The sequence below is a fragment of the Colletotrichum navitas genome (genome assembly GCF_030913465.1).
Source record: "Colletotrichum navitas strain CBS 125086 chromosome Unknown LY79scaffold_1, whole genome shotgun sequence".
Classification (NCBI taxonomy): Eukaryota; Fungi; Ascomycota; class Sordariomycetes; order Glomerellales; family Glomerellaceae; genus Colletotrichum; species Colletotrichum navitas.
The window spans coordinates 11,644-910,031 of NW_026850547.1; the positions used below are offsets into that span (position 1 = coordinate 11,644).

Below are 898,388 nucleotides of genomic sequence, written 5' to 3' on the forward strand. Positions count from 1 at the left end.
TCTATAAGTACTAGTAAATAGCTAAAAAAAATATAGAAATTACTTAAGAATAGTATTATTATTATATTAACTAGTATAAATAACCTAATAACCTTTAAGTTAGTAATAAAGTCTTTATTAATATAACCTACTAGAAATATAATAACCTTAATAAGCTTTAGAACCTATAGGTAAGTCCTTAGCTTATTATAGTAGCTAAGTTAAAAAGAACCTAAAAAGTCTAGTTATCTAAAGGTATTAAGGCCTATCTAGTGTTTTACCTAAGTAAGCTTAAAAAAGCCCTTAATAACCTTCTCCTTAGATAAGAATAAGAACTACCTCTCTTTATAATATTTAACTTTAATAATAAACCTAAGTATAAAGTATTATAAGTACTAAAGTCTAGAATAAACTATAAAAGACTTTAGTACTAGGTTAATTAGTTAGGTTATAATAAAGATCTAACTTAGTATAATACTAAAGGCTTCTACTATTTACTAGTAGTACTATAAAGATTTTATAAAGAATACTTAATAGCTACTAGACCTTTAATTAACCTACTTTAATAGTTATAGGCTATAGTAGAAAATACTAAAGTACTTCTTTACCTTAATAATAATAAAGCTACTTAATAGACTATTAACCTACTATTACTTTATAAGCTAACTAACACTTTTTAGGCCTTAACCTTACTTTACTAGCTTTTACCTTAAAAATATATTTCCTAAAAAAAGATTTATATAAGAAAATAAAAAAATTAACTTATAAGAAAAAGGTTATTTCTAAGGCTAGTTAATAGATTTTAATATTATAGATAATATTACTAGTAAAAGGAAGGAATATTATAAGGTAACTAGGACTATAAGCTATAATAGCTATACTAGGTGTAGCTAATAAGCTATAGAGACAACTAGGGCTAGCATAGACCACTAGAGGTTATATAACTAGGAAAAGGTTTATAGAGGATTTAAAGGTAAGCTATAGAGAAGGCCTTACTATAGTTTTTTTTCCTCTTTATCTTAGAATCTTTATTCTAGTAATATAGTTATAAGTTATTTACCTTAGTATATATAACTATTAGTAACAAGGATAGGTTAATATAGTTAACTGTATATATTAGTAGTAATTAATAAATAATAGGGTAACTTAGTTCTCTTTATATATAAAGAAAAGAAGGATAATTATTATAGGTTAGTTAGTTAAATAACTAACTTATTACCTAAAATCCTTAGAGAATCTATAGCTAAATATCTAAGGATTTACTAGTAATAAGTTATTAGGTTAACCTAATAACTCTAATATTTATCTATAATAGTTAAATTATAAACTAGTAACTTTCTATAGTGCTAGAAATCCCTATTATTTATATCTAAAAAATAGCTAAAAAATATAATAAAAATAAAAGCTAAAAAGTATTTAATACTTTTTACTTATATAGTCTATTATATATAAAAACCTATCTATTTATCTATATCTCTAACTACCTATTACTAACTAGCTTCTTTAATATATTATTTAGTAATAACTTTATAAACTATCTACTAGGTTATTACTACTATAAATCTACTATATCTTAAAAATCTTATAGTTTTATATAACTAGTAAAGGCTATAATATCTATTATAAGTTACTTCTTTTTATAGTACTAAGCTTTATAAGGCACTTATAAAGTAAGTATAAGTTAGTGTAAAGTATTATAGTATTTATAGTAGTTAAGGTAGTTAGTAATTATTATAAGAGTAGTACTAATTATATAGGTAACATTAGCACTAGTAACTATCTATAGACCTTAGAGGTAAGTATACTATATATAACTTCTTATACTTTATTAACTAAAGTAAATAATATTACTAGTTAATTTAAAGCTTTTACTATTAGTAGTAGGTTACTTAATAATTTATTTATTAGTAAGAACTATAATAAAGCTAAGTTAAAAGTAAAGTTATAGTTATTTATAAATAAGCTATTAATAAATATAAAAAGCTTAGTAGTTATAAGGTTAATTAGTAAAAATTATAGGCTATAGTTAAGGTTATTAATTTACTATTTAATTTAGTAGTTTAAAGCTTTAATCTTCTCTACTATAGGTAATTAGTGTTAAGCAGTAACTAAATAGTTAAAGTAAGCTTTAGGTTAGTAAATAGAAGTAATATATATACTATAGGTATATTACTAGATATAATCTTACTAGCAGTAGGTAATTTCTTATTAATAAGTTAAAGCTTTTTACCTTAGCCTTTTTAGTAAAAGGTAAGCTTACTATTAGTAGTAATAATAATATACTACTATTAAAAGTAATAAAGTTATTAGCTATAAGTAACTACTTAGGTTTTACTATAAAAGTAGCCTTCTTAAGCTTTTCTCTTTATAAGTAAGAATTTACTATCTATAAGGCTAATTATATTATTATTTATATACTAATTAATCTAAAGTTACTATTATTAAGTAATAATATTAATAAGTAAAGGTTAAAGGTTAATAAATTTATCTAGAGATTCTCTTTATAATAGTAGTTATAAGTTGCCTACTAGTAGGTTTTACCTTTATAATACTATATAATAGCTTAGTTACTATTATTATTATATTTACTAAGTAAAATAGTAAATTTATATAGTAGTAATAAAAATAATATAATTTATAGTATTACTAATTAGGTATACCTAGGTAATATTATATAACTAGAGAAGAAATCTATATTAAAGTAGTAAAGAGGTAAAGTAAGATTAATTACTAGCTATTTACTAAATATAGGTAACTATATAAGAATTATTTTTTACTATTATCTATATAACCTTAGATAATAAGCTATAATTTTTATAAGGCTACTTATTTTTACTTTTTACTTTATAAACTATATATAATTTAAATATATAGGTTTACTATAAGATTTCTTATTATAGGTAATAATATAAAATATACTATAGTTAATAAAGGCTTTTACTTTTACTTATTAGATTCTTTAAAGGGTTTACTAGGGTAGTAATAATCCTTTTCTTATATAGCTTAATAGTAAGTATATAGTCTACCTTCTCTTTATAGTTAAGAACACTATAGTTATAGTAAAGTATATCTTTATAAAGAATATAAGTATTAGGTTCTTTTATAAGTAACTATAGTATTATTATAGTAGTTTATTATTAATAATAATAGTATTATATATTTCTCCTTTAGTGTTAAGTATCTTTATAAGGTCTTTTATACTTATATAGTGTATATAGGATTATCTTTTACTTATATAGAGTAGCTAGTAGGTTTTTTAGTGTAAGGGGTCTAGTTAACCTTCCTCTTATAGTAAGGTTTTACTATAGTAATCCTAAAGTTATATAGGCTATAAGGTAAATTAATAGTATAAGTAGTACTATTATTATAATAAAGTAAAATAAGCCTTACTAGCTATATTTCTTATACTATATATAGATAAAGATTAAAGGGGTAAAGTAATAGTATTAGTTAAATCTAGCTATTATATATAGCTAGTGCTTTATAAAGCTATTACTTTATATAGATTTAGTATACTATAGCTATTACTTTCTTAATTACTTTAGTATACTATATAGTAGTTATAGTAAGTATAACTTATTAGTTATTTAAAGGTATATACTAAAAATAAAGAAGTTAAATAAGGCTATTAGGCTAATAGTATTATTAATTATTTAATAGTAAGTTAAAAGGTAACTTTAGGTTTAGCGCTAGTTTCTTTATAAATAATCTTATAGGTGTAGTAAAAGGGTATATAATAGTACTTAAGTTTACTAATACTATAATAGGCTTTAATAAGCACTTTTTTTACTTTAATAATAACCTATAGGTAGTATATTTAAACTTACTAAAGTAAAAATTTAGGCTAGCGTTAGTTATTATCTAATTAAGTAGGCTAAGATATATATTAATCTAGTATATCTATAGTGCTTTCTATATATATTCTATAGTAATAGATTATAAGAATCTTACTATATTAAACACTATTACTATATTAACTATATAAAGTACTAGTTTATTATTATTAAGATATATTATATTAATAAGATCTTATAGTTAAACTTATTATTATTATATAGTATAAACTTAAAGTAACTAAGGGCTTTAGAGTATAATTAGTAGTAGTAGTAGTACTTATTAATAGCTTAATTAATAAAAAGAGGTATTTTCTTTAGTATATTTAAGTAACTTATAAAGTTACTAAATAGTTAAGTAGCTAAATTACTAGTAAATTTAGTATAATTTACTGTCTATTAGGTATTACCTAGTAATACTTTTCTCTAGTAGTTATAGAAGTATCTATAGGTAGCTAAATTAGTAAATAATAAGTATAATATTATTACCCTAGATTAGCTAGTTATAAGGTTATTAAATTTTATACTATAATAGTCTATATCCTTTAAGTAAAAAGAAATAAAGTATTAGTATTATTATATAAAAAATAAGGTTATTAAGTAGTATAAGTATATTAATTACTTCTAGGATTTAAAGTAATTACTACTACTAAAGTAAATACTTACTTTACTTACTTAGGTAGTATTTATAAGTATTTTTTACTTAAGTAGTACTAAGGGTAAAGTATTACTTATAGCTAGTAGTTAATTTCTTAGCTATACTAGTGTTAAGTATAATACTATAAAAAGTTACTACTAAATAGTACTTATTAAGTATAAATATCTTATTAGTTTTTATAGTTTTACTAGGTAATAGCTCTCTAGTAGGTTCTTATAGTAATGTATAAGTAGTTACCTAGTTATATAACTTAAAGAATATAGTTAGGCTATTAATTAATAGTTATATAAAGAAAGTAGTAAATATAAAGAATACTATATCTATATAGTTATTATTATTACTAATAGGTTATTTATTACTATTATTACTTCTTAAAGATAACTTATATTATAACTTTATAGTTAAAAAGAAAGTAGTTAAAGTAGCTAGTAAAGCTTATATAAAGTAGGTGCTTTATACTAGTTAAATAAGGATTACTACTCTTTTTTAGTATACTTAGTTAACTAATAACTAGGCTTACTATAGATAAAGTACTTTTAGTTAATTTATTACTATATAGTTTTTACTATAGTAGTTACTTTATAAAGAACCTTATATTTACTATAGATTAGTATAATTATTATAGCTACTATTATACTTATAGTTAACCTAAAATTACTTATTCTCTATAGTAGATTTATCTATAAGTATTATATAGGTAGCTTATAGTAAAGTAAAGTATTTACTACTTTATTATATAGTTATATATAAAGCCTATAGAATATAGCTAGTAGGTTAAAGAAAGCTATAGTATACTTAGGTATACTATAGTAATAGGTAATAAGGTACTTATAATAATCTTTATCCTTAGGTAGGCTATTATAAGTAGTTACTTTAACTAGTTTAGTAACTTTTTAATAAGTAACTTAAGGATCTTAAGCTTATTTTTACTATAGTTTTTATAGGTAATTAAGTAAATAATATATATAAAGCTTAGTAATATAGGCTAAGTGTACCTTATTACCTTTAAATTATTCTTTAAGCTTTACTATTAAAGTATTAAAATTACCTACTTATTAGTAAAGTATAAAGGTATAATACTCTTATAGTTTACCTTAGAGTATTACTTAAATTACTACTCTATAGTAGTCTTATATTATATTACTTAGATATAAAGGTTATAAATAATAGTAATTTTAAGTTAATAGTCTTATACTAGCTACTAGTATATTTTATAGCCTAGTTATTAGAGTATATCTTTATAAGGTTACTTATTTACTTTAGTATTAGCCTTAATATTACTATTAATATTACTATAGTTAATAAAGGCTTCTATAGTAGTATAGTAGTTATTATATATAGGCTATAGATTTTAGCTATTACTTAAGGTTTTAGTGTTAATAAAGGCAGTAGTAAGGTAAAAGTTAAGTTATTATAGAAGGTCTAATAGGTAATTACTAGTAATAAGTACACTTTAGTTAGTTTTTTACTATATAAGATTATATTATAACCTTAGATATTCTTAATAAAGTTAAGGTCTTTAAAGCATAGTTTAAAGTTATATAATAATCTTTTAATAATAGTAATTATCTTATTAGTCTAGTAGGTATCTTCCTTTTATTAAAAGGTATTAAATATATATTAGGTAATTAATAAGTGTTTACTATAGTTAACCTATATACTATAATTAATAAAGAAGTTATATAGGCTTATTAGGACCTTTTAGTTAATTACCTTAAAGTTATTTATAGACTATTTACTAAAATCCTTATAGGTGTAGTAAAGTAATTTACTACTAATATAGTTATAGTACTTATAACTACTAATATAAAATATAGTAATAGTGTTAAGCATAAAAGCTTATTACTTACTTATAAGGTTAATTAGTAACTTCTTAATATAGTTTTTTCTTATTACTATAGAAGAATACACTATATAAGGTTAATAAGTATAGTAAATATATTATTAATTACTACTACTTACTACCTTATATTAAGTAGTATATTATACTTACTATAAACTTCTTCTTGTTACCTTATAGGTAAAGGTACAGTAACTTATAAGCCTTACTTACTTATAAGCTTATTATATTTACTTATCTTAGCTTAGGTCTTCTGCTTATAGGCGTAGTATTATTTACTGTTGCCCTCTATTAGCCTAATAACCTCTTAAATATAGGTGTTTCTTTTAGTAGACTAAAAGGTGTATACGTTTATTAAAGGGATTACTACTAGTAGTATAGACAGCTAAAAAAAACATACTCTTATAGGTAAATAACTTAGGGAAAAATAATAGGCTATTATATTAGCTACTTATTAACACTATTAGTTAGTAAAAGGAGAAGAAATAATAGGCTATTATATTAGTAACTTATTAATACTATTAGTTAGTAAAAGGAGTATATATATAGAAAAAAGAAGTTAGTAAGCTAAAGAGCTTATAATAAATAGGATATAGTAAATAATTACTAGTTAGCTATAGGTATATAAAGTAAGGGGTTTTTTATAGTTAAAAGTGCTTCTCTAAAGGTAATAAAGCTTATATAATAATATAAATTAATAGGGTTTCTACTAGTTAAGAGGACTAGTTATAATCTATTAATTAACCTATTATAATAGGTAATTAGTATAAACTATTATAGTAAGAGTATTTATAGAGGCGTTTTTTAGTACTTACTTACTCTAGGTGTATAAATAATTAACTAGTAATAATTACCTCTTCTTATAGACCTTACTAATCTATAGTTTAGACAGTAAAGTTAACCTTTATAGTTAATAGTAAAGTTAACTACTAATTAGTGTTAGTAATACTAAGGGATAGGTTAATATAGTTAACTATATATATTAGTAATAATTAATAAATAATAAAGGTAACTATAGTTCTTTATTATACGTAAAGAAAAAAAGGATAATTATTATAGGTTAGTTAGTTAAATAACTAACTTATTGCCTATAAATCCTTAGAGAATCTATAGCTAAATATCTAAGGATTTGCTAGCAATAAGTTATTAGGGTTAACCTAATAACTCTAATATTTATCTATAATAGTTAATATTATAATAATAATACTATATAATAGCTTCGTTACTATTATTATTATATTTATTAAGTTAAAATAGTAAATTTATATAAGTAAATAAGTAAAAATAATATAATTTTATAGTATTACTAATTATGTATATACTTAGGTAATATTATATAACTAAAGAAGAAATCTATATTAAAGTAATAAAAAAGTAAAAGTAAAGATTAATTACTAGGCTATTTACTAGATAGTAGGTAACTATATAAGAATTATTCTTATACTATTATCTATAAAGCTTAGATAGTAAGCTATAATTTCTTATAAGGCTACTTATTTTTACTTTTTACTTTATAAACTATATATAATTTAAATATATAGATATTACTATAGACTTTCTTATTATAAGTAATAATATAAGATATAATATAGTTAATAAAGGCTTTTACTTTTACTTTATTAGATTCTTTAAAGGGTTTACTAGGTATAGTAATAATCTCTTTTTAATATAGCTTAAGAATAAGTATATAGTCTACTGTTTCTTTTATAGTTAAGAATACTATAGTTATAGTAAAGTATATCTTTATAAAGAATATAGGTATTATCTTTTCTATAGGTAACTATAGTATTATTATAGTAGTTAATTATTATTAATAATAATAGTATTATATACTTCCTCTTTAGTATTAAGTATCTTTATAGAGTCTTCTTATACTTATATAGTGTATATAGGACTATTTTTTACTTATATAGAGTAGCTAGTAGGCTTATTTAGTATAAAGAGGTCTAGTTAACCCTCCCTTATATAATAAGGTTTTACTATAGTAACCTTAAAGTTATATAGGCTATAGAGTAAATTAATAGTATAAGTAGTACTATTATTAGTAATAAGGTAAAATAGGCCTTACTAGCTATATTTTTTATACTATATATAGATAAAGAATTAAAAGGGTAAAGTAATAGTAATAGTTAAATTTAGGCTATTATATATAGCTAGTGCTTTATATATCTATTACTTTATATAGATTAAGTATACTATATTTATTACTTTTTTAATTACTTTAGTATACTATATAATATATATATATAGTAAGCAGTATATTATAGTAAGTAGTATATTATAGTAAGTAGTATATTGTAAAAGGATTACGGCTAGGAGCTAATTCTAGAGGACAATGTAGGTAAAACATAGGTATAGGTGTATTACAAGACTTCAACTTGGCCTTCTAACTCTCTGATAAAGGAATCCCTTAATATCCATCAGCAATATATTGCTAACTAATCGCCAAATAGTTAATCTATAGCATCTAGCCCTTAATACCTAGGGGACTATCTATATTCCTTATAATTACCTCCTTCTTCTAAAGGCTTAGCCTCTAAGCTAACTTATAGTCCCTAAAGTAATTACTAGTTATTTATTTATTTTATTGCTTATTATTACGTTATTGTTGCTAAATTATTATTAAGATATTACTATTTTTCTATCTAGCCCTATCTAGTCTACTTATAAGCTAGGTTTTAGCCTTACTAGTCTATTATTTAGTCTATTTAGCCTTATCTAGTCTGTCTAGTGATGCTAGATTCTAGCCTCACTAGTCTATTTCTTTTATCTAGCCCTATCTAGTCTACTTATAAGCTAGGTTCTAGCCTTACTAGTCTATTTACTTTATTAGTATACTCTTAGTAATTATTTACTGTCTAAGAACACCTTGTCTTTTATATACTTAATATACATCTAGGCCTATATATCCTTATCTACCGATATAGTTACTGTACTTTATATATCTATAACCTTCTTAGCTTTTAATAGTTCTTTACTTATAGCTATAACTTACTAGACTATAGCTATAAGCCTTTTATTAGCCTAGGCTACTAAGTCCTTAGTAACCTATTAGTAGTATCTTATAATATAGCCCTTTTAGCTACAAGTATTATATATTATAATTAACTAGTATTATAATACTTATTAACCTTATATAGTGTATTCTCTTATAGTAATAAAGAAAAGATTATATTAAGAAGTTATTAATTAACCTTATAAAGAAGTAATAAGCTTTTATACTTAATACTATTACTATATTTTATATTAGTAATTATAAGTATTAGAACTATATTAGTAGTAAATTACTTTACTATACTTATAAAGATTTTAGTAAATAGTATATAAATAACTTTAAGGTAATTAACTAAAAAGTCCTAATAAGCCTATATAACTTCTTTATTAATTATAGTATATAAGTTAACTATAATAAACACTTATTAATTACTTAATATATATTTACTACTCTTTAATAAAAGAAAAGCACCTACTAGACTAATAAAATAATTACTATTATTAAAAAATTATTATATAACTTTAAACTATACCTTAAAGACCTTAACTTTATTAAGAATATCTAAGGTTATAGTATAATCCTATATAGTAAAAAACTAGCTAAAGTACACCTATTACTAGTAATTAGCTATTAGACCTCTTATAATAACTTAACTTTTACCTTACTATTACCTTTATTAATACTAAAACCTTATATAATAGCTAAAATCTATAGCCTATATATAATAACTACTATACTACTATAAGAGCTTTTATTAACTATAGTAATATTAATAGTAATATTAAGGCTAATACTAAAGTAAATAAGTAACTTTATAAAGATATACTTTAATAACTAAGCTATAAAATATACTAGTAGTTAGTATAAGACTATTAACTTAAAATTACTATTATTTTATAACCTTTATATCTAGGTAAGTATAATATAAAACTACTATAAAGTAGTAATTTAAGTAATACTTTAAGGTAAACTATAGAAGTATTATACTTTTACTTTTTACTAATAAATAAGTAATTTTAATACTTTAATAGTAAAGCTTAAAAAATAATTTAAAGGTAATAAAGTACACTTAGCCTATATTACTAAGCTTTACTATATATTATTTAGCTTAATTACTTATAAAAACTATAATAAGAATAAGCTTAAGATCCTTAAGTTACTTATTAAAAGGGTTACTAAGCTAGTTAAGGTAACTACTTATAATAGTTTACCTAAGGATAAGGATTATTATAAGTGCTTTATTACTTACTACTATAGTATACCTAAGTATACTATAGCCTTCTTTAACCTACTAGCTATATTCTATAGCCTTTATATATAACTATATAATAAAGTAGTAAATACTTTACTTTACTATAAGCTATTTATATAATACTTTATAAATAAATCTACTATAAAGAATAAGTAATTTTAGGTTAACTATAAGTATAATAGTAGCTATAATAATTATACTAATCTATAATAAATATAAGGTTCTTTATAAAGTAATTACTATAGTAAAAACTAGTATAATAATAAATTAACTAAAAAGTACTTTATTTATAATAAGCCTAGTTATTAGTTAACTAAGTATACTAAAAACAAGTAGTAATCTTTATTTAACTAGTATAAAAGTACTTACTTTATATAAGCTTTACTAGCTATCTTTAACTATTTTTTTTTAATTATAAAGGTTATAATATAAGTTATTTTTAAGAAGTAAATAATAGTAATAAATAACTTATTAGTAATAATAATAACTATATAAATATAGTATTCTTTATATTTACTACTTTCTTTATATAACTATTAATTAATAGCCTAACTATATTTTCTAAGTTATATAACTAGGTAACTACTTATATACTTACTTATAAGAACTTACTAAAGAAGCTACTACTTAGTAAAACTATAAAAACTAATAAGATATTTATACTTAATAAGCACTATTTAGTAGTAACTTTTTATAGTATTATACTTAATACTAGTGTAACTAAGAAATTAACTACTAGCTATAAGTAATACTTTACTTTCTAGTACTACTTAGGTAAAAAGATACCTATAGATACTACTTAAATAAGTAAAGTAAGTATTTACTTTAGTAGTAGTAATTACTTTAAATCCTTATATATAATTAATATACTTATATTACTTAGTAACCTTGTTTTTTATATAATAACTACTAATACTTTATTTTTTTTTTACTTAAAGAATATAGACTATTATAGTATAAAATTTAATAACCTTATTAACTAGTTAATCTAAGGTAATAATATTATACTTATTATTTACTAATTTAGCTACTTATAAATACTTTTATAACTACTAGAGAAGAGTATTACTAGGTAATACTTAATAAATAGTAAATTATACTAAATCTACTAGTAATTTAGCTACCTATTTATTTAGTAACTTTATAAGTTACTTAAATATACTAAAGAAAATACTTCCTTTTTATTAATTAAAGCTATTAATAAGTACTACTACTACTACTAATTATACTCTAAAGCCTTTAGTTACTTTAAGTTTATACTATATAATAATAATAAGTTTAACTATAAGATCCTTATTAATATAATATATTTTAATAGTAATAAAGTAGTCCTTTATATAGTTAATATAGTAATAGTGTTTAATATAGTAAGAGTTTTATAATCTATTACTATAAAGTATATATAGGAAGTACTATAGATATACTAAATTAATATATATTTTAGCTTACTTAATTAAATAGTAATAAATATTAGTCTAAATTTTTACTTTAGTAAGTTTAAATATACTACCTATAGGTTATTTATTAAAGTAAAAAAAGTGCCTATTAAAGCCTATTATAGTATTAGTAAAGTTAAGTACTATTATATACCTTTTTTTATACCTATAAAATTATTTATAAAAAACTAATATTAACTTTAAAGTTACTTATTAACTTACTATTAAGATAATTAATAATACTACTAGCCTAGATAGCCTTATCTTAATTCTCTTTATTTTTAGTATATACTTCTAAATAACTAATAAGTTACTACTTACTATAACTACTATATAGTATACTAAAGCTATTAAAAAATAATAAATATAGTATACTAGATCTATATAAAATAATAGCTATATAAAGTACTAACTATATATAATAGCCTAGATTTAACTAATACTATTACCTTACCCCTTTAATCCTTTGTTTATATATAGTGTAAAAAATATAACTAGTAAGGCCTATTTTACCTTATTATTAATAATAGTACTACTTATACTATTAATTTACCTTATAGCCTATATAACTTTAGAATTACTATAGTAAAACCTTACTATATAAAGAAAAGTTAACTAGACCTTTTAATACTAGATAAGCTTACTAGCTAATTTATATAAGCAGAAGATAGTTCTATATATACTATATAAGTATAAGAAGACTTTATAAAATACTTAATACTTAAGAGAAAGTATATAATACTATTATTATTAATAATAAACTACTATACTAATACTATAGTTACTTATAAAAAAACCTAATACTTATATTCTTTATAGAGATATACTTTACTATAACTATAGTATTCTTAACTATAAAGAAAGAGGTAGACTATACACTTACTATTAAACTATATAAAAAAGGGATTATTATTATACTTAGTAAACCTTTTAAAGAATTTAATAAGGCAAAGGTAAAAGCCCTTATTAACTATAGTGTATTTTATATTATTACTTATAATAAGAAATCCTATAGTAATACTAATATATTTAAATTATATATAGTCTATAAAGTAAAAGGTAAAAATAAGTAACTTTATAAGAAATTATAGCTTATTATCTAAGGCTATATAAATAATAGTAAAAACATAATTCTTATATAGTTACTTACTATTTAGTAAATAGCCTAGTAATTAATACTTATTTTTACTTTTTTACTGCTTTAATATAGATTTTTTTTCTAGTTATATAATATTACCTAAGTGTATACTTAATTAATAATACTATTAAATTATATTATTTTTATTTACTTACTTATATAAATTTACTATTTTTACTTAGTAAATATAATAATAATAGTAACTAAGCTATTATATAGTATTATAAAGGTAAAAACCTACTAGTAAGTAACTTATAACTACTATTATAAAAAGAATCTATAAATAGATTTATTAACCTTTAACTTTTACTTATTAATATTATTACTTAATAATAGTAACTTTAGATTAATTAGTATATAAATAGATAATATAATTAGCCTTATAAATAGTAAATTCTTTATTTATAAAAAAAAGAAGCTTAAGAAGGCTACTTTTATAGTAAAACCTAAGTAGTTACTTATAGCTAATAACTTTATTACTTTTAATAGTAGTATATTATTTATTACTACTAATAGTAAGCTTACCTTTTATTAAAAAGGCTAAGGTAAAAAGCTTTAACTTATTAATAAAAAATTACCTACTGCTTAGTAAGATTATATTTAGTAATATACTTATAGTGTATATATTACTTTTATTTATTAACCTAAAGCCTACTTTAACTATTTAGTTACTACTTAATACTAATTACCTATAGTAAAGAAGATTAAAGCTTTAAACTACTAAATTAAATAGTAAATTAATAACTTTAACTATAGCTTATAATTCTTACTAATTAACCTTATAACTACTAAGCTTTTTATATTTATTAATAGCTTATTTATAAATAACTATAATTTTACTTTTTAACTTAGCTTTATTATAGTTTTTACTAATAAATATATTATTAAGTAACCTACTACTAATAGTAAAAGCTTTAAATTAACTAGTAATATTATTTACTTTAGCTTAATAAAGTACAAAAAAGTTATATATAGTGTATTTACCTCTAAGGTCTATAAGATAGTTACTAGTGCTAATATTACCTATATAATTAGTACTACCTTTATAATAATTACTAACTACCTTAAGTTACTATAAATACTTATAATACTTTATACTAACTTATACTTACTTTATAAGTGCCTTATAAAGCTTAGTACTATAAAGAAGAAGTAACTTATAATAGATATTATAGCCTTTTACTAGTTATATAAACACTATAAGATTTTTAAGATATAATAGATTTATAGTAGTAATAATCTAGTAGATAGATTTATAAAGTTATTACTAAATAATATATTAAAGAAGCTAGTTAGTAATAGGTAGTTAGAGATATAAATAAATAAATAGGTTTTTTATATATAATAGACTATATAAGTAAAAAGTATTAAACACTTTTTAGCTTTTTATTTTTATTATATTTTTTAGCTATTATTTTAGATATAAATAATAGGGGATTTCTAGTACTATAGAAAGTTACTAGTGTTATAATATTAACTATTATAAATAAATATTAGAGTTATTAGGTTAACCTTAATGACTTATTACTAGTAAATTATTAGATATTTAGCCTTAGATTCTCTAAGGATTTATAGGTAATAAGTTAGTTATTTAACTAATTAACCTATAATAATTATCCTTTTTTTCTTTATATATAATAGAGAACTATAGTTACCTTTATTACTATACCTCTTTTTATATTAATAGTAATATATACTATTTACTGCCTCTAGTTAACTAGCCTATAATACTAAGAAATATATTATATAATATAAAATACACCTAAAATTAGAAAAGATAATAGAAGTAAAAGAAAAAGTAATTCTAAATAAAGTTATTAACCTAATTAATTAAAGATTTTCTTTATAATAAGAAGATATATAAAATATAGCTAACTAATTCTTAAATAAATATAATATAATATATATTAAACCTTAAGAAGTAAAAAACTTTATATAATAATAACCTTAATTAAAAATATAATTTTAATATTAAATAAACTATTAGAAAGCCTTAGCTAAAGATCTTATACTTATATAAGACTAGTTTATACTTATATATAGTATAATTATAAAGTTTAAGATATAAAATTATAATATCTATAATTTTAATAAGACTAGGTTTCTAGTAAAAATACTATTATAGATAAAGGTTATTATAACTTTTAACTAATATAAAAGGCTTTATATAAAGTAGCCTAGTAATTATAAATAAGTTTTTATTATTTAAGGTATTATTAGTAATACTAAAGGATAAGTTAATATAGTTAACTATATATATTAGTAGCAATTAATAAATACTAAGGGTAACTATAGTTCTTTATTATATATAAAGAAAAAAAAGATAATTATTATAGGTTAGCTAGTTAGATAACTAACTAATTACCTATAAATCCTTAGAGGATTTATAGCTAAATATCTAATAATTTACTAGTAATAAGTTATTAGGGTTAACCTAATAACTCTAATATTTATCTATAATAGTTAATATTATAACACTAGTAACTTTCTATAGCACTAGAAATCCTCTATTATTTATATCTAAAAGAATAGCTAAAAATATAATAAAAATAAAAAGCTAAAAGTATTTAATACTTTTTACTTATATAGTTAATTATATATAAAAACCCTATATATTTATTTATATCTTAAACTACCTATTACTAACTAGCTTTTTTAATATATTATTTAGTAATAACTTTATAAATCTATTTACTAGGTTATTACTACTATAAATCTACTATATCTTAAAAATCTTATAGTGTTTATATAACTAGTAAAAGGCTATAATATTTATTATAAGTTACTTCTTTTTTATAGTACTAAGCTTTATAAGGTACTTATAAAGTAAGTATAAGTTAGTGTAAAGTATTATAGGTATTTATAGTAGCTTAAGGTAGTTAGTAATTATTATAAAAGTAGTACTAATTATATAGGTAATATTAGCACTAGTAACTATCTTATAGACCTTAGAGGTAAGTATATTATATATAACTTTTTAATACTTTATTAAGCTAAAGTAAATAATATTACTAGTTAGTTTAAAGCTTTTACTGTTAGTAGTAGGTTACTTTATAATTTATTTATTAATAAGAACTATAATAAAGCTAAGTTAAAAAGTAAAGTTATAGTTATTACTAAATAAGCTATTAATAAATATAAAAAGCTTAGTAATTATAAAGTTAATTAGTAAAAATTATAGGCTATAGTTAAGGTTATTAACTTATTACTTAATTTAGTAATTAAAAGCTTTAATCTTTTTTACTATAAGTAATTAGTATTAAGTAGTAACTAAATAGTTAAAGTAAACTTTAGGTTAATAAATAAAAGTAATATATATACTATAGGTATATTACTAGATATAATCTTACTAGGTAGTAGGTAACTTCTTATTAATAAGTTAAAGCTTTTTACCTTAGCCTTTTTAGTAAAAGGTAAGCTTACTATTAGTAGTAATTAATAATATACTACTATTAAAGGTAATAAAGTTATTAGCTATAAGTAATTACTTAGGTTTTACTATAAAAGTAGTCTTCTTAAGCTTTTTCTCTTTATAAGTAAAAAGTTTACTATTTATAAGGCTAATTATATTATCTATTTATATACTAATTAATCTAAAGTTACTATTATTAGGTAATAATATTAATAAGTAAAAGTTAAAGGTTAATAAATTTATCTAGAGATTCTCTTTATAATAGTAGTTATAAGTTACTTACTAGTAGGTTTTTACCTTTATAATACTATATAATAGCTTAGTTACTATTATTATTATATTTACTAAGTAAAAATAATAAATTTATATAAGTAAGTAAATAGAAATAACATAATTTAATAGTATTATTAATTAAGTATATACTTAAGTAATATTATATAACTAGAGAAGAAATCTATATTTAAGTAGTAAAAAGGTAAAGGTAAACATTAATTACTAGGCTATTTACTAAATAATAGGTAACTATATAAGAATTATTTTTTTACTATTATTTATATAGCCTTAGATAATAAGCTATAATTTCTTATAAGGCTATTTATTTTTACTTTTTACTTTATAAACTATATATAATTTAAATATATAAGTATTACTATAGGATTTCTTATTATAGATAATAATATAAAATATACTATAGTTAATAAAGGCTTTTACTTTTACTTTATTAGATTCTTTAAAGAGTTTACTAGGTATAGTAATAATCTTTTTCTTATATAGCTTAATAGTAAGTGTATAGTCTACCTTCTTTTTTATAGTTAAGAACACTATAGTTATAGTAAAGTATATTTTTATAAAGAATATAGGTATTAGGTTTTTTTATAGGTAACTATAGTATTATTATAGTAGTTTATTATTAATAATAATAGTATTATATACTTTCCTTTTAGTATTAGGTATCTTTATAAGGTCTTCTTATGCTTATATAGTGTATATAGGATTATCTTTTACTTATATAAAGTAGCTAGTAGGTTTATCTAGCGTAAAAAGGTCTAGTTAACTTTCCTTTATATAGTAGAGTTTTACTATAGTAATCCTAAAGTTATATAGGCTATAAGGTAAATTAATAGTATAAGTAGTACTATTATTAGTAATAAAGTAAAATAGGCCTTACTAGCTATATTTTTTATACTATATATAAATAAAGGATTAAAAAGGTAAAGTAATAGTATTAGTTAAATCTAGGCTATTATATATAGCTAGTGCTTTATAAAGCTATTACTTTATATAAATTTAGTACACTATAGCTATTACTTTTTTAACTACTTTAGTACACTATATAGTAATTATAGTAAGTAGTAACTTATTAGTTATTTAAGAGTATACACTAAAAATAAGAAAGTTAAGATAAGGCTATTTAGGCTAATAGTATTATTAATTATTTTAATAGTAAGTTAAAAAGTAACTTTAGGTTTAGTACTAGTTTTTTTATAAATAATCTTATAAATATAGTAAAAGGGTATATAATAGTACTTAACTTTACTAATACTATAATAGGCTTTAATAAGTACTTTTTTTACTTTAATAAATAACCTATAGGTAGTATATTTAAACTTACTAAAGTAAGAATTTAGGCTAACGTTAGTTATTATCTAATTAAGTAAGCTAAGATATATATTAATCTAGTATATTTATAGTACTTCCTATATATACTCTATAGTAATAGATTATAAGAATCTTACTATATTAAATACTATTACTATATTAACTATATAAAGTACTAGTTTATTACTATTAAAATATATTATATTAATAAAGATCTTATAGTTAAACTTATTATTATTATATAGTATAAACTTAAAGTAACTAAGGGCTTTAGAATATAATTAGTAGTAGTAGTAGTACTTATTAATAGCTTTAATTAATAAAAGAAAAGTATTTTCTTTAGTATATTTAAGTAACTTATAAAGTTACTAAATAGATAAGTAGCTAAATTACTAGTAGATTTAGTATAACTTATTATCTATTAAGTATTACCTAGTAATACTCTTCTCTAGTAGTTATAAAAGTATCTATAGGTAGCTAAATTAGTAAATAATAAGTATAATATTATTACTTTAGATTAACTAGTTAATAAAGTTATTAAATTTTATACTATAATAGTCTATATCCTTTAAGTAAAAAAGGAATAAAGTATTAGTAGTTATTATATAAAAAACAAAGTTACTAAGTAGTATAAGTATATTAATTACCCTTAGGGATTTAAAGTAATTACTACTACTAAAGTAAATACTTACTTTACTTACTTAGGCAGTATTTATAGGTATTTTTTTACCTAAGTAATACTAGAAAGTAAAGTATTACTTATAGCTAGTAGTTAATTTCTTAGCTATACTAGTGTTAAGTATAATACTATAAAAAGTTACTACTAAATAGCGCTTATTAAGTATAAATATTTTATTAGTTTTTATAGTTTTACTAAGTAGTAGCTCCTTTAGTAGGTTCTTATAAGTAAGTGTATAAGTAGTTACCTAGTTATATAACTTAAAGAATATAGTTAGGCTATTAATTAATAGTTATATAAAAAAGGTAGTAAATATAAAGAATACTATATCTATATAGTTATTATTATTACTAATAAGTTATTTATTATTATTATTTACTTCTTAGAGATAACTTATATTATAACTTTTATAGTTAAAAAAAAAGTAGTTAAAAGTAGCTAGTAAAGCTTATATAAAGTAAGTACTTTTATACTAGTTAAATAAAGATTACTACTTTTCTTTAGTATATTTAGTTAACTAATAACTAGGCTTACTATAGATAAAGTACTTTTTAGTTAATTTATTACTACACTAGTTTTTACTATAGTAGTTACCTTATAAAGAACCTTATATTTACTATAGATTAGTATAATTATTATAACTACTATTATACTTATAGTTAACTTAAAATTACTTATCCTCTATAGTAGATTTATTTATAAGGTATTATATAAGTAACTTATAGTAAAGTAAAGTATTTACTACTTTATTATATAGTTATATATAAAGGCTATAGAATATAGCTAGTAAGTTAAAGAAAACTATAGTATACTTAGGTATACTATAGTAATAAGTAATAAGGCACTTATAATAATCCTTATCCTTAGGTAAACTATTATAAGTAAATACTTTAACTAGTTTAGTAACCTTTTTAATAAGTAACTTAAGAATCTTAAGCTTATTTTTACTATAGTTTTTATAGGTAATTAAGTTAAATAATATATAGTAAAGCTTAGTAATATAGGCTAAGTATACTTTATTATCTTTAAATTATTCTTTAAGTTTTACTATTAAAGTATTAAAATTACCTACCTATTAGTAAAGTATAAAGGTATAATACTTTTATAGTTTACTTTAAAGTATTACTTAAATTACTACTCTATAGTAGTCTTATATTATACTTACCTAGATATAAAGGTTATAGAATAATAGTAATTTTAAGTTAATAGTCTTATACTAGCTACTAGTGTATTTTATAGCCTAGTTATTAAAGTATATCTTTATAAAGTTACTTATTTACTTTAGTATTAGCCTTAATAATATTATTAATATTACTATAGTTAATAAGGGCTTCTATAGTAGTATAGTAGTTATTATATATAGGCTATAGATTTTAGCTATTACTTAAGGTTTTAGTGTTAATAAAGGCAGTAGTAAGGTAAAGGTTAAGTTATTATAGGAAGTCTAATAAGTAATTACTAGTAATAGGTGTTAGTCTAGTTATATAGCTACTGCTAGCTAGATATCTAGCCTCTTTACCTTACTAGCTAGTAGTCCTTTTTCCTAGCTATATATTACTAATATTAATAGATATTGTCTTATTACTTACTACTACCTATATTACCTATAGGTTATAAGCCTAGGCCTTTACCTTTTCTAATGCTATTAAAGCTATTTAGACTTTCTTTTTACTATAATAAATATCTTTATTAATCTTAACTATAATAAATATTTTTACTAATTTTACTTATAACTAACTAGTACTTTTGCCTAGTTAAGTAACTATAATAAAGGTTCTTACTTTTACTATAATAAGGATTTTTTTACCCTTATAATAATAAACCTATTATAATAAAAGTCTTTTATTTTTACTAATTAATAACTATAGCTCTAGCTATATTTTACTTTATTAGCCTTTTTATTCTTTATAGTAAAAAGAACTATTACTACTAGCTACTTACTATTAAAGCCCTTCTTAATAAGGATAACCTTCTTAAGTATACTAAATCTAATATCTTTACTTTTACTAATAACTATAAGTAGTAGTAAAAAGGCTAAGCCTTAGCCTATAGTATTATTATTAATAGTATTAGGCCTATCCTTTTTTACCTTAAGGGCTCTAGTTAGACCTCTAAGGGCTACTGCCTTTATAAGCTTATAAGTAAGCTTAAAGCTATTATCCCTTAGGTGTCTAGTAATACTATTATTAACCTTATTTATAACTATAGATACCTTAATATTAATAACTCTAAGGATCTCTTTAAGTATCTTAAGACCTTTTATACTATAAGCTAAAGTATTAATAAACTTATTACTAACTAAAAGGCTATATACTTTTACTTTCTTTTAAACTTAATTTATAATAATAGTACTTTATTTAGGATCTTTAATAAGTATACTACTATTAAGCCTTAGGAGGCTAAGCTCTAAGATCTACTTAATAACCTTTATTATAAAGTTAATACTATTAGCTTTATTATATTTAATAAAGCTACCTTTATTAAAGTTAAAAAAGATAAATATACTTATTATAGTACTAATTATACTAATAGTAAGTATTATTTTACTTATCTTAAGCTTATCTTTACTAATTACTTTTACTATAAGGAGTTTTATAAGAAGGCTTACTACTATTACTATACTAATACCTACTATAAAAATAACTACTTTACCTCTGTCTTTATTAGAGGTGCCTTTAGTGCTCTTAGAGGATCTTCTATTACTAAATAAGGCTATATAAATATAGATTTAAGGGGAGAATTTATATTATATATAATAGTAGTCTAGCTAAGTAAAGCTAAGGGGAGGTGTTAGTCTAGTTATATAGCTACTGCTAGCTAGATATCTAGCCTCTTTACCTTGCTAGCTAGTAGTCCTTTTTCCTAGCTATATATTACTAATATTAATAGATATTATCTTATTACTTACTACTACTTATATTACCTATAATAGGTATACTTTAGCTAGTTTTTTACTATATAGGATTATATTATAACCTTAGATATTTTTAATAAAGTTAAAGTCTTTAAGGTATAGTTTAAAGTTATATAATAATCTTTTAATAATAGTAATTATCTTATTAGTCTAGTAGGCACTTTCCTCCTATTAAAGAGTATTAAATATATATTAAGTAATTAATAAGTGTTTATTATAGTTAACCTATATACTATAATTAATAAAGAAGTTATATAGGCTTATTAGAACCTTTTAGTTAATTACTTTAAAGTTATTTATAGACTATTTACTAAAATCCTTATAGGCATAGTAAAGTAATTTACTACTAATATAGTTATAGTACTTATAACTACTAATATAAAATATAGTAATAGTGTTAAGTATAAAAGCTTATTACTTACTTATAAGGTTAATTAGTAACTTCTTAATATAGTCTTTTCCTTATTACTATAGGAGAATATACTATATAAAGTTAGTAAGTATAGTAAATATATTATTAATTACTACTACTTACTACTTTATATTAAGTAGTATATTATACTTACTATAAACTTCTTTTTATTACCTTATAGGTAAAAGTATAATAACCTATAAGCCTTACTTACTTATAAGCTTATTATATTTACTTATCTTAGCTTAGGTCTTTTACTTATAGGCATAGTATTATTTATTATTACCCTCTATTAGCCTAATAACCTCTTAAATATAGGTGTTTCTTTTAGTAGACTAAAAGATATATATATTTATTAGAGGGATTACTACTAGTAGTATAAATAGCTAAAGAAAAATATACTCTTATAAGTAAATAACTTAAGAAAAAATAATAGGCTATTATATTAGCTACTTATTAATACTATTAGTTAGTAAAAAAAAAAAATAATAGGCTATTATATTAGTAACTTATTAACGCTATTACTTAGTAAAAGGAGTATATATATAAAAAAAAGAAGTTAGTAAGCTAAAAAGCTTATAATAAATAAGATATAGTAAATAATTACTAGTTAGCTATAGGTATATAAAGTAAAGGGTTTTTTATAGTTAAAAGCGCTTCTTTAAAGGTAATAAAGCTTATATAATAGACATAAATTAATAAGGTTTTTACTAGTTAAGAAGACTAGTTATAGATCTATTAATTAACCTATTATAATAAGTAATTAGTATAAACTATTATAGTAAAAGTATTTATAAAGGTGTTTTTTAGTACTTACTTACTTTAGGTATATAAATAATTAACTAGTAATAATTACCTCTTCTTATAGACTTTACTAATCTATAGTTTAAATAGTAAAGTTAACCTATATAGTTAATAGTAAAGTTAACTACTAATTAGTGTTAGTAACACTAAAGGATAAGTTAATATAGTTAACTATATATATTAGTAGTAATTAATAAATAATAGAGGTAACTATAGTTCTCTATTATATATAAAGAAAAGAAAGATAATTATTATAGGTTTATTAGTTAAATAACTAACTTATTACCTATAAATCCTTAGAGAATCTATAGCTAAATATCTAAGGATTTACTAGTAATAAGTTATTAGGGTTAACCTAATAACTCTAATATTTATCTACAATAGTTAATATTATAATAATAATATTTTACTTATTATATAAGCTTTAGCCTTTTAATATTAGCTATTTAAGTCTTTTAAAGTACTTATATAGTAAAAAGATTAAGAAAATAATATAAATATAAATTATATATATTACTAAAAATAATATTTTTTTATTTTAAAAGTAATATTTTTTACTTTAATAAGTAAAATTAATATATAAGTAGGTTTTTAGTAAGCTAGTCTTATACCTTTTAATCCTAAAGTTATTATTTTTTACCTAGACTTTAAGCTAAAAATACTAATATTAGGAAACTTATATTAACTAGCTTAGGCTTATAAGACCTTAAAACACTAATAATAGTAATTAAAGATATATAAAGCTTTACTTTATTAAAAAGAAATTAAAGAGTATTAAAGAAGTTTACTAATACTAATATATAAAGTAATTAACTTATAGTTAAAAAGTATTAGTAAGTTAGTATATTAACTTACTATTATTAAGGTAAAGAACTATAAACTTTATATAAGGATAAAAGTACTTAGTAAATACTAGAGGGCTAAAAAGACCTAACTATATCTTAGAGGGTTACTTAATATAACTAAAGTAAAGGCACTATAAGGAGAAAAAGAAAATATTAAAGCTAAAGGTAAAAAAATATCCTAAAAGAAAGGTTATATAAAGGGTAATAAACTATATATATAATAATATAGTAATTATAAAAAGACCAGATATAATATATAAACCTATAAAGTAGTTTAAGATAATAATAAAGAATAAAGTAATATATAGTTTTAATTAATTTTATAAAATATACTTAAATTAACTTATTAAAATAATAAAAAGATAAAGAGATATAGTTTACTTAGTATAATTATCTACTTTCTATATATATATATATATTATATATAAAGAAGAAAAAGATAATTATTATAAGTTAGCTAGTTAAATAACTAACTTATTACCTATAAATTCTTAGAGAATTTATAGCTAAATATCTAAGGATTTACTAGTAATAAGTTATTAAGGTTAACCTAATAACTCTAATATTTATCTTTAATAGTTAATATTATAATAGTATTATAATTATAAGTATTATAAGTATTATAAGTATAAGTATTATAAGTATAAGTATTATAAGTATAAGTATTATAAGTATAAGTATTATAAGTATAAGTATTATAAGTATTATATATTAAAGACTACTTAAAGGCTTACTAGCTTCTAAAGTATTTAACCTATGTTTTTAAGAAAAGTAACCTTCTTAAGAGATAGCCTAAGAAGAATACTATTAGTTATATTTATATTCTATTACTTATAATATTCACTTATAACTTATTTATTTTACTTTTATTTTTCTATACTTTATTATTTATTTTACTTTTATTCCTCTTTACTTTATTTACTTTATTTTTATGCTTTTACTGTCTATGTCTCTATATATTACTACTGCCCTTCTAGGTTAGTAGCTTCTATAGCCTACTTGTCCTATTAGATCTAGAATAGCTATTAAGAGGTCTATATTACCTAACGTAACACTATAATACCAGATACTCTTACTATTTATATACCTTTCTATTTTATCTAGTTTAACCTTGTAGTACTTTTTGTCTTAGTACTTTATTTATAAAGTTAGTAGTTATTACCTAGGTCTATTAGGTGTTACTCACTATCCTCAACGCTTTGTATATTTAAACTCTTGCGTTGAATAATACTTTCAAGGTCTTGGGTACTGTTCAAAAGCTGCTGTACCTTTGCCTTGTAGAACCGCTCAGCTGACTCTGTATCCTGTAGGGAGTTTGCTGTTAGTAAAAAAGATGCATACAGAAACAGGTGCCTATGAGAATTAAAAGTTTATCATGCCTTTTCAACATAGAATCCGGTGCCGACGTCGACGATGACGTGTTTTGGGTCCGATATCTCCCCGCGCACATAGAGGGAGTTAGTCAAGGGAACCAGGACCGACTTTTCGCCTGTGGAGTTATCAAATCAGCATGTGATACGACCACACATAGTAACACAGGAAAGACACGGAGGGACTGGGCGAACCAATATCGGAACCAGGGCGCGACTTGATACAGCGAACGCATTCTCTGAACTTGGCCTGGGCGCTGTGCAGCTGCGCAAAGGAGTTCGTCAAGTGCTCTAGCTCCTCCTCCAGCTGCTTCTTGACCTGACTGAGCTGCTGGACATCTAACATCTCAAGATTGACTATGAACTTATGGTTAGCAAAACACTACGAACTCGGCGCTTGTTAATACCACCACAGCCGGCAAAGAAGACACTTACTGGTCTCGGAACCTTGCGCCGCCATGGTGGAAGATAAAGTGTTGGGCTTGAGCAGCGCGATTTGTCAAGCAGTTTGGTGGTTTCGATCGGCTTGAGACCACCCGATCGGTCGAAGATGAATGGAGAGGTTAAGTTTTACACAGAGGGTTTTTTTTTCTGAGGCGGCAATCTACTTAGGCAGGCATTGATATATACTGTTCCCTCCAGTTGCCGTCCTCCACTCGCCCTCGCTCCTGTTCATCACCTTCACGTGACTACCCCACACATCTCCCCAACGCCTGTTTTCCCCTATCCCATCGCTTCACCTCTCATCTCACCATTCACCTTCGCTCCACTCAAAAATACGTGAGCTGCTGACAGTATTTTCACGTGTGCTGTCTGAAGGCTAGGTTTTGCAAATGAGCTCCAGATTGTGATGACAATAACGCCGGCCATTAGGGATTGAAACATGTTGTATTTTACATAGACCTTAAATGTGAGGCATGATGAGAATGATGGCCTGTCCTGGTAGTGTGCGAATTGTCCAAAATCTAAAGCTGCTTGAGCAACTCAGATACCCGCCGATGAAGATTCGCTAGTGGGACCGTTTCCTTTACACCCAGTCTTCTGCACTGGACCTCGCAGATGCCCATTTCCTTCTTCCATACCTTGCCTATTACGATGAGAACTGGGTATCCTACAAGGTCCGCATCTTTCAGCTTCCATGCCAGGGACACTGTCCGGTCGTCCAGCACCGCATCAACCGCATCGAAGTCTCTAGAGTATGCCGTAATCTCATCATAAACCTTGACTGCCTCCTTATCAAGATCTGTCGCAGAAATAACCACGGCCTCGTATGGGGCAATGACGCGAGGCCACTGTAGACCTTTGCTATCTGCCAGATGTTCGACCACGGCACCAATAAGACGTGAAACGCCTATTCCGTGGCAGCCCATTTGCATAAGTGTCGTCTTCTCCGATGTGCCGGATCGACCCTTATCCTTAGGGACCGAGATGACTGCCCCAAGTGGTTCCGAGTATCGAGTTCCTAGATGGAAAGTGTGCCCCACCTCCAGAGCCTCCTGCACCCGCAAGACACCATCATCACAGTTAGGGCACCTGTCGCCAGAACGAACGGCGAGAAGGTTGAGTAGCTGGCCATTCCTGTTTTTCGTAATCGTGGTGGACTGTACTTCCGCTTTTGCCATCCTTGATCCAGACAAGGGCCACACCCTATGCTCATCTCGGAGCACTTCTTCAATGGTGTTTGCCAGTCTGGAATCTACAATGTTGATGATTCGTGGTCGGCTGGTAGGGGCCTTTTCGCTGGTGAGCGAAACGGCGAGTGCACCCCGCCATAAAGATGCAACATCATCGATACTTGCATCAAGGTCAGGTATGACAGATTTGATGACCGGAATGCTGACATCGCAAGGCCCCATCTCACACAGGTTGGTCCCCTGCTGTAGCTGCCCTGGATACCACGCATTCACCAACGTCAAGCGGTCTCTGCTAATACCTCGCCAAACCTTTGCGGGAGGAGTCGCACTGCCTTCCGGCCCCGTCTTGCCATTCGAATGCTGTCCATGTTCGACAGCTCTTGTCTCTGCAACCTCTGCGTTCACTGTATAGTCACATTTACTGCAGGTGACCACGGTGTCTTCACCAATTGCGGTGGGGAGGTGGTACTCATGGCTAAGGTCGCCCCCCATATCTCCAGAACTGGCTCTGGCTACCAGCACGGGTAGCTTTAAGGCGTTGAAGACACCAGCATAAGCTGACTGGACCTTGTTGTACGTTTCCAAGGCCGCCTCGGCCGAAGCATCGAACGTGTACAAGTCCTTCATTGTGAATTCGCGGGTTCTGAGAAGCCCATGTCGGGGACGTAGTTCATCGCGAAATTTACGTGCTACATAGCCCCTATGAGTTATTGAGATGCCTTCAGGGTGCTTAGCGTCATACTGGCGACTTACTGATCTGGTAGAGGCGAAGAGGTAGGTCCTTGTACGACTTGACAGTCTTTGCCACCAACGTAGTGATTTCCTCTTCGTGTGTGGGCGACAACATGTATTTCGCTCCTCTGCGATCATCAAAGCCGAAGAGCTTCACCGGGTGATTAGGATGAGTGGTGATACATTTTAAACACGTAGACAAACCTCGGGCTCTAACTGTGCCAGACGACCACTCTTTTGCCACAGGTCCTTGGAAGTGATGGTGGACAGAGCGACTCTGGAGGCTCCTATACCAACCATCAGCAACTTGGCCAAAGCGATGCATGACCCTTAATAAACGCACCCAGGTCCTGCATGTAGTAGTCGATGACATGCTCCAGTTTGTCCTGGACGCGTCGGCCAAGAGGGAGGAGATGGAAAATGCCAGAGTGAGACTAGGCAGTCGAATCAGCAGGATTTCGTGCCAGGATCATCATTTCTGCAGTAAACTCACCTGTCTGAGAAACCCGGCTCGGATGAGCTTGTCCTGTGCACCTAGTGGGAATCGAGTCGTTTGTTAGGTTTGAACGGCCATACACAGAGCCGTATGCGTACCTTCATCTTGACCAGGCGTGATACCTCCGGTAGGAACCCAAATAGTGGATAATCGATTTCTTCTACGCGCTACATGATAGTTGCGAGCAAATGTCTGGAGGTAGACAATCAGAAGGGAAGTTTAGTATGGAAAACCGAGAAGCTGCGACTAACATTGTTATCTCCCACCAGTGATGAGCTGCAGCGGGCGAAGACGGGAGAATAAAGCAATGGCAAAGGAACAAGTCTTCGTGCCCGAGACAGAACCATGTTCGGCAACGGTACGGAAGCGACCATTCGATGGTAGTACAGCAGTTGCTTGATCTGCCTCAACAGTCGCCGGGCAGAATGGTCAGACGTCGACGAGAAGCACTGGATTAGGGAGCGGCGGTAGCAGACGGAGAAGCCCCAGAGCCTATTTGAGGGACTGAAAACCGGGTCGCCCCAGGACCAGCCAGCTAGCAATGTGGAAGAGGGCCCCCTTTTCTGTACGTGAGCGATAGACTGGCGGGTAGAGATCGTTGTGGTTGCGTCAGGAGGTAGCGGCTATCTGAAGAGCAATAGCGCGGTTGCTTGGTCCACTTGCGAGTGAGCTGTGGTTTAGTACGGCATGTAAGAGTCCAGGCATAGGGAGTGTATGCAAGGCATTAATGATAGAGGACGTTGGTCTGATGGTATATTCAGCCCTCGACGTGCAGTTCCAGCCAATTCCTCACTTCGAAAGAGAAAAAAGTGAAAAAGTAGTGAAATGGGTCAATGTAAAGTGCCTGATTGACGAGATATATATACCTTGAGTTTAAGGCGACAATCCAGACAAGGGCAATATTGAAACATCAGGGGGGGAAAAAGACAATATGAACCACATCAAAGTGAATAAGGCAAAGTATCTCGAAGCTTTGCGCAGCAACAAGGTCCTTTGGAGCTTTCACATCAATTAGCTGTTGAGGTAAGTACCATGTGCAAGGAGATATGAAGGGACGTACCTGATCAAGATCGGTTGTAATGTCCCGCCTAGGTACCCAGGAGCATTCCTGCAGGGGCCCCGCCCATGTAGGGTGCATCATATCGATAAGATATAGGACCCCCACTTCCGCTATCGAAATCTATTTTTTTTTTTTCTTTCTCTTTTAGTCTCCCTTCTGGCAGCTTTAGTTCAGTTGCCCATTTTTCTGCTTCGATCCTCCTGTATTGTGCAATTGAGCCAATCGTTAAGGAGGCAACGTTTTGAAGACAAGCGACTGCCAAACTTTCATTCTGTCAATAAGGACATTACTTGCGTTCCAGTTTGTTGTCTTTTCGTCGCGCGAACCGCGACATTTTAGCACCATGGGCAAGCACAAACGACAGTCTATTGGCAAAGGGCACCGGTCAGAACAATTGGACGAACAGTCGCTATCAAACTTAACAGCCAAAATTAAAAAGACCCTTATCAGACCTACCACAGGCGGAGATGCCAAAAAGAATAAGAAGCGAAAACACTCCGACGAATCATCAGCGAGCCCTCACCAGCGAAAGAAACCAGCCCAGGTACGCGAAAGGTTCACAAATGGTGCCCGGGAAGCACCGAATAAGCCAGAAGTTAGACACGGTGGCAACCTCTCCCGTGATGATCTACTGGAAGAGATTCGTGCCCTGGGTGGCGATGAAGAAGATCTGAAGCTCATTGGGGATATCGACTCGGATCAGGAGGATATTGCTGGCGAGGACAGCTCCGGGCCCGACGAGGTTGTTGACGGGAAGCTCAAGAATGAACTGGCTGCTTTCGCAGCTCAGCTCGGCCTTCAACAGTACCACGAGGAAGCTACCGCCAACGACGATAGTGACGACGACAACGTTGACGACGAAGATAGCCAGCTCGATAAGGGCGACTCATTATCCGAAGTTGATGTCAACAACTTCACACCTCCTTCTCAAGAATCTATGCCTAAAGAGGCTAATGTTGCGACCAAGAAGCAGTTCGTGAGCAGATACCCATTTCTCGCAGCCTAGTGTCACTCGCCGTTTTACTTACCAAGCTGCACGTAGAAATTCGAGCCTCGTGCTGACTGGCACGGTGCCGAATTAAGCCAGCTTCCCGAACCAACTTCTGCTGAAGTAGATGGCTACTTGGGTGCCATCAATGCGCTGAAAACCCATGCTTTGGCACTCTTGGAGGCAGATGCATCAGCATACAACAAGAGCGTCTTGGCATCATCGTCTCGAAAGTTTCTGTCTACCATTATGTCCTCGGGAACGCTATCCGATAAAGTATCTGCACTCACGCTGGCAATCCAGGAATCACCATTGCATAACATCAAGGCCTTCGAATCGTTGTTGGGACTTGCAGCCAAAAGAAGTCGTGCTCAGGCAATCGGAGCGCTCGGTGCGCTGGTCGATCTCCTTGGGCCTGGTCTCATGCTGCCTCCAGACAGAAGATTGCGAACCTTCCAAAGCCAACCAGGCCTGATCGGAGCCCTGCAACGATCGTCTCTCAGGAACTGGAGCCCCAACCAGCCCCTGCCTGGTTGCCTTACGGAAGCGCATCTTGTCCAATGGGCATTTGAAGATTGGCTGAAAACATCTTACTTCAGGGTCGTTCAGCTTCTTGAAGTATGGTGCAATGATGAGATCGAATACTCTCGCACTCGGTCTCTGGATTTCGTTTACGGCTTACTCAAGGACAAGCCGGAACAAGAGACGAACTTACTAAGACTGCTGGTCAACAAACTTGGCGACAAGGACCGCAAGATTGCCTCAAGGGTCTCGTATCTCCTACTCCAACTTCAGACTACCCATCCTGGGATGAAGCAGGTGGTCATTAAGGGCATCGAGCAAGAGGTTCTGCTTCGGCCGGGTCAGACCTTCCGAGCGAAATATCACGCTACAAATACGCTGAACCAGACGATCCTGAGCAACCGCGAGGTCGGCACAGCGGAAACGCTTCTCCGTATCTACTTCGATATATTCGTCACCCTTCTCCATAGCTCCGCCCTTGGGATAGCTCCTGCTGAAGCTCAACAGGAGCAGCCAGCATCAGGCAAGGATTCCAGCGTGACGACAGAGACGGCTGACAAGCTGGTCACTGCAGTGTTGACAGGTATTAATCGTGCGGTAACATTTGTAGCCGCACAGAATTCCATGTACGGATCTCCTTACCTTTCTCTCTCTCTCTCTCTCTCTCTCTTTTTTTTTTTTTTTTTTTTCAACTAAGTACTCGGCTAACCTTTGATGACAGCTTGGAGACTCATATGGATACACTTTTCCGCATTGCGCATTCTACAAACTTCAATACTAGCATCCAGGCGCTTATCCTCATCCAGCAAATATCTGTGTCGAGGCAGCTGGCATCCGACAGGTTTTACAGGACATTGTACGAGTCCCTGCTGGACCCGCGGCTCGCCAACTCCTCAAAACATGCTCTTTACCTTAACCTGTTGCTGAGATCTTTGAAGGTCGATGTTGACACTCGACGGATAAAGGCTTTTGCCAAAAGAATGTTGCAGATCCTCAACATGCATCAACCAGCATTCGCCTGTGGGTTGTTGTATGTGGTGTTCCAGCTGCGGACCCAGTTCCCAGATCTCAGGGCACTTCTCGAGGAGCCCGAGGAGAACGACATCGAAGAGACAAATAGCCAGGCTATCGACCATGAGCAGAACAGATCCATTTCCAGAGGAACCGCGTACGACGGCCGAAAGCGAAACCCTGAGCATAGCAATGCCCAGAATAGTTGTCTTTGGGAAATTGTACTTCTATATCTTTACTTGTTCACACAAGCTCGAATCGCTAACAGTCACACAGATTCCTCCCCTTACTCACTTCCATCCATCCGTTTCGTTGCTCGCCGCCAGCTTATTTTCGAACGAGAAGCAGATGACCAAACCGGACCTAGAGAGCTACAGCCTGATTCGCTTCCTTGACAAGTTTGTGTATCGCAGTCCCAAGGTGGCCGAGACTGCCCGAGGAGCGTCCATTATGCAGCCAGTACGCAACCCGGATTCAGGCAGCATTTGGCTTGCAAAGAGAACTGGCTCAGCTGCTGCTGCGCCCCTCAACACGCCAAGCTTCTGGAACAAGAAGGTCGAGCAGGTTGCGGCGGAGGATATCTTTTTCCACGAATACTTCAAGCAGGCAGGCAAGAAGAACGAGCCAGGCAAGCAAGAAGTTACGCCGTCTGCGCACATGACAGCCGAACCCGTGGATGACACCGAGCAAGAGGATGAGATATGGAAGGCCCTTACTGCTTCACATCCGGACGGCCCAATCGACAGCGAGGAATCTGACCTTGACATGGACGGCTTTAGTGACAGTGATGACGGTTCCGATGGTGGTGTCATATTCTCTGACGGTTCTGACGCTGATCTGTCCGACAGCGCCGAGGTTGATAAGACTATGGAGGACGACGAGGACGACGAAGACGGAGGATACAACGAGATGGGTAATGGTGAGGAGGGTCCCGAACTCGATGCACTTCCCGAAGAATCTGAGGAGATTGGCGAACAGAGCAAGCGTGGTAGTCGATCATCGAAAAGGAAACTCAAGGATCTGCCCATGTTCGCTTCGGCTGATGATTATGCCGAACTGCTGGCTCAGGAGGAGGACATCTAAGGGAATTGAGACGGTGGTTATTCAACTGGTGTTGCGCATTTAATACAAAAACGTCGGCAAGATCAAACAAAAAACGTCCTTGGTGCCCTACTACTAGCACCTTGTCCCTATGTATCAAACCATTCCAACGCATCACCATTGGTGAATATGGCCCGATATGTTTTGTCACCGTCAGAGTGTTCTTTCTCCTCTGTGTGAATGCTATGGAGCTTTGGTGGTTCGCCTCCCGGTACAAAGGCCCGAAAGTGAATATAGGCGGGCCCAGAATCAGGCAAGGCTGGGATGCGAATTTTGCCGAAAAGGTGGATTCCGTAGGCTGAGACAGCTACTCTTACAGCAACTAAATCGTCCGGGCCAAATGCAGCTAGCTTGTGATCATCGAGGTGTGCCTGCAGCAAGTCGGGTCAGTGTGGAAGAAATGGACGAAGAGGGAGAGAAGCATGATGACTTACTACGGCCTGAAAATACTCGGGCTCGTGCTCTGGTGGGTGATGGTTAGCGCCAGTACCTTCTTCGTAAAAATGTGACGTATAGAAAACGCGACATAGCTGGTACGAGGAAGGAGAAAATACTCTGGTATTCCCGTCGGATGTGAAGCAATTCCTTCTTTAGATCATGCTCAATCTCTCTGAAAACCTTGATGGATTCCTCCTTGGGCTCATGTACTTCGCCCAGGTCTACAGTTTCAGCTGTGGCCTAGAGGCCGTGCAAGAAGACGAGTTAGGCAACCAAATCCCGAACCATAGGTATCAAGCGATGAGAGGAATAAAGGACATACCATAGTGCTGACTTTGTCTTACGTATACTGCACAAGCAAGTTGAGTATGACTTCTTTCAGCCTTTGCGATACGAGGTGTGCTTGTTGTGAGGCAAGGTGGCGCTACAAGGTATTGGACTGAGGTATAAGACAACTCTTGGCTACTTAATGAACAATGAAAACTAAGGCTGGCAGAGTTGCACCTTTTGAAAAGCTACCACAACTGTATCTTATAACACCTGTTGATCCATGAGGGGACAGCTAGAGGTGAGCTGGAGTGAGGGGTACGGAGTCTAAAGAACCTAGCTGCTTCAAGCAATTGGTTGCTTGGAATTGTGATATTGGACCCAAACCCCTGAAGGAAGTACACATTTTTGGACACCATATTGCCGCGTGATGAACCATACCCCGCCCACCGGGCTTGTTTTGTGAAGTACGGTACACTGTGGCAGTTTCAGGAGGGAGTGATGTCATGTGTCCAGGGTTGCTTGCTGGCCAAGTGACACGGTCGCAAAACAGGATTATGTGAATCCGTAAGGGAACAAACGTGAAAGTCGTAAACTGCCTGGATGTGAGCTTATCGTGTGTTTGCTATTTGGGCAAAGCATTGCAAGGTTGTGAAGACAAGCAACATCCTATAAAGTAAGGCACATAATGGTGCAGTCAATAAGGAAAACAAGCCTGTTCCATCCTATCTGCTGTCTTTGCCTCATGCAGTTAATAGGCTACAGCGAGATGGTCCCGTGGGTAGATAAGTTGATTGCCTGGAATATGTGTGCTACGATTACTTGCCCCAGCGCTATATGTACTTGCATCATATAGCCTCAATTGGTGCATATACTAGGTACATCCCTCGATACACGCTGTAGTGATGCTATACTACTATCAGTGCCTTATCGGGGCTATCGCGGACATGCTGCGTTCTCCTACCCAACCCTCAACCAACTCTAGCTGCATCTTTTCAGCCTGCGAACTTGTTGTTCCTGCCTGGAGCCTCGCCACCTCATGAAGTGGTCGCAATCATGACAACACCACTTGTTCTGTCGAAGCGGCTGCCTAGGCCGTCCGCATGGCCTGCTCTGACGGTGCAAACCCATATGTTGCAGTCATCTGGCCGCTTTCGTCAGGTGTGTATTCGACGCTTCCACACAGGCGTTGGCGCAGGTGAGGTTTTGTCGAGTTCTTTGGCCCGTAGTTTACTTGACTGACTTGCGACTGCCCAATAGATTCCGCCACACAACCGATGCGAACCCCCTCCCGATTTCGTAGAGCCATCGCATTCAGCGCATTTGGGCTGCTCTTCGCAGGTCTGGGATTTACTGCAGCTACGAGCCCTCTCGTGCCTGGTCTCCTCGACGTAACACGGCATCGTTCTGACGAGGATAGCTTGCGCGCCTATGTCCCCGAGGATGACGAAGCAAAGGCAATCGACGACTTCATCAAGGGCCATCCCCTTGCGGCGGAGATGCGACAGAACCCTGACATGACCGAGTCTCGTCCCCACATGAGGCTTCCTGATACTCTACGACGTCACAATCTTACAGGTGGCACGCTCCTGGGCCCCGGACGCATTTCAGTCCCTCCCATCTGCTGGACCGAGAAGGGTGGCAAGTCGCTCGTCTCCATCTCTCACCTTGGGACCGACGTCTGCGGCCATCCTGGCATTGTTCATGGTGGACTGCTTGCTACCATGCTCGATGAAGGCCTGGCACGGTGCTGCTTTGCTGCGCTTCCACACAATGTCGGTGTTACAGCTAAGCTTGAGATCAACTACAGGAAACCGGTACACGCAGGCACGTATGTCGTGTTGCGGGCGCGGACAATCAGAGTCGAAGGACGCAAGGCTTGGGTTGAGGGCCAGCTGGAAACGTTGGCAACAGAGGGAGAGGAGCCTGTGGTTCTGGCACAGGCTTCTGCGCTGTTTGTTTCTCCCAGGTTTGCAGCGGTTAGTGACTTCCTCCACCCAAGATCTCATGACCCTAAGAATGACACGAGCGACAGATTATGGCGAAGCTCAATGCAACTTCTTGAGAGTGATGTTCCGATAATGACGTTTGCGAGTCGAGCAGTCGGCAAACCTACGGATCTCTTTGGAAGGCTTGAATAGACTATTAGGGCCGCTTAACTCTTTGAAGTATTAACGGCGGCGCGCAGTGAGATGTTGGTTGATATGTCTGGGATGATGGCAAACTTGTGAGAGAAGCCATTACCACAATTGGAACGAATGAGGACCAAAACACTGAGATTTGGTCGTCTGTGTCATATATATATATATACATATATTCTATAGAATATGCGTAGATGGTCTGCTATGGCAAGCGGTTGCTTGCTCATAGTGCCTTAACCTTAAGACCGACGTACAAGATAAATCGTCAGTTTCTAGTTAACCAGAGGGTACTTATCCATGATGACACACCATAGAGGACAACATGATGGAATCCGGCTGGCGAGAAAGAGATATCGAGAATAATTCAAAGTCTAGATTAATCTAAAGAAGCCATGTGATGCATCAACGTTTTGCGACACAACATGGCGAAGTCGAAGGAGCTAGCATAGCCGCAACTTGGGGACCCGTGGGCTGAAAGACCTGAGAAAGCTACAAACGTCGGATTCCGCGCGGCCTTCGGCACCGACGAGGAGGCGGGCACAGACGGAGCGGGAGTCGGTACTGGAATTGGCCGGAATGCTTCTTACCCAATGTACCTACATGGATGGTGCGCTGTGAAAAGGAAGGCCCGCCAAGCGTTGATCCACCTTCTTGCTGACGCCATCACCGGGCGGTGATTTCTCCACCCGCTTGTTACCTTGGAAGTAGTTGACGCCGATGCCGGTGCGCTCCACGCACTTCTAAGACCGCCTATGACATTCATTCTCAAGCAAACTCATTAGCGGGGAGTGGAACGAGGGGCAATCTAGCCCCGTAGTGTTGCGGGCGAGCATGTAGTTTAGATGCTGTTACGACGCTTTTCTCACTCATTTACGCAATCCACAAGTCCGCGCTGTGCTGCAACGTATCCGTACTGACATAGTTTTTACGTCTCTTTTGTCTCAGCCTAGAGGAGTAAGGTCGTTACTCGGCCCATCGACCCGTGTGTCGTGCTGCAACTTTCTGCATAGCAAGACTGTAAATATAGCTGGCTGATGTGCCGTCCTTTCCCATCCGTCTCTCCTGCTGTCAACCTCTCACCTACCACAACTTTGAAATTGTCGATAACCAACTGTCCAAATTATACTGCAATGGCATCGTGAGTACGCAACATGCAGACATCTGATATGCGCCTTGATTTGAGCCGACTTTCGTTTCTCCATAATGTTTATCACTCTCTCATGTTTTCACAACCCCGCAGTCACTCAAACTGGTTACTTTCCTTACAGCCGCTACCCCGCCACGTTACCATTATTTTTTGTTACTGTTGATAGTCAACTTGTGCTCGGCTAACGCATATATTTCGTTTGGATAGTAACATCACATGGCATCCCTCTCTCTCGCGCAATGAGCGAAACCATCTTCGCGGTCAACGTGGCTTCACCATGTGGCTGACCGGCCTCTCCGCCTCTGGCAAGTCTACAGTTGCCACCGCTCTGGAGCAGCATCTGCTGCATCTGGGAGTTGCTGCCTACCGTCTGGATGGCGACAATGTCCGCTTTGGCCTCAACAAGGACCTCGGGTTCTCCGAGAAGGACCGCAATGAGAATATCCGGCGCATAGCAGAGGTATGCCCTGCGCCTATTCTTACATGGCTCTTGGGCTGGGCATTTTTCTTTTGCGAAATCGTTCTAACCAGCATGTGTCAAATTGGTACAGGTTGCCAAGCTATTTGCCGATTCTTCAATGGTCGCTATTACCTCCTTTATCTCTCCCTACCGCGCCGACCGCCAATTAGCGCGCGAGCTGCACTCCCAGGCCGGCCAGAACAACGACGATGCTATCCCCTTCATTGAGATATTTGTCGACGTTCCCCTCGAGATTGCCGAGCAGCGCGACCCGAAGGGACTTTACAAAAAGGCAAGAGCCGGAGAAATCAAGGACTTCACTGGAATTTCTGCCCCTTACGAGGAGCCTCTGGACCCCGAGATCACTATCAGAACCGACAAATCCAGTGTTGAGGAGTGCGTGGCACAGATTGCCAACTGGTTGATCAAGGAAGGTCTTATTTCCACGAGAAAAACAGCATAAGATATACCCAAAGTGTTTCAATCGCCTCCTATCCCTTGTACTCCCATGACTAGAAACTGTTGAAGTAGTAACACCCAGAGCTCTTCTATCTATGGTTCCATTGTCCCCCAAATCCATCCGTTGGATTCTCAATGCATACATACAGGTCTGAGGGGGTGGCTGCTTGTGTCCCTAGTCTCACCACGAGATTCTGTGCTCAGGGAAAGTCGAACTCGTAGTACACATAGGCTGTGTACTCATGGCCCTCACCCCCGCCCAAACCAGCCGCGGCCATCTCAGAAGACAACATTGCGTCGTCCTTGGTAATCTTACCGCGCTTGTCTCTCCCAAAGGCGTTGCCTCCCAGATACGAGTAATTGGAGTCGAGTGCAGTCTTGACTTTCTTGCACACTTTCGAATTGGTCTCAAATGGGACAAGTTAGTACCATGGGCGACAATGGCCGCGTGGATTCTTGGCCGCTCTGGGAGGATGAGGAGGGGGGGGGAGGCGAACCTTGACAAGGACACTGACGTAATCGAGGGGAAGTCCATAGCGAAGTACTGCCTCCACGAACACGCGTAGTGCAAGCACGTGTAACCAGATCATCACACTCTCGCTCCAACCAGTCCGGCCAATTCTCAAAGCTTCTCCCCATGTCTTTTTCTCCTCGCGGGCTACTCGATCGAGCTCGCGCTGTTCCTCTTCTTTGCCGCCCTCGACGTACTTATACTGTCGCGGTGTCCACTTTTGATCACGACATTTTTGTAGGAATTCGGCGCTGTGTTTCTTGAAGGCTGTGGCGGCAAACAAGGTAAACTCTTCATCGGAGGCAACTTGGACGGCAGAGCGGGGAACGACCATTGGTGCCAGTGTTTCATAGCTTCTCAAGAAATCCTTCTTCGCGTTGTTCGGTACAACGATTAGGTGCGTCTCGAGGTATTCGGAATCCTGGATGAGCAGTGCTGGATCAACAACGGGAGTAAGGGACTTGGTCGCGAGGTTGCCACTGCCATGGAAATGTCAGCAAATGGAACGTCGCGATGAGCTTCTAGAAGCGCGTACGTTTGCTTGCGTTGTAGCGTGGTGAAGTTTGTCTTAACTGAGTTATACTGGTTGAACTTGCTCTTGACGTCGTTGTCGGTGGTGATTAATTCCTGATGGCTGGTCAGCCTCCTGGTTTGGCATGTTTGTAGCATTTAACCTCGGCCAGGATCACGAAAACAAGCGTTGGGGTGCAGGAAGAAAAAATTAAGATACAGCACCGAACAGACAATTTGTCGTTCCCTGGCAAGAGCGATATTCACATACCTTTTGTAAAGTATCCACAAGTTCACTCAAAGACTTGTCGGCGCGGTATCGGACTCTATTCCAGGAGAAAGAGCTAACGTATTGATCGGTGGGCTCTGGAAGACATGCACCTTAGCGACTTGCCGAGTATTGCAGATGGTGTGGCAGGGACGTTAGGGAAATTGAGGATATCTCACTATCATTGACCATCTTCTGTTGGGAGATTTTGTCTTCATCGCCGTCAAGAATCAATTTCAAGGAGTCAGCCACCTTAGCAACGACGGCCGCACAGGTGGATTCCAGCTTGGCTAGATCATCGGCTTGTTGGACCAAGGCATCCAGAGTGCCGATTTTGAAATCGGGGATGTTGAAAGGGCGGACGTTGCCGTTCTCGGGCAAGATGGTGGCGCTTAGGGAGGCAACGGCCTCTTCCTTGTCGCTGGAGTCGAAGATGCCAAGCGGCAGAGAGACAAGAGCGTATTTGGTGGACATGTTCTTGAATCGGACGAGGATTAACTATCCATGCGTGTCTGTATATGAGGGCGTTTGGAGGAAGGTGGGTTCTGAGCGCGACGACGATGTAGTAGCACAAAGCTATGAGGTGTCGAGGAGAGCTAAGGTAAGTGTGTAGCTGACGCAAGACAGCGCAAACTAGGTAGGCGGCGGGTCAGCAGAAGCAGCGTTGAGCGCTCTAGGGGACTGACCTCTGACTAGATATTGTAGGGATTGCCCGCAGTAAGCAATGGGGATTGCCAATTCTTGCGACAGAATAGTAGTATACGAGAGGCTCTAAGTTAATCGAGGACAGGACGGAGTGGGAGCAAGTGGAAGAAGTTCGGTTTGGAATTGAGCTAGAGCCAAGATGGTGGTCCCAGTGATGCTGATTAGGTACCTTTACCATTCAATCAGGTGCTCATATCCCAATACTGACGGTACTTTCACAGTCCACCATTTTACGTGCGTATCGCATGTACTGCAACACGGCATGTGGTCTCCCGTTAGGTACCTCTTCTCTTTTATGCCGAGCGTTGGGCTGTACAGTACGGTACTGTCTACCCTCGGCCATTAACAGCGCTCCTGTATCCTGTATGCGCTTCGCTTCCCAAGGTAATAGTAGCTAAGGTAGTTCTTCCTCGACAGCTACCTACTTAGATACTCTCTCTGTCCTGCCACCCCCCCTCTCTTCTACGCCTTTACTCCTCTGTCTTATCTTCTCTACTGCTCTTAACTTTCTCACGGTGTACTTCGTCAGCTCCTCGATAACTTCATCCTGGCTGTCGACGCCCCTCCAATTTCATCCCATAGCGAAGAGGTCTCAATCTCCATAACGAACGTCCCGACGTCCTTGGTGGTCTCTCATCGCGAAACGTGGCGCAACCGCAGATTTGCTTGCATCTAACGAACCCATCCACCACGTTCGAAACTCACGACAGATCTACTTTGCTCCGTTTGACGCGGCCATCTCTCTTGTTCGCTTCTGTGCCGAATGACGATGACGATGGCACCAAGCTCTTGGATATCTGTGAGATTGACTCGGTAAACAACCATACGGTATTGGGCCCCCTTAAATACCAAGTTGTGTTTCGTGATGCTCTCTTCTAGTAGCACGAGCCTAGACATCCAATCCCTACGCTAAACCGAACCCGAAGCTAAGCTGTACGGGGGCGTGTAGCGGGGCCGCAAAGGTGTCTTTCTTTTGGGTTGGGGATGAAGTCTACTCAATGCAACGATTGCACACACAATGGCTACAACCGCAGGTATGATATCGCCTTTTGCCCCAGCCCATTACGCGTAACGTTCCGACTAATCGCGGCCGCGTTAGCATCACTTCAACCGTTAAAGCCTGTGGCGTCCACCTCGCTCGAGCATTCTGGCACCCGTACCGGTACCGAGATCGTCACCCCGATTCGATCTACCTCGCAAACCTTTGTGTCAGGCTCTACTAAACAAAAAGGTTTGTGAGCTGAACCTGGTTGTCCGATGCTGTCTGGTGGTTGGCTGCTCGGCGTGAGGTTCTGTAACAAACGCTGCTAACCTTCAAGTCTCAGACAATGCTCATGGATTTGGTATTTTGCAGCATACAGGTCCACCCGCGAAAGATGATATTCTAGGTCTATATAGAGATGGGCGCGTCCGAAATCCTGTCCCCAGCAAGCTGAAGGGCAAGACGGACGCTAGAAAAGGGAATTTCGGGGTCATGCACATCGACCTTTCCACCACCAACGAAACCCAGGAGCGTGACGCGGCAGCGAAGCGCACAAGCGAGGGAACCCAGCTTGCGGCCAAACGAGCTCAGACCGATCGCTATGTTCCCTTCAAACGCAGCAAGTTCATATATCGGCCCGAAGATCAAGTCGCGTCCAGCCCGCAACAGTCCGATGGAGCCTGGCAGAGGACCTCGCCACTCACCGTGGCCGAAACCAAGGCCGAACAGGCTCGGTTACTGAGTTTATTGCGAAGCTTGCAGCCTGTTCTAGTCGTTGATCAATTGTGCAAGGCACTTGCCTTCTTCGGCGAGGGTTCCGATACGCAGTCTCCCGCCAATGAAGCTTTTCCAGACAGCGCAAAAGCTAACGGACCTGGTTCCCTGTTTGTGGGCTGGCTTGCTGAAATTTTCCCAGCCCTCGGTGAAGAGTCGATACAGAGTGTACAGCACCCGCCGTTGAAGCGTCCACGAGGTCGCCCCAAAGGAAGTAAGAATACGAAGGGAAAGAAAGACAATGTTGCTAGGAAACGATTTGTTCCTGCTGGCCCCTCAGCAGATCCCACAGGATACAGCCTTGTCACCAGTGGTTTAGTCAGGGAGTCTGTCCCGGACGACAGCTGGGTCGACATGGATAATACCACAGGAAACGAGGGACAGATTCTTGAAGGGCAGCTGGAGCGAAGCTCCACGACCCCGTCTCGCAACGATCAAGTCATGGCTGGACCAAATGCTGCTGACAGTGTGCTGGGCAGCGCTCCTGCCAAGGCAGCTCCTGTTACGTTGGCTCCGAAGCGGCGAGGAAGGCCGAAAGGCTCCAAAAATCGGCCAAAACAAAAGACTATATTGAACGACGAAATCGAGAGTGCCCAGGATGCATCTAGCGCAGCAACTGGTTCCATTATGTTGTCGAATGAAGTGGCAGACGATGCGAGGTCCTCGGCAGTGTCAATACCCTCAAACACACCCAATGATCCTGTTGAACCCGGAATGGTCGGTGTTAAGAAACGGAAACCAGGACCAGGACGTCCCAAGGGTTCCAAAAACCGACCTAAAGAAACAGTACCCGCATTTGAGCACAATCCTCATTCGATGCCAGCGTTAACGAATATTGACCATCGCGAGCAAGAGGTAGTTCCGAATGCTGCAGAGTACGCTTCTCATTCGTCATCCGCCATCACGATCCTTCCGCTTGTTCAAACCGAGCCGCCGCAGAATACCGTCGCGGTCATACATCGCCCTTCATTATCAGAGCCTGCCAGAGAAGCTGTTAGAGACGATTTGAAGAACGGAGGAGATTCAAAGGGTATTAAGCGGAAGCGGAAATCTGCCCAAGAAGGAATCCAATCCAATCCTTATGATGTTCACTATACCATTGCCCCAGCCCCGGCACAAAGTCCGTCCGAAACTGTTGAGACTGTCACATCCCATAGAGGCTCTTCACCGCAGCTGGCTCGATATCACGATTCTATTAATCCGGGTAGTGCACGCGCATATCAACCAGCGAAGAGACCGAGGGTTTCCACAGAGCTTCAACAAGAACGCGAATTGAGTGGCCACATCAGACAGGCCATCCAAACCGAGTCACACAGGTCCCAACCAGATTCATCAGCGGGTCACTATGAAGCAAATCTCGACGGGCTTGGCGGTAGCAGCTTGCAGAAGTCTAGGCATCAGCTGAGCATTTCTGCGAGCCGATCTACGCTTCAGCAAACTCCCAACAACCGGCAATCTGAGCTCGATACGCCTGTGGGATTCAGCAGCAATAGGGGAACCCCAGGGACTAGCCAACAACAGGCAGAAAGACCAGAGGTTATGAACACATTTACCATGAATATACCACGAAGAGCTGTACAAGGCATACATGACCAGGTCCAGCCTACTCAGTCTCATCAACGTCATCAGCAGCAACAGCAACAACAACCATCCCCTACACACAAGCAGCCAATTACCAGCCAGCATCGTCTCACCAACCCGAAGACTGGCCAAATGACCTCGACAGCTCGACAAAGCGGGAGCCCCTTTACCTCATCGATCAGTGGACGTGACTACCACGAGCTGACAAGCGTGCAACAGCCACCGTTCAATGCGCAGATGGCAGTACCGATACCGACGCAAGAGACCAATCATCATAGTCCCATGCCACGCTCCATGCAGCACCACCCTCCCGCACTCCAGAAACGCCAGGCACATCGATCGCAGAGCTCAGACCTTTCTTCGTTCCAGGACTATTCTGATTCATCTTTTCTCGACGTGGCGGGACTCGACTCAGCTAGCCAAGCTAGCTTAAACCTGAATTCGACGTCGTACGATATCGGCGATGGGGCTTTGCAACGAGCCTCGCCCAATATCCACTCATCCTATGGCCCAGCTTCAAGTATGAACCTGCCATCTTTCGATGGCGGAAACACAGAGTCTGCATTGAGGGAGCGCATGTATCATAGCTTGAGGCGCTAATAACCAGCAAGACGCTGCATCCGTGATGACTGTATTATCAACAATAGCCTGTATGCATTTTTATCGAACCGTGAACGACTGTACAGGCCATATCTATCGAATTCTAGGAAGCAATTCGCTCTCTCGAAGTATACAATGATGTAGCTGTGTCATTCCATCTGTACATGTATGTCATCTCTTGTGGGTCAACTTACCTGTGCCAACTACGGAACCTCGACGATGGCTTATTCGTGTTGTCTTCTTCTCATTGGGCAAGGAACGGTCCAGTATGAGCGTTTGACGCGTTGGAACAAGGGTCTTTTTGATCAAAACAACTTGTTACAACTGAGTTGAAAAAAAAGTACCAGACGTATCCGGTGTGAATACATAGAAAAAGGGGATACTACAACAAAATCATGCCAGTATCTCTATCCATATCTGTACCTCTGCCCATGCGAGTTCCGACAAAAGAGAGCATTGTGGTAGTCCGTATATAAAAAATAAAATAAAAAAAGGGCGCCCCTGCGCCTTTGCCCCAAAAGCCGATTTCCCTGGTTGACCTAAACGCCCATAAATGCCCAACACGCCGTGCCATTGTTATGTGCCGCTGTCCATAGGGTCCTCGTCTATCGCCTCGAGCGGAGGGCGAACGGACTCAGGGGTGCTACGCCCATACCACCACTCGTCCTCTTCATCCATCCCGTCGTCGCGAATCAGCTCCAACATGACTTGTGCATTGCGCTTAATGTCTTGAGTACGCTCCACAATACCTCTCTCTAATATCAGAGCCTCGGCTGTCTTCAGCCAGATTTCCTGCAAACTAGGCAAGTCCGCAAGTATGTAACGCAAATGCTCGCGCCCCAATGGCCCCATGGGCATACCGGCCGCCAGGCTAGTGTTGAAGACCAAGTTCGTATCGTAGGGATCGACGGGATCCTCCAGAGATGTCCTCGAACCGCGACGTGCTGGAAACCCCTCTTGTGAGGTCGATTTGGGCGACTCCTTAACAGATACCGTCGACTTTTTACGGCCCAGACCCATGATGCCCCGTCGTTGTTTGCCGGTTGGTTCAGTCGAATCCTTTGCAATCGAATTATACCAGGTATCAACCGCTCCCCTCCTGCTGTTGTATCCTTTGATCTCCCAAAGCCTTTCCACTTGTCGCAAACCACCAACGCACAGAATGGCAACGTGGACTTCGTCTGAAGGCCTTTCTTTCAAGTAACCCCTAAGAGATCGTTCGACGCGACCGGCATATGATGGTGGACGCAATCTTCGGCAGAATGAAGAGATGATGAGCGGAAAGACTTGGTGAACGCGCAGAAGCGTCTGGTCGTCGTACATGTTCATGATTTCAACCTCGATAGGATTTAATGTATAGGGCACTTGTAGCAAGCCGTGGCCGTTGTGGTCGAGGATATGCTGTAGATGTAGCTTTCGGTAGGTTTCAAAGAAATGAAATACGGTAAACAATAGCGGAATAAGGCGCCGGCGCATGCGTTCCCGCTGCGGCGCAAATTCGAGACGTTGCACTTCTGTCGTCCTCAGAAAAATCTCTTTTGTGATCCACTCACACATGAGAAATGAGAGTTTAGCCGCAACATGTAGGCGGTGCCAAAGACCGCATAGGTGATGAAAGTTAGCGCCGCTAGGGTCGTTCGATGGATATAAACGTAGGGCATATGTCGGGATGTGTCGCTCTAGATGGTGCCGAACAATAGGAGCCTCGTTCAACGTGACGATGGCATGCCAAGATTTCGAGACTCGGCGAAGGTTGAGCACATCGGTAAGCGGTAGGGAGGAAATGACCTGAATCTGAAGTTCGGTAGGTAGGGCAAGGAATAACTGGCCGAAAGATTGTCTGTAGATGAGTTAGGCTTTCCGTCAATGCCTTTGGCCGTGTCCTGAGAATTGAACAGGGAGGAATAGGGGTAACAAACGTTTTGGGTCTGAGGAACCCTGCAGTAGGGTCGTGCGGATCGGATTGTGATGGAGAAGACTTGGCGTGAAGAATCGAAACCTTGGATCGAAGACTAAACAAACGGCTTTTCTCGGGGCGTTTCTGGTCTGACGGGCGAGGGGAATCGACTTCGGATTCATTCGCTTTCGATGTACGAAGTGGGAGAATGAAGGAAGAAGGCTGCACATGATGGGAGAGAGGCGGTGGCGTAGAAAAAGGTTGCGGAGGAAGTAATGGAGGATCGCGTAGTTGATGGTGCTGCTGAGCATCATGGGTCGTGGGAGACTCGCTGAGTTGGCTAAGTTTACTGAAGTAGCGCTCGGAAGCGAACTCAGTTATGTGAGGCGGATCCATGTTCCTGCTATCGTACTAGACGATGACGCAGCCTGGAGAACGGGGGAACGGGATCAAACGAGTGCAGCATATGGTCGTTGACAGATGCTATCTAATCGGAACGGATTTGAGCGTAGGTTGGACTCGGAAAGTCGACGATGCCGAACAGTGGCAGCTCACACATGGCTAGACATCGGAGGCCATCGGTAGAGAGTCTGAGTAAGTAGGACGAATTTCAAGTTGCCGTTTCTTCTGTGCAGACTTCGTTCTGATTCAAGCTGAAAGAGCGAAAAGCCCCGGGAGGAAATTGCGAAGGGCAGCGGATAAGGTACCGCAATCGAATGCTGGTAAGACGGGGGCTGATAGGCGAAAACCCACAGCACAAACGAAGAAGATATCGTTTGATAAGTGTAGGCGATGAAGGAAAGTCTGCTGCGGAATCGAGGCCGGGCAATGTTAGTGAAGAGCTGTGGCCAGTGGCAGTAACGTCTTGGGCGTGGTGTTCGAAGTTGGTTGGGACGGGAGAAGATGTGAAGAAGCAATCAGCCAGAGAGGAGAGCAGCAGAGAGCGCACTCGTCTAGTCCAGTCCAGTCTAGGGCCTATGTGGTCCGTGTCATATGGAAGAGGCGTGGGCGTTGATGGGTGTGGGCGTGGGTGTGGGCGGACGGGCGGGCGAATTGCAGCTTTAGTGGGAGTGTCCATTTCCCGGGTGGTGACGCGAAGGTACAGGGGGGTTTCCCTCCCTTTTCCTCGGACACGGACAAGGTCAATAGTTGAATGGTGAGTGAGGTCAGGTGAGGTAAGGCGACAGGACGGTTGGTTGGCGGGCAGGAGGGAGAACAACCAAACCAGCACTGGAGGAGACTCAGAGAGGATCGTCCATCCGCTGATTCTGGGTGGCCCGGCGGTATGTACGGCGAATTAGTGGAGAGGTCCAAGTAAAGAAGGGCACTTGCTTGTTCAGGGAGGGGCTAGGAGGCCTAACACTGTCATCGACACTGTGCTTAGCGGCTTCTGCCGTTTGTCTGGAAAGTCGTAACAATAATTGCCGCACAGCACAGCAGGCCTACACTAGCCGGTAACGAGTCTGTGTCGCAAGTACCGTGTAAAGACGTAAAGCCTTACGGTAAGATGAGCACTCAACGGTGGGAGCAATGAAAAAGCCGCCGAGGAAAGCACCGCAAATGTGTCCGGACGGAGTCTTTCCACCCCACAATCCATCTGAAGTAGGTACCTACCCTACTAGCTACCTACGTTGTAGGTACCTTGCCAGCCTACACTGTAGTATCTACCTTCCTTACCCTCCCTTCTTTTTTTCTACACTGTTCCCTTGTACGATAAGGTAGAACACCTGCAGGTGACTATGCGATTGTCTCTCACCTTAATTCTTTTATCCTCTCAACATCCTGTTTATTTCGGAACAGAAACTCGATACCGCAATCTACGGTCTTGAATGACATCTGACTACATGTCTTGCCGACCTTCTTACTGCCAGTCCGAGCCTTGGCCTGAAGGCCAAGACAGCATGTTCTGTCATTGACAAGGACAACCGCAAGTGCAAAGGTAGCTTGATAGTTGCTTCGGCTGATAAACCAGGCGCGACGGGCTGCTTTGAAGGCATGATCGCTCGCTGTCAATTCCTGTATGCCTTACTTAATCTTGCATTGCCTCACATCAAACACGTTGAGTTGGAGTTATATTCTGTGTACCAAGCCTCCACACGATGACGTCCTAACGTTTCCTCGGGTCGGTCTACTCTGGCAGGCGTCTAGCGTGGCCCAGCTCGGCCTCGGAATGGAGCCGTTCCTGAGTATTGAGCATTACGGGCCAGCCGTTGAGTGCTGGTCATTCTTTGCTCCGTCGATCGATCTGTTAGCCGCCCTTCCGTTCGTTCTCTCCGATAAACAATCGTCGCAAATAGTTGCTATTCATTTACCAATGGATCATCGCCGCCCTACACAAGAGCGTGTCCGCAACCCGGGACATTCAGATATAGAGTAGTAAGTAGCAGCTAATCAAGAACGTAGCCAAAGTTTTGTGCAGTTGGATGCTTCGTACCGCTCAGTCGATTGAAAGACATTTGACATCTAACTGAGTGTTCTCCGGATACATATGTGCTCGGTGAATGTTCATGAAGTTGCTTCCATGCTGCACGTTTCTGCCGTCCCGAATTAACCAAGTACAGGCGGCCGTGGCCAGTGTTTGGCCATGCGAGCAGCTTGAGACATGGGTCTGTTACGTAGAGAAGTTGCAGGCTCTGCATTTGCAGACGATGTTTAGTCAAACCGCCAATCAATCTTCCGGGGATTCTTCCCAAGTCTAGTCCCTTCAAAGATGTACAATTCAGAGCAGATTTCGACTACCACATAACAGTGGGTGTGATGGATTATTCCCGGAAAATAGCCGGGTTGAGGAACCGCCTTGGCTGCGTATCTCAGTACAAAGTGGCGGATATTGTTTTTATACGCAGGGCGGTGCGTGTATCAAGACTTGTGTCTACTGAGGCGCTTTGGAAGAGTGTTTGCAATTGGAACGCTATTAGTTCGACCGAAGTGGCCGAAGTTGAAGCGATGAAACCGACACAAGCGGCTTGCTGCCGTATCGGATGGATAAGCTGTGTAGGAGCTAGCGGGGAAATGGAGACAATAACACTGGCAGTGGTGGGCACCGGGGAAGGTACGTACCGTAGAGAAGCATCATGCCGCCGACTAGGTAGGTACCTACCGACCTACCTACAGTATCCGCGGTGAGGTCCTACAAAGTAGGTGTGGTCACTCAAGATCTGCTGGATGGCGTACGTGTACGTAAACAGGTAGGTACCCAATCGTAGGTAGAGCCTCTCGGACCTACCGCGGCCGTTCTCTGGACTCTCCCCCTTGATATACATCGTATACCATTACCATCACCATTACCATTACCACCACCGCCACCAATTTTTCCCTGTATATACAGTAAAGTTGCAGCGTTTCCATCGTTGCGTCCTGTTTCCACCCACGCAGCGATCATTCCAGCCGCTTCTACTGATTGTTAGTAGGGTACAGCGATCAGCTCCATTTCACAGGCTCCAAGCCGGTCTGCAGCTAATCGGGCCCCGGACATTTTCAGATACTTGTATGGACGCTTCTGCATGCACGCACGTTACTCGACTCGAAAGCTTGCGCCACTGCTGCTCTCCAGCACTACATGCGATGACAGGTCCTACAACAGTTTACTTCACCGTGCGGGACACCAGGAAGGAGGAGGTATAGGTTGCCTAGTTTTCTTCCTAATGCCGGCCCTCTTCCCGCCGCACACTGCACCACTTAGCGGTTTCTCTCGCGCCTTCATCACGCCCCTGTCCAGGCCATGGTTGACCGAGATCCCCCGGTGATTTGTGGGGATCCTGACTGTGCTTCCAGCTTTTCCGGTAGCGACTCTTTTTTCCTTCATATTGCTCCGCGTTTCCTCCGCTTCTGCCTGGGATGGAGCGGGAGAGCCTTTACCGTTGTTTCAATGAAGCCCAATGAGCCAATATCCACTCGGTCGCGAAAGCCCGTGTGAAGTTTTATCAAAATGGCAGTTAAGATGTGCACTTCGTCTCAAGCAATATATGCTTCTGTATCTTCCAGTCACGCATCCAGTAAGTATCATGATGCCGAAGACAAGCCCTTCATTCGACCTAATGGTTCTCCGCGGCAATAACCTATAACCGCCATCTTGAGCTGTGCGTAACCTCACATACTCCGGGTGTGCTCTATGGTACAACAAGCAGCGCCCAATGATGGTTTACTCGTGTTGATTGTCCCACTACGTCGCTCATCGATCCTAGACATGCTGGCAAATATTACATCCGCATTGTCCCTGCCTCAGCCACAGACTGTGTGGCCGGCTTGCCATCTACGTCTCTGTCTCCGCGTGCCACTCCCCGCCAAAATCGGCTTGCTAGCTCCTACTCCTTCTCCTGCTTTGGCCTCGTTCTGCCCATGTCCATGTATCTATCCGTGCCGCTTCCACCACTGTTGCGATCATACATATCTCAACTTGAATTTTACCCTCCCTGTTCTGCACCACTCGCTGCAGCAACCGTTCTCGTAGTCTTGCCCCTTCCCTCTTGCTCAGCGCGGCCCTAAGTACTTTCCCTGTGTGACGGATTAATCATCCACACTCCCCTCGGGTCTGACATGAGTCTCAGTTGACTTGCGTTACCCTAGGTATACATAAGTGTCTAGATTCTGCCGTTGCTTCGGTACCTAGGTAGGCCGCAAATCCATCGGCCGGGCACTGCGTGTGCTTCCGCTCAAACTACTTCGCACCAGGTCCCGTACCGAACGCTATCCGGCCGCAAACGAAGACATGGAGGCACCGGATGCCCCTCGGCCCTCCTCGACTTCCGACTCGTTGGTGACTGGTCCTGACCTCCCCGCTCGCCTCACGGACGCCACACCTGGCACTACCGCCAACGCTGCCCTTTTTGCACTCGCTCGCTTTGAGTTTGAGACAGGCAAAGGCAATGAAGGCACTAAGATTCTCATGGTTGAATGGGATCCTTCGGCCTCTCCATCCGTTCTTACCCTACCATCGGCAACATCCAAGGCCTGGGAAGTATCCTGGGAGGGAAAGACAAACTACCTCCCTGCTAGCGACGAGGTTACTGGAACAAATAAACGCGTGTACTTTTTGCTTCCTCCTGGTGCCACCGTTCCGCCAGTCGTTACAATTTCCCACCCAGACGGCACCAGGCTCACTACGAAGCCACTGCCTGCCATTTTCCCACCCGGCTTGGCCGCTGGCAACCCGGACGTCGGGATGCGAGGCATCCTCCATACAATTTGGGCCAAAAAGAGGCTTTCCGGGCTCCAGGAAGAGGTCGAAATCGAGATGAAGACCAACACCGAAAGTGTTGGCCTGGAAATGGCGCTCCAAGAAAGACAATGGATAACCTGTCACTTCGGCGTTGCTCTTAAGCCGGACGTTGTTCAGCACGCAACAATGTTCGCATCTCGCACTCCGCCTAGCCCGGTTTCTTCCAAAGCGCCAGTTGCCGGCAGGCTCGGGGAGAAGATTAAAGTGTTGAAACTAGCCACGTCCGCCGCTGACTTGGTTGCTGGCTCGGCTGGTAAGGCGCTCGTTGGAGGCTACTCTGACCCTCCTTAGGTACAGACACTGATCCGATGTCCGCAGACGAAAGTGCGCATGTGCATACAACATCCTTCTCTCCAACATCCAGTGATATCGCAGTCTCGTCCTTCTCGAGCTTTATCCGACCGACGACGCCTGGTAACCCAGCTGTAGAAGGTTCGGTCTCATTGGACGCTGTTTCGAGCAAAAGTGCCTTCTCCTCGAAGCAACAAGACCAAGACCAGGAGGAAGGCCTCTTTGCGCTTTCCATGAGCCCCCGGAGCCCCGAGATGAAACGAAGCCCTTTTAGCCTTGCCTGAATAACTGTCAGTCCTTCTCGGCCAGGTTCGGATTGCACGTGTTCGCCTCGACGAGAGGTGTTGTGGGAGAATCGGGATGCGGCTTTACGCCCCTTTGTGAACCCTTCCCTTGGAATATGGACGACGGGCGGGGCCATGGCGACGAATCTAAAGGCCATGAACGGTTCACGGCTCGGTCCATTTATAACATGCTGTGAAGCTCAAGTCCTCCCAAATTTTGCGGGTTTTAGATATTCCCGTCACAGACTGAGCAATTATGGATAATTTCGACTTTCCAGCAGTCGAGAAACCCCCTTGTCAGCGTTCACAGATGCAAACTTTCCAATAGTTTAGTACATCTGACCAGCATGGCCTCTTGCTCAGGGTATCGTAGGGTGGCGGCTTGTGTCTCCCTTTGCATGAGACGAATTTTGCAGTAACTTGAGTGCGAATTGTGCTGGAACCGCTCCCCCTTCCTTTCCCATGATATTGCTCTCCGGTTCTCCGCGTTCCTCTTTTGACGAAATCGGCTAGTATCCAACTGAGGCCGGGTGCTTTTACCTCCAGCCACCGACACGACCTTCGTCCCATCGTTCCTTTCGCTCTTGTCTAAGGTAGTACAGGACCTTCGCATCCCTGTACCTTTTGATCCAGTCCAACGTCTCTCTCTCCGACGCATATGCACCGTCCCCTTCCCCTTCAATGAAGCTTTCCTCCAAAACATGGCATACAGAAGCCTGCTCGTGCACACCTTGTCCCAAGCGCTGATACATGGATGCCGGAGAAAAAGGGGCAAGTGCGTGGTCCATGTCAGATTGCTTTTGCCGCCATTGGCGCTCGAGAGCGTGTGTGGAGAGGAGTTGCGCCTGTGTTGTGGACCGTTGATGGGCTAACCGAGACTCGAGCTCGACTAGTCGTGAGGCAAGCTCGAGGTTCTCGGCCAAGGCCGATTGGAGGGCCTGATGTGAAGAGGAGAGAGAGGGGTGAATTGTACTCGGCGCGTGGGTGAGGGCGTTGAGAAGTTCTGGGCTTGTCGCTATGTCGGCAAGGTCTTGCTTTCTACGGCCGTAGTCAGCGACGAGGAGGGAGAGTGAATCGATGCGGGCATGAAATGCTTACGACTTGTCTTGCAACACCCTCGGAAGCCACTGGTCCCCTGGATCGGGGACAGGCTCTGGTCGGGCAAATTCAAGACCGGTGGGTTGGTAGGCCGGGTGAACCCGACCTCCACTGGCACTATTTGCATCGGGACCAACCCCGGCACCGGTGCTAGGCCGGGGTGAGTTGGATGTAATCGGCGTGCCCATACGACTGGTCTCATGGCTGCCCGGTTTCGGGGGGGGCACGGGCGGAGGAACTACGTCCATAGCGCGAATAGAGAAGTTGTGAGATGGGTAGGTTCTTATGCGCACCTATTTTGAATCAAACCTTTGAGGCCCTGCTCAGATGGCGATGGCTAGGAAAGATTGAAGCTGGCCAGTCGCATCCACCCCTCCAGACAAAGCGACGTCAGGCGATCGGCAAAGTCGGTACCATAGATCCCAGCTAGGGGGTGGGGTCGGGTGGCGGGGATTTACTCGATAAGATAAGACGGCAACACAGTAATACCCGCACAAAAAGACCTTGATGGTGAACGTTCGACGAACCACAAGTCGTGGAAGGTCGCATTCGATCCCTGGGATATTGGTATCATCACTTTATTATTTGACATTGAGTGTGCCGGTCCTAGACCCCCCCTCCAAATCCTTCGCTCGTAAGCGACCAGCTTTGTTCACTAGACGTATCGCGACTGTTGACCAAAGTCTACAGCCTTCTCAAGCAATTTCCCCTATTTTCCCTCCCTTTGTGCTTTGCTTGCTCACTGTAAACCCCCCAACCTAATGCTTCACAGACCAGATATCCCGAGTCCATCCCATTTCGCGTAGCTTCTTACTGCTCGAACCAGCTGTCTTCTTCTCGCTCGACGCAATCGCCAAAGCCTTGCTGCAGGCAGCAAAGCTTTCCACCAGTTCTTTCATCCGGTTAGCCTTCATGAAGCACTCAGCAACGTCGGATCCCTTCTCAGCGATAGTGGCTGCCAGTTCCATGCATTCCAGGAAGTTATCTCTTGTCAGGGTGGTGCCAGCAAAATGAAGGGTGCTAATGAAAGCAAGGAGCGTCTCGGGAAGATACATGTCCCGTAGCGACTCCAGTTCTTTGTCTTCTATCAAAATTAGAGTCAGTGCTTGCCCAAAGAAGGAGCCTTGATAAAAGTTACCCTCACTCCGCAGCCAGTTTTTGAGCAGCGGCCGCACATTCTCTTTCGCGGACTTGACCTCATTTCCGACCTTGGCCCAGAAATCTCTCTTGACGGACGGGTCCCTAAATCATGGTCAGTGAGGGGCCACGGCCGAGGAAATTGTTTCAACCCACTCCTTTGAAAGTTCTGCCAGTGAAGCAATCGTCTCCATCGTATCCAAGGCCTTGACTAGACACTCAAGCTCACGGAAGGCTCGTGCCGCCGAAGCAATTTGACTTGGCGAAAGGCTCTTCGCACCCACGGCTTCGATCTGGCCAGCCCAGAATTCTGCATCATCGGGCCACCAAGGATCGTTGTCGTCCTGCTCGGGGAGTTCCACCCTTTGCCGCATAATAGTGCTGAAAGATACCCGGTTGGCAAAATTTCTGGCAGCGTTCAAGCGCATGGTCCCTGTTAACACACAAGCTGGAGTCAGCGGAAAAGCACTTAAAATATCAAAAACATAATGTGACGACTTACTGAGAAAATACTTGTAGATATCTACGCCAACACAAAACACATGAGGCCAGGCCTCGTCAACAAGCAAGAGCCATTCCACCGAGCGAATCAAACGCTCATCGATAGAATCGATAGTATCTGGATCTTCTCCGAAAAAGTCCGTCCTAATCGAACGACCGTAGTTGAGAGATGATGGCCCGTTGTCCAAGATCTGGAAAGTCTGTATCTTTGCGGTATCGACTTCTATGCATCGAAACAGGGATGCTGGTTGGTACTTCACAAACTCCAGCACATCCAGTCCTGCCTTGCGGATGAGACTGAGCTGGACTAGGCGGGCCTCATTGTCAGTGATGGGTAGTAGGTTGGTACTAAGCACCTGGAGGGCTCTCTGATCGCGAATCCTAGAGCAGTAAAGGGGTATCAACTCTTCCAGGCCGGAAAGACGTAACAAGCTAATGTAAAGCGTGATCGTGTTCTCTTGTATTTCGCGGCGGTCGGGCCTCCAGCTCATCGTTGCCAAGTTTGGCGGTGAGTCGACGAGCTTATCGAGTGTGCCAAAGATGATGAGGGCATGAACAGCAAGTCGTAGACGGCCGGGGTTCTCAAAATCAGCAAACTTCTCCGGGACCACGCTGACATCGTGACAAGAATCATCGGGCATCAGTGCGGAAGATTCCTTCGAATTGGCCTCGAGTGTGATGGCTACACCCTGCTGGTAGAAGTGTTTTTCCAGCTCTTTCGTAATTATGGCGGCTTGAAGTGTCTTGACGGGTTCCAGGGCTTCCTGGCTGGTTTGAGGGTTTGTTTCGAGGCTATGGACTAGGCGTTGTTCCAGCGTGCTAGGATCGCCATGAAATTGTACAGCGTCGAAAGCGGCGAATGATGAACGAAGAGATGTCGATACCTCGGGGGGGCATTGGCCGAGAACAAACGTGTCGAATTGCGTACGAAGGAGAGCGTTGTAGTGCATGAACATGAAATCGTCCCAAGTCTTGCACACTTTTTGCACACTAGGAATGTCCCCTGACAACACACCGTAGACAGCCCTCTCGATGTCGTCTGTGCCGCCATGGCGTGCCGCTGCAAAGCAGACGCGTCTCCAGAGCGCAAGTGCTGATGGATCTTCCACGAAATTTTCCTCGCCATGCTTTGTAGCGAGGGGTAATGCGGACATGGAAACGGCCCTCCAAACTTCTGTCCTTTCGAGGCACCATTCTCTTATATCCTCCAAGCTGCTACCTCTCCGAAGAAGTTGGAAGCAACCAACCCAAATTGCCCGCTCGAAGTATTCGTCCTGTGGCTCCAGCTTCCGGCTCTGCCTGGTCACAGAGTCTGGGTCTAATTCGGCAACAAGTGGCGCCTTGTCCGAATTGACGAGGGAACGAGACACTTCGGGAAATTGAACGTCAAGCGGGCGTATGGACCCGATAACACTCTTCTGTAGCTTGATAGCAGACCTTGTGTGTATCCAGCCATGCGCAATAATGTCTCCTCTGTCAGCGTTCTGCTGTAGTTCTCGGACTAAGTCGTCAAGATCGGGCCCAGTTCTTGCGTTCTGTTGCAGCCATTCGAGAATGGCCTTTCTCTCTACAGCCAGCTGATCGTCTGCAAGAAACGCGCGCCAGATGTCATCGCCCTCTCCGTCCTTTGTAACGCTCGAAGCCTGTTTACCAATCGCCTTTGGTGCAGGATATCTCAACGGGATAAGGCGACGGATGAGATCCCATGTCTGTCTCTCTTGTTCCCATCCGCGGATTTCTTCTATGCTTGCGGCAGAATCGGCATCTTCGTCGTCGTCCAAGTCCATCTCGGTGTCGCCAGCCGAGCCCTGCCGAACTTGTCTGCGCAAGTCTGTTAGGGTATGGTCCGCATATTCATAGTACGCATCCACCAGATCCAGAATTCTTGCATGCTTCTCTTCAACTGTGCCCTGAGGTGCGAGACAATCATCGAGGGCATTGGCGAACACCTCGGTTTCGGGCCCAAGCGGTCCGTACATCTTCGTCCAGGTTACTATCGATAGACGCGCAAAGGGCGTGAAAACTGGTACTGTTTCGTGTGCAATGAGACGAGGGAGACCGTCAGTAGATTCGTGAGGATGAATTCGATGTGGCCGCTCGACGTTCGTCAGTGAAGGTGCGTTCAAGACCTGCGTAGGTATTAGATGATCTCAATACAGGACTGGAAAGATGATGGTAAGCCAAAACCGTACCTTATACTTCAACCGAAGATTTAGTGATAAAAGAGAACGGACCTCGTGCGATTTGGTTGCAAGGCGGAATGGTAAGTCGAGGATGGATCAGGCCATGGAGTCTACGGCCTGTATGAAATTCTTAAAATCCGACGCGGCACCGCAAGATTAGCAAAGCTGCTAAGTAAGCTCTACAAAGAAGCACTGGATGTTTCTCGATCCTCGTTGACAAGACACCTCCCCCGTTTCAGTACTTCCAGACGTGGAAACAGTCGGAAGCGATACGGTTTGCGCGATCCGGCGGAAGATGCTCTAGTTATTCTAGAGATTGGATGGCCTCTGGTTGCCCCCCAGAAAAACAACATCCAGTGCTCGATGAGGCTCCAAGGCGACAAATAGGGACAGGCGCGAAAGTGAAGCGGATGGATCCCAAGCCGGTCTGTGCGTGGCAATCGAGCGCGTTTTCTGTAAAGCGACCTTGTTATGTAGTAGATTTAATAAGCCTACCTAACTGCACTGTCTATCTGTGCTGCACGTTTTCAACACTGTCTCAAACTTGTTTGCGCACAGTATAGCCCCGCTCATGGCTTCCTTTATCAAGCTGCATCGGTGGAAATTTTCTTTGCTCTTTCTTCTTCTTCTCTCTTCAATGTCAAGGCTTTTGTATTAGAGTCTCGGAACAGGCCACTCAATGGTTGTTCAGATTCTACGGGATCTCTTAGCGCGCTCAACGAATGCCTAGAATAACTTGCCCTCTTTCTAGAATGTTGCCAGATTTCTTCTCTACTCGGGTTGACGTATTTATATGGAAGAGTGGTACATGTTTGCCCGCATTCGATGATTTTTCCTTCACTATTGTTGCGAACCCTCGCGGAGCCTTCTGAGCTTCAACCGTAGCAGGTCAGGCTTGGGACAGCTGACCGTCGTCGCGTTGTCGCCCTTAGACCGGTAGAAAGCCTCACAGCACTCGTACAAGGCAATAACTACAGACTGACACCTCTCCTCTCTGTAGCCATTTCTGGTGAAACAATCTGTTGCGGATTAGCTTCCCGTGGAGCGACTGCGATGAGGCCTAAACCGATGCTGACTGACCTTGGATGGCGCACTAAGCGGAGGCATTCGTTAGTTGATGCAATAAACACATCACAGAGATGCAAAAATACTTACGGCGAGAGGATGGCATGGAGGGTTGGCCTTCAAGTCCTCATTTAACCCCTGCAAGTCTACGTTAGCAAATTAAACGTTCATGGTCTGCGACGTCGTCGTCCGCTTCCTGAAAGGGCTTGCAAACCATTGTATATCTAGTTTTGCCTCGCGTTAGGCTTCGAAGATGCGTGTGACAGAAAGTCTACGATGATGGTAGCAGTACGTTCCAGCGGCCCGGGCTGAACGCTACACTCTAAATCGTTGCTGTATTCGACGACCGTACCTCTGAACCGGGAAAGTAAAATGGATAGGTGGATAAGAGACAGGATCTTCGGTGGGCAGTGGAGGAAACTGCTAGGCAGGTAGGCGGTCCGATTAGGCTAAACTCGGTCGGATGGCACTGGTCGAGAAGGTTCGTCTTGATCTGGCCTTAACGACGTAGGAGGCAAGGTGCTAATCAAGATGAAAGTTACGGTATTGTCTGCCGCCACTGATGTAGCTCTTTGCCTCTCATGACAGTCAATGGCTACTTGGGAAGCTGTTCTGTAGCAGCGCGTACCTACCTATAGTTACCTACCTAGGCAGGCACCCAAAGTTACAGTTGCCTTGTCTTACCTAAGCTTACCAGGAGGCAAACCTTGTCTCACTACAGCATCACATCCAATTAGATCCCTTTCGTCCCACCACCGATGGCCTTTTGTGCACCAGTCTCTGAACCCAGTTGCTCTTTCCAGGCTCCCCACACAATCTTTCTCCCGCCTTTCTCCAGCCCGTCTCTTGCCAACTGCCCAGCCGCTCCGTCAAATTAACAATTCCTTTCTTGCGATCCCGCTTGTGTTTCTCTCTGCACCAAACTCAAGCTCCTGCGCCTTTACAGCCAAATCCAAATAAGCCGTCAGGTCAACCGGACTTCAGCGTCTACCGCGTAATGTATGTCATACACCACGCGCCGTCTTGTCTCCCTCCAGCTCCGTCTCTCAGCCTTCTCCCGTACCTCCAAAAAGCCGCGTGACCGGCCTTGGCTAACTTGTCCACTTTGCGCAGTGATAGTTGCACAATGTCTGGCGAACACGAGAACGGCAGCCCTTCTGCTGGTGGCCAAGACGCTGCGCCTGCAGTCGAACACTTGAACATCAAGGTCACCGACAACAACAACGAAGTCTTCTTCAAGATCAAGCGCTCTACCAAGCTTGATAAACTCATGACAGCTTTTTGCGAGAGACAAGGAAAGGCTATGAATTCCGTACGATTCCTGTTCGAGGGCCAACGTGTGCAGCCCACAGATACCCCAGACACGGTAAGCAGTGGAGCCGCCCCTGCTGGTATATTGGCGCAAGATGCTAATGTGGTTGCCCTCCCAGCTCGAGATGGCGGATGGAGATACTCTGGAGGTGCACCAGGAACAGGTCGGCGGTTCTTTCTAGTTGACGGATGGTGAGAGGAAACATATTGCACGGCGAGAGAACTTGGGCGATGGAATTCTTCTTTTCTTGAGAAGGCTTTGGCCATCGCCAATGGCGTACAGGGATGGATGGCTTTACACAGAAAGGTCATGCGTAGACAACCAATGATGATTATGACGTTCACCACATACTTTCATTTCCTCGCCCCCTTGGCTGGCCAGGATATCGCGCCTACAGAGACGCCATACCCTCTTACAAGGCTAAGATACAAGCAAACCAATGGCAAACGGGCAGACGCTTCTCATACCCATTGATCCTTAACTCCTGCTGTTCAAAATGTACAGTTTGCCAATCTTTTCGTTTCTCGTTATGCCTTGAGTTCCATCATGCGGCATCCTGTGCACAGCACCATCGTCTTATCTCCAACCTCCCTAGGAAAGACCTGACCGTCATCGAAGCCACCCTGACAGGAAGCGCAGCGAAAGCACTCATCATGCCACTCGCCTCCCAGTGCTCTAATGTACTGACCAATGACAGCCGTCTTGCATTTTTTGCATTTAGGTGCCCTTCTTTCCGTCCGCTTTGTTTGACAATTGATGCACCACGCGTATCCGTCCTTTTCAATATGTGTCATGCCCTTCTCGAACGGGTCGCCGCATTCGGCGCAGAAGAAATGTCCGTAGTGCCAGTGTTCACCTAGTGCGACAACATGCTCACCGAGGATGGGTGTCTTGCAATGCTTGCATCTAGGAGCGTAGAGCTCGTGCCAGTCGAGATGACAGAAGAAACGCAGTCGCTCATCACCATCTTCGGCCATCGTCTTTCCCGGTTTCTCTTCCAGCACCTCGCCATTGGCTCTGCGTCTGATTCTCTCCAGACGCTCTTTGCGATGGGCATCAGGCTCCGGGCTGATCTCTAAAGCCTCAAGCCCTGTGCCACAAGCATAGCAGCTGAAGCACTGAGGATGGAAGCGCTCAGACAACCCAGCCAGAGAGACAAATCTGCCCTCAATGGGAAAACTGCACTCATGACACAGGGTTGTCGAACGATTGCCCGACCCAGCAGCAGGCGACCAGTGCCGCTGAGGACGCTGGAAGGGTCGTGCTCTGGACGCCGTCTTGGGGTCGGGCAGCGGCCGTGGTGTAGAGGCTGAAGAGTTGTCGTCAGGAGTGACAACAACAGGTATGCCCGGGCTAGATCCTATTCCCTCGTCTACCCCGCCGATACTTATGGACGGTACGGCTGGGACCCCGTGTGGTCTATCCGAAGGAGGCTCCTCCGGCGCCACCACGATAGAAGGAATCTCCATCGGCTGGCTCTTTTGGCTCGAGGCTCCCGATGTGTTGTTGCCGGAACCTGACCCTGGCCTAACATCAGTTCTCTCGTCAGGAGCCTTCCACTTCGAATCGAAGCTTACAATCGGCCGTCCAGGGCGATCGCTAACTGCCGTGGGTGTAGGCAGCTTTGCACTGCGGTCCTTGAGCTTCATGCTCGTGGCCCCCCGAATATCGTCACTGCGGATTTCCATCCCATTCTTCTTAGGCACCACATCATCCACTGCGGGCTTAGGGGCAGGGCTGTTGGTCGTGTACAGGGGGTTTCGCGATTGTGACGGCGGGTTTCGATGGATTTCAACATTGCATCTCGGTTTCCAAGGGGCCACACGATCTGTCGGGAGAGCGGCAGCAAAGCGGACCTGGCCTTGAGGATTCTTTGGCTTGTCCACAAGGGGCGAGTTCCATGCCGATTCCGATTGCGTTTTGAACTTATCTTCGCGAAAGGTGCCTTCCGGTTCTTCCCAAATTTGATCGCCTGAAAATGGTTTCTCGACTTCGCCACTAATGTTACGCTTCATGCTACTACGGCGACGGCCAGAGGACATAGGTTTAGGGAGAGGTCGGCTAGCGTCAGAGGGTTCCGACGGTTCCTCGGGGCTGCAGTTGTCTCCTCTGAAGCTGTCACGCGATAAAGCGAGGGAGGGCCGGCTTCGTCGAGAGTGCCCATCACTATCAGTTGAGCTGCCAGAAGCGGACCTTGAGGCATCTCTTGCTAGACCGGATGGAGTTACTCTGTCGCCATATTTTCCCACGCTGGCCGTACGAGCGTGGGCGTAGCTATTCTTCCTGAGATGAGGCCTGTACCGATAAGGGGCGTGAGGGTCTGGAGGCCGGACTCCATTTTGATGTTGCCAAACAAGCTCCGAGGCTTCATCGAGTGCGGCATTATAGATGCGACTCTCGTCGTCGTCTGGCGTGCCGCCAGTGCTGTTCTTAGTACAAGCGGCATCTTTTTGGGAGCCGGGCTCATCCGTCTTGATCTGCATATCGTCCATGGCTTGTCGGAGCGATACAGCCTCTTCTTTTTCCATCCATCGTTGACCTCTCTCCATGTACGTTGTCGTGGGCACAACCTCGGAGGGCTTCAAAGGTGACGTTGGGCGATAAGGGTAGTAATCACGACCCTGAGTACTAGACATGGAGTGACGGGAGGAGAAGCTGGTATTTGCAGAAAAAAGTGTAGGTCGTGATGGCGCATCGATAGTGCTTGGGCTGGACAGGGCAGGGCTTTCGGGTTGAGAAAGAGGTTCAGGAACGCTGTGCTCGTAAGAGGTGCGTTTAGATCTTGTACTCGAGGACGAAGGGGGCAGGGGTCTGGCTCCGCCTGGACGAGTAACTCGATTTGTTCTGAGATTGGCAAGGTAGGCAGCTAGAAAAGCAGTGTGTTAGGAGGTATGGAGAGAGTTAGGACGCGTCGCAAAACCGTAGCTCACCGAACTGCTCGTTATTCATATAGCACGGCGACGGTGGAGTGACTTTTCTTGTCTTCTCGGTGCTCTTCCTGCGATGCATGATGGGGGCGGTGTGCGGCGAGCACAAGGGGTGCCGAGCAGTGGGTATTGCGAATGCGGTGAATAGTGGCGGTGGGCGATGGAAACAGGGCGATGGAGAGGCGAAGAAAAAGCATGCGGTGAAGTAAGTGTTCAGATATGTTTTTACTATCAAGAGTATGAATGCAGGGCTATGACTATTGTCTTCAAAGGGAAATGCTTGGACTTGCTAGCGGACGAGGGGAGGCGATTGATGTCGTTGAAGTTATTATACCTGGGCGATGTGTTCGGCGGTAGTTGGTTGTCGGGGCAACGATGACTGTCCGACGTTCCGATCCTTGTGGATGTCACGAAACATCCCAAAGCCTCAGCGTTGTACGATTAGGTCGTTAGGTTGCAACTCTAGGCGACTTCCTACTCTACCTAGCTACCTATCGTCCGGGGACACATCCGGTACTTATTAGTACCACGGCCCCTCGGAGGCTCACAGCCATTGGGTCTCGACGCCCCGGAAGTTCTGTAGCTAGCTGCCGCCCTTAGAAAGAGAGACAAGCCCCCCCCTGGCAACTCCACAATGGCCAGCACCTCCAGCAGTCAGCATCGCGTCTCTCACTTTGGAAACTGCATTTTTGTCCAGCTCCTCCCGCCAGGATGTCAAAGCTCCTCATTCATGCCGCTGGGTGAGGTTGGCCTCGTCTAGGTGAGTCACCGAATTTTCCCAGAGGCTAGAATAACGATAGAATACTGCCGTCGAAGGGCTGGTTCCTACGATGCGCTTGTCCAATCAATTGTTCGATTATTTTCTTAGCTATTGATTGTCCTCTAAGCTCCTGCTGAGCCGATGTTTGAGGCCAGGTAAGTACGAGCAAGCCACAGACTGGTTTGCTTGCCGTTGACTGGGCTAGCAAACGCTGTCACATAACCGCGTGTTTCTTGTGTGTGAGCACTATAACAGGCCGGCAACTTTACCCCATCCCTGACGAAAAAACGTAACACCTGGCAACAGGGGCACGGGATCCAAGTGAGTCACCTATTGGAAAATCAACTAAGTATGCTTCCTGCCACGACATCTACGTGCCTGCAAATCCCGGACGGGGCGGCGCTGTGCTGATCCGTGGCTGTATTGAAGTCGTGATGCCTTGGGGTCCGTTGTTTGGGTGCATGAAGCTCCATGCCCGCGCATGATATCCTGTTTATTGACAATCTCCATACACCCTAAGCAAGTCCACTGTCGACAGGCGCGCGAAGAGTCCTGTGCCAATGCCTCCAGGCATATTTATCTTTTCCAACCCTACTCTTACCTTGTTCAATTCGGGATGTGACTGCTGTACGCCCGTTTGTGATGTACTAGCATACCCGTTTCCTCGGCCCTCTGATACCCCTTGCGATGCTGACGAGACAACACCACTATAGGGCTTAGCAGACTACCATCTTAGCTCGCCGGGTCGTGCATCCTGTTCCTTGCTTGAAGCTCCTTGGCCCTGTTTGGTAGTGTTGGTACTTGTCTCCGCTGCCGGCCCATTATCAAAGCCCAAGTTTTTGAACTCATCCTTGGCCATGAGGTTCCTGCGATTTGACGCATCATCAATGGGAATTCCGTCCAGGGTTCTTCAAGACGGCTGTTTCTTTATAGGTGATGTAGCTTACCGATCCATGCGGCATGCCAAGTACGACTTAGCCAAGTCGCGACATTCTGCATCGTTCACACCCCTTACTTTCTTGATGCACTCAAGGTAGGTCACTATGACATGTTTGCACTCGCCTGATCCACAAAGTTAGCAGGCGAAAAGCCGACTTGGTAACAGCAATGTATCCAACAGACCGTCATGATCAAGTGGGAAGCTGCCACGTTGAGGGCTGGATAAGAGGCATCAGTTAGCTTGGGGCGTCAGTTGGCAAAGGTATGGCCAGTAAGGATGGGGCTCACTGCGTACGGAATCGGCTTGGCGTTGGCCTGTCGAGCACCAGGTCCGCCCAGTTGACTCATGATGTCTGTCTGTTGATGAGATGCTAGCAGATCTCTTAAGGGTGACTGCCCAGAAAACACGGCTAGGATGGTGGTGCTGTACCGAATTGATGGGCAAAGCTGGAGCTCGCCTGATTAAAACGCACCCTATATGTGAATGAGCCGACAATTCAAGTTTCGATGGAGCCCCGACGAAAAGCTAGTCTTTTTGTAAAGCCCACACTTGGTCAGTTTGCACTCGGCGGTCTTGGTGCATTCGTATGGGAGAGCTGGTGGTTTTGTGATTAAGCTGTTGATACGGTGGAAAAACACAGGTTGGCGAGGAGTCGGATTGCATGGCCAAAATTGGTGGCACAGACGATGGATGCCTGAACGCGGGCGGCGGTGGCAAGGAGTGGAACAGGACGACAGCCGGGTAATCTTTCAAATTTCGTAATAAAAAAAATAAAAATAAAATTAAAAAAAAAAAAGGCATTATACTCTCTACCTAGGGATTCAAACAAACTAAAATGGCAGACTCTTTCCTTCTGCCTCATCAAGGTGGTTTACATTAAGTGAGGTGGTTGATGTGGCCCAAGTTACCCCCATGTTCGTGCTCCGGTTGGATGGAGTTAATTGATTGATCTGAGTGAAGTTGGTATCCAGAAGCCAAACGCGAGGGACGGCTATTTCCGGCATACATGACACCGGAGCAAATGTATGCACTGAAGCACTACAATTTTGTGCAAGGTACGTACCTATTAGCCTTTGTTTCCCCTGAGGTATCCAACCCACATTGGTCGGCGCCACCAAGCATCCAACGAGCATTACGTCCCTTACCCGAACTTTCTCGGCTTGGTGGATCGCGCATGAATTCTTGAAATTGGACGGCACGCGCGATAGCATCGACTTTAACATATCGATTCGAGCATCCACTCTCAATCCATCCCGTCCAAGGGCCTTCACCACATCTTCGTGCTTCGTGCTTCCTTCATCGATTGCACTTCTTGACCTCGAAGGCATCCGAGCCACACCCACTGGACCACAAGCCAGCGCCGGCTCCCTTTGTGTGCTCTGCCTTGGGTTGCGTTGCCTTGCGCTGCAGACTGGCTGTTCGACTTTACCCTTCCACTCGAGAGCTTCTACTGCTCGCCTCTCAAAAGCCTCGGCAAGTACTCGCCAGAAAATAGGCCTACGGGTGTGCTGTCTCAGCTTCCACGAACAAACCCGATCACGTCTTGACCATCTGGCGTATACTTTGTTGAGTTTGACCCATCACCATGGCGTCCCTGGGAGACGATCTTCTCGGCACTGTCAACAAGCTGCAAGACTTGGTCTTCAACACCATCGGCAGTGACTCTCTTGATCTTCCTCAGATTGTATGTCGTCTCATCATGGAAGCACGGGCTGTCTAAAAAAGCCTATCCACTGACATTTTGACAGGTTGTTGTCGGTTCGCAGTCGGCCGGAAAATCCTCCGTTCTCGAAAACATTGTCGGCCGTGATTTTTTACCCCGCGGAAGTGGTATCGTGACCAGACGGCCCCTGATCCTGCAACTGATCAACGTACCCGAAGATGAGGATGCCGCCGACCCTTTGTCGGACCCTTACCGGTCTCCCGACATTGCCAGACGTTCCGAATGGGCCGAGTTCCACCACATTCCGAACCGTCGCTTCAATGACTTCTCCGACGTGAAGCGCGAGATCGAGAACGAGACCTCGCGCGTGGCGGGCAATAATAAGGGTATCAACAGACAACCTATCAACCTTAAGATCTACTCGCCGCATGTGCTCAACTTAACTCTCGTCGATCTTCCTGGACTCACAAAGGTACGTTACAAATTTTCTGGCATTCAGTCCAAATGCGCAAACCGTATCTCGACTCTGACACTTGCTCAAAGGTTCCCATTGGCGATCAGCCAACCGATATCGAGAAGCAAACCCGTAACCTTATCTCAGAGTATATTGCCAAGCCTAACAGCATTGTTCTTGCTGTCTCACCTGCCAACGTCGATATCGTGAACTCGGAGGCTCTGAAGCTTGCCCGGCATGTTGATCCGTTGGGAAGGAGGACGATTGGTGTGCTCACCAAGGTGGACCTTATGGATCACGGTACAAACGCACTGGATATCTTGTCTGGCCGTGTCTACCCGTTAAAGCTGGGCTTCATTGGCGTTGTCAATCGCTCCCAGCAAGACATACAGGGTAGCAAGCCCATGGAGGAAGCCCTCAAGGCCGAAGCGGAGTTCTTCAAGCACCACCCGGCATATCGCAATATCTCTAGCAGATGCGGCACCCGCTTCTTGGCCAAGACTCTGAACACGACCCTCATGGCTCACATCCGTGAGCGCATGCCCGATATCAAGGCGCGCCTCAACACTCTCATGGGACAGACTCAACAAGAGCTGGCAAGCTATGGTGATATGCATTTCAGCGGAAAAGAGCACCGTGGATCCCTCATTCTGCAACAGATGACACGCTTTGCCACCTCCTTTATCTCTTCGATTGATGGTACCTCGACCGATATCTCCACCAAAGAACTGTGCGGCGGCGCCCGCATCTACTATATATTCAACTCGGTCTTTGGCAGTTCTCTTGAGTCCATTGACCCAACTTCCAACCTTTCAGCGCTTGATATTCGGACTGCTATCCGTAACTCAACCGGTCCCCGCCCCAGTTTGTTTGTGCCAGAAATGGCATTTGACCTTCTCGTCAAGCCACAAATCAAACTCCTCGAAGTTCCTAGTCAGCGGTGTGTCGAGCTTGTTTACGAAGAACTCATCAAGATATGCCACACTTGCGGCTCGACTGAGCTCTCTCGCTTCCCAAGGTTGCAAGCCAAGCTGATCGAGGTTGTTTCTGATCTACTGCGTGAGCGGCTGGGACCGACGTCTGGTTACGTCGAATCCTTGATTTCGATCCAACGAGCGTACATCAACACCAATCATCCCAACTTTTTGGGGGCCGCAGCTGCCATGAGCCATGTTGTCAGCAACAAGCAAGAGAGAGAGCGAAAGCGCCTTATCCAAGAAGAGCGAGAAAAGCGGGAGAGAAGACGCCTCAAAGAGCTTGGTACCAATGGTACTGAGGGACCTGAGGATGATGAAACGGAATCGACAGTCACCGAAAAGGCCGACTCTAATGCTTTAAGAAAGCAGGCAAGTAAGGGAGCGCGTAGTCTATCGCCTGGTGTGCGTGAAAACGGGACCACCGGCCTAAACGCGGCGCTCAACGGCGCACGATCAGCTTCTCCGTCAAGATTCAACGACAAGGGCTTGGGCGGTGCGCGCGACTCCTTCCTGACTTACTTCTTTGGTAAAGACGGTGCACCTCCTATCGGTACTTCTCCTTCACCAAACTCGTCCATTGCTCGACACGTGAGCCAAAGCTCTGAGCCAACGTTTTCACAGAGCATTCGCCGGACTGAAGACAAGGTGGCGTTGCGCGCACCAGCACATTCCTCGGCCCGTGAAGAGCCAGAGTTTGGCAAGGCCTCGCAATCCGTCGATTACGGGTCTCTATTCGTAAGTTCCTTTCCTTAGCTGGTAAGTTGATAACTGAAAGCTGATTTCGTTAGCAGGGTACAGCCAGCGGGGAGCCAGCCATGACAGAGCGGGAAGCCATGGAAACGGAGCTCATCCGGGCACTCATCTCTTCCTACTTCAATATTGTGCGTGAGTCTATTGCGGACCAAGTCCCAAAGGCCGTCATGCATCTACTTGTGAACCACTGCAAGGACGTTGTCCAGAACCGACTTGTCAGTGAGCTATACAAGGAGGCACTCTTTGAAGAGCTGTTGTACGAAGATGACGGCGTCAAAAAGGAGCGTGAGAAGTGCGAAAAGCTGCTTCAAACATACAGGGAGGCGGCTAAGATCATTGGTGAAGTGTTATAGATATGTTTTGGAAAAGAGACAGACTCTGGCGGAACCAGCACGTCTTGATTGCAATGGCCCTCTCTATCATCCTGTCACGCACATACAATACACTCTTGTTAGTTTCAAGTACTCGCTAGGCGGTCGAGACGATGTCTAGATTGGGTAGGCATCGCAACAACAAGGCTCAGAAATGTCTCGAGGATCGAGGGCATCAGGGCCAGTGTTTCGTTCTCTATCCAGGGATGTTGTTGAATGGCTTCCCTGCTGTATGTCATAGTCGAATATGTGTAATACAAGAACCTCAACATCGAAACTTTTCATTTACGAATTTGTCTTTCAGCTTACGCGTGTCATTGTCTCTTTTATATTGCATCGCCTGTACAGCACTGTACTTGATGAAAGAAATTGTACTACCCGTCACTCGAACATAAACTAGTATGCATGTTATGGCTACATTGTTTGCGTAGCAATAAGGCCTGCACCTCTCACCAAAGCCATCCCATTGAAGGTTTGATAACTCCTTGGCAATCATGCTTTTTTTTTTCCTACTTTCAAGCACTACATCCGTAACAGGAGTCCCTTGCAGTACTAGGGGTCGGCACGGGAGCTAGGTTTCTTAGGTCGTACTCTTCGTAGCAAGACGAGTCGTTCATGATTCGGGGCGGCGTGGTTGAGGCCTCGCGCATCCGCAAGGAAGCCGTTTGTGGACCCGGGCGACCCTGTCGCGCTGCTTCTGATGCATATATAGCACCGTAAACGGGCGAGTGTGTCCCCTGGCCTAGATATCTGCGATGACCGTCTTCATACCGTGTGCGCAGTGGCTCATGTTCACGCAATATTAGGTTCCGGATGACATTCTAACCCTCAGCATCCCTCAATCAAGATCTCGTATGTCTCTCCATACTGTACTGGTGAGGTACGCATATCGTCGGCGTATGATGTGCTACTCCTCGTCAGTCTCCTGGAAATCGACATCCTGCGGGTCTTTGTACATATGCCACTTCGTGAGAGTCGCTTCTAGGGCGGTGGGTTCTGGAGGAGGGTCTCAAGGTTGTTGACGAGGTCGCTCTTGCTAAAAAACCTTTCATAAATTCCATATGCCCTCGCTGAGAAGTGTGACAGGCAGGCTGGTGAAACTTGTGCGCAATGTTTGTTCGTATTACAACGCTAGAATCAAAAACCAGACCTGCATGTCTTTGTGTATGGATGTCATGGTCCGGCAAATGTGACTAGCGCAGCAGTCAGATTGAAGCTGTCGGCCTCCCCATATAGTCTCCCTGTAAAAGTTGGCTCCAAAATACTTGCAGAACGAGGAACTCGCTTTCCTTTCTACTAGGCCATGTGTCTTGTTGCATCAGTCGGGTATTTCAGAGTTCCGGGCGTAGTCTCGTTGATTCTGTCCTTCTAGGTGCGTAGGACACTTGCTCATCCCCTGTACGGTCTAATGTTATGTTCAGACATCGATTCGACTAAAGGAGGAACAAGAGGTCGAGATTGTTGGTGCGTAGGACGAGGACCCTCTTTGGCGAGATGCGGTGGATCTAAGCCATGGAGCGTTGTGCGCTGACTAGCAATAGCCTTGTGATAACTCTTATCATAGTAGACATCATACGGTTGGTCGTAAGTTGGCGGGTGTCCGTTCGAGGCACCAGAGTGATACAACCCAGTGGATAGCAGGTCGCGATTTAACCCCGTATCGTGTGCTTGACGGGACTTGATGAATGGCTCATCAGGAGCTATTGCTGCCCGGTCCTCACACCCAACATGCGGTGGTTGTCTCTGAATATACCGTCCTCTAGTTACATTGGATGAGTTTTGAGTAGGCGCAAGGCCTATCCAACGTGAGAGTTCATTGTCATGACTGGTAGACTCAAGAGTTTGAGAGTACCCATCATTCTCGGCATATTGCTTTGCAGGACCCTGCTTTTGACCACAACTCGGAGGCCATATCCCGGGCGGCCGAGAATAAGGTATACTAGTGTTGAAAGCCTAGGGCACTGCTTCGTTTATGAGACCGAATTTTGCCTCTTGATGACAAGAATCGCCTTCGACTCTGGTATCTCGGATACCTCTGGGAGTAAAACTGTGTCCTGTGTCCAGTCCGCACCTAGTTGATTCCTACAATTCACTTCGGAGATTCCAATGTGGCGGTGGTCGAAGTGATGAGCAAGCTGCGGTAGTGAAAAGGTCTTGCGATCTATATTCACGGGTAGGCCCAGACCCAACGTACAGGACTTACACAGCAATCCAGTGATAAAGCACACAGAACGCATCTCTTTGTTGTTAGACAGTCCGTCGTTGAACACCCGTAAAGACGGAATCAGGGGGAACTTTGAGCGAAAACGTCTTACTATGTAATGAATGGTGACATAAACTCTCAGGGGTCCTGGCAAATTCCTGATGCAAGAAAGTGTATTACAAAAATCTCGCGTGCTTCGGGCAAGATCTTCCATCTGCAAGTGATAGGAAGTCGGCAACGGTATGCCCTCGGCCGCAACACACGGCGGCTGATGATCGCCTTGCATCGAAGCAGCGCGGTGCGAGTGGTCAGGATAAGGTGGTCCAGTATTAATGGAAGAGGAAACTGGAGGTCCGGGGGCGACATGATATGGTCCGGAGCCTGTAGGCGCCATTACGTACGCCTGGGAGATATCGTTGGTCCTGTAGCTTGACACTGAATAAGGAGCAGGAGATAAAACACTGTTCATATGGTAAGGTGGCGGCAAGAGATACGGGTCAGCAGGCTGAGGGTGTTTTGTTGGTCGAGCTTGGAACTTGAATGGTGATTGCTCAGTGCTTTTGTGTTTCGGAGCATAGTGCTGGATCACCCCCCTTGGAAACCGTAAAACCTACTACTGTCACACCCATTGCATAGAAACAATTCTTTGCGATACGACTCAGTGTAGTATTTAATATTCATGTCAAGAAACTCATTTGATGTTTTCAGATGTGAGTTTCTGAGTCAAAGATCCCTCTGGCGGATCAATGACTGGCGGCTGACCAGCTGTGATTATAGCTTCGTCGTCTTGCGCCACGTCGGCGTGAAACCGCGACGGTACTGAGAGAAGAACATTTGCCGCGAGTTGAGTGCTGTTTCTCTTGTTGACCTTGCGACCCTTTCCCCAGCTGTTGCGAATGAACTCGTCTGCATGATTCGATAATTTCGATAGAGTCACGTTTTCTGTTCTCTCGGCATCTGTCCGCTCTGCGAGCAGTTTCGGCAGCAGTATGCTCCACGCATTGCCATCCAAAGCCGCGATGACCTGAATAGCGATTTGGAAGGAAGACATGTAAACAAGACGGTTAGGTGGTAAGGGGGGTTCGATCTGCATGGCTCGCCGCTCGATTTTTAAAACGCCGCAATGCCTTTAATGTCAGTCTCCGTGCATCTCTCTCTGGGTGACCTTGATGCTCGTAGCGCCAGCCCACACTTACTGGCGAGTCCAACTGGTGTACCGGGGAAAGCATAGTATTGATTGTGACTGATCTTTGCGGCACTTCTAATTGGCGACGGTAGCTGGGAGCATGAGGGAACTTCGTATTGGAGCTGCTATATTTGGGTCTATTACTTGCGCCGAGTCCTTTGGTTCGAATATTGACCGGGGATGTAATGGCTGGTTTATGGGGGCCAGCCCATCAGCAATAGTCCACCTCTCCCATCGAGAGGCATCGCTCCTAAGCTCCTTGCCTCGTGTATCGAGAACTTTCAACCATTCCTCAACTGCCGCTGCTCCGATATCCTGAGCTGCACTTAGTTTCTTGTTTGCAGACTCAATGCTCAAAATTGAGTATAATTTGGTGGTTTCCGGTCTATCGTGAACTGCAACGTTTTCTAGAGCGCTAAACGGCAAGACTTGTAGTTCAATCGTAGCATAAACGTGTGCTAGTGCAGGTATGAGCGAAGGTATCGTAGATGCAAGCAGTAAGTCAATTTTCTGTAGATGTGGTTAGCGGAAGAACATCGTCGACAACATGTCTGAGCTGAACGAACCTTCAAGGTGTCTTTCAACAAACAGATGCCCCAGCAGGTGACGCCGAAGATGAACATGGTGGCCAGGCCATCAAAGCCGGGTCCTAAGCGGCAGGAATCCAGGTATCCATAACGTTGCTGACTGGTTTTTGTAACCCCGCCACTCAACGGCATCCTGGGCCAACCTCCGCGACAACTGCCAGATTGCATCGGGCTCGAGTGGTTTGACGTAATTTGAGTATTTCGAGGGAGAGGCGGAACTTTTGACAAGAGATCGGGGATCGAGGTATTCGTTGAAAACCTTATTGACTTGCAACAAAACACCCAAGCCTCTGGTGGAGACGAAGGTGAAGGCATGATGACATATCTCCGAAGGGAGATGTGATTTATCATGAGGCAGGTGAGGCGATCTGCTTTCTTCTGTTCCCGGCTTCAACTTTTTAGATTTGCCGTATTCGGTGCCTTCAACACCAAAGGGTCTGTGAACAATCTTGCGTTTACCACCCTACATGGAATGATCTTGCAAGCCCCAAACAGTTTGGCCTGATGCATCGATACATAACGGTACATTTTCCGTTGAACTGAAACGTTTCCTGTAGCCCAAGACGGTTTCATCTTGTGGACAAATGTAAATATCATCCAGAGATGAAGCATCCCCGGTAACGGGGCCTCTACGTCGTGGCTAGGGCTATTACTGCGTAGGAAGGGCACTGGGGAAACCGTTGTTCCTGTTTACTCTGGACGGGAATGTCCAGTCGAATAAAAGAAAACAACAGAATCGAGATTAAATCCCTCGCGATAGCAACAGAGAAGAGTAAGTATGATATGGGAAGGGGGGCTCGAACACTTGTCAGGGTTGTTGAATGTGATTGGTGTGATTGGTTACCGGGCTACGAACGACCTCAACTGAGCTCGCTTGCGTTCTAGGCCAGGCACCAGAGGCCTGTACACAACGTAAGCCTCACTTACAACTGGCTGTAAGAGCTGTAGGATGGATGCCTCGGGTTGATACACAGGAACCAAGGTGCTCCCAAGGAGCCTGAAGAGGAATTTGGTAGAGAAGAAGAGAGGACCGACACCTACAGCTGGTCCACGCAGAGACCGGATATTGGTGTGCAGAACTTGATAAGTGACATGAGCATATAAGACAGCGAAACTGTATAGTTCAAATCTAATGCGTAGTCGCGACAGAGCGAGGGTATGTTGTTTGGCATAAGAATAAGCGATGAACGAGACAAGGTGTGTTTAAGGATGGTGGCGCGCTCTCAGACGGGCTCAGCGTCGAGCTAACCAGGCGCGGAGACGTTTAGTTGCCTTAAAGCCCAACCGCACGGTGCAGTAGAAGCAAAATCTTGAACATACCGACGTCCCAATGTTTTCGATACTCAGTACATGGCCATATTGGCAAGCCGTTTTTCGAACGATAGAGTAAATTGTAGCGGCGTTGTAATATATATATATACAGCTTGCTATAGTTCAATACAGCATTGAAGATTTGTGTTCAAGTTATCTGGGTGAATAGCTACGGACGAGGTTGATCGTAGAGGCCCCATAAAATGATGCACTTGAAATGCTATAGTCACAGATATCTTCATATCGGAGTAAGATTGACACCTGGATATTGACGGCAGTCCATCTATTCATGATACAGAGTAGAAGTTGTAAGAGTCAGAGCAATAGCAATGAGAATTGACAACGGACTAGCGCGATTCGCAAGCAAATTCAAGGGGAAAAGCATGAGGGTGACCAGGCAACAACTTCCGGAGTTTGGGTGGGCAATATAGGTATGTCTATGGGGCTAGAGAAAATACAATCAACGTACCAAATCAGGCATATTGCGCCATCCTGACCCCTTATCACCCTTGGAGCAGACAGAGATCTCGCGTTTATGTGTACTGGGCAAAGCTTCTTAGATGGTTAGCCTCAGCTGCTGCTAAAAGAAACAGTTTCAAGCTTATCATCTTCTGATCGGGTTATTGTTCGCCAAACAGCCAGCCATCTGTGCCGATGCCGCCCATCATGGCCGTATGCGTCTGATCGCTTCTGAGTGGCTAGTGTCAGTGAGACCTCCAGAGGATCAACCGCTTCTGGGAAGACAATCACCCACCTCTGTTGAAACAGGTGCAGCCTGCGGAAAAGCTGGCCATGGTTGTACGGTTCATCTTTTAGAGTGATCGGCTGATCTCGACGAAGCGAGCGATGAGCCTCGTCTCCTGCCCCCGCTCAAATCATCTACTTGACGACCCTTTCTACTGCTATCTTGCTCCTCTTCATCTGACATTCTGTTGCGGGTCTCGTTGTCTGGAGAGCGTGGTATGCTACTATCACGGCGGCCTCCGGCGCCACTGCGAGGCTTCGAGTTTGCACGGCCACGATACGGACGGTGCCCGGGACTTCGATCCCTAGACCTAGAGCTCCGCAATGACTCTGAACCTGAGGATCTGCTGCGGGGTTGTCTTTTGTGACCTGGGGAACGACTCCGAGACGAGGAGTACCTGCGCCGCTTGGTAGTTGGTCGTCTGTCAGGCGATGGCGACCGCGTTGATAGGCTTCTCGTTGATCTCCGCTTCCGCCGCGAGTCGCGAGGATCAATTCCACCCCTTCTCGATGACATTGATCGGTTTCTCACGGGTCTGGGGCTGATTGTACTGCGCTCTCGCCGAGGTCGTCGAGCGGGCGGAGAGGGAGACTCACGACTCAACCCTCGTTTGCGCTCCGCGCTCCGACTTCGAGATGGAGATCGTGAAGAAGCAGATATCGAGGAAGGTGAGCGTGTGGTGGGACGGCGACGCCCTGATCCTCGGCCGCTACTTGGCCTGTCTCTGGGGACGTAGCTGTCTCGTGCAGACCCACGGAACGAGCCTCGATCCCTCTGGTTGCGATGCCTCGGCCCCGGCGAGCGCGATCTATGGTCGCCGAAACGCGGCCCATATCGACCTCGCTGATCGTGATCTCTATCACCTCGCCGACCACGCCATGTATCTCCACCACGGCCACGACCGCGTTCGACATGATCCCGATCTCTCAATCTATGGGCTTCTTGCTCGCGTCTTTCAGCATCTTCTCGGCGTCGGCGGGCTTCGTCTGCAGCACGATCGGCTTCCATCTGACAGTGTTAGCTTTGGTCTTCCACTTGGGCGAAGATACAGCTGCATGTACCTTTTCCTGTATCAATTCCAGCTTCTTGGCCTCGAGCAGTTCCTTAGGCACGCCTTGAGGGCTCGTTTGAGCGCTTAAGCATAAATTCCATAGGTCTTTGCAGAATGGTGCCGTGTCTTTATCCAGAAATCCCGTGAGCTGTATCTGGAGCGACTTTATATCGGGCTGCAGAGTCGTTAGCAAACATCAACGAGAACGGGAGAGAGACTGACATATCGAGATCCTTCAATCAAGTTGAAGCAAAGCTCAATAACCACATCATCTTCGCTGCCTAGTATGTCGGAGATCTTGCTAGCGATCCACCTGGAGCAAAGAAGTTTAGTTATTGAACTGCAATGGAAAAGAAGGGCAAGGTTCTGACTTTTTCATCACCTGAAGGTTGACTTTCTGCATGTCAACCTTCTGATTGAACTCCAGGGGGAATTTGGTGGACTTGAGAAGTTTTGCATCGACTCCTGTCGCCATGGTTGGCAAATTACCTCTAGGCGAAGAAGCAAAAACCTTTCCGAGAGAAGGGAGTAGTGAAGGGGTTGTCACGTTGGTTTAGATATCGTCGGATAGCAGAAGCTGGGGTCGGAGCTGGAAGCTGGAGCTAGTGGATCTGGAGCCGAAGCTGCGTCAGCACGCGTCGGCACTGGTACCTGTGCATACATATATCCGTACCTATCTAGGTAGGAGGGCTGTATGATGCCTCAGGTACACATAGCCGCTTCCACTGATAGCAGGTCCGGCTGGGTCGGTAGGTACCTACCTATGTAGCCGCCAGGTAGTGTAATCGGCTGCGTAGCTTCCCGTAGACCCCCGCACCTTCCGGTTGCTTTGTTGCGCTGCCGACAGCTCACTGGAGCCTGCCGTCAGCCGATCTGCCTAACAGCGCCGGGCAATTAAAGATCACGCTCCTCTGCTGCAGCACAATCCTCGAGCAACATTCCGACTAGGTAATTGCGCCCGACAGTTTCTCGATCTGAGGCAATAAGACGACAAAAAGACAACGGAAATAACCATCGTAAGCAAGTTTTTTCTGTGAAGAGAACCAACGATTTTGGTACGCGCTGCATATTACGACTGTTCCCGTCGGCTCTCTTCGTAGACGATGGGATTGCCCCTCAGGATGAACGACATACACGTTCCGACAGTGCCGTCAGGCCCGACTATTAACTCGACGACGGCCAACGGTCGTTCCGGCCGTCTCACCTTCTCAGAGCTCCAGAAAAAGAAGGATGGCGTGGAGGCTGAACTGAAAGCTCTCGGCGCAGTCCTCGACTCTGTGTGTAGAACGTTCTTTCACACCTTCCGTCTAAGTGAATGAGCATAAGCGGATAGCCAGCTGACTTGCAACCCAGCATGGAGCCGACATGAATACCCCCCTCACAACTCGAGATGGCTTCCCGAGATCAGACATCGATGTTGCTCAAGGTAAGCTAGCCCGGTCTAGCACCTATCAAGCAAAGTAATTGATTATTTAGCACAGTACGTACCACGAGAGCTCGTATCATTCACCTGCGGAACGATTACAAAGATCTTATGACCATGATTGAGAAGCATCTTCATGAGCACTTTGCTAGCTTACAAGAGGACGATGGGCCTGAAGTCCAGCCTGCGGGAAGTGCTGGTTTTCTGACGAATCACTCTACACCTCAACCGCTTGAAGAGCCCTTCGCCAAGGTCAACAGCGTTGTATCAAGAAGCCCAGCTGAGGCAGCAGGTCTGAAGCCAGCCGATGAAATCCGCAATTTTGGATATGTTAACCGCTCAAACCATGACAATCTAAAGAAGGTGGCTGAGTGTGTTCAAGGGAATGAAGATGTGAGTTTGTCAAATCTCTCACTTTCGTGTTAATAAAATGTATGCATAGAAAGCTAACAAGTTGCAAGCAACCGATATCGGTCAGAGTATCGCGGCCTAGTTCCGGCGCGCGTCAGGAACTGCAGCTCACACTAACGCCAAGGCGCAACTGGGGTGGCAGAGGTCTGTTAGGTTGTCATATCCTGCCTCTCCAATGATGTTGGGAAGCTGATTCGGCGGTGTTGTCGCTACTTCATGAAATCGAAGTTTGAGGTAACAGAGCGTGCGATATGTACAGCTATAGATACAATTCTACACAATCGTTGACTTAATCTCTGGCACGAGCAGGCGCTATCAATTTCAAGAAAGAAGGCTCTTCACCACCGGCTCTTGGGATTCGCGCGCTCATTCACCCGACCTTCCTAGAACCCATGGATATGAGCTCGGATTGCCACTAAGAAAGGTGCCTGACATAGACAGAATCCCATATCGGGCCAACCTGGTCGGACAGTCTGACACGGCCGCAATATCAGTCAGGAAGAGAGTTGGGTAGGCTGTCAGGTCGAAGAGAACCCCTTTTGCCTACAGATGAGCAACCAATGAGAGTTGAGGATTGGCAAGCAGATTACAAAGCAAAGGCACAAGGAGCTCCCTGGCCTTGAGCGAAAAGGATCGAAGATTTTCCACCAGGCATCATGCAACCAAGTCCGTTGTGATGCTCATACATGTACGGATAAGGCGACTAGAACTGACCCAGGAAACAAAAAATCACGTAAGATAAGATCTTTGCCCACTGGACAAGGCACGAGCGCTTGAGAGGTTGATTTTAGCGACGTGAAATAGTCTTTCAGGTTACATCTTAAAATGATTTTCCTTGATTTGACAGAAAGATGGATGGTGCAACAATGTAAGAGAGCTTGGGTTCATGAAGTAAGTAAAGGGTCAATCTTGAGGCAATGGAGAACGGTTTATCCCCTCCGTCAATGCAGTGACAAACCGGCGGGACCACGAGACGATTTTCTGCCATTTCCGAGTAAGGACTAGTGGCAACCGGGATAATTCCTTGCCTCTGTCACTGACACAGTGACACTCAGGCAGGCACTCAGGCTTTTTTTCTTTCTTATTTTTATTTATTCTCTCATCTCCCCGGGTTCCGCCACGACAAGATCCCCGCTATGACGAGACAGCGCTGCACGTGACAGACGCCTAGCCCAATCGTGCCTACCCGACTCTGGTGGCCTGCCTGACTGAAATTTTCGCTTAAGAAGTACGGCTTCCTTGCAAGCTCCCCGCCATCCTCAAAAACAACACCCCCCCAAAAGTCGATCGATCGGTGACGATTCCCACACGTCAAAGTCTACAGCCCATTTCTGCTGTTTTTCACGGTACATTCTTGCCTGTCTCCCTAGTCACGCCGCTATCTTCCATCTCATTCTGACGAATTCACCATCTCGCTCGTTTGGTCTGCTTCGCGCAACTTGCTAACCCCTCGATCAGCCCCGCTTGTTTACATCCAACTCGCACCGAGCCTCTCTTCCACCGACCCGCGATCATGGCTGCCGCCCAGACTCCCACCTTCAAACTCGTCCTTGTCGGCGATGGCGGTACCGGAAAGGCGAGTATACAATGTCCCTTCGTCTCTCGTGGCCCTTATCTTCGGTGCGCCAATCAGTGACATTTGGTCGGGTCACGCTGAATATGATGTGTCCTTTCGGTTCCATTCCTAGACTGTTGCTGACTTTACTCTATGGCATAGACCACCTTCGTCAAGCGCCACTTGACGGGTGAGTTTGAGAAGAAGTACATGGCTACCCTTGGTGTCGAGGTTCACCCCTTGGGCTTCACTACGGTATGTGAATTGCAGTTAACTTTCGCTTGTCTTGTGTTTTTCAGCTTTCTAACGCAACCTACACAGAACTTCGGCCAGATCCAGTTCGATGTCTGGGATACCGCCGGTCAGGAGAAGTTCGGTGGGCTCCGTGACGGCTACTACATCAACGGCCAGTGCGGTATCATCATGTTTGATGTCACCTCCCGTATCACCTACAAGAACGTCCCCAACTGGCATCGTACGTATTATGATATTTAATCGACGACGCTCGATCCCAGAGTCCTATTTTTTTTGAGCAACATCACTGATATGAACATTTGTGTCCAGGCGACCTCGTCCGCGTTTGCGAGAACATCCCCATTGTTCTCTGCGGTAACAAGGTCGATGTGAAGGAGCGCAAGGTCAAGGCCAAGACCATTACCTTCCACCGCAAGAAGAACCTCCAGTACTACGATATCTCCGCCAAGTCTAACTACAACTTCGAGAAGCCCTTCCTCTGGCTCGCACGCAAGCTCGTCGGCAACCCCGCTTTGGTGAGTAATCCTCCCGAGTTCTCAATTCGCGCCAGCTTTGGCTTGGGACGGACGTGCTAACCTTGGATCAGGAATTCGTTGCCGCGCCGGCTCTGGCCCCTCCCACCGCCCAGGTCGACGAGAAGCTCCTCGAGCAGTACCGCAAGGAGATGGACGACGCTGCCCAGATGCCTTTGCCTGGTGAACTTTCGGACGATGACTTGTAAAGATAGAAACGTGGCATGGATCATAATCCAACCGCGGTGGAGTGGTCGACAGGACATCGTGAACCGGAGTTTTCAGGCGCAGGCCGGCAATTGCTGGTCATGGCCATTATGGTAGAAGACGGCACGGCCGGTTCATTTGGTAGACTCGGAGCTGGATTGGGGGGTGGGTTACACTTGCTGCTAGACGGCCAGCATACTTTGAGTAGTTTGACGCCTTACAAGATGAACACTGAGTCCTTACACTTCCACCAAGGTGTTTCGGGATACAGTCGTCCCGCTCTTTACTTTGTGTGCAAGTCTCGGCAGACATCGCGATGCATTTAATTAGATAGCAATTCAATGATCAGCTGGGCATAAATGGTCAAGTAGATGGACGTCCACCAATGAAAGGTCGGAGAGATATGCTCTTGGATCTACGTTATGTTTAGGCTGAGAACCGATGCGAGCGTATAATGTGAGGTTCTCTGTGGATGACAGTCTAGAATACAACGGACCTGGGTGTCTCCGATCGCATGCGGTTGGTGAGCAACGAGCGACCTGAGCTGCGATGTGGCATGGCCTAGCAGCTCTAGGTGACAGTCAGTTACACAGACTCATTGTGGCGAAGGATGCTTCATCAGAATAAAACACCATACAGACCTGTTGTTATGTTGATCCGTAGCTACACGTATCTGGACAATGCACAGGACAGGGATTGGCTGATGAAGGCGGCAAAAAAGCTTGCGAGGCTCAACTATAGTTTCCCCAGCCTTCTCGGCCGACCGCATCCACATGGATGGATGGGTGGCACCCGTGCCATACATAGACGCGTTCTTAAAGCGAGTACAAAGAGTAGGCCAGCCCTGGGGAAAGGTGGGCCAGTAGCACCAGGGGTTAGCGACGCGTCTTGGGGGCTGGAGGGTAATCTTGGACAGGGTTTGGGAGTGCTCAGCAGGACATGAGATGCACGCGAGCGGGAAGAAAACGTATGGTTTATGATTGAAGTTGTGAAATGGATATCGGATCCGGTTTGCTTTAGGGTCTGGCATTTGTATCCGTATTTAGAGTGGAACTATGTTGGTTGGTGCAATCATCTATGTATTATTGCAACTCAGATGCGGAAACAAGGACGGTCTGATGTCAGTCAATCACTAAGTCAGTCACATGCGACAATATGTCTGCTGAGCAGTGAGGGAGACGAGAGCAGCATATTTAAGTTGCGGTTGGTGTTGTGCACTTATGTCAGACAAGACAGAGAGAGTGTGTGGGGGGTGGGGGCGGGGGCGTGATTTGTCCGCAAATGTGAGTAGACGGATGGATAGAGGCCAACGATTCGAGAAAGGTTGTGTTGACAACTGAGGTAATTGTAATGGTTCTAAGCTGTACTGTTATGAGGTTGCTTTCTCACTTAGCAATGCAAAAAAGGCAAGGTAACCAGACCAAAAGCAAGTTGGCGAAACAGAGCATCTACCTAGGTTAAATCGAGCTAGCTACGTAATGCGGCAGTATGCAGTAGCCCCGGGATACCAAAGATGAAGTGTTGTTTTATTTCCTAATTGAAAACAGACACGCGACTTGACTGGCTCGGGCCTCCAATGCGTGAGGGCCACAGAGCACCACTTGTCTCTTAGTGAGTGCTCGCAGCGTCCAAGGATACATCATGCAAGGTGGATTCCACGCGTTCGAGACCATATTGTTGAGAGATTTGGGGCGAATTTCTATTTCCGTTTCGTTAATCATGGGGCGCGTGCACTGTCAACTTGCCGCGCGCAGCATGAGGAGCGGTCTTGACCTTTCTCTCACTACTAATGGCCAAAAGCACGACGATACTCACGAGAAGCATTACATGCCTAAAATTCATTAATACCAGTGACATGTGCTGGGTTGAGTTATGTAAAGGCGGTCATTACATAATCCCAATCTCAGTGGGGGGGCCTGGCCTGGGGACTTGTGCCGCAATCGCGCTTTTCGTAGTCCTACATCGGACTAGAGTGTTTAGGTACATCCGATCCACTATCCACGTCTCCATAGCGTGTAAGGGCTCCATAGGTACCTAGTCGGGTCCTCGACGCGCTGGGCTGCGTTCAACACCACAAGCAATTGGTACTGCAACACACCCTCACTAAATTACCACAACTAACCGCGCCTCGTGTGTCGACGCTCCTGCTTCCCCACCTCGCCCGTTCCTGAGAAACACTACCTAGCCTCTCTGTCTCTCTCTCTCTCTCTCTCTCTCTCTCTCTCTCTCTCTCTCTCTCTCTATCTCACGCGCGCTTCGTCATTCTTCCTCTTCTATTTCCTCCAAGGTTTCCTCTACCTCTGGGAACATTTCCTGTTTGTTTTGTTAAACCACAGTTGCCTTGTGTGCTTGCTCTCTTTCCCTTCACATACCTTCGCGGCTCGTTCGACTATCTCGACCCTGGATCATGACTATCGTTCACCACTCCTAGCTCAAACCACCGCAATGCCCGCCTTCGATGCATCTCCTTCGGTCTCGACTGCTGCAGCACCATCCTCGTCCTCCCCGCCCTCAGGCGAATTTCCCGCCCAGTCAGAACACGCTGCGCAGACACCCACAAGACAAGCCGTCACCGACCTAGCGCAAACTCCCGATGTAGTGCCCTCGTCGTCAGCTAAAACAGACGTGTCAAATGCCGACTCTGAAAAACACCCCAAGGGGAAGAGGAAGAGGACGGCGTAAGTAGCCGTGCAGACACTGAATGGAGTTGCGTTGTGTGTTTTGCGGACACTAATTCGTTCCTCAATCGTGCGTACAGTGCCAAAGACAAGTCCATCCTCGAAGCTGCCTACATCGCGAATCCGAAACCGGACAAGACAGCGCGCCTGGACATCGTGAAACGCGTTTCTCTTAACGAAAAAGAAGTTCAGGTAAGACTCCAACCCTGCCGTGACGCGTGTTCTTTGCTGATCTTTGATCGTTAGATATGGTTTCAAAACCGTCGACAGAACGACAGACGCAAGTCGCGTCCGCTCTCTGCCCAGGAGATTGCTGCTCTTCGATACGGTGGCATGCAAATCATCTCGTCGGACCCTGTTACATATAGCCCCTCTCTGCCCGAAGAGAAGGCGTCGCCAGTGGCAGACGCTGCTACCATGAAGGTGCCTATGCCAGCAGAAACCCCAGTCAAATCCGTATCCACAACGGTTGAGGCGCATGAGCAACTTCAACTCGCAACGCCGTCTATTCCAACGACCAGTGCTGATGCCAAGACCCTGGAAACGCCAACATCTCAAGCCACGGACTCTTCGTTGCCGCAATCAACCGGATCTTTCTCTTTTTCCAGCTCTATCGGCTTTCTGACAAACCGTTGGAACCCCACGAGTTCCTTCTCAACGCCCTCAACGCTGAACCGCAGCGTTGATAATACCCCCAAGTATGCCTTATCCAGTCTGTTCTCCGCATTCCTACTTACATGGCGTCAGATCCGAGCAGTGCCCTCCCTCATCTTGCTCATCAGTCGCATCTGCAGCGCGTATTTTACCCCCTCCTCAGTCTTCACAGCAGTCACTTGTGTGGCTCTCACTTTCCCTCGAAGGCAAAGCTGAGCTCGTCTCCAACGAGACTTCGCCTCCTCGGATGCAGCCTACTAGACTGTTTTCAGAGTCACCAGCTCTACCTCAGCCTAGATTGTCTCGACCACTCCAGCGTAGTCACAGTGCACTCCCTAGCGTGACTTTACCTCCCATCACCGCCCTTACTGACTTCCTACCACCTACACTGGGGCGTGGTCGGTCTCGTGACGCGCACGCGTGGGAGCTGTGCTGTGACGCGGACAGTCGCGATGAGCTTACCGCACAAGCCGAAAATGAGTCCAACGGCTCCGCCATTGCCGCCATCAACCTCCTCCGTTCAACAAGCGGTATTCTTCAAAATAATAATTCCAAGCGCAACTGCCCAAGCAGCAGATCAACGCCTCGGTCTCAGCAGGCCAAGAAGCCTAGGCTCAGTCGGACGTCTTCCAGCATGGCCAGGATGCAAACGCCGCTTGGTGATGGCGAGAAGTCGATAACTCAGCTAAACGATGAAAATATCTCAGGCGACAAAGTAAAAGTTAACAAGATGATATCTCCAGGCGACTCTGATAAGGAGAACTGGAGCCCTGATGCCAACGGCAATCCGCGTCAAACGGCGCCGCTATCTGATGTCAGAAGGCCATTGCCGAATATTGCCGGTAACAAAGCCAATGCGAGGCGCACGGGGCGGGCTCTTCAAGACTATTCTATGCCTGCTATTTTCAGCGGTAACCGTGCCAGGCCGATATCGGCTATGGCACGTCGAAGTTCAGGGAAGGATCTGACAATCTTTGAAGATGGCCGTGGCTCCCCTGCGCCAAAGGAGTCAGAAGAGGTAGAGAAGTTCATGCGTGGCGGCGAAGTCAGTCCAAGTAAGAAGGGAGATATGGATTGCATTGCAGGCCTGCTCTCCCTCAGCCAAGGAGCTTGGAGATAGAGACTCCTAGTGTGTTGCTCCACATGGTTTGGACAATCGCGATCCGTTCCTGCCACTCAAAGTCCCCAAGCCCCCACATTCCAAGCATCCAAAAATGGCCGTCTTTGTGATAGAAGTAGCGGGATGGTTGTTGAAAACCATGAGTGTGGTATCTACTTCAACGGGCGGTGATATGAAGTCTAAAAGACTAGAACAATGAACGAGCTCTAGATGGCGTACGGCCCTGTCAGAAATGGATGAGACAACTACGCTTCTGGACCCTCGGGTTTCTGTCTGTTTCTTCTGCCGCTTTCTCGCGAAAGCCGCAGCCGAGGGGCACTGAGTGGCAGAGAGTGTAAACGCCTCGGTTCTCAATTTTGGGCACGGTGTATTGGCCAGTGGGTATGAACGAACCTTATTCTTGGTATCCTTAAGTACACGACAGCTTTGCGAAGTCGGGTGCGCTCACGCCATGTTTGTTTACGGATTAGGCAAGCTTTAATGACGCCACAGTGGAACAAGTAGAAAAGAGAAATGTAATCCAAATGATGCAAAACACCGTGTTGCCGTTTATCTTGACTGTAGTGGTCTTGGACCTGTGTAAGATGGTATTATAATATCATTTTACGCCGAGATATAGAATAATAGAGCTACGCATCCGTACACAAAGGGGCCCTTCTTGCCTTTGGGGATAGAATATGCATAACGATTTCTATGTACTGTTAAGTACCCAAAGACCCTTCAGCAGCTAGGTTCCTTACTAGCATTATAAGAGACTTCGTAGACATACCACTGTGGCATCTGCGCAAAAGGATACATAACTTCTGGACAGGTAGGCTCGGAGTCAGCCGCGCTTACGTAGGCAAGTCGGTGTCGCGTGCCAGCACCGTGACGGTATTCTATAGTGTCCCTCTTAACAGAGGGGTCTATACAACCGCAAGTTAAAAAAAATAAAGAGAAGAGAGAGCTAGTCTGCGTAAGATGTTAAGACAAACCTCGAAAAGTTAGTTTGTTTGCCGCACAGATCGTATGTGAGCAGCTTGACGGCACCTCTTACGTCTTCAGCCCAACAGCAAAAATGGCCCACTAGCTCCGGTATCAATCCGATACATTCCGTCTGTACGGAGCACTACAACTAGACTAGGCCCCATAATGGAGCTGATAAGAATATCATCACTAACATAAAGATGGACATGGGCTGGCATTCTGTTCGTTACCGAGTATTGGTTGGTATTTGTTGTTTGGATCCTTGACCACGCTTGCTGTTCGGAGCAACCGCAACCACAGCAAGGTCCTGTTTGGCTAATGTGGGAGGGAATCTCCCGAAGTTTATATACTTTGAAGCAAGCTTGTTTACCTCGGTTCCTCGTTCCTTCTTTCTATACTCCTCGCTAAAGGACGGCGGCTCACATATGACGGCCGGCCTCATGAAATATTTACCATGCCAATGCCAATGGTCAGATTTCCCCACGTCTCCGCTTCTCTAATGCGATCGAAATGCACAGGCATGCGCGCTCCCTTTCTCTCCATGCTCGAAATCCGCGCTCGGTCTATCAAACAAACAAAATGATCGGGAAACGGCAGCCAAAAGGTAGCAGCCAATGTGTTCCTTGGCCCACCCTACTCACCCGATCTGCCTGTGGTGGGAACAATGAAATAAAGACGAAAGGTTCTTCTCTTGAGGTGAACCATCTTCCTTGGTCGTAATTAAGAGTAATGGGGGAAATCATCGTGATCTTCGCTTCTTTCCTCCCAGCCTCCACAATATGCAGCATCACATACCCAATAGGCTCATCTGTCTTCTCAAAGGGCTCGCGCTGATGCTGCCGTCCTCGCTTGCGTAGCACGCGGAATCCGTGTCAATGTCCCACTCCGGGTCATCATCCTTGCCGTCCTCAGACGGGCAAAGGCTGCCATCAGCCGAGGGGTCGAAGCCCTTTTGCGTAGCGGCACGTGTGTTCCAGCGGAGAGTGCGGGACACGCTATCGAACCACTCCGTCTGGGTGCGAACGACGGTGGGGAATGGGTACTGTGATGCCGTGATTGTTACGTAGTCGCCCTGCTTGAGCTCGACCCGACCCTTGCCATCGAAGGCGCAGTAGGCCGTTGCACGTGAGTTGCGCGGTACTGATACGCGGAGGAGCATCGTGTCGGAGAGGACCATGGGGCGGAACGACAGAGTGTGCGGGCAGATGGGCGTGAGCAAGATAGCGGGAATGTCGGGGTGTACAAGAGAGCCTCCAGCCGAGAGAGAGTAAGCGGTGGATCCTGTGGGGGTCGAGAAGATGCAGCCGTCAGCCTGCACCACGGTGAGGAGCTCATCGTCGCCGTACAGCTCCAGGTTCGAGACGTAGGGTGACGGGCCGCGGTCGATGACGAGCTCGTTCAGCACCTCGAACTGCTCGCCCTCCTCGGCCTCCTGACCGACGGTGCCGTCTCGGTATACAGTGCAAGTGAAGCGCATGCGGAGATTCACGCGCATGCCCTCCTCTCCCATGATGCGGTCCAAGTGCTGCTTGTACTTTTCAAACTCGAAGCTCGTCAGGAAACCAAGACTACCCAGGCTGAAGGACAGCACTGGGGGTACAATGCGCTGGAAGAGCCATGATGTGAAGAGCACAGTTCCGTCCCCGCCAAGGGTCAGAACCAGATCAAACTTCTCGGGCTGGCTCCAGCACAGGTCGGGTGTCCAGTACTTAAGCATGTCACGGAAGGCAGGGTTCTCAGCGACAATGCCGTTGGCATCGAAGCGACGAGAGTTGCGCAACTTGGCGTCGACGAAGACGTTGACACCGACATTGGAACCGTACCTCGGGGTGCGAAGCAGCCAGGAGGCGAGCTCCCGAGTAAGGTAGACGAGCTGGTTGTCGCGGGCTTTGGTGACAATCATGACATTTCGGACGGCACGCTTGATGGGGCGGCGCTGGAGCTGCTTGGAGACCTCGCGAACACCAGTTGCGGTCTGCACAAGCCTCGAGTGAGACATGCAATCGTCATTCTTGATCTCCTCGAGGACCTTGTCGATGTTGACCGCATCGTCGAAACGGTTGTGATAGAAGCAGGGGGACTGCAGAGACGGCAGGGCGGTAGTGGGGGTTATGTTACGGTTGGCGAGCTCGTTGAGAGCGTCGGCCAGTTTCTGAGATGAGGACGTGGCAGGTCGGTTGTCGACGCCACTACCTTGTTGGGACAGCATGCCTGTAAGAGAAAGAGCCTCGGGTTTGTTTCGACGAACAACCGAAGCCAATGCTTTCATAATAGTCTGGCGAGGAACTTCGTGGGAGGGCGCGCGACGGTGGCCCTTGGGAGGGTGCTGCGCAGTGTTGGTGACGTTGAAGGGCCGCGACAGAGGAGGCGGCAAGAGCTCGGGGTAGGCGGCAGTGGATGCTATTGAGAGGGAGCTTCTCCTTATCGTCGATGATGACGCAGCAGCGGGAAGACCGCCAGGGGCGCAAGATAAAGGCTCCTCTGCTACCGATTCAGCATTGCGATGCAGTGACTGAGTAATGAGGCCAGATGTCGAGACGGACGTAGATGTAGAAGAGGAGAGCGGTCGGTCATGGATGGCGTTCGAGCTTTTGGGACGGTCGGAAAGCGCGCCCGTTTTAATGACTCGTTCGGAGGACGAGGACGGCTGTTGCAATGGCGGCGCCGCCGGCGGGAGCGGATTGGGATTACTGAGGGCGGGGTGCAGGGCGGTGGGAGAGGAGACAAAACCCGACATGGTCATAAACGGTGGCTTTCTCCGCCGAATCAACCGGGGATCCTTTAGGTGGTAGTGGCCCAGGGGGAGTGAATGGGAAGAGTGTTGCCGCGAAATACTACAGCGGCGGCAATAATAACAGACAAGCCTGTGCCGGGGGGAAGAGAAGAGGGGCTGTTTCTCCGATAAGGCCGAGCGACGCTAAGGGAGAATCGAACCTGGGGCTTCAGAAGGAAGGAACACTGCAGTAGGTACCGATACAAAAGTACCCCAGCAATAGCGCTAGCGACTGGAGCAGGCGGACAACCGGTGCTAGAGGTCGGGTGGTGTGCGGTTGTAACGGTAAGTGAGATAAGAGGCTTGGGCGTGTGACGGACAAGTATGCGCGTAAATGTGTATAGTCCAAGACCTTCATACACTGTCACACTAGTATGAAAAGTGAGAGAGAAATTTGTGTATCGACCGTAAGTTTTGCTGCTGTGAACTGGCCGAAACAGAGATAAGCCGTAGGCTTGCAACACAGATGCGATGCGAAGTGATCCAGTGAGACCAGGCTGTTGCAGCTCCTTGATTGCACCGTGTGTAAGATGTGTGTCTCGTCCCTTATGCGTGTACGACTCGATCGTCGGTCAGAACGGAGATCGCCTGTCCTTGCGTAAGCTTCCTCAAAGCCAAAGCCACATAAAGGTACCACGGACTACTGTTGGAGCGTGGTCGAGTGGTGACTCGGGCGCGACGGGGCTGACAGGATGAATGACGCTAGCTTTGAGCAAGATTTGCCGCCTCGGGACGGAACACTAAATCAGACCGAGACTTTTTTTTTGTTCCGGCACTGGTCGTGGTGTGCTGTGATGGAGTGTTGACGCCAGGTCTACGTCCAAGACTCCTGACTGCGAGGAGGGGATGGATTGGTGCTGAACGGGTGGCTGCAGTATGTATTATCAATATCGAAGTTCTGTAGTAGTCGCTCTCGTTGCCGTTGCTGATGGAGAAAAAGATGCTCGAATAGCTACAAATACTGATTCTTAGAAGCCGAGTTGCCGTATTGCCAGTGGGATCTGGGCTTTTGGGAGAGAAAAAGAAACAGGAGTGGTCGAGTGGAGGATGAAGAATCGCGATATCCAGCAAAAGGTGCGGCTAGGATTCTCGCTATGAAAGAACAGGAGTGACAAAAAGGGCTAGCTATGCAATGCAAACATACAAAAAGACTCGTAGGTCGCTGGTGCAGACCGATGCGATGCGATGCAGGCAAAGAAATGGGAAGTACGCAGTGGTGGAGGAGGAGGGGTCCCAAACAGATGCTGCAACGGCCGAGGTAATTGCTAGAACTACCAGAGCTCTGCTTCGAAAGAAGGGGGGATAAAGGGAGGAAGGGAAAGCGAAACGAAAAGCGAACAAGAGAGTGACCAGACTACCTGACAAGAAGCAGAGACACCAGCAACTCAAGATCCGTCCCAGCAGTGCGGGAGCTTTAATATTCTATCTAGCTAGGTACGATAGCCAGGCATCTCTCGCTTCCTGCCCCTATCCCCCTTTACCGTCCAGTTTCTAGTTCGATGCCGATCGAATCACGCATGAGGATGGGTGCGATGCGACGGAGGGCGCTCCCGCCACGACGTCTGCCCCAAGCTTACGTTACGCACCCTGTTCTGTTCTGTGACTACTGGGAGTGATCCACTCGTTATTCCATGAGGTACATGCAACACTGGGTACCTGCAAGGTAGGTGTACCTGTTATAACCCATCATTATCTTGCGTTTCCGTCTTCCTCATACATCGTATACTTCTCGCTTCCCATTCCTCACCAACATCTTATCCACAATGTCCTTGTCATGCGTTGACTATTAGGCTCGCGTGCAACTTGCCAAACCCCTAATTAGAAATCAAACCACCGTATTTCGCCAATCGTGTGCTAATACTGTCTGCAATAACCCAGCATCCGCAGTACGCGCCTTTGCCATCCATGTCTAATGAGATACGTACCTAGGGTATACGCGTACTCCATCCGGTTAGGTGGCTCCTTCCAGACCCAGCCTGGTATGGTCTATGGAATCGGTACGTACTGCGAAGTGAGAGTCCCCAAACTTAAGATTGGGAAGTGAAGTTGCAAATGCCAGGCGCAGGTGGATGGTCAAACGGGCGGTACGTTCCCCTGCCCGACCCCTTCTCGATCCCTTCCTCCTGGAGCCTCCTTACGTATAGGCGGAAGGAAATAAGAACAGGGATCGGTCTGACATCGGTAAGGCCCTCCCCCCCCAATGGTTGGAGGACTGCTACTATGCCAGGATGCGAGTTGACAAGCCAAGCACAGGATCCCCATCACCGGCAATCCTGAAGAGGAAATACTGTACAAGACACACCAATTGTATCGTCTACCCGCTCGGGTCGCCGCTCGGGTCACGCTTGTATCAGTACCAAATACCCATCTACTCAAGTCTGGGTCGTGTTCAGTAGACGATCCATCGCCACCAATAATAGCGCCGAGTCACTTCAGACCCGTGCACGACTTTCAACGTCGGAGGCCCTTGGGATTTGGAACAGCTCCCCTCTTTTCTCCAGCAAAACAGAGCAGGACAACGACAGATGATGGGGCATCCCGAACGAGTAACAGTGACGCTAAGCGCTGTTTGTAACCAATTGATGTACAACATCATCATGCGGCCAGAAGTCCTGAGGCTGAAAGAGGAGCATTCCATCCAATGTGCCGAGACGGCTACGGCGTAGATAGAGCAAATGCTGCGGCTGTTTGACGACGACAAGGCACAAACAACGCGCTTCGTTGGCTGGTTGCGACAGAACGATGTCATGTGCTTTCATTCGCCCTGTAATACTACTCGACCGGTGCAGTTTTGCGCCTGGGACGCTCGCTGCCAGGCGAGGAAGGGGTTTAGTGTTTTGAAGAAACGGTGGGGTTTGGAATGGTTACCATCGCCTCAAATCATAACTTGTACGCCACACAGATTGATCTCTAGTGTACTGTTGACGATAAGCGGGCCGAGGTCTACACATACTGCACCACTTGTGTGCAGCCCCTGCGAGGTATGGTAGAGCCTTCAAAGCACAAGAATCCGCCGCCGGGTCGGGCCTCAACTCCAGCCTGGCACGTAGACGGCTTCTTGACTTAGGTTCAGTCTTGGGCAATGGCAGGCCTAAGTAGATCATCCCGCGGTGGCGCCTGTATTATGCTGCTGCGTCTCGAGAGCTCAAGCCTTGACTATCTGCAACTGCTGAGCCTGTGCCGCTTCAACCTTCCGAGACATGAAGTGCGGTTCGTCGAGAACAGGACAGAGAGACAAGACGAACCCACGGGGTGAGGGAGACTCGTGACGATGGATGGCGACGATGGTGTGGTGGCTGTTGATCATGGCTGCCGTCCGAGATGATGTGACATTAGCCGGCTCGATGGCTATGGAGAAGCATCGAGGAACGTCTCACTTAACGGGAAGATCACGGTTGTAGGCAGTGAAAATGTGGAAAGGGCCAGCCTCTGTAGCGAAGATACGACGACAAGACTCGGGCCAACACAAGGGGAGCCGAGAGCCAAGCCTCACTTCAGAATGAACCATGGCTTAGACAATACTGTTGTATTACCAGCGGTGGGTGCGAGCTTCAACTGCCTATGGGGAAAGATTTGGTGACCCTGCATGAGGGTTGGTTTGCTGCACGCTGTTGACATGCCTTTGTCGTCGTCGTCGTTGTTGTTGTTGTCTTTGTCAGCGGTGCATAGGTACACTGGATTAAGAAAGGAGTCGAGTCCTGGTTTGGACTTGTTGCGGATCAAACGCCGTCCACTTTTCTTGTGTCTCCCCCCTTCGCTTTGTGACGTGAGCAAGGGTGTGTGCGTGTGGATGAGTGTATGTACCTTGGTGCCCTCCCCTGTAGGTAGGTGGCCACGTAGTGTACAACAGGGCTAGCAACTGCTACCTGTCGTAGCAAGGTACCTATATCAAAGTCGGTCTGCAGGCGCTACTGACTGATGGATGTTCTAACGCCCTACTGTGTATGCTATTCATACTTTGGGTGGAGGCTGAGAGAAGTATCCTCTCCGATAAAGCAGCTAGAAGCGCACCCTAAACCTTCGGACTACATACCGGCAACAGATCTAGGCCCACTGCTCTGGAACACAGCCGAAGTGGCGTGTTTTTCTTCCTATTATGTGCATTTTTCACGTCCCATATTAGACAACCAGCAAGTGGGGGAATCAAAGGGTGAAGAAGAAGGATCGGAGGACACACCACACACTGAATAAGGGAAGTTGGGCATACCTAAGTAGGTATGTCGTCTTTCCGCCCGTTGCCCATCCATGCCAAGTCAATTACGTTTAACCCCCACCCAAAGCGCCGTGGGTAATCAATCTATCGTGCTACCCGGATTCCGATGATTGTGCTTGGCAGCGCAGGGCCCTTTAAACCAACCGACTCGGAGAAAGGGGGGGAGAAAAGAATTCAAAAAATTCGAGATGGCCTGGTAGACGCAGATCGTCTGCTCAGAATGCAATGTCAAGCACACCCTGCGCGGCATCCAACTGATGCAGGTGTGTAAGGCGGCCGGCAAAGAGGGTCGGGACATACGGGGTATCATTATTTGTGGAAGATAGAATAGATACAGCGGTGCAGCAGGTAATGCGAAAACTGCTTTTAGTGTAGCTTAGGTGGCCACGGAGTTGTTTCTAGTTTGGAGACGCCCTGGTTAGAAACACCATGCAGCTCCTGGAGTAAGGCCTGCCAAAGTCGTACCTGCCCCTCTTCATGTTCCCTGAAGTCGAGCTGAAACGCTGCGGTCTAGCAAATCCCAAACGGCCCCAAACCCACGCCATCCCCAGCAGATTAGCAGATGCCCCACTTCGTCATGACACATGACTTTTGGATCGCTGTCCGTCCAATGTCGTTTCCGCTCGTCGTCCAGTGCAGGGAATACTGATTCCTTATCGCCTCATCATGTTGCTGCTGCTTCCAGATTCTCCATCCATCGTAACATCTGAAGACCTGTAGTGCCGTTCAACACAATGGCCTGCCAGCCCTCGGCCCCTCGCCTCGGTGGACGCTCATCAGCAATCGCCTTTGCCACCCCCTGTCGGCCGTCTCATCTTGTCACTTCCCCCGGCGTGTCATCCTATCAGCCGACAACTGGCTACGTCTTTCCCCTATTGGCCGAGGAGTCGGATGTGCATGTTGCTATTGGGGGGTGTCGTCTTCGCTGTCGAGCGTGCTTTTCGATGTTACTAACCCCTCCGGATCGTAGCTTCTCTGTAACCACGTCAAGGCCTCTCTAGTTGCCCAGCTGTTCCAAGATCCCTGCCTGCTTCAATGAATGAGCTGATTCTTACGCAGCTCTGGCTTCCATTACTGTCCGGATGAACTGCCGCATGTCGGTCCAGTCTTGGCCTTCTTCGTGCATGCCTGAGCCAAGTTCCGCTTCGCGATGCTGGCTGCAAACTTTCAGACCTGTACTGACCACTTTATCCCACTCGGCAATGGTAAAGGCTCCCTCGCTCTCCGCCAGCAGCAGGTCGTTCTGCGATGTGAAACTCAAAACATGGAGAGATTTTGCCTGGTCTGCCTCCAGAGGAGACGGGTCAGCGATGATCTTGCTGCCGTCCTCTAGGATGGCCAGCGTAGTGCACGTGGCAATAGCTTTCAAGGGCACGGCGGCCGACAGCAAACTCAAGACGGCACTGTGGAACAGAGCCGGCAGGAGAATCAAACTCTTTGCGGAAAGCAGCTAGTCAGCACCTATATTTGAGAAAAGACCTTACGTAGTGGCCGCCAGCTTGGATATCGAGCCTAGTACTTACTGACTGAGCTTGGACAACTTTGCTGTTCGCGTAGTCGTTTTGGGGGGTTTCCGTCACCTGAAGTGTGATCTGGATGAGACATCGAGGAAAGTTGTTGACGGGAATGAGCTGACGGAGGGCAGACTGCAAAATTTTTTCGAGTTGGCGTTCTCCCGTGCCTAAATACTCATCGTGAGCGTGAGCAAGTACTTCCGCAAGTTGCCAATGACCAGGGAGTCTGACCTCCGACCCCTGCAGCAGGTCTCACGACAACATCAACAACCGATTCAAAGGGGTTTTCATCTCGTCTTTGCACTTCAATCGGCCCATTGACGGACGAAACCACGCAATAACCACCCCATGAGAAGGTTGCCGAACCATCTGCTCGTGGCAGGTGTGAGATGCGAGCCTGGGGATTTGAGTTTTGGGCCATGGCGAATAGTGATAATGGGTTCGTGTGGTTCGATCGTGGTCAGATAAACTGAGTCCTGATCTTTTCTGATGAGTCTGGGCGCCCGGGAAGAATAAATAAATTTGCGTGCTGCCGGGATGGTTGAGTGACTTGATTGCCTCACTTCGACACCCTCGAGGAAGGAAAAATTGAGATGAAGCTGGTGAAGCAGCGAGTACGTACTTGTTTACTAAGATAGGCGCCCCACCAATGGCAAATGATCCAAAGGCAAGAAGGTACAGGTAAGTAGGCACCTTGGGATGGTGAGGTGGGGCCGAGGTGAATACCTGCGGAGGGGCAGTCTTTGAACAGCTCTATTCGTACAGTTCTAGGCGGCAGATGACGCCGGTGTCTCAAGTGCCGTTCTTCGTTCCGCTGGGGAGCCGTTCAGCTTCCTCTTTAACAACATCCCAACAAACCATCCCCGAATTCACTTCTGCCACAAAGGCTGGCCATCACTCCCATACAGCATGGCCTCAGTAAATACAACATCGCAAGTTGGTGAATCGTGCTTGCCCTCCCCAAGCAAAATGATCCCCAAGCTCGAACCTCGCCGTCGTCGCCCCGGCCCCTCCAACCCTACGCCTCGCCCCGAGACACCCGCGTTACCTTCGCCGCCCGACCTCCGCGATCATACATACAAGGTTCCTTCGCGAAGGATTTTATCCCAGAAAGATCATGAACTATTTCTCTCGTCGCCCACCTACAGCCTTATTCTTGCTTTTGTCTTCAACCTCTCCGAATCCGTCGAAGATGCACCTCGATCTGCTGTCAAAGATAGCGAAATCAGCACTACACTCCAGTCGATTCTGCGAATACTCGACGAAGCTGACAATCTTGTCACGGAGTCGCCACCAGATGATCAAGGCGGCTCGCGCTTTGGAAATAAGGCTTTTCGAGTATTCCTGGATTTGGTAAAGGAGAAGGCCCCCGTATGGCAGAGTCAGCTGGGCGTCAGCACGGCGGCGAACGATGAAGTGACGGTCTACCTGGAACACTCTTTTGGAAACAGGATGCGAATAGACTACGGGTCTGGACATGAGCTCAACTTCATCATGTGGCTGTTATGCCTTTACCAGCTTCGAATCATCGTCAAAGATGACTTTCGGCCCCTTGTGCTCAAGGTCTTTGCGCGATATCTGGAACTCATGCGTAACGTACAATTAACATATTATCTGGAGCCCGCGGGCTCTCATGGCGTCTGGGGTTTAGACGACTACCAATTTCTTCCCTTTTTATTTGGCGCTTCACAACTTCTCCATCACCCCTTTATCACGCCACTGGCGATCCATCAGGATCTCACGCTTGAGGAGTTCAGCCACGATTTCCTGTATCTCGGCCAGGTCAATTTTGTTAACGATACCAAGACGGTTAAGGGCCTGCGATGGCACAGTCCTATGTTGGACGATATTTCTGCCGCCAAATCATGGACCAAGGTAGAAGGGGGTATGCGTCGGATGTTTGTTGCGGAGGTTCTGAAAAAACTGCCTGTCATGCAACATTTTCTCTTTGGCTCGCTCGTGCCGGCAGTGGATGGCATGAGCACAGAGCAAGATTTCGAGATGGAGGACGATGAGCATGAGGGGGGAGGGGTTAAAAATTCGCCTGGGAACGTTGGCAAGCACAAACACCAGCATGTGGGCTGGGGCGATTGCTGTGGCATCAAGGTCCCGAGTAGTGTTGCTGCGGCACAGGAGATGAAGAAAAAGGGAGTTCGCGAGTCTCTTCGCAGGATACCATTTGATTAGATGAAGAACGTCACAAGACGAGCTCTGAAGCACATGGGGCCCAAGTACGAATGTTTAATTTTCCTGTCAGGAGCATCATTGCTTCCTCATTACGGATCCTACTTTTCATGTCAGAGACCTACGCCTGTCGACCTCCCTATTCTTCTCTATTACTATTACTACTGCCAAGATCGTTGTTGCTGCTCACTATGTATAAGCAAGATTGCGTCGGGGTGAAGTTTAACAAGGCTGTTCTACCCCAACAGCCCCAGCTTCCGGAGACGAGTCATTCCGGGGAGGTGCGCCCACCTCTCGTCCGATGGAGAGCCGCAACTGAGGTCAAACCATATGTCGGGGTGATCGTTATTAATAGAATCCAAGGCGTAGGCGACGCTGCTACCATAGAGGTCGCATCGCTGGACGTTGAGGCCCCTCTCGGGATAGAAGCGGTAGGCTTTGCAGCCATTAGTGGCGTCCATGACACTCTACAATATTGTACGTCAGTAAGCCTCTCCATTGATTGCAGATGCTTGGGAAAGGGCCAGGAACTAGGGGCACTCACAGCACAGAATTGGTAGCAACCCTCCAAGGTTACAGGTACACCGGGCGCATTCTCGACAAATCGCGCTAGGAAGTAGTTGCCCACAGGCAATCCGTGAACGCCGCAATGATTATTACCGGGCTTCGGTTTACCGGTCGGCGCGTCTTCCTGGCAAACTGTCTTTGTGGGAATGATGGTCGAGGTCGGGACCGAGGTAAGTGGCGCGATGGTGACGGGGACCATGGAAGTGTCGATGACGCAGCTTTCTGTCGGGATTGGGGTGGATGATGGATAAACAGACTTCATTGTCGTCGGATGATATGTAGATTGTTCGATACTGCTGGTTTTACTGAGGAAAGGAGTTGCGATGGGTGTGGTGGTCGAGTTGACGTGCGAATCACTGGATGTGGCGGTGGTATGAGTGGCAGTAACGTTTGAACTGCTGGTCTCATTGTCGCACGGCGTCTCCTGAGCTGGGCTCGTCGATGCTCTTGTGGGGCACGGCGCAGTTGAGTTCAGCTGCGTGTTAAAAGCGGCCGAAGTCTGGTTCAAATGGGATGTTGTGCTTAAGTCATCGCTACAGGGCTCAGTCGTCTGTGAAGGAGCAGCGGAGGTAGTGTTAAACCAAACGGGCACGGAGGTGACTGTGCTGGTCGAGTCCCCGGTTCCCAAAAACGAGCTTGAGTAGTGATATGGGAGACTGGTTGTACTGTCAGGGCAAGGCGATTCAGAAACCGTTGTGAACGAGACTGTCGTCGAGGCGTGCGACGAGTTCACAGGCAGCATATATCCGGTAGAGAGACGAACTAAGCTCGAAGATGTATTCCAAGCAGCCGTCGAGCTTGTGGAGTTGGCAAAGATCTGCGATGACAACGAGGATGGAGGAGTTCCCGTGCTGGTGCTCCTGAAAGACGTCAAGTTGCCACCGTACGAAGTTGTTGCCGTAATATAAAATGTGACGTCGACCGTTGTAGTAGATGTTGTGACGCTCTGAGGACACCCTGGTGCGTGGATGGACGTGATATTATGCGGCAGGTTGAAGGCGCTGCTACTGGGCGCGCCCGCCGTCCCAGTGCCGGCCGACGACGTCGCGTTGACGGTACCGTTAAAGTGGGCCCCTAACCGGCCCCGTGCGGCGACCGGATAGGTCCATTCGCCCAATTGCGGATCTGGTCGGAAGTTTCGACCTTGAATAACACGTGCGACGGCCTGATTCTTGTTAGCAACCTGTGACGGGATATGTTTTTCTTTCTGACTTGCCTGTTCGTCGGAGACCTTCGATGCTGCATTCACTCTTCTGGAGTAGAGTAAAATGGCACCCAGGAGTCGGGCGTACCGCATTGCGAAATATTATGAAGCCGCGTGAGCAAGAAATAAAGCCTGGGAGGGAATGGGTTCGGGACTGAAACCTGCGGGTTCAATGATGACGTGGTTGAATAATAGTTGACTGGTGATGTTGCAATGGGGAAAACATCAACCCAGAAGCCGTTGCCCGATTTCGGTTTTATACGTTATCGCCTCCTCCGCCGGGTCCCTAGGGAGTTGGAGGATATCCTTCGAAACACCAAGAGCTGCGCAATGACGAGGGCTGAAGAATAGAGGGAACACTATGAGTGCTGTCTATTGAGAGTCGTCTCCTGAAATATGGAGAAGGGGAAAAGATAGTATTGTGTAAGGGGGCCGAGGAGCACCGCCCTTGGGGCGACCCACAACTGAGACACCCTCACGTTGGGCGAGGCAAGTGGGTTTATGGCAGCTTGGACAACAGGGTGCCCTCAAAAGGGATCGAGTTCTCGTGAATGTGATGAATATCATTGATTGACAGACCAACTACGCCAGCCCTCGAACTATTGGGTCGAGCCCCATAGGGAGAGAGAAAAAACGACAGCGGGGCTAAGCAATCGTAAAGTACAGTACCCAGTTATGATGACAATGTTTTCGTAGTGCCCTTGAAAGGTGAAATGCAGTTTAGGGTATCAGAAGGAGTTCACTGAACGCCGCCATGCCCCTTACCTATCAGATGCTAAATGCAATGCAAGGAAAATCGACGCTCTGCACAAGTGAGTGTCGGGAGGTTATTGTATGCCGTTTCGTGCCCGAGGCGTACCAGTTCATTGCTGGAGACAAGTTCAGCACCCAGCCACATCTGCTCGGCTGCTTTCTGGAGCTACAGCATAGCTCCAGCACACCTTTCGTTTCTTTCAATCTTCCCAAATCGTTTCCAGGTCGAGATCTTGCCGTCGTTCAGCTCCGCAAACACTCCACCTTTTCCGCTTGTCCCGTGACCCAAAGCCCAGCGTTCTGCCCCGCGAGGGTACGTCCAGACTGCTTTTACCCTTATTTTCTCCAGTGTCGCTACCCTCGGCAGCCTCGGCAGCAGCCTTGAGCTGGGCGATCCTCTCTGCCTCCATAGCAGCTTCCTCGGCGTCAGGTGAGTCTGGTATGGTCTCGAGACTAGAAATGCTTGGGCTTCTCGACCTCGTCGAAGTTGGGGTAGAAGGAACTGACGACGACGGGAAGGACGGGAACGAAGCGGAGACACCATAGCCGTGAGAGAAGGAATCGTATCCTCTGAAAGACGGCGAGGCTGTTGCAGATGTGGGCGTAGTGGGCATCGGAAGCGATCCAGCGCTAGAATGGCCGGGATGTCGTAATGGCGAAGACGGACGACGGTGTCGGGGAAGGATCATGGAGGGCGTTGTTCCCATCAAGCTCGGGGAACTGTTGCGATCAGTAAGCTTACGATCCGACTCCAAGACTGAGGTGCGGATGGGCGAGGTGGGAAACGCCTCGTCGACAGGCTTCCGCGGGGTTCGGACGCGGCTAGGCGACCCGGACGGGCTGGAGGGGCGAAGTTGAGGAGAGAAAAGAATATGACCAGCGGCATTGACGCCGGGCATTGACTGTGTGCGAGATATTGGAGGGGCCAAGCTCGCTGCAGACCTCGATCTCGTGTGATGACCAGAGAGGGGCGAGGTCGTACGGGGCCGATAGGGTAGAGGGGTAAAAGTCCAAGACGGGGCAGTCGGAGAAGTGGGACTTGGATCTGTTTGGCGGCGCAGAGTGGGAGGTTTTCGCAGAGGTTCGGGCTCGGCAACGGCGGAAGGGAGGAGGGCCGGGTTCTGTATGCGGAGCGAGGGAAGAGGCGAGGATCGGAACTCCTCCATTCTCTCGGTCTCAGGAACGGGTTCCATGGTGAACGACGGAGGGCCCGAGATGTCAGGTGGGCGAGGGCGACATTAGCTGCAGGAAATGTGGGAGAGAGCGCGGCAAAACAATGAGGCTCGTCGCGTGTTTGCACGATATGTTCTAGGGCGGCCGGACAATTGAGAAGGCGAAAATACGGTTGCAGGTGTCAGCGACAGATTGTGATTGCGTAGTGTCGGTTTGGTGTTTGGTCTTGTGGTCGTTCGACAAGGGAGGAAACCAAGTGGGTTTCGAAGGGAAGGTGTTAAAGATTATTGAGAGATGTCGTTTTCGGGAGGGTCGAGGAGGTAGAAGAAAGTCGAGGGTATTGGTATCGGCAGAGGAGACTTTAGTGGCAGCAGGGGCGAACAAACAAACAACACGGGCAGCAGACACAAGGCGAGGGGGCGGGAGAACGGGCGGCAATATGGAGGGTAAAGGGCAGTGGGTGTTAAACCGAGTCACACATTCCGCGTTGTAGATGAAAAGAGGTCCCGACCGGCTGACGAAGGGGTCTTTGGGTCTTGTGTTAGAGAACAGAAGGGACGAGAATGGGGTGTGCACATAATATCTTGGGCGGGAGGAGGAGGAGGAGGAGGAGGAGGAGGAGGAGAGGCGCAGACGACGGAGAGGGGACGGTGCGATGGACGGGCTGATGAGACTGGGGCACCGGTTGGCAACGGAGGTGGAGGACGGGAGATGGCAGGCAAAGCGGGAAGGCAATGCACTGTACAGGCTGGTAGGAGCAACAGAGTGGGTAGGTACCTGAGCCGTGCTGGGCTAAGCTCGGTACTTTGGGGTGGTACGGCTACTGTATACTGAAGCAAGGTATCGTTTGTCGAGCGGATAGTGGATAGGTACGTGGTGCCGAGGCGAAGAAAGGGGGGTAGGGTGGGTTGTTTTAGGGGACTTTGAGGGGGAAAGGGATCAGCCTAGGATTATTGGTCAAGTGCGCTAGGCGCTTTGGGCCGTCCGCAACAACACGGCCCAGCGGTCTGCACGAGGAATGCTCGTTTCATTCTTTGTCTGCCTCCGGTCGGGTTGGTAGGTAGGTAGGCATGTAGGTAGGTAGAGAGCCATTCTGCCTGAGCAGCTGTATACGTCTCTTTCCTCCCCGTGAAGCGCATGCGATTGTTGCTTGGTAAGTAATCAATCTAATTGGTGTCGCTTAGCTAATAAACCTATTGGGGGGAAGAGAATGAAAAGACTCCAATGTGCCTAGGAAGGGGCTGCGGAGGAAATTAGACTCGATATCCCAAGGAAATAAGACAATCGGCAAAAGGGGACGCGACTGCGTTGTATCCATCAACCAACTCGAGGCTAATCAGTGCATCAATGCATCAATATCTCATTGATTGGTTGGTGGATCTCGGTCACTCATTTGACCAAGCATTTGGGTGGGATTGCAAGGACGCTCTCAGCTCTGGTTCTCTGCCAGAATACCATCATCCTAGACCCGGTCCTTCCAAGCGTCCGCTATGGCCAACCACCAGCTTGTTCCTGCAGGGGCGGCGACTTGCATTGGGTTATCAGATGCTTGTGCTGATTGTCCTGCATCGCGCGCATGCACAAGTCTGTCTTACCCCACTGCAGACGCATGTACACTATGATCGTCTCTTCGTGGTATGACAAGGGAAAACAAGAGACAACAAGAGGCAGTGGTGACAAGAAAGCATGACCAAACCAGTAGCCCCCCCCCCCCCCCCGGGGCGCCCCAGTCAATTTTATGAGGGCTTAGCGTTGGACTAGCAACAAGCCATTGGATATTGCATGCTTCGAGGTGCGGCAGCCACACCGCTTGGGTAGGCCCTGTACAGCGCAGGTTCAGGTTCCGAGAAAAAAAGGAAACAAGATGTATAATGCATACATGGGTATCTATGGTTATACTTCTCCCTCCACTGCTTCTTGTATTCTATCTGCATTGGCCAAAAGTCGCCCTGCCCAATTCCCAGAATTTATCGCTTCCCAGGAGAAGAGCCCAGTACGTACTTTAGCTGAGTTACCTACCTACCCAGAGACATCGCTATGTACATACTAGTACCTACTACCTAGGTAGGTAGGTGCTTTCTTGTAGGTACAAAAAGCAGAGCAAGCACCTTAGGTAGGTACCGAGCATCTGGGCTGGCGAACCCTTCACTTGCACATTCTGTCACCAGCTATCATCCCATCTGGCATTGGATCATTCGTCCTTATTTTTCTTCTTGCCGGCCCTTGATTTTGGTATTCGTCCTCTTGACTGATGGACCGCTTGCCCCAGACCTTAGAGATAAGGACCATCCACCGCCTTCTTTGCGCAAAACACGTCGGTTCACACCTCATATTTTCTGACGATGCTAAGGCTTCTCCTTACCTAGGTACCTAGGCTAGGTATTCAAGGTACCTAAGAAATGTTTTCCTCTGCAACACAACAACAACAACAACAACAACAACAACAACAACCATGGCGTCCGGTCTATTCTGCAGCCCCGCTCACATTCGCTCACGCCGAAGTGCAACTCCTAACGCATGAATCCCGGGTGATTGCACACTCAGATGCTTAGGCCCTGATTTCTGCGCATATGGCAGACACCGTTTTCTGGTGCGCCAAATATCATGCCACAGAAGTTGAACTGCCCGGCATTATGCACATAGCCTCTTCAACTTCCAATTGCAACTATCTCAGCCGTAGCCAAACATCTACCCTAACTTTCTCGATCCGCTCCAGTATTCTCTGCATTACACAGCTTGACAGCTCAAAGTACCCACGCCTCCTTCTACACCCTATTTCCACCGGCCCTGACGTCCGGCAGATGTGTGCTGTCACAATGATAATGATCTGTGTCTTTGCCTCATGCTGCTACTTTCTGGGCTGAACTGCTTGGCCCAGGGGCCCGTCCCTTTCATGGCTAGCCGATTCTGCCGTCACCGTAGCAATCCGGGGCTATGTGAAGCTCGCAAGTTTGCTGTTTGCGGCTGGTCCAATCCAAGACCCTTCATTCCATCAGATGGGAGTTGCAACAACACGGAAACACCCTTGGCCTTGAGAATCCTGGGAAGCCCGCCTCCTTTCATTCGTGTCTCCTTGCAGTCGCTGCAGCAGAGCTTCGGGCTTCAGGCGCGTCCATTTCTCGCGCATCCACAGACATTCCCGGCATGCTAACCTGCCTTCCTGCCGCTTTGCTGATTTTCCATGCAGGTTTCTGACCGCTTGTTGGTTCTGCAACTCGTCCCGATAAACCTGACACCTGACCCAGCCGTATCTGATCTGTCTCGTCCTGTCTTCTTGCCGCCGGATGTCCCATTGCCTTTTGCAGCTGCGTACACCGCTCGGACTTGACTTCTGCCAACCGAGACTCCAATACCAACAACCCCACACGATCATTGTGCCATGACCCGTCTCCAGGCCCGGAAGTAGGTTCTGCTACGGGGAGTTATGGTTTTCTTATTTTGACCGCAGCTACTCGCCATTATCCAGCCAGAGTCATTATGACTGGTTGATTCCGTTCTACATGTCTACTGATCGACATTGCACCCAAGCGGCTTCTAGAGACACCCTTGTTACGGTATTCTAGTATCTAACCGCACCCTTACGTATCAACACCCATGAGTAATAGTCATGACAAGGGTGCTGTTCTACTGCATCGTTTGAACGAAGCGACTAACAATATGTGGCTGCTTTTGAGCTCAACAAACTCCGTTGTGTGTGTGACCTTCGTCCGTTGAACCCTGAGGCTGACATCTGGCTGCACATGGGTACTGATGCGTTTGAGCGCCGATACATGCTCGTTATCTTATGAAAATCGCACCATACAATACCTCTATGGCCAGCTCTTATCGGTGGAGAGATTGGAAGGTCGGATCCGCGGTGGCATGCATACCGGACGAGAAAGTGTTGGGCCGGCATTCGGGGAGATTGTCAACCGGTGGACTTTATGTTGACTTTGTATTTCGACGCACCTTTTGGCCCTTCGAGGCTCCGGTTAGGAAGCAAAGCCAAAGGGTGCCGTGTGGTGTCTTTCTCCCCTCTACCGCTAAGGAGTTCTTTGATTGATAGTCCTGGCGCCTGCCGCCGACAAGGTACCGTAGAGGCTTTGGTATCGGAATAGAGGGTAACAAATTTGTCCAGGACTGATCACGCAACCCAGTCGCCTGTATTCCCCACCCACGGTTAGACAGTCTCTGCGGCATTCGTAGGGCGCCATCAAAGGTTTTGGAAGAAGCTTTCGCGAAGAGAACCGGAGGTTGAGTAACGCCATCTTATCTATTTGCCGCCAGCTTGCAGGATGGGCATGAACCTTCATGAAGTAGTCCTGGTGACATATATTTATGGCCCATCGCCCTCTGCAACGGAGCTTCCAGGTTTGATGGCATGTACATGCTATTCCACCGACCGTTTGCTCTTTTGGGTCGGGTCGTCACCATCAGCATTATCATGGGGAGGTTGTCATGGTTGGCTCTGTTTTGCGGGAACCTGCTAGTCATCGTCAAGGCATACTTGATTCTGGTTGCTACTGTGTTCACACAGTGTTCGGTACTTAAACGACGAACTGGGTCTCCTAACCGAGGCTCACCAACATTCGAGGCATCAGCGGCTGCCACGCTTCCGTCGCCTTCAGAGACTCGCCGCAGACGACTTCTTTTGACACTATCGATGGATTTCATCATTTTAAATGCAACATTAGAGCGGACTCGGCCAGACGAGGAGTCCCGTACGTGTTCCAGCATAATGGTAACTTTGGAAAGTTTACTCTGGCCCCTACATGTAGCTGTGGAAATGCAGTAACGAACTCGAATACCGACCCCGCCACATTTCTCTTCTCTGGCAGGTCCCAGGAGTAGTGGAACCGAAGTTTTCATTCTAGTTGGCAAAAGCTGATCTCCAATGTTTATCGCTTTGCCTTCTTCCTCGGCTTCATTAAACAACTTTTCCATCTCACCATATTGATAATAACCCAAGAGCGTGAGAACGGGATGCCACAACTGGTTGATGCTACGGACAGCAACGCCACTGTTCGGGTGTTGTTGTATCTCGCAATCTTCAATCCCATCTACCTTCCTCTGTGGGTTATCCTTGGCGCCAAGCACTGGAATACCCTCTGGTCAACGAGCAGCGCCACGATTCCCATCATGTGGCAGGTTATCCTCGGTCTGACTGTCAACAGCTCAACTGTCTTTTGGCAAGCTCGCACGGCGCCCATCTGCGTCTCTGGGGCCTCCCTGACACTATCTGTTGGCGCTCTGTTGATGGGTCTGGATAAACCCTCTAAGGTGACCGTCATATTTATGTCTCTTTTCTTTCCAAGTTCAAACCACTTCTACTTTGTTCAATTCATGCCATGCTGGGAGGGCAATCTGTAGCCTGCAATGTTGAGTGACATGCCTTCCCCGGCTGTCTCGGCGCAAAACCGACTTCTAGTAAGTGGAAGCACATTATTGTCGCTCCTGATCGTGGCTGTTGTCTTCTATCATCTGCCAGCTATGCTGGTCGAGACATATGTACATGGCATTACGTATAAGGGACGGACTTTTGCTGGAGAAGAAGGACGCGCAAGGTCGATCGCAGTTCAGGCTAAGGACCTCCAGAAAACTTTCTCACCACCTCTTGCTTGAAGAGTTGGTTACTGAAGCAAGCGAGCATCTTGCAGTGTTGTAAACGGTGTCGGCCTTCTGGGGCACAGAGGTCAAATCCTCTGCCTTATTGGCCCCAATCGTCCCGAGAAGACCACTAATTCGCAAATGATGGCAGGCCTCAGTGGCGCAGTCCATATCGACGCACTCCGTCTACAGTTGGGTTCGTCACTCGATACCCCCGGATTGTTCCCATTTCAGAAGCATTGACTAATCGTTCCAAGGTATCTGTCCTCAAAAATACACTCTCTCTAGCCAGAACTCATAGTAGAGAAGCATCTCGGTATTTGGACTTGTATCAAAGGTGGCAGTTATATCAGCACAAAGCTCAAGCAGCTCATTGCCGGCTGCGATCTCGCTAGTAGAACAACTAATTATTCAGCAAATCAGGATTTCCTTTCCAGAAGACTTCCTCCTGGTGCAGCGAAGCCAGCGAAGTGTCTCTTTACGACACATTTTCTGGACAAGGTTGAGGTTCTTGCAGATGAAATTGCGATTCTGTCCAAAGGACAGGTCAAGTGCTGTAGACCGACTACAGCTCTAAAGCAGCTTCATGGTGGAGGATACATTCTGGTCACAAGTGAATACTCTCTTCTGGAAGAGAATCGTCGTCTTGATTAGATACCGGTGGCCCTACGTATACGTCCTGACACTAACCATAGCCGTCACTGCTTCATCTTCCGATATTCTGAAAGGGTATACGGCACACCTTTGCGCTGGCATACATCCAACTCTCTACTCCGGAAACGAGTTCTACCCCTCGTTTGGGGGGGAGGGGGACGTGATTGATGGGGTGTTGAAACCCTCACCTGGATTGCTTTTTGGCAGCCCTTCTTCTCTGAATGAATCACTATACAACCTCATGAAAAAGAATGGATATTTAATCGTATCCGTATGCCGAATGGGTCAGGCCCGTTGCAACACTATACGAGTTCATGAAACACTAAAATGAGAACAAGGCGGGAGTATATTGCCGGGTGGCATCTTCATGAAAAGCAACATGAGAAACCCTGTCATTGCGACATTCGCTGGATATAGGGCATGAGGCTTGTCAATCTGTACAGCCAGATTCACAGCGGCTCTGAGATCAGCATGTTATGGCACAATGGGTGAAATGCCAGCAGTAAGTTGTCTTCTTTCATGACACAGCAACCCCGGATGATTTGGAATCCAAAGCGACCTGCAAACTCTAACATGTTTTATGCAACAATTTTCTGTCTAATGCCGGCTGTGTACCCTGTAGCTTTCGATCTGTATCCCTCTATTGAAAGAGCCGGAAAATGCGAGCGGTCGATTACGACAACGGGGATAGAAGAGCACCTCTGCGGGGTGCGTACGCCTTGTTCGACTTGGTTTTTATTTCTTCCATCTCTTTGGCTATTGCCTCTCATCCCAGGAGCAAGATGCACCTCTGGAATGGTGGTACTTGGCTGATGTTTCCAATCCTGGCTCTCTATGGCCTAGTGGCCCTTCTCTCAGCTACATCGTGTCGGTTCTGTACAAGACCGGGACATGAGCGTTTCTCGTAACATCTTCCCTGAACACGCCCATGCTCGCCATTGTTGCTGTTGCATTCCTAGTGAGCACACTCAGTCACAGCCCCCTTCAGAATGAGCCAGATCGTGGTTGACCATTACCTAGGGGCCTAACGCCTTCGTTGACACTGCAGAGACGGATGGTGTGATGACAGCGACAACCTTTGGATTGAACATATTCTTTCCCATCGGCAGCGTCTTTAGATCAGTCGCCTTCGGACTCAACGCCATGGAGATAAGTTACTGGAATAGTGCAATCATACCAGCCTCCCCAATCTGTGCGTATGGTGGACCAGTCCTGTTTTTGATTGTTCAAGTCGCCGCGTTGTTCGGTATTCCTGTGTGGTCGGAAAGGTAACACTCGTTTCAAAGTGTTGAAGCGGTCATAGTTCTTTGATTGCAGACCCGGAAAAGTTACCAGGATTCCCAAGTGACGAAGTAAGGACGGAAAAGGTCCAAATCGAGATCACAGCTGACACTCTGGGAGCCTTGCACCTCACAAAGCCCCTTGGACAGAATGTCACGGACAAGGATATCTCTATCGGGATTGGTAAAGGCGAGTTACTGGCACCCATTGGATCTAGTGGCGCGGGCAAGTTGACGTCGATCGACTTGATCCGAGAAGAGCTGACGGAAGATTACGGCAACGGATATCTCTACGAAGAGGACGCAATGAGTGTCTCTGCACAGAGGCATCTCGGCTGTAAACTCACACCCACCAGGGCGTTTTGGAACGATGGAAATGATAAATATTCAAAGCTTGCGCCAAGTACGATGCCCTGGACTTGTTGAACACCAAAGAGTATCTGATTTTCTTCGCAAAGATCGAGGGCGTCGAGAATGTTCAGTGGAATGTTGACATAATCATGGCAAAGCTGGGCCTGTCACCGTTTGCCAACCGACCATCCCCTAAGCTCTCGGGTGGGAACAAGCAAACATTGAGTCTCGCCATAGCATTGATGGGTATGCTCTGACCCTTTTCCGAGGTCCCAGAAACAGCGCTTGGTAATCAATCTTAGGCGCATCTCCAGTCCTTGTATTGGACGAGCCGACGTCAGCCATGGGCGCCGTGGCCAAGCAAGCGTTCTTGAAGATCACCCGCCAAATCTCCCCAGATCGCTCATTGTTGCTCATCGTAAGCTTCACATAGCCTCTCTTTCTCATCGCTACATACTGATGTCAGATGCAGACGCATAGCATGGAGGAGGCAAACACTGTTGCTCACAGAGCCGCCGTTATGTCGCGACGAATTCTTGCCATCGGCAACACATGAAACCGCGTCTGAGATACAGAAATCTCTATTGCATTTGAAGACTTCCCAAAACAGCACTGTTGTTCACAGTCGCAGAGAAGACTTCCGTCAGTTCTTGGGTGCATGAGAGGGTACATGGAGCCATGATTGAGCGAGAAGTGCTCGGTGGCCAAATCAGGTTCACTTTTCCGGGACCCACGACCCTAGGAAAATATGAGACTGAAGATGACCAGAACTGAAACGAAGATGCCGTCAACACGATTGTCGGTTTGATTCATATGTTGGAAACAGCGAAGGGGGGACCATGGCATTGAGTACTACTCCATCGACGGCGTCATCCTGGAAAGTGGGTTTCTGAATGTGATGAAAGAAGACATAACAAATGTGGATGATGGGGGGAAACCCAAAACGCCGTGGTAAAAGTTCTTGGAGCAGTTTGTCGGCAACTCAGTTGAACACGACAAGCTAGCTTAAGCGATCTGGATCAGAAACACAGAATACCGTTACGCCACTTCCATTTCTACAGTATTTTACATAGCTTATAGAGGTTATTGTATATGACGGGGGTATGGGTTTAGAAAATGTTCTCAGTGGTATTGGAAGGCATCATTGGAGATCTCGACTGGCTAAGGGGCTTCGCTAGACAGGGCAAATGCATTTTCCTTCCCGGTAGGCGCAAAATCATCAAGGGCAACATCAGAAGACGAGCCATCTTTGAGTTACTCGTCAGCCTCATCAGTATCTCCAGCCTTAGGTGTCTCCATGTCATACTTGCCGGCAGCAGCCTTGCGTTTCTCCAAGTTCTCCTGAAGACTCAAAAACGTATTTCTTGTGCGGGTCTTGAGTGCATCGAGACGCTGGCACTTTCTGCAGTTGGCATCAACGCGGACACGGTTCATCGAATGAATCCGGCGCTCGGCGCACGCATTCTTGTCTTTCGTAGTGCCAGCAAGGAAGTCCCGCTGATCTTTGCAGTCAGAAACCTTCTTACCGATCTCGCTGTGATTGCACTTGTAAACGGTTCCACGATAAAAGCACATGGTTCCGGATGAACACTTTTGTAAACGTAGGGACGAGCGAGTCTGTACAGTTGGTTTTGTTGCTGAGTACTCGGCGAGTCTGATATGAATCCTGAAATCTGGCTGACGGCTGTGGATGTTTATATCCTTCGTAACGGCAACTATATGAATGTCTGAACAGCAAACGTGATCCCCCCTCACCCCTTTTATGGGTTTTCTGGACAACAATGGAATATTGAAGCTTCTAGTGTCTCAACTGCCTTGTTTTAGACACAGGTTAGGCAACTGTCGAGTGCCCTTACAGGCCCCAGTTCTGCAAACAAAGAGCCAGACGCAGGATATGAGCATCATCGCAAGCGGTTGCTGATAAAGTCCTTTTCGGGCAGTATTTGAATCTTTTCGGTAGCCCTCGATTTTTCAATCAATCCTCGAAGTGAGAAAGCCACTCGTCAAAACTTCCACAAACGTCGAGGCCCATGCAATGTCACTGGAGGGACGGTGTTCATCAACCTGCGGCACCTCGTATCCTACCCTCCGCAGAGTTGTCATCAAGCTTGAGTCCGGCCCCGACGACATTACGACGCCACGGGTCTCCAGCAAACACTCTATGTCCGTTGTAGAGTCACCAAAGTAGACGAAGGCCCCGGCATCCTCCACTCCCTGACGAGTGGCCAAGGCACGCAAAGCGCGCAGCTTATCCTCACAAGTCGTTAATGTAGTCTCTCGCGACGGTGGCCCGAGCACGTCTGGCCCAGATATGCTTCCATCCATCTCGATTTCATTGGCAACAATATTGAAGCTGTAGTCCGACAAGACGCCGCTAATGAAGGACCTTGACCAGTTGACAGAAACCACTGAGACGGTCCATCCATTGTCTTTGGCCACGGCCATAAGCTTCGCAAACCCATCACGTAGCTTCACTGTCCCTTCCGTTCGTGCGACATCCCCAGCTTTCACAAGGTCTTCTCTTCTGATACCCCGAAATAACCCTGACTGCTCCACACGCTGAACAGATCGCAGCTCAACTTCGCTTAGACCCCGCAGATAGGCGAGCTCTTCTCGGAGAGAGAGACGATCGTTTGCGACAGGCTTATATGTGGAAATATGGTGCGTGTGATCTTGACCGTAGTCTTTGAGTATCTGCTGCCATGCGGAAGATAGGTCGATGCCGCGTTCATTCTGGAATCGCAAAGCAATCTGTGCCAAGGTACCGATTGTGTCCTTTGTGGTGATTGTCCCATCGAAGTCAAAGACAAGGTTGAGCGTTTTCCGAGGCATGATTGCGATGGTAGGGACCGAATAGAGGCAAAGGGCTCTTCTGGAAATGTATGCACGCCTGGTGTTGGAATGAATACGCAGACATATCAACCGTGACATGTCGTATTGTAAGGATGAAGTTGGTGGGTTCCCCACTTTGAAGAGAGGCGATCTTCCAATCACGGAGACAACCGGGGTGCTCCAAGACCGGGCGCATGATGTTGAACACTGCAGAAAACACTTCACCAAAAACGTTGCGAAAAGCTTTTAACGAGAACGCGAAATGCGTGATCTATTCGCCTCCCGTCCCGAAGCCTGTACGTCGAGTAGCGGCCAAGTATGTCTTTCGACACGTGTCGTAGCCCAGTGCTCCAAGGGTATCAAAGTCTCCAGATCCCTGAAAGTAGCAAACCACCCTCGAACAAAGTCGAGCAGTGCCCATCCAAACGCCATGCAATGCCTTTCAGGCTTTGAAGTCCGCAAACCATGTGATAACAGTACAATCATTTATACAACATCCTCCATAGCCACTTCCTCATCGTCATCTTCAGCGGCGGCTTCTTCTGGGGCGGTCTCGCTGGTTGCACCGGAAGCCATACTTTTCAAATGCTCTTGTAGAGACCATTCATTGGCGTGGATACCCGACCGGTTGAGCACCGCGATCTTCTCCAGAGTCTGGCGCAAGAAAGCTTCGGGCTGGTCGAATCTGGCCTTGAGAATTGACATTTTCCAATACTCGTACTTTCTGAAAGCCTCCATGAGACCGTCGAGAAGCTGTTCCTCCGACATACGGGCAGCTCTGTTCTCGGCCTTTTTGGGCTTTGTGGCCTTCGTGGGTGCAGATGTTTTCTGTGCTGCGTTAGCGGTGAAACACAACGCACTGATTATTTGCTACTCACGATGAAAGAGCCGAACTTCTCCACAGCAGCAGCCGAACCATGGTGTATAATGCTGTTAGCTGCGCGCTGCTCCATGATCTGAAGCGTGTGCTTCGGCCTCTGGGCCTCGAGCTGCTTCCGCTGCAGGATTGCTTGACTCTCGGCGTTATCAACAGGCTTGCAAGCAAGCTCGTACTGAATTCTAGCGGCAATCTTCGTTTTCTCTACGCAAAGTTAGACCTGAGTTATGATGACAGCTGACTTGGTTCGAGCTTACTAGGAATCGCCTTGCGGTAGTAGGGCTGCCAACGACGGCCCTTCTCGAACGGCTTCTTCTCCACTTTGTCTGCCTTGGGCCGCAGGAAACGGGCTGGTATACCAGCGTTGGCCGCATCGGTTCTCGCCTTGGACTTCGCCTTGAAGCCAGGCAGGTCCTCTTCAGTGAAGACAAAAGTGCTGCGCGCAAGCTCCCTGCCCATCTCTAGATCGTATTCCTTGGGCATCAGTTGATGCTCGGCTCGGTCGGAGTTGAGTAGCATTTTGAAGCGGTGCTAGATAAAACAGTCAACTGAGCAGCTGTCCAGTCCTTCACAGCCCGTCATACAACATACCTCAACGCTGCCGTCTGGGCGCACAACGTCCCACTGTCGCATCGTGCCGACTTCAATCTCAGCGTCATCCGGAAGGCTGTCCCATGCTTCCCACAAGTCCTTTGGCACACGGGCCAAGTAAGCTTGGCCAAAGGAGCCCTGGTCGCTGTACTGGTCGAAGAACTCGAGATCGCCGGCGTCTTCGTACAGGTCGTCGTCGTCAAGGGGAGAGGCCGTCACCGCTTCAGGATCGGGCTTGATGAACGGTTCCGGTTTGATGTACGTGGATTCTGCCATGTTGAAAGTGGGATCTGATGGGGAGGTGCTTTTGGCGTTGCGGAACCCGCGATATTCAGTCGGGGTGAAGTCGAGGGTTTATCCGTAATGACGAAGGAATAGTCCAAGTTAAAGTTACCCACTATAGCACCCAAGGTACCTACCTACCTGGTAGGTGGGTATGAAAACTAGCGCAACGTCATGTGACATACTGACCCTGGCTTCACCTCCAATTAAAGTAAGGAGTTGAGGTGACTGCGGCTTCCAGATTAATACTGTACAAGGTTCTTTGTAGAGTGCTTGAAAGTACATGAGCACAGAGTAGACTCTATTGAAATGAATATCCACTGTAAGCTACGTTTGAAGAAGATGTAAAGACCAAGAACTTATAGGCAAGATCGAAGCACAGACTAGTACATGCTATCGAATGTGCGTCGATCCCCATTCCGGCCAGGGGTGAGCCCAAGCCGACTCTGGGCAACCACTCAAAAGGTGCATGCCCCACCACAAACCTGGAACTCCAGCGTCGTGACCTCTTTAAAACCACCCGTTCGCCTGCGCCTTTCCATGTCGCCACGAAGGCTGACAACAGCAACAACAAATGCCAAGCATCGCATTGGATCGGATTCTCCTTGTTACAGGGCCTTGAGGGTCTACTAGAACTCTTTCTAAAATCTTTCCCATGCCATCTGCAGCGCCAGTCTTTGTCAACAATGAGACTGCGATTCGGACCTTCATCACCCATCACGAACCCATACATTGGCACCGAGACACGAAGAACACCAAGCTAGTTTCTTTGTATACAGCTGCAACATAAATCATGGCTCCTGTCAAATCGCTCGCCGAACTGTGCGTTGCGGTGTGCCAAAGACACATCACCGAACTGAGCAGTGTTGGAAACGGCGACACCCTTCAATACCACCATGTCCGCGACATTCTCATGAGGGTCACGAACCCAGCCCAGCTCCGCGAGATCGAAATCAACTCCCCTCACATCCAAGGCGAAACCTCCGAAATTTGGTTGCGCCTCATCAAGAAGGAGTTTCCAACCGAAAGTCACGATAAGAACTATGCCCCCAAGAACCCGTCGAAATGGTATAAGATATACGAACGATATGCCGAGGAACGCCGTCATGCCCAACAACAGGCTGAGGCTGAGTTGCTTGCAAGGGTCCAAGGCCTGCAGCAGAAGAAGGATAACAACGTCAGCAGGATCGTTGATCCAAAGTTTGCAAGGTTCCTCCCGAAGCCACCTAAAACAGGCCGGACTTTCGGAACGCGAGGTCGGGGAGGAAAGGACCTCCCCAGCTCCCTCAGTTTCGCGGCCGGAAGCAGGATGAAGACGACCACGGGCGCCAGTGTTATGAAGAAAGCCCGTAGAGAGGCCAAGGAGATTGTTGGCATAAGAAGCAACCTGGCCGTCCCCACAGGTTTAATCAGAGCCCCGCGACTGAGCAAGGCTCCGCCTTCGATGGCCGCCGAGCATCGGATCTCAACTCAGCCGGTATTTCGACCCACATCTACCAGCAGCCGCCCTCCCACGCATTCTACATATGTCGCGGCATCCAAGACCACTTATGTTTCCGACTCGTCAGACGATGAGGGTGGCGATCTGTTCGGCGACGAAGGAACGCCCAGGCAGAAGGGCAAGATCGGCAGCTCGGCTGGCCCCATCTCCTCCCCCAACAAGCCTACAGGGTCCAAAGATCGCAATCCCTCCACATCTGCCAACTCCAACTCAGGATCTAAACCATCTCCTCCCTCGTTAAAGCTGCAGTCGGCAGGTCTACGACGTGGTGGCGGCATTCTCGGAAATGCACCTCGGGCAAAGAGCAACATTAGAGTCGAAAGACCTCCGCCCAAGCCCGAACCAGCCAGCAGAATTGCAGAGCCGCCTCGCGCCCACAAACTCCTTGCTCAGAACAATGACCCGCAGTCGCCACCGTTGCCCGCATCCCTTGACGAAATGCAACCGACTCGCCCGACCTTGGGTAACCAGGAGCTGCCTAGAAAGAGGAAGGCGGTTGACATATTCATGCCCAAGAAAAAGGGCAGACGCTGAGACATTGAGTGGCCTTGCACATTATTGGTTTAGTGGGGGACTGAATACTCTTTGCGCACTTGTGATATATGCTAAGGCGTTGAGAGACACGGATGGTAAATGATACTGGAATTCGGACGTCAGCAGGATTTGGCATATACCCATTGCTTCGGAATGTACCCAAGCCTACAAGCTGTAGGCATCAACATCGGCCTAAGTTTCGTCATATGCACAATACAGCGGTTGATTTTGAATATGTTTGGTGGATCGGCTTTTCAAATAAAATATGAAAATGCATGCATCATTGAACCACCGACATTTGTTCCTAGTGGGCGGATGTTCTATCGCCGTGTCTTCCTAGTCATATTTGCTTATGTGTGGACCCCTGTCCAGATCCAGCACCCAAGTGCGAGTCTGTTCATGTTCGTCACTGTGTCTATCAAATTGCCCTTAACCGAGTGACTGCAAGAGCCGTTCTTCCTCGAACAAGAGATGGCAGGCATGTCTCGTTTCATCAGCAGCCTAGCCACTCCAGTGCCGCGCCATTGTTCTTGGGGCTAGAGAGTCATCGAGACGTTATTCACCTTTGGCCGGTACTCGTTTTCCGGCTAGCCGATTCAGTTGCCACCACGCAGGGCAAGGACCAGATGCAATGTGGCACCGGCCTCGAGGCCATACTCGGATGCGGACTTGTCATCGACCCTGTTGAATCAGTGCGCATCGCGTCAGTCGGGTGTTCTGCCCACGTTGTCTAACTCGGGAGGGCCGCTCGTGTTTAGTGTAGACTTACATTTGCTTGCCGCCATAGATCAACCTCTGCTGAACGGGGGGGATGCCCTCCTTCTCCTCCACCTTTTCCTTGATCTGTGAGACCTATTGTTGGAACGGTCAGACAGCCCCTCTGTTCTTGGGCATTCCCTGAAAGAGATCAGGGGAGGGGCTTCGACTACGCACCTTGTATTCGTTTTCGATATCGAGCTCAATCTCCTTGCCGGTCAACGTTCGCACCCTGTGTTGGTTCCCGCAATCAGTTTTGTGCTGTTTCGGAGGAGGAAACCTCTCGCCACTGAGTGGTCGGAGCGCACGCACTTGATCAACATCTTGACGGATCAACACTTGCTTGGGAAAACGTGAAGATGTGATACGGATTCAAAAACAGATGCAGGAATGTGCGTTCGTGGGTGGCTTCCTTTCGACGTCGTTCGTTCGTTCGTCCGGTCGGAGGTGTGGGAGTTGCACGATTCACAGTTAAGCTTGCGAGGCGGGCAATGAGCAGTAGTAAGTCATGGTGGGGGAGGGGCCTTACTAGGTATGTAATACGAACAGGGGGTTAGCCCAGAAATGCCTGGCCCCATATCGAGCTCTTCCACACATTCATGGTCTGTGCTGCGCAAGCCAACGGAAACGAACTGTTGGCTCAGGTGTCTTATATGCAGAGATGAAGAATAATCTATAGAGAGCAAGTATGTGCCAATCACCATTTTGCAGCCGAATTACATCTTGCCCTTGCCAGAGAGGCAGTGATCGAGTGGATTGTGTTCTTATTACACGATTTCAATATAAACTAGCCCTTTCCTTACGCATATGCAAATGAAGGTTGTGTCCGAAGCTCTCAGGCGTTTTCATTATAGTACAAGTCCTTCCAAGACCGTAGGAATACAGGGGATTTTTCTTTTTTCGCACTCGAAAAGCAGCCGCCTCATTTCTGATCGCGATCGTCAAACACGTTCAGACCCAAGCCCTCGGAGTCGAGCAGCAGTCTGTTCTTGCTGCCAGACTCCTGCATCTGTTGAGCGATGGCACGGGCATTCTCAATCTTCTTCAGTTCGACATATGCTTTGCTCTTCTTGATAGCGTCTCCAATCAGCTCGGCGGAGCGGGCCTCACCCTGGGCCTTGACGACCATAGCCTGCTTCTCCTGGCGGGCCTTGTCAACAACGAAGGCTGCGCGCTGAGCCTCCTGCTGAGCAACCTGCTTCGCCTCGACAGCGGCCGTGAATTCGGGAGAGAACGCAAGATGCTACATGACCAAATCAGCACACGGACTTAAGACCCAAGGAGCGAAAAGACATACTGTCAGGGACACATCGTCCAAGAGGATGTTGAACCGCGCGGCACGTCGGGAAAGATTCTCGCGGACCAACTTGGCAACCATCTCTCTCTGGGTGATGAGCTGAGAAGCGTTGAACTGAGCAACGACGCTCTTGAGGACCTCATTGACGATGGACGGCAGCACTCTCTCGTCATAGTCGGTACCCAATGTGCGGTAGATCTGGGGTAAGGCCTTGATATCGGGTCTAGAAAGAACACGGCAGGTGATGTTGACCATCTGCAAGTCCTTGGTTCCGGTAAGGGAGGCAACGTTTCTAGGCTTCGCACGAACGTCGTAGGTGACGGGAGTCTCGAACCAGGGGATGATGAAATGAGTTCCTAAAGAACAGTACCGAGTCAGTTTGTTGTGGCTTCAAAGTCGTGACAACAGCGCTTGCTGCCAGCCCTAGAGGGGAGTGCTGGTTATACCTTCGGCGTAGATCTCCTTGCTCACACCACTTGTCCTCCGGTACTTGATCGCTCTGTGACCACCATCGACGTTGAACAGCGCATTCTGGACCAGAATCGCAGCACCTCCAAGAAGAACAAAACCCGCCAGTCCCATACCGGCGCCGCGAGGGCCACGGGGTATGCCGCCGCCGCCGCCGCCGAAGCCACCGCGCTTCTGCTGCTGCTCAGCAACTCGCCTGAGGCGTGAGTAGGCCTCCTCCATGGGGCTTTTTCCTCCAGACATGATGAAGGCGGGTGGCAAGGGTTGTCCGTCGAGGTGACTAAACGGCTCAAGGAAATGGGATGATGGGTCGGGTTGTCGTCGGTCGAGTGGGCGTGGGTGCTGCAGCTTTAGACAAAGCAGATGATGGGTGGAGCGGAGCTTTGCCAGTCTTCAACGTCACGGTCGTCTGGCAGAGCTCGAAAATTGGTGTTGGCCGGTGCTCTCGGCATGAGAGGGAGGAGCCACTGGCGGCCAGTGGCATGGCACCTCAGGCAGCCAGCTCCTACCCTCCTACTGGCCGTCATGGGTTTTTTTGGTGGCGCACAGACCATGGCTGTATCGAGCTGAGCTGTATTTGTATAGCTACCGCCTGGCGATAGCTCTTTGCCAGCTGGTTGGCCAAAGACTGGACTGGCACTGAAGCAAGCGAATTCATCTATCAATGCCGGTTCTTGAACGCAGCAAGAAAAATACACCAACGGGCCTTTTCGCTACCTACCTAGATATGGCACGACGGACCTAACGCCGCTGACCGGATCGGGTCATATCCACTACATTGAGAAGGCGTGATAACCCTCTCTGGTCCATATCTCCCGTGATTCATGCATGAAAACACCCTGTCGCAGCATGAGCTTGTAGCTCTTGGTACCGAAGAAGAGCTAACTATCTTTGTTGGTTACTCTCCACTACGCTCTGAAGCTGCAGGATTTTGTCCAGGTGACTCGGTATTTTTCTTCCTGTTCTGAGCAAACACCCTCTTGTTTTTTCTTCGACGGCCCTTTTCGTTATATAGCTTGTACTGTCAACTCAACCAGCAAATATGTCCTCCACAACACAAACTGTTACTCATTGTAATAGCACGGCTGGCGGTGCTGTAATAATCACAAGCCGGCTCTTCATTCGGCCCTCCACCCTCGCCGACGCCCCGGATATGGCACGGCTTGCCAACAACCTCAAGATAGCAGGGAACATGCGGAACACCTTTCCCTCGCCTTATCTGCTCGAGCATGCCGAAGGCTGGCTCAAGCTCTGCGTAAAAGATCCAGGCAACAACTTCGCTATTTGTAGAGCAGAGGACGGGGCTTACGTCGGCAATATGGGCATCATCCGGGGCAACGATGTGCTGCATCGCACCTGGGAGCTCGGCTACTGGATTGGCGAGGAGTACTGGGGACAGGGCTTCGCAAGTGAGGCCTTGATAGCTCTCTGCAGATTCTGCTTCGAGAACAGCCCTGAACTCTTGAGGTTGGAGGCATCCATGTTTAGCACTAACACGGCGAGTCGGAGAGTGCTCGAAAAGGCCGGTTGGACACACGAAGGCACCAAGAGGCAAGCCGTTGAGAAGCAAGGCCGAGTCCTTGATCTATTGGTTTTCTCGATTCTTAGACATGAGAGTCTCTCCTGACATGCAGCTTCAATCGAGGTGCGTGACATCAGAGATAGGGATCAAGATTATGTCGGTGGGCCTGAAAAGAACTTTAGCGCCAAGAAGACAGCCTCCAGCTACTCTTGGAGCAAGGAATATGGGCCCAACAGCGTGGGAATATTGCGCCCATGGCTTTGTCGTCGTCTCATCATCGGGGGCAACCCTTTTGACGACAGCGTCACTGGCTGTAACAATTCATCACCTAGCACGGTTTCCATGTCATGAATCTCCAGTCTCATTGGTATCGGGGTGAAGCTGAAACGGTACAACTTGGCGATAATGCAATGCATGGCTGTGTTACTTGGTACGCCATCCTTTTCAAGATCCGGACCAAGCATATGGGTTACTGATACGTGTGACCGAGGTCAGGAAGCATTTACAGTACGCTTTGATAGGTGAACTGATATCAAACTCGATCTTCTGTGAGCCAATTTACCTCGTCGCCAGTGTTGTGGGTTTCCACTATGCTTACCTTGTCGTCCAATACTCCATCAGTTGTTATCCGTTGATGTGGGTGTCAAAGCCGGGGAAATTGAAACCTGCGAAGACCGGAGTGACTAGCGAAACCCGGGATTATAAGCCTCTCTTGCGCTAGGGTGGTGGCAATACAAATCAAATCACATCTCGGAATGCCATCAAAAGTCTCTCCCAGACACCATCCATGGCTGAGGCACAATTACAAGGCGTTCCCTCTTGAGGTTGTGTAGATATATAAATTATCCAGTACTCACATGAACTTGTAGTTTAGTACGGAAACGTCCCGAGCAGATGGGCGCAGAGCAAGGCGGGGTCTGGGTCAATATGCTGATGCATCAGATAGAGGCCTGACTGAGACACATGGACTTAGCTAAGGACGCTAGAGGAATCAAAGCGGTAATTGAACACACCTATTCATTGTGACGAACTCAGTATATTTATCTGGATTATTCATTCATATGTTGTGTCTATTTGATCTCTTCATGGGTACTATTCCTCGTCGTTCGTAGCCCATCCAGTAAAGGGGTTTCCTCCGTACCCCTGAGTATTAGATTACTTGGAACACAATGGTGACGAGAGGAGAACACGAGTACAGGAATTTCGCTCAGTAAGTAAATTAGGTGATATCTCCAAAATAAAGTATGTAGTAATATCAGGAAGGTAATCCATTGCATCCAAGAGGATCTCTGCGGCGCCATTGCCCTACGGCGGAGAGCGCACAGCAATCGCCACTGATTTCTCGCTGGCATTATGACTTGTTCTTCGCCTCCAAGGCGCGCCTGCCAAACTTCTTAGTCCAGGATGCATCGTAGTAGTTCAACTCAACAGCACGTTGGGGCAAGCTCCTCTTTCCGGGGTGGACGCTTGCCGCTGTGATATTTCCACAGTCTGGCCGCTTCAAGTCGTTTCCGAACACATCGACAGCCCAGAGCAGAACGCCGTTCGTCCAGCCGAAGCCTTCGACTACCTCGTACTCCCCCCCACCTCCGGCGACATTGGTTGCGTTGTCGCCGTATTTCTCGAACATGGTGCCCACGTTTTGGGCGGACAGCCCCTGCAATTGGGGGGTCTCGCTCGTGGAACCTCCTGTTGCATACCATGTGCAAAAGGTCGAGTCCAAATAACGTTGTCCGAGACGAAGGGCAAGGCTTTGAACTTCGCGCCATGAGGGGTCTGATTCGCCGAAGGTAGCGGGCGTTTTGCGCAATCCTTCCATGAGAATGTGCATCAGCGGTGGCCAGACATTCGGCTGATCCCACTGTTGCCCGGTCACGAGATTTGTGGCCGGGATGCCACCCTTTTTGTTGTCCAGATACTTCTCCACGCGCTTGAATGCTTCCTTTACAGCATAGGGGTTGTTTTTGAGGTGATCTGGTGCAGCTCCCGTCCAGAAAGGATAAAATTGAGCAACAGAGAAGACGACTTGCTGCTCCGACCCAGCAGTGTTAGTTTCGACATCGATAGCATCGCCATCTCTCGGGATGAAGATGTTTTGCGCCCCCGCAGTGACATTGTAGTCAAAGTAACTGGATAAAGTAGAGTTCCACATCAGGTTGTACATCGCTTCACTACGTTTGTGTGCCTGTTGAGTCCAAGCAGCCGCCCCAGTGCCATTGCCTGCAGAGGTTAAAAATTCCGCAATGGTTATTTCATTCCAGTACAGGATGGAATTGAGATCCACTGGCACGGTGTCGACAATGTTCAAAGATCGCAAAGGAAAGTAAACATCCCTCGTCGCATCCGCGGGTCTAGCAATCCAGCGAGAACTGTAATCCCAGCCACTTTCGGCGCCGGAAGCCAAGTTGGCGTACAAACGAGCCTTTTCGGTCTCGTTCAGAGTCTCAACTTCTGGGTATATTATTCCGCTTGTTGAGTAGTATGACCTGTTTGTAGCAGTGTTGTAGTCTTCTCGGTAAGATTCAGGGCGAGGTTGCGTGTTGACCACGTCGTACCTAGGGACACGGTGGTCAGCTTCCGCTTTAGTGTCTGGGAAACCAAGCCGCCTTACCGGCTCAAAGTATAGGTGTTACAATCCTTCTGGACTTCAACAGTTCGGTTGGTGGTCCAGAACTCATGTTCTTTGATCAAAAGCGGAACTGCCCTGTCGAGAATGCTCCTGTCGTTGGTGTACTCCACATAGAGGCGCACCATTTGCGCCAACAACGGAGGCTGTGAGCGATTCAAGTAGTAGACGCGAGCTCCGTTGGGTACAAAGCCAAATTTTTCCACAAAGTCGAGGAAATTTTCAATGGTGTTCTTGGATATTTCGGTAAAGGTACCACCTGTCCGCAATAGCCCCTCAAGAATCCCTATTAACGAGGATTAGAAAAAGGGAACTGCCTCAAATGAGCGGGATTTCCACTATACAATAGCTGTCCCAATAATAAGGCTCACGGAATCGCCCTCCAGCAACCACAAATGTTCGATTGACTGGAATGAAACTGTTGGGAAACGAAGTGTTGCCGCCCGATCCGACGTAGGTGCGGGTGAGGTCGGGCCAAATGTCGATAACCTTTTGGGAGAACTCCTTGATCACAGTGTCGTTGATATTTTTGAGAAATTTCGGGTCCGTTATCAACTGCTCCTTCGGAACTTCTTTGAGCTCGTTGCCCGCCTGAGCGAAGTTGTCAAGCAGGAAGGCGTTGAGCTCGGTGTTGTTGCTTAATGGCTTTGCCAGTTTGTTGAAGGCAGCTTGGATATCTTCCAGGGATTTGATAGCCGGCCTGCACACAAAGAAATGTTAAGTAAGATCAATATATGGGTGTGAGAAGAAAAAAAAGACCTCGAAACACGCTCACATATCGACAAACGTCTTCGAGTCAGAAAACGGTCTCGCCAGCTCGATCTCCTTCAATATTTCGCCATGACAATAGATGGGTGAGTCACATGGGGCAATGACGGAGCCATTCTCGTAGAGAGCTTGAGCTGCCTGGGGCAAAACAGACAGAGCTGTAAGGGCCAGTGCGATATTGATCATGGCCTCCAATAGAGCTCTCAAGTAGAGCTATCTTTCGTACAGCAACAAGTAGTGTGAGACGAGAGGAGCAGAAAACGTAAGGGAGAACCTGGCGACTTCGGATGACGAGGTTAACGACGAGTCATATATGGGGGAACGCACATCACATAACAGGCGGTGAGCTACCAATACCAGTGCAGCTTGGCTAGGAGAAAAGGGATGAGGCTTGGACGGGTTCGACGTTACGAGGGATCGTCAGTAATTAAGAGAAGGCAATGGCAAACCTAGAAGAGCGGGGTAGTTTTCGGGATTGCCGACATTGAAACCAGACGATTTCACCTTATTTCTCTACAACCTCCGAATTGCATCCGCCGAGGAGAACCGTTGGACTAGAGAAATGCTGGGTCAGAGTCAATCCCAGCGCCATACAAGGCTTAGGTAGCGGATCATGGCTAGCGGCACGGCACACGACAGGTTGGACGCCACAATACGCAATTCTACGAAACGAGACGGAGTATTGGCACACCGAGCAGGGGTTTAACGAATCTGGCTGGCTGGCTGGCCCGCTGGTTCCACTTGGAGATAGCTCGTCAGCTCTCCCCGCATGATCCATCTTTCTTGAGGTATCCGTAGAGCTGCTGTGAAGGCGTCATACTATGTAATACAATGGTACCAGCCAAAGTCAAATACCCCGGTTAGGTATCTTACTCTAACACTCAACCCCCTTCTTATTTCGGTAGCGGGTATTACAGCACTGCTTACTAGCCTAGAAAGCTGGACTGTGTGGCGTTATTACATAACTAGGGTATTTAGCTTACCCCTGCCACCCTGTACGATGGATTGGCTGCCGGGTTTCTCCCAGCCCCTCAGAAGGTTCTTTGGCTCTGGAGAAACGAGGGGAGCATGTAGGTTCTAGAAGCGTCGACAGGTTCGATGAGCTGTTGCAAGGTAAGGTGTGTGCTAAGGGTATCAAGGCTTGCCTAGGGTGTGGGTGACGGGCCTACTATGTCATTACGCTGGAGCTGTGGAAGGTGACGTCAACAAGAATGGGCAAGAGAACTAAAGCGCAAAAATGGTTCATCTAGGTATGTTCTGGGAATTGTGCTGGCGCTTGCGATAGTCCCGGCATTTTCATTGGAGAGCCGAGCGGGCCGACCTATGCGGAGAACCTCGGCACCCTCGGAGCTATTCTCCACACTTCCCCGGAAATAGCCCCGGACTGGCCATAGATGATGCCTCACTAACGCTGTCTCACGCTCTCCCGTGGTCAGGTATGTCAGCGGCGGTGAAAGCATCATTGGGGTTTAATTGGCTCGCTCTTGTCAGATGGCACATCATCTCTTGGCCCGGGTTTTTTTTTTTTTTTTTTTTTTTGAGATGCTTATTATTTAGCGCGAAAAAGACAAACCTGGTTCAGCGTTACAGCAAGGTCCTGCGGCAAGGCATCGCTCAAGGTTAGACGAGGTATACGAGGCTTTTTAAGATTCCGCTTGAGAATCTGGCGGGACGATGCCGTCGGTACCTCCAATCTTGAGTATGCCCTGTGCAAGTTCCCGGTCGTCCGGATGAACGTGGAACCGAGGTTCATGGTGTGGAAGACACTAAATACCTGGGACTATTCCTTTTCTGCAAAACCCACCATCACTCGGAAAGGGTGATTTAGACCTATGACAGCAGATAACGTCAATCCGACATGGTCGGCAATCACCTACATTTTCTATCAATCGGATATCAACCGAGGCTATAGTCTCTGTCTTATTAATGTCTTACTAGCCTTTTGGTTGCAAAGGAGTATGGGGAGTGGCTTCACACTGCTCTTCAAGTTCCCCACACTCGGGCGCCGTATGGCTGGGTTTACTGTACACACATGGAATGGCTTAGCTGGGTATATAACTAAGATTGTATAGCCAAGCGGAATCTCCTGAGAAATCAAACCCGGCAGTCGAAGGTCGTTGGAACTCCGAACGAAGCTCGTGCCAAATGGGAACATCCCCCAGCCTCCAATGCTCCCTGCTTCGCTCGTAGGCTAAACTACGGCCGAAATACACGCCTCTTGTTCTTGCCCCAGAGACAACTGGCCCTTGGCAATATGAAGAAGGTATGTTATGTTACTGTCGATCCTGCTTAATGTCAAAAAGGAAGGCGATCGGGGCTTACTCCTAGAATCAAACCCATCCTGCTTCGTTTAGCTCTGCTTGTTTTTATGAGTAGAAGAGGAAAATTGGGAAGGAAATTACGTGTTTCGTAAGAAGAATTCATTGCTTACGCCATCAATCAGGTCTGTAGGCTACCAAAAGATCTGGGTTGAGCGATTATACTCTTCTGATATTGGTACTCATTATCGAACCACTGGGAGAGCATCTCATCGGGGCTTGTAGATGTTTGTTGGCCCCTGACTCTGCTTTACCCCCGAGTCATGACCTTCCAAGGCTCGTCGAAATACTTGCTCGAGTCTTGGGAGAACCTCATCTTCGTTCTGGGCGATCTGGTAATGAACAACCAGTCGGTTCCCAATCAGCTTCAACCCTGCCTCTTTCCCAAATGCAACAAAAGCCTCTGTGCTACATCCCGCGGCATCCAGGTCGAGCCAACACATGTTGGTCTCCACAGGATAAGCCAGCTTGCCACCCAGGCTGGTCCAGAGTTGCTCAATCTTCTTCGCGGTGGCGTGTGATGCTTTCAAAAGGCCGCCTTCACCGCTGGGCCCCCTTCCGAATGTCTCATCAACGGCGACTCTGGCAGGAGCCGCCACAACACCAGATTGGCGAAGGCCGCCTCCAATGGATTTGCGTACCCATCGAGAATGCTTAATGTGTGCTGCACTGCCCACGACGATGCTACCGATCGGGGCGCCGAGGCCCTTGGAGAAACACAAGCTCACAGTGTCAAAGAGGGAGCAGTACTCGGACAAACTACCGGCCCCTGCAGCAACAGCCTCCCATAGTCTGGCGCCGTCGCAGTGAAGCTTAATGTCGTTCTTGCGCGCAAACTCGGCTATCCTCTTGACCTCGGCCAGGGGCGTGATGACGCCGTTAATGGTGTTCTCCAAGCTGATGACCTTGGTAGGGCAAGTGTGGACATCATCGTCGAGATCGGCAGTGGCCTCGATATCCTCCAACGTCAGATAGGCCCCGTTACATGGTACGACGGGCTTGACCATTGCGCCACTCAAGGAAGCAACCCTATCAGGGGAAGATTAGCAGGTGTCATAGACCACCATATGTGAGAGACATCGACGAACCCGCCCGCCTCATACTTGATAATGTGAGCGCGATGATCGCACAAGACACTGTAGGGAGGCTGTGTCAAGAGGCTTCGGAGGGCCAATTGGTTGCCCATCGTTCCCGAGAGAACCAGCAGTGCGGCGTCCTTGCCGGCAAGCTTAGCGACATGAGACTCCAGCGCGATGGTTGTGGGGTCTTCTGCAAAGACATCATCCAGCAAGCTGCAAGACTGGATCGCAGCAAGCATCGAGGCCGTTGGAGTAGTCATGGTATCACCTTTTCACGGTTAATCGAGGGTACTACTAGGTAGGCGGAGGAAGGTTGAGAGGTCTTGAACTCACTCCGCAGATCAAATCCCGCAGCACCGAGGTGGCCAACCCAGGTGTTCTGCTTAAAGGCACCCCCGCTAGCCACATCGCTGACAGTGGAAGGAGACATAGTTCCCGATGACGGACGAGGCGATGATGTGTGAAAGGAAAGCCTGGCGCCTGGAAGAGTGCACTGGTTGAAGTCGTGAAAGGCAATTGGCAGCCGTAGCGGGGTCGACCGGCTACAGCATCGTATAAAGGGCGCATGCAGGCCGGACGTAACTGTGGGTGCTCCGGTTAGCGTTCCGAGCGGGTTCGCAGGCGGAGGGAGACCGGATGAATCATGATACGGCGGAATGCGTCGGGGTTGGAATGATTTACAGTCCGCAGCGAGGAGACTTGGTAGACTTGCAAGGTATTCTGACTGTGCTCATTTTGTCTGTGTGGCCAATATGGAGCGATTTGCGACAGATTGGTTCGATTCAAGGGCTTAGCAAAGATATCCCAATGGCCAAGGGTGACGGGAAGGTGAAAATGAATGGAACTATCTCGATCTCCGAAGGAACGAACCAGTCGGTCCAAGATTGGGATTGGCCTTCGCGTTGGGTTGCGTTGCGGGGTTTTTGGAGAAGTGGGGAACTTTTTTTTCTATTAAGGTGAATGTTCAAGTGGTCTCGAGCATTATGAGCCAAAGTAAAGTCCCAAAAGATGACAGAGAGGTAGGTGTAGCTACTACCCGAACCTCGGTATACAGACGTACACAAAAACCGAGCCGACTCGAACAGACAAATAAAGAGCGACAGCGTTTCAGAGAGGTGCTTGAGTCAAGGACCGCCTAATTGCTAGGGACGCGTCGGTTTTGGCCCCTGAAGAGCCAGCTTGGCGCAGCTTGAAACCCTAGGGAGCGTGACAGTGGCTCAGACATACCAAGCAATGAGGACCCTCGGTCACGAGCCGATAGACGACTTGCATTTGGCCAGGTTCAGAGTTCCTCACCCACGACAATCAGCTTGAAGGGTGAGAGTGCGGCATTGCCCGGCAGACAGCAGCCATGCTTTATAATATTCCCTGCCCAGGTATGATAGAAAAACACATGATGCCTACCCACCAGTGGAATTCCGCCGACGATACGGATAGATGGCACGCCCTCTATGGCTCTGCGCAGGGGCGGTGTGGTGTTACTCAGCAATAAGTGCTGACAGAGGTACCTAGATAGGTAGTATCCACTAATAGGTGCTAGTGTACGTATTTAGTAACGCCCAGCCAAAGCTTCGTTCAGCCATGACCCTAGACAACAACGAATGGCAGCTATCTAGCCCGGCTTGGCGGCACCAGATCCAGCTAACCGTCTCACTTTATTTCATGTCGTTTCCTCAATGAATGGCCGACAAAGCATTGGCCACCCCCTGATAGAGCAGGATATCGCGATGGCTCCCCTGACTTGCAACCGGACATCGGCCTTTGATTAGGCTGCTAGTGACTGTGAAGCTAAAGCTGCTCGTCCGATGTGTTGACTACCTAGACTGTAGGAACCCCCGGCGTTTCTAAAACAGAAAATAAGAGTGCAAGTGCAAACAGTCTTCGGAGACACGGCTATGGCCGTTAGTTTGCTAATTCTCAACACGCAACACTGGACGCCCCTAACACGAGGGAGACCCGTGGGTGGGAGAGGGTTCGAGAGGGTTCTTCTCGACAGCTTGCAGGCGGAAAACAGCACCTCGCATTGAGATGGTTACCGGCAGGGCGGGACTGTGGTTCCAGGAAAGGGATGGGTTCCTTGGTCTGTCTGATGCGCCGCCATCATGCTCCTCTTGTCTACTTCAGTACCTACCTGGTGTAGCTCGTACGGCAGCGGCAGCCATGGTCAAGCCTGCACCTTCTACCCTTTTGCCTGTCCGGGTACAGTTCATGCGAAGCCACCCTCTATTCCCAGCCAGTGGGTAAAACAGTGCTCGAGCCCGTCCGAGCTTCGAGACAAACATTCGCATCAAAGGGTCGCCAACTTACTTATACTTGGAACCCGCACCTTCTCCAGTCTTCCTATGCCATACCTTGTCTTCCTTTGTTGACGACTGACCCGCCATCCGGAAGCTCTTCTCGGAGAGATAGAGTACCTAACTCACCTTAGCCCCCTTCAACTCGCGCCTCCTATCCAACGTATCGAGTCTTCCTAGAACCTTCCTTGCGGGCCTAACCACTGACTGGAAGCCACCACTTCCCCCGTCGCCATACTTCCTCGTCAATCTTCGCATCATCAGCAATGTCGGCCTAGAAGCGTTACAACTGCCCCGCCGAATCCATCACCCTCTCCCCTCCCTGGGGACCGGTGTCGTGCCGACAGGACAGTCGACCTTGTCAGTTCCGCCAAAGGCACTTGGACCAGCCAACTGTCCCGTACGGTCTCGCCTACAAGCTTGTCACACCTTCCATTCCGTGCGATGGTTTTGCAGTGGCACGTGGGGTCGCCGGTCCTGCTGAAAGCTGTGCTGGCGATAGGTGTATGCTTCATTCTCTACATTAGCCAGCACCCCGCCCTCGACAGGTTCGAACATCGGATCTCGGTGCTCGATCTCTCCCTGAAGCTTCCCAAGGGTGGGCTGAACTTTGGCAACAAGAGCGATCACCATGGCTTCTACTCCTCCGAGGCCGCCAGCCAGTTCTGCAAGCACCATGGATACCCCGTCTTCACGCCCCAGACGGAGTCCGGCCAGCGGAAAGTCTACGATCTCTTCATGGTGAACACGGAGCTTGACTGGATGGAAATCCGTCTCAACGCCACATACAACTACGTCGATTACTTCGTCATCGTCGAGTCTCCCAAGACTTTCACTGGGAAGCCCAAGCCACTCACCATTAAGGAAAACTGGGAGCGGTTCAAGCCGTACCACGACAAGCTCATCTACCACGAGCTCGAGTTTCCCTCCACCTTCAACCCGCGTAGGTCGTGGGACTACGAGGACCTCCAACGGAACGCCATGTACACCCAGGTCTTCCCCAAGCTCCTCGGCAGGCAGGCACCAGCATACGGGGACGTCATCATCGTAGCAGACGTCGATGAGATTGCCCGCCCCGAGACGTTGCTGGTGCTGCGGACGTGCCAGTTTCCCCGCCGCCTCACCCTTCGCAGCCGGTTCTACTACTACAGCTTCCAGTTCCTTCATAAGGGGCCAGAATGGGAACATCCGCAAGCGACCTTCTATCAGGGCTCGCGCACGCTCCTGCCGGCGAACCTCCGGATGGGTGACGGCGGATTCAAGCCGCTTTACGAGCTCGAGAAGTCGGACCTGGGAAACGCATGCTGGCACTGCTCGAGCTGTTTCGCAACGGTCGACGAATTCCTCACCAAGATGGCGTCTTTCTCACACGAGTGGATGAACGGCGAAAGGTTTCGCGACAGAGACCGCATCGCCGAGGCCATCAGGAGCGGAAAGGACCTATGGGGCCGCGACGTTGACCAGTTCGTGCGGCTGGAGAACAATACGGATATGCCGAGCATCTTGCTCGAGCAACCACAGAGGTTTGGCTACATGGTGAATCGGGATGGACTTTCGGCCGGGTTCACCGACTATCCATGACTGGCTTGGGTGCATCTTTGCTTTTCATTTAATTTTTTAATGTTTTTTTTTGTTTTTCGTCTTGAAATTTGCCCGAACCTTATTCCTCCCACGTCTAGGGAGTGACCTATCGGACTTTATACCAAAAAGTGTGGAGAGCCATGAGTGCCATTCAGGCAGGCTCCCAAGCAAGGAGTTGGCGGTTGGACATAACGAGATTTGATTGCGGGTGCGGAAGCACTACTAGGTAGTGGTTAGCAGAGGTGAAATAGCACGCATAATTAACAGCTAGGCAAGTGTAAGTGTGTATCTACCGTGTGTCCAACCAAGTTTCCTTCTCAAACAAATGACGTTGAAGGGTCGACCGGTTTCTCTATATACAGACAGTCTTCTCCTCATTACCCCCCCTTCCCCAACAGCTCTGTCCTAACCAATCCAATGTGGGGTTTGACCAGCAGCGGGAGCAGGTGTCCACAGAATCGGCAGCTCGTCTTGTGGCAATTACCTAGCTAGCGTCCAGAGCAACACCAGGCCATCCCTGACAACTCATCGTGGCATCGCGTTTTCGAACAGTCCATCTCCATACACACAAATATGCCCTATATTTTTTTTTAAACCCCTCCTTCCTTTTCTCTGTCCTTCAATTCGCGCTCTACCCCCCTTTTTTCCCTCTTCTCTTCTTCAACGCAGCCCCCCACTCCTCTCTCACGGCAACACCTTTCACTTGATATTGCACGCTTTCCCAGACAACCCCCCTTCCCGAGAGACACGAGACACAAGACCAAGAAACAGACAGCGCATACACACCCCACACACGCTCTCTCTCTCCCCCACCACCCCCCCTCGCCGCCTCTACATAGTAATCCATCCCAGCATGGGGCCCTGCAGGAGCAGGTATGCATGGGAGAAGAGTCGGTTGGCCAACCAATGATGGCGCGCCAGCAGCACCTCCCTTTGGGGACCTAGAAGCCGATGCATTGATGCGCGATGCGCTGGCACTTTTCTCTCTCTCTCTCTCTCTCTCTCATCCCCGTGTGCAGTTGGTCTTCCCTCCTCCTTGTTTGTACCTACTCTGTGCTGTACTGCCTACGGCATGGTCCGTAGCTCCAGAAAGGAATGGGCAGAAGGGAGAAGAGAGAGAACGATGAAGCAGAAACATATCATACCCATGAGTCCCTCCCCCCTCTATCACTCATTTACTTCTTTTCCCGGACGCTTCTCCTCTTTACCACCATTTCTATTTCTCCCCGACTCCCTTCACGCAGTAGAACACCGATTGACCTTTTGACCTCCGCCATCTTATTCCATGCCGCAACTCTCAAGTCTCACCCATATCTTCAACTAAAACCACCAAGGAACATCCCAATCCCCACCATGCCCCAGAAGGACTCCGTCGCACCTGTCTGTCTCGAACCAGAGCTGTTTTCACCACTTTCGCTGTAGTCCGTTCTACGGCCATTCGATTCACGCAGATAATCAAGCGGTCCCGCATCAGTCATGATATTCATTCGTCTACTTTCGTAGCATCGTTATAGCCGCCCACCCGATCCTCCCTTCCCCGCTCCGCTAGCTGCTCTCTACTGCGTGTATACTGCCGTAACACCAGTGCACTTCGATAGCTCTCTGGTATGAAGCCCTCCTCAAACTAGGAAAGAAAAAAAAATTACCCGCCCGACAAAAACTCTCAATCGAAAGGCAAGTGCCTTGCTTCTGTATCATATCTTCCGACATCCAAAGGACCGCTCGAGACAGCTCCGCTCGCGATGCGGTGGAAAATGCAGATGGGGCCAAGCAGGCTCATTGGCTCTACTGATGCTGTCGCAGACCGATCAACGCCGGATAGTTCGCAAATTGTTAGACACGTTTGGATACAACACCTCTTCGACACCGGACCTCCAGCGCGCGCGCGCGCAATATGCTTCATGGCCCGGTCTCGAACCGCGACGCCGCCAACTGTGTACGATCGCTTACTTGACATCTAGCGGGGTGTTTAAAGTGGGCGAAACAAGGTCGAGATGCCGTGGACCGAGACTCGCGACACGCGACGGCCATCATACCTCATCTATTCGCCCACTTCATGAGCCACTGGAGGACGGCGTCCAGGTTTGTCTCTTCCTTGGCGCTGATGCCGTAGCAACAGACCTCGCGGTGGCCTATGGACTTGAGATCAAGTGCATCAATCAGCTCATCGACTGATAACTTCTGCGGAAGATCCGACTTGTTTCCTAATACAAGGAGTGGGATCTCTCTTAAAGAAGCTTGGTCCATTAGTGCATGGAGTTCTTCGCGAGCCTGCTGCAACAAATCGACATCGGCGATGTCGACGATGAAGACGATGGCGTTGACGCCACGGCAGTATCTCTCCCACATTGTTCGGAACCTGGGCTGGCCGCCAATGTCCCAACACTTCAGTGTAACGTGCCCTCGTTGCACCCGCTTCATGTTGAATCCGACCGTCGGGATCGAGCTGCACGAGATCTCAGTTAGCCGAAGATGCCGCTGGCGGAACCCAACCATGAAAAACACCGCACGCTCGTCGCCGCCGTTGGGGCATCAGGAAGGTGAAATGTCGCTTACTCGATCGTGAACTCGCCGCCCTAAAAGGAAAAGGTTAGCGATCCGCTTCGGTATGGCTGGAAATGGCATGAGTATCCAGAGATGTCGACTTACTGCGAGGACTCGGAGTAGAGATGTCTTGCCCGCGTTCTGCAGACCGATCATCGTCACGTCCATTTCGGTCGCCCTGTCATTGCGGATCAGCACAGGTGCGGAATATCACCATCAAGGCTGAGAGGCAGGGTGGGCGTGATGGCAGCGGGGCAGGGACAGGGCGCGCGGGCCGTCGGGTCGCTGGGAATCACCCCGCTGTCCGTCGTCGCGAACACAGTGCACTCACCAAAACGTTCTCAACAACCAGTCGTAAACTTTCCGGAAAAGCCCCGCCATGGTTGGGGATGATGAGCACGAGTGCGATGACAATGCGCTAGAGTGCGTAGAGAGGAAATAAGATTAGGAAGGCTGACAGCAACTGGGAGAGGCTTGTCGACGGTTTGCCTGCGTCTGATTCAGGCACGGCGCAACGGTAGGTAAAGTCGCGCAACGATGGAAGCTGGCGGTTGGCGGCGGCGGCAGCAGCAGCAGCAGCGGCGGCGGCACGGTGATTGTCTCGTTCAAGAAGGACGGCGAGACGGTGAGAGAGAATAGCGGGTGTGGGGTCCTGGGTCGGGAAGCTTAAGTATTTGATGCACTCAGACGTCCTTCGAGATTAGGAATAAAAAATGTCTCGTATAAACCGTGGTAGCCGACCAAATGTCGCAAGTCGAGTCTCGCGGGCATGGATGGTTGATGGGCGGCAGGATGTTGGCTTTGTGCGATGATGGGGGCGGGAAAAGGTGCAGAGTCGCTCTTTCTCGTTGGCGGGTGATGACAAGCAAGCAAGCAAGCAGCGGTGCAGGTGCAGGTGCAGGTGCAGGTGCAACAGGTAGGTGGACGGAAACCAGAAGAGAAGAGAAAGCCCGCCCAGGTGACGCTTGACCTTGTCTGGTCTGGTCTGGCCTGTCCTTGGGGCGGAGGAGGCACAGGTGAGGTCCCACCAGCAAAGACGCAAAGACGGGATGGGGAGGGGGCTGTGGGTGCAAGGTCTTAGGTACTGGAGCACCCTGGCCTGGCCTGGTCTGGGTCCGGCTGATGGTAATTGCTCGGGCACAAACTGTAGAATGAGCCGTGCTGGAATTGGAGTAAGTTGAGGAAGCGACCCCAGATAACCACGTTGACAGGGTCTGCAGCGGTTAGAAGTCGAGGGCTGGGGATTTCATTCGTTTGCTTCTACCGGGTTGATGTGGATCTTGCAACGGTAGACGCGAGGAAAGGGCTGAGAAAGGAACGGATCGTACATATATACCGACCTGGTGTATGTAGGTAGGCTCGGGTATGTACCTTATGTACGCTTGGAAGTAGTGCAGCGACGACAACAGCGGCGGCAGCGGGAGCAGGGATAAGACGCGAGCGCGGCAACGAGAATAGACAAAGTCGACAAGGACCAGCGTCGAAGGCAGGGGGTTTCCAACCACTGAGTCTCCTTTTGCCTGTGACGAAGTTTCTGGGGAACGCGGCCAATACTCCTTGGGATGCCGTGGGCACGAGCGAAAGCTGAAATCGCCCGAGATGCTCAAAAGGTGTCCAAACTGGATGAACGGGGATGAACGGGATGGCACCGGTGCTTGTACTTGCTGCGGTGCTTGTGAACGGACGATGGTGAAAGGTAGACGATACCGACACGGTGCGATATCCGGGCGACCGGGAAAATCAGTCCAACTTAAATCTCAGAGGGGTTCTAGCCGACCAGTGTTGGGGAGCCGAGGCGCTTTGTCTCGGGCCGCTTGGTATCCAAGGCAAGGCTGGAGACACGGAGAGATTGCAACGGCCTGTTCTTCTCCACAAAGTTATTGGACCCAGGGTTAAAGCAAACAGGGTAGCTCAGGTAGTCGCAGGTGGATGGATATCTTTGAACCAAAAATGTGTTTGTCGAGAAAGGAAGGAGGCCGAGAGGGAGGGCGCGTGATAGTAAAGGTGTCGCAGGCGGCACAAGGCCAAATCTGACACTGGCCTACCTAGTCTAGGAGCTGGGTGCGGACCGTGGCCAAACAGTGCGATTGATGGAGGGAACCAAAGTCGTCACGGGCGGGCGGCGTCTAATGACGTTGTGACCGGGATGAGAGGTGCGGTTGTTTACGAGTTGGTAGCGGGCGGTTCGCCGACGACGGCGTTTGTTGGTGGTTTATTGGAAACGTGCGTGTCCAAGTCTGGGAAGCCCAACAAAACGGCCCCAGACGTTGCTCGAGGAAATGCGGCCGGGATTAAGGAAAATGAAACCACAGGCTTTATAGAAAAGAGCAGGACGCCGGGTATTTAGCAAAGACGGCAGTTGGTCGGCTAAGGCAGGCTGAGGGACCAGGCAGTCAAGTGTAGTGTCCGTCTGTCTGTAGGGTCCCTTGGGTGAGATGAGATACTCAGCCAAGGCGTCGAAGGGCAGTTTGGTTGTCATAGGTAGATACCTCAGGGAAGAATACTCCGGAATTGGCAGGTGCCTTGAACCTGAGGAAGGCGAGGGATGAAGTAAGACCAGGTAAAGTAAGCTCAACCGGGAGGTCAAGCACGTACAAATGTAAATTTGGGAAGGGCAGAGGCGGCTGAGGCGAACGCACCCATCTACCGAATGCACGCTGCAGACCTCAAGTATGGATGTGCAGCATCAGAGCATCAATCGTGTAGTCAAGCGCGCCTCAGTACCTGGGCTTGGCTTGTTAGGCCCCAGCCGGTGCAGGTTGGGCTGCAAGTCCCCAGCTGCTCGCTGTGTAACTTCTGCTAATCGGGAGTCGCCGTTGGCTCATGGTGCAAGCTAAGCTTGGTTTCTACCTAGTGTAGCAAGTCGCGTCTTTGGGAGACCACTCGGTGGATGGATGGATGGATGGATGGATGATGATGATGGCAGGGGGATGGGGGTCCCAATCGAAGCTCGCACTGGCGAGAACGAGACGCCGCGGGGAAGAAACGACGGCCACTAACGCAGACGCAGCATGACCACTTCATGCACGCAGACCTTACATTACCTTGACGACATAGATGCACGTATACATACTTCCAGGCTACTACTGCCCCAGACCTGGCTTCGTAGAAACAATGCCTACCGGGGGCCACTGCCTTTGTTTCTCCTGTTGTTCGGTCTGGACATCATCAGACTTTGGGGGCAATGAACCCTGACCCGTAAGATTCATCGAGGCCATTGCCTCTATGCGGTCTACAATCTCGGCCATCTGACGGGCTATCAAGAGTCACCCTATACCCTTGTCCCGACCCTGAAGAGCTGTCGAGTGTCGACATGCCGAGTCCCGCTGCTCATTCCCAGCTGTAAGGGGCCATGTCACACCGAGGACCAAGACCGGGCCACTCAGATGTCACAGACATCTCGTGACATGTTAGAGATCACGAACCATTGGTGACACAGAATAGAGAGGACTGCACCGCAGAACTATGTTTGCCTTAATGGCTAGTGGAAAGCTGTCCAATCCCCGGTGAGATGCGGTCGACGGCTTGCCCGAGGCATGGAAGTGGAGGACGGGAGGGTGGATCGAAACCCCCGTCCGAGACCAATTCCCGGGTTGCAGTCTGGGACCCGTCTACCCTATTCGAAAGAGAGCCCCGCGAGGCCGATAAGACTCCCATACCCGCACTGTATTGATAACGGTAAGCTACCTCACCGAAGACACGCCATGATTGGCTGTCACAATTTTTTCCGCTTCTGCGCTCCATAATTATTTTTTTTGTTTTCACCGGGACCAGACCGTCGCATCTTCTCTCCGGTCCAGCAATTCCGGCGTCGCGAGAAGAAGTTCATGCTCACCTCGTCTCTGTCGCCTTCGTCTTGCACAGAAAGCCGATTTCCATCCGACGGTTGCACCTGCATGACATAGCCTCCGGTATGGTGTCGCACTCAATCTTGACATCTCGCCGCCTAGCTAACTGTTCTAGTCGTAGGCAAGCGAGCGAACGAACATGGCTCCTTCAGCGACCAGCACCGAGTGGGATCACCAGTACAACACTCTCCGCCGCGAGAACCTCTTCCGCAACCCCCCAAAGGATCACACGGCATACCCTGCCCTGCAAGAGGCCGTTAGCCCTCACATTGATTCCTTCAATGCCTTGTTCAGGACCGACGGCAAGAGCCTCCTCGCCCGAGGCCTAGAGGACATTGGCACCAAGACCTACCTCGACGGTGACGACAGGGCTGGTCTCGAAGGCAAGAACCGCCTGTCTATTCGCATCAAGAGTGTGGCACTCCAGAAGTCCCAGCTTCCCCCCTCCAATAAGTTCGCTAGGAATCGCGAAGTCCTTCCCGCCGAATGCAGAGAGCGCCACTGCACGTACAGAGGCAGGCTCTCGGCCACTTTTGAGTATAGAATCAATGATGGCGACCCTAAAGAGTTCGTTCGTGAACTTGGACAAGTGCCCATCATGGTAAAGGTAATCAAGGATATGAAGTTCCGTGACTCAAGCCGGCGCATGCGGTGCTAACAGTGTGTCCGCAGTCCAACAGATGTCACTTGGAGGGAAACTCGCCAGCACAATTGGTGCAGAGAAAGGAAGAATCCGAGGAACTGGGCGGTTACTTTATCGTAAACGGTATCGAGAAAATCATTCGAATGTTGCAAGTCAACCGCAGGAACTTCCCCATGGCGATCAATCGACCGAGTTTTCAGAACCGAGGCCAAGGCTATACCCCCTACGGTATCATCCTCCGATCCGTTAGACCCGATGAGACATCTCAGACCAACGTCCTGCACTACTTGAGCGACGGCAACATGACTTTCCGCTTCTCTTGGAGGAAGAACGAGTACCTCGTGCCAGTCATGATGATTCTGAAGGCGCTGGTGGAGACAAACGACCGAGAAATCTTTGAAGGACTCATTGGTCTCTCTGGATCTAAATCGTCCAAGAATACCTTTTTGACCGATCGTGTTGAGCTGCTCCTCCGAACATACAAATCCTACGGTCTTTACAGTAAGACCGAGACGAGGGCCTACCTGGGCGAAAAGTTCCGCGTGGTACTGGGTGTGCCAGAGACCATGTCCAACTACGATGTCGGTACCGAGTTCTTGCGCAAAATTGTCCTCGTACACCTCGGCAACATCAATGTCACCGAGAAGGAGGACAACGACAAGTTCCGGATGCTCCTTTTCATGATTAGGAAGCTGTATGCTCTGGTGGCTGGCGACTGTTCCGTCGACAATCCCGATGCCGTGCAGAACCAGGAGGTCCTACTGGGTGGGTTCCTCTATGGTATGATCCTGAAGGAGCGCCTGGAGGAGTTCCTGACCACTGCTGTCCGTCTTTCGCTGCGAGAATGGACCAGGAAACACCCTACCACTCCTTTCACATCACAAGACTTTGCCAAGGAGTTCCCCGCCAACATCTTCAGGCACGCCAACGAGAACCTTGGGAACGGACTGGAATACTTCCTTTCTACGGGTAATCTGACAAGTCCTTCTGGTCTCGACTTGCAACAAACCGCCGGGTTCACTGTCGTCGCGGAAAAGCTTAATTTTCTGCGTTTCCTCAGTCACTTTCGAATGATTCACAGAGGCGCCTTCTTCGCTGAGCTGAAGACGACGACGGTCAGAAAACTTTTGCCCGAGTCTTGGGGATTCATGTGCCCTGTACACACCCCCGATGGTGCTCCTTGTGGTTTACTAAATCATTTAGCTCACAAATGCAAAATCATGACAGAAGCTGTCGATGCCTCCAAGATTCCCGGTCTTGTCGCAGAGCTGGGTGCAGTTGAGACATCTTCCGCCGCGACAGACGAGAGCGTTGTCATTATGCTTGACGGCAGAATTGTTGGCTTCTGCACACCCAGCGAGTCTCTGAGAATTGCAGACACTCTCCGCTACTGGAAGGTTGAGGGTACTCATGGTGTGCCTTTGCAACTTGAGGTTGGATACGTTCCTCCTTCCAATGGCGGCTCTTATCCTGGTATTTATCTGGCATCCGCGCCCGCGCGTATGGTCAGACCCGTCAAGTATCTTCCCCTCGACAAAGAGGACTTCGTTGGCCCTCATGAGCAGCCTTACATGTCCATCGCTGTCGTTGAAGACGAGATTGTGTCTGGAGAGTCTACTCACGTGGAGTTCACGCCCACGAACATGCTTTCTATTCTTGCCAACATGACACCGTTCTCGGACTTTAACCAATCCCCGAGAAACATGTACCAATGTCAGATGGGTAAGCAAACTATGGGAACACCAGCAACCGCTCTGCGATACCGAACGGACAACAAAATGTACCGGCTGCAGAGTGGTCAGACTCCCGTTGTACGATCGCCTTTGCACAACGCTTACGGATTCGACAACTTCCCCAATGGCTTCAACGCTGTTGTGGCGGTCATTTCGTACACCGGTTACGACATGGACGACGCTATGATCCTGAACAAGTCAGCACATGAAAGAGGATTCGGACACGGCACCATTTACAAGACAAAGAAAATCACTCTCAAGGACGAGTCAAGGACTCGATCCGTCAAGAACATCTCCAAGCTGTTTGGTTTCGCCCCTGGTGGCTTTGTCAAGGGACACTACCGTGGTCAGCTTGACGAGGATGGTCTGCCCTATGTCGGCCGACTAGTTCAAGAGGGAGATGTTCTCTGCGCATGGCACACAGTGTCAGCCGACTACAGCGGCAAGTTGGTCAACCTCGACGGCCAAACGCATTACGAGAAGTACAAGGATTCGGAGACGGCTTTCGTCGAGGAGGTCCGTGTGATTGGCAATGAGACGGGTAACGAACCTGCCCAGACGATCTCCATCAAGCTTAGAGTTCCTCGATCACCCGTCATCGGTGACAAGTTCTCTTCTCGTCATGGACAGAAGGGTGTTGCCTCCCAGAAGTGGCCCGCCGTCGACATGCCTTTCTCCGAGTCTGGTATGCAGCCCGATGTTATCATCAATCCGCACGCTTTCCCCTCCCGTATGACCATCGGTATGTTCGTCGAGTCACTTGCCGGAAAGGCAGGTGCTCTTCACGGGCTGGCCCAAGATTCGACACCATTCAAATTCAATGAGGAGAACACTGCTGCCGACTACTTCGGTCATCAGCTGATGAAGGCTGGGTACAACTACCACGGTAACGAACCCATGTACTCTGGTATTACCGGAGAGGAACTGGCAGCGGACATCTACGTCGGTGTGGTTTACTACCAGCGTCTGCGTCACATGGTCAACGATAAGTACCAGGTGCGAACAACGGGACCAGTCGTCCCTACTACTGGCCAACCTATCAAGGGCAGGAAGCGTGGTGGTGGTATTCGTGTGGGAGAGATGGAGCGTGACGCGCTGCTCGCTCACGGCACGGCCTTCCTGCTGCAGGACCGTCTGCTCAACTGCTCTGATTACACACGATCCTGGATCTGCCGAAGCTGCGGCTCGTTCCTCTCGGTCCAGCCGACGGTTTCGCCTTTCGTTGGTAAGAAGAAGCAGGTCACGACAGTTCGCTGTAGAAATTGCGCAGTCCCTATTGACGCCGGCGATGCGGAGAGCGCCGCCAAGGTGGAGGGCGAGATATGGGAGGATGGACAGGGCAACCAGTGGGTTGGAGGCGAGAACACCACGGTTGTTGTCGTCCCAGGTGCGCTCAAGTTCCTGGATGTGGAACTAGCGGCTATGGGTGTCAAGCTGAAGTACCGTGTCGACTCTCGCGACGCACCTCGCAAGGGCCCACTGAAGCCCATGTCATCATTACCTTAGATGGACGGCGTTTGATAGAGAAAGGATGGGGGGCTACCTGGTAATTCAATGGCGATTGGCAATGCAATTATGGATCAAAGCTCAGTACACGACTGCTTCGTGATTTGATTAGATGGACCTCATCGACATCTTCCAACCATGGTACGCAATACATCTCAGATCTTGGTTTCGTCAACAACAGCTGGGACCAAAAGACCGAGATGTTTGGCAAACAGCAATACGGTGCGAGCATGAACGAATGGATGCCAAGGCAGCGTGACATCTGTTTGTACCAGATACGAGGGAGTTTGTGTGGTGCAAGTGACCGAGTCTCGCAAACATTCGTGTCTATGTCGTACAAACAACGTCGCTGTCCGTGATGTATGGGGCTCAAGTGTCGGTCACGACCTGAGCCTGGAAACCCAGCGTGCTGTGATGCTAGCGTACATGCGGGCAGCGATATACATGAGGGGAACATGGTTCTTCGGGAGTATGCAGACAAGCAAGGATACTTGTCGCGAGCGTTATTTCGTTTTCGGGTCCCCACACACTCTGAGTACGACGGCATCTGCCTTCACTGGTAGGCCAGCGTGTCACCGAGATGAGGACTCGATGGGAAGAGTAGGCCAAGACTTTTGGCGTTAAGACAAGAGATCCTGCCCCGTTTGAACCCTTCCTTGACGACCAGTTAAAGCTACCACGTAGCCTCTCTTACCTTATGGATAGATCCCCTCACCTGACTCTTGTGTGGGACGTTGCGCTGTCTTTTTGGTGAACGCCATAGCTTGTACCCTTCAAAGAGTCTCAGCTGAGTTGTCTTAAGCAAGATGCACCTTCTGCGAGAATTGACTCAATGCCTGGCTATGAAGGTATACCACAGATGGCGGGAACCGTGCCTTCCCATGTCTTCTTACCACACATGTGGGACCCATCATTGCTCTTGCCTGTTACTTGGTAACTTTTAACACTTCGACGCTTCCTGACTTACTTCTTAGCTGAAGACAGACTCACTTCTTCGGTGAGGAAGCAGCTGCGGATAAATCACCCACCTATCGCATACGTCAGATCATCACGGCTATGCAGCGTGCCTCGCGCTCTTTGTTTTGTTTGTCGGTCATTTAAATATTCTCGGTCTCGGCTTCTGTTTCTTTTCCAATTATAGCACCCTCTCACTCTCGGCCGTCTTTGCTTCCACGTCTTTACCTCCCGCCACACCTGTAATGACGGATTTTGCAGAAGTTATGACCAGAAAACTTCCTTGATCTCGAACTGAAAGCAAAAGAATTCCTTGTCTTAATTCTACCTGACTCCCTCCCGGCACTCGTGTTGCTACAGAAGACTTCCGGTCGACTTGAACATCCTACCTTACGCTACGTCCCTCTTTGGTCCATCTCTATTCACTCCCCTCGCCCCCAAAGATTGAATACTACATCCGACTTTGACATTTAATCTCACACTTTTGCGTCCCTACTGGCTGGCTGCCGTCGAGGGCGGATGGTGATGGCGTCTCGAATCGCCCTGTTACTGTCCATACTCGTCGTCGCCACGATCGTATTGGCCTCACCCTATTCACCGACATACGATTATGGCTTCGACATAAGGAAGGTATCCAAACGCCAGGCGGAGCAACCCATCATTGTCGCCAAGTTGCCCTCTGTCAACGGAACCGTTCCTGTTCGGCAAGAGATCAGGCAGATGAAACAGAACCCCTTTAAATGGAACCTGTTCCTCCTTGCATCCAGTATGTTACAGTACACGGACCAGGACGAGGAGCTATCGTGGTACCAAATTGCTGGTAAGCATCTTGGTTCAATGCAAGTAGACACACTTTTGATCTTTGGCAGGTATTCATGGTGTTCCCTTTATCCCTTGGAATGGCGTTCCAGGTGTGGCAGGGGGCGAGGACAGAGGCTATTGCACGCACATGTCTGTTCTGTTTCCATCATGGCATCGTCCGTATCTTGCCCTGTACGAGGTCAGATATCACCCTGTTCTCGTTATTGAGTTTGCGTATGTAGGTCACAATTACTAACATCACAACAGCAAGTTCTTTTCCAGCTCGTCCAGCTGATTGCCTCATGGTTCCCAGACCCTACCGAACGTGTCTTCTACCAAGCTGCTGCAGACGACTTTCGCATTCCGTACTGGGATTGGGCTACGCCGCCGCCACTGGGAGAAACGACTTACTTGCCCGAATTCGAGGAACCCGGGATCCAAGTGAACGGTCCGAAAGGATGGCAGTTCATTGCAAACCCTCTGTATAGTTACAAGTTCCGGCCGCTTGATCCAGATGTTTTTTCTCAAGGCGACGTAAGCCATGGCACCCAGTCAGTGTGCGAGCATATCTACTGACAGCACAAGTTTCCGCATTGGACACAGACTATGAGAGCGCCCTTCGAGACATCGGACAATCACAGCGTTGCACACGCGATTGAGCATGCGAGGCCAGCGCTTCAACAACGACTGTACACACTTTTGTCGAACTACAAGGACTACGGACCTTTCAGCAACAAATACTGGGGCATCGCAACAAACCAATCCCAATATGACTCCATAGAGTCGCTTCACGATGCCATGCATGTCCTGGTTGGCAACCGAGGCCATCTCTTCTATATTCAATACTCGGCATTCGACCCTGTTTTCTTTCTCCACCATACGATGGTAGACAGAATCGTTGCAATGTGGCAAGTCTTGTATCCAACGTCATGGGTATCTCCCCAAGTCGCAATGGAACACTCCTTCACAATGCCGCCAGGATACGTTCAGGATACATTTACGGAACTTAAGCCCTTCCACGCAGATACAAACGGCACTTTCTGGAATTCGGAAATGGCAAGAGATATCTTGGCCTTCGGATACTCGTACGCTGAGATCAGCTCTAGTCCTGGGAATGATCTGGCCGAAGACCAAGCGCGCCTCATAGAAATCATCAACCGGCTTTACGGGTCTTCTAGCCCCTCGAATTTGGCCCAAGAGCGGGAAAGATCCAACGCGGGGATGGATAAGAGCGCTCTTGCGCAGGCTCCGAAAAGGACTACCCCAAGTAGCCATGTCATGGACTTGTCGACGAATCCAGAACTCGTTGGCAAAGTGGTTACGGAAGATAACATATACACCGAATGGGTTGCCAACATACATGTTAAAAATGGGGCTCTGAATGGCTCTTTTGTTGTTCATTTCTTCCTCGACGATGCCCCCAAAGACATCAATTCTTGGACGGCTGCACCAAATTTTGTGGGATCAATGCCGGTATTTGCGATGAAGAACATGAACTCGGGTAGCCATATATCCGGGACTGTCCCTTTGACGTCCGCTTTGATGCACCTGGTGTTAGCAGGAGCCCTCTCTGGACTTGATCCTGAGGACACTGGGCCTTACCTTGAGGAGCACCTCCGAGTTCGTGTGGTCGGCGAGGATGGAGTTGAGAAATCCGTAAACACCATTGGAAGTTTACACATTCAGGTTGCGAGCTCACAAGTGAGAGCAGCAAGGAACAATTCTGAGCTCCCAAGTTGGGGTGCCGTGGTGGAAAGGTTTGTGTTGCATCGCGGTCAAGGACATCCGTACAAACATATTATGGCTGGGTAATGAAGAGAGTGGAACCCGGGTTTCCTGATACATGTACCTACTCAGACGTAGATGTGCCTTTTAATGTGTAATGCGCCGCGACACCGATGTCGGGGGGTACACTTTCGATATGTGTTCATCTGTTTGCCGTTGTTCAAGAGAAGTAATCCGAGATTGGAACTTTGAGAAAGCCCATAAGTCATCTAGAGAAGGTCACGTGAGTAATGCTGGTTGGCGTGGCAGAGGTCTGCACCCCAGGCCACGGTCCCACTTCCAGATACGGGATAGGAACTTTTCCGAAGCTTCAGCCTTCTGTGACCTTGGGGCAGTCAGGTTTACGTCCGAATCGCGACAATCTAGCATCCAGCCGACTTCTCATCTCAACGAACGACACACGCGACGAATCGACATCGCCGCCGCCGCCAACATGAAGCTCGTCAGGTATGTCAATCATTTCCCACGCTTGCCTTCATACTTGGTGCGAGTGCTGAGCTCTCTCGCTGTCAAGCCCGACGTAATCGAGGCCAGAGGAGGAGCTGACATGAATTTCCCACAACCAGATTTTTGATGAAGTGCGCCAACGAGACTGTGACAATTGAGCTCAAGAATGGTTAGCAAACAATACCCCATCTCTTTTTTCAATCAACAACGCAGTGTAGTGCAAGAGATGCTGTCACTCAGGCATCAGCTAAAGCGTTGGCAATAAACAGGCACCATCGTCCACGGCACCATCACCTCCGTCTCGCCGCAAATGAACACGGCGCTACGCACGGTCAAGATGACGCCCAAGGGTCAGGACGCCGTCTCTCTCGACACGATGAACATCCGCGGCTCGACCATCCGATACTTTATCTTGCCCGACTCGCTGCCGCTAGACACGCTGCTCATCGACGACGCGCCGAAGCCCAAGAACAAGGCGCGCAAGGAGGCCGACCGCGGCACTGGCGCACGCGGCGGCAGGGGCGGTCCTAGGGGAAGGGGAAGGGGCGGCGGACGTGGTCGCGGTCGCGGACGGGGTTAAGTTGGCCAGGGGTTACCTTCGAGCAGGATGCGTCATTTCCCCCGGGGAGGGGGTTTGGCATCGGCACATCCGAGGTTCGACGGGTGCCGAGGAAGTCTGTTATTACGCCTGGGAAAAGTCGAGAAGGCCGATGGCTGGAGATGACCTGGAGGGGGAAATTATTGCGGCCCCTCAGATACGACGAAACCCGCAATCACTTTTGGGCCTTGCACTTGTTACCACTTGTTACCACAAAAAAAAGTACCTTATGCATCAAGACGAACCGGATGCTCTTCAGGCGTTTGGGTAGGGGGAGGTAGGGAAATCAAGAAATCAATTCGAGCATAAAAGAGAGAACTCTAGCAAGTCGGTGGAGGCGACGGATGTCACTCCTGTTCAGGGTAACTGCATCTTGCATACGCGCGAATAAAAGAAGTCCAGACGAGAAGCCCAAACCAGATTCACATTCCCAGTTTACGGATCGTGCCGCCTTTCGTCCCTCCACACCCTGATGATCTGCAACTTCTCCCATCCAGCCTTCTTCCCGCTCTCCCCCACCGTGGCAACCCTCCACCCAGCCCCAAAGCCCTCGATTCGGGCCTTGACCTCCTCCGGCCTGTTCTGCGTGCACAACAAGATGTAGGCACATCCCCTCTCCGACAACACCCTTGGCAGCGTCTCGATCAGCCGGTCCGTTGTCTCCATCCCGTCCCGCCCGCCGGCATACGACAGCGAAAGCAAATACGAGTCCTCGTCAAATGTCGTCTTTTCGCCGTTCGCGACCAGCGCGGCAGACGCCTGTGCAGGAAGCTCGGGGGATGGAACGTAGGGCGGATTGAAGATCAGCACGTCAACGCTCTGCTCCCTCAGCGGGGCCGTGAGGTTGCCCATGGCGGCACCGAGCCAGGCCGGCGAGGAGGTGGTCGGGTTCTCGGCGCGAGCGCGGAGGACGGTGTAGTCCGTGGCCTTGCAGGCGTACCCGTTGAGGTCGACGCCCAAGGTGAGCACGCGAGCGGTGCCAAAGAGGGTGCGGGCGTGCGCAGCGATGAAGGCGATCACGACGCCGGAGCCGGTGCCGATCTCGACGACGAGGGGCGCTGCTGGCGTGGGCAGCGACGAAGCGCCGAAGCGGGAGGTGAGGAACTCTGTCTCGGAGGGGGCGGAGAGCGTGTCCAGGAGGAGGTAAGAGTCCTCTGCCGGCTCGTAGACCCGCTCGAAGGGGACGTGCGATGTGTCCGGCGTGGGGAGCATGGTCGGAACCTAGAATAGTGTTAGTTCTGTCGTGTCCAATCCGAGTGGGCACTGACTTGCGAGGGTGCTCGGTTTTGGTGAGACTTTCCAGTCCTGGTGCACCCCCGCGCTGGGTGGTATCTTGAATGGTATACTCTGGGGGCGGGCTATACCTTATACCAACGAGCCGGCAGTCAAATCTGTCTACCTTCTTATGAGTTTCAGGGTTGATGCTTGGGAGTTGACAGGGTTGAAAAGCGAGTGAGACTCGAATTCTCAGAGGCGTGCATTCTGATGAAATGTGGGGTTTGCCAACAAACATCATCAACCATGATCAAGCTCACCCAATACCAAGTTACGGTCGGGCACGCATCACACAGCCACATACGGAGCCCCATTCATATATCGGAGGTAGCAGCAAACCATCTGTTCATCAATTATTAGATTTTAATAATTATACACCTATTGTTACTTGCTTGATATGTATCACCATCATCAACAGAGATGGCCAAGCCTAGTCAATGATGCCGTTGGGCAAGAAACTGACATAGTCCAAGGGCGCTACCTCGGGACCGTCGGGCGTTCCGACAATCTTCAGAGTGTCGCCCTTGGTGATCTTGACACCGGGAAAGTTGATGCGGATGGCCGAGTGCCCATCCAGGAACTCGGACGGCCAATGGCCTAGCTTCTCTTCACTGTTACCCCTCCACTGACCGATGACCTTGTCGTTGATGTAAGCGACGTACGAGCACTTGCCACGGATGACATCAAAGTAGTTGACGGCGAGCGTGTACGTGCCGGTCTCGAAACCGACAACCGTCGAGGCTGTTCCCGCCGTCGTGTTGGAGGTCGTCACGATGGCCTTGTACCCAGACGCCGCCTCAAAGGGGTCGACGTTGACGACCTTGTACCCCTCGAGGTTCATGTGCTCGGCCTCGACCCGGTACTTGTAGTTGCCCACGCGACCAGCCTCGTCGGGAATACCCGACATGTTCCAGTAAAAGTTGTTGATAGAGTCACGCCAGACGAGCGAGTGGCCGGCCTGATATTGCAGCTTGAAGAGCACGTGCTCATAGCGCTCCTCGTCGATGAGACCCTTGAGGGACTCCCATTGCGGCACGAACGTCTGGGCCGTCGCCGATCCTTCGTAATGCGCGTCGTAGAAGTGCTGGATGACGGTTTTGCCGCTCTTCAGCACGTGCGTATAGGGCACGTGGTGGAACCACAACAGGAGGTCATCGGGGGTCGTCTCGATCTCCTCGTAAATGGCCGCCACCTCGGGAGGGTACATTCCAGCGTTGCCCGTGCCGTTCTTCACTGTACGGTCCATGCCAATGCTGTTACCATCGGCGCGGGTCCACTGGCCCCAGCTGTTGCCGTCTTGGCTTCTCGGGCTACGCTTGAAATCAGTCTCGCGGACGACGTACGAGGGGGGACAAGGGGATTGTTTACCTAGGACCGTAGTGGGCGTATAGAATGTCGGTTAGGGTTTGGATGCCAAGGTTACCGCTGTAATTCTCGTAGGCGGGCCAGCTCTCCATGGACATGCTGGTGATAGTGTCGACGACCTCGCGGTTGAGGCCAAAGGTCAGACGCGACCAGTCCTGAACAATGGCGACAACATCATCTGTGGGGTTCCACGCCAGTCTGCCGTAAGCGTAGAGGTTGGACATAGCGAGATGGCTTCCGAGCCAGGTCGAGTTGGCGCCGACGTTGATGACGCCAGCATAGCCACCAAGAGGCCGGCCGAGGAGCTTGCCGGACAGAATGTCGCGGACAGGAGAAGGCTGGCCGTCAATCCGCAGGTCAAAGTCAAGGATCGTCTTCCAGAGAGGAGGAAGGTAGACCAAATGGTCCTGCTGGCCGAGATACTCTTGAGAGATCTGCAGCTCAATAGCCATGCTGGTCTCCTTGAGATTCGCGAAAAGGGGTGACACGGGCTCCCTGACTTGGAAGTCGATGGCGCCATACTTGATCTGAACGATGACGTTGTCATCGAACTGGCCGTCGAGGTGCTTGAAGAATTCTACCTGGGCGTTGGCGCGGTCAGCGTGCCAGTCAGACTCGCTCAGGGTGAGATGGTCGTAAACGAAGGCTCTGAACATGACGATGCCCTTCTTGGAGCCGTGGTTCTTGAGCTCTCTGGCGAAGAGATTGGCGCCATCAGCCAGCGTCCTGTTGTAAGTCAGGGGGCCGGGCTGGCCCTCAGAGTTGGCCTTGACGAGGTAACCGGCCATGTCAGGGATGCGAGCATAGAGCTCGTCCGTGATGCGGCCCCACCAGGCAATGACTGTATCGTCGAGGGGGTCGAATGTCGAGAGCCCACCGTAAGTCTGGGGCGAGGCGAAATTGAGTGAGATACCGACTTGGACACCCCAGGAACGGAAAGCATCGGCGATCCTCTTCAGCCCATCCATGTTATCCGGGGAGAGAAGAATGGGGTTGGCGTTGACGTTGTTAACGATGATTCCGTTAATGCGAGCTGAAGCCAACAAGCGGCCGTACTGAGAGACGCGGGTCATGTCGGTGACGACCTTGAGGTTCTCGAAGAAGATGGAGACACCTCCGTACTAGTCAAGTCAGACGTAAGTTCCATCAAAGGAATGTCGAGGGAGAGGATGTAACTTACACCGCGCTCAATACTGCCGTGAGTTCCCGTGCCGTCCATGTTGTCCCATTGGTTTGCCCATCGGACGGGAGCAGAAGGATTGGTCGCGTAGGTAGTTTCGGTGAAGTTTCCCTGCGCCAACAAGCTTAGGTACTCGAAGGCGCCGTAAAGAGTGCCCCTCTCGTTCTGACCCAGGATCTTGACACCACCATCCTTGACACTTAGCCAGAAGCCATCTTCAATTAGGTCAGCCTCGACTCCTTCACTTCCACAGGCTGCGATGTAGTCGTCGAGAGTGGCAACGACGACGGAAGAGTTCGCGCAAGGGTCTTCGCCGAGCGAGACCTCCTTGCCGAAAATGCCGTGGTAGCCCTTTGTCAACTCGGACAAGGCAGATGAGATTGGGCCGTTCTCAGTAGCATTGATACCGACAATGGTGGAGGGCAAGGAATTAGCGACGCCGGCGGACTTGCAGTCGGGCAGCCTGGCATATCGTAACCAGCCTGCGAGGCCGTCCTCGGCGATGACAAGGCCGAGGGGCGCAATGAGAAGAAGTTTCCACATGATTTCGCTACTGGCGGAAAGAGGTGCTGCTGGCGAGAATAACCAGTTACAGAAGCACTTGCTTCTCAACACGCTTCAAGGTAGGATCAGAAGGGAAACGGCTTATTAAAAAGAAAACCACCTCACCACAAGCGCTAAGGCAGATGTGGTTCCCAGATCTGCGGAAGCCGCAGCAATGGGAAATTCTTCCACGACTTAGACCTTGTTGGTTCCCATCCTACGATCACTCATGAGAACGCCTTCAGGGCAGAGGGCTGGTAGCAACGATGGAGCCGTCGCATTCAGGCTAAAAGTGCGCTCGACATATTCAGCCATGGCTCGGGTGTGGGGAGTGGTGAGAGTACCGGTACGGATTTCACACAGGCACATAGTGATGATTAGACTCCAACCCAATCTGCGTGCAAGTATCTCCAGACGGGATCCATCGGGGTTGTGACCCTTCATTCCGAGTCTAAACGGCCTCAGTGCGGAGAAATTGGCACTAGCGAAGGGATACAGGAACGGGAGGAGAGAGAGAGAGAGAGAGAAGCTCGAATTCCTGCAAGAGGAGAGAATCTGCCGAACTGGGGGCAATGGGAATTGCTTGCTTGCACCTCGGCTGTGGTCAATTGCAGAGAGCAAGACAGAGGTGACACTGGCTGACTGTCTGACCGTCTGTCTGTGCATGCCTAATCACCTGATGAGAAAGCTCCTAGTGCAGGGAGCTTGGGCGATAATGGCAAGAACGGGCAATGTAAACAAATTGGCGGGGAAAGGGAAGAAAAAAAGACAAGGCAATTGACAAGACTTCCCCGCACGGGGAAAATAGGAAAACGTGGGGTGAGTCGGGGAAAAGAGTTGGTGGCCAGTGCGGAGCAGCACGAGAAGAAAAGACGAGACGGAATTGACATTCACACAGCTTCGGCTTCGGTCGAGTATTCTTGCGGAAAGCACCTAAGAAGGTAGGTACCTTAGTCTTTTCTCCCTTCCCCTCGCTTTCCTCCTGTCCACAGTGCATAGATGGTTGGATCCTGGGATTCGTGTATCACTTCTTCGGGCTTGTGATTCCACTCTCTGCTATGCCGCACAACCTTGGATTGCGTAAGACTCGAGTTTCGAGAAGTTGAGAGACCTCAGGACTGGCGCTCCATCACAAGGTAGACCTCGGTTGGGCATACCCCGACCCCGAGGCTCCAAACCAAACCAAACCATAGATCGATCATCAACTCCATCGACTCCATCATTGGAGTCCTCTCCAGCCCGGTTGTCGCCAGACACCCTGATTTGTTGATCTCTCAACAGCGAATCGTTATCGCGCCTTGGCCCTGGCTAATTAACCGTTGGTTTTCTCATTCATCCGCCTGCTTCCCATGTGGGGGCACCCACCTTCGCCACTTACAATATGGCTGCATCCTTACATGACGGCGCAGCAGGATACTTCAATCCCGGCGTCCTGTTTGCTTGGCCCTGTCCCAAACTTGACGCCGTGTGTGATCTTCTTGATTACCCGCATCTGGTTGCGGTCGTAGAGCCCGTATAAATCGTGCGTCGGACACGGACGGTGTTCCGCCTTTTGTAGCCGAAGGGGCTGCTTCGCAATGCCGTTGCCAAATTGTCCACATGTTGTGTAGCCCATACCCGGACCGCAGGGGACAGCGACTTGGCCCCAGATGCATTTACACTTGACGTGTTGGTAGATGAAGACCTCGCACATTTTTCTTGCTTGTTGCTGAATTCGGCGTACGAGTCAAAGGCTTTTTTATTTTTATTTTGAAGGAAATAAACTCTTCGGTTGCCGGCTCGATTTGGTTGTGCAGGGAAAGGCGAGGAGGGGGTGAGTGGAAGTGACAAGGTTCTAATTCGATTTTGGCCTGGCCGAGTGTCACAAAACCCATACACAAACTCACGCCGCTGCCAGCGCCGCTCATCAGGTACCGTGCCGTATTGCTGTTCCATGAATGTTTTCTAAGCGTATCGACAGTGCAGGGTGCCAAATCTCAGCCCAGAACCTAAATCAACACACCTACGCAAAGTCAAGTTGACACGCTATTTCGGTGACTGAGTCAAAGACATGTCGCCATCACGAAGAGTGCCGCTCCCTCCGGTGCCAAAGTTGTTGTCAGAGTAGTCCCCTGATTCCACCAATCGTGCCAAGAGATTTTCAATCCTCTGCGTCGTCAGTTCGAGCGCCTCAAGCCTGCTGCCAACGTCATGCATATCCTCGCTACCTGTAAAAGACCCGCGCAACTTGGACGAGACACCCGGGAACATAGAATCTCTCCTATGAGGTGACTTTTTCCGCATCGTGGCGTCCGTAATGGTCCTTGTGAATTGCCGCCGGATCAGGTGGTGGGTGAGCTCGTCGTCCACTGCAATCTCCTCCTCTACGGACTCGGGTGGCGGCAGGTCAAACACGGCCCTGATGTCGCGATGGGCTGTTATACGCCACTTTTCCCAGAACCACTGCTTGACCCTCGGGTACAAGGTCAGACCATCCGACTTTGGCTTTTCTGGCTGCGGCGGCGGCCAAAGAAGTCTGCGTTCGGCCACGGCGATGATGAGTAGAAGCGGAAGGTTGACCAGCCTGACGCTCGCTACATGTATCTTATGGAACCACCGCGGAGTAAAGATGAATTTGAGAGGGATGAGAACGAACACGGCCAGAATGTTGAAGGGAGGTGGGTATGCGAAGATTGCATCGCCCTTTACCCCCTCCAGTGTCAAGACGGCCTTGCGGAATTGGATTTCAGCAGTTGCGTTCTTAACAATGGTGCTGAAGGTATTGGACAGCATCGATACAAGGATGGTGAGGAACAAAGTGTTGCCCAAGAAGGCGAAAGCTACCATCAGTACAGGGCCTAAGATTGGGTGGAACATAACCTGCAAGAGTTCATTAGAGTTAGGAGGACCATACTTGACAGTTCACTGATACGCAGCTTACCGATTCATTGATTCCTGTTCCGTCAAGACCGAACCATATCCACAGCATCCACTTACTGATAGTACTATGACTTCTGTCAGTAATCTTGGGTTGCAGGTTTCTTCCAGGACGGCCTTACACTGGAGGGTGGGTGCCTTCGCCAAGCCATAGGAGAGACAGGAGAAACCCGCCAAAGCACCATGCCGACAAGAACGTCAGGAGAACGAAGTCCGACATCATGGAGCGCAGTGAGAGGAACACGAGGTTGTCCGATAACAAGTTAAAGGCCAACCGCGGGACCAATACTGATGCACCCACTGCGAGTACGTCAAGTGCCTGTTGCTTAGGGACAAGCTCACCAACACGCGCACCATGTATGCGGAGAACCGCATAGACGACATATATGCCGATGAAGCCTACATCAAGGAAAGACCACAGGTTTTGAGTGTACACGTGCCTATAAAAGTCAGCTCCACTGGCATTTTTGAACGAGGTATTGGTGCTCATACCACCCATGCTCCAAAATTGTCGCAAACTGGTCAAGAGACCAACCAAAGGCATATATGGCGAAGCAGCCTTCCAGAACAGTAAATGTTTCTGGTTTGCGTTCGGCCATAACGAAGAGATAAAGAGCGAGTAGAATCAAGAACTGGAAAACCTCTAGAACGTTCCGCGTACGGGGTACAAGAAGCCGGTACTGGTCAAGCAGAGGGCCCTCGCGGGGGTTATAAAGCGATATGGGTTTAAGCTTGTAGTGATCCGGAATGATATCCATGAAGCTGGAAGGGGTGTAAACAATACGGCCTTTGTAAATGGCGTCTACACTGGAGGCTGTTCAGCACTTCCTCAAAACTTTTGTCTGGAAGAGAGATACCTACACTTTCTGGCAGGGGGTGGCACTGAGGAAGTATTTGCTCTCAGTCAAGATGGCAATCTCGAGCGAGGGAAGCATGCGGTTGTAGCTCCTATAGCTCTCCGTTGACGCCGCCTCGCGAATACCGGCTGGGGCCATCTGAAAGGGCTCAAAGCCGGCAACCAGAATGTGTGCGAGGAGCACCAAGCCATCGGGCCCTTCATTGTCTTCGCTGAAGCGTCTTAGGATACGTGTTGCCACCAGCTCACAAAGTGCTGCACGACTGTAGTTGACATTTTGCCGGTTGTTCATGTGAGACTGTTCATACAGAAATTGAGCACGATTGACGAGCAAGCAATAAACTAGCAAGCGAGGGTCAGTGTGAGCACTTCCACCACAGCGTCCCCACCGCCACTTGCAACTGCGGTGCTGATCTTGACTTCTGTGAGGCACAGGATGTAGTTGATTCGGAGAGGTAAGTCTGCACATACCGATAGATATATCGTCGAGGTCATACAACTTGTCAACAAGCGGGCGGACCACAGCGATGTTGATTCTCACATCACGCAGCTGCTCCAAACTCAGGTGATCTTCGACAATGGAGGTGATATCTCGTCGGATGCGGTGGATGTTTGTGTAGACTGGCAAATGGCTGTGAGGGTTGGGCATGCAGCCGTAGAGCGGGACTTGAATGTCGGAGCTGTGGCTAGGGCGGTTCTGTTGCAGGAGCGGTCGTTCTTCCGGGAGCTGGAGGTGCGTCCGCCGGCTGTGTTCCGACATAGTGCAGCCTTGTTGCTATGCCAGTTGTGGAGCTAAGATAGGATAGTTATGCAGGGGGGGGGCGTGATGCGGTATGTGACCAAAGCTAAGGCCTGCGGCCAGCTAAGGCAGTTGATGTGCGGATAGAGGTGATTTTGTACGTAATGTTTGGGCCGAAGGGAGTTTGACAAGAGATGAAGGTGTTTGTGACAAGACCAGGTGAGACCAAAGTCGTCGGGAGTGAACTAGGAAAGGGGTGCCCCCACGCTGGCCACAATCCGGGGTTGCTAGATAACCAAGGAGGGATGTTAACAAATGCGCATGAAACAGCAATGTCAGATGTCCAGTTTCTTGGAGGGATCTGCGGTAGGGTCACGGCGAGACCAGGTGCGTGTCGCTGCCTGGGAAGAAGGAAATAGAGCGACAGAGAAAGAGAAGAGAGTTTGTGGAAGAGAGTAAAGTTGATACAGATATTCGTAGATAGGACAGGATGGACGTGGATCAAGCGGGACAGGGGGCGTTTGGGCTCCACGTCGTGAAGGGACGCTAAATAAGAAGGCCGTCTGTGGTATAATGCAAGCAAGTTCCAAGCCCAACTAGGTGGTCTGGGGTGGGGTAAGGTAATATGCCCAAGGGTATCTGTGAAATCATGTGGAATGCATGTGCTGCTTGAATCGAGGATGCCGGCAGCGGCAGCAGTAGCAGCGACGCGCGACGACACGCTGGACGTCGAGGCTGTCTGTTTGGTAACGGCACGACGGATAATTGGAGCAAAGGTAGGTAGTGAGGGAAAGGGAAAGGGAAGCGGGGGTATTGGTTCGGGAGTCTGGCGACAGAACTGGCTTTCAATCATCGAAATCGATGGACTCTCGTTTTGTTTTGTCTGGTCTGGACTTTCATAAATGACGACATGGACGCCACGCAAATCCCTGTTGTGTTCGGACTGTCCTGTCCTGCCTGAGCTGTGCAAAACTTAGGTTACCCAGAATGCGGCGTACACTACAGCGGCGATGCAGAACCCTACTTCGTACCCTGTGTCCAGGGTCTCCCTCTCGGTGGTTGGGTCATCCAATCATATATCCTGCCACAAGAGAAAGCCATCGATTTAGGCTGCTCTATGCAGCAATTTTCTTCAGCCAAGGAGAAAAGAGCATGGCAGACCTTGCAATTAGCGAACTCAGCATTTTTATCAGACAGAGCTGAGTTGGTGGCCGCCATCACTACCTGCCTACCTACCTTAACTGGCTTCATCCACTGTGCCTCACATCGGTCCCACTTTTAGCATGCGCGAGCCGCCGCTGAGGCACAGCCACGCGCAGTGTCGTCCATTACCTCCCTACTAGTAGTGTCCGAACAGTCCTCCTGTCATCTTGCGGTGAACGAGAGAAACGCCGGAGCGGGAGCATGGACCGGCCCAACAGGCAGGCTGGCTCGTCAACCCACCACCGTTCAGTATCACTTACTTGCTTGCCGCTTGTACGCAAATCTTAGCCGTGGAAAATTCTTATTCTTCTTTCATTTTAGGTCAGGTATGGGGTAAGCTACGAGTTTCATCATCGATGCCTCCATTCATCCATCCGTTGCGTCTTTTCTTTACGCCATGCGTGTCTCATCAGTCTTTGCGTCCTCAGTCCACTTTGAGCGTCCCTAAAGATACTGTTGGGCGCAGGATTTTTTGCACCATCTCGTCATAATGGCTAATTCACTCTACAGGTTGACAGACTTGCGGAAGTTGTCACCGGCGTAGATGGCGTTCTCGCCAAGCTCCTCCTCGATGCGGAGGATCTGGTTGAGCTTGGCAAGACGCTCGGAACGAGCCGGGGCACCAGTCTTGATCTGGCCAGCCCGGATACCGACGACAATGTCCGAGATGGTAACGTCCTCCGTCTCACCGGAGCGGTGAGAGACCATGACGCCCCAGCCGTCGGCGTATGAGTCCTTGGCGGCCTGGATAGACTCGGTAAGGGTACCGATCTGGTTGACCTTAAGGAGCAGGGCGTTAGCAGCCTTCAGCTCAATGGCCTTCTTGATGCGCAGGGGGTTGGTGACGGTCAAGTCATCACCAACGATCTGGATGTCCTGGGACTTGTAGAAGTAACTCCAGGCCTCCCAGTCGTCTTCGGCGAAGGGGTCTTCAATGGAGACAATGGGGTACTTCTTGCAGAGGTCCGAGTACTGCTGAGCAAGCTGCTCGTAGGTAATCCACTTGGTGGGGTCGCTGTCGGGGTTCTTGAAGTCGAGGTCGTACTTCTTGGCGTCCTCCTTGTAGAACTCGCTGGAGGCAACGTCCATGGCGATGTTCATCTTGCCGGTGTAGCCAGCCTGCTCAATGGCGTCGGTGATGAGCTCAAGGGCCTCCTCGGCAGTCTGGATATCGGGGGCAACACCACCCTCGTCGCCGACGTTGCCGGCGGACTGACCATACCGCTTCTTGGCCAGGCCCTTCAGGGCCTGGTAGACCTCAGCACCCTGGCGGAGGGCCTCGGAGAAGGAGGGAGCGGCACTGGACAAGTGTTAGTCGACGTGACGAAGCCTGCAGTGCAGCTCAAAACGAAAACAACTTACGAAGGAACGATCATGAACTCCTGGAAAGCAAGGCGGCCACCAGCGTGGGAACTGTAGGCCCATGTCAGTATGTCTTATCGGGAACGGGCGCGGGACATGCTCACCCTCCGTTGAGGACGTTCATGAAGGGTACGGGCAGGACGTAGGGCTTCTTGGTGCCGGCCAAGTCGGAGACGTGGGCGTAGAGGGGAACACCCTAGGGGCGGTCAGCTTGAGAGGAACTCGAATAATGTATCTCACGGGGGGCTAACCTTCTCAGCAGCACCGGCCTTGGCGACGGCCAAACTGACACCCAGAATGGCGTTGGCTCCGAGCTTGGTCTTGTTGGGGGTACCATCGAGGTCGATGAGGAACTTGTCGACCTTGGTCTGGTCCTTGACGTCAAGGTTCTCCTTGATCAGGGCAGGAGCAATAACGGAGTTGACGTTCTCGACAGCCTTGGTGACACCCTTGCCACCCCACTTGGACTTGTCGCCATCGCGGAGCTCGCAAGCCTCGTGCTGGCCTATGGTGTGGACATCATCAGCCTTGTGTTACTTGTCATCTCTTGACGGGGTTAGGACGACGTACCAGTGGAGGCACCGGAGGGGACAATGGCGCGGTGAAGGCCAGTCTCGGTGACAACGTCAACCTCGACGGTGGGGTTGCCACGAGAGTCGTAAACGTAGCGAGCGTGGATCTTGGTGATGGCCATGATGTCTCGTTGTATGATGGAGTTGTTCCTAACAGAGGAAGGGAGAAAATGTCAGTGAAGGTCGTGGGGGGGAGGAGAAGACTTTATATTGGCAGAAGGCAAGAAGAGGGATAATTGGGTGAGTCAACAATGTGATAGGTCCGATTGGGGGAAATTGCTAGGTAAGCTTGCGAGGACTCGCTCCTTGACCGGACAGAAAGAATTGCCTCAAGGTGGGATGGCATGGTGGGGTGATTCCCGCGCAAGCTTCCAGAGCTCCCAGCTGCCCTGGCAGCCCATGGCCAGTTGCAGTGGAGAACCGTATGATGTAAACGACTTACTTTTGAATTTTAGATGATGGAATCAAGAGATGTCCTCAGCAATTGTCTGCGTGTTGGAAATCGAGGTTAGAATGATGGGAGGAGAAGTGACGGTGACAGACGAGGAGGGGGAAAAAGACAAGGCCAGACGGTGGGAGTATGTGTTTTGGAGGGGTCCTTTCCCTTGCCTAACCCCACCCGAGGTGAGGACCGTGAGGTACCTAGCTGAGGTAGTATCATAGGTAGCCACTTGTTACTTAAGTTAGGTGCCCCGGTGCGCCTGTTGTTGCTCGCACCTTCCAATCTTTTGGTGGGGTAGACATCCAGAGGCGCCATCCAATCGCTCTTTCTCGAGGTGAGGCGGGGCATCTGCCCTGTTAGAGCGCTACATGGATGCCAACCTCCAAACAAGCTAAGAATATCACAAAACAGCTTCGTTTCAAAGTACTTGTCTTAGCACCGCCTCATCCACGACAAAAGCTGGACGAGCTATGTCCCGCGGTCTTGGTCTTGGTGAGGGCCACCGCTTCTCAACAAACCGAGCAATGAAAATACTGCCCTTGCGACCCTGGGTTAAATTCAGACACACGTTTCTGTCGTTGCCTCTCTTCATTGGGCCGCTCTTCTATTTCCGTACTCCCAGCCCCCGAGTCCGAGACTTTTGACTCTCCCCCGTGTGATTCAGGTCGAAACCCTCGGCCCTGGGCAAAACAAACGCCGTTGCCATGTCTTGGCTGTCTGCTTTTTATTTAGGTCATATCATAATGTGATTGGCCAGCCACACCGGCCTGCTTCCACACAACGACTCTCCAACCATTGTCCGTTGACGGGTTCGAGTGGACTCTGGCTGGGCTAAATGCGTCAAAGTGCGTCCTCGACAATCTACAAGTCCCGGCGTCCCGATCTTGAAGAATGTTTTTTCCCCTGCACCCCGGTTCAACAACGAACTGCTCATTGGCAATTGAGATCAGAGAATGACATTCTTACCCCACTAGAGGTATGGGAGAAGCAGCCTGTCATGGATTATCCCGAGGATGTTACTCGGAATAGCCAGGTGCTAATGCGGTTCTTCCCGATCATGGATCCCGACCCCGTCACCCCGTCCAGCAAAGCCGGGGTAGAATTAAGGCTGGTAAGTCATTCTGTATGTAATAGAGCGCCATGTAGCTCTTGCTCCGGGGCTCGGTGCAAATGACGTGTCTTGTGGTCCCAGGCACCGGCTCTGAGCTTGGAGCTTGAGAGCCAGTCGGCCGGCCAGTTCTAGCTGAAGATTCCCACTTCCGCATCTCTGTCCGCTTTTGCCCGAGTTTTCGGGGACTCACCTATCGAGTTCCTTGATCAACCAGATAGGATGTCGAATCATCTGTTCCATCTTCTGGCCTGCAAATTCTCCAATTATGCCCGCAGTCGTTAGTTTCAGCTTCCTCTGTTTTGGAGGGGGAATTGGATTTGGGCGATTTCACTGCAAGAAGCATGGTTTGACGATCCGACCTACTTCTCTTGAGGCTCGGAGTAATGTTGGCTGGTAACGACCTGGGTACTTTCCCTCAGAATGCCCTGCGAAGTGAGAAAAGCAGATGCTATGCTTCTTGTGCTTCTTCTACACTGGAGAATTGAAACGTAAAGCACTTAATATGATGGGCGCCTTCGATGCCAAGCTCAACAAGTACTGATCGCCAATTGTCTGGTGCTTCGGTCAAGGATATCAGTGATTGGACAGAAAGCTCGGAGCTCCGGAAGCTCATCCTCTTAGTTGTGCGTGCAGATAAGTACGAGAAGCCTAGGTACCTTCTATGTATAGTGCGGTAGAAGTGGAAACATTCGCATTTGCTTTGAGCCCTTATACTATACTACACTCTCGGGAGCTTCGGTGTAACGATAGTGGCCACAACGGATCTAAGGTGAACTGTCTCAGCTTCCGTAGATAATCCGTTCATACGGTCTTGGGCCGGCCGTCTGGCAACTAGGTAGGTATGTAGGTAGGCGGCTTGAGAAACGCACGGGACGGCAGTGGGCCGGTTCGGGTAGAAATGGCTTGGCGTGGGCCCGGTGGCACAGCGTGGACGGTGACAGGATAGCGAAAGACGGTGACCTGAGGCAGAAGATGTGGAGAGAGTTTTTCTCCGTCTCGGCGGCCTGCACGGCCTGCGTCGGCGGCCTTGCAATGCTGAGACTGGAGCATTGCTTTGAACCGGAAGCCCCCTCAGTACAAACAGAGTACCTTGCCTTGCCCTTACTGATACCTAATACCTACCACTGGACCCCGCGCCTGCGTTGCCTTCCTTAGACGTGCATAGCGCGTAGCAACAACAGCTGGGCGCCTAGACGCAGACTGACCGCTTTCGTTCCCTTGTGGCTTTGCCCCCCCGCCCCCTCCTTCAATGGCTTTCCGTTTCGCTACAAAACGTACGGTCGACCTGACCTCACGCATCATCAACCCAGCAAGGAGACCTGTTGCGCGCATGTACGTGTTATCCGTCGCCCCGACACAACAGCTGCTTCCCAGTTTTTCTTGAAGACGGAGATCCATGGCTGACCAAATATCCCAGTCCTTACCAATTACGAAAATACAACGTCTTCGCAACCCAGACCTCTGCGCCCCGAGCTACCCCTCCCCGACGAAACATCCGAATACAGAACCCCCAGCGCATCGCTGCTACACGACACTGCTCCTTCAAAAGAAACATGTGCAAACACGGAGAAGCCGCTGGCGGCGGCACGCTAAACTACCCGCGCGAACTGCTGCCTACCAACGTTGTCCCGCGCCACTATGATCTCACTCTCGAGCCCAACTTCGAGACGCTCAAGTTCGACGGTTTGATTAAGATTGACTTCGAAGTTGCTGAGGACTCCAGCACGATTTCCCTGAACACCCATGAGATCGAGATCAAGCATGCCTCATTGTCTCTGTCGGCTGCCGGCCAGCAAAAGAGCCTTAACGATCCCGTCATCACCTACGATGAGCCGAAGCAGGTCCACAGTTTCGACTTCAAGGATAAATTGATCAAGGGCGAAAAGGGCACTCTTGAGATCAAGTTTGTGGGTGAATTGAACGACAAAATGGCCGGTTTCTACCGCTCATACTACAATAAGCCGGATGGCACCAAGGGCATCATGGCCACCAGTCAGATGGAACCCACCGATGCCCGCAGAGCGTTCCCCTGCTTCGACGAGCCGGCTCTCAAGGCGGAGTTCACTGTTACTCTCATCGCTGATAAGGCCTTGACCTGCCTTTCCAACATGGATGTGGCTGAAGAGAAGGAGCTGCCTTCTGGAAAGAAGGCCGTCCGGTTCAACAAGTCACCCGTCATGTCGACGTACCTTGTGGCGTTCATCGTCGGAGAGCTCAACTACATCGAGACGAACGACTTCAGAGTGCCCATTCGAGTCTACGCCCCGCCTTCTGAGGATATCGAGAGAGGTCGGTACGCCTTGGACATCGCCGTCAAGGCTTTGGAGTTCTACGAGAAGGCCTTTGGTCTCCCCTACCCCTTGCCTAAGCTCGATCAAGTCGCTATTCCCGATTTCGCCGCTGGTGCTATGGAGAATTGGGGTCTAGTTACCTATCGTACTGTCGAGGTCTTGTTTGACGACAAAACCAGCGGTGCCGCGGCCAAGGAGCGAGTCTCGACGGTTATTACCCATGAGATCGCTCATCAGTGGTTTGGAAACATTGTCTCTCCGGACTGGTGGCACGCCCTCTGGCTCAACGAAGGTTTCGCCGAGTTTGCTTCTCGGTACTCTATGAACGCTTTCTTTCCTGAATGGAAGCTCAGGGAATCTTTCGTTCGTGAGGACCTTCAGGCGGCTTTGGGCCTCGACGGTCTGAGAAGCAGTCACCCTATCGAGGTTCCCGTGCACAAGGCTGAAGAGATCAACGAAATATTCGATAGCATCAGCTATGCCAAGGGTTCATGTGTCGTACATATGATCTCCGCGTACCTCGGAGAGGAAGTCTTCATGGAGGGCGTCCGGAAATACCTCAAGCGTCATGCTTGGGGCAACGCCACTACAAATGACCTGTGGCAAGCGTTAAGCGAGGCTAGCGGCAAGGATGTCGGGTCTATCATGAACATCTGGACTCAGAACGTTGGATATCCGGTCGTCTCCGTCACAGAGTCCGGCAAGTCGATCAGCGTGGAGCAGCACCGCTTCTTGACGACGGGGGACGTCAAGCCTGAGGAAGACAAGGTTCTTTATCCCATCTCCCTGAACGTTCGTACGAAGAGCGGTATCAACAAGGATCTCATGCTCACGACGCGTGATGCCAAATTCGAGATTGACGATGCCGAGTTCTTCAAGATCAATGCCGACTCTACCGGGTTTTACCGGACCAAGTACGCCATTGACCGACTTGAGAAGCTCGGAAACGCCGCTGGGATGCTCTCCGTCCAGGACAGAGTTGGTATCGTGGCTGACACATCAGCTCTTGCAACTTCGGGCTACCAGAAGACCTCATCCTCTCTGAGCCTGTTCAAGGCTCTTAGCAATGCGGGCGAAGCCGAGTATCTTGTGTGGGACCAGATTTTGACCCGTTTGGGCTCGATCAAGATGGCTTGGATTGAGGATGATGCCATCGTCGAGAAGTTGACCGAGTTTCAACGGAACATCGTTAGTGGCATCGCCCACAAGCTTGGCTGGGAGTTCTCCAGCAAGGATGGTCACGTTGAACAACAATACAAGGCCCTCACATTTAGTGCAGCTGGTATGTCTGGCGACGAGAAAGTCGTCGCTGCGGCGAAGGGGATGTTTGAGAAATTTGTCGCTGGGGACAAGACGGCGATCCACCCCAATATTAGGAGCTCTGTCTTTTCGATTGTCCTCAAATTTGGTGGCGAGAAGGAGGTACGTTGATACCGAGGTTCTGGCTCTCGAGAGGGGTTTTTTTGCTAACCACGACTTTAGTACGATGCCGTACTCAAATACTACAAGACCGCCGAGACAGCCGACGAGCGCAACAGCGCGCTGCGTACTCTGGGCCAAGCCCGCGACCCTAAGTTAAGACAGCGTACTTTGGATCTTCTGCTGAATGGCGAGGTTCGCGACCAGGATATTTATATCCCAATTGGCAGTCTGCGTTCAACCAAGGATGGCATCGAGGCCCTGTTCGACTGGTTGCAGACCAAATGGGACGATATCTATACCAAGTTCCCTGCTCAGTCTTCCATGATCGGAAGCATTGTCAGTTACTGCACGAGCGGACTCACAAAGCAAGAGCAGTTGGATCAGCTTGAGAAGTTCTTCGCCGGGAAGGATAAGAAGGGTTTCGTCAGAGCGCTCTCACAGTCTACCGACTCCATCAAGGCCAAGATTGCATGGACTTCCCGTGACACGGAGGACCTACGCAAGTGGCTAGGCCTCTAAGCCATGTCTTTGACATCCCACTAGGGTTAGAAACCCGGTTAAAATAGACATATTGCTTCAATTGATAAACAACACGAGTCTTCAGTTGTCTCCCGTTATCCAAAGCCGTAGTGGTTGCCCGTGTCTCCATGTACCACACACGTTTTTCGATTGTGGGTCCCTGCGATCGACGTTTGTAGCGTACCCAGTGCGGAACTTAAAACTTAGTGACGAAGACCGCGAGTGCCGCTCTGGCATATCTCATTGTTCAAGGTGACTGCGACAGCTGACGCACCGAACCGCGCCCTTCCACTTTGATCATACAACTTGGTTTGAAGGACTCTTGTACTGGAAGTCTATCGCCCGGGCTTCCTCCAAAGATGACGATGCCCCGATTCACATCTTCATGGCAGGTCCGCGCCGAAGCCGGCGAACCATTCGCCGTGATCCGCGTCCGCGACCTGCAGGGCACGCTCAAGGCCGGAACCGACGCCTGGGGCCGCCTGAACAAGACGCAGCCCGTCATCATTTCGGCGGAGCTCTCGATGGCGCAGCCGTTTGACGGCGCCTCGGCCTCGGACACGGTCAGCGACGACACAGTGCACTATGGCCACCTCGCCAAGGCCCTCCTTGCTAGTCTAGACGTGGTCAACTCGCTTGTCGAACAGCGAGGCAGCCCTTTTAGCCTGTGGTTCGCTCTGTTGCACATTTACGAGCACCTGTCGGGGTACCGTCTGGACCACCGCGAACGGACGCCCGAGGACGTCGTGCGCACGCACCAGGGCGGGACCCTGAGGGCGCAGCTGGAGAGGGTGAGGTATATGGACGTCACCCTCAAGCTGCCCAAAGGCTCGCTGCTAGGCGATGGCGTGAGCATCTCGCGGGCTATGGTCTTCAGTGCGGCGAAGCCGGTGGTCTGGAGCGAGACGCTCCGTATTCATGGGCTGCGGGTGCCGACGCTCATCGGCGTCAATGACAACGAGAGGAAGGCGAAACAGGTCGTCAAGACCGACGTGGAGATTGAAGGGTACAGAAGCAACGTAACAGGGGAAGACGACATATATGTTGATGTCGAGTCCGTCATTGTCAGGGTGAGTTCATTAGTTACTCCCTTTCTTCGTTCTCCTACGTTTTCCCCTCGTCCCCTCTTCTTGGCTCACGCATTGTCCCCCCACCAAACATCAGAGGCCTAATGCTGACATTTCGAAAGACGATGGAAGAGTCGTCATTCGAGACACTCGAAGCTCTCGGGCCCGCCATCACCAGCAGCATCAGACAAGGCCTCGCAGAGCGTGGCAAGTTATTTGGCCTTTCCGGCTGGGTGATCAAGGTTGTCATGGAGAAGCCGACGGCCATCACCATGGCCGCCGCCTCGCGCGTGGAATACAGAGAACTTTCGGGGGCAAAGCCTTAATGAAACCTTTGAGGTTGCACGAATGAATTACAAGACTGATCTTCTATGCCACTCTATCGGGTCAAGAATGGGGGGGACTGAGGGATTCTCTCGTAAACATTCATCCGGCTAGTGCGTGGCCATTGATGTTTCGTCGTATGGAACAACACTCAGCAACCCTAAACATCCCAAACCACCCTCCCGCGTACCCCCTTTGTCTCTGTTCATACCTTAAACTTGTCACACTGCGGGACATCTCCGTTGGTAATCTCCTGAATGAACTCGGGATCAGGGTCGAAGAGCATGACATGAAAATGTTCGACAGCGTGGACGGACTTGAGACTCCGCCAGTTCTTGAACCAAATGACCTTGAAATCATGTTTAGCTCCAAGTTCCGAGTTCATTGCAGAAAGGGATATTGGCATGCAATTCTCAATAAAAGACAGTTCAGAAAGCAGTGTAGACTTACCGTGTCAGGTTTCATCTTTGAGCGGAACGTCTTGTCCACAAAAGCGTCGATCTCCTCTCTTGCCCTCTCCGTCAGATCCCCCGTCGCCGGGTTCTCTTCGAGCTCGAACTTGGTCCAGACAACAAGATGTACGATCCGGGCATCGATCCCGTACGGCCAGTCGTTGTACAGCACCCTCCAATCCTCCTCCGTCTCGAATGGCTTCCCCACAGCTTGGAGTGGCTCCTGCCACCCCAGCCGGTGCTTCAAAACAAAGTTCATGACGCTCCCGTACTCTTTGATCAGATGATGGATGAACAGCCGATACCGTCTCAGCTCCGATGGTACGCGCTGGAACAGGTCGAGCCTGTTAGTCGCCACGAGCCGGCGGACCTCATCCCACGTCTGCGGGCGGTAGGCGCCGTCCGGGGTGCGCAAGATGCCCACGTCTTTGGCCGAGAGGTTGCGGAGGCCCTCCGGGCATTCGTCCGTGCGGCTCCCGGGCGGGACGTTGACCTGCCAGTACGGCAGCGTCGAGGTCTCCACGATGCTTCCCATGGTGCTCAGAGTGGCTGGGTGACTCCTGACTAGCCAGGACAGCCTGGCAGAGAGAGGGAGAGAGGGAGAGAGTGAGTGAGTGAGTGAGTGAGGGAGGAAGAGAGAGAAAGAAAGAAAGAAAGAGAGTATTGACTGAAGAAGGCGTCGTTCCAAGAAAGTGTATCGAGTGTGTTGTTGCGGGATACACGATCGCAAGGTAATTCCACGGTTGTCAGAGAAATGAGACAGCGAATTGGACCTCTTTATTAGAACGGGTGTGGACCTGGCCTATTAAGCTCGTGTTGCATGCACTCCGTATTGGGTATGAACGACAAGTCTTCTCAATTGGCGCACTCGTTCGAGGTGTTCTTAAGGCTTAAGTAAAGATTCTCCTGGTCGGCAACAGCACTGTCCATGGATCGGTACATGCCGGCGTAAATATTCGACTCGGCAGACGACAGCCAGCAAAGTCTCTCACAGGCACATACATACAAACAAAGCAAGCATCCCGCGCCCGCTGCAAGGCCCCGGGATCAGGGGACCCTCATGCAAGTAGGCAGGCGTGCGTTTATTTTTGCTTCTCCAAGTTTCTTTTTCTTCTTTTGTCTCACCGCCAGTCGGCGCCGGCCGGGATGTTCTGGACGTCTCCGAGCGGAACTGCAGGTCGAATTCCCGCCGACCGGTCTGGTAATACAGGAACAGCCCTAGCAGTATGCATAAGTACCTCAAGATTCGCATCGTCATGATTAGGTAAAGCAGGTGGTCTAATGGTCAATGAAACACAGCGCAGTGTTGCCTTATTAAAATACTATCAACTCCGTTCTACTACTGCCGCCGATGTGCAGAAGCCTCCCTTTTGGGGTGTGCTTAAGAGGGGACGGTTTTTGGTTTCTATTATTCCAGAGCGCTTTCAGATTGCCAATTCATGATGCTACAGAGCATCGCATGACACCTTCTTTAAATTTTGCTCAAAATACAAAAAGCTGCCAGAGCCACTTAGTGCTCAAGCAGACGCAAGCTACCCTGCACAACAACGTTCTCGAGGATGGATCCAGGAGGCACATCAATAGTGCTGCCTTCCGTCGCAACAATGATGACGGTACCCTTGAGCGTCACGCCGCGGCCAAGGTTGACAGCACCGGTGATGGTGAGGTGGTCCAGCTCGATAATCTTGGGGATGGAAGGAATGTGCTTCTGGAAGTCCGAGACCTTCTTGAAATCACTGCCCAACTTGATGAGAGGGGCGTCACCGAAACGGCTAGAGCTCATTTGGAGCTGTCCATGCTTAACGGTGTAGAGGTCGGACTTGACGAGCATCAGGTCGGAGCAGGTCTTGACGGGCAAGAAGCGGCGACGAGGGACGTTGACACCGTGGGCGTTCTTGAAGTGACGGATGGCGGCACCAACGGCAGTCTCAAGCTGGATGATGGAGATGTCAGACTCGCCCTTCTTGTCACCAGGGATGGTCTTTCCGTTGGGAATGATTTCCATCTCGAGCTCGTCGTTCTCGACGACGCGCTTGATGGCCTTGAGGTTCAACCAGATGTTGTTCGTGTTGAAGTACTTGAACTTCTTGATGGACTTGAACTCGTTGACATGCTCCTTGGGCACCTGGGCGATCTCAAGAAGACGGACGGAGCCCTCGTAGTCAATGATGGTACCACCCTTGACGTCGGCCTTGGTCTTGTTGGTCAACTCCATGATGTACTCAGACTCGGTCTCAACCATGTGCTGGAGGATGCGGAGATCGACGACGGCACCCAGGTTGTCGACGTTGGAAAGGAAGACAACCTCGATGCCGCGCTCAATGAGCTTGTCGAGGATGCCAGAGTTGTAGAGCGACTCGAAGACATCACCGTGACCAGGGGGGTACCAGTCGTTGATGGACGAGTCGTACTTCTTGGGGACGGGCAGGAGAGAATCCTTCAAGATTCTGGGGTATCTGGACTGGTTGAAGGTAAGGATGTCGACGTTGTGGCCCTCGTACTTCTTGATGATGGAGGCGGTGTCCTCATCCGTGTTGAACGAGTTCATGAGGATGAAGGGGACGTTAACGTCGTAGGTGCGGTTGAGGTACTCGATCTGGCGAACTGACAAGTCGAGGAAGGACATGCCGTCACGGACCTCGATGACAGACTTGGGACCGACGCAGCCCATGGAGGTACCGAGACCACCGTTGAGCTTCAGAACAGCCAGTTTGTTGAGGAACTGGACGGACTCGGAGTTGGCAAGGTCCTCGTAGTCAACGACCTGGCCCTGGGCGGGCGGGGCGATGCGGTCCCAGTCGCTGTATCCTCGTTAGCCTCAAGCTTGCCGTGTATTCCTGTTCCAGTATAGACCTACACAACATTTCCCTTGGCCTTATCGTTCAGGTAGCGGCGGAAGAGGGCGAAGAAGTTGTCCATCTCAGTCTCGAAGAGCTGTCATACGGTTATCGTCAGCGGTGGTGCTTGATGACCTGAACCGGGCTAATGATACTGACCTTCTTCTGCTCGGGGTCCGAGACGGTCTCGGCGAGCTGGGTAAGGGCATTGCGCATCTGGGCAGCGGCGACGCTGGTGGAGGTGTTCTCGAAAGCCTTTAGGAGATGTTAGCATCTTGCTTGTGCACAGAGTGACAACTCGGATAGAAGCCCGTGTAAGAGGGGTACTCCGAAGCCATCGTCAAGCAAGAGATCCATAAAGGAGTCACATTGCGCGTTTGGCCCGCTCGCTCTTCTCCCCGATCGTTGTGGAGGTCGTTGTGGTTCAAAAAGAACGCCCACTAGACTGCCAGTAGTCTCATCCTCCGTACGAAGCCAGTCAAAGTTCCCCAAGGAAACCTCAAGCTGAACATCGTAGCAAAGTCGAGGTAGCTGTCGGTGAGACTCACTCCGTCCTCGAAGCTCACGAAAAGTCGTGAGCGACCAGTGGCTTGGTTTTATAGCACACCAGGGCCGAGTGATTACACATGGAGGAGCGCAGATGCAGGCAGGCTTGGCGCTCAGAACAAACGATGTCTCGCACAGCGACCAGTCGAGGTGAGGAGCAAAGGCTGGGCGCAGACCTTGGAGGGCCTCATTCGGGGCAAATAGCAAGTTGAGGGGGTGGAGTTTTCAGAAGCATACCATGTGAGATCTCGTCTTGCCGTGGTGACGGGAGCTGAATTCGGCTTCATCGCTCTTGCCCTGACCGCCCAAAGGGGACTTCAGGTGAGTGGGCAAAGCGCTCTTAATTGCTTGAGCCATTGTGGGCAAAGTTTTGAAGAAATTCGCGATATGTGAAGTAGGACTGTATGCCGAGAGCGTGTCAGCAACCGCAGTGAAGCAAAAAGCGATCTCAGGCCGAATAAGATTGTGGTGTTTGTTGTGTTGGGGGGGAGTGTGGGAAAGGGGAGAAAAAACAGTCGGGCAAGCTCGAGGACAGCGGGGTACTGCCTACCTACCTTGACAGGGAACTCGCCGTGGGATTCGCGGCGGATAGATTGCTGGAAGCTTAGAGATATGCGTAGCCTGACGTAATTCGTGAGCTTCTCCATACGATTGGGTATACAATCAAGCAATGTACGGAGCTTCTAGAGCGGGCGAGGGAGCGGGGGAACGGGCTAGAACTGCGACTGAAATGGCGACGGGAGGCAATCGGAGGTGCTTCGAAACCAAACAACGAAGCTGCTGCTATTGTTTTTGGCCGCTGGTTGGAGCAAAAGGTGCGGTGATCGGCGATATGGCGAAGGAGCGGGGGCTTCGTGGAGGGGAGGGGAGGGGCGGTTGGGGGTGGTACTTACAGCAATAGCAACGACAATGTCAACAAGCAACGAGCGAGCGTGGGTTGGTTAATTGTGTGCAGAGAGAGGGGAGGCGAAGGGAGAATCGTCAAGAGAGTTAGAGTCGGCCAAGAGGTGGATGGGTGAATTGTCTTTATAGCGGTGATATCACTGTGGGAACCTGGTCTGTTGCAATTCGCATCTGGCCAATTTTCATTTCATCTCGTCCCCCCGTTCGTACAGTACGCTCGTGGGGGGGGGGACGGGGCAGTCACTGGAGGAGGGAGGGGCTGCCGCAGGAGACACGCCTCACCACACACCCTTTCTTTACCTTCTTCCACCTGCCCCCCTCCAGGGGGTGGCAGTTACCGCCACCTTCATTAGGTAGGAGGTCCCTTCCTTGCCTTGCTGCTATGTCATGCCACTCCATGTTCGTACCCCCAGCTAGAACTATACCCGTTATGCCTTCTTTTCCACGTCGTCTACCACAAGGCATGTGTTGCCTTGCTCTGGCCTCGTCTCTTCACAGCACAGTCATGGAATGTCTTATATACAATCTGCATCCTTGTGTCTCGAAACATGCGTCAGCCCGGGCAACCGCTTTTGCTCGTATTTCCACCGCCAGCTCGACCCAAATTTCACCCCAAGACCAGTCCCGATGTCTCCCACTCATCCAGTCCACCTCCTCCTTCAACTGCGACCCTCCCTCCACCGGGCCTGGCCACCGCCTTTCCCACACCCCTGTGGCGCGTTAAACTAGCGATACCTAAACGAGAGAGGCTGCGGCGGCGGCTGCAGGTGCTTGCTTGCATGGGGGCAAACGGCAAAGAAAAACAACCATCTAGAAGACATTTCATTGTTTATCTATCGGGTTGCGCAATCCAGTTGGGCGTGTCCCGAAAGATGCGAGTCGACCTCGGGGTTCCGTCAAGGCAACGAATCGCTGGTCACCAGGGTTCTCACTGCGCTTCGTCCTTTTTGCAGGCCTAAATTCCGGCATGTTTTCCGTAAATATGAGCTCCCAGCTTAGACATGTCTAGGGCACAAGGCTCATCTTCATCTCTGTGTCATCCAGCAAAACGGAGCTCCGTACTGGTTTCTCGTGATTTACAGATCCAGTTCACGTCAACGCCCACCCACTGTCGTGCAGCATCTGCTGCATTACGGATGAGCTCTCGGAACAGGTATTCCCTAGCATCGCATGCACTAAAAAGGTGTGAGACTCCATCAACTGCGGAGCCGAACCGTCTGCGCTATAGATTCATCGAATGGATATCCTGAAATATCACAACCCCACCATCCAACACCCCACCAGCTGTAAGATGAGCTGTTGTTCAGCATGGCTCTCCGGAGACCTCGCCCCCTTGAGTTGCAACGCAAATGCTTCCTCTGAGTCGGCCAACCAGTGCTTCGGGGCGCATAGCCATTCCTTAGCAACGCCGCTTCTTCAACACTTCTTCCGGAAGAACAAGACAAAGGGCTAAAGCGGTCCGTCATCCGCCCCTTCTCGCCGACGTTCTTCCAGCGACGTGCCTTTGTTCCAGAGATACTGTTGGTCGAGCTGACTGCCTATCAGCCGGAGACGCCTATGCATCGCAACCGTTCCGCACACACACCCTTTCGCATATTGCTCACCAAAAACTTGCCACCACCCTAAACTTCCCGACTTCGCTAGATTGGTCGGAAGCAAATATGTTCAGCCAGGCTATTCGTTGCCCCTTCCAGCTACCATACTCATCGCTTCACCACTTCGGAAAGAGATTTGCTATTTCCTTGGTGGTTCTCGCCTGTCCGTCGTCAGCGTTGGAGTCGAGAAACCAAGCCGGTCCTCTTGGGAATCTTTCCCGAAGATTCGCTCTTCTGGAGCCGATGATTCCAACCATGCATGACAGGTTTCTTGTCAAGTTGTTGAACCAAAAGCGTTCCCCCCTGGGTGCCGGCATCTGCGCCCCGGGCGGGCCACTTCCCACTTGGCTTCTTGTTTTAGTCATCTCTCAACCAGTCCAAGGGGAGGGATCCATCAATATCCTTACCGCCAGCTCGGAAGTTTGATTGCATACTGCTATGCAGTGGGCCAAGTTTGTTCAGGAGGACAAATGCAACCTAGTTTACTTTTCGAACACAATCGTCTCATCGCGGCGGCGAGCGATGAAGCTCTGGAGTTTTCAGCCACCACCCGGGCCTTACTATCCCGAACTTATTTTTCAGCCCCGGGGAGCCAAGCCTGCGGCTGTCCGTCCAGCCCGACTAGGACGGGTGCTGTCTTGATGTCTTGCTGTCACTCAAAAAAAGACACCCTGCTCGTTGTTCCCTAGCACCGCTAGCGTAATTTGCGCTTTGAGACGCTATTTTCGATAATGGCATCCCTCTCACAAGTTCCGAGCAGTTTTACCCACGCCGCCTACTCGTTCTAATCAAGCAATCTGCTGCAGACCCTGGCATGAGCTGATTAGCTAGCAGGGGAAGTAATGAAACGAAACAAACGAGGTGAATGTCACCATCCGGGTCACTGCCATAATTAGAGCAGGTAAGATACCCAATCCGTATCTGGACACGAGGTAGACCATGAACAGGCCACCCCATCAAATAAGGCTCTCCAATGCGTCCCACGTGGGGGGGAGGTCTAGCTCTCACGCTTGAGCTTATACACACACCGCAATATGGCTAGGCATCGAATAGGACGAACCGGTTGATAATGGTCGGATCGTCGAGAAGCTTCATCAGATCAGTATTGCTGACCAGATATGGCGGCGGGAATCGACTTTGGCCATCTCTTGGTTTTTCCTGGTTTGTTTCGATAAGACCTCACCCTGGGCCAAGTTATTGTTTCCGCTTGATACAGCGATGCTTTTGCAACGGGCACTACTATCGCAAAGCTGCAATCGTTGCTTGTCTCGTTGCCATTGACCACCGATACCAGGTGTTCCTTGCTTAGGGATAGCATCAAGGGGGGAAAAGTAGCCGAGTTTACAACACTTTGGCCAGACTCCCCGCAGCACATGTATACTTTCGCCAACAACCTGTCAATTCATCATGCTCGTGAAAGGAGGCGACACTGGTCATTATTGCACTATAAATCATAGAATACGCCCAAACGCCGGCACCCGATCACCGACAGGGGCCTCATTATAGTATCGAGCCTCCAATGTCGCCGGCCGAACCTTCAAGGGGTATAAACGCTTCAATCGCCGGGATCCCCGAACCGTGTCATTATTTCTTCTTCTGGAGCTTCTCCTTCTCCATATTCTCCGTACAGACTGGGCAGAACCAGGTGCCGTTGGGCTCGCTCTTAAGGCCGACGCACGACCAGTGGAACCACTCATAGGGGCAATCCTCGTTGTCGCACGCCACCATGTCCCCAAAGCTGACGTTCTGGCACGTGCAGTACTTCTTGTCGTCGCCGGCCTCATCATCTTCGGCATCGAGCATGCTTTCGTCGCCATCGCCATCCTTGCCGTCGCGCGTGGGTGTACCGCTAGTACGGTCTATACGGCTGCGTTCGCCGTCATCACCGCTTCCGCTCTCGGCATCCGACAGCTCACTGTCCGCTGTCGAGGCGGGCGAATTGCGACTTCCAGGGGCCTTCTTCACGCGGGATAGTGACGATTTGTTGCTGTTAACGGGCTTCTTCCGACTCCCTGCACCAGGTGTCCCCTTTCTCACGCCAGACACGCTTGACGCCTTGGTGGATGATGATCTGGGACCAGCACTACCCGCTCGTACAGTGCCGTTTGGTCCAGTGGTGGTGGGGCCCTTTGGTGTGCCTGGGCCCAGAGACGAATGTCTTGCCAGATTACTTGATGTTGTGGGTAGACTGCCCAGTCCAGAGATGGACCGCGGTCCTCTTTTGGGCGCGCCACTTCCCGGACCTGCCGAACTCTCTCGCGCTTGACGGTTGAGTATCATGCTTGCAGCAGGCGTCGCAGGGGCAGAGGACGCGTGCTGTTGAGATTGGGCGTTGCGAATCTGGGGGTTTCCTGCGCGCGCCGCAGTTGGACTCGAAGAGTTGACGATCGGGTTCAACGGTGCCGCGGTAATGGCTGCTCCCACAAGGTGACTAGCAGGATTGACAGATCGACCAGATGGTGCAGAGTGGTTCGCCGCGCTCGGCCGGATCAGAGAAGGGCATTCATCGGGGTCGTTGAAACCGGGCTCTGCGCGGTCATAAAGCATCTTGATATGTTGATCGAGGTTTCGTAAGTGCTTGTCCATAATGATCTGCAGCTTCTGCGTCAAGGCGATTTTCTCAGCGGCCAGCGTATCGGCACGACTGAAGTTATCACGCATCTGAGACCGCATAGTCTCCTCGCGAGGGTTTGCCTCGTGGCTGCCATTCGCCCGGATCCATTTCTGTATTTTTCCGTCGCGGTCCTCGATCAACTTGACGCAGTCATAGTACTGGCGGTCCCTGTCGGCGATTTCATCTTGTAGGAAGCGGATCTCTTCGGGGAGATTTTGGACGCGGTTGAGCCAGTCGTCGAGAATGATGGCCGGATCGAGGGCCTCGGCCGTCGGCATCCTTTTGACGAAGTCGATCGACAAATCGTCTCTAGGCATCTTTGTGTTAACGACGAGTTCCCCAAACACCCCGCGGCTGGGCAAGCAAGCGTTCGTTGACGGGTAGGGAACAAGCGGGCGACGAGACGGACGACGACGACAAGGTACTCGGCAAGGACCACAAAGAAGGAGTGGGAGCGGGGGTTTTTGTATGCGGCCAAGGCAGTGTTCTTGTTTGAGGACGAGGACGAGGGGACGAGATGGGTGCGTTGATAGCAGATCGGGGTGACGTGTACGGAGTGAGGAAGGCCTCGTGAACCAAGGTCATCGAAATAAAGAGGGACAACGAAAGGTAAGAGGGTATTGGAGCAAAGCAGAATAGAGGCAGAGGTGGGGAGAGCAGAGAGCTAGCGGCAGGTGGGAATAGTGGCACACAGAATGACGGGGGGCGGGGCGGCGCGGAACGTCCACCGTCGGGGGCTTCGGTGTGCTGACCGAAGAGGACGGAGCACCTGGTGATGGTATGCTTTGGCTGCACTTGCCCTGTAGAAGGCGATGACAGAAGAGCCTTGGACAGGAGAGACTTCGAGAAAAGAGACCCCGACCACGATCCTCCGCAACGAACGAAGTAACTAGCTTGGCTCACCTAACGAGTTTCAAGACGGATCGGCTGAAGGGAAGGTCGACAACAGCTCTCTCTCTCTCTCTCTCTCTCTCTCTCTCTCTGTCTTTCTGTCTTTCTGTCTGTTCAGCTGTGGTGGGCAAGGCGAGTCGAGACGACGGAAGGGCCCTTGCTCGTGATCCTGGAATGTTTTTTATTTTATTTTACGGAGCAATGAAAATGTCCCCTGCTGGATAAGGTGACCTGACGGGACGTGGTCTTTTTTTTTTTGTTCCTCAGGGACGCGAGAGTGGGGTGGAAAAGGCTGGAAACTGTGCAATGGTGGTCAGTTCAACTTGGGGTGGTTGCGTTGGGTTTGGCGGCGGGCAAGTTTGCGAGGCTCTAACAGAGTGGAGGGCCAGTGGACCACGCTCATCGGCGAGTCAAGCGGAGACGGGAGTTTTAGCCTCCGATTTTCAGGCCACGTCTGGGCTCCTGCACGCTGGGCTCAGGCACACCTAGATTCATCTGATTGGCTTTTCGGCTGTTTAATGTGGGTCGAAAAGTGCGACTGCTTTCGGTGCCTTCATCCAATTACTAAGGCGGGTGAAATCTAAAGAAGTCTCAATCTCAGATTCCCAGTCATTCCTCGCACTTTATCTGGAGTGGAAAGAAGAGAAGGGATGGATATGACAACGCAAAAGTGCGACATTCCTGGGGTTAGATCCGAGGCAAGTTATACTGTACATCCTGGCCTTGGAGGTTTGAATGGGCTAGAATGTACGGAGTATTGTACCTACTACGCCACATGAGGCCTGACTAGGTAGGTACCTAGTCGTGAGAACCGCGGTGGCTAGTTGCATCTACAGTCAGCCACACCTCTGGAAAACTCATTTAGTGCCCTGAAGTGGCCAAGCTACCTTGCAGCCACCAGCGGCATGCTTCCCGGGCGGCGCCTGTCGCATCTCATCCAATCGTGCAGCCAGCCTTTTGACGAAACCTCCCACATACATCTCGAATCAGCAACAGACGACTTCGCCTACACTTTTGAAAATCAGACCTTCGCCAATAACCCCATAGAAGATAAACGTAGCCCCTGCATGCGGCAAACCCGGTTTCGTTGCATACTAACGCGATTCGCGCCTCGCTGCCTCACCGCTGAGCAAGAGCAAAACTCATCTCACTTGGCCATCCAATAACCCCACCTTTCAACCTCACAATAGATCGAGGGCCTCAAGCTTTATCCCGGCCGCTCCGGCGGGACACCCGTCGCACATCATCATGGACACAGACGCATACCGCTTCCGGGTTCCCAAACCGAATTATTTACCACACAGATCCGACAAAGATGACATTGTTGAAGAATACGTCCCCCTGGGCCAGGCCAGCGATCTCGACAATGCCAAGTACTACGCCAAATGCAAGCGCATAGCCGAAGAAACGGGCATCACGCGGCCAAAGGGTTACAATGTCTCCTTCCACTGTAATCCCGAAATGGAAAAGCATCACTTCGGTCAGACCCATCCCATGAAGCCTTGGAGGCTCACCCTCTCGAAGAGTCTCATCTACTCCTACGGCATGTCCTTCGCTATGGACAACTACATCTCTCGAGCCGCCACATACGAAGAATTAAACGACTTTCACTCGGACGACTACCTGGACTTTTTGGGGACCGTTCTGCCGGAGCCTGTTCCGAGGGACGTCGATAACACGAATCCCGATCTCAAGTTCAACCTTGGCGGCTCCGACTGCCCTTTGTTCGAGGGTCTCTACGACTACTGCTCCATGTCAGCGGGCGGGTCTCTTGACGCCGCGAGAAAGATCTGCTCTAACCAATCCGACATTGCCGTATCATGGGGCGGCGGCTTGCACCACGCCAAGAAGGCCGAGGCATCTGGCTTCTGCTACATCAACGACATCGTCCTAGCCATTCTGCAGCTGTTGCGTTGCTTTCCCCGCGTACTCTACATCGACATAGATGTGCATCACGGAGACGGTGTAGAGGAGGCCTTTTACTCCACAGACCGCGTCATGACGGTCTCTTTCCATAAATACGACCCCCTCAACTTCTTCCCTGGCACCGGTGGTCTCGATGACAATGGTCCTAAGAACGAGCATAACCCGGGAGCGCACCATGCCATCAACGTTCCCCTAAACGACGGGGTTACCGATGATCAGTACAAATGGCTTTTCGAGAACGTCATCGGTAAATGCATGGAGAAGTTCCGACCCAGCGTCATTGCCTTGCAGTGCGGCGCTGATTCACTCGCCGGTGACCGTCTTGGACGCTTCAACCTTCAAGTTCAAGGCCATGGTGCATGTGTTGAATTCTGCAAATCGTTTGGCGTGCCCATGATTCTTTTCGGTGGCGGCGGATACACACCTAGGAACGTGGCTCGCGCCTGGGCGTTCGAGACGAGTATAGCTATTGGCTGCCAGGACAAGATTGACCCCATTATTCCTGTACACGCCCCGTGGAGAGAACAGTTCAGATACGAGGAGTTGTTTCCGACATTGGAGCAGATTCTTGGAGAGCCCCGTGTGAATAGGAACACGCGAAAGCGCCTCGATGACGTGCTCCAACATGTGGTAGAACAGCTAAGATTCGTCCAAGCAGCCCCTAGCGTTCAATACCAGGTCATTCCGCCCGACCTGGGCGGTCTTAGGGACGATGTTGAGGCCAAGCTCAAGGAACAGCGCGAGGCCGAGAACGACGCTGTCCGGAAACAGCGCGAGGAAGCCGCCGGACATGCTATGGAGTATTGATGGGTGGGATGGCTCTTCTGGAGAACCACTGGTGTGCTCGGCTATCAAGATCAAGATCGGCGTTCATGGAGTAGAAACGGTACCGGAGGTCTGGTCATTCAGAAAAGAATCATCATGTTCGGAGTATACAACTCTGGCGACCTGAAAACAACAGTGACTACCAACTGACCGCAGAAGGGAGTGCATGTCCACCGCTCTGCGAATGAATACGTAATACCTCCTCACACGATCGACTTGGAGACGGCCAAGCTCCCGCGATGTTACCTTTCGCATGGCCGACTTCCTTCCTGTGATTGCTGCGAGACGAATGCAAGGGAGGGGGACGACATTGTTGCGGTATGACTATCAGAAGAAGAGGCGCATCTAATTTGACGTTAACCGGCTGCCTAGAATGCCGTACCCACTATCTTCGGCTACAGGGCCCCTTCGTAAGCCAGGCTAAAACCCCCCAATTGACCCAGTGAGGACCGCCAAGATGGCAAACGCCACTAAGCTTATTAACAAATATCGAATCATAAACGGCCAGCATGTTCGGACAAAAGCTATATCATGTATGACGGTGTTCGCGTTGGGCAGGGCAGATTCAGATGCGGTCCGATACCAAAGTGGCTTAGGACATTCAGCAAGACAAGGAAATGGGATCGAGACGAGGGCGATGTCGCCGTAACGTTGAGCCGGTTGTGGTGTACCCATAGACGCGCATTTGACGACTAGTGATGAACGACAATGGAGTATATAACCCTGTCCCTCTGTACCTGGATCACTACTGTCTCCCTTTTCCTGCAGGAGTGGTGCCACTTTCCTATGTAGCTACATCCCGCGCTGTGCTAGAATGAACCCCGGATGCCCATCCAAGCCAACTAGTGCATATAAAGATATTCGCCGTCCCCGGCCTCGTGAGTACATCTAGGTGTCTGAGAAAAAACGCAAGGTCTCCCGGTTCTGGATCACGGGCTGGTCCTCCATCAACGCAATACATAGATGAACATTTCATGGCTCGCCCTCTTGGCTCTGGTCCCGGCCGGCATCCTTGGCCTCATGACGCCCGGCGGCCTCGCCCGCCGCGCCGTGGACTGGAGCCAATGGAAGCCCGGCGTGAGCTTCCAGATCGTCCTTCACCACCCTATCACGGCCGAGTCGGTAGCAGACGTTGTCCCCGCCGAGGCCACAGTCTGGGACATTGACCTGCAACACGCAGCGGACTACGGCAACATCATTCCCGCCCTCAAGGTCAGTTTGGATCCTTGGAAAATCGCTTACCCATGTTTCCTTGTCCCCCCTATTCTTCGGCACGGTTACTGATACCAGAGACAGTCAGCCGGCAAGATAGTAATCTGCTATTTCAACGGCGGCGCCGTCCAAGACTGGGACGAAGACCTCGACGCATTCCCCGCCGACGTCATCGGCTCGTCCCTCAACCCGCCTTATACAGACGAGCGCTACCTCGACATCCGGGACGCCCGCGTCGTGGATCTCATGAAGCAACGCCTTGAGCGGGCTGCCGACATTGGCTGCGACGGCGTGGACCCGGACAACATTGACGCCTGGGCAGAGGTGAGCCCTCTTTCGTGTTCCTATTTCTTTTCCCTCGGCTGAGACAGGTTAACGAAACAACCATAAAGGACGGTGATGACCCGACTGGCTTCGGCCTCGCGCCCTCGGACTACGCGACCTACATAATCTCACTCGCCGCCCACGCACACACGCTCACAACGGCTTCCTCCCGGCCCCTTCTCCTGGGCCAGAAGAATGCGCCTGCGATTGCGCCCGAACTTTCCTCCGTCGTCGACTTCGCCGTACTAGAGACGTGCCTCGGCACCCGGACCACGGACGAAGTGGAGCCCTTTTGCGCGGACTTCCGGCCATACGTTGAGGCCGGGAAGCCGGTCTTCCAGATCGAGTACCCGACGAGCGTCCGGGACGACGCAGAGATCGACCAGGAGGACTACAGCTATTTCTGCGTGAACAAGAACGGTAACGAGGGGTTCAGCGAGGTATTGAAGCACGCGAGCGAGCAGATCGATGGATGGGGTCAGTTCTGTGGACTGGGCATGACCGGGGGCATATTCGAAACGCCAACCGTTGACGAAGATGAGGAATGAATGAGTGGGCGAGGCTCGCGAAGTCAACAATTGGTTGTTGGAGCAATCAGGGGTCGCCAAATTGACGTCTAAAAGGAGCTTCTTCTGAAGCGCAAAAGGATGGGGGGTAATTAAAGTTCCTGTATTTTACTATTCCCATGACACAGTGCATAACCTGTGTCAAATTATAATATCCAGAAGCGACCAAGGTTGCAACACACTATGCAGGGCACGCGATGCAAGTGACAGCAGCAATACAGATAGTTGTTAGCCTGGGAGGAAGACCTCCCAAGCCCCAAAACCACGCAACAGAGGCCTTCTCGGGCGGTCTCAGTTGTGGAGCCTGGCGACGGCCTCAGCCTCCTGCTCCAGCATCTTGGACTTCAGCCTCCGGGCCTTGACCGCCACGTACCCGACTAGCATGACGCCGACGGCGAAGCCGGCCGAGAGCAGAATGACGTTGACCGGCACGGGGTCGCCGCCGAACGTCTGGTGAAACAAGACGTCGAGCCCGGACTGCAGAAAGTTGAACAGGCCCGACAGGCAGATGATGGTGCCGTACACGGTACCAAAGGTCTCGAAGCCGAACACCTTGGCACTGTAGTCGGACACGGCGGTGTAATAGAAGGGGCGGTACAGCACAAAGAGGCAGATCTGGATATACGCCGCCCACGTGTTGTTTATGACGCCCAAGACGCCAATGGTGGTCGCGGTGGTGACGAGGGCGGCGAGCACGGTGACAGTACTGGTGTGGTCTAGGAGCACGCCGATAAAAGGGATGGAGAGGATGCCCCCCACCGGAAGGGCGACGTCGAAGAAGTCGTTGATCTCGACGGCCTTGTCGTGGTCGCCAAAGATGGCCTCGTACTGGGCGCGGACGGTAGCGACGAAGTAGTTGATGCGGAGCATCTGGATGACGGTGAACATGCAAATGAGTATGAACCACGGCGAGGCGATCTGCTGCAAGGCAGTGCGGTTGTGCATCACGCCCCAGACACCCGACGTCTCATTGTTCTTCTCTTCTTCCCTGCGGTTCTGCTTGTCCGCCCTTTGGGTGCCCAGAAGCTGCTCGATGTCGGCGACGACGGTCTCGCGCTGGCGGCGTTCCTCCTGAAGGAGCGCCGTGTTCTCGTCGACCTGGTCGTCGTACAGCGCCCGATCGGCGTCGTTCACCGCGGCGGTCTCCTCCTGGAGCTCGACTAGCTCTCCCACAGTCTTGTACGACTGCTTAGGCATCAGCACAAACTGGGCGACGACTATGAAGAGCGGAACGACCAGGTAGACTTTGAAGAACTTTTCGTGGCCAAAGGTCCCCTCGGTCGCCTGGTAGACGAGGCGGTAGACCAGGAACAGCGCGCTGGAGGCGTCGAAGGCTCCCGTCAGGAGGGCGAGGATGAGCCCAGAGTGCTTGGGGAAAGCGTTAGACAGCTGGAAGGACGAGATATAGGTGAAGGGGCCGCCGAGAGCGAGCGCAAGATACCCGATGAGGAAACCGTCGAATGGCAGACTCTTGGCATATGCCATGAGGAGCGAGCCTACGGCCAGCAAGAAGCCGCCCACGATTCCGCAAACGCGAGGTCCTGTATGGTCAAGCAGGGCACCGACAGGCAGAGCAGCGATGTTGGTGCCGACGGCCGCTACGGTGAACATCAAGTTGAGATGGATCTCAACGCATGTATCGTCGGGAGCCGTGTTGGGATCGTCGGCGGAGCAGATATCACCGTAGGCACCTTCACGTTTAAGAACCGGCTTCAGTGCCGCGAAGCCGAAAGCAACACCAGCCGCGAAGAGGCAGTAGAATACCGCGACCACGACTTGAACTAAAAGCGCGGCGTTAGCGATTCCATGCGTGGGTCTCAAGAGCAAGTCATCGATCAAATCGTCCAGCAACCAACGGCCGGCGATCGTAGGACAACATACGAATTCTCTTCCATTGCGGAACTTCAAAGGCACCGACTGCAAGTACAGTATCGGGCTTGTTCGCCGCGGGATACCACTCGTCGGGTAGAGGGTTGAAGGTTAGCCTTCCAGCCCGTACGCTCGACGCATCGCTGCCTCGTCTCGAGCCCTGCGCTTGAGGAACGAACTGGAACGTCTCGACCGATGCTACGCGGTTCAGCGACATGGCGGTGCTTTTTGAGACGGATGAGCGGCCGTAGAAACTTGGGGCAACCCTGAAAAGGGGTAACGATTGTTGGTGATGGCAAAAGCCTTGCCTGAAATGAAGCTGTCTAGGAGCCGGCTCTTCACCAACGTCGGCTTGGGTCTATGAGACAGGGAGACGGAGCTGAGTTGAAAATGACTAGCGGAAAGGCCTCTGACTCGATAATGGCACCCCGTTAACAGAAGTTGGCGAACTTGTTATTCGATGGGATATGAGGCAAGACGGGTAATGCTGTCAAGTTGAGGTTTCTCTATATACCAATCGGGAGCGAAACTCGCTTGAACTGCATGAAGATAACGCTTGTTTTTTTTTTACCTGCCGTGTCCAACTTGAGCCGCCGGATGAACCACGCAGGAGGGGGATCAAGGTCAACTCAAGAAATGCAGAGGAAACAGCAGGGATCTCGCAGTTGTAGCCGACGGGGGGTATCGTCGGGGCGGGCAAACGAGAATGGGTGACAGACTCGGACAAAATTCCACCTGCGCAAGAAAACGTAGGGTCGGTGTTCCAACTAGAGGGAATATTAGGTAGAAGAACAATCAAGTGGCAATGCGAAGAAGTGGCGGGTCGGCTGGGGGTTCAGAGTCTGCTTAAGAGGGAAACGGAGATGGGTGCAGGCCGATGATTGCTTGTTGAACTCGATATGAGAAAGAGGAAATAGGTAAAAGAATAACGTTGGAAGAGAACCTGTCAAGGGTTTTACTACCAATGACAGGGAAGAAGCCGGCCAGACCGGACCACACCTAAGGTGTCATCGGCGAAGACATTTGCTACAAATGCCCTGTCGCATCTCGTGGTTGTTTTCTTCAATTTTTTTTCTTCCACTATGACCTATCTTGCACTTCACCCCGCCTTTAGCCTGCTTGACTGGGCCGGGCCCGGCCTGGCCCGGACTTGGCCTGCCATACCCCCTCGCACGCTGGTGGAGGTAGCGGTCCTTCCGATCCGAACAAAAGGCTGGAAAGATGGGACGGGATCTGCGATTCGCGGATGAATGAACGAAGAACGGATGAAGGAATATAACAGTCATGTGGCCCGTTTTCCTTGGGACACACATGCACATGACTGACCCCAACCCAACGCGGCATACCGCGAAACTGCAAGAGCGCATCCATTATGCTCTGGAAGGGGTGCACGGGAGTAGTGGTAAGACATCTTACATGGAGTAGCCGTTTCTGAGCGATGGCGAAGAAATCGCAGATCGAACGTCACCCGTCACTCCGGCGAGGGAGGTGAGGCGAAATAAATCTCAGCAGCAGCAGCCGCCGCCACCGCCGGATGCCGAATAGAAGACCAGGGGGAGGAAAGCTTTTTTCTCGTTGCTCCTAAACCAGGCGCGTCGTTCCCCGCCGAACTCAGCGGAACTATGACTGCAAGAAGGCGCGGGTTGGAGACGAAGGGAAGTCAAGATGGCGCGCACAAGAGAGACATTTCCAATGAAACCGGCGCGGGAGAGCGGATACAGCGCCTCTGCTACTCCACACATTAGCCCGGTGCCATCAACCCCCCATTGGTTCCCGCTCTTCATCCGTTTCCCCACTACGGATAAGGTACCTTGACTTCCACCTTGATTGACGCTCGACATCGTCAAGTAGGACGCCTCCACCCGCATTCTGTTACATAATTCTGCTTACCGAGGTAGTGTAGGAAACCTTTTTTTATCAACGCCATCTCGCGACATTGCCCAACCTCGCTCTACCCAGCGGGAATAGGCATCACTTGTAGTGGGGCCATGCCAATCGAGAGCTGTTTTGCCTGTTGCCTGCGTGCGTCGATGGGGACCGCGTGACCCGGCCGAGGCAGATGAACTATCTATCCCACAAGACACAACGCGATGCAAAATAACTCTCTAAACACCTGTTCTTACACTGCACCTGTCTGAATTTTGACACCGACCCGTGTCTTTGCGCATGCATCAGCAACAAACCCATGCGGGGAGCACTGATGGATGTTGGCCTCCGGCCCGATCGGCGTCGGCGGGTTGCGGTTTGCAACGGCTGCTGACCGGCGGCGTCCGCCTCGTCACACCCCTGAGAGATCCAACCTCGACCTTGGATTAGCTAGCACTTTACCCGCTCCACACTCCACATAGCGCTCCAACTCGATACGATGCCACGCTGACTAAGTAGGTTGATCGTGAGCAATGAATTAAAGAACTAACGTTGTGTCGGCAAGCAATACACAAAGCGGTTTATAAGGGTACCCCCAACGCCCGCGGGCTTCGCTCAACCATTGTGAGGCCCCCCAACCCCCGCAACGACAGTGAAAGCACAATGGCAGACAAACAGCGATAGACAAAGGAAAAGATGCGTCAAGGTGACAATGTGCCGGCGAGGGCTGCCGTTCAAACTCCGCCCTTCCCCAATCTCCCATTCTTGTGCAAACTACCCGAGTCGAGTATTCATCTCTAACATCCTATCAAGTTCGTTGTTTCCCCTCGGCGCAAGTCGGTGCCTCCCCGCGTAAGAAAACGCCTCATGATCGTAAGGCGGTCGTCGCAGATCGTGGCTCGAGCTAACAAGGGCCGAGTCTCGCCGATAGAAAGGAGATGTCTGTTCCGGCTCGTTGCGAATCCAAGGTAGTTCCGATAGCAGCCCTCGGGCTGCTGTAGCCTTCAGCTGTTGACCCCCTTTTCCATCAATCGCTCCAACTTTTCCTCTCCAAAAGTCTCTACGGTTCGAATGGTATGCACACAAATTAGAAAAAGGCCATCGCAGATCGTGAGCGGAAGTCAATCAGTCGGCCGATGGCAACCATGTCATGCTGATCCGTCGAAATTCTAGAGGTATTCACGAGAAACAAAAGCCAAAAGTCCACCCCAATTGTCGTCTGGTTGTGGGATTTTATTTGAAGAATCGGATGACAGCCTTTCCATTGCCGGAAATGGCCGTCTGTAGCATGAACATTAGTACAGCATACAGGTGTACACGGTGCAGGAGTGTCAACTTACAGTGCAGCCAGTGCCACCTCCAGTGTAAGCGCCGTCAATGAGCGCGCACTTGCTGTTAACATCGCCGATGACCTCAACGTTGAAATCGAGCTTGGCGACCGAGGTGGGTGCGTTGTTGAAGATGGAGATGTACGTGTTACCGTCGGAGCTCTTGCCGGTACCAACGTTGATGGGCGCCCAGTTACCAGCGCCAAGAGGGTCAATAGGGCTCTTCCAAAGACAGCAGTCCTCGGCGCTGTAGCCGGCCTTGTTGACATAGTACTGGGCGGTGGTAGGGCTGCCGTCCCAGACGTAGTAGTCGGAAGAGAGCGGGTTGGTCAGTTCCAACGACTGACCAGGCTGAGGAACGGTGGCGATGACCATGGACTCGGTACCGGGGTAGTCGGTACGGCAAACACTGACCTGCTGGTCGAGGTCGTTCTGGACAGTGACACCGCCGGCGCCCTGTTCGCAGAGTGTCTTCTTTTCAGGTCGGGTGAGCTCCAGGAAACCGTTGCTGTTGCAGTAGATTCCACCGATGGACTGCTTGGTCGCACCCTGGGCGGAAGGCCACTGGGTCTTTTGGTAGCCGACAGGGCAAGAGTACGAGCAGAATGACTTCTTAAAGCATGAAGAATCGCCCGAGATGGCGGTTTCGATGAAAGAGATGACCGCATCGCCAAGGTTGTAGTCGGGAGTTTTCTGGATGCCAGTCCAGCCGCCGGTACCGAGATATTCAACGGGCACCGCACCGTAGTCGGATGGGAAATGGGAACAAGGAATCTTGCCACTGGGGAACTCGGAGTTGACACCGCCGCCACTGGAACCTCCGCTTGGGGACGCGGTGGAGGCGGGAGCTGCCTTGCTCGAAGGAGAGGGCGTCGGGGTCGGGGTCGGGGTCGGGGTCGGAGTCGGCGAGGGGGTGGAATTCTGAACCTTTGCCTCCAAGAACTGGGCATCCTTCGAAGGCTGGGGGGACTTGGAGGTCGAAGCAGGAGGGAGAGGGCTCGAGCTGGGGGTGGTCTCGCCAACGACGACGTACAGACCGTCTTGAATACCCTTCTTCGCCTCCTCTTCACTGATGAGCTTTCCTCCAAGCTCGTAGGTGGTCACGGTAGGGCCGTTCTCGTACACAACGACGACGTCTCGCTTATCAATAGGCGAAGCGGCATTCCTCTTGACGTGGTGGTGACGGTGGTTGTGGGGTTGGGCGACAACACCGGCGGCAAGGGAAGCCGCGATTGCAATACTGGTGATGGACCTCATCTTGTTTGTTATATATGTTCTGAGAACATGTCAGCGCACTTAATCGCAAGGAGCAGAAGATGACATTTGGGAACGGAGCGAGTGCGACGTGACAAGATGCGAAGGGCGCCATGGCATTGGCACATGAATCGAGGCGGGAGAGGTTGTGTTGTTTAGCACTACGTTTCGCATCTTTCCACTCGACAAATCGTGTTCCGCGGTTTGCGTCGCGCGCTCGATTGGAAGAGGGGCCTCTGGCGTAACTCACCCTTATTCTCGCGAGGGATCAAATTGCAGTCGAAAATTGTTCGATGTGTCCGATTAGGCTTGTCGTTGAGAAAGGGATCGAAACGGAACCCGTGTAGTAGGTGGTGGTAGGATAACGAATGAATGTTGACTCGGATTCAAAGGAGTGTAAGTGAGAGCGAACTCTCTAGTTGGAAGAATCAACACGATGAACGAGAGTGAAGAGCTCAATAACCAGGAGAGAGTGAGAGTGAAAAGAGGGAGAAGGGGAGAGTAAAGTGGAGGAAAACAGGGTAAAGAAGCCATGTCGTGGGACCCCCCTGGGAAATTAGGTAGGCAGGGAAGGCCAGGGATGACAGGTACCAGGCCATACAAGCCACCCGGGGGGGGGGGGGCTCCCCAAAGTCCAAGACCAGTGGCCATACTCCGTACCCCAGTGTGCCCAGGCACTACCTACCTGTTAAACTACCAGAAAGAAGGCGATCCGCTGCAGGTACGGCGGCCAGGGCTGGCAACGCTCGCGAGGGCACTGCCTCGTGCGCCGTCGCTGTGCAGGAGGTAGGCGCGCATCCCCGAAAGGGGAAGGAAAGGGGGTTATCTCCCAAAGGGGGACTAGCGCATTATTGAAATTGGTGGTTCCTGGCTCCAGTTATTTATTTGCGTTGACATGCACGCGCAGGGCAACGAGGATGGGTCCACGTCGCCTACACTACATACGCAGTAGTAGTAGGTAGGTTCCTAGCTATCGAGCCAGCGCACCCTCTAGCAACCATGTACGAATACATACAAAGGTAGGCGGGTAGTACTGGTATTGTGGTACTCGCAATCTCTCACATTTGTGTTGTTGCCCATGGGATCCTGGGACCACTTAAGTTAAGGTGCACACAACGTGAAGCCTGGACCAGGGGAGGAGAGCAGGCTTGGAAGACGTACCTGTAAACCCCCTCATTGTTCTATGCACCGTGGGTCGTACGAGGAAACTTGACCGGGGGGTTGGGTGGTGGCCCTTCCAGTTCGGAGAGAACAGACTGAAGCGTTGGCAGCCGTTGCATTGCATTGCATTGCGCTACGCCGCTGAGTTGCGCCGCGTTGCGTTGCAGTAGCAGTGGCAGTAACAGTGACAATGGCGACTCTTCTTCACTGTTCGTAAACTACCCAAGTACCAGTTAGTTGTTGCTCCGTGCAACTTGCACCTCGAATTGTGCTCTGTTTCCCGGGAATAAGATTGGTGTGCAAGGCTTTCCCAGGGACCTTCCCGTCTTACTGCGTGCCGTTGCCGCTACTGCATGCTCCCACCGATGTCATCCGATCCTCTTCTGGCTCAGCTTCTCCGAAGTTCATCCAATGTCGTATAAGTATACATGTGTGAAGAATGGAAAGGGCAAAAATAAATACAAGGCGTCACCCATATACGATAACAGCGATTAACGTCCGTTACCGTCAAACCCGCTATCGCGTGCCGGGACATCCGCCTACTACACTACACCATTGTCAACCCCTTTCTCTGACCCCATTATGTACGAAGTATGCATGTTTTGTTCCCTGCCTCTAGCGGCACGCGGGCTGCTCCCAAGGGATATGTCGTTCAACGGTGAAGAGGCAGGTGCATATAAGCGCGGTCGACCGAATGACGATCACCATCCATTGCCATTGAATCGAGTCCGACTGGCAACTGGATTCCTCAGAACCCCTGCCTCTATACAATTCAGCCTGAGCCCAGCCTCCCGCCGTGTCCTACATACCTAGGAGGTCATATCAAGGTCCCTTCCTCGACCTTCCGCACTCGAACCAGCCTCCCTTGGCACAATCAAATAACCCTGCTTAGGGAAACCAATCCCTGCTTGCGCGAACCACGGGCTGGCTTTTGACAGCTTTGCTCAATTTCCATGCTCCTCACTTGGCGATGTTCTGTCCGGTGCCTTTACCCAATGAGCACATGAATCCACAAGTTTAATCCCCCGAGTCCAGGCTCATCTCCTTGGTGCTTGCTTGGCTGACAATCGTTTTGTCGCCAGCCGCCGCTAATGCTCATGGTCACCTCACATCTTGATTCGCTAAAGAGGAGCAATACCCGATAGCGCCCCCAACGGCTAGCCTTCCTGTTCGAGCAACCACGGATCCCTTTGATATGGTACCCTTTCCTATAACGACTCATACAACCGTACCTTACGGAGTACTCGGTTTGATTTCCGTTTCCCACAATGGCTCTACCGCATCGCGTTAGGCGCTAAGCTGAGCAACACGCACTCAATCGAACTTGGGCTCCCGGCCGACGTTACTGTCGGCAGTGGCGGCCATAGTCAGGCACACCGCACACACCCCATTGTCCACCGTCAGGAGAGGCTTTCGAGAACGCGAGCGCCGTTGACCAGGCTTGAAGAACAGATCCGCGATGAACCTTCATTCTGCACGCACACTTCAACGCCATCCGTACACTTCAACGCCATCTGGTCTGGAGAATCCTGACGTGGTTTGATGCTGGGGCAGCTAGCTGTTAATGGATCTCAAGTCTCATGGTGGCGCTTGCTTCACCGCGGCAAACCCTTGGAGATCGCTGGTTGCAAAAGATGCAATTAAAAACAACCCCACGTGTTGTTGCCAACTCTCGTCAGCCCCTGCTCCAGCTCCAGCTCCAGCTTCTTCCATGAATCGGCGAGTGACTCCAACGACAAATCTTAATCATGATTGCGATGGTGTCAGCCAGCCAAATCGCTCAGTGGTGCTGTCTCCCCCAGCCTGCTCCGAAATAAGGGGGTGGGGGGAAGGAGGTATCGCCAGGCTTTCGCTCATTTCGCCTAGAGAGTACCCAGAACGCCGTTTCCCAGAACGCCGCGGCCTACGAGCAAGCCACAAAATACCCGCACTCATTCGATCAACAACATCGGAAGCCACAATAATGAGTCGGGCTGTGCTCTCAGCGACGGGATGCATTGTGCTCAACTGCTACCTATCGGGAAGTGAGCACTGCAGAACGACAAAGCCAACGGGTTCGGTCGCGTTGCCCGCCACCCGGCATCCATCTAAATAATAGCCAGAACGGCGTCCTGACCCATCGTTCCTCGTCCACATAATGATCGCCAAGGCGAAGGAAACAATCAAGCATGGGGTGCCTGACCAAGCTTCAATCATCACCCGTGCGCCGAGACGCTGAGTACTAGAAAGTCCAGAGTCAGGATGCAGAACCCTTTTTGCCGTTAGATGCCACCCACCTACGTATCCTGGCAGTGCCGTTTTCCCTCGTCTCATTTCGGCCATGACGTCCGCAAATCCACACCCCAATTTCGGAAGATACGATCGATCTGCGCTAAGGCGAAAAGCAAAGGTCGCAGCCACTACTGCCTTTCCACCTGAAACATTGAAACATCGACAACTCTTCTGGGGGGTCCTGGCCTGCACGGCTTTTCGTTCTCGACAGTCACGACACCAAGCAGGGACCTTCCAGAGGTCTGTGGCTGACAGAGAGGGAAAGAGTCATGCTGCGAGCCCTGCGCCACCCCCCCCCCTCCTTTTCTCATCGGCTTGAAAGTGCTGCTTATCGATCGACCTTGCGTCTGGCTGGCGTAAGATTTCGGCCACGGCGACAATGCTCTCTCTATGCAATCCGGCCTCCCCACTTCGCGTCAAAGGTGATCGATCGCTCAACGGTTGGTTGGGGTTTGCGCCGTGAAGCATGTCTCCAACTTCTCGAACCCAGCAGGAACCCCCCACGTCGGAACTTGGGTGATCTTGAACCTAAGTCGGACCTTCACTCTTGTTTTCCCAGAGCAACCGGTGTGCCGCCCCTTTTCGCGAGTCGGAAACATTCCTGCGGCGCGCCAGGCCCATACCAGCGGGATGACCCACTATGCGCTTGGCCGCCTGGGCCAGAAATAATCGTGCCCGACTGTCTAGAGCCTTGCGGGACTGGACCACCATTGTTTTGACTAAAGACATTACGCAGAAACAGGAGGCGGTCTTCATGACAAGGGATGGCTTTCGCGGTATTGCGTGCCAGTTCCTGTTTCACGAGCGTCCTTCACGAGCGCTGAGCTACCCACCTATCGGGCTTCTAATGTTGGGTCCCGCATGAAATAGTACACTACTCAATGTAACCCATCGATGCTACCGTGGATAAAGTCTATCCCTCTACGAGTCCTCTCAGGTGCAGTCCGGGATTGTGAATAGCACCACTGGGACATTTCAGTGAATTCTGCATACGGCCGCTCGCAGTCAATGCCGGTTGTGGCTGACCTGTGCAAGTACGTTATATATATATATATATATATATGACGGGCAAGCTGTTGGCTTCGTCGCAGTTGCAGCAAACCCCGACGAGGGGGGAATCGCTCTCCCACAACAACAAAAGGACATCTGCCTTTCTTGACTGGCAACAATGATGTATGGCATCGTATGATCGACTTCCCCTCGCTGTATGAGGGGAAACGTTACGATTGTGATTCAGGAGAGGGGGGGCGGTGAGTTCTCCCTTTGACCCTTCGGAGGAACGTCCCATCCCTCGATGCAGGTTCAACGGGGAAAGGTGCGTCTGTCTGGCGCAATCAACGCATATGCACAGGTCCATCCAGGAGATAAACTCTCCGTGTCGTGTTAAGGCATGTATGGCCCTTAGGTATCCCTCGAAGCACCTCGAAACCTGCACTGCCGACAGCCAGTTCTGGGCGGGCTTATCTCTCAAATAACTGAGGGATCAGGCAGTACCAGGATGAGCCGCGGTGCGTCTTGTGGGAAGCTGACGAGACAACTCGGACAAGCAGACACGAACCAAGTAGCACCGACGTCATGTCCATCAACGCCTTCTCCAGCCGGTCTATAAAGTCAGGAAAAACTCTACTATTCTCGCCTCCTACAAAGGAAGACCGACAGTCATGGGGCTGACATTTCTGCAACGACCGCTATAATACAATAAGAGGGAAACGACCCGGTAACTTGATCCTCCAGAAAACTACCAGAAGAGAAATGTCCGTCGTGTCGGCCTTTGGGCGTGCCCCGCGGTGTGACAAAGGCCCCAAGTTCCTACTACGTACGGATGAGGCCATGTATGACTCTCAAGTCAGAAACTTTTTTTTCCGTGTCGAGGCCCACCGTCGCACACCTACCAGTGTCCCCGAAAAAACGCCTCCCCCCGGGACGGGATGTCCTGCAAATAATGAGATAGAGAGGCAGAAGGATCGGTGAGATCAAAAGAGAGATGAGAAATCAAGACCGCCGACAATGAGTGAAAACGCCAATTCGTCCTCCTGCCGCGGCATGAGGTTCCTCTTTCCGCCTTGCTCCCCACCAGAAACATTTCGTCGTTGTTACATAGGTGATAGGTTGCGCAGATGGCTGGGAAGTGCCGTCATCTGTACCTGCGTGTACTGCTTCATGCTTTGACTTCTGTCGTTTCGGCGTCGCGGGCCTCGAGCTGTTTCTTCAACCCAGTGACTTCACTGGTGAGCAGTCCGATTTGTGCCTGCTTCGCGCTTTCCGCTTTCTCAAATGCCGTGACCTTGTCAGATAGCTGCTTGACCTTGTCCTCGAGGCTCTGGATGTACGCCCAAACACCGGGGTCAGTAGCAAACATGTTGCCACCGTTTTCGGCCCCACTCACGGGTTGCGTTCCGCTTGAGCCACGGTTGTGAGCGACGGCAGTCAGGGCTGCACCAGCTTGTGTTGTAGGAGCAGCAAAAGCTATAAATCGATATTAGCATGGATTCAAACAAAACAGTAGCAAGCAATCTGCTGAGGTGGCATAACAACCTGGCGAAGTGTGTCTGTCTGAAGGCCTACGGCCATAGTGTTGCTGCTGGAACTGCTGGGTGAGGCTTGGCGAGCGCTGTCTCGCAATGTTGTTTGTGTCGTGTCCAGGGCTCAGGGGCTTTGGACTTTCTGTCATGCCACTTTGCGAGTAGACAGAAGCGCCGCTCACGGGCACCGAAGACACGCTTGTGTTGGGCGTGTGAGCTCCAGCAATGCTGTTGGGCATGCTCGGAGACGTGTTTGAACTAGCCACGCCTCGATCCACGTTCGGCGGGTAGAGCCCGCCTGTTCCAGGTCTAGGGCCTGCAGGCGGGTACGTCCTGGAATGGGCATTGTATCCGTCGATGCTGCCTTGTCCACCCGCGACATGCTGAGCCTTGATGCTCGGCAGGCTCAGACGTCTCTCCTCTTCTGTCATATCTTCCTCGTTCCCATAAACTATGCCGGCCATGGAGTCATCGCCGTCGTGCATGCTCGTGCCATCCATATCATCCGTCTCGGCAAAGCTACCCATGCTAGACCGGCGGCCGGCACAACCACCAGCACCTTTGCTGTGTCGGGCCAGCGCATCGCCCCTAGCAAATTTACGATCGCACTTGGGGCACACATGAGGCTTCTCACCGGTGTGGAGTTTGCTGTGGCGTTTCAAGTCATGAAGGCGCCGGAATCGCATATTGCACTCTTGGCATATGTATGGCTTCTCCTGGCTATGCGTGAGCAGATGGCTCTTGAGATTGTGATGACGCGTGAACTCGGTCTCGCAGAACGGGCATTTGTGCTTCTTGCCCGACTGTGTAGGGGAATCGTGCCCTGGGGACGGCATGGGGAAGCTCATGCCGCGTGCTGGGGGTGCGGGCATCATAGTAGCGGCTTGAAGCGATCCTGGGTATGACAGTGATCCGGGCGTGTTCTTGTCGTCATGAACCGGAGTCGGGTGCGGCGGCTGATGCTGGGGCTGATGCTCCGACTGATGCTCAGATTGATGGTCATGCTGGAGCTCTGGCTGGTGCTCAACTTGGTTCTCGGGTTGATGCTGGAGCTGGGCCTGGGGCTGTTGTTGTGACTGCTGCTGCTGTTGTTGCTGATTTTGCTCGTTGCTCTTGGAATCAACATCCATTGGGCCCGGGCTAGTCGTCATAAGGGCGCTTGCTATGCTGGCCGAGTTCGTCACGCCCTGGGGGCCGGCTTCCGAAGCTTCCGCCGGCGCATTGCTGGGCTGTGGCAATGCCACAGCCTCCGGCGCCTTTGTAGAGGCTTCCATGGAAGCCGTGGGAGCTTGTGGCGCGTCGTCGGCTCGACTCATGGCAGCAACACTGCCGGCAAGGACAGAAAGAACAGAATGGCCGGGGTTGTCGCTTGACGCAGGCGGGTTCAGGCGCTGTTCGCGCTTGCGCTCTTCTTCGAGATGCTCGAGGGCGGCCGCAGCTGTCAAGGGCGTCGGCGAGCGGCGCGAAGAGGCCAAGGCAAACCGAGCGGATTTCGTGGGAGAGGGATAGTCGGCAGAGGAGATAGCGGCTGGGACAGCGCCGTCGACTGGGGGGTCAATGACGGACGTTGGTGATGTTGGTGTGGATTCGCGCGCCCTCTTGAGTGACTTGGTGCGAGTGGGATCTCCTCCAAGCGCGAAAACGTCTGATGCGACAGGCGTCGTCGCTGCCAGAAGAGGGGCTTCGGTCGCGATGGGACCGTTATCCGAGGCCATGGGCAGGCGAAAGCATCAAACGCGATAATTGTGCTTGTTATTATGGGAATGGAAGCTCCAATGCGACCGCGTCGTTGTTGATGATCAAGGACGATTCATAGGAGCTTCGAGTCGTTCAGCCACAGGTGGCGGTTCTTTTGGTGGACGGACTCAGGACCCCGAATTGACGGCACGAGCGGACAAGTCGCGGTGGAATGTGGCGGGAGCGACGACGGTTGAATTAAAATACGGCCGACGCAAGCAGGTTCAATAGCAAGTGCGCAAGGGGCCTTTTGGAGGATTGGAAAGGTGCGCAAAAGCCGTGGTGAGACTAGAACTGGTTGGTAAAGTTGACGTCGAGGAAGAGAGGAAAAGAGAAGTGAAGTCCAAGTGTGGCAGAGGCTGGAAGGAAAAGGGAAGGGTGGAGGGCGGGTGCTGGCAAGAAAGAGTAAGGCAAGGCAAAATGGTCAGAAAGTGAGTGAGAGGTGTGACGGCGTGTCTGCGAATGAGGGCGTGTTGGGGCTTGCGGTCTCTGCCACAACAGCAAGCGACGGCGGCGGCGGCAGACGGGGAGGTACGGACGCACACTGGGGCGGGCGGCACGCTAAGAGAGACACGAGGTACCCGCGTACTCTGTCCGCCTACCAATCTACCTAGCGCGGTAACCTACCTACCCACCTACCTACCTCACTACAGTGTATCTGGATTTCTTAGGTAAGACGCTGCAACTGCGACGGATAGACACCGGGACATAGGACGAAAGGGACGGGAATCTGGGGAGGGAAGGTTACATGCCTCGCCTTCTACCCACAAGTGGAACTCGAACTAAACCGTGAACCTCATGCTCGCCTATTGCCGCTATTGTCGTTGGCGTTGCTGGTTGGTGCATCTGCAATGGATCTTTGGAACACGCAAGATACGACTGCCTACCTACCTATTTTACATATACAGACAGTACAGATACTTGCGCATAGGGGGGATTCCCGTTGGAAGCTGGATGGCCAGGACGAGTATCTTGCTCTTACCGGAGGGTAGGTACCTGACAGAGTTGACCACCTACCTACGTGCCTACCTACTGGGGTTCGAGGATTGGTACTTGTGGCCGTGTGTGAGTGGCTGTACGCACGCGATACATCGCCCACCCATTACGACTCTTACCTGACCCCCCAGCAGTGGCTTCTCATCAGCCCCAAAGGAAGCGGAGGGAGCCACCCTGCTCAATAAACAACGGGCAGGCAGCCGAGCAACAGGTACCTAGAGCCGCACGCCCACCACAAGCAAGGGCACGGCACAGGCACAGGCACAGGCACGGTCGCCGCCGCACTCAACTCATACTCGCCGCACCTACTCTTGGCTGCTCCGGCATTCGGGTCAGGCCACGCTCTCCAAAGTAGCTAGGATTAGTTGAGTTACCCCGACACTTCCAGCGCCTTCGACTCCACAGCGATAGCGACAGCGACATTGGTCTTGAGAGCCGAGCAATCAGACGCGGAAGCTGAAGCAGAAGGAGCGCAAGGCCGCCACAGTTGAGGGCAGATGTGCCTTTTCGTGTGGCTCATGATGTCAACCAAGGCTACCGAGGACGAGATGGAAGAGCCAATGGCTGACAATGGTGGAATACGACGACGCCCTAGGACCCGGACGAGGGTCGAGGGGTTGATGGAAATGGAAGGGAGGAGACCTGAGGGAATGGAGCCTGGTTTTCCGAAGAAAGCAGGGACCCACGCCCTTTCAGCCCCCGCGGTGGCTGTGCTGAGAACACTGTGAGCAAGAGCATCCCCCAGCCTCTCCCATCTCTCTCTCTCTCTCTGTCTCCCTCCTCCTCGAGTTCTTCTCGCTGACGCACATGAGTGATGAGTGGTAGGATTCCCGATTCACGTCTCCGCTAGAACCTACCAGGGCCAGTCCCAAGCATCGCACATCCTTTAGAATTCTATTTGCACCTCGTAACCCGACGTGGCTTTGCATCCCGCTACTGTCATGCAAAGTACACAGTACTTGCTTCGTCCTCCAATGGCCGGTTTCTTTGGTACCTGGGTGTACTTAGATAAGTAGGTACTGTGTACGGAGTTAGTTACGGATTAGGTAGTACCTATGCGATGGAATGTATCGCTTCCCCTCACCCCCCCCCCCCCCCCCCCCCCCCCTTCCGCGGCAGCCCAGCAACGCACGTCGGCGGGACGGAGTACCGTCCGTCGCTGAGGACCAGCCGAGGAAGTTAAATGCTCTTCTATGAACCTTATCAGGAGCTCGCTCGTTGATGCGCTTGCTTTCGCGCCGTTTTTTAATTATGATTCGGGAAGCAGGAGACGACCTCCTTGGTTTGCACACTGTAGTAGACTTGCTTGTTGGTCTTCCTGCCGCCCCCCCGTGGTTACTTGCATCAGATAAACCCGGCTGGCTTCCACGTCGGTTCGTCCGGGCATGACGCTAATTGGAACGATACCACTCGAGGCTGATTCATTTTTCCAGTCGAACCATTCATTACCTAAATCGCTGTTGAATCTCACTTCGTCACATCTCCCCTCTCTGCATCGAAGCACGCCAACTAGCAGGTGGTGAGAACGAATAATTGCCTCGGCAGTGGTTCCGACTAATCTATCTTATGAGCAAGTGAGGCACGAGAATATAGGCAGGCAGGTAACAAGCGAAGGGCCTTATGAGGAACGGATAGATCGGCCCGTCTTTGTATGCCCGTGGCATCCTGGATTGCCGGATCTTGGACTTCTTTCAATAACGTGAGCCGTCACACTCCCAGCCTACGGATGACTTGACCAATATTGTTAGTGGACCGTTTATACGCAGGGCAGTCTTCATCATTCTTCCGAGTCCGCGTTTCCGAGCTTCATCAGGCAAGTGCGCGTTCATGCAAGGAGCAATGTCACTCTGCCAATTCGACCCGCAATCTTTAGCATCCGTCCTACGACAACCGCACTTTCATTATCAAGGGTGAAGCGAGCAGTGGTTTTTCGTCTTTCGGTCTTCAATGACGTCTCAACATACACAGATTCTTGGGCCTGTCGATCCATGCCGGACTCCAAGATTCTCGCGGCTGCTGCCCCTACAATACACTACCGTCATCCCCTTGCACGTTGTGGGCTTTCTCCCCACGCGAACAGCCATTCACTCGCCACGGCCTGGGGGAATGGACAAACGGACTTGCCGGGGGGTGGCTGCTTGAGCCAATGGAAGACTGGGATGGCCTCCGTCCCGTAACATACTGGTGCCGTCTTGGGTGGTGGGTGCCTCATATTTCAGCCTTTTTATTCAGCTCTAACCCAGCAACGAATCGCTACGGAACCAGGTCCGTCCCCATTCGGCCATCCATTCTCTAGCCTCCTCGGCTAGTGCCCATTTTGTAGCCCCTGGGATGGCGAGTCGCCTGAACTGGAATACTTCGTGCGACACTCCATTCGTTCACTGGCAGACGCTGACGATGCTACCCAAATGTGGCTGAACCACCCAAACAGGCACAGGAACGACGAACACAATGACTGGGGTGCGCGGAGTCTTTCCTACGGCTTGTGCGGAGTAGAGTCCCGCAGACCGATCCTACGATCATTCCCGGCCCATGAGATCATGCTGCTTCTCCCTTCCGTCACTCACACCTAGGCGCAAAATGACCTACCTCGACGTGTAAGGTCATTTTCGTGTCGTTCTTTATCCATCTCGATTACCGTGGTGAAGAACCTGGCCGCAATTTTATAAAAGACACCGACTAATGCTGACGCGGCGCCGATTAGTGTCATTCGGTGTTGGGGCACCTCGGGCCTGATTCGCGGCTTTCCGCTGTCGCTCTTCCCTCCTCAGCCTGGCTAGAAACGGGAAAGATATAGCAACAACTGACAGGACGGCGGCCCCCAGGTCGGTGCGTCAGCTGATCCACGGCCTAGGTAGCCACATCTCATTCCTTTCTCCAGCCTGTCAACATTCATTGGCCACTGCCACTTGCCGCCGATCCTTCTTTACTTCACGCAGGTCTACATGTTTCTGTGCTCACCTGAACTTTCCAAACTCGTACCCTCTTCCGCTCATCGTTATTAGCCAGTCTGGCTCGGTGGCGGGCAGACCTCGTAGCGGCGAACAATGAGAGCGAAGAGCATGCACCCTTCGATACACCTATCCAATGATGGCAAGCGAATAGTCTGCTGACCAAGCCTTATCGAGCCCTACCAGACTAGATTAGTCTTGTTTCTGCGCCTGTCAAGTGCAAGCCGGAGATTTTCCCTGAAGTGACGACATGGTAGTGCACAATAATTTTCTTCTTGATGGACAGGAGTTGATATGATATATCCATCATCGGCCAGTCATGCGCCCGAAATATATCACGTCTCATAAGCTGGGATACGGGCGCTTATATATCTATATCTGACAAGAGCAGACTTGGATCAATCCTTGTACCTTCCCGTAGGAATGACGGAGACACCTAGGCCAGGAGCCAGATGGTCGGAAAGGGCAAATTGCTCTGTGGGCACCCTTCACCAGGACCCAGACTCTATTTTTTCCAAACAGAATACAGAAGCACCTACTTCTCCTACCGACCGCCGCCGTTTGGCTAGTTGAACATTCTCAGTTTCAAGGCGTGTCCAAGGTTACCAAAGCGAGGACCATAGAGCCGGGGCTTTCTTGTCGCTCCCCTGGAGAACACTCATCTCGAGAAGACGATATGCGTCGACCGGGCGTTCCTTTGGGTATGGCTCGTCATCGGCTTGCTGGAGGAGAAGATCGAGGGCGGGGCGTCGCGCCGCGAGGTCGACGATATCCTCAGAACCCGCGATATCTACAACGTCTATGCGGAGCTCCTCGCCTCGAGGCCCGAGATATCGAAAGCGCAGAAGATGCTTAATCTGATTACCGCCGCGTCAAGCCGTTGACCGCGAAGGGGGTCAGCATAGCTCTCGCTGTGGTACCCCCGGGTGATTGAGTAGCTAGCAGCAAAGACTGCCAACGAAGGCCAAAAGATCAGGGAATTTGACGATTGATGATATGGAACATGAAGTAGTGTGCCCGTTCGAAAATCACTTGGAACCGCATCTGCGAACACTTCACGCGCATCATCAAGAATATAGGTGTATCTCGTTCACGCTAGCATTCCGCATCCACGGCAGTAGAGATAACACATTCAATGGTAAGTCCTCCTTGTGGTCCAAATATCACAAGTTTGCATTATTCTAGGTCGGCCGCTCAGTACAAGGCGGCGAGCGCATGCTGCTGTATCTTCTTATTAGGGTTCTCCAGATCATGCCATCGTGTATTTTTCGTCTACCTCATGTTTGGTGCTCGCGATGCCACGCTTTCGTTTCGTTTCCTGGTTTTGTGCGCTGTCAATCATCAAGTCATAAATCCCAATATCGTACAAGTACAATGCATTCCATATTCGTCAAGCTCCCTCTTCTCATGAAAGATCCACCTCCTTATTTGGAGTGGTACCGGCTTATTTGCGTCTTGCATAATTCGTGCTTTCGTGTCGGTAGGTTTAAACCACGAGCCCGGAGATGTAGTCGTCCGAGGCAATCATCGCGGTCTCGTAAAATAGATCTAGCTGTCTGTGGCAGATAGTATCAACTACTGGCTATCGGTGGATCCCCTAGCCTTGCGCCACCTCGCGCCGCGTTTGATCAGTGGGCATGGGCAACAATGGCCGCATAAGTGTCATCCGGTATTCTCTCTACAATCCAGAGAGTGCGCTCAATGACCTTATCGGCCTGCAGTGAAGGGAATGAGCGGAGCAGCTTGTTGGGGCTATTACATGGTCAGTATAGCACGACGACGACAAAAATTTGATGGGCATCCTTGCCTTGGGGAGCTCATCAACTGATCCCGCATGCCCATCAGCTGGGCCACAATACAAAGAATGTTTAGGTGTGGCCCGTAGGCGAAGAGAAAGTCCCACAAGCGAAGCACTTCGGGCAATGGCGGGGTGCAAGCGCACAAGGTCAGGACCGAGGGGAAGGCGTAGATCTCAGCCGTTAAGCCCTTGGAGTGGAGATAGCCGCTAAGCTTTGAGTCGACGGTTGCGAGAACCTTGTCGACCAAAGCCAGACCCTTATGCACACCGTCCATAGCGCCGCGTATGTAGCCGGGACACTCGCGTGTGAGCAGGGTATAGAAGGCGATGAAGGCCTCAGACTCGCTCCTTGCCGCGTATAGGAAAGGCGCGGCGAGGACGTTCATCCCTTGAACGTATGTCCCCGGCTCCCCTGCATGGCTGGTTTCGGAGCCTTCCGTTGTCAATGTCAGAGCTCTTGCTCGGTTCCTGGCGCTCGGCGACGAGGTCGGGTTCTGCGAGTGGGCGGTTGCTGTCGATGTCGAGCTGTCCTGCGATATAGAACTCCTGCCGGTGCTCGGCCGTTCTCTCCGCTGCTCCTCGCGCGAATCATGTAGACGCCATGCCACAGCATTGAGAAGGCGGATCAAACTGGCTTCGCTGACACGTCGTCTGAAGAGAGGATCGGTCGTGAGGGTGCGAAATGTGTCGTTACGAATCTTGGAATAGGCCGGAGAGGCACCGCGGTGGATGAGACCAAGGTAGTCGTCAGTTGGAAGGATGGGAGTGTCCAGCAGGATCAGCCAGACATAAATGCGCAAAGTTGACTGCGCGAGCCCGCGTTAGTTTAGTACACGAAAAGGTGCAAAAGGGGGGGCAAGGAGTGGAGGGGTGCTCTACCATGCCGTCGCTATCGCTTTTGATGCCCTCGCTCAGAACCTTGCGGCGAGCCATACCCAGGGCTTCGACAGTATCTCCGTTGGGCGGCCCTTCTTTTATGAGTTGCTGAAGGGACATGGTGGCATACTTGGGATTAATACCCATCATGCTACGCTTGCTGGAGGCCATGGCAGTCATGTGATGGGCCACCGGAGCCGGCGCATCGCTGTTGGATCGTCCTCGAGTGTGTCGAACCATTGTGGAAGAGGCACTCGGATCTCGGCGCGTCGGAGAAATATTCCGCTGCGTCAAGCGCTGTTGCGTAATCAATGAGGGCTGATGCTGGGGCTGCAGCTGGAGGGCGGCCTTGGAACCCAGGTTGTGCGCCGACTGCAGTTTACGGAGACGATGCGTTCGCGGGGAGGGCGGCGGGAGCAATTCGGTCGTCATGGCTTGAGATTGCCCAAAAGCGCGCGCCGGAGCGTCGAATGGGTCTATTGTTGGGCTCGACGACATCTTGGCGAGTGAGAAGGGGGAGGTCGACGGCTACGTTCACGTTGGGTCTGTGGAGGATTACAATCGATTATACGAAAATAAAAACAACAACGGCAGGGCAAGGCAAGGGGTCGAAAGACGACCAGAACGAGAGAGAGAGAGAGAGAAAGGGGAAGAAGAAAAAGGGGCCGACTGTAGGCGTAGCGAGGTGTCAAACACCTCGTGGGCTACTATTTTTGGCCCAGGGCGGGGGAAGAGGAGGTTGGTGATTCCGGTCTTGGTGGTGTCGATGGCAAGCATTGCAGGTGTTGGCGGCTTGGTGTTGCTTTCTGACTAAGGCGTACCTGTTGCCCGGGGAGCACTCGCGACTGCCAACCGCCGTGTTTTTTCGCGTTCCAGCGTTTGTCCTCTTGGCCATTCGGTGCACTTCCACCGCCGACTGGGCCAATACACTCGTTTGTCAGCTTTAATGGCCACTCATTCATTCGGCGTTCTTCAAGTCTAAGGTGTGAGAGCCCAAGTCTTGCTGGCTAAAGGCTGAACGAACAGGATTCCAAGCAACACCTTGTTCTTGGCGGCAAGTATTAAGCCCGGATTAATCAAGACTATAATAACCGATAATACTACGGAGTACCAATACTTTGTTAGGAGGTGCCAATGACGAAAAATACGCAATCCATAGGGATTATTAACAAATCGGTTGTTCGGCGAATATGGATGGAGGTGGGCAATCCGTTCATGCCTGGATGCGAATTCACTTGCTGCGCCATAGTTCGTTTTGGACAAAGCTTTTAGCCACAAGCCAAGATGCAAGCCACACAAACCCGATAAGATTGCACGTTCCATACTCCGGACCACAGATATTCCGCATCGGGACTGAAACTCCATGCAACGAGGGGAAATATTATGTCAGCGCATGTCGCAACTTTGTCGTCACGGGTGCCACAGTGTATCTGGGTGTTGGACGCCTACTACGTAAGCTGAAAGCTGAGCCTACCCACCTAGGTAGGTAGGCGGGGTTTCGTACAGGTACGCAGTAGGTATGACGTTGGACGACCCGTAACCGCACCCGCTCAACGGATCCCGTTAGCAACCGCGTATGTTTTTAACTGGAATAGTGTACGGATACAGCCAATCTGGTTTGCTTGCCCAATGGCCATCACAGGCTGCAACACTGCGCCCCCGCGGAGTTTGCCCATCTACAGTACAAATCTGCTGTTGGAGGATCAAGGGGCAACCTGGTCCGGAAATCATGTTGGCAAAGCTTTGCACCACACTTGGCCAAATCAGCAGCCACTCCAAGAAGGGTCCAATCAGGCAGAGCATCTCCGCACCCTCTCGCCCCACTACACTGTTTCTCATCACCTCAAACCAGGGTGCTATTGCACCATCGCCAGGTTGCCGAAGCTGAATCTTACTGGTCAGACTAGTAGGTGCTGGGCTCAAAGCGGCAGTTCTTTGGAGACTCGGTCCTCCGCGGTGGAACTCCGTGTTGCACAACTTGGAACAGCCGTACAGTATTGTACAAACCTACTAACTATTATTACGCAGTGGTATGCGTACCTCGTCTGACCATCAGCTTCCCGAGTTCTGGTTTTTCAGCATCTCCATAATATCATGACTGGCAACAAGGCATTTCTTACTCCATCACCATGACTGACGACCTGAAGGTATTGGCATTATCCAGTTTGCAGGTTCTGCGCCAGGCGAAACCCGAGTTTTCTCCTTTCTCTACTCCGTCGTCTACATAGCATAGTAATTGCGAGTTGAGTCAATCGCAGGACGAGAACGAAAGGGGGTCACGCAACTACCTCTGTGAGGCCGCAGCTCACATGGTCCGTTCCCCCACGCGGTATGCTTCGCCCGTGGCACTTACTATGTATTGAGAAGTTTGCGGTCATCCCGTCCGAAAGCCATTCCCGCAGGTCCCTCCCTCCTGTGGGTATAAGATAATCGGGCTCGCAGCAATCAATCCCTGGCCCCCATCGACCGACCCCACTAAGCTTTGAAAGGCAAAGACTCGATGGCGACATCGCCCCGGTTTCTATGTGTGTACACTACAGATATTGCGGGAGGAGTGCGGATACCACCACCGACAAAGATCTCTTGACTGACACCAGCATTGTCGCCTATTAAACCCGCGCTATCGGCTCCTAGAAGTCTGTTTTTTAATGGATTGAGCCACACCCTGTCAGTATTTTCTCCTCGTCGCCTTCGTTCTCTCCTAGGCTCTTCTGCAAGGCTCATTTCTTGGCTGCCGCCGTCATCTGGAGCCACATCTCTTGGCCCACGAGATCCATCGTCTTGTCCAGCGGGAGTGCCAAAGGGCCTCTCTTGGCACTCCACCACAGAAGTCTCTGTAGTCATTAAAAGCTCGTCTGCCAGCCTCTCGCAGCTTGTCTTTAAGAGCTTAGAAGAGCTTCCAAAGTCTTGAAGAGCTTTTGTATCAGCCGCACAACTCACCCACCTCGCTGGCAACAACCCGGACCCCATAATCCCGGTGAGCTCGTCACCCTGTTGGCCTTGGATCAACTAGTGTCCTTTCGCTCGATTGCGCGATCTCGCAAGGACTTTTTTCTTTTCTTTTTGGCAGTGTCAACTTCTCACCTCCTGCCTTAAATCGCTTACCCTGTCGAGGTTCGTAGACCGGAACCGATCTAGTTACCCCTTGCGACATCAGCTTTTGCATATTGCCACCCCCGGATCTCATTCTAATAGCCCACCGGCGAGCACCTAATCCCACGGTGACTCGTGCGGACCCAGCTCTGTGGCAGGGTAATTAGCCCGGCGACTCCTATATACTCCTTGAACGCCTTCGCCCAAGGAACACCCAGCTTCCGATCACGGCTTGCGATTGTAACTGCGTGCTCGACGAAAAAGAAAAAAACATCCTGGGGGTTTTATTGTTGCTGTTTTCCCCCCAAACGCTCTTCAACCGATTCAATCACAATGCCGAGCACGAGCACCAAGATTGGCCATGGCCTGGCCAAGGTCTTGGGCATCAAGCTCGAGAAGCCCCAGAATGAGGAGATACTCCGCGGCGAATCCGTCTTTTCGGTCCAGTCGTCTGACACGTTCGTTGAGGAGGAGCCTACAACTGCTGAATGGTTTCTCGAACTCTTGCCCGACGGACAGCAAGCCCTCGACTACCTCCGCTCTTTATTCCCCTTCCTTAACTGGATTGGGCACTACAACATGCAATGGTTCCTTGGCGATCTGGTTGCCGGTGTCACCGTTGGCGCTGTAGTCGTGCCGCAAGGTATGGCTTATGCTTTGCTCGCAAAGCTTGACCCTCAGTTCGGTCTCTACTCGTCTTTCATGGGTGTCATTATCTACTGGTTCTTTGCTACGTCTAAGGATATCACCATCGGCGTACGTTCAATGTCTCAAGAAAACAAGAGTCGTACGTTTTGCTAACACCATGCAGCCTGTGGCCGTCATGTCAACTGTCGTGGGTAACTTGATTTTAGATGTACAACAAGACTTCCCACAGTATGAAGGTCACCAGATTGCATCGGCTTTGGCTATCATCGCTGGCGCCATCATCCTCTTCATCGGTCTGGTCCGCATGGGCTGGATTGTCAACTTGATTTCCTTGACCTCATTGTCGGCTTTTATGACCGGTTCCGCCATTAGCATTGCCGTCGGCCAATTAGCCACATTGATGGGTATCAAGGGCGTCAATACTCGAGATGCCACCTATCTTGTCCTCATCAACACTCTCAAGAACCTTCCCAAGACGAAGATGGATGCCGCTATGGGCCTTACCGCCCTTGCGATGCTTTACCTTCTTCGATCTATCTTCACGACGCTCGCGAAGCGACACCCCCAGAAGTCGAAGCTCTTCTTCTTCCTTTCGACTCTGCGAACGGTCTTCGTCATCCTCCTCTACACCATGATCAGCTGGTTGGTCAACATGAACAGGCGGTCACACCCTCTGTTCAAGATCTTGGGAAGTGTTCCTAGAGGTAAGTTTCGGAAACTAACTAAGCTTATGGAATCCCTGACTAACTAGTCACCCAGGTTTCCAGAATGTTGGTACTCCAAAGATCGACACCGACCTTATTAGTGCTTTCCTCCCCTTCTTGCCAGCCAGTGTCATCGTCTTGGTTATCGAGCATGTTGCCATCTCAAAGTCCTTCGGTCGTGTTAACAACTACACCATCAACCCTTCCCAGGAGTTCGTTGCTATCGGCGTCACGAATGTCATCGCTCCCTTCCTTGGCGGCTATCCATCCACGGGCTCCTTCAGCCGTACAGCCATCAAGTCCAAAGCCGGCGTCAGGACTCCTTTCGCCGGTGTCATCACCGGTCTCGTTGTCCTACTCGCCATTTACGCCTTGACAGCAGTGTTCTTTTACATTCCTAGCGCTTCCCTCGCTGCAGTCATCATTCACGCCGTCGGAGACTTGATCACGCCGCCCAACACCGTCTACCAGTTTTGGCGCGTGTCTCCTCTCGAAGTCGTCATTTTCTTCATCGGTGTCTTCGTCACAGTCTTTTCGTCCATCGAGAATGGCATCTATACTACCGTCTGCATCTCCGCTGTGCTGCTTTTATGGCGTATATTGAGAGGTCAGGGACGCTTCCTTGGCAAGGTCAAAATCCACTCCGTTGTAGGCGACCATGTCATCGGCGAGGACCACAGGCAAGTCATCGGCGAGTACGGAACCTTCAGCACTAGCGATAACGCAGCGCGCAACGTTTTCTTACCCATTGATCATGGCGACGGATCCAACCCCGAAGTCACGCTCGACAGTCCTTACCCCGGCATCTTCATCTACCGCTTTTCCGAGGGCTTCAACTACCCCAATGCCAGCTATTCCCTTGAATACCTTACTGATTATATTTTTGCACGGACTCGCCGAACGAACATGGAAGCTTACGGGCGCCTTGGTGACCGTCCTTGGAACGATCCCGGCCCATCGCGCAAGGCAAAGAAGGCGCAGGCTCAGATGCACGAGGAGGAGAACAGGCCAACGCTCAAGGCGGTCATCCTCGACTTCAGCTCCGTCAATAACGTTGACTTGACTTCGATTCAGCAGCTCATTGATGTCCGTAACCAGCTCGATCGCTATGCCGCCCCGGACAAGGTGAACTGGCACATTGCCTGCATAAACAACAGATGGACCAAGAGAGCGCTTGTCGCCGCTGGTTTTGGCTACCCCGTTGACCGGAGCGACGGTCTACAGCACCAGTGGAAGTCCATCTTCAGCGTCGCTGAGATTGGTGGCTCGGACTCTGCCGCCGCTGCGGCGGAGAAGGAGGCCAACGAGAAGCAAATATCGTCCCACGGCAAGTCATCAAGAGCCGTGGACGAAGAAGTGGGCAAGGACAGCAGCGCATACGATCAGATCGACCCCGCCTCCTTGAGCTCCCGGAAGGATGCCGGTTGGAAACGGAGGGGAGTCGTTGTTCACGGTCTCAACAGGCCGCTGTTCCACGTCGACTTGACAAGCGCGTTGCAGAGTGCCATCGCAAACAGCGAGGGTAGGGGTCATGTCGACGACGAGGCCGGGCCCAAGAGCCCGAGCAGCTCGAATGATTGAATGGATGTTTGCGACATAGGATTAGCGATTGATACCCTAGGTAGGAAAGCGTTTGTTACGTAGGTATGAAGTGGGGGAGAGAAAAGCTTGGTGCAGTCATAATCAGGCACACGGAGCTGTTGTGCCTACATATAGAGCAGAGCATAGCTCGTATTCTTCGACGTAATATCATGAATTTATAAATCAAGTGTTTTGTAAATTTTTCGTGAGGTAAACCTCCGCCATATCAGCTTTGTTCAACTGATACTATCCTGCAATACTGGGGTTCCGAATTGCAAGCTTTTGTCTACATAAAAGACATACTCTTCGATAATCGTAGCAGCTACGGTTTCAATGAGCGATCGTTTTGTTGTTAAATTTTCCGAGAGACCAGACGAGACTCCGAGTTTATCAATTAGGATGGTTGTATGTCCTAGGCGGATAGTGGAAGGGCGATGACAGATGTTACTTTGCAAACACCGATATGTGGCCTATGGAAAGGCGGAGGCGGCCACGGCGCTACACACTTCTACGGCATTCTCTTTCGGGTCTATCCTCATTCCATTGAATGCAGTAGTAGGTATTTCCCGGTATCTTTGGCGTTTTCCTGGTCCTGCCAATCCTGTGTGGGTCTGCTCTTCAGACGAGACAAGGCAGAGACGTCTGAGAAAACGGCACCAGCTGCTGCCTAACCTAGTATGCCAATCATGTATATATGCTGCTCGAACCAGAGAACCAGCATGCGTTTTACCAGGATATTTGTTGAGAACTGATTCCGCAAGGGCCATCTTATGTGAGAAGTGAAGTCACCCTCCCTGGTTGTGCAAAGGAGAGTAACTAGGGCATAGCCTCGATCCATTTCTCGAAAACACCCAAGACGTCGACAGCCAATGTCGGAAGTCTGTCATATGATAATCAGCCACTTGCTCCAACAACAGGCAACCTCGCACAGAGACGAATGATACCATGGGCAACGTGCGTCACGCCCGTATCCTCTCCAGAGGTTGCCGAGCCCCGAGAACAGGCCACACAGGCGCGATGGCCGCTAACCCTGGCGATGGCTCGGCGCTCGCAGCCATATCGAGAGTACTCATGACGATACTATGAATGACCCTTTCATCACACGCGCAGGGTCTCTTGCCAATGACCCGGGACAGCCCCCTTTGCCCTGGTTGTCAGCCCCAAAAAACCGTTGAAGCCTGGCCTTGCAAACACAGTCGGTTGGTCCGTCGAGGCCCCTGCAGTCATCAGGCGCAGAAGATGGATGAAGATTCAATGGTTTGAGTCGGCCGACGCCGGCCAACTTGATTGGACGGTGACCGCGAACGTCAAAAGGAAGTTTGGGTCGATGATGTCCATCGAGGCTGAGAGGCCAAGACTGCAGCGACTAGCTCGAGTCTCTCGAGCAAACGACCCAGAGGCCTCTTCATACCGTCATTTGGCACCCAGCAGCAAGGCACCCCGAGCGGTATAGCCAACAGGTTGGATCTACAGAGAGAAGAAAGCCTTGTGAGGTGGTTATGACGGTCGGAGGAAGCATAGCAACAATAGCGAAAAAGGCCGCATTTTCGATGCGGCCTACGCTGCGGCCCGTAGAAGGCTGTGAACGTTCAGAGGAGGCTCCGATTCTCTTGAAGTCATCTTGGAAGTGGAGCCATCCGCGACGCGGCCGCATAACCGGCCGGCCCGTTCGGCGGCCGACTCGGGGGCTGTGATTCCCCTTTATGGTGTAGTCCCGGTGGGGTACCAGCGGCCCGTTTGTGCGGCCCAAAGGAAACAGTCATGGAAGGGGAGGAAACTAGTTGGAGGAAGGCCGCCTGTGATAGCGGGCGCCCGACTCCTGACCCATCATTACGGCTTTTCGCCAATGGGAGGCGTACTGAGGCTGCGAGTGGTGGCTGATGCTTCCCTTCGTGGGCGAACCGGCAGAAAAGGCTGAATGAATGGAAGATGGGGAAATGGAGGGCAAGGGAGCGCTACGGGGAACATCCCTTTAGCGCCGGCCGTGCGGAGGGTTCCGTCTTCGAAATAACCCCACATTAAGTTCTTCATCCGGCAGGGGAGAGGGGGAGGGGGAAGGGGTGTCCACCATCGACCGCAACTGCAACTACCTATGCTCCCCTACCGACTCAACTTGGACTTCGCGCCATTTCATCGACCAACAATTTAATGAATCATCGCACTCTGGCAAACCACAAGCCCGGGGCCCAAGACCACTTGTCATTGACAGCCGCAATGTCACCGCCCTCCTTCTCCACCCCGCCGTACGCTGCCTGATGAGTTGTGCCCAAGAAGAGCTCTCCGGACATCGCCTTCTTATTCATGCATCGTAGCTTGTTGCGATACCCTGGGCAAAGGCCGGAACCTTGCCCCACGCACAAAGTCCTCGATGTGCGAGCCTTGAAGTTCTATCGTCGCAGTTACCCGATGTGGAGTTTCACAATCTCAAACTCTCTCCCAACTTTAGCCAGCTTCCGCCGCCTTCCGAGATGACCTTGTTTGCGTATGCCGCGGCAGTTTAGATCTGCACCTGCCTGGGCGACCTTCCACATGCCTGCATTCCATCCTATTCTCGCACGTTACCGAGATGGCGGACCCCGGACCAGGGTTCAGGCGCAAAGGCAAATGAAAATGGAAAGTGGAATTGGTTCTAGAAGGTGGTCTGACCAGCCCTCACGAGTCTGTGGGCGCCAGATCGGTAAGTACGGTAGCTGTTCTTTCTTCCATGGTTTTTCCTGCTTGCTACCCCCCCTTCCCCCTTCCATGCTCCAAACGGCCCACCCTCTGGGACTTGAATGCTCGCCAGTCGCAGACGGGAACTTGACCGGGTCTTGTTCAGCTTCATCTTCCTCTCCTTCACTACCACCCCTGTTTCCCGACCATATCCAACCTCGCCAACTCGCCATGGATCTCTGGGCCTCTAGGTCTGATCATCGTTGGCCTCACTCCGCCCCCCTTCCCATCCTCCCTTGTCATCTGAACTTGAGCTCTATAAGTAACCACATGTCATATCACCATGGAGACCCCTTCTTCGCCCACAACCTCCCTGAAACATATAGAACTATATTGCTCCTTCGCCTGACCAATGTCTCCCTCCTCACCTCCCGCTCCTGTATCAAGACTTGGAGAGCTTTCTCTCCGGAAAAAAATGCCTACTACAACCAGAGCCCAAGCGCACCGGCAGTCCCTCGGCGACATCACCTCTGATCGCGATGTCGATGACGAAGGCTCCAGCTCCGAGCCCGAGACGGATTCAGATTCCTCCCTCATGGACGACGATGACCCTTCAGTCGTCCGATCCCCCTCACGACTGATCTACAGGATCGACAGGCTCTCCGCTGACGCCCGCCTGCGCGTCCGCGAGGCCTTTAGGGACCCGCCCCGTCTCTCCCTGCAGTACAGTCGCCTCCGGGACGATGTTTACGCCTTTCAGATGACTGAGATGGTGCCCCGCTCCATCCGCATAGGAGCCCCCGACAGCCCTTTCGCAACGCCCCGTTGCTCTTGTTATGAGCAACAGCAGAAGAATGGCGTCCCTTGCAAACACCTGCTCTGGCTTTTGGACCAGCTCGTCAATCAGACACTGTACGATCATGACCCGACCTCTCCACTGACCATGACCACGGAAGGCTACCCGGAGGAGATCGGCGATCCCTTCTCGACCATCTCGGACTTCCACCTGGACGTCCTGGCAGACGGCCTCCGCTGCGATGTCGTGACTCCAGACTCGGAGAAGGAGGGCTCAGAGGACTCCGGCTTTGACCCTGACTCTGACGGCGACACAGAGGAGCACCCAAACCCGCACCGTGTCCAGGAGGCCCGCGAACTTCTCTCTGCTGTTGCCGCTTGCTCCCCGGAAGGCTACCGCCCAGATCTCTCCTCTAACCCGCCGCACACGGGCAAGAAGCGCGTGAAGCGCCACGACCTTGAGGGCACAATATTCCGTATGCTCCTCGACAACAACGAGTTCTTCCACTACTTCCTCTCCCAGACACGCTCCACCGACCCCGTGAACGATCCCTTCCGCAAGCTCGCCCGGCGCGTCGACCGTGTCCTGCGTAAGCTGGACACCTGGGCTTCCTCCTCCTCCTCTTCCTCCTCACTATCACCCCCGACCGCAGGAGCATCAGCGGAAGGCCCTCCCGATGTGGCCTGGGCCGCCCGTCACATCACTGGCGTCGTTGGCCTTATCCGCACCGCAATATTCAAGCGCGACCGGCCCCTGGAACCCCGGGAGCGCACCAGCGCCGCCCGCGCCCTCGTCCACATTCTCGCCGACGTTGTCGATCGCAACCGCGACTTCGTGGGCCCCCGGGGGACCGCGACGGCCGCCGCGGCATCCCGCCGGGACCGGAACCTCTACCTCCGTCTCGTGGGCGACCGTGACGATGACTTCGTCCTCGGCGTCCTAAATCTCCTGCCGCCCGACGCCGCCGCCCAGTTCCTGCATAGCCTCGAGGACATCTTGGACCGGCTAGGCATCAACGGCGCGCCGGCCTCGTACGTTGTAAAGTTCCGCTCTCTCATCTCTCGTCTGAGGAGGGCTGGTGGCGGCAACGGCGGCAACGATGATGGCGCCTCCTCCTCGACAGGTGCGGGCTCAAAGCGTCAAGGCCAAGGCCACGGGTATGGCCGGGGATCCAAGAGGACGAAGTGACGCAGCGGGATAAAGATTTCTCTTCGAGGCAGCGGGAGAGGCGGTCCGGGATAACGTTCCGGGTATGGCGAGGACGGGCTTCCCCACCAGGTTTCGACTTTCTATGGGTGTCCGTGACACTCTTTCCCCTAATCAAAGCTTTCGCTATGGTTCCCATTTGCTTTCATTCTCTCCACATACTTTTTCTTCTCATTTTGTACTCTTTTAGACGATCTGCCCCCTATGTAGATTCTTCTCCTCGACGCGAAGCCTTGCGATATCCACTTGGCTGGGCAAGTCACGGCTTCGGCGTTTTGGGGTTCGCTTGATCTGCAAAACAATACCATTTTTCATCTTGGACAGATAACCGTGTTTCCTCTTGGTTGTACATGATTAGAGTCGCCCCCTTTTCGCCGCCCATCTAGTATAGGCACTCAGATGTTATTGCGCAGCTTGTTGAGCTCGTTCAGTACCTCTTGTAGACTTGGTCTGCCAAAGTGATTCTCATCCCACTCCCCAGTTGATTTGGAATTCTCTCTCATGGCCAGGAACGCTTCTGCCCACGATATTTCTCTCTTCCACCACGTCGCCGCAGCCGTGCGGATGTCCCCCGGATCGGCCATTTTTTCGTAGTCCTTGAACACCAGCCTGTTGCCATCTCTGCTGATTTGGTTCCCCAACGTGGCTCGACGGCCACTGGTACAGCGGTCGATTAGGGGCCTTAATTTTGGCGGCGTTCTCAGGTAAGCTGGAAAGTCGACTTCGGCCTCCCATCGATAAGACTGCCAAACAGCAGCTTGCTGCGGAGCACTAGCGCCCTCAAAGATACACCACAATACCCTTCCAAGCATGTACACCTCGGCGGCCTCCTGTTCTTTCGGACTGAGGCATGCCCAACAAATATTGTATCCGTCGGCGGGGTTCGTGTACTCCTCTCTGTTTTGAAGGGCCTCGAAATCAGGGCACATGCGCCTCAGTATCTCGGCGTATTTATCCTTGACGTCGTCCGGAATATCCTCGTCAGTGGCCAGCAAGCGGATGTACTCGATGGCGTTGATTTCAGGGGAGGCAAACTCGCACCATACCCCACGCTGCTCGAAATCGACCATGATGGCATCTCTATCCTTTGACATGACGACATTGTCGAGACGAAGGTCCGGGTAAAATGTGCCAGAGGTTTTGCGGTGATGCAGCACGCCCGAGGTAATTTGTATGGACCACTTGAACTGCTCAGCGCGGGAAAACGTGTTGTGGATTCTTTGGAGTGGCACGATGTCTCTCATGGTACCATATCGGTGATACTCAAGCGTGAAACCGACGACGGCTATCTTGCTACCAAAGCTGCATCGCTTCGTGACGAGGTGGGCTGGTCGTGACATAACGTTTGGATGTGGCTTCGCTGACAGCAACAGCTTTAGTTCGTGGTACAGGTACTTGGTGTAACTCGTCAAAGTCTTGAGAATCCAAAGGCGACCATGAATTCGGACAAGACACACACTGTCATGGATCTGCTCGACAACGTGCGCCTCGGATATGTCGATGCATTCTGGCAGTTGGACTGTAGTACCCCACATATCAGCCAAGGCAGACGCCGAAAGCAATTGTCGTTCCAGGTAGTAAGTTGGCGCAACGTCAATCTCCATGGCTCTGATATCCAGAGATAGAGATTTGAATACGATACGAGATCCGAATGGTAAGGAGGTGAAGAGTGCTTCAGGTTCTGGTAGAGCTTTCGTCCAAAGTTGTAAAGCGCGGAGTATGTGCTTGGATATGTTGAGTTCTTGAACCCGAGCTCGGTCCTTGGTGTGGAAGGCCATATCCAAGTCGAGCAGCTGTCGAATCTCATACGGCTGACTTGACTGCTCTGGAATGAAGGCATCTATGCGCATGGGCGGTACGCAGCGAAGGAATAGCGGAATAACGTAGAATTGGGTCCCCATTCCTGTGCAGCCATCGATACGCCACAGAGGATCCGAAAGATGCTCGAGGCTGTCTACGCGGTTCTTGGGGTTCAGCTGGGAAGCCTCCCAGCCCGCTGGCGGCAACTGAAATGAACCGCCGCCACCGTCATGGTTCGCACGAACCTGAACGGCTTCAGAGAAGGCAGCCGTGGGATGAACGATATCGTGTATTATATCCGACCCCAACTCCATTTTGTTTCCCCTTTCCGATAACAGTGAGTAGAGGTTGGCAACGTATGAATCCAGTAGAACGTGAGCAGAACCCCGTAGCAGCAAAACAAGCCCTTCGGTGGTAACTGGCAAGCAAATTCTTGACAGACAGCAGGGCAATATTGCACAAGATGCTCAAGGTTCTATCTAAGCTTATGCGTTCAAGTTGTTCATGCCATTGACTCGCTCCCCCTAGAGGGGAGGGAGGGGGGTGAGCTGGGTAATCGACCGACTCGGGATGTGACCGTGGACGTGGGGATTTTCAACGACAATGCCGGTTCCTATTTGTGTGTTGCGCGCTTGCCCTGCATGTAGTGAGTGCAGTGTAGCCGCAGCTGGAGGCCTGGCTGGGAATAATGCCGTGCGATTGGTCGAGGAGAAGGATTGGCGGTGCTGCTGGGGTTGGAGAGGGGAGAAAAAAGGGTGTTGGTTGGCTCCAACAAGGCTGCTTGTGGGAAGAAAATCAGAGATATGATAAAAAGTCCACATGTTGTGTCATAACGAGACTAGTAGGTTGATAGGCTGGCAAATGTGTGTGTTGTGAGTGCAGGTATGTGGCGGGTTTCTCCTGCTTCCTTCCTCTTCCTTGGAGACAGACAATTGCATTTACCGAGGCAGCCGTCGCCCTCTGAGCCGCATCGGCTCTCCCCTGCTAGCTTGCACCGGCCGTTGCGAGTGCCTCACGGCTCACGAGGGGAAAAGGATTACCGTGGGCAAAAGTACAGGCAGGAGGGAAAGTGCACTTCCCCGCTTGCTCCTTTTTTGCTGTCGAAGAATGAGAAGGTAGGACTTCCTGGAGACGGACTCTCGGGTTGCCTCAGAAGAAGAAGAAGAAGAAGAAAAGGAAGAAGGAGTATTCAGTAGAGTAACGTAGATAGAGCCGGGACCCAAATGCCGCTTCACAGATGTTTCTTTTCCCAGGCTATTTCCTTGGCCCCCACGGTCCGTCGCGGCCAGTTTTTGCTTTTTTTTCTTCTATATTCGCTTTCTCCCTCCTTTCTAGGGTAAACCTCGTTTGATAGGTCTCCCAAAGGTGGCGTACGTACCCTGGTAAGGTCGTTTGCTGGAGGAGCTAAGAGTTTCGGAGCACAAGGCGACAGGAATCGACCGTCAGCTACATGTGCTCTCGCTCAGGAAGTCAGTTCGTCTCATGTACCACATCTGTTCTGCCAACCTATTTGTGCCGAAAGCGCGGCAGACATGATGCGAGGATGTGTAGTAGGTGGGCGGCAGCTAAGGTAGGCAGGTGATATGTGATTACAGCCTCCTTGCGGCCGCGCGACCAAACTGCCTGGGATTGCTAACCGATGGCATCCGACAGACGCTTGAGATGGGTGCCGCCGCTGTAACCATAAACGATGCTCAGATCAGGAACGTGGGGTATAGGTAGTGCGGAATGCCTCGTGCAGGTAACCCAACTTGATGTAGGGTGAGAACAAGAAGATTGTGCATATCAGGAAGGCAGTATCAAGACCGGTGAAGTGAGAACAGTGAGAACGACTCGATCCCTTTGGTAGGCTCGGTACCTTGTCTCCAGGTCTAGGCAGGTCGGTTGGTACGTTATCGCCAAATAAGCCATGTCAACCGGTGAACCGGGAATCGGTCATGTCATGGCCCGTTCTTGGTCGCTCAACTCCAGAGGGGTAGGGCAAGGCATTCAGACATGGCCAATCATGCTTACTGGCCCCTTCGTCGGTGAGATGGACTGCGCCCTACTGGTGTATGTAAAGACGGAGGAAGTAAACAGGAGGAACAGGAAGGGACGGGACGCGCCATCCCTCCTTATCCAGCGTCTCATTGAGAAGGAACGTACCTTTGCAAACTACCTAGGTACCTACCTGCCTACCCGCCTACATACCGGTAGGTACTTAGCTGCCATCCTGACCAGTCGTATATCATTTGCTACCGACCTAGGTACCTTGAGATCCTCCCGACATGTTACAGCCGCACGTAAACTAGCATACCTGGGCCGCCCTCCAATGCGCTTTTCGAAATTGCGGGAAGGTGCCCATCCTCCACACCTTCCTGCCCCTTAGGATTCCAGGTTCCCGAGCCATACATATCTAGTTGTCTTAGCTAAAGGGGGGGCATTTCGTCGTCGGATCCAAGTGCCAGGAACAATTTTGCCTTCCACGTCGTTGATACCCGCGCGCTAACGACGCACGAACTTATTGCGTCTCCTCCCGTCTCATTGTGCCTTCGCGCTGTCACTGGAAGCTTTGACACTGCATCCGGGCCACAGGATCCGGAACCGGGGATGCACTCCACGTGACGGAATCGGCACGGAAAGACGAGGAAGGTGGGGGAAGGAAACTCACTTTCCTTCCCGGACCTGGACTTCGGGCCTTTTCCTTTTGCTGCCACTGCACTGGTCTTCGCATACCTTACCTAGGCAGGTAGGCAATCGCCCTTCACACCTTAACAGGCTACAGACACTCGGAATGTCTACATGCGCAACCCGCGGCCTCGCCTTCTACTCTGCCAAACCTTGCGGACACGGGATCATCCAGTCACTGTTTCCTCGCTGCATGGCGCCTGTCTAACAAAACACTCATTGGCCCCTTCGTATTGACTCGCAGATTCTGTGGGGGTACACCTTTCCTCGAATTGCTCTAGCCAGTGCCGACCGCACAGTCGTTGGGGGGTTGCATCTCCATCCTCTGCGAGCTTGGAAACACCACGTATCGCCACCGCACGCTGGAGTGACTTGATGAGTTCCCGCCGCCTTCACGCCCGGCCGGCGGCGCAGGTACAACCCTTGCACCCACCCTCAATATTCCGCCAGAACAAGTCCAGACGCCGAGGATGCTCTGCATCTCGGCAAGAAGCTGCTGCTCCCCGGAGCCTGTGCAGCTGGCCGTAGTGCAGGCTTCGGCTTTCCTGCTTTCGCCAAATCCAAGTAGACAAATGGTTATTTGCCAACCACAAGAGCCACTGTCTTCCCGCCACTCGTACGCAAGCTGGCTGCTGGAGCCTGGCGGCAGTCTCGGACCCTCATCCTCACCGGATGGGTACATGCACTCTATAGCCGATGCTGGTACCCGGCTTTCACATCCGCCCGGCCACTTTGGCTCAACTGACGTGCAAGGATTACCTTGTTCCGCTAAGACTAGAGCAACGGAACTCCTTCCGTAACCACCGGTCTATGCAAGTGTACCAAGTAAACTTACGAGACACCGGACGGATGGACAGGTAGGTTAAATCGACCCAAGCAGACGCCCGCGGAAGATTACTGACTGAAAGCCTTAGGCTCCAGGCTCTCTTCCCTGCCCGTAGGCTCTGTCGATGCCTGTTTGCATAGTGCCTAAGACGACCGCTTGTCTTTTTTGTGGACCGCGACCCCAGAGCAAAAACAGTTTGGGCACCGCAGGCACTATTACCTTGGTGGCCGCCCTTGTATCGATCCAAACTACAAGCAGAATTGTCGGGCTAGTTGTGATGAGTGCCAAATGGAAGAAGACTAGGCATATCGCCAAAGATTCATCGATTCGGATTTTGTCAGCTGCTCACTCGCTCTCCTGGCAAGCGACCTTCCCTACTCCGTACTTCTTCGCACATGCTAACGGAAGTGGGCCACGCATCAATTAGCGCGTATGTGCACGGACGATATCGTCATTCAAGCCCTCCGATGGCCTTGGGCCCGTTGAGTAACGTGTAGCTACCCACATACGAGGAGGCTCCCAGCTCACCGGTCGCCTTTTTGAGCTTAAGTCAGCTACCGTCTCCTTCGTCCCACCACATCATCGGCCTTCCGGGGTCTCGCTCCTGAAAGTTTGCTTGCAAGCCAAAACCGTATCCGCCAGCGAGATGAACCTGTGCATCCGACAAACATCGAGGCCCGGTTCAGGGATCCCGCTCGATGGCCACCGCCTCACTTGCTCAACGCGAGCGGCTGCAGAGAAACGTTGTACGATAATTTGGTAAGAGGCCGTCGGTGGATGACTCCCTGATCTCATCAGCTGCGTCGACTTAGGCAGTCGTCATTGGCGGCAGCGGCGGTCGCCCCTGCAGGGTATGCGTTCGACAGACGCCCTTGTATATCATTGTCAGAGAAATGGCCGAATTCGTTGACCGACATATTTTTCCAAGATGGAAGAGGAGGGGGGAAGATAAAAAGTTTGCGTTCTGCCGGGCTACTGATTCGTACAGCACAGTAGCCTGCATCCTCTCGCCTGTTGCTAGGTCGGCACATGCGATTTCTTGGGAATGGCTATGCCTTCCTGGACCACTAATGCAGTGTTCCCTGCTGCGAGTGGACCGGTCATAATGCCATAATTTCTTCTCCAGGTTTCTGGATCACCTTTCGGTAATGGGGTCCCCTTGCGGTCCAGCGACCGTCCGCCATGGGGTACTACACACAAAGTTCAGGCAGGGGGTGTGGGGACTCTAAGGGCGGTCAAGGGCCTGTAGGCAAACATGGGGCGGCTAGGACATATCCTGCAAGCTTCACTTTCTCATGACCGGCAGGCCCGTTGACGGCACACCCAAAAGTCGTCCTAGTACTGCTGACAGGCCATGTCGGATTAGGCAGTTGTGGCAGGTGTTGGTGGCGATGGATGTTCACCCGGTTCCTGGAGCTGAGCGGCTACGTTGTTGTCAAGGGTTGAAGATGCTACCGGTAATTCCTCCCAATCATATGTGCACAGTAGCACTGTCGACTGACTGATGGACCGACAGATGACGGTTGTTTTGAGCCAATCAACAGATGAGTGAGAACCAGCCGACCGACCCCGGTTTCGAGAAGAAGGAGAAGTACTGTTTTCCTTCTGGGAATCTTCATCGTATCCATCTTGGCTGTACCGGTACTGACACGTAGCCGGTATGAGAGGGCATCGTATCCTGACCGACACATGGACAATATCCCTTGGGTGTGGTCTTACGGATGAGCAGTGGCAGCCTCTGGATGAAGACAGATGTACCTCCCCAAAGGAGCTGAGCAACGCAGCTATCCCTGATTTCCTCAGACATCTACTTCGTCTTGACCCCGCAGGCGAAATACCACGGGTGAGTAAGCAGGCTGGTAGGACGGGTGTCAGACCTTCGGGACCGTGGCGCTTTCCGATGGAACGTCGAGAAGCTTGGGGGTCAGATGCGAGAAAGTGGGTGAGCCGGTGGTTGGCTGCCTCAGCGTATTGGTTGCACAGCACACGTAAGCGGGGCGGGATTATGATGATTCCCAGTCTTTGATCACGTCGTCTCCTGCATGGTATCAATGATGACGCTTCACCAATAAGTAAGTATAGATTCCAAAGATAGCCTTGGTCAGCCTTCCGCTTCCCGAAATCAACCGACTACAGTGCGCGAGGTGTGCAATAGCCAGAAGCGACACAACCGTTAACCGTCTTGAGGAATAAACAGGCAGAGGGAGCATCAGTGGATCAAGCAACATGACTGCTCCTTTGCCCTGCAGACGAAGTATACAGCGGCTGTTGGTTACACAAGGAAAGACGGAACAGAGAAGCAGAATGATGATTAGCAGAAGTCACCACATCCGGGTACCATGGCATCTTTCCCACCACCCCTGTCGGTCTGTTCCCATCAGACGGACAGCCTGAAATCCATCCACTCGGCAGGGGCGGGAAGATGCTGGGCTCCTCTTCTCGCGTGGCGCGGTCTCAAGAATCCCTGTCCTCTCAAGAGTACCCCTCAGACCGGTGAAATACAATTCAGCACGGGTGCAGCCCCCTTCCTCAACTTCCTCTCACCGAGTCTTCTCATTCCAGCCTCGACTCCTTCGACAGACTGACCGACCAGCACAGGCTACGCCAATCGCCAGCAATAGAGTCTCTATCGGCACGCTCTCTGATCTTGGCCTGTCAACGCGCGCGCAACGCTGTGCTCCACTGCCAGAGACATCGCACAAGGCAACAACGAGAGCGATAGCGCCTCAAAACCGCGCCGGGCGGGAAAAACATCGAGACGAGCAGCACCAGACTACGGGCAAGAGCGACCGTCTGCGACATCAGCAAATCACCAAGATAATCGACGCAGATTTCTAGAAAGCTAGAAAGTGAGGCAGCAGCAGGAGCAAACCCCCCTCCCTCTCTCTAAGAGAGAGAGAAAGAAAAAAAAAAAAAGGAGAGCGACATATCCAAACCCACAGACGCACGCAGTGTTGCCGTCTCTTCCTTTGGTTCTCCCCTCCCCTTCCGCCTCCCCCTCCCCGCAGTTTCGGCCGAGTGTCTGCTGTCAAGCAGGGCCTCTCTGTCTCTCTTCACGGCCCCATTCTAGCTTGACTCCCTACCCTACTTTCATTTCCACTCCTCTGCTTCCTACCTACACTGGCTTGTTCTTCACTCCGCCTTTTGGTCCTGGCCGAGTCATCAACCTCCTCTCGGTTCCCCTACCTTGCCCTCTCTCCCGTACTCCACTCGCGCACAAGGGGTGCCATTATGTGGCAATGGCTCTTGTGAGACCGTAGCTCCCCCACCCCCTCCCGGTGAGGCGCAATTTTCAACGCTCCCCTTGTGCTTTGCTGTACCTGCTCGCTCACTCCTGCTTTACTGCCTGTCTCTGCCGCATACTTCATACATGCCACAGATTGTGGTACTTGGTCTTGCTATTAGGCTTTGTCCAACACACCCTCTCTTATTGCATCAATCATGGTAAGAGATGTCCCTGCTTCCCGGCTGGCGGCAGCGTACATGGGGATATATCACCGATCTTCCCCATTATCCCTCGCGCCCAGCTGCCGTCCACCACCCGCTCCATGACACACACATCGTCCCCTCATATCTTCGTTGGCCCCGGCTTGTTCATATTTGCTGATCAGCCCCCTCCCCCGTCTGCCCTATTCCCCCCTTCCTGAATGTGCGGTGAATTGATTTCGTCTTAGAATAATAACCCCAGGAAGCGCCGGGCTACCTGCCCCAAGGACGACTCTATCACAGTGCTGGCATCCCAGCAGAACCCGTCATTCTCTCTATTTCTCGACCCTAACTTCTCTAACCTCTCGCCCGAAACTCAATTCCTCATCTCACAAGTCGCGACACTTTACGATCTCCCTGGTGCTCAACTTCACCAACTACTCTCACACAACTTGTTGCAAAGCCAGTACAACCCCAAGAGACAAAGGCTTATGCAATCTTACTCCATGTCGCCTCACTACCAAGACGGCTCCCTTTCTCCGGAGTTTGAAGATAAGTCCCGACCTGTTGGACACCACAGTCACCATGTCTTCGACGGTATTGGTCCCCAGCAACTACCTCCGGGCTTTCAAGGTCCGGGTCTCAACGGATTGACCGAAGGACTACAGACCATGGCACTGGTCATGTGCCGGAGCTGCTGGAATCCTTGCGGCGTTTCCAATGGTGGTATGTATTACTGTGGATGGCCAAGCCGCTCCCGAGTCGTTTGATTAACGTGTCTTGCAGTTTACGAGCCGCTCTCCGGAACCGAGGCGAACGGCTACAACTACGGGACCAGCCTCAATAGGCCGTACGAGGTTGAAAAACCACCCTCTACGCAAATCTCTGAGCCAGAAGTATATGTCCCTCCTGCAATCGCCCCCAGTGTATCAAATCCTTTCCCCGTCGCAGATACTGGAATGGTGAGCACGTACGCGCCACAATACCAACCTCTACAAGAGAGTCCCAGTCATACAATGGCACCCCAGAACTCCGGACATGACTCCGTAGTCTATCCGGTTGACGTATCGACGTCCGTGTACTATCCTGACACCTCAGGTATCCCAGGTGGTGATCCCATCAACTTCCCCAATCTTGGTAACACCGATCGTCATATTCCTACAAGAGAAGGCATGCCAGGCCCATACGACGACAGCATGATGGGCATGACTGTGACTTGTGCGGTTTCTCCTACTTCATCCATCCCCGCAAGGGCGACCAGCTTTGCGTTGGCTCCCACCTATGCAATGCCGTGCGTCAAAACCGAGGATGCGGACATATCTGCCCATAGCAATAGCCTCGACGTCGTGTTCCCTCACCAGCGACCACCAGCTTCCAAACGCGGCCCTTTCAAAGACCAAAAGGCACGGGAAGAGACGGCTGTAACGAGAAAGAATGGGTCTTGCATCCGCTGTAAAATGCAACGAGTCCGGGTAAGCGGCGTGGAGCTCCCTGTAGATCGGGCGCACCTCTGTACAGTTGCTGATGAGATTAGTGTAAAACTGACCCAGACGACCCGAAGGGTCCATGTGTTGGGTGCAAGCCGAAAACAACAAACAATCACCACAAGCAACTCTTCCGACAGCCATGCGTGCGTCGCAAGATCACAGAATGCAACTTCTTCAAACGAGGTCAGGCGCCTGGCTACGAGTGGACACGGCGCTGGGGCAACGGCATCGTAGACAACATCAATAATTGGGCGTCGAATGAGGTGAAGACGGTCCGCCTGTGGGAAGGATATACGCCGGTCGACATGTGCGTGCAATTGCACGTGCGAAAGTTTATCCCGCAACCTGGTGACAAGCTGGAGCGAACTTGGGTCGCTAAAGGCGTCAAGAAGTCAGTCGCGATTCCTGCATACGCCATCACGAACCTCGACGAGGCACAGGCAGCCTACGAAGACTACATAAAGAGAGGCGTCGTTGGCTGCTTCAAATCAGTCATTGAGAGTGTAATGAGTGTACAGATGGGTGTCCGAGACCAGCTGATCTACAATACGTATCTCAAAGCCTGGGAATTGTCGCAGAGCGTCAGCACGCCGCCAGATGAACGGGACCTTTTAGTTCAAACCCTGGAGCTCTGGATGGCGGTACGCCTAACGACCAAGTCAGTCGAGATTGTAGGCGAGGAGACGCTCGGCATGAGCCGCGACATACTCGACAGCAGCAGCCCTCAACATGGACGTATTCCTCTCCCGCCAGTAATGGGAGCTCAGTTGGACTTGGTTCTCATCCAGCACATACAGGCCAGACTTCGGCGAGAAATGCTGGAGAAACTGCAGAAGATGACGCTCCAGAACAAGCAGAAGACGTGGCTGACCACATACCTGGTGACTTTTATGCTGCTGCACAACATTGCGCTCGTTACGGAACATGATGCCTCATACGCACAGAAGCACGGCATGGGTGTAAGTGACTCTAATCAGACTACCTGCAGGCACCCGCCAGGCCAGGAAGACGTTGCTAACCGTCGATGTTGCATTTGCTGTAGAAAAAGTTTGCTCGGGAGTTGGACGTTCAAGAGTATCACCTGGGTAAGGAGAACAGCGGGCCGGCGCGAAGTTTTATCTGTCACGGTGGCCCATCTTCGTTCGTTTTTCATTCTGTTGAGTAAGACATGCTGACGAAAGATTGACGGACAGGAGGCACTATTCTCCTGGCGTATTTCCACTACTGCAATAAAGGAGTCTACCCATTTTCCGAAGAGTGCAGAGACCAAGATCTACGAACGCTGGCGCAGCTGGACGAAGACGCGGTACAATTCATCCACTGGACACGGTCTCAGGCCATGGCTCACAGTAAGTGGCAACACTCATTCCCCTTGCAGCCAAGATGAAGCTGCCCTTCCACCCCTCGGAGTCCTTTGGCGTGCAGGGAGATGGCTGGTTCTGATAGTCTCCCTTCGGTTGGCAGTGACGAGCGGGCCACCTCATGGGATCAGTGGCTAATGCGTTAATAACAGAGCATGAGTGGGAAGAGGTCCAGCAGGCCAATCAGTACGAGCAACCATACTTTTTTGTCAGCCAACTCTTCCAGCGGGATTGGCAGCCCCAAATGTGGGCATATTAGTCGAAGTCGCAGTTGGCGGAGGAAATGCGTCGGGGGGGTAGAGGGGGGTGGCGATACTTTCCATTTGGATCATTGTTTTGGGAGTGCAGGGATGCACCATTAGCGACGTGCAGAGGCGCAATGCGGGCGGGCCATGAAAAGACGAGTAAGTGGCTTCGGAGGTTCTGGCATGGGAATCGGAGTTCTCTTCCCTTTTTCTTTTCTTCCTTCTTCTACATTTCTGTCAAGCAGGTAGCCTTGTTTTCTACATATTCTCTTGGTTTGTCCAAGACTTCCTCTCTATAGGCTCACCGGGGCCTGCTTGTTTCACAGAGGTACGGCAGGACGCATTCCGGCAACTTTTTCTTTTGAGGGACACGACCGAAGGCTTCTGGTGAGCCGAGGCGGGGATGGCCACGAGGTTGACGATTATGACGAAGCGGTGAGAATGAGCATGGGTGGAAAAGTGTTGATTGTTGCCATGGTATAGTCTGTTGTGTAGTCAACTTGTTTGGTATGCCTGTTTCCCGCCGATGCGCATTGCAGCAGCCGAGATGTACGTCTGCGACCTGCATGTCCAGTTGGTCGATTTGTGCAACTGCTGTATGCGAAGTGCGAAGCCGAACGTCGGGATGACCGAGATACACAGTATACATCCCATCTCAGGAGGGGTAGACTAAACAGAACCCATGTCGGATCACCCCCTAGCTTGGCGATGTTCGCATCAGAAGCCATTCATTCTGTTGATTCTTCTATCCACCGGGCTCAAGGTTTGTGCATGTCTTCACACTTAAGGCCAGCATTCCACTCCCAAAGTATGGAGGCATTGTCTCAACGGCGCGGGGCGTGTTTGTGAGCTGGGATCTGTCGATCAACAACCATGTGCGCCGTTTGACAAGGTCCCACAGACGTCCTTGTATCGTACCTAGTTTAGACAGGTCTTCGGTCAGAGGTGTGGAGCCGGCGCGGTTCTATTCGTAGAAATCCTTCACCGGCGAATGCAGCCCCACCTTTCAATCAGATTTCATCTGCAGCTCTGGTTCGCGGGCCGGGCCAGTGCTGTCAAAGAAAAGCTAATTCCCATCTCAGATAGGAACAGAACCCAGACGGTAGATAGGGACACACCTTGCGGCATTTGTCGTGTGTGCGTCTATGGCTCTGCTAGACATGGGAATGTGTTTCGGCCGACTGACGATTGAGAAGAACGATCGATCATCGGAATGTACACTATGTCTCAAGGAAGGGTTTTATTTTTATTTTTTATGTATTGGAAAGATGGGGTATTGGGGAGCGGGAATGGGGAGCCATGGCATGTTGCGGTCCGTCCGAATTTTCTACCTAGACATGTAAACTAGACTAAGGGTTGGAGTATGGAGGATATCCGGTCTAACATGTTTATTCGTCGTTTGCGAGTTCAAAACAACCCCCGACTGCGCTTGATGGTCACCGTTTTGAGCGGTAACCTTGACAGTCAAATGAGCGCTGGTCACAACTTAGAAAACATAGAGAACCAAAAAGGAAAGACCGATGCCAGGGCTGGCGCACAACAAGCACAAACCTCGAAAGATAATTACACCTTTCGGGGTCCATCTACTGTTCGTCCAACGCTGCCGTCCGAGTCTTGGCTAGGTGGACAATTTGGCTCACCGGTACGGATGGACACCTGGGTATCTGCGCAAACCTGAGTCGCATCGCGTTGCATCACATTTGTAAGGTCGCGCGTTGCAGTACCTGTCCTTGGTCGTCGAGGTTCAGCAGAGCGCCGCGGGCGACATGAGGTGAGGTTCGATTCGATTGGGAGTGGTGGGGCCCCAGCCCGAAGCTGGGCGATACGTACCCAAATAGACCCACTCTATCTCCCTTTCTCGGGACCCACACGAGCGTCCCGACCAGGAAGTCGCTGGGGATAGTCGTGCAAGGGTCCTCCCTCACATGGAAAGCGCGTTACTGTAGTGAACGAACCACCAATCTAGGAAGGCGCCTAATTACCTAGTTCAGTGTAGGTAGCTGCGGCCGGAACGGATTGCGACTGGCCCCATCACCGGTGACAGGGGCTACGGCTCGCCTTTCCCGCTCGCCTGCTCCTCGGCTACCTGCATATTCAACTTGGGTTATGATGATGCGAAATAATAATGAGCAGGTGCATCTGGTACCTAGGTAGGTAGTAGGTAGTATGCGAGCCACAACGGACGTTCTACCTCACTTTGCCCTCTTCGCCGGCAGACTCGGCCTCATCTAGGTTCGAAGACGGGGATACTGGGTTGATCCTCCTCTCCGCTCTCCCCTCTTTACTGGCCGGTTCTTCGTTCCCGTTCAAGCCGGATTGTTTTCTTTTTTTCTTTTTCCTGGCACCAGCTCCGTCCCACTACGTACAGTGTACAGCTGACAAGACGAAATTTGCGGCGGAAGCATCCTGGGAATATCTTCATTGCTTTTCTTTCCAGACACAACTTACGTTGCCCATGCTGCCAACTCCACGTTCCGAGCATGGATAGCCTAGACACACACACACACACACGCACACGCACACACGCGCGCGCGCGCTTCCTTTTGGCCTGACCCGGAAGCCAAGTGCGAATAGCCCACTTGGAACCGCTAGCTTGTTCGTGCAGCGTCTGAGTCACCCGCAATGGGCAATTCCATCATCTACTGTCCACTTTCCATTCTTTCATTCCAAACCCCTGCAGACCTTCCGAGTCCCCCACACCCATTTGCGATCCGCCCATGCTCACAATAGATGCCCGTCGTCTCCTTCGGTCTCTCGGGATCGGACATGAGTTGACAAGCAGCGCGACCAACAGCAGCAGGGCCGATTGAACTGGTATCTGTCTGCGAAGCAAAGTGGGCCTCAGCTTCAGATAGCCGTACGTTACCCACTCTTTTGCCCCGGCGATCGCAAGTTGTCCCAACGGGCAACACGAAGCACACGTACAGATCGGATCGGTCTTCGTCCCCGATCATGTCCTCGGGGCGTACACGTGGACTACAATGCCCGGCCTACGGCCTACGAAAGACGAACGCTGTCAGCCAGGCTGCTTTTGCCGTTTCCCAGTGCTCCCGAGCACCCGCCACCGCCCCTGGTGTTTTGTCATGGCTCTCGTTACACGAGGAGCAACAAAAGCTCAGGGCTCCTCCATCTGCCGATCGACCAGGTGTTGGAGGCGGCTACCACAAAACGTGGTTCTACTCTTGTGGCGTCATTGACATCGTCTCTGGCCGCACGCCCTTTTCCCCACCGCCATCCTGCCATTCCCTCCCGTTGGTGTTGGTGATTCAGGTTCATCCACTGGCGGCCTTGTTTGCTACAATGCCAATCCCTCGCCCTATCCACCATCTGGGAGCTCATATCTGCATGGAAGTGTCCGGTTGCCCGCCCGCCCACACCCTCATTCTACAGCACCACGCACCACATCATTCCGGTCCCATCAATGCCCCGTCAATGCCCCATTGGTCTCAGCGGCCGATTAGGCGCCACGAGTTCCGCAACAAGTTGCTTGCCCTGCAACGGCATCGAAAGATTGTCGGTTTTATTTTCCCCATGCATCTTGGTCGACTCCCTGGCTGGCTGCCGCTTCCTGAGCCTTCCAACAGGCCCTTTACGTGCGTACTTAGTATGGTCGCATAAGGTGCACGCACCACATACATGCATATGTATGCAGACAGAAAATGGTGGCGGCATGTGGGATTGGGCTAAGTGGTCGGATCTGGATTCCGTCTGCTCTGATCTGCTCTGCGAGAGTTGCAAACTTTGCAACCATGTGCTGCATGCACATCTCCTTTTCATCGGTTTCCTGCGTCCTTTGCCATCGTTATTCATCCCTCGACACAAGCTCAAGGTCACGAAGACTGGCCTTCCTCATGGCAGCTCAAACGAAGCGTACGGTTGTTGTTTGGCCCCGTCCACCCTCCTACCCCTCCTCGCTTGGGCGGGAACTCCTCTTCTATCACCCCGTTTCTCCGGCCCATTCGAGCCCCCGCCGCCGCACAGGAGTAAACCAACAACAACCCGCTTGGTTTTTGCAGCAGTAATCCATCCACCCAACCCTTATTCGTATTCCACCTCCCGTTTCAAGAAGGAGCAGACAAGGCGAGAAGACAAGAGTAAGATATGGCTAAAGCGAAGCTATATGGTCCCGGGACGGATACGTATGCTCGTTCTAGTTTGCCCGCCACACCACGTTCAGCTGGTCCACGGCTCAGCTCAGTCCGGGCCCTCCCATAATACCGCCTTTCATATGGTTTCTTCTTCTTCGCAGGTACCCGGCGAAAGACTGAGGGTGTGTCATCTCATGTCGTCGCGCCAGGTCGTTTGGATGGTCACCTCGAGACGACATCCTCCCATCGGCCGTTGTCTGTATGAACAAGTACAGTGCCGCGCCACAGACTGGTCACTACAAGGTATTGCAAGGAGCCGGGCAGAGTACCGTAGTAGTGTAGGTATGGAGTCGGGGAAAGGCAGTTTGCCAATCCCCATTTTTCTTTCTTCCTTTCTTTCTTCTTCCTTTCCCCATCCTCGCATCCGCTTTGGAAACACCCACGGCATCGCGTGCAGCACATGTCGGTCGGCAGGCACCATTCATGTGTAAGGCGAGGAGGATAGCAAAAGGTAGGAAGGCGGCGACGTGTACCTTTTTCCCTGCTGCTACACTGCCTACCTCAGACCTCTCTCTCTCTCTATCTCTGTCTCTCTCTCTCTCCTCCTTTTTTTTTTATTAATATTTTTATTTTATTTTTACGTCGTCTTCCTATTCCCATGTGGCGCTTTCCAGGTTTACCTGCTATGCGCTGCTTCACCTTACCTTACCTTGCCTTGCCTTGCCTTGCCTGTTCCTTTATTTTTATTTCCCATACTTTTTTTTTCCTTCTTTTTTTCTTTCTTTCTCATCTTGCACATGCCTTACCTGATGTCAGGTAGCTCCGTCACAATCTCCCTTCCATGCTTTGTTCTCCTCCAAATCACTGTCGTTTCTTCTTCTCCTTGTCGCGACTGTGTCCCCATGACTTAAAGCTGTGTTGACGGCGACCTTACACATCACCTCATCTCCTTCCCCCCCCAGTCACATCATAACAACGGCCTGGCTCACCTGCCAATTGCTGCTCTTACCGCTCTCCCGCATCAAGCCATCGACGGGAAGGGTGAATTACTCCACGGGAGAATTAAAAGTATCTACGGAACCGCGCCGCGCCTCGCCTGCTGTTTCCTCGTACCGAATCAACTTCGTCACCATCGAGCCCCTACGCAAGCAGGTGCAACGCGGGTAACTACCTAACTCAAGGGTCCCATACAACCAGCGACACCCTTCCAATTCGTTTCCTGTCTGTACCTGCCCGTTGTCCCTTTCCATTCCTTGCCACCGTATCGTCCCTGGCCCCTTGTACTTTCCTGCTACAGTCTCTTTCTTCACCGACTGCCCTTGTACCTACCTGTCTACGGATATATTAGGCATGTGCCTGATCATGACATAGTCTCGAGTTCTCTCCCCCAACCGTGTCTTCTCCCATCTACGACCTCTTCTCCCTCATTATTCTCTCGTCTTTTCTTCAACACGTTGCACAGGTCTGTCTCTTCCGCACACACACAGCGTTGCCCAGATCGACCCCATCTCCGCACGCCTACAAGCACACATCTACCCGGTCACAGCGTAGCTCTTCTCAAGGCTTCGTTCTAAGCCTCGACCTGATTCGAAGCTCTTTATACGGACAGACATCCTCCCCCCCCTCTACATCTGACGCCGCACGGCAGACGAACAATTCTTCAACCAACATTTACAGGTTCGCCTGCCCTTGTCCAAGCTTGCTCCTTTTGGCTGTGCTTATCTTCTGACAAGTCTGATTTCAGTTCTCACATCAGAAAGATGGCGCCTAGTGCTGTTGGTCCGGTCGTGGGTGCTGCCACGGCACTTGCTGCCCACCACATCCATCACACGGAATACCACGCTCCAGTCGCGGACGTCCCCGGTCTCCCCACTGGGTTTCCCGAGACAGTGGTCGACGAATCAGCCTGGACTGGCCCGCAATTCACCAAGGAATCGCAATACACCTACTACCTCACTAATGCGGACCACAAGGAGCTGGTGGTTGCCCTCAAGCACTTCAAAGGTATGTACAGCCTCAGCTTTACAACAACAACATCTGACTCTGGATACGCATCCAGCACTGGGCCTCGACGGTGATCTTGTCAACAAGGACAACTTTCCTCTTCCCAGCCTTGGCGTTACCCTAGATCGTATTGCCAGTGATGTTCATCACGGTAAGGGCTTCGCTGTGGTCCGTGGCATTGATCCGCAGAAGCACTCGGTCGAGGATCTTACGACACTGTATCTTGGTATTCAAGGGTACATTGCCAACCAGCATGGCCGTCAGGACAAGAAGGGAAACATGCTTGGTATGTGACTGATACATGGTCTGAGCGAACTTGCTGACTCTGACTCACAGTCCACATCGTTGCCGACAACACAAGCCAAGTCAAGGCTGATCACCATCGCCATTCAACTTCAGCCATTGTAAGGATCCTGTCCGTTGCTCCGAGCCATACCACCGACTGACTTGGCTCCAGACCTTCCACAACGAGGAATCAGGCGATGTGGTTAGCTGGTTGACCCGGAGTACTGCTGCGACTGGTGGCAAATGCATCATTGCCTCTGCTCATACCGTCTACAACGTGCTCGCAGCCACTCGACCAGATATCATCCGTACCCTGTCCCGCTCAGACTGGCCCTTTGCCTTGTAAGTATATCCATTACTCTATCGTGGTTCTGTGCCTGGTGCAAGACAATGGCATTGCTTGCTAACTGCGGTCCAGACCCAAGTTCCAATGTCGCCCAATTCTCTTCCACCATGATGGGAAGATTATTGTCAACTTTGGACGTACTCCCCTGATGGGGAACTCGGCCCACCCGAGGCCCGCTCATTTCCCATCATTGACGCCTCGCCAAGTCGAGGCTCTTGACGCCATCGAGAGCATTGCCAAGGCAACCCAAATGGAGATCCAGACTCGAGCTGGCGACATTCACTTTGTCAACAATTTGGCCATTCTTCACCGTCGTGAGGCGTTCGCCAATGGCCAGGGCCCCGCTGAGAAGCGTCATCTCATTCGGATGCGTGTGCGCAACGACAGACTTGGCTGGTCCATACCTCCTGAGCTAAAACGCGAGTGGTTCGACGCTTTCGAGAAGCCTGCTGACCGCGTTTGGCACCTGGAGCCAATGCCCGACGCTTTCTTTCCTTTGAGAAAATATCCCAACTGACTGGATGTGTTTTTTCTTCACTGTTATGCTAAAAAGCCATGCAAAACGGGAGTTGAGGCGTCATGGTTGCATTACCTGGACTTACATTGCTTAATCCTGAGGGCACGGACTCCTGGCATGGAGCCATGCTTTCTTATTTATCCCTTTCCCTCACCGCACTCCGGTACCCCTGTTACAGCAAAAGAGTCCTTGCCTTTTTTTGTCAGTGTCAGAAAATCTCGGAGTCTAGAGGAGTTTTAACTGTAGAAACCGGCGGGGAAAAGCATATACATTATTGGTAGGGACATCAGGCCGGCGTTGGCACGCAATGCAAGACGAATAGTCCTTATCATATTATATCGTGTCTCTAGTCTACTACTGAGCTGGTGCTGGCCATTGAATGAGCGGTCTCGCCATGATCAGATGGCAGCTGAACCGATGTTGCAAAAGCTGCGTTCGAGACATCTTGAGATCACTGCCTACCAGCCAATCGCGTGGCTTGGGCTATAGACATTTCTAGATCACACGACCATGGCGCTGGAAATCTGCAAGTAAGGCAGACCGGTCAGATAGTCGAGCCTCTGATTGGGCGGGTTCAAGACACCGGTGTGCGGCAACCATGCCGCGAAAGATGGCCTTCAAGACACCCTCTTTCATCCTTTTTTCTTTCCTTTTCTTTTCTTTCTTCAGAATCTGGGCCACCCGAACGCTAGACGGTTGGCCACCTGAGTGAGTACCAAGGCTTGGAGCTGCGGAAACCTAGGTACAATACGAGGACAGGGAGTAGCTATACGTATATGCCTGAACTTTCACCTGGTCGAGCTTGATCAGCCAGTGGCCACCACCACTACCATCACTACCTACTACTACTGGTACCACTTTCAGATCTACCTGAAAAAGACATGACCATCCTGACTGACTGGCTCCCGAGTACCTATGTGACAGAACACCTCTACGAAACATAGAAGAGCAATCGCTACTTCTATTTGCAGACTAAGATTTCTTCTTCGCTTGAGGGACGCAATGCATGAAGACGCACGTGTGACGACGGACCCTGATCCACATCGCAAACAATATCGCAATACACATGCTCGGGTTTGGTCGAAAAGCAAGAACTGGGCAGAGCAAACATCGGTGTCAAGGATCAATGGTGAAGGGATTACGATTTATTAGACGATTGTGGATTCCGGTCAGTGAATATCTGGCCAGTGGGAAAGCTGACCGATGGATCGAACAGGCAGCTCGTACGTAAGGGTGGCCAGTGCACCGCAGATGCCGGGGCCTGGCGAGGGCGGCTTCAGATGGTAGCGGCAGTTTTATCGAGAGCCAAGGTAGGTAGTCGTCGAGTACTGTGTACAGGCCAAGAGCTACAAAGCCTTTACCGTATCCTCTCAGTAGATTCGTACACCGCACTGACCACGGGCTGCTGGATAGGGGCTAGCAGGCTGGCAGAAACAGGGATCTAGAAGTGGCAAATGCAAGGGTTAGTCAACGTCAGCAGCAAGTTTGGTGGCAAGGGTTAGGGTTAGATGGCTAGGTGGGTGGCTAGGCTGGCTGACCGCCTTTCGAAATTGGCCTAGCGGGTGGTCTGTGCGGTGTACGAATCTGCTGAGAGGATACGGTACCTATGTCAAGCATGCGGGACGGCCAATGAGTGGGCCGAGTAATTGTTTGGTTGCGTTTTGACGGGAGGCCAAGCTGCTTTTAGCGTCTGCACCACGACACGGCTGCCAAACTGGCATTGCTGCTGGTGGGGAATGCACTCTCTCGTTGTGTGCATGAGCTTGCCGGATCGCTGGCAGCAATCAAGCGCCTCTCTGGCATCCAATCAGGGTACATCGAGACCGATTCTTTGGCGGGCCCGAGGTGATTACCGTATATTCTTTCCTGCAAGGGAGGATCACTATACAGCATGCGGGGATTGGCGTCCTGCGGGAACTTTTGTACGAGTACCGGATCGGTCTCAAGAACCATACAACGGGTTGCTGTATTCTGATGTCTTTCTTTTTCTGCCATGTCTTCAACCCAAAAGGGTCTTGAGTGGGGGGTGAAGGGTTACGCTGACTGGGGTCTCAGACAAGGGCCCACCTGTCAGGAATGGGGTTTGGGCGATGGCACGAACATGATGGAAGACGACTAGTCGACTGCCACAGGGGGCTCATGCCGGTGCGCTTGCTTCTTTGGCCTGCATACGGGAACTGGGCTCTAGGATGATGGGAAGATGGTGTGGTCCGCGGCCAGCACCGTATAGAGACATCCTGGCGGAAGGGCAGCCGGCTTGCACATGGTCCCGCTCCGGGCTCTATATATTGCTTATTGCATGCTAGAATCCTCTTTATGGTTCTTTTTTTACTTCGTCAAGAAAACTCATGATTCACGTACCTGTATGCAGTCTACATCGATGGGGAATTGCCACCGGCTCCTGGCGCGGAAGATCGATCGGAAGGTTAAAAGTGGGGTGCTTTGTGCCTCTCGAGGGTTCGTTCCCTTTGAGTGCAGGAGATATTTTGGCTTGGCAGCAGTGTTGGAACCACGCATGGGGGTGCGTGCGTTCTTACTAGGTACACCTCGCACACCAGGAGTTGAGCAAGGAGGACATCGGGAGAGAAAGAGAAAAAGCAAAACTAGAGTCTTGAAGCAAGAGAGACAAAGCACCCATGACGGGAGATGCAGGCAGGGAGGAAGAATACGGTACCGTATCCTCTCGTTAAATTTGCCCACCTCCACTTTGCAAGCTAACGGCAAGGGGCATCGAGACCGCCAAATAAGGGCTAGCGTGCTGGCAGAAACAGGGATCTAGAAAGGCAAAAGTAGGGGTTAGTCATTTACGTCAGCAGGAAGTTAAGGCGTAAGAACAGTAAATAAAGGGCAAGTGGGCAAGTGGGTGGATGGGTGAGCAGGTTGACCGCTTTCTATGATAGGTTTAGCTCCGTGAGCAACCGCTTTCCCCTTTGCCGTTAGCTTGCAGAGTGGAGGTGGGCAAATTTAACGAGAGGATACGGTACCTCATTACCAAACGTCTATCCGTAAAGGTTTTGGCTGCCTCAATTCGAGAGGTATCAGTAATCAGCACTTCGGCTGCGGCCAAGTGTTCCTTCCGACGGGGCCATTTCGCGATGCGGCGGTCTGCCATGTTTCGCGGTTAAGACCACGATCTGCCGGTCGCATCGTCGTCGGGACTGCGACAGGGGCTTGGACATGCATATCACGTAGTCCTACGGGTAGGTAGTCTCGAGTCCATTTTTAGATGGCTCCTCCGTGAGCGCTCGGGATGCTACCCATCTTGGTGACAGGAAAGTTAAGACTCGGTACGCAGTGAGTGGCTAAGGTCTGGAACGGGAGCTGAAGGGCCAGGCTGTCGCCGGCGAGAGGTGGTTGGATAAAGCCTTACCGCCTCGAAGGAAGGAAAAGCAAGAAACGGCCGGGTGAGAGTGGACTTTGACGATGAAGAGCTGAGCTCAAGAGGAAATGTCTACAAAGGTCCGCTGGCGCAGTCTCACGTGGAATGAAACTAGGCCATCAACATGAGTGGGTCATTGTCGGCTGAGGTCGACCAGTGAGAGGGTGAGAGCACAGACCACTTATAGGGTGACAGCACCAGCCAATTGGATTGGCTGGCAGGCCTGCTGCACCTTCGGGGACCGGGTAAGGTAAGCCGGCCAGAAAGCTAGCTTCGTCGAATAGGAGCGTCGCCCCCAACGTCCAGTTTGCCTGGCCCCTTACCACTCTCTGCAGCTACTCACTGTATCCAACGGCACCTCCATCCGTCCCGACATCATCAATCTTATCCAGCCAACTCCTGAGAGGGCCCGGTCCTGGTCCTGTCTTGCGCTCAACGACTCTTGACCGCTGTTTGACCTCCTGTCCCGTTTGTATTGCTTTTCGTTTCCGGCTCTTGCCGCGCCTTCCGCTCTGCAGTAGCCTCGCAGTGCATTGCCCATCCAAGCAGTCAATTGGAGGGACACGCACGCCAACCCACGCCCCTCCAACGAGGTCCGAGTTGCGGCTTCCAAAGAAGATTCTCTCCCCTTTCTGTTGTATTACACAACGACTTCCAGCAGCCCTTTTATCCATCTACCCTACCTGCAAGGCGTACCCCCGCGACCTCACACTGGCGCGTGCTCCCTCTGCTTTCCGGAAGCTACATGCAACCTACGGAGACAGGCTTGACTGATGCAACGGCACCCCTGGATGTGAAACTTGCCTCTCACCTGAGGTACTCGAGGTAGACCGTACCTTTCTCGTCAAGATTGCGGTCTGCATATTCGGCTGCTACGCACAGGCTTGTCCTTGTTTGTTTGTGCGCCGGTGTATGTGTGTGAGTGAGTGAGTGTGTACGTGTGTGTGGAGTGGAGTACCTTACCGAAGAAAACGGACAGCCTTTCATTTCTTCTAGTTGTACAGCAGCTTCAAACGGACCGGACCGTCGATCCCGGAGTCTTACCCCCCGCGCCCGCCCGTCCAGAATACCGGGTGCCGAGTCTTTACCTAGCGTCCCACGGCGACCATGGCTCCTCGTCAGGGAGGCTACCTCCGCGTCCCCGGACAAGAAGAAGAATTTCTTCAGCAGCAACCCCGTCACAGCCGCTCCGGCTCCGCCGGCCGGAGGAAGAAGCCCTTGCCGAGCGAAAAGCCGCTCCCGGCCCTTCCGGGGTCGACCCCTACCCACACAGCGGGCTTCGTCGACGTCGACCTCAACCTCGACGGCGGCATCGCCAGCACGCCCAGGAGCCGTATCCGTGCCGCCATCATCATCGCCCTGGTGCTCGCTATCGTGGGATGCATTCTGGCCTTTGTCGTCCTCGGCTTCGCCTGGGACAACGGCGGCGTGCGGAGGGGCCCCAGCGCGCTGGACGGCCTGAAGCACACGGGCGACTGCCCGTGCCGGCCCGACGGCGACGTACCGCAGTACTTCCAGACGAGCCCCGAGCTGTGGGCCGGCCCGACGGCGACGGGGAGGCCCGCCTTCATGGCCCAGACGAGGGTCCTGCCGACGGGGACTTTTGTGCCGAACCAGCCGCTGCAGACGGACATACCGATCGAGGGCATGAGGAACAGTAACGAGAGCATTTTCAACATGATGGGGTGAGTTACTTGGCCACAGGCAGCCTGAGGAGCACTGCTGACGTTGCCGCGCAGGTTTCTCACGCCGTACCAGCCGAGCCCTGGGTTCGGAGTGGACGAGTACGCCCTGCCAGCTGGGGCTGAGATTGTCCAGGTTCAGGTATGCTTGCGGTGCCCGTAAAAGGACCCCCCCCTGCCCTTGTTTGACGGACCGCCGTGGGCTTGGAAGCGATGGGCTGATGGATAGCTTCGTCTTAGATGCTTTCCCGACACGGCTCCAGATACCCGACCCTGGGATCCAATGTTGCTAGTTTGGGAGAGCGCATTGCGAAAGCTGGTGGCAAGCTCAAGGCGAAGGGTGCTCTGAGTTTCTTGAACGACTGGAAGTATCAGCTTGGGCACGAGATCTTAGTTCCTAAGGGTAAGCGCCCCGTGGGCTTTTATTACGTGTGACGGCGCTAACGCGGGCTGCAGGACGTCAGGAACTGTTCGACTCTGGTGAGAATACCTCGGCTTGACCCTGGTACCTTTCCAATTCTGACTTGGTTGTAGGCATTTTACACTCTTACATGTACTCTTCATTGTACAATCCAAACAGCAAGATCATCGTTCGGACCACTGTGAGCCGAACCCATACAGCGTGCACGCCCGAGCTGTTTCGCAGCTAACGCCCATACAGACACAAGACCGCATGCTGAAGTCGGCCGAGTACTGGCTGGCTGGTTTCTTTGGTCTTGAGTGGTGCGTGATCTTGCAAGATGACATGAGTTGTAAGAAGCTGATGTCTGACCTCGTCTTAGGACCAACAACGCCACTATCGAGGTGATCATCGAGCAAGATAGGGCCAACAATTCACTTGCTGGGTATTTGAACTGTCCCAATGCCCGCAAGCAGAATGGAGGCGACGATGCTGCCAAGGTCTGGATTTCGAACTATCTAGCCAATGGTTAGTACGCTGTCTTACCGCCGACATGGGAGTTCGCTGACGTCCTTCAGCTACTGCACGCCTGCGGGATATGGTGGATGGATATGACTGGACCATCGACGACACATACGCGGCTCAAACCATGTGTCCCTATGAGACGGTGAGCATTGCCACGAGGAGTATTAGCGGTATCATGCTGACTAGCTCGCATCAGGTTGCCTACGGCTTCAGTCTATTCTGCGACCTGTTCACCTACGATGAGTGGGTCGGGTTCTCCTATTCGATTGACCTCGAGTTCGCCGGCAACAATGCCTTCCAGAATCCCACAGGTGTAGGTTTCCTATCTGGCGTAGATAGGATGATGAAACAATATTGACTCGCTGCAGCGTGCCGTGGGTATCGGATACCAACAAGAAGTCATCGCCCGCCTGCAGAACCACACCCTGGGCTACTCGGGCTCGCAGATCAACGTCACGCTCGACAACAATACCGTCACCTTCCCGCTCAACCAGAGCCTCTACTTTGACTTCTCCCACGATACCAACATCGCCTCCATCCTTACGGCATTCGGGCTCAAGCAGTTCGCCCAACTGCTCCAGCCGACCGAGTACCCGGGTCCGCACAACTTCACCGTCTCGCACCTGACGCCGTTCGGCGCCCGCCTTGACATCGAGATCATCAAGACCCCGAAGCCTTTCAAGGCCGACCGGTCTGGCTACGACGAGGACGGCGGAGAGACCAAGTACGTTCACTTCGTCCTCAACCAGCGGACGGTGCCGCTGGGGGCGAGCTTCCCCGAGTGCGACGCCGAGAGGAAGGACGGCTGGTGCGAGTTCGAGACGTTCTTGCAGGTCCAGCAGGACATGCCCAGACTGGCGGACTACGAAAGGGCGTGCCACGGGGACATCGAAACGGTGCCGTACGGGGTTGTGTATGACGGCAGGCCCTTGTGAGAGGAGCAGGAGGGAATTGGGGGAGTTTTGCGACGATAGGCCATTCTTGTCCTGTTCGACTATGTACTGCTTTCTTGCTCGAGGGTGGATGTATACTATCTCAGAGCTGCTTCTAGGAGGGAAGTGTTCAATCATTGTTTCCGACTTTAACGGTCGCCAACGGCCCGGGTTGAGAAGACACTTGTAGATGACGTTGCCGTGGGAATCTCTGATTGCGGACCGCAAAGTTGACCTCGATTGCGATGTATCGGTGTCACGCGGCGGGATCTCTTGGGTTTCACCCCCCCTTGTGTCCCCCTCGCGGCGTCCCTGTTGGATACTTGACAGGCCGTCCAGCTGCTTCCTGTCACTTGGATTTGACGAGCGGCTCGCGGGGAGTGGTGTATGTACTGTCCGTTGGATATATTTCGATCCTTTGGACAGGAGGCCGTTGATCACGCTGGAGCTATCGGGTACCACCTGCCCAGTTTCATTTCCCCCGACGGAGGATACGGTTCTGGGGGGGAGGGGGGTTGATCACGAACAGCAATGAGAGACTCTGCGAGAAAGGTATGTGGTAGGCCTGTATATCTTCAACGCCTTCTTCGGGGCCTTGTGCAATCTATGAGTTCGTCCGCCGAGAATTTCGCACAAAATGCCCGTCCTGAGCAAAAAACTGAGCGGCACAATTAACCCAGTCATGGCCCATACTTGGGAGGCATGTGCTCCAGAGATAGCAAAAGCAGCTTCTCTCTAGTTTTCACAGTCCAACTTCTATCGGAACTCAGACTGTGGACAGGAAAAGAAGGCACTTGGCCGGAAGCCTCTCGTCCGATGCGCCGCCGAGTGCGATTCTTTCAACCCGTAGCGGCTGCACACACGCCTGATGCTGTGTCCGATCCCATGACGGTAGAATCCAAAGAGCTTTATGCAAGCCGCTGGCTGTTGTCTGGCAAAAATCCTTTGCTGATTGGTGTACAAAGCTGATGGTGCCGTCTCGAAGAGTGAGGGAAGAGCGGCACGATCTGACGATATCCGTTATCAGCCCGTGCCGAGCCTCAAGGCATGGGAGGAATCTCTTTAACACGCTGAGCGGAAGCCTCTCTGAGGCCCTGTAAGCCATAAACTCTTAATGGACCAAGGCCGCCGAAAGTAAAGTCCGATTCGAATTTCCAATTAAGTGCCACTTAATAGTATCACACGTTGCTTCATCATACTTTTTGAGTGTTGCTTGTTATACACCTTATACTACACATATATGTAAAGAGCGCCAGAAACAGACTCTTCGTTCAACTCAAGAGCAAGTGTAATTTTGTAGTAAGCACTGTTCATTATTTCTTCAATGTATAGCCAGCTACGGCTTGATACAAGCCACCTGAAACAAGTCAAAGATACAACCAGTCAACAAAGTCAAGAAGACTTTGAGAATTCATCCCACACTCATCAAAGGCATCGGAAATCTAGAAGACGCGGTATCGGTCTAGATCATTCAGCATAGCTTCAAGGACCTTCAACATAACCTTCCTCAAACCACCAGATACAGCCGCGGTCGTATTCCTTGCAAACGCATGAGATAAGCTGTAGGTACCGCGCTACAAGGCCATATAACAGACCTCGTAGCACATCCATTACGTTGTTAAGGTTTCTCTCTGTGGCTTGTCAAAAGAAGCTAAACATCATGTTGAGGGTTCTCCAACTCGTCTATGATACCGCGCAATAGTATCGTATTACCCTTGCCCTGACCCCCCCCCCCCGACCCCCCCCCCCCCCCCGATCTAGAGCAGGAGGCTCTACAAATCGACAAGACACAGCCAGAAGTTGGCGTGATGCAGATACCAGCGGTACGAATCTCAAAGGAGGCCGTCCTTTGTGTTCTGGATGCGTGTCTTGGCGTGGCGTGGACCCGTCTGCAATATGTCGCTCAGCGGTCTTGATGTCGTCGAGCTGACTGTTCCAGTCGTCCGTCCAGCCTGGGAACATCCCTAAAGAAGGCGGCGATGAGATTTCGACGTGAGAGACGGGTTGGACGAGATCCACCAGCGTCCAGACACGATGTAGGGGAGACCGTCGCAGTTGATACTCGGCTTGGTGAACGGATAGGCAAGTACCCGAGGTATTATTGGGTGCTTAAAGGCCTATTGAGAAATCAACCTCGAGGGCGAAAGAGATGCCAACCCAGGCGATTGCGGCTCGGGGGAAGCTTGCACGGCCTCTGCTACAAGTGTCTTCGACGGAGATTCGATTTGCATCCCGCAATTGATCTTCGACTCGACAGCCGAATGTTCTGCCATCATTTGTAATCCGTCCTGGATGGGCTGCTCTCTCTGCCGCCATCTCTGGCGAACCGGCCTCGATCTGGTTCTCGGTCACGATGGGTCCCGAGCTTCCATCTCGAAGTTTGGCTGGCGGTGATCTCTCATATGCTTCGACTATCTAGACATCGATTGACCCGAGCTCGCCCTACACTTGATTCCAAGGCGGCCATTGAAGGCTCGACGTTAAGGCCCCTGAAAACGGAGCGGACAGACTTGGTCGGGGAACCGGAAAGCGATGCATTCAACGCTGGGAGTGGCAACGCCGTTCGGAGTCGTTGGCTGCGGATCCGCACGAAGCCGCTCGGCAAGCCGATATGTACCGGCGGGTGCCGGGCTTTGGCCGCAGCCAGCGTATGCACTCAGGAATGCGGTTATACCGTACCAAAAATAGAAAATCCATGTGGCTCATATGCCTCGCAGATCCGCTCCCCTCTGCCAGAACCCCAGATGTCAGCAGTGCCTAAAACACCCAAAGACAGGCATGATACATGGCAATGCGCGCGGGAAGGGAAATCCGAAAGCTGGCGCAGGAACCTCTCGGTCATCTGCAACGAAGCAACACTGAAATGTGGCTGCAGCGTTCCACCAGACATCAAGGGATAGAATCGTGCAACAATGGCCCGTGGCATTCACAACTCAGCGAAATAGCGACTAGCGACGAAGATTCCGAACAGATGGGTATCGATTCTATATGGGGGTTCTCTCCCCGGCGCTTCTACTTATTATTTATGCTGCTACTCAAAACCACGATCTAATCTATGATCCACTCTATAACGAGCTAAGGCGTTGGTGTGAGTTAATGTAGGCGGAATCTATCTGATGGTCATAACGCGGGTGCACCTGGGTCACATCATTATTGGATAACAGCCATCCTTTGCGAACGACTCGCATGGTAAGAATATCGACTTGATCTGGGCCCTATCGTACCCTTAGGGACACCAGATTCGACGTTGGTCAAAAGGGAGTGTTTGTCATTGTTCGCGTGCAACCCTCAATCTTCCAAGCCGCCGAAGCGCGTCCGATAGAGCAATGCTAAGAGCTCGACCAGGCACACCCCGACAAACGGAATTGTGCCGGCTCCGAGGCTGACCTACCAGCATTGACGTGTGGACAGCAAAGCGCCGAGGCAGATATTAAATCCGGCAGGGCGTTCATGGACTGGAGTGGCTCCTGGTCGGCAACTACGGGGCTACAATAGCTGCCCCGTATTACGTATGGTGTTCGCGGCGCTCCTCTTGCGCAGTTGGAGCCATCATGGAGACCTAGATTTTTGGCATTGGCGAGTTGTTCTCTCCCCAAGAGAAGAGGCGGGCCTTAGGACGTCCGCGGCAGCCTTTTGTTCAAGCATCCGACTCTCCGTTATTGGAAGTCAAGATGCGTGTCAGACGAACCAGGCTGCCGCACGTTTACGCCTCAGCCTCAGAAGACGGAGCACTCTCCCTGCGCCTGTCTAAACGCGTTCGCGAAGAAGGACTGCATAGCCGTGTAGTGGAACAAGATGCCACCCAGGACCGCCAGATGCCACAGGTTGTGACTGCCGCCGATGTAGTCGAACATGCCGGGGCACCACCGCTCGGGGATCTTGCTCGCGTAGACGAACGCACCGAGGAGGTAGACAAAAATGCTCTTGCCGATCGGGGTGTAAAACTCCCACACGAAGTCGGGACCGTGGGAAAAGTAGAGCTGCAGGATCGGCAAGAAGCCGGTTGCGCCGAGGCCACAAAAGAAGGCGACGCGCGCCCACGCCATGTCCGCTCCGTTAAAGGTCGGGTGCCAGGGGAGGATGACGCCGCCGATGCCAAGGAATGCCGTAGTGCTCATGTAGAGCCAGCGGCTCACGGGGTCACAGTAGAAGGCCGTGTACTCGGTCGTGACAATGGAGGCAGCGATGAGCAGCGATATGCCCGTGTAGTCGACGCAGGCGAAGATGGAGATAGCGTCGACGTCGGCGACAGCGTTCATGGTGTGCCAGATGGTTGAGCAGACAAGTGTTAGGCAGGCAGTGAAGAAGAAGACGGCAGCGATGAAGATGTCGGTCTTTGTACTGAACTGGAAGTTGGCGTTGCGCGGGTAGAAGTAGAGGGCCACGGCGAGCACGATGAAGAGGCCGATGGCGTGCGACCAGATGTTGACGAGCTCGTTGGAGAGGCCGAAGGCCGACCAAATGCACTCGAGCTTGGACTCGGTGAAGCGGTACCCCTCGCGGATGTGCGGGTTGATGCGCCACGGCATGGGCAGGTCGTCGTAGGCGATGAGCCTCGTCTCGCGAGCCCGCGCAACTGCTAGGGCGATCTTCTCCTCGAGGCTCTCGGCAGCGCGCATTGCCCTCTCGATACCCTCGTCGACGACCTCCCTCGCCAGCTCGATACCGCCATCGACGACGCGGCGACCCTCGCTCATAAAAGCACCCGCGGCGTCTGCGGCGTTGGCAAGACCTTGCTCACGCAATTTATAGGCGCGGTTCTCGAACTCGGAGAGCATGTCATCAAGCAGCTCGATGCCGACCCGGGCTTTCTCGTTGAGAGACTCGGCTGAGGCCAAGGCGCCCTGGTAGCGGGTCTCGAGGGTCTCCACCATAATGTGCAGACGCCTGCGGCCGGCGCCGAGGACCTCCTCCGAGGCGTGGGAGCATCGTGCGCGGACGGTCTGCAGGGTGGAAAAAGCGCGAGAAATACTCGAGTCGAAGGTGAGCTCGCCGTAGTTTTCAAGGTACTCGAGGCGGCGCTCGAGTTCGGTCAGGAAGAGGTCGACCTGTTGGGTGTAACGAGTACATGTCAGCCGTCCATTGTTCCCTCTCTGGGCTGTAATCTTATCTTGGCCCGACCTCGCCGGTGTAGGAAGCACAGAACAACAGAGCCCGGGCAACACCAGACCGGCTCAATCCACCAAGAACATGTGAACTTACCTTGAGTAGCAAGTGCTCCTCTCCATCCATGATGTGATTGACGATAGACTTGCGCCTGGGAATAAAGGAGTGTCGTCTTTTCCGAGCGAGTTCGATGCCTTCGGTCTGAACGCCTGACGTCGTAGCTGTCGTGTAGTCTTCGTCGTCTTGAACGGCAGCGCCGCTGCAGGGTGACTTAAGAGAAGTCATGTTGGCGAGAGGTTCCATAACTCGGCCAACGGGGGGTTTTCTTTTTTTAAGTCAACGGAAACCGTAGTCGGCTTCGAACGGCTAATGCTTGGGCTCGGCGGTTGGAAAGACCGCAGCCGGGGTTGAATTTTGGTTATCGTATGCGTCGTTCCTGATTGCACCGTTCGCACGTGTGATATAGTCCCGTAGTTGTGGTTTTGGGTGTGTTACACCGAGAGAATATGCAGCGACTCTTGTGTTTAGGGGTGAAAGAGAGGGTTGTTGTTGTAGTTGCGGACGAGTCAATGTTTACGGATAAGCCCACGGGAGGGAGGCGAGGGAAACAATTGGCTTATACACCAAAGGGGGGGAGGGGGCAGGGCGGACGGAAGAGTGTGGAGCGGACTAGTAGGAACCGAATGTCCAGTCAGGGACCGAGACGTCAGAGACGGGCACCTCCACGGAAAGAAAAAACGTTCTACTACGTAGTCTGTTGAGGCACTCGGGCAGCGGGCGGCGGAATCTCAACAATGCGGGAACTGGATTGGCCGGGCCAAGCGGTAGAGTGTGGATCGACAGAACACCTGGACCCTGAGAGGAGGATGGCGAATCTCGCTGCGGGCCTGCGGCCGCGACCACCTCTTGGCTGCTTATGCGGAAAGCTGCTCCAAAAAAGAAAAGGGCCAGGGAGCTGCTGACGGACGGCGGTTTCTTTGCACGTACGTTTGGAGTTGTGTTTTGGGTCTTTGTTTAGTCTCGGTCGTTGTCAAAGGGAGAGACAAAATACAAGAGAGAACTTGGCAGATCAAAGATGGACAGAGCGAAGGGGGGGCAATTTTCTTGGGACGAAAGAATGCTTTGTTCCAGGAGACAGAATTCCGGTGCGTCGGACGTCTGTCTATACGTACAGAGAAGAAGATGGGGGAGAAAGGGAATTAAAGACTGGACTACGAGTAGCCTAAGCTGAGGGAAAAAGCCTTCTAGAGTGAGAGAAGGAAAGAAAAAAAAAAAGATACCCTTGCCCAAGTCGAACGGGGGGGCAGGGACCTGAGATCCGCCTATCGGGAGAGTGTGGGAGCAGAGACTGTGGAGGCGAAATCCAACACTAAGAAACGCTTTGCCAATGTCGAAATTACACATGACAAACTGCCTCACGTAGGAGCACACAGTAAATGTCACTGGCCCGAGAGTTGGTACTTGCCTCTAATCTCTCTCTCTCTCTCTCCCTCCCCACGCGCGCATTGTGACTTAGTACAATAGTGACAGACGACAAATAACCCACGCTCAATCAGCGACTGTATACTTACTTCTGTTTCTTTGACTCGCACCTCGCATATGCCGTTCCGGGCGGGTAATGCGTTGCACGCGCGCCGGTAAAGTTCGGGCCCATGGCGCGCCCGCGCCCAGAGCAGACGAGGGCCACGTCCCCCCCCCCCCCTCTGCTGCTACGGACGACCGTCACTACTGGTCAGTGGATCCGAGCCTCTGGGGCACGCAGTTAGAAGTGTTGTAAGATCCCAAATGTCCAAATATGCAGGCGGCAGCCGGCCATGCCTGGTAACATGTCCGTACGAATAGACATGAGCAAAAAGGCTTGGGGATGACGGTCATCAGTGACAGTACAGGCAGAAGATAAGCGGGGCTTGGTCCCCAACGGCTGTCAATGCCTTGTGACTGACGTACTGCTAGTTGGGCTGGGAGACCCATCAACAGTCTCAGGTTGGCTTCCAACATGAGCTTTCCCTTGGGTGAGAATACACCGCACAAACTCTCGAAGATCCCTGACGAACAACAAACTGCATGAGAGAGCTCGGAGGCATCTCATTCGGAGAGGGCAAGTCGGCAAGCCGCCGTCATGTGTGTCATGTACAGAAGCACGAAACATGATCTCTTTCAATCTACTATGTATATCCTTCTCCGTCTCTATCCTATGCCTCTCATGCTCTTCTGGATGGCACCCTCTCCAAAAGCTCGTCATGCTCATGCTTCTGCTCCGTAGCCCTAGTTGCGGCAGTCCGGCAACGCCAGACTTGAAGCTGAGGCAAGCAAGCCAAGGAAGGCCGCAAAACCTCCGCCCTAGCGTGCCTTGTGATGGCAACCCTAGACTTCTCAGCAGCGCCGTGCGATAACGTCTTTCGACTAGTGAGATATGTAAAGTGGCGTCCTCAATGGGCATCCTGCCAATGCCCATGCCCATGCCCATGCCCATGCTCATGCTCATGCTCATGCATACCCCTCGAGCTGCGATGAATGTTCCGGCAGAGTTGCGGTGCATTCCTCCTGATACGGACCGTCCGTGTCTTGCCCACTCTTGCTGGCCTAAGCATTGAGACGGGATGATTTGACGGCCAAAGAGTGTGGCATTTGCCAGGGGCGCGTAGTGATATGTGGATTCACGGCGACTCGCCCCAACACCTGGACGGTCCATGTACGTACCCTACCTACTTACGTACCTCGGTAGTCAATGAATACTTCGTACTGGATGGAGCCAGTCTCCAGTCGATAATGGATGGGAGGGTGGGACGGGACGCTATCGCCTCCAGCGCTGGGAGCTGAGAAGCACGGCCCCCAGCGGCTGCATTGATTTTCCACCGTCCGCCATGTCGCAGCCAATGGGGCCCCCGATCAAGCGATGCTGCAACTCACAGAAGGCTTGATCGAGCTCGAGAAGAAAGAAAAGAACAGAAAAACCGACAGCCAGGAACGACTGGACTGCGCTTGCCCACAAAGTCCTGCAAACAAAGGCCCTCTTGCCTGAACGAGCCATCCCTGGCACCGCCCGCCCGCCCGCCTGCCTGCCTGTCTTGCCCTGTCAACACCGACCCGACCCGGCCCCGCCAACTGTTCGTTCAGCCTTGCGCGTGGTGCGAAACCCACATTCCGACACGTGCCCGACGAACCTCGCGTTCCGATCGCCACAAGCCTTTTTTTGCCAGACAGACTGCGCTTGCCCTTCAGTCAAGCGATCCGGCCGGACGGACATCGGTCGTATCGCACCCCGTATCGAACCCGTGTCGGCCTTACCCTCCGCGACGGCCTCTCCCCGATCCGCAGCCATGGCCGTAAACGACCTGGTATCGGACAAGAAGCTGGGCGCGGTCTTGCAGACCTCCGGCTACGCTCAGGACCAAGCCCTCAAGCTTCTGCAGCTCCTCTCCGATATCACCCGGGCTGAGGGCGCCAGCGGCGATGTCGAACAGCTGCAGGCGACGCTCTCCAAGGAGCAGAAGTTACTGCTCACGAACATCTCCCACCTGCGCGGCCTGCATCGCTCAGCCAACTTCGACGCCAGGGACACGAAGGCCCAGACGGCCGAGGCCCGCCACGAGGTCGACCGCCTGCACCTTCAGCTGCAGAACCTGTATTACGAGCAGCGGCACCTCGAGGGCGAGATCGAGGCGTGCGAGTCCTACGAGTATGTTGCGCCACCCGTGGTGGACCGGTTTTTGGGCTTCGAGAGAACGCGCGCGCGCTGACAGTTGGGTGCCCTGTAGTCATACCTACCAAAAGCTCCCCCTCATTTCCGTCGACGACTTTGTCGCGTTGCATCCCGAGCACGCTGGCGATGACGAGAACGCTATGATGATTGCGAGAATCGGCCACGAGAGGGCGGAGCGCGAGGCCCTTGAGCATCAGAGGCTGGAGCTCGTCGGGAGGAAGCAGAAGCTTATCGCGGACAACAAGAAACGCAAAGACGACCTGGCCAACCTCGACAAGGACCTCGAGAAGTTTATTGATGTTTGCCCTCCCCTTTTCCACTGGAGGTGTGCGTGCTACTGACCCGTCGATACAGGCTGCGAAACCCATCCAAGAACTCTTCGAGAAGGTTATCTGAGCTGTTTCTGAGTACAGTGCTCTGGTGCCCCATTACTGAATACACATTTGGCGCGCCCGGCCTGCAGACCGTGGCCAGTAAAAGATATGCCTCTTCGGCTCGCAGTGTAAGGTGGTAGTATACTCCAAGGTCGCGAAGACTCGGACTACTGTTGAAACGACGTGGTGATGGACAAACGCACCACGAAACGCGTCACAGGTAGAACTACTCTCCCGGCGTGTTGGGGGTTGGGGGACTGGGCAGATCAAAGTCTAGCTCATTGGCCTTCAGTGGAGGACGCAATCCTGCCGGTCCATCTCCGGGCTGGGCCGAGCGAAGAAGTAGGGCGTAACAGCCCGAAGATATCCCGGCATCTTGCGTCCGTGGGGACCGCAAGCCTTCGTGGCCGATGAAGCCGATGACAGTCGCTCACTCATCCGCGCCGAGTTCCCGATGGGGCGAAGGGGGCCTATGAGACTGATGAACACGAAGACTATGGGGCAGTCCGATCTTCGCGATGGGGGCCTAACCTCGTATCTTCGTAGCATCATAGATAGTCGCCATCACAAAAGACTGCAGGGCGTCGTTTCCCTTGCTGGTACATGAATACACGGAGCCAACAAACACATATCAATGACACCCCATGCTTCAGTGACCCCCTTTAAGCCTTGGGCGATTCCCGCTTGGTACGTCGGTCGCGGGAAAGTCGGCCAGACGGCTGTCCGATCGGTACATCAACATCCACCGCCCGCTGGCCGCCAAGTGTTTCCCCCAGCCGGGGCGAAGCCCGAGGCGACGACGATTCCGACCGGCAGTAGCAATGGCGTGCCGGGGGTCGTGTACGTGTGCACAGGGCAACCGAAGGTGTCACCCCGGATCCGATGATACGACATGTCAGTCAATAAGTCCCTGCGAGGCGACTGGCGGGTCGGTCCGTCCAGCCCATCGGGGGGTCATCGGGGATGTAAGACCTTGGGCGGGTGGTAGGTTTGCTTTTTTCTTCTCTCTTTTTTTTTTCTTCTGCTTTCTTTTCTTCTCCCTTTTCTTACTCTTCTCCTTTTCTCCGGCCTTGAGGGGGCGTTTGGTGCACACAGTTTCAGTGGCCACGGCCCATGTGTCCCCCGCCCCAAACGGCTGTTGAATCTATGAGACGATGTGCTTTGTCGTCTGTCGTCGAGGCATTGACGCTGACTGTTCGGCCGCTTGCAGTTTGGGGTGGGAGGCAGGAGACGAAGAAAGGAAAGCACCGTGTGTCATTAGCAGCTGGCTCGGCCGGGCCATCGTCTCGACCCCTGGAAAATCTACCACAGCCGGCCCCTGAGACCCCAAAGGTCCCTTATCTCATCTCGTTGCTAACGCAACTACTCAGGATTGTGATGGTTCCGCCATGCCTCATGTAGGACGAAGGTTTGCCCATCTCGGCGGTCTTTGCAGGGCCTGTTTCACAGCTGTTTCCCTCCTTGAAGCACAGTACTCGTCGGCCGACATGACGGGCCCGATGGCCGTCTGTCTGCAAGCGGGCGCTCTTGGGGATGTCGTGGGTATATATCACGTGGCTAATTTACGAATCGCCAAATATGTCGAGACATGCCACTGGCAGTCAGACGAAGTCTGGGGGTCACATTGGTGCATGCAAACGTAGTTTGTGTCTCACTGGCAGATCATCAACCATGCGACTTGCAAGATTGTGGCCACGGGTGTTGAAGGCCGGGAAGCTCGATAAACATCATATGGCCTGGTGTTAGCTGGCGTCTCGGAGAAGTTCGTTCGAGACTCCTGGGCTGCGAGTCCTCGACGTCGTTGAACGTGGTGTGGTGTGCCGAATACGCGTCGGGAACCCCCAAATACGCGCGGTGGCAGCCTTGGCAAACTCGGTTGCCGACTCAAGCTCGAGTTTTTCAACTTTAATTTCAACTGGCAGAAGCACGAGGGGATTGAGCCAATGAAACAGGCAGCAAGCGTCGCCAGCGCAGAACCGACGGGATCGGACTCGCCAAGGCAGCGTAAATCAGCAAAATTGTGATCATGCAAGGGCGTACGCCGCGACAGAGTGGTTGAATCGTTGACGCGTGTGGTATGACGGGGGAGGGGCGAGCTTCATTCCTTGACAATCTATCGTTTCTCCTTACTACGGAGTACTAGTAGTAGGCTCCTCGTCTACGAATGCCCGCCGTCGAGTCCACATAGTCGTCCGCATACGGTGCAGGATATGGCGATCCGCGGGTGCGGGTCGATGTGGGCGCTGCGCGATACAAAGATTGGAGCACCCCCCGGCGGCGGCGCCGTCGTCGTTGTCATCGTCGTCGGAACGAGGGTCAGCAACCGCGAGACGAGGTGCTCGTTCTCGTTCTTCCAGGAATCGACCCCGCTGACTAAGACGGAGACGGGCGATTCCCAGAAAGGCGGACTGGACGAAAAGATCATGTTGGCAGCCGGGTGGTTTCGACGGGTGATTGGTTGACAGGGGAACCTGGCACTCCATCTTTTTTGCCTTTGGCCAACCCATCCGGCCAGTCAGGTTCGGGGCATCAGAAACGTTCAATCTCAAACACTGGCCCACCAAGGGCTGACTCGCCCCACCGTCCGGCAGCTGGCATCATTATTGGATCGCCCCCCTTCCCAGGTTGAGGGGCCGCGGCATCAAGCAGGGCGGACCCTTTACCTTCACCAGGCCCCCCGGTACGAAATTGCGTGTGATTCCTACCTACCGGCCGGAGATGGGAAGATGCTTTTGTCGGGTGGGGGGGGGGGTTCGAGGTTGAGGCCACAGGTGCCCGGTCCGGTATGCATGCTGCAATGTGGCACTGAGGCAGGAGATGTGTCCAGAGTGCGTGTGATGCACCTCAACGGCAGTGGTATCCGGCCCTTTTCGGGGTCGGCATCGCATTGTGCGGTATGGCGGAAGCCACGCCTTCGCTTGTGACTGCAAATGAAAGTGGAGAGAGCGGCTGGGAAGCTTCGCCATATCAACCGGCGTCGAGCGAGGGCATCTCTGTATGTAGCATAATGCGCGGCTTGGGGGAACAAGCGTCGTCAGTTGGAAGAATAGTCGGCGTGGTCCGTTCGTTTCCTTCGCTACCCTTGAGCCCTGTAAGCGCCTCTTCGTCAGCATGGCCCATGTTGAGATTGTTCTGCGTCGTATATGAATACTTCTTGCTGCCTTTCTTTGCCTTCTTGGTGTGCTAAACCCACGATGTGCATCTGATCTCACATGCGTCTTCATTGCTGCTCCAGACCAAGACCGAAGAGGAGGCACTAGTACCTAGGTAGGTGGGCTTCGAAGTTGGGATGAATGCTCTCAATGGCACGGATACCCGAGTTGGCCTGGGGCGGTGTGTGTACTGCACCATGTCTACTCCGTAGGACTGGCGAAATTCGCTAGAAGCCGACGGCGCCATTCGACCAAGTGCATGCGGCTCCTGATGCCACGCCGAGCCGAGCCTACATTGATCAATTTCAACCGTCCGAGTCCGTGAGCACATGGGGGAGACTGGGGAGTCGCACATGCTTGTGCCGGGCGGCGTGGCTGGGATATCCAAGTCGACGGCATGCAGGTCGAAATCTCCCGCACCGGCTGCCAGTCGCTAATTACTGCCGTTGCAAATCCTGACAGGCAAGGTAACATTGGCGGCTTGGTAGACCATGGTCCCCGGCGGAGGTCTGGCCAGAGCTTAGTGTTTCCTTCTTCTGGCCAGCTTACTGCACGAACACTTCCCATCACATGAGCGCGGCGACTTAGCCATATGCATGAGAGATGAGAGGAACGAGAAGAAGAAAAGCCGGAGAACGGGTCTCAGGTTGGGTTGTGTGTTGCATGGTGCGCGATCATTGACGCGGCCCCGCGGAAACCGAAAAGTCGCGTCCCAGCAAATTCGAAATTCAAAATGGCGCATGAGATGATATGTTGGTGAGCGTGCTGTTTTACACTGCCGATGCCTACGTCGTCGTATGCACTTCGCTTGTGTGGACATGTTCCCCCTACTCGGTTGTCTTCTTGGCAACCTTGACACTCATTTCTCCAGGGTACTGTGTAGTATCAAGTTGCCTGATGACGACGATGCCGCAACGTGCCTACGGTGGATGACGACGGCAGCCACAGTCTATCACGCTTAAAGCCCCCCCCACCTCTTAAGCACGCCTCTCAACGGCCGAAGCTGGATATGCGACAACCTGTACAAGTGCCGCAGAATTGAGTGCATGGACGGACCAATAGAGAGTGTAAAAGATGTCAACAGGCAAGCAGACGCTTCCTAAACCGAGCTACGATTGCTCCGCTTGGCGTATGTACGTATCGCTCGGCACTGCATATGGCCGGGTGACTACACTACCTAGGTAGAGAGGTAAGGCGCACCGCAGCTCTGTAGTAGGGAATCTCCCAGGCCTCGACGATAGCGCGGTACGGGCGAGAACATCTGCCCGTCGCGTGTTTCGGTTCGTCGTCGCACGCACGCACGCACGTACGCAGGGCGGAGACCCAGCCACGACGGGTAGCCTAGGATACCGCCTTTGTTTCGTCGTTGCGTGGCACACAAGGTGGTGATCATGGTCTATGGACGGCGCATGACAATCCTGCTAGTCGTCCATCCGGCAAAACGCGGGTACAGACAGCAAACGCTTCTAAGAATAAAGTGCGGATGCTTAATCGAAAGACTGACACACTAGCGTCTTTTTCTGTCATCGAATGATTGATACTGGGTATGCTCATGCATCCAGATGGCAAGTACCGGAAAGGCCTTGTCGAATATCAATGGATTCTAACGTGAGTGCGCTGGGGCTGTTTCAACAGGCAGCTGCGGCTTCCCCCTATCTTGCATGCCACGCCCGCCAAGGCTTTGGTGACACAAACACAACCACGCCGGTATGCTCCCACAAGTCGGCGTTGTTTGTTCGACGGTCCACCAGACCGGTCAGTCGGTCAGCGGCCGGAAACGAATTCGAGCTGGTGACGTTGGGGGGAAGCAAGGATGAGGTACGAAGGGACCAAAAAGGTAGCTAAGTAGGTAAGTAGCTAAGTAGGTAAGTAGGTAGGTAGTTAAAGGACTTGAACACCTTGGCCGGTGTTTCCAGGTATTGTCGAGACAGAAGCCGTCCTGGTAAAAGCCCTGAGAACCATACCTGCCTTACGGGTTACTGAGCCTGAAATGTGCTTTTTCTTCAACCCTGGAGCTTTCAGCTCTAGGCGCGTCCATGCCAGGGAAGGCAAGGCGAGAGAAGCTTTCTTTGGGAATCGGGCCTGGAAACACTGGACCTCAGACGAAAAGGGCTCGACTGGTGAGGCGCGGTTAAGCTTCGACTGGCTTACGATACCGCCCGTCCGCCTAAGTTAGCAGCTTCATTCTAGTGCACTATTACGGATACTTGGCTATGCATTCGTAGTGATGGCTATGCATTCATAGTGATGGCTAAGCATCAGAACCTGGCAAGCGTAGGCAGGTATCAAATCCTCCTTTTCTCGAACCTCCACAGGTCCAATTCGTTATTCCCGGCCGGTTCCTATTCCCCAAAGAGGGCTGACAAACGACGCCCGACCTCTGGGCCTCCTTCCGCAGGACTTGGATGGAGCGAGAGTTTTCAAATTCGGTTCAGCCCCAGTTGATGAGATGGGATGGGCTGTATCGGTACGTACATCGTATACGTTAGGTATGCTCCCACCCCAGCACCGGTCAGACGCTGTACTTACCTGGTTGGCGATAGGTGGAGAGAGGTAGGAGGAATAGTATTCGTAGGTAGGCAGTTTGGGTAGACACAGGAGGTCACCAAGCTAGCTGTGGGCACTGCACCCTTGACTGGGGTACTGGGGCACTGTGGCGCCCCAGATCGAGCGCTGCAAATTCGTTAGTCGGGGGGGGGGGGGGGCAGGTATGAATATTTTTCTTAGATATCCCGTTTGGGCGAGCCAGTTCGTCAGAGCGGGAGGAGCGACCTTACGGCATCTCGGCGCCCCTAGCGTGGGTGAAGCACAGGCAGCAGGCGGGCCTTGACCTCTGGACTGGGCATTGCAGTAGCGTATATGCGCACTGTGTGGGACCTCTGTCAAATTACGTCTCAGCTGCCCACTGAGTAGACCTACCGGTACCTAGGTATGCAGTGCCCACGCAGGTACATACGTAACTAACTGCATGTTTTGTTCGAATGACTGAATAAATGAATGAATGCAGACTCATGGCCAACGGCTCGAGAGAGTCTATCAAACGAACAGCGTAGTAAGAGCTGACGCTGCGCAATGAGGCTGGGCACAATGGAGGCTATTGTAGGGCCCAGTAAAAAAGAGGAAAAGGAAGAAAGGCCTGGGTATCATGCTGACCGCCTAGTACCGGTAGCCGAGTCCCGCAAGCAATGCCGGCTAAGCCACCCACCCGTCTGCCAAGTGCGGCGGTGCTGACGACATTTAAACACACATCATAGGTTTACTGTCCATTGCCTGCCGATGACGCCGTCACATGCATCACCTTTGTAAAATCGTCAACGTGGTTATCAGCAATATACATACTCCAAGGAAAGATCTCATGCGTTGCCGCTGGCCTGATGTCGATGCCTACCTTGTCTGGGGCACACTACGTAGTAGACCAGACAAATCTCCGTCGCATGGAACTGAACGCACAAAAAGACGTAACCCCTAGCCAAGGTCCAGCCCGGGTCAGGGTAGTATAGGGCAGGCATTGGCAGATACTACGTCTCGGCTTCAATCGACAATCGGAGCAGCAATCGACAAAGGCGAATAGACGGGCCGCCATGCCTGCCTTGTGTATGGTTGTCGTTTTCTATTGTCTCTTGTCTGTTGCATGGTACCGTACCTATGGCTCCTCTTCTTGCTAGGTAGGTAGGCAATGGGTGACCAATTAATAACAAAGACACAAGTAGCATGCGGCCAGGCTTTGTTCTCTTTCTCATGCAGAGCGGGGCCCAACGTAGGTACACACAGTGCTGCACAATGACCGCTTACTCGGTAATTTCCCACACCTCATTTCCCGCGGGGCGATTCTGTGCAAGCGCAGAAAATTCCCAACGCAGCCAGTCTCCGCTTGCCTGCCTGTGACACCCCAGTCCATTTTTTTCCCCACCCCCCTTCTGGGCGGGGGGTTTTCCCTTCCTGCGAACCCACGTCCCTTTCGCGCTAAAGCACTTATCGAGGCAGAGGATGTGTAAGAAGACTACGCGAGAGACACAGACAATGGTGAGAGGCAGAGGCAGCCCACCGGACGCGAGCGGGCCAGACGTACTAGCCCCAGCACGGCATACACCCCAGTCCCTTCCCGGATAGATGGACCACTGAGAGAGAGCGGGACTATGTGCTGTCTCGAGCCAATCCTAATTCAGTTCTCCAACCAGGGTCAGCCTAGACCGGCCAATGCCACACTGGAACCATCTCTACCCTCACATTCATTCATCGTCTTTGCCCGGCGCCGCAGCTTAAAGCTTCAATCCTCCGGGCTCAAGGTACTTCAGTAACCTCCCCTCGGTCTGTTACGGCTGCTATCACCGGTGTCGGGGAGCCCCTAGTTGGTTTGTCGTCTCGCCAATCCAGAGGGCCTCTCATTAACACCAACCCCCATCACCCACTCCAAGGCCCCAGTTCCGATTCTATGCCCTTGCTTCTGGTCTGCACGTCTTCTCTCGTCTTGCATTGCAGGCGGGCTTGTCAGTACCTGCCAAGCTCGCCGACGCTGATTTCGGTCCAGCGTCTTCCTGGATAGGCGTTACCGAGTCAAAGAATATGTTGCTGACGATACTCCGTACGCTTGGGGCAGAAGGCAACGGAGCAGCACATGGGATGGGAGGATACCACACAAAGAGAGCAAGGTACTTTGCGCATCGGCCTTTCCACGCTCAGTTTTTGGTGTTGGCGCTGTATTGACTGAGGTACCTGAGACCCTTTTCCTCTCCACGTCCCCCTCCTCTGGGTAGCCCTCTGGAACCAGTTCCGTCCGACCCAGCACAACAGACAGCACACCATCAAGGAAAAGACTCTGCTAGTAGTACATAGCACGTTCCGTGTGGGAGACCCTAGAAAGAGCGATGAGCCTGTGAGAGTGAGTGAGTGAGAGTGAGCGAGAAAGGGAGAGGGGAGAGGAGGGAAGCGCGCCGCCCCCTTTCCCCGTTCCGTTGGCCTACCGACTCCAGAGCAGAGTGCGGTACCTCCCCGTCGCACCTTAGCGGACGGGGTACCTTACCGCACCATCTTGCCTGACTGGATTTGTACCTTACTCTGTATCCGTACCGTGTCCACCATATCCAAGAAATCATCCACACTCTCTCAACCTTGCACTTCCTTCCTCCCTCTCCTCTCTCTTCCGGCCCATACGTATCCATTAGTCGCCATCCTTCCTCGTGAATATCATCCGACAAGACGCACTCTAATTTTTTCTCGATCCCACCCTTTTTCCCTCTTTCTCTCTTCTCCCCCTCCGCTGTCTGTCACCATCTCCCCCCCTTCCCCTTCCCCCTTCCACACGCCCAACACCCAAGACAGAGCGAGAGAGCAAGAGACCACCACCACCATCGACTTGTTTGGGTAGGGCTCTAGTTCGACAGGTAGCCATTCGCAATTTCGGCCCCGAGGTTTCCTGCTTCTTACGCCTCCGCCCTACTTCCCTCTTCATTCCTCCCTTCCTCTCCCATCCCGTTGCCTGCAGCTTGTTGGTCTCGCTCTCCCTCGAGCACCATCTATCTACCTTGGGTTTCCTGCCTCAAGCTTCTCCTTCCCGGCTGCTCGCCTTGACAGACAGACAACGTCGCCTTCCGTCGTTAACTAATTGTCACTGTCGCTCTCCTGTCGATCAATCTTTTGCTGGCACCGCGCCTCAGCAAACATCACCGTCAGTCATCGCCATGTCCATCTTCTCCTGGGCCTCGCGCCGCGTCGGCGGCTTAGCCATGCTGGGCCTGCTGGCCCTGAGTTACTGGGTCATCTCGAAAGAATCAGCTGCCGCGGCACACGGCTACAACCATCTGCATCAAGATGGCCTTAGCGTCTCGACTTCGGCCAAGGGCGCCGGCTACTGGACCGTCATCTACGCCTACTACTGCTTGTTCATCCACGTCCTTGTCTTCGCCTTCCCTATTCGATGCTGCTACGCCGTCTTCGACATGACCCGCCAGCTAAAGAAGATCGCTCGCAACAAGACTCTGCGGGATTACAAGTTCTCTCACCGCCGTCGCGGCTCCTCAACCTCCCTGTCGAGCTCGGAGACATTGACCTCCTCTCACGGCTGCTCTGCGTCCAGCAGCGAGGCCGGCGACACCGAGCCCGAACTCTACGCCGACGCCGACGGCGAAGCCGATCGCGTCATCCACGCCATCATCATTCCCAACTACAAGGAGGAGATGGATACGCTGAAGGAAACCCTCGAGGTTCTGGCTTCGCACCCTCAGGCCCGCAGCTGCTACGACGTGAGTATTTCCTGTTTCGTCTGTTCGCTGCCCGAAAACTGTTGGTCTTGGTCGGCCGAGGCAACGATCGCCAAGGCGTTAGATGGCGCATTTCCGTGCACTGTCCCATCATCAAACCAATCGCTAACTCATCTGCCTAATTAGGTCTACCTGGGAATGGAACAGCGGGAGCCCAATGTTGAACTCAAGGCCATGACCCTCATTCAGGAGTTTGTCAAAAAGTTCCGCAGCATCGATTACACCATTCACCCGTCCGATATCCCTGGAGAATCCGCTGGCAAGGGAAGCAATGTTGCCTGGGCGGCCCGCAAGCTGAGCCCGAAATACTCCATGGCTGCCCGCAAGGATGTTATCATCACTGGTCTTGACGGTACGTGCGCATGTCAGATACTGGCAATCTGCCGCAGCCAGTGTTTCCAAAATTTGGAGATATAGGATGAATTGCTGACAGAAGCTGGGGTACCTACAGCCGATAGCCATCTCTCAGCCAACTTTTTCGCGTTGCTGACTACCATGCACCTGGCCTACCCCGAAACATCCAACACCACCCTGTACGCAGCTCCCATCATCTTCGACCGCAACGCCCACAGCGTTCCTGCCATCGTCCGTGTTGCCGACATCCTCTGGGGTGCCGGTGGTATGTCTGGACTGTACTCCGGCTCGACCATTGCGCCTCCCACATCTGTTTACTCGGTTCCTCTGGAGCTTGTCGACCGCGTCGGTGGCTGGGATTGCGACAACGAAGCCATCGGAGAAGATTTGCACATGTATCTGAAGTGCTTCTTCGCGCTCAACGGCAATCTGACTGTCAGGACTGTCGTCAGCCCCGTCAGCCAGAGCAATGTCTGCGGCAACGGCTCCAAGGGTCTTCGCGGTATCTACTCGGACATGCAGGCTCGTTACAAGCAGGCAATGAGACACATGTGGGGTGCTCTCGACTCTGGATACGCTCTTCGCAAGGTCGTGGAGCTCTGGCAGGAGAGGAAGCACACCTCTCGCGCTTTCCGTCCTCTGCACAACTCCATTGGTGATGCCTCGGATGTTTACGTTCCTGAGCCTCTCGACCAACAGGATCCTGAGCAGCCCAGAGAAAGCGGCGTCTTTTCCGATGTTACGCACGATACCCTGCAGTCACCCAATTGGGAGCGCATTGCCTCCCTGTTCCACCGTCTTTTCGAGGCGCATTTCCTGCCTCTTCAGATGACTATTTTCGTCATCTCCTCGACCTTGTACGTCTGGGTCACCGAAGGCAATGAGGAGGTGGCGCATCTGAGCTGGATCTTTGACGTCTGCAACATCCTGCGCACATTCGGCTTCATGGAGATTGCTCTTTACCTGTTCTTGTACGAGAGCTTCCACCGCATCTGCGTCAAAACTCGACAGCGCGAAATGACCGAGGCTGGCTTGTCCGACGGCATGAATTTTTCATACCGTTCCGTTAAGAAGAACTTCATTGACTACGCTATGGTCCCTCTGGTTGCGCCCCTTTATGGTGCCATCCCCTGCGCCCAAGCGCAACTGTGCCATTTCTGGACACTGGACCTTGTCTACTCTGTCAGCAAGAAGGTTACCCGGCAAAGAGCGAAATCGCTCACGGCAGCTGATCTTGCCTAACGACAATTATTCACTTCCATTTTATCTTTTACTACTCTTCGGCGGACCTCGCCTCCTCGCGGACTGCGCGAGCTGCGGCGGCTCCTTTTTATTTCCTTCGATTCGACGCACAGCCCAATTCCAGCAAGACCCACCAAGCGGCGGTTTTTTGTCCTTTTTTTCTTTCTTTCTTCTTTTTTTTATAACTCGATTATGTGTTTGAAGAAGTTGAGGCTCCTGAGAGCCTCATGTGTAAATAGATAAGGGCATTCTTGATATGCATGGCATGGCATGGTATCGGCATTCTAGAGATTTTCGGGGATTCATGGGGCCTCAAACCGGAGTTCTCGGAGCAACACGCAGGAACTTGACGAGCGAGAGAGCCGTCCAAGTGCATTCGCTTATACGAAAGACGGAGAAGAAAGGAACGGGTAGGACATATCCACGCCACCATGACGAGGTTCGACCACCAGTGGCAGAAGGTTGCCAGGAGGAGGGTGATGAAAGACGACTGCCATCCGCTGGGGGCAGGACGAGCCCAGCAGGAATAGCAGAGAGTGGGCTCCAACGGGAAGACGGAGATGGCGACACACAACAGACTCCCGGAGCCCATTAATATGGACCAGTCCTATAATATCTAATCTTGTGTGTACATAGAACGATTCATGATCATGGCACCTGACGCTAAGACGTGGATCGGAACGGTGGTCAATAGGAAAACGTTGCCACGACGATACAACTGATGTGAATTACATCATGAATGCTTCCATCCCAATTCTGTGATCTTTATGTTAGCCGCAAGGTTGAAGGAGGACGTTGGAGAATAGAGCAGTCTAGTAGAATCCCCGTATCACAGGACTTGAATTACATACAGTATGCTCTCATCAGTGACCACAGCGAACAAAAGAGTACCGCAGAACAATAAACGGCGGCCTGTCTAACGGATCGGTGACCGGATGCAAGCAACTTGCAAGAGGTGGTGCGGGTGAGCGCCGGTAGACCCCGAGACCTCTCGGAAGTTACGTCGACCCTACCCAATCAGAGCTTGCGGCATCAGCCACCGGCGGTCCGTGTCTCTGGCTTTGGCGAGACTCCGGTCACTTTTTCGAGGCGCCTGTCTAATCCGGGCCCGTGGTGGGGCGGAAGGTGGCCTTGGGTTTGGTTTTCTTTGAGCGATGCTCGATGGCGGCAGGAGGTATGTTAATATATATTCGTAGGTAGGTAGCTGGTAATTTCCCTCGATTTTGCTTCGTATATGGAACGTTGTATCAGAACAATTTCTCAAAGCAGATTCTCGGCTTCAAGGACCAGAGCCAACTTTGGGCATCACATAGTCGTTTAGCAAGGTACTTGAACAAGTCGGCAGGTCTTGGCCCATACGCAATTCCCAGGGAAACTATATTACAAAGATGCCGAACAACAAGACAGTCAAGGTCGGGGTTTTCATCCCGACCGAGTGCCAGCTCCTCGACATGGCCTGCGTCGACGTCTTGGCGTCGATGTCCCAGGAGTATCTCAGCTTGCTGCCCATGTTGCCAAAGCATATCCCAGCGCTGGCGCCCAGCATGAGTTTCTTCTACATCACGGCCCCGGCTACGGCCAGCGGCGAGAGCACCGAGCCGCACTCTCTGGGTCTCTTACAACTCACAGCGGGCGCCAAGATTCAAGCCACGCACGACATCTCGCACCCGGACGTGCAGCCAGGCAAGCTGGACATCCTTCTCGTCCCCGGCCCGGAGCCGAGTACAGACTGGGACGAAGACGTGCTCGGGTTTCTCAAGGATCACGCTGAGCAGAGGGAAACGACGGATGTGTTGAGCATCTGTACGGGCGTCTTCCTGTGCGGCGCCGCGGGGGTGTTGGAGGGGAAGATGGTTTGTGGGCCGAGAGGTTTCCAGGACGTGTTGAGAAAGAGGTTTCCCGGAGCCGAGTTCGTAGGGGAGAAGTATCGATGGTTCCAGGACGGGAACTTTTGGAGTTGCGGTACGTTTTGTGTCTTCTTCTTTCACACCGCTCCCTCCTCTTCTCCTTGGAATTGGGTTGACCCTTCCTCTTCCTACCCGTCTCGCTCAAGACTGGACGTCTCATCGAGAGCTACATGTCAAGATGAATACACACCGTCTGACTTGATGATAGGCGGCATCACGAACGGCAACGACCTCGTCGCGGCGTACGCGCGAAACAGCAAGAAACACTTCCCCCCAGCGATTGCTGAGATTGGGTGTCAGATGACCGACGTCGGGGACAGGCCGCAGTTGTACGAGCAAGGGCAGACAATGTTCTTCATGGGGTTTCTGTGGCAGATTGTCAAGGCTTGGTTCGGGAAGCCGAGCAAGGGGACGCAGAGAAAGAACATCTAGAATAGAATGGAAGGCTTTATGAGTGAGTCAGAGAGACGACGAACTCAAACTTGGAGCTGGGCAGGTGGCGGTGTTGTATTTCAAGGTACCTGCCATCAGGTAATCAATCGACTCGTTGTGCCAACTGTAACATGGCAGCTGGAAAAGTGCAAAAAGGATGTAAATATCACGGTCAAATTCACTCGAGGAAAAAAGAGGCGATTCAAGAAAACCAATCGCGAAAGTGGTCCCAGGCAGCAGCTGCACCTCGATTCTGTTCTCCGTTGGGTGGGTTGGGTGGTAGACGGCGCACCACCAGGCAGAAAGCGGTGTGCGACTTTATGCTTCTCGGTGGCTCGGGGGGCGTTCTCACCGTCCACGGAAGCGTTGCCTTTCTGGCTTGGAATCCAACTTTTCAGCGCTTTTGGGCAAGGGTCCAATGCAGCTCTTTCCCCAGACACACCTTCCCTGTCGTTGCACAGCGGTTGCCATGGCCGAAAAAAGAGCGATAAGACAGGATAAGGAACACTAGCGGATTCGGCGGTGGGGTCGAGCCCAGGGAAAAAAAAAAAAAAAAAAGTTCAGTGCCGTCTGTTCGTCCGTCGTCGAGGGAAAAAAAATTTCAGGCAAAAGCTCCTCTAGAACCTCGCCTTTTCTGTACAACCTCCCTCTTACACCCTATCCCACCCCATCTTCCTCTTTTCTCAATTCTTCTCATACCTAGACCAAAACTTCAAGCAGAAGGTCTTTAATTATCTTGACCCCCTTGAAGCCTGTAATCAAGTGCAAGAGCACCACCCTTTACCCTTCTTTCCACGTACAACCCCTCACATCCAGCAAAATGGCCCAGCTTCCTGTCGCCCTCTACGGGCTCGAGATCCCCCCCGGCGAAGTCCTCATTCCCGCCTCCCCGGACTTCCCTGCCACTGTATGTGCAACTCATGCTGCAATTCCCCGTTCCTGTGTGTCTTGGATGCAGCCTGCGATCGGGTCAGCAGCATGCGCCCGGCGCGCGACTCGCAATCGTGGATGCTTGACTGACCCTGCATCATTAGTTCCGCATCACTATGGCCGCCATCGATCCCACCGAGCCCCCTGAGGCTGATGCCGATGGCAACATCCCCGCCGTCCCCCGTTCTACCCTGCGCCTGGTCAAGCAGCGCTTCGGCGACGACCTCGAGGCGAACGAGGACGATGAGATCGATGAGGACTACCTCAAGTCTCTCCTTGCCGCCAACGGCGATGACGAGTCATCTGACGACGATGATGAGTCCAACGGTGGCCCTAGCGACCCTTCTAAGAAGCAGAAGCAGGCCGAGTCACTCAAGAAGCTGATCGAGGCTGTCTCCGCCGAGGAGTCTGATGAGGACATGGACGACGCCAAGCCCAACGGTAAGTCCAGCAAGAAGGGCAAGGCCAAGGCCGCCGACGACGACGACGAGGAGGAGGAGGACAGCGAAGACGAGGACGACGAAGGTCTCGACCTTGAGAACTTCGTTCTCTGCACCCTCGATACCGAGCGCGTGAGTTGCACAAAGCGTTTCAAGCCCTCGAGAGTCACCGCTAACAACTCGACAGAACTACCAGCAGCCCCTCGACATCACTGTCCAGGAGGGCGAGAAGGTTTTCTTCGTCGTCTCCGGCACCCACACTGTCCACCTCACCGGTAACTACGTTATCGATGACGAGGAGGGGGGCTCCGAGGATGATGAGGATGAGGATGACGAGTACGACCTGTCTCCCGATGAGCTTGAGTACGGCATGGACGGCATGTCTGACGAGGACAGCGACGAGCTCGACGACACCGCCGACCCCCGCGTTATGGAGATCGACAGTGACGAGGAGGAGGCCCCCAAGCTGGTTGAGACCAGCAAGAAGGGCAAGAAGCGTGCCGCCGAGAGCCTCGACGACCTTATCAAGGCCGATGCCGACGACTCCAAGCTCTCCAAGAAGGACAAGAAGAAGCTCAAGAACAACAAGGGCGAGGCTGTTGCTACTGAGGAGAAGACCACTCCCAAGTCCGACAAGAAGGTCCAGTTCGCCAAGAACCTCGAGCAAGGCCCTACTGGCTCCGCCGAAAAGGCCAAGCAGGCTGGCAAGCCTGCCACCGGTGTCAGAGTCGTCCAGGGCGTCACCATTGACGACCGTAAGGTTGGCACTGGCCGCGCTGTCAAGAACGGCGACACCGTCGGTGTCCGCTACATCGGCAAGCTCGACGACGGCAAGGTTTTCGATGGTAAGCTATCATGATCCGCACCTGGGCTTTCATCCGTTCTTCCTGCTAACATTCAGCCCTAGCCAACAAGAAGGGCAAGCCTTTCTCGTTCAAGGCCGGCAAGGGCCAGGTCATCAAGGGCTGGGACATCGGTGTCCTTGGCATGACCATTGGTGGCGAGCGTCGTCTCACCATCCCCGCTCACCTTGCCTACGGCTCCAAGAGCCTGCCCGGCATCCCCGCCAACAGCACCTTGACCTTTGACGTCAAGCTGCTCGAGATCAAGTAAACGGCGATTTGCTGAACCGCACCACCGCCTTTGGCGACGAGACGCCGACTCAAGATGCTCCCCACTGTATTCTACACACTCGCCCAGCGAGTCTGCCATGAAAGACATGGCTTGGACTGGCCCAGTCCCGACGTCCCATACGTCGACTTTCCCTTGTAATGATGCGTGATGGCGAAAGAGGAATCGCCATATCGCGCTTTGCGCCGTGCCGCAATGGATAGTCTCCGACCTGTGGCTATCTGCGAAGATCCGCAACCACCGGATGCGAGAAGCAGAGTCTGTTTGATGGGATGACGAGGCAAGGACTTACACTGCATTGGTTGGCGTACCATAAAAAGAGTCTTTCTGTTGATGTAGGAATTTTTCTCACCGGACATGGATGGTTTCTTCCGGTCGGATTGTACGTAGCTCCGGTTTTCTTTAACGAAAACATCGTCTCCTTGCTTCTTACCTTACCCCTTTTATGACAATTGCTCCTGTTGTATGTCCGTAGGTTCGTTCGCGCCTGAATGTCCTGCCGGTGGGTCCTACACACGCGGTAGGTCTTATCCCACACCCCCTGCCCCTGTCTGAAAAGGTATCACTTGCCGACCAGTCCATCGTGTTGCCGGTCACAAGCACTTCCTTCCGACTACTGACTCCCCAGGTCGCTGGCTCTTGGGCGACCACAATGTTCCTCCTCTCGCGTTCCGGGGCGACGTACCCATCCTTCACAAAACATCCCAGCAGACTGAACACCATCATAGTTGGACGACTAGTCCGTCCCTCTTTTGGACTACACGTTGTTTGCAGATCGAGTTATCAGCAATATTACTTATCCCCCTGCCGTCGCGAGGTTTTCATCATCATCATGCATCAGCCTACCCGCGGCGGCAACATCTCACGTTCAAATCCAATTCCTGTCGCCCCAAGCATCACCGCCACCCACACACTCTCAACCGACCTTAGCCCCGGATTCGATGGTCAGGCTCTACACAGTCTTTGGAGCCCTCATGTTCGCTCTCCTGCTCCGAAACCGAATGTACTAGTGAAGAACAGGAAGCATTATCAACAAGGTACGGGTGTGCTTGGCGGATACCACCCGGCACGAGCTAATTCGACGGCAGAACCAGAGTCCTTGGGGAGCAATAGAGGCAGCACCACGACCCAAAAGATTATCCACAGGTTTAGAGGTATGGCAAAGCCAGCTTCCAAACTGGTACATCCTCGAGGCTTGCGGCATCCGGTCATCCAGCCGGTCATAACCCACCCTCTCGGTCCGCCCTCCCCTGTGATCTCACAAGACATAAGCCCTCAGCGTCTTCCTGACAAGAAGAAACTCGAGGAGCAGCTTATTTGGGGCCACATATCTGACAAACAGAGGGTCCTCACGGTGGAAAAGGCCGCCGCAGCAAAAATTTACCTCGAAACGTATTACAAGGAGGTACTCAGGGATGGTTTGACACCGCGCGAACTGCGCATGGCCCGGTTCCGGCACGACATTCACCACCTGGATCAATGGGAGAAGGAAGAGTATTGGAAATGGTACCTCAAAACAGAGACTGATCACCTTCGCAAGCAAAGAGTCGACAAAACCTATAGCTGCAGAGTTGCGTAGTCTACAACTTCTGACCTTGGAACAGCTCGAGGCTCAGACCTGGAAAACCTGGAGACGCTCCAAATACTCGGAAAAGGGAGCTTCGGTGTTGTAAAGCTCGTTTGGGACCGTTCACGTCGGCACGTTTACGCCATGAAGGTCATCCGAAAATCGGACATGATTCGGAGCTGCCAAGAAGGGCACTTGCGAGCAGAACGGGACTTCCTGGCTGCCTCCGAGAACTCGCAATGGTACATACAGAGCCCCTTTGACGCCTTAGTATTTAATAAATTCACCTTGCTAACATCCTCCGTTAGGATTGTATCTCTGATAGCCAGTTTCCAAGACCCTACCAACCTCTACCTTCTGATGGACTACATGCCCGGGGGTGACTTTCTTGGCTTGCTCATCCGCGAGAACATTCTAACCGAGTCAAGGACTCGCTTTTATATCGCAGAGATGATTTTGTGCGTCGAGGAGGCACACAAGCTTGGTTGCATACACCGTGACGTCAAGCCAGACAACTTCCTCATCGGCGCTGACGGTCACTTGAAGATATCGGATTTCGGGCTGGCCTTCGATGACCACTGGTCTCACGACACTTCCTATTACAAATGGCATAGGCAATGGCTGCTTTCTCTTATGGGTGTCAGGCTTGACGGGGATCGCGAAGACCGCAAAGCGGCCCGCGGTGGAGGCTACCCGCAACGGCCATCATCTCCAGCGGGATCCTCAAAGCATGCCCCTCCATTTGACATCGTTCAGTCCAACGCACTTTACAGTCCGACAGTTTCAGGTTTGCCTAAGAACGACCCTCCGATGATCAACACACTGCTTGAATGGAGAACCGCTGCAACAAGTCGGTCGCATGCTCGCTCCGTTGTTGGAACAAGCCAGTACATGGCTCCTGAGGTAGTGATGGGCGATAAGTATGACGGCAGATGCGACTAGTGGAGTGTCGGGATCATCTTGTACGAATGTCTGTACGGGTATACGCCATTCCTCTCGGACAAGGGCAGACACTACACCAAGCAAAACATTCTTGTGAGTTTACCTGAAGAAACAATAGACATATGCTAATGCTAAGCACAGAATTACCAAACGACCCTCGTATTCCCCGTTGATGGAGTCCAAGTCTCAAAGATGTGCCGGCATTTGATCAGAAACTTGCTTCAAGACAAGAGAGATCGTCTCTCATCGCCAAAGTACCGTGATCAGGACGAAAGAAGAGCCCGACAACAGCTTCTGGGTCACACGGAAACCCCACGGAACTACGTTTTCCCCGATGATGCAAACGAGATCAAGGCACACCCATGGTTTCGGGGTGTTCCATGGGAGAAGATACGTCTCGTCCGGCCGGAGTGGATCCCAAATATCAAAAGCTTTGCCGACGCCCACTACTTTAAAGAAGACGAGTCGATCAGTGACTGGTCCGAGTCGGTAGATTCGGATATAGGAGAGGGACTAGAAGATCCCGCAGACTTTGACTTCGAATTTCTGCAAGTCGGGTTTGAATACGATGTACAGGCTCTGATCAATGATTTTACCGCCAGGCCCTATGATTCGACGAGGCTCAAACGGTTTGACCGTGACATTGAAAACCACTCGGAGCTGGAAGACATTCAGAAGGAATATCTGAAATGTTACGCCAGACGAGCCGGTCAAAAGGAACGCAAACGCCCAAGAGACAAGTTACTCAGGGATCCCTGGGTAAAGGACGAGGTCCTTCAAATGAGAAAGCAGACATCGTTTTTGGGATATTCATGGCGGTGCAAAAGCCCGCTACGCCGTCAGGGCGTCCATGAACACCTTCCTACAATTTCCTAAGACGCTGCCGTTATGGGATGGCGCCGCCAGGTGTGGTGGGGTAGTACATAGTGGAGATGCAGTCGTAGCGGTAGCTATCTGATGGGGAGCCTGGCTCGCGCTCGAATATGGTGCGTTGCGTAATTGAGAGATGGGAACGGGGGTGTTGAATAGAGATAAAAATTATTGCTCCTGTTGACTGCTTTCGATTGACGTATATGGGGGATCATCAAAGGAGTCAAGATCACGCTCCACGACTAACCAGTCGTCTTCACAGAAACCTTTCGTTGCATCAAGCCGTATATTCCGGGTTGGCCTCAAGAGGATTTCGCCCTCCCCACCTCCTCGGAAGCACGGCTCGCTATTTCTCTGGCATTTGTGACTTCCCACTCAAACTCCTTCAAGGCCCTGAGCTCCGAGTTGAAGAAGAGGAGTGACATGAGGCCGTCCATGACTCCGGCGACCAAACCAAGACTGCTCAGAAGCATGAGGATGAAGGCAACGGCGTTGTGTGGGCTGAACCAGACGGCGATGAGGCAGGCTATTGACACGGCGAGCCAGGCGAAGAAGTGAATTGCGCGCCAGCTCCGCTGACTCTCTTCCCGACGGGCATAGCGTCGTATCTCGGAGAGAATGTCGTCGTAGACTGAGACGGGGAGTAAAGTGCTTTCGGCCGAGTTGACGGATAAGAGGGACTCCCGCCGAGAGCTGCCTGATGTATCTCGGAGGTGGGGCGTCTTCTCGGGCGCGGTGTCATCGCCGGACGCACGACGGGGGTGACGATACGACAGTGTAGCCTCCACGGAATAATGATCACTCAGGGAGCAGCCCAGCGTAGGGTGCGGATCGACCATGCCCACCCGCGCACTGCGGACGACCCATTCCCCGCCCTCGCCGTCTCGGGATGGGGTGCTGCTGAAGAAGATGTAATCCAGACGCTTCCCCTTCCTGTCCGGCGCATCCGGCGACACGGCAACCTTCTCCCTCCCTTTCCCCAGACTCTTCTGCTGCTCCTTGGGCCAGCGCCAGGTGTTGTACGCGTGGTCCGACGTGGCGCCGTTTTCCTCGAGGTTGAAGTCCGCCGTCGGGACGGGTCGGCCGCGGGCCATCTCCAAAGGGTCGTCGACGGCACCGAGGGACGAGTCCGGGTGCAGCGCGCGCCAGGCGTCGCGGACGGGGGCGTGGGCGGTGACGATGCGGTGCGGGAGGCTCAAAGGCCGCATGTTGAAGTCGCCCATGGCGAGGGCGAGGTGGCCGCGCTCGGCGGCTCCGCGGAGGAGCTTGGCCATCTCCCAGGACTGGGCGAGGCGGTGGGCGAGGTAGGTGTCGCCAGGCCGGTTCTCGGTGTAGGGAGCGTGGGTGTGGGTGTTGAAGACGCTGAGGGTGTACTCAGTGGCCGCCCCCGGGCGGGGGGAGGACGGGTCGGCGAGGCGGGCGCGAATGCGCGCGCACGCGATGCCCTTGCCGACGTACCAGTCGCCGCGCCAGAAGGCCGTGGGCCGCCCGTTGAGGGGATACCGGAACATGGAGCTCTCCTCGAGGGGCCAGCGGGAGAGGATGGCGAGGCCGCCGCCAAAAGGGCCCGAGTAGTAGAACTTGCCATACGGGAGCACGCGGCGGGTCTCGGCGCGGATGGCCTCGTAGTCGGCCGTCACCCAGCACTCCTGGAGGGCGACGACGTGGGGTGGGTCCGGGCTGGAGGCGATGCGGCGGCCGATCTCCGCAAGGCGCTCGGGGCGGAGCTTGGAGATGTACTTGAGACCCCAGCAGTTGAGGGTCAGAAGGCGGAGATCGGCTGGGAGGGGGGGATCCTCCATGTTTTTCTCCGGTGATGGGTGAAAGATGGGGGGAGGGGGGATTATCAGGTCGGGGATTACGAAACACCGGGTATTGGAAGGGAAACAATGACGCGAGGACAAGAGTGTTGACAAGAGGAAGACAACAGACAGTGTACAAAAAGGTGTTGGTGGTGTTTGCCAATGATATTCAGGGTTTGGCTGGCCTTATACAAAGTTGAGACTGAGCGTTCGTGTAAGATGGATGGGTGGGACGACAAGTTCTTTTTCTTCAAGAATGCGCCGAAGCTTCCGGGCAAAAGCTAGGGGCGCAGATGTAGACTCCAAGTATCCGAGTGCTAGCCTATCGAATGGTCTTTCCATCAAGAGCAAGCATATCAGGCTGCATTGTAGGGCCGGTGAGGTCGGAGCGCGGGCACATATTCGTGAGATGAGATGAGAAAGCGCACATAACCCTCGGGGCGCGGCTTGGACTCGGTGACGTTACGTCCTCCGTTTGCTTTTCCATCTACTGCCGGCAAGCCGGGGTGCGTTTGCAGAGAGCCCAGTTTAATTTTACAGCTGAATGGACTTAGACCCACAGCCTTCGCCATTGACCAATCGGCAGCTCTGCTATAGGCCCGCCCAAACGCGTTTATCCTCCTATCTTAGCGTCTGCCCCCTCCCCCAGCTGGTAGGACAGGGACCATAGGGCAATCCGTGCAGCGGAACGAGGCTGAAAGGCAAAGCACCAGACGTCAAGAAGCACCACCCCCCCTGTATATGGGGGTCCCGAAGTCGACTTTCGCTTTCCCATCCTTTCATTTTCTCCCTTTTTTTTTGTCCTTTTCTGTTCAGCCTCGTCCGGTGGTTCGCACGCCGATCTTCAACTTGCAACGTCCTTGGTATCCGACGAGCCTCTTAAGAACAGCTTACTACAACGACGCCTCATTCTAGTTCTCCTTCCGAGTGAAACGCCCAAAATGTCAGGCCCCGATTCCTCAGCAGCCGCGACGCCCCTCCCCGAGCCGCCCCCCAAACGTCGCAAGGTTCTCGAACACAGCACGACCGCAACCCCACGATCCAGCTCTCCCGACGAGCTCAACTCCCCAGCCGTGATCTCGATCGGCAAGACGGCCGCCTCCGCAGCTAGCGGGGCGAAGACGGTGACTGCGAAACGCACAACCAAACCCCGCCGCCTGGCCACCCACCGCAGCCGTCCTAGCGTGACGCCTAGCAGGAGCCCCAGCGACGACGAGCTCAACGAAGCGTATTACTCTCGTTCCTCCCACTCCCGCACCCGCTCACAGTCAAGATCCCGATCTCCCTCCCGCTCGCGCACCCGAACGCCCAGGTCTCCCACCGCCTCGCCCTCCCGCTCCCGCAGCGAATCCCGCACGCGATCGCAATCGCCGGCCTCCACATCAGGAGGCAGCTCCCCGCGCAGTCTCTCCGGCGCCGTCAACCGCCGGCTGCGGCTCTCGTCCACGAACGGTGATGGCAACGGCGTGGACACGGGCGCTACAGCGACGACGCCTGTCACCCCCGCCCCGACGAAGAAGGGCCCCGTGCGGCCGCGATTCGAGGAGCAGCAGGTCATGAGCGGGCACGCGGGGAAGCCCGTGTCGCAGGTGCGCATATCCCCTGACGGGAGATGGATCGCGAGCGCTTCGGCCGACGGGACAATCAAGCTGTGGGACGCCGCGACGGGCGAACACATGGATACCCTGGTGGGCCACATGGCAGGCGTGAGCTGCGTAGCCTGGAGCCCCGACAGCGGCACGCTGGCGTCCGGGTCCGACGACAAGGCGATCCGCCTCTGGGACCGCGTCACGGGGCGGCCCAAGTCGACGGCCAAGGGGGTCAGTGCCCTGGCCAAGGACGGAGCCGCGCCGCCGTCGGCTCGCCCGATGCCGCCGCTGCGGGGTCACCACAACTATGTCATGTGTCTCGCCTTCTCGCCCAAGGGGAACATCCTCGCGTCCGGGTCCTACGATGAGGCCGTCTTCCTGTGGGATGTGAGAGCCGGGAGGTTGATGCGCAGCCTGCCGGCGCACAGCGACCCGGTCGGCGGCATCGACTTTTGCGGCGACGGCACCTTGGTCGTGAGCTGCTCGACCGATGGTCTGATGTGAGTTTTTTTTTCTTTCTTTTCTTTTCCCGCATGCCCCTCCCCTTCCCTCCTCTGTTTCCTCCCGACGATTCGCTGACCCGCACACCCATTTCCTCGTAATAGCCGCATCTGGGACACCTATACGGGCCAGTGTCTCCGCACCCTCGTCCACGAAGATAACCCGGCCGTGACGTCCGTCTGCTTCGCCCCCAACGGCCGCTTCGTCCTCGCCTTCAACCTCGACAACAGCATCCGCCTGTGGGACTACGTCGCCGGCTCCGTGAAGAAGACGTACCAGGGTCACGTCAACAGCCGCTTCGCCATCGGCGGCTGCTTCGGTATCGTCCCGGGCGAGGGCGCCTTTGTCGCCTCAGCCAGCGAGGACGGCGAGATTGTTCTGTGGGACGTCGTCACAAAGGAAGTCGTCCAGCGGATCCCCGCCCACTCCAAGAAGGGTCGCGCCAACAGCGGCAAGCGGGGCGGCAGCGTGTGCTTCTGGGTCGACGTCCACGGGGACGTCATGGTCAGCGCGGGGCAAGATGGGACGATTCGGCGATACAAGAGAGTATCGGACGGGGCCGAGGACGGTGGCGACGGCGACGTCGTCGGCGCGGCCACCGCGGCAGAGACAGCGGCGGAGACCACGGCGCCAGCGACGAACGGTCACGCGACCAATGCGGCGGAGGAAGAGGAAGAGGAAAAAGACAAGGAAAATGTCGACAACGCCGAGCTGCCGATAAAACAGGAAGAGGACGTTGACATGGCCGGAACATAGGTAGCATACCGCGCAAGGGGGGGGGGGCTCGACGTGGCAACGGAACCGATACAGACCAAAGCTACTGGGGGGTAAGAGAGCGGAGAGGGGAACTAACATTCCGGGGATTTGATACCAAACTACGCACGCACATAAGGAATGGCGGTGACATTTTTGGACCGCAGAAAGAAAGAAGAGTGGATGAAGAAGAAAAGAAAACACACACAGGAGCCTTATTGAGCATATCAGATAAGACTACAGAAATGTCTATGCGGAATATGATTCTACCTTTATAAAAGCTTCTTCTTCCTTGTCTAGGTACTCAAAACATTCTTGCCGACCTGCTGAAAACTCCTTTCTTCTGCCCCCGCTCTCCAATGATTGAGTGTGTTCTGACAATTAAAAGAAGAAGAAGAAGAAGAAGAAGAAGAACAAGCAATGGCAAGCAGATGCAATATCTACTCCGCTTCATATAGCAGCCGGGCAGCTCACGTCGGGAGGAAGCCTACCCACACCCTCCCTTTCGTCGTCGACCCAACCCGGTCAGTCCTCCGCCAGCCAAGTTCAAATCGTCTCCCAGCCGCCGTTGTTGATCTCCGCCTCCAGCTTACGGCTGATAAAGCTCGGGATGCCGTGGCTGAGGAACGTGTTCCTCAGCATGGAGTCGTAGCGTTTCTGGTTCAGGAACAGCTGGCGCCCGTGGCGCAGACCCAGGTCCGTCTCGCCGTACTTGTCAATGTAGGGCGCGCTGCTGAAGGAGCCCGAAAGCCGGAAAAGGTAAAAGATGCAGCACTTGCGGATGTTGAGGAACAAGCCAATGTTGCCCTGGCACCTAAACGCGAAAATGTCAACATCATGCATGTGTTTTCAAAAGGGGGTTTTGATTGTAGGTATTTGTTTCAACTTACTTTCGCATATGTTGCTGCGAGCCGCCGATCCTCTGGGGCTCGCGATCGCCAGGTGATGTCTCCTCCTTGAGACAGCATACAGCCTGGCCACAGAAGACATCTCCACAGAGCAGGCAAATCATGGGATCCGAGACATCCTTGCCTGTCGTTGGGCACCTGCGTCGGGTGGCTTCCTCGATGAGTGCGTCGTAGTTCTTCGGCAGCCCCACCAGCTCGAAGATGCCCGGGTGACTGAGGAGCGCAGAACGAGGGAGCTCGTCCGTGTCGTCACCAGGCCACATGATCTGGTGTCGGACCCAGCCACTGACCAGGCTCGTGGTCGAGGCCGGCCAGCCATAAGTTGGCCCAAGGTCAGTGATCGAGGCACACATCTCGTCAAATGTTGGAATTCGGAGGGCTTCAGTAAGGCGGTCTAGTTCGTCCGCGTCCGGCTGAGGGGAGACGTAACTGTTAAAGTCTATGCCGTATTTAACATAGAGAAGAACGACGCTCTTCCTGAGGAACGTCAAGGCGTACTTCTTCACGAAAGTGTAGTAGCCCTCTAGGTTATCCAGCTCCGGTTGTCCGAATCCCCGGTTGTCCCCTAGATCTGCCGGCATTTCGCGGTGGGACACGTTGATTTCCATGCCAACCTTGGTGATGGCAAGGCAGAACTCGGCAAAGTTCTTCAATGCAGGGTCCTGAGTTTCTCTGTTGAGGAGATGGCTGATCCATGTGGACACCGGGATGTTGCGCCCCATGTGGTAAACGACCTTGACAATCTCTGCAAGATAACACAGTCTCAGAATGTGCGTGACGTCGAAATTCTGCGCGGGAACAAGGCCAAAGACGCACTCAGTGAGGAAGATGAAGGCATCCTCGCTGAGCAATGGCGAGTAGGCGTCGACAGGTCGTCTGGCATGCTCTGTCTCTTGTCCGAAGTATTGTGAAACAAAGAGCTGGACATGTTGGCGCTCGCTATCCAGCCGGAACTCTTCCTCGATCCAGTTATCACCGCCAGCCTTGAGACCGCCAACAGCCCTGTACGCAGTCGCAGTCTCTGCCAGAATGCGCAGATGTGTCAAGCTTTGTTCAGGAATCTTTTCCAACAGCGTCATGCCGTACTGGGCCTCAGTGCCGCGCTGCTGGATCTCTACAGCCGAGACCGAATAACCGACCAGCTTTGACAGAACGTCACTGTGGCAAAGCTCATTTCTCTCTCGCAGCTCAATGCTCCGTTTTTCATGGCGTGTCTTAAAGCCATTAGACCGCACAGTATCGCGAAGACGACGGTATACCCTGGCCAGCTCCCCCATGAGGGTGGAACCATCACTCTGTACAGACCTGCGGTTGGTGACTGGCGTGCTGGCCATGGGGAACAAAGACGTCAGAGGTGTGTTGGTGACCACAGAGTCAGAACCAGACTCGTCGGCTGTCCAGGCTTCCTCCAACAGTTGAGGCGCCTTCTCTGCTAATGCGCCGGTGACTTGCCCTGCCGTGTAGCTGGCAAACGATGACTGAACCTCATCAGGTGGACGGTTTGCACCAAGGATGTAGTAGCCCGATCTCATCTGAGTATCGAGGAAATCTGCGAAAAGGCGCTGGGACTGAAGCGGGCCGGGGAAACATTCCTCCTGGCCCTTCCAAATGATGGGCAAGAATGCGTTACCAAGAGCCTTGCACAGAGGGCAGACGAACTCCTGTCTTCGAAGATTTTCCGGGTGATGCCTCGCGATTTGATGATGGTGTCGCCGGTTTGTTGCGTCGAAGTACATCTCGAAGCAGCTGTAGTGCATCATATGGCCACAGCCGGTCGAGACAGGCCCGGGGCGGGAAAGGTTCGATGGGAAGCCCTTGCCTATCGTCTGACGCTCAGAAACGAACTTCTCGCCCTTGGCGTTGACCTTTGTGACTTCTTGCCGGTTCTCGTGGGCGACCCCAAAGGGACGAATGTCCTCTGCAGATCGATCCAGGCTCGAGGGCGTGTGGAAGGCTTCCCGCACGAAGTCAGGGTCCTGCAGATCCGTCTGTCGGAGGATGTGGCTCTCGTTGAAGAGAGCAAATGTCCCGTAGAGGCGACGATCGTCCGTATCCTCCTGGCACAGAATGCAGGTGCCTGTCGGATATTTCCAATTGTTCTTTCGATCCCCGGTCTGCTCCGCCTCCTCCTCGTCCTCGAGATCGGAGCCCCAGTCAATGTTGCCCTGGTTTTCCAAGAAACTCTTCTGCTGCTGCTGGAATTGGGCCATGACCTTTGCCTGCCGGCTCAGCGCCGCCTTCTTCTTGCGTTCTCGTTCCTCCTCTGCGGAGTTGTTCGCGGGAGAGGCAGTATCAATGCGGTCGACGGAGACACCAAGCCGCGCGTAGGCATTCTCAAAGTTGCGCGGACGCTTTTGCCGCATTCTCTTGAGTATAAGGCCAATCTTGGGGTGGCATGCCTTGAACTCCTCTTTGGTGGACATCATGTCGAGCAACGCAACGATGGTCTTCGCATTTGGCGCTTCTTGCATAAAGTTGCTTCGAGCGGTTCGCGTTAGAGCGATAAGCACGAACGAATTGAGCGACTCCTCCGTCATGTCACTCTCGTCCGCCTTGTCCTCAGAGATCGCGATAAGGATGAGGTGGAGGACGACCTGGAGGAAGGTTTCGATCCGAGTCGTAGGCACGCTTGGCGTGAGCCTAGCCGCAACGAGTGGATACAACAGTGAGTAGTAGATGATCTGGCCGAACATGCCGGTGTTGGTGAACGCGGCCAAATCTTTGAAGAGGCCCGAAGGGATCGGCCGAAGCTTGGGCTCATATACGATCTCTTCCAATGGCTTGCCAGTCTTGATGGCCATCTTCTTCCGATATGCCAGCTCAGACTCCTCTCGCTGGTTCTTGTTATAGTGGGCGATGTAAGGGTCGATATGCTCAACGAATTCGGGCCGCAGTTCAAATGTGCCAACGTCCGAGACGCCCTCGGGGGGTTTGAACGATGCCATCTCGTCAAGTACACGATGGAAGTCTTCCTGCTCCTGCCACTTCTCAGGCAACTTGTTGCTGATTTCGTTGAAGGAGAGCGGCTTGAAGCATAGGATGTGGGTGAGGTCGCGACGGATGGCGAGAACGTTGGCGTTGGGTTCATCCTCGGAGGCAATCAGCGAGGTGCGGTCGCTGAGAAGCACGATCAGGAGGTGAATCATGTCCTCAACGACATCCAGATGCTGAGCATCGTCTTGTGCGGTAGACTTCTGCTCGAATATTCCCTTAACCCACTTCTCCATGCCGAACCGATCAATGATGGACGCGAGGACGCGGCTGGGATCAGCGATGACCATTGCGGTTTGGAGGAGAAAAATGTCGCGGTGATGGGACACATCTCTTTGGCTGACTCCGCGATACGTCGCCGCCTGGTGCCGCAGACTGATGCCGTTGCGCACCCACATGTTCGCCTTGATTTGCGCCAGCCAAGCGCAGACCCTCAAGGGATAGTCAAACGCAGCCATGAGGTTATCCTCTGGGGAGTTATCCCGTCGTGGCATAACCTTGCGACCCATGGAGCGCGGGGGCAGCTTCAAGTCTTGCGTAGTAAAGCTCAAGAGGGCTTTCATGCTTGAAGCAGGGAGAGACTTTCCGCACTCAATCAGCCATGAAAGGGTGTAGTGCAATGCATGGTGGAAGCTAATAGGGTCCTCTTCGACCGTAAACTTGACGACGTCGTACCGTGCCGATTCGTTGTCGAACTCGAAATCACCCAGTGTCTTGAACTTGATCTCTTCTTTGATCTCGGCCTGCTTGAAGCGATGACGTTCGGCACCAACAGAATGAAGAATGACAGCCTTGGCTGTCAATCTGATCGCTTGAGCGACGAAGTGAGCCTCGTTATCCGGCACGTTCCTATAAGCGTCGGCAAGTTGCCGAGCAAGCCTGTTGATTTCGCGCGTCACCAGCGAGGCAGTTATCCAGCTGTCTGTTTCATATTCAACGTGTTCCCCGACAGCGCGGACATTCGGTCCGATACCTTGGTGCAGCTTAACCAGGTCGAGGAACTGTAAAAGGTATCGTTCCTCAGTCCGAAGCTTCTCCTGAACCTGTGGCGAGCCGAAGAGGTACTTCAAATCCAGATAAAAGTGGTACATGCGGCGGTTCGTCACCGAGCCGGAATCAAAGGCAAGAACTGCATTTGACGAGACATCCCATGGGTAGCCCACTTGTCTCGTTGTGAGGAACGTATAGAAGATGGCGAGCAAGCTCGTCATGAAGTTACCCCGTTCAACGATCTCTGCGGTGATGGATGGCGTCGTGAGCATCTGTAGCGATAAGTTGATGATGGAATGGTCAGGCTCTCGGTCCCCAATCAAGTACAGTTGAGCCAGCGTCGTGTACAATCCGGCAAAACGAAGACCTAGGATGCGCTTGAATTCGGGTATCGAAACAACAGTCGATATGTAGAGAGAGCGGAGGTCGTTGCGAACCTTTTTCCACATGCGAAGGTCGAAGAGAATGAGCCAATCGAGCCGGACCCGTTGGAAGACATCCTCCGCGGGGGGACGTTCTCTCGGTTCATGTAACCTGGAGGAGTCTCAAGCCAGTACCTGCCAGGCTTCGGTGATGGCGCCTTCTCACCCTGTCCAGGCGTTTTTGGAATTTCCAGGTTAGCCTTGGCATAGATCGCAGGTGCAATCAGCGGTTCGGCCGTGTCAGAATCGGAGGGTGTCAGGTCGCGATCCCTGGTGGCCCGCCGCGCAGCTGCAGGTGGGGGCGGAGGCGGCGGGTAACCGGCCATCGTTGCTTCATCTTCTTCCAAAGCTTGATCGTTGCCACGCCACTCGAGGCCGATGTCTCCGGGCCCGTCGGCTCGAACGTCAACCATCATAATATCGTCATCATCAATCTCGTCGTCATCATCGTCGTCTCCCGCATCACTATCAGGAGTGCCATTTCCCCTGCCCATGTCGATATCCTCATCGTCGCTGTCTGCCGCCCGGGCTTGCTGTTGAGTCGCAATGCGCTGCATCTGCAGCAGGACATGTTGGGTGAAAGACTGAGAGTGCTCGAGGTTTCTCAGAAATTTCTCTTCGTCGTAGATGCCGTCCTTGCCCACGATGGCGTGGCTTCCGGGGCTGCCCTTCCGCCATGGCTTCATCATTTCCTGGCAAACAGTGTTTCGCAAGATGGTATGGTCTGACCCGACGCTACATCCAGCAATGTCGCTGAGCCACTCAATCATGGCCCCGCACATTTGTTCGCGGAACGTGTCGCGCGATGACCTGATGGTAACAGTGACCTTGATATGCTCCAGTTTGGTGGCCATCTCAAGCAGGGCGTCTAGATCGTCGAGACGCTTTAGGATGCTGCGGCCGATAAGGTCTGTTTCTGTAGCGCGCTGCAATGCCTGAGCCTCTGTTGTTCTGCAAGCCCGCGCGATCTGGTTCTGTACATCCTCCATCGTGTGCTTCTCATCGTTCCAGAGAACCAGCGCATATTCGGGATGTCCAGAGGGGCCCTCTCCGTAGATGTCTGGAGACAGTCGCGAGAGCTCTTCGTCGGCTTGGATCGAGTCTGCGGTCTTGCCCTGTCGCAACTGTTCTGGTGAGCACGATATAACATCGCAGATATAGTCGAAGACGCGGCCAATCGTCATCTGCATGTTCTGTACCAGGTCTTCAGGGAGACCAGCCGGTTCCTTCCCCTTGCCCTCGCCCTTTTCCGGATCCGTCTCGGAGTGGATCGTACAGAACATGGGGAGACGCCAGGCCTCGTCATCGCCACAGTCACAGCAACCACTATTGCCGACCGAGATGCTGATGCGGACCATGTGGCCGGCGTGGTCGGTCGAGTCAAAGCATCGCATGCACAGAACGCACGTGTCGTCAGTACTGCAGGTTCGGCAGGAGTAGGAGGCTTCTCCGGGCTTGAATATGTGACCGCATCGCTTGCCTCGGGCGGCTTCGGTGTACTCGGCGCCCTCGACGGCGCCCTGGGCATCGTGGAGCTTGTGGTTGTGGGAAGGTCGGCCGGAGGGGAAGAAGAGGGGCATGTAGCGCTCGCCTCCTGCCAACGACCAGAAGAGGCTTTCGAGCAGGTCATGGTGTGCTTGGTCGTCGTACTCGTAGTTCCATCTTGCAGGAAGTTCTCTGAGAAACTCGCAGAGCTGGCGCTCTTGAGTTGACATGGTAGGTTCCATTATGACGCCTCGATCATGGCTATCCGCACACCTCTGTGACAAAGCTTCGATAGGTGGTCGGTTAAGAGGGGGAAAATAAGGCGCGGGTGTGTAGGGGCAGCAAGTACGGTGAAGGTTGTTGGTAATCGGCACCGGGCAAGCAATGTGTCTTGCGCAGAGAGCTCTGGCGGGGTCTTTGCAGGCAAAAGGTGGCGGGTCGTCTATATGCGGTGAGTAATCTGAGCCATACCAGGCCAACTGTGGAGAGAGGACTAAGAAGGGAGTCCAACAAGTAACAACTGGAAATCAACAAAAGACAACCTACCAGAAAAGCACCAGTGGGATCTTCACGGACAATGACGGCGACGTTCTCTGCTCAAGAGAAGCAACAGGACTACGTGGTTGCAGTGTTGATGTTGGAAGGAGATGGATGTTCAAAGCCCCGGCAAGCGTCACAGAGTTGAGTTGGAGGCCAGAACTTCATACGCAACTAGTGCCGGGCTGGGGTGGATGTCACAGTGTCGTTGGTGGGGTGGTTCGGGTGGGTTAGATCAGCGGGTAGACGTTTGGGTTAGAGGACCTGAGCGAGGTTACAGGGGCGTGTGCATCTTCTTTGCTAGCAGATGTCACTGTCTCCCTACCTAAGGTATGGTAACCGCATCTGCCATGCCATGCCTACTGGTACTCTGTAGATTTGGCCTTAGTATAAGACCTACGGAGCGACACTTGGAAAGTAGTTGGTTTAAAGAAAAGGAGACTGACTCTCAAGTCAACTGGTTGAGACGATTCTAGTTCGACCTATATTGCCTCTACTCATGTAACAGGTGACAATGTGTTGGTAGATGCATTGGGCCTGCGCACACCACAACATCTTAAGAGGAGACTAGCACAATGCAAAAGAAAAGTCGAGCAAGCAATCCCATCAAATATCCTCTTCGCTTCTGATCTTGCACCAGAACTTGCCAAAGTTTTCCATTCAAGGCTACGGGTGTGGCCCTTGGGGCAGGCTAATCATGGTGGTTTGCAGGCAACTAACTTGCCTAAGCATCCAGCCAACATCCCATGCCATGACCACCCCTCAAGCTAACATGGTAAGTGATCTGACCACGCTCGACAGAAGCAGAGCTCACCCAAACAACCTTTGGATTATCACCGATATCCAAATACCCACCCACATGAACCTACAAACCCAGCCGGTCGATCTCGGCTCTTCCATCAAAGTCGCCCAACCATGCACACAGGCTCTTCCCATGCGTAGAGACTAGCCGAATGTGTGCCCAACTTCGTGGAGTGCTGGCAACTGTGTCGGCCCAGTCCAGCAAGTGTCTCATGTTCACCACTGCAGCCTTCTCTGTGCCTGGGACGTAAAGTCTGTCCCTCTGGGCCTGCGCCCAAATCCCGTCGCAGATCCTACCGATGTTGGCCACCAGTGACTCGGTTGAGGCCTCTGCAACCCCGGCTATCATCTCCGAGGCCGTGGAGGGCAAATTTCCGAAACGTTGGCGGGAGTTGGTATACGGAGCAAAACGAAACGAAGCTCTCGGTGATTGGCGACGCATACTGAAATGGTACATCGTAGTTGGCGCCACTCGCATCCGTAGATTCGTCCGTCGTTCTTCGAGATATCTCCGTGTTGCTTGGAGGCAGAGTTCATGGACACGGTTGGCCTTTGCCTCGTATGATAGAGTCTGCCTACCTTGCGGCGAACAGGTGTCTTCCACATCTTCGTTCTGGATTTTCGAGTTACCATTGTGCAGCTGCGGTCGTGATGGGTGACTGCAGATGCCGAAACATCGTACACCAGGTGAAAGGACTTACTGAAACAGCTATCATCGACATTGAACGTTCCGATTGCCGAGTTTCTGGGGCAACCTCGGTGTCCATAGGGCTAGTCTCCCTGTCATCCGTGGTGGCGAGCTCTTGCTCGATGGCCGAAGGTTCTGAAACGGGAACGCGCACAACCATCGGCAAAAATGAGCTGGCACAGGAGCTTCGTCTCCCAGCAACAGGCCAGGCCACTGATGAACGACAAGGTGGTTGCACATGGAAAGGTCGCAGTGCGGGTGGTGGTTCGGTCGATGTGTCCTTGGCATCGGCATCAGCGCTCTGTTGTCTAATGGGGAGATCGTAGATGAACCCGCTGGGCGAGTGATGGGAATCGGGGTGCTCCATGTTGACGTACAGCTCGGCGATGCAGCGGTTGATGTGAGGACCGCAATCTAAGCTGAGGTTTCGCGGGCGATCTATAAGTAAATGATGAATTATCAAAAGCCTTCGCCCAAGCTCTCCGAAGAAAGAATCGTCCAGAAGCCAGTGTATTAGACTCTGACGAATCATAGATTCAGGACCAAGAAGTGGGATCGTGAGACATTGTGGTATTGCATTGAAAGCTCGCTATGAAAGGTAAACCTAAGTGCTCCAAATGACAATTCTTCCGTCGACGCCGCTTGCTTCATGTCTAGTCAGCTTTGAAGGTCAACATAACAAAGGCTGGGAGACTTACATGAGAACTTTGTAAGGTTGCCGCCTGACGACTCATAGGGACGAAGGGTGGAGATGGTGTTCTGGTGGACCGTCTTGAGCTGAGTGTCATCCTTGACCTTACCCTTGAGATCCATCTGCCTAAACATGTTCAGGGCAGACTCCTCACGGGCATCGCTGAGGCCAGGGCGGCCCTTGGACTCGAGGGTGCCTGCCAGGCTCCAGCCGTCCTCACCACCCTTGAACCGGAAAGCCTCACAGTCGTAGCCTGCAGCGATGATCTCGTCCTCCGAGCTCCAAAGAAGGCTCATGAAGGGAAGGAGCTGGGTGGTAATGGTGACAACGGCACGGGGAGGCTGTTCAGGAGCGCTGGGGTACACGACGGTGATGCTACTATCGTGGGCAGCAAAGGCCAGAGCGTTTCCGCTGGGTGAGAATGAAACGGAGTGCACCCAGCCGGCAGAGTTATTGAGGTATTCTCCGCAGATAGTATTGAACGGCAAGCGTTCACCCCAAGCAGTCGGCTCCGGGCGGGCATCGACGCCCTTGATGAAGCTGGACAGAACACGAGCGTGGGCGTCGGTCGATCCGGCAGCGAGAAGAACGGAGTTGGGGTGCCATGCGACAGATGTAATGGTGCTTCGGATGGGCTTCTTTAAGTGCTTCGACACCCACCAGTCGTTTTCTTCCTCGAAGTAGCAGACGGCAATGACACGGTCGCCCGAGCCAACCGCGAACTTGGTTTCGGAGGGAGACCATCGCACAAAGGTTGCGGCGCGACTGATGCGAAGGAGGACAAGAGTAGGTTTGTATCCGGTCGGCGAGGGCTCCCAGACGAGGGCGTTGCGGTCTATCATGACAAGTCAGGTGCTGTTCTCAACTGGTCGGCTGCACGCATTGACGTACCTTGAGAGCAGGATACAATGCGGCCGCTGTTGGGAGCAATATCTACGCTCGTGACGGTCTTGTCGTGGCCCTTGAGCTCGTCCTTAAGCTTAAAGGCGCTGCCGGCTTGTTCATAGAGCTCAATGGTCGAGTCGCGGGCGATGGCCAACGTCTGACGGTCGGCAGAGAACGAGTGGTCTGCGATGGGAGCGTGGAAGAGGTGGTGAACCTGGGGAGCCGCCATGTTGAGGGAATATTTCGTGATAGGAGTATAGCTCTCTACTATCACTCTTTCGATCGGTTCGGGTCTGTTGACTGGAGGGAGCAGAGAAGGAAGTGGTGATTATGTCGGAAGACGAAGTTACGACTGTTAGGGCAGTGCTAGGAGATGCTGGCTGACCTCGTCCAAGCAAGGCAAGGTACCAACCCCAGGCAGTACATAGTAGTACGCAAGGTGCATGCATTGCGTACAGTACGCAGTGCGTAGTGTACCACCTACCTGAGAGGGAGGTGCACCGTGGTGGGGCAGATGGGGGGGTTACGTAGTGTACCTACCTAGGTACGGATAATGGTGCTTCAAAAGGGCAGCATGGCAGCTTGTGCTTTCTTAGGCATTAAGGTCACACCCCTGGGGCGTGCCCTCGATGCAGTGCAGAGCGTCGGCGCTAGCGACGAAGCTCCCCATAGGTTCAGCCAACTAAACTGCGGTGACAGGATATTCAATACAAAAATTCAGACCGCGGCGATTGTAACACAATAGAACCGCGGCGCGCCACCCCGACACTACCACGAAACCGAGTCAATTTTGCAGATACCAACGGTATACCACAAGATCGTTGATACTCTCACCCACGCTTCTCGCGCCCGCAATTGCACAATGGCGGCTGTCGCTCCCCCTCGTGGCCTTGCGCCTAACGCATCACTACCAGCCAAAGTCACGACCATCCCCCCGAACCAGACGTGAGTGGAGATTATCGCGTTACCGGAGCATTTTCTGATGTCTATAGACTCTATGTTACGAACTTGCCGTCCAACAAGATCCAGAAACAAGACCTGCGAACCGAACTCTACCTGCTTTTCTCGACGTACGGGCCCGTTCTCGATATCGTCGCCATGAAGACGATGAAGATGCGAGGGCAAGCGCACATCACCTTCCGCGATGTACAAACAGCGACCCAAGCCATGCGCTCTCTCGAGGGCTTCGAGTTCCTTGGCCGCCCTTTGGTACGTGTCCCTCCGAGAACGCTGGACCACAAACGACGATTGCTGACCGACCGAGTGAACAGACTATCCAGTACGCCAAGTCAAAGTCCGACTTCGTTGCCAAGCTAGACGGCACATACAAGATGCCGAACTCGACAGCTGGAGCTTCCAGCACCGAAGTGACGGACCTCCAGAAGAGCATCTTTAACGCCCCGGCACCAGGCGCGGCATCTGGCGCTGCTCCGGGCACCGCGCCGGCAAAGCCCTCGGCCGGCGGTGACCAGCCCATGAGTGATGCGCAGGCATCCGACGCGAGGGGTCAGAAGCGGACGAGGGACGAGGAAGAAGACGAGGACAGTGACGTTGCCATGGAGGAGGACAGCGACGACGACTGATCCTCTTGAGGGTCTTGCGAACGAGTTCATTCAGTGGCGAGGTGAAGGGAGGCCGAGGGCGGCGTGCTTTAGCCGGACGACTCCATGGCCATCTCTTTAGGCACCCAGAGCCCCACGCATCCGCCGACCAGGCCGAGCCATAGCATCATATACTGTTCCCTGGAACAGTTGAAGCCCGACATGGCGTCCCCAAGAAGGCATGGGTGGATGAAAAACGAGGGTAGTCCCGTGAGGGGGTGGTGCTGCAGCCTTATGTGTTAGTACAGACCTGCAGATGGTCTCTTTCAGAAGTTGTAATTGACCTGTCTATAGCTGATGGGCACTTACGTCGCCAGAGATGCCTCCGATGCCACTTGTCCTCCGCAGGGCATCCTTGAACTGATCGGGAACCAGCCGTCGAAAGACAGTGTCGAGATTGAAGGGCGGCTCATCGGCTGGCAGCCCGTGTAATGTAAACCATAAGCACGGCATGCGATACGTGGGATGTAGGTGCACTTCATAGACGACGTATCCGGAGTCCGGTGCCAGGGGTTTGGAGAGAGCAGCCTGTGGTGTCACCGAGTCAGGCAGCTGGCCACGAAAAGACAAGCTCGAGGACTTTACCTCGTCAGATTCCTCTGCATCAATCATAGCCTCATCGCCCAGCCCAAGTGCGTCTCCTTCCGAACTGCCTTCTACGAAAGAAAACTTGTCCAAAACTGAGGAGAGATCCCCGTAATCCAGCGTGGCCTCAAGCGGCCGGATGATTTGCAAGTACGTTGTGTATTCGACGCCAGACGCAAACGATGTGTCGAGTGCGGTGCATACTCTCAACTTGAACCGTTGCCGTAGTGAACCTAGCGTAGCACGGCAATATTGGCTATCGAAGTGATGACACACCTCGGAAAACTCGTCCGGGGTCAAGAACGGGAAGTCCTTGAATGACATGATGCTGATAATGGACGTGTGTAGTGACTGCGCTGTACGTGATTTCGTTGCCGAGAAATAGTCTAAACGTATGAATACGACACCTGCGATCAATAACTTCTATGGCTGTATGGAGATGCGGATCTTGTTGAATCCCTGTGTGACTCATTCGCCTTATTCCAAATTGATCTCGCTGCGATGTATGATTGGCGATTTTGCAATACGCGCCTTGTGACTGTGGGTTCTAAAAAGGCCGATCCGGGAGGCACCGAGTCGAATTCGGAGATCTTGAAGCGGCAACCTTGGGTTTCCGGGACGGTGCCCGCTCCTTTCTCCTTGGAGATGATCGGATGCTCGCCGGCTGTGTGCCCTTCCAAGCCCCACCCGGCCGGATTACTACTGGTGCTTGGGTACCAGCAGATGAGGTAATTAAGGTTGTGACCAGCCAGCTGGACGGAAGAGTAAGCAAGTGCTCTTGTAGTTGGGTACCTAGGTACGGTCCTACCTAGGTACCGGTATGTAGGTCGGTGTCGGGCGGATCGGCATGTTTTTGCGCCGATCCGAAAAAGACCATCCATCGAATTAGGTATTAGCGTTCCAGTGCCAGGGTGCTTTCTGGGATTACCATCCGCCACCTCCTAGGAGCTGCGACTAATGAGGCCGGTCGCGTCAATCCACAACTTACAGGTGGCCTTTTCTCAGCGTTCAGTGGAGGCTGGGTGGTTTCATTGCCAGCCATGCCATAGCCAAGCCAACCAGGCGTGCCGGTCTTTCCTCCCACCGCCCCGAGCAGCCCGATAGTGGACACGCGTGCAAGGTGCAAGCCATTACAGCGGGTTGGCGGGTAAAGTGGTTACTGATCCACCACGGTTTAGCTCGGTCGACGCCTTCGCGGCAACGAAGACCGACGTCTTTGGCAGCTCGCTCCAGTTAACGCGGAAAGTCCACATCATCGAATTTCGCGTGCTCTAATACAATCTTGGTCTTCGTTGCCGTCTCTCTGTCCTTTTTTTCCCTCTGCCAATCTACGTCCCACCGTTGCAACAATCGTTATTCTTGTTGCTTCCCGTGAGGCGTTGAACTCCGCACCACCTTGCCCCCTTCCACAGGCGCTATTGACTTTTGGCGACCTGTTCGTCCCGTCCTTGTTTGTTCGAAACCGCTGGTATCCACACTGCGACAATGCTGAGAGCGTAATATGAACGTCCGCGACCCTTTCAACCTACACCGGAACTCAGCCATCAACGTTTTCAAAGTGACGGCCTCCCGAGCTGCCCAGAACATAAAAGAAAAGGCGGTCGAGGTCGGAGCCACTGCCTTGAACGACATGGCTTTCAATGTGCCCAAGAATGTCCCCTCCTTTAATAACCCGCAACGAGTACTTGAAGATCGCTACTGGGGCGCCTCTGCCGTAAACAGCCGATCCGGCCGTGGAGGGAATTCCGGTATCTTCCACGGCGTGCAAGGACGAGTCGAAGACCTGCTCGGCACCAGGGGCCAACTGCCAATGTACAAAGACAAGCCTTACGCCCATCACGCAAGCCGGAGGTTTCGTCTTTGGCGGAGGAAACGCTCGATCCTGGTCACTCTGCTGCTCCTTTTCTCAGGCCTGTGGTTCTTCGGTTTCTTCTCGGAAGGCTCCAAGGCACGAGCGTCGGCATCAACATGGACAGGTTGGCTTGGCGCTTCTGAGCCCGCGGGCAAGAAGGTGGACTGGCTCAAGAGGCGAGAGAGAGTGGTGGAAGCCTTTGAGCTTAGCTGGGATGCTTACGAGCGCTACGCATGGGGTAACGTTGACTCTGCCAACCCGACTGTTTGACAACGATTATGTTCGAAGACTAACAGCCGCATCTGCAAATAGGCTACGACGAGTACCACCCCATCGCGAAGACCGGACGACAGATGGCCCCCAAGGGTCTCGGCTGGATCATCATCGACGCCCTGGATACCATGATGCTGATGAACCTGACATCGCGATTGACCCACGCGAGGCAATGGCTCACCACCGACTTGACGTGGGACCAGAATCAGGATGTCAACACATTCGAAACCACTATCAGGATGCTCGGTGGTCTCCTCTCCGCGCACTACCTGTCAAACGAGTTTCCCGAATTGGCCCCGATCAAGGACGACGACCCAGGTGCGCCGGGCGAGGATTTGTACTTGGAAAAGGCAAAGGACCTGGCCGATCGCTTGATGAGTGCCTTCGATTCGCCTTCTGGAGTTCCTTACGCGAGCGTCAATTTGGCCGAGTTCAAGGGCATCGTCTCCCACGCCGACGGGGGCGCTTCCTCGACCGCCGAAACGACCACTCTGCAGCTCGAATTCAAGTACCTGGCCAAGCTCACTGGCGAAAAGGACTTTTGGGACAAGGTCGAGAGAGTCATGCAGGTTGTCGACGACAATGGCGCCCAGGACGGCCTCGTTCCCATCTACATCTACGCCACGACGGGAGAGTTCAGGGGCGACAACATTCGCCTCGGTTCCCGCGGTGACTCGTACTATGAGTACCTGATCAAACAGTACCTGCAGACGAACAAGCAGGAACCTATTTACCAAGAGATGTGGGATGAAGCCCTCGAGGGCGTGCGCAAGCATTTGATCACCTATAGCAAGCCCTCTGGCTTCACTGTGCTTGGAGAACGGCCCTCTGGGCTGAACAACGAGCTGTCTCCGAAGATGGACCATCTCGTATGCTTCATGCCCGGAACGATTGCGCTAGGAGCTACTGGTGGTATCCCCGAGGCGGAGGCCAGACGGTTACCGACATGGAACACAAAGAAGGACGAAGACATGAAGCTGGCTCGCGAGCTCATGCAGACCTGCTGGGGCATGTATAAGTGGATGGCGACCGGGCTTGCTGGAGAGATCACCTACTTCAACATCGACAACCCTCCGGCGCCCGCCACAGCCTCGCATCATCCACCGAAGGACTTTGACCCCGACCCCCACGCCAAGTGGCGAGAGGACTACAATGTTCACTCCAACGATGTCCACAATCTGCAGAGACCCGAGTCCGTCGAGAGCTTGTTCTACATGTGGAGGATCACCGGGGATCCGATCTACAGGGAGTGGGGATGGGAAATGTTCAAGTCCTTCGTCAACTACACCTCGGTTGAGGAAGGCGGCGGGTTCACGAGCTTGAGCAACGCCAACACGATCCCTCCTGTTGTGCGTGACAACCTGGAGAGCTTCTGGATGGTAAGTTGCTACTGGGCGTAAGAACAAAGCATCGCGTGACTAATGCAAAAACTACAGGCTGAAACTCTAAAGTACTTTTACCTTTTGTTCTCGCCCAACGACTTGTTGCCCATGGACAAAGTCGTTTTCAATACTGAGGCTCATCCGTTGCCCCGCTTTGACATGGGCAAGCTGTTCAAGACCGGTTGGAAGCGGAAGCCGAGAGACGCCAACGGAAAGATTATCGTCGAGCAAGCATGATATCATTGATGGAGGATCTCCCTGTTATGACCGTCAGGGAGGTATTGTTTATATAGTAGCATGTCTGTGTCTTTGGAGTCTGTCAAATCCAAATGGCATGGCCTGGCGTTGTATGGGGAGTAATTTAGGTCCGTACAAAAGCAACTGCATGAATCCAAAGTTTGATTCACTGTCTTCCAGTTGGTTACTGCTCATCGTATGTGAGTGGATAAAGCACCCCGACTCTGTCCAAACAAGGTGCGGAGGGAGCACACCTTTGATACAAGTGCTTGGAAACTAGAGTCTAACGCCTTGATCCTTAACAGAGTAAGACGGGAGGAACATAAGCACACAGAAGGGTGAAAAGGAAATGACTTTCTGCTTTGTGAGCTGAGACATCCTGCAGGCCCTAGGGCTTACGTCAGAACGTCGTCTTGTACCTATTACCGCATATTAGCCCCGAAGCTACCACGGACATGTCGAAGCGTAGTCTTGGGGATTGGCCAACGAAAAGAAAGTCGGGTCAACAGGATCTAGAAGAGGACACCAGCCTGTATATAAAGTAGCTGTGATGCCTTGCTGGGAGTAAACTCTAAACTTACTCTGGTACACTTCCTCCTCCTGACGCTCTTGGGTCGTGACTCTCATCAGGCGAAAGGGCCAGTGACCTCTGTTAACCACCCTACATAAGCTATCCAAACAAGCAACATGCCGTCCCTACCAGACCACGCCTTCACGATCACGGGCGGCTGCAACTGCAGCGCCATCCGCTACAAAATATCCATACCAGCACTCGCGGACCGACCCCCGACGCACATGAAAGTATCCCTCTTCCTCTCGCCCGAGCAGGCGAAGAAGGACTGGCGCCTGCCGACCCTTGCCGTGTGTCACTGCGCCAGCTGCCGCCGCGGCTTCGGGAGCGTGGTGCCAGCGATGGCGCAGTGCGCCGCGTATATGGTCTCCGTCTCGGCTCTTCCCGTCAAGTCGACCGAGAAGGCAGAGGACGTCGGGACGGGCGGGTTTTCAGCTCTGGCGCCGCGGGAATCGGCAGGAGAGCTGGACGAGGAGCGGCAGGCGGAGTTTCGCCCGGCGACCGAAGTGTTCAAGCCCGGGACCGCGTCCGGGGACGAGGAGACGTGGGTCAGGTTCTACCACGCCTCCGGGTGCGTGCCGGATGCGGCGCGGGTGTTTTGCGGGCGGTGCGGGGTGCACTTTGGCAAGGCTTACCGAATCACGGAGGATCTGTACGGGTTCATGGACAAGCCGGCGGGCGGGTGGGACGAGGTGGTGAACATCAGCATCGCGACCATGGATGACGAATGGCTGGGGCAGGATTGGATGGAGCCGGCGGTGCAGGCTTTTGGGGGATTGTGGGGGGTTCCATGGGTTGTGAGAACGGTAAAGATGGGCGAGGACGAGGGCCAAGTATGAGAAGCATTCTAGCAAGTGTTTCTTCGTTGATAAGTCGAACCTGAATGCGTAAACCTGCCGACCAAGCGCGTACGGAATCATGGTGGCTTGTGTGTATATATTGCTTCACCTGACTCTGATGGATAAAACATCTCTACATCGCAGGTTAGCACATCTCATCTAGGATACGGAATGTTTCGAACTGGCGCAGGAGATAAGCGCAAACACAAGCGACGACGCAGTTGGGATATTGACCAACCGTCGACTGCCTCGGCGCCCAGAATATGGGACGACTTTGGCGTGTAAGCCCAGACTGGGCTGTGCACCTGTCAGAAAGGCAATGCTGGGACGAGCACAGATGATGCAGCACGCTTTCTTGCATTTTGTTGCATTTCTCCGAAAGTCAATTCGACGCCTTTCAGCGTCTCCGCAAAGGGCATACACAAATTAAGCAGACAAGAGAAGATGCAGGTTTGCAAGAGGTCTCGAGATGGTGCTGTCGAGGAACCCGGCATCCTCAATAGTGGAGATCCCCCCCCCCCCCCATGTCACCCCCGGACAAGCATATGCCTGCACCGATTGCTGACCTCCCTCGACAAGCGAGAGGGAGAGATAGCAAAGTGGATTCGTTTGGGGGTACGGAGTACAAGATTCGAGGCCAGCCGTTAGTATCGCCCTCCTTACTCGCCCGTTATCCGGCCCAGCCCGGGCCTTTGCCTGTTCGAGGAGGGGGGGGGGGGGGGGGGGGGGTTGTTCGTCTTGGTGCCGACCTAACGTTTGAAGGGATCGAGAGTGGCGTTGCCAGCGGAACATCCCTGTCGCAAAGATAGAGTGTCAAAGTGTGTACCCCCAATCCCACCATGCCGTCCGTCACTTTGTCGAACACGCCAATGCGGCAAACTGTGCTGCTGCTGGTTAAGGTTGAGGACCCAGCCTGATAGGCCTCTCCCTCCACGACGAGTCGGCCGACCCCCTTTCGGCGAGAAAGGTAATCGTTACGCCGCCGCAACGACCGTCCGTCCTGCCAAGTACGGATAGGTGAAACCTTGGATTGCCGGAAAACACTCCCATCATCGACGACCACACCCAGCAGCCAAAGACGCAATCACGCGACCCTCGAGCCGTCGAACCATCCAACCGCTCTCCGACGACGCCAGAATACATACCCCTTCACGGACAGGCATGCGCTCCTTCGCAGAGCTGACCGACAACTAAAGAGCGGTTTCCCGGCTTAACGAGCGAGCGAGAGAGAGAGAGAGAGCGAAACGGCCCTCGATCTCTCTCCTTCTTGCGAACCGATTGGCGTCAACCCACCACCGGCCAATCGACATACGTACGACCCGAAAAACCCTTGCCATTTCCTCCCGGGTGCGACCAGCGGCGAGAGAAGAACACGGGCCGCTTTCCTGAACTTGCGAAACGACATGGCCCCGTACAATGAGGACGTCGAACTCAGCACCATCAAGGTCAAGGAGGACTCCCTCACCCTCGGGAGCAGCTACAGCATGCGGCGCGAACCGGTCTACGACCCGAGCCCCGCGCCGGGCGTCTTCGCCCGCGTGCTCGAGAGCTTCAAGCGCGACCCGGGCCAGATGACGGAGAATATGCGCCACCACCGCCGCCGCCACAGGTCGAACAGCAACTCGTCCATAGACCTGGAACCGGGCAACGGGCGCGTCCCCAACGGCGTGCACTACTACGACATCCGCCTCGCGAACCTGCAGACCTCCAACTCGCTGCTGAGCAGGAAGCTCAAGGGCAGGCACCTGCAGATGATCGCCATCGGCGGCTCCATCGGCACGGGGCTGTTCGTGGCGTCGGGACAGGCTCTCGAGGTCGGCGGACCCGCCTCGCTGCTGATTGCCTTCTCGCTCGTGGGCGCCATGCTGTATTGCACCTGCCAGGCCCTCGGCGAGCTGGCCGTTGCCTTCCCCGTGGCCGGCTCGTTCTCGGCCTACTCGACGCGGTTCCTGGACCCCTCGTGGGGCTTCGCCATGGGCTGGAAGTGAGTAGCGCAACCCGCCTGCCGTCTTCCATGCGGGCTAACGTCTCTTGTGTGTACAGCTACGCTTTGCAGTGGTTGACCGTCCTCCCGCTCGAGATCATTGCGGCATCCATCACGATAACGTTTTGGGACCCCAACATTACCAAGGCCATCTTCGTCACAATCTTCCTCACCGGCATCATTGCCATAAACCTCTTTGGCGTCAAGGGATACGGAGAGGCCGAATTCATCTTCTCCATTATCAAAATCATTGCCGTGATTGGCTTCATGTGAGTCTTTTTCTTTTTCTTTTTTAAACCCTCCGGCCCCGTGTCTGTCTGCCTTGTCTTGTCTCCGCGTCTAACGCCGCCGTCGCCCGAAAGCTTGCTCGGGATCGTCCTCAACTGCGGGGGGACCCCCGACTCCGGATACATCGGCGGCCGGTACTGGCAGGACCCCGGGGCGTTCCACAACGGCCTCAAGGGCCTCTGCAGCGTCTTCGTCACGGCCGCCTTCGCCTTCGCAGGCACCGAGATGGTCGGCCTCGCCGCGGCCGAGACGGCGAACCCGCGCAAGTCGCTGCCCACGGCCATCAAGCAGGTCTTCTGGCGCATCACCCTGTTCTACGTCGTCGCCCTCACCCTCATCGGCCTGCTGGTCCCCTACAACGAGGAGCGCCTCCTGGGCGCCGACACCTCCGTCGACGCCACCACGTCCCCCTTCGTCATCGCCATCGAGAACGCCAGCATCGACGTCCTCCCCTCCGTCATGAACGCCGTCATCCTCATCGCCGTGCTCTCCGTGGGCAACTCGGCCGTCTTCGGCTCCTCCCGCACCCTCGCTGCCCTGGCGGACCAGCACCAGGCCCCGCGCTTCCTCTCCTACGTCGATCGCAAGGGCCGCCCCCTGATGGCCATCGGCCTCGCCGGCGGTGTCGGTCTCATCGCCTATCTCGCCGACCTCGAGCAGCAGGACCAGGTCCTCGACTGGCTCCTCGCCATCTCCGGCCTCTCGTCCGTCTTCACCTGGGCCTCCATCTGCCTCTGCCACATCCGCTTCCGCCGCGCCTGGGCCCTCAAGGGCCACGGCCTGCACGAGCTCGCCTTCCGCTCCCAGGTCGGCGTCGTGGGATCCTGGTGCGGCCTCATCATGAACCTCCTCGTGCTCGTGGCCCAGTTCTGGGTCGGCGCCTTCCCCGTCGGCTGGGAGAAGTGGGAGCCCGAGGCCGTCGTCCGCAACTTCTTTCTGCGCTACGCCGCGTTTCCCATCGTCGTCATCATGTACGTCGTCCACAAGTTCTATTTCCGCACTACCATCGTCCGCGTCAAGGACATGGACGTCAGCACCGGCCGCCGCGACTTCAACCTCGGCATCCTCGTCACCCAGGAGCAGGAGGAGCGGCAGTCGTGGCCCACGTGGAAGCGCGTGTACAAGTTCCTGTGCTGATGAGCGCGCGGGGCGACATCGTCTTGTGCTGAGCCCAGGCGGCGAGTAGTGTATAAACTACATGCTTTTTCTTTCTCTCCCCTTTTCTTCATTTTCATTTGTCTTCCCCTCCTCGCCTTTGGGTAATACGATAAAGTGATGGACAGTGAGCGTGGCGTTTGGATTTACCGGGTGGGAATAGTATGGATATATTTCTCTTGTGGTTTGAGAATTCAGGGAGGGAGTGCGGGACACGGGCTACATACTTGTTGGGCATGTCTCGACCAAGAGACCAGATGTGGTCGAGTGAGCGAGTTCTCTGAGTAGCGGGAAACCAGATGCTTATACAAAGGAGGTGAGGCGGGGCCGTCACCGGTCTCTCCCGCTCCATAGCGATCCACGATCCGCAGCCCAGACGTGGTAGATATTGAGTAGCGACAACCGAGACTCCCGGTAACCGATCCGTTGGTTGGCCTAGCTCGTGACGCTTTGCTCAATCAGCCGTCAGCCATGTACCTGTTTTTTAAGGGAGGGCGGCATGGCCTTTGATACATGCCCTTGTTTGTCGACGGCCAGTTTCACTCACGGTGGCCGGCTACATCACTGTGACAGCACGCAAACAGTCAGTGCCACGCAGCTCGCATGTTTCCCGGCGAGCACCAGATGCCTACTGGAGGATTTGTCGTGGCCAAAACCAGGCAGATAAAAAAAATAGGTTTTCGGTCTGTTGGATATCATGGGCTTTGTACACAATAAGATAATAGAGGAACCTATGTTTTTCCCTCAGCATCCTCTCCTATCGCCCCTAATCCAAAAACAACTTTAATCTCATCATCTCGCCCGCGGAGGGGTAGCACAGCATTGTTACATCCAATTGTATCGAGCCAGAAAAGCGTCTTTCCAGAGCTGCTTCCGATCGCGCAGTGGTTCGAGTGTGGGTCCGCAGGTGAGAGGAGAACAGGTAGAGTTCTGGCAGCAGTAAGTCGCTCCCGTGATTCATGGGCAGCGTGTCAAAGACACGTGGTCGTAACAAAACAATCAAGAAATGCCAGGCCCTGCTGGGGCGTAGAGTGCTGCACAGCACAAGCACAGGCCTGAGGCGATCGTGTTTAGAAGTCCCAGAAGCTCTTCTGGGCCGCCGTCATGCCACCACCCTTGGGCGGAATGGCCCTGATAGGCTCCTCCTCGTCGGCGTCGCCGTAGAGCCAGTTTCGGTTGGTGCCCTTCTTCCCGCCCATGCCGTCGCCGGCAATGTGGATACCCTTCGACTCGGCATCCTTATCGTCTCTAGTCTTCTTCGAGCCCATGCCGTCTCCGGCAATGTGGATGCCGCTGCCGGGGCCCTTCTGCGCCTCGGGCCTGTTCTCCTTCTGCGACGCGGGAGACTCGTCGTAGGATTCCCAGTTGGAGTTCATCTGGGTAACCGCCTTCTTGCGAGAGTCGCTGACCGCCGCCCGCCCCTGTTGACCGGCGTGGTTAGGCGAGTTATCCTCCATGGCGAAATGAGGATCGAAGTCCTTCTGACGGTGATTCAGGTTCGTGATGTTGCCCAGAGCACGGTCCGAGTCGGCAGGAAGAGGCTTGCCATCTTCACTGTACAGGTTGTTCTCGTAGAGGTGGAGACCATCGTTGTGTGCAGCGCCCTTGGGTCGTCCCGGCTGTCGGGGAGTGACCGCTGGGCCGTCGTCTTCGAAGTCGAAATGGGCCTCAGCATCACGGCGGCCCTTCACCTGGGCCACCCGTGCAACCGGAGTCTGCTTGACTGCCGAGTTGTTGATGTCGGTGTCCCAATGGCGAACATCCTGTGCGCGCTGCGTCTTGCCAGGCTTGATCTTCTGCGGGGTTGTAAAATCGTCAAAAGACCAACTGCTGTCATGCTTGCTGGGCTTGGGACGGCCCTCGGCGGGCTTGGGGGTATCTTGCGGGTCAGAGCCGTCAGCGAAGTCAAAGTGTTGGAATTTCTTGGGGTTCGGCCGGTAGAACTTTTCGGGTGACTTTTGCTCGGGACTGTCGGGCACATGGGCGTGCTCATCAGCGTCAAACAAGCGACTGGGCTGGAAGTTCTTGCCGGCGCCGCTCTTGGGAGCGACGAACTTGCTGGGCGACGCGTCGCGCTCACGGCCTGCGCTAGGAGAGCCTGGCTCTTCCAGCTCGGCATTGCCTAGAATGTCGGTGATAGACCGTTGATGCGGTCGTGTGCCCGCATAAGGTGACACGACAGCCCGGGGGCTTTCTTCAGCCTGTTGCTCTCTGGGCGCGAACAAGGAGAGGGAGGCGTGCGGGTCGCGGAGGGCGTTGGTCGAGCTGCCGCGTGTGCGGTTGATCAGCTCGTTGGTGTCAGGAGCAGTGTCGGCCTTGCCAGTGGCCTTCAAGCCCTTGGTGATGAGCTTGATTTGCTCGGTGCTGTCCCGGATGGGCCAGTTTCGGCCCGACCTGCCAATGATGTCGCATTGCTTCAGGAGGGCGCCTTGGTCCCAAGTCTGTCTGATCTGTGTAATCCTGCCGTCGCCATCGAAGTTCACAACATGCATCTGTTGTGGCGCGAGGTGTCAGCTGGGTCAGGTGGCAGGTGTCTTGGGGGGGCGGGGCAGTACGAACAATAGGAAGGTAGACAGTGCGGTCGGCCAGGAAGTTGTCATCCAGGCCGGGCAGGTAGACGCCTCCGCTGGTGACGAACTCTAGAGTGGTGTCTACCTCGGCGGCGATAGCATCACGACCCTCGACAACATCCAGGACCTCCTCCTTGTGCTTCTTGACCTGGTTGCGCAGGGTGTTGAGATGCTTGATGATCTCGCTAGGGCCACTGTAAGTGGTGGTCGTGGTGATGTAGTAGAGGGTCGCGTTCGGAGCGAGCAACGACGAGTTGGGCGCAGCCAGGAACTGCTTATACGTGGCGGCCATCGTAGCCAAGGGTATCTTGTGAATGCGACAAGATGCGGCGCGGAATTGGTTGTTCGTTTATTCGATGTTGGTGGAGTCCTTTGCAGCTGCTAACATGCACGGCTCGAGGGGTTCAAGCTGTCAGGGAGCAAAGCTCAGCAGGCTAAAAGGGGAAAAAAAAGAGACAGTGTCCTGGACAACTTGTCAAGGTTCGTTTTGATACAGAAGAGGAAGAGAAGAGGAGGAAGAAGAAAAACAACAGATGGAGAAGATGTGGGTGGCTCGGCCCAAAACAGGAGGACTGAACGTGTTGTTCTGGAAGGGGGAGAAGGAAAATGAAGGGATGGGCCCTGCGACAGGGTGCATCAGGGAAGGGGAAAGCACGACACTTTTTAGAGGGGAGTGAAAAGGCTCCAGGTAGTGAGTACTTACGATACTCTAGAAGTCTACGGAGTCTGTGGGCAACACGTGGGAGCTGCGCGTACACACTACTTTGCATCTTGGGGACCCGACCCAGTACCCCCAGCCTAGACTTGGGATTAGCTTGCCATTGGCTGCCTAACTCTCCAGGTACACAAAAAGACCCAATCCAAAGAAAGACAAAGGATCTGGCACCTGCCAATGTCTCCAGGCGTCGCAGAGAATGGGACCGGTCTTGAACCAACCCCAACGCGACCGACCATTGCCGTAGTTCCTTAGTAGCCAGGCGAGTATGGTTCCCGGATCAGCATTGTATCTGCGTATCGACAAGGGATGGTACGTAGGTTGAAATAGGAAACACATGTACGCGACCAAGTTTCTCGTATCTGGGTTGGCAACATAACATGGTGCCAGATCTACCTGCCACACAGACATTGGTTGACAACGCCAATCACGGGGTGATGGAGGCGGCGCATATGCTAGTTTGCCCCGCCGAGATAAGTATCCACCATAAAACCAAACAGACAGATACCTTGTATCAACAATGAGAATGAGGATAAGGGGTTCAGCTGGTTGGTTGGTGTTGATATGTTCTAGCCAGCAAACAAACATCATGCCTATGTAGGTAACCCGTCACCCTAAGAGGCTCGGCATAGCAGTCCAGTGGGAATTCTCTCCAATCTCGACGGGCATGCATGCATCAGGAGCCGCATATATGAATGGAAATGCAGTTCATGCACAGCACGCTCCGCCCCTCTTTGGCAGGTCCTCGGCCGTCCATGATTGGCTCCATCTCACCCCAGGCCCCCTGTTTCATCAATGTGTCTTTCCCACTTGCCCACTTGCGGTTAGCGCTGCCGTATGGTTCCCCTGGGTTGTTGGCCTAGCTCTGGGCCTATCCATGACCTGCTGGAGAGCTGAGCTGTCTGTGATTTAACAGCCGCACGGGTGGCATGTTTGCTAAAGGCAGGCAGGCAGACCATCAATGTAACAAATCCTCCCAAGACAATTGACTGGAATGGATGATTTTACACAGTCGCACAGCTTAAGATGGTATGAGACTGGGCTTATGCGGGGCATCATCGACGAGAGCAACAGGGCCCTGGTATCCGGAGGGCACGTGCAGCTTCATTCATCATGCATCATCGTGCTTGTCGTACTAGCTAATTACTACTGTTACATGCCTTCAACCGCCATCAAACTTCCAATATCAGGTTTAAATTAACCGTTGACAATAACACCCCCGTTGCAGTGAATAGTTTGGCCGGTGATACTTGCGCTGTCGGTAGAGGCAAGGAAGACGACGCAGGTCGCAATCTCAGAGGGCTGTGACGGGCGTCCGATGGGGCTCGTGAACTGCTTCTGAGCCTCCTCGTTCATGGTCGCGGGAATCAACGGCGTCCAGACCGGCCCTGGGGCGACTGCATTGACACGGATCCCCTTGTCGCAAAACTGGTTACTCAGCCCTCTGGTGAAGGAGATGATGGCGCCCTTGGTTGAAGTGTAATCCAATAGGTCCGGTCGGCCAATGTATGCGTTGATGCTCGCATTATTGATGATTGTTGATCCCTTCTTCATGTGAGGCAAAGCGTACTTTGCCAGGTAGAACATCGGGTGGATGTTGGTGTTGAAGGTGTGAACCCACTGCTCCCTTCAATGGTGTTAGAAGAATTCAAGCCCCGCACCGACGACAACGTCAAGAGTGGGTGGGTGGTATACGTACTCCTTCAGGTCCTTGATGTTTTCAACCATCATCTGATATGCAGCGTTGTTGAAAAGAATATCGATGCCGCCAAGCTTCTCCAGCGCTGTGTCGACAATCTTTTGGCAATTGGCGCGATCAGTGATGTCGGTCGCGACGAGGTAGCACTTGCGGCCGTAGTCCTCGACACGCTTCTTGGTCTCCTGGGCATCCTCCTCTTCATCGGGGAGGTATGCAATCAACGAGTCGGCTCCTTCCATAGCGAACAAAATTGCTGTGGCACGGCCGATGCCAGAGTCGCCACCGGTGATGATAGCCTTCAGCCCCTCAAGCTTGCCAGCAGCCTGGTACAACTTGGAGCCGCCATCAGGCGTCGGGACTCGGTCGAACAGGGGAGTGACGGGTAGTTTCCCCTCCTTGCCGGGGAACTTTTGATCCGTCACCGGCACCTTGTAGCCTGACACTTTTGTCAGTATACCATCGTATGGGGGCGGCCAGTGAAAGGGCAGGGATAACCATACCCTCTTCGAATTGTCCTTTATCAGTCATGATGTGTTTGGTATACTTAATTGTGGTGGATGGTAGAAGGTTCAGAAGTAAGACTTTGGTTCAGGGTGGGTGAGGAGAGTTTTAATGGTCACGGAGATTGAAGCTAGGACAGAAAAGAAGTCTAAGCTGTCAGTATAGGTATGTCGTCAAGTTGAGCGAACGAAAGTGCGTACACCACCTCAGGTAGGTATGTACCTAGGCAGACGAGTTACCCACCTGCCTACCTCATCAACGACGTCATCGTGACCGCAATCAGAGATAGCATCACAAGGCCTGGGCCCAGCCGCTGCTTCCTCCCTCCGTCATGAACACTTTGATAATTGGTCGAGCTTGCAGAATGAGGAGCCATGCAGAAGCCATGCAGCTCTCGGTATTCTGATCGCACTCAACAATTTCGATTCTCTGCATTCAAACGAAAGTCCGGACCCAACCGCCCGGCAGCGACCCGTGCTTGGCCAACCTGGCTACGGGAACAGACAGTGTCACCTATCCCAACTCACCGACTGCCGATTCAATGTCAATCCCAATGATATTGATTCGGCAGACAAGCAGCCCAAGTCAGTGACACAGCTCCGGTGGCAAGCAATGACGGCTTGCACGTGACTGCTGCGACAAGTCCGGAGACAACGGGCTTGTGGTCTGTGCATGCCGTGTAAACCGGACCCCACCCCCATTGCCGGCCGCCCGTTACGCAAGCCCCGCGTTTCGTGCCGATTTGACATCTCGTGGTGGCGGGATTATGCCCGACGCGGAGGTCCTACAACGCCGAAGTGGTGACCCTGCCGGTTGTTCCTTTCTTTTTCATACTATGTATGCCACGCTGTTTCAGGCTCCACTCAATCCATCGTCCCCGCTGGCTCTGCTCCTCCCCCCTCCCGGGCACACGAGCCAGCCGATGCTCATGCAAGCACCGGCATGATTTTGCCCCTCTCTAGGCACTTTCTTTTTCTTACTCGAGGCAAAGCTCCGAAGTCGACAATTTTGCTGCCACGACACACGAACAGTTGTGAAAGCCGGAAACTGTTCTTGCCGTCGCATCGCTTGCTCGACTGCATTTCCGAGAGCATTCAACCTTATCGATAGGCAAATAATCCCTAACCAGTCTTGGAGACGGCGGCTATAGATGTCCTATCTACACCTTCCCGTCATGTTCTCTCAGAAACACCACAGCCCGTCGATGCGAGCCTGCAGCAAGATAGCGTGAGACATTCCTGCCACGCCTTGGGTGTCTCGAGAGTGGCTGGCAAGCCTCTCCCGAAATATAGCGTTGAGACATTAACTGCCGGTAGGCATCACATGGAGGGCAAATAGTTTCATATGACCAAAGCCCGAAAAAAGGGCCGCGGACGGTCGCTGGGAACCGATAAAAAGGTCTGGGGCCACAAAACTGCTCACAAGTCATTTGTCACCCGCCTTGAGCGCATATCCACGACTCCATCCAACGGTTGTCAGGCTTGAACTCGAAAAGAAACGTTCCGTATGCTGGGAACAGATAAGAAGGTCTGTGGCCACAAAACTGCTCACAAGTCATTTGTCACCCGCCTTGAGCGCATCTCCACGACTCCATCCAACTGTTGTCAGGCTTGAACTCGAAAAGAAACGTTCCGTATGTCACAGCAAGCTCTCACCTGCATGGCAAAAAAATAGCCCACGTTGACACTACCCATACTATTACAAATAGCAGAACACTAAAGAGATAACTAGGTCGACCTATACAAATTGATTAAAATTAATTGAGACCAATACGAGCCTGTCCTATATCAAGTATGTTTTCTGTATATTCCAACTATGTATTTTGGTCTTATTTGTACAAAGAAAAACACTTGTTAATAGTCTTGGGGTAAATGGAGTGTAAGAAAGTACTTAACGTGGGCCATCTTTTTTGTTATGCGGGTGGCTCTGTCACTCAACGTTGTCAGCGCCCATAAACTTGACCTAGTGTAGACTGGCCCCACGCGGTCGGTCTGGGCACTAGCCCTGAGGCACGACACAAAGCGTAAGCATTGCTTACTTTATGGACCGTCAGTCCAAGACTATCTGACAGATTGATCTGCCGCCGCATGTCCCATGCGCCTTGCATATGGCACGATATGAAGGGCGACAAGCTCCATTCCGTGCTCAAGAAGGTACACGCGAATACTTCTGCCGGCTCTCATGTGCGCCATGCCCTGTCAACGCGAGCCTGTTGACGGCGCCCGGCACTAGTATGTCACATTGAAACAGCACCGCAATATCTGTCAAGCGTCCGGAACCATTGCAGCTGTGCCCCGGCGGCTGGGGTGAAGTGCCTGACATCTCGCCGGAGCTTCATTGATTGGCGAGTCCTGCCAAGATCCCTGCTGCTAACACTTCCTTTAAGCCTGTGCCACCCTAGTAAAGTGGTCCGTCCTTGTTGGACATCTTCCACTTCACCCCTACCTCAACTTTCTTTTCTTTCTCCGCCCTTGCTGATACCCTCAAGACGTCCCGGTCATGGCAAGGCCATAATCCGATCCTACCAGCCCGGCCTCCACACTTGAACTGACAGGCCAGCCAAGCTGCGTCGGCTCAGTCTGGGCATGTTTCTCCGTGGGGCTTAGGTGGTCGTGGTCGTCGGCCGATGGGCCTACCTCGTCTCCAAGGCCCGGCAACTGGAGATCCCGCCGCGGGAAGTTCGAACTGGGCGGTTGGTGGCTCCTCTTACGTATACGAATACAGCCGTTGCGAACGAGAGTATTTTCACAACTATCCACTCCTTGCACTCATAATAGTGGAGTACTTCCTCCCGACGCCTATGTTAACAGATTTGCTCTCCTGCTCTGCAATCGATCGTACGACATACGTGCCCGTTGACATGGACGGAGGTACGTGATCTGAACCCTAGCAGATGATATTGTGCAATTTCTGATAGGGGTCGTGGCAGGCTGCCCCGATATCCCCCCCCAAACAACCGGGGGCTCACATCCCTCAAACATATATGGCATGGAGTTGAACCAATAAGAACCATGGAGCAGCCAGAGACAACACATCACAGGTGCTTGTCGATCGGCAGATTCTCCCGTGTATTTTCAGATGTTCTAAGCGACTCCAGTACTCCGCGCCCGGCAGCGAGACCTGCCTCTCTTCTGGTTGTCTCTGAGAGCAGTGAATCTCCCCCCTCTCCATCGATGCCAACCGCTGAGCCAGTAAGTAGACCAGGGTAACCAGCTTTGTCTATAAGCTACCGATATCTATGTAGACCTTTTCACTCAGAATAAGTGCGGCGTAGAGATCAAGGGAGGTGGGTAACCTGTGTGGAGATGTTTGCTTCTTGAACGAGATTTTGCCAAGGCGAAATTTCAGTCAACACGCTGTTTTCCGACGAACTGAACCTCGGAACAGCGGGCGCGGCCACCAGCCCCGAATGTTTTTCAAATCAAAAGCGTTGTGATATGCCAGAAAAAGATACTTATATGAACTTTGTTCAAACGTGGAGAAATAAGACGATAAGAACGCATTTCTTTTTCTTAACACTGCATACCCCACCAGGGGGGGATATTCCTTTTCTTGACAGACGACTGGCGGTACATGGTGTTGCGGCCCTATGTGAGCGCGCTGGCTAGTGCATAAAGTTCCAGCCATTCGCCGTCATGAGGCATTGCGGACAATATTTTCGACATTCTGACTGATTATCTCTATTGACACTTTACACCATGGACAGCGCGTTACACACACGAGATGGCCAACGCAAGGACGACCGGGGCATGGAGTTGTATGTCGTCCAGATGGTCTTCGTCATCATCGCTGGCCTATTTGTCCTGGCGAGGGCGTATGTCAAAATATTCATCGTCAAGAGCATAGCCTTAGACGACTGGCTCATCTTTGGCGCGATGGTAAGTGGCCATTGTCCAGCCTCCCAGACTGTTGAACCACGACTGACGCCTTCACATAGCTTGGTTATACGGGATACGGGGCCGTGGCTATTCATGGAGTCGCTTATGGCGCCACCGGGGAGCACGTCCAAAACCTCACCATTGAGGAGGCGGCCGTATCTTTGAGAGGGTGGTACATCTGCGAAGTCATGTACTCCCCGATCACGCTGGCGATTCGGACCTCGATTGCCCTGCTGCTACTCCGTATCGCCGTCAACAAATACCACCGTTGGATCATCTACGCCAACATGGTCGTTATCTGGATGATCTCGATCGCCTTCTTCGTCATCATGACATTCCAGTGCATGCCGCCGTCCTACTTCTGGAGACAGTTGTACGGGGATAAGGGCTCATGCATCAACTTCAACATCGTCCCGGACGCTACCATTGCCCACAGCGTCATCTCGGCCACATCAGACTGGTGTATGGGTTTGCTGCCCATCGCCCTTTTGTGGGACGTCAAACTCAACCGACGTACCAAGGCGTTGGTTGCCGTTCTCCTGAGCATGGGCATGATGTGAGCTGAACCCGCTAGACATAACCCACTTTGGACATCTTTGCTAACGTTCTTGCAGCGCCGGTGTCGCCCTCATGGTCCGTATACCTTATGTCAGGCACTTGGCTATTTCGACAGATTTTCTCTACGAGACAATGTAAGCCCCTCTAGCTCAGCGCACCGTAGCCGTCCGCTCATACTAATCATGCTTTTCCGACAGCGACGTCGCCATCTGGAGTGTCATGGAACCTTCCCTCGGAATCATCGCGGCCACGGTGCCCAGCTTGCGGCCGCTCTTCCAAAACTGGGGCTTTGGATGGGGCAGCCAGGGAAAGGATTCCCGCCGTTCGGGGCCAGGTTGGGCTAAATCAGATGACTCTCATGGAAAGAAGGAGCTACCAATACCCAGCGCCAGAGCGGCGAAGTTGGACAGCTTCAACTACACGGAACGGGCGTCCTACGACATTGATCAAACTCTGCCCGACACGGGCTCGGAAATTGAACTGAGAAAGACAGTTCAGACCGAGATTAGAGACGACAAGAGAGACGAGGACGCCGAGCACGACGGCTCGCAGCCGTCTTCTGACTTCGGACAGAGGGACTACGTACAGGAGCCTCAGGCTTCGACCAATCGGCCGGTGATCAACGTCCGGACGACTATCGACATCTTGTCGCAGTCCAAGGACTCTTCCCTCCCATCGACCGAGTGTTTTGCAGGCGATGAAGGGGAGAAGTCGGACAGCACAGGTGTCCCTGGCCGTAGGGCGACGTGCAGTTGATATCCCACTTTGTGGATGCGCTGTGTGTTTTCTCATTTGCCTTGCCCATATGTGCAGATTATAAAAGGTGAATTCTGGAGTTGAGAGTGTACTGTCTTGAGGCAGTGGAAGCTAGCTGTACATGTCCTAGCTAGGTAGCTTGATCTCGACTACACATGATATCTAATGAATTGACGACTCAAGAATAACCAAAAACTCGGAACCGACCTATGTTTTCCGTCTATTATGAGAAGTTCGGTGAAACGGGCCTGTTATCGCATTGAAAAGTAACCGCCTTTCGAGGCCGTTCTTACATCTATATACTTCCGAGTCCGAGTCTCCAATGCAACAACATTGATCAGTTCTCCTCGTTGTCTGTGGGTGATGTGGGTGGCGGCGAGTAACGAGGCAATATCCATTGATATTGGTGATGTGTAACTAGAGGAAAAGGACTGCTGGCTGGCAAGGTGAAGAGGCTGGATATCTGGCTGGCAGTGGCCCACGTGACTAGACTAACACCTCCCCTTAGCTCTGCCTGGCTAGACTGCTATCATACATAAATCCTCCCCTTAAGTAATGTAAATCCTCCCCTTAAAACTGTATTTATATGGCCTTATCTAGTAATAGAAGATCCTCTAAGAGCGCTAAAAGCACCTCTAATAAAGACAGAGGCAGGGCAGTTGTCCTAGTAGGCATTAGTGCAGTAATAGTAATAGGCCTTTTTATAAAGCTCCTTATAGTAAGGGTAATTAATAAGGATAAGCTCTAGATAGGTAAAATAACACTTGCTGCTAGTATAGTTAACACTGTAATAAGTATATATAATACTATCTTTAGCCTTAACTTTAATAAGAGTAGCCTTACTAGCTATAATAGAGCTAATAGTGTTAGCTTTATAATAGAGGTTATTAAGTAGATCTTAGAGGTTAGCCTCCTAAGGCTTAATAGTAGTATACTTGTTAAAGATCTTAAATAGGGTACTATTATTATAAATTAAGTTTAAAAGAAAGTAGAAGTATATAGCCTTCTAGTTAATAATAAGTCTATTAATACTCTAGCTTATAGTATAAAAGGTCTTAAGATACTTAAAGAGATCCTTAGAGTTATTAACGTTAAGGCGTCTATAGTTATAGATAAGGTTAATAATAGTATTATTAGACACCTAAGGGATAATAGTTTTAAGCTTACTTATAAGTTTATAAGGGTAGTAGCCCTTAAGGGTCTAACTAGAGCCCTTAAGGCAAAAAAGGATAGGCCTAATACTATTAATAATAATGCTATAGGCTAAGGCTTAGGCCTTCTGCTACTGCTTATAGTTATTAGCAAAAGTAGGGATATTAAATTTAGTATACTTAAAAAGGTTGTCCTTGTTAAGAAGGGCCTTAATAGTAAGCAGCTAGTAGTAATAGTTCTTTTTACTATAGAGAATAAGAAGACTAGTAAGGTAAAATATAATAGGAGCTATAGTTATAGTTAATTAGTAAAGGCAAAGGACCTTTGTTATAATAGGTGTTTATTATTATAAAGGTAAGAATCCTTGTTATAGTTATTATAAGGGTAAAAAATCCTTGTTATAGCAAAGGTAAGAAATCCTTGTTATAGTTGCCTAACTAGGCAGAAGCACTAGTTAGTTATACAAAATTAGTAAGGATATTTATTATAGTTAAAATCCCTAAGGATTTATTATAGTTAAAATTAATAAGGATATTTATTATAAAAAAAAAAGGTCTAAATAGCTTTAATAGCGTCAGAAAAGGTAGAGGCCTAGGCTTATAACCTATAGGTAATGTGGGTGGCGGCAAGTAACAAGGCAATATCTATTGATATTAGTGATGTGTAACTAGAGGAAAAGGACTGCTGGCTGGCAAGGTGAAGAGGCTGGATATCTGGCTGGCAGTGGCCCACGTGACCAGACCAACATTGTCTGTAATGTTTCCCGCTTTATAGCACCATGTGTAGAAGCGCCCGAGACATTCTGATCGGCGTAAAGGTCGCAACGAACTCGGGATCATTCTCAAGCTTGAGAGGGCGGCTGCGAACTTAACAAAAGCCACGACAATACCTTTTTAGCAATGTTTAACGGCTACCAAGAAATATTGGAGAGATAGGTAAAGTTGAATAATGAAATACCCACAAACCAAGTAAAAGTGTCTATCAACCACTTGACCCCGTCCTAAATCAAGCTCCAACAGGGCCTTGAACGATGAGTGAGCCACTCATTCGCACTCTTCTCGCCAAGTCCTCTCAACGCCCCCAAAACGATATGATGCCTTCTGCCATGTCCGCGTCACTTGGATAATACTCTGCTCCGCCTTTTTTCCCTTTCCCTCTTCGATGTCAGAAGACATTTCAAGTACAAACGCCGGAAGCCACTGTGCCTAGCGACGCTGAATCACAACGTGACAACATGCGTCCTTCATGAGGTCACCGTGGGCCACGACCCCCACGAACTGCTGCTGGCCACAGCCTCACGATCCTGCGCAGCTCATGTTAAAATCTCTAGATGTGGGACCCAAGATCTACTTCTGAATCATTTGATGGAAATTTGGTGCCGCCTTAGGGTGTTTCATCTTTTGGCGATTTCATGCGGCAGGTTGGCATAAGAGCCCTACGGACGTATCACTGCGCCGTCGGAGTTATATGACGCCCTGTTAGAAGTGTACATGCTTGTGATGTGTTTATTGACATAAGTAGCCGTCTCTATATTGCTACCACCAGCTTTGCTTCTCCTCGGGCTGTTTCTGGACTTGCAGGCGTCTTGTGACGTCTCGGGGGCGTCCTCAGACATCTGCGGTACGTCGTGCTACTGGGAGTGGTTCATTGGATAGGAGGCGAGCGTCGGCAGTCTTCCGATCCAGCCATTTCGTTATGGTTATTCATGGCTAAGAGTGATGATGCCTACCGCTGCTCTGCTCCTCCCCGCTAGCATTTCCCGGTCGCGTGTATCTGCGACACTTGGCGTACTTCCTTGCAATGGTTCTGGCCGTGATCGTCATGTACATCACTTTTGGTTGCGATCCGCTGGTATTTTTACCAGTCTCGAGGTTCGAATCACCTCAGGGAAAGACCAAAGAGTCCAGACTCAACAGTCCGGTTGAGGCTGGTATCTACTTTGAGCAACGGAATGGCTAATCTTGGACAGAAAACTCCGGCAACCCCCCCCCCCCCCCCCCTTTTTTTGTGTGTCCTCGCATGTTGCGGTGCTACCTATATCACACCCCATAGTCGGGCTAGTACGGTTAACGAATCCTTGAAGTTCTACATACATCTTCATAGAGCACTCAACAAGTCTTAACGCTGGTCGATTGGACTTTGGTTTTCTCGGTCAAGAGGGGTTGGCATAGCTGCCCTCTTGCACCAGTGTTCTTAGCTGATCGGCGGATCTCCCCAAAGAGCTGAAGGGAGACAACTTACGCGTCACTTTGGGGACTTTTCCAAGCAAGAGATGAACAGGGGACAAACCCGAAACGGCATCGCGATTGCTCGACAGCTTGCAAGGTTCGGAAACAAAAGAACGTCGCACAAGAATTCACAACATGTCATCAACCTCAATAGCCTCCAACGATGATTCAGAGGAGATACAAAACGGACCTACCAATGAACGAAAAGCTCGTGGAGATGGACTTTAACAGATCCAACAGTGCTTACCTTTGGTAGTGATCCTAGACCAGGAAAGGGGCCGAGGCAGGAGAAGATGAAAGAGCGGGTGCAGGTGAACGAGCGGACGAGCATCACGTTTGGTCACATTGGCGATTCCCAGATTGATCAAGATGGTATATTGTGGGAGTATACGTCATGACGTGACGGGAGTGATGCACTGGCTGACGTGAGTTTGGTTGTCGAGAAGCAATCACAAAATGCCTTGGTATTCGAGGCACCTTCTTTTGTCATACTTTCCCATGACCGAACGATGCCTGGCAGACTGTGGGCCCTCATGTATCGAGGCCACCCAAGTCCTTATCCTCAGCGTTGCTCATTGGGTACCGCGATTAAGCTAGAACGAAGTTTTACATATTGTTCACAACCTCTACGCATCTCATGGACGGAACCTGATGAATTGTTGACCTGTTTACATGCGAGCGCCCGGGTCTATCAATGTGTTTTCAAACACCGAATGGCGATCCAACCCAAGTCAACGCTTCGGTAGCGGACCTGAGGCCTCTTGTAAAGGATCCCTTTGCGTACCCTTTCCTCAAGAATTTGTAACCGCTTATTATATACCCGACTCCCCGCGAGCCTCTCAATCTCGTACATCGAAACCAGTGTTGTCGCCCAATGATGCAGTACGCCCTGTCCCAAGTGCGACCTTGGCCAGCCTCCACTGGGTAACGTTATCTCCCACCCTCTTCAGACGCAGAAGCCGTCTCAACTGAATGCGGACTCGAGTCGACCCGCGCAAAAACCAACATGATGCCGAACGCCAGGAAACCGTTATGTCTTTCGATGCCATACATTTCTCTTCCCTTCTCTTATATCGTTACAATGCGATCGCGCCTCGCCGATTCTCGCGGACGTGAAGGAGGCCCTGCAGACCACAGAAGATGAAGAAGCCCTACGCCGCACAGTTAGAGGGATATCATCCTTATGGATTTCCGTGTACGCGCGCGTAGCAAGAATGGTTAAACGTACGATGTAGATCAGCACAGAGATAAAGATGGTGCTCGCGACAGCGCTGCCATCTTTAGGGTCATCCTCGCTACCAACGAGCTCGGGGTGGTTCTGATTGAACAGAACACCGAGGACTCCAAGGATAACAATGGCGAAAACGGAGATGACGGTGCTGTGGACACGGACGAGCAGTTAGCATTTGCAGCATTCCCCCCAAAGGGTTTCGATCTCGGAAGGGGGCGTACCATTGCCATGCTTGCATGGCGCTCACGACGGGCTTCATTTTTGCGGCTTATTCGACGGAGGCTTTGTCTCCCGGTTGATATGTGTGATGTGCTGGAGATGCAAGCCTGGCTCTTCGTGATGGATATGTAATCTTCGTGGAGTAATGTTCGCGATGATGTTGCTTTGTCGCCAAGCTCCACACCAGTTCGGTGACGTCCAATTATTGTGCCTGAACGGCCAGGCCAATATTGGAGGGCAAGCCACAGGCTGGGGGAGCTCCAGCCACATGTCGAAACAGAGGGAAATTGTTTCCCCGAAGTCCATCTACCACTGGCTATGACCTTCCCGCCCAGGCCTTCATTGTGCAGCTACCGACAAAGTCGCCTCTACACTCAAGCAGCTCAGGATTTAGGATCGCATTCCGCGCGCCTAAGGTCAACAATTTTCCATTCAGCCTGCCCGAATTCCTCACTGGAAAGGACCAGACGGAGATCAACCCTTGCGGGTACGAAGGCGCATCGGACCGTCCCCGCAAACTCCCATCTTGCTGTCTCGTTCACTGCAGCGTTCTTCGGGTGCATCATGCGGCTGGACAACACGATGGCCTCCAGCAGCTACGGCCCCTGGACGCTTCAGGTCCATACAAACGGCAAGCGGTATTAGACATGTGCGAACCATAATCACTTTAATATCCGGAAGGTCGGCGAGCAGTTTCGTCTGCCCAAGACTCTTGAGGCCTGAAACACACCTGTCTTGCAGTAGCCCTGGACAATATAAACGTAGAAAAACCACAGGCAGGTGCCCTTCAAAAATTGATTATCCGAGTGGACACAGCGCCAAAAGTATCCAAGTTGTCGATGGGCGCGGTGAGGTTCGGCACGCCAACGTCGAGCCCGAGGCCTGTCTGAGCTAAACGAGCCAACCGTCACCTGACACTGGCAGACGATGCCATGTCATTAATGGGAGGCTCTTCCAACGTCCGACGGTTGCACGAGGGATGGAATGCCAAGAAATGACCGTTCGAGAGGTGGCAGTGTCACTCGATGTGGCTGTTTGCCTGACAGGAAACGGAACGCAGCGTCGGTTCCCGGGTGGCCCACACCTTGAGCAGGCCTAATGAGAGCAAACGGACTGATGAGTTCGTCGCTTGGGCGGTGATATGACATGCTGAAACAGCGTCTTTGACCCAGACGGGTGGCCCATCTCCCAGACGGAGGGATTTTCCTGTCTTCGGGCCCAACATATGCTCTAGCGAAACGTCGACAGTGCACACCATCACTCGACGCAGAGTAGGTGTTGAGCCGTGATATGGAGCCTCTCCGAATGTTCCCCAAAAGAGGAATGGCACCCCTTAGCTCCGCGACTATTTCCCGAAATATCGATTTTTCTCGTCATGTCGGCAGGCAGGTCAACTTTCTGATGATGATGGCACAGAGGTGCCGATTGTTTGTCCGGACGATAGCCGCCAATGCTGCATATCGAAAGGGTGCCCTGGACAGGCTCCCACTCTGACAGCATAGGACGAAGGAGTGGCTCCCTTGGAGCTGGACATTGTGCAGAGGTTGCCAGCCGAATTTCGCTATGCCCTCAACGTCTTATCTCCTGAAGAAGCATGGCAGACGTGCGCTAGCTAGTGATGATCGTGCCCATAGCAGGCGGGCTCGCTCTTAAAACACAAGCCAGGACATGGCCATCTGTGGTTTCCATGCCAATTCAACCGTCGGAGCAACATCCCACGACCAGACTTTGTCTGCGACTTGTCAAGGCAACATTTCGGCAAGCCTAAGGCTTGCAAGCGGTGACGGCACCGGAGGGCTCAATCGAGCCTCGCCGAGTCGCAAGCGATCTGCAAGGCACTGGCGCCCAGAATTCCCGGCTTGCCAGCGCTAGCAACGCTGCCCCTCGGCTGGGCAAGGCACTCAACCCTCGTCAGCCAACCACAACGGCCGCGCATGGCAACATGGGTGAGTCAATAATAGCATGCGACATGCAATTATTAGAAACAAATTAGCGGAGCGACACAGGGACGGAAGATCCGCAGATCCCACTCAGATGGGCACCCACACGGCATCTCTGCGCCGTGGATTGGCTGTCGGAGGATGCTTTGTGCCTGGCCAAGGCGTGACAACGAAGGCCACTCTGCTGCTCGCGAGCTGGCGGGAGCAGCTGGAATGGAAGCATCATTATAGTGGGAGGGGACAGCGGTGGTAACGAATTGATGTGGAATTCGACAGGTCATTATGTGCCAGTTGGCTTGGCCCTACGCAGTAAGCAGGACAGTCAAAGGACGTTGCTTTCCGATGGATTACCGTTCCTGGAAACATGTGGAAAATGGAACATGATTTCGGGTAGAACTTTACGTTAGGCGATGCAGCTTTCCAGATAATTCAAAAAGAAAAAGAAGAGAAGAAGAAGAAAGAAAGAAAGAAAAAGTAGAGACCCTCACCTCCACAGGGGTTTATTCGGCTGCGATTCCCTTTGTGCAGACCATGATCGTGGGCTGCGGTTGGCGTCTTGGTCACAACCAAGGCAACAAACAAGATGGATATGGGTCCCTTGTAGAAAGAAGTCGTCACATCTGAGCGGAGTAGACAGCGCGCTTGGATGCAGCGGCACAGTTGCGACAGTTGCTCGCCTTTCCCAGGGTATGAGCGGCGCGCTATTTCGTGTTGGCGGGTAGATATGGGGGCAGGTTGGCACCTGCTGCAGCCTGCCGCCCAAGTTTTTGTTCTATAGAGGCCTGAAGCTGAAGCGATGCCGGGAGATCTGGCCCCACCTCCATGTTCCACTCTACGAAGACCTACACATCTGTGTTCGTATCACACTTGGTTGGTGGTAGTAGATCTCTCTCCCATCCGTCCCATCATCATCGCATCCCATCGCATAGCCCCGTCTCACGCCCAATGCGGCCGCAGCGTCTGAGCAAATCTGTCGAGGTTGCCCACCCCGTGCTCCTGACGTCGTCTAGGTACCGTGACTATCAGCAGGACCCGAACCAACAGGCCAGGTAGCCCTCCCTCCCTCCTTGGCCTGTTGGGTTGGCATACAGAAAACAGAAAACAGGATACAGGACCATTCATTGACTGCATGGCCTTTGTACTTACTCCCACTTCTTTATCCACGGGTGGATTCGTCGGTCAGTCAGCCTTGCCTTGCCTCGCCCGTTCAGGCGGCCACCTGCATGCGTTTCCGAAAAGCGCAGCTATCTATATCCGCATTCCTTTTGACCAAGCCCCCGAGTCCGTCCTGTCCTGTGCTGTGCTCGCTGTTGGGTTTAGGATGACTGTTGGCCTGTCTCGTCCAGACCCTGGCATGCGTAGGTATTTCTGCGTTGGCAGGGACTGCTTTCGCGGGTAATAGTGTATGACGGGCTTGTTTCTCAGGTGGCGCAGTGCAGAAGCACATGGGGAAACAAAGTCAGACACTATCAGCCGCCTAAATAAATTGTTTTCTTGGCGGCTGGCATGCAGTAACCCGGGGCAAACCCGATCTCGGTCTTGGATGCGGCCAACGGAGCCAGGCACGCAGCCCCCAACTAGGGGTGCTATGTCCAGTCGGGCTGAACCAGGGGTTTTGGTCCTCCGTGATCTGCGGGCTCTTTTCTTTCCTCCTTAACTTCCACTTGCAGCTCAGTTACCAAAAGCCTCGGTGTTAATGCCTGGCCCCCTTCCAACCAGTGTGTGCATGTTTGTGTAAGGAGGGAGAGAGAGATAATGTGTGCAGAATACAGAGAGGCGGATGGGGTGAGCGTTCGTAACCGAGGTGCCCGGAGAGTAAAGGTCCGCTGGCTATCGAGGCGGATAGACAGGCGCCGTCATTGAGTTCAAAACGTTAAGCTTGCCTATCACAGCTCGAGCCAGAGGGATATCCTGGCCGGTCTCTTTGACATGCTCTCGATCATTCCTGCTCCCACTCCCCGCCCCTCCTGTCCTTCATCGTCTCTTCTCCCCCAGTCGCACAGGGCCCACAGGGTCACCCCTTGAATGGAAGGTTCGACATGTACCTACCTGGGTACAGGTAGAATACCGGTGCAACTTGGTTGGCGGCCAGTGAGTTAAGCCTATTTTGGAAGGCACTGCTACCACTGCTACTGCCACTGCTACTGCTACTACTACCTACGTCTATAACCTATATAAAAAACGCCCTTTTTACTATAAATCTACTATTACTAATAGACACCTATAATCTATAAAATTAAGCCCTTATATTTAACCTTTAAAGAGTAATAGTAATATATATAAACTTACTATTATAATAAGAGTATTACACTTTAATTAAAGGGGTTATATAATATAATAAATTTTTAAATTATAGCTGTTACCTCTATTTTGCTTTAACTTTAAATTACTTGAATCTAAAGAGTTTTTAACTTTATGTAACTTTCTGAATCTTGGCCTTTTCATTGGTCAGTAGGGTCAGAATATTGTTTTTGTAGGCGCTGACATAATGTATGCTGAAATAGGCTTAACTCACTGGCCGCTGACCAAATTGCACCGGTATTTTACCCGTGCCCTACCTACCTTGCGAGAAACATTCTTCCCGCGCTGCCTACGCTACTGCCACCAACAGCATCTTGGCTAAGGTACGGAAGGTAAGGTATGTGTGTTAGGTAAAGGTAATATGTGCAGGCGCTACCCGGCTACGTGCCGTTACAATCTATCTGGTTGGTAGCACATGTACACGATGGATCAAAGCATCTGAAGTTGCAACTCCCCCTTCTCAGCTCTCGTTCCGTCCTTTGATCACCCAGACTTGACGCAAATTGAGGGGGGGGCGCGTGTGTGTTTGTGTGTTCACTCTGCCGATGACATAGGTACCGCCTATGTTTGCCAAAGCTGCGGGCGATATTGGGGTCTTTGGTTAGTCCCATCCTCATCACATCTCGGTGTGGGTGCGTGTGGGGGCCATATAAGGAATGCCACCCTCGCAGACCATCATTAATTAGCATTCCGTCTTCGGCCTTCAGTCACTAATCATCGCCAACTCATAGTCAGATCGATCGTTACCAGGTCTGTGGGCATCCCAGCCGGCTATTGCTCTTTTAAGAACCTCCCAATCCCTCCCATCTTCACCTCGGCGTCCGCTTCCTATGCCCTCCCTTGATCAACACCTTCCTGCTCCTGCCTTGCTACATTTCATCCATCCAAGCCCGTCTCTCAGCGCCCAAGGGATTTGCAACATCACAAAATGAAGGCCTCTTCTATCATCTCCGTCATTGCTGCTGCGGCATTCGGCCATGTTGCGGCCCAAACTGGCGTATGTCGCTTTCCACTCCTCACATGGCGTTCTTATTTTTTATTTTAGTGTTGTTGACTGACACTGCCTCGCCTCGACGTAGGAGCTTGGCGATGCCCTCATCGTGTCGAACCCACCTGGTGTTGTGTACGAGGCTATCTTGCCCGAGGCTCCCTTCTTCAAGGCGGGTTCGTTGAACGGCAACGTCAAAGGTTCCATCGTCGCCATCACGGCCCCCGACGGCAAGGGTGTTGAGTTCATGGTCCGCTTCTCCAACCTCCCCAACGAGGGCGGCCCTTTCTGTAAGTCTCTGGACCCAAGGCGGCATGGCATACACTCGACTGTTATGCTAACATCCTGACCAGCCTATCACATCCACGTTGACCCTGTCCCCGCCGACGGGAACTGCACCAAGACCCTCGCCCACCTAGATCCCTTCATCCGCGGCGAGGTCCCGCCCTGCGACGCCTCCAAGCCCGAGACGTGCCAGGTCGGCGATTTGAGCGGCAAGCACGGTGCCGTCACCGCCGACTATGAGAAGACCTACACCGACTCCTACATCTCCATCGCCGAGGGCCCCGGCTCCTTCTTCGGCAACCGCAGTTTCGTTTTCCACTTCGCCAACAAGACACGCATCAGCTGCGCCAACTTCAAGCTCGTCACCAAGCCCGACACGCACGACAACTGCACCTTCACGACCCCCGGTCCTACCGGCTGCGCCCCCGCTGCTACTGTCTCGCCGAAACCTGTGCCCTTCCCGGGTGCGGCTTACACAAGTGGCGTATCCATCTCTCTGATGCTCGCGGGCTTCGCCGCTGTCGTTTTCGTGCTCTGAGCAACACCTGCCTTCTTTTTTTTCCGACCACTTCCGGCATGAAATGAGAAGCGTGAAGACCCTTTCACACCCATGGCAAATGGCGTTATTTTGAGTTATCAATTAGACAGCAAGAGCCTGTTTTGTGGGCACAAGAGGTCCCCAATGAGCAGAGGGCTGCGTTCAGCAACGAGTATGGCAGACGGGACTATAATTACACCTGTACATATTTCAACCCCCGCCTTTGACCAAAGTATGTGATGATAGCAGGACGACATATAGGGTAGTCCAAGAAGTACAGAATTTTTCCTCGTTGGGAAAGGGAAAAATCCACTCATCCGTCACCACTGCACATGGACATTGGCTCGGCCCGACCGTGAAAGCCATAGTCTCGGATAGCGCAACCCTTACGGGTGTAGATTTAGCTCAAGGTTCGAGCCAGCATGTGAATGGGCAACCACGATCTTGACGTGTTTGATCGGCCGGAACGTCGATCCAGAACATCAGTAATATTTCCCGTCCCCCTCTCTCCCCGTCCCATTATCCCCCTCGATGGACGGGTGCCTTGCATTGAGGCAGAAGTCAAAACCTGAGGGAAGCGAGAAACCCCAACACGATGCTTTCTGTGCTGGTCGGCGAGGCTAACTTGAAGCCTCGGGTCGGCTGGACTCGTGTGGTATCTGTGTGGTTTCGGCGCGGTTACAAAGGCGATGCAATGAGTAATGTGAAAGTAAAGAGCAAAGTGAGAGAGTCTGTCCGCCAACCCCCAATCCCTCCCTCTCTGCCTGTCTGCCCGCGTGCGTGCCGGAAAGGCTGCGGATGGTTTCCTTGAGGGCCCGCGCCGACGCACCGGCGGCTTCTGGTGGTTCGGAGCAAGCGATATGGGCACGTAGGTTTTGTTGTAAAAAAAAAAAAAAAAAAAAAAAAAAAGCCTGATCTCTCGCGGCTCGTGGGGAGTTTACGATCGGGAACTGGCCCTTCCTGCCTTACTGTATGTGCTACGCGCTGGTAGGGAGGGCTACGTGTGATCAATCCTCCGCTCACGAGGCAATCGTAAAAACACACTGACTGCTGTAACTCATGGCGTGTGACTCAGCGACGGGATCTGTGTTCATAGTTCACTAGGGGTCGCGGACGGATGTTGCTGATGCCGATCTTCCCCCGCCGATATGATGATGATGACGACGGTAGCTGTTGACACGGATGACTAACAGGAATGTTTTATGGTTTGGTGGACGGGGACGCCCGGTTATCGACTTTGGTTATTTTTTGGGGGGGAGGGGGGGGGGGGGGGGGGGGGCGCGAGAGTCACGTCGCCCGATGTCCTTATCTCCTCCTTCCCGCTTCTTATGGGCGTTGGGTTCGGCTGCAACAGTTGCGCAGCGGGAGGGAGCGGCTTAGAGTGAGAATCCGGGGTAAGTGGTTCTTCGATGCCCCCTCTCACTCCCACCACCCCCCTTCCCAACCGGCAAAGAGGCCCGGCCGTCATGCGTCAACGTTGCGTAGATAGGCAGGACGCTCAGGGCGCTGTTGGCTCTGGTTTCATAAGACGTATCGTCCATCGGACGGTTCGTGTCATCCAGCGTCCGGGCCCTCCCGACGCACAGGGAGAACCTTGTGGGGCCGGCGCCCCGGTTCGGGTCTTTCTAGTCCCGCTCTGGGGCAACAACGGCGCCGAACCAACGGGGGTCGGCGGGCAGGACGGCCTCTGAAGTCAAGGCGGACAGACGAAAATGGCCAAGTTGATGCAAGATTTTGTTTCGCGGCGTCGATTCTTGACTCGACCTCATTGTTGGCCTCGGTCGGCGTGAGAATTCACCATACTATGACCCCGCCAACACGGGCACACTGTGGAGCCGCCAGTTGCTCCGTGTGCCCACCCAAGCTCCGCGCTCCCATCGGCTCCGTTCGGACGCCCGCACATCCAGTATACCAGCGCAGAGGCGGCCGGTGCAGTCTTCAAAGTTTTTCTTGTTCCTTCATTTTGTGGTCTTGAAGGTGGGGGTGTATATTCAATGGCGTTGGCATCACGCGCACGAGGGGACGGCCTGCGCATGGTCCTCGGTTCGCCCGCTCACTCGGCCGGTCGTTATAGGAAGGGGAAACCCTGAGCCAATTGGTTGGTCTTGGAATGCGATGTTTTTTAAGGAGATATTAGCCGCTCTCTCTGATAGGGTTTCCAGAAGATATTTCAGCAATCTTGGAAAAGAAGTTGTACCTGGTCTCGGCCGAGACAGGTGAGTGAAAGTGGTGGGCATGAAAGACTCTTGTCAGCCTTTGTTTGTTCCTCTGCAGACGGATTAATCCGCCTCGATTACTGCATTTCCTCGCCTACCGAAAGCCATCCGTGTACTGTCCACGGCGGCTCGTCCTCGAGCTATTGTAGGCCAACGTGGGCAGACGAAACAGTAAAGACGGCTCCCACTCCCTCGGGCCAATGCCTAACCTCTGATTCGATACGCTCAGTGAAAGCTTGCAAAAGCTTCGAACAACCTTTGGATGTCCAGGCCACTCACTTAAAGCACCTCTGGACAGTGTCTCATGGTGCTTTTCGTCCCGATAATGGCTCTCCTACCTGGAAGCGGGTGCAAAGCTAAGAGGGATGGAGGGATGGGGAGATGGAGAGAAGGAGTGACAGCACAAAGCAACCTCCATTGAGGCGGTGACTCCACTGCATCAGATGATGCATCGAAGAGCCCGCTAGCTCAAAACAAGGCCACGATACGTTTTCGGCAATTTGGATTGTCTCATCACGCGTGTCAAGGTGTTTGCCATACAAACACCCTGCAGGTATGCATCCAGATGCCGCCGTGGGGCAACGTCGTATAGCGCCATTCGCATATGAAGATAACTGACAGGCCATTAGAAGAAGACGATTGGCTCTCCGTTATTCATGCGAATAGAAGATCTGCTCTGGTATCGTGCCCCGACAGTCATGAATGCACCAGGGAGGGGGGCTGCTACGCTACTGTATACACACAGAGAACACGACCTATAGCAGGAATCGCAGGGTCTCTCGGGGATGTGGAGTATGCGTCACCAATACTAGAAACTTGTATCGAGTCTATGATACCTACATGTATGGTTGAGGCCCTCGTTGTGATACCTAGGTGGCGGGAGTGTGTTGACCCACGAGCAACGAGGCCAGATGAACGGCGAAGACACACACACCCAACGGCTAGTCAACAACGTCTGAGGGAACAAGCTGAACATGGTACTCTTTCCCATCCATCAGGCTCGGCCGATAGGACGTAAGGCCCTTGAGTTGATTCTCGAGAGCGTAAGGGGTGGGAAGCGTGACTCGAGGGTACGGTTGCAAGTCCGGAACGTACCTACTTACTTACCTTAGGTAGGTAGATGTCTTATGCCTCTTCTTGCCCGTATTCCTGCCAATTTCGACTGCCAGACTTCGGCCCCGACAGTACTTGCTTTTTCATGGAGCCCGAGCCCGAGCCATGCCCCTTTCCGTCCTCGGGGAGCCCGTCCGACTCCACCTGATGCGTCTGGAATGGCAGGCTCTGCCGCCTCTTCCTTCCGTTGTTGACTTATCGGGTTAGGTAACTTACTCCGGCCCCTGCCTAAGCGCATCAAAACCTATCAAAGTAGGCACTTTACCAAAGTCGCCACTTCCTTCATGTCTTTTTTGTCGTGGACACCCTCCTGAAGCGAAGCGGGGAAAGAAGGGATTATATCCCGACCCGACAGTCCTCTACAACCTACCTAGCTAGGTAGGTGGATATCCGCAAGAGAACCTTGGAGCTCACCCGACATCAATGCGGCACGCGGGCAATGGATAACGCCAAGATCCATAGCCATGACGTGTCGAAAGGCCGTTTGGCGAGACTCCCGCACTTTTGGGCTGCGGATCGCACATATAGCAACTTTGTCAAGTCTACTAAACACCACTCTGATTGGCAAATGTGGCGAATCGCTGTCTGCACCCACCCGGCTCCAAAGCTCGCCCAAAATCGGCCTCTTGCTCCTCGTCAGACTCTATTGGGAAGATAAGTCACGTCCAGAGAGCCATGAAGCCCGGGTATGCGACTCGGCATTGACAAACCTGAACCGTCTGCAGCCTGGTTAATGCATCGCGCACTTCTGGTGGCGACTTCATATCTAGACCAACAACTCGAGAGCCGTCGCCCAACGCGGCCATCTCCCGCGTTGCCTCGTGCAGATGCAGGTCCCTATCACCTCTACCAAGATCCAAAAGGCGTCGCGATCCCGGAATCCGAATCCGAACCGGGCCTCGAAATCAGCCAGCCGCGTCAGACATCCCACCATCGCCAAGAGCGACTTGATTAGCACGGGTGATCACGATCCACACCGAGTCTCAAGGTCTCTAGACTACAATCAGATCACGCTCCGGCCACCACAATGAGGCCAGGATCCCTGCCTGCTAATGGAGACGCGTTGGTCAGCAGCGGGGGTCAAGATGCGCTCATTGACAAGGGGAACTACGCCCTCGAGCGGCGCCGGCGCACCTTTAATCCAATGGGGGAACATGCCTGCCAGCATGGTGTAGCAGCTCTCCCGGGGAAGTCGGAATCTGCTGACGGTTTCCTTGCATCATGGAAAGATGCTACACGGAGGCACTGACCGCTGTCACTGATGAGCTAATCCGCCTATGGGCATACCTCCACTATACCTAGGTAGGGAGGCCGGGGTCTGTGACGGCAAACTCGGAGCTCGTGGTGCCTGGCAACTGCCGCCGCCACCACCAGTGTCACCCGGTGCTTTCAACCGGGCCAAGCCGAACAGAGATGAGTAAGCTGGTGGAGGCGTCGGAATCCGCAGTGCGACATTGACAACTGACCCATGCAGCTAGCTAGATCGGCAACAGCTTTGACATTCTGGCTTCTTGAGTGTACGAGGAGAGATCACGTCGATCCCTCCGTGGCACGCAGACTAACGCAGACTGTCCCGGATGACCGGTCGGCAGATTGCTATTCGACCATGAGGACAACGGGTGAACGGGCCAAGTGCAGCAGTTTTTCTCCCATCTTGAGCTAGGATCAAAGAAGCCGCGACTACAGATACGGAGGATTACCACCGACGTTGGGTTTCCCCTTGTTCGGCAGTCACCAGACTTTCCCCCACCTCAAGAAGGTAAATCCGAGCATCTTCTCCCGATAACCGCTAAGCCCTGCCAGCTGCCCGATCCTGAGATCTCGAAAGGTGACCGTCGCTCAGCCTTTTCCCAGGGCTTCCCAGCAATAGTTAGTGGTGGTGGGTTGGCGGCAACATCCAAGAGTTCTTCCACGAACGAGACCATCCCGACAACATCTCTAGCCAACTAGCCTAGCCGAGATGACTAGCCTCGGGGTCCACGACAACGACAGCGACAGCATCAATGCGTCGCTGTCCAATTGGCGACACCAGGGGCTCGCTCAAGATATTCATAAAGCAACGGGCCAAAGTGCCGCATGAAGCAGATGCAGCTGATAATGATGCAATGAGATTTGCTCCACAAAGAAATGTGGAACGATTCGAGGAAAATAGCATTGCATCAAGTGCGTATGTTCTTTTTTCCCTTGCTTCTTGTCTATTCAGAGCTCCAGGGGTACTCGGTTGTCTGATGTCTGCCAGTTCCGAAGACGTTGGGATGATTCAGAACGTTTGATCGACGGGCATGTTCAAGGGGACGATGCTCTGAGACTGGCGCGGCAACGGAGGAGTTGAGTAACGACAACTGAAATGCGGGGTGCAGGATACACTGGGGGGGCAAAGCACCAACGGCTGTTGCAGCGGTTTTGACGGCATATCCCAGTCGCACATCATGTCAGATCGATTCCTGCATAGTTGAAGGCGGGAAGCGAGACGTGACATTTCCCGACAGGACGCTCCATGGGTACTGTCACAACATCAGATGCAGTTCGTCTCAACTCTATGTCTACCGAAATACGACTTCTTTGACGCACGCCCAGGCACATTGAGGAGTGGTGGTGGTGGTGGTGGTGGTGGTGGTGACAGTTCCAGGCTCTTTCCTGGCGCAGATCCAGGCCTAAAGATCAAGATCGCAGCGTCACATACCGAGAAGCAGACTGCAGCCCTTTTGTCTTCTCCATATACGAACGTAGAAGTCGTGCTTGATGGTAGCACAGGTCACTGAGGCCCAACGTCATCATTCTTCAGGTCAGATTTGGATTCCATACATTTCTTATTACTGCCTGCTGGAGGCACAGATTCCAGCTTTGGCGCCCCTCAATCACCCGGCAAGCTGTGTGGCAGTTTCTTGCGGTGGTCATGGCTCAATGTTACCATATTGGCGGATTGCATAATCGGATGATCTTGCCAACAGGTGGACGAGTTGAGGCATGGAATGGTTCAGGCAGTTACCATGCAGCTGGAACGGAACAGCTCGGCAACTGCGTCAACCGCGGGCCGCTAGCCCTGCGACCCGTTGACTGCTGCAGAGGGGACAAACTCAAAGCGAGATGAAAGGGTCATTCAATCCAGGCGCATTGTCAGCTACGGTTCGGGGACCTCGATAGTCCAGACCACCGATATCTTCTAACAACGACAGACACTTGGCGATCAACCCCTGAGCCAACAGGCACAGCGAGTGACTGGTCGATTTTCCTCTGAAAACTGTGGCAATAGGGAATGGGGGTCACGTCACGTCACGGGCTCTCGTGGGAGCGCTAGGGCCACGAACGTGGTGAGGTTGCAACCCGCCATCTACCACCCATCTTTCCTCGACCGGGCGAGACCTGTCTAACAGTGGACAACGGACAACACTTGGTCACATATATCCGGCTCTCTCTGGGGATGGTGACAGGCGCGTCAGAACTGCCAGGATTTCTTCGGGGCAGCGGTCAAGAACCACCTGACCGCCGAATGCCGCAAGCGAGCTTGATTCTGATTCAAGGTCTGGGCGTCAACAGAATCGATGAACCGAAGCTTGCAGAACCCATATTTCTGGAAGCACAGACCGCGCTTACCTGCTGCTTACATTACCCTACGATGCTACAAGGCTACGTTGCCACAATGCTACAATGCTACGATGCAACGATGCGACGATGCGGCAATTTTGATGTTCGTCGAGACGCGTGGCAACAGTCGAGAGACTGTTATTCATACGTACGGAGTATACGATGGCATGAGCAAGGGTAGCTCCCACGCCCTTTCCCTTCGTCCCATGTGAAGCAGTGCTTGGATGCCTTTCTCGCCAGGATCCACACGACCGACAGGCTCGGTCAAGCAGGGATGATAGCAGACATGGCCCGCCGCGACCCTCGACATGTCCTGTCCAGTCTACGAGATACGCGGACAATACGCTGACGGAACTGGTCCGCGTATCCTCGGATTACATCATCCAGGGCAGGAACGACAGGTACTGAATGGCAAATTGTCAAAATCTTCAATGTAATGACGGATACAACCTCTTTTGGCCTTGCCGCCTAGCGGTTCTGTCCCTTGGCAGGCGCTTCCCTCAAGACCGGTGTCCACCAATGTCGAGCGTCCGAAATTCGAGAAGCAGGTGTTTCCCGTATCTGCTTTCTGCATAGACTGGCATCTGACCGGTCTCGCGCTCTGTCGTCTGTGGTTGCCGGCCCCTCCAACCGACCCTAGTTGCCCAGTTCCTCTCTCCGTGCCCTCCCACAATTCCTAGACCCCAGTCTGGAGGGGACAAGGATGGGAAGAAAGGGCCGCTTGGGCGTAACTTGACGGCTTGTGCTCCGTATCCCCGTCCTCTCAAGTACCCTAGACAAGAGCTCCCAAGATGAGCACGGAATGAGAGATGGGGTGAGATGGAGAATGAGAACATCCAGCCAATAATCAATCACGCTGCCTTAGATGAGACGCCTGGAACACAGCGCCTGCCGGTCAAGGTCCCCTCCATAGGGTTCACCATCTGGCCTTGAAGGCTCTCCGATGCGCAACACGGACAGTGAATATTGCAAGGGGAGTGGGTGTCAGGGGAGTGACAGGTAGATAGAACACCTACCGATTCTATGGCTTCCTCAATCCCCGGCGCTTATCAATGCGATTAACCACCATGGTACACAACCCGGCGCAAAAGTATCATCTCACAAAGGCCGAGATACCATTTTGAGCCATCACCTCTCAAGAAGCAGTTTCAGGATTATGCTTGAGGCCCAGGAAAGCCATCTGTCTATCTCTGGTCTTGCCGATCTTGCTTAGGACTCCAGTATTATTGGCACGTCGTGATTCGTGGTTGTATTCCGCAATATCTTCATCCTCTATCTGGTTGCTCGTCCCCTTTCTATTCTCCCTGTACGCTCCCCCCCCCCCCCCCCCCCCCCCCCCTCCCCTGCCATTTCTTGGTTTGCTGTGTGCTCAGAGACGTTGATTCAACTGCTCTGGTGCTTTCCATTTCCATCCGGCAGACTGAGAAGCAAAGCCCGGGCAACACTTGATGCCAGGGTGAAGCGAAGAAATAGACGACCAGACCAAGGCCCGTCTGCATTTGACCACTCTGCACTCCTTCCAAGATTTCTCTCTTTCGAAAATCTTACTTCTGCATCCCCCGATACGTCCTCCAATAGCCAGAGGACCTCGGCGAGCCCTTCGCCACCGCTGAGATCACCGCGAGACTTTCCTATAAACTCGCATCCTCTGTCTACCTTCCCGACTCGACTCTGCAACGACACCTCCAAGCGTTATAGCGCGTGCGACTCCTTCAAGCAACTGCCCCTCCTGGAGAACCTCAAAGTTCTCATCCCCACGACCCAACGTGTCCGTACTTGCTATCTAGGCATTCCTTGAACGCAGCCGGACGTCAAGGTACGTGGCGTACCTACGCTCCTCACATCTTAACCAGCCGGCTAGCTGGCTGCTCTCACGACGGCCCTTGCGACCTCTCTGATATCTTCGCTTTGCTCGTTGATCTCCCTGGGTCGGTGAGGTCTTGCGCCCTCAACCTGAGCGGCTATAAGGGAGTTAATCAAAAGCACTGGCTAAGACCACCCGGAGTTTCCAGGCCCCTCGTCTCCCAGAGAACGTGAAAAACAGCAACAAGGGTGGGTAAATACAATCAAAGGCGGACGCCAAGACTAATAAAAACCGGCATGCACTTACTGACTTTCACATCAAGAACTGGTAAATTCGCTCGTAGCCTCGCTACCTCGACGATCAATCTATAAGACCTGGTAACTCTCGTCGACGCCTCACCGATCATACGACCAAATACTTGGATGCCCGAGAAAGTAAAGGCCTGATTGGTACCTTCGCTGGCGAATAGTCTTAAACTTGGAGAGGCATAACGTCGCTGTCTTCCATACACCTACATAGCTGCGAGGTACGTGCCTTTCTTTTCTTTTCTCGAGTGTTACCCCCGTCACCAATCCCCTCCCCCCCCCCCATGCACTCTTCCATCGCTTCTTATGGTTGGCCTTCCTGGCTTTGGTGCCTTATTCCAAGCGTTGCTTATATATTGTTTCCCTTCTCCGTTCTTGGCTCACCGGTCTTAGCATTGGGCTCGACAACCTCTCGCCCTGGCGACGACGACGACGACGGCGACACCCACCTTACGTAGCAGACATCCCAACTTCTGCCAATCCGACACACCCCGATTATAGCTGCCGCATCTGCACATTGCACATCGCATCGTAGGGCACTCCGGAATCCTCCAGCTGCAGTCACCTCCGCCAGGAAACAGTCTAGGTCATCTTCCAAATTGGGTAGTAATCAGTACACGGGGAAAGCAGGAAGAACTTGGGGGAAGCCGACCCAATTTTGACGCCAGTCAATCTCAAAAGCCGACCAAGCATTCGCAGCTGGGCTGGACTGCACAACTCGCCTCGATTGGTCGGCCCCTGGCCTCGCTTTGTGCCGTGCCCGCATTGACCGTATCCGCTCTGCTTTGTACCCAGCATAACATCGACAACAAGGCACGGTCTGTTGCTTCCTGGAAGTTCACTCGTCAACACTTCCGTCGTCGTCATCATCTCTTCGTGCGGCCTTGGATACGCACTGCACCTTCATCTCCTGCGCCTCTGGAAAACACACTGGGATTAAAGCCACACAGCATCGGGACCCAGCAGTCGACTTCAACCTAAACCATCGTGAGGAGTCGGTAGCGTGGGGAGATCATCAACCCGGAACACTTTCCCCCCCCTCCCCTTTCCCCAAGCACCTCGGACTCGTGGAGTTGTCTTGCCGCCGCGCCTATCTCTCGCCCGCCCGTCGTGGCACTAGACCTTTCTGGTCTTTCATCACCAATCTCAGTACCTTGAAAGCTACCGCGCGTCCCGTTGCTACTCATCCCAGTTGATGGAATCCACAATGTCATACCAGTACCCCCCGCATCTACCTTATTCCGGCTCTGGGATGGGCGTGTCGCATTCCGGCTACGTTCCCAACTACGACGCGACGGCTCCGATCCCATTGCCGATGAACCCTAGAACCCAAGAGCAGACTCTCAGGGAGCGTAAAGAATCCTTCTCACAGGCGAGTTTGAAGTTGAGACGGTCGATGTCCACGCCTGATGTTAGACCACGGCAGACCAGCATATCCGATGCAAATCAGTCTGGTCTGGCTAGCGAAAAGAAAAGAAACAAGCTGGGCTACCACAGAACTTCTGTTGCCTGTGGTAAGTAGCTGCCCCCCCCCCCTTTTCTGGTTGTCTCGGAGAGCGCCAGGATCTTGCTGACTCGGTACTGATGGAGATATCGTCAAGGACACTGCCGTCGGCGAAAAATCCGGTGCATAGCATCGCCCGCGATGGGCGAGAGTAGATGCATCAACTGTATCAGGCTGAAGAAAGAATGCAGCTTCTTCCCCGTAGACCAGCCGCCGCTACCGCAGACGACCGGTCCGCGCCCTAAAGCGCCATCGCAGGCCTCGTCTGGGCCCAACACCGCTTCTGCCTCGTCTTCTCCCGCTATAGCTGCCATGCAGTCTCTTGACGTTGCCCAACGCCAGCAATATCATCCTGGCGTGGTACATCCGGTTCCAGGTATGCCACCGCCTCCCAAACAGCCATCCGCCATCGAAAACCTCGGGACCGAGGCTACAAGTAAGTCCCGACCATTGTCAGAGTTTTGCCGGTTGGCTGATAGGCGGAATATAGTGTCGTCAGGCGTGCCTGCAGGTTTGCGCTCTCGTGCCTTCGGCTATCCGAACCAGTCAGTAGCTTGGATATCACCGGAAGTCAGTCCTAGTTCTACACAACCAAAAGAGCATAACGAAACGTGGAAATCTTTCACTGGGCAGTCTCCAATCACGCCGTCCTTTTCACCATACACTTCCCAGGCTCCTTCGTCTGCCAGTTGGAGCAATGCAGACCCCAACGCCCCCGGCGACATGGGGTACTACTCTTTCGCCCCGGGAAGCACCATGAATTACCCGAGAAACACGCCGCTACCGCCTCAGTACTCCATGGCGCCGCAGCAGAGTCAGCAGTTTGGAAGAAAGTCGTCGACGATGTCAGACGTTTACCCAACACAAATAGCCACGCACCTCCCAGACTTCGACCCAAACAACGCCTCGCTCTCTGCAGGTGCGGCACCGTCTTCGGATTATGCTTCTTGGGAACAGCCGCCCTATACCTATGCCAGACCGCACGAGGGCTACCAGGGATGGACTTACGAGGAGAACGAAGGAAACCAGGCGTTACCATGAACGAGAGGCTGGCATCGAACGCGGCTTCTCCTCAAAGATACATTTCTTTTCAGGGTGCTGTGCTTTTTGTCAAACGTATCCTGCTTCAGAGAGCCGCGACACGAAGCCGCCCCGAGCCCGGGTGGTACAGACATGTTCGTCACAATCGTCTAGTAGAGTAATGTAGATAACAACTGTATTTCGGTCACAGAACCATTGCGATCTGGACGACAGCCAGGGTCGCCTTGGGAGCAATACCGTCTAGCTGCGCAAGAAAGCTTGAGGGGCGAGGGCGGGAGGACGGTTTAATAACAGAGCGAAGGAAAGCATCGCGGATTTAATCTACTTGGAGGATTTGGGCACACGAAACGAATATACCCCCATTTTCGCGAATATGAGCATTGGGCGTTGGGACAAGCCAGGGTCTGCGACAAGGGGTTCCCACGATCCACGGATGGACGCGTCTGAAGGGGAACAATCATTGCAACCTCTTGCTGCTCGGCAAAGAAACGGCTGCTATCGCCGAGAGACGATCGGGACGCGCAAAGGCCCGAAGCATACTCGACCGAAACACCGTCAGCAGCACACTAGAACCCCGCCACCACAGCTCTTGGCCGTCTGCCTCGGAGCCGTCAGGAAGTCTTTCTCGGCACCGAGAGACGTCGGATTTAGGTGCGGGAAGGATGAGGAGTGGGGCCGTAAGGGAGGCTGCGCCACGGCGTGCCGGACAAGCGGAGCGGTGGGGGAGGGGGGGTTTGGTTTCTCCATGGGGCCTGTCTCGGGTTTGCCCTCCTCGAGGGCGTCGTTCGGCGCGAACGTCGGGAGGGGAGGTCCTCCTCTTTGGTCAAGGGAGTGCTGCCTGTGTCTGTGTGTCTGCGAGGTTGTGTGACTGGGTCGATTGTTGGTCCTTGGGTCGGGAAGTGGAAGTTCCACGGTGCGGCTTTTGGTAGCGACGGGCCAGGTAGGGGGGCGGGGGGTGGGGGTCGGTTCACAAAAGAAGGGGTTTACGGCAGCTGGCATTGTCATGAGGGTACACGCATGTAGCAGAGGGTTCTCGTTATAATGTATTTTATGAAGGGTTAATCTTTGTTGTTTTACTGTCTTTTTTCCTTCTTTTTTTCCCCCCCTTCCCTTCCTATCCCTCTCTTCCTGTTTTCTCCAATTTACTACTTCTTCTCCCCCCTCCCCCCTTCTTAACATACCCCCTCCCTCACCTCTTTGGCCGAGTCTTTCAATACATGCATACACATATAGATAGATGTATACACATCGTTCCCTCTCAAATCACTTTGACGACCGCATAGATTGCAGTATCTCGTCGAGAGTTGACATGCACGTAGTCGTTGCCCCCCCCCCCCCCCCCCCCCCAATATTGTGTTTTCTCGTAGCTTGCATTTGTATTCATCATTGGAACGAATCACTGGCGGTGCTTTGGGGAAACTTCAAGGGAAACGGCGACCTGTTTTCTTCTTCTTCCTTCGAACGCCTCGAGCTGCCATGCTACTCGGCCTTACGGCGGCCGTTTGGGGGGTGGGGAAGGGGTTGCCCGTCACGTCGCGGTGGGAGGACACACTCTTGGTTTGCCACGATGCTGGTACAGGCGACGACGAGATGAGTCCTCCCCTTCCCCGTCCTCATCCCCATCATCCCCATCCCCCCTGCGCGCGAGCCTCGCTCCGTTGCCCTGATACAAGGTGCCGAGCGCGACTTCGAGAGATGACGGGAGAATGATGGCAGGGTGACGAGGCACGAATCCCGTACATGATGTCTCACTCCATCTCTCAGACGCAGCCTACCTGCTTCTGGAATAGGTACCTCGCACTCGCGTATGTACCCGTCCCCGTCACCGGTGGGGACACCCCGTTGGCTTGAGTGACGCTGCTCGGCTGTCGCTGATTCGGCACCGCCGGCGGACTCCGGATCTTCTTTCCTGAAAAAAAGCTGCGGCCGTTACGGTATGGGATACCGCGCTCGGTCGGGCGAGCTATGCCGCGCGACTGGGCATCTTGGCTGCACTTGTCGGAAGAGGGGAGGGGGCCATCTCCTACAAGCTCCTAAGCACGACACTGCAGAATCCGGCTCCCGTGCCTCAAGCCACCTTGCCAAAGTGACACCTGCATCGCCCGCCAAGAAGGGGATAGATGAATAAATAAATCAAACACTGCCGTGAAACCTTCCCCCCAGCGGCTTCGGCCCCGCCACTACACTCACTGGACCAGCTGCCACGTGAGGACCAGCAGCGTGACGTACGCAGCGAGACTCAGCACCGTGAGCAGTGCGACGCTGTTGCCAGAGGTGCGGAACTTGCGGACGACGGAGACGGCGCCGTGGGCGTCCGCCTCCGGAGACGTGAAGAACTGGCGGTTGCCCTCATGGCGGCGGAAGATGGCGACGAGCATGACGGCGGCGCCGTAGACGGCGAACAGGGCGCCAATGGCGTAAAACTCGGACGTGAAGATTTTGAGGATGATGAGGGCGAATGAGAACTGCGAGAGTGCGGTACGCATGTAGGCACCCTCAAAGGTGCGCTGGACGGCGCGGATCTCGACGAGCCTGGGAGGCGGGGGAGATGTGAGTTGGCGAATGTTTGTGGTGGGTGACGAGGGAGGAAGGGGCACGCTTACTCTTCTGCGGTCAGGACGACTGACCGTGCCCGGTGTAGGCGCAGATGTAGGTGGTCTTGGGGGTTTGGCTGCGATGAAAACACCGGTGAGCGATGCGGCTCTCCCAAAAGGACGCGGTAGCCCAATGTGTGAGGGCCTGGGTGCCCCGGCCGGGGTCACGGCGGCGCGCATGCTCGCTGCCGTCCGCCGTCATGTCGACAGCCGTGGCCGGGAAGCTACTTGGTGGCACAGGAACGAGATGAACTACGCACCTGGAACATGGTCAACGGCTGAGCCTCTGCAGCGCAGGGTCCGTCTGATGTCTTGGTTCAAAGCAAGCACGGAGACGGTCTGGGAGATTCCGCTCTACAAAGTGGATGATGCTTCGTCAAAAACAGTTACTTAACGACGGATTGGGCAGCAGATGTGTTGTCGGCAGGTCTTCACGGATGGCGGGATACGGGACTGGAATGGCTCCATGTTCAGGCCGGAGGTGGACGGATCTGCGCTTTGTGCGGTTTAGAGTTCCTGGACAGGTGATCTCCACCATTGCTTGGCTCGAGCCGGCGCCGGGGTGTATCGGGTGCGGCCGATTATGTAAGCCGTCGATCGGGGCGTAAGGTGACCTTGCAGGACCATCTACAGAGAATTCTTTCACTTTCTATATGACGGCGCAACTTATGTCTTGTGGCCGTGCGCTGAAGCTCAAATACTACCTCCTCGCTGACGAAAACGCCTCGGCCTATCGCCGGTAGGCATGTAATAAGTAGCCGTAAGTCGTTGCGTGCAACTGGTGTGCGTCGACACTTGGATGCTCTTGACGCTAGACTGTGCCTGGCTGTGAAACCATACGTGAGGTGCCTAGAGAATTGCCAATTTGGTTGTTAATTCGGGTGTTGTGACGCAACCATGTTTTTGCAGCTGCGCCTGTCCTGTGGTGCCAACGTGTTTCTCCGTTTAGCTGTTTTAGCCGCTGAAGACCTCAACAATAAGCTGGGCATCATTTCAGCCTGCCTTAGCTGCACACGAGCCAGCATGGCGAGCACCAAGTTGCCGGCTCGTCATGGAGCAGTTCAATGTGGCCGTCCACGTGTAACAGGGAGGGAATATTGGGGGCTGTTGTGGCGCTGCGCAGCCTCGATGCCGCTTGTTTCAAAGCACGCGGTCGGCGTGGTGCACCGCCCGGTCAACCTTGAGATTATTGTCTGCTTCGCCCATGCCCCCAGGGTCCTCCTCCCAATAACAACGACAACGTTATCATGGCGGCTGCGGCTGTGCACAATGGTCCGGCAGACCCCACCGAGAACTATACCGCTGGGGAGCTACAATGGAAATATTCGGTTTCCTCAGTCGTGAAAGCAAGAGCGGGAAAAAGGCCATTGCTGTGTGTTTTACGCTGGGCGGAGGACATGGATGGCTGTCTCGGAAGGGAAATAATTGTCGGTGTCTGCGACAACTGCGCAGACTGGTGCCTCGTATTTAGCCACTCAGTTTCCTACCGAGTGGCATGCGATCTGGGCAACTATGCTCGAAGGTCAAGCCGGAGAAAGATGTCGTCCCGATGACATCAAGTGTCTGCAGGTCCGACGTATGATTCGCAGGGTTATTTCGACGGTAGGCCGATACGGTATGAATCTTTCATGGTCATGTCGACTGCAGTCGCACATGGAGGATCATCCGCCTGCTCGGTGAGTACGAGTCGACAGGTCAGTTCGCTTCGCGGTCATCGCAAGGTCGAGGCGGTGCGGCGGTAACCGCTTCTTCTGTAGCTTGGCTTGGGATGCGACGATATGAAGGCACGGCCAGCGACCAAAGGGCGATGAACAGAAACGCGATCTGAGTGAGCGGGAGGATGGAGGCACGGTAAGCTTAGCTAGCACCTCGTGCGGGGTTGTGCCGTGAACGGGGGGGTTGCTGGTGATGCTGGGGCTGAGGAAAATGCGCCCAACGACGGAGAACGCCTCGCGAAAAATGGAAGAATTTAGATAATACCTCGGTCTCTCGTTGGCGCGGGCTGGTGTCTCGAGTCCCTTTCTCAGAAAATATGGTTCGCCCAGGTCCCTATTCCGCCCTACGAGCGAGGGTGCCTGCCTGTGGGAGGTGCATCGTCGCCCATTCACAGACGCTCCTTCCCTCTATAAGACCCACAATAGCGGGGCAGAGCTAGCATGGCTATATGTGGGCCCGCGGAACGTCGAACGAGGAAGGAGCACTAGTGCGCAGGTATTCGTACAGGCAGGTACATTCAAATTCGATGGAGAAGAGGCATTCGTCTCTGATATTTTTTGTTATGGTTCCAAGCTGCATCTGGCCGTCATTTCGTGCATCATCGAACAACAGGGATGGGAAGACAGTGGCCTCGATAGAAACACCAGTGTAGATATGACACAATCGGGCGGTACGTGCGATGGCTTTAAGGAAGCAGAGACGAGGCGCGGATGGTTTCCGACAGACTTCGGCCGAACCTACTGGTCTGAACTAACGATGCGATGCAGGCTGACTTGGGGGTACCAACGTACCTAGGCATTGCGATCAATGTATTATTCCTCTGTCTCCTGTCCACCTACGTGCCTGGACAATTGATAGAGGGAGAAAGACAGGGCAGCGTTGTGGCGGCGCACTCCCACTGCCGCTCCGGCGAGCTGCTGCTCCTCTCAAGAGCGAGGATGTCATTGCTGGCAATAAACAAGTAGGTACGGTACACGCTTCACCGAGACACTCGAGATCAGGCTGGCAAGCTGCAATGTTGACCAGGGAGAAGCAAGATGGTTCGGTCGGGAACAGAGACAAGCGCGCAATTAGGCCGGCGGCCCTGATTAGCGGCCGAGTCTACCTAATTGTCCGATGCCAAAGGTACAGCCAACCCATATCATAATTCCAGTCGCATCCGAGGTGGGAAAGTACCTTTACCTCGAAACACCTCGTACCAGCACCAGTACAGCAGCACCAACACCAGCAGGCAGCTGGGAGTGTGTGTCCAACCAACTTGGTTTCCGCTCCCTTAGTCCGCTGTAAGCTGAGTTGCCTTGCGGTACGTACCTGATATCCTCGCACACGCTAGAACCACCCTGGATTGATTTCCGTCCTGTCTCGCGCTTGTCTTGTCACTCACATCACATCCCCCACTTCCAACCGCCCACGCCTAATTCATCCCTCCCTCGTCATCCGAAGAACCTCTTTCTCTCTTCATACTCATTCAAACAACTTCCCCCTCCTTTATCATTGTGGCTTTTGCGACTCTGCCACAATCAAAACCGTTTCCTCATCCCCTAATCTCTCTCTCCCGCCTCCTTCTCCTGGCTCTGCATGAGCTGAGCCCATCGAGTTGAGTCTCTTTCTGCTTTACCCCTGACACGGCGCCCACCGAGAGAGCCTCAGCTTGTTTAGACGAGATCGCGGATCCTCAGTCGCATATCCCGCTTTCGCGCCCCCAGTCCCTTTGCCGTCCCGCCATCTCCATATTGGCAGTGCTTGCTTCACTGCGACCAACATCTACGACGACGCCTGATTGCCAGACACCGCAAACAAACTCGCTTGTCTCTTTTAATAGTTTAGAACCGCACTCGCGACCGTCTCTACCGCTGCTACTTGATCTAGCTGTCCCGTGCGTCACGCATACAGAGACGGGGGACCGCCCAGAGTAAGCGCCAGTCAAAAGACACGACCAACCCAACTATCCCTCCCAGGCCGCCATATCGCCTCTCCTCCGACACCTTGAACAAATATTCTTTTGCATTCTTTCTAGCCTGCCGCCGGCATATCTCTGCACGAACGGACTTGACTTTTGACATTGCGTCGCTTCGGTCAGACGGTCTCGTGCCTTCTCAGACCTTCAGCTTGGTGGCGGATTGTCTCTCGCAGCCTGATCGTGCTCCAGTGTTCACCCCCGCCTTCAGCCAGCTCAGCCTGCCGCTTCAAACCCAAGCCATCCATCGCGCGCCAGAACATGACAGAGTCTGGCGCCTTTTGACCTTTGGGATAAGATCCATCTTAGCTTTGGCACCTCATCGCCTGTCTAACGCCAAGACGGCCCAGCGCTTTCGATAGACCCCAACTCCAGTCTTCGCTGTCAGCTTCCGCCTTGTCGTCGTCACCATGGCCTCGACTTACGCTGTACCTCCCGCTTCGTTCCACGATGGGCAAGCGAATAATCCCAGCAACTCCTCTCCGCCAAATAGCAATCAACAACAACGACTGAATGCCACTTCATTCGACCGGAACCACCTCTCGCCCTCGTCGCAGTTCCAGAGCAGCTCGCTTTCGCCCAGCTTTGGTGGCCAAACCCCAGCCGAGTCCGTCTCGAACTTCAGCCAGTACCAATCGAGCGATTATAGCGACATTGACGATGGGTCCGACCCTTTCTTCGGCGTCAGCTTCAACGCAACGGAAGCTGGCACACCCTCCTTTCTGGACCCCTCAACCCGTACCGACAGCTTCGGCCAAACTGCCATTTCACAGGCTTTCAGCAGTTCGCAAACACGGAGCAAAGCCCTTGAAGCCAAAACCTATCCCTTAACCCCCGACCAAGCTTCGCTTCACACAACCTCACCTGGTTGCGATGGAAGTGCGACTGCTAGGTCCGTGCCAGGTCAAATGCCCACTTCCATCTCGCCTCAGGAGCTCCAAAAGCCTTTCCAGCCGCACCCGATTTCTACATTTGCCATACAACCTGTGCCGCAGCTGACGCCAAACACGAGCGGGAGCGGCCGTTCCAGCGAGGACAGTGCCGTGCCATCTCCTGCAATAATGGCCGCTCAGAGCCCGCGTGTGACTGTGTCCATGTGGGGTAGAGATACCCCAGAGCCGGTTCAGTCGATCGAGCGCACTTTTACGCCTGACGACGAGAACTCGCCTACCGCACATGGTGACATCAACCCCGCGGGCGATTTGGTTTCTAGTCAAGAACCAGCTGCAACCGGCTCACCCCAGAGACGATCCTCGGTCACCCGTCACGGCCTAGACCCGGATAACAGGCCTTCCACCGAGATAGCCAGTGTCAACGAAATGAATACTCGCCGCAAGATCGAGAAGAAGAACCAGGAGGTTGATCAATGGCTATCTCACAGCCTGAATGATACCCCAGTCGAGGCGCCGCTGCCGCAAGCGACCAACCTGCATACTAGTCTTGACCTCGCAGCTGGTGACGATGGCGTCCCTTTCGGCGACAGAACCGAAAATCGTCATCAACCCGGTCAGACTTATTTTACTGCCCGCGGTGGTGAGATGACGGCAACAGACTTGCACATCATGCACTCCAACCGCGTATGGGGCGATTCACCCCTTGTGCACCCAATCAGTAGACCAGGCGCAGAAACATACCAGCCAGAGACCTCGCAAGCTGCGATTGCTCGATTTAGACAGATGTGCGACAACCAATCCATCGTTTCCAATGCGCCCACTTGGGGCACGCGCAGACGCAGTCTACCCAGCGTCATGGACATGGACATGGAGAACGTCACCAGTGGGAGTTTGTTAAAGAAGCTGTCCATCAGCAGAGGTGAGAGCGGCCGTCGGCCAAGCATTCTCAAGGACTTGCGTGGTCTGGTCAGCAGGTCGAGCAGTCAGCGACTCAAGCGGTCCAATAGTACCCACGGCGACGACAACATCAAGTCGGAGCCTTCACCCCCTGAGAAACGCGAGAGCTTGCCTCACCTTCTACCTAGTGCTCGGACGGGAAGTTGGAGCAAAACAAAAACACAGACGCCTAGTATCAACACCGCTCTGGTGTCGATGGGTAGTAGAGTGGCCTCAATCGGAACCACTCATGCCCGCAACGGGTCGATCGGCGGTGCAATAGTTACATCACCCAAGAGCCCGCTGAGCCCATTTGCTGGCCTTCAGGTCAAGAACACCCTTCGAAGGCCCAGAAGCAAGTCGGACCTGCCAAGGGCCAGCGCGGCTGAAACACACTCGAACCTCGTCGGCATGTGGAGGAAAAGCGGTGGCCCGCCCGTTGCCGTCCTTGCGAAGGGGAGCTCTACAAACGTTGATGTAGACGACGACGACGAAGATGAGGATGAGCCTTGCGAGGATGGAGACATGAATGCCGACTCCAGCAAGCTAATTGAAGGTGTCTCGCCGAACTTTGTGGGTTTCCAGCAGCACGTGCTCCGTCTCAACCCGGACCTAGCAACCACCAACAACTACCTGGTTGACCGCATCGCCCACCAACAAGTTGTGCGATACAAGAGCCTTCTCAACGCCAAGGTGAAACACCTCGGACTCGGCCCAGGCTGCTCTTGCGGGGCCTTATGTCTGGCTAGAGGCGGACGGCCTGTCCTGCTCGACCAGAGGGGAGACTCGCGAGACCTCGACCCACTGTCCACAGGCCACGATTTCGGTGAAGGCGACTCGACCCCCGTTGAAGGTGCCATCACCACAGACAGCTTTCCACGGAATATCCCCATGCCGCCCACACAGTCTCTTCCGGCCGAGTTCGAGTGTCAGCTTTGCTTCACCTTGAAGAAGCCTAAGAAGCCCTCCGACTGGACGAAGCACGTACACGAAGACGTGCAGCCTTTTACCTGCACCTGGGACCGATGCCGTGAGCCCAAGATTTTCAAGCGTAAGGCTGACTGGGTGCGTCACGAGAACGAAGGCCATCGCCACCTTGAGTGGTGGACCTGCGACGTCGACGACTGCCGGCACACCTGCTACCGCCGAGATAACTTCCTACAGCATCTCGTACGCGAGCACAAGTTTGTAGAGCCTAAGAATAAGACCAAGGCCGCTATCAAGAAAGCTGGCGCTGTTGACCCGACATGGCAAAAAGTCGAACAATGCCGTCACGAAACATCCAAAAAGCCACAGGAAGAGCCTTGCCGGTTCTGTGGGAGGCAGTTCCCGACGTGGAAGAAGTTGACGGTTCACCTGGCCAAACACATGGAACATATCAGCTTGCCCATCCTCCGACTAGTTGCGGCCAAGGAGCTGGAGCCAGACACCGTTATCAGCCCTGTGCAGGACCCCCCGCCAAGGGCTCCCTTCAGCGCACGTGAACCGTTGGATGAAGCATTCATCAAAAGCGAACAGTCCCGGGTTCCCAACTTTGCGCAGCCGTCAGCTTACCAACCCCAGGGCATGGTGCCGAGCGGCAACGGACCATATCACGGCGCAAACCAATTTGGGTACGCCGGTGCTACAGGCAACCAGCAGTTCCAGGATTACATTTTCTCTTCACAATTTTCGAACGGCCAGCCCATGTCCCAGAATTTAATGGGCATATCGCCCATAAACCAAGGAGTCCAAGGATTCAACCAGCAATATCACAATGCCAACGGCCTGGCAATGCCTGCATCGTCGTACATGGGAACGCAGCAGCAGTACATGCCGGCGGCGCAGGATACCGAACCCTTTCCCTCTTTGAACCACGACGCTCTGGGGTTGCACCAGCCGGATGTGACGAGCGTGCCGATGGGCTACGATGGGCTCGTGGGCCCAGGCAACCTCAACGAGAACCATTACGCCTCTCAGGAATCAATCTCGCCTTACTCACACTCTCCCCTCCCAGACGGGTTGGGTTTCTACCCTACTCGGTAAGAGACATGCAGCAGTCTATGCGTGCCCTTTCAGGGGGTCAAATATTCACTTGGATCTATGGCGTGTTTAGATACCCCCTTTTGTTTGTACAGCAGTTCGTCTCAGCCCTCCTTCCAGCCGAGTAAGAGATGGCTGTTTAGCTCCATTATCTGACGATATCTCGATGTTACGGCCGATAACAGACTCGGAGCCATCATGGCATCCATTAAACCAATTCGGAGGATGGTGAAGTGGTGAATGGGATCTCTTTTTCTAGTGTTTAGGTCGAGCGGTGTAGCGCATTTATCTGACAGATAGACTCGCGCAATCTCGAGTCTGAGCTTGAGTGCGAATATTACCGATATGGATCGGCTTTTGTTCTTTCTCTTTCTTTCTTGTCTTCTTCCCCTTTCGCATTGGTAATCTTTTCAATTGGATATGGCGGCCTGCAATCAACGGAGGGAGATGCTCGGGAAGGATGGGAGGATATGGGTCGCACAGCAACGACAGTAACAATGACCAGACGGATGTTCGGCCTAGGGTGTTTACCAAAGCCGTATTCATTTCAGGGACCAGAAAAAGTCAAACATTTTTTTCCCTTCTCGATAAGATGAGGCCTTGATATTTAAATTAGCATGCCCAACCGGCTCGGCAGTGCACGAACGCACGCACGTACGCCTGCACACATGGTGAACAAGGCACGCGCGATGTTACGCTCTCGGAGGGGAGGGGGGCGCGGTGGGAGCCAGCCTACCTACCCGCGCGCACCCCACCTGAGAAGCATTTTCAGCATCCCGCTTCGGCAGCGTCTCCATTGCCAAGGAAGGTTCTACGGATGGGGTTGGCGAGAAGTCAGAACGTGTGTGTGTGTGTGTGTGTGTGTGTGCGTGCGTGTACGCGTTTCGCGAGATGTCTTGGCGAGGTTTATGGCTCTCTCTGTAGTGGCCCCCCCCCCCCCCCCCGATGACTTGTCGGGTCCTTCGGCATCGGGTGAGCGGTTGAAAATAGCAAAGGAAAGAACCAAGTTACGGGGCAGGACAATGTAACGCCGTGCCCACAGTTTTTTCCAAGGCAAGACGTTGCAGTCGCGGGGAGATATTGGGCTGGCAAGAGATTGGGACAATAGGGGATGGAGGAGAGATGGAGGGGGACCCGCTTCATACGAGGTGCAACGCCCTCCTCTCGGTCCCCCTAAACCCCGGGCGGTTACAGCGTCGGGCTCTGTCCACGGCGCTGATGGTTCACAGCTTGGGGACGATGGGATAACTGTGACGGGCGGGGCCGCGGAGGGGTGGAGGGGAACGTCACAAAAGTTGTGCCGAACCAGAACGTGTGTGTGTGTGTGTGCGACATGCGAAAGTGTGGGCCATCGGCCGGCCGTCCTTGAACACGTTTTCTTACCGTCTTCCCTGCTTGCTCTGCGCATTGGTTTTACCCGTCGAGGTTTGGGGACAAGTCCGGACGGGCGAGGAGGGAGGGGGGGAGAGAGGGAACGATGGAAAAGCAAGGAAGGGATGGCTTGCCGGCGATGGAGAGACGGAAGAGACGTAGCTCGGGTGGGCTTGTTCGGTTTGAACGGGGGCCTGGGACGGACGGAGATTCTTCTAGATCTGTACGTGATTGTCGGTACGGATGCTCTTCCCACAATCTTGCATGGAGACTGTTGCATGAGGTAAATAGGGAGAGTGGGCGGGAGAAAAAAAGCTGGGTATGGCTTCTTCATCAACTTCCCATTCGGTGACGTGCCGGAGAGTGCCCGGGGCTGTGAGCGCTCAGATTGTCGAGAGTCATGTCGTTTTGTCGGTACTTGGGCTTCCAATCAGCCGCTCTGCTCTGTTAGTGGCCTGTTTTCTTTTCTTCCGGTGGCCCCATGACGTTTGGACCGCGATGGCGGGCCAGTACGGAAGTAGGAGCCGAGTGTGAGTGATTCGGGGATGAGTGTTATTGGCGAAGTGCAAGAATGCAGAGCAGGGAAACAAGGCTGGAGGGAGAAGCAAGGGTTCCAGAGATGGCGGGATGAGGCCTTATCACTTGCATTGCTGCCTTCGGAGAACATTCCTGAGTGAGGGTGAAATGCAATGCGTTCGTAACAGCACGTGGCTGTAGATGCTCTGGTTGCGGGACGAGGATCTGGAGATGAGGGACAGATAGAGAGAGAGAGAGAGAGAGAGAGAGAGAGAGAGAGGCATGATGCCGGAAAAGAACGGGCGGGGGTGGCGTGGTTGGATGCCGTCACAGGGTTGTTTCCTGGTGGTTAGGAGCGTTGCTGACCGGAAGACGCGTGTACATGGTGAAGTGTGTGAAGGATCTTGCGGGTGAGCCGATTAGCATGAGGAGTGTCACGATAGCTCCCGGCAGCCTGGGACTGGAGGCGTCAAAGCAGAGTTGACGCGTGGGGCGGGGGGGGGGGGCAAGGGGTCGGCTGTAGCCAGCATCGTGGAAGCGAGGCGGCCTGGGCTGGTGGTGATCCTCACGGAATCGTTTCAATCGCATGGTGACAAGCCGGAATGGGGTTGACGCCAAGGCGAGTGCACGCGGCACCTCAGCCCGAGGGATTACGAGGACGACGGATGGCGAGACGACAAGGAGAGGGGTTCGGTCTGGTCTAAGGGGTAGAGGTTCCGGTGACGTTTTGTGGGAGAAGAGTTGAGGGTAGGAAACAACAGACTCGTTTGACCATAAGATCGTCCAGGGGTGGCGGGCCTTCGAGGAAAGATGTCCAAGAGTTGTTGTATTCTTGCAATCTTCTGCTCTTTGACAAGATCAACAGGGGTGGTGGTGGTGTGTGGGTGAGGACGAAGAAGAAGAAAATCAAGGTTTTGGGTTTCTGACGGGAAGAGGGGGGGGGCTGGGTTTGGACGAAACTGACAAGAGCGTAAAATAGGGCGATAAGTCGACGGGTTGTATTGCCCCTCGAGGGTTCTGATGCGCGAGCTGTTGCGAGATGTTGCGTTGAGCAGGGCCTCGGAGCTAGACTAGACACTATTACAAGCGAACGCACAGAAGGGGACGGGCGTCGAGCACTCGGACTGAGAGTTGGTGAGGGAGCTGATGAGACGAGACTACTGCTGCCGCTGCCGCTCCTGCCGCTGCCGCTGCTGCCAAACTGCACGCGGGGAAGGGGGGACAAAGTACGAGGGGGTGATGATGTGTATTATGTGGCGCCAGCGGACCGCGTGCCCCCCAAGTGGTGATGGGGGCTATCTTGGACGGATTGTTCCTTGGCTCTAGGGTCCGTGTCTACAGCGATACCAAACTACCTAAGTGACTGCGGATGATTGTGGCCTGGACCAGAAAGATGGGCAGATCCAGCCAGGTAGGTAGGTAGACCCAGATAGATCCCAGCAGCGTGGGAGCGGGTTTCTTTCTGAGTACGGATAGCGCCACCGATATGCTTTCTCTGCAGAAAGTGTACCTGTACAGGTACTGGTAGGTAGTCGAGTGATGTAGGTATCAGTAGGCAGGGCCGGCTGGAATGCTGCTGGGTTCCTGGATTCCTGGATCCGGCAGTCAAGCAGGTAGCCACCACCACAGCAACGCAGCTCGGCAGGCCTCCCATCAGGCGCGGGAATGGGTAGTCTGTGGGTTGTGCGGCACGGGGATTGGGGCGGGAACGAAGTGGACGATCCGAAGTCTTCTCGACGCGTGGTGAAGAGGGGGGTCCATGGAGCCGTCGGTCCGTGTGGGCAGCCAAAATATCAGTATTAGCTCGACTTGCGGTGCCTTGCCTTGCCGCCGTCTGGTATTACACACAGCAGCGTGCCATGGTCGGACGAGGGAAGAGGCTGTGCGGGTGGGTGTAATCTGCCGCCCCGTCTTTCGGATTAGAGCAGAGACCGGATGTCTTTTGCGCTCCCGCCCAGCGTATCGCGATATGAGAGGGCACCACGGTAGCAGCAACAATGGGTACTGGAGGCTGGATGGAGTGTGACGTGGGGACGTGGGACGAACTGGGCAAGCAAGGTACCTAGGTGTAGGTGGTGGGAGATGGGCACCTCAGAGAGCAAGAAGCGGGAGTGAGGGGGTTATTTTTAATTCGGAATGTGTTGTTAATCTCGCAGGGCGTCAGCGAAATCAATCGACGTCCGATGAGCCGTCCAACGGCAGGAAATGGATGGCAGCGTCAAATTGCCAGCCAAAGTCGGCCTACCCTACCCCGCCTAGAAAAGTGTGGTTCTGGAGATTGAACTCACCTGAAAGGGCAAATGAAGATGGCAGCAGCGGTTGGGAAGAAATTCCCGTAGCTCCTGGGCGGCTACTTCGTCGCTCTCGTAGTGTATGGATATTCCGCCCATCAATCATCGATCGCATCGCACAGCACATGAGATAGTCCACGGTGGATAGATAGAGATGCCACCGATTAACATTCATTCGTTCTCCCGAGAAGAGAGAGAGAGACCCGACAGTTCTGGTCTAGGTACGTACATACTGGTTTAAAGTAGGTAGGTACGTACAGTACATACATGGCAGGTCGACGGAGGCATAGAAACGGACAATGTCATTGGCAAATGAAGGCGGTCCTCCTTCTCCGTGATGGCGCAGTTTCATACCAGGCGGGGGTACGTGACCGGTTTGGGTTGCCATTGTGGGTCTCCCCTGCCGTCCTTTGGCGTCCGTGGCGCCGCGGACAAGCACCCACCAATATCCACACTCCTACGTAAAACTGTAGGTACCTAGGTAGGTAGGTAGTGTACGGAGTACCTACTGCACTTTGTACCGTAAGCAGATGATGGCGCTCAACTGGTTTTTTTCTTCTTCTTCTTTCGAACGGCGGGAGCCAATGGGCTCGGGTGGCTGCCATTCTAGCCAGGCCGAATCCCCTGTCGATCTCGCAGCCAAGCCTCTCTCGGGGGTCCCCTGACGCCAATGCAGGGAGGGGGCCGTCACTGGCTGCATGGGCAATAGGTACCTTGGCTCACACAACCTTACGTAGGATTGAGGGGCTTTGGTGCACTACCGGTTTGCCCCTGATTATTGGCTTGGGAGAATTTGGAGCTGGCCGGCGATTGCTGATGATGTAGCGCGTAGTGCACCTACTGGTAGCGTCTATCGTGTCGAGACTGGAAGAAAAGCCTGCGAATGTAAACCACCTACCGAGCAGTAGTTGATTTCGCCATTCGTCACTTGGTACGTGGTCGAGACTGCGTGCTCGTTGCTGTTTCAGCGTCAGCATCAGCATCCACCAGAAAGAATGGGCGGAACACATGCGACGTACTCCTCCGTGGTTTATGCAGAGCATTCGTACCAATACAGCCAACTCATTCACCACGACGAGAAATGTCTACCTAGTGTACATGCCTACCCGTACCGCCCGCAACCGGTTCTGCAGTACATCGTAGACGCCACCGTTTACGCCCGAGACAAAAAGGAAGCCGCGCCGCCGTCGTGTGCCGGCCGTTATGAGGGAGACGAGGCGTGGCTTCCTTGTGGCTTCGCCTTGCCCAAACGGTAATTCGATGGCAAGGCAGGAACCAAAGATACGTATCCCCCCATCTCTCTCTTTCCTTCCCTCCCAAGCATTACTGCGTCCGTACGGATACACTATATTCCTTGCTCGCATCCCGGGCCTTCAATCTCTTGTTTCCTCGCGTCAGCAAGGACGCCGCGAGGATCCAAGGACCGTTCTGGACTGCTCGGCCACGCAACGCCGCGGGCTGGTCTGGACGGATGCCAGCCGGGGGCATGGATGGGGCCGGTCTTTCATTTAGTCTACGCACTAGCGTAGTAAGTGTACTGTAGTGTGTGTGTGTGTGTATGGGAGAGGCACTTTCCAGTACCTGCGCCATCATATTTTCACTTTTTCGCCTCTTCACCACCTCGGCAGTCCACTGCCAGACTGCATCCTCTGTGCCTGTCTGTCCGTCTGCCCGTCGTGTTCAGCCGCCCCCTCTCCAATGCAGTAGTAGCTAGTAGCCCGCCTGCCACTGGCGTTTGGGTATCTCGCGCCCTGAGTACTTGGGGTAGAAAATCCAGCGACGTGCAAGTCGCAGCATGGCATGCTGTTATCTCATGCGCCGTATACGAGAGTACGGTATGTATGGTGCGGTACCTGTCCGTATACGGGAACACCAAGTCCAATGCGCCACGACGTGGGTCGAACCAATCCTCGGGCTAGGTACAGGCATTATCTATCTGCTATGCGTAACTTAGTAGTACCGGTACTGCACTTCACGAATACCATACACTACTGGATTTATGAACCAGCGCAAGGGGGTGGGACTGGTGGGGGCAAGCGCCTTCGTGACAAGGGTACGAGCGGCCTTTGGGCTGGTTGACGCTGCTTGCGAGGCAAGGAACAAGTCAGGGACGAGGTTGCAATGGTTCCAATCGAACTTGCGCCCCAGTGGAGGCGACGGGGCATGTGTGTGTGTGTGATGGCCACCCTTCGGCTTCTCACAGCCCGTCATCTGGCTGTTTTCTCCAACGAGACAGAGACAGAACGAGTGAGGAGGGCGCCTGAGAAACGGAGACAGACGAGAGAGAGAAAGAGGTGAGAGAAAGAAAAAGACTCGCTGGAGACTCGCAGATGGTCGTTCCCACCTCGTCCACACCATCCCAGGGTCCTTGTCCCCCTACCTGCATGGGGGCCCGTGTACGAGAACAGACGACACGCTGAGGTCGCTTCCAAGCTTGGGTCCCCGTCTCCCGCCAACCATCGATCGCCAATCGCTTCCCCTTCTCGCCCGTTCGTCTTCGTCCTTTTCCTTCTCCGTCTTCGCGTCTTGTCTTGTCTCTGCTCCCTCCTTACTCACTCACTCCCTCCCTCACACCATACACTCCACTAACACCTCCTGAACGACGGACGTTCTCACATCGTCAGCTTTCGCTCGTTTCACATACCCGCCCGACGACTTTAGCCTCTTTTTTGTTCCAGCCATTGATTCACTCTCTCGACACCAACTCACCGTTTCCTCTCCATCTCAATCTATCCATAACCCTCGACACCCGCCTCTCACCACACTTCCTCCGACTTGATCCGTAGAATCGCCATCTCGCTCGGCGTACAAGAGGCCTCATACGGGCTCACCCTAACAACCCCTCCGGCCTCTGCAAAGGCACTTCGTTGCCGGCCTTTTTTTTTTCTCTCCTTCTTTCCAGGTTGATCCTCGGCCTCTTTTACTTCTCTCCCGTTTTCGTCTTCGTACTGTTCTGTAGAAAGCTGTGCTTGCTTCTTGTTGGCCTCTTACAACTCTTCAAACCCCATTCTTTCTTCACTAGTACACGCCAGTTGTTTCCTTTGGTCCACGACTCTCGCAATATACCCTTACCCGACGCGACGACGACTCAAACACCATCGCCCCCGAATCCACCAAGGAAACATCCAACCCAGTTCCCGACGAGCAAAACAAACCTCGCGCCAAACCTCCATCAAAGTGTATACCATCAATCTGTTATAGTTGGGAAAGGGACGGAATTACTCGTGAGGACTACAGGAGAAAGAAGCTAGAAGAGGCTCAAAAAAAGCACAGTCTTTGGATATAGCCACCAGCACACGGCCCTCGGGATCACCTTGAATTCCCGACAGAACGACGAAGAACGAATTTTCCAACACAAATTTTATCTTATTTCACCATCACAACGACACAATGACGCGATCCGCGCCCGTCTGGGGCCCCAAGAGGCTGTTGGCTTTGGCCACCGCCTTGGCCACTGGAGCCCTCGCCGACTCGATTCTCAAGACGACCAGCTTCACCACGTGCGGCAACGACACCGCCATCACCGTCCAAAAGGTCGACATCGTGTACGACAACGACGCACAGACTGTCACTTTCGACGTGGCAGGAACGAGCGCCAAGTCCCAGAACGTCACAGCCATCCTCGACGTCTCTGCCTACGGCAACGCCATCTACTCCAACACCTTCAACCCTTGCGAAGCGGGAACCTACGTCGAGCAGCTTTGCCCTGGTAGGTGCCAGTTCTGCAAACGATCGGGGTAAAGAAAAACGACAGTACTAACGTGTCGTAGTTCCTGCTGGTACCTTCTCTGCCCGCGGTACCCAGAAGATCCCTGAACAGTACGCCAGCCTGGTTCCTGCCATCGCCTTCGCCATTCCCGATATCGCCGCCCAGGCCAAGCTGCAGCTCAAGGCCCTCGACAGCAGTGAGGAAGTGGCCTGCATCACGTCACAGGTCACCAACGGCAAGACGGCCAGCGTTCCTGCCGTCTCGTACATCGCCGCTGGCGTCGCCGGCCTCGCTCTAGTCGCTACTGGTGTGTCAGCCGCCGGATCCGCGCTCGCTGGAGGTAGTGCTGCCCTCGGTAGTGGCGGCGCCACCGGTGGTGCAGGCACGATCAGTCCCAGCTTCACCGAGGTCTTTGGATGGTTCCAGGGCATGGCAATGAACGGCATGCTCTCCGTCAGCTACCCTCCCGTCTACAGCAGCTTCGTCAAGAACTTTGGCTTCTCCACCGGCCTCATCCCCTGGACTGACATGCAGATCTCCATCGACAACTTTCGTGCAATGACCGGCGGTGACCTCAGCAAGGACAGCGTCCAGGTCCTCAAGAACACCACCCTCATCCTCGCGGACGGCTCCACCGTCGACGGTGGCAGCGCCCTCTTCAAGGCCAAGCGCGCCATTGAAGTCTTCCATTCCCTTGTGTTGAGAGAGATCGAGACGACCGTCAACGGAACGACGTCTGGGTCCAGCGACTCGGACGACCCCATCTCCACCATCAAGCAGAAGGTTCAGGGCATCACGGCCTTCGTCAACACCCTCAGCGTGCCAAAGTCCAACACCTTCATGACCGTCCTCCTGATCGTCGCCATCGTCATCGCCGCCATCATTGTCGGCATTCTCCTCGTCAAGGTCATCCTCGAGTTCTGGGCCCTCTTTGGCAGCTTCCCCAAGAGCCTCTCGGGTTTCCGTGAGCACTACTGGCGTTCCATCGCTCGCGCCGTTACCTCGCTCATCATGCTGCTCTACAGCATCTGGGTATTGTACTGCATCTTCCAGTTCACCAACGGAGACTCGTGGGCCGCCAAGATCCTCGCCGCCGTCAGTCTGGGTATCTTCACGGCCATCCTCGCTTTCTTTTCCTACAAGATTTGGAGCACTGCTCGTAAGCTGAAGCAGGCCGAGGGTGACGTCAGCGGCCTCTACGATGACAAGACCAACTGGATGAAGTACAGCCTGTTCTACGAGTCGTACAGGAAGGACTACTGGTGGATCTTCGTTCCGGTCATCGTCTACATGTTCGCCAAGGGCTGCATCCTCGCCGCCGGCGACGGCCACGGCATGGCCCAGACCTCGGCTCAGCTCATCCTCGAGGGTCTCATGCTTGGCCTCCTGGTGTGGTCCCGCCCTTTTGAGCGCAAGTCCGGCAACGTCATCAACATCACCATCCAGGTCGTTCGTGTGCTTTCTGTCGCCTGCATTCTCGTCTTTGTCGAGGAATTTGGCATCGCCCAGACTACCCAAACCGTCACTGGTGTCGTCTTGATTGCCGTTCAGTCCGCACTGACGGGTCTTCTCGCCATCCTGATCTGTTGGAACGCCATTATCGCCTGCTGCAAGGAGAACCCTCACCGCAAGCGCAGAAAGGAGATGGGTAAGTTTGCTCTCGTACCATATCTCACATCTAAAGGCATATCAACTGACCCCCAATCCAGAGAAGATGCAGCGCGACATGGACACCCTCACTCCCCTGGACGCCCGCAACTCCCTCCTCATGGACCGCAAGGACCCCGAGCACGGCACCACCTTTTCCATGTCCAGCGTCCCCGAGAAGAAGGACAACCGCTCAGAGTCTCCGGATTACTATCTGGGCGCCGGTCCCAACGCACCCTACCGTCCCCTAACGCCCAACGCGCCATACAACCACGCCAACTCGAGTCAAGAGAACCTCGTCCTCGGCGCCGCACCCATCGCCGACAGGAAGCCGACATTGCCCAACGTGGGTGGCGACTACAATGCGGGTGGATATGGCGGTTCCGGCTACCGGGGTGCGTACTGATGCAACAATTACAACATCAACTACAACAACAACAACAAAAAAAAGCACGGGAGGGGGACGCCTGTCCTCGGCGCTTTGAGCCGCGGCACGACGCGACGCGACGTGGTGGGCAGGCGTGGCCCCTGAATGACAATGAACATAGAAGTGTGGGAAATGTATGACATTGTGGATCTCTCTTAGCTTTCGCAGAGATTCGGAAAGAAGCCACTTTATATCCTCCTATTTATCCTTTCCTTACATCTTATTCTATATCGAGCAGAAACCTCGGGTTTTTTTTCCTTGCGTCTCTTCAGTTTCCCTGTCATCAGCAACAACATTATACCTCTTGCAAAATACGGTCATGATATCAACGGCTGCTTTGATCTGACTTTCCTCTCTCTCTGTTACTGAAAACACGTTTTCCATTCTTTGGTGGTAGGAGGGGGGGGGAAGAAGAGCCATTGTAGTTGTTTACATAGACATACCACATACTGTATATCCTGAGGATATGTAAACGTACGACCGCAAGGCTTTTTTTTTCTCTTTCTTTTTGCTTTGTTTCTGGGTTCAAGGGGGGGAGGCGCATAGCAGCGGAATGGACCTGGAATACTATATACCTAAAATTGGAACGCAAAAAATTAATATGAATCAACGGCCCGGTGATGAAGATGACGATGACTGAGGGCGGCGCAGATACCGTTCGCAGGGCACCGTCGTTTCTCTCTCACACTCTCACTCTCCCCATCAAGGTCTAGACCTGGCCCATTGGCCCAAGCTCCCCTGCCCGGCCCGCGGTACCTGTGGCTAGAAAGTCTAAGCCGACTTTCGTCGAGGGTTGTGGAGCCAGGTCGTCGTATCGGAGGGCTAGGCCGCCGATATGCCCCTTCGACCCGACTCAGTGTGCTTTACCTGTGCTTTCGTGCTCGCCAGGGTCCTGTTTTCGAGTTGTGCTCTCTCGACCGAGTCGACGAGATTAGCCAGACGCGCGCCTTCATCCTTGATAATCTCTACATTTTATTTTTGTGATTGGCTGCACTCGTCCGCTTGGCCTGGCCTGACCCTATCTATCCTCTCTGAGCCAATTGCCTAATGTACCCTTCCCTTGATACACCCCTTGAACCCCCCATGTCCAACCCGTCAATTCATTACAGCTGCGCTGATCTTTCTCCCAACCCGGCCGGCGCGCCGTGCCTGAACGGGCAGGGGCATGGGGCAGATGCCATGCTTTTATTTATTTAGTCTTTTCTCCCCTTCTCAAATTCCAGTTTTAACATTATTTTAGGTTCTTTAACTGTCGAGGAAGCAGTGACCCGCACAGCCGACTTGGCCAGGCCTTGCATAATCTGCTTGGTGGTCCGTAAACGTAGTAGTGGCCTTGCGCTTTATCGGATGCACGCTGATCCGGAACCAATTGGCATCGCGTTGCGTTTCTTACATGGCGTGGATCTCGTGCGACGTATAGGTACTCTCCTCCACCCCCCCCCCCCCCCCCCCCCCCACTTCTCGACCTTGCTCGACAAGCACACTCCATCGACATACGTATTTGTTTTTTTGTGTACCTGTGCGACTCTAGGAGGGGGCCGCCTTGGGTACGTATCTCAAGTGCTGTCTCTCCAAAACGTGCAACAGCCTTGTAGGTAGCCCGCGGCCCCGCGAAGATTGCATGTAGCGTCTTCCTCTTGGGTGGTTGCTCGTTCCGGATCTGATTCCAAGCCGCCTCCGTCGCCCCGGTGCGACGTGCCGGACAAGGCAACTCCCCCCCCGGATCAAGCTCGAAGGCCAACTACCCGGCGTCGAGTTACTCCCTCGCCTCATTGTTCAGAGCAGGGGGGGGAAACCACTCAACCTGCTACTGCTATCCGCAATCAGCAACCGTACGCAGTCGAGCTTTCTCATGGGGTGTTTGCTTGGGTTCCGCCAAAGAACTCTCTGCCCTGCGACCGCACTCGGTACACCACATACGTCTTATCCCAAAAGGCATGAGGTAAAACATTGCCGGTGTCGACTGCGGGCAGGTTGTCGACGAAGCTGCGGTAAAGTCTGTTCAAATGCTGGGCTCCAGATGTCGTCTTGTAATTGTGAGGAAGAAAGGGGATAACGGGGCTTCCTTCCCTTTCCAGCGAAGTTCTTTGGGGGGTCTGATCGCAGCGAAGTAGAGCGGAAGCTGGGTGCGGTGCGAATTTGGCACTGTGTCAAGTGCCGGGTTAAAGCGTGGGTGTACAGTGCCAACAATCCCACTGCCCCTCATCACCCCACTGAACGTCATCCACACAACGGCATCTCAAAACTTGGTCTCACATCACACCCACCACCGAGTCAAGTCACCATCCTTTTCCAGCCGGTATCCCCAACCTCGCCGCTCTCTCCTCTCCTCTTCTCCCGTATGGTTGGAGTCGTTCGTGTCCGCTTCTTTACCCGGCCCTGATCATATCTGCCCGCGAGGCTTGGTGTTCTAGCGGGCCGGCGAGAACGTGCGGCGCACAACCAGTTCCTCCGCGTTTCGTTCCAAGGCCATTGAGGGAGAAACGCCGTCTTCCGACGCTTTGCATTAGAAAATAACAGTACAAAAATGAGTGAGTTGCAACGGGCCTGGGCCAAGCGGAAGCTTGACCCCATGCATCCCTTGCCTGAGCCGCTCAACGATCTCGACGAGGAACCCGAGGTAGACCAACTCCCCGAACTGCCGGAGCACATGGACGACGGGGATTCGTCCTCGGCCTCATCGGCCTCCTCCGCCTCGTCCACGGGCACCATCATCCCGTCTCCGAGCCAAAAGCTGTTCGCTCGGCCACAAGGGTAAGATGCATTGGGTTTTCGTCCCCCTCTCCTCCAGTTCTGCACGGAGGAGAGAGAAAAAGAAAAAGAGAGAAAAAAAAAAAGGGCGATCCGGCAGAACGCTGATTCGCTTTTAGTGTATCGCGGGGCCGCACACTGGAGCAGATCCCCTGGACTACTTACTTCGAGCGGGAGCTGTTCTTGGAGCCCACAACCGGAGACGATGGCTCGTCCACCGTGACCTACCACGCCTACCTCAACTCACCTGTTGGCAAGGGCCCCCTCTTCGTCATGCATCATGGTGCCGGCTCGTCGGGTCTGTCGTTTGCCGTCCTCTCAGCGGAAATCAGGAAGCGTCTTCCCTCGGCCGGAATACTGTCTCCCGACGCCCGGGGCCACGGCTCGACGGTAGTCATGGACGACACAGAGCTCAACCTGAAGCTCGACGTCCTGACGGAAGACCTGCTTAGCGTCATCCAGCTCACCAAGGCGCAGATGTCCTGGTCGGAACTCCCCCCCATCGTACTCGTCGGTCACTCGCTGGGCGGTGCTGTCGTTACCGACTTGGCCAAGTCGGGGAGGCTGGGAGCCTCACTCCTGGGCTACGGCGTGCTGGACGTGGTGGAGGGCTCGGCGATGGATGCCTTGCAAAGCATGCTGACTTACCTGTCGACCCGGCCCACCGGCTTCGCCAGCCTACAGTCGGGCATCGACTGGCACATCCGCTCCCGCACCATTCGAAACTCCGTCTCGGCGCGGACATCGGTGCCGGCCCTCCTGGTCTACAACGACTCGGTCGACCCTACGCGGCCGTGGAGGTGGAGGACGGATCTCTCGGCGACGCAGCCGTTCTGGGAAGGCTGGTTCGTCGGGTTGAGCAAGAAGTTTCTCGAGGCGAAGGGTGGGAAGCTGTTGCTGCTGGCGGGCACGGACAGGCTGGATACGGAGCTGACCATCGGTCAGATGCAGGGTGAGTTGATCGCAACCTCTTGTCGTGTGATGAGAGAGGGTCGACTGACAATTCAAACCAGGCAAGTACGCATTGCAGGTCTTCCCCGAGGCGGGTCACTTCATCCAGGAAGACCTGCCAGAGAAGACGGCGCTGGCCGTGGTGGACTTTTACAGACGGAACGACAGAAGCGCGTTGGTGCTGCCGCCCAAAGTGGGCGATCTGTTAAGGCAGGGCAAGAGAATATAGTTCAAGCCCAACAGCGTGCATATAGACTCTTTTATTCCTTGTACAATCACCATTTATACCCACCGCCTCAGACGTGGCACAGGACAGAGGACTGCGTGTCGGGTTATACGTGTTGCGATATTCACGTACTGGGTAAACTGGGCTAGATCGCCTCTGGGGGATCTAAGGCGGCTACGGATACATTCAACAGACACACACCCACCGCCTCTGGCGATTTGCATGATCCATCAGCCTTGGTTGGGGGTGAGTAAGACGAGGTAGGGTAGGACCGCCCGCCAGGGAAGGGCTCATTCAGGATCTTCCAGACAGGCCGTCCATCGGTCCCGCGTCGGTATGGATTCGATGCTATTGTGATTTTTTTTTTACGTCTTTTGTTTTCTTGTATTTCGCGTAGTCATGCATGTACCCAGTGCTTCCAACACCGGGGAAAACCCAGCCCAGCCGGTCCACGCTCACACAGTCATTAATTACATACCGTACAGTCGTTTCCCAACCCCCCATCCAGCACGCGCATCATCACCACCCGTCGACGACTTTGACGTACACGTCCAGCCCCTTTGACGGGCGGGCCGTGACGCCGCCCTTGATGGCCAGGTTCTTCTCGTCGTACTCCTCCTTGTGGCGCAGGCTGAACTCGAAGCGGCCGATCCAGGAGGCCAGGATGCAGGCGAACTCGGCCTTTGCGAAGCCCTGGCCGATGCAGCTGCGCGGGCCGTGCAGGAACGTCATGAAGGCGTAGTTGCTCGTGGCGCCGCCGCTGGCGGCCGAGCGCTTCCTCTCGGCGGCGTTCGTCTCGTCGTCGTTGTTGTTGTCGCCGCCGCCGCCGGGAACCAGCCAGCGCTCCGGGTCGAAGCGGCCGGCGTCGCTTCCCCACAGGGAGGTGTCCTTGTTGATCGCCCACGGGCAGAGCATGATGCGGGTGCCCTTGGGCACCTTGTGGCCGTCGATGACGGTGTCGACGACGGCCTCGCGCAGGGTCATGGGCACCGGGGAGTAGTAGCGGAGGACCTCGTTGCAGACGGCGTTGAGGTAGGGCATGTGGTCGATGTCGAGGGCGGTGATGTCGCCGGGGGTGCCGGGGGCGGGGAGGCGCTCGCGGACCTCGCGGCGGAGCCTGGCCTGGACGTCCGGGTGCAGGCAGAGGCAGTAGACGGCCCACATCATGGCGGCGGCCGTGGTCTCGTGGCCGGCGGCGAGGAAGGTCATCATCTGGTCGACGAGGTTCTCCTCGGTGAAGTAGCCCGACTCGAGGGCGACGGAGAGGATGTCGACGTCGGTGAGCTCCTTGCGGTTCCGCTTCTCCTGCTTCTCGCGGATGAGCTCGCGGCAGGTGGTGCGGATGGTGCCGGCGGCCTTGGCGATGTCGCCGTTGCGCTGGAAGGGCAGGTGGTGGACGAGGGGGCCGGGGAGGAGCATGCCCAGCAGGGTGAGCAGCCGGGCCTGGCGGCTCGGCTTGAACACCTGCTTGTACGTCTGGGCCAGGGGGTTGGACGGGTCGCGGATGGCGCCGAAGTCGCGGCCCATGCCGGCCATGCCGATGATGTCGAGCGTGGTGCGCGAGGCCCAGCTGCCGATCTCCAGGACGGCGGTGTCGGGGCCCAGGGCGGCCTTTTCGGGGTCGGAGAGCCCCTCGGGCGGGCCGTTGGCGGCCTCGGCGTGGACGGCCTCGGTGATGGCCTCGACGCCCTCGCAGGCCTTGCTCCAGAAGAGGGGGTACAGGTCCTTGACGTGGCGGAACGCGAAGGCGGGCATGAGGTTCTTGCGCTGGACCTTGTGCTCGTCGCCCTCGGCCAGCAGCACGCCGATGCCGAGGATGCGGCCGATGGAGGACCGGACGGCGCCGGGCTTGCGGAAGTCGTAGTTGCGCGTGACGAGCACCTCGGCGAGGGCCTTGGGCGACGTGATCAGGAGGCGCTCCTGGTTGAACAGACCGCGGTAGCGGATGACGCCCTCGTGGGGAATGTTGTTGACCCTGCGGCGCACACGTTTAGTGAGTGTTTCAGTCCGTCGTCACGACCGCACACGCGCAACGGCTGGCGGATTCGATCACCGAGGCAAGGGCCAAGGCGGCCGGCGCTGCCAGCCAACCAACTCAAATCAGGGGGGGGGTCGTTGGAGAACTCACCAGTCAATCATGGGCACGCCGGTCGGCTCGCGTATGATCCTCAGGCCCTGCCCCATCAACCAGTGGTCGTCCTTGGGCCCCGGGAGCGAGCGGAGGCTAGAGAAGTACTGGGGGAACAAGAGGACGACGAAGACGGTCCACGAGAAGATTTGAAAGGCGAAGAGGCCGACGAAGGTGCAGAGGAGGTTGCATCTCGAGAAGACGGGCTGGCGCAGTGCCACCAAGACGGTGACGGCCGCCGAGCCGATGAGGAATGCTCGCCACGGGGGACCGGCCATGATGGAGCGGGGTGTTAGTTGGGCTCTCGTCCGGCGGTGCTGTGCCTGTGTGGGATTTCCTTTCCTCGAGGGAACGACGGACGACTCTTCCGGAGTGGGCGCCAACAAGAGAGTGATGGGCGCGATGATATAAGAAAAGGCCAAGTCTGCTATGGGTCGGCCGGAGTCGTATCTTTCGGGTGGCGTCAACGGCGAAGGCAATGGTCGCGTGGGGTGGGTTGGTGGCGATGCGTTCTTCTTTTGGGAGGGTGTTGGTCGTAATTAATGCTTTTCCGCGGGGAGAACGAGAAACCCAGCGAGCAGCGATGTAGACACTAAACCCAGCGAAGGAAACAAGAAGAAGAAGAAGAGGAAAAAAAAAAAAAAAAGACCAGATAAATGTCTTTGAGCTCAAGGTAAGGGTCAGGTTATGTAAAGGAAGGACAAAGCAGAGCTCAATGGAGAGGAAGTTTAAGCTTCAATTGGGATTAGGGGGGGGGGGGGGGGGGGGAACACGTGCGGGCGGCGGCGGGCTTGGTAGTGCCGGGTTGATTCGGTTTCATGCGTACAGGGTCGCAAACACGGAACGGAAGTGTCGCCAGCACATGCACTAGCTGTCGACGTGCTGCTGCTGCTGCTGTTGTTGTTGCTGCTGCTGCTGCTGCTACCACTGCTGCGCTTTGCGCACGCACTACAGCCCCGGCTCAGGTATTCTGTCCTTTCTCTACCCTCTGCTGTGAGTATTTCTGTGGACGGAACACAGGGGTCTGTGGGTGGTGGACGTCGGACAGAATTCGAGACGATGGAGACGGAGATGGGACGAGACGGAACGTGATAGGAACTGCCTAGAGTAGGAATATCGTTGAGTGGGTGCTGATTTTCTTCGACGACGACGACGACGACGACGACTGGTGCAGCATGTGTTTGTATCGCCTCTTTTTTTTTTTTTTTTTTTTCTTTCCGGTAACGACAAGACGCACGCGTCTCCCGAGGCCGTTCGAGGGACTACGTCGACGAAGGTTGGGAGAGTGCCGGGAAGGAGCTGGCTGGTTCGTGGTGACGATGACAATGTGCTCGTCTGCCGTTGGTCCCCTCGGACGATTCTTGGCTTTCCTGCAGGTTGGTGGAGGTCGCTTCGACACGCGCGCGACAGGGATGTGCCCCGTAGCGAAGGAGAGGCAGAGGCAGAGAGGACAAGAACCGTGTGCCGATGGCCCGGTTCCAGGGTACTGCGTATCGTCGTTTTCCAGGTGTCGGTGAGTGTGTGTGTGTGTGTGTGTGTGTGTAGTGGGCTGCTTAGAAACTGGTTTCCCCTGTCTCGATTGCGAAACAGAATCTCAATGGGGGGTTTCCTATATAGTAAACAAGCTAGTCATCGTCGACGCGCGTACCGGGGTTCATACCCCTTCGAAAAACCCGTTCACGGAGGCAGCAGCAGCAGCAGCAGAGGCGCGTCGGTAGATGATTAGCGCCGGGGCAAAATCATGGCAAGACGGGATTGGTATCCCATGGGACGGGAACGGAGCGGGGATGGAGGAGGAGGAGGAGGCTGAGGATCGAATCGCATTCCCGCTTTGTACTAGCCTGCCCCGCCGGGTTTTCGCTGATGCGCACATCCCGCCGTCTCGCCTGACTAGGCCCAGGACGGGGGGGGGGTTTTGGGGTCCATCGGGATCCCACCTGCTAGTCCCAGCCGAGCGGACAACATGTTAGCCCGGCGGGAGGTTGGTCCGATTCTCTCCTCTTTCGTTCAGAGCGACCCCTATCGATTGGGTTCGGTTCGACGATGGTCAAGATGCCAACAAAGCCAAGGGCACGCCTCCTCCCCCCTCTCCCCCCCCAAACCCAAAGCCGCGAGGCCTACTACCCTTGTTTCAACCGCGTGGACTGTGCTCCCTTTCCTTGCTTCGAGATCAACCTTTCCGAGTCCCCTACGACACACAGGTAGGTAGGTATTACATCTCTTATCGATGCATGGGCTGAGCCGACCGAGCCCGTCCGGACTTTTTTTGCATTGGGTATCATCCACGCATTCGTCCCGGCGAGATGGAGCAATCCAAATACTTCATCCAACGGCGTCGGGCCTTCAAACGTGATGTTTGGGGCAAGGGTCCATCCAACCCGCGGGTTATCAGCGTTTTGGGAAGGATCCCGCGAGAAAGGGGTGCACATTTTATCTATCCTACGTAGGACGGACGGACGGACGGACGGACGGCTGGCTGAAGCAACTTGGAGGAGAAGAACGGAAAGGAGAAGGGGGCAAACATGACGGAATGTCGGAAACACACTGAGAAACAAACACACAGGCACCCGACCCCAAACAAAGTCACAGCCATCCTCGACCGCAGAGCACACGCAGTTTTTTCCGACAGCCTTCGTACACTATTCCGCCTTTGCGTGGGAGTGAGCGTCGTGCGCTCTCTCTCTCTCTCTCTCTCTCTCTCTCTCTCTCTCTCTCTCTCTCTCTCTCTCTCTCTCTCTCTCTCTCTCTCTCTCTCTCTCTCTCGCCACCTGCTTCGCCCCGTCTCCCACACTCCCATCCCATGATGCTAAAAATGAACACGGTTCCGGACAAAGCTTGCTTGTTCCGTTGTATTGCCCGAGTTCATTCGTCTTCTTCGTCCCAAGAAGAAAAGCATAAAACAGGATGTATTCCAAACAGAATGAAATGGAATAAAAACATCCAAACGCCACGCCTTTCCCCCAACTGGGAGGGAAGGACAAGATACGGGCAAAAAGAAGAGAAAAGTAAAAGTAGCAAAAAGAAGAGAAAAGTAAAAGTAGCAAAAAGAAGGAGAAGAAGAAGAAGAAGCCGACATCACCACACTGCACGCACATCGATCGACATATGCATTAAAAAAGAAAAAAGAAAAAAAAAGAACCCGAGACAGACAGCCCATGCGCCTGCCTGCCTGTACCCTCTCCCCCCCCTCTGGGCCACCAATCGGTGCCGTTCCAGCCCCCCTTTCCTTGCTCGAATCCTTCCTTCCGGCCACGACCCCGACGACGCTAGTGCGGGTAAGCCCTCCTCCCCGCCAGAACGGGGGAGCAAGCAATGTGGCTCAAGCATTCGCATTCGCTTTACACAACAGTCGACGGCGTTGTCGAGCACCACCGGATTTTGGCGGCGGGGGAGGGGGGGGATAACAGAAACAATCCCGAATCCCCAGGAATGACGGGAAAAGAGAAACAGAGTGCTTCGAACCGAATCGCCGGGGAGTAGACGAATACACACACACACACACACACACATCCGGTTTGACCATCCCGCGTCGTCCTTCCACGTTCGCCCTGTCGGTTTCCTTCTCTTTTTCCCCCTCTGGGAGGCAGACCGACACGCAACCTTCAGAATAGCCCGGAGCATCCCCCCTCTAAACGACAGAGACAAGATGTCCAGGGAGATGGAAAGAACCGGTTGCTACTCCGTTTCCAGACACAAAAAGACAAAGCATCCTCCTGCTCCTCCCCCTCCTCCTCCTCAACCCGACGTGAACCCCCGCGTGGCCAGTCTGCTGCCATCATCCAAATCCGGAGGACGGCTTGGCCGTCGTTAGCTTCTTCTGCCTTCCCCACCGCCCCTGACCGATGGACCAGCGCTCTCCCTCTCTCCCTCTCTATCCGTCTGTCCATAGCTCAAGTGCTCAAGGGCTCTTCCTGCCCCTGAACCCTCCCGAGTCTGTCACGGTCCTGAAACCACACAGTTCAACTCACCTGTCCTGACGGGGTGGCAGCCCCCACGTCGAGAGGTTTGGCCTCGTCCGTGAAAGGCTGGTGCGTAGTTAGAGTAGGATATTTCCATATATTCATCCACTGACTATCTGAACTAGCATAACATGCCGCTTCCCGCCGTGCTCGTGGCCGCCAAGTTTGTCCGCGTGGAATTATGGCTCGTGAGCCCCACGACATCCGCTTGCTGGTCTTCCCCTGGGGAAATGTATGACCGTCTGGAAACAGGCCAGGTACCTTGTGTCGTCTGACTGCAAAAGAAGAAATAAAAACCGGAAAAAAATATGTTCCGCCCTCCAAACGCTGTGACCTTGTCAAGAGTTGAAATTCTCAATCATACCACCTTATGTGAGGTTGGCGATGCTGCTGTCCTCGTACTCCAAAACGCCAGTGACTGCCAAAAGACGGGGTGGGGGGGGGAGGAAGAGAAAAGAAATCTTCCAAAAAAATTAGAAAGAGAGAAAAAAAGAGAAAAAAACGCCGTGGGGGATCTGTGAATTCCTGAATGCCAAACCAAAACCGCCATAAAACCACTATACCAAGTCGTTGAATTATCATATGAGAAGGAAAAGGGTGAACGTCGCAAGGGCGGAAAAAGTGGCATCATCGGTCCCGAGCCTTCGCGCGTCGCCGAGGCCGCTGTTAACGCTGCCCCCACTGATTGCTAGCCTGAAGCTGAGCACCGCCCTCGCCGGGCATGACACGCCGCTGCGAGTCATCAGACGTAGGAGGAAGCCCGGAAACCCAAGCACTTGGGAGAGGCACCGGCAGAGAGCTTCGGTTCAGAGGATTCGGGAAACCGGTGCCGTGCGCACCGTGAGAGCTGCCGTGGTGCATTCCATGCTGCATGTAGGGCGGCATCGACGGCGTTGCCGACGATGGCTCTATGGAGCCGAAGCTGGGGACCTGGTACTGGGACGGGTTCCCTCCCGGGAAGGAGACCTGAGCGGCAGAGCCGTGGCTCGTCCGGGTTGGCGTGTTTGTGTTGGACATGTACGCCCGGTTCGCGGCGGCAGCTGCATGCGATCTCCGGTTATTTTCGTGGCTGGCGGCGGAAGCACCGAACGATCCCGGCCGCGAGCCGCCGGAGAAAGGCGGGGAGCCGGGTCCGCGAAGGGTGCCATGGCGGGGCCGAATCCTGCGCCGGCTCTCGCCACCGTCTGTCGGAGGCGAACGACGCTCGCCATGGCCCGAGGCGGCTGCCGACAACCGGGAAGAGTCATCATGAGACAAACCGGCATCCCTTTCTCTCATGAACCCGGCGTATCCCCCCAAGGTCACTTGGCCACGGGCTCGGAGCATATTGTTGACGTTGGGGTTTGTTGACGAGATCCGGGGCTCGTTGGGCACCTTGTCTCTGCAGTAGGGGCAGCTGTCCGAGTCCTCGAGCCACTTCTTGATGCAATGATCGCCAAAGACGTGCTTGCACTTCGGCAGCCGCAACGGGGCCTCTTTGACGCCCTCTGGTGTCTCGACACCGTACTCGTTATAGCAGATGACGCAAGCTGGCCAGCAATGTTAGTCCTTATTAGGCATTGGGAACTACGCCGACTTACTCCTTTCGCCCTCGGGCAGATCCGAAATCGGCACGCTCTGGAGAGACTGTATGGCCGATGACGATGCCACGTACTTTGTGGTGACCGAGCCACGCAAGAACTGAGCTGCGCGGACGGGGTCCATGTTATAGTGGTCGCCGTCCAGTCGACCTGAGCTCCCACTCGCGTGGATGACCTGCTCCACCATCCTCAGGTCTCTTTCCGAGTCCATATCGCCATCGGATGGCGGGCTTTGCCTTCGCGACATGGTACGACGGGGATTCCCTGGGGCTCGACGCAAGTTCGGAGGCAAAAAGTTGCTGGCTGGGGTGGTAGTGGTGGTGGTGGTGGTGGTGGTGGTGGTGGTGGAGGAGGAGGAGGCGGAGGAGGGCCCTGCGTGAGCGTAAGTATGATGACATGACAGGCTACTGAATACCACTGCGTTCATCTCACCTGAAGGGGCAGAGCGATGGGCCCTGTACGGTGAGAGGAGAAAGGGCGAATGTTGTTGGGGTGCAGACGAAGGCGGAGCAGATCCGAACTGGATGCTGGTACTGGGAGGAGGCGCTTGGCTCGCAGTGCCTGTGGACTCTGTAGTTGTGGTCTGGCTTGGGCGTGGAGGCTCTGCGGTCGGCTCTGAAGAGTCTTGTGCGAGGGACGGTGTCGATGTGTTCAGAGAGTGTGGAGGCGCGTTGAAAGCACCGGTGCGGGATGTTGTGCTCTGTCCAAATGCCCTGTCAGGGGCGAACAAGGGCTGGGACGTGGTCGGCTGACTGGGTGCCAGGGGCGTTGAATGACCGTACCTTACGGGAGGAGGAAGTTGTGAGTGGGAGAAGGACGGATGCATGGCCTGGGGGCCTCCTATCTCGGTGTTGGGAGCACCCGGATAGCCGCCCAGGGCGTTGCCGAAGCTTGAGGCTGGTCCATGATTGTAGAAGTGAGGTTCCGAGGCCGAGTTCGAAGATCGATGTTGGGGCGCCAGTTGCGGCCGGTGACCCAGTACGTGAGGCTGCCAGTGGTAAGGAGGTAGTTGTCCTTGGGGATGCCAGTAGTTTGCAGAAGCGTGGACAGGGTCGTAGTGCATCGTCGAGCGCTGCTGCTGCTGCTGCTGCTGCGGTTGTTGCTGCTGTGCGTTGGGGGGTTGCTGATGATGCTCATTTCGGTTGAGGTAGGGGCACCGGGATTGCTGTTGCGAGTATGGGAGCTGCGCCTGGCCTTGGACCTGCTCCTGATGGTGATATGAGTAGTCCATGGTTTCGTCCATGGCGATAAAGGCTACCTACTACTGCTGCTATTGTTGCAGAAAGACTGCTGGGCTGTATCCAGAACCTCAACTTCGGGGTCAAGTCGCAGTTGCCTGCAACGGATAGCCACGGCCTTTCTCTCTTTCACCCAGAATCCAGTCCTGTTTCATAGACCGAATGCCCTTGTATACATGCAGCTTTACACGACGTTGCTTGCTTGCTTGCTTGCTTCTTTATCCCGGCGTGTTTATTCGTGGGATCGGCAAGAGCAGTGGTGTTGGACAGGTGAGCAGTGTGCCGAGATGCGTCTGTGGTCACGATGGGCAGGGGGAGGGCCAGGGTGATTGTCTGTCGGCAGCTTTCTTGTGGACTGGCCAGGTGAGGGGCGGGCGTGGGTGAAGCTGACGTGACCGGAGGGGGTTCGTGCAGATGCCGTTGCTTTTTACCGGTCGGCGGTAATCAGATACGAGGAGGAAGCTCTCAAGACTTGGTCGTTTTGCTTGCCCATCGAGGACCTGCGGCATAGGTCTGGTCGTCCACAGAGGGTCGTCGCAGGGAAAGAGGGCGAGAAGATTGAATGCCAGATTCGGTGCACCAGTGACGCAGACTCAGGGCGTAAGAGTCGGGGAGCGAGGAGGGGAGGGGGGCGCTGCTAAGACACAGAGCTGGGTCGCTGGATCATGCCGCATTCAGCAGTTGGTCGGGGTTTCGCAAAAAGAGTGGGATGCAGGCGTCTCGGCTGGCCGTAACGGGTAAGATGCGAGCTGGATGAAGAGTGGTGGGCTCTCAATGCTGCACAGAATGCACACGAACGACGGCTGGGCACTTTTGTCGTATTGAGCTGCCGAAGGGCGGTCTGTGTCGGTGTTCCGCTTATTCGCTATGCTGTCGCAGCGTGGTGGAATAGTAGGGATGAAAGGGGGCGTGTAAGAGGATTGTGCGTGAGAGTCGTCCAAGGTTGGGGTCGAGGCCGCGGGATACCTTATATGTGCGTATATGGTATTTAGGTATGTATGTGGCATGCGGCATGCGGCATGCGTTGACGAGTATTGTTGTGTGACGAGGAGGATAATGAGGTCAAGTGAGGAGGATGGGCGTAGACTGTCTGACCGAAAGAGGGGTGGTGGTGGTGTGTCTGGATGTTTTCAGGCCGCATACGTCGTTGAGGCTGATACTGCCGAGCAAGGGATGCAGGGGGAGGCGAGTCGAGTCGATCCGAGCCGAGTCGAGTTGAGCAGACGGGAGAAGATTCAACAGCCGTCGATGGGTGTCGAGGAGAAGAGTATCGGTGAGACGACGATGAGTTGGAAGAGTGGCGGCGGTGGTGGTGGTGGTGGTGGTGGTAGTGGTGGTGGAAGGGGGGAGAAGAACAGACGACGGGGGGAGCAGCGGCAAAAGAAAGAGGGGTGGGCAGGTCGTCTTGGTTTTGTATTTCGTCGCAGGCCAAAAGGAAGGAACCTTGGGGAACACCAAACACCAGCAGACACCAACCAGGCACCACTGCTTTGGAGCCAAGCGAGGTGATCTGAGGTGAGGTGAGGCGAGGCAAGGGAAGGCCGGGTCAAGTATTGCAAGGTAGGCAATCAATCAATCTATCAGGCAGGGTAAGGTCCGGTTTGGCCCCGGTGGAGGTGCAGGAAAGGGAAGAGAGTCAGTCGATGGGGCCCGGAGGGAGAAAAAGACGACAAGGCGAGGCCGGGAAAGGCACCGCGAGCCAGGTGAGTGAGAGTGAGAGTGAGGGTAAGAGTGAGACTAAGATTGACATTGCGTGTGCGTCTGAGAGAGAGGGAGAGGGAGGGAGAGAGAGTGAGAGAGAGAGAGCTAAAAGCCAAAAAGCGAAATAAAAATCCCACCTCAAACCGGCCTTTCCTCACCTTCACCTGGGCCTCAGGAGGAGGAGCAAGACTGACACTTCTGGGGGGGGGGGGGGGGGGGGTGAATGCGGCGTCCATGTGCAGAGAGCAGGACCGAGAGGTAACCGTAAAGGCATGCATGCACACCAAGCAAGACGAGACCGAATAGGTACAGCAAGTGGACTGGACTGGCTGCATCGTTCCGGCTGGACTGAAATGACTGACAGAGTGAGACTAACTGCTACTATTACCACTGGCACTGGCACTGGCATTGGCACAGGCACTGGCACTCCCCCTCCTGCGGGAGGGGGTAGGCAGAGAGGGACAAAAAAAAAAAGTCCATGACCATGTTCCATGTCGACTGGCCATGGCCATGGCCACGCCGGTCGTTACAGGGCAGAAAGATGACTGATCGCACGTACTGTACTGTATTGTACTGTATTGTACTGTACTGTAACCGTGTGGGCTGGGCTGGGCCGGGCCCGGAGTTGCTTCCTTTGCCTTTGCCTTTGCTTGCCCAGGAACGGATTGGACTGGAGTGGGGTGGGCTGGGGCGGACTGGAGCATCCGGGACCAAAAGACAGCGAAGCAAAGTGCCGTAAAGCCAAGTACAGCAGCAGCAGAGCCCGCAACATGGGCAGGGCGTTGTAGCATGGCAATGCGTCGCCCCATCTGGGAAGACGGCAGACGTGACCCAATGGGAGGGGCTGGGAGCCATGGGGGGGGGGACCCAGACGGCGAATTACCTTCCTGGGAGAGGACATCACACGGCACGGGGGGAGTGTACAGGTAGTATGAGAGAGAGAGAGAGAGAGAGTATGTGTGTGTGTGTGTGTGTGTGAGAGAGTGAGAGTGAGAGAGAGTGAGAGTGAGAGTGAGTGAGAGTGAGAGTGAGAGAGAGTCAGAGTCAGTGGTAGGGAGACTCAGAGGTAAGAGATGAGCGCGAGCGCGGACCAGATTTGCAGCGCCATGCACCCCCGGGGCCAGTTGTCCCCATATCAGATCAGGCCGATCCTAACTCAGAGTCAGAATCGGAGAGAGAAGGCGGGCATACTTACCTGCCTGCGTATTTGATGTTGCGCTTGCATTTGTACTTGCACTTGACTTGATACTGCTGCATGCCCACCTCTCTCATCAGTCACCGTACACTACTACAGATACCTCTCATCATAGGGAACGAGACCCGGGTACCGGCGGGCCAGCCAGCAAGCCAGCCAAACGAGACCCAGGCTCAACAAAGGCAGTACACGGCGTATCTACTTGGTATCCGTGCAAAGTGATGAGCAACGTACTACTACCCCGGGGCTGCTGACATGGGGCGGGGGGCCATGGGCTGGCTTTGTAGGGATGCTGTCCGGGACGGTGAAGGCAGCGTCAGCCGATCGCAGGCAGGGCGGATGCGGTAGGAAATGGCCGGCGCCGTCTGATGACGCAGAGCAAGGCTGATTGATGCTGCTGTTCGTTCGTTCGTTGTGGCTGCCGTCTTTTTGTTTAATTGTTGTTGCAGCTATGCAGGTGCTGGCAAGGTGTCTGTTTTAATGCGGATGCGGATGCGGATGCCGGTCTACTAATACGGTCAGACGATTAATGTAGACCACAATTACCTTGTGCGATGACCCGTCCCCTCCCATGTGCAAAGTGTGTCGACCAAAGTGTTCGCAGCGGTCTCTTTCTCTCACTCTCTCTGTCTCTCTCTCCTTCTCTCTCTCTCTCTCTCTCTCTCTCTCTCTCTCTCTCTCTCTGTCTCTCTCCCACGTCAACGTTCCACTTGTAAACAGGCTCGGCCCCAGCAGATGCGTGGCTCCGTTTCTTTGGAGGGACAGGCCATGCGACGCCAACTGCGCCGGGCGAGGGTTAGATGCGCAGGCCCTTGCTTGTCGGTTCAGCAGGGAGGCAGAAAAACAAGCCAAGACATCCATCAAGTCTGCTGTGCTCTGGAAGTCACTTGGGTGTGGGTTGGTTGGCTGCTGCTGCTGCTTTTCTCGCCTGTTCGCCCCCCTCCCCCTCCCCCCTCCCCCTCCCTCGCCTTCCCCCTCTCCTCCCTTCCCCTCCCTTGAGGGTAGCCTTTTGCACCGTGCTCCGGCTGGCTAATGCCTGCCCTCCCTGTCTGCGGCGAGAAGCCACAACGTGGAAGAGGGACGAGCGGGCTTACCGGACCCGGGTAGGCAGCGGGTGCGTTTGGGCGAAGGGAGTCTGTTCGGATCTGCCGGAGGGGGTCCGGATTATAGTCGGCGGCAAAGGCCGCTTCCGTTCGAATCCCAGAGGGGAGGCCGCCGGCGAGAGACAACGGGTGATACGTCCAAGTCTGTATCGAGACCCGCGGGGTCACAAGGGCAGGATGAGAGAGTGGATGGTGGCGGTTGGCAGGCGTCTTGATTACGATGGATGGTGATAATGATGATGGTGAGTCTTGTCTTGGGGCCCTGTCCTGCCCTGCCCTGCCCTGCCCTGTCCTGTCCTGGGAACCAGCAAGGTCTGCGCTCTCTCCCTTGGACCATCCATCAACCATTACAATCCAAGTCCGGTATCGCAGTTGACCGAGAATTGGCGACGGATGCAGATGCAGATGGATGCAGATGCCACCTGGACGGACGGACGGACGGTAAGTTTTCATTGTGTGTGTGTGTGTATGTGGCCTTTTTTTTTTTCTGCCTCATTTTCTCTCTTTTTTTCCCTTCTTTTTTTTGTCTTTTTTTCCGGACCAGAACTCTCGGTAGGGCTAGGGGGAGAACGGACAACGAACGAGCAGTTTGTCATGGGATAAGAGTGGCTATCATTATCGTCGTCGTCGCCGTCGTCTTCGTCGTCGTCATCCTTGGGGCGAGGCCTGGGAAAGGAAGGCCAGAGAGAGGAAGGGCAATGGCATCGCGCCGGCCAAAGTCAATACTCGTCCGTGATGTCCATCACCACCACCACCAGCGACGCTTTCGACCCCGACGGTCTCTCCTGGGCTCTGGACCGAAAGCAGCCGATGTCAAGGCCGCCCGCCGATCAGGCCAACAGAAGTCCCTCCCCCCCCGAATACAAAACTCGTTCGTAAAACTAACAGAAAACGGATAAACAAACAAACGCATCCATCCCCCCTTCCCCATCTCCGCCATGGACCCACGGGTCTCATACCGTGTGACCGACTGACTTCCACGGACGAAACATTCTGTTCTTGTGCCCGAGAAGCTTCCGTTAACAGCCCTCGATGTCGAAAACCAGGCAAAACAGAGAGGCAGGTAAGCAGAAGATGCAATACATCAATGAAAAGTGGACGACGGGAGGGGCCGGAGATGAGGCAAAGCAAACGTCCGCGATGCACTCGCTCAACGCAATACTTCAGGATACCAAACGGAGTCTCCGATGAGGGTACGGGTGTGTCAGTGGTCTGTCTAGGTTGCATTTTATCTGCACGCTGTGCTGAGCCAGAACAACTAACAAGCTCAGGCTCATGCTCAGGCTCAGGCTCATGCTCAGGCTCAGGCTCATGCTCAGGCTCAGGCCCATTTCAGATCTGTTCACATGAGCCTCGCGAGCTCGGCCGGTCCTAGTAAGACATGTCCCGTTCCTATACCCCCCCCCGTACGTGGGCGGAGGAGCAATAATTAATTAGTCGGGGTCGATAAGTAAATAGATAAGGCTCGGCACCCATGGCGCTCCCCGTCCAACCTTGGCTCATTATTAGGCACTTCTATCGTCATCCACGTCCGCCTTCTCTTGCTCGCTGCTGCTGCCGCTGCTGCTGCCGCTGTCTCACGGCTCGCTCACCCTGGCTTCTGCTTCTCCGTCTTCTCCTCATCCACGGCAGGGCAGCGTGGCCAGGCCGTGGCTGGTTAGGCTTGCAGGAAAGTGACTGGTGGCCCCCAACCATCCATCCGTCCACCCGTTCTAGCCCTGTCGTATCTGGCCCTTTTCCTCTGGTGGCACCATGGACGCAAGCCGGGCTCCCTCGTCCAGCGTCTCAGGGGACGCGACTCGACGGCGGAGGACGCCGGCGCGCGGGATTCTCACATGACGCTGCGCCCGATGCGGTATCGCTTCCGGTGCGGGAGCGTGTATCTGGGACCCCGACCCCCGTGTAATGCCACACCGAGCGGGCGAGCGCCCCCCTCTGCCTAGTCGGTCTGTCGGTGGTTGTGGTTGTGGTTGTGATTATGGTGGCGGCGGTGGTGGCAGGCCGGACGAAGGTGTGGCCAGCACAGCACAGCACAGCACCAGCACACACAACCGAGGCAGGCATTTGCCATTGTCAGGCCGCTTGTCAGGTGTTAGTTCACGGAACGGGACCTCCAGAACTCTCTCTGATCCTCCAGTTGGTTTGTACCTGTATGTACGAGCCCTTCGCAGTAATACCAGCCAGCACGTTTTCGGCACGTTGTACATGGCGAGCGTCTTAACACCTCCATGTACCCTTGTCTGCACGGCAAGCCCTGCATCCAATAACAGACAGACAGACACGGCTGCATCGGAGCTTCTTGGCCAGCCGTCGTCGTCGTCGTCGTCGTCGTCGCCTTGCCCTGCCGTGCCGCGCCCTTGGACCAAGGGTGCCGTATCTGTACATGGATACAGTAGGTATACTAATATGCATAGTATCCGTGCCATAGATTTTGTAGACGCGGGAGTCTCATCTCTTCCTCTCTGTCTCTTCTCCCCCGCTCCTCGACCAACGGATTGCTTCAATATGAGCGATAGAAGGAGAGACCCTGGACTTACATCCGGTCCGGAACCCTGCCGCCGTCCTACCTTTCGCCAACCCCCAACCGAATCCCGTCCGTCTCAATGCTTGTGGCCATCGGAGCTTATGCAACTCTCGCACCGCCTCTTGACAATGCACCTCGCAGCTGACCGATCAAAGTAATAACCAACAAATAAGAGTGGCAATAACAACAACAGCAGCAGCAGCAGCAGTAGCAGCACCAATACTCGACCTCGTTCCCGGTAGTTCCGCGTCTGCCTCCGTCTCCAAGTCAACGGGGCCGCCGCCAACTCAGCGTCACGGCAATCGCCAAATCTCATCCGGCCTGGACAGTCCGGTGCACCGCCGTCTTGGATCCCATCCTCCTCCTCCTCCTCCTCCTCCTCCTCCTCCTCCTCCTCCTCCTCTTCGCGCGCCCCTCAAAGAAGACCTTCAACAAGTCGTGGGCAAAGCGAGAACGGTGGAAGCCCGCGGGGTTCGTCTGTCTCAGCGGCTAGGCCGGGCCGCCCAAGCTAGAGGCCCGCCGGCTCGCGCTTTGACAACCAGCCGCTGCCACCACATCGGAGACGTACCCGCCTCCGGCCATGCTGCCTCGCCCGCATCAGCAGCCATCAGCCATCAGCCATCACAATCAGCGAGCTACCACCACCACCACATCACGGCCTCTCCTCTCCTCTCACCGCCCGTGGACGCCCGACTCGAGCACCCCCATCCTGCCCAGACTGTGTTATAGCATAGGTAGTACCGGTAGTGTATGCTCACTATTCGAACCCCGTACATGTAGCATTTCCCGAACTATAACACCAGCATCCCAGCCGGAACCATACGTCATCACTGGTTCCAGCTCTTCTCCCCCCCCCCCCCTCCCCCTCCGAAGAAGCGGATTGTCAGACACGAGGGAAAGGAGGGGACAGGGACCCCGCGGCTTCGCGCTGGAAAGGGACCCCCCGGCCGTGCCCCTGCTTCGAGACGGCGGCCCAGCTCCTCCAAGGAGAGGACGGTCGGTTATCGATTGGCTCGAAGCCTTTTTGGTCGCCAGACTCGTCTCCCATTCGCTTTTCGATGCAGCGACATCCCCGCGACGATCTCTCGAGCCCTGGTTCGCGCTAAGATAGGGACATACTATGGGGTGCGTGGGCGCACACCGGCCAAGCTCGACGCTACCCGTAGTAGTTAGTAGCTACCATTCTTGCCCGCTGCTTTGTCTCTCACTCGCCGACCTCTCTCTGCCTCTTCTTCCCACCTCCTTGCCACTCGGGGCTCGTCGCCTGACCATTCGAACCTTTTCTTCTCACTTCACTTGTACGCCGACTTACCTACTCATCTATCTACCTCGTGTGCGTACGTAGTACTGCGCACCGTCAAGCGCCCTTATCTTTGCTTGAGACGTTCGTCTCATCTTACTTTCTGTGCAGGGCTCCGCCATGTCTCCAGGGATGCATCACTTCACACCATGGCACTGCTTGAGTCGAGTCAGGAACGCCGTCGGCCGCCAGGCGTGCCAATCCTTGTCTATCTCGCTGCGCTATTGTCCACGCTGGTGGAAGACACACGCACTCACACACACACACACACACCCCTTCGGAAGTCTCTCTCACTGTCTCTCTCTCTCGCGTGTACTCATGACCAGCAAACTTTTCCATCGGCAATGGTTTGCTGCACGAAACGGCATGGTCAAGCTCCAGTTATGGGGGACCGGTTCGAACCCGGTCGGGCTGGGATTGTCGCCACGCAGTTGAAACAACTTCAGTCTCTCGGTTTCAACCGCAAGGTAAAGTCAGTCGGTATGAGTGATGAAGGCAGCCGAGCACTGTTAGTTAGCATGGCTGGCTTTCTTTGCCCCCCCCCTCCCCAAACAGCCGCCCTCTATTTATCAGTTCCGACTTTCCCGTCGTCCATCGTCCATGCACACCGTCCGTCGTCGGGTCGAGCTGCCTTTCCGGGCCCATGCCGACTTTGACTCCCCGTCCGAGAGCCTCAAACAGAGAAAAGAAGGGGGGGGGGGGAGTAAGAGAAAATCAAGACCCCGCGGGGCTCGTAAAGTTTTCGACGCCGACTCAGCTCACATGCTCCCTCGCAACAGAGTCCGCCCTTGATCAAGGTGGGAGAGCCGTTGGCCGCGAACAAAATGGCACAAGCTTGCGCCTTGTGTTGCCTGTCGGCGGTCGGTTCCGCTCACTCTTTTGAGGCCATTGAGAGAGTGTGTAAACGTGGCGCAACATTCCTTATAAGATGCACCATCACCGCCTTTTCTTCCCGGCCCTTGGCCCCTGTTCGGTGGCCCTCCACGAACATCGCTCGCACAACCTCCGAGGCCAGCAACCCATACATGGCTTTACAACCACCACCCCTTTCATACAATGCTGGGCCACGCGACACATGTCAAGGTTGTTAATCATACCGACGACCAACTGTTTTCTCCGCGACTGCTACCCTTACCACCGACGACGGGCTTACACGACAAATGCGGCAAGCCGGCCCCATTGTTCGACAACTCGAGAGAACCTTGCAAACGAAAGCATCGTTGCCCCGGCCTTGCTCTGGTTGTTATACCCGTGTATTGCCCACCCCCTCTAGGCGCCCGAAATGGGCGTCTTGTTGGCTCCTACTCTTGCCGCCGAGCTGGGTCAAGGTCCAGTTGCCCATGTTGGTTGTTGTGTTTTTCTTTTGCACGCCGACTTGCAGACACCGACAAACGCAATCCCCATCGTTGGTTGCGACATCCTGGCAGCGACTGGTCTGTCCTGCTCAAAACACCCACCCGTGCGTTACTAATGCTGTGCATACACGGATGCGAACAAGCAAAGCTTCACGGGGTTTACGCTATCGGCTAATTAGGGATCGATGTTAGCATTTCTCTTGGCTCCGATGCCAGGTCCGACGACGACAACGACGACGACGACGACTACCACGGCAGCAACGACGACGGCGGCTGACTCGGAACCATGTCCAAATAACGCTTGGCTGTGCCAAGAGTAAGAATGCCCCCGGCTAGAGAACCCCGGCCGATGACGCTCTGCCCGCCCTTCACGTCGTCCGTATTGTTGCTTAACTTTTACCGCATCCTGGTCTTATGAGGACGGCAAAGCGGTCGCCTACATGCTGCTGCTGCTGCTGCAACCTCTTGATTCCCCACCCATCCTGACCGACGACTGACGCATCCTGGTATGCGTCGACCCGAGAGACTTAAAGTTGGCCGAGGGTGCGAGACGAGCTCACGGTCGCAGTCACATTGCCATGTATGTGTTTCTTTTGTGAAGAAGAAAAGAAAAAAAAAAGAAAAAAAAAAGACTGCTCTTCCCTTCGCTCCATCACTTTGATATGCGGTAAGAATAACACGTTCTGACGAAGACGGTCGTATGCTCTCACTTTGTGATGTTTGGGGCCCATGGCCCTGACCGGGCTGTCGTACCGCACCCACGGATCGGGAGAAGTGACGGGACCGACGAGGAACGCTGCTATTCCTGCTATTCCAACTTATTCCAACCATACCTAGCGGGTGATGTTTGAAGAACCGACGGGGTTCATTTCGCGTTGGTTCTGGTTTAGTCACGACCTGTCCCAGGCTACTCGGTTGTACCTCTGGGTGCTCTCTCGCTATTGACGTTTCGCGGTCGCCTCGCCCAGCGCTGGCATGATGTAGTCTCTGGCAACTGCCTCGATCACACGACCTCGCGCAGCGGGGGCAGTCCAGCACTAGAAAGAGGAGGAACCGCCGAGGGCCCTTGACAAAAGGTGACTTTACATCGCACCGCCGCATCTTGCATATGGGAAGGGTACGACGTCGGCGCGGAACAAGACACGCCCGTCGGCGAGGGCAAATCATCGACATGGCCACACAGACTCGGCTTGCGGTTCGACAACACGGCCGGCGGGAGGGGACGGCGTGCGGCGTCTCCCAGGCCAGTGGCCAAGACCCGGATCTGTGTTCGACTCTCTCGTTGGAGCAAGGCCCTGGAGCTGGGCCTTGGAGTTGATATCGTGAAGGGGGAGCGGGGACCTCGTCCCGCGTTGCTGAGCGCGAACGAGGCGCGGGAGCGTGTGTTCACAGCGACTTCGCGGGTCCTCCTCCCCTCACCTCGTGAGAGTCGGATGCGACGTCGCTCGCGTGTGCCGACGTGGGGCGTGGGTGGTGCCGAGCTCGGGCGGCAGACGCCGAAGCCGATCGTGCCCGAGCAGGTATCTTGAGGAGTCGAAGGCCTCTCTCGGTCTTGCTACCGGCCATAGCCGACAAACAGAAACGGGGACAGAACGCCGTGCCTGGCGTGTCTTGCTACCTGTCGGATCGGCAGGACCGGCCCCCCGATGGCTGGCTTGGGTCGGAGAGGCTCCTGCTGCCGGACACGACCAAACCGGGTGAGGCCGGTTGTTTCAGGAGATTGACGGCGCTCCGGGACACGGCCGGTATAGGTGAAGTGTCTTGTCGAGACTAGAGGACGAGGGCAGCCGCATTCATTAATGCCACCCCCCGTTCATTACTGGCGACCCGTGCTCTTGACCTGCTTTCTCATGTTGACAGCTAAAGTACGGGCGGACACGGCGGGTAAGTGCAAGAGATACTTGATGGAGGAAGCAAGAAATCAAAGCAGGCTGGAAGCATTGGCCTAATAGATACAAAAAGGGAAAAAAGAAAGAAAGGAAGAAAGAGAAAAACTCAATACCAGGATGTAGAGACTTTGCCATCTTTCATCCAGATGGGGACTCCGAGAGCCTCTTGTCCGCCCTCTGGATCACCGACACAAGACGCGCCCGACCGGACCGAATAGTGTCGTCGTGGGGTTCTATGGCTGAGTCGTCGCCGACCGGGCAAGACAACGCTCACGGCGATGCCAGTGTGCATACATTGGCTCGCGATCGGGATGCGGAAGACCATGCGTCCCACGTGGCCAAGAAGACAACTGGATACGGCCGATATTGCGGTCCTGGGGGTTGTCAGAATCGTGCGCCGCATTGCTTGCCCCTCGGCCGGAGGAAAGTAAGACAGGAAGTGGATTGCTCCCGCTCAAACTGGTGCGGCGTTTCGGGCCTCGCGTTCGCTTCATCACGGCAACTCGAACAAGACTTGGGAAACGGTGGGTATCTAATTTGTATTGGGCATGGCAATCCCCCCCCCCGCCATACAAGCGGGGGTGCCGTGGTCGGTTCTAGGCTTTGGCTAGTTAGCAGTTCTGCCATGTTTTTGATCGTTCCCCGGGCCCCTTAAACCAACATCGTCCGCCGTGGTCCCATCTCGGACGGGGAAGGGACAGCACAAGCTCTTCCGCTCATTTTTTGAGTAGGCGGTATTTGCCGCCTACCAATTCCAACTCCTCCTCTGCCATCTTCTCCGCGAGGAACTCCTGCAACTCCTCGTTGCTCCACGGGAACCCATGCGCGATCAGCATCTTCATCATCATGGCAATCTGGCCCAGCGGCATAGCCGGGCTCGAGTTCGTGAGCATACCGACAATGAACTGCCAGTAGACCTGTCGCCGTTCCTGCTCCTTGGCATCAAGCGCGCTGGGCTTCTTGGGTGAGACATCACCCGACTCCGTGGCGGGGGCTTCGTCCGGACCAGGTACAGCGGGGTTGGCTCCGCCATTGGCATCGTCGTTCAGCTTCTCGAGGACGGCGAAGGTGCCGGGCTCCATCTCACGAAGGACACGCTGACTAACCCAGAAGGAGATGGCGGACCGTATAAGATCGTCATCCATCTGGAGAACCTCTTCAAGCTGGTCGACGGTGCGGCGCAGAGGGAGCGGTCCTTTGTAGGTTTCGTCTGCCTGGAAAGCGTAGATAACGACGGCTTCGTACGTCTTGCACTCCCGCTCCACGGTCCTGTCTTCCAGCTCGAGGTTGACTGTGGCATTTCCGAGGTTATTGAGCCATGTTAGCTTGCGAGAAGACTTCAGACGTTCGAATTCGCTATCGTAGTACCCTTGCACCTCGGCGACGGGCCGTGGAAGAATGAAGTGCTCCCGGTCCATCGTTGGCCAGAAGAGCCGAGAAAGGATCTTCGTATGGTACGACGGAAGCTCCTTGGATTTCCGGACAGGTCCCCCGATGTGGCCTGCCCTCACCGTCTTGGAGATGATCGAATCGACCCTCTTTGAGTCTTGGATGTCTTTAATCATGACATCGCAGTTCTGCAAGGCGTTATCTCCGAACCGCTTCTTGAGCAAATGGAGCACCCGGATCTCTTGGGTGAACTCGACCTGGGTGGACAACAACCTATCTGCAATGATGTTCTGGAACTCTTTGATAAAGATATCCTGCGAACCCAGAGCATTGATCAGTGTTCCAATGACGTCTTCCGACTTGGGACGTTTGTAGTTCACACCGGCGTCCACAGGATCGGGGATCCATTCCATATCATCCCAGTCCAGCTCTTCTTCGTCCATAGCAGGACGCCTTTGCTGTGAGGGATCATTGAGCAGAACGGCTAGCTCAACGAGCTTTGTTTTACCCCCTTCGGTGCGGATGTCGTCTGGATTGGACAGGAGCCCCGTAACAACGATGGGGATGGCATCGTCTCTCTGGCACAAGTAGAGCTGGAGCGAGTGTACCACACGGTCCAGGAGCACTTTGGAATTGTCTAGAGCATGGAACGTTCGAATCATGGAGATATATACGCGGAGTATATCGAGCGTCGATCTCCCTGGGTGTAGCAGACGTTTTTGAAGGGCCGCCGAGAACGTGTCCGTCAGTTGCAAGCGTCGCTGAGGTGTGGTGATGGCCATGCGGAGGTCGTCTAGAGCTCCTTTGCTCTCGGGCCACTGCAGGACAATGTCGAAAAGCTCATGAATGCGCATGACAGCCAAGCGTCCGACTGCGATCTCCTTCCATTTTTCGACGTCGGCCCAAGCAACATCCCCGCTACCGAGGCGAGCAAAAACCTCGACTGCTAGCCGCGAGTAGTGATTCTCGACCCAATCGCATAGTGCTGCGATGCAGCGTGAAGGTGTGCCAAGCTTCGCCGCACGAGAAACCGACGGGGGGCCTGAAGCATCCTTCCCGCCACCTGCTTTTGGCTGCGTCCAGACGCCGGCGAATGATGTTTTCACATGCTCAATCATCACCGAGTCCATCAACTCGGCGAATAGTATCTGAAATCTCTCCCCGGCAAGGCCTACTTTGTGCAGCGCCTCGATCAACTGCAAGAGCTCTTGACGCGCTGCCGCTGCCGGCGTTGGGGATGGTGCTGCTGCCTGATTGTCCCCTTGCAAGCCGGTTCCCCGAGATGCCCCGGGGGAGGGTGCGGCCTGCATGCCCAGAATGACCCTCGTTAAGCGACCAAAGACGGCTCGAAGGGATTCCATGAGCGCCTGTGACATGGAATTGCCAATGACTGCGTGCAGATCACGCCGGAACTTGTCAACGGCAATGTCTGCATGCTTGTTGTCGAGGCCCCGCACAATGAGGGATAGCCCGTAGAGATACTGGCGGTGAGCTGCTTCCAGCGTACGTATACTCCCAAGGAGTACCTGAGCCTGGTCACCGTAGGTATTGCATGCGGACAGCAGGGGGAGGACGTGTTGAGCAAAGTGGTGGCGAACCTGCTGGGTATGCCAGGAGAGGATGTCTTCGGTGACGGTAGCGTGCTGAACGTGCTTCCATGGATGGAGCACCAGGTTAAGACTGTCGTAGAAGTCCGCATCGTAGTCCTGAGACTCAGATGCCAGGGCGCCAAACGAGTCCTCAGCAGCCACCGATGGCGGCAGCTGGATACGAGTTGTCACCACGTGCCATGCTCGATCCCACCTAACCTGGTCGTTGGACTGGTCGGGAGAAGGCGGATGCGAATGAGTTGGCGGGGGCGAGCTCTGCTGAAGATCCGAAACTTTGATGTTGCTGGGGAAGTGCGTGCGCGAAGGTGATTGATGGTGTGATGACGGCGGCGGTGGCGGTAGACCGCCCAATAGATCACCTTGTGAGGTGAACTTCTGTGATGGTGTCGAGCATGGAGTGGGCTGCGATACTTCCGTATTAAAAACAGACTTAAAGACGTTCTGCCGTTTGCCGCTCCACCTGGAGGGCGCGTTCATTGCGGTGACCATGGTTGCGCGATGTCCACATTTGGATGTGCTCAGGCAGAAGGATTCAAGACCTGTCCCATCGCGGAGACTCGACGGTGGCGACGACGAAGCGACGATTCAATACGGGAGGAGGAACACACCCGTCGTGTCTGCTTCGCGTCGTCTGTCTTCCAATATGACCGTGCAGTGATTGCTTGAGCATCCGAGGAGTCGTGTTTACTTTTGGCTGGCTGCGATGGCGGTGATGGGCTGATTAAGCGCTGCGCTTAAGGTGGGTGTTGGATGCTTCAAAAATTGGGAGGGGAGGCTTGGGCCTATCGCAGCGACGCGCTTATTACCTTCGTAGCTGGCGATTGGCGCTAACGCGGCTTCTGGTCCACATGACAGACTGGAAAGGACGCCAGGTGAAGCGAAGCTGACGCGATTCTATTGGCGGATGCGTAAATCCTTCGCCATGTGTCAGAAAGCTCTCGGTACGGCTCATCGACACAGTATACTTGACCGACCCCCGGTCATCTAAACCGACGCCCTCCATATCGATTTCCCTCTACGATCACCCCCCTCTCTCCTCAAGGCCTCTTCTCTCTTTCTCTCTCGCCTGTCTGCCGGACCCCTCCCCGGCACCCCTGGTCGTACCTAAGCTATTGGGCCTGCTTGTGTCGCATCCTGGCCTCAAATCGGGTCTCCCCCAAGTTGTCAACCATTTTGAACGAGGAAAAAAAAGGAAAACAAAAAACAAGAAAACACTGGATCATTCCGTCACTGCGGACTTACAGAAAAATATCGCCGTCATTGCGGCCTTACAAAGAATATCGGCTCAGCAGCGTTACTATGAACCCCGCCGTTGTTCAAACGTCTGTCCGTAGCTGGTATTCCCTGCCAACCCTACTGCTTGGGATAGAAGCACGTCTTCAGATGGCACCATCCCTACGACAAGTGTGGGGTAACGAGCCGACGGATCAAGATTCACTTGCACGTCCCTATGCAAAGGAGACAAGACAAGAGAAAGCAGTTGAAGCGAACAGGCCGAGTGGCGTCGAAGCCCTGGAGTTATACACGGTGGAGAGAGGCTTGATTGCTCAAAGTCCAGGTGCAGCATCTCGCTCCTGTCTGTTCACCATAACGAATCAAAGGGTAGGATCTATTCGAGCTGCCAGCACGCTTGCCGCCACATGCGTGTGTGTATCTTACTTGTCCAACGGACTGCCGGCGGCGACCAACTGCGTTTCGTCTAGGTCAGTGCACAACACCACGAGGAATCGTAGGACCGTCCGAGAAACCACACCCGGACCTGATTGCTGATGGGCTCGGGCATTCGATCAGTATGAACAGACAAGGTCATTCCAAGTAGTCGGCCTTGCGTCGGCTGCGGCGATACGCAATCAAACCCTAGCAGCGGTCGCGCGCCGTCCATGTATCTCTCTGCATTTCGACATCGCGCATTGTCAGTTCGACTACCGCTGTCCGGGGAGAGTTGGCCAGCGTGGTACCAACGAACGAATCGAGACCTGGAAAGGACAGCTAAAATGTGGTTCAAACACCGACTCGCCGCGCCTTTGCTTTGATGGGCCCCTACGATGGCCGATCCTAGCTCCACGGGACATCAAGCCTCATTCTCCGCTAAGCGGGGACATACGACTCAGCGAATCCGCAGTCTGGCCAGGTGCAGAGGGCCTGGCCCAAAATGACATTGCTTCATTAATCTCCAGTAACTAAAACAGCTCCACCATCACCACGCTGAATGACTGTGATCGAGTTTGTACAGGCCCGTATACTCGGCCAGCTGCGCCTGTTGATTCCGTTGATTGTTGCAACTCAATGATATGGACGTATCACATCGTGTCCCAGGCACAGCATGACGTTTTCATTGCCGCCGTTTACGAATAACTTCTTTCCATTGACCATGTGGCCAGGTACCGATAAATTGCATTTCTGTGATCCCCCGATTCGTACGCCCGCTGCGGAGGGGTCGCGGCTCGACTAGCTTCCCCTGACGCCCGCCCGCAAATCTCTCATCCCGGGGGACGAGATGATGGACGTTCGAGGGAGGCGCGGTGCTTTCCTTAACCTTCCATGCAGAAGGCCATTGACGCCTGATGATCCAGTCCCTATTCCCCAACTATCATTAATCGTCGACAGGGACCGCTGCTTCATGATCCTGCTAAGTAACAATGATCGTGCGCTCATGCTTCTCGTAACGACGCACCGCTATATCGTACGTTATCCGTACCTGCTATGGACCTTGGCCTCTTGGGGGACCTACAGGGCTGGTTCGTCATGCCGCCAGACGACAGGACAGGCCGATGTGGATGGTCGACAATAGGATGTTGCCGGTCGGCACGGCAGTGAACCAAGCCACCAAGCTCGTCCATTTCTTTTTACCACTCAACTGGGGTCTGAGGAAATCCTGCTGCCTGAAGTGCGTCTCGGTCCACCTATGTCGACACCCCCATTGCGTTTAGCGAGTGCGAACCGCGAACCGACGAACGGCTCCTCCCTTCCCTCTTGACGCTTGATTAACTACTCGCCTGTCCTTGCGAGACGAGTCTAGGACTTGGAGGTCACCCAGTGGATACCGGTGTGTCTTTGATGACAAGCGCTGATATTGGCACGCACAGAAATGCCGGACGATCCAATTCTGACTTGTCCAGATGAGACCGAGCACCGAGTCATATAATCAGTTTGACGGCAACTGCCCGTTTTGAACATCGCAGCAGCAGCAGCAGCAGCAGCAGCAGCAGAAGAAGAAGAAGAAGAAGAAGAAGAAGAAGCATGCGATGGTTGCTGCAAATCCTAATGTCAAAAGCGCGCGACGAATAGTGATTAGTTAGGTGGCGGCCCGCCACCCCAGGCACGATCAAAGACAGCTGGGCTCTTCAGACAGCGGTTCAGTAAGACGACAACGCAACATGAGGCCGGTTTGGCACGGCCTTGATAAAACCCGTCATCGCTCTTACAAACCCCAGCAGTGCACAATCGCCATGGCACTGGGCCAGGCTGTCAGTCTTCCAGCGTCTCACTCGAACTGCTGCGCCTACTTCGCTATATCGACCGTCGAATAGCAAGTGCATGTTAAGTCTCGAAGGAATGAAGTTGCAGCTCGCACAACAACCAATAGGAATCGAGATAGATCACGCCGTCAAGTATACCGGCCAATAATGTGTGAGGGTGCAGGACGAGGAGCACTAAGGCAGCCCAGAGCTGCTGTCATGCCCGCATAGTGTGGTGGGCCATCCCGATGCAACCCCGACCTGGGAAGGATCTCTACTTTACCGGGTCGCTGGAGTCGTACCCAAGGTAGGTAGGTAGCGTCGTACTTACTTACCTAGTTAGGTACGTACCTGGTACATACGAGAAGCCGACGACAGCTTATGTAATGGGTCGAGGATTGAATCTCGGTTCCCAATGTGCAACGAACGGTCGGGAGAGCCTCATGCGCTGTCTTGTCGCGCAGTCGTAACACAAATCTGCAGGTCAGCCTCACAGAGAACATCGGCTGTGGTTTTAATCTGATGGTGGATCTTAGCTCCGATTCAGTTTGAGATTCGCAATCCGGGTTGATGAGGCCATTTTATTCAGGGGCACGACGCGTGGTCCCATACCTTGGCTGTGTACCACCATATGGTAGGGGGTGAACAAGAAATACGGCTCATGCCTATACACTACACCAGCCGACGGGCGTCCCTGGGCCTGTCGCAAAGACTTGCATCGTGTTTTGCCGGTTTTCTAGCCTCTTTCGGGGCCTGTCCTCCAATCTTTCATTTACAACGCGAGTCTTGGGAATCCCGACTGCGCTCAGGGATTCATTCAGGTTATTTCTTGCGGATGTGGCTGCGGATGGAGGCCGGGGCGAGGGATGAGGCCCCGCACAAGATGAAGGTCGGATGGAGAATACCGATATGCCCGACATCTCCATGACCCCCAGTCCCCTTCCCCCCCCCCCCCGTTCGCCGTTCACAGATATTGCCCGACAGGCGCAATGGGGCCGACAGCGCACGACCGTTCGGGACTAGGGGTCGATTATTGCCACCGGCAAGCTTGAGGCTCTCTGCAAACCAACTGGGTCCATCGACGTATCCATATGGGGAGTATTATGCCACTCTAATGACCGCAATCTCCTCCCCCTGCTGCACGTACGAAGAAGCTCAGGAGGTAGACAGAGGTGTCCGCCGAGACTGGCATTCTCTAGCGACAAAACGACATCTAGGGAGGGCATATCAACCATCATCCGCAAAGACAGACTACAGATGGACGGCCCGCCCATCCGTGGTCACATCATCATCCCTACAACATGCGAGACCGGGTCTTGAAAATGGGGAATGATCGTCCATCGTTGCCTGCTTCAGACCAAAGGCCGAAGGCAATTGGTACTGCTGTCTTGTTGCTTCTTGTCGGGGACCTCGTCGGGGACCACCTCTCGATACCGACCCCCGCTTCTCCCACCATACCCCTGTTGTATCTTTGCACAGGTGAGTCTGTTTCTGGCCGTCGGCAACCCGAATGTCAAGTCCCTGCCTGCCCCGATCCGATGAACAGGATCTCTATCTGTAGCTAGCAAGCCTCGAGCGGGAGCTAAGGGGAGGATGGCTGGCTAGCTGGCTGGGTCTGCACAGGAGCAGAGTTGCATTTCCCGTCGTGGCGGGGTTGACTTTCGGAGGATCGATGGCAGCTCCTGGGGTGGGGGTTCCAGGGAAAAGAGTGAAATGATACAGAGGATTTGATGCGCGCGTCTGCTTGCAGCTGACTGACCGTAGTGTGTGCAAACATGAGCAACTGAAGTTCGACTGATTGTTCAGCAGAACAAACCCGGTCATAATATTGGTGCGCGCGGCTTACGACGACGTTGGACTTCGCTTCTTGGTCCAATCATGTGGTGCTGCATGTTGCGGTGCGTACGTAGTTGCATATGCCTGTGGTTCTCGATACAGGTGAGCTGCGGGAGATTACTCCTGGCTCCATCAGCTCACCTGTATCTCACCTACACATTAGCTATTGGTAGCCAATAGATCTCACCAGCCTTTCCCGCAAAAGCCGATTAACTCCTTGCTCCATTGGGCTTTCCGCCTCCCTCTTCCGGAGCGCTTCCCTGCAAGCCATACGCTCGCTTCATCGCGCCGTGGATTGGGGCATCCTCAACAAGTGTCGGAAAGAAGGGAGCAACGGATGGTTATGCCTGGGTCGATGTCGCTGCGACTTGAGCAATAGGTATCCGTACGCGCTTGGCAAAGGCTGACGTTGCAATAGGTAGCAGCATTTGGCCCTTGCGAGAGTTTCGGCTAGCGACTTGACACCTCCACCCTCCCAGGGGCGGAGAGACTCCGACAAACAGGGTCTAGGGGGTGGCTTTGCTGGGTTCATCGACGGAAGCCAGAAGCAAGAAGCCAGCAGGGATTCGGACGAAAGCTCGGGACCGAAGGTCGGAATGTTCCCCCGTCACGCGGACGCTAAGGAGTATGGGGTCTTGAGTCGATGGGATGGATACGCATGCACACGTCTCTCGTTGGAAGTGGGAATGAAGAAAACATATCGCCGCTGTATCTTGTTTGAAGGTGAGTACCGCTGTTTACTTCTCGTTCTTCTAATGTCGCTTGGCTGCCAATCAATCCTGTCAGCCGGTCCGTCGCTACTAGCTTGCATCTGGACCACCAGATACCATTAAAGCAGGAAGGAACTTCTGTACTCGTCCCCACCGGTGTGGACTGCGTGCGATGCGACTTCCAGGTGAGAGACTCTCTCCCTCTCTCGCTCCATCTTTACCTTCATCCGCAGCTTCCCTGTCCTCTTCGCCCCCTATTAGTCCGGGTTCACCAATCATGTTCCGGATTTTGTCTCCCCCGTCCGCCTCCCAGCCCTGCACACCTGCACACCTGCACACCTACCGACCTCCCTAGGTACCCACGCGTTCTTCAACCACACCACGTTGCAGCCGGGCTCCTCAAATCCCACGTTGACCACGCCCTTGACGCAGCAACAACTCACCCAGACGGACAAGACTTGTCGCAGGTGCCCACGAGGAGGTACGTGGTCGTCGTCGAACCAGCAAGAGACACAGAACTGTGGCGGAAAAACAAGTGACGAGGTTGCCATCCCCGTCATCTCAAGGACGAAAGACGCCCGCCGCTAACTAGCAATGACAGCCGCCATCGTATCTTTGCCAGGTTGCTGTAACCCCCAGAACCTCCACGACTTAAGACCTCGTCCTATTCCTATCGCAGCTGTGTCCCAACCGGGGAGGGGGCGTAGGAATGTGGGGGGACCTACCCGCGCACATAATACACAGTACCAAACCCGGTAAATGCTGTCGCCTCCCTGCCCTGCACTCATGCTTCTTGCTTGTTGCTTTCTTCATTCTACGTTGGGCCAGCGTCGGGGCGTGGATTTCTCACTTTTTGTTTAGGCCATGCTTGTTTTGTGCCTCTGTCTACTTTGATCCATGGCACTTTGGACATGCTGGTTAGCTTCGGCGGGGTCCCCAACAACCCATCTGCAGGACCAGCGCGGCCTCGACGGAGCCCGGACTGTCTGCGGCGACGATCGCTACCCTACCCGCTCGTTGCTCCTGGAGAGCCTTGAGCCCTGAGCCCGGGTCCCAGGTACCCAGTCCCAGGTCCGTCGCCATGAGAGGTGGGTCTTCAAACGCCTGCGGGGACTAGGCTGAAGAGGGCCCCTTCTTGCGACCGTTCGAGATGGGGGAGGTTGCAAATCGCTATCCCGGTTGACGCCTTCATCTCCCGGCCGTTCGCTTCGTCTTCCGGTTTTTCGCTGAGGTCATCACCCTGCCCAAAGCGCACTGCAAACCTGGCGACTCTCGGGGTTCCAAAGCCGACACTTCTGTCGCTTTCGTCTTGGCCGATGCAACGTCGGGTGCCTCTGTTCCAGTCGATAGAGCAAGAAAAGCCTACAAGGAGCGAAATGGGGGTCCCGAGAAAAGAGCCCATGCCGCATCGTCAGCATCCATCCGATCTGCGCGTCCGGCTCTTACCTCGCCCCTACGTACGCATACGGCGCCGAATCTCACGCTGGTCGAGCCGTCCTTCCCGTAAACCATCTTTCGATCCCACGGCTCCACAACGTCGCGCGCGGGGCAAGCACTTTTGAGCGAGCTTTCGAGCTTTGCTCCCGTCACTTTGCCTGCCGGTTCGCACACTCGCGCACACGACTCGTAGATGGGGATCTTTCACGATTTCCTCAAGTCATGGAAAGAGACCTGGGTTCATGTGGTCTGCGATGGGAGGGAATCCCTTGTACAAGTAACGAGGAAGAAGCTCGAATATCATACGGTGTGCCTGGCCGCCTTGGATCCCTGGATTATGGCAAGCTATACGGCCCTGCCGCCCCCTCTGTCGGGTCCCAGCAGATGCCTTCACTTACACGTGGATTAGAAATTACTCCCGCCGCCGGTCTCCTGGCATGATGGACCAACGATCCCTGGTACTCCATTGCTAAGAACCGGGGTCACCCCTTGTGTTTCTCCCCTTGCAACACCCGGATGAGGCACACACGCCCTCAAACTCCGCCGGACTGATCTTGACATCACTACGAGCCCTCCCCGGCTCACAGCTTACTTGGCGCTGGCGCTTAGGCAACAGGGCGTCCCTCTCCAATACACGCTCCAGGAGCTAGGACCTCGTTTGCGTGTTGCTGGAAACGTCGGCACCCCGCCCCTCCCCCCCCCCCCCCCTCGCTCATTCTCTCTGTTACATTTCGTCCAAACTTTGGCCATCCGACATCCAACTCTCCGCAGCCCGTCGTATCTCCGGCTTACCAGAAGATCCGAAGGATGTCGCGTGCATGACAACGGTACGGTGGTATGAACAGTTCCCTTTCTTTGCCCCGTTTTTCTCTTCGATTTACGAGTACCACATAAACGGGTTCCCCATGTCCAAATCTCGTAACGCTTCCCAGGGATGCTTATTGTTCCCTCCTTTGGGTCAAAGGGCTGGGAGGGGTGTGGTGTGTGCCCGCGACCGCCTTTCGAACAAGGGACCCGGCGTTGTGGCGGCCGCCATCAAACGGGATGCCCTCCTGCTGCCCTGCTCTCCCCACCTGTGTTCCCATCGTTTTGGCATGGCAGCTATCCCACCTGCGGCCTTGGCTTTGGCTTGTACGATGTAGTTTTTTCTTTTCTTTTCTTTTTTCCCCCCCTCCTGCTGGTATTCTTGGTATACGAAGCAGGCGTTGCAGGCTGCAGGGTGCGACCAGTTCAATTTCAATATTGCCAGGAAGGGGCTCGAGCTTTTCAGCCCTTTCCCACGTACTATGTAGTTTTTTAGAGTTTTTCGTTCCCTTTCATTGTCATTTTATTTTATGCTATTCTCTTGGTGTTGGGCCTCCACCTATCGACCGGGCAAGGAGGTTTCCATTTTACGATATACGGGACATGACGCACGTGGTAGATTGTAATCTTACTGCTTAAGGCAGCAGCCTGATGTGTTCCATTGTGGCAGTGGAAGATAGTAGTAGCGCTGTGTCCCGGCAGTGCGACGAGCACCAAGTGTAGCCAAACCAGGAAGGGGGGGGAATAAAAAAGATGCGTTTCTTTGCGACGCTAGTGAAAGGGTATATTTTCCAGAATGGCCAAGTTGCCTTCGGGCGGCGATGACACTTCACCCCTTTCCTCCCCCTTGCTCCTTTCCTGCCGTTGTTGTTGTTGTTGTTGTTATTGTAGTGGTAGTCGTTGCTGTGCTCTCGGGGACGAGGTCCCCGAAAGTTCCGTTATTCATCCGCCGCTTGAGAGGGATAAACTAAAAATAAAACAAGGGCACCACCTGTGATCCATAGCCCCAGAAAAAACTCTGTATATAACCAAGAGAAAAAAAAACAGCAATAAAACCGTTGAAGGCTAAAACAATCAGGTAAAGTAAGTAAGAAAAAAAATGAAAATCACGGCAAGAAACTCCTTCTGCAAGATGTGCCAAATGCTGAGGCCGGTTCGGGCAATACTGGCTAATGTGACTCCGTCGCCGCATCGGCGTTGTTTTTGTGCGCCCCTTGTCTGTCCCTCTCCCTCTTGGTCCCTCCTACTTAAAAAAAAAAAAAAAAAACGGAGAACCTCCTCCATAACATGTACATGTCGAATGATATGACGGGTCGAGAGGGGGGGGGGGGGGCAAGGGTGCCCGCCCCCTAGGATGAGCAGCAGACTGAATATGGGACTTTGGTAGTCGTTGCTCGTTTGCTGCTTGCATGGTTGGTTCGGCTGGCTCGGTTGGTTTCCAAGCCGGGCGTCCTAATCCCAACCAATATCTACGTGTTCCGGCGCTGCTGCTGCTGCTGCTGCTGCTTGCATTTGTCGTGGAGGAGGTGGCCGTTCCTCGCCGTCGTCCTCGTAAACTCGGCTCCGCAGTTGGGGCACGTCGCCTTGGTGGCCTGGCCAGACTTCTCCCTCTGGTGCCTCAGCAGGTTGCTGAAGGTCGAAAATTGGCGCCCGTTGCAGCCATGCTCCCAACACTGCGGCTTGGGACGACTCTGCACCACCCTGACGTGTCCCTGGTCTGGGGTTCCGGGGCCGCCGCCCATCGAGGGTGGCACGCCGTACATCATGCTTGGGTCTTGTCCAACGGGCATCTGCGGTCGGCTTCTGCGTTGGTCCTTTGTCAGTCTCACGTCCCTCACCCACTCTCCGTCTTGCGGCTGACATACCCGTAATGTGTTGGTTGTTGGAACTGTGGCGAGTAGTCCATGCCACCCATGCCGTAGGCCGAGGCCATGGGGGGGTACCCGCTTTGGTAGCCGTGGTCTGATAAAGGCGGGCTGTAGGACGGCAGGTACGATGATGACCCCATTGTTGTTGTTGGTTCTGAGAGCAACGAGATCGGCGCCGGTGCTGTCGTGTAGATCGGGACGCCCATCGTCGACGATATGTCTGGTAGGCTGAGTGGCGGCGAGTGGACGTAGGGGTTGCTCCCCGCCCTCCTGACGCGCTGTGATGTTTTCGAGTCCCGGCGCGCCATGTCCCTCTGCTTCTTCAGTTCTCGCTGCTCCGGTGTTAGAGTCCCCCGCGGCGGGCTCGATGTTACTGATCTGGATCCGCTGGGAGGCGTAAGGCTGGTGTCTGGTACGTGCCCAAGCGATGAGAGGTTGTGGCCGAGTAGCGCCCCGCTCGACTCGCTGTTATCGAGGCCTTCGGGTTGGTTGTGTTAGGACGTATGGGAAGACATGAGAAGAGGGACAAAGGAAGTTATTTACCGGGCCAGGTGAAGGATGATCGGCTTCCCATGGTGAAAGAAGGGTCGAATTGCATAGCAATAGCGCTGGGAGAGAAAGAAAGGGATGTCAGAATGCATCTATAGGTCAGCGTGGAACAATGCTGGGAGCGCACCTCATGCTTGCTTCGGCTAGAAGTGGCGGAGAGGACTGATTGGAGGAGTAGTCTCGGGCAGGGTCTACTCTAACGAGAGGGGCTGAATCCGAAGTATGATGCACCTCGTGCTCGTTCCACTCTGCATTCAAGATGTCGGGTGGTAGCAGAGGGAAGGGCGAGTATCCTTGTGGGTTGGGGGAGGAGAGGAAGGTGGCCGAGCTGGGCGGGTTGGGACTGATATAGCCAGAGGAGTGGAGAGCCTCAGACCTGACCGAGGGGCTGGACTCTAACGGTAGCGTTCTGGGGGAATCGACTAGTTGGATGTTGGCGAACTGAGCAGCAGTAGCTGATACGCGGCTTCCTGCTCTGGATCTGGGCGGAAGTGAGTAAGAGTCCTCGCAACCCTGCTCAGGAAAGCCGGAAGCCATTGCTAAAGAAGGACTAGAAAGAAAGTCTGGGTGGCACATACGGGCGAGCCTTTTTGGGGGAGTTGGAAGTCGAGATGTGTTGCTGAAAGTTTGTATGTATATCCAAGCGTCGTCCACATGTATCAAGCCAGTGACCAAGTCTGAAGGCTGGAGGCCGAGATGGACTTATAATGAGACCCAATCCGATCAGGCAACGAGTTTAAGGACTGGGCAAGGAGGGATTGCTTGCTTGCCGGGTGTAGGCTTTTGGTTCAACGAGATCACGGATGCTAAACTTGGATATCACCAGAAGGTTCAAGATCTCAGCCTCACAGGTCTAGGCGGGCACTGTCTTATAAATGGCAGGTGGGCAGTGAAAAAGATGGCATGGTGGAGTTAACAGCCCAGATCCCGACCTCTTGACGTACTCTCTCAGTGCATAGAAGGGAAAACGCGAGAGACGAGCATGTTCGAGGGGGACAAGCTACACCACATGGAGGCAAGTCCAGACAGCGGGCAGGGATTCAGGGAAGAAGAGAAGATGGGATTGAGTGACCAGGATGGAGAAGAGTAAGGTACGAGCGCCCCCCCCCCCCCCAATTGTGTGAGGAGGGGTATATCCAAGGGGTGTGAGAAGAAGGGTGTGTGTGTGAGAGAGAGAGAGGGAGTGTGCGTGCGAGAAGGGGGAGGCGTGGATAAGAAGCATTTGGGGTGACGAGGGGGGGGCGTGTCAGCGCGGATGAGGACGGGCGAGAGACTAGTGTGGTGTGTGGAAGAGCGAGAGAGCGCAAAGAGGAGGTATTTTGCTAGGTGTGTGTGAGGGCAGCGTAAGAGTGCGAGAGTGACATGGAATTATGATGACCGAGAGGATAGGCGGATTGGGGGCACAAACGACAAGTGAAGAAAGACATGGGGGCTGTGGCGGGGACGGGGAAGGGATCGATAGGCTCCAGCATTTCTTGCAAAAGCATTGGCAGCCGTGTTGAAGACGCCCCAGTCGGTACCTCAACGTCCCTGCTTGGGACGGCTGCAGGGCGATGGCTAAATCCGCGCTAGGACATTGTAAGGCAAGGCAAGTGGAAATAGATGTGGAATTAGAAAGGACGGATGACATCGCTGGAACTCTGGCTGGCTCCTCGCTTGAGACGGACCTGTCTGCCGCAGGGGCGAATGCTGGCGACCTGGAGTTAGCCGTCGGGGGGAGCAGCGGATTCGATCCCGACCGGTGGTCAGGAGAAGTTAAAGATTAAAGACGGGAGCAAGCAAAGAGTGAGTGAGAGGCTTCGCGGTAGGCGTGTAGAGGAGACGACTGACGAGGCCCGGGTTGCGTGGATCGGGAAAAGGGAGCGTGATGCGGTATACCTAGTCGAGCGGACATTAGACCCCAGGGCATGGTAATGTTGGGCCGGGAGCCAGTACGTCGGGACGGCGGTTTGCGTAGCAAACCTAGCCCAGCACCGGCCAGGGCAAAACATCATGCGGGCGACGGGTGGCAGGCTGCTTGGCCGGATAGCGACAGTAGCAATGGATACCCTCCTGCAGCAATATGATTGATTTATTGCTCGTCAGTTCCCTTGGCAGCGCCACAGGCAGCACCCACCGGCAGCGATAGCCCTACCGAAGATGGAAATCCAGGACCGCCTGTTGGCAGAAGAACGAAGCCCGTCCGTTTGACGAACCACTCGAGCATCAGCTTCTGGAAACGGCAGCTCGGGCAGCACACGTACTAAGTATCCAGGACCGACGGTTTCCCTCAAGCCAGGGGCCCTTGCCGCTATATTGCAGCATAACATGATGCCTGGATAGGCAAGGTGAAGACAAGAGTGGAGGGACAAGAGGGGACGGGACCCAACGGCCTAGGTGCTAGTCGTCTCAATCGAGACACAGTCGGCGTTCAGCAAAGAGATTGCCCGAGAGGAGAGCACACCCGCCAAAACGGAGACGAGGGGACGCACGGGCACGGGTACGGACACAGGCCAGATTGACAGCGGAACAACAGGTGCGGCAGGTGGTGAAGGGAAAGTGCATGGAAACCCTCTCTAGGTCGAAAGAAAGGATCGAAATCCCTGTCGTTGCTTGTGTCGTCTGTGGCCTCGGGGTATATGGTGGAGTAAAATGCGAGAAGAATGACTGAGACCACAAATGGGGAAAGGAGAGAGGAGGAGGGGAGGAAAAAGATAGGGCAAAAAAAAAAAAAAAAAAAAGAGGGAAAATCAAAGTCAGGAAGTAAACAGATACGTACCGGACGCTAGTCCGCTTCTGTTTAGCGTCTGATGCCTCCACAAGAGGAAGGAAGCGTAAGTAGGGAGAGAAGGTACGGACGGTACCGACAAGGTACCTATTCGTCGAGTAAAGCACGGAAATGACACTACCTTGGTTTTCTCACCCTCGAAATCTTCTGTATGTACATTCGGTCACGGACTCCGTTGTTGCAGGAATGGACTTACTTATGAGTGAGATATCACAGCGAGTCTATCAAAAGTCCGTATCCACATCCTTACCGTCATTTGTGTACATATATCGGATGTGCGGTGATGCTTGCCAGCCCAGCCCCGAGTCCGTACTATAGGACGGTCACGGGAGTAAGAATTCAGACGCACGAGAACAGTAAAGCTCCATGTCAGGGTTACACATACACGAACGACCACGCGGGGATTACCAAGACATCTTGAACAAGTACGGATTCCCGTTGCCTTCTTGTTTATGCTTGATCCGAAAAGCAGCGGCAACCGGGACCTATTTTGGCTCGGTTTGGAAGGTTAGACGAGCGTGTGAGAAGCTTGCGTCAGGGTGGCCGCAGTGGATGCGCTACGTGCGTTAGGCGTTTTGTTGCCCACTTGCCAGAGAGTCCCGAGTCCCGAGTCCAGCAGCTGGGTGGTGTGGTGTCTGTCTTGGATGTCTCGACAACTGGTGACGGGCGTTCTCGTGCATGAGTTGCGGTGTGTTGTGTTGTGTTGTGTGTGTGTGTGTGGTGTGTGTGTCCATGACATGTTCTTACTCCCCTTCATTCTTTACCAGCTTGGACGCCACACTGTAATTGCTCACTAGGTAGGTATCAAGGTAGCTAGCTGAATGCGCATGTTCCTAATTTTGTGGATGATGATGAAAACGCTCTACGCGCCCCGGCTTATTCAACTAATCTTACGTCGTCTCACATCTGCTCTGCACTGTTCCCCCCCCTTCTGCCCTTTCTACGTGGATGCCTCGCCTTGCTTCCAGAGACACCGTGTCGGACGATCAGAGGCAAATGCGTGTTGCTTTCTTAGGTCTTACGGGGTATATTTCGCGCGGGTGGCTAGGTTTGGGATGACCCCATCGGATAGAAACGTACCGAGTATAGCGAAGTATCTTCCTCGGACGGCCATTGTCTCTCAAGTCTGGGGAAATATGGCGGGCCCACGCCGTCGCACTCGCATAGACGTGATAATGTAGCCCATGCTCGACACCTCGAAAGACACGGAACCGTGCTCGACTGGACCGGCCTGCTTCAGACTTCAGTCCATCAACACGAAGTACTTTGGGTACTAGGTACCTCCCTGGTATGTGCTGGCTACACCGCATCGTACTATCCGTACCCTACTGGGGAGGTACTCTTATCTAGGCGCCATTGTACATTATCTATCTGCACGTGGAGAGCCAGAGCCATCTTAACCTAGGTACCGTATGTATGTGCGTCCCTTGCCCTCCGACACAAGTACGTACCCCACTAACCGAGATGCCTGCCGCCTGCCGCCTGCCGCCTGCCCCCGCCGTCGCCGTCGCCGTCGCCGCTCCTTCTCCGTTGCTCTCGAGGCGGAGGCGAAAGACAAAGACGAAGAGGGGGGAAAGCACGACCCACGACTTGCTCAGCAGGCAGGTGTGTGCTTTGGGTTCACTTAATTAGGTAGTCTTGCAGCGCCTTCCTTGCAATTGCTGCAAATTGCGCCTTGATAGCTGGCCGCTGCTTGCCGCTTCGGCCCCGAGCACCTGCCCAACGTTGCCCCCCTCGACAAGAACAACAAGAAGCACAAGGAGACACGGGCATGGCATGGCATAGCAGCATGTCATGGCTCGAGGTTCCCACGACCGGCGTCATGGATTAGTAGGCAGGCATGCAGGCAGTCATCAAATCTAAACCGAAGTCAGAGTTTCCTTCTTTGCAGGGTGTTCTTTCTCCAAAAAATGACTTGCAAAATAGAACCCACGCCGGTCCGTATCCAACCGCATCGCGACCGACCGACTCCGCTGCACTGCCCATCGCCGTTAAACTTCGTCCGCATCGCCTCACCTGGCCTCTAGGCAGCCTCTTTCTGTCCTGCTTCGGCCGCGCTTCATCCTCCTGCACCTCGTCATCCCTGGCGCTTCCGCTCGCCAAGTCGGTCTGCCGTCCAGCCCATCATCTCGCCTTTCGGCAGCTGCCACTGCCGCTGCTGCTGCGTCTGCTTCAACCCGACCTTTGACGGTTGAAGGTTGGCTTTCCTCCTGGTCTGTCTTGCCCTCCAGCTCAGATCGCTTCGGCCACTTCCCGATCCACTAGCAGCTGCACACGAAGCCGTCCGTCGCCCGCACCTAGAACGCCCGTTAGGGCTGGAGGTCGGACATCAAGCCCAAGGCGCGCCGCATCTTTGCCGCGCTACCGACTACTGGCTCCAGACGCCCCGACGCAAGAGCCCACCAACAGACGGACAGGGCCCATCCCGACGGCGCGGGCCTGGCTTTTGTCCTTTCAATCTCCAACTGTCGTCGTTGCGCGCGTTCAGAGGATGCGCCGTCGCAAGCCGCCTGCCTGTGTGCTTCTGCCGCTTATCAGCCAGCAAAAAGTGCGTGCCCCCTCTGTTGACACCATGCCATCATCTCGGATTTGCGGGGGAGCTAGGGGGGCCGGCAATCAGTCGCCCTCCTTCCACCCTCTGGTATTGACGATACCCGTGTCCGTACGTCGATGGAAGTGCCGGCGGGCGATCGAAACACCCTGCTATTCGTTCGATTGTCGCCGTCTCAATACGTCGCCCGTCAGCAGACGATGCACCTGTATGAGATCAAAATAGTACATGCATCAGAAATTCCCACCAACTACGCCCTGCATGCCACGACCTGCCGCTCTTCTTTGGACGACTCTGATTCACAGCTAATCTTGGGAACACCCAGTCCAGTCCTACCGCGCCCATTGTAGCTGCCATGCGCTGTCTTGTTCAAACACCCCTCGCGTGTATCCCATTTTCCACACCCACACCCACCCACACTCAATACCCTCCTCTCTGGTCTCGTGGTTGGTGCCGTCGCATTCGTCGAGAAGCCCCACACTGCTTCTCGCTGTTTCAAGTCTCGTCGGTGGCCTTTCTCGAATCCGCGCCGCCGCCTCCGTTTTGCAGTACCGCTTCTGTCGTGGCCGAATTACATCTGAGCTCTGGCGGCACCTCAGGCTGTGGGCTGGCGTCGACGAATGTGTTGTAAATTAGACGGACCGACTAGTGCAAAGCAACTCGGCCCAAGTGCTTCTCACTGTGCCTTGAGACGCAACACCGCCATCGCCACCCTCGGGGCTATCAGAATCATTACACAGTAGTGCTCTAAATCAACCTTGGGACGAGGCGCAGACCCCCAGTGAGGCCCGGGCTCGCGGACCTGGCCAAGACACCTCGTCGGGTCACGACCAGGGGGCCACAATCCGAGCGGGCATGTCCCGACTGACACTTTGGAACTTTGGACGGGACCCTGGACCCAACCACCACGAGCGACTGAAGGCGTGTGTGTGCAGTGCAGTGCAGCTCACCACCCAACGTACAATATAGGTACAGTGGGGGCTCAAAAGTGTCCGAACGCACCAATTTTTGTAGAACTAGGTTATAGGGGCTTACTAGGGGGCTTACAGGGGACTGAGATAGCTAAAGTATCTTTACTTCTACTAAGCTCTCCATATCTCTACGCATACAAGTAAAAAGAGAAAGAAATGTCAGTATAGTATACAAATTGAATTTATAAAACAAAAAAGTAACATTCAATGATACTTATATTACCTAAAACTGAGGGGTGTATTGCCCTGAATACTATAAGTTTAGTTGACTTAGGGTTGAATCTCATAAGCTCGGATACTTTTGAGTGGTCACTGTAGGTAGCCCGGAGGGTCCCCTCCCTGTCAACCCGGTACCAAAGGTCCACAAGGCTTAGACCTGGCTCGCACTAACGTGTCGCTGTTCTGGCCCAAACCACATCAACCAGTCCGGTCGGTTTCCTAGCTGGAACTGGACAATATCCGACCGATATGGTGACAGCGTAACATCTCTAGGCCACATATTCCGGCCATCAAGTTGTCCGGTCGCTTTGTCATCTCTCAGCAACATTCGACTGTGAGAGCAGCGGATGTGTAATGGAACCAATGGGTACGTTCTCGTTGAGCTGCCCGAGTCCAAGGTGTCATTGGTTGTAAGATTCGGTGGGATGAGAGTACATGAAGCGGGAGAGATCAAAGGCTCAGTGTTCGCCAATCGTTTGGCTAGGTATACGAACTTCCCAGAGAGGGAAAGGCCGCAGCACCTCGGACTATTCTCCGTTTCCACGCAGGTTCGGATCGACAATAGCCACAATGCGATGCAGCAGCAGAGGTTAGCCAGCTGTCATACGGTACTACATAGTATGTATACAGAGGGCCTGATGACATCGTCATTTCCCTTCTCCACCCCCTTCTTCGAGGATGAGAGCATTGGGAAAACGGCTGACGAGGGATATTGGTCAGTTTACTAGAACGCACAGCGACACAGCTGCCGCAGGTCATGGGACGACGACGAGCGAGCACCAAGGACCGGCGACCGTAATCGCAGCAATGAAAGCGGGTTGGAATGAGGACGACAAGTCTCGAACTCTAGCGCAACGGCATTAAACGAGGTTGCATCGAGACTGCTTTCCCCAGCGACGTACGTGTCCCCACGGGGCCTTCAATCCAACGCTGACAGTCGCGGCCCCTCCTATGGATACTGCGACAAGCGAATGCGATGTCTTCAATTTTATGTGACAAGCGAATGCGATGTTTTCAATTTCACGATTTGACTTGCCTTACCCGCAATGAATCGGACGCTTACCGAGCTACGATTGACGGTACTTGGCAGCCGACGCACGACGCTAGGCATCCACGCTGTACGGTCCAGTCTCGGCGGGTTGCGTTTCCAGAGAGCGGTGCATACCAAATCAGTCCTCCCAGTTGTTTTCACCATTGCCGTTGCCAGTGCCGCCGACTCTTGACAGCAACTCAAGCAGATTCTAACTTTTTCTCTGTTTCAAAGGGTTTCCAGGGCTTGATGGGAAAGCTATGCAACGCCCCCCCTAAGCGGCCTATCGGCAGCATATCGTGACCCTCGGCCGGTATCGGACCACTTTCGCAGGTAACGCACCGGCATGCTAATCACTCTTGCGGGCGTTCGTCGCTGAATATATCGGCGGTTTAGAAATGACACTTGGGGGGGGGGGGGGGGGGGGACGGTCATCATACTATCAGATCCCACCGCATTGGGATCAACCGCAGTTTGAACCGTCACATCTTCACGGACGGTCAAAAATCCGCCACGCCATCTTGCATACACCGAGCGAGGGCCGAGGCGCATTCACTGGCCCCGTAGGGCGAGGAATAATGTAGGGCTGGCTCGGCTGATGCGTCTGGGTCACACCGGATAACAAGCAGAGTGCATATGGGAGAGGGTTGAGCTGCCTCTCTCTGTCCGTTCGTTGTGTGTGTGTGGCATGCACACACACACACACACACACACACACACACACACACCAAAATACGGCCCGTTGTCCTTGCCGATTCGCCAGTGGGATGTGCGAGAGAACGGCGCAGACTTTCGATTCCACGACGTCATCTCTACACACGTGCGCGCACATATTGCAGATTCCAGGTTGCTTGTATGGTGCTTTTACGGCCAGCCATTGTTTTGCCTCTCGTCCTGGATAATTTCCACCGCCTATCAACGGTCACGAGCACGGGCATGAGCGCACAAGACGGCATGTCGGTTGTGCAGGCCGTCGTCTACTTGATGCCTCTCTCTCTCTCTCACTCTCTCCATCTCTCCATCTCTCTCTCCTTCTTACTCGCGCGCGCGCGCTACGCCGTGGCTGAACCAGGCGCACTTTTGATTCATGGCTGTACGCCCTAGACTCAGCCCCTCCTACACTTACACCTGTGTAGGTAGGCAAAGCCACCTGTTTGTAACGCCCGCCTTCCACCAGTCAAGACGCTCAGAATCCTTCCGCTGCCACCCCTGATATTCCTCCCAGCCCTACGAGGGACCGACCGCTCCGCCGACTGCGTCTTTGAATGCCCCCAAAGTCTGACATGCAGCGGCAGGTTCCAAAGCGGTGCTGTGGCCGCCCGTCCATCTCTACACCGGAAGGGTGCCGTCTTACAGAGGCAAACGGGCGAGCTGAAGCAGTCAACCCAAATTAATGTCTTGAGCTCGAGCTAGGGTCGTCACCTGCACGCTCGACGTGGCCAGACATGTTACATCCGGTTGCCCTACGGTGCTGGATGCTGCAGCTGCGCCGCCCACGAACAGGTAGAATCTCACCAGCCGTCGACCTTTGGCTCCTCACCCCCTCGATTATGGATACTGTCAGCCGAATGCTTACCAACTGGCTTCGCATGATTTCGCGTTCCCTCTTTGGGACCTGTCGAACAACGCGAGCTTACCAATCGCGCTTTCAAGTCAACCCCGCACAAACCGCAACAAGTATTATTGTAAACCAAACACCGGGTGCCCACGACCGAGAGATGCAACGGTGCGATCCATCCCGCAGCCGCCATTATTCAGATCCGAGGAGCATGGAGATTTGGCTCATCGGGAGGATTTACCGTTTTGCCTCAAGCGCCTCTAGACGGCCACGACCAAGAACTGCCAGAGATCCCCCGACTCGTGGTACGTGGAGAGATGAGATTGACCAAGAAGGTATCGACGACCGTTGAAATGGCGCATGCAGGCTGTCGACCTCGCAGCGGTCCTTCTCCATCCACACCCACGGCGCAATCGCCTGGAGGACACCTTTTTTTTTTCTTTCCTAGCTTATATTTCAGCATCTAACTCGTTGTTTACCCGCACGCTCCAGCAACCGTAGAACAGATAAGGGCGTTTGGCTTCTGCCATGTAGCACAAGACGCCAGTGGCTCGTTGAGATTAACTGCTCCTTCTCTGTTTCAGTCAAGATGCAGGCTTGAGCATTTCAAAAGACTGTCCGAGTAGGGAGTCTTGCGCTCGTACACATTGCGTCGAGACAGCCAAAGGTAACCCATGTGCACCATCAGTTTCACATACAGGCCGGCCGGCACCTTCTCGCCAGATGTACTCGGTGCTCGATTTCGCGGCCGGGCCTTCCATTGTTGGCTTCTGGAACCGTTCAGTGACTTACAGATGGCTGTCCGGGGAATTGCTAAGGGGGGCGGCGGCGCACGGCTTGTAAGTCCAATCGATCCAGACAATGTGGCCGACAACGGTTGACGACTGGCATGTCTCGACTCCAAAGAAGCGACCTTTCGAGGGCTAGCGGAAACGATCCAACCTCTTGACGCTTTCAAATTGACGGTCCGGCACACAGCGATGTTTTCTCGTCATCTAGTGTAAGCAGACGTTTGAGCAGATCCTAGTCGAGGAACCAGACGGACCAAAGGATGGGCCATGAAAGTGAGCGCCTTGGACGGATACCGTTGGCGGGGGTCACCATAAACACAGGTCAGCCTCGCGTCCTCACCTCATCCATCCAAGTTCAACCTGGCGGCCAACCTCTACACCGTTCATCCCCCTCTGTCTCTCTCTGTGGGCTCGGGGACGTGGCTTAAGCGGCCTGCGGGCGATCCTTCAAGCTGTGGCTGGAGCAACCAGCGTTAGCAGGCGTGCGTGGGCTAGCAGGGAGGCCGATCCTACGGCCCTCGTAGACCAACCATCGGGCGTCGTCTGGACGTTGAGGGGGACGCAATCACAGATTTTAGGCTCCCGAATTGAGTCGTTTCTATTTCGGACGGGCATGACCTCAATGTCACGCTGTGGCCCCACGTCCCTGCCTCTGGTATTTGGTTCCCCCGCCTCGCCGGTAGTCGGCCGACGCGTCGGATTACAACCACATTATTCCCCCCGCCCATGACAGTTCCTGGTTGACGGCCCTGGGTTCGTCCGAAACGGTCTATTATCCGTCTTGTTCAGCACGGATAAGAGGGGCGGGGAGGTGGCTGTGTTCAGAACAGAGCTGTCTAGGCAGGTTCTCGTCATAGGGAAAGGGAACCTAGGGTCTTCGCTTTGGCATAGGAATAGCGGTGTTCTTTTACCACGAGTGCTCGTCACCAGGCCTGGCCGCTCTTGGTTTACCGGTATACCACACCGTGAGGGTTCACGACGAACCGGCTCCTCAATGCCACTGGGCCACAGTGGCACCGTCTTCGTCGTATCGACAGCGCGGGGTCAATGAGTTCTGAGACTTGGTGCCAGAGGCCTTGCCAACTGCTTTTCTCGTTCCTCTCGATGGCCTTGTACATTGCAGTTCGAACTTCACGGCGGAGTTCCCGTATCTCTTGCTCTAGGATTACCATGAGGACACCTCTACCGATGCCCGCGCAGCCCCCTTTGTTGTGCATCTCTTCCTTCCATCCAGTACGGGTCTGGTCCATCGACTCCAGTGTCTACAATACTACCGGTACATCACCATCTAGGCCCAGAGAAGGGGTATCCTCCTCCGATCGCCGTCTTCCATATCGACGTTGTGACTGCTACTCCGCTCGTGGGGTTTCTCGACGCGGCCTTCTCTCGTCCGGCAGCTGGATGCTGTTCCGTCTCTTCTTATCCACCCGAAACTTATGCAATGGGAAGGTGAAGGTAAGCAATGATCCCTCACCCGCCGCTCCCGATGCCACGCCTTCCAAGCCGCCTCCGGTCCTGTCCTATCACGCATGGACTTGGCCTTGGTCTCTCTCTCTCCCCCCCTTTTCTTCGACGAAGACAAGGGTCGAAATCCTCCCGCCTGACTGACTCCTCCCCGACGACTTGGGCCAGGCAAAAGAGACGGAAAAAAAAAAAAAACCTGTTAGTCCCTCCTGCCCATCCCTGCTGCCTTGCTTCCCTTTGTCACAGCAGAAGGCTGAAGGAACCGCCTCTATCGCAAATGGGAGCATTTGAGTGTGCGATGGCCTTTGTACACCCTCCCCCCCCCTCTCTCTGGCCTTACAAGGTCATGATTGGAATGCTCTGCCTTCTCGCCTGGGAAGTCCTTGCGCGAGAGAGTATGCTGTGCGTGGCAAATATCGGAAACGGAGTACAAGTTCGCGAGCCGAGGGGGAGGGTGGCCGGATTCTGTGATAGGCATACTGTGATAGACATAATGTGATAGACATACTTCGCCAAATCAGGAGATGAGTCCATGATGCCACAAGGGTATCTGAGCTATCCCCCGTTAGTAACCACCCCTCCCCGTCCCCCTTTCTGCCTCTCTTCCCACGGGGATTTGGCGCCTCCCGACTTGCTGAACAGCCGCCGGGGACAGCATCACCGCGCTGCGTCTCCCACCATGGCTGACAAAAGCAATGCAGGACCCCAGCCGAACAGCCTGTATCCCAACAAGCCCTGCAGGTGGAAGAGGCACACAAGGCGCAAGGAGGGAGGGGGGGGGGATTTGGACAAGAGGCGAACGGTACCGGTATGTAGGTGGAAGCCATGCCAGGTTTTATGTCGGAATTGCACGCCACCCACATCCCCCACCCCTCTCCCTCTCCCGAGTAGGTCCGCTCAGAGCACCTACCCTTTCCAGACCCTCGCAACTCCTCCTCGAGATCACCTGCGTGGAGTGCGAGGACCGATGGACGGGGACGGAGACGGACCGGGGGGGAAGGACGAGAGGGAAGGGACGCCGCGGCCGTCTTCAGCACCGTCAGCGGCGCGCTTTAAACTGTAGGGCTGTGTCTTCCAGGCTTCCTCTTTTCCCGTCTTGACCGCATGCTGTATATGATCAACGCCATGCACCGTGTACATTATACGTACCTGATCTCTCTATCTTACACCCGCGCGGTTGAGAAAAAAAAGCGAAAGGGGGGGGGGCTGCTTAGAAGCAGTATCTCAGCCCCCCTCCCCCCTTCCTTCACCTCCCCGATGATCACTCCAATCCCTTGAGAATATATCACAGTCTTCCTTCTACGGTTCCCGAGGACAAGTGGACAGACCGACAGATAGATCAGCGGAGGGGTAGGGAAAGCCCAAGACGACGAGATAGGGAGGAGGCACACGTACCGGGTGCTGCGTTACCGGAACCCTGACTCTTCAGGCCTAGCCCTTACGTACCTGTTTAGGCTCCTCCTCCTCTTCTGCCCCTTTCCCAACCACTGGGTTCTGTTTGGTGTCCATCTTGCAGTTGAATTGGAATTTGGAATTGAGACCGCAGCGTGCGGGCGTCGTCTAAGTAGGAAGCAAGATCGTCCTCCCACCCCACCCCCCACTCCCCCTCATCACATCTGCAGAGGTGTGTCCGCCAGGCTGGGATATCCCGGAGCCGAATTGGCCGTTTCGCCAGAGGAGAAAATAAACGGCAAGGTTGAGTTCCGTATACCGGATATTGGACTGGCTTACAGGAAGGGGGAGAGGGGCACGGGGGGCAGCAAAGTGATCGGGCGAACAAACGACACTCCTCGTGGTTTTGACAGCAAGGAGGGGGATATCAATTAAAGAAAGGAAAATGAAGAAGAGAGAGAGAGAGACAAGCTAGTTCCCTGAATATGAATAGAAACGTTCCCAAATCTTAAAAATCCTGCTCCTGAAGCAGAAAAGACGTCGTTCGCAGTATTCAGCCCCATCCAGTGTAACTAACGACTGCATACCAATGCCACGCTTCTGTATGCCACGCTTGTTTCTTTTTTGTTCGTTACTTAACCAACCAGCTAATCTGCTTGTCGTCGAAATCATTCATTCTCCTTGTCCCGCCCATACTACAGCCTTATAATCTCCCATGTCGAGCCTTGAAGATTGCCACCTTGTCGTCGTAAAAGAGAATCTCGCGAAGCCGGAGGCGCGGCCGCGAGTGAACAACGTCAACGTCACGCACAGAGTCGTCGTCGTCCGAGTCCTGTGCCATGGCGGACGCCTCCGACTGCGAGTCCTCCACTTCTACCGCACTTGCCGGGGTATTGTCGTCCTCGCCCTCCTCTTCGGAGGTCTCCTCGTCCACCTGGCTCGCCGTCTCGTCGTCTGTACCGTCCTCTTCCTCGTCGTCGTCGTCGTCTTCACCGTCGACTCCCGAATCTTGTCCAGTGGCGCCGTGATCAGCCGTGACGCTTGTGGCTGAAGTGCCGCTCTCCTCCGCAGGTTTGCTCTCCAGAATCTCGAAACACTTGGTCGAAATACCCACATAGCAGAGCTGGATCTCTGGGCGCAGAGTGATGATATCCACCAGCTGCAGAGCCAACTCTCTCGAATCGAAGTTGCCGAGTACATGGTCAGCGATGTGCTGCAGGTTGAGTGATCGTAACTGTGGAACACTCGGCAGCCTCTGGAGGAACGTGTGCTATATATCGGTCAGCGCTGGACGTCAAAACGTGACTCCGAGGTAGCTGGAATTGCTCACCCAGTCTTTGTAATACAGCGAGATGGCGAGCTCCCTGATGCTCGCCATGCGTCCGCTCGTCATGTAAAGCAGCATGTCTGTCGGTAGCACCCAGTTGCGCCAACGGGAAGCATCCATCGGTGCATTGCTGCTGCTGCGCTTCCGGTCTGAGCTGTCGAGGAGGACCTTCTGCAAGCTCGACCGATGCCTCTTGATGACTCCCTTGAAGATCTGCTCAATAGTCACAGCCGGTGGACCAGTGGTGCGTCTGCGATCCTGCAAAAAGAGGACTTCCAGGCTGTTTGGTGCCAGAGTGTCCCTGAGAAAGCTGATAAGAGTCGTCGAAGTCATGTCGGTATGAATGCTCTTGAGGCTGAGATGATACTCCATGGCCTGTTTATGAGGGCCATGAGATCCGAATCTCCCTACCGGAGTGGGCGTGAACTGTCGGCGCAGGGCCTTCCAGAGATGCTCATGCTGGGCGCATTCAAGTATAGTCAGTGTTGTCAAGACTGTCCAGTCGATCGCCTGACAGCAGACCTGAATTGATAGAGGAACCCTCTCCAGCTCGAGCGTGCGCAGCCTGAGCTTGCCGTCCAGCCTCTTTCGCGATAAAGTGGGAGGCGCGTCGTTGGCATTGTTGCCGCCAGCGGCAGGTCCTTTCTCGGACTGCACGTCCTCCATCGGCTGGCCATTGCTCTCCTCGTGAGTGCTTGAAACAACGCCTGTTGCCGCCGGAAGATCTATGCCCTGGTCTGACTCGACCACACCGTCCGCTTGCAGGTCGTTTGCTCCAGCAACCTCGGAGTCACCCAGTGTCGTTGAGGTCTCGACGGAATCCGAGTCGGGAGCTGTGTCTATCTGCGGCGTGCCATCGGAGGACAGCAACGGGACCTTCTCCCGGGGTTTCGAAGTTGTTTTCCGACGAATATCATAGATTCGGCCGACCAAAACGCCCAAGACCCCGCCCAGCCTTCTCTCGCCAATGGTGCTCTCGCCTGGCCATCTAGCATCCCGGTCGATCTGCCGCAAGTCGGGCCCGTCCCAAGTCTGAACGAAGTCCTGATAAATGGCCTTCTGGGATATGCCCACGCGCAACTCCTGCAGACGGTCCTTGGATCTTTCAATAACTACCGCCATCTCATCTAGGTAAGCAAGCTCGTCAATATCCAGAACGGTCAGACTCTTGACGGGAGGCAGGACACTAAAGGTAGGGAACTCGACTCGGGTTTCCGCATACGGTATCGCAGCCCGCGGTGCCGGGTGGACAGCGTCCGATGGAATCAGAATACCAATCGCGGTGAGATTGCTGCCGGCAGGCACTGCCGCATGAGGCGGATTTGATGGAGGCGGAGTCGAAGACGCGGACGAGCTCGAGCTCTGGGAGTTGTCGTGCCATCTCACCCAGACCTTTTCGAGCTTCGACTCGCCATCCGGGCACTGCTCTGGAATGGAAGCCAACGCCATGAAGATGTCGGACAGAACACCGGTCGGCATATCCCAAACGAAAGTCTCCAGGTTGACCATCTTTTCGATAGCCAGCGCCACCAGGGTGCCCAGCATCTTGCCGCTCTCCTTGGTTATCATGTATTCCGCAACCCAGTCGTGCGGGCCATTTCCCAGCGAAAACTTTCTCGTGTACTTGGCATAATCATTCTTCTGTTGTCGTACGGAGGGGCTGTAGCTAGGTTTATAGCCGGGGTAGAGCATCTTGCGGGTACGGCGGGCGAAGGAGCTGCCGAGGCAGATAGTGGAGAGGCCATAGGTGAGGGCATCAACGCTCTTGGAGTCGGATGTTGTCATCTGGTTGGCATCAGGCCAGACAATGTCAAATCGGGAGTAGATGTGAGGAACCGCGAGGTTGTGGAGGTTTGAGTTGGTTAAGGCGAGCGAGGTGAGGTCATTCGTGTGGGTGATCTGGGAAACACAAAGGTTAGCAAAGACAGGTACAGCCATTCACACATGTGTTAACAGCGGACTTGCCTCCTTAATGATCAACCTCAAGATGTCCACTGGCAGCTCAAGGAGGGTGAGTTTCTTCTTGGCCACACAAGCCGACACAACTGCATCCCATTCCTTATCCTTCCCCTTCATGAGCTTGCGCATGACGGTCGAAGGGTCTGGTCCGGTACCGGGGTTGGCATCATTGCCGGCAGGCGTAGACTGAGTTTGTGCGCCATTGTGGTATGAAGACACAACCTCGTTTGGATGCGGCTCAGCGGCTTGATGGGTCATGGCGTCTGTGGTTTGCAGGGCTGGGGCCATGATCACGAGGACCCTTGGCGCATGCTTTGGACTGCGACGGCAGCGTCAATCAGCCGGTTGGTCGGCTGGCCGAGAAAATAACAGGTGGATGTGGTGTGATGTAGATTGATTTGTCTTTTCTTATGGCAGTGGGGTGGGTTTCGTTGCCAGGTAGAAATCGCGGAGGGGGCGTCGTGGAAAGAAGCCGGTCGGCAGGATCGCAGGAGGATTCGAAGGGAAAACGCGATCGTCAGTTGAAAGCCACAGATAGGGTCAAAGGGCGCAACGAGAAGGCGATTGAAGAAACGGCGATTAGGAGAAGGCTGGTGCGAGGAGCTTCGTCGAGGAAATTAGAAACTGGCTAGCGAAGGTGTTGGTCGAGCGAGGCCAATCATGTCATGTCGGAACAGGCGAACATGGGCGTCACGAAAACCCGTTGCGGCTCTTCGGTGAGGAGGAAGGAGGAAGCGACGGTAGTGGGTGTGGTGGTTGTCTGTCGTCAGTCAGTCAGCCAGTCAGTCGTCGATCGGTGCGTTGTCTGTGTCGGGTCTGTGGTGGTTTAGTGCAGCTTTCCAGCCTACGAAGCACTCCGCGCGCGCTAAGGTGGGTGGATGGCCCTGTCACACGTTCCCCGGATATCAAGGGCACGTAAGGCTAAGGTGCCTGGTCGTTTGGCTTACCTCAGCTTTTCGAGGTTGGTTGAGGGGTGGAAAAGTCCGACTTCTCCGGTTCGGAGGGAGGGATGTATTTGCGGGGGTACGAAACGGAAGGAACGAAGAGACGAGGGAAGGAGCGGGCTTTTCTGTCGTCGTTGTTATTGTTGAAGAAGAACATCCGTATACCACCCTGTATCTATTGAACAAATGTTTACTCTCCGGAGGTGCTTCGTCGCTATTCCACTGCGAGGCACAAACTCAAGACAGAGATAGTATTCGTATGGCGGCAGGGACGTGTTCACTGGGATCCATAAATGTACAAGTCCCGCGCCCCTCGAAGTGGGAGTTGGAGTCCGGTACCTCGGAAATATTGATTCGTCCTGTGGTTTTCTGCTTCTGGCGGCGGCAGCAGAGGCGACCGAGCTCTTCTCGCCTTACTTCAATTCATACAGACAGGATAGCCATGTAAGCCCGATTAAGTCGAGAGTGCATGCAGTCTTTCCGTCGGCAGTTGGGGAGGGGGGGGGGGGGGGGGGGGGACATAGTGTACATAGTAATTCTAGTTATATCGACGAAACACGACTTGCAGGTTCGGGAGCTTCTGATGTCGGTTTCGGCTCTTCTCCGAGACTCAATCAGCCTTGTCTTGACAATTGTGGCTTTTCAGACACTTGAATCAGTCTTGATCCACGCATCACAGCCCGTGACTAAGACTCAGCCGGGGGGAGGGGGCTCGACTCAGCTGCAACTCGCTTACTTACCGTTGCTTTGCCTCAGGTCCGCCATGACGTCTGAGCGGTTCCCTCGTTTGCTCGACGATGGAGATTTAAGCTTTTATGCATGGTCCGCATGCCGCCCGTCTTCAGTTGACACCCAGCGGAAAGAAAAAGCCTCGAGGTCCTCTCTGGTCAGAGTTATGCGCCAGACCAGTATTTCTATCTTGTAGCCCAGTTTTCGCATTAACCAGGTCCTAGGAGCGCCTTTTCTGGGTTCCCTGTTTCTGCCCGAGATCGAGACCGACCAAGCCGGCCAAACGAACCGAGCAAGTCGTCAACGCCTGGCATCTTTGAAATCGGGAGCCTCAAGGAAACAGTAGTAAAACACACACATACACACACCCAAAGTACCCCGAGCCGGCTGATAGCGACCCCGTGGTCAGCGGGGCCTTCGCATCGACTTGGTTCATCTAAAGCATGCAGTGAGAGCAGGTCACGACCCCACGAAAAGGGCAGCGACGGTGCTGTTCCCACCCCCCAGCCTACGGAGTGGTCATTCCGGCTGCTGCTGCTGCCGCCGCTCTCTCCCTCGCCCCCCGTACATACCAATAGTGGTTCCAAAGAAGACCGCGTGTTGTGCATGGCGCCGTTTCTTAGAGTTCCGTTTGTTATACTTCGGCATGTGGGTTCTGTGATTTTTTCTGGGTGGTTACGTGACCTCACCGCTGCAAACGAAAGACGAAGCCGCCTGCCTAACAGGCTTCCCTTATGACACCGGGGAGTGGAGCGCTTGGTATTTGATGCACATCCTCCCCAAAACCTACATGCTCATGGAGGTAGACGGACATACATCTCTGTCTTCCACGTCACCTCAGTCTAAAACATCGCGAGGCCACCGTCGCCTTTTGGCTATTGACATACCACCTGTTCTGATCTGCCAATGTAAATCAAAATAATCGGCAGCCGAGTGACCACGTTGCACCCTCTTGGAACCAGAGCATAACGTGTCACCGATCTTGTGTGGTTTGGCAAAAAAGGTACATTTACCTCAACCCATCCATCCCTCTTCCCCTCGCGTCCCCTCCCCCGCCCCGACCCGGCGTGTTGTCATTGTCCACAGTCCTGTACCACCTCAGGTACCTAACGCAGTCGAACCCCTCTCCTGCCCACCAATACCAAACTCCAGCAGCAGCACCGGCCCCCGGCCATTTGACTCTTAACACATGACACTATTTATTATGCGCTATTACCGCCTGGATACCGCTGTCTGACTGCATACGTACAACGAACGACACTATTTATCCTCGCCACGAGAACGTTAAACGTACACGGTCACAGTTACTCACTGCTTCGTCGTGCTCATAGGCAGTTCGATCTCACGCATCTGCGACCAAAAGGAGCTCGTTCGCCCCTCCGACGCTTCACCTCCGGCATCAGAACCCACCCATCACAAATCATCCGCATCCACAGTGGGTGCGCTTCGCATCTCTATCTCCGAAATCAGATCGAACGTACGAACGAACGAACGAACGAACGAACCGCAAAACGACTGACGCCTCCTCCTTGCGAGCAGCCATATCCCGTCCGACGCCCCCTTCCACAGAACAAAAAACCATCATGGCGTCCTTCATCACCAACCTCTGGGATTCAATTTTTGTCCCTGGCCCGACCCCGACCCTCGTTCGCGCCGCAAATGGAGCCTTCGCCTCCCTCCAGGTCCTCCTCGCCATCCTACTCTTAGCGACCTGGAGCATCCACTTCCTTATCCTCTCCTTCCTCAGCGGTTCCCTGTGGTTCGCCATAAACTGGTTCGTTAACGAGCTCGCTGTCCACGCCGAGCAGGAGGCCAGGAAGGCCGAGGCCTCTTCCTCCGGGGTCGGCGGCGGCGGCGGCGGCAACACCCAGACGACTGATGATAGCGACACCGAGGTCGAGGGTGTCGCCGGCGGCCGCGTAGGCGTGGGAAAGAAGGGTGCGGCCGTAGGGAGCAGTCAGGTCGAGACGCCAGAGCAGCAGCGGGCCGTCGACCTGAAGCGTCGGACCGCCGCGGCCGCCGCAGCCGCAGCAGCAGCCGCCGAATCCGGGCCCGAGGACGCGACGAACGGGGGTACGCAGTCGAGTGTCAGCACCGAGGACGAATGGGAGAAGGTGTCTGGGAACGAGAACGAGAAGGACAAATGAGCGTCTAGGTGATGGGCATGCGGAGAATACCATACATACACGAGAGAGAGAGAGAGAGACGACACGCCTAACTTAATCAGCACCACCTCTCGATTGCGACGCGGCGCTAACTTGCGATGTGCTGTGGGGGTTGCAGTCGGTAGCGCGTGGAGGGGGGGGGAACCGCGCACCCGCGCGATGAGATATTCGAGATACCCTTAAGCAAGCTTTGGCACATGGGCTACTACTACTATCACCACCACCAGTATTACTGCAGCGGCGGCTTGGCTGCAATAAAGCGGGCTTGTACATAAGGACTCGGCAGCATGCTTCGTTGTGAGCAGCTCCACGTACAAATATTCACACAAAAGACGTTGCTTTACACACGCATGCTTCTCGCAGGGTTCCATCTGAAGTAAAAAGAAGAAGCAAAAATGGCCATGTATCCAGAAATGGCTGCTGCATACAGCAGAAGCCGGCTGCGGACATACACAGCCAGCCTCGTAGCATTGGTTCCCTACAAAACTCCTAACCCCTTGACAAGCCGCGTCAAACCATTTCTCTCCCTGACGAGCACAAAATATTGAGGTTTGAACTCCCGTCCTCTTCCGGAACGCCGTGCTCAATGCCCATGCTACTCTTATAACGGTGCTCTATTCACACACAGCTCCCGAACCGGGTTACAGGTACTTTAGCTTCCGTGTCGCATACGCCGCCACTACGGCGCATATGGCGCCGATGAAAAGGCACACGGCGATGGCATTGGGGCCGTCGGTACCGTGCTGCTCGTGCTCCGGCGCATCCGAGAGCTCCGGGCTCTTGCCAGGCTCCAGAATCGTGAAGACGATGGTGCTGATGAAGGTGCCGATGAACTGCGGCAGCGTGGTGTAGATGTTGAGGATGCCAAAGTAGATGCCCGACAGCTCGCCCGTGGACGACGTTGCTTGCTGCCCTCCCTCGCCCGGCCCGTGCTCGAGTTGCAGCGGCTGGTCTTGGTCCATCGTGGGGAGCTCGATGTTGGAGTCGGTGGAGAGGCGGCGGTACGACGCCGCGTGGCCCTCGCGGGCCCCGCTGAGCTTGTTGACCTCTATGCCCATGAAGGTTGTCGGGGCCCACATGGCGATGGTCCAGGACAGGCCGCAGAAGGCGACGAGGAAAGTCGCGAAGCGGAAGCTCTGGGCAAAGGGGGCCAGGAACATGGCGGCAGCGAACATGAGGTGGCCACAGATCCAGGCCGTCATGAGGTCCGGCTTGTTCTTGTTCAACTTATCTAGGATCGGGGCAATGGCCTGGGGCGGACGCGCAGTGAAATTGTCGTCGTCCGGGGATTTCACAAGCAGCGGGAGGAGCCAGGCGCCGAGGAAGGTGATGACCGAGTAGATGACCAGCGCCAAACTGCCGATGCGACCAATGTCTCCGAGGGCGTCTTTGGATTCTTTGCCCTCCGCGGGAGCGTCATATCGGAAGTAGGTCTCGCCAACCCACGTGGTGCTGTAGAACAAGAATGGGAACCAGCCGATCCAGGACCAGAACTGGGCCCAGCAGATGGCTTGGATCCGAGGAGGGAGATGAAGCAGCGTCGACCAGATCTGGCGGACCACCTTGAACCGCCCGGTGGCCTTGCGGGGATCGCGCCTCGTCGAGACCAGGACCCGCTCGTTAACGGCCCAGCAGGTAACGCCCGACGAGAAGACCATCAGAAACGTCGCGATCAGGGTGAGCTGCTTGAACTGTGAGTCGCCCAGGGTCGTGCCAAAGATGCCGACCAGGTCGATGGCGCCGGCTCCATAGCCCAACATGTGTCCAATGGCGGACATCCTGCTAGCTTTGTGGGGATCAGCGATGCAACCCTTAGACGGGCCCGGAATTCACTTACACCAGGCGGCGCCGGTCTGCTGCTTCTCAATCGGTAGCGTGTCGACGATCAAGCTCCTTGCGCATGACATGACTGGAGCGAGTCAGCCGCGAAATCCACACTGGCTCAACAACGTAAAGTCGACTCAAACTCACCAGCATTGATTGCGAAATCTACAAAGTATATCGCCAGGACCGCGAGGATGATGGTAACGACCCTGGCGGTCTCCTTCTCGGATATGAAAATTTCTACAATCTCCTTGGTAAACCCCAGCGTCAGCAGGCTGAATGCGACGATGATGGAACCCATGACAATGAATGGTCGCCGCCTGCCCCATTTCGACTTGGACTCGTCGGCGATCGCGCCAACGATGGGCTGTACCAACAGTCCAGACAGCGGCCCCGCGATCCAAACCAGCGAAGTGTTGCTTTTCGTGAGTCCGAGGTTGAGGAGGTACGGTGTACAGTCTAGTCGTCGGGGCGTGTCAGTATAGGGAAGGGGGCTGGTGAAGCCGGCCACGTACATGTCATCTCGATTCCCCATGTGAAGCTGTCGTCCACAAACTGTCAGTATTATAGAGGCGACCGTGCGCAAGGGTATTGCACATACGTGATTCCAAGGGTGTTGAATGTCAAGAGAACCATTCGCATGGCCTCCGAGCTCCCCCTGATGGAGGGCTGGCCCGCCCAACTCGACATCCCCGTGGCCGGATCCTCCTCCAACACGAGGGCGTTGTTCTCTACGTGATCGTACTCGTCGTCGGTGTCGGCGTGGTTGACCTCGTCTCTTGGGTGACCGATAAGGTTGCGGGAACCCGAGAGTTTCGCGTGCGCTTCTCGATGCGCTTGGGGCGGTTTGCGGATCGTGTTCACAACCAAGCGGTCGACGTCATCCACCTGAGTTGTGCTGCTGCTGCTGCTAGAGGATCTCGAGGGCGTCCTGATAAGAGTCGATTTTATGCCCGAGTCGGCGTCGTCGTCGTTGTCCTCAAAGGAAGAGTATGTAGGGTGGTGATGAGGAGAAGGAGAGCGAGAAGGACCTTGCGACGCCGATGAGGTTGACATCTGTACCATTTGAAGGGCCACTACGCAAGCTGCCAAGGGGGACCAGGGCGGGCGTATGTATGGGGGGGGAGCAGGGGGGTGTGGGAGGTTGATGTGGATCAAGATTCGAGTTTAAAAGTAAACCGGGCGTCGCGGATGCTACAGATACATCTACTCAACGCTGGGTGCACGTCATACCCACAATTTGTCTGCTGTTGCAGTGCAGCGCCAGACCGGCTAGTCAGGCTTGAAGGTGCAGTGAGCGAGGGGGTGGGAAAGCTGCTGAGGTAGAGATGGTCAATTAAGCCGGAGAAAGGAGTGATGCCATACGAGATTGACAGAAGAAGAAAAAAGAAGGGTCCAGATATGATTGCGCAGAGCAGGTCTCAGGAATTATTAGGTACTGAAGTGGACGCAAGGGGCGAAGAGCACTGGGGGGATGCATGTCTCGTTTGGGGGGGGGCGAAGAATGTGTACAACCGGCTTCAATGAATCCATGAATAGAGGTAGAATAGAGAGAAGGGAGTGCTTCTGGAAATGAGCCAAGGGAGAAGACGGGCGCTATGGGTGTGACAAGAAACATTGTCCTACTAGGTACTTACTACCCAAGGATACGGGTAGGCGCAGCACAAAAACCAACCCAAACTACAATAACTAGTAGGTAGAGATTACCTTTATTTTCCAGACTTTCTACGCAGCCCATTCCCGGCCCCTCCCCGGATGGAGTGGAGGGGAGGTGGCTTCTAATGTACCTCACTCAGTACGATGTACGTATTCGTACCAAAGTCCGTTTCCTCAGATGGAAGGGAGCTATGGTGATCAAGGACACCTACCTAGATGAGGAACGAGTTGACCCAAGGGGGGTTGTCCAAGATGAGTCCTGCAATAAGCAACTCGGCCTTGCACTGGCTCCAGTAGCTTCTTGGAATGTTGTGGAAATGTCTCTCTAACACGTGAACCGAGTCCACTTATTGAGATGGATCCAATGCTTGTCTCGAGGGGGAGACACTTAGTCAAGAAATAGATGTTCTCTGCCCAGCTGTGTCGTCGAAGCACCGAGTCGCTGACAGCATGCCATACCTACCTTGTACCAGCACAGGAATTCATGACACACTTCCGAAATTACACATTTACACCGATCATATCAAGAGCGAAACGATGGTGTTCCTTCCCTTGATGTCCTGGGGACACCAGCTCATTGTCAATCACAAACTCCTGCAGAGACCCCTGCGCAAGCTGGGGGATACGTTATACGAGACATCTATAAATACCCGAAAGTGCGTTCTGGCTGTTGTGAAGATTAACCGGCGCAATGGTCCCATTGGTGTACAGTGTTCTTGTGCCTTGACAACCGAGACACAGCCAATACGGGTCTCATTTGGTGGTCAAGTAGGTAAAATATGCTAAAAGATAGCAAGCCCCCATCGACTGAACATGGCCAATCTCAAATTCCCATCTGTAAGATCAGTATGGTACTGTAGACAAGTAGGTGCCTAGTTAGGTAGCGTTCCTGGTCTCTGATGGCCCATTGTTGGGTTCCTCTACAAATCAGGCAATGCCGCCGTACTCTTCGGTACCTATGCAGATGCCGCCATGCCCCTCCGGCATCTGCCGTCACTCCGCCCAGAGACTGCCCCGCGTTCGACGGTGTGCCCCGCCATCCCAGCGTCTCTTTGCGGTCCAGTCGCGGCTCCGACATAGGCCAACGTGGTGGTAGTGCACACACATCACACTAACATCGGGCCAACCCACACCTCAAAATTCCCGTCCTCTCTCTTCTTGGTCCGGCTTTTGACTCACCGCAGCATCGAAAGGACACCCTCCACGGACAGCTTCTACGCAGACACGACGTAGGAAACGAAAGTCGCGCAGACTCGACGACTTCTCTGCCCTAAAACAATCTGCCGCTCCCCCTAGGCAGACCAATTGACTCGACATCACACTCGCTACCCTCAACTCTCTGCATCCAGCTGCGTCGTGCGACCCATTACACACCCCCTCGCCGATTTCGCCGCAGAAAATCTCGTCGCCATTGGCTTCACTGCAACATCGTGCCCCATCTATACGCGCCCGACGTTCCCACGTTCCCACCCGGCCTGCAGTTCCGTTTCAACTCGAAGAACACTTTCTCCGCCTCCTGCGACGCTACAATAACGTACCTTGCCTACCATGGATTTGGTGAACCAGTTGGTTTTTACCCCTCCATCTCAACCACGATGAGCCATTTCACGGGCAAGCTAACGACGACGCAAAGCCTAGAGGGCCGGCTCCTGTTCGCCGTGCCCAAGAGTGAGTCAACTCCCCTTCCAGAGTCTCTTCCCTCCAAGAGCGCGTTGTCAAAAGACCCTGAGCTGACGATGACTTCTTTCCGCAGAGGGCCGCTTGAACTCCGCCACGCTCAACCTGCTTGAGGGAGCCGACATCCAGTTCCGCCGCGAGAACCGCCTCGACATCGCCCTCGTCAAGAACCTCCCCATCGCCCTCATCTTCCTCCCCGCTGCCGACATCCCCACCTTCGTTGGCGAGGGCCGCGTCGATCTTGGAATCACGGGCTGGGACCAGGTTCAGGAGCACGATGCCGGCGTCATTGCCAGCAACAAGGCCCGGAGAGCCTCTGTCTCGTTGAACGGCGAGGATGCCGAGCTTCAAAAGGCCGGGGGCTGCGAGATGGTCATGGAGCTTGGTTTCGGCCACTGCAAGCTGCAGACTCAGGTCCCCGAGAAGGGCGCGTATGCGACGACGGAGGACCTGATCGGCAAGACCATTGGCACCAGCTTCGTGAACCTGGCCGCCGAGCACTTTGCCAAGCTGGAGCTTGGTGTCGACTCGAACGGCAACAGCAACACCTCGCCCAAGAAGCTCCGCACCAAGGTCATCGAGCTGAGCGGCAGTGTTGAAGCCGCTTGCGCGCTGGGTGTTGCCGACGGTATTGTTGACCTTGTTGGTAAGTCAACCCAAGCAGATTCGGACTGGTTCAAGTGCTAAAAGAAAGTTCAGAGTCCGGAGAGACGATGAGAGCCGCCGGTCTCAAAGCCATCGACACCGTTGTCGATTCGCAAGCCTGCCTTATCAAGTCCCGTTCGCCTTCAAACACTGAACTGGTCGATCTCATCGCCGCTCGTATCCGTGGTGTCATCACTGCTCAGAAATTCGTCTTGTGCCAGTACAACATCGAGCGGTCCCGCCTAGCAGATGCCAAGGCAATCACCCCCGGCAAGCGGGCGCCGACCATCACAACGTTGGACGAGGAGGGCTGGGTCGCCGTCAGCTCCATGGTCGAGAAGAAGAAGATTGCCCTCGTGATGGACGACTTGACCCGCGTTGGCGCTCAGGATATTTTGGTGCTCGATATTCACAACACTCGATAGACTTGACGTACGTGAAGAGGGAAAAGTTGTACAAAGACCACGAAACGTGTAATGCACCCTGGACCGAGATGGAATTATTCATTCCCCGGAATGAAGCTAAAGAAGGAATCCATAAAGAAGGGATGACGTAAGACTGAAGCTGGGTGATATGCTCGTTCGTTGCAGTTGTGGCTGTGATGCCGAGACGCGCATCGAGCGTCGACATTGCTTGCGTCGCTAGCGTGGCTTCAAAGCTCTGCCACCTGCTTGATAACACATCAGCCTTGATAACGGTTGCCACGCACTGGGCACCGCGCTGATCGGCAAACTACTGCTTATGTTGCGCGTGCGGATGAATCGGCTGGCCATCGATGATTTTTGTGTGTATGTTTGAGCCTGATTGACTTGACTGCGGTTTCTGATTGCGTCTCCTGCTGGTGCTGGTCTCAGTCACAGCTGAGCCAGGTGGGGTCCCTTCCGTCACTCCCGCCCCCTCCCCCCGTCCGCAGCGCGCGTGGATCTGCTGGAAAGAACAATCGAAACCGAGGTGGTGGTGGCACCAGGAACAGCGGCAGCCGATGGTCCAGGCAGGCCGTACCGAATACCTTCCCCGACGCGACCGGGACTGACTTACAATACTTAGGCAACCTATGTCCCATCTCCGCACGCCGTCACCACACCATCGTATCCTCCCTTTCCCAAGGACCCAGCTCACCTCAGCCGCCACGCAAAGAAGCCGTTGGCAACCCTCCGGAACCCGTCTGCGACTGAAAACTCAATTACTCTTCCGTGCTCGTCCCCGAAGACACCGAAGTGATTCAACCAGCGGGACCATGTCGTCATCAACGACAGCCACCAAAGTCGCTGCCACTCGGGGCGGCAGTGACATCGGCGCAATCCGGCAGTCGACACTTTATAAGGTGAGCTCTAACCTATCGAGATGCAGCCGGTGGTTCAAACCTATGTTTTCTTGATACCCAGCCCCTAGGTGCTTGTCCTGCTGTATCGCCAGAATAGAAGTTCACACGTACTCACAGGGCATCGTGACACCCATCATCTTCGTCTCGTTCCTGCTGTCCCTGGCGTGGGTCGACATCAGATACACCATCAAGAGATCGAGAAACTACAGCCAAGAAGGTTGGATGCCTTCGTGGCTGCACAACGTCGTGTACCGGAGCTCTCCGTATCATTCCGTGCAGGTCAGAGACCAGAAGAGCCCAAGGCCTGCAGACGAGAAGGAGGAGTGGTACTACCACAGCAAGCAGAAGAAACTGATGCGCATGGAGGTCGATGATGCGTTCCAGATGCGAGGGCATGTCCTTGTCGTACTGGCCCTCGTATCGCTGGCCGTCTTCTGGGGCGTTTGGTTGTTTTCCAGCTGGCTGTGGAGGAGCGTTGTTAGAGAGACCTTTGATATCTAAACGGAACATATTTTCAAGATGCATGGTGTCGGCCAAGGTGTCTGATTCACGCGATCACTTATCGCAGCCGCGGTCCTTTTTTCCGGTTCTCCAAAGCTTCATGGGATCGTGGTCATAACATGGGACGAACGACTCTGGATGCGACTGCATTGTCCTGCCAGTGCAAATCCCTCCAGGCACACTTGACGGACGAGATGGAATGTCTGACTCGGTACGAGATCGGGAACACCCGATCGATCGTTGATGCATAGCAAGATTGGACCCCAGTCCTTGTCGGAGCGCTCGAAGCAAGGCGTTCCAGTCTTTTGGAGTCTTGTGCTGGACGGTAACTGATTCCGTCCGGGGTGAGGATAGTAAGTCTATCCGCGAGGCGGAATGAGAGTTTGACGTCCTAACTCAGGATCTATATAGAATATCAGGAAGAAGTGGAACTTGAGTAGAAGGGATCTAGAGGCATACTAATAGTATCACAATGTCTGTTTATCAACGTCGATGTCACGAATGGGCTGGATCTCGAAAGGTCCTCATGACGTACGCCCTTTAGGCAAGTAACATGCAACGAGAGGCACTGAATGAGGCTTCGGACAAAGGACATCAACCAGCAGACTTAGAAGCGTATAGATAAAAAAGACGAAAATTCTTCAAATATTTGCAGTAGGTAAAACCGGAGGAACACGGGCAGCGCCTTGGGCGTTTTCAAGATGAAGCTGGGTCTGTGACAGAAACGGGGAGGTACCTAGGTACTGTACTGGAAGGATGCTGCTATTTCCTTCTCCCGGATCACCCAGGACTCTCGATACATGAACTTATCCAAAACTCCCAGTTGTAAATCCATCGGATCTCGCCTTTGTAAGCTTCTCAACTTCTAAGCTCGACATAGAAGTCCCAACTTGACGTGATCTCTCTCGCTTGGTGAGGTTACTTACATCCGATCGAGGTCAGTACCGGCAAGAGTGGGGCAGATCGCGGGGCAAGCTTCTGTGTGCTTCTGTTTCAGCACTGGTAAAAGTTACTATTAGCGAGGGATGGATTTGAAGAACGCCAGCGGCAGCTCTTCCCCTGCCAGCTAATTGGCTGCTAACCCACTGTCGCCTCGGCGCTCCTTCTTCTGAATTCCAACACGCAACCTCGACTCTCATTACGCCTCACGGTTATCGGGGTTGCCAGTATCAGGCCGATGTTCCATCTTCACCTCAACCACCAGATGAGATAAAAGCATGTCCGACCCGGAGCCAGACCGCTGCAAGCAACCCGGCGTCTTGCACGGAGTTGCCGCGCCGCTGAACGACGCGCTGCGAGGAGCACTTTACGCCTCCATCGAGACCATTTACGCGGTTGGTGGGTCCGACACGTCCATCCACCACGCGTCCGAACCAGGCACAGACAAGGGACCTCATGCTGTCGCGACGAACCACGACGCTGGTCTTGAGCCGTCATTCTCGGCCCCTAACCGACATCTGGAGGCTGCCTGTGCACGGCTGACCGAGTGCTTGAAGCGCTGGGAATCGAGGATCGAAGATCGCTCACTTCACGGTCAGGCTGCGGTCTATCACTTCCACCCGCCAAGCAACATTCTGGACTTCCAGAATTGGGTGACGAGCCAGAGCCTGTCTGCTGCTGACGCTGCTCTCGCGGCCCGCCTTCGCACATTATCTCCCAAACTGGGCTTCGAAGTCTTTCCTGTCGTTCTGAAATACGCAGGAACCACCTGCCAGTTCAATGGTTGGGTCCAGCAAATGAACGGCCATGTTGAGCCTGTCTCGGATGAGCAAATCGGCTTCTGGAAGCCATACCAACATGTTAAGCACTCACCGAGCATCTTTCAGTTCAACACCTTTATAGGTTCCACGCTCGCGGAAAATGTTGTTTGCCATGTGGGCAATATTCTCGACGACAGGAACGTCGCTTGGGAAAGGGCTCGCCGCGGCCTATTCTGGCAATCGCCAGAAGAGCAGCGGCAGTTCGACGAAGAACGCAGGGTCCGTGAGGCAAACCCCAAATGGTATCTGAACATCATCCCGGGCACCAGTAGCGATCTGGGCCATTACCTTGCACCTGTTAGTCTCATCTGATATCTGTCTTTAACGTCGTTTGTGCACTATAGTTAACCGTTGTCAAGGCCATGATTATTGTACCTTTCAGCACGCAGCTAGAGGTTGTCAACGTCGCTGAGCAGCCACAGCCTGTTGCCCATATTTGGCGATATCTACTAGCGCAGTGCAAACAATCCGTGAGGTCAGCGGCTTACTTCGATGCCGTGAAAGCTCTGTGCCAGTTTGTGTGGCCTGAAGGAGACGATCCGCCTACGGAGACTCGTGTTCTCGGCATGCAGATCCGAAATCGTCAGGAGTGGATCGATGCTATCGACTCTGGCATCATGGGCAACTTGATCATGGCTTCACTAGTTTTCAAGTACAGTCAGCTTTGTAACGGCCTCACTGCCCAGACTCAAATTGAGCCGAGTCTCGATTACACTTGGGTTTGTGAGAATGCCAGCGTTCATGGCTATTCTGCAGCTGACGTGCTCTATGGGTAAGTTAAGGGTTTCCGATCAACAGATGTAACTGACGTTTACCAGACTCCGCCGCTTCTTATTCAAGCGCAAAAATTTCTTACAGATTGCCAGTATTATTGACAAGCTGCCTGCGCATTCCGCTATCGACCACTCAACCGAAAATGTCTCGGAACTGGTACAATGTACCCTCGACATACTCGACCACCCGGTATCAGCAAGCCATGGTCGGGTTGTGGTCAACTTACTAAAGTTGTTTGGGGACTTCAAGATGTGGAGCGACATGTAGGTGTCTCGCCATTCTTCTGGTTGCGTGGGTGTGCTAATCGAGTGCAGGGTGCAAACGGCCATTGCCAGCGAACCTCGGCAGCTTGATCGACACAGTCAGTTCATGCTAGGATTGCTCAACAGACTTCTCGAGGTGACGAAGAAAGACAAACTTCCTGTTGATGAAGTGACGGCTTTCTATCAACAGTATGCAGGATTGATGAACTCATCACACACGCTGTGGCAGATTCGTCGTCTGGTTAGCAACGTGACAAAAGACCAGCACCCCGAAGCAATTGCGGCTCGAAAGGCTTGGTGCGTTGCTGAGCCGACGCCAGAGCTCCTCAATGATAAATCGGAGCCACCTCCGACAAGTCACAGTGTCATTGCTGGCCTCTTCAGGAACCTCGATCGACTTGGCATGCACGATCAAGCAACCAGCCTGGCAGACCATATTGTCCAAAATGTCGCCGAAATCGAACCTATTCACATGTCGCCCTTGTGGCTGCCGTTATTGATAACACTTCAAGACCTGGCAGATCCTAAGAATCCGGCGTTCCAGCGCCTATTTCAAGCCATCTTCGAGCGTTACCATGAGGCTGTCTTTGAGGACCTCTCTGGTCGACTTGAACAAGACCCAGACTGTATACCGCACATGGCCTCATGCTGTAGCCATTGCCAAAAGCTCGACCCCTATTTCGAACAGCCTCATTGGAAGACTCTTCATCTCGTGCTTCCAAGAGATGTAGTGGATCATATCGAAACTCAGCTTCGCGAGCAAGAAAAGCCCATCAAGACAGTCGTCTATGGCAAAAACGAGGCAAACTTGACGATGCAGCTAACCAAGACCTCGCTATTCAATGAAAGACTGCGTGCGGCTGAGAATTTGCGACGACAAGAGGCGACGAGGACTGTACGGCAGTTCGATCCAGACAGATTGCTGCCTTTCCTGGGGGACAAAGGTGAGATCATGTGGAGGCTCGGGAACGCAGAGTCTCAAGAGGCTCCCGAAAACAACCCTGCCAGATCCTTGGCATCGACCTCCGCCAGCGCTGTTAGGCTGTCGAGACCAAGCTCGTCGTCTGCTTCAGATACGTCCCTGGATTTATTAGAGACGTCTTCAACGAGCCTCCAACAGCCCTCAATCAAGAGCGAAGCGTCATTGGGTACCGAACGAGAAATTGGGAAAGCTACACCAAAGCTTAAGAGCCACGGTGGCCTATACATCATTAAGGCAGAGCCTTCTTCCTCGGGTTCTGACTTGAGAAGACGCCCGGCCCATAAGGATATCCAAGAGTTGTTCAGAGCCGCCACGGTCAAAAAGGAGAAATCTACCCTTGGAAGCAGCCAGGGCCTGCCCAAGACGAGTAGCATTTCGGCAAGAGACCGCCTCAAGTCATTAAGCTCCGTAAAGCGGAAATCTACACCGAAATACGACGAGACATCGGCAGAGCAACTTCGGGCCACTCTGGATAAGGCCCGCTCATTGAGAGTAACGCATGGAAGCAGTAGCGGCGGCAGCCGGGCAGCGTTGAGCTATCCGTCAAAGCCAGCAACCTCTCCGAAGAGAACAGATACGGCACCTTCATCCGAGGCACTGAGGGGCAATGAGCCTGCATCTTCTGCCATCGGGAGATCCAGTTCGCCAAGAGGTTCGCAGCCGCATCCGTCGCCGTCGCTTCGCGGAACTGGGACTGTTGGATTTGTCACGCGACAACCAGGTGCCGTGGCCGGCTCTTCAACCGGCCCATCGCCGCGCCTGGGCTCTCTGACAAGTGGCCTGAGTAGAGGTCTAGGCGCCGGAGCCAGGGCCAGGAGCCCATCGGAAAGTTCTTCGTCGGCCAACAGCAGTACAAGGCCAGACTTCATGGCGGCTATTCTGGACGCGGAGCGTGCGAAGAAGCGGCGACCCGGCTCGACCTGGGAAGTGCGTTCAGCCTTGGGCAATGTGATGGGTTCGGGAACGTCTTCCGGGAAGGCGAGGTTCGACAGCCTTGTACAAGACAAGGAGAATCTCGGACGGCCTTCGGGCTTGTCAAGGAAGCCTCATACCAGCATCGGGGCAGCTGGCAGAGCGAGTGCGGTTTCGGGGGCCCTGGCCGCGAGGTCGCAGAACGTGAGGCCTGGGACCACCCGGATCCCCGCCTCGGCCGGGATCAAGAGAAAGGTGGACAGCAGCGACGACGAAGTCATCGACCTCTGCGGCGACAGCCTTCCGCTGAGTGCGAAGAAGAAGAAGAAAAAGGGCGTGTCGACTTTTGATTTTCTAGACGACGACCCCTTTAGTGAAGATTAAGGGGGCCCACGGTTGGTTTGTTTGTTCAGACTATAGCGTATGTTTCCAAACTCGGCGAGCGCCATCTGGATACGGTTTTATGCATAGCAAATGAGGAGCGCAACTTTTTAGGGGTCAAGGGTTGGACATTGGGCAGAGGCGTTTCGTGGGAGGAATTGAGCATTTCTCGCGGAGCAAGGCTGCGGTGCGGGTTGGACACGACAGTTGGTGCAGACACATCTAGATAGATACCCCAAGGCGATTCGAGGTGCGAACAGGGAACGGTATTTTTCCAGGACTCAAATTCATTTGCTCTATAAATGGAAGCCCATTTCCCAATTTCCATGTCTCCCCCCTCTGTTGGCGCTTGCGCGCCAGGTCGTCGCGAGCAGAGTTCCCACGGGTGATAGCGGGCGATAATCACATTACGTACAGGATATCCGTGTCTGCGTAGCCACTGGTAAGCAGGGTCGAGCGGGAGGCCAGCAGAAGGGGGGGGGCTCACCGATTGGGTGACTGCTCGAGAGCTGGGGCAGCTGGGTGTACTTCTCCTGGAGCACATCGCGGATGCTGTTGAGGAGCTCGACGTAGCTCTGTTGGGCTTTGGCCTTGAGGGCGGTGATGAAGGCGTAGGACATGGCGCCCGTGGCCTGGTTGGCGATGGTGGCGTCGGCCCTGCAGGTCTCTGGTCAGCTGTGTCACGCGGCCCCGAGCCGGACGGGCCCGGGAGAGGGAGTCAGGAGGTTTGGGGGGTTTGCCACTCACGATGTCTGACTGTCCTTGCTGCCGGACCACATGATAACGTCGGCGGGCGATGTGCGAGTCTCCTTTGTCTTCTCGTAGGCGTCATCGCCGGCGATGGCGCGCTTGCCGAAGCTGAAGATGGAACTCGCGACGGCGCCGAGGTCGCCCGAGGCATAGGCTGTGAAGGCATTGAGCAGGCCCTGGCCGGCTTCCTTGGCCAGGTTGGGCTCCTTGAGAACGCCCTTTGTGGAGTAGATGTAGGGCAGGTCGAGGGCGGAGCCCGAGTGGCACGAGTCGAAGATAGCCGTCAGACGCACACCAGGCTGCAAGGGCTTGACCATGATGTGGTGCATCTCGTCGTCGACGATGTGGCCGGCCTCCTTGAAGTCGACGGGGTAGATAACCTCGTCATAGCCGTCGTCCTCGTCGCCGTCAATGTCCTCGGTCTGGCCACCGTGGCCCGAGTAGTGGAAGAAGAGTGAGTCGTTGGGCTGAGCGCCCTGGACGAGCCAGTGCATGGCGCGGAGGATGTTGTTCTTGGTCGGCTGGCCCATGGGCTGCTGCTGGTCATCGGTGAGGATTACCATGTCCTCACGCTTGTAGCCGTACCTTTCGGCGAGGAAGGCCGAGAGGTTCTTGACGTCGTTGATGCAGCCGCGGAGCTCGCCGTCCTGGCCAAAATAGTTGATGCCGATAAGCAAGGCCTTGCGTTTTCCCTGGCAAGTGGAGTACTGGAAGCTGTAGCCCTCAGGGGCGCCGTGGCCGAACTGCTGGGCGCCGGAGGGCGGAGGAGGCGGCGCGTTGCGGTTGCCATGAGCCCAGTCGTTGGAGTTCACCGTGGGCATGTCTTGAGAGCGAGTCAGTATCGACGAGAGGTGAGATGAGAGAGAAACGATACTCACTGGGCCTTCCCTGGTGTCCGGAATTGACAGGGTAGCCATAAACGTCAAGGCCGGGAGGCGGCGGGTGAGGAGGGGGGGCATACCTGCCGACGTAGCTCTGGTCCGGGTACGGGTTAGGCGGCGGCTGGTTGTAACCGTAGCTACCCTGGCCCGGAGGAGGACCGGGGGGCGGGCGATCGTAGCCGCCGCCGTAGCCTCCGTGTTGTTGCGAAGGAGGCGGGCCGGGGGGCGGCTGGTATCCGCCATAGCCTCCTCCGCCGCCCTGGTGTTGTGAGCCATAACCTCCCTGTTGGTAACCGCCGCCGCCGCCGCCGCCGTAGCCTCCGTCGTGACCACCGGCACCGTAGCCGTACTGTCCCGGGTAACCAGACATCTTTGTTGGGGTCAGTTGATGCTGTGTGAGTGATGTACTGGGGTTTTGTTGTGCAACCTGTGTTTTTGTTTACCACACACACACACCCACACGCGCGCGGTTTCTGTGACGGAGGTGAAGTGAATTGCTAGTGACGAGAAAAGGCGGGGTGAGGGCGGAAAATCCACTGTGAGTGAATAAGCGTAGCCTAATTCGCCCCCAAAATTTCCGGCAAGTAGCAAATGGAAAGCTGGTTTTGCAGAGGGGAGGGGTTTGAAGGACGATACTGACTTCGGGCTCGGAAGATTAAGGTGTCATTAAGAATAGAATGCGAAGGGGGTGAGAGAAGCGTGGCGGGGTTGAGATGTGAGCGACTGTCCGCCCTCGAGGAGAAAACGGCTGGTTACATTTGAGGGTCCCTTCAGGTCGGCGTACCTCGCTGGGTACCTCTCTCACTGGCAAGGTGGTATGGTACGGCAGCAGGCGGGTGACAAAAAAAGCCGCACTCACAAATTACAGTGGTTGATTCGAGTGCCTATGCGCTAAAATATAGGGTATATGGGTATTATTTCAGCATCTACCTCCCTACCATATTGTGGATCCCCAAAGCACAGGCCACCTTAAGTCAACTTCACTGAGTGCGGCTTAATTTGGCACCCGCTTGGGCAGGTACTATACATAGGTAGCTTCCCGCGGTTGGGTTGGGAAGGGGCCTTGGGGGGCTCGGGATGGAAGGTGACGGAGGGGCAGCCGGAGAGAGGCAGCCTAGGATGAGACAGGTTGCGGTCGGAGTTGTGGGGTTGGAAGAGGGGCAGCAAGGGGGAGAGCTTCACTCTTGCAACTGCACCAGATTGGCGGGGATGGGGGCGTTTGGTGAAGCGTTTGGACCGCTCGGCTTGGGATTCACACCACCCTCAGAAGACAAAGACGCTTACTCGTTCGATTGAGAGCATGTCGACTAAGGTATGCCAGGAGCTTGTCGACTCAAACGGCTGCTTTGCCTCCCTAATGGATATCAATGAGCTTGTCAAGGCCAAAAACCAACGTCCGGAGAAGGGCAAGCAAGCAACGTTAAACTACACTGGTCATGAGCGAATACATTGAGCTGCTTCAATACCGAGTGCCGAGCAGTGCGAGCTGAGCTTGAATCATTACTCACCACCACCAACATCAGCACACGCCAATTAGACGCAGAAGTGTAGCAGCAGCCAGGCGCACGGGCGTGAGCCCCCCCTCGGGTTGCCAAGACCCAGTTGGCTACCAGTCCCCCCCTTCCCGCAGACAGCTGGAGAGAATGGACGGAAACGCCCAGACCTGCAATCGGGAAAGAGAGGGCGGAGGGCGGCGGAGGGATGCATACTATCGGGCATCTACCACGCCCTCCTCCTCCTCTCCTGCGTCTGTCTCTATCTGCCCGCCTGCCCGCAATGCAATCCGGGTTCCATTTCAGAGGACCGGACAGACGCGGGCCTAAACCGTTTCGAGCAATAGCTCAATGTTGTGGATGCGGCCGCGTACGCCTAGCAGGCCCGCGGGCGGGAATGGCTCGGGCGCCAAGCCCTTTCCCAGGCGTCACAGGCGCTAAACGGCACCGTAGGGCAGCCTGGCGTCATTCCTCACATGCCGGCGATCCTGTGATGCGGGTGAGGTACCTAGGTAGGGCAGGCCAGGACAGGGTACCTAGGTATGTATCCGTACCGCTTGTACCTTTGTGTGCGCGTGGGAGGGACCAGAAAGAGATGATGATTAACAGATAAGCCAGCACTGCAATCTGGTACGGTAGTTGTTTGTATGTGTGTGAAATGTCGCTTGCTGCTAAGAACTCAAATGGAGTGATACGCAGTGAAGAACGTAGCGACAAGCATCAGCTCAGTCTCGAAAAGCATGGGCCGTTCTCGGTGTCGGCATCCGTGTGTATCTTTTTTTTCTTTACACCATGGCAAAAACAAGCTGGGAGACGGCAACAGGGTGGTACTAGGAGACAGCCATTCAATCAGGCTGAGGCCGAGGCGAGACACAGATACGAGGGGCTCTCTGCCTTTCCTCACCACCCATTTTTCTTCTCTTCCCCTCCCCCCTCCAAATATTCACACTTGAGCAACAAACGATTGAGCCATCTGGCCCGTTGCACGCAATTATACCAGACGAACGACCGAAGCCGTGGCTGTCATCGAAGCTCCCTTCGCACGCATTCCCCATTTCACCCACACTGCGTTCACTCGCTTCCCGACCCCGCAAAGCTCAAAAATGGTCCGTTTTCGCCTGCGACGCCGATGAAGCTACCCCCTCTTCCTCGCTTTGCAGCCTCAGATATAACTCTGCTCTCGATAACCGAAGGCTAATTTTATGCAAGGCTCCTCCGTACGGTCTCACTGAGGCAGAGTATAGAGATTACAAGGCAGTCTTCTCCATATTCGTAAGTTGCGACGACTCTGCTCTGCCCGCGTCAAGTTTCCCCCGCAGCGATTTGATTATCATGACCTATCGCTCCTTGGGATGAACATCTCTCGCTGACAATGGTGCTTTGCCCATGAAACAGGACCGCGATGGTACAGGTTAGTAGCCCAGTCCGGCTCGACTTGGCTCATTATTCAATTCCGTCACCTACCCCGTCCTCCCTCCTTCTCTCCCCGACCGCACCGCGCGCATTTGCCCCCCCTCACGCGACAGCTTCCGCACAGCTCATGTTACCCCCCGGTCCCCATGGCTAACATCCGGCACCAGGCGCCATCAACGCCGAGGAGTTTCAGATCGCCATGAAATCGCTCGGCCTGAACCCCAGCATCAAGGAGGTCAACGAGCTCATCGCCGAAGTCGACCCCAACAACGATGGCGGCATTGATTTCAACGGTGAGCAGTCCTCCAAACAGCCAGGCCCGGCGCAGCGCGGTCCCCATGCGTCATCGCATCCACGGGCTGTGGCCGACCCGAGCACCCGTCAACTGACAGGTGCGCAGAATTCCTCCAGCTCATGAGCGAGGCCCCCGCGCCGTCGAGCAAGGACTCGGACACCAACAAGGAGCTCGTTGCCGCCTTCAAGGTCTTCGACAAGGACAACAGCGGCTCTGTCTCGCCCTCGGAGCTGCGCCAGGTGCTGTTGTCCCTCGGCCAGCGCGCCACCGACGAGGAGATTGAGGAGATGATCAAACACGCCGACCTGGATGGCAATGGTTCCATTGACTGTGAGCAGAACCCCCTCCCCCGTTCCGATGTCCCCGTCCTTTTTTGTTTCGCGGTTTGTATCTGGCAGGTTCAGGTTCGCCCTGCACCACCTTTCGCTTCCCCAACACCGCCCCCACCCCATATTCTTTATTTAACAGCATTCACTCTTGAAAGATCCATGGACTGACGTTAAAAAAACACAACAGACCAGGAATTTGTTCAGCTCATGGCCCCGAAAGACGGCAAGAAGTGAAAGAAACTAAAGAAATGGATAAGACTCGGTACGGAAGGGATGCCAAAGCGTAGGCGAACATTTTGACGGGGGTTGGGTTATCTCTAGGGGTATTTCTTTAGTTACGGGGACAAGATAGTGGTGGAAAAGGGGGGGGGAAACGCACGACACTTGGCTGCCTTTTGATACCCTTTCCCCCCGATGAAGGCACATTGAGATGGAAAGGTTCGGGCAGCGGTTTGCAAGGCGAAGACAGACTTGGCAGGACAGACCACACGACAAACACATACGCACAACATACACACATTGAAACCCAATCAAACATGCGTTCCCACGATTGTGGTTGGCTACTCTGTGAATTGAATGGTCTCTTTGGGTGGGAATCGGTTGCTTTGTTTGTTACTATCTCCGAAGATACAAGGCAGTTGCGTTTCCTTCCGCAGCGAAAAAGGGCCCGTGAACGTCCCGCCCCGGGTGACGAGGAGAGGGGGGGGGGGGTAAGCGAGACGCAATCGCCATGGGGGAGTAATCATAAGAAGGGGGAATAGTCGATGGAAAGAAGAAAAGAAAACCAGCCGAGGGTCCGATGTCGTGTAGCCCGTCCATTATTCCCCCCATTGCACGAAACAAATCTGGGCGCGCAGGTTGGCAATTTTTGCCATGTCGCCCGCCCTGAAGTCGGAAATGACAGGGCGATTCGCAAGTCAAAAAGAAGTCGCCCTCGTGTGCCCTGACCCCAGCGCGCGTCTGCCGCCCGAGTCACGATCCCGACCTGCCTACCCTATCCGTACCGTTTTCCCCCGACGCAGGGAGCAAAAGAAGTTAAGGCCATGGTCGCATCCAGGGCGGCGGTTGTAATGGTGGTATCTCTTTGTTTGGATTATTTGTCACACTCGGGATTTCTTGTTGTGGTATTGGCGATTAGAAGCAGCAGGTCAGGCATTCCAGGCAGCACTCGCAGGTCTCTCCGCAGAGCCAGCAGCAGCAAAGGGTGGCGATGCTATATTAAGAAAAAATAAGGGGTTAGTCGACGATGCCGTTGGGCGATAGAAGGGCCGCTGATACTCACCAGCCGTAGAGACAGCCCTTGTCGTCCTTCTTCTCTTCCTGAGGGGGGGCCTGACCCTGAGGAGGGTAGTACATCTAGACGGGCATGCTGTCAGCTGCCTGCGCATCGAGGTTTCCTGCGAATAACGAGGGAGGACTTACAGGCTGCTGGCCGGGAGGAGGGTAGCCCTGGGGAGGGTAGCCACCTTGAGGAGGGGGGGCGCCATAGTAGGGCCTGGGTGAGCGGCGCTGGTCAGTCTTGGCGGTCTCGCGAACTGGAGGATGAGCGCGCGCTGGGGGGAACTCACTGCTGCTGGGGAGGGTATCCAGACATGTTAATTGAGGTTTACGAGGGAGTTGTTGATGAGGCGAGGCTGTTGTGTATGGGGCTCGCGTAAACAAAGCGAACGTTGGTGATGGTGGGAGATTGCGCGGGAGGGAAGACGCAAAAAAAGGAGGGAAAGAGTGAAGGAGGTGGAAAGATGCGAATTCCAGGCAGGGGGTGATGGAGAGGATAAAAAAGAATAAACTGGAAGGGAATGGTGAATCGAGGATGTGAGGTCTGCCGGTCAGAGAACAGTCATGTTTATTACCTACGCAGGTCACCCGTTGCCGGGATCATAGCCCAAGATTCAAGGCACTACTTAACTACCTACCTACATATTACTTCGCCTTTCACCTAGGTTCTCCTTACTCCTCTGTCAGCGAGTCGCACTTCGTTGCGAACCGGAGTACGGTATACGCGCGTTACGTGTAAGCCACTTCCATCTTAGGGGATCCGAGGGTCTTACCCTCCTCTTTGGTCTACCGTATCTTGGAAGGGTCCATAAAACAAAAAGGGGTCCCCGCCCCACTCTTATATTCACTCTTTCGGGCCCGCAGATCGCTTGCACAAGTCATTACTACGTGTGATGGGTAAGTAAAAACTCCCTAACAGGTAGTGTGGAGTTGTGACCCACGTACGCTAGACTCTCACTGGCCAGAATTATGATGGATGTGCACAAGAACCTCAAAGTACCGTCGCTGAGGTAATCAAAAAAGCACAGCCATATTTACCTGACGAGGGGGTTAAACTTTGGCCCGATACCATAGTAGGCGCAAGGAGGTTCCTTCCCAGCGCGCTGCACAACCAACCAACCAATGCCCACCTCACCTCGTTCAATGTTAGCTCGCAAATGGTAAAAGGAGGGCCAAGCGAAGCAGGGGGGTAACAACGGGGTTCTTCTAGGATTCCGGGCTCTCGGCGGTGGGTACCTGGTGTAAGTTTTCCTAAGCATATCGCGGATTGGACAGCAGAAACTTGGACAGAGTTCGATGCTCAGTCCAAGGCGGAGCACGGGATGACTGTTCATCTAAACTCTGTGTTATTTCTGTATCCATACATCATAGGCGCACGCTGTTGAGCAGGCAGTCCCCCGTCCGTCGAACCGTAACGCAGACTGAGTACCGGATCTCAAGTGGGCGACTTGATGGACAGTGGTGGTGGATATGTCGGCATCGAAGACGGTAGCCAAGCCCAAGGATTTCTCTTGGCCCTCTCTTGGCAGGCGTACGCGTCCACGTCGAAAAGCGTTAGGTCAAATGCAAGCTCCTCCTCGGCAGCCCATTGAGAGCGGCCTTGAGACCCGTTGCCAAGCCTGGGTGGACGGTTTGCAGTCTCCTCTTTCTGAGACCATGCCTTGCGTTGCCACACGTCGGGTCATACGGACAAGATAGCCAACGGCTCAGCGGCGTCTATTCACAGACGGCCACGACCGACGATGGAGTGCCATCTGCCTGACAAGACGCGCGAGAAGTACAGCCCCCTTTCCTTGTCTTGTGTTCGTCCGTCATCGGGTCAGGCCACTGTGCATGGCTGCATAGTTGACGAGTGACCATTACCGTCTGCATGGACGTGGCATTAAGGTATGAAGAGACGGGCGGCAATTTTGTCTGCCCGATATCTTTTCCTGAGACGGTTAGACTCAACCTTGCTGCAAAATCGTTAGCCCCACAGGGCCGACTACTCCAATGAGAAACTCAATCCATCAGGGGGCTTCAGGTCAAGGCTAAGCCGGATATGGCGCGGGTAAGCCCTGTTTAAACCACTCGGGCGGGCGGCGGTTGGCAGGGCGGAGCTCCGGTGAGGCCCAGCACTGCTGTCATCCCCCTTCATACAACGTCCCCAAAAATTGTGAAGCACGTCTCGAACTTGACATTCTCGCTCCCCCGCAGTGCCCCCGGTACCGCTTTCCGCTCCGCTCACTTGACACACCCATACACGTAGGGACATGTCGGGCCCCTGCATTTTTTAGTACCGCGGATTCCCGGCCGGCGGTTACCCTCTCAGCTGTTTGTAGCTTGTACGGATACCTAGGTGATGGCTTGTGGGAGGCCTCCAATCAACGACCATCAATCGTCATCCGCCAGGCAATATACCTACCTGTGCAATGTAGTTGTGTAGGTGTAATTGTAGTTGTGTTCTCCGCCCTTCTTCCTCCTTGCTGGCGAGCCTCATCCACCGTACCTAATCACCTCTGCTCCATACGCTATATGGAAAAGGCTCCGTAACGATATAGCTAGCTACTGGCGACAGTACCTAGGTGGTGACTCCTCAGTGAACGAGGGGCCACCCGCACCCGCTTAGATGAATGCCTTGCGAATGCACAAAGTACCTACCTAACCAGGCTTCAGTATTCGCCATTGCTGGGGCAAGTATCATTCAGTTGATGGCCTTACACAGGAATGTCTAAGCACAGAAGAGTGCCCCTCACTCCTGAGGCAAGTGCCTTGGCTTATCAGATGAGTGCAGCGGCATAAGCTGTCATCCAACCTCACTCGCCCCGTACCGTACCTCGTCCGACTGGTCATCGGGGAGGGAGCCCATCGGTGACCTCAAACACGTCTCTCTCACACACGGGGACACACCCCCACGCGGACACTGCGCATGCTGCGCATGCTGCGCGCCGCACTCTGCCCGCCCGCAGCAAGCTTCACTTCACACCCCATAATTCAATAGCGAGGCATCCACTGATGTGATCCACGTCGCGGAGCCTATTATATTTCTCTCCCGCAGTATAAGAGCCCCAGTGCCAAGACGTCTTGGCGAACTTCCTCGCGACTCGCAGTTGACCCTCCTTCCTCGCTTGGTTCCCTCCCGTCTCCGCCGCCTCTGCTCTTTCCTGAGAGGGCCTACTAGCCATTTTTTTTATTGTCCATATTTTCCTCCACCTCTTTCCCTTTTCTGTTTTCTTGCCGCAGACTCCTCGACCGCCCCAGAATAAAGAAAAGGGCTTACGCAGCGCTGCGCCTTCCCACGTTGCCCCTCAATATTTCTCGGCCTCTGCCGTCTCATCCGTCCTCCCCGCCTCTACACCACTCAACCCAGATATCTCCATCCGCCTTACCAAGTCATCAACCTTGCCCTACGCGTAACCCCTATCAACGAGAAAGAACCACCATGTCTTTCTTCAAGAAGCTCACCAAGGAGTTTGAGGAGCTCAAAACCTCCTTCTCCGACGACAAGCCTGCCGAGAAGAAGGACAACCAGCAGCTCCAGACTGGTAAGTGATCCGCATATTAACTACCCTGCCCAAGAGGAGGGAGCATGTCATCTGTGTGTTTTTGGATCATCACAACTCACATGCGTCTCTGCCTGGCTGTCACGACCTTGCCGTAATTATCGTGGTCCCGGTACCGGACCGTTCTATGCCTTCCCCTTTACCTCGATGCTGGCCAGAAGCAGAACCCATCCAAACACAACTGTCGTTGTGATAAGGTTACTGACTCGCACGGTTCCTAGGCGAACGCGGCTACGGTGATCACTCGCAGCAGCAGCAGTACGGTGGCTACGGCGGCGCTTCCCCCTCCAACAACCCCTACCCCTCGCAGGCACAGCCTCAGTCCGGCCCGGGCTACGGATACGGCAGCCAGCCCAGCTACGCCCAGACCCCGCCTCCGGCTCCCCAGTCCGCCGCGCCCCCAATGGCCGCCCCACCCGTCTCGAGCGGCTGGCTCGTCCAGTGGGATACCAACCACAACCGCTGGTTCTACGTTGACCAAAGCACCGGCCGTTCTCAGTGGGAACACCCGTCCCCTCCTACCGGTCCCCAGGGCGGATCCTCCTACGCCCCGCCTCCCGTCCCTTCCTCCGACAATAGAGCTTTCGGAGGCGACCAAGGCCACGGCTACGGCGGCGCTGCGCCCTATGGCCAGCCCTCCTATGGTCAGCCCTCCTATGGCGGTGCTCCTGCTCCCTACGGCCAGCAGGGCGGTACCAACCCCTACGACGACAAGGACAAGAAGAAGAGCAACAGCAGCGGCATGCTCCTCGGCGCTGCCGGTGGTCTTGCCGTCGGTGCTGTTGGTGGCGCCCTGATCGCGAACGCACTTGGTAAGTCCATCAACCGGGGGTATTCCCTCTGGCTTGTCGCTGCCTCCGTTTGGAAATTTTACTGACCGTGACTTCATAGATGACTCGGATGACGAGCACAAGGCCGCCGCCGCTGCAACTGCCCCTCAGCCTCAGTACGGCGGCTACCAGGACCCCTATGCCGACCCCGACATGCCTCCGGCTGTTCTCCCTGCCACTGACGCAGACGGCTCATCGGTCTCGTCGAGTGACCGCGAGGATGTTCAGGATGCCAGAGCGGAGTATGAAGAGGCTCTTGCTGACGCCGCCGACTCGGACGCCAGCAGCAGCGACCACGAGCGTCTCGAGGAGGCCAGAGAGGAGTACGAAGAGGAGTACGAGGAGGCGTACGGTGACGACTGATAGACATAACCACAACCGGGCCTCGAGAGTGCGTGCAGCGCAGTCAGGATGGTTCAGACTGGGTTGCGAAACTTACTATGACGACTTCATGATAGGAATTAAGATGGCTCAGTCTTGCGTGGCAATTGGTATGGCAGCAAAGCATGCTTCGGCCTGGTGGTTTCGGAACAATCGTTGGCTTATCTCATGGCTCTAGCCCTCTAGCTAGTGCCTTTGTGAAATTTCAAAACACGAGACGCGTTCTTGGTCTCCGTGTGATTCACTTCACCCAAGACCACCTCGACCGAGTGAGATATTTCCGTGTGACCAACGCAACGGATTGTGACAGTCATGAGGAGAGTGACGATGATGGCGTCTAGCTTCTGCCTCGGCGAGAGCAGCAAAGGGGAAGACAGCCAAGATGGTGTAGGCAGGCAAATATAGAGACCATACGCACGACGGTTTACATATGCATCTCTCCGCCCACCCCTCCCCCGCTTCCTACGTCCGTCAGTCCTCACGCGACGATGATGGTGATTGGTGAGCAGGTGGAAACCCGAAAAGATGGGTCGAGGGGCTCGTTATTCAAGGCAGGGATGCGATGATGACTTGCAAGTCTGGTTCTTGGCTCGCGCCATCCATCCGTCCCTGGAGAATGTCTCGGTCATCCCTTGACATCGTCGGCCGCCGTCTGCTGCGTTCGAGAGACGCGCGATCTGGGTGAGGACTGGGCGCGACTGAGCCGGCCGGCGATGAACCAGATCGGTAGAGAAGGTCTCAAAGCCGTCTCATTGGCTCCGGCCCCCTTTTCGTCGCGACGTTGGCCGATGTTTGTTTTCTTTCCTCTTTCTTTTTTTTTTCTTTTTTTCCCCCCATGTCAGACGGAGAAGCATGGACACAGAGAGACAGAAAATTAGGCTCCTTGGTTCTCCCCAAGCTCGTGAGACGGAGGGGCGTGAACGGCTGGGGCTCGCTGAGGAAGTTGGTGGGCAGGCCAAGCCGAGGGTGAGGATAGATGGAGATTTGGGTGGGATGGGGGGGGGGGGAAGACGGCGATCCGAGTCGCGAGATGAAAATGCTACGTCCGTTCGGATCTGAGCGAGCAGCTGAGACGGCGGGAGTGAGCTGAGGTGATTTCGATTGAGCGAGACACAGCCCTCACTTCTTACACATACACACACGCTTCGCTCACTCACTCACTTACACGCGTCTACAGGCCACTGACACACAACAAACGCTTTCTGGCCCCCAGAGCTCGGCTCCAACCGGGGCGGCGGGGGTTCCCTTTCCTTGTGCCTGGCCGACGGCTCACTTCAGGGACCACCCCTCTTCAGGCACATCGATGAGCCGATAGGCGGCGGCGAGTGCAGGGTTTCTCGCGCTATCGCTGTCCCGCCCCCCCCCCTTCTACCAATGAATACCTATAACAGCGCTTCCCGAACCCCCTTCCAGGCCATTCATTCCCTTTGGGGTGTTTGTTTTTTGCCCAAGAGAACTGCAGGTCCGAGTTCTTCCCAGCTTTCGCACCCCCCTCCCCCCCTCTCCCCCTCGGCGCCTTCTTCCTTTCTCCCCACAATGTCTCAACGCCATTTCCCAACCATCGACAAAGTCGAAGCAACCCAGCCATCCCTTGCGTCCCGCGATAACGGGACGCGTTCGTCGCGTCGTTGTCGGCGTCATCATTATTATCATCAGAGGGAAGTCATTGAAGAGAAGGGGAGGGGGAGTTGGTTTGTTTTGTCACTGTATTCGGAGCTGGTAAACTTGGGAAAAGCCCGTGCTCCGCATGTCCTCCTTCCCTCTCTCGCCCGACAGCGCCGCATCCGTACGAGAGCGCATGTGGCCACGAACGAAAAGGCAATCAAAGAAACAGACGGGATGAAGCTTCGTGGCGGGCTGGCTCTCCCCCTAGGCCCAAGCCCAGCCCCCTCTTGAGCGGCTGGGTCGCCGTTGCTACTTTTAGTTTCCCATCGTGGACGGGGAGGGGGAGGGGACGGGAGTACCCACCTCGCTACCGGGCAACTATCGTGATGGACTGATAACGCCGTCAGATCTACAAAGTAACCCAGCGTGTGAAGTGAAGAGGGGAGAGGGAGAGGGAGGGGAGGGAGGAGGCTGGGTGTGGCCGGGGGTGGGGGGAAAGGGCAGAGAGAGCATGGCGCGCGACCCCAGGGAACCGGCGCGACGGCCATCTGTCGTGGCCGCGCGCTCTGCTGGTGGTGTAGCAGTGGCCGCCTGTTTCCGGCCCTCTCGTCCTCCTCCTCCTCCCGCCTTCGTCTGCGTCTGAGCGGCCCAAGGCAGGTCAAACGGCCTCGCGGGAAGGGCGGCCTACGGCGTTGTCGTAGGGCTCCTTTGATGGGTGCGCGGTTAGCTCTTGCAAAACGCCACATGGAAGTGACGCCCATCCGAAAACCCAATCACACAAAAGTCAACTCTGCATTACTGAATGTAAGTGTGGGAGAGTGTGATTCCCCCCCCCTACCAGTCGACGGGCCAGACGTACGTGACAGACAGACAGGACCGGACGCATGCAGACTCAAGACTTGACGCCGGCACTGCATGTCCCAGACCAAAAATGCAACGAGGTGGAATGGTCGGGGGCCCCGGCCTTGTCATCGGCCGCATACAGCGAAGATTTACTCACAGGAACGTGCAACGGGTCAGAGGAATGTTTGTGTGTAGTTTGGTCTGTGTCTATATTCGGGCACCTCTGCAACAAGACTACCAATACTAAATGTTATGTGTCTCGCAGACCATTGGAAGCTCTCTTCTGGTGCTCGGTCGCGATGACGCAACTGTGTACAACAAAGGAAAATGAGAAGAAGAAACGATGAAATTGTTAACTCAAAAGCTGGTCCAGCTCGAGATCAAGCGCGCAAGATGGGTCGCGCCATAAACCGCTACAACAAGAAGAAGAAAAGGCAAGTATTGTAGTCCCAAAATAACAATCCAGTTCCGGGTATCTCGCCCGTTGAACAGGTACGTCAGACGCCGGCCAGATACGGCATCCTGTATCATCCCTCGACCCTGGGAAGGACACACATTCGTGAACCCACACGGAAGAAAACGATCCGGGTGAACAGATGATGGTGAACAATTTATCGCCAGGTGCTGTGGAGCTTGGTCCTCCGGCTGGTCCTCCGGCCCTTGAGGCCGACTTCTCCTTGAAGCATCAGGCTCTTCCACCGCCGTGATAAGCAATTCCGGTCCTTGCCCAGGGTGCGTGCGCATTCCTGCCATTCCGTCTTGCTGAGCTGGAGCTTCTCGAGCACGAGCTCAACGAGTATACGGTCCTCCTCGGCGCTCCAAGGCTCGCCGTCCGCCTCGACCTCCACGTTGGCGCCCTGCCCCTCCTCTGTATTGTTCCCGTCCACCCCATCGCCGCCGTTCAGGAGGTGTAATGTGTGATAGTCAGAGCGGCCGAGGCCGAGGGGAATGACCTCGGGCGCGATGCGCGCGCGCTTGGGTGTGGCTGGCCCGGAGGACATGGCTGTATTATTTTGGTTCTGACCTTCGACAGAGGGCTGACGCTGTGACGAGATCTCGAGGTCGCTCTCGATGTCTTCGTCCGTGTCGCTGCGCGACATTTCGTCATCGGCCGCGCGCCGGCGCTTGTTCATGCCGCGAGGCGGCGCGCGCTTTGCGATGCGCTTGCGCGGGTGGTGATCGCTGTGAGCGGCGCCATCCTGCTTCGCGCGCGAGCGCAGGCGAAGCTTGAGGGGGGGCGGTGCGTGGGCGAGGGGCGGTGTCGGGAGTTGCGCCGGCGTCGGCAGAGTATACTGCTGCGCGTCGCAGGCGGGAGCGGCGGCGGCGGCGGCGGCGGCGGTCTGGTGGTGCTGGGGTGCCGAGAGGAGGGCTTGGAGGGAGCGGCAGGTGTCGAAGATGTTACCGAAGCCAGGATTCGAGAGGGTTGGAGGGCTCGCGGGAGGCGATGCGAACAGGGAGGCTTGGAGGCGGGTGAAAGGTGGCTGCGATGTGTCGCAAGAGAAGGCGGATGGCATGAGCATGATGGGCAGTAGGTATGCGCTTTTGTATCTGCCGGTCTTGGTTGAAGGGATTCTGTGTGTGTGTGTGTGTTTGTGTGTGGGGGCTGGCGGGTTCGCGACAGCAAGGAGGAGGTTTTGCAGTTGTGCGCGACTTTGCGACGGGAGGAGAGAGGAGGGAAAGTTCTTGATTGGAATGCGCCAGGTGGCTCTGTATGTAGGGCGCGCGAAGGGGCTTAAAGGGCAAGGGAGTTGATCTCGAAGCCGCAAGTGTATGTCGGAATATTGATTCAAGGGTTGTTTTTGTTGTTGTCTCTGCGATGGTGAGGAATGTGGGTGAAGTAATAACGTGTGTGTAGGGAGTTTGCGAGAGGTGTGTCGGTGAGAGGGTTTCGTCTGGAGAGGCGGTGTTAGATGGGAAGAAGGAAAAGGTTGGCTGGGACCTGGATGTCGGCAAGAGAGTGGCAGGTGGCAGATGGGATGGCGGAGGATTAATGGGGGGGACGACTAATAGTTCTGGGAAGGGCGAAAATGGCTTTCTTGGCGGACCAGGTGGGCCCACCTGCGCCTGACAGGGTCCGTTCACTGGCTAGGCGCAAGCTGCATGCTGCACGTACTTAGTGGGCGTGGGTACCCTCACAGTGGCCAGAATGGGTCTGTATGCAAGCTCTTTCACTGTCTGGAGCTCCTCGGTACGTACTGATTTCCAGGGATCGTAATGACCTTGAGAAAAGAGGGTCAGAGCTTCTCAACCGACCGACCCTTCCGCCAACGCGTCTCCATGTCGTCGTCCCTCTTCCACTTGTGTCTGAGGGTGTCCACGGCGTAGGTATGCCAATGACTACCTATTCTTCCCGGACGGACGATGCGTTGACTCCTGGCAGTACCTAGGTAGTGTACGTACAGATACGTAATCCATCTGCTTAGCATCATCATGGTGATCCCCGACACGGCCCACCAAATGATGATGACCGGGTACGCACCCAACACATGAGAGAGACAGAGACGGGAGAGAGAGAGGTACGCGACATGGACCTCTCCCTCGACCTCTCCCACACTGTCTCGAGCGCGCCCTTGTCGAGTCTCGATTGCATCGGGCTGTACGGAGTACCTCGACCGTAGGACGGCGTGTTTGCTTCTTTTCCTTTCACTCGCCCGTCTCCCACACCTCCTCCCTCCTCGGCACCCTCGCCGTCCAGGCCTGCATCCTCTGCCATCTGCAAGGGTCGTCACTGAATAGCAAACACACCATCCTCTCCAAACTTCGAACACCCCCTTTCTGACTCTGATCCTTCTTTTTGACTCAGATACAATCGCTGCCCGCAACTACTCGCTGGCTGTCGGCCTAGTTTTTGCTCCTTGCTTCTTCCTACCTGTCTCGTGTTCCTTGCCCTTCCTCCATCCCCACCTCCACCCCCCATGTCCAGTGTCTCTTCACACCCTCATGCAAGACAGGCTTTAGCTCAAAGGTGATCCCTCTCGTCTTTTGTCTTTCATTCATCTTGAGCGACCTTGACCGGTTGCAATCTTTGAACTATGGGGCATAGTCCATCTCCCTGGATCTTCTCCGGTCGACAGAGACATCTGCGTGACATGTAAGACAGCAAGGGTTCCTCGCGGACTTTGCATCTTCTTTACCCAGGCTTCCTCCCTCAGCTTACTCTATTGCTTCATCTGTCCCCCCACCTAACACTCGTGCCTTTGGGAAGCCCAAGATAGACGCCGCTTTATGTTGGTCCTCTCGGACTAACCCATATCCCCTTAGACTTTGGTGCTAAAACCTGCGCTGCTCGCGCCCTCCCTGCCATAACACCAGGGAGACACGCACGGATAATCGACTATCTCGCCTTTGTACATAGCAACGTTTACAGAACCTAGCCCCAGCCAAGGCCCTCCCAAACCCGCAGTGCCTACTGCCCTCGATTCGGCCTCGTAGGTTTGCTCATTGTCAACCAGAAGTATCCCTCCCATCTGGCTCAGGTCACTGCGTTTTGTTTGCCAGGCCCGTTTGGGCTGAAGAACAGACTGGGGTACCACTAGCCGATCACTGACAAGTAAGCAAACGACTTCCTGATCCATTCGATGCAATCGGAGAGAAACCAGCGGAACCATCCAGCTCGGGCTCAAGCCTGGCCTGGGGCTTAAGGAAGCGTCCCAACCACCACTTCCATCTAGGCTTCACCTTCCAATCCCCAGGTCTCCACTCTGGGAGACGCATAATGCTGCGCAAAGGGTTCTTGGATGCGGGTTATCGGCGGCCCGGGTCTCTTATCTTGATGCAGCTGCCTTCATCGGGCTCACTGGCCGCCGTCGCCTTCCAGGTATTGGTTCAAGCGATCCGGTTGTCCACTCCGATCCACGATCCATGGCCAGAGCCGGGTCTTCGTCCGTATTATGCCCGTGAGATATCCTGACCAGCCTCTACTAGTACTCTGTAGCATGGTCCACAACCCGGACGCACCACATTCCCGGCTGTAAGTGACGGAATGATGTAGGTCACCAGAACTTTGAATGCGGCCAATTCGCTGAAGCTTGTTTTCCACGCGATTCCCTAAATGACCCATTTCGTCACACCCACTGCGCCCAAACCCTCCCATGTGTTCCGGATGACGCATGAATCGGAGGGGCTTGCTGCTCCTGGTCACGAAAGGCCGGTTGATTGTCTCCGAAACAACCGCTTCGTGGGTGGCTCAATCCCAATCCCCTCCTCAACCGCCCTCATGATACCTCCGTCTTTGTGTGACACGCCGTCAAGGTAGCCGCCGGGGCCCCATGAGCGCGTGGACAAGCGGTGTGGTTGTACCGGCATTCACTGGCAACTTGGTACATACGAAGAGCAGATGATGTACGCGGGCTCAATCAGTTGTAGCATGAACAGGGGCTCGCTCGAAGTGGAAAGGTAGACGCCCTGGGCTCAAAGAGGGGCTGGTCTTGATGGCTTGCATCAGAAACGTGGGTAACCGCTCTGCCTTGCCCCGCCTCTTCCAATTCTCACAATCAGGACGAGGGAATCAACCATGTTCGCTCGCCGCTGGCGGGCGGACATCAAGTGGAGGATGGTCGGTGACATTGTGTGATTCAGGTAGACAGACGGCCAGTCGAGAACTGCGATGACGTCCCGAGTAGGTGACTCAGGATTGGGCATCAGCACTTCCAGGAGATGTGAGCGCCAGTGGGTGACGGTGACGATGACAGAGCAAACACACCGAACAATCCAGAAATCCCGCGGTTGCCGCCATGACCCAGCCAGCAGGGCGCACGCCACCACCAACGACCGAGAGAAACGTGTCGAACGGGGTCTGACGAAGAGAAGAGAAGCGGGAGGGAAACTCTGTCGATGACCGTCGTCGCGTCGTCGCGAGCCGCACGCGTCTGTCGCGTCAAAGACACGTCTTCTCGGCGGGGTCGCGTTTAATTGACTGCAGGCTCCATTGACGAATCAGAAGTCGGCCCACCACCGAAACCTCACGCCATTGGCCCAGTGGCCTCAGACAGTTTCACCCAACACAGTGCGCCAGCGACGCCGGTGTGGGTCATCTGCCTCGATGCGGTACGTACCCCCTGTTATCCAACGTCACTTGTCAACGGGTTTGGTTTTTTTGGTTTTTTAGCCTCTCTTCGACTTCACCTCGTGGATGCCATGTTCCGCTTCGCGAGTTCCACCATCCTGTTTCGGGAGGGCTTCTGGAGCCCAAACGGCCATGCGGAGACGGTTGGGAGGCGGTGGGCATTCTTTTTCTCCCCGTCGGGGCTGGGGTTTCCCCCCGTACACAGCACGGCTATGTCGTGCGCCGATTCCTGCCCGCCCTCAGTGGACCCTGCCCTCTTCGGAGGGCAGGCCTCCCCCATCCATCCATCCCGAATCACCATGGTAACTATCGTCCACGTTCCGGCCGCCAGCCAATCTCTTTCGTTGCGCAAAACCGGCTGCGAAAGTCGTCCTGGCAACGATCGGGCGCGCGCTCGGTTAGGTAGGCATATTAATCTCCAACGAACCCACCACCCGTTATCGAAAAAGGGTCTGCCGGTCGATCCCGCCCGAAGCTCAGACCGTCGCTACAAGAAGAAGAAGAAGAAAAAAAAAGATTGAATGATCTGTGTAGGGTGCAACTGCAACGTCGAATTGATGTCGGCGAGCTTGCATCTCCTTCCACCCAAATCATCTGGACTTCAACGCAAGTCAGCTCCTACATAGTAGTCTGTGCGACATGCATACATCCTGGGACTGTTCAAGACACGCCGGTAAATGCGTGTCTGATTTGCCGGGTGTTTCTCGTACTTCCTTCTTCTGTGTTTTCTGACGGCGGGGATGGTCTGCTACAACCCCGAATGCGTGCCTTCCCCCTCAGGTTCATCTACAATAGAAGACAACCGCAGCGACTGTTTTCTTATGCCACCTTGTCCTCCAAAATCATCTGATTCAAGACGACGGGGACCTTCTGAAACTATTCCAAGTGCGGGTCCGTTCAACTTGCCTGCTTCGCTGGACGTGTAATGAACACCATGATTGAGACTCGGAAACGGACCGCGGTGCATTGTCAACAAGCAACGTTTCACCCCCCTCACTGGCGTCCATTGATAAATGTCTCGTGCCCTTACTACGAGCTTTTACTGTTGTGACATCTGCCCCGTATGCGACGTAACCACAGTCCATTGAAACCCCAAGGTTAATTGGATGACTCGTAGTTTCAACGCACCATCCATTGTTCGCCGACAACACATTGATCGCTTCATCGATAGTGCACAAATCTCGGATGCAACAATATTTGGCTACAGGGTCTTGGTTTGCTGCTGAAGCTTCCTACTAAATTCCCGTGTCTAGATCCACTTCATTCATGTGGAACTAAACTATGGCGCCGTTATCGGCAACATGGCTTATTGGCATATCGGGGTTGATATCGTCAACGGCACGGGCTTGGCCCCAGACATGTCTCGGTCACTTGATTGCTCTTGGACCTCAAACAAGTGTCTCCATAGTCATCAAGGAAGCCCAAGATACCTGGCGGTACCACTTTTCTATTGATGTCGAGTTCGGTTCTAAAGTCTATCGGCGTTGGGCCATATGTTGCTTGATATCGACAAGTGTCAAACTCGGAGCGGCCCATTTCCAAGTCTCGATACGCATCACGTGCTCTGTCTAGCATCACGTGCTCTGTCTAGCTTGCGCTCCGGGTAGATCATGCTTGTTGTGTTCAATCGCTCGTTCCTGACCGAGCTTCAGAAGTTCTTTTGTCTGTGCAATCATTCATGCTCTATGACTCCAGCTACTATTTATTTGCACACGGACTTTGCAAAAGCCTTCCGGTATGGCCTTGCTATACTCCAAAATAGCCAAGAAAAACCTCTTACCACAAAGAGGGGGTGTTCTCAACGCCACTGAACTCTGAATGTCTTCGCGGCTCTGACATGGCAAGATATGACTACTATCGATTTCCAAACGTCTATATCACTATAGCATCGAATAACTTGGCACAAGCCCATAATCAAGCCTACAAGACCTTTCAGCTTCAGAAAGGGTTTGGGCGCAAACACGGCCAACCCCGGATTGACAGACTTCTTCCATCTGGAAATACATTTTTTCAGGATCCCTGACAGATTGGCGGGAGCTTAGAATGTCCAAGGTGAAGAGAGGAGGTGAAAAGATGTACTTTATATAGTCATTAAAGGGGCTGAACTTTGTAAAACATCACCTAGATTCCACACAAGTAATTCCCCTCCCCTGGCCCCCTCCCCCCCGCCTTCCCCAAAGCTGGTGAGGGTTTATATCTTTTTTCTGTTAAACTTGGCTCATGGTGTCTGTTCTTATCATTATAAATAAATGACAACCACAATGCCTGGTTTTTTCTTTGGGGATTTTTTTAACTACATCTGGCTTGTGTTTGACTTCGTTCACTGAACAGCTTCTTCTCTCTCTCTCTCTCTCTTCAGCTCCAATGAAACCACTCAGCGTCTTTGTTCGTGGTTAACAGGAGCCACTACTTGTATCCATTTAAACTAGCAAGTACTCACTGTTGAACTTGACTCACCATAAGCATAAGATAATTATTTGCAAAACAGACGAGAGTCATTATTGCTCTCTTCACTCAGTAGAAGGCCTGCCTTTATTCACAGGTAGTGAGAACTCCCTTGTCCATACCGCCCGAGAGCCCCGTGAATAACTACTGGACAAGAGTCAATGATAGATTTTGAAACTGGCGAGAACATCCCCTATTCTTCGTGGAACTAGAGTCCTCTTGCTCTGCATCACAACACGGGCGTTGTGCACTGGCTGTCTTCACAATTGGCGAGAGCCATCCAATGTTCTCTTCAATACGGGCGTAAGCCCTCTTGTCTATCTTTCCATCTTTAGTTTCCTCTAGTTTGTTTCGTTTATGTTTGCAAAACTCTCGACAGCACCTGGGTTCTGATTCCTCTTTTCCTTACTCCACCCTCGTCGAACGCAGATTGTGCCTATCTACTATTGCTTTCTTTCTTTATTCTTTCGACTGTCAATACGATTATAGTCGATTTACCCCTATTCCCACTCATACGAAATATTCATCGTCAGCATCATCGACGTCATGGACCACAAGGCCCCCGTTAAGAACGGACAGCGAGCCAACAAGACCTTGGCCCAGGTCGAGAATGACAGCGACGAGAAGTTCTACGAAAGGCAGAAACTTCGCCACCAGTGGGCGAAGTGCTGCGTCAAGTATGTCAGGTGTGATAGTTGTGAGGAGCTCGCTGGCGAACAGGTCCCCCACCAGATATGTGATGCTTGCGCCGTCGCCATCTGCCGCGACTGTGTCACCGCCGGCAAGATGAGGCTCTATCCCACTCACCCTCAGAAGAGTGTCGGCGAGCTTGACTGGAAGCCTCCTTCTGTCATCTCTACCAAAAACAAGGCGGGTCAAGGCCCCGCGCTGGTCAACAACATCGCTTCTGGCACCGGCTTGAGAGGTCAGCGCAACCCCGCCATGGTCACTCCCGTCCGGCAGAATCCTGCCGGTCCTGCTGCTTCCTCCTCTAACGGCAGCAACACGCGTGTATCTAAGGGTGCTTCGTTCCGTAAGGGAAAGGCAAATGCTACAGCCGGCTTGGGCTCATCCGGCGGTTCTAAGCAAATCCAGGTAATTCCCCCTTTCCGTACCAGCCTACCTTTCCTTCTCTGCCAATTCCCTACTGACCTTCACCTTCCTTCTTTTTTCCATCCCTCACAGACCTTTCTCACGAGCAACGAGAATTCCTCGCTTGTTCTTTCTACTCAGACGAAGAAAAAGAACAATACTGTTACTCTTTCCGACAGAGATTCCGACCCAGACTACGGCATGGACACCCAGAGCACTAGCTCCTCTGATAAGGAGTACATCCCGCGCACTGATCTCGGCCGCAAGTCGTCTACCCCTTCCAAGAAGAAAGCCAACGAGACCGCCTCCGTCGGCCCTTCTGTCAACAACCCCCCAGTAACTCCCGTCGGTCTCGCCAACTCTCGTCCTGTCCGCGCCTCTACCATCCAGACGTATGAGAAGATGCGCCAAGCCAACGTCAAGAAGCAGCGTGACGTCGATGGATTCCATGCCGCCTTTGACGAGGAGCAGAACACCAAGTCTGATCTGAAGGTGCCCCCCTGCGCCCATCACACGCGCTTCGTTGGTCACACCACTTCTGTCGAAAATCTCACCGGCGGTGATAAGGTAAGATAAACCAGTCTCATTTCATCCTATGTCTGATCCGCCCTTGACCAACACCACTCTCCAGACTGATGGTTACGCTCAGCAGGGTGCTGTCTACGGCGGTACCGCCTTCCTCTACGCCTCCGAAGAAGCCCAGCAGCTCGTTGGCTATGGTGTCAAGAACCGCACTCAAACCTATCAGCACAAGGGTCTGCCCCGGCTTCACCCTGGTCCCGGACCAAGGGCCCAGTCGAAAGCTATCGAGTTCCTCGTCCCCGTCGTTACCTCGGATGATAAGAAGCGCGCCGCCGCCGTCGCGGCCGAGGCTCCAACCCCCAAGCGCCATAACATCTCATCTCAGTCCTTCACTCCGGTCAGCAAAGCAGAGCTTTCCGCCGCATCCACCAACGCCATCAAGGAGGCCGAGTCTTCGATCCGTGCGAGAATTCGACAGATCACCCCTGCTGAGCGCGACGCCAACCGCGTATTTGTCACCGCCGGTCTTGATGGTCTCGCTGCCGCCATCGAGCACAAGGTCCGCCTTCGCCTATCAGTCACCGGTTTCCGCACCATGCAAGATGCAGAGACCGAGCTGCGCAACGCCATTCACGGGGCCTGGGTCAGTAATATGGCTGTTACGCACATCAAGCGCACCGACGGCGCCCTAGCCGCCATGCAAATTCTCCGTGGCTACGCCAATATCGTCATGATGAGAATGCAGATGATGGGTAGCGGTCTCCTCAAGAACTGGATCGACGCCACTGAGAAGGATATCCAGGACAGAGCTGCCTTTGTTCCCAACGAGCTTCGTATTCAGGTAAGCAACAGACCCGTCCGTGAAAGGTCGGGGCGTAGACGCTGACGTACAACAGACCGTCGAGCCTGCCGTCCAGGAGGGCTTCAAGTTCAAGATCGGAGAGACGGACGTCTACGTGGCCAACATCCTGGCTGATATGAAAAACTCTACAAGCTAAAGGGCCCGCTTAGTCTGACTTGCAGAGGAAAACCGTTGTCACTGCTGCTGCGCACAACCTCATTGCTCATTGCCCCGTCAGATTGAGCGTGCGTTTAGCACTCAACCGGGAATAACCTGACGATTATCCATGAGTTTCTTGACCTTTACCTCCTTTTTCATTATTCTGTCTCCTCCATCACGGCATGTCATCGGACGTTTTGGGCGTTGGCAGGCCGAGTGTCTTTGGAACTAAATCGGCCTAGGCTTCGGGTTTAAGGGTCTTTGAAGATTCAGGCTTTTCATTATCGTCTTTCAATAGGAGGTACCGGCGTTGGGTCATGGTCAAGTATATGGGATGGCAGTTGGGTTTGGTTTTTGGCTCCGGCTTCAGATACCCCTCTCATGTTTTCCTCTTGACGTTTGTCACTATGGTCACCAAGGATAGATAGAAGACTTTGAGAGAATCGATTAAGAAATTGACTTTACTTCCTGTGCAGTGACAACTTCTTGTGACAGTGAAGTGAGTTGCCTGGCGGCTTATGACGTCGCAGTGAGCAGTCCCCCCTGACCTCCTGCGCATCAGCACAACCGAGAGCGAAGACCGTGAGCTTATAAAGGGGTTTTTGTTTTTCTAGAATAAGTATCTGACCTGGAAACTTATCACCCCGAGTTCGCATTTGAGGCTGTCGGAGGTGTTTACAACTTGTGTCTCGCTTTAAGGTACTCTTATTTGTATTTAGAGTCAGTATCACGTCCCGGCGATCTTGAAGTCCTGGAAACTGCCAAGTATAACACAAGGCTGTAAGACTGCAACAAATGGATGCGTCGTTGCGCCGTACCCCTACCATTATCAATGGCTGTGCTTGCTCGCGATATCATCGAATATTACAAAAACCTTGACGCAAGAAACGATAGAGGCGACAGTAGACAGAAAAAAAAAACCCCCCATCTCTATCTCGGATTTCCCTCTTGCTCCGGGCCCCTCAAAAAAAAAAAAAAAAAAAAAAGCCGAACCTCTTACTCTTTCCCAAGTGTCAGAGATAAGAGCCACCACACCGACGGAAGGAATGGGTCACCCAGAGGGGGAGGGGGGCAGGTTCGACCCGCCACATCGTCCGACGAGGACTTGCCCAGCCGGTCAACGTCCACTGACCAGATGAGTCGTATTCCAAAACAACCCCTCGCGCCAACGTCTTGATAAAGGAGAGAAGGGAAACAAACAAAGAATCTTCCCATCCGACCCGACCCGAACCGAACCACATCAAAAGAAAAAGGCAAAGTCGGCGGGGTTCTCGTCTACAAAGTCTTTTTTTTCCCCCGTTCGACACGCCGGCTGTCCGACGTGTAGCAGAGGATGCCCGAGAAATCGACCAGGAAGGCGGCCAAGGGCCCCCTCGGCGACGCGAGGGGCCACGTCTTCGAGGCCGGGAAGATGGGCCTGGAGAGGGCCGAGTTTGGGGATGTCGCCGCGCAGCGGTTCCCCAGCGACCCGATCCGCGTCAAAGAGGTGAGCAACCCCCCCTCTCTCCCCGAGGCGCCGACCGAAGTCCGAAGACTGGGATACGAGCTGACGAATGGGGTCTACCTCAAGTCTCCCGGGGGCGACAAGTAGTATTGTAGGGTCTCGCGCCGGCCGAACGACGAGGATAGACAGGCCGTCGCATGCCGCCGTCGAAGCAATGCGGCGGCGGCCGAGGGACAGGACAGAGCTAGCACGGACGCGAAAGACGCCGAGGCAGTGGAGCACGAGGAGAAGAGAAACGAGTATCTTTGCGATATATGAGACGGTTTGAAACTATAGCTCGTTCGGACTCTAACGCTGTAATAAGGCCTGCGCCCATGCTCTAATACCTGAACCCAGAGTCCCACCAATGCTTTCCAGTATGCCAATGTAAAAACGATTCCATGTCGGGCTTCCACCAAGAGACCTCTCCGCGTCCGAAACCCAACGCACGAACAAGAGAAACGGGGACGGGCTCCATGAGCCACAGACCGGTCTGCGCAAAGTCGTCCGTCAGCGGCTGGACGGTGATGTGCAGCCACAGGGCCACGTAGAGAAGGTTTCCGAGCCTCCTCAAGACGCGGGGCAGCCTCGAAATCTGAGGCTTCAGGGTGGTGCAGAACGACTGCTGGACGACCACACCCACGCCTGACAGCCAGAAGAAGAGAGCAGGCTTCCACCACTTCGTATCGGGGATCGAGCTGACGCTTCCGGCGGCGTGCAGCAGGCCCGAGAGGAGGAAGGCAACCAACAGGCTAACCATCTTCGTGCTGCGTGCCCCCTTTTTCAGATACCCTTGCTTAATGGCAAAGTTGACCGGCGCGGAGAAGGATTGCCGAAAAGTCTGATGCCACCAAGAACCCCAAAATCCAGCCAAGCCCCTGTCCAGGATCTGGCTAAAGGAGCCGAACACTGTCGCATATTGCCACAGCTCACCCCGAATGGGGTAGACCTTGCTAAGGAAGTAGTACTGGAACAGATCGTGAATGCTAAAAATCATGACCATCCCGGCGTAAATGACACCAATGACGGCAGCATGACGGTACACAGGCACGAGCCAAGACGGGAGTACCGCTAGGTGAGGAGGGAGGGGAAGGGAGCTGCTGCCGAGGACGAAATAGGGGTCCTCCATAACGGTGACTTTGAAGATATCGAGGAAGACATATGCAGCTCCAATAGAGAGCAGCTTCCTTCGCAGGAACTCATTCTCATCCTTATACGTCTGGCATCCGACGAATGTCTCCAATGGTATTGTGTCCATCTTGACCATCTCGCCTGTGCCGGGTCGTTCAGGAGGGGCTGGGCTAGGTACCGACGAGACGGCCCAAGACCAACCTTTCTGTAGTTAGTAATGGCTATTTCAATACCGGGAGGCGGGTGATGCTGCTTACCGACTCCCCTGAAGTTGGTGTAGAGATCAATGACCCAGCTGAGTCTTTCGAGGAAGGTTCCATCCTCCGGATAAGCTTGCCAGTAATATTCGTACTCATCAAGGTTGACCTCTGGTGCTGTCACTCGGGCGAGTCTTCGCTTTTTGCTGCCAGCTCGTTTCCTGAGCCCAGACCCATTCGGCGAGTTGGATCTGCTGGAGGGCTTTGAGGATTTGGGAGAGGATGCCGGCTTCTTGGCCTTTCTGCGAGCGACTCTTTCGTAGTCGAATTGCGGAGCTGTGAACACCAACATGGTGAGGGCGATCATGATGCCGAAAAATGAGTGTACCCCGACGACATACGATACGGACATGTTGGTGCTGGAGGTGTATTTCATGATGTCTAGGTCGAATATGATGATAAAAGCGACAACAAGCCATCTCGCACGGTAGAGCCATGGCCGCTTCGTGTGGGGGATAGACATGTAGAGAATCGGAAGGATGTGACTAGCAAACATGTTGTAGGGAAACACGTATGGCCTTGCTTCACCGGCGGCGACACGGGCCTTGAAGGCAGCGCGGTAGGCGTCGCGAACAATGGTGGCGAGAACTGGAGAGCTGACGTTGGCGATACTCGGCTTGGTGATATTGCTGAGAACGGGTTTGACGAGGTCGGGCAAGCCCAACGTAGCTGTGATGTCGGCAGCCATGATGGATTCTTGCGATATGATAATTCTCCCAATGAAGTGGTGCCTCGGTTCACGGAGTCGTATATTGTGGTTGCTTGGTGGGCAGAAGACGGTTGCCGTGATGAGGGAGTTGGGGTTGTATAAATAAAACCGACGTGCAGCCACAGCTGAATATATGGCTGAGTCAGATATACTACAGGTTCAACTGAGGCACAGACAACTGTCCCGAGTACGTGAGCCGAAAGGAGCAAAAAAACTTTAAAAAAAACCCCCCCCCCCAGTGTGTCCTCCAGTAAAGACAAGGCGTACCTAGGTAGTAAGTCTTGGGGAGTGTCGCGGGAAAATGGCCGTACTCCGAGGCCGATGCCTAAATTCTGCGATATTTTCCCTCGCATGGCTAGACGAGCATTGTTTGATGCCGCTCAGGAAGCGAACGCGAGTACGATGGAAAATCAAGGGCGTGAGACAAGTCAATAACCCTGCAAATTGGGGGGGGGGGGGGGAGAAGGAGGACAGGGGATAATGGAGAAGGGATGAGCTCCTCAAGGGCTCGGGAACAGAGAGTTGCGATGGGCTGGAGTTGGGCGACATGTGGGCGAGTTGCGCGTGTGTCGGCTGTTCTCATCTTGGTTCACTGCTGGTGGCACCCCAAGATGTGTTTCGCCTCTCTGGAAACGGGGCGGAGATCTCAGAATGGTAGCAGAATGAATGATGTGCAGATGGATGGGATGAGGGACACGGTAATGCGAGCTAGGATGGACAGAGTAACTCTCGGGTAGGTACTGTAGTTTTAGAGTATCTACCTAGGTAAGCAACCAACTTTGGGCGTGGCAGAACACAAACAGGCTAGGTAGTGGTGGGGAGGATGTCTAGGTTAGGCGGGGAGACAATTCGAATAATAAAAATAACAACAATTCAGAAGAACTTCTTCGCCTTCGGGTTCGAATCGCATCGCGTGCATGTAGAACGGTGGGTCGAGTCGCCGCATCTATTCGTCTGACGCACCGTCATGTGGACGGAAAAGGCATGCATCGGTATCGAAGGTGCGAGGCCTCCCCACGTCAGTTGTCCGAGCCGCCGGCCGCCAGCTGGTTCGGGGTGATGGGTCCTTCCCTGGATGGATATCGGCCAGGCGGGGTGGACCCTGCCGGATGCGAAGACGATGAATTGTGGCCCGCGCCTCTCGCATGCGATGCTCTGATTCGCGCAACTCTCTCGTGCATTGGCGTCATTGATGTGTGTGGTCTCGCCTCTCAGCCCAGACGGCAGCGCCCTTGCTCGTTCGTTGCTTATTCCTCCCTTTTGCTGGTCTGGTCTGGCCTGGTTTACAAATAAACGTTCATGGGAAGGGGCAGTGTTCACACGAGTACGAACAAGACTGCCACCGATTCTTCCTTTGTCTATTACATCCCTTCTCCATCATTTCGAGGACCATTCCAGGTCCAAGTGTCGCCTGCCCCGGCCCAACTATCATCGTGAAGAGTTCCCCGCTCGTGTCATTATTGTTCCTGTTAGCCAGGTCCTCCAATTCCCCAACACGCCAGCCACGCTGGTTGGCGGCGATTCGAGTTGATAGTCGCACCGCACCGCACCGCACTGCAACGGGACGAGACGAGACGAGACGCGAAAAAGAAGGACGCAGCTCACAAGAATTAAGGGCTGTCAGACGCAAAACTCAACCTTGCTCGCTCCGAGAGCAAGCTTGTGACTACCTGGTCAGCAAAAGGGGCCGACGGCATCTAGTGTAAATGTTTATTTGCCCACCCTGACTTCCCGAACCTACATCGTATAGTACATCCTACATACAGGGCATCCGTAGGTACCGGTAGTAGACGCAGTGCCTTTCGGGCGACAAAGTTACCGCTTACGAACTGTGCTTGTGGTCCTTATTAAGTAACGTATGCAGCGGAAACATGCTCCCTTTGACCAACGCACCAAGGCACTGATGCGGCTATCGACCCATTCCCCGTCAATTCTGCTCTGCGCCTCGTGCTTCGTCCGGCCGTTCCGTCTCTTCGAATATCTCATCCAAGTCATTCTGCCCTCGCCGTTGTCATGTTCGAACTATACCTTTCGTCGTGCGCCACATGATACTGTTCCGAGCAGCAACACCCCCAACCACCGTCTCACTGAGGTCCACGTATGAATGAGGGGGGGCGGGAACACCCTCTTCCTTCATCGGAGCCCCTGGCAAAGTCGATGTCGTCTTGGGTACCGCCACAGCCGCGTCTATTGGGGCGTGGCTGCAGACGCTTCCTGCTTCGCTCTGTTCATATCGGCCGAGTTGAAGATATCTCGAGACTTCCATGTATACAACGTCACCCCCTCTCTTTACTTACATTGCCCTGGTACGTGGGTATGCGACCACGTCAACTTTGCCACTACCGCCCCCACCGACACTGCCGTTTACTGCGCCGCTCACGACTGCCTATCGGCTTGACAATGACCAGCGTCGCCATCGTCATGAGCACGCTCGCAACGGCCCACGTGCCGAACGCCGCGACCGAGAAGCTGAACATCGGCACGGAGTCCTCAGACGTCTCATCGGTGGCATTCTTCTCGTTTTCGTTCGCAAGGCCCTGAAACTTGACAATGTCCGTACTCAGAACAGCCTACGCACACGGTCATTGGTATCTCCATCCGATCAGCGCATTCGTTTTCTCGTTCTTTTTGGTTTCCCCACAAAACCCTCCAGGACTCTCACCAAAACTTACCGATACTACCGTGACTGGCAACAAAACTAGGGCAATGAATGTAAGTTTCTTCATCGCAGACGAGTCGTCTGCTGTCAGCTCTGCGATTTTTTTCGTTTGTTGACTCGAATGGTGCGCTTGCAACCGTTGGATCTAACAAGCTCAGCTCCTGCCCCCTTGTCTCATCTCCTGTCGCAACTTACGTATTCTTCACGGTTCCTGGCGAGCTTGTCCAAAGCTAGCGCTCGGTCCAGCAAGTCCTCGATATCGTCGATTATAACCGCCAAATCGTCTGCAAAGTCTTCGATATGCCTCCGAATGCCATTGGCTTGGCCATTTTCTAGGTTGTCAGCTCCTTTGAATGCCTCGTTGACGAAGAAGCTCCGTAGGGTTTGGAGGACCCGAAGGTTATTCTCGACTCGCATGACGCTTTCATGCCGAGATTCCATCAGAAAGGCCATCCTTCGCAGGTCCTGGGCGTGTATTGCTTCTCGGGGCCCGTCATCGTTGTCGTCGTCGTCGTCGTCGTCGTCGTCGTCGTCATCGAAAGGGTACACGTACGGCTTTGTCTGTCTCTTGTCAGCATGCTGTAACCATGACCGCTTGGGGCCTTGGAGACCCCGACTCACTAGATCGGAAAGACGTCTTTCCGTGTCTTGGAGGTGATGCGAGAACATTCCGACAGACCAGCGGGCGACGGCAAGGAGACAGCTTAGACTGACACGGACGCGCTCGTGGACGTCGAAGCGTGCAAGCGCGGCCAAATCACTTGCCAGACCGTCTCTCAACGTATCCCAAAGCAGATTCTGCGTGCCTTTCCCTTTCTCTGCATGATAGCACCTCGGGACCCCAAGGAGCCAGACCGCAGTGCCCTCCACAAAGTCCATGTGAAGATATGCTACGGCAGTATGCGTCTCCCACCGAGGTGTCCGGGCAGGGTCTGTATCCTTGGGCAACGCGTGAAGAGGGTATTCGCGGATGCTGAAGAGTGTGAGGCAAACTTGCACATGCGTACCGCTGCGGCCCAGCCCCACGAGGCTCGGCTGTCGTTTCTGAGGCGGGAGCGTCGAGCAGCCGACGAACCCTGCGAAGCGCATGCTACTGGCGAAACTCCATGCCCCGCCGCCGCTCGTGAGGAAGCTCAGAAAGTGGACCGGGACTTGATGATAGGTGAGTATGTCTAGTAGCACGTCTTCGCTGACGTTGAGGGTCATCGAAGCTGGCCAGGGACGTTCCAGAAGGCTTCGTCGTGTCAGGCGGGAAACCCGTCATGCGCTGTGCCTGTGGGATGACTTACATGACGCGCAGTGGTGGGTCTTTCACAAAACTGCTAGCCTCCGTCGTGGACTCAATCGCACTCGGCCAAGCTAGCTTTGCTCGAAGCTCCTCCCCGTCGCGGACAAGGTACAGCTTGCCCTTGCGCTTCCAGCTTGAAACCGGCTCGTGTCCTGCGACCTCAATCAGTGGGACCCCGTGTCAGCCTCCGGCCTGGTCGTCGACGACGACGACGAGTCTCACCGGAGTCGTTCCCAGAGTCAGGTGCCGTCCCAAAGTCGATGATCACCAGCGGCTCCCGTTTCCCCGCAAGTCCGGCGAACATGCGGCCTTTCGTCTGGGCGTAGTGCTCGCGTCGCTCTCTGATCGACGCAGCATCCTCGCCCTGGTGGAGCAGGGTATCCGGGTACGTCGGGGCGACGGCGAGGTTTCTCAGGAAGCGGGCTTCCTGGTCGGCCATGATGTCAGTTCTCCCCGCGTCCATGAGCAAGTATGAAGGATGCACCTCCGTCTCCTGCGAATACGATTCCATTGTTTGATATAGCCAATATGTATCTGAAGGGTTGCGTACGATCCACAGACCCCTAGGACGCAAGGTTACTAGCCCTGCATGGGTATATTTGAGTGATGCGTGCTGTCCGAACCGTGATTCGAGGGGGATTCATCAGTCACACACAGTCATACGGCTTGGTGGTGCGTGAATCGTTACGCGACGGTAGACAAGGCCGTCGGCGGCACGCTGCCGGCTCGTAAGGGGTTTCTGATAGGGAAGTGCATGGGGACGTTGACGTGTCGAACGACGGGCGGCGCACGGGTACAGAAGTGGTACGGCATTCAACATTGGGCCAATAAATTCCCTCACGGGCGGCAAATAGAACATCCTGCGTGAGAAAATAAAAACAGTCTTAAACGTGTGACTGTGTTTGTGATTTGGTGGAGCACGAACACAGGCTGTTCACCGAATGCCCCTTTTCGCGCGTGCCGTCTTCTTGCAGTCGAGCCTCCCTAGTTCGGCATTGATCCACGAGAGTACGCCCGCGAAATTTGCTTGTCTTCTCGATAGGACTTTCCTCACAGCCTCCAGGGCCAGCCTGCGCGCGTTTGTTCGGGTCAGCTGGGTGTTCCGTGGGATGGACCGGCGGAAGCTAAAGGGCTATGCTACGTACCATGTGACCTGCGTCTTCTCGACGACACAGGCGTACCCCGGGTATTTCTCCCGTCTGGCCTTGCTGGTGAGAAGGACGATGGCGATGTTGATGATTTTGGCTACGGTCTCTGGATATGACGTGAGCGGGATAAGAGAAATGTTGAAGGGACGGGGGCTTACGCATGATCAATCCCTTGCCAGGCCGTTTCCTCGCGGGCAAGCACCGCCAGTAAGCCCACATCTTCTCGGCCGTTTCCACAAAGGCCTTGTGAAGGTTTGACGTGACGGTCTCAAGGGTGTTGTGTTTGGTGTCGTAGAACATTAGGTGAGATTGAATCTTAAAGGCGTCTGCATAAATGTCAGCCAAGGCACGATGGAGACACTCGAGCCAGCGTTGCACGTACTAAGGACCCTCCTTTGAAAGTTCTGGCCGGGCTTGTTTCCGTAATCGACCGTCAAAGCATTGGAGACCACTGAGGAGTCGGTTAGCTTACTTCTTGAATGCTGCATTTCCACGGCTGGCAAGGAAAGGCCCGAAACCCACCGGTGTTCTTGACGTGATCCCGATCCTTTACAATGTCCAGCGTGTTGCAGTTGACACCCAGACCGCAATAGGGAAAGTGAGACCCCTCAGGCAGCCTGGCTACCCTCATGCCGTTGATTTCCATGTCGAAGTTGACCAGCGTCTTTTCCGGGCTGACGATGACGCCATACTCGGGAAGTCCGCCGTGCATGACCTCGACAAACTCACACGCTTTTGACTGGTCCGTCGTGATGAGAAGAAAGTCGTCAATCAGCCTCAAGAGAAGACAATCCTCCGCAGCGAGAAACGCGAGATGCTGTGCCTCCAGATCAGCGTAGAAGTAGTTGCAGAGGGCGGAGGAGAGCACGGATCCCTGGGGGATGCCCTTCTTCTGCCTGTAGAACTTCTTGCCGACCTTGACCAAGTTCTGCTTAATGTGCGATGTCATGAGGTCCATCAACTCTCCGATGCTGAATTCTCTCCTCATCGTATTACCCACGAACACGGTGTTCTTCCGGTTCTTCCCGAGACGGGCCTCGACCATTTTTGAGAAGTCGGTCGTGTCGTTGGGCGTCACGGCGATGGAGTGCCACCGTCGTGTCAGTTTCGCGACTGCATGTTTCTGGGGCCGACTATCTAACAACCCAGCTTTGATTTCGACGTGTTTTTTGATGATGTATTGTTTCTCGCTGGGGATACCCTCCATTAACCGAATGACGGCAGCCTGTGGGATCGTGTCAAAAGCTGATTGAACGTCCACTTTGGCGAAGTAGAACTTTTGGGGTTGATCCCCGAAGCCGGCGCTGAAAGCACTCAGCCGTTGGTAAATATCGCCCACGGAGAACATCGAAGATCCGAGTTTAGATGGATTACGTTCCTGCAGATGATTAGCAAGTAGAAATGGAAGTGGAAGACTGGAATACGAACAGTCTCTAACCTGAGCATGGCGTGTACGGGAGTTAGAACGGAGTTGATACTCGGCCCAAGGATAGTGCTTTTGCCCTTGACCGCCATCCTCCTCCGGAGGTTCATAATTGGGCGCATAGCTTTCCCCTTGGGCAACAGCCTGATACGACTGTAACCCAATCGTCTGGAATCAAGGACTCGTGTCGCCTGATCCAGCTTCACCTCCTCGAACATGTTTGTACGGAGGGTCGCCATCGCAGGCTCCGCCACGAATCGCCAGACATCGTGTCGAAAGAAAAAAAGACGGTAGCGATGGGAACTCGACTCGGTGATGTAGAAGTTACTGCGCAATAGGGGTATCAAGAGTGAATCAAAAACATAGTATAAAAATTCGTTCAGTATCTCCAGTCGTTTCATCATGTCTGTTTGACTAGTCTTCTGGCCCTTTAGACCAGGTGGTGCCAGCCATTGCATGCTGGTCACCTGCGTAAGTCAGCAGAGGTTCCTCAATGAGACTTGGAACTGCCTACCTTCACTCCGTGTATAAGCTCGCAGAGTGTCATGCTCTCGAATCTTCGCATCCTGATAAAATGGTCCACCCTTTTCAGAATTGTGTTTTTGTTGTGTATCTGGTCTTCACCGAGCCCCCAAAATTCGCTGGGAATGATCTTGGCCAGGACAGCCTGACAAAATGCGGACACGTGGGCTGCTGGAGTCGCTAATTCAGTCACTGCATCGAACTTTATCCCCGGAACGGACGGCGCTGGTTGATGTGGCCTGTAGCGGCTCTGTGTTGTAGCACAAGAAAGGGCGGAAGACGCCGTCAGTTTAATATTCCGTTCTGGTGCTTGCGAAGCCGGAAACCTCTGAGGCTGTTTCAACGTCTTCTTAAACGAAGGGGTTCGAGGCTTGAAATCAATGGCAGATGGACAGTAATGCCGCAATAGCTCGGCGTAAGCGCAGCGGCCATGGAGCAGTTGCAACCGCTCGACAAGTCGTTTGGCATCTCCCCGAAGTCTCTTGGGAAGTCGCAACTTCTGTTTCTCGGATAACGATGAGATTTCCTCCTCACGGAGGGTGTAATCTGCAAATTTCTGAGACGTTGTGGAACGGTCGACGCTCGAGGTAAAGGCGTTGTGTAGACCAAACTGTCGAGGGAAAATGTACATCATGACCTTGAGCGTGTTCCGCTCATTGGCTTGAGCGATTGTCGACTTTTCTTCCTCCGACGTCTGATTTGAACAAGGAATGGAAGGGCAACGGCTCAACACGTCTGTGGTACAAAATTAGTATGAGTTCGTGATACAGCTGATGAGTAGCTTACGTATGTGTCTGAGGCCATATTGGACAGTGCCCTTGGCAGTAAGTGCAGCTCTGGCGTACAGCATACGATTCCTTACAAACGTGATTTCAGAAGGAAGCTGTTCATGAACTGCATCTACAGGCTTATGACCTCGTCTCGGAGGATTCATCTTGTTTTGGTCCGTAACCACTGACAAGCCTGTCTCCGACAAGGGGATACCACTCAATTGATACAGATTACCGACGCCAGCCTTCACGGGAAGAAATATGGTCGTATCAATGAGCAGATCAATCATGATCTGCTCACCAGATTTGCCAAGAATCATGAGGATCTGCGGCCACGGGGTGTCCTTGAGAGCCCGAACATGGTGATTCGGGTAGACAGAAGCGAGCCCCGGAATCAGCCCGACACTGTTTTGACCATTCGCATTGGCGACATTCTGAGCGCGTCGCCTGAAGCCATCGCACAGGAGGTGTTTCGGCCAAGCTGCATGAGGCTGTGTCCTGGAGAACAGTTGCCAGATGACGAAGTCAACTATCTGCATTTGCTAGTTAGTCCGAGATGCAACGTTGCCAAGTTGACAGACGGTACCTCTGATTGTGAGGAAGCAGCACTGGCTAGATCTCCCGAAGCCGATAACACAGACTCGTCAGCCTTTTGCGAGAAAGACCTCCACTGCTCCCATCGAGAATCAGCCTGAGCTTGGGGTAGATGATGTAGGCAGACCAGGGTCGTGTCTAGTAACAAAGACACCTCCGGTATCCATTGGTGGCCTTCCTTGCTTGACTGTGCATCGTCCTTCCCTAGCGAGGCAATCTTTTTGCGACGAAGCCTCGAAGAGCCTGGCAGCTTTGAAAGTAGGTATTCGCGGAGCGTCTGGACACTCTCGTAATACTGCTCCAGTACGGAATGTTTGATATGACTCTCAACCCGATCCGCCTTGGCCCTCTTGCATTCCAGATGCCTCTCGCCTAGTTCCTCGAGCGTCCGTGCTTTTCTTTTGCGTGCCATTGCAGCTGTAAGATCTCATCCCATCGTCAACATCCGTTTAGACGCGTAGCTTCTCCCCTGTCATCGACGTTGTCGCTCATTGAGGAACCGGGTCTGAGAGAGGCTCAATTCAGCACTATATGTGCTGAGAAGCCGAGAGGCATGCGCTAGAACATGTCCTTGCATGCGGGCATGCAGGCCATCTTCCAGGGAAACGCTGAGTAGTCAAATGGCGGCGGGGGCAAGGCCGAGGGTTGAATAAGGGGTGGCGATGTCGTTGAACGAGGTTGACAAGCGTGATGGCCCAGCGCGTCTTGCAGAGCAAAAGAAAACAACAGATTCGCGCACGGTACGTATCGCACCTGAACGGTCAATACGGTACGTGCTGATTGGCGGGTGTTGCTAATGGATGGGCTGGTGGTGGCTGGCCTAGACGCACATACCCCAATGGACGACGGTGCACGTCCAGTGATCTGCCGAACACGGGCGGCATCTCTAAACGGTGGCTTGGTGGCTCTGGCACTCGATCCTCACCAACGCTCGAATCATCAAGGGGCATCGCAAGGCCATGGACGACGCTAAGGCACCCCAGTTCATGCTTGTGGTGGCTCTGTCGAAGACGAGAGGCGGGTTTGGTGGTCGTGGGGAGGATCCACCACCTCGGCGGAATGGACTGGCCGAGGCTGGACAACACATATCTACAAGGATTTACGGGGACCACTTGGGGCGTGATCCTGCAAGGTGGGAATACCGTACTTGCCTCGAGTGCTACCATGATGGCTGCTATAGTGTTGACTGTCGCCTTGGTGGTTCTGCGCTAGGTGTACTTGCTACGTGATATACTTGCGCTACCCTACGCTAATTAGATATGTATCGTCACCTGCTAGCCCCCTCGGACTGGACTGGGCCGGGCTGAGCTTGATGCAAGGGCGGGCGGAAATGCGGACGGCGGCGGGCTGTGGGATGAGAGCTGCCCTGCGGTGCTACGTTATACCATACTCTGTCCAATAAGTCCTTGATCGCGAACGCCTAGGGGAAAGGGTTCCCAGTCGACGAAAGAAGGGGGATTCGACATAGGTTGCAGCAATGTGGGAGTCTAAAGAAACCCACCCGTCCACTTTGTTGTTGCTGGCTGGTGGGCAACGAGTTGCGCTGTCCCTCAAAACACATGGCGAAAGAGAGAAAACGTGGCTTGGCTGTGTGGTACATACAATCTCATTCTCAAGGTTTGCTCAAGCCTTCTGGATCTGACTAAGCTAGAGAGGCGCCTTCCCTCGTCTCCGAGATGATCCTACTGGAGGGGGAAGCTAGAGCGGGAGCTGCAACGATAACTGCGTCATCCATCCAGTGAATGCCTCACATCATAGTAGCACGTCTTAAGGTGAGCACAGACTCGGAAGTCGCATTAGCGGAACTTGCCTGCTGAATACTCTAGGCCGGGAAACCCTGAACACGAGACGCGTCTGTCCCAACCACTGCGTAAGCATGCAGCTGTGATGCAGCAGTCATTGACACTTATCAATGGTCGTTTCCCCCACCGTCATGACAGGTAGCCGCTTGAGATTGGGAAACGAGGACGGGCATCGCGTCCCAAAACAGTTTCGGCACCGAAACATGTTTTTAACCTCTTACGATAACCAAGAGCAGCATGCACTCGGGCCAATTGGCGAGTCAACAACAGTGACGGGCAAACCAGCGCCGTTGGGCGTTGGGCATTGAGATGCTGCGCATGGGAACCTTGAAGTCATCCTGCTGCTTCTGGAGGGTGAATTGGCTCTCTCGGGTGTTCCAACCTGGCTGGCACCGAGGGCTTGGCGTCGAATGCAACCTTAAACCATGGATGGCTAGGTATAGGTAGATGGGTAACCCATAGAATGTCGGCCTCGATCCCGACTTTGGACGGTTTCGGGGCAGGATGCTTTCCCATGCATGCACGCTCGCTCTCCGGCACCGGCACCGACTCGGATGGAATACGAATACCGATTGACGTGCACATATGCCGCATGTCAGCTTATTTAGCCTCGACAGCGGTCAGTGGTTTTGATACCCGATGATGTGTGGTGAGGCGTTTGGCGAGGGGTTGGTTCCCAGCACGGAAGCTTGGCCCTCGTGGAATGCATGCGAGCTTGCCAACATTTTGCAACTCTGGCGACTGTGACAGCGGTCTTCAACCGGCCCCAAAACACCGTCACGCTCGATGCCATCGACGTCGCAAAAGAACGGCCCTGGGTCTCGGTCAACGCCCACAGAAAAGGCATGGCCGGTTGGCGGTGACATATCTCCCATTGTTATGTGGCCGTGCGCCCCGGCACTCGAAGCCTCGGCCTTTCTCTTTCGAGCCTTTCTTCTCGCCTTGAGAGTACCTAGGAAGGTGGAGGGAGAAGCCTGAGGTATTAGTACGGGGAGGCTTACTGCACTTTTGCCTTGTGCAACCAACGTCTACGAGTCTCTCTGTCTGCCGTAAGACCTTCCTAAGACGGCACCAAGCGAGGACACAGTCTTGACTTTTCTTCTTCTTCCTCTCTCCTTTTCTGCGGAGTATCGATATAATTCCCTGGGTACTAAAACGAGGTGTCATCCAGGAACCCCCCCCCCCCCCCCCCCCCCCCGGCTAGCAGATGCATCCTGACTCACACTGAATAAAATTGGGGGGTGAAAAGTGGGAGTGAAGGAAACGGGAACAAGCGCCTGCCAATGACAGCGACTGGAGATCGAGATACAAACTGCCTTGGGACTTGGGGGTGGAGTGTGCTTTGTTTGTTTGTCTGGGGTCTCTCCGAAGAAAACAACCTGGTCCATGCCATGATGTTTTCTTTCCACGGTCCAAACACTTCAATGGAGGTGAGCAATGAAAGGCGAACGAGTCGCAAATTGACGACCGGCCAACCTGCTAAAACGTGTTTTGGTGTGTTTTGCTGTTGCAACTCAGGAAAGTAGTAGAGGTAATTAGAGCGCGACAGGGCAAGGTTGCACAAGCAGCCTTTCCTTTCCTTTGCCTGGTACGGATACCGGGCACATCTTGATCTTGATTGGGTTTTCTCAAGATGGACGACCGGCCGTTAAACTCAATCTCCCGCGCGCCCTTTGTGTGTCGGCTGTGCCTGGATTCGCTGCTCCGGAAGAGGGAAAGAACCTTGGCTATACGGATACCTTTACGATGCTGGCCACTAGACCAGGCAGGCAAGCTTGCTTGCTTGCTCCGAGCGTCCGGGCAGACCTGCCAAACCGAATCCAGCACCTGCCGTCATCCCCTCCCCTCTCACACACATTCTCTTCTGTCATCCCGTCCTGTCTCCTTGCTACTACAGTGCATATAGTACGCTGTAGGTTTTTTTGTTTTTTATTTCTCCTACCAAGCTGCCCGCTAGTCCGTGTCCCGCAGGTATCTGTACTTTGCACACGACACCGCACTGGCTCCCCTTCTCACCCCCCGTCTTTTGCTCAGCTGTCATCCAGACCGAATCGTGCCCATCTTGACCGATTGGACGAGACCCTCAACTTCGCAATTACGGTCCCACTTGCCGTCTCAGCTCACCATCGATCACGGCCTGCCTGCATATTCATTCGCACTTGCCCTCGGGTGGCTGATGAATTTCCCAAAAGCCATAATATTCCCCTCCTTCCTCTGGCTTGTTCCGATAGGTGCTCTGGAAGGAGCTGCGGGTTGTCCCGTACTTTCCCCTCCAATTTTGCTCTCCTTCCTCAGCCAAGTATCTACCGTACTGGTCTGTGGTAGCGTAGACCACCGCGCCATTTCTCCGCACCCGAGCCCACCCCCCCTTCCACTTCTCCCTCCTCAAGTTATTTTCTCGAGGTAGGAGCTCCTCGACCAATCCATAATAACTATTTCCTCTTCTATCAGCGCTACGTCCACACCTTCTCCGACGGTGCACACCTCCACCCTCCTCTCTGTCTCTCCATCTGCTCCTCGTCTCACTGAGGTATTCTCTCCTCTCCCGCTTCGCACTTACGCCGTCACCTTTGATTATTGTCTTTTGTTATTTTAGTTTTGGGCTTTTCACCTCTCCAACCCTCGCTCTTGCCATCCCATCTCATTACGTCCGATTCTCAAACAACGATCCCGAAAACACAAATTACCCACGGGCAACTTGGAAAACAACAAGGACCTTCAAATCTTATTGGTCTCGACTCCGGCAAAGATATCCAATCCCCGTAAAAATCCCCCCACAGAGCAGCAATCGCATCACGGCTATCCTGCGGCGCCCACCCATCCATGCATTAAGATTTGCTGTCGATAGGTCCTAGACACTGCCAACGCTTGCCAACCGGGGACTGCCAGTCGCCTCTCCAAGCGTCGCTGCCCACTCAGCTTGCAGGCCAACACATCAATGCTTCCCAACCCAAACATCCCACACAGCCTGCATGGGTCTCTGGAATTCTTGACGAGCCAGTCCACCCGACACGCCTGACTGATGTTCAGGCCACAATGGAATTTGGCAGTCCAGATGAGGAGGACCGCCTGGCCTCTGCGCTCAGTGTGCAGCGCCAGGTCCATCTCCAGCAACACCAACCGCAACCTCTGGCTTCTCCTCCCCATTACGCACACCAACTCCATCGCCAGCCCAACTTTGACTCGAATTACGACTACCACGAAGCCGACTTCGACCCCGACTCCGATCCCAATCCCTACCACCGCCGATCCGGCTCATCGTCCCACCAATCTCATCGCCACTATCTCCCTGGCAGCCCCGTAACGAACGCCTTCGTCCGCGAGAACTTGGATGCCTCTACCGCCCACACGGCTGGGGCTTTCGCCGCCGCTGGTCATGCTCACGATCTTGTGAACCCGGATGATTTCTATCGAAGCTATCGAGGCGTGCAGTCGTCGAGTCATCACCATCGAACCTCCTCTTCCGATACCGACTACATGGCAACCTCCGTATCTCGAACCCGCGACAATCCGTCCATGCGGCCAAATAGCAATGGCAAAGATCCAAAGCACCCGCCGGCACCAGCAGGCCGTACGGGCCTGCGTCCCTCGCAGCGATCTGCCTCTGCCCCGGTTGAACCCCCTGTCGGCGCGCCAAGGACGAACACAAACCGCAAGCCGAGTGTCAAGGACTTGACCAAGAGATTTGATCAGCAGAATCCAGCGCCTGCCATGCCCCGAATACCGGTGCGAGGCGTGCCGATACGGTCGAATAGAGCTGCGACAAGTGCCGACAAAATAACACCTAGTGGGAGCGGGTCAACACCATACTCTACACTGAGAACTTCGGTGACCCGTGAACTGACATCTGACTCGAGCAGAGGCTCAGCTTCTCGAACACAACGAACGAAATTCGTTCCGGAAGACCAACTATCCAACAATTCCCAGTCCTTCGCCAGCCGGATTTCAAAGCCGCGGAACTCGGGTTCGATCACGAGCAATGCACATGCGTCAAAATCTTTGACAAACCTTCATCACAAATCCCCATCCTTGCCGCCCACCTCCCCCCCACCGCCCAGCTTGCTTTTTGGCGAAATTCTTCCGGGTCAGCGAGATACTTCCATGGTCGGATTCGGGATCGAGGGCTCGGGCCCAAGACCGCGGCGGACGTCAGAGTCAAGTCTCCACGTCAGGCTCCATCAGCGGACGAAATCTGACCCTGATCTCGCCGAGCCGGAGTCTCCAACTGATTGGTACCGCGCTGAGAAGACAAAGCCGAATGATGCGATGGGTCGTTCGGTCCCCGCCGCAAGAGGTCATGTTCGAGCACATAGTGATGTGGCTGCCTCAAAGGCAGGGGCGCCGACGGCGAGAAAAGCACTTGTGCCGCGGCCGATGTCAGAGCTTGAGCTACCCGATCGAGCTGCGTCGCCCACATCGCGTCTCCCTGTCTCTGTCCGAAAGCTCGCCACGCCCAGCGACTCAACGAGTCCGCCTACCACACGAGAAAGCTCCAGAGCCAATTCCCCATCCACGTTCAAGCGTCCTCCGCCAGCAGGCAAAACAAGCCGTACGACCACCCCCGTCACCCGTGCCAAAACGCCCACTATGCGAGCCAAGACACCCACGCAACCCACGCCAGGACGCAAGGCTGCACCCAGAGGTCTCATCACTCCAAAAAATAACACACGTCTTACTGCATATGTAGCAGCACCCCCTCCAAAGCTTTCGCCTCCTCTGCGCAGCTCTCGACCTCGACAATCTGTCTCGACGGCAACCACGGCAAGTTCGCGCATGAAGGCTATTGATAGGGCCAGATCGCCACACAAGAGTGTGCCCAGGCAATCCTCCAAGCCTGAGGAATCGACTCGAAGACGGAAGCTCTCTATCGGACCCATCGACTTCGAACAGAGACGTGAACACATCAGACTGGCGTATACTAAGTCTATCCGCGACAGTCAGGTGCGAGATGCGAGACAGGCGGCTGCAAGGCGCAAAAGAGACCAGGAAGCCACAGCCACCAACGATAAGAAAGGTATTCCCCCGGTGCCACAAATCAAATCCGCATCCCCTTCAGTGGACCAAAGTGAAACGTTCGAGAAACCAAACGAGGCCAGTCCCAACGAACCGGAATCGTCGGCGGAACCTACGTCACCCGAACAACCGCCTCAGCCACTCACAATCTCAACGGCGCTGCCACCCATCGTCTCCCTCTCTCCGCCCCAAGCGCAAGTCTCTGATTCTCCCACCTTGGGCATTCCAGGCAGCTTTCCGGAATTGAGTCCTTCCGACGACCGAGAGCATGTTCCACAATCCGCGATTTCGGCTACATCGGAAACGACAGAGTTCGATAATGAACCGCAAGAGCTCCCACCCGTGCAGCTTGAGTCCTCGCAAGCTCCGACTGGCCTCGGGCTAACGATCCCGCAACCCGACGGGAACCACGAGCAGGCTGAGATAGAGGAAGTGCGACGGACGCCGACGCCAGAGAGGATCGATATCGAGGAGCTGCAACCGTCGCCAGCGCGGGAGGAGACGAACACTGAGACACCGGATGAGCAGCCCACACCAGAGAAGGCCGAATACCAATACCCGTTCGAGGATGAGCCTGCCGGCGATGACCTGGTGTCGATCAAGGTCGCGTTGGATTCAGCATCTCTCCAGCAATCGCCCGAGCCGACACCGACCAGGAGCGAGTTCGAAAACCCATGCATTCCTGGCGCCTTCGCCGGGTCTCCGCCAATCTCTGAGGAATATGAACCCGTTCCTTTCTCGAGCCCTTCGTACGAAACGACGGTTAAGATTATCCGGCGGGAGTCCGAGTATGATTCTCCGCGACAAGACACCATTCCTTTCCCAAGAATGGAGTCCTACGATGACTTTGATGATCGGAGCCAAATTGGTGATATGGATGGTTCCGTCTGCGATGCATCTTACTTTCACCACCATACAGAGAAGGACGTGGACACAGTATCTAGCGACATTCTCGAAAAGCCTGACGACTTTTACAACGACCGCCATAAAGATAACGATTCGTCTCAGCGAGCATCTACATGCGAGTCCTCCGACGCGCAAGATGACCCCCATAAGACGAGTCTCGAGAGCCAGCAAACTCCGGATACATCCCACAGTTTGATGGTTCCATCCATGCATGCAGCAGTTAACCGGTCAAGTCAGCAATCCGCGTGGACGGACTTCTCTGTTGACAGCAACGAGCCCTCCGACCACAGAAACTCTACTCCGGACGACGACCTACCTCTACCGAAGCCACCGTACGCGTCCGACCTCACGTACGGATCCGGCTCTAGCAGAGATTCGTCCGCACGGCAAAGCGAACACTACAGCCCCGATTTCAGCCCGTTGGATACAAGAGCCGCCCTGCTGCCCAGTCGCGGAACCGTTCACCAACTGCCGGAGTTGGACACTGGAGAAGGCTTCTCGATCCCTTACCTCGAGAGCAAGCAGCCAATAGCGATGCCAGGCCAAGTGCCACGTCCAGACCACGAGCCTCCGCCAGTACCTGCTTCCAAGTCGAGGTCACTACATGAGGGCCGGCGGACGGCAGCTAGCAGCTACTACGCCGAAACCCTCCACGGAAGTACCATAACGGGGTCCTCTCGGCGCGAGAGCGAGGATATGTCGCGTCCCGTCTCCACCACTCAGTCAATCGACCACATGTCGATCGATATGAGGGAATATTCCCTTGGCGGTCAAACTCCGGTTGATTCTATCGCAACACCTGGTAGAGAGCAAGATGGACCAACAGGAAAAGAGAGACATCGCCTGGTGCAACGACGCAATGTGATCAGGGAACTCGTTGACACCGAGATGGTATTTGTCAGGGACATGAACATTGTGGAAGAGATCTACAAAGGAACCGCCGAAGCCTGTCCGCGATTGGACGACAAGACTATCAAGCTTGTCTTCAGAAACACGGATGAGATCATCAGCTTTCACACCGCATTCTGCGCACAGCTTAAGGAGGCTGTCTGTACGATATATGTGCCCCATGGACGCCGATCGCCTCTGCCAAAGGAGGGATCGATTGCTTCTGATCACACTGGAAACTCCTTGACCAACTCAGTAGCTCCTGAGTTGGGCGACGACAAGGACAGAGCCACGTCTATTGGGCCACTCTTCAAGAGGAACATTGAGCAAATGAGAGTGGCTCATGAAGGGTTCCTCAGAAACAGTGACCACGCAGCCAAGCGCCTGATTCAGATCCAGCAAGACCCTACCGTGAAGGTCTGGCTAAATGAGTGCAACGAGGTGGCCAAGGACCTTACGGCAGCGTGGGATCTTGATTCCCTACTCATCAAGCCTATGCAGCGAATTACGAAATACCCCAACCTCATCCAAGAGATTCTGCGACATACTCCGGAAGATCATCCGGACCGAGCTGAGCTGATCTCAGCCAAGGAAACCCTGGAGCTGGCGATTATCGAGATCAACAAGACGAAGAAGAACTTTGAGCTTGTTGGTCAAATTGTTGGCCGGAAGAGGAAGGAGTCTGATGTGAAAGCTGGGTTTGCTCGAGCCTTTGGTAAGCGGGTTGACAAGCTTCAGGCTGCAAGTTCGAAGATACCTGAAGATGCCGTATATGCCAAGCTGCACGAGAAGTTTGGTGACGACTACCTTCGACTCCAAGTTGTGCTCAGAGACGTCGAGTTCTATACTCGACAGGTCAGCGCCTACGTTCACGAGTTCCTTCAGTACCTGTCCGCCATGGAGCTGGTCATGCGACTTCAACCGGGCAGTTATCCAGAACTAGAGAGTAAATGGGTGCAATTCAATGTCTCGATGAGGGACATCGAGAAGATTGCCCTGGAAGACCATGTGAGTACCCTGCGGCAGAAGATGTGCTCTACCTGCTAACACGCAAGAAGCTTCAACAGGTTCGGAAGCATGTGATCGAGCCCTTTGAGCACGTCATCAAGGCTTATGGGAATCCCTCGCTCGCGATGAAGAAGCGAGCAAAGCGGCGGCTCGACTATGAAAGAGCAGAGCAACTCAAAAAAGGCGGAAAGACACCAGACCCCAGGCTCAAGGAGCTGGTGGAGCAATACGACGCTCTCAATGAAACTCTGAAGAAGGAGTTACCGCAGCTGTCTGCCTTGACAGAGAGGATTGGTAACATCTGTCTTGGTAACTTTGTCAACATCCAAGCAAACTGGTACAACATTTGGGTGGAGAAGGTGAAGAAGGTCACGGGAGAGATAGGGCCACCGCAAGATATCCCCGACATTGTGTCCACGTTCCAGCGGGATTATAAATACGCACAGGAGCTGTTCACGAATATTGGGATCTTGAACCCAGCATACAAGGGCAGAACATCACAGTCAACAACAGCCAGCACAGAGGATCTTACGTCCAAGCACCGCCCTCGACCTGTTGAGATCTCTTCCCCCCGCGGCAGGGGTTTGTCTGTTAATGGCGACCACGCTCCCATATTACCGACGCCAGACTTTGCCAAGCGCCACAGCGGCCAATTCACTCTCTCCCCCAGCACAGCGCCCCTTAGTCCTCACCAATTCTACTACCGGGACTATTACGCTGGTGCAGCTGTGCAACGACCATCGGTTACCGCATCACCAGTCACAGGAGATCAATCGCCTGTACCGCGGGCAAATTTCCCTCCGTCATCTACCCGACCTGGCACAGGCCAAAGTTACAATACAAATGGTCTACCGAGACAGAGTTCAGAATCAACAGCAAATAACAGGAGAGACTCAAACCCAAGCCACCAATCTGGCAGCGAATCGCGAAGGTTCTCAGGTCTATTCCACTCTGCTCTTCCGATGCCAGATGGCGTGGAAGAAAGCCAGAGGTCCTCGCGAGCATCTTCACGTGAGCGTACACCAGCTGGAAACGGATATAACGTGCTTTGGCTGGCGGCATCACTCTTCGAGTTCAACATTGAAACAACAAAGCATGAGGCTGGGTACCCGTACCTCACGTACCAGGCCGGCGAGGTAAGTCCTTGACATGCCCTCTGCTGTGGCTCAACAAGAAGCCTAACTGACCATCTAACTAGATTTTTGATGTCATTGCCGAAAAGGGCGAGCTATGGCTTGCCAAAAACCAAGACGACCCTGATGACCAAGTTGGTTGGATTTGGTCCAAGCACTTTGCAAAACTGGCTGATTCATAGAGCCCTTGCCCACGCGATCGCATAGCCAGCGTTTTCAAAAGTATTCGAGACGATTTATTTCTTTTATCCATGGGCAAGCCAACGTCTGTGTGCAGTCAGGCACATGTACGCTGACAAAAGCTTGTGAGCTTAAAAGGCTACTGAGCTGGGGGTTTGTTCATCCCCGCAGCATGTATTATTGATGACAGGGAAAAGAGGCTCGGCCAACGAATTCATTTCTCATTGCAGGGAAGGATGGTGAGACTCGGACCAAGTCAGTGGTGGACACGCACCACTCCAAACGTGTACACTTGTTTCCTGCCTTTACTTTTTGTTGTCTTCTTCCTTTTGTCGCTTCTTTTTGTGCTCAAGATGGAAACGAGAGATGGCGTTTGATGGAGGCAATATAACGAGGCCTTGACGGATGGAACGCAATCATGCCAGCCGATACAAGACATCGACAGCAGCTTCTCACAGAGAAGGAGAGAAGTTCAGCAATGAAACCTTTGGGGAGCGTTCCGAGCGTTGTTCGTTAAGCCCGTAAAGGGAACGGAAAGGGGGGAGGCGTGTTAGGCGTTGGAGTTGCCTCGCAGTCAGAACTGCAGGCTTCACTTGTTTGTAGCTTTTAAATATCCAAATGGGACATGTGTCGGAATTGCCAAGACCTCTCCAGCGTCGATGCTTGCTCCATAATATGATATGCATGTGCCCATGGCATGCAGCGTCAGGTAGGCATACATAGTGCTGTCTGTCTCATGGGCATATGGGACTGACTGGTTGATTGTGAATGCATGTCAAGTCTTGCGATTCTTTACTCTATACGAAAACACACATACAAACAAGAAAATGCTCTGCTCAACTTGGCATCGTCACTCCAAACCAGGGGAGGAGGACCAACGCCGGGGAAAGCAAGACGAGATGAGCCGCCGACATAAACCATGTTCTGACTACTATAGCCGTATGACATATTTGTTGTGTTTTGTTTGTGCCTTGAAACTCCGAGCGCCCGCCATGGAACTGAAAACAGATTCGACCATCCGCTTACTGAAAGTCATCGTCATCTTCGCCAGCTTTCTTGCCGTCGCCGGCACCCTCCTTGCGTATGGGAATCTTTATGCCCTGCGTTGCGAAACACTTACTCAAGGGGGTGCTCTCGCAGACACCGGGAAACTTCTTGGCCGAGAAGACCTGGAAGACGTCGCTGAAGGTCGAGGCGAGGATCGGCGCGGTTCCTTGGTTCACTAGCGAGCCGTCTGCCGAGGACTGATCGGGGGGCCTGGCGACATTGACAAATGAGAAGCGCAGCCTGTGTAACCACTGTCAATGAAAACCCATATGAAAGTAGTAAAGTAAAAAATGAAAAAATGAAGAAAAACTCTTAAGCGGCCCCTTGAGGGGTTTCACGTTGAGGCGCTTACCTAAAGTGACCCTCAGTCCTCACGCTCAAATCCTGCATGATAAACCAGATTCCAACGTGGTCTTCCACGTCATTGAGCTTGAATGCACTCGACGCCGTGCTCCCGATGAGGTTTCTGGTAAACATGCCCTGCGGCTGGCTAGCGGCCATGGACAGAGACTGGCGGTGAGCGCCGTACGCCATGTCGGCCTGCGAGGGCACAGGCGCCGGGTTTGCATGCTGGGGAAAGTATTGAGTCGGGGGAGCAAACTGGGGGTTTGATGACTGGTAGGCAGCTGCGCAGGCAGTCAGTACTCCGTAGTGCTGCATGCGCTTCCTTTCTCCATCGGGCAACTCACGCTGGTAGCTCGATCCAGAAGGCATACCGTAGCCCGGCATCATATGCTGCTGTGGCGGAGGAGGCTGCTGTTGGGCGTAGCCCATGGGCGCGGAGCCGTAGCTCGGCATCATCTGGGAATAAGCCTGCATGGGCTGGGCGGGCGCTTGACCCTCCTCCCGTAAGGCCGAGTACGAAAAGGGCTGGGTGGTCGATATTGAGGCCGTGTTAGATGAGTGCCTCACAAGATTCACCTCTGAGGTACCGTCCTCGGACCACAGATCCACCTGGATCACGTAGAAGGTCGAGTCGATATCGCTAACGAGTCAGGATCAGCGCCAAGGCCCGGGGTGACATTCCACAAAGCTTTCAAGTCGCACGTACTTGGGGTTAATCTCTTGACCGGTCTTGGCGTCTCTTACGACGACCTTGATACAAGGCGGAGGGGTGATGGGGCGCCGGTCCTGTTTTGGTATTTTATTAGCCACCAAGTTGTACCAGGTGTCGATGAACGGCGGAGAGCGAGCAGGCTCACCTTATCGCCAAAGCCGCACATGCGGGCTCGCTGGGGTTGCTGCATCACGACAAGTCTGGCAGCCACCACGTCAGTCCGGTCGCCTCATCAAAAAGTGTGACGGGGGTGGCGTACTCGTATTTCCTACCTATATCATCGGTCTTTGACATGGGGGCGGGCACGGCGTTCTGAACGGCCTGCTGGCCTGGCGCGCCCGAGGATGCGCTGGGGGCAGCCGACTGATGATGTTGAAGGGGCATTCCGTTGGGCGGCATGTTCGAGTTGGAAGGCAAGGGCGCGGGTGCCGGGTATCCCATAGGAGGGAGCTGAGGCATCTGGCTCGAAGGATGTTGGTGATGTTGGGGAGCGGCCTGGTGGTGTTGCTGAGGCGGAGGAGGAGGAGGAAGATGGCTGTAGGGACCAGGGGCCATGTGGTGGTAACCGCCTGGGGCTGGGTGATGCTGATCGTAATTCATGGCTTGGGGAATCTTGGTTGCGACAAGACTTGTCCCGTGGTGGCGGTCGTGATGTCTCCCGTCGCGGAGTAGAGGTGGTGGCGAGCTGCAGATAAGGATGGCACACGAGATTAGCAAGGAGGCCGCAAAGAGAAGCGCGGAACGGGAAAGTGTTTGCGCGGGCACGAGATGAGAGAGGATGGGGGGGGAGCGAACGGTACCTTTTCTCGATCGACAACCAGATGGAATGAAGAGCTGGGACGGCAGTAGTAAGGATCAGTAAGAGTCGGGTCAGGCTGGGTTCATATAGCAGCACAATGGTGCTTTTGGGTTTCGGAGACAAGACGCTCGACCTTTTGCACGGTACCGTGGTAAGCAATGGCGAGGTAATAAGGTATTGTGCAGACAAGGTAGGTAGGTTGTAGACAGAGAGGCGCGAAAGCTGAGCAAGCCACTCAAGTTGTGCAATTGAGCGTGTGTGACATGGGGGGGGGGGGGGGGGGGCAGGCAGTCTTGGGAAGCGGAGGAGGGGAGAGGGGAAGGATTGGATGCGTTAGAGTCCAAAGGGACGACACTGGTAACTGGCAACTGGGGGGTGCGCGTTAAAAGGTGGATATGCGAATAGCCCGTGTGTACCGTGAGAGCGGCCGCGGGTGGTTCTTGGGTGGAAACATACATGGTGACTGTGGAAGGATGGCAGGCACATCGGGTGGATGGTGGTACGTGCGTGCTATACCGCACCAAGCCGCGGCATAATAGAGAAGGAGCGCATTCATCCATCCATCCATCCATACGGAGTACATACATGCATACATGCATACGTACCTAGTAGGTAGGTAGACACCATCCGTACCTTCCTTGCCTTGCGTATCCATACATGCGCACGCGCGTACACTACCTACACGTTTATCTGTATACAACCTACCTAGGTACCTATCTATCTACCCAACTTACCTACCTACCTAATTTGGGCATACACGCAGACTTCTATTCCCGACCGGCACAGCAGAGTTAGAGGCGGAGCGGAGAGCCTGGATGCATGCATGTCGCGACGGGAGCCACAACCCCAGCGTCCCTCAGAACAAGCAATTTCTTACACGGCATCCCACCCATACCTAGGTGCCTACCAAAGCCAGAGAACAGGGACTGTTCTTTTTGGCAATTAGCCAGTCCCAAATATTCGAACCTCGTCTCGTCCTTCCCTACGCCACCATTTCACGGGCAAACAGCAAACACCCGCTTCCCAAACGTAGACGGCAGGCCACGCGGAGTTTCTTTTTTGGGGCGAGATTACCGCCGTGCCTGCTGCTGTGGCTGGGCTTGGCATGGCCGGCAGCAGCAAATGCAGTGCAAGTGCAAATCCTCGCCTGGCGGCTGCTGGCTGCTGTCTGCTTGCTGGCTGCTGCTCTGTCTCGTCTCCTCGTGCTTCTTTGTGTTGCAGCCGCGGTGGGTACTGGGACATGTGTGATGCGCGAGACTGGAGTTTGGGACTGTCTGCACCGCACCTAAGGATGGATCCCGTCGAATGCTGGATCCGATTGCTAATCTCCATTGGCTTCCTCATCCGCCGCCTTCTTGCGCCTCGCCTCCCTCCCCCCTCTTCACCGTCGCTAGCAGGGAAGTCGACTTTTTTTTTTTTTTTTTGAAGGGGGGCATGCATGCGCCGTGCTGTATTGCGCGCGCCGCCGCCCTGTTCCTGGAGACTTGGTGCGGTGCAGGGGCCAGCAGCCCAGACGGACCTCGTTACGTGCATTCATTTATGAATCCTCCTCGCTCGCTGACTTGCTTGTCTGCATCGCCGCCCTGAGAACATGGGCTGCCAGTAGCCATTTCAAATCATCGTCCCTTTTTTATTTGCTCTGCAGATGACACAACTCGCCCCGTGTACTAGTGTAGTAATGTACGACACCGCACATGGCACCTCACTCCGCATGTCGTGTACGAATACCTACAGATAGTCACCCTTCCTCCCCTTCTCCCCCCCCCTCCCCCAAAAACACCTAACGGCTTCGCCATAAGTTGCCATCTCGACGTGGTCTTGTCCAAAACGTGTCTCACTTTCGACGCTGACTTGGAGACAACTGCGTTTTGTCTTGGACGCACCACGAAACCAGACATTCCTCTTCGTCATCCGTCCTGTCCAAACCGCCACCCCCCCGTTCCCGACACTCCGGTCCTCGACCCAACCCGCGCATAACCAGCCATTGACACCATGTCCGCGCGCTCTATGCCAAACCATTCCCCCGGCGCCAGCGAAGGATGACGGGACATCGAACAAACATACCCACCTACCGCATCCATCATTCCAGCTGCAGCTCCTGTCTCCGAAACGGGGCCGACCGGTCCATCAGAAGCCCACTCGCTGTCTTCCGCGCCGCCCTCCCCTCCGTCGCTGCGCCTATCCATATTGCATATCCGTACCCTTGTATCCTGGGGGCCTTACGAGTCGTTTTCTCGGTACCGCCCTCTTCTTTCTTCTTTTGCCCCAGCAAACTGTCTGGCTCGGACTTGTCGGGTGGCTATGATGTGTGCCGCGGAAAGGCCTCATCTCCCGATGGCACAGAGTCCAACCCCCCCCCCCCCCGACGCAACCCTGATTGTCGGCAATTGCATCATCTCCACCCGCTATGCTCGTCCATCGAATGGGCGAGCTCCGCTGGGCCCCATGCCTTTAGTCAACGACGCTGGAAATGAAACCGGGCCTGCTCGTTGTCCTGGTGCGCATTATACCGGTGATCCTACCAGCTTAACCCACGTATAGCCACCCTCGGGAGCCGTTTTTGGTCGCATGTCGCATGTCGCATTTGAATTTTCTTCTACCTTGCTCATGTGCTCCCGAGCTCTCGTTCAGGGATGGCCAGACCATCCACGCTTTGGAATGCTGTTCTGCATGATCTCTGCCATTTCCCCTGGAGCACTTGCTTTTCGATACGCAAAGGTCTCGGCCGGCCAGCAGTGGTTTCCAGAGAGCTGATCGGCCGTGTTGGCACAATGTCGGTCTGCCACGCATGCGATGCCGTGCAAGCCAATAAATCCAGTTTGATAGTCCTCAAAACGCCAATGAATCCTCTGCAGTGACAGATGGCGCCGCGTCATCGGGGTGTGGTATGTGACCCCACGCACGGCGGCCACGCTTTGATGAACCGATAGACACTTTGCATCGATATCACAGGACTGGTACTCTGTACATAGATGTTTATAAGAGTACCGTACATTTGAGGCAAAGGACAGGTCCCAAATGCCAGGCGGCGGCTTCTTCAGGGGTGCTTGCGTTGCCCGGTTCAGCTTTCTGCCTCCATGTATGCCAGGGAGTGTTGCGCTATTTTATGCTACCATCGCTAGGCATGCACAACACGCTGCTAACCGTCCACGAAGAACCAACGAACCAAAGGCAAAGTCTACACCAGTACGGGGGTAGAGTACCCGTCGAGGCCAGCTCAGATGGATGCTTCTACCCAGACCGCCAGCCATTCATCTGAAGATGAGATGGCAGACTTCACCGGCCCCGCACCCCTTTATGGTACCGAAGTTTGAGGAGCCGCCTTGTCCGTGGTCATTGCCCCTCTAAGGACCAGAGAGAGGCAGAAGACTTCAGCAGCTACAGCGTCCGCGCGTCATCCCGGATGCCATTCAGATAAACACGTAACCACGGCCAGCAGTGATCATTCCCAACGGCATAACAGTCCTTTTAGGGCCAAGCCAGGTGCCGATAAGAGCCAAGAATCGACGCCCTCCAAATCTTGAAGTCGTCGCTCTTGGGGTACAGCAAGGCCTTCCCAGCCAAGGCCCTGCGAGACGCGCGGATGCCGGTGGTGTCGCCGGACGAGCTCGCACAGGGTCGGTCTCAGCCAATACCGGACGCCGAAGGCAAAGTTAGCGGTCCGAATTGTCGTAAGGGCGTCCTAGCGTGTGTGATATGGAGCTCTCTCGGGGGGGGGAGACAGGAAATCTTCGAGGTCCAGTGGAAGGACTTGGTGGTCCATCTTCTGAAGGCCGCCATGTCTTCTGCTTGGCCCAATGTCCTTCATGGTATTGAAATAGAAAGGAGACCTCATCTCCTCACTGATCTCGCCTTTGCAGTCCGTCGAAAGAGACGACCGAACTGCAGCACCGCCGTTTAGGTAAGCCCCGGGCTAAGGGTTGGCAATATTGACTGTGAAGGTGTAGTCGTCTGTGACTTTGTGACGTGCTGGTCGACCTATAGCATGGCTATAGGTCCGTCTGCCACCCTCGTTGTCTGTCTCCCTGGTCTCTTTGATAATGGAGACATCCGGTATGCCATCAATCTCGCCATAGAGGAAGTTGCAGCCGGCCGCAGCGTAGTCCCGACCGACCTGTTGTCGCGTTTCGGGTGGTAACGCAACATATTCATGTAGGTCCTCTGCTTGTGGTTTCGGGCCAGTTGCAGTACGGCGCAGATTCTTCTGCGCGCATGCCGTGGATGATGTCGTCATACATGATGAGGCCGGCGTTCTCTCTGCGATCCGCCTCGGCGGAGGTGCCGCCGCCCGAGCTGTGACTTTCACGTGAGGAGCCCAGCGTCACTTCGACGCCGGTAATGAGACTGTGTTCCCGCTTGACACGCCAAGTTCCGCGATCGGCCGAACGGGGCTGCTGTCGGTGGTGGGCTAAAGGGGGAAGGGGGAGGGAGGTAAATGAGACAGGACGCGGGCCGGTCTCATGCGATTGAGGCGGTCCGACCTTGGGCCGTTTTGGGTGTGCGCGTCGTTAACAGGAACGGGTGACGGCGGCGCATGTCGGTTGGCACGATGCTCCGAACGTCTTTTGGAAGGGTGTTCGTAGCGGCGTCGAAGGAAATCCAAACACGAAATCGGATGCGCGTCACCCGCCCACTCACGACCAACCATCGGAGCGGGTGCAGATTCGCAGGCAGCCGGGCAAGACTTGGACAAGGGCCGAGAACGGCGGGGGGGGCGAGGGGACATGGACAAAGTAAGTTCAGAAAAGATACGGGCTAGTTTAGCTTTCGCAGCCGCCTGGATCTCCCGTTAGTCCCCAATATACCCGAACGGTCGGCGGCGGTCACGAGGAGGGCCAATCAACTTTGCAGCACAGGCCGTTCTAGGATACATAAACGTCTATTTTTCAAGGTTCATGGGATGGCGTTTTTTGACCCCATCACGAGGCGGAGTGTGCAGAATGTCGATTCTTACCGCTCGGCGAGCTCTTGCAAGGCCCCCCTCTCTCTGTCTCCTTTATAGAAGACTGGGGTTGCGTCGAAACGCAAGCCTGTGACTGGCCAGTGCCCGTTGGCAGGACTCATCATTACGTACGATCAACACGACGTTCATTAACATCTAGGAAAATCCGGGGTACGGGATGGACCTATATTCCTGTACATCGGATGGGGCTTTCTGCACGATCCAACACCAGTGGGCAATTGGGCCGGCGGTGGCTTGGACGAGGGCAGGACGGGAGCCGGCTGGCAACGGCATCTTGGTCGGTGTCCTCTCACCAGAGGCTGGTCTGCTTTGCGCGAGTAAGCCACGAACTCGCGACATTCGTGCCGGACAAACAGCAGTGAGAATGCGGGATCCTGAGAGAAACAAGGCGAGGCCGGTGGACGCCAGGGAGCCTACCTAGGGAGGAAGTTGCAAGGCAGCCACCGGCGCGGACCGAGAAAATCTAGGTGGGAAAGAAAGAAAAGAAAAGAAAAAAAAACATTACAGCCCTCTCTGGCGCTGGGAAATTCGCGCAACGCCAAGAGCGCTTGCGGGGTTTCCGCTGCCTTGAAACAAACCATCTAATTCCCATAGGGGAAGGACTTGGATTGTCGAAAATGCCGTCTAAGAAGACGTGGGTTACTCGCTGGCTGTCAGTCATCATGCGGTCTTGAATTCATTCCGGTGAGGTCACAAGCTCATCGGACCAAGCCGTGGCCGAGACCACCCCTGCACGGGTGAGAAAAGCAAGCAGGCAATCCGGGGTAGAGTGGTCGCCTTGCCATTCGCCGCTGAATCCAGACCGCCAACCAACTACACACAAGTTCGAAAACCGACGTCGATTGATGGTTGAGCCAGCCTCTTTCTAACGGTCGTTTGTTGGCTCGGTTCCCTTCACACCGGATTTTGCCGCTTTCTCTTGACAATTATCCAATGGGGGAAGAAGAAGAAAAAAAAAGGGCAAAAACGCCATTGCTAAGTCGCCGATGGCGAAATCCGAGAAACCACTCCCTTCCCCTTCTCTTTTCTGTGTTTGTCATGGGCCAAAATGGAACGGGTTGGAAGATTTCAATCAAGTGACACAAGCGCCAGGGAATGACACCACCTTGAACCTTGCCTATCCCAGGCAAGAGCCGGTCAGGGACCTGGGGGGAGGGCGGACCTTTCGGGAAAGGGAAGGGAGAAATGTGGTGTTTTCCACTGGATCTCATGTTTTCATTACGTTTCTCAATGGAGCCCTCCCCCCAATGGCTTTCACCCAAACAGAGTTGCAACGCTGCCACAACGCCTCGAAGCTCCCAACACAATTGGGGGGGGGAACGACAGAGTCCGCCCCCCCCCCCCCCCCCATTCAAAGATCTCCTCCGTTTCTCTCTTGCCGGGTCAAGCGCGAGCCGTCGCGGTTGGAGCGCAGTAGGTAGGTAGCTAAGGTGTAGCCTAGGTATCCACATTGAAGAGAAGAAAAAAAAAAGTTGGAAAAGCCCACATCCGCAAACCTGTAAGGCCGAGCGTCGGTCAGTCACTTCACTGAGCCAGACGATTCCCCCGGCCCCCCCAATGGCGCGTATGTGGAGAAGAGAAAAAGGCAAGAGCCAAGAGTCTAGTAAGAGGAGAGAGGAAAAACAATAACAAATAAAAAATAAAAAGCTCTGCCTGGCCTTGTGATCACTTTCGATGGCGCACCCTACATTACACTACGTCAGGTTAGATCGGGCCAAGGATCGACTCGCGACGCCATGCTTTGGAAAGGTCGCGCAATAGCTGCTTGCGGCCAGATCCCCTCGAATCCCACCCCTCCCATCCTTGTTCGAGCTGTAGCTTAAAGCAGAGACAGGCAGGTGTTGTGTCTTTTCTGCCGTTTCCTATTTAACTCCTTTGTCCCGCCTGCTTCCCGTCTGCCTCCTCCTGATCCTTCCATCTGCTGTTGGCCAAAGCTTGACTCACAACTCCAACACCGGACGAGACTCTCCTTCAGACCAAAGTGGCAAGGACAACATCCGTCACTTACTCTTCCCAGTGGTCTATCTCTTCTGCATTTTCCAGCGTATTCTGCGTTGCCTCTCGACTCCAAAATTCAGACTCACGACAATTACACGACCGCGTCCTTTCACGGTCTGGAGACAAAACTCGCATAAACAGACGATAGTTACCCAATTAAAAAAAACCAATCACAATGCTTGCTTCCAGTGGCCGAGGTGGCGCCGGTAACATGACCGAGAACTCGCCCAAAATCACCCCAGAGGACCTCGAAACGCCAACCCTCAAGACCTCAGTCGTCACGACAGGGAGGGGAGGATCTGGAAACATGGCCAAGAACTCCGATCCTTATGAGACTCGTCTTCGTCAAGACGTTGAGGCGTGAGTTCACCACCCCTTCTCGGGCTCGAGACGACGAAACTGACCACCCTTTCCTAATGCAGTGTTCCCCGCCGCGACAGTGGCGGCGCAACCCACTATGGCAGAGGGGGAGCCAATGTCTTCAAGGATTCCCCAGAGGAAGAGGCGGCCGCTCGCAAGGCCGGGGCCGAGGGTGCGGGCACCGTCGACGACGACGAGCAGCCTGCGCTCCGCAAGAGCCCGTCTCCCGGGGACAAGGGCAACAATGGCCTGGCTGCCAAGGGCAAGCAGTGGCTCAACAACCTTACCAAGAAGGCTTGAGGGTCCTCTTGTGTTTGCCTGAACCCCCGGAAACAAATTCATGCCGATATTATGCACGCTCCTGGACCCAGCACCCGACTTGCTACGAGGCCGGTTCTTCAAAGTGCTAAGAGGCGGCCCTTGGGAGCTGTGCGGATTGTGCTCTTTTTCTTCTTTATTCTCCCGAGACGGTATGGGCTCGGGAACCGGGTAACCGAACGTCACCGAGGCTTCGGTGACAGACGGCTGGGATTCCCCTACGGCGTTCTTTGGAAGCGTGGTTGAAAACGTTGGAAACGATACAAATTTTTTTAAAAAGTTTTCGATACCATATTTGGCGATATAAGGGCTACGGCGAGTAAGGGGGGGAAAAGTACATCATGGAATTCATCAACTCTTAATCATCCACGCTCGCTAAGCGCCGCTCGAGTCCGGTACGTAGACGTGGTGATGGTCCTCATTGGCCAGGTCCAACCAACGTGCGAGACACCGGGCATGCAGACAGTCTTGGTCCGGATGAAACTGTCCGTCTTTCTCAGTAGGTTATCACTATTTTTATTGGGGATTCTGCCCGACAGGCTTTTCAAGGTTGAGATGTCATGTTCCAATATTCGCGCCCGTCTCTAGCAAGACACTGAGAGATTTTTGAGACCATATCACCCCATTTCTCTCCTCTTTTTTTTTTGATGCACCTGTATGGGTATTCCGTTGACATTCGACGATGCATGCCTTTTTCATAGCCCCGTAGTCCTACACTCCAAACCCAGACAATCGGTTGTCCTCCCAGCCTAGTTGCCTGCCAAACGGTGAATCTCCGACAGGTAAAACCTGAGGTCCTCGGGGTTGACACCGGGGGTGATGCCTAATGCAATGTCAGTCAAAATTGCTCGCCATGTCTCTCCACCGGATTAGGAATGGGACGCATAGGCTTACCGTGGCCAAGGTTGGCAATCCAGCCCTTCTTGCCACCGCCGAAACCCTTGACCATCACCTCAACAGCCTTCGTCATGGCCTCGTGGGTGCCGTACAAGACACCCGGGTCGGCATTGCCCTGGAAGGTGATGCGCCTGTCGCCGCGGATCTTGACAGCGTCGGCGGGGTCCTGGAGCCAGTCGAGGCCGACGACGTCGTAGCCAATGTCAATGACGGAGTCCAGGGCGTGCCAGGCGCCCTTGGGGAACACCGTCATGGGCACGCGCTCGAGGTTCATCTCGGCGAGCTTCTTAGGCAGGTTAGCGGAAATGTACGCCAGGTACGGCTCGCTGAACTCCTTGAAGGCCTCGGGGCCGAGCTCGCCGGCCCACGAGTCGAAGACCATGACAAGCTGGGCGCCGGCCTTGACCTGCAGGGCGAGGTACTCGACGCAGACCTCTGCGATCTTTTGCAGGAGCTTCTTGGACTCCTCTGGGTGACGATAGATCCACCTCTTGCTCTGCATGAAGAGCTTGGTGCCGCCGCCCTCGACCATGTAGCAGAAGAGGGTCCAGGGAGCACCGCAGAAGCCGATGAGGGGCACGCGGCCGGCGAGCTTCTTGCGGGTGAGGGTGATGGCCTTGTAGACATAGTCGAGCTCGGCGGCGACGTCGACGGACTTGCCCAGAACCTTTTCGTACTGACCGTCGTCGGGGGCGCTGAGCGGGTCGGGGAAGTGAGGGCCCTTCTTGTCGACCATCTCGACCGTCATGCCGAGAGCCTGGGGCACGACCAGGATATCGGAGAAGATGATGGCGGCATCAAGGAGGCCGGCGAAGCGCTCGATGGGCTGCAGGGTGAGGGTGCTGGCGACCTCGGGGTCACGGCAGCAGGCGAAGAAATCGCGGTTGCCCTTGGCCTCGTGGTACTCGGGGAGGTAGCGGCCGGCTGTTATGAGGTGGCGAAGCAATATGTCAGGAGGCTGTTCTTGTGTTCATGTCCTATTCATTGGATGAAGAGGGAGGTAGGATCATTACCTTGACGCATGATCCAGCATGGCGGGCGCTCGACCGTCTCGCCTGGACCGATGTTAGCATGTGCACGGGATTATTGCAACGTTTGAGGCTCTTAGAATATGGAAACGAGGCATACCTCTTGCCGCCCGCAGGAGCAGATCATTCTTCAATGGCTCAAATGTCAATTCCATTTTGTCGGCCTGCTGTGAGAATATGTTGTGGAATGCCGATGCTGGAGGTGCCGGTACGTGCGGAACGCACAAATGCAGGATGCCCCGCGGCTCGCCTGCTGGAAACCCCCGCCAAAGCTCACCGTCCATCATTGGTGCTTGCAAGCTCCTTCTGAGCTTGGCACCAGCCACAGTGAGGCTTGACAAAGCGCCCTATGGATAGAAGTGGGCCCTGCAATCCCAAAGCTCTTTCGACCTGGCAGATTGTCGCTCCATCACCAAACAGCAATCTAGGCGCCTCCCATCGAATCAAACCGAGCCAATTGGCAATCAACAACCGCGGTCCAACTGGGTAGCCATTGCCAGGTTCAACACTTCAACGAACAATGGCATAGGTTGATGTCGCGGATAACTGATAACTTCTCGCCCGGGTTGCCATTCGACCGACCGCCTTCGCGATCTGCTCCCGATGCCGCCGTCACGTCCTACCGCGCGCTGCTGCCGAGCAGTCCAGCAACAGATTGGGGCACCACTAGACAACATATGGATCACGGACGGCGTGCTGGCGAGTGCCTTTGAGCGCTATTGCCATGTATCACGACTCGCGAGGCGGAAGTCGAGCTCCGTGCCCGGCCCGCTGGAAAACAGGAGACGACTGGGCAAGCGAAGGATGACGGACATGCACATAAACAGTCAGCCGACACTGCCTCCTTGGGCAATCGAATTCTTGCCTGACTTGAGGCAGTGGACCTGGCAGCCGCCAACAAAACGATCATCGGAAGAGAACATGGTTCTACCGAGCCAGCAACGCCAGTTCGTGCCGTGGGGGATCTCGAGGTGGTGGACGAACAAGGTTGAGCGACAACAGGAGGAATCCGATACAACTGCGGTCGAGAACCAGCCTGAAATCGAATTTCGCAACCGGCTCGCCAAAGCCCGAGCAGCCGTTGCGGCTTCTACCTCGAACGCGATCAGTCCGGCATATTTCAACTTCATCGGGGGTTTGCAACATGACATCGAATTGGGCATACTGGACCCCGAGATGGTGAACATAGCTGTATCGACCTTTCCGTCATCCTTGGTCGGCACAGGTGTCGACGGCGAAGTGGTCAATGCTTCCACCGAGATGTTTCTTTCGGCCGTTGTCAACGGAATCGCATCTTCCAAGGTTTTTGGACCGACAGAGTTTGACGCGAGCCTTTGGAACCTAGTGCTGCGCCAGATCTCCCAATTGCCCGCCAACGACGCTACGACTCTTCTATTCAAGACTACCCTAGATGCGATCCCCCTCCACCATGTCGACGATGTCCACGAGGATATTATTGCTGCAGTGCAAAAACTAGCTGTGTGTCATTCGCCGGAAGACGGACGGGCCGCGGACATTGGCGCTGCGTTCCACCGTTTATCGCCTGCCGACCATGGCGTGCTACTCGACAAGATGGAAACCGCGGTCTATGAAGGTTCGGCAGCCTTTGAGGAGGAGCCCCGCCAAAAGCTTCGCTTCCTTTGGCTGCAAATCTTGGCCCACATGCCGCATGTTAACACTGACTACCTTTTGGACGCATGCGTCAGGTCTGCCTACTTTGACCGCAAGGAGCTCAGCGTCGACCGAGATCTCAGCCGACTACTCATCCAGCAATGGACTAGCCGCGGGTATCTGTGGTACCACAAAATAGTCGAGGAGAGGTGGGATCGCGATTCTTCCTGCCACGCAGAATTGAATTTCGCGTCGCTGGTTGCCCACATTTCCTTTTGGGAGCCGGCAGGTCACAGGGAAAACCGACGTGTGGCGCTCCTGATGAGCTTGTTCAAGGCGCTGAGACGGTTGGACCGTGAGAAGGTGCTTATGGCTTCACTGCAACGCTACTGCAAGGCTAAGAAGAAGCTATCAATTCTGCCGTTTAGGAATCTCGCCATGGCCAGTTGCGACTACAAGATCGCTCTCGAGATATTCATGTTACTGGACGATCACAGGGCCAAGTTGAAACGTAGCCTCGCAAAGCAGTGGGCCTGGACGGACTGGGCTACGGATCATATCAAGTCTATGATCGAAGACGATTCTATCAGCCCCGCTTTCGTCTGGAAGGTGGTCAACTGCGGCGTCAGAAGGGGCTTCCTGAATAAAGTGCAGGAACAGATATATATGAAGAGGAGGGCGAGGCTGATGGAGGACATGGCGTTGTGGTTCTCGAAGAAGTACCATCGAACGGACGCCAAGGCACTACGGCAAGTGTGCTTATGCATCGGTTGGCTCCGCGGGCACAACATCGCGCTGTCACATAAGTCCCTTGTGGCGGTGTTGACGGTGGTCTCAAGGGAGCTCAAAAGGGGCGAGCGTGGACGGACTCGTCGTCTATTCTGGCTCGTGAATCTCGTGGAACAATATCAGGGCCCTGAGGAGCGACGGGCTGTCGCAAAAGTGCTCGAGCGGTGGAGAAGAGCCAACGCGGACCTGTCTGTATGCGGTGTTGATGCGTCAAGCCGATGAGCGGGCTCCAAGTTGAACAGAGCAGGGTCTCGTTAGAGAATGGGACACACGAAATGAATACATGACATCCTTTGGCCAAGCAGTGAAAGGAGATAAAAAATCGACTGTGAGACGGTGAGACATGAGGCCTTGGGCATCGACCTTTAGCGGCGCAAATCATGGCGCTGGCGCCTGCGGTGTTTTGTGTGCCTGAAGGGAGAGAGAGAGGAGGGATGATGATTGGCGATGCGCGAGAGGCGCTAGAGATGCAGAGAGCAACAAAAAATAAGGCGAGCCGGCACGGATCGGGGAGACCCAGGAGCGCCAATGAAGGTCTGCAATGGGGCAGATGCCTGCTTCGGATCCGTGACGGGTGCCCTTTTGTCTCTCGTTTTTGCCACGAGGATGGTGAAAGGAGGGGCCTGGCGGCTGGAATGGAGCAGAAGACGCCGCGGAATACACGACCACATCCAAACGGATTTACAGTTTTGCTCTCGGCCGCGTCCGAAGGTGAGTCAAGGTGACAAGGTGAAGCCAACCCAGGCCGCATGCGTCCGAGTCGAGGGTCATTCTCTCGGAAGACGGATCGAATTGCTCTTTGTCTGCCTGCCGCGCCCTGATGAATGAGACATGGCCTTCCCGGTCCTCAAGACTGTCGGGGGAGGTTGTGGCCCGGGTTGGATGTTTCGCTGCCCAACGATTCCACGTGTGTTGCTAGATGTCGCGGACGGCCGAAGATGATGGGGGGCAGGGTTTCTGTCGCTTTGTTGACAACTAGTGATCCATTCCGGAGAGAGAGACCAACCCTCCTCATCTGTGTCCATTGGGTCCGGGAGAACTGGGCCAACGAAAGCGCCTCGTAGCGGATGTGACGAAGAGGGTGTGGGTGGGTGAGGGAAAGCGTAGGTAATGTTGTGTCGTGTACCTACATTCGGCCGCTTCAGACACATCAGGCAGGAGAAGCAGGAGACGAAACAGGATGCATGAAAGCCACGAACCCGCATACCTAGCCGATGACAGTCGGAAACCTCGGGTTGTGGAGACGAGATGAGGACCTGCTCGAAGCTGCTTTTAGATTGTTGTTCGGTGTAAATTGGCGTTGCCACTTGAAGCTCTCGGTTCGTGGTGGTTGGGAATGCGTGGAAGTCCGATGATGGAAGCGGGCCACCGTCCATCGCTAGTGAAGTGGGACGAACCCTGCGGCGCTCATGCAGAGAAACCTACCTGAAATAAACGCGGGCAGGGTCTCATCGATAAGGTATCGCCAAATGACGGGACTCGGACCAACTCATGTCTGGACTGCATCGTAGCATTTTGGGTCTTTGAAGTAGATATTTTTGGCCCATCAAGTGGTAATGGTAGTGGACTCTTCAGGGGGGGGGGGCCAAGTCCACGTAGGCTCCTGCTGCAGCTTGGGAACTAACTGCTCAGCCCAGGCAGACTGCCAACTGGCCGTTCCCCTTCCATCTCGTCTTTGAAATTACGTGCAGGAACGATGGGCAGAGAAAAAGAAAAGATGATGGGAGGCTCCTGGGCCAGTCAGAGGTCAGAAGGTGTAGTCCACATCGGTTCTCGGTCGATGACACCGATGTTAGACTATATTTGTGTACCTACCTGTGCGACCTTAAGAGGGACCGCCATGACACCTCAACAACACCCGTATTCAGACGACAGCTCTGGGCGCATTGGAGGGGGGGCAGCACTGCATTGGGTATTTGCATTCAACGATGCGCGCATCACCGGTTACTAGCCATCGATAAACCCCAGCTCCAAAGGAACCCTACAGATATCTGGTGGCACTTTGTTCCTGTTCACTTCTCTTGATCCAAACACATGCACAAGGCCGACGCCCCCCCCCCCTTCACACCCTTGCCTCCCAAGACGGGATGGTAAAGGATGTAATACGATACGACATGGGCACGGCATGACGGAACGGTATGTGGATAAGACAGCCCAACGCGGCCCGGTTCAGCCCAGAACAGCTTACACAACGATGACAACGGGTACTGACTGTAGTGGACATGGTGGAAGGATGCGGTTGAATGTGCCGACGCCAGAAACGCTTGCACAGTAGCCCTTCTTGCTATCTCTTTAGCCCCTGGACGGGGTAGCAAATGATAGATAGATCTTGGTACAGTCGGGAAGGGCGAAGGACTTGGGTCTGAGGCATTGTCGGCCAGACATTAGCGGAAAGAGGCGGGCTGTTGCTTGATGTTGCAAATGAGAGGGCTATTCCGTTCGTGGAGGTGTGTCTTGGGCAGCGAGAAAGAAGCCCGGGGTGCCGGACTTTGACCACCCCCCCCTCCCCCCGCATCCGGAAGTACCCGGTACCTGCGGCGGATCCCTTTTGCCCACCACTGCATGTAGTTTATCAACGACCGGTGGGGGGGGTCTCGCCTTCTCCGTTGGCATACTCCGTACATAGCATGGCGATTGGGCGTGGTGAGCGGGAAGGCGTGAAGGGTCTCCACTTCCCGTCGAAGTAGCTCATACATTGTGTCATGGCAACCTCGGTCTGGGCCGCCTGCTTTCTGCTCCTCCTGCTCCTCCTGCTCCACACACTACCTGCCACTTGAAAGCTACTCAGTAATTACCTACTTACCTACCTAGTGTAGGTACTCTGTGCTCAGTACGGTGTATACACCCTTCGTTTCGTCTCTTGTCGTCCCTCCTTACGCTTTCTTGCCAAAGAAACGTGTGTGCCTCTTCTTTCTGATCAATTTTTATTTTCCCATGTCACTCCCCTGTTCGTCCCTTTCTCATCGTTACGTCCCCCCTTCTCTCTCTCTCTCTCTCTCTCCCTCTCTCTCTCCCCCCCTCTCCCTCTCCCTCTGTTCGTCTTGCCTCCGTTGTTGGAATACGTCGTGAAGAAACGAATTCAACCCCGAGACCAATCCGAATCAGACATATACACAGACCCATCTACACGTCTACCGGCCTACGAGAGGGAATTCGAACGAGTGCATCGTCACTTACATAGATAGGCATACGTGTGCCCCCACACCTGACCTATCCACCTCCACCATCTTCTTTTCCTAGGATTGCCCTCCTCCTCCTCCTCCACCAGGGACACTACACTAAAATCAAATCTCCTGCATGGTCAGCCCTCCTCTGACATATATCCCGGCCACCAGTGGCTCCCCATCCTGCACCTATAACAGGCCACGTCCCTTTTTTACGTCCGTAACGTCCCCCCCGGAAGGCCCAAGTCATCTTCGATTGTTCCCAATTTCTATCTTTTTTCGCATCGCACCAACGACTGTCACCGACGAATGACTGCCTTGTTTGATTCCTTTCCGAACTCACCAGTCATTCATATTACCCCCCTTATCCAGACGCTCGGCTGCTGACAAGAAATCCGAGATCTGACGCCGCCCAACAACCAACCATCAAATGAACTCAGGCCATTATTCCTCCGCTGCACGTCATGCCGCCGCCGTTACAACCGGCGGCGGTAGTGGTGCTGTCTACTCGGCCCAACCCGTCGACCATACGCAAGCCGCCTACCATCACACTCACTCGCACTTACAGACGCCCACGCATTCAACGCACGGACAGCCACAGTACTACTCGATGAATACTGTGAGCCCGCCCGCACAAGGACCCTCCATAACGAGCCCGCGCGTTCTGCCAAACTTGGACCTCATGCCCGGTGGCCACTCGCCTGGATCAGCGACTTCGTCCTTGCCGCAGGGCAGGAATGGTCCGCCCGCCGGTCCTTCTTCCCCGGCCGCTTCGGCCTCGGGGGCTTCCAGTCCCGCTTCCAAACCCATCCGTAGGCGAATGCGCATGATCACATCTTGCCTCGAGTGCCGCCGACGGAAGCTCAAGTGTAACAAGTCCCAGCCATGCGTCAACTGCATGAAGTTCTCCCGCGACTGCATCTACCTTAGCCCCAAGCTCGACGAGGCAAGCCAACTGCGCCTGACCGAGATCAAGGAGAAGGTCGGCTCCCTCGAGCGACAGTTGGAGCGCGATGTCGCCAAGACCACGTCTCGCGCCGCCATGCAGCAAGCCATCCTCGCCGATGACGTCGAGGACACCTTTGCCGAGGAGCAGGATCTTGAGCCTACCGATATGACGGCGCTTGATCTAACGTACGAGGAGGACGCAGACGGAACTGACGACCTCATTGATCTGGGAGTCCAGGTTGGCCGTATGCGTATCACAGAACGAATTGGCGGCCTGTCTAGACCAAGGATAGCCGAAGAGGTATGTACTTGACCTTGTGGATTCCAGAGAGCACCACTGCCTCCTATTGGTAACGACAGCCTTCTAACGCAGTAATCAGATCTCCGCCGGCATTTCTGGTGCAGGGGGTCCTTCGGGACCGCCTCCTGGTGGCCCGATGGGCGGCATGGGCGGAATGATGAGTATGATGGGCGGTAGGGGCATGGGCGGGGCCGGGCCAGGCGGGCCGCCCCGTGGTGGACCGCCTGGGTATCCCGGTCACATCGGCCCACCCCCCGGCATGGATGCCATGTCCGTCGTGAGCGGAAGTTCCAACGACTCGATCCCCGATTTTTTGAGGCCAGGCGAATCTTACATTCCGCCGTCGAGTGGTTTCTTCTTCGGCCACTCTTCCGATGCTCTGTCTCTCGACCGGAGGCTGCCCCAAAAGGAAGCCGCAGACCGGCTCATCCTGCAGTATTTCCAAGCGGTTCATCCTGTTGCGCGCTGTGTTCACCGGCCATCTTTTGAGAACGAATACCGCAATTTCTGGGATGACGTATATAGCAACATTGAGCCTCGCGCCTCCATACAGGCCATCATGTTTGCGGCATGGTTCAGTGCCGCCGTCAGCATGGACGACTCCACAGTCAGGGAACTGTTCGGTGTCACCAAGGCCAATCTGATTGAGCGGATGAAGGCCGATGCCGAACGGGCGCTGGGAAAGGCCAATTTCCTCCGCACGACGAGAGTCGAGACCATGCAGGCCTTCATCATGTACATGGTACGTCTCAACGCCCTTTGCCGCGCATGGATCTGTTGCTGACGTTAGATACAGCTTCCCCTTTGCAGAGCCGAGGTGTCTCGGGCTCACTCCGTTCTCGTCGGCGCTGCCGTGAGGATGGCGGAGTGCATGGGCCTGCATAGAGATGGAGAGACGTACGGACTGAACCCTTTGGACACCCACGTGCGAAGACTCATCTGGCACCAACTGTGCTTCCTCGACATCCGAACTTGCGAAGCGCAAGGACCGAGACCAGCAATTAGGCGAGAAGACTACGACACCAAGCTGCCGCTTAATTGCGAAGAAGATGAGCTTTACGCCGCTGGCCCACCCCCTGAGCCGGCCGAGCATTTCACCTCGACATTACCATCGCTCATTCGCTTCGAATGCAACGAGATGATGCGGATAATCTGGCTAGACCGCCGCAGACTCGAGAGCCGACGAACCACCCTGACCGCCGTTCTCACAAAGATCGAGAACTTCAGACGGCGGATGGTTGAAAAGTATGACCATCTCCTCGACGTTACAGTGCCAATCCAACGGTACGCCAAGCTGGTGATGAACCTACTTCTTTACCGCCTCCATGCCATGATCCTTCACCCCTACCACGCCAACGCCAATAGTCCCATGACGCACCGACTGAATAGCCTCTTGATTACATCCGGCATCATGATTATTGAGATATCTATACAGCTTGAGAACGATCCCTTGTTCCATGAATGGTCGTGGTACCTCGGCGCTTATCAACAATTCCAAATCGCTCTGCTCTTGGCGACGGAGATATACTATCGACCACAAAACCAGGAAGCGCACCGCATCTGGGCTTGCTTAGATTACGTCTTCAACACAGATCGCATGCTGCCACCCGAGATCAAGGGCCTGCAAATCCTGGGCGAGATTATGGGTAAGATGCAGACGTACCAAAGCATGCGCAAGATGCGCGCGCCGACAGGCACATCACGGGCGGCGCCGAGCAGGAACGCCGTGGGGGCCAAGCACAGGAACGCCGGGCTGCAGCCACCGTCTCAGCAGTACAATGCGCAGGACGTGCAGATGGGCTTCAAGGCAGAACCAAGTATGGGCAACGGCATGCAACAGGGCCCGCCCCCGATGAGCAGTATGACACCCCCGGGAATGTCGCCTCCAAATGCGCAGATGGCTGGTCCGCCTCCGGGAATTGTCTTCGCGGGCGTCTCCAATGGTGAAGCTATCTGGAGTATGCCGCCCGTGAACGCCGACAGCCCGGAGAGCATTAGCGACGGTGCCAGCGTTGGTGGACACAGGCCCTCGCAGCCGGTGAATATGGTGAACCCTCTTGAGGGCGTTGACTGGGTGAGTTTACCTCGTTTTCAAGTGCGAGAAAGTTGGCAAAGACTGACCGCACCAACTAGGACATCATCAACAACCTTTTCCCCCACGATCCAAACACAGGTGAACTCAACATCTCCGGCTTCAACGACCCATCTCTTGGATTGATCAACGGATTCAATTGGGTACAGCGATGATTGCAGAGTGTGCAGCTGGTTGACCTCTCTTGTGTGCTTTTGTATATTTGGGCTTCATCAGGCATCGCCGGCCTACATACGTTCGTGGCAGCTCTGATTAGTTAGGTATAATACCATGGCCACATGCTGATACGGGCGGTATATCTGTAACGCGGGTGGACCGAGAGCCTCGTCGGGCAGGAGACTATTTATTGTATGTTGCGTGTTCATGTGGAGATGGCTGTTTCGAAGAAAAGAATAAGAAAAAGGTACTCCTTGTGTGACTAGGGGAAGAAAACCGTGAGGGGTGGTATATCCAGCAACTCGAAATGGGTGTGTATGACTAGTTGGTTTGAGGCGTAGGAAGCACGAGGCAAGTTCACTATAGCTGGTGACGGCAACGTTCCCTCGTAGTGTAGTGCAAAAGAAAAAAAAAAGGGATTCGTGCGATGCATCTCTATCTTTGCTTACAATACATCATCAATCGTGTCAAAAGGATTCGCTTCCAGTTCACCCCAAGAGCAGAGACAAAATAAGGTCGTATGCTTCGTTACAGTGTCTACAAGCAGACCCCCGAAAGGATCCGAATGTCACGAAATATGTGTGTGTATAATGGAAATTACAATATGAAATAAGTTTATGTGGGGAACGAGACAGCAAAAACCAACAGGTATCGTCGTGCACCGGAAGAAATGAAAAAAAAAAAAGAAAGAAATCAGGTATTTCTCTTCTTTTCTTTCTCCGCCACTCCCCTCTCCTCCATCGAAAAAAAAGCCTGGAAATGCGTGTTCGTAAACTTCGTAACTTGTCTTGTTTTGGTATCCCATGCCGATGCTCAGTATCCCAGCCCGTTTTCCCTTTCTGAATTCCACGGGCAGTGTGTCTCTTGTCACACCTGCCCCCCTGTGATCGCGTGTATTACTTTCTTGTATATGTGTGTGTACATGTATGTGTGCATGTTGTGAATGTGTGAATGTGGCGTGTGTGTGTGTGTGTAGGTCATCACTGGGTGGAAGCCTGCTCGGGCAGGAACGTCCCCATGCTGATGTCGCTGTGCATGGCAGCCGTCTGGCCGCTGATGGACGCACCGCCGGCGTCGCTCCCGGGCGTGAAGAGACGGACCGCCTTGCCGCCCTTGGGCCGAGCCACCAGCACCTGGGCGGGGCAGACGACAATCTCATCGTCGTTGTTGCCGCCGTCATCGCCCTTCTTGACGACGAGGGGGAAGAGGACGATCCGGACGACGGCCTTCTGGGCCTCGAAGACCTCGTTGGTCACGGACTTGTCGGCGCTGCGCTCGTTCATGAGCGCCGCGTTGAAGGTGACTGTGTCGGCGAGCTCGCCGTCGGCGTCGTACTCGGGCTGCAACGGCGGGAGCATCATGTACTCGGCACGCTGGGTGCGCATCTCGATGGAGAGGTCGACGGCCTCTCGCATCACGCGGCGTAACTGTGACTGGATCTGGTCCTCCAGGTTGGACGGGGGAGGGAGGACCTTGGACAGCGTCTGGAAGATGGCCTGGACCACGGCCTCGGTGTCGAGATCACGCTGGTGCTTGAAGCTGGGCCGCTTGGATAGGAGCGTCAGGGTGACTGCGCGCCATTGTCGGACAGCCCGCGGGGGGCCGACCTCGGTAAGTAGCTTCTCTAGCGACTTGAGCTTCTGTCGCTGCTCGCGGTCCATGCCGAAGAGGTATCGGGTGAAGACGAACTCCCAGATCATGTTCATCGTCATGGACATAAACACGTCCCGGCGTTTGACGCGGTCGGCGAGGTATGTGTCCACGTCGGTGCCATCTAGGATGGCGTTATCGAGACGGTCGATGACCTTCTCGTCGTTGATTTCGCTCGTCAGGCGGCAGGAGCGCATGTCTGAGAACTTGGAGAACCGAAGGACCCATTGCTGCACGTGAGAGCAGAGCTGCTGACACCTGTGGTCGAAGTGGTCAACGTCCTTGACATTGAGGAAGTCACTGTCAGCGCCCTTGGTGGCCAGGATCTGGCGTTGCATCTGCCGGATCTTGTCCTTGGCCGCTTCAAGCTCGGAGCGCAGCCGACCAATCTCGGCGTCCTTCTGCAGCAACGACTCCTGGAAGTGGCCCTGCTCGGTGCGTGCTTCCTCCAACCGCCGCGAGGTGTCGGCGTGCTGCGTCTCCAATGAACGGTACCGCTCATTGTGTTGGGCAGCAAGTTGGGCATTGGCGCTGTTCAGACCTTCATTGACCTCGGTCAAGCGGGCCACCTCCTTTTGTAGAAATTCGAGCGATTGCTTGAGAACGTCGATTTCGGCATCGCGCTCTGCCAGGATGCCCGAGGCCCTGTTGCTGTTATGGGATTCGGCGTGGGCCCGGGCGTCGGCGAGCATCCGGTTCTCGGCCATCAATTGCTCGACACGAGACTCGAGCTCGAGGACTTGCATGCTCTGGCGGCGTCGCATGCTGTGTGGTCTGGTTGGCGATCGGGGAGAACCGATGCGGCCTTCCCCGAATCCATCCTACGATCAGGTCAGTCAACTGTCGGTGAGAGTTGGTGGTGGCTGGCTGGTGATGTGCGCGAGGGTAGCCAAGAGTAGTCGATTGCAGGTGAATCAAGGTAGAAAACAACAAGAAAAAGTTATGCACAGAAAGGAGGAACTTACGAAGACGTCGGCCATGTCCTTTGTGCGGACACGACCTTCGTTGGCGACGGGGGTGTTGCTGGTCGGTTCCTTGGGATCCTTGGTGAGGTCGAGCTGACTTCGTTGGCTCAGAGATCGTAGGTCTCCGCTTACACGCCTGTCTACCCGGCGTAGAGGCGGGGTGGCAGTGCCTGACCGCTGGATGCCTGGGCTCTCAGGCCGGAACTTTAGTGGCTCCGGTGTTAATGACCCCATGGCCCGCCTGTGCCGTGACAGGCTGCTATTGGACATGGACCTGCGCGCTACTGACTCCGTCGGCGCTGGCGACTGCAGTCGTGCAACCCTGTCGGAAACACTGCGGTTGCCCGGTGGGGGAGTGCTGCGTGGCGAGGAGCAGGTGCTGCTGATTGCTGCACCAGCCAGCGCTGCCGATGCCAGGTCCTGATACTTGGACCTTTTTCTCTCTAGCTCTGGGCTGACGGTTCTTCTGTACTTTTGTGGTTCCGGAGTCAGCTCCCGCCCAGTCGGCTCCCGGAGCACGGGGGTCTTGGAAAGAGGATGATCGCGCGTTTCTCCTTCAGCCGAAGGGGATCGCAGCAGTGCTGCCCTGTCCGTTGGCAATTTTGTTCCCTCCAACTCGCGGGATCTCCGCCTCTCACTTCTGTGACTTTTCAATTCGGGGGTCCGTTGCCCATCCCGGCCCGGCGAATTCTGGTCTTGCCACTCCTGAAGCTGGACACCGCTGTTTCGCTCTTCCTCATCGAAGCCGCTTCTTCTGAAGGGGTGGGGTGAGCCGGTTGTGAAACCACTGTCGCGCGTCGGGTCTGGTGAGCCGAGTGTCGTTCGGGAAGCTGGTCTATACAATAGCCGATGCTCTGTCTCGGCTCCTTCGTGCGCTTCCTCCTGTACGGGCGGCAAGATAGTCGGGACCGGACTGCGAAAACCGCCGACTTCAAAGCCGCGTTCTGGGCTCTTTAGTGGACGGCCACCTGAAAGGTCGCGACGAGTTTCGGCCTCGAAGCCGCGGTCGACGGCTTCGTCCATGTCAGTGACCATGGTGTTTGTCTTGGACGTCTTTGCACCCCAGCCCAGTGATTCTTCTTGGTTCTTGTTCATGGACATCCCCTCAGCTGCCTCCGTTCCGGTGTCCCGGCCGAGAACCGGGCTCTCAACGTTATCCTCCAATACCTTCTCCTTGAACGGTGCCGCCAGGCTCGGAATATCTCTGGATTTGTCCTTCGTTTTGTCCACTTCGAACGCCTGTGGAGGTGAAGACGTGATGAGCTCCGCTGTGTGAGCGGCAACATCGTGTGGCTGGCCCGAGTGGATGTTCAAGCCTCTAGACGTAGGACTAGAGACAACGTCCGCCTTTTGTACCTCCACGCCTTGACTAGACGGTCGTTGTGCAGGCTCGGACTTGTCGTCTTGCATAATATTCGCATCGGTGGGTTTCCTGGTCATCTGTTCGTGATCAGCGGCTTCGCCGCCAACCCAAAAGTCCTCAGCATCTGCGTCTGCAGCCTCGCCAACTTGTTTCCTGTCAGCACCTTCCCACAGAGAGGGGTCGTCCAACATGTCCTCCTCTTGCGACGCACGCTTGTCCTCGTACTTGGACTTCTTGCCCTTCTTCTCAGCGCTGCTAGACTTGCTTGCGAGGAAGGCAGCTCCAGCGGCGGCTGCTGCAATTCCAGCTGCGATGTCCATTTCTGCCGATTCGGAATCGGGATGTTTCTCAACTGTCTTTGGCTGGATGGGCTCATCCATGGTCTGATCATTCCTATGTTCAAGGTATGAAGCGGCCATGTCACGGGCAGATGAGGTATTTGGCTCCTGATGTGAGGCATACTCGTCCATCTTGCGTTCAGCAGGGCCTTGGTCTTGAGTGGTGTCGGGCTCCACAGTCGGCAACGACAGCTGTCCTATAGCTCTGCTGGCTTCCTCCGCTGGAGCCCCGAGGCCGCCATCGACATACGCAGCAGCGATCTCCCTAGAGCTCATGATCGGTTCAGGTAGAAGGGTGTTTGGCAACTCTCTTGTTTTCATCTTCTTGCGATTGTCAGACTGGTCGAAAGGCAGCTCGTGGACGACTGTGCTGGTTTCTTGTGCGGGAGTAAGATCAACGCCCACCGACTTGTTTGACGTGGGGGGTGGGCGGTATTGACGCCCTCAGTGACAAACTCCGCAGCAGCGGGCTCGGGAGGCGAGGGTGTTGTAGGGCTTCGAGTAATGTCGCGTGGTGCGTTGTCGAAATACTCAATCTTGTCTTCCTCCTCTTCAGACTTGCCCATCTCGGGCCCAGGCTCCACAGAATCTTGCTGCGAGTTCAAGTCGGCACTGACAGGAGATCGGAAGTCGAGAGAGATGGATTGTTTCTTGCTTTTCTTACCCTTCTTTGACTTCTTGGTTCCATGGACGTTCCACTCATCGTCCCCGGAAGCTGCGGGCTCATGAGCGGTCTCTGAAGCTGGAATCGCGGGCGTCTGTTGATTGTTCTCCTCGGAAGAGCGAGTGTTGTCTGTGGCAGCTTCACCAGCGGTCTCCGCAATGTTGGCGGATGTTTCCCTGTCAGCTGTGCTGCTCTCAACCGTGGGTCGAGTGTCTTGGCTTGTCTCCTCAGAAGTTGTCTCGGGAGCTGTTTGCTCGACGAGAGGAACTGGCTCAGCGCTCCCCGTGGTCTTGAGGAAAGGCGCAGCGGGCTCGTCGAGTTCCCGCTGGCTACTTGTCTCATCATCAAGCTTGTTGAAGCCGGCCGGTATTTCAGAATTGGGAATGGGCTCACAAGACTCCATAGGCTCGGCAGACTTCTGAGCTGCGACCATGTTTATCTCGGCTGCGGGGTGTTCGGATGGGCCATCAGTAGAATGTACAGTAACTTCGTCGGCTGGTGTCTCAAGCGACGTGCCGATCTCAGGCTTCGATGCCGTTTCCTTCTCAGCCGGGACAGCCTGCGGTGTTGCTGTACCAGAAGCCAAAGGAGAATCAGCTTCGGGGTCGTCCAATGGCAAACTCTGTCGCTTCTTCTTCTTCTTGTCTTTCTTGCTCTTGATTATGGTAGCAGCCTCCGGCCATTCTTCAGCTGGTGTTGCTGGTGCATCTGCAGGTAAGTCTTTGATGGCGGGCTCCTGCTCGGCGGCCTTTGATGCCTCTTCGACTTTGCGGTTATCAATGATCGACTGTGCATCAACGGAGAGGATACCAGAAGGCTTGTTGATTGCATCATCAGCCGTCTCGACCTGTGGCTGATGATCAGGAGTGCTCTTGGAGTCGATCTCTGGGCCATGCTCAGAGGGGAGCCCTGGCTTATTAGTCAAGGTTCCTGCAATGGCGTTGTTGTCAAGGGGTGCCTCCTGTAGGTCGGTCTTGGCTGTCCGGTCTTCTTGTGAAAGAACTGTCTTAGGCTCTGCCTCGAGGCTGGCGGAAGACGCTGGCGCTTCGGCAATAGCCTCGGGCTCAACGAGAGGAGATTGCTTCTTCTTGTTCTTCTTGCTTTTCTTCGAGGTTGGCACTTCAGGCGATTCCTTGGCAGGCACGGTTGTGTCCTCCGTGGACTCGACGGTTGAGATCTCAGTAGCAGGGTCTGCGGTACTTGGCTCTTGGACCGGGTGTGTGGCATGGTCTTCCGACGGGGTGGACGACTCATCGATGGCTGGAGCAGTAATTCCAGGCTCAATGGACTTTCTCTCCTCCTTGTCCTCCTTGGATTTCTTGACGACTAACTCTTGCGGTTCTTCCACGGACACTGACCCATCAACACCCCTTTCCGGCTCGAGTGTCAGCGTCTCAGACTTGGTCGGCGCATCCAGCTTCTTGTCGTCAGCGCGTTGTTCCTGTGCCGTCTCATGTACCAGAAGTTTGGGTTCCTCTCCTTTCTCATCGGCCAAGTCTTGGGTGGGGACTTCTGGAGCTGTTGCCGTGATCGGAGGCTCGACGGTTGGTAGATCTGAAGTAACATTGTTGTCGGTAGTCGAGGCTTGCTCAATTGTCGTCACATCTTTGGCTTCCTCAGCGGCAGCCTCCAATGGCATAGCGGTTTCGGAACCCAGATCGAAGCTATCGCCCGCCTTGGACTTTCGGTTCTTCTTCTTGTCCTTCTTTGATTTTTTGGCGGACGTAGCCTCGGGCCATTCCTCTTTTGCGGGTGGTTGGTGCTCTGTGACGGCTCCATTGCTAACTTCCTGAACAGGGTCGCTGAGGGATGCTGGCGATTCAGTCGTCCCGAGTGGTTCTTCGACAGAGCGGCTCTCTGCCTGAGGGTGATCTTGGGAAGAAGTGGGCTCGGATCCAGATGGGACAGCGGACGACTCGATGTCTCGGGAAGCTTCTGCGGGCTCGACCGACACATCAGGAGATTGCTTGACTTGGCTTTCAGGGTCCAGTATCTCAGCCGGAGTGGCATTACCTGACGTAATCTCGGGGTCATCTTGTGATCTGCCCTTCTTATTTTTCTTGTCTTTCTTGGACTTCTTTTGAACCGACGGGAATTCGTCCTCCATATTTGGGGATTCGGCGGCGACCTTAGTGGGAGCATCGCTGGCAGTGGCGATAGGAGTTTCAGCGGCAACCTCTACGGGAGCAGCCTCGACTGGGACTTCAGAGGGCGTCTCGGCAGAGATGTCAATAGGAGCTGTTTCCGTGGGGAGAGAAGAAGTCTCTGTCTCAGTGACAGACGCCTCTTTGACTTTGACAACGTCATCAGCCAAGTTCTGCTCGAGATCTGGGCGAAGCGGGGTTGACTCCTCGGGCTCTACCAGAACGGCGTCTGCTGATTTTCCCTTCTTCTTTTTCTTTTCCTTCTTCGATTTCTTGGTCGTGTTTAGAAATTCTTCTTCGGGATCAGGGACCGCTGACTCTGGTGCGATCTGGGTTGATTCCCCAGGGGTTGCTGGAACAGCGGGTTCGACAACAACAGTATCCTTGTCTGGGGTGTTATTGTCGGCCGGTGGCAGGTCAACCTCTCCAAAGGACAATGTTGTCGTGTTCGGGGACTTGGGTTCGGGGGCGTCTTTCTGAGGAGTTATATTACTAGAAAGAAGGTCGGTTGCCAATGGGGTCTCCTCTGCGACTTCGCCAATGGTATTGTCTTGATTGGCAGAAGTCTCCAAGGGGGGCTCTCTCGATAACTCGGCTGGCTCCGGCAATGGAATGATTGCAGGAGAAGTATCGGGGATGGTTTGGGCTGCTGCAGGAACGTCGAGAGGGTCCGATGACTCCAACATCGTAGGTGTCGCAGCTCCAGAGGGAGGATTGGAGTCATCCTGAAGCTTGCCCTTTTTCTTCTTTTTCTTATCCTTCTTCGACAATTTCGGAGCTGAGAAATCCTCATTGGTCTGCGCTACGGTCCCAGACTGCGCTGACTGATCAGCAGACTGTTCAAGCGGTGTATGAGGCATTGCTGGTGAGAGCTCCTGAACAGTGCCCTCTGCAGATTTGGATGGCCCCGAGAACACCTCAGTGGGGAAAGCAGCGACAGGCTCAGCGGCAGGCTCAGCGGCGGACTCAGTGGCGGGCTCAGTGACAGGAGCAGCGATGGGCTCAGCGGCGGGCTCGGCAGCAGACATGGTGACTTCGGGCGCAGGCTCAGTCGAAGGCTCCGGTTCAGTCAGGTCCAAAGATTTTCCCTTCTTCTTGGCCTTCTTCGCCTTCTTGCCGGTCAATGGGGACTCGTCACCCGCGTTGACATCGGGGGCCGTGGGGGCATCGGGCAGGCTCTCGACACCGACGGAGCGCGTCTTACTTTCGGCCGGTACATCTTCGGGTTGGGCAACCGCTGGCTGATCGGCGGAAGAAACCTCCGCTGCGGGTACCTCGATAGCAAGGCTTTGATCGTCCTGGGGTACAGTGATGTTTGAAGACTGGGATTCGGACTCAAGCTCGGTTGAATCCTTCTTCCCCTTCGCTTTCTTGGCCTTCTTTCCGGTCATCAAAGGGAACTCCTGCTCGGGATCCGCGGGCTGGACAGCCTCGGTCTCCTGATCCGGGATAACTTCCTCTGCTGCAGGCAGCTGTTCCGTGGCCGGCGTGCTCTCTAGGCCAGCCACTTTGTCGGAGAAAACTGTCTCCGGGTGAGCTGTCTCCACAGACGTGCTCTGAACCTCGGCTTGCGTTGAAGGTGGCACTTCTGCTTGAAGCTCAGGTTCAAGGTGTTGCTCGGGCTGTTGCTCAACTGGCTGCTCGAGGACAGGCTCAACAACTGGATCTGACTGAGAAGCTTTCCCCTTCTTTTTCTTGTCCTTCTTAGACTTCTTCTCCGGGACTAGGAGCTCGTCCTCCGGGTTGGCAATGTCCGCCGTTTGAGGAGCCTCCTCGAGGGGCGCAGGGACGCTATCGTCCTTAAAGGTGTTCTCGACCGACGTGGAAGGGTCGCTTTCAAGGGCCGGAACCTGCTTGGAGGCGTTGTCAGTCTGACTGTCAGCAGGCTTCTCCTCGCCGGCCTCCTTCGCTTCGGCGGCGGCAGCGGCTTTCGCCATTTCGGCCATCTTCTTCTTTTTCTGTTTTTTGCTTAGACCAGCGAAAGGGTCCACCTCAACGATTGGTGTTTCAGGCTCAGGCTTCCCGGCAGCATTCTCTTCCGCAGGCTTATTTTCCACAAGCTTGTCTTCCACAGGCTTGTCCTCAACGAGAACATCAGAGGGCTTCTCCTCGACAGACTTGTCATCAAGAGCCGTTTCGGCTAATTTATCCTCGGCAACCTGCGTGGTTTCGGCAAAGGCGGGCTCAGAAACTGCATCTACAGTAGCCATCTCGGCCGCCGGTTTTTCCTCCTTCTCGTTAAGCCTAGCTGAGGGATCTTCTTTGGTCTGCGGTGCCTCTGTCGCTGACACCTCCTCGGCATGCTCTATGTTGGCGAGTTTGTCGTCCAATAGCGACTCTTCGGCAGGCTTGAGTTCGGCGGGTGTGTCCTCAATAGTCTTGTCCTCAACAGCAGCCTCTACAGGGTGGCTATCAACAGACTTCTCTTTGGCAGCCTTCGCGATGGCGTCCGCGGCAGCTTTTTCGGCGACGGCCAGCTCAGCCTTTTTCTTTTTCTTTTCTTTTTTGCTTAGGCCAGCAAAGGGATCCTCTTCGACTTTTGGTGTTACAGGCTGTTGTTCTGCAATAGGTGTTGATTCTGTTTGAATTTCATCCTTTGAAGAATCATCTTGGGGCATTTCCCTTTTGGCAGTCTTCTCGTCGACATGCTTGTCTTCGGCAGGTGTCTCCTCAAAAGACTTGTCAGTAGACTTGTGTTCACCTTGAGCAGTAACTTTGGTGACAGCCTTCTCAGCGGACGTCTCCTCGACGGCGGAGTTGTCGGTGGCAGGCTTTTCTTCGACAATCGTTTCCTCCAGGGCCTGGTCGGTCTCGACAGGAGGGTTCGAAGCGGCTGCAGCTTCAACTTCGGCGGCAGCAATCTCGGCCAACTTCTTCTTCTTTGCCTTTTTGCTGAGACCAGCAAAAGGATCTACCTCGGCTTGGAGCGGCTCCGGTGTCGTTTCGGCCGCCTTCTCTACCGCTGTCGCGGACTCCGGCTCTGGCACGGGGTTCCCCTCGGCAAGCGTCTCCCTGGCCGACTCGGGGGACTTTTCTTCGGTAGGCGCCTCGGCGGCGTTGACTTCGACTGGCTCTGCAGGATCGTGAGTTGGAGCTTCGCCAACGGCAGCGGCAGACTCGGCGGCAGCTTCCGTAGCAACCTTTTCGGCGGCGGCTAGCTCGGCCTTCTTCTTTTTCTTTTCCTTTTTGCTAAGACCGGCAAAGGGGTCCACTTCCGTCTTTGGCTGCTCTGCCTCCATGACAGGCGTCTCGCTGGCGGGCTTGTCTTCGGTGAATTCTGCTTCAGTAGGCTTCTGCACCGTCGGCTGGGTAGTTTCTGGTGCAGGTGATGGATCCTCCTCGGCTGATGCACCTTTTGGCTGAGTGGCCTCGTCGATCGCAGTGAGGGCTGGGTCTTCGAGAGTCTCTGCATTCTGTGACACGGTTGTGGATTCTGGTACAGTCTCGGTTTCCACGGCCGGCAACTGCTCCTCGGGGGCGTCAATTGAGGCACCCTTCTTTTTCTTCTTGTCTTTCTTCGACTTCTTCGAGGTGAGAGCATCTTCTTCCGTGGGTGTTGAAATTTGCTCCTCAACGACAGGGACCTCTGAGGGAACGATAGGTGACTCGGTAGTTGGTGCTGCCTCTGCAGCGGTGGTTTCTTCTACAGCTTTATGACTTTGGTCCTCGGCTGTGGGGGCCTCGGGAGAGACGACTGGTGGTTCGGGCGTCTGATCTGCGGCTGGGAACGCGGATTGATCAACCAACTCGGGCTCTGGTGTTGCTGGTGCTTCATCTGGTGTGCTCGTAGAAGCAAGGCCCTTCTTCTTTTTCTTGTCCTTCTTTGACTTCTTCGTGACAACTGGAAATTCTTCGTCTTGCAGTGATGCCGTGCCATCACCCAAAGTCTCGAGATCCGTTTGCGGAGCAGAGTCGATGTTCTTGAGCTGGGCCGATGGCAATTCAGGTGTGCTTTCAGAGTTGTCGGCTGCTGGCGCTTCGGTGAGTTGGATTGTTGGGTCTTGAGCTAGAGTTGCAGGTGCATCGTCGGATTTCGGAGTTTTTTGCAGGTCCCCTGCCCCCGCCTCGGTTGATGAAGGCACGTCCTCAGCGGGTTTGTTTTCCGTGTTGGGCAGGAAGGTGTCCTCGAGGGGGGCAGGGGCGGCCGTGGTCATGCCTTCTGGGGATTCAGACCTCTCTGGTTGAGCTTTGGGCGAAGCAAGGTCATGGCTGTCGTCTAAAGAAATGCTCTGCTTCTTTTTCTTCTTGTCCTTTTTGCTCTTCTTAGTCGGCTCAAAACCACCGAGATCAGCCTCCTCGGGCGCTCCAGGCTTCTCATCTGTCGTTTCTGAATTGCCTGTAATGTCGGTTGTTGGCTGTGCCGTGGTGTCAAATTCCGCTGTCGCGCTTTCTAGAGGGCCCACGGTCTCTGTACTCTCCCTAGACTCTTGGACTTCCGGGGCGTCAATAGGAGTCTCTGTTGTCTCCACTGGTGTTGTTTGCTCATCGCTGGCAACATCAATCTTGGAAGCCTCATCCAGAGCCGGCTGAGAAGGGGCTTTTGCCTCATCGATGACTTCGGATCTCTCGAGTGGAGGCTCATTGCTTTGCCCTGTAGCAGCGGCAGCGGCAGCAGCAGTCTCAGCCGCAGCGCGCTTCTTCCTGTCTTTCTTACTCTTCTTGCCGGATGGCTGAGATGCCCATTCATCCTCGCCAGCCTCGACTGCTTCCGTTACGGGGGCCATCACGAGGGCATCTTCGACACCCGGTGAGGGTTCCGGCCCCGCTTGTTCCGGTGCTTGGACCGGTCCGTCCACGGCCTGAACCGCCGGGGCTCCGTCGTCCACAACTTGTTCCTTGACATCTTGGACATTGTCTTGCGGGACAGGCTCGGCGGATGCGGCCTTGGTCTTCTTTTTGCTCTTCTTGTCCTTTTTGGACATCTTGCTCGAGCTTGAGGGCTCAGACCGGAAGCCGTCTTCCCAACCGGCTCGTGTCTCGGTCTGGTCAGGGTCTTGGGTGGTGCTCACGTCCCCTGTTGGTTCAGGGCCTGGAAGGGTCTCCGAAAGCGGCTTTAATTGCGGCTCCGAAGTAATGGGTTCACCCAGCGATTCCGGATTTGCTGATTGACCCGCGAGTGCAGCATCGGTGGCGAGAGGGTCATGTAAGTCCTCTTTCTCGTCCGTCTCTGCGTCTCCCGCAGCTTCCTTATTCTGGACGTTTGAGATATTATTGTCGTGTTGTTCGTCACCCAGAGGAAGGTTCTCGACAGCAGAGGAGTCAGTAATCCCCGCATCAGAAATTTTGCCAACCACCACCGGACTGGGACCGGGTACATGATGCAGAGGTTGGGGGATCTCCATGTTTGTGTCGTCTTGGTTGGCCAAGGCCATAACCGGGGTATCGTGTGGGTCTCCAGCCTCCAGAGCCGAGTCGGTGAGGGCCGGGCCCACGGGTTGGGCATCCGCTATCCGCCCGCTTTGCGTGTCCCCCACTGATTTGTCGTCGACCGACCCACTGAAAGGCCCCACACCCATATGCAGGCCGGGGTCTTGGATGTCGACCTCCCCCGTTTGAGCGCTGACTTCAGCCGATGGTTCGTCAATAGCGCCAGGGCGGCCCGCAGGTTCGGGGTTTGTTGCATCAGCTTCGGCGCTAGTGTCTTGCTCTGCGTCCACCTCCGATGACAGTGTCTCACCGCCCTCCCGGTTGGCCACCTCGATGTCGCCCATAATGGAGGAGGCAGGCGTGGGAGGCATTTGACCACCCCAAGGGGAGTCGGTTTGTTGCGTGGCAATTGGCTCGCCTGCGACCCCCCGCGTGGCCTTCAGCCCAGGCGATGACGGAAACCCATCGCCGCCGGGGTTCGGACTTGTGTCTTGCAGACCGGGCAGGGTCTCGCTGGGCTCACTTGCATGGCGTATCTGTGCTTGGCCCTCTGGGTCGAGATCCTTCTCCGCCGCGGCTGTAGCTATTTGGTCCATTTCGATGCCTTGCGAGGCCACAACGTCGCCGTGGCCGATCGCTTCCGGCGAGGCCCCTGCTACTGACTCATCTTGGCGCAATTGTGGCTCGGTTTCGAATGCTATCTCATAGGCGGGTGCGCTTTCCGTGGTGCTCACGTCTCCCAAACGCTCGTCTTCGTCTTCTTGATGTGGCGCAGGCTCGGTGCCGGTCGAGAAAGACTCCAGCTCAGGCGCCCAGGTCACGGATTTTCTCTTCTTCTTGCTCGCAGTTGGAGAAGCCGACAATTCGGCCTCTATCGGCGCGTCTGCTTGCAAGAAGCGGGTTTCGTCACGGCCAGGCTCTCCCGATGGAGACGTCAAATAAGCGGACTGTTCTCTTGTATTCGCTACATCTGCCGTGGTTTCGAGGGCACTTGTGGACGGGCTGTTCTCAGGCTCCAGGTCCAGGGTTGAAGACTTCTTGCCCTTATTCTTCTTCTTTCCCTTTTTGGTAACAGTTGGCCCTGGGTCTGCCTCCTCTGAAATCTTGCTGTCCGTAGCGAATTCTCCGCTCGTCGGGGGTTCTTGCGATGATTGCTCCATCTCCCCTAGCTTGTCTGTGATCGTGTCCGAAATCCCGTTGTCCGTGATCGTCCCGTCCTTCGCCTCCTTGTCGTCCGAATCCTTGGCGGCATCCTCAGTCCTCGGCTCCAGTACGGTGGCCGCGGCAGTGGCCGCAGCCTCCTTCTTGGCCTTTTTCTTGCTCTTCTTGGAACTCTTTGGTGTCTCAGGTTCGATTGGAGAGTCTAAACCACGGTATTGGTCTTCGTCGACGCGTGTCCCTTGGAATTTGGCGTCAAACGAACCAATCTGGCTATCGACCAAGGTAGGTTCTTGAGAAAGGTTCTCGAATGCCTCAACTTGACTCCCTGGTGTGGCGGGTCCCTGCGGAGGTGTAACGAAAGCTTCGTCCTGACTCTCACTCATCGTTGGCGTTTGCGGCCCCGCGTTCAGCATGTTCTGTGCTGCAAGGTCCGTCACATTTACATCGTCTGACTGCGGTTGATCGAGTGTGGCAACCGGCTCTTGCATTCCAGTGCTGTCCGTCTCAACGGGCTTCTCGTCAGCCGGGCAATCGTGTGAAGTGATATCCAAAGTTCCCGTGGCAACATCGTCGGCGACAACGGCAGTAACTTCGGGCTCTGCTTCGGCTGCCTTCTTGTCTTTCTTCTTTTTCTTCTTTGACTTCTTCAAAGACTTGGACGTATCCTCGGCCAGACTAGGAGTTTCGGTTTGCTCGTCGGGGACCAAGGAAGAAATGGAAGTCTCAGGCATGTCTGTCGCGGCGACCGCCTTGTCCGAGGCAAGGCTTGCCTCATTGGTTTGAAGAATAGCATCCTCGACCTGCTGCGTCTCCGTGGGGGCGATGTCGGTAGGCTGGGTCTTAAGAGACTCATCAACCGATGGGTTCTCGAAGAGGGTCTCTGCAAGAGCACTCTCTGACGGGGCTGATTCAGCAGCAGGCGTCTCGATGGAAGAAGCTGCCTCGAGAGCCTCAGCTCTGGTGGGTAAAGGTTCGTCTGAGGAAATCTCAGCAGGAAGATTCTCAATAACCGGAGTCTCCACAATCGGCGTCTCATCAGCCGGAGTCTCGGCAGGGGTCTCAACGGCAGGAGTCTCAACTGAGGATATTTCAAAGGTAGGCACCTCCTTGGCAGAAGGCTCAGCAATGGAAGCATCAACGGCACGGCTATCGGCCATAGAAGCCTTTGCGTCAAAGGGCCCATCAACAGGGGCTTCGGTGGTTGGAGTCTGCACGCCTGGAGACTGCAGAGGGGTCGTCTCAGCAGACATCACATCGTCCAGTTGGGACAGCGAGGCACCCTTGCCCTTCTTCTTCTTTTTCTTCTTCTTGCCAGATGATTCGGGCTGAGAAGCCTCGGCCGGGGGCGTCTCCACGTTCGAAGGCACCGGCTCAGCAGTCGGCTTCTCGTCGGTGTCGACGATTGGCACATTTTCAGAAGCTTCCAGGGCAGTGGTTGTTTTTTCGGCCACGTCTTCGGGTACAGGCATTGCGGAAGCGACTGTCTCGGTAGGAGCTTGCCCGGATGCCTCCTCAGGTTCCGTGGGTATGTCCTCTGGAAGTGGTATCGCAGAGGCAACCTCGGTAAGAGCTGGCTCAGGTCTCTCCTCGGGCACTTCCTCCAGCGTCTCGTTGGCATCTTCAGGGAGAGGCGTGGCGGCGGCTTGGGTCGGTACGGATACGTCACCAACAATCTGATCGACGGGCGCGGCTACAATCGTGCTAACTGCGACAGGTTCCGGGGGAGCAGCTTCCGAGATACCGGCTTCTTTTGGCTCGACATCCAGGTTCGATGTTGAAGGCACCCGATCCAAAGCAGGCTCAGGCTGGGGCTCGGTGGTCTTGGTCGCAATTGCCGCCAGAAGTTCATCGTCTGCTGTCAGGCTCTTTCTGGACTTCTTCAACTTCTTCTTCTGTTTCTTGGACAAGGGTGCAGATGGAGTTTCAGTAGGCTCTCCGACCTCGCGAGACTGAATGGTTGGCTCCTCAGCGGGAGGACTACTCTCGGAAACGGGGATAGATTGCTCTTGCTGACTGTCGGTAATAGCTAGGGTTTCATCAGATTGAATGGTAGAGATCTGCTGCTCCGACGGATCGGCATCCAACTTGGAAGAGGATTCTTGCGTAGGGGGTGCAGGTTGTAACTCCGGGATCACAACCTTTTCAGCGGACTTGTCACTTTGATCTTGCACAATAGCCTGCTGCTCGCCCAAGTCATCACTTGGCCCGAATAACTTCTCTGCAGCCTCAAGGGGTAGAGCCTGGGGCTCGGATGTAACCTCGATCTGTTCGACTGTCTTCTCCTCTAAGGGTTGAAGAGGGAGCTCCTGTATGAACGAGTCGTCTTCGGCAGTGAAGGATTCAACCACTGGAGCCTGCTGCTCTGACTGAACGTTTGCGATTGCCTCCAGAGGCTTTCCGTCGTTGTCTAGAGTAGGACCGGGTGACAGAGAAGAGTCTAGAGGCACTTCGGGGGTCAGATTGGGCACGAGAGACTCATCATCCACGGTCTTCTTCCCCTTCTTCTTCTTTTTGCCCTTCTTAACGTCGGAAGCCAGAGGGTCGAGGATCAGAGGTGCTGCAGGCAGCCCGGCCTCAACTGTATCTTTAGAACTGCCAAAGTCGGGCAATGCGGTTTGAGCCTCCTCTTGGGTAGTGATTGGTTCCTTGAAATCCGGGGCTGACTCAAGCTGTTCAGGATCCTGCGCATCTTTGGCCTTTGCTGCATCACTCGACAAAAGACTATCCGTCATAGGTTGTGAATCCTCAGGGAGCGGAACAGAAGCAGCCTGTTCAGCTTCAGTGGTCACAGGATCCTTCTCGGACTGAAGCAAGGGGGTTGCCAAAGCCGGCTCTGAAATGTCTGCAAGCTGGGTACCAGCTGCCTCTTGGGCTTGGGTCGTCTCCTTTGTCGTCTCAGGCTCGAGCAAGGCCTCCTCCTCGGCGGCGTCCAATGCATCAGGAAGCGGGATAGAGGCAGCTTCTTCGGCTTCATTAGTCTCCGTAGCCTTGGCAGGCTCAGGCGAGGAACTGATCGGTGCATCTGTATCAAGGGCGGCCTTGCTGGTCTGCTTGTTGGCCTCGGCAGAACGCTCAGGCTCTTGCATCTCCGCCTGCGCCTGCTCCCAAGCCTTCTTGACCTTCTGCAGCTTCTTCTTCTCCTTCTTGGACAATTTCTTTCCGCCAGCGGTATCTTGTGCAAGAAGCTCAGCGGCTGCGGGTCCGGTGACCTCGCTGTCAGCCGCGGTATCGCGCACAGCGGCAACATCGCTCTCAGCAGGAAAAGAGATATCTGCCGGTACAACTGGAGGATGGGCGAGTTCTCGTAGCGCCTTGTCCGTGGGTTCCAGGGGTTGATCGTCTCGAATTGAGGGCAGCAAATTCTCGTCGTCCGCAATAGACAGGTCAGCGTCATTGGAGAGGAAGAGGATCTCTTCAGCAGAGGCGGAGGGGAGAGGTGGCAGAGCGTCATTGGCAGTGGGCAAAGCTTCAATCGGTGGCGCCGTAGTACAGTCAGTGGAAGCAAGAATGGCATCCTCAGTTGAAGTTGAGGCAGAAGGAACCGCATCGACAGACGGCGGCTCGTCATGTCCAATCGAAATGGATGAAACATGTTCGTTCAGGGGCGACGTGGTTGCCTGCTCCTCAGTTGGCATAGAGCGGGTGGCTTCGTTTGAAATAGGCGTCGTCAACTCTTCGGCCGGAGTAGCGGGAGCAACATCGGTGGACGGCAAAATTTCCTTGTCTGTAGAAACAGAGGAAGCGATGTCAGCCGAGGGAAGCGTGGTGTTATCGATGGACATCCCCTTGGCCTTCTTCTTCTTCTTGTCTTTCTTGGACTTCTTCTCGTCCGTGGGTGGCTCTGCTGAAGCGGGAGGTTCCAAGGTCTCGGTTTCTCGCTTAACCTCTGTTGCCTTTTCCTCGGCCTTAGCGTGATCGATGAGCGAGGCAGCTGCGAGTCCGGCAGCTGCGCCTCCGGCCAAGGCTGCAAGGGCAGTGTTGTGAGAGCCAGAGAGATTCTGCTCCTCGATCTCGGCCGTGCCAACTGTGGCGTCGTAAGATCTGCTAGGCGTAGGGCTTGGCGGTGTGTCTAAGGTATCACGATCCATTAGAGTTTTGATGATTGATGAGGGCGTCATGTGCAGGAGATACGAACTTCTTTCTTTGGACGTGGCTTCGACTGGTTCCGGTTCGGCAATCGTAGTTGGGCGCGCCGAAGGGCTGTCGTGAAGTGCAGGTAGCTCCTCTAGCTCTGATGTCGGGATAACCGGCTGCTTCCAGGTTCCTGCCGCATCTCTTACCGGGCTGGCGGGGAGAGCCGGCAAGTCAGCAAGCGTAGCGTGTGAAAAGGCAGATTGCCGGGCAGCGTCATCGGCAGTAGGAAGGGCAGGCGACGCTGGGCCGTAGAGGCTCCTCTCTTGAGAAATGGTATCTGCTGGTTCTGCTTTAGGCCTCATCACCGGCGTGTCCAGAGGGCTAGCAGGAAGGGGCGGCAACTCCTCATAGTAGTGTTCTGACGGGTCCGAATACTTGGCAGCGTCTGGCAATTCAGGGAGAGCAGGCGAAGGCCGCTCAAACATTACACCGGCGTGCTGGATTGCGTGCTCTGCCTTGGGGGTAGTCTCCTGCGAGCCGAATTGGCGGTCCGCCTGGTCAGGGTACCGCAACATGTCGGTGTCGATGCGAAGGTCGTTGGGCTCAAAAGGCGACGCCTGAAGTTGATTGAAGTATTTTACGTCGTCTTCGCGCAGCGAGAACTCAGGCGCAGGAGACTCCCGCGAGGACGGCTCGCTCGGAGGCAGCTCTGGGAAGTCGATGGGTGGCTCCATCGACTGGGCTGCGGATTCCTGACGAGATTGTTCCAACAGGTAGAGAGGCTTGATCTCACGGCTGCTCTCCCACGAGATCGGCCTAGAGGGGCGTCTAGCATAGGTGGCAGAAGTAGGAGTAGTGACGTGGGTGGCATCGGGGGCCGTGGTCACCGGGGGGGGCGAGGTGGGAGAGGGGCCAAAGTTGCCGGGGGAGGACGAGGGCGTGGACCTCTGTCCCAACCGTAACTTGAAAGGTACGGCGGTCTGGCTTGGACTTCGGAGCGGGGTTTCGATGTTGCTGCGCTTCCGCGAGTGGGTCTTGGGCGTCTTCGTTTCGTGCTGACGTCTCCGTTCCTCCGGAGGCGTCTCTGGCCGGCTATCAGGCAAGGCGGGAAGGTTCTCCAGCTCCTCGGTTGGAGAGCCCGGCATGCTCGGAGGCATGGGGCTGGGTGGCAAAGGAAGCAGATCGCCATATTGAGGGTCGATGGCGGGTCTGATGTCCCGCGGCACGATCTCCGGGTCGATGTCGACATCTCGGGTGGGGCTGGAAGACCTTTCCCGAGATCGAGGAATGTCGACCGACTCTTCCATTTGAGGAGGTTCAGTGGCATTGGAGCGGGACATCAGGGAGCCCAAAGCTGCCACAGCGCCCGCCAAGCCGACACCCGCGCCAAGGGTGCCGGCATTATCTAAAAAAGACGACTTCTCATCCTTGCCAGATACCTCCTTGTTGTTGCCGCCTCTGAAGAGACTGTTGAAGAAGCCGCTACTGCGCTTCTCCTCCTCTTTGGGGCTCTTCTGGTCGTCGCTCCGTCTCTTACGACCAGAACTTCCAGACGCGACTGACTTGGCATCGTCACCGTCCTCGTGCCGAGTGCCATTGGAGCGACGGTCTGACTTGTCACGTCTCGACGAGCGGTCGGAAACTACGAAGCCCGCGTCCCTCTCTTCGTCGCGAAGGCTCTTGGAACGGCGTTCCGACTTTTCGCTCCGCGAAGTGGGTTCAGAGATAACAGAGGCCACATCTCGATCGTCATGTCGACTGCTGTAAGACCGGCGTTCGGATTTGTCACGGCGGCTCGACGGGTCAGAAACCACGGAGCTCGCATCCCGATCCTCGTCACCAATGTTCTTGGATCTCCGGTCAGACTTCTCACGTCGGGTTGTGGGGTCGGAGACAATGACGGAGTTCGTGTCTTTGTCTTCGTGCCGACTGCTTCTGGAGCGGCGGTCCGACTTCTCGCGACGACTCGACGGGTCGGACACCACAGAGCTCACATCCCGGTCTTCGAATCTGAAGCGATCCCGTTGAGACTTGGTCGGAAGATCGTCCCACTCTCCAAGGTCGTCATCGCGGGTGCTGCTCCGCTCAACCATGGGGGTGTAATCGCTCTGCTTCTCGACGTCGGTCCATTCATCCGAGCTTTGCTTTGACTTCTTGGATCTCTTCTTCTTCGCGAGCGTTTCCCACGCATCTTCAGTAGTCTCCTGAGGCCCGCTGGAATGGGATCGCTCGCTCTCTAGTAGCTTTTCGCGGGAAGCGGCGGTCTCATCGCGAAGAGATCGCTCACTGGGCGGCTCATCCTCATCTTCTTGTACGACAATGATTTCGGATTTTGATGACTTGCTTCTCTTTTTCTTTTCCTTCTTGCTCGACTTGCTAGTAGCGGCTGGCTCGTAGTCAGCAGGAGCTGTCTCGGATGCTGATGCCGCAGAGGCAAGAGTTTCGCCAAAAGAACGAGGCGCGTCAGAGATGGCTGGCAAGTCCCACTTCGGTACGTCCTGGAAGCCACGATCCTTGGGGCCAGGCGCAACGACAGTTTCGGGGCTCTGGGGGGTATCATAGAAAGCACTAGGCTTCTCGTAACGAGGAACTGACCCGTCTATGGGGGCAGGCTCGTTCCACAAAGTCATCTCAGGGGCGCCGTAGTAGCTGTGCGGCCTATCGTGAGCAGAAACTGCATTCGAATAGGGATTCGACCCAGAGAGCGGCGTAGGCTGGGGGCCTCCATATCCATAGTAAGTATGCGGCCTTTCATAAACAGGGCCGGAGTCGTTGAGGGAGACCGGCGCATCTTGAGATGTGGCTCCGGGAACATCGTAGTAGCTACGAGGCTTCTCATGATCAAGGGGTGTCTCTGAGGAGGGGGTGGGTGCTGATCGCGATGAAGCCACGGGAGTGTCGTAAGTCTCATCGGCCGGCGCGTCGTCCATGCTTTGCCTCTTGGCAGCCTTCTGCTTGCGCTTTTCCTTCTTGCTGAGCTTCCTAGGGGATTCGACGTCCTCGACAGGAGGCTCCTGTTCCACGAGACGCGTTTCCTTGACCTTCCCCTTGTCACGGCGCTCTCGTGCGCGGGGGGACTCGGTAAAATGATTGTCTCCCAATTCCCTCTCGGCAGCCGGCGTCTCTGGCACCTCGCCAATGACGAACCCGCTATCCGCAGGGGCGGGCCCTTGAGACCCGTAGATGCCCAAATCAGTCACGGTCTCGGCAAAGGGCTGCTGGTAGACCATCGGCTCGCTTTGTCCTGGAGGGCTGTCGCGGCGCATGTAGGTAGGATTATCAATGACAATGTTCGGGTCAAACCCAGTGTCTTGCAGACCGGCAGCCAGTACAGAAGCAAATTCAATGTCATCTGCAAAAGCGCCAGGCATCCTCGAGGTTTGAGGGCTGGACGGCTTGGGGCCGGGGGCTGGAGGCAAGTCGTGTTCATCCTCGAACGGCTTGGAACGCTCGTGGGAAGCAGGGGGGGCAGTAGGCTCAGCGTTGGGCTCGGTCCCGCGAGATTTGGGCGACTCGGGAGGGCTATGCCTCTCCCTATGCTCGTCCGGCTTGCTCTCAAAGGGATCGCGCATATCAGGGGCTGCCGCTGCCGCTGCCGCCGCCGCTCCAGTGCCAACGGCCGCAGAGATGATGCCCCACGGTGAGCTTTTGCCCAGCTTCTTCTTCTTCTTCGACTTGCTCGAAGTACTGGAGGCAGACTTCTTGGGGGGCTCTGGGCTCTCGATATTGAAGCTCTTAGTCTCGTTCTCGCCCCAGGTGACCGACTTGGCAGTGGGCGTTGTTGGCCTTTCGATAGCCTCGCCTCTTGGTCCCAAAACAATCTCCGTGGCCGGTACAACGTCGGATGAGGGAGCACCGACTGGCTTGACTTGTCTTGGTTGAGGGGCCTCCTCCTTCTGGCTTGACGACGATGGCTCTTTCTGCTGGTCAGGAGCCGGCGTATGTCGCGGCGTGACGACAGGTGTAGGCAGGACAAGGTTCAGGAGCGGTCGTTCACGCTCGCAAGAAGGATCGCGGGACTGGAATTTCGGTCCTTCGCCGGCTGCGAGTTGGCGACCAGGGAGGCTGAAGCGGGAAAGCTCTTCGGGAATGATGATATGATCGATGCGAACATCGGCGTTGGGTGCGTCGTACGGGCTCTTGTCCTGATGGTGGTGGTGGTGTTCCATCTCGGGTGGCGTCACAATCGTGACGACCTCGGGGCCATTGTCGTGTTCCTGCCACTTGCCGACAACGGATTCGTCGTGAGGAGACGCACTGCGGGACCGCATTTCTTCCTTGGCAATCTTGCGTGCAATGACGGTCTCGCGGTAGTACCTGTCAGCCTCCTCCTGGACGGCATCCTTGACGGCCTGGGATTCATCATGGGAGCCATCCTTGGTAACCTGGTCACGGCGATGCCTTCGTGATCTCTCGGCTTCGGCGGCGATTGCGGCGGCGACGGCAGCCGCGGCGATGGGCACAGTAGCGTTCTTGGCCTCGTCGTAGATAGACTTGGCGACGCGCTCCTCCTCTTCGATTGAGTCTCCACGGCGGCGAGGTCCAGGGGGGCGGGAACGGTCTTGGGCAGCTTGCTGGTACTGTTCCAATCGCTGCTCGAGCTCGAAGGAATCCTTCCGGCTCATTCGCGACTCCGAGTAATCCGGCTTTCTTGGCGGAGAGTTGTCGAAGCTAGGCTCTCGGTCGACAGTTACGACCTGCGGAGTCAAAGGTCTCTTCGGAGTGGCGTATTTGGGCGTTTGAAAGGCATCATCAGCAACCTGGAACTGAAAAGGGTCAATAGGGGCTTGTGTACTGGGGGCATCGGGTTGCTCCACCCCATATTTATCCCGGGGTAGCTCAGTTGGTCTCTCTGGCCGCCCTGTCTCCCGGCGGACATCTACGGCTACCGTCTTACGTTCCTCCCGGCGAGGTTCTTTGGGTTCCTCACGAGGCCGGCGGTCATCGTTGGGGTCATACTCGACTCGGATCTCGTCCCCTTGGGGCAATCTGTAGACTTCCGGGCGAGGATCACGCTCGGTCGCACGTCTCTTCAAAGCCTCATAGGCGGGATCAGAGCGGCCGACGCGTTTCTTGTCTCGTCCGTCGACTACGTCCGCGTCTTTACGCCGATGAGATCGGCGAGGGTCATCTTGCTTGCGGGTTTCGCGGTCCTCCAGTTCGACCCTAATCAGCTGTTCCGGTTCATCCTTATGGCGGCTCTGCTGAGGATCGTGGGGGCCTTCTCGCCGCTTTGAGGCTTCGCTTTGAGGGCCGTCACGACGCTCACTGCGATCGCCAGAGTCTCTGCGGCTATAAGCCCTGGCCGCGCCAATGGCGGCGGCTGCGAAGCCTACACCAGCAATGGCGTTCTCTGCGGCACTCCTCCCCTTGGGCGGCGACCGGTGTTGTTTGGTGCGCTCATCTTCCTCGAACCTCTCCGCATCATAGACCTTGGACGAGACGGGGACAATGGGGATCGGCTGCTGGATGGGGACTGGCTCCGGCCGAGCCCGTTGCGGGAGATCCTGGCGAGATGAAACTACGGAGCCACGGTCGTAGTCAAACCTATCCGGGTCTGAGGTCGGTACGGGGTAGATGCGTTGCATCGGCTGCTTCCCGCTCTTGGGAAGTTCGACCTGTGCTATCGTCTCCTCGTGATGGCGGCGAGAAGAGCCAGCGGAACGTGGGTCTTCTTCGCCGAAGCCGCAGGGACTCTTGACAGCCCCACGAAGAGAGTTGACTGGACCAAAAAGACGCGGGTCTACAATGGTACTCCTCCGCTCGGGCGGCTTGATCTGCTCTGGAGACTCGGATGAGATTCTAGCCGACTTGGGCGGCTTGAAGACGGAGCCGTAGGCCAGGCCGTTGTCCGATTCGTCCGTGGTAGACTCATCCTCGGAGGCCGACTCCCAGTCATCATCCGAGGATGAGGCGGTTTGATTAGGTTTCGAGGTAGCAGATCCCCGAGCTTTGCTGTCAGTCTTGCTCTTGGGGCGGAAATGGCCGAAGGCGGCGGCGGCGGCTGCGGCTCCAGCGACTCCAGCGACCTGGGACGTGCGAGACTTGGAGGCAGCTTTCAGGTCAGCCTGGTTCTGCTTTCTGGCTATGTCTTGCAGCTGGCGGCCAATGTTGAGGATTTCTTCGTCCGTCTTGTCCCGAGGGGCCAGGGGCGGCCGGTGAGAGGCGTCAACAGCATCGGCGCGGTGTAGCGCAGGGCTCGGGCGGCCTTGGGGCATTGGGCTAGCGCGCTGGCTCTTGTCGCGGTCAACATAGCCGCGGCCATAGGCCATATCGGAGTTCACCGAGGATGAAGAGGAATTGCCGAAGGACAGGATGCGGGCCTTCTGCTTCTTCCGGCGACGGTGTTTGCGCTGCTCCGAAGGCGCCCTGAAGAATGTGCTAAAAACTCCGCCGAATTTGGGGCTCTTGGCTGAGATGTTAAGGAGGGAGGATGAGGTAGAGGAGGATGAGGATGAGCTAGAGCCACCGCGGGGGCGCATCGTCTCGGGTTCGCGAGGTTGTTGGTATGTCTGGGGCTCGACATATGGCTGCTGTTCGGTATAGCCTAGAGGATTCACAAAGACCTCTGTTGGAGGGTATTGCTCGGGGTGAGGGTATGATTGTGGTTGAGGGTGGGTGTATCTCTGAGGGTCGTCGTATCTCTCGAGACGGGCTGAGTATCTCTCGGGTTCGGGGTATCTCTGAGGGTCAGCGTAAGACTGAGGGTATTGCGATTGAGAGTACATGTGGGGGAGCGGCTGTTGTTGTTGTTGTAGTTGTTGGTATTGCTGCGACGGGCCGGGGATGGGGGAAAGGGTGGTGGTGGTGGTGGCGGCGGCGGCGGCCAGCTGCTCACGAGAATCACGGCGGTCTCTTCTTCGCCGCCGAGAGCTCTCGGGGCTCCGGCGACGCGGATCTCGCATCATGATGGCAAGGGCGTATCGAACCCTGCGATGCGCATTTGTCGTGAAGTGCACGCGCGATGGAACTGACGGGATTGACGACGGTGTGGGGTGTCGTCGGCGCGTTGGGAGGGGTTCTGTGTTTTTTCTCAGATGATTAATGGCAAGGCTGGGGGGGGTGTGGTGGGAAGCCTTACGCAGACAATAACCTGGTGATGTTATTGTTTTGTTTTTCAAGAATAAGCGACTACCTAGGCGGGACAAGCCATGAAGCTATATCCCGGGGGTCTCCCCCAAAGATTGGCTGAACGGGGGAGGGGGCAGAACTGGGCAGAGAAGGGGTGGCTGGGGGGGAACCATCTGGGACGATGGGCGCTGGGCACCCACGAAGACAGGCTAAACCCGTCCTGGCTCGACAGATGAGTAGAGAGCCAGAGGCAGCAGAAGGGTGGCGGGGCCACCTAGCGGCCCCCTTGTCCATTAAGACGAGGTGAAGCAAGGTGAGGCGAGCTGTCTCTGATAGCAGTTGGGACGAGAACCGACGAGGATTGGCCCAGAGAAACGAGCCACCTAGGTACATTGCAAGGTACATACATGGTCAGGGTTCGGATACTTGGTACTTGTACATGGGCAGTAGGTACATCGCTACCAACTAGGTATCTAACCTGGTAGGTAGGTAAGGTGTAGGTAAGGCAGGCAATTACCTACCTACTGCACGTCTGTCTGTTTAACCATGGGACCCTGTCAAATTGCGGATCCCTCTCCTCTCCCCTCCTTACCTCGCAATCCAACCTCAGCTTGTGCAGACGACCACCGTCGCCATTCACACACTCGTCTTGTTCTTTTCCCGTGTGCTACCTGTGTGTTGCAGTAACGTACGAATACACTATTGTACGAGTGTCATAGACCCCGACATGCTGCGTGGGGAGCAACCCGACTCGTCTCCCCCCGCACTTGGTTGCCAGCACATCTTTACCGCCTCTTCCCCGAATATTTCTTTTTCCCGTCATCGTGAGACGTGGTCAAGGTCGCACCTATGCTGACGAGACACGACACAGAATGCGCCTTGACTTCCGGTTATCATTCAGTCGCAGATGCCCTGCATTGTATCGAGTACACTCTTGGCCCAACCCTTCTGACGCTCGCTGCCTTCGCAATGCCGACGAAAGATTCAGAGAGATAGAAACAAGCAGGGATTTCACGTCGCAGCTGCAGCTCTACTGCAGCTTGCCCGTCCAGGTCACCTGCGGCAACACGTGTAACCACTCCGACAATCGCTCTGCTGTGTCGTGCGAGATTAGCTGCCTGCCCGTGCCAAACCTCTCATCGCCCAACGCCACAGCTGGGATTTCGCTAACCGCTCTTGATTGGTCGCGGCCGCGGCTGCCGTGCGAGAGCCACACAATGGGACACTGAGGCAGGTCGCGTATCGCGATGGCGCCAGAAAATATTTTGGCAGAAGGGTGCGAATATTACTGCGGCTGCATGGCGGCCTGAGCCAAGCCATGGTCCCTCACACGATCGATCGCGATTCGTCTTCGTTTGAGTTTGGGGATAAAGGGGGGGAGGGGAGGGGTTCGTTTCTCGCCTCGCCGTCCGCGCCTCCATAACAGATCCGGTTATGCCGGTTGACGGCTACGGACGACCCGGCGACGGTCCGCAAATACTGCGGAACCGCTCCGAACCACTCGCCTCCACCCCCTTCCCACGAGAGGGCGCCGTGCCGGCCAGGGATGACTAACCATGTTGACTCCCACGGCTCTTTCTTCAAGCTTCCTCCCACTTGCCAATTATGGCATTTGTTTCTGAAACAGTCAGATCCCTTCCGACATGTCGCTGGTATGTGCGTATGTGGCCGCATTGTCCCGGAACTGGCTCCGACAGAAGGCCAAAAACTAACATGTCGGGATCGTTCCGACCGCACCCACGCTTTACGCACTCTCAGGCGCACGGGGTCTCCTGGACGCGTACGTATGAAAAACACAAGTATGGACAAAGTGTGCATGGTCGGATTGAAAACAGGCCTTGGCCTTCGTATCTGGCTACGCCTACACCCATCGCCATGATAATTCCACTAAACGACAGCCTGGCAAAGCTCCAGCAGGAGTACTCTGGTGCCATCAGAACGGTTCTGGTTGTTACCGTACTGATCATCGCGGCCGTGTCCCTGCAGGAATATTTCAAGCCGGTAGGTAAGAGGAGGGCAAAGAATGGAGAATGGCCCCGTCTCCCTCCTGGCCCCCCGAGCCTCCCTCTCTTAGGCAATCTCCTACAAGTCACGGACGCCAAGGACGACCCGTTCAACAGAACCGTACGCTCTTCCTTCCCCGTTTGTCACTGCTGAATTCGCCCGCTCACCTGCTCCCAGCTGCACTCCCTGTCGCAATACGGCGAGATGGCAACCTTCCACCTGGGCTCCAAGACCTGGGTCTTCCTCAACAGCAGCCGCGTCGTGTCCGAGATCATCGCCAAGCGGAGCAGCCAGACCAACACGCGCGCTCCGATGCCCATCTCCAACACCCTCGTCGGCCGCGGCCTCAAGTCGCTGGTCCTGCCCCAGGAGCAGTGGACTGAGCCGCGGCGCGTGATGCATAGCCTGCTCAGCGGCACGGCGCTCCGGCAGTACGGCGAGTGGCAGGAGCTCGAGAGCACGCAGATGATGGCCGAGTACGTCATCCGGCCCGGCGCGTGGTACAGGCACCACTACCGATATGCCAACTCGGTCATCCACCGCATCGCCCTCGGGGAGCGCATGGTCAAGACGCCCGAGGAGCTCGTTGAGATGCAGAACGCCGTGACCTTCTTCGTCGGGAGCATTGGCACCAGCGTCGTCGACTGGTTCCCGGACCTCGCCAGACTGCCACGGTTCCTGCAGATCTGGCGCCCCCACTGGAAGGAGGTGGGTGACTGGAACTACGACCTGTACAGCAGGTGGTACAACCCCATCAAGGAAAAGGTCGAGAACGGCACAGCCCCGCCGTCCTTTGTCCGCGACGTCCTGCTGAACCCGGACACGCGGTACAGAGGCAGCCACGACGAGGGCATGTACGTCGCCATGTCGCTCATCGAGGCCGGCAGCGACACGACCAGGGAGGCGCTCAACATCATGACCATGGCGGCGCTCGAGTACCCCGACGTGTTCGTCAAGGCCCGCGACGAGGTGGACCGCGTCTGCGGTGTCGGTGAGCACGCCCGGCTGCCCACCCTCGCCGACATGGACGAACTGCGCTACATCTGCGCCATGGCCAAGGAGGTCCTGCGCTGGCGGCCCATCTTCCCCCTCACCCCGGACCACACGGCGACGCAGGACATCGAGTTCGAGGGCTACTACTTCCCGGCCGGCACCGGCTTCACAATCAACGGGCCTGCCGTGAGCTACGAGTGCGAGGCACCCGAGGACTTCGTGCCCGAGCGTTGGCTCGACGGCCACGAAACGGACATCGCGCACGGCCTATGGGCCTTTGGCGGCGGCCGCCGCATCTGCGTGGGCTACCGCTTGGCCCAGCGCAGCCTGTTTCTCAACATCGCCAGGCTAGCCCAGTGTGTCGACTACAAACCCGTAAGTCTTTTTTTGTTTGGTTTTGATCTTGTCTTTTTTTTTTTTTCCTTTCTTTTTTTTTCACCCTGTTTCCTGTTGCCCGTCTCCTACGCCGTAACCCGACCCCGAGCTCACCAACGGTTCCCAGAACGGCCCCTACAACAGCCACATACTGAACCTGGATGCGGCCGGCGAGCCGTTCCCTGTCAAGGTCACGATGCGCAGCCCCGCCTACAAAGCGCTCATCCTACGCGAAGCGGAAGCCGCCGGGGTTCTGGAGCACGCGAAATTGTTCCGAGATGAGGACGGCTCCCGAGTGGAACTCGGGAGCGAAATGTGTAGGTTTACCAACCGCCTATTCAAGCATCTATAATAAAGTGCTTTGGTGTCATCCTTAATTCATCGTGTACATGGCCTGCGTTCCCGACTTTTTTTTTTTCTTCTTCGGATTCAGGGGTTAAACGACTCGAAGCCCGGCATCTCCCACCCGCGAAAAAGTGACAGGGGATCGGGGTCTAAGAGGAGCGACACGTCAATATCTCCCGGGGAAGACCAGCTCCCCGTCACGTCCGCGCAGAGACTCGGGTCGATGTGCTCGCCCGACGGCTCTCGTACTAAAAATCAAATAAATAATCAACATTGGTTCCACCGAACTGTCCCCGTCGAGCGCTCTCTTCCCATGGCGTGACTCACCTGTCAGCAGCTGCGTGACGGCCATGTCGATCTTCCGGAGCAGGTCCAGCGACTTGAGGGCGGAGACGCTGACGTTGGCGATGCTCTTGAGGATCTCCTGGCAATGCTCCCAGGAGGCCGCGACAACGGCGTGATCCAGCCGCGCCCAGAGAGGCGGGTATATGCGGCAGACGATGAGGACCAGGCCGGCGGTGCAGGCGTCTGCGAGCTGTCAGCTGCCGTGACGCCATGTATCATGTAAATCAAGGACTAACCCCATTTGGGGGAAGTCGAGAGGAGGGATGGTTCCTCACATAAGCTGTTCCACCACCACGCCCCCGTCGTGTCGGTCTGGTAGGAGCCATTTACCAAGGAGATGAGCTGGGAGGCCGTGTCCACGCATACCCTGGCGCACTCGGTTGTAAAAGGGGCTCGGAGGCCCTTGTCTGGCGAATTTCTCGGCGCGGGCTCGCCGAGGTCGGGTTCCTGGCGAGGTCTGGCAAAGGCCGCCGAGAGCTTGGTCAGAACCGGCCGGTGTAGCGTGAGACGCACGTAGAGGAACCTAGGTTTCGGCAGGCTCAGCACATATGAGAGAGAAAGAGAGAGAGAGAAAAAAGAAAAGAAAAGAAAAGACAAGGAGGAGGGGTTGTTTTTCGGCAAACCGACCTCGCTTGAAGCACGTGCTTCTGTATGGCAATGGTTTTCGGGTCTTCCGGGGCCAGCAGTCCCTCCGACGGCGACACGGACTGCCACGACAGGAAGCGCGGCACCGCCCTCTCAAAGTCGTCCAGTCGTGTATCGAGCTCGACGATGGCGTCGAGGCTCGGCATCCCGTCCGCCGCCGCCGTCGCGCTGCCGGGGCTGCGGAGCCGCTCGTTTTGCTGGCAGCTCCGCCAGGGCTGGTATATCTTGCACAGTATGTCTTCCAGCACCAGGCTCAGCTTGAAGCTTTGCGAGTTGAATTGCAGCCTCACTTTCTCGGCGTCCGTCTCGGTCATGGACTGCGGCCGTGGCAGCAGGTCGTTCATGGCAAGGCAGGCGGCCACGGTCGGCCGGCCATACGTCATGCTCACGAGACTGGTTTTCGGTTAGTTGTATTTTTTCTTCTTTTTTCTTTTCCTTTCGAGACTCTATTTTTCTTTTCTTTTTTTCCTTTCCCCCACGGCATGTCTACCGAAAAGACTCACGTGTCCATGATAACGCATCCTTGCCACGTCCGTCGCCGGATCTCCTTCTCCAACGTCGCGTTCCCGGGCTGCCGGGCCGCCTCCATGTGGAGGCCAAGCCCCTGGGCGACACGGCACGCTATGCCGATGGCATTCCAGCACCGGTCCGGGAAGGGTGTCGCCTGCATCATAAGGCCGCAGAGGAGCAGCGTCTGCACGACGCCTAGGTTGTTCTTTTCCAGCAGTTCGATACCGAAGTACTGCCGGCTACGGAGCAGAAAGACCTCGATGCCCTTGGCCTTCTCGGAGGGCGTCAGGTCCGCGTAGTTGCACGCGAGGGCGAACATGGAGTTGAGCGCGCCGTGGAAGACGATGGTCCGGGCGTCGGCGCCGGGGGAGCTGCCCAGGCCGACGCCGCGGAACCGGTTCGCGGCGGCGTCGGCGTCGGCGGCCGTGGCGGGCCGCCAGAGGGTCTGGTACCCGTGCTCGAAGGCCGGCCAGTGGAAGACCGGGTAGAGGTAGTGGATCCTGCGGAAGTAGATCTGGATGAGGTGATCGGCGAACGGCCGGGGTGGGAGGAGGAACTTGTCAAAGTCGGCAAAGGGCAACCGGTCGGGCACCGGCGCGGCCTGCTGGTGGTTCCTGAACAGGGAGGAGGGTTCGGCTCTCGAGAGGAGCGGATTCATCGCGCTGTAGGCCTCCTTCAAAAAGGACACGGCCGAGGAGCTGCCGTAAAAGTCGTCTTCCGCGTGGTCCGGTGTGTCTTCGAGCTTGTCTTCGGCAAAGATAGTGCCCATGGCCGTCACTCTCCTAGGTTCGCCGGAGTGCTCCATGCCGATGCCTGAATATGGCGAAGGTAGCTGGACCGGCGATTGATCCATCATCCCCGGCGCATCCACCAGGCCGGGCTCGCGGGCCGGAGAGGAGTGCTTATCCAACAGCGAGTGAGGGCCCGGCTCAGTGGTCTCGAGCGTGGTGATGTCAATGCCATGGGCTATGCAGGCTTGCTCCAACTTGCGGATGCGCTCATGAAGAGTCTTTGTGTAACTGCGGGAGGTCAGCGTGAACCCGGACAGGCAGCCATTCTCAAGAGCAGTGAAGGGCTCACTCACTCATCACTACACGCGGTCCTCGCGTTGCCGGCCTTGTAGACACATTGCTCCAGGTCCAGAGACCTGCGCTGGCAGGTTGAGCAGATGGGCTTGCCGCCGTCGCAACGGGCCTTCCGCTCCCGGCACGGCTCACATGCCAGTGCAATCTTTCGACGACGTTGACGTTCCTGTAGCTCGGGCGGCATCGCGAGAAAACGGCGTCCTTCTGCCGTGCAGCGTCGGAAAGGTTCCGGATGGGAGCAGAGCAAGCAACCCAGGCATGACACATACTTGTCTACTGCCCGCGGAGCTCTCTGTCTAGAGTCACTTGGCTAATCAGCTGAGAACTGAAACAGGAGTATCGTGGACGGCCGTCAGTGCGGGGTTGGGGGAGTTACTGCTAAGTCCACGGACATGGTCTTTTTTCAATATTGTTATAGATCGGACGACGAATTCACCCAACGGACACGGAACGTGAGAAGCTCCTCCCCCCCAGCTCACCATGGTCTCTAGTAGTCTAGCTCAGCGGCGCGCACATGTCTCACCAGTGTCGAGCTCGCAGGTAAGTCGTGTTTTCTGCGTCTCACTAGTTGCGACGTGGGTCATGAGGCGAGTCGATGTCAAAATAAAAAGATCTTACACGCAACAGCGGCGACTGTGAGCAAGCCGAAACAATCAATACAAGACTTTCTTGACCGTGCGCTCAGCAACCTCAAGTAAGGAAATATGTACTAATCCAAGTCTCTTCGGAGTTGTGTTATATACATCCGGCAGAGTGGCGTGAAGCGAAAACACAAAAAGAAAAAACCCACTTCATGCCGATCCTGGACGCTTCGGATACCACAGAACATATGAACACGACGGGAGAAAATGGACGCCAACATCCGTCTAAGCGTTATTCACAGCCAACCCCTACCCCTGCCTGCCCAAATAACCCCAAGCCGCCAGCCCGGTCGCCGCGAGAAGGACGATAAGAAGCCAGTCGCTAGGCCATCGCTTCCGAATCGAGGAAACCATCGTGGCCGGTCCCTGTCACGTTCAGTCAGCACAGATCGCCATCATTGCCGACGTCGATCATCCTCGGCGACGGCACGCGCGGGGGGACAGGGGACCAACTTACAGCATACTCCCAGTGCGAGTAGATGGGGAACAGGCAGCGGTACCAGAAGTACGCCTGAGAGTAGGGGTAGCCCATGGCGTTCCACTTCTTCAAGCTGCCGTCTTCTCCCTCGATAAAGTACCAGCTGCGGCAGCCCGAGTTCCAGACCGTCTTCTGCAGCGCGTTCTGCATCTCGTCCGTGTAGTCCTCCTCCGCCTCGCGCCTCACCTCCGCCCTGGCCGCGCGGCCCTCCAGCACCGGCTTGAATACGCGCAGCGAGTAGTTGATGTTGTTCTCCAGGGCCATGATGGCCGACGTGTGTCCCGTCACGACGTTGGGGCCTGGAGGGGCGTGTGTGTCCTATTCAGTCCGCGTTCGACTTCCCAAAGAATGCAGGGGACGGGCCCTGTACTCACCTAAGAGCAGGACGAAGTTGGGGAACCCGCTCAGCGCTGAACCAAGGTAGGCCATAGGCCCGCCGAAGGATTCCCAGTGCCTCTGCAAGGTCTCGCCGCGGCGCCCGACGATGTCGATGCCGGCCGCGAACTCGTTGGTGTGGTAGCCGATGGCCATGATGATGACATCGGCCTCGATCAGCCCCTTGTCCGTCCGCACGCCCTCCGGCACGATCTCCAACGGCTTGTCGTTCGTCAGCGTCATGTTGTCGGCGTGGAGGCTCTCGAGGTACCCGGCGTCGAAGATGCGCCGCTTGCAGCCGACCTCGAAGTCCGGGATCAGCAGGTCGTGGTATTTCTCGGGCGCCGTAGCCCGCATGTAGCCCTCGGTGATCCGCTGCTGCTGCTCGCGGAACATCTTGCCAGCCCTCGTCAGCGGGAACCCTAGGAAGGCGTACTCGGCTATGGCGAAGACGCCGAACCGCTGCAAGGTCGTCATGCCGGGGATGCGATTCACGACGAAGCGGACAAAGTCCGGTACCTTCCTGTCGATGGGCGGGTAGATCCAATGCTTCGACCGGATGATCTGCGTCAGGGACTTGACCTTGTGGACGATGGACGGGACGACCTGGGCCGCGGTGCAGCCGTTGCCGAAGAGCACCACTCTCTTCCCCTCGAGGTCGATGTCCGGCCTCCACTTGCCGGTGTGGCAGATGACGCCCTTGAAGGTCTCGGCGCCCGGCACATCGATCTCGTTGGGGGTCACCAGGGCGCCCGTTCCGACAAATAGAAACTGACACTCGTGGAAGTAGACGGCCCCCGACTTGAGATGGCGGATGGCCATGCGCCACCTCGCCCGCTCCTCGACCCATTCGCAGCGCTCGACCGAGACGTTGAAGGCCATCTTCCTAACCAGGTCGTACTTGTGGGCGACCCGGTTGAGGTAGTTCCAGAGCTCCGAGTAGGTCGGCAGGACCCTGCTCCAGTCGGGGTTGGACTCGAACGAGAAGCTGTACAGCGCGCTGGGGACATCGCAGGCGCACCCTAGACGACGGGGGCTGTAAATGTCAGTCGTTCTTGGGGGAAACACCATGTCAAAGCTGATGAAGATAGGCTGTCCCCTACCTGGGTACTTGTTGATGAACCACGTCCCGCCCAGCGTGTGGTGCCGCTCGAAGAACTGGATGTCCTCAATGCCGTACCACCGCTTCAGCTGCGCGCCCGTACCGATGCCCGCGAAACCGCTTCCGACACAGGCGAACTGGCTGTAAGTCACCTTCTCGTCCTTTCCGGCCTCAACGTACCGCGCCATACTCGGGATGTTGTCGGTTGGTAGGAATGCGTGCGTAGTTGTGGCGGTATGGATATGGAGAAGATGCTGAGAATCGAGACGTGATTACATTTGCATTTGTTTGTGCGAAAACCGCGGGGCACAAATTTCAATAAATACCAAGTAGCAGAAAGATCCCAAGTAAACTCTCCAATATATTCAAACGCCGCGGTTTCTTCCCCGTCCCATTTGTGACGCGAGCTCTAATTCACTCCGTACGCAGCTATAACACGGGCTCGGGTGCTTTCCGTAAACGGACGTTGAAACGTGTGCGGAAGCGTTCCTATTGGCGCTGAGGGTCGGAACCATCCCGACAAAGCTGTTGACCCTCGCGGAGCAGGGGGCGGGAAGGTTCTCGAGCAAGCTTCAGATCACCGGGCTCGCTCTCATCATCAGGCTTCGAGTATCGGATGTTATGCGCGAGGAAAGATGGTCGCCATGGAATACTCTTGTGTTTTCTTTCAAAGCTCTACCCCTACCTGGCACGGCTTAGATCATGTGCGAATCATTGGACGTAGTTCATTCAAGCGATGTATCGTATTAAAGGCGAAAAAGTATGATTGCATCGGAGCTATTGACTACAGTAATGAAACTGTTCGTGCTACAATTATAGCGTCTTGATAGATCCCCCCCTCGGCTCACACTCTGGCCTTCAAGTAGCGCTACGGCCTCCCGGCATTTCCAACTTTCCGGTCTTGCTGTTGACTGTTTGATAGCCGGCAAGGTCAACCGTGAGCTTCTGGGTCTCTTCCCTGGCCATCCTTAAGAGCCACTCGGGTCCGCCCCGCTGGCAAATATAGGGCTGTCATTAGTCTTTCCATGACGGGTCTCAGATCAGCGACTTACCAACATGGCCACGTATCGCATGATGCCCGGCATGTAGATCGTCTTCCCGAAGCCACTGTAGAGAGTGTCCACGAACAACCGGGCTACCGTTTCTGATTCGATAAGCGGAAAGAGGAACGGCGACTGCCCCGACCGGTCGCTCCTGAAAAATGGCGTCTTGATGAAGCCGAAGACGCCGAGTGTCAATCGCACCTTGGGCGCTTGATTGACATACCTAAGTTCCAGTTGGAGGGCCTGTATAACCGCATCAGCAACTTACAGGGTGTGGCTGGCTCATGTTCTCGTAAGCCTCTCGACGCATACCTCGTGGAGAGCTATCAGCCCGGCCTTGGTGGCCGCGTAGTCCGCGATCCGAGCGGGCGGCATCATCGCGCTCATGGACCCCACGTGGATGATGTGGCCGTGGTTCGACTTCACCATGTGCGGGAGGAACTCCTTCACCAGCAGGAACGGAGCGACGAGGTTCGTGTTGATCGTCAGCTCGACGTCCGTGTAAGTCCCGTCCATGACCGAGAACCCACGCGAGAGGCCGGCGTTGTTCATGAGCACGGTCGGGTTGCCCACCTCGCGCCTCACGCGTTCGCACAGGGTCCTGATTGCCGCCTTGTCGCTGAGGTCGCACTGAAAATATCGCACATTCGCCTCAGGCGCCGGCCGCCAGGTAAGAGGGACGTAGTCCACGACGACAACCGTCGTGCGGGGGTCGCGAGCCACGAGCTGCTGGGCCACGGTGGCGCCGATGCCGCTGCTGCCTCCGGTGATGAGCACCACCTCGTTATCCCAGTCCCATGTGTCGTCCCTCGTCCAGTTGTTGGCGGTCCACTTGTTCAGCTGCTCGTGGAGCCGCAAGGCCAGACCGGCTGCAGTGAGGAGCCATACCGTCAGGAGAAGTTGAGGGAGACCACTATGCAACCCGCGGGCACCGAGCGTGTCCGTTTTCAATATCCAACTCACCGCCGCTGAGGCCGGGGCAGTGACCCCGGGGTTGAAGACGGTGCTGCGAAGCACCGTAGCAATCGTGTCGATGTTCCAGTGTTTTATTATAGATGACATGATGCGTACGCGTCGAATGTCACAGTCTGCACACTAGACGGTAAGAGTCCCAGCTTGGGTTATGTCTTGATCCCGGAGGACAAGAAAGGAAATACGTGCCTAGGATTTTTGTTCCAGGAGTGCAGCGCAAGCAGACAATTGACTCTGCGTCCGTCCGCCCGTCCGTGCATCGTCGTCGTCCAACTCGAGACGATGGAACGATCCCGCCCCCCGCCCCCCATGGCATCGGACCAATTCCGACGCTTCCAGTAGCTCCCCGTAATAACGCATCAACAGGCAAGAAGCTTTGCGTCAGCACGGTATGCGATCTTCAAATGCCATGAACACCAGTCAAGCATAGGGGCCGAGGGTCGATATGTCTCGGTCCCCCGCTCGTAGCCTACCCCTCCCACTAGCGGCCCAACTCGGGGTTCCAGCTGAAAAGCTAAACAAGACAATTCATATTCGCACCTCGCGTCGCCGAGGGCATTACGAACCTCCCCCCCTCGCTGTTATTTCGCATACTGTCCAGCAGCCAGAGTCGCATCACACCCAAAATCCCCATCATGGCTTCGGTGCAGACCCCACTAGGTCCCTTCGGGCTGCTGAACATGCTTATCCGCCTCCTCTTCGGTGAGTTTGAATCGCGTGGCAACCACTACGGTCCGGGCCGCCGCTTACACACACATGAACAGTCGTGCCTCTCTTACTCTTCACCGTGATCCGCGGGCTTCCGATCGCCATTCGCCGCGGGGTCTCGATCAAGTTCTGGCTCCTGAGCGCTTTCTACCGCGTCGTGATGGGCTACCTCAAACCCGTCGAGATACAATACCTTGCCGCCCCTGCGCGGCGGGTTTATCCGACATGGCTTGCGAAGAAGAGGACTAATGCCTCACGTCTTGGGAACGCCAATGCTCTCAACCGGCTAGTTGAGGATGTCGAACCGCTCGGTGAGGTGGGCGCCCGCATCATGTGGCTCGGAGACCGCAAGAAGGCTGCGAAAGTCGTGCTCTTCTTCCACGGGGGTGGATACGTCGCCCCCATCTTGAAGGGCCATTTCACGTGGTGTTGGAATTGTTACGTCGGCGACGGTCCCGGCGTGAAGGGCGAGGTAGCCGTCGCCATCCTCGAGTACACGCTCTGCCCGCAGGCACAGTACCCGACGCAGCTGCAGCAGGCCGTCGCAGCACTGAACCACGTCTTGAAATCCGGCATCGCGCCCGGCGACCTAGTAATGGGGGGGGACTCGGCCGGGGGCAACCTGACCTGCCAGGTGATCAACCACATCCTTCGCCCGCACCAGGAGGTCGAGCCTGTCCGCCTCCGAAGTCCGCTAGCTGGCGTGTTCATGGTCTCGCCACTTCTCACCTTCCGGACGGAGACGGCCTCGTTCCGCGATAACGGCCACGTAGACATGCTCTCAGCTGCCATCGTTAGCAGAGGCAACACGTACATCTTCCCGGTCGAATCTCTCAAGAGGCGGGCCGCGAACCCTCACCGACCGCTGCCTCTGGACGGCGACTCCGAGTGGTTCGGCGAGATCCAGACCGTCGCCAAGGCGGTCTACTTCACTGCCGGTGAGCAGGAGGTGTTCCGAGACGATGTGCGGGCGTTCGCGGAGGCTGTGAGGCGGTGCAACCCGGACGTGGACGTCAAGCTGGACGTGGCGGCCAACGAGATCCACGATTCGATACTGCTCGAGTCTGAGCTCGGCGTGATAGGAGATGCCACTAAGAGGATGAGGCAGTGGGCTTCCAAGTGTCTTGCGTAACCCCGATGTCTTTGTGCCTAGCGGGCCATCGTGTAGACCTAATTAGCAACGTATCAGCTTGTCTTCCTGGCGTTACGAAAGAAATAAAGGACATTTCCTGTGACATACCTTAGGTTGCTATAGGCCGCCATCCCTTTACCAAGGCCATACATGGCCACGCTTCCTCTCGACGTCCCACTCGGGTAAGCTCCAGCCAGTTGCACTGTGCAAGAAATAAACCAACTGCAATGTTATGTAAATGTAGCATCGTCGAGCACTGATCGTCGACTTGGTCAGGGATCCGGTGCATCAAACAGAGGTTCATGAACAAACAAAAGGCTGCCGTCCGGCCCGTTCCTTCTCGTTGGCAATCATTGTCTGGTCCTGGATGGTTGGCATGGGCCAGTCTCGTGCCAGGCCTGGTGATCGGTGTCGCAGACCTGCACGATTCGACAGTCTGTAGAAAATGATGAGTCGACCTAGCAGAGGGCTGCGCTGCCGAGGGTTCCAACGGCCACCGAGAGAGCGCTTTGCAATTCCATCAAACAAAATCAAATAGACCAGGGTAGACTCGAGCCGAGGTCACGATACCCGAAGGTGCTTGGGGCAGAAGGCGGGGTGGGTGTCTTCGCGTCGCTCCTTCCGATCGACAAAACAGCGCCCCTTCCGTCATCAAGTACCACTAACAATCGACAAACGAATGCACGTCAAACACGCAGCAAGGACTCAGGTCAGGAACGGAAACGGAGAAGAATAAGTGACTAGATAAATGCAACTTCGTCCAATCTCTCCCCTCCCCTCCCTTCCCCTCCCTCTAATCCATCAAAACGAAGAAAAAGGAGCGTATCCGATTCGTCGCCCTGTGAGACCATCCCCCAGGTATTACTCAATAGCCGAAGCCAAGACCCCCTCCCCTCCACCAACACGGGAAGGAAGCACTTACGCGATATTTACATGATGAAAACTAGCCAAAGGTAAGGGAACAACAGAGACAAGCATGTCACTTCCCCTGGGGACGAAACCCCTAAAAGCTGCCCGCTGCGCGTTCCACAATTTGCATTTGAGGCTCTTATCCTCTCTTTTGACGACACACCCTCCTCTACCTGTCCCGTTGTAGTTCGTCGTGGGTTGTTTAAATCAACGTCGCTCGTCTGCACAGCAAACACCGCCCCGTCCGATAGTATCCAAGCCACAAGTTCATGCTATCTTATCTCCTCCATGCGCCACACACACACACACACACACACACACTTATCGCGCTCTGCGCCCGCACGCTCGCAACGCCCGCAACGCCCGCAAAAACACCACCCTGCCCACCTCTTGCGCCCGCACGATCCATACACTCGGGTTTATCGTGCCTTTAACCCTCTCACCCCAACGGCGGGATCTCTGTCGCGCGTGCAGCACCTAATCGAAGGAGGTTTTTTCTTCTTATTTTTCCTCCCCTTCTTCAGAGATAAGCTAGGGGGGTGGTTTGGTTCTTCCCGAAATCCGGGGAAGCGTAAGGCAGCTTGCGCCCGCACGATCTCGGGAAGGTCGTGCAGCTTAAATGTACATCGTGAGCCGCATCTTGAATATGACTTCATTCTTCAACGTCTCTTTGACGACGTCTCCCCAACTTCGCTCCATCGGCCGTGCTCTTTGCTTGCCAAGGGTGCCGGAAGATGAGCTGCTTCCAATTTCCCACTAGGCGCCCTCGCACGCCCCTCCCTCTCTTCCACTTCCACCTCTTCACTCTGACTGACTTCCGACTTTTCCCATTCTTCCATTCTCCCGCTCTCCCACCCTTCCACTCTCCAGCCCCAGCTCATCCGTTCGCTCCGATTTACTTTGCATTACCCCCTTTGCCGACCAAGAGATAGGGAATCACAATGTCCGTACAAGGGGGTTAGTTACATGGACTCCACGTCCTCTCGTATCTCCCCCCTCCTTGCGCCCTTGATTGACGCTCCAAGATGCCGAAAAAGACTGTACCCCCAAACTGTTGCTAGTTTAATCCACTGTCTCGACGGCGTAACAAAGTGGGTATTGTTCAATCCGCGAAAGGGGGGGAAGCACTTGCTTGGGGGTCGCAGCTGGGTTTGTCCATTCAGAGCTGGATTCCTTATCTCTGCGGGTGGAGACCAACACACCTAAGAACCACGACCCGACGCCGAGCTAATTAGTGTAAGGGTAGCGCAAGCGGGTGCCCGATCATCATGGAAAACAAGGATTATCGGAAATGCGAGGGATGCCCAGGCAGGGGGTGTTGCCTGATGGCGACGCCTGTCGCTGCTCACTAGCCATCCATCCATCCATCCATGATTTACAACCCTCCAAAAATCCACCTCACGGTCAGCCCCGATAGCCTACGATGTACTCCGTACATGGTAGGCGATATGGCAGGGGGAAGAGCATGGCGCTGGCGGCAATTGGTTGAGGACCTGATTACCAACTGCAACGTCCTATAACGGCCATCGGCTTATCCTCATGATGCCGCGGCGCTTGACCTGGCCAGAAACACCGGTTCGCCCCAACACGCAACACGGCGCATCACAGTAGGCCGTGAGCTGAGGGCAAGAGGCACCACAACCGTCTCATGGACAGACAGCCTCGGGACGAAAGGAAATGAGGGACGAGGTTCCGGCCGAGAAGGCCCTGCGGTCGCCCGAGCCCGACCTGGCAGAGCCCGCTCGCTATGCTTGCAAGATGCCAATGTTAAGGGCCAAGGACGGCTGTGTTGTCCCCAAATGGAGTAAGAGGACGGGCCAGAATGCAAGAAAGGAAAGAAAAAAGCAATTAGAGAGAAAGGGGGTACCTCATTTCCTGGCCACCTTGTTCAGGGATCGCCTGAAAACTCTCGTCTCTTGAGTCGCGCGCGGAAAGTCTGAGCTCAAAGCCTAATCACCCATCCTCTTCTCGTCCAACAGTCGAGACGAGAGAAAGAAAGTGGGGAAGCTGCACCGCCTCCTTGTTGTATCTTCAGAGACGAATGTTAAAAGGTCGGGCGACGTGCTGAACTTGACCCAGAGTTGGCCAATCGTAGCCCAGGCGACCGAAATAAAGCTTGTGCCAAGGTTGACGACTGCGTTTCGATCCTCCCACACATCCTTCTGACCTCCCAACTTGCTACACCGCAGCGTCCCGCCAAGCCTGTTTGGTGCGCTGGCCCTACTGAAGGATGAGACATGAAGTTACACCGCACGCATCAACGCCCCTAAAGGAATGTGTGTCCTTTTCGTTGTTTTTGCCAGCTACGAATCCGGAGGCAGGTCATGGGTCACTGGTGTGCGGCATAAGGTGGTACGAATAGATGGATAGATTCGCTTTTGGCATCTCGGTATACCATGGGGTATTAACTAAACGAAATACGGTCGCTGCGCATTTTCTGCGGTATATCCTTCCAACAACAAAACAAGAACATGGCCCTAGATCAATCCCGTCCCTGTAGATAACGCCTCGCTTTTTGACGCCATCTTGCCGTCAAAATCAGATTGTACAATTCGAAACCGCATGACTCGCGTACGCTTTCTCAAAGCGAAGGCGTCTTCTCGCTCTTGGGCTCGCCTTCGCGCGTCGCAGGCTTGGGCTCGTCTGAACCACTGCTTCCACCGTTGTTGGCCATATTCTGGTGCTCCTCGATGCCGTGTTGAGGGATGAACTTGCCCTCGCCGACGGGCTCGGCCTGGTGGGGAGTCCAGGCGAGGAAGTCGCGGCGCACTTCGACGTAGTCGTACGAGAACTCTCCGTGCTGGTCGTCGTCCATACCCAGCAGCTCAGCCTCTTCGGACGCGCGGAGCTTGAGGCCGGGAATCATGTCGATGATCTTGGCAATGAGCGCAGACATGACAAACGCGTAGGCGCTGCAGGCGACAAGGTAGGCAATTTGGATGTACATAAGCTTGTAGTTGCCGTCAACCCAGCCGCCAGTTACGCCGACGTTGACACCGTCGAGGCCGATGATGGAGCCGGAGGCGAAGAAGGCGTTGAAGATGAGGCCGACGATTCCGCCGATACCGTGCTCGGCGAAGACGTCGAGGGAGTCGTCGATCTTGAGAAGGAACTTAACTGTAGGATTGTCAGTACTGCGTGTAAAGGGGTAGCATGACGAGGGTGCTTACTCTTTGTGCCAAAGTTGCAAGCAACGCCGGCAACAACACCAAGGATGATGGAGGCCCAAGGAGTGATGACACCAGAGGCAGGAGTGGCGGCGACCAAGCCGGAAATGGTTCCGGAGCACCAGCCAACAAGAGACCACTTCTTGGCCAGGCGGAAATCGAGCAAGCACCAGGTCATTGCGGCGAACATGGCTGTCAGGCAAGAATTCCAGCAAGCCATGGCAGCGCGAAGGTTGGCACCGAAGGCAGAGCCACCATTGAAGCCCAACCAGCCGAACCAGAGGAGAATGGTGCCGAGAGTAATGAGAGAGATGTTGTGGGGACGGAAGTTGAGCATCATCTTCTCGTTGCGGCGTCCGAGGACCCAAGAGTAGGCGAGAGCCGACATGCCGGAGCCGATCTCGACGGGACCGCCGCCGGCGTAGTCGAGGACGCCGTACTTGAAAGCCCAGCCGTTGGCGTTCCAGGCCCAGCAGGCGAGAGGGGAGTAGACGAGGGTGGCCCAGAAAAAGATGAAGACCATGCAAGGAACAACACGGCCACGCTCAGCAGTGGCACCAGCGGTGAGGGCGGCGGTGACGGCGCAGAACATCATCTGGTAGAAGGAGTAAAGCAGGGCGGGAACGAGAGGCGAGCCCTGGGACGGGGTAGCGAGAACCTTCTGGAGGCCGAAGTGTCGAAGGTCACCGATGAAACCGTTGGTGGCAGTCTCACTAAAGGCCAGGGAGTAGCCCCAAAAGTACCATTGGAAGACAATGACGGAGAAGCTCATCATGACAACCCACAACTGAGATAGGGCCGACTTTCTACGGGCGAGACCGGAGTAGAGGAAGGCGATGCCGGGAATCATGAGCAAGACCATGGCGGCCGAGACGAGGATGTAGGACTGGTCACCGGATTGGTACCATTGGTTCAGGTTCGTCGTGGCTAGGTATTGAAAGTTAGCATCGACGTGGTTGAGGCGGACGCCGTCGGGTGCCCAGGATATGCCTGATTTGACATACTGGAATCGCCACCAAAATCGGCATTGGTGCCATTGAACTCGGTAGGAGCCCCGGTATGACTGTAAGACATGATGGGCGGTTGTGATGGGTTGTATCGGGGGCCGTAGCGGGATGTTCACCAGGCGGTAATAGGACTATGGTGGATGGGAGGGGGGAAGAGAGAATTGTTATTTGAAGAGCAAGCTGTCCGTTGGGACGAGCTAGGATGAGAGTTCAACGGCCGAGGTGGGTCGGATGCAGCATGAGACGAATTGCCTGGGTGGGAGGAGCGAACGGGAGGTCGAAAACGAGGTGGGAGGGAAAGCAAGGACCATATATAAAAACACAGCAAACTGCCGACGGCCTGGCTTCTACCTAGACGGACGTGGTTGCAGCAAAGTGAACATGCGGAGCTGCGGTGATCCCTGACCGTGTCTTGGGGGGGGGGGGGGGGGGTGCGTAGAGCACCTGGGACAGCGGAGCTAGGTAGTATGGGCGGTCCGCATACGGAGAGGGCGTCGTGAGAGGAGGGAGTACTCCGTAATGTAAGGATGAATGGGCATTGGGCAATTGGAAAGGGGGGAAGGACACCTAATCATGGCGACTGACAGAGAGGAAAGTGTAAGTGAGTGGGCGATAAGAGAGACACACGACACAGACCACCTTCTGGGTAAAAAAGATAGACATGTGAGTGGACGGGCATGGGCCGGCGCGGGTGAGTGAGTAATAGAGTGGAGGTGGGAGTGAATCAGGTACCGGTATTCGTAGAGACGGACAGAAAGCGTTCTGTTCCAACCTGGATCATTGCCCCGTGGACCCGGCCAAAAAAACTTAATGCTCTTTCTCTCTAGTCTGTTGCAAGAGAAGAGCCCGCCAGACCAGATCCAACCGTTCGGGGTATCCTAACCAAGAGACGCCCCCCTGGTAGAAGGCGGTACGTACCGCCGCCAGCCCTTGCACCTGCCGCGCCTCAGCCGCCCCACGCTTCTTTTGGCCGGCCACCATGTCACTGTCATTGTCATTCGCATTAGTCCAGGAAAGATGTACGTACCCGCTGCTCCTTCCAGTCCCCATCCTCTTATCCTGCTGCGGCTTTGCACTAGGTACACGTGGACTCATCCAAGGTCAGCGAATCTCCTCTACTTCTTCTGTACATACATGCATGGTAAGTAGGTAGGTAGGTAGGTAGGTAGATTTCGCAGGTATTTCCCCATTGACGCTGAAGAGGCCACCGCAAACCCGAGGCGGTGGCACGTATCGTAGGTGACTACCTAGGTAACTAGTCACCTGTCCTGGTGTTAGCCATTGGTTGGTTGATTACCTAATCTCTTTAAAGCTCTGGCTCGTTCTCGTCTTGTACGAGACTGGCGGGACGAGCCTGCCGATCGACCGAGTTTCTCAGACTCTTCTTTCTTCTTCTTCGGCAAGTCAAGTCGTCCGTTCCCCATCGAGCCCGGCATCGCGCCGGCAAACATCTGCGTAGATGAGATGCGACACTGCCACTGTTCTGCTGCGGACCACGCAAAAGAACAAGAAACAAACATAAAAATGCAACCCGCCAAGCCGAACCTGCGAAACTATCAACACAGCTTCAGCTGCTGCATGAAGCAGCGTTTCTTCTTTTTTTTTCTTCTCCTCCATCTTCCATTCCTTCCCACACTCGGTTGCCTCCCTCGAGCCAGTCCGATGCTTGGCTCTCATCATCATTTGATTGATGATGGATCAAGAATAGAACAGCAAGACTGGCAAAGCGCGAGCTACACACACATCCGAGAGCCACAGATAAGAAAGCAGGTGGACGCAGCGAGCTGTCAGTGGTGGATAGTAATTGGGCTGAATCAACGAAATGCCTCGGACCCACTCGGAGCGCCGCTTGAATTGTGGCTGTTTACGAATAACTAGCCAAGCAATTCTATCGCGACATTCCAACTGCCTCCTCACCTTTCCCTCCCCCAGTCGCTCCAATACAGAAAGAGCCAAGCTTCAGACCAATTCCCAGCAGCTCCACGGCCCAGCAGTCCGGCAATTATTCGACCCGCCCTGCCTACCCTCCACCGATGCGTGATGCGGACGGGACAGGGCTCGCGACGTGGGACTCTAAGTGGAGTAATCCTCTTCAAGACCTTTCCCGCCGTGCACCCCCAAAACACCCCCAGCTGGCGATACGTAGCCATGTCTCGACCTTATCGTAAGGCTCATGTTTGCTTTTTTTTTCTTCTTTACTCTCAAGGAAGCCTACTAGCGATCTGCCGTACCAAATATCCGGTCACTGCACACGACCTCGTTGGCGGGATTTGCTTGCAGTCTTGGATGCGAAGCGCACACCGTACGCGATGCGGGCCCCGCAACCAATGGGCGAAATGAAGCTCACCCACTATCTTTGGAAGATGGCCGCCGATGTCCAGTATGTGCCTCACATGTCTTCAGGGTGCTGCGCGGCCAATGACCGGCGAGACCAGCTTTGCGTTCCTAACAAGACTATCTCGTCCATGCTGGCCCGTATCGATAGCCAGGCAGACTAACCTTGAAAGGACGTCACTTGTGGCACATGCTATCGCTGTGTCCAGCCTGGTGAGTGTTCCTCTCCTTCGCATTCTCGAGTGTCCAGGCAGATTCGGGCAGCAGAAGCAAAGTCAGGTCGGCCGTGACTCAGCCGCGACTCGCCGAGTCTGGGTTCTATCCTCGAGGTTACAGAACAAATCTCATCAAACGGTATTTTCCGACCAACTTCCGCGGACTGATCCCGCTTGTTGCGATTCCGGCACTCTTTGCTCCGTTTTCGGCACATGAAAAGGAACAAAATCAGCTGCCCAGACCCATCGTCTTTCCGGAGACGCTCCTTCGTTATGGGGGAGGGGGGAATGGAAATTCATTAGCGTTCAGCCCGACAATCGGTTGCTAACATGCTTTACTACACGAGAACCAGAAATCCGAGGACCATCCAATTTTGGAAGGGCAGAATACCATCATGGTCGATCACCGACCGGGGCGTTGCGAAAGCCCCAACCAACGGTTTGCGCTCGCTTGTATCTTGTCTCCATGCGGCCGCGTGTGGCACACAACCACCCCCCGCTGCGTCAAGGTCTAGCATGTCTAGAACAAGTGATTGAAGACTATTGACTCGGCGTGGGATGCTGTGTCTATCACGGTTTATCGCTATGCTTCCCAAGGAAACCGACGGTCTGCAGCCCGTACACACGATGAGGCTGACTATCGGCAAAACCAGATTAAGGAGTCGTATGCGATTCAAAGACTTGCCAATTGATGGCCACGATGCACTTGGCCATTATCGCCACCCCCCGCGCACTACCCATCAGCCAGGTGGGACCAACCGGGAGTTGTCCAAGATCAGCAATGAGGCGTGCCCCCTACTCAGGCTGTTGTCATCGCTATCAGAGGGTGTTTACTGCATCGGATAAGTATGCGGTCGCTCATATCCAGTGAACGCATTGTGCATTTGACTGATGATATCTGCAATGCTGCGTTTTGGTGACGTTTGTCTTGCCGGCCTGTCTGATAAGCTCACCCGCAAATCGCCTGCTAGATCGTGCTTTTCGACTCAAGGCATGAGCATGTCATCATAGCAATACTGAATACTGGGGAGGGCTCCGCTATCGCACCCTGCTCGTCCACACTGCACCCCAGCTTTTCTCTTAAGCGTGACTGCCGGCTCCGACATGAGACCAGGCCGTGCCCATTGGAACTTCATCACTCAACCTGTCAAAGAGCCAGCCATGGCCCAGTCCGGACAGCGTCTTCCCATGTGAAACCTCAAGTTGCGGGCATCGCGACACAGAAGTTGGGGGCAATCGATTATGACGTCCCTGCAGAGCATGAGAGGAATGATCTTTCGACTGGAGACACTGGCCGTCCCCTGCCTCTGTTTCCGGCTCTCCGAGGCCTGCGCTAAGCCTTAGCCTTATCAGTGAATTATATTGACCAATCATAATGCCGGTCACTTGGTCACAGCAAAACGTCATTATTCCCTTAGCAGGTGGCTCCACTTTGGAGGATACCGGTACTCCATATCGACCCACGGGCTCCTTCCCGGCTGGTTGTGGGTCCATCCAGCGGCGCCGCCGGCCGGACCGGCCGTGGGCCGTGTGTCCTTCCTTCTGGAACAATTCCGTCTGCATGTGTTTGGTTAGGGGTTGTCGGGAACATGCAACTGCCGTTTACCATGTTTGTTTACTTAGTACGGGATCATGATATACGTCGAGGCTCAGCTTTTTATTTATTTAAAGAAGGACATGTGGCCGCGGATAAGGCATTGCTGACCATGCTTCAACCCCAGAGTCCAGGTGTAAATAAGTCAGTGCCTGCCGCCTGGGAGAACGAGACGTTTCGAAGCACCAAAACAACTTCTGGCATCCTAGAAGTCGTCGACCGTCCCACGCGTCCGTGAAATATAACGTGACTTGCAGAGTACTTTAGCTCAGGGGCTGGGGCCGGGCACTCCAACACAGCGGGTTGGAGATATCTTCTTGCGTTCGTGCCATTTGGCATTCTCGGACCAAGGCCACACGGCAGCGCGGTCGCCGGTCGCCGGGCTCCAGGCTTCCGCTACCATCACTCCCAATTTCGATCCAGTGTAGGGACTTGGGAGGGCTGGCATCGAACACCGTCGTGCAGTTCCGCCGTTGCTCGGTTCAGAAGCCTCTTCTTCCCCCCCTTTCTGTAAAGGACTGCGGCGATAGGACGTTCCAGGTTCCGCGGGCAGCGGGCGAGAACCATTTTGGGGAGGTGGGCTCCGGGAGCGTTTGCGCGGCTGTTGCTCAAGCGAACTGTGGCAAAAAGGGGGTAATGGACACTCCAGGGTTTCTTAACTCCCGCGAAAAAAGGATGCCAGGCCCGTCGGAAATAAGTAAAGAATTTTGGCCACATAAGGAAAGCAGGGGCAGGCGATGACCGGCGTCGCGGCTGTGGCGGCGGGTCCGTTCTAACTCGGAGCCCGAAGATGTAAATGTGTTTAGGGGGAATGATGCGGAGACGCATGTTACCGTCAACTTGCATCTCCAAGAGAGAGAGAGAGAGAGAGAGAGAGAGAGAGAGAGAGAGAGAATTAAACGGAAAAACTTAATACTTCTGAGACGATTCGTCGCGGTGCCATCGCCAGCGTCATTCTGGGAGATGCCCCTTCGCCTTGCTGGTGTCGCCTGACCGCACCGCGGCCTTCAAGCTGTCCATTTCAGGGAGGCCTTGACCAGGCAAAGCCCGAAGAGTCCTTGCGAGGACAGAGACAGGCGGTCCAAACATCTAACATCCTCATCGAGTGGGATCAGGGCCAGGACGGCGACATCGTTGATAGCAACCCGACCTTTCCAGCCGACGTTGGGAGGGGGGGGGCTAGACATGCAGCCGGTTGTTTCTCCATTGATTTGATCAAGAATCACCAGAACAGACAGATGGACCAACCCAACTGCCAATAAGGCGACCTCCACGGGCAAAGGAAGAAGAAGAAAGCCCCCAAAAAGACAGAGTCGGTCGCGTAGTCTACCACCCAGTTCCGGATGTTCATGTTTCATTGCGTTTTCAAAGACACTAACTATCTTGATCGAACTATGCCTGCCTTCGTTGTGTGGAATGCACAATGTCTGAGTTCGCTCGTAAGGCCGGGGTATCGGGGCATTCCTCAGACTTCCTCAAAACACCACGACGCCGACGAAAGAAAAAGAAAAGAAAGAGAAACAAGAAAAATAGCTAACCCAATGTCTCTGTGACTTTCATGTGAGTATGAAAGCTGTGTCGGACCCCGTGACCTCCAAATCAACGTCGGTGACCATGACCACCTCTAACGACCTCCTACATCTACAGCATTCTGACTCGGGAGACTTCATGCCTGGATGTTTAGCCGGCCTTCACAAAGCTAGACACACGGCCTAGCAAGCCCAAGTGAGCCGTCCGTCCGCCCCTCAAAAAATGAGAATGTTCTCATTCTTCTCATCCCGACTGATCTCATAGCTTAAAATGCTGTGATCGCGGTAATGCAGCATGAGCCTATACCGCCTCGACGCCGGCGATGGGGCAGGCGCATCATCAGACCTCAGCAGACACCCCGCTGCGCCGCCCTCTTGGACCGGCCCCATAGCAATCCCGTAAAGCCCACGAGGTGGTCGGCGTCCGGCCCTCTCGTCGGACCGCGTCGGTAAGACCCAGTCGATCCGGAATCCTCGCTTCAGCCTGAACCCATCTCCCGGAATCTCGTATCGGGGCCGCGTAGGGGTAAGCAGGATCACGCGGCCAATGGCGGACCCGATCACCACCAGCGACAGCTCGGGCACATGGACAATCATGTTGAGGCGCTCGGCGTGCTGGAGCAGCGGGTGCGGCGGGTAGTTCCAGCTGATGGGGTCCTTGCAAAAGATGGCGGCGCCGTCGTCCGAGTCGATGCTACGCATCTCAATGTCCTCCTCGTAGGTCCGCAGGATGCAGCACCGGCTGCCAAGGTCTTGAAGGACTTTCCTGTCCTGTTCCTTGGTGTTTCGATTCTTCACCTCTGGCCGGCGTAAGTATTGGAGACGACCGATGGTTGAAGATGGCGAGACGTATGTCTTGCCGTCGTGGGGTGTGAACACCATGTCCAACCATGATGATTGATACCCACTCAGGTCGTGGCCTGTTGCGGCTTTGAGGATGCTGAGAGTCCCATCGGGGGGCAAAATCTGTGTCAGCCCCTCCCCGACCCCCATGTCCTCTTCTGTAGCGAATATCGCCTCTTCGATAAATGTGATTTCGTTCGCATCGTCATCTCCAAGCAACCCAGCGAAACTCACGTTGTCGTCATCTTCACTTTCGAAAGCCGACGACATATCATCCCATGCCGGGTTCAGAACCTCCTCTTCCTCTTCACTCCATCCATCCTCATCGTGGTCGGGGATGAACAAGACAGCGTTCTGTAACAGAGCAGCAGGAGGGGCAGCGTCAGGAGCGTTGGGAGGGACCGCCTCGGCGCCATCTAAGTTGTTCCCATCATTGTCGTCGGGCGGTGGAGGGGGGGCGGGCAGAGCTAGCAACGGCTGGCCGTTTAAAGTAGCGGCCAGGAAGGCGGGCTGCTGAGGCTGAAACCATGCAATCGGAGGATGTTGATTTCCAAATGCTTCGGGTTCTGGCACACGTTGGGCAACAGGCTCTCCAGGATGATCGCGAATGCGCGCGAGACCGCGCTGAGTCTCGATCCACCGTCCCGCATGCGAGTTCTTTGCGTTCATGATGTCTGATGCCTCCATGCCTAGGAGATTTGTTACCGAATCTGCAGGTAGGAAACTTTCATAGGGGAGAACAACGACTCCCCAACCCCTGGGGCTGACGTTAGCTAAATGTCCCGTGGGGGCCTGCTGACGAGACTTACATCGGGTTGCGGAAGGCCCATTGGCCCTGGATGTTTGCCCTGTGTGAGATCTTGAACGGCGCCGTTCCAACCTTCCAGATGTCCAGGACCCAGGTCGTTCCATAGATGTCATTCGCAACGACCTTCTCGGCAAATCCCTCGTGGTCATCCCACAGAGATATGTTGGGGATGTTGTGGCCCCCGTCACCCAGGGGTATGCAAATCCTCCAATTTCGTTTCCTCTTAAGGACCGATCTCTCGCAGTAGTCCAGTGGCCGATCCCGACCCTCCATGGCCTCCGGCAGGCGCGAAAGTCCGAAAGCGAAGACCGTCACCTCCTTCCGGTTGGAGCTGACGGCGATAAGCCGTGACTTTTGATGAATGGCGATACCCCATGCCGAAACTCCCACATTCTCACGGAAGAATGGTTTCGGGATGAGGTTCGTGCTTCGGCAGCCGGAAGATGCGCGCTCAATATACTCGGCGACGTGCCTGGTGTAGTACGCAAAAACCGACCCGTCATCGTAGACCGAAACAAGCACCTCCTCCCTGCCTAAAAAGCCCACCGCAATGTGGTTTGCCTGATGGTGGAAACGTCTGTCGAGCGTGCCGCCAATGTGTCGCGCAATCTTGTCGGGCTTCGTCGCCAGTATGAGGTTCGGTTCGCGCGGGAGTGCCTGCTTCGGGATGCTTTTGGGACGGTAGATGAAGATTCGGTTTTCGTAAGCAGCGAAGTAAAGCTGGGAAGAGCATCGTTAGCCAAGCGTCTTCCAGGGCCATTCTGTGCTGTGCTACCAACATTGTATCTTTGTGACAAGGCGGTAAGGTTGTTCCTGAAGTAGGGCGTCTTTGGTATCTTCCTCTCCAGACTAGGCGCTTGCGAGCCACTATCTACAGCCTCCTCCTCTTCCTCCACCCCGGTGACGATCTGTCCAGCCGGGACTCCCTGCACAAGCGTTTCGGTCTCAGACTGGGTTATATGGTCGCGCTCGCGTTGCCGTATGACTTCGGTAGCTCCATCGCCAAACTGCAATCCAGCGTCAGCCCCAAAATCCAGGCCCAACAGACCACAAGACAAGCGGAGCAAAGCTCTCTAGGTAGAGACAGTTGAGACAGATGAGAATCAAAAGAATGAAATCCGGCATCACACATACCCGGTCCACGCAGGTTTGCACCTCGCACCTGCCCAGAACAGCCTCGCGAAAGCCGCGATCGTGAAGCTGATCCTGTTGATCCGCCATCTACGGCGCCTTGGAGTCTTTCTCTCCCTTGTGCTTTGCGCGCGACATACGAGCCGCCCGTAGATGTTGGTTTTCTTCCTTTCGGCTTTGTGCTGCACTCTTCTCCTGCGATAGAGCTGTGTCGGAAAATAGGCCACAAAAGAAAAGAAGAGATGGTTATGAACCTTTTTGTGTGTAGGTGATGGAAGAAGGCAGGTGGAATGGTTTCTCCCGTAGCTCTGCTAAGCTCATTCGTCTTCCTCCCGTTTGTCGTCAAATGCTACTACCCCTAAGCCCAGGCGCGGCACCCACTGAGGGGATGGCGACCCACTTTAATATGACCTTATCGATAAGCTATCGGCATTTGCTTCTATCGATACAAGTCCGGGAGTGATCAGACAAGCTGATAGTGTCCCCCCCCTGTCAACCCGAGAGTACCGTGCGTTCTGGCCTGTGCAGAGTCCAGCAGACAGTGGATTCAAGTGATAACACAACTATCTTAGAGGCAAAAGGGATAGTCTTAGCCTATCCCGACCTGGAGCACAACGTAGGAAGCAGGGTGGGTTAGTACTATTCTAACCCTCCCCGGCGGAGCTGTTTTAGAACTAAAAAACATAAGAAAACTGGATTTGAACCTGCAGCCTTGAGGATATGAGGTTTATCACAGTTATTGTGCACGGTACTCTCGGGTTGACAGGGGGGGGGCATTGTCAGCTTGTGTGTATCCGTATACTCTATATTTTTCACTTGTAGCCTTATTACGGATACTTATCACCCGAGTCCACTGTCTGCTTGACTCTGCACGGGCCAGAACGCACGGTACTCTCGGGTCAATAGGGGGGGTGGGAGGGGGGGACATCAGCTTGTCTGATCACTCCTCAACGCATCCATGTACTTATCAGGAGAAGAGGGGTCGACTGTTTCAGCAAAACCCGCTTGTGGGGCAGTCGAGGCGGACGAGGAAACATTCCAGTCGATGAGAAGGGGGGTAGGCCACGATGTGTTCGGGGACCTTACTAAAGCGCATGGACGAGTTTGATATTGATCCTGTGCTGTCCATCTCTACACGATGCATCTTGCTTCGTCCCAGCCATGAGTGCTTGAGTTTAAGTTCATCGTCTTGGGTCTGTGATCGCAAAGAAAAGAAAAAAAAAAAGGGTTGCTCTGACGTAGGCCACAACTCGTCCGGTAAACACAGGGCCACGAAGTCAATTGCTTGTATCAAAGCTCATAATGATAACCTCTCGTCAATTTTTTGGCATAATCGTCAGTGACCGTCTAGCTCGTGCCTGACCAAAGCCGGGTATCCGAAGCTGGCACGCAAAGCGCAATGCCTGTTGAGGAGAACCGAAACACACTAACGCCGTTTGGACGCCCTCTCTTCCATGTCAAATACACACACTTGCCAAAAGCTCCTCGGCTCGTGACTCGGACAAACATATACCGCTGCCTCGAACGTCGTCCAGCAGAACTGCGGAGCACACTAAGCCCTCATGATCTCGACCATGTCCCTCATCCGGTAGTCCAGTACAGGCGTTACCCAGTCGTCCTCAACCAGGGAATACGTCTCCTTGACGTTGTCCTTTGGTTTGCGCGGGTTGACGGCCCAGTAGCCAAAGTCGGCGTCAATGACCTTGAGGTACCGCAGCAGGTTGTTCCAGTAGTTCGCGTCGCCCATGCTAGGCTGGTGGGGCGCACCGAACTCGCCCACCCACACGGGCGCCTGATCGCCCTCGACCAGGTAGGCCCAGTTGTGCCTCATGGAGTTGACAAATGACGCGTAGCCGCGCTTTGAGTAGCGCCCTTCAAGGCTTCCCCAGCCGGACCAGGCGTAGACGTGCGCCGAGTACACGACACGGTCCGGGACGGTGAGGACGACGGGCCGCTTGGCGACCCCGGTGAGGTCGTTGCCGGATTCCGTGCCGCCGACGATGATCAGCCAGTCCTTGTTCATCTCCAGGAGCCGATTGCCGGCTTTCTCGGCCGCCGTGGCCCACTTGTCCCAAGTCATCGAGCCCCAGACGCCGCGCACCTCGTTGCGCAGGTCGGCGCCAATGACACGGGGGTTGTCGACGAAGCGGAGCATGATGGTCTCCCAGTGCTGGATCCAGTCCTCCTCGGTCTGCTTGATGCGGCACAGCGGGCCGAGGTGGTCGTTGGCCCAGTGGGCATCGCACGGGTCGGCGCCGCAGCACCACGTCGAGTGGGTGATGTGGTTGTTGACGATGACAGCGATGCCCGCATCGGTCAATGCTGTCACGCAGGCCTCGAAGATATCTAGGGCTTTCAACCCGATTAGGTCCGGGTTCGCGGTGAGCAGCTCAGCGGGGATAGGCGGGTCGGTTATGACCATCTCGTCGCTGTAGGGCAGGCGCACGCTGTTGAAGCCCAGGCCGCGGATGGTCTGCGCGATCACGTCGCGGTGCTGGATATCGAGGCCGCTGGGGATGTTCAACTCGTCGCTGGCGCCGTACCAATTGACGGACAAGAGCTTGAAGCGACGGCCTTTCTCGTCGACGATGTCGCGGCCCTTTGTGTGCAGCGGCAGCGTGTAGGTGTCGATGCTGGTCTCCTTGAGCGGAGGCAGGAGAGGCCGCTGTTCGAACAGCCTGGCATCCGGGTCGGGCACCCACGCTACGCTGAGGGCGGCTTCAGCTCTCCAGAGGTAGTGGACGTAGCCGCCCAGGAAGACGAGGGCCAGAATAAGGAACATTCTGAAGTGTGAGAGGTTAACAAAGCCGGCGTGGCAGGTTCGCCTTCTAACTAAACTCGAGTGTGTTGTTTGTGGTTGTGAAGGTGATCTCTTGCGGAAGAGGAGGCCGGTGGAGGTTCCATGATCGGTTGTCGCAGATTCGTCTATGCTCGGGACGTAGACACCGCCTCTGGCTGGTCGAGTGCTCGGTTGCTCGATGTCATCAATCCGTGCTCCAAACTGGGGACGTCCTGAGCTCCAGCGCCAGACACTGGCCGGCGAACCGGGGTAGAGCTTGTGGAAGATACCGGGTAGCGGCATTACTGAAACTCCGGCTCTGGGGGCCCTTCCCTCTCTTCTGATTAGTATATTTCTCCCTGCCCTGCCCTGTCGTCGTCCCCGATACGTACCTCAGTCGTCCAGTCTTGTTTGAATGCTCTCAGGGCCGTTGCTCCCGTCCACCTTACTATTATCGGCCGAGTCTAATGTCAGCCTCACCCACGGGCTCTCGGACGACCAAGATTGAGGAACTAGCGTTTTCTCGTTTCGTTGTTGCGCCCTTGTATCAAGTAAGGTCTTAAAGATGGGTGGACCAGCTTGGAGACTCGTGAATGGAGTGTTAAAGACGGGCGTCAGCCATCAACTTCCTCTCATTCGGAAGCGCCATCTACTTATAGTCCAGGCATACGGAGGGTAGGCAGCGATGGGTCGAGTGGTCCCGTCTATCGCTGGATTAAGCAAAATGCACTCCCGCTTATATCACATAGGCCAACCAAAATCCTCGCCTCCGAAGAAGCCGGAGCGGAAGCCACGGAATTCATGACATGGCGCTTGCTCAATGGACGCTGCCCCATCCCATTGCTGATGTGTGCTGGTCTCATCCCGCTCCTCGCGACATTCCGCATGTTCCGGACAAGCTAATCCCACCGTGGACTCACCAATCCTTGCTCGGCAGTTCTTCGTTGCTTCCACCTATTAGGCAGGTCGTCACGCAATCCGGTATTTGATACGGCCATCGTGCATTTGATGTGTCGCGTGACTGCATTCTTCGGGCTCTCGACTGCTTCTACATATCCATCCATCGTGATTCGCTCCGCTCTTCCCGTCCCTCTCCCGCCCGGGTGCGCCGGGGCCTACTCAATTCGTAGGCCCCCTGCCACCGACTTTCCATCCCTGGTCTTAACACTCGTCATCTGTGGGGGGGTAGGCAACCATTCTGATTCCTTCGCTGCTTAATAAAGTCCGGAACGCCGACGCTGATATTACATTGGTTCCCCCACCCGCTGACAATATAGGCACGCTGATAGTTCCTCCACATTATAACTTTTCTTATGGACACACTAGTTCGCATTCGACCACCATCACGCGCTGTCTGATTGATTCGGCCGAACATGCGCTTGCACTTGCGTAGTCAGGGAGACGGGAAGTACGCTTTGAAGCCGAAGCCTGAATTACACGTTTCCTCTGCCCCCCCATCTTGTTTCTTTTGTTCTTTCTTTGACCTTTGTTCAGTTTTTACTTTTCTTTTTTTTAATCTTCGTTCCATCATTGACGAACATGTCGTCTGATTTATATCCTGTTCATCCCGAGTGGGTTCATGTCCTCAAACCCGTCCCCTCGGGCTTGTGATTCGGACCGGGCGTAGGTCGCTTGAGCGTCCCAGGCTGGCGGTGTTTGCGGCGGTCGAGGGCTTGAGAAAGACCGCATCGGCGGCTGGTAGCGAGCCGTTGGCCCAAAGTAATCGGGGGTTCTTCGTCCGCTATTGGGACTCGCGATCGGTGATTTGACTGGGGTGATTGGTGTTATAACAGCGTTCGAGTCTTTCGATAGCATCTCGTACGCACGGGTATCTTTTTTCACATCGTATCGGGCATCCACCGATACGAACTCCTTCTTGCTTCTGCCGCAGGAAGAGAATAGGTCTACCCAACCGAGGACCATGGCCCAGCGGCCCAGTAGGAAGAGTAGCCAGATGCCGTTCATCTTGACAAGTCAGCGGGCCATTTACGTATGGAAAGTAGGGCACGGGACGTTTCTTACCGAAAGGAGGACCAAGACAGCCGTAATGGTTGCCTCGTTGACAACCAGCGACTTGGCCTTGTCGTAGCACTGAGTTCGATTGCCCTTCGCGCCGATGAGGCACAGGACCCAATCCTGGGCAAGACTCTGGTCGGTATGCACTGCCTGGACAGTGGTGTCTTGGAAGACAAACACAAGCGAGAAGAAGATGACGTCGGTAACAATGATAAGAACAATAGCGATACCTCTCCATTGGAGCTGGATGACGCGCTGTACTCGCCGATACGCTTGGCGGGGGCTCAAAGTCTTCATGCTGCCGGCGTAAGTGGGGAGGCTTGATCCTTCAGTCGATGCGCTGTTGTCGGCAAGAGATGCCAGGTAAACTTTGATGCAGTATCCAAAGGTGGCGAACTGGATGATGACTGTGAGTCCAGCGAAGACCAGAAGAGGAATCCAAAAATCCGCAAGGCTGTTTTTGTGGTTGATGTGGCAGGTTGCACCGAAGCGAAACGACACGCCGCTGAAGACGAGAGCAACGACAATGCCAATCATGGGAATGCCCCAACCCGTGGCTTGTGCAAAGATCATGAAGGTTCGGCCCACGACGACTTGCCAACAGATCTGCAGATGCAGAGACAATGATCGCAGGAAGACCCACATGACACCAGCCCAGCCCCCAAGCAGGAGGAGGGCGCCAGAGGCACCGCAGACCTTGCTGGACTTCATGCTGTGGGGCGTGATTTCATTGTAACATTGTTCCGGCTGATCGGCAAGCGGAACAATAAAGCCAAGCTGACAAGGTCAGTTGCAAGTAGTAGGGCGCTGAGTCCGACCGACTTACGTTCATAATAAGCACTGCCATTGTCAAGCAGATGCTCAAGTAATGTCTGTAGGTTTTATCCACGGGCAAGAAAGCCCATGATGACAAAAGGAAGAGACAGCTTGCTGCGCTGGCGACGCAAACCCAGTTGACGGCCGTTGTCATGGTTTTGAAGTCTTGGGGGTAGACCCAATCAGTGAGAGGGCATGGCAAGCAACATCGCACAGTCTCTGAGAGATTTTGGCATAGCCGGCCGTCGATAACTGCGTACCGTCAACAACTCCGCCCATAACTATGGCATGGTTGGAGACTTACACCCTTCATCGCTGGGAAACAGGCTCACGTCATAGAACGGGGCAAAACATCTTCCCCTGAGAGTTTCGTTGGCCATGGTCGAAGATACTTTTCAAACACACACTGATGTTGATGTCGGTCACGTCCAAGGCACCCCGGGCACACTGAAGTAGTATCAGGTGACTGAGGGTGGATGATTGATAGTTCGGCCTTCCTGTACGCGGACCGTCTATTGACTTGAGTATGGCCGGAATGTGGTTGCAGTGCTTTGCTGTAGCGGAGCGTCGTGGCGAAAGGATTTGAGAGAATAAAGGGCCCTTTGGTGAGGGTGCTCAGGTTCGAAAGGGGGGGGGGGGGGGGGGGGGAGGAGATGCTTTCCGGTCTCTGATGAAGAGAAGATCTCAGTCCTGCTGAAGTACAAGAATCGTGGCTACTCGGATCCGGAAAAGATTTGACTATGCTCGGCTGTCTCGAGCAGGATGCCGGCGTGTTAGTAGGCTGGTGAGTCGGCGAGGCGTGTGTGCGATGCTGCAGAGCAGGGAGACGGCTTCTGGCTATGTTGATAGCGTCATGATCCGTGGATGGAGCTGATAGGGCGGGTCGCAGTACCGCAACAACAGCAACTCGTGGTATCAAGGAGAGACTCGAGTAAGAACAGCAACAAAGAAGGCCGGAATCGATCAAGAGGAGGCGGAGGCTGGAAGGAGGTGGGTGGGACGCCATTATGTACAACGATGCGTGGGCTGGGTGGTACGTCGGCCAAAGGCCGCTGCATACCTGGGTGCGGTTGTTTTCTCCGTCTCTCTGCTGGTCCTCCCAGGTAGCGTGCAGTCTTGCGGTTTAACCAGTCACGGCGCCAGCCCCGGGGGGTCCAGGCCATAGATGCTGGTACGACGACACTCGACGGGCCAGGCAGGAATCGGGAACATGTACTGGCGCACGGTGATGGGTCGGCCTGCTCTGGGATTAACATGGGCTGTTGGGGATGGACAGGGGCCAATTGGGGATGCGATACGGATACAATGCGGTTGACGATGAAGGGTGTCTCTGTAGGAAAGTCCCAATGCCCTTCTCCGGGTCGCGACCCTAGGATGGAGCTCTCGCAGTGCATTGCGTGAGGCGATGCATCGAGTTCCGCGGGTCCTATTGGGGAGGCGACAGACTTCATTGCAGGGATGCAAAAGTTAGTGAAAATTGAGGGATCCATGGATGGCAAAGAGGCACAGATTGACGGAAGGATGTGTTGGGTTCCACGGACGAAGTTCTGCACTCTGGGAGGACGGAGGAGTAAGCAACAGGTAAGTATCTACCTAGTGGCGGTATGGAGCATGTGGACATGGACCAGGGGCCGGGAAGAAGAAACGGCAAGAGAGGGACATGCCAGAAAAGGAACATGGAGGGGCGTGCAAGTGTGTTGGAAGGCGGGGCGGCATGGTAGGAAGAACCCACATTGATGGTCCTCGATTTACCCGACACTGCTTGTTGTGTGGTCAAGGACTCCACATGCAGTCGGGAATCCTTGAAAAGGTAGGTGGCCTCTCGCATAGCCCACGAGCATGGAAAGACACTCGCCCAGTAAGGGCCGCAGGTCGGCCTCAGCGAGGGTTGCTTGCTGGGTAGGTAGGTAATAAGGTCACTAAACTATCTACAGTAGGTAGTTTATCTACCTGCCTATGTATTTACGAATAGGTATTTAGTGGACCTATGCATGGTCTATGCCCAACCCAACCCAGCACCTGTGCAATACGCTCGTACATAACACTGCTGTTAGGAATTGTCTACTCGTGCGTCCGGAAATCATTGCCGGTCACTTCTCTGATGGAACGTCATGATGACTAGGCTAGGCTGGCTGGCTGGATGGCTGGCTGGCTGGCTGGCAATGTGCTTCTACAGTCCCTCATTCATCGATGCACTTCATCACACGAGGGGCACAGCGCAGGCTGCCCCTGACTGCCTGCCTGCACTCGCCCACCCAGTCTGTGCTTACCATCGTCCTACCGCGTTGCCATAACCAATTCGTAATCTCCAAAGGATCCAGTACCTGGCCTTCGCTGTAGTTACCCGGGATAAACCAGAACAGGACAAAGCCCGTCTGGATTGAGAAAGAACCGCACCAATTCGGACACTTAGCCTTGGCCCGGGAGTCTGGTCGAAGCCATTGGGATACCTTACGTAGGTAGGCCGATCATCGATGGCCGTGACCAGACGAGGGGCACCTTCCCAACGTCAGGATACGTACCTTCCGCCATTGACGGTGAGCCTCTTGCCGCCGTGCTGTCCCCTCTCTCGTTCTCTCTCGTTCTCTCTCTTTCCTTATCCCTCCGGCAGCACTACTCTCCTAAGACCAGCATTCAACAGATGCCTCGTCAAAGACTCTCCAAACTGAGCGCATTACGCTTGGTTTTCGAAGGCTTTCCCGCTGACCCAATCAAGTGACAGCTCCCCTGAGGCTTGACGAGGAAGAGCCTGGCATCAATGCCGTCCTGCGCATCTGATGCATGCACCACCGACCGCCGGTTGGCAAAGATTTCTTACCTCCTCCCGCCATCCGTCATCGCCCGCCCCCTCGGCACAGCACCCCGGGTGAGACATTGTTAGCAAAATGTCTCTTATCGACGTCTTCATGGTTACACTGCATCCGCAGGTCTCACCCTAGCCGCGAACATCACGATGCCGGAGGGGGGTGTAGCCCGTTGATGGCCGTGGTTCGGCTGCAGTTTCTTCCGGCTACTTTGAAAAGCGGCCGAGCCGGCGGCAACCCTTCTCGGCACACGATCGCTGTGGCACCGCCATGGCGTACAATGACTCGCCACAGCTACCTACTCTGGCGGTTACCTAAACCTAGTGCTTGGTGCCCGGACCAATGTTTAAGGCGGATGAGCCGTTGCCAAACCCGCGTGGCTGGACTGAGGCTAAAGGCATTTCAGCCTTCTGGTGACGCTGGGAAGGTGCAGAGGGCGTGCGAGCGTTTCGGGGCGCACAGGCGGGGTACTAAGAACAGCCGTCGCAATTGGCTCCTCGCCTCGTGGCCTACTGCGCCGCTGAGTTCATCAAGCCCTCTGTCGGAGTCTGCGCCGCGACCAAAACAACGCGCAACAACAGGTTTGGCTCTTTGCCGTGGTCTGCCACGGTGTCTGAACGTTTCGCTTAACACTGTTTGCGTAGTCGACGCCTCTGGATAATGTTGACATGACCACACCTATTTCGAGATGCCGACACGGCACCTGACCCTGGATCGACACTGCTGTGACACATCGAGACCAAGAAGCCGACCGGCCTTAGGGCTGAAATGGCTCCGGTCGTTTTGTTGTTTGCGCAGCTTTGTATGAAGTAAGAAGGCAAACTAGAAATTTCCCGTTGGTTTGTGGATTTCCAACCTTGCGACTATTGGGGAGATGCACGCAAAAGCAACAAGGGAAGTAAGCCTATGACTCTCCGACGTCGCAGACCGGTGACGCCGTTGAGGCTAACGTCGACTTGCCAGTTTCGGTATTGACTTATTATGTGGCGTCCGGAACGGCGCCCTGTGGATCAACGGCAAAGCTAACGCCGTTTCGCTCACATTTCAACCACTGAAGCCCGAGAGTCTTTGATCAGGTGAGAGCCAAGATATTCCCCTGCCAGCAGCACCGGCGCTGGCGATGCTTTGTGGACACCAAGCCCATGAACACCACCAACCAACCAAAAAGCGTGGTTTCGCCGGTTCATCTTGCCAGCCGCTTTTAATCCCAATTTGCCCAGGCCGTGGGCCATTGAAAGCCGGATGGATTGGCGTCAAGGACCCTGCCGACAGAGAACATAACCCCGGGGCGCTACCTTGGTCGGCCGCCATTTCGGATTCTAGAGAGGCACTCTGGCCGGTTGATCGTCTTGCGGATCACACTCGCCGATTGTACTTGATCTTGTCATTCCTTTTCAGCCAACGAGAATACCGGTATCAAAGTCATCACATCATCCCTTTAGAAACAGACACGGTCACCATGGCGCGATGGCCTTTAGTGACAGGGTGACGGTGCCACACGTTAGTGCAGAGGCCTCTGAGTGGTTGCGTGACGCATTGTCATCGAACCTCTCAGCGCTCACAAAACGATCGCAGCGACGTGAATGGTCCGTTGGCTTCGTTCGGTAGCCCATACAAAGCCCCTTGCTCTGTAGATCGAGTGGCAGCCACCCAGGCCACTGGAGGAACACCGCATGGGAATAAAATTAGGGTCGTGCTTCTCGTCGCTTGCCTCGGCCAACCAGCGTGTTGAGAAAGGGGCGCGCTGTCAGTGACGCGAAGAGCGTTTGTATTCCATGGCTGGGTTGTGTTGACTCAGGTTGATTGGCTGGCCTGGCAGACAAAAGTCCATTCGATCGATGTGTTTGTCCAGAACGCAGAATTTTCAACCCACATCTCGCCGCCCTCGAAACCTGTGCCCCATCGCTGCAGGTCCTGAACCATCCTATGAGGCACATATACGACTGTGCCTGGCATAGGGACACTGCGCAATGCGGCAGGAAAGACTTCCCGCACCTCCGCGGCCCCTAGCGACCACCCAAGCTGCAAGACCCTTGCTCATGCGCCGACGTGCCATGTCGCTCAATTCATAGATAGCCAGGAGGCGACTAGGTATCCAACCACGACACCCACCCACACCTCTCACCCCCTCGCAGACCACCCCGCAATACAGAGTACACCATTGTTCCTGTCTCGACCATAATAGCACCCTGCGTCGGTCACAACAAGTGTGTTATTCTCTAGTGCACTTTCGAGGATTGCTTGGCAGACGGAGCATGGTTTACTAAGCACACTTATACGAACTGTCAAAGAGGGCAATCCACCCGGCGGGAGACGTTGTGGAAGAGCCTATTCAGGAATGTCGCCTACTACACACTATACACTGAACTTGTTACATGCCTTGCAGAGGATGGGGTCAGGCACTTGCCGCCATCGGCAGTCTTACTGATTCAACCGAAGAAATCCCGTTCGGCCTCCATCTGGCATGGAGCCGATGTAGGTTTTTTTGCGTGTCACGCATCAGTCTGACGAGTTTCGTGTGATATATGCTCACATGTTCTACTTTGGCCGAGATGCACTCGTTTCGAAGCGGTCGTTGGTCCGTCGGCATATTCCACGGGCGAATGCATGGAGTACTGACGCAATCGTCATCTGTCATCCCATCACGAAGTGCACTTCATGTTAGACCTTTGCTCTACCCTTGTTCCTGGGTCGACATGGTGCCAGGTTCGAAACGGTAATCCTTTCCAAATTCCGCATGATCGGGGCACAGAACGAACAAACTGAAGAACAGTGACCGTTTGATCAGCCTCAGAGCTAGGAGATATCTGAAGTGCTATGCACTGGCATCGCTGACCCCATGCCCAGCCTGGGATTCGTCACATTTCGCCTAGAATTGCAGTTTGGCTGTGATACTCTCAAAAATCCCCAACTCCTAAGGGGCCAAAACAGTACCTGTTATCGATCCCGGAGTTGCATCTGCAAGACGAGCTAGGTAGCAACGAAGAGACAAATAGGCATCAGAGCCAACCATACGAAACGACACCAGTATCTTGGCCGGAATGTCGCCCGAAGCGAACGCCAACGGCGCAAAACCAAACTTCGGCGCCGGAATTGCAGGGTCGTACAGCCGTCGGAAACCCTTCTGGAAATATCGGAACGGGCGCACGGATGTCGCTCAAGCGTGTGGTATCGGCTTGTGTTTATTGCCAAACCGACGACTGCTCTCGGCATGTTTCGCAGGTGCCTCTCTCTCAGTGAGATTCGTCGTCTCGAATCTGAAGACTGGACTATTGAGTTCGTCAGCTTGAGCTTTAGGACGCTCAAGCAACTGCCTTTGCCAACATTACAGTTTCTTAGACAGGATTCACCTTGGCCAGTTTTCGTTCACTCGCACACCAGCTAGCGCTCTTTGGCATCGGGTAGTTTGAATGGGAAAACGCATTCCTGCATCGCGAACAGAATTTACACCGACGTGCTCCACTCCAACCTGGCAGAGAGGTTTCGAATCATAAGCGATCATGTCGGGCGACGAGAGCCGGCTGGGGAAGAGGGGCGGCAGCCAGGTCGCGCGGGCGGAGAGGGATGGATGATTAACTCTTCTTGTCCCTTTCTCCTGCGTTTCGAGCCAGGGGGATTGCTGCCTCCGACCTGTGAAGTGAATTTGAACCAGGTGCTCAGGTCACTTTATGAAATGACGAGGCTTGTTTACACTAATATCAGAAAACATATCACAAAATGCATATGAGTGCGTGCACTGTCAATAGCTCAAACGTAAAAGAGGGTCTGGTCGTTGGCCGACTACTACATAGGCAGCTGAGAGCCCGATATTCGACCAGGGGCAATGGCCTCTTGGGGGAAAGTTGAGGACCCGGTGCCACTCGGGGGGGGCAGGTCCGCAACGGTATCGTTGAGATCCGAGGCCGTATCATGACTACAGGTGCTCCGCCGTTCGCAGGGTTCGATGTCACGGATCCGGTGAGGCTGACTATCCTTGCGAAAGGGTGAAGGGATTGGGAGCGGTCAGTATTGAATTGTTGCCAGTGCAGAAGCAGCCTGGCTCTCTATTCCAATTGACATGCATGAGTATTAGTGTCAGAGGAGACAATGGTGCATGCTGTGACGTCGATGGCCGATAATACGGCCTGCCTTGTACGGCCAGACTATTTCCAACACCTGACTGTGGATACTCGATAACAGACAGTGAGATGCGAACTCTGGCTCCACTGCGCGCCTCCTGGTCTGGGCTACCTACAGCATGGTCGGCTAAGCTCGAAGGGGACCTTCGGTAAGCAAGCCAGGACTGCCTGAACGAGGCTTGGGAAGTATAGTATTGCCGTCGGGGGAAGCTCAACAAGGAAGCTCCAGGAATGTTTCCATGACACCAATTGGCAAGGCATCTCGTCGATCGGATGTTCGCCCGTGAGCGACAAGATGGCTGCAAGCATGTATGTAGGTACGTATGTATTCCTGGGCATTGATACCCTGGCTGACTGCGCTACTGGGGGCAAGGAAGGGCTGACTTTGCCATCACTCATCGCCAGCGACGGTGTGTATAGCCGCGTGGTCTGTTGCGTCTCGCCAAGATGCACCAGGGGTTTACCGGTATCCCGCCCTTGCAGCTTCTCTTACTTTTGGGATACCGTACCGCGGCGAAGGGGGATGCAAAACACGGAAAGAAAGCGTGCTGACAGGCTGTTGAGCGAGGCACATCTCCCACAATTAGAACAGATATGGGTGGGAGAGCACTAAGGACGCCGACTGAGCGGGGATCTGGCACTGGGCGACCAGCAGTTTTCGGGAGGTTGCCTACACCTACATACGGATGTGACAGTAGACTAACCCCATCGGGCCAGCTTCCCGAGATGGCACACACACACACACACACACACACACACACACCACCACCACCACCACCAGAGCGACACCAAAGACAACATTACCCGCGTATCCCTACAGAGTACCAACAACAAAACGCCAACGTGACGCTCAACGGCCGCTACTAACGCGTTGCTTTTCGAGATTCCAGGTCATACCTTGAAGAAATCCATCAGCGGCTGTCTCTCAGCCGTCCGTCTGGTGTCAACACCCATTCCAACGGTATCCGATCAACTAACACCTTTGCCGCACCCCCCTTCACTCAACCTCCTCGCACTTTGCACCCGAAGTCGCGTGCATTCCTTCAGCAGCTCGACGACACATTTCGACGTCCACGCTTGTGCCTGTCAGCATTGCTCGTCACGGTACGGAGTATAGAACTCCATATGCCCGCTCAGTATCCGCATTACTGGCTCGGCCCCCCACACCAGAGCAAGTCATGGCGCCTTTGTGTGCTTCGATCTCGAGCCCTCTCTCCGAACGGGCCGCGTGCCAAACAAGGGGCCGCCCTCCGCTACCCGGTCCGAGTACCACCCACATGGCTTCCCTGCGAGCACACATCTGCGATGCGTTGCATTGCAACCTTTCAGTAGGGAACCAACCGTCGGGCGTTGTTGTTGTTGTCTCGTCGACCGCAAGGAGACGTTGTGGAAGAAACCCAGTACTACTATCGTGACACAGAACTGCAGCAGAAATATGCATCGGACCGACTGCAAAACTTAAACGGTAGCTGTCCTAGCCGGCGATGACAGGTCAGAGGTGATAAAATAAAGGACAACAACAACAGGCGAACTCTCATTGGGCCGCAAGATTAGTGCAGACGCCGACGTAAAATGCGCTCCAAGTTGAGTAAACCTTATCAATCATGATGAAATCAAGTGCAGAGGCAACTGACGAGTGCCCCTTTATTTTTCCAGGCCATGTTCCTTATCCCGCAACGCTAGGGCACCCTGGTCGAACTTTGTGAAGGACTTGGGGGTTAGTCCATAGTACCGACACACTGACCAAGGGGCCACGTCCGTCTTCTCCACCAACTCCACCAGTCACCTCTCAAGATTCTCGACATCAGAAGGCTTGCCGGCTCACTCGCCTGGTTTATCCTCTACCTTCCAAGAAGACACAAATGAGGAGTACGTGTACGGATACCATGTAACAAGGTATGCCAGACTGGACCCTGCTCTGTGTGTTAGAGCTTACTGAGGAGACCAACAACAACTGCAGATGCCCTTTACCTCTCCACCCCCCCCCCCCCCCCCGCAAAACGACTTGCGGTTAGTTGACGCGTCTTTAGACGTGACGCTCTCATGGGTTCCGAACCCGATGGCGAAAGCAATGTGGAGACCACTGTCCAACCGATATGGTCAGATGCTATCCTCGTATTCCCTGCACTGGTACCGAGCCGACGACTTTGCACCCTCGATCATATAAGTCCCCCTAAGGACGAGGTCGTATGTCTCGACCAAGATACAACCACCTGTTCAAAACCACATTTGATACTCTTGCCAGGGATTCCGCGAAATGATGGGTCGTCTCGTAACTTTCAGACCAAGTCCCCGGGTCAGGCACAGGAATCCTACACCTATTGTAGACCCGACCCGAGCATCATCGCACCTCTACGGATACAAGCTGCGCAACAGAAGTTGGTCTCGACGCAGCAGGCTGGTCTGACATTCCTTCCATCGTACATGACATGCCCCCACCCACCCACGCGGAGATGCAAATTTGGTCACATCCTTGGACCTCCCGGCATGATGCTGCATGCCTCAATGCAGGCACAAATCCTCTCGAGTGTTTATGAGGGCTGTCCAACTTGATCGTGGTTGGTCGGCGAATGCTGAGGGGTGAGCGAGGCAGATCTTGGCACCGCAGGCACACGCCATCCGTTCCGTACCGAGATAATGCACACTGTCCCGCGTGTATGTCGCACCACGCCTTCCCCCTCGCCAGGCCGGGGGGCTCTCTTGGATGAACTAGTTTCCTATGGGTCTCCGCATGCTGTCATGCTTCAAAAGTCTTGCCCCGAACTCGCGTCAAGAGTGGAATCACTCACAAGGAACCAGACGTGTCCCCGACTTCCAGCCCGATCCGGCCCCGTTTCTTCCTCAACATGACCCGCAGCTAAGGCAACGTCTAGGCCTCAAGAGGGCGAGAGGGCCAGGCAGACGTCGGTCCGGTCAACTGCTCAGGTGGGTCGAGGACCCAACAAGTAAAGCCACGACAGGTCACTTTTCTCCGAAGGTCTTGCAGGCCTGGGGAAGACCAAGCCCACCGTAAGCATCCGCAGGGGGGGGAAGGGGGCTGAGAGGCTTACGGGAGCTCATCTAACGACTTACTCATCCATACAGCATGTTCTTGAAGGGGACTGGCTGACCGTCTTCGCTGCGAAGCGCAGTTTTTGCCAACGACACGGCGTTGGCCTTCTTGGCGCATCACGTATGCTGTTGGAACTTGGAACTGTCACGGCGGCGAACCGGGCCGTGACAGAACGAGCATGCAGGCCAAGCAAATTCTACACGAGGCATCCCCCGGCTGACCGGTCAGGCAAAGAGGAGATGATTGTCCTTCCGCAAACTGCGCCTAGTACAATCCTGCCTGGGAATCTTACTTTTCTCTCCTTTTTTCATTTCGCGAAACCGTCCCGCTTGTGGATTGTGCCTTCTACGCAATACGGGAGGCAAATGACGGGCGGAGCTAGCCTCTGGACTAGCGACTGACCCTCGTTGCAAAGTCTACCAGCAATTTGAGGGGGAGGGTTGGCGAGCAGAGCCGATCTTGTTCCAGAACCAGCCCTCGTCGCTGGCGTTGAGGTTGTGTTTGATTGAATTATCCGTATTCTGATGATCGACATAATTACTCCACCGGGATGGGCAGCAGACGGCCCAGTGATCTGACAAACGGGGTTCACGTTGGGGTCCCATTTCTACGGACTTTTTTTTTTTTCATTATCAATATTCGTACCCGAGTTCTGGGTCGAGAACAGGCAATCCCTAGTGGATGAAACCTTTAGAAGGCTTCGAAGAGAATCTAGTGCGTTTGGATCGTCAAGGAAGCAAAAAAAAAAAAAAAAAAAAAAAAACCACAGACGTTGCTGGCTTCGGGTCAGGCCGACGCCGGGCAGAGCGTTGCATGGCGCGGTTCAGTAACAGAAGGTGAGGAAGCATCAGGCATATCGGCAAGCGACAAGGTTTCTCGGAGGGCAATGATCAACCAATTTTTCTCTGCTTCTGCTGGCGGCCTGGTCGATCTTTCTGGCGGATTTCTTTTTCGACGTTTCAACGAAATAACTTGGGGGCTGCCCGGTAATAACGCAGGCTTTCCGCGCTAGCCCGATGCCAGGTCGACGACGAAGCTTCTGCTGCAGTTCGTTCTCCCGCATGGGCGGTGGGTTTTTGAACTCTGATCATTGGGCGCTCAAGTCTTGTTCTCTGCTGTCTTACTCGACCCATCGGGAGGTTAGCTACGGCAGCCTGCAGGGCGCACTGGTCCAAAAGTCAGAAATTCCCTCTTTAGGACAAAAAGATAATATAGATACGGTATGGTGTGTATTTAGGCCTACTTATAATCTCTATTAATAAGGTCTGATTGGTTTAGATATAATGCTTATATAACCTCACTACACCCCATAGGCCCATAAAAGGCTTAGCCCTGATCCTGGTCTTTTACAACTTCCGGCTTATTTCCGTAGGCCAACGCCTGCCCACTATTGCCAGCGCCTGCCCACTGTTGCCAGCGCCTGCCCACTGTTGCCAGCGCCTGCCCACTATTGCCAGCGCCTGCCCACTATTGCCAGCGTGCACCACTATTGCCAGCGCCTGCCCACTGTTGCCAGCGCCTGCCCATTATTGCCAGCGCCTGCCCACTGTTGCCAGCGCCTGCCCACTATTGCCAGCGTGCACCACTATTGCCAGCGCCTGCCCACTGTTACCAGCGCCTGCCCACTATTGCCAGCGCCTGCCCACTGTTGCCAGCGCCTGCCCACTATTGCCAGCGTGCACCACTATTGCCAGCGCCTGCCCACTGTTGCCAGCGCCTGCCCATTATTGCCAGCGCCTGCCCACTGTTGCCAGCGCCTGCCCACTATTGCCAGCGTGCACCACTATTGCCAGCGTGCACCACTATTGCTAGCGCCTGCCCACTATTGCCAGCGTGCACCACTATTGCCAGCGCCTGCCCACTATTGCCAGCGTACACCACTATTGCCAGCGCCTGCCCACTATTGCCAGCGTGCACTACTATTACTAGCGCCTACCTACTATTAAGAGTATACACTATATTTATTATTTCTTAATACTTATATTTATCTTAATAGAATTAAAGATTCTTAATTCTTATATTTATCTATTATTTATACTTAGAATTATATTCTCTCTAAGGAAAAAATTTAGACTTTGCCACTAGCCCGTGCACTTTAAGCGAGCCAATCAAAGTAAAGTCCTAAGAGTTTTGCAAAGGGGTAGGTGTAGCAACCCAAGTTGACTTTTGGACCAGTGCGCCCTGCAGGCTGCCGTAGTTAGCGCCTCTGGGTCGGTTCGTCGCCCGACGATGAGACCCTCTCCAGCCCCCCGGGTTCACGTTGAGGCGTCTCTGCGCCGATCGTCGGCTAACGAGTCAAGACCAGTGAAGCGGGCACGGTTACATTAGAGTACGAATATGGTTGTGTGCCTGTGCGACCTTGAGAGGTGCCGCCTTGGATACGTATCTCTCCTACAGTGAGGCCTTCTCCAGTCCGCCGGGTTAACGTTGAGGACGTCTCTCTGCCGATCGTTGGCTGACGATTCACGACCGGTGACGCCGGTGTGGTTTGCGATGCACTTAACATATCGGAAATAAAATGGGGCGGTCGCGAAGAAACCATGTCCCACATGAGGTCGATCAGCGAACGGTGGGAGGGAAGTGGCATCGGTCGATCCCGAGGGGAAGATGGGTCCTTTGCGCCCGACGTTCGTCGGCTCATGATGAATGTCTTGCTCCGAGACCCGGGCGGTGCTAGCCCCCGTAGCCAAACTCGGAGAGGAACCTCCCGAGGAAATGGGGCAGTGTGGGTGAGGCTGAAGGGGCCGAGCGACCGCGGACGCCGGCTGTTCGATGCTTGACAGGAAGGGGGCATCAGGGACGGAACCAGAGCGAGGAGAATGGAAGTCGAGCAGAGGGAAGCCCCCCAGCCAAGGAAAGGCCTCTTTTCTCTTCGTCCTTGGTGCTTGGCGAGTCTCCCGAGTCATCTCACGAAAACCAGATGTCCACAGAGCAACGGCTGGGCCTGTTGACGAGCGGGTGTTCTCTCTCGGCCCCAAGACTGGTGCGAAATTAGGACGTATCTATATATACACTCCGCCGATGTCACTTCGTGCGGAAGAGGGGGCGTGAGATACTACAGAGTTCGATATTGTATGCCAGCACGTCGGCCGGTAGAACTCCTGCGTCGAATTACCCATATGTGACTGATTCCTGGTACTCTATGGATTGAACCTACGGAGATCATGATTCGTGAAGACTCTGGCTCTGTTGACGAACCTGGCTTTGTTGATGAATCTGCACCGTCGTCCACGGTCAAAGGGACGCTAGGACGGTCAGCTCCCCTTGCCGTCCTCTCCAACTCTTTGACCTTATTGGTTTCATATTGATTCTCTCTCCAAGCCTCTCGCGTGGTTTTCATGAAAACCCCAGCCCTGGTTTCAATGCCGTGTTTTGCTCAAGCGTCATGGAGTGAGGGCCCATCGACGCAAGAGACGGGCAGTCGTCAATTTTGTCTCCGAGATCCCGAAAAGGTTCCAAGGGGGGCGGGGGGGTTGAGGTTGAGGTCATCAACGAGGACGAGAAGCAAGGAATGGCATAGGTATTTCTGGTATCATGACGGGACGGAGATCTATGTGGGAAGCAATGCTTATTATCGAGTAAGAGCGGAGGGGAAAGTACCGTCGAGGTAAGTACAGAGCAAGCGTGGTTGCCCCGGGTCCAGGTCTCATCGTGGCAACTAAAGGTGGACATCTTTTTCACCGTCCTTTTCATCATCCCCCCAAGAGGAAACACAGAACCGCCCCCGCTTCAGAGCAGGATACTCGGAATGCACATGCCGTGGAGTCACCCCGGGAACTTGGGATCCAAGAGGGCTCGTTTCCCTGCCTGTGCTCAGCCGGGCCATGCTCGTCCAGCCGCATGTCGTCAAGCCCGTCGAAGCCGACCAGCGCTACCGGGCGACGGGCGAAATGCCGAGAGAGCTCTGGAGTCTATGCCGGCCACCATGGTTGTTTCACGGCTGCCCTTTGGGGACGGATGGGCGAGGCGGCATCGGAGACCAAGAACGGGCCGCGGCCGGAGGAAGAAAACAATACCTAAGGATGAGTTCCCGTCGCGGCGAGTTTGGGTAGACCGCCGGTTCCGCTGTGACATCCGGTCAAGAAACTGGAGGCTATGTTATCCGGGGGACATGTCACCCGCATCCTTTCAACAACGTCCGATCTTCTTTGGGAGGGATGGAATGCGATAGACTGACGTACAAAATGCCTACCCAAGACGACGACGCTGACGTGTAAGCCGCCAGTCATTCCCGCAACTTGATCCTTACGAAAACCGATACAAGCTTCAAGTACATGCCGTTCACTTCCCAGAAACCCTTCGAAGTCGGGCTCCCCATGTCCACGTTCTGACCTGCCCCTCTCCGTTGACGGTGGCCAAGTCGTTGAGGTGCTGGTTGCGTGTTATGGTGATGGTCGTGTTCAGTGTTGAATCACTCGTCCCGCACGACAAGACGACAGAGATATTCCCCTGCAATTGCATGCTTACAGTCTGGGCTTTCTGAGCAGTGTGTGTTTGTTTGTCTCATCTCTTGATTGGCGCGTCTCGTCGTCTTCTGCGAAAACCCCATCTATCATACAGCGGTTCATCATCCAGGGAACTGCATGGCGTATGTACAGCTAGCTAATTAAAAACCATGAGCCGCAGTCATTAAACCCCCCTCCAGGCGAATTTCATACACTCTCCTGCCCCAGCGATATCCTCTGGCTCGTGCTACCCGGCCCGGCCTCGCCATAGATATCAACATCCGTGTACACGCTGTTGATCGCCACCCTCGTCGGGGGCACTGGCCTCGACGCGCTCGGCTCCGAAGCCGCCGACACGGCGGGGTCCCTTGCACCGCTCTTTGTAACCGTGGACGTAGCGCCCGAGTCCGCAATTGAGGGTTTGTCTCCCATGCTGTCGCCGGCCCCGGGGACGAAGCAGCGCCACAAGGTCCGGAGGATAGGCATGCTGAGGACGAGGTTGCCGACCAGCATCGTCATGCTGACTTCGCGAACGGACCACAGGAACCAGACGGGGTTGGTCGGGTTGGTGAAGACGGTGACCTTCATTAGGGTCGCGCAGAGCATCTAGTGACGGAACACGGTCAGGAAACCGAGTGGCTCGCACAGGTGGGCAAAATGGTGCTGTATAGGGAGGGACTCACGACGAACACGCCCATGCTAAACAGGCAGATGAGGAGGAGCTTCCTGGCAAGGCCACGAGAGTTAACATTCAGCTTTTAGGCAACATAGGAGCGATGCGGCAAACGGGGCCAATCGAGGAGCACGTACTTTCCTATCCTCATCTTCAGCTGGCTGATGAGCGTAACGGGTATCAGCAGCAGGATAAGATCCGTCGAGAGGTTCATCGTGATCTGAAGGATGTTGTAATTCGTCCACGTCAAACACTGGACTGCATTGGATGTCAGCCACTCTCGCCACCGCACGTTTTGTCATTTGCAAGCATTTGAATGCGCCGCGATTGCCATGACTAACCGTTTCGAGGATTCAGTTCCATGTAGTCGGAGAACGGGCGACACCATCCTCCATACAATGCAACAATGACCGCGAGATATGCCAACCCCGTGTAAGTGGCGACAAAAATCAACGTATTGTGATAGTGACCGAAGAGACTGTCATTCGTGAGATTTCCCCTTCCATGTCAACATCGCATGGATGGCAACGTACGCCAGGCGGTCGTACAGCAAGAGTAGGCAGCACTTGTTGCCCCACAAGGTCGTCTGTATGGCCGTTTCGGCGAGGATGTTAATGATCCCCAGTTTGCGACCGATTGCGAAATTCTCTTCCGGGGTGAGAGCATCGATTTCAGTTTCCACGGCGATGTCAAAGTACTTGTACAGGGCAGCGATTGCCGTAGTGTACGTAAACTAATAAGCCAGGTAAATCAGTAAACCTATCTGTCATGGTCTCCCAACGATGGAAGAAGAAGAGGTCGTGGGGGAGGTCGTGGGGGAGGTCGCGTCATGCGTGGCTACGGGCAGACGTACGACCAGAATGAGCATCAGAACGTCGTCCACGGGGATGTCGCTAAGGAACTTGTGCTTTCGAATGATGTACTGCGACATGCTTCACCATCGTGTCAGCCACAGGGAAACTCGGCAAGACGGAACGGCGCAACTAACAATCTCAGGATTACCGAGGAGATGGCTAACGTAAACCAAACCCAGCATTCTGCTTTCGCACCAAGTGGCAGAGACATCGCAGCTGTGGTGATGTTGGCATGACCGAAACGTCCGCCCAGCCAACCCTGCGTTTCGCGACGATTCGACGATTCGAACCCTGGTTACGATTGCGGTGACAACGATGATGATTCTGGCTACAGCCTTTGATCTGATGTCGGTGATGAATATCCGGAATACATCAACGCGAGAGCGAGAGTCGTCGCATTTTGAGGGCTGGAACGCCTGGCAACCTCAGAGCTGAGCTCGCGTGCAACTATATAATTGCGGCAGGAGCCGAGCGGATTGAGGGGTAATTCCACACCCGGAAGCCATCAGATCAGATCCGGCGAACTGAGAGCATGGCGGGCGGCCTAGATCAACCCTCACGAAGGGAAGGTGCAGCGTACAAGTCCACGAAACATTGTGGCTTTGGATCGATTATGGCCCAAGGTCAGGTCGAGCGGACAGAAGGAAGCTCCGCACCAATTGCTGGCTTGTGGAGGGAGACGAACAGGTGGTGAAGAGCAAGGCTAGGAAGGACGGGCCAGGAGCTCGTGGGCGATCATACGCCCTAAGCCGAATGCGGCTGCAATCCATCAACCAGTCTCCACCGCAGAATTTAAGCATCACCTCCCGGTGCTTGGCTTCCCGATCTGTTTAGAAAATACCATTGTCCACTCCATCTTGAGGAAGCCCTTTCTCTTTGTTGCATGCTCACCCCGTTGGATGGCAACTTTTGACGACGGCAATGCTCATAAGCTAGCGGGAGTTTGTTCGGTCCTCATCAAGGTATGCACTGCCACAGTCTGGATATCCACAGTTCCGGCCTTGGAGGCGACAACAGCTGCAAACCAACTGACTGCTTCGTCGCACTCGATCTATACTGTTGGGGATGGCTCGCCGAGTGTTGTCTGTGTACAAGAGCGCTCTGGCGGGCGCTCCGTGTGCTGTTATAGAGGATCGATTATCGAAGGACCGGTAAACATAAAAGTAAAAAACCCGAAAAGAAAAAAAAAAAAAAGAAGAAGAAGAAGAAAAAGAGAAAGGGACAGGTATATAATGCACTTTGATATGGGAACTTTCATAGCGGGGTTTGATATTGTTTAAAGCTCTGGATGGGTACGCCTGTGATGTTGTTGAAGGACCGTAAGGTGCAAACTACGTACCTAGGTAGGCGCTTTCCGTCATCGCGATGATCGAGCCACCGTGCAACCCCGATAGAAAACCCCCATGAAAGTTGACCAACAAGCAAGCAGGGGAGGGAGAGGGCCCTGAGGACCGGCAACAGAGGTACAGATACCTACAAGGCGATCCTTCGTGAGGTCGCACAGGTACACAATAGTGACTATATGCAGTGGAAAGAACACCGTAAAGGTACTACTATGCTCGGTACTCAACACAAGATAAGGTTTCTGATGAAATACCATGGAGATATCCGGGTATCTACCCTATTGCTCACCAAACTACCTACCTATAGAGGCTGAGGACCGGTAAAGAAGTCACCAACGCCACCAACCAAAGACGGGAAATCCCTGCCCAAAGTCCTTTTCGTCACTTCGTTCCCTAGGGTAGAGCTAGCCGAGGAGGCTACATTCCCTGGAGATACAAGATAGGGTGGAATAGAATTAAATAGCCTTGGTTCTTCGTGTATTTTATAAGAGCTGTCCCTCGCTCTCCATGCTGTGGACCCCCTTTCTGCCGCACTTCCCATGCATGCCGTGATTGTTCGTTTGTCCGAGTCGGCGGTTCGCAATGGGCCCTGATACTGAATCTGGCAGCAACACGAACATGAACGCCCGATTGCCGGGCAGCTCAGCCGAAACTGGAACCATAGGTTACATCTTATATGTGTGGCCAGCCCTTCGGATCCTCCTTCAAATCACCCTTTATGCAGGCGAAACCGCGCTGCGGAACCCGTCAGTTGTCATGGGTCAAGTCGGAAATGGACCCGATCAAGCACGAGGCACCTGCGGTCAGGGACTTCGGCGGCCGGGAAGCCCTGGCTGCCGGTACCACTATTCTCTCAGCTACTGTCGTTTCCTCGCTCGCGACGCGATTCTTCACCCAGCAGGTCGATCCGAGACAACGGACTTGTGTAGCGCGGAGCCGGCACCGTTGCCAATAGCGGACCGGTTCCACTGAAGTTAATATTGTTAGCTCCAGGCCTGCGAGTGATCAGAGCGCCTGCCCAAGGGAGGAAAAGGCACCGAGGGGAGAAGGGGTTTTTTCCCTCCTTCTCATCTCGCACCTCCCCCTACTCCGCCTATTCTCCGTCTAGTCTAGTGTATCTCGCGCGTTTTGGTGACTGGGGACTTGTGGGCTTTTTGGTTGGGTGCGATGGCATCGGTCCCGTCAAAAGGCCAGCCATCGCAGCCTGACCATTTCCCCGACAATCACTCCGAGTGGAGGGAGGAGTGTTTTCGTCCCGTGGTAAAGGTTGGACAGGGTCGGGCTTGAGCACAGACGGGACGCGGTGAACTTAGTCAAGACTGGATGTCCCAAGTAACAAGTAACACGGATACCAGTCCCGGCGCCGCTTGCGTTTGACACATTTCTGGCTTTGGACAGCGTTGACAGTGAAGGCGGATGTTCCCGGGTGGTGGGCGACCGGACCTGAAACCTTGTTAGGCAGTTGTTTCGCATCGACAGAGCCATCGAATGCAGCTTCAGACGAGGGACTGAGAAAAAGAGGGATTGGGCGGTTTGGTTGGACATGCCTAGTGACCGCACATCAATCTGCTGACGATCTAGGATCCTTATTGGGATTTCAGCACCCGAATGAGATCATTGGTATGTGCCTGCGTTGCTGTGGCATCTTGCTGGCAACGGTAAGCAAAGGCGAACCAGTGGACGCCCCCTCGCGCGTTTATGGCCGCTTCGACAAAACCTACAGGTACTTAGTCCGAAGAAATGAAATGAAAAACAGAGGTCCGAACAGGGGACTTCCAAGGAGCATGAGTGTGCTACCCCGGCATGGGATAATCCTCACACCACGTCCGAGGTGAGTAGGTAATAGTTTGGAATACCTACCCAAACTACCCCCCATACAGCGCCCGCTAAAAGTTCCAAGGCGTGGATCCGCCGCCGGCACACGTAAAAAAAAGAAAAGAAAAAAAAAGTATTCACGGGCTTGTCGACCAGTCACCGGCCGTGCGCACCACCCCCACCATCCTATCCTCCTACTTCTCCTCGGGGAGATGTGTGCCCCCACCATTATTATCACCTGCTGCCGCTACCGCTACCGCTGCCACTACTACTGCGTCTCCGTCTTTGGCCGTATTGTCCCTCTCCTCCAGCCTCTCTCTCCACCAAGAGAGGCAGGTTTTCCTGCTTCCACCACTCCTTTCTCGCCTCGCTCTTCGCACATCATCCGTTCGGGCTGCCCAGAAAGACTCTTCGTTCCGCGACGAGAGCGCGCGAGAGAGAGTTCAGACTCTGCCACCGAGATACTTCGGCGCGAGGCACTAATCCTCTGTGCGCCCTGAACACCCACCACCAGCGTTTCCTCAGTCTCGAACACGAACCCCACGATAAGCGTCCTAGGTAGTCTTCCCTATCTTTTGCGCAATTTGCCCACCCTGTTTGATCGACTGCAACCTGACATTCTTCTACGACTGTCGCTATCGACCTGGAATACCGACACCAACTCGGCTTCTTGATTTGAATTGGGCCATGGGATTTGTTGGAGTCCCGATATCGAATACGAGCACACTCACCTCACCACCTGCCGTCGAGCTAACGACGCCCTACGCCTCGGAAACCTAGTCAAGCCATAATGGACGCTGCTTCTTGGAACCCCCAAGACCAGGGTTTGGCACCCAACCACGATGAAGAGTTTCAGCAGTTTTTGGACATGGGTGGGATTGGCAACCTTAGCGACACGATGCCCTTCGACTTCCACGACTACCAGGGCGGGAATGGCTCCGGAATGATGCACCAGGCCGGGCACGAGCACCTCGACACCCAAATGGGAGGAACCGACACATCCATGGTCATGGGAAATGCCAGCTCATCCCTCCAGTCGCAGCTTATCAACATGACAACCGGCGCCTCACATCCTGCCATACCGGCCCAGATGATCCCCCCCGCGCCGACGGATGCTATCACGGAAATCGACGCCCAGATCCAGTATCTCCAACAGCAACGGATGCAGCAGCAGCATCGCCAGATGCAGGAACAGCAGGTCGCCTACTACACTACCCGGTCACATGCTGTTCCGCCAACGCCTCAAAGTCTTGAGATGCCGCCCGCCAGCAACCAGTTTTACTCGACAGAGCAGGGCCACACCCCCATGTTCGGCAGCAGATATCAGCGAATGAAGGAACAGCAGGATGTAAGATGCCCATCGCCTCGAGCCTGAAAAGAGCTCCCAGCTGACCTTTCAAGATGTCCTTCACCCCATTGGTCTCACCAGCAGTGACCCCCTTGGATCCCCATTTCCAGATGGAAGCCGGCGGATACGCCATTCCCAGCGCATACTTCAGCCCTCTCACATCACCAGCACTCCATGCACAAAGCGACCAAGGCCTCGTGTATGACGGGCGGTCGTCGCTCTCAGCCCACAACTCACCGGCCGAGATGGAAGTCGAGACGACTACTCAGTCTCCGGGGTTCGACCTGGCAAAGAAGGCACGCAAGACCAACACCTCGAGAGCAAAGGTAAAGAACAGTGTGCGACAGTCGCCCATCTCGAAGCCTCAACGTAAGAAGTCTACAGCCACGCCAAAAATGGTTTCACAGGCTCTCCGGGAAGTGAACGAAGACTCGCTGGAACAGATGCTGCCCTCAACTGCTCTGCCGGGCCTCATGAGCAGTGAAGAGTCGGAAAATGCGTCAGTGTCGCCGGAGAATATCTCAGACATGCCACCGCCGCCCCTTCCCCAGCCGAAACAGTCAAGCAAATCGCCATTCATTCAACCTCAGCCTCAGCTTCACCCCCAACCCGCGGTACCGGCTCACGTACAAGGCAAGCCATCTCCTGCTACGCCGGCCTCTCTCATGAAGCTTCCCGCTTCCAGCGCGAACAACTCAGCCTCGTCAAATCCCCAAGACCTGGGAATATCAGACAACATCGAGTCGTTCGAGCTACCCGAGTCCGTCAACTTTACTACACGACCACAGCCCCCGAAACTGGACATGCCCACGCCCACGCAGTCATTGTCAGACCCTGGCTCGGCGAGGACCTCGTCACTCCAGCCGCTCCCTTCGCCCACCTTCACCAAACCCACTGCCGCTGCTTCAGCAAGCGCGAGCCCTAACCTAGCGCCGGGTTCGACAGGTCCAACGGCACGGAAAACGCCGAAACTTATGGCCAGAGGTGCCCAGGGCAAGAGAGGTAGCGTCAGCTCAGTGCACGTCTCCCCCGCGTTGCGACCGAGGATATCACCCAGCATCAAGCCGCTCTTGCCGGGAACCCCCGGCGGCATGTCTGCCGAAGATACGGCATCCCGTCTGTTGGCATCCAAGTCCAACTACCAGAACATTATCGAGGGCAACACCGTGCCCGGCGTGACGTATCCCAGCGAGCTGTCCACCAACCTCACATCAAAACGCACGTCCCACAAAATTGCTGAGCAGGGCCGCCGGAACCGCATTAACTCGGCCTTGCAAGAAATGGCAACGTTGTTGCCTCAGCCACCGAAGGATTCCAAGACTGAGGCGGAGGAAAAGAAGGAGAGAGAAAAAGAGTCCAAGACCGGCGGCGCCCCGAACAGCAAGGCCAGCACTGTCGAGCTGGCGATCGAGTACATCAAGCAGCTGAAGCAAGAAGTCGCCGACGCAAACAAACGAGCCGAGGAGGCCGAGAAGAAGCTGGAGCTGCGTGCGAAGGAGGTGCAGAGAGAGACCGTATAGGGCTAGTTGCGAACATGATGACAGGCTCGGGGCCCCCCCCCTCTGACGAAACCGAGCAACCGGCACAGGCTTGATATACGAAATAATACAAGGTAGAAAGGGGCATTCGGAGTTTTGTAGTTCACGAGCAGCAGTTTCCCGCTTTTTGAATCTCGCCACACAAGTGGCTCTCGTATGCAACACGCGGACGTCAGTATGGGGCTCTATTCTTCTAGACAAGTCTAGACCAAAGCCTGACAAACACATAGTATCGACACCCATCAATCGGCCCAGGTGTCACAAAACTCGGCACAAATCATATGGCTGTACTCCGTATATTCTAGGGTATCACAATGTTGAAATAAATACAAAAAGATGATGCACCGTTCCGTTCCGTGTTATGTCGCATGCAGGTGGTGCTTTTCTGTATGCTCCTTTTCCTTGCTTTTTCTTTTTTTCCTTTTCTTTTCAATATCCGCAACTCTCCCTACTCTGCATGACTCAACTCACTCGTTGTCCCGATTGTGCTCCAAGACGTCAACGTCAAGCTCCTCCATCACCTCGACGACAAGGTTGAGGCTCTCCATGAGGCCGTTGACGGCGACGCGGAGCATGCGGTTCGTGGTGGCCTTGTAGTGGACGCGGAGGACGGAAGCGGGTTCGGCAGCGGCGGCGGAGGAGGAGGCGTCGTCGACAAAGAAGGTTCGCCTAACGAGCGGCGACAGCTCCTGGTCGACGGCGAGGGCTCTGTGCGCCACGGATGCAAGGCGTGGGGTAGGGAAGGGGACGTCGATGGTCCTGCGGCTTGGTGTCTTAGTGATCCGTTTCTCTCTCCGGTGGTGCGCCCAGAAACAATGCGCCACAAGGGGGTGCAAGGGGGAAAGGGAGACCAGATGTGATAACTCACAGCGAGCACGGGAACTCATCGTCAGTGGTGGTGGTGGTGGTGTTGACGGCCATGGCTGCGGTTCCGGCGCGGCTGATTTGCGCTTGGAGGGGAAGGGGGAAGATGTGGAGGAGTGAGGGGTGCTTTCAGCAGATAGGCAGGGTAGGAGGGGACTGGGAAAGCTGGCAAAAGGGGGGGGGAAACCTGCAATCGTCATTGGGCGGCGCAGAATTTCTGTTTAGCACAGTCCACCAAGCGGGAACACAAAACACCAAAACGCACAATGGAAAGTGTGAGATTGAGCGGCCAGATCACAGGCGGGAAGGGGGCAAAGCAAAACGGCAATAAACTGCCCCGCCATTCCACAGGCTTGTTTCCATGGCGGCATTAGGTTGAAGTGACACTCCCTCCCCCAACGGATCGATCCCCTAGGCAAAGCATGGCAACGGCAACGCTACGCACAGGACTCTCCGCACCATCCCCAAGGTGACTCGCTCTCTCTCCATTGGAGGTGCTGGGTGTGTTTGTGATGGATGCGGTCATCATCCACACAAGGAGGGATGCGAACGTGGGGTCGGCCTGGCGTCGGGTATGTCTGACGCAGTGCCGCCCGATAAGCAAGTCTGGAACCTCTTTGCGGAGCAGCTCGATTGTTGTGAAGGAATAATACGGATTCACACACATAACATAACAGGGCAAGGCAGGTTCGTTTATGGTCTTACTCTACCTAGCGCATATCTTGGGAAGAAGGAGGGAGGTTTGCGCTCGAGCGGTCGTCACCAGCCGTCAAGAGCCCAAAAGGGTTTAGAGGGGCCATGACTGGGGGCGGGAGGGAGGCGGGTGCGTTTGCCTGAGGCGTTCCTGGCCGACCAAGGGCCCCAGGTGATTCGCCAGGGCGTCGCAAATGGCCAGTGCTTCCCCCCTGGCAGGTTGTCTTGACAACGGCCTGGCAGCCCGGCAGCCAGCGCAGCGCAACGAGGCTAACAACAACTGACCCTTGCTGTTTTGGGCCAGGGCCCATTGTGACCGCTTCAGCAAAACATACGCCAAACCATACAAAAACACCATCGTTCGGTCCCTCCCTGCGCTTCGCAATACCTTCTTTTTACCCAACTCGATATCACTCCGTTTCTCTCTCAATCGCCAAAGAAGCTCCTGGCTCCTCTCCAGAAATCGGGTTGCTTTTCCCCCCACCTTCCTCCAGGGCGCTTGCAACCTCTTTTGGCGATTCCAATCCATCCCGATACAGAGAGTGCACCTGTTGTTGTTATTGTTTCAGCCCAGGCCATTTCAACATTCCTACCTCTCACCACCACGCATTGCCACTTCCCCAGAGACTACTTTCCCTTGCGCCCGCGCATTACTTTGCGTACAAAGGAGTATCGTATCCTCCGCCTCTGGATAATTCCTGCACCTGTCATATTCTCTCACAAACAGGCACTCGCTTGCGCTTGCATCTCTAAATCAAGCCGCCGCCTCACACGGGAGCAACTGCCTTCCTCATCCGTTCCCAATTGATATAGAAAATCAAGAGGAAACAGAGAGTTCCCAAGACCAATGGCACCTTCTTCCAAGAGCCCCAACATGGGCCAAGTCATTGAGTATATCCCAGGTATGTTTCTGCCCACGCTCCCAACCTGCATTGTGCACATCATTTTGTCACTGCAGCCATGTCGCATCCTTATCACGAGCTGTCCGGGTCGCCTCAGTCGTCGCAAGCCGCCATGGGCGCATCACCCGACAGTTACAGCTTTGCCTTAGCCCAGCTTCATCCCTACCTCTATTGCGCCTTCTTTCCCGTGTCTCTTCTGACTTGGCTCCCAGACCGCCTGTATCTGGCTGCGTACATTCACCCGCCCACGGCCGAGACCATTTTCCCCTACGGCGAGGCCGTCCAGTCTTCTCCCAGAAAGCGATCGCAGAGAGCCGCCGAAGGCCCCACGCCCGTCCAGACCGTCGCTCGTCAAACTCCCTACTACTTCACCGTCGACGACACCCTCCTGTACAATGCTTTCCACCACGACTTTGGCCCACTGCACATCGGCCACCTGTACCGCTTCGCCCTGCAGTTCCACGACGTCCTCGGAGCCAAGGAGAACAAGGATCGGCCAATTGTCTTCTGGAGCAGAGCCGATCCCAGAAGTATGTTGCAGCGTTCCCGCGCCGTTGACCTCCCTTGCTAATGCTTCTTTTCAGGTCGCGCCAACGCCGCTTGCATGCTTGCCTGCTACATGGTCCTGATCCAGAACTGGCCCCCGCACCTGGCCCTGGCCCCCATCGCCCAGGTCGACCCGCCCTTGATGCCCTTCCGTGACGCTGGATACAGTCAAGCCGACTATGGTATCACCGTCCAGGATGTTGTCTACGGTGTCTGGAAGGCCAAGGAGGAGGGTTGCTGCGCCCTAGACAACTTTGACCTCGACGAGTATGAAAAGTTCGAGAGAGTGGAGCACGGAGACTTCAACTGGATCACGCCGCACTTCCTGGCCTTCGCTTCGCCTCAACACGCCCCAGTTGCCAAGGTCCTTGAGGGTACCGAGGAGTTCGATGCACTCCCCAGGTCGCTCGGACAGCTGGACGCGAACAAGACGCTTCCCCAGCCCTTCAAGAACGTCCTGAAGCACTTCACCGAGAGGAACATCGGCCTTGTCGTCCGTCTCAACTCGCCCCTATACTCCCCTTCCTTCTTCGAGGCCATGGGCATCTCCCACCTCGACATGATTTTCGACGACGGCACCTGCCCGCCTCTTACCACTGTTCGCAAGTTCATCAGACTGGCGCACGAGACCATCACCGTCAAGAAGAAGGGAATCGCCGTCCACTGCAAGGCCGGCCTCGGACGAACTGGCTGTCTCATCGGCGCGTACCTCATCTATCGCCACGGCTTCACGGCCAACGAAATCATCGCCTTCATGCGCTTCATGCGTCCCGGCATGGTCGTCGGCCCCCAGCAGCACTGGCTTCACATCAACCAGGGCATCTTCCGCGAGTGGTGGATCGAGGAGCGCATTGAGCGCAAGCTCCGCAAGGAGATGGCGGCTAACGCTGCTGCGCCGAGCACTCCCATCCGTGCTATGCAAAAGACGTCGATCCGCAACGGCCAGGCATCCACGCCTCCCCACCGCAGTACCTCGAACCGGACGCCCCTGAGCGAAGTCGACCACGACCGCAATAACATTGGGGTTCAAGAAGACTACCTCCCGGCGCCGACACCGGGCCAGCCCAGAAAGACCAACAGGGCAGACCGTCACCACCCCTACCAGAGATCGACTTCGTACACAGCGACGGTCGAGGAAGAGACGGGAATCCACCAGGACACCGCCGAAGTCATCACAATCCACAAGCAAACACACAGCGCCGAGTCTGACGAGGAACTGCACATCCGAATGCGCGCGCACCGCAAGGCTTCTGCATCGCCTGGCCGCAGCGAGAAGCGATCAGTTAGTCACTCAGCCGCCACCGTGTACCAGACTTACATCGACAACGATGCCAGCAACGACGTTGAGAACCTCGGCACATCACGTGTCAAGCATGTCGACCGCGTTAGCAGCGCATCGGGTGTTCTCACCAAGGTTCGTGGCAGCAAGCGGTCGGGAGAGTCGCCGAGGTCTAAGGAGGGAGTACGCAAGACGAGCGGGCGTGTCGGCAGCGTGGGCAATTCGGCCACGTCTGCGACGGCAGCATCAACAGCACGAAAGGTCTCTGGCGCCTAGGTGTCGCGCAGAGCCATTCAGCCCGGCCCTCGATCCTGAGTTTCCCCCTTGGACCGCGAGACTCGGACCGACTGCTTACTAACCACTTATGATGATGATGATCACGACCGGTCCATGTTGTTCTGCATGAATTGGCGTTGGGTTCTGGTAACCTTGGAGATTGCGGCGAACTGGGATGGTGTTCACGACAAGGCGATGACGATGACGATGATGATGACGAGCAACTGCATCTTCTCTTCTCTTCTCTCCCCTTTCCCCAGGCATTCGATGCGTATATATACCTGGCTTGGCAATCAGCCGGTTCAACCTATTTGTGTTTTTGAGGCGTTCACGGAGGGGCATTGGTATTGATGATTGTATTGTATTTGTATTTACATTTGTTGGTTTTGCTGCGTTTCATACAGACATTGTTTCTGTCTTTTTTTCCCCGTCTTCTGGGCACGGAGGAAGAAGGGGGCAAAATGAGGAAAGTGAGGCAGTGGCAGTGGGCATGCTTCGTTTCCTGGGGAGATGTTTCTGGACATTGTCGGTCGCACGAAACATACGCACGTGATGGAGGGAGACCTTGCCCGTTTGATTTTCCGTATCAATACAAAAAAGTACGCACACACGATGAGGAGCCGGATGCTGCATAGTGAGAGAGCACAAATCCGTGTTCGTTGTGAGATGATTCGCGCAGGCTTGGTCCTGAGATAGATGAAGTTCATGAATTCATGAGTGTATGGTCGGCGGCGATCGATGCTTCACTTGGGACGAATCCATTCGCTGACGGTGCTCGGTAGAGACCAGCCGTCGCTGAGAAGGGACCTGGCGTATAGATATAACTGACCTCTTTGGTGCCGACAGTTGCCGTGGATTCACCTACGACGAGGTAACCTAAGAAAAGGGCCCTCCAGAACCTTGATCATCATGAAGTTCCATTTAGCTTGACGATTTATTACATCTGTTCTAGTCTTGTTATGTTTTATATCTTTGGAAGCATCTCAAGCCAAGAACCCCCCCAACTCATTACCATTAGCTTCATACGTATGCTATGCTCGGAAACCTTGTGTATAATAATCCAATACCGGCACCTCGACTCCGACGCGATGCTGGGAATCCAACGTGTATCATGCAGCTCCTAGTAAATACAACCCCCCGCCCGCGTCTCTACTTTTTCATACTCCCGGCACTCGGCTCGACGGTATATATCGTGCGGCCGCCGCCCCGCCGAATCGTATTCGGCTCCTATTCAGCATCGTCGCTGCTGGACTGGCTCTCATCAGACTCCGCCGACACGCTCGCCTTCTTGTTCGGCGGGGTCCACCGCTCGACGTTCTCGCATCCCTTGGGGACACGGCACTCGTCTCTGGCATCGCACGTCTTCCACAATACCTCGCGAACCTCCCTAAACACCTGCTCCGGGGCGTCCATTGCCCAGATGACGTCGAGGTGCTCATACTCGGGGATGACCTTGGCGTGGACCACGTTGACGTGCGGCTCACGGCCCCGCTCAAATCTGCGGAGGAGCTTGTTGCCGTCGACGAGGTCGTCGTTGCCGGCGACCCAAAGGGCGAAGGGGGGTACCTGCTCGTTGTACCAAGCGGTCGATCCCTTGGGCTTGCGGGCGTGTTCCTCCAGTGTCCTCTGGGACATGAGCCCGTCGGCGTCGTCGGCCCGGAGGGTGTGGGACTCGTGCCCGCTGATGTGGTCTTCCTTCTCCTCGGCGCGGACGTCCTCTTTGGTGGAGAGAATGCACTTGTGCCTCGCGAAGCACTCCCTTCCAAGCCACCAACGCATGGATTCCGCGCTGACGTAGACGGGCGCGAACTGGAACATGCGGTGCTTCAGAGCTCGATCCCACCTCGTGTCCGTCCAGTCGAACAGGAAAGAAAAGACTTTGTAACCGAGCCAGCCGTAGACCTTGGGGTGAAGCAGCTCGTGCATCTTCATCATGAAGGGAATGAAGGCGTGGATGCCGAACATCAGCCGGAACATGCCCGGCGTGATGATCCTCATGAACTTGAAGTACATTTTCCCGATCAAGGGCCCGGCATACGCAGCGGGCGCCAGTGCGCAGAAGACCGTCAGCTTTTCGCCCAGGTCTGGACGTTGCTCCTTTGCCAGCGCTACGAGCGTTTGTGTCGTGCCCTGCGAGTGGCAGATCAAGCCGATCTTCTTGAACCCAGTCTCGTACAGGACCCTTGAGGTCAGCGCCGGCAGGTCAAAAACACCCATCTGGCGAATGTTCCAGCACCACATCCGCGGGTCGGAGTACTCCAGCGAGGAATGCTTGGGCTTGAAGCCGCACCGGTTGTTGCCAAGCCAGACGTCGTAGCCGGACTTGCAGAGGTAAAATGCGAGTGAGTCCTCGTCGTTTGTGCAGTACGCTCCCGAACTCTGGAGAAGGCCATGGAGGAGTAGAACGGGAAACTTGCGCTTCTGGCTGGGATCCTTGAGCTTCTTTTTGGAAGATGTGAATATGTCGGGTCCTCTGTCTGACCTGTCGTCTTCGCTCATCCTCGTGTACTCCTTGGGGTCGTATACGTGCCACAAGTCGATGAGGAAGCCGTCTTCGGTTTGAACTTGGATCTCTTCGACGTCGAGTCCGACACGACGAGCGTAGTATCCAACGTCGCACACAATTGGGTCAGGGCCCCCTTCCGTTGGGACAAACTCGTCGGCGAGCTCCTTGTCTTTGACTAGACTCTCTCTGCGCTTCCATTTCTGGTTTTCTTCCTTGCGCACCTTGTTCCTGCGCGCCTCTTCCTCGAAGAAAGGTCTCTTCTTGTCCGGATTCTGCAGTGTTAGGCGGTAGAAGATGTGCGTGCACAACGGTGGTATGCTAGTGAAGAGTGCACCGAGTACAATGACTCCGAGAAAAGCCAGGCTCAGGAAGAAGGCCGTGACACGAAAAATCAGGCATTGTAAGTCGCGAAGCAACGACGGCGGGCCGTAGAGGGGCAAGGGCGGAAACAAGGGGTTGGTGTGTGACGGCGGCACCTGGCGACGAAGGGAGCCCTCTTCCGACTTTTGTTTTTCCTTTCCGTTTGTATCTGTTGGTAGCGAGATGACCTTTTCCTGCATGCCTGGGGCCTTTTTGCCGTTGTCAATCTCTTCCTCCGTGTCACTCCCCTGTTTGATCTTGATCACAGCTGGGCCATCTTGAAGCTCTTCCTTGAGAGCGTTCAGCTTGTGCGCCTCGACAAGCGGGACACCTGGGAGCCTGTTGCCTTCCGAGGTGACCACGATGGGGTCTTGGGGTGTAACGAATCGAGCCTCGACGGCGACCTCGGAGTCGTTGTTCTGGTGGTTCTGGAGTGACAGCTTCTCGGCCTGCTGGGCAAACTCAACAGCGACACGTGCGACGCCATTGTCGCGTATTCTGTCTCGACCATGGTCCGGAGACTCGGAAAAGTTGCCCATATCTTCGGGGTTGTGTTTGCAACCGCTCACGTGAGATAGAGAGCGAGAGAAGAAGAAAGAAATTAAGAAATAAAGAAAAACACGAGTTGCCCGGCGTCGCAAAAGTCGCAAAATGTTGGGGTTCAGTGAGATTCGTGCGCTTAAAAGGGGTATGTAATCGCTTGTCTTCGCGCAATAACGACAAGAACATGCGAGATGAAGTTGAAAAGGAAGGTAGACGGGGTGGAAATTTGCCCGTCAAATGTCCTTTTTGCAGCCACTGATGGCATGAACAGGCCTCATGTTGGTGTCGAAGCGGTCCAAGGCAGGGAAACAGAGCGTAGATCCAGAACAAGGAAGGGGGGGGGGGGGGGGGGGGGGGGGGTGGGCGAGTAAATTGGGGACGTGAGGACACCGATACACTAGTGATACTATTAGTTGGAGACCGGGAGAGTAGCCAGCACGGTTCGGTTGGTTGGTGAATACCAAGGCAGAGAGGCGAACTACGGACCCTTAGGGGACTACCGGTAGACAGAGATAAATACGGAAAGTCGGCCAATGTAAACATCGCAGCGTATTGGACTTACCGCAAGAATTGTGGAATGATGATGTCGGTCTAGATGCCATTGATGCGGGCCGCAAGCTAGATCGTGTCACGGTCTCGACTTGCCAATGCCACCTCGAATCGGAGCAGCACGGCAGAGCGCACCCCCGGGCTGGAGTGCAAATAACGTCCGCGCCCACGAGGCCCAGCCGCCGCCATTCGAAACTCTGCTTTGGGCCCAAGGTCCTCCCTGTCATTTGCGGTTGGCAACACACTACCTACGGTAGCAGAGGCAGAGGCAGAGGCGCTGAAGAACGGGCCAAACGCTGTCAGCTAAGGTCTCATAATTGTCGCGCCAGAGGGTGTGGCTGGAGCAGGAAGAAGCCACCCCGCTTGCGTCATTGCCATGTCTGTCGCACGGAGCATTTGCTCAACGGCAGCCATGATTGGATATTGTGATTCTGAGAGGGAAAAAGCATGTGACGATCCCAGCTGGCGTCTCGGAAGACAAGCGTCATTGACGTGGATTGACTGATGCGTTCTGACAGCATCAACGAAGCCCAAGAGCCCGCTTTGCCGGATTTTCAACGGGTCTCAGTACGTCGGTCTACCATGGAAGCATGCCTTGACCAGACCTAACATATTACACTACGCCAGTTACCTACTTACTTCGTACGCACCAGCGGCGGTTCCTCGTAGGGGTCGCACAGGCAGATACATAACAAAAAAAGAACACAATGGTCTTTGCTCCATCGTCGCAGTTGGAATCCGAGTCGAGGACTCAATTTCGGCGCTTTCCACGTTTCGTAAGTGCAACAAGCCACCTTTTGTCCATCTGGTATGGTTACAGCTTGGAAGAGGTGCCTGGTCGTCAAGATGACAACAAGCGCCGCCGCCTTGCGAACACTGGCTGAGGCTGTGTGTGTAGGTGCTGTCGTCCAAAGTGGCTTTTTGTGCAACCTTACGAGATATTAATAAGTATCTCAGTTCAGGGCCTCTTTTAGCCCATCTCCTGGGCCAGGACGACCCGTTCGGGTACTATGCTCTGCAAACATAGATCTATACGTCACATTCGCGACCGCGAGTGTCTAGAGGACGATGAACGGGCCAAAGGTGTTGTTGTGCTTACACTGCTTGGGATGATCAGGGCAATAGCCAGGGTGTTGCTGATGCTGACACAGAGGCCTCACCAACCTCTGCCATATGTTACGGGACACACTATTGGCCAATCGAAAACCTGCTCGCTCGCCCGCCCATTCCTTGCATTGGCTTCCGCTTTGTGGCTTATGGATATAAAAAGAGGCCGCATTTGACAATATTAACCTATTACGGTACGTTGCTACTCAACTCTACGGCGTCATCTCATAACGTAGCTCGTCATTCATTCGACTCGGTACGACAGTACAGTAAGTCGCCATTCTTGGAAAATGGCTTCTTCAGGTTTCATTTAAACTAAGGAGATAAAAAAGTGCAAGAGAATAGACGATGCAATACTTGGCGGCATCCCAGAAGATCTTATATCAATCACATGCTTCGAAGCGAAGGACTGACAGTTGGCTGTTTTGAATTCATCATTGGTTGCACAAGTACAACCAGACCCGGTCATTGGAAGTTATTCGGGTTTGACTTCTAGGTAACCCCAGATGATTAGTCATGCATCCCCGCTCGGGCTTATCGACTAAAACCTGCAGAGCGACTTGTCCTTAGGGGTTGTGGGCTCTAATGCCGAGGCCTGACGCTTCCCCAAGCCGAAGCTGGAGACGGCCCCGACTCCAGCCCGGTCCAGGAACCATGCCAACCAACCATAACCAACCATCCATACCTTAGCTTAGCTCCTTGAATCGAGCTTCACGACATGGACTCGTCAACCTCCGACTGCTGATACCTTCTGACTTCAATTGCTCGCACTGCTTGCTCTAACGTCTATCCCTCCACGACCTCGAACCTTTGCGCTCATCATCCTGCGATGCCCACCTGAAGCACGCCACGCTCCGTTGCTTTGAACTGGTCCCGCCTGCTGCTCGATACGATGACAACCTCAGAGCTTGCGCCGCCATCCCTGACCAAGAGGAACAGGAGGTCGCGGAGGCGTCGTCAAGACAAGCCGGCGATCGCAGCAAGGCTAATTCTGGACGATCACGATGCGAGGGGCGATGTCGGTACCTTGTCCGAGGACCTATTCACAGACCTTTTTCCCCACCTCCGTGATGGTAAGAACGCACCTCTGGGAAACGGAAATCTTGACACGCAGTTGTTGATTCCATTGTCTCGCAGTACCCGCTCGTGAAGATGGCTCCGAGGACGTTCACCATGTCGCCATCGCTCCCTGGGAGCCGACCCCGTCTCCGACCGAAACCGCCTGGACGGTAGTGCCCGTAGTCAAGTCCTCGGTGCTCAAACCTTCGACTGTCCAATTCTCACCCTCGTCCTTGTCCCTGCAGAGCTTTGCGACCACTCTTCAGCAGGTTGCGCCGTCGAAGCTCTCGAGCAACAGCCGCAGCGGCATCGAAATCCAGATATTAGACGTGGTTGCACTCTCGTTGGACACAGTATACGTTAGCCTTGAGAGCGAATTGACGAAGCGCTTGGAACAAGGCGAGGGCACCTTTTACCGTGACCATCCAAGCAGCGTTAATGGTAAGGGTTCTGCCGCTCCAGAAACCCCCGAGGCTCGCCTCATCTCTTCGTTGCGCGTGGCTCTGGGAAGTTTGCGAGTTCTTCACTCTGGTGACCTCTTTCCTCTACCGCTACCTCCGCATCCAGTCACCCACATCCCCCCAAATCCAGGCAAGATCATGCTTTGTGAGCCCGTGAGCCAAGGAGTTCTCTCCGAGAGTACAAAGATCGTCTTGATGCGAGGGCGGGTACACACAAAGCGCGGTCAAGCCGCTCCCTCGATCCCCCCGAATCGGAGCCTGAACGGTGTTCCCGATGAAGAGGACGATACCGCCAACGATCAGTTCTTCTCAGCTACAGAAGACAGGTACAAGACGGACTCTGCGAATACCGAAATAGACTCCGTGACCGAGACAGAGGAGTCGGAGCTTTCTGGAATCGACCAAGATGACGATCTCTCTGACGACTCCATGGATGACATGATCTCTCTGCAGGCGCCGATGCTTCCTACGACTGCTGCAAGTGGCGTGTCTACCATGCAGCCGGGATCACCGATGACAATCGGGAGGGGAAGGAAAACCAACGGGATTGCAACTCCCGGCTCCGTCTTCTCCAACTATACTGCAACTACCGCTCGTCCAGACCGACCTCGAGGCCGACTTTTTAAGGCTCAGGGGCTGATTCGAACCATTCCCATGGACCTCCTTCACCCGAAGCCGGCGCCAGAGGATGATGACGAGGCTAGGGTTTTCGTAGACATTGCCTCCTTGTCGAAGATCGGGTGCTTCTCAGGAGACTGGGTCCGCATCGAGGCTGCTGAAGAACCTCCTGCCAACGGGTTTGGCGCCTTTGGACTCGGAAGCTTCACGTCGCTAGACCCGTCTGAGTCCAATTGGCGTCCGGTAAGGGTCTTTGGTCTTCCGGAGGGGTTTTCTCAACGCCCAGTTACACGGATAGCAGGTGCAAAGCATGGCGAACGCAAACTGTCTTTCTTCGATTCCCAACTCCAGAAGCCGACCAGCCCGACAGCCTACATATCTCCCATTCTGTTAGCCAATCTTGATGAACCGTCGTATCTCCGGCTGTCACCTATTAAGCGGGGGACGTATCAAGGAAAGGGAACTCTTCCCAAGTTCACGAACGCCTCGCGTCCCCCGTACGCCCGCGATATCACAATTCAGCATGTCCGGTCACCAGTGACTGCGGAACGAGCTTACCAATCGGCGGTCCTCGGCGGTCTGAAGCGTTACTTTGCTCAGAATATCCGACTTGTACGGACAGGCGATCTTATCGCCGTGCCCATCGACACACAACTGGGCAAAGCGCTGCAAGAGCAACCCGGTGGAAGCAATGGGTCCGAGGTAGACGATGTGATGGCTCTGTCCAAGGAAGGGTCGGCAAGATTTGACCAGGTGGCATGGTTCAAGGTTGGCCACATCCAGATCTCAAAATCCGATGCCGACAACGACCAGTCCGAAGAATTGTGGGGAGGGGTGGCATGCATCGACAGCTCCTCTGTCGCGATGCACGGCTCCGGCTTTGCCACGAGCCGCATACCCGCAACCAAATCCAACACCTGGCCCTATTATCTTGGGGTCAAGAAGATGCCCACCAAAGCACCAAGTGTTTCGACACTGACGCTACCTGACCAGGATCTCCGTTACGTCTCACCTCTCAGAAGACGTTTGCGAGAGTTGTTGGCCGCCGCCACCAGCCCCAGAGCGGTACATCTGAAGATGCCGCCAGTTGCCATTCTTGTCACCGCCACGCATCGCAATATAGGCAAAGCGACTGTGGCTTCGGAAGCCTGCTCCGACATTGGACTCCACACGTACTCGATTGACGCATACGACATCCTCAGTGAGGCAGGGACCAGCGGCAGCGATGTTAAGACAGAAGGTCTCCTGCGAACCAGGGCCGAAAGAGCTATGAGTTGCGGCCCAGAAACCACAGCTTTGCTGATTAGGCATATCGAGGCGTTGACGGCCGACCGCATGGTGTCGACCATGAAGGAGATTTTGCAGGACACAAGAGTGCTAATCGCTACTACCAGTGACGTCGACAAGGTCCCGGATGGAGTCCGAGGTCTCTTTAGCCATGAGCTTGAGATGGGTGCCCCTGACGAAGCTGAACGTGAAGGCATCCTCAGGGCTATTATCGAGGATCGTGGTATCAACCTCGACCCTGAAGTAGACCTCAACGGCGTGGCTCTCAAAACCGCTGCGTTAGTGGCCGGTGACTTAGTGGACGTGGTCGACCGAGCAGTTATCGCACAGCGATTGAGGTTGGAGCAAATATCATCGAGAACAGAAGCTACCGGCCAGGCCGTCACGGTGCGGGATCTCCAGGTAGCTGGTGGACCAATGGCTCGATGCGTCACGAAAGGGGACTTTGAGGTCGCTGTCGAGGCCGCACGGAAGAACTTCGCAGGCGCTATCGGAGCCCCTAAGATTCCGAACGTCACATGGGATGATGTTGGTGGACTGAACAACGTCAAGGATGCTGTGACAGAAACCATTCAGCTCCCCCTGGAGAGACCCGAGCTTTTCGCCAAGGGCATGAAGAAGCGGTCTGGCATCCTCTTCTACGGACCTCCGGGAACCGGAAAGACACTGCTGGCGAAGGCGATCGCGACGGAGTACAGTCTCAACTTCTTCAGCGTCAAGGGTCCCGAGCTGCTCAACATGTACATCGGAGAGTCGGAAGCCAACGTCAGACGAGTCTTCCAGCGTGCCCGCGATGCTCGCCCTTGCGTCGTGTTTTTCGATGAGCTGGATTCCGTTGCGCCGAAGCGCGGAAACCAGGGAGACAGCGGCGGTGTCATGGACCGCATCGTCTCGCAGCTGCTCGCCGAGCTCGACGGCATGTCGGGCGGGGACGACACGAGTGGCGGTGTCTTCGTCATCGGCGCCACCAACCGGCCGGATCTGCTCGATGCCGCCCTGCTCCGTCCCGGACGCTTCGACAAGATGCTCTACCTCGGCGTGTCTGATACCCATGACAAGCAGCTCACAATCCTCGAGGCCCTCACCAGGAAGTAAGTCGCCCAAACCAGTACTTGCCTTCGCTTTGCGCGCACACTAACATCTCCGACCCCAGGTTTACTCTCCATCCCTCGGTCTCCCTGCAGTCCGTCGCTCAGCGGCTCCCGTTCACCTACACGGGCGCCGACTTTTACGCCCTCTGCAGTGACGCAATGCTCAAGGCCGTCACGCGGCAAGCAGCGGCGGTCGACGCCAAGATCCGCGACATCAACGCCGCCCGGGTGCCGTCGCGACCGCCCATCTCGACGGCCTATTTCTTCGACCACCACGCGACGCCTGACGACATTGCCGTCATGGTCACTGAGGAGGACTTCATGAGGGCGCACGAGGAGCTGGTGCCTAGCGTGAGCGCCGGCGAGCTGGCGCACTACGAGAAGGTGAGGGCGAGCTTCGAGGGGTCGCCCGACAAGGAGAAGCAGGCGCAGCAGCCTCAACGCCCCGCGGAGGGGGCGTTCAGGACTGTTTCCGTGTCCTCGGCCGTGTCGAGAGGCAGTTCCAAGGGCAAAGGCAAGGCCGTGGCAGCGTCTTCCAAGGGGAAGGGCAAGGCCGTGGCGACGGGCAGCGATGACGAGTACGAATCCGAGGGCGAGGTCGTGGTAATGAATGGCAAGGGCAAGGGCAAGGGCAAGGCTGTCGCGGGATTCCAAGATGGAACGGCGAGCGACGATGAGGGATTGTATTAAAAAGGGGGAGGTGACAAGCCGCAGATAGTAACGAGCAGCACGCCGACCTACACATGAAACGATAAACCCTTGGGGGGATTCAAAGTGTTTTTTTTTTTGGTGAACGAGTTCCGTAGCGGCAAGAATCGAACTGGAGTGAGATCGCATCCTGTGAAGCAAACAAGCAGCAAGTACTACCCTACAGGAAATGACACACCACACACCCTTACAAAAGAGTACAGTATATGGCGAGGACGGCAATTTTGTCACCATACAATCCAATGCACCGGCCCCACCACGGCATCCAACAAGAAACTTCGCGACTTGGTCCGGCGCAACATAACTACTCCTCAGGTTCCCCCTTAGGCTTAGCTTCTCCCTCAGACTTTGACTCCCCGGGCTTGTTGGGCTCAGCTATCTTTGCCTCTGCCAGCTCCTTCTCCTCTGATTTCGACTTCGCCTTAGCCCCCTCCTGTTTCGTCTCGGGTTTACTCGTATCGTCCTCGTCGCTATCGTCGTCCTCATCCTCGTCATCGTCGTCTTCTTCGTCATCCTCCTCCTCCGGCTGCGGCGCCTTCGTAATAGTCTCGGTCTTTTCGGCTGGTGGAGCTTCCTTCGGTGCCGTCTCCGTTTCCGGCGCGGCGGCCTTGGTGAGGTCTTCGCCTGCCTCCTTTTCGGGGTCTTCTTTGATGGCCTGTGCCTTTTCGACCTCGGCGATCTTCTGCGACACGTCTACGTCTTCGTCGGAATTCTCCTGATCAGGCTCCTCCTTGATAGTCTCGGCATTCTCTACCGCGGCGATCTCTTCCTGGGACACGGACGCCACCGTGGCGCCCATGTGCACCGTAACGGGCTTGTCCACATCGGAGGGCTTCCAACGGGCCGTTGTCGGTGACTGGAGAGTCTCGCGCAGGGCATCGGGATTGATGTTCGTGGCAGCGGCGCCCCAGGAGCCTGTGGTCGGGGACTGGAGACCGACGGGCTTGACGCTCTGGGCCGAGGAACCGCTGCTAGTGCTGGCTAGGAAGGGTTTCCGGGTTGTTTCTGGTGTCTTTGAGACGTCCGTTGCAGCTTCCGCTTTCTTATCGGGTTCGGTGGTGACTACAGATGACGCATCGGTTTCAGGCTTCTTGCCTTCGGCAGTCTTACCGTCTGTCTTGCCATGAACCTTATCGCGCAGGGACTGTAGCCGGAGTTCTTTGGCCTTCTTAGCTGCCTCGTCGGCAATGGAGCGGTGAACGACAGTGGAGGAGTTGTCGGTTGGGGCCTGGGGTGTCTCGACAGACTTGACCTTCGCAGCAGCAGGAGTAGAGCTCTCATCCTTTGGCAAAGGGGGCGCTGGCGGAGGCGCGGGGGCCGATGCAGAAGTGGAAGCAGAGGTGGAGGCATTTCCCGACAACGTGCCCTTGGGCACCTTCTTGATGATCTTCTTCTTGATAGGCTCCTTGGGCTTGTTGTTGATGTCAGGTATAGTAAATTCGTCGTAGTAGATTTTGACGTGCTGCTTGAGCTCGCCATATTCGTTCCATTCTTCGATCTCGGTGATGTCCTGGACAGGAAGGCAGCTTGTCAGCACATGACTCCCTCCACCGAGAGCGGGGTCGGGAAGGAGGGTTCGCTACTTACGCCGAGCACGAGGCCCTCTTGCACAAGAGCCGGGAGCTTTCTCACCCGGCCAGAGGCATCTTTACCGGCACGGCGACCCCAGAGCATACGAGCCTTCTGATCGGTTGCGAGGTCGACGGCCTTGAAGGGTACGCGGTTGGCGCGGAGAATGGTTTCGAGACGAGATGTAGCTGTGACGATATGCGAGGATCCGGCGGTCAGGGAGGTAAAAATCCAGAGAGCCGGATCGGTAGAAAACGTGGTTGCAGTCAACTGCGCCATGACGGTATACTCTGATTCTTGGAGGCGGGGGATGTGCGGGAGGGAGTTGGACAAGTTGCAGGGAAGAGCTTGTGAAGGGGGGGAGGAGGGAAGAAGGAGGGAACAGGTACCAGGAAGCTAAGGAGGGCCCGACGCAGTCAGCAAAGAGTAAGACAGAACCATGGAAGTATCGAGACGCAGACCCAGATGCAGATGCAGATGTAGATGGCACGACGTGGGATAATATGCAGGGTACAAAACGGAGCTCTGCATTACCTACCGTGGATTGAGGATTCTCGATGACATGTAACTGCGTTCCAGGCGAGGCGATGCGGTGCGTTCCGCGGGCAAAGTACCTAGCCAGCCAGTAGCGGACAACACGAGGTCCCACGCAGATGAAACTCGAAGGGTCGTAGGGGAGTGGTAGCGTACCTACCTAGGTACCTGCCTACCTACTTGCCTACCTACTTGCCTACCTACCTACTCGCTTCAGTACCTTACCTTAGGTAGGTGCCTACAGGTACCTAGGTAGGGAGGAACTAGGTACACGAAGGTGCTTATGTAGGTATGTATGGCTAGGCCTTCTTCAGCAGCTTTGCCTTACCTGAGGATTGCGGGGGCGGGGTAGTTCTTTCAGCGAAGCCCCCCATCCGTGTGCTGCCTCGGTACTTACCTAAGGTAAGGATTTTCCTACTCTGGACAGCGAGGTTGTGACGATGGAAGCTAGACAGCGCAGAGAGCCACCCCCGAGTGGTTGGGCTGGCAAGCCTGCAGGATGAGGTGGCCAAAAGTGAAAAGAGGAAAGTGCGACAGCGATGATTGGCGGTGACAAGACCAACAACGCCAATCAATAAACGTCGACACCAGCAAGAGCTTCGCGAGCTGTAGGACACCACACACTACACTTCGACCAACGGGTGATGGTGACGAAGAGGCAGTGACCGCTTCATGCATCGTACACCTGCTGCATCAGCCACAATCGGTATTGGCGACTTTTCACTGCAGACCATCCACCCATGCTTTCCACTGATAACTCGACACACATCTCCTGCACCTTACGTCGCCTACCCGAACGAGGGTCGGTCTCGGCTGAATAGAAGGCTGTGTTGGGTGTTCGGCATCTCCGACCCACGTACGTGCGCGACCGATTCTTTCCCCGTACAACGACGCCGCATCAGAATCCTCTCTCCGCCCATCGGCTTGCCTCGACCGATCGCAGGTACAACCCTCAACGCGTGGCCTAAGCTCTGCCACCAGCGCGGCGGTGATGGTCTCACTATTGCCGTATTGCCATCTCTTACCTGGTCACGTCGAACCAGTTTGCATCTTGGATAAAACCGTTGTGCAGTTCATTGCAGAAACAACAGAATGGTATTCGGAGAATCACGACAAGCAGGGGGCTTACTTGGAACCAACCGTCTCCTAGAATCTGCCGCGTTCGCAGAGAGAAACAACAATACCCACAGTTGACGACGGATGCCAGAGCCGACAAACGATTGTTTCATATGTGCAGGGGTCGTTCGGCGGTCTGGCATTGACCCAACAATGATTTGCCCAAGCACAGCTTCTCGACAACAACGATACGCGCGGCAACACACAAAAGATAGGATCGGGGTTGCTACGGCGTCGGTCCCGATAGCGCATCGATTGTCTGTAATGATCGCTTCCACAAAACCCATAGTCGGAAGGGCTTTCCGCTGTTGACATCATTTTCATCTTCACAGACCTTTCAAAAGCCAATCTCCGTCCAATTGTACTCATCTTGGCCTTATTTCGCAAGAGAGAGCATCCACGTTTGCCTGCGTGATGGATTCCCAAGATCCTGGCCTACAAATACTCTCACCTTCTACGTTGCACATCCCCCTTTCGAATGGGAAATGGCGGTGGAGTCCCCCGTGATTGGGGTAATTTCTCATACCTCTGTATCCGTACAACCGCTACTGACAGGGAAACCGAAAGGGAGCAGCTTATGGCTACACTAGTATCCGTAGGTAATCAAGACAAGGCTGTTGTATTGGCCGTGCCAGGAACAAGCAGCCTAGCTGATGTTTTTTTCCCTTCTTGGTGCCAGGGTCCTGGAGGGTTACACAGTGGAACCTACAAATGACCGAGAAGGGAGAAGAGCAACTTGGAATCTAAATCGACCGAACCATGATTATGGAGCATCGATGCACGGCGTCACTGCAGGCAGAGAAACATTGGAGGGTGCTTCTGTCGCTGGTTGCCCCGTCGTGCACCGTTCCGGTCAACGCATAGCAAGCCGCATCGGCGCCACGGCGAGCGAGTGGGTGCATGCATGCCGAGGGTGGCGGCGACCAAGTGGCTTCTCACAAGGTCAGTCTGCTAACAGCGTACGCCGTATTTTTCTCTCGGGCGGAAAATGAAAAAGATCCGATAACGACCGACACCTCTGGGTTCGACAAGCAATGATTGCAAGCACATTTCCACGCCCCGGAGACGAGAGACTTCCAAGCCTCGCCCCCGTGGCATGGACGCAGGTATGCCCAAAGCTCAGCAATGTGAGCACGCAACATGGCAACAAAGCAACGCAGCGTGCAGCATCGACCTCAGCAACCCCTCGGGCTGGGGCCAGCCGTCTGTCTGCTCACAGGTTAGATGAGTTGTTTTCCAACGCGCCAGGGCACGCTGTTCCTGCATGCTGCTAGGAGGCGATCCGCAAGGGCTCTCCAGGTACGAGCCAGTGAGAGCTGCAGGCTAAGAAGGCTACCGGTAGGGCAATCTAGAGCAAGGTCCCGCCAGCGAAGCCCAAGCCCGCGTCATGCAGTGCCGGTCCACCGATAGGCTTGTGCAGCCAATCAATCATCCGAGCAAGACGAGATCCAATTTTGGACACGCTGCTTATCGCCCGGGCTAACGAGCTGCTTCTGTTTCCTTGGGCCCGTGCTATCCGCTGCTCGGAAGAGAGAGAGACAGGGAGTCGAGAGCCAAGGCCCAGTGATCAAGGGTGCTCCTCCTTCATCTCCTCTCACTCAAGTTTGGCAGCTGGATCGGCACGATAATGTATCTGGCAATGCCCCCCTCAGACTTGGTCGGTCCGTCCACCCCTTGTTCAATCGCTGTCGGATAGCGTAGCACGAGACGAGAAAGCAACAGGGAACGCCGAGAGCTGAGCGCACAGAGATGGGTGTCTGCCCCCCATGTCCTCGCTCGCGCACCTACCGGCTACCCACCCACACACGCCCTCTCCGGCCGCGTAGGCGACCAACGGGGTGTCGACGGAACGGAGGTCCTACAGGCACACGCAGCAACTGAGGAGACGCCATGTCGCCTAGCACTCGCAAAATTTCCGGGAGCCCACGCCTAGCAAACCGCTGCTGGCCATCGTCGTTGTTCGGCCGAGTCATTAAAAGGAGAAATACCTCGCCTGCCCCCTCCCGCCCGATTTAAGGTCTCGCTTCTCCCTCACCGTTACTTTCCTCACTACTACGTCCAGTGTCCACATTCTCTTGCAACTGCTCTCGTCATCGTGCCTTTTTTGCACACCACACTCATTTAACTCATCCTCACGGATCTCGACAAGACAGTTTGGTCAATCTCTTGACATTGCACTCTCTACGGCCCACGCCTGCACGCTCACAGTCCAATCTCGTTTGAAGCGATACTCGACGTTACACCGAATCAGTCAAAATGCGTTTCAACAGCATCTTCGCCCTCATGGCCGCCTCCGTCGCCGTCGCTCAGTCCTCCGCGGATGACACCACCACGACCATGACCGAGACCACCACCAAGACGGTGACCATCACCAAGTGTAACCCGACCAACACGGCGTGCCCCCTGTACACGCCGACCTCAACCATCGTCCCGATCATCAACTCGACAACTTCCACCTCCACACCCTCCTCCTCTTCGTCCCACTTCTTCCCGGCTTCCAACTCCACCAGCTTTGCCGGCCCAACTGCTTCTGCCCCCTGGACCAAGTCTTCCGCCGTCCCCATCAAGACCTCGGCCGACTCGTCCGCTCCCACCGGCGGCTCCGCCGTGCCCTCTTCCCCTGCTAGCGCCGGCTCTGGAATGCTTGTCGTCCAGAGCGGCCTCCTGGCCGCCGTCGTTGGCCTCGCCGCTGTCGCCCTCAACTAAACGGGCCTGGCCCTTGCCACCTAACAATCCGGTCACGATTGTTTAATTCGATTCTTGGCCGACACCACTGTTATTCCCAGGAGACGGGTTGATTGGAGATCTCTTCCATTTGTTATTAAAACTATTCCGGGTGTGCACGAGAAGCGGTTTAGAACCTCGGCTACCTGACGGCCTTCACTTCTGGCATTGGATCCCCGTTTGGACTGTAGGATCGATTGGAGGAGTTTATACCTATTTGGAGATGCTCGCATACATACCCGACAGATGATGCACATACTCTTTTCTTGAATGATACGACCCCGAGATGACTTCATTTTTCATGCCCTTTGGCGGCACTGGCACGCAATGGTTTCGTGAGTGACGCAGCTTACTGGCCGCCAGCAAGCAAGATCATCGATCGGGTGTAGGAATCTGCTCGATTCGCCAGTCTCCATCTCCAAATATTATGCAACATGCCAGTGCTTCGCAGAATTGCCGTATTGTTGATATGCCCGTTCCAGCTCACCTGTTGGTCCGGCCGTAGTGCCGTAGTCTCTCGACGTACCAGAACGCGCATGATCAACTAGCATGGCTAGATCACAACATTCCCACCACCCCCGGTGTCAATCGCATTCCAAACCAAGACTGTCTGATGCCAGCAACATGGGTGGGCATCTTGCCATCCATTCGACAAAAGAAAAGATACAAATGTGGCTCAGACAATGCCATTACTTGCGTCGAACCCAGATCATGGTACTGTCAGCCGTTGGTACTCGCCGACGGCGGACCAATGACGGGCGACTGCTCTCGACACCCATTTGGTTCGAAAGGCAGCCTCGCACGCTGATTCGCTCACGTGGTTACTATACTAAAGGAACGGGCCGCTTTTAGGTCTCGTGAACAAAGACATCCAACGACTTTGCACCTTGCCCGTTGCTTTCTCTTGCCGGTTCCAAGTCCCTTCTTCTACGACCAGCTTTCTATCAAATTAATGTCAACTGATGAGGTTAACACTCGCACAATCATGATGCCGCCCAATCCTCGTTGTGACGTAGCGGATAGAAGCTCACCAACGTCTTCTCGGTTCCTGACAGCCGTACGCCAATCAAGCATGGGCAGTCCGCATCCCTGCAGAGGTCGATCGCATCGACTCCTTCCGACCGACGAGCTCAGCTCTGATGCTGGAGTACCACTTGTCCATTGGCATTGACACGTGAAAGATGGCCATGTGTAGATTAATCTATGCGTTGTACAGTAGCGCAAGCCTCGAATCTCCTTTTCTCCATTTTCAGCTCTACGCATTGCACCGAATGCGAGACACAGGCCGGTTTCCATAGCACACACAAAACAATAGGAAATGGAAAGAAAAATTCTCAACCACCCAACTCAGGGTGGGGGGCTGAGATGCCGTCCTCATTACGGATTATGATTGTGATCGTGTCCAGGGTGCGCGAGCCTCGCGCATGACGGCCGACAGCTGAGAGTCTGTCCTATACCGTCGTGCTGAATCGATTTGAAACTGCTCCTTTGCTCCAGCAGCGACGCAGTCGAGAATCGCACCCAAAATGACCATACAGGCGAGTCGATGTGGTGGACGGAATCGCGTCTTGCGTTCAGGTCGTATGCCGGACAGAGGGTCAGAGAGCGACAGGCCACCACCGGTCGCATTCAGCTGCTCCCCCAAGCGTACGATCCTTCTCTCCTCTCGAGGTCGAGACTCTCAGCACAACCCCTGGGCGCATCGGTCGCATAGACTCTTGTCCGCTGGTATCCGTACTTCGCAACCGCAAACCGACCTGTGGTCACAGAACTTGAGCGCCATGTTGTTTGTCTTCGGCCCGACGCAAGATCGGGCGTCCGTATTCTTGGTATTCGCTATGCTTCTGCAGCATCCCGTCTTCGTCGGATATTCTCTCATCGTGAGCCTCGCACAGTGCTGGGACGGTTTTATCGGCTTGGTCAAGCCGTTCGAATAGCGTTTCACGGCTCGGCCCGTCCAGGCTGCTTTGACGGGGAAACCGGGGCTGCCAAGTTTCGAGAGGGACAACGGACGGCGGAGGCGGACGGCGGGCTCGACTTGTAATACGACACAGGGCTCGGTTAAGGCTAAGCAGGTCGATTGTTTTCTCTCCAAAAGAGCTCCTCGCACGAGCTGGCGGCAAAACTTTTTCTTCTCGCTGATCACCGGCTCCATCGTCCGGGAAGGACAGGATGCATACGCTTTATATGTTTTGCACACCGGAACCACTCGCTCACTTCCGTGCTCGCACGACTTACACCTTACAGCCGACCCGCGTCTCCATGCGGGCGACGAGACGCAGAGGAGCCATGCAGGGTGGCACTTAGCCTACACACTCTCTGCCTAGGCAATTGCCGCCGCCTTGGGTTGCCGCTATGGCATTCAGTACCCTCCTCTGAGAGCCGATCATCTGCTCTCGGGGCACTACGCCGAGCCAGAGGTTCTATGCAAATATGATTGCAGGGCGTCGTTCCGGTTACTAGACCACCTTTTAACCCACCCTCGTTGCCATTCCGCATATTGGACATAGTACTTATGCTGTGTTTTTCCGACTGTGTCACTATCATTGTGTACCTGCGCGACCTTAAAGAGAGGACCGCCTGGATATATAGTACCTTGGTTGTCATCCCGCATTTTGTTTGCCGTGAATCTCCCGGACGCAGGCTCCTCTCCGACAGGTTTCTTTGACAACGACCCTGTCAGCTAGGATGAGGCGAAGGTGGACTTGGCACAGCGGCAAGTTTGTGCCGTTCAGGACTAACACCTGACTCTGAAGCACCGTATTCTGTATGGGCTCGAAAAGTTCTCGATCTCGACATTAACTCCCCGGCCCTCTCTCCCGCATACGCAACAGCGCCACCAATACGGTCCAGTGCCTTGAAGAGCCTGCTCATGACCATCCCCAATCCTCCAACGCAAGCATGTCCCCTACCCTCGATCCATGTCAAGCACCTCACAGTCACGGCATACCTTCGATAGCACCAGATCAGACCAAACCGTGGCCTGCCCTGGCGCAAACACGTCTCGAAATTTCTGATAAGGTGCATTAGTGGATCAGCGTACAGGTACCTGGCCGAGCCTATCCCACTCTAGTGCGCAGCTTGTGGAAACCTAACCATATTCGACATGATGTGGCCGGGGACTTCAACACGCAAGACCCGTTTGTGCTGACAAGGGGTCAGCCGTATCTCAGCTTTTCACCTGCATCGCTGCAGTACGCAAGTCCAATTCACCCGCCATTTCCCACCGGCGAAAACAGCCCGAAACGACGCAGGCAACCTTCCTGGAGCGTCACGTTACGAAATGCGCCGTAGCGGGATCCCTCGCCCTCACCAAAGATGACCGGTACACCGCAACTGCCGTGGAACATGTTCACCGAACAGTGCCGCCATACAACCAAGAGGGGGCGTTCGACGGCCACCGGATCCGGGGCAAGAAATAGGGCGAGGATGTTGTGCAGATGGGATCCTGCGACGGCTAAACAAGCGGCATGGTGGGCAGGCTGGTGCGGCCCCGTTTTCGGGGGGGGGTAGGCAAGCTCACCTTTCCAGAATGCTAACCCGCTGGTGTTGAACACTGAGTATCAGTTCTGCTGCTCCTTTACCCTGGCTCGCGGGTCAGGGGTAAGCTATCACTTCTCAGTTTTGAGCACCGAATCATTGCGTCCATGGAATGGGACGCTACTGTCTTGGAAAGATTTGCCGGCTGCAAACCCACCGGACACTGTGGCAGGGGGGGGAGGGAGCCAAGGTTTGGCAAAGATCAGAGCATGTATGGGATCTTTGTCGTGCTGCGGTGTAGAAACACGCCTTCCGCTCGCGGTCAAATCTGCTCACCAGGAACGTTGTAAACTGCATGCCATCCAGCCCCCCCCCCCCCCCCCCCCACATCTTGGGAACCATGTCGTCGGGATCTGAGAGAGGCTTTTTTCTCTTCCAGTTGGGAGACGGGCCAGGGCCGTTGGGAGCAACGGCACGTCGCCCATTGGTCGCGGGTCATTGTCACCTCCCTCTCTCGCCGTGTGCTCTGTCACTTTGGCGGGACGTCTATCAAGGTCGTCTAGACAGACGGTAATCCTTACGAGAGTGGGGAGGGGAGGGGGTTCCCTCTTACATGTAGGATGAACGCCTGTATCTCCAACCGAGGCACCTTGGACAGTCGACGCCAGCAAATGCCGGGTCGTCCGGAGGCCCTCCCGCGAAAGGCTGGCCATCATGTGCACGAGGTTTAAGTGCTAGGGGCAATTATTTTAACATAGAGTCAGGTCAGGAGCGACAAATCCGAGAGGCCTAGAACCTGCTGGGCACGTTGCACTCGGTGTGCGCGGTCGTCTTCTCCACGTGCCTTTGACCCCTCCCATGCGAGGGTGCGTCCGGGATGGATGTATGCTTTGCAAGAACATGGGCCGAGTTTGTAAAGTCAGGCTTTTGGCTGTCCAGCCGGGGGTCCGCGTCTGCTAGCGGCTTCGGATGACGGCCTCGGATCGCGAGACATCTCCCATATTTGTAAGAACCGAGAGCCTACTGGTCTGGTGCTTGGCAACCTTTGGAAAGTGCTGGCGACTATGAAATGCTTGATAACCGTTGGGCTTTGCCGTTGATACATAGAGCTAGCCCATGGCCCCAGGATGGCAGTGGACTCTTATATGCTTCCTTGGAGGTTATGATCTGACGATATCTCCAAGCACCACTCTTTGTGACTTTTGCACTCACTCGAGCTCTGCCTCTATGCATAGTATACTGGCAACGGAGACGCTCTAGTGACACGGGTTCATTCCGGCATCAAGATTTGACTCGCGAGTCTAACAACCAGTCAAGGCTAGCTGATATGCTGGGTGATCACAAGGATGGGCGTAGGGGGCACCATCATGTCTGGGCTTAGAGAAATTCAGGGGCGTGCATCATCTGCGGAGGGGACGCGGGGGTTATCTTCTTTCCCTGAATCAACGTGTATGTATCTTTATATAGCTGTATATTGCTATGGAATGAATGCATTAAGGACGCCCGTCCGTGTTGATGTTGGCGGCCGCTTGGTCCGTAGGATATCAAGCAAGCGGTTTGTAAAACAGCAGGTTGTCATCAAAACAGCAGGTTGTCATCGGTGTTCGCTGCAATTGCCATCTCGAATCGAAATCTTTGTTTCTTCATAACGTGCTCAGCATGATCACTGCGGCAAAGGTAACGGATCTTTATACGCATCGTACACAGCATCGAGATTGATATGGTGGTGGAGGTCTGTGGCAACTTTGTTGATATTTGCGGCGTAGGACGTGATGTGATTTTGGCAGACTTCGGTCTCGTCCATAACCCTGCTCATATTGCCAGTCTTCTTGTTCTTTGGGAGGCTTTTCTCGGAGTTCATGCTCTCTGTAGCCTCCAGAGCAAGCCCCAACGTCCCCCAGACTGTGATCATGGCCGATCGCCGAACCCTCCCACGCTTCGAGGAAGTGGCTCGTGTCGAACATAAAAGAGGCCGACAGAGTTGCGAGTTGCAGACTGACTCTCGCAAGTGTGCGGCTACCGGCAGGGCTCGAGGCCCCGGCGGCACATGCGTTGGAAGATATTCCCAGATATGCCTTGTTGAGGTTTTAAAGATTGTTAGCCTTGATGGCTTCATCTGGGAAAGCGACTCTATCAATTTCTGCACGCCTGTGTTGGTTTATCGGGTTGTATCTCTACGCCATCCTAAACTTTCCAGGTCTTCCAACGTCGGCGGGTTTGCTGGCGGAGGAGCACAGCCGTGATCGCGGGGCCAGAACGACCTCCAGCCTATGATCTCGTCGCACACATCCTACATAGCTTACCAGTTGGGACCAACATACTGCCGCCAGACAACCCAGCCGTAAGCTGGTCGTGAAGGGATCCGTTGCCAGTGGCCACCACGCAGGTGAATGCCATACTACAAGTTCTCATAGCTGATACTAGATACAACGAAAACTTGCTAAGGCCTCACACCAGAACCATAATCCTCTTGAGGTTAAAGACCTAAGCTTCTTACCCCCTTGAGCACTAGTATCGGAACGACGAAGAGACAGCGCTCGAACAAGCCCTTGTCTCAACATTTCAGATGATAGTCACTCGTACGATTTAATTAAAAACAAAGAGGCCAGAATAGCCCTGCAGGATAAATAAAGCACAAAGCTCTCCCCAAGCACATCGCATTAAGAATAAAAAAGGTTGAAAGTTGTCTATCATCTTGATATGGCGAAGTGCAAAAGTTTCTCCTCGACGGGGAATTGAACCCCGGTCCCCTGCGAGTTGCTGCTATCGCAGTGACAAGCAGATATCCTCACCACTAGACTATCGGGGATATGTGGATGTTCGCATCCAGTGATAGCTGGTTGACAACAACGGCGTATGTTACAATTATACATCTATCAGTGGTGCACGGACACGCCCATTGAGGGCTGTCGCCTGCTCCAACTAGGCCCGAGCAAAAAATGACGAACGAAAACACACTGATTAAAGCTAACGCCCCGGGGTTGTGCCTACCACGCCTAGTGAGGTGAGACAGGGATTGGGACCCTCGAACGGCACACACACCGGCCGCCTGTCAACTAAAAAATGTAAAGCAGCCTATTCCTTGACCAAATCCGAACAAGACGTACAGATTTCTGGATAGAAAACGTTGCCCCACCCTCAGTGTTCAGTGTAGCTAAGGAATCACAAACACAACCCACCACTCCCAAGCCAAGTTACATTCAGCCCCAGCTGCTGAGAAGTCTCAGGACTCCTCCGAAAGGCCGCATAATTAATCACTCACGTGGTTTGCATATCGTGCAAAACTGATCCAGCCGCTTTTGAGGCATTGTTGCTTAATCTGCCCTCACAGCTATTCTCGTTGACCTGTAGCTTCATGCAGCATATATCAGATATTTCAACAAGATACTCAACGCAACGCTGCGGTTCGGCTTTCTAGAAACCCAAAAGGATACAAGCCGAGTACCTGTGACCCATTCTGTTGGGTGTCGAGTTGTCTGGACTGTAGCTTAGCCCCCACCCCGCAACATCCCTTATCCCTCGAGTCTCCATCGCTGCGCATCGTCGCTTTGCCCAAACAAGACGGTCTCTGTCCCCGCAACCTCGCAGAGGTAGACTTCGATGGGACATAAGCTGATGCCATGCTCCTCCTAGCATCCACCTCCCCATCTTCGGATGCGGGACTCCAATCTCGCAACGGGCCTTGTGGCGCAACGGTAGCGCGTTCGACTCCAGATCGAAAGGTTATCTGTTCGAATCAGGTCAGGGTCATACAACGAGAGCCTCTGAAGCATAGCTCCCCATCATTTTTGTTGCTTTTGAAGCCGTGGTGATGTGTCGGTTTATGGAAGCGGAAGAGCTGGACGAGCGAGTTTTGAGCCGGGAACTTGCGAAAGTGGGTCTTCTCAGGAGGCGAACACCATCTGTTTGAAATTCAAATGAGTGGAAAGAGCTCCTCCAGTGATTGCATATACATGTGCGTATGCATGTGCGTGTGCACGTGCGTATGGGGTACATAGCCGACCTCACAGTGGCTCCCTCTCCAAGGTAAGCGTTAGCCACTAGGACAATGGTGTTGGCTCAATCTCGCGATCGTAGCGGTTACGATATGGGGTGAAGCTTACGGTATTGCTCAAGATAGAAGGCAGAAGAGGGCAGCCTGGCCGTAGGCGATATAGCCATGAGTTACTAGCCGGCGTAACTTAATAAGGCAGGGCTCATGTCACTAATCTCACACATTATAGTACAGATATCATAACCTGATCGTGACAGTAAACAAAGTTTGAGGGCATTTGTATTATATTATTTTTATAAGAGATATTTTAGACTCTATAAATATACTTTGCTAGGTCGACGTAAGCTTCAAGGGGAAGTTGGGTCTTGGGGAACGTCAGTCGAGGGATCCTTTTTAGCAGGGCCGTCAGTCGAGGGATCCTTCTTTTCAGGGCCGTCAGTTGAGGTCTCCTTCTTCTCAGCAGGAGCATCAGTCGAGGGATCCTTCTTCTCAGCAGGGCCGTCAGTCGAGGGATCCTTCTTTTCAGGGCCGTCAGTCGAGGGATCCTTCTTTTCAGGAGCATCAGTTGAGGTCTCCTTCTTTTCAGCAGGAGCATCAGTCGAGGGATCCTTCTTCTCAGCAGGGCCGTCAGTCGAGGGATCCTTCTTTTCAGGGCCGTCAGTTGAGGTCTCCTTCTTTTCAGCAGGAGCATCAGTCGAGGGATCCTTCTTCTCAGCAGGGCCGTCAGTCGAGGGATCCTTCTTCTCAGCAGGGCCGTCGGTCGAGGGATCCTTCTTCTCAGCAGGGCCGTCAGTCGAGGGATCCTTCTTTTCAGGGCCGTCAGTCGAGGGATCCTTCTTCTCAGCAGGGCCGTCGGTCGAGGGATCCTTTTTAGCAGGGCCGTCAGTCGAGGGATCCTTCTTTTCAGCAGGAGCATCAGTCGAGGGATCCTTCTTTTCAGGGCCGTCAGTCGAGGGATCCTTCTTTTCAGGGCCGTCGGTCAAGGGATCCTTCTTTTCAGGGCCGTCAGTCGAGTGATCCTCTTCATCAGGAGCGTCGGCCGAGGGATCCTTTTTAGCAGGACCGTTAGTCGAGGGATCCTTTGCAGGAGGAGCAGGAGCGTCGGCCGAGGGATCCTTTTTAGCAGGGCCGTCAGTCGAGTGATCCTCTTCATCAGGAGCGTCGGCCGAGGGATCCTTTTTAGCAGGACCGTTAGTCGAGGGATCCTTTGCAGGAGGAGCAGGAGCGTCAGTCGAGGGATCCTTTGCATCAGGAGCGTCGGCCGAGGGATCCTTTTTAGCAGGGCCGTCAGTCGAGTGATCCTCTTCATCAGGAGCGTCGGCCGAGGGATCCTTTTTAGCAGGACCGTTAGTCGAGGGATCCTTTGCAGGAGGAGCAGGAGCGTCAGTCGAGGGATCCTTTGCATCAGGAGCGTCGGCCGAGGGATCCTTTTTAGCAGGGCCGTCAGTCGAGTGATCCTCTTCATCAGGAGCGTCGGCCGAGGGATCCCCCAAAAGAACTATAATGGCAGTCGAGGGGCCCTCTTTATCAGGGCCGTCAGTCGAGGGATCCTTTGCATCAGGAGCGTCGGCCGAGGGATCCTTTGCAGGAGGAGCAATAGTTGCACCAGGACCAACAGCGATACCCAAGGGATCCTTTGCATCAATAGCAGGATCATTGACCGAGGGATCCTTTGCACCAGGAGCATCAGCGATAGCCAAGGGATCCTTTGCAGCTGTAACATCAGCGTAAGTCGAAGGATCCTTTGCAGCTGGAGCGTCGGCCGAGGGATTCTTTGCAGCTGGAGCGTCAGTCGAGGGACCCTCCTCTACGACACAGTCAGGTGCGTCCGGCAGAGCGCCATAGATGCCAGCCTTGTACGCAGCGTCCAGAGAGTTCTGAAAGTTGGCATCGGTGAATGGCACTTGAGTCTTCTCGTACCGAACATCCGTCAAGGCCTGTCTTGCCGCATCGGAAAGAGTATCCCAGCTGATAAGAGTACGCTGGAAGACGAGGTCGCCTTCAGCCCCACTGAAAGGGGAGATAGCCCTATCCTTTAACTGCAATTTGGGCTGAGTAGCCATGTCGATACCCATAGGTGACGACGTGAAGGATATTTCCCCGGCAGAGGCTGCTTCCCAGTTCATGTGATCGCTTGTGTATGATACGCCAACGGGCCAGAGAGCTGTGGTATCATTGGTGTCACAGCCCCATCTGTTAACCCAGACAACGACGCTGGCCCAGTAATGGCGGTGCCCGTTCTCGGGGCCCTTGGCCCAGCGGACCTTTGGAACATAGTAGCTGTAAAGGACCGCCTGGTGGCCTTGAGTAGTTTGTCCGCTGCGCACGTAGACTTGGCCAGTGCCGCCATTGTCACAACCGCTTCTCCCACCACCGAGAGGTCTCAAACCCGCACTATTTTGAGCGCAGTTAGCTACTGGTGTCATCTGAAGAATAAGGATGCAAAGGAGTCAGCTGGGGGTGTTGCGGTTGCGCCTACTTACCCAAGGTTGCCATTGATATCGACCGCGGCATATGGATCGCAGCCTCCTGCAACGTAGAGGTAAGGATTGAACCGAAGCTCCAACTCGCCGACTTCAGGACTGGCTTTTTGAGTGAACGGGGCGACCTTGTCGTGGTCGATCCAGGGGTGTCCGTTAGAATTATCCAGGCGAGGCAACAGCGACGCACCAACGCCATGAGACAAGGCGGTGTAGCACAGAAGAGAGCCAAGACCTTTGGAGAACATGATTTGTAACGAAAAAGAACGACAAATTAAAGAACGGTGTTATGAGTTAACAAACGAATGGATTCAACAGGGAGGCTGTTGAGAATAGCAAAGGAGAGTTGTAGGATGCACCCATTGTCTATATACTTATATGTCAAAGACAGTCTGCACTATGCACTTGGTTATAACCCAACTAGCATGAATCAAGCCATCCCATAATTAATTTGGTAGTTGATTGCTGTCTACTGGCAAAGTTAATTAGATTGTAGCCACTTCACAAGGTAAAGGATAGTACTTCAATGTAAGTCGGAGAGTCCGATTAATGCAACCGGAGAAGTAAAAATAATGTGTGCTTGAGATCCACTTCCTGCTGATGGGCCAGAGCCCCCCCCACTCACACTGGTTATGGGGCAAAATGCGAATCAACAGAAGCTGTGAACCGGGTGTTACTCAAAGAACAAGAAGACAACGAGCTTCAAGCCATCTTATGGAATGAGGACCATCCGTATGTAGAACGCAGCTAACAAAACAGAAAGTGAGAGCTGGATTTCAGAGGACTCTGTGTATCCAGACCGTACTATGGCAGTACTGTTTTCTCCGCAACAACTTCAGCACTGAGTTTTCCATAAGCAACCTGACCAGAGGCTTGGTATTGCTCCATTCCACAGATCGACCTGCCACGATAGACTTCAACAGCAAAAAGAGTAGAGAATATTAGACAACAAGCTGTATGCTGGACCACGGGAGGACCGGTGTTAATGAGTGCAATATGTTGCTCCGCTACGGAGTAATCGAACATACTAGGTACAGGCATAATAAGCCATGACTCGAGGACCAGCGTAAACGACCCTTAATTTTTTTTATTTAATTTTTAAATTCAATTTTTAATGGGGGGATTTTTATTTTTGAAATAAGTGTGTTGATGCTCGCCATTGACTGATCTCCGCCCACTGGCACATACATGATTCACTTGGGCGAGGACAGTAACAGAGGGAGGTTTATTACGTAGGGGACGGTCGGAAAACATGGCTGGTAGTGCGGTGACTAGCAAAGCCGAGAGCGGAATATAAACAAAACCTGAGGTAACGCAAGTTGAACAGAGCAAAACACGGAAAGGTCCGGTCACATCATTCCCAAGCGAGACGATCAATAGCTCCAGTCTGGAACTCATAAAACTTTGTTATGCTCCCAAGACGCCGTTGCTATGTTCCGCAAAGACCTCAAAACTCCAAACATGCCCAACCCAAAAGCCATCCCCCCGTTATGGCGACCATGGCGTGATCTCGTGAGCGCCAGCCAGGCGAACCGGGCTGGCTGAACTACAATTACCCATCATATGCGTAACAATGCAGAGTCCCCTCTCGCTTCCAGCTAATAACTCCTCGAGTCTGTCAAATCTACAGGTGCAATCCGCCTCAGTGGCGTCGCCTCTTGGATTCGTCAATCTCTTCACCCATTTCCATGGGGTTGGCCGGATCAATGTAAGCCGACAGTCTGTTGTCACCCCATCGAGCGCCGACAGTCACCCAGACACCCTTGATAAAGCTGTTGCCCATGACAGTCTCCCGGTAACCTCCCCAGCGCAGTCTGTGGTCACGGTCCATAGCGCTATTACCAAGACCGCCATTGGTCACCCATTCCTTTACTGCGTTCTTGATAAACTCGATCTTTCGGCGGAAATCATTCGCAGCTGGGATTCCCTGCAGGTCTGCAGGGATCTCGGGGCGTCGGCGCGAGGTGGTGGTTGTGCGAGTAGAGCGAGCCGCCGAGGGCTTCGTTTGGAAGTTCAACAGCGTCTGCAGGGGGTAGGACAGCATGGCCCTCTCGTCAAGGGCCGCAGCTCCGATGCTTCCAGTGGTTGCAAGGTTTTGGGCAGCCTCGATGGGAAGGTGCCAGAAGTGACACCAAGTTCCTGCAGCATTCAAAACAATCTTGGTGTGGTCAGGGAAATTGAACTGGATTCTTGTCAGCGCTTGTCACGTCGAAGTTGTAGTATTGGAACTTACTTGAAGATGCCCGTCACCAAAGACCCAGCAACCGACATCGCCGAAGCGCTGGTAGAAGATGACCAGATCCGAAGGTTGAGAGTTGTTGCCAGAGAACTCCATCGGGCGAGTGACGGTCTCCTCGGCCGGAAGTGGCTCGTCTCTACCGTAGGCGATCATGTAGTTGGCGAACTTCTTCCAGAGGATGACACGCTCCCTCTTTCTGTGCTCGTATACGTCCTTTCCTGGGTTCAGCTTTCCGGGCGTTCCGTCCTCGTAAACCGGCACGCGGAACTGCGACGAGGAAACAGAGACTCGGGCGAGACCGGTCTCGCCGTTGTTCTCGTAAAAGTGAATGTCTTGCTTGGGCGGCAATGGCTGATGCCTCTCGGGATACGATTCGTCATGTCGTCGCTCGATATGGCGCTCAGCATCGCGTACGAGCATGCAGGCTGATGGCAACGTGAGAGTCTTGCTCCCTTCCGTAGTAGGGATATCTCGCAAGATGCAACCGACACCGCCGTCGTTCAAGATGTAGCCAAGACCAAACTTGTTTGTGTAGTCCACCCATTTGACAACCACGTTGGGATGAGGCGGGGTGGTGTCCTTGGACGAGATGATGGCCATGGTGCGAGCATTCAGGGCACGTTCCAGCTCGGCCTGAAGCCGGCGAAGTCGCTCGAGCACAACATCAGGCTTAGAGCCTGCTACCGTTTCCGGGCACTCCGTCGGGCTGAAGAGAGACGCCTTCTCAGTTTGATCGGATGAGATCTTGAGGTTTTCCAGGAGACCGGTCATGGTGACTGTGGGTTGGTTGGAACTTTGCGGCACCATGGCATGGCTGGGAAGAGATCCCGTCGACTGCGTCGTCGGAAGTGGTGTCCTCCGGGCCGCGGTAGACTTCCTCAGTGGAGGCTCGGAAAGCTGGTTTCGAGACTCCGGTGCACTAAACTGTCTGACTGACCTCGGGCGTGCCGCTTCCGCTGGTTGAGGAGCCACTTCTGGCTGCGGTCGTGATCTGACCGTGCTGGCCACCGCAGGGGGGCGGTTTTGAGCTCTCTGCTGCGCGGCAAAGCTTTGGGGTGGTTGACGAAACAGGCCTGTCGGTGCTGTTTGGGAACCGCTCAGATGCGGTTCCGACGTGGAATCGGAGCGGTTAGACGACGAGGCGGCAAGAGCACGAGCGTGGCGCTTCTCGCGGAGCCAGTCGTCGAAAGGTCTGTAGACGACGTCCTCTCCCAATGGGATCATGGGCGTCAAGCCAGACTTCTCCTCCGCAGCCATCTCTTTCCATGTCTGTGTATGAATAACCTGCACCGGTGCCAGGGGGCCAACTCCACATTCTCTGCACATGTCCTCCATGTTCTTCTTACTGACCGCCTGCAGCTGAGAGCTCATGCGGTCAGCATAGAATTCAGGGCTGTCGGGTGGCAACGTCAGGAGTCTGGTTGTCATGTCGGCCTCCACCGGCATGTAACCGCAGGTGAAAAAGGGGTGCTGAACAATGACGTCCGGTTCTGGTCTCATATCTGCGTCCTCGAGCATCGTGGCAACGCAGTCCTTAGCTTCCTCGCTGATGTACTTTTGCGAGGTTTCCGGGTTCGGCCATTCGTAGTCTCGTTCCCTCGCTCGGCGATAAATTTCCTCGGTGCTCGTCGATTGGAATGGTGGCTTGGATGTCAACATGGCGAACCTACTTCAGTCAGTGGGAGAACTCTCGGCTTCGGTCGGGTTATACTGACATGATGATACCCAAGCTCCAAATATCGACCGCATGATCGTGTCCCTTCTTCCCTTTTTGGAGAATCTCGGGCGCAATGTAGTTGGGCGTTCCGCACAGGGTGGTCCTTCTTATGGTCTGCATATCCCGGCCAGTAACTAACAGAGCAGCCAGTCCAAAGTCGCCGACCTTGGCGTTCATGCGGTGGTCGAGAAAGATGTTGCCCATTTTCAGATCTCGGTGGATAATGCCCTTTCCGTGCATATACTTGATTGCCCCGGCCACCTGGACAGAGTAGAAACGAACCTCGGGCTCGGTCAGGCCCTTACGCTTCTTGACCATGTCCATGAGAGAGCCGTTGGTGCAAAGCTCGAGAACCAAATACATGCAGTCGTGGAACGAGAAGGCCCTGAAAAACTGTACAATGTTCTTGTGGTTCATCTTGGAGTGAATCTGGAGTTCGGTTTGGAACTGCGCAACATGTTAGAACCGGGCGTCGCCGAACAACGCTACAGTGTAACAAATCTGACCTTCTGCTGCATCTTGGACGGCATCTGGCTCCGCACAATCTTTAGCGCGTACTTTTTGCGTTCCGGCAGGTGATATCCCGTGTAGCACACGGCAAAGCCGCCCTTGCCGAGCATCTTGCCGACCTGGTACACGGCTCCATTCGGACGATCGCTGGCCGGAGGCTCCTCAACGCTTGCAGGCGGCTGTGGCGGTGGCTCCTTGTCTTTCGCAGCCTTGAGCTGGACGACGGGTTTGGAGGTTTTCATTTCGATAGCCTTGGGCATGCGCAACGCGTTGGCGTCCCTCGGCGACAGAGCCTCCAAATCAACACCCGTTTTCGCCACCAACCTATGGGCCATGACTGTGGCCTCGCTTCCTTTGAAAACAGGTGTTATCCCGAGAGGACGGCGGCTCTCGAGAACGAAGAAGACAGTACTGCAAAACCAAGATCGGCCCTGGGTTGTGGAGAGGGAGGGCCTGTTGCGCGCAACCGTCAGTACATGGGATAGGGTGGTTGGGAAATGATGGATATAGGTATGCACTATTGAAGAGAATTGGGAAAAGGCAGACAAAGCGTAGTCCAAGTGTTGTTCAACCTATCTAGCGCATGTGGCCACAGCCTAGCGGACAGGACAAACAGCAACAAGCCGGGGTATGATTTGTTTACTCACCCGTCTTAGAAACAGATCATGTGCGGAAAAAAACAAGACGCCCTGAAAGAAGCCGGCAGGCAATTGACAAGTGGCTGCTGACGAGACGAGGACGTCGCAGAAGAAACTCACCGGGGAGATTCAGAGTTGTCGGGATGATGCGCCTTTGAGACGGAGTGGTAAACTTTTGGTGATGGGGGTGGAGTGAAGGGGCCTGGTTAGTGTGCCGTCGCTGTTGACCTTCGCTTCGCGTGCCGTTGCCTGGGGAACTGCGAAACTGGCTGGTTACAGTTTCGTCCTTGAGAGCCACTAGAGTCCGCCGATGCTGCTCCACAATTGGCCTCTTGCTCGTTGGTTGCCGGCTTAGGTAAGTAGATTGAGACAAGAGATTTGATCAACAAGCAGGTGCTCCTATGAGGGTATCGTGCTACGCATCATTTCAACATGCAAGTAGGGTCATTTAGTCCTTCCCGCATACATCTTGAGGATTCACGATATTATTCGCCTCAACCAGGAGTGAGTTTCATATCGAAACGAAACCTGGTTGTCCTGTTCATGCTTACAGGCAGCCCCGATTGCAATCTTGGGCACCGAGGCTCAGTCAGCGAGCCGGGGCCCTGCTGGAATCGCCTCCGAAGCCCAAAGAAGCGGAACATCAAATAAGCGTGTTCCGTGCACTTCCGCTGCGGGACGGTGGGAGATCCATTCCAAGCATTAGACGTCAGCTGCTTAACGTAGCTCCTATAAACCCGACTGACTTACAAGAGTAGACATAGCTGTACAGATCACTAACCTCTTCTTCGACACTGAATTGCCCTTACTGTAGTCAATGAGTATCTGCTGTCCCAATTGACAGCAAGCAACTCCGCCAAGACCAAGCCAAGCAGCGCCGTAGCACGGAGCTTCCGGAGCTCTCCTGACCAACGGCGCTTCCGTCACTCAATCGACCCTCGAAAAAAAACCCACCATGGTACCACTACCTCTTTTCAAGCTCGCCGCGCTCTTTGTGCGGCATGTGTCCAAGTATGGCGCCGTAAGTTGGAAACCTCAGTCACCCAATCCTCCGAGGGCCGTTGTGGGAGATATCTAACCGGCTACAGAACCAAATAAAAGCGCAAGCCCACGAGCACCCCAAGTTCCGCGCCTTCGCCGCCCGCTATGGACAGTCCATCCACCAGCTCAACATGCGTCTAAACGTCGCCCTCCTTCGGAATCCAGACGCCGAGCAGCGCGCGAAGGAAAAGGCAGAGGCCCCGACGGTCAAGACAAAAGAGCAGGTCGAAAAGGAGGAGGCGGCTAAGGCGCGGCAGGCGAACTCTGACGCCGCGAAACGGAAACCCCTCGTGCCCACGGCGTCGTCGGAGTCTTCATCGTCCAGCTTGTCCAGCTCGTCCTCGAATTCAGAAAGCGGTAGTACCGCCAGCGGCTCCAGCAGCACTGGTAGCTCAACGAAAGAGAAGCCCAAGACCGTCTGGCGCCGCAAGTTCCGTCCCCTCCCCGAGAACAAGGCCGTCGACCTCTTCGCCGACGTCATCGGCGACGCCTTCATCCTCGGCGTTGCGAGCGCCATCATCGTCTACGAATACTGGAAGGCGTCGCAGAAACCCGACCAGAATGCTGAGCGCATCCGCGTCCTCGACGAGAAGCTCGAGGAGCTGACGCGCCGCGAGCGCGAGCTGGCTCAGCGCGAAGACGAGCGCTCCCAGCGGTACCTCGCCATGGAGGCCGCGCTGCGCGACCTGAGGGACCCCAAGACCAAGAAGCCGCTGCTGCCGGGCCTGCAGCTGCCGACGCAGTCGCAGTCTCCAGCGTCCACGGCGGCATAAGGCCTTTTGGGCGGATGTGCCAGGAGTTGGCTGGACAAAAGGCGTGGATTTCTTATACAGGATTTCTTATTTTTCATGATACCATTTAGCGGGCGAGAGGCATTCTCTGCTATGCCCAGTACGGCGCGTGTAACGTTATGGGCGGGCATCTTAGACATGGAAGGCACCTCACTCTTGGAAATAACGGAAAAGGCAGGGGCAAGCTAGACAGCGCCTGCCGAAAGTTACATACTTGACTCACCTCACATAGAAATTCATGCCATCTTCGGTGGAAAAAAACCGAAGACGAGATGCTTGAAAGCTCACAGCTCGGCCACATTGCATCCCGTGATATCCTCCTGCGAACTCCGCATCAGCAAGGCCATGTTCTGTTCTTCACTCCGCAAGCGTCCGGAATGGACGCCGGCGATTCCCCTCCTGACCGGCAGCGCGCCCCGACTCCAAGGTAGACGGAATGCCGAAACCCCTTCGCCAAGCTGGAGTCACTCGCTGACGGAGGCGACAGAGAGCAGGTTGAGCACGCACGACATCGCGCTCCCCCTCCCGCAGCAGCAGCAGGGCCGCTTCCTCCGCCTGGTCCTCCTCTCGCCAAAGGACGTCGGGGCGGCAGCTACGGAGGAGCGCCTGGAGCGCCTCTTCAACCTCGACGGAGGCCGCGACGCGGCGGTAGTCTTTCTCCTCGACCAGCAAGGACGAGACACGAACCCGACGGAGGCCTTCATGACCCTACAGATTGAGTAAGCACTCGGCCTTTTTTTGTAAGTGTTTGTGCTTTTATGGCTGACGAGACGTCGCTTCAAAGCATTCTCAACAAGCTCGAACTCCCTCTGATCCCTTTAGCATCTGTGGCAGCCCTCCCATCCACCCTCGCCAACCTTCAGACCGTCCCCGTCCCCATACAACCCACCGAATCCCCGGCCCAAGTCGCCCCCATCTCTCTCTTTCAGCACATGAGTAGCGGCAGCGGCCCCCTTTCGGAGCACGCAACAAACCTTCTCAGTGAATTGGGGCGATCACCGTGTGAAGTGGCCGTTCTTGCCGCGACGGACCAGGGGAGAGCGCAGATCCTGGATCTACTTGGGCCGGCAGAGGGAACCCGAGTTCTTTCGTTTCTAGCACAAGAGAGGCCAGTCTTCGCTTGAATAGAGACAAGCAAGGAAATCCAGGAGGGGAGGGACTTCCATCGATGCCTGGTGCTGTGAAAAGCTGGGGGGATCGTGATGCAGCGCCGGATAGGCGACTTCCAGTTCTCCTGCGAGGAACGACAGTGGCAATACGAGCTGGCTGAGTCCACAGAGGGGAACCGTGGTAGGGGGGGGGCATGGTTTGGGGGGGAGGATGGGGAAAGGAATACGGAGAGGCTGTGTTCCATGTGCAGCGCCAGGGGAGACATGAGACGAGAAAAGGGGGTTGATGGCTCGGCGGCGATACCATCTTGACGAGCGGTGAGTGGGGGCTAGGAGGACAGCAGACGAAATATGGAACAAGGCTTCGATAGTCTTGACTAGCCACCTTAGCTTAGCCAGCCTGCTGGGTAAAAAGGTAGTGGGATGAGAAGGGGGTGGAAGCGTTGGCAAAACTCGTGGTATGATATGTCGTTCGAGTCTCACTCAGAACAGCCGTTTTTTTCAATAACAGCCGCGGAAGAGGCGTCCGGAACAGCTGCCAGATCTTGACACGCCATCTCACGAATGTTGGGATGAAAAAGCCCAGGGACGTGCGCGCGACGGCGTGCATATGACATTTGTGTCCTAGGCTATACAGCCTCATTGTGTGCGATTGCCGCTTCTACGGTGCTGGCGACTAGGCCATGAAAAAATATGATGCACTTGGTGTTCGGGAAAGTGAGAGGCGTCACACACCAGATGTCAGCCAAATCCTTGGCCCCCATACCGGCTGTGCCCAATTCCCGTGCAGATCGCGAGTTGGGCCAACCTCGGGCCCCAGTGGTATTTCTTTTGGAAATCATCCGGCGGCTTTTTGAGAAATGCGCAGCAGCGTGCGCTTCGATCAGAGGGAAGGCTCAGGCTAGACGTCGATCAAGAGTCCATGAGGACGATCAGTTGTTTAAACTGTCTTGGCGCTCGGTTGATGCAACTCCCGTTGGAAGCGCTGGCCCGTGTCGTACCCTTCGAACTGAAATACGCAGCCAGGGCGGTCCCTCGTAAGGCCGCACAGGTACACGTGATCGTACACGGAAACGTGGCAGGAGAACACAGCGTGAGCACCATGCCAAGTACCCAACACGCGATGATCGTGCCATCGACTCGGTGTCGACTTTGCCCCCAACTCTGCGTCTAAAGACTCTACAAGTTTCCTTGGCTGCCATATCCTCGCCCGAGTTGCCGCAGTGCCGATGATCCCACGAGTGGGCATTTCCCCTGAGTAGGGAAAATAGCGGAGCGACCTGACACAGACACGCGAATTTTTGCAACCCCTTCCATGGCGACTGTCGAGTCGTGCAGCGGAGGCGGCCATCAGCCACAAGCACAATCCTTTGCCGGGATTCCGCACCTTGCACCAGGCGAGACCCTGGACCAAGGGCGAGGGGCCGGGCAGTGCCATATTACGTCCAAATTGCACCGGCATTGCACTCATATTGTGCTATATTCGTCGTGATATCACTCAAACGCCTGTTCGAGATCGGACGCCGCACGACATGCTTATCTGACAACCGAACTTCTGGACGTCCGCCCCAGAGCGGCCCCAGACTTGCCGTGTAAGTAGCGGCGGCAAACGTCCAAGTCTTGGCGGGCTTCAAACACCACAAGCGAGTACAGCTCGCCGTCACACCCGCGCGGAGCAACCCTTGTGACGATGTCGGTGAGGGCAATTTTCAGTCCTTAATGGGGGAGGGAAACCGCCTCGCATCGCATGCAGACACAGGCCTTGCTAGTGTTCACCATGCATTGCCGAGGAAAGAAACCGCTTTGCTGGGAAACTATTCCAGGCGTAGGGTCCGAGTGTGCCCAGGGCGATCAATGGTGGATGCGAAAAACGCAGACCGCTCCTCGGGGCCCAGATGTGAAGTCGGCACTATATGAATCCAATGGTACTGTGATTACTGCTCGGCGGTTGCAGTAGCACAAGTGACGACGGCTCCTACAACAACAGGACGCAGCGGCTTTGCTGGTTGGCCAGACGCACGGAGAGGGTGGGCCGTGGCCGTGTGGAATCTGAGACATGGAACCAATGAGCAGCAACACAGAGCCGCCCGCCAAAATAGAGTTGAACACACTGCTGGTGTTTTCCCCTCTCCTCAGGGTTATTTTTAGCGTCCATCTTGCAGCATCGCGATGCAGAGAACGGATGAGCGGGATGTGATGCAGCTCACCTAAGCAGTGAGCGAGGGTGCAGACGGCCAATTAACAAGATTCAATTAAGATCCTGCCAGCCCGCCCAACCTTGTTCTGCCGAGCTGATCTCGTTCTGCATCGGTTTTGCCATCCATTGAGTTTCTTGGCTAGAGACTATCGAATCAACGTCACAACCCACACCAGCCGTGATGGGGCTCGATCAGGCAAGAAGCCAGAGTAGTGCAGTCAGTCCACCACTGTTCTAGTCTCAAGGGCACGTCCACCAATGCATTTCTGGAGACGTAGGTGACACAAAGATGCATGCCCACGCCAAGACCAAGGCATGGACACCGACGGACAGCCTGGTGCATATCTGACGACGGGAGGCTGATCTCACAGACGGCCAAGGTGAGGGGAAAGGGCACCTTTTTTCGTGCGTGTGTATATATGTGTGTGTATATGTGTGCGCGTGTGTATATGTGTGTGTGTGAGTGTATGGAAATTCTCCGCGCTATGCCTCGGCCTCAAAAGTATGGATCGCAGCTGTCACCAACAACACTTGGACAATTGTCGCAGAAAGCTGACGATGCAAGCCAGATCATATGGCGCTTTGGGGGGTAACTACTTTAAAACCCCCAAGGGCTCATCTGAAGATTGGCCAATGCTCGGCCTTGTTGCGTGGTGGACGGGGTGAGCGATCCAGCCAAGACAAGCAGAGTTGTCGCTGGCAATTAGTGGCAGCAAGATGAACCCCTTCCCCAGCCCATTTTTAAGGTTCTGTCGACATGGATTGCTCGGTAGCTTCGATGGCAATGCCACTGTTTCCTTAGCGGTCCGTTCTCTGCGTGAAGCGCAGCGTTCATCCTCATTGTCTCAGTCGTAGGTTATTCGGCCCAAAAACTCGGACTGGGGTGGAGAATGGGGTTCGTGGGATGAGACAACGACCGCTGGAAGGTTGGCGTTCATGCGGCTTGAAAGTTTGCCGGGTAAAGCATCACCGCTGTGGTTTGGTTGTGGTCTACGCTGTCCGCCCACAATGGTAAGGCTTCACCATGTCTGTGGTAGCGAGTGTACCGGAGCCAGCAGCAAGTCGTGGTAGGCATGGTGCCTCGGATCGACCGGCCAATAAATGTAACGAGGCTATCCGTATAATGCGACAGAATGTTCTCCGATGACTGTCGTGTTCGCTGTCCATGTGGTCGTGGACGACCAGCGGAGAACAAGATGACCGGCCCAAAGAGCGGTACGAATACAGGGGGCCGGGGTCAGCGTCACCCTTTAACCTGCTATCCAAGGTGGGCTTCCGCTTCGGGCTCAGTCGACAAGTATTCCCATGTTGTGAGTGGTCGAAAGCGAATGGACGACAAGGGACAGGGTTGTTGCGTCGGACGAGACCGCAGGGGCTGCGACCGGGCAACAGAGCAGCCGTCCCAACTTCTCAAACCCCCTGTGCCTCAACACAGCCATTCTGGAACCTGGGTCCGTCGGAGAAGGTTTTGCTGCTTTGATCAGCAGTCTCAGAGTTTTCTGAGGATCAGATGGCATGAACTCGCAATTAGAGAAGGGCTACAGTTCACCTCCAGGCTACAGATCTGGAGGACGGGGGTGGCCTGCGCTGTGTCGATTTCTACCTAGTAGTAGGTACTTGACGCCATCTGGAAGATCGATTGAGTTCGTGCAACACGGGAGATGTGTAGGGGGTGCGGATGATGTAGAAGAAAAGAGGGGGTGGTTCGTACAACGGTACCGTCCTGCTGTAAGCGGACTGCCTCTTCAGAGGGGTTGCGAGCAAACCGCCCATCATTCAAAGTGTCCGCTCGACCCAGATAACAGGCAATGGCGGGTAATTGTTTATTTGCACTGGCTTGGTTTAAACGAAGGTTCTTGTCGTTTCCCTAATTGCCTGCCTGTATCGTAGAATTCTCTGCACTCTCATTTGTCGAAATGGCTGGCGCTAGGTAGTTTATATTAATTAAATCGACCGCTCATCCGAAGGCAATCGGCCTCCTTCTCCTCTAAAAGTGGGCGGATGGAAGAGCAATTTAGCACACCCGATCGCTAGAGGCTGGTGTCTTACAGGGCCTGGTCATTGCTACCGTGTTAGCTAAGGCGTTTTGAGCCGCCACCCCCCCCCCCCCCCCCCTTCTGTCCAGGCGACAACAAGGTGGCGGGAGCGAAATGGAAGCCCAGAACGACAGAAAGGGTACTTGCTCACGCAGCCAAAGCAAGGGTGGTCACAAGGTCACTGCGCGGTCCCTTCTGAAGACGGGTGGGATGCTGGCATGCGATGATCTGAAAGACTGACGGTTGACCAGACGGCCCTAAGCTCGCCCCTGGACCCTTGGCGACAGGAATAGACCCACACCTCGCCTGCCAACGGTGAAGAAGCAGGGTTCCCATTGGTTCAAGCTCGTTCTCTAACCGCCCACGCATTTTGCGTGCAAGTCCAATCACCTCTACCCGTTAACCACTGATGCTTGTGTCGCCTTTCTTTCGACCGTCACTCGCTCTCGCGTAGGTACTATGCTATATTGCTTGCAGGAAACGATACCGGTATCGCCTCTTCCGCATTGTCCTCCCACCAGGTCTACCCATCCCGGCTTTGCTTGCATCCGTACCCGCCGACCTACATCCCCCACCCACGTATACCCCCATTCTTGCAGTCAAGTGATGGCTGGAGTCCGCTCTCAGCGCCTAGTCACCCTCCCAGAATACATGGGTGACGGCTTCAACTGGCTCCCAAGTGAGATAATGGGCCGTCTCAGCCGTGGCTGGATAGAGGGTGGACGGGTAGCGCTTACGCCGCGACATCGCAGCATAGACGTATGATGCCGCCCGCTTTCTGCACGCTGCACTTCTTGCTTGCATGCAATCCCACCCAGATGGACAAGATGTCACTCAGCACGCTCGACAACCCCGGCCCTCCCATGGGCTAACGTTTCTTAAAACTCGTCTGCCTCCGTCTTTCGCGGATGCGGCCAGAAAGCGTTTCCTGTTCCTCTTCCACCTCCTTGCCTCACAAGCGTCCCTGGCAACTGTCTTGTCTGATCTTCAAACAGCCTTCATGCGACGGGGCCGATAAAGCACGGATCCCTGACGAACATCACGTACAACACACTCCACCACAACGCTTCACCATCCCGACCTCTGCCTCACACCCCGTACACAACGGCTTCCCGGCAACTGGGGGGGATTCTTTCCCACACAGAGCCTCAACGCTTTGGGCTTCGCATCCCATAATACCCACGAACATCATACATCCTCACTGCTGTGGCCGTCAGCACTTGCACAGCGACTTGGCCAACCCAAGCCAGCCAGTCCCCCCCCCCCCCCCCGGCCTCGTTTCTTGGTCCTGCGAGGCTGGTCCATATCAGAGCCAATACAGCCCACCCCCCTGTGCAACCAGAAACGTCTCAATGTCGCTCGGATGCCTGCTGTCATCATAGATCAGATTGCTCGAACGTGGATCTCTAGAGAACTTACTCCGCTATCGAGCCAGAAACACCCCCGACACTGTTCCCTGCTCACCAAGCTGCCTACCTAGCCTGGGGGCCCAACTCTGATACAAGCCTCATCCAGCATTCTGTGCGGCTCGGCGTCTTGCCCTCTGGGCCGGACACGCCTGCATCCACACCTTCCTCCACCTCCCAACACTACCCCTGGCCGGTTCTCTAGCTTGACTTTGTCACCCCCATCCCAGCTCTCATCTCAATATAGAGTCGTCCTCCCCGCCTTGTGTTCGGTTGACATTTCTTGTCTCCTCTCTTGACCTTCTCTTCCTTCCTCGTCAGCGCTGTGCACTAGCCTGTCGATATCCTTCTTTTAATATCGACATCTTCGCTTCGAAACGCCTTTCACTTCATCATTCAACCCGCAGGTCCGGTACCTCTTTCCTTCCTTCCACCGTTGCACGGTTTACCTCCGACTGAGTCGCCTTTCTATCGCCATACCCGTTACATTCGCAAGAGGATCCGATCTCATCGACCGCCCCCTTCGTTACTTTCATTCGCTGTTGTTCGGGGTTTCTTGGGATAAGACACAAGGGCATATCAGAGTCGTGGCATCACCGTCGACAGGCTTCGTCAGCAACACGCAAAACGCAAGGATCGAAATATTTCAACAACACTGAGCAATCAGAAAGATAAAGGACAAGACTTCAAGGGAAACTCGTCGCCAATCTATAATCGATAACCATGGGTCGTCTTATTAAGAACCACTGGGCTCGCCTCATTGTTATGAGTGCCGCAGTTTGTAAGTCGAGAAAACCGTCACAAAAAGGTCCGAGCAGCCGTGCTAACCTCACGCCAACAGACCAGGTTGCCGCCGCCGTCGAAGGCTTCTTCTATCCCAAGATCTTCTGGGACTTTTTGACCAAGTCCTTGGATCCGGCAGTCAAGCCCGTGCCGGTGTTGCAGATTATAAACCTGATCATGGCTCTGTTCATGGTGGCTCTGGAGTGGCCTCTGGTGTTCCTCGCCGGCTCGGCGGTTCACCGCAGTCTGGAGTTTCGCCTCATCATTCTCCCTCTCACCTCTCTCGCCTCCGCTCTCATCTACCAGGGCACCAACTCGGCTCTCTACTACCTTGTTGGTCTGATTGTCTACTTTTGGGCTTACAGCGAAGGAGAGGTATGTGGCCTAACTCTCCCAACTTACTATTTCCTTGGGTCATGTACTAACCCAATATCCAGATTATCTGTGCCAAGCCGTGGACACTTCCTCAAAGAGGCCGCGGCGGCGGTCGCGTCTAAACGTTTTTACTTGGTTTTCCAGCTCGCCGTATACAAGCGCCTCGAACTCGCATGGTATTATGATCTGGCAGAAAGGGCCGCCGTGCACTCAAAGTCAACCAGCCAACGCCCTCCACCCAAGCAGCCTCGGATGAATCGACGAAACCTTACCGTTCGTTCTCTGAGCAATATATATCAACCCTATTTTCTTATACATTTTTAACGACCTATCCTACTCGATATCACGGCATCTAGCATCGGCGTTATTTCGGACGACATATCGTTCATCAATTTCTTCTGCACTCTCGGCCGAAACCGAATCATCGGAAGAGGCCACAAGAAAGTCTTCCATTTTCCAGCGCTGTTTTCCCCTCTCGATTCATCCAAGTGTGTGCATACTCTTGTCCGGGCAGCTGTAGTGGTGTGTGGTGTGTATGTGTTCGGGTGGTGATGGATAGCTTGTTAGCGTTTTGTCCCGGCCGATCATGGACGTACGCTATCATGGGTTGACGTTGCTGTCGCGGGAGGGCGCATGCGCATGGGCTGAGCACGGGAGGATCAGGAACGAGACTGGCGACAGGAGTCATCCTTGACCTCGCGCTTTGCGTGGGGCAAGGCACGCCGCGTCCCACGTCTCGGGAGGGCGCAGTGTATCATCCCGAAGCCCGACGCAACAACGCTCGGTGTTACATTCCGATTTCAGGATGGAAAACGGGTCGAGAGACAGACGACCGAGTTTGCCCGGAATAGCGAAAACGACGCTGTCAAGAGAAAGCGTGTGGCATTGAGTCTCGGAAGATCAGCGCACGAAATGCTACACCTAATGTCAAGACCCAAAAAATCGAACACCAAAAAGGATGACCCAACTAGTACATTTTCGTGTTCTATGCGTGACTGAATCGAATTGTAATCCCCATCATCGTTCTGAACTTTCGCCATCATGTCCAGCCCCCCGTGATATTCTCTCATGTTCGACAACCGAATCCGAAAAGGCAGGTAACCTTTCCTCCCTTCTCAAATCGAATAAAGGCAGGTTCGCCACGGCGTCACCCCTCCGGGCGTTTACACTCTGTCTCGGGTCCAGCCCCTTGCAGGCCCTGTTGGCTGCTGCTGCTGCACACCGAGAGAGAAAGAAAGATGATAAGAAAACAGAGTTTGGCTGTCAAGCTCATCCTCCTGCCTCGACGCCGCCGCGCGCTGGTCAGTTCTCTCCTATCCGTCCCCACCTTCATCTTCGAGGTAACGATGTGCGTGCATATGCGTCTGCGTGACCGGGTGTGCCGATTCGGCAACATCTCCGAACGAGCGACCGACCAGATAAGGTCTCATGAGGGAAGCGAACAAGAAGGGGGAGAAAAAAAAAAAGCCCTGCAGAACGTATGGGCGGTGCACCAGTGTGGGCAAGGGGCCGTGTCGGTGACTCCGCGCAGCAGCATGCACCCCCCGAAACACTTCAGAAACGGGCGCAACATCACGAACCCAGGAGGGGCCCCACCTTTGCCAGCCCTTCGCAAATTAAAGCTGTGCTTACTACAACCTTTATATTGACTGGGGTCTAGGATTTTTTCCCCTAAAATTCCTAACCAAGCCACCGGTAGTAAACCCCCTACTCTCATGGGTGGACAAGCTTTGCTGTTGGGAAGACATCGTGAGGAACTCGCCCAAGCTAAGCTTTCGGTTTGTACGGGACGGTTTGGCCGGAATCTCATTAGTTCCATACATCTATCATGAAACCAAAATGGAAGTAGAAGCAAGACATGTAAGAAGTCATGTGTTCATGTTCTGCTATCTACTAGCTAGAAGAACCCACCAATGACCCCATGTTGATTATGGGCGTCGATGTTGAACCCTAGTTGGGCTCGAAGGAGATGATTTCTTGGAAGGTTCCTACACCTTACTCATCCTCCTCCATTGCATATAAGGGTGTTACTGGAGACGCGCTTCATATTGCTTTCGCATGTTTCCATGCCGAGATAGCAATGTTATGACACTCATTCACCGTGCCATTCCTTGCGCTGTCGTTGCTACACAACACCGCCAAAACATCATAAAGCCTCAGAAGCCAGTACGCTCGTCAAGTGCCACTAGTCTGGTGGCCGCCGTGTAATTAAGACTAATCATCCCCTAGTGGGCAATCAAGGGGCCTTGAGAATCGTTCTTGTTTCCTTGACGATCGGGGAACTAACACGATGCATCGTCAGCGACGGAGATCACAGGGTGTTAGAACATGGAAGAGAGCTCACCTCAGTGTTCTGCGCATCGCCCTTCTCAAGGATCTGGATGATCACCTTGTCGTCAACGCTGGTACCGAACTCGTTCTCCAGCGTGGACTTGGAGGCTGCGTCGTAGGTGCCCTGGTTGCCTTGCCTGGTTGTATGGATTAGCCGATGAAAGTGTATGAAGGTGATGCGGGTCGCTAAAGATTCCCATCGGTCCGAGTCCCATTTAAATGGAACAGGAAAAGCCAACAATATTCACGTTTGATAGAGCAGCTGGGCTGACAATAACACCGTGCGTGCCCAATTGGCTCATCGGAACCGATAAATCATACTGTGGAGGTGAAGTGAGGGGTAATCCGGGCCAATGACTTACTTGTGCGTGACGAAGATCTTGTAGGAGGAGATGAAGTGGGCCAAAGGGATAGACTTGTCCGTCTTCCACTTCTTGAACAGCTCGGCATCCTCAACGAAGACGATGAAGTCGTCCTCCTGGCCCTTGTAGTGGACCTTGGTCTGGTGGGCCTCGCCGCGAACCATTTTGGCGGTTGATTTGATGATGTATTGGTGATTGGTTGTGTGGTGTGATTGATGATCTCCGACGGAGTTCTTGTAGATTGCTAGTGGTGTACGTGAAAGACTAGAGTCGTGGAGGTATCTTAAATGAGTTATTTCGTTGATTGTTTGATTAATTGAAAAGTGAGCAAAGGTTGGGAAGAAGCTTACCTCCAGGCCTTTTAATATGATATGCGCACGACCTGAGCCCCTAGGGGAGCTTCCCCAGCTGGGAAGCTCGTGATTCGGAAGCTACGTCATAGGTGCGAGAACACGCGATTGCCCTTTCATCACTGCCCCGCCATTTGGAGCTTGCCCAGGGGGGCGGGGCATAATGTGCTCCGTGCATCGCCCAGCTCGCCCAGGTAAGTAGCCATTAGGTACCGGGAACTCTGAGCGTTCCTGCATCGAACCGGTGTAGTACGTCACTGCTAATCCAGACCAAGATTTTTTTGGGCCAAAGGGGTATTCACACGTCGCGATTGGAATGATCCAGATGGTTGAGGAAGCGGTTCGGTTGGACACATCCCCCTCCACTGCCGCACCGCCCTACTCCGAGGTACCTCGATACAAGCCGTCTCACTGGCTATTGTAGCATGCTTTGGGTGGGGCTGGAAGTGAGCACCCTAACAGCTCCAAACAAACATGGAGGCAGACCTCCGCAAAGCGAGGCATTGCCAACGACTGCCAGGCTACTTTAACAAATACCTCACGACAACCTCACTGACATCATAAGTATCAGGTGGGCATCATTGTAATCCAAGTTGGGGGTATCATTATACTATCATCATCTTGATGATCAACACACAATCTGAACTAAGGATAGCTATTGACACGACCCTCCCCCGTGGGTGGCCCTGGATTAAGGTAGCCAAGGGCAATCATACGGCGAACGTAGTATCTCTACTTCTCGAGCCCAGACCTTATTCCATTGTAGCTCTTCTCATTCATTACATTGTAAAAACCTATGTTCGCACTTACCGAAAGAAACTCCTGATGCCCCGCACCAAGTCGTCTCTGTTCAATGTGCCAACCTTGCCCCACCGCATTGATGCTTTGTGGGAGAGTTTAGGCGCCTTGAACGCCCTGCTTTGGCTGTCTTTTTCTCCTCTATCGGATGGGCAAGGTGATGTTTTCGGGGTGATTGGGTCTCGACGAACTCGGGGTAAACTGTTCCCCGATGCGGTCCGTAAGACGGCTGGCTTCGACGGCCATACATCGCCGAGTAGAAAACCGCTGTATCCAGATCGAAGCTGCTCGACCGGGTCGGCATGCACAATGATATTGGGCTGAGCTAGCATCGGGGTTGCCGGAGCGCTAACTGTAGTGGTAACCTCGATATCATCGTCGATTTTGGGCAAACGAGGCCTTGTTGTTTCATCAACTTTGTCATCAGGACCGTGCTCCGGATTGGAACTCTCGGCTCTATAGATCTTTGAGGGATGTCCGTGATCCACGCCTTCTTTATCGCCCGGATCGTCCTCGACGACAAGTTTTCCAAGGCTGGCCACGCTGTTGGATCTCTTTGCAAAAGAGCTGGCGATGCTCGCGACACTGAGTTTGCGCATCATTGTGCTTGCTGAGCTTCGGACAAGGTGCTCACTGCGAGATCTACCAGTCATGCCCGGAAACGGAAGTATGTCTCGACTCCAGATATCAGACATAAGGGCTTCTAGCCGAGCTCTTTCGCCTCGTGGTGGAGCAAGAATAGGGATCCGGGGGTTTGTTGTCAGCAATGACTGTGATCGGTTGATGGATGGGTTCGGTGCCGATTCTGAGTTATCTCGTACAACGCTCGTGTTTTTCAGGATGAGTTGACACAACGGAGACTTTGGACCAACCGTCGTGGCGCGATGGATAGAGATCCGACGAGCAACAGTGCCTGGGCAGACTGTTAGTGACACAGAGTGGCCATTGTTTGGCGGTGGAAACACACCTGGTTTTCTAAATATTGTTCCAAGGCTCTTCATACTCAAGGACATTGAACTGTACAGGTTGGGGTCAGTTTGATTCTGGTCTCCCCTGGCGCGATTCGATAGTCGGCCTCGCCATTCCTCCAGTTCCCTGGGCGAGCAAGCAGTCATCAAAAGCTCGTACAATTGGGAATTGCATTCAAACACAAGTTTCCACGAAAACGGAGCCGTGTGGCATTGAAGTCCTTTCGCAGAGTTAGTTTGGCAGCACTGGGCGTGGCCGGGATTCTATTTCGCACCTCGTCCATTGTCCGTTTCCTCAATCTTGATGCTGTCCAAATTGATGCATGCTTGAATGGTGTAAATCTGGTCGACCTTGCTTGCCGAGGCCAAACATAACACGTTGTGGTATAGAAGACAAATCATGTATTGCCCCTTGACGCCTTCTTTGGTTTGCCAGCAAATGTGCAGCGTGCCACAAAGCTCGACATGACCAAACGATCTGATTCGGTTCTTTGATGCTGCATCAAGTTTCTTCCCCGCTGATTAGCCATAGCCACTCGGACTGGTTCAAGTTTCAACGTACTTGCTCGGGGAAAACAAGACGATCCTGAAGAATCCAAGTCTTTTCCAAGGTGGATTTCATTCGCCTGTCGCTCGTTGCTCGGTTGATCTCTGCCGTCGCCTCTCGCAAACGGAGAAGGGCGCTTTCGACTTCCATGTGAGAATTTGGGCAATCTATGACAGGTGTGTACTTCAATAGTTCAGCAAACAAGAGCGGGTATTTGCAGATGCGCTGAATGGGCTGAGGGCTTATTAGCAACAGGGTTCACCTCAATGGCATGCCCGCTCACCTTGACAAGTAGGTCTCCAATAGTCAGCGACTTCTTTGACTGGTCGTTGTGAGTACTCGCAGGGCCCAACGACGAGGCCAATGCTTCAATGCCTCGTTGATAGGTATCCCATTGTGGCATGGTCCGATGAGCTGAAGCGACGTCCTTGATCATCATCTCGTACTTGGCCCCATACTCCTCGTAAATAAAAAAGCGGTTCATCTGGTAGGGATGTTAGTGCTGCCATCCTCGGATAGAAAGAGTGTGGTGGCTCCTAACCTTCCTGCTGAAGACTTTGGCCACGTCACCGGCGATTTGGGCCTCTGAAATCATCCCGGGTACTTCCTGCAACCAGCTTATGGCTCTCCCGTTGTCTTCCGGCACGGAATCAAGACTCCTCAGTCGCCGATGTCCACGACTCGCTGTTTTGCTAAGCAGCGGAGGAACTTCGATTTGCGTGTATTCTGAGTCTGGCACAACTCGATGCAGCTCGCCCAAGAGTTCTTCGTGGAGTTCGACGATGTCCGTGAGATTGCGATTGATTGAAGACCTGAGTCCCATTGGCAAAGTCGGCAAAGAAGCCAGAATCGTGATGTAAACCTGCGCCTCTTAGCACTCGTCTCGACCAACAGTCCATTTTAGAAACGTACATTCATAAGAAAACGAATGTCCCCGATGTAACCTTCCTCTGTACTTATGAGCTCCTCCAAGATTCGCCGGCGCTGTAAAGCACGTTCGGTCGCCAACGGGTCGGTGTTTGCCGGCCATTCGACATGACAGCTGTCTTCCGAAAATCTTGCGGCGGTAAAGGAGGCTCTGCTGCTGCGATCTGTCTTGGAATATGCCAAAGAGCGACGGCTGTTACCCCTAGGGCGCGTCACAGAACTGCCGCTAGCAAGACTGACGCTAGCACTTTTCACCGCCGCGACGAAGCCAAACGACGAGCCTGACGATGACCTCCTGTGGCGAGTTCTCCGAGAAATGGCTGATCTATCAGTAGAATCAAGGAGTTTCCAGGGCAGAACGGTGTCTGTGTTCATAGGCTGAGGCCGCTGTTTAGCGCGTTGATGAAGGTTTCTCATCCATCTGTGAAAGGGGCCTCGTCTTGACGGCATGTCCGAGTCCGAAAGCTCAGAAGTGTTGTCGCTATCGTCAACTGAAATTTGCGGGAAAGGCACAGGTCCATCATAGGAATCGCCGTTGTTGGGCTCTAGTCCAAAAGCAGCCATGCTGCTCAAAGTGTCCCAAACCTCGACACCATCAATGTGCAGACCGTCGAGACCAGATGGATGGTCGACATTTTCGAACACACTATCAGAGTTGATCGAATCGTGCTGTGACCCGGGCGATGGGGGATTCGAGGTGGCGCAACCTGTCTTTCGGTTGATTCGGACAGAGCTGGAGCGGGAACAAGAACCAAGAGATGCAGAGTCTGGTGGCAACGCCATTTCGAAGCCCAAGAAAGAAGAGGTAAGACTGGGTTCCAAGACACCAAAAAAAGGAAGCAAATAGCAGGTCCAAGAGGATTCAAAACATGATGTACGGTAGCAACACCAAGAGATGAATGATGCAGAAGCGCTGGGACTGCCAGCTGCGCAAGACTTTGAAGGATTGAAGCTGAAGAGGATGATGTCGCCGGCGTGAGGTCTCTTAGTCAAGGGACGGGAAGAAAAGCCAGCGTGTGTTACTAGAGTGAAGAGGGGAAGGAGAGATTCGAGGCGAAAAAGTTCTTTCATCACCCAAGGACGGTCAGAAAGAGGTGGCAGTGGGGGAAGTGAGGCACTACCTCCATGTAGAAAAGCGAGGGAAGCGGCGACTGACCGATGGAAAAGTCTTGACCAAACCGCGGAGTCGGGACTGCATATCCAACACTCCTTCTACTTCATACCGGGCTCAACGACGATCAAGCTAACTTATATGGTTCTTTCACGAGAAGTAGCGGCGTGGTACGGGCCTGCGGTGGAAAGGTCGCACCCGGTGAACCTACCAAGAGGCCGGTGGGAAAGGATACAGTTGTGTTGTGCAGCCCATCTGCCCGACCAAGGAAATTTCGTCCCTAGCGCATCGCTGTTGGGCTGCGATCTATGGATCTTGCGTCGAAGATGCGAATTGGATGTTATCGTACCACACGTTGAGGCGGAACACGAAACTGCTGCTCGTGTCGGACTTCCCTTGAAGCTCAACACAAGCGTAGGGTGACATAGTGTCGTCCGCACCTGGGGAGAAAGACCTGCATGTGCCTAGGTAGGTACGGTGGCGGCGCGTAGTCTAGGTATGAGCGCCATGTCTTGTCGTGTGGCGTAGCAAACGGGCGACAAAGGACTCTTCCCACTAGCCTAGTCGTTAAGATGGCTGTACCGGACATTTGCCTCGCCGCCAACATTGGGGGGGGGCTTCGATGGCTTTCCGACATCTCAATACTTTTCTTGCGTTAGCAAACGGCGCAGACTTCATAAGCAACCTTGCGACCCCCGAGACTTTGGAATGGATGTGAGTCGCTTCTATATTCTATGGCTTCAGGCTGTCTTACGCAAGACACGCAGCCGGTGTAACGCTTGCAGGCCGACCTCCGTCTCCGTACGTCGTCTTCGCTCCTCAACCCTGACTCGGTTTCGGCGCGAGCGAGGAGGGCAGTCCCGGAGCGGCCCTACTAGCCTCAGTCCAGGAAAGACGGGTCTCATGGAGCAATCGGATCGGGCATTTCTCACCAGCCACGTGACTCAACAATTATGTCAGCGACCATCGTTACTCGAAAACCTAGTAGGTACCTAGGTACCTAGCCACCTAGCCGGATACCTTATCGTGTGGTTATCGTCCTTTGTCATGGGGCACAATGTCCGGGTTGCCAGGTCCTCACGGCGGCAAGAGGTCTTCCTCCCTTCCTTTCCACTTTGCTCTACGATACTGCTCCAGGTTACCTGTCGGCTTCGGGCGTGGCCTTCTTAATTGGCTTCTGCCCCACGTTTTCTTCCCTAAGGGCCGCAGTGGCTCGTCCCCGATTTGGCCAGGGACGCACAGGTGGATGCTAGGACCTTGGGAGTCCTGTTTCTTGTTGCAAGGAGCCCCCACTGGCGCTAGCCATATTAGGCTAGGATCGGTTTCTTTACCCGACGGCAAAAAAAAAAAAAAAAAGGTTCTTGAAGGGGAAGCTAGGCAAACCTGGGCCACTGAACGAACACGTAGAGCGTATTGGAAACTTGGGACATTGGCGACGATTTCAGCTTCTTGCCCCACTACGACTGCAATAGGATATGCTGTCTCTTTGATCGCAGTCTTTCCACCACCTTCTCTCTCTTTCACATCCTAAACCTTTCTTTTCACCAGGTTTGGATCTCATATTTGCTTTCCTCTTCCACAACTGTTGAAGAGTAACCTCCTTTTCGCCCCTTTCTCTTAGCAACAGAACCCGACGGTCTTTGGAGCTCAGCTGGATACTGCCGGTTCCTCGGTAAGACACGTCGCGCGTAGCGCAACTTTCGCGATGGAAAGCGCATTCGCCTCGCCCACCGAGAAGGTCCTCTCGACTCTGGGAGTGAATCCTAACACCGGCCTAACGGACGACCAAGTCATTGCATCACGGACCAAGCATGGCAAGAATGGTGAGCAGCTTTGCGACACGAAACCTGAGATAGACCCGTGCTGAGAGCCTGTCCACAGTCATCCCCGAAGAACCCCCGACGCCTCTTTGGGAGCTCATTCTCGAGCAGTTCAAGGACCAGCTCGTAATTATTCTCCTCGGATCTGCAGCTGTTTCATTTGTGCTCGCACTGTTTGATGACGAGGAAGGCTGGAGCGCTTTCGTCGACCCTGCAGTGGTACGTAATCCTCGACGCCGACATACCCACATTACCAAGACTTTCTCCGGCTAACAGTGCCGGTATTCCAGATCCTGACCATTCTGATCCTCAACGCCGTTGTCGGTGTTTCGCAAGAGAGCAGCGCCGAGAAAGCCATTGCCGCCCTGCAGGAGTACTCCGCCAACGAGGCCAACGTCATCCGCAACGGCCAAGTTTCCCGTGTCAAGGCTGAGGATCTCGTGCCTGGTGACATCGTATCTGTCCATATCGGCGATCGCATTCCTGCCGATTGCAGACTGGTTGCCATCGAGAGCAACAGCTTCAACGTCGATCAGGCTATTCTGACTGGAGAGAGTGAAAGTGTTGGCAAGGACTGCGACCATGTCGTCAAAGATGACAAGGCCGTCTTACAGGACCAGATCAACATGCTGTTCTCCGGAACCACTGTTGTCACTGGTCGTGCTAAGGCTGTCGTCGTCTTGACCGGTTCTCAGACTGCTATTGGAGACATTCACGAAAGCATCACTGCCCAGATCTCCGAGCCGACTCCTCTCAAGCAGAAGCTCAATGACTTCGGTGACAGCCTCGCCAAGGTCATCACGGTTATTTGCATTCTGGTCTGGCTTATCAATATCCCCCACTTCAGTGATCCCAGCCATGGGTCCTTCGCCAAGGGTGCCATCTACTACCTGAAGATTGCCGTCTCTCTTGGTGTTGCCGCTATCCCTGAAGGCCTCGCCGTTGTTATCACCACCTGCTTGGCGCTTGGTACGCGCAAGATGGCTGCAAAGAACGCTGTTGTCCGAAGCTTGCCGTCTGTCGAAACTTTGGGAAGCTGCAGCGTGATCTGCTCGGACAAGACTGGTACCCTTACTACCAACCAGATGAGCGTCAGCAAGCTTGTCTACCTTAGTGACAACGGCTCCGGCCTCGTCGAGCTTGATGTTGAGGGCACTACTTTTGCTCCCAAGGGGTCCATTTCTCTCAGAGGGGAGACCGTTACCGATCTGACCCGCTCCTCCTCTACTGTTCGCCAGATGACTGAGGTCGCTGCTGTTTGCAACGACTCCAAGATCGCATATGATGCCCAGAGCGCCACCTACTCTAACGTTGGCGAGCCGACTGAGGGCGCTCTGAGAGTTTTGGTCGAGAAACTTGGACCATGTGCGCCTTCTGGCAGCAACCCTGAGGACTGTGTACACTACGCCAGCGCTCAGTATGAGAGCCGACTCCCCCGCCTGTCTACATTCGAATTCTCCAGAGATCGCAAGAGCATGTCTGTTGTTGTCCAGAACGGTCAAGAGAAAAAACTCCTTGTGAAGGGTGCTCCCGAGTCTGTCATTGAACGATGCTCGCACGCTCTTGTTGGTGCTGATGGTAAGCGCCAGCCACTGAACAGCAAGCTCTCAGAGTTGATTACGAAGGAAATTGTGGACTACGGCAACCGCGGACTTCGTGTCATTGCCCTTGCTAGCATCGATAACATGGGTGAAAACCCTCTGTTGAAGTCAGCCAAGACCACTGCCCAGTACACTCAGATTGAGCAGAACATGACTTTTCTTGGACTGGTCGGCATGCTTGATCCCCCTCGCCCAGAGGTCAAGGCCTCTATCCGCAAGTGCAAGGACGCCGGAATCCGCGTTATCGTCATCACTGGAGACAACCGCAACACTGCCGAGAGCATCTGCAGACAGATTGGCGTCTTTGACGAATACGAGGACCTCAAGGGCAAGAGCTATACTGGCAGAGAGTTCGAGAACCTTAGCGAAAGCGAGGCCATCGAGGCCGCCAAGACTGCGTCCCTTTTCTCCCGTGTTGAGCCTAGCCACAAGTCCAAGCTTGTCGATCTACTCCAGCAGCAAGGAGAGGTTGTGGCGATGACTGGCGACGGTGTCAACGATGCACCTGCTCTCAAGAAGGCCGATATTGGTGTTGCCATGGGTTCCGGTACCGATGTCTCCAAGCTTGCCGCCGACATGGTGCTTGCTGACGACAACTTCGCTACGATCGAGGTTGCGATTGAGGAGGGACGTTCCATCTACAACAACACCCAGCAGTTCATTCGTTACCTCATCTCTTCCAACATTGGCGAGGTTGTCTCCATTTTCCTCACTGCCGCCCTTGGCATGCCCGAGGCATTGATCCCTGTCCAGCTTCTTTGGGTCAACCTTGTCACTGATGGTCTTCCCGCTACCGCCTTGTCGTTCAATCCCCCTGACCACGAGATCATGAAGCGTCAGCCCAGAAAGCGCGACGAGCCTCTCATCGGTGGCTGGCTCTTCCTCCGTTATCTCATCATCGGTACCTATGTTGGTGTCGCTACTGTCGCCGGCTACGCTTGGTGGTTCATGTACAACGCTGAGGGCCCTCAGATCACCTTCTCCCACCTTTCCCGCTTCCACCGTTGCTCCACCGACTTCCCCGAAATTGGCTGTGAGATGTTTTCCAACAACTCCGCCAAATCTGCCTCGACAGTTTCGCTCTCGATCCTGGTCGTCATTGAGATGTTTAACGCCATGAACGCGTTGTCCTCCAGCGAGTCTCTTCTGACCCTACCTCTCTGGGCCAACATGAAGCTTGTCTACGCCATCACCCTTTCAATGGCTCTTCACTTCGCCCTCCTCTACACTCCCTTCCTTCAGAACCTGTTTTCCATTCTGCCCTTGAACTGGAACGAGTGGAAGGCGGTTTTGTACATCAGCGCCCCTGTTGTGTAAGTTGATACCCATCCATGCGCTCCGAATCAGTGCTAACTGTATTACAGCCTCATCGACGAGGTTCTCAAGGCCGTTGAGAGATCATTCTTCAGTCAGAAGAAGACAATCGAGTCCTCCAAGCTAAAGAAGGAGAATTAGATGGACAATAGGGTCAGCCCAAGCTAGATCATAGATCACTAGTGCCATGGAAGCACTCGCAATCCATGTACAGTGTCGTTGTTCATAGAACGTTGCAGCCGATATCAAGGCATAAAAAGGATCAACAAAAGGATGTAAAATCAAAGGTCATTTGTCTAGTTCATGCAGGCTTCGAGAGCCCTCTCATAGTGGATTATCTCCATCTATTGGTACAAGCTGGAAACCGTCTATTTGCGGCGGTTCTACCTAGCTCCCCCTCCGTCCACACTAAACCGTTCGTCGTCAAAATTAGTCTTGTCTGCCCTTGAGCAGTCTCTTGGTGACCTTGTCCTTCTCGATAATGTACACGTGTGCACCCCAGCCGGATAGGGCGTCTCGGTCAACAGCGTTTAGGAGTGATTGAGAGATGGTTTCGAACAGCTCCTCGGGGCCCTGCATGGAAACCTGTATTAGCTTGCCGGTTAATATTGCCATGTCATCCATTGTCACGTACCAGATCGGGTTCCCATAAGCTCTCGCACATGCCAAAGAGTTGTTCGGACGCCGTGCCGGAGACGATGAAATCCTTGGCGAAATCGATGCAGCCGATGGAGTCGAAGCCACAAATGAAGGGCTTACCCGTCTTGGGGTCAAGGCCAGCAACGACAGGAGACACGAAGTAAGGGCCGAAGCGGCGCTCGTAGAGGGAGCTGCTGACGAGGTTGGCGAAGGTGGTCGGAGCGATGTTGCGCTCCTCGCGCAGGCGGTACATGTTGACCTTGTAGCGGAACAGGTCGCCGACGGTCGTGACGTCGGTGGCGAGGCCTGTGAGGCCCAGGAAGACGTCGCCGTACTGGAAGATCTTCGGAAAGTTATTGGAAACGGTCAGGGCCTGAAGACCAAGGCGGAGATCGCAGGCTATTGCGACGCAGTCCTTGCCGACCATTGCGACGCAGGCGCCGCCATCTAGAGAGAGGCTCTGGTTAGGATTGTGGCCCTGAATACATTCGGGGCTCGGGAGGGGCAGAGGGAGACGAACTGATAGAGAACGGAGAGCTCTGGAGGCCTGGTTAGCTGGGGGTTTGCACCTCGAGGCTGAGGAGGGGGGATGGCGGGCGTACCATCTTAGCTCCTGGAGCGAGGGACCGCTAGTTAGTTGAGTAATGCTTCGGGTGACGTTCGAAGGAGATTTATCGTCCAGATTTACGATGTGGGAGGATCGTGGGGTTGGCCGTGGACTAGCCTCGTGTGTTGCGTCGAAGTGGTTGATGGCGGGTCGTGATGGGCGTAGCTGCAATTGATGTTGACCGGATCGGAATGCTGAGGTAGCGTAGCACCTGCTGCCGCCTTCTCTTGCTGGGTTCTGGCTGTTGCAGGGCAAGGCAAACACGCATGGCGCGGCCGAAGCGGTCGGAAAATCCACGTACAGCAGGTTGGAGCTCGCTGATTGGACCGAGCTTGCTACGAGAGTGCTGAGCGATGATGCACGTCCCCCGGTTGCCTTCGCTGACGGAGTACCTTGCCTGCCTTACGTACCTGCGCTTGACCTGAACTTTTACTCACAAATGGAAGAATCAGTCACATCATCTTGCGCAGACCTTCGCTGGGATACAAAAGGAGCAGTGGCCTAACTCGGCTTTCTTTGAATCCAGTACCTAGTTACTCAGCATCCGAACAGCCTTCGAGAGTTGTTGCTGTCGAGTTTCCTCGTCCTTCCGCCAACTTCCACTATATTAATACATCACAAGCTTGGCGCAACAGCCCCCGCCGAACATTCAACCCCGCCAACAACACGATTCGAACACGATTCCAAACCACACACCAAACAACGACCAACAAGTCAACCGCGAACAGCTAGACCAGTAGCCTGACAAGTGCCATCGTATACCGTGGCCTACGACATCTCTGCAACCAAGATGTCGCACGTGGTCGTCATCGGCACGGACTTACGGAGGGCCACCGTCAAAGTCAGCCCGGGCACCTACTTAACAGATGTTTTGCAAGAGGCCTGCAAGAAGCTTAACTTGCCAAGCGATAAGTACATGTTAAAGTAAGTTGGAACGATTGCATTCCACCCGCCACCATTGGCCACAGACCTAACAGCCCGACGGACACAAGCAGAGGCAAGTCGATCTGTCTGTCGTCTGGAGAGTGAGCGGCCTTACTCCGGGTGCCAAACTCGAACTCGTACAGAAATCCAACACACCTTCTGTCGTGTCCGTTGCACTCCAGCTACCCGCTCCCGAAGCAAATGCAGCACCAAACGGCCGGTTGATCGAGAAACTCCCTAGCGATTTCACAATATGGAAGGTCTTGCGCCAGTTTGAGAGCGGCGTTGTCAGTCAAGGGAAGAACCTCACCATTACAGCAAGAGGGGTTGCACAAACAACAGACGGAGGCACGAGCGGGAGCGGCCAGATGTACTACGAGACGCCAGTCCTCAACATCATGGGTCGCGAACTAGCTACGTTTGACGACTTCCAGAGAACCCTTTCGCAACTTGGATATAACTCCGGCAGCGTCTTGATCCGGCTGTCGTTCAGGAAGACGGACCAGACTTTGTTCGAGGCCATGGGCCAGATCAGTCAGTTTTTCAACGAAGTCGAGGCGGAGACCAAGAAGACGGACCAGACGTCGCCTACTGTGGAGGAATCGGAGAAGTCTGTAATTGCCGAGAAGACACCTCAGGCTGCAGCCCCGGAAGAGGAGAGCAAACCTTCTCCAGGGGCAGACACATTGGAGAACCAACCAAACAGCGATTTACCGGAGCAAGAACCGTCAAGTCTGACTGAACCAACAGCGGAAACCATGGACATCGATCAGCCAGATACGGCAGACCCTTTGCAACCGGTCAGTGTCTTCCGTGCTCCGAGCGGAATGACGCCTGCGGCAGCTCTTGCAGATGTGCCAGAGGACGACTATGCGCCTACGATTGCCCACGCACAACTACACCAGGCCCGGCTTCAGCAAAGCGCGCAGAACAAGCGGCTGTTGTCCGATAAGGAACTCGAAGCGCTCAGGCAAGCAGAGGAAGCTCGTCTCGCGGCCGTAGATAAGGTGCCGATGAAAGTGCGGTTCCCCGACAACACCTCTGCGCAATGGACCTTTGGACACGAAGCGACCGGAGCCACCCTTTACCGGGCCGTCAGGTCTGTGATGGCCGACAGCACCCATGCCTTCAGGCTGGTCATACCTGGCAGCAAGGTCATCATCAAAGACGAGGATAGCCCGGGAAACCGCTTGATTCACGACTACAAGCTCACGCGTAGTGTACTTTTGAGCTTGGTCTGGAACGACAGTGTGCCGGCAGATGTCCGCAAGAAGCCCTTCTTGAAGGGTAGCGTTGCTCAGAAGGCGATGGACATTACAGTCCCTGATATTCCCATGAGCGACGACAAGGAAGAACAGCAAACAGTAGCCTCATCGTCAAAACCGGAGAAGAGAGAGGGGAGTGGCGATAGTAGCGTTGCAAAGAAGCTTCCCAAGTGGCTCAAATTGCCCGGAAAGAAGTAGACAGATTCGCGTCTCGTAAAATTTATGGCTCTTGTCCACTTCCACATAGAACTTGGCGAGCAGGTTCATGGCTTGGCACATCTGGCATGAGTTTGGAGTTTGATTCTTTATTTTTTCACCATTTCGCACGTAAGAATCACAAGCATGATCAAGGGGTAAATAATCATTTTTAAGACGAGGCAACAATGGGTGTGCTTAAAATTTTGGTATTTGTTGTCGTGAGCTGCAACTATTCCGCGATGCAGCATATCAGAAACCGTAAGGGGAGTCCATAAAAAGACAACTTTTGTGACCACGCCTTTGAACCCTTATGCCCAACCCAATATTTGCCAGTACACCCGTACGTTGAAACCGATCTGTTTAGTGACCGACACGGCGGGACTCGGCGATGACGCGGGTCATCTCCTCGACCTTTCTCTTGGCGCGGCCGAAGGTGCCGAGCCTCTTCTTGGCGAGCTTGCGGGCACGCTTGTCCTTGGAGTTGCGGAGCAACTCAATAACACGGCGCTCGTAGGGAGCAAGGCTGTGGTGGAGGATGGTGGTTAGCATTCTACGCAAGCCAAGGTCTGACAGGTGTTCGAGCCGTGATGTCCGGTATCGCAGGACAAGACCGAGGCCTTCTCCCAGTGTGGAAATAGTGATACACGGAGCACTCAACATAACCCATGAGTGTGAATGGTCACTTACCCAGCAACTTCCTTGACGACGTCACGGACGAAAGAGGTGCGCTTGCTCAGGTGACCCTTGGTGCGGGAGACGCGGGGCTTGACGACGCGGGGGGTGGTCTTCTATATTACCGAAGCAACATCAACCGGTCAGCGTCCATCTTCTGCAATAGAAAGCGGCAAAGGTTTGCTCGCTCCCCTCGTGGAGAGGGTTATGTGTGTATGCAGAGATCCTCCACGAGGTGAGACGAAGCGGGATGAAGTGTTTTCCCTTTCCCTTTGGGAAGCCCTTGTTTCCATTGTATGCGTCATGTCTGTTTCCCATTCTCGTTTCTTTCGATTCGAAAACTTCGTTTCGCAAATGGTTCGCGAGGGCTTCCTCTCAGGTCGGGGTCGTGAAAGTGGCAGTGGTGGTTCGACGTACGTGGCCGTGGTTAAGACCAACGGAGAGACCGGAGCGGACGGGCGCTTCCTTTGCCATCTTGCTCGATATTGGGCTGCTGATGGTCGGTGGGTGGTCGGGTTAGTAATGTCGTGATGGTCGAAGAGAAGGGAATAGGCTCGATCGTGGAAAAAAAAAAAGTTCGGTACTGTTCGAGGCAATTTTCGCTGGGCAGGTTTGTGCGGTCACGTGCTTGGGGTTAGCAAGATTTTGACTGGCTTAGTGGCCTTTAACCGTTAGCGACAGAGACAACCCACTGAGATACCGGAACAGTGGTGGTTTAGCGGGAGTTGACTTGGAGGGGCTGGTGGCTTTCTGATCTCCGATGCAGTATGATTGGCTCGTTTCTTCAACAGGACCTGGCCAAGCAGCATGCAGTCCGCCCCACTTGGGAAGCTGTTGAGCACTCGCAGGCTGAAATCGGCCTGCTTCAGTTACATCTCACCGACTTTCCAAATTTATCCCCTGGCAGGCCGTGAATGCATTTAGACTAGGAAGCTACAGTAGGCTGTGTTCTGGTACTCAGGATTAACGCATTGCATGCACCTCGTATCTGTGCCCGAGCACAATTGCGGTTGGAGAACAAAGTCTGGACTATGTCAAGTAGGTCTAGCACTATTGCTTCTTCCGTAGACCGGCGCGACCAGGTCGACCAGGCGGCTTTGGCTCAGGTTGCCTCAGAGCCGGGCGTTGATGTTCCCTTCTGTCCATCAAGCCCGGGATTTTCCCCCCACTGATTTGGGTTACCGCTTTCTTCGTCGCTCTTACGTAGGCTGGCTCCCTCACAACCCAGCCTATGTACCCAAAAAACAACGGAATCTTCATCCTTGACCAGACTCCTTTTGCTTATCTTCCCTGACTGTCGTCCAAACAACATCTAAAAACTATGAATAGCGGAGCGAGATCTGCTCAACCAAGGGTGTGCTTGAGAGGGGCTTGTAACAGATGGGATCAACAACCAGCGGCTCAGCGTAGGCTGCCATACTTGCAAACATGAAACATAGACTGTCCAATCACAACTGACTGTTCCCCTGAAAGACCGCAGGCGAAGCAACGCTGAGCCCCGATAATGCGAGCATTAACCTCTAAATTCTTCTCCATGTAACGACAGGTCCGTCTTGATTATGGACTGGTATGCTTGTTGTCGCATTCCTGCCCCTTGAATGGAGCTAGGCGGTCCTCCTCAGCCATCCCATGGACGCGGCCGGTCCGGTTGATTGCATCAGGATCTGCAGACCTCTGGTCCTGAAGGAACGGCGATGGAAATTTGGAGCTGCCCTTGCTGCTGGGTTGGGTACCGTGCGTAACTGGTATATTAAAGGTCAAGCTTGGAAGGAAGCGGCCAGCTCAGCGATCAGCGAAGACCTCATCTTTGGGTCATCCTGTCTTTCCAGTTCCCGTCCGTTTCTACAACCCTCTTCACACCCTCTCTGAACCTAGAACTGTGCGCTTGAAACCGTATTCACATACCTAATAATATCGCCCACCATCATACCCAACATGAAGATCTCTCTCTTTGTCATTGCGGCCCCAGTCGTCCAGGCTGCGGTCTCTTACATGGCCGCTGTCCCCGAGTCTCTCATGTCCAAGGTACAATCCTCCGACTGTACTCTCCCCGACGACTTCGAGATCCAGAACTTTGCCGCCGAATCACCGGACGGCGGCAAGACAATCGAGTCCCTGGCCTTCAACTTCAACGACGACAGTACCATCGTCAGCACGTCGTGCCAACTCAATGCCTCATCAATGCCTGTGGCCGGCGATGGCCGTACGGCACGGTACGCCTGCGACGATGCGCGCGTGCAGTTCATCTGGCGGAACGGGACCACTACTGTGATTGAGAAGGTCTGCCCCGGCGAAGACGGGTAAGTTAAACCATTGATTCTACGCCACATTTGCCGCGGCTCCGCGACTGACAGACGGAACACAGTGCCGCCGACTACGAGGTGTCAGGAACGGCCCTCGTTCCGGTGGTATGCGACGGGGCTGCCGGGAACGGAACGGCTACCGCTCGTCACAGGCGCAGCAAGAGCAGGAGGGCCGTTGCGTGCAAGTCCAACTCGGATAACATCCGATCCAGGTTCTTCAGCATCCAGCCTGTTCCAGGCGGCGGCGATGAGTAGGGCAATCTTGGGACCAACTGAGCAGAAAAAAGAGCAGAAAAAAGAGAAGGGTACCAAGTACTACGTTATGTTTGATGAAACAGAGAACAACTGACCCGATGAGGTCACAGACAAAGTCTAGACATAGGTAGATCATGCTTCCCCAACAATGTATTGGGCTGTACATACTACAACTTAGGCGTCCATGGAACATATGACGGGAAAATAGTCACATGAACAAATAGGACACAAAACAAAATAATCAATCGACCGCGCCTGTTCCCCTCATGGGACTATAATCAATATTCCTCCGCGCGCAGTGCCAGGAAATCAAAAGTAAAAAGGGGGAAGGGGCCGCCGGGTAACTGACATCGTTTAGCGGGGCAATGACAGTCTAATCCAAATTCGGTCTTTCCCCAGCAGCCACTTGGCCTCCCTCCAGGGGCAGAGCACCACCATTCAAACCCAACCATTTGTCGGCAATCGTCGCTTGGCCGCGCCTCTCCGCATCCTTTTTTTGTAGGTGCATTGCAGAGCAGGTCTTGCATTGCCATATGACCTCATCATACTGACCTCACGAGATCAGTCTGAGACGTCGGTATCCCGTCCTATTTCTGCTACTTTTTGAGCATACGCACACATCTCTGACCGAGTTCATTTGAAGGAACCCTATTTTAGATTTAATCGTTAATCATGCGCTCCTGGAGAGTCTGGCTGTAATCGACATTCGATGCCATCAACTGTGATCATCGTCATTGGATTCGCAAACTAGCCCAATCTTACAAACTCTTCGTTTTTAGCAACCATTCACCACCAGGACTATTCTCTTACGTTTCTCCCTACCCTCGCTTCCGCTGGTTACATTGAGAGAAGATAATAACTCCGCCTTGCGCCATGTCTTTCAGCTTGGGCAATCGATCATAGGCTGCACCTCGCGGAACACCCTACTAGAAGACCATCACCATCACGAAGCCCTAGTGACAAAATGTTCTCGCCCATGCAACCTCTCCTCAACCTCCTCCAGCTCGCGTCACTGGTTGGCCGAGCCTCAGCGATACCGCCCGGCAACGCGCAGCAGCCGCTGTCGCTGACCAACGACAGTAAGGCAGACGCGCCTCCGCCGATCGTTTCCGTCGAACTCTTCCGATCCCTCGAGCGCACGTCGCGCATCGTCGATATAACCTACTGCGTCGGCACCTCAGGCATATCGCAGCCCTTCTCATGCGTATCCCGCTGTAAGGAGTTCCCCTCGTTCACGCTGGTTTCGACATGGAACACGGGGGTCCTTTTAAGCGACAGCTGTGGCTACATTGCCGTGGACCACGGCGTGCGCAGACCGGGAGATGAGGACAGGTTCAACGGCGAAGTCGGGGAGAAGGCCATTATTGTCGCGTTCCGCGGCACCTACAGCATCTCCAACACCATCATCGATCTAAGCACGATACCGCAGGAATACGTGCCTTATCCCTCTCCCGACGACGGCGGCCAGCCACCCAAGCAGCCCAAGCACAAGTGCAAAGAATGCACAGTCCATATGGGCTTCCTGGCGTCATGGCGCCAGGCACGGAACCAGGTGGTCCCTGAGGTAAAGAAGCTGAGAGATCAATACCCCGACTATCCCATCCACCTGGTCGGCCACAGTCTCGGAGGCGCCGTTGCGATGCTTGCGTCCCTCGAGTTCAAGGTGTCGTTTGGCTGGGACAACATTGTCGTTACGACTTTTGGCGAACCCAAGGTTGGGAACCAGGGCCTCTGCGACTACGTTGACGAAGTCTTTGGACTGGACAACGAGAAAGAAGAGAATCTGTCCAAGCGGTCCTACCGCCGCGTGACACACGCCGACGACCCGGTGCCGCTGCTCCCACTCACAGAGTGGGGTTACAAGCCACATGCTGGCGAATACTATATTAGCAAGGTGGATCTGTCTCCTTCTCTTGAAGACGTGATCGTCTGCCGTGGCGACAGCGACGCGCGCTGCATCACAAAGGGGGACGGCGGCTTCTTCGAATCCAAAGTGCAAAAGTTGGCAGAGGTTGCAAAGTCTGTACAAGTGGCCGACGAGACCAAATGGATGAAGAGGCTGCCGGGGTTCCCGGCCCGGCTCAAGCTTTGGCAACTGCTCTTCGCCCACAGGGATTACTTTTGGAGACTCGGGCTTTGTGTGCCTGGTGGCGACCCGGCGAACTGGGGGAGAGACAAATACGGCGGACACGAAAATGCTATACCAGACGAGCTCTGAACGCTGTCGGGTTCCTTTAAGGAGTAGGGTTTGACATTGATGGCCTTCTGGAGCCGGCATATGATGGAAGTCAGTGTTACAGTACCCATGGTTGTATCTCATGACCGCGAGGCAGGCTCCCCGAAAGGCAGAGAATGTGCGGCGTTTGGACGGGAAGGCGGGCGTTTTCACTTGCCAATAACTGCGATATTAAGACTGTACCGAATTAATGAAAATTACTCAAGCCCAGTCACTGTCGTATTGGATCAACCTGGTCGGGATTGAGTCGTGGAGCAGTTTCCCCCAACGTAAACGGGTGCCTAAGCCCGTTAAGTCTTTAGTGATAACAAGCATCCGAACCTGTGGATTCGTTCGTCGACCTTGACCGTTGAGAACTGCTAGCGGCATTTTGTCTTTGCCACGCAGAGTTCAACATGGGACTGGTTTCCAATCGCTCACAGACAACGCTGCTGAGTCGAGACTCTGCGCAAACGGGGGTCGTTGTGCAGCTTTTCCACTTGCCTCATCTGTCGGGGACGCGGAAGATTCAGCTCTCCCCCACCAGTGATTTTCCGTCAAAAGTCCCAGCCCAAATCCCCCCGGTTCTGCGATCAGCTGGACTGCCTGTCCACTGCAGTGTACAAAGGCATGTGGGGGCCAGAGCGGCAAAACACGACTTCCAGAAGGAAGCCACCCTGCTGAGCCCCTCGAAGAACCCTAGGAGGTTGCGACCATGCAAGGTGTAGGCGTGCTGGCAAGCAATATGCGGGCGCCGGGAACAGTCTGGGGTGAATTCTGCCCGCAGCAGTCCCAAGTCGGGATGTTTTCCCTCGCGGCTATCAGGCCGCTCCCTCTGTTTATACTGACCAGCGAGTGGGCTCAACTGAGGGGACTGGGTTGGCCTGTCATCCGCGTGGTAATACCGTCGCCCGTAGCCTGCTAGATCTCCCAAAGGTTTTCTACCGCTTGGGGACGAGAAACAGGGGTGGGAGACGAGGGGCAAATGGGGAACAAGATCGAAGGGGGAATGGCGTGCCATCAGTGCCGAAAAGCAGGTTTGTTCGCATCGAAGCGTGCGCTTGGGATCGCGGAAGTTATTTCGAACTGCACGCGCTCAGAAGATGCCACGCGATAAGGCGGCAGCCGTGGGCCTGTCGCATGCGTGTCGCTTGTCGAACCCGACTGCATGGAGGGGGAACCCCCCTCCTCCATGGGCTGTGCTGGCCGTGAGTCACTATGGCTGCGATGGCATCGTAAGGGAGGGTAGGAATGGCCCTATTTAGGATGAAGTAGGGAGCCAAGAGATTGGGTACCAGAAGTTGTGCGCCTGGTGTTGGCCGGTCAGAGCCAGGGAAACAACTCAGATGTTGTTACATGCTTCCGGTCAGGTTGAGCAAGTTTAGTTGCCCATCGCGGTGGCATCTTAAGCCTTTGACGTTTCACTCGCAGGTGTCTTGCGATAATTTCACAAGCAGAGCAAATCGGGGATGCCGGATGGCCCGCTGGTCAAACGATGACCTATCACACCCCCTGTGTTGAAACTGGTTTCTCTGGGGGTTTAAGGCAGAGGCAACCGCAGATTGATGAACGATCGGATATTTCGCAGAATGTGCACCGGCGGGTGGGCAAAGTAGTTTCGTGCATGACACGACACCATTGCCTTGTTGACAAGCATGCATGTGAGCGGTAACGCGAGATGCAATGGGGGCCACTGCAAAGCAAGGTGACCAGTCAAGGGACAGCCGTCGTGGTTGGACAACATGTCGGCTGGCCTCGTGGCTTGGTCGGCCGAGTGGCTGCTGGTCCCCGGCAGTGAGGCACCGGCTTCAGCGGGACAAGCAAGAAGGGCATGCATGGTCATGGATGATTGGGGCAGACCAAACCATGCCGAACAGTAATAACCGATGTGGACGAACAGTGTCCTGCCTGTCGTAGGATCTCCGTCGGTCTTGCCCATTCCCCTTCCCAAGGCCTTCTGGTGGGTTGTCGCCCGGGGGGGTTGGACGCTCACAATAGGTACGGATGTACTGAGGTACTTACACATTGCATTCGTCTCTTCGACGACTTGGCCAACAAGGAATTTCCCATCGTCACCAATAGAGTTGTGATGTTCGATGTAGCCGTCAGATTGACGACAGTATCGAGGCACAGAGAGATGGCCTTGCGTGAGCCCCAAACGCATTTGTATGCGATTTGAGACGGCCGCGTGCAATGGTCCGAGAGAAGATGGGATGGCATTTAAGTAACGAAGGGTAGAGGGCAGAATACATGCCCATCCTTGAGGTTTGGTGCGAGATAAGCCACTACAAGTGAGAATTCCAGAAATCAGTGCGGTCCCGTCATCCAATCTAAGCGGATGTTTTGGGCGTATTGCTTCCATTTCTTGGATTGATCATTATACAGGCTGTCTGCCCAATGCACTGGGGCGCCTGTGCAATGTCGACTTGTATCGTCAAATGCTACACCGTCGTTGTGTTAAGCAGAATATAGGAGGCGAAGGAAGAGGGTGTTACATGATGGGGGCGGGGATTTCGCTGATGGGTCGACTGCAGGGTGTGCGATGAGCCAGGGGCCAGCGGATTTTATCACGCGTAGATGTGCTTGGAACAGGACAGAAACATGAGAAGCGGAATCACGAGACAGAAAAAAAAGAACTGGTTTGGCCAGGGAAGGAGATACGTACATGGCGGGCGTGTCACAAAGCAGGAGCGGGGAAACGCATAGAGAGGGTGGATCTAGCATCAAGACGTCCAGCCAGCCAGTATTTGCCATCCTGATGTTTAATGTCGCCTCGCTGTATTGCTGTACTGTGTGTTGTGTGCTGAGCTGGCCGTCCTCCAACACCCGCACACACCCGCACACACTTTCAACATGCCCAGGCAAATGACCTTCACCTGAGGTATCTGGGTGGCCTGTCTGAACGACCTCCCCACGGACTCAAATTGGCCAGCCCATTTCCTTGCTGCTCTAATCTCCTGGACTGGAGAGGCGACTGTTATAATCTCTCAAGCCTTGGTCTCGTGACAATTACTCGGATGGGGAACTGGTCCATCCATCTTAGGGGTAATTGGTCGATGGGAGGAACTCTGCTGGGCCGGCAAGAACGGGCTCGTTGAATTTGACTTTGGTTAATAAGAGAAGCAATTGCTGCCGAGCGCTACCTACAACTGCTTGCCCTCGAGGTAGGTACCTCTTCTGTACATCGTCGGTTTCCACCTGCTAGTCGCCTGTCACTTGAGGACTAGGCTAATACATCGTGTCCCAACTTCCCTCGATACGGAATCTTGCCTCTGCTGCCCGGCAGGCTAAGGTAATCTCAGAGGAACAATCCACACAAAGGGACCTCACCACATGCTAATAATGCCATTTGGCCCTGGCTATCCCCCCTCCCCTCCACCCCCCCTATCGAGCCCTGGTCACTCCAGCCTTCCTCTCTCTTACGCTATTGATCTCCCCTTTCCAAGCATGGGAATCCAAAAAGGAGTTCTCGCCTCATATGTCCCGTGCTATCGGCAAATATACAGCAAAGTCAAGAGAAAAGCTGTGAAAGGAGCAAACAGAACCCTGGCCGCATGTCCCTGCCACTCGTCCACTGCCTATTGTTTACTAGCTTCAACTTTTCAGGGTACAATTCTACTGCGTAGCAACCTTGGGCCTAGATACAGCAGAGCCTAGCCCAGCCCGGCGCCCCATTCTTCTTCCCCTCCCGCCAAATTGGAACCTTCCCATGCCCTGGACCATAGTCCCCGAGCCCCCGAAAGCCTGACCACCTCATTCCCGTCCAATTCACTTGAGCAGTCCAATCCAGGACCCTCACAGGCAAGCCAGGAGGGGGGATGGAAGTGGGGAGGGGGGGGGAAGGAAAGGAAACGTAGTGGGGTTGAGGCGGCAGGTGCCAGCAGCCAGAGCAGCAGGCACAGGCCCCAACCAGGGCAGGTATGTTACGGTACGGCGCGGTAGCAGGGTAAGGTGCCATGGGGGGGCTGTCCACACGCTCAATTGCTTGCTGCTAAGGCAGAAAGTAGCGAAACAACGACCCCGACCCAAGGTACGGGTACGGGTACGGGTAGAGAAACCAGCAGCCCAGAAGACGGAGAGGGAAAGAGCGACTTGAGGAACAGTGGCAGTGGCCGGCGGGCTTGGACCAGCCCGATTAAATCTTCACTGGCCTCGCAACTTCCCTTTGAGATCCCCCCTCCCAAAATAATTCGTCACACGTAAACACTCCCTCTGCCTTCCCTCCTTCTCCCACCACACACATCTTTTTCCACTCTTCAACAACAACAAAACAAACCCGCGTCAACTTCTCACCGACCCCCGTTGCACGCCCTGCCACCATATCTATCACTACCTTCTGTCAAACTTCTCTTTTCCACCTCAACCTAGTCGCATCACCTCAATCCCAAAGTACAACATGTCTGGCGATGTAAGTACCATTTTCCCCACGCTGCCCAACACTACCACCTCACTCCAAAAACCCCTCCGTCGCCCCTCGCTCGTCTCTCTGCAATGCCTGTGCCACCGCAACGAGCATGTCCATGATGCGACCGCTGAACCGCCACCTGTATCGTGCGCCTCTCCGATTTTCCTCGTCGCTTTCTCTTGGCTGTGGTTGAGGTCGATAGCCCGTTCTCCTATCCTTCTCAAATCACTCATCGCTGCTATGACCTGCGGAAAGAAAGCATGCTGACTTGTGCCCCTCTTCTAGCGTGAAAGGTTTGTGTTGAGCCTCCTCGTCGATGGACCACCTCCCATCCACCAAAATCTCAGTTGCCGCGTGCAGCATCGTGACTGATTCTTTCCCTACAGCAAGACCTTCCTCGCTCGCCTTTGTGAGCAGGCCGAGCGCTACGATGAGATGGTCGGCTACATGAAGGAGGTTGCCAAGCTGGGCGGTGAGCTGAGTGTCGACGAGCGCAACCTCCTGAGCGTTGCCTACAAGAACGTTGTCGGTACCCGCCGTGCCTCGTGGCGCATCATCTCTTCTATTGAGCAGAAGGAGGAGAGCAAGGGCTCCGACAAGCACGTCGGCACCATCCGCGAGTACCGCACCAAGATCGAGACCGAGCTCGAGCAGGTCTGCCAGGATGTCCTCGACGTCCTCGACGACAGCCTCATCCCTAACGCCCAGACCGGCGAGTCCAAGGTCTTCTACCACAAGATGTACGTTCTCCGGTGCAGCAACCTGTCGTGGTTTCTGTTCATTCCGGTCCCGGAACTAACCGCTACGTCCCACTATCCAGGAAGGGTGACTACCACCGCTACCTTGCCGAGTTTGCTTCTGGCGAGAAGCGCAAGGGTGCTGCTACTGCTGCCCACGAGGCCTACAAGGTACGAAAAAACATGAAATCTTGGCACAATCATTCTCGAGAATATTGGAGTTAACGCCGCCCTCTTTTCTTTAACAGAGTGCCACCGACGTCGCTCAGACTGAGCTGACCCCTACTCACCCCATCCGTCTCGGTCTGGCCCTTAACTTCTCCGTCTTCTACTATGAGATCCTGAACTCGCCCGACCGTGCTTGCCACCTTGCCAAGCAGGCCTTCGATGATGCCATTGCCGAGCTCGACTCTCTCTCCGAGGAGTCTTACCGCGACAGCACCCTCATCATGCAGCTCCTGCGCGACAACCTTACCCTCTGGACCTCGTCCGACAGTGGCGACGCTGAGGGTGCCGCTGCTGGCACCGCCGAGGCCTCTGAGGAGAAGAAGGAGGAGGCCAAGACTGAGGAGCCTAAGGCCGCCGAGGAGACGCCTGCTGCCTCCTAAATTTCTGTCTTACTCTGATACCACTCCATCTCAGCTCACGATAGGACTGAGATGGCTCATCTACTCGGCCGTCGGCATGCGCTACATGCGGACCTTCTGATGGCTGGATCTGGCCGCCACATTAGTGGCTGATGATATTTGTGACTTGCAACAAGCGAGTCTCTTGGCGAAAGGGGAGGGTTTTGGGGGTTTTGAACGCGGAGAAAGGAATAATGCGTGGCATGGTCCCTTTTGGTCTCTTGGATGTCCATCCTGGTCTGGAACAGCCTTGTTCCTTGGACCGGGGGCGGTGTTGGAGAGACTCTACTTGGCAGCTAACTACCGACCTTCCCCCTTCTTCATACCCGTCCATGCCCAGAATCTCGTCTCCTTTTGTTCTCACCGAATCCTGCTTTTTACCCCTGTGCTGGATGGTTTACGGCTGTCTCGTGTTCTCTTTTTCGGTTTTCCTCATAGTGGTCCTTCAGTTGTCGCGCGTCTTCTCGTGGAGAGAGGAGAGAGAGAAAGAGAGAGAGAGAGAGTCCTTCCCCCAATGCCCCATGTCTATTCAGTCTTACAAGACCAAAAAGAAAATAACTGTTCATCAACAACCCTAGGCCAAACGATTCGGCGTATTTGACATGTGCGATTTGTGCAGGGTACTAAGCATGTCGCTAATTCCGGTTTGGGACAGCATGGGACAAGAGGATCTCAACAAGTAGTGATTGGTGAAGCGCACTTTGAAAGGTTTCCCCACGACGTTGGACCCGCGGGTTACTGCTGTCTTGAGCAGTCGGCAATCTCAGCACTGATGTTGATATGGCGTCCGCATCCGACATCATCAGTGCAGGTTACATACAGCCAGTTGAATAAGTGGCAAATTAGTATTTCCTGCACGAGCTACATTTGTGTATGTGTGGGTGTGTGTGTTCAACCATGTATGCGAACCGGCGCCGTTGCTACCAAGATCAACCCAGATACAAACAAATAAATAGAAACGCCAAGCACCGACCATTTATTTCGTTTCCCATATTCCACACGACCTCTTAGGATGCGACTCATTATAGCAGCACCCGGGCTAGTAGTACTCATCCCGCTCGTCCATCCCTATATACAACGAAACTCTTAGCGGTCTCTGTGGCTCCTGGTGAGCAACCTCTCGGCCCTTCTGAGCCGCGCCTGCTTCTCGGCGATCAAGTTCGGCACGTGGCCCCGGCCATCCGAGTTTGTCTCGCCGACGACGCAGTCCCCATCCGCGTCCAGCTCCGCGTCGGCGGCATCGTGGATCTTGATATTGAGGGGGGCAGCAAGGGTGACGCGTCGGTACATCTTAGTGGCGGCTTCCTCAGCGCCGCGGGGCGGCATAGGCCCGCCGGTTTTGCTCCCGCTGAGCTTGCGGACAAGGTTGCGCATGCCGCGGAAGATTGGGTGGTTGCCGTGTTTTGCACGGAATATCCCAACCGGTACATGTCCACCGGGCAGCGCCTCCGCCTGGTCGAGGTAAGCCCCGAACGGGTCCAAGCCCATTGCAGGCGGGGCTCCTAGGCGGGAGCACGTCGGGCAATGCGTCTGTTGTGAGGGGAGCATGTCGCTGCGTGGAAATGTGAAGGCGTCACCTGTCCCCGGTGAGGACGCCGACGAGGAGCCCGACGATGAGGCCGCAGACAGGGAGATGTTTGTTGAGGAGGCCGATGCGGCCGGCGAGGAGGGTGGACATGTGCACAGGGATGCCGAGGCTGCAACCTCCTCGCGCCAGACTTGTATTCGCTGTTGCTTGCTGAGAGATGGATTCTGAAGAGACATCTCGGCGGCTGTTTGTTATCGTCGTTTTTTTCCCTTTTTTTCTTTCGTCCTCTTTATTACGCTCCGAGAATTATCAGAGTTGGCCGTGCTGCTGTGTTTATGGGGATCAGGTGCTCAGACTTTGAGAGTGGGGTCTCCGCGATCAGTGGTTCCTGGCTGTGAACGTCAAGTTGCCAATAATGGAATGACGGCAATGGTGGGTTGAGCCAAGACCGAAAGCAACAAGTGTGCTGAGACTTCGAGATGGCCTGCGCGTCTTCTGCGCAAGACGATGAAGCAGAATTAGGTGTTTGCCGCTGAGAACGGTTGTCGCCAAGGTCCGACCGCTTTGGTGATTTTTGTCGACAGGACGAGAAAGTGTAAGTCGAGGGAAAGAAAAGTAGGAGCAGAAAGAAGAAAAATAAGAGGATATTAAAGTTCGGAGCGTGTCGTGTAGGTGAGGTGACACACGGGACCTGACTGGGGTGGTGTCATGGGCGTCTCTGTGTCTGTTTCTGCTCGGCGGATCGACTCAAACACACGGTTCATGTGCCCTTCCGCCGTGTGTTCGCCCAAGGTGATTAGTCTGCGCCAACCCCGGATTCCGATGCCCCCCCGAATGGACGTATGGGTGTGTGAGAGTTGAAGGCGGGCAGATGACTGACTTAGGGCGGGTTGGTGTGTGAGGGAGAGGACGGACGGAGTAAACAGGACCTTTAGCGGTTTAGGGCAGCATAAAAACCAGATAGTGCAGAAGGATAAGGGTTGACGAACGAGTCAAGCCTCTTTCTTGCCATCCGGTCTCTGGGGAACCCGAGGGGGGGTGAGGGCTTGGGGAGAACGCCTCAAGGCGTACGAAACAAAACAAAAAAAGGCTAACGAGCCAACCCGGAGGGGAACAAAAAGAAAGGCTAGGGCCACAGGATGATGATTAAAAGATAACGGTGGAGAGAAGGTGAAGGAAAATAACTGGTCAGCTAAGGGAAGCCCAGTCCTCGTCCCTTTTACGGATGTATATGGGTGGCAGTTTTTATCATTCGAGATGAAGAGGGTGAAAGCCCGGGTTCGAAGTGATATGGTCGATGCTCGGATGGTTGCTGCAGGTCTTAAGTGGAAACAAAACAGCACGAGCAACGAAGCCGGTAGAAAGAAGTGGCTGAGGGGTCGGCCCACGTTGTTTGTGTTGATGTGACGAACAATGACGCCCGTCCGTGTGTTATGCGGCCCTACGAAATCTCGCTTCAAGGGGCCAAGAGGGTTACCCCTTGACTTTGGGGAGGATTGCGAGCAAGACGCAGAGGGGCAGGTCGCGTAGGTGATCCGAGAACGCAACGCAGCAACTATGTAGCTCGGCCTGCAGGATGTTTCTACCACGCTTCTTGGGGCGTTTTGAACGTCTGGGTCGGCGGAGGTGCACAGGTCAGGCCAGGCAAGATGGGACGGGAATAAGACAAGCCGGAGTGCTGAAGTGAAGCAGACGTGCTCAGGCGACGCTCAGCCAACGATGGGCAGAAGGCAAGTCTTTGGAGGTACGGGGCAGACGAGGGGGGGGGGAGAAGGCTTCCGCTTCTGCTTTCTACACGTCTCGGGCCCCTTCCTTTCTCTCGTTCCTTGAAAGGACGTTGTCTGCTTCGGGCTTCGCTTGCCCCGCGATCGGCAGACCCAGCCTATGTTACTTACTACTGCCCGGTCTTCCGCACTAGAGCAATGGTGTAGGCAAGGGCCAGGGTAGGGAACGCAGGCGGCCCGGACTTGCTATGTGGTCTTCCTGTACAGCCCCGGGCATTTGAGTGGAACCTCCGCATGCGGCTGCTGCGGACAAAAGTGAAGGGAACCACAGTACCAGTACGCAGTAGGTACAGGGAAGGCTGGTGCGGGCGGCGCGGCACGTGCAATTACACTGGTGGAGTCGTCTTCCAACCAACAAAGCTCGAACACTACCAGCACCATGACCATCACTCCTTGTTCGCCGTGGCGCTCGAGGTGGGGTGCGTGACTTAGATAGTGCCGCTATCAGATGTTAAGGCCTACATAGGTACTAAGCACAGGAAGTAAAAAAGAAGCGGCGCCAACCCTCAAGGTACTACAGGTGGGAGGAAGCGGTGTGATGTCTTAGCTGGTCAAGAGGACCATGTTGTGGGCCCTGCCTGCAATGGTCTGAGATGACAGAGGGGCAGAAGCACGCGGGCGCGGCCGAGAGGTAAGAGTCTGACTTCCCTGTGAAAGTCGAAACCCAGGGTCCATCCATCCCCCATCCATCCAGCTCAGTGAAGTCGGTCTAGGTATGTGTATGACGAGGTGAAGGAAATTCTTGGAGCGACGTTGTGATGTGGGTGGCTGTGGCATGAAAGCCGATTGGCGTTATTCATCGGCTCGCCCATCCCGACCGCTTCGAGATTAATCCCACTCCCCCGGCCGGCGTGGAGCGGAGAGCTTCCTCATACAGTCCGAGGACGGAACCAGGGAACCGATGGGCGTGAGACGCCAGTCGATTCCCGGCGAGCCACAATTGTCGCACTGGGTCATGATGAATGACAATGGTTTTGCATTTGTTCGTTACGTTCAATCATCCTCAGCAATTCTATGGCAACAGCAACTCCGCCGGTCCATCCAAGCCCCGTCTGGCAATCGATGCCGTCAACAGTTTTCGCCCGCCCGTGTCTTGTTTTGACCCTCAACTCTACAGGATTAATCCATCATCTTTGCGTAGTGGGAACCAGTGTCTCCCAGCTCCCCATGTCGCTCGGTCCCTCATCGCCAAGGGAATCTAATAGATCTACTGGCTTTCTAGCTGGGATCTTCGGTTTGGGCCGTGCCTCACTAGTCCGCATACCGGGCAGGGCGACTGCCCCGACCATCGGGCTCTGTCTGCCGGACTCGGGGTCCAGTGTATCTGCACGCTTGGGAGGCTTGGCGTGAGTGCCAATTGGCTTTCTATTCATTCCTCTCTCCAATCCCGCGCTTAGGTTGGTAAACCCCGTCGAAGCCCGGACCGGCAGCGGTGGTCTTTCTGTCGGATCATCCTTGTATAGACCGGCTCCGCTGCTGCTCAGATTCGGAGACGTGGCCAGGTGTGCTGGTTTCTTCGCAACGGGCGGGGCGGGCTTGGACTTCGATTGGGAGGATAGCTGCGACAGCTGCGAGATCGCAGATGACGGCCGTGGGGGTGTCAGGTTTTGCGACCGATTCGAGGGTATCAATGGGGGTTGTTGAACTGCTGCATTGGCCCCTGTCTGTCTCCTCGGCGGTGGCGGCGGCGGTGGCGTTTCTCCCCTTTGAGACTTATCGTCTTTGATGCTGAGTCCGCCAACTTTTGATGACAAGGCCGACGGATCAAATGGTGGCGGCAGCTTTCTCGCAATCCTATTTGAAGCCGATGACGAGAGGTCGGTTGGAGCATAGACGTGCTCGTACGGCGATGTCGAGACGCTGGAGAAAGATGACAGTCTTGACCTTGGCACGTTGACCCAGTCTGGCTCTCCCGTTGGCGCAAAGGGATTAGGGGGTCTGTTAGGATTCAGCACCGTAGCGTGTCCATCGGGAGCTTTGGGCTGTTTAATGTCAACTCTCGCCTGCTGCTTGTTCTCCAGCCACCACTTTTGGCGGTCAGAGCTCGCAGGAGGCAGTCCCGGCTCAACGGCTTCGTAGCCAATCAAGTCCTCGTCCTCGGTATCCTCGGAGTCCAAGTTGATAGTTGCATCTCCTACTTCCGCTTTCCTTCGATGGTAGAGCTCTTTGCTAATTCGATCCCGGAGGGCTTCGTCAACAATGCTCACGTTACACTGGAAAACGGCATATACCGGCCGGTGGTCCGAGAATTTGAGTGGGGCCGAGTTGTATGCCAATTGACGCAAACTTGCACCTTTGCGCAGAATGCGGTCTGTCCACGCTGGGATGCGTGCCTTTTCACTGGTTGGAAGTCAATCTATGCGCTACAAGCAAGACGATGCCAGTCCATTCGGCTTACGATGTATCGTATTCGTCCGTCCCAAGGTCAAACTTGTACGTTGGCAGGAAGTTGATCCGAGCCTCAGAATAGAACGGAAATGCAAGTCCCGCAATCATCTGGAGATTCAACTGCGTAGCATAGTCAGCATGGTGGCCGGTTCAGAAAATTAACCTCTGCTCCTTACCTGGTCGTTCTCGTAAAGCGTCTCCAGGTCGTTTTTTTTTATCAAGCTTCGGGCAGATTCAGAGCCGAGCCCAATTCGGTAGTTGAAATCTCCCAACCATATAACAGCATCTGTGTCCGGGTCAGCTCGTATATCACAAGGTAGGTTCTAAAGCCGTCCTACCGTGATCATCGATGCCGCGGTTCCGTTGGAAACGGAGTCCGTGGTGGATAGTTGCGTAGTCCCTATTTCTTTCGTCATAGTTTGAAAATCCAGCAGCCAAATGGGCTGTCACAAAGCAGATATGGGTATTCGCATAGTCAAATCGTATTGCAACCGCGCCCTTGTTGCCCGCCATGCCCGACAACCCTGTTTTCTTGACACTCCCTTCGACATTCTTAATGTTAGCCAAGGCCGAAGCCTTGACGAAGATGCACAACGCAGCACCAACAAGCTGTCCGCTCCGCAGCAAAACGTATCTTTCGCCGCCGAGTGCCTTCGAACGCTTGTTGAGGCATCGTCGCACTGCGGCCTCCCATAATTGCTTTCTGGAAGGGTCGCTGTTCATAATCTGCTGTGGGCTCAACTCAACAATCTCTTGAAATCCCACGACGACGATTTCAGGCAACACGTCACCGAGCTCTTCTGGGGCTAGCCATGGAGTAAGATCGCTGTCAACGCCCTCTGTACGGCCGTTCAAGTTGAAAGTGCCAACCAACCTCCTACAGTAAGCATCTCGCAGACAAGATGGCGGGAAGTACACTTACATGGCGATGTCTTGGACGGAAGAGAACTCGGCACTTCTCTTAGCGAGCTCACTGGATACATAGTCGCTTATGGGATCGAACAGAAGGACGGGCGTTTGGTTGACAAGGCGTCCAAGAAGGCGGTCAATCGTCGTCTGCCGAGCTGAATCCGTAAAGTTGTTGTGGTAGAGCCTCTGGACCGATTTGCGCATATCCGCGACAGCACCAGCGAGTGACATCTTTCCGGAGCGTGTGAAGGACGATTTGAGAGCACCAGTGCCGGCATAGATCTTTGACAGAGCATCGCCGTTGTCAGCCCATAGAGTTGAGTGTCTCATCCAGAAGTCAGACGTAGCATATTCGCCGCGATGTCCCAGGAAAGCTTCTGTGGCCATCTGCGATATAAGGGTTTGGATCAGGTTGGTCCTGTCCAGACAATCAAGACAGTTCGTCCGGAATATACCTTCTTGCTGGAGAACCACTACCATGCGGTTCGAGCCTTGGTAGTCGTTGTTGTCTGTAGCTCCATCATCCGACTCTTCGGCCAAGTAGTAGGCAAATCCATCTATCGACGTTTCAATGTATCTGCGAATCTGACGTGCCGCTTCGTAACCTCCCGGCCCTTTCGTCTCGGCATGGAAGTCATAGTGCGTTTCTCTTAGTAGCGCGTGGTCTTGCGATTCTTCCTCGCCAACCTGGCTTAGTGGACAATGCTCTATCCCCAGATGATACAACTGGCTGAGCTGTGCCTCGCCAGGCTTGCCCTCGCTCAGTAGGTTAACGACATGCACAGCACCATAGGCCTGCTCCAGATCCGCAAAGTGCTTGTTGAATGCCGGCTGTGCTCCTTCTGGCGATCTAATGACGGTGATATTCTGCTTGCCGGGGATGAGCTCCGCCGTCTGCTCCCAAAACAGCGGAACCGAGCCTCTGACCTGGGCGTACGAGAAGAGGGTACCTCCTGGGCTCCAGTAGATGGTCTCTGTCTCTACAAAGTTGGCGACGTTGCCATCATCGTCGATTCCTCTCGAGTTGAAACGTGTGCCAGCTCTACGGCAGGATAGTCGTGATACGACGGTTAGGTACGAAGGCAAACCGCTCGATCGCGTCTTCAATGGGGCGCTTGTCTGCGGGATCGCCATTGTTCGACAAAAGCCACGGATGGCAGAGGTTAGAAACCTTGATGAATCTAAAGCTTCCCGCTCTTGGGGCAACAGTCGTGATCGAAACTGGACCAGCGGGCTGATCATGTACGAATTCCATAGATACGAATCGTCAAAGTTGTCGATGTCAAACGTGTACGAGTTCACAGTTCTAAACAGTCAGCATGCTGCAATTACAGCGGGGATTCCCAAGCATTACCTGTCCTGCAATCTGTTCGTCAAATCGAAATCGGTGCTGTAGTAGAAGGTGCCATTGCCCAGAAGCTTGCGAAGGTCTGTACATGGATGCTCCACTTGAACCTCTCGCCCTCTGAGGTTCTGGCCATACAAGGCACTGGCGTCTGACGCTTCGGAGTCCAAAGGGTCCAGAGAAACAACGTCGTCCCACTCGCTACTGTTGAGACAGAAGAAGGCAACGCTTGCGATCCGCTCCACGGTCTCCCCCGGCCTAAGGGTGGCGACTCTGGTAGCATGTGTCACGACGGAAAGGAACACGTCGCCCTCGACGGATATCAGACCCAGTGTTCCAAAGATCGGTCGTGGGGTCAAAGGGCGGTAGTCGGCCAGAGTTTTTCTTGTGATCTGAGTGAATTCGACCATGCATTTCGATACGCCACCGTCGCCATTTGGCCGTGACCGGGTAGATGCGAGCGAGGTAAGGGAGCCGTTTGTGCCGGTGCTGACGGAGCTGTAGCGGAATATGAGGGCGTGGGACGACGAGACAAGGGCGATGGATCGATGGGGATAGTCGCGAATGTAAAGGCGACTAGACTTTTCTGGTGCAGGCACTTGAGCAGCCCATGATCCGGAGTTAATGTTGTCCATGGTAGGTGGGAGGTGTTGCTCAAGGACTCGGGGAAGCTGCGCAGTTGTCGCAGAGCATGCTTGGTGAAGGATGCCGGTTCTAGTTCATCCAAGGGCGCCGTCTCTGGGGGGCCGCAAATAGAGGCTCGGCGACGACTCGGGGAGAAAACAGGTCGCAGCGGCACTTCAGTTTCGTGAAGGAACGTGGGATCGCGCAATGAGTGAAAGTTGTGAGGTTTACAATGGCGAACGTCGTGGCTGACTGAAGGAGAATCTGGTTCGCTAATACGGAGCCCGACAATGACGTCCGTCCCGCCATAGGTACCAGGGGTTTTGGATGCTGGGCCGCTGTATCACTAGCACCCACGCACCTAGACTTCGACTGGACAGGCAGCTCGCTTCTCGTTTCAGCCTCACGGACCACCTTTGCTACCTGAAAGGCAGGGAAGGAAATACGTACCTTGGCACGGCATCTTGTAGACCCTGAACACGACATTTCTACCCAAAAGATTTCCAACTCAGGCGGAGCCAGCGCGCGACTTGGGTTGCTAACGACCTATCTCGGCCCAGCACCCGAAAGCGGCGATATCTTAGGTTCCTCAGGATCCAAAGTTGCTAGTGTTGCGGTCACAAACTTCCATTAGGAGAACTGGTGACGCAAACGCCAGAGATGCGATGAACCTCCGCCAGAAGCCATCGGGAAAGACATCTTCAAGGCATCCGAGCGTAAAAATTTGACAGTCGCGTAGTTGCAAGCGACTTTTGTATCATCTTGACACTCACTGTCTTGCTACATGATCAACAAATATCGGGATCACTGGTCGTCACCTTGCGCGTCAAGACAACTCGACATCACTACTTGAATATGGATTAAGGCCCATCAGATCGAACAAGGCCCTTTTAAGAAAAAAACAGGCATCAGCGCATCCTAGGCAATTATAACTTCACTGTGCTGGAGGCGCAACTGAGTTAACCCCAGATTTTGTACGCTTCTGGGACGTCCCAACTTAATTTCCCCAGAAACTCTTTGATGCAAGTGTCACTGCATGTGCCCCAGAAGTAGTTGCCCGTATCCAAAGGCAGCTGTGGTAGTCTCGCTAACCGGCTTGCCATCGCTACAACTCGTAACTATGCCGATGATGATGATAATGTGTGGCTAAATCATATCTCAAACATCCTCGAGAGCATCGACTCAAGGGCCATTTCCGCATACGAACATGCCATTACTACCGTGAGTATTATCGCAATGCATGAAAATACACCGTTCACCGCAACTGTACAGCTTTGCGCAACAGACTTTGCTGAGGTTTCATGTAGGTCGACTACCGCCCACTTTCACACAAACAGTCGATTCGCTTCTCTTTACAGTTATCTCTCCAGGGTTGGAGACTTGCTAGGTTTCCGCCACTTGGCCTGCTGCTTGTAGTATGCCTGCCTCCACATCGAACAGAATGGTTAGACATGCCTCATAAATCCTACCTTCGCCAAGATTGACACGTGTAGCGCAAGAAACCGTTGTCGCTCCCGTTTCACCTGGAGCATATTATACCGATGCCTGCCAGGATCAAGGGGGGGGTGGGGTTGTAGTGCAACTCTGTTGGCGGCTCTGTAGTATCGACCAAAAGCCACGAGGCCGATGAGACCTGCTATTCACAGGTTTGACGTATTTGCACTGCCACAGTCGCGGTGCAGATCACTAGGCCGCGAGGATAACAATAGCAGTTGCGCGTCATATTCCACACGTGCAAATCTCTTAACTTCAAGCCACGCAAGCACGGAAAGCTGCTGCAGCTGTGGATGAGTTGTGATCGCACATGGTTTGCGGTGGCATTTTTCTCTACCTAGGTTTTGCATACGAACGAGATTCAGACTCAGTCGCGCCCCACGGGTAGCGAGTGGCTGAAATCCACCAAGATGAACAAGTGGTAATAGACTGCAATCTGGTAATTGAAGAAATGCCCAGTTGAAGAGACTTCGAACTTGGTCACAGGCCCGAATAGTAGTTTCGAATTGATCAAGGCGTGTGGGGGAGAACATGAAAAAGGAAACGATGTGAAAATGAGACGTTGAAAACCTAGACAGAAAATCCCCCGCGGGCGCAGGAGTGGCGTAATCAATGCTTGCGCAGACCAGGCTTCAGATATAATATTGAGATCACGCTGCCACCATGGGTGGTCAGTCATTCTCTTCCTATCATGTGTTATTTGAGAATCATCACGAGCCTTATTGTGAAGGAGAGAAGAAAAGAGGAGGAAAGGTTTTTCATTGATATCGAACGTCAAATAGGCCCCACGTTTAGCCAACCGCTTACCTAATAGAGACAGCGAAGCGAGAGAGAAAAGGAATAGGGGGGGAACCACCTGACGACAACATTGCCCCACATCTTCAACGTCCATCAGTCGGTCTCTTTCCAGAATCCGAAGTGTTGTGCATGCACACAAGAGAGGCCGAGAGGGGCCAGGGCAGATAGAAAGGCCACAGGGAAAAGGTGGGATGACCCATCCTTACGCCGCCCTCCCTAGGTAGGCAACTGATGAGCGGAAAGCACCCGCAGCACGCCTTCGTGTACAATACTGCGCTTGCGACCAGGGCCTACTATACGTAGATAAGCACTGAGGTGTGTAAGGCTTTTGGCACAAGTACCTGCCGTGGTTGTACCTCGCGCCCTGCGCGGGCGGACTGGCGACCGCCTGACGTCTACTAATAGCTTTTGGCTGAACTTGTTCGCTTCTCCGCCGCGTCACTGATAAAGCACTGAGAGCAAGGGTCTGCCTGCCAAGGTGTGTACATCAGCTCCGCGTACCGTTGCATCTGGTTCGCGCAAAGGAGGACGAACATGGTCCCCCGTTTTCCAATTGGAGACGTGAGGTACAGGTGCAGCCCCAGTCCCTTAGCGCTGTTAAAAAATATCCAGCCCCCTTCCTTTCGCGACCTCGAAGCTTGACCCGGCCATCCACGATTCCCAACGGCAACAGCCTCAACGCTCGCGGTGCCTTCATTCAACCATCTGCAACCCGCCCCTGCCGCCTGCTGCTGTTCATCCGGGCCTTGCGCATTGTCTGACCCATCTTCGAAATCCAACTTGTTCTGCCATTCGTTATCCGACCCGCGCTCGCCATGTCTGATTACGACCACTTCGGGAGCTCTGAGGAGGAGAGCGCCGAGATTAAGAAGCTCCAGGCTGATGTGGTATGTCTGACTGCGATATCGTCTACTTCGTCGCACCCATCATCAAATCCAAACTGAGCAGTCGCTAACCCGTCTCGCGAGCACAGGATGCCGATCCCGATAACTTCGAGACCTGGGAGAAGCTGATCCGCGCCTGCGAGGGCTTGGAGGGCGGATTGAACCGCAACTCCAGCCCCCAGGCCCTGGCTACTCTTCGCGATGCATACGACCGTTTTCTCCTCAAGTTCCCTCTGCTCTTTGGCTACTGGAAGAAGTACGCCGATCTCGAGTTCAATATCGCTGGGCCCGAATCAGCCGAGATGGTGAGTTGCTGTCGCACCGCGCAACGCACCGCGCAACGCACCCCTTGCTTCTGGGCTGCGGCTGACGGAGCGCGTTTCTAGGTTTACGAGCGAGGATGCGCCAGCATCACCAATTCTGTCGACTTGTGGACCGACTATTGCTCCTTCAAAATGGAGACTACCCACGTCCCACACCTCGTCAGAGAGTAAGTATTTGATGGCCGGCTTTCCTTCCCCTTAACATCACCATCACCACAGCATGCCTCACCGGCCGCTCAACACCTCGATCGAGCGATGCATGGGCCTCACCCGCCGCCTTCCTCACAAGTATTCGTCGGTGAGAAATGCCAACAGCAGCCCCAATGTTGGGATGCCCTCTCACGCTAGTAGTTACCAGGCCATGCTGATTTCCACTTGACGATGACTGATCCATTGTCCGCTTCACGTCGCATCTTCACCACGTCGCCCCCATTGGAACACCTTACGTTGGGCTTGGATTCGCTAGTTGATTTCATTTGATACCCCTTCCTGTATAGCCCGCCTTCCCCATAACTCCTGCCACTCCCCTTCCCCAGTCATTGTCTGTATACTGATCCTCTATTCCAGACTTTTCGAACGCGGTGCTACCTGCGTCGGCTTAGACTTCCTCGCCCACCCCTTCTGGGATAAGTACATTGAATATGAGGAGCGCCAGGAGGCCCAGGACAAGATTTTTGCCATTCTGTCCCGCGTCATCCATATCCCTATGCACCAGTATGCCCGGTATTTCGAGCGTTTCCGCCAGCTATCCCACAGCCGTCCCGTGACCGAGCTGGTCCCCGCTGAGACGTTGGCCAAGTTTCAGGCTGAGGTCGAGGCTGAGAGTGCTCAGTTTGCTGGCGTTCAGCGAACGGAACTCGAGATTGAGCGTGATGTTCGCACCAAGATTGACGCCATGTACTACGAGTACTTCACTCAGACCCAGGCCGAGACAAACAAGCGATGGACCTACGAATCCGAGATGAAGCGGCCTTACTTTCACGTGACGGAGCTGGAGAGTTCTCAGCTCGCTAACTGGCGTAAATACCTCGACTTTGAGGAATCTGAAGGCAACTTCACCCGTATCGTCTTCCTTTACGAGCGGTGCTTGGTGACCTGTGCTTTTTACGACGAATTCTGGTTCCGGTACGCCCGGTGGATGTCTGCGCAGGAGGGCAAGGAGGAAGAGGTTAGGATCATCTACCAACGAGCGGCTACTCTGTATGTGCCTATCAGCCGTCCGGGCATCAGGCTGCAGTTTGCCTACTTTGAGGAGAGCTGTGGGCGCGTTGACATCGCTCGCGATATTCATGCGGCAATCCTCATGAAACTCCCCGACTGCATCGAGGTCATCACCTCCTGGGCTCACCTCCAGCGCCGTCAGAGCGGCCTGGACGCGGCTATCGAGGTGTTCAAGGCGCAGATTGACTCTCCCCATGTGGATATCTTCACCAAGGCTGCTCTTGTTACCGAATGGGCCCTCTTCCTGTGGAGGGTTAAGGGCTCTGTCGAAGAGGCACGCAATGTGTTCCTCAAGAACGTGCAGTGGTATGCCGACAGCCGCGTCTTCTGGAACAAATGGCTCGAGTTCGAATTGCAACAAGCCACAAGCACGGAGCTGGAGGACCAGCATGGCGATCGCGTCAAGCAGATTTTTGATGAACTCCGGAACAAGAGCCGCCTGTCAGCTTCGACGAAGAAGGAACTGTACCAGATTTACTTGTCCTACCTGCAGCAGCGGGGCGGCAAGGATGCGATGAAGCAGTTTTTGACTGTTGACAGGGAGATTTTCGGGTACGCCACAGCTCTCACGCAGCAACACTTGGATGACGCTAACAACGGTACAGGCCAAGCTCCATTTCCCTGCTCAACAAGGCGACCGCCAATGGCAAAGAGAACGTGATAGCCGGCGCTGAGATGGACGAAGCGACCAGATACCGGGCTGAAGCCAGATACCTCAGATACTATGAACTTCAGGGCGAACCAGAACTCGAGAACCAGGCGACAGCGCCTTTCAACTAGGCGGCGCCAACTCACCGAGCGCATTTCTTCTTTGCTCCAGGAGCTCCCCCGCCACTTGGGTAGCTGCTCCTGGGGAATTTTGTAATATACGACTCGTTTGACAACAGATCATGCTTGGGTGGTAGGACTCGGGGAAATTGTACTGTATGCAGTGTTTATGAGGTGGCCTAAACAGACCATGATGGGAAGGAACCATCTTCAGGCACCACGGGTTAACCCGATCTCACCTTTCGAGGTTTGCGAATCGATCATCGACGCAGACAATAATAGCTCAATAACGTTCAAAGAAACAACTATGCTTGTGCAGTTTTGTGTAGAGTCCAATGGCCCATGGGCTGTTGTAAAACTATTCGCGCCGGCGACCATCTGGTGTCCGATGCAGCGGTTAAGGTACGGACAATGCCGCCGAACGAAAGCGGGAACCGCCGGGTTTCCCGGGCAAAGCGCCACGGGGGTGCAGGGGTAAGTTGCGCCGGCCAAGGCAAGGGCTCGACAAATATACGTAACTTTGGCACCATGAAAAGATGTCACGCATGATAAGGTCTATATTGAACTTATTCGACATCGTGGCATTCTAGACACGACGACGCGCAAGTGAATGACTCCACGTAACTAGAAAAAGCATAAGATGTAATAGACAGAGAGCCTCGGTGCGTGCAGGTGGCTGACAACGTTAGTGGGACTACGTATAGAAGATGGAGGCTGAAATCTGATGGCCAGATTAGTCAGCAACGATAGTGGTCGGGTGACTCTTGGTTTTTTCCATCAGGAACTTTTTGATCCGTTCCGAACACAAAGCCAAGGGAGCGGGCTGTTTGCCCAGGACGTTTCCCCTCGGCTGAGGCGCCGCTGAACGGATCGACATTGCCGTTTCAGGTCGGAAGAGCGGAAAATGCTGGATGTGTCTATCAACGAGCTAGTCGCGTTTATGTATTCCAAACCCCCGCTGTCTAGTCTGCTCCTGCATTGTACTAGATAGTGTGCACAGCTTTGTTGGCGATTTGGCGTGAGCTGGAGGGGGAGTATCCGAGTCCACCGGCAGTGAGGAGCAGACAGGGTGGATGGCGACGACGGCGTACTTCTGAGCGTCATTGAATGTCCCCGAACGGCCGGTTTAGGGCCTGATTGGCAACGGCGGCGAAGTTGGATAACAGCCTGTACCTCGAATAAGAGCTACTTATTGATTAGCTAATTGCTGCCAAGTGAAACCTTGGCCTACAAGATGTACTATCGCCATCCTTGTGCCTAATTACTTACCTTACTGCCTTCCTTTTGCTACACAAGGCCTATAGGATAAGCTTTATTACCCCTCCTTATAATACTATTAATACTAGCGTACTTTATAGTTACAAGTAAAGTTATTATTATTATTATTATTATTAAATACTATAATAAATAACTAGTAGTAAGAAGAAGGCTTATTAATTAATAATAATAGTATAGTTATTACTATACCTATTATTAAAGACTTAACTAAAAGTATAGTCTTACTACTATAGCTAAAAAGGTAATAAAGAGTTAAATAGCTATAGCTAGGTATAAGTAATAAAAGTAGTAAAGTTATTTTTTCTTTAGTAAATAAAAGTAATAATATATAACTATTTATTAGAAGTATTAGTTAAGCTAAAAAAAGGCTTTATATACTATAGAATACTAACTTAACTTACTACTTTATAACTAAGCTTATTATACTTTACTAAAGCTATAAGCTAAATACCCTTAAGGTAGCTATATAAAAGCTAGCCTTTAATAAGCTTACTAAGTAAATAAATTTATACTACTAGTTTTATAGTACTATAATAGGTAAGTAACTAAGTAATAAGTATAATATTAAAAAGAAAAGATATAATACCTAGGCAAGTATTACTTATAAATTAGGTAATATATATACTAATAATAGTAAAGTCTTCTACACTAAAGAGGCTAAAGATACCTTTTTTACTAACTACCTATAGTATAAATAAGTATTTAAAAGAGGGTTAAGGCTACTAGACCTATACTATAAGATATAAAGTAATATATATAGTAAAGGTAATAATATTTAGTCTATAAATAATTTATTATAGGAGGTAGATTCTTTAGGTAAAAAAGAAGGTGCCTATAATAAAGAGGAAAATAGTATTAATAAAACTATATTATTAAATTAGCCTAGTTAAGTATTACTAGTATTACTATTAATAGAATATACCTTAAGCCTAATTTAGTGCTAATAGTTACTACTATCTTTATTTTTACTAGTTTAAAAGTAAAGTAAAGCTTCCTTAGGTACTAAAGCTAGTATATATATAGGCTAATTATTATAGTAGTTTAAGTACTATATAATAGTAATAAAGGATAAAGATATATAAGATAAGCTAATATAGTAAAAGGTTATAATAACCTATATATAGGCTAACTTAGTAAAGTTTAAAGAGAAGCTAGACCTTATAGTCTATCTAGCTATATCTTTAACGTTAGTAATAAAGCTAAAGGGGTTACTTATACTATAAGTAGTATATTAGAACTTTTTACTTAATAATTAGCTAAAAAAGGCATATATTACTTATATTACTGCCTAGTAGACAGAGGGTTAAAAAAGAGTAGTTAGATAAGTTAAAAAAGGGTAGTTAAATAGGTTAAAAAAAGGTAGTTAGATAAGTTAAAAAAAAGTAGTTAAATAAGTTAAAAAAAAGTAGTTAGATAAGTTAAATAGTTACTAGTTATTAGTGTTTTTTTACTTACTATAGTATATAAAAAAAACTATACTTTTTTACCTTTTTACTAGCTACTATTACTATAACTCCTCTGCTGTCTATTAGTAAATAATAACCTTACTTTACCCTTTATATAACTAGTTAGCCTTACTTTTAATTATAATAACATTAATATCCTTAGGTATTTCTTTTTATTAATCTCTTTTTTATAATAATAAATAAAGAAGTTATATAAGGCTATAACTATATATATAATTTTTACTTAGGTTATAATCTTATACTTTAGTGCCTACTTACTAAGGATTTACTACTTTCTTTTTAACTAGCTAAAGACCTACTTAACTATAACATAAAGGTAACTATAGTATAAGTTATATAGCTCTTCTACTGTTTTAGGTAGTTACCTAGAATCTCTTTAGTCTTATAGATAATAATATATTTAACTATAGGGAAGTATAATACTACTTTATTTACTAAACCTAGTATCTACAAGGAAATATTAACCTTCTAGGACACTAAATCCTCTGTTAAAGGTATAAAAGAGTAAGCTTATATTATATATTAATCCTTTAGCTCTAGTAAGTATATATAAGAAGCTTTTATTAAAGTAGACTACTATAAAGATATTTATAATATAGTGCCCTTATAACTTTACTATATAATTTATTTATTATTTAGTAGGTATATAAGTATTAAGGTCTTATTAATAATGCCTATATAACTAGTAAATTTTTTTCTTTTCTTGTTAATCTTTATTTTAAGTAAAACTTTACTTTTTAATAGCCCTCTTATATATACCTTATAAAAAATAATAAGGTATAGTATAACCTTATTAAACACTAGTAAAATAGTTAACTAACTAACCTTAAAGAAGTAACTAGTAGTCTACTATAACACCTAAATTATAAGAATATAAAGATAAATAAGTACCTTTTACTTAACTATTAACTATTATAATAATTATAGTAGTATATTATTTTATAGCTACTTTATAAGTATATAAAACTATCTTTTACTTATATAAAAAGAGTTATAAAAGTAATAATATAACCTATTAAGTAACTACTAGTAAAATTACTATACCTCTATTATACTACCTTTATTAACTACCTCTTTTTTAACTACTAGCTAGCTATAGCTAGATATAGTTATAATAGTAGTAATATAGGCTATAGTAACTACTAATAGTTAAGTGTAATCTATTATAAAGTGCTACCTAAGGTTTTACTAAGTTAGATAATAGTTAGATATTATTATAGGTACCTTATAAAGACCTTATAATAAAATAGGTAGCAGCAAGACAGTTATCTAATATTTCCCCTCTTTTAGGCAGTAGAAAAGTCATTCTTATTAAGGTACATGTTGAAATAGTAAGGTTTCTTATAGGCAAACTCTGCTGATAAAAAAGGGGCCCTTTTTGGCCTAGCGCAGCATTTATTCAGTTTCTGACTAATATTTCCCCTCACGTTATCCAAGTTGGCGCGTTATCCAACATTTCCGCCGTTGCCGATCAGGCCCTTAGTGGCGCGTCCACGTATAAAAAGAATCGGAGTGGGGGAGGGGGGATCCTTGTAATTGATGTGAAAGCCCGGGATGAGTCCTCGAGAGCAAATTCCGAAAAGTTTTTGTGTGTGGTAAGCTATCGTGCCGAAGCCGCAGCCGAGCCGTCATTAAGCTGAATGTGCACGGAAACAGCATGACAGAAGCGGATTCGTTCGGTGTTCCAATTCGTAGGCGCCGGGCACCCAGTCAGATCCGCGGAGGAGATTGACACGGCTCACGGAATGTAGGCTCGAGTCGACGATGGAGACACTGGATGGATATGATTCCCCGAGGAAGCCGGCCGACTCGCCGAGGGCTCTGGAAACGTGGTCATAGGGCAACCAAACCTTTTATGGAAGTCAAGAACGCAGAGGACTAACTGCCGATGTTTGCCAGCAACCATGTTTGCTTATGAGATCTGAGTTCTAACGCTCGGAGATGCTCAAAGGAAGATTTCACTCTCCAGTATGGGAGGACGAACCAAAAGAGGGAGGGAGAGAAGAAAGAAGAAAAGAAAAGAAAAAAAACTTTAACTCAGCAAAGGAAAGCCACATGGCGTGCTTCGGTTCCATCAGCTCGAACCATATCAATATTGTGTAACGTATCTTGCGTTATTAGGCCTTATCTCTTGCAGATATGTAGAACGTTGATGCCAGTCCTTAGCTCGCGCCGGGCCACACCATACGGGCAAGGCGACCGGCGTGTTGAGAGTGAGTCTGAGAGGGAAGTGAGCCCCACCACGGCAAGCCAGCAAACGTGAATGAGACCATTGGACCCTCATCGCTGCTCAAACACGCGTCCACGATCCCTGCAGGCAGCCCCCCTCCCCCCCGTAAGGAAAAGGAAATAGCGGCACCTGGCAGGCCCTTGCCAGGACTGGAGCTCCTGCTTCTGACCACTCAGAAGCCACCAATTTCTCATTTCACAGGAGCGGTACCTTCCTCGGTCCCTGGGCCAGAGGAAAACTGACTCTAGGTAAGTTGGTAGGTAACAGTGTTGAGCCGGGCCGGGTACATTAGTATTTCTCAAACGCCCCCGGGGCAACGAGTACTCGGGATTTAATCTCGAGACCCTCCTCCCTCCTTCTCCTTTCGAAGCTTCTCTTCTTTCTTTTTTCCTGCGTCTTCCTCCTTCGTCATCGCAATTGTCTTGTCCATCTGCCTTGATACTCCGTAACCTCTTCATACATACCAGCTTCCAGCAAGGTCAGTACCGCCCGGTCTCTTCCCGCGGCTTACACACATGGGCACATACAATCTTGTTAAGCTTTTCCCACGTTTTCTTTTATCAAAATATCCCGATACACTCGTATCATTGCAACACAACCACAGAACCCGTGGGCTAACACCCCCCCTCCCAAACAGATGGCCGCTTCCACGAGACAGTTCGCCCGCGCGGCGCTGAGAACCTCCACCAGAACCTCCTTCGCCGTCGCTCCTCGCCAGGCCTTCCGCCAGCAGGGCCGCCGCTTCTACTCCTCCGAGCCCGCCAAGTCTGGCAGCTCAACCTGGCTTTGGCTCTCCGGTCTGGCCGTCGCCGGTGCCGGTGGCGTCTACCTCTACACCAAGGAGGGCGGCGTCTCTGCCGGCTCGACCGCCAAGGTCGTCAACCCCACCAAGGCCGACTACGAGAAGGTTTACAAGGTTATCGCCGACCGCCTCGAGGAAAACGACGAGTACGATGACGGCAGCTACGGCCCCGTCCTCGTCCGCCTCGCCTGGCACGCTAGCGGTACCTACGACAAGGAGACCAACACTGGCGGCAGCAACGGTGCTACCATGCGTTTCGCCCCCGAGTCCGACCACGGTGCCAACGCTGGCTTGAAGGCTGCCCGCGACTTCCTTGAGCCTGTCAAGCGTGAGTAGAAAACCCCCAAGCCCCTATGCGATCGAGTCTGGAAAAGCATCCTTGCCGTCTCGTTGCCACCGTTGGATACAACTTGCTGACTGTCTCTCGCAGAACAATTCCCTTGGATCTCTTACTCTGACCTTTGGATCCTTGGCGGTGTTGCCGCCATCCAGGAGATGCAGGGTCCCATCATCCCCTTCCGCCCCGGCCGCAAGGACGGTGAGGCCGCCGCCTGCACCCCCGATGGCCGTCTCCCCGACGCCTCCAAGCGCGAAAAGCACCTCCGCGACATCTTCTACCGCATGGGTTTCAACGACCAAGAGATCGTTGCCCTAGCCGGCGCTCACGCACTCGGCCGTTGCCACACCGACCGCTCCGGCTTCGACGGACCCTGGACTTTCTCTCCCACCGTCATGACCAACGACTACTACAAGCTGCTCCTCAACGAGAAATGGCAGTGGAAGAAGTGGGACGGTCCCGCTCAGGTAAGATTTGCAGCCACCCGGCAGACGTGAGTGAATTGATCGCTGACGGTATTGTGCAGTACGAGGACAAGGGCACCAAGTCCCTGATGATGCTTCCCGCCGACTACGCTCTGATCCAGGACAAGACGTTCAAGAAGTACGTCGAGCAGTACGCCAAGGACAACGAGGCCTTCTTCAAGGACTTCTCCAACGTAATTGTCAAGCTGTTTGAGCTTGGCGTTCCCTTTGCCCAGGGCGCCGAGGAGCGCTGGACCTTCAAGCCCACTCGGCAGGATTAAACAGTCACTTGGAACAGTGGCTGTGACCAAGGAATGTCTTTGTGTCTGAAGAGAAAATAGAAGGAGAGAAGAGGATGAAGAAGCAAAACCTGGAGAGATATTAGACATAGATGAGAGATATCCACGCCATCGGCGTACCGAAAGAGAGCGGGGAAGCGAGGGCCTGCTGGATGCCCTCGAGGTTTTGATTTAGGCGTGCCGAACCATCGACCTGTGATCCACTGCTGGACTTGTTTCTATATTTGCTGTTTTGCGTCTCGTAGTTCCTGTACAATACCAGAACGAACATTGAAAGACACACCTCGCAATCGTTACTACTGGCGACGATTCCGCAGAGCCATACCATTGTGAGTAAACATGAAGTCGGAATAGAGATCAGATAGGATGGGGGGGGAGAAAGGGATTCCCGACGCTGAATGATCCGCACCAGCACACCCCCGGTATAACAGGGCTTTTCCCCCCTCACCATCTCCTGCACGCCTGGGAAAGTCTTGCACGCCGGGGGCCTGTTCGTCGCGTCATGAGCAGTCTGCGACAAATGGAGGGGAAGTGAGGGGATGAAAAGGTGTGGCTCAATCCCGGCCATCTGGTACAGCACCTCGGCCAGCCACTGCCATCTGCATAGGTACTCTTGGCGTCACTGCACCCCGGAGTGGAACATGGGCGAGCGTTGGTTCCCCGCATTGTTTCTATTCCCTTCCGTCGGGTTTGCGTCGCATTTCCTTTTGTAAATCCCAGTCTTGCCGGTTTCCGGGATGTGTGTGTATGCATGTTTGAGTGTAGTCCCAGGGGGTGATCCTATGACGTTGATGACGTGTGATTACTATGGACCTGGGCATGGGTATCGATCTGCTCACGAGCGGTTCCGGCGGGGAAAGCTTTTGGCGGCGGGAGTTGGGTGGACGAACTTCCAGGTGTAATTGATGGTGTTGAGCGAAGGTGGAGAAAACATTTGAGATACGCTCGCCCTTGGTCCGATGCTGGTAGGAGGAAGGAGCTGCGTGCGGCGGCACGACGGATTGTCCTCTCGGAACGTACTTGCAGCTGGCAATGGGGCACCGTGCTGCGTCTGAGTAACACAACCGACTTCTATGATTGATTGGCGACGAGCCCATTGACTCTTGTGTGTTCCCGGCGTCGCTGGAGCGATCGGTTTAGGGTTTGTGCAGTGTAGCGGTCCGGTTGAGGTCGAGAGAGGACCACTGAGCTAGAGACGTTTCTTGGATGCGTCACATGCCGGTTTCTCTAACATCGTCATCATCAGTGATGCAGGTTAGTCGCGTTTCTTGAGCTCTCGCACAAAAGGCTCTTGATTGATATCTACGGAAGAAGTATACGTTACTGTGCATGCTGGGCGAGCAGAGCGCTTTTCTCGACAACGGGGAGGTCGAGGCCGTGAGATATTTTGATTGCCCAGCAGGTCTGGTCGGGACTGGCCTCACAATGGTTCGCAAAAAGCATTTATTTCTGCGAAGAAATAGAAGTAGACTTGCGAAACTAGAAGATGTTACCGTGTCGGCGGTAGTGCTCTTCGGCTGAGATCTGGCTAAGAATACCGTAGCTGGTTCTCGGGTTTGCGGGTAAGGGAATTACTGTAGCTTGTCCGGTCTCCCGCCTGAAGTGGTTACTCGTGTCGCAAGTTGCGTTCGACGAGATGACGGTTGATCTGGTATTTTGGAAGGAAAACTATAGAGGATGTCCGTAGCAATAATAACTACGATACCTAATGGTTGAGTAATTTGTGGTGAGGAGCCGAGCCGCTCAGTAGGGATGGGTTAAAAACAAATACGTCCGCATTGCCACAAGCTGTTTTAGGTAGGCTTTGGTAGCAATTGAGAGGGCTGATAGATAGCGAACATGGGCACTTTCTTTCGAACACTGGAGGGGGTTCTCGGAGTCGAACCTCCGCGTTGCGATTCAGGTTTAAATCGCGGAGAAAATTCCCGGCGCAGTCCAAGAACCGTCGGCCTTTGGCCGCGCCGAAAACCGGCCCCACTATCGGTGGCCCCACAGGAGCTTTCTGATTGAAGACGCTGCGGCCTCCAAATGACATTATCAAAAAACACCATTCTTTTCAACCATCCGTCCCATCGCCACCAACGCCACCGCTCGCGATCGTTTTGTGAAACAGCATTAGGGGAGGATCAAAACAGAAAAACCTACCGCACACAATGGCGTCCTGCCGTATCCCCGCCCTGCGGCACATCGTCACCTCCTCGGCGCGCGCCTTCCGAGTCTCGAACCAGCGCCGCTGGGCCCAGGTCCACGACGTGCGCTTCCTCGCCACGACCCAGCAGCCCCGAACCGTCGTCGAGAAATACCGCGCCAAGCTCGAGCAGAAGGCGCGTCAGGAGGGCGTCTCCAATATTGACGAGCTCAAGGCCGCCTACGCCGACAAGATCCAGGAGCAGAGGAAGAAGGACGCCATCTCGGTCCCCGGGCTGGACAGCCTCCTCAATGACGAACCTGCACCCGCGGCGATCCCCACAACAGCGACCAGCGCGTCCGAAGGCGCCCCCCAGCAGAAGCAGCCGCCGATACCCGGCTCCTCGGGCAACGGCATCAAGCCCCTCGACGAGATCCTCGACCTCCCAAAGGTGCGCGACCTTCCCGACAAGGAGCTTACGGCGATCTGGCGCCTACGTCACGCCTCCGACCCGACGAGCCTCTGCGCCGTGATCCCGACCCCGGCATACCGCGTGATGGAGGCCCTCGCGAAGCAGAACCCGCAGTTCATCCTGCCGGTGCCACACGAGGAGCAGGGCGCCGAGATCCACTTCCTGCAGTGGGTGTTCGACAGGGCCTCGCGCACGGCGACGGTCATGTTCACTCAGCTGGCTGAGTTCAAGGCGCGCGGCGAGTTCGCGCAGCCGCATACGACCATCACCCACCACACGGACCTGGCGGACGACAGGGGCGTGGTGCTGATGCATGGCAAGTGCCTGGAGGACCGGGGCGTCAAGACGGCGCACGCGCAGTGGCTCGTCATGTGCCTGCAGAGGTTCTACGGCGATGCGGAGGGTAAGGAGAGGGCTTCCGAGAGGCAGAAGCTGCTAGAATGGTTCCGCACCGGCGACGAAAGGTTCAGCGTCGACAAGTTGATGGAGGAGGCCGAGCGTATTGGTTGAGTTGCGGCTTGGTGGAAATTTTGTAGCAGATGGGGAAAAAACAGTCAAGCATCAATTGCTTGTTGGTGGAATAAAGAACAGCCGTAGTGCGCCCAGACGTGCCATGCCGGTGCGAACTGAGGATGTGTCATCCTAGAATACCTCATCTATGCGAGAGGCATGGATGAGTGACCCTTGAAGGGATGCCTTTGTACAAATGATCCGATGGGATATGTAGAACAATTCATATATACCATATTTCTATTACTCTGCCAAACAGCCCCTTTTGAGGTCGCAATTCCGCGTGTCAAGTTACCTTCAACAACTGCAAGCCTGTCGACTGAAAAGGGGGGATACCACAGGCTCTAGTGATCGAATGCCTGGCCTTGGTTTGCCAGGAAGCTCACGTGCGGACATTGGGGGAAAGGAGAGCCATCCCTTGGGGGAAAGGAGCCAGCCTCCGATGCTAAAGCGGGCCTGTTGACATGCGGTCCCTTCAAGGCTCGAGGAAGCCGCTACAGTTTGGTAAGGAGAAGGTAAAATAAGCGCCGCCATACTGTCATATCTTGGCTGGGAATATCTGAGAAACAACGAGTGCAGACGAGGCAAGACGAGGCACGCTCAACGTGGCGGTGAGCTTACAAAAGCAGCACATCGCTTACCTTCCCAAACAGTAGATGCGGTACAACTCAATCTGTATCTTGAAACCGATAGGCACAATGCACATATTCACCGGTCCGTCTTTGGGCACTCGGTTAGCGTTACGGCTGTTACTTTCCATCTCCGTGGTTCAATGGTGGGATGGGCAAGTATATCACACAGCTGGGTGGCTTTCTAGGGGCATAAGAACCCAGCCTAAATATCGGCTGTCCATGCTGCGTTGACGGGAGACAGTACCATCGCAATCTGTCAATACGAAGGTCTAGTCTGAGTACCTGTGCTCAACGCTGCATCTGCCATGTTATTCTTTGGGGGCATGGGAATAAGCGGCGCAGTCCGCCCCTACAGGGCAAAGGTTTTCAATAGTTGGACTGCTACTAGAATTTCAAGCAACAGCTCCAGAGATTAGTTGCCAACCGGACGAGGCAGAGCCCAAAAAGCATATATGTCAACCGCAGACTAATTCTCACGGCAGTCTCGACTCACCTGAGGCTGCCTACCAAACTCTTCCGAGGGAAAGCAGCCTAGGTCAACATTTTACGCACAATACACATACCGCTCTGGTCAGCACTCCCTTTGTGACAATCCAGGTGAGAGGCATCCCCACCAAGCTGTACCTATCTCGAACAGCCCTGCGAAGGCGACAGATTCAAGCTTCCAGAAGCGGAGGGACCTGCTCCATGGCGATTTACTTCAACGCCGTGAGTTCCTTCTTCACTTGCGCTGAATCACCAAGTGGATGGCTCAGCGCGTCTAAAGCAACATGTAACTCGGTCACCGTTCCCTACATCAACGAGGACCTCGGTCGACCTTTCGACCAGGACGTACCAAGGGTAATCGTAGATGATCTTCAATGTCAGAGGTAAGATCAAGTCTATCAGTCAAGGTCCCAGAGGAACTCGTCCTACATAGCTGCAGCCTGGCTCGTATCAGCCATGCTCCCGGGTCTCCGCTTAGTACTGTCGTAGTGCCTCGTCAGCAGCCTCGAGACAGAAGATGGAATACAGAGGGAACAGTTGGTAGGAGAAGATCGGCCGGCCATTCCTGGGACTGGCGGAGACGATGGTGTCACCTGGACGACGAGAAGCTCGGGCAGCTTCGACAGCCAGTCGCTCGCCTTTTCCACGTAGAACCTGTCTTGCCCCTACTCCTAGACACTTGAAGTACTGCTCCGTAAGTCTGGGTAACCGAAGGATTTGTGATGGGGATTGTGCAGTAAAGGCTTGCCCGACATTGTTGGCTCGTATGGCGAGGACCCAGTCATCGTCGATCTGATGCGCCTGCCGGAGAGCGACATCATGGCGTGACGGTAGCTCCTCCATGTCAGACTACTCATCTTCCCGGTTAAATCATCCCGAAACGGAACACCGAGAGCTCGGCCTGAGGGGGATGGGAGGGGGTTCGAATGTCTGGTGAACTATTAAGTTGGTGCAGTCACAAGAGACACCCGGCTGATGCTTAAAGTAGCGTCAAAGCTCATTTCGACTGCCTGTCTTCCTCAACCCCAGATCCAACGCCGGTGGGCAGCTCAACCTAACTACACATTTTTAACTAGTCAGAGTAACTTGGTCGACCGTCCCAAGCCCTGGCCAATCCAAGACCGCGAACGCCATCAGGAGAATCAACATCGGGAATGTGCTAGAGCATCAAGAACGGAAATCCACATGAGCCATCACTACACCCCCAGACGGGTCAGTCTCAGCCGCAACCGCAACCGCAACCGCCTTTTCTACCACCGTTAACCGTTCCCAACTGCCGGTCATAGGCACTCGACGTTACGACCCATACCCAAAGACTCGAAAAGTGATACTGTTTGATAAAATGAGAACGAAAAATAAGAAGCAAGGTCACATCAACGAAGCATATCCCTCACCCGCCGCACACAGTCGTCCCTGTGAGGATTCATCCAGCCCCGAAACAGCCTCACCACGCCGTCCCGCTCCAGTCCAGGCTTATTCCTTCCTTTCGTTGCCTCCTCGCAACTTGAAACACAAAGAAACATAGTAAATAACAAAAAACAAAAAAAAAAAGAGAAAGAGAAAAAAAAAACCGGCCGAGCAAAGACCACAAGTTCACGTCTCAAAACTCTCCTGCTCGCCACCTCATCCCAGACCACACGCGTCTTCTGGACACCCTCTCGCGGCAAACATGGAGAAAAACAACAACAACTTCTTGGCGCCTGGATCGACTCGGCACCCCAAACACGCCCCTCAAACCAACAAAACATCTCCTCTCGCCAGCTTTCCCGCAACTGTTTCTCATGCGTCGGCGTTGGAACGCCCCACGCTGCCCGGAGCCGCACCGTCTGATGCTCCCCCTCCTTCTATCTCCATGACTCGTCGTCCCTTTTCCCTTTCAGAACCGCTTCCGTCGGTCGTTTCTCGGTCTTCACACGTCATGTCTTGACGGAAGAAAGACAACCAAAGACATGGAAATTTCTACGCGCTCCGCAGAAGGGGTGAAAACCAACCCCCCAACCCCCGAAACTTGACCCGGCTTCTTGAGTCACGCTTCCGCAGATGTGTGTGCATGGTGTCAACCGATTCAACTACAGACGAACACGACAACGCCCACGCCGTAATTTTCTTTTTGCTTGGACAAACTCGTCTCAAACCGCGGCGAACGAGACACCCAACGGCCCGAACTCCCACACAACACGCGCATCGAATCAAAGGACTTGACTGGACCCGGAACTGAGTGTTTTAGAACCATCAACATTATCATCGCCGCCATGAAATCAAGACGAAACCAAGTGGCCTCCAAGACATCTGTCTGAGACAGGGGGTTATGGTATCTCGTATGTACAGGCTCATTTTAATGCCTAGTCAGGCATGTACATGCCCGCCCGAGCTGTCTGTTTGTCTGTATCACAATGTGGCCCCCTCTCCAAACGCCCTTTTCGCAACGAAAACCGGGGCACACAGCTTGTCAGCAGTCCTGACCATGCTTGGGTCATGCATCATCTGTGTGTGTTGCCCGAATCCCCATGCCACGCAAATGCAATTTCATGAAAACCCCCCTCCTTGGAAAGGGAATGAAGATTGAAGAAAAAAACACACCAGGAAACACGAACAACAGGACAGAAAATGCGGTGGGGTGTGAGAGATGAAGAGTCTTTGGTCCAAAACAAACAAGCCTAATCCGTCATTAGGTTTCCTCTCCGCATTGGCTCCTCATCCATCAAGCCCGCCTGAGAAATCTCGTCCCCTTTTCGTAGATGCTGTGTGGTGTGAAGAAAAGAAAAGAAGAAAAAAAAGGCGAAAATATGCCAAAAGGCGCAATTCTCGTCAGCTATCCAACAGTCGAAGCAACGTCGTCGACAAAAAGCTATGCCTCGGGATATCTCCGGGAATGAGGCGCCTCTCTCAATCATTAGTGAAGCTTGGGGTTTCCTGCCCTCGTACCTAACGCCGGTGTTGTGAAATGCACCCTTGTCGATGCTCCTCAATGTGTCCTCTCACATCACTACGCAGTCCTTGTCATCGCCGCTTTTCTTAATCTTCCCGCCGCGAGGCGGTGCGACTTCCATAGGTGTGCCACCGCTAACAGCCGCCTGGATGATAGCCAGCCGCTGTTTCGCACGCTCGTCGCCTGCATCGGCTGCCTTGACGTACCAAACGTTGGCCTCGAGCATGTCGCGCCGGCAGCCGATGCCCATTTCCGTGAAGTAGCCTACGGCGTATTGCGCCTTGACGTATCCTAGAAACCAGACGTTAGAATCTTCCTCCTACGCATCCTGTGTGGAGCGAGCGTCAACATACCCATCTCCGCCGAACGGCGCGCCCATTCGTAGGCCTCCTCCTCATCTTTCTCCAGTATTGGCTCAGCACCAACCATATACCATGCACAAAGTCCCATCATGGCTCCAGCGTGCCCACGCTCAGCGGCACCTGTGTAAAAGTGCACACTCAGCGCGGGATCCCGAGGACAGCTGAGCTTGCCGTGTTCGTATGCCTCTCCCATGCGGAAGTTGGCTTCGGGATGGCCTAGCTCTGCCGCGGCGGTGAACAACTCCGCTGCATAGACCTCGTCCTTGAAAATGTCATCGCCGTATCCTGTCTCATACAAGCACCCCAACTGGTAGGGGGCTGCGCTGTAGACGGAGTCGGCCGCCTCGGCGGCCAGTTTCATCCACTTGATACCTTCGCGGTATCGCTTCTCGCCTAAGTCGCCTGAAAGACAAGCCTTGCCAAGCCGGGACATGGCGCCAGGGTGACGCTTCGATGCAGACATGCGCAAAAATTGGACTGCCTTCGCAGGGTCCTTGCGGCATCCCCATCCGAACTCGTAGCATAGTGCAGTACGGTACGCGGACTCAGCATGACCATGCTTTGCGGCGAGGACGAAGAGAGGGAATGCCTGGTTGTAGTCCTCCTTTCCCTTACTAAACAGACCAGAGGCATATCCATCGGCGAGGTAGTATTGGGCAAAGGGGTACCCGCCACTAGCAAGCTTCTGAAGAATACCCTTCGCTTCCCGGAGGAGGTCAGAGGGAGTCGACGTCGAGGCGTCCTTGGGGTTCGGGCTTCCCTTGCGCGGTGCTGCTTCGCTAGGGTCGAGGCCTTGATCCTGTGCAGTGGAGATGAGGAAGACGGCAAAGGAGTACTGGATGGAGAAGTCGTTGGTCTTCTTCACGTTCTGGCGATACATCTCAAGAGTCTTCTGCGCACCAAGGAGCGATGCATTGTTGCCAACAGCATTCCTTAGCTGGTTGTTGTCGAAGCTAATGGGAGCTGGTGCGGGTTGCGGGTATGGCACATTCAACAGCTCTGCATATGAAGCCGGCCTAGTTTCTGGAGACCTGCGAGCACCGGACGGGCTGCGCAAATGGGATCCCCCAGACATCAGACCCGGTGAGCGCCCTCTCGGTGTATAATCCGAGATTGCCGAGTAGGCCGACGACGGCCGCGGCATCGAGCTTCTCCTGGTGAACCCAGTAGGTGTTAAGTGACGGTTGACGGAAGTTCCGTCAGCATTCAGGCTGGGGTTCGAGGATGACCGACGGGCATCAAGCTCTTGAGGAACACTTGACACGGGTGGAGGATACTCTTGGTGGTGGTAATACTGGAACATGGGAACGGAGTGGTTCTCTGGCATGTTGCTGTCGACGACGGAGCTCTCGGGAGACTCATCGTCCTTGTACTCGGCCGACTCATTAAGGCCACCGGAAACGGAGCTTGCACTCGTCGTCGCAGACGATTCTGCCGATGCTTGTTGTTGGGCGTTGCTGGAATCGCTGGTGCCCGACTCTCGACTATGGCGGTTACCATCTTGCACTCGAGATGGGCTGTGGGCGCTGAAGCTATCCGACCCTTGTATTTCCTGTATCGGCCGGGGAGCTTGCTCGCGGCCGCTTTTAGTGGGCGAAAGCGAATTCGCAGGACTCAGAAGGTTGGGTTCGGCAGTGTAGGAGGACGAAGTCTTGAGAGGGGGGAGCATTTCTCGTCCAGCGGACTGCTGGGAATGGGTCGGGGCATTTCGTTCTTGGGAGCGATCGGCCGTAGAAAATTCTGCCCGGTAGGGCTGCGCCGATTCAATATTCGCATTCGAAGGCTGGGCCCAGTTGTCGGCCTGAAAGTTTACTCTGACTGGGGAGGCAGGAGCGTCCCGAATTCTTGCTGACAGCGGTTTGCGGCCCGCATCATCGCCCATGGTCAGCTGCTCGGGGGATATGTGCTTTCGAAGGCGGTTTGGACCTGCAGTTGGAGATATTACGGGCGGCGTCGAAGCCGTCGCAGCCGCCATTGAAGCCGTAAAGAAATGAAGGGTTGATGGGTTGAATGCTTCCTTCTACCAGGCACTTTTGATTGGAGGCTGGTTTGACAGGGGACGTAGCTTGATTGTTGCCCAAGGCTGGAGGAACAGTCTCTTATTGAGGCGCAAAGCTTGCTGTCAGCATGCAAAGGATCGGATACCTCGCGCCAGATGTTTCTTTGAGGTACGCCTGTCGACAGCGAGTGAGGCAGGACAGGAGAGAAGAGGATGATGGTTTGGCGGATAGGGCCTTGTCCAGAGTGCCAAACGAAACGGGTGACGGAATTGTGCAAGAAACTGGCTGATGCAGTGCGTGGATGGATGAACTAGAAACTGGAAGAAGGGAAAGAAGCCGGGTCAGTGTGAGAAGTTCCAGGACAAACAGTAAAGCACCGGCATGTATGAGTTATTGATCAAGCTGAATACTTGTAGACATGGAGTTGAGGTTTTGGAAATGGGCCCTTGGCAGCACAATGCGTGGTGCGTGGCATGCTTGACTTGTTATGTAAGTCAAATACGGGGAGAGCCTGGGAGACGAGGAGAGACAGACAGCACCAGAGCGGGCAGGAGCAAGGAGCAAGGAGCAGGGAACAGGGAACAGGGAACAGTGAGTAAGCTGAGCGGGCAGAAGAGCCAGAGAGCCCCGAAGGCGGCGGCGGCGGCGGCAGCAGCAGCAGCAGCAGCACCCGGGCACACCAGCGCAGCACGCCAGAGAAGCTCCCAAGAACCAGCCCACCTGTGCCTCACCCACCCCCCACCCACTCTCGTCCACCCACACTGCCCCATACATGATGCATACAGGGCAGCCTAGCTCTTTGGCACAGCACCGCAACAGACCAGGGCCCTGCTCGGGTTGGCTCGCCCAGTCTGGATGGCATGCTCGACTGGTGCCTTGCTAGGGGGTGCGCTTACTTCTGCACACCAGCTCCTAGGAACTAGAGGGGACACTTGCGCCCAGGGGCGAGGGGCTTGTCTTCGAAGGAGGAAGGGGCCGGCTGACAAACAAGCCCCGACCTGGCCGTTGACAGGGCGGCAAAGTCGGAGGGACCACGAAGGGGACAGGAATAGACAGGTACCATAGTTATGACACAGAACAAGGCCCCGAAAGGAGAAAGGGAAGAAGGATACATACGTACAGTACGGTAGGCATGTCAGCTCGAGGTAAGGTATCTCGAAGACCGTTGCGAGTTGACCTCCCTGGATGGTGATTTCGTCTGGATGGACGACGGTTGACGGCCAGTCCAAATCGGGAGAAGTACAGGTGGGGAAACGGACAAGGTGGAAAAGAGAAGTTGAGCAGGCAAAAACGGAAATTGGAAATTTAGAGATGTCAGTGGGGTAAGTAGTGCGATGTAATGTATGTAGTTCAGTGCTGGATCTTGTTAGGCCGGCACCGTCGACTTTCTTGCAGCAACTCGGACGTGAGGAGAGAGCCTTCACTCAGCACAGGGCTCTTCTTCCTCATAGCCAATTTGCTTCGAGTGGGAGAAAGGGTCCGGAGCGGCCGGGGAATACGGCCAAAGGGATGCAGTGCAGGCAGGGATGAGGAGGTCGACCAACGAAAGAGAGAAGGTCGGATTGTCAAGGGCAGTGCAGGAGAAAACAAGATGCTGGTCTAGCTAGGGATTGAGGAGAAAGGTGAATACGGTAGGCTTGCCGGAAGGAAAAAGAAATTATGAAAAATAAAGGAAAGGCGAATGCGACACAGGAACAATACCGGTACACAGGCACGAGCGAAGCAGTCAGCAACAAAGGTGCCAAGCTGTCGGACCCGTCGCAGCTGGAGCTGGAGCTGGAGCTGGAAGGATTCGGAGCTGAAGGTTGCTGGAGTCTGGGTCACTTTGGCTGAAGAAGGAACCAAGAGGCCATTTCGTGGCTTCGGGCACAATTACAATAGGTACTCACCTCCCAACGTGGCACTTGGCAGCGACTCGCGCACCAACCTACCTACCTACCTACGTATCTTGCTGTTTGTTGTATACGTAAAAGTCCGAAAGCCCCGTGGCAAGGTACAACGACCGCGGTAATGTGATTGGACTGGCGCTCGTTGCCCGAAGCGCTGCAGATCGGATTTGGATGGCGTCGACTGGGCGTCGAGGGAGCGTCTCGGACAGGTTCGGATGGGGGATTGCCCCTCGTTGAATTACCATGGATTTACAGTGAATGACACGAGACTTCGGTCCGTTGTGGTAGGCAAAGAAAAGGTGTCTCGAATGGTCGTTCCCTGCCATTCACTGGGCTTTGAAGGGCCGTCCGACTTTGTGCTCCATGGTGGGCGACCATGGAAAGCTGGTTCCGTTGTAATGAAGGTGGTTGGTGATGATCGGATACGGAGGTAAATTGCCTACCCAAGTGTGCATACAATTGGAAGGTATTCGTACGTACCCCTTGGCCGGCTGGCTGTACGAATGATGCCATCCAATGCAACCTGCCCCGTGTTGTCTGTGTCCTGCGTGCAGCTACTGCAGATGCAGACGCAGATGCACAGTGCGGCCTGCAAGCGCATCGAAAGGAAGGAAACAAAAGGAATAGCAAAGTACGTATTTCTCTGGGCTGCGTGGAACCGACCTACATAGCACCTACCTACCTACCTACCTACCTTGGTGTCTGGGTTAGTGTGTATTAGGTAGGTACCTACCTGCTCGCTCAGATACATGGTATTCGTAATCTGCCTTTCATCGGTTGCTCTTGCCACAACATATGCGTGGTGGGAAGGCATCTCCCTCGCATTCCTTTCTGCTTCTCCTTACCTGACTACCGTATATCACGGCACCTCCAATATTGCCCACGGCCGAGCGGGGCATGTGTCGGTTATCTTACCCCTCCGCTGGCCATCGTCAAACACCCGCAGCCACCACCACAATTGCTTGGTCGATACACACAGACGGCAGACCCGAACGGAACTCCACCACATCGCACTCCCCCAGACTGGCTCGGCCAGTCGCCGTGCCTCTGTCAACCTCGTGTCACAGCACCGCAACGCTGTCATGTCACCTTGGGTCACCGCCTCTCCGTAGAGCCAGTGTCATTCAACAGAGACCCTTGGACCCTCGGCGAGAGAGAGCTGGAACGCGCCAACTACATGTCAAACCCGTTCGCCGATGAGGCGGGACGCCCTCCAACGTTGTACCAAATCACCCCCCGGGGACGGATGTCAGACATTGACGGCCGAGGCGGGTAGGCACCTGGTGTCCGGTTGACCTCATCCCTTTACGCACTCACCAGGCACTCTTTATTGTAGGCTCTCCACTCGTTGGCTAATGAAGCAGTAATGATGTTCGTTTCACCCCGAACCGAGGGTAGGTGGAGGTGTCTAACCCTCGGCCTGGTACCGGTATTCGCCTCACCCGTCCAATTCATACCGGCACACTTCAGCCCCTTTCGGGAATTTACCGGGACATCAGAGGTGCGAAGTACAACTATGCGCGTTGCAAAGATTCGCGTCTCGGAGACCCTTGTTCTCACTTGGAGTATTTGGACTTCCCAGCGGCTTTGCCGGGGTGCGCTGACTTTCCCCGCGGCGCAGCCCTGTGCAAAAGAGAGCGCAAAAGAAGGGACTTCAGGGTATCGATGCCTGACCAAAAGAAGAAAACGAACCCGACACGTTCCCCGCAAGAGAAAAGAAGTGAAGTTCGAGAACCCACTGTTAGCATCTAGCTCCGGATAGAATGCTAGGGGAAAACGCCGGCATCCGTACTTCCCGTGTTCGTTTCGAAACTTCCCTCTCGCCCGGCTCTCCTGTCAAGCAAGTCTAAGTGATGTTGATTCGAGATCGATGGTGATTGTCAAGGAAAGAAATCCAGCTCGAGGGCGCATGTTCTACTTGATTGCAACACACAAAAGAGCCGAGCGGCGCTGCATTGTCGATAGTACTCCGTAGGCGCATGGCCTTCCACTTATGAGGGTACAAATATCCAGCTTCACCGTCGTCTCCGCCGTTCCATAAAGATTCAAGTGGATTCTGATCAGCCCCAGCGCCCCAACGTGGGTCCGATGGCCAAATCGGCGAAGGCTGGGGTCTAAAAAATGGTGCCACCATACGACCCTGCAGCCGCTATTGGAAATAGAGAAGCGAGCAGACTGAATAGGAGAAGCGAAAGGGGGAGGGTCACATGAGCAGAAGATGAGAATTCCAACGAGCACACAAATGGCTGCGCCGCCGAGGCATCAGTGGAACTCTGCGAAAAAGAAGAACAAAAACAACAACAACGAAAGTTCAAGGAGAGGCCGCCTTGGATACGTACTGCACCTCAGCCGGCCTCGACGCTAGGCACGCCTCCATTCGAGTCTGTCGTCATCTCCATCCACTCAGCCACTTCGTATATAAAATCGAGGATGTGTTTGGAAACGGAGGACTCACCGAGAAAAGCGGGTGCTGCGGGTTTTGCTCGTCATGTGAGGCATTCAGCACGTTACTGTCGCCAGGTACTGCAAAGTCGTATGCAGGGCATGGATGACTGACTGACCGTGCTCGTTATCGCACACGCACCGGACAAGTTACAGTGGACCAATACCGCCGGGCCCACTGTTTGAATTGCCAAGTCAACCGAGCCGACCCCTTTTCAACGTTGGCCTAAGACCCTCACCCACCTATCTCCCGGCGGCGGATTATGGCGCTGTACTGCTGGGCAGCCTTGCGCATATTGCACCGCTCAGTGTGGTCCGACGTCGAAAGCATACCGTCGTACGTCGAATCATTCCGAGGTCTTGTCGAAACCTCGCTGCGCCTCTGACTCTTAGGCTCGGGCGCCCTCACGATCCTCGATCAGTCCGAGGGTCCAGCGTTTGAAGGCAGTGGGCCGGGGCGAACATTGCGGATCGCCGCTGCTAGTTTACACCTATCCGTACAGAGTGCGACTGCAACCAGTGCAGCCTTCGGTCGCAATCATTTTTGGCTTGACTGTACCCCGCATGATATGTACCATGCAGCCAGACGGCTGGATGCATGTTGAGCCTGGAAATTGGGGGACACCGGAACCTTGGTACTGGTTCCGCTTCCTGGTGCATATTTGTATGAAGTCGCCGTCACTGAGCGGATTACACAGCCGCACATCTCGACAGCAGGCAACGGGCGTGCTAGAACGAAGCATTTCCAAGGTCTCTCTTTGTTTCTGGCGCCATGTGCGAATCCGTTCATGGAATTTCTCTACTCAAAATGGTGCCGAGCCCACCGTACTCTTTGCGAGGGATTCGCCGTAATGACTGCTCACCTCCCGAACCGGACTGGACATCTCGTATAACTGGATGTGGAACGTCTTTTCTCCCTACTTCCACCCCCCATCGTCTCCAAATCGGTGTTGACCACCCGACGCCCACAGCTCTTCAAGATGAGCTAGCATCGCTAGCTTTGGGTTGGCATTTTTTGCAGGCTCAAACATTTCTTCTGCCCTGACGCTCTTCTGCTGCGCGGCCTATCGTTGGACAAAACCGCACTTCGGCATGGTAAGGTATACGGAAGCTACAATGAGGCCGTCCTTCACAACTCCAAGGCGGATAAGCCGTTGTTCTGCATCTCGACCCAATGACCATCCTTACGGTAATCTGGCCTCATATGGCGATTTTCGGCATGCTGAGGATCCTAGGCTTGGTACATACTCTCCCGCGACATTATCATTCACCATGATCGTAAGTAGCGTGTACAAGTGCCGAACAACGTACGCTATCAGAGAACACAACATCATTTAACTGACACAGAATCGAATTTCGGTGCCGATTCGATAGGGTCTCAACTGAGAATCAGCGCAGAGCACTTCACCTCAATGAGGGTGGTTTGTCAGTACACTGGGCAAGGCGCCATGTTTTGAGATGAGACACGAAGTTAATGCTAGCCGCCGTATCAGCCTTCGGCCGATTCACTGCCGTCAGATTGATTAGATGAATTTTCGTCCGATGGTTCACCGAAACGATACATACTATGTACACAGTTCCTGCTGAAGACGGCTCATTGTCGTAATCACGAGGTGGGGCATCGTCAGATAACACCACCCTCGGTTGATCGGCAAGTCACTGCAAGCTACTAGAGGATCTACTCAAGATCTGCGAGAATCAACTCATGAGGCAGCGAAAAGGAAGGATTTCCCCACGATCCAGCGGCACGAATATAGTTCACTTGTTTTTATTTTTTAGGCCCATCTGTTCGCTACAAACCTGGAAAGCAAGCTTGGAACCTCGGAAGCTAGCCGATGCGAGTGGGACGAGGAAACGCAGATAATATCAGGAGAAACGTGCGGTTGGCCACTTGTGGGTTTCTCGATAACGGCACAGGGCTCGAGTGGACGCTTCACTGAAGAGCCAAGACAGAGTGTTCATTCCCAGCGGGGGCTGCAAGGGCTGCAAGAAACCGAGCATGCCTTTGGCGAAAGCGGTTGACAACAACAGTGACAGCCGCAAATCCGGCATGTTGTGTTAGGAGCGAACTGATCAGGATAGGCGCGCGTGCCCCGACCTCAGATGAGATCGCCCGAAGCGGCGTGACAGCACCTTCATCTGGTGGTGACAACAAGGGATGCCAGGATACCGCGAAATGGGATAGGCGGAAGGGTCAGCTATGCCGTGTGTTGATGGAGAGGAAACATTCCCAGGCTGATTTCTTGTGCCCCCTCGAGACGCGGGTACTACATCGATGCTTTGACCATGGGTACCACGTGGATATCTCTTCTGGGGGTTAAAAACCATCCCAGCAACGATGACCTAGAATACTGCTGGACGAGGTAAAGAAAAGCTTGCCCTCCACAGTTGAGTTTCGCGTACGGAGGCAAAGCAGACTGGATCCGTAGGAGCTATGGGGTAGTTGGTGTGGCTAGTTGGGACATTGGATTGCATAAAGTCCGTAATAGTCGAAGAACAAATGCCCAACAAATGCCGGCCTACAGCGCCGGGATAGATATAACGAGATATCCTGGGCCAATGCACTACTTACAAGGGCCGGCAAGCAATCAAGTTGCGCGTTCTTCCCGTCGCCATCGCATCTTTCCTCTCACGACGACATAGCCCATTCGTAAGCTCGGGCGCCGTTCAGCACAGCACAGGCCAGGCTAAGGTGGATATTTCGAATGCCTCAAAGGTCGGCTGGTCGGCTGGTCGGCTGGGCAACAGGGGCGGAAATAGTAACCATGGTTTCTGCATGCTGATCTGGCTTAGACTACCGACCGGTATATACGTATGTGGTGGGTAAGGTACGAGCGGGGGCCCGGTTGATGGGCTGTGAATGGGTGGGTGTGTTCCTCATTCGTATGGAGTCCCGCCTTTGATATTATACCATGCTCTTCCACACTGGATACCCTTTGCATGACGGAGCAGAAGACGCAGAACCGAATTATGTTTTTGTCAACGCCAAACAAGAGAAACGCGTGAAACGGGCGATTGCGTTAGGGAGGGGGGCGGATACCCCCATCAATACATTCATGATTAAAGAGTGCGGTCATTGGCATGCCAGAGCGACGTTTCGGTTGTTGGTGTCCGTAGGGATACACAACTGTCCAGGTGAGGTCAGGGTACACTTGCGGTACTTTGCTGTGGGTCCACGAGCAGGGAATAACTTACAAATAAGGCCGATGGAGTCTCCCACATGAGTCACCCCCTGTTCCTTGATTGAGGTACCCAGCAGGTCCAACCTACTTTATTCTTAGCCTTCCTTTCGTTACCCATCGAAAGCAGTCGAAGCGGATTCTCGTACGGTATGTCGTATAGTGAGTGCGCGTCTTTTTATTCGTTCGTATCCTGCTTTGCTTTCCTCAGGATCAGACGGCAAGGGGGAAAAATAAAAATACAAAAGGGAGAAAAGGCAACGAGAGGGCCGGTAGAATCGAGTAGGTAGCATCGACAAAACGGGATCCAGCTGGCAACGCGGCGATGACAGCAATACGAGAATGGATGAGGCGAGGGTGGCCGGGCGGTGGTGGTTGGTGGTTGGGAATGGAAATGGGACGGACGGTACCTACCTTGGTACTCCTTTCCTTGGAGGAAGTGCAGCTGTTTTGCCCCCCCCCCCCCCCCCCCCCTTAGGCAAAAGAAGAGCTACTCTATACAGGCTAGCGAACAAGTCGAACGGTTACAACGCCGGACTCTCTCTTCCCCTTTTCTGCACTGCAACCTCCCTCGTCCTGGCTGGTATCCGTACTCTGTTCCAAAGCAATAATTCTCTGTGTCCATACCATCCGCCTCCCTAGCAAAGGGAAGCAAGGAAAGCCAAGTACCTAGGTAGGTAGTTGGCCGCCCCTCAGACATATCGACCCATTTACCGCGGCGCATTCTCTCTCGCGCGTTCCTTCTTTCCACTTCTTCTTTGCTTTCCGCCCTCTTGGCTTTCGCGAGAGCCGACTGACTCTCGTTTCCCACTGCTGCTCTCGTCTCTACAAATCGGCATCTCGGCGCCATTCCCAACAATCGAACCGCCTCCCCCCTCTCATTGCAGATTTTTGGCGATATCAGTCAGTCAGTGGCACCGACAGTCGTTCCCGGGAAGAACACACAAGCTGTGCGCACGATCGCGCCAGTTTACCGGCTCCATCGCTCAACCCATCCATCACGCGCTCAACCGGCGTTGCACTCGCCTTGTCGTACCTTGGCATCTCAAACCCCCCTCCCAGGTCGCGCACAATTAGCCCAAGTACACTCGATAACCGAAACATTCGTGTGGTTCCTAGGCTACATTTGCCTTGCATCGTCGTTTCCCAACACTGTCTACAGACTTCCCATCCGCCCGTCGTTCTCGGCGTCATTTTGAAACCCAGGTGTCTGCACTTGCGCCGCGACCTTCGTCCGCCCACCTCGTCCGTACTCATCGTCTCAATTCAGGTTGCATATCGTCTTGCGTCCACCCATCCATCCGTGTTCCTTGAGACGACTCGCGACACCCTGGTGCCAAGTTGTACAGGGAACCAAATAGGCTCGCAGAAGCCGTGCACATCTGCCTAGGTACTTAGAAGCGACAAAAAACAACAACCTCTTCGAAATTCGACAGGGGGAGAAGACGGCATTTTCAGAGTACAGGGAGACAAAGTTAAAAACAAGAAAAGGAGAACCCGGGAACGCTCGTTGGCCCGTTCATCGCTTGAGGTCTCGACCAAAGTTACAAGATCTAAACTGGGGTTGCCCGACCATCCAGGGCAGGTTTGAGTTGCGGCATCACGCAAGCACAGAGAATCAAACAGCGAGTCGCAGTCACTCCTTGCTCGAAAAGAGCAAGAGAGCAAGGCCTTCTTCAGGCGGCTTCCCTGCTTGCATTGTTGTCACGCCTGCACCGCAACGTGGATTTGCTGGCGCAGAAACAGAACACGGCTGCCCACCTCTCTCATTGATTCGCGGTCTCCTAAGGAACAACCCCCGCTGTCGACAGGGGTGCGTAGGCCTGCACAGTCCACAAATCCAGCCCGGAGGTGCTTTCCTCCCAATAACAACTCCTGTGAGTATGGCCTCCTGCCAAACGACCTGCAACAGCCTGTCGTCTTTCCGCTGCCGTTGTGGTTTCCTGGCTTCACTTCCCTCCAACACCGGTATTTCACTACCTTCCAGCATCCTGCTTTGAACCTCCCTCCCTTGCGAATCGAGCCCGAAACTGTCTGTCTCTTGTTTACACTTGTGACAGATCGAGCAAAGCTCACCTGCGGAAAGGGTGAAGTTTCCCTTCCTCTCCTGTCACTGGATGCCGCACACTTCAACTCGCAGTGGAACCAAGACTGACGTGTGATTCCTCTCAGGACCATGTCTCTCCCCGAACGGCCAGGGGCGAGCTCTCCTCTAGAGAATAGAAGACCGCACAGAAACTCGCCGTCGCGACGCACCCGTCCTGGCGATGTTGACGCCGATGGTTACTATCCCGTAGGAGGGCGACCTCAACACCGACGTGGGCACTCTGCCACCTCTTTCCCAGAGACGATCCCCTCGCCTAATATCAACACAGAGAACCAACCTTTATCCCCGACCTACGATCCGCCCGTTGCAGGACCCGCCGCCGCCGACGAGCCCTTCCAGAGAAAGCGAAGTTTGATCCGACCAGAGCGACGCAGAATCGACAAGGACCATCCTAACTACTATTACCGTCAACATGCCGCCAACATGAACGTTCTGCCCTCGGCTACCGGAAACGACCCGATAGTCGAGGACATTGAAGGTACCACAGACGTTTCTGGGCGCTCGCAGACGAACGACAACTACTCGGACGCCTCGCCGCCTCGGGCAAGTAACAGCAGGGAGAACAGCCGAGAAGAAAAGAAAGTCCCGACCCGAGCCAAGTCGAAGCGTGTGAGCCGCCACAAGTCCGGCAAGCTCAGTAAGAATGGCAAGCGGAAGCAGCAGATCGAACAGATTCGCCCGCCGAGCTTCTGGAACGTCTACTGTGCAATCATCACGTTCTGGATGCCAAACTTCCTGCTGAAATGCTGCGGCATGGCGTCCAAGGCCCAACAACGAGCCTGGAGGGAGAAGATGGGCCTGATCAGCATCATCCTGCTCATCATGGGGTTTGTCGGTTTCATCACGTTCGGCTTCACTCAAGCGGTGTGCGGAGCTCCTCCCCTCCGTCTCCGGGTCAACGATGTGTCTGAGGGATACATGATTTTCCACGGAACCGCTTACGACCTGTCTGGCTCTAGCCACCCCCCAGCTGAGGGTGTTCCCATGATCAACAGGACTCAAGGTGCCAACGTCTTGTACGACTTGCCCGAGAAGAACGGCGGAAAGGACGGCAGCTTCCTGTTCCAAAACGTCAATGGCCGGTGCAAGAACCTCATCACGCTCGCCGAAAATTCGGATGTCCCGACTGACAGTGATGGTAACCTGGCATGGTACTTCCCTTGCACCGTCTTCAACCAAGACGGCTCTTCGAAGCCCAACCTGACGATTCCCTACTACCTCGGATGGGCCTGCCATACCACGCGTAAGAGTCGTGATACCTTCTACCTGGACTTGCACGGCGCTGCCGACGTCTACTTTTCTTGGAATGACATCAAGAACAGCTCCCGCAACCTCATTGTGTACTCGGGCACTGTTCTGGACCTTGACTTGCTCAACTGGTTCAACACTACCCAGGTAAAGGTGCCCGCTCGCTTCAATGAGCTCAGAGACAGGAACTCGGCCGTCAACCAGGCTATTCGTGGACGCGACGTCACCAGAGCCTTCCAGGGTTCGTCAGACAAGCAGATGGCCGAGTGTTTCGAGGAGATCATCAAGGTCGGATCCGTCGACACCGACACTGTCGGCTGCATCGCTTCCCAGGTCGTCCTCTATTGCTCCCTCGTCCTTATTCTGGCCGTGGTGTTGACGAGGTTCTTCCTTGCCGTCTTCTTCCAGTGGTTCATCAGCCGAACTTACGCTGCCTCCAAGACGTCTCAGTCTGGAGACAAGCGTAAGCGCAACCGTCAAATCGAGGACTGGTCTGAGGACATTTACCGGGCACCCCCAAGGCTGCCTGGTGATATCGGAAGCAGCGTCAACGGATCTTCCGACCGCACCAGCAAGCGTCAGAGCTCCTTCCTGCCTACGACTTCTCGTTTCTCTACTGTTTACGGAGCGAACGCGGCGCCGCTCATCGGTGGGAAGCGGATGCCTACCACCATGGCCAGTTCGGGTGCCGGCAGCAACATGCTGCATCCCAACAACATGTACCGCCAGGGCAACGACAGCCGGTCCAACTTCATTCAGTCAGATCCCTATACAAGTAACGTCAGTCCGACCGAGGGCCCAGGACCGGCTGGGTTCATTCACGAGGCCGTCGTTCCTCAACCGCCGGCCGACTGGATGCCGTTTGGATTCCCACTTGCCCATACGATGTGCCTCGTCACCGCTTACTCTGAAGGAGAGCTAGGTATCCGGACCACGCTCGACTCCATCGCCATGACAGATTACCCCAACAGTCACAAGGTCGTCGTCATTATCTGCGACGGCATCATCAAGGGCAAGGGAGAAAATATGTCCACCCCGGATTACTGCTTGGCGATGATGAAAGACCACACCATCCCCCCCGAGGAGGTTGAGCCGTTCTCCTACGTGGCAGTTGCCAGCGGTTCCAAACGACACAACATGGCCAAGGTCTACTCTGGTTTCTACGACTACGGCGCCAAGTCTGCCATTCCGCTCGAGAAGCAGCAAAGGGTTCCTGTTCTACTCGTAGTCAAGTGCGGTACGCCAGATGAGGCAACCAAGTCGAAACCCGGCAACCGTGGTAAGCGTGACAGTCAGATCATCCTCATGTCTTTCCTCCAGAAGGTCATGTTCGATGAGCGCATGACGGAGCTCGAGTACGAGATGTTCAACGGTCTCTGGAAGGTCACCGGTATATCCCCCGACTTCTACGAAATCGTGCTCATGGTCGACGCCGATACCAAGGTTTTCCCTGACAGTCTGACGCACATGGTCTCGGCCATGGTCAAGGACCCCGAAATCATGGGTCTCTGCGGTGAGACCAAGATTGCGAATAAGCGCGACAGCTGGGTTACTGCCATCCAAGTCTTTGAGTACTTCATCTCCCACCACCTGGCCAAGTCCTTCGAGTCGGTCTTTGGTGGTGTCACCTGTTTGCCGGGTTGCTTCTGCATGTACCGCATCAAGGCGCCCAAGGGAGCTCAGGACTACTGGGTTCCTATCTTGGCAAACCCGGATATCGTCGAGCACTACTCTGAAAACGTCGTGGACACCTTGCACAAGAAAAATCTGCTGTTGCTTGGCGAGGACCGATACCTGACAACCCTCATGCTTCGTACTTTCCCCAAGCGGAAGCAGATCTTTGTGCCACAAGCTGTCTGCAAAACCACGGTGCCCGACACCTTTGCCGTTTTGCTTTCACAGCGTCGTCGCTGGATCAACTCGACTATCCACAATCTGATGGAACTGGTCCTCGTCCGAGATCTCTGCGGTACTTTTTGCTTCAGCATGCAGTTCGTGGTGTTCATTGAGCTTATGGGAACTCTTGTCCTGCCTGCCGCCATTGCCTTCACCTTCTACGTCGGTAAGTAATCGTAGCACGGAAATCTTATCGATGCTTAGCTAACGGAACCCCCAGTCATCATCTCCATCGTCCACTCGCCTCCGCAGATCATTCCCCTGGTTCTTCTAGGTCTCATTCTCGGACTCCCCGCCGTGCTCATCCTCTTGACTGCCCACTCCTGGACCTACGTGATGTGGATGCTGATCTACCTGGTATCACTGCCCATTTGGAATTTCGTCCTTCCCACGTACGCGTTCTGGAAATTTGACGACTTTTCGTGGGGTGATACCAGAAAGACAGCAGGCGAGAAGACGAAGAAGGCCGGTCTCGAGTACGAGGGCGAGTTTGACAGCAGTAAGATCACCATGAAGAGATGGGCCGAGTTTGAGCGTGAACGCCGGACGCGAACCAACTACTGGGGCTCTAAGGAGAACATTGTCGGCGGAGGCAACACCTGGTCGGTGCCCCCCAGTCATCAGTACAACGACGACTACTTCTCTGATGCATGAGAAAAATCATACGACCGGGCGTTCTTTTTCTTTCTTTCTTTCTTTCAAGCATAAGGGTACAACAGGTTTATACGAAAGGCGCTATCGTTGGGGCCTATTTTGCTTCTGATGATGAACAAAAAGGGGGGATTGCGAATAGTTGAGACTCGGCACTTGTAATAATGAGAGGAGAAGCCGCGAGGTGGATTGTGTCGAAGACGCTATGTGTTTTGTTTTTTGGACGCAACTTGACTATTGTTTTCCATTGTTAGTCACACCCCTGAGACTTGCGTTGTATGGGTCCTAGAAGAGGGCGGATGTTGTGTACATTGTCATCATGGCCGGATTATCGGATCTGTCAGGGGGCGGGCGCTTTTGTGTGTGTCCATTGAGTGAGAAGTGTTTGCACAGTTCCAGCCTCGTACATAACCTGGAACCAAACTGGTTCATACACCGTAGTGGTATTGCCTAGTAAAACCAACCTCTTTTCCCGTTCGTCCAACTGATCCGACCGGACGCCTTTGCAAAAAAGCAACTGTTGACTGCCCAGTGGTCCTACCCTTCTCGGCCGAAAGGCGTTGGTTACTGCTGAGCAGTCTCTGGCGGGAATCCTCGCAATCTCTAACCCTCTTGTCCTCACCGTGGTCCTTTCTCCAACCACCCCCTTTCCCCCCCCCCTCTCTTGATCCGCGAGGCCCCTCCCTGTCATCCTTCTCAGCCAGCAAGTCACCGGTCTAGAAGGCCGGTTTTGATTTTGATTTTGATTTTGACCCCCCCCCCCCCCCCTTCCCTCTGCCAGCCAACAGAAGGCGATGAGATTGATCGCCAGTTGTTTCGGATGCTTCAGAGGCCGAGGAGTGTAGGGCAGGCACTCTGACTAGCGGATGCAGGGCCGCTCGAACGGGGACATTGGTTGTTGGTTGGGCATCAGTCTTGGTATTGCCTCCTTGCCCCCCTGCCCTCTGATCGGGTGGTGCCGTCGGAGCTCGCATAGAGACGCCTTAGGTGCGTACCCGCGTGCCTACCTACCCGCCCGCGACATGAACGCATCCAGGAGGAGAAGTAGAAGAAGAAGCAATGTCCGGCTGCAGAGGCGGTCTGTGGCCTTGTGTCAATCGCAACTGCCCTCCCCATCACAAGTGTGGTTAAATAAAAGTTCCTCAAACGAAGCACGAGGGGCGACGGGAATTGGGGCCCTGGGAAGACATGAGAGAGAGAGAGAGAGAGTATATAGGAGAGGAGAAAGGGTTGGAACGCGTCTCCGTCCGCACGGCCTCCCGGGGTTTCCTTTCGTTGGAAGCCGGTCAAGCGAACCGCGGGCGGTTAAGACGACACAGCGTCTCTCGTCCCGTCCCGGCCGCCGTGGCCCTTTGGGGCGGGAGAGGCCACCCAGCCCAGTGGAAATGCGGCCAAGGTTATCTTTCCCTTCTTCAGACTGCCCACCCGCTCCCGGGGGTGGCAAACAGACGAGGAAGAAAGAGGGGGGTGGTAGCGGGACGGATCTTATGTCCGCGGGAGATGGGGATCCCAGCAGACCGGTGAAGATGCGGAAAATTGGGGTGCTCGGTGAGCATGTAGGCAGACAAGCACAACGACACCGACGGGAGGCCAGGAAGAGAGAGGGAGGGAAGAAGGACGGACGACCAGGCATACGGAGGCTGCGAGAGGAGGCAGAGGGAAAAGAGGGAGGGAAGGAAAGAGCGCATAATGGCCGCACTGCAGGTAGCCGAGACATGGCTATTTCCATCGTCCCCGTGGCATTTTGCAGCCCGCCCGCCTTACCCTGTAGTGTCTTGTTGCTCGTGCTCCCATTCGCGCCGCAGTTTTTGCAGGCGTCTCTCATTGCAGCCTCGAAACGAAAGGGGAAGCGAGGTGGATGATTGACAATTTGCCGCACGGCCTTTTCGCCCGCCAAGCTTCACAGGGACTGCAGGAGACTGGGCCTCTTTCAGTTGTTTCTTTTTCACCCATCTCTTCCTTGACCTCTCTCTTTCTCTCCCCCCCTCTGAAATCCAGCGTGGTCAGGGGCCGGTCAGATTGTGTGCTACCCGAAGCACAGCGCCACGAGTTTGGACAAGCCGGCTGACCATGGGTTTTCCGGGTGCAAGCAGTTGGATTGCCTACCCCTCGATCTGTTCAAGATTAAACTGTGTCACAAGTTCATGTCCTTTGAGGTGGAAATTGGATCGAAATAAGCGACCGAAGCCCATTGGGTGGCGATGATGAGCAAACCATCCCCGTTCCTAGGGCCGATCATGGATATGGGAGTGATGGCACGGGCGAAAGCAACTTGCTGCCGCTCCTGTTGATCAAACTTCCGATCAAGCCAAAACGCGGTTGCTTCTAGGAACCATTGTATCTTCAACGGTTGCCGGCTGGGCCTCGTCTTCGGTATCTCGGCCTCCCACTGCTGTGATTTGCTCTGGTGTTGGCCAGCCTCGTTTGCTGAAGATCATACCATCATCTAATAGAGAACGTAGCGGATTGCGCGGCGCCAATGAAAGCAATACCGTCTTTTCCCTGTCGTGCTTTCCAATCCTTGCGTATACGGTAAGGGGGTCGGGCGGGCATAGACTGGAAAGTCCGAGAGCGCAAAAAGCAAAGGTGTGCAGAGCTGAGAGCCGGAGTCATGAAGGAAACGGGTAAGTTAACATTGGACGGTTGAAACTCTGGGACCACTTGTTGTCGAATGTGATTTATCATATCAACAGGCCTCTCATCACGCGGACGTGGTTGGAGGGTGGGCACCAATGGATGATGGCCGGTGGATTCGTAGGCACTCCTTTTGCTACATTGCTGTGGCTTCATGGCCATTGAGGAGGTTGCAAAGATGGCCAGGTTTTTTGGATAGGATCATGTAGACTGTGCTACTTATGTCAGCCTCTGGAAGTTCGTCTGGCATATGTGGTGGCAGTCGTGAGGAAGAGGGGTTACAGCGTCTTCTGCCGCAACGGGCGTAACGGATGACGAGCCAAAGATCAGACAGCCCGGCCTGTCTACTTGTCCAGGTGGCAATCGGTGAGCATATCTCCTCGCTTCCCGGTCTGTTCTAGCCAGGGTAACGTGGGAAGGATATTTCCGAATCCAACCACTTACATGAGTGGGCCGGAGACCAGGGATGTCAAGGTCATAGACATGGCCGAATGACAGGTCACGTCGCTGCAGATGCGAATTCCGCGAGGGCATTGCAAATGGTCTATCCGCCAAGAGTCGCATTTGACGGGACTCAGAGAGGAAGCAAAACATGACGCGGAAACGTTTCCAGGAGAGGCTGAAGGCGATGAGAGCCTGCTAAGGATGCTCTTTGCAAGGACCAAAGGGGGGGGGTAGTTGCGAGGTGTGGTTGATTGGATATCGGAAGAGCACGATCTGCGGGTGTTGAGAGGCTTGCAGCTCAAGAGTTTATTCGCGCACTAGAAGCAAGTCAGGACAACGACGTTGCGGTCCGGGTGTCTGCTCATGACCGACTAGTGCAGTGCAAGAGTCGGGTTGGGCGAAGCCGTTGAAAAAGGCATTAATCAGATACAACGGCACCTCGGCGGTGACGTCAGAGTATGTCCAAAAAAGCGAATCGACGCAGTCCCATGGACGAAGAAGGCGAGAAGCGACGTGGGGGGGGGATGGTGTGATGTAGTGTATTGTAGTGTAGGAATTCGAATTCTCCGTCCTTGATGGAGGTGCGCAATCGGCAGGCAGGGCGATGGGACCGTCTTTTTCGTCGAGGCAAAGGCAGGCAGGCAGGCAGAGTCCTCGTACGTGGGAGCTAGCGCCTCCCTGATTTCTATTTGTGGCGACTCGCTTCGTCGCGAGCGATGCCTTGGACCGAGTGCCAGGCCAGGAAGAGTGCTTTTTGTGCGATCATGAGGTGGCAGTCCCGAGCCGGGTCCAGGCCCAGGCCAGACAAGCAGGTAGGGATGACAGATACTGCCGCTGCTTGCGCCATTTCCCACCTAGAGTGTACCCTCTATTGGCCTTGTTGCGGCAAAGAACGAATATGGATAGGCAGCTCTCTGTTCCCTTGGGCTCGGCCTAGCACACCATTTCCCCTAGTTAGAGTCAGCCATGCATAGGATATTGGAGGTAGCGTCCCACAGAATCCCCGTGGAGCCCCATTCGTTTCCTACCGCCACGTTCCCTATTTGCGTCTTTGTGCGGGAAGAAATAGGCGAGGCCAGGGCGAGGTTGAAGGTCGAGGTCAGGATCGACAGGCTGGCGGGAACATGTTGGCGGGCACAAGGGGACATACCCCGGCATCGTGGTTGGTGGTGGAGGTGCCGTTCCTCGGTGGCCTGCCTGTCCCACACCGAGTGTTGCGATTGAGGGTATTTGGGCGTGACCATTCCGTTGTGGCTTTGCCTTGATGGGTGACGGATCGTTGATCCTCAAGTCGAGTATATTCTGAAAAGCAGCACATGGCGGTAATGGCTCTTGAATTCAAACCGGCGCCCTTGACAGCAGTAACAGCTCCTGGCCTGCTAATCCCATAAAGTAAATTACTACCTGTACCAAATTACGTACCTACTCTAATCAGAGCCGAGGATCAGACTCTGTCACAGCACAGCACCCAAGGTAGGATGAATGCCTTGGTGCAAAGCAATATGGACTTTGGCGTCTTGGAAAGTACACAGAGCCACGTGCGATATACTAGTGGACAGAAGTATCTTTTCCACGTCGTCAAGTCCACCCTCTTCTGGCCTGTTCGCCCTCCCATCACACCCATGTGCCCTGGGAAGTGAAACTCAACCACCAGATCGCCTCACTGCAGTGTGCAGTGCGCGCTGTGCTCAGTACTTGCTCGATTTGGTTGGCGCGACCTTAACCCCCCCCTACCCCGGCGCCGGCGTTAGCGCCCCCCAATAACCTGAGGTGCAAAGGTAGAGAGAGATACCTAGGTAGACAGAGTTGGCTTCTCCTCGCCCTTGGGTCCCAGAGAAAGACATCCCGCTCAGGTCCCATTCCCGTTCCCGCCCTGCCTGGTACAACACCAAGCCATGCGCTGGACTCGATCTCGCTAACTTTGCCGCCTGACCGCATTCCCAGCCCCAGCCCCAGTTCCAATCTTCCAGTGTCAGCATCCTCCCATCCTTTCTGCTTGTTCGGTCCAACGACAATACACTCGACGACGCACTCTTCCAAATAGACCCCGAGTTCATGCACGCCTGAATAGTGTCGCCCGTCACCGACTCGAGTCTCGCTAGCCCTGGAACCTGCGACCGTTATTGCCGTCAACAAAGGCGTTGCACACCAGTCGTCATCGACGCCATTTTTTCCATTGCGGCTAGTCGATTTCACTCGAACAAAGAACGAAAACCCGGCTCTCGACCTGCGGAAGCCTGACGTTTGGTCACCGACACCCACCGCCCTGTTCCAGAGAGAAACCCGGACCTAGGGGGAACAACCATCACCTTCTCTCTTCAAACCGCACTCCGACCGCACAAGAGGACGCATCTATCCGACCCGACGACGGGTGCTGCTCTTCGCCGTGCAGCGAACCTCGATGTTCCTCACTCGATCGCCACTGGCCACGGCATACACTTGAAGAAGAGAGCATAATGCGCCCTCGAACCTCGGAAACCCAGCCTTCGCAGGCTCAGGCGGCTCCTGCACCTTCGAACCATCACCAAGGATTCGCATCGGCCCCACCTCCACCCGATCTTCACCATGATCAACACACACAATACAGTCACTATCGCGAACCCAGCCAGCAGCATCAGTCCCACGAGCCTTCGGCGCAGGGCGGTGCAGACCTCGCCCAGCTTTCCTTCTCTTCCTACCATCAGACCTTCCCCGTAATACCGTCATCCTACTACCACGAACCCGGCTCCTTCGCCCACGACGATTACGACGATTACGAAGACTACGACGACGATACCGACGATGCCGAGGACGATGATGACGACCTGGACATGAGCGACAGCGATGGAGGCGCCCCTTTGGATCATGTCATGACGGCCACTAGCCTTCTCTCCCCCATGCCCGACCCCGAGGTCGGCTTGACTCTTGAGCCTTATTCTGGGCCACTCCATAGCGAACAACCATCTCACCCGGTGCAGGAACAAGTCCACACATCGAACGAGCCGCCCGCTCACATGATCAACTACTGGAGCATACCGCTCGCTGCCGGGCATGGGTTTCTCGACCCGGCAGGATCTCAACATCCCACCCCCCTGGACACCACCCCTTTCCACCCCATGCTACATGTCGGAAACATGGGGGAGGATGACGATGACGATGACGTGTTCTACCCGAGCGTTGCCGAGCAACTGCAGCAGTTTCAAGTGGCTACTGTCGACGAGGAAGAGGCGGCATGGCAAGCGACTGGCCCTCCGGCCATCAGTAACCCTATTTCCAGCACCCTCGGCCCGGAAAATCCGGGATTGACTGACTTCCTCAAAGACTGGGCCTGGCGTAACCGCTTCCAGTCGCGCGGTCCCAGCCCTGGGATTCGACAGATCAACGAGCAGGCCGCACGGAAGATCACGCGAGTGCGGTACTCTGAACTTCAAGGCAACCGGTGCGATGCGCAAGGCATTAACTGGGAGGACTTGGGAGTGACGCGCAAGAATGCGCGCGAACGCCGAAGCCTAGACTACAAGAACTATACTAACAGGACAGACTCGGACATATGGGCTGTGAGTTGGCCCCTTGGGATTCAAGTGTGTCATGCTGACAGAGGCAATCCAGCCCCATCTACCCGACAGGATTATTCGGAACACGGAAGACTTTTTCAGGTTTCGTCGTATGGACATTCGTCAGAACGTCCACCTGGCCCATTTCCAGCTGCGCAACATTTTGGCATGCGCAGGACGGAGCCATGCCTTCTACCCTGGCCAGGGAGCCGTGCACCAAATCAACCCTGTATCAGGCGAGAGTGAAGTGGCTATGGATCTTAGCGACATGATTGGGGTGCAGATATCGACATTGGATGCCAGCTGTGGTATTCTCATTGCAGGTACCTTTAACGGGGAATATTGCATGCGAAACATTCACAGCCAGGACAAAAAGTACACTGAAGGGCAAATCACCAACCACATCAGCGGCATCACCAACCACTTGCAGATTCACCAATCGAGGAACTCATCGGCGCCAATGGCAGCATTTGCTTCCAACGATCAGGGCTTCCGCATCATGGACGTGGCTACGGAGAAGTTCATCCTTGACACGCAGTATGGCTGCCCCATCAACTGCTCCGCCCTGTCCGCGGATCGCCGCTTGCGTGTGATGGTCGGTGACAACTACAACGTCCTCATTGCCAGCGCCGACACGGGCGAGATACTACAGGAGCTGGGAGGGCACAGAGACTTCGGTTTCGCCTGCGACTGGTCTGACAACGGCTGGACGGTCGCGACGGGCTTCCAAGATATGAGTGTGAAGCTATGGGACGCACGAATGTGGACCAACTCGGACGGTACTGGTAAACCGCTCACAACCATCCGATCCGAAATGGCAGGCGTCCGCAGCCTGCGATTCTCCCCTACGGGCAGCGGCCCCCAAGTGCTTGTCGCTGCTGAAGAGGCCGATTACATCAACATTATTGACATTCAAACACTCGCCCACAAGCAAACGTTTGACATATTTGGAGAGATTGGGGGTGTTGAGTTCACGAACGATGGCCAGGATCTCAACATTCTCTGCATGGACCGGACCCGTGGGGGCTTGGTCCAGCTGGAGCGCTGCGACGTGGGCTACGGCGCTAACTTTGAGTATGCTCACCAATCAGCACCGCTGGATCCCTGGTGGAGGTCCAGTCAAAGCAGCATTCTGGCCGACACGGAAATGCCTGGACCGAACACGAAGGCTGAACGAGAAAGAAGCACCGTCTGCTTTGACGACCTGGAGCCTTTCTGAAGCACATGATACCCCGCGACACAACCTCCCTGAGGCTCGCAATGCTTCGTGGCCAGGAACAACGACGGTTCGATCTGGCATTGGCGTTTTGGCGTTTCAAGGGCACCCTACCACGACAATACTACCCAGCCATAATGAATTGGCGATCTCTTATTCTGTTTCTATCGAAATGTCCCTTTATTCTCGACATCTAGACCAGCTCAGTGCTCTGGAGCGCTGGCTACTGAGAAAGACGGCGGCGGAACGCGTGCTTTCAGGGCATTTCTCCCTTCTTTTTAGCTAGTGAAGCGTGGTACTGCTCATTTTGCATGGAACTTGACGTTTTGGAATGGGCATTGGGAATATGGTGTCCATGGTCTACATTGATCGGAGGATTCCATTTACTTTTCTTTTCTTATATCTTTTTACATTTTGGACGTAAAAGGCAGTCGACGGGAGATGTCACTTCTGACAACATACTGGCACGAATGTGCGTCGTCGACGCCCGAGGTTTGATAGGAGGGTATGTGGCTACGACCCATTTCACGACGGACGGCCCTGGAACTTGGATGAAGGCCTCTTGACTTTGCATTCACCGTACTGTATTTGGTGGTTTGACAGACGGGAACGGTTCAGGAGGGTCGATTTAGAGGACTATATATTCAAGAAGGCGAGACGAACTCCAATTCACATGACGATCGGGACCGCCCGGCTGACGCTCGAATTCGACTCCGTGGCTTGTCTCCAGATTGCGTGTCTCCCCCAGCTCCGAGTTGATGTCATGGCCGCGGCTCTGTCCATCGAGACGGCCGGACGTAAGCCGTGGCGCTTCAGGATGGGGAGGTCAAAGAGGGAGGGGAGGAGGGGGGACGAGATTACATCGGGCCGGCGTGTCCGTTGCTTCCCTCTCCTTTCCGCAACAGAATGGCCCCATCTGGTTTGCGAAGACGCGATGCCCGAACCGACCCGGTAGCGTCGCAGCCTCTGTCTTCCCAAATAGAGACGGAGTGTGCCATACATGTGTGTCACTTGCTGGCGGTACTTGATTTTAATTATTTCGCGCTATCTCCCTCCCCGGGCATGGCGTGTGTATGTGTGTGTGTGTGTGTGCTTTACGGACCAACCAGCCCGTCTGAAACGAAACGATTTTTCGGTTTTTTTTTGGGGGGGGGGGATACGCTAACCACCCAGCCGAGTCGCGGGGTGTTAGAGACGGTCCATAGATGAACGAACGGACCAAGTGTTCATGGTTGAAGCGAGCGCCGGCCCATTTGCTGCCGTTGGCAACTTTTTTTGTTTTGATTGTGAGGGTGGGCCGGGGAGGAGGGCTTCCCTTTCCCTCTTCCTTGGGAACCAAAGGGAGGATGGGAATGTGGTCGCGAAAGGGGAGTCGCATGAAGCTCATCTGAAGACCTCCGGGGAACCATGGAACCCATTTTTCAACATCAGTCGGTAGACGTCGTCGATACACAACGGAATTCTGAGGGCAAGATCGTCGGCGGTAAGAGATTCGAGGCCTGACGTACATGGATGTATATGGAGAGATCACTGGTGGTTGCAAGTTTCGTTTGAGATGACACATGAAATTTGGCAGTATCCCAGGCACCAAGAAGGTGCTGCTGTTGCTGCTGCTAACTACTACAACTATAACCACACGCGCCCTGAACGGCGTTTCCAAGATACAGAGTGTTTATACAACGAAGAGGTAAGGAAAACAAGCTTTCGAGGGCTTGCTGTCTTCGTTCTCCTTCAGACAAACGCCAACCTGGCGGGAGACAAGTGTATATATACAAAGAATGAAGCTAGATAGATATACGAGTGCCGAGGATGAGGCTGGGCCGAGGGGTATCCGGAAATTGTCGTTGTTCGCACTTTGGATGAAACGTAAAGGGGATCGATTCCGTCGAGGGCGTGTGTGGTGTGGGACATGCCTTTCTTTTTCGTTCTTTCATGATACACCGTTGGTTACTTTCTCTCGGAGCCTCAACGTCGGGGGTTTCCCGGGGAAGGTATCTTTTGTCGTGTCCAAACGTCGGGTGAGTGTTTTTTGATCGTGATTCCGTCCTGTCAGTCGTCCGCCATCCCACTTAGGAGAAGAAGAGCTGACCGCAGCCCCAGGACTGCTCGCAGCCGCAGGCACCAGGGGCCTTCCACAAGTCGTTGTGGAAGGAGAAGAAGACGGTCTTGTTACCGGCGTGCTCCTTGATGGAGACGATGGCGGTGGCCTGCTCGGAGGTACCGGGGCAGGCGACACCGTTGCAGCTACCGCTAGAGGGCCATCCGCACTCGAGGTTCAGGGCGGGCTTGCTGCCACAGATGCTGGAGCTCTCGAGGAGCTCGATCTGGCCCTGGACGAAGGTACCGGCGTCGGTGGCGGCGGTCTGAGCGTTGAAGTAGGGGTGGATCTGGCCACCGACGATGTCGACGACGTCGCAGATCTCAGACGCGACATCGGTCTGCTGCCAGACACCGACGGTCTCGGCGGTGGTGTAGGGACCAGAGTAGCCGGCGGCGGTGATGGTGGCCTTGGTGGCGATGATGAGCTGCTTCAGGGAGGAGGCGCTGCAGCGGCCCTGGAAGATGCACTCGTTACCCACAACGACGAGCTCGACCATGTCCCACCTCTTCCAGCTGGCGATGGCGTCGACCTGGGACTTGATGTCGGCCGACTGGGGGTCGCACGAATCCTTGACGAAGATGCCAATGATCATCTTGAGGCCGTACTTCTCGCAGGCAGCGCCGACGTTCTCAAGAGTGCTGCAGTCGGTGGAGTAGATACGGATGGTGCTGAAGCCAGACTTCTTGATGAGGGCGATGTCCGAGTCGACCTGATCGGCAGACTTGCAGGATCCGGAGGCGTCCTCAGAGTAGGGAGTGTAGGTGATGGCCCAGTGGTCACCGTTGTTGCCGCCGAGGCCACCGCCGGTGGCGGGAGCGGAAGACGACGGGGCGGGCGCGGAGGAAGAGGCCTTAGCCGTGGTGGTAGGAACCGGGGCCGGGATAGCGGAGGTCGTGGGGACGGGGGCCGGAACAACGACGGCGGAGGTCGTGGGGACGGGAGCCGGAACAACGACGGCGGAAGTCGTGGGAACGGGAGCAGGGACGACGACGGCGGAGGAGGTCGCGGGGACAGGCTCTTGGCTGGTGAAGGGGCAAACAACAACGACGCTGGTCTCGGTAATGGTGGTAACAATGGGCGGGCGGACGTAGATACCAGGGGTGACCGTAGTCACAACGGGGTAAACGATGTTGGCCGGGGCAGTGACAGTGGTGGTCGTCGGGGCGATAGTGTAGGTGCCGGGGGTAGGGCACACGTAGGTGGTGGTCTCGACGACGCTGGTCACGACGCCGTTGGATGTCTTTGCGGTGGCGTAGGGGCACACGACGGTGGTGGCATTCACGACAACGGTGGTGACACCGCCGATGGTGTGGGTGCCGGCAGGGACCTTGGTGGTCTCAGGAGCGCAGACGGTGGTGGTCTGGCTGACGGTGATGGTGGTGGCCGGGAAGGTGTAGGTACCCGGGGTCGGGCAGACCTCAGGCACGGGGGTCGGCACATCCACGGAGGGCTTCTGAGTGGACGTGGGCTTCGGCGGGGCTTCAGTTGTCGCGGGCGCCGAGGGGACGACGGCGGGCGCGCTGCTGGGCTTGTTAGGAACCACTGTTGATAACGAGGTTAGTACGGCGAAGATTGGTCTAAGTAGGCCTGCGGGGCCCGGCGTCTCGTCGATGCTCATCTTTCCGTGAGAGCTTCTCGCATCACCCGAGAGCGTGAAAGGGTTTGGGAAACATACGCGTAGGCTCGCCGTAAATGGTGGTGTAGATGGTGGTGCAGCCGGGGACACAGACAGAGGCCTGGTCGACGCCTCTCTTGAACAGCTGACCGTGAGCTTGAGCGTGACGGTGAGCAGCGGCGCTGACACCGCCGATGGCGGCTGCGACAGCGAGGATGGATCCCTTCATGGTGAATTAGAGTTGCCCTTGGGGGGTGTTTTTTTTTTCCTGGTATATTAATCGACGATAGTGTCTGGTGTAAAAGCGAATGCCCGCTAAAAGAGTGAAGCGGTAGTGAAAGATTGTGGTAGAGACGAAACTACGTTGACGGCATCAACTCATTTGACAGTGTTTTCGTGAGGAAGGGGAAGGAGAGAGGGAAAGAGAAGGACGGAAACTGGCGGGACCGGGATGTTATTATTATGTTGGTGGTGAGATTAGGTAGATTACTAGTATCCGTATCTTCATGGGTACGACCGTGAGAAGGCTAGCATGTCCCTGGCAGAGGCCCTGAACCGGGGTTTGTGCGCGCGACGGTGTGGGTGTGCCCACCCCTCGGATGGACGAGTGGGCAAGTGCGGACTGCCTAGTGTCCAATGACCTGTGTGTGTAATGTTGTGTATTCCCAAGGTGCGGGTGACACTTGTTGACCAAACCGGGGCCTGGTTCGTCCACGAGTTTCGGTGTTGCTGGATAATGAGTGACAGGCCAACACGCGTGATGAGGGACCGTATCTCGTCTAGACCCAAGGTTTTTTGTTTTGGAATGACAAGCAGCAACTTGGCAGTCAGCGAGCCCCTGCTCTCGGCATCAGGACACACAGCAGACAGCGTTGAGGAACCCGAATGAAGAGGGGTTGAGGGCCAGGACGGGTGGACCCCAGAGCACAAGGAGATCTTGCCCATGGTTGACTACGGATACGCAATAAGCAACAGAAGCTGTTAGAGTCGAAACGATGCCAACGGGGACTATGCCATCCCTACTTAGCGGAGGAGGAGTCGCTCAGGGGTTTGGGCCAGAGGATACGGGCTCGTAATCTGGGCTGCTGCGCTGACATCCGAGTCAACGAGACGGTGAGAAGCAGTTACCCTGTTCTTGGCCTTGGAAGGCGGCAAGGAAAAGGGAGGCGAGATGGTAATCCCGGTTAAGTATGGCCAAGAGGGGTTTGGCTCGCTGGTTGGACGGGCGGCCAAGAAGCATCCTGTCCAGACATGGAAAAAGCCAAAAGTCTCGTAAGAGCACATGGGCAAGAAACCAGAGGGGAGGAAAGAGACGTTTGATTGACCCAAAAGATGACGACTCGGCACTGCACAAGCGTGTCTACGTAGTAGGCTACGTTCTGGATGGGCAAAGGCGGGGACAGGCAATCGGGAGAGGCCGTGTGACTCGTGAGAGTGAGCTCTGTATGCAAATCAATCCTCCATCACATCATGGACGGAGGAGACCCAGTCGTGGCAACGTTGGTCGGAGACGTCGTGCGTGGTGAATCCGGGGTTAGGCTCCCGCATCGGCCAGTAGCGAGACAGAAGAAAGCAACGAAGAACACCACACCACCACCACAGAAAGGCACGAAGTGAGACCAAAGACTGAAGGCGGAGAGCATGAAAAGAGTGGTGTGATGTTGGAAGAAGGATCGCAGGGCGGGCTAGAGGGGCGGGGCTGCAAGGTACCCGGAGTGGCATGGCTGCTACCTAATTGGGGAGCGAGCTTGCGGGGGGTGGCTGCAGGAAGGGACGGGGGCGCATTGGGCGTCCACGACTGGTGCGTCCGGTAAATTAGCTTAGCGATATTAGCATAGGATCCCTGAAAAAATAAGATGAACCTCTCAATACCACCCTATTCTGCTCCTCTAGCAGGGAACCTTCTTTTTTGGCTCAGCCCGTGGTCTGTCGGCTGGTCGCCCATTTGCCCTCATCCCTGGCAGCATAACATGTGGCCACCGGTGGCGTTGCTCGCCCGAACAAGCATTATTCTTTTACCCCGAATGACAGGTTATTTCCGGTGTCCACGCGCGCGCACACACCTTCGTTCGCAGAGATGCTGAGATGCGCACGAAGGTAACGGGGTCTCCCTGCGTGGGTATTCACTCTTTTTTCTGCTTCCTTCTCCCGGAGGCGACTGTCTCCTGCCCTATGCTGATTACTGTGCACACTAGCTACGTCGACGAAGATCCCCGGAAGAGGATTGAAATGAAACATCAACGGCCAGCTCATGTTCCGGGGCCGTTGTTCCATTCGGCCCATGCATGTCTCTCGCGGCCCTTCCCCACGGTCTCGTCTCTGTCGTGATTCTCGTGTTCGTGGCTGGCCGTCGGCGCCTCGGCGGCAATTTCTGGACCACATTTCCCACCTGCCGCCGTGCCCCAGGGCATTGCGTCTCCTGGTAGCGACTTTCGGTTTTCAAGACTCAGGAGTGTTACCGCCCGAGGTGATGGCGGGGAAGACTAGGGGGAAAAGGGGTATCCAAGACTATGTACCAAGTACCCCGAGAAAAACGCCACTAACGTACATACATACCTAGGTGCCGTTCCTGCATCTGCCAGATGCATAGCTCCATTTTGAGGGGAGAAAATAACCCGACGCCTAACAGCGCGCTGGACTAGCAGACGCCTCACCACAAGTCGGTCACGGCGGGTTCAAAACGCACCGTCCTGGTCTACCAGAGCCCAATCCCAGATTTCTTTCTATAATTACTGGGCCAACTCAGCACGCGCAACAGTCGGTCCAATCGAGCCCGCCGATGATGTCGTTGTGCATGACACGTCTCGAGGGTCTCAGACATGGAGGAACCCGGCCGCCCTATCGCGAGTTCCCCCAGCATCGGTCGTCGACAACCCGGCGAATGTCTTGGACAGATGTGGACGGATGCAGCCTACGATGGCGGTCAGGCGGTTCAACGCTCTGAACGTTGCGCAACGCCTCAAGAGCTAACCCCCTAAAAAAGGGAAAGTCGTCGCGTTGTATTTGCCTGAAGAATAATAGTCCATGTCATTGTCCAATATCGACTATGCAAGCCGCCCCGGCTCGCACATCTCCCCCTCCCCACAACTAGGATATTGGAGCTAGAAAACAGTCTGCGGAGTCAAGGAGCCAATAACGTCGCCCATTCCCCGCCCCCTTTTCCCTTTGCCAGCTGCATGCGCCCATCTCTACCTCATACGTCCCCCAAGAAGATTTTTTTTAAATAAAAAAAAATAAAAGAGAGAGAGAGAGAGTGTGTGTGTGAGCTAATTAACACACAGCTGGCTGGCACACGCACGCATATTCGTACACATGGTACACACGTGGTACGTGTAGTATCTCCACTGTGTGTTTTCCCCTCTCTCTCTCATCGCCCAGCATCGAGCCCCCAAAGACTTGCCCCCCCCAGCTGCACAAATAAGGCGAAACGCTCTGCACATCACCAGCTTGACGCCCTTCGGGACCTGCAGATCACTTCCCTTAAGGCAGATTTGCCCGAGATGCCTGTATCTGCTATTGGCACCAAGTTGACAAGGGGGGGGGGTGGGGGGGCAATTATTTCTCATCCTCCCCCCCTCCCTCCCGGTCTCTATTCTGAAATGCGCACGGTCCCGGAATGTGGTGAACCCTGGGCGAGGACGAGGAGTGGGAAAGAAAGGAAAACAACCGAGAGGGAAAGAAAAAAGCTTGGCCTCTGCTTGGGTTGCCCATCGTCCGGGTCCAGTCCGGTCGGGATCAACACTGCTCCCCTTCCGACCCCTTTCCATAAGTTCGGGCCCCTTGCGTCAGATACAAGCTCATCTCAAATCACGAGCTGTCCGCAATCCCCTCTCTTTCTCTTTATTTCTCTCTGAGTCGTGGGAGATGATCCTCTCATCCCATTCGGCCGGGTGAGCCGGGAAAGTCTGGATTCCAAAACTCGTGTGTGGGTTTCTCAGTCTCTCTCGCCCTGCCTGCCTACCTGCCTGCCCTGGCGCTACTCGGATAAGATACCCTCAGACATGGCCATCGCCGCTCCGTTCTCGCCGCAGGGAAAATTGGACAGCTCAGATCGTGTCTCGGCGCTTCGCTATATATCACGGCCCATGATCTCACGATGTCACCCAGAATCGGAAGCCATTCACACATGGGATGCTCTAGTCTGGAAAAAAAAAAAAAAGCACTTGAAAAATGCCTCGGAAACAACGCCATGCTTGTTAAAACATATAAGCTATAACAAAAGGTCTACAACTGTATTTTCTGCCTTCGTCTGCCTGCCTGCCTGATACCCCCATGCCGAAATCCAAAAGAAACAGTCTTGCTACAGTATCAATGTGTCGCTTTATCTCTCCCTTGACTCTACGGCAACAATGCTGCCCTCCGTCATAAAACTCTTTCATACCTCCTCATCACTGTCGTCACCCAGGAGCTCGCCCTCGTCGTCGTCGACCACGGCGTAATCTCCTCTGCCCCGGGCAAAGCTGTCTCTCGTGGTAAACCGGCGGTTGCCACGCCCGCCGAGCCAGCTGCCTCCGCCTCCACCGCTCACGCTCTCGTAAGCAGAGGTGGCGCGCCTCCACAGGGCCGAGGCGACGAGCGGCAGGGCCGCGGCGACGGCAACCACCGCCGACAGGGCGATGACTGGGTACTTGACCCACGGGGCGTCATTGTCGAGACTGGACGACTCGCCCAGCCGTATTTGACCGATTTTGCCGTTCCAGTTGCGGTATACCCACCAGCCCATCGCACCTGCGAGGCCGAACGGGATCACCACAGCGAAGAAGATGGCGATACCAGAGGTTCTGCGCCGCCTCTCAAACTCATCTTCCTTGCCAGCGCAGGGGTGAACATTGGCCTGCTTGTCGAGCTCATCATAGCCGTTCCCAGTGCAAGTGGTAAGCGGGATTCTACGGTATCCCGTGGGTTCGTAGTATTCGACGGCATCGGGGTTCTCCTTACACCACTGCTCCGCCGAAATCGGAGACTTGCCAGGGACAAGACTGCATTGTTGGTGAGCGTCGAGCTCAAAGTTGTAGTCACTGGAGAGTTTTAGCTTGAGTAAAAAAGACACCGGCGTGCTGGGTCACTTACCATTCGTAATCAGCCCTTGTGCAGGTGCAGTTCTCCACCTGGTAGAGGTGCTGAACCCTGGCATCGTTGTAGCAGTTCGCATCGTCCTTCTTACGCAGATACTGTGATACGTGTCCGAAGAGACAGTTATTGGGCTGCGATGGGTGCTTGGGCGACCAAAGGTAGTAGTCGGAGCTGCCCTCGTCACTCTTGCAAGGACGGTCAGCCAGGCCAGTGAAGTCCACGTTGACAGAGAACGTCTCGCCGCCATCGTTCTTGCACCAGATGAGAAAGTTGCGCGATGCGCCAGAGCGGAGAGTAGAGATATCCAGGACGGTGACCTCCTTGTCAGTGAAGGCGAAGTCCTTCCAAGTCTTGCCCTCGTCGGTCGTGTACGAAATGGTTTTCGTTTTGACTGGGTTCTCGCGACTGGCCCGCTGGACGAGCACGACAATCGAGCCCTGGTCACCATATTGCCAGGTCCAAGCACCCTTTTTGACGTTTTTCCAAGTGATGCCGGCATCAGTGGTCATGAAGGTATCGGCGTCCTTGAGGGAGCTGAGACTCGACCCGACGTTGCCGTTGCCAAACATGAGCCCAACAGCAGTAGCAGCAGAAAACGTATTCCTCTTGTCTAAGCGCTCGGTATAATGGTGAAGATGCAGCGCGCACTTCTCATCTCCCCCAGTACTACTGCACGAGTAGGATTTGCCATCAACATCGGCCTTTGGCGGGGGGAGGAAAGCCCATTGCGAACCGTCGTTGTGTGAGATCTGGGTCTGCACCTTCTTCGGCTCGTTGTGCTTGTCACGGTTCGCGACTGTGTTGATGAGAGCGACGCCCTCGAGGCCGGGAATCTTCTCAAAGTCGACGTAGTACTGGTCGTTGCAGTTGACTGCCTGCGCGCTCATAACGTAGGATGTGCCGTTCGAGTTGCTCTTGATGATACTTCCATAGCGGCGACCTTCGGCAGTCTCGGTAGCCACGAACAAGTTGACGGCATGCGTGGAGCTGTCTAGGACTGTGTAGGCGTTTTGGTGGCTCACCTTGAAGTTGACAGGGAAGTGAGCTTCGGCATAGGAAACGCCGTCCAAGCTGGCAAGGGCTCGCAGCCCCTGCTTTTCCTGGTCTTCGGCAGCAACAACAATAAACTCGGCCATCAAGGCAAAGTTCTTGACGCGGTCCTGGTGGAACGTCTTGTCCTCTTCGAAGAAGTCATTGCTGGACACTATAACCTTCGGGTTGTCCTTCTCATTATTCTCCTCCTTGTGCGCGAGACAGACAATCTGGCGCAGGTCGCGATACCTGTAGGCGGAGTGGCCTGTGAACTCGCACTTCTGGACGTAGCGCATTGCCGTCTTCCAGTTGTCGCCACGGTCTCTCGAAATCGAGGCCTCCATGAAGCAGGTTTCCTTGCCATTGACTTTTTCGCACTTCTCCCCAACCCAGATAAGCCAATCCTTCTTGTCAGGATGGAACGACAGGGGGTTGCCTGGACCGGGCTTCGTGGGAGCCTCGAACGAGTGGAAATGCTCGGCACGATCGATCGTGTACAGAACTTTCTTGGAATCAGTGGTGAAGAAGACGACGTCTTTGAAAAAGCTATGCGGGTAGATACCCCGCACGTCCTCGTCTTGAAGGATTTTTTCCCAGTTCTTGCCGTGGTCCTTGGTTCGCCATATCTGTTTGTCGGCCCGCATGCTGTTTCCCGAGTATTCAACAGGTCGCACGATCATGGTTTCGTCGACCTCGGTGCTCGATTCGCCTCGCTCCAAGTAGATCTTTTCAAAATCCTTGAAATCGGTCTCAAAGACATGCTGGACGGCTTTGATCTTGCCATCAGCAGGGGCAGCTGGGGCATTTACAGCCTCGGAGCATTTCCGCTCGACAGGATCATCCTTCTGATCACCACTCTTTCGCTTGCAAGTGTTCCCTGGGATCTTGCGCCAGCCGGAAGAACCCTTGAAAGTATCGTCCGGCCTGGCGTTCTTGCATACATTGTCCGGTGCGATGATCGGGCCAGCCTTCTTGCAGCTGTCGCCATCCCTGATGAAGTTGTAATCACACTCGAAGTCTGCGTCCGTGCACTCGCAGTCTTCAGTAACCGGGACAGGGTCTTTGAACTCCTGGTTCAAGAAGCAGTCGGCTGTCTTCTTGCGGCGGCGGTAGGTCTGTTTGTGGCCCATCAGGCACGAAGGCTTGCCGTTTTCATCAAGCCGGGCGTGCCAATCCTCAAAGTCATCGTCCTTGCATGTTCGCTCATGCAGCCCTTCGAAGTCGAGAGCAATGATGTGAAACTTTGCGTTGTCGCCTCCCGTTCTGCCAACGAGCAAAAACTTGAGACTAGTCGAGTCTTGTGTCGTTGTAAGGAGCTCTGGCTTAATCTTCAAGTCATCGGGAAGCGGAGCTGTCTTCCAACTCTCGCCATGGTCCAAAGAGTACCGGATTTCTCCAATGTCCTCCTTGTGAGAGTCCTTCACGGCGACCAAAATCGAGCCTAGGTCACCAAACTCGTACTTGTGAGGGCCATCCAAGGCTTTTTTCCAAGTCACACCCGCATCGTCGGAGACGTAAACGTCACCGTCAGCAAATTTGCCCAGGGACTTGCCTTTGTTTCCGATGGCAAGAACAAGACCAGGCGCGGGACTAGAGAACACTCTGCCAACGTTATCGAGATCAGTGACCGAGTGAAGGTGCAGTTGGTCGCCGCCACTCTTCAGATCGTGAAAGGTCCGGCCGTCGTCGAACGTTATTTTGCTGACAATCTCTTTCTCGACATGTTTGCCACCCCTGCCGGTGTCCTTTTCCACTTCCTCCCAGTTCTTAACAACGTTGACCATGAAGATACCCTGTACACCGGTGATCTTCTCAAAGTCGACATGGCCCTTGGTGTTGCGGTTCGTGTGCTCGAGGTTTTCGGTGAAAAAGGTGCCGTTCGAGTTACTCGTGAACATGACTCCGGTCGGGTTCGAGGGTCTAGTGTTCATCACATCAATCTGGATGCTGTAGTTGGTGCTTTCCAGCACGGTGTAGGCGCCTTGATTGACCTTGTGTCCGTGGCTAGTAGGGAACATGGCGCGGTGCCACTTAATGGTGTCGTCCGTGACAAAGAGCCCCATCTCGTCGGTGTTGAGGGACGATGTGGCGACCATGAGATACTTCTTGACTACGGCCAGACTGACGACACCCTGGACGCCGTGGTTTGTATCCATGTCTGGTTCGAATTCCTGAACCTTGTTGTCAACCTTTTCGAAATAGTTGTCCGACGCAAGAAGTCTGTTGTCTTCCTTGAAAGGCGAGAAGTTGTCTCGCACGACACAAAGAATGCGCTGCTTATCGAGGTCTTCTTTGCCCGTGGTGAAGAGATCCGAAGATTTGGCCCAATAGCACCCCTCGGTGTTACCGCGCAGGAACTTGGCCTTCGACTTGAAATTGTCCGTCGTGTACAGTGTGATCAGATCGCAAAAGATACCTATGCAATCTGCTCCGTTGAAGATGACACGGTCTGGATCGCCGGCGTGGAAGTGAAGGATGTCCCCGCCCACGAAGATATTGGGGGGCGCACCGCTCGAGAACTTCTGCCACGATTTGCCTTGGTCGGTCGTCTTGAAGTGTTCGGTGCCTTCGGTGAGTACGTAGGCTCGGCTCTTGTCGAACTCGTGCATTGTGAGGAGGGAGGCCTGGTTGTCAGGGATATCTTTGACCCTATCCCATGTGACACCAGCATCCTCGGATCGGTAGAGGTTTCGTTCGGAGACATCTTGGTAAAGGATGGTATTGGAATCTTCGAAATAGTTCAGGTTGAGAGGGGGATGCTTGATTGTGGCGACTTTGATCGTCGGCTCGTCCTTTGCTTGGACAGCTGCTGCCAGGGAAAGGACAGACAGCAGGATGCGCCAGGAGGCGACAGCCTTGCCCCTAAGCCTCATGTTCGGAGGTTGGTGTGGATGGTGGTGATCATCAAAAAGAACAAGCTGTCGATGGCAGATGCGTCGCGATAGGATGCAGTTCGCCCAGGAAAGCGCGGGTAGAAGGAGCAGGTATCGTGAGGGCCAGCCTAGCAGTGATTGACTTGTTGGGTGGTGATAGTGTCTGTTGGACAATTGTCCAATTCAACCATGTCCGGAAGGGAAACGTCAGCGTAGGAAGTATGTTTCGCACACGAGTCGGGTGGCTAAGCTTCAGCTCCACCCTAGCTTTGACGCCACACCAGCGCATCAAAGAGTCGCCCGGCCCCCAGTCAGCGGCACTAGTGTAATGCCGACAGCTGTCTCCCTGGCCAGGCCCCGTTGCCTCGCCCCCGCCACCCTGCATTGCGCCTCTATACAGTTTAGGTCGTTTAGAACAGGTTCTCGTCTCCCTCGTTGTCCAGCGATGCATGTGCTGAAGTCGAAATTACCTATTATAAAATATTACAGTTGGGGTCTCTCTTGAGCACTCGTTTACAATATCGAAACAACTTGTCGCGTCCAATAGTCCATCCACTCGCCCGGGTTCGGAATACATCAGTAATCGGTACCACAGAAGTGGTACGCGTATTCCGTGCAGGCCGAATGCATTTTTGTAGACGGTTTTCTCTCCTCATGCAGCGAGGATCGCATCATACTACGAGCTGTCTGCTGTTTCTGCTGGTACCGGACACGTGACTGGGAGGGAGGCGTAGCAATGCAGAATATAGGACCTCATAGTCAAGCCTCATACAGCCAAAGCATGCACTGGAACAGATAGCACCAGGTATGGCAGAACAAGGTGGGGCCATTGTCTGTATCAGAAAGATGGAGCCTTGACAAGAAGTGCTCTTTCCGAACAGTTCGCAAATTCGCGGATGCATAACAAACGTCGAACCCCAAGGAAGCCCGTACATGCTGTCGTATCCTGCATTTCCTCGGCCTACCTCGTAGGTCAACAAAGAACCAGACTTATCTCGGCCCATCTCAGGACGACTTGGCTGCCATCGTCTCGTCATCCGATCCGACCCGGCTTCTGATTTGCCAGAGAGCCCCGGACTCGTCGCTGACGGGTTAGCCGTACAAATGTTTGCCCGATGACACACGGGCGAGCTTGCAACGAAAATCCCAGTAAGATTGTTGGCCTGTATTTCAGCAAAGCACAGGAGGAAGGAAAGCAGAGAGAAGGGTGCCAAAGACTCCTCGACGAATATGTGTGTAATCGGTTAAACACCACATTCCAAAATTGGGGCAGTTAGCGAACCTGGGCCGTATTTCTACCGTCTCAATGAAGGTCTGCTCTACCGTGCCCCTTCGTTGACATGGACACTTGAGATTCTCTCCTACTCCGGCTGCGGCTCTGGCTCGTCTCTCGGACTGAAGTTGAAACACGCCCCCCCCCTCCCCCCCCCCCTCCCCGGTGGGTCCCATCTGGCTGCGATCTTCACCTCCGCTGGGAGCGTTCCAAAAGCAATCTGCGATCTGAACCGGAGGGGTTGACCAGAAATTATTCCCAAGCCCTGGTTCAGACGGGGCCTCGAATGGGACGGAACGGCGTGTCCCGGATCGGCGCGGGGCGCCGCATGTCTACTCTGACCCGCGAGGCCAAGGAATCATTCCGTTGCCGAAAAACAACAACAACACCGAAGCATTTCCTCCAGATGTTGGGGTGATGGAATGCCAAGCCTTGGTTTGGAAGTTAATCTAACCTGAACGGATCTACCTCTGGCCGCATCCTGCAGTCAAAAGGCTTGAGCTATAGTAACCAAAGTGCACACGACCTTCAAGCCCAGCCCACTTCCAAGACCATGGAGCCGGGCAAACTTCTCAAATACTTCCAAACAGGGTATTCTTTTTTGTCAAAGGCAACTACGGAGGTATATGAAGGGACCTGCACCACATCCCCTTATCCCTAGCCGCAGCGTCGTGTATCTGTTGATCCTCGCACCATCATCGCGCATGACGTGCTTAGGGTATTTTTATGCAAACCAAAATCCTGCGCATAGCCCTGCCCTCCTGCCTCTGTTGAAGTGCACGTTTTGACTTCCAACATACCCAACTGGGGAAGCATAGCCCCCTCCGACGCAGCCCTGATAATGTTGGTTTTGGCAACGATTGCTCGGCGCAGAACTGTACGCTCGCGCTGCCAGCTCATTTACTTATCGAGCCACAAACGAGCTAGCGGAGCCTTAAGGGTCACGATTTGCCCATGTTTACATGGGAGGTTGCTGGAGGCAGAAATCTAGGCATTAGTCACTCGCCCTGCGTTGCGGCACGGACGGACCTTCCAGCTTAAAAGGAGTCTGTAAATATCGAGCAGACAGTCGCAACGGTGCATTTCTGATCAAACGTCGACCATGCAACGCAAATGGTTTAGGATTCGAAAGATGCCATCGTGGCTGGCCCAAGCATCAGGCTTCGTTTGATTCGTCCTTGTGTGTGGCATCAGCCTCGGCACCATCCTTGGCTTTGGGCTCCCCTTCGGCATCAAACCCCAAAGCGTCCAACTCACGGATGAGCTCGTTGATCTTTATAACCTTGGCGATTTGCTCGGGCAACAGCGTCTCGCCGCCCTCCTTCTTGTTCTTGAGATCCTTGGCCTGCTTGAGCTTCTTCTTAAGATTCCGGGCCTTCTTCTCCTTCTCAACTTCGGGGTCGACCTCTTGGGCATTGGGGTGGTCGGCACTAGACTGCTGCTTGGCATCGTCGACCTCGTCCTCTCCTGCGGCCTTAGCCTTCTTCCTGGCTTCCCGACGCTTTGCATTCTTGTTGCTGGAAGCAGAGTGAGAGGCTTCGGGCTTCTCTTCCTTCAAACCCGCCGCGCCAGGGATGCCACCCTTTGTGGTGCGGTCACGAAAAGCCGCGGCAGTGCGGTTCTTGTAGACCTCGACATCTTCGGGTGGGCGGTAGCCGGGACGGATCTTGATAGCTTTGCGGGTGCTTCCGTCCGCTCGCTTCGACTCGGGAATGTGGCGCTCGCCCGCGTCATCCGTGATAATGCCCGCGTTGGAGGCTTTCGTGGGTTCGGAAGGCATAATGTCGGAAATCTTGATAAGTGTTGACAGAGTCGGCTAGACTGGTAGCAACGGGCTAGCCGGAAAACCCTGCAGTCAGTCGGACTGGTCCAACCGATGGGCTTCGGAGAAGCGTCGCAAGGCTTCGCTGTTCAAGCAGGCTGTGTGCGTAGCTCACCGCCCGCCCAAAGCGCTGACTGATGGCTTTGGGCACTTATGCGATGATGGCTAGGGAACAGCTTAAGCTTGGTGCAAAGGGAAGCAGGGCGCGTGCGTGCAGCCAATCGGGTTTGCCAAAGACTCGAGGCTTGCTGCAGGCTTCGGGGCAGTTTGACACACTTATGGGCGTAGGTGACACCGAGATCGCAAACAGGGCGGCGGCAGCCAGGTTTCGATGCGAAGGAAGCTGGCCTAGCAGTTTGGTTTGGCTGGCAAAAGAAAGCGAATGCGCCTGTGGGAGTTGAGGTCGAAACAACCCCTCCTAATGTACGCACAGACCATTGTGGGGTGTGAACCTTCTCTGCGCATCAGGCCACTGATTGGGCGACAACCAAACATGATCCAATCCGGCGGGTTCAGCTACACGATACAAGAGGGAGGGAGCCTATCTACCTACCTACCTACCTACCTGCTTCTACCTTGGCAGTGCTTGGGTACCTACCTACCTACTTACTGGTCGCCGTCACTCAGCTGTCATGAAACCTGGACCAGGAGGGTAGCAGGGCAGCCGCAATCAAGTCTGGGCAGGCAGGACATACTCTCCGCGCTTCAGAAAGTGCGGTCTGGCCAGAATGACGCCACGTGTGTCGCGTTACTGGTCTCGTCAGACCTGCAGCCGACCGGCGTGTCTTTCGGTAAGAAGTGTCAGATTACAGCACTCCAGTGTGTAGGATGCCATCCCATGTTAGCGAGTTTTTACCCCTGTGCCTCCAGGTTCTAACCTTTCCGTCTGGCTGTTCCGCTGTGGTCTCAAACAATGGAGGCTTGGCGATTGTGGCATTCGACAGGGTGGAGAGAGAGAGTGTGTGTGTGACAGCACATTGTCTGGCCATAGTAAGTTGGCTTTTCTAATTGCCTGTTTCAACCAGGCTGTCCATACGGATAGTACCCGCCTCTTCCAGCGGCCGAAGTTGCAATCTAAAAGCGTGGAACAAGTCTGGAAGCATGGGTTGCCCAGGAGATTGTTTAAACGCCAGCTGGCCGGCCGCCTCGGTTCATCGCAGGGAAGGAGGGGGTGTGTGATAGATAGAAGTGCCCATCAGGCAGCATTGATATAGATGTCTGAGCCTGCGAGAGGGCGGCGCGTTTCGCACTATCCGTTATTGGGAGGAAAGGCGTTTCCAAACTTACAGTACTTACACTACCTACTACCTATGTTGTCACCGCTTCACAGCCAGCGGCGCGCTGATAGTCTTCATGCTCTCTGACGACATGAGAGGTATTACGGAGACAGACCAATCAGGGAAGTACTTGTTGTCTGCCTATATCATCCGACGACCCTTGTTGTATAGGCAGCGCCCTGGCCAAGAAGCACAAGCTTCATCCCGCCACTCAAGCTTTCTTGGTCACAGTCCGCGTTTGCCAAGCCTTGGGTGGCATGCTGGTCTCGCTCTCATCAAACCAGAAGCGACTCGGAGGAGCAACCATCAGAGGTATTGTAAGATGACGGTCACAGCCCTCCACGCTCGATCCTGGCATTGACCATCCTTCCCAAGCCTCCTTCTTCGGATGGCCCTGAGTAGTCAAACAGAAGCCTATGTCGTCACTGCTCATCCCATTACTGACACAGCTTGCTTGCTTGACCCCCGAAATACAGCGGTTTATGCGGACGCAAAAGAAGGTACAGTCCTCACGAATGTGGTCGCGGCAGGTGAAATTGGCCATGATATTGTGTGTGCGCGAGGGTGTGTGTGTGTGTGCGTGTGCTGCTTAAACGGGACAAGCATAACCAGGTATAGACTGGCGTACAATAGGAAACTTATGTTGTGCTCTTCTCTCCCTTTTCAAATACGGCCTATTGTCGCCTGTCCTTTGCTTTCGTCCGCTTCTAGTGTCTCTCCTTCTCTCTAGTTGTCGATTTCACTACTCTGTGGTGGTTTCTTCTTCTTCCCAAGAGGTACTATCAGAGCTTCGCCCTCCGTACCTTCCTTCGGTCCTCTGGCCATAACGGCCCCGGGAAACTGTCATACAGGTTCGCTTCGATTCATCGGGTAAGAAAAGAAACCTTTTCTCCCTGCAGGCATTAATGCACTTGCCTTTCACGATACGATTGCTTGACCCGCACTCCTCCACCACTTTATTGGGCACGAGGCTAAATACATCGACAGATGCGCCTCTTTTTTTGAATCAATTCTTCACTCAACATAAAGAACATGACAGGTCTGGTCTAATAAGCAATCACCACATCACTATTAGCTACTACATCAATTCGGAAGCCACCCAGCACACATCGGTTTTGTTCATCCCTACCAACCAACCATGGCCACAGCCAATGGGCAACATGCCGACAAAGGCGTTAATATGTCGACCGAAGACGAAAAGAAACAGAGTCAACCACTGGACATTGAAGAGTCCAAAGCAGCCAAGGATGAGAATCATCATGGGCCTAGCCAATTCACCCTGGATACGGCGGATGCTCTTACTCCTGATCCTGGCACAGAGGACATGTTCAACTCCAAGCAGGACAGCAAATTCGCTTTCACCCCAGGCCATCTCACCAAGCTTCTGAACCCCAAAAATCTCAGTGCCTTCTACGCTCTCGGAGGCCTGCGTGGCTTGGAGAAAGGTCTACAAACGAACCGCAAATCTGGACTGGGTGTTGACGAGGACAAATTGGACGCCAGTGTTTCCTTCGAGGAAGCTGCCCTAAAGGGCGTACCCAAGTACGGCGCAGCTGGCAACCAAGTTCCTCAGCCGGACCCCAATGCGAAGAACGACGTGCCCATCCCGCCCCCCCCTGCTGAGTACACAGGCGGGTACTCGGATCGAAAATACACTTTTCGAGATAACCGCCTGCCTCCCAAGAAGCAGAAGTCCTTCCTGCAGATGGTGTGGATTGCCTACAATGACAAGGTGCTGATTCTGTTGACAATCGCGGCCGTTGTATCTCTCGCTCTGGGCTTATATGAAACCTTTGGCCAATCACACGAACCAGGTGAAGCCAAAGTTGAGTGGGTAGAGGGCGTTGCCATCATGATTGCCATTATCATTGTCGTCTTGGTTGGCTCGATCAACGACTGGAAGATGCAACGTCAGTTCAACACACTTAACAAGAAAAACGACGATCGCACAATCAAGGTCGTTCGTTCCGGCAAGTCCGTCGAGATATCTGTCTATGACATCGTCGTTGGCGACGTCGTCCATCTCTCAACGGGAGATATGGTCCCGGTTGACGGTATCTTCATTCAAGGCCATGGAGTCAAGTGTGACGAGTCTTCAGCCACGGGCGAGTCCGACCTCATCAAAAAGATTGGCGCCGACGATGTGTATGAGGCTCTTGAGCAAATGGCACAGGAGAAGGTTGAGCGACACGACATTGAGAAAATGGACCCTTTCATCATCTCTGGCAGCAAGGTTCAGGAGGGTACCGGCACTTTCCTGGTTACTGCGGTTGGCGTCAACTCTTCGTATGGCCGAATCACCATGTCTCTCAGAACCGAGCAAGAAGACACCCCGTTGCAGAGAAAGCTCAACGTCCTTGCCGACCACATCGCCAAGTTCGGCGGCGGCGCGGCTCTCCTACTGTTTGTGGTACTTTTCATCAAGTTTCTTGTCGCGCTGCCTGGAAACAACGACAGCCCCGAACAGAAGGGACAGGCTTTCCTCAAGCTCTTCATCGTTTCCGTCACTGTCGTCGTCGTGGCGGTTCCGGAGGGTCTACCTCTGGCTGTCACCCTGGCACTGGCGTTCGCCACAACTCGGATGATGAAAGACAACAACTTGGTTCGAGTCCTGAAAGCCTGCGAAATAATGGGAAATGCCACGACAATTTGCTCGGACAAAACAGGAACTCTCACACAGAACAAGATGTCGGTCGTAGCCACAACTCTTGGAAAAAGCATCAGCTTTGGCGGCAAGGATGCCCCCCTCGAAGAGCCCACGGCAGAGAAGCGAAAGAGCAGCTCCTCGCCCTCGGATGAAACAACTGTCAATTCGATCCGAAACGTTTCAATTGGTGACTTCACCAAGGATTTGAGCCCCGAGACGAAACAACTGTTAATGCAAGGCAACGCCGTCAATTCCACCGCCTTTGAGGGAGACCAAGAAGGAGAACACACTTTTATCGGATCCAAGACCGAGGTCGCTCTGCTCACATTCAGCCGGGATCAGTTGGCAGCCGGGCCTGTTCAAGAAGAGCGGACGAACGCCGATGTCGTCCAGGTCGTACCTTTCGACTCGGCAGTCAAATACATGGCGACTGTAATCAAGCTACCAAATGGGAAGTACAGAGTTTACGTGAAGGGAGCTTCGGAAATTCTTCTGAAGCAATGCACCAAAGTCCTTGACAATCCCAGTGGCTCCGAGTTGAGTGCCGCGGATATGACGGCTGAAGACAAGGAGATGTTTGCACAGACGATCGACTCATACGCCGGCCAAACCCTTCGCACCATCGGGTCTTCATTCAGGGACTTTGATTCCTGGCCACCTAAGGACGCCATCTCAAAAGATGACTCTAGAACTGCAGACTTTGACAAGATACACCAAGACATGACGCTCGTTGCCATCTACGGCATCAAAGACCCGCTGCGACCTTCTGTTATCGACGCCATCAAGGATTGCAACCGCGCAGGCGTCATCGTCCGCATGGTCACGGGTGACAACATCCTGACTGCCAGAGCCATCGCCAAGGAATGTGGCATCTATCATCCGGAAGACGGCGGCATCGCTATGGAGGGCCCAACTTTCCGACGCAAGACGGAAGAAGAACTCAAAGACATCGTTCCCAAGCTGCAAGTTCTCGCTCGCTCAAGCCCTGAAGACAAGAGGATCCTAGTCCGGACTCTGAAGGACCTTGGCGAGACGGTAGCCGTGACCGGTGATGGCACAAACGACGCTCCCGCACTCAAGATGGCAGACATAGGATTTTCCATGGGCATCGCTGGCACCGAAGTTGCAAAGGAGGCATCTGGTATAATTCTTATGGATGACAACTTTGCTTCCATCGTCAAGGCCCTGATGTGGGGAAGAGCTGTCAATGACTCCGTAAAGAAGTTTCTGCAGGTATGTCAAACAGGACGTTCGCTATTCAATAATCGTTACAAGTGCTGACCCTCTGAAAAGTTCCAACTTACTGTCAACGTCACGGCTGTAGTTTTGACTTTCGTCAGTGCAGTTGCGAGCTCAAGTGAGCAGTCGGTACTGAATGCTGTTCAGTTGCTTTGGGTGAATTTGATCATGGATACCTTCGCTGCCCTTGCGCTTGCCACCGACCCTCCGACGCGCAGTGTTCTGGACCGCAAGCCCGACCGAAAGTCTGCGTCGCTAATAACTCTGAGAATGGCTAAAATGATCATTGGCCAAGCCATCTGTCAGCTCGTCATTACCTTCGTATTGAACTTTGCCGGAAAGAGTCTCATGGGCTATAGCGACTCCGATGACGAGCATGAACGTTTGAGGACTCTCGTCTTCAACACGTTTGTTTGGCTGCAAATCTTCAACGAACTCAAGTAAGTATCCCATGACTTGCTGACCGAGTAAGTGCTAACTGTCAACTAGCAACCGCCGCCTGGACAACAGGTTCAACGTCTTCGAGAACATCACCAAGAACTACTTCTTTATCGGTATCAACCTGATCATGATTGGTGGACAGATACTCATCATTTTTGTTGGAGGCGCCGCGTTCCAGATCAAGCCTCTGAATGGAAAGGAATGGGGTTTGTCTATTGGTCTCGGCGCGATTTCCCTTCCGTTTGGTGTCTTGATTCGCTTGATCCCCGACGCATGGGCGGCGGCATGTCTGCCTTGGTTTATCAGAAAAAGATGGGCCCCAGAAACTATCTCAGACAAACGCCTCGAGGAGCATCGCAGGTTTGCCGATGGGCTCGACCCCCCTCTGCGGACATACACCGGACTCCGTGGGCGCAGATCGGAACATACTCCGTTCAGACAGAAGGTGCACAATGCCAAGGTCCATGCCAAGGTGAAGCTGGGCAATCGCGGCCACGATGCATCGCCGAGCAAACAGGGTTAATGGGTTTGCAATTCAGCGTTCATACGTAGTAGTGCAGTTATTATTCAGTTGGCTCACCGAAGTCTCACTTATTTTGAATGTCTGTTGGTGCCGTTGCCAGATTGTTTGACAGTCTACTTCCCTGCTTCTTTGGATATATTGCATGTCTCGTCGTGCCCAACATGTTACCAATGATATGTGTTGGTCGCCTTTTGCGCCTTCCGTTACCTGCGCGAGCATCGTAAGATAACAATCTTGACCTTGACGTCGTCCAAAACGTGGCTTGACAAGTAACTTTGTGAGGCTGGCGCAGTCGTCTGGGGGCTTTAGTCATCAATGAAGCGCTGGACGAAGAGGCTGGTGGGTCAATGGGCCAATCAGAGGGCATGTATTTCGGCAAAGCTAGTTGCTCCCGGAACATCGCGAATTTCGTCAAGACTCGCTCCCCAAAACCATCCGACCCAACCCACTTCCAACGACCACCGCCTCGCCGACCGCAACGAAGCACCCTTGCCTCTACACGAGACGTACAATTTGACAAAAGACATTCAAGATGGTATGCTCGTATCTCAATGGAAGCCCTTCCCATCACCGCAATTGGCTAATCGCTCACTTTTTGCTCCTCCGCAGGCCCCTACACGCCCTTTCTACAAGCAAGTCCTCACCCCCTCGACGTCTCCCTCTACTTGCATCGCCGAGCGACCGGAGTTCCGCGGCTTCGAAGTCCTGAGCGATTGATTGCCCGACAGACCGAATGCGATGACTGGGAAACGCTTGCTAACGGCTTGGGTGGAACAGTGCTCTTTTCAAGAACAACTTCTCCATGCTCGGTTTCGTCTTTGCGACGGGCTTTGCTTTCGAGCTGTAAGCGATGATTCCCCAAGGCGATAATCCGATGCGATCCCTGGGGCTGTAGGGAGAAGGACCGACAGGCCCGGGGCGTGTCGGGATGTGCCGGATAGGAACCGGGATGGGCTGACATGTTGCGCTCTAGGGGCTTCAACGGTGCGATGAACAAGTACTGGGACTACGTGAACCGTGGCGTAAGGACCCCCTTCCTCATTTTGTTTTGGTGTATCGACGAGCCTGCTTCGAGCAAAACTGCAACTTCGCTGCGGAAGCACGTTTGGTCACATGGGAGAGATGGTTTTGCTAACAAGGAGCCGAATTTAGCGTCAATGGAAGGACATCCGCCACAAGTACGTCGAGGCCGCCGATGATGACGAATAAGCGATTTGCGACTGGCCACGGACGGGTGTGATTGTGCGAGAGCCGTTGGGGGCTCTTGGCTTGGTGGAGGCTCTGCTAGAAAGCGGTGGGACTTGTACCGATAGACGGAAGGGCGTTGTAGAACATCAAAGCTACCTTTCTGCATATTACCTACATTTGAGTTGACCCGTGTCGGCATATGACTGATTATCTGAGTGGTTGATGTTGTTATTGATATACTGGCGCCCGCAAAAACAATTTCTTGGAGTTGAAGGTCAGGCGCGAGAGGAAAATGGCGAGGGACGGCGGAAATATGAACGTCCGGTCTGACAATTGTGCTTATCTTGAAGAAACACTTTGGACATGCGGGCCAAATTGTAGAGGGATAAGTCAGGCGCTTCAGGGCATTGAGTACCGTTTGTGGCATGATTGGACATATCCACGGTCACAGCGTATGAATTTGGAGTCACTAGGAACACGCGAGGCACCGTTGACATTTGACTGCCTTTTGAATTAGATCCTGTCAGGCTACACAGCAGCGACGAGACGCTTAGGGGAGGGCAATGGCCTCGATCTCAACGTCGACGTTCTTGGGGAGGGTCTTGACGGCGACGCAGCTGCGGGCAGGCTTGTGGGTGAACCACTTCTCGTACTCGCCGTTCATCTCCTGATGGGGGGCGTCAGGGATGAAATTCACATGAGAGGGAGGGGGGAAGGGACAGGGACTCACGGCAAAGCTGCCCATGTCGGCGAGGAAGATGTTGACCTTGACGACCTTCTCGATGGAGGAGCCGGCCTCGACGAGGACGGCCTTGAGGTTGGTGATGCACTGCTTGGTCTTGTCGGTGATGGAGCCCTCAAGGAGGTCGCCGGCAGGGGTGAGAGGGATCTGGCCGGAGCAGTAGATGGCGGTGGGGGTCTTGATGGCCTGAGACTAAGATAGGGGAAGGGGGGGAATCAGGATTAGTCTGATTGTTCCGAGGTTGGCTCATAGGGTCACGGAATGTTCATACGTAAGGTCCAACAGCTATCCAACGAATTAGTTAGCAACTTATTCTAGAGATTTTATGCGTTGGGGAGGCGAACTCACGGGCCGGGGCGTTCTTGGTGAAGACGATGGACTGGTCAGACATCTTGGAGGCGTGGACGCTGAAGGACTGGAGACGGAACGAGGGAGGGCGGCGGATGGCGGCGCGGGATGAGAATCTGGCGACGGATCTGACGAGCGAGAACATTGGCGTGAGCGGGTGGACTGAGTGAGGGAAGGAGAAACTATCGTGGGGGGGGAAGGGCGGGGTGGTTTTCAATTGGGCTGCGACTACGGAGTACGTTACTGGGAGCAACACATAAAGTTCATCGGCTGGAGAGGAGTGCGGGACTCGGTCACCCCGCCGTCGAGCTCCGTTCTTCGGCTCTAGTGTCGCCTGGCCCGGGCGGGTAGCAGCGGGTGGCTGGCTGCTTTCGGCCCTGCCAAACGCGCGGGCTGAGACGTGACAACGCGGTTACATGCGTCAAAAGCGCCAGTTTGAGAATTTTGGTATAAAGTCAATTGAGTCGTATTCTCTCCCATTCGAGTTGAAGAGACTCAACATAAAAGTTAGCTGAGTCCCGTTGAGGTCGGAGAGGCTAAGCACCACGCCTCTTCCACTTCCCACCACCGAAATTCTGACAGTACCGGCGGATAACTTGGGAGTGGCCATTGAGAGAAAACTGTCGCATCTCTCGTTGAGCAGAATCCTTCTCTTCACTCGCAAGCCTGATCTGAAACTTACAACTTTGCACTTGCCGAACCGGGAGACGGCCGGGACAGCCAGTATATCCGGTAAAGTGACTACCTGATGTATCGGAGCCATCGAGCAAGTCTTATCTTATCGGGCTGGAGCTCTCCCATCTTTTAGGTACCGAGAGTTAGTGCAGCTTCGTCCAATCGAATTAACTCAATGGGATCCCATGGAATGGATGGATAGTACCGTACCATGACAGCTCTCTAACTTTGGCCAAGTGTCCAATCCACCCACCAAGGCCAACCAGTCTTCGGGAAGGTTCAGTGTCAACCTGCAGCTCGTCAGGGGGTACCCTCCCCTATTGATTATTTTTTCCATGAGAAGTTGCACCCCCAGAAGGCGATCAATCTTCCCTTGTCATTTTACCCCATCTCTATTTCATCTTCGAGAGGTTCAGAGTTGTATTCGTACCCTCTCCCTTATTTCCCCTTCTACATAGTACAGCTTCTTCTTCAGTCACTCCTTACCGCCATCCCTTTTTTTTTCTATTCTCTTTTCTCTCCATCAGCACGACACGAGGGCTGACGCGGTCCGCTTTTCTCCATAGCGTGTAAGTAGCTAAAAAGCCCCTTGGGTGCAGCTCAACGAAGCGATACGTACCCATTCCGTCCTATTGGCGTCCATCAGTTGGAGCTATCTGTCCTTCTCTTTTTCCGCCGTGACATCCTGGCCCCCCCGTGGACCAAAATATATTCCCCAGCTCTCCTGCAACCCTCCAAGGCTTGTACTGACAACCTCCATCGCGAGCAGCCCCTCCCGTATCTTATTCTTATTGATTTCGAACCTTTCCCGAATCATGGCGCAGACGACCGCCACCCCGCAGGGCAGCGTTCGCCAGCGCAACACTGCGAAGCGGCCGACCACGCCTGGCGCCGTCTCCGATGATGTCGTCAAAGCACCGAACGACAAGTCCGTTGTAAAGACCAAGCGCATCAGTTCCGACGCCGAGTACAGCGTCGGCCTCCTCGTCACCACCATTCTCGCCTTCGTCACTCGATTCTGGGGCATCAGCCATCCTAATGAGGTCGTCTTCGACGAGGTTCACTTTGGCAAGGTACGTCCCGAGCTTACCCAAAACTTAGTCCCCCAACATGTCGACGGCTCCCGCTAACGTGACAACCTCTGACAGTTCGCCTCTTACTACCTCGAGAGAACCTACTTCTTCGATGTCCACCCCCCCTTCGGAAAGCTTCTCTTCGCCTTCATGGGATGGCTCGTTGGCTACGATGGACATTTCCACTTCGACAACATTGGCGATTCCTACATCTCCAACAAGGTGCCCTATGTCGCCTTCCGAGCTATGCCCGCCATTCTTGGCGCCCTGACTGTCTCCGTCACCTACCTCATCATGTGGGAGTCTGGCTACAGCTTGCCCGCCTGCCTTCTGGCTGCTGGTCTCGTCCTGCTTGACAACGCCCACATTGGCCAGACCCGGTTGATCCTTCTGGATGCCACCCTTGTCTTCGCCATGGCCTGCAGTTTGCTCTGCTACATCAAGTTCTACAAGCTGCGCCACGAGCCCTTTTCCCGCAAGTGGTGGAAGTGGCTTGTCCTGACCGGTTTCGCCCTTTCTGCCGACATCTCGACCAAGTACGTTGGCCTCTTCGCCTTCGTCACCATTGGATCCGCTGTCGTTATCGACCTCTGGGCTCTGTTGGACATCAAGAGACCTGGTGGCGCCCTGAGCCTTCCCGAGTTCGGCAAGCACTTTGCCGCCCGCGCCTTTGGTCTGATTATCCTGCCCTTCATGTTTTACCTCTTCTGGTTCCAGGTGCACTTTGCCGTCTTGACCCGATCTGGCCCGGGCGACGACTTCATGACCCCCGAATTCCAGGAGACGCTGAGCGACAACGTCATGCTGGCCAACTCTCTGACTGTCGAGTATTACGATACCATTACCCTGCGCCACAAGGAGACCAAGACCTACCTTCACAGCCACGAGGACCGCTACCCTCTGCGCTACGAGGACGGCCGTGTTTCCAGCCAGGGCCAGCAGGTCACTGGTTACCCTTACAACGACACCAACAACTACTGGCAGATCATCCCTCTTATCGATGACCACAAGACTGGCAAGCCCGTCAAGAACCAGGACGTTGTTCGTCTCAGGCACTTGGGTACCGACACGATGCTCCTGTCTCACGACGTGGCCTCGCCTTACTACCCCACGAACCAGGAGTTCACCACCGTTCCCCTGACCGAAGCGTACGGTGACCGTCTGAATGACACGCTCTTCGAGATCAGAGTCGAGAACGGAAAGCCGGGCCAGGAGTTCAAGACTATCTCGAGCCACTTCAAGCTGATCCACAACCCCAGCAAGGTTGCCATGTGGACCCACACTACTCCCCTTCCCGACTGGGGACACAAGCAGCAGGAGATCAACGGTAACAAGCAGCTGGCGCCGAGCTCCAACATTTGGTTTGTCGAGGACCTCCCCTCGCTTCCCCTGGACTCCAAGAGACGAGAGAAGCCCGAGAAGCAGGTCAAGTCTCTGTCCTTCTTCCGCAAGTGGTTTGAGCTGCAGCGGTCCATGTTCTGGCACAACAACCAGTTGACCAGCAGCCACCCCTACGCCAGCCACCCCTACCAGTGGCCCTTCCTGCTCCGTGGTGTCAGCTTCTGGACCCAGAACGACACCCGCCAGCAGATCTACTTCCTCGGCAACCCCGTCGGCTGGTGGCTTGCGAGCAGTCTGTTGGCTGTCTTTGCCGGTATCATCGGTGCGGACCAGGTGTCACTTAGACGAGGCATTGACGCTCTTGACCACCGTAAGCTCTCTCTGACCTATGCTGTAACCTCAAATGTCGATGCTAACCATGTTCAGGCACTCGGTCACGGCTGTACAACTCCACCGGATTCTTTTTCCTGGCTTGGGCCACTCACTACTTCCCCTTCTACTTGATGGGCCGCCAACTCTTCCTGCATCACTACTTGCCGGCTCATCTCGCTTCGTGTCTAGTCGCCGGTGCTCTCCTAGAGTTTATCTTCACCGCCGAGCCCGTGCCCGAGGAGGGATACCAGCCTATTAAGGGCAACGGCAAGGCCCATGGACCCAAGAGACACATCTCCGCCCGCGAGCGGTTTGCCGGCCAAAGTCTTGTCGGTGCCTGGGTCGCTTGCGGTGTCATCCTGCTCATCGCTCTTGCCGGCTGGTACTTCTTCCTGCCGCTGACTTACGGCTACCCTGGCCTGAGTGTTGAGGAAGTCGTCCGTCGCAAGTGGCTCGGCTACGACCTGCACTTCGCCAAATAAGCAAACATCGCGTCCAGGCAACCAAGCCCACGCGGGATTGGTACACACAGCAGATGATGCTGCCCCAGCATCAGTTTGACTCTCATATCTAACGACCCACAGTAGTAGACGGTCAAGGAATACAGTGGCAATAAGAAGCCCAGGTAAAGGACAAGGGGCTCACCTTGTGATTGTTAGATGAGGCGACGAATACAAAAAAGGGGCGCCTTGGAGTGTAAAACTAGTTTTTTCTTGAGTCAATGACAAAACTTCAAAAACAACGGTTCTCTGTTATTGACATGATGAGAATTGCGTGTGGGGTCTGCGTTTTCGAGCGACAAGCACCGCTCTCAGTCGTGCCGCCAGGACCAGACCTTGCGCCAGGTCCTGAAGCTATCATCATCCACGTCCAACTCGTCGAATGAATATCAGCCGTTCAGACTGCAACTACGATGGCTGGTGTGTGTGGTCACTCATCACAGAGGAAGGCTGAGGTTCTTGGCAAATCTTCGGGAGGGGGTCTTCTCAAAGGTCTATTGATGCTGGATCGGAAAACACAGTCACGTTGTATTCTGTTTATAGAGGAAAGCGTCTCCCCCTCGCTATCTCGGCGGCAGCCATGCACGGACTGAGGGCGTGTTGGACCACGTGAGTCATTTATTATGACGAGGGGGGTCTCTACCTGGGGGATAGCCAGCAGTTTTCAACCGGGGGGTTGAGAGGAGGCTCGGGGTAAGTATGTTCGATTGAGGTCGAGGTTTTCCGGCTATCTGCTGCCATCGTACTTTCGACGCTCGCTTGGGAGGAGGTGGCAGCTGATTCCTCTCTCTTAGAAGCCGTGCAACCGCGTGGTACCCTCTAGCCGAGGCATACCAGACGTGCTTTACGTCGACTTCTGCCCCGTGGTCTAGGAGAAGCTGCACAGTCTCCAGATTGCCCCTTGAGGAGGCAGCCTCAAGAGCGTCACTGCGAAAGCCACCCGTTACCTTTGTCTTAACGTCTGCCCCATTGTCTAGAAGCAGTTGTACAACCTCTTAATGGCCGTGAGATGATGCAGCTTGGAGCGGAGTGTCATTGTTCCCAGTTACTGCTTTAACGTCTGCCCCTTCCTCCAGCAGACTTCTTGATACTCTTGAAAGCCCTCCTTGACAAGCATAATATAGACCCTTTGATGTTAATGAAAATTCATCTGCGCGAAACCCAAAATGCACAGGTAAAGGGCATCCTTATCTTGTAAGAACATAATCCACAGCTCAAAGGCATCCTTGTCTTGTAAGAACAACAGAACTTTTTGGAAAACATCATCGGAATGCATAGCTAGCTTCGCATAGTACATCCAGCGTTTTGCCGCGTAAAATGCCAATGGAAAGTCCGACTCAATAGACTCCACGGGAAGGTCTGACTTTTCAAAGCGCAGCTGCAAACTTTTCCCTGAAATTCCCTTAATATCTGTCAGATACGTAAGGTAGGTTTTGGTGATTGCAGCACTGGCAGTTGCAATTTGAAATTGTTCGTCGCATGTGAGATACTCCTTGACCGAGAAGTGGGCGAGGTGTATCTCCATTTCAGTACGCTTGCTGTACCTGTCTTTCAGGACCTCAGTGACTACCACCAAACTAGGGCAATATTTCAGTACATCTTCCTTGAGAAAGAGTCTGCGTTTCGCGTTGAAGCCTGTTTGCTCGCCCTCTATCTGTGTAGCTATTACGTCGATTGCGGCCGAGAGAGTTAAAGGTCGGTCTGTGTGGACGAGGAATTGTAAGAGGCGTATGGCGTCGCTCTTGAGTTCCGATGGGATGTTCTCTATTATGCGCTCGTATGTCTCATTCAGGGTCGGCGGCAAATTATTGAGGGCTTCTTGGATAGCCTGAAGATGTAGACATTTGGCAAGAGTATCCAACTGGCACGTCGCCCATCTAAACCTATGATATGCGTCAGACAGTTGGCCATACTTATATATGAGAAGGACGAAAACTCACATCCCATCGGCTTTGTCGCCAACACTTTTGCGGATCTGCTCGATAACATCACGAGGCATCCTCTTTTCCACAAAATCGGGCCTCTTACGAAGCTCATGCGCGACGTAGGAGCGTATGTCAGCGTTGACAGCCTTCTTGTCAAGCAACATGCAGTTGTTCTCATCAAAAAGCCGAGGAATGACACGATCAAATTCCGCCTCAGGCCGCCCAGTGACAATCAGCTTAGTATTGCAGATGCCTGACCCAGAAACACAATACTGGATCCAAGAGAGAAGCTGGGTCCTTGTCGTACACTCATCTAAGGCATCTAGGACGATAGTGACCCTTGGGGAGATTTGCAACATTGCCTCGACGCAGGCCGACAGTGTGCTGATGCCTATCTGTGCCTGGCCATCGCTATTAGACCTAAAAAGGTCCTCGAGTCTCCTTGCAGCCTCACCACTATTGCGGTAAAGCTGCAATGCTAGCGAGCGTAAGAGGCTCTCCAGCGTTTGGTTTCCGGTGTTGTTGAAGTCGAAGAAGAACTCAAGCGTAAGGTCGGCACTCGTTTCCCCTGTTTCCCTGAGATGATCCAGGATTGTCGTGCTCAGAACGGTCTTGCCACATCCTGCATGGCCGTAGAGCCACAAGTGCTGACGTTTTCCGGCCACCCAATCTCGGAAAGTGGCGCTTTCTAGAAACCAGGTTCCGGTGCCAGGGTGCTTGCGTGCTCTCGCCAACGCAGCATTGGTCGAGGGGTCGGGCGCTGACAACCAGCGATAGAGTTTTTTGAGATATTTCTCATTCTTGGTAAGTGCCGCATCGTTCTTCATCTCATTCACATCTTGATGCACACGATCGATGCCTTCGCGGACTGCTCAAAGTCAGACAGAGCTGGTTGGATTGGGGGGGGGGGGGGGGGGGCGGCAATGAACCAAGGACGTGAGACTAACGAAGAACCAAAGCATCGCCGATTCGACTCTCGGCCTCAACTTTGCTAGGCGGGATCTGACGCAAGAGATCCTTCGCATATGCCGCCGCCATCATCGCGGCAAAGCCCTGCCATTCATCGTTCTTGTGCGAGTCAGAGTAGTCGCAAATCCCACGGACCACAAGACAGGGGAAGTGGTTCATCAGGCCGGCGGCCTCCATCTCGAAGCAGAGGACGCCCTTCTCCGCCAGCTTGTCCCGGAGCGTAGCGTTCTTCATCAGTCTGTTCGCGCTGGCAATCAAACCGTAGTGGATTGCGGGGTCATTGTCGAGTTCATCTCTCCGAGCTTGAAGTACTAGATGGGCAGGATCATTACTACAGACGCTACTACATGCGTCCGGCAAGTCGGGATGGATTATATCGGAGCAGTAGAGCCTATCGCTGCCGGGAGGAGGCCGGGAGTATCGTTTACGTAGTCGCGGCCACTGTTCGAACGCCCCGTCAACGATGGAATTGAGTTGGTGGCCTTCCATCTCGTATTGACTCTCGAGCGCGCTGACAGCTGTTCGCAGAACTGTCGGTGGCTGGTTCAGGAAGCCCGTGTTCTGGAATGAGACGTCTTGACCCTGGACGGCCTTACCAAAGTCGTACTGGAAGACGCCGCCTTTACCTCTGCCACAGCTGCTGACCACGACATCACCAAGACGTACGTCGTGCTTTGGGCTGGGCGCGCCGCCGCCGATGCCGACCATGAGTCCAATACGCACGTTGGGGAAGCTGTGCACCATGTCTCGAGCCACAGCCGCGGCCGAGGTCGTGCCATACTCCCCGCTTGGCATGACGGCTATCACGACATTATGACTGCCTATCCTGCCGAGCGCATAGCTGTTGTTGTCGTGTTTCGCAACCGGCGGGCATTCCTCGTGCTTCTCGTCGAGTAAGGCCTTGGCTGCGTTGAACTCAGTGGGCAGGGCGCAAATCCAGCCTACCGTGTAGTTCGCGGAGTCTGCCATGGTTGGTGTTCGATGTCGAGCATGAGGAAGATGTCACTAGAACAGAGTCGCTTCTGCTTGAAAGCGAGCCGATGTCAGGCCAAATGGAAGAGAACTATGGGAATGGCAGACGACAAAGAAAGTCAGATGGTAAATTGCTGAGGAGGCTAGATGCGTTATCGACGTCAGCCAGCCTGATATCTCATTTCAAAAGCTCCCTTGGTCACATAGGCAGAGAGTCTACAACAATTGCCTACAGCGAGTTGCAGCTGTAGACCACATTTTCTGCGTATGTGATTTGCCATGAAGCCGCCGCGGGATTCAGCTGATGCAATTGGCGGCGATGCTCTATCATGTACGGACAGGTTGGTTCACTTCCAGCCAACGCCAAGGTAGTGTGGGCTTGCATAAAGTGGGCTTCTACCGGGAACCTTAGAGCCAACCATGCTCGACCGGAATCATAAACGGCCCGTGGCTTGCAACTGGTATGTGTCAGCACCTGTACCGGTAATCTGTATGATCTACAGGGTCACGACTGTGCCCCCTGCCATGTCTTCCTCATAGACCAACCACAAATATCCGCACGTTTGACATGCAGATATACGATGCACTAATACTAATACGTACGTGTATCACTGGCGTCGGCTCCACAACAGCCAATCGCTTGGCTCCCTGTCTTCTCCATGCTTCCCAGAATAGGTCGGCCCTGACAGGTCTGCCGACCAATGATACTGCGCCCTCTGACGGCTAATTACATACTACTACCTACCTATGTACACATGCTAAAAAAAAGGGATCCCGGGGAGCTGTATTTCTGAACGGGTAAGGAGCCCTGTCACCCATCTTGGCTGGGATAATAGACAGGAGAGAGTGAAGGAGGGGCTCACTAAGCACTAATCTCCAGCTTGAGGCAACTGCCAACGACATACGTGCTGTTCGGCATACACTGACTGTTTCGATGGCGTTGTCCACCGAGACACTCATTCGTTAAACCCTATATACCTACCTCCCTGGCTGACCAGTCGTTACCGTCAATCGACCTGCTCTACCCGCCTCGCGCCCTCCCCCTTTCGACCATCCCTCGATGGGCCTCCTCAACGGCCTACGCCTCAGCGCCAGGCGCCTCCTCCGCTCCCGCGCCCTGCGCAACCTCGTCCTCGTCTTCGCCGTCTACAACTTCCTCGAAGCCCTGCGCGTGCAGCGCCTGGTGACGGGCGCCCCGCGGCACGACCCGAAGCGCCCGCGGCGCGCCGAGCGGGTGTACATCGCCGGCATGCACTACAACGATGCGGCGCTGATTCGGGACCACTGGGCGGGCGCGGTGCTGGCTCTCGTCGAGGCGCTGGGCCGCGACAACGTCTTCGTGAGCGTGTACGAGAGCGGGAGCTGGGACGACAGCAAGGCCGCGTTGCTGGCGCTGGACGAGGAGCTGGGCCGCAGGGGAGTCCGCCGCAACGTCGTGCTGGACAACAGGACGCACCAGGAGGAGGTCGAGGCCGTCCCCGCGCAAGGCGAGGCCAGGGAGGGGTGGATCACGACGCCGAGAGGGAAGAGAGAGATGAGGCGGATCCCCTTCCTGGCTCGGCTGAGGAACCTGACGCTCAAGGACCTGTGGAAGCTGGGGGATGAAGGGGAGATCTTCGACAAGGTTCTTTTCTTGAACGATGTGGTGTTCACTGTAGGTTGAACTTTCTTCTCCACGTGGTTGTGGTGAGGGACCGGAGGCTAACCAGACATACACCTACGCACAGACGGATGACGTCCTCGCCCTGCTCGACACCAACAACGGCCTCTACGGCGCGGCGTGCTCGCTCGACTTCTCCCAGCCGCCGTACTACTACGACACGTTCGCCCTGCGGGACTCGGCCGGGCAAGGCCACCTGATGCAGACGTGGCCGTACTTCCGGTCGCGGGCGAGCCGGGAGGCGATGGAGACCTATTCGGACGCCGTGCCCGTGCGGAGCTGCTGGAACGGCATCGTGGCGATGCCCGCCGCGCCGTTCCTGGTGTCCCGCGCGTCGGGCCATCGGCGGCTCGAGTTCCGCGCCGTACCGGACTCGCTGGCCGAGGAGAAGCACCTCGAGGCGAGCGAGTGCTGCCTGATCCACGCCGACAACCCGCTGTCCGAGAGCCTGGGCGTTTTCCTGAACCCGCGCGTGCGGGTCGGGTACTCGCCTGGCGCGTACGAGTGGGCGCACCCCCGCGACGTCGGCGACAGCTGGCTCTCGCTCTGGAGGATCGTGGTCGGCACCTGGGAGGCCAGGATCCGGCGGCTGCTCACGAGCGACCGCGTCAAGGAGTGGCTTGTGAGGAAGAGGCTCGCCGAGTGGGAGGCCGAGGGGGACGGGAGGGAGGAGAAGGGCGTCCATTGCCTGATCAACGAGGGGCAGGTGCTCGTATACAACGGCTGGGCGCATGTGTAAAAAGGAAAAGTAAATATACCCCCCCCCCCCTTTTTGTCCACCTATTTGTTGGATGTACATAAGATAAGTAGACAGACATATGAATCTTTTTATCTCTAGGATTATCACGCTCTAGGATTATCACGCTCTAGGATTATCACGCTATGGCTTGTATCCCCACTCCTTTACGCCGTATGCCTCCATGCAAAAGCCCGCAACTCCTGCCCGTACAAAAAAAAAAAAAAAAAAAGACTAAGCGCTCAACATCCCCCCGAGGTCCACGCCCCAGCTCCTCCTGCCCCCCTTGACGAGCCGAGAGTCCGCGTCCGCCGGCGGCGCCGCCCCGATCTCGTGGAAGAAGCGCTGCATCTCGGGGCTCTTGGCCGTCTCCTCGTCGACCAGGACGCCACCCCTGTCGCCGCACGTCCGGAGCATGCGCGTCCTCCTGAGCGTCTTGCGCGGCGTGTCGGGGGTCGTCCCGTCGGCTGGACGGATTTTCTCGGAAGAAAGAACCCGGGCTTCGTGGAATAGAGCCTCGAGCTCCTGGAGGCGGCAGGACGTCGTCAGCGGGGATACCTCGTGGCGGTCCCAGCCATGCTCGCCGGGATCCGTGGCGGGAGACAGGGGGCTCACGGTGTACGACATGTTGTCGACATCGTGCCCGTCGTCCACGTGTTGAAAAAGCGATCCAACAGCCGCCTGCGCTTCGTAGTTCTCATTCTCGTCGTCCGTCGTCTCTCCGTCATCCTCGTCGACACCAACACAATTCCTCAGCCCGCTCCATACCCGAGGCCTGCCCCTCCTCTCGCTCCCAGGGCTCGTCGGAACGATATCGTCCGGGTCTACCAGCAGCTCCAGGAGGGCGCCCTCCTCGTCGAGCAGGTTGCCCTCCTTCGCGATCTCCAACACGCCGCTCTCGGCCGCCTCCATGAACCGCTCGCTCAGCCCGCGGGCGACGACCTTGGGGACGTCGTTCATCTGCAACACGTCGAGCAGCGACACCCCGTGGCGGTGCAGCCTGTGCAGCTGCGCGGACGTGAGGCACCCCTTCCGCTGCGCGTCCGCGGCGCGGAGCTTGCGGAACATGGGCAGCGCCGTCGAGGGGCGTCCGCAGCTCCCCGGCGGCGACGGATCCGAGTCGACGACGGCGAGCATGTCGTTGATGGCGTCGGCGGACCACTGGACCGAGCGGACTGCCTGTAGGAGGCCGGTGTACTCGCGCCGCCGCGGGTGCGGGGGGTGATTCTGGGCGAGGGAGGGGTGCGGCGGGAGAGGGAGCGGGAGGATCGGCTCCACGAGGTCGGTGACGTACTCGATGGGGTTGATGGAGGGGGATGGGATGCGGTGGAGGACGAGGTAGCGGAGGATGTTTGCGTTGCGGGCGAGGCACTCCTGGAGGTCGGCGAAGGAGGTTGTGGGAGGTAGAGAGAGACCGCGAGCGATCGTGCGGAGGGGGGCGGAGGCGGAGGGGTGGTATGGGGGATAAGGGGGCAAGTCGCTGTATTGGACGGGTGTGGTGGAGGGGACACAGTCAGGGGAGGTTGCGTAGATGTCGAGGATGTCGTCGATCTCTTGCTCTTGCTCTTGCTCTTCTCTTGAGATTGAAAAGGATCTACGTGATGTAGGGGAGACAGGATTTGAGTCATCCACGATGGAGTTAGAGGAGGGTTCTGCGTGAGCGGGGGGGTATTCGACATGTTGATGTGAGGCTGAACCAGATTCCTCGGGCCGTGGGCCCAGCCAGTCATCGTCGTCGTCGTCCGTGCTGAACTGAAGGAAGCTACTCGTGTGCTTCATGACGGTGCTCATAGACGGGTTCAGCTTGCTGTGCTTGTTTTCTGTTGTCGGGGTCTCCCCTACCTCGGGTAAAGGTGACGCTTGAGAGCAGCAGCGGATAAACGGACTGCATCGTAAAGGGTCCTGGTGTACAGGATGGGGTTGCGATTCCAGCGTGATGCTTTCCGCCGATCCGCCAGGGTCGCGCACGCTCGACTGCGAGTCGGAGTGGTCGACGGCGGATTTCACCGACGACGCATCATCTTCGTACCAGCCCAGGCCGGTGGTAGGACGAGGGATATCGTAGCTCAGTCCGTGGGGAGCTTCTTCCTCCTCGTCCATCTGCCGGCCTTCAAAGTCGTCAGACGCGGGTCGGTGAATTCCCGGCTCGTCTTTTGTCGGTTTCTCGGGGCTTTCCCGGCCTCCGGTGTCGTCGTTGTCACGAAGACCAAGTAGGCAGCTCGGAGACCTGTCCTTTGACAAAATACTCTCGTTCGAGGACGCTTCCACGTCTATACCCTCCCCATGGACAGACGTGGGGTCACTACCTTCGATCGTGGCCGAAATACCAGCTTCTTTCATCATCAGCCCAAACTCCGGGAAGCGCAGGTGCGGCAAACGAGGAACCTTCTCCGTCTCCGCTGGGCTCCTCCTCGACGTCTTCGGCCTGCGTCACGCATTAGCATCGTCTACTGCCCCGCCCTCCCGGCTGTGACAATGATTCACCTCTCTCGACCCGTCATGCCGTTCTTTGAAGGACGCATCTTTGCGCGGCCGGATGTGGTCGTAGTGATATCGGTGGTCTTTGTGATGGTGGATTCGCCGCCGCTGCGGAGCCGCCTCCTCTTCCCTCGGCCGGCGCCCCCGAGCAGAGGAAACCGCCCGCGACCAGACGCGCGGATTCGTTTCCTTCCTGTCACTCCTCAGACGTCTCTCAGCTTCCTTCTGCCGCCGGCGCAGCGCGTCGAGCGCGTGGGGGGACTCACCTTTTGCGAGCGCCTCCGTCTCCTCAACGCCGTAGGTCTGGACTCCAAAGAGGCCGGTCGGGAACCTCTGGTGGTGCTCGCTGGCGGGAGACGACGAAGGCGATGATGACGACGGCGACGAAATCTCGTCGTATGGCGCGAGCCCTGACGGTGAGGCGCATTGGTCCCCGCCGTTGGGGGAGTAGCACACTGTCGTCGTCATAGCGCGGCCGTTGGAAACACTCCGAAGCGGCTCGAGTGAGGCCGAAGAGGAACGGGCTCTACGGGACGTCCAGCGTCCTAGGGAAGGCCATGAGAAGCCCATGCTCGCTTGCTCGGATTTGATCGTTAAGGAAAAAGAAAAGGAGGGGGGAAGAATAGAGCTTGGCAGAGAAACTCAACAGGTCGTGGTGTAAGTCTGGCTGGCCTACAGTCATGGGGGCCACGGGGGCCTTTTTGACTCAGATTTGCTCAAAGACATATCCCCCCCCCAAAGGTCGCTTCCTTGTTTGATTCGGTCAGGAGGCTTACTCTTGAGGCAAGAGGGCAGCGTTTCCATCCCTTACGCGCAAGGCAAAGAAAGGTTGGATACACGGCCCAAAGGGAACACGGGCTGTCGTGATACTTTGCCGCTTCCCTTGTTCGGAAAAAAAAAAACGTACATTGATACCAGGCAAGGACATAAGCCCACATACCAATTTCTTCTTTTTCTTTTCTGGAACCAGACCGACTACTTCTAATGCCGGACGCAGCTCTTTAGAGCCAGAGGCTGTGTTTTGCGGTTGTTCAAGGAGAGCGGCTGACGGGGCTGGCCGGGTTGACTGGTGGTCCCAACCCAAGGGAAGGAGAGTCGGCAAACAAAGCGTCAGTACAGCCGACAAGAAACCCTCTCCAAAATAGAAATACGAACAAACCAAGCGCAAAAGATGGGCGGAAAGGTAATTTTATGATATGGCAAGCTGGCGGACACATTGTAATTTTACCGGAGAACGTTGATAACTCCGTCGCAACCTCGGCAACTCCACTCCTTGACAACAGAGCGAGCGACACAGTAGGCTCAACGACGGGGACTCTGCTGTGGTGTGGTTTGCGTCTGCCTCTCTGGGGGGGAGGGAGTGTTCCGTATCGTGCTAAACCGTCCGTTCGGGAACAGAGGCGATGTCTGCCTGGACAATGTAGTTGTTCGGCATTGTGAACAAAGAGCGACGACTTCACAGAGAAAATTGCATGGGAGGGCCTTGTCGCCAGCTCGAACACATGACTGAACTACCTACAAGATCCGGCACAGGGTATCCATCCATGGCCGTTCTTCAGGCTTCCCGTACGCACTATAACATTCACGGCATTCTTCACATTGGGCTGGGCGTCTCCAGACTCGTCTGCCGAAACCAACAAGAACACCACGCGCTACATAACCCTGAGCCCCGAGAAGCCAAGCTCTAAACTGAAGCCCTCCAAGGAACACGGTGAGTAGAAAGCATGTGCTGGAGGAAGCAAACCATCTACAAGGGCTGCCGACACGGCCGGACCGAGGTAATCACCTGCGACGACGAGAAGAGGCGCCGCAGGGGACACGCCCACGCGGCGGCGTTGTCGTCGACGACGAGAAGTCGGCGAGAACAAGACCGTAGGAGCCCGTGGCTGGTTCTCTTCTGCCTGTGCTTCTTCCCCGCCCCCGCCGCGCCCCCGAGGGAGGAGAAATGCCGGCCCAAGCCGGCCCTCGAACCGCTCAACGGCAAGTGTCCCCGCTGTCTCGAGGAGGAAGCTAACGCAGCAGTGTGTAGCGGCCCGGTGTTCGTCGTCGACGACGACGACGACGACGACGACGACGACGACGACGACAACCTGCCGTTCCGGCCAGAGGACGCCGCCGCGGAAGCATCCAGACGGTACGGCTTCATCGGCGACAAGCACCTGCACGCCGCGGGACGCCCGGTGAGTCGCGATGCTTGCGGGGGTACAGGACCGCGGCGGGATCCGCGTCGGGGACGCTCCGGGCCGTCGTCGAGAAGCCGGCACGAGGGCACGGATCCGACAGAGGTCCGCCTGGCCCGCCGGCCGCTTTATACGAACATTCGGTACGAGAAGGCCGTACGGCGGGAACGAACTCGTCGGGAGCAATGCAACGCCGAAGGCCACGAGCATCATTCACAACACGTGCAGAGAACACCAGGGTATCGCAGTGGCAATCAAGACCAGGACCAGGACCAGGACCAAGGACCAAGTGGTTCTACGGCCAGCCCCGGCTGGAGCGCAGACAGCCAGCCCTTCCAGCCCGAAGACTCAACGGCGCACCTCGTCCCTCGCCCGCTGCAAAGGTCCATGGCCAGGACAGATCGAGATATGACCATGGGGGCGAGGGCGAGAAGGGGCCCGCTCCTGAGCGTCGTGCTGGAGGACGGAAGCGGCTGGGGAGCGCGGGACGACACTGCCGCGAGCCCACCGGAATCCGCTCCGGGGTTGTCACTGGACGAGCTGATGGAGGAAGTCGAAGAGCGATGGCGAGCGGCCCCCAACCAGCGGCGGTAGACGCGGCTTGGCCGGCGCGGCTGGGCTGGAGGGGGGCGACAGTAGACAGCAGAAGTAGATGAACTGATGAGACGGAAATTGACGCCTTTGAATCCCGAATTCCGTGGCTCGCCCCTCCCGAAAAGAATGAAAGCATGTCTGGAGGGGCGCGCCAGAAACAAGGTTCGCCTGCGAGGTCCTTTGGGAATCTGACGTGCATGGACCTGGGATCGACCCGATTCCTAGAGGGCCGCCAAGCTGGGAGTACCGATAACAAGTCCAAAGGCAGAAATAAAACAAGGATGCAGCCAGACTTTGGCTCATTTGGCACAAGTAGATTGGCGTTCATTGACGATGCAGATTCGTGGCCTTTCTTTCAATCCAGTTGGGGGCGAGACGGGGACAAACAACATGCTTCCTCGAATCCATCCGATAAAGTCTCCTGTCACTTGTGTGTCACTGGGATACATGCAGCCCCCCTCTCAAAGGGCGCGTGCGTGGATAGGAGGGTATGCTGCTACGGTGCTAGGAACGCAGTGTTCGAAGAAGGAGACGACAATGCCGAAAATGCTGATGCCTTGCGACGACGTAAACCACAACGTAGTCGGGAGGTGGCTGTAGAGATCGGCAGAGCGGAGTCCGGTGATAGGCTGCCCAATTCCCACGGAGATGGTTGGTGGAAGACGGGATCCACAAGGCTGACTGGAGGGCAGACTGGTTTGGATTAGAAATCGCTGGTTCGTGACGGAGTACGTGTCACCCAAGACGGGCTTCGTGAACCAGTAAGACTGCAGCAAAAGCACATGCCCTGTCTGCATGGCCAAAGAGAAACGAGGTTCCCCAAGTCTCACGTCTTGCGTCTTGGAATACGGGAGAGACTAGTTTGAGGAACGAAAAGGAGGTGAGTGGTGACGAAGCGGCTCAGTTGGAGGGAGGTATGACGGGACACCGTCTCTCGTCTGATGAGTGCGCGGGTTGCGGCCGAGAGCCGGCTCTGAGTCAAAAGGCTTGCTTTGAGTTTCTGCTTCGACCAGTCCACCTTATTGGATTGGCTTGAGTCGGAGTCACTATGACAGCCACACCAGCCCTACGTGTGGAGAATAGAAAGAGGGAAAGATAGGGAAAGAGAGAGAGAGAGAGAGAGAGAGAGAGAGAGAGAGAGAGAGAGAGATGAGGAGGAGTGGTGGTGGTGAGCAATTGGCTAACGAAGGCTCATTTGGCCTGCGTACCTGCAAGCGAATGCGTACCTAGCCCATCATGCGACTGCTCCCCCTGCACTCACTCAAAGTCCCGTGCAGCAACGACGCTCATACGGCAGAGTGCGAACCCGAATACTGACCCTGGAGGGGGTTGGTGCGCGCAGCCGCGCAATCCAGTAGGTAACACTACCATCAGAGCAAAGCGCCAAGCTCCAAACGACGCAAGCTCGGTGACGAGTCAGTCAAACCACGCAGGTCCATGTTGCTCACGTTTGTGTGTTCCGATATCCTCAATAGGGGGAGTGCAAACGCCCGCAAGCCCAGCGCGAACCTGCGCATTGCTAAACATCGAGTAGTCCTCAGATGCAACCTCATCACGGCGCGCTCTGCGCCGGACGTCATCGGGCGACCCAGACCGGACTGGTGGGCTCTGCTTTGCTGATCAGACCGGGGTGCGCAGAGTAGGTAGCACGTAGTAGGTATGTCGTGTATGACACGGGATTGGTGACACAGGATAGGGGACGATGAGCGCCCGCTGCCGTCCTCCATCCCTGCTAATCCCGTGGCCGAGCGAACAGAGTGTACCGACTTTCGACAAGCACCGGGCGGCCGTCAGGACTCCCCTCTTGGCGAGCCGATTGTAGTAGTATGATCAGCCGTCCTTGACCCAACGGTGAGCGAGACCTAGGACTTGGCTCCGAGTGGATCCGTCATCAATAAACTCCACGGGCCATGGATCACGGGCCACGGGTCGATGGAGACACTGATATCACAGTGGTGCGGCAAGCGGCAAGGGTAAGAGCCTGGAGACATGATTGGTCAATTTCCGCATTGTTGGCGGCTTAATCGACTGACAATGTTGGTCTCAATTCGAGACTGGAGCCCGTTTGCCGGTTTGGGTAAATGCCAAGAGGGGGGGGGGGTTGTCCCCGACGGTCCTGCGGAGGAGGCTGAGGATTTTCACTGCTCAGAGAGCGGAATTGAGGAGCCAACTGTTCGCTTAGGATGGTACCAGATTGGCGGAGAATGAAACGATCCAGTGGGAAGGCATGGATCAGGTTGGCGGGTGGAGATTGATAGGCGGGGCTGGTCTCTGGACTCTGGTTTTGATGGGCTAATTTGGACGAGGATAATAAGCGAGTGCGGCCAAATTGGGTAGAGGCGAAAGGACCATGCATATGCAGAAAACCCTCAAGCGTCCGCCGGTCCAGTCTTGCCATTCGGTTGTGTTGATCTGTTAGTCTTGTTCCAGTCTTGTCGTCGTTAGTGGCCTCAACGCCACGGCCGGTGCAACAGGCGGGGGGTGGGTGCAGTTGAGCCATGTCGAGATGTGCTGTGTGTGTGTGCAGCGCAGCGCAGTGTAATGCAATGCAGCGCGCTGCTATGCTACGCCCTGCCAGGCTGAGATGACACTTGACACCTTTGGCCGTGTAGACGGTGTGGTGTATGTAATGGTACACACTGCGATTCCAGTCACCCGTGTGCCCATCTCAGCGAATGCATCTTCTCGTTATGCCAGGCCATCGTTCCGAGTTGGCGACAGTGAGAAACCGGGATGAGCCCCAAGCCACTTCAGACCATTTTCGGCGGTGCATGTTGAAACTCGATTAAACACATTTCATCGTCTCCATCTGTAAGGTAACGCTGTGTAAAGTACGGATATTCGGCAGGGAGAAGCAGCGGTTCCTGGGTTCGTACGGATAGAGCACCCTAGACTCTCTACCCTGCACCCGAGGAGTGTAGCGTACAGTACACTACAGCCCTGGCCCCGGCTCTTTCTGTTGCTCCGGACCCATTGGGATTTGCGAGCAGAAAAAGCAGCCGTACAGAGTATCCGTAGGTCATTCGTAATACTACGGATACGGGTCGGCGAGATGGTTAGATGGATGCCAAGAGGGAGTCCGAGAGGCCCACAAACGTACGGCCATGACGGTGGGAATTAACAGACACGGAGAACGGGGGGCATTGGTCGGGTTTCATTGCCGCCGTGCTTACGGTCGGTGTCGTTCGCTGTCAGCAAGGTCGTAAGGTGGTCGTAAAGCAAAGCGTCCAGCCCTGCTACACATTCTCTCTCTCTCTCTCTCTCTCTCTCTCTCTCGTTACTCATGTTGTCGTTACACCACTCCGTACCCCTGATTAGTAAACGGACTGAAGCTCAATGCTGCGACACGGGCGAGTGCTGTGGTGTAGTATAGTGTAATGCTAAGGGCGAGGGTATCGCATAACCTTTGAGAATATCTCCGTAGGATGTATGTTATGTGGTCTCTGCTCATATGTTAGTTACATCGATGCTTGATTCGGGCTGTGCTCAGGACACTAACGCTTTCGTCCACCGCCCTGCGGTTCCAGCAGTTTGCTGCAGAGCTGCGGTGATCTTCACAGCGGGTCGACCTGAGCCCGGAATTAGTTGCCAGACAAAATCTGTTCTATTTCGGCGCCCGCAGCGGAAAAGATGGCAAGGGAGGAAGGAGCGGGGAGAGAGAGAGAGAGAGAGAAAGGGAGAGAGACACAGAGAGAGAGGTACGTACCTTTCGAGGGTCGCTGTTGACAGGGGGTCCGATCCTTCCCTGGACCGAAAAGCCCAGACTCCGCCTCCACTGGGTTGGCGGCGACGTTCTCTCATTGGCCAGTCGATTAGGCAGCAGTCTCTCACCCCGGGCGGGCGCCTTCCATAGTTTTGGTCCGCCCGTCGGTCCAGCGCGCCTTGAACTCCAGTGCTGGCGGCTGCTTGCTGTACTGCTTTTCTAATCAACCTCGAAGACCTTCGACCGTGCCTTCCACGTCCTCGCTCACGACCACGCCTCTTTTTCCCTCCTACCCCCCCAACCCTCATCGTCCTTTCCTTCGACCGAATCCCCCTCTTCCTCATCGTCCATCCATCTTCCTGCTTTTTCTATCAGTAGTCCTATCCGTGGCTCCCGACTCTTTGGGACACGACACGACACGACACGCACGCCGCCTTGTTCCACTGAGGCCGCCGCGCACCACCCACCCCGCCTGCCTCTCCTCTTTCCTCCGGATACATCCCACGGACCCTACTACAAACCACAATTTCTTCCCTCCTCCATCCTCGTCTGCTCGCCGACGCGTACTACTGCGACGAAAAGCCGCAAATTGTACGCCGTCTCAGATATCTGTCCCGCTCCCAGAAACCCCTCAAAATCAGGCAGACTGATTTCGGCCTCGACTTAAATCGACTCGCCTGCTTCGCTGTCTGCCGTATCATATCTACACCGTCCTCATCGATACCATCTCCGCCCCATCTCAACGTAAGACTCGGTCTCCTCTTCTCTTTCATGTCCTTCACCCGCACGTTTCCTATCTCAAACCATTTTCCGCCACATTGACCAATCCTGAACCTTGGGCTTGCTCAAGAGTTTAGGACTACGCCATCGAGCCTACCAGCGTGCTCCTGGTTGTGACTCACTCCCGCCGCTGCTCTCTTCAGCCCTACAACTTGGTGAACCCGCAAGACGTCTAACACGCCGTAGTTGACAGAGTTGTGGACACCCGTGTCATCACCGTCACCATGTCCGTCTCCGTCAACCCTCGACGCAGGACTCCTCCGGTGACTCCCCCGGAGTCCTCTGCCGGCAGTCGCCTCACTCTTAAGACCAACAGCCTCCGCAAGGGTGCTACCTTCCATTCTCCCACCAGTCCTACATCTTCCCTTGACGATGCTTTGACTGCTCCCCCAAGCCTTCGACGCTCCCAGACCAACCTGGACGACGTCGTCGATGCCCATCGCCGCCGTATGGCACTGTTTGTCGACGACATCGACAAGTCACTTGCCAACATCACCCTCGTCTCCCCCAAGGCCAAGTCTTTCCGAGACGACAGCCTTCCCGTGCCCAGAGGCTTCCTGAACCTTCCTGTCGTTGACCCCGCCATGGCAAAGGGAAAGTCCAAGGAGGCGGAACGTCGCATCCTGCGCCCCAGAACCCGTCGCTCCTCGAGACATCATGAATCAGACAGCGGACTCGGCACCTCTGTCGCGCATACCGCCGAGACAGAGACTGCGACCACTGCTTCAAAGAAGGCATCCGCCATCACCCGCTCTGCTGCCAACGCTTCTTCCACCATGGAGAAGCTTCCCGCCCTGACCTCCAAGGCCGCCAACCGCATCCAAGAGCACATTCTTCGACCACTCCGGGCCAAGCCCGCCCTCAAGGACTTCGAGCCGATTGTTCTTGACGTTCCCAGGCGTATCAGAGAGAAGGAGATCATCTGCCTGAGAGACCTGGAAAAGACGCTCATCTTTATGGCACCGGTAAGTCGGCTCCTGAATCAAACTGGAGTTTGGGGAAATACTTATCGATCGTTGATGAAGGAGAGGACCAAGACCGCCGCCTTGTACCTCGATTTCTGCCTGACGTCGATCCGCTGCATTCAAGCCACCGTGGAATACCTCAGCGACCGAGAACAGACTCGACCCAACGACCGGCCTTACACTAACGGGTATTTCATCGACCTCGTGGAACAGATTCGCCAGTACGCCGGCCAACTTGCTGCCGCCAAGGAATCAGACGCTGCTGAGATGGACGTTGACCCGTACGACACCCACCCTCATCTCCCGCTTCACTGTGCTGACCTCCTCTCCAGGACCGACGAAATCAAGCTGTTCGGCGGCATCACCGAGAACGGACGCCCAGCCGAGCTCGTCCGCGTTCGCAAGGACGGAAAGGCCATTTCCATGGCGACCGGCTTGGAGGTCGACCTTGACGACGCCAAGAGCCCCGTCCAGATGAAGCGCTCCTTGAGCCAGCAATTAGAAGACGACGAGGAGATCATGCGCTCTATGGCCCGCCGCAAGAAGAACGCGAGCCCCGAGGAGCTTGCCCCCAAGAAGTGCCGCGAGCCTGGTTGCAACAAGGAGTTCAAGCGTCCTTGTGACTTGACCAAGCACGAGAAGACTCACTCCCGCCCTTGGAAATGCCCTGTCAAGTCCTGCAAATACCACGAGTACGGTTGGCCCACCGAGAAGGAGATGGACCGCCACCACAACGACAAGCACTCCTCGGCACCGCCCATGTACGAGTGCCTGTACAAGCCGTGCCCCTACAAGTCGAAGCGGGAATCAAACTGCAAGCAGCACATGGAGAAGGCCCACGGCTGGCAATACGTTCGCACCAAGACCAACGGCAAGAAGTCGTCGAGCAAGGCCGGCAGCGTGACGCATTCCACCCCCCAGCTCATCCACATGCCTACTCCTTCTACCAGCAGCGCTGCCACCCCCCTCCGCCAATGGACCAGGCGCAGTTCAACTTCAACGACCCCATTCTTGCTCCCCTGCACACCATCGGTCCCGTGGGCGACTTTGCTTCCCACATTGATGGCATGGAGTTCCCCTCCTACATCTCGGACGAAGACTTTGACCAAGTTCTCGGTGTTTCGGGCCCGTTCGATGGTCAGCTTGACATGTCCATGTCCCCGTCGGACCACAACACCCCCTCCACCGATGTGTCTTATGGCCCCTACTCGTACCAGGAGGGCCCCGACTTCACTGTGAATGAGGACATCTATGGTGCCCACGCCCAACTCCCCACCCCTGACCGGTCTGTCTTCGCCGAAAAGATGAACATGGCATTCCCCATCTATCAGCCTGTTCCCACATGCCAGCCTCAGATGGATGCCGTCCAGACTGCCCCTCACATTTCTCCCATTGGCCAGGGCAATGCCATGCTCTACACACCAAACTCTCTGGCCGAGGTGGATGAGGGCTTCGAGGACACATTTAATGGCGGCGCCGATGAGTTCTGTGGCAACGACTTCCAGCTCTTCCCCGCCAACCCCGTGAGCAAGACGTACGAATCCCTCTTCGGCGAGGTGCCGAGTGCCGGCTTGGGCTACTCCCAAGCGTCACAGGATCCGTTCCAGTCTCTCGAGTGGGCCTTGGACTACCATAGCTTTCCGAGCCAGTAAATGGAGGTTGGAAAGGTGTGCGATGGATACGTTGGCAGCTGCTTGTGGGCAGTTGTAGCGTGTGTGACAAAACTTGTCCGCTTGGGCGCGGGATGGGCTAATGATTTGATGACTGGATATGGACAGAGCCTCTAGAGGGCTCGAGGGGGTCGTATGCTCGACTCTCCCTCATTTGCGATTTTGTATTATTTGGTCTCGCATAACCACTCTGCTTGCTCTCGGGTGTATCTCATTTTCTCATCTTGAATTCGTATGAGATTGATAATAGAGAGGACATGGCTAGCAACGTGACTGGTGGCAGGGCAGGCCGGCCATGGGGGACTGAGGGACGCCACGTTTTGAGGAAGATGATTTAGAGACATTTATCTCGCTCAATTTGATCTGGCAGTTCTGAAAACCACTAAAACCTTACTGGGTGCCCGTCGAGCAATGTCGTGAAGTGTTGCACTGAAGAGGACTCTAAGTCTCATAGCTTCTTGTGTTCGCTGATGGACTGTTTGCTCTGGGCTTCTGGAGACACAACAAAACAACAAAACAAAAAATAAAGCCCCCATAGGACAGAAAGAAACGGGTGGATGGAAGTCGACCTGGGTGGGTCAGGCAAATGGAAGGAAGGTCGCAGAATCTGCTTGACAATCGGAGGAAGCGCCAAAGAGTACCGCAGGACACCAGAAATTTATGTACCTGATCCGCCATCCGGATGGAATCTCGCAAGACAGACGCTTTGGCTGTTGACTTCTGGTAGATCTAGCACACAATAGAAAACTACACAACACTGGTTAATAAGCCAGGAAAGAAGATCACAAAGGAAGGAACAAGTGGGTACGCGTGCACCTACGCGTGCCTACCGCCTGCGTCAGAAGTGAAGCAAAGCAAACAAAATAAACAATCTTAGGTAATAAAATGCCCTTGTCACACCGCCAAAGATCTATCTAAACGTCAATGGTCTTGAACAAGCAACGACAGGTTGGCTAATACAACAAACAAACACATTTTATTATTCCTTGTTTGCCCTTTGCATATGCAACTGAGACCTGATAACCCTTGTGTTATGAGCTTGAGAAGATTCCTTTAAAGGAGCTTGATAATTGTCATACTTTGTTTGTTACTTGTTCTTTTGCGCCTGTTTATGTTGTGTCTCTCACAAGAAGCTTTGCTAATTGTTGTCACAAGTTGCCCTCACCTGACAAAACAGCGTGAAAATAGCAACAGAAAGTAAGACTAGGTACGAGCTTGTTACTCTATTCTAGCTAACATCTCTTCCTCCTTAAATTAACCCTCCTGACGCCTGGTAGAGACCTTTTCCTGAAAGCGTTATCCTCTCTTCACACAAAGCTCTTGTCTATATATACAGAAGGCTCTTAACAGATCTAACACCATTCCTAGCCACTTGATCTCTCAAGTCTTCTTCTTTACGAAGAATGAAGCAACTATGGACGCAGAATCTGATCTAGCTACCCTAGCTATAACGTTAAGTAAGTGCGCTACTGCCTCTAATAGTAAGTAATCAAAAGCTCTTGACTGTACATATATATTTACTGACTGCATAAAATAGAAGGGGAAAACCTCTAACGCCCTCGGCAAGAGCCAGACGTTATGGACCAGGGCCGTACGCCTAAACGACCTTGCTCGCAAGCGTCAGCAATATCGTCGCCCTTCCTCACCATAGGAAGCTATCCTAGCAGCCAGTTCGAGCTTAGCAGTGTGCCGTCACCTGGGTTCTTGCTAGCCGACTAGTAATCTATAATCTTCGCACCTAAACGACCTTGCTCGCAAGCGTCAACAATATCGTCGCCCTTCCTCACCATAGGAAGCTATCCCGGCAGCCAGTTCGAGCTTAGCAGTGTGCTGTCACCTAGGTTCTCGCTAGCCAACCAATAATCTATGATCTTCGCAGAGCGCAAGCGGGAGGTCCTACCGCGAGTGGACATCTGGATCAATGATAAACGAGGGAGCACCACGGATGAGAAGAGATACAAGCCTCTCGCCAACACTATGTGCTCGCTGCTTAACGATCCGACAATGTACAACATAAATCCTGCCCACGAACTGCTACCGTCAGAGTTTGACTGGAAGGGCTTTATCTGCTTTACTTTGCAGCACAAGAACTTCGACCAGACCAAGACCACCTACTACGTCACGCTTTCTCGTGATAAGCAAGTTATTGCTAGCGGAAACGTCGGTCTTGAAGGAGAGTTCCGTCAGGCCATTAAGAAGATGCTCGCCCTCGTTGGACGATCGACCAACGTCATACAAGAAGCCGCGCGTTACGGCATCACCTGGGAACTCCGAGACGGGGATCCCATGTACGACGAACTCCCGTCGTTTGAGGAAGGCGAACTTTTCTGTTCTCGTTCTCTCGACCTCAACCAGCTAGGAGATGATCAAAGCAGACAATCTCAATCTGTCACATCTAGCGCTGCAGAGGGCTCCCGGGGCCCGCGGCTGACGAACCCCGGTCTCGAGCGGCGACGCCCGGCGCGAACGAGGGCCCTTTGCTCCGAAGGCCTGGCCCAGACGACAACGCCGGCGTGGCTACATCCCCGGCTGTCGCGGCCGCTGTGACGAAGGACTCCGAGGCCCTAAGACCTGACGCAGACGTACAGAAGAAGTAAGGAGAGCACATGGTGTAGGATTCGGGTTCCCGCGGAAAGGGGTACATGTGAGGAGTCGAGAAGAACCTCGAATGACGGCTGGAGCAATCCTAATTGTTCTGACATTGTGGACCCCAAGGACACCTGGAACGATGCCTCGAATGACGACTGGGGCAGCCCCAACATTACTCCTACCTACGACCAATGGTGAGAACAATTTTTGGGAATTGATTATAATGGAGGTTACTACGGAGGTCACAATGGAGGTTACAATGAACAGAAATTAGAACTGGCACCTAGAGTGACGAGGATTAGGATATTCACAGGCGATGACGAGGACGCCATCATTTTTTTGGGGAGGGGATTGTCACGTGGTACACGGGTTGAGTTAGCATGGAGACCATCCACAGAGCTCTACACCTTGCAGCAGCCCACCCTTGTAGATACTAGATTCATAAACACACTTTGAGATTCACCTGCTTGGCCATCACGTTGATCTGTGGATCCGAGCTCTAGGCAGTATATTCATTCATTTCGGACTCTTCTCGACTCCTCACAGTACAGGAATGACGTGTTCGGCGTGCAAAGCCAAGCATTGTCCCGCTCCCCCCACTGGACGCCGGAGGCACTGGGCCAGATCTGACAGCCCGTATTCTGGCCCCAAGCATCGCGACGCGCCGCCCGCACACGGCTGCGCAGGCAAAAGGGCTGGGGCGGCGGAGTGATCTGCGGTTGGAACACGAGGGGGAAAGAAACATGTTCTTTGACGGACTTGAGTCACCGGGTGCATTTGATGCATGCATCAGAGAGGGAGGGAAGGGGATGAAAGGACAAGCGAAATGCCGGGCGTAGATAGATACCCAAAGTTACCTAGATAGTTCAGATAGAATCAAATCGCAAGACGATGTCGTGCGAGCCGAGAGATCCCCTTTCCTATGCGGCCCCCCTCCCCTGCCCCGTGCTGGGAGTGTGGTATGTCGTGCCCGTAAGCTTCGGGTCAGCAACGGACTGCCGTTCGCGCCGTTCCCGCTGCCGTTGGAGCCATTTTCCTCCCGTCGGGGGAAATCTAGAGAGATGTGTGTGTGTGTGTGTGTGTGTGTGTGCAGTGTCTAGTCTGTCTTAGATAATAACCTAGGTAGGTGTCGCTTCCATCGCACGATTGGTGGGAGCTCTAGTGGGTCGCCGCCAGTTGGCAGACAGCTGGCTGAAGCTCCCTCCGCGCCCCACGTCCCTCTCCTTTGCCCGCTCTCCAAAACCCGCGTTTGCTGCAAAAAATTTCAAACCTCGTTGCTTTCCCGTCAACATCAACCCGGGCGTCCGTCGCCCAACGAAGGGCATCCCCTTCCACCCTGCGAATTTCTCGACTTCCGACGCGCGCGCGCCCCTCGGCTGATGATCTCTGCAATGTCGTACAGGACCCTTGATTGAAGTCCGTACCAGAGAGGTAAGCTCGATAAAAATTTCCTTTTATGAAATCCCCCCCCCTTCCCTCCCTCCTCCCATCCTTTCTTCTCACCCTTTTCGAGCTTTGGGACTCCCACGTCCCCGAGCTCCCGAGGGGGAGGAAAGGAGTGTGGAGGGGCTGGGGACGGGAAGACCACCATATGATGAAAGTCATAAAACCTTTTATACTCATAGGAAGAGCCGTCTGAGACGCCCCGGGGAAAAGGGGGGCGGTCATGCTGGCCCTCCCCTCTCCCCCTTCGGTCTCGCCCCTCGTGAGACACCCTTACTCTTTGAACCGGCACATGGGCTTGGGAACCTTTGCACCGTCATGTGCTGTCCCTCGATTCCGTCGGGGGGTAGGGGGCGGCGGGTGGGCGGGGTGGGGATGTTGTGCTTTTAACTCGGGTTTCTGAAATTTGCTGGTCCAAAAAGAACAAAAAAAATATTCAATTTTTGTTGTTGCTACGTCGGCAACCGCATTATCATCGGGACGTTTCTTGCTGACTCGAGACTTTTGATAGAGAAGCGTGGCTCTCCCGCGTCGTCGTCGGTGTTCCGGGTGTGGAGAGGGGGGTTTGCACGGAAGGAGATGGGAAGTGAATGAGAGCAATAAACACGGGATTCATTTAGTCATTACTATCGTTCCTGGTGATGTCTAGCTGGTGGTGCTGGCTCTGCTGCCATGCCCGCTGCCCTGCCCCATGCATGTCTTTTACAATTGCAATGCGTCGATAGTCCAGCTTGTTCACTTTACTCGTCGCTGTCGCTCTCAAACACTGGCCGCCTTCTCTGCTGCCGTCCGCCTGCCTGTTGTCGCGGAGTAGCGTCTCCATCCTCAGACTCGTCCATCGACGCTGCTGTCCGCGACCTCTTTGCCTTGCTACTGAGAAGCACATCCGCCAGATCCGGGAGCGAGTCTGCCGACTCCTGTGTCGCCGGGAACTCGGTCGGCACGTAAAAAGGCTGGGCGGCATCGTTGCGCTGCGTTGAGCCCGTGGCCGTGCCTTGGCTCGTGGACAACGCCGAAGATGTCGGGTGGTTGCTGGACACGGGGTGGTCGTCCGAGACGACGAAGTCGAGCAAGTCACCCCCGCTGTCTGACCCGTCCGTTTCCATCACGTCGCTGTCTCTGTCGCAGTCGTCGCCGAGCTCATCGCTGTTGATGCCACGTCCCACTCGCGTCAAGGCCTTCTTGCCGCGTCCTCGTCCCGTAGCAGCCTTCTTCGGCTTCGGAAGTCGGCGCGACGGCGTTTCTTCATCCGCCGTCTCGTCCATGTCGTCGTCCACCAGCGCTGCAGCAGATGTGAATGCTGAACGCTTGGGTGCACCGTTGGGTTTGCGTTTCTTTGGCCTTGGCTCCTCGATGGACTCACCCTCAGGCACCACCGTTCTCAACTGCCCCCTGGCACCATTGCCCGGAGGCACCCCGTCTTCCGTATCGCTGGCATAATCTGGGACCGGAATCTCTTCCCACCGGCTGGTATCCTCTTCCCCAAACGGTTGTATGTAGCGGCTTCTTGTGTCTTGGCTCTTGGCAAGCTTCTGACATAATTTGACGAACCTTTTCGTTCGTTGGCTGTGTTGAACCTTGCCCACTGGTCGAAGCCGCCGTTGGAGCTCGGGACAGGCAGTCAAACTTGGCATCTCCGTCTCTTCGATTTTGGACCAGCTGGCAGGCAGAGACCGGTACACCCTGTCCAACTCAGCCAACTGTGTTTCTGTGAGGACGACCGAGTTGACCGAGGGCACGTCAGCAACGAAGTCCACCTCTGTCGGCTCTTGCTTTTTCTGAGGGCGACCTCTTTTAGGGGCCGCACTAGCCTTGCCCATATCTGATACCTTGACGAAGCCCAAATTGACGCCGTCTGGCAGATGGAACTTCTTGGGGGGCAACTTCTTCTTCGCCCTCCCCTTCTTGGGCTCGGGAAGTGACGGGTTTTGCGTGTTTTCAATGGGGATCTCGATGTGCTGCATGTTCACCTCGGGCCGAATATCCCTAGGCACAATCCGAGCCGAAAGATCGTGGCGGAAGTTGAACTTGCTCCCTTCGCAAATCAGCTTCTGCATCTCTGCGTAGTTGTCCTTCGACCTGGCAAAGGCGTCCTCCTCTTTGCCCCGCATCAGCAAGAGTACGATGTTGCCTGCCCTCTTTCGTCCCGTTCTGCCCATCCGTTGAAGCATCCTGATGGGCGAGGATGAAGCATCGTAGCACACAATGAGATCGACTTGTCCAATGTCCAAGCCCTCTTCGCCGATGGAGGTTGCGACCAGTACATTGTATTCGCCGTCCTTAAACTTCTGAATCGTTGCAATCTGTTCGCTCTGCTTCATGCCTGCGGACCGCTTCGAGTCCGCTTGGCCGACGAAAACAGTGGCCTTGATCAGTGGTTTGTGCACGTTCAGAACCCGGACAATATCCTCGGCACTGTCCCTGTACTCGCTGAACACTATGATGCGGGTGGACGTCGCACCGGCGTCCATGAAGTGGTTGAGGACAGTGTCCTGCAAAGCGGCAAGCTTCGGATGGCCGACGAAGCCCTCGGTGCGAAGCCACTTCTCTACCCTCATCATCATCTCCTGGAAGCTTTGGTCGTTAACTATCTGCTTCTTGTACTTGGACCCCTTCTCTCCCATGTCTTCAACCCCGCCTCGGAACTCCTTCAGGTTCTCGTAGAAGGGTCTGATCCCGTGAAAGTTGAGCAGTTTGATTGCGTGGGCAAGACTCTGCAATATGCTGAAAACAGCCCTCATCATGAACTGCATTCCGGGATTGGTTTTGCGTCCGACGGTAGCGAACCATTCCTGCTGTTGCTTCACCAAACCGTACGTTGTTATTGCCATCGGATCCCTGCCGAAATAGATGTTTTGCTGGGTGAGCTTGTCCATCAGCGGCTTCAGGGCCTTCGAGAACAGATCCTTGATCTCGCACATTTCATCAGAGGGATCGAGGACAACTTGCTCAACGTTTCTTTGGTGCACATATTGACGGATGTCAATGGAATCCTCGGTTCGAATTTCGATGTGTGATATCCCGAGGTTGTCAATGATTTCTTGCACCGTCTCAATCTTTGAGCCGGGCGTCGCGGTCAACGCCAACAACCGGAAATAGGGGTTGTATTGGCGTATTCTCTTGACGACCTTGGCGTAAGCGTACTCCCCCGTGGCGCGATGAGCTTCGTCTATCACCAGCAGAACGATGGATTTCGGGTCGGCATAGCCGTGAGAGATGTCGTTCTGCAGCGTCTGCGGCGTCATGAAGAACACTCGTTTGGACGACCACTCGTCTACTCTGAGGGCCGGTGCCGTGTCGCCTGTAAGGAGCGTTGTCTCAGATCGAGGTATGCCCACAATGTTGAAGCAAGCGTCTACCTGCTGTGCCACCAGAGGTTTGGTAGGTGCAACGAACACAATCTTGGCGTCCTTGGTCCAACGGTAGTAGTTGAGCATAATGGTCGCAGCGATGAATGTCTTGCCAAGACCAGTGGGTAAGGCGACAAGTGTGTTGTTGAACAGGCCGTTTTTGACGATACTAAACTGATAGTCTCTGGTGGCTCCGAGGTTGGTTGGATACAACCAGGTCTTCATCGCTTCACGATCGATAGCATGCTGAGAAGGGGCCTCTTCAGGCTTATCTCCCCTGTAGACCCGACCGAACCCTGGCTGAGAGGGTTGTATAGGGGCGTCGTCTGCGACCCTACCACCCAGCAAGGTGGTCTGTCTGAAGCTTGACGATAACGTGCGAGTCAATCCATTCTGAGCCCTGGGCGCCGCAGTTGCTGCATTTCTGGTGGGTGGTGCGGCGGACAGTGGTTCCGGCGAGGAGGAAAATGCATCTGAGGGCAAGTCATCCAACTCGTTTGCCAGAGGTCGAGTTGATGCTGATTTCTGAAATGCCTGCAGAACCGTTTAGAAAACGTTCGCATTGATGAGGGCAAACGGTATCAATAACTTTCGACCTACATTGGTTGCCGGGAGTTGACGTCCCGTGTTGTCTCGGTTGAAAGATGGCTCGAGGGCATGGGTAAACGCCGACGACCTGGCAGAGGGCGCAGTCTGCAGATTAAAGGCTGATGAGCTCGATGGGCCAGCTTGACTCTGACTAAGTGCTTCCACCAAATCTTCGTCTGCGAGATCGTCGTCGTATTCATCAGAATCCATGGTGGAAACAGTGAATGGTCCTCACTCGATGACTGAGTTATTGGTCTTTCGCCCAAAGTGCGTAAGCATGATGGGAGTCTCCGTGGCCGTTACGAAGAACCTCCCAATCTGGGGTCAGCAAGGTCTCTGCTCGCGGACAACGAGGGGCTCGCGTGGCGGTTAACCCAGACGCGTCGTCGAGCTCGACGCGAAATCAGATCGCGGTCACCTGACATTGATTACATAATAATGTGCTTGATAAGGTTTGGTCGACAAGCTCAGCTTCAGGGTCTACAAGTGGGGCTGGGACAGCCCCGTCGTCTCTGCTTTCTTCGATGAAAGCTTAGTCTGGCGCTTTTGGCAATTCGGAAGAACTGGTAAACGTGGCACGATGCGACTTACTAGGAAATATATAAGCATTTTTACCTCTCCCTCATACTTTCGCTTTGGATTGTTCTGTTCATATTGACCCTGGCGCTGCCAGCCTTCCTTGTCTACTCAGCTATCGCTGTGTTACATCGTAAACCTGGGAAAGTCCTTGGAACACCACTGCCGGGGCAACAGCCCGCAGCATGAAGCCAGCGCATCATAGCGGTTGCAATAACAAGCAAACCCCGTTGGTAAACCTCGTGACTAATATTGATTGAAGAGGGATGGGGAGAAACACACACGGAAAAGTTTCGATACATTGAACAATCAGATACTGCGGCAAAGAAGGCAGCCAGAGTCACAATTGCGCTAAACCTAGTCCAGAGAGGTCGCATGCGACCTGAGCGTTCCTGCCTGCCTGCCTGCCTGCCTGCCTGTCTGGTGACCTGTGGTGGGGCTAACTCAAACGTCACTGCTTTTCGCGACGGACGAATTTCTTCACTGCCTTTTCCCTCTACTTCATCACTCGCCTCACCTCGAATACCGCCCACGAAGCTGCGCGGTCTTTGCCCCCTTGCGTGCCGGTCACTCATTCACTGTTCTCTTTGTCGATATATAAAGGCTCCGCCAAAAGTACATCTGCTTCTCGCAGTAGCCCGAGTTTGCGCCTAGGTCCTTAGGGCCTTTGTACTCTGAAGCTGCCCACGTCCCAGAAACGAGACAACAGTCATTCGCTCTACAACATCGCAGCGATTTCTTCTAGATTCGACAATCGTTACCTGTTACCACCGAAAGCGTGACGGCATATCGAAGAAATCGCTCGTCATCGTCTTCACCGTCGCCTTCAACAAGCGAACTCCATCTACGAATACCCCTCTATCTACTACCGAACACTACTCGTCGCATCATCTTGCTTGTGGCAGCAACTCCAAAATGGCGCCTCCTCGAGCCCCTCGCAGCATGAACTCGCAGCCTGCACGCGAAACCCGCAACTCCGCCGCTGGGACGAAGACATCGCGCGGCGGCGGCGGCATCCAAAAGCGTCGAGGTGGCAGAACCCAAGTCGACAGGGACGGAGACCTTGACATGGGAAGCGTCGCTGGGGGAAGTGGGACACGTAGACCAAACAACAGAGCAGCCTCGACTGACACGAACAACTCGCGACCTCAGCGACCAACGCGGGGTGGCGGGCCCCCAACCAAGCCAGGCTCGAAAGTACACCAAGCGATTGCTCGACATCTGGACACGGGCGATGGAAACGATCTGGTATCGAGGAGGAAGCCACAGAGCTCTGGTCTGGTCTGGCTGACCGTCAAGGGTCTGAAGGAGAGCAAGGCCGCGAGCAATGACGACGGTGGCCTGAGGGACCTGCTGATGTTTCTCGAACGGAAAGCCACCACTCTGTCTGGCCGCAACAAAACGGTGCACATTAAGAAGGTATGTCGCGTTGTTGTGAGGCTCAGGGGAACTACATAGGGACGCCGACTGGTCCAGCCTCGTTGCAACGCAAGACACTACGCGAAGCTAGAGACAAACAGCCCCATACGGGCTGCTTGTGTCCTCCATGTAGCTGAGACGAAATTTGAGACTACGAAACCGCTAACCATCAATAGTCAAGTATGAGAGGGGACTTGGTCAACGTTGCGGCAAGCCAAGAAGATGCGGAGGAAATTCTCAAAGTCAACACCTTCACTTTCGCGGGAACGCAATTGGAGATCACTGACAGTGACGGGTCGATTGCCAAGGCGAACGAAGCATCTGCCGCAGCTCAGGAGACGAAACAAAAATTGCAAAGCATCATGTCGCTCCGCTACGACATGGAAAACAAGCTTCTGAGGCTGGACTCCCTGTACCAAGACGAAGGCCTGATCCAGATGGGAATATTGGAGTCCAAGGACAGAGCCGAAAAGCTTTTCAAGGTCATGATGAGGATTTGCGACGAGCTCTTCAAGACGGCCCAAGCGAAGATTGATGCCATCCACAGCATCAGCCTGGCAAACAACAATATTGATACCGTCGCGCAAGTCGAAGAGATGGCGGATACGTTCCCGGACCTTAAGAACCTCGACCTGAGTGGGAATCAGATTGCGTCCGTCACAGGGCTGTCGAGATGGCGACAGAAGCTTAAGAAGCTGGAAACTCTGTACCTAACGGGGAACCCGCTCAACATCACGGACCCGAAGGTGGTGCTCGAGCTGTTGTACTTCTTTCCTAAGCTGCAAGTCTTGAACGGTGAGCAACTGACACCGGAACGGATTGCGGAGATCAAAGCAGCAGGTCGGCCAAAGCCGATTCCCCAACGTGGACCCGATTTCCGCGACGTTGCGGGCATTGGAGAGGCGTTCCTGCTGGAGTTCTTCCTCGGCTTTGACACGGACCGCACGGGTCTCCTGGCCAAATATTACGACGACAACAGTCAGTTCTCTCTGGCGGTCGATACTCATTCCATTAGGGATGCAAGCTTGCCACAGCCGATGCCCTGGGCTTCATACATCAAGCAATCTCGGAACCTCATGAAAATCACGACACCAGCCGCCCGAGCTGCAAGACTGATTACGGGAAGAGAGGCCATCTGGAACCTCTGGAACGACCTCCCGAAAACACAGCACCCGGACATCAAGGTAGACATCAGCAAGTACATTATGGATTGCCACCTTCTGCCCGGTCTCGCCGACCCGACTGGCCAGACACCCGGCGGTGTGGACGGCATGATTATATCTGTGCACGGTCAATTCGAAGAATGCGACAAGGACGGCAAGACGGGTCTCCGGAGCTTCTCTCGCACGTTTGTTCTGGGACCCGGACGACCCAACAGCAACCCCATCCGCGTCGTTAGCGATATGCTCTCCCTCAGAGCCTTCAACCCACTCCCTAATGTCTTCGTCGCCGAGGCACAAGCGCCGCCGGCCCAGGAACAAGAACAACGCCAGGCCATGATTGTCGAACTATCAAAGCAAACCGCAATGACACACGCGTACTCGGAAATGTGCTTGTCAGACGTCGCTTGGGACTTCACCAGGGCATTGGCAGTCTTCCACGAGAAAAAGGTAGGATGCCCCGAAACCTGGAACACAGGGAAAATAATACTAAGGCTCGCACAGGCCCAATTACCAGCCGAAGCCTTCACCAGCGTCTAGAAGTTGCTGCGCTTGACTTACCCAGTTTGGGGGCATTGAGGAACTCGGAGAACAGGGGTGGATTAGGAAAAGTCACAATGGGCCCACGGCATCGGACGCCTGGCCCACACTAGCGACATGATTGAAAGGAGGCCGCAAAATCCACACGACGAAAAGGCGAGCAGTATTGGGTAGGGGTCCTTAACAGCTAGCCAGGGCCAGGAAGAAAGGAGGATAGGGAGAAACAGAAAAAAAAAAAACCGTCATGTAACCCGTACGCGAGGCGGAACAAGATGGAATCAAAGCAGAAATCGGTTCGGCGGTGAAAAGGGGACAGAGTCAAACAGGATTCGTATATACTTTGAGCCGAAAACAAAAGCGCATGATAGAGTCAGCGGTGCGGGTTTGGTACTAATAAGGGGTTATTGCTGGCATGGCCTTGGGTGGTGTATAATGGAAACAGCAGATTGCCCATATAGAGGGTCCGTCTATGAACGTATACTGAGTACGTGACTCACGCTATAGCTTGATTGGCTCTGGGCTCAAGAATGAAGAGACATAGCTAAAGCCTCGGCGCTAATCCAACATCATCAACGGTTTCTGGAGCAATGACGTTGGCAGTTGAGCTGATGGCTGAAAAGTCAGTGAGTGAGTTTATGTGAGAGCCTTGTTGCAAGCTTTTGGAATGAAGCTGAAGATGTCTCTCAAGGCCAATGAGTGAGACGGGTGAGGGAGGGGGGGGACAAGGAACAAGGCCGAACGTCGACTGGAACCCGGAGGCGCGCGCAGTCTGTGGGAAGCGGACCGGGCTGAAGAGGAAAAAGAGCAAGGTGGCATTTTTTGGGGGGGGATTTAGGGAGTGATAAAGAGAGGGACGAATTGGGTCCGCATGCGCGAAGAGTCGGGGAATTAGGATAGCGAATGTGATTTCTATACATTTTATTTTTCTTGCCGTCTCGGGCGCTTACGCGGTGCCGCTGGATGTCAGAAGGGCAGGTCTCTCTCTCCTTGTTGGGCGGCGCGGAGATCACATTATCTGCGTCACGCTGGCCCTCGCCGTCCCCTCCGACCAGTCGAAATAAGTGCGGATGAGACGGGGCGCAAATCGCAATCTTTGTCGATTACCCAATACCCATTCTGGTGTATGATGGACTAGGTATGCAAGGCCTTCCACCAGTGTGGCGGAGCGAACAATAACAAAAGCGGGTTGGATTGGCGCTGTGAGATGGAGAAGAAAGGAAGATCTAAATCTCCAGTGTTGGGAGAGCGTCTGGAGAGCTGACATCACCTGCAAGTACACTACCTAGACTATCTTCATCGAGGTAGAGTCGGCCAGCAGGAAGGCGTGGAGTGATGGGGAAACTCTCCGATTCGATGATATGCAGGCGTCCCGGGTGGTCCCTTCCACACATCAACACACACTCTGTCTGTGGTATGGAAGGACAACCCTTCCTCTCTTCCTCTCTTTCTCTCTCTCTTTTTTTTTGGTTCATTTTACCTCTTATTTTTGCAGCGCTCATTTGCGGATGGATGTGTGTCCTACCTAATTCAAATGGTTGGGGAAGAGTACCCGATTTGAGGGGGCGGGGGGGCTGGCTGTGCAACCGCCTGGAAAGCTCTCGAGTTCTCAAGCCTCGAGCACACATCATACGCACGCAATACCGTACGTAGTCAACGCTCTCTGCAGGTGGGCTTCGGTGTGTGAGGCGGTGTGAAGAGGGGGGGAGGAGGGTGCATCCCACATGGCTTTTTTTCTTTTCTTTTTTTCTTTCTTTCTTTTCCCATGTCCTTTTCAAGGCGTTATCCCAGTGTCAGGCTGTCCGCGACGCACGGAAGAATGTCACGTTCATATACCGACCGGCATATCTCGCATGCAGCCTTCGGGGCGCCGCCGTTGGAGCCAAGCCGCCAAATCGAGGTTTCTCGTGCGGTGGTGTGGCGGCAAAATGAGTCGAGATACGCACGGCAGTCCGAGAAACCGGCGAATGCGGGGGATGTTGGGCAGGAGTCAATTAGCCTGAGGAAGAGGAGTGGCTGCCTGCGGTTCATCGGATGGGAATTTTAGAGTCTGGACTAGTTCGTCTCCGTTGGAAAGGAGAGGCCTGACACACACACACACACAGCGGGCCAAGACTAGACCTCCTGACACTGGCGAGTCTAGCACCTAACAATGTACAATGTACTGCATGGGACCTAGGTTGTCCGTCGAGGAGGGGGATCCGGGTCGGTTTTGACTTCTCTTGGTCCAGGCAATGTCCTTGAAACCACAGGAATGCTATGTTGCGTCAGATCCAGGGCCGGCGTCGTTGGGGGTTGATGAAAGTGCCGGGAAGGGGGGCAAGCGTTTCTATGCATCGCGGATTCGGGATATACAATGTACATATTGAATGGCCCAAGCCCCCGCATCCTGCCCGGCATTACCCAGCTCAGGCGCTTTGCTATTCCCCAGGGTACGCGGCCTCCTTCGACAGGAGAGTGATTCCAGTCGGAGGCAGCGGCGGCGAAGCTACTGCTGCCAGCTGGTCTAGCCCTGGGGGCGGGCGCGCGTTGCCTGGCTCTCCCCTCGTTCCACAGCGGGCAGACTTTGCTTTGCGTCGCGTACGGTGGAATGTACGGAGAGAGTGAGTCGGAAGGGTATGGATGGGGGCCTTCCGTCTGTGGAAGTATCAGGATTTTAGGCTGAGTGCGCTTCGACAGCACCGCCAGGTCGTGCGCCACTCTGATCGCAGCATGGGGCGGTTTTCGACTCTTGCAAACAAGTAAGCCTTCTGGGGGTTGGCATAGAATGACGGTGTTGGATTGACCCGTCATGGGATCCGCAACCGGCTCGGAGGAGCGTTTTGGTAAATCTGGTGTAACTTTCAAGATGTAGTTAGGTATACGGATTGCGGATAGTTTCTCTCCCTTCCCTCCCCCCACCGGGGCCCAACGTGGTCGAGGGTGGCCTTCCGGCGATGCAGCCGTGCCGGAGCAAGTCTGACATGGGAGGGGTTCAATGACCCCCCCCCCGCGGCCCGGAAGCGAAGGGAGAAGAAAGGAGGGATCGCGCAACTGAGGCAATGTAGCGCCGGCCTGATGTTTCCCTTTTCTGCCCATCCGCCCATCCTCCAGTCTTCCTCGGGCCTCTCGTTCTGCTACTATATCATGTTATGCAGTCGGATGGGTTGATCAGTATGACACACCGGCATGCCGTTGCCAGCGTTTCCTGAAGGAAAAAAAAAGAAAGGGACACAATATACTGGGGAGGGGGGACAATATTCGCGAAGAGTAGGTGGCCCGGGTGGCGGGGGGGGGGAGGCAGACAGGGTGTTAATTACTATTTTGCGCGGGAGTCGAGTCGAGCAGCTGAATAAACTACCTACCTGGGTAAGTGTATGTAAGCTCAGCTTTGCTGCGCACTGCTACAGCAACTGCATGTCATGTACTCCGTACCTCTGTACAAGCATGTGGGCAGGTACGTACACTAAAATAACGGTCGACTTTGCCGGCGACGTGCAGCGTCCACAGGCGGGCCCATGCAGTTTCTCTCATGGTGGCTCAGGGGGGGCGCTGTCGGTCGACGCAGGGGCGAGCTTGACTAGCGCGTTTCAGTCAAAATACCATTGGGTCCTTTCCATCGGAGGGCAGCGTGGCGCGGTACGTACCAGCAGTGATCAACGCTGCCACACTCTTCTCCCTTCTTCCTGACGGTCAGTGCCTCTCCTCAAGGTATTCGACGCCTACCGGTACTCTTCTTTGCCTCTTGGCAGTCCTGCCCGTTTGCCCCCTCCCCAACCCCCGTCTCTGCACTGCAATCTTCTCGTCCAATTTCAGCACACACATATGCATGCAAACGGTCCCCGTCCTGTGCGGGACCGGACGTGGTTGTGTGTGGTACACGCTAGACCTGAATCCGGGCAACGGTCGAAGGTGCATGATTCTTTGATTGCTCGCAATTTGCCCGGTGCCTGGTGATCTCTCGCCGCCGCCGCCTCTCCCCAGGTTTCCCATCCCATTATCCGTAGTCCGCTGGGAGACCCGTCGACTTTGATGAGCGTGCTGCGGTATGACGTTGGTCCATCTCGTTCGCCCGACCTTTAGGCGCGTCTTACTCGCACAGGCTTTCGTTTTCTTCTCATTGTCCGCCTGTCGCTCGCCTCGTTGCAGGTCCCGTATGTCCAGACCCATTGCCCCGTCCGGTTGCTTGCAAGCCCGATATTGCACGTCCGTGATACTTGGAGATCAAGAGCCAGAAACCAGGTGTCCACACGGTGCTGGCCCGCTTGATGGGACTGGGACCTCCGGATCTGGCATTCTCGTCGCCCGTCAGCTACTTTGCCAGCAAAGAGGATTGCTGTGTGCGGGATTCATCTGCATCATCGAGATACCTCAAACGGTGGCGGTCTGGCGCACCGTCCCGGCAACCGAGATGGCAAGCACGCAAACGGGCTTGGGATGCCGCGCCAAAGCAATGGACGGCCGGTCTGCTGCTGCTGTCAGTCAGCCACCGTCTGGTGCGATGCGTCCCATGCTATGCTGTATTACCTACCCGTCTTCCCCCCATCCTCGGACGATGCAGGCCCAAAAGTCTGTTGGGCTCGGACATGAGCCCGAGAGGAATGTCGAGCACGGTGCACTGGCACGATACCAAGGCAATAACAAAAAGACAAAATTCAATAGTCAGCAAAACATCTGGACGGAAAGACCGTTGCGATGGCCATTGCTTTGCTTCACTAACGCGCGATTCTGCTTCCTTTTTACGCTGGGCTCGCGAGAGAAGCAAGCAAGTGGTACACATTTGAGCGAGGTGAAGCGCCCCCAACGCACGATTTAGGTAGTAGCGTAGGTAGGTCGCCCGTTGTCATTGTCTTGCCGTGACTGGTTCGATTGGTTGACTGCTCGACGGCTAGCCCTTCAACCGTTTAGTCTACGGATACAGTAGGTAGCGTAGACTGGTGTTGTCTCTCCCGTGACAACTCGACTGGCGTCTCGTCCGCTGTCGACCCTGGTCCAGGAACAGCGAGATTGGGATTTCTGATAGGCCATGTACCCCAGCACCTCCTTTTCCAATCTTGTGCTGGTCCAGAAAGGCCACGCTAGGGTCCAGCCTCTAGGGTAGTTGCATCCTCCGCCTGTACATCGGCGGCACCGCATCGTCTCACCACCAGTCCATGTACTCTTGGCTCACCCTCTACTTTGGCGCTGGCTCATGGTACGCCCCCTGTCTCATCCATAATCGATGGCTCTTGGGCCATATGATTCGTCCATCGCCTGTCCAAGCCCCCCCTAAATGCTTGACTAGGGTGCTCCTGGTAAACCACCCCCGTCACGATTCCCCGAATCCCTGCCTCGTGTTTCCTCGCCTGCTACTTGGGCAGTATCCGTACCTGGTCGACGACTGCTGCCGCTGCTACTCGTGGTCCTGCAGCGCTGCTGGGATAGATACAGAGAGACAGGAGAGAGAGAGAGAGAGAGGGAGCAGCACGACTGACTACCCACTAGCACACAGACCGACAAGGGTGACTGGTACCACTCTTTTCCTTTCGCCTCTTCCTCTACCTACCTATGCTACCTACACTTCCTCCCTTGGTCTCCGTTCTCCTCTCCTTCCTCTCCTCCTGGTGCCGCGTGTGCATTTTTCGCTCCTTCGAGGTGGAATTGCTACTCATCGTCTGGAACGTTGAATCCTCGCGAGACAAAAAACAACAAAAAAACAACAACTGAATCGTTCTTCGATTCCTCGACGCGGCAGCATTGTCCCCCTCTCTTCCCCTTATCTTACCCGAAACAAGCGATCGACGGACACGAGCGACAGTAATAGCCCGGGGCGATACGACACGACACACCCAGATACGACATCTTTCATACGCACACACTCACACACTCACACTCACACTCTCACGAATTCGCCCATCGACTGCGAGGTCTCTGCTTGGCTACCCTAAAACCCGCGACACAGAGGCCTTCAGGACTTGGAAGAATCGACAGGAAGCCCTTTTTTCGTTTATCTCCTTCCGTCTACCTCGGACCGGTTGGCTGTTGAGAGCCCCCCTGAAGCTTTGTTCTGCAGATCAAACTCCGAGACAAGCGTAATATCACGACCAGCTCGACGGTTCCGTTTCTTTCTCCCTTTGGACCGCCTCTCCATCTTCTCGTCACCCGCTTCTCGTCCTACCAGTTTGGGACCGACCAACCGAATTCGCTTCGATAGCCCGATCGTTTCAACCCCCAACCAATTCGAAGCCTCGAAGGCGTTCGCTTGCCTATTCAGCCTTTTGGATCATCCCTCGTTCGGGAGACTTCTTGACCATTTTCGAGAAATTGGCGCATTGGAACCGAGCCGCCACCGTTTGGAGAAATTGATTTGGATTCAACGACTTCATTGACAGGGGAATTTCATGTCATGTTGTAGACTGCACGACACTCATTTTTGGAAACGTCACCTGCCACTCGCATCTACCACGACGCAATTACGTACATCTACGTAATAGACGGACACGATGAAGGTCCCCGAGCCCAAGGTCGCTCTGGAGAACATATGTTCAGTCATCCACGACAACGTTTTGTACACATACTCTGCCGGCGCTTTCCAGTCGCTGGCGCTCGAGCAAGGCGCTGAATGGAAGATCTTGTCGCAGGGCGAATCAGTAACGGGAGCTGTATGCGTGGGCTCGAACCCCAAGGATGCCAGCCAGGCTGGCTTGTACATTGTTGGAGGTAAGGCGGCGTCGGCAGATTACCGCGGCCTGCAGAAATTCACCTACTCGACCGGGAAATGGGAATCCATCACGCCGCAGGACCCTGTCACCCAAGACCGGTTGCTTCACGGCGCAACATATCTCCCCGGCAGCGATCAGATTGTCATGTACGGCGGAAGCCAGGATGGATACTCGGGTCCCTCGACCCAAACCTTCGTGGTCGGAGCGTCCGCGCCTTATAACACCCGAGCCTTCTCGTCGACAGCGGCGCCCGTCATAAACCCCATACTTCTGCCATGGTCCGACACCCAGGCGGCCCTGGTCGGAGGCAGCGCCACCAACAACAAGATCATGCTCTTCAGCCCCGACACTGCCTGGACCGACTCTGGTGCGACACTCGCCGATCCCTTGACGAAAGACAGGGCCGCGATGCAGGCCGTCATCATCAACGGAGACGATGGAAGCAAGAGCCTGTTCACTTTCGATCTCTCAATGACACCGAACCAGGTCAAGCGAATGGTCCTCATCGACGCCTCGGGCGCCCCCGTCGTCAACTCTGCCGCGGTGTCGAAGAAGGTGACGAGGGAGGCGACTGGCGAGTTCGTGAAGCGCGCTCTGACCCTCAGCGACTGGCCAGCTTACAACAGCACGTTTGCGCCCGTAGGCACGCGCCTCAACTACAGCGTCGCCCAAGATCCCGACGGGCTCGTCGTGTTTGCAGGAGGCTCGGGATCTGCCAACGACTCCCTCTGTATTTTCAACGCCCGCGGGAACACTTGGGAGAACGCCGCACAGAAGCTGAGCGAGCAGGATGTCCTCATCTCCAGCGAATCGACAAGCTCCGCCGGCGGCACTGCCGCGACCCAGACTGCTAGCAGCTCTGATCTGTTGGGTCCCGCCTATTCCACTCTGCCTGCGTCTATCAGTGCGTCCGCCTCCGCCTCGTCGGCAGCAAGCTCCGAGACCGCCGCAGTCGGTGCTCCGGCAGCAGTTAGTGCCAACGCTATCCTCGGCATCGTTCTTGGCACCATCACCGGTATCATGATCCTCCTAGGTCTATCTCTCTTCTGTATCCGGCGCCGCCGTGCCGCCAAGAACCGTCAGAACGCCGAGATCCCAAATACCAGGGGCATGAGCCCGAGAGGCTTCCCTGACGAGAAGGCCGGCCTTGGGTACGGCGCGGACGACTTTGGTTCCGCCCCCGGCGGTCACTTCCGTGGCCACCAGCAGCAGGAATCAGCGGGCTCGTTCTCTTCCATGGCTATCTTGATGGGTAAGGTCAACGGCAACAACACGCAAAAGTCCGGTGGCCTCCGTGATGATTCCAACAGCTTGTTCAAGAGCACTATCGGCAAGCCCATCCCCCAGACGAACGACGAGCCGGCCCTATCGCCCCCATCCCGCGACGAGAAGGGTGTCTCGTTCGCCGCCGACGTTGCCGAGCCGCGTCCAGCGACCAGAGGAGCTCCCGTCGGCCGTAATGGCGAGACGCGCAGAAGCTCGGGCTGGAACCGGTACTGGTCCGGCGGCAGCGCGCTCAACATCCTTGGATTTGGTAACTCGAAGCGGACAACGGTCGACTCGGACAACAGCTCTCGCTACTCGAACGGAGTCGACAGGAACCGGATCACACAAGACTCCGCCACGGTCCCTCCCCTGCACCTCATCACCCAGGACTTGTCCACTATTCCGCCCATTCAGCACAATGGCCGGCCAGAGCTCAGCCGCGTCGCCTCGGGCAGTCCGACTGTGTCAAACTACTCGAACCAGATCCCCTTCCGGGACGGTGTGTCTGCCACGATAGAATCTCCCAGAAGACCTCAGTCGGATATGTCCTCCGGATACTCGAGCGGCATCCCTGAGAGCGTCCGCGATACGTGGGACCCCACCGGCTCCTCGAGGCCCTGGGGTGCCGATCGTGCGGCGAGCAGTGTCTACGCCGAGAGTCTTTACCCGACTTCGCTGGCGCCAAGCATGCCGAACCGGCAAATCCAAACGGACAACCAGGTTGGCGTCAGCCAGCAGCCCCCTCTCCCCATGGCCTCCACGTCAGACATGAGCTGGCTCAACCTGGGCGAGATTAACAAGCAAAACCAGCGCTAAGTCCCGCAAAACTATAACAACAGACATGCCTCGAAGCCATGGCCGTCTTGAGACACTAATGGCCACCGCGCAATAACAACACGCCGCGAGCTCCGCTCTCGCCCACGGCGCTCCACGGCGCTCCACGACACCCCCAGAATCATGATCCGTCCTTTTTTATACCCAGGTCTTTTCCGGAGCATCATTTTTGGCGGCGGTGTCTCTGCATTCCAACACTAGATGACTCAAGAGTACTCTAAAAGCCCTATCACCCGTTACATACCTTACCTTTACAACCCACGTCTCCTCGGGTACGCAATCCAACCTTCGCCACTATCGCAGCCCATCCTGCGTCCGGCCGCGTACACTATTTCCATATCGTCCCGACGTGCGACAGGCGTGGCATGCCCTCCCCCTCCTCGGGCGGCGTAATTGACCTCATCCGCTCGCGAACATAGTTTCCCTTGACCTCAAATCGGTTTCTGTTTGACCACTTTTTTTTTCCTCTTTTTTTTTTTTTTTTTTTCCTCCTTGCTTGTCACAGCATCAATCTCTTCTGTATATTCCTCTGATTTAGAGCGAGACCCGGGCCAGGTCGTTCCCTTCACTTTCAGTAATCCCCGTGATACCAATATCGCAGAGAACGTCAGTCAACAAGACTCAACACAGGCCATGCAACGTACATCCGCGCTGTGTGGTCTTGAATATGTAATTACCAATTTTTATCACATCAAAGGGAGTTGGGGAGGGTAGTGCTTCAGGTGTGTGTGTGGTTTGTGGTGGGTGGGTGAGAGAGAGTGTTTGTCAACGAGGTCGCATCGCGGCAGCAGCTTTTTTCTCCTTCCCTTTTCCAGTGTTTTCCCTTCACCCTCGGCTCTCCCGTCCATGCGTGCGTCCTTCCGCGAGGGCGTGGTTGTAGTCGACGGGCTGTAAAGGATCAATGGAAAGACGTAAGGGGGGAGGGGGAGTTGGTGGGTCTTGCGGGCGAGAGGATGAATGTCGTTTGATATCTTTTGATGAAAGATGATGGAAGAAAACGAAAGGGGAGGGGATGATTTATTGTATTATTCCTAGCGACTTTTGCAGGCTGTTACCAATCGATGGCTTGCCAAGTTACAAACATCCTGGTTCGTGGTTCGCCTTCTTTGTGAACATCGTTATACTGCTGTATCTCTGCCTCTTCCCTCCTCCCTCCCCGGACGGTATGTTTTGAATGCCCGGCCGGGCGAAGGTGTGGATGGCATGGTAGGGCAGATTGGAGCGGGAGCTCACCAAAGCGGATTTCAATCCCGCCCAAAGTGGGAATCGTGGGTGACGGGCCGCCGCGACAGTTCTCATCAAGGAATCCCTAGGGGTTGTTGGTGACGACTTATAAAGCCTCAGCGGCAACAATGGTCTGCGCGATGCCTACTATTAACCCGTTTAACTCGCCCCCCCCCCCCCCCCCCCCCCAACCAACCCCCTTTGACAACAGGACGACAAATGATACGCTTGTGAGAAGGCTCCCTTTAGTTTAAGGTCAACTGGGCAACTTCAGCTAGCGGCACTCGTCACCAAAACGAAACACTCGAGCGGCCAGAGAACATCTGCTAATTTCATGGACCGGGGTCATCCGTATCAGCACGGCTGGAAGTGCCGGTCGAGAAGGAACACAACACCGAGGCTGCCCTGTCGTGTCTTTTTTTTATTCTTGTTCTTTCTTCTGAGTTATGCACGAAGTTTCCGAGGTCTCGATATGAAGAGCCGGTACTTGATGGTCCAATGCATGGCTCGCCTGCGAATGTTAGTTACATTGAAGCCGGATAACGCCCGGTGCCCGTTCCCAGCCAAAGCTACATGGCCAAACTCCGATGTCGATGACCTGTTTGAGATCCACGCAACACTGCCTGTTTGACATGAGAAAGACTGCGAAGCCATTATGACGGACGCCAATTTTGGTTTTGCCAGGGAGAGAACGAAAGGAAAGAATATCGACAATGCCGCATTCGATGTCTATCACGTGATGGGTGAGAGATGAAGCGCTACGTACCTAGGTACACACGAGCCTAGGTAGGTACTTACTTACGTACACTAGGCGGGGCAGTTCACGTACGCAGCGGACGCTAATCCAAGTCGCCAGGGAGCAGCTCGTCACTGAGCCGGCCATGCAGATATACCCGTGCTCCCGAAACACAACCTCCAGGAGCACCTACCCACCCAAGCTACCTACTGGCGATACTCCAACGACAACTAACCCATCTTCTCAAAACCATGTAGCCGGCTGCTGACGTCCGAACCAACGCACACCACCAACACGTCTCTGCACGATCGCAGCCATGGAGCGGTCTGGGTCTGGGGCCAAGTCCTTGTTCCCTCAAGGGCCCAGCTTCACCCTGGACGACTTCTCGACCCAGGACTTTGTCGTCCGCGAATTTATCGATAACCTGGCCGAGAGTGCTGTGCCAGCAAACCGTCGGTCGGGCCCTGCGCAGTCCGGCTTCGAACCGAAGCCTCTCATCCGCACCTTTGAAAGTACGACGCCTGCCTCCCGTCCACCGCCCCGTCCGCTCGCTGACTTGTACCCTTAGACGCGCTGTCGCAACTCGGGTCGTTGTCCGAGGAACTCCAGGAGAGGGAATCGGAACTCCAATCCAACGTACGAAGGGCCGAAGCCCAGCACGACCAGACCCTCGACACCCTCGGCCGGAAGCTCGACCAGTCGATGGCCTCGTTCGAGGCACTCGATCTATCGCTGAACCAACCCGGCATCGACGGCGCCGACAAGAATGCCGGCGGAAACATTGCCGTGCAGATTGGCGAGAAGCTCGAGGAGCTGGATCGGAAACGGAGACGGGCCCAAGACGCCAACTTCCTCATCCAGTGCTGGCTCGAGGTCTGCGAAACAGGCCAGCTCACGTCGCTGGAGGAGATTCAGAGACAAGGAGGCGCCGAGAACAAGGTCCGCTGCGCCATCATCTCCCGTCAGCTCGTGCGCATCAGCCAACGGCTCGATCCTTCATCGTGGGGCCAGACTAACGGGACGAACGGGTTCCGGGGAAACGGCGTCACGAACGGCGTCACCGGGACCAGCCGCGTGCACAACACGAGAGAGGTTCTCGAAAAGTTCTCGGAATCCTTGGAGCAAGAACTGCTGAAGCAGTTCAACAGCAGCTACCGACGCCAGAACTTCGACGACATGATGGAATGTTCCAAGGTGCTTTACGACTTCAACGGTGGCGCCAGCGTCATCGCCACCTTCGTCAACCAGCACCAGTTCTTCATCGACAGAGACCAGCTCATCTCGGATGAAGTGACGGTGGACGGAGACATATGGGAACAGATCGCGGACCCCGACGCCGACCCGCCTGGCGTCGAAGCCAGCTTGCAGTCTCTGGTCGACGAAGTCAAGCTGATCATGCAGGAGGAGTCCTTCATCATCAAGCGGGCGTTCCCCTTCTACGAAACCGTTCTCATCAAGTTTATCCAAAGAATATTTCAACAGTCCATCCAGCAAAGGCTCGAGATGGTGCTCGACAAGGCCAACGAGGTCTCGTCCCTGGCCTTCCTGAGATCACTGCACTCTTCCAGGACATACATCAACGCCTTGATCGAAGACCTCAAGTCGCACGGCCTAACCGAGCACCCGGAGCCGGCATCGCCGCAGATTTCCCAGACCCTGGACCAGCAGATGGAGGAGCTGTTTGTCCCGTACCTCGTCGGCAATTCGTACATCGACCGAGAGAGGAAGAGCCTCGAGGAAACATACAGCTCGCTGCTCTTCAAGTTCACAACATATCACTCCAAGAGGAAGAAGGCGCCGACCGGCTTCATGGCCTCCCTCGCCCAGCAGAGTTCACAGCTGCTGTCGTCGGCGAAGGACGCCTATCTCGAGCGTCTCGACTCGTCCGAACTAACGGCCACCCAGAGGGCCATGATGCTTCGTGTCGCGGGAATCCAAGACAACAACGAGAGCAAGGACGACGTGGAGGTGTCGGAGGAGGACGGGATCCTCCGCGTCGCCAACGCCAAGAGAATGATGAAGTGGCTCGCCGAGTCCGTCCGCCGAACCCTCGAGCTCGGCTCCCCCGTCGACACGCCCAAGGACGTCAACGTCCTCCTCAACCTCCTGCTCACGACGATGGGCCGCGTCTACGTCGAGACGGCCCTGGACGCCGCTCTCGACAACGCGACGGCCCAGGAGAACATCAAGACGGAGCCGGACCTGACGTACCTCCCCGCGATACGGCCCGCGGTCACCATCACCAGCATCATGGAGCGCTTCATCACCACTGTGCTGATCAAGCTCGCCGAGTCCAACACGACGGTGCGGCGCAGCATGGCGTCGCAGACCAAAACGGCCATGGGCAACATCGAGCGCAAGACCAACGCCGTCATGCGCAGCTCCATCGACGTCGTCACGAACTGGGTCACGCGCTGCCTCGCGAACCAGAAGAAGCTCGACTTCCGCCCGCGCGACGCCGACCTCGACTCTCTGCAGACGCCCACGTGCCTGCAGATCAGCCAGTTCCTCTCCCGCGTCGCCAAGTACGCCGCGCAGGCCGTCGACGGCCAGAACCTCGAGGTCTGGAGCTCAGAGGTCGCGCTGGCGGTCCTGGCCCTGCTCTTTGACCACTTCAAAAAGTTCCAGGTCAACGCCACGGGCGGCCTCATGGTGGCGCAGGACCTGTCCAAGTACTCGTCCACCCTCAAGGAGTGGTCGCTCGCGCCCGACGTCGAGACCTCGGCCGAGCTGCTCACCGACATCGGCTCTCTCTTCATCGTCGGCCCCGAGGCGCTGCGCGAGAAGTCCCGCACCCTCGCCGCCGGCCCCTCGGGCCAGGGCAAGAAGCTGACCAAGGCCGACTTCAAGGCCTTTGTCCAGCGGCGCGACGACGCCGGCAGCGTCGGTGTCCAGAGCGTGTTGGCGGGGCTCTAAGCCCGCGTGAGGTGGGGCGCGCCCAACGGATGACGACGGCTTGCGCTTGGGGGGGGGGGGAGGCGGAGCACGTAAAAGGATCACGGAGCTGTAACATTTGCCTCTTTTTTTTTTCTTCTTCTCTAAGTCAATGAACGAAATATGATACCAGAGTTTACGCGCGCACAGGATCCGATCGTCCGGATGAGTCGCTTGATCGTGAAGGTGTCTTGATTACATGCAATCCCGAAAACCAGCCCGGACTGTTTCTCTCTCTATCTTACACAGTGAAGAGTCTACCTAGCAACATAGGTACGTTGTTGTTGTTGTTGTACATGTTATTCTTACACGGGGATGACATACCGCTCCCTCAGGCGGAAGACGCGACGGCATCGTCCGGAGCCAGCCTCCGCAGGGGCCGGACGGAGACCTGGGCGGTGACGACGTTGATGTCGTGGATCTCGACCTCGAAGCGGTCGTCGACGTGGACGTCGGCGAGCCTGGCGACGGGGTCGAGGCTCGCGAGGTCGACGGAGGCGGCGAGGCCGCGGAAGTCCTCGAGGCGGCCGCGCAGGCCGAAGGGGTACAGGCCGTCGACGACGAAGGCGAAGCGGGCGGGCAGCGGGGCCTCGCGGAAGCGCCAGGCGCGGAGGAGGGCCTGGGCGGCCCACTGGGTGGGGCCGTCGCGGTTGTCGACCTGCTTGATCTGGCGCTGGAGGGCCTGCAGGACGGGCAGGGCGGGGGCGAGGGCGCGGCGCGTCCAGGGGAGGAGGTCGGGGGCGTCGGAGCAGTCGTGGCCGGCGAGGGAGCGGCCGGTGGCGCGCTCGCGGGCGAGGGCGGCGTGGATCTGCCAGTGCACGACGAGGTCGGCGAAGCGGCGGAGGGGGCTGGAGGCCTTGGCGTAGGCGTCGAGGCCGACGGAGTAGAAGGGCGCCGGGTCGGCCGAGAGCTCCGAGGTGCCGACGAGGGCGAAGAGGCCGTGCAGGACGTCGACGGGGACGGGCTCGCCGCGCGCGGCGACGGGGTCGACGTGCGCGCGGCGGAAGGCGGCGAGCTCGTCCAGGTTGCGGAGGGCCTCGGGCTGCGTGCTGTAGGGGACGGGGATGCGGCGGGCCCGGCACCACTCGGCGGCGACCTCGCCGGCCGTGTGCATGAGGCGCTCGACGAGGCGGTCGGCCGCGGTGGGGTGCCGCCACGCGAGCTTGATGAAGGGGTCGCCCTGCCACGCCAGGGAGGAGTCGAGGACGTCCGGGTCGCCCCTGACGACGACGGAGTCGAACGACACCTCGGGGGAGCCGAAGCGGGGCTGGAAGTGCGGGAGCTGCCCCTTTTCGACGCGGCGGTCTTTGAGCGCCGCGCAGAGCCGGTCGAGGAGGACGAGGTCGTCCCTGTCCTTCTGAGCGAGGTCGGCGGCCGTGGTGATGCGCTTCACGGGCCGCGGCGGCGCCGCGGGCGGCCGGCCGACGGCAAAGGTGTCGGCGGCCGAGGGGGTGGGCGGCGGCTGCTGCTGCGGGCCGCCGCCGCCGCCGCCGCCGGGGAGGATGGCGGCGACCTCGTCCTTGGGCACGTGGAGGACGTTCCGGAGGGTGCCCGGCTCGACCTTGTAGTCGAGCATGTCGCCCCGCTCGTTGACCTTGGCGCTGAAGGTCAGGGCCGGGCGGCCCGGGTCGAGGGAGAACTCCTGCTCGAGGTCCCGCGGCAGCATCTTGTTGGGGAACCCGGCCAGGTACAGGCTGGACGGGGCCTTCTCGAGCTGGCGCGCGAGCTCGGACTTGGGGTCGATGCGCGACGCCGGGTCGGCGATGTGGACGTGGATCCAGTGGGCCCCCGGGTCCTCGGTGGGCTCGACGGAGAAGCCGTCGTCGACGTCGGCCGTGTGCTCCGAGTCGACGCAGAAGACGGTCGTCCCGGCCCAGTCGCGCCTGTGGCCCTCGGCGATGTCGGGCCGGAGGGAGCCGTTGACGTCGACGAGCGGCATGAGCATGTCGGCGCCCCTGTGGACCCTGGTGTCGGGGAACCTGTACTCGTAGCGGGCCGGGATGTCCCAGGGCGGGATCCAGCCGATCTCCTGGAGGAAGGTGAAGCCCATCCAGTGGGCGAGCCAGTCGGCGTCCTTGTAGGCGTTGGTCAGCCGGAGGATGGTGGAGCCCAGGCTCTCGAGCTGCGAGGCCTTTGTCACGATGCGGTGGCAGGACCAGAGCTCCATGAAGCGGATGTAGTCGACCTCCTGCCTGGTCCACGAGGCGAGGTTGTCGACCTTTTCGTCGCTCGGGCCGATCATGCCGTGCGGCGTCCATTCCCTCCGCAGGCGGCTCGCCTGGATGACGCCGCGGGCCTTGAGGATGAAGGAGCCGAGGCTGTTCTGCCTGAGCAGCGAGAGCGACTCGGCGGGATCCTCGCGCAGCGCGGCGCCCTCGACCAGCTCGCGGACCTGGCTCTCGACCTTGCGCATGATGCGGAGGTCGGAGGCGGGGCGGACCTCGTAGATGTAGTTGCGCCTGTGCCACTTGGCGTTCAGGGGGCGGAAGCCCAGCTCGTCGCGCTGGACGGCGGTGTGGACGGCGTACAGGGCGTGCGGGAGGAAGCGGTCTTCCTGCTTGAGGTACTCGGGCAGCAGCTTGTCGGCCAGCTCCTCGAGGCTGAGGTACTGCGGCTTCTCGGGGTGGGCCAGGAAGCTGCTGGCCGTGTCGAGCGTCAGGTGGGACTGGTAGAAGGAGACGGAGTCCTGGTAGAACTTGATCAGCTCGCCCTGGAGCCGGGAGGCCGTCGCGAGGGCGGCCGGCGTGTGGTTGTGGAACAGCACGTTACGCGGCTTGGTGACGGGTTCCTCGGGCAGGATGGCGACCAGCGGCTGGAGCTTGGCCGGGTCGACAAAGTTGGTGAGGGTGAAGAGGGTGGGTATGTTGCGCTCGGGGACGACCTCGCCGGTGCTTATGTAGAAGTACTGCAGCCCGTGGTGACGTCCCAGGCAGATGCCCAGGACGGGCAGGCGTCCGTGTCCGTATCTGCGAGTTCTTGTCAGCAGAAGCGAGGGCCGCAAGGGCGGCGATGGACCTGCCTCGTCTCGACCAAGTCGCCGGCGAGAAGCGCCGACGTGGCGCCGCGCAGGTCGGCGAGCTCGTCGGCTTCGAAGAGGACGCGGTTCCTCCTGCTGTTCCTATGCAGCTCGGACCCTTCCTCGCCCTCCCCTTCCGAGGCGGCGAAAGGCAGGTCCGGCCTGGTCAGGAAGTTAGACAGCGGGTGTTCCTGAGCGGGCATGTCCTGGAGCAGGCGGCGAGAGGGCTCGCGGTTCGCCGACTCCCACTCCCGGAGGCGCTCCCTGATGTCGGACTTTTCGCGGATGTGGGCTAGCTCCTGGTCCGAGGCCGGGGTGATGGGGCCGCCACGGCGTCGGCCTCCCCCGCCGCCGCCGCCACCATACTTGTGACGTGCACCAGCATACGACTGCAAAGCACATCAGTTTTGAACTGGTTCTACAAATCCATCATGGTACTCGCCGGGGGGGGGGGGAGGGGGGGGGTGTCTAAGACTTACTCTTCTGGAGATATCAGAGGGGCCCTGCTGAAGCTGTGGGACAAATCGCGATCCGCCGGGCACCGGAGCCAGCGACGTCTTGGCTGTGAGACATCGCCAGCAAACGTACGGCTTATTCGAGCTTCTCATCATATTGAAGGGGGCGAGAAAATGGCGATGTTGAGAAGGCGCACCTTGCTCGATCTCAGGGTCCCTCCCCGGCTCACCAAAATTTCACTGTCGTGACGTTTGGCCACGCCACATGGGGGTCCACTTTTCAGGACCCACCTACGCGCTGTCACGTGACATCGACAGAAGTCCGACATGGGTAGTAGTAGTAGACTAGACAAGCTTCTTTCCTTCCCAATTACCCAAGGAGGAGAGCACTTTGTCGAGAGACTGAAGGATATGATATTCGTGGCCAAAAGGTCCTCATGCTCAATATCTCTGACTTGATTTGCATCGGTCAACTGGTTGTCGCCTTCATCGGCGCTCCCTCGACGTCCTCTATCCACGACGGCGGCATCACGAGCTAGAGCGCGCACTTTCTCATCCGACGAGACGACTACCATTGACATCCTTCTCTTCTCCACGGGCGCGGGGTGAGGTCCCTTGCCACATCTGCAATCGTCAGATGACCAGTGCCGGACATCGCCGGCCATCGCCGGCCCCACATCGCCGGTCCTTGTCGCCCCGACCGACTCGTGATGCGGCCGGCGTGCTGCCTGCCCAGAGACGGACCGATGTGGGCATTCCCAACTTTGTTCCCTTGCCGGGCGCACACACGCATGTGCTGTCGGTGTCCCATGTTTCGTCGGGGGGCTGTTCAGACTTGCATGTCGACGACACCAGGTGGCACCATTCCTACTCCTCATCCACCACCGCCCCCCTGCTGACTATTGCCTCACATTGATTGCGGGCCTGTTGTGGTCCAAGCAGAGATCCGTTATCATCGCATCATGTTTGATGATGGTCGTCGACTTCGCTCTGTACTACTGTCGTAGCTACGCCCCTCATGGATAGGTGTTTTCTTTTTATTTCCCCTCTCCAGCCCCCGTCTCCCCCTGTTGCAACGATGCAACTAGACCCGTCTGCTTACCTCGATGGTGACATTGGTCAGGAGCACACTCGTGTTGGGATTTCAAGCCAACCGTGGCTCGCAAACCGGGAAAAAGAAAGAAAAAACAAAAGGAAAAGAAGAAAAGAAAAAAAAAAAGACCTCAAAATCCACTCCCTTTCGTCCGTCCGTTCGTTTCGACCTTTCCAATTCAGCCCCCACCCCCCCCCCTTCTTCTGTCCAAGCGAACCACACCCAAGTGCACAGCGGCAGAAGGAAACGCAGCCATGCCGTAATCTCTCTCCGGCACGTGGCATCAAACAAGCATGTCTCGACGTCCGAGCCCCCTCCTCTTCCAAATTGTCAATCTTAGGAAGAAGGCAGGGCAGCAACGCCTCGACAGCGAGCAGGAAGGATCAAGAGAATGATATTAAATGAATGAAAACTCGAATTAAAAAAAAAAAAGCCCGGTCGTTACGTCGCTTGCTCGCACGCCCTGAGCACATGTCGGAGGAGCTGCGGTTTGGTCGAGTCCGAGCCGTGAGCTCTTCCCGTCTCGTCTCCTCGGCAGAGACGAGAAGACAAAGGCAACAATATATGCCTCCATCCATGCTCTTGCCAGCGCACCCACGGACCCGATAGTAACAACGCCCCAAATCCCGCGACGCCACGAAGCGCAGCTGGTTCCCGGGCGCGGGCCGGGGGGGGGAGGTCTAGCCAGGCAAGAATCACAGAATCGTTTCGGTGAGAGGAGCCTCAGGGGCCTATACCTAGTGTTGTAGGTATCAGCAACCTCCCAAATGGACGCCGGAATGGAATAACAATATCCGTACCAGTGTAGAGGAAAAACACACACACACACCCACACGACATGCCTCCCGCTTCGCCGTCTTTCTCACCCTTCCGTCCCAGCCTTCTACTCCACTGCAATACTGTGCCTCGCCATCGCCTCCGTCCGCTATTGAGCTTCCTCGCAAAGGGACGCTAACGAGAGGGGGGCGGAGGTCCTCGTCTCCACCCCACACCCGCCCGCACAAGCATAGACGAGAAGCCCCAAGCGCCGCGCCACCATGGTGCAAAACCAGTGAGCTGAACAGATCTTCGGCAGGCAGACAGATGGACAGACAGACAGACAGACAGACAGGTCCGATATCCCTGGGTGCCAATCTCATCAGACACGCACGCACGCACGCACACATGCACCACATCTTCCATCTCATTCAAAGATTTGGTCTCGAAACAACGTGCGCCCTCTCCCCTTCTGCTGTCGTCTCGATATCCCTACCTTTTCAGAGCACCCGAGATTAAAAACCAAACCCCCCCCTTCCCCTCTGTAGCGGAAACAAGAAGGGGTCCGTGTGGCGTAGAGACCAGGGGTCGTCTATCAACATCAACCAGGCGGTTCAGACAAGTCAGAGTCCGACATTTATCGTTTGTCGGCCCCCCCCCCCCCTTCCTACTTTTATTTCTTCGTCTCTTTTTTTACTTGTCCCTCTCCCGAAACGCCTTCCCGGAAGGACAAGAAAAAAAAGGATTTGCGGGGGGGGGGGGCTATGGAGGAGTGTACCTCCCCCTCCTCCCGCCGGGTGTTCGTGACGCGCAGCAGCGAAGAAACGCGGGACGCTGCGGGTGACTGCGGGTGACGAGCCTGCCTGCGCTTACGTCCCCGGGGCTTCTTCTTCCCACGGTCGACTGACGCAGTCGATCCTATTCTGCGACGCCCGAGTTGTCCAATGTCAAGTCACACACACACACACACACACACACCCCTGTCCAACATCCCGGCGTGTTTTGTTTTGTACCACGTCGGAACGTCCCTGACTTCGGATGGCATACGGAGGAGAGCGAGTGGGGTTCTTTTAATTTTTTTTAATCTTGGCTTTATTTTTCTTAAAAAAAAAAAAGACTTTCTTGACTATCCGCCCTACGCACGCCCTTTACCCTACACCGGGACCCTGTCCTCTCCCACCCCCCCCTGTTTGATGAAGGATCTACTGCAATAAAGGCTCTCTCCGGTGGCGGCTGTACAATATTTACAGGCGGAAAGGGCGGGGCGGGAAAATGCCTCTCTCTCTCTCTCTCTTTGAACTCCTCCCCCATGCTTTCAAACGACGCCCATGTCAACTCCCGGCTCGATACAATGATGATGATGATGATGATGATTGTCCTGCACCGTGTCGCTTGTAAAACAAAACAAAACAGAATGAAAAATTCTGCTTCTGAAATAGGCAAATAATAGACACTATGAATTGTTGCCTGTATACAGATTTGATGAGATGGGGGGGGGAGGGGAAGGTATAAGAAACAGGCTTGCTTTGCTGTTGGTGTCGTGGATGCGGTTTTTTGCTTCTTTTTGCTGAACCCCCCCCCCCCCCCCCTTGGCGCGCACGGGGAATTGCGACTCGGCCGTGGGAGTCTGGAATGTGCGGCCAAAAGGGCCTTGCTATGCGGGTCCGCGTCGGACCCTGTTCCAAAAACGCTTCATGACGCCCTGGTCGCTCGCCTGGGCGTTCTCCTGATCCATGGCCGCGAACTGGCGCTCGATGCTCTCCTTGGACGACGCATCACGGACGTACGTGGCCGTCGGGAAGTCGTCGCGCGGCGCGTTGCTGGATTTCCTGCCGCTCGCGCAGTTCCTCTGCCACCCGTACATCTGGTCCTCGTGGGCTCGCAGGTCGGGTCGCGTGAGGGTCATGCGCAGCGTCATTTCCCTCGCCTCCGCCGGCATCCGTGCGTACTCGGCCGACGGCTTGGGCGAATGAAGCTGGTCGTCTTTGACAGGCGGCGGCCTAAGCCCCCCCGCCATCTCCATGGTGTGAGGCGTCTTGGGCGAGTCCGAGTCGAGGGATGCGTCGTCGCTCGAGATGGAAGACCTGTCGTCGGCGAGGAACGTACGCATGTTCTCCGTCTCGGCCGCGGGCTTGGGCGATCTGGCCTTGGGCTGCTTGGCATTCCTGCCGGGCCTCGACACCATGGCCTCTCTGGAAGGAAAGCCGAACTCGATGGCCTCGTCAAACTTCTGAGGGGACGCGAGGTACACCCGCAGCTTCAGACGGGCCTCCGGGTCCTTGTAGTGAGCCGCCTCCGGGTCGAAGGCGGCGAGGGAGTCCTGGGGGCTGTGCTTGGGCGAGATCAGCGACAGCGCGCGCGATCTCCGGCGGCCGTGGCTGGACGAGGCAGCGAGGGGGCTGCTCGAATAGTCTGGGAGGCGCGGGGACGACGGGCTGCTGATGAGGCCCGGCGTGGTGCCGGGACGGCTCGACGAGAGAGAGGTGCGTCCAAAGGGGTTCTTGGAGATGGACAAGTGCCTGCGAAACGACGGCCTGCGCTGTTCCGCGTTGGCGGGGAGGTCGTCTCTCAAGTTGGCGTGGTAGTCGTCGAGCTGCAGGCGCAGGTCCAGCTCGTCATCCTCCTCGAGCCAGCGGAAACTGTCGTAGAAAGAGTCGCGCTTCTTCTGAGGCGACGACCTCTGCTCCACGGGCTTGGCCACCCGCTCGTGCGGCTCCTCGCTCGGCCTGTCCTCCATCGTCTGGGGTCTCACCGACAAGGTCGGGCTCCACAACTCGTCTTGGATCGTCAGGCTGGACGCTCTTCTTCGGACCTTGTAGACAGCCTCATCCGCCGGGTCGAGAATGATGTCGTGCCTCCGGTTCCGCGAGGCAATGATTTGCTCCTCGGTCGTCAGATGCCTCTTTTTGATCTTGTCCGGCAGACGCACGTACACGGAGGAGGCCGACGAGCGGGGACCGACGGCACGGTGAGACGAGCGTCTCTTGATGCGGTCAGGGCCCTGGTCAGCAGCGAGCCTGGCCTGCCGTTCCCTTCGGCGCTGCTTCAGGGTCTTGGGATTGGAGCCGGAGCCGGTGCCGGAGCCGGTGCCTGAATGGTCGCAGCAGAAGTCGGGGTGTTTGGGCGGGGGAGTGGGAGCCGGGGCGAGTTTGGCGAAGTGTAGGCGTTCGAGGGAGCTGAAGTACTAAAGTACGATTTAGCAAGGAGGGAAAAGAAAAAGGAAAAAGAAAGGAAAAAGATGCAAAGACATCGGCCGGAATGGAGACAAGGGCAAGAATGGAATTGAGGAACAACAGGGGGGCATGTATTGTCTTAGTCGTGGAATGTGCAAAGGAGGGACCGTAAATAATGGGAAGGGGAGAAGGGGAGGGGAAGGGGAGACGCCGCGCTGCTGGGCCGTGCTCACTCCTTCGCCTGCTCAGTCGCACTGGCGTTACGTTGCGTTGATGGTCAATGGACGGCACCTGCATTGCATATCCTACGAGATGCATGGAGGGGCATGTCATGGGAGCTTGCTATCGAAGGACGGCGTGACGGGATAAGGAAATGATGGACTGAGAGGTCCGCCGATACCTGGATACGGTGCTGCAATGCAAGTCGACCTCTATCAACAGCAGTAAGAGCACCCGTTATCCCCTATCTCTGTCTCTCTTCTCTCTCTCTCTCTCTCTCTCCTCGTTTTTGCCAGCCTTACACTAGCTTCGCTTGAAGACAGATAAAGTCCAGTACAACGAGGTCGGTATACACGAAGCACCTCAGGTCTGGCCTCGGGGCCAAGCCCGGCGTTCCTCCAGGGTAACGCCTTGTATCGACAATGCTGGGACAACCTGGGCGGGAAAGCCACAAGCCGTGTGCCGTCGAACGAGACGGGGCCAGCGGGTGGCTGGTGCAGAGACGACGAGTAGGAACTAATGGGTCGGACGTGTGTGGGAATGAGAACGAGTCCGCGGTGCATGTTAAGTCAGGTCAGTGCAACAGGGCTCGCCGGGCCCAGCATCAGTGCGGGTGCGGGTGCCACATAGACTGACTTGTGCAGGCCTGGGGGGGCAACGGCGATACAGGCAGGACGAGAGAGACAAGACAGACGGGCAGAGACAACCAAGACAGGGCCAGGTACAGGTCGACGAGTCCACGCAGCACTAGAGACTAGAGACACCAACGGCGTATGCGGCCTAGCTCGGGTTTCCCCTTGGCCGGCGACACCACTTGGCGGCCCGGGGGGTTCCATGGAATGTGGGAATTGAGATGTACCCGGCGGTGCCCGAACCAAGAGGCCCGCCGCTGCTGCAGCGAGGAGTGGGGACGGGGAGGGGGACAGGAACGAGGAGGGAACAAGCACACAGAGACACGACGGAGATGGTCGGGCCAGATTCTGCATGTGTGGAGTGAGACATGTCGTACGGTCTTGGGGGCGGGAGAATATTGATGGCCGATCACGGTTGACCCCCGGGGGGGAGACGTGTGTATGTGTTTGTGTCTGTTGTGTGTGTGGTGTGTGTGTGTGTGTGTGTGTGTGTGTGTGTGTGTGTGTGTGTATGCTTGCGTCGCATGTTGGGACGAGGACGCGGCAAGTGAGATGTGAGAGGTGTGTGGTTGGGGAGGGATGAGGGATGAGAGTTGACGGATGATGCAAGGTAGAAATGGCCAAACCACGTCCGAAACCAAGAGACGGGATGAGACCGGGCTCGCTGTTGTTATTGTTGTTGTTGTTGTCGACGATGATACTCTGGCGAGTCCGTGTCGTCGTCGACACGTTGCCATTCGCCCGATGCAAGGTCGCGATGACACCTCTCTCGGCCCCTCCGCCACCAAAAAAAAGCTGACATGGTCGCCGGCCAATCGCCCGTCCCCGTCCGCGTCTTTTGCGCGGCGCATACGCAGACGAGGTCTTTGGCAGCTGCCTGCGGTGCATGTGCATGAGCGGGCGGAGAGGAAGCATGAACGAGAGAAGGCCACTCGCGCCCGCTTGTCGGGCCTGATCCGAGATTGGCCAATGCTGACTGGCCCCCCAGACGGGACGAGATTGGCATACAGGTAGATGCATGGAGTGGGGGGGGACAGTGAGGGAGAAAGAGAGGGTTTGAAGCAAGTTGCTGGGTGTTGGTTGGATGTGACGATAGATTATGGTGAGCTTCGAAGGGGGCGGGACAGCATGTGCGTGCGTGCGGGCGGGCGGGCGGCCGGAATGGGAGGGACGGGGCAGAGCATGACAGCAGCCCCAAGCCTCTGACAGTGAAGAGCCACTGAGCCAGTGGCGCACGCAGTCCTGAACAAGCCCCTTCGGCGAGCCGGTTCGCGTTGACAGGTACCTGACCAACCCCTGCTGCAGCTGTGCAGACCCCTGGGTTGAGTCAGGGACTCGTTGGAGGGGTGGCCCCTGGATCTGGGGCCCCTTCCGGCGGCTCGGTGGGTGGAGGAGGATGAGAGTGTGTGTGAGAGTGCGTGTGTGTGTGTGTGTGTGTGTGTGTGTGTGTGTGAGAGAGAGAGAGTGAGTGAGAGAGTGAGTGAGAGAGTGAGTGAGAGAGAGAGTGAGTGAGTGAGAGTGAGTGAGAGAGAGAGAGTGAGTGAGAGAGTGAGTGAGTGAGAGGGCGTGAGCTTGTCGCAACCAAACCAAGCCTCCCTCTCAATTCATCTCATCTTGCTCACCCACACAGCCCATGTCATCACCGTGAGCCTTATGCTGGCCGACCCGCGCCCATTTGCATCAAGTGTCCTTGACACCGTCTTCCAGACAGATTTGCGCCCTTGCCCTGGAGCTGCCGGGTCTCGGAAACAAAACAAAGAAAATATTTCCCAAAAAGCCCTCGACGGCGTGGTTCTCGGTCCCTTGACCGGAGGGGGCAGAGAAGGGGGGAGGTGAGGAGGCTGCGCCAAGCCGACGACCCGGCAATTGAGATTTGCGGGATCGTCGCACAGAGGCCCGGCGCATGAGACCCCGAGGAAACAGAAAAGAAAGAAAGGATTCCCGAAGAAGAAGAAGAAGAAGAAAGAAAAAAGAAAAACACCAATGGACTGGGAAAAGGGATCACGCAGAAGAACGGCTCGGAGAGGAACCACCAAATACAGGCAAGATCGGAGTGTGTCTGAATGTGACTGATGAATGACGAAACACGCAACAACTAGAAGAAAAGAAAAAAAAAAAAGAAAAAAAAATCTGTCTCGCTCACCTTTCGCTGAATGGCCTCTGGCAGAGCCTCGAATTCCTGCTTCGTCATCTCGGCGCCAAGGGACCCCGTCGACGGTGATACGGGCGGCGGGGCCACGATCGTCGACGACCCGGCCGAGGACAGCGTCTCTCGCATGTTGTGTATCGTCGTCGTCGTCGTCGTCGTCGTCGCTGTCGTCACCGCCGTCTTGCTGCTGCCGCTGCTGCCCTTCTTCTCGTGGCTCTTGATGCTCAATGGCCAAGTGCACGAGCTCGCTGGCCCGGCCGCGGTCTGGCTCCCCGTTGTCCCCGGCTCGGAGCTCGTCTGCGGGACATTGAGGGATTGGTGGCTCCTGGAAGACTTGGGCCGCAGGTAGAGGCTGAGGTAGGATGATGGCGAGGGTGACCGGTGCTGCTGTTGATGCTGCACCCGCAGCTTGTGTTGTTGTTGCTGCTGCTGCTGCTGCTGCTGTCGCTGTGGTTTTGGTTTTGGTTGATGCGCCTGTTGTCGCCGCTGCCGCTGCCGCTGATGCTGATGCTGATGCTGATGCTGGGGAAACTGGTGCAGTTCGGGACTGCTGTTCCCGTCGAACCCATGATGGAAATAGTCCCAGAGCCCGTGAGACCGGTCCACGCTATCCTCGCTGGTTCGTCTAAAGGCAGCCGTCCCCGTCATTGTCGTCATCTGGCAGTGGCTACTAGCGTCGTCGTCGTCGCCGCCGCCGCTGCCTAGGCTGAGGAAACTATTGGCATTGGTCATGGGCGCCATCGTCGCTGTCGTTGCCGTTGCCGCTGCTTGTGCCAGTACCAGTGCCTGCGTCTGTGCCTGTGTCTGTGTCTGTGTCTGTGCTTGTGCTTGTGCTTGTGTTTGTGCTAGTACCGTTGCCGCCGTTACTCCTGTGGCTGTCGGGCCGGTCGACGATGACGAGCTAGCTAGCAGGCCAAAAGGCAGATATGACTTTTGAGAAGAAAACCGGCGGTTGTGGAGGGGTCGCCGCCGATCTGGTCGTCGTTTTCGTCGCAGCTGTCGATCAGAGGGTACGCAACGGGGGACCGGATGATGACAGTGTTGAAGAAGATGATGATGATGATGATTCTGCTGAGGATGATAAAAAAGAAGACGGGCAGGGCGAGACAGGCTCAGACTCAGCTGCGTCCGGATCCGTGTCGTCAAGGAAACTTATGAGCTTATGCCGACCCACGCTGGCTATGCCCATGTCTGCCCTCCTCCCCCCCGGTCCACGCCCGCGACTCGATGGTGACCACGGTGATGGGCCCCTTGGCGCGCAGCCCATCACACCTGGTACGCGCGCCGGTGCAGTGCGAGCACGACGAACAACGGCCATCATTCGCGGCTTACTCTGCTGTACGTAGTACCTGGGCCCCTTGGGGCATCCGCCGCCCCCCCCCCCCAATCAACATTAATCCTGCCTCCTCGCCCATACCCCAAAGAGTGCCGTCCCCCGTCTCCGCCGACTGCAACGATGCGTCGCCCGTATACATAGTACATATTACCTAGTGCTGAGCTGGGCCACACCCCCCAGGCATCGTCCGGGACTCCCTGCAAGCTTCTGGATGAGGGATGGTCTCTCTGTTGGTTCCGGATCCACTTGTGCAGAGGAGGGTCAAAGTGCAGACAGACGAGGGTCAAAAGTGCAGGGGAGGGAGAAGTGGGCATGGGACCGGAGAATAGCGGCGAATAGTGAACGTAGTACGGATGCTTTGGTGGCGTCAAGTAAGGTACAGACAGCACTATAGGTGAGATGGGCGAAGCATGGCTCAATTTGCCCAAAAAAGGACTCCAACCGGCGTGGACTCTCGAGAAGGGTATCGGTAATGTTGATCACCAACACAGTGGGCGTGGCAATGCGACGGAACGATCATGAAGCATGGCGGTTTGGGGTCTGGGGGAGCATTTCCAACGAGCTCATGTAGGAGATAGCAGCCGCCCATGGTTGAGCAACAAAACAAGTGCTGGGCCAGTGTCACGACGGCAAGCAGTGTAATGCTAGGCCGTGGCATCCATCCGTACCTGGATCAGTAGCTAACTAACTGTTCGTTTCCTCCCTCCTCCTCCTCCTCCTCCTCCTCCTCCTCCCCACCCTCTGCCAACATCGCCGGCCGCAACAGAACGCCCGTCTCGGGCTTTATGAAGCGGGCGCCGGCAGAATCGCGAGGAAGCTATTCTTCACCAGTTCTGTAGCCCTTCTAGACCGACGGGCGCGAACTGCGGGCGGGCGGGCAGACAGGCAAACATGCTGCGAGGCAAAGGCCGGGCGGGCGTGTGTCACAACAAGCCCTCGCGTGCCTGGTGGCACAGCTGTTCTGTGCCGCCGCATGTCCAGCCTTGCCCGTTGGCCCATTTCCGCTCGAGGGCGTCGTGTGTGTGTGTGTGTGGCTACACAAAAAGTGACATGCATGCACCGCCGACTGACATTCCCCTCCCTGCTCTCGTAGCCGCCTCTCTCGTTTTCCCGTCGAATAACAAGACGAGGAAGAACATGGCATGTTTTCGTACTCTATGTAATATAGCTTATATGAGCTCCCCCCCCCTGTCGCCCCTGCTTTGGTGCCTGAATATCACCTAAACAGCAGTGCAGTCAATGCATACACACATACAAAGCTCAGTCCCGGATGCCGCGCTGCAACGTTGGGCCTTTTGGGGCGGCCAATTCCACGCATCCCCTTGGCAGCGGACGTTCGGCCAATGGCACTCGCGTTGGGGCTCCCCCCCCGGCATTCGTTCATCTTGGCCCAGCCGGCTCGAAGGGTGGTCAGTGGTCACACGAGGAAGCAACGAGAAGACAAGAGTCGAGCCGAGAGGTTCGAGATGAGAGTCGAGTTGAGGGAGGGAAGGCCCAGCTTCGTGCCTCCGACGGCCCGCCGCTGGGACTTAGCAGACAAGCATCATCGTACGTCGGACACGGACACGGTCCTTCGGGCTCAAACTCTTTCGGTTTAACAAACTTGTCGGACCACTGACGCTGGCCGCGAAAACGGGATCAAGTAGGTGTATCCTTGGACAAAGTAGGTTTCCACACGCCGGGTTCGGGTGAAGCTCGAGTTCCTGATCCGCCCCGGGAAACACAAGAAGCTTTTGTGTTTTCCTCTCGGCCCATTCTGTTCCTTGCTTTTTTTTTTTCCCTAGCGCGGACGGGACGACGCCGCACAAGGAAAAGGAGAAGCAAAAAAAAAAAAAAAAAGGTAATTTACCCGGGACGACCCTTGCACGCGACGTTGGACCGCTCGCTGCGAGGAACCGAAGCCGGCCCCCGCGCGCACACTCTGCCTGCGCGCGCTCGCGCCTACGGACGTAAGGCAAATCATGATAAGAAATACTCGAAACATTGGATAGACGAAAGTGGACTGAGAGAGAGGGAGAGAGAGGGAGACCTATTCTACGCAGTAGAGACTCAAGCTTCCAACGCCCTTCCACGACTCCTCCTCCGTGATCGCCCTGGGCCGCCCCCTACCGATGTACGTCAGTCACATCTAGGAGCTGGAACGCCCTCTTCTTCTTCTTCTTCTATCTCCTTCGAGGGAAGTACCTCCGACAAAACCTCGGGGCGGGAGCTTGGGTGATTCCTCTCGCCAGCATCACCACGAGGCCTCTCTCCTTGGCATACCGGGGGGGGTGGGCAGCAAAAAAAACATAACCATAAATCCATTGCCTTGACAGAAGTCGCACGTAATACACTAGACCGCTCTCTTTTGCCTCATGCGTACCGATCGGCACGTCGCTTCAGGTCTTGGAGCGACCGTCATTCCAAGAGGATGGCTAGTCTGATACGATGCTCCACGGAGAGGACCGCCGCAGGTAGGAATCGGCACGTAGACCAGTCTGCACTACTGCCATGTGAGTATAAGATTTGCAATCCCCTTCCCGCGGAGTTCGGCACATCGACGATGATGGGTCAGTAAGGGCTGGAAGAGACTCCAGCAACGGCACAAAATCCCATCAGAGTCTAATAGGTCTGTGTCCCGTCGCCTTATTTCGCCTGTGCGATCCCCCCCCCCCCCCCCCCCAATCCCACTTTTCCCGTCAAGTCGACGCCTCTTTTCACGACTCGTGCCGCATTTCGCCCAACCCGTACGGAGTGCTAATACCTAGTGCCTCGACTCGAAGGGGGAACTGCGAGGAATAGGGGGGGTGCTGCTATAATGCAGATCTTATGACAATTGACGCCGTTTTGCAAGGCAGCATCACTGAACGTGCCGTTGGCGCCAGGCCCGGACGCGCGTAGTATACAAGATATATGCCACTGGGCTGCATAACAGCAACCGTACGGAGTAACATCGATCGAAAAGGCATAACCGCTGAGCCCCCTGTGGGAACAGACAGCACACTATCTGCTACGACGGCGATTCCCGAAACGGGGGGAGAGGGGGGGGCAGTGATTAAACATTATGCAGCTCTCGTTGAGCGTCACCTTGTCTCTATCCCACCGGGGAATCAGTTTAATCAGGTGTACCAGATGTCTCGGTAATCTTCATACAATGTACATCAATCAGTCGCCTGGTACGAAGGGTTGGCACTGGGCTCGGCTCGAGATGATGGGCATTTACCAGGCCTCCCTCCCAGCCATGGCGCCAGAGGAGGGAGGGAGAGAGAGCACGACTCGGACACAAAGACACATCCCTGCGGCCATTCATTCTCACATTGTTGTGATTTGTTCTGGAAGCCTTCTCTGCTTCTTTCCCACCCCGTCCATCGTCTCCGCTCTGCCCGGATTGCAACCTGTCGCTAGCTTCGATATCCATCCATTCTTCTCGCCTTCACCGCGACAACAGCCTTCGCCTCACCCCTCGCCTATTACGTTTCCCTAGTAGAAGCCGAAGAGCCCGGGACTGTCGATTCACCTCCTCCTCCTCCTCCTCCATAACCCCGGTACTCGACCCCGGAGAGTTGGACATGCACCCTTCCATTCCCTCTCTTGAACCCCCATGCTCCCCAGCAAAGGCACCAGCACCGGACCGGCATGAGACCTCCACCGTCCGTCGCATCATATATGACTAAAAGCTCTGGCTATTGGTCCAGATTGTTTGGACAGCCTGGAACCTGCCGGGCCCAAAAAGTTGACCGCTCTCGCAAATCCGAGTCCGTGGGGTCATCGCCCCGGGCAGGGGTTCGTTCGTTCGTTCGTTCCAGCAAAGGCCAAAGAACGGACGAACTCCTTACACCGCAGGTTCGGATGGTTCCATACAGCCCACTGGTGATCGTGTTTCCTCCTCCGATCGCCTCGCCTCGACGACACTCCGTCGCCAGAAGAACCTCGAGCCGGCTCTCTTCTTCCCTCTTCCCCACTCCTGCCCAGAGGAACATCCCACCTAGACGGAATGCCCGAGGCGACAGGCCTCGCCGTTGGTGCATCCCACAACGGAAAGACGAGAATGTTGGAGAAGGACAGGATCCTCAGCACCAAGTCCTCTGCCCTTGCAAGGGTCCTGGCGGGTCCAAAAGATGGTGCCTGCTGGTGCTTCATGGGTGCGAAGGGTCTTGCGGGGGATACCCTCCAAACACACACACATACTATGTACACACACACTCTCTCTCTATCCTTTCCTTTTGCATTCCTCTTCTTTCACTGCCTGATACATACACGCGTCAAGATTCGTGGCATTGTCAAAGAAGCTGCGCCGCCCGGCTGTTGCGACGCCGGACCACACCCGTGGCAAGCCCTTCACTCCTACCGTCGTATCAATTTGCACCGAGCCGAGTACGTCGCGCTCGGGATCGTCGCCGGCGTCGGGAGACATGGGCCGACGGCGTAGAGACAAACAACTCGAGTCGCGCCTGCATCTCCATCATGGCTCGTCGCCTTCACCAGTCCCAGCTCGGAAAGTATCCGCTGGCGAGTCATTGTGTAAGTAGCACAAGGCTCACACTCACGCACACGCACACACACACATACACAGGTGGGACTGCTCAATCGAGTAGCGTTCCGTTCCAAAAAGGGAGCCGGCAATTTCGAGACGCCAGAGAGATATCCATACTGAGTGAGTGAGCCCACCACCCCCTCGGTTCGAGATATGAGGGGTCCGATTCGATTGGGAACCGTCCACATCAACTCGCCCCCATGGGTAATCATGTCTGCTTCGAGCCGTGGGCCTTGCCCTTTGCGGCCTCTCGCACATTGTCGTTGGCTCGCCGCCAACGCGACGATATCGCCTTCTTCGTCCTCCACAGAACACGCCTCAGCGGCCAAGTCCCGTGCTGCAATTTCACAAGCCTAGTCATGCTCACTCTGTACAGCGAAGCCGAACGCTACACGCGGTAAGAGAAGAAAAGAAAGGGGTCGAAACTCTCAAGGCCTCGTAGAACCGCCAGGCCGGCCGAAACCCCCACACAACTTGAACGGCCTGCGGGGAGGAGAGAGGGCAGACAACATACGCCTTGTGATGTGCAAACAGATGCAGTTCAGCCCTCTGATCCGACGTAGGTTGCATTCGCATCGTCAGCGAATCTTCCATTCCCTTTCGAAATGCGGCACCCGCGGCCCTAAAGCTGCAAAGTTTGCCCAAAAATAGCCACCGCGGCGGCAACGCCCTCGGGGGGGGGGGGGGGGGTCGTCCAGCCCTGGGAAGCGTTGCACCAGACATTGGAACCGTCATTTGGCGAACCAAAAGAACCGCCTGCGACCAATCTATCGGAACGACGAGGAGGAGGGGGGGGCGAGATCACGTCTCCAGCGAATCCTGCACTAGCACCGACTCTCATTTCGCGGCTCCAGCAGCCTCCATTCGCGATGCGACTCCAGGGTAGCAGCCCGCGTGCGGCGTGCGTCTTTGACGTCGCCTGGCGTCCAGGCTGCATTCTGCCACAAGATTGCGACTCACCATTGGTGCAAGACTTGGGGGGGAGGGGGGAGGGGGTGCTCAGCGCAGCCGTCCGTCGCGCCCAAGAACTGGGCGTCTGCCAATTTGAGGGAACCAAGCCGGAGTGGTGTGGTCGTTCGTCATCTTGCTTCCCCGGCCCACGCATGTCCCGAACGCCGCTCTGCACTTTCCGGCGGGCGCTCGTCGGCAAGTCGCAATTTCGATCACCATCTGAGAAATGAACAACCGTCTCTCGCGTCAGATGGCTGTCGAACTCTGTCGAAACGTGCCGGCAAGGAGACGAAGGCAGCCCGCAGCTTCTTGTTCCGCCGCGTCTCGTGTTGCAATTGCGAATCCCCTCCGGCTCGGTGTAGACGTGCCGATGATATCCCGGTCTAGTTCGTTCGACAAGGTAGGTCTCACACGGAGATGGGTAGGGAGGAGGCAAAGTGCCTGGCCCGGTCTCCGTGCTCTTTTGTGCAAAGAGACCGCGAGGCGGCGAATCGCAACCGCTGGGACCTTTTGCATTGCATCACACTGGATATCTGCCAAACCACGAGTTTGGGGGAGAGAGCCAGCGGCATCGCGTAAGTGTTCTGTTGGGCCCCGTGGCTTGCTTGCATCACTTCCAGCCGCCGATAGGGCTTCCTAAGGATGTGCATTTCTGTAAACAAGCGTGATTCTCGTCCCTACGGACACCCGTTGCCGGCCCGGATCCTGCGTACGAGGCATGATATTATTCTCACCCGGTTGCGCCGCATCTTCGAAGGAACGCTGTCTTATGATACGACACCCGCCACACAGTAATGCTACATCAGCCCGAGGCCATGTTATATCGAACACAGCGAGGCTTCACCTCGCAGCGGTTTGGTTATCTCACACCCCCCCCATCTAGCCAAGTATTGCCTTTGGATAACAGGCCACTTGCAAGTGATTACACTCGTGGGAAAAAGCATGCCGTTCGCATCCAGAAGCTGTCTCTGAGTTTTATTATGAAGAAATCGTGCACACGAGAGTAGGTAGCCCGGTATGGAAGCGGCGAAAGCGTCGGCAGCCATCGGCTCAGCCTCGACCGATGCGGAGCAAACGGAGCCCCCGGTTACTATATATGGAGTGGAAGGGGGGGGAGTACCCAGCGGATTCAATAGTTCTCCATAGGCGCGTGGCTGCGGGCCAGCCTCTTGGCCGCTGCCTCCAGGACAATTCTGATATCCCTGGCTCGAGTTCGGGAATGGCTTGCAGAGGCGCTCCCCCCACGGGTACTCTGCTTTCTTTTACCATTTCGATCCCCTGACGCAGCATCCAGGAGGGAGGCTTTCGACGGCCGGTACACGCCGGGACGACGTTGTTGCCGGCCAACTTACGGACCAGTGCCGGCATGGTCCTGACGTCGTCGCCGAAGGGCCGCAGCAGGACCGTCCTTCTCGAGAAGCCCCCCGGCGGCCGTTGGGGAGGGCGGACCTTACGTTTGACGCCTCCTAGTGCAACGGATGGCGGCGGCTTTGGCTAGGGGCACCGACCGTTCCGGTACGATTGCAAATCGGGCAAGCCACGGGTGCCATACCCGCGTCGACCGCTGGCTTGGGACAGTGGTTTGCCGGATTGTACTTTGGAACCCTGCCAGCCCTCCTCTGCTCTGTCCTTTTCTTGTGCCACCTACTAACAGTGACACACGACCCCCATCCCTTCGATGACATCGTTTGGCTCCTCTCCGACGAGCCCGTAGATCGTAGCCGGACAGCGAGCGCGGTCGGTCGGTCGTCTTGGGGTTCGCGGCGGTCATGATCCCTGGCCGAAGCAGCGTAGCAAGCGGTATTCCAGCCACGAGAGGCGGGAAACCATTCCGCGGCTTCCGAGCACGTTCGACCAGACCCCAGGGATCGTGTCGAATTAATGAACACTCCGGCGGCGGGGAGGGGGGGGGGGGGGGGGGGCTGTTGTTACCCACAGAATGGAAGTCTCGGTTTGCTTGGAAGAAAAGACACTTTCCGAAAAAGCATGGATATTCAGAAGAGGGATGGCGTCCCAGGCCGCGAACCTGGCTCCGGCAGACCGGCGATCTCCGCATCTTGCATGAGTAGTATACCGCCGGGGAGATTCCGCAAGACCTAAACAGGGGATCGGCAAATGAACTGTATCGCTCCGCATGTCGAACGTCGGAGAAAAAAGAAAAAAGAAAGCAAAAAAAAAGCAACGTGGCCGTCAATAGAGCATCCCCGCTCGAGTGCGTGGCCCACGCCGCCGCACTTCTTGGCGGGACCTGCGCCGGGCCTGCGAATGAGACAGTTGTCTTGGGAGAACAAAAGGAACTACACCACCCCCGCATCGTGATAGCCCGATACGCTAGCTGCGCGACGTACGTCTGAGCGAGAGGTCGGATGCGCAGGGAGACAGACGCGCTTGGTACGCAGCCCGCTAGGCGGCTCAAGGTCGACGAGGGGCGGCTGCGAGCATGTCAGGGAGGATTTGCATGGAGCCTGGTGCGTAGGACGGAATGCCAAGGGGGGGGGAGGCGGCGGTCGAGACTAAGCTCCCCGATATACGGTCCCTCTGGCTTCGGGCGAGTAGGCCACGCTGCCGCATGTAGAACGCTTAGCCTATAGTTGATGTGGATGGACAATGTCCAAACTCACCGGTGGAAGGTTTCCACGAGAGCCGCTTGGTCGGAAGAGACGGAAGTAATTGACGCCTTCCCCCCCAGGGACACAATCCCGTATGGAGTTGCAATGAGCACGGAACTCTGTTCGACGGCTGGCTGTTGGACTCGAATGACTCGTTCACCTGATGCCTTGCCCCCCATCTTGACCTACCGAGTGACGAGAAGTGCGACGCATCTTGATCTGATGAACGACCTTGGCTAGGCCTCGATGCGGATTCCCCCCCAGCCCGTCCTACACCCACGTCTCTTTCTCTCTCACTCCCTTACACACTTACAGTGTATCTCCATCCTTATCCTCATCCTCATCCTCGTTCCATCTCCATCTCATTCTCAACTCATCCTCATCGACCACTCTTCCATCCTCAGACCCGGGGCCTGCAATCCATGTGGCTGCCAGCAAGAAATCCGTCACTTGTCTCGTCTGCCGAGCTCGTATATCAAAGTCTGTTCACCAAAGGTGAAATTCAGAGAAAGGCGGGCAAATAGGGGTGGGGGGCAGTCTGTTGAGACTTGTGAGCATCCTATAGAACGCATGCGTCAATTCGCTCGTGACCGAGAGATTGTGTGTTTCTACGTTCACGTTCGTTCAAAGAGAGAGAGAGAGAGAGAGAGAGAGCCGTCCTCGCCAGGTAACGCCGAGGCCCAAGCTAAAACATCTGCGGATCGGCACTTCTCCCCGTTGGCGATTTCGGGATACTCGCAGGCGGGAATGTCAGCGGGCGTGTGGTTTGGATCTAGGATCTGCTGCTACCGGGTCCGACCGAAGCAAACAAACAACCAAACCTTGACACGATGACCTTTGCAGCGCGGGGGAAATGCTCCCGCTGGGCTGCAAAGGGAAGTTAGCTTGAGGGCCCGGTTGACCCGGCACTTTGGAGTTTGATGTACGAGGAGAAAAACCGCAAACTAGGCGGGGCCTGATACGCGCTGAAGTGGCAGGGCAAAACGTGACTGAAGTTGACTGAGTTTGGGTGACTTTTGAGCGGGAGAAGGGGAGGGAAGAGGGTTGGGCCCCTATGATGTCGTGGCGTTTTCCGGCTCGTCGGTGCGAATAACATGGGGAACTGAGGTTGGTATTCAAATGCCATCCATTTTATAACGTACAAGAAAGAGTCTAAAGATTTCTTCCTTCACAAGGCTCTTCGTCGCCCGAGTCGGGCTGCTCCAATAAACTCGCTATACTACACGTGTCTCCCTCCCGCAGAGAGCAAATCTCCACCTCCCCCTCCCAGGCACACCAGATCACGCCTTGTCGTCGCCACGGCCCTCGTGGGGCAGCGCGTCCTTCACGAGGTCCTCCCTCTTCCCCTTCAGCCCGTCCTCCCTCGACACCTCCTCCTTCCGCGTCACGAGCTCGATGCCGACCAGGCCCGCCAGCATGCCGAACAGGTGGGACGTCAGGTCGATGGTCTGGCGGCCGCGGCGGAACAAGGCGTAGACGTGGAAGCCGAGGATCAGGGCGATGAAGCCGAGGCCCTGCGGGCCGTTCATGGGGTCCGGCGGCATGCCGAGCACCTTGAAGGAGTCGAAGCGGTGCATCCAGAAGTAGGCCGTCGTGGCGCCGAAGACGGCGCCCGACGCGCCGACGGTGGAGACGGTCAGCAGGCCGCGCAGCGTGAAGACGGTCAGGCTGGCGAGCAGGCCGACGGCGCCGGAGGCGAGGTAGATGGCCAGGAAGTTGGCGCGGCCGACCTCGTCGTGCAGCGCGGTGCCGACGAACCACAGCCCGACCATGTTGGTGGCCAGGTGGCCGAGCGACGAGTGGGAGAAGTTGGCCGTGAGCATGGTGACGGCGCGCGGCATGCCGTGCACCAGCACGAAGTAGCGGTTCAGGAAGCGCCACAGCGGCGGCACGCGCCACGCGAGCGACACGAGCGCGTTGAGGCCGATGAGGGCGCCGACCGTCGCCGTCGAGGCCGAGACCTCGGGGAACAGCCGGTCGGCGTCGCGGGGCGGCGTGTAGACCATGGCGAGGGCCGAGAGCGCACCGACCAGCAGCAGGACGCCGGCGACCGAGGGGAGAAGCCGCTCGGCGAGCGTCAGCGGCGGCGGGGCCGCGAGGTCCGACGTCGCCTCCTCGGTCCACCGCTGCATGCGCGGGCTCATGGGCGGGCGCTTGACGCCCAGGGTCGCCAGGGCGCCGCCGCCCGCGCCCTCGACGCCCTTGTCCTTCTGCTCGGCCTCCTCGGCGAGCCGCTGCTTCTCCTCCTCCTCCTCCTCGGCGGCCCTGGCCTGGTTCTTGGCGCGGATCGCGTCGAGGGCGCTGTAGCCGTACACCGGGTCCGCCTCGTAGCCCCCCTTGCGGGCCGCGCTTTCGGCGTCGTCGTGTTTGAGGGAGGAGTCCTCGTCGGCGCGCTCGGCCAGCTCCTCCTCCAGCGCGGCGAGCTCGTCCTCGGCGCGTAGGCCGGCGTTGAGGACCTCGTCGACCGGGACGGTCTTGCGGAGGTACGCGAGGGCGGTGTCGCGCTGCTGCGGCGTGAAGGCGGCCGTGTTCACGGCGAAGGCCGGGTCGTCGAGGGTGCCGGCGACGCGGCGGCCGTGCATGATGCGCAGCAGGCGGTTCGCGGCGGCGGCCTTGATGGAGGGGCCGAAGACGGCCTTGGTCTCGGCGGGGGAGAGGTCGGTGGCGCGGAAGCGCAGGCCGATCTTGTCCTTGTAGTCCAGCGGGAGATCGACGTAGTCTCGGAGGATGGGCTCGTCCTTCTTGGGTTCGTTCTTGGCATCGGGCTTGGGCGAGGAGGAGGAGGAGGAGGAGGAGGAGGAGACCCATCTCCGTGCCGGGAGGTTAGACGTCGCGGCGAGGCCCGGGGAGGGCCATTGGGTTTGGCGGAGCGTCGGCCATGGCGCGTGTGGCCTGCTGGAGACGGGTTTGCGGAGGGTCGTGCATGCGGAGAGGAGTCGGGACGCGGCGGCGGCCACGGAGACGCTGCAGCTGGTGCTCACGGCGCGGCGACTGGAAACGCGCAGGCCGAGGTGGAGGAGGGATCGCGAAGGGACGAGGCCGAGTGAGGTATTCATGGCTCCTGGAGCCGGGGGGCCGGGTTTGCTGCAGCGCACGGAGAGCTACACGCTCACCAATGCGCCGGCTCCAGTCGAGAAGAGAGAGAATAAAAAAAAGGGTTGTTTTCCTTCGTGGGAGAAAGGCGTCCGCCCTACAGTGGTGGTGGCGCTGTGCCTCGGGGCACGTTCCGTCGTCGTCGTCGTCGGCGTCGTCGTCGCGATGGTTCGACGCCAAAGATGTGTCATGGACCGACGGTAAATTCTTTGGGTTCGATTTGACTGAGCTAGCCTAACGGGGCGGCGGTCGGCGAGGGTCGCTTCCGGCACACGCCCGGGCGTGACTTGATCCCTGCGGCGCCCGTCACCTACCTAGGCTCAGGTAGGTACCGCACGCACCTTCTTAGGTAAACTACCTAGGTCGGCACGTAATCGATAAGACAAAAACCTCAGCTACACGCGTAATCGTTGTGGTGCTTGCAGCTCCGCCCAGGGGTGCGCCTTGGTCACCCCCGGTCAAGGCTACCCCCACCGCCCGGAACATTCTATTGCACCTTTCCACCCCGCGCCCAGGTTCAAAGAGCTGACAGAAAGGTTGCGGTGACGTCGCATGGCATCTACCCAGGGCCGTCCACCCCTCCTTCTTCTTCTGCCTACCTCTCTATCTGTCTATGTGCGTGTACATCGTACCTACCTACCTACCTACCTATCCCAGATAGGCAGTCCCAAACTCTCGTGCGCCTACTGCACGACACGACATCGTCATCATCATCGTACGCCCGCTCCCTAAGCCTGATTTTCCATTCGTTTCCATTTCCAGGCCATACACACTGCAAGTAACAACCGCTGACCGGCCGGCTTTTCCTCCCTTCACCAACCACAAGCCCAACCCCAACAGCCGCCCATCCGGCATCTACCCGTCGCAGAAAACACCCAAGAACCCGTCGCTCGCAACCATGTCGTCGGCCGACACGAGTCCGATATCCCCCGCCCGCTTCGCCGAGGCGCTGCGCGAGCTCTCCCTCCCGACGCTGCACCTCAAGGCCCTCGAGATCCGCAACTCGATCCTGCACCTGCGCTACTCCAACGCCCAGCTGAAGCCCTACGCCGAGGGCGCCGCGACGACGCTCGACGGCGCCGACGCCTCCGCCGGCCGCCCCGACCCCGACTGCGTCGAGGCCATCCGCGAGAACGAAGCCGTCATCGCCCGCATGGAAGAGCGCCTGCAAATCATCCGCGACGAGGTCGAGGGCCGCGGCCACTCGTGGAACGAGTTCCGGAGCAAGGAGGAGGTCGAGTCGGACCACCACCACCACCACCACCAGCAGCAGCAGGCCGGCGTCCATGCCAACGGGGTGAACGGCACTGCGGCCCAGGCGACAACGACAACGAACGGTCTCGGCGCCGCGACGGCTGAGGAGGAGAGGATCGCGGGACAGACCGCCGCCGCCGCCGCGAGCAACTCAAGCACCACGACGGCAGCCTCGCCACACCCCGCGTGGTTGGACGGCACCTTCCAGATGGGAACGATACGCAACGGCGAGATCCGGATGGACGCCGCACCAGCCCAGCCTACCCCGCATGCAAGCAGCACGGGTGGCCGTCTGTCGGACGAGGAGCTGCGCCGGGCCATGGAGGAGCGGATGAGGGACCTCGGCCATGACGACGAGGACGGCGGGATGCACCTCTAAGTGCGGGCGACAGGGCCCGTCACGGCATGTTTCACAATCAAAACGAGGCATTGACTTTTGGATCCACCACGGATGTCAAAAGTGGAAAAGAGGAAGAAAGAAAAGTAAAAAAGAGGTCATCGGGAAAAAGGAGATAATACCCTCGTATTCCTACTATTGCTTGCTTGCTTGCTTGCTTGCTAGCCATGCCACGATAAAAAAGAAGAAGAAAGGGAACAAGTTTCATCGCGACTCTGCGCGAGGACCAGATGTTAGAGGCCGTAGAAGTGAAGAATGGAAGCAGAAAGGGCCAGATATACTGTTTACCCTTGTTGCATCAACGCAACGTCAACAAGCAAAGACCAAAACACAGAGAACCGTCATTTCAGAAACCCAAAGCCGTATGCTTGCTGCTTTTGCACACATCTCTCATAACGCCGATGCCGGTTCCGTTTCCCAGTAATGCAAATGCTCCAGTCCTGAACGCTATGCCCATCCATAGGAGTAGTAATGCAGTGGATGATGGCCCAAAGAGGAAAAAAAGGGCCATTAAGAGTGTTGGATGCTGCGCCTCAGACTCGGTGGCGTCTTTCAACATCATGATACCGTCGTTGTAGTGGTGACAGTGGTGGGCGTGTTTTCGTCAGCTGTGCGGGTAGCGATAGGGTTGGCTGACGCCTTGGGTGTGATATCAGAGGTGGCTTTTGACGCGGCGTCGGCCTTGGTGCCGTTTGGCCGTGCCTTCAACGCCTGTCTAGTGTTGGCGCGAGAGCTGTTTATCGTTTCCAGTTGGGGCCGCTTCTGAGGGCTCGACTTTCCGAGCGAGTCCCAGGTGCGGTGTTGGGTGAAGTCGTCGTCATCCGAAGAACTCTCTTCGGCGGTCATGGGAACACGCCTGGCGCGAGCTAACCTTCGCCGCTCCACTAGTTCGCCATCTGAAGACACTTCGGACTCTAGCGAGAGACTTCGGCTGCGGGTCGACCAACCCCTGCTCGAGACCGTGGCCCTCCGGGACCGTCCGCCGATAAGCGACTCGATCAACTCCGACTCTGAAGGCGTCTCTTCCTTACGGGGCTTCTCCCCCTGCCGCAGCTTCTTCCTAATAGCCCTTTCACGGACTACTCTGTCTAGGGGTGGCTCTTCGGATGCCATGGTCCTCCTGCTCCCGACAGTACTAGTACTCACGGTTCTCGCGACGGGAACACGGCCTTCCATGAGCTTGGCTGGCGGGGGCGGCTGCAGCATCCACTTGAGGGCGTCCGGGCGAGAGGGCTTGCTCCCTACGATGGGCGGGTGGTATTCGTTGACGGGTGGGTTTTTGGGCGTACGGTAAAAGTTGTCACGGTCCTCGTCCGTGATGGGTTTCTCGAGTCCCAGCTTCTCCTCGACGTAACGCCCCGCCGTGTTCCCGGCCTTGGCAATGTTGTCCATGAGCTTGTGGCCCATTCCGGTGAAGTTGTGGCCCCAAAGCTCCTCGTCCTCTCGCTGGTACAAGGCCCTGTTCCACCCGTCACCGGACAGCTTCCGGGCCGTCTCGGTACTCGTTGTCGGTGTCGCGGGACTGGTGCTATCGACGACGGTGCTGGCACATCCAAAACTGGCGGTCGTGCTCGCCCTGCCAGCACTCGCCAGGCCTCTCTGACTCGTATTCTTGCTTCCCGACTTCTTGGGCAGGTGCGGGCCGGCAGCCATCTCCTCGGCCCAGAAGGGGTTGGTATGGAAGGGGTCCGGGTGGCTGTACAATCCTGGCTGCTCCATTTCGATCTTCCTCTTGATCTCTCTGTCTTCCTTGGCCTTCTTCTTGGCCTTCCGGAACGCCTTCATCTCGTTACATGGTGTACATGCGAGGTAGTAGAATATGGCCGACTGAATGGCGACGGGTAATGACATGTTTGTGGTATGGCCGTAACCCCGGCGCGGGGAGAAGGTCTAACGTGTAGCTGGCGGCGTCTGGAGGTCCTCATATACATCGAAGGCAGAGCTCAAGTCGAAGGTGTGAGTTCGACTGGGTGGTAGTGATGGCGGTGTTGTGGTTGTTGTTGTTGGTGGTGGTGGTTGTTGAAGGGGTGCTATAGATGGGGCCTTCGCGGTGGGCGGTGTCGAACGGTTCGCGGGATATATGGAATATCCAGGCGGGAGGGGAGAAAGGGACTTTAATGGCGAGGAGGTACAGTTGCAACATGCAAGGTGGATGTTAAAAGTAGCCCTGAGTGCGATGGTGGCCCAAAGACCTAAGATGAGGTACTTGGGGAAGGGAAAGGAGCGCGTGCCAGCTCCAGAGGGGAAGTCTAAAGCGCCATTGAAGTGAATCACCGGCGCAGAGCCCAAGACAGTTTCCGTATAGAGGCGTGGATGCTTTAAAAGTGGTTTGGCCTGTGCGGCCCCTCCAAGGTACTGGGAGGATCGAGGTTTGGAATTGGCGGACGGAAGAGGTTTCAAAGGTCGGGTATGAGTGAAGGCGCTGCTTTCGAGGGGTGTGAGAGCAACACGGTGCAACTACGCAGTGGCTGTCCCGTGCAGCCTGGGCAATGCAGTCCTATCCAGGTCCAGTACTATGCAGTAATGGTGTGTGTGTGTGTGTGTGTGTGTGTGAGACAGAAAGAGGAAAGCTGATGGAACCGTAGCGCAATGGCGGCGTTGGGGAAGTTGGACGCAGGATGGATTGGCGGGCGCGAACAGACGGGTCGGTTCGGTTTGGTCTGGGAAGTTTGAGGACCAGATGATGGGCGACGATGGCGGTGACGGGCCGAACGAAGGCTTGCGTCGCGTGAAGGATTCGACGTTGGCGTCTGGATACAACAGGCGGATGTCTCTACCACATGGAAGGAGGGCGGGCGATGGATTCGTTGGCGGTGCCGGGAGGTTCGGAGACAGGGAAAAGCGGAAATGAGACACAAGTGGGAGGGAGAAATGAAAGAGGAGGATTAGGGGAGGAGAGAATAATCAAGAAGACGAGAGAATTGAATACGGGGAATTGGACGTGAATAGCAGGTAGGTTGAAAAAGGGAGGCGGAGGATGGGTTGCGCAATTCGGTGCGTTCTCACTCTCCGTTGTCTGTCATTCCCTCCTTCTCTCTTCCAGGTCCGCTCTCATTCATCAATCGAAACTAAAGGGGGGGGGGGGGGGGGGGGGGCAATGAGTGGAGGGTCCAGCGGGGCGGAGACGCACTGTAAGTGTGTGTGAGGGGGAATCTGTGGGTTCCTTCCAGATGGCAACTTCTGCGCACTAACCGGGGTGAACGATTGAGAGTGGAGAGGGAAGGGTCGACCGGGGAGGGATGGGAAAGGGAAGGAAGGCAGGTGGTAGGTGGGAGGGATCGAAGACAAGTACCAGGTACATCCTTCCTCTTCCGATAACGTGGAATATTGTACTGCATACCTACAACGCCTATCCGTACACTAGGTTCCGTACTGGTAGTACGTATGATGTACCCCTTGGGTGAGGCGCCCCTCAGAATCAAACTATTTGATCGCCCTTGGCTAATCTCTCATTCCAGAAGGCCTTTGGCCGAATAATGTTTGTTAATTCCCCGACTGTGGCTTTCACCATGCAATTTACACGTACGCCAGAGGCCGCCAGACAGAGATTGCGATACCCTCGACGAATTACGGAGTACACAGTAAGCAGATGGGTTGGGTCCACTCCGCGGCACCGCGACACCCCCGACAATGGTTCGCGTACCTAGCCACTCGCAGGGCCTACACCCGTCCGTTTAGGTGCGACATAATCTGGAGTCTTGCACGCACCAAAGGTCCAAAAGTGCGTAGCGACGCAGGGGTGGGTGGGTGAGAGTCTGAGGTTAGGTAGTGTGTACATACATGCCTCGCAATCTACCTATCTTGCTACCGCGTGGCTTGTCTCCATCCTGTCTGCTTGCCTGCTTGCCTGCCTGCCTACTTATGATGGGGCGATACATATGCCTCCATTACATACCTAACCCCATCTCTGCAGGAGACTACGTCGTGTGTACGTGTGTTGTACCCGTACGCCATGCTGACACTGCAACCCAACTGACAGCACTGTGCCTCGTGCCTGCATCCGATGCCGTGCGCTGTTTGGTCCGCTTGCTGTGCCTTTCGTCCAGGAGGGCAGATGCTTGGCAGACTGAAGAGCCGGATGCTGTCGTGGCCCACCGAGTGCGTTGCAGTGCACCGCAACGATTCCTCGTCCAACTCGATTCCTCACCATCTGCTTCGTCTTCTTCTTCCCTTGTGCCCCTTGCCTCGCCAACATTCAAGCCCGGCGAGATTTTGGCCGATGTCCCTTTAGGTCAGCGCGGCGCACGGGTTGCAGGTCAATGGACCGAGGCCCCAGGACATGCATTCTCTACGAAGACTTGTTAACTAGGTACGCAGTTCCTAAAGTGGGATTGTCCAAGTACCGGGTACTTTGAAGATGCTCCCTCTCCCAGGACCCCCCTTTCTCCCCCCTCCCCCCCCCCCCCCCCCCCCCTAACAACAACCTAACACAACCCCCGGTACTACCCTATACATAGCAGGATTGGGAATCAGGCCGATGTTCGAACTAGATAAAATGCCATGCACTCTATCATGCCAACCTCGCCATCCTGGACACCTGTTAACTCGATGATTCAATAACTTCCACGATGGAATGCGGAGCCGGATGGAGTCCTATAAACTGCAAACTGGGTTACTCGCGCTGTGTGTCGCGCCTCTGCAACGGGAGGGACGCCTTGGACATGCTATGCCGTGCACGCTTGCCCCCCGCCAGTATCAGCCACAGCCTAACTGACATTTAGGCCGTTTCTACTAGTCATCCAAGAGATTGTGCTCACGGACAACACGCTCACATATCACTCAGCAACGCCGCAACTCTGAGTGAGCAACCAGAGGCGCATTCCGTGCAAGCAGAAAATTTCTCAAACTTTGTTCCATCATTTCTCAGCAGGCCGGGTGCCGCCGCAGTTTCCTCAGAAGTGTTGCTCAAAAACTGGCACGGCTCCAGCCAGAGCCGTTAATGTCTCACGGCCACCCAGCCCGATCTCCCGCAGTGACCGCCTGTTCTAGTCACGACTCACGACCGCCCCGGGGGGGACCCGGTGGCGGCAGCGCCTAAGCCCCCTCTGTTGAAGCGTCCGTGGGAAAGGGTGCCCAGCAGCACGTACAGCGCCGACGTTGCGCTGCTGCGGCTCGCGTTTCCAGAACGAGCGGTCTCCTGTCTTGCCCTGTCTCACTGGCAGCAAGACGGGCCTTGCGAGACGAGACCAGACAGGATCACAAACGCCTCTGCGTTTCGCGCGCCTTGCGAGTTTTACACCGCAGCACCGCAGCTTGCTTTTCGCCTTAGCGCTGCCGGCACGGCTCTCTGCTCCGTGGCCAGACACACACACATACCGGTACACAGAGAGAGAGTGTGTGTGTGAGAGAGGCAGAGACCGTATCATCCGATACCCGGTTTTCAGCCCTCAATGCCATTGCCCCGCTGGCTTGCGGTCCTGATTGATGGGCACGTTTGACATGGCACCAATGACAGACAGACAGACGTCTGACTTGACTTCCTCCACATGGCCGCCCAGTCGTCGTCGTCGCACATGGCCGAGAGTTTCCCTTGTTGGAGATCATGCCTGTTGGAAGCCTATCAGTTAATCATGCATGCTCACTAGTCCTACCGACTTACTGGCTAACAGTGCAGGTATTAGGTAGCCGATCTTCTCCAACTCTTTCTCCCGCCACACCCGCCCGCCCTCTGATTAGGTTACCAACCCGGACGTCAGCTGGGGGGGGGATCGAAAGCAAGTGAATCGGCAACGGGCCGATGCTCTAAACTAGTTACACAACGCATTATTTAGCCTCCCCCGATCGCCGCGGGTGAGCTCTGCAACGGCACAATGAAACCAAACTCAGCGTCGATCCTCGATGGGGGGGGGGGTTGCCCGCTCAAAGAAAATGAAAGATTGCATCATCCGCGGACGCCGCTGTGGGTGACGGGTCGTTGATGATATGCCCGCCATGCACGCCGGGTGCCGCCGGCATGGGTCCAAAACAGTCACCGAACCTAGGAAAGCAAACAATGGAACATTTTGGCGATGCAGCACTCGGTGGGAAGATTTGGTAACTAATCAAATTACCAACGATCCGTGAACATCCCAATCATCGCACCTCCACGCCCCCTCCACACTGGCCCTTTTCCCCTCCCCCGCCATCCGGCCACATACAACCCTTTCCTCCCCGGAAGGGAAAGCTCGCAAACGGAATTGAAGCTCTGTCACCTACTGCGTACGCCCCCACCCTCCCCCACTCTACCTATGCTTTACACTTTTGAGGCTGACATGCCGTACGTGATCCCCAAAGAGGGCAGAACAAACCAGCTCGCAGCACGACGGGGGCTCCGGGGAGGGGGGGTCTTGGCGGCGATGACAGAACCCACCTCATCGGGGAGGAAAAGTTGACCGCCATTGGGGGGTCGAACACGATGTAAAAATAGCTCGCGGCATGTTTTCCGTACTTATCTTGGTTATAGGACGGGCGAACACACACTGCTGCATCTCGTCAAGATGGAAAAGGAAGATGGGGGAAGTAAAAAAAGGAATAAAAAAGCTAAGGGGGAAAAAAAGGGAATGAAAAAGAAAGACCGGCCAAGGGCGCCGAGAACACGCGGCTGCGCCCAAGGGCCAGTCGAGCCATCCACACTCTCGCGGAGCAGAGCCCCCAACCCCCTTCCTTCCCAACATGTCACCACATCTCCGGATAACTGCACAGCACAGCTGCCCGCCCACGCTGTAGAAAAAGCACGCGTGTGCACCCCTCATTGTAACGAACCGCCATCCCCACCCCCCTTCCATAATGCCCCTTCCTCGTGATTCGACCATGCTCCTTCTCGACAGGCACCGTCCTCCCAGCGCCTCGGTTACATGCAAGAAGATGCAACAAGTCGTGCGCGCCCCTCCGCACGTCTTCTCCGTGCAACCGATGATTTACACGCAGGTCCATCCGTCCATGGATGAGCGAGTTGCGCATGTGAACCCCCCCCCCCCCCCCTTCGCGCGCCAATAGCTACTCGGATACCCTCGGGGTGCTGCCAAACCCGCCGCCCCCGCCCCAGCCAAGTGCCCCGGACCCGGCTTCCCCCACCCGGGGCCATGTGCTATTCTCTACTATACACTGTACTGTACCACCCATGTTGCCGTTGCTGCTGCTGCTGCGCGCCTCGCGCGTGCACATTGGCTTCGGAGGGCCGGGAGCCCGCGGCCCCGCATCGTCGTCGGAAGGCGGAAGGGCGGAGGGCGGTCAACGAACCGAAAAAACCTTACTTCACTCTTCCTTTCGTTCCCCCCCCCCCCCCCCCCAAAAAAAAAAAGAAAAAGAAAAAGAAAACCACTCTCACGGTACCACCCCGGAGGCCGGATGGCAGAGGGGGAGAGAGGAGGGGCTGTCATCCACATGATGAATCCAGTCCGTCCACTGCGCCGCCGGCTTGGCCGCGAGAGGGGGGGGGGGGGGGGCTCTGGTTAGTCGCTTACCTAGCTAGGGAAGAGGTAGGCAAAGGGCACGCGACGAGCCCCCGTGCTGGCGAGCGATGGACGAGGATTTGGAGCGGGTAACGGGGGCCTCTCTCTCCCCTTCTCCCTCTCACCCCCCTCCCCCCTTCTCTCTCTCACGCGCGTCCGAATTGGCCGAGCCCGCGATCCGATCACGTCGCACGAGGCTGTCGGGATCGTGAAGACGGGACTGGAGAGCGCGCAGGAGCGGCATGAACGTGGAGATCGCTAGTTCATCACTCGCGCCGGCACCATCCCGGTAGCGTAGCGGGAGGCGCATGGACAACTCACAAGGGACGAACGGGCTCACCGCCGGGTAAATGGTCGAGAGAGGAAGCAAAGGGGGAAAAAAAAACGTTTGAGGGAAAGAAAAACCTATTGAAAGTATCTAGCGCTGTCCCGCGCCAACACACACACACAACGACTGAAAGATGCATGGCCCCTTTTGCCATGTGATTCAACCCATTCTGCTCTCCGCTAGGGAAAGGCTTTTTTTCCATTTTGGTTAATTCCCGGCCTAGACTGATAAGCCCAACTTCCTCGTAGACATTCGTGATCTCGCATCACACTCCGTTCGTTTGCTCCAATCAATCAATAGCCGGGTCTCGGGGTCGAAACGAGAAGAAGGAAATCATGTGCAAACCACTCAGCCCGCTGGCCGATATTGTCCCCTCTCCCGCCCAACTCCAGACCTTGTGCTACGGCTGATATCTTTTTGGTGTTCGTGTATACGCGATAGAAAGCCATGGGCCCTGCCGACCGAACCCGCCACCTCGCGGAACGCGATCGTCGCAAGTTCGGCGCCCTTCCATCATGTCGGAAAAAGGGGATGCATGTGAAGTTTTTCATTTGTCATTTTAGATGGTTCCGCACTCCAGGGAGAAGTATTGTACAGTTAGAATAACACGTGACAGTGACGACGCGAGGAGAATGTGACCACGTTAAGGGGTGCGTGTCTGAAGGCGGAATATCCTGGACATGGACGTTCGCGACGACGGAAGCCGCTTATACATCCCACTCCTCCTCCTCCTCGGTGCTGAGAGCGGAGAAGGATCCGAAGTTGGACTGGACGGGCTTCGCGGGCTTGCCGTTCGACGCGGGCTTCTGGACAGCCTGGGGGACGGGGCGGGACTGGGCAGGAGCGGCGGCGGCCTTGGCGGGCTCGGGAGAAGGAGTGCGGTTCTCCTTCTTGACCTTCTTCGACTTGGCAGGGACGGTGTTCCACTCGTCGTCCTCCTTGAGGCGCTCGATCTGCTCCTCCTCCGAGGGGAGCGACGAGATCCAGTTGTTGGAGGCCTGAGCCGGGGCGGCGTCGTTCTTGGCCGGGGCCTCGAAAGTGTCGAGAGGCTGCACGGCAGGGGGAGCGCCGTTGGTGGAGGCGCCGTTGGGGGAGCCGGCGGTCCAAGCGGACTTGTTGCCGTTGACGGCGGCCATGAACTGAGAGCCGTCCTTGGCGGGGATGCCGGCAGCCTCGCGAGCGGTACGGCGCTGCTTCTCGAGCTTGACCCTGCGGTCCTTCTCCTCCTCCTCGCGGGCGGCCTTCTTGGCCTCGGCCTTTTGGCGGTTCTGGCGCTGCTTCTTGGTCTCGGCCTTCTCGGGGACCTTCTGGTTCTTGGCCTTGGGCTTCTCCTTGTCGGTTCCGGTCAGGCGAAGGACGGACGGGCCGCCGGCGGAAGGCTCCAGCATGTCGCTGACACCGCTGGGGTCGGCAGGCGTGACCTCGGGGGAGGCGGCAGCGGAGCTGTCTTGGACATCCTCGACGGCCTCGACGGCGGGAGCGGGAGCGGGAGCTGGCTCCTTCTCCTCGGTCACCTCGGCAGGCTTCTTCTCGGCAGCACGGGACTGCTTAACGGACTTGGTCTTCTTCTTGGAGTCTCCCGAAGACTTGCCGTCGAACTTCTTGCCTTCCTTGATGCTGGCCATTCTCCGGGCGAACTCGGCGTTATCAACGTCATCCTTGGGGTTATTGCTCAGCCATGTGCTGGGGGCCTCGACTGCGCTTGATGAGCCCTTGTCCTCAGTGGTCGACTTTGGTGCGCTCGAAGCAAAGGCGGCCTTTCGCTGCTTCTTTGCGTTGGTGTCCTTTCGGGGCTCGACGTATGCCTTGGCCTGCTTAGCAACCTGCGCAGGCTTGTTCTTGCTGCTGTAGTGGTAGATGAAGCCACCGGCAATCATAAAGCAGACGAGGTAGCCGCCCACGGTCTGTGTGGTCAAGAAGTCGGAAGCCGTCATTGTTGTGGTTGCTGGTAGCGCAGAGCACTACGAGGTAGATATTAAGGGGTAGTGTCGATAAGGCGGGTGCGGTGCAGCCACGGGCAGCAGCTTGTCGGATCAAGTGCCGCAAGCTCAGGTTCCTTTGAGGGATACGATTGTCTCGTTCGCTGGCTCACTAATGGAGAAGATATGGGGAGGTTTGGAGGCCTGATTGACGGTAAGTCAGCGATAGAGTTCAAGTCGCGTCGAAGCTCTGGACGGGGGGGTGGGAATTGTCCGAGGCTCTTTAGCATTTGGTGGCGAGTATGCCGATCGGCGACATACAGGTAGAGAGACGGAGAAAGGGCGGGCGCAAAGAAGATGTGGGCGCTCGATTGATGGATTAATTGGAGATGAAAGGCGCGGAGCGATGATGCTCGGGGTGGATGGTGAAGCAAAGGCAGGCAGCGGAGAAAAAAAGAGAAGGGGGAAGAAAGGCGATGGAGGCGTTTCGACCACGCGGTTGAAAGTCGGGCTGGATGTCGTGTTCAGATGCAAAGGTAGCTTGGCAAGGAGAGTGTGAGACAGGCAGAAAAAAAGTTACCAGGTGGCTTCTCAGCACCGATGGTCCAGATCCAGTGTCCAGTACGGTGTACCAGTTGGGGGAAATAGCTCGGGTAGGGGAAAGTAGGTAGGTAGGTAGGTACCTTGGGGGGGGGGAGAGGGTCCTGCGTCCCGTCCAAGGATGCAAAGGCCAACCAGCGCAAAGGAGCTACTGCTGCTGCACGCACACAAGGGCCAACGTGCATACATACTACGACGACGACAAGGGCGGGAATTGCGTACTGGGCCTGGTGTCCTTTTCGCCGCAGCCTTCCCTTCCCCCCTTGAGGGACGCGTTTCTGGCTAGCCGAGCTGTGCTTAGAGGCGAAGGGCGGCATGGGCATGGGCATTGGCATGATGGATGGCGGAAGTGGATGATGTGTCTCTTGCCAGACGCAAAAGAAGGCATTGACGGTCCTCTTGGACGCTGCAAAACAACTTGGAGAGTCAATTGCACCAACTTTTCGGGGATGTTCGTCGAGGGTGACGTATCGTCCGCCCTCGGGCCAAGGTGAGATGGGAAGATTAGGCTATTCCTCGTGTTGTGGTGTAATTTCCTGCATCGTCATCCAAAGTGACAGCTTCACCTCTACCCAGAGTTAAGGGGTTCCTCCAGCACGGGCATGCAAGCAAGATTGGGGAAGGAGCGACGAGAAGGTCACGTGCGGAGGCGAGATACAAATGGTGCCGCTTGCAAGATACGCCTGTCTCACGTGATTATCTTCTGCGATCCATGGCCGCCACGGTGATTGGTCGATCCATCCTGGCGGGGGTGTTGTTTGGGGCAAACAAGCAAGTACCTATGTGTGTGCAAGCAAATGAGAGCCCTCCCCGAAAGGTCGATTACCGGTAATGGTTTGCTGCCAAACAATCAATGCACCTCTGTCTGCTGTCGTACGAGTCTCGGGAGTCTCGGAGGAAAGGGCCCCGTTCAACGTCATGGTTCAGAGTTCGAACAAAGGGTAAAGTTGTTGAGGGTCAAATTCACCTCTTCTTTTTATTTTTGTATTATAATTTATAGTGTAAACTCTTACTTCCCGAAGCCTCCCTCCCGTGTCTCGTCTAATGCTGGGAGGTCTAGAGAGTTGCACCTTGACGCATGTCAGATCACTCACTGCCTACTGTGCGCCTCCCCGATAAGAGATAAGAGCTGGGAAAAGCCACCTCCAGATCCTGTCATTGGATCTGTGCTGAGGTCTCAGAGCGGCTTAGCGCTCTGCCCTCTCATCGCTCGCACTCTGCCCGCCCCCACCATCGAGGTTGACGATGAGGGGTCGCCGGTTGCTGGCAATGCCCTTTTGTGCGTGTGTGCGTCATTGACCAGGCTATCTATACACACTCGCCAGCAACAAAGGCAAGGGACGGGAAGGCCTTCGAGCAACAGCAGCCCGGCGCCGGATCTGGCGGCACAGACACACGATGGCTACCGGCCATCTCCGTCAGGCGTACCTCGCGCGTGGGTCCGCTGGAGCCCGCTCTCCGGCTTATCAACCTTGCCCTCTTACCTTACCGAGTACTGTAGTATATGCCTGTACATTCAAGTCCGTCGGACCTCGACGGGCTCCGACTCCAGGTTCCCGCCGCTAACCCTCCGGGCTAACCTGCTGTAGCTAACCCGGTGGAACAGCTCAAAGAGAGCGGGTGACGGAGCGGTTAGTGTACGGGAGGGCGCCCTGCCGAGTTTTTGGCCACACCGGGTGCCTGCTCAATCCCTGCTTGCTTTAGGCTGCGTACCTACTGTACAGCAGAGCCGTTTGCTGCTAGCAGTTACTGTGGATAAAATGGACCCTGAGTCCGTCAAAAACCTACCGTATCCCCGTGAGAAAGTTTACCTAGGCTCTAGCCGTTTAGTGACGTTACCCTCTTTCTCTCACACTCACAATATACTCCCATTTGACCCGAGAGACGACTTGCTCTCAAACCACCATAACCATGGCTCCCAAGAACCGCGTCATCATCGATTCCGATCCCGGTGCGTTTTTGCTCAAATTCGGTTCGACTGGCGCTTTAGACGCTCATTTTTCATGCAGGTATCGACGATGTTCTGGCCATGCTCCTGGCCCTCTCGGCCTCTCCCGAGGAGCTCGAGGTCATGATGATTTCAGTCACATACGGCAACGTGCCGCTGCAGAGGTATGCGCACCACGCCCCACTGGTGTCTCAAACTTGTTTTATTTTAACTCGACATAGCTGTTTACGCAACGTTGTTGCTCTCTTCCACGTCCTGGAGAAGGAGATTGCATGGCGCAGGGAGAACGGCAAGCCCGAGGGTTTTGAAGCGCTGAAGGCTTACAAGCCCATCGTAGCCGTTGGCGCCGAGCACCCCTTGGAAGACGACGAACTGGCCGCCGACTACTTCCGTAAGGCGATCCCGAGGAACCACCCTCCCTTCAAGTGCCGACCCTGACTTGCTGCAGACGGACTCGACGGCCTCCATGGCGTCCACGACGAGCACCCCCACCTGACACCAGATGAGAGGTGGAAGTCGCTCCTCCACACGGAGAAGAACCTCGACCACGACCCGTCGCCTTTCTCCGAGTACTTCACCCCAGCCAAGCAGGTCGCGCACAAGGAGATCCTCCGCATCCTCAAGGAGAACCCCCCCAACACCATCTCCATCTGCGTCGTCGGCCCGATGACCAACGTCGCGCTCGCCGCAGCCGAGGACCCCGAAACTTTCCTCCGTGTCAAGGAGCTCTGCGTCATGGGCGGCGCCGTCCACGTCCCTGGCAACATCACCCCCGCCGGCGAGTTCAACACCTTTGCCGACACCGTGGCGGCCGCCAGGGTATTCGCCCTGACTTCCCCGACGCCCCGTTCGACGATGCCGCCCATCTCGGACAAGCAGTCCACCCTCCCCCCCTACCCGGCCAGGCTGTCAAAAAGGCTCAAGCTGACGCTGTTCCCCCTCGACATCACCACGCCCCACCTTCTCAACAAGAATTACTTTACGGAGCGCGTCGAGCCTATCTTGAAGGCCGGAAGCCCCCTCGGCCAATGGGTCAACCACTTCATGTCCAAGACGTTTGAGAAGATCGAATCCATGAGGGGCGACGGCGAGGAGCCCGGCCTCTCTCTGCACGACCCCCTGACCGTCTGGTACCTGCTGACCCAGTCCGACCCCAAGTGGAAGCCCGTTGCGGAGCCGGAAGATATCCGTGTCGAGACGTCCGGCCAATGGACGCGCGGCATGTGCGTCATCGACCGCAGAACCCGTGCCAAGTACACCGAGGCAGCCCTCGAGACCAACGAGGCCAACGATGGCGTCGACGTCCTGACGCTGGCCGAGGTCCCTGGCGACACTGGCGGCTGGCTCAGCACCGGCAGGGGCAACAGGATCAACAGGATGGTCGAGTCCCCCGGCGAGGAGCTGTTTGCGCAGGATCTCATGAAGAGGATCTTTGGTTAAGACGGGAACGAGTAGCCCGTGGGTGACATGGTGCGTGCGGCTTTCGTTCGCTCGTGTCAGCGCAACAGCGTTGAGGGACTGGTGGCAGATTCCGAATAGAGGAAAGGCAGGCGCATACCCCGTAGGAACCCAATATCATTCTCTACCAACCCAAACATATTTAACGCCGTTGTTTTGTGTGTGTGTGTGTGTGTGTGTGTGTGCCTGTGCTCTTGCGTGCACGCGTGCCTCGCGGCGGCAAAAGCTCACGTCTTCCCAACACTGGGGTATCCCGCTCGCAATAAAGAAACAAAACACATCCGTGATGCAATCAAACAATTGCCACTCCGATCCATAAGCCGTGTCGGTGTCGCTGGCTTGTTTTTATGTGTGCTTGGTTCCTCCAATGGCGGAGCCCTTGACCTCGGTCCAGTTGATGCTGTCGTCTAGCGCTTCGTCCACCAGGCCGATGGTGCAGACATTGTCGCCGCGGACGAGGTAGAGGCCGAGGGGGACCTGGACCGAGGGCTCTCCGCTCTCGGGGGTCTGGATCACCCGCTCTTGGGCGTTGCTGAGGACCTGGCGCGTCGAACGTGCGTTAGCTCGGAGCAATCATCGTTGGAGGGAGCAGTATTTTGGGGAGGGGAGGAGCTCACGAGGTTGGTGGACTGGTCCGCGGCTTCCAAGGTGCCCACGAGGATTCTCGAGTCCGCCGTTACTATCAGGACTTTCTCTAGAGGGGGTCGAGCGTCAGTATTCTGCAAGCCGGCGGCATTGGCTGGCTGGATGGAACGTACTGTTGAGGTAGCCTCCGAGGGTCGCCATTGTTGCGGCGGTCCGGAAGGGAAGGGTCGTCTGTGGACTCTCGTTCAGAAGAAGCTCGAGGCGGAATGGACGTTTCACGTTCGAGGCCCTCGTCCTCTTGGAGTGTGCGGAAATGCCTGCGTCTAGTGCTGTCGAACCGGGCCGTATCGCAATGTTGATTCTGAAAGCTGGGCTGGTGAAATTCGGAATTCTGAGTGGAGGTAGGTACCGTATCCACTCGTTAGATTCGTACACTGCACTGACCACCCACTAGGCCTAATTCAAAAGGCGGTCAGCCAGCCTAGCCACACACCCACCCATCTAACCCTAACCCTTGCCACCAAACTTGCTGCTGACGTTGACTAACCCCTACATTTGCCACTTCTAGATCCCTGTTTCTGCCAGCCCGCTAGGCCCTATCCAGCAGCCCATGGTCAGTGCAGTGTACGAATCTAACGAGTGGATACGGTACCTTGGAGCTTCCGGGCTAAGCCGTTTTGGGAGGTGGTAAGCACGCCGGTGAGACCCGAAGAAGCGCCTGGTCTGTGCACTGGAACGTCCCTACGTCTTGTTCCTATTCAGCGTCACGCTGCTATCGAGATGAGGCTTCTATATAGAAACACAGTATCGTGAAATCCCGTACCCAAACTTCACCATCGACCAAGGCTGGCGCGGTCAGAGCTTTCGGGGTCGTCCCCCTTCCAGCTGTCTTCACCACATTATAACCACTTTCCAGTGCACATACCCTACTCTTTGAATTAACTATCTCCGTGCAAACATGGAAGACGAAACCGGCCTGTTGTTAACTGATTGAGCAGCGTTACTGCTTGTCCTTTCGGCTACCAGCAATTGTATGACACTGAAATAGAGACTAAAATGCCATCTAAATTGTTGTGCGAGTTATCGTCTGATTGGCCATCCTGACAGTTCTAACTGATTACCACAAACACTTCGTCACTAATCCATGACCCTATTGTCATGCTCAAACATTACTCATCTGCTGCTCGGCGGCCTGGGAAGGACGCCAAGCAAGTGCTCGTCCCCAGTCAACAGAGATGACCTCTAAGTCAGCCCAGTATTGCAGGCATCAGACTTCGCTCTAGCTATAAATCGCAGGCGTGACTGTTGCATTATCTGCTGCGCCGCACGATGTCTACTTGGCTACGGCTTCTAGCGCGGCAACCATGCCCTTGATCAAGCGACGCATCTTCCTTGACTCTATTTCAACACGTCAACCTTTTTGCCGCGTTGCCAGGTGCAGCCTCTTTGACCTCGGCGGCATCATGGCCGAGGTCACAGCCAAGGTGGCTGAGACTGGGAAAAGGGGCGTTTGGTGAGTATATGGGAGGCACGTTTGAGGGCCTGGAGGATCTCGACGTGTCCGCTGCCACCACGACAAACGTATCGTATGACGCTCTCGATTCATAGATCATCTTTCTGGCGCTGTCGCTCGGGGTGAGGGTGTGGCATGCCGTCGAACCGTGATGCTGACAGGAGGGTCCTGGGGTGCCATCTGACGTGTTTCTGCAGAACGGTATGCCACGTCCACAGATATATCTGATGTTTTCGTGGTAATTCCTTTCCACGGCGTCGACGTGATAGACCCGGATCCTGGATGGGTGGTGAGGATATCAACCTGGTGACTACCGGGCCCGCATCCGGCCTCAACGGCGCGCTGAGCCGGACCGAAGACGCTAGAACTCGAGCGAGCGGTGCGCTAAGTCTTACTTTGGGACCCACTCCCACCCGTCACCCCCAGCACATCTTAAACCCGACCTCATCATCCACACCCTCGCAACGCTCACGTGCAACCTTCAACTTCCTCACCCATCAGCAAAACCCGTGCCCGCGATGGCGTCTCAAGAAACGCCGAGCATATACGCCGAGCTGCTCGCGAACATCCGCCAGCTCTCCGTCGCGGTCTCCCTGCCTTCCCCCGCGGGCGGTCACACGAGAGGCCTCATCACGCCAGACGGCGCGACGCTCCAGCTCCAGCACGCCGGCGCGCAGACCTCGTTCGCGCTTCCGGGCAGAGTCCAAACCCGCGGGGCCGCCCTGCCCGCCCCGCCGCCGGCCTCGCGCGCCATCTCATGGCGTATGCCGCTGGCGGTCGACGCGTCAGCCACGTCGCCGCTCACGACGCGCAGCCCGCACGACGAGCCCGTGCCGTGGACGGCGCTGGACTTGGCCCCCGGCTCCGCCGTCGCGTGCAGGGCCTGCGCCGCGCCGCTGGTGCCCCCAGGGAGGGCGAGGGAGTGGAAGGACCTGCCGAGCGAGAACTGGGCCGAGATGATGGACTTCTGGCACTGCCACAAGCCGACGGACCACGAGCACGGGGAGCACGACCACCTCGCCACCAAGCGCGGGTACGGCGCCAACTCGAGCATCGCGGCGCAGCCCGGCGTCGGGATGGTGGACCTCACCTCGTTCCTGTTTTCCGAGTCCGACTGCACGGGTCTGGAGGTAAGCGGCATTTTAATTTTGTTTTGTTTTGCTTCTTCTGTTGTTTTTACTTTCCCGCCGTGGCTGCGGCTTCCATTTCTGTGACACGCGCATTCTACTCCCTTTTGCTCCCCGGAAGAAAAAATGAACAAGAATAAAATCAACTTCTTTCTCTCTCTCTCTCTCTCCGAAACTCAACGGGGCGCTAAGAAGGCGGCCATATCGGGCAAGCTTCTGCTGCCGCTCAGTGATGTGGTCACCGATACCTCGCCCCGAGATGAACTATCCACCCGTCGTCCCTGCCCTCGCGCAGGCTTCCCGGGCGCGGCCGAAACCTCTGGCCTCCCTTCGCGGGGTGGACGGACGGGGTCGGCACGCTCGGGTCGGAGACCAGCCCTCCTGCTTTCACCGGGGACTTCCAGAGCACGTGGGAGCCCCGGGATTACAAGAAGGGACATATATTGTGCCGGCCTCCTCTAACCCCCCCCTCCCCCCACCCCCCTGTTTTCCTCCTTTCTTACTTACCGTTTCCTCTCTCTCCCGTCCAGTTCTCTTTGTCGCCGTCCCGCGGCGCGAGCTCAGACACCACCAGCTCGGCCGTCCTGGCCGACGGGCCCGACCCGCCCCCGAGGATGCTCCACGCGTTCTGCGCGGGTTGCGGCGCGCACGTCGGCTTCTTCAACGTCGCCATCGCGTCTGTCGTCCTGCTCAAGTGGCAGGTGTCCTGCCAGACGGCGTCGCCCTCGGCGGCCCCCGGCAGCTCCGAGTGCCTGGCCGCCGCCCTGACCGCCACGCTCTCGCGCTCCGGATCGTCCAAGTCCGTCGTCGTGCCGACGTTCCCGTCTTCGTCGTCGTCGTCGTCATCCCCCGCGCTGCACCTGTGGATCCTCAACAGCCACATCGTCTACGCTTCGTCATCGAGGCGCGGCGGGGCCGCGCGCTCCGCCATCAAGCTGCTGTACCGAGAGATCACGCAGGAGGAGGCCGACGCGATGCTCGAGTCGATGACGTCGGAGGTGCAGGAGGTCAACCTGCCGCCGGCGGCGATCGCCGCGGCGGCCGAGGGGCTGCGGGCGAGCAGCGGGCTACTCCCGCCGGGCGAGCGGGCGTTGAAAGAGTGGAGCGTCGGGCTGCTGGACAAGTGGGAGGCGGGCGGCGGACGGGAGCGCGTCTGAGCGGAGGGACGTGCCCCGGGACCAAGGCACGCAGAGCGCTTGCTCGAGGATGAGATGCGGTCGGCCACGCTGGCTTGACAAATGGCAAAGGGGACTAGGCAAAAGCTAGCTTGGGAGGCAAGGGATTTGGTGGAAAAGGTCATCTCTGGGGTCACAGGTCATGGCATTCTGCAAACGATACCCCGGGCAAGTCTTCAAACGAAGGTGAATAAAACAAAAAGGCGTTGCTGTGTTCTTCTCTCTCGACCCGCGTCTCTTCCAAACCCCCTTCTATCGTCTCCCGTGCTGTTTTCCGATCTCGAGAACGCATCCTTGGGTAGATGGGCCGCTGGCCAAACAGTGATACAAAGCGGGGATACGACACATGGCAGAAGCGAGAGGTTACCACATCAGCGGCCAATGTGCTTTTGTCGGCTTTCTGCGGGCACCGATGTAGCAGTTGATGTTCGGCGTGGCCTCGCCTGGTTGCTCCATAATCTGCGTTATTAAGAACTCTATGGTGCGTCTCTGCCACTAGGCTGCGTTCCACGAGTACCAATACAAACATTTGACGTCCCAAGGGGCCGCTGTAGGGACTCTGCCTCCTCTGATCACCCAAGGGACCTCATCCTGGATTATGTCGTTCAGATAAATCTGCGCTGAATGGACGTCAATCTGTCCTGGAGGTGGAAACTTTCCCTTGTTCCAGCTCTGAGAAGACGGGAGAGCAATGCTCCGCAAAATAGCCCTCTCCCAAGCAGATAGGGGCTGATTATCGCACCCCGGTGACTTGTGACCCTCGCGACCACACTTGACACACAACATGAGGGATGGGGTTCGGTTACGATAAAATGTGCGAGTGCCGTTCACAAACGGATTCAATGAAGTACTTCTGTCCGGCAGGTTGGATGTTCATTCCTCGGGCCCGGTCTCTACAGACTCATCCTTTGTTAAACAGGCTTTAATCCTAGCTCAGCAGACGATAAAGATGTGACTAAGATAAAAGATGAGATGAGGATGAGGACGAATCCTCGACCTTGGATTCTCTCTCTCTCTTCTCACTGAGAGCAACACCCATACCCTGCAATCTCTTGATGTGACGGTCAAGAGGAATGGCGAGATGCTCGTGTTGAATGACCTTGAGTTTGAGCACAAGGGCATGCAAGTGGTTTTCAGCAGCAATGTGTGTGGTGGCACTATCTGAAGTTCCCATTGAGCCTGTCGGCCGCCTCTTCCATACTCCGCTGACCGGGGAGTGACTTGACATACTTGAACATAGCCCTTGACGCGCTAGTCCATCGCGGTGACCTTGAAAGCCTTGGCAATCGTAGCCTCGGCCGTCTCTTCATTTCGGGAATGGCAGTGCTTCAATTTCACGGCGAGAACAACCATGAAGACGCGCAGGGTAAGCCGAGTGAGAACGTATCTATCCGGCTACCGGGAAATTGTGATGGAGACCTTTGAAACCACCTTGCCAGTAAGAGAATTCATCTCTTTTCTGTCGAGATTAGGATACAGAGTCTGACAAAGAAATTGTCGGCTTTTTGTCGAACGCTACCTGGGATTTGTTCGCTCACTAATAGCGCTTCGACTGCAGAATTGGCCTGTCGAAGGGACAATGGCTTCATGAGAAGCATCTGGAGATAGGTACTCCTCACCTAGGTGGCAATATCGGGTTTTCCAGCCTTCTCGATAATGTCAGCCGCTACATTCATGTGTCGTGCGCCCTTGGTAGCCAAATACTCAACCAGATGGGCATAAACCTCGGAATGAAGCCCCTCTCTATGCATGGCCATAGTTGCGATGTGTGTATGTATGTGAAGTGAGCGACTGGAGTAAGCTTGTACTAACAGTGTCGTGCTGTGTTTGGGTAAAGGCACTGATGTGTTTTGGTTGGAAGAGGGTTGACGTACGGTGAGTATAATCAAGATGTACGAGGCGAAAGGCGAGGTCTTTGAGTGTACTTTCCTTGCCGAGGTGCGATGTCCGACATCACCGTCCATTCAACCTTTCTAAATTTAGCCGCTTGCTCACCTATACATCCCGCGCTAATCAAGACATCATTCACCTTTTCAGCTGGGGTACATTCAAAGTCGTGAACATCAACAATGACGTCTGCTGTATCCTACGGATTTTATAGAGTGTCCTGGTTCGCGGTGACTTGCCCATCAGACTCTTGAGCCAGATAGATTCGAGCTAGGTGTACGTCAACTACACCCCCGGCCTTGGTTGGATGGAAAAACCATCGCTTTGAGGTAAGCTTGCTCTCACAGCTAAAGGGGTTTGCTCTTGCAACCAGATGGCCAGTGACCTACCTTGCCACAGCCAATACACGCAATCTCACTATTGCATAAAATCCGGCGTCCACTGACGTACTCATTGGTTGAGGTTGTGCGATCCGGCAAACCTAGCAGTGTGCGGTCCTTCCTGGTGAAGTCGGCGCCAACGTCACGTCCGCCGCGATAAGCCCCTCGATCACTCTGTCTCTGCTGATCCTGCTGAGGGTATCTTTGGTGATTCGGGTTTCCCAGGTTGTGATTTCTGGTCCACTTCTTCGCGAGGAGCGACTCGACGTCCCTCACGGGGCCCAGAGCCTCCAAGGGCTCCATCGACAAGGCTACTGAAGCGCTCGAGGACTTGGGGAAGGGGGCAAAAAGGAACGCCGAGATGGCCCAAGGCGCTCGAGGAATCCGAGGAAGGACCCGGGGAGGAGTCCAGTGCCGAGGGGAATGTCAAGAGGGCCGGGGAATTTCAAGAAAGGATAAAACAGCTGAACAACTGAACCCATCGCCACGTTGCTGCGACGCCCAAAATCCAGGACGAAGGGGGGCGGGTCTTCCACGACAGTTCGTGGCTGGAACCCGTGTTCTCCTCCAAGGTATCAAGACAAGTCGTGGTGGATCCTGTCAAGAAATTCTCCGGTTAAACTAGAGGTTCTCAAAGACAAGTTAATAAGCCATCTCTTCTCCATGGCGACATGCATTTGGGCCCTCATTTAGATTAGAGGTGACTGATTGTCATGTAAATACGAGAAAACACGGCTGTTTGCTTTTATATCAAATGTTTATAAGTGAAACTAGCATACGCACGAGGTGACGAAGTTTCGTCACGGCTTTCATCTCGTCGACGTCCGAACCTCCCTCCAGCCACCTGTGAACAAGAGGCACACAGCACACATCCCGACCAGCGAGCACGAAGAGGTTCCTCCGACACCGGACGGACAGCATACACGTCCATCAAGAGGACACATCACCAGCGGGAGCCACAGGTAGGATTCATGATATCTGACAAGCGACTTGTATTCATCCATCTCAGTCGCCCCTCAACCCCCCACTCTTCGTCCGCTAAGGCAAGATGGCCGTTGTGGTCTATGAGAAAAGACAAGTATCTCCTAATGCAACTTGTTTTTCCAGAGTGTCATATCCATCAGACACGCAACGCCTACAAAATCTCCTCTCAATGGCCAAAAAGATTACGAGGACCAACTGGCCAGTCTTCTCTTATAGACACATTCGTTAAAACATCGCTGTCTCCCGCTTGTTTTTTTTAATGCAATTCTCCTACTCAACAAGCACCAAAAAGCTTGAAGAAAGATGCGCGCTGCAGCCAATGAAAAGGCAACCAAACACACACACACACACACACGCAAGATTAAGTGAGTATAAATACAGCTCTCTCGCTCCCTTACAGCAAGGGGGCGGAGTGGATGCACGGCAAGTAGCATGGCTTCGCTCAAAAGAACTTGCCCTTCTTCTTCTTGGTCGGCTTCTTCTCCTTACCCCCGCCGCCGAGGATGTCGTCGAACGTCATGGTCGACGTCGCGGCAGCCTCTTGGGTATGGGTGTGGTCGACGGACAGGTTGCGCATGTTTGCAGAGGAAGGCGTGCGCGGCATGACCATGCTCATCGGGCGGGACCCTGCAGAACTGCTTCTCGCGCTGGGAACAAGCGAGGTGCGGTCGCCCGGCAGGCCCTCGTCCAAGGGCACAGGCTCGAGGCCGAAGATCATACTGGAGCGTTGCGCGTTGCGGCTGCCGAGATGACGCCCTCCAGGCGAGGCATTGCGCGGCCGGAGATGAGACTGGGGAGACCCTGGTGCGGACGGGGTGCCGGATGAGGGGCTGGCGGGTGTGCCATCCGGCCCAGGGAACACAGGTCGGGGCGGTTCCAAGGGAGACATGCCGAAGTCTTGTGGGGGCGGAGCCGCTGCGCCGTTCAAGCCTTCCCATTCCTTGGCGGCTAGCCAGCAATGGCTGCGGTGGTAGACGGCCTCCACGCTGAACAGGACGCTGTCTGCCGACAGCTCGACGTAGCCGTTGCCGCCCGAGACTTCGTACCACATCTTGCGGACCTGGCGCGCATCCTCGAGCCACGGCAGGTTGCCCATTGGCGGCTCGCACAGGAAGTACTCGACGGCCTCGTTGAACTTGAGGTTCGGCGCGTCGATGACGAGCATGGGGAGCGATTGAATAACGACGTAGAGGAAGAGCCAGTAACCGATGCGCTGGTCTGCGAGGTCCGCCGCGCTCTTGCCCTTGGCCTCGTGGAGCTCGAAATCCTTGAACTCCAGAAGGAACGGGATGTTGACACTGTTGGTATCCCAGTTGTACGCCTTTTGGATGACAAGCGTCAGCTCGTGTTCCTTGATCTTCCGGTCGAACTTGGCCTGCTCCTTTGCAGACATCGAGTCGTAGGTAGCGAGGATGGTCGCCATCGTGGGCAGCTTCGGAACGTCAAAGGGGATGGGTGGCAGAACGGGAGGGGTCGAGTTGTCGAACTCGGTGAGCATCTTGCGCAGGTTGACAACCATCGGCGAATCGGTCGTCTTGCCCGACTGCTCATGGGCGTCCCCATCCATTGCCCTGGTGGTGATGTTTTCACGGTCCACGGTAAGGTCGTAGAGCGAGCACATGTCAGAGTAGAGGGCCTTCAGCACCAAGCGATTGAGACCGCTCTCGGAGAAGGGGTTCTTCTTGCTGCTGGCCTTCGGGGGCCAAGCACCGAAGTTGGCCTTGTAGTATCCCAGGACGAACTGCTTCATCTTGTTGAAGGACCTTTGCCAGACCTTGAAGCGGATGGCTCTGAGCTCGGGATCCGAGGTGGAGCTCGCGATGCCGGCAAACAGCGATGGGAATTCAAACTGCTCCAGTCTGCTGTTGACGTTGTGCTGCCGGTTCACGAGGTCCAGATGTGCGCGCTCGAGGCGTTGCCTGGTGTAGTGAGAGATTTGCCCAAAGAGCGGCGAGCGCAGGTCGAGGATGGCGGTGTACTTGCCAACGGCGTGCGCGAACGCCTCGTTGTAAAGCTCCATCGACCTCATCGCCTCGCCGAGAATCAGAGACTCGAGCGTCTTCTCGCGGCTGTGGCGGACATCGGCAAGCGACAGTTGTTCCATGTAGAAGCCGAAGCTCAGATCGACCGCCTCGCCGAAAGAAGAGCCATCTGCGTTGGTGAAGCCGTATTCCTTGAGCAGCTTTGCGATCTGCAGGAATGCCGCGAACGTAGTGGGGTGCGCTCTGGTGGCCACCAGCGGCTGGCCGGTCAAAAAGGCAAACAGATTGCGAATGGAAATCAATCGGTCGATGTCGGCATGCAGGCGGGATCCCGGCGCGGCGAGCTGGCCGGTCTCGGGCTCTGTGTACTGCGGGGGCGTCGCTGGGAGATAAAGTTTGAGATCGCCAGGGCTCTCCTGACCCTCCAAAGGGGGCGAGCCGCCGGCCCGCGCGTCGTCCACCGAAAGGCTATCCCGGCCACCGAAACTCCTTGCCCTGCTCCTGCCGGTCGAGGCCATTTCGGCCTGGATGAGCTCGTTGAAGATGACCGAGTTGATGATGGAGAAGCCCGGGACCTTGAAGGATGGCCCAGAGTTGCTGCTTCTGGGTTGAAGGTAAACGTAGACGTTGCCGTTCTCGTTCCACAGTTCTGGGACCTGACGTTGCGTTAGACCTCGTCCGATGTTGCACCAACCGCGATGAGCCGAAAAAGCTTACCTTTTCCGCGTTGAGCAGGAACGACGTGTTGTATTCACCAGGGGTGTCGGGCGACAATACCCACGACTGAAAGTTCTTGTTCGCCGCGGTGACGTCTTGCGAGTTCGACCGTGATCCTCCCCCACCCGGCAGCCAGCTTCTGCGCAGCCGTCCACGCCTGTCGTCGTGGGTCGGGCTCTGGCTCTCGTTGGACCTAGGATTCCGTGGTGCGGTCTGCGAGCCGCCCGTATTGGTCATGGCTCCAGGCGGGTTCGCCGAAGTACTTCTGCCACGCGCATCCGGACCCGGCGAAGGTGCGCGGACACCCAACATGGGGAATGACGATACCCGGTTCTCAAGGAAGGAGCTGCTTCGCTTTCTAGGCTCAACGCCCTCCTTCCTCAGCTTCGTGGGGGACGCCGTCTCGGGCTGAGAGACGACCCGGGGGGGGGCATGGTTTGTCTGTGGTAACGGAAGGGCCTTGTCCTTCCTCAGCTTCGCCGGCACGTGAGGAGGCGCCTCGGACGGCGGCATAGGGGCGGCCATCATGCTTGGTGTAGTAGGTGAAGGAGGTTGAGGAGGAGAGATCAGAGGGTGCTGGACGGCAGAATAGGACGATATCGGCGGAGGATGTGTAGGTGCGTGGGCGATTTTTCCAGGCACAAGAGGCGGTGCATCTGAGGGAGGCGGAGGCGGTGGAGGGTCGAGGGAATCGAGAGTCGGAGCAGCGATGCCAAGGCCAAGAAGCGAGCTCGTCACAGGGCGGACGGTAGATTTATCAGTCGTGTCGTAGGAGGGTGGGCTGTCGGAAGGGGGCGAGGCGGGAGGATGGTCGGGCAGCGGTTTGCGGTGAATCGGTAGCTGTTGCTGCGGCTGGGCAGCCTGGGGTTGAGCTGGGAGTTGATCTGTTGATTGGATTATGAGCGAGGGGAACAGAGAAGACAGACGGTTGCCCCAGGACCGGGACTTTCTGCTGTTGAGGGGCCGGGAGGGAGCGAGCACTGGCTCGACGGGCTTCTTCTCGTCGTCCTCCTTCTCTTCAGTGGTCAAAGTCAGGTTTCGGCTGTTGAGTCTCGCAGCAGTGGCGAGGGATTTGACCACAGTGTCGGTCTGTGATCGTTTCGGGGATGCGGGAGGCGGCGGCGGGCGGGAGTGCGTGTGACTGCTGCTGACGTCGAGACGACCAGGGTCTGCTAGCGCAGGTTGAGGGTCGTGTTGTTGGTCTTGGTCTTGGCGCTGCTCATGCTGTTGCTGCTGTTCGTGCAGGGGCTCGGATACGCTGTGATGATGCCTCTGGCTGCTGCGGGGCTTGGCCAAGACGGGGTCGACGAGGTTGGTTTGAGAAGAGAAGGAGAAGTGACCAAAAGAGGATTTGACCGAGGCGCGAGAAGCCGACAGCTTACTCGACGTCATGCTGGGCAACGCAACATGAACAGCCGTCTTTCAGTCTTGCTCGGTCTGGCCCCTTGACTGGATCTGCCGTGTGTGTATGTCACCCTCAGCCGCGGCGCGCGCAAGCAAGAGAGGCGTAGATGGGCAGAGGCGGGTGGAAAGGAGCTGAAGGAGCGGTCTCGCAGCCAACAGCCAAACCAGGGGTCTTGTTCTTTTCTTGTGCGGCAGTGGGGAGGAAGCAAACAAACGAAAAAGTTCAAGTTCAGTCCAGCCCAGCAATGGCTAGAAGGCAGAGCTCTCTGGCAGGAGAAATGGGCGGGCGGGTGGCGGGTATTATGAATGTGAACAAAGGGCAAGCAAACGGCGGACCAAGGCTCCAAGAGACGGCGAATGCGGGACCGAGACCTTGTTCCTTGACGGGTGGGAATGAGATGGAATGAGATATGGGATGGGTATGGGATCAAACGGGAATGGCGTGCACAAGCACAGGTATAACCTAGACCGCCGTGAACATGCTCGGGGGTCTATGGTGTAAAGTATCCATCCGTACGAGGCAAAATGCACTCACTACAAGACACCTGATCCCTGGGAAGAGAATATGGAGAGACAATAGATACGGAGCCGAGGATGAGAGACAAGGCGGGCGAGAGGGGAAGAGAGGGGTGTATCGAGAGAAGGAGAGAGCTAGTCATTTACCTGGCATGAGGCTTTGCTTTAGGTTCGTTTGCTGTTACTGTCGTCGCTGCTACTATTTCTGTGCTAAGCTTGCTGGGCCGAGGTGGTTAATGGCAGAAACAGAAAGGGAATGGAGCCGTTACGCGATAATGGCAGTAATGTGTAATAAAGAGGAGCAACCCGAGGAGGAGAGGGTCATGCTTGACCGTGGCGTACGTAAGTTGGTGAGGCACGTTGCGAGGTGAAGGAGGATGAGGGCCAGAGGGGACACCGGGACTGGCCTAACTAGGACAAGGGGTACGGAGTAAGGCACGTATTGCCAGGTACCTATTTTTTTCTTTTTTCTCTTTTTTTTTTCTTTTCTTCTCTTAACCCCCTCTGAAAAGTACCAAGCTAGGTACATCGGTAGGTACCACTGATGATGGACATGGGAAGTGGATAGATGTTCCACGCCGCAAGGGACATCCTTGCCGGGCTTGCTCTTCTTCCTCCATTTCCTTCTTCACCGTTACGGGATGCCGTCTTGTTGCTGTTATTCTTCTTTTTGTTCTTCTTCTTTTGTACCCCCTTATTTGTTTGTAGCATCGAGGTAGGAACAAATGTATAGACACGGTGAATATGGGCGGCATCTCCGATCCCTCGTCCGATTCAGACACTGTACGTGCCCCACTTCGTCCGCCCCCCTTGAAAGTACGTATCGTCTAGAGTATCGATGTACCTCTCTCCAATACCCACACATCCGGAGGCAGCTCAGCCTTAGCGTGGAATATTTAGGGGATGGCCCGACTTACTATGTAGGGATGACGTTTCTGGATGCAGAGTGGGGACCATGAGACGTGGAGAGACGCGAGAGGGGTCTCGAGACCCCCAAAGACGTACCACAATCCGGACCCTCCGTACCTACCTAGGTATGTACCTACCTATATACCTACTGCCTACACGTGCTACACAGTAGTGCATTGTATAGTGTCTACTACCTACCTACCTACCTTTGTAAAAGAATGGGAATAGGTCACAATACCTCGCCGTGGAAGACGTTGGAGGCGAAAAAAAAGGGGGGGAGCGGAGGCTGCAGGTGATGAGCGAGGAACGACGATTTGGATCGGCAGGCAGGCAGAATCCAAAGCCGCCAGCTCAATCTCACCGCAGGACTTTCAGGACTCAGGACTGAGGCCCTCATCCACCTGAGGCTGTATTGGTGTTAGTCTGGCACAGAAGCATGGGGGCTCAGCTCAACTCCCGGCGCTGGGGCAGGGCACCCGGCAATGCCATACCATGCAATTGCGATGGGCCTGCTGCCGATGTTCCTCATTACACGTAATTCACTATACGAGTGAGTGCCTGCAAAGGAATCACATGATGCCTCCCAGGTTCCATTGCTGCGGCGGGGAAAGTCTGCATTGTGTGTCTGTATGTATTGCACCGGTCGTCGATGTGTAGTGCACTGAGGCGAGAATCAATCTGGCTCGGGGCCACGACGACGACCATTGCGGCGAAGAGACCCTTCGGGCAATTCTTCCCTCCCCTCCCCTCCTTAAGCCTGCATGTTCCAGACTCCCGACTCCAGAAGCCGAGTCCCTCAGTGTGACGCTGGCCCAGCTCGAGGTCGCCGCAGCGCCTGCGATTGGGCCCCGACCACCCCAAGAACTCGGAAACACGGGGTCCTGCCAGCGTCCAGTGTCGCGTACCGTCGCAACGCAATGGTCAGACTGCCGGGTTGCCGCTGCTAGCTGCACTGCACTGCACTGCACTACACTCTAAATGCAGGAGATGGACGCATGGGGCGCGTGCTGCGTGCGGAGATGGGGTCTATTTGTTCGAATCTCCACACCCGGTGGGTAGGTGGCGGTGTTGCTATTTGGTTGACACTTACGTACAGGCCAGATAGTAGTTTAGGTAAGGTATAATGTATTGTGAAGCAGATTAGGTAGTATACCGGTAGGTTATTGCGGTACAATGCAACCGGTATGTAGGTTTATAACGTCTGACTTGCTTTTCTTTGCTCGTCCCTTTCCTAATTGCCCGCGGTAACATAACTGTGCTCGACGTTCTCCTCAATCTAGACGTCAATGCCAACAACAACCACAACCCGTTTGTACCCTGGCACAAGATCTCTTAGCTGATTGGACCCAAGCAATCGGCTCGTTGGCGCTGGCGTCAGCCTGCATCGCATCCGCCACCCGTCATAAGGGAAGGGAGAAAAGAAAGCTGAAGTAACACGGTGCCCAGAGCCCGTCGATCACCGTGCAATGATTGATTGGAGGGCAGCTGTTTAAAGCAAGTCCAGAGTTGTCTGCAAGTTGCCGAACTGTTCCTTCCTTCTGCCTCTGGAACAGGAGAGAGCGAGAGGCTCCTTCCTGTCATGGTCTGCGAGGCAACGTCGGAAGCAACGCAGTTAATGCCATGTACCTACCTGACTTAGATACTCTGCGATCCTTTTTTTTTTGTATACATTCAAGGCAACCGGGCTGACGGGGAGGAGCGGGGTGTCTCGTTCCAGCTGTGGTCCTGCCTGCATGAGGCAGGCTGGCTGATTGATTGACTGACTGAGTGCATAATTGACTAATCGCTCCTTCCTGCGCATCCGCCATCAAGTAAGTAGGTAGGCAGGCAGGCACCTACCTATCAATGATTGGGGGAGGGGAGGGCAGCTGCGCGCAAGTCGTCACCTTCCGTCTGACAACTTCCGTCTGACAATTCTGACATGTGTTTATTAGCAGCAGTTCCTGCCACGTCTGAAATACACGTTTTGTGCATCCATCCATCTCCCGTTTCGTCCAATCCATTTCGTCCCGTCGTGAGTTTTCCGTCCAATGTCGGCAGCGGCATACCCGATGACGTGATGAGAGACAAAAGCGCCCGGTTCCAGTCACTCATCCCGTTCGACCACTCACTCTGCAAACGGGGCTCGTAATATCAAAACACTTTCTTCTTGGACTACCGCGACACATATACACGAGCACTTTTTACGTATTGTGACACCGGACATTGGACAATGTGCCGATGACTACTTACCATATCGTCTTAACCCGCCGACGATGTAACGACGGCGAAAGAAAACCTCAGCGGAACCCGATTAATTGCTGTTGTGGCCCTTTCCCCCCATCTCGTTTGTTGCTCAGTCCCTGCGCCAATGCCTCCTTTTTCCACGGGCTTTCCCTGCTTGCTTTCTTCTTTTGCCTGCCCACCGGTCATTAGTGTGCTGAGCAGCTCTGCCACCGAGTCCGAGAGAGCGCGGACGACACCAAACCGCCGAGTCCCCGGAACACCTCGTTCAATGTCGGCTTCCATCCACTTTCCACCTTTAGCACCATACACTAAAGAGACCAACCTCTGGTTTCCTCTTCCAATCACGACAAAATACGAAAGTACCAACAAAGCCGGCCCGCGATCGACAATGGGCAATCGTATACGCGACTTCCCGCCCGTGGGCCTTGTGTGCAACGCCTAGCTCCGTTCGCCGATCCGGACATAAGGTTTGGATTGCCAACAAGGTAGCCCAGGATTGCACAGTCCCCCGCTAACAGAGTAATAGGTATACGACGAGGCCCATGACCTTTGCCATCTATTCTATATTCCGCGTCGAACGTTGCACACGAAGGACACCTGCCTACGGGACAAGTTTTTTTCTGGGTAAAAATGACTCGGCCGCGCCTCCCATCCCCAGTCCCACGCATCATCTCATCCACACCATTTCCAAGAAAATTCACCATCGAGCCTCCTCCCCCCTTTAGATCTCGCCATTCGGCAACGTGCTCTCGCCGACTGACTGTCGATCGGCGCCATCCGAGAGCCCGAGAAACACTCCGACGCTCCCGGCCATCCGCAGCATGGCCACGCCCCCCCTTCAACCGTCTGGTAGTCTGCTTTCGCTCCACTTAGTCTGCTTTTGGACCGGCCAGTACGGTTGGGCCTCGTTGACTACGTTCTTCTAGCGTCAATCTCGACATTGTAGACTTTTCCGACCACTTTGTCCCTACCACGCACTCGCTTGTCTCTTTTTGCTCGTTCGGTGTCAATCAAACGTCATGCCCGTCATCTCACCCTACTACCATCAGGCCACGATCCTGCCGGCTGGCGCTTGACACGCCCGAATCTGGCAGATGTGACGCAACGTGGAGTGTTGACTCCTTTAATGAGGCTCCCTCTCTTGAGCCCCGAAGCTAACTCGACGCCCGATAGATACGAGTCTTTCAACGCGATGCCGCATTTCAGGGTCCTCAACTCGCTCCGCAAAAGTGGATAGGAACAAGGGAAGACCCTTCGCATTTTTATGTTTTTTTGCCTCTCCCCGATGGGTCACTGTTTTCCAGAGGGGGCGAGGGTTGTGGTAGTGTACCATGAGCGCGGAGCCCGGAAGCATTCCAGGCGCAGATCAACATTGCAATGCCATTCCCCACACTCCCGACGCGCGCGCCATGAAAGCCGGCTAGCCAACTTTCGCGTCCCTCCGCTGTCGGAACTTGGGTGCCGTGAAGAATGCGTGTCCCATCAACCGGTCCCGCTGACGAGTCTTGCCGCGTCGCCCTCGCAAGGCTGAGTCGATCAACCAGGGTCTGGGGAGGCCGGCGGACTTGATTCATTCCTACGCTTGGCGAACGCTCCGGTCCCGTTGCATCGATAGTGCGGTCGAGGGTCACCTACGTGCCTGCGTAAACCCCCTTCTCTACGGTCAGTCTGCCTGCCGGCCACGAGGTCCGATCGGGGCCATGCTTGCGGGCCGAGGGGATTGAGGACCATCCCCATTGGAAAGCGTCTCGGTGCCGAAATCTTTTGCTTGGTACGGCCTGGAGATGTGATTGGCTTGGCTGGCGACGACCTGTAATTGGGTGGTACCCCCCTGGGCCCAAGAGCGCGCGAGAGGTCGCCGCCAAAGTTTTATGTGCCAAGTCTGTAAGGGGACGTCGGCCTCGGCGAGTTCTGTTCCTGCGATTTGAGCGCCACCGACAAAGAGTCCGCAAGCTCGACGCGTGGCACGCGCGATGCCGGGCAGCTCAAGACCTGGTCGGGATCCGCAGACGCACGGGTGGGGTGATTAACAGAAGACCGTGCGGCATCGTTGCATAGCAGTCTGGCAGTTTAGAAGATTGGTAACAAATGAGAGCACACTGATTCTTAGAGGTCCAAAATCTCACAGGCAGAACGATAAGTTGTGCCCTTTACAGGGGATACTCCAGGCTCAGCTGCCATGGAGAGGTACGTGGGACTGGATCCGCAGCCCGAGGGACCTGAGATGCTCTCTGTCGTCCACCCCCCTTCCGCGTCTGCTCCTCGAGTAGCGGCCTGAGCCGGGCCCTCCATCCCTCGATGAGCCGGTGATGCCCGCTTGACCTGCTCGGGCGGGATGGGGAGATCTGTTTCGGGTGGGGGGCGGCTCTGTCCCCCCCCCCCCCCCCCCCCCCCCCCCGGCAGCACCACGGCGTCCGCCCCGCCGTCTCTCCCTGAGGTGGTCCCCGTTGTGGCTCCACGACTGTAGCGTCAGCCGCTGGAAGTCGGAGGTGATGGCCTCGACCGGAGGTTCGCGCCATCCCGCCGTGGCCCGCCTGTCGCAATGGTCGAGGATGTTGTTGTCGTAGCTGGGGGCGTATCAGCGCTGCTTGCCGGTTCCCTTGCAAGGCCTCGAGCATGACGAACAAGCAGGCACGTCATCAGCACGCTGTAGAACGTGTCCCCCGTCGAAGAGCCCCCCTTACGTCCGCCACATTCGGGGCGGAGGTGGCCTAGACCAAAGCCGCTCGCCCGCATCCAGATATATATGTCAGGCCCGAAAAATTGCGGGCCTGCGCAAGCAAAGCCGAGGACTCCAGCCTCCAATCTGCCGTGGCCGTTAATATGGACGGAGCCCGGCTTGCTTACCGACTCAACTTTCCCCCAACCTGGAGAGTCCATCCAGCGGTGCCGATTGCACAGCCGGAAGCAGCCCCAGACGGCATTGGCCCGTTTGGGCGACACCCGCCAAAGCCAGGGTCAGTAATGGCGGATGGTGACGATGATGAAAGGCAGTCGTATGGAATTGAGAAAATTCTCAGCCGCCGAGTTACCTAGTACAACCGAAAACCTGCTGTGGAATACCCCGTTAGATAGAAAGGATATTCGCCCATGCATGATGCATGGTATCCGAGAAGCAGTCTCGCGCAGAACGCCAGTGATATGGTGTATGGCTTCGAAAAGTCATTGGCCCCTTATCGGGGACGCGGCCGGCTTGGATACTTTGTTAACTCAACGTCGACGCGGTTCCCGGCTGGCAGTCCGCGTCGCAGCGGATATTAAGGTGTTTCCGGTTTCTTAATTGCTTGATCGTCATCATCTACTAATTACTTTGCACTGCTCCATAAACTCCCATGACATTTGGGCGTTAATTACAGGTTAGCATCCGACGTTGAATAAGCCAATCCCAATATTTAAGTACTGCCCCCACAGCACTGGTCTACCAGCTTCGCATCAGGCGGCCGCGAATGTCTTTTCATCCCACCCGTACACCCTAGTGAGCCTCCTCGCATAGATAAGCCTCACGTAACCCTCGATATCAGACTTGTGGGGTCGGTGGACGGTAAACGGTCTCTTCACGGACATTGTTTCAGGAGGCAGGAAAGTGAAGACGGAGCCGTACTTGGGCAGGACGGAAAACCCGAGTTCTGCCATGGCGCCCTCGAAGGCGGCCCAGCTCACCGCCCCCCGAGACTCCGACTTGTCGAAGAAGGCTCCAAAGACGACGGCGGTCCCAGCGCTGACCTTGAACGTCTGAGGCTTGGCGGCGTCCTCCACCGCAGGTTCGGCTTGAGAGCTGATGTCGTATGTGGACGGGTGAGACGGCCGGGTTTTTTCCTTTTGTTTGCGCTGTTGAATCAAGGTCTCGCGTGGCTCGGGGGCTGGGACCGGGAGCGGCGTCCACTCCTTCTGACCCGCCTCGATCTTGGCCTTGTACTGATCATACTGGTTCTGAAGATCAGAGAAGCATTCGTCAACGAGATCTTGGTACAAGAAGCCGAGCTTCGCGCCAGCCTTATCGACGACGAACTGGTCGAGGGCCTTCAGGGCGCCCTCTGTCATTCCCGGCTCCAGAAGGGTGTCGATCGGGGCTGCAAAGTCGCGGAGATCGAGATCGGTCTTGACATTGCTCAATTCCGCCCCCAGTTCTTGAGATCTAGAAACGAACAAAATTCCCTTTTTGCGGGAAGGGGCAGGCAGCGTCACTGTCCCGGATAAATCCTGGATGAACGCGACCGTGACGGCCAGGTTACATAGAGACTCGAACTCGCCCTCATCCAATCTCTCTCGCTCTGACGGGTGAGCTTGCTGGAGATCCGTCAGCTTCTTCAGCCACTCGACGGCCTTGGAAGCAGTGGTGTCCGGATGGCAAAGACGGAGGACATAATGGAGCTGCGGGTCGCTTCTCGTCAAGTCGCCGGGGTTGCCTTTGAGCGTCACACGCGCGTTGCCGGCGCTGTCGTAGGCGTTGGATACACGCCTGTACCACTTTGCTCCAGTCCTGGATTGAATGTGGCGTTTGAATAGGCCCTGGGCAGAGGCGTACGCGAGCTGACAGACGTTCGATATCTCCTGCAAGAGAATGGTTCGGTGCGCTTTGTCGTTGTTCAGGGCTCCGAGGCGGGCCAAAAGCTGGTGGATGTAGTCCCAAATGGCGGCTTCTTTGACGGCGTTGTGGAGTATATCGAAAACAGCAGCACTGATATACTTGTCAGTGTGAACACCCATCCGGCGTCCCTTTTCGTCGGGAAGAAGCTCCGGCCGGCTAAAGAACCAAACATTGACGTCATGGGCAAGGACCACCGGCTCCGAGTACAGATGGAGGTGTTCCATGCACGATGCCGCCTGGTCGCGAGCGTTGGCGACCAGATCAGACAGGGAAAGCTTGACGGGTGAGTCCCGAATGCTGAGTTTGGAGAGCGCGCCCGATGCCGACTCATCGGGTTTCTTCGGAAGCTGTTTCCGGCCCCGCTCCTTGGAGCCCTGCTCCAGGATGTCTTCGACGAGGATGTTCAGCGACTGCAAGATGTTGACTTGCCGATGCAGGACCAACTCCCCCGTGGCTTGGGGGATGCAGAGATTTGCCTGTATGGCCGCGGCAAAATCACGGAGAACCTCTTTGTGATCCGAGAGAATTCTGATCGAGTTGCCGTAGTTCTTGTTGTCGTCCACGAAAAACGTCCAGCAGTCCTTGAAGGCTTCGACGTGGCGAAGGTTTCGGGTGCGCACACTTTCTTCGATGATGGCGTAGTCACCCTGCCCACCGTTAGGGCCTGTACAGTATTGTTCCATGAGCGTGCTTTTGGCGCGGTGTTCCAGCATGCTCAAGAGATGCTCAGGGTTCTCGGTAAGGTCGCGTAAGTTCCAGTCGGGGACAATCTTGTACACGTTGCCCAAAGAAATGTCCCGAGAATGCTTCAGTAGAACACCGTCCATCATCCCAGCCTTGACGCATTTTTCTCGTTGCTTCTGATCGAAGCCCCTCCACAGGCGTTCAAGAGTGGCGCCGTGTCTCTTGTATTTCCGAGCCAGGTCGGCGTGGAGGTCTTTTATGACGTCGCTTTCCGATGTCTCTTGCATCCTTGCCAATGAAAGACCGTAAGTTGCGTATGTTTGCGGGTGATCTAAGTGATCGAGGGGAGAAAAATTTAGCTACTGCACTGTGAGGAATATTTGAGGTGATGTTGTGCCACGAGACAGTGCCAGCCACCTGCAAGGCCCTGGCTGTAACCGGCAACACAACTATTGAGGTTAGCAAAGTGTCTCAGGGAGCGGGGACTATTCAGCTGGCGATAGCCTCAGGAATCGCAGGAGAATAGTTCTCCAAGATTCAGTCTCTGTTGAATACCAGACCTATTGTTCATCACCACTATATCGCAATAGACTGTTACCTGTTGGGAAGGAGGTCCAACGGTCAAACAGACCCTTCGTAGTAGGCCACGTGCTGTTTGTTTCGCCAACCACACAACATGTCTTATTCCAGCCACATTCGCCTTAAACTTGAGGGTACTTGGAGCGTAGGTGGCCTAGGTGGTTCTAATGATAACTCGATATCAATCAAGTATCCAAAGGACCCATTAGCGCAAAGATTTATCGCTGCGTGCTACAGACATTAGCCAGTCTACCTACTACCTGCCAGTCAAACATCGGCAGCAGGACGTTGCGCAATACTTGCAAAACATCAACCATCGATCAAATGGCTGCATCTCATTGAACCGACGGCGTTTCCCTCTCAGCGGTCAATGTGCTGATGCAGCGACCGTACATGTCTAAAAACAACTCTCCCAATCCCCCTTTGCCCTAAGTAATGCACCAAGCTAGGCAACATGACCAGTTCGGCAATATCTCAAATTCATTAGCACTGTTCTTATCTAGCTTGCAGCCCCAGAATAATATACAGTGAGCACTTCCGTACGATTCCTGCAGGAGCAGCAACCCCACTGCGTGTGACTTGACTTTGGTGGGTCCATTCGAGCTTCAAGGAGGATCACGTGAAGTCCTGACTAGGTAGGGCAAAGGGCAAACAGGTGGAATGGCGGCTCAAAGATAACGGACCACAATACCATGTACCAACATTTAAGCCTAATTACTTACCTTAGTCACCAATTTTCTTCGCCATGACCCTGGGCAAGCCAGAGAACACAATGAAAAAAGTAGTTCGCGTCACCTGGAGGCAGTGTAATACCAGGGACACTGTGGGAGGAATCGTGTGCAAGCACAGAGGGTTCCTCCCTAAGACCAAAAATAGGAATAATCACGATTGGTCTCCTTAGAGACCTTTCAGAGATTAAACTGAAAAGAACAGATACTACACTTGATCTAAGCCAAAAGGCAAAGAGAGCTAAAGAAGAAAGAGAGAAAACAAGCAAAGGACGGCGGGCGACGGAGAATTTATAGCCTTTTGGAGGGCGGTGTCCAGAGCGTCGGATCAGCCAGACGGCAGAACGCGTGAGGGTCTGAGTCATTTCGGTGGCGGGTGTACATTGAACCGTGCGGGTACCGCAGGGTAAGGCAGGAAAATGGACCAACCAACTTGCTGGTCCACGGAAAGCCACCGGGTTGTCTGGGTTGAATTCCGGCGGTGTTACCTAACGCAATCCACTGATGAGCATGACTGCGACACTCATTGGCTCACTGGCAACTCTTGGTTCCACCTTTTTCTGGCGGTCCATGGGCCCGCCCAAGTGGTGGACACGAGGAACAGAGTTGAAGGCGGTGTCCATCCCAGAGGGCTTGCATTCTGTTATGCAACTACGCGGAGGATTGCAGGTAAACAGCATAGTCACCCTGAGCAAACTGGCCCGACTCACCGAGCACACACCGACCTGGGATCAACGAGCTACTTGAAAGGTATGCCTCCACAACCAACACCACCACAAGCGACATGTCCACAAGCAACGCCATCACGACCAGATCCAAGGTGTCCCTTAAAGTCACCAAACGCTAGCAGGGTCATTTCCACGACCGTCGCCTACATACCTTGTCGACTTTGTGGGTCACACAGAGCCTGCGCCAGCCAGCTGTATTCCGACCGGGTGAATCCAAGCATGGAACGAAGCCAAAGGTCGCTTCGAGGTTAAGACTTAACGATGGTGTCGACTCAGAATTGACCAGAGTGGGGCCGAGACCAGACAAAACCAGGCACCGCGACCACAGAATATGTCTGGATATCCAGGAAGTGAAGGGTCGTACTACGCAGCCGTTGGTCTACCGGATTTTAACCGAAGAGCACGACCCTACCTAGTGCTGATATGAGCATCGGTTCAAGCAGAGTCTAGATGCCGAGGGTTCTGTCCGCTCGTATACCTTGGAGGACTGGAATCGCGCAATCTGTCGGTATCCTACAACATGTACCGTCTGACCGGACGTTTTATCGTTACTAAACAGCCCGGTCAGGCCGAGAGAAGTCCAGTTTTCATGGCCAACGGTCTCGTCGGCCAAGTCACAGTTGAAGAGCAAGCTGAGCGTTCGGTTAGCACCACGTTGAACTGTCGTCGCTTCGAGATTGCCCGTTATTTGTGAGTTAACTCTGCGTAGACAAGTCGCTTCCAAAATCATCTTAGATGTGGCCTCCGTGGGATGGGCCTATCGCTACTACGGATGGGATTACTGAGTGGAGGGGAGATGGTTCGTCAATGCTGTTGTCGGAATCTCTAAGGCTGTTATCGCTGGCGAACTGCAACGGCATTAATTGCTTCCACAACGAGTTCAAGATCGACTTTGCGTAGGCGTCGGTGAGAAGCTTGAAGTCCGCCAACCTGATCATAACCTCTCAGTCCGCAGGATCCACTGAGAGCTGATCGGATGCCATTGTAATAATTTTTGATGACTTTGGGAAAGAGAAGCAGTGAGATTCTGGCGATAGCGGACTAGCTCTATGCAACTCCGGCCTGGTTGTGGGTAGTTAGGTACAGGTAGGAATGGGAAACTGCGAATGTACTTTCCACCATCGTGATTTGACCTGCTCTTCCTGCTTTTCGCTGCGATGTTCCAGCCAGGGGAAAGAGCAATGAGATCTACTACGGCGCCTTCCTCACTGGCGACTTCCTCCAATTCGACCCCTCCCTCCCCCCCCCCCCCCGGACTTTTCCATCTATGAAACTTCATCTTCGTACACTTTTCGTTGATTTCTTGCAGCTTCACAATAAACATTTACGTACATCCAAAACACGCCATAAATCCTCTCGGCAGCTGATCATGTTCGGCACAGCCACGGCAGAAGAGAGCACAGTGATACTTTCTTGTAAGTCGTTTCCTACTGCTTGACGGTCATCCATAGATGGAGACATTCAGAGGACAAAGTGAGAAAGACCACGAAGCTCAAGGAGGAGGCTAATTAGATCGAACAGGAGACCAAGAAGATCCAGGAGCTCGGTGCTGAGAAGAAGGCCAAGGAGGCTAGGAAGCGAGACGCCAAGTCTGACAACGACGACGAACGCGAAACGAAGAAGATCAAGAAAGATACCGGCGAGCATGGCAGACGAGCCTAATACAAGAATGTCAGATCCCAGATCATTTCTCTTCGAGATGACGGCATCGAAGAGTGCTGCGCTCAACCGCAGACTGGTCAAGGACAACTTGCGGTGGAATTCCAGACTGAAGCCTGGCCCTTTGTCCGTGGTCTCAGGGCATCTGCACCCAAGGCCATCAAGAGGAACTTTCGGCTAAACCACAAAGAGTTCATGAACCATCTTTTCTCTTTAGATACATACAGTTGAGCCTCATTGATATTACAGGCTGCTGATCGTCATATAAACACAAAAAGTACAGGCGTTTACTCTCTTAACAAGCGAGTTTCTCAAGACAGTGTATCACGTCTATTTATACCACCAGGTGAAGGAAGTATAAGCCCGTGTGAATAGTCCAAATATCTACGAGGACCCTCCTTGTTCCTATTCCATTTTGACATTTACGACCTAGTAAACGTACTGCGAGGGGTTAGTCATATAACCCATCATACGAGAAAATGGTGATTTCTTACCTTGAAGTATTTATTCTGCAAGTCCGTCTCGTCCCGAAGACCTCGCTCGTACGCTTGGTTCTCGTTCTCCTGAGAAGCCGCATGTTCCGACTTTCTCGATCGGTTGCGGAACCATAGGAGAACCCAGATGCCGCACAAGCACGCAATCTGCACGCCGATACAGAAGATCATCATCGCCACGCCCAAGGGATACCTCGGAGCCTGCTCCGCCTTGAAGAAGAAGGGGCCGACGAAGTTGCCGAGGCAGTACCCGATGAGGAGAATGGCGTTCGTCGTGATCTTCTTCGTGTGCCCGGCCGTGTTGGCCGTGGCGACGGACATGGACAGCGTCCAGGTGGCGGTGTAGGCGAACGAGATCCAGAGGCAGGCGAGACGGCGGTAGGGGTTGGACTGGTCGATCAGCCAGAGACCGAGGATTCCAGCAAGGAAAGGGGCGAGGCACACGAGCATGATGGCTATGCGGGCGTTGGGATAGTACGAAGCAAAGTAACTGCATCGTGTGAGCGTGGTTCGGACGATGCAGGAGTGAGAAGCGCGCTTACCATGCCAAGGGACAGAGAATGAGCTGAACACCTCCCGAGGGCATTTGAATGAGGGTGGTTTCGAGAGGCGAGAAGCCCATTCCCTTAATTACGAGACCTTGGAACTATAGAAAGTATCAGCACCCAAAGTCTTGGAAGACCGGCAAGTAAACGAACCGTCGTCAGCCCACCGTTGGGACTGTTACTCGCAACAGCGAACAGAAACAGCAACCAAGTCTTCAAGTCCGTCATGGCCTCCCTGAACTGGGGCCACTTGAAGGTCTTGTTCTCGACCCCCGTGCCGTTGGCCTTGACGCGGTCGATGACCATTGCCCTCTCCCTCTCCGACAAGAACGTCGTCGTGAGCGGCGACCCAGGCAGCAGGACCAGCATGAGGGCTCCCCATGCCACCGTGACCGCGCCCCAGAACAGAAACAGGAGCCGCCAGCTCGCGATGGACCCCCGGATGTGGCCGATGCCGAAGGTCACGAGGCCCGCGGTGACGTACCCCAGGCCCGCGGACCCGATCCAGATGCCCATGCGCACGGGCTGCTCCCTCCTCGAGTAGTACATGGAGAACAGCAGCATCGTGCCGGGGTTGATGGAGGCCTCGAAGGCGCCGAGGAACGTCCTCGTCGCTGCGAGGCCGGCGAAGTTGCGCGACGCGGCGTGGCACATGAGCACGGCGCCCCACACGACGACGGTCGCGGACATGAAGCGGTTGATGGGCAGCTTCTGCAGCAGGACGTTGGTCGGGAACTCCCAGAACAGGTAGCCCACGTACAGCAGGGCGCCCGCCCAGGAGTACTCGGAGCCGGTGAGGCCGAGGTCCTCGCGGACGCCGAAGACGGCGGCGTAGCCCAGGGTGGTCCGGTCGATGGACTGCAGCGCGTAGGTGATGCAGAGCAGCGGCATGAGCCTGAGGTCGAGCCGTCTCAACAGGGCCGCGCTCTCCCCCGCGTCGATGACCTCGCCCTCGGCGGTGTCGAGGAGGTCGAGGGCTTTGGAGGGCCCCGAGGCCACGGCCTCTTCCTTCTTCGTCGTGTCCGTCTCCATGCTTGTGTCCGATGCGTTCCTGGAGAAGGGCGAAAAGGGGTTGCGATGCGAACAACCAGCCGGCATTGGACAGGAAGTGACTATATGACCATCGGCGTGTAAGTGCCAGACCCACAATTGGTGTTTGTAGGTCCTGGGTAGCTCCACGATGCGATAGATAAGAGCTGCTGGTTTATCTGGGGCATCCTGTTCGCATTCCGCGGAAAACCCTTGTCATCGCTGTAAGTCGTCCGCGGTCTTCGCTTACTGCCCCCCGCGCACACCGTCGCAGTGAGCCGTGTTTCCGATATTGATCGCTGTCGGTGGGTGTGTCACGCTAGTTCATACTCTATGAAGATCGCCAAACAGGAAATGGGGGCGATGAGAGGGGGGGGAGTCGTGCTCAGCAGTAAGCTCAGCCCCGTGGAAGCAAGCGTGACACAAAAGGAGAAAAGAGAAAGCATGGGATTTACCCGATTTCCGTATAAGATTCTAACCTTGCACGAGGCGAAGAAGATGAGCTTAGATTTTCATGTTCAGTGGGATAGATAGGCAGTCATCTATGACTTCTTGTCTTCGCGATACAAGCCCTCATCCGGAGGCGGAACACCGTACCAGTCCAAGCCCAACTTGTCCTCGGGATCGGGGTCGGGCATCTGGTAGTACCCGTCGTACCTCCACCAAGTCCGATCTTCCCAGACGTCCTCGACCGGCAGGACCCCCTCGGCCTTCATCTCGTCCCTGACCTTCTCGACGCCGCGCCAGACCCGCAAGATGTTCTCGCCGGCGACCTTGGCGAGCTGCTCCTCCGTCGCGCCGCGGTCGAGGATGGCCTTCAGCAGGCTCGGGTAGCACTTGACGTCCTCCAGGCCGGGGATGACGGAGGCGATGCCGTCAAAGTCGGAGCCGAGGCCGACGTGGTCCCAGCCGACGCGCTCGGCGACGTAGAACAGGTGGTCGAGGACCATGTCCATCCTGGCGTCCCGCCTCCGCGCGGCGACGTGTTCCGGGACGAACGTCACCATCACGATGCCGCCGTTGGCGGGGACCATGTCGAGGATGTGGTCCGGCACGTTGCGGGGGCAGTCGAAGACGCCCTTGACGTTGGAGTGGGAGAACATGATGGGCGCGCGCGAGAGCTCGAGCACCTGCTTCGCGCAGTCCTCCGACACGTGGGAGATGTCCACTATCATCCCTGCGCATTGCGTGGTCAGACGGGGGGTGCCCGGAAGGGGGGGAGGAGGAGGGGGAACGGGGAGTGCACGCCTACCTAGTCTGTTCATTTCGACCACTGCCGAGCGGCCCAGTTTGGAGAGCCCGCCGTGGACCGGTCCGATTTTCGAAGTTGAGCTATCGGCGAAGGCGTTGTTGCATACATGAGTGAGTGTACACTTGTGGAGTCAGCGTCATGGTTTCTGCGAGCCTCAGAAAGAGGTCTGTGTGCTTGACTTACATATCTTACTCCCAGACGATAAAAGGCTCTGATGATGCCAATACTGTTACTAGCCATATGCAGCCTGCACCTCATGTCAGTCTTTTGGACCCACGCAGCCTGTATGCTTAGGTGTCGAATACGCACCCCTCGATGCCAATAGAGCAAGCAATCCTGCCGGACTCATAGATCCCCTTCACATCACCCGGGCCGTTCACCAACTCGAACGTCTCCGGGTAAGACTCAATCAGACGCAGCGTCAGGTCGATCTGCTCAATGGCGTCGCGCGCCATGTCCGAGTACTCGGGGGCGGAGAAGTTCTCTGCGGACCTGAGACAGGGGACGCAGACGGACCAGAACTGGCCGCCGACGGCACCTTCGGAGCGGTCATGTGTAAGTGGTCCTGGCCGGAGACGACAACCAAACGGCGCAGCCGGCACTCACCTTCCCTCAGCCGGGGGATGTCCGTCATGCCCCTCTCGAAGCCGCCGGCGAAGTCGAATTTGGGGTTGTTGTGGATCTTCCCGTGGAAGCACGCCCGCGGTTGCTGGGGCAGGTCATTATGGCCATCGATGAGAGGTGTCTTGAGGAGGACCCGCTTCACTCGTTCGTCGATGTCGAGCTTCTGGTAGGGGTGGACCGCTTGCGCCATGGTGAGAGAGAGAGAGAGAGATAGAGAGAGAACGAGGCCGATGTGAGATTACTGCTTCAATGATGCGGCCTCAGCTTGCGAGCCGATGTTGGAAGCGTCGTTTATCTACAGCTCAGGGATTCGCGGTGACCGATAAGCTGCGACTGGTACCGAGGGCAAGGACGAGGAGCTCTGGTGATACCTAGGTTCTCCTCGGCCAATTGACGCAGGTTTCCCGCGCAAAAGGGGGAGGGAGGGGATCCATAGATACGGGCCCATAGGCCGGACTTGGCTGATGTGCACCCGGAATCTCCAAGACTGGGTTTTGGGTGACCAGGGTCGGCCTTGTTCCCGAGGATTTGGGTGTTGGTGAGAGGTGGGATCGTCTTATCAGTGCACGATGGATGATGAATCATTCGCAGGCAATAGTTTTGTTCGTATCGGATATGCAAGTTTCTGTTTTCCACGGTAGTTCTTCTTCTTCGGGCGAGCTTCTACCAACCCACGAAGGCACACTCGTGCGCGCGCACATACGATGAAGCTGAAAGCACCGTAATCAGCACATGGGGTTAGAGGGCGACGCCGTCCGGAACAAAAGGTGTCTGCCACACCTCCCCTGGGATGGGCCACGCCAAGAATATGTGGCAACGGCTGGTTGACGGATATGGATATGTTGACGAGAGCGGTTCTGGATATGCCGCGACTGCCCGTGAACAATAGGTGTCTGTCTGCATTGCTAGATGGGTGCAAGCCTGGAGGTTTGTTACCAGCTGCCAAGGGAAGTTTCAACCTTTTCTGCCGGAACGTGGAAAGCATAATCCTCATTCCGGAATGTCTTCATTGGTACTGATAAGGTTGCTTTCGAATTCCTCCGCAGTTGCATCAACTTCTTCTTCTTCTTCTCCTCTTCTCATTCTTCCGTTTACTGAATATACCCGTGTCAAAGCCGCCCAGGGGTTTGACCTCTGCCATACCAACCACCACTGTGAGACCATTCTTAACCTTGCAGCTGTTGTGCATTTGGCCTGGCCTGTTCCATTGCTACTACGGTCGAAGACGACTGAAGGCTGCATATCGCTAGTAGTAGATGTGTCGCGATGTCCCAGGTCGACTCTTGCGGCCATGCAGGAATGCAGACTACGAGTCCCGACCTCAGGACACAGAGCACCAAGGGAAGCAAGGTATTGACGAGCGTGATCAAGATTCAGTCAATGACGAGGCGTGGAAGAATCACAATAACCGGCATCGTTACATTTTTCCTTCCGATGCTTGCGATCAAGAAGTATGTCACTAGATAGGAAGGGAGTGAGTTGCGTGGATAAAGATAAGAGAAAAGACCGGGTATCTGAGAAAGAGCAAGCATAATGAAACAAGGAAATAGACAAGCCCGAGTTGTAGTTGAAACAAGGCGATGAAGGAAGTCGCGCCGTCATAACTCATACAGTCCACAACGACAGGAAGGAGAATACCATCCCAAGAAATCCCCAGATGACTGAGATGACCTATTTTCCCTTGGCCGACTTCTTGCTAGGCTGTCGCCGGTTGAGCACCTTCATCTCAGGATCGACGACGAGGCCCTTGAGACGAATATCGATATTGTCTGTGCCGGCAGCAATAGTGCGGTCTGCGAATCCAAGTTCGTCAGAGGACGGATACGACAATATTGCCGCTCGCAACGCGAGAGAGAGGGGGGGAAGGGGTAAACTCACGAAGGGTGTCGCGGAGCCGCAAGGCGTGGTCGAACGTGCTGGCGAGCGCCGCCTGCCCGGTCTCCCGCGGGTCCCAGGAGCCCTGGATGCCGTCCAGGGAGAGCTTGAGGGAGTCCGAGGTCCTGAAGCGCGTCGCGTAGAAGACGGCGACGGCGTTGAGCAGCGGGACGGCGTTGGTCTCGGACGGGGCGCGGGTCCGCAGCAGGTCCCGGTAGATGAACAACAGCTGCCACAGCGAGGCCCAGAGCGCCGGCACCTCGCACGGCGGGACCCTTTTCGGGGCGAGGTACTTGTCGAGCGCGCCGAGCGCTCTCTCCTCGAAATGCGCGAGGGCCAGCCGCGCGATGGTCCTGAACTCCGCCTTGACCGGCAGCGGCAGCGGCTCGACGGCGTTGGTGTTCTCCCGGATGAAGTTGAAGTTCTCCTCGCAGCAGATCTTATACATGACCTTCATCTTATGAACGTTGTCGAGGAGATCCATCTTTCGATTGTCAGTATGGCGTCGTGGGGTACGGGGGGGGGAGGGGGGAATAGGTTCCATACTTGGGGCCGCCGGGGGCCGCCGGAGCGACAGGGGGCGGAATAGTCCTTGATGAAGAGCTCGATGAGGCCTTCGAATGTGTCTCTGTCTTCGGGGAAGACGATTTTCTCGCCCCAGCTGATCAGATCGTTCCACGAAGGCACCCCGTATTCCCTGGCGAGGAAGCATCCTTGGTAGATGGGCCGCTGACCATCGTCCGACATGCGACAGTAGTTTTGCAGCGCGGTAGACAGCCTTGTCGCTCCATGCGGGTCACGGCCGAACACCACATGGCCCCTGTGGACGATCCCGTAGTCCTGTGGCTGCACGAACTGGAGCGAGTATTTCGCCTCCAACTCGGCCTTCCTTTCTAACCCAGCGACTGGAACGTTGTTAGCTGATGGTTCATCATAATGCTGGTGGCCCCGACCGAACCACGGCCCCGGAAGACTTACAGTGTGCTGAGGACAGGTCGGCGGCAGTTGCCAAGAGTTCTTTGCGAACGCAGGCGCACTTTGAGTCCCTGGGATAGGCCTTGATGCATCTGTCACATGTACCGGAAGTTGTGCAATCGACTTTCCGAATACGGCACCCTGTGCAGGATCCTGTGGACCTGACTTGGTTTGTCTTGTACACGTCCCTGACGACGCGTTTCTTCCCGTTCGGACTGTCAGGCCGTGACCTCTTCCTGGTGGGAACCTGAAGAGTCTGCTCCCTGGGTGGGTTTGGTGTCTGGTCGATCCTGGGGAAGAGGAACGGGTGATTGGGGTATTCATTGAGATCAGGAGCAGCCAGGTCATCATTCCCATACCGGTAGTCTTCCGAGATGGGGGGGCCATAGTCCGTCAAAGGGGACCCCGGGTTGGATGGCAAGGTCTCGGGGGTGCGGATAGACGATGTCTCTGTCGTGCTCCCAGAGTCACGTACAGACTGCGAAGCATCGTCGGCCATGATGTGTGGAGGGGTTGGGTTGTCTTTGGGGCCGCGAGCATAAAGGTCGTAGTCGAAGTAATGCTCGAACAGCTTATTGTCCTCACTTAAGACATGCGCTTGACTGCTACCAAGGCCCGACTGGGTGGCCGGATACACCGCCGGGAGGGAGCCTGAGCGCTTTGCATTTTGATGGCAGTCCAGGAAGTAGTAAATCTCATTCTTATCGAGCTCCATCCTGGCCATGTAAGTCGATACGGGGGGGGGGGGGGGGGGGGGGAGACGGCAGGGGGTGGATTTACAACGGGGCAAGCAAACAAGCAAGCGTGGGTATCCAGTGCCTTGTCAAGGATTGCGGGACTTTGGATTTGTAGGAATGAAAAGTGATGAGGGGTTCGCGGTTTTCGCGCTCACGCTGTTATACCACCCACGCCCAGCTGAGGCTCTTCGATATCTAGCTTCAACAACCTACACGAAGCTCTCCATTCACATTCTCGGTGACGACCAGGTAAGCCATTGGTCAATGGCAAGCTGCGCCCCATATAAGCATACCAATCAGAGACCCTTGAATCACCGAAAATCGCATCCAGTTCATGCGTGAACAACCTGTCAAAGGTCCTCCGGGATCGTTATGTAAGCGGTCTGACGATGGGGATGCTACCTGCAGAGACACGGGATTCTCCTGCTCGTCTGCATGCGCAAAGTCGAGCTCATAACCCTTGACATGACCCAGTGGTGGGAGGACGTGGTTGGGCCGTCCCTCTCGGGGCCTACGGAGATAGATGATGCCGTGGCTATATACGGTTTTCTTGTGTTCCTATTGAACTGCATTTCCCTTCTCCCAACAATGTGCAAGACATATATATGATGCCCATCTCTGTCCTCGGCACGTATCTGTAGCCTGGGTCCGGGATGACATGAGAGTCCCCAAAGACCGTCATTAGCGGAACTGTCAGTATTATTCTAGCTTGTTGCTAGAACAAACAAGTGGACGTCGCAGTGGTGCCGAGTTTTTTTCGGATCCGACAGCACCGGAAGGGGGAGGGATGAAAAGGATACGGGATGAGAGTGCCCGTCCCCGTTGAGGTTTCGAGCCCGAGCAGGCGCTATCAGCTCCAATGATTAGGTACGCAGCCCTGGCGAGCAGATGATTGATGTCGAAGTTTCCTGCAGGAAATCTATCTCGAGCACGGCGGGCGGAAGGGACAAACAAAGAGGCGTGAAACTCCCGTCGGACATGGCGGAATTCAAATTGATGGCTGGCGTTCCGTTCCGTTCCGTCCCCGGACGTTTTGATAGCGGGGCACAAACGGCCGGGCATGGCGGGGTTGAGGTGGCCAACCGTCCAGCTGGCACACACAGGCTACAGCACACTTTAAATGCGATGCGATGCGGGATCCCCCCTGTAACACGGGGCGCGTGCGGCCCCACCTAGTCAAACCCATCACACGTCACTTTCCCAACGATTCTCGCTCGGGTCGCGCCATGTCTCTAACGGCCGATTGCATCTGCAGCTAGCTCCCACGTTTTCTCCCTCTCCAACGATGCGAACAAGCTGAAGCCATTGTAATCATGGCGCCCGGTCTGCTATCCTACATCCCCATTGTCAACCGCTTCGTCTCGGAGAGCGAGCAAGCGCACGCCATCGACATCCCCGCCGTCGAGGTCCACGATGTCGAGACCGATCACGACAAGCGAGCGCGGTGCCTCAAGCACTTGCTGAGGGCGAACCACGTCAACCACTCCGTCATCTACCATAACCTACAGTACGACAATCATGCCCCGCACATCCTCTCTTCTGCCTACCTCCTCGGCGCCAACGACCGCCAGCTGCAGACCATCTACGAAGCCGAGGCGAAGGAGCTCGAGCCCTGGAAAGAATCCCCCGCCGAGGTGACCGAGGACGACTGGAGGGACCTCTTGGGGGACAAGACGTACCAGAGAGCGTACCTCGACTTCTTCGAGGACTCGCTGGCCTACAGCTCGTACGACTGGAGGAAGGTTGTCGACAAGTTCATCTTCACCGGCGAGGAGCCCCTGATCCACGGACTCATTGGCGGCCGTACGTGTTGCCCCGAGGACTGACTGACTGACACCATGGTGCGTGCATCTGCTAACCTCTCGCAAAGTTGGCCACCCCCTCATCCACCTCGGATACGCATACGAGATGAACTCTAAGGAGATCGCCATCGAAGCACTCACCCTGGCAGCCACGCAATACAACTTCTTCCACAAGTACCTTGACGACAAGTCCTACACGAGACCCTCGCCATTCAGCTCCAAGTCAACATTCGAACTGGTTAACAAGTTGGCGGCAGACAGCCGTTTCGACGGCCTGTTCAAGGAGCCGGCACTGGGGAACCTCGAAGCCTTGTTCGACAAGCACGAGAGCCTCGTCCTGGAATACTGGAATGCTTGGACCATCACCGATCCGGTGAAACAATTTGAAGAATCGCAGGAGCTTGCCGTCGCGCTCTTCGTTGCGACGGTACCCCGCGGCACCCACGGATACAACTTCTTCACCGTGCATCTCCTCACGACAAGCCATGCCGTCCGCATTCTCCTCCCCTTCATCCCGGCCAAGTTCCACATCGATCTGGTGAGGGAATGGTGGCTGCTGGTCCTCGCTGTGTATATATCTCTTTTGAGACCCAAGATTGACCCCGACAATGTCGAGACGGATCTGAAGGCGCGACACTGGGGCCACGTCGAGCACGAGGCCCTGAACTCGCAGTGGGCAACAGACGCTCACTATGTCAAAGGTCGGTTCTGCGCACCCGGCGGTCCTAGACCATGTTTGCTGACATTCTCCAGCCATTCGCGCCATGAAGGAGGCGTCCAGGACATGGGGGGACGTACACGAACGCTACTTGGCGTCTGCTCTGACCTTTGTTGACAACTTCCGTGGATGGGTTTTCTGAGCGTCGGATGCGCCTTCTGCTGCTTTCCCGAGGCGTCAATGACATTATTGGGTAGGGGAATATCGCTCTCTTTTTTGACTTTTTTGTCCCCCCGACTTGGCGGGTGTCGCAGTGTCGCATGCGCTCTTGAAAAGTGGAGTAAATTGTACAACATATCGCGTATGTAGGCATGGAAATGAACGTAAACGTGTAATGAAAGCTTTCGATACATTCGAGGTCGAACGTCAAGTATAGTTGTGTAATTTCCTAGAGGATCAAGACCGTTGAGCGGACTCCAGAAACCGGCTTCAGTGAAGCTCTTGACTGAGAGACGCTGCGTCCAGCCTCGGAATGGTAGGGCTTCTTTCCAAACGGTAACGACCCGGAGGCTCGCTCGCTAGCTAGCCGAGGCAACTTTGTATCAGTGACATCTTCGCCGTCGTCTTCTGGTCGGACAGTCGGCGGGGATCTGCCCGGGCTCGCCAGGTACCGCCAGCACCGGATGGTTTAGCGACAGTTTAGTGCCCACTCGCCGTAGTGCCCGTCCAAGTGGGGACCCGATTAGCGAGGCTCCAAATGACGAGGATGCAGCTTAGCCGCCGAAGGCAGGTGCGTGCGTGCGTGCGTGCGTGCGTGCGTGTACGCTTGCCTTGTCGCGCTTTCTTCCATAGATACGAAAACTTATCGTCGCCGGCTTTTGCATCGTCAACCTCACCGAGAAACAAGGTCGCGCCAATTGACCTGCGACTTTGCACAGACATGCGCCCATGTTGAGCTCGCCAACCGCCTTTCTATCCAATGGCCCCGCCTGCCAAACGAAGAAGGCGCAACGTCGTCGAGTCCGACGATGAAGACGATCAACAGCCAAAGACGAACACCCTCACCAACTTCCTCCTCTCGTCACCTGCGAAATCCGACGGCCGGGGCGCTTCCGTGTCCCCGAGCCCCACGAAACCGAAGCCCCGTGTCGCCTACAACACCCGAGCTGTCGCGACCCCCGCCGTCTTCCAATCCCGGAACGGCCAATCCAACAAAGGCACAAAGAGCCCGAGCACGAGCCCAGAAAAGTTCAAGGGGAAGCAGCAGAAGCGCGTCAAGGTGGATGACAAGGGCCGAAATGGCGACCTCATGACGCTCTTCTCCAAGCAGGCGTCCAAGACCGGCGCCAGACCGGCCGCCGCTTCGGGGACAGTACCTCTCGACGACATCGTGAGCGACCCGATCTCGGAGGAAGACGATGTCGCGGAGCAGAAAGCTAGCACGTCGAGCATCGTCGGCCAAAACGCACGAAAACGGTTTCGAGACAGCACGCCGATCTCTTCCTCGGCAACAGCTGGCTCGAGCCAAAAGTTCCTCAAGCCTCTCCGTCCGATGAAGCCGGCAGCGCTCGACGACGACGACGACCTGCGGCCCTGGTCGGAACGGTTTGGCCCGCTCAACCTAGACGAACTGGCCGTGCACAAGAGAAAGGTGGCCGATGTCAGGAAGTGGCTGGAGGACGTCGTCGGCGGCCGCCTGCGCCAACGTCTGCTCCTCCTCAAAGGTGCCGCGGGTTCGGGGAAAACGACCGCCATGAGACTGTTGGCGAAGGACATGGGCTATGAGCTTCTGGAGTGGAGGAATCCAACAAACACCCTCGGCGCACATCTCGGGTACACATCCGCCTCGGCGCAGTTCCAAGAGTTCCTGAGCAGAGGCGGAAAGTTTGGGCAGCTCGACACAGATGTGCCGACCGAAGTACCACGTCCAGCCAGCGAAAAGTCCGCCTCTGCAGGGAAGATTATCCTCATAGAGGAGTTTCCCAACACCTTTTCGAGGTCATCGACTGCCCTGTCTTCCTTTCGAAGCACACTCCTGGAATACCTCGCGGCGAATACACCTTCACTGACGACCTTTGGGCGGCGGTCACCCAGTGAACCCATCACCCCTGTCGTGTTGATCGTCTCGGAAACGCTGTTGACCACGACATCGGCCTCGGCAGACAGCTTTACTGCCCACCGACTGCTGGGCCCGGAGATCTTGCGGCACCCCGGGACACGCGTCATCGAGTTCAACACGATTGCGCCCACTCTGCTCGCGAAGGCCCTGGAGCTGGTCGTGCTGAAAGAGGCACGCAAGTCGGGCAGGAAGCGCACACCGGGCCCTCAAGTGCTGAAGCGTCTAGGCGAGATCGGGGACATACGCAGCGCGATATCCTCTTTGGAGTTTATGTGTCTGAAGGGCGATCAAGACGCGGACTGGGGAGCCAAGGTTGCCTTGTCGAAGCAGTCAAAAGGCGCCAAGGCAGGCATATCCCTCACCAAGGGGGAGGAGGAGACATTGGAGCTGATATCTCAACGAGAGGCCAGTCTCGGCATCTTCCACGCCGTCGGGAAGGTGGTCTACAACAAGAGGGACGAGACGCCCTCGGCGTCAAATGCGGCAGAGCGCTTGCCCAGCTACATCGCCCACCATTCGCGGCCGAAGCCGTCGGAGGTCTCGGTCGATACGCTGATGGACGAAACCGGCACAGACACGCAGACCTTCATCTCTGCTCTCCACGAGAACTACATGTTCTCTTGCGAGACCGTGCCGCCTTTTGACGCGTCGACGCCCCTGGATTATGTCAACGGATGCATAGAGCACCTCTCAGAGAGCGACTTACTCCTTCCGTCCCGGGACAGCTTCTTTGGCGGCAGAGGCTCATCTGCAAGCTTCGGCAAGGACTCGGGTAGCCACGTGCTTCGACAGGACGAGATTGCCTTCCAGGTCGCCGTCCGCGGCATGCTGTTCTCTTTGCCGTCCCCTGTAAAACGCAAAGCATCGACTGGCGCCAAGGGCGCGGATGCGTTCAAGATGTTCTACCCGACCAGCATCAAGCTTTGGCGGACAAAGGAGGAATTCGAAGCTCTGGTGGACGTGTGGTCCACGAAACTCATGAAAGGGGAGGAGACGGCGCCCCGCAGGAGTCTCACGGAGGGGGCCAGCGCGTTCCGTCGGCCGAAGCAGACGGACGCGGGCAACTGGGTGGCCGACCGCCAGTCCAAGCCCAAGCCGGCCAACGAAAAGGCAAAGGCCGACTCCAACGTCGCACCGCTCCTTTCTCTGGGGAGCGCAGCCCGGCGGGAGATGCTGCTTGAGCGCCTGCCGTACATGGCCTCCATCGTCCGCGGGCGCAGGTCGACGTTGCACTCTTTCAAGCTTAGGGACATTGAGAAGGTTGTCTCGTTCCAAGGCATCGGGCCGCAGACGGGTGACGATGACGAGCAGGCCGAAGACGCGCCGGAGGACGGGATCGTGGCGGGCGACGCGTGGGCTACAGATAAGCCGTCAGAAGAGGCCTCGCCGCGGAAGAGGGGCTCGGTCATCCGGCACGCAGGAGACGGATCGGTGGCGGGTCTGCGGGTGCAGAACCTGGTCATCAGCGACGACGACATCGAGGACGACTAGGAACATGCTGCGCGGTCGGGTGACGGAGGGCATGGGAGGACGCGACTGTACAAAAACAGGCGAGGACCGGGTAACGGACGCTTTGGGATTGGGGTTTTACGGGCAGCGGAGTCTCTGGGCGTGGGGGGGGGGGGGGAAATGGACACTTTTTTGATGCCGCATCGCAGACGGGCCTGGAGATGAGGGCCTCGTGTAGATGACGGAGACGTCCCGCTTCTACGGAATAGATGCTGATAAAGAGCAACCTTCTGATATCCTCTCCCCCTCTACGAGACGCAATTTCACCACACTGGCGTTGGGGGAAGACTCCTCGCAGACGAGCCCTTCTCAGCCACGTCGTCTTTGACGTGCTCGTCGCCCTGCTGCCCGGCCCTTACGACGTGCCAAACTCGCCTGTGTCGTGATCAAGTCTCGACTTTTGGTTCGCAGGGCGTCCGTAGTTATGGTATGTGGGGGGGCGGCTTGGCTTGCGTTGTATACCCTTGTGTTCTCGAACCCGATCACTCGGGGTTCCCGGGGGGGGGGGGGGGGGGGCTTGGCTGCTGTGAGTCCAGGGGACTGGGAAAAGTGCCGTTGGTAACCCCCCCCTGAATATTCAGAAGGCAAGCCTGGACGATACAAGAGCATTTCTGGCGCCGAGGCGGGAAAACACAGTCGACGTCTCTGGCAAGTTGCAAGCCTGTAAGTACCTGCACACTAGTATACGGGGGGGCGAACGCGATCACCAATACAATGGCCATGCAGCGAGCCACCGAGCAGTTCTGGAAGGCTATGACCAAGGCCAGCGCAATTACCTCAAGGCTGACCGCGATGGTCCACTCTCATGGTCAACAAGGAGGCGTACGCCCTGCCCCAGATAATCGGTAGCGCCATCTACTACATGCGCGACAACTACTTCATAGACGACAACTTGGAGATGCTTAATGCTAGCACCATTCTGAATATGCTGGAGCTCCTAGTCATCAACGACGCTATTACCAAAGCCATTACAGACAACAAGAGAGACTTCATTCCCGAGATCGTCAAGGCCTATCCAGTGGGCAGACAATCCTACGCCGCGACCGGCGAGGCAGCCAATCCGGGCCTCACAATCGATACGGACAAGATCGAGATCGTGGTCAGACGAATTGCGGTCTACCAGCGATGGTTCAACAGACCCGGATGCGACATCACCGGCTGGACGTCCCGGGGGGGGGGGGACGGGAGAGATGGCGATGGAACAGCGCGTTCAAGACTGGGGTACGTATCCAAGTCAGTCCCCCTCTTGAGGTTGTACAGGTACACGCTAATACTCTTATTGCAGTCGGATAAACACAATATAAGCCATCATGCCCGATGCTCAACACCATGGCCCGCGTTCGAGACGTCCGGGGGGGGGGGGGGGGGGGGGGGGTCGCTTTCCAAAACCCTCCAGGTCGACGGTCCACCACCGATGCCTGCCTGTCATCGAACAACTGCGGGTGTGTGTGTGGTGGCGGGAATGCACGCCAATTTCACCACCGCATCCACGAAGAGCTTCGAGCATGCCCCGACTCCCCTCTCTCTCTCGTCTGTCTCACTCTGGCGAGATGACGGTATTTCTCCAAGAATTGATGAAAGAAAAAGAAAAAAAAAAACCCTCAGCGTGTGTGTGCACTGCTCGGGGGGGTTTTTTTTTCGATCACTATTTGCCCGCCATCCACCCGTCCCGCCGCCGGATCGGACAGACCGGGACAATACCCCCTTCTCCGCATTATCGGAGAAAGGGTGTTAAAAAAAAAAAAAAGAAGCCGGGCTGCGGACGGGTGGGAATCCGTCTGCCGACCCCCCGCATCGGGTCGGATGCGGCGTCATCGATGATCCCGGGCTCTTCGCCGGCCGCCACCCCCCTGAGCGGACAGATTACACCAGACGACGTTGAATTCCACCGCCATCCCTTCCGATGACGGAGAACTTGTGAAGCGCCTCGTGGGCCACGTTGGCCTATCTCAGCACGCATTCCAATATAGTCTGAGAAGCCCCCAAAATTGTCACATACGACCATACCCATTGGAGAACTCGGGATCCCGTCCGCTCTCCCATAGATAAGCCAATGAGGGCCGGATTAGTAGTTGGGTCGGTGACGACCAGCGAATACCTGGTGTTGTATGTTTTGGACTCTTTTGTCTCACTGTCTTGTCAGCTATCTACTGACACGCTCGCGAGCCTCTGTCAGCGGGCATGATGAGCACAGGAGGGTTTTGCAGTTATGAATTATTTGTTGACGTGATAGTTGGCTTTGTATTGTTGCTTCCTGTGTGTATCTGGCTTGGGGGGGCCGGCCTACATCTACACCTACAATACCGGGGCTCGTACCACGAGTGCTCGCGTAGGACAGGCGGCACGACAGCTCAACACCCTCTCTCCCCATGTCTCATCAAAAACATGCCCCCTTCCCCCACCATCGCCACGGATGGGAGGGGGGGAAGGGGGGGAAGCACTACGTCAAAGAAAGGGAGGAGAGACGAAGAGACCAAGGCCAAAAAGGCAAGACAGGAAATGAGACGGCCCCCAAAAATTCCCTGGGAAAGCATCCGTGGGGTGAGAGACAAGGTCCTTTCCCTTTCCTCCCGAACCCTCCACCCCCAGAGCCGAAACGGGCGTGTGTCTTTGTCGCGCGCCAGCAGAGAGAGAGGGGGGGGGGGGCGGAGAAATAACCCCCCCGCAGGGAAGTGCCGGGTGTTTGGGCGTCTACCTACATGCTATGGCGCAGGGAAGGGGGAGAGGAAGCAAGCAAGCAAAGTTTCGAGACGAGTGCCATCGCGGCTCACCTTGAGAATGGCAAACTCGCAACCAGCCGCCGCCATTTCTCAAACACACACACACACTCTCTCTCTATCCCGTCATCGCCGTACGACGGCGCACTTCCTGTCCGCGGCCCGTCCATTGGCCAATCCCTTCCCCCCGGGCCGGCGTCTTCCTCCACGCGTTCCTTCGTCCCCTCCCCAGGTCTCTCTCCCCAATGAAGGGGATGGACTTGCGGGCGTCACAAAAAAAAAAAAAAAAAAAAAGCACTCCATCCCTGATAAGAATAGCAGCACACATACACACTCACCTGCGAGAGACGGAGGGGAAAGGAAACCCTCTTGTTGAACAACAGCAACAACAACAACAACCATCCTTCCCCGGCCCGTCTAAGCTCTCCCAGAACCGCCTGGCCTCCCGTGGCGTCCTCTTGGCGTCGCAGGTGGTCCCAAGAAACTCGCTTTGCGGATCGATCTCGCTCTCTCTCTCTCTCTCTCTCTCTCTCTCTCTCTTATTGCGTCAGCGCACATATCTCGAGGTCCGTCCATCTACCGGTATGTGGCCTTACGTAGGGCGCGTATCCTTCCCCATTGGTTACACCCGCACCTTCGTCCGATCTGCGCGCCAGGTACGCTTCGCCCCCGGGTCCGCTTACACAGGTTGTACTAAGATGCGTGGCCAAAGGGCGGATCCCTCGCAGGGTCGCACAGGTATGTAGATAGTAGGTATTCGTGCTCCCAGTTCGCGTACGTGCCTCAGCATAAAACGCTACGCAGCATCCCTGACGCCTCTTGTGCGACGTGGAGAGGGGGTGGGGGAAGCGCCTCGGACACGTACTGAGGTACGGTCACAAGGCGGTCCCTCTTGAGGTGCCTCGGATACGTACAGCACGTCAGTAGTGTACCGGTACGGATACCGTAGACCGCTTGTTTTTCCTTCCGTCTCTTCCTGGCCTCCCCGGGTTTCTCTAAGCCATATCGGGGACGAGTTTGGCCACCGAGGCTTTCCCCTCCTGGGGAGGGATCGTCGCTGCAAGCTGCATGTACGTAAGCGAGCAAGGGCGCGACAGCCACATGCATCATGTAAGTAATACAGATAATTCATGCACTTTGGGGGAAGAAGAAGAAAAGAAGAAAAACACAAAAAAAAGTCACAGCGGGTTGGAACCGACAAATCACTGGTCCCGTTGCCCTCCCCCCTCCCCCAGTATTCGCACGCCCAAAAACATGGAGAAGGGGTACGTAAAATAAAAGAAGAAGAGATCTGATCTCCCCAGTTGTTCTTCCCCGTTTCGCCACCCTTCTCCGCCTCCACCTCCACAAACTACCTGTACTTTGGGTACGTTTACGCGTGCAGGGTTCGTCGTCGTCGTCTTTTGTTCGGTATTCCACTTTGTGCCAAGTCCTGCTCCAGGACCCTGATTTACAGTGGAACCCCCCCCCCCCATCCTGCCACCCCCCCGCCCCAAGGTTCCACGGGTCTTCCCCTCCCCCAAAACGGGCAATCCGTTTCGTGGGCGGATGATATGCTCTCATCGTGCATTTTCCCTATTCTCAACCCTTCCCGCAAACTCACATCCCCTCCCTTGCCCTCTCCCCTCCAACACCTCCTCGCAACTCTTGCAACCCGCAATACTCCGAGGCCACCTTGGTTACCTCCCTTTGGTATCATTTATCGGTGCAACCCGTAAGCTAAAAGAAGAAGAAAGAAGAAGAAAGCAAAAGAAGAGAGAGAGAGAGAGAGGGAAAAAAACATCACTGCTCTCCTTGATTCGAGATCGTCCGACCTCGCGCTTTCCGCACGGGAAACATAACCCCCAGAAAGGGAGGATGTAAAAAACAAAAAACAAAAACCCTTCTCCAACAACAGACAGATCGATTCAGGCCCCTCCCCGGATCCTGAACCTTCCCTCATGCGCCTCCCCCGACTTATAAGCCCAGGTGGAAAGTATCGCGCATGGGCAATGATTCATGACGGTGCGAGAGACGAGAGAGGGAGAGATGGGATAGTGTTCCGTATCTGCCCGAAAGCCCTTTTATTTTATTTTATTTTTCTTTTTCTATCCTTCTCTTTTTTGTCCTTCTTCCTATCTATCGAGTTTGTTTTAGACAAGATGTTTTAGAGAAGAAAAAGAAGGAGGAGTAGAAACGATGGACAAGAATGGCCGACGTTTCAACTGCCTAAAAGACACCACGAGGCGCTGCTGAACCTACCCGACCAACTCCTCTCCTCGCACGCGGGGCATAAGGAGGAGGAGGAGGAGGAGGAGGAGGATTAAGCGTGCGTTGGCTTCGGCCCCCATAAACACCACCACAAAACAATCACCAACGTCACGTCATCATCGCACGGCACTTTCCGCCCCTTATTTCCCCCTCACCCCCGGCCGTCATCGTGAGCAATAACCCTGGCCGGGCCCTGTTCCGTGTGCCGTCCCTCCCCCTCCATCGCAGGAAAAGAAGAAGGGGACGAAGGAAAAAAAAAAAAAAAAAAAAAAACCTCGCTACCGATCGATCGATCCACCGTAAGCTCATGCCCTCCTCCCCGCCCTGCATCCCGTCCCCTAACCACACCGGAGAGGGAGGGAGAGCACACGGGCGGTCCTGACAAGACAGCACAAACGCACACCCGCCCAACGCTCGCTCAAACGGCGGGGGGACGGGAAGACGGGAGACGAGGGTGCGGCGCCGTGTTCGTAGGGTAGGTAGCTAGGCAGCGTGCATGGTGTATGTAGGTGAAGGTGGGAGGGAAGTGGCCCACGATCTCCGCCAGGGTTCAAGGGAGCCTCAATATCAACCGCATTCCCTCTCTCCCTCCTCGATCCCACACACACACACACACACACGCTACCTCCACCACGCCCCCCCCCCCCCCAAAGAAGTATATCTGAACACAATACACCACGATGAGACAGAGGAGGAAAGAAGTCTGGATGCCGGAGAACCAAACCCCCCTTCTCCAACACGCCACCCCTTTGTGGGGAACGCCAATCTTGTTCGCCTTCCCGGCGGTCAGGGCCAGCGAGACACAGAGGATGACAGTCCCTTGCTGGCAAGGAGACGCCATCGAACGTGGAACGTAGGGAAAAGAAACAAGAAAGGGTATAAAAAAAAAAAAAGGAACAGAACAAAATCAGAGACATTGGGCGTGCTTCGGCACACACGACACACACGACCAACCCACGAGGCCAACGGCCGACTTCGCCATTACCGTGCCTGAGGACCCCCCACACACACGCGTTGAGCATCGAGACAAGATGTGTTTGTTCATGGATTGGCATTTGTTTTCTGCCACGGCGAGTTCATTTGCTCATGCCTTTTTCGCTGCCCTTCTATATACCACGGCCCGGATCCCATTCCATTCTCGTTTTTGTCATACATGAGAAGGGGAAGGGGGTGACCCACCCCCCCACCCCCCCCCCCCCATACCTCGACCCCAAACCTGCAGTCCCATAGCCGCCAAAGGGCGCTTCCGACGGGTGAGATATGCATTGCGGGGAGACAGGTCCTCGTGGACGCAGCCACAGCGCACCAATGTCTCCCAAGCCCGCGCAAATCGTTGCCTCTGGTGCTACAGCACCACGAGAGATTGCGCACCACCCACCATGATCCGGCCGGATTCTTCTTGTCAGAATAAGAAGCCCCATTTTCCTTTTGTTCTCCGCCTTCTTTCCCAATGCGCCGTTGCTGAAACCCAATACCTGGACCCCAAATGGCGTCCCAGATCATGATGATGATGACCGACCGAATTACCCAAATTCCCCCCATCCCTCCCCCCCAAAAAATGATTCTTACAGGCCTTTACCATGTGTATTGTCATCAAGATCCCCCGCAAGATTCCAGTTGCCACGACGTGGAGGGGGGGGGCGGGCAATGACCAGAGCCCTTCACCATGCTTTGCTGGCCGATATCGCTCACCAGTGTTCCGCCGTGTATCGTTCTGTGTTAACCCCGCGACCAAATGTGATCGATTCCCGCTGCGTGAAAAAATGCTCTCCTTGTGCGATGGCGCGGTTGAGCCGGAATCGTACCCGTAGATCCGTTCGCACAAGCCCGATTATATACTCGCAAATCGACAGTTGCAGTGCCCAGTGCCCCAGCTTTGTCCACCTTCCCGTATGGCGGGAAAACGCGTCCTAGATCCCTCGTATCGTACATCCACTGAAAAATGCCGTCGATCCGTGTGGCGTCCGCTTTTGTTGATAGTAAAAAATAAAAGAGAATCAAGGGGGTGCCCGAAACCGTCACAGCTGACCCTCTCCTCTCACTTCCTCCATCCCACGTTCCAAATGACATGTGCAATATCCCGGGCTGTATTAACTGTATCAATGACCCGGCCGATGATGCCTTCGTTGGAAGATGATTCCCCCTCTTCATATGGCATGAACATACCTGACGAGGTCCGACGCATGCCAGCTGGTTCGGCGTTCAGACTGTTGGTGGACGATGATCGTTGCAGGCCTGTTGATTTGTTGTCGTCGCTTCTCGTTGGCGACTGCCATCCCATCGACGCCGCCTCCTCTTCCTCGTCCTCGTCATCGAAAAAGAATTTCCCGGATCCCTTCGAGGGCCGGAGGGTCTCCTGAGAAGACGACGGGGATATGACGGGACTCCGGTAAGAGGTGCTGTGCTTCATCGCCGTCTCTTGAGGCTCGGGTGTGTCTTCGCGGTACTTGAGGGTGGTGGACGGTAGCATGGCAATGGTCTTGCCCTCCGTAGCCGCTGCGATCATCACCGACTTCTTCCTGGGGAGAGGCATCTTCTTCTTGGTCCGTGACCTCTTCATCATAACGCCGCCCTCGTCAGAATCGCTGTTGTCGTATCGTTCAGTGCCGGCCTCTTCGTCTTCATCATCGTCGCCCTTGATATCGACTGCGATGCATTGCGAAACCTGCTCGTTGAAGTGGATGTGTTTCTTCTCGCTGCTGGGCGAGATGATGCCGGAGGATGTGCTCGAGGGGCACAGGTTGGAGCTCTCGCGGCTCAGTCTCCTCGATGAGAAGGGGAACGTAACGTAATCAGTGGTGGCACGTTCCAGCGTTGGCCGTGCCAGACGTCTCCGGCCGTCCTTTTCTTGGGCCTGGACCGCCGCGGCCGCCTGCTTCAGCAGGGAAGAGGCGGACAGAGACCTCTGCAGCATGACCTCCGACATGCTCCTCTTCTTTAGGATGGGCTTCTTGTTGACGAACGAGTTGTTCTTGGTGAGCCTGGCGCTGTTTGGATCCGTCGTGATGGGGTTCAAGGTGTTGGGACCAGTCTGCAAGGGTCCGTAGAGCCAAGTTACGTCACAATCCTTCAGCCTGCCAATGGTCAGTCGTGGGACGTTCGGATGCAGTCATGCCACCTACCAGTTCAGCGTCTCTGGCGAGACGGTCTTCAGCTTGTTCTTCGACTTCATCCAGGTCCTCCATGATGCGTTCTCCAAGCGCGCTGCGTTGCTGTATTCGGATCTGCGGGACACGATGAACTTCCACGACGACCAAATGTCTTCTTCCTTCCAGTTGTGAGAAAGATAGTCGACGTGGCGCGAGGGTTGCACGCGGACCGCCGTGTCGTCCTCGGCGTGTTCCACATCGAGGATGAACTCGGGTGTGTTGGGCCTGGAAGTGTCACCCTCGGTGTCGTTGTCGACGGGCGAAACCGTATACGAGTCGCCAGTCTTGGGGCTTGTTGGCGGTTCCAGGTCTTCCGGGTGGTTGAAGTAATCGGACTCCTCGTAGTGGGGGAATACAAAGTGGTCATTGGCGTGCACGGCGAGGTCTATCGTGTCGTCGCAGTCGGAAGCGATCGAGACATTGCTCGCGGGGGTCGACGAGCAAGACAGATCGGTGGATTCAGCATGGGCGATCCTGGGAGATGACGGAGCGGACGAAGGCGCAGAATCGGGATACGCCTTCGAGTCCATGAAGTTGTCGCTCATGTGGCTGGCCGAGGTTGTTGATGGGTGAAATCCGGACTGTTTTGTGACAAACTTGGGTTGAGAATGTGAGCGTCGCAAGTTGGAGGAGAAGTAGGTGTTCTCCTCGGACGATAAGACGACGGCCATTGCGAAAGTGTATAGGCGAATTGGGGAACGTTAGTCCCTAATCGCCGCGACTCCGGTATGGAAGCAGACAAGATCGGTCATAAAGCCTTTGGTTATCTGGGTGTGAAATCCTTGTGTTGGTGTTGTAGTGGTGGTAGTAGTTGTAGTAGGCGAGTAAGTGAGAAGCGATAGCAGCAGGGCCGTAGATCGTGGACCAAGGAATCGGGATCGGAGCGACAACTGCGCAAAGGAGGGAGGGGGGGCTGTCTGTTTTGGAAGGATGACGGTCGGTCCCCTTTTCTTATTCGTTCTACACCAAGCCGTTGGCTGTGCCGTGCAGGTTTTCAGTGGCTCGGGACCTAGCGCAGTGGCGCCCCCAAGAAACAAAGGCGGTGACTGGAGCGATTCGCGGGGATTCGCCAGTGGGAAAAAGGCGGAGAAGTGGTTTGGATCGGGTGCGGTATGATAAAAGTATAGGACGGGCGAGTGACTGAAGGACAGAAGAAACTGACTGGCTGGCGGGCGCTGGCTTGAACTGACGGGAAAATGCGTGCAAATGTCAGTGACGATGGTCGAGGATGGGCGATGGCAGGAACAGATATCGCAGCACGGGGAAACGCAGACGGATGTCAAGAACTGGCCGAGTCGGCAGCAGCGGGAAGAGGAACAGGTTAAGAGCAGGTTGTATGTATATATTGGCTCGGTTCGGGAGGGGGGAGGAGTGGGGAGGAGAGGAAGAACGAGAAGGGCGTCCGAGAGGAGGGGATGGACGGGAGGAAAGGGTAGGTAGATGTATGGCCTCGGTGTAGAGGAGAATTTGTCGACGGGCGAACACACGGACAGGGTAGCAGAGGAGAAAAAAGGTAAAAAAGCAAAATACCGGGAAGGGAAGGGTAGCAAATGGAGCCAGAGAAACTGGAACGATAACCGGCGCGTTCGAGCCCAGAGGTTGATTGCAGGTAGCCTCGTTCTTTTGCCCGTATGGTGGAGTCTTTTTGGTGGATTAGGAGGAGTGGCAGGAGAAGAGGAGGAGTGGGAGGGACAGAGAGACACACGCACGCACATACAGCCAGGGCCAGAGACGACAGCGCAAGACGGACAGGGGTAAGGGGGTACAGACGAGGTACTACCAGAAACCGAGGGGGGGGGAGTGAGGTCCAAGTCCAGAGCGGGAGGGGGCAGAATGCAGGCAAAGGTAGAGAGAGAGAGATGGAGAGTGAGGCGTGTGAGAGGGGCGTGGGAGATGACGCTCCGGGGTGTGTGAGAGACACAGAGTTTTTTCCCTTTCCCTTTTGCCTTTGCGTCTTATTATTCGGGAAAGGGCTCGATGGTGCAAGCAAGGGTGATGGTGGGCAAGGAGTTGAAGGGGGTGGCAGGGGCGGGGGGGTCAAGTTTGTGTGGAGAAGACAGCCAAGACCGGCTCGGATGGGTTGGAAGGGGTGGTGGAAAGCGATAAAGTGATAACGAGGTGATTCTGCGCTGTTGTTGGCTTGGGAATGGGCCCAGAGTTCCGAGCCAGACTGATGACTGCGGAAGACTGGGACATGGAGAGCAACATGGAGAGCAAGACAGACTGGAGATTGATGTCCTGGGGAATGAATGGACCGATGTGGAACGGATCGTGAGAAGCTGGGACGTGGACGTGAACATGAACCTTGGCTGCTGGCTGGGGAGAGGAGAGAGAGAGAGGAACTGGACCGGACTGGACCGGACTGGACTGGACTGGACTGGGCTCTACTACCAGCGAGGAAAAGGCAGCAAGTGAAAATGTGCTATGCTGTTGCGTATGCGCAAAAAGTACTTTGCCATGGTCCGGCACGCCACCAGGTACTTGCACCACCAAGTACACTCACTACACACCGCGTAGTGCTGCAAGGCAGCTCCTTACGTGCGGACGGCGTGGGGTGGTACGTACCTCGCCGAGCAGTGCTTGTATGGTATGTGTACTTGGGGGGAGGGGTGGGGGGTAGTTGCACCTACTGTACTGTGCAGCCGGTATCCAGCATCGAGCAGGAGTTGCAGCACACCGGTGTCGGCAGCTCGCTCTGCTCTGCGCGGGATGGACGAGTTGGGTGGTCGCAGCATCCGTTTGTTCAGAGGGGATGACGAAGGCAGGGATGGAAAGCATAGAGTGAATCCAAAGCTGGAGTAAGGTATCATGCAGACTAAACTCAACCGAAGGGAAGTGAGGACCGAAAGAGCAAGAGAGAGAGTGTGTGTGAGAGTAAGTGTGAGAGTGAGTGTGAGAGTGAGAGAGAGAGAGAGAGAGAGTGAGAGAGAGAGAGAGTGAGAGAGGAAGAGAGAGAGAAAGAGAGAGGGAGAAGGAAAGGTGTGTGGAGTGTACCAAGCGGTGGTGGGAGAGTCGTCCAACTAGCTCAACGCAAACGCAACGCAACGCAACGCAGCGCAGCACTACGCTATGCTATGTATGCTATGTTGCGCTGCGCAAGCGTTTATCAAACCTGCAAGCCCATGCACGCACCCAACATGCAAGTGTGGCAGCTTGCAGCCAGACCGACAACCGGGGTGCAAGCGCGAGTGTATCAAATGAGGGGGAGCGCTGAGAGACGGAGAGAGGAGAGTGGAAGGAGACAGACAGAACAAAGCACACCGGTACCCACCTCGATGCTATTTGTCCGATTCTTCTTGTCCACCGACGCGGCAATGATGAGAGGAACCACTCACGGCACGGGAGATTCGGGGAAGGAGCGCATTATATATCCATCCAACTGCATGCCGTCTTTTCTGCTGCGACTTGCCTATCCGCAGCCAGGCATGCAACAGCGAACACGGACAAAACACAAAACGGCCTGGCTGGCTGGCGCGGTTGAACGCCGCGCGCGCCGTGAGTGGTGGTCGACTGATTGGCCAAGCAAGCTCGGTAGACTCGCTGAGTGGAGGAGGGGGGAAGAGCGAGTTCGCAAACGAGTCGTCTAGCAGAAACCAAGAGACCAGAAGGCGGCATGATGCGTCCCTCTCCGGACTCCTCGAGGGGAACGTCTCAGTCAGTGACGAGAGCATCTCCCAGTCACTCCCGCGGGACCCAAGGGAGAACAGAGCAACTCGCGCCGTCACCGACGAGGATGGACCAGAGACACCATATGGTCCGGCCCAAGGAACGGTTCGAGGCAACTGAACTTGACAGAGGCGAGAGCCAAGTCGCCTCGGAGAGGCGGCGAAGACACTCGGGCCGGCGATCCCCAAAAACGACGCTTCTTGTATTCGTACCTCAATTAAGAGCCGGACGTACGGAACTGACTGCGTGGCTCCAAGAGCTGGATAATGAATGCATTCCAGTGCTTTTGGAGACTGACACACCGAGACGGCGTTGGGAATGGGTGCTGATTGTCCGGGACTATGGTAAAAGAAGCGGAAATGGAACAGTGGACCATGTACGTGCGAAAAACATGTTGGACACTGCATCTGCCCAAACCGAAGAGCACGCGAAATGTCTCTCGGGCGAGGCGCTCCGGGGAAGTGGAGGTTGCAATCCCCATAATGACTTGACGCAGTGGATGACGAGGGATCAGTGCTTAATGTCAGAACTCGGCCGAGATCCAACAAAGCTCTATACTGCCAGTACACACGTTGTTGTTGAAAATTGGGTGGCGAGATGATGTAGTATGCTCCCCCGTCAGTGCCATCGCGTACCTGGAAATGAGTTTAGGAATGCCGGCTCAAGGTCGAAACCCCCGGCGATCTTCGAGTCACTTGATCACTGATCATTAGCCGTATACAGGCCACGAGTGCCGTCAAGATGATCCGCATTCCTGACCTGAAGAAGCCACGGGCTACTGCGTCGAGACTGCTACCGTAGTAGTATACACGCCCGGCATTGTCGGCTGGAGTCCACATGTACCCTGGCCTCCGCCAGATGGTACCTGGTGCAAGTACAAAAGTCTGAGGGTTCAGGCGGGGGCTAACTACTACAGGTACGTACTAGCCCCAATCCGAATTCGGCCCAGGGCATGCCAGCAAGCGAGGACGAAAAAGGGCCCCATGGCCCTTTTTATTTTTATTTATTTTTTAAAGGTACGTTCGAAATTGGCAAGCCGATGATGGACAGGGTGGTGCCAAATGACAGGGGGTTGTCGGCAAGATCCTAGTAAGAAAGGCTAGATGGAATTGGGAGGGGGGTTTCGAAAACTTTTTTCTTCTCTTTTTTCTTCGTGCCGGTCAACTTCCACGTTGCCATGTCCACTAGACACCATCATCCCTGCCTTTATAGTCGAGGCCGCTGAGCTGGCGGGATGACTCTTAGAGAGAGGCCCTTTCGTGTCTGTGTGTCCGCGAGTGCTTCATTTTGGCCCGTGCCGGTCTCCCCTTTCCGGGATTTCAGGTCGTCGAGATGGCCGCTCGGGCAGACAGACCATCTGGCCCAAGATGGGGGGTCCAAGACAGGCGCGAAATGGGTGCGACGGCGGGTGGCGTGAGCGACAAATGAAGGAGGCCCGAATGCTGACATCAAGTTGGCAAATGTGGCTCGAAGGAAACCAAGGGTCTTTCTTCGGTGCGCTGGTATCAAGGCTGAGCTGGCGTGTGCCTGAGGTGCTTCCGCATCCTTCGCTTTGAAGCCTGGCGCAGGGTTTTGCCTCTGTTTCTCCCTGCTCGGGTATGCATCGGATGGTCCAGACAAAATCGATGATGATGCTGGGAGTCGGGCAACATCAGTCGATATCGGCTATGGACCATTGGCCGAGCCGCCGGTGTTGATGTAATTAGCAGCCGGCGCGCAGTGGTTTGAGACCGCATTGAATGTCAGTCAGTAAGCGCGTGTCTTGCATGTTCGCCGCCTTCCCCATGTCCTTCCTCCCTCTCTCCCCGGTGTGTTCGTACGAGTATGTTGTGCGCACTACCGTACGGCAAGGCAAGGAGGCGACGATCCATGGGCTCCAGCTCCTACTTCTGCGCCTGCGCCTGCGCCTGCGCCTGCGCCTGTCGGCAAGGCAGAGAGAGGCTGGCAGGTAAGGCGAGGTGGGCAAGTGCAGACGGGCAACATGGAAGGAAGGGGCGTGTGTTGGAAACAGTCGGTTCCAGCTGTCCCACAATATCGCCGCGTCGATGTGGGTGGAGGGGGTGCTTTGGTCAGGGGTGCCCCACACGATGAGCAGCGCATGACCGGAACCTTTCCCCGGTCGGCGGCCTTGTCACTCGACGCTGCAGATTGGCGTACCATGGACTTGGGCACTGCGGGGCAATCAGTACCTCGCTAACAATTTTCTCCCACGGCCTCTTGTTTCCAGGAGACTACTACGGGCAACGGCGAATGGAGCAACAGCAAACAGCAGACGGCCGTGATGTCGCATTCCCCTCTGCTCTACACAAACACTGCGTGCCGACTGTGCTATGTAGGCAGTCCAACCCAGTCAGGTATCCGCAGCTTCAATGCGTCTGCAATCTTGGCTTTTTTGTAGGTAGTGTTTACAAGTACGGGATACCGGGATACGCTCCCCACGACGACTCCATCCGTGGCCTCGACCTCGTGGCTACTGAACGGGAGTTTGACAGGTTCCGCCTCGGTTCCTCTCGTCAAGTTACGCAGTACGGAGTACCGGTAGTCTACCTCCGCCTCCGCCGAGCTTCATTGAGCCTAAGGAATACCAGGGGGGGAGGACCAAGCCAAGCGGTGGCGTCATCTTTGGCGGTGATACCTGCGACATGCTCCTGTTGCTGCCGGCATCACATATCGGCCTCCCATTATCAATTTTTTTCTAATTTTTTTTTTTTTTTTTTTTTTGCTTCGAGGGAGGCCATCTTACTGCTGTATCTCGATGCCCTGGCCCTGGTACGTGTGTCGATGGTCCATCCCGCACTCCACCCCTTTTCCACCCCAACGGTTCTAGCTTCAGGTTCTGCAGCGAGGGAAACGCAAAGACGTCGTGCGTTTTGGTATGCGTTTTAACCTTGATGGCGGTGCCGTCAACAGAAGCATGGCCTTCCTAGCTGGTTGTATACACTTTTCGCCCACCTCGTCAACTTTCCCGTCGCCTATTCTGGATCGGTCAAGTCGAGGCCCCCGATAGGGATTCGTTAGCCGTCACTATCGGACGACTGTTGTGCTCCATGGCAAAAGAGGCACGAGCCTCAAGCCCCACCTTCCGGATGTCAGAATCGATCGGCGTTCTGTTGAGGACAACGTACGTCGAGTCCCCGCGATGGCTGCCCAAGAGTCCAAGACGCCAATCACGCAAGGTACACACACAGCTGGTTCGGAGCATCTGAGAAACACGACAAAGTCAAGCATCACGTTGGGCTTTGGCAAACGTTAAGCACATTCATCAATCATCGGAAAACTTGGATGCTGCTGCATCGATGTAACCTAGCTCGACCTCCAGGTGCCCCCGCTCAGCCAGGCAAACCCCTTCCCCCTCTCTCTTTAAGCTACCCGAATCGGGCCCGGCTTGTATTGTATCTAACGAGTGGTGTTCTCGTCGATGGTCTCATCCGGGGGACCGTTATCACAGCAGCCGATGCTCTTGTCGGCTCAACTCAACTCTTTCCCCACCTGTCGTCGAGCCTCTTTGAGGAGTCGCAGTTACACAAGCGCACGCACACCAATAGGCAAGACCACATGTAGGAAGGGAACTGCAACTAATCGCTAGCTGCGCAACATCGAACGCACCACTGCAACGCACTTATCTTGGTATCCTGGTCACCGTGAAAAAGAAGGAAGGAAAGAAAAAAAAAAAAGCGCTTGCTGCTGGGCATTCCACCAGGTGCGGACTGAGATACTTGGCGCGCATATAGTGTGCTTACTTTTCGCCCCTCCGTGGCGCAGTGGCTGTCAGCACAGACAGGCCAGGCCAGAGTCTTTGCCAGCAAGATCAACCCCTGAACAGACCGAGACTGCAGGTAATTAACGCCAAAGGTCGACAATATATGGTTCGAGATACGCATCTTCGATCCCCAGAAAGCCAACTCCCGTTGCTCGCGGCCTGTCGATCGATATCGATTCCGAGATGTCGTGTTAGATGAGTCCTGGTTTTGCGTGATGACGGCGTTAGTATGCAGATAGGATCCCGCAAACGACCATTCACAGGCCAAGTCGGTTTCCCCAGTTTTTGCTTGCCCTCGACGTGTGCACCCATGTACTACCGGTATGTAGGCGGCAAGTATGTCTCGGCCTATGCCCATCGTCAGCTGGTAAATTCGGGTACACATGGACGAACACTCTGGGGTATACGCAAAGCTAACTTGGTCGGTGCCCATTAACACTCCCCCCCCCCCCCCCCCCCGACTTCAGGAGAGGCATGCCATGCAAGCAGGGCGCTGGTTGGTAGCAAGCTACGGGCTCGGCGCGGGGAAGGGAAACGAGGTGAGCATAGCTGTTGCAGGCAATGCCACAGACAAGATCAGAGGGCCAATGGGGGAATGTGGCAGACTTGGTCCTTTTTGGCCTTGTACCATTCCGAATTGAAGGAGAGCTTGGGCCATGTTAGGTTAGGTTTATAGAGGTGTCTCATGAAACCCCGTAGGCTATTCTTATCGTGTCATCTCGCGTATCACTGTCGCAGCCCTGGAGGCTTCGTCGACGAATGCATTTTGACGTATCTGGAGTCTGGATACGGCAACGGGCGAATGGGAAGGAAACCGTTCCAATACAGTTGGCAGCACTGGTCCCTGGTTTCCTCTAACGGGACGAGACGGAGGGGGGGCCTGGGGCTCCACGGGGAAAGATAGGAAATTGAATTGAATTGACCTTCTTGGCTCTCTGGAGAAACGAGATCCCCCGTGGGCAGCAAGGCCTCCAACTAAACCTACGCCGTGTAACAACAGCAGCTCCAAGCGTCCGTCCGACATCCGGGCAGAATTTGCATGATCAGGTCATCCCGCATACCGCCTACCCGACGCGGATGCGCTGTCGTCGATACCTAGTGAAACGCGGAGAGAGCCTAGTGGCTGGCTGGTTACTGAAGGTCCAGGAGGTCCACGTCTTGGCTGTTGGTATTGTGCGACGCGGCGGTGCGACGCGGCGGTGCGACTCGGCCCCCACCCTTCCTCCCCTCACCGAAAAGGAAGGGAGGGCTAGGAGGAAGCGTCCGGGGCTCGGCGGCGGCGGCGAGTCGCCGCACTTCCTTGTTGTACTACCCTCTCCGTCCGACTTCACCACCGAGGGGGTGATCCTGCTTCTCCTCTAGCAACAACGACTCCTACGTCCAGGAATCGTGCGACTTTCGGGAAGCGGCACCTGCGTTGACCTCGAGTGCTACGATTTGTGATTGGTGTAATGTCCGTGACACCTAGGGCCGAGGAAGCAGGTCCCAGTCCCCCAGCAGCAGCAGCAGCAGCAGCAGCAGCAGCATGGTGGATCCTCGCACGGCAGGAAAGGGAAGGGAAGGGAAGGGAAGGGAAGGGAAGTAAATGCCACAAAATTCGCCTCCGCCCCCCCCCCCCATATGGCACCCCCGCCACTCTCTCCTTCTCACAGTGTCTCGCTCGACAGGATTGGGGGTGCTTTTATTCCGGAGATGGAAAACCACCCACCATACTGCCGTCCAACGAACTGAAGGAGGGGGGGGGGGGGGCGAAGGAAAGCGTTTGAACCGCTCTTTCCCCAACGAACCAACGCCCGCCGGGGTTGTCCTGCGGGTTGCTGCCTGTGCTTTGCTTTGCTGTGCTGTGTGTTATGCTACTACCTACTCTGTCGTTGTTCTGTACCACGTTGTCCTGTGCTGAGGGGGGGGGGGGGGGGGAGGGAGGAGGCAGGAAAGGACGACGGTCACGGGATAAGCAGGGACGCTGCTTGCATGGCATGGCTGCTGTGACGGTAGAGCAGGTCTAGACCGCGCCCTCCCCGTCCGAGCAAGTACCGGTATACGGAGCGCTAGGTACTGTAGGCTGGTTGGCACCTACCAAGATAAGTACTCAGGTATGGTATGGAAGGTACCTGCCGAGGCAAAAGGGAAGGAAGGTACCTGCCGCGCCAGGTCTGGAGTGCGGAACGCATTGAAAACTGCCATCTGCACTCAAAGCCAATGCACCATCCGGCAGCCAAACGTTTGTACTGTACACTTTGCCGTCGTCTTCAACTTCGCCCCTCCCGTCCTTCTTCCACAGATCCGATATACACTACGTCCACGCCCGACCCGGTTTCGTCCGACCCTCGTCCTCTCCAGTTTTCCATCTTCTCCGGTTTCTTCCTCCGCCATCTGAAGCATTCCCATATCCCAGACTCGGGGCATAGCCCGTCCAGTCGCACATGAACCTTTGCCGCAAGGCGGTTGCTTGTCCCGCATCAAACTCACAGAGGAAGCAACCGCAACCGTACGAATGCTACCTACACGGCTTCACGGCAGTCGAGAATTGAGAATCCCCTCCCTCGTCAATGGTCTTGTCTGGTCGCCCATCCTGCCGAGGCCTGCTCCGCCAAGCAATACCATGTCTTCTCCGCCTTCGCGGGCCACTTCTAGCCGTCCAATCGATGCCGCATGTTTCAACCCGTGCCTCGCCCATGACCTTCCCGGCTTCTGAAATGATCAGGCACCATAGGGGCACGGTTCACGGCGTCCCGTCTAGCACGGCAGTCCGCCTACTTGTAACGCAACGCCCATCTCTCCCCTTCCCTGCTAATCACTCAATGCTCAAGGGTACACGAGATGCGAAGGCAGAACCGACGTCGGCCTTGTCGTGCACCGTGCCGGTCGCAAACCTCTTGCGGACAGCTCGCTATCAAGGGCCGTGCGACCTCGCAAAGTCAACTCGACTGCTTTGCATTACGTGACCCGTACGTTGACTAGTCAGCCAGCCCGGCGGTCATCCCGCATATCTGGCGCATGCTTGACCAGTCCAGTCCCTCCGACATCCAAAACGGCACCATAATCTCGCCCTGTCACCAAATCAGCCCCGCCTGGGGGCCGTGGCAGCCAGCGCCACGCCTTCCAAGCCATGCACTCCTTCCCTTGCAGCTGGGCCCAGCCCAGGGAACACTGTCAGCGTCCGGCTTGTTGTTGTTGTATCCAAGGTGGCGGTGGTGGCGGCGGGAAGCCAGGAGGACACCCTGAAGACTGTCTTGGTACCGGCGAGGAGCATCCGCCACTCTGGGCTTATCTATCGGCTGGCATGCATGCATAACACCAGCTTTGTCGAGAGTCAGTCGCCCGTTTTGATCCACGACATCAAATGTATGGCGACTGGGTGGCAGGATTCGGCGACAAGATAAGGACGAAAACAACGGCCGCAACGAGATGCTGGGGCCGGCAACCAACCAACTGTTGCCTTTTTTAGACGTTGCCTTTTTCTTTTTTAGACGCTGACTCTGTTTCCTGGGGTCTGCTAGCCATCTTGGACAATCCAACGACTGACGCCATACGACTGTCAGCCATATTTCGCACGACACACGTCTCAGCGCTGCCCGCCTGCTTGACCTTTAAACCCTGCCGCTGATCTCCTGGCCCAAGGGCACGGGCTTTGAGCACATATCTCACGTTAGTCAGTCGCCAGCCAAATGGGTCCAGAGGGGAAAGGCTGGGTACGCACAATTCCCCACCTTGGCATCGTCCGGAGCGCCGTCAACTACGCCGTCGCTCCAAGTTTCCCGCCACCGGTCCGGGCGCGGCCGTCGTACGGTGGGCATTGGGCAAAGAATGGAACCCGGTTTCCCAATGCTGCGCCGCCCTGGCATCTAGGTTCGCCTCATCAAAACCTTCTCCTAGCGTGTGGCATGCCGGAATCAGGACCCTGATCCAACCCGGTCAAGCTACCACTGCCGCGATGCCTCAGCGTGGTTCAGTGGATTTGAGTCACTGAAGAGTCCAAACTTCGTCCGAGCACAAGGCAACTGTTGCATGGACTCTGTCAGGGTAATGAATTAGTTCGTGGTGACGGTGCGCCCCCGCACAGCCAACTGATATGCTTTTGCGGCTCCCGTCCCACGAAGAACCTCACTGGGCAGGTGTCTTTGGAAGAGCGCCTTGGCATACCTGGATCAGGCAATGACTGCAACGCTGAGCCTGTCGCGATATTGATTCCGGTGCCTCAGTCGTATATAACGCTCGGTATGCTGGGCAGTAGGTAGACTTACTGATGTGCCCGAAATTAAGTTACGCCAAGCAGCACGCGCGCACACGAATCAGTATGATCAAGAAGATGGCGTTGGTTTCTTGTCCTGCCGCGATTGTCCAACCGGGTCCTGTGAAGAGGACACTGCTGCAGACGAAGCGCCCGCTGTCGCGCCACGTCTCCATCACCCTACTTTGCCTATGGGCTTATCAAGACGTCACACTGAATGCGCTCGTGTGGAATCAGGGAAACTCTGGAGGGTGCGAGCACGGTAGCCAGGTTTGCGAGAAACCCAGGCTGCTCGCGACTTGGTCGACATGCACTGCATTTCGTCAGCCACGGTGGCTCTCATAAGGTCGCCAAGGCCCACATCCTGGAGATCGCAGGTCTTCCATATTGTGACTCGTCACATTATCAAGTTGACAACCTGCCAGATGCTACCCACAACGCATAGGACCCTGGTCACCACCACAGGGGGTGTCGGACGCGCGACGATCCCCATTTCTTCGAAGGAGAGCCTGTCGCGTTCAAAGTTGACGAATCTGCAACTGGGGGGGGCTGTCAGTGTGTGGAATGCCCCCCACTCTCACGCTGCCTCCTTCGTCTGCCCAACGACAGTGAAGCGTCCAATGAAGGCCCATAGGCACCGACGATGGCGGTTTGGTTGCCGCTGAACACGAGCAGGAACGCCACTGTTTTTGCGCCCCATCAGCTCATTTACACAGTCGACGGCGCAATATCATGTCTCGATATGTGGGCCTCGGTGAAGGGTCCGCTTCCACTCTTGGTCTCTCCATCTCTTTCGTACAGCGTTTATCGTGCACCTGGAAACCGCACGACAGCGTGATGTGAAATCTGCAAACAACCATATCAGGCAGCTCGATAAGGAAGCTCGGCGATCCTCGGCTTTTTACGCGGCCAAGTGGATATATCGAGTCACCCTCAAGCCCTTATGGTTTCGTTCGTTTTCAGCAACACGACTGGGAGAATACTAAGCTAGGCGCCGCAGCCTTGCGGTAACTCCGTCCGCATACATGTGTTGCAAAATGGAGTCCCGAGACAAGCGAGGGATAATCTGCCCACCGCGTTATCACGACGATCTTGAATCTTCCGAAGCAAGCCACCCTCCGACATAACGGGGCAATCAGGTAACCGCCCTGTCCAACTTCCACCCCCAAATCTACGAGACACGACGTCCTTGCCCATGCGCTCCGACGGAGCATGTTTGCTTCGGCGTCGTGACCCGCGACACACCTGGTCTTTCTTTGGCACACGCCGCCTCCGCAGACAGTGCGCTCGCCTTGGAGAACCTCGACGCTCCGATTGTTGGAAATACATACAGCACCCGTCCCTACACCTCGACACAACACTGCAGATCTGGACCGCCGGGTCCCTTCGGGTCGCCTTGAGTATGGGGCCGATCTGCATTCCCGCCCTTCCCCGGCCGTGGTCTGCAAATTGAGCCCCCCCCCCCCCCCCCCCCCCCCTTTCCCTGTCCCAATTCGGCAATCCGATATCACAGACCACAGAGTATTCGGTGGGTACCTCTTGAACCAAGCTGCCGCCTTACCTCTCCTGACGACGGCCGAGCGCTGTGCCGCACATCCGAAGAATGAGTGCGGTGTCACTGCTCAGCAATGGGCCATGAGACGAAACGGGAGGAACCGGACCTCCTCTATCATCAAGGTTCTCTATAGTGAATGCCCTCGACAAAGGCAGATGGCTGCGTCGACTTCATTTACACGTCACGATATCGAAATCCAACTGCCCTTTGCAGTCCGGGTCCGGGGCTAGCCTGTCTTTTCCCTACCACTCCATGTTGCCTGCTGCCGACCGTGCCGGCCGAGAGGCACTACAAGGGCTGTCTAGCATATCAATGGGACAGCGGGCCACAGTCCAAACAAAACCATGCCGCTTAGTCGGGGCTCATCACTGTTGGCCAACATCGTATGATGGTAGAGACATCGGGGATGACCCCCACAGGCAGTACAAAGGTGTGCTGCGAAGAGCGGCGGGCTTGGATGCCGCTGGCCCGAAGGAGGGCTCGGAAACCAAAGCTCGATTCAGACGGAGCAATACACGCTTTCGCACGGGATAAATGCCGAGTGGCAGCCGGAGGTGCACCTTGGCGCTGGCGGCCCTACGGAGGCCAGCACAGCCGACTTTTTCTGTCGTTTGTGCAGTGCGGGCTCGGTCAGTGTCAATTATCAAATAATACTGCTGAACCACGTATGTACGTAGATCTGAGCTCGGCCGGAATGCTAAAAACGCTTTCCCCGCCTCCCAGCTTTGATCGACTGCGAGCTGGAACCGGGCAGCTCAAACCTGGAACTTCACCCCTCAGGCTGTGCGCCGTATTCGCACGCCGATCCGCTTCCCCGTCATGCCCATCTCAATTCGTCCCCTCCTCGACAGTCAATCGCACGCCCCAAGCTTAGCCCGAGCGAGCTCGATCGATGAAGCGTCTCCCCCTCTTCCCCGAAGTTGGGGGTACGCGTTTGGAATATATAGTTTATTGGGGTCCGCAAGTTGAGAGGCCAGCGGTAGCAGGGCCTTCCCTGTGTTGGGTTTGCGGGGGGGAGGGCGCGGTTTGACGAGCATGTAGTTTAAACCGCTCTGCCACGTTCCAACGAGGAGGTGTGTGTAACGCGATGAACAAAACAAACTCCCGTGCGAGCTGCCCAGCGCTGGGGAAAGTATCGCCCACCGAGATTTGATGAGACTCGTCTCTTCTCAGGCTGCAGAGGTACGGGGTGAGTTACGAAACCTTGTGCATGTTGAGCCTCTCCGCGGGGGTGATAGTTTACAGGGACGCGGGGGAGGATGTATTTGTCTCACCAAACAGGCCGTTCGCGATGCTCCTGAAGGGGCAGCGCATACGTACATAAACAAGGCCTACCCGGCGGGTGCCTGGACTAGAGCTCAGCCCGGGAGACCGCGGCTACGGCTCTCTTGTCCGGGGACCTGAAGGATGATCGATACAGAGGCCGGTTGCCGGACCACGGGGCTCATTAGCACGTCTGCTACGATCAGAACCTGGGGCTGCAGGTGCCTGTCGCATCACGGGGCCTGCCAAGATGCTGCTGTCCCTCCCACCGGCAGTAGCTGCCAAACATCCGCACCGACAAAGACGGGACTGTCATTGGAGAGGGTAGCTTCGAAACGAGGGTTCCCAGATCAAAGCCTTGGATGATGCCCAGACATCCGGCGATTGCAAAACAGAGTTTCCTGCTAAGTCACTCATTCCGGGGAAGGCGGGGAAGGAGCCTTTTCGACGTCTGTTTTCGTCTACTACTGTGTGTTATCTCTCCTGTCTCTACCGGGGTAAGCCAGGCATGAATGGGCGGCCGGAAGGCCGGGAGGCCGTGAGCTCTATGGGGGGGACCCTTCGACAGCACCAGATATAGAGAGGGTGTGTACAAACCGCGTTACGGTCTAGACCACGTCTCAGGCGAAGACCTGCCATCGGCTGATGCGATGCCTTTATTTTTATTAAAATTCGCAACGCCGACGACCGCGGCAAGGGCCATTGCGGCTGCAACGGACGACGAGTAGCGCTTACACCGGGGAAGCGGGCGAGGGGTGCCGGGGGGGAAGGGGTGGGAAGCCACCACCAGGCGCGGGCTTGAAAACGGGACATGGTCTGATTCTCCCTCTGTATCACTCTGTATCTCTCTGTCTCTCCCTCCCCGACCTCCCCTAGGCTTTCCCTCGCTCTCGTTTCCATCGTCCCGTCGTCAACAATCAGGCGTGTGTCGCCGACGCTCGGGCGGGGGCGCGCGGGCATGTATTCGTAGATGGGCGGGCAGATACTAACAACAACAACAACAACAGCAGCACCACTGCCGTAAATCAGAGGGGTCCCCGAAATGTGGACGGCGCAAGGAGAGGAGGAAGCAGATGCGGATGCATAGGCGGGAGACGGAGACAAAGCTGGAGGGAGGGGTGGGCGGGCATTATCGGGCGAAAAAGCTCCCCCTTCCAAAAGATACATGCATACACATATACATATCAAACACATTTATCTGTAACTATATACACAAAAAAAGATGGGGAAAAAAAGAAAGAAAAAAGAAAAAAGGTCAATACAACAGACACCCCGGTGCGATGCTGGGCCGATGTCAGCTGCGTCAGCGACAGGAATATCTCTCTAGGGCGCGAGCGAGGGAAACAGAAAAGAGCAAAAACCTCCGTCGAGTTCCCCAATGTGTGTGAGTGTGTGCGTACGTGCGTCCAAGCGGAAGGTTCGGTCGCGCCCCCCTCCTTCCCCGGCTCTCCTTTTTTTTGGTGCCGGATATACGTTTGCCAGGTGGATTGGGATGGGATGGATGAGGCCTGAGAGAGAGAGAGAGAGAGAGTGTGTGTGTGTGTGTGTGTGTATGTGAGTTGAGTCTGAATGTGCGTTTGTAAGTGTGTAAGTGTGTAAGTGTGTGTGTGTGTGTGTGCGTATGAATAAGTGAGTGAGTGAGTCCGAAGTGAGTTGAGTACAGCGACAGCGACAGCGACAGCGACAACGACAACGACAACGACAACGACAACGACAACGATGCAAGCTGCGTGGCTGCGAGCACAGCATACGCCCGCACGCACACACACACACTCTCTCTCTCTCTCTCTCTCTCTCTCTCTCTCTCTCTCTCTCTCTCTCTCTCTCTCTCTCTCTCTCTCTCTCTCTCTCTCTCTCTCTCTCTCTCTCCTCTCTGTGTTACCGCAGCCTCGCTTGCGTTCCGTAGCGCGTGAGACGAAGGGGGGGCGTTCTGGTGACTAAAAATGACGGCCGCTTTTCCTTACCACTACCGTATGGCAACCGGCCAATTTTTTTTATCACCCAGGTAAGTGGGGAGGAGATTGTGGTGATGGTAGTTGGGAGCACGGGGAGGGGCTGTTACCCCCCCCCCTGAAGCCATTTCCCGTTGCGTACATTTTTGCTCCTTATAGCACGCAATCCCCCTCCCCCATCGTTCAAGTGGGGGAGAGTTTGGTTGGTTTGGTGGCTGTAAGCTATACCTAGCCACCTTCGGGGCCTACAGACTCCAGTAGCCTCCGTTTGCGGAGCCTCCCTCCTCCTCTTCCTCCTCCTCCCCTCTTCGTACGGGGGGCCATAAAAAAACGGAATTTTGCGCGGCGGTACGGCGGCCGGACTAAAGGACGCATATACGCCCCGTTTTATTCTCGGAAGGGGGGAGGGGGGGAGGGGGGGGGGTGGAGGCGTTCATGGCGTTCTTTCTTTTCTTTTTTTCCCATTTCTGCATGTCATGGGGGCATGGCATGGCATGGCATGGCATGGCGATGGCATGGCTTGCGGCCGAGGTTGTTTCGCCGTGAACGTTTAAACGTGGGTACGGTGTATGTCGGTGGCTTTTTCTGTTTTCTTTTCTTTTTTTTCTTTTCTTTTTTTCCCCTCTTCTGCTTTGAATTTTATATTTATCTTTAATCTCCCCGCCTCCCCTCCCTCCCTTACTAGAGCGAGCTCGCTTATGTTGTCATCTTCCCCTCCACGAGCATGCCCCGCTGGTTACACCATGCCTCCCCTTCCTCCCTTGTGCTGGAAACGAAGGGGAAAAAAGAAAGAAAGAATTGGGTGGCGAGGATGGAATGACGAAGAAAAAAAAAAGCCACTATATGCGGAATGAAGATAATGGTAATAAATAAACAAAACTAACCAATACCCACAGAAATCGGCGTGAATAAACACCCCAGGGAAAGGCGTGGCTGAACGATGAAAGCAAATGAGGGCGCGTCTCCCTTTTTTTTTTTTTTTTTTTTTTTTTTCCCCTCCTCCCTCTATCCTGGTGCCGCATCTCTTGCATCTCGAAGCCAGCCAGCTGATGCTTATTTACTCGCTTGTCCCTTGTTTCCTCGTTGAGAACTGACGAAGACGGCGACGGCATTCCCCCCCCCCCCCCCCCCCCGTTTTGGCGTCCACCTGAAAAGGAGGCTTGAGGTGGTTTCCTTGGGCAAGTCAGAGCTGTCCTTGGCGTTGGCGTTGGCGATGGCGGTATCTAGAAGACTCGACTAAGTCACGTCTTGCACGTGTGATCACCGCCCCGGACGACTGATCTACGCCTATTACGTTGTAGTACCTTGAAGGGGAGGCGTCCCAGGGTACTAGTAATACAAGGCGTTCTCTCTTGAGGTGAGATGAGGGCGTCCTACGTATAGGTACACTGAAGGAGAGGGACGGGTTAAATGCCCGGGGGGCTCCCGCCCCCCCCACCCACACCCCCCCCTGGGATACCCTCATCGATCGATGCTGGGATTCGAGAGCCTCTTCCTCTCTCTTATTCCCTGTTTCTCCATACCACGTATCTCTCTTCCGGGTCGCGGAGGCTAGTGGTCTGTCTCCCCGAACGCCACTGCGTTTGGATGATCAACCGCAACCCGGACGAGTGTGATATCAACTGCCCCCCCTTTTAGCAGCCCTGATGGGTTCAGCCGTCTACGTAACCCGCCTTGCCTGCTGCAGCGGGAGAGGGGGATGGGGGTGGCTTGCTTGGCCCAACAGGTCCTTATTGTTGTTCTCAATTTGGGGCAGGGGAGGGGAGTTTTTGCATCGTCGTCATTTGAGTTCCCAAGATACCTCCCCGTCTTTAATACGTCGCTTATCTGTACATGATGCCGGGCGTATATCTAACCACCCCTTTCCCTTCCTTACCCTGCCCGCTTTCGCGATACCACCGTCACGGCGGCGGCGGCGGCGGCGGCCGTCGATGTCGAAGGCGTCCCGGCGTGCGTGTATTCGTGTGAACCTTGATAACGACAAGTGCTGCGTGCGTGGTGTGTCGTACCGTGTCCGTCATGTTGGACAGAGATATGGCGATGCATGGCATGGCATGGCACAGCAGAGCAAGGGCCGGCGAGCAGCCGCGAGACGCTTGCTGCTTAAGGGTCCGCGTCGGGCGAAAGGGGGGGGGTCTCATTTGAGGCTGCTCCCTCGCGCTTCGCTGGCTGGGCGCTACGGCGCAGTGCGACGTTCGTCGCCGCCATGCCGGCACCCAGAACGTACAGCAGCAGCAGCAGCAGCAGCAGGCGCGCGCGTTTTGCCATGGCTATCTCCATGACCCTGGCCGAACGCTTCTGCCCAGGCATCAGCTTCCATTTGCCATCTCCATGTTCTCGTATCTTCTATCCAGGTATCCCATTCCCACCCCATACCTATCCATGTTCATGCGAACATATACATCATCATCAGGGATCCACCGGGTGCAACCTGCTTCGCAAAGAGGCGTTGCGGCGAGAAATTCTACGGTTGGGTGGACGCAGGGTGTGCATGGTCCGAAGAGACGCGAATGGGCGAGGACGAGAGCGGATACCAGGAGAGGGGAAGCCCTTGACGATCAATGACCACATGCTATGTCGACGACAAGAATGTTGGAACGGGGGACAACAGGCGTCAGCTCTCCTAGCGAGCAGGTTATATGCAGCCCAAGAGTGGTTCCCCCGAGACGGAGGAGGGAGGCTGACAGTGCATCGGCGGCGGCGGCGGCGGTAGCGAAGCTGGGCGCGGACCCGATGTTGCCGTGACGGGATCTCATGTAGACGGGTGGAGTGAGAGCCCACCGGCATGGTGTACGTACATGTGGAAAACGGATGAAATGTACGGCATGGCGAAGTGTGCTTGGGTTTGGTGGATTGGCGGGAGAGACCGAACTCGCGCGCCGATGGGGAAGACGGAAGGGGGACCTTGTAATGCCAGGGTGCTTCGATCAAAACGCCTCCTTCTCCTCCCCTCCCCCTACCGCATACTGAGTGGCTGCGCGATTGAACCGCCCAAGGGCTTGGCGGACGAGACCTCCCAAGATAACGATGGGGCGAGGTGGAGGGAAATCTGTGAGCTGCGGGTTGTCATAGATTCGACGAGAGATACAGACACGCATGCCCGCATACGGGTCTGACAGGCTAGTGTGTGTGTGTGGGTGTGTGTGTGTGTGTATCTGAAGTGGTGGATGGTGGAGAGGCGGGGGAAGAGTCCGTCAATGAGAGCATATTGGAGGTTGGCCCTGCGTTCCAGGCCTTCTCCGGCCCCACTCGGATGGGGCAAGCCCCGTCATCGTCTGCATGTCATGGTGCAGCACCGCGGCGGCTGGGATAGTACATTTGTGGGCGACGCAGTTTCGTGTGTGCATTGAGCAGGCACACCGAACATCCGATATGAAGAAGTGTGTGCGATACGGGGGGGAACTGGGATGCAACAGACAACACTCGGCTGGGCGGCTGGGCGCCGCGGACGGGGTCGCACGGCGTCAGGGAGATGGAGGCTCGGTCTGGACGACGACGCGTCAGTCCCTGGATTGGGTGAGCGGGTTGATATCACATGTTGCATACTCTGTGGGTGCTTTAGATCTGCCAGCGTTCGGCGCCACCACCGAATCCACCCATGGCGTCGTGAAGACGAGGTAGCCGCATATGCAGACGTAAGATGCAAGAGGTCCTATTTGCATATATATGTCGAAGCAGTTATAGAATACGCCATTGGGAGGAGCATCGGTTGGCTCGTTGGCCGGACCGCTGAGACGAGACGAGGGGGATCTGCTGCTTCTCCTGCTCCTCTTATTTGTTCCTTCTGTCATACTTTGCAGCCGCTGCTGTCTCTGTAACTGACCGAGGCGGCCAGATGTCCGTCATGGTTCCGTCGGGATGCCGTACGCTTATATCTGTTCCAACCAGCCCCGCCTCTACGCAACGGCGCAACGCCCAGCCCCGCCATATGGATTCGAGACTGGGAGAGTGAAATGAGCTCGGCGATCGTCTGTACACTGGCGGCAAATGGTCACGAAGCGGAGCACGGTCTGGTGGAGTCTGGGCGTGCCTACGTCACGACCCAGGACGCAGCCCGTATAGCACGAGCGGAACTGGGTTTGGCGATTCCGGCGTCACCAAAGCGGTCGTGTAACCAAAAGGGCATCTGCATCTCTATGCCCGTTCGTAGCTGCTCGGCCAGGCCATGTTCCGGAACGGCACTTCCGAAGATGGAACAGACCAAGCTCAGCTGTCCGCAGCGAAGGCCACTTCGGGCGGGATACGGAAGCTGGCACAGAACATGCGTTTCTTGGGAGCCACGTCCCGTACGTTGTAGATATCAACTTCTCCGTACTTGTCCGCGTCCCCGAGCTTGAGCCTGACGCCAATCTCAGCGTGGATGCGCTCGAGGATGTCGTTCAGGGGCACCTCGTCGTCGCTCTTGAGGGCGAAACAGTGAAGATGAACCATGGGAAGCTTGGCCGACGTGTACGGCTCAAAGAGCTTCTCGTGTCCACGATAGATGCCCTTGTAATGCTTTACAAACGTGTATGCGGAAGCAGGCAGGTTCATGACGAAGTGCGAGATCGTCGGCGGGATCGGGACGCGCTTCGGCTCGGGGGGCGGGTTCTGAGGCTTGCTCCGTGACTGCTTGGGCTTGATCACGGCGCCTTCTCCCCGCTTCGAGGCATCGTAGACTTGGTGCACGGCCTCCTGGATGAACTTGCGGCCGTCCATGTTGTACGGGCGGACGTATTGCGCGACCTGGCCTGTTAGATTGTACGTCACCCTTGACCTCGTCCTGGACTCACCTTGTTCTTCTCGACAGCCGCACTGAGGTATTTGTAACTTTCCGGGTTCATATCGTTGGCAAAGACAAAGACGCCTTTCCTTCCCGCAGGGACAGCAAATGGCCCGATGCCTGCCATAACATCCGCAACAACCTCGCCGGCCTTGAACTTGCTGATGAGTCTGGTGTGCTCCGGCTCCAGCTTGCTGTTCCAGTACACCTTGGAATAGTCGAACTGGAAGATGCAGTCGTTCTCTTTGACCTCAACATTCAGGTCGTCGGGTCCGCAGAGAACCTCGTACGCGAACGTCCTAAACACGGACTCGTGGCCAACATCATCTACCTTGTTGATGACAGTGCGGATCCTGGGGTTCTTGTCAAGGATGACCTCGGCGATGATCTTCTTGTATGGAAGATATTGGTCCTTGAGGTTGAGGTGCGCTGCGGCGATCAGTGGACATGATCTCAAAAGAAGGCCAGTCATGACCTACCAACATGACCAGCTGTGTTGAAGCCGACTGGAATCTCTACATGGAGCTCTTCAGGCAGTATAGAGGTCATGACATCAACTGTGACGACCGTCAGCACCCCATATCTCGTTTTCAAGTCGCCCCAGGCTTACGGTAGCTCCAGTAGTCATAGTCGAGGTCCAACTCGTAAGGGACGACGTCCAGTTCACCGGTCCTGACACCCTCTTGGAATACGGGCCCCCATGTCGTCGGCGCTGAGTGCGGTGTTAGTCGAAGGTCCGCGGCAAGTGACCGGCATCAGGGGAGCATACCATCGGCTTTCACACCGGGCCGCAGCAGGAGACACTTCAGCCCAGGAGCCTTGGGGTCGTTCCTGCAAGAGTCTAGGCGGTCGAGGGTCAATAGCTCTTTGGACTTCTCCAACTGCTTGCGGTACTTGGAGATGTTACGGGGATCCTTGACCGTAGCGGCAGCAAGCTCCAGCTTCTTGGAGAAAAGCGACCGGTCCAGAATGGTGGCCGCTCGGGCGAGAGGAGCGCGCAAGTTGATCATATCAGTGTCTTGTTTCTGTTCTAGCCGTTAGAGTGGCGTCCACAAGCCCGTACGACAGTCGTGCAGGGGTATTGACTTACCGCCATGTTGAAGAGTCGATGATCGGGCACAGTCATGGAGGGGCAAGGCTGAGGAAAAACTCCATTTAGCGCGGGGCAGGGGTCCAAAAGTGGCGCAAGGACAAGGCTGCGCCACATCTGTCAGGTGGACCGTTGCGCTGGACTGGGCGCCACAGATCGACTTCGGAGCTTCTATGATGTCAGCGTCGTTGATGATTGGCTGACAAGCATCTCCCAAGGGATGGGTGAGCTATACTGGTATTCATACTCTCATCATGACACAAACTATGTTCGTGAGCGACAGAGCGGTTCTCTTTCCTCGATACCTCCTATTTGTGGGCTTACAGGGAATGTAACTCAAAAGTGCAATTGCTTCCGATCAGTTTTAAGTTAGCCTTCACCAGTGGCGAGTGCTCAATGATGCCCTAGCTTGTCCATCACTTACACAACGTGGCATACGCCAACCGTTCAAGACTTGAAACACGCCATGTCTACAAAACGAACTCTCGACGCGTTCTTCACGCCGACCGCGAAGAAGTCGCGTCAGGAAGACGAGTCGGCCGAGATTGTATGGGCAAACATCCTGCCCTCCCCTCTGAGCTCGCGGACCACTAACATGAGCTCGCTTTTATACTAGATCAGACACTCTACCCATGCCAGCTATCCCATGGCCATCTCGGAGTTACCGTCTAGTATCAGCAAAGAACTCTCATCGCTTCCAGCGCGTCCGGGAAGGGAGATCAATGACCAGCCAGATCTCGACCTGATCTACTATGAACCATACATCCCCTCGTACCTGACCAATAAGCTCTTTGAGTTTCTGCGTTCCGAGTTGCCGTTCTATCGCGTCGAGTACGACATCAACAGGGGCGGGTATAAAACCCATATTCGGACGCCGAGGTACGCCGCTGCCATTTGTGACAATCAGTAGCATCTGCTGACGGACACAGGTACACCACAGTCTTTGGCCTGGACGAGACAGCCCGGTTTGACGAGGACGGCTCGGTCGTGGATGCCAAGTCCGGCTTCAAGGTGGATGACAAGCGATATGAGCGGTACCCGCCCCGCCCGATCCCCAAGTGTCTCGATGACCTCCGTCGCTCGGCTGAGGCCGCGACGGACTGCAGGTTCAACTTTTGCCTCGTCAACTACTACGCCTCGGGCGCGGACAGCATCTCCTTTCACAGCGACGACGAGAGGTTCCTGGGCCCCGACCCGGCCATCGCCTCCTTTTCCCTCGGTGCGCGACGGGACTTCTTGATGAAACACAAGCCCGTAGCCCCAGATGACCAGAACCCGGACAGGCCACAACCAAAACAGCTCAAGCTGCCCCTGGCCAGCGGCGACATGATTCTCATGCGCGGGCGCACGCAGTCCAACTGGCTGCATTCGATACCCAAGCGGACCGGAAAGAACGCGGGAGACGGCGGGCGGATCAATATCACGTTCAGGCGGGCCATGGTGAAGGATGGAACTGAGAATTACTACAACTATAACGTTGGGACCGGGCCTGTCTATCGGTGGGACAAAACGATGCGGGAAATGCGGTTGTCTTCCGCCAAAGACCAGCTCGAGGGAAAACCATGAGACTCTGATAGGGTATACGCAACCTCAACACCTCTTTTTATTTGCCTTTGCGGAACTGCGCCTTGGCGAAGTTGTTTAGCGCTCTCAAAAAGACCTGATATCCGACGCCCTGGTTGTCGGGTAGGCAGAAGATCTCGGTCAGGCGGATGGGCCAGGGCGGGTAGCCGTCAAGGTCGACATAGGGGCCGAAAGAGATGAGCAAGTCGGGCTCCGGCATGATGCCCTCGGACAACTCGGCATCGATCAAATCCGTGCTGATGTCGCCAGGGTGGAGCTTACCCTTCTGGGACATCTCGGTCAACGTTCGCGTGAGGTCGACCATGGAGTCCCGGCCGTCTTCGGCGGAAATAAAAAGGACCTTGAGATGGCGCGGGTCGTCGCGTACGAAGTCGCCGTGGGCGGGCGATTCGAGGACATCATCGAAATGGGGCATGGCCACGGTGAGGGACGGCTGATGTCTGCCAAAGTAGGATCGGGACTTTTGGATGATGGACTGCTGGAGATGGGGGAGGTAGTGCTTCAGGAGGCCTAGAAAAAAAGTGTTAGGAACGACAACCGCATGTTTCCTGTCCTGCCACAGCTTACCTGTTCGCTCGTACACCGTCAAAACGGGGATCTTGGCACACACGCACCAGACGGCAATTTCGGCCGCCTCGGCAACCAGCCTCTCCAGCTCGGCTCCATGTCTGCCGCCCTCTTCCCGCTTCAAAATGACACTGAGATGCTTCGGCTTCTTCTTCAGGCCGACGACGTCGCGCTCGATGTATTCAGGGGTTCGATGGTGATAGAACAAGATGGAGGATACGTGGTAGCACACCAGGTGCCATGCCTGTCGTATTCTGATGTACAGGGAGAAGAGGGCGTGCAGGATCATGTAAACGGCGAGGTGCAGTTTCGTACGCAGGGCGCGTCGCAGGCCAAATCTGCCCTTGGAAGGGATGCTGTCGTCACGCCATTGGTGTTGCGCGTCTTCGGGCGGTCCGTCCGGGAGGTACTCCTGGGACAGAGCTGTCAGCTGACGGCCGGGTGAAATGGGGATGTTGAAAGGGCCGTACCTGTAGCAATCTTCTCTTCTCATCGTCCTCGAGGTTTGCCACGTCGTCCGTCCTCAAGACCCTGCGATCCCTTTTGCTGGGCATTTTGGAGGATTGTGGTGGTGGTGGTGGTGGTGGTGGTGGTTCGCGATGCGATCGGTCAAGAAGCGTAATGTGTTTGTATGAAGCTGCAGGTAGGTTGCCGAAAATTGTTGAGTGGAGGGAGAAAAGTCGATGCGAAAGCTGGCGCGGGACAAGCAACTATGCGCTAGATGGGGTATATGATGAAGGGAGGCCACGTCGTACGCGGTGTGTGTGTATTCGTAGTTCGTGAGTCGTTCTTGGCGGGATGACGACGTCTCGAGCGAAGAAACTTGTCGAAACGCAAGTTGGACTTATCGCCCAGAGTTGGCTCGGTAGCTGCCCCGGAGGTCCATGAGGAGTGCGACGCGGTAATACGACATTGGTTGGGCTGGTGGATTCCTGGTGGATGCTGCGCCGCTACCTACAGCAAAGCTCTCCGTGGCTGAGGGCTCAGCTGAGGTGTTCTTTCCCGACTGAGAAGGGGTACGTACCTTGTCCGCATCAGGGCAAGTCCCGGTACTCCAGCCACCCATTGTGCCATTGGCCCCATTAGCAGCGGCCGGTGCGCATTCCGGAAGGGAAAAAAAGTTGGGCACACTTTCGGACGCCCGAGTTTGCTTGACGCCGCATCCTCTTCCGGCCCGAACCCTTGCATCTCTCCCGAGAACGCCGACTGCCCGTGCTCCGATGTTTCGGATAGACCCGAACGCAGGGTCCGGCATAGGCGGGAGAGCTGATCGGGGGAGGTTTCATGTCCATGCCGGACTTGGTTACAAAGACCCTCAAACTTGCTGCCGAGGCCGTGCCTTCCAGGCCAGCTAGCTGCACGATTGATGCTCGTGTAAGTTGATTGGGTTCCGTCATGTAATTGAGATAGTTAGCCGGCTTTCGTGAAGTTTACTCGTCTTTCCTTACCCCGTCTTCTCCGCAGGCTATCATCTGTATGGCGGCATGGTCATCAACCCAACGCATTGCGTAGTTCCTTGGGCACCAGCTTCTGTTGGTTGGTCCTACGTCGCATCCCGCTTCGGCCGGTCGACATGCAAGTGCGGGTAGCGAACCAACAGGAGGCACGGCAATATGTGCCCATAAGCCTATCATGCCGCCATGCAGCAATCCCTCCTCGGCTCAGCCTGATGAGAAATGTGACAAAGGGAAAAGGAAGAAAAGGCCTCATGCTGCCCTTCACCCCGCAGATTCACATTTTCACCAAGTTGACCGGCACCTGACAAGGGAAAGTTTGACCGAATCGCAGCTTTGCTACCTGCCTGTACCAGTAGCCAAAACCGCCACCTCTATAGGTCTGGTGTGCATGCGACTGAGTGAGGTATTCCCCAGGCTATCAGCCATTCTAGTTGTTGGTACTGGCGCCTGTGTGCCATTCAAGAGACACGACGTGCGTCTGGGCGACATTGTTGTTGCAGCTTGCTCCTCCTCCGCCGTTGGCGGTGTCATTGACTACGACATTACTCCCGCATCTGATGGTTTTGAACCTGTATATAAAGGGGACATCGTGCGGCCAGTACCGGCTCTGCAGCTGGCGGTGGAGCAACTCGAAAACCATCATGTATTCAACGGGACATGCTTTGACCAGAGTATCCGCGAGACTATCGAAAAGCATCCAAAGCTGTTGGATACTCATAAACGCCCAAGATCCAACAAGAACCAGGTTGTCGTGGAGCCCCAAAACAAGGGGCCACTCAATGACACCCATACCAATCCCTTAGACTCAGAAGACACAAGAAAATAAATCCCACTGCGTCGGGACTGTGAGAAAGAACCCAAGGTCCATCACGGCACGATCGCTTCATCGAGCCAGCCACTTAAGCGATCTGAGGTTCGAGATCGAATTGCAGGAGAAAAGGACGTGTTGTGTTTCGATGTTGGAACCGCCGCCAGAGGCCAAGTTCCTCGTCTGGTCATTAGGGGAATATGTCATTACGCAGACTCCAGTGACAAAGATCAGTGGGACGGGTACGCGTCGATGGCCGCAGCCGCATACGCGAAGGACTTTCTGAAATACAACCCGCCAAAAACACTCACAGAAGAGCCGGTTGGAAGAGACCTCTCCGGTTTCTCGGCTTCAGCAACCGGCATTCCAAGGTAGGCGATCAACAGCTGTTACTTATTGAAACCTCAGCTCGTATGGTGAAGCAAGGATGGACTTCAGCTAACTATTCATTCAAAGCGGGCTTCACGAAAATGCACATTCTCGTTTTGGACGCGTCACATTCCGAGAGTATCTGCGCGGATTATACGATCAGCCCATGGTAGCATCGATGCCTGGTATAGACCCTGGCACTGATCATCCCATTAGATTCTCCAAATGTAACCCGATGTTTCACCAGTCAGCGTTGGTAGTAATCTTTGCAGTCCTTTTCATGCTCAGCGGAGCCACGATTGCAACCGCGGTATCCCAGAGCCGCGAGCCGGCTTGCGACCCGCGGCCGAGAGGCCTCCGCGCCGACGACGGGTTCTGGATGCTGCTGAGCCAGCTTTCCCTCCAGGTCCTCTCCATCTACTGCACCGTATACCCCGTAGTGCTCAACACAGAGCTGAAGCTTTCCATCGCAGGATTCTGGTTCTGGGCGTCTCTGGCCGCCAGCTTCGTGGCTACCGTCACAGCGGCCGTGGCCTATGCGTGGAGTTGGCAGGTGGCTGCCGTTCTGAGCTTCACATCGAGTTTCGCCCAAATCCTACCTGCAGGACAACTGGCAGCAAGTCTAGGTCCCGATGATACGAAAAAACGGAGGGCTCGAAGAACGGGAGTGTCCAAGGCGGAAGAAGGCCATTATGATTAGTTGCTCTCGCAGCCCGCCTCGACAACTTTCTTTCACTGGCAATTGTCAACCGACTACCGGTGCTGGACTTGTCGTATAGTGCTGCCGTCGTCCTCAAGGTAGTGGTGAACGACGAAGGGCTGGAAGGGGGGGGAGGGTGGTGTTATTGAAACCGAAAACCCAACATCGAATCAAATGCCATGAACCTGACGTTCTACACACGTATAATCTGTCCGCAATATATTGTGTTCTCCTGTGCCTGAGATGACAAGCCAGTGCGTATGTTGCAAGATGAGAGGCCAATTACCCCCGCGCACAAGCTCTCGCCCTTGGGCATCCCAGCCCAAACCTCCAACCCCAACTTCCTCATCCCAGCTCCCTCGTCACGACTGCCGCGGCGTCAGGTGGATCATAAGCGGCGTCTTGCTCCAGACGATGTAGCAGCTCTGGTCGGTCCAGTCGCGGCTCGCCTCGTCGAGGCGTAGGTCGAACGCCCAGATGACGCGGGCCAGCATGACGCGCATCTCGGCGTAGGCGAGGTTCATGCCGAGGCAGTTGCGGGGCCCGACGTGAAAGGGCCGGAGGGCGTCGAGGCGGTCGCCGGCGAAGGCCGGGTCGTCGCCGAGCCAGCGCTCCGGGTGGAACCCGAAAGGCCTGGAGAAGAGCTTTTCGTTGTGGTAGAGGGCCCAGTGGGCGATGCCTATTGTTGTCTGTGGTTCCGCGCGTTAGCGGCGAGAGGTGATGGAACAGCACGCCCGTCTTCTTCTTTTTCCCCCAAGGCCGAGGAGGCCGCGATGGCACTCACGTTACCCGGAATCCATCGCCCAAGGATCTCCGCCCCTTCCGGGGGCGTCCGCCGGGGTATGGCGGTAGGAACGGGGGGGTACATCCTTAGGGACTCCTCGAGGACGGCGTTGAGGTAGACAAGCTTGGCAGTGCTCAGGAGGTCGATCTCGTCCTCGCTTGCAAAACTGCTGCGGACTTCGCTGCTGAGCCGGGCAAGGGCGTCCGTGTTGGTGGCCAGGAGGTAGGTAGCGCCGGAGAGCGCTGAGGCCGTCGTCTCAGAGCCAGCTATGACAAGCAAGCCGGAGTTCTCGTACATCTCTTCCTGGCTTAATGGCTGCAAGAGGAGACAAGTTGGTCATTGTTTACTATTACAGGAGGAACTCGAGTAGCTGATAGATGAGGAGGGAATTAGAGCTACTTACCTCGTTTCCCTTCTTCAGCATGGACTCAGCGAAGTCAGGCCGTGGTGTGCCAAGTGCCATCCGCCGGTCGACCTTCTCGCGGACAAAGACGCGGTGTGACTTGCCCTGCTCAACAAGGTCCCTAGGTACGAGCATCTTGAGCAGTGGTGCGAGGATCCAGAAGCTGCGGGCAAGGTTGATCAGGGACAACATCTTGATGTTCTCGAAGATGACTCGGACCCAGGGGTGGTAGTTGGTGGAGCGTTCGAGGCAGCCGAAGGACTCACCGAAGGTAAGGTCGCCGATGATGTCCAAGGTAGTGGAGCTGTACCACACCACCATGTCAACGGGGCCCCGTCCGGCAACGCTGCGGAGGCGCTTCGTGAAGAGGTCCATGTAGGTCATGATGATAGGCTGCTGGTCCTGCATACTGCGGGCAGAGAAGCTGTGGGAGAGTATGCGGCGGTAGCGCGCGTGGTCACGGCGGCCAGCTGAGATGATGTCGATCCGGCGTTCTTCGACGATGTCTGGGTCCTTCTCGTTCTCCCAGGACTGGCCGCCACCGCTGCGATGACCCATGATGTCCTTCCAGGCGTCGGGGTGCTGGAAGGAGAGCTCGTTAGGGGAGATGCGAACGATGTCGGCGTCATAACGCTGGTGGAGGTTGAGGATAGTCTTGTGCGGGTCACCGCGGATAATCATGAGGGCATAAGGAATACGGGTAGCGGCCCAAAGCTTGGGGCCTGGGTACTTGCGGAGGGGATGGAGGGTGACGTTGTAGAGAATCATGAGCAGAAGGCCGGCGAGGCCCTGATGGGTCACCGTTAGACGCTTAATAAAGCAGTGTACGTAATGGGCCACGGAGAATTGTGATGTATGAAGTAATGGGGAGGAGGCCTTACTAGTGAGACTGTCGCCAAGGGCCAGAAGATGAAGGCCGAAAGCCTCGATCCCCCAAATTGGATCTCCATTATCAATAGAGTGCTATGAGTGAGCCACCTTCGGTGCAGGTTTAGGGGGGGGGGGGGGGTACAGGTCAGTATGGAATCAGTTTAGATCATAGTCTCAATGAATTTCCTTTCGGCTTTTATAGAACAAGACGTCTGGAGGCAGGATATGATACGGACAACTCGAAAGAGGGAGGCTACTGAAGCCTCTTATGTTGGTTTCCCGACATTAGCCCCGACCACGACATCCAAGAGCAGCCATAGCCTTCCAAACCCCTTCAGGTGACAACGTCACACACTGTACCATTTGCCTTGACGTCGATGGGCAATAGTATGGTCTGGGTTGGACAGGCCAAGTGGGCAGGTTCCGACATCGCCCAGACGGTGCCAACAAGAAGCCGCCGTGCGTGAAAATCCGCCACGGCTCCATCTCGCTAGTCGTCATGAGGCTCGATATTGCAGATCCGAAGATGTTACTCACACAGCCGACGAGTACGGTCCGCCCCGCATCATCCCCCCCTCCTGACATGATCGACGAGCCGTCCGTCCAGGAGCAACCCTACTTACTGTTCAATCCCCTCTTCCGTCATCAAAATCACACCTGTTGTGAAACTTGGACAAGAGATAAAGCTGGCTCCTGCTGAAGAAGAAAAAAACACACTGACGACTGACACGTGTCTGACAGGTAACGGCGGGTGAGGCGGGTGAGTGAGGCATGAGTATGCCTGATGTTTTCCCCCGGCATCGTGCCGCCGAAACTGATGCATCATGTCGCTCAGGTTCTCTTGTCAGAGGGGGCGGCAGTTCGGGGTCGAGCTTCGTCATATTGGAAAAACCTCAACGACCTGTACGCGCGCGGGGGGGGGGGGGTTCGGTGGTCCACTCGCAACATGGGAGCGGGGTGGCGCACGGCGTGCATACCGTGCTCGACGGCCGATGTTACACCGCAGCCATGGTCTCCGAGGGAGCAAATACTTAGTAGCCAGCCTCCAAGTCCGCAACGGGCCGAGGAACATGGCGAATCCGTCATGCGGAGAATGTCGTAATCGGGAGGGCACTGTGGCTGCGAGGACATGACGAGCCCCCCCGGGGAGGTTTTTGACCAGCGTAAAAACCATCAAAAGTCCGCCGCCATCCAGCGGCGCCGATCTGTTGTTGTTGATTGTGTGAATGGGGGAGTATGCTCCTGATGTTGTGGGCGGGCATTTTTTCGGACAACGAACCGGCACAACTTATAAACTCCCGATGTGTCAGTGAGGGGCTTTGGGATGATTCACTGTGAGATAATACTGAATGGCTCCGGTGTAGTTCCTCTTGCTCTGTGATGGTGTGGAAGGGTGGGTGATACACTGGGCACACGCAGGCTGGACCCTACACCGACGCCAGCAAGGCTCCTTTCTGTCCACCAAGCTTCCGTCTCGTTCTCATCCGAACTTATCGGCTCATGTGAATGTCCTCTTGACGCGTCGTATTGGCATAATGCTACATACCGTTGACCTGGCCCAATACGGGCCTCCCATCTCCCAAACATATGACGACGAAATGACACGAGCGTCGAGGTGCGAAAGCGAGAAGAGCCACCTGCCTTGCGAGCATATCCGGCATTCATACTCTCCGGGAGGCCGCATCGCACCCCAGCCATCAGTACCATGGAGGTTCTGACTGTCCGGTTGGCCCTCAGTTGGAATCCGGTGCGACACTCCGAGCCTCGCACCAATGCCATCAACCCCCCAATTCTTAGCTTCCTTTGTTCAGTAGTTGCGTCGTTAAAGACACGGGCCAGCCCGTCACGCTACACCCTCCCAAAGAAAATCACCGGAAGGGGAGGGGGGGGGGGGAGGGATGGCGGGATTGGTCAAGACTGGCAGTCGTGCATTAGCTCCGGGGCTGGAAAGGAAACGATACTACCTAGCTAGCTACTTGATCATGCAAGCGATGTGGTTAGATCAACGCAGGCTTGGAGGACTGTTGCAACGCCATCTGAGGCCTCGCCGCGTATCGATTACCTTCTGGACGGAGCCCCGATTAATCGGGATACTCGGCAGTCGAATTACCCAATGAACGATCGGGTTGCTATGCAAGTTAATTTCAACATGACGTTAATGGTCTAAAATGACCTGTTCCGGCGTACATGACTGGCTCGACGGTACTCAAGACTATCATTAGCAGTCAGTCAAGCAAGGAGGAATAAAGCCACCTCGATGGCGAAAACGAACACAAAATTTCGGGGGCATAACCTCGAAAGACCCAGCTCCAGTAGCACAAAATACCACTTTCATCCGGGCATTCGCCGCTCTGTGCAGTCAGTCAATTAACCCGGTAGGCCATCCCGAGGGCACGCCGCTCCGAGGCGAGGGGTCCGAGATCGAGGTCCGAGATCGGGGCCCGGTCGGGGCATCTCCACAACTTAAAATCCATTGAGGAGGCAGGCGCTCCGGCTTATCTCCGCACGCGCGCCGCCCTCGTACGATTTCGACATTCGCTGGCTCTCACGGTAACCCAGTCCTCTGCTGCCATCTTCCAGCCGCCCGATCAAAGTCGCAAGTCGGAAGAATCGGTTTCCCGCCCAAGGCCATTTCGAAACCGTACTTTGCCGGGGCCCCCTTCTACCCAACCATGGCTTTCACAGTCTTGTCGGACGGGAACGTGAAGCAGCTCTTCCAGGGCTTCGGCCCCGAAGACGTGGCCCTCATGTCCGACGTCCTCACCGACGCGTTCCTGTCGTACTCGGTCGGGCAGGAAGCGCAGTACCAGCCCCACCGCGCCGCCGTGGTCCGGCCCGACGGCCAGACCGGCCTCTTCATGCCGGCGACGATGGAGGGCGGCATGTCCGTCAAGATCGTCGGCCTCCCGCCCCCGTCTTCCGGATCTACCGATCTCCGCTGCGTCCTCACCGTCTGCGACGGCACCGGCAAGGCGGTCGGCATCATCAACGCGGAGGAGCTCACGGCCTTCCGGACCTCTCTCGGCTCCATCCTGCTGTACCGGTACCGGAAGCGGACCGACAACATCGTCGTCTTCGGCGCGGGGAAGCAGGCCCTGTGGCATCTCCGGCTCGCCCTTGTCCTGCGGGCGGGCGACATCGCACGCATCACCATTGTCAATCGCTCGCAACAGCGCGCTTCCAAGCTCGTGGAGCGGCTAAGGGCCATGGGAGAGGCCAGCGGGGTGGGAGGCACCGACAAGGTCGCTTTCACCGTCATCGAGGCGACCCCTGATAGCGCTCCGGGCAACGCTCCCCTCCGCTCCGTCGTCGAGGAGAGCGACGTCATCTTCTGCACGACGCCGTCTACTCAAAGCCTGTTTCCCGCCGAGTGGTTGACTTCCGAGCACGCCTCGGCCAAGAGCCGGTACATCGCCGCCATCGGGTCCTACAAGCTCAACATGAAGGAGATCGACCCCGCCTTCCTCCGCTCTGTCATAGACACCCCTCTGGGGGCTTTCAGCTCTGTCCATGGCGGCAAGGACGGCGTCATCTTCGTGGACAGCCGCGAGGCGTGCTTCTTGGAAGCCGGAGAGCTGGTGGAGGCCGAGATCCCCGCCGAGAAGATCACCGAAGTTGGAGAGCTGGCTGATAAGCTTCGTAGGGCGGACGAAGCCGAGGCGAAGCTGCTGCGGGACTGGCTTGAAAACGGGTTGATCGTTTACAAGAGCGTCGGAATCGGCATCATGGACCTTGCTCTGGGCAAGGCCATTCTCGAGCTGGCGGGGAAGCATAAGATTGGCACGATACTTCCTGACTTTTAAGCCTGGCCATTGCGATAGTTTGCAACATCGCTCCTCGCAGGAGTTGGTCCGATATGTAGGATCGGCAAGGAGAAAGAGTCACTTGCATAGGTACGACGACACCGAATGAGTTGGGCCATCTCATAACCACCACCACCTTTCCGCGCATAAATAGTGATGAACGAGTACAAGGGCCACTCCTTTTTCCAATTCACCGCGTCGCCATAGATATACCCAGCTCATTTGATTCACGCCAGTAAGCGGGCATTGTGGTGCAGTGTTTTTTTATATGGCCTGTGGCCGACGTTCCAGTGCAGAGAAGTTCCATCACAAACCGGGTTTTCCCTGCACTTTTGAGGGTGGTCTTTGTCGAGTGCGCAAAATACCGCTTTCTTTTGCCCCGAGTTACCTGTATCTGCACTCACCTTCATGGCTAAGCTGGAGAAACCCCTTGCAAAAGGCTGGTTTCCACTGGTCAAGGAGACACAAAGCAGACCGGCCGCAACTTGGGAGGTCGACGGAGATGGAGACGTGATCATGAAGGGCACGGCAACTGTGCTTGGTGAGGCGGCAGTCGAGCCTTGCAAATTTCAGGAATTTGACAAATATGGGGATGCCATCGTTGGAGGGCGTTGAAGTTGGATTCCGGCAGAGACAGCTCGGGGTGGCAGACTTCGGCCTCGACTCTTAAGCTCGATATCCGTATCCATCCCGGATCCGCTTCCAGTCGAGCCATCTGAAAGCCTACGCCGCCAGTCCCCGGCCGCGCAGGGTTGCGTCCAAGTACGGATCTAATTACGCGATGCGCGTATGCGTGGATGGGTGGTATAATGGGGTAAAGGGAGGCCTGTCTCGTTTGGAGCCTATAACAGTTTGTTGGTTTCGACCCTGCCTTAGATTCACTAAAATATACGGCTGTAAGACGACGGCAGCACTAACCCCAAGTATTTGAGCAAAAGAAAACAGCAAAAACGAACTCTGTAACTCATTTTTGTCTGACGGCAAGTAGTGATATACCGTATTAAGCTCTACGTCCACCCCGTCTAGCTCTATGCTGTGTCCATGGTGTTGAGTCTAAGTCTGCCACTCCTTTTTCAAGCTCTGGGCTGCCCTTCTTCCGACTAGGCAGTCAACGCTTCTTCAGAGGCGCCCGCTCGTACTGGTTTGCCCACTTGACGTTCACCCCGATCTCGTCCGCGATCTTGTATACAAAGTTTGGCTCCCGCAGAAACTGCCTGGCAACGAGCACCGCGTCCGCTTGCGTCACCTGCCCGTGCTCCTCGTCCACCTCTAGCGTCGCCACGTTCCCCTGATCGGCCCCGTTCTGCCCGTTGGCCTGCGCGTGCTCCTTCGCCCTCTTCGCTTGGACAATGCTCCGCGCCATCTCGCCGCTGCTGATCATACCCACGGCGCCGATGAGCAGCTTCTTCCCGTCGGCCTCCAGCGCCGCGCGGATGCGGCCCGCGAGGCTGACCTGATAGTACGGACTGATCTCGATCTTGGCCGCCTCGTTGTTGCCGCCGGAAGAGACGTCCAGCAGGTCGACGCCGGCTTCCGGCAAGAGCTTGGCGAGTTTGATTGAGTCCTCGATCGTCCAAGAGGGATTGCCGGCGTACTCCATCCACTCTGTCGCCGAGATGCGGAGGAAGAGCGGCATGCCGGACGGAATGACGTCGCGCACTGCCTTGAGGGTCTCGAAAAGAAAACGCGTACGGTTCTCGAAGCTGCCGCCGTACCGGTCCGTACGTTTCTGGGATAAGGTCAGTCGCTGCTCCGAGACAACATTTGTGGAGGGATGGCTTACGTTGGTCAGAGGGGAGAGGAACTCGGTGAGCAAGTACCCGTGAGCGCCGTGAATCTCGATCAGATCGACGCCAGCCTCAACCGCCCTCTTGGCCGCGTCGGCAAAGCTCTTTACGAGCCCCTGGATCTCCTCGACGGTCAGCTCCCGCGGCGTGGCCCAATTCTCGGCGTAGGGGATGGCGCTCGGCGCAACACAGTCATCGGGCCATCCGCCCTCGCTCTCATGCGCGAGCCACTTGCCGTGCCTCTCCCTGATCCACGGCGCCAAGTTGCTCGCCTTCCTCCCCGCGTGGGCGAGCTGGATGCCCACGGTCTGGTTCTGTGAGTGGATGAAGTCCACCACCCGCTTCAGCGACACGACCTGGGAGTCCTTCCACAGCCCGACATCCTGGGGCGAGATGCGGCCCCGCGGCTCGACGGCCGTGGCCTCGATGATGGTTAGCGCGGCGCCGTGCAGCGCGAACTGGCCTAGGTGCACCAGGTGGTAGTCCGTCAGGTGGCCGTCCTCGGCCGAGTACTGGCACATGGGGGAGACCCAGATGCGGTTGTTGATGGTGACGTCGCGGATCTTAAGGGGTTGGAAGAGCGTCGGCACGGATGAGGCGTCGACGGGGGTGCCGGCGGGAGGCTCCTGAGCAGGGGTCCATAACGACACGCCTGAGGCGGTCTTGGTAGCGGCGCCGCCGGTCATCGTGCTGGGAAAGGGAGTGGGCGAGACGCTGGGAGAAGTCTGCGTGCGTAATAGTGTTGTGCTACCTGTGTTGAGAATCCACGTGGAAGGGGTGTTGTTCTGGCTAGTTGTTTCGAATCGGCGATGGTGACACAAAGACCTGGGGGAGGGGACTGAAGAGGGAGCGAGGCTTTATTCTGCTAGGGTTGCGAGAGACCAACGCCGGGATGTATATTCCAGATCAACGAGTCTCTGGGCCTTTTCTCTCGATTTGTCAAGTGCGCCGGTTCCTGATGACAGGTCTGTTTTGCTGTTATTGGCGAGTAATGCCCAGTTGCTACCCTTTGGATTACCCTATCTAGGTATTTGTACTTGTAGGAAAGTATGACAAGCCATGCAAGGGAACCGGATTTATCAGCTCGGGCCAAAGAGTCTCCATCTCACCTTCTAACAGGACGAAATACCGCATCCAACGCGGTCTTGCCGAGACCGCTTTCCTTCGACGAAGCCGTCCCGCGCCTGCTGATTAATTGTAGATGAGCGGATGGGCGGCAGCCTACTTGCCGTGCTACCCACACCCACCTAGGCCGGAGCGGCCCCCCCCCCCCCCCAACCCCAAGTGGCGTCATTCCCCCTATGGCGCCGAATCGGCAACCGGGGGTACAGGTAGACTGCTAGTGCAATTTGGTCAGCGGCCAGTGAGCTAAGTCTATTTTAGAATTCCTTATGTCAGCGCCAGTAAAAAACAGCCTACAACAACATTCTGACTTAACTAACTAATAACAAGGCGCCATAGCAGCTGATCTAATGCAGCTAGTAGGCTAAGCCTATTTCAGAGTATATTATATCAGCGCTAGCAAAAAATAGCCTACAACAACATTCTGACTTAACACTAGCACTCTTCAAAGGTTAGATATAAGGGCTTAATCTCAGGCATTATAGGCGTCTATTAGCAATAGTGGATTTACGGCAAAAAGGGCGTTTTTTGCATAGGTTATAGACGTAGGCGGTGGCAGTGGTGGCAGTGCCTTCCAAAATAGGCTTAACTCACTGGCCGCTGACCAAATTGCACTGGCATTCTACCGCTGCCTGGTAACCGGGCCTCTTTCCCCCTCGCTTAGGTACCTAGGTACTCGCTCACCCCTTGAACGTCGCACCCAACTCCGTTTCTCGTTAATGAAGGGGTTCTTTTTTTTGTGCTTCTCGAAGTCTTCCGGATCTCCATGTTCGAACACTGCCCGGGGAGGGGCCACTTTGACGAGATGTCACCGTCGTACAGAAATGCGACCAAACTTGACTATGGGTGTCTCACCAACAAGGGCTTGTTATGGACACAGATCAACGTCCCTATACGAGACTGAAACAACACTTCCACACGAGTTGACAAGGACTGCACATGGAAACCGCCAGAGACAACTATGATTGAACCTTGTGAATTTCTTGTATTCATGAACATACTACATCATCCCGTGAGACCTCTGGCCCGTTAAGGGGCTCATTTTAGAGTCTATCAGTCCAGGACCCATTCCCTGTGAAAGCGGCGTTGAATGCCATACTTGTTTTTTTCCCCGAGTCCCAAACCCGCTTGCAAAACGCCAATGTTGAAAAAAGAACGCCTATGTTGAATTTGTCCGAAACCCTCCCCTGCTTTTCCGGTTGTTCCCGCGGGTATTACCACGTCATGTCTGTTGAATAGACCATCATTCCCACCCCAACACCTAAATCACACTCGTATACACCGCACCGTCCCGCTTAAGCGTGGTTGGCGTACTTCTGGCGGAAGAACTTGGCGGCGTTGACCATGTTGGTCAGCGCAGCCTTGGTCTCGGGCCACTGGCGGGTCTTGAGACCGCAGTCGGGGTTGATCCAGAGCTGCTCGGGGCGAAGACCGTTGTTGAGCATCTCCTCGATGCGGGTCTTGATCTCCTCCTCGGACGGAACACGAGGGGAGTGGATGTCGTAGACACCAGGGCCGATGTGGCGGGGGTAGGCCTTCTCCTCGAAGACACGGAGGAGCTTGGCGTCAGACTTGCTGTTCTCGATGGACAGGACGTCGGCATCCAGCGCGGCGATGGCGTGGAAGAAGTCCTGGAACTCGGAGTAGCAGAAGTGAGAGTGGATCTGGGTCGAGTCCTGGACGGCGGCAGTCGACAGCTTGAACGAGTCGACGGCCCACTTGAGGTAGGCCTCGCGCTCCTTGCCGGAGCGGAGGGGGAGACCCTCGCGCAGAGCAGGCTCGTCGACCTGGATGCAGTAGATGCCGGCGGCCTCGAGGTCGACGACCTCGTCGCGGAGGGCCAGAGCAAGCTGCTGGGCCTGGACGGACTGGTGGACGTCGTCACGGGGGAAAGACCAGCGCAAGCAGGTGATGGGGCCGGTAAGCATGCCCTTCATGGTGCGCTGGGAGTGAGCAGCGGCGTACTTGGACTCCTTGACCGTCATGGGCTCGTTGTTGCGGCGAGAGATGTCACCGACAATGATGGGGGGACGGACGCAGCGCGAGCCGTAGGACTGAACCCAGGCGTGGGTGGTGAAGACGTAGCCGTCCATGCGCTCGCCAAAGTACTGGACCATGTCGTTGCGCTCGGGCTCTCCGTGGACGAGGACGTCCAGGTCAAGCTCGTTCTGGATGGCGATGACCTCGTCCATCTCCTTCTCGAGGAACTTCTCGTACTCCTGGGCAGTGATCTCGCCCTTGGTGAACTTGTTGCGCTGGATGCGGATCTCCTTGGTCTGGGGGAAGGAGCCGATGGTGGTGGTGGGGAAGAGGGGGAGCTTCAGGTGGGTCTTCTGGGCCTCGATACGCTTGGGGAACTCGGACTTGCGGTTGTGCATCTCAGGGGTGACCTCGGACTGACGCTTCTTGACGTTGGGGTCGTTGGTGCGGGCCGAGGTGGCGCGGGACTGGATGTCCTTGGCGTTCTCGTCGAGCTGGGCCTTGACGGAGGCGGGATCGGTGATGGCCTTGGCAATGATGGCAACCTCGACGGCCTTCTCGGAGGCGAACGAGAACCAGCGGTAGACCTCCTCGGGGAGCTTCTTCTCCGAGGCCAGAGTGTGAGGGGTGTGGAGGAGGGAGCTGGAGGTGGCAACGATGACACGGCTCTCGCCGACCTTGGCAATGGCCTGCTTGACGGTGTCAATGGCGCGCTGGAAGTTGGTCTTCCAGATGTTGCGGCCGTCGACGACACCGGCGGAGAGGACCTGCTTGGGGCCGAGCTTCTCAAGAACAGGGCCGAGCTGCTCAGGGTTGCGGACAAGGTCGACGTGGAGACCGTAGACATTGCTGATGGCGGGGAGGACATCGAAGTTGTGGACGATGTCGCCGAAGTAGGTGGCCAGAACCAGGTTGGGGAGGTCAGCGCCGACGAGCTGCTCGTAGGCGGGCTTGAAGGCGTCCTTGGACTTCTGGGGGAGGTCGAAGACCAGGATGGGCTCGTCAATCTGGACGGTCTCGGCACCGGCAGCCTTGAGCTGCTTCAGGAGCTCGACGTAGACGGGGACGAGCTTGCTGAGGAGGGAGATGGGGTCCACGGACTGGCCACGGTCGGGCTTGCCGAGGTGGAGGAAAGAGACGGGGCCCAGGAGAACGGGGCGGGTGACGATGCCGGCGGCCTTGGCCTCGTTGAACTCACGAACGGGCTTGGGGTCGGAGGCGAGCTTGAAGGTCTGGCCATCCTGGAAGGTAGGCTTGACGTAGTGGTAGTTGGAGTCGAACCACTTGACCATTTCCTATTACGGATCCCTGTCAGTAGCTGGCCAAAGCTTTTTTTTTTTTTTTTTTTTTTACTTTCAATGGGAGGGGTAATTTTTTTCAATAGCGGGGGCGGGGCTTACGAGAGAGGGGACATCGATGCCATCCTTCTGGTGGCCACGGCCCATGGCGAAGTACTCATCAATGGGCTCGAGCTTGGTCTCGGCATAACGCGGGGGGGTGGCCTAGCAGTGGTTTCGTAAGCTTATGATTCCGCAAGAGGGAGGGAAAACGGGCAGATCTGGCTCCCCGGATCGCTGACATACGTTGAAGAGCTGGATGTGGTCAAGGACCTGGTCGTAGTAGGCAAAGTCGTTGGAGGGGATGATGTCGACACCGGCATCCTTCTGGATCTGCCAGTGAGCGAGACGTAGTCTCTTGCCCTCAGCGAGGAGCTCCTCGCGAGAGAGCTTGCCCGCCCAGTAAGCCTCGTTGGCCTTCTTGAGGTCACGGTTCACACCCATGCGGGGGAAACCAAGGACCGAAGACTGAACCATCTTGAATGCTGCTGCCTGTCTGTGCAAGGTACTCAGAGGTGATGATTGAAATGTACGTCTTGTGAAATTACCCCGCCGACAAATAGCAAAGTAAGAGAAAAAGAGTTTGGAACACAGGACGGTTGAGAAGGAGGAAGAAGGGAAGGAGGAGGGAAGATGAGGAGGAAGGAAGAGGGCGGCGGTGGAGGGTTTATTAGAAGTAGTTGTTCGGTTGGACGGACAGGCACCGTATGACGGATAGAGCAAGAGGGAGGAGAAGGAGGAAAAACTCTACCAGGTGGTGGCCGAGTCGGTCAGTGACTTTCGGAATTGCGTGCGAAGGGGAGCGGCATGGGGAGCGTGGAGGAGAGGAGCTCTTCTCAGTGGCTGGAGGTTGAAGGACGGGGCCCGGTTCCAGAGTCAATTGCGAGCGAAGTCGGTCTCTTGCGGACCCTCCCTATTCCCACCGCAACCCAACGCACAGGACCCCTACAGAAAGACATAGGCAGTCTACGCGGTACGTGCCACTAGTCGACCTAGCAAACATATCTTTACAAGGGGACTTTTGGTTTCCATCCCTCACATACCCCTCTCCGTGGCATGTGCCAACGGGGCGGGGCAAACGATGTAGAATAGACGCGAAAGCGAGGCGAATTATTTTTTCCCACCAGAAACACACACCACCACACAGCTACGCAGCACGCAGCTTGCGCCGCGAAGCTAGCGGTAAGGTGGGGTACTGTACCTACATGGGATCATAAGGGAAGGAGGGGTTGTCGCAAGATTGCCCTTGAGATCATATGTATCCGTACCGCCCGCCCTCTGACACGCCCTGAGAATGTAGCGTGGCGTGAAGCCGGAGGCTCGATTGGGGACAACGTTTGCCCAATGGGTCCACATTCATGCTCGGCCCTTGGTATGGCGGGGTACCTTTCCACGAGGATGCATCATGAAGAGAAAGAAGCTACGAGCGAGTACCCAGCGTAGTCTTGACAGTCACCCATTGTCCTCAGTTGGTGGCCCTCTTTGCGGTTACTCCGGGTACCTAGGTAGGTAGCTAGTTAGCTCTCTACAAGCTGAACAGGAGCCACCGTCCCCTCTCCGTTGCGTACCATTGCCTCCAACGCCTTCTTACTGCGTTTATGTCTGTCTGTGCCTGAGGATAACATGCTGCCTTGCCTGATTGGCCCAGGAGCAGAGACAGCAGAAGTATCACCCTCGCATGAGAAGGTGATTCTTGCGCCTACCCACCTCGGTAAGGAAGGTCCGAGGGATGCCTGCAGATTGGATTGGTGAGAAGTCAACATAATCACTGACCACATCGCGTACAAAAAATAAGAATAAAAGTCAAACTATAGACGGGAGCCCGAACTTAGCACGGAGGGGAAGCCAGCTTCCTATTGGCTCATAGAGCGGCAGGAACGCAGGGGACAGCCTGCCTTGATATGGAAGGGCGGTGAGCGCGGTCAGGGAACGCGCTTTCCTCTCTTTTATCCTTTCTGTGTTTCTATGGGGGGTTTATTTTTTTCCCTTTTTTTCCCCTTTTTTTCCCTTTCTTTTTTTCCCTCTCTCCCTCAAGTTCTTTAGCCTCGTCGTCCGAGTCAAGATGTAAGTCAACCGGACTCAGGTACAGAGCTTGTCCGGACCGTTGCTACCTCTCTCGTTCATCCTCCACCTCGAGATTGAAAATGCTGATTCTACCGAGATCTCATCATCGTCGTCCGTGCACTTGAGGCGGGATGGGCAATGTGATTGTACTGAGATACGTATCCAAGGTGGTTTCCCTAATACAGGTAGGTAGGTAGGTACCTAGGGCGACAACTTATAACCTGGATACCACGTGACCTTTCGACTAGCGCAACTAGGTGATTACAAGTCTAGCTGACTCATGTACCCCGTCTTCCAATTGAGAGCCTCCGAAAATGTGCTAAACTTGTAGCAGCCATTATCATGAAAACCCTATGAGGCTTTGTATACTGCATAGGGAAAGAGGAGTTGCCTAGGTTTCGGTCCTGTTTTATGTTCACAGAATGGTATTCTTATCACGATGGTAGAGTTCTGCCAAGGGAAACTTTGAGTATCTCACCTACCACGTAAGAAGGGTTTCTGTGACCAATATTTTCCCACCGAACCATCCGATTTGGGGGCGTTATCCAGAGCTACCCAACTGTATCTCACTTGCCGATCACCTCCCTTACTCGAGCGCGCTGCCGAGCTCAACGACCCCCCACCTCCGCCGTTTTGCTAGCCTGTCTGAGCTGTCACAATGGTCAGGCTTTGTTAAGGAAATGATCCATGTCGTGTTGTGATATTGCTGCTGCCGCTGCCGCCGCCGCCGCTGACTATAGCGGTCAGCAATGTCTTACCCTCCTCACGCTCTTCTTGCCTCCCTCAATTGGAGACGATGACATCGTGTCGTTCACCCGAGACGATGATGGGATTGCAGCCAGAGAGAGCAGCCTGAGGAGGGCCACCTCCAAGCGTCCTATGCAGCCTTCTCCCTTGTTTCCTCATCGACGATACCCAATCATGGCCCTATCCGCCAACTGTCACCGCTCATTGCTCTGTCTTGGTACCTCCTGACGGATGGCACCATGACGGTCTCGAACACTGCGCGTCGCTAGATTCATCGTTGAGAAAGTTTCTCGACGTCGCACTGTTTTCGACATCACCATCGGTGCCCCCCCTCGCGTGATAATACAACATGTCCCGAAGCAGGGCGGTATTTTTGTTCTTGGGGCAATCGTTGGCGTGATCGGCTGGAAAATGTCCCACAGTCCAGGGCCCGGACCCGTCACAACCGGGGTCTGGATCAATGGGAGATGGGGCAAGCATTATTGGCATTCATGCTGAAGCATGAAAAAAAAAAAAAAAAAAAAAAAAGGGAAAATGCGCGCAGAACCAGCGAAGAAGGGCCCCGCCCCCCGGTTCTTTCCCTTGAAATGGGGCTCGTTTCTCGAAGCTCAAGTTTTCCACTCACAAGGCTCCAACAACAACAGCAACTCCACCTGCTTGCCAGTCTCCATCACCGTACATCGGAGCCAGCAGGCGCCGATATTGCAGGTCGAGAAGGACCATGGGTGCTGTAAAGAGGAATGGCCACCAGACGCTCCGTGCGCGCATCCTCCTGAGCCCCGCCCGCCTTTCCAGCGCGCCGTTTTAGACTTCTTTTTTTATATTTTATTTTTATTTTTTATCCTTTGGGGACACGGATTACCTAGCCTCGTTGGCCCCGCCAGGTCGAGGCCTCGGTTTCAAGTCTGAGAGTGCGCAACTTCGAATACGTACACGCATACGGGCCTTCACATTTTCCTACCACCTCGCCACCTTCCAGCTCCCCCCCCCCCCCGATCGACCTGACGGCTGAAACCCGACTGAACATGGTCGCGACATGTCGATATAGCTCCCCAGCCATTAACATCCCGTCTTTCATCCCACCGAGCTTCGGGATCTTCCAAGCGGGCTGCACTGCACTGCCCCGACGATCCAAGCAGCATCGGACGGAACGCAACGTCGCGCGACGGACAACGCGGCGGCGCAGCTGTCGAGCTCTCAACGCATTCGAGGGTGGCAGCCAATGCTGCTAGGCGCCGAGCACTGAACCTCGGGCATTGGGCGTCGAGCAGTGAGTGTCGAATAGTGAGTGTCGAATAGTGAGTGTCGAGCAGTGAGTGTCGAGCAGTGAGTGTCGAGCAGTGAGTGTCGAGCAGTGAGCGTCGAGCAGTGAGTGTCGAACAGTGAGTGTCGAGCATTGGGCCCTAAACTCCTAAATGAGCATCAAGACGCCTCCGTATACAATGACTTTTTTCCCGTCGCATCGTCAGCCACATGATCACTCGGCGATGCCGGGAAAGTCAAAGGACAACCTCGACGACGACGGGCCCGCCAGTGCGACTTCCCCCGAGATATAACCCGGAACTGTGGCACCCCCAAACATTGTGTTACCGCGGCGTTCCCTAGCTTGTCTCCATCTGTCACAAACCGACGGCGGGAAACGACGATCCCCAACCAAGACACATTTTGTTTCCGCGCAACGTGCTCGCCTAGCTGGAACCCCATTGACCGTTTTTTTATCTTGCATTATCACTTAAAATAGGAGATTAGCGTACCGTTGTTTGAGTCGCTGTGTGTGTGGAGTGCCAGAAAGTCCGGTACGCGTCGAATTGGCTTCCCAGAAAAACGAGGAACAGACATCTCGCTCAACCATCGATTGCGATTCTGGGCCCCGGTGAAGCAGTAGATCGCTGCACAGGCAAGGCCTCTCCTGGCAGGGCCCAGCCGTCGGGATCATCAAGAGCTGGCACGAACACACCACGAAGTACACCCGCACAGCTGGTACCCCTGCCCTATATCAGCCACATTTAAGCTGCCCCCCCCCCCAAGCTTCTGCTGCGACCCATGGCCCGCAATATCGCAGCCAACGACCCCTGGTACCTGAGGTGTTGAGGAGCTCGTCGCGCGGCACGATTCCCACACCACTGCACTCAGTGCGTTTGACATGACGTTTTGAAACCACCACCCCTGCCCACCCCCCCAAGCGACATCATCTCGCCTTTGACGACGCGAATCGTTGTCCCCCATAGCAGCCGTCTGTTAAGCTGACGATGCCCACAGCGAACAGTCCCAGCAGCAGCTCCCGACAAGCCCCAGCAAAGGCCCCCTCCGGGCTGGTACCATGCACAAGCGTGCATCATTACCCTCATTTCTGAAACTGGCTTAACATCTCGTGTCCCGTATAAGCTTATTCACCTACTGTGCTTGGCAGGCAACATTGGGGACTTCGTGTTAGCGGCGTACAATGGGCGCCCCCCCCATGCCCGCCGCAGCTCTGCCCTGCTGGAGTCGCACTCGGGGAGGCTTGAAGCAATTCATAACGGGAAGCCTCCTCTGGTTCCGACACCTCTCCCTTTCCTCCCTTTCTCAAGCTCTCTGGGAGAGTGATTTGCAGTAAACGCGCTCGACGGCCCTCTCATCTGTGATATATATTTTTTTGTATTCTTGTTCTTCTTCGGTATCCTTGGATCCGGGGTTCTCTTGGTGTGACTACTATCTGCTTTATTCCGTAAACAACAGAGCTGGCTCATATACCCACGTGCTGGAACACACACTATTTTCACAATGGCTCCCATGGCTAGACCACAGGCCATCTTCCAGAAGCCTTCGGGATCTGCCGTGTAAGTTCACCCCCTTCTGGGAAACACAATCTTGGACGAGAGGCCTGACCATGCCTCCCTCTCTTTCAGATCATCACACGACAATGACAACCTCGCTCGCGTGATCGTCGGCCGCGGAGAGAAGACGAAGGAGTTTCGGGTCGACAAGCGGAAGCTCAGCAACGCCGCCCCCTTCTTCGAGAACAAGCTGGACGCCAAACCGGCCGGCATCGTCAAGGTGTCGTCCAACCAGACGCCGGTGCCCGTATGGCTGCCGCAGCAAAAGTCGACCATCCACCTCCCGGACGAGTCGGCCTCCATGTTCGAGCTCTTCGTCGTCTGGCTCCACCAGCCCGACGGCTTCCGACGACACCTCGACGACAAGATCACCCTCGTCAGCGACTCCCCGGGCGCTCCCTGCCAGCGTTTGCACTGGGCGCTAGTCCGCCTGCACATCTTCGCCGCCGGGCTCGGCATGCACCACCTGCAGGACCTGGCCATGGACGGTCTGCAGGACGTTTACCTGCGCTGCGACTGGGACGTCACCCCGCGGTTCGTCCAGTTCGTGTACGAGCAGTGCGACGCCGAGACGTCGATTCGGCTCCGGCGGTGGACGGTGGCCATGGTCGCCTGGTCCATCGCTGGGGGGCCCTCGTCGATGAGGGAGGAGGGCGGGCTCGAGCGGTTCCGGGAAATGTTTGAGCGGTTCCCCGACTTCGCCGACGAGTACACGTCGCACCTGCGCAAGATGAAGTCGAGCAAGCTCGACACGCGCATCAAGAACCCGCAGCTGCGGATCCCGGCCAACAAGCTCCGCAACGAGGAGAGGCAGTTCGGCTTCAGGCAATGCTCGTTCCACAGCCACCGCGCGGCCGTCGGCGAGCGCAGGTGCCCCCACACCACGGCCAGCAGGGAGCTAGATAACTTCCTCCTGGTGCCGCTGGTCATGGAGCTCGCACCGACGCCGAGCCGCCACCACCACCACGACGGCCGCGACGCGCCGCAGCTGCTGCACCACATGAGAATGGCTCACGCAGGACAGGTATTCTGAGTGAGTTGAGGTGTCGTCGACCTTTTGTTTTCTTCTTCTTTCTTTTACCGGTGGGGGAATATGCCCACCTAGTTCGGCCAACATAACCACCAAACACCAAAAAAAAAAAAAAAAAAAAAAAAAGCGAAGCATCCACAACCACACCAACAACCGAAATCTCCCCGGATTCTATTTTCATTCTTTTTTTTTTTTCTTCTGGCTCGTACTTCGGCTGCCCTTCTCGTCTCAGAGGTCCTCTGACACGGTCCTCCTGGGGATGGGGCATCCGGTGGCCATGAAGACGCCGAAGCCGTCGTCGGACTTGGACGCCTGGCGGAACGCGACGCGGCTCCGGCCGGCGTTGGCCAGCTCGAAGACGAAGCTGCCGCCGCCGTCGCACCGGCCGAGGTGGATGGCTTGCGTGCCCGGCCGGACCTGGAAGGCGCCGAGGAGATTCGTCTTTTGCTGGACGGCGTCGTCGTCATCGCCCGGGACGCGGAACACGCGCATCGTGGGGCCGCCCTCGCGCTGGATCAGCTCCCAGCTCTCGGCGTCCTCGGGCATGGCGAAGAGGAGCCTGCAGTCGGTCGGTTCCCGGTCCTGGACGCCGCGAAAGGTGACGAGCTGCGCGACCCTGTTCGCTTTGTTTCCTACAACACGTCTTTTCAGCACTCCATTTCATTTGTCAAAGGGAAAAAAAAAGGGGAGAGAGGGATAGGGATAGATAGAGATAGAAGGGAAAGGGTAGGCAGGCAAGCTGCCGAGGGTTTGCGTATGCGCGAGTCCTTACCAGAGGCGTCAATGTCTTGGTTGACGTAGAAGAAGGCGGACGGGTCCTCTTGCTCAAAGGGTTGATCCTGCAGGAGCCAGGCCAGGGCGGCCGGGGCCTGGATGGCGGAGCAGTCGGTCCTGGACAGTTGCCGTTCGTCAGAGGGCACGGCGGCGGCCGACGCGGCGAGGGATAGGAGGACATGGATGATGACGAAGCTCAGACGAGCCATTCTTTCTCTTTCTTTCTTTCTTCTTTGTTTTTGTTCTTCTTCGATATTGTATATAGTTCAGATACCCCCAGGGGAGGATGGCCGGTTATTGTCGCTGCCCGCCCCCCAAATACAACGCTAAGACATCCGGTTGTTGTCGGAACACCTCGACTTGCGTCTTTTCTCTCTTATACAAAGCGATGATGACGCCGTGATGGCTTCCCCTTTTTCCCGACAAGAGCTGCTGTTGGAGTCCTAGATAGGTAGGACGGGAAGGTCTCGCAGCGAGAGAGTGGGGGGGTATTAAGATGGGGACCCGACGCTGTATGTAGCACGGAAGCACGAGACTGGGGTTTCCTTCGGCGTCGTCGGTAAGCGAGGCGAACAGGAGGGGACGGAGACGGAGACGGAGACGAAGGCGAGAGGAGGGGAAAATAAGAGGCAAATAGTTAAAAAGGTGGGTGCGGTTCCTCACGATAATATACCATTCTCTTTTTTGGTTGGGGGGGGAGTGTTGGTTTAGAAGGAATAAGGAACGGTAAGCAAAGCCGGGCGAAGAAGGACCTTTGGTCTGACCTTGAATGAGACGCCCGGTGCGCGCGGGCGCGCATATGTGTGTGTGTGTGGTGTGTTGTAACTTTGTGTATGCGTGTGTGTGTGTGTGGTACGGTACGAGAGCGGACGATAGAATACAATAATACAAGTGAGAGAGAGAGAGAACGAAGGGCCCCCCTCCCCTCCTTGCTGCGCTGGGGAAGCGTCGTTCGGTACAGCTAGCTAGCTCTTCAGCTCTCAGCTGGTGTGTGTCGGGTACCTAACCCACCTAGGTCGTAAGTAGGTCTAGGTGTTCTGCGTGCATATGTGAGTTGGGCGTGTGGCCTGTGACACCCGGTTGATACCGCTTTGGCCTTTAGGCGGGCTGACCTCTCTTGGAAGGGGGGGGGGGGAGCACCAATACCCTCTCCCCCTACGAGATCCCTTGGGGAGGCCTGCTGCTTACCTTACCTCACCTTACCTAGATCCTGTTTTCCTTGTTTGTTCTTCTTGTCTTGGACCATTTCGGGGTTGCTTAGCCCTTTGGTTCTACGGCCCCCTTGCTGGTGCCCAAAGGGAATCCCCCCGAAAACAAAAATTCAAAAGCCAAGGTTTGTTGCCGTGCCGAAGCGGCGTCTGGTAGCCCGATGAGGTGGAGAGACTCGGACCGTGGAGCTCTCTCTCACTCACCCTCTTGCAAGCAGACAGTTGGAGATAGGGTTGGGGTAGGCGGGCACCTGGCAGGTAGCTAAGGGGACTATTGTTTCTTTCCACCGGGGTACGTGGCCCGGGCTGAATGCTTTAGGGGGCCTTGGGTCGTGAGCTTTCTCGGGTCCTGTTGTTTCCTCCATCTTGTCCATCGTCCCATCTCACATGCCCACAGGCTACACGGCACACTACCTAGTAACCCCCTCCCCTCATTTGGTCTAGGCATGAGGTCCGGGGTCCCGTGCCGGTGATTTGCTGCGCGTCTAGCTCGGTTTTGGATTCTACATATTTATTTATTTTGGGTTCCTCCTTGGGTTTTGGTTTCGGTTTTGCTGTACGAAGATGAGCCATGACAGACCGGGTCTACCGCAGTTTCGATCCGGGAGCACAAAAAAGGTTCGACATGACTGGGGAGAAACTGATTCTCACCGGTAAGGATACTCGGCGGCGGTGCGTCTTCGGATCCCACAGGCAAAATTGGGGGAGGAGACACAGGAAGACAGGCTCAGCCCTGGGGACGCCCCGTGTCTCTCTTCGGTGCGCAGCCTCTGCCGTACGCACCCCGGCTTGACGGGCGCAAGAGAAGAGGAGAAGGATAAGAAGAAGGGGTGGCAGATCTACTCGAACCAAACGGGATGCTGCTAAATTGGGTGTGCGACTTGGCTTTTGCCGGGTTTTCCCCTTAGCTCGGCATCGACATCGTCATGATGGGGGACCCCCGACTGCTCCTCGGAGGGGACGGACGGCATCGACTGACACCCGCGTAAAGGCACTCCGTCTGGTTTGGTGTCGGCGCCCCGCCGCGCCATCTTGTTGTCATCTAGTGCCGGAAACCAACCTTTGCGTTCTCCCGGTATTGCTTCCCTCCTCTTCGTCTTAGAGGTCCAATGAAAAGGAAACGCGGTCGAGGCGGCGGCGGCGGCAGCGGCGGCCAAGTCGGAGACCGGTCTCACGATCGAGGTTCTTCCCCCTATTCCCACGGTCTTAGCGGGACAAAAAAAAAAAAAAAAGAGCAGAGGCAGAAGAAAAGGAAGAAGGGACCGCAACGCCCCCCCTGCACATTGCGCAACGCGGACTTGCTTCTCGGATGTTGCGGAGCGACTTTGAATAATAGCCCTCGGGGAAGGGCCCAGACCACTCTCATCTCTCCCCAAAGGAGAAATGAGCTCTTGTGCTCTCATAGGGCTAGTTGAGACAATCGGGCGTAGCGCAAACGGGGGGGGGGGGGACCAAGAAGGCGAACCCTTCTCTCTCATCCCGCCCTCCCCTCCCCCCCCCCCCCCCCTATGATGCAGGACCGCTCGGATCATCTAAAATAAGCCTTGGTGTTGTTTTATTTTCGTATCGTCTTCTGGCCCCCCCGTCCGTCCGCCGGCCTTCGCCGAGGGAAGAAAGAGAGATGAGATCAGGGACCGAAGGCAACGATGTCTCCCATCTCCAGAAGGCGCCGTGTGGTCGAGAGAAAGGGTGGGGGGGGGGGGGGGGGCACTACAAACTCGGCCGGCTCCCTCGGGATCCGATACCTACCTACTATACCAACGCTTGCGGCGAAAGAGGGAGAGGAGGGGGACTAAGACTTCCCCGTTCTATCCATCTACCTCACGTCTTACGTCGACATTTGTCTCATCCTCCTCCCCGCTCCTCTCCAAAGTGCCGGCTCTGGATTCCCCATCACCGGGGGGCGCAGAGACGTAGGTTGGACGACGGATCCGAACAAGCGTGACGCAGCCGGTCTGACGATCGGTCCGCGCCCAGTCGCGCTGCTGCGCTGTGCTGCAAGGGGCGACAGAAGACAGAGACAATCCGTCCCCTTTCCCCGCCAAATATCAGTGTCAATGTCAGTGTCAAACGTCAATACGAATGAATGTGCAGGTTCAGTTCGCTCTTGGGAGTCTCTCCCCCTCCCTGGCTCCCCTTCTCCCCACCAAAGCCGGGCGAAAGGGAGCCTGCTACGTAGTGGCTGAGGAACCCTCCCCCCCCCCCCCCCCTTCTCCGGGCCCCCGGAAGGAGGAACGGCCCAACCTGATATGCTGCCAAGTCCCATTGGCCCGGCCCCGGAGGATCGAAGGCACGCATTCGTACATCGCTGGCACCAATCGAGAGCGACCCTCCCCCACCTCAAAGGATTGAACCCGCTGGAGGTATTCTTCCTACCACTATGAGAGATCAGCGCTGTCAGAATACGGCCACTTCGCTAACCCTGTAGATTTCAAGTCTGGGGGGGAAGGGCGCTCGGACAGGACACAGGGGGAGGAGGGGCCTCTTGGTCCCAGCGTGCCCGTGGAACAGCTAAACAATATTTTTTGCCCAGCGAGACAATACGATACCATGAAGGACCCGACGACCAAATGAACAAAAACACGCACACACGCACGGATTGACTAATATACCTCCCCCCCATCGGGTCCTGAAATAATCAACATACCACAATCATTTGCACATTGCAAGGACCGACGCCGGCGTGCGTGTCCGGTAGCCGTGGGCCGCGGGTCTCGCCCCGTCTCGTGGCGGCGGCGGCGGCGTCCCGGCCTCGAAGCTTAAACCACGCCCCCCGGTGCCATTGCCCTTTCGAGACGTTCAGGGCAGGTGGGAGGGGGAAATTTTTATCTCATTTCATTCCAATTTCTGTAGGGGAAATCGCCCATGATGTCGGGAAAAGAGCAGGCGAGAAATAACGGGACCTTGAGCTCTGGAACTGATATCGGGCCGCCCGGTTTCCCGAACCGCCGTGAAATCCCACCGCAATTCCTGGCGGTTTTCCTTCCACCTCCGCCCGGCCACCGTCCCGCACCGAGCCAGAGATTGGGGGGGAGAACCTTTACCTCATCGGGAGCTGAACGCGCCACATGAGCCTGCTAAACGAACCAGGTACAAATCCCGTCGGCGGAGGGGGAGGGAGAGAGAGACTAAAAAAAAACTAGAATGAAAATTAATTTAGAAAGAGGCGTGAACCACGTGGGATATTAAGATGAGCCGCAGCCCCGGACTGATACGATGGCTACGACAAGAAAGGGTAAATACGATCCGGAGATCAGCGGGGGTCCGATTCGTTCCTGAGCTGACATACCATCTTAAGACACACACACACACACACACACCATCCTCTCCCCTCAAGAGACGAGACCCCGTTGCTCCGATGATTGTCAAAGCAAAAAAAAAAAAAAAAAAAACCACATCGTCGGAATGACATCTCGGCCGAGTTGCGGGCATGCGAGAGAGAGAGAGAGAGAGAGAGAGAGAGAGAGAGAGAGAGAGAGATGCTCCCCCCCCGGCCTCACCTCATCACGCGGCGTGACCATCGACTCAAAACGACCTCGGACTTTCGCCCCAGCCGGCTTTCCTCATATGAGCATCACCCCTCCCAATCTGCGTCTTCCGTCCCCCCCCCCAATCACATTACATTCCCCAAGTTCATCTCTACCCCACGTCCAGCATCTGCTCGAAGCTCGAGGCGGCACCTTAGACAACGCAGACCGAGTCCTTTTTTTTCTTTTTTTTTCTTTCTTCGTGACTCCTCCACAGAGTATATCTCGGGAACGAACTCGAGGCGGACGCTGACCGTCTCTGACGATGCACTTGTCTGATCTGACCCCCCTCCTCCCTTGCCTCTCTCCTCCGGGCTTTGATATGCACCCCATCGGCTGCTCGCGTCCGACGTGGCCGTCCTCGTCTTACGTTACGTAACGCAACGCCAGCCGTCCGTCGCCGCGTCCCGCGCCTTCGCTCCTCGCCGTGATAGGTCCAGCCTCCCTTACTTGGCCGCTGCCCCCCCCCCCTCCCCGCGTCGAATCACTATATGCAAAGACTAGCGAATTGGCGCGTGTCGGACGCGGTTCAGACGCGGTTCGTCGTCACCAGAAGGATTTTCCCTCATGCTTTCTCGCGTGTCGGGCGAAGCCACATGTGCGTCAGTCAGCTCTCATGGGAGGACGGCACGACGCGACGAAACCAGACATTTGGCGGCAAGGACCCGCGTCGACTGACGTCAAGTGCGTCTCACGGAAGAGCAGTTGTGCCGAAACGCGAATTTTTCCAAGAGTCATATCCATTCGTCTAAAAAGCGATAGTCCTGTCTTCTGCTTCACACCGATGGTTCCCTCTCTCCTACGTTCTGTCCCATTCAAGTCCCCTCTCTTCAAAGAGCTTTTTCAATCAATGTCCCGGAACCCCAGTCAGGGCCCGGTCGCCGGTAGATACATAATATATCAGACCTTCTCGTCGAATGTCGTTTCATCATCTCCGTCGTCATGGTTCTCGTAGCAAGAAGCCGGGCTGCGACGAATCGACAGCCATGAAAAAGGGCAACAAAGGAAATATCGTCCATTTCGCACACCATAGCGGGTATTAGTCCTCCAAGCTGGGAGTGTCTCCTCCTCTCGATATGTGAAGCAAATGTGTTCGAAAGAAGTGAAGCAAGGAAAACAATGTCGGGGATCGTCATCAAAGCGTGCTGTCGTCTATGTACCAGTCGAGGGGCATGTCCTTGCGGGTGTCAAGCCACGTGGGTATCGGGCAGGTGACTTGCATGAACTCATAAGTCGTGAGACAATAATGGGCGTAGCAGCATGTACAAAGAGAATAAAAAGAAAGGCATTCACTGAAACGGGGATTCGGATCGGCGTCGGTTGGTGTCACGGCGTCTCAAGTCCCGAAGACGTTCGTCAATGTAGGCCAATCGGTCAGCCAGGTTGCGGGGAGGGGCCGAGCCGCCGTCACCCGACTGTTGAACTGTCGCAAAGGGTCGGATGGTACCGTGATCAAACCCCTCTGGCTGCGTGAACCGGTTTGGAAAAGAAAAGCTGGTGTTGGACCCGGGAAAGGGCGATCCCAGTCTTTGAGGCGGCGCATTGGGCGGGGCCAAGAACGGATCGGATGAATCCGACAGCTGGGATCGGGAGGAGGGTATCCGCATGGGTGCCGTAAAGAGCCCAGCGAGATTTGTCCGAGGCACGAAGAGGTCATCGCGCGAATGGTTGTCTGTCGAGCTAAACTCAACATCTGGTTCAAGTGGTGTCTTGGGTAGGGCTTCAGAGGGCATGGGCTCGGTCCAAAGATCGGAGACAAGACTGGGCCGCTTCGTCTTTCTTGGCTCATGCGAGCCCTGTCTGGGTCTCCCGACGCGCTTCTGCGTATTGGACCGGCTTCTCGTCAGGCGCGCCGGCGACTGGAGAGTGCGTCTGCGGCCGAGGCTCTGATTCTGCCTTTGCGGCATCGAGGACGCGGCAGCAGCCAACGCGCCAGTCGAGCTGGGCCCATAGCTCTTGGCCATGAACGGCGACCCGAGCCGCGGGCGTTCGCCCAGAGGAATGTCCAGCTTGTCGGCCTCTACTGGTAGTAGTAGAGGGAACGGTTCCGTCATGGGCTCCTGGGCAAGTTCGGGGCTCGACTTTGTGAGCTGTGCCAGAGGACCTTGAGGCTGCATAGCTTCTGAAGTGCTAAGGGTGAGGGACATGGACATGTCATGCGCCGCGAAGACGGAAGGGGACCGGGCCGGAGTGGACCTGCGGTTCCAGAACCTTGCCGCCGTCCTGCCGAAAGGCGTCGGGCTGTTGGCGAGAAACTGGGATGTCCGGGCCGACGACGAAGCCGCTTTCAACTTACACAGCTCCCTCAGGTGCGCTCGGGTGGCCGCACAAGTATGTGGCCACTGGAGAAAGGTGCAAGCCTCGACGGTTGGCGTGTTGCTCCCGCTCTTTGGGTTCAGCGACTTTCTTCCGCCTTTGGGACCTCGCCAACTCCTCTTCGCTTCCCTTGCCACACGGAGGCACACGCCGTGGGGAGGGATGCAGCTTTTGCCGGTGCGGAATGGCGTGACCTTGGGGTCTTGCAGATACGTGAGATAGGTAGCCCAGAGATGATCGCTCATAGCCTTTGTCCAAGGAGCCTTCCGCCTCCTCGACTTAGGCTTGGGTGGAGGAGGGTCGGCAGGCTCATCAAAACTGTCAAAGAACGATTGCTTAACGTGGTCCGATGCGTCAGTCTCGGGACTGATGCACTCCAGATCATCAGACGTTAGGGAGAAGCGGCTGAAGATAGACGCGCTGGTTTGGGTGGACCGTGCAGTGGATGGCCGGCTGGACTCGAACTCCGGCGTTGACTCGCCGCTACTGAAGGCAGAGTCGATGGACCAGTCGGGATAGCGTTGAGGCGAAAGCGAAGGCGCGGCGCCGGGTGCTGGCGTTCTGGGTGGAGAAAAACGTCTGCCGCGAAGCTTCTGAAACCCAAGGCCATCCAGGTCCCCGAGGTTGTGGATGACTGGGTATGTCATGCTGGAGATCTGCTTGTTTGCGCCAGAGGACTCTGGCTCTTCGATGCTGGGGATTGGCACATCGGCAGCAGCGACCGACGCGAGAAACTGGGAGGTAGGGGCGGCGAGGTTGGATGCGACGCGTCTTTTCAATCTCAGCCGAGGACGCGGCGGAGAGGGTGGCTGCAGCTCCTCATTCGTGGCAAAAGGCTCCGGCGTTTTGGGGTTCTGCTGATCCAGATCGTGGAAGCGGAAGCCTTTTGGCAGAGTCGCCGCTCCGGAATGTTGAGGGTTCATCTTGTCGGGCAACAAGAAGGCCTTGGGAATGCGATTGCCTCCTCTTCAAGATTCCAATCGTAACGCAGTTCCGCACTTGGGGGTCAGAGGACGGTGATTTGCTCAAGGACAAAGGCGACGCGATCCTTTCACTCGTCTCTTGCGGTGACAAGTGTGAGACAGGCAGGAATTCTGTCCCTCCAGATGATTGGGAAAGTAACGCTCGTAGGGTCTCCAAGCCTCAAAGACTCCGACCGAAGCCAATGCCGATCTTGCGAGAGGTGTGCGCGGAGGTTTTAGCGTGAGGCGCAAAATGCCCAATATGTAGAAGAAATAATAATAACAACAAGTCTTGGATTTGGTCGGCTACGGCTGAGGCAACTTGCGACGTTTGGTATGATGCGCCCAATCTGATGCGAATCGGGTACGCGGCGGGCTTGGCTGGGTTCGAGAACCGTCCGGTTACTCCACAGCGCTTCCGTTAAGACAATAGTCGAATGGATACAGAAAAAGAAACCGGCGGTGTCGTCTGTGCCGTATTCGTCGGTTCGTTTCAGGGGTCGTAAATAGGTTCGTGGATAGGGTCGTAGATATCGGGAGAGGGGTCGTGAGCGCAATACCGGGGGAATGACCAAGGAAAAGGGTCGTCGCGAAGAGCCAGGGGTCGGACAAACAAAAGATGTCGATATTTTTGCTGGTGGTGGATGGCTCGTGAAGACGGTATTGTTGGACGAAATCGGCAGCGCAACCCCCACCACCGGAGGACGGCTGATGTTTGCGAAAAGGAACGACTGTGGTTGAAGAGTAGAGGTGGGAGAAGGAAGATCCGAGAGGGTTGGGTTGAGGCGGACACCGGTGTAGTATGTATGGCAAGGTCCAGCGACGGTAGGCGGGTGGCGCGAACCTTGTGTAGAGCCGGGACAGGGCGAGACGCAGGATACGACTGGGAGAAGAAAAACGTTGTGCCTGCGCCTGAGCCTGCGCTCGTGCCTGAGGGTTGCAGTGGGAAAAGTCGACAGGCCGTTGGACGCCGAAAGTACCTCACCAGAGTTGGGGGAACCGACGAACCCTAGCACACTGCTCGCTCGCTTGAACACCCCCCCCCCGGGCAGTCGCAGTCACAGCAGGGCGTGGTGGTTGTGACCGGGGAAGGGGGAGGGGGCGTTGTTGTACAGCGGGCGGCGGACGGCGGTTGAGCACGCTAGAATCCCCCACCCCGGCTAAACCTAAGGGAACCTAGTCGAGCCGTCCAAGGCGACTAACAGTGGAGCGTTCTGTGACTGACGGACACGCCAGTAGCGCCTCGAGACAAGTCAGTCCAGATAGAAAGCTCGCCAGCGCATGTAGCAGCAGAGTGGAGCGCCGGGCGTGCGTGGTCTTGTTTTTGCAACGAAGACCCTGAAGATGCGATGTGCGGTGAGGTGCGTGGTGTACGTGGTGTGGGAAGCGCCCTGGAGGGGGTCTGCTGTCAACCTCTGAGACTGGGTCCGGATGAAGTCGTGGCTTTCGCAAGACTCCTCTCTTCTTCACTAGGGTTCCAGAAGTGACCTTCAGGGGGGGGGGCTGGTTGGCGACGTAAACTACCTAGGTACCTAAGGATGGGTGGTTGTGTTTGCAGTAGGCGCATGCACTCTGAGCACGCTGTGCTGTGTGTGGTGTAGCCAGTCAACGGACACGACAGGACCATGCGGCAGCGAACGACGAGGTCCGGACGAGCGAGCGGAGAAAGCAAAGCAAAGCAAGGGCTTCTGGTCGCCCGTTGGTCGGTTCGCCCGTTCGCCAGGCGTAAGGCAAGGTACAACGCGTGTGAAGTCTGGGAAGCGCGCAGAACTAGGGCAGGGGTTGGCCGAGGCAAAGCAGTCACAGCAGGCCCCCCGGATCTGTCACGAAACTATCAACAACGCCAACACGACTGCTGGCCCTACTTGGTCGTCGCGCGATGCAGCAGGTGCCGCAGAAAACAAGCTAGAGTCGTGACCGGAGGAGTCGATCGTAGTCTGGCCGATCCAGCGAGCGGCCTAACAAGCCGCTGGACAAGACAGGCTGCGAGCCCGAGCAAGCAGTGGCAAGGTGTGTCGGTTTTGAGATGACTAGATGGCTTGCTTTGGCGGGGCGGTGAGAAAAGCGACCAGACGATGCTGCCCGGAGCTGGACGCGGGTGCAGCTTCTTGCTCTGTGTCCCTCTCGGGTAGGGCGCGTTTGCCCTGCCGTGATTGTTGTTGCGGCTGGCAGCCGTCCTGTCCGCAGACAGAGTGTACTGTCCAGTGGCTCGCGCTCGGTTGTTTGCGACCGGGGCCGAGAAACGAAGGAGGCTGGTTTCTGCGCCTGCAGCTACCAAGCTTATTTGTGCGCCGGACGGTCGGTCTTGGGACGAACAGTGTCCGGACGTGCAGCGATTGCGTCGCTAACAAGCCACAAATTGTATGTCTGGGTGGGCAACGGTTGGTAGTGCCCAGAACGGGTGATGGTCAAGATGAATGAAAAACGTGAGTAATTGATAGCAGATTCCAAAGAGTGTAATGTTTTCGGGGCTAGCGAATCCGAAGGGTGGTCTTGTTGGGGTGCGGCCACAGCTGGAGGGTCACGTTGATGGCAGTGGTGAGTACCCAGGTGAGGCGTTGGATGTGGCCGGTGAAAGTCGAGGTGAGTGCGACGGATACGGACAGCGACTCATCGGCATCACATTTGTGGGCGGTGACGTTCATCTAAGAAAGGCGTATCGGTGGGGGTGCTCCAGCAAAAGGCCAGCGGCTGAGACTGACTTCACTGCGCTCCGTGCACGAGAGAGGGGGAAGAGAAATGGAGACGCAGTGATGTGGGAAAATTCTGAACCTGAACATCCAGCATGAGGTGTGTGAAGTGGGAAATAGGCGCGTTGTGGACGTGATCGTGACGCGTCGTGACGCGTTATGATATGTGGGTCATATGCAGTCATGCGGGTCGAGTGGCGGTTCCCTGGTCTTTTGATTGGAGGAATCGTATCAAAGCTCTTTCTAGACTTGTCCTTGAACCACCAGATCCTGGTTGTTCTGGATTGGGAAAGTCCC

General features: G+C 54.2%; 278 protein-coding genes and 2 non-coding genes across 280 annotated transcripts; 135 read left to right on the forward strand and 145 right to left on the reverse strand.

The window, feature by feature from the left end:
- Positions 1-24,697: 24,697 nt before the first annotated feature.
- On the reverse strand, positions 24,698-25,801 carry LY79DRAFT_531975 (prefoldin). Its single transcript, XM_060556268.1, has 5 exons — positions 25,602-25,801; positions 25,362-25,523; positions 25,176-25,285; positions 24,983-25,100; positions 24,698-24,930 (listed from the first exon to the last, which is right to left on the reverse strand). Exons 1-5 carry the CDS (start codon positions 25,624-25,626, stop codon positions 24,902-24,904), a joined length of 444 nt encoding a protein of 147 aa, XP_060420415.1. The 5' UTR covers positions 25,627-25,801; the 3' UTR covers positions 24,698-24,901.
- A 330-nt stretch (positions 25,802-26,131) lies between these two features.
- Positions 26,132-28,132, reverse strand: LY79DRAFT_664342 (prolyl-tRNA synthetase; the record flags this gene model as incomplete). Its single annotated transcript, XM_060562871.1, has 6 exons — positions 26,132-27,489; positions 27,554-27,683; positions 27,737-27,819; positions 27,876-27,966; positions 28,026-28,058; positions 28,127-28,132. 6 exons carry the CDS (start codon positions 28,130-28,132, stop codon positions 26,132-26,134), a joined length of 1,701 nt encoding a protein of 566 aa, XP_060420416.1.
- Positions 28,133-29,431: 1,299 nt separating this feature from the next.
- LY79DRAFT_585604 (CBF/Mak21 family protein) lies at positions 29,432-32,692 on the forward strand (the record flags this gene model as incomplete). The annotated part of the gene is made up of 4 exons (XM_060560514.1): positions 29,432-30,064; positions 30,131-31,224; positions 31,320-31,830; positions 31,886-32,692. The coding sequence occupies 4 exons, from the start codon at positions 29,432-29,434 to the stop codon at positions 32,690-32,692; spliced, it is 3,045 nt and encodes a 1,014-aa protein (XP_060420417.1).
- Positions 32,693-32,745: 53 nt separating this feature from the next.
- LY79DRAFT_90 (uncharacterized protein) lies at positions 32,746-33,591 on the reverse strand. Its single transcript, XM_060565199.1, has 4 exons — positions 33,471-33,591; positions 33,265-33,388; positions 33,145-33,173; positions 32,746-33,081 (listed from the first exon to the last, which is right to left on the reverse strand). The coding sequence occupies exons 1-4, from the start codon at positions 33,471-33,473 to the stop codon at positions 32,800-32,802; spliced, it is 438 nt and encodes a 145-aa protein (XP_060420418.1). The 5' UTR covers positions 33,474-33,591; the 3' UTR covers positions 32,746-32,799.
- Positions 33,592-34,224: 633 nt separating this feature from the next.
- On the forward strand, positions 34,225-35,520 carry LY79DRAFT_129 (thioesterase superfamily protein). The gene is made up of 3 exons (XM_060550832.1): positions 34,225-34,613; positions 34,676-35,394; positions 35,451-35,520. Exons 1-3 carry the CDS (start codon positions 34,472-34,474, stop codon positions 35,478-35,480), a joined length of 891 nt encoding a protein of 296 aa, XP_060420419.1. The 5' UTR covers positions 34,225-34,471; the 3' UTR covers positions 35,481-35,520.
- A 935-nt stretch (positions 35,521-36,455) lies between these two features.
- LY79DRAFT_201 (adenylylsulfate kinase) lies at positions 36,456-37,835 on the forward strand. The gene is made up of 3 exons (XM_060551458.1): positions 36,456-36,694; positions 36,911-37,163; positions 37,255-37,835. Exons 1-3 carry the CDS (start codon positions 36,591-36,593, stop codon positions 37,624-37,626), a joined length of 729 nt encoding a protein of 242 aa, XP_060420420.1. The 5' UTR covers positions 36,456-36,590; the 3' UTR covers positions 37,627-37,835.
- On the reverse strand, positions 37,823-39,385 carry LY79DRAFT_503564 (V-ATPase subunit C; the record flags this gene model as incomplete). The annotated part of the gene is made up of 5 exons (XM_060553412.1): positions 37,823-38,029; positions 38,120-38,612; positions 38,669-38,760; positions 38,915-39,009; positions 39,091-39,385. The coding sequence occupies 5 exons, from the start codon at positions 39,383-39,385 to the stop codon at positions 37,823-37,825; spliced, it is 1,182 nt and encodes a 393-aa protein (XP_060420421.1).
- Positions 39,386-40,324: 939 nt separating this feature from the next.
- LY79DRAFT_298 (uncharacterized protein) lies at positions 40,325-43,637 on the forward strand. Its single transcript, XM_060552266.1, has 3 exons — positions 40,325-40,650; positions 40,716-40,847; positions 40,942-43,637. The coding sequence occupies exons 1-3, from the start codon at positions 40,635-40,637 to the stop codon at positions 43,551-43,553; spliced, it is 2,760 nt and encodes a 919-aa protein (XP_060420422.1). The 5' UTR covers positions 40,325-40,634; the 3' UTR covers positions 43,554-43,637.
- A 492-nt stretch (positions 43,638-44,129) lies between these two features.
- LY79DRAFT_585608 (F-box domain-containing protein) lies at positions 44,130-45,846 on the reverse strand (the record flags this gene model as incomplete). The annotated part of the gene is made up of 2 exons (XM_060560515.1): positions 44,130-45,393; positions 45,473-45,846. The coding sequence occupies 2 exons, from the start codon at positions 45,844-45,846 to the stop codon at positions 44,130-44,132; spliced, it is 1,638 nt and encodes a 545-aa protein (XP_060420423.1).
- Positions 45,847-50,158: 4,312 nt separating this feature from the next.
- Positions 50,159-51,243, forward strand: LY79DRAFT_503652 (uncharacterized protein; the record flags this gene model as incomplete). Its single annotated transcript, XM_060553421.1, has 2 exons — positions 50,159-50,921; positions 50,960-51,243. 2 exons carry the CDS (start codon positions 50,159-50,161, stop codon positions 51,241-51,243), a joined length of 1,047 nt encoding a protein of 348 aa, XP_060420424.1.
- Positions 51,244-51,779: 536 nt separating this feature from the next.
- Positions 51,780-52,589, reverse strand: LY79DRAFT_503711 (uncharacterized protein; the record flags this gene model as incomplete). Its single annotated transcript, XM_060553427.1, has 2 exons — positions 51,780-52,281; positions 52,342-52,589. The coding sequence occupies 2 exons, from the start codon at positions 52,587-52,589 to the stop codon at positions 51,780-51,782; spliced, it is 750 nt and encodes a 249-aa protein (XP_060420425.1).
- A 510-nt stretch (positions 52,590-53,099) lies between these two features.
- Positions 53,100-55,958, reverse strand: LY79DRAFT_503059 (107-domain-containing protein; the record flags this gene model as incomplete). The annotated part of the gene is made up of 4 exons (XM_060553375.1): positions 53,100-53,425; positions 53,480-53,583; positions 53,635-53,911; positions 53,981-55,958. 4 exons carry the CDS (start codon positions 55,956-55,958, stop codon positions 53,100-53,102), a joined length of 2,685 nt encoding a protein of 894 aa, XP_060420426.1.
- A 756-nt stretch (positions 55,959-56,714) lies between these two features.
- On the reverse strand, positions 56,715-57,837 carry LY79DRAFT_532020 (uncharacterized protein). Its single transcript, XM_060556269.1, has 4 exons — positions 57,442-57,837; positions 57,318-57,365; positions 57,243-57,255; positions 56,715-57,181 (listed from the first exon to the last, which is right to left on the reverse strand). Exons 1-4 carry the CDS (start codon positions 57,442-57,444, stop codon positions 57,003-57,005), a joined length of 243 nt encoding a protein of 80 aa, XP_060420427.1. The 5' UTR covers positions 57,445-57,837; the 3' UTR covers positions 56,715-57,002.
- On the reverse strand, positions 57,672-61,548 carry LY79DRAFT_574378 (LIM domain-containing protein; the record flags this gene model as incomplete). Its single annotated transcript, XM_060559585.1, has 4 exons — positions 57,672-57,749; positions 58,291-58,716; positions 59,127-61,405; positions 61,470-61,548. The coding sequence occupies 4 exons, from the start codon at positions 61,546-61,548 to the stop codon at positions 57,672-57,674; spliced, it is 2,862 nt and encodes a 953-aa protein (XP_060420428.1).
- Positions 61,549-62,843: 1,295 nt separating this feature from the next.
- LY79DRAFT_651 (CHCH domain-containing protein) lies at positions 62,844-63,674 on the reverse strand. The gene is made up of 5 exons (XM_060562554.1): positions 63,596-63,674; positions 63,461-63,536; positions 63,349-63,383; positions 63,174-63,288; positions 62,844-63,092 (listed from the first exon to the last, which is right to left on the reverse strand). The coding sequence occupies exons 2-5, from the start codon at positions 63,511-63,513 to the stop codon at positions 62,951-62,953; spliced, it is 345 nt and encodes a 114-aa protein (XP_060420429.1). The 5' UTR covers positions 63,514-63,536; positions 63,596-63,674; the 3' UTR covers positions 62,844-62,950.
- Positions 63,675-64,263: 589 nt separating this feature from the next.
- On the forward strand, positions 64,264-67,662 carry LY79DRAFT_532043 (Dynamin central region-domain-containing protein). The gene is made up of 4 exons (XM_060556270.1): positions 64,264-64,850; positions 64,915-65,301; positions 65,373-66,995; positions 67,049-67,662. Exons 1-4 carry the CDS (start codon positions 64,752-64,754, stop codon positions 67,364-67,366), a joined length of 2,427 nt encoding a protein of 808 aa, XP_060420430.1. The 5' UTR covers positions 64,264-64,751; the 3' UTR covers positions 67,367-67,662.
- An 870-nt stretch (positions 67,663-68,532) lies between these two features.
- On the reverse strand, positions 68,533-70,028 carry LY79DRAFT_675861 (uncharacterized protein). Its single transcript, XM_060564460.1, has 3 exons — positions 69,851-70,028; positions 69,700-69,745; positions 68,533-69,337 (listed from the first exon to the last, which is right to left on the reverse strand). The coding sequence occupies exons 1-3, from the start codon at positions 69,979-69,981 to the stop codon at positions 68,774-68,776; spliced, it is 741 nt and encodes a 246-aa protein (XP_060420431.1). The 5' UTR covers positions 69,982-70,028; the 3' UTR covers positions 68,533-68,773.
- Positions 70,029-70,278: 250 nt separating this feature from the next.
- On the reverse strand, positions 70,279-72,718 carry LY79DRAFT_574381 (uncharacterized protein; the record flags this gene model as incomplete). Its single annotated transcript, XM_060559586.1, is given in 8 exon segments — positions 70,279-70,493; positions 70,784-70,898; positions 70,918-71,283; positions 71,340-71,460; positions 71,504-71,823; positions 72,205-72,261; positions 72,288-72,489; positions 72,711-72,718. 8 exon segments carry the CDS (start codon positions 72,716-72,718, stop codon positions 70,279-70,281), a joined length of 1,404 nt encoding a protein of 467 aa, XP_060420432.1.
- Positions 72,719-73,202: 484 nt separating this feature from the next.
- On the reverse strand, positions 73,203-74,065 carry LY79DRAFT_910 (uncharacterized protein). The gene is made up of 2 exons (XM_060565207.1): positions 73,277-74,065; positions 73,203-73,210 (listed from the first exon to the last, which is right to left on the reverse strand). The coding sequence occupies exon 1, from the start codon at positions 73,930-73,932 to the stop codon at positions 73,477-73,479; it is 456 nt and encodes a 151-aa protein (XP_060420433.1). The 5' UTR covers positions 73,933-74,065; the 3' UTR covers positions 73,203-73,210; positions 73,277-73,476.
- Positions 74,066-74,342: 277 nt separating this feature from the next.
- LY79DRAFT_664353 (PWI domain-containing protein) lies at positions 74,343-74,942 on the reverse strand (the record flags this gene model as incomplete). The annotated part of the gene is made up of 4 exons (XM_060562872.1): positions 74,343-74,417; positions 74,478-74,642; positions 74,690-74,780; positions 74,839-74,942. The coding sequence occupies 4 exons, from the start codon at positions 74,940-74,942 to the stop codon at positions 74,343-74,345; spliced, it is 435 nt and encodes a 144-aa protein (XP_060420434.1).
- A 444-nt stretch (positions 74,943-75,386) lies between these two features.
- On the forward strand, positions 75,387-76,803 carry LY79DRAFT_913 (26S proteasome non-ATPase regulatory subunit 9). Its single transcript, XM_060565210.1, has 5 exons — positions 75,387-75,415; positions 75,507-75,744; positions 75,821-75,893; positions 75,949-76,283; positions 76,352-76,803. The coding sequence occupies exons 2-5, from the start codon at positions 75,571-75,573 to the stop codon at positions 76,478-76,480; spliced, it is 711 nt and encodes a 236-aa protein (XP_060420435.1). The 5' UTR covers positions 75,387-75,415; positions 75,507-75,570; the 3' UTR covers positions 76,481-76,803.
- Positions 76,804-77,624: 821 nt separating this feature from the next.
- Positions 77,625-79,205, forward strand: LY79DRAFT_532063 (GTP-binding nuclear protein GSP1/Ran). Its single transcript, XM_060556271.1, has 5 exons — positions 77,625-77,647; positions 77,760-78,111; positions 78,178-78,331; positions 78,421-78,626; positions 78,698-79,205. Exons 2-5 carry the CDS (start codon positions 78,067-78,069, stop codon positions 78,830-78,832), a joined length of 540 nt encoding a protein of 179 aa, XP_060420436.1. The 5' UTR covers positions 77,625-77,647; positions 77,760-78,066; the 3' UTR covers positions 78,833-79,205.
- Positions 79,206-81,275: 2,070 nt separating this feature from the next.
- On the forward strand, positions 81,276-83,282 carry LY79DRAFT_585615 (homeobox domain-containing protein; the record flags this gene model as incomplete). Its single annotated transcript, XM_060560516.1, has 4 exons — positions 81,276-81,508; positions 81,589-81,700; positions 81,755-82,206; positions 82,256-83,282. 4 exons carry the CDS (start codon positions 81,276-81,278, stop codon positions 83,280-83,282), a joined length of 1,824 nt encoding a protein of 607 aa, XP_060420437.1.
- Positions 83,283-84,863: 1,581 nt separating this feature from the next.
- Positions 84,864-87,242, reverse strand: LY79DRAFT_1156 (ATP-NAD kinase). Its single transcript, XM_060550736.1, has one exon. It carries the CDS (start codon positions 86,989-86,991, stop codon positions 85,036-85,038), a length of 1,956 nt encoding a protein of 651 aa, XP_060420438.1. The 5' UTR covers positions 86,992-87,242; the 3' UTR covers positions 84,864-85,035.
- Positions 87,243-92,285: 5,043 nt separating this feature from the next.
- LY79DRAFT_664357 (exosome complex subunit Rrp46) lies at positions 92,286-93,169 on the reverse strand (the record flags this gene model as incomplete). The annotated part of the gene is made up of 3 exons (XM_060562873.1): positions 92,286-92,669; positions 92,758-92,915; positions 92,980-93,169. The coding sequence occupies 3 exons, from the start codon at positions 93,167-93,169 to the stop codon at positions 92,286-92,288; spliced, it is 732 nt and encodes a 243-aa protein (XP_060420439.1).
- A 244-nt stretch (positions 93,170-93,413) lies between these two features.
- On the forward strand, positions 93,414-95,068 carry LY79DRAFT_1364 (phosphotyrosyl phosphate activator protein). Its single transcript, XM_060550910.1, has one exon. The coding sequence runs from the start codon at positions 93,658-93,660 to the stop codon at positions 94,933-94,935; it is 1,278 nt and encodes a 425-aa protein (XP_060420440.1). The 5' UTR covers positions 93,414-93,657; the 3' UTR covers positions 94,936-95,068.
- A 100-nt stretch (positions 95,069-95,168) lies between these two features.
- LY79DRAFT_664359 (uncharacterized protein) lies at positions 95,169-95,761 on the reverse strand (the record flags this gene model as incomplete). The annotated part of the gene is made up of 2 exons (XM_060562874.1): positions 95,169-95,399; positions 95,477-95,761. The coding sequence occupies 2 exons, from the start codon at positions 95,759-95,761 to the stop codon at positions 95,169-95,171; spliced, it is 516 nt and encodes a 171-aa protein (XP_060420441.1).
- A 1,666-nt stretch (positions 95,762-97,427) lies between these two features.
- LY79DRAFT_1372 (uncharacterized protein) lies at positions 97,428-98,875 on the reverse strand. Its single transcript, XM_060550920.1, has 2 exons — positions 97,645-98,875; positions 97,428-97,572 (listed from the first exon to the last, which is right to left on the reverse strand). Exon 1 carries the CDS (start codon positions 98,647-98,649, stop codon positions 97,657-97,659), a length of 993 nt encoding a protein of 330 aa, XP_060420442.1. The 5' UTR covers positions 98,650-98,875; the 3' UTR covers positions 97,428-97,572; positions 97,645-97,656.
- A 3,825-nt stretch (positions 98,876-102,700) lies between these two features.
- LY79DRAFT_1476 (uncharacterized protein) lies at positions 102,701-103,882 on the reverse strand. Its single transcript, XM_060551025.1, has one exon. The coding sequence runs from the start codon at positions 103,550-103,552 to the stop codon at positions 102,878-102,880; it is 675 nt and encodes a 224-aa protein (XP_060420443.1). The 5' UTR covers positions 103,553-103,882; the 3' UTR covers positions 102,701-102,877.
- LY79DRAFT_574391 (uncharacterized protein) lies at positions 103,592-104,869 on the forward strand (the record flags this gene model as incomplete). Its single annotated transcript, XM_060559587.1, has 3 exons — positions 103,592-103,888; positions 103,979-104,035; positions 104,504-104,869. 3 exons carry the CDS (start codon positions 103,592-103,594, stop codon positions 104,867-104,869), a joined length of 720 nt encoding a protein of 239 aa, XP_060420444.1.
- A 484-nt stretch (positions 104,870-105,353) lies between these two features.
- Positions 105,354-107,162, forward strand: LY79DRAFT_574392 (P-loop containing nucleoside triphosphate hydrolase protein; the record flags this gene model as incomplete). The annotated part of the gene is made up of 6 exons (XM_060559588.1): positions 105,354-105,371; positions 105,890-106,137; positions 106,173-106,486; positions 106,543-106,746; positions 106,815-106,918; positions 107,013-107,162. The coding sequence occupies 6 exons, from the start codon at positions 105,354-105,356 to the stop codon at positions 107,160-107,162; spliced, it is 1,038 nt and encodes a 345-aa protein (XP_060420445.1).
- A 592-nt stretch (positions 107,163-107,754) lies between these two features.
- Positions 107,755-108,075, reverse strand: LY79DRAFT_574393 (uncharacterized protein; the record flags this gene model as incomplete). The annotated part of the gene is made up of 1 exon (XM_060559589.1): positions 107,755-108,075. One exon carries the CDS (start codon positions 108,073-108,075, stop codon positions 107,755-107,757), a length of 321 nt encoding a protein of 106 aa, XP_060420446.1.
- A 396-nt stretch (positions 108,076-108,471) lies between these two features.
- Positions 108,472-109,332, reverse strand: LY79DRAFT_574394 (HAD-like domain-containing protein; the record flags this gene model as incomplete). The annotated part of the gene is made up of 1 exon (XM_060559590.1): positions 108,472-109,332. The coding sequence occupies one exon, from the start codon at positions 109,330-109,332 to the stop codon at positions 108,472-108,474; it is 861 nt and encodes a 286-aa protein (XP_060420447.1).
- A 247-nt stretch (positions 109,333-109,579) lies between these two features.
- LY79DRAFT_532086 (transcription initiation factor IIF) lies at positions 109,580-111,424 on the reverse strand. The gene is made up of 4 exons (XM_060556272.1): positions 110,801-111,424; positions 110,467-110,740; positions 110,211-110,413; positions 109,580-110,160 (listed from the first exon to the last, which is right to left on the reverse strand). The coding sequence occupies exons 1-4, from the start codon at positions 111,074-111,076 to the stop codon at positions 109,819-109,821; spliced, it is 1,095 nt and encodes a 364-aa protein (XP_060420448.1). The 5' UTR covers positions 111,077-111,424; the 3' UTR covers positions 109,580-109,818.
- Positions 111,425-111,603: 179 nt separating this feature from the next.
- Positions 111,604-113,387, forward strand: LY79DRAFT_532088 (RNA polymerase II transcription factor SIII subunit A). Its single transcript, XM_060556273.1, has one exon. The coding sequence runs from the start codon at positions 111,876-111,878 to the stop codon at positions 113,115-113,117; it is 1,242 nt and encodes a 413-aa protein (XP_060420449.1). The 5' UTR covers positions 111,604-111,875; the 3' UTR covers positions 113,118-113,387.
- LY79DRAFT_532089 (ubiquitin family protein) lies at positions 113,388-114,467 on the reverse strand. Its single transcript, XM_060556274.1, has 5 exons — positions 114,403-114,467; positions 114,186-114,349; positions 114,051-114,105; positions 113,887-113,969; positions 113,388-113,798 (listed from the first exon to the last, which is right to left on the reverse strand). Exons 2-5 carry the CDS (start codon positions 114,194-114,196, stop codon positions 113,714-113,716), a joined length of 234 nt encoding a protein of 77 aa, XP_060420450.1. The 5' UTR covers positions 114,197-114,349; positions 114,403-114,467; the 3' UTR covers positions 113,388-113,713.
- Positions 114,468-114,795: 328 nt separating this feature from the next.
- Positions 114,796-115,881, reverse strand: LY79DRAFT_585623 (SPFH domain/Band 7 family protein; the record flags this gene model as incomplete). Its single annotated transcript, XM_060560517.1, has 3 exons — positions 114,796-115,116; positions 115,171-115,526; positions 115,617-115,881. 3 exons carry the CDS (start codon positions 115,879-115,881, stop codon positions 114,796-114,798), a joined length of 942 nt encoding a protein of 313 aa, XP_060420451.1.
- Positions 115,882-116,324: 443 nt separating this feature from the next.
- LY79DRAFT_532093 (acetyltransferase) lies at positions 116,325-117,706 on the forward strand. The gene is made up of 2 exons (XM_060556275.1): positions 116,325-117,590; positions 117,656-117,706. Exon 1 carries the CDS (start codon positions 116,681-116,683, stop codon positions 117,263-117,265), a length of 585 nt encoding a protein of 194 aa, XP_060420452.1. The 5' UTR covers positions 116,325-116,680; the 3' UTR covers positions 117,266-117,590; positions 117,656-117,706.
- Positions 117,707-118,183: 477 nt separating this feature from the next.
- Positions 118,184-121,023, reverse strand: LY79DRAFT_532095 (trehalase). The gene is made up of 5 exons (XM_060556276.1): positions 120,906-121,023; positions 120,562-120,835; positions 120,131-120,486; positions 119,772-120,072; positions 118,184-119,715 (listed from the first exon to the last, which is right to left on the reverse strand). The coding sequence occupies exons 2-5, from the start codon at positions 120,738-120,740 to the stop codon at positions 118,512-118,514; spliced, it is 2,040 nt and encodes a 679-aa protein (XP_060420453.1). The 5' UTR covers positions 120,741-120,835; positions 120,906-121,023; the 3' UTR covers positions 118,184-118,511.
- Positions 121,024-121,522: 499 nt separating this feature from the next.
- On the reverse strand, positions 121,523-121,885 carry LY79DRAFT_532098 (uncharacterized protein). Its single transcript, XM_060556277.1, has 2 exons — positions 121,805-121,885; positions 121,523-121,672 (listed from the first exon to the last, which is right to left on the reverse strand). Exons 1-2 carry the CDS (start codon positions 121,852-121,854, stop codon positions 121,534-121,536), a joined length of 189 nt encoding a protein of 62 aa, XP_060420454.1. The 5' UTR covers positions 121,855-121,885; the 3' UTR covers positions 121,523-121,533.
- A 1,196-nt stretch (positions 121,886-123,081) lies between these two features.
- On the reverse strand, positions 123,082-124,381 carry LY79DRAFT_503102 (beta-eliminating lyase; the record flags this gene model as incomplete). The annotated part of the gene is made up of 3 exons (XM_060553376.1): positions 123,082-123,901; positions 123,961-124,219; positions 124,285-124,381. 3 exons carry the CDS (start codon positions 124,379-124,381, stop codon positions 123,082-123,084), a joined length of 1,176 nt encoding a protein of 391 aa, XP_060420455.1.
- A 2,124-nt stretch (positions 124,382-126,505) lies between these two features.
- LY79DRAFT_1805 (family 17 glycosyltransferase) lies at positions 126,506-128,191 on the forward strand. The gene has a single exon (XM_060551299.1). The coding sequence runs from the start codon at positions 126,690-126,692 to the stop codon at positions 127,824-127,826; it is 1,137 nt and encodes a 378-aa protein (XP_060420456.1). The 5' UTR covers positions 126,506-126,689; the 3' UTR covers positions 127,827-128,191.
- Positions 128,192-129,825: 1,634 nt separating this feature from the next.
- LY79DRAFT_1815 (ADP-ribosylation factor family protein) lies at positions 129,826-130,932 on the reverse strand. Its single transcript, XM_060551306.1, has 4 exons — positions 130,702-130,932; positions 130,476-130,548; positions 130,383-130,402; positions 129,826-130,272 (listed from the first exon to the last, which is right to left on the reverse strand). The coding sequence occupies exons 1-4, from the start codon at positions 130,749-130,751 to the stop codon at positions 129,864-129,866; spliced, it is 552 nt and encodes a 183-aa protein (XP_060420457.1). The 5' UTR covers positions 130,752-130,932; the 3' UTR covers positions 129,826-129,863.
- A 3,425-nt stretch (positions 130,933-134,357) lies between these two features.
- On the forward strand, positions 134,358-138,100 carry LY79DRAFT_664371 (RNA polymerase Rpb2; the record flags this gene model as incomplete). Its single annotated transcript, XM_060562875.1, has 2 exons — positions 134,358-134,825; positions 134,891-138,100. 2 exons carry the CDS (start codon positions 134,358-134,360, stop codon positions 138,098-138,100), a joined length of 3,678 nt encoding a protein of 1,225 aa, XP_060420458.1.
- Positions 138,101-139,579: 1,479 nt separating this feature from the next.
- On the forward strand, positions 139,580-141,667 carry LY79DRAFT_585630 (uncharacterized protein; the record flags this gene model as incomplete). The annotated part of the gene is made up of 4 exons (XM_060560518.1): positions 139,580-139,874; positions 139,924-140,054; positions 140,147-140,389; positions 140,441-141,667. 4 exons carry the CDS (start codon positions 139,580-139,582, stop codon positions 141,665-141,667), a joined length of 1,896 nt encoding a protein of 631 aa, XP_060420459.1.
- Positions 141,668-142,073: 406 nt separating this feature from the next.
- Positions 142,074-142,667, forward strand: LY79DRAFT_585631 (uncharacterized protein; the record flags this gene model as incomplete). Its single annotated transcript, XM_060560519.1, has 3 exons — positions 142,074-142,087; positions 142,207-142,256; positions 142,357-142,667. The coding sequence occupies 3 exons, from the start codon at positions 142,074-142,076 to the stop codon at positions 142,665-142,667; spliced, it is 375 nt and encodes a 124-aa protein (XP_060420460.1).
- Positions 142,668-143,120: 453 nt separating this feature from the next.
- On the reverse strand, positions 143,121-143,897 carry LY79DRAFT_503722 (methyltransferase domain-containing protein; the record flags this gene model as incomplete). The annotated part of the gene is made up of 1 exon (XM_060553429.1): positions 143,121-143,897. One exon carries the CDS (start codon positions 143,895-143,897, stop codon positions 143,121-143,123), a length of 777 nt encoding a protein of 258 aa, XP_060420461.1.
- A 493-nt stretch (positions 143,898-144,390) lies between these two features.
- On the reverse strand, positions 144,391-147,048 carry LY79DRAFT_664374 (glycosyl hydrolase family 67 middle domain-containing protein; the record flags this gene model as incomplete). The annotated part of the gene is made up of 3 exons (XM_060562876.1): positions 144,391-145,270; positions 145,329-146,446; positions 146,506-147,048. 3 exons carry the CDS (start codon positions 147,046-147,048, stop codon positions 144,391-144,393), a joined length of 2,541 nt encoding a protein of 846 aa, XP_060420462.1.
- A 2,025-nt stretch (positions 147,049-149,073) lies between these two features.
- Positions 149,074-151,580, reverse strand: LY79DRAFT_503185 (nonselective cation channel; the record flags this gene model as incomplete). Its single annotated transcript, XM_060553380.1, has 6 exons — positions 149,074-149,907; positions 149,969-150,032; positions 150,087-150,404; positions 150,457-150,771; positions 150,826-151,162; positions 151,292-151,580. 6 exons carry the CDS (start codon positions 151,578-151,580, stop codon positions 149,074-149,076), a joined length of 2,157 nt encoding a protein of 718 aa, XP_060420463.1.
- Positions 151,581-153,266: 1,686 nt separating this feature from the next.
- Positions 153,267-154,818, reverse strand: LY79DRAFT_574408 (phosphopyruvate hydratase; the record flags this gene model as incomplete). Its single annotated transcript, XM_060559591.1, has 5 exons — positions 153,267-154,062; positions 154,125-154,175; positions 154,229-154,320; positions 154,376-154,629; positions 154,695-154,818. The coding sequence occupies 5 exons, from the start codon at positions 154,816-154,818 to the stop codon at positions 153,267-153,269; spliced, it is 1,317 nt and encodes a 438-aa protein (XP_060420464.1).
- A 2,472-nt stretch (positions 154,819-157,290) lies between these two features.
- Positions 157,291-160,577, forward strand: LY79DRAFT_532143 (peptidase family M1). Its single transcript, XM_060556278.1, has 3 exons — positions 157,291-157,581; positions 157,667-159,962; positions 160,023-160,577. The coding sequence occupies exons 1-3, from the start codon at positions 157,499-157,501 to the stop codon at positions 160,479-160,481; spliced, it is 2,838 nt and encodes a 945-aa protein (XP_060420465.1). The 5' UTR covers positions 157,291-157,498; the 3' UTR covers positions 160,482-160,577.
- A 263-nt stretch (positions 160,578-160,840) lies between these two features.
- On the forward strand, positions 160,841-161,874 carry LY79DRAFT_664378 (FolB domain-containing protein; the record flags this gene model as incomplete). The annotated part of the gene is made up of 2 exons (XM_060562877.1): positions 160,841-161,551; positions 161,671-161,874. 2 exons carry the CDS (start codon positions 160,841-160,843, stop codon positions 161,872-161,874), a joined length of 915 nt encoding a protein of 304 aa, XP_060420466.1.
- A 203-nt stretch (positions 161,875-162,077) lies between these two features.
- Positions 162,078-162,859, reverse strand: LY79DRAFT_664379 (uncharacterized protein; the record flags this gene model as incomplete). The annotated part of the gene is made up of 2 exons (XM_060562878.1): positions 162,078-162,221; positions 162,323-162,859. 2 exons carry the CDS (start codon positions 162,857-162,859, stop codon positions 162,078-162,080), a joined length of 681 nt encoding a protein of 226 aa, XP_060420467.1.
- A 737-nt stretch (positions 162,860-163,596) lies between these two features.
- LY79DRAFT_532148 (UTP-glucose-1-phosphate uridylyltransferase) lies at positions 163,597-166,328 on the reverse strand. The gene is made up of 4 exons (XM_060556279.1): positions 165,945-166,328; positions 165,321-165,416; positions 165,182-165,258; positions 163,597-165,125 (listed from the first exon to the last, which is right to left on the reverse strand). Exons 1-4 carry the CDS (start codon positions 166,062-166,064, stop codon positions 163,835-163,837), a joined length of 1,584 nt encoding a protein of 527 aa, XP_060420468.1. The 5' UTR covers positions 166,065-166,328; the 3' UTR covers positions 163,597-163,834.
- Positions 166,329-169,789: 3,461 nt separating this feature from the next.
- LY79DRAFT_503500 (PHD-finger domain-containing protein) lies at positions 169,790-171,136 on the reverse strand (the record flags this gene model as incomplete). The annotated part of the gene is made up of 1 exon (XM_060553400.1): positions 169,790-171,136. One exon carries the CDS (start codon positions 171,134-171,136, stop codon positions 169,790-169,792), a length of 1,347 nt encoding a protein of 448 aa, XP_060420469.1.
- A 1,822-nt stretch (positions 171,137-172,958) lies between these two features.
- LY79DRAFT_504060 (histone deacetylase domain-containing protein) lies at positions 172,959-174,443 on the forward strand (the record flags this gene model as incomplete). The annotated part of the gene is made up of 1 exon (XM_060553472.1): positions 172,959-174,443. The coding sequence occupies one exon, from the start codon at positions 172,959-172,961 to the stop codon at positions 174,441-174,443; it is 1,485 nt and encodes a 494-aa protein (XP_060420470.1).
- A 775-nt stretch (positions 174,444-175,218) lies between these two features.
- On the forward strand, positions 175,219-176,697 carry LY79DRAFT_532161 (endo alpha-1,4 polygalactosaminidase precursor). The gene is made up of 3 exons (XM_060556280.1): positions 175,219-175,673; positions 175,758-175,997; positions 176,066-176,697. The coding sequence occupies exons 1-3, from the start codon at positions 175,425-175,427 to the stop codon at positions 176,543-176,545; spliced, it is 969 nt and encodes a 322-aa protein (XP_060420471.1). The 5' UTR covers positions 175,219-175,424; the 3' UTR covers positions 176,546-176,697.
- A 157-nt stretch (positions 176,698-176,854) lies between these two features.
- Positions 176,855-178,649, reverse strand: LY79DRAFT_504238 (major facilitator superfamily transporter; the record flags this gene model as incomplete). The annotated part of the gene is made up of 2 exons (XM_060553493.1): positions 176,855-178,344; positions 178,445-178,649. The coding sequence occupies 2 exons, from the start codon at positions 178,647-178,649 to the stop codon at positions 176,855-176,857; spliced, it is 1,695 nt and encodes a 564-aa protein (XP_060420472.1).
- Positions 178,650-179,292: 643 nt separating this feature from the next.
- On the reverse strand, positions 179,293-179,948 carry LY79DRAFT_2806 (uncharacterized protein). The gene has a single exon (XM_060552113.1). It carries the CDS (start codon positions 179,797-179,799, stop codon positions 179,440-179,442), a length of 360 nt encoding a protein of 119 aa, XP_060420473.1. The 5' UTR covers positions 179,800-179,948; the 3' UTR covers positions 179,293-179,439.
- A 1,583-nt stretch (positions 179,949-181,531) lies between these two features.
- LY79DRAFT_585644 (beta-glucosidase) lies at positions 181,532-182,883 on the reverse strand (the record flags this gene model as incomplete). The annotated part of the gene is made up of 2 exons (XM_060560520.1): positions 181,532-181,579; positions 181,639-182,883. The coding sequence occupies 2 exons, from the start codon at positions 182,881-182,883 to the stop codon at positions 181,532-181,534; spliced, it is 1,293 nt and encodes a 430-aa protein (XP_060420474.1).
- Positions 182,884-184,509: 1,626 nt separating this feature from the next.
- On the forward strand, positions 184,510-184,941 carry LY79DRAFT_2928 (uncharacterized protein). Its single transcript, XM_060552221.1, has one exon. The coding sequence runs from the start codon at positions 184,624-184,626 to the stop codon at positions 184,852-184,854; it is 231 nt and encodes a 76-aa protein (XP_060420475.1). The 5' UTR covers positions 184,510-184,623; the 3' UTR covers positions 184,855-184,941.
- Positions 184,942-185,434: 493 nt separating this feature from the next.
- LY79DRAFT_2955 (uncharacterized protein) lies at positions 185,435-186,359 on the forward strand. Its single transcript, XM_060552240.1, has one exon. The coding sequence runs from the start codon at positions 185,606-185,608 to the stop codon at positions 186,134-186,136; it is 531 nt and encodes a 176-aa protein (XP_060420476.1). The 5' UTR covers positions 185,435-185,605; the 3' UTR covers positions 186,137-186,359.
- Positions 186,359-187,110, forward strand: LY79DRAFT_2932 (uncharacterized protein). Its single transcript, XM_060552222.1, has one exon. It carries the CDS (start codon positions 186,582-186,584, stop codon positions 187,029-187,031), a length of 450 nt encoding a protein of 149 aa, XP_060420477.1. The 5' UTR covers positions 186,359-186,581; the 3' UTR covers positions 187,032-187,110.
- A 1,360-nt stretch (positions 187,111-188,470) lies between these two features.
- LY79DRAFT_574417 (uncharacterized protein) lies at positions 188,471-190,549 on the reverse strand (the record flags this gene model as incomplete). Its single annotated transcript, XM_060559592.1, has 2 exons — positions 188,471-188,778; positions 188,878-190,549. The coding sequence occupies 2 exons, from the start codon at positions 190,547-190,549 to the stop codon at positions 188,471-188,473; spliced, it is 1,980 nt and encodes a 659-aa protein (XP_060420478.1).
- Positions 190,550-193,114: 2,565 nt separating this feature from the next.
- On the forward strand, positions 193,115-193,860 carry LY79DRAFT_3018 (uncharacterized protein). The gene is made up of 2 exons (XM_060552285.1): positions 193,115-193,266; positions 193,316-193,860. The coding sequence occupies exons 1-2, from the start codon at positions 193,219-193,221 to the stop codon at positions 193,742-193,744; spliced, it is 477 nt and encodes a 158-aa protein (XP_060420479.1). The 5' UTR covers positions 193,115-193,218; the 3' UTR covers positions 193,745-193,860.
- Positions 193,861-196,146: 2,286 nt separating this feature from the next.
- LY79DRAFT_585646 (TBC domain-containing protein) lies at positions 196,147-197,690 on the reverse strand (the record flags this gene model as incomplete). Its single annotated transcript, XM_060560521.1, has 3 exons — positions 196,147-196,270; positions 196,326-197,122; positions 197,196-197,690. The coding sequence occupies 3 exons, from the start codon at positions 197,688-197,690 to the stop codon at positions 196,147-196,149; spliced, it is 1,416 nt and encodes a 471-aa protein (XP_060420480.1).
- A 2,928-nt stretch (positions 197,691-200,618) lies between these two features.
- Positions 200,619-203,218, forward strand: LY79DRAFT_503390 (sulfate permease; the record flags this gene model as incomplete). Its single annotated transcript, XM_060553391.1, has 3 exons — positions 200,619-201,041; positions 201,097-201,637; positions 201,693-203,218. The coding sequence occupies 3 exons, from the start codon at positions 200,619-200,621 to the stop codon at positions 203,216-203,218; spliced, it is 2,490 nt and encodes an 829-aa protein (XP_060420481.1).
- A 3,127-nt stretch (positions 203,219-206,345) lies between these two features.
- On the forward strand, positions 206,346-207,854 carry LY79DRAFT_574420 (SWIM zinc finger protein; the record flags this gene model as incomplete). The annotated part of the gene is made up of 1 exon (XM_060559593.1): positions 206,346-207,854. The coding sequence occupies one exon, from the start codon at positions 206,346-206,348 to the stop codon at positions 207,852-207,854; it is 1,509 nt and encodes a 502-aa protein (XP_060420482.1).
- Positions 207,855-208,267: 413 nt separating this feature from the next.
- LY79DRAFT_585649 (uncharacterized protein) lies at positions 208,268-209,986 on the reverse strand (the record flags this gene model as incomplete). The annotated part of the gene is made up of 1 exon (XM_060560522.1): positions 208,268-209,986. One exon carries the CDS (start codon positions 209,984-209,986, stop codon positions 208,268-208,270), a length of 1,719 nt encoding a protein of 572 aa, XP_060420483.1.
- Positions 209,987-210,847: 861 nt separating this feature from the next.
- LY79DRAFT_532192 (uncharacterized protein) lies at positions 210,848-211,734 on the forward strand. Its single transcript, XM_060556281.1, has 2 exons — positions 210,848-211,242; positions 211,326-211,734. Exons 1-2 carry the CDS (start codon positions 211,123-211,125, stop codon positions 211,392-211,394), a joined length of 189 nt encoding a protein of 62 aa, XP_060420484.1. The 5' UTR covers positions 210,848-211,122; the 3' UTR covers positions 211,395-211,734.
- Positions 211,735-214,328: 2,594 nt separating this feature from the next.
- Positions 214,329-215,410, forward strand: LY79DRAFT_3133 (uncharacterized protein). The gene is made up of 4 exons (XM_060552357.1): positions 214,329-214,622; positions 214,682-214,713; positions 214,831-215,237; positions 215,363-215,410. The coding sequence occupies exons 1-3, from the start codon at positions 214,461-214,463 to the stop codon at positions 215,189-215,191; spliced, it is 555 nt and encodes a 184-aa protein (XP_060420485.1). The 5' UTR covers positions 214,329-214,460; the 3' UTR covers positions 215,192-215,237; positions 215,363-215,410.
- Positions 215,411-217,097: 1,687 nt separating this feature from the next.
- LY79DRAFT_585650 (uncharacterized protein) lies at positions 217,098-219,698 on the forward strand (the record flags this gene model as incomplete). The annotated part of the gene is made up of 6 exons (XM_060560523.1): positions 217,098-217,317; positions 217,378-218,063; positions 218,126-219,037; positions 219,121-219,163; positions 219,272-219,427; positions 219,592-219,698. 6 exons carry the CDS (start codon positions 217,098-217,100, stop codon positions 219,696-219,698), a joined length of 2,124 nt encoding a protein of 707 aa, XP_060420486.1.
- A 3,174-nt stretch (positions 219,699-222,872) lies between these two features.
- LY79DRAFT_3406 (uncharacterized protein) lies at positions 222,873-225,637 on the forward strand. Its single transcript, XM_060552560.1, has 3 exons — positions 222,873-224,114; positions 225,144-225,449; positions 225,517-225,637. The coding sequence occupies exons 1-2, from the start codon at positions 223,106-223,108 to the stop codon at positions 225,344-225,346; spliced, it is 1,212 nt and encodes a 403-aa protein (XP_060420487.1). The 5' UTR covers positions 222,873-223,105; the 3' UTR covers positions 225,347-225,449; positions 225,517-225,637.
- Positions 225,533-226,924, forward strand: LY79DRAFT_503943 (TfdA family taurine catabolism dioxygenase TauD; the record flags this gene model as incomplete). The annotated part of the gene is made up of 5 exons (XM_060553457.1): positions 225,533-225,776; positions 225,832-226,062; positions 226,113-226,180; positions 226,234-226,403; positions 226,480-226,924. The coding sequence occupies 5 exons, from the start codon at positions 225,533-225,535 to the stop codon at positions 226,922-226,924; spliced, it is 1,158 nt and encodes a 385-aa protein (XP_060420488.1).
- A 4,486-nt stretch (positions 226,925-231,410) lies between these two features.
- On the forward strand, positions 231,411-233,845 carry LY79DRAFT_504089 (histidine acid phosphatase; the record flags this gene model as incomplete). The annotated part of the gene is made up of 10 exons (XM_060553477.1): positions 231,411-231,988; positions 232,043-232,127; positions 232,226-232,388; positions 232,442-232,465; positions 232,520-232,587; positions 232,647-232,708; positions 232,768-232,913; positions 232,964-233,052; positions 233,107-233,223; positions 233,279-233,845. The coding sequence occupies 10 exons, from the start codon at positions 231,411-231,413 to the stop codon at positions 233,843-233,845; spliced, it is 1,899 nt and encodes a 632-aa protein (XP_060420489.1).
- Positions 233,846-237,558: 3,713 nt separating this feature from the next.
- Positions 237,559-239,233, reverse strand: LY79DRAFT_503204 (hemolysin-III related-domain-containing protein; the record flags this gene model as incomplete). Its single annotated transcript, XM_060553382.1, has 2 exons — positions 237,559-238,890; positions 239,045-239,233. The coding sequence occupies 2 exons, from the start codon at positions 239,231-239,233 to the stop codon at positions 237,559-237,561; spliced, it is 1,521 nt and encodes a 506-aa protein (XP_060420490.1).
- A 1,199-nt stretch (positions 239,234-240,432) lies between these two features.
- Positions 240,433-241,707, reverse strand: LY79DRAFT_3576 (uncharacterized protein). The gene has a single exon (XM_060552701.1). It carries the CDS (start codon positions 241,638-241,640, stop codon positions 240,873-240,875), a length of 768 nt encoding a protein of 255 aa, XP_060420491.1. The 5' UTR covers positions 241,641-241,707; the 3' UTR covers positions 240,433-240,872.
- A 1-nt stretch (position 241,708) lies between these two features.
- Positions 241,709-242,143, reverse strand: LY79DRAFT_532217 (uncharacterized protein). Its single transcript, XM_060556282.1, has one exon. It carries the CDS (start codon positions 241,977-241,979, stop codon positions 241,743-241,745), a length of 237 nt encoding a protein of 78 aa, XP_060420492.1. The 5' UTR covers positions 241,980-242,143; the 3' UTR covers positions 241,709-241,742.
- Positions 242,144-242,268: 125 nt separating this feature from the next.
- Positions 242,269-242,992, forward strand: LY79DRAFT_503797 (Fms-interacting protein-domain-containing protein; the record flags this gene model as incomplete). Its single annotated transcript, XM_060553438.1, has 2 exons — positions 242,269-242,627; positions 242,707-242,992. The coding sequence occupies 2 exons, from the start codon at positions 242,269-242,271 to the stop codon at positions 242,990-242,992; spliced, it is 645 nt and encodes a 214-aa protein (XP_060420493.1).
- A 2,639-nt stretch (positions 242,993-245,631) lies between these two features.
- LY79DRAFT_3588 (uncharacterized protein) lies at positions 245,632-246,505 on the reverse strand. Its single transcript, XM_060552726.1, has one exon. It carries the CDS (start codon positions 246,247-246,249, stop codon positions 245,731-245,733), a length of 519 nt encoding a protein of 172 aa, XP_060420494.1. The 5' UTR covers positions 246,250-246,505; the 3' UTR covers positions 245,632-245,730.
- Positions 246,506-251,855: 5,350 nt separating this feature from the next.
- On the forward strand, positions 251,856-254,030 carry LY79DRAFT_664396 (glycosyl transferase family group 2-domain-containing protein; the record flags this gene model as incomplete). The annotated part of the gene is made up of 3 exons (XM_060562879.1): positions 251,856-252,416; positions 252,561-252,786; positions 252,886-254,030. 3 exons carry the CDS (start codon positions 251,856-251,858, stop codon positions 254,028-254,030), a joined length of 1,932 nt encoding a protein of 643 aa, XP_060420495.1.
- Positions 254,031-254,125: 95 nt separating this feature from the next.
- On the reverse strand, positions 254,126-254,894 carry LY79DRAFT_3679 (uncharacterized protein). The gene has a single exon (XM_060552806.1). The coding sequence runs from the start codon at positions 254,620-254,622 to the stop codon at positions 254,221-254,223; it is 402 nt and encodes a 133-aa protein (XP_060420496.1). The 5' UTR covers positions 254,623-254,894; the 3' UTR covers positions 254,126-254,220.
- Positions 254,895-255,207: 313 nt separating this feature from the next.
- Positions 255,208-256,632, forward strand: LY79DRAFT_532238 (ThiJ/PfpI family protein). Its single transcript, XM_060556283.1, has 2 exons — positions 255,208-255,992; positions 256,146-256,632. Exons 1-2 carry the CDS (start codon positions 255,419-255,421, stop codon positions 256,367-256,369), a joined length of 798 nt encoding a protein of 265 aa, XP_060420497.1. The 5' UTR covers positions 255,208-255,418; the 3' UTR covers positions 256,370-256,632.
- A 227-nt stretch (positions 256,633-256,859) lies between these two features.
- On the forward strand, positions 256,860-259,336 carry LY79DRAFT_532239 (uncharacterized protein). The gene is made up of 5 exons (XM_060556284.1): positions 256,860-257,276; positions 257,404-257,871; positions 257,927-258,075; positions 258,136-258,584; positions 258,647-259,336. The coding sequence occupies exons 1-5, from the start codon at positions 257,190-257,192 to the stop codon at positions 258,850-258,852; spliced, it is 1,359 nt and encodes a 452-aa protein (XP_060420498.1). The 5' UTR covers positions 256,860-257,189; the 3' UTR covers positions 258,853-259,336.
- Positions 259,337-259,702: 366 nt separating this feature from the next.
- LY79DRAFT_503426 (kinase-like domain-containing protein) lies at positions 259,703-262,255 on the forward strand (the record flags this gene model as incomplete). Its single annotated transcript, XM_060553396.1, has 5 exons — positions 259,703-259,907; positions 259,965-260,416; positions 260,450-260,679; positions 260,746-261,217; positions 261,521-262,255. 5 exons carry the CDS (start codon positions 259,703-259,705, stop codon positions 262,253-262,255), a joined length of 2,094 nt encoding a protein of 697 aa, XP_060420499.1.
- Positions 262,256-262,551: 296 nt separating this feature from the next.
- Positions 262,552-264,051, reverse strand: LY79DRAFT_585658 (endonuclease/Exonuclease/phosphatase; the record flags this gene model as incomplete). Its single annotated transcript, XM_060560524.1, has 1 exon — positions 262,552-264,051. The coding sequence occupies one exon, from the start codon at positions 264,049-264,051 to the stop codon at positions 262,552-262,554; it is 1,500 nt and encodes a 499-aa protein (XP_060420500.1).
- Positions 264,052-264,992: 941 nt separating this feature from the next.
- LY79DRAFT_585659 (WD domain-containing protein) lies at positions 264,993-266,897 on the forward strand (the record flags this gene model as incomplete). Its single annotated transcript, XM_060560525.1, has 2 exons — positions 264,993-266,140; positions 266,246-266,897. The coding sequence occupies 2 exons, from the start codon at positions 264,993-264,995 to the stop codon at positions 266,895-266,897; spliced, it is 1,800 nt and encodes a 599-aa protein (XP_060420501.1).
- A 543-nt stretch (positions 266,898-267,440) lies between these two features.
- On the reverse strand, positions 267,441-273,932 carry LY79DRAFT_574435 (uncharacterized protein; the record flags this gene model as incomplete). Its single annotated transcript, XM_060559594.1, has 3 exons — positions 267,441-267,708; positions 267,785-272,317; positions 272,341-273,932. 3 exons carry the CDS (start codon positions 273,930-273,932, stop codon positions 267,441-267,443), a joined length of 6,393 nt encoding a protein of 2,130 aa, XP_060420502.1.
- Positions 273,933-274,897: 965 nt separating this feature from the next.
- On the reverse strand, positions 274,898-276,294 carry LY79DRAFT_3791 (uncharacterized protein). The gene is made up of 3 exons (XM_060552851.1): positions 276,094-276,294; positions 275,730-275,996; positions 274,898-275,641 (listed from the first exon to the last, which is right to left on the reverse strand). The coding sequence occupies exons 2-3, from the start codon at positions 275,874-275,876 to the stop codon at positions 275,093-275,095; spliced, it is 696 nt and encodes a 231-aa protein (XP_060420503.1). The 5' UTR covers positions 275,877-275,996; positions 276,094-276,294; the 3' UTR covers positions 274,898-275,092.
- Positions 276,295-276,320: 26 nt separating this feature from the next.
- LY79DRAFT_503178 (WD domain-containing protein) lies at positions 276,321-277,521 on the reverse strand (the record flags this gene model as incomplete). Its single annotated transcript, XM_060553379.1, has 3 exons — positions 276,321-276,361; positions 276,415-277,242; positions 277,299-277,521. 3 exons carry the CDS (start codon positions 277,519-277,521, stop codon positions 276,321-276,323), a joined length of 1,092 nt encoding a protein of 363 aa, XP_060420504.1.
- A 633-nt stretch (positions 277,522-278,154) lies between these two features.
- LY79DRAFT_664405 (RNA recognition domain-containing protein) lies at positions 278,155-278,875 on the forward strand (the record flags this gene model as incomplete). Its single annotated transcript, XM_060562880.1, has 3 exons — positions 278,155-278,237; positions 278,285-278,501; positions 278,564-278,875. 3 exons carry the CDS (start codon positions 278,155-278,157, stop codon positions 278,873-278,875), a joined length of 612 nt encoding a protein of 203 aa, XP_060420505.1.
- On the reverse strand, positions 278,857-279,966 carry LY79DRAFT_3844 (uncharacterized protein). Its single transcript, XM_060552881.1, has 3 exons — positions 279,479-279,966; positions 279,203-279,421; positions 278,857-279,117 (listed from the first exon to the last, which is right to left on the reverse strand). The coding sequence occupies exons 1-3, from the start codon at positions 279,800-279,802 to the stop codon at positions 278,944-278,946; spliced, it is 717 nt and encodes a 238-aa protein (XP_060420506.1). The 5' UTR covers positions 279,803-279,966; the 3' UTR covers positions 278,857-278,943.
- Positions 279,967-280,753: 787 nt separating this feature from the next.
- Positions 280,754-283,161, forward strand: LY79DRAFT_3859 (family 47 glycosyl hydrolase). Its single transcript, XM_060552900.1, has 2 exons — positions 280,754-281,568; positions 281,643-283,161. The coding sequence occupies exons 1-2, from the start codon at positions 280,980-280,982 to the stop codon at positions 283,001-283,003; spliced, it is 1,950 nt and encodes a 649-aa protein (XP_060420507.1). The 5' UTR covers positions 280,754-280,979; the 3' UTR covers positions 283,004-283,161.
- Positions 282,961-283,532, forward strand: LY79DRAFT_532261 (uncharacterized protein). The gene has a single exon (XM_060556285.1). The coding sequence runs from the start codon at positions 283,025-283,027 to the stop codon at positions 283,220-283,222; it is 198 nt and encodes a 65-aa protein (XP_060420508.1). The 5' UTR covers positions 282,961-283,024; the 3' UTR covers positions 283,223-283,532.
- On the forward strand, positions 283,533-285,066 carry LY79DRAFT_532262 (uncharacterized protein). The gene is made up of 2 exons (XM_060556286.1): positions 283,533-283,641; positions 283,804-285,066. The coding sequence occupies exon 2, from the start codon at positions 283,910-283,912 to the stop codon at positions 284,630-284,632; it is 723 nt and encodes a 240-aa protein (XP_060420509.1). The 5' UTR covers positions 283,533-283,641; positions 283,804-283,909; the 3' UTR covers positions 284,633-285,066.
- Positions 285,067-286,035: 969 nt separating this feature from the next.
- LY79DRAFT_664409 (amino acid permease) lies at positions 286,036-288,041 on the forward strand (the record flags this gene model as incomplete). The annotated part of the gene is made up of 3 exons (XM_060562881.1): positions 286,036-286,616; positions 286,676-286,885; positions 286,979-288,041. 3 exons carry the CDS (start codon positions 286,036-286,038, stop codon positions 288,039-288,041), a joined length of 1,854 nt encoding a protein of 617 aa, XP_060420510.1.
- A 1,088-nt stretch (positions 288,042-289,129) lies between these two features.
- On the reverse strand, positions 289,130-290,921 carry LY79DRAFT_574441 (uncharacterized protein; the record flags this gene model as incomplete). The annotated part of the gene is made up of 2 exons (XM_060559595.1): positions 289,130-290,551; positions 290,619-290,921. The coding sequence occupies 2 exons, from the start codon at positions 290,919-290,921 to the stop codon at positions 289,130-289,132; spliced, it is 1,725 nt and encodes a 574-aa protein (XP_060420511.1).
- Positions 290,922-292,541: 1,620 nt separating this feature from the next.
- Positions 292,542-293,571, reverse strand: LY79DRAFT_503766 (short chain dehydrogenase; the record flags this gene model as incomplete). The annotated part of the gene is made up of 3 exons (XM_060553433.1): positions 292,542-292,971; positions 293,044-293,479; positions 293,544-293,571. The coding sequence occupies 3 exons, from the start codon at positions 293,569-293,571 to the stop codon at positions 292,542-292,544; spliced, it is 894 nt and encodes a 297-aa protein (XP_060420512.1).
- A 3,671-nt stretch (positions 293,572-297,242) lies between these two features.
- On the forward strand, positions 297,243-298,736 carry LY79DRAFT_585667 (uncharacterized protein; the record flags this gene model as incomplete). The annotated part of the gene is made up of 4 exons (XM_060560526.1): positions 297,243-297,422; positions 297,482-297,978; positions 298,037-298,114; positions 298,178-298,736. The coding sequence occupies 4 exons, from the start codon at positions 297,243-297,245 to the stop codon at positions 298,734-298,736; spliced, it is 1,314 nt and encodes a 437-aa protein (XP_060420513.1).
- A 3,980-nt stretch (positions 298,737-302,716) lies between these two features.
- Positions 302,717-303,729, reverse strand: LY79DRAFT_698675 (uncharacterized protein). Its single transcript, XM_060564875.1, has 3 exons — positions 303,569-303,729; positions 303,345-303,495; positions 302,717-303,267 (listed from the first exon to the last, which is right to left on the reverse strand). The coding sequence occupies exons 1-3, from the start codon at positions 303,604-303,606 to the stop codon at positions 303,193-303,195; spliced, it is 264 nt and encodes an 87-aa protein (XP_060420514.1). The 5' UTR covers positions 303,607-303,729; the 3' UTR covers positions 302,717-303,192.
- Positions 303,730-308,735: 5,006 nt separating this feature from the next.
- On the forward strand, positions 308,736-309,618 carry LY79DRAFT_664414 (superoxide dismutase; the record flags this gene model as incomplete). The annotated part of the gene is made up of 3 exons (XM_060562882.1): positions 308,736-308,804; positions 308,887-309,085; positions 309,149-309,618. The coding sequence occupies 3 exons, from the start codon at positions 308,736-308,738 to the stop codon at positions 309,616-309,618; spliced, it is 738 nt and encodes a 245-aa protein (XP_060420515.1).
- Positions 309,619-317,667: 8,049 nt separating this feature from the next.
- On the reverse strand, positions 317,668-319,037 carry LY79DRAFT_574445 (uncharacterized protein; the record flags this gene model as incomplete). Its single annotated transcript, XM_060559596.1, has 4 exons — positions 317,668-317,823; positions 318,081-318,163; positions 318,643-318,847; positions 319,026-319,037. 4 exons carry the CDS (start codon positions 319,035-319,037, stop codon positions 317,668-317,670), a joined length of 456 nt encoding a protein of 151 aa, XP_060420516.1.
- Positions 319,038-319,848: 811 nt separating this feature from the next.
- Positions 319,849-321,186, forward strand: LY79DRAFT_585669 (uncharacterized protein; the record flags this gene model as incomplete). Its single annotated transcript, XM_060560527.1, has 3 exons — positions 319,849-320,155; positions 320,243-320,581; positions 320,636-321,186. 3 exons carry the CDS (start codon positions 319,849-319,851, stop codon positions 321,184-321,186), a joined length of 1,197 nt encoding a protein of 398 aa, XP_060420517.1.
- A 277-nt stretch (positions 321,187-321,463) lies between these two features.
- Positions 321,464-322,517, reverse strand: LY79DRAFT_4110 (uncharacterized protein). Its single transcript, XM_060553091.1, has one exon. It carries the CDS (start codon positions 322,363-322,365, stop codon positions 321,742-321,744), a length of 624 nt encoding a protein of 207 aa, XP_060420518.1. The 5' UTR covers positions 322,366-322,517; the 3' UTR covers positions 321,464-321,741.
- An 855-nt stretch (positions 322,518-323,372) lies between these two features.
- On the reverse strand, positions 323,373-323,982 carry LY79DRAFT_664417 (uncharacterized protein; the record flags this gene model as incomplete). Its single annotated transcript, XM_060562883.1, has 2 exons — positions 323,373-323,718; positions 323,810-323,982. 2 exons carry the CDS (start codon positions 323,980-323,982, stop codon positions 323,373-323,375), a joined length of 519 nt encoding a protein of 172 aa, XP_060420519.1.
- Positions 323,983-324,363: 381 nt separating this feature from the next.
- Positions 324,364-325,208, forward strand: LY79DRAFT_4107 (uncharacterized protein). Its single transcript, XM_060553086.1, has one exon. The coding sequence runs from the start codon at positions 324,678-324,680 to the stop codon at positions 325,122-325,124; it is 447 nt and encodes a 148-aa protein (XP_060420520.1). The 5' UTR covers positions 324,364-324,677; the 3' UTR covers positions 325,125-325,208.
- A 2,655-nt stretch (positions 325,209-327,863) lies between these two features.
- Positions 327,864-331,307, forward strand: LY79DRAFT_503835 (C2H2 finger domain-containing protein; the record flags this gene model as incomplete). The annotated part of the gene is made up of 1 exon (XM_060553443.1): positions 327,864-331,307. The coding sequence occupies one exon, from the start codon at positions 327,864-327,866 to the stop codon at positions 331,305-331,307; it is 3,444 nt and encodes a 1,147-aa protein (XP_060420521.1).
- A 676-nt stretch (positions 331,308-331,983) lies between these two features.
- LY79DRAFT_4245 (uncharacterized protein) lies at positions 331,984-333,393 on the reverse strand. The gene has a single exon (XM_060553161.1). The coding sequence runs from the start codon at positions 333,007-333,009 to the stop codon at positions 332,116-332,118; it is 894 nt and encodes a 297-aa protein (XP_060420522.1). The 5' UTR covers positions 333,010-333,393; the 3' UTR covers positions 331,984-332,115.
- A 5,479-nt stretch (positions 333,394-338,872) lies between these two features.
- LY79DRAFT_664419 (uncharacterized protein) lies at positions 338,873-341,244 on the forward strand (the record flags this gene model as incomplete). The annotated part of the gene is made up of 3 exons (XM_060562884.1): positions 338,873-339,191; positions 339,253-340,839; positions 340,901-341,244. 3 exons carry the CDS (start codon positions 338,873-338,875, stop codon positions 341,242-341,244), a joined length of 2,250 nt encoding a protein of 749 aa, XP_060420523.1.
- A 2,548-nt stretch (positions 341,245-343,792) lies between these two features.
- On the forward strand, positions 343,793-345,196 carry LY79DRAFT_504117 (protein phosphatase methylesterase 1; the record flags this gene model as incomplete). Its single annotated transcript, XM_060553478.1, has 3 exons — positions 343,793-344,019; positions 344,136-344,968; positions 345,030-345,196. The coding sequence occupies 3 exons, from the start codon at positions 343,793-343,795 to the stop codon at positions 345,194-345,196; spliced, it is 1,227 nt and encodes a 408-aa protein (XP_060420524.1).
- Positions 345,197-345,712: 516 nt separating this feature from the next.
- Positions 345,713-347,599, reverse strand: LY79DRAFT_503878 (cytochrome P450; the record flags this gene model as incomplete). Its single annotated transcript, XM_060553448.1, has 3 exons — positions 345,713-345,973; positions 346,028-347,168; positions 347,322-347,599. The coding sequence occupies 3 exons, from the start codon at positions 347,597-347,599 to the stop codon at positions 345,713-345,715; spliced, it is 1,680 nt and encodes a 559-aa protein (XP_060420525.1).
- Positions 347,600-350,334: 2,735 nt separating this feature from the next.
- LY79DRAFT_532315 (uncharacterized protein) lies at positions 350,335-351,370 on the reverse strand (the record flags this gene model as incomplete). Its single annotated transcript, XM_060556287.1, has 1 exon — positions 350,335-351,370. A coding segment is annotated over exon 1 (302 nt), but the record flags the coding sequence as incomplete, so codon positions are not given.
- Positions 351,371-351,946: 576 nt separating this feature from the next.
- On the reverse strand, positions 351,947-354,103 carry LY79DRAFT_585674 (uncharacterized protein; the record flags this gene model as incomplete). Its single annotated transcript, XM_060560528.1, has 3 exons — positions 351,947-352,809; positions 352,861-353,232; positions 353,293-354,103. 3 exons carry the CDS (start codon positions 354,101-354,103, stop codon positions 351,947-351,949), a joined length of 2,046 nt encoding a protein of 681 aa, XP_060420527.1.
- Positions 354,104-354,591: 488 nt separating this feature from the next.
- LY79DRAFT_4408 (uncharacterized protein) lies at positions 354,592-355,643 on the forward strand. Its single transcript, XM_060553173.1, has one exon. The coding sequence runs from the start codon at positions 355,080-355,082 to the stop codon at positions 355,605-355,607; it is 528 nt and encodes a 175-aa protein (XP_060420528.1). The 5' UTR covers positions 354,592-355,079; the 3' UTR covers positions 355,608-355,643.
- Positions 355,644-357,956: 2,313 nt separating this feature from the next.
- LY79DRAFT_4484 (uncharacterized protein) lies at positions 357,957-359,287 on the forward strand. Its single transcript, XM_060553183.1, has 2 exons — positions 357,957-359,160; positions 359,265-359,287. Exon 1 carries the CDS (start codon positions 358,322-358,324, stop codon positions 358,994-358,996), a length of 675 nt encoding a protein of 224 aa, XP_060420529.1. The 5' UTR covers positions 357,957-358,321; the 3' UTR covers positions 358,997-359,160; positions 359,265-359,287.
- Positions 359,288-359,897: 610 nt separating this feature from the next.
- LY79DRAFT_4442 (uncharacterized protein) lies at positions 359,898-361,030 on the forward strand. Its single transcript, XM_060553177.1, has one exon. The coding sequence runs from the start codon at positions 360,003-360,005 to the stop codon at positions 360,777-360,779; it is 777 nt and encodes a 258-aa protein (XP_060420530.1). The 5' UTR covers positions 359,898-360,002; the 3' UTR covers positions 360,780-361,030.
- A 466-nt stretch (positions 361,031-361,496) lies between these two features.
- LY79DRAFT_4518 (uncharacterized protein) lies at positions 361,497-362,777 on the forward strand. The gene is made up of 2 exons (XM_060553187.1): positions 361,497-361,958; positions 362,033-362,777. The coding sequence occupies exons 1-2, from the start codon at positions 361,742-361,744 to the stop codon at positions 362,575-362,577; spliced, it is 762 nt and encodes a 253-aa protein (XP_060420531.1). The 5' UTR covers positions 361,497-361,741; the 3' UTR covers positions 362,578-362,777.
- LY79DRAFT_4526 (uncharacterized protein) lies at positions 362,778-363,627 on the forward strand. Its single transcript, XM_060553189.1, has one exon. The coding sequence runs from the start codon at positions 362,978-362,980 to the stop codon at positions 363,449-363,451; it is 474 nt and encodes a 157-aa protein (XP_060420532.1). The 5' UTR covers positions 362,778-362,977; the 3' UTR covers positions 363,452-363,627.
- Positions 363,562-364,924, reverse strand: LY79DRAFT_4507 (uncharacterized protein). The gene has a single exon (XM_060553186.1). It carries the CDS (start codon positions 364,447-364,449, stop codon positions 363,673-363,675), a length of 777 nt encoding a protein of 258 aa, XP_060420533.1. The 5' UTR covers positions 364,450-364,924; the 3' UTR covers positions 363,562-363,672.
- A 957-nt stretch (positions 364,925-365,881) lies between these two features.
- Positions 365,882-369,315, reverse strand: LY79DRAFT_675964 (Cullin family protein; the record flags this gene model as incomplete). Its single annotated transcript, XM_060564461.1, has 2 exons — positions 368,971-369,315; positions 365,882-368,624 (listed from the first exon to the last, which is right to left on the reverse strand). The coding sequence occupies exons 1-2, from the start codon at positions 369,165-369,167 to the stop codon at positions 365,882-365,884; spliced, it is 2,940 nt and encodes a 979-aa protein (XP_060420534.1). The 5' UTR covers positions 369,168-369,315.
- Positions 369,316-376,315: 7,000 nt separating this feature from the next.
- Positions 376,316-377,212, forward strand: LY79DRAFT_4561 (uncharacterized protein). The gene is made up of 2 exons (XM_060553190.1): positions 376,316-376,440; positions 376,538-377,212. The coding sequence occupies exons 1-2, from the start codon at positions 376,424-376,426 to the stop codon at positions 377,046-377,048; spliced, it is 528 nt and encodes a 175-aa protein (XP_060420535.1). The 5' UTR covers positions 376,316-376,423; the 3' UTR covers positions 377,049-377,212.
- Positions 377,213-377,728: 516 nt separating this feature from the next.
- LY79DRAFT_532353 (uncharacterized protein) lies at positions 377,729-379,894 on the reverse strand. Its single transcript, XM_060556288.1, has 4 exons — positions 378,954-379,894; positions 378,821-378,885; positions 378,275-378,755; positions 377,729-378,212 (listed from the first exon to the last, which is right to left on the reverse strand). The coding sequence occupies exons 1-4, from the start codon at positions 379,400-379,402 to the stop codon at positions 377,879-377,881; spliced, it is 1,329 nt and encodes a 442-aa protein (XP_060420536.1). The 5' UTR covers positions 379,403-379,894; the 3' UTR covers positions 377,729-377,878.
- Positions 379,895-389,600: 9,706 nt separating this feature from the next.
- Positions 389,601-390,515, forward strand: LY79DRAFT_4778 (uncharacterized protein). Its single transcript, XM_060553246.1, has one exon. The coding sequence runs from the start codon at positions 389,761-389,763 to the stop codon at positions 390,319-390,321; it is 561 nt and encodes a 186-aa protein (XP_060420537.1). The 5' UTR covers positions 389,601-389,760; the 3' UTR covers positions 390,322-390,515.
- On the forward strand, positions 390,384-390,956 carry LY79DRAFT_4801 (uncharacterized protein). The gene is made up of 2 exons (XM_060553262.1): positions 390,384-390,741; positions 390,879-390,956. The coding sequence occupies exon 1, from the start codon at positions 390,455-390,457 to the stop codon at positions 390,674-390,676; it is 222 nt and encodes a 73-aa protein (XP_060420538.1). The 5' UTR covers positions 390,384-390,454; the 3' UTR covers positions 390,677-390,741; positions 390,879-390,956.
- A 1,316-nt stretch (positions 390,957-392,272) lies between these two features.
- On the reverse strand, positions 392,273-395,143 carry LY79DRAFT_503135 (F-box domain-containing protein; the record flags this gene model as incomplete). Its single annotated transcript, XM_060553378.1, has 3 exons — positions 392,273-392,839; positions 392,900-394,795; positions 394,841-395,143. The coding sequence occupies 3 exons, from the start codon at positions 395,141-395,143 to the stop codon at positions 392,273-392,275; spliced, it is 2,766 nt and encodes a 921-aa protein (XP_060420539.1).
- A 2,968-nt stretch (positions 395,144-398,111) lies between these two features.
- On the forward strand, positions 398,112-398,675 carry LY79DRAFT_503504 (ER protein Pkr1; the record flags this gene model as incomplete). Its single annotated transcript, XM_060553401.1, has 1 exon — positions 398,112-398,675. The coding sequence occupies one exon, from the start codon at positions 398,112-398,114 to the stop codon at positions 398,673-398,675; it is 564 nt and encodes a 187-aa protein (XP_060420540.1).
- A 659-nt stretch (positions 398,676-399,334) lies between these two features.
- Positions 399,335-401,207, reverse strand: LY79DRAFT_504138 (sucrose transporter; the record flags this gene model as incomplete). The annotated part of the gene is made up of 5 exons (XM_060553482.1): positions 399,335-400,479; positions 400,531-400,602; positions 400,665-400,976; positions 401,033-401,058; positions 401,119-401,207. The coding sequence occupies 5 exons, from the start codon at positions 401,205-401,207 to the stop codon at positions 399,335-399,337; spliced, it is 1,644 nt and encodes a 547-aa protein (XP_060420541.1).
- A 2,508-nt stretch (positions 401,208-403,715) lies between these two features.
- Positions 403,716-405,296, forward strand: LY79DRAFT_532379 (ATP phosphoribosyltransferase). The gene is made up of 3 exons (XM_060556289.1): positions 403,716-403,841; positions 403,927-404,496; positions 404,550-405,296. The coding sequence occupies exons 1-3, from the start codon at positions 403,769-403,771 to the stop codon at positions 404,918-404,920; spliced, it is 1,014 nt and encodes a 337-aa protein (XP_060420542.1). The 5' UTR covers positions 403,716-403,768; the 3' UTR covers positions 404,921-405,296.
- A 436-nt stretch (positions 405,297-405,732) lies between these two features.
- LY79DRAFT_664431 (uncharacterized protein) lies at positions 405,733-406,320 on the forward strand (the record flags this gene model as incomplete). The annotated part of the gene is made up of 2 exons (XM_060562885.1): positions 405,733-405,819; positions 405,937-406,320. 2 exons carry the CDS (start codon positions 405,733-405,735, stop codon positions 406,318-406,320), a joined length of 471 nt encoding a protein of 156 aa, XP_060420543.1.
- Positions 406,321-407,447: 1,127 nt separating this feature from the next.
- On the forward strand, positions 407,448-411,663 carry LY79DRAFT_654596 (uncharacterized protein). The gene is made up of 4 exons (XM_060562652.1): positions 407,448-408,377; positions 408,440-408,852; positions 408,899-409,117; positions 409,169-411,663. The coding sequence occupies exons 1-4, from the start codon at positions 407,538-407,540 to the stop codon at positions 411,393-411,395; spliced, it is 3,699 nt and encodes a 1,232-aa protein (XP_060420544.1). The 5' UTR covers positions 407,448-407,537; the 3' UTR covers positions 411,396-411,663.
- Positions 411,664-411,794: 131 nt separating this feature from the next.
- LY79DRAFT_645587 (caspase domain-containing protein) lies at positions 411,795-413,892 on the reverse strand (the record flags this gene model as incomplete). Its single annotated transcript, XM_060562444.1, has 4 exons — positions 413,021-413,892; positions 412,140-412,965; positions 411,880-412,049; positions 411,795-411,820 (listed from the first exon to the last, which is right to left on the reverse strand). Exons 1-4 carry the CDS (start codon positions 413,391-413,393, stop codon positions 411,795-411,797), a joined length of 1,395 nt encoding a protein of 464 aa, XP_060420545.1. The 5' UTR covers positions 413,394-413,892.
- A 1,280-nt stretch (positions 413,893-415,172) lies between these two features.
- On the forward strand, positions 415,173-417,104 carry LY79DRAFT_532398 (uncharacterized protein). Its single transcript, XM_060556290.1, has 6 exons — positions 415,173-415,622; positions 415,726-415,788; positions 415,912-415,927; positions 416,097-416,222; positions 416,330-416,554; positions 416,741-417,104. Exons 1-6 carry the CDS (start codon positions 415,620-415,622, stop codon positions 416,785-416,787), a joined length of 480 nt encoding a protein of 159 aa, XP_060420546.1. The 5' UTR covers positions 415,173-415,619; the 3' UTR covers positions 416,788-417,104.
- Positions 417,105-418,376, forward strand: LY79DRAFT_532404 (uncharacterized protein). Its single transcript, XM_060556291.1, has 3 exons — positions 417,105-417,766; positions 417,836-418,048; positions 418,122-418,376. Exons 1-3 carry the CDS (start codon positions 417,597-417,599, stop codon positions 418,150-418,152), a joined length of 414 nt encoding a protein of 137 aa, XP_060420547.1. The 5' UTR covers positions 417,105-417,596; the 3' UTR covers positions 418,153-418,376.
- A 2,458-nt stretch (positions 418,377-420,834) lies between these two features.
- On the forward strand, positions 420,835-422,566 carry LY79DRAFT_654599 (uncharacterized protein; the record flags this gene model as incomplete). Its single annotated transcript, XM_060562653.1, has 3 exons — positions 420,835-421,355; positions 421,595-422,185; positions 422,265-422,566. The coding sequence occupies exons 1-3, from the start codon at positions 421,253-421,255 to the stop codon at positions 422,564-422,566; spliced, it is 996 nt and encodes a 331-aa protein (XP_060420548.1). The 5' UTR covers positions 420,835-421,252.
- Positions 422,567-425,643: 3,077 nt separating this feature from the next.
- Positions 425,644-426,552, reverse strand: LY79DRAFT_664437 (uncharacterized protein; the record flags this gene model as incomplete). Its single annotated transcript, XM_060562886.1, has 1 exon — positions 425,644-426,552. One exon carries the CDS (start codon positions 426,550-426,552, stop codon positions 425,644-425,646), a length of 909 nt encoding a protein of 302 aa, XP_060420549.1.
- A 6,536-nt stretch (positions 426,553-433,088) lies between these two features.
- On the forward strand, positions 433,089-435,191 carry LY79DRAFT_620890 (uncharacterized protein; the record flags this gene model as incomplete). Its single annotated transcript, XM_060562057.1, has 4 exons — positions 433,089-433,637; positions 433,728-434,201; positions 434,266-434,997; positions 435,053-435,191. 4 exons carry the CDS (start codon positions 433,089-433,091, stop codon positions 435,152-435,154), a joined length of 1,857 nt encoding a protein of 618 aa, XP_060420550.1. The 3' UTR covers positions 435,155-435,191.
- A 951-nt stretch (positions 435,192-436,142) lies between these two features.
- Positions 436,143-436,881, reverse strand: LY79DRAFT_532415 (uncharacterized protein). The gene is made up of 2 exons (XM_060556292.1): positions 436,727-436,881; positions 436,143-436,642 (listed from the first exon to the last, which is right to left on the reverse strand). The coding sequence occupies exon 2, from the start codon at positions 436,395-436,397 to the stop codon at positions 436,170-436,172; it is 228 nt and encodes a 75-aa protein (XP_060420551.1). The 5' UTR covers positions 436,398-436,642; positions 436,727-436,881; the 3' UTR covers positions 436,143-436,169.
- On the reverse strand, positions 436,882-439,195 carry LY79DRAFT_532418 (membrane bound O-acyl transferase family-domain-containing protein). The gene is made up of 3 exons (XM_060556293.1): positions 439,004-439,195; positions 438,028-438,914; positions 436,882-437,971 (listed from the first exon to the last, which is right to left on the reverse strand). The coding sequence occupies exons 2-3, from the start codon at positions 438,713-438,715 to the stop codon at positions 436,980-436,982; spliced, it is 1,680 nt and encodes a 559-aa protein (XP_060420552.1). The 5' UTR covers positions 438,716-438,914; positions 439,004-439,195; the 3' UTR covers positions 436,882-436,979.
- Positions 439,196-440,957: 1,762 nt separating this feature from the next.
- LY79DRAFT_5361 (uncharacterized protein) lies at positions 440,958-442,749 on the reverse strand. Its single transcript, XM_060556563.1, has 5 exons — positions 442,685-442,749; positions 442,017-442,629; positions 441,591-441,956; positions 441,409-441,540; positions 440,958-441,306 (listed from the first exon to the last, which is right to left on the reverse strand). The coding sequence occupies exons 2-5, from the start codon at positions 442,599-442,601 to the stop codon at positions 441,076-441,078; spliced, it is 1,314 nt and encodes a 437-aa protein (XP_060420553.1). The 5' UTR covers positions 442,602-442,629; positions 442,685-442,749; the 3' UTR covers positions 440,958-441,075.
- On the reverse strand, positions 442,723-443,409 carry LY79DRAFT_5354 (uncharacterized protein). Its single transcript, XM_060556510.1, has one exon. It carries the CDS (start codon positions 443,192-443,194, stop codon positions 442,844-442,846), a length of 351 nt encoding a protein of 116 aa, XP_060420554.1. The 5' UTR covers positions 443,195-443,409; the 3' UTR covers positions 442,723-442,843.
- LY79DRAFT_5383 (uncharacterized protein) lies at positions 443,410-444,208 on the forward strand. The gene has a single exon (XM_060556726.1). The coding sequence runs from the start codon at positions 443,625-443,627 to the stop codon at positions 444,087-444,089; it is 465 nt and encodes a 154-aa protein (XP_060420555.1). The 5' UTR covers positions 443,410-443,624; the 3' UTR covers positions 444,090-444,208.
- Positions 444,209-450,151: 5,943 nt separating this feature from the next.
- Positions 450,152-450,634, forward strand: LY79DRAFT_5416 (uncharacterized protein). Its single transcript, XM_060556944.1, has one exon. The coding sequence runs from the start codon at positions 450,226-450,228 to the stop codon at positions 450,466-450,468; it is 243 nt and encodes an 80-aa protein (XP_060420556.1). The 5' UTR covers positions 450,152-450,225; the 3' UTR covers positions 450,469-450,634.
- A 1,344-nt stretch (positions 450,635-451,978) lies between these two features.
- Positions 451,979-452,781, forward strand: LY79DRAFT_664443 (uncharacterized protein; the record flags this gene model as incomplete). The annotated part of the gene is made up of 2 exons (XM_060562887.1): positions 451,979-452,668; positions 452,731-452,781. 2 exons carry the CDS (start codon positions 451,979-451,981, stop codon positions 452,779-452,781), a joined length of 741 nt encoding a protein of 246 aa, XP_060420557.1.
- Positions 452,782-453,316: 535 nt separating this feature from the next.
- LY79DRAFT_503459 (RhoGEF domain-containing protein) lies at positions 453,317-458,072 on the forward strand (the record flags this gene model as incomplete). The annotated part of the gene is made up of 3 exons (XM_060553397.1): positions 453,317-456,757; positions 456,808-457,893; positions 457,956-458,072. 3 exons carry the CDS (start codon positions 453,317-453,319, stop codon positions 458,070-458,072), a joined length of 4,644 nt encoding a protein of 1,547 aa, XP_060420558.1.
- Positions 458,073-458,715: 643 nt separating this feature from the next.
- On the reverse strand, positions 458,716-461,243 carry LY79DRAFT_532443 (velvet factor-domain-containing protein). Its single transcript, XM_060556294.1, has 6 exons — positions 460,975-461,243; positions 460,434-460,859; positions 460,320-460,374; positions 460,169-460,248; positions 459,470-460,102; positions 458,716-459,357 (listed from the first exon to the last, which is right to left on the reverse strand). The coding sequence occupies exons 2-6, from the start codon at positions 460,772-460,774 to the stop codon at positions 459,093-459,095; spliced, it is 1,374 nt and encodes a 457-aa protein (XP_060420559.1). The 5' UTR covers positions 460,775-460,859; positions 460,975-461,243; the 3' UTR covers positions 458,716-459,092.
- Positions 461,244-467,748: 6,505 nt separating this feature from the next.
- LY79DRAFT_5513 (uncharacterized protein) lies at positions 467,749-468,809 on the forward strand. The gene is made up of 2 exons (XM_060557632.1): positions 467,749-468,294; positions 468,357-468,809. The coding sequence occupies exons 1-2, from the start codon at positions 468,110-468,112 to the stop codon at positions 468,592-468,594; spliced, it is 423 nt and encodes a 140-aa protein (XP_060420560.1). The 5' UTR covers positions 467,749-468,109; the 3' UTR covers positions 468,595-468,809.
- A 471-nt stretch (positions 468,810-469,280) lies between these two features.
- Positions 469,281-470,781, reverse strand: LY79DRAFT_5499 (uroporphyrinogen decarboxylase). The gene is made up of 3 exons (XM_060557516.1): positions 470,523-470,781; positions 469,507-470,433; positions 469,281-469,435 (listed from the first exon to the last, which is right to left on the reverse strand). The coding sequence occupies exons 1-3, from the start codon at positions 470,530-470,532 to the stop codon at positions 469,362-469,364; spliced, it is 1,011 nt and encodes a 336-aa protein (XP_060420561.1). The 5' UTR covers positions 470,533-470,781; the 3' UTR covers positions 469,281-469,361.
- A 359-nt stretch (positions 470,782-471,140) lies between these two features.
- Positions 471,141-473,159, forward strand: LY79DRAFT_504054 (uncharacterized protein; the record flags this gene model as incomplete). The annotated part of the gene is made up of 1 exon (XM_060553471.1): positions 471,141-473,159. One exon carries the CDS (start codon positions 471,141-471,143, stop codon positions 473,157-473,159), a length of 2,019 nt encoding a protein of 672 aa, XP_060420562.1.
- A 273-nt stretch (positions 473,160-473,432) lies between these two features.
- LY79DRAFT_5582 (uncharacterized protein) lies at positions 473,433-474,629 on the reverse strand. The gene has a single exon (XM_060558158.1). The coding sequence runs from the start codon at positions 474,311-474,313 to the stop codon at positions 473,705-473,707; it is 609 nt and encodes a 202-aa protein (XP_060420563.1). The 5' UTR covers positions 474,314-474,629; the 3' UTR covers positions 473,433-473,704.
- Positions 474,630-476,082: 1,453 nt separating this feature from the next.
- On the forward strand, positions 476,083-479,729 carry LY79DRAFT_5589 (fungal-specific transcription factor domain-containing protein). The gene is made up of 4 exons (XM_060558215.1): positions 476,083-477,350; positions 477,430-478,092; positions 478,147-479,424; positions 479,484-479,729. The coding sequence occupies exons 1-4, from the start codon at positions 476,532-476,534 to the stop codon at positions 479,595-479,597; spliced, it is 2,874 nt and encodes a 957-aa protein (XP_060420564.1). The 5' UTR covers positions 476,083-476,531; the 3' UTR covers positions 479,598-479,729.
- Positions 479,730-480,578: 849 nt separating this feature from the next.
- LY79DRAFT_585690 (uncharacterized protein) lies at positions 480,579-482,228 on the reverse strand (the record flags this gene model as incomplete). Its single annotated transcript, XM_060560529.1, has 3 exons — positions 480,579-481,745; positions 481,800-482,069; positions 482,214-482,228. The coding sequence occupies 3 exons, from the start codon at positions 482,226-482,228 to the stop codon at positions 480,579-480,581; spliced, it is 1,452 nt and encodes a 483-aa protein (XP_060420565.1).
- A 19,091-nt stretch (positions 482,229-501,319) lies between these two features.
- Positions 501,320-504,229, reverse strand: LY79DRAFT_476514 (uncharacterized protein; the record flags this gene model as incomplete). The annotated part of the gene is made up of 2 exons (XM_060553238.1): positions 501,320-502,608; positions 502,663-504,229. Coding segments are annotated over 2 exons (2,856 nt in total), but the record flags the coding sequence as incomplete, so codon positions are not given.
- A 2,041-nt stretch (positions 504,230-506,270) lies between these two features.
- On the forward strand, positions 506,271-508,119 carry LY79DRAFT_503781 (cytochrome P450; the record flags this gene model as incomplete). The annotated part of the gene is made up of 3 exons (XM_060553435.1): positions 506,271-506,519; positions 506,577-507,767; positions 507,895-508,119. The coding sequence occupies 3 exons, from the start codon at positions 506,271-506,273 to the stop codon at positions 508,117-508,119; spliced, it is 1,665 nt and encodes a 554-aa protein (XP_060420567.1).
- A 44-nt stretch (positions 508,120-508,163) lies between these two features.
- LY79DRAFT_676045 (fungal-specific transcription factor domain-containing protein) lies at positions 508,164-510,881 on the reverse strand (the record flags this gene model as incomplete). Its single annotated transcript, XM_060564462.1, has 6 exons — positions 508,164-508,360; positions 508,440-508,640; positions 508,733-508,980; positions 509,085-509,495; positions 509,606-510,631; positions 510,697-510,881. 6 exons carry the CDS (start codon positions 510,879-510,881, stop codon positions 508,197-508,199), a joined length of 2,235 nt encoding a protein of 744 aa, XP_060420568.1. The 3' UTR covers positions 508,164-508,196.
- Positions 510,882-511,454: 573 nt separating this feature from the next.
- On the reverse strand, positions 511,455-513,481 carry LY79DRAFT_620917 (monooxygenase; the record flags this gene model as incomplete). The annotated part of the gene is made up of 4 exons (XM_060562058.1): positions 511,455-511,704; positions 511,796-512,115; positions 512,191-513,213; positions 513,295-513,481. The coding sequence occupies 4 exons, from the start codon at positions 513,479-513,481 to the stop codon at positions 511,588-511,590; spliced, it is 1,647 nt and encodes a 548-aa protein (XP_060420569.1). The 3' UTR covers positions 511,455-511,587.
- A 562-nt stretch (positions 513,482-514,043) lies between these two features.
- Positions 514,044-515,633, reverse strand: LY79DRAFT_532469 (short chain dehydrogenase). The gene is made up of 3 exons (XM_060556295.1): positions 514,649-515,633; positions 514,346-514,579; positions 514,044-514,286 (listed from the first exon to the last, which is right to left on the reverse strand). Exons 1-3 carry the CDS (start codon positions 515,396-515,398, stop codon positions 514,152-514,154), a joined length of 1,119 nt encoding a protein of 372 aa, XP_060420570.1. The 5' UTR covers positions 515,399-515,633; the 3' UTR covers positions 514,044-514,151.
- Positions 515,634-515,943: 310 nt separating this feature from the next.
- Positions 515,944-517,148, forward strand: LY79DRAFT_664455 (alpha/beta hydrolase; the record flags this gene model as incomplete). Its single annotated transcript, XM_060562888.1, has 2 exons — positions 515,944-516,010; positions 516,073-517,148. The coding sequence occupies 2 exons, from the start codon at positions 515,944-515,946 to the stop codon at positions 517,146-517,148; spliced, it is 1,143 nt and encodes a 380-aa protein (XP_060420571.1).
- Positions 517,149-518,215: 1,067 nt separating this feature from the next.
- On the forward strand, positions 518,216-518,993 carry LY79DRAFT_5736 (uncharacterized protein). Its single transcript, XM_060559487.1, has one exon. The coding sequence runs from the start codon at positions 518,346-518,348 to the stop codon at positions 518,793-518,795; it is 450 nt and encodes a 149-aa protein (XP_060420572.1). The 5' UTR covers positions 518,216-518,345; the 3' UTR covers positions 518,796-518,993.
- Positions 518,994-520,638: 1,645 nt separating this feature from the next.
- LY79DRAFT_664456 (ammonium transporter) lies at positions 520,639-522,298 on the reverse strand (the record flags this gene model as incomplete). Its single annotated transcript, XM_060562889.1, has 3 exons — positions 520,639-521,174; positions 521,228-522,151; positions 522,229-522,298. 3 exons carry the CDS (start codon positions 522,296-522,298, stop codon positions 520,639-520,641), a joined length of 1,530 nt encoding a protein of 509 aa, XP_060420573.1.
- Positions 522,299-526,173: 3,875 nt separating this feature from the next.
- On the reverse strand, positions 526,174-526,428 carry LY79DRAFT_532482 (uncharacterized protein). The gene has a single exon (XM_060556296.1). The coding sequence runs from the start codon at positions 526,387-526,389 to the stop codon at positions 526,195-526,197; it is 195 nt and encodes a 64-aa protein (XP_060420574.1). The 5' UTR covers positions 526,390-526,428; the 3' UTR covers positions 526,174-526,194.
- A 1,241-nt stretch (positions 526,429-527,669) lies between these two features.
- Positions 527,670-531,175, reverse strand: LY79DRAFT_532484 (uncharacterized protein). Its single transcript, XM_060556297.1, has 4 exons — positions 530,689-531,175; positions 530,334-530,561; positions 529,556-530,274; positions 527,670-529,503 (listed from the first exon to the last, which is right to left on the reverse strand). The coding sequence occupies exons 1-4, from the start codon at positions 530,773-530,775 to the stop codon at positions 528,120-528,122; spliced, it is 2,418 nt and encodes an 805-aa protein (XP_060420575.1). The 5' UTR covers positions 530,776-531,175; the 3' UTR covers positions 527,670-528,119.
- An 895-nt stretch (positions 531,176-532,070) lies between these two features.
- LY79DRAFT_5804 (cellulase) lies at positions 532,071-534,004 on the reverse strand. The gene is made up of 3 exons (XM_060560101.1): positions 533,857-534,004; positions 532,237-533,783; positions 532,071-532,111 (listed from the first exon to the last, which is right to left on the reverse strand). Exon 2 carries the CDS (start codon positions 533,765-533,767, stop codon positions 532,238-532,240), a length of 1,530 nt encoding a protein of 509 aa, XP_060420576.1. The 5' UTR covers positions 533,768-533,783; positions 533,857-534,004; the 3' UTR covers positions 532,071-532,111; position 532,237.
- A 1,011-nt stretch (positions 534,005-535,015) lies between these two features.
- LY79DRAFT_585699 (uncharacterized protein) lies at positions 535,016-536,676 on the reverse strand (the record flags this gene model as incomplete). Its single annotated transcript, XM_060560530.1, has 4 exons — positions 535,016-535,429; positions 535,487-536,257; positions 536,307-536,548; positions 536,601-536,676. The coding sequence occupies 4 exons, from the start codon at positions 536,674-536,676 to the stop codon at positions 535,016-535,018; spliced, it is 1,503 nt and encodes a 500-aa protein (XP_060420577.1).
- Positions 536,677-538,821: 2,145 nt separating this feature from the next.
- On the forward strand, positions 538,822-539,939 carry LY79DRAFT_532499 (uncharacterized protein). Its single transcript, XM_060556298.1, has one exon. The coding sequence runs from the start codon at positions 539,078-539,080 to the stop codon at positions 539,759-539,761; it is 684 nt and encodes a 227-aa protein (XP_060420578.1). The 5' UTR covers positions 538,822-539,077; the 3' UTR covers positions 539,762-539,939.
- A 5,282-nt stretch (positions 539,940-545,221) lies between these two features.
- LY79DRAFT_6012 (uncharacterized protein) lies at positions 545,222-545,854 on the forward strand. Its single transcript, XM_060561841.1, has one exon. The coding sequence runs from the start codon at positions 545,262-545,264 to the stop codon at positions 545,769-545,771; it is 510 nt and encodes a 169-aa protein (XP_060420579.1). The 5' UTR covers positions 545,222-545,261; the 3' UTR covers positions 545,772-545,854.
- A 1,154-nt stretch (positions 545,855-547,008) lies between these two features.
- On the reverse strand, positions 547,009-547,498 carry LY79DRAFT_532511 (uncharacterized protein). The gene has a single exon (XM_060556299.1). It carries the CDS (start codon positions 547,331-547,333, stop codon positions 547,118-547,120), a length of 216 nt encoding a protein of 71 aa, XP_060420580.1. The 5' UTR covers positions 547,334-547,498; the 3' UTR covers positions 547,009-547,117.
- Positions 547,499-550,748: 3,250 nt separating this feature from the next.
- LY79DRAFT_6038 (uncharacterized protein) lies at positions 550,749-552,932 on the reverse strand. Its single transcript, XM_060561867.1, has 7 exons — positions 552,377-552,932; positions 552,242-552,320; positions 551,922-552,121; positions 551,730-551,866; positions 551,526-551,646; positions 551,399-551,441; positions 550,749-551,321 (listed from the first exon to the last, which is right to left on the reverse strand). The coding sequence occupies exons 1-7, from the start codon at positions 552,451-552,453 to the stop codon at positions 550,923-550,925; spliced, it is 1,056 nt and encodes a 351-aa protein (XP_060420581.1). The 5' UTR covers positions 552,454-552,932; the 3' UTR covers positions 550,749-550,922.
- Positions 552,933-554,662: 1,730 nt separating this feature from the next.
- LY79DRAFT_6101 (uncharacterized protein) lies at positions 554,663-555,312 on the reverse strand. The gene has a single exon (XM_060561937.1). It carries the CDS (start codon positions 555,128-555,130, stop codon positions 554,768-554,770), a length of 363 nt encoding a protein of 120 aa, XP_060420582.1. The 5' UTR covers positions 555,131-555,312; the 3' UTR covers positions 554,663-554,767.
- Positions 555,313-556,190: 878 nt separating this feature from the next.
- On the forward strand, positions 556,191-558,268 carry LY79DRAFT_503715 (helix-loop-helix DNA-binding domain-containing protein; the record flags this gene model as incomplete). Its single annotated transcript, XM_060553428.1, has 2 exons — positions 556,191-556,748; positions 556,802-558,268. The coding sequence occupies 2 exons, from the start codon at positions 556,191-556,193 to the stop codon at positions 558,266-558,268; spliced, it is 2,025 nt and encodes a 674-aa protein (XP_060420583.1).
- A 357-nt stretch (positions 558,269-558,625) lies between these two features.
- LY79DRAFT_532525 (transcription factor Pcc1-domain-containing protein) lies at positions 558,626-559,403 on the reverse strand. Its single transcript, XM_060556300.1, has 2 exons — positions 559,155-559,403; positions 558,626-559,045 (listed from the first exon to the last, which is right to left on the reverse strand). Exons 1-2 carry the CDS (start codon positions 559,205-559,207, stop codon positions 558,754-558,756), a joined length of 345 nt encoding a protein of 114 aa, XP_060420584.1. The 5' UTR covers positions 559,208-559,403; the 3' UTR covers positions 558,626-558,753.
- A 1,128-nt stretch (positions 559,404-560,531) lies between these two features.
- Positions 560,532-563,032, forward strand: LY79DRAFT_6134 (dual specificity phosphatase). The gene is made up of 3 exons (XM_060561963.1): positions 560,532-560,745; positions 560,958-561,275; positions 561,330-563,032. The coding sequence occupies exons 1-3, from the start codon at positions 560,691-560,693 to the stop codon at positions 562,844-562,846; spliced, it is 1,890 nt and encodes a 629-aa protein (XP_060420585.1). The 5' UTR covers positions 560,532-560,690; the 3' UTR covers positions 562,847-563,032.
- A 1,041-nt stretch (positions 563,033-564,073) lies between these two features.
- LY79DRAFT_503115 (sterol esterase) lies at positions 564,074-566,251 on the reverse strand (the record flags this gene model as incomplete). Its single annotated transcript, XM_060553377.1, has 1 exon — positions 564,074-566,251. The coding sequence occupies one exon, from the start codon at positions 566,249-566,251 to the stop codon at positions 564,074-564,076; it is 2,178 nt and encodes a 725-aa protein (XP_060420586.1).
- Positions 566,252-567,553: 1,302 nt separating this feature from the next.
- LY79DRAFT_6190 (uncharacterized protein) lies at positions 567,554-568,605 on the forward strand. Its single transcript, XM_060562032.1, has 4 exons — positions 567,554-567,580; positions 567,762-567,887; positions 567,956-568,180; positions 568,235-568,605. Exons 2-4 carry the CDS (start codon positions 567,815-567,817, stop codon positions 568,405-568,407), a joined length of 471 nt encoding a protein of 156 aa, XP_060420587.1. The 5' UTR covers positions 567,554-567,580; positions 567,762-567,814; the 3' UTR covers positions 568,408-568,605.
- LY79DRAFT_6156 (ATPase) lies at positions 568,593-573,278 on the forward strand. The gene is made up of 3 exons (XM_060561991.1): positions 568,593-568,984; positions 569,049-572,427; positions 572,490-573,278. Exons 1-3 carry the CDS (start codon positions 568,804-568,806, stop codon positions 573,115-573,117), a joined length of 4,188 nt encoding a protein of 1,395 aa, XP_060420588.1. The 5' UTR covers positions 568,593-568,803; the 3' UTR covers positions 573,118-573,278.
- A 161-nt stretch (positions 573,279-573,439) lies between these two features.
- On the reverse strand, positions 573,440-574,983 carry LY79DRAFT_585705 (uncharacterized protein; the record flags this gene model as incomplete). The annotated part of the gene is made up of 2 exons (XM_060560531.1): positions 573,440-574,645; positions 574,723-574,983. 2 exons carry the CDS (start codon positions 574,981-574,983, stop codon positions 573,440-573,442), a joined length of 1,467 nt encoding a protein of 488 aa, XP_060420589.1.
- Positions 574,984-578,610: 3,627 nt separating this feature from the next.
- LY79DRAFT_574492 (uncharacterized protein) lies at positions 578,611-579,060 on the forward strand (the record flags this gene model as incomplete). The annotated part of the gene is made up of 1 exon (XM_060559598.1): positions 578,611-579,060. The coding sequence occupies one exon, from the start codon at positions 578,611-578,613 to the stop codon at positions 579,058-579,060; it is 450 nt and encodes a 149-aa protein (XP_060420590.1).
- A 5,357-nt stretch (positions 579,061-584,417) lies between these two features.
- On the forward strand, positions 584,418-584,966 carry LY79DRAFT_676095 (uncharacterized protein; the record flags this gene model as incomplete). The annotated part of the gene is made up of 1 exon (XM_060564463.1): positions 584,418-584,966. The coding sequence occupies one exon, from the start codon at positions 584,418-584,420 to the stop codon at positions 584,799-584,801; it is 384 nt and encodes a 127-aa protein (XP_060420591.1). The 3' UTR covers positions 584,802-584,966.
- A 312-nt stretch (positions 584,967-585,278) lies between these two features.
- Positions 585,279-585,367, reverse strand: LY79DRAFT_t13. Its single transcript has one exon. It is a non-coding gene; the product is annotated as a tRNA-Asp (tRNA).
- Positions 585,368-586,236: 869 nt separating this feature from the next.
- Positions 586,237-586,308, forward strand: LY79DRAFT_t1. The gene has a single exon. It is a non-coding gene; the product is annotated as a tRNA-Trp (tRNA).
- Positions 586,309-590,674: 4,366 nt separating this feature from the next.
- Positions 590,675-593,833, reverse strand: LY79DRAFT_585706 (uncharacterized protein; the record flags this gene model as incomplete). The annotated part of the gene is made up of 4 exons (XM_060560532.1): positions 590,675-591,214; positions 591,266-592,937; positions 592,987-593,435; positions 593,495-593,833. 4 exons carry the CDS (start codon positions 593,831-593,833, stop codon positions 590,675-590,677), a joined length of 3,000 nt encoding a protein of 999 aa, XP_060420592.1.
- Positions 593,834-595,091: 1,258 nt separating this feature from the next.
- Positions 595,092-595,950, forward strand: LY79DRAFT_664470 (optic atrophy 3-like protein; the record flags this gene model as incomplete). Its single annotated transcript, XM_060562890.1, has 2 exons — positions 595,092-595,157; positions 595,225-595,950. 2 exons carry the CDS (start codon positions 595,092-595,094, stop codon positions 595,948-595,950), a joined length of 792 nt encoding a protein of 263 aa, XP_060420593.1.
- Positions 595,951-596,132: 182 nt separating this feature from the next.
- On the forward strand, positions 596,133-597,426 carry LY79DRAFT_6312 (uncharacterized protein). Its single transcript, XM_060562177.1, has 3 exons — positions 596,133-596,395; positions 596,456-596,687; positions 596,753-597,426. The coding sequence occupies exons 1-3, from the start codon at positions 596,314-596,316 to the stop codon at positions 597,090-597,092; spliced, it is 654 nt and encodes a 217-aa protein (XP_060420594.1). The 5' UTR covers positions 596,133-596,313; the 3' UTR covers positions 597,093-597,426.
- Positions 597,427-597,680: 254 nt separating this feature from the next.
- On the reverse strand, positions 597,681-598,738 carry LY79DRAFT_6359 (uncharacterized protein). The gene has a single exon (XM_060562261.1). It carries the CDS (start codon positions 598,546-598,548, stop codon positions 598,018-598,020), a length of 531 nt encoding a protein of 176 aa, XP_060420595.1. The 5' UTR covers positions 598,549-598,738; the 3' UTR covers positions 597,681-598,017.
- A 656-nt stretch (positions 598,739-599,394) lies between these two features.
- LY79DRAFT_6395 (uncharacterized protein) lies at positions 599,395-600,102 on the forward strand. The gene is made up of 3 exons (XM_060562319.1): positions 599,395-599,491; positions 599,547-599,776; positions 599,844-600,102. The coding sequence occupies exons 2-3, from the start codon at positions 599,568-599,570 to the stop codon at positions 599,938-599,940; spliced, it is 306 nt and encodes a 101-aa protein (XP_060420596.1). The 5' UTR covers positions 599,395-599,491; positions 599,547-599,567; the 3' UTR covers positions 599,941-600,102.
- A 3,337-nt stretch (positions 600,103-603,439) lies between these two features.
- On the forward strand, positions 603,440-603,996 carry LY79DRAFT_574497 (uncharacterized protein; the record flags this gene model as incomplete). Its single annotated transcript, XM_060559599.1, has 3 exons — positions 603,440-603,497; positions 603,558-603,874; positions 603,937-603,996. 3 exons carry the CDS (start codon positions 603,440-603,442, stop codon positions 603,994-603,996), a joined length of 435 nt encoding a protein of 144 aa, XP_060420597.1.
- A 2,103-nt stretch (positions 603,997-606,099) lies between these two features.
- LY79DRAFT_574498 (shwachman-Bodian-diamond syndrome protein) lies at positions 606,100-606,731 on the reverse strand (the record flags this gene model as incomplete). Its single annotated transcript, XM_060559600.1, has 3 exons — positions 606,100-606,156; positions 606,219-606,342; positions 606,568-606,731. 3 exons carry the CDS (start codon positions 606,729-606,731, stop codon positions 606,100-606,102), a joined length of 345 nt encoding a protein of 114 aa, XP_060420598.1.
- A 992-nt stretch (positions 606,732-607,723) lies between these two features.
- Positions 607,724-610,940, reverse strand: LY79DRAFT_585707 (RhoGEF domain-containing protein; the record flags this gene model as incomplete). The annotated part of the gene is made up of 7 exons (XM_060560533.1): positions 607,724-608,628; positions 608,719-608,904; positions 608,959-609,193; positions 609,246-609,464; positions 609,514-609,714; positions 609,772-610,092; positions 610,143-610,940. The coding sequence occupies 7 exons, from the start codon at positions 610,938-610,940 to the stop codon at positions 607,724-607,726; spliced, it is 2,865 nt and encodes a 954-aa protein (XP_060420599.1).
- Positions 610,941-612,008: 1,068 nt separating this feature from the next.
- Positions 612,009-612,932, forward strand: LY79DRAFT_7424 (uncharacterized protein). Its single transcript, XM_060565099.1, has one exon. It carries the CDS (start codon positions 612,326-612,328, stop codon positions 612,797-612,799), a length of 474 nt encoding a protein of 157 aa, XP_060420600.1. The 5' UTR covers positions 612,009-612,325; the 3' UTR covers positions 612,800-612,932.
- Positions 612,622-616,281, forward strand: LY79DRAFT_532574 (calcium-translocating P-type ATPase). The gene is made up of 4 exons (XM_060556301.1): positions 612,622-613,091; positions 613,150-613,307; positions 613,379-616,002; positions 616,054-616,281. Exons 1-4 carry the CDS (start codon positions 612,974-612,976, stop codon positions 616,142-616,144), a joined length of 2,991 nt encoding a protein of 996 aa, XP_060420601.1. The 5' UTR covers positions 612,622-612,973; the 3' UTR covers positions 616,145-616,281.
- On the reverse strand, positions 616,282-617,590 carry LY79DRAFT_532576 (proteasome A-type and B-type). Its single transcript, XM_060556302.1, has 4 exons — positions 617,245-617,590; positions 617,163-617,181; positions 616,638-617,089; positions 616,282-616,576 (listed from the first exon to the last, which is right to left on the reverse strand). Exons 1-4 carry the CDS (start codon positions 617,245-617,247, stop codon positions 616,433-616,435), a joined length of 618 nt encoding a protein of 205 aa, XP_060420602.1. The 5' UTR covers positions 617,248-617,590; the 3' UTR covers positions 616,282-616,432.
- A 449-nt stretch (positions 617,591-618,039) lies between these two features.
- On the forward strand, positions 618,040-619,636 carry LY79DRAFT_585710 (UBX domain-containing protein; the record flags this gene model as incomplete). The annotated part of the gene is made up of 2 exons (XM_060560534.1): positions 618,040-618,173; positions 618,247-619,636. The coding sequence occupies 2 exons, from the start codon at positions 618,040-618,042 to the stop codon at positions 619,634-619,636; spliced, it is 1,524 nt and encodes a 507-aa protein (XP_060420603.1).
- A 182-nt stretch (positions 619,637-619,818) lies between these two features.
- On the reverse strand, positions 619,819-621,158 carry LY79DRAFT_532581 (ribosomal protein L36e). Its single transcript, XM_060556303.1, has 3 exons — positions 620,726-621,158; positions 620,324-620,424; positions 619,819-620,159 (listed from the first exon to the last, which is right to left on the reverse strand). Exons 1-3 carry the CDS (start codon positions 620,780-620,782, stop codon positions 619,997-619,999), a joined length of 321 nt encoding a protein of 106 aa, XP_060420604.1. The 5' UTR covers positions 620,783-621,158; the 3' UTR covers positions 619,819-619,996.
- Positions 621,159-622,243: 1,085 nt separating this feature from the next.
- Positions 622,244-622,866, forward strand: LY79DRAFT_664479 (uncharacterized protein; the record flags this gene model as incomplete). The annotated part of the gene is made up of 2 exons (XM_060562891.1): positions 622,244-622,608; positions 622,674-622,866. 2 exons carry the CDS (start codon positions 622,244-622,246, stop codon positions 622,864-622,866), a joined length of 558 nt encoding a protein of 185 aa, XP_060420605.1.
- Positions 622,867-623,830: 964 nt separating this feature from the next.
- LY79DRAFT_503614 (lipase) lies at positions 623,831-625,084 on the forward strand (the record flags this gene model as incomplete). Its single annotated transcript, XM_060553416.1, has 1 exon — positions 623,831-625,084. One exon carries the CDS (start codon positions 623,831-623,833, stop codon positions 625,082-625,084), a length of 1,254 nt encoding a protein of 417 aa, XP_060420606.1.
- Positions 625,085-626,361: 1,277 nt separating this feature from the next.
- On the reverse strand, positions 626,362-627,710 carry LY79DRAFT_6562 (uncharacterized protein). Its single transcript, XM_060562685.1, has one exon. The coding sequence runs from the start codon at positions 627,441-627,443 to the stop codon at positions 626,622-626,624; it is 822 nt and encodes a 273-aa protein (XP_060420607.1). The 5' UTR covers positions 627,444-627,710; the 3' UTR covers positions 626,362-626,621.
- Positions 627,711-629,477: 1,767 nt separating this feature from the next.
- Positions 629,478-630,831, forward strand: LY79DRAFT_664481 (14-3-3-like protein; the record flags this gene model as incomplete). Its single annotated transcript, XM_060562892.1, has 5 exons — positions 629,478-629,489; positions 629,772-629,779; positions 629,873-630,226; positions 630,307-630,394; positions 630,472-630,831. 5 exons carry the CDS (start codon positions 629,478-629,480, stop codon positions 630,829-630,831), a joined length of 822 nt encoding a protein of 273 aa, XP_060420608.1.
- A 1,104-nt stretch (positions 630,832-631,935) lies between these two features.
- On the reverse strand, positions 631,936-632,613 carry LY79DRAFT_664482 (uncharacterized protein; the record flags this gene model as incomplete). Its single annotated transcript, XM_060562893.1, has 1 exon — positions 631,936-632,613. One exon carries the CDS (start codon positions 632,611-632,613, stop codon positions 631,936-631,938), a length of 678 nt encoding a protein of 225 aa, XP_060420609.1.
- A 2,444-nt stretch (positions 632,614-635,057) lies between these two features.
- Positions 635,058-639,438, reverse strand: LY79DRAFT_676103 (phosphoinositide 5-phosphatase; the record flags this gene model as incomplete). The annotated part of the gene is made up of 6 exons (XM_060564464.1): positions 635,058-636,501; positions 636,560-636,669; positions 636,726-636,835; positions 636,888-637,423; positions 637,472-638,764; positions 638,813-639,438. 6 exons carry the CDS (start codon positions 639,436-639,438, stop codon positions 635,289-635,291), a joined length of 3,888 nt encoding a protein of 1,295 aa, XP_060420610.1. The 3' UTR covers positions 635,058-635,288.
- A 1,815-nt stretch (positions 639,439-641,253) lies between these two features.
- LY79DRAFT_7663 (uncharacterized protein) lies at positions 641,254-641,847 on the reverse strand. The gene has a single exon (XM_060565118.1). It carries the CDS (start codon positions 641,811-641,813, stop codon positions 641,289-641,291), a length of 525 nt encoding a protein of 174 aa, XP_060420611.1. The 5' UTR covers positions 641,814-641,847; the 3' UTR covers positions 641,254-641,288.
- Positions 641,848-642,098: 251 nt separating this feature from the next.
- LY79DRAFT_532596 (pre-mRNA-processing factor 39) lies at positions 642,099-645,221 on the forward strand. Its single transcript, XM_060556304.1, has 5 exons — positions 642,099-642,606; positions 642,693-642,908; positions 642,990-643,093; positions 643,494-644,699; positions 644,753-645,221. The coding sequence occupies exons 1-5, from the start codon at positions 642,535-642,537 to the stop codon at positions 644,925-644,927; spliced, it is 1,773 nt and encodes a 590-aa protein (XP_060420612.1). The 5' UTR covers positions 642,099-642,534; the 3' UTR covers positions 644,928-645,221.
- Positions 645,222-650,526: 5,305 nt separating this feature from the next.
- Positions 650,527-651,773, forward strand: LY79DRAFT_664485 (peroxidase; the record flags this gene model as incomplete). The annotated part of the gene is made up of 3 exons (XM_060562894.1): positions 650,527-651,019; positions 651,122-651,495; positions 651,555-651,773. The coding sequence occupies 3 exons, from the start codon at positions 650,527-650,529 to the stop codon at positions 651,771-651,773; spliced, it is 1,086 nt and encodes a 361-aa protein (XP_060420613.1).
- A 129-nt stretch (positions 651,774-651,902) lies between these two features.
- LY79DRAFT_7770 (uncharacterized protein) lies at positions 651,903-653,004 on the reverse strand. Its single transcript, XM_060565120.1, has 2 exons — positions 652,631-653,004; positions 651,903-652,571 (listed from the first exon to the last, which is right to left on the reverse strand). The coding sequence occupies exons 1-2, from the start codon at positions 652,886-652,888 to the stop codon at positions 652,236-652,238; spliced, it is 594 nt and encodes a 197-aa protein (XP_060420614.1). The 5' UTR covers positions 652,889-653,004; the 3' UTR covers positions 651,903-652,235.
- An 839-nt stretch (positions 653,005-653,843) lies between these two features.
- Positions 653,844-655,144, forward strand: LY79DRAFT_532618 (ATP11 protein). The gene has a single exon (XM_060556305.1). It carries the CDS (start codon positions 653,945-653,947, stop codon positions 654,899-654,901), a length of 957 nt encoding a protein of 318 aa, XP_060420615.1. The 5' UTR covers positions 653,844-653,944; the 3' UTR covers positions 654,902-655,144.
- A 3,853-nt stretch (positions 655,145-658,997) lies between these two features.
- On the reverse strand, positions 658,998-661,192 carry LY79DRAFT_503973 (uncharacterized protein; the record flags this gene model as incomplete). Its single annotated transcript, XM_060553462.1, has 2 exons — positions 658,998-659,239; positions 659,302-661,192. The coding sequence occupies 2 exons, from the start codon at positions 661,190-661,192 to the stop codon at positions 658,998-659,000; spliced, it is 2,133 nt and encodes a 710-aa protein (XP_060420616.1).
- Positions 661,193-663,833: 2,641 nt separating this feature from the next.
- On the forward strand, positions 663,834-664,438 carry LY79DRAFT_7866 (uncharacterized protein). Its single transcript, XM_060565122.1, has one exon. The coding sequence runs from the start codon at positions 663,949-663,951 to the stop codon at positions 664,309-664,311; it is 363 nt and encodes a 120-aa protein (XP_060420617.1). The 5' UTR covers positions 663,834-663,948; the 3' UTR covers positions 664,312-664,438.
- Positions 664,439-670,996: 6,558 nt separating this feature from the next.
- LY79DRAFT_503328 (chitin synthase) lies at positions 670,997-674,725 on the forward strand (the record flags this gene model as incomplete). The annotated part of the gene is made up of 2 exons (XM_060553389.1): positions 670,997-674,237; positions 674,292-674,725. 2 exons carry the CDS (start codon positions 670,997-670,999, stop codon positions 674,723-674,725), a joined length of 3,675 nt encoding a protein of 1,224 aa, XP_060420618.1.
- Positions 674,726-680,256: 5,531 nt separating this feature from the next.
- LY79DRAFT_664489 (WD domain-containing protein) lies at positions 680,257-682,552 on the forward strand (the record flags this gene model as incomplete). Its single annotated transcript, XM_060562895.1, has 2 exons — positions 680,257-681,336; positions 681,389-682,552. The coding sequence occupies 2 exons, from the start codon at positions 680,257-680,259 to the stop codon at positions 682,550-682,552; spliced, it is 2,244 nt and encodes a 747-aa protein (XP_060420619.1).
- Positions 682,553-683,541: 989 nt separating this feature from the next.
- Positions 683,542-684,365, reverse strand: LY79DRAFT_8176 (uncharacterized protein). The gene has a single exon (XM_060565140.1). The coding sequence runs from the start codon at positions 684,111-684,113 to the stop codon at positions 683,580-683,582; it is 534 nt and encodes a 177-aa protein (XP_060420620.1). The 5' UTR covers positions 684,114-684,365; the 3' UTR covers positions 683,542-683,579.
- On the reverse strand, positions 684,366-686,631 carry LY79DRAFT_8175 (glycoside hydrolase superfamily). The gene is made up of 2 exons (XM_060565138.1): positions 686,326-686,631; positions 684,366-686,192 (listed from the first exon to the last, which is right to left on the reverse strand). Exons 1-2 carry the CDS (start codon positions 686,492-686,494, stop codon positions 684,619-684,621), a joined length of 1,743 nt encoding a protein of 580 aa, XP_060420621.1. The 5' UTR covers positions 686,495-686,631; the 3' UTR covers positions 684,366-684,618.
- Positions 686,632-690,640: 4,009 nt separating this feature from the next.
- Positions 690,641-695,243, reverse strand: LY79DRAFT_664491 (vacuolar protein sorting/targeting protein 10; the record flags this gene model as incomplete). The annotated part of the gene is made up of 2 exons (XM_060562896.1): positions 690,641-691,283; positions 691,336-695,243. The coding sequence occupies 2 exons, from the start codon at positions 695,241-695,243 to the stop codon at positions 690,641-690,643; spliced, it is 4,551 nt and encodes a 1,516-aa protein (XP_060420622.1).
- Positions 695,244-697,672: 2,429 nt separating this feature from the next.
- LY79DRAFT_664492 (uncharacterized protein) lies at positions 697,673-698,296 on the reverse strand (the record flags this gene model as incomplete). Its single annotated transcript, XM_060562897.1, has 1 exon — positions 697,673-698,296. The coding sequence occupies one exon, from the start codon at positions 698,294-698,296 to the stop codon at positions 697,673-697,675; it is 624 nt and encodes a 207-aa protein (XP_060420623.1).
- Positions 698,297-700,277: 1,981 nt separating this feature from the next.
- Positions 700,278-704,717, forward strand: LY79DRAFT_532656 (calcium-translocating P-type ATPase). Its single transcript, XM_060556306.1, has 4 exons — positions 700,278-700,485; positions 700,603-703,495; positions 703,556-703,941; positions 703,991-704,717. Exons 2-4 carry the CDS (start codon positions 700,754-700,756, stop codon positions 704,463-704,465), a joined length of 3,603 nt encoding a protein of 1,200 aa, XP_060420624.1. The 5' UTR covers positions 700,278-700,485; positions 700,603-700,753; the 3' UTR covers positions 704,466-704,717.
- Positions 704,718-704,747: 30 nt separating this feature from the next.
- LY79DRAFT_8318 (uncharacterized protein) lies at positions 704,748-705,326 on the forward strand. Its single transcript, XM_060565144.1, has one exon. The coding sequence runs from the start codon at positions 704,781-704,783 to the stop codon at positions 705,180-705,182; it is 402 nt and encodes a 133-aa protein (XP_060420625.1). The 5' UTR covers positions 704,748-704,780; the 3' UTR covers positions 705,183-705,326.
- Positions 705,327-706,401, reverse strand: LY79DRAFT_8339 (uncharacterized protein). The gene is made up of 2 exons (XM_060565145.1): positions 706,384-706,401; positions 705,327-706,320 (listed from the first exon to the last, which is right to left on the reverse strand). Exon 2 carries the CDS (start codon positions 706,078-706,080, stop codon positions 705,472-705,474), a length of 609 nt encoding a protein of 202 aa, XP_060420626.1. The 5' UTR covers positions 706,081-706,320; positions 706,384-706,401; the 3' UTR covers positions 705,327-705,471.
- LY79DRAFT_664494 (endoribonuclease L-PSP) lies at positions 706,204-706,888 on the reverse strand (the record flags this gene model as incomplete). The annotated part of the gene is made up of 4 exons (XM_060562898.1): positions 706,204-706,320; positions 706,384-706,587; positions 706,667-706,680; positions 706,744-706,888. The coding sequence occupies 4 exons, from the start codon at positions 706,886-706,888 to the stop codon at positions 706,204-706,206; spliced, it is 480 nt and encodes a 159-aa protein (XP_060420627.1).
- A 1,162-nt stretch (positions 706,889-708,050) lies between these two features.
- On the forward strand, positions 708,051-710,985 carry LY79DRAFT_532668 (dolichyl-phosphate-mannose-protein mannosyltransferase). Its single transcript, XM_060556307.1, has 3 exons — positions 708,051-708,491; positions 708,567-710,202; positions 710,259-710,985. Exons 1-3 carry the CDS (start codon positions 708,234-708,236, stop codon positions 710,684-710,686), a joined length of 2,322 nt encoding a protein of 773 aa, XP_060420628.1. The 5' UTR covers positions 708,051-708,233; the 3' UTR covers positions 710,687-710,985.
- A 714-nt stretch (positions 710,986-711,699) lies between these two features.
- On the reverse strand, positions 711,700-714,567 carry LY79DRAFT_585725 (uncharacterized protein; the record flags this gene model as incomplete). The annotated part of the gene is given in 5 exon segments (XM_060560535.1): positions 711,700-711,854; positions 711,866-712,063; positions 712,091-712,587; positions 712,645-713,467; positions 713,604-714,567. 5 exon segments carry the CDS (start codon positions 714,565-714,567, stop codon positions 711,700-711,702), a joined length of 2,637 nt encoding a protein of 878 aa, XP_060420629.1.
- Positions 714,568-715,630: 1,063 nt separating this feature from the next.
- LY79DRAFT_574524 (cryptococcal mannosyltransferase 1-domain-containing protein) lies at positions 715,631-716,969 on the forward strand (the record flags this gene model as incomplete). The annotated part of the gene is made up of 2 exons (XM_060559601.1): positions 715,631-716,224; positions 716,298-716,969. 2 exons carry the CDS (start codon positions 715,631-715,633, stop codon positions 716,967-716,969), a joined length of 1,266 nt encoding a protein of 421 aa, XP_060420630.1.
- A 231-nt stretch (positions 716,970-717,200) lies between these two features.
- Positions 717,201-719,912, reverse strand: LY79DRAFT_664498 (uncharacterized protein; the record flags this gene model as incomplete). The annotated part of the gene is made up of 3 exons (XM_060562899.1): positions 717,201-719,391; positions 719,451-719,637; positions 719,711-719,912. 3 exons carry the CDS (start codon positions 719,910-719,912, stop codon positions 717,201-717,203), a joined length of 2,580 nt encoding a protein of 859 aa, XP_060420631.1.
- A 1,256-nt stretch (positions 719,913-721,168) lies between these two features.
- On the forward strand, positions 721,169-722,218 carry LY79DRAFT_664499 (uncharacterized protein; the record flags this gene model as incomplete). Its single annotated transcript, XM_060562900.1, has 1 exon — positions 721,169-722,218. The coding sequence occupies one exon, from the start codon at positions 721,169-721,171 to the stop codon at positions 722,216-722,218; it is 1,050 nt and encodes a 349-aa protein (XP_060420632.1).
- Positions 722,219-724,238: 2,020 nt separating this feature from the next.
- LY79DRAFT_574526 (uncharacterized protein) lies at positions 724,239-724,718 on the reverse strand (the record flags this gene model as incomplete). Its single annotated transcript, XM_060559602.1, has 1 exon — positions 724,239-724,718. The coding sequence occupies one exon, from the start codon at positions 724,716-724,718 to the stop codon at positions 724,239-724,241; it is 480 nt and encodes a 159-aa protein (XP_060420633.1).
- Positions 724,719-725,114: 396 nt separating this feature from the next.
- On the reverse strand, positions 725,115-726,376 carry LY79DRAFT_8778 (uncharacterized protein). Its single transcript, XM_060565184.1, has 2 exons — positions 725,718-726,376; positions 725,115-725,661 (listed from the first exon to the last, which is right to left on the reverse strand). The coding sequence occupies exons 1-2, from the start codon at positions 726,263-726,265 to the stop codon at positions 725,511-725,513; spliced, it is 699 nt and encodes a 232-aa protein (XP_060420634.1). The 5' UTR covers positions 726,266-726,376; the 3' UTR covers positions 725,115-725,510.
- Positions 726,377-726,925: 549 nt separating this feature from the next.
- Positions 726,926-729,318, forward strand: LY79DRAFT_664500 (uncharacterized protein; the record flags this gene model as incomplete). The annotated part of the gene is made up of 4 exons (XM_060562901.1): positions 726,926-727,666; positions 727,727-727,947; positions 727,999-728,566; positions 728,617-729,318. The coding sequence occupies 4 exons, from the start codon at positions 726,926-726,928 to the stop codon at positions 729,316-729,318; spliced, it is 2,232 nt and encodes a 743-aa protein (XP_060420635.1).
- A 1,853-nt stretch (positions 729,319-731,171) lies between these two features.
- On the forward strand, positions 731,172-732,370 carry LY79DRAFT_532687 (uncharacterized protein). Its single transcript, XM_060556308.1, has one exon. It carries the CDS (start codon positions 731,203-731,205, stop codon positions 731,881-731,883), a length of 681 nt encoding a protein of 226 aa, XP_060420636.1. The 5' UTR covers positions 731,172-731,202; the 3' UTR covers positions 731,884-732,370.
- A 529-nt stretch (positions 732,371-732,899) lies between these two features.
- Positions 732,900-733,728, reverse strand: LY79DRAFT_8469 (uncharacterized protein). The gene has a single exon (XM_060565159.1). The coding sequence runs from the start codon at positions 733,591-733,593 to the stop codon at positions 733,084-733,086; it is 510 nt and encodes a 169-aa protein (XP_060420637.1). The 5' UTR covers positions 733,594-733,728; the 3' UTR covers positions 732,900-733,083.
- A 3-nt stretch (positions 733,729-733,731) lies between these two features.
- On the reverse strand, positions 733,732-737,684 carry LY79DRAFT_532691 (type III restriction enzyme). The gene is made up of 2 exons (XM_060556309.1): positions 737,319-737,684; positions 733,732-737,252 (listed from the first exon to the last, which is right to left on the reverse strand). Exons 1-2 carry the CDS (start codon positions 737,514-737,516, stop codon positions 734,109-734,111), a joined length of 3,342 nt encoding a protein of 1,113 aa, XP_060420638.1. The 5' UTR covers positions 737,517-737,684; the 3' UTR covers positions 733,732-734,108.
- Positions 737,685-738,797: 1,113 nt separating this feature from the next.
- Positions 738,798-741,001, forward strand: LY79DRAFT_503308 (TAP domain-containing protein; the record flags this gene model as incomplete). The annotated part of the gene is made up of 3 exons (XM_060553387.1): positions 738,798-739,301; positions 739,478-740,911; positions 740,966-741,001. The coding sequence occupies 3 exons, from the start codon at positions 738,798-738,800 to the stop codon at positions 740,999-741,001; spliced, it is 1,974 nt and encodes a 657-aa protein (XP_060420639.1).
- Positions 741,002-742,697: 1,696 nt separating this feature from the next.
- LY79DRAFT_532697 (uncharacterized protein) lies at positions 742,698-744,271 on the reverse strand. Its single transcript, XM_060556310.1, has one exon. The coding sequence runs from the start codon at positions 744,074-744,076 to the stop codon at positions 743,174-743,176; it is 903 nt and encodes a 300-aa protein (XP_060420640.1). The 5' UTR covers positions 744,077-744,271; the 3' UTR covers positions 742,698-743,173.
- A 3,188-nt stretch (positions 744,272-747,459) lies between these two features.
- On the forward strand, positions 747,460-749,760 carry LY79DRAFT_503527 (pre-mRNA splicing factor CLF1; the record flags this gene model as incomplete). Its single annotated transcript, XM_060553403.1, has 1 exon — positions 747,460-749,760. The coding sequence occupies one exon, from the start codon at positions 747,460-747,462 to the stop codon at positions 749,758-749,760; it is 2,301 nt and encodes a 766-aa protein (XP_060420641.1).
- Positions 749,761-752,054: 2,294 nt separating this feature from the next.
- On the forward strand, positions 752,055-754,654 carry LY79DRAFT_585733 (exocyst complex component Sec10; the record flags this gene model as incomplete). Its single annotated transcript, XM_060560536.1, has 2 exons — positions 752,055-752,250; positions 752,307-754,654. The coding sequence occupies 2 exons, from the start codon at positions 752,055-752,057 to the stop codon at positions 754,652-754,654; spliced, it is 2,544 nt and encodes an 847-aa protein (XP_060420642.1).
- An 88-nt stretch (positions 754,655-754,742) lies between these two features.
- LY79DRAFT_698760 (uncharacterized protein) lies at positions 754,743-758,370 on the reverse strand. Its single transcript, XM_060564876.1, has 3 exons — positions 758,168-758,370; positions 757,692-758,077; positions 754,743-757,638 (listed from the first exon to the last, which is right to left on the reverse strand). The coding sequence occupies exons 1-3, from the start codon at positions 758,297-758,299 to the stop codon at positions 755,004-755,006; spliced, it is 3,153 nt and encodes a 1,050-aa protein (XP_060420643.1). The 5' UTR covers positions 758,300-758,370; the 3' UTR covers positions 754,743-755,003.
- Positions 758,138-759,135, reverse strand: LY79DRAFT_9078 (uncharacterized protein). Its single transcript, XM_060565205.1, has one exon. The coding sequence runs from the start codon at positions 759,019-759,021 to the stop codon at positions 758,296-758,298; it is 726 nt and encodes a 241-aa protein (XP_060420644.1). The 5' UTR covers positions 759,022-759,135; the 3' UTR covers positions 758,138-758,295.
- On the forward strand, positions 759,058-759,804 carry LY79DRAFT_9260 (uncharacterized protein). The gene has a single exon (XM_060565222.1). It carries the CDS (start codon positions 759,162-759,164, stop codon positions 759,639-759,641), a length of 480 nt encoding a protein of 159 aa, XP_060420645.1. The 5' UTR covers positions 759,058-759,161; the 3' UTR covers positions 759,642-759,804.
- Positions 759,787-760,679, reverse strand: LY79DRAFT_9279 (uncharacterized protein). The gene is made up of 2 exons (XM_060565224.1): positions 760,037-760,679; positions 759,787-759,967 (listed from the first exon to the last, which is right to left on the reverse strand). Exons 1-2 carry the CDS (start codon positions 760,421-760,423, stop codon positions 759,932-759,934), a joined length of 423 nt encoding a protein of 140 aa, XP_060420646.1. The 5' UTR covers positions 760,424-760,679; the 3' UTR covers positions 759,787-759,931.
- A 967-nt stretch (positions 760,680-761,646) lies between these two features.
- On the reverse strand, positions 761,647-763,176 carry LY79DRAFT_503849 (uncharacterized protein; the record flags this gene model as incomplete). Its single annotated transcript, XM_060553444.1, has 1 exon — positions 761,647-763,176. A coding segment is annotated over one exon (1,530 nt), but the record flags the coding sequence as incomplete, so codon positions are not given.
- A 3,116-nt stretch (positions 763,177-766,292) lies between these two features.
- LY79DRAFT_574536 (uncharacterized protein) lies at positions 766,293-767,102 on the forward strand (the record flags this gene model as incomplete). Its single annotated transcript, XM_060559603.1, has 3 exons — positions 766,293-766,510; positions 766,539-766,784; positions 766,871-767,102. The coding sequence occupies 3 exons, from the start codon at positions 766,293-766,295 to the stop codon at positions 767,100-767,102; spliced, it is 696 nt and encodes a 231-aa protein (XP_060420648.1).
- Positions 767,103-767,575: 473 nt separating this feature from the next.
- On the reverse strand, positions 767,576-768,235 carry LY79DRAFT_532720 (uncharacterized protein). The gene has a single exon (XM_060556311.1). The coding sequence runs from the start codon at positions 768,157-768,159 to the stop codon at positions 767,917-767,919; it is 243 nt and encodes an 80-aa protein (XP_060420649.1). The 5' UTR covers positions 768,160-768,235; the 3' UTR covers positions 767,576-767,916.
- Positions 768,236-768,664: 429 nt separating this feature from the next.
- LY79DRAFT_9313 (uncharacterized protein) lies at positions 768,665-769,401 on the forward strand. The gene is made up of 2 exons (XM_060565227.1): positions 768,665-769,164; positions 769,229-769,401. Exon 1 carries the CDS (start codon positions 768,772-768,774, stop codon positions 769,117-769,119), a length of 348 nt encoding a protein of 115 aa, XP_060420650.1. The 5' UTR covers positions 768,665-768,771; the 3' UTR covers positions 769,120-769,164; positions 769,229-769,401.
- Positions 769,402-771,007: 1,606 nt separating this feature from the next.
- On the forward strand, positions 771,008-772,367 carry LY79DRAFT_9300 (uncharacterized protein). Its single transcript, XM_060565225.1, has one exon. It carries the CDS (start codon positions 771,117-771,119, stop codon positions 772,140-772,142), a length of 1,026 nt encoding a protein of 341 aa, XP_060420651.1. The 5' UTR covers positions 771,008-771,116; the 3' UTR covers positions 772,143-772,367.
- A 3,182-nt stretch (positions 772,368-775,549) lies between these two features.
- LY79DRAFT_9366 (uncharacterized protein) lies at positions 775,550-776,631 on the forward strand. Its single transcript, XM_060565230.1, has one exon. The coding sequence runs from the start codon at positions 775,821-775,823 to the stop codon at positions 776,406-776,408; it is 588 nt and encodes a 195-aa protein (XP_060420652.1). The 5' UTR covers positions 775,550-775,820; the 3' UTR covers positions 776,409-776,631.
- Positions 776,632-776,669: 38 nt separating this feature from the next.
- Positions 776,670-778,856, reverse strand: LY79DRAFT_532728 (uncharacterized protein). Its single transcript, XM_060556312.1, has one exon. The coding sequence runs from the start codon at positions 778,628-778,630 to the stop codon at positions 776,855-776,857; it is 1,776 nt and encodes a 591-aa protein (XP_060420653.1). The 5' UTR covers positions 778,631-778,856; the 3' UTR covers positions 776,670-776,854.
- Positions 778,857-779,565: 709 nt separating this feature from the next.
- On the forward strand, positions 779,566-780,300 carry LY79DRAFT_664509 (uncharacterized protein; the record flags this gene model as incomplete). The annotated part of the gene is made up of 1 exon (XM_060562902.1): positions 779,566-780,300. One exon carries the CDS (start codon positions 779,566-779,568, stop codon positions 780,298-780,300), a length of 735 nt encoding a protein of 244 aa, XP_060420654.1.
- Positions 780,301-780,397: 97 nt separating this feature from the next.
- Positions 780,398-782,316, reverse strand: LY79DRAFT_532734 (uncharacterized protein). The gene has a single exon (XM_060556313.1). The coding sequence runs from the start codon at positions 782,167-782,169 to the stop codon at positions 780,877-780,879; it is 1,293 nt and encodes a 430-aa protein (XP_060420655.1). The 5' UTR covers positions 782,170-782,316; the 3' UTR covers positions 780,398-780,876.
- A 6,467-nt stretch (positions 782,317-788,783) lies between these two features.
- On the reverse strand, positions 788,784-790,010 carry LY79DRAFT_503854 (uncharacterized protein; the record flags this gene model as incomplete). The annotated part of the gene is made up of 1 exon (XM_060553445.1): positions 788,784-790,010. One exon carries the CDS (start codon positions 790,008-790,010, stop codon positions 788,784-788,786), a length of 1,227 nt encoding a protein of 408 aa, XP_060420656.1.
- Positions 790,011-791,392: 1,382 nt separating this feature from the next.
- On the forward strand, positions 791,393-792,184 carry LY79DRAFT_532744 (uncharacterized protein; the record flags this gene model as incomplete). The annotated part of the gene is made up of 1 exon (XM_060556314.1): positions 791,393-792,184. One exon carries the CDS (start codon positions 791,393-791,395, stop codon positions 792,182-792,184), a length of 792 nt encoding a protein of 263 aa, XP_060420657.1.
- Positions 792,185-792,396: 212 nt separating this feature from the next.
- On the forward strand, positions 792,397-794,243 carry LY79DRAFT_532746 (inosine-uridine preferring nucleoside hydrolase). The gene is made up of 4 exons (XM_060556315.1): positions 792,397-792,546; positions 792,605-792,707; positions 792,765-792,934; positions 792,992-794,243. Exons 1-4 carry the CDS (start codon positions 792,507-792,509, stop codon positions 793,981-793,983), a joined length of 1,305 nt encoding a protein of 434 aa, XP_060420658.1. The 5' UTR covers positions 792,397-792,506; the 3' UTR covers positions 793,984-794,243.
- Positions 794,104-794,938, reverse strand: LY79DRAFT_532754 (LSM domain-containing protein). Its single transcript, XM_060556316.1, has 3 exons — positions 794,760-794,938; positions 794,619-794,695; positions 794,104-794,541 (listed from the first exon to the last, which is right to left on the reverse strand). The coding sequence occupies exons 1-3, from the start codon at positions 794,785-794,787 to the stop codon at positions 794,347-794,349; spliced, it is 300 nt and encodes a 99-aa protein (XP_060420659.1). The 5' UTR covers positions 794,788-794,938; the 3' UTR covers positions 794,104-794,346.
- Positions 794,939-796,617: 1,679 nt separating this feature from the next.
- LY79DRAFT_664514 (ubiquitin-conjugating enzyme E2-binding protein) lies at positions 796,618-798,383 on the forward strand (the record flags this gene model as incomplete). The annotated part of the gene is made up of 2 exons (XM_060562903.1): positions 796,618-797,229; positions 797,757-798,383. 2 exons carry the CDS (start codon positions 796,618-796,620, stop codon positions 798,381-798,383), a joined length of 1,239 nt encoding a protein of 412 aa, XP_060420660.1.
- Positions 798,384-800,020: 1,637 nt separating this feature from the next.
- LY79DRAFT_654675 (uncharacterized protein) lies at positions 800,021-801,357 on the reverse strand (the record flags this gene model as incomplete). Its single annotated transcript, XM_060562654.1, has 3 exons — positions 800,678-801,357; positions 800,397-800,487; positions 800,021-800,142 (listed from the first exon to the last, which is right to left on the reverse strand). Exons 1-3 carry the CDS (start codon positions 800,969-800,971, stop codon positions 800,021-800,023), a joined length of 507 nt encoding a protein of 168 aa, XP_060420661.1. The 5' UTR covers positions 800,972-801,357.
- A 737-nt stretch (positions 801,358-802,094) lies between these two features.
- Positions 802,095-805,743, reverse strand: LY79DRAFT_503414 (choriogenin Hminor; the record flags this gene model as incomplete). Its single annotated transcript, XM_060553395.1, has 2 exons — positions 802,095-804,290; positions 804,352-805,743. 2 exons carry the CDS (start codon positions 805,741-805,743, stop codon positions 802,095-802,097), a joined length of 3,588 nt encoding a protein of 1,195 aa, XP_060420662.1.
- Positions 805,744-812,838: 7,095 nt separating this feature from the next.
- Positions 812,839-814,965, reverse strand: LY79DRAFT_503941 (uncharacterized protein; the record flags this gene model as incomplete). The annotated part of the gene is made up of 1 exon (XM_060553456.1): positions 812,839-814,965. The coding sequence occupies one exon, from the start codon at positions 814,963-814,965 to the stop codon at positions 812,839-812,841; it is 2,127 nt and encodes a 708-aa protein (XP_060420663.1).
- A 3,836-nt stretch (positions 814,966-818,801) lies between these two features.
- LY79DRAFT_664518 (major facilitator superfamily transporter) lies at positions 818,802-820,443 on the reverse strand (the record flags this gene model as incomplete). Its single annotated transcript, XM_060562904.1, has 4 exons — positions 818,802-818,813; positions 818,867-819,356; positions 819,409-819,512; positions 819,565-820,443. 4 exons carry the CDS (start codon positions 820,441-820,443, stop codon positions 818,802-818,804), a joined length of 1,485 nt encoding a protein of 494 aa, XP_060420664.1.
- A 492-nt stretch (positions 820,444-820,935) lies between these two features.
- On the reverse strand, positions 820,936-822,591 carry LY79DRAFT_654679 (membrane dipeptidase). Its single transcript, XM_060562655.1, has 5 exons — positions 822,299-822,591; positions 822,002-822,230; positions 821,876-821,939; positions 821,693-821,813; positions 820,936-821,617 (listed from the first exon to the last, which is right to left on the reverse strand). The coding sequence occupies exons 1-5, from the start codon at positions 822,504-822,506 to the stop codon at positions 820,983-820,985; spliced, it is 1,257 nt and encodes a 418-aa protein (XP_060420665.1). The 5' UTR covers positions 822,507-822,591; the 3' UTR covers positions 820,936-820,982.
- A 601-nt stretch (positions 822,592-823,192) lies between these two features.
- On the forward strand, positions 823,193-823,830 carry LY79DRAFT_9794 (uncharacterized protein). The gene has a single exon (XM_060565271.1). The coding sequence runs from the start codon at positions 823,317-823,319 to the stop codon at positions 823,671-823,673; it is 357 nt and encodes a 118-aa protein (XP_060420666.1). The 5' UTR covers positions 823,193-823,316; the 3' UTR covers positions 823,674-823,830.
- Positions 823,831-823,987: 157 nt separating this feature from the next.
- LY79DRAFT_503316 (uncharacterized protein) lies at positions 823,988-825,881 on the reverse strand (the record flags this gene model as incomplete). Its single annotated transcript, XM_060553388.1, has 4 exons — positions 823,988-824,109; positions 824,195-824,675; positions 824,738-825,096; positions 825,170-825,881. 4 exons carry the CDS (start codon positions 825,879-825,881, stop codon positions 823,988-823,990), a joined length of 1,674 nt encoding a protein of 557 aa, XP_060420667.1.
- A 1,335-nt stretch (positions 825,882-827,216) lies between these two features.
- LY79DRAFT_503561 (uncharacterized protein) lies at positions 827,217-828,565 on the forward strand (the record flags this gene model as incomplete). The annotated part of the gene is made up of 3 exons (XM_060553410.1): positions 827,217-827,706; positions 827,774-828,406; positions 828,459-828,565. The coding sequence occupies 3 exons, from the start codon at positions 827,217-827,219 to the stop codon at positions 828,563-828,565; spliced, it is 1,230 nt and encodes a 409-aa protein (XP_060420668.1).
- Positions 828,566-829,222: 657 nt separating this feature from the next.
- LY79DRAFT_532785 (Rad17 cell cycle checkpoint protein) lies at positions 829,223-832,097 on the forward strand. The gene has a single exon (XM_060556317.1). It carries the CDS (start codon positions 829,343-829,345, stop codon positions 831,971-831,973), a length of 2,631 nt encoding a protein of 876 aa, XP_060420669.1. The 5' UTR covers positions 829,223-829,342; the 3' UTR covers positions 831,974-832,097.
- Positions 832,098-832,796: 699 nt separating this feature from the next.
- LY79DRAFT_698777 (uncharacterized protein) lies at positions 832,797-833,295 on the forward strand (the record flags this gene model as incomplete). Its single annotated transcript, XM_060564877.1, has 2 exons — positions 832,797-833,155; positions 833,277-833,295. 2 exons carry the CDS (start codon positions 832,797-832,799, stop codon positions 833,293-833,295), a joined length of 378 nt encoding a protein of 125 aa, XP_060420670.1.
- Positions 833,296-834,019: 724 nt separating this feature from the next.
- Positions 834,020-834,798, forward strand: LY79DRAFT_532787 (uncharacterized protein; the record flags this gene model as incomplete). Its single annotated transcript, XM_060556318.1, has 1 exon — positions 834,020-834,798. A coding segment is annotated over exon 1 (476 nt), but the record flags the coding sequence as incomplete, so codon positions are not given.
- Positions 834,799-838,748: 3,950 nt separating this feature from the next.
- On the reverse strand, positions 838,749-840,907 carry LY79DRAFT_9879 (protein phosphatase type 1 complex subunit Hex2/Reg1). Its single transcript, XM_060565276.1, has 3 exons — positions 840,081-840,907; positions 839,125-840,032; positions 838,749-839,043 (listed from the first exon to the last, which is right to left on the reverse strand). Exons 1-3 carry the CDS (start codon positions 840,776-840,778, stop codon positions 838,997-838,999), a joined length of 1,653 nt encoding a protein of 550 aa, XP_060420672.1. The 5' UTR covers positions 840,779-840,907; the 3' UTR covers positions 838,749-838,996.
- Positions 840,908-843,124: 2,217 nt separating this feature from the next.
- Positions 843,125-844,515, reverse strand: LY79DRAFT_9865 (uncharacterized protein). Its single transcript, XM_060565274.1, has one exon. The coding sequence runs from the start codon at positions 844,178-844,180 to the stop codon at positions 843,386-843,388; it is 795 nt and encodes a 264-aa protein (XP_060420673.1). The 5' UTR covers positions 844,181-844,515; the 3' UTR covers positions 843,125-843,385.
- A 1,957-nt stretch (positions 844,516-846,472) lies between these two features.
- Positions 846,473-847,431, forward strand: LY79DRAFT_532794 (uncharacterized protein). Its single transcript, XM_060556319.1, has 2 exons — positions 846,473-846,852; positions 846,899-847,431. The coding sequence occupies exons 1-2, from the start codon at positions 846,821-846,823 to the stop codon at positions 847,332-847,334; spliced, it is 468 nt and encodes a 155-aa protein (XP_060420674.1). The 5' UTR covers positions 846,473-846,820; the 3' UTR covers positions 847,335-847,431.
- A 5,116-nt stretch (positions 847,432-852,547) lies between these two features.
- LY79DRAFT_532803 (uncharacterized protein) lies at positions 852,548-853,220 on the reverse strand. The gene has a single exon (XM_060556320.1). The coding sequence runs from the start codon at positions 853,181-853,183 to the stop codon at positions 852,752-852,754; it is 432 nt and encodes a 143-aa protein (XP_060420675.1). The 5' UTR covers positions 853,184-853,220; the 3' UTR covers positions 852,548-852,751.
- Positions 853,221-854,856: 1,636 nt separating this feature from the next.
- On the reverse strand, positions 854,857-856,097 carry LY79DRAFT_9996 (uncharacterized protein). The gene is made up of 2 exons (XM_060565285.1): positions 855,983-856,097; positions 854,857-855,865 (listed from the first exon to the last, which is right to left on the reverse strand). Exon 2 carries the CDS (start codon positions 855,774-855,776, stop codon positions 855,072-855,074), a length of 705 nt encoding a protein of 234 aa, XP_060420676.1. The 5' UTR covers positions 855,777-855,865; positions 855,983-856,097; the 3' UTR covers positions 854,857-855,071.
- A 993-nt stretch (positions 856,098-857,090) lies between these two features.
- On the forward strand, positions 857,091-857,518 carry LY79DRAFT_532807 (uncharacterized protein). The gene has a single exon (XM_060556321.1). It carries the CDS (start codon positions 857,104-857,106, stop codon positions 857,386-857,388), a length of 285 nt encoding a protein of 94 aa, XP_060420677.1. The 5' UTR covers positions 857,091-857,103; the 3' UTR covers positions 857,389-857,518.
- A 921-nt stretch (positions 857,519-858,439) lies between these two features.
- Positions 858,440-859,718, forward strand: LY79DRAFT_532809 (uncharacterized protein). Its single transcript, XM_060556322.1, has one exon. The coding sequence runs from the start codon at positions 858,741-858,743 to the stop codon at positions 859,245-859,247; it is 507 nt and encodes a 168-aa protein (XP_060420678.1). The 5' UTR covers positions 858,440-858,740; the 3' UTR covers positions 859,248-859,718.
- Positions 859,719-860,740: 1,022 nt separating this feature from the next.
- LY79DRAFT_503053 (Met-10+ like-protein) lies at positions 860,741-862,306 on the reverse strand (the record flags this gene model as incomplete). Its single annotated transcript, XM_060553373.1, has 5 exons — positions 860,741-861,259; positions 861,307-861,725; positions 861,776-861,853; positions 861,907-862,008; positions 862,066-862,306. 5 exons carry the CDS (start codon positions 862,304-862,306, stop codon positions 860,741-860,743), a joined length of 1,359 nt encoding a protein of 452 aa, XP_060420679.1.
- Positions 862,307-862,852: 546 nt separating this feature from the next.
- On the forward strand, positions 862,853-863,952 carry LY79DRAFT_503947 (2OG-Fe(II) oxygenase superfamily protein; the record flags this gene model as incomplete). The annotated part of the gene is made up of 3 exons (XM_060553458.1): positions 862,853-862,933; positions 863,003-863,265; positions 863,316-863,952. The coding sequence occupies 3 exons, from the start codon at positions 862,853-862,855 to the stop codon at positions 863,950-863,952; spliced, it is 981 nt and encodes a 326-aa protein (XP_060420680.1).
- A 37-nt stretch (positions 863,953-863,989) lies between these two features.
- On the reverse strand, positions 863,990-865,091 carry LY79DRAFT_503816 (Di-trans,poly-cis-decaprenylcistransferase; the record flags this gene model as incomplete). Its single annotated transcript, XM_060553440.1, has 3 exons — positions 863,990-864,480; positions 864,538-864,949; positions 865,008-865,091. 3 exons carry the CDS (start codon positions 865,089-865,091, stop codon positions 863,990-863,992), a joined length of 987 nt encoding a protein of 328 aa, XP_060420681.1.
- Positions 865,092-866,801: 1,710 nt separating this feature from the next.
- Positions 866,802-867,871, forward strand: LY79DRAFT_698783 (uncharacterized protein; the record flags this gene model as incomplete). Its single annotated transcript, XM_060564878.1, has 2 exons — positions 866,802-867,173; positions 867,259-867,871. The coding sequence occupies exons 1-2, from the start codon at positions 867,055-867,057 to the stop codon at positions 867,869-867,871; spliced, it is 732 nt and encodes a 243-aa protein (XP_060420682.1). The 5' UTR covers positions 866,802-867,054.
- Positions 867,872-868,007: 136 nt separating this feature from the next.
- Positions 868,008-870,052, reverse strand: LY79DRAFT_10192 (cytochrome P450). Its single transcript, XM_060550631.1, has 4 exons — positions 869,940-870,052; positions 869,059-869,847; positions 868,656-868,970; positions 868,008-868,560 (listed from the first exon to the last, which is right to left on the reverse strand). Exons 1-4 carry the CDS (start codon positions 870,006-870,008, stop codon positions 868,234-868,236), a joined length of 1,500 nt encoding a protein of 499 aa, XP_060420683.1. The 5' UTR covers positions 870,009-870,052; the 3' UTR covers positions 868,008-868,233.
- A 607-nt stretch (positions 870,053-870,659) lies between these two features.
- Positions 870,660-871,782, reverse strand: LY79DRAFT_10214 (uncharacterized protein). The gene is made up of 2 exons (XM_060550633.1): positions 871,475-871,782; positions 870,660-871,215 (listed from the first exon to the last, which is right to left on the reverse strand). The coding sequence occupies exons 1-2, from the start codon at positions 871,587-871,589 to the stop codon at positions 870,806-870,808; spliced, it is 525 nt and encodes a 174-aa protein (XP_060420684.1). The 5' UTR covers positions 871,590-871,782; the 3' UTR covers positions 870,660-870,805.
- An 818-nt stretch (positions 871,783-872,600) lies between these two features.
- On the forward strand, positions 872,601-873,731 carry LY79DRAFT_585751 (shikimate/quinate 5-dehydrogenase; the record flags this gene model as incomplete). The annotated part of the gene is made up of 1 exon (XM_060560537.1): positions 872,601-873,731. The coding sequence occupies one exon, from the start codon at positions 872,601-872,603 to the stop codon at positions 873,729-873,731; it is 1,131 nt and encodes a 376-aa protein (XP_060420685.1).
- Positions 873,732-874,839: 1,108 nt separating this feature from the next.
- Positions 874,840-876,204, reverse strand: LY79DRAFT_503282 (NADH:flavin oxidoreductase/NADH oxidase; the record flags this gene model as incomplete). Its single annotated transcript, XM_060553386.1, has 2 exons — positions 874,840-875,460; positions 875,515-876,204. 2 exons carry the CDS (start codon positions 876,202-876,204, stop codon positions 874,840-874,842), a joined length of 1,311 nt encoding a protein of 436 aa, XP_060420686.1.
- Positions 876,205-877,935: 1,731 nt separating this feature from the next.
- LY79DRAFT_503992 (5-methyltetrahydropteroyltriglutamate-homocysteine S-methyltransferase) lies at positions 877,936-880,434 on the reverse strand (the record flags this gene model as incomplete). Its single annotated transcript, XM_060553464.1, has 3 exons — positions 877,936-879,915; positions 880,021-880,122; positions 880,204-880,434. 3 exons carry the CDS (start codon positions 880,432-880,434, stop codon positions 877,936-877,938), a joined length of 2,313 nt encoding a protein of 770 aa, XP_060420687.1.
- Positions 880,435-885,531: 5,097 nt separating this feature from the next.
- Positions 885,532-886,617, forward strand: LY79DRAFT_504131 (uncharacterized protein; the record flags this gene model as incomplete). Its single annotated transcript, XM_060553480.1, has 2 exons — positions 885,532-885,587; positions 885,657-886,617. 2 exons carry the CDS (start codon positions 885,532-885,534, stop codon positions 886,615-886,617), a joined length of 1,017 nt encoding a protein of 338 aa, XP_060420688.1.
- A 112-nt stretch (positions 886,618-886,729) lies between these two features.
- Positions 886,730-887,811, reverse strand: LY79DRAFT_10350 (uncharacterized protein). The gene is made up of 2 exons (XM_060550644.1): positions 887,387-887,811; positions 886,730-887,246 (listed from the first exon to the last, which is right to left on the reverse strand). The coding sequence occupies exons 1-2, from the start codon at positions 887,595-887,597 to the stop codon at positions 886,843-886,845; spliced, it is 615 nt and encodes a 204-aa protein (XP_060420689.1). The 5' UTR covers positions 887,598-887,811; the 3' UTR covers positions 886,730-886,842.
- A 1,613-nt stretch (positions 887,812-889,424) lies between these two features.
- Positions 889,425-890,033, reverse strand: LY79DRAFT_10357 (uncharacterized protein). Its single transcript, XM_060550645.1, has one exon. It carries the CDS (start codon positions 889,997-889,999, stop codon positions 889,460-889,462), a length of 540 nt encoding a protein of 179 aa, XP_060420690.1. The 5' UTR covers positions 890,000-890,033; the 3' UTR covers positions 889,425-889,459.
- Positions 890,034-891,377: 1,344 nt separating this feature from the next.
- Positions 891,378-891,755, forward strand: LY79DRAFT_10439 (uncharacterized protein). The gene has a single exon (XM_060550652.1). It carries the CDS (start codon positions 891,462-891,464, stop codon positions 891,666-891,668), a length of 207 nt encoding a protein of 68 aa, XP_060420691.1. The 5' UTR covers positions 891,378-891,461; the 3' UTR covers positions 891,669-891,755.
- A 1,490-nt stretch (positions 891,756-893,245) lies between these two features.
- Positions 893,246-895,704, reverse strand: LY79DRAFT_10432 (uncharacterized protein). The gene has a single exon (XM_060550651.1). The coding sequence runs from the start codon at positions 895,360-895,362 to the stop codon at positions 893,413-893,415; it is 1,950 nt and encodes a 649-aa protein (XP_060420692.1). The 5' UTR covers positions 895,363-895,704; the 3' UTR covers positions 893,246-893,412.
- Positions 895,705-898,388: the final 2,684 nt, after the last annotated feature.

Bases quoted from the DNA above. Each gene is read 5' to 3' on its own strand.
- LY79DRAFT_3576 (XM_060552701.1), bottom strand. From the start codon at position 241,640: ATGGACCGTCCAGGTGTTGGGGCGAGTCGCCGTGAATCCACATATCAC.
- LY79DRAFT_5361 (XM_060556563.1), bottom strand. From the start codon at position 442,601: ATGACCCTCAACGTCAGCGAAGACGTGCTACTAGACATACTCACCTAT. The intron at 441,541-441,590 runs GTAAGTTGCGAC...TGAGCTTGTTAG, and splicing joins CCAGGAACCGTGAAGAATAC to ATCCAACGGTTGCAAGCGCA. The intron at 441,307-441,408 runs GTAAGTTTTGGT...CCGTGTGCGTAG, and splicing joins TGCCAGTCACGGTAGTATCG to GCTGTTCTGAGTACGGACAT.
- LY79DRAFT_698675 (XM_060564875.1), bottom strand. From the start codon at position 303,606: ATGAAGCCCGTCGTGAGCGCCATGCAAGCATGGCAATG. The intron at 303,496-303,568 runs GTACGCCCCCTT...CCGTGTCCACAG, and splicing joins GCCATGCAAGCATGGCAATG to CACCGTCATCTCCGTTTTCG. The intron at 303,268-303,344 runs GTACGTTTAACC...TGTGCGGCGTAG, and splicing joins TCTCTGTGCTGATCTACATC to GGCTTCTTCATCTTCTGTGG.
- LY79DRAFT_1815 (XM_060551306.1), bottom strand. From the start codon at position 130,751: ATGGCGGGGCTTTTCCGGAAAGTTTACGACTGGTTGTTGAGAACGTTT. The intron at 130,549-130,701 runs GTGAGTGCACTG...CCGCAATGACAG, and splicing joins TGGTTGTTGAGAACGTTTTG to GGCGACCGAAATGGACGTGA. The intron at 130,403-130,475 runs GTAAGTCGACAT...TTTTCCTTTTAG, and splicing joins CTCTACTCCGAGTCCTCGCA to GGCGGCGAGTTCACGATCGA.
- LY79DRAFT_532143 (XM_060556278.1), top strand. From the start codon at position 157,499: ATGGCTTTCCGTTTCGCTACAAAACGTACGGTCGACCTGACCTCACGC. The intron at 157,582-157,666 runs GTACGTGTTATC...CAAATATCCCAG, and splicing joins AGGAGACCTGTTGCGCGCAT to TCCTTACCAATTACGAAAAT. The intron at 159,963-160,022 runs GTACGTTGATAC...CCACGACTTTAG, and splicing joins AATTTGGTGGCGAGAAGGAG to TACGATGCCGTACTCAAATA.
- LY79DRAFT_6395 (XM_060562319.1), top strand. From the start codon at position 599,568: ATGCCCACGCCAAGACCAAGGCATGGACACCGACGGACAGCCTGGTGC. The intron at 599,777-599,843 runs GTATGGATCGCA...GATGCAAGCCAG, and splicing joins GCTATGCCTCGGCCTCAAAA to ATCATATGGCGCTTTGGGGG.
- LY79DRAFT_532697 (XM_060556310.1), bottom strand. From the start codon at position 744,076: ATGGGCAGAAAAGGGAAACATCAGGCCGGCGCTACATTGCCTCAGTTG.
- LY79DRAFT_532415 (XM_060556292.1), bottom strand. From the start codon at position 436,397: ATGTGGTTCGGTTCGGGTCGGGTCGGATGGGAAGATTCTTTGTTTGTT.
- LY79DRAFT_532063 (XM_060556271.1), top strand. From the start codon at position 78,067: ATGGCTACCCTTGGTGTCGAGGTTCACCCCTTGGGCTTCACTACG. The intron at 78,112-78,177 runs GTATGTGAATTG...CAACCTACACAG, and splicing joins ACCCCTTGGGCTTCACTACG to AACTTCGGCCAGATCCAGTT. The intron at 78,627-78,697 runs GTGAGTAATCCT...ACCTTGGATCAG, and splicing joins TCGTCGGCAACCCCGCTTTG to GAATTCGTTGCCGCGCCGGC.
- LY79DRAFT_9366 (XM_060565230.1), top strand. From the start codon at position 775,821: ATGCGGATTCCCCCCCAGCCCGTCCTACACCCACGTCTCTTTCTCTCT.
- LY79DRAFT_532511 (XM_060556299.1), bottom strand. From the start codon at position 547,333: ATGCGGGAGAACGAACTGCAGCAGAAGCTTCGTCGTCGACCTGGCATC.
- LY79DRAFT_532574 (XM_060556301.1), top strand. From the start codon at position 612,974: ATGGAAAGCGCATTCGCCTCGCCCACCGAGAAGGTCCTCTCGACTCTG. The intron at 613,308-613,378 runs GTACGTAATCCT...CCGGTATTCCAG, and splicing joins CTTTCGTCGACCCTGCAGTG to ATCCTGACCATTCTGATCCT. The intron at 616,003-616,053 runs GTAAGTTGATAC...ACTGTATTACAG, and splicing joins TACATCAGCGCCCCTGTTGT to CCTCATCGACGAGGTTCTCA.
- LY79DRAFT_10192 (XM_060550631.1), bottom strand. From the start codon at position 870,008: ATGGAGATCCAATTTGGGGGATCGAGGCTTTCGGCCTTCATCTTCTGG. The intron at 868,971-869,058 runs GTAAGTAGCTCT...CTCCTCTTGCAG, and splicing joins TGCTGAAGAAGGGAAACGAG to CCATTAAGCCAGGAAGAGAT. The intron at 868,561-868,655 runs GTGAGTGCCATC...GCGGAACCACAG, and splicing joins GGCGATGGATTCCGGGTAAC to ACAACAATAGGCATCGCCCA.
- LY79DRAFT_4507 (XM_060553186.1), bottom strand. From the start codon at position 364,449: ATGTCGATGATTTGCCCTCGCCGACGGGCGTGTCTTGTTCCGCGCCGA.
- LY79DRAFT_3859 (XM_060552900.1), top strand. From the start codon at position 280,980: ATGAACGTCCGCGACCCTTTCAACCTACACCGGAACTCAGCCATCAAC. The intron at 281,569-281,642 runs GTAACGTTGACT...ATCTGCAAATAG, and splicing joins TTACGAGCGCTACGCATGGG to GCTACGACGAGTACCACCCC.
- LY79DRAFT_6190 (XM_060562032.1), top strand. From the start codon at position 567,815: ATGCTCTGCAAACATAGATCTATACGTCACATTCGCGACCGCGAGTGT. The intron at 567,888-567,955 runs GTGTTGTTGTGC...ATGCTGACACAG, and splicing joins GGACGATGAACGGGCCAAAG to AGGCCTCACCAACCTCTGCC. The intron at 568,181-568,234 runs GTAAGTCGCCAT...TAAACTAAGGAG, and splicing joins CGACTCGGTACGACAGTACA to ATAAAAAAGTGCAAGAGAAT.
- LY79DRAFT_10350 (XM_060550644.1), bottom strand. From the start codon at position 887,597: ATGGCTCGTCTGAGCTTCGTCATCATCCATGTCCTCCTATCCCTCGCC. The intron at 887,247-887,386 runs GTAAGGACTCGC...GACGTGTTGTAG, and splicing joins CCAAGACATTGACGCCTCTG to GAAACAAAGCGAACAGGGTC.
- LY79DRAFT_4107 (XM_060553086.1), top strand. From the start codon at position 324,678: ATGTTTTTGCAGCTGCGCCTGTCCTGTGGTGCCAACGTGTTTCTCCGT.
- LY79DRAFT_532482 (XM_060556296.1), bottom strand. From the start codon at position 526,389: ATGGTAAACGGCAGTTGCATGTTCCCGACAACCCCTAACCAAACACAT.
- LY79DRAFT_3406 (XM_060552560.1), top strand. From the start codon at position 223,106: ATGCCCCGTCAATGCCCCATTGGTCTCAGCGGCCGATTAGGCGCCACG. The intron at 224,115-225,143 runs GTATGGAGTCGG...ATCATGACATAG, and splicing joins AGAGTACCGTAGTAGTGTAG to TCTCGAGTTCTCTCCCCCAA.
- LY79DRAFT_532161 (XM_060556280.1), top strand. From the start codon at position 175,425: ATGAACATTTCATGGCTCGCCCTCTTGGCTCTGGTCCCGGCCGGCATC. The intron at 175,674-175,757 runs GTCAGTTTGGAT...TACCAGAGACAG, and splicing joins ACATCATTCCCGCCCTCAAG to TCAGCCGGCAAGATAGTAAT. The intron at 175,998-176,065 runs GTGAGCCCTCTT...ACAACCATAAAG, and splicing joins ACATTGACGCCTGGGCAGAG to GACGGTGATGACCCGACTGG.
- LY79DRAFT_532398 (XM_060556290.1), top strand. The intron at 416,223-416,329 runs GTGAGCAGTCCT...ACAGGTGCGCAG, and splicing joins TGGCGGCATTGATTTCAACG to AATTCCTCCAGCTCATGAGC. The intron at 416,555-416,740 runs GTGAGCAGAACC...AAAACACAACAG, and splicing joins TGGCAATGGTTCCATTGACT to ACCAGGAATTTGTTCAGCTC.
- LY79DRAFT_532043 (XM_060556270.1), top strand. From the start codon at position 64,752: ATGGCGTCCCTGGGAGACGATCTTCTCGGCACTGTCAACAAGCTGCAA. The intron at 65,302-65,372 runs GTACGTTACAAA...ACTTGCTCAAAG, and splicing joins ATCTTCCTGGACTCACAAAG to GTTCCCATTGGCGATCAGCC. The intron at 66,996-67,048 runs GTAAGTTCCTTT...TGATTTCGTTAG, and splicing joins TCGATTACGGGTCTCTATTC to CAGGGTACAGCCAGCGGGGA.
- LY79DRAFT_532720 (XM_060556311.1), bottom strand. From the start codon at position 768,159: ATGCCACGGCCTAGCATTACACTGCTTGCCGTCGTGACACTGGCCCAG.
- LY79DRAFT_532093 (XM_060556275.1), top strand. From the start codon at position 116,681: ATGTCCTCCACAACACAAACTGTTACTCATTGTAATAGCACGGCTGGC.
- LY79DRAFT_532239 (XM_060556284.1), top strand. From the start codon at position 257,190: ATGGCCCAGCTTCCTGTCGCCCTCTACGGGCTCGAGATCCCCCCCGGC. The intron at 257,872-257,926 runs GTGAGTTGCACA...ACAACTCGACAG, and splicing joins GCACCCTCGATACCGAGCGC to AACTACCAGCAGCCCCTCGA. The intron at 258,076-258,135 runs GTACGACCTGTC...TGACGAGGACAG, and splicing joins GATGAGGATGAGGATGACGA to CGACGAGCTCGACGACACCG.
- LY79DRAFT_532581 (XM_060556303.1), bottom strand. From the start codon at position 620,782: ATGGCAAAGGAAGCGCCCGTCCGCTCCGGTCTCTCCGTTGGTCTTAAC. The intron at 620,425-620,725 runs GTACGTCGAACC...TCGGTAATATAG, and splicing joins TTGGTCTTAACCACGGCCAC to AAGACCACCCCCCGCGTCGT. The intron at 620,160-620,323 runs GTAAGTGACCAT...CCTCCACCACAG, and splicing joins GTCGTCAAGGAAGTTGCTGG to CCTTGCTCCCTACGAGCGCC.
- LY79DRAFT_10439 (XM_060550652.1), top strand. From the start codon at position 891,462: ATGATGTCGGGAAAAGAGCAGGCGAGAAATAACGGGACCTTGAGCTCT.
- LY79DRAFT_532404 (XM_060556291.1), top strand. From the start codon at position 417,597: ATGGTCGCATCCAGGGCGGCGGTTGTAATGGTGGTATCTCTTTGTTTG. The intron at 417,767-417,835 runs CTATATTAAGAA...GCTGATACTCAC, and splicing joins AGCAGCAAAGGGTGGCGATG to CAGCCGTAGAGACAGCCCTT. The intron at 418,049-418,121 runs CTGGGTGAGCGG...GGGGGAACTCAC, and splicing joins GGGGGGCGCCATAGTAGGGC to TGCTGCTGGGGAGGGTATCC.
- LY79DRAFT_532807 (XM_060556321.1), top strand. From the start codon at position 857,104: ATGTCGGTGGCTTTTTCTGTTTTCTTTTCTTTTTTTTCTTTTCTTTTT.
- LY79DRAFT_6359 (XM_060562261.1), bottom strand. From the start codon at position 598,548: ATGAGTGCAATGCCGGTGCAATTTGGACGTAATATGGCACTGCCCGGC.
- LY79DRAFT_6012 (XM_060561841.1), top strand. From the start codon at position 545,262: ATGGGTTCCGAACCCGATGGCGAAAGCAATGTGGAGACCACTGTCCAA.
- LY79DRAFT_5354 (XM_060556510.1), bottom strand. From the start codon at position 443,194: ATGGAATCGTATTCGCAGGAGACGGAGGTGCATCCTTCATACTTGCTC.
- LY79DRAFT_8318 (XM_060565144.1), top strand. From the start codon at position 704,781: ATGAAGCGCTGGACGAAGAGGCTGGTGGGTCAATGGGCCAATCAGAGG.
- LY79DRAFT_532576 (XM_060556302.1), bottom strand. The intron at 616,577-616,637 runs GTACGTGACAAT...GTTTCCATGCAG, and splicing joins GCTTATGGGAACCCGATCTG to GGCCCCGAGGAGCTGTTCGA.
- LY79DRAFT_532089 (XM_060556274.1), bottom strand. The intron at 113,970-114,050 runs GTGCGTAGTCGA...TTCCAACAATAG, and splicing joins ATATCGAAAACGAATACAAG to GTCTCACAGATCAAGGAAAA. The intron at 113,799-113,886 runs GTAAGTCTACAC...CTGATTCAACAG, and splicing joins ATCTATGGCGGCAAGCAAAT to GGTCGATGACAAGTCCGCAT.
- LY79DRAFT_6101 (XM_060561937.1), bottom strand. From the start codon at position 555,130: ATGTCCAACCAAACCGCCCAATCCCTCTTTTTCTCAGTCCCTCGTCTG.
- LY79DRAFT_532484 (XM_060556297.1), bottom strand. From the start codon at position 530,775: ATGGCGGATCAACAGGATCAGCTTCACGATCGCGGCTTTCGCGAGGCT. The intron at 530,562-530,688 runs GTATGTGTGATG...GCTGGATTGCAG, and splicing joins TGCAAACCTGCGTGGACCGG to TTTGGCGATGGAGCTACCGA. The intron at 530,275-530,333 runs GTTGGTAGCACA...TGCTCTTCCCAG, and splicing joins CCTTGTCACAAAGATACAAT to CTTTACTTCGCTGCTTACGA.
- LY79DRAFT_532192 (XM_060556281.1), top strand. From the start codon at position 211,123: ATGTGCTCTCGCTCAGGAAGTCAGTTCGTCTCATGTACCACATCTGTT. The intron at 211,243-211,325 runs GTAGGCAGGTGA...GGCATCCGACAG, and splicing joins GTAGGTGGGCGGCAGCTAAG to ACGCTTGAGATGGGTGCCGC.
- LY79DRAFT_4110 (XM_060553091.1), bottom strand. From the start codon at position 322,365: ATGTTAAGAAGGGGGGAGGGGGGAGAAGAAGTAGTAAATTGGAGAAAA.
- LY79DRAFT_910 (XM_060565207.1), bottom strand. From the start codon at position 73,932: ATGTCATCGAGAAGGGGTGGAATTGATCCTCGCGACTCGCGGCGGAAG.
- LY79DRAFT_532728 (XM_060556312.1), bottom strand. From the start codon at position 778,630: ATGAATACCTCACTCGGCCTCGTCCCTTCGCGATCCCTCCTCCACCTC.
- LY79DRAFT_10432 (XM_060550651.1), bottom strand. From the start codon at position 895,362: ATGAACCCTCAACATTCCGGAGCGGCGACTCTGCCAAAAGGCTTCCGC.
- LY79DRAFT_532238 (XM_060556283.1), top strand. From the start codon at position 255,419: ATGCCGAACAACAAGACAGTCAAGGTCGGGGTTTTCATCCCGACCGAG. The intron at 255,993-256,145 runs GTACGTTTTGTG...ACTTGATGATAG, and splicing joins CGGGAACTTTTGGAGTTGCG to GCGGCATCACGAACGGCAAC.
- LY79DRAFT_5589 (XM_060558215.1), top strand. From the start codon at position 476,532: ATGAACTCAGGCCATTATTCCTCCGCTGCACGTCATGCCGCCGCCGTT. The intron at 477,351-477,429 runs GTATGTACTTGA...CGCAGTAATCAG, and splicing joins GACCAAGGATAGCCGAAGAG to ATCTCCGCCGGCATTTCTGG. The intron at 478,093-478,146 runs GTACGTCTCAAC...CGTTAGATACAG, and splicing joins AGGCCTTCATCATGTACATG to CTTCCCCTTTGCAGAGCCGA.
- LY79DRAFT_3679 (XM_060552806.1), bottom strand. From the start codon at position 254,622: ATGGGCTCCGGGAGTCTGTTGTGTGTCGCCATCTCCGTCTTCCCGTTG.
- LY79DRAFT_9879 (XM_060565276.1), bottom strand. From the start codon at position 840,778: ATGGCCGTCGTCTTATCGTCCGAGGAGAACACCTACTTCTCCTCCAAC. The intron at 840,033-840,080 runs GTAGGTGGCATG...GACCATTGGCAG, and splicing joins TCGCCAGAGACGCTGAACTG to GCTGAAGGATTGTGACGTAA. The intron at 839,044-839,124 runs GTATGTTCATGC...CAGTTAATACAG, and splicing joins CATGCGTCGGACCTCGTCAG to CCCGGGATATTGCACATGTC.
- LY79DRAFT_2955 (XM_060552240.1), top strand. From the start codon at position 185,606: ATGGATCTCAAGTCTCATGGTGGCGCTTGCTTCACCGCGGCAAACCCT.
- LY79DRAFT_90 (XM_060565199.1), bottom strand. The intron at 33,174-33,264 runs GTATTTTCTCCT...ATCACCCACCAG, and splicing joins CATCCGACGGGAATACCAGA to AGCACGAGCCCGAGTATTTT. The intron at 33,082-33,144 runs GTAAGTCATCAT...GACTTGCTGCAG, and splicing joins CCGAGTATTTTCAGGCCGTA to GCACACCTCGATGATCACAA.
- LY79DRAFT_532088 (XM_060556273.1), top strand. From the start codon at position 111,876: ATGGCTCCTGTCAAATCGCTCGCCGAACTGTGCGTTGCGGTGTGCCAA.
- LY79DRAFT_532691 (XM_060556309.1), bottom strand. From the start codon at position 737,516: ATGGATTCTGATGAATACGACGACGATCTCGCAGACGAAGATTTGGTG. The intron at 737,253-737,318 runs GTAGGTCGAAAG...ACGGTTCTGCAG, and splicing joins GTCAACTCCCGGCAACCAAT to GCATTTCAGAAATCAGCATC.
- LY79DRAFT_5513 (XM_060557632.1), top strand. From the start codon at position 468,110: ATGCTTGCTTCCAGTGGCCGAGGTGGCGCCGGTAACATGACCGAGAAC. The intron at 468,295-468,356 runs GTGAGTTCACCA...TTCCTAATGCAG, and splicing joins CTTCGTCAAGACGTTGAGGC to TGTTCCCCGCCGCGACAGTG.
- LY79DRAFT_532754 (XM_060556316.1), bottom strand. From the start codon at position 794,787: ATGGCGACCCTCGGAGGCTACCTCAACA. The intron at 794,696-794,759 runs GTACGTTCCATC...GACCCCCTCTAG, and splicing joins CCTCGGAGGCTACCTCAACA to AGAAAGTCCTGATAGTAACG. The intron at 794,542-794,618 runs GTGAGCTCCTCC...TCGACGCGCCAG, and splicing joins CGGACCAGTCCACCAACCTC to GTCCTCAGCAACGCCCAAGA.
- LY79DRAFT_532353 (XM_060556288.1), bottom strand. From the start codon at position 379,402: ATGTGCCACCCAGACTTTCTTTCTAGTCCTTCTTTAGCAATGGCTTCC. The intron at 378,886-378,953 runs GTGCGCTCCCAG...TTTCTCTCCCAG, and splicing joins CTAGCCGAAGCAAGCATGAG to CGCTATTGCTATGCAATTCG. The intron at 378,756-378,820 runs GTAAATAACTTC...ACCAACCCGAAG, and splicing joins ATCATCCTTCACCTGGCCCG to GCCTCGATAACAGCGAGTCG.
- LY79DRAFT_129 (XM_060550832.1), top strand. From the start codon at position 34,472: ATGACAACACCACTTGTTCTGTCGAAGCGGCTGCCTAGGCCGTCCGCA. The intron at 34,614-34,675 runs GTGAGGTTTTGT...ACTGCCCAATAG, and splicing joins CCACACAGGCGTTGGCGCAG to ATTCCGCCACACAACCGATG. The intron at 35,395-35,450 runs GTTAGTGACTTC...CACGAGCGACAG, and splicing joins TTTCTCCCAGGTTTGCAGCG to ATTATGGCGAAGCTCAATGC.
- LY79DRAFT_8176 (XM_060565140.1), bottom strand. From the start codon at position 684,113: ATGTGTCATCTCAAACGAAACTTGCAACCACCAGTGATCTCTCCATAT.
- LY79DRAFT_4518 (XM_060553187.1), top strand. From the start codon at position 361,742: ATGGGGTGCGTGGGCGCACACCGGCCAAGCTCGACGCTACCCGTAGTA. The intron at 361,959-362,032 runs GTACGTAGTACT...CTTTCTGTGCAG, and splicing joins CATCTATCTACCTCGTGTGC to GGCTCCGCCATGTCTCCAGG.
- LY79DRAFT_532499 (XM_060556298.1), top strand. From the start codon at position 539,078: ATGCACCACCGACCGCCGGTTGGCAAAGATTTCTTACCTCCTCCCGCC.
- LY79DRAFT_531975 (XM_060556268.1), bottom strand. From the start codon at position 25,626: ATGGCGGCGCAAGGTTCCGAGACCA. The intron at 25,101-25,175 runs GCATGATAAACT...AACTCCCTACAG, and splicing joins CCGGATTCTATGTTGAAAAG to GATACAGAGTCAGCTGAGCG. The intron at 24,931-24,982 runs GTGAGTAACACC...TTATAAATAAAG, and splicing joins TATACAAAGCGTTGAGGATA to TACTAAGACAAAAAGTACTA.
- LY79DRAFT_5499 (XM_060557516.1), bottom strand. The intron at 469,436-469,506 runs GTAAGCCTATGC...ACATTGCATTAG, and splicing joins GATTGCCAACCTTGGCCACG to GCATCACCCCCGGTGTCAAC.
- LY79DRAFT_4245 (XM_060553161.1), bottom strand. From the start codon at position 333,009: ATGAAGAAGCCATACCCAGCTTTTTTTCTCCCGCCCACTCTCCCTATT.
- LY79DRAFT_2932 (XM_060552222.1), top strand. From the start codon at position 186,582: ATGCTGCGAGCCCTGCGCCACCCCCCCCCCTCCTTTTCTCATCGGCTT.
- LY79DRAFT_532261 (XM_060556285.1), top strand. From the start codon at position 283,025: ATGCAAAAACTACAGGCTGAAACTCTAAAGTACTTTTACCTTTTGTTC.
- LY79DRAFT_10357 (XM_060550645.1), bottom strand. From the start codon at position 889,999: ATGAGAGCACAAGAGCTCATTTCTCCTTTGGGGAGAGATGAGAGTGGT.
- LY79DRAFT_532525 (XM_060556300.1), bottom strand. From the start codon at position 559,207: ATGGCCGTCAACACCACCACCACCACCACTGACGATGAGTTCCCGTGC. The intron at 559,046-559,154 runs GTGAGTTATCAC...ACCAAGCCGCAG, and splicing joins GATGAGTTCCCGTGCTCGCT to GACCATCGACGTCCCCTTCC.
- LY79DRAFT_10214 (XM_060550633.1), bottom strand. From the start codon at position 871,589: ATGCCGGATATGCTCGCAAGGCAGGTGGCTCTTCTCGCTTTCGCACCT. The intron at 871,216-871,474 runs GTATGTAGCATT...GGAGTTTATAAG, and splicing joins CGTATTGGGCCAGGTCAACG to TTGTGCCGGTTCGTTGTCCG.
- LY79DRAFT_9300 (XM_060565225.1), top strand. From the start codon at position 771,117: ATGAGACCTCCACCGTCCGTCGCATCATATATGACTAAAAGCTCTGGC.
- LY79DRAFT_698760 (XM_060564876.1), bottom strand. From the start codon at position 758,299: ATGATGAGAAGCTCGAATAAGCCGTACGTTTGCTGGCGATGTCTCACA. The intron at 758,078-758,167 runs GTAAGTCTTAGA...TGTGCTTTGCAG, and splicing joins CCTCTGATATCTCCAGAAGA to TCGTATGCTGGTGCACGTCA. The intron at 757,639-757,691 runs GCAGGTCCATCG...AAGAACTCGCAG, and splicing joins GGCGACTTGGTCGAGACGAG to ATACGGACACGGACGCCTGC.
- LY79DRAFT_532086 (XM_060556272.1), bottom strand. From the start codon at position 111,076: ATGGCAGAATCCACGTACATCAAACCGGAACCGTTCATCAAGCCCGAT. The intron at 110,414-110,466 runs GTAAGCTCGAAC...AACTTTGCGTAG, and splicing joins CTACCGCAAGGCGATTCCTA to AGAAAACGAAGATTGCCGCT. The intron at 110,161-110,210 runs GTGAGTAGCAAA...AACGCAGCACAG, and splicing joins AGAAGTTCGGCTCTTTCATC to AAAACATCTGCACCCACGAA.
- LY79DRAFT_532443 (XM_060556294.1), bottom strand. From the start codon at position 460,774: ATGAATTACGATCAGCATCACCCAGCCCCAGGCGGTTACCACCACATG. The intron at 460,375-460,433 runs GTACGCCACCCC...GGTGGCTGCCAG, and splicing joins GATATAGGTAGGAAATACGA to ACTTGTCGTGATGCAGCAAC. The intron at 460,249-460,319 runs GTGAGCCTGCTC...ATACCAAAACAG, and splicing joins TGTGCGGCTTTGGCGATAAG to GACCGGCGCCCCATCACCCC.
- LY79DRAFT_5804 (XM_060560101.1), bottom strand. From the start codon at position 533,767: ATGCCGCTACCCGGTATCTTCCACAAGCTCTACCCCGGTTCGCCGGCC.
- LY79DRAFT_4801 (XM_060553262.1), top strand. From the start codon at position 390,455: ATGGGAGCATTTGAGTGTGCGATGGCCTTTGTACACCCTCCCCCCCCC.
- LY79DRAFT_9865 (XM_060565274.1), bottom strand. From the start codon at position 844,180: ATGCAGTGTCCAACATGTTTTTCGCACGTACATGGTCCACTGTTCCAT.
- LY79DRAFT_651 (XM_060562554.1), bottom strand. From the start codon at position 63,513: ATGAGTCAACTGGGCGGACCTGGTGCTCGACAGGCCAACGCCAAGCCG. The intron at 63,384-63,460 runs GTACGCAGTGAG...CCTCTTATCCAG, and splicing joins GCCAACGCCAAGCCGATTCC to CCCTCAACGTGGCAGCTTCC. The intron at 63,289-63,348 runs GTCTGTTGGATA...TTTGTGGATCAG, and splicing joins CTTCCCACTTGATCATGACG to GCGAGTGCAAACATGTCATA.
- LY79DRAFT_4484 (XM_060553183.1), top strand. From the start codon at position 358,322: ATGGTGATAATGATGATGGTGAGTCTTGTCTTGGGGCCCTGTCCTGCC.
- LY79DRAFT_532596 (XM_060556304.1), top strand. From the start codon at position 642,535: ATGTCTGATTACGACCACTTCGGGAGCTCTGAGGAGGAGAGCGCCGAG. The intron at 642,607-642,692 runs GTATGTCTGACT...TCGCGAGCACAG, and splicing joins AGAAGCTCCAGGCTGATGTG to GATGCCGATCCCGATAACTT. The intron at 643,094-643,493 runs GTAAGTATTTGA...CCTCTATTCCAG, and splicing joins GTCCCACACCTCGTCAGAGA to ACTTTTCGAACGCGGTGCTA.
- LY79DRAFT_532379 (XM_060556289.1), top strand. From the start codon at position 403,769: ATGAGCCATTTCACGGGCAAGCTAACGACGACGCAAAGCCTAGAGGGC. The intron at 403,842-403,926 runs GTGAGTCAACTC...TTCTTTCCGCAG, and splicing joins CCTGTTCGCCGTGCCCAAGA to AGGGCCGCTTGAACTCCGCC. The intron at 404,497-404,549 runs GTAAGTCAACCC...AAGAAAGTTCAG, and splicing joins CGGTATTGTTGACCTTGTTG to AGTCCGGAGAGACGATGAGA.
- LY79DRAFT_532656 (XM_060556306.1), top strand. From the start codon at position 700,754: ATGGCCACAGCCAATGGGCAACATGCCGACAAAGGCGTTAATATGTCG. The intron at 703,496-703,555 runs GTATGTCAAACA...CCCTCTGAAAAG, and splicing joins CCGTAAAGAAGTTTCTGCAG to TTCCAACTTACTGTCAACGT. The intron at 703,942-703,990 runs GTAAGTATCCCA...ACTGTCAACTAG, and splicing joins CAAATCTTCAACGAACTCAA to CAACCGCCGCCTGGACAACA.
- LY79DRAFT_9078 (XM_060565205.1), bottom strand. From the start codon at position 759,021: ATGAGGAGTAGGAATGGTGCCACCTGGTGTCGTCGACATGCAAGTCTG.
- LY79DRAFT_4778 (XM_060553246.1), top strand. From the start codon at position 389,761: ATGAGTTCTGAGACTTGGTGCCAGAGGCCTTGCCAACTGCTTTTCTCG.
- LY79DRAFT_8778 (XM_060565184.1), bottom strand. From the start codon at position 726,265: ATGAGGAAGAGGGGGATTCGGTCGAAGGAAAGGACGATGAGGGTTGGG. The intron at 725,662-725,717 runs GTTAGTGTCCTG...ACATATGAGCAG, and splicing joins GCAGGGCGGTGGACGAAAGC to AGACCACATAACATACATCC.
- LY79DRAFT_532262 (XM_060556286.1), top strand. From the start codon at position 283,910: ATGCCGTCCCTACCAGACCACGCCTTCACGATCACGGGCGGCTGCAAC.
- LY79DRAFT_654679 (XM_060562655.1), bottom strand. From the start codon at position 822,506: ATGGCGCAAGCGGTCCACCCCTACCAGAAGCTCGACATCGACGAACGA. The intron at 822,231-822,298 runs GTGAGTGCCGGC...ACCGCTCCGAAG, and splicing joins CATCCCCCGGCTGAGGGAAG to GTGCCGTCGGCGGCCAGTTC. The intron at 821,814-821,875 runs GTAAGTCAAGCA...TGACTCCACAAG, and splicing joins ATCGTCTGGGAGTAAGATAT to TGTACACTCACTCATGTATG.
- LY79DRAFT_532794 (XM_060556319.1), top strand. From the start codon at position 846,821: ATGGCAAAAGAGGCACGAGCCTCAAGCCCCAC. The intron at 846,853-846,898 runs CTTCCGGATGTC...AGGACAACGTAC, and splicing joins GCACGAGCCTCAAGCCCCAC to GTCGAGTCCCCGCGATGGCT.
- LY79DRAFT_8175 (XM_060565138.1), bottom strand. From the start codon at position 686,494: ATGAAGGGATCCATCCTCGCTGTCGCAGCCGCCATCGGCGGTGTCAGC. The intron at 686,193-686,325 runs GTATGTTTCCCA...CGTTATCAACAG, and splicing joins CATTTACGGCGAGCCTACGC to TGGTTCCTAACAAGCCCAGC.
- LY79DRAFT_9279 (XM_060565224.1), bottom strand. From the start codon at position 760,423: ATGAGATGGAAGATGTGGTGCATGTGTGCGTGCGTGCGTGCGTGTCTG. The intron at 759,968-760,036 runs GTACGGATATTG...CACTAGGTATAG, and splicing joins TGTGTTTTTCCTCTACACTG to GCCCCTGAGGCTCCTCTCAC.
- LY79DRAFT_4526 (XM_060553189.1), top strand. From the start codon at position 362,978: ATGCTGGGCCACGCGACACATGTCAAGGTTGTTAATCATACCGACGAC.
- LY79DRAFT_5582 (XM_060558158.1), bottom strand. From the start codon at position 474,313: ATGGACGGTGGCCCGCTTCCATCATCGGACTTCCACGCATTCCCAACC.
- LY79DRAFT_298 (XM_060552266.1), top strand. The intron at 40,848-40,941 runs GTTTGTGAGCTG...TTCAAGTCTCAG, and splicing joins AGGCTCTACTAAACAAAAAG to ACAATGCTCATGGATTTGGT.
- LY79DRAFT_532095 (XM_060556276.1), bottom strand. From the start codon at position 120,740: ATGATCAATATCGCACTGGCCCTTACAGCTCTGTCTGTTTTGCCCCAG. The intron at 120,487-120,561 runs GTGAGCGTGTTT...CTTTGTGTGCAG, and splicing joins TCGAAGACGTTTGTCGATAT to GCCGGCTATCAAATCCCTGG. The intron at 120,073-120,130 runs GTATAGTGGAAA...CCTCGTTAATAG, and splicing joins TTATTATTGGGACAGCTATT to GGATTCTTGAGGGGCTATTG.
- LY79DRAFT_1156 (XM_060550736.1), bottom strand. From the start codon at position 86,991: ATGACCATGTCGGGTTTTGTCTCCTCTCCCACCGCCCTGCACCCCGCC.
- LY79DRAFT_8469 (XM_060565159.1), bottom strand. From the start codon at position 733,593: ATGACCGCCCCCCTTTTCCCCGGGGCGTCTCAGACGGCTCTTCCTATG.
- LY79DRAFT_3844 (XM_060552881.1), bottom strand. From the start codon at position 279,802: ATGTCATTCAAGGACTTCCCGTTCTTGACCCCGGACGAGTTTTCCGAG. The intron at 279,422-279,478 runs GTAAAGTCCTCG...GTGACACCACAG, and splicing joins ATGCAGAGGAATCTGACGAG to GCTGCTCTCTCCAAACCCCT. The intron at 279,118-279,202 runs GTAAGTGCCCAT...ATAAGGCTGCAG, and splicing joins TCGGAGGCATCTCTGGCGAC to CACCACCCCCTCACGGGACT.
- LY79DRAFT_1476 (XM_060551025.1), bottom strand. From the start codon at position 103,552: ATGGAAAAGTTGTTTAATGAAGCCGAGGAAGAAGGCAAAGCGATAAAC.
- LY79DRAFT_1805 (XM_060551299.1), top strand. From the start codon at position 126,690: ATGGTTTTGCAGTGGCACGTGGGGTCGCCGGTCCTGCTGAAAGCTGTG.
- LY79DRAFT_7770 (XM_060565120.1), bottom strand. From the start codon at position 652,888: ATGGGCTCGTCGCCAATCAATCATAGAAGTCGGTTGTGTTACTCAGAC. The intron at 652,572-652,630 runs GTGAGCAGATCG...TCAACGTCATAG, and splicing joins TTTCCCCGCCGGAACCGCTC to GATCACCCCCTGGGACTACA.
- LY79DRAFT_532618 (XM_060556305.1), top strand. From the start codon at position 653,945: ATGGCGTCCTGCCGTATCCCCGCCCTGCGGCACATCGTCACCTCCTCG.
- LY79DRAFT_532098 (XM_060556277.1), bottom strand. From the start codon at position 121,854: ATGAAAATGCCGGGACTATCGCAAGCGCCAGCACAATTCCCAGAACAT. The intron at 121,673-121,804 runs CTAGATGAACCA...CTTAGCACACAC, and splicing joins GCACAATTCCCAGAACATAC to CTTACCTTGCAACAGCTCAT.
- LY79DRAFT_6038 (XM_060561867.1), bottom strand. From the start codon at position 552,453: ATGTCTCTGCCACTTGGTGCGAAAGCAGAATGCTGGGTTTGGTTTACG. The intron at 551,442-551,525 runs GTACGTGCTCCT...TGGCCTTGCCAG, and splicing joins CTGAAGATGAGGATAGGAAA to GAAGCTCCTCCTCATCTGCC. The intron at 551,322-551,398 runs GTGAGTCCCTCC...TTCCGTCACTAG, and splicing joins TTAGCATGGGCGTGTTCGTC to ATGCTCTGCGCGACCCTAAT.
- LY79DRAFT_7663 (XM_060565118.1), bottom strand. From the start codon at position 641,813: ATGGACGTTGAAGATGTGGGGCAATGTTGTCGTCAGGTGGTTCCCCCC.
- LY79DRAFT_654596 (XM_060562652.1), top strand. From the start codon at position 407,538: ATGTCCGACCCGGAGCCAGACCGCTGCAAGCAACCCGGCGTCTTGCAC. The intron at 408,378-408,439 runs GTTAGTCTCATC...ACCGTTGTCAAG, and splicing joins TGGGCCATTACCTTGCACCT to GCCATGATTATTGTACCTTT. The intron at 409,118-409,168 runs GTAGGTGTCTCG...AATCGAGTGCAG, and splicing joins TTCAAGATGTGGAGCGACAT to GGTGCAAACGGCCATTGCCA.
- LY79DRAFT_7866 (XM_060565122.1), top strand. From the start codon at position 663,949: ATGGTATTCGTAATCTGCCTTTCATCGGTTGCTCTTGCCACAACATAT.
- LY79DRAFT_201 (XM_060551458.1), top strand. From the start codon at position 36,591: ATGTGCCGTCCTTTCCCATCCGTCTCTCCTGCTGTCAACCTCTCACCT. The intron at 36,695-36,910 runs GTGAGTACGCAA...TCGTTTGGATAG, and splicing joins AATTATACTGCAATGGCATC to TAACATCACATGGCATCCCT. The intron at 37,164-37,254 runs GTATGCCCTGCG...AAATTGGTACAG, and splicing joins ATATCCGGCGCATAGCAGAG to GTTGCCAAGCTATTTGCCGA.
- LY79DRAFT_532734 (XM_060556313.1), bottom strand. From the start codon at position 782,169: ATGTCATTACCCGTCGCCATTCAGTCGGCCATATTCTACTACCTCGCA.
- LY79DRAFT_7424 (XM_060565099.1), top strand. From the start codon at position 612,326: ATGTCCGGGTTGCCAGGTCCTCACGGCGGCAAGAGGTCTTCCTCCCTT.
- LY79DRAFT_4408 (XM_060553173.1), top strand. From the start codon at position 355,080: ATGGTATTTAGGTATGTATGTGGCATGCGGCATGCGGCATGCGTTGAC.
- LY79DRAFT_1364 (XM_060550910.1), top strand. From the start codon at position 93,658: ATGGCCTCAGTAAATACAACATCGCAAGTTGGTGAATCGTGCTTGCCC.
- LY79DRAFT_3588 (XM_060552726.1), bottom strand. From the start codon at position 246,249: ATGAAGACGCATGTGAGATCAGATGCACATCGTGGGTTTAGCACACCA.
- LY79DRAFT_9313 (XM_060565227.1), top strand. From the start codon at position 768,772: ATGCCGCGCTGCAACGTTGGGCCTTTTGGGGCGGCCAATTCCACGCAT.
- LY79DRAFT_9260 (XM_060565222.1), top strand. From the start codon at position 759,162: ATGGATAGGTGTTTTCTTTTTATTTCCCCTCTCCAGCCCCCGTCTCCC.
- LY79DRAFT_532803 (XM_060556320.1), bottom strand. From the start codon at position 853,183: ATGCAGATCGGCCCCATACTCAAGGCGACCCGAAGGGACCCGGCGGTC.
- LY79DRAFT_5416 (XM_060556944.1), top strand. From the start codon at position 450,226: ATGACAGCGACTGGAGATCGAGATACAAACTGCCTTGGGACTTGGGGG.
- LY79DRAFT_532746 (XM_060556315.1), top strand. From the start codon at position 792,507: ATGGCTCCCAAGAACCGCGTCATCATCGATTCCGATCCCG. The intron at 792,547-792,604 runs GTGCGTTTTTGC...TTTTTCATGCAG, and splicing joins CATCATCGATTCCGATCCCG to GTATCGACGATGTTCTGGCC. The intron at 792,935-792,991 runs GTAAGGCGATCC...GACTTGCTGCAG, and splicing joins ACTGGCCGCCGACTACTTCC to ACGGACTCGACGGCCTCCAT.
- LY79DRAFT_3018 (XM_060552285.1), top strand. From the start codon at position 193,219: ATGCCCGTGGCATCCTGGATTGCCGGATCTTGGACTTCTTTCAATAAC. The intron at 193,267-193,315 runs GTGAGCCGTCAC...CAATATTGTTAG, and splicing joins CTTGGACTTCTTTCAATAAC to TGGACCGTTTATACGCAGGG.
- LY79DRAFT_532809 (XM_060556322.1), top strand. From the start codon at position 858,741: ATGCCGGCACCCAGAACGTACAGCAGCAGCAGCAGCAGCAGCAGGCGC.
- LY79DRAFT_9996 (XM_060565285.1), bottom strand. From the start codon at position 855,776: ATGTGTTTGATATGTATATGTGTATGCATGTATCTTTTGGAAGGGGGA.
- LY79DRAFT_532217 (XM_060556282.1), bottom strand. From the start codon at position 241,979: ATGGCTCGTTCAGGCAAGAGGGCCTTTGTTTGCAGGACTTTGTGGGCA.
- LY79DRAFT_532469 (XM_060556295.1), bottom strand. From the start codon at position 515,398: ATGTCATCTATAATAAAACACTGGAACATCGACACGATTGCTACGGTG. The intron at 514,580-514,648 runs GTATGCGTCGAG...GCGGTTATACAG, and splicing joins GGCTGATAGCTCTCCACGAG to GCCCTCCAACTGGAACTTAG. The intron at 514,287-514,345 runs GTAAGTCGCTGA...TATATTTGCCAG, and splicing joins TGCGATACGTGGCCATGTTG to CGGGGCGGACCCGAGTGGCT.
- LY79DRAFT_4442 (XM_060553177.1), top strand. From the start codon at position 360,003: ATGCCACACCGAGCGGGCGAGCGCCCCCCTCTGCCTAGTCGGTCTGTC.
- LY79DRAFT_1372 (XM_060550920.1), bottom strand. From the start codon at position 98,649: ATGGAACCCGTTCCTGAGACCGAGAGAATGGAGGAGTTCCGATCCTCG.
- LY79DRAFT_6134 (XM_060561963.1), top strand. From the start codon at position 560,691: ATGGCACCTTCTTCCAAGAGCCCCAACATGGGCCAAGTCATTGAGTAT. The intron at 560,746-560,957 runs GTATGTTTCTGC...CTTGGCTCCCAG, and splicing joins AGTCATTGAGTATATCCCAG to ACCGCCTGTATCTGGCTGCG. The intron at 561,276-561,329 runs GTATGTTGCAGC...GCTTCTTTTCAG, and splicing joins GAGCAGAGCCGATCCCAGAA to GTCGCGCCAACGCCGCTTGC.
- LY79DRAFT_6562 (XM_060562685.1), bottom strand. From the start codon at position 627,443: ATGGAAGCAATACGCCCAAAACATCCGCTTAGATTGGATGACGGGACC.
- LY79DRAFT_532785 (XM_060556317.1), top strand. From the start codon at position 829,343: ATGGCCCCGCCTGCCAAACGAAGAAGGCGCAACGTCGTCGAGTCCGAC.
- LY79DRAFT_8339 (XM_060565145.1), bottom strand. From the start codon at position 706,080: ATGCCACAAACGGTACTCAATGCCCTGAAGCGCCTGACTTATCCCTCT.
- LY79DRAFT_5383 (XM_060556726.1), top strand. From the start codon at position 443,625: ATGCCCCTTTTCGCGCGTGCCGTCTTCTTGCAGTCGAGCCTCCCTAGT.
- LY79DRAFT_3791 (XM_060552851.1), bottom strand. From the start codon at position 275,876: ATGGTTGTGCGCGTTCCCGTTTCAGAACCTTCGGCCATCGAGCAAGAG. The intron at 275,642-275,729 runs GTAAGTCCTTTC...TCGAAAATCCAG, and splicing joins TGTCGATGATAGCTGTTTCA to AACGAAGATGTGGAAGACAC.
- LY79DRAFT_2928 (XM_060552221.1), top strand. From the start codon at position 184,624: ATGTACGAAGTATGCATGTTTTGTTCCCTGCCTCTAGCGGCACGCGGG.
- LY79DRAFT_6156 (XM_060561991.1), top strand. From the start codon at position 568,804: ATGACAACCTCAGAGCTTGCGCCGCCATCCCTGACCAAGAGGAACAGG. The intron at 568,985-569,048 runs GTAAGAACGCAC...ATTGTCTCGCAG, and splicing joins TTTTCCCCACCTCCGTGATG to TACCCGCTCGTGAAGATGGC. The intron at 572,428-572,489 runs GTAAGTCGCCCA...CTCCGACCCCAG, and splicing joins CTCGAGGCCCTCACCAGGAA to GTTTACTCTCCATCCCTCGG.
- LY79DRAFT_6312 (XM_060562177.1), top strand. From the start codon at position 596,314: ATGTTCTGTTCTTCACTCCGCAAGCGTCCGGAATGGACGCCGGCGATT. The intron at 596,396-596,455 runs GTAGACGGAATG...CGGAGGCGACAG, and splicing joins CAGCGCGCCCCGACTCCAAG to AGAGCAGGTTGAGCACGCAC. The intron at 596,688-596,752 runs GTAAGCACTCGG...GTCGCTTCAAAG, and splicing joins TTCATGACCCTACAGATTGA to CATTCTCAACAAGCTCGAAC.
- LY79DRAFT_913 (XM_060565210.1), top strand. From the start codon at position 75,571: ATGGGATTGCCCCTCAGGATGAACGACATACACGTTCCGACAGTGCCG. The intron at 75,894-75,948 runs GTAAGCTAGCCC...TATTTAGCACAG, and splicing joins AGACATCGATGTTGCTCAAG to TACGTACCACGAGAGCTCGT. The intron at 76,284-76,351 runs GTGAGTTTGTCA...ACAAGTTGCAAG, and splicing joins GTGTTCAAGGGAATGAAGAT to CAACCGATATCGGTCAGAGT.
- LY79DRAFT_9794 (XM_060565271.1), top strand. From the start codon at position 823,317: ATGTCTTCATTGGTACTGATAAGGTTGCTTTCGAATTCCTCCGCAGTT.
- LY79DRAFT_2806 (XM_060552113.1), bottom strand. From the start codon at position 179,799: ATGCGCTCTTGCAGTTTCGCGGTATGCCGCGTTGGGTTGGGGTCAGTC.
- LY79DRAFT_532687 (XM_060556308.1), top strand. From the start codon at position 731,203: ATGATCTTCGCAGAGCGCAAGCGGGAGGTCCTACCGCGAGTGGACATC.
- LY79DRAFT_532148 (XM_060556279.1), bottom strand. From the start codon at position 166,064: ATGGCTCAAGCAATTAAGAGCGCTTTGCCCACTCACCTGAAGTCCCCT. The intron at 165,259-165,320 runs GTCAGTATCATT...ACCGTATGACAG, and splicing joins CGGACCCCGAGCAGAAGAAG to CTCTTCGAGACTGAGATGGA. The intron at 165,126-165,181 runs GTAGGTCTATAC...ACGAGGATACAG, and splicing joins AAGGCCAAGGGAAATGTTGT to CGACTGGGACCGCATCGCCC.
- LY79DRAFT_532668 (XM_060556307.1), top strand. From the start codon at position 708,234: ATGGCGCAGACGACCGCCACCCCGCAGGGCAGCGTTCGCCAGCGCAAC. The intron at 708,492-708,566 runs GTACGTCCCGAG...AACCTCTGACAG, and splicing joins ACGAGGTTCACTTTGGCAAG to TTCGCCTCTTACTACCTCGA. The intron at 710,203-710,258 runs GTAAGCTCTCTC...AACCATGTTCAG, and splicing joins CATTGACGCTCTTGACCACC to GCACTCGGTCACGGCTGTAC.
- LY79DRAFT_532418 (XM_060556293.1), bottom strand. From the start codon at position 438,715: ATGGCTGCCGACATCACAGCTACGTTGGGCTTGCCCGACCTCGTCAAA. The intron at 437,972-438,027 runs GTAAGCAGCATC...AACTACAGAAAG, and splicing joins CACCAACTTCAGGGGAGTCG to GTTGGTCTTGGGCCGTCTCG.
- LY79DRAFT_3133 (XM_060552357.1), top strand. From the start codon at position 214,461: ATGACCGGCAGGCCCGTTGACGGCACACCCAAAAGTCGTCCTAGTACT. The intron at 214,623-214,681 runs GTAATTCCTCCC...ATGGACCGACAG, and splicing joins AAGGGTTGAAGATGCTACCG to ATGACGGTTGTTTTGAGCCA. The intron at 214,714-214,830 runs GTGAGAACCAGC...AGCCGGTATGAG, and splicing joins TTGAGCCAATCAACAGATGA to AGGGCATCGTATCCTGACCG.
- LY79DRAFT_5736 (XM_060559487.1), top strand. From the start codon at position 518,346: ATGCGCCACACACACACACACACACACACACACTTATCGCGCTCTGCG.
- LY79DRAFT_675861 (XM_060564460.1), bottom strand. From the start codon at position 69,981: ATGGCGCCTACAGGCTCCGGACCATATCATGTCGCCCCCGGACCTCCA. The intron at 69,746-69,850 runs GTGTGTTGCGGC...TTCTTGCATCAG, and splicing joins CAAGGCGATCATCAGCCGCC to GAATTTGCCAGGACCCCTGA. The intron at 69,338-69,699 runs GTAAGACGTTTT...GCAGTGCCCTAG, and splicing joins ATGTCACCATTCATTACATA to GCTTTCAACACTAGTATACC.